This window comes from Scyliorhinus torazame, chromosome 9 (assembly GCF_047496885.1).
Source record: "Scyliorhinus torazame isolate Kashiwa2021f chromosome 9, sScyTor2.1, whole genome shotgun sequence".
Taxonomy (NCBI): Eukaryota; Metazoa; Chordata; class Chondrichthyes; order Carcharhiniformes; family Scyliorhinidae; genus Scyliorhinus; species Scyliorhinus torazame.
The window spans coordinates 248,857,052-250,010,484 of record NC_092715.1 but is presented as its reverse complement, the minus strand read 5'-3'; the positions used below and the strand labels follow the sequence as shown (position 1 = coordinate 250,010,484).

Genomic DNA, 1,153,433 nt, shown 5'->3' with positions numbered 1-1,153,433 from the left:
GAAGGTGTTTTATGAAGGGGCGTTACGAAGCAAACTTTGGCACTGAGCCACGTGAGGAGATATTTGAGCAGTTGACCAGGACTACGTAAAGTTTAAGAAGCGTCTTAAAGGAAAGAGATGTAGAGAGTCGTGGAGGTTTGGGGGGTGGGAGGGAGGGGGAGCCTTGACCACTGAAGGACCAGCCTCCAATTATAAGCATTGACACCAAAGATTCTCAAGAGACCAGAATTCGATAAGGACAAATATCACGTGCGGTTGTATGGAGGTAAGGAGGGGGGGGGCGTGAGGCCGAGGAAGGGTTTGAAAATAAACGTGAGAATTTTAAAATTAAGCACATGCGTGTAAAGACACCCAACCAATTCTCTGTCCATCCTTTTACTAAAGCACACTCTAATCCACTGGAGTCTCTAATGTTCTCTCCAGCCAAATGGTCCGCTGCACTTGAACACAATCCCAGGAAAATCTTCCGATTTGGTTTATCAATTCAAAACATATAATCGTGACTGGCGAATGTAAAATGATGCTCAAGTTGAGTTTCTCATCACGGAGCAGTTTTCACTTTAAAACAATGTTCATCTGTCCCTTTAACTTACATTTTATTATTGTCAAAAGTAGGCTTACATTAACACTGCAATATTTTTCCCTAATACCTGATGGCTAGTGTCTCTATCTGTTAAAAATGGGTTTGAGGCAAATTTTAATCAGGATTTTGTATTTACTTGAAAATAGCAGATAAATTTGCAGATGGAAATGATGCAAATTCAACACAAAACCTAAACACCTGAAATACATCTAAATGTTAAGTTGCTTTTATAGTGATTCCTTAAATTTATTCTCTGTTATGTACCAGCAAACTAAGAAAAATAACTTTAAAGGGCTGTTTTGCCTGAAGTTTCATTGAGTGGTGAAACTTGGACCAGATATGGCTGGAGTCATACGGCACAGAAAGGGGGCCTTCAGCTCATCGTGTCTGTTCCAGCCATCAAGCACCTATCTATTTGAATCCCATTTTCCAGCACTTGATGCTATGGCATTTCAAGTGCTCATCAAAATGCTTCTCAACTGTTGTGAGGGTTACCGCCTCTCGAGTTACAGATTCCCACCACCCTCTGGGTGGGAAGGTTTTTCCTCACATCTCCTCTAAATCTCCTGCCCATTACCTTAAATCTATGCCCCCTGGTTATTGACCCTCTACTGAGGGGAAAGGTTTCTTCCTATCACCCTACCTATGTCCTACATACTTTTATACCCAGGTCCCCCTTCAGTCTACTCTGCTCTGAGGAGAACAACCCCAGCCTAACCAGCCTCTCTTCATAGCTGAAACACTGGGGCATCTCTTAGATGCTAGCTTGACCTGTCTCAGTCCTTTTGGTTTTCTAAAAGGTGCTGGAAGTAAGGGCTGATAACGCCATAGTGACAGACACTGAGGCATCTGGAACTTTGTTGAACGATGGGAAAAACGGTCCATCGCCTTTACCAATGGGAAAGGCATTAATTGTGGTCATTATCAATTATCATATTGTTAAAAAGGTACTTGTGACAGTAGTCCAGATCCCCTGAACGAATAAAAACACAAATGTGGACCAGTCGTAATGGCATCTGGGTTTTTTTCCCAGGTCATTGGAGACCCCCCAGGTGGTCAGACATTAGGCAGGGTGGCACTCCCGTTGGCATTTGGGCACCGCCAGCCTGGCATCTTGGCACTGCCAGAGTGCGCTAGTGGCACTGCCAGGCTGGCAGGGACACTTCCAGGGTGTCATTTTGGCAATGCCAAGGTGCCCAGCTGCTAGGTTTTCCATTCCGGGGTCAGGCGCATTGGTGCCTTTGTCCAGAAGAGGGAAGGGGGAGGGGCTTGAGGACCCTGGAAGAGACAAGTTAGGTAAAGTGTGGGGGGGGGGGGGGGGGGGGTCCATAGGCCATGGTGGGGCCGCTAAGGGGTGAAGGGTGGTGTCGAAAGTTCGGGGCTGCCTTTAGAAATGGAGCCCCAATCCGTGAGTAGTTTTTCTACACAGGCGAGCTGAGCTAGTCAGTGCAGGAAATTACTTAAAGTGTGGCCCCGACGGGGAGTCCCTCACCGAGGCCAAAAAAGACAAAGTGCTGTTCAATAGCAGATCTTTCTCGGTACTGCAGATGTCCCAAACCCCTGTCTGAAGCCGGACATATACCGCTGGATTCTTCCGCCGTGCCCGCCGCATAAAAGCCGCGGGCGAGAAACGGGAAATAGAGAAGTCCATTGACCTCAGGGAGGATTCTCCGGTCATCGGGCTGATGTGGCCGGAGAATCCCGCCCATAATTTTCTCGATTTAATTGCGCCCAAAGAGTGGAAAGGGGAGTAATAGTTGGCATCAGGCACGCACGCGAGGCTGCGAGGTGAGGGAGAGGCGTGGCAGACGGCCATGATGAGGATATTGTGTGGGAAAGCTGTGGACGGTGCCAGCAGCAGAGTGCAGCCAGGCTAGCAGCAGATGCGTCAGATGCGTGAGGGCCCGAGGGAAAGGTGTGGCAGCCACAATGAGGACAGAGCTGGGTGAGACAGGCTGCCTCGAGGACCCCTGGTGGGCGAGCGAGGTGAGAATGGGACAGTGTGAGAGGATGGGGGGAGACTGAGAGAGGTTGGGGGGGGGTGGTGGCGGCAGCACGATAGCACTGTGGGTAGCACTGCTACCTCACAGCTCCAGCGTCCCAGGTTCGATTCCCGGCTTGGGCCACTGTCTGTGCGGAATCTGCACGTTCTCCCCGTGTCTGCGCAGATTTCCTCCGGTTGCCCCGGTTTCCTCCCACAAGTCCTGAAAGACGTGCTTGTTGGGTGAATTGAACATTCTGAATTCTCCCTCGGTGTACCCGAACATGCGCCGGAGTGTGGCGACTCGGGGCTTTTCACAGTAACTTCATCGCAGTGTTAATGTAAGCCTACTTGTGACAATACAGATTATTATTAGATTGTAAAGAGTGTGAGTTTATGGGGTAAGAGAGAGTGAGTGAGGGGGTTGCAGGGAGGTAGAGTTTGTGAGGGGGGGAATGGGTGGGGAGAGGGTAGAGTTAGTGTTGTTTGAAATCCATGAGCGGAATCATAGCTTCGTTTTTGCAGAAACGTGGGATTCACTGTATGACTGCCTGCTCTTGCAGACACTTTATTAGCTGCCTAAAATCAGATCACTTTCTTTATTAATGTGAAGTGACACTATCAATCTGGCAGTAAAAATTGCAGAAAAATTAAGGTGAGGCAATAGGATGAAGCCAAGATATTTTGTCATTTTACTTTTCAAAGCACAAAGTATTGAAGTTTTTTTGGCTTCCCATTTTGAGTTCTATGGGGCGAGGGTGAATGCGGAGGGGTGAGATTCGGTGGGGTGGGGGTACAGACATGAAGGTGAACACAAGAGCCCTACCTCTGTCTAGTTGTTCTTTTCTTTCAAGGCTCCTCGACTACATAGGATGCAACTGCACAACTACCATTTTGCTCAAACTGAACATGTGGGAGCATTGCTGGGAACATAGAACATATAGTGCAGAAGGAGGTCATTCGGCCCATCGAGTCTGCTCTGACCCACTTAAGCCCTCATTTCCACCCTATCCCCGTAACCCAATAACCCCTCCTAACCTTTTTGGTCACTAAGGGCAATTTATCATGGCAAATCCACCTAACATGCACGTCTTTGGACTGTGGAGAACGTGCAGACTCCGCACAGACAGTGACCCAGCGGGGAATCGAACCTGGGACTTTGGCGCTGTGAAGCCACAGTGTTATCCACTTGTGCTACCGTGCTTTGGTATGATCGATAGCTCAGGAGAGATCGTGGATAGTCTGAGTCTGGCTCCATCTGATTTGTTGGTTCTGACCTCTCGCTTTCACCCCATTCCTTTGCAGGAAATGCTGAGATTGAGTAATGTTAAATTCAATCTTCATACCACGCATTGGAATAGCAAAGAAACATTGATGGGCAGTAACATTGCTGCACTTTTATATCCATCTTAAATAGGCCTGCCTTAATGCTGGGAGAGAATGGGCAAGGAAATGGAGAAATGTCAAGTTTTGAATGATATTTAACAGCCTACAAACGTTCTTGCACATTTCGCACAAGTAAAATCATTGCTAGTGGACAAGCAGGTTGGAATCTTGCACGTAGCATGACAAAGATGGGCTGCTGTTAATTATTCTAACCAATGCCCAATGTATAGTATGTCACATGATTACATGGTGACATAATCAGAGGCACTTGTTCCACCTTGAACTGCGAGCAAGCAACGCCTCTGTGAATAAAGTCTGACAACTAGTTAAGTAACCCACGGCGTGACAACCTGGTTATACTTTGTCTCGACTGTGAAATAAAAGAAAACCACTTAAAACATAATAGTAAAAGACAAAGCTGGCAATGAGGATGAAATGGTTGGAAGAAACAACTCAGACCTGAACCTCGAGGCGTGGATCGATTTTCGGGAGACTACTCCACTATCCATAAATGTGCGGTAAAACTGGCCACCGGGAGCAGGTTCTTTAGCCTTGCTAAGAGTGTATGTTAATGTTAGAAGTACTCAGGATCGTTACTCACATTTTTCCGACGTGACCATGAACAATGAGCGATTGGTGAGTCAGAGGTGGGAAAAGAGAACATTTTCCAGCCAGAGCATCGGCTATTGTGACAGCCGACATGCGCAACTAGTGGGCTGAAAAACTTCCGAGAATAGAGAAAGCCAGGAAATCAGGAGGTAGGCTGTACAAAGACGAGTTTCTTATCCAGCTGGGAGGTTTTCCAGCTGCGTGCCTTCCAGCTGGATAAGAAACTTGTCTTTGTACAGCCTACCTCCTGGCTTTCTCTTTCCTAGGAAGTTTTTGGGAAGTAACTGCCCAAAAAGGAAAAACACAGCGATAGTAAGCAACATTAAGCTGGATTTAACCTGAAATCTACTTGTATAAAACAGATTGGTGTTTGCAAATGAAAAAAATAGAAAGAAACCTTTTCACGTAAAGTCACAGTCTAACCAAGAAATGTTAGAATTTTTTTTTTTTGAAAGTACAACAAAAGAAATAACAGAATTTTAATTGAAAGAGAAAACAATTAGGGGGCGGAAAAGTTAAAGAAGGTACTACAACTTAAGAACAGGTAAGTAGGGTGTTGGAATGCTACGGAAGCATTCGATGAGAATGCAGAATCATGGAGTTCTTCTCAGGAGAGATTCCAGGACTAGCTTGCTAAAAAGAATACCGGATGAAATTAAAGTACAGGTTGTGCATCACTCAACCGAACTGCTTGGGGCCGAGTGTGTATCGGATTTTGGAATTTTTCATATTTCGGAATATAATGTGCATCTACAGCGAATTGCACATATGCTGTGCTTTGGGAACAGCGCATGTGTGCTGCTTTGGGAACTACGTATGTGCAGCATGTTATGAACTGCTCATGTGTGGCATGTTGAACTGCACATGTACAGCGCATTGCAAACTGCGCATATGCAGCTCGTTGCGAACTGCGCATGTGCATCGCGTTGGCAATTGCACACGTGCGATGTATTGGAAACTGCGTATATGCAGCAGGTTGGGACCTGCGTATCGCCCGTGGACTCATGATGTTACATCTGTGCTCGAAAAAAGTGCGGATTTCGGATAATGGATGCTCAACCTGTAGCAACTTTCTTGAGTGTAATAGGATATAAAACCTTGTTCACCCTGTAAAGCCTGATACATTAACTTACGAGAAATTGACTAAGACCTTTGAAGAACAGTTCTCGCCCAAACCATTAATCGTAGCAGAGAGATTCGGATTTCATTAGCGTAGCCAAGGAGAGGGTGAAAATATTCCACAATTTGCAGTAGTACTATTGAGACTAGCAAAGGATTTTGAGTTTGGATTGAACCAAGGACGCGCTGCGAAACAGACTTCTGTGCGGATTGAGAAATTAGCATTCCAGAGATGATTGCTGACAGAAAGCTCTCAAACTTGCTCTTGAAATAGTAATATCTATGGAGTTGGCAGTGAAAGAGGCTTCCCAAATAAGAGTTGGTGCCAAAATAAAAAAGATGAATTCCGAGAAAAGAAGATCTTTCAACACACAAGCATGTCATAGGTCTGCCCAGGTAGCGTATTCTCTGCAGGAATGTTGGTGCCAAGAAACCAAATGTCATAATTGTAGCAAGAATTGTCACAGAACAAAGGCATACTGGGTCCGATAAAATCCTCAAACGCAAGAACGGCCCACATCCACAAAAAGAGCCTACAGAATGACCAAAGATGATGAAAACTCCCAGGAAGACACCATGTCTACTGAGATCAAGGAACTCAAATTCAGTGTATTATCGATGCAAGGTGATACTGAATGGCAAATAAAATTAAACTTAAAGTAGATACAAGAGCCGCTGTATCTCTCATCTCTGAAAATTTTAAAATTCATATCAACAAAAGCTCAACAATGTACCTTTAAAACTATCTGATATAATCTTGTGAATTTACACAAAAGAGGTGATTCCAGTGGAGGGTTACGTCATGGTGCAAGTCGAAGTAAATGGTCAATTTGAAAAAGTGTCATTACATGTGGTAAAAGGCAATTTTCTTACACTTTTTGGAAGAGCACAGTTGAACAAAATCAAACTAAATTGGCAAGCTGTGAACAATTGGTTGATTACAGTAACCCTTGGAAAAGTACAAGAAGATATTTGAAAACACTTTCAGGGAAATGATCGGAGTCGAGGCATGCCTTAAAATAAAACCTGATACCACCCCAAAATGCTTGAAGGCAAGAACTGTGCCATGTAGAACATAGAACATAGAACAATACAGCGCAGTACAGGCCCTTCGGCCCACGATGTTGCACCGAAACAAAAGCCATCTAACCTACACTATGCCATTATCATCCATATGTTTATCCAATAAACTTTTAAATGCCCTCAATGTTGGCGAGTTCACTACTGTAGCAGGTAGGGCATTCCACGGCCTCACTACTCTTTGCGTAAAGAACCTACCTCTGACCTCTGTCCTATATCTATCACCCCTCAGTTTAAAGTTATGTCCCCTCGTGCCAGCCATTTCCATCCGCGGGAGAAGGCTCTCACTGTCCACCCTATCCAACCCCCTGATCATTTTGTATGCCTCTATTAAGTCTCCTCTTAACCTTCTTCTCTCCAACGAAAACAACCTCAAGTCCATCAGCCTTTCCTCATAAGATTTTCCCTCCATACCAGGCAACATCCTGGTAAATCTCCTCTGCACCCGCTCCAAAGCCTCCACGTCCTTCCTATAATGCGGTGACCAGAACTGTACGCAATACTCCAAATGCGGCCGTACCAGAGTTCTGTACAGCTGCAACATGACCTCCAGACTCCGGAACTCAATCCCTCTACCAATAAAGGCCAACACTCCATAGGCCTTCTTCACAACCCTATCAACCTGGGTGGCAACTTTCAGGGATCTATGTACATGGACACCTAGATCCCTCTGCTCATCCACACTTTTAAGAGCTTTACCATTAGCCAAATATTCCGCATTCCTATTAGTCCTTCCAAAGTGAATCACCTCACACTTCTCTACATTAAACTCCATTTGCCACCTCTCAGCCCAGCTCTGCAGCTTATCTATATCCCTCTGTAACCTGCTACATCCTTCCACACTATCGACAACACCACCGACTTTAGTATCGTCTGCAAATTTACTCACCCACCCTTCTGCGCCTTCCTCTAGGTCATTGATAAAAATGACAAACAGCAACGGCCCCAGAACAGATCCTTGTGGTACTCCACTTGTGACTGTACTCCATTCTGAACATTTCCCATCAACCACCACCCTCTGTCTTCTTTCAGCTAGCCAATTTCTGATCCACATCTCTAAATCACCCTCAATCCCCAGCCTCCGTATTTTCTGCAATAGCCTACCGTGGGGAACCTTATCAAACGCTTTGCTGAAATCCATATACACCACATCAACTGCTCTACCCTCATCTACCTGTTCTGTCACCTTCTCAAAGAACTCAATAAGGTTTGTGAGCCATGACCTACCCTTCTCAAAGCCATGTTGACTATCCCTGATCATATTATTCCTATCTAGATGATTATAAATCTTGTCTTTTTTTTTTTAAATCTTGTGCTATGAAAACAAAACTCAAAGTGAAACTTGGCAAATTGTTCAAAGATAGCGTGTTCAAGAGTGTGATAACGAGCGATTGGGAAACTCCTATTGTTCCAGTTATCAAGCCAGATGGCTCAGTAAGAGTCTGTGATGACTTTAAAATGATGAGAAACCCAGTGCTGTGTGCCAGTCAGTGTCCCTTACCACTAATAGAGGACCATCAGGTTTGTCAGCTGGACAACATTTCAGTAAGATAGATTTGTCCCAAGCAGACCTCCAGATGAAGATAGAGTAGCAACCTCTTTTAACAATTGTAACACACGAAAGACTGTTCAGATACAAGTGCTGACCATTCGGAATAAGATCAGCATCAGCCCAATTCCAAAGGTCCATGGACCAAATCCTGAGTGGCCTCAACGGTGTTCACTGTTATTTCAATGACATTTTAATTACCAGTAGGACTGAACAGGAGCATCTAAAGAATTTAGAAGAGACATTGGAACATCTTGAAAGACACAGAGCGGGATTCTCTGTTGGCCAATGCCAAAATCAGGGCGTGTGATCGGGCAGGGAATAGTTCCCGATGGCGAAATCGCGGCAAACGCCAGTTTGACACTGGATCGCGATGCTCCGCTTCCTCGAAAACGGTGCGAATGGGACGCACGGCGCGCATAGGTGAAAGACCATTCGCATACCATGAACGGGCCACCCACGATTCTCTGCATCCGATGGGCTGAGTTTCTGACGGCGCGCATGTGCTCTCAAACATCGTGAACCTTGCGTGGTGGCTGCTGAGAGAGAGAGAGAGAGTGTATGGACAGTGCCCAACACCGCCATACTTCGCCGACGGTTATGCAGCTGGCCAGGGGGCTTCTGCCAGGGCTGGTGGAGGGGGGGGGGGTAGTAGCGGCCAGGCGGTGGGGTCATGGTGGACGGGTACACAAGACCATTACCACAGCTGGTAAGGCAGCCATCCAACTGCACATGCCGCTGAGAGCCCGCTTTAAACCTGGTGCCCTGGATCACATAGGTGACCCCCCCCCCCCGGGGCACCTTCCTAGGTGCCCTCTGGCCCATCAGCTGTATGGGCGCTCCAGCACAACCTGTCCCATCTCCTCGGCCCCGATCGGTGTGTGTGTGGGGGGTGTATAGTTTAAGCGCAGCTGCAGCTCGTCAGCCCTGTGAGTGTCCATCATGGACCCGGCGATTCCCGCACTGTTTTAAATGGGATTCGATGGTGTACCACGCGGCGCCGATGCTAGCCCCTCACCAGTAGCAGAATCGGTGTAGGCGTGGGCACCAATGTTTCGGACGTGAAAGTCGACGGATTCTCCGTTGGCCTCAGCACTTAAGACTCCGAAACAGTGAATCCGGCCCACAATCTTTACATCAAAGAGAGAGAAATGTGAATTTGTCCAGTCATCTGTAAAATATCTGGGCTATGTAATTGATAAGGATGGCCTCTACAAAGAACCCAAGAAAAAGACTACGATTTTAGATGCAACAAGATCACAGAATACTGAGATTTCTTTTGGACTCATTTATTATGGAAAGTTTCGTCCCAATGGTGCTGCCATAGTATAGCCACTTGATCTGTTATTATGTGAGAATCAACAACGGACTTGGACAAAAGAATGCAAAGAGGCATATAATGAAGTCAAACATGTGCTGAAGAAATCGAACGTCTTAGTTAAAATTACAAATCGCATGTGATGGATCGCCCTATGGGATGGGTGCCGTTCTCTCTTGTATCATGTCAAATGGAGAGGAAACACCAATAGCTTTCGCTTCAAGAATGCTGAACAGAATTTTGCTCAATTGGAAGAAGAAGCCTTGAGAATATTTCGAGTGAAACGATTTCATCACTACTTGTATGGAAGACATTTTATCTTGTTAACACACCACAACCTTGTGGACACTGATTATTGGTCCATCCAAAGGAATACCATCTCTAGTTGCGAGTCATTTGCAGAGATGGTCCCTCATCGTATCAGCACATAAGTAGGAGATTAGGTTCAGAAGATCTGAGCAAAATGCGACTATCGATGTTCTATCAAATTTTACTAATGCGGGACAAAGCCCAGTCACAGGGGGACTATGTAAACTTTGTGTGCTTTTCCCGGTGGATAGAGTACCTATTACTGCATGCCAAGCATACAAGGTCAGATCCAGTGACGGGAAAGATCATGGACGTGATCTTGAAAGGTATACCAATGGATAAACAAAGCGGTAATCCGGAATTCAAGCTGTACTGAACAAGGGCACAAAACGGAGCACTGATATGGGGGAATCAGAGTCAGCATTTCTCTATGCTTACAAAGTTGTATACTGGATCAACTCTACAAGGACATCCAAGAGTCATATGAATGAAAAAACTCGCAAGGAGTTATTTTTGGTGGCCAGGTCTAGACTCGTAGATTGAAGAAACAGTAGGTCAATGTCAGTCTTGTGCTAGGATACAAAATACCCAAGGTCTTCATCCAATTCACCTTTAGGATTGGCAAAACAGCCTTGGCAAAGAGTAGATATCAATTTTGCGGGACCAATTGAAGGATATATGTTTTTGCTCCATTGGAAGAACATTCCAAATGGCCTGAAATAATAATAATGGAACTGACGACTGCTGAAAAGACAATCAAACAACTGGAGAAGTATTTACACGATTTAGCAAACCAGAACAATTAGTTAGCGATAATGGGACTCAGTTCACGTCCAAGGAATTTATGGACTACCTTCGGGGCAATGGCATACAGCATAGAATGTATGCCATAGTGCCTTGTCGTCCTTCCACAAACGGATTGGTGGAGAGGTTAGCACAGACATTGAAGAATATCATCAAAGCATTAAAGAACAAAGGACCATTAGCTAAGAGAGTAAACTATTTCCTCATTTCCTGTAGAAACACGGCCCATGCGACAACCGAAAACGTGCCCGAAATATTGTCTTTAAAAAGTTGAGAAGCAAGTTTGATTTGCTCTTTCCCTTGGGACTATTACCATTGTAGAGCAACAACAACAAAACCAAGTTACTCGCCGTGAACAGACATCAAAACCAAAGAGTTTTGATCGAGGAGAAAGAGTTTTAGCGAGAAACTAATCTTCAGGTGAGAAGTGGGTACCTGCCACAATACCCACAAAGACGGGGTCTATTTCCTATACGGTGCAAACCGATAATGAGAGAGTTTGGAGGAGACACACCTATTAAATCCTCACTTCAAAAAGAGAACTTGCACAGTCACTATCTGAAAGGCCAGCATCTGACACTCAAGGTTTGGAAATTCCTGAACCTATGGGTCAAATTCAGATTCTACCCCAGTTGAACCAACAGCATCAGTAGAAGCGGAAGAAGAACCAACATTATTAGATGATGTGACTGTGTTAGCAGATTCAATAAGCGGGGTGGGGGGGGGGGGGGGGGATTAGGCTATTTATGTGTAGCTTAGGCGGGAACAGTGGGAGATGAGGGTGTGTGTTACGCACCAAATTATGTTTACATTTATATTTGTATCTTTTGTTGTTATAAAACCACAAATGCCTTAATAAAATGTTTGTTAAAAAAAAGTGTGAAAACAAAGACTCCTGAATGAAGGATTCTGCCTGAAGCAGAACTGACGTCCACCTAAAAGACTTTCATACTGAAATGTAGCTAACAGTCTTCCCTCTGATGTGTAAGAGATATTATGTCACTCCCATCATGTCAAGTTCAAAGATCTGTCAGATGAATCTTCCCTCCGACAGGCAGGAAACCTTTGAAGTGCTTTTTTCACCTCCAATTTCAATCCCCTTTAACTTTTTCAAGCCTTTGAGCTTGCTGACAAGCTGAAAAACTTTGAACTGCATTTAAATTTCACAGTCCATTACCGTTTACAAGCCTCTTGATTGACAGGTTCAGGTTATTTCAAAGGAGGGTGTGCTTTGTTTGTTTTGTAGCTTTTCATGGTCCATTAACACTGAAATGCTCCCTCTTTTGAGCAGGTGTTGTTTTTAACCTTAGTTTTTTTATAGAGACCTTTTCTTTGTTCTAGAAAAGAACAGGTGAACTCCCTGACTGCTTTTTGTATAATGTGTCTTTTTCAACCTCTTATGCCAGAATAACATGCCTGTACTGGAGCTGTTTTCAGCCAATAAAGAAGCTGGCACAACTCAAAAATTAAAGTCTAAAGGTTCCTCAATAAGGAATCTTCTTACAGCCACAGTGTAATTCTCTGGATAGATGTTATGACCATTCCAGGAGGGGCAGTGGCCTTTGGAACCCTCAGATGGTCAGGGAAATAGCTCGTCAGTGTCATGGCACTGTCACCTGGCAGTACCAATCTGACAGTGACAACTGTCAAGATGCCAGGGAGAAGTGCCAGGTTGGCACTGCCAAGGGGCAGGACATGAAGGGGGAGACTGAGGGGGTCCTAAAGTGGGGAAGCTTTGGTGAACCCATAGTAGGGTGTCGCTCACTTGGGGGTGGGTGCTTGATGCCAGTGATTGTGGGAGGGGAGGCTGTCGGGTTATTCTGAGGTCGGAGCACCCTTTAAAATGGTGCCCTGGTCGATGACGATCCAGCCTTGCTAACTTCTTTGGATCCCACGGTGCGGATCACCCCGCGCTCCAAAAGATTTCTAAGTGTGGGTGGATTGTGATCTGGATTGCACTGATCCACCTGGCGGGAATCACACCTCAAATTCCACTGCAGGCAGAAAATCAAACCTAAGCAAAGTTGTGGAATAGTTTGTTCACAAACTAAAGGACTGTTGTCAGACACCAGAACGTGCAGAATGCCATGTGTCAAAATTATTCTTTTCAGTGGTGTAATGACTGTCTCCGCTGTGTATGTTGTGTAATCTAATCACTTCAAACCATCTGGAGTAGTAATCAATGACGATGATGAAAACTTTGCTCTTAAACGTGAATACATCAATCCCTTGGCACTCCCAATAGCCTTGAAGGAAAGAGCAATGCACAAGTGTAAGGCAATTTGTGATTAGCTCTTCAATAGAGTGATTGATACCATCCATCAAACTGATTGTTGATCCTTTGCTCTGCGTTTCACAATTCCCAACTGCCCTTGGTGGATATTCTGAAGAATGTTTAGTAAAGTGGTATTGGAATGATTAGTCTGTCATTAAAAACTAAGAAATCATCAATGATTGTAAGATGTTTTCGCTGCTCAAAGTATTGGGTTATTTGGAGTGTACTCTTGTCATTAATTCCGGCAATATTCTTGCATTTTTGTGCACTCATCATCCCGATGTTGTGCTAGTTTCATCCCTTATAATTATTTCTCATTGATTGGTAAATGTTTTCTGCTGAGTGAAGTGTATGCAACCACTTCCTCAATAAAATGTAAATCTTCCAATTATACTTCTTCTACTGGAATCTTTGACAATGTATCTGCCTATATCTGTTACATTCCCTGAACAGACTCAGTAACTGAATCGTATCTCATGAGTCTCAAATGAAAACATTTGTATTCTTGGCAGCATTTTTGCCATTGCCTTTAAGTTAGGGAGAGTAAACAAAGGCTTGCAGTCAGTTTTAATTTTAACTCTTATACCAATGGCATAATCAGAGGACTTCTTGCTGGACCATAAGGCTGCTAACACCTCTTTTTCAACAGTTGCATACATCTTCTCCTTGTCCATGAGAGATCTCAAAATATTAATACACTGATCTTTTTTGTCCATCTTTTTGAACTGAAACAGCACTGCACCTAAGACTGTGGATGATAGATCTGCTGTTACCATGGTTGGCAGTTCTGGGGCATGGTAATCTCGAATCTGGTGAAATTAGGAGACTTTTGATTTTGTCAGAAACATTGATCAATGTTCCAGCGCACCTTGTCTCAACAGCAGTTGCAATGGCTCATTGACTGCTATGTAAGAATTTGGCCACTTGATTTATCATGGCAACAATCTTCATACGTTGTCCAGAGGGAAATGCCAAAAGCGGCTGTGAGCATCCAATTTTGTGAAGAGAGCGCTTATTGCTAATTTAGCAAGAGTTACAACCACTGATGCCATTGGGTGGATCTTGCACACTATTGACTTGTTTAGGTGGATTGGAATTTGTTTTATTGTTACATGTGCCGAGGGACAGTGAAAAGTATTATTCTCCGTATAGTCCAGATAGATTGTTCCAGACATTTAAAAAACATAGGACATACATAAATACACAATGTAAATACATAGGCATAGGCAATGGTGAAGCATACAGGCATGCAGTACTACTCAGTAGAGAAGATGTGTGGAGAGATCAGTTCAGTCCATAACAGGGTCATTCAGGAGTCTGGAGCTGTTTTTGAACCTGTCAGTGTGTGCTCTCAAACTTTTCCATCTCCTGCCTGAAGGAAGAAGTTGGAAGAGGGAGTAACCTGGGTGGAAGGGGTCTTTGATTATGCTGCTTGCTTTCCCAAGGCAGCGGGAGGTGGAGACAGAGTCAATGGATGGAAGGAGGGATCGCATGAGGGACTGGGCTGTGTTCACGACTCTATGTAGTTTCTTACAGTCTTGGGCCAAGCAGTTGCCATACCAGGCTGTGATGCAGCCAGATAGGATGTTTCCTATGGTGCTTCTGTAAAAATTGGTAAGAGTCAATGTGGACATGCCATATTTCCTTAGTTTCCTGAGGAAGTATAGGCGCTGTTGTGCTTTCTTGGTTGTGGGGTTAATGTGAGTGGACCAGGACAGATTTTTGACCTGCACCCCTAGGAATTTGAAGCTGTTAACCATCTCCACCTTGACCCCGTTGATGCAGACAGGGGCGTGTAAAATACTTTGCTTCCTGAAGTCAATGACCAGCTCTTTAGTTTTGCTGATGTTGAGGGAGAGATTGTTCTTGTCACACCACTCCACTAGGTTCTCTATCTCCCTCCTGTCTCCTGTAGTCTGACTCATCGTTGTTCAAGATCCGACCCACTACGGTCGTGTCATCAGCAAACGTGTAGATGGAGCTGGAGCCACATTTTGCCACACAGTGGTGTGTGTGTAGAGAGTAGAGTAGGGGGCAAAGTTCGCAACCGTGTGGGGCCCCAGTATTGAGAACTATCGTGGAGGAGGTGTGGTTGATTATCCTTACTGATTGTGGTCTATGGGTCAGAAAGTTGAGAATCCAGTTGCAGAGGGAGGAGCCAAGTCCTTGGTTTTGGAGCTTTGATATGAGCTTGGCTGGGATTATGGTGTTGAAGGCAAAGCTGTAGTCAATGAATAAGAGTCCTTATTGTCGAGATGCTCCAGGGATGAGTATAGGGCCAGGGAGACAGCATCTGCTGTGGTCCGTTTGTGGTGGTATGCAAATTGGATCAAGGCATTCTGGGAGTATGGAGTTGATGTCTCTCATGATCCACCTCTCAAAGCACTTCATAATGATCAATGTGAAAGCCACCAGATGATAGTCATGCCCACTCAGATTCTAATTGAACCATTAGGCACAGTCCAAAATACTTTGGCCGATTAAAAACACCACTTTGTCGGTATGTTTGCTGGAGAGATGACTTATTTTTGCAACATCTGTTCAATCTTGCTCTTGACTTTGTCCAAGAGTGTGTGAAGGACCTTCCTTGCTATGAAGAGACATACAGGCATTGCAACTGCGCTTAGGGCTGTATGATATTCTGTTTTCAGCTTTCCAACCTCAAATAGAGAGGAAATTCATTCCTGATTACATTACTGGACTACTCATCAGAAATGTCACCAACCCTGGAACGAAACGCAAACTGCAAACATGCTTTTCTGCCCAATACTGATGACTTTTGGTTCCTTGTCATATACAGGGGTTCAACAATATCTTAACCCTCATCTTTTAATATCGCTAGTGTTAGCCTATAATAATTAGCTTCAATAATTATTTTCAACTTAGTTAATTTCTCCTAAGAAGGTTATTTGTTTTTTCTGTGGCTCTTCCGCTTCTTGGATTTGATTTGGATTCATTATTTTCTCTTTCTTCCCACGAGCTTTTGGTTCTTTAGATCGGCAGACAATTTCAAAATGTCCTAATGACCCACAGCTCTGGCACGCTGCTCCCCATGTTAGGCATTCTTTCCACTTGTGTAGGGTTTTCCTGCCACAAAATGGCGGTGACGCGCTTTTCCCCAGTTTTGTGGGCTTCTGCTTTGCTGAACTTTCTGTTTCTTGTCTGACGTATTGAATGGCTTCATGCTTCTTCTCAATGGATGTCACTTTCATCATGAACGACTGGTCCATTTTGCTTCCTAAGCTCCGTCTGTCAGGCTATTCTTAGTTGGTACAGATCATTTATGAATGAATCCATGGATTCACCTGGTTTTTATCTCCTTTTATTAAATTCCGCTCAAACAATAATCAATACTATGTACGAATCAAATACCTGATGGACTGCATTGTAAGATCTTGAAACATGATCAATGTCCTGCCTTACAATCATATCATCTGCTATAGTTCCTACTGCATAGAGTAAAGTACTGATCCTTCAGTTCTTTCTTATGTAAACTCGAAGCTGTTCTGTGACTGGAGAATTGTTTCCTCCCATTGTCCCACTGCTGCAGGAATTCATATCAGACCTGTTCCAATTTAAATTCCATGCTTACCTTATCCTCTGGCTCTGTTACTGCTTCCAAAGTTTGACTGTTTGGCTGTGATCCAGAGTCACTGCTCTTTGGATCTTATATCTGCTGCACCCATGATGCTCCGTTATTAGCCGAAAGCTCAATTTTCTTCTTGACCGTTCTCCAAGAATGTGGAGGTCTCTCTGGTCTGTATTCTTCATTTTGAGGTTTTCTTGGGTCTTTCACACTCTGTCCAATGCAACCATGTTTAGTCTTGGGTTTAGGTCTTTGGTTGGGGTTTCTTTACTTTTTTATTGTCACCCTAGGAATGTTACTACAGGCAGTTTGTCGTAAAAACTATCCTTGTTCACAGTTGTACATGTACGTCTCTGTACTATACATGAGTACTATATGCTAGCCACTTCTGTTTCCCACCAGATCTCAGTTACTTAAACATGTGACATTGCATCACAGTTACATCAGTAGCTATATCAGAATCAGCTGCTCCTGATGTTAACCCTCTACTCTACATTACACAATTGAAAGGGTTACGGAGATAGCGCTGGGGAATGGAACCAGCTAGGTAGCCTTTTCGGGAGCCAGTGTTGTACAAATGGTCTCCGTCTGTGCTGTAAAATTATATGATTCTATCTCCTTTCTGGGCTGGATTTGTGGTTTAACTGAGCATGGCAGAAATAGCACTGCCTCAGGATAGGGAGTCAATCAGCATAAATTCAAGATAAGTGATTGATCATCTCGGACAGAGAGGATAAATTTCCTCATTCTTTGTGAACTTTAGAATTCTCTACCCCAGAGGTGTGCGGATGCGCCACCGTTAAGACTAAGATAAAAAGGTTTTTGATCTCTCCGGGAACTATGAGGCGAGCAGGTGGGAATGTGGAGTTGAAGCAGGAAGTCGGCCAAGATCGTATTGAATGCGATGACAGGCTCGATGGACGATATGGTCCACTCATGCTCCTATTTCTCATGTTATTACTCACAGCACCAAACTGCCAACCTGGATGGCTGGTATAGAATACTTACTTTGCATCTAATGCATTCTGCACTTCAAGGCCTGATGCAATGCCACAGGATTTGGGCTTCTCTCCGTAAATAATCGACAATAAATGCTGGCCCAGCCAGTGATGCCCATGTCCCAGGAGTGAAGAAAAAACACCACACAAAATAAATGAGAAACAAAAAGCAAAGGTAAAGCATCTGCAGCCCCCAACACCTGAGCCAAGTTAGTTTTACATCAAATAAACACTTTGCAGCTCAGGCAAGTAAAAGCTGGGACTTATTTTGACCTCTGCATTGTCACATTGGAATTCTTGTCAGTACAGGGAGCTTTGGTGACTATTTTTAGTTCTAATTTTACTCAGCTCTCCGTTCGAATTACCTTTAACCACGTGAATTCCCATTCCTCCGAAACCGGTCAGCAAAAAAACACACTCCCCAATACCCTTGTGCATCTTTTTGTGCTGTCAAATCTATCAGAGGAGAGTGAGACAGCCCACTCTGAGCCAAAGGCATGTGTTAGAAATTACATTTGCATATTTCTGCCCTACCTGCATTATATTCACACTGTGACAAATGTTAGCCACAAGTTAAACACACGCTGCAGTATTTCCTTTTGCCAATTTAACTTTTTTTTTTAATTTAAGAGTACCCAATCATTTTTTTCCCCAATTAAGGGGCAATTTAGCGTGGCCAATCCACCTGACCTGCACGTCTTTGGATTGTGGGAGTGAGAACCACACAGACACAGGGCGAATGTGAAAACTCCACACGGATTGGAATCGAACCCGGGTCCTCAGTGCTGTAGGCAGCAGTGCTAACCACTGAGCCACTGTGCTGCCCTTATTTAAAATCATTTTCTATAAGCTTTTCATGGGGCTAATAACTTTTGGCACGCAATGACTGCTGTGAATATACATACGATCCAAAAAACTGGCAAAACCCAGAAATATTATCTCTAGCAAACGTAATGAAAATCTAGGGATTGTCCTATTAATTTAAATTGGATGACAGTAATGGTGAATTTTAATTGATAGTTTAGGTGGTGCTGCATGACATTCAGGAGCATTACCATTGCTGAATTCTTCACGAACAACATCCTTGGGGTTACCATTGACTTGAACTGGACCAACCATGTAAATACTGTGCTGACAACAGCACATCGGAGACTGGGAATTCTGCTCAGAAGAACGCAGCTCCTGACTCCCCAGGGGCTATTCACCATCGACAAGGCACAAGTCAGGAGTGTGATGGAATACTCTCGACTTGCCTGGCGTCAGTGTGCACCATCTACAAGGTGTACTGCGGAAACTCACCAAGGCTCCTAAGGCTGCACCTTCCAGGTGCCCAGGTATACACGGTAGCACAGTGGTTAGCACAGTCGCTTAAGAGCTCCAGGGTCCCAGGTTCGATTCCCGTCTTGAGTCACTGTCTGTGCGGAGTTTGCACTTTTTTTCCTGTGTCTGCATGGGTTTCCTCCGGGTGCTCAGGTTTCCTCCCACAGGCCAAAGATGTGCAGGTTAGGTGGATTGGCCATGATAAATTGCCCTTAGGTGTCCAATAAGATTGGATGGGGTTACTGGCTTACAGGGATATGGAGGAGATGTGGGTCAGGTAGGGTGCTCTTTCCAAGAGCCGATGCAGACTCGATGGGCCGAATGGCCTCATTCTGCACTGTAAATTCTATGAATACTGCAAAAGCTACTGGCAAGCTGGAGGACTGGGAGAACGTTAAGGTTCAGCAAAAGGCTACTAAAATTAAAATCAAAAGGGCTAACATGAACTACGAAAGGAAACTAGAAGAAGACATAAACACTGATACCATCAATTTCTAATAAGAATAATAATCTTTATTGTCACAAGTAGGCTTACATTAACACTGCAATGATGTTACTGTGAAAAGCCCCTAGTCGCCACATTCCGGCACCTGTTCGGGTACACACAGAGAGAAATCAGAATGTCCAAATTACCTAACAGCACGTCTTTCGGGACTTGTGGGAGGAAACCGGAGCACCTGGAGGAAACCCACGCAGACACGGGGAGAACGTGCAGGCTCCGCATAGACAGTGACCCAAGCCGGGAATCGAACCTGGGACCCTGTAGCTGCGAAGCCACAGTGCTACCCATTGTGCTGCCCATATCAGTATATAAAGAGGAAGAGAATAGTTAAAAGTAAATGTTGCCCTTTAGAAGACGATACTTGTGAGGTAATAATGGGAATTCAGAGATGACGGAGGCACTGAACCAATATTTTGCCTCTGCCTTCACAGCAGAGGAAAATTAAAAAATGCCAAAAACTACAGTCAATGCAGAGGAACTTGGTGCAATAACTATCACTAGGGAGATAGTATTGAATAAACTAATGGATTAAAGGTAGATAGGTCTCTGGAACCGTAGGATATTAAGGGAGGTGGCAGCAGAGATGCATGTATTAGTTATGGTATTTCAGAATTCCCTGGATTCTGGAAGTGTCCTGATGGATTGAAAACACGCTAAGGAGGCAAAAACTAGGAAACTACAGACTGGTTAGCTTTGTCATGATATGCAGACACATGCATAATGATATACGGACAAGCAGATAATGGACACAGAGAACAGGACATGACCAATAAGAAGGCAGGACACTCAGGGGTGGGATCTGACTATAAAAGACACGAGGCACTCACACTCCGCCTCTTTCCACTGATGAACATCTAGAGAGTCAGTCAAGGGTGTTGTTACAATCTCACACCTTCACCACGTGGCTAAGAGCTAGTCTGGTTCAGTCAGACAGAGTAACCACACTTAAGTTAGCAGAGAGTCGAACTCACAGAGAACTGTGCTAACTGCTATTAGTTCAATAAACCTGATTGAACGAACTTCAAGGTCTGGAGTATCTTTCTGATCTAAGCTGCATCCAGTTGCAGCCAGTGTTAGACCAGTGTACCTAACACGACAAGCCTGACCTCTGTCGTGGAGAAGTTGCTGGAATCATTAAGGAAGAGATGACTGAACATTTGGAAAGACAAAGCTCAATCCACCATGGTTTTATGAAGGGTAAGTCATGCTGGACAAACTTGCTTGGGTTCTTTGACGATGTAACCAGCTAGGTGGATAATGAGGAACCTGTGGATATAGTATATCTGGATTTCTAGAAGGCATTTGACAAGGTACTGCATAAAAGACTGATCCAGAAGGTGAGATCGCAGGGGATTGGGGGTAGAGGACTAGATTGGATTGAGGATTGACTGACTGACAGAAAGCAGAGGGTCGGGATAAATGGGTCCTTCTCTGGCTGGCGAACTGTACTAGTGGGGTGCCGCAGGGATCAGTCCTTGCCCCTCAACTGTTTACAATCTATAGAAATGATCTGCAAGCAGGGTCAGAGTGTAACACAGCAAAATTTGCAGATTATACTAAAATAAGTGGGAAAGCAGGCAGTGAAGAGGAGATAAAGATTTTACAGACGGACATAGATAGGCTGGAGAATGGGCCGAAATTTGGCAGATGGAGTTTGATGTGGATAAGTGTGAGGTTATCCATTTTGGCCCCAAAAAATAGAAAGGCAAATTATTATCTCAATGGAAAGCAGATTCAAAATGCGTTTGGGCAGAGGAATCTGCGTGTCTTTGTTCACAGAAAGTTGGTATGCAGGTACAGCATGTAATTTGAAAGGCAAACAAAATGTTAGCGTTGATTGCAAAAGGACTGGAGTATAAAAGTGGAGAGGTCCTGTTGCAATTTTATAAGGTATTGGTGAGACTACATCTGGAGTCTTGTGTCCAGTGTTGGTCTCCTTATTTGAGCAAGGATGTCGAGGCAGTTCAGAGGAGGTTCACCAGATTGATTCCAGGTTCACATATGAGGAGAGATTAAACAGTTTGGGTTTAAGAGTTTAGAAGGATGAGAGCGGACCTGAGAAGGTATATCGGCTGGCACAATGGCGTAGTGGTTAGTACTGCTGCATCACGGCGCTGAGGACCCGGGTTCGCTACTGGCCCCGGGTCACTGTCTGTGTGGAGTTTGCACATTCTCCCCATGTCTGCATGGGTCTCATCCCCACAACCCAAAGATATGCAGGCAGTGTAAGTGAATTGGCCATGCAAAATTTACCTTAATTGGAAAAAAGGAATTGATACTATAATTTTGTTTTAATAATGGTATATAAAATACTAAAAGGGATTAATAAAGTAAATGTAGATCAAATGTTCCCCCTTTTGAAGCAACCTAGAATGAGAGGTCACAGATATAGGTTGAGAGGCAGTAGATTTAGAAATGAGATGAGGAGGAATTTGTGGAACTCGCTGCCCCATAGTGCAGTAGAATCTGAGCAATTAAATTATTTCAAGAAGGAAATAGATATATTTCTGGGGCTTGTAATTGATAATATGGAAAGATGTGTCACTTGAAGCATGGAAGTCTGGCAATATCTGGTCTGAGAGAAACATGAGAGGATACAGGGAAAGATCCCACGAAGGGCTAACAGCAGCTGCAAAGAGCAGGATTATAAAATGCAGATTCTTCCTCCCAAACAGGCTTAGCAAACACAATTTTTGTATGAAGCTAAAAACAATGGTTCACACCTTCATTGAAATTAACTATCTTAGTAAACAGCTGGAGAGGAAAGGATGAGGTTCAGTTGAATTTGGTGACAATTCTAGGTGTATGGTAAACAAATCCTGATTATCTGTAACACATAGCAAGTTTACTACTAGGCACTGACATCAGGTAAATTTTAAAAAAACTGGAGACTATCAGTCTACGAGAAACATAATTTAAAGCTAAAATCAAAGTCAAAATTATGAGTAGAGGACACAATTGGGTAATAAAACTATAGAAATGACAGGAACCGAACCAAAATTCACACCCCTATTGAAATCAACGCATTTTTGAATATCACAAAGGAACTTTGAACATCACAAAGGAAACAATGTAATCAGAGACCTGAGAGCCGAGGTCATGTCAAAATGAATACTTAGTTGTATTAGAATGTTTAGATCAAAGATACTTTTTACAATCAAAGTGAAATAAAAGTTACTTTACAATAAAGCCATAAAAACTTAATAACTGTTAGAAAGAGAATATAAACCCAGAGACCAGAACAGGAACAACCAGAATGCAGAGAGAGAGAAAGAGAGAGAGAAGCAGAGAACGAACAAGAGAAGCAAAGAGAGTCAGCTTACAGTCAGCTCGCTCATGGAAAAGATAAGGCATAGCAGCCAAGCTGAACCAGCTAATACATCTAAGGAAGACTAGAATTTAAAGAGGAGGCAGAGTCAGCTCAGAGTCAGCTCAGCTCTCACAGCTCGGTACATGGGAAAGATAGGACACTGCAACTGAGCTCACCAGAGAATACATCTAAAGAAGCTCAGATCTTAAAAAGAAGATTGATTGTCAAGATGGGCCTGAAGGTCCCTTCAACCAACCAGAAGGATCCAGAAGCAAGATCTTTTTAGCTTTCTGTAAAGACAGGAATTGCAGCTTTTAAAAGAAAAAATATAATAATAAAATAACTTAATTTAACTTGAAATAGTCGTTATTCCAAAGTCTACTTTACTTACTTAGCAATGCGGGACCCAGGATCGATGCTACTAAGTGGTAAGTAGATGAAATCTTCGGTGAAGGTATGGGTTATTCCGGGAATAACTTGAAAACATAGTTTGACCTGAATAGCGCCCACTGAAGCCTGCATCGGAGTCGGGGAGTGAGAATCCCTTTTCACCATTTAGAATGTTGGCCCTTTTTGGTATAGGGGGACTTCTAAGAATAGTGGTGAGTTTTCAACAACAGGCTGGATTCTCCGCCCTGCCGCGGCACATTTCTGTTTCACCCTGCCGGCGGGATGCTCCGTTACGCTGGCTGGTCAATGGGGTTTCCCATTGTGGGGCAGCCCCACGCTGTCGGGAAAATCCCAGGATGCCGGCAAAATGGAGCATCCCGCCGGCGGAGAATCCAGCCCCTGATTTTAAAAACAAGTGAAAGGGATATGGGCAACAAGTGGGGAGGTGGATTTGAGACCAGGAAGAGATGAGCCATGGTTCAATTGAATGGCAGAACAGACTTGATGGGCTGAATTGCCTACTTCTGCTCCTAATTCCTATGTTCCAAACCCGCGATCACTACCAACTAGAACGGCAAGGGGCAAGAGATATATGGGAACACCATCACCTGGAAGTTCCCCTCAAAACCATACTCCATCCTGACTTGGAAATATATCACCATTCCTTCACAGTCGCTGGGCCAAAGACCCGGGACTCCCTCCCGAAAAACACTCCAATTGTACTTACACCACAAGGACTGCAGCAGTTCAAGAAGGCAACTCACCACTACCTTCTCAAGAGCAATTAGGGATGGGCAATAAGTATTGGCCAAGCCAGCGATGCCCACATCTCATGAACGAATAAAGATAATTATTCAAATTCCAATCAAAATCCACAAATTCCTTGTGTGCAGTTGTGTTATTTGCTATCAGATCATATAAACCTGAAGTAGTAAACTTGCTATGTGATACAGATAATCAGGATTTGTTTACCATACAACACCTAAAGGAACCTATAACTGTGTTAGAAGTCTAACAATTCTAAATTGTTTACCATAGTGATTTATTGGGTAAATAATGGATGCATGTAATAGACAATAGTTTCCGTAGAAGCTTTCAATAGGAATGGACTCTTCCCATTTTTGAGCAGCGCTGAAAAATGAGACATACTATCAAAGCTTTTCATCTTGCACTCACTGAAAAATGAGACATACTATCAAAGCTTTTCATCTTGCACTCATCGAGATAGCTCGCAAGAAATTACCAACTCTAATTTATGGTGCCGCTTGGTTGGCAGGTGGACTCTGATTGGTGGAGCTGTTACCATAGAGAATGTAAGAAGTCTTACAACACCAGGTTAAAGTCCAACAGGTTTGTTTCGATGTCACTAGCTTTCGGAGCGCTGCTCCTTCCTCAGGTGAATGAAGAGGTATGTTCCAGAAACATATATATAGACAGATTCAAAGATGCCAGACAATGCTTGGAATGCGAGAATTAGCAGGTGATTAAATCTTTACAGATCCAGAGATGGGGTAACCCCAGGTTAAAGAGGTGTGAATTGTGTCAAGCCAGGATAGTTGGCAGGATTTCTCAGGCCAGATGGTGGGGGATGAATGTAATGTGACATGAATCCCAGATCTCGGTTGAGGCCGCACTCATGTGTGTGGAACTTGGCTATAAGTTTCTGCTCGGCGATTCTGCGTTGTTGCGCGTCCTGAAGGCCGCCTTGGAGAACGCTTACCGGGAGATCAGACGCTGAATGCCCTTGACTGCTGAAGTGTTCCCTGACTGGAAAGGAACATTCCTGCCTGGTGATTGTCGCGCGATGCCCGTTCATTCGTTGTCGCAGCGTCTGCATGGTCTCGCCAATGTACCACGCTTCGGGACATCCCGAACGGTACATTGTACCATTGATGTCCCGAAGCGTGGTACATTGGCTTTGGGACATCCTGAATGGTACATTGTACCATTGATGTCCCGAAGCGTGGTACATTGGCGAGACCATGCAGATGCTGCGACAACGAATGACCGGATTCCTGCTCATGTGGTGGATAAGACAGCAGATAAGGATACCGCTTAGTTGAGGCCAGGATGGAAGTTATTGGATAACTCTCCCATTAATGGTCAATAACACTGCTGTAAATTACTGGGATTCATTTTAAGTGCAGAATTTGTTGTATTTAATTATCCTCCACTCACTGCATTTTGCTGGAGACAATAATTAGTTTGTTTTTCATAACTATCTCTTATCCTTTCTATTGTAGAGAAATAATCCCACTTTTAATCGGGAAACTTTGCTGTAGTTGCTGTTTGTTGCAGTCATTGGGTCATGAAAATTCCTTCATTATGATCTCCAGAATCCCTGAAAGGTCATTGCATAACAGGAATTGCGGCAGATTGGCACTTCACCCACCTGTCTGTCCCTTGCACTACGTATTTTAAACCATAACAACTTCATGTGGAGATGCTGGCATTGGACTGGGGTGGGCACGGTAAGAAGTCTTACAACACCTATAAAGACTTAATTATCAGCAAAGACTCACATTTGCATCATCTTGCATCATTGACTTTGTCTTCTATGTGTTTGTGGAACCCACCTCTTCACTCACCTAAGGAAGGAGCAGTGCTCCGAAAGCTAGTGATTCCAAACAAACCTGTTGGACTTTACCCTGGTGTTGTAAGACTTCTTACTACAACAACTTAAGAAATAGGAGCAGGTGTAGACCAGCCATCTCCTTGATTCTTCTCTGCTGTACAGCAAGACATTGGTTGATCCTCCACCTCAACACTACTTTCTCACCCGGTGCTGTATCCCTTAGTGTCCAAAAATCTATCAATCTCGGGCTTGAATACATTCTGATTCCCGAGTAAATAGACTGCTGTAAAGTAGATTATGGCTGGAATTCGCTGGCCGTTCGCTGGCGGTGGGATTCTCTGGTCCCGCCGCCATGGCACTCCCGCCTGCAGGTTTCCCAGCAGCAGGGAGTGGTTTCAATGGGAATTCCCATTGATATCAGCGGAAACAGAGAATCCCGCCACCAGCAAGTGCCGCACTACCTCCCGCTGCCGGGAAACACATGGCCGGGAGGTCAGAGAATCCAGCCCTGTGTTTGCTCGAAGTCCTGGCATAAATCTGGCCCCACCTTCAATTAATTGCCTGATCGTGTGGGGTCAAACTTTCAATGCACTGTACAGAACCCAACACTTTTGGGCAGCACGGTAGCACAAGTAGATTGCACTATGGCTTCACAGCGCCAGGGTACCAGGTTCGATTCCCTGCTGGGTCACTGTCTGTGCGGAGTCTGCACGTTCTCCCCGTGACAGCGTGGGTTTCCTCCGGGTGCTCCAGTTTCCTCCCACAGTCCAAAGACATGCAGGTTAGGTGGATTGGCCATGATAAATTGCCCTGAGTGACCAAAAAGGATAGGAGGGGTTATTGGGTCACGGGGATAGGGTGGAAGTGAGGGCTTAAGTGGGTCGGTGAAGACTCAATGGGCCGAATGGCCTCCTTCTGCACTGTATGTTCCATGTTCTATGTATTTGGATTAATTCTGGATCCCAACAATGTCCACTTACAACTCTATTGTCAAATTCAAATGACCTGATTTTCCAGGGAGTGAGCTTGGCACCCAATCAGACGCGCCAAGAACCTTGAGGAAGTGGGAGCTGCCTGCCAGTGGCAGGGGCAGGTGTCAGCCCTTTTGGGGGCTGAACCATCAGTTTGAGCAGGCATCCCCTCAGAAAATCAGGAGGTGGAAGAAGACAGGGGCCTTGCACGATAAGGAAAGGGCTACTATTCCATGTCAGTGCTAGTTCACCACAGATTTCTCTCAAACCCATCACCAAAATAATTTACTCGGGCATCATGGCAAATGCAATATTTACGCGCTGACACACACAAGACTGTTCAGGTTCACCGGGAACAAATCTGAAAATGTAATTTAATTCTGGACAGGCACCTTAGCAACACCTGATGGAGCTGTTAATTGGTGGTAGATGCCTCTAGTCCTCCAAAGGCTTATTGAAAATTTGGGATTATCCCAGAGATGGTCGGGATGTTGAGGTGACCACAATTTTCAAAAAGCCATTCCCAGCACCATATCCCAACATGGTGGTCCCTTGAAAGCCCTGGCCTTGATGTCAATTCTCACTTCACGAGCACAGATTGCTTGGGCTGTGCATGTGGAGTGTGAGCATGAAACAATTCAGTGTTGACCTGTCCACCCTCACCATCGATCCCGCTCTGCTGCAATGATGCTTCTCCTTCTGGTTTCAGATTTCCAGCATCTGCACTGTTTTGCTTTAAATCATTCCGGTAAGTAACGCTCACTGCACCCCATGGGGAGGCGCTGGCCTAGTGGTATTGTCACTGGACCAGTAATCCAGAGATCCAGGGTATTGCTCTGGGGACCCGGGTTCGAATCCCGCCACAGCAGATGGTGAAATTTGAATTCAATAAAAATCTGGAATCAAAAGTCTAATGATGACCATGAATTGCCGATTGTCGTAAAAACTCATCTGGTTCACTCATGTCCTGAAGGAAAAAGAAATCTGCTGTCCTTACCTGGTCACACACACCAGACCCACACAGCAATGTGGTTGACTCTTAACTGCCCCCACTGAAATGGCCGAGCAAGCCACTAAGTGTGGTATTATCATAACTATCAGCATTGCAAAGGTTAATGTAGTGCCATGAATAGCCACTAGAGGGAGCTACAGATATTACTATATAAAGCAGTGATGCTAGACCTTAGGGGAGGAGTTAGTGAAGCTAGTGAAGGTCATCAGAGCTGTTAGTGTAAGAAGGTTAGATTATAATTTATACCAGTGAGTGAGATTAGCAGTCGGTGAGCATAGTTAGATGTTCTTGATCAATTCTGTATTCTAAAAGGACTAATCCAATTTAGCAGTGTAAATAAAATCACAGCTTTGTTTAAGTAAAATATATACTGTGGTCTTAAGTGGAACACTGTGCAAACCATCCTGAAATAAGTAACACAAAGAACACCACACTAAATTTAAGGGCAATTAGGGATGGGGAACAAATGCTGGCCCAACCAGCGACGACCACATCCCAAGAACGAATTTTTAAAAAACACCACCCCCTCTGCTACGAAAGAATAAGTAAAATTGCTTCAGTCAATACATTTCTCATTCTGGCCTGAACTAATCATATTGTCAAATAGATAATAGAACATCTCAAGTCCACCCAGATGATCACAACGTTATTAATACCCTACGTCTTTGATTATAAAATCTCAGTGGGCCTTTGTGTGACATGAATTGTACCAGATTGGGACTTTAACCCTAGCAGTAGACCTGCCTTTTAAAAATATAAGAAACAGGAGCAGGGGTAGGCCCTATCAGTCCATGGGCCTGCTCCACCATTCAATAAGATCATGGCTGATTTGTACCTCAACTCCACTTCACCATGCTATCTCCAAAACTGGATTGCTTTCAGTCTTTACACCACTCAGTGAGAGATCGCCTCTTATTTATTTAAACTCCACTGAATTTAACCTCATTCTATTCAATCCCAGCTTGTAGGACAGCTCGCTCTCTCTTTCCAGAAATCAATGGGATGAACTCCAGTTGCATTCACTCTGAAGAAAGTATATCCTTCCTTAGGTAATGAGATCAAATCTGTACATAATATGCCAGGTGTGGTCTCACCAAAGCCCCATACAATTGCAGCAACACAATGTTACTCTTATTCCCCAACCTCCTTCCAATAATAGTCATCTCCTGCACTGAAAAACCAAGTAGCTTTCTATCACCCATGTGGCAGCCATTGGGGTAGCACTGTGGAGGAGAACCAGGAAAGATAAAGCCTCACGGAAGACATAAACTAAGGGAATATGGAAGGACGAATGGTAACCCCCAGGATGTTGATTGTGGGGGTTTCAGCAATGGTAATGCCATTGAATGTCACGGGGCCACGGTTAGATCCTCTCTTGTAGGAGATCATCATTGCCTGGCATTAGTGTGGCACGAATGTTACTTGCCACTTGTCAACCCAAGCCTGGACATTGTCCAGGTCTTGCTGCATTTGGACATGGACTGCTTCATTATCTGAGGAGTCGCGAATGGTGCTGAACATTGTACAGTCACCCACAAAAATCCCCACTTCTGACCTAATGGTGGAAGGGTGGTCATTGAAGCAGCTGAAGATGGTTGGGCCGAGGACACTACCCTGAGGAACTCCTGCAGTGATGTCCTGGAGCTGAGATGATTGAATTCCAACCACCACAACTATTTTCCTTTGTGCCAGGTATGACTCCAACCAGTGGATAGTTCTCCCCCCACCCCCCACCTCACCCGATTCCCATTGACTCCAGTTTAGCTAGAGCTCCTTGATGCCACACTCGGTCAAATGCTGCCTTGACATCAATGCCAGGCACTCTTACATCACCTCTGGCGTTCAGCTCTTTTGTCCATATTTGAACCAAGGTTGTAATGTGGTCAGGAGCGAAGTATGGATCTCATTATATGTGCCGAGATTGTGCACCAAGGTCATGAACCAGATAATCAGCATATAGCTGTTGCCAAGTAACCATCCCTGGGTTTCTCATGGTACCTAATGTTGCTCTCTTTCGTTGGCTCTGAATATGGCGGTCAATATGGTCGCCTTCCTTAATTCTAATTACGTTTGCTCTAGAGTTGCCAGGTATCTTTCGATACCACCACAAGGTTCAAACCCGAATACTGATCAAAGACTCGATACACCAGTTAGTTAGTTCAAAGGCAATGCTTATTTATTTACACACAGAGTTAAATATACTCATGCACGAAACTCTACAGACTAAACTATCACTACTGCTAAAGCCTATACTTAGCTTTGGTTGCCCACTCAGTCAGAGGAACAATGGCCGTTGTTCGGTTCTGAGGCTGCTGGGGTCGAACTGGTATGGGATAACAGCTAAGGTCGTCTGTCTGGTAGCGTGCGTTGACCTTGGACTTACTTGCTTCTGGTGCAGCTGGTGGACGGGTCTCTCCTCGGTGAGAGCCGGGTCCAAGAGAGCGATTCTCTCTTGGGGGCTCCTTCTTATACCCAAAGGGGCTTCACGCGCTTTTGGGCGGGCCTTGAACTTGGCCCCAATCAATTGGGCCATTTCTTGATCATTCATATTGATTTCATCCAATAAAGGGGTGGGTGCCCTGATGGCTGGGCGTGTCCTAGGTGGCCGTTGGCCTGCTTTGTTTCGGTCTCCTCTGGCGCCGGGGTGTCTGCCTTAGTATCGGTTACTCAAATGTTACTCTTTTGTTCCCGGAGATGGGCCATTACTATACTAATGGGCCTACAGTTTTGGTCTTGTCTGAGAGCTGCGGCTCCAATATACAGACAAGCTCTGAACTTGCTTGTTTTCTTAGCATTGTCCATTTTCCCTGCAATCTTTGCAAAGTGTCCATTTTGTAATCGTGAAGTGGCCATCCCAGATGGCTACACTAAAATGCTGACAGTATAACTACATGATGCAGAATGAAGGCATTGTGACTACTAACTACTACCAGGATCTCCGGCACTGATATGCAGTGCATGTTTGCAGAACACCTGGACTTCGAGGAGTGAGAGTCTTTGCGAATGTGATGCAACAATGCTCTGCTGGTGCCAGCTTTAAATACAATGTGTATGCAGTCAATGGTATCCTAGACCATGGGGGAGCTTGTTATCCCGCTACCTGCTCCTCTCTAAAAAGTGAGCAAGCAATGTATTTCGTGCTTTGCATCTAGATTGTCAGTGAGCTCCCTTATACGGTGGATAGTGAACCATGAGGTGTTGGAGGTGCCAACAGCTTCTGACTGAATGGGGCCTGACACGAAGAAATTTAAAGCCACAGTCACCTGCTCTGAAGCTGTAGCAGGAAGTAGATTTCAGTGAGCATCTCCCCAGTGAAGCTGAGACATTGAATGCGCTCTTCTTCAGTGATTTTATGACAAGAAAACTTCTCCCTGAAGCCCCTTAGTGAATATAACCTCCTGTGCTGGAACCCTGCTCATCCTCCTCCCTCTTAGAGTAATTTATCGTCCTCGGTGTTCATTCTCCCCGTTAGTGTACAGCTTGCGGAGCTAGAAACGACAGCACCAATGACTGGGAGTAAATGGCATGAGGAGAACCTTGAAGTGAGAACCAAGGCCTTCGCCGTGTGACGCGTCTTGCGCTGAAGCGCAAAGAACCAAACGTTTCTACGAACACACCGACAACCAGTAGGAATCGATCAGGTACTAACCAAGAGTAATTGATGACCTTATTAAGGATACTTGAAGCGGCATCCTTCCTGCTACTGTTCAGCTGTGCTAGGTTAAAATAGGGTATTGGCTGAAGCATTGAGGTTGTAAAAGGCACTGTAGAGTCAAATCAGCGATGCACACTGGCATCGTAATCTTCGCACTGTACATATTTCTAAAGAGTAACAACCCACTCAATATTGGCAATAAAACAGATTCCAGCTGAGCAAACCATCACCGGTGGCCTACAGAAAAACTATGAGTGAAACCAAGGTAAAATGAGGCTCGTGCTTGAACCACAGCATCCAGCACAAGAAGTGAGTACCCATGGTTTGGATGCCATCTTGAAATGGTACTTATGGATGCTACCCAAGCTCATCTCGTGTTGAGCACTTGATTTGAAGCTCAAATCATTCCAGCTGCAACATAGTTTTCTACAGCTGTTGACTTGTTAGTCTCTTGAGATGATACAATCAAATGACATACTGACATCATTTATACCAATGCTGACCCAACATTGTCAAGCTTCACATAGATTCCTTGTACTAAACTGCCACAGCATCTCCAACCCCAAAGGCACTCTGCTAAAGTGGCCCACGACAAACATAGCCTCAAGTCTATTTTCTTATTAAAGCTGTATTAAGATTGTTATAAAGTAATAGCTTGGGGGAATCTCTTCAGAACAAATCATAAAAACAATTGAATTTCAAACTCCTGACATACTTATATGGTTTAATTAGCATGTAGTAATTAGATATGTTTGTTCACAATTCAAAGCAGGATGCATTTTGTAATAAAGTTTTGGCAAAGCCTATTTGAAGACGTATATGTTGTCTACGTTTGCTCCACACATTAGATCACTCACTGTGGCAAAGCCTGGCACCCAAAAGGATAACGATTACCCTCTCTTTGTATCAGCAGCTAAACCTTTTTCATCGGAACCATTGACAATAATAATCATAATAATCTTTATTAGTGTCACAAATAGGCTTACATTAACACTGCAATGAAGTTACCGTGAAAGTCCCCTCGTCGCCACACTCCGGCGCCTGTGCGGGTACACTGAGGGAGAACTCAGAATGTCCAATTCACCGAACAAGCACGTCGTTTAGAGACTTAGTGGGAGGAAATCCGGAGCACCCGGAGGAAACCCACGCAGACATGAGGAGAACGTGCGGTCTCCGCACAGGCAGTGGCCCAAGATGGGAATCAAACCCAGGTCCCTGGCGCTGTGAAGGAACAATGCTAATCACTGTGCTACCGTGACGCCGTCCATCCATATATTGTCATGAAGGAAGTGCATTCTGGTCTGCAGAGAGCAATGTGTATCCTCTGGACTCTTGACAATAAAATGGATTCCAGCTGAGCAAACAGTCATCAGTGGCCTACAGGGAAACTATGAGTGGAACCAAGATAAAATGAGACTCGTGCTTGAACCATAGCATAAAGAACAACTTGTATTTATTGTGTCTTTAACGATTCAAGGTACTTAACAGGAGTGTTATAAAGAAAAATCTGGCAACAAGTCACATAAAGAGATAGTAGGACAAAACGCTTGGTGAAAGATATCCGGCGTGATCTTCTGGTACTGCCCGCTGGCAGGGTTAATCGGTGCCACCAAAGTCAATGGACGTCTAACTGGTTGCAAGGAGCATCTAAAGGAGGTTTAGGCAGAGAATTTCAGCATTCAGGGCTTGTGCAACTGAACGTGTGGCCCCTAATGGTGAAGTAGTAAAATTTGTGGATGCTGAAGAGGGTAGAATTGGAGAAGCACAGAGCTTTCGGAAGCTTGTAGGACTGGAGGGGACTACAGAGTTAGGGAGGGGTGAGGCCATGGGAGCTTTGAAAGGCTGAGTATATTTAAATCTCATGCATCTCGCAACCATATTCAACAGCCACTTTTCAGCCCCTATGCCTCGAACACAAAGCAGTCCAGCAAACAACCAAGTTTTCCTTTCACGACGTCTCCCTGTCTACCCACCCCGCCATCGACATTTGTCAATTAATGTTGTTTTCTAATTTTTGATCAAACAACTTAAAGGCCAGGGGTGCGATTCAAATGAAAACAAAACCCCTGTCCGGTTGTGGGAGCTTCTCTCTGCCACACTCGAGTAATTTCCTGCTGGCTAGCTCCCATTTCCTTGTCGCTATCATCCTTCTCATGCCCAACTGCCCCTACTGGGCTGGACAGCACTTTGCCGCAACTCAGTGTTGAACTGAAAGGGCAACATGTTTCATATGTCAAATTTAAAGTGGCACCAGGAGCTTATGTTCAAGGCCTGCGTGGACTTATCAGATTGTCACACCTGAGCAACAAGAATTGGAACATAACCTAGGCTTCCAGGCATGCCAATTTCCAGTGCCTCAGCAGCTGTGAGTTGCAAGGTGGCTGGAAGATCATCTCCGACCTTCCATCTTTCCCTGTGCGTTCTTCTCCAGCAATAAGGGAAAGGACAGACTTGTGTGCGTAATGACGCGTGCTCAACTAATAGGTGGAGGGAATTTGACGAGGGTACTTATGAGGGAAAAGCATAACATTGCACAATTATAAAGCTGAGTATTTGGGATGGAGGTATGAGAAAATGCATAAAATGACAGATTGGTGTACCTGCAAGTTAAGAGGAAATGGGGGGTGTGCTGGAGTAGCTTCTGGAGATAGAGTTACAGGACGGGGTCTTGCGCACAGCAGGACGTCGGTGTCACTGTTCTTACGTTTCCTGACCTGGTTTTGCTCTTAAAGTGCTTCCTGCTGATCATCCAAGAGCCTGGCTCAATGTCCCTGTGGTTGACCTCCTTGGCCACCTGCAATCCAGTCTCCCGGGTGTCTGCTGCAGCGTTCTTCCTCCCATTTCTAGGGAATTGTCTGTCCCTCTGACTCCTCACAGCCTCCTGCAACACAACTCGAGAGCCCCATCAATGAAACCTTGCTTCCATTCCTAAACTTCCCCCTTTCCTCTCTTGAACTCCACCACCTCCAAATTTTATCTTTGCATTGTCCCTCTAAGTGAGATCATATCATGCGGGCCCTCCTCACAACCACTGCCGCTGATGGGATAAGAAGCCCTGAAGCAGAATGTCAATGAGGTGGCTGCTTTAGAAACCAATGACTGAAAAGCTGGATATACGTCCGGCTTTCCCAAGTAACATCAGACTTCCCCCACTCACAGCAGGGCTCCCAGATAAGATCAGGGACCACTAATACTAGTTTCTGATGTAAATAACTGTGTGAATAACCTCATTAGAGAGTTTAATCCAGCAGGATACGTAATGATAAAGCGCCACAATATTGGACAGGAGTTTTGCTTCTGTCCAACATTTTCGCAAGATATTAATCATCGGAAGAGATATGACAACTAGTGGAAATCTTGCATATAAATCTGGCAATAAAAATAGGTATATTCTTTCTCAGTGCACATAAATTATTTTACATAAAAGGCCTTCCTTCAATTTTTAAAATATCGGTCATCTCTAGCTTGCCCATCACTCATTTCCCTTGAGAAGGTCGTGATGGTGGTGAGCTGCCTTCCCTGAATCAGTGCAGTCCATGTGGTATTGGTCCATATTGACTTTCTCGCAGTTTAATACATCTGAGTGGCTTGCTAGGCCATTTAAGAGTCAACCACTTTGCTGTGGATTTGGAGTCACTGCCAAAATTTATAGGGCCAATTTGCCACTCGCAAAAATACCGCTCTCGCAGTTAAAACTCTCGAGAGCGCCATGGCGAGATTTGCGTTGGCGAGGTCGCGGATTGAGATCTTCCCACCGCCACCCCTCCTCCCACCCCCACCGGTGACGTGATCAGGTTCACGCCCAGAAAGGGCATGAACCTGATTTCCTTGAAATTTAATAAGTTTAAATATACTTAAGGCTTTACCGTGTAGCGTCCGCAAACTGGCGTGAAGCTTTTCAAAAGTGAAAACTAGTCATTGCCATGTTCTGTAGACTGGCCGGTGTAAATGATGCTCTACAGCACATCAAGTTCTTGATTAGTTTAAAATAATTTATTACAAAACAACTGCGTGGTAAAGATAACTGGAATAAATAAATAACAAACTCCTGACACCAACTAACTATTCTTGAGCTACTGCAAAATACGTCTTTCCACCAACACAACTTACTCTCAACTCCTCGAGGCATAGAGTCACGTGGTAGGTTTACATTATGACCTGGTGTTCGGAGGTCGTGTACATTATTATATACAAGATTACTTATGCATATCATCACAGTCATGATGACCATGCCGGGGAGAGGAGGTGAGTACAGCTCCGAGGTGGTGAAGGATATGGCTGGGCACTGCCAGTGGCGGCCCTCTGTGGTACCCCATTGGGGGGTTCCCCTTATGTATGGGGGAGGGCATTATGCAGACATCGGCATGGAGGGAAAGTCTATGTAGGGGGATGGTGACGGTGCCAGTGACAGGAAGGGGGTCAGTATCAGTGAGGTGGGGAGGGAGGAAAGTGCCCTGATGCTGGGTCGAGTCACCCTGATGCTTCCATGGTGGGGGGCGGGCTGCCCTGATCTCTGCAGGGGTGGTTGCCCTTCTGAATGTTGGGGTTGGAGGTATTCCCCTTGTCCACTGGGGTTCCATTAATGTAACTTTGCGACCTGGGCACCCTTTCCTCAGAATCCGTGACTCACCAGCTGGCTATGTGATCATCGCCAGTACTTGAATTTGCGGAGAGTGATGTTTAATCAGGCAAGAAAAAGCATCTGTAAAGCTAGCGAGTTTCATAAAGCTTTTCGCACCTGACCCAGCATTCTGAAATGTTGGGAAAATTCAACTCTACCCGTAGGCCAGACCAGGTAAGGTTGGCAGGTTTCCTTCCCTGAAGGATATTAGTGAACAGATGGGTTTTTCCGACAATCATTTCATGGTTAGACTTTTAATTTAAGGTTTCTTTTTTAAAAATTGAATTCAAATTCCACCATTGTGGGATTTGAACCCGGGTCCCCAGAGCATTGGTTAGCACGATTTGTTATATCACTAAATTGTAATATAAATATTACTCTTTTGTCTTGAATTCTGATGAGAAATAGTTGAAGTCTTCCAGATGATGACAAAATGTTTATTGAGTAATATATAATAAACTTGTGAGTTCTTTCACTTCAATACTAAACTAGTAAAACAAGTAAGTAAGTTTATATTAAATTAACAATTAGAATTATAATACACTGCACTCTGATCTAATCACGTCTTCACTCCAGCTACTCTCTATTCACACCAACTCACACACACCAAGAAAGGGCGGGAAATTCTTTTTTATTGGTCCTGTTAGTGTTGCCATGTAGTGATCATCTGTCTGTACTTACTGTACATTGACTGAACATGTATTAACACATACATGTATTAACACATACAGAGATCACTACACTGTTGATTCACAGCGCCAGGGTCCCAGGTTCGATTCCCGACTTGGGTCACTGTCTGTGCGGAGTCTGCACGTTCTCCCAGTGTCTGTGTGGGTTTCCTCCAGGTGCTCCGGTTTCCTCCCACAGTCCCAAAAGATGTGCTTGTTAGGTGATTTGGACATTCTGAATTCTCTCTCGGTGTATCCGTGTGGCGATGAGGGGATTTTCACAGTGACTTCATTGCAGTGTTAATGTAAGCCTACTTGTGACAATAAAATATTATTATTATTATGATCCCGGGTCTCTGGGTTATTAGTCCGGTGACAACTCCACTAAGTCACCACCTCACCAATCCAAGAAAGTCATGGCCGAGAGAAAGGAAAACATATCTGGAGAAATCTGAATGGTTAAAGTATTAGGCAAAATATTTCCATTAGCTCATATCACAGAACTATCTCACTTCTCCACACCGATTTGTGGAAAGGAGGAAGATCTTGTCCCAGTTAACCCCACGTGAAAGTTTAATACACTGTTAAGTGTGTTATAATCATAGGGAACAGAAAGGCCCCATGTACAATTCTCCTTCTGTGTTTAGTTAATTGGTCTCAGTGAAGCAATGGTTGGCAAGTCCAAATTGGTGTCAGCCTTCGTGGACAAAGAAAGAGAAGGAGATCGGCTAAGTTTCAGCTCCAGGTCACTGTCCTGCGCCTCTTGCTGAAATATGTGCACCATGGATGGTTCAATCCTCGTCTGTTGGGCATCCACAATTTTCATTGCCCCATTTTTGGCCGCCATGCGTTCAACTACCCAGACTTTATACTCTGGAGTTCCTTCTCTAATCCTCCCTGCCTGTCTCTCTTCCTTTTAAGATCAATTAAACCTATCCCTTTTGACCAGGACTTTTGTCCACTGCCCCACTGCCTCCTGATGTAGCTTAGTGTCAAATCTTGTCAAGTGCCCCAAGACGTTCTGCTATGTTAAAGGTGCAATATACTGTACATGTACAGATGTTGCTGTTGTTAAAAATGGATTGGCTGTGATGCCTACCTCAATGAAATAGCCTGTCACTATTCATTAGGACATTGGCCGCAGGACCAAGGTCCTTCAGATTGACAATACCCTGTGCGACTGCACCCCAGCACGTCCTACCACCTTAAGGAGAGGAAGTACGTGTCCATATTTAGACAGTACTGTCTAGAATGGGAGTCATGTTAGAGTTTCCCTTTCTGTTTCAAATTCTCCATTTCTATTTAGTTCTAAATTCCGCAGTGCTCTCCCAATTACATAGAAACATACATCGAAAATAGAAGCAGTAGGAGACCATTCGGCCCTTCGAGTCTGCTCCGCCATCATGGCTAATCATCAAGTTCATCCTGATCCTGCCTTCCTCCCATATCCCTTTATCCCTAAGAGCTATACCTAATTCCTCCTTGAAACCACACAACGTTTTGGCCTCAAATACCTTCTGTGGTAGAGAATTCCACAGATCCACCACTCTCTGGATGAAGAAATTTCTCCTCACCTCAGTCCTAAAAAAGGTTTACCCCTTATCCTCAAACTATGACCCCTAGATCTGGACTCCCCCACCATTGGGAACATTCTTTCTGAATTGACCCTGTCTAACCATGGTAGAATGTTACAAGTTTCTATGAGATCCCCTCTCACTCTTCTAGGGCGAAATTCTCCGTTATCGGCGCAAAGTCCGCCTATCGGCGCAAAAAACGGCGCAAATCCGACTTGCGTCATGTCGGAAAAATGGGTCGAAAGTCTCCGGCCCGAAATGGGCTAGCAGCGATGTGACGGGATCCGCGCTTGCGCACGTGGTTGACGCCGTGCAGCGTCATACGCGCCGCACGGCGTGACGGCTCATAAGGCCGCGCTGCTCCCCCCCACCCGACCGGAACACCAGACCGGAACACCCGACTGGATGGCTGGCCGCCGCTCAGCCCCGAGGTTCGAGTCACGGGATGTGGAGGCGCTCCTGGACGCAGTGGAGCAGAGGAGGGACGCCCTGTATCCGGGCACGGCCGCAGAGTTGCCCCATGCCACAGCCGGCGTCTGTGGAGGGAAGTGGCAGAGGCCGTCACCGCTGTGGCCCTGACACCACGGACAGGCACCCAGTGCCACAAGAAGGTGAACGACCTCGTCAGAGCAGGCTGGGTGAGCCTCCCATATCCCCCCTCCGCCATATCACCCCTCCGCCATATCCCCCTCCCCATATCCCCCATATACCCCCCTCCCCATATCCCCCCTCCCCATATCCCCCCTCCCCCATATCCCCCTCACCCATATCCCACCCTCCCCCACATCCCCCTCACCCATATCCCCCCTTCCCCATATCCCCCCTCCCCCATATCCTCCCCTCCACCATATCCCCCCTCCCCCATATCCCCCCTCCCCATATCCCCCTCCCCCATATCCCCCTCCCGATATCCCCATATCCCCCTCCCCATATCCCCCTCCCCATATCCCCCCTCCCCCATATGCCCCATATCCCCCCTCCCCCATATCCCCCCTCCCCCATATCCCCCCTCCCCCATATTCCCCCTCCCCCATATCCCCCCTCCCCCATATCCCCCCTCCCCCATATGCCCCATATCCCCAAGTGAATCCAGCCCTAACCTTAACCTCTGCAATGCACGCGCAACCGATGGCGTGCATTCATATACCTGCCTAACAGTGTTGTCTTTTACCCCTGCCACCACCCCGCCCCCCCCCCCTTCACAGGAGAAGCGCGCACACAACAATAGGGAGCATGTGAGGACTGGAGGAGGCCCCGCTGATGAGAGGCCACTGACCGAACACGAGGAAAGGGCCCTGGAACTGGCTGGCGGACCTGAGGACCGGGAGGTTGCTGATGCAGAGGTCGGGGGCGTACTAGCAAGTGAGCCACCGACAGCCCGTCCCCATATCACCCCTCCCCAATATCCCCCTCCCCCATATCACCTGATCACTGCCTGCGTGTCTAACCATGCATGCTTCATTGTGTATCGCAGGACCAAATGTCCAGGCACCCATCCCCGCAGATGCAGACCGCCCGCAGGATGCCCCTCGGAGGCCACGGGAGACAGAGAGACCCGGACCCTCCAGCATGCGACGCCCGCAGGATGCCCCTCGCACACCACGGGAGACGGAGAGACCTGGAGCAACAGGGAGACGACACCCCCGTCACGTGCGGGAGCGACCACCCAGCGACGAGGGGGGCAGCCACAGGCCCCCGTCACATCCGAGCCAGGACACCACTACCCAGGACACCACTACCCAGGACACCACTACCCAGGACACCACTACCCGGGACTACCCAGGAAGACGAAATACCGGACAGTGACTCAGAGTGGATGGGTGGAGACGAACCCCCACCCCAAAGTGCCATGGACTCAGAGTGGGACGAAGAGCACGACACAACGCCACTGCTGTCACCAACACCCTCCACCATTGCAGAAACACTCACCTCGGTTGGGCACTTTAGTGATGAGGCGTCTGGTACACTCACTAGTGCGCACAACACAGCCGTCCCGGTACAGCAGGTGGAGGTAGGAGCAGCAGAGGGGCGGGCGATCGGAGGGCAGCCCAGCCCAAGCGAACATCTGCCGCCCAGATGGATCCCGGGTTCCTGGAGTTTCCACATCCACACATAGATCCGATGCAACCACCGACCCGGAGACGAGCGAAGAGGGTGACGGCCGGCTTGCGGCGGCTGCAGTCGCAGGTGGAGGAGTCCACCCGCGTCCAGGAGCTGGAAGTGGTGCCGGTCATGCGTGCCACCCAGGCCGACACCGCACGGGTGGCGTCCGCGGTGGAGGCAAAGGGTGCGACGGTGTCAGACATGGGGAACGGTTTGTGAGGCGTGGGGCCTTCCGTGCAGGCGGCGCCTGTGGCCCAGGACACGGCTGCCCTCTCACAGGAGGCCATGAGCCAGTGCCAGATGGCAGAGGCGCTCAACACCATAGCCCAGTCTCAGCAGGCCATAGCCCAGTCTCTGCAGGCCATGGCCCAGTCTCAGCAGGCCATGGCCCAGTCTCTGCAGGCCATCGCTGAGGGCATCGGCGCCAGTGGCCATGTGCGAGCCGGCGTCGCACTGTCACAGACAGGGTTTGCCAACCCCCTGGGCTCCATGGCTGCAAACCTGCAGACCCCTGTCGATACCAGCATGGGCCTCCAGGACTGGCAGCGCCAGATGTCGGGGGGGGCGTCGGATGGCCAGTCCGTTCACATCCCCCACCCATGTAGAGGCCTGGGGGCCATCGGGCACCCCGAGGGAGGAGGAGGTGGTGTGGTCCGTCCCGGCTCCCCCTGTAGGGGAGGTCCCGGAACACCGCGACACCTCGGACTCCCCCCTTCCGTCCCAGGTGCATCGGGTGGGCAACGGGCAGGACAGGCTGGCAGCTCGCCATCCCAGTCGCCCGGGCCGCAGCCTGGCCCATCTAGGCCAGGACGCCCCAGGAAACGGCCGCTAAAGGGATCCAGTGTCAGAGGGCAGGAATCACAGGAGTCCACCTCCAGTTCTGCTGTACCGTCTGGGGAACCACGTAGACGTAGTCAAAGGGCCCGTAAGGCCAAACAATTAGACACTGAGTAAATTGGCACGGGTGCAGGGCACAGATGAGTTTTAGGGGCTAGGGCACGTGCATGAACTCCTTTGGTTATTAAAGTCAATGTTACACCTACCGAAGCTGCCTTTGTGCTCTGTCCAAAGCGTGCGGGGGTGTCATGTACGTTGAGCGCAAGTGTGTGTGTGAGGGGTGGTCTTACCTCAGCCCCAGGTGAGTCTGCCCCCTTCCCCCTGGGCCGCCATCAACATCCCCCCGGGCAGAGGACGGGACCGTGCGCTGCAGTGTCACAGCCGCATGCAGGGATGGTCCGGGTGGATGGTGGTACTGTGGCCATGGGTCAGACATAGTCCGACGATGTGGAGCCAGGAGCTCACCGCAGGGCGGGTTGTCATCATCCTCCATGGCCTGCAATAGACACGCGTCCACCCGCAACTGTGTGAGCCCGGCCGTTGTGCTGCAGGTGGACCGGCAATGGGGGGGGGGGGTGGTGTGCATGCGGGTGGGGTGGGTGGGGTTGGGGAGGGGGGTGAGGGTGCTGGGTGGGTGGATGGGTAGGGGGTGTGGGTGGTCGGCTGTTGCCATGGTGTGCGGTCTGTGGCCATACTACCCGATTCCCACGCCCATCTCGTCAGTGAAGCGGGCGGCTATCAGTCTGTCCCGTGCCCGCTGGGCCAGCCGGTAACGGTGGACAGCCACCCGCCTGTGTCTACCCCGCCTGCCCTGACCATTACCCCCATCCCCTCATCTGGGGAGGACTGCGCCTCTTCCTGCTGCTCCTCCACTCCGCCCTCCTCTGCCTGCGGCACATCGCCCCTCTGCTGGGCTATGTTGTGCAGGACGCAGCACACCACAATGATGCGGCCGACCCTATCTGACCGATACTGGAGGGCGCCCCCAGAGAGGTCCAGGCACCTGAAACGCATCTTCAGCACGCCAAAGCACCTCTCTATCAGTCCCCTTGTCGCTACATGGGCATCATTGTAGCGGTTCTCCGCCTCATTGCGTGGCCTCCGTATAGGCGTCATCAGCCACGATCGCAATGGGTAGCCCCTGTCGCCCAGCAACCAGCCCCTCAGCCGGGGATGGCGTCCCTCGTACATGCTGGGGATGGATGACCGCGACAACACGTATGAGTTGTGTACACTGCCTGGGTAATGGGCACAGACTTGCAGGATCATCATGCGGTGGTCGCAGACCACCTGTACGTTCATCAAATAGGTCCCCTTCCTAGTGGTGAACACGGCCCTGTTATCTGCAGGTGGCCGCACGGCGACGTCACTGCCCGGATGCACCGATGCACCGATGTCTGTGATATGCCGGACAGGTCCCCACTCGGTGCCTGGAATGACCCCGTTGCATAAAGGTTCAGGGCCACCGTAACCTTGACGGACACGGGGAGAGGGTGTCCCCTGCCAGTGCCACGCGGTGACAGGTGTGCCAGCAGATGGCAGGTGTGTGCCACGGTTTCCCGCCTCATCCGGAGTCTCTTCCTGCATTCCCGGTCCGTGAGGTCCTGGTATGACTGCCGGGGCCGGTACACACGGGGCGCTCTCGGGCGCCTCCGTTGCCGTGGGGCTGCGCGTCCTCCTCCCCCTCCTCGTCCTGTCGGTCAGGTGTCCCTCCAGCCTGGGCGGCTGCCGCCCTCTCTGGCACGCTCCTCCTCCTCATCCAGGGCAACATGGACATTAGCGGCTGCCGCCACGGAGGCCAACTTCGTTGGATAATCGGAAAACATGACGGCCTGGTTGGGTGGGGGGGGGGGGGGGGAACGACGACATGTCATCATTGCCCATATCCCCTCCTTCCCCCCAGCCAGGTGGCATGGACCGCATGGGTCCAACTGTTGGAGGCTGGCACCTGGCCAGGTGGACCAACACACTTGCCCTCGCACCCCCCGTCCCCGGCACGGACCCCCCCCCATCCCCCTCCCTGGCACGGACCCCCCCATCCCCCTCCCCGGCACGGACCCCAACCTCCTCCCCGGCACGGACCCCCATTCCCCTCCCCGGCCCGGACCCCGACCTCCTCCCCGGCACGGACCCCCCATCCCCCTCCCCGGCACGGACCATCCATCCCCCTCCCCGGCCCGGACCCCCCATCCCCCTCCCCGGCCCGGACCCTAACCTCCTCCCCGGCACGGACCCCCCATCCCCCTCCCCGGCACGGACCCCCCCAACCTCCTCCCCGGCACGGACCCCCCACCCCCCTCCCCGGCCCGGACCCCCCATCCCCCTCCCCGGCCCGGACCCCAACCTCCTCCCCGGCACGGACCCCCCATGCCCCTCCCCGGCACGGACCCCCCATCCCCCTCTCCGGCACGGACCCCAACCTCCTCCCCGGCACGGACCCCCCATCCCCCTCCCCGGCACGGACCCCCCCATCCCCCTCCCCGGCATGGACCCCAACCTCCTCCCCGGCACGGACCCCCCATCCCCCTCCCCGGCCCGGACCCCAACCTCCTCCCCGGCACGGACCCCCCATCCCCCTCCCCGGCACGGACCCCCCATCCCCCTCCCCGGCACGGACCCCCCCCATCCCCCTCCCCGGCATGGACCCCCCATCCCCCTCCCCGGCACGGACCCCCCTCCTGGCACTCCCCCGGAGCCCAGCCCACTCTAACCCCCCCCCCGCCACACACACACACACACAACCCGAGACACACCTCTCCCCACACATTCAGACTGCGGCCACGCCATCGCCTGCCCAGCGGCCAACCCCCCCAGGCCGTCACTCACCTCCACGCTGGTCGGCGTGAACCTGGAGCACAGGTTCACGCCGATGAAAAGGAGGTTTGATTTACGTCGACGTGAACGGTCATCACGTCGACGGGACTTCGGCCCATCCGGAAGGGAGAATATCGGCAGGCCCAAAATCGGCTGCCTTGCGCAGACCCGTGCCATTCTCCGACGTCAGCGACGCCATTAACGCCCCGCCGACTTTTCTCCCTTCGGAGACTTCGGCAACCGGGGGGGGGCGGGATTCACGGCGGCCAACGGCCATTCTCCGACCCGCTGGGGGGTCGGAGAATGACACCCCTAATCTCCAATGAATATAATTCTAACTGACTTAGTCTCTCCTCATACGACAGCCCCACCATCCCAGGAATCAGCCTGGTAAACCTTCGCTGCACTCCCTCCACAGCAAGAACATCCTTCTTCAGATAAGTCACCAAAACTGTTCTGCAATTACTGCCACCAAGAATGATTTAACATCCAGCCAATGTGATGACTATTCCGTATAATAGCTGCACTCTCCAACTTCATTTCAATTCACACACCATGTGTTATTGAAGGTCAACAAATATTAATTCTGCTCTGGGGCAGTTAATCAATAGTGAAACTCAGGCTTCAATGAGTCCATCGTGCATTCATCTTAACATACTTTTCAAAGCATTATTTGTAAAGTGCATCTACGCATACATTAAAACCCACAGGGAGGGGAGAATATCGTGGATGGGACACAAAACGAACATTGACTCATAAAGGGTAGGATTAATCAGGGTGTAAAGCAAAGTTGAAAAGAAATGGCTTGGAAAGTACAAAGAATCAGTAATGATGGTCCAGATTCTCCACTTGAGAGATTTGGGGTGGGATACTCCGTCCCGCTGCACCCATTTTCTGGTGCGGCTCGCCCCCCGCCAGCCCCGTGCCCTCTTCCGTATCCCCCTCATTGGATGAGGCCTGGCGTTCATCCTCCTGCAGCATGCCACCTCTCGGCAGCGTGATGTTGTGGAGTAAGTAGCACGCCAGCACCACATGGAAGACCTTCTTTGGCCTGTATTGGAACGCCCCACCAGTACAAGGCACCGGAACTGCATCAACAGGATGTTGATGCACCGCTCAATGACGCTCCTGGTGGCTGCATGGGCGTCATGGTAACAGTTCTTTACATTGATCTGGGGTCTCTGGACAGGCGTCAACCATAGCGGATAATCCCTGCTGCCCAGGACCAAACCCCTCACCTGAGGGAGCACATTGAAGGTGTCGGGCACTGACGAGAGCGCCAGGACGAATGCGTCATGCACGCTGCCTGGATATCGGGTGCGGAAGTGCATAATGTGGTCACACACCAGCTGTACATTCATGGAGTGGAAGCCCTTCTGGTTTATGTAGGACACCCCCTCATGGACCAGTGCCCATAGGGGGACATGTGTTCCATTGATCACCCTCTAGACCTCGGGGCGAATCCCACAGGCTGGGCGAACTGGTGAGCTCGGTTCACATTGAAGTTTTATAGTGTGCCACCCAGGCATATAGGACACCTGTGACGGCACAGATGCATCTGTGTACAGAGGCCAGGGAGATCCCAGATAGGTCCTCTCTCAGCGCCTGGAAGGATCCCGTGGCATAGATGTTCAGGGTGACCGTCACCTTAACGGCCACCGAGAGCGGGTGACCTTACCCATAATCTATAGTGCCAGCTGTGCCATAATCCGGCAGTCAGCGGCGCACACTTGATCTGGCAGGTCCTCGAATGACAGGCGCTGTCAGAGCAAGAGGGATTCACGCACGGCACCTTAATAGTAATTTTGCAATCGAGTCTGTCCATTCCTGGTGAGGAGGAAATGACATGAGAGGACATGGCACCGCCAAAGTGGCAGAGAGCATCAGAAGTGTCGAGGCTGTAAAGGGATAAAGCAGTGTTGGGAAACCTGTGGCTCGGGGGCCATATGCAGCCCATCTGGGTTCTGAGTGGGGCCCACAAGACAGTTTGTTGACCGTTGCCCACACACACTTGTTTGGCACTTCCCGCTGGTTTTTGTCCGTACAGATTTTGGTCCTCCCGACGTGACTGAAGTGATCCACACGTAAAACAAGGGCAGGTGGGTGAGGTGCCTGCTGATTGCTCGCAATGTTGACTGCGAGGTGCGAGAGCCTCGTGCTCGCTCTGTGTCCAATCAAACGTAAATATTTATTTTGTTTTAAACCACTTGAAGTTGATGATAGTTCTTTGAATATATAATTAATAATTTCCTTTAATATTCAGTGTGTATTAAATGTGTCATAGCTAGTCAACAAGCCCTCTTTCACCGAAGTGAAGGAGGGCCACGCATACGGCCGACTCACTAGCCTAGGTTGCCCACCACGAAGGTAGAGAATAGACAAATGCAGAAGAGTCAAAGCCAGAAGGTTCACTGATTCTAATTGCAGCATTAGGCTCTTTAAGCCAAATATGCAGTATTTTCTTTTTCTTTCTCCAATTACATATTTATGCTTCAATTGCTTTAAGCTTTTTAAAATAAATGCTACATTGCAATTACATGATGTAATTTTACAGGGGGTGTAGGGACAGAATGACCTGAGGAGTATGTACTGAAATCTTTAAAGGTAGCAGAAAAAGCTAGAAAAGGCAATTAAAAATACAGAGGGCTTTATTAATAGGGATGTACAGTATGCTAAACCTTTACTAGTAAGGGTCCAGCCAGACTATTATATTCAGTTCAGGACACCACACTTTTAGGTAGGATGTGAAGGCCTTTGAAAGGGTGAAAAGATGATTTACTAGCATGGTACCAAGGTGCCAGTCTTCAGAGAGGATTTGAAAGTTGAAATTACTTTCCATGGGACAGAGCTGTTAATCTAAAGATTTGGTCGACAAGTTCAAAATCATGAAGAGTAAATAAGAAAAGAGTGGGCGAAATTCTCTCATTTTTTAATCAGGTGCGGTGGCAGGCAGCTCCGGCGGTGTCATCCCGCCGCCCAGAGGGGCATGAACTCACGCCCCAATTGTGCGTTTTGAGCCTGATTAATTATGCAGAAGCAGTAACTCTTCAAATCACCTGGTGGGTTGGGAGCCGAATCATCCAGCCGCCGTCAACAGGTCCTGTTTGTGATCCAGAACACCCAACTCATCAAAACCTACCTCTTTGACCTCGCTGTTGGTCACCTACTCCAGTATTTCATTAGAGTCTTGATGCCAGCATTTTTGTTACATGCGGTGGGACATTTGACTACATTGAAGCTACTGGGCGAGATTCTCCAGTCGCCGACGCCAAAATTGCGTTCTGTGATCAGCCGGAGAATCCCCGTTTGCGCCGAAATCGGGGGCGGCGCTGCTTTTGCAATGCTCCGCCCCCTCGAAAACGATGGCCTCAGGACATCACCTGAGGCCCTCCCCCGATGCTCCGCCCCCGGTGGGCCGAGTTCCCGACGGCATGGAACACTTTTCCTTTTTATTTTCGAGAACCCAGCATGGCGGCTGCGGACTGATTCCAGTGTGGCACAGTCGGGGGGGGCTTGCCAACTTAATGGAATACTATCCCACGAACGTTACCAATAATGTTGCTCTTTAGAGTCGCCAATATGATACTGAGGCTCTTTTTATGATATGATGTTATGTCCCAACAGCATCCTCAATGCTGTGGGTGTGTCTGTTTCTCTTACTGAACCACAAGGCTTTCCCGTATATCGGTCAAATGACCACACAACCAGTTAGTCAGTTCAAGTTCAAAGATGGTTTATTTACACACAAGGGTTACTTTGACAAACAAGCAAAATGTACTACAAGTTAAACTACACCTATCATCCACAATAACCTGTACTTAACTTCAGGCGACCGGCAGTGGATAAGGCCTTTATCTTGATCTCACGTGGCTGGTTTGAAGAAGTGGCTCTGTCTCTGCTGGGCTCATCCGTCAGGTAGTGATCGTTGGTCTTGAACTTGGCTGTCTGGTCGTTATGCTGCAGTTGGGCTGGCACAGGCCGGATTCAAAGGAGGCTGGCACAGGCCTGATAGCAGGTGGGGAACAGCCAGAGGGTCGTGGAAGGTAAAGGGATGAGTGTACAGACTGTGGCAAAGGGCATTCTTTAAACAACAATAAAAGAGCACAGAAGGGGAAACTAAGACCTGCCAAAGACAGTGAAAAGTGTAAAGAACCATTCCAGAGTATTCAAAGTGACGGGAACATGAGTTGTGTGTGGGCCGTGTCAGGGTAAGAATGGGTGGAATCCCTGGGTAGGGCGGTGATCAGTGCTGTTGCTCCACCACCTGAGCGTAACTGAGCGGATGCATTTGGGGTCCTGAGGTCGGGCAGGGATCAGTGCTGTTACTCCCTACCTGGGTGACCAAAATGAGCGGAAAGAATTTGTAGTCATGTGAGATCCAACAATTGTACCTTTAACGGCCATTGGTCAGTAAATGGCATCTGGGTTTCTGTGAGAAGAGTAACTATGACTGTATCAAGAAATTGGGTATCAGGCCGACATCAATTAAAACCATGTGACAAGAAGAAAAGAAGAAGGAAAAAGGTGGGCAGGCTCCATCAGAAAGTAGGACACCTTAATACTTAGGTGGTGTCTCTTTCTCATCATCTGGACACCTCAGGGTTCTGTACCAAGCAGTGATGTAAAAGCATTACCGAAACGAGAGTCAGAATCTGAATCATCACCATCTTCCGGTTGCCAGGCTCGTGTCTGCCGTTTTTGTGCCGTGGCTGCGTGGGCCGTCGTAGGATCCGAATCGTCATGTCTTACCAGTCTACAAGAGTTGTCGCGGTGCCAAAGGGGGGTTTGTTTGTCGTGAGGTGTGGGGGCGGTGGCAGTGAAGGGCAAGTTAGTGTCGTCGGGCGGTGGCTGTGGTGGTGGCTATGGAAGGGAAGGTGGGGGGGGGGGAAGATATCCTTGTCGTGGTTCCGGGGCCTGGGGTGACTGGGGGCAGAGAGATCGTACCATTGGTCAGAAATAGCAATCAATACGGGGAGGCTGTCGCTGTCGGCGGATTCAAGCAAAGGTGGAAGTCTGTACCTGTGGGCGGAGACAAGGTCGGGTCTGTGGGCGTGGACATGCTGGCATGGCTGGGGAGGGTTGCATGAGGTTGTCGATGGGCGGGACGGAATTGTCTCCTATTGCCAGAGATATGTGGTGGGAGTGGCTACATTGAGTTCCATAGACTTTGAGTTGGTTGATGTGGAACCAACCAGTTTTACCAGTGGGTACATTATCTTGTACACTGAGGGCTGACTTTGTCCGAGATGGAGTAGGGTCCTGCAAATTTGGGGGAGAGGAAAGGACTGGGGTTGTAAAGGGAAACCATTACTTGCTGACCAACTGTATACTCTACGGGGTGGACGTTTTTGTCAAAGCAGGCTTTACTCTGCTTCCTTCTAGCGCCTAGTCATCAGCTGCAGTGAGCTGTGCTGCTTTAATATTCTCTGTGACTTGTTGGACTGCTTTTTCATGGGTGAGGGCGGTGACTGTGGGGCTTGCCAAATCGAGACCTAATGAATATTCAATTCCCTTCATGGGTCGTCCAGTCATGAGAGTGTGGGGGGCGAAACCTGTTGAACTGGAAACGGTGTTCCGAATAAACATGAGAGCAAATGGGAGGACCGTGTCCCACGTGGTATTTTTCTGTTGCACCATCTTCCTAATGGTCGCTTTTAAAGTGCGATTCATTCGTTCAACAATGCGGCTGGATTGGGGGTGATACGCTATGTGGAATTTTTTGCCTGATTCCAAAAATTGTTTGAACATTTTGCATGACACTGCCGGTGAAGTGTGAACCTTGGTCTGACTCAATGCTGCGGGGGAGACCCCAGTGTGTGAATATCTGTTGGGACAAAATCTTCGTGGTGGCTTTTGCCGTTTGTCCGTGAGGGAAATGCTTCTATCCATTTAGTAAAGGTGTCCATAAGACCATAAGACATAGGAGCGGAAGTAAGGCCATTCAGCCCATCGACTCCACTCCACCATTCAATCATGGCTGATTTCAACTCCATTTACCCGCTCTCTCTCCATAGCCCTTAATTCCTCGAGAAATCAAGAATTTACTAACTTCTGTCTTAAAGACACTCAACGTCCTGGCCTCCACCGCCCTCTGTGGCAATGAATTCCACTCTCTGGCTGAAGAAATTTCTCCTCATCTCTGTTCTAAAGTGACTCCCTTTTATTCTAAGGCTGTGCCCCCAGGTCCTAGTCTCCCCTGCTAATGGAAACAACTTCCTTACGTCCACCCTATCTAAGCCATTCATTATCTTGTATGTTTCTTTTGGATCTCCCCTCAACCTCCTAAACTCCAATGAATATAATCCCAGGATCCTCAGACGTTCATCGTATGTTAGGCCTACCATTCCTGGGATCATCCGTGTGAATCTCCGCTGGACCCACTCCAGTGCCAGTATGTCCTTCCTGAGGTGTGGGGCCCAAAATTGCACACAGTATTGTAAGCTTCAGAAGTACATCCCTGCTTTTATATTCCAAGCCTCTTGACATGAATGACAACATTGCATTTGCTTTCTTAATTACCGTCTCAACCTGCAAGTTTACCTTTAGAGAATCCTGGACTAGGACTCCCAAGTCCCTTTGCACTTCAGTATTATGAATTTTGTCACCGTTTAAAAAATAGTCCATGCCTCTATTCGTTTTTCCAAAGTGCAAGACCTCGCACTTGCCCACGTTGAATTTCATCAGCCATTACTTGGACCACTCTCCTAAACTGTCTAAATCTTTCTGCAGCCTCCCCACCTCCTCCATACTACCTGCCCCTCCACCTATCTTTGTATCATCGGCTAACTTAGCCAGAATGCCCCCAGTCCCGTCATCTAGATCGTTAATATATAAAGAGAACAGCTGTAGCCCCAACACTGAACCCTGCGGGACACCACTCGTCACTGGTTGCCATTCCGAAAAAGAACCTTTAATCCCAACTCTCTGCCTTCTGCCTGACAGCCAATCGTCAATCCATGTTAGTACCTTGCCTCGAATACCATGGGCCTTTATTTTACTCAGCAGTCTCCCGTGAGGCACCTTATCTCGTACTTATTTAGTTCCTCAGCTATTTCCTTGTCTCCCATCACTAGATTACCAGCATCATTTTGGAGTGGCCCAATGTTTACTTTTGCCTCCCGTTTGTTTTTAATGTATTTAAAGAAACTTTTACTATCATTCCTAATGTTACTGGCTAGCCTACCTTCATAATTGATCCTCTCTTTCCTTATTTCTCTCTTTGTTATCCTGTTTGTTTTTGTAGCCTTCCCAATCTTCTGACTTCCCACTACTCTTTGCCACATTATAGGCTTTCTCTTTTGTTTTGATGCATTCCCTAACCTCGTGGATCACTGTAACTCAACAGATCAGTTCTTACTATGTTATGCTGTGCACTCTCATAGGCTTAAATACAAGACAGGGCCGAAAGCCTGTGCACATGACTGATGATGTCACCAGTGCTCACATGACTCAGCTCTTAAAGGAACACTGCCCCAACCTAACATACACCGACTATAATACATAACAGCCATGAACGACATAGCCAACACGCCTTTGTGGGCACCATTGGGATGTAGGTAGTATGGGGACAAGGCATTTTGACCTCCTCCTAGTTGTACCATCTCCTGCAGGAATCAGGCCGGGGCTCCCTGGCACCCACAGCGAGGAAATGCATCAGCTGGACATCCCAGGGGCCTCCATTCAGGAAACTCCAGGTTGGCTCAGCTGCTCAGGGTCCCCTTTGCCTTTGGCCGCACCCACTCCAGCAATGCAGGGTGCTAAGGATGCTTCTGCCTCTGAGCAAGAGACCCTTGTCAGGCCTGAGCCCTCCAGGCTTCAGGCCACCAAAGGATATCCACCAAGGTCATCATAGGTCAATTGAAGCCGTTTTGATTTTGAACTTTGGAATTGCCTTCCCTCCAGGTGCAGCATCCTCTCACTCAATGATAGTGTCCCATTATAAGATTAACATTCATGTGATGCCAAATTCATTGCAGCTAGTCTGTAGATCCTGGTGTGTTCACAGAATCCCAACTGTGCAGAAGGAGACCATTCGGCCCATCGAGCCTGCACTAACCCTCTGAAAGAGTACCCCAGCTCGGCCCATTACCCCGCCCAATCCCCGTAACCCCACCTAACCTGGGCAATTTTTCTCAGGGCCAATCCATCTAACCTGCACATCTTTGGACTGTGGGAGGGAACTGGTAGGGGTTGGTTTAGCACAGGGATAAATAGCTGGCTTTTAAAGCAGACCAAGGCAGGCCAGCAGCGCAGTTCAATTCCCGTACCAGCCTCCCCGAACAGGCGCCGGAATGTGGCAACTAGGGGCTTTTCACAGTAACTTCATTTGAAGCCTACTTGTGACAATAAGCGATTTTCATTTCATTTCATTTCTTCCCCAGGCTGTCATAACAGAGTAGCCCTTATCCCCCAGCAACCATCCCTGCAAACAGTCTGGCCCCTCAAATCCCAGGTACCTGGGGATGACTGAGGATGCAGGAGCCATGGTAACTCCCAGGGTAACATGCACACATGTGCAAGATGTGCTTGCGATAGTCACACAATTTGCATGTTGATGGGATGACAGCCCTTGTGGTTTATAAATATTAAGGACTGTTGCCCGGGACTCTCGCATAGCCACATGGGTGCAGTGTATTGTGCCATGCACTCTTGAGAAGCCTGAGGTGACTGTGGAGCACACAGCCCTTGCCCCTCCCTCCAGCTGGAGCACATACACCATGCTCCCAATGATTGCTCCTGCTGCGTGTCTGCTGCACATGTACACAGTCTCCTAACCCCAACTTCTGACTGTGAGGTCCACAAAGCCCATGGACTGCCCGTCATCTGTGACCCCTTTCCATTTTGCGGGAGGAATCTCTTCCTTAGTCCTCTTTGGAAAGGGGCTATATGTCAAGGTTTTTGTTTCAGTTCAGGGGCTTGCAGATAGGAGTTATAGAGTTCAAAGGTCAATAGCAGTACTCCCAAACTACCTCAACTTCTGAGTGTTGGGGCAAACCATCCCTAATGTGCATTCTAATGACACCTGCCTCATCCTCCCAATTTCCATAGTCTGTATGGTTCAGATTCCAGTAAACGATGTGGTATTCCTTTAACCCCCTTGTCTGTCAGAATTTCATCTGCCCTTGTCCAGCTTCTCACCCTCTGACCTTCCCTCTGCTTTTCATTGTTTGTCATCATCTCTGTCAATCTGCCTTCCATTGTTCCCCTTTTCCTTTCTCCCCCCCACCCCCCCACCTTTGCACAGCCCTCCCTCCCCATTGCCCCCCTTGTGCTTGTCAGCCCCACCCTCACCTTGCACCCCACCTCCTCGTTGAACTTTGGTCAGTTGAAATGAAGGGTGCATGTGCCCCGCAGAACAGTGCTGTCTGTACAGGCAACAGTGACAGGCACTGGGAATAGGAAGACCCTGAATTCTGGAACAGCAATGCAGCACTTTTCAGTTGGTCCAGATGGAGGGTCCATGAGTTCAGCAGCCCAGTGTTACCCACAAAGATGCGCTTGACCGAGAGTTAGAAGGCATGAATTGGTCTGCGGAGCGTTCATGCACAACAGGAGCAGCGCAGCACTATGACAAGTAGGTTATGTGTGTTGGACTCACCGCAAAGTCTCGAGTGAACTAAGTCTGCCTTGTGCACAACCCTCGTGTTTGAGGCCGCTCTAATTTCCCACTGGTGTGACGCACGATTGGAAGGCCTGATGAGATTCCGGTGAGCCACTATTTTAATGAGCATTCATGACATGCAAATGGAGTTCTCGCCACCAGTCAGCAGGAAAACAGACGTACCATTAATCCGGCATTGGGGTTTATACGTCGGCAGTTTCTGTTTTTTTGGCTGTGGCTCGATTCTTCACACCTGCTCATCACCAATCCCATCGGAGGCGGGATTAGGACGGAGGCGGGATTAGGACGGAGGCGTGATTAGGAGAATTCCACCCATTGTTTCCACCAGCAAAAACGATTATTAAACGGAGGACAACTGATTCTAAGTTGTCCATGTTGGGGGCGGCACATAGCATAGTGGTTAGCACTGTTGCTTCACAGCCCCAGGGTCCCAGGTTCGATACCCGGCTTGGGTCACTGTCTGTGCGGAGTCTGCACGTTCTTCCCATGTCAGCGTGGGTTTCCCCCGGGTGCTCCGGTTTCCTCCCACAGACCAAAGATATGCAGGTTAGGTGGACTGGCCATGATAAATTGCCCTTAGTGTCCAAAAAGGTTGGGCGGGGTTACTGGGTTACGGGGATAGGGTGGGGGCATCGGCTTAAGTGGGGTGCTCTTTCCAAGGGCTGGTGAAGACTCGATGGACCAAATGGCCTCCTTCTGCACTGTAAATTTATAATTCTATGATTTTAAGTCATGGGCAGATGGGACAGATTTGAGATGAGGATAAAACAGTGAGCTGTAATGATCTAAAATGTCCTGTAATGATTGTGGACGCAGATTCAATTAGCAGCTTTCAAACGAGAATTTGATACATAGGAGACCGTGGGACTACATTGAAAGGGCAAGGGTTTAGACGTAATTTAATAGCTCTTCCAAAGAGTCAGCATGGGGATGATGGAGCGAATGGTCTTCTTCGGTTCTCAACATTCAATGATTAAATGATGCTATGGGCAATCTGAATCAACAGCATACACGGTACTAAAGGTTCAGTAGGACTGAGCTGACTGTACGACAGCTTCAAGTTTTGTATTGCTTCACTTACACGAGGTTCAACATGTAATCAATTGTTCAAGCAAGCCAACTGTGCTTATTATCAAAGGAAAATAATGATCTGGTTTTCCTTCAGGCAGGTGCAGCTGTTTTAAGCTGTCAGTGGTTTTGTATTGTTGAGCTTACTGGAGGTGAAAACTAAATCAGATATAACTTATTAGCAGACACATTTTGCTCGAGGGATACCATTGGCAGGGATAATCTATTTTGTGGAAGATTCATGGTTGCCTTGGGTACTTTACTTTCCAGTCATTGCCTGAGCCAGAATTAAGAAAAAAAAATGTTTTGGTGCATGAAGAAATTGAGCTGAATTTTTAAAAAAAACTTCCATCAATGCCTCAAGTTCAGGATTTCTTTTTTGCTGTTCCCTTATTCGGCAGCAGTACAACGTTTTCGAGAAGGGACTCACGTGCCTCATGATTTGAACATTGAAAATTTCAGGGCGCCCTTCCATCAACCCATGTTCAACGGGTGGAACCCCTGGCTTCCCGCACAAAGGGTTTGACCATGACCTCCCTGAATAGCGGGACAGGAATAAAGGGGCCGAATGGCCCACTCCTATTCCCATACGCGTGCACAAGGGTGGGATGTGGAAGGCACTGCAGCACAGTGGTTAGTACAGTTGCTTCACAGCTCCAGGGTCCCAGGTTCGATTGCCGGCTTAGGTCACTGTCTGTGCGGAGTCTGCACGTTCTCCCCTTCTCTGCGTGGGTTTCCTCCGGGTGCGCCGGTTTCCTCCCACAGTCCAAAGATACGCAGGTTAGGTGGATTGGCCATGATAAATTGCCCTTGGTGTCCAAAAAGGTTAGGTTGGGTTACGGGGTTAGGGTGGAGGTGTAGGCCTGGGTAAGTTGCTCTTTCCAAGGACCGGTTCAGATTCGATGGGCTGGATGGCCTCCTTCTGCACTGTAAATTCTAGGATTCTATGTCTTGGCCGGTCAGGATGAATCAATGGCATCCACCCCAACAGAAACGTGGAAAATCAAAGTGGCACCATGCTGGCAATACACTTTCTTTTAAATGGTTCCGAAGGGAGCTCGGACCACTGGAGAAAAGATGAACAATTGCAAAGGGGTCAGTACCTGTGCCTGTGCAGACAAACGCCTTCCTGGGAGCCACACCAATTCTCAAGTAAAATAAATTCAAATAAATCGGGGCAAGTGATAAATCCAGATTGAATAAAGTGTGAAACATTCTTGGCTATGCTTACTGGCATTTATTTTTTTTCTTGTTCAGTATAAGGTTTGTTTCAATAGAGGGAATTATAGGGTGATTTGCTTGATGAGGTTTGAATCAAAAAGGGATGAGAGAAGGTAGCTAAAAACAAGCCAGTTTCAGAGGATGTGAGGTTTAGCCTAAGAGAAATGTTCTCTCTTTCTAAACGTAAAACATGTGGGTCAGAGAGCAGGAGAAACTATCGTTTTTCACGGGTGTTGGGAGGTTGTCACATAGACGATGAGGCACGATCAATTTGGCTGGAGACGAAGTTGAATTCAAACTGAGGCTTTATTAGTATCTGAAGTGTGGCCTCCTACAGCAGCTGACGAAATGGCTGCTAGCTGAAGGCCACGCATATTTATAACCCGGCTCCTGGGCGGAGCTAGCATGCAGGGGCCCAGGTGAACCTGTAGTGCAGGTTCTACCGTACAACCCTTAATACAGGAACACAGTGGTTTACCACAGACAAATTAGTCTTTCTTTATCTTAAGTTGTAGTCAGCAGCACCAATCCATTTTCATTGCTTAGATTGGCATTTGTAGGTGTAGTGGAGGTCTTATGGCTCAGTGAGTCTTATCCCTGCGCCTGGGTCAGAGATTCCAGGTTTGAGTCCCATCCCAGGATGATGGCCAAGGAAGGTGTGTTCATAACGTGGCCAAAAATGTATCAACCTGCAACATTCTTCCAACACGTCAATGACAGGCAGTGAGTGCGGGAGTGCGTCCTGGTCAGCCATAAACCTCTAGTGACAGCTTTGTGACCCCTTTCAGGTAAAACCCGCTATGGAATCAGATGAATGTCCCACAAGGGTTGGGAAGAGAAACAACAGAACGACAATATCTGTAGGAGTGAGATGTAGTGATGCTTGATATATAACATAGAAAATATACTCTCGAAGTAGAAGGTGATGCAAACAAAGGTTACAAGCAAGGTGACCAACCATCAGGGATTTCACGCTATCATCCCATATTGAGAATTTTGTCCTTTAAAATTTGCACATGTGTACTTCCCAGTTGTGGGTCCAGTGGCTTGGTTTGAGAGGTCTGGCAGACCACCCCCACCCCGTGAACATATTACAACTTCAAAACCTTAATTTTAAACAATGCAACATCCCACCTCCAAGAATATCGAGCCAGCATTGAATATATGAACGTGTTGTTTGTATCTCCGTTGTGTGTGTTTTGTGTGTGCATGAACTACCAGGGCAACAGTGTAGAATAAGGTAACATTCCCACTGTACGAAAAGGCTGTGATGTCGGGTCCCTCTGCACTGAAGTGCGACTTTGAGCCCCCTCTGTGAGAAAGTCGGTGCAGGCTCAAAACCTGGAGAGAAGTGAAAAATGTGATTCTCTCCAGCGTTACACGACACCCCCCAGCCCCGCATTGCACCCCCCCTCCCTTCCCGGTGAAGTGGTGCAAATCACACCGCGCACACCCAGGAAACTTGGGCTAGATTCTCCGCCGGTGGGTTGCTCCATTTTGCCGGCAGTTGGGGGTTTCCCAACGGCGTGGAGCTGCCCCACAATGGGAAACCCCATTGACTAGCCAGCGGGGTGAGACAGAAATGTGGTACAGCGGAGCGGAGAATCCAGACCCTTATTTTAATACATTAGTGAGCATTCTCTCCAGACCTTCCCCTCCCTCATGGAATATTCATCGGCACCACGCCATTTACAACAGCTGTACATAAACGTGCACCTGGCAGCTTGACCTCTGAGAGGGTTTTCAGGGGTGAGCGCTCAGGCAGCCATGACTTCCCAGGCTCTTCACTGCTCAGGGTGCACCGGAGAGGACGCGATTGGCGATGGCCATGGATAAGTTCAACTTGGGGCTGGGGCTGGGGGTCAGTCATTAATTCTCATCGGGGGAGGGGTCGCTTACAGGCCTTACCTTCCATTTACTTTGGGGCGCCCCTTGCTTTAAGGAGGTCTGGACGGTGGCATGTTTGGGCTTCTGCTCAAATCAATCTGAGGGAGTGCCTGTCCTTACTGGGAGCTGGTAAGTGAGCAGGAGGTGAATACTGAGGGTCCTCACTGGGGGGACTGTTAGGTAACTGGGTGGGGCCTCATGAAAGGTTAAGCTGCAAATGCAGAATGGGCAACTCAGAAATGGCCTTGGAGTAGGTGTTGGGGAATGGCCGTGAGACAAGGGTGAGGGAGACTCTTGAGTGTCCAGGCATATTATCCTGGTGGACTGAGAAGGACAGGAGTGGGAATATGCCAATGTGAAAGGGGACGGTGTGAGGCCCGGTGGAGAGGCCCTCAGTAAGGGGGAAGGGAATAGTGGTGGTCCTGGAGGGGTAAGGGGCAGGCCTTTCTCAGGAATCCTTGCCGCTCACTTTGGTTTCCTTCTCTTTTCAGCGTACGATTCTGTGCACGATTCACCTCGCCTTTGCTGCACCCCATCCAGGAGTCTGTTCAGGGCTCCGTCAGTAAGACACGGAGCTGGCTTCCGTGCTGCTACCCTACTAGAATGGACCTGGAGCAAGAGTTGGACAGTGCTGGGGAGACGTTTATATGGAGCTCCCCAGTCATTGCACTGATTACATTTCCCTGGGACGAGGGAAAAAGCGGGAGGAAGCCTGTAGGCACAGCGCGATTCTCATGGGGAGAAAGACTTTTCTTAAAGCATCGTAAGATTCTGTGAGAAATTCAGCTGACTCCTTCTGTGTGTTTCATTCTGGCTTTCTCATCAGAACTGACACTTGCTGTTTTTTGATAAGATTCTGTTCGAAATGATTACACTTACAAACAAATACACCGTCCAAAGATGTGCAGCCCAGGTGGATTGTTCGTGTTAAATTGTCCTGAGCTGGGTTTACAGGGATGGGTGGGAGATTGGGCCCGGGCAGGGTGCTCTTTCTGAGGGTTGGTGCAGTCTTGATGGGCCGAATGGCACAGTAGGAACTCTATGATTTGATTTATTAAGAACCTGTACATTAATAATTTCTAGAATGTTTTATTTTCATAATAACATTCACATTCATGAATTGGTTTAATTCAATATTCTGCACGATTTATTCATGAGGCTTAAAAAAACACAATAAAGATATCAGGAAACCTACAGTAGATTGAACAGGGAGTGCTTCCAAAGTGATAAAATGCAATTTCAGAAAGTTATTCAGCGTGTTAAAGAACATGAAACTGGCTGTTTAGTTACATCATAGTTTTCCAGTTATCCCTGAAGTCCCATATGAACTGACATCTGTGCTCTCGTGGGTTTGAGTTAAGTCACAATAGCAAAGTAGAAGCTGGTAATAAATATTACATATTTTGCTTTGAAGTCGTTAAGCAGTGAAGTGAACCGTGAATTGAACAGATTAAATATTAATTAGAGCTGCAAGCGAAAGCATATGAGACATTTTCCCATCAAATTCATGGAAACAAAACTGTCGCATATATATATTCACATTCTATAATAATTGGATCTATTTGTACATCATTCAATTTGATCATTTATTCATTTGCTTGATTCTCCTGTGTACATAAATGCACAATGTTTTTACATATTCATATTTTCCCATATCTTCTTTTCAACAATGTGAAGCATTTAATATTTTCCATCGAGAGAAATTTGTCGAATAATCAGTTGAATAAAATTAAAAGCAATTATGCACATTTATATCAAAGTGTCATTGCAATGACCTTGGTAATTTCCTAGCAGAAATTTAGCATTACATTGTCAGCAAGACCTTAATTATAAACAATGCCTGGAGGAATCCAACCGGAATAAGTAATGCAGGGGAAGATGAACCACTAACGGCAGACTGGAAAGACTTATTCCCAAAGTAGTGGGAGCAGGCATGTTAGGTGTTTTCACAAAGATGCCATAGAGTTGTTGCCTGGAAATTATACTGCGCAATATTATTGCAGAAACATTCAATGCTGTCCACAGAATCATAGAATGATGCACCTCAAAAGAAGACCATTCAGCCCATTGTTTCTTGACAACTTCTTGAAAGAACTGTCCAATTAATCCCTTCTCTTCCTCCACAAACTGGCAATTTTTTTCTATCTCAAGTATCTATCCAACTCGCTCTGAAAATTATGTTTCGATCTAGTTCCAGGAGCCTATCAAACGCTGTATTCGAGATCATACGCAATCTCGGTGTAAGTTCCTCTTTCTTCTTATTGTCCCTGGTTCTTTTTGCCAGAACCTTAAACCTGCAGTCTTTGGTTACCAAACCTTCTTTGCTTTATTTAATCTATGAAAACTGTTCATGATTTTGAGCACCTCTATCAAATCTCCTCTTAAATTCCTCTACTTCAAGGAGAATAACACCAGTTTCTTTCGTCTCTACACGGAACTGGAGTTTTTCACCACTGGTACCATTCTCATAAACCTCCTTTGCTGTGACATCCTTCGAGAATTGAGCACAATAGGCCAGCTGGGATATAAAGCCAGTGTTTGTACAAGTTCAGCGTGATGTACTTTCTTCTCCAATATAGGCCTTTATTTCGAAGGATAAGGACCCTGGATTACTTTTTAACAGCCTTCTTAACTTTCCTGCCTCTTCCAATGATTTGTAAAGCTATACCCCAGTCCCTGTTCCAACACCCCCTTGAAAATTCTACCATTTATTTTATATTATCTCTCCTCATTCCTCTGACAGAAATCTATCGCTTCTGAGCTCTCTGTGTTCAATATCATCTCCCATCTGTCTGCCATTTTTACCAACCTATATTCCCCTGTTTCTATCCTTCTCATTGTTTAATACATTTCTGAGTTTCATGTTATCTGTAAACATTGAAACTATGTCCTGTTCATTCAAGTCCAGGTCAATAATGTGTAACAAAAGTAGCTGTGGGCCCCTGGACATAACTGCACAATTCCATCCAGTCTGAAAACAACCATTCACCACTATCCTCCCTTTTCTGTCCCTTAGCTAATTTTGCAATCATGTAGCTACTGCGCTTTTTAATAATCTTAATAATCTTCATTAGTGTCACAAGTAGGTTCACATTAACGCTGCAATGAAGTTACTGCGAAAATCACAGCATTTCATAGAAATTACAATGCAGAAGGAGGCCATTCAGCCCATCACGTCTGCACCGGCTCTTGGAAAGAGCACCCTACCCAGGCCCTCACCTCCACCCTATCCCCACAACCCAGTAACCCCACCCAACACTCAGGCCAATTTTGGACACTAAGGGCAATTTATCATGGCCAATCCACTTAACCTGCACATCTTTGGACTGTGGGAGGAAACGGGAGCACCCGGAGGAAACCCATACACACACAGGGAGAACGTGCAGACTCCGCACAGACAGTGACCCAAGCCGAAATCGAACCTGGGACCCTGGAGCGGCGAAACAATTGTGCTAACCACTGTGCTACCTTGCTGCCCACAAATCCTCTCTTGGGTTTTAATATTGCCGCCAGATCAACAAAGCAGCACTTTATCGAACACCTTTTGAAAGTCTATGAATGCACCATTGACACGACACTCATGAACCTTCTCCATTACTTCAGTAAAAAGAACCTATCACATTCGTCAAACATGTTCAGTGAATTATGCATTGTTGCTCATTCAAATTATTAAACCAACAGCTTGGAGTTCCTAAACTAGGATAACCTTGAGAACAGCACCTGCAGGAGGATTGCGCTAACTCAGGAAGGCTCACGATTCCTTTCTCAAAGGCAAGAATTCAAGCAGGTTAATTAAAATCATCATTAAGATCAGGGAAATGAAATGGTAAGTGTTCATGGGATTATGGGACCACAGAGTAATATCCAATCAGATGTATGGACCCTGGAATTTGGTAAGGAGCAACTGCAAAACGGCGGGAGGAGTTCTGAACAGGAAACATCGGCATCCCGCGCTTTAACTTCATCCTCCACCTTTCTGTCTGATGTGCAGCCTGACTGCTTGACAGGTTGACTGACAGGCTTACAGCAGGACACAGCGGGGGAACAAGTCGGTCTGTAGAGGATGGGGGAATGGAGGGATCACAGGGTGAGGAAATTACAGGGTGGCTGAGGGGAGTGCTATAGAGTAGAGCATGTTGATGAAATGGCGAAATAGTGTTCAGGATGTGTGACATTATACAAATGTACAGCATGTGAAGAGTTAATGTTATGTTAAGCGTAGCCATTAGAGGGAGCTAAGGGACAGTACTATAAATTGCACCTGCTCCTAAGCTGAGGGGAGAAGTTAGACCGAAGCTGAAGACCATAAGATTCATAGTATATTGCAGAGTTAGTTGAGATATAATAGCTATAATTAGGAGTTAAGAGATAATGTTAGTGAATGTAGTTTAATTTTTTACATGTATGTTTGCTATTCAGAATAAGTGTCGAACTCAAATTTAGTAGCGTTAATAAAATTAGTTTAGTTCTTCAAAAGAGTTCTGTGTGTCGTTGCGATCACTATGCCTCACAAAGATCACCACAGGGTGCAAGATTGCAAGGGTGTGGTTTGTGGACATTGCGGGGGAGAATGAAGGGAGGAGGCGGTTTGAAGAGATTACAGGCTGATTTACAGTGCTGTACCTGGAAGAAACATGCCTGCTTCTCCCGCTCCACAAACAGTACTGGAAAGGCTCTTATCTGAAGGATCTGATACTCCTTAATTCCTTCAACTTGCCAGGATTCCCTGAGGCCCGGAAATCCAGACCAACAAGTGTTTAAAATAAAAAGCCTGTAAAAAAAAAAATAAAGCAAGCAATTTTTTAGTAAGCTTTTATCGATCGACCCACCTCCTGGAATCAGGATGGTCGCCTGCCAGCCATCGGCCTGCCTCTGTGAAATCTGAAAAAAGTGGGTTCAAAACAGGTTGAGTTTAGGTTTGAAAAATGTTAGATTTGACATCTTAGCCGAACCGAACTCTCCCAGTTTTGTGGGTTAATGTGGAAAATAAAGCTTTTAAATTCAAAATATGAATTTTTGATTCTAACTTGATTCATTGGAGAATAGGTGAAGTATCAATAAATGAACTTCCCATATTGCTTGGTAACTTTCATGCAACCTCTCCTGCACTCCCATGTATACTTTAACAGTATATTATCACATTTGCATCAATAATTCCTCACGGTTGTTCTATTGTCATTAAGTTATTCATTAGCTTGAGATGTTTCCCAGGATTTGCCTCCAGGCCTCCTTGACAGATTGGTGTTGTTTGCACTTCCCGAGGCTGTTGACAGGTGGGAAACAGGCAATCTGAAAGATCACAGCTCACTCAATCGTTTTACATCGAACTTGTCATCTGTCAGAAAGAAGGATGTCTACCCAGTCTTAATAAACTGATGTGAACCTTAACATAGTGCCATGATGGACATGTCAGCTGTGATTAGAAGGCGGAGGCACATCATACCTTGACGGAGCTTTTCCCAAGCATCTTTAGTACAGTCTAAACCTCAGAGAAAGAATTGAGTTTAGTTTCGGCTATTTTTTTAATTGTTAGTAAGCTTCACTGATGTACAAATACCATTCTCAGTCTCAAGGTGTGCCGGGGGAAATCTTGCCTTTCGAGTATGTAAATGTTTTCTGTTTGCTCGACTCGGTGGTTAGCACTGCTGCCTCACAGCACCAGGGACCCGGGTTCAAATCTGGCCTTGGGTGACACAAGTGACAACTCCTTGTGGAGTTTACACATTCTCCCCGTGCCTGCGTGGGTTTCCTCCAGGTGCTCTGGTTTCCGCCCACAGTCCAAAGATGTGTAGAGGTAGATTGGCCATGCTAAATTGTCCCATATGGTGGAGTTACAGGAATAGGACGGGGAATTGGGCCTAGGTAGGGGGCTCTTTCAAAGGGTCAGTGCAGACTTGATGGACCGAATGGCACTGTAGGGATTCTCTGACATTGTGCTTGAATTACTAATCGATGTAATCAGCAGAGTCCACAAACTTGAAAACAAAGGGCGGGATTTGGGTGACCGGAGAATCCCGCCAGAGGTCAATGGACCTTTCCATTGTCCACCTCATGCCCGTGTCGATATTGCAGCGGGCGGGGTGGAAGAATCCAACCTGAAGAGTGGCACAGGGGGAAGAAACAAAGAACTGGGTTCAATGGACATTTTGGTGTACCTCACGTTCTCTCAATTATTTTACCATGCCAAACTTTACAAGCAACCATTAAACTATGTATGCTTGATCGATCATCCATTTCAGCTGATCCACCTCGAAACAGAAATAGGTCAAATAAATAGATGCAATTGTTCAAAAAGAAACATTATTCCTATGTGAGATATAATTTGCAGCTGTCTAAGGCACTTTGGTTTTCAATGCTACTTGATCATTAACCCTGGCAATCAATAAAAGAGAGTCAACAATGAAAGCTGCTGAAGAAAATGCTGTTGAATGCAATGGTCGTTTTGAATGAAATATCCATGGGGGGCTAAATGGGGTAACCCCGAAAACTGGTGCGGGGATCACAATATGCGATCATACATTCCTGTTCAATATCATGCAGATTGAATGCCACCATCATGCTTCCTGCTCATTGTCAAGCTTGCTGTGGGCAGCAAGTGCTCAGGGGCCTGTTCATTGGTTGCACCCATCAGCAGGGGGCCCAATATCATTACTTGTTGCCACGAATTAAAGCAATGCACCTTATGACAGGTTGCTGGTATTGCTGAGATCATTCAGAATACTGTTGGGCAATAAACAACAATGGCTGAGCGGGGGAAGAGAGTGTCAATGTTTTCAGGCACTGCGCTGTAGGCCTTGGAGCCAGAGGAGGTAAAAAGCCCCTGGAGCTGGAGAAGGGTGGGGGGAGGGGGGGGGGTTGAAGGAGGCCCTCAAAACACTTGATGGAAAGGCAATGGGGCCTTGGAGCCACATTCCGAGGACATACAAAGATATGAAATAGGAGCGGAATTAAGCCATTCGGCCCCTTGAGCCTGTTCCGCCATTCAATCACGTTTGTGTTTCGAATTCCACATCCCCCTCTACCCCCAATAATCTTTGATTCCTTTGCCGAACAAGAATCTATCCACGTTCACCTTTGAAGTATTCAGTGATGCCCACCTCCATCTTCTGAGGCAGAAAGTTCCAAAGTCACACAAAATGTTTCTCCTCATCTCTGTGAGAAAAGGGTGACGCCGACATATAGTTCCGCATGATGTTGAAAACATGTATGTTCAAGGTCAGTGAATGTATCTTCAAACGCCATATCCTAGCACCACTATCCCACTGCACAATTCACCACACCCACATAAGTCATATCCTGACCATCTCCAGCAAACGTTCAGACGCTCCACCTCAGTTGCACACACTCTGCATCATTGCCCATCCCGTGTCCACATCATTTGCACAGGTGACCAGCTATTCACCCACGACAGCCACATCACCCAAACACACTGCACAGCACTCACTGACACACTTTCCTCTCTCTTAAAGGGGAAAGGGGCAGCCAGCCAGAGGCAGCAGGGACTACAGAGGGAGGGGAGGGGTTGCAGGTTGAGGCAAGGTGCATCTGCAGGTTCTAATACCCATGAAGGAGATTATTTATGTATGAAGAACTAATTTAAGTCCATTACTTAAACTTGGAGTAACTCGGATATGTCATTTGAAGATGCCTTCACTGGCCCTGAACATAATATATGCGGCCGTCCCTGGCTAGGCCAGCATTTCTTGCCCATCCTATATTTCCCTTGAGAATACGGTGGTGAGCCACGATTTGAACCGCTGCAGACCCTGTGGTGCAGGCACAATTAGTGCTGTAGTCTGAATGGCTGGTGGTCACCAGCAGGGCCAAATCCTTTGAAGGTGACAGCATCTTGCTACCTAATCGTCTGTCACATCCCCTCATCCACAATCTCTTCTGACCAAGAAGCTGGAGATGCTGGAAGAATGCACCTCTGACTTTCTCCTCTCCTCTCATTACAGCCTTACCCTCCTCCGTTTGTTTTCCTTTCGCATATCCAAGAACTGCAACTTGCCAGTCAGCGGTGAAAGACCAGGAAGGCAGTGATGATGAAGACATGGCATCAGCCAATTCCACACTCGCAGCTCAGGTATTGACACTACACTGAGTTTAGACGATAGAACAGAGACAGCCAGTTCAGAACATGGTAAGACACTGGGCCCAATTGTGCTAGAGCCAGGGCAAGGGGGAAGGATACTGCAGGTGCCTGCTTGTCAGAGCAAAGATGCACATGGGTTCTGCTGCAGAGGATTCATTTGAGGGCTTCGACGGCCCAGGCCACAGAAAACGTCTGATACGCACAGTAAGATACCCGGCAAGCCTGCTGAAAAGCCTGTGATTAATGGCAAGGAGAATGGAGGAGTCCAACACCAAACTGGTACAGTGCTTTGTGCAAAGTTTGGCACCCACCCATTCCAGCGTGGAAATGGTGGCCAACTCCATCAACACATTTGTGGACCTAGCCATGATGCACCATCTGCTGGCAAATGTTTCCGTTTCTATTACAGCACAAACAGCTTCCACCAAAAGACTGAGTGCTGCAGTGGAGGCTCGTTATAACTTCACGACAGCAGATACCAGTCCCCAAAGGTGTTTTCAGATGCCACGGCAGTCCAGCAATCTGCCTCCAACAGATTACTATAATTGTTCAGGTGTTAGCCTCAGGGGATGGCAGGAGCTCCATTGAGAGCTCTCTCTCTCTCAGATTGGCAGGATGATCCAACCACTGCCCCTCCATCAGTGTTCGTGCCTATCAGCCAGCCAGTCACGACTGCTTTTGCACATGATGAGATGGTGCAGTCTGAGGCTGGCCTCAAAGTTATAAGTCCCAGAATTCAAGAAGTAAAAATAAAAGATCAGCTTTGTTTTTTCATTTTGGATTCCCACGCAGTAAAGACTAAAACGTAGAATAAGCGAGCATACCTGGGTTTTTCCTGCACTTTTGTTCTACGTGAATCATTCCTTATCCTTATGGTCCTTGAGTGAAATTCCCAAATCACTGCCCATTATTGAACTGGAGAGGAGATTACTGAATCTCATTTCACTTCGCATCAGAGCAAAGCGACAAGTTGGAACTTTCCCCCAAAATGGCAAAGTGGCGGGTTCTGATTGAAAACTGCCTTGCAAGTTTCCCGTCAAGGGCGCCCCACAGCTTGCTATTTTCTGGAAGGGAGGCGTATTTTGCACCGTCATTGTGAGGGGCGGGGCCAAACATACAAGCAAGCCTGGCTCTACAGAGATTGGGGAGCGCCTTTTTAAAGACACCCTCCACCCCCCCCCACAAACATTGGGATACCCATCATTAATTTCCAGTAGCAACCGCCCCCCCCCCCCACACCTCTATCGTTGATCGCTGGTATCGGGGCCTTCCAATGGATGTTCCTGTCGGCCCCACCCTGGCACCTCCCTTTCAGGCCCCATGCATTCAGGTCTCATCCCCTTCAGTTCCAATGGGTGTTCCTTCAGGCCCTGTGCCTTTGCACTGCCATGTTGCCCTATTGGCAATGTCAGCTTGGAACTGCCAGCGTGGCGGTGCCCTACCATGTCCCTGACCACCCCTGGGCTACAATGGCATTCGAGCCCCTGGTGTGGTCATCACATCTGGTCTCCATTTTTGGAGACCAGTAATGATTCCAACCAGCGACACGACACTCCATACAACGTTCCCGGAAGATTCGGCATGAAGCCAATTTTGAACATTTAAATGTATTTAAATCCACAATAATCATGTCACGCCCTAACTGGGGGTGAACCTGATTACATTGCTGATAGGGCTCAGGGAAGATTTCATCTAAGATTTCCCCATCACAAATCCTGTTATGGCCGTCCCCTGAGAGTTTCCGGCCATAATGGGATTTGCGCCGGGGTGTATCACGCTGGAGAATTGTGTCACAATTTATAGATGTAGAGCATCCCTTCACAGGGATGGGTGTGGGCAGCTCGGTAGCATAGTGGGTAGCACAATTGCTTCACAGCTCCAGGGTCCCAGGTTCGATTCCGGCTTGGGTCACTGTCTGTGCGGAGTCTGCACATCCTCCCCGTGTGTGCGTGGGTTTCCTCCGGGTGCTCCGGTTTCCTCCCACAGTCCAAAGATGTGCAGGTTAGGTGGATTGGCCATGATAAATCGCCCTTAGTGTTCAAATTGCCCTTAGTGTTGGGTTGGGTTATGGGGATAGGGTGGAGGTGTTGACCTTGGGTAGGGTGCTCTTTCCAAGAGCCGGTGCAGACTCGATGGGCCGAATGGCCTCCTTCTGCGCTGTAAATTCTATGACCTATGACCTAAGCTACAGCACCTCTTTCAGGTGCAAGGAGGGCATTGGAGACCATAGACCTCCGGTGCTTTGGTCTACGATTATAATTGGCAAAGTACCACAGTTTTTTGCCTTCTGCAGTATGGCTGACCTGAAATCTCTCCCAGTCACCATCAGGTGATCAACCTGTTTGGCCTAGTTATGAATGCTCCTTCAGTGGCCATTAAGTCCTGAAGTGGGATTTGAACCTAGAGCTTCTGGACCAAAGGTAGAGACACCACCACTGTACATCAAGAGGAAGTTTTGAAGAAAATCTATTCCACAACAATGGCATTTTCACAATATTACCAGTTCCCTACCATATCTCGGGCTCAGCACTCCATCTGCCCTCTGGCCAATTCGAAGATTCAGAAGCTTTTATCTATTTCTTTAAATTATGCACAGATGGACAGTCACAATATTTGATGTTGAGTCAGCCCAAAACATGGCCCACATCCCTAGTGATTCCCCACCACCCCTGGATTCGGCCACTAATTGGCCAACAGTACCAACCTCTCATCTATGAACCCCTTGCCTTGTTTTCTTCGCCTGCCCACCGTTAGGGGTGGGTTTGTGATCGGAAAATGAACGTGTCTCCCGCAGCCCGCCTCCTCAGCCCAATCTGATATCTCAGGGAGTTGTAAAAAACAACCGCAGGAAACAGGATGGAGCTAACCACAGCTGGAACATGCTCGGAGCAATGTCAATTCAACCGATTTAAGTGGTGCTCACAGAGTATTTAAGGCTTTAAGTTTACTCGAAGGCTGCAAGGAGCAGGGACAAGCTGACGTTGATTGATGATGACTGGGGTTGTCTTCTGTTGAAATGCAAAGAAGTAAATTCTCCGATCAGCTATGCTGTATTTCTGCTGCTTTGCAGAATCATATTAACTCTATTTTTTTACTCACTTACCAATTAATAACTTTCAAGCAGTCAATGATTTGAGGGACTTCTGATTGTTCATTTCTCCTGGTGCTCCTAAAATGTGTAACCAGTAAAAAACGCTGCTGTTGTGTATAAGATAACTATCTGAAGTTTTATGTAACACGAAGGATGATGGAAATTTATTGGAGGAAGTTTACGAGACAATTACAATGCTAAGACAGGCTTTAACTCTATGGTTTAAAATGAAGAACTCAATGTACCATTGGACATTGTAGCTTAAGGTGGATTTTGATATAGCAGTAAGGACCCTGTCGGCAGAACATCCATTAACACCTGGGAAAGGAAAGTATAAACATTGTTAAAATGAATTATTTGGCACTGTCATCAAAAACAAGCCAATCAGTTATTTCAGAGAGTGACCTTTACCATCGCATTTTCTTCAAAGGCACCTCAAAATCTCTCTCGTCTACTGTCCCATCTTCCGTACTCTGATTTTCCCATCGCCTACTTTTCCTTCTCAAGCATCCCGCAATGTTTTTTTAATCTTTTCAATTTAAAAATAAATAAATTTAGAGTACCCAATTCATTTTTGTTTTCCAATTAAGGAGCAATTTAACATGGCCAACCCACCTAACCTGCACATCTTTGGGTTGGGGGGGCGAAACCCACGCAAACACAGGGAGAATGTGCAAACTCCACATGGACAGTGACCCAGAGCCGGGATCGAACCTGGGACCTCGGTGCCGTGAGGCAGCAATGCTAACCACTGCGCCACCGTGCTGACAATCCCGCAATGTTTTTTGATATGGTAGGCGCTATAGGGAAGCAGATCATTGAATATAGACATCCCAGCCACTGATTGAAATCAGTTGGAAAACATATTCAAAGACATCTTCATGACTTTAAGAGGTTGCAAACTAACCCTTCAGTGCTTGCAGCCTACAAGGCGTTATTTGGCCATGTCATTAAGGGGGGGTGGGTGGCTGATGATTGCTGAGTGCATCCACACAGGGTGAGCAGGAGCTCAGAGATCGAATTGCCATGGGCTCACTGTTGGAAAAGAGACAATGGGGAGATCCACCTGCCTTCTCCCAAAAATTGGCATTTTGGAGGCGATAATCTGGAGTGGAGACAAAAAATATATTTCATACTGAGCATAGGTCCAACCCTGTATATCAATAGTAGCTTTTCACTTTGAACAAATAACCCGATGGGTATCTTAGAGAGTTAAGAAATCTGTTTACCTTTACCCAAGAACTAATCTGTAACTGTACCATCTTGTTAATAGCTATAGGGGGCTTTTTTTAATGGAAATAGAATCTGTCTGTCATTAGTGTTTGATCTAAATTAATTGGAACAATTTATTTGAAGGCTTGCTCAGACAGTGTCTTTTCCTTTACAGTTGGGAAAAAAATTACACAATTTTTTTTCAGTTGAAAGAAAAATACATGTTGGGACAAATGTGGAATAAGATTCAACGCGGTCAATATCCCTGGTTACATTATCCGCTCATTAATTTATGTAATTTTGACACACTGATGTCACAAAGTCAGACAGGATGCTGCGGAGCCAAATGTCAGAGTTACTCAGTGTAGTTCTACAATAAATAAATACACAGTAAATTAGAACTATAAGTTTGGCCGACGTTGACCATTTCTTGTGTTCCCTGGGAAAGGGAGAGGTTCTCTGTTGTTCACTTCACGTTTAAGTCCGCTGATTGTCTGAAAGTGTTGGGTTGTCTAACCCACTTCTGGGCCAATCAGAGCATTTTTTCTTTCTGCTGGTCCTACCTCTAGCGGGGATTGACTTTGATGCTTCAATTCTGAGGCCACTTCACTTTTGATGAATGAAGGGGATTTTCCAGCCTAGTGCTTTATGTGGTTAAGCAAAGATGTAGAGCAGCACATAGATATCAAAGGAAGATAGAGTAACTTATCCTGTTGTAGCAATCAGAATTGTTTACCTTGCTTAGAATAACTCTGAACTTGACTGGACGAGGGTATAAGTTACTGGAGACCTCTGTATTGAAATAATGAAGTCTCATTTGATTGTGTGATCAAGAAGGTTAATATTATAATATCAGATTATAATCAGCCAAGTTGCTTGAATGATATAATTGGAATTCATAGAATTAACAGTGCAGAAGGAGGCCATTAGGCCCATCGGGTCTGCACCGGCCCTTGTAAAGGGCACACTACCCAAGCCCACACCTCCACACTTCCGTAACCCAGTCACCCCACCCAACCTTTTTGAAAACTAAGGGCAATTTAGCATGGCCAATCCACCTAACCTGCACATCTTTGGACTGTGGGAGGAAACCGGAACACCCGGACGAAACCCACGCAGACACGGGGAGAAATTGCAGACTCCGAACAGACAGTGACCCAAGCCGGGAATCGAACCTGGGACCCTGCAGCTGTGAAGCAACAGTGCTAACCACTGTGCTACCGTGCTGCCCTCCACTGTACTACCGTGCTGCCCTAATTATCATTGCAGCTTCTTTGTGAGAGAATTGGCTTAAACTTGGCCGATTCAACACTGTGCTTTTTGAAGCAAATCCATGGAATGAGTAAGGGTTGATTTAATTCTTTGGACACAGCCTCCTATGTGGAGTACAGTAACACAGCTCAGCATGCTGCAAGCCTGCATAGTCACATTTAATAAATCATTTGCTTTTGCTATTGATTCCTTCCTCTGTAATTATTTTGAGATTGAATGCGTGGAGGCTTGGCAACTGACCGTCTCTGAAGTACAAGCATAGCCAACCTCCTAAGCCGTAAATTATTGATTGGTCCAAGATGTTACTTGCAGTTCATGGCTACAAGAAATCTTAAAATCTTTGGCATCTCAGATATATTTCTGCTTGTGATTTATAAAGATCTTGGGTGGAAATTTGTTTCTGTAGCACTGCTGGAGGCATCGCCTTGTGAGTCTTATGCCCTCCTGGAAGTGTACGCTGCACTGCCAGCTGCTTCAGTTGCGCACCCTCTTGAGAAAGATGCCCAAGCATGCGCCAGCTGTAAGTGGTGGGCCACATTCCCGATGTCACAAAGCCCTCCCAGCCGATGTGACACTAGACTTCCCAATTTGAACCACAGGACAGGTAATGAATTTGTACAATGAGGAAACACTGAACTGAACTGCAAAATAGGTCCTGCGCAAATCCATGGCTCATCCGTCTTTGGTATCAGATATTGAACAAGTACTTAAAATGCCAGACATAACTTGCAAGGTGGATAGTTTTGAAGGAATTCTGCTGCTGCAACATCTCTGGAAGTACAAAGAAGGGTTCCTGGGGGTGCAATAGTGATTGCCAACACAATACTGTTAGCCCCCATTGCTGAGCACAATTCTGGTCGCCACACTACCAGAAGGATGTGGAGACTTTGGAGAGGGTGCAGAGGAGGTTTACCAGGGTGTTGCCTGGTCCGGAGGGTGTTAGCTATGCGGAGAGGCTGAATAGACTCGGACTGTTTTCATTAGAACAACGGAGGTTGAGGGGTTACCTGATAGAGGTCTACAAGATTATGAGGGGCATGGATAGAGTGGATGGGCAGGCACACTTTGCCAAGATGGAGGGGTCAGTCACCAGGGGGCATAGGTTTAAGGTCCATGGGGCAAAGTTTAGAGGAGATGTGCGAGGCAGGTTTTTTACACAGAGGGTGGTGAGTGCCTGGAACGCGCTGCCAGGGGAGGTTGTAGAAGCAGATACATTAACGGTGTTCAAAAGGCATCTCGACAAATATATGGATAGGATGGGTATAGCGGGATATGGCACGAGGAGGTGCTGAGGGTTTTGGTCAAGGTTGGTTTCAAGATCGATAGAGGCTTGGAGGGCCGAAGGGTCTGTTCCTGTGCTGTATTGTTCTTTGTTCTTTGTTCAGTTGAAAGGCGCCCAGCAATGGGGAACCCGCTTGGTGCTGTGCTGCTATCATGAAGCAGCACCAAAATTGAGTATTTCCGATTTCCAATGGCACCAGTGTAGGCAGATCACAAATCAAGATCCCCGCATCCAAAATTTAGTAAACCAATTTCTAGACCCATGAGTTTCTAATTTCAAATCCTTGTACAAAAGATTAAACACTATTTTTCAGGAACAATCTTCAGCACTGACATATTGAATATGGTTTGATGTCGATGATAGGGCATTGCAGTTTAATTGGACTCCACTGTGCAATATCAAAGATGGGTGCCTGCAAGGAGTTGTGTCCACCATTCCTCTGGGGAGTTGCTAATTTCAACTTTAGCCCGGCCCCAAGAAGGACGAGTAATTCAACCAATATCAATATGAAGCAGATTATCAGGGTATTATCGGATTGCTGTTTGTGAGAGCTTGCTGTTTGCAAATTGGCTGCTTTGGTTTCTGGATAGCAACAGTGAGTACGCAGTAGCACAGTGGTTAGCACTGTTGCTTCACAGCGTCAGGGACCCGTGTTCGATTCCTGGCTTGGGTCTGTGCGGAGTCTGCACGTTCTCCCCGTGTCTGCGTGAGTTTCCTCCGGGTGCTCCGGTTTCCTCCCACAAGTTTCGAAAGCCAAGGTTGTTAGGTAAATTGGACATTCTGAATTCTCCCTCAGTGTACCCAAACAGGCGCCGGAGTGTGGCGACTAGGGGGTTATCACACTAACGTCATTGCAGTGTTAATGTAAGTCTACCTGTGACACTAATAAAGATTTATTTATTTTACTTCAAAAGTAGCCAGTTGAGTGAAAGGCCCATCCTGAGGCCATGAAAGGCACTTCGAAAATGCAAGTCTTTTCTACCTTCAATGTTTGGAGAGAAAGTCCCCCATGGTGATACTTCTGCACAGTCCCTCGTGGGTAGTTTCGCCTCTCACGTAGTCTAGCCCCTTGATCTCTTAATTACAACTGACAGGTGAATTGAGGGAGACCAGAAGAGGAACAAAGTATGAATTTGGAAAGAAATAAAGGGCACCATCGAATGAGAAAAACCCAGAGTCCATTCTGGGAAGGATTAGAAGCACTGGGAACCACCCCACTATCTAATGGAACTCTGTTTTTCCCGGGCCTCAGCGGGGAACGCCAACGGGTGGCACTGCCAGGGTGCCAGGCTTGCAGTGCTCAGTTAGCATCCGCAGTGCCAATCAGCCACCTTCCCCAGAGGCCAACCACCTGGAGGTCTCTGATTGCCTGAGAGACCACCCCTCAAGTGCCGTTCCTCCTGGTCCCCGTTTGTGCCACCTGGGGACTCCTCAACGAGACCGATAGATCCCGGGAGCTGGTTAAATCTGGCGTTGGCAGACTCTCCAAGTCTGGGTCCCCACTCATTGTGGGTGGGATTCAGATCATGACATCTTGTGAGTTCTCGCAAGGCGTAACGATAATCGGGAAACCCGGACGGGGCCTCTGGTGAGACCTAGAGGCCACGTCCTGCTCCAATTCCAGCGGGAAGCGGCCGGTAAATTGTGCCCAAAGAGTGATATTACCATCAAAATAATGAGTATGAACGTTTGTGCAATGGATATGTGGCATGATCCACTGGTCACGCTGCGCCTGAAAAGGCAGTGTGGCCGATAAAAGCCGGGAAACCCTGCTCCCTGGATCTACCCGGCTCGCAACGCCTCGAGAGACCCAACGTGATCTTGCGAGACGTTGCCTTATAAATCCCGCCCACAATGGGTGGGATCACATTTTGGCAAAACTACATATTAGAGCGAGACAGTAACACTTTAATGTGCAGATTCCCGAACTACCTGAGGCTTTGGGATTCCCGGGGACCAGATGGAAAAGTACTATGGGGGTCTCCCAGGGGATGAGGCCCCCAGCTGCATGCCCTTTGGGCAGGGTGGTACCCTGGCACTGCTGGTACCAGCCTGGCACCCTGCCAGTGCCACCTGGGTGCCAGCCTGGCACTGCCAAGGTTACCAGGTGGCATCGGCATCTGGCATGGGCACTGCCAGGGTGTCAGGTTGGCACTGCCAAGCTGGCATTTGTTGTACACGCACGATCGGGCCAGGGGTGCCCTGCGTGTCCCGGGTGGCGTGGGTGGCTGGAGATCCTCCCGTTGTGCGCTCGGGCTGAGGAGTATCAGGGATTGCTTTGGGGGCTTCGGAGATCGGAACGCCATTTAAGAATTGGGTCCTGATATTTCGCTACAATAGGGAGTTCCGGCGTGCGGAGCTCCCCAGTGTACAAAACAGGGCTACGTACGGCCTCAGCCACGCATTCGCCACTGAGGCCTCCTATACAATGTAGGTCACATTGAATTGCCATGAGTTTCTCGGTACTGAGAGTGCTGGTTTACACACCGCTAAACGTGCACACTCTGGGTCTTTGTTCCCATTTAGTTGAATCGAGCCCATGATTCAAATAGCGCTGCAAGTCAACTCGGCATAGAAACATTTACTTTATTCCTGAAGTATTGCCAGTGAGTATTGTGGGTGGGGAGTGAGGGTGGGTGAATACGAGAAAAAGGTTCGTCTGTGGAATATGGTTGAGCTCAAGAGTATATGCATGTGTGTGTTTGGGAGTGAGAGACTGACTGTGTGCACATGAGAGAGTTTTGGGGTCTGGGTGAACTTTGAAGAGGATCATGGAGACAAAAATTGGTCACGGGCAGGGTCACAAGAGCAAGGTTAACAGCTGGAGAGTTTGAGGTAGGTTACAGGCTCCCACCCTCCTCCCCCGAATGTTAGTAGTTGGGTGGGAGCACCTGATTATGGTGCTGATGGTGGTGGGCGTTCCGATCATGTGGAGGCCAACAGTTTATCGTGACAAGTCAGTGAGAAACGTTCCCAATGACCTGGGAAACCCAACCTGTCAGCCTGAAATTAGATAATACACAAATCTCTGGAGAGTAGGTTTATCGCCTGCCCCCAACCTTTTTTAAAACCAGGAAGAGAAGGATTAGAAATGGTTGGAGTAAGATTTTTGATTTTCTTTTTATTTGCAAATCCTCTACCTTCCTGCGCCCACCTTGGGAAAATCCTGTGGACTAGGAGAAACGATTAGAAATGAAAGATTAACACCAGGAGGTCATTCAGGATCAGTTTGAAAATAACCTAATTGCAGCCAGTTCACATCTGCCGTTTTACATCCATGCCAACACCGAAAATCTGTGCAAATGTTTATGATCCGGGTCATGATCGGACATGTTCCTCATGTAGCCCTTTCTCATTTAGTACAGTATACACTGTATCAACCTGGGTGCAAAGAACATTGCTCGGCTATAATGTCTAAATTAGATATTTTTGGAAGATGCCACTTAAATTGCTAACTCGATCGGACATTTTCCTGGAGGCTTTGGTACATACCAACTGTCCCACCTGTGACATCATCATAAATGTAAAGAACTGCAAGGGTTAATGTAATGTCTAAATTAACCACTGGAGGGGGCTAGATGTACAACTATATAAGACATTGATGCTAAGCCTTGTGGTGAGAGGTTGAGGAGAAAGCTAGAGAACAGACTGATGGAAAGATAGTGTGAGTGAGAGCAGATCATAGTTAATGTAATAGTGTAGAGATTAGTAATAGATGAGTGTAGATTATATGTTGATTATCAACTGTGTATTATATAGGAGTAAGTGTCGAATCCAATTAAGTAGTGTTAATAAATTTATAGCTTGTTCAATCTAAGGCTATTTTGTGGTCTTTGTGAACACTACACCAACCATCCTAAAATTAGCAACACAAAGAACACCATACCACCCAACCAAACAGCCTTTTTACCCCCATTTCCAATATTCTTATCATGAACAAACAAAAGTGTCCATTGAAAATGTTGATCGAACACATAATTGTTTTCGATGGCCCTATGAGTTTTGTTTCCTCCATGTTGCTTGCAGCAGTATTTTGTCAAAGTGAAGTAGCTGTAATGATATGTATGATCTAAGGAGAGTAAAGGGTTAACAAAATGATGTCCATGTAGCTCAACACTAGATGGCATCACTGAGTAGACTTATAAAAGGCTGCGTCTCTAAGAATTCTGGGAGAAGCTGATGAAGACAGATAGTGCGAGGTTGAGATAGAGTGTTGGTTGTATTAGAGAGACATAATAGATTACTGTAACATAGATTCAATACTGTTATTGTGTTAGCTACTACTCAGTAGCATGTGTGAACCATTTAAAGTAGTGTAAAATAAACTAGCTTTGTTTTAAATACAGAGCTTGATGTTCTTTGTAAACACTACGACTTTTCGCTATCTTGGAGAACTGTACAAGGAACATCACAGTGGCCGCCTCAAGTATTAACTGAATGAGAAGCCATTGGGGTGAACAGCTAACTGCACATATGTGTGCATAGAGAATGTGGCATGGTTGTCTTGTTGCACAGTGGGTAGTGTCCCTGCCTCTGAGCCACTGGCTGTGCGTTTGAGCCCCACTCCGGGACTCGATGGCCATCACAGGTGGTAAGAATGGGAGAGATTCCTGGTCTGTTCCATGGAAAGAATGTTGGAACCTTTACTGTCACTATCCAGAGCCCTGGACTGCAACACGTCTTTATAGAGCTCCAACTTTGTTACAGATTAAGGTGACTAATACATTGACATTTTATCATTTTAGAATGCAATGCAAGTGCCCGTAAAGGCTTCCTTCAATCAAATGTAAACAGAATTACGTTTGATCCCTGTTCCTTGGGGTAGATTTGGGACCTGCCTCCCTGTTACACTGGTGGTGGAAGTGTGGCGCTGTGGGTCGGACCTGCCTTTTGGTAGATAATTGAAGGAGAAGGGAGTATGTGGAGCTGGGAAGCTTCGAAAGAGGCGTTTGTATAATCTTTAGCCTCCCTATCTCTGTAATCTACTCCAGTCCTCGACTACCTGAGATCTCTTTGCTGTCCCTACTTGACCTCTTCCGCATCTCCAATTTTAATCGTCCCAGCTTTGCCGGCTGTGGCTTCATCTGCCGAGACTCTATGAGCTCTGGAATGCCCTCCCTCAACCTCTTAAACTCTCGACCCGTCTCCTCCTTTTGAAACACTTGTTAAAACCCATTACGTTTCCTGTCCAACTAACTCCTTACGTAGATCAGTGTAAAATTCTATTCGTTAACGTGCCTCTGAAGTGCCTTGAGATATTTTATTGCATTAGTGGCACTATATAAATGCAAGTTGTTGTTGTACATCATTGTTGTATAACAGTGACAGATGGGATGGTTGAATGTTGAGTATCAAAGCGCCAAACTGTGTCAGCACGTACGCAGTGCGACAGGAACCTGATGGACTTCTGCAATAAACAGATTGGGGTTACAGTTTACAGTCCTGCTCACAGCTCACTGTTCCATCGTGGGCGGGATGGAAAGTTTGACGTGCCACTTAAAGGCACGTTGACCTCGGGCGGGAATTTCCGTTCTCAGGGTGGGAGCAATCGGAAAATCCTGCCCAATTGTTTTTTATTTGAACAGGGCTGGGTGAAAGTAAGATTTGTCAATTAATCCTTCCAATCACTGCCAAATGAAAAAAATCTTAATGTTTTTACTATTAAATCCATTGCAAACATCGAGGATAATTTTCACATACTTGGTCTTGAACATTAGGAGAAGCAAAATGCAGTTTAGCATTTCTTTACGGGGACCTTGGTTCGTTTCAGATTAAGATGAATAATTCATTGCATGATATCATTTCAGAATGAAATGCAAGTGCCCATAAAGGCTTCCTTTAATCAAGTGCAAAGTACTCTTAGTAACTTGCAATTAAATATTTTATGCGTTGCTCTAGTGCCATAATAACTGTGAAATATGGGGGGGGGGGGGGGGGTGAACAGCGCCTGATGCTGGATTTAATGACATTGCAGATTCAAGTTCTCTTTACCTTCTAAATCAGGGTTGACCTTGATTGCTTACAGGTTTAAGTGTCCACTTGTGCAAACATTGACACAACTAAGGTGATGCTTCTGGCTGGCAAAAGAGGTCCTAAAGTCCCACTCAGTTTCGTGCTCACTCTTTGCTGTATTCTCATTCATACACCGAGAACCATCTTCAGACAGAGTGGGACGATAGTGTCGAGAGAAAGAAACTACAGCTGCTTGGAGAGTCTGGAACTAGAAGGCAGCCTAAGAATTAGAGTCAGTCCTTTCAGGAGTAGAATTAGGAAACACTTCCTGACACAAAGGTTGCTGGAAGTTCGGAACTCTTCGGTTGTTAATTTTAAATCAGGAGCTAATCGATTTTTGTTAACCAAAGATATTAAAGGATAATGACATGAGAAATATGATCAGGACCAATTGGCCTTTTGAATCTCTCTGCCATTCAACATGATCATACCTGATCTTCTACCTCCTACATTATCCCTGCATCACTTGGACTCCCTTCAGTATTTAACTATCCATCAATTTTTGATTTGAATATACTCAACGACTGATTATCCGCAGCCCTCTGGATTACTGAATCCAAAAGATAAAACTGTTCACATTCATTCCGATTATACAGAATTTCAATGGACCGAATCCCTTGTCATTTACTCTCATTGTACAGAATTTGAATGTATTATGCAGGAGCATGTCCTATGTGTTAGCACAGTGCACGCTGAAGATATATATCTCAAAGCAATGGTACCATCTGAATACTAAGTGTGGAAGCGTGAATTAGCATTCTCTGAATGGAAAGCTGTACCCTATCCGAGAGTTGTATCTACTCTGAAACAGGCATTATAGACAAGCACACACCATTAAACCCGATACTCAAAGGGTCAGCCGAATACAACAGCTGCTTGGCCCCAGTCCCTGCTGTGTGTGCCAACGTACGGGGCAAAGATGGGTGTACCATGGCTCTGCCAACCCTCCAGGATTAGTCGGGAGTCGCCAAGAATTGAAGATTGAATTCCAGGTCAGTGCTGTGACCAACCCTGGAGAAAAATCATCGGGATATCAAAAAAGATTAGTTTTTTTTTGTCATTTTCTTTCAATATTTTTCTTTGCCAGATATGAACATATTGAAAATGGAGGGGTGGGCAGGATGGAAAGGAAAGTCTGTTTCGTTGACAGACATGCATCATCCAATTGGGTAATGAGTCTCTTTCCTTTTGAGTTGGTGTCGGAAGGCAGTGCGTTACAAGGATGGAAGTGTTGGCTGACTAATGGCTGGAGCGTGCGGGCAAGTCATGTGACAAAGCCTCCAGGAATACATTTAATCGTAGTTGGCAATGCTAGTATATGGAATTAGGTCAAAGATCGACTGTGATCTCATTTCAAGGTGGAATAAGCTCGAAGGGCTAAATGGGCCCCAGCTGTTCTGACATTCCTATATGGGTAACTATGTTTTGGATGAGTTGCAGTTTGAAGACAGTGAAAGATGGATGGTTATCTTGTGCAGCATTAAAACAGTCAGGTCTCGACAGAACAAAGAAATGGATCGGATATTTCGTGGAAACTGGGCTTAGATAAAGGCGGAAGCAGTAATGTTACTGAGGCGGAAATAGGCAGTCTTTTTGATGGAGAGTATATGAAGTCAGTAACTTAGCTTGCCGTTGAGACTGCAAACAGTCTGGCTCTGTCTGAGACTCGGCCTAATTGGTCGATTGAACCTATGCCCTTGAAGCTAATACATGGGGTTAGAAAGAAGACTGTGTTGAAGTTCCTCTGACCGTATTGCAATAGGTAGTCATGGCACATTGCAAATTCAATTAAACTGTTGGATGAAGTTGGGTGATATGGTTGGCCTTGGTAAAGGCTAGGTAGGACATAAGGAGGAATAATGCAGCATTGACACACCCATGGAAAATATCATTGTGACTTTGCTTTGGGCTACATTGGGACTTTGACAGAGGCAGAAACCTGATTCGAGAGATTCAAAGAGCAAGTTGTAGAAATTAGGTTCACAGGCTTGGGGTAGCAGGGGCAGGGGTGGGGTCCATACTAGGTAAGGACGGCAGACTTCTTTCCCTAAAGGACATTGGTGAACCAGATGGGTTTTACGACAATTGACCGTGATTTCATGGTCATCATTAGACAATTAATTCCAGACTTTCATTGAATTCAAATTCCACCCATTGCCCTGGTGGGACTCGAACCCAGATCCCCAGAGCATTACCCTGGTTCGCTGGATTGCTAGTCCGGTGACAATACCACTAACAATACCAAACTGCATGTTTAGAGAAGAAATAGAGGTTGGAAATGAATGTAGTAACATGCAAGGTCAGGGGTTCATGGGTGAGCATTTGAGGAGAAAGATCTTGCCAGTTTTGAAAGGTCAAATGACAAAGTTTTATCATGAAAAGTTAAATTTATTAAACTTGAGAGTGCAAACCATCCTGAATTAGAATTGTATAACATTTATTTATTATTTTAACACAGAGATGAGCTAAAAAAGAGGCTGCAGAGGTAAATGTGGCTCAAAATAGCCATTAATCAACTCTATTGCAGACACGTTATTTCCTGAGGTGAGAATCTGTCATTAATCATCTGCCCCCTCTCCCCGAAGCATCAAGTCAGGGATGGCAGTCGACGTGAAATGTCACCAGATGAATTATCGTTGCACAAAACTAGCATTTTATTATGATTCATACCACAATTTCAATGCAGAGACTTCTGATCACGAAACATTGCAGCTTCATTCTTCCCACGGAACTGAAACACCAACCGTCAAGCAAATTAAAAATGCCTTCCCTCATACTTTAATCTTGGTTGTTAAGATATCACCAAATACATACATCCAATAGCATCCAGAAAGAACCCGCCACTACTCCATCCATATCCCCTCCCCCCACCCCTAAACCCCCCTCCTCTCAAACCACCCCCCTCAGCACAATATCCATTGCAGCCCTACCCAAAGTCCACTCCACCTATCCATCAAAATGTCTCTCTTCATTATCTTACGAAACAAGCAACTCATCAACAACAACGTATATTAATGTAGCAAATTGTCCCAAAGCACTTCAGTGGACATTTGGGGCTCACCTCCATGCTTGTCTGTCGATTGTCGTAACAACCCATCTGGTTCACTGATGTTCTTTCGAGGCGGAAATCTGTCATCCTTTCCTGGTCTGGACTACAAATCCATAGCAATGTGGTTGATTCCTAAATGACCTCAGGGATGGGAAATAAATGGTGTCTCAGCCAGCGACGCCCACATTCCATGGTCAAATTATTTTTTAAAAGATTGAATGAGTTCTACAGTGCGATTCATTGCCAGGGTGCCAAACAGGATGGCATTAAGCCACTATGTGATATTTATATTACTCACTTTAAAAAAATTAATTTACAGGATGTAGGTGTCGCTGGACCAATGTTCATTGCCCATCCTTCGATGCCCTTGTGAAGATGGTGGTGAGCTGCCTTCCTGAACTGCTGAAGTCCCTGAGATGTAGGTACACCACAGTGCTGTTAGGGAGAGGTGATCCAGGATTTTGTCACGGCGACAGTGGAGGAACGGCAATATATTTCCAAGTCAGGATGGTGAGTGACTTGGAAGGGAATTTCCAGGGGTGGTGTCCCCAGGTATCTGCTGTCCTTGTCCTTCATGATGGTAGCAGACATGGGTTTGGAAGTTGTTGTCTAAGGAGCCTTGGTGAGTTTCTGCAGTGCATCTTGTAGATGGCACGCACAGCTGTCAATGTTCATCATAGAATTCCTACAGTGCAGAAGGAGGCCATTGGGCCCATCGAGTCTGCACCAATCCTCTGAAAGAGCACCCTGCCTAGGTCCACACCCCCACCCTATTCCCATAACCCCACTTAATCCGCACATCTTTTGAACACTTAGTGGCAATTTATCATGACCAATACACCTTACCTTCACACCTTTGGACTGTGGGACGAAACCGGAGATCCCAGAGGAAGCCCACGCAGACATAGGGAGAACGTGCAAACTCCACACAGACAGTCATCCAAAGTCGGAATTGAACCTGAGTCCCTGGTGCTGTGGGGCAGCAGTGCTAACCACTATGCCTCCGTGCCAAACTTCAATGGTAGAGTTATTGAATGCTTGTGGAAGGGGTATCAATCAAGCGGTCTGCTTTGTCCTGGATGGTGTTGAGCTTCTTCATTATTGTTGGAGCTACACTGATCAAGACAAGCGGAGAGTATACCATCACACTCTTGACTTGTGTATTGTAGATGGTAGACAAGCTTTGGGGAGTCAGAAGGTGATTTACTTGCTGCAGTATTCCTAGCCTCTAACCTGCTCTGGTAACCATCAAATTCATGTCCAGTTCAGTTTCTGGTCAATGGTAACCCCCAGGGATGGTTATAGTGGGAGATTCAATGATAGCAATGCCATTAAATGGCATCACACACCATTGCACACTACGTTACCCACATAAGCCTCGGCACTGAAGAATTTAATTTTTTTTTTAAATAAACTTAGAGTACCCAATTCATTTTTTCCAATTAAGGGGCAATTTGGTGTGGCCAATCCACCTACCCTGAACATCTTTGGGTTGTGGGGGCAAAACCCACGCAAACACAGGGAGAATGTGCAAACTCCACACGGACCGTGACCCAGAGCTGGGATCGAATCTGAGACCTCAGCGGCACTGAAGAATCAATGCGGACTATCTTTTTCACAAACCCAAGGACTGAATTTAGTTACAAAAGGAACATAAAACGTTGCAGCCTTTAAACATTTAGAAAAAAAGCTAAAGATTTGGATTATTTCTGCTTCGCACAGTGAAAATTCAGATCATTATGAACTGCGACTGTGTGACATTCATTCAATAGTTTTCTTGCAGTGCAAACAGATATTTTGAAACACTTCCCTTTCAATTCTTTTCAATTGTCAACATATTACGCCAGTGAAAGGCTTCATTGCAATGATCATTTTCTGCATTAGGTGCCAATGCATCCGCGTTTGCATACCAGAAGGATTTTGGCGATATGCACCCCAAAGTCGAACTTATTCGAGTTAACTCAATTTGGACTCCTGTGATGGTTCAGTCATCATGTACAGCAAGTAGATGAGAACTGAGTACAAACAGACATTAGGTTTGTGGTTAATCAGTAGCTCTCAACTTGGCTGGCAGTAGAGGTCAACATTGGCTTTGGCGCTTCTACTGTGACCTCCCTTCCTGAAAATAAGCTTGTGTAGATGTCAAGGGAGAAAAGCCTCAGTTTCAGCTATGATGCTCACTTCTCTGTGGGTTATCATCATCCCCCTGCCCTTGGCATTGGCCCGCTGACCGTGCCGACACAGTCCCAGCACCCTGGATTGTTGATGCAACACAGACTCTGGGAGGGTGAGAAATGGGGACCGGGCTAGCGATGGCAGACCAGGCCATATCTTCTGGACATATCCCCGGGGCTCAGGCCCATCCCCTGGGTGTTCGGATGTTGCCTGAAGGGGCCGCAGTATTGCCTCCCGCAGTGCTCAGGCACTATGTCCAGGAAGCACGGTCTGATTGGGGTGGCAGGTAATAACTCCCACATGCTACATAGCACGCCCACCCACGGGAACCCTTTTGGGAGGTGTGAAGTACTCACTTAACCACAATTACCAATTCCATGTTAGCAATAGCCTTCAGCTGCACGGTCAGATACCTCTGCGGTCAGTGGGGGATATGGCATGGCAGACAGACAGGAACTAGGGTTTTCCCAGAACGGGTACACACGATTATGGGGTTGTTTCCACCCCCCACCCCCCCGCAGCCGATTCCACCCCCCCCCCCCCACCCCCACCCCCCGGGCTCATTGCCTGAGAGTGAAGATGGCTACTCACCTCCTCGTCTCCCTGCAGCAGCCCTTCCGCTAGGTCCACCAGTTCGCGTTTTTCAAAAGGAGTACTAATTAGTGCCAGCGTGACCAATTGCTAGGGAGGCCGCTGGATCTCGGGAGGCTGCTGGATATGGGGTAGCTCCCATCAATTCTACGGAAATAGGGCTTAAGTGGTGGTGATTGGTTTCTCGCCACGCTATGATGGGATCCCGATTTCGCCGACTGGAGCAGACCGGTCGGATCACAAACGGTTTGGCGTCCACTGTAGTTCTCGTTTATGGCCTCTCCCGTTGTTCACCTTCCTCGTCACGCACTCGCCCAAGCGCAACGAGGCCACTGAATCACACCCTATGATTCGATGCTTCTATTCGATGATTCTATAGCTAGATTAAGGACAAGGCTATCACCAGAGAAGTGGTCTTACTAGATCCAGGTTTTTGTGAAGGAAGTTGGCTAACAGTTTCTTGGCTATCAGTTTCCGTACACATGAGTACGGCCTCAACCGGGACCTTGGATTCATGTTGCATTATATTCACCCCCTTCATCTGGCCTGCGCTTATGAAATCTTACCAACTGTCCTGGCTTGAGATGCTTCACACCTCTTTAAACTGTGATTATCCAGTCACTTGGTCTGGACCTGTAAAGACTTAATTACCTCCAAAGATTTGCATTCAAAGTAGCAACTTGCATCATTGACTTTGTCTATTATATGCATTTCTGGAACCTCTTCATTCACCTAAGGAAGGAGCTGCATTACGAAAGCTAGTGATTCGAAACAAGCCTGTTGCACTTTAACCTGGTGTTGTAAGACTTTTTACTGTGTCCACTAATATTGATCTCCCTCAGTTCTTTCCTCTCATTAAACCTTTCATTCCCCAAAATTTCTGATACCTGAACCAAGGTATGTATTCAATTGCTCAGCCATTTCTTTGTCCCTTATTATACAGTCCCCTGTTTCTGTCTGCAGGGGGCCTACCTTTGTCTTTCCCAATCTCTTTCTCCACACATATCTATAAAAACTCTTAGTGTCAGTCTTATGTTCCCTGCAAGCTTACTTTTGTACTGTATTTTCTCCTTCTTATTCAATCCCTAGGTCCTTTTTTGCTGACCTATTATTTTTATTGGTCAATCTGTATGCTTCTTCCTTGGATTGGATACAATTTCTAATTTCCTTTGTAAGCCATGGATTGGCCCTCTCACCCATTTTGCTTTTGTGCCAGACAGGAATGAACAGCTGCTGTAGTTCCCCCATGAGTTCCTTGAATATTTGCCATTGCCTATCCACTGTCATCCCTTAAAGTAACTCTCCTCAATCTATCAAGGCCAACTTATGCCTCATATCTTCGTAGTTCCCTTTATTAAGATTCAGTACCCTAGTCTCCGAATCAACTATTTTACTCTCCATCTTGATAAACAATTCTCTCATGTTATGGTCGCTCATCTCCAAGGGGTCTCGCACAGCCAGATTGGCAATGATTCCCTTCTCATTGCACAGTACCCAGTCTAAGATGGCCTGCTCTCTAATTGGTTCCTCCACATATTGGTCACGAAAGCCATCCCGTATACACTCCACGAATTCCTCCTCAACGCCTTTGTGTCTGATATGATTTGCCCAATCTACGTGGAGATTAAAATCATCCATGATCACCAATATTCCCTTATTACATGCATCTCTAATTTTGCGTTTAATGCCATTCCCAACATCGCCACTGCAGTTTGCGGGTCTATATATGACACCCACTAATGTTTTTTGCCCCTTGGTATTTCTCAACTCTATCCATACAGACTCCACATTGTGAGAGCTAATATCCTTTCTCACTATTGTGTTAATTTCCTCTTTAACTAGCAGTGCCACGCCACCACCTTCTCTTTTATGCCTGTCCTTCCTAAATACTGAATACCCAGGGACATTCAGTTCCCATCCCTGGTCACCCTGCAGCTATATCTCCGTAACCCCAATTATATCGTACCCACTTATATCTATATGCGCGATTAGTTCATACACTTTAGAGGGGCTGGTTTAGCACACTGGGCTAAATCGCTGGCTTTTAAAGCAGACCAAGCAGGCCAGCAGCACGGTTCAATTCCCGTACCAGGTGCCGGAATGTGGCGACTAGGGGCTTTTCACAGTAACTTCATTGAAGCCTACTTGTGACAATAAGCGATTTTCATTTCATTTCATTTCAAACGCTCCGTGCATTAAGGCACAGAACCTTTAAGTTTTTCTTTTTCACATTGTTTGTCTTGCTCCCAATATTTTTCTCTTCTGCCCTGTTTGAATTTTGCCCTTGGTTTCTCCGCCGATCACTTTTCTTATCCCCTTTTCTAGCTTTTGTTTTTGTCCTTGCTCCCTCTGCCTCAGACTCGTTACATAGGTTCCCCGTGGGCTTAAGAAAACTCAATGTCTGGGCTGGGAACAGGGTTCATATCCTGAGTGAAACTCCTGTACAATGTCCATGGCAAGTGTATGGACCAATGCCACCAGGTCTAAGTACTTCCAGCTGTACAGGGGTTCAGGACAGGGATGCCCGCTGTCCCTGCTTCTATTTGCCATGGCAATTGAGCCGCTGGCAATCGCCTTCGGAACGCCAAAAGTGTGGAAGGGGATCCAGAGAGAGGACAGAGAGCACAGTCTCACTCTATGTGGACGACCTGCTCTTCTACATCTCGGACCCACAAGGGATCATGAAGTTCCTGAAAGCGTTTGGGACCTTCTCAGGCTACAAACTCAACCTGAGCTAGAGCAAAATCTTTCTGGTGAACCTGAAAGGGTGAGGGACAGAGCTGGAGGGGCTGCCGTTCAAACAAGCTCAAAGCAAATTTCGCTGCCTGGGGATCCAAATTGCCCATGACTGGACTCGGATCCACAAATGGAACCTGACCAGTCTGGTGGAGGAAGTAAAAAAAAGAACCTGCAGAGGTGGGACACACTCACACTCTCCCTAGCGGGGAGTGTGCAGACGATCAAGATGAACGTGCTGCCCAGCCTCCTCTTCCTGTTCAGATCCATACCGATCTACATCCCAAAAGCCTTCTTTAACACAGTTGATAAATTGACCATGGCGTTCATGTCCAGGGCAGAGGGGGAGTCCCAAAAGGATCCTACAAAGAAAAAGAAGTATGGGAGGCCTGTCCCTGCCAAACCTACAATACTGCCACTGCGCAGACACAGCAGAGAGAGTGAGGGGATGGGTGAAGGAACCAGAGCAGAATGTGTGAGGATGGAGGATAGTTCCTGCATCGGGACATCTCTCAGAGTCATTGCTACAACAGCACTCCAATTTCCACCAGCCAAACACTCAACAAGACCAATGGTAGCAGCCACTCTCCGGTCCTGGAACCAGCTGACACAGCACTTTGGTCTGACTGAAATGTCCACCATGTCCCCCATTGGCAGCAACCACAGGTTTGCGCCAGCCGCGATGGACGCCACCTTTAAGAGGTGGAGACCGGACGGTGGGACACTGACGGTTAGGGACTTCTACACAGACAACAGACTCGCGATGTTAGAGGACCTGATGGGAATGTTGCAACTGTCCAACGAAACGAACTGTGACATCTACAAATCAAAAACTTCCTCCGCAAGGAGACGACACATTACCACCAACCCCCCCCCCCCCCCCCCCCCCCCCCCCCCCGATGCTAAGACACTCAATGTTGGAGGAACTGCTGGACACGGGCGACTTGGTAGTGGGGGGAACTGCGGAGACCAGTATGGACGACTGTCAGAGGAGGCACGCTCCCCGCTGGAGAGATACGGGAAAAATGGGAGGTAGAACTAGGGACAGAAATTGGTTGGGGACTCTGGAGCGAAGTACTGAACAGGGCCAGCTCCACCTCCTCATGTGCAAGGCTCAGCCTAATGCAACTGAAATGGGTAACCAGAGCTCACCTAGCTAAGACCCCAATGAGCAAGTTCTTCTCGGAGGTGGAGGACAAATATGAATGGTGCCGCCGAGGCCTGGCCTACCACACCCACATGTTCTGGGCATGCCCCAGACTGGTTGGGTTCTGGCAGCGTTCTTTGAAGCAATGTCCGAGGTTGTAGGGCTGAGGGTAGATCCAAACCCATAGGTGTATCGGGGTATCAGAACAGCCACAACAATTCATTGGGAAGGGTGTCCGATGCCCTTGTTTTCACCCATCTAAGCACCTTCACTGCTGAGACAGGCGACGGGGGGCCGAGAGCACGGCCCAACTGCAGGGTCAAAATGCCCCAGAGCAGAACGGGGACAAACACGTACTGAACTAACCCTGTACGAGGTGGGGGGGAACACCGCCACCGACCCTCCCCCCCACCCACCACCCCCACCCCCGTCACAACAGGGCCATAACATTCCGCCTGTAGAATCTGGATATGTACTGTTTACAAGAGCAATTGTAAATAACACGGATAGTATTTGTCTTGGCGTATGCCCATTTAAGGGGAAGCAACCTACCCATAGGCATTGGAGGAGCAACTTTCGGGAAAGTCTTTATAGTAATTGCAGAAGTCAACTGGCCCTCAACAAACACTTTAATAAGTTTTGCTGATGTCCATTTTTTTAAATAAAAGAGAGGTCCAGAAAGGTATGCTGAATGTAGCCCACGTTTAAAGTCATGACTTCATCGTGAGAGTTTCCATTGACCAGACAGCCACATTATTGGATTTAATCTCTCTGTTAGTTTGGGTGCATTATATCTTCTTTGTTTGGAGAGCCGGATCCATAATCTAATTGCTCATTATGGGGCTACATTGCTTTTTCCTTTTGTCCACATATGCAGCTTGTAAGGGTTGGTTTAGCTAAACAGCTGGCTTGTAATGCAGAACCATACCAGCAGCGCGGGTTCAATTCCCGTACCGACCTCCCCGAACAGGCGCCGGAATGTGGCGACTAGGGGCTTTTCACAGTAACTTTATTGAAGCCGACTTGTGACAATAAGTGATTATTATTATTAATTGCAATTGTAAAAAACGCAAATCTGGGCTGGCAACAAAGCTCTCAGAAATCTCAGGTGGGTGGGGGGCCAAGAGCTAAGTGAAGATATGGGCCAGTTACTCCAAGGGTACGTTGAGCTGACCTTCAATCCCCCTCCCTCCTCGCTCGTTAAAATACTTATTTTCTCACTCGGTTTTATTTCATCTCAAAATTAAGAGTTATAGTGGTGAACTTCGACCCTATAACGTGATGCCCATACATAGGGTATGAATTGGCAATCGATGTGATTTACAGCTGTCGGTATTTCAAATGCAGCTCCGCGTCGTAATCATCAAACTTCACATCCCAGCTGTGACAGAGCGAATGTTTTCTTGGCAGAGTCAAGAAATCTCTCTCTCTCTCATATCGCCGCCCGATGTTAGAGCTTTGATTTATCACATGAAGGGATTTGAAATACAACTCTGGAAATGTTAATGATGTAATTTGGATGGAGATTACTTTCAAACCTTTCGACAACTGGATTAGCAGCTTTGAAAAGGGGCAAGTCAGCATTTTGTAATTTATAGTGACCTGCATTAGGGCTGACAGCACATCCCGTACCAGCCTCCTCGAACAGGCGCCGGAATGTAGCCACTAGGGGCTTTTCACAGTAACTTCATTTGAAGTCTACTTGTGACAATAAGCAATTTTTATTTTCATTTCATTTCAAGATGAATTTTTTTCAAGGTGCGCAGAGGAAATTACAAAAAAAACACGCAAATATTTGAAACACCCTGATGGTCTTTCTCCAGATTTCATGTAGCAGTGTCCAGCAGAATTAACCTCCAGTTCCAGGAGAGTTCAGACCAATTATGAAGAGCTGACAGGCTTAACCGCACATCCAACATAAAGGCCCAGATCCTTCATTGTGTGCATGTTGGTGTTATGACCTCCACGAGGACATCATGGCGGACGCAGCCCGCGGACCAGGATCGCAAAAATAGCCCCCCCCCCCCCTTCGGCTGCTCGCACGCCCCTGACCGCCCCCCCCCACAGTGTCCCCAACCCCGAATGAAGCCCCCCGTGCACAGCATCGGCTCTCCGCCCCGACTGTGGCGGCATGGACTGAGTCCGCAGCCGCCACGTTAAGTTCACGACGGGTGAGGCCACACGTGTCCCATGCCGTTGGCCGGTCGGAGACGGGGCCTCAGGCGATGGCCCGAGCCCGTGGATACAGCGTGTGACGTACTCCTAGAGTACGCCGCTTTTCAGGGGGCGGAGCATTGCAAAAGCGGCGCCGCCCCCGATATTGCCGTCATCAGGGATTCTCCGCCCCTCTCACCGAACGCGATTTCGGCGTCGGGGATCGGAGAATCCAGCCCTTGTTCTCCCAACAAGGACTGGACTGGGAGAGAGTCACTGCCGTGCACACAATATTGTACATCATTCAATGAATTTCCGTTCCACTGCCACTGGCTTCCTCAACTTATTTCAAATGAGCTTAACTTTGACAGAAGGCAACCTCCCCAGCTCACCGCGTTCTCCTTGATGCTGCTCTGGGATTTTAGGGGGGAGTGACAGGAAATATGCATTGCTTACAGCTCAACGTATTGAAATGCCGTGCAAATCCTGAAACTTTGTCACTGAACGTAGGTCCCATCATTTGTATCGCAGCAGCGCAGGAGACACTTCTTCTCTGGTGTCCAGTGCAACTATGACTGTGGAGATGTCTTTGTAAAATGAATTAAAGAGCTGAGAAGCCTATGCTTTATTTAGCCGATTAATGTAAAATGAATGGGGCAGAAACAGACCATTCGGCCCAACTAGTCTATCCTGGAGTTTAAGCTCTCAGATAAACCTGCTCCCACCATTCTCCATCTATCGGAATGACCTTCAATTATTTCTCCAATATGTCTTTTTCCAGTTGCCCATTAAGTACACCTAAGCTAGTTGCCTCAGCAACAGGAGCAAGTTCCACATTCTAACCATTATCTGGGAAAAGTGGTAGAAGCTGATTTCATAAAATATCTTGGAGGGAGGTGGGCAGGTATCTAAGAATGAGGAACATGCAATGATATGGCCAAAAGGAGCTAGCATGGCACAACAGGCCGACTGGCATCCTTTTACGCTGTAAGTTTTGATGATTCCATAAAAGAAGTTTGCCCTTTTTGATTTATTGGTGACCATGAGTGGAGACATTTTCTTTACGTCTAGAATTTAAATTGGCTACAAAAACTTTGGCGACCACGCAATATCGTGACAGGCTTCCCGGAGCAACAAGGGTCAACATTGGCACCCCTTCCAGGAGAGATCGCCAGCAGAAACCAGAGACTTCATCAACATTATGCAGATGTCCCCCTGTCAGAATGATCCGCCCAGCTCAGCTTACCCGCTTAAGGTCAGCCGTACTCCCAAGCGCATAATGGGTGAGCGTAAGATTCAGATAACGTATTGATCTTTTACTCAAATTGAGTTGTTTCTAATGAGCCCTGTCCCTCTAATTGCAATAAATAGGGCCACCCTAGTTTGAATTAATGGATGACGACGGTGGCTGAGGGAGGTGGCCCAGGTCAGAAGAACTAAGTATGAAATGACTCGTCATTCTCCCTTTTTTGTTACACTTTTGAACTTGCTGTTCTACAAAATGGGCCAGAAAATGACATGGCCTAGGATTTAGAGAACACCAAAGTATATCATGGAGTTCACCTGATCCACAACTTTGAACAGATTTTGGTTATGGGGAGCACAAGGGCCCACTTTACTGGTGTGATGCAACAGGGATCTAAAGTATTTTAAAAACAAAACAATGTTTATTCTATGAATCCAGTTAACATTTTATAAACCCACAGTAAACATCTTACCAACTACCAACACTGATAACCCCCAAAAGAGATACAGTACTCTATAGGTAACCCTGAGTAACTTTCCTGACAACATCCATGATCCAAAATACTTTTTAACAAAGACAGTAGGTTTGAATTCTCTACAGAGAACAGTTATCACTTTTAAATTATCAAGTCATCTAAACACCTTGGGAGGGTTTCTCCAATAATGGGGCTATGTGCCCATTGCCAGCGTGAAAAGCGGCGCCAACCACTCCGGCATCAACGGTCCCCGATAATGGGGAATGCTCCCTTCCTAGAGGGCTAGGTCAGTGCCGGAGTGGTCCTCACAGCTCCAGCCGGCGCAGAACTGCCGGCGCAAGTTCGCGCATGCGCGGAATGGCCGGCGTGATTCCGTGCATGCGTGGGAGTTCCCTTCTCTGCACCAGCCCCTGGGCAATATGGCGGAGCCCTACAGCGGCCAGGCGTGGAGTAAAATAGGCCTCTACAGAACCAGCCCACCCGCCGATCAGTAGACCCCGATCGCGGGCCAGGTCCCCGTGAGGGCCCCACCCACCCCCCCCCCCCTCTCCAGGATGGCCCCCGCAGACTCACTTCCAGGTCCCGCCGTGTGGGACCTGAGTAACCCACGCTGGCGTGACTTGGCCAAACTCATCGGCCACTCGGCCCATCGGGGCCCAGAGAATCGCCGGGGGGCCGCTATCAGCGGCCCCCAACCGGCGCGGTGGTAATCCCGTGGGCACCCGAGAATCGGCTGGAGAGAATGGGGAAGCTGGCTTCGGGGCGGCGGGGTGCAATTCTCGCGTCCCCCCGGCGATTCTCCGACCCGTCACGGCCCTTGTTTAACATACAGAGAGAGACCAGTATACATCTGCTTGGTTTGAATGCTGCTCTCCAACTGAAAGCAAAACTAAATCACAGAACCAAAAAGCTTCCAGCTCAAAACAGAAGTAAAAAGCAGAATCACATTCCAGCTCCACCCACACAATTACATCACTGCAGCCATTTGATAAAGCACACTTTTCTTAAAGAGACTCTCACATGATACCTCCCCTCAAGAAAAAAAATAAACCATCTACTTCAAGATGCTTTCATTTTTCACCTTTCCACTTTCCTTTAAGAAATATTGACAGTAAATATACATTTTTTTTTACAAACAAAACACGCAAACATTTATAATAACATAGTCCCTTTCAGTTCTTCTTCCTCCACCGAACCAACTTCTCTTCATCACATTCGAGACAAAGCATCGGCTATCACGTTTTCTCGTCCTGCCACATGTATTATTTTTAAATGAAATGGCTGTAACAATAAACTCCATCGAAACAGTCTTGCATTGTTATTCCGGATTCGCTCCAAAACATCAATGGATTCTGATCCATATATATAATTGTGTCAGACGGATTGCTGGTAATATAGATTTGAAAATGTTGCAAGGCCAGCACCAAGCTCAAAGTCTCCTTCTCAATCGTTGAATGCTTCTTCTGGTCCTTATTTAATTTCTTTGAAAAATAACCAAGGCCGCTCTAGCCCTTCGTCGTCGTCTTGTAGAAGCACCGCACCTACGCCCACATCACTCGCATCAACAGGCACTTTGAATGGTTTTGTGTGATTTGGGATGGCCAACACAGGAGCAGTGGTTAACACAGCCTTCAGGCCGTCAAATGCCTTTTGACACTCCGCCGTCCACTGAAATTTGCTACGCTTCTTTAGCAAGTCCGTCAGTGAAGCAACCACACTGCTAAATTTGGCACAAATTTCAGGTAAAATCCACTCATGCCAAGAAATTGCATTATTTCCTGTTGTGTCGAGGGTATTGGATACTCTCCACTATCTTTTGTTTTCACATCCCGTGGGACCATTCGACCCTGTCCGATTGTGTGGCCAAGAAAAGTGACTTGGGCTTTTCCAAATTCACTTTTGGCTAGGTTAACCACCAAACCCACCTCCTGAAGTCGATCGAATAACTCCATCAGATGCTTTAAATGTTCTTTCCATGTCTGATTGAAAATTACCAGATCGGCGATGTATACAGCACAATTGGGTAATCCTGAAACGACTTTGTTAGCTCACCGTTGAAATGTGGTTGGGGTGTTTTTCATGCCAAATGGCATAACTTTGAATTGGTATATAGCATCTGGAGTCACAAAAGCTGAAATCTCTTTCGCACTTTCAGATAAAGGTACCTGCCAGGAACCTTTAAGTAAATCCAGTTTGGAAATAAAAGCTGATTGTCCCACCTTCTCAATGCAATCCTACAAATGTGCGATAGGATAAGAGTCCGTTTTTGTAACTGCATTAATGTTTCTACAGTCCACACAGAACCGTTGGGTACCGTCTGGTTTAGGTACCATCACCATTGGTGAGCACCATTGGCTGCAACCCACTTCAATTATGCCATTTTTAAGCATACTTTCAATTTCCTTGTTAACCTGTGCCTATTTTAAAGGATTAAGTTTAAATGGATGTTGTTTAAATGGAACAGCATTTCCCACATCTACATCATGTATAGCCATTTTAGTACTTCACAACTTATCTCCACAAACTTGCCCATATGATATCAATAACTTTTTCAGATCAGTTCGTTTTTCCTCTGGAAGGTAATTCAACAATTTATCCCAAGTTTTAAGAACATCCTCGTTTTCCAATTTAATTTGAGGTATGTCAAATGCAAAGTCATCTGGATTTGGTTCTTCACTTTGAGATAGAATCATTAAAACCTCCTCCGTTTGCTCTCCTTCCCTTTCAAAGTACCTTCTACACATATTCACAGGACACACTCGGTGAGTTTTCCTTCTATCTGGCATTTTTACCACATAATTCTTATCACTTAATTTTCTTTCAATCTGATAAGGCCCACAAAACCTTATTTTTAAAGGTTCACCTACCACTGGTAACAATACTAAAACTTTATCTCCAAGTTAAGATCAAGGCAAAACTACAAACATTTGCTGTCCTGTCCGGTACCCGTTTCATCACATTTTGTGCAACTTTTAAATGTTGTCTATCCAATTCCTCTGCTCTATTTAATCGTTCCCTAAAATTTGACACATAATCCAATAATGTAAGTTCCGACTGCTGACTCACCAATTTTTCCTTAATCAATTTAAGTGGTCCTCTTACCTCATGACCAAAAATTAGTTCAAAAGGACTGAATTTAGTTGACTCATTAGGTGCATCCCTAATTGCAAACAGTACGAATGGCATTCCTTTATCCCAATCCTTTGGATAATCTTGCCAATAAGCCCTCAACATTGTATTTAATGTCTGATGCCACCTTTCTAATGCTCCCTGCGATTCTGGATGGTACGCAGTTAATTTAAATTGTTTTATTCCTAAGCTATCCAGAACTTCTTTGAATAACCTCAAAGTAAAATTTGATCCTTGATCCGATAGTATTTCTATGGGTAGTCCATATCTAGTAAAGAATTAGTAACTCCTCCACAATCTTTCTAGCTGTAATATTGCATACTGGAATGGCCTCTGAAAACCTGGTAGACACGTCCATTAGAGTCAAAAGATATTGTTTCCCACTTTTCGTTTTGGGAAGCAGTCCTAAGCAATCAATTAAGACCCTTGGAAACTGTTCCTCAAATTCTGGAATGGGTATTAAGGACGCTGGTTTAAAGGTTCCTCAAATTCTGGAATTGGTATTAAGGACGCTGGTTTTATCGCTGCTTGAGGTTTCCCTATCACTTGACGTGAGTACCATGATCGCCAAAATTTAACGACATCTTTATGTAGTCCAGGCCAATAAAAAATGTTTTTGTATTTTAGCTTGAGTTTTCCTTACTCCTAAATGACCTCCCACTGGTACCTGATGTGCTCCTCGCAACACCTCCTTTCTATACCCCACCGTCAACACCACTTGAACTTCTGCCCACTTTCCATCCGCCTGCATATGTAGAGGTATCCATTTTCTCATCAAGCCATCACTTTTAGAGTAATAACATTCTGGTATATACTCAGATTCCTCCTCCATGTATGTTTTCTGATACATCCGTTTTATTTCTATATCTTTCTGTTGTAACTCCGCCAATTTTCCTGAACTAAAAATATCTGCCTCATCCACCACCTGTTCTTGTTCTTTTCCAACCATCTGATCAAAAATTATTTCTGATAATTGCACTTCAACTTTATCTTCACTCTTTGATCGCTCCTCTTGTCTTAACCTGTGACTTTGCGACCTTGTTACTACACAATCTGGCAAAATTCCAGGATATCCGTCCTTCAACACTTCAGTTGTCTGATTTTTCACTGGCTTATCAACCACAGTAGGCATCACTTCCACCTGCGATCCAGCTATATCATTACCCAAGATAAACTGTATTCCTGGACAAGATAGTTTCTTTATTACTCCTACTACCACTTCACCACTCTTCGCTAGACTTTCCAACCTTACCTTATATACTGGAACACTACTCTTCTCAAGTTGAATTCCACAAATCACTACCTTTTCTGGCACTATTCCTCCCAAACTACATAACTCCTCATCTCTTACCATTAAAGATTGATTCGCTCCTGTATCTCTTAAAATTGTGACTTCTTTATCTACTCCTCCTGGTACACATGAGTAAACTTTATCCACACAAGTAAATTCTTTCAAGAGCTCTGGCACCTTCTTATCAATTACCTCTTGAACAGGCTGTACAATCTTTTACACCTCCTTCGCTTCACTTGGGCTTTCCTTTACCACTTAAAAAAAAAAAGACTTATCCTGTTTTATCACATCAGCCTTCCCAGTGCTTTTCTTCAACCACCAACACTATGACTTTACATGGCCGAGTTTATTACAGTGAAAACATTTCTCTTCCACCCTCCTGGATTTCCTTTTTAATCTGAGGTACACTCTCCTTATTATCTCCCATCAGATCACCTTTACCTTTACCACTTGAGTATTTCTCTTTTCCCCAGTTTCTATCCCTCACAGGTTGAAACTGACGTTGGAAACCAAGCTTTGATTTTATGAACTAATTCATAATCATCTGCCATTTCTGCTGCTAATCTCTCAGTTTTAACTCTCTGCTCTTCCACATGAGTTCTCACTACATCAGGAATTAAATTTTTAAACTCCAAAAGTATAATTTCTTTGAGAGCTTCATACGTTTGGTCTATTTTCAAAGCCCTTATCCACCTATCAAAATTACTCTGTTTGATCCTTTCAAACTCCATGTATGTTTGACTAGGTTCTTTCCTTAAATTGCTAAACCTTTGTCTGTAGGCTTCAGGCACTGATACATATGCACCTAAGATGGATTTTTTTCACCTCCTCATACGTCCCAGATACTTCCTCTGATAGTGATGCAAACACTTCACTAGCCCTAGCTATCAATGTTGTTTGAATCAGTAATACCCACATGTACTGTGGCCATTTCATTTGTTTAGCTACCTTCTCCAATGAAATGAAAAAGGCTTCTACCTCCTTCTCATCAAACCTTGGCAATGCTTGGACATATTTAAATAGATCCCCACCAAGCCTTCGACTATGACGCTCAAGCTCATTATCCTCATCACTCTCCTCAAAATGTACGTTTCCCTTTACATCCACCAATTTTAACTGACTGTTATGTTTCATGGCCATTTTCTGAAGTTCAAACTCTCTCTCTTTTTCCCTTTCCTCACCTTTTCTTTTTCTTCTCTATCTCTTTCTCTCCCTTTTTCTTTTTCCATTATCTGTACCTCCCTTTCTCTTTCTTTTTGTTCTCCCAGGACTATTCTTTCTTTTTTCCTTTCTTCTCTCTCCTTTTCTCTCATTTCGTATTCAAGCTGCTTTAATTATTTTTCATGTTCAAGTTGCTTGATTTGTAGCTGAATTTTTTGCCATTTCCAATGACTCCGACTGTATCTCAGGCAATTTTAAATGCTCAGCTACCACCGTAAGTACCTCATCTTTTCGTATTCTATCAGGTAATGTTAACTGCAATATTTTTGCCAAATCTAAAAGCCTGTTTTTAGTCTCTGTTTGTAAGGTACTGCGTGTGACCTTCTCCACCCCCAAAAACTACAGAGCCTCTGAAAGAGCCATTGTCCACAACACACTCCTTACTTAAACCGAAATATCACACCTGAAAAGCAAACACAAATATGCTCACCCCTCACTGCCTTTAAGTTCACTAAGCCAACCCAATCACAAAAGATAGACTTTTATCCCACAAGCCCCCAATTTATCATGGGCCAGGGTTTAGAGAACACCAAAGTGTATCATGGAGTTCACCTGACCCACAACTTTTAATAGATGTTGGTTATGGGCAGCACCAAGGGCCCACTTTACAGGTGTGATGCAACAGAGATCCGAAGTATTTTTAAAATAAAAGAATGTTTATTCTATGAATCCAGTTAACATTTTATAAATCCACAGTAAACATCTTACCAACTACCAACACTGATAACCCCCCAAAAGATACAGTACTCTATAGGTAACCCTTAGTAACTTTCCTAACAACATCCATACTCCAAAATATTTTTTAACGAAGACAGTAGGTTTGAATTCTCTACAGAGAACAGTTATCACTTTTAAATTATCAAGTCATCTAAACACCTTGTTTAACATACAGAGAGAGACTATTTTACATCTGCTTAGTTTGGATGCAGCTCTCCAACTGAAAGCAAAACTAAAACACAGAGCCAAAAAGAGCTTCCAGCTCAAAATGAAAGTAAAAAGCAGAATCACATTCCAGCTCCACCTACACAATGACATCACTGCAGCCATTTGATAAAACACACGTTTCTTAAAGGGACTCTCACATGACAATAAGTACACATTTCTCAAGCACAATGCGCCTTTTTGCAGGTGAGGATTGATGCGGGTGCACAGTTCTGGCTGGGAACCTGCTGCCTGCCATATTGGTCCGAGAGGAAGCCTCTCGCACTGTACTTAAACACTGGCACCAGTTGAGCTCAGAAACAGTGGCACAATTGCGCACGTCACTACGGCACAACAATAACTTGCATTCCTGAGGTCGGCTTGGCGCCTGCATCCTGGCCCTGCCACTGAGCCAGGAATATGTCTCATATGTCTACGTGTGCTTCACAAGAGTGTTTTCAGACAGAATTTGGCTGTGTCGGACAAAGGTACAGTGCATCGCTGAAGTGGTGAATCCCAGTTCTCAGTGATGGTGTTAAAGCGGAGGGTGAGGAAAAGAGAACATTGCGATTCACCCCAAAAGGTGGTCCATTGCATGACCGGAGCATTGGAAAATCTGAAAGTCGATTTCTCACTTATTCTCATGGTTGTGGAATGGCTGTGAAGTGCCAATAGTAATGTAATAATATACACCAGTATATTATGGTGCAGACACACACACAATCACATATGGACATGCAGTGGGACCAATCAGCATACACAACACCGTAGCCAATCACCAGTGAGAGCACACGCACTATAAAGACAGGGGACAGGAGAGTTCCTGCTCATTCTAGTAGCAGCCAGCTCGGAGCACAGAGCTCACAGCCCGCAACAGACATTCACCATGTGCTGAGTGCCTCACCTGGTTAGGACTAGGCAAGGGTCAACAGTTAAAGCTGGTATTGCATTCACCCACAGTTCAAGTATGTTAATATAGTTAACCTTATAATAAAATAGAGTTGCACCACTTCCAGTGTTGGTGACATGTTTGTGATCCAGAACACCCAACACATCATGGTACAAGGAGTGGTTGCATACTAGCACCTCTGAGACCCACCTGCAACTAATCAGCATTCCGGCATCCTGAAGTATGGAGAACATCAACCCGCCGCCGCCGCTCCGCATCGCCGACAATCTCGGGGTCAATTGGAAGATTTTTAAACAGCGCTTCCAGCTCTTCCTCGAAGCCACGGACAGGGAGAACGCCTCGGACACCAGGAAGATTGCTCTGCTCCTCTCCACGGCCGGGCAACACGCCATCCACATCTTCAACTCCCTCACATTCGCAGACGGCGAGGACAAGAAAAAGTACAAGACGGTTCTCCTCAAATTCGATACCCACTTCAGCATAGAGGAAAATGAAAGCTTCAAAAGATACGTGTTCCAGCAGCGCTTGCAGGGTAAGGACGAGCCTTTCCAATCCTTTTTAATACACCTCCGCACCCTTGCGCAGTCCTGTGGCTACGGGCCCACCGCCGACTCCATTATACGCGACCAGATCATTTTTGGTGTTCTGTCGGACCCCCTGCGTCAGCAGCTCCTCAAAATTAAGCAACTCACCCTAGCGACTGCCATCGAGACCTGTGTCCTGCATGAAAATGCCACCAACCGGTACTCCTAAATACAGGCGGCTGAAACAGCGCGGCAACTTCCCCACGAGGCGGAACGGGTCCAAACAATTCATTCAGTATGTGGATGGACCGACTAGAGAGGGGGCAAAACTTGACCTCGTCTTGGGAAATAAGGAAGGGCAAGTGATAGAAGTGCTAGTGAGGGATCACTTTGGGACAAGTGACCATAATTCCATTAGTTTTAAGATAGCTATGGAGAATGATAGGTCTGGCCCAAGAGTTAAAATTCTTAATTGGGGCAAGGCCAATTTTGATGGTATCAGACAGGAACTTGCAGAGGTAGATTGGGGGAGACTATTGGCAGACAAAGGGACGGCTGGTAAATGGGAGGCTTTTAAAAATGTGTTAACCAGGGTGCAGGGTAAGCACATTCCCTTTAGAGTGAAGGGCAAGGCTGGTAGAAGTAGGGAACCCTGGATGACTCGAGATATTGAGACTCTGGTCAAAAAGAAGAAGAAGGCATATGACGTACATAAGCAACTGGGATCAAGTAGATCCCTTGAAGAGTATAGAGATTGTCGAAATAGAGTTAAGAGGGAAATCAGGAGGGCAAAAAGGGGACATGAAATTGCTTTGGCAAATAATGCAAGGGAGAATCCAAAGAGATTCTACAGATACATAAAGGGGAAAAGAGTAACTAGGGACAGAGTAGGGCCTCTTAAGGATCAACAAGGGCATCTATGTGCAGAGCCACAAGAGTTGGGTGAGATCCTGAATGAATATTTCTCATCGGTATTCACGGTGGAGAAAGGCATGGATGTTAGGAAACTAAGGGAAATAAATAGTGATGTCTTGAGAAGTGTGCATATTACAGAGGAGGAGGTGCTGGAAGTCTTAAAGCGCATCAAGGTAGATAAATCCCGGGACCTGATGAAATGTATCCCAGGATGTTGTGGGAGGCTAGGGAGGAAATTGCGGGTCCCCTAACCGAGATATTTGAATCATCGGCAGCCACAGGTGAGGTGCCTGAAGATTGGAGAGTGGCGAATGTTGTGCCCTTGTTTAAGAAGGGCAGCAGGGAAAAGCCTGGGAACTACAGACCGGTGAGCCTAACGTCTGTAGTAGGTAAGTTGCTAGAAGGTATTCTGAGAGACAGGATCTACAAGCATTTAGAGAGGCAAGGACTGATTCGGGGCAGTCAGCATGGCTTTGTGCGTGGAAAATCATGTCTCACAAATTTGATTGAGTTTTTTGAGGGAGTGACCAAGAAGGTAGATGAGGGCAGTGCAGTAGACGTTGTCTACATGGACTTTAGCAAAGCCTTTGACAAGGTACCGCATGGTAGGTTGTTGCAGAAAGTTAAAGCTCACGGGATCCAGGGTGAGGTTGCCAATTGGATTCAAAATTGGCTGGACGACAGAAGGCAGAGGGTGGTTGTAGAGGGTTGTTTTTCAAACTGGAGGCCTGTGACCAGTGGTGTGCCTCAGGGATCGGTGCTGGGTCCACTGTTATTTGTGATTTATATTAATGATTTGGATGAGAATTTAGGAGGCATGGTTAGTAAGTTTGCAGATGACACCAAGATTGGTGGCACAGTGGATAGTGAAGAAGGTTATCTAGGATTGCAACGGGATCTTGATCAATTAGGCCAGTGGGCCGACGAATGGCAGATGGAGTTTAATTTAGATAAATGTGAGGTGATGCATTTTGGCAGATCGAATCAGGCCAGGACCTACTCAGTTAATGGTATGGCGTTGGGGAGAGTTATAGAACAAAGAGATCTAGGAGTACAGGTTCATAGCTCCTTGAAGGTGGAGTCGCAGGTGGACAGGGTGGTGAAGAAGGCATTCGGCATGCTTGGTTTCATTGGTCAGAACATTGAATATAGGAGTTGGGACGTCTTGTTGAAGTTGTACAAGACATTGGTACGGCCACACTTGGAATATTGTGTGCAGTTCTGGTCACCCTATTATAGAAAGGATATTATTAAACTAGAAAGAGTGCAGAAAAGATTTACTAGGATATTGCCGGGACTTGATGGTTTGAGTTATAAGGAGAGGCTGGATAGACTGGGACTTTTTTCCCTGGAGCGTAGGAGGCTTAGGGGTGATCTTATAGAGGTCTATAAAATAATGAGGGGCATAGATAAGGTAGATAGTCAACATCTTTTCCCAAAGGTAGGGGAGTCTAAAACTAGAGGGCATAGGTTTAAGGTGAGAGGGGAGAGATTCAGAAGGGCCCAGAGGGGCAATTTCTTCACTCAGAGGATAGTGAGTGTCTGGAATGGGCTGCCAGAGGTAGTAGTAGAGGCGGGTACAATTGTGTCTTTCAAAATGCATTTAGATGGTTACATGGGTAAGATGGGTATAGAGGGTTATGGGCCAAGTGCGGGCAACTGGGACTAGCTTAATGGTAAAAACTGGGCGGCATGGACTGGTTGGGCCGAAGGGCCTGTTTCCATGCTGTAAACTTCTATGATTCTATGATTCTATGAATTGAACACCACCAAGGCTGCAGCCTGGATGAGGGCGGCCATTTTGCACGCTTTTCGCAGCCTCCCGCGCTTGTACGCGCCAAACGAGGGGCCGGTGATGTGGAGGAACGTGATGCGCAGGCGCGCACCACGCAGGACCACACCGCGCATGCATGGTGGTGCAACGAGCGTACTGACATCACGACGTGCGGCAACTGTGGCTCCGCCCATTTAAAGCGGCAATGTCCTGCAAAATTGCGACAATGCCTACGATGTGGCAGACTTGGCCACTATGCTGCCTGCTGTCGAGCAGCTCAGCCTGCCAATTAGCATCGCTTCAGCCAGCCTCGCAGGAATGTTCGGGCAATTCAACCCACGTTCACCGAGTCCGATTCCGACTTCCCGCAGACCAGTGACACCGAGGACCCGAGGGAGCCTTTTCGAGTCGCTGTTATAACAAAGAACAGGCTGTCCCCGAATCAAAACCACCAGCCGCTGTCAGTGCACCGCATTGATCCAGACGACGAGTGGTGTGCCACCCTAACGGTCAACCAGAATTCGTTGCCCACCTCAGAGACTTGACTTATGAGTTTTACAATGTTAGACTCTTTGATCTGTTCTGTTATCCTGTTTCATCGTTCCAGTAGTTTGTACATAATGTTCATTTCATTGTTGGTGTGACACCCTATTTCTCTGCACCAAGCACCTTCCCATGTAAATAGATTAGCCTCATGTACATAGTCATGTAAATAACACGCACACACATAGTCAGGTACATTCACTACATGATATTTATTGACACGCAGGCACATAGAACATAGAAAAATACAGCACAGAACAGGTCCTTCAGCCCACGATGTTGTGCCGAACCTTTATCCTAGATTAGTCATAGACTATCATTGAATTTACAGTGCAGAAGGAGGCCATTCGGCCCATTGAGTCTGCACCGGATCTTGGAAAGAGCACCCTACCCATGGTCAACACCTCCACCCTATCCCCATAACCCAGTAACCCCACCCAAAACTAAGGGCAATTTTGGACACTAAGGGCAATTTATCATGGCCAATCCACCTAACCTGCACATCTTTGGACTGTAGGAGGAAACCAGAGCACCTGGAGGAAACCCACGCACACACAGGGAGGATGTGCAGACTCCGCACAGACAGTGACCCAAGCTGGAATCGAACCTGGGACCCTGGAGCTGTGAAGCAATTGTGCTATCCACAATGCGACCGTGCTGCCCTTAAGAACAAATTAATCTACACTATATCAGTCTACCGTAATCCATGTACCTATCCAATAGCTGCTTGAAGGTCCCTAATGTTTCCGACTCAACTACTTCCACAGGCAGTGCATTGCATGCCCCCACTACTCTCTGACGCCGAGGTTTCCAGCGATTTGTAGCGGGTATGGCGTGCTGACGGTGTCCATGGCGGAGGATGGCAGATTCCTGAGGATTCATAGGTAGGTCTCACAGTTACCGGGTTCCAATCCTGGTACTATGATGTGTTGGGTGCTCTGCTACACAGACGAACCAACACGGTTGCGGATGGTACAACTCAGTTTTATTACTAACATATATTTACAGTGGTAAACTGGTTACTGAGGTTCGATCATAACCCTTGAATCTGTGGACCTTTTCCTAACACTATCTTGGAGTGGCACTCAGCAACTGGTGGATGTCTGAGTGGCTTGCTGTGAGCTCTGTGCCCTGAGCTGTCTCCTGCTGGAATGAGCGGGAAGTGTCGTGTTCCCCGTTTTATAGTGTGTATGCTCTTGCCTGTGATTGGCTGTGGTGTTGTGTGTGTATTGATTGGTCCGTTGATCTGTCCATCAGTATGTATATATGTTTGCACCATGATGTTTACCTGAATATCATGACAGACACATAAATGTCTGAGCCCGGCACTTTTCTCAAGCGAATAATGGGGAGGTGTTAAAAGATGTGGGATTACTTCATAAATTTGACTTAAGAATAAAATAAAACATCCATAAAAGTCTCTTTCCGGAATTGAACAAGTCAAACTCCATTAATCACATTGCAATTACTTTGAGTGCTTTTATTTACAATATGGAAATGGATATGGCAAAGGCTATAGCCCTGCCGACATCCCAACTGCTCATGATTTGTGCTCCAGAATTAGCCACGCCCCTAGTCAAGCTGATCCAGTATAGTTGCAAGACTGGTATCTACCCAACGATGTGCAAAGTCACCCAAAATATCCTGTCCACAAAATCCAGGACAAATCCAACCCAGCCAATTACTGACTCTTCAGTCTATCTTTTTTTTAAAATTTAGAGTACCCAATTATTACTTTTTTCGAATTGAGGGGCAATTTAGGGTGGCCAATCTACCTAATCTGCACATCTTTGGATTGTGGGGGGTGAAACCCATGCAGACACGGGATGTGCAAACTCCACATCGACAGTGACCCAGGGCCGGGATTTGAACCCATGTCCTCAGCGCCGCAGTCCCAGTGCTATCCACTGCGCCACATGCCTCCCTCCTTCAGTCTATCTTGATCATCAGCAGACTGGTGGAAGAGTAGTCAACAATGCTGTCAAGTGGCACTTACTCAGCAGTAACCTGCTTTTGACGCAGGTTCTGCCAAGACTATTTGACTTCGAACCTCTTTTTAGCCTTGATACAAACATGACTGAAAGAGCTAAACTCAAGAGGTGATGTGCACTTGATATCAAAACAGCATTTGAAAGAGAGCTGCTTCAAGGAGCCCGAGTAAAACTGGAATCCATTGCAATGATAGGGAAAAGTCTCTCCTGATTGGAGTCATTTGGGCAGCATGGTAGCACAGTGGTTAGCACAGTTGCTTCACAGCTCCAGGATCCCAGGTTCGATTCCCAGCTTGGGTCGCTGTTTGTGCGGAGTCTGCACGTTCTCCCCGTGTGTGCGTGGGTTTCCTCCGGGTGCTCCAGTTTCCTCCCACAGTCCAAAGATGTGCAGGTTAGGTGGATTGGCCATGCTAAATTGCCCTTAGTGTCCAAAAAGGTTAAGCGTGGTTGCTGGGTTACCGGGGTAGGATGGAGGTGTGAGTTTGGGTAGGGTGCTCTTTCCAAGGGCCGGTGCAGACTTGATGGGCTGAATGGCCTCCGTCTGCACTATAATATTCTATGCTAATTTAAAAAATTTTTTTAGAGTACCCAATTTTTTTTCCAATTAAGGGGCAATTTAGCATGGCCAATCCACCTAACCTGCACATCTTTGGGTTGTGGGGGTGAAACCCACGCAGAAATGTGGAGAATGTGCAAACTCCACACGGACAGTGACCCAGGGCCAGGATTCAAACCCGGGTCCTCAGTGCCGCAGCCCCAGTGCTAACCACTGCGCCACACGCCACCCTGTGAACGGAACACAAAAGAAAATGGTTTTGGTTGTTGGACGTCAATCATCTGACTACCAGACATCACTGATCTCCTCAGGGTAGTGTTCTAGGCCCAACTTATCCCTTAGTGTCCAAAGGTGTGCAGGTTAGGTGGGGTTACGGGGATAGGATGGGGGAGTGGGCCTGGGCTCTTTCAAAGGGCCAGTGTGGACCGGTGGGCTGAATGGCCTCCTTCTGCACTGTAGGGATCCTAACCATCTTTAGTTTCTTCATCACTGACCTTCCATTCATCATAATGTCAGAAGTGGGGATGTTTGCTGGTGATTGCACATTTAGTCCAATACTATGCAGATACAGCAAGTAATTCGGAAAGCTAATGAAACATGATCACTATCGTTTGTTGTGAGGGGAATCGATTACAAAAGTATGGAGATTATGCTTCCGTTGTACAGAGGAAAGGTGAGACCACATCTGGAGAACTGTAAACAGTACTGGTCGCCTTATTTAAGGAAAGGTATAAATACATTGGAAGCAGTTTAGAAAAGGTTCACTGGACTAATACCAGAATGGGCGATCTGCCTTTGAGGAAAGGTTGGAGGGGCTGGGTTTGTATCCCCTGGAGTTTAGGAGAGTGAGAGGCGACTTGATTGAAACATGTAAGATCCTGAGGGGTATTGAGCGGGTGGCTACGGAGAGGATGTTTCCTCTTGTCGGAGAATCTAGAACTAAGAGTCATTATTTGAAAATAGGAGGTCACTATTTTCTCTCAGAGGATTGTGAGTCTCTGGGACTCTCTTCCTCAAAAAGCAGTGGAAGCAGTTGGCGCAATCAACCGGCACGGTAGCACAGTGCTTGGCACTTTTGCTTCACAGCTCCAGGATCCCAGGTTCGATTCCCGGCTGGGTCACTGTCTGTGCGGAGTCTGCATGTTCTCCCCGTGTCTGCGTGGGTTTCCTCCCACAGTCCAAAGATGTGCAGGTTAGGTGGATTGGCCGTGCTAAATTGTGTTAGTGTCTAGAAAATTTCGGTGGGGTAACTGGGTTATGGGGATAGGATGGAGGTGTGAGCTTAGGAAGGCTGTTCTTTAAAAGGGCCGGTGCAGACTCGATGGGCCGAATGGCCACCTTTTGCACTGTAAATGCTACGATTCTATGATTCCGGGTGTCCACGCCAGCGGGGTATTCCGGTCCCACGGCGGCGCACGGGTTTCTTGGCGGCAAGGGGTGCAGTCACCAGAAAATTTTTTTACAACGGTGGGATCGGTGAATCCCATTGGCGGGCCGCCTCCACCGAAAAACAGGCGGAGGGGTGGTCGGTAAATCCCGGCCAGAGTCTTTGAGTACTTTTATGGCAGAGCTAGATAGATTCTTGATTAACAAAGGGGATGAAAGGTAATCATGTGGGGTTGAAGTTATAATCAAATCAGCCACGATCTTATTAAATGGCGGAGAGGCTTGAAGGGCCGAGTGGCCCACATTTGCTCCTAATTCATATGGTCATACACAAATCGTCAGATACTGAATCAATCTGTGCCCATATGCAACAAGACATGGACAACATTCAGACTTGGGCTGATCAGCGGTCAATAACATTTGCGCCAGCCAAGTGCCAAACAATGACAATCTTCAACCAGAGAGAACCTTACCATTTCCCCATGACATTCAACAGCATTGCCATCACTGAATCCTCCATCGACATCCAGGGGGTTACCATTGACCAGAAGCTGAAGTGGACAAGCCAATATAAATACTGTGAATGCAACAGCATGTAAGAAACTAGGAATTCTGTGGCGAATAACTCCCTTACTGATTCCCCGAAGCCTGTCCACAATCTACAAGGCACAGGTCAGAAGAGTGATGGAATACTTTCCACTTACCGAGAAAAGTTCAGCTCCGACATCATTCAAGAAACTCAATGCTATCCAGGAAAGATGTCTGCTTGACTGGTAGCGAAACCATCACATTGAACTTTCACTCCCACCATTACTAGCACATTTACAAGGTGCACTGCAGCAATCCACCAAGGCTCGTTCAACAAATTTGTCCACACCCTTGACCTCTACCATCTTGAATGGCAGGCAGCAAATGCATGGGAACAACACTGTCTGCAAGGTCCCTTCCAAGTCACACACCATCTCCTGTAGGAACGATATCGCCTCGTCTTCACTGTCACTGGAACTCTCTTCCTAACAGCACTATGGATGAACCTACACTATGTGGAATGTACCAGTCCAAGAAGGGAGTTCACTATAACTTTCTCAAGGGCGATTAGTGGTTGGCAAAAGATGCTGGCTAGCCAGTGGCACTTATATACCATGTCCAAATTTTTAAAAACTTTGCATCACACTTGCCGGTTTAAACGTTTGATTTTTATATTGAATATTACTTTCAATCTTTCAAAACAGAAGAATGATAAGCTTGTTTAATTATCATGCTTACCAAACGCACTCTTGCTTAATTCCTCAATTTTTTAAACGAAAGGTCCTTGACGAATATAGATGATTAAAGGCAGAAGAAATTAAATCATGTTCAAGATTCTTTGGTCCGGAGGATGAACCCTGTGGTAGTCACCACTAGCTGTATTATATGTATTACGGTAAGACACATACACTAGAGGTACATGGGTAAATCCCTGCCTGCTGGCTCCTCCCAGTAGGCGGGGTATAAATGTGTGTGCTCGCCGGTGCTGCAGCCATTCTGGTAGCAGCTACAGGAGGCACCACATCTTTGCTCAATAAAGCCTCGATTATTCCACTACTCGCGTCTTTGTGGCAATTGATATTGCATCAAACCCAAAGTGCTTCAGTGGTAATTAGGTGCTCTCAAGGTGTAATCACCGTTAGAGTGAAGGAATTGTTGCCCACAGCAAGTTTGCACAAACATCAATCAAATAAATGACAAGGTCATCTGTTCCTTTAGGTGTTTGTTGAGGGATAAATGTTGGCCTTCTTTAAATACTGTCAAGGAATCGTTTTGTTATGTTCACCTGAGGGGGTAGATGGGGCCTCAGTGTAAAGCCTTATCCGAAGGGAAAACACACATCCAACAGTACGGCGCTCCCTCAGTACTCCGCAAAAGTGCCAGCCGGGATTATATATTCAAATCATTGGAGGGAGGGCTTGAAGTCACGACCTTCTGGCTCAGAGGCAAAAATAAAACTAGGGAGAGGTTTTGCTCTGGATATACGGCCAACGTAATGGAGATTGATCAGACCTACTTTATGTCGGAATCTTACAGCCAACAAAAAAAGAATATTTTCTTCCAATTGATCTGGAAAAGCAGGTCTTGAGGTGCACTGGGAAGCTCCCCTACCTCTGATCCAGAAGTTCTGTGTTTGACTCCCACTCTAAGACATGATGCCCAAGGAAGGGGCATTCCTATCATGGTCAAACAGGTTGTGTGTCAACCTACAAATTCTTCCAAACCCTCCACCAGTGTGTCAATGTCAGAGTGCCAGACTGACAGTCAACGTGCTCAGGTGCCAGAGGGAATGCCAAGATGCCATCCTGCATATCCCCAACCACTCAGGGGTCTTTAACGGCACGGGAGACCCCCCAGATGCCATTACGACTGGTCCACGTTAATGGGAACTAGTAGTAAACGACGGCCTGGCGATGTTTTTCAGGTGCCTTTAAGTATGCAGGTCTGGATCACGCCCTGTGAGGGCGGTGTCCAGATAGCAACATCTCACTGCGCTCTGTTAAATCTCACGTGTCGCTTTGAGCGTCACAAATCTCAACAGCCTCAGCTTGACACCACGTCGGGCGCGATGAGGCTGTTAAATCACGCTCAAAAGTCGGCCCTAATGCACCACTGGGTGCGCAGGAAGAGCATTGGAATCTGGGAAAACACAAGGCCACAGTGACAAATTTTTTCAAAGGTGTTGACATAGGCACCAAATAGCTTCCCTCTGTGCTGTTTGATTCCATATTTTCTTGGGTTATTTGTAGAGTTGAACAATAATCACAGAGTTATGACAGCAGCCCTATTCAGTGACATGTTAATAATTTATTTGTTGACTCAGGTGTTTGTGCTCTTGCCTTTGGTTATGGAGGTTGTGAGGTTAAGTTACACTGAGGTATAAAAAGCATTGCTTTTTTCTTGTATCCTTGAGTAGGGTCAGGAGGTTTACGTATTTGATGTCCATCACTAAAAGATGATATTGAAAAATTGTGAATAAACAAAAATCTGTCATAAAACGAGCAATATTTGGTCTTTAAAATTATTGAAACCATATTTCCCCCTCCGGGAAAAGGAGGTAATTAAATCTGAACTTACATTCCCATCACAGATTGGATTAAGTCAGGCTTAAAATTTGAGTGCAGGCTGTTTCCCTTGACCCCCAATCAAAAGCAAACACATTTCAGGCTATCATATTTGCTTTCATCAAAATCACACAGAATTGCACAGGATCTACAACACAGGAACAAACCATTCGATCCGACAGGTCTTCGCTACTCTTTAATGTTCCGCTGGAACCTCCCCAGCCCAGCTTCACCTGAAACGATCAACTCCGTGCTCCGACTCCCGCACGTGAGGGTGAGGAGGGGAAAGTAAGGGCATTTAAGGCGATAGATGGTATCAGCGAAATGAAGCCCGGGACAGCACGGTGGCACAGTGGTTAGCACTGCCGCCTCACTGCTCCAGGGATCCGGGTTCATTTCCAGCTTCGGGTGACTGTCTGTGTGGTGTCTGCGCGTTCTCCCCGTGTTTGCGTGGGTTTCCTCCAGGTGCTCCGGTTTCTTGCCACAGTACAAAGACGGGCAGGTTAGGTGGATTGCCAACGCTAAATTGCCCCTTAGTGTCCAAAAGGTTGGGTAGGGTTACGGGGACAGGTTAAGTAGGGTGGTCTTTCCAAGGGCCAGTGCAGATTCAATGGGCCAAAGGGTCTCCTTCTGCACTCGAGGGATTCTATGATGATATGATTCTATGATACTGCATATGCCAGGAGGGTCCCGGAGAGGTCCAGCGTTTTAAAACCATAAGAAAGAGGAGCAGAATTAGGCCATTTGGCTCATCGAGTCAGCTCCACCATTCAATTATGGCTGATATGTTTCTCAACCCCATTCTCCTGCCTTCTCCCCATAACCCCTGATCCCCTTATTAATCAAGGACCTATTTATCTCTGGCTTAAAGCCACTCAGTGAATTGGCCTCCACAGCCTTCTGCGGCAAAGAGTTCCACAGATTCACCACCCTCTGGCTGAAGAAATTCCTCCTCATCTCTGTTTTAAAGGATCGTCCCTGCAGTCTGAGGCTGTTCCTCGGGTTCTAGTCTTTCCTCTCCATGTCCACTCTATTCAGGCCTCTCAGTATCCTGTAAGTTGCAGCAAGATCCCCCCTCATCCTTCTAAACTCCGCGAGTATAGACCCAGAGTCCTCAACTGCTCCTCATAAGACAAGCTCTTCATTCCAGAGAAGAGCAAAGATACTGCTTGATATGATCCACCCGGATTCAGAACTGTGTTGGGAATGCAGATCCCTTGCCTCAGCCCTGTGAATGGCGTGCTTTGTTTTGTTCATATTAGTGGACTTTGGAAAGGTAAGGGAGGTTGAAGATGTGCTTTACTTTCAGACCTGTTTATTGGGTAAGCTCAGTCAGCCCACGTCGACAAGACAGCGGGCCGCTCAAGCACTGTCAGTTGGCTCAGGTGGCTGTACGGAGCTATTGCCTCTGGTCTCAAACACTGCGAATTGCAACACCACCTGAGGAATGCTGAGTTTATAGGAATATGGTCAGGGAGCAGTGTGCTGCTGCAGGCATCAACTTTTGCCAGGATTGAAAATTTACAGCTCATTCTTAAAAGGAAGGAAAATTAGATTTAAACCCCTCAGCCACTTTCTGTCAAATCTGATCAAAATGTTTGTTCAGAATGATTTCTTAAAGTCTTAAAGTTATATCAAAGTGTGGTAGTATGTATTAGGGGTCATGTGGGGCTGGAAGCCCTAATGTCATTGGCTGACAGATCCCGGGTCCTGGTTGGCCGTTGACCTCTAGCTCCGCCCTGAAGGCAGAGTATAAGAAGCCGGAGTCCTCCCCCGCAGGCCATTCTACTATCGAGCTGCGGGGGAACAGACACGCTTAATAAAGCCTCATCGACTTCACTCTATTCGTCTCTCGGAGTCTTTGTGCGCTACAATTTATTAAGCGTGCCTAAAAAGGACTATGGAGCTCAGGATCATTCTGGAATGCCTGAGGATCAGCCCCCACGCAGTGAATGCGGCAGCAGCCTTCAAGCACTGGCAGACTTGTTTTGAGGCCTACCTCAGAACGGCCACCGGCCGGGTCACAGAAGACCAAAAACTACAGGTCCTGCACTCGAGGTTAAGCACGGAGATTTTCTCCCTCATCGAAGACGCGGAGGATTTCCAGACGGCGTTCGCAGCACTGAAAAGTCTCTATGTCCGCCCAGTTAACCAAATCTACGCTCGCTACCAGCTCGCGACGAGACGGCAAAGTCCCGGAGAATCGATTGACGAATTCTACGCCGCGCTGCTGATTTTGGGACGAGCCTGCAGCTGTCCTTCGGTGAACACAAATGAACACACGGACATGTTAATGCGCGATGCTTTTGTGGCAGGTGTGAATTCCTCCCAAATCCGCCAAAGACTTCTAGAAAAAGAGTCACTAGGACTCTCAGAGGCACGGGCCCTAGCAGCCTCCCTAGACGTGGCCGCGCAGAATACCCGCTCCTACGGCCCCGACCGCGCGGCAGCCCATTGGGCTCCGTACGTACCCGTCGTGACAAACCCACCACCCCTCCGGACACCCCCACAGGCTTGCGCGGTCCAAACGCCAAGTCGCATCGGGGGCACCCGCTGCTATTTCTGCGGCCAGGCGAAACACCCCCGGCAGCGCTGCCCGGCCCGCGCAGCAATCTGCAAGAGCTGCGGGAAAAAGGGCCATTTCGCGGTTGTGTGCCGGTCCCGCGAGGTCGCCGCTGTCCCGGGAGAACAGGGAGCCCTGCATGCCGCTTACGCTCCCCAACCCCCCCCCCCCAGCGCCCCATGTACGACCCGCAGTCGCAGCCATTCTGGGTCCCGACCACCGTGGTCCCGGGAGAACAGGGAGCCCTGCACGCCGCTTACGCTCCCCAACCCCCCCCCCCCCTATGACCCGCCGGCACTACCAATTTGGGTCCCGACCACCGCTGTCCCCAGAGATGAGGGAGCCCCGCGCGATCCTAACTCTCCCCAACCCCCCCAGCGCCCCATGTGCGACCCGCAGACGCCGCCATTTTGGGTCCCGGCCACCACGAGGGGAGGAAGGGCGCCGCCATCTTGGACCACCCCTGACCTGTACGACACATGGGGGTGGCCATTTTGTCCACCCCCGTCGCCATCTTGCGACCCCCCAGCCATGTGCGATGTATGGGGGCAGCCATTTTGTTCATCCCCGACGCCATCTTGGACGGCAACAACGGACCCCAGTGTCGACGGCTCCACGGGGTTCGAGGAAGACGCTCCACTACTACAACCACGTCTCGCTTCAATAACGCTCGATCAAGCTCGGCCCCGGACACTCCAGACGACGACGACGACGACGGTGCTAATAAACGGGCATGAGACACCATGCCTAGTCGACTCCGGGAGCACGGAGAGCTTTATCCACCCCGACACGGTAAGACACTGTTCCTTGACCACCTATCCCAGCGCACAAAAGATTTCCCTAGCTGCAGGATCCCACTCCGTACAGATCAAAGGTTTCTGCATAGTTACCCTAACGGTGCAGGGGAGGGAGTTCAAAAACTACAAACTACACGTCCTTCCCCAACTCTGCGCCCCCACATTACTGGGATTAGATTTCCAGTGCAATCTACAGAGCCTTACGTTCAAATTCGGCGGCCCAATACCCCCACTCACTATCTGCGGCCTCGCAACCCTCAAGGTGCAACCCCCGTCCTTGTTTGCGAACCTCACCCCGGATTGCAAACCCGTCGCCACTAGGAGCAGACGGTACAGCGCCCAGGACCGGACCTTCATTCGGTCCGAAGTCCAGCGGCTACTAAAGGAAGGCATAATCCAGGCCTGCAATAGTCCCTGGAGAGCACAGGTGGTAGTAGTGAAGACAGGGGAGAAACAAAGGATGGTCATAGACTATAGCCAGACCATCAACAGGTACACACAACTAGACGCGTACCCTCTCCCCCGCATATCCGACATGGTCAATCGGATTGCCCAATATAAAGTCTTCTCCACCGTGGACCTCAAGTCCGCCTACCATCAGCTCCCCATCCGCCCAAGTGACCGCAAGTACACAGCCTTCGAGGCAGACGGGCGATTATACCATTTCCTAAGGGTCCCATTTGGCGTCACAAACGGGGTCTCGGTCTTCCAACGGGAGATGGACCGAATGGTTGATCAACATGGGTTGCGGGCCACGTTCCCGTATCTCGACAATGTAACCATCTGCGGCCACGACCAGCAGGACCACGACGCCAACCTCCAAAAATTCCTCCAGACCGCCAAAGCCTTGAACCTCACGTACAACGAGGACAAGTGCTTTTTTAGCACCAACCGGCTAGCCATTCTGGGCTACGTAGTGCGCAATGGGATAATAGGCCCCGACCCCGAACGTATGCGCGCCCTCATGAAATTTCCCCTCCCGCACTGCTCAAAAGCCCTGAAACGCTGCCTGGGTTTTTTTTCATACTACGCCCAGTGGGTCCCCCAGTACGCAGACAAGGCCCGCCCCCTAATACAGACCATGACCTTCCCTCTGTCGACAGAGGCTTGCCAGGCCTTCAGCCGCATCAAAGCGGATATCGCAAAGGCCACGATGCACGCCATCGATGAGTCCCTCCCCTTCCAGGTCGAGAGCGACGCCTCCGACGTAGCTCTAGCGGCCACCCTTAACCAAGCGGGCAGACCCGTGGCCTTTTTCTCCCGAACCCTCCACGCTTCAGAAATCCGCCACTCATCAGTGGAAAAGGAAGCCCAAGCCATAGTGGAAGCTGTGCGACATTGGAGGCATTACCTGGCCGGCCGGAGATTCACGCTCCTCACCGACCAACGGTCGGTAGCCTTCATGTTCGATAATGCACTGCGGGGCAAAATCAAAAACGACAAGATCTTAAGGTGGAGGATCGAGCTCTCCACCTTCAACTACGAGATCTTGTATCGTCCCGGAAAGCTGAACGAGCCGTCCGATGCCCTATCCCGCGGCACATGTGCCAACGCACAAATTAACCGCCTCCAAACCCTCCACGAGGACCTCTGCCACCCGGGGGTCACTCGGTTTTTCCACTTTATCAAGTCCCGCAACCTCCCATACTCTTTAGAGGAGGTCCGTACAGTCACAAGGGACTGCCACATCTGCGCAGAATGCAAACCGCATTTTTTCAGGCTGGATGGTGCGCACCTGATTAAGGCTTCCCGCCCCTTTGAACGCCTTAGTCTGGATTTCAAAGGGCCCCTCCCCTCCACAGACCGCAACACGTACTTCCTTAATGTGGTGGACGAGTACTCCCGCTTCCCATTCGCCATCCCCTGCTCTGACATGACCGCGGCCACAGTCATTAAAGCCCTGAACACCATCTTCACACTGTTCGGTTGCCCCGCATACGTCCACAGCGACAGGAGGTCCTCTTTCATGAGTGACGAGCTGCGCCAGTTCCTGCTCAGCAAGGGCATAGCCTCAAGCAGGACGACCAGCTACAACCCCCGGGGGAACGGGCAAGTAGAGAGGGAGAACGGCACGGTCTGGAAGCCCTACGGTCCAGGGACCTCCCAGTTTCACGGTGGCAGGAGGTCCTCCCGGACGCTCTCCACTCCATCCGGTCGCTATTATGTACGAGCACTAATCAAACGCCTCATGAGCTTCTCCTTGTCTTCCCTAGGAAGTCCTCCTCTGGAACGTCGCTGCCGACCTGGCTGGCGGCCCCAGGACCCATCTTGCTCCGAAAGCATGTGCGGGCACACAAGGCGGACCCGTTGGTCGAAAGGGTTCACCTCCTCCACGCGAACCCGCAGTACGCTTACGTGGAGTACCCCGACGGCCGACAGGACACGGTCTCCCTGCGGGATCTGGCGTCCGCCGGCAACACACTCACCCCCCCGACACCATTCACCCAACCCCCCCCTTCCTGCCACCGCCGCACCCCGCGACCGCCCCCTTCCCAGGAGGATCGGTTCCCCTCCCCTCAGGCCCGACCAAGAATAAAGCCCAAGCTGAAACCGTAAGGCTCCCGGAGACGACAACACCGGAACAAGCATCATCACCACCACCGGGGCCGAGGCTTTCGACACGGACGACCAGACCGCCCGAACGACTCGTGGCGTCGATCTAAATCAATATATGGACTTTTCACAAGAACATTTTGCTTTTTCTCCCGATACCTTCTGTAAATAGTTGAAACAGGACAAAATTATACATACTGTATTGCCATATGAATGTTTTCCTCCCAGGACCAGCCCTGTAAACCCTTACCACCATGCGAAGCATCACCCCGCTGGGTTCATTTTTGACAAGGGGTGAATGTGGTAGTATGTATTAGGGGTCATGTGGGACTGGAAGCCCTAATGTCATTGGCTAACAGATCCCGGGTCCTCGTTGGCCGTTGACCTCTAGCTCTGCCCTGAAGGCGGAGTATAAGAAGCCGGAGTCCTCCCCTGCAGGCCATTCTACTATCGAGCTGCGGGGGAACAGACACGCTTAATAAAGCCTCATCGACTTCACTCTATTCGTCTCTCGGAGTCTTTGTGCGCTACACAAAGGAAGGACTAACTCTGAATCTCCATGTGGTGAATTTCATGCCCCCTTCTCCACCGCCAGTGTATTTGCGGGGGGGGGCATGTAAAACAAAGTGGGCCCACCGCCAGTTTCCTGCCTACTCCTGGGTTTCCCCCATATTACAGGGATGTGAATCATTGAATCGCAGAACCATAGAATTGACAGTGCAGAAGGAGCCCATCGGGTCTACACCGGCCCTTGGAAAGAGCACCCTACTTAAGCCCACACCTCCATCCTGTCCCCGTAAGCCAATAACCCCACCTAACCTTTGGACACTACGGGATAATTTAGCATGGCCAATCTGCACATCTTTGGACTGTGGGTGGAAACCGGAGCACCCGGAGGAAACCCACACAGACATGGGGAGAACTTGCAAACACCGCACAGGCTGTGACCCAAGCCGGGAATCGAACCCAGGTCCCTGGCAATGTGAAGCAAAAGTGCTAACCACTGTGCTACCATGCCACCCCAGGGTCAAACATCATTATTATTCACTTCAGGACCTCATTCCGTCTCCGGCACTATAATATGTGCCAGAATGGAGGAGGAAGGCTAACAGGCTGGCAGCTGTCACTACACGGGCTAAAGGCAAGTAAGAAGGGGGAGGGTTTTCCATTGGGGAGGTCCCCTGAGGTCATGGGGGGCAATCACCCTCCCAAAGATGGCAACCTCCCTTTACTCATCTATCCAACCTCTAAAATCTGAACACCACCATCCCCCCTCCACTACCCATCCCCCCACCCCATCCTCCCCCATCCCCCAGCCACACACACACTCCCCAGTTTCCTGGTCTCTCTGCATACCCAGAATTCTCCAACATACCTTCAAGTCCAGGAGATAGCGGGCAGGATTCTCCGTCCCGCCAGACCCGTTTACTGGCGCGGTGCACCCCCGCCGGCAGAGGGATTCTCCAGCCTGGCAGCTGGCCAATGGGGTTTTCCATGCTGGCCACCCAGCCTTCGGGAAATCCGCGGGTGTGAGTGCGCTGCTGGCGAAGCAGAGGCTCCCGCCGATGGAGAATCCCGCCCAGGTTTCTTCCTTTCCGGGGACTGGCTGTAGTTTCGGCAGTGGCCATTACTCTCTGTTGGTGCTCCTGGGACTGGATGGCTGCCAACCAACAAGTTTGACTGGCAGCTCTATGGGGTAGGAGTTCCTGTCACTGAGGAGCAGACGTACAACTCTCATAATTAAGGCCACCCACAGCACATCATCGCTCAGGTGCAACTTGATTCCTGGTCTGCGAGGCGTCAAGTGACTTTCAGCTCACCCGGGTGGGTCACCCCCCAAACACCCCTATATATTCTGAACCAGAAGAAAATCAAGCATGGATAAGGTGGTTCCATAAAGGGAAGAGTGAAAACTCCCATTGAGGGATGAGTGAGATGAGGTTCCCTGTTTTCCATCTTCGCACTGCAACAACTCACAGAGCCTCCTTTGGCAACGCCTTTTAAATGTGTGACCCCCTGCCCCTGGAAGGACAAGGGCAGCAGACACATGGGACGCCACCACCCCCAAGTTCCCATTCAAACCGCACACCATCCTCAATTGAAATATATCACTGTTCCTTCACTGTCGCTGGAACAAAATCCTGGAATCCCCCCTCTAACCGCACTGTAGATGTACCCACACCACATGGTCTACAGCGATGCTGATCTTGCCAGTAGTGCTGACCTTCTGGAAACAAATAACAGAATCATATGCAGAGTGCGAAGACCATGAGAAAATAGAGGGAAGGAGAGCGGGCGGTAAAGTTGGAAGTACAATAGAGTAGAGAAAGGGACTTGTGACAACAATTGATTTGCCATTATTTAGCTGTGGTCAGCAACGCCGGGTATGCTATATGTAAACTTGAAGCTTGCACTACACTATATGTAAAAATGTCTCAAATTTGTGCTGATCAAGTCACCTTTCTCTAAAACTATGCCATAAAATTGAGGGGATAGGGAGGCTGTGTGAGGCTCTGGTCAGACCCCATTTGGAGTATTGTGAGCAGTTTTGGGCCCCATATCTAAGGAAGGGTGTGCTGGCTTTGGAAAGGGTCCAGAGGAAGTTCATAAGAATTATCCCTGGAATGAAGTGCTTTGCCGTAGAAGGCTGTGGAGGCCAAATCACTGAGTGTCTTTAAGACAGAGATAGATAAGCTTTTGATTAATAAGGGGATCGGGGGTTATGGGGAGAAGGCAGGAGAATGGAGGTGAGAAAATATCAGCCTTGATTGAATGATGGAGCAGACTCGATGGGCCGAGTGGCCTAATTCTGCTCCTATGTCTTATGGTCTAAAACAAACTGCAGAATATTTTCTTTAATAACACTGGTGATTATTTTTAAAGGCTCTTTGGATTATTGCAAATAAAAGTGCACAGCTTAGTAGAAAAGGTATAATGGCTCAAATCTTCCATTGGCCTCAGGACCCCTGTATCTGAAGTTGATCAGGCTGAAAACTAACACTTACCTGCAAATAATTATTCTATCCAAACCTCCAATGGAGTATCCTGCGTTCGGAACCCCCTCAGTGCAGGAACCTGTGGAGATAGAGCAGCAAAGGGAACCTGCACATTAGCCATTCCCCCTTCTAACAGCACTAACTGCTGCATTCTAATATGTGTTTGAAAGTCATCAAGTTTCTCACGCACATTAGTAAATTAGTGAATGGGTGAGTGTGTAGGTGGGTGGGGTAAGTGGGTAAGTGGATGAGATGGTTAAGGTGATAGGTGGGTAAAACGTGTAACGTGGCAGCTGGGTGAGATGGCAGGTGGGAAGTTCGGCTGGGGTGGGGGTAGTCAGTGGGTAGATTGCTTGATTTGTTTATTGTCACGTGTACCGAGGTACAGTGAAGAGTATTGTTCTGTGTACAGTCCAGACAGATCGTTTCATACATGAAAAACACAGGACATACGATCGATACACAATGTAACTACATAGACATCAACATTTGGTGTAGCATCCGGGGTGTAGTACTTACTCAGTAAAGAAGATGTGTGGAGAGATCAGTTCAGTCCATAAGAGGGTCATTCAGGAGTCTGGTAACAGCGGGGAAGAATCTATTTTTGAATCTGATAGTGCGTGTTCTCAGACTTTTGTATCTTCTGCCCAATGGAAGAGGTTGGAAGAGAGAATAACGTGGGTGGGAGGGGTCTTTGATTATGCTGCCCAAGGCAGCGGGAGGTGTAGATGGACTCAATTGATGAGAGGCAGGTTCAGGAAGTGAACTGGGCTGTGTTCACGACTCTGTAATTTTTACGGTCTTGGGCCGGGCAGTTGCCATACCAGGCTGTGATGCAGCCAGATAGGATGCTTTCTATGGTGCATCTGCAAAAATTGGTCAGTCAATGTGGACATGTCGAATTTCCTTAGTTTCCTGTGGAAGTATAAGCGCTGTTATGTTTTCTTGGTCGTAGCATCGACTTGGGTGGACCAGGACAGATTGTTGAAGATGTGCACCCCTAGGAATTTGAAGCCGGCAACCATCTCCACCTCAGCACCATTGATGCAGACAGGGGGGTGTACGATACTTCGCTTCCTGAAGTCAATGACCAGCTTCTCAGTTTTGCTGACATTGAGGGAGAGATTGTTGTCATTACACCATGGCACTAGATTCAAAGGGGGTAGTCATGCGTTTAAGGGGGGACTCAGAGGTGGGTCACTATGAGTGACTGAGAGTGTCAGTTGTGTCGTTACCCAGGAGTTAGTCGAGAAATTTTCTGTCTCACATTTCCTGGGTAACTATCCAGATAAGTAAGACGTAATTGTGCAAAGTGTCTGACTCTAATTCTGAGTCAGGACTTTTCAGGGGGTCCCGGAGAGTAGGGGAATTACCCATTGGAATTTCAAATCTTCCAGATAATTCCCATGGAGTCAGTGCCTCGGGTCTTCCATGTATCCTGATTCGCATTCGAGGATTAGGAGACTGGAAGGTCTGGGTAAATGAAATGAATCAAGAGAATTCACCACAGGCGTGTTTCTGGGCAGCAGGAGGGCGGCACACGGCAGGGGTCTCTGCTCCCACTGCTATCAGTGAGAATTCCCATTGAAGCCACCCCATGTCGTCAGGAAACCTACGGGTGGGGATACACTGCTGACCAGACCAGAAAATCAAACAGCCAGCGAATGGCCGGCGAATTTCGATGTATAATAAGAGAGTTAACTCTCGGTACATGAAATTAGGAGCCACATCGGGCCCGGCCAAAGGTGGATTTGCTTCTAAGCAAGATACAGAAAAGATATGAGGAATGTTTTTGACAGTTATTGTACAAACTGCAATATCCCACACGGGATCTAGGGGCGGGAATGCTCGTCTTCCCCTTGTTCCTTGTGGAGTACAAGTTCCCCCAGTAGGGCCGGAGTATCTCTTTATGGCTATGTAGCACCGTCAATATGACGCGAGGCAGGTTGAGGTAATGTCAATTGAAGGCTTTATTAAGCAGAACTTTATCCCCAGCAGCGTGGTTACAGAATGCAGCTGCTGAGGGAAATGGAGGGAAAAACTGGGTTCTTATACCGGCATTTCTGGGTGGAGTCCAGTAGGTGGCTGATCCTATCAGGACCTGGCATCCCTCCACCAATAGCCTGTCGACATGTGGTGTACCGTATTACCCCTAATACATACCACCACAGGCTACGCCTGGAGGACAGGAATCAGGAAGAACCCACAGTGCTATATTTAAGCTTGAGTGTCTATTTTGCATCACTGGGTTATTCTGTGTGACTTTTCTTAATTAGCCGCAGTTTGCACTATTTATGCTCACAGTGAATGAATATATGTCAAAGTCAGTTGCAGTAATTAAGCTGTGAACAGCAGTTTACGGCCTTTCCATCTGTTCAGTGATTTTCTCTCGTTGCATAAGAAGAATATTTAGTCATTAAATCACCTGTATTGGTAAAGAGCATTATGCAATGTGAATGACATGTTCAGTTTGCAGTTTGTGCAGCCATTTTCTTCCATGGGCATCGGCATTCAACAATTCAAGTAATCTTAAAATATTAGACTTGTGACAAGTTAATTGTGGAGCATCACTACTTTTGCAGCACACACAATTATTCTGGATGCATTACCTATCTTGTACATTGTTCAATAACAGACAAGATAATAATCATATTTGTAAAATTACATTTTGAGCATTATGAGTGTTCTTATGTATTATTCCAAAATTACTGCCAGATGAATCCATCGCATGAAAACTTAAAAAGGAAAGCCTTACTGAATCACTTTTCATGAACCCGAAAGTCTTAGCTTGTCTTTGACATTTGAGCGTACATCAAATACGTTGCCATTTAATCACCTCCTCCCATGTGCATTTGTTCTATATCTTTTTTTCCCCTCAATTTTACCATTCAATGTCACTCTGTCTTACTGTAACATGTCTTGCTTCAAGAGCTTTTTCGGTGCCTTGATCCATTTGCCAAGCACAAAGCCATATTTGGCCAAAAGCTGATTGAGTAATTCATCAAATTATTTCCTTGTTTTGACCTCGAGAAGCCTGATGATGAGCCCACTTGTTTAAGCTACATTTCCAAAATAAATTATCTCACCAATCTCCTTGAATGAAAGGACCTTTCCCTAACAGTGCTGTGCATGTACCAATGCCACGTGAACTGCAGTGGTCCCAAAGGCCAGCTTCCCAAGGGCCATGATGGATCAGGTACAGATGCTTGCCTCATCAGTGACGCCCACATCCTATGAATAAATGAAAAATAATAAGGATGGACTCAAAAACACCTCAGTGATAAAACCAGATTACTCAGAGAGCCGTCAGGACCTGGAAGGTGTTCCTGAATAGGTGAAAGAGGGTGATCCCATAAATAATGGGCAGGCATTGACAATAAAGAGCTTACAGAGAGTGGCAAGCAAAGGTAGAAGGAAAGATTTTCATTTGTCTTGATCGGAATTCTCCGGCCATTGGGATTCTCTGTTCCCGCCGGCAGTGCATCCCCACCCATGGGATTCCCCGCGGCGTGGAGTGGCTTCAATGGGAAATTCCATTGATAAGCGGTGGGAAGAGAGAATTCCGCCGCCAGCGAATTATGCATATCCAAGAATTGGGGGGCAGCATCGTAGCACAAGTGGATAGCACTGTGGCTTCACAGCGTCAGGGTCCCAGGTTCGATTCCCCGCTGGGTCACTGTCTGTGCGGAGCCTGCACGTTCTCCCCATGTCTGCGTGGGTTTCCTCCGTGTGCTCCGGTTTGTCCCACAGTCCAAAGATGTGCAGGTCAGGTGGATTGGCCATGATAAAATTGCCCCTTAGTGTCCAAAGAAGGTTAGGAGGGGTTATTGGGTTACGGGGATAGGATGGAAGTGAGGGCTTAAGTGGGTCGGTGCAGACTCGATGCGTCGAATGGCCTCCTTCTGCACTGTATGTTCTATGTTCTCAAGAAGCACGCGATGGAGGACCAGAGAATCAGGTGCCTTTTTTTTCTCCATCGCAGGACGTTCCAAAGTGTTTCACAGCCAAGGAAACACTTCTAAAGTATAATTTATTTTAATGCAGGGAATGCGGCAGCCAACTTGTGCAAAACATTTTTAAAAAGCAATGTGATAATGACAGGTAATCATTTTTTTGTGATATTGGGTGAGGGCGAAATATTCACCAGGGCTAACAACATCTGCCCTGCATTGAAATTGTGCTCCGGAATAGTTTGCATTTACCCAAGGGGGCAGATGGGACCTTGATTTAACTTTTTCATTTGAAACCATGGTACCTGTGACAGCTAGCACTCCCTCAGTCCTGCACTGGAAAAGGTAGGGAACCATGTGCGACACAACGCGACTGTTCTTTCTGGCATGGCACGATGCTAGAAAGAACAGTCTCCTTCTGCCTAGTAGGTTACCGTGATTCTACGAGGTCAATGCCTAATGTTCAGTGCTACAGGGCAAGATTTAGGGTTTTGGGTCAGGACCCTGACTTCATGGCCAAACAGAGGGGACCCTCCAGTTCAGAGAGGCTGCCATTTCAGGTCAGAGAAAATGAAGGCACTTCAAAGTGGAGGTGCCCTCTATTCAATTTCTTAAAATGTTGTATTAAAAATGTCTTGGCAGCCAGGGCCACCATTGTGGAGAGGGAGCCCTTCAGGCAGCTGACTTTTTCCCAAAGTCTCCATGGGGCCTGGAAGCAGGCTAAATAGTTCCAGTCAGCCTCTTACAGTAGGCCTTAAGTGGCCTTGCACCTCACTTAATTGGCTACCTGCCACTTGAGGACCAGTCGCCCTGCTTCCTCCACGACCCAATTCCACCACTGGGAAAATTACCTGGAGGCGGGATGGTGCCAGCAAACATTGTCCACTTAATCCCAACCCCCAGGTCATTGAAAGATCAAAGGAATCCCAGAGGCAGTAGGATCACGGGGCAGCACGGTAACATAATGGTTAGCACAATTGTTTCACAGCTCCAGGGTCCCAGGTTCGATTCCCGGCTTGGGTCACTGTCTGTGCGGAGTCTGCACGTTCTCCCTGTGTCTGCGTGGGTTTCCTCCGGGTGCTCCAGAGGAAGATGTGCAGGTTAGGTGGAATGGCCACACTAAATTGCCCTTAGTGTCCAAAATTGCCCTTAGTGTTGGGTGGGGTTACTGGTTTATGGGGATAGGATGGGGGTGTGGACTTGGGTAGGGTGCTCTTTCCAAAAGCCGGTGCAGACTCGATGGGCCAAATGGCCTCCTTCTGCACTGTGAATTCTATGATCTATGATCTGATCTGATCCCAACTTGACTTCAGGGACCCCGATTTTCAAAAGCCTTGATCCAATAACACAGCCTTTTCAAAATTGTGGTCAAGTTTTAAGGTCTGACACCTTTCATCAGAAGACCATACATCGTCATTCCTTCATCATTGCTATGTTCAAATACTGGTACTGCCAACCTAACAGCACTGTCGGAGTACCTTAACCGCAGAGATCACAGCAATTCACCATTCTCTTCTCAAGGACTTCTAGGGTTGGGTAATAAATTCTGGCCGTGCATAGGCATGCACAAACAGAGAATGAATAGAAAAAAGTATTCTGGAAAAACTAGCAACTCCATTTTACAGTAAGAAAGAGAAACTCGTGACTTGGGGCTGGATTTTCCTGTTCTAGATGGGAATCGGGAGTTAGAACCCACCGTGGTTGATGATTTTGCCTCTGACGCCAGTCTGTTGAGAGACGTGATTTTCATGTGGTCAGGGTCTTAATGACCTTAGAGATGGATCTGCCACCCAATTAGTGCCCAAGGGATGGGAGGGACAAAGGATGCCAGGGAAACAAGCCTCATTCTGAACCAAATAGGCAGCCATTGCTGTGGACATGGTCTTAAAATAATGAGCGGACCCTCAACTTCAAAGTGGCCAGGGCAAACGGAGAGCTGCGAGCTGGGATGAGGGAGGGCAAGGTTGGTTATTGAAATTTTATTGCTGCTCAGTAGATTTTGTTGTCCAAGCGTGCACTTTGTTCCATCAAATAAAACAGCTAAAGCACTGTCACCCCTGTTTTCTATGAGGCTGGTGTTAGTCAGCTCCATCGGGCAACTAATGGCAACTGTTCCACATGGAGATCTCTGAAATTCAGAAGAAAAGGTCTCAAGCTCACTAATCATCTCTACATGCCCAATAACCAATGTGGGGGACTTCATTTTGACACTCACGTACCCCCAACCCACCTATCCGGTGTGGAGGGGGGTGGGAAGGGAGGCGGACCCCCTCCTGGGCCTGTCCCTTGGCCTACGTCAAGCTGGTCATTAATAGGTCCAGACAGCGGGCGATCAAGACTGTCTTACCCTCTTCCACGGCTATGTTCCCTGTTGGGTGTTCCTGGAAAGTGAGCGCATGGTGTCTGCGAGCATCATTGAGGCCTTCCGTGCCCCCTGGGCCCCAAGAGGACTGGGGTGCATTATCGATCCCTTGAATCATGTTTTGATTTGATGTTCTAGGTTTCTGTTGAGATTTTATTTACTTTGATGCAGTGTCTTCGAACTGCATTTTTAATTTATCCCACAGTTTGTTGATTTAGTTCATTTGGTTAATGCAAAGAAGCACCCCAACTCCAGCTCTCCCCATCATCCTTGCGCAAATCAACAGAGCGAGGGACAGAGGCTAAAACCTAACATGCAGGCTGCCGATGTTTCTTTGCAGTCCCACCACTGTTCCATCCTGATTCAGGGCAGGACATTCTGACTCTTTGGGCGGAATCTAAAGGCCGTGTCACAACTGACTCTGGACATGGCATGGCAGATAAATCTCGTGAGATTCAGCCAGCTCGCCACACTTCGCGAGATCTCACAGGACCTTATGAGATGTCGCGATCTGGATCCTGCCCAAAATGGGCGGGACCCAAATCTACATATTCAAGTGTGCAGCAAGATTCACTTAAATATGCACTCGACAAATGTAACCCCGCTCCTTGGAAACCCCGACCAAACGCTGGTTAGCACTGGTCTCCACCAATGTGGACTAGGCATTCTGGCACCCATGCGATCAGGGAGACCTGGGTGGTTGGCCTCTGGGCAGGGTGGTACCCCCGATGCCACCTGGGCACCAGGCTCTGCCAACCTGGCATCCTGGCTGTGCCACCTGGACAACATAACAATGCCACCTGGATGCTAAAGGACAATCGAGCACAGGAACAGACCCTTTGGCACTCCAAGCCTGCGCCAATCATGATGCCCGTCTACACTAAAACCTTCTGCCATTTCGGGGTCCTAATCCCTCATGTCCCATCCACACCAGGGGCAAAATTCTCCGGCATCGGCGCGATGTCCACCGACCGGCGCCCAAAACGGCGCAAATCAGTCGGGCATTGCGCCGCCCCAAAGGTGCGGAATCCTCCGCATCTTGGGGGGCCGAGCCCCAACCTTGAGGGGCTAGGCCCGCGCCGGACTGATTTCCGCCCCGCCAGCTTGCGGAAGTGCCCTGCCAGCTGGCGCGGAAATGACATTGCCGGGCGGCGCATGCGCGGGAGCGTTAGCGGCCGCTCACGGCATCCCTGCGCATGCGCTGTGGAGGGAGCCTCTTCCACCTCCGCCATGGTGGAGACCGTGGCGAAGGCGGAAGGAAAAGAGTGCCCCCAAGGCACAGGCCTGCCTGTGGATCGGTGGGCCCTGATCGTGGGCCAGGCCACCGTGGGGGCACCCCCCGGGGCCAGATCGCCCCGCGCCCCCCCCCAGGACCCCGGAGCCCGCCCGCGCCGCCTTGTCCCGCCGGTAAGAGAGGTGGTTTAATCCACGCCGGTGGGACAGGCATCCTAGCAGCGGGACTTCGGCCCATCCGGGCCGAAGAATCGTGGGGGGGGGCCCACCAATCGGCGCGACGCGATTCCTGCCCCCGCCGAATCTCCGGTGCCGGAGAATTCGGCAACCGGCGGGTGCGGGATTCACGCCAGCCCCCGGCGATTCTCCGACCCGGCGGGGGGGTCGGAGAATCTCGCCCCAGGTTTTTGTCAAGGTGCCTCTTAAACATTGCAATTCTATCTGCTTCCATCACCTCCCCCAGCAGCGTGTTCCAGGCATTCACTACACTCGATGTAAGAAAATGCCTCGCACATCTCCTGTAAATTTTCCCCCTCGCATCTTAAACCTATGTCTCATAGTAATTGACTTTTCCATCCTGGGAGAAACCACCTGACTATCCACTCTGTCCATGCCCCTCATAATTTTGTAAACCTCTATCAGGTCAGGATGCCAGGATGCCACCTAGATGGCATTTTGCCCACGTTTTGGATATGGGCCGGGGGTGCCCTGTCCTTATGAGGTGGGGTGCGGACGAGGTTCGTTGACCCCTTATAGATGAGTTGGGGCGTTGGGGAGTCAATGAGACTGAGTACGGATTTGGTAAAGTGTCCCTCGCTTAGGCCCCAGAATGAGAGACAGTCCTGTTTAATAGTGGATTTTTTATCAGTGCGACAAGTGCTGGGCAACGCCTGGCTAAAATCGCTCGACACGGGACTCTCTTTCATTTCTGTTAAATTGCGCTCTTGGTCTCTATCTTCAGTCAGTGGGAAACGTTCTCCCTGCATTTGAAAAGCCACCTTATCTGTGTGATTCCAGTTTAGAGTAAACACTGGTTCTATTAGAATTTGCCTTTGGCACCCTGTCATTTTCAGAAATCATTCACAAAAGAAGATTTTGATCAGATTTGATAAAAAATTAATTGTGTTTAAATGTCAGTCAAATGCGAAGGGCAGGAAACCTCTCTTAAACTGAGGTTAAGGTTGAAAATTGCAGGGGACACTGAAAATTTAATGAAGCAAAGATATTTGATTGTAAGAATTAAAACCAAACATACTGGAAAGGCTCCGCAGGCCTCAAAAGTGTCATACTTTTGGCCCCTAACTTCCTGCTAGCGGCGGGAAGCCACGGGCCGCTGATTTTAAAAGTGAAATCTGCACACTTACATGCGCTCCGATGTTCCGATGAACCTTCATTTCTCTTCTCCAGCCTGGGACCTCCAGTGCCCAGGTCTGTGCAGGCTCCAGTGTGATGCACCATCCAATCACCCAGGGTCCAAATTGAACACTGGTCCTTGGTGTTGTGAGGCAGCAGTTCTAACAGTGCGGCACCGTGTTAAATATGTTTCTGCCTTGTTCACATCAATTACCTTATTCATTTAGAATTATCTTAATTAAATGTTGTGTTCTGATCTTTCCATAAGACGTTTGTAGAAGCTTGTAAAGTTTAATGTAAAACATTTATTGACAAAAATAATTTTAGAAGTACCAAACTTTGAAACCAGTTAACGTTTAACTTAACATTTAACTGTATCAGCTGAGCAATGACATAAAACTGCCTCAACTTTTACCAATCACTTGCAATAAAATATATTTTCTCCCTTAAACACAACGGTCCCGTCTATTTGTAAAGGGGAGGGAGGGAAGGGAGTGGGGGAGGGAAGGGGAGTTTTTTTTTACGATTGTTAATTGACAAGCTCAACATCCGAAAGCAGCAGCTGCTGAAGTGCAGAATCCTGGCACATATCTCCTCTGACATCATTTTGGGATATCCTTTGATAGTACACTCTTGAGGTTAGGTGACTAAATCGCTGCAATACCTCTCAGACAGATAGTTCACATTAGCTTACAGGAGGCTTTCATATATCAACAAAGGCATTAAACTTTATTAAAGCATTTGATTTAATCACTGAGATTTCTAAGGATGAACATTACACCAGGGAGATTCGTAAACAACTCATCTTAAAATACATTGCAAAATTCAAATGTATTTTAGCTCTGAATCAGCTGGGAGGACAGGCGTGCTAACATTAGTATCCTTGAAGGAGTCAACAACATCAGTATCGTGGCCATGATCATCCAAAACCAATTCCGCTAGACCGCCCATATGCTTAGTATGTCAGTGTCCCGACTGTCCATCTCAAGGAAGGATCCTGAACAAGAGGAGGACAAAGGAAGCTCTTCAAAGACACCTTGTAGACTTACCTCAAGAAATGGAACATAAATGTCAATGCCAAGGAGACCTTTGCTCAGAAGAGACCTACTTGGAGGAACCTCCTGGTTGAAGGATCACAATTCTAGAACACCAGAAGGCAAGAGCAGGCCTGGAAAAGGACATATGCCACCTCTTTGAAACTTCTGCCAACTGAGTGTTTGAAGATGTGGCTCTATGATACGGTTCATCAGCCACGCAAGACCCACAGAACTTATGGCCAGTAACATGGAGAATCTTAGGTGGACAATCGCACTCGTTAGCGAGTGATCGCGGCATTCTGTCTATTATAGTTCCTTTAATGGAATTATCATCCTTGTGACAAACCAAAGTTTAAAAAGAAAGTATTCTCTCACCTTCTATGGCTTCAAAATCACTTTAGACAGCAAAGTACCCCTTTAGTGGAATTAACAGCCTCATGAGTTCTCCCAGTGAGCCAGAGAAGACAGAGCCAGGAGTGAGACACAGCTAAGAGTGAGTTTGGGAATTTGAATCTAGGTGGGAATTGAATTACATCAGTAAGGCAGCTCCTTTTAAATTTCAGGAGTTTAAATTAATTTAAATTAAGCTAGTATTGTGCAGTGTGGGTTAACAAGGGCTGCCCCACCCACTCACATAACTGGTTGGCAGTTAAGTGTCAGTCACTTAAATCTACCTTGATCTAAAAGCAGGTGGGGGAGGGGAGTCAATTCAGGACAGTTTAAAAAGAGCAACTTGTAAACTCACTCCCAGTGAGTTCTCCCAGTGAGCCAAAGAAGACAGAGCCAGGAGTGAGACACAGCTAAGAGTGAGTTTGGGAATTTGAATCGAGGTGGGAATTCGAAGCTGGGTGGGGAGGAAGTGCTTTTTATCCCTGGTAAGTGACTGGTAAGTAGTGTTTCTGTTTTTCTGTTTCTTTTAATTGGTATATTTATTTATTTTTTCTTTGTTGTTTTTTTTGTTGAAATTGTAGTTGTTGAAGTTAACCGAAGGTTTAAGACATGGCAGGAGATCTCAGCCCCGTGTCATGCTCCTCGTGTGCGATGTGGGAGCTCAGGGACACGTCCACTGTCCCTGGCTCCTTCACGTGCAAGAAGTGTGTCCAGTTGCAGCTCCTGTTAGACTGCTTGATGGCTCTGGAGCTGCGGATGGACTCACTTTGGAGCATCCGCGATGCTGAGGACGTTGTGGATAGCACGTTTAGCGAGTTGGTCACACCGCAGGTGAAAGGTACTGAGGGAGATAGAAAATGGGTGACCAAAAGACAGAGCAAGAGTAGGAAGGCAGTGCAGGTGTCCTCTGCGGTCAGCTCCCTGCAAAACAGATATACCGCTTTGGATACTGTTGAGGGAGATGGCTCACCAGGGGAAGGCAGCAGCAACCAGGTTCATGGCACCGTGGCTGGCTCTGCTGTGCAGCTGGGCAGGAAGAAGAATGGCAGGGCTATAGTGATAGATGACTCAATTGTAAGGGGAATAGACAGGTGGTTCTGTGGACGCAATCGAGACTCCAGGATGGTATGTTGCCTCCCTGGTGCAAGGGTCAAGGATGTCGCGGAGCGGCTGCAGGACATTCTGGGGGGGAGGGTGAACAGCCAGCTGTCGTGGTGCACATAGGCACCAACGATATGGGTAAAAAACGGGACGAGGTCCTACAAGCTGAATTTAGGGAGCTAGGAGTTAAACTAAAAAGTAGGACCTCAAAGGTAGTAATCTCAGGATTGCTACCAGTGCCACGAGCTAGTCAGAGTAGGAATGTCAGGATAGAGAGGATGAATGCGTGGCTCGAGAGATGGTGCAAGAGGGAGGGATTCAAATTCCTGGGACATTGGAACTGGTTCTGAGGGAGGTGGGACCAGTACAAACCGGACGGTCTGCACCTGGGCAGGACTGGAACCGATGTCCTAGGGGGGGTGTTTGCTAGAGCTGTTGGGGAGAGTTTAAACTAATGTGGCAGGGGGATGGGAACCGATGCAGGAAGTTGGAAGGTAGTAAAACAGGGACAGAAATAAAAGGCAGTAAGGGGGAAAGTGTAAGGCAGAGAAGCCACAGTCAAAAATCAAAAAGGGCGACAATACAAGGTACAGTGACTGAGGGGAGCTCAGTGAATAGGACCAGGAATACTAAAAGAAATAAAACGGGAAGTGAAAACATTAATGGTAAGCGACGCGGCAGGTTGTTACATGAAGATATGGGTTCAACGACAAGGAAAATTAGGAGAAAGGTTAAGAGGAAATATAACTTAGGAGAGGTTGCTGATCGAGGTGTTAAGATTCAGAACAGAGGTAAAAAAGCCAACATAAGTGTACTTTACCTGAATGCTCGTAGTATTCGGAATAAGGTAAATGAGTTGATGGTGCAAATCATCGTGAATGACTATGATTTAGTGGCCATTACTGAAACATGGTTAAAGGATGGTCACGACTGGGAGTTAAATATCCGAGGGTATCAAACTTTTCGGAAGGACAGAGTGGATGGTAAGGGAGGTGGTGTAGCTCTGTTATTTAAGGATGACATCCGGGCAAAAGTAAGGGACGACATCGGTGCTATGGAGGATAAGGTTGAATCCATTTGGTGGAAATCAGGAATAGTAAGGCAAAAAAGTCCCTGAAAGGAGTAATCTATAGGCCACCAAATAGTAAAATTATGGTGGGGCAGGCAATAAACAAAGAAATAACAGATGCATGTAGAAATGGTACAGCAGTTATCATGGGGGATTTTAATCTACATGTTGATTGGTTTAACCAAGTCGGTCAAGGCAGCCTTGAGGAGGACTTTATAGAATGTATCCGCGATAGTTTCCTAGAACAGTATGTAATGGAACCTACGAGGGAACAAGCGGTCCTAGATCTGGTCCTGTGTAATGAGACAGGATTGATTCAGGATCTCATAGTTAGGGATCCTCTCGGAAGGAGCGATCACAATATGGTGGAATTTAAAATACAGATGGAGGGTGAGAAGGTAAAATCAAGCACTAGTGTTTTGTGCTTAATCAAAGGAAATTACAATGGGATGAGAGAAGAACTAGCTAAGGTAGACTGGGAGCAAAGACTTTATAGTGAAACAGTTGAGGAACAGTGGAGAACCATCCAAGTAATTTTTCACAGTGCTCAGCATAGGTTTATACCAACAAAAAGGAAGGACGGTAAAAAGAGGGAAAATCGACCGTGGATATCTAAGGAAATAAGGGAGAGTATCAAATTGAAGGAAAAAACATACAAAGTAGCAAAGATCAGTGGGAGACTAGGGGACTGGGAAATCTTTAGGGGGCAACAGAAAGCTACTAAAAAAGCGAGAAAGAAGAGTAAGATAGATTATGAGAGTAAACTTGCTCAGAATATAAAAACAGATAGTAAAAGTTTCTACAAATACATAAAACAAAAAAGAGTGGCTAAGGGAAATATTGGTCCTTTAGAGAATGAGAAGGGAGATTTAATAATGGGAGATGAGGAAATGGCTGAGGAACTGAACAGGTTTTTTGGGTTGGTCTTCACAATGGAATACACAAATAACATGCCAGTGACTGATGGAAATGAGGCTATGACAGGTGAGGACCTTGAGAGGATTGTTATCACCAAGGAGGTAGTGATGGGCAAGCTAATGGGGCTAAAGTTAGACAAGTCTCCTGGACCTGATGGAATGCATCCCAGAGTGCTAAAAGAGATGGCTAGGGAAATTGCAAATGCACTAGTGATAATTTACCAAAATTCACTAGACTCTGGGGTGGTCCCGGCGGATTGGAAATTAGCAAACGTGACATCACTGTTTAAAAAAAGAGGTAGGCAGAAAGTGGGTAATTATAGGCCAGTGAGCTTAACTTCGGTAGTAGGGAAGATGCTGGAATCTATCATTAAGGAAGAAATAGCGAGGCATCTGGATGGAAATTGTCCCATTGGGCAGACACAGCATGGGTTCATAAAGAGCAGGTCGTGCCTAACTAATTTAGTGGAATTTTTGAGGACATTAACAGTGGGTAGATAACGGGGAGCCAATGGATGTGGTATATCTGGATTTCCAGAAAGCCTTTGACAAGGTGCCACACAAAAGGTTGTTGCATAAGATAAAGATGCATGGCATTAAGGGGAAAGTAGTAGCATGGATAGAGGATTGGTTAATTAATAGAAAGCAAAGAGTGGGAATTAATGGGTGTTTCTCTGGTGGGCAATCAGTAGCTAGTGGTGTCCCTCGGGGATCAGTGTTGGGCCCACAACTGTTCACAATTCACATAGATGATTTGGAGTTGGGGACAAAGGGCAATGTGTCCAGGTTTGCAGACTAAGTGGTAAAGCAAAAAGTGCAGAGGATACTGGAAGTCTGCAGAGGGATTTGGATAGGCTAAGTGAATGGGCTAGGGTCTGGCAGATGGAATACAATGTTGACAAATGTGAGGTTATCCATTTTGGTAGGAATAACAGCAAAAGGGATTATTATTTAAATGATAAAATATTAAAACATGCTGCTGTGCAGAGAGACCTGGGTGTGCTAGTGCATGAGTTGCAAAAAGTTGGTTTACAGGTGCAACAGGTGATTAAGAAGGCAAATGGAATTTTGTCCTTCATTGCTAGAGGGATGGAGTTTAAGACGAGGGAGGTTATGCTGCAATTGTATAAGGTGTTAGTGAGGCCACACCTGGAGTATTGTGTTCAGTTTTGGTCTCCTTACTTGAGAAAGGACGTACTGGTGCTGGAGGGTGTGCAGAGGAGATTCACTAGGTTAATCCCAGAGCTGAAGGGGTTGGATTACGAGGAGAGGTTGAGTAGACTGGGACTGTACTCGTTGGAATTTAGAAGGATGAGGGGGGATCTTATAGAAACATATAAGATTATGAAGGGAATAGATAGGATAGATGCGGGCAGGGTGTTTCCACTGGCGGGTGAAAGCAGAACTAGGGGGCATAGGGGGCATAGCCTCAAAATAAGGGAAGTAGATTTAGGACTGAGTTTAGGAGGAACTTCTTCACCCAAAGGGTTGTGAATCTATGGAATTCCTTGCCCAGTGAAGCAGTAGAGGCTCCTTCATTAAACGTTTTTAAGATAAAGATAGATAGTTTTTTGAAGAATAAAGGGATTAAGGGTTATGGTGTTCGGGCCGGAAAGTGGAGCTGAGTCCACAAAAGATCACCATGATCTCATTGAATGGTGGAGCAGGCTCGAGGGGCCAGATGGCCTACTCCTGCTCCTAGTTCTTATGTTCTTATGTTCTTATGACAAACCAAAGTTTTTACAAAATAAAAAGATATCTTCCTTTCATTTTATTTGCATTTTAAACATATTCATAAACATTAAGCACTAATAATATAAAACTTTAACCTACCTAAAAGTCTCCTGATGTCTCCTGCCTCTGCTAGACTGAAAACGTTCTGTGTAAATAAAAAGATTTAAAAACTCACCAATTATCTGGCAAAGTGGCCCATGTTAGCGCTGTGATTGGATTTTTATAGCTCCAAGCAGACAAAAATAAAACGGCTTGGAGTTTAAATGCCGCACGCTTTATGCGCTCATGCCTGAACGCACGCACTTCCTGGTCGTCATGACACGCATGTGCAGCGCACTAGCGACTTCTAGTCGTGAATCCTCCAGGAAGTTACGGGTCGCTAACTCTGTTTCTAGCTCCACCGATGCTGCCACACTGCCGAGTTTTTCCAGCAATTTCTGTTTTTATTTCAGATTTCCAGCATCTGCAGGATTTTGCCTTCCTTTTAGAATTGTAAGAATTGTCACTTTGGCCGTGCTAGGGTTTGTTATACTTAACCACTGTAAAGCAATAATTACAGGTCAATGAAGATCAGTAAATATAAGACTGGAAAGTAACATTGACGATATTGTGCTGAATGAACACTTATTAATTTGGTCAGAAAGTATCCCTCTGCTTTTAGGAAAGCTGCTGGAGGCCAGCGTGAAACTGATTTGCATCTTGCAGATGAAGACCGGGTCAGTGTCTTCCATCCACGCCCAATTCTCCACGGCGCCAGCAGGGAAATAAGCCAGCCCAGAACACACCTGGAACAACGTGACGTGGATTCACCTGAATAATGCCTGGGTCTGCTTCTGGAGTTTGGGAGGCCGCCAGCAACCCCGGACTCTGCAACGCCTCAGCAGGAGGTGGGGGAGGGGGGGGGGGGGGGTCGGTGATGGGAGTACCTACAAGTGTATCTTCCAGACTTAGTGTCATCGGGAAGGTCTATCTTCCAGCCTCAGAGTGGTCCTGAAAATCCGTCTTCTTTCTGAGATGGTCCATTTTCTTTCTTCAATTGTGGGTCAGCGATGTTGGGCACCTTTTCAATAATACACCCACATATGATGGCGGGAATCGTGTCATCATGACTGCTCTGCCACGGAATAACCCGCTGAACCCCTGGGTGCATAATTAACAATGTCAAAGTCGGAAGGTATGGTGTACCTTCCAGCCAGCCTCCGCGGCGGGCAGCACACCACGTCCTTGAGGCGGGCATGGGACATAGTCGCAGATGGCAGAATCCTGACCATGGCCTCTGCCCTTTTCCAGACATTTTTCCTTTGCGAGCTGAAGTAGCCACTTTAAATTATAGTTGCAGACTTTAGGAACCACAGCTGCTGTCCACAGATGCTGTGCTATCAGTGAATTCTCAAAGATAGCCCCGATCTATGCCAGGAGATTGTTATGAACAGCTAATAAGACCAATCTTGGGAAAGTGTGCATAGCCAGCCATTACAAGTTAACTGGAAACTTGCCGTCTCATGTCCAACAACAGTCAGAAGTCTTTCAGCACAAACTGAGGATGATGTCCCAAATATTCACATTCTACATTATTTGCTAACGGTGTTATTAAGTGAAACAATGAGATTGTGGGGATCAGAGACATTTAGTTGCTCATCTTGAAGGAGCTGTGAACAATTATTATGTGTAAAAGCATTTGTAAAGGGCTTTCAGAGAGTGTTGAGGTGATTTACCAGAATGGTATCGGGGATGAAGGATGGTCCATTTCGTGAGGGGATTAGCGAAGCTGGGATTGTTCTTCTTTGAGCAGAGCAGTTTAAGGGGAGATTATTAGAATCGTTCAAAATGTTTTCACATTCTACTCTTCACACAGAACATGGTGCAAACGTCAATGTGCTCAGTGGTGTTACTGATTTGCTGGTAATTTGTTTATCATTGATCCCTTCGATCTGTGCTGTTTTTCCAACTAGGCCCATCATCATCCTTGATGACTTAGACAAGCTACTCTTCGGCCTGATTAGATGGGCCTTCCAGGATAAATGAGGAAATTTAGTAACGAGAAATTTGCTCTCAACAGTTACAAAAGTAAACAACTAAAATGGAGATTTCAAAATTTGAGGGGTTCTGATATAATACGGATTAAATGGTTTTCATTGGCAATCAGCTCAGTAACTGGGGCACAAAGCTTTTAGATAATTGGCAAAATATCCAGGAGGGAAATCAGACCATTTTTTAAACTCAGCGAGATGTTATGATCTGGAATGCACTGCCTGAAAGAGCGGCTGAACCAGATTCAAGAGTAACTTTGTAAAGGGGATTGGACATACAAATTAAGGGGACAAATTTGTAGGGCAAATGGTAAGAGCAAGGAGGTCTTGTGGAGCAGTGGGTAGCATCCCTGCATCTGAGCCAGAAGTTCCCGGTTCAAATCCCACACCAGGACCTCATGGCCAAGGAAGGTACATTCATAACGCGGCCTAAAAAGGTTCAGTGTCAACCTGTAAATCCTTCCAACACACCAAAGACTGGCAATAAGAGTGGGAGAGACTCCTGGTCAGCCATGTTTCATGTGGGGTGGTAGCCCTCATGATATAAACCACTAGGAATTACTATCTATAGAGGCAGACGAAAGTCTGCCTGGGTGCATCACTTAGTGTGCAAAGAGAAAAACTGTAGAGGATTGGCAAGTTAATTTTAGCTTGTTTGTTACAGTAAAAGTCTTAAAACTTGATATCTTGCCATGTGATCCAATGAGTCAGTCTGTGGAAATTCAAATCTCTTTTAAAAAGTTATTGATGTCTACAGGGATTGTAACAATAAGAAGGGACAAATAAAATGATTAAGCAGACACTTGAGAGGCATCTTGCCACAGAGGTGCAATTTTGTCAGAGACACATGGGCCCCCAATGTGTTAACATGTCGTCCAAGCAGATGGGGTAGCTGCAAAGTGGGAATACATCGAATAAAGCAGCAACCATTCAATCTTTTGTATGAAAGGGACAATCAGCAAATAGGCGCTCATGCATTGCTGCAGATCTGCCATTCTTTGTTTTTTAAATTCATTTTTTTACAAATGTGGGTGTTGCTGGCTAGGCCAGCATTTATTGCCCATCACTCGTTGGCCTTCAGAAGGTGGTGCTTTTTGAACCGCTGCTGTCCCACGGTGTAGGTACATGCCCAGTGCTGTTAGGGAGGGAATTCCAGGATTTTTACCCAACGATAGTGAAAGAATGGCAATATATTTCCAAGTCAGCATTGGAGGGGGGGGGGACCCTCCAGGTTGTGGTGTTCCCAAGAATCTTCCAGCACACAATAGGCAGGACAGTAACATAGTAGTTAGCACAGGTACTTCACAGCTCCAGGGTACCAGGTTCGATTCCCAGCTGCGTCACTGTCTGTGCGGAGTCTGCACATTCTCACCGTGTCTGTGTGGGTTTCCTCCGGATGCACCAGTCCTCCCACAGTCCAAAGATGTGAGGGTTAGGTGGATTGGCCATGCTAAATTGCCTTTAGTGTCCAAAAAACGTTAAGTGGTAGTTACTGGGTTACAGGGATAGGGTAGATACGTGGGCTTCAGTAGAGTTCTCTTTGTAAGGGCTGGTGTAGAGTCAATGGGGCGAATGGCCTCCTTCTGCACTGTAAATTCTATGATTCTATGAATAGAAAACCTCCTCCAAGGGCTCCTGAAGGCAATGGTTCACCTCGATGATGTAATAATTACAGGAACCACTCCAGAGGAACATATGTCAAACCTGGAAGAAGTATTGAAGCACTTTTATGATGTGGGGTCCGCCTGAAGAAAGAAAAATGCACCTTCCAGGCCACTGAGGTAACCAATTTGGGCTTCTGACTGGATGCACCAGGTATATCCCCTCAAAGATCCCCTCAAAGAGGGGAATAATCCCCTCAAGGTGATTCGGGAAGTTCCTGATCTAAAAAGATCTCTGAGTTAAAATCATTTCTCGGTAAGATCAACGTTTATGGAAGATTCATCCCTAATCTGGCCACTACATTGGATCCACTGCATCACCTTTCAGGAAAAACCAATGGTGGTACTGAGGGGGTCATTGGAGATTCCCTCGAAGCGGTGAAGCGAGCTCTGCAGTCTTCGGGCCTCTTGGTCCATTATGACCCGGAAAATCTATCATATTGACACGCGACACGTCGCCATACGGGATTGGGGTGGTGTTGTCGCACAAAATGGCCGACGGTTCCGAGCACCCTGTGGCCTTTGCTTCAAAGATCCTACCTGAGGCGGAACAAAATTTCACACAGATAGAGAAGGAAGAAATCTAAGGTTGAACCAAGCCCTGTTTGTTGCAAGTATTTTGTTCACATAATTCCAGCGTCCAAGAACTACTGTAAGGAGGAAGAGAATGTAACCATTGCACCATATTGCTGACCCCCCTAATGCTGAAGCTTCCAAGCTCCCCCCAACATCCCCCCACCCCCTCCGCACGCCCCCCCCCACCCCCCCATTACGGGTCCATAAAAATTCAGTCCCAAGTATCAGCAAGAATTGCTCTCAGCTATGTCAGATGTAGCACAGGGCAAATGCCAAATAGCCAGGCCCCACAATCTGTCTGAGTGTAAATCCCAGAATTGTGAGGCCAATTCCTTTCCTACAGGAATTTTATGACCCTCTCAAACTCAGTCTATCAATACAATAAAAAAAATTTCCCCAGTTTGCTGCAATGTACTCACGTCTATCAGAAACCCCAGGGTGGCGCTATCAAACGTAATTTACTGTCGAAGAAAGGCAGCGGGATTCTCCTCCAGCGGGATTCTCCGTTGCGCCGACAGTGCACCCACGCCTGTGGGTTTCCCGGCGGCATGGAGCGGCCACAATGGGAAATCCCATCGGCAGGTGACGGGAATGGAAAATCCCGTTGCTGGCAAGTGTGCGCCACCTAGGAAAAGGCAACTGGCGGACTGGAGAACCCCGCCCAGGATATTTCTATCCCATCAGTATAGGTTGGATCCAAGTTCAATTCTGAGAGGTAAAATGGGACCACATCAATCGACAATGCCAATAAGTCCTGATGCTTTGTCCATTCTTGCTAAGAACAAGCGCCATTTAATTATTTCTCCTTCGTTGGAAATGCATAGGGCTGGATTTTCCATTCCTGTGCCTTAGTGCTGATGCCAACGGAAGATCCGTGTGTTCCACAAGAGAATAATCGGTGCTACACCCGCCCCGATTCCGCTATCGGTGAGGGGCTAGCACCGCTGCCGTGTCAAACACTCGCGGATCGCGCGGAAAATGGTGGGAGAATTGGCAGGTCTATGCTGACATGCTCAGGGCTGACAAGCTGCAGCCGCGGGTATGTCTACACCCCCCACACACGCACCGATCGGGCCCGAAAAGGTGGCGCCGATTGTGCTGGACCATGTACCCACCCACGCGACCCCACAGCCCACCTCTGGTCACCCGCTACTACTCCCCCAGCCCTGGCAGAAGCCCCCGGCCAGCGGCACGGCTGTCGGCGAAATATGGTGGTACTGGACACTGTCTGTGCGCCCTCTCTCTCTCTTCGCAGCCGCCACGACTGTTAAGACCACACGTGGCCCGCGCTGTCGGAAACTCGGCCCATCAGAGATGGAGCATTGTGGGTGGGCCTGATAATGATGTACAAACGCAGTTGCAGAATGATGGCAATTTGGAGGGGGCGGAGCATCACGACCCACCATCAAACCGCTGCCTGCCGCGATTTCGGCGTCGGGAGCCATTCTCCGCCCGACCGCCGTTCCCGATTTCGGAGTCGGGCAACAGAGAATCCCGCCCTGACTGCAATTCTCCTGTGGGAGATTAGCAGGACCAGTGGGAAATCAGAACTAGTTAAAGCGCTCAGCCATCCAGTTATTGGACTTGCAATATTTAGAGGTTGCAGGATCCAATAAAATCTCAGTTTGCCCACAAATCTCTGTATTGCCGCAAAATGTCAATGTGAATGATAAATAGTGGCATCCCGTGCCAGTAATAGATAATCGCACAGGTGCTTTTAAAATATCTGCACAGTTCCTCCATTCAACAAGAACAACTTTCATGGTATAGCATCTTTAAACCAGTAAACCGACGCAAGGCGCTTCAAATTGTATTGTTCCCATTCATGTGGCAATGTTCATGTTCTTTTACACTGGGAATAGTGAAAACGCTTCATATGCAAGAAGGCAGATCATGGGCGGTATTCTCCCCCCCCCCCACGCTGGGTGGGAGAATCACCGGGGCGCCACGCGAATCGCGCTACGCCGCCCTGACCCCCGCACGCGATTGTCCCACCCCCCCGGAAACTAGCGGCACGCGATTCGCACCGGGCCGCTCGGAGAACCGGCGAGCGGCGATTCTCTGGCCGGATGGGCCAAGCGGCCGCTACGACGCGACAGGTTCCCGCTTGGTCCACCCCTGGTCACTGCCGGCGGGAACTCTGCGGGAACGTTGGGGGGCGCAGCCTGTGGGGGAGGGAGGGGGTGGTCTCCTTCACCGGGTTGGCCTCCGATGGGGTCTGGCCCGCGATCGGGGCCCACCAATCGGCGGGCCAGCCTCTCCCCCCCCCCGGGCCTACCTCCTTCCGCGGGCGGCCCCAGAACACCGGCGCCATGTTGGTGAGGGGCCGACATGCGTAGGACGTTCCTCGCGCATGCGCAGGATGGCGCGGCCCAACTGCGCATGCGCACGGCGTTCACGACGGCACAAACACTTGGCCTCCATATCGGAGAATCGCCCCCCATATATTTTCTTCTTCCTATATTGATCACTCCCCCTTCTAGTTAAGATATGTGGGATGCTAAAAATGCACATCTGCTACTATAATACCATTACAAAACTATCAAGACCCGGAGTAATTATAAAGCTCATCATGGCTTTGTAGCGGGATCCCCTTTTACCTCCACCCCCGTGGGCTTCTACCAGGCTTGGCACCCCGTCGTCCAAGCCCCACCACTGCCCGGGTGATCCTCTCTCTCACCGGTGGATTCGCTACCACCTGCGCCTGCTTCACCTGAGCAGCGCCCCCAAGAGAGAGAGGAAAGGAAAACCTCTGCCCACCTGTACCTGGCAGCCTTTCCTGAGTGAGCGGGTTCGAATCGCCCAGGGATTTCCCTCAGTTCTCGACACCGGATTTGTGGTAAGGAGTATTGTAATAGAGTGACTTGGCTAGAGCTCGTTGGTGAGGGATTGAAGGAATTGAGACAGACTCCAATTCCAAAATCCAAACACATATATTTATTAATTGCCAAGATCAACCACCACCAAATACAGAAAACACACAATTATCTTATACTTTAATGACTATTACTATGGAAGGAATACTATCGCAGCACAAGGTAAAACTTGCATACACAATTTTAGCAATCTTTTAAAAAACAAAGTAGGAGCATGCACCCCCTTTCCCCAAAGCCTCAACCACTATACTAGTCCCGGGAGCTTCGCAAGCTGCTGCGGGATACTCACAATCCAAGGCTGATGTTGTAGGAGCAGAGAGTTCAGCACGAGCAGACGATCCTAAAAGATCGAATGGCCGTTTGACCACCCTTTTTATCGTCCAAAATCCAAGTTTTTTTCGCTCCAGTCCAGCTTCTTTTGTGTGAGCATGTAAGTTGGCATTTCAAAGTTCCCGCAGGTCCCGCCCCTTCTCCTGATAGGTCCAGGTAGCCAGCTCCAGTCTTAAACGGCTTCCTGCCCGCTCCATTGTCCTGGGAGAACGCGGTCTTCCACACCTCGTTAAGAAGATGGGATTTTCGAGTCTGCCATTCGCTCGAGATTGTTGCCATTATGACCTGATTATGCTGATGGGTTTTTCAGCTCCGATGGAGACAAGGTCATTATCATATGTAAGGAGTTCTTACCAACACATTGTTTCTTGGCTGGGGGAGTTTCAGGGCTATTCGCATTTCCATTGTGCCCTTTGCTGATCCAATTAGTGCTGTCTGTATACTGATGAGTTGTAAGTCCAGGGGGGGTTGCTACAAACATTCCTTTGACACTCACAGACAGCCCTGCAAGCCAAGCTTGCTGGGAAAAATTTGGCCAAGAAAGGTGTCCATTTTACAGTTTCTGAGTTTAAAGTCCAGTTTCGCAGTTCAAGGGGATCAGGGGTTGCCCGAGATTCTTACAGTTTTGACATATAGGATGGGAGGGAGAGGTTTTTTTTAGGAACTGGGGTTGCATCCCCAACCTGTTCACAATGGCAGGCTTCACGCTGTGTAGGACACTTCGTTAACATTTTAATTCAGGCTCCCTCATTGCAATTGAGAATCGGAGTCAAATTTAGCAATTGTCATCTGTCCATTCCAGGCAGTAAATTGAGGCGGGAACTGCTTGGCTGGAGAAGCTTTTTACATTGTTCTCCTGGGGAGATGCAGTGCTTCCCCAGGCTCCTCAAGGAATCTTTCCACTCCTTCCGCTGCTAATCAGAAAATCTCCCCTGCTATGATCAGTGACTTTTCACCTCTAGCCCAGACATCCCTCCTCCCACTGCCCTCAATTCCTAGCCTCCCTGTGATCACAAAAGCATGGGACAATCCAAGGTTTAATGCAATTTGGCCAGGTGAAAAGCAGCAGGAAAAAGTACAATGAAGTGCTGCCTGCAGTGTTCAATGGTTTGATTGTTCTGTGTTTGATTAAGGATATCTATGCACACTGTGTGTGATTGGTTAAGACTGGGTGTGGATTCAGAGCAAAGTAAACAGGTCCCACAAATTGATTAGAGGTTGAGTTGTAAGCATGAGTGTTGACTTTCTGTGATTGCTGAGATATTTTAATTGTAATTAAACTTACTGTAGAAATAAGGGTGGCAAGGGGTGTATTCAATGGGAAACCCTGTTGACAATGGCGGGACCAGAGGATCCCACTGCCGCCTTCTGCCATCGTGAAACACTTGACAAATCCCACCTGAGTATCGTCTCTATATTACCTAAGATATATAGAATATGCAACACTGCCTTTAAATTTGGCAGAACCTTTCCACCTTTGACCTTACTGGGCCTCCTCTGCACTAACACACTTTCCCACACCTTCTCTGCCTCCTCACCAATGTCCGATCCATATATTCCTCTTTTAAGTAGGAAAATCAAAGTGTCAAGGCATCTAATTATCATTCGCACACTTCAGGCACAGTGTTTATAGGACCCTGCAGTCACAGAAGCTTTTCGATTTTTACTGTCACTTGTACTGGTGCCATGAAAATCCACTCAAAGAGCAGCGGCGGGATTCTCCGACCCCCCCCCGCCGGGTCGGAGAATCGCCGGGGGCTGGCGTGAATCCCGCCCCTGCCGGTTGCCAAATTCTCCGGCAACGGATATTCGGCGGGGGTGGGAATCGCGCCGCGCCAGTTGGCGGCCCCCCCCCCCCGGTGATTCTCCGGCCCGCAATGGGCTGAAATTCCGATGTTGGAATGCCTGTCCCGCCAGCGAGAATCAAACCACCTCTCTTACCGGCGGGACAAGGCGTACCTGTGCCATGGGGGCACTCCTTTCCTTCCGCCTTCGCCATGGTCTCCACCATGGAGGAGGCGGAAGAGACCCCCTCCACTGCGCATGCGCGAGGATGCAGTGAGCGGCCGCTGACGCTCTCGCGCCTGCGCCGCACGGCAAAGTCATTTCCGCGCCAGCTGGCGGGGCACCAAAGGCCTTTCCCGCCAGCTGGAGGGGCGGAAATCAGTCCGGCGCGGGCCTAGCCCCTCAAGGTGAGGGCTCGGCCCCTCAAGATGCGGAGAATTCCGCACCTTTGGGGCGGCGCGGTGCCGGACTGATTCGCGCCGTTTTTGGCGCTGGTCGGTGGACATCGTGCCGATTACGGAGAATACCCCCCAGAACTCAGTGAGGCTCACAGACACCATAGCAAAACACCAGAGAAATGACTGGGATTCCTGCGATGCCCAGAATTCAGGGTTTAATTTTACACTCCTTCTGAGTCATGGCATTTTTGCAGGGTTGCATTCAAAACGCAAGAAACGTAGATGGGTGCAATAAACCATTTCAAGTTCAAGTCTAGAATTGTGTCGAGTTAGCTGACCTCAGCCAGAATGAGGCTGGGAGTGCGATAAGTCACGCCAGTGTCCTGGATTGAGGAAGGAAAATTCAGGCAGGATCCTTTGCTTCTCATATATATTTACTGAGTAGAAAAATTGCCAAGTCATGCTGCAGCTGTATGGAACCTTGTCTGTTGATGTTGTCTGGTCTGGAGGATGTTAGCTATGAGGAGAATTTGGATAAACTAGGATTGTTTTCACTGGAACGCTGGAGGTTCGGGGGAGACCTGATAGAAGTTTACAAAATTAGGAGTGGCATGGTCAGAAGCTTTTTGCCAGGGTGCAAAAGTCAATTACCCGGGGATATAGATTTAAAGTGCGAGGGGCAAAGTTTAGAGGAGATCAGCGAGGCACGTTTTTTACACAAAGGGTGGTGAGTGCCTGGAACTCACTGCCAGGAGAGGTGGTGGAAGCAGGTACGCTGGTGACATTTAAGAGGCATCTTGTCAAATACATGAATGGGATGAGAATAGAGGGATACAGACCCCGGAAGTGTAGAAATTGTCTGGTTAGACAGGCAGCATGGCTGGCACATGCTTAGAGGGTCGAATGGCCTGTTCATATGCTCTACTTTTCTTTGTTCTTTGTTCTATCATCGTCCATTCACCCCTCATGCGCTTGTGTGGACGACAGCTGTGACCAAAATTGGACTCCAATGTGAGGTCCACGCACACAAATAACCTGCCTTGTTGGTTTAGTTTATTCAGTTAACTAAAAGGAGGACAGATAACCTGTTGACACATTATTAAGGCTTGCACATTAATAGGCACCATTTGCACAAGGGATGGGAAGGTGGACAGTGTCTATGAAACTGTACTGTGTCATGGCGTCAATCGCCAGGATGTTTACGGTGAAATTTCAGTGATGGTAAATCCATTGGAATGTTTAGGATTCTCTATTGTTGAAACTTACAATTTTTATTCCTTACCCCATTGAATGTCACGATCAGTGGCCCAGGAACTAGCAACTTTCAACAATCTGGAATTAATCCTTTACTCATATGTTGGTGTGCATTCCCTTCAATTGTTTGATTTATGCACCCAAACCCATTCCCTTGACGGTCTGCATGCTGACTCCTAGGTTTGGTGTCATTTGGAGGCCATTCCCAGTTCTCCCACTCACCTTTAGGGAAGTGACAGCCCAGGAGAGCCTGGGCTTGGGTGCCGGGCCTCACAAACTGCACCTGCTCTCCCCTCCTATGAGGAGGGAGTATTGAAACAAAGGTCCTGGAATAATATCGAAGTGCCTTTGAAATGTACAGGTGGTGTGACTGGCCAATGCAATGCACTGTAGTTTATTGTAACACATTAAAGGATTTCCCATGCCTTTGCTACCTGACAGTTTTTTACAATGAAATTAAAAGTAAACAGAAACAGTAAACGTGGCAATTCAGCTTGTGAGACTAATTTGGCCAGCACATAATCATAAGAATGATTAATAATAATGCTGCAAATATTTGGTGGAAGTTTAATGAAATTGATTGGACCCTGGCAACTGGGTGGTTTATGTGACTCCATTGACAATGTTCATGATTTTATCGCAATCAGAATTGCTTAACTCTTTGCTAAGATAGCACTTTCAGTGTATCGATAAAACACAAAGGCATTTGGACAAAGCACAGCTATTTCAACCAATTTACTCTTTCTGCTTGTGGCCCGCATTTTAATTCACCCGTTATAACAGGGCTTGTGGGCGATTCATGAAATTCCCAAACAAATAACCCTCACTTTTTTTGCCCATGAATTACTTTTCTAAGGTGTGTGAAGTTGAATAATTACATTTGAGGTTGGAAATCTAGAGATTTATGAACATTTTGCAGTTGCTCTGTGTCATAAATATCAGAACCAGACACTGATCTCATTCCCAGCAACAATATGATGCTATGGAAAGCTCTCGAGGCGACTTACCAGAAATGTTACACTGAAGATTTTATTACCTATTTATGCAAATATTCTGGACAGTGCATAGGCTAGACCATTGAATCTTCCAGCAATGAGATTTTAACATTAATGTTTTGGCACATTTTCTAGTTTCAAATGTACATTAACCAAATTCCTGGAATGTGCTAAAAATGACGATTGATATCTAACTACCAATGCTCAACCTATTAATCTCCCATGCCCCTGTTGACTCTTTTAATAGAGCGGAATGTGTTAAAAGTCGGAATTCAAAGCTTTCCCACCGTTCCCACGCCGACGTGGGGACATAGGAGCGGGATTTTCTCAGCATGGGGCCGGGCCGGAGAATTCCCGCGGTCAGCGCAGAATCGCACCACACCGCCCCGACGCCGGCACGCGAATCTCCGCAGAAACGAGAGTCGCCGCCATTGGCGCCGGCGTGTTTGGCACAGCACCTGTCGGGGGCAACTCTACGCGGCTGGCCCGCCGATTCTCGGCATGGGTGGGCCCAGGGGCCGTCGTAAAAATGCCAAGGCCCGCCGGCGTCATCCACACCTGCTCTCAGCCGGCGGGAACTCGGCGTGGAAGGGTCGGGGGGGCGGCCTGTGGGGGGTGGGGGGTCCGGCCCTGGGGGGGGGGGGGGGGGGGGGGCGGCCTCCGATGTGGCCTGGCCCGCGATCAGGGCCCACCGATCGGCGGGCTGGCCTCTTTGGCTGGAGGCCTCCTTTTTTCTGCGCCGGGGTTGCGTCATGGCCGGCGTGTTGAAAGAAGCCACTGCGCATGTGCGCATTGGCACCGGTGCCACTGCGCATGCGCGGATCCCGCGGCGCCCAATCGCGCTGGGATCAGCAGCTGGAGCGGAGTGAACCGCTCCAGTGCCGTGCTGGCCCCCTGTACGGGCCAGAATTGCTGATCCTGAAGCCGTGTGGACGCAGTCGAGAAATGCGATTTCATTTCCGACAGCGTCAACATTTTACCTCAGGATCACAGAATCCCGCCCATAGTCTCCAAATCGGAAAATCCAGCTCCTTGTCTACAAACACAGCCAAGCGCTCCGACCACTGTTAGATACATCTCCCATAACCATTACTGTTCAAAATTCTCATAATCATTCTGCAAGATCTCCTACTCCTCAATCAGATAAGAACCCATTGGAGAGGAGCTGGAACTGGGTGGAAGGTAAACATCTGAGCATCAGTGTGAACAGGGGAGATGAACAAGTCAGTAACAGAAACCAAAAGAGAAAATGCTGGAAAATCTCAGCAGGTCTGGCAGCATTGGGAGGGAGAGAAAAGAGCGAACGTTTCGAGTCCAGGTGATACTTTGTCAAAGCTAAAGACAGAGATTGTAGGAGATATTATATTGTGGGGTGAGAGAATGAAAGGTGAGTCATAGCCACAGAAAGCCAGGGAAAAGAGTGCTAATGGCAGCCCCCAGAGAGAATAAAAGATGTGAAAGGCCAAACAGCAGAGAAACTAAAATCTGAGGGTAATGATGTAGGTGGGAGGAGGAAGCAAAAGGGAGAAAAGGTAAGGAGAGCGGGGATAAGATAGGGGGGGAATATATATATAAAGAAAGGCAATAAAGAAATAAAATGTAAAAGACAGTTAAAATGAAATGGAATGAAACAAAGGGGTTGAGATGGGGTGGAGCTAATCATCTGAAGTTGTTGAATTCGATGTTGAGACCGGAAGGCTGTAGCGTGATGTTCCTCCAGTTTGTGTTGAGCTTCACTGGAACATTGCAGCAGGCCAAGGACAGAACGGACATGGGAGTAGGGTCCTGTGTTAAAATGGCAAGCAACAGGAAGGTCAGGGTCCTAAATGCACACAGACCGAAGGTGCTCAGCAAAGCGATCACCCAGTCTGCATTTGGTCTCTCTGATATAAAGGAGACCACATTGGGAGCAGCGAAAGCAATAGACCAAATTGACAGAGGTGCAACTGAAACACTGCTTAACCTGGAATGAGTGTTTTGGGCCTGGGATGTTAAGCTTCGAAGAGGTAATGGGGCAGGTGCTACACCTTCTGCGATTGCATGGGAAGGCGCAATGGGTGATGGGAGAGGTACAGGGTCTGGTGGAGGAGTGGACTAGATTATCTCGGAGGGACCGATCCCTGCAGAATGCTAACAGGGCGAGTGAAGGGAAGATGTGTTTGGTGTGTGGCATCACGCTGGCGTTGGCGAAAATGCCGGAAGATTCTGCTTTGCATACGGAGGATGGTGGGGGTGAAATGTAAGAATGAGGGGCACTCAATCCTTGTTGTGGGAGGGAGGGGAGGGGGCAAGAGTAGTCATGGACTGCACACTATTGAGGGCCCTGACAACAACTGTAGGTGGGAAATCACGGTTGAGGAAGAAGGAACACATTTTCGAAGCACCATTTTGGAAAGTGGCATCATCGGAACAAATGCGACGGAGGCGAAGGAGTTGAGAGAAAGGGATGGAGTCCTTACAGGATGTAGGGTGTGAAGAGCTGTAGCACAGATAGCTGTGGGAGTCAGTGGGCTTTGGTCTGTGCACATTCAGGACCCTGAAGACCCGCTGAGAGTTTCCAGCACTTTCTTTTTTGGTTTCAGATTCCAGCATCTTCAGTAATTTGCTTTTATTTAAGTCAGTGGCAGAAATACACGAGGTTTCACCGCCCTTGCAAGATCGCGAGTGAAGCTCGATTTGGCTGAGAAATCAGGGGCGGGATTCTCCGGGAATCAACGAAATGGCTCAAAGCCGGCGCCAAAAACGGCGCAAAACACTCCGGCGTCGGGCCCCCCGGAATGTCACGAAATCTCCGGCCGGGAATGGGCTAGCAGCGGCATGACGCCATTCGCGACAGTGTCACCCGTCACAGACACGCGCAGCGCCGCTGCACTAAAGACCCCCCCCCCCCGCCGGAGACACAGCAAAATGGCCGCCCGCCGTGCAGCTCCGAGGTTCCAGGAGCGCGACATCGAGGCGCTCCTGGATTCAGTGGAGCAGAGGAGGAAGGCCCTGTACCCCAGACACGGCCGCAGGTTTGCACCACGCCTCAGCCAGCGCCTGTGGAGGGAAGCGGCAGAGGCCGTCAGCGCCATGGCCGTAATAGCCAGGACAGGCGTCCAGTGCCACAAGAAGGTCAATGACCTTGTCAGGGCAGACTGGGTGAGTACCCCACTCTCCATCCCCGATGGGCGGCACAGCCCTAGACCAAACTGACATGGCTACATTGGCAGGATGGGTTGTGAACCTCTGCCAACAAACGCACAACCGCTGGTCACGTGTATATGTCTGCCTAATACTGTTGCCCTTTATCCCTGCCACCATCCCGCCCCCCACAGGAGAAGTGTGCTCACAACAACCGGGAGCGTGAGAGGACCAGAGGGAGTCCACCTGAACTGCGATTACTCACCATTCATGAAGAGAGGGCCCTGATTCTTGCAGGCGGACCCGCGGACTGGCAGGTTACGGATGCAGAGTTCGGGGACGCACCACCAAGTGAGACTACCTGCCCCCCTTTCCCCCATATCCTCCTTTCCCCCATATCCCCCCTTTCCCCATATCCCCCTTTCCCCATATCCCCCTTTCCCCATATCCCCCCTTTCCCCATATCCCCCTTCTCCATATTCCCCTTCCCCATATCCCCCCCTTTCCCCATTCCCCTTCCCCCATATCCCCCCTTTCCCCCATCTCCCATATCCCCCTTTTCCCATTTTCCCCCTTCCCCCATACACCCCCTTCTCCCATATACCCCCTTTCTCCCACCACCCTTTCCCCCTTATCCCCCCTTCCACCATATCCCCCCTTCCCCCATATCTCCCTTCCCCGATATTCCCCCTTCCCCATATCCCCCCTTTCCCCATACCCCCCTTCCCCCATATCCCCCTTCCCCCATATACCCCTTTTCCACCATCCCCCTTTCCCCCATATCCCCCCTTTCCCCACATCCCCCTTTCCCCATAATCCCCCTTCCCCATAACTCCCTTCCCCCATATCCCCCTTCCCCATATCCCCCCTTCCACCATGTCCCCCCTTCCCCATGTCCCCCCTTCCCCCATATCCCCCTTTCCCCCATATCCCCCTTTCCCCCATCGCCCAGATCCCCCCTTCCCGCATATCCCCCCCGTTCCCCATATCCCCCCTTCCCCCATATCCCCCCTTTCCCCATGTCCCCCCTTCCCCCATCCCCATCTGCATGTCTATTGTGTATTGCAGGTCTAAACGTCGACCCACCCGTCCCGGCGGATGCCGACCGCCCCCAGGACTCGTCAGGGCGGCCACGAGACAGGGACAGACCCGGGCCATCAGGCATGCGATGCCCCCAGGACGTGCCCGGGCACCCACAAACCAGGGACAGACCCAGAGCACCAGGCGGACGACACCCGAAGGACGTGCCCGGGCGCCCACGAGCCAGGGACAGAGCTGGAGCGCTATATCCATCGGCCTCCCGTCATTCATCACCCTCCCCAGCAAGTGCTCACACTGGCGCCAATTAGTATTACTTTTTAAAAACGTGAACCTGACGGAACCCCTGACCTGGGGCGCCAAGGAGGCGAGTAGCCATCTTTGTTCACAGGGCGCTGGACTTGCCACCCTTGTGCTCGGCGGGGGGTGGGGTATCCTCGGCTGGAGATGGGGGACCCTCCGGAGGTGCGGGCTGCCATGAGAGAACGGGGGGGGGGAGGTGCTGGGGAGGTAACTGGGGACCAAAACCTGGATCGTGTGTACCCGCCGGGGGTAAACCTTGTCCCTGTCCATCTGTCCCAATGAAACAGCAGATGCCACAAAGGACACTGACACAAGTAACTTTGTGAAGGACTCGAATTCTCCACTCGGTGTGGCCATTGAGCGCAACAAACATGACAACAAAACCTACAAAAACAACAACAAAGACAACAACAAGAAGCATACCAGAGTCAATAACAACAATGACAGCAACAATAGAACAACAACTGGTACGACATAGTACAACTCTGCCCATGAAGGACAATGGGTGGGATTCTCCGCCCCCCCCCCCCCGCCAGGTCGGAGAATCGGCGGGGCTGGCGTGAATCCTGCCCCCGCCGCTTGCTGAATTCTCTGGCACCGGATATTCGGCGGGGGCGGGAATCGCGCCACGCCGGTTTGCGGGCCCCCCCGGCGATTCTCCGGCCTGCGATTGGCCACGCCAGCCGGTGTGGATTGAACCACCTTTGAGACGGCGGGACACGGTGGCGCGGGCAGACTCCGGGGTCCTGGGGGGGGGCACGGGGCAATCTGGCTCCCGCACATGCGCCGCCTGGCAAAGTCAGTTTCGCGCCAGCTGGCGGGGCGGAAATTAGTCAGGCCCGGGCCTAGCCCCTCAAGGTGAGGGCTCGGCCCCTCAAGATGCGGAGAATTCCGCACCTTTGGGGCGGCGCGATGCCGGACTGATTCGCACCGTTTTTGGCGCCGGTCGGCGGACATCGCGCCGATATCGGAGAATCCCGCCCCAGGTTACTGCTCAGCTCAGAACAATGGCGAGAGTGCAAACATACATGGCATGTCAACGCATCTTACCAATTCACGTTTGCTGCACTACGGACAAGCAAACCAGCTTTCATGAAAAATGTCATCAAGAATTGCTACCACAAGCATATAAAATAAAAAGAGTCCATCTCAGACAATGAAGTGATTTGACCATTTGAACACCTCCTGATGACTTCTTGGTTATGTAAACACCAGGACACTGACGGTATTCACAAGGAAATGACAAAATCAACATCGACACTTCAATACCGAAACAAGAAAGCCACTCGACCATATAAATTCATGAACTTTGAACTCATAACTATTATTTGGTATTGTATAATCCTCAATGTCATCATAACTATTCTTTGATCTTGTATCTTCATCACAGTCATCATAACTTGTACATGTCATCACTTATTTACCTGTTTTTGTTCAATTTTTCTTTAACACTACAGAAAATATGTAACACGAAAAAAGGGGGGATGTGGTGATATGCATCACTGTAAATACACAAAGGGTTAATGTAAATACATTACGACTAAGTAAACACTAGAGGGAGCACCAGAGACGTCATGACATGCAGACAGACAGCTAATGAACACATAGAATAGGACACGACCAATGGGCAGTCAAGACACCCAGAGGTGACACTACAACAAGGGGGCATTACACAACCCATATACAAGGACAGGGCACACAGGCTCTGCCTCTTTCCACAGGCGACACTTAGAGAGTAGGACAGGGGCAGATCAGAAGCATCACACCCACCACGTGGCTTAGAGCAGACTGGTTAGTTAGACTGAGTTACTATAGCAAGATTAGCAGGAGAGTTGAACTCATACAGAACTGTGCTAATGGTTCAATAAATCATATTGAACTTACTTCAACGTCTGGAGTATCTTTTGGTCAAAGCTGCATCGAGTTGCAGCCGGTGTTATCTCAGAATACAGAACCCAACACCAGGGGCTCAGAGGTCAGCCTGCATTACGGATAAAAGTGACAGAGGCATCAAAGTGGTTATGAAAAAGATTGTTTAATAAGTAATACAAGTCCCCACTCTCCCAATGGTGCCACAGAACCATCACCACATAATTTCCTCACAGAAATCGTGAGCCCAGCGAGGCGGCTGTCGACTATGTCCATCGCCGCCACACTCAGCCCGGGATCTATGCCGCTGGCCACGGCGGCTTCAGCGAGGGCTGGGAGTACTGGTGGGGGGTGGCCGGGGGGTGGGCTGTGGGGGTCATAGTTTGCGGGTCGGGTCCGCTCACGGCCGGCGCTGCAGGTCGTCAGCCATGCTCGGTCCGGGACCCGGCCATTCTCCAGCCCTTTTTGGCGCAGGAGGCGGGGGTTTTAGTTGGCGCCGGTGCTAGCCTCTCACTGGTACTGGAATTGGTGAGGGGTTCACGCCGATTTTTTACGCTTGGACCCCCCTGCGGATTCTCCATTCAAACCAGCACCTAGCCCAGGAACAGAGAATCCCGCCCAGCATTTTTTAGATTTTAATGTTTAGAAATTTTTGCTTATTTAAAAAGTGGACTTTGTCTGAACCAAAAGACAGATTTTGGAAAGTTCCAGCGGCAGTTACGAGACTAAAGCTCAACCCTCATCCTTGTGGAATTTCATACCTTTCATGTTGAGGACTCTTTACAATCGATGAAACCAGGAACCAGCAGGCTTTCCATCTCCCCAGCCTGGTCGAATAACAACGGGGGAGCCGGCAAAACCCATGAGGTTTACAGAGGCACTAAAAGCCACCATTTATCTCCGAATGTGAACACTGGATTTTGGCTAGAGGCATAAAAGCTGCTTGTTAGCCTTCAACTGACACACAAATGGACAACATCACATGACTTAAACCTCTGACCTTTGGAAAGTTATACCATTTCCAGATTAATCTCTCAGTCTGCTGTTTAAAATTTAGTCTGCAAACGTCAATGCAGGGCTCCAGGCTGACCAACAATCTGCAGCAAGTCTAAGTCTCCTCGAACCCTGTTTCTTTGGGAGATTCCTGCCATCACCTGTCAAACCGATCAAGTCTCTGTGAGGTATGCCAACTTCCTCTCCTGACGTCGGCACCAAGTTTAAAAGAATTCTGCAATATTCTGCTTCAGCTAACTGAACTATAGCTCCTCTGTGAAGGAATCCTTACCGGACTCTGACTTTCTAGACTCTGGCAATCACTTGCACTGATATCCACACGTGTGGTGCTGTTTCTTTAAGCCATTCAGAGTTAAAAAATCTCTTCTTCCCTACCTACTTATTGTGTCCTTGTGTCTTTGTATGTAGTTGAGACCATTCCCCTGGTCTGAATGTGTGAATAAACTATATTTCTGATTTAACCAGAAAAAGAGTTTGCTGCAATCTATAATAATAATAATCTTTATTGTCACAAGTAGGCTTACATTAACACTGCAATGAAGTAACTGTGAAAATCCCCTCGTGGCCACATTCCGGCGCCTGTTCGGGTACACAGAGGGAGAATTCAGAATGTCCAGATTACCTAACAGCACGTTTTTCGGGACTTGTGGGAGGAAACCAGAGCACCCGGAGGAAACCCATGCAGACACGGGGAGAACTCCACACATGCAGTGACCCTAGCTGGGAATCGTACCTGGGACCCTGGAGCTGTGAAGCAACAGTGCTAACCACTGTGCTACCGTCCTTTTGAAAAGAGATCTTACTAACAGAGGGTTTGGGGAAACATGCCACAGTTTATTTCAAACATTAAGACATCTCTGCTTCTGGACAAAAATGAAAACAAAAATCCCAAGGAGTTCAATTTTGCCTCCCCCCCAGTCCATATCAGCTGCTTAAGAAATTGAAACTAACCCATGAACAAAAATTAGAGCGTCACTTTGATAAATACATAACATTTTAAGCTTCCGTTATCGCCTAGTGAAGTGTCATCCTTACAATTTGCTGTTCTGCTCACCTTGTTAAAAACTATTTTTTGCTTCATGACGCCTCACTCACCTTGGAACCCCCTGCATCATTAATCGTGAAGATTGCCACAGGAAATGACTGCGTCACATCCAAAATAACGTAAGACAACCCTAATCCTAGAAGGACTTCAAGAATTGAAATTCAACTCTCGAGTTCAGACGCTGATTTTAAGCTGCTTGAACTTTGTTCTTAAAGATTCAATTGCTATCTTGTAATTGCTCTCAAGTATCCATTATTCCCTACATAAACTGAATATAATGAGGTTTGAAGTGAAGTGCTGACCTTTCCATTTCCAGACATAGAAGCGAACAAAACAGTCACAATGTGATTCAGTATGCAGTGTAATTTAGTTGAGCATTCTTGTGTTTTGAACTTTGGTGATTTGAAGCTGTTGAAATCAATTACTGCTCATTGGTCCCACAGACATTACTGACGACATAATGCGGAAATTTCGATACAGTTTGGCTCATCGGCGTGGCAAGCAGAAGTCAAAATCAGTTGCATGTAAATTTCATTTGTTTACTAGCACGGATTTTAGATTAATAGGTTAAGATCAACAATCCTTAGCAGCTTTGACAAAGGGTCACCTGGACTCTAAATGTTAACTCTTTTCTCTCCCTACAGATGCTGCCAGACCTGCTGAGATTTTCCTGCATTTTCTCTTTGGTCAACTATCCTTAACTCCCAAGAACAAAGCGTGCTTGACAACAAGGAACCTTGGCCAAGAAAAGTCAACAACCCGGTCATGCAAGCTTGCTAAATCTTCTAGATCTAAATCTAGCAATGAAACTCCTTTGCAATTTCCGAAAAACAATACCCTGCTTAAGCTCTGGTATTGCACCGGAACGGGCTGCAAGGTGAACCATAGTTGGAGCCTGGTTGCTGGTTTTGTTCTTGATGCTTGGTCCAACAATGAATTTGTGTACTCAAGTGGACTGTAGGCACTGAGTGAATTGATCACTTTTGGTGGGAGGTTGACACATTGTGGCCCTTGCTCGGGCGTCCAGAAGCCGTCACTGCCTCACCAGTTGATATGTTCTTATCGGATTGCCTGATTTATGTTACAAGAACACTTGTAGCTAAAACTATGAACAATTTATTAACATTAACTGTGGGTCAACTATATACAAAACAATAGATGCATAACAGTATTAACATGCACAGCAACCTCTCTTTTCCAGCTCTTCAGTCAGTCTGAGGTCACCTGACTCTAACATTCACTTATATACTAATGAGACCCTAGTGGTCAGTCGGTGAATTACAACGCAACCATGATATCACTACACCAGTGACACTCAAGCAGCAGGGATGGCAGGTGCACAATGGGGATACCATCATTATCAGCTGCTACTGCATCAGTCCAAACACTATAGGAGACATCAGTGTCCGAAAGATCCTGATGTGATGGCAATCTTCTGACAGGGGCCTTGCTAATTTTTGTAGGTGCACATTGGTTGCCGACATTGGATCTAGCACAACCCTGAAAAGCATAAAAATCTACCTCCAAAGGTCTGCGAAAATTCTCTCCCCGGTTTCGGTAAAGCTGAGACAACACTGCCCAATACTAGCTGAACAGATGTCAGGTTTTAAAACATTTTCTCCTTCTTTTCTGAACATTTTAATTGGAGCATTTCCACACAACGAGGAAAACCAGACTGGAAGCAGTAGTGCTGAGTGACTTGGTGAGAAGTCCGTGGACTCGGGGGGGGGGGGGGGGGGGGGGGGGGTCCCCCTCGGGATCGAGGTGGCCTTGCTGCAATATGTTGTTTATACTCATCCCTTTGGTGCTACTTACAGTCTCTTGGCTGCTCACACTGCTGAGTGCTGCCTGTGTCCTGCGAATGCTCAGAAGACCTCCGGTCGTCTAGGAGCCCCACCCAGGCCACTCCTTAGGACGCCTTCATACCCCAGATGCTTCATCAAGGGGATGGGCGTGACTTGAGTCTGCGGCCAACCCTGGGGAAGAGAGTGTCCCTCTGCTCCTCACTGGCATGGAGCTGTGGGTCCACCTTGGACTCCAGGGGCAGGTCTTCTGTGAGCCATCTTTATGCTTACAGTGAGTGTGTGGTGTGTAGAGCGTTTAAAAACAGCTCCAGCTGTCAGGCTCTTTAGGACTACTTCCGGACCAGTGTTACAATGCCCACTAGGCCGGGAATACTTAGGCTGAATTTCTCTGGAGATTGGGAGTCTCTGTTCCCGCCTGCAGCGCACCCTCACCCATGGTTTCCCGGTGGTTTTGGGTTGTTTCAATTGGCAAGTTGCAGGCGTAGTGATCCCGCTGCTAGCCAATGGAGGGCCACCGAGAAACACACAGGTGGGGGATTGGAGAATCCAGCCCTTAGTCTTCCAAATGGAGACTTCCAGCTCAGAGAACACAAAGGCCCATGTTGTCCACACTTGGTGTAGGTGCAACAGAAAAGAAGAAGGAGGAAGGTGACTGGATGGGAATAGTAGAGATAAGGAAATATTGTTGAAACACTAAAAGGAAAATGCAAAAACTGTGCGGCCACCTGAAACATTGAGGGAAGTCAGAGAGGAAATAGCAGAGGCTCTGAACACAATCTCTTTAATACTCTTGAATATGGAAGCTGTATTAGATGAATGGAGGATTGGCATTGTAATACCTCTTATCCTTCAAACTGATTTCAGTATGGAGCATAACACCTAACAATCCTGAGCATCCCATAAATATATGCAGGTAAAGCAACCATTATTGAATGGGAAGGGGGTGAAGAAAATTCATATGTATGATTCCAAATATCCTGATGTAATATCAACATGTACTTGTGCATGAACTGCAGAGTGCTTCCTACACCAATTGAGAACAGAATCGAAGTATCACAAATTGTAGGATATGTTGGGGCAGGAGCTGGAAGTCGCAGAGATCAAGCCTTCTGGATTGTTCATGCTTTCTGATCGGAAACACTTACTTTACACCAAGATAATGGACATGCTTGGTTGCGATTTTGGTGTTGTGGATGAAGTTATGAAAAGTGAATGTTTAGGAATGAGCCCAGCATTTGCGACTTCCAGATTTATTAGAATTAAGAACACTCACAGCATTCTGAAGTACAGGGCGTAGCACACATTTGCAGATTATAGTTAAGAACTGATAACAATAATTTACGCCACAATTACATGAAACCTGCCACGTAATAAACATTAGAGTCTGTCAAAACAGGAAATTCCATGCCTGCCTTGATCAGGAGAAAACGCTGACAATGTCATCACGGCCAAAGTCAATCTTCCGGGGCGTGGCAATCACCGACTCCGCCACGTCAGAGCTTCACATTTCTGTCCAGTACTCCTGATCCCACCTTCTCCAGAAATGTGGAGTGTCCATGGTCCGGCGAAGAGCGTCGAGGGAAGACCAGCTGTAGAGCGGGTCGTCATGAGATGGTGCGGCTACAAAAAGAGTCACGTGTCGGGAGCACCATGTCTACACCAGCTATGCCCTCTTTTTTAAGGCATTAGCTGGCAGATTGTGGTACAGCCAACGGCAGTCTTCAGGCTGCACGGCATCTCAGTTCTTTCGAAAACATGTTAATTATGCCGAATGAACTGCATTAATAAGTATCAGAAAATCCAAGTGGCAAAGATTTCCTCACCTAATGGATGCAATTCCGGCTCTTAAATATTTCCATCCGAGAAAAAAACGTTGAGGAAATAATCCCAACTTCAAACGGGCATGACTTTCCAGTCCCATCCGGATCGCCAGGGTTACCCAGTCCCGCCGAAAGTCAATGCACCTTCGGCTGGGCTGCCGAATCTCCAGCAGCGAGTTCCACCACGATGGGGTGGAATATCCAGGCCTTAGACTCTCCTTTAGTGTTTTGCAACAAGTTGCTTATTAAGGCTATGGATTTACATGGGCTTTTTGTAGAAGGGAATCTTATTGCCACCTGTTTTTGTACAAACCTGATGACTTCACCGATGCAAAATCCTTCCGATTTTCAATTGAACTAACCTCACTTCAATATGTTTCCCATGTAACTGGCAGAGGGCGACAGGGCAGTGGCCCCAATCCTTGGGCCAGGAAGTTTCATTGCCTTGTCCCTAATAGAAACGGAGAGAATGAAATCTGCCAAATGTACCCCAAATAATAGACGTCCTTGCAAAAGAGAAAAACAAAATAAATATAAAATGGTTAAAAAGGAACAGACTGATGAATCAAATGGCCTTGAGACATTAACCCAGTGTCCTCTCCCTCCAGATGTTTCAAGTCCTTGACCTATTCCAGCATCTTCTGTTCTTGTTTCAGATTCCAGCATCCCCAGTATTTTGCTGATTAAATATTGTTCTGTTTCTGCTGATGGCGTAAACCAGTTTTATGGTTCTTCGGGGTGACAACCCATAATTTTCTGCAGCTTGTGCAGCATGTGTGAACAGGGGACATGCTGGCTGGGGAAGAGAAACAGCTTCTCTTCAGTTTGAGTAAAACACGGGCCAAAACGTTGACAGTGACTTCTGCGAGCAATCTTCAGCAACTGTAGTTAAGTTAAAATGTTAGGTGCTTGTAAGTGATAGGCTGCCTTTTAGCCCTTTACAGTACTTTAGCCCTTGGTGAAAGCTCTTAATAAGAAGTGACAATTGTGAATTGCTGAAAGTGGGAGTTATTCAGGTTTAAATTACGTTTTGCTGATTCCAGAATCAGCAAGATTCAAGACCATAACAAGACCAAGTGGACACTTTGAGTGAAAAATAATCGCACATGTACATAATGAGCTGGATTCTCCTGTCCCCCATGAATGTGTTTCTTGGTGGTGCATCATTCGCTGGCGGCGGGTTTCTGTCTTCCCACCGCTTGTCATTGGGATTTCCCATTGAAGCCATCCCACGCTGGCGGGAAACCTGCAGGCGGGGGTGCGCTGCCTGCGGAAACAGAGAATCTCAACCGTGGTGGTATCGGTTAGCTCAATTGGCTGGACGGTTATGTGACATAATAGAAATGTGCAGCATGTGAAGAGTTAATGTCATGTTACAATTAGCCACTAGATGGAGCTAGGGGCAGTACTCTAAAAGGCACTGACTCTTAGGCTTCTGGGAGAGAGTGGAGTAGAGGAGAGGAGAGTGGAGTGAAGTGGATAGTAGAGCTAGAGAGGATAGAAGATAATGACAGTTAGAGTATAAAGATAGTGTTGGTGAGTGTAGTTCAATATAATCTATTTGTTTACTCTAGGAATAAGTGTTGAACTTTAATTTAAGGATGTAAATAAATTTAGCTTTTTTGATGAACATAGATTCAAGTATCTTAGTGAACACTACGCTTTCCATCTGGAAGCCAACCTCACAGAGATCACCACATGGTACCAGGAGTGGGGTACAGGAGAGGATACTGGAGTGAAGTGCATAGTGGAGCTAGGGAGGATAGAATATAGTTACAGTTAGAGAATAGAGATAGTGTTAGTTAGTATAGTTTAATATAACCTATTTGTTTACTATAGGAATAAGTGTTGAACTTTAATTCAAGCATGTAAATAAATTTAGCTTTCTTGATTAACCTAGATTCAAGAGTCTTTGTAAACACTACACTTTCCATTCGGAAGACAATCTCACAGATATCACTACATGGTACCAGGAGTGTGGTATAGGAGAGGATACTGGAGTGAAGTGCATAGTGGAGCTAAGGAGGATAGAGTATAGTTACAATTAGAGAATAGATATAGTGTTAGTTAATGTAGTTTAATATAATCTATTTGTTTACTATAGGAATAGGTGTTGAACTTTAATTTAAGTACATAAATAAATTTAGCTTTGTTGATGAACATAGCTTCAAGTGTCTTTGTGAACACCACGCTTTCCATCCTGAAGACAACCTCACAAAGATCACCACAGGTTAGTTTGTGATGCGGAGTGATGCCAATAGCGCGGGTTGAATTCCCGTACCTGCTGAGTTTATTCATGAAGGCCCTGTATTCTCAGCCTGGTCCATCGCCTGAGGTGTGGTGACCCTCAGGTTAAATCACCACCAGTCAGTACTCAAAGGGGGGGGCAGCCCATGGTCCACTGGGACTTTGGCGATGTTCACAGTGGTATTTTCACTGGACTAGTAATCCAGAGGGCAATTTGGTTGACCCTGAGGTGGCCTAACAATACACTCAGTTAAAGGGCAATTAGGAATGGGCGGCAAATAAGAACATAAGAACTAGGAGCAGGAGTAGGCCATCTGGCCCCTCGAGCCTGCTCCACCATTCAATGAGATCATGGCTGATCTTTTGTGGACTCAGCTCCACTTTCCGGCCCGAACACCATAACCCTTAATCCCTTTATTCTTCAAAAAACTATCTATCTTTATCTTAAAAACATTTAATGAAGGAGCCTCAACTGCTTCACTGGGCAAGGAATTCCATAGATTCACAACCCTTTGGGTGAAGAAGTTCCTCCTAAACTCAGTCCGAAATCTACTTCCCCTTATTTTGAGGCTATGCCCCCTAGTTCTGCTTTCACCCGCCAGTGGAAACAACCTGCCCGCATCTATCCTACCTATTCCCTTCATAATCTTATATGTTTCTATAAGATCCCCCCTCATCCTTCTAAATTCCAACGAGTACAGTCCCAGTCTACTCAGCCTCTCCTCGTAATCCAACCCCTTCAGCTCTGGGATTAACCTAGTGAATCTCCTGAAAATGCTGGTCTTCCGAGGGATGCCCCATCCTGTGAAAGAATAAAGAAAAACAAACCCACCCTCCCCGCCCCCCAGCACCCAACCTTTACCACAAATCAGACTGGCTCAGCTGGTGACATTCAGAAAAGGAAACAGCTACTATTTAGAATAATTTAATGTTTGGATTTGGATTCTACAACATGATTCTTGGCGCAGTTTTATTTCATTTACAATGCACTTTTATTCCTTGTCACATATTAAACGGAAATATGAACTTCGTCAGTTTTTTAAAAAACACGAGCAAAGTTCCTGATGTAATCAACATTGTGGCTTCCTGAACTGACTTAAAGAGAGCGGAAATCTCCAGTGCAGCAATGATTGATGTGGTCTTAGTAACCGTGGGGGGTGGGACTCTCGGTCGATTCCTTGCTACATTTCAGATGCTCTCCACATCCCTCAGGTGAGATTGAGAAAATACCAGCGCGTGTAAGTACTTTCCTCAGTACTTATCCCACAACTTCATCGTCATATTTATTGCACAGGTTATTTGCGTGAGTAAAAGTCAGATCTTTCAACCAGCTTGCTGTGTCGGTTTTTTCCAGAATTTGAAGTGCACATGAATTATTCATGGTATGTGCCAGCACAAGTGGCTAGCACTGTGGCTTCACAGCGCCAGGATCCCAGGTTCAATTCCCCGCTGGGTCACTGTCTGTGCGGAGTCTGCACGTTCTCCCCGTGTCTGCGTGGGTTTCCTCCGGGTGCTCTGGTTCCCTCCCACAGTCCAAAGACGTGCAGGTTAGGTGGATTGGCCATGATAAATTGCCCTTAGTGTCCAAAAAGGTTAGGTGGGGTTATTGGGTTACGGGGATAGGGTGGAAGTGAGGGCTTAAGTGGATTGTTGCAGACTCAATGGGCCAAATGGCTTCCTCTTGCACTGTATGTTCTATGTTCTATTCAAATCAAGTTGCACCATTTTTCTGCTGTCTGCATTTTCCAATTCAAACTTATCTTCACATTTGGTCTGGTCAGTCACGCAAATCACAACTAAACACTAAATATTGTAAATTTCAGAATAATTCAGTTACCTTCATGGCACTAAGCATCTTTTAAAAGCTATGGAGAGAAGGCAATGGGGGTCGGCTGGTAGGAGTGGTGTTGGAGGTAAGGTAGTGAGGTGGGTAGAGTGGCTAATGAGTGAATAGTGGGTGGGTCATGGGCTAGTTACGTCAGGTTGGGAGAGGATGTCAGTTGAGGAGCTGGTAAAGTGGAGTCTGGGGATGGGACCGTGGGTGGGGGGTGTGAGGTCGGGGATTTGTTGGCTGGGGGGCTGTGGGGGATTCAGGTGGTGAGGTCAGGTCAGGTTGGGTTGTGGGGGGAATAGGGCAGTAGGGTGATCGGCTAGGGAATTCAGGAAGGATCTGAGAGATCAGGGGGGACATAGAACACACAGTGCAGAAGGAGGCCATTCGGCCCATCGAGACTGCACCGACCCACTTAAGCCCTCACTTCCACCCTATCCTGGTGCCCGTTTCGATCCCAACAGCGTCGCCAATACTGTTGCTAATATTAATCATGTTGGTGAACCACAAGCCTTCCCTTATATCGATCAAATAACCACACAACCAGTTAGTTAGTTCAAAAGATGGTTTATTTACATACACAAGAGTTACCTCGACATGCAAACACAATATCTACTATGAGTTAAACTACACCTATCAGCTACAATAACCTATACTTAACTTCAGGGCGACCGGAACTGTGCAAATGGATAAGGCCTTTATCTAGATTTTACTTGGCTGGTTCGAAGAAAGTGGCTGTCTCTGCTGGGTTCATCCGTCAGGTAGCGATCGTTGGTCTTGAACTTGGCTGGCTGTTCCTGCTACAATTGGTTTGGCACAGGCCGGATCCAAAAGAGACAGAACACATGGCTGTGCTCTCTTTTATCCCTCTGGGATTTCACGCTCTTTGGAGCGGTCCTTAACCTTGGACCCAATAATTCGACAAGGCTCTGATTTCAGCCAATAAAGTCTTTGATTTCGGCCAATAAAGGGGCGGGTGCATTGGTAGCTGGGCGGGTCCTTAGCGGTCATTGACCTTGGCAGTTGTGCTTTCTGAGTAAAGGGAGTGGCGCCGATCAGTCTGTGGCTGTATCGATTTCTTGATTGGAGTTCTATTGTCCTGGGAAAATGGTCCATTAAAATGCAAACGAGCGGGGGGTTTTGATCAGGTCTGGTTACCTGTGTTTCAAATACACATAAGCTCTGTATCTGTCTGAGTCCTGGATTGGCCATAATTCCCATGGCCCTTTGCAGGTGGCCATCTTAGATGGCTACAATCCCCGTAACCCAATAACCCCTCCTAACCTTTTTGGTCACTATGGGCAATATATCATGGCCAATCCACCTAACCTGCATGTCTTTGGACTGTGGGAGGAAACCAGAGCACCCGGAGGAAACCCATGCAGCCACGGGGAGAACGTGCAGACTCTGCACAGACAGTGACCCAGTGGGGAATCAAACCTGGGACCCTGGTGCTGTGAAGCCACAGTGCTAGCCACTTGTGCTACCATGCTGCAAAGTGGGCTAAGTGCATTGGGGCAGGGGGTGGGGGGAGGGGTGCTCAGTATGAGTGATAGATGGGGTCAGTTGTATAGTTATCCAGGAGTTAAACTTGTTTTCTTTCTGTCTAACATTTCCTGGATGACTATCCAGGTAAGTAAGGCAGAACTGTCTGAAGTCTCCAACTTTAATTCAACAGTTGGACATTTTGTCAGAGTGCCCAGAAAACAGGGAAATTGCTCATCGGAAATTCAAGCTTCCTGGACAATTCCTACTTATTCTTTGCCTTATGGGGGATCCCATAGTGTGTCTCTGGGGTTTGTCCGAACCCCAACTAGCCAGAGATGAGATGGTGTGGGCTTTTAACTTGTGGAAAATTGCTGCTGCTTACCAACAGCTGGTGCTGACAGCGCATCAGAGAAATCAGCCTGAGACTTGTCCCTCGACCTCAAAACAGGAGTATGAAATAAATCATTCCGATTTCCTAGAATCTCCACAGTGCAGGAGGAGGCCATTCAGCCCATTGAGCCTGCATCGACCCACTGAAAGTGCATTCCACCTCATCGACTCATCTTTCGACGTGAAGGGGCAATTTAACATAGCCAACTTGCACATCTTTGGATTGTGTGTTTTGTTATGTTTCCTTCGTGACATAAGCGGCTTCCTTGTGTTGCATTTGTCAAGGAAGGTCGAGACGTGTAAATAACTTCAACACATTTATTTACACTATGTACACTTTTATAACTTGAGTTCGACACTACTACTGATCCAATTAGAGCTACCTAACTTGCTAACCATCTGCTGTCTTCCACGTGGTGGGTGTAATAATGAATCAACTCTGTGCCTCTCCTCACTGACTGTCTCCACTGGCCAAAAGGGCTGATCATGTGTGTCGTGTCCTTTATGTATCGGTTGGTGTAATGCCCCCCTGTGGTCGTGTCACCTCTTTATGTATCGTGAATGTCCATTGGTCGCCTCCCATGTAGCTTATCTATTGGTTGAGTGTGTGTGTGTGATGTTTCTGGTGCTCCCTCTAGTGTCTGTCTAGCTTACATATATTTACAGTGATGCACATCACCACATCCTCCCCTTTTTATATGTTCATATTTTCTGTACACTTTAAGAAAAACTGAACAAAGAACAGGTCGAGAAGGTAAGGTATATACAAGTCATGGGAACGGTGATTAAACAATAAGTCCAAATCATTCATGTGACTCCATAAACCATCAATCATCATGGTCAAATGTCTCTCTTGGTTATGAACGCCATCAACAGGAACCAAAAAGTGGTTGAATCACTGCGCTGACGCTTTGGAGTCTTTTTCTTTTTTTTAAATGTTTGTCGTGGTGCTGTCGGATGGCATCTTGTAGTTGATGGGTCGTTGACATTGAAGAGGTACCATCAACAGTATCATTCGAGGTCATGGATGTGCCAGATGTTGATGAGACTGTGCATACTGATTCTGGCCACATGCTGTGCTGGAAGGGTGATTCTGCTGAGAAGCGTTGAAGCATGTCGCTTTGGAGACAGAATTGCTGCTCGCATCAATGTCTGGTGATGGTGTGAAACTAGAACCTTGCATCTGATAGGAATATGCTGTCTGGCCAGGCTGTGGTGCAGCAAATCCTGGGCTGTAACTAAGGCATCCAGTCTGTAGTGCAGATTGCGCTGGTGGTAGTCCTCCTTCGGTCTTGTTTCCATTAGTGGGCAATCCGTAGTGCTGGCCTGTTTGAGAATATGCTGCATAGACTGCTGGCTGCTGCATGCCTGAATACTGGGTTTGTCCAGCATGAGCTGTCATTGGCCGCACTGTCGGTGTGGAACAAATGTGTGGACAAAGCTGTGGTGAAAATTGGTGTATTCCTCTTGGACTGTAGCTGCTGATTGTTATTGCTGACCCAGTGTGATTGTCACATGATCCATCTCCTGTCGTTGTGGCATCTGCTGTCACCCTGAGCGTGCCATCACCGAGGTTGCGACACTGCCTGTCTGGAGTAAAGTATGGCTTACGTGAATCAGAGTCGGCGTTTGGTTGCTCCCCATCTGGAGCCTGGTCTGTTTTTTGTTGATGCTCCCCGTCCGGAGTCTTAGCAGGTTCACTGGAGTCAGCTGAGATTTCTTGAAGCTGCACTTCTGGAGTCGGAACATGCAGGAATGCATTGGCTAGTGGAGAGGTTCGAGCAATTGAGGGTGGAAGTAGTGTGGTGTCACCGGAGTCACCAGCAGTCTCACCGTGATCGTCGAGTGCCTCTGCATGCACTAGCTGAGGTCTGTCACTTTGCACCTTTTGCATGGGAAGTGGGATGCTGTCGTCACTCGTTTCACATACCGTGGGTAGATCCTCAGTAGCTGCTTGCTGTTCACTAGGGTTGGGTAAATTGTCAGAGTTTTCATCTGGTGGTGCAAACCATGTGGGTGGACTGTCATTGTCTTGCCATGGTCCTTCATTTGGGCTTTTCTTCTTTGGAATTTTAAATCTTCTCCCAGACATTACAGAACCTTGTTCATTTCCCTCAATTTCTCCCGTATGTAGGGCATCAAATGTTGGATCCAATGTTTCTTTCGTCATTGTACTAGTTTCGAAAGAACAGTCCGTTTCAATTTTCTTCTCACTTACTTCATATGTGTCCTTTTCTAATGTACATGCCTTCATAGTCTCTGGGTCTGATTTTGCTGGGACTGGCATAGTCACAGTCTCTCTTTTACTGTTCTCAATTGCCCACATTCTACTCCCAGACATAAATGCTTAATCTCTGGAGTTAATGTGGTACAATGGATAATCGGGTCGACCTTATCTGCATCTTCACCATCACTGGAAAGCACAATTGGTTCACTTGAAACTGCTGCGGGTTTTAAGTGCTTTATCTGGCTACTCGATGTCGGTGTCCTCAGGATTCTTGCTCCAATGTGCTACTCATTTATCAGTGGAGTGTGCAGAGGTTCAATGCGATTAATATTCCCATCACGGGTTGAAGAGTCATTACTGACTAACTGCTGGTCTCTGAAGTTGGGACTTTGCGGTTTTGTGTTGAAGGGAGACAGTTGTACCTGCTGTAGATATGATACATGTTGTGTGATTTCCATTAAATTAGGATCAATGTCTTGTCCATTTTTTCGATCCGTACTAAAGCAAATGCAATTTTCAGTCTGCTCCTTGCAAGTTAGACATACAAGCAATTTCTTTAGCAAATCCTCAGCATCCTTCTGTGACTGTGCAGCATTATTAATATCTCTTCGGCTAGAATGATCCTGAAGGTAAGCGCATAATGCTTTTCTCTTCGGGCTTGGAAGAGGCGATTCCTTTGGCTTGTCTTCATTTGGGCTTGAACAGTCATCAGCGCTGTGCCCTTCATTGTAGCATGATAGACCATCATGGTCGTCCTGCTGTGCAGTGGAGCGTGGTAGACTGTTATAGCCTTCTTGCTGTTTACATGAGCATGGCAGACTTGCATCATCTGCCGCTAGTTGGTCAGAGGAGGCTGCTAGACCCTCATGGTCTTGTTCCTGCAAGGACTGCGCATTGGAGTCTTGCGTTGCTTCCCTCGTAGAGTCGGGAACCCTGAGCGGGGTGTGGACCACGCTCTGTGTGGCAGCAGGCCGCTCTCTATGGGCTTGTACCGCTTTCTGTCTCTTAATTTCAGGCTGCAGCATCATCCTGCACTGATGACTTGGGATGTCGTATCTGCTGGGTTGAAGATCCTCAGATCCGAAAAGTGAATCCGCATCTGCATCGGATTCAATGCGGGGGTCGCCAATGTGCAACCCGAAAGGTTCGCACGGGTCATAGCCATCTACGACCATCTAGGAGCTGTCATTGGGCTCGCGAGGTCCGGAAAAAATGTAAAGATCGGTATCGAAGTATTCGAGGTCAGAATCATCAGTTTGTGCGTAGGTAACTGCTTGTTGCAGGGTTCTTCAGAGGTTAAATTCATTTCCTGGTTCAATTTGAGGCATTGTGCTGTCATTCCAGGTGAAGGAAGGTTATTTTACAGTTTTTGAAGATTTTTTCTTTATTTGGGACGTTTCCTCTTTAAATTGGATTTGGGACGTTTCCCCTTTAAATTGGTGCGGTCTGGGGCCTCTGACGTCATGACGCGCGTGACGTAGCACAAAGGAAGCGATTGCGCATGCACAGATCGCTGTTCCTTTACCGATGGCCGTTTTCTTGATTGCGTATGCGCAAACGAACCTTCCGGTTCTGCGCACTTCTCGCGCAACTGCGCTAGTGTAGTCCCTTTAGCAAGATGGCCGCCGACCTCGACCCAAATCGCTCTCAGGTCCGGGATTTCGGCCTCCGGGATTTCGGCCTCGAGGTGAGTACTGGCGCTTCTCTTACCTTTCCTTGCCGATTGGAGTGTGTTTTCCTCACAGTATTTGCCGAATTTGTCCAGGACTGCCTGGAAGTCGTACCTGTTTTGCCCCTTGGAGAACTTGAATTTTTTAAAGATTTCTTCTGCTCTTGCACCGGCGATGGTGAGGAGAAACTCTATATTTTCATTATCGGCCAGGTCTTGAAGTTCGGCTGCCACCAGGTAGAATTCAAACGTTTGCCGGAATCGCTGCCAGTTTTCGCGGAGATCGCCATGGCACCGGAGCTGCTGCGGAACCGGGAGCCCGTACATCTTACCTGGGTATTGCTGGTTGTCGCTGTACGCTGAGGTATGGCTATCTGGATTTAAGCAGTTCACGACTGGTACCATGTTTTGTTATGTTTCCTTCGTGACATAAGCGGCTTCCTTGTGTTGCATTTGTCAAGGTAGTCGAGACGTGTAAATAACTTCAACACATTTATTTATACTATGTACACTTTTATAACTTGAGTTCGACACTACTGCTAATCCTATTATACCTACCTAACTTGCTAACCATCTGCTGTCTTCCACGTGGTGAGTGTAATAATGAATCAACCCTGTGCCTCTCCTCACTGACTGTCTCCACTGGCCAAAAGGGCTGATCATGTGTGTCGTGTCCTTTATGTATCAGTTGGTGTAATGCCCCCCTGTGGTCGTGTCACCTCTTTGTGTATCGTGAATGTCCATTGGTCGCCTCCCATGTAGTTTATCTATTGGTTGAGTGTGTGTGTGTGATGTTTCTGGTGCTCCCTCTAGTGTCTGTCTAGCTTACATGTATTCACAGTGATGCACATCACCACACTGTGGGAGGAAACCGGAGCACCCGGGAAAAAAACCACACCGGCACGGGGAGAACGTGCAAATTCCACACAGACAGTCACCCAAATCTGGAGTTGAACCCGGATCGCTGCCGCTGTGAGGCAGCAGTGCTAACCACTGTGCCACCCTGCCGCTGAAATTGGATTCAAGTCAATTATGATAAAGTGGAAACCACATTGTAAGGCCTTCTTACTCCAGTTTACTTGGGGTGAAGCTTAACGGGCTGGACGGAGTTTGGATGAGACTTCTGTCAAAGTTACAAATTTCAAAGGAGATGTTGGGCTTATTGCTAACATTTGCCCTTTCAGAACTGCAAGTTAAGTTAGCAGTCAGTGCATTTCGCTTGATGTAAATCCCCCAAACTTCAAAATATTCACATGAGTTCATCAGATATGGATCTCTCTGTCTCTCCAGAATGAATGTGAAGTGTCACATGTTTTGTTCTTGGCCACCAGCAAAGCAAACTCCCAATTTGCAACTGATTGTATTCACAGCAATTAGAAGATGGATGGCGAACATACATCTTAGGGGAGCATTAATTGCTGAAATAATTGCAGTTGTCGGAAGAACCTTCATGTCTCTGAAGTTGTTTTAAAGATGTCAAGCAAATCGGATTTCCACCTTTTCATTCACCAAGTTCTCAATAGTTACACAAATGAATCTGAATTCAAATCAGCACTACTAACTGTAAGCTAGAAATAATTAACTGAATAGTCCAGTTCCCTTTTTATAAATGATTTTCTAGTCAAGGTAAATTATCAGATGGAGAATAACAGGCAAGTCAGAGTGATTTCAAGGCTGTAATCTAATTAAATGCTTCAGAAGTCACAACTGTGAAGGCTATCCTGTGTATATCCATCATGTGTGTTTTCAATAAATTGCCTCCTTCAAATTATCTTTATTGTTTATAAATATCTGTACAATAAGTGAGTCAGATGACACGGTGACATGGCAATATCCAGGCTTGGGTTGACAAGTGATAAGTCACATTCATGTCACACAGGTGCCAGGTAATGATAATTTCCAAAAAGAGGGAAGCTGACCATTGCCCCTTGATATTTAATGTCATTATCATCACTGAATTTCCCACCATCGATATCCTTAGGGTTACCATCGACCAGAAACTCAATTGGACTAGCCATATAAATACTGTGGCTGCAAGAGCAGGTCAGACACTAGGGGCGTGATTAACTAAAGGGGAACAACGTCCCATAGCGAGCGCGTTTAACCACGTATTTCCCAGCACTCGCAATGCCGGGAAACACAAGACTATAAAAAGCGACTCTTGTTTGATAAGGGGCCTCAATGGGAAAAGTGCGGCCGAGGCTGCATATAGCCCCGTTTTGTACACTGAGGAGCTACACTTTTTAAAATGGCGTCCCGATCTCCAAGGCCCCAAAGTGACATCTGAATACCCCCCAAGCTCCAACACACTATAGGAAGGTTCTCCCCCCGCCCCCCCCCCCTCCCCCCCCCCCCGTCCCCCCCGTCCCGCACACCCTCACAAAACCAGCACAGGGCAACCACAGCCCAACCGCACCTGTGAAAGTAATGCCAACTTAACACCCTGGCAGTGCTCCTGCCAGCTGCCAGTTCCACCTGTGCACCTTGGCAATGCCAGGCTGGCAATTCCAGGTTGCCCAAATAGCACCAGCAGTGCAAGGGTACCACCCTGCCCAGAGTGTAAGTACCTTGGGGCCTTCAATCCCCTGGGAGTTGTCTACAAGTGCCGTTCCATCTGGTCCCTGTGATGATATGTATATCGTCAGGTTAGTGAAGGGTTAATTCTTACATCTCTGTGTAAATCAAACATGAGAGGGCGCTACCACTTCTCTGTATTTCAGTCAGGCCCTGAGGGAATTCTGGGAGTAACATAAGGAGAAAGCATGGTGACAGCATTAGAAGAAGATTAGATTAACAGAGTTAACACGAGGTTAGATCATGGTGTAATTAGTGACTATTTAGATTATTGAGTACTGCAAGATAGATTCACTATTACTTAATTATTATCTGTAGCTCAGTAGAGTGTGTGAACTTCATTTAATTAATACTATTATAATAAATTAGTTTTGTTTCAAACATTTGGTTGGTGGATTCTTTGTCAACAACACATCGAATCATTCTGGAAGAAAAGACAAAAAACACAACATAATACCACGAATGGTAACATAACAGTCCCCACTTGAGAGACCAGTACTGAACGGCGCTCGCCAGAGGTCTCCCAGGTGAGGGAGATTAACTCAGGAATCTGCACATTAAAATGAGACTAGCTGTCTCGCTTTAATATGCAAATGTGCTGAAAAGTTCATGTTAGATCGCGCAATGTGTTGGGAGCCAGGTAGATCCCGCGTGTGGGGTCTCCCGGCTTTTATCGGCCATGCTGTGCCGTGGCGAGCTGCTTTCCGGGTGCAACGTGGCCATAAAATCACACCCTCGGAATCCTACAGAGAGTAACTCACCTCCTGACTCTCCAAAATCTGTTCACCAACTACAAGGCACAAACCATGAGTATAATGGAATACCCTCCACTTGCTTGGATGAGTGCAGCTCCAACTACGCTCAAGAAGCTTGATACCATCCAGGACAAAGCAACACGTTTGATTGGCATCCCTTCTACAAACATTCACTCCCTCCCCCACTGACGCATATTTGCAACCATCTACAAAATGCTCTGCAGGAACTCAACTAGGCTCTTTAGACCTTCCAAACCCATGACCACTGCCACCTGGAAAGAGAAGGGCAGCAGACAGATGGAAATACCACAGCCAGGAAGTTTCCCTCCAAGCCACTGACTATCCTGACTTGGAAATATATTGCCATTCCTTGGCTGTCCTAGAATTCCTTCCCTAACAGCACTGTTGATGTACCTACACCACATGGACTGCAGCAGCTCAAGTAGGTGCTCAGCACCACTTTCTCAAGGACAATTAAAGATGGGCAATGAATGTTGACCTAGCTAGCGATACCCGCGTCCTATAAATGAATAAATAAAAATGTTCTGCATACTTTGTCTCATAAGTGGAAATACCTCTTTAATACAACCACATACCGCCAAATTTACACTTGTAACTATTATAAGGGCAGCACGGTAGCATTGTGGATAGCACAATTGCTTCACAGCTCCAGGGTCCCAGGTTCGATTCCCGGCTTGGGTCACTGTCTGTGCGGAGTCTGCACGTTCTCCCTGTGTGTGCGTGGGTTTCCTCCGGGTGCTCCGGTTTCCTCCCACAGTCCAAAGATGTGCAGGTTAGGTGGATTGGCCATGCTAAATTGTCCATAGTGTCCAAAATTGCCCTTAGTGTTGGGTGGGGTTACTGGGTTATGGGGATAGGGTGGAGGTGTGGACCTTGGGTAGGGTGCTCTTTCCAAGAGCCATTGCAGACTCGATGGGCCGAATGGCCTCCTTCTGCACTGTAAACTCTATGAACTTTATTATATAACCGGGCCTCATTCCATCCCTGTTTAAATTTGGAATCAGCATCCGTCCACATTGCAGCTCCCACTTTTCCAGAACGTTTCATCCTGGGTTCCATTGTCCATTCTCCCCTAAAGTGTACTTCTTCCCTTTATCCATTTACCACCTGTTGCTTTGCTCTCAAGCCTATGCCCAATCACGTGTGAGCAACACTCTGAGTATAACGTGACATCTGGCCTGGGTTTCTTCAATTCTGTGTTTTGACAATGGTAATTAATGTTGATGTCAACTGTCATCTTAAAGTCACAAATCCTTCATGAGTGTCACTGCTCAGCACTTCCAGCTCATTATTTTAGAAGATATCATGAATAGCTTTTATTTAGATATTGCAATTAAGTAAAAACCAACTCAGCGGAGGTTAAATCTATAACATGCTGATCTTAAGGCATATACGTTCTGCCGACAGGAAAGATTCATGAAACTGAAACCAATAGATGCAGACCCAGGCTTCGTAGCAATGGCATTTTCAAGAAGCAATGGCCGCAATTCCCCGATCGTTGAGATTCACTTTTCCCACTGTTGCTAACTTTTGGTTGGTTCACTTGGCTCTGTTTTATAACCTTTGCTCTCGAGTCGCCAGGTATCTTTATGATACCGCCACGCGGTTCAAGTTCGAGTAATGACCAATAACTCAATACACCGATTAGTAAGATTTAAATCAAAGCACATTTATTGTACACAGTAATTGCTACTCACGCACAAATTCTACGTCTAAGCTACTTCTACGACTGACAGGCCTGTACTTAGCTTCGGACTGGCCCACCAGGTCAGGGGAACAAATGGCCTTTTGTTCGGGTTCTGAGTCTGCGGGATTCGAAGTTGGTACGGATTGATAGCTAGGAGCACCTATCTCGTAGCAAGCATTGACTTAAGACCTCCGATCTCTCGGCGGTCGTTGAACCGGTCACGGTCAATGTTGGTTCGCGTTGCTGGGTGACCCGGTCAAGAAGAATGATTTGAACTTGGGGACTTAACTTTATAGTCCCCAGGGGCTTCCCGCCTTTCGGGTCGGACCCTGTACCTGGTTCTAGGTGATTGGACTTCGTTCCAATCGCTTGGTTCGATTTCTCCAATACTGGAGCGGTTCCCTGATCGATGGGCGGTCTTGAGGTGTCTGTTAACCTCTTTTGTGTTGGCACCTCCTGGCGCCGGGGAGTCTGGCTTAGTTTTGTTTGTCCCAAATGTTGCTATTGTTCCCGGGGATTGCTTATTAGTATGTAGATGGTTGCTACATTATTATGCAGATGGCTGCTAGTATCGATGCTGTCTGGGCCTTTGCAGAGTTAAATACACAGCAAACTTGCACCTGCTGGTTTATGCCTGTGTTGGCTGAATTTCCCTTCAGCCTTTGCCGTTCGCCATTTTAAATCGGGACTTGGCCAACTCAGGTGGCTACACCACCTTGGGGTTCCCGGCAGCGGGGGATGGTTACAATGGGAAATCCCATTGACAAGAGGCGGGAAGATCGAATCCTGCCGCCAGCGAATGCCGCGCGGCCGAGCAACATACAGTTGGAGGACCGGAGAATCCCGTCCAATGTTTGCATTTTAAAAAATAAATAAGATAGTTAACATTGAATTAAAAATATTGCATTTAAGTTGAGCTGCATACTGCTCTATAAATGCATGTTGTTCTTGCTTGAAATGATTTAAGGAAACTCGAACTGCACACACATGCAAGACAAACATAGACACAGTTCCAGCTCTGGGCTTCCTATTAAACTCCCAACTCTGTAACTTGATGCAGACTAAATCTGCGAAGGAATTGTAAACCAGAAAGCTTCTGAGTCGCAACCAACTGAGCTGGCAAAGGGGACACTGCGAGCATTTCTCCATCTGACCCTTTGTTTTGTTCAGCCTATCTCACATGTATATGTGAATTTGAAAGAGAAAGAGCGACATTCAAAAGTTGTGTCTCCGATAATTGAATGGGATCGAAGAACATTATAGTGGTTTAATTGTGCATTGAACCTTTGGCACCTGGGGACAAAACTGTCCCAAATGGCAACCTAAAAACTTAAATCTTTGACAAATAAAATATTAGAAACCATTTGTAGCAACTTTCTCTTCCCCCGATACCCCCACAGCATATCAATTAGCTCAGGACTGCATAATAAATTACTAACCCATAGCTAGTAAAAATATGATTTGCTGTTCAACATTTAATCAATCGAAAGCAGAAAGAGTTGACCTGTATCAAACTGTGAAATAACAGACTGGTTGCAATGTCTCCCATCCAGGAAACATTTATTCCGTTGACGCTTTATCGTCTAATGCATTTGGGTCCTTCAGTTTTTTAATTGTTCCATTAGTTGAAGAGAAAAGGATTAGCGTTTATTCAGCTCCTTTCATGACCTCAGGGTGTTCCAAAGTGCTATACAATCAATTAAGTTTTGCATTTTGAAGTGTAGTCACTCTTGTAATGCAAGGAACATTTTCCACCAATTTCCACCCAGTAAGCTCCCTACAAACAGCAATGTGACAATCACCAGACAACCTGTTTTTCTGTGTTATTGGTTGAGTGATAAATATTGGCCAAGGCATTGAGGAGAACTCCCATCAGATTTTTTGAAAGGGTGGCTTAAATCTTCCAGTCGGCCTGGGAATCATCGAGGGAGGGGCGGAAAACTCGATGGACAAGTGAAAAGGTCTTTATGGTCGCTTGAGAGGGAAGAAATAAAATATTTTTAAAATATTGTCGAACACTGTTAAAAAATATTGGCTGGATACGTCTCGGGTGCAGGCTGCATTTGTGCAAAGTCCAATAAATGTTCGTCCCCAGCATTAAACATGCTGTCAGCATACCTGCTGGTACAATAGGCTATCAGGAAGTAATGGTCTTGAGCTATGAAACACTGTGAAATGCTTAAATGCTGCGGGGAATTTTATCCTGGGCTGTGAAGTGTATCTTTTATTGGATACTTGGCTGACTGGGGCCAGACGACAGAATTCTTTTTGTTGTTTTCAAATTAGATGCACCACCAATAAAGCACAGGGAATTGCAGCAAAGCAATGCTCGACAGTTCTATCTGGTCCGCAACATTAAATGCAACAAATTAATACATGTTTGCACCTGCATGACGCACTGCATCAATCTTGACTGACTCTTTGCTGCAGCGCACCCACAACTTTCACCTACATAGTGGGCTGGATTCTCCTATTTGCAGACTAAATGCTGACTCCCACGTGGGAACAGTGGCATTTTACGCCAAAAAAAAGGCACAAAAGCTACACCCTTCCTCCATCTGGTGGGGGGCTAGCAGACACACAGCGTATAGCCCCCAGCTTTACCTGCGGATACGGCCGGAGAATTGCTGGATTTGTGGCCAAGCATGCGCTCGGCGGTGTCCTGCAGCGGCCGCTCCATGCAAGATGGCATCAGCTGCGCTTGGACCCTTCCTGCCAAAAACTGCCGCTCCCCTGTGATCAGCTTTGTCACCCCCAGTACACTCCCACCAGTGACCCAGCCCCAGCCAAAGCCCCCCTGCCTGCAGAATGGCTCCCCCTCCTGCATCTGAGATAGCCACCTGCAAAGGACCATGGGAATTATGGCCAACCCAGGACTCAGACAGATACAGAGCTTCTGTCTGTGTATTTGAAACACAGGTAGCTAGACCTGATCGAAAAGCCCCGCTCGTTTGCATTCTAATGGCCCATTTCCCCAGAACAATAGGCCTGCACTCAAGAAACCGATACAGCCACAGGCTGATCGTCGCCACTCCCTTTACTCAGAGAGCCCAACCACCAAGGTCAATGACCGCTAAGGACCCGCCCAGCCACCAAGGCACCCGCCCCTTTATTGGCCGAAATCGAAGGCAGTGATCGAAGCCCTGTCGAATTATTGGGTCCAAGGTTAAGGACCACCCCAAAGAGCGTGAAACCCTAGAGGGATAAAAGGGGACACAGCCATGTGTTCACTCTCTTTTGGACCTGGCCTGTGCCAGCCTCCTTTGAATCCGGCCTGTGCCAGTCCAACTGCAGCATAACGACCAGACAGCCAAGTTCAAGACCAACGATCGCTACCTGATGTATGAGCCCAGCAGAGAGTCAGAGCCACTTCTTCAAACCAGCCATGTTGATAAAGATATCCTTATCCACTTGCACAGTGCCGGTCGCCTGAAGTTAAGTATAAGTTATTGTAGTTGATAGGTGTAGTTTAACTTGTAGTACATTGTGCTTGCATGTCGAAGTAATCCTTGTGTGTAAATAAACCATCCTTGAACCTGAACTGACTAACTGGTTGTGTGATCATTTGACCGATATACGGGAAAGCCTTGTGGTTCAGTCAGAGAAACAGAAATACCCACAGTATTGGTGACGCTGTTGGGACATAACATTATATCATAAAAAGAGCCTCAGTGTCATATTGAGCAACATTATTGGTGACACTCGTGGGATAGTATTCCATTAAATTGGCAACATTATTGGCGATCTCTGACGGTACTTGATTAGAAGTGACTTTGTCACTCCGAGAGAACCCACAAACTTTAAATCCAATTGCGAGAGAAAGAAAGAACCACAAGTGCAAGCCCGTATCGACCAAATCACCAAACGTCAGAAGTGTGTACTAACCTGCATGCGTACTAACAGGGATATAAGGTAAACTCATTAGATTATGTCAAAACTATCGAGGGAATTGTGAACTGGAAAATAGCTTAGGCCATACCCGCAGTTCAAATTGCCGCCTTATCCTCCTGTCCCAAATTAACGATAGGAAACGAGATTAACGGTAGGAAACAAGAGAAAAGAGACATTAAAATAGAGATATTAGGAGCAATGGCCACTAAAGCGATGGAACGTTTAATGAACCCACAGGAACCCGAGGTCGCAGCGACCAACAGAGCACAGCAATGCCCCATATGGGAGGAAGAGTTGAGGAAGTATTTAAAGGGGAAAGGATGGCCCCTTTGGTCCAGTCTTTGTGTGAATGACGAGTCAGGTCCAGGAAGCATAGGACAAACTTGGTGGGACAACCTAACTGCGGTTCATAAGAAAAATGCAGCGAACGTCCGAAAGCCGATGGCAATAGTGTCCTGTTTGGCACAGTTGCGAGGCACGGAGGAGGACGTGAGGACGCTCCGCAGACAGCTAGTTGAGAAAGATGAGAAGAATGAAGGAAACAGTAATGAAAGTGAAAAGATAATTGAGCAACTCCGGTTGGCAGCTAAGGATAAGGAGATGGCTGATGTGAAAAGAGCACACCAATCTTGTTTAGTTCACCTTAGCAGCTTTCAGACCCAGTACAATGAAGCCTACCAAGATACACAGCGAGCAGTCCTGGTAAGAGAAGAGACAGAACAGCAGGTAGCGCAGTTAACGAGTCAATGCGCGGATTTAAAAGCAGCTTTGCGAGCGCTCCACAGCTCCATGAAAGAACAGAGACAGAGCACAGTAGACCACGCGAAATGCAGACAACAAATAGAGAAGCGACAGTCACTGCTATCAGTGCAGAATGGATTTAGATATACCTTTGGACAAAATTTAGATGAGGAAGATGCCCCCGATTGGCAAGAATTAAATGAAAGTGCCCAGAGATATGTAGAGGATACAGGAAATCAGAATCGAGCCCCCCATGCCCCAAAAAGGAAAGCACCCGCACCACCGACTGCACAGGCAGCACACCCCCCCCATGAATCCGGTTACCACACAGCGCAAGTCATCGGATCAGGATGAGTCAGATTTCATTTACACCACCCCACTATCCATAACCCAGTTGAGAGATGCTTGCACCAAAATCGTTCCATTTCAGCCCACCGCAGACCCGCACAGCTTCTTTGAGGAAGTGCGCCAACAAAAAGTTATGTATGGTCTAGACGAGAGAGAGGAAGTCAAACTCATATTTATGAGCCTTAGCCAGTCCATAAGATCAGCTTTGCCTGAACCCCAAAATGTAGCAGGAGGAACCCGACAGGAAATGAAAACGGCCATTTTAGATGCAATCGGGTACAACAAGGGAGACTCAGTAGAAGGCTTAAACCATTGTAGGCAAAAGAAGGGGGAGCGTCCAACCGCATTTGCAGGTCGCCTTTGGATCCATTTTAAGGCAGTATTTGGGGATTTGAACCGCGCACACCTAAATGAGGACGACACCACTAAATAGTCCCGCACTTTAGTCTCCCACGCCACAGAAGCAGGTCAAAAGGCTTGTGTGAATTACGACCCCGCAGACCACGCACATAATGAAGTTTGGGTTTTAAAGAGACTCTCCAGAGCTTGGGAACAATCCCTACACAGACAGGCAGATCAGGAAGAGATAGAAGCAAATATGCACCCAGTTAGAACTTGCCAGGACCCAACATGGATAAACGAGGGTAGACACGAGGGACAGCAACCCAGAGCACAGGCACCACAAGGTTGCTACCATTGTGGACACATGGGACATTACACCTGCGAATGCCAACAGTATTAGTGCCCGTTCAGACAATTCAGCGATCAATTTCACAGATTAACGGTGTGCGACTCCCCAACCTGGGTCTGCGACACACTCTGGGACAAATCAGGCAGACCAGTAGTCACAGGTACAGTCCGGGGACAACCAGTCGAATCTCTTTGGGACACAGGAGGGGCCCGCACCACTTTAAACTCCTCCACCATGTTTCAATGTGACAAATGGCCCACCACAGACACCATCAATCACCCTTAGTGGATTTACCGGACACATACAACAGGGATATATCACAGCCCCCGTAGATATTCAGATAGGAAACATTAGCACCAGGCACCCCGTTGTTTTAGTCGTCTTGCCCCAAACAGCTGAGCACATTCTAGGAATTGATTTTATGAGCTCCCATAATCTTTCCTTTGATCCAGTGAATAAATATGTATGGCGAATGGCCAAAGCAGCTAGAGCCCCCGCTATGCTCACAGTAGGGGATTATGAACATCGGATTTGCTCAGTGGGAAACTATTGGTTTAATCTGCAAACAATTAGTGCAGACCAAACAATTAGAGAGGTCCTCGTGAAACACAAAGTTTCGTTCGCACAACACAAACACAATTGTGGGAAGATCCCAGGTACGGTCACAATTTCAGGTCCCGATCCAAAGCCACAGAAGCAATACGGTTTCCCACAACAAGCCGAGGGTGAAATTTCTAAAGTTATCAATAGTTTATTAGACCAAGGAGTAATTCGGCCCGTAGCGTCAACAAATAATGCCCCAATTTGGCTCTTAAGAAATCCCGATGGTTCATGGCGATTAACGATCGACTATCGAGACCCCTTCAGCAGCCCCCACCATTGCCACGAGTCCAGAGACCATGCTCAAGCAGGGAATACAGGCAAAGGATTTCACAGTGCTGGACATCAGCAATGGCTTTTGGTCCACCCCGTTAGACAAGGCCTGTTAGTATAAGTTCTCATTTACATTTCAAGGGCAGCAGTATACGTGGACATGCCTCCCGCAAGGATTCCACAACACCCCTCTATTTTCCACCGACAATTGGCCAACTGACTTTCCAAATTTTCCCGACCCGAGTGCCTTATACAGTATGTGGACGACTTACTCCTACAAACGGACACAAAAGAGGAGCATGTAAAGCTTCTTTCGGAATTACTAGGTCTTTTGCAATCCATCGGATGCAAGGTCAACCCCAAAAAGCCCAGATCTTAAAAGAAAAGATCCTTTCCTTAGGCACCATTATCACCCACGGGAAGAGAGAAATTGAACACAAACAAATCGAATCAATCGTTAAATTGCCCCTGCCCCACAATGCACTCTGGTCAATCCTAGGTTTAGTAGGATATTGCCGCAGTCATATAGATGGTTTTACCACAAAATCAGCCCCACTCTCAGAACTCCTTAATAAGAACGCCCCATGGGAATGGTTCCCTCAGCACATAGATGCCATCGATGAATTAAAACGCGCCCAACGCACAGCCCCCGCTTTACAAGTTACAGACCCACACTCTCCCCATGCCATAGAAGTGGCAACCACCAACCGAACCCTATCAGCAGTATTCCTGCAGGAAAGACATGATCGCTTAGGACTCGTAGCCTCTGCCTCATGAGTTTTGGACCCAGTAGAGCAAGGATTCTCAGCCTGCGAATGGCACTTGCTCGCAGTCTTTTGGGCAGTGCAGTATTTTGCGTACATCACAGGCCTTAACCCAGTAACGATCTTAACCGAGCACACCCCAACACAACTCTTGTTAGATGGTGGATTAAAGGACGGTTCAGTCAGCCAAATCAGAGCAGATCGCTGGACACTGCTGTTACAAGGCAGGGACATTACAGTGAAACGCACCAAGACCCACAAATTTCTAGCCGACAATCTTCAGTACGCAGGGACCCCACACGAGTGCCAGATCATAGCAGACCAACACCACACAGGACCCTTTATTCCAAGGTAACTACACTCACGTGCAGGCAGTAAAACACAGGATTCCCATACCACAGGCAACACTTGAAAGATTTATGTAGATGGTTCCTCCACGATAGAAAATGGAAAGAGAATAACTGGTTGTGGAATTTATGTAGAAGACGCGCAGGGACGAGAATTGGAAAAAAATCTTTTAAAAATTGCCCGGCCACCTAGGTTCACAAGCAGCAGAATTCGCAGCCATAGCATATGTAGTGCAGCACCCAGATTCTTTCCCAACCCCTGCAGACATACATTTGGACAGTCTAAATGTATGTAATAGCTTGACAGAATTCCTGCCCCTGTGGGAATCTAGAGGATTTTTTTCAGCCGATAGAAAACCCCTACCCTCTGCCCCATTGTTGAAACTGTAGCCATCTGGGATGGCCAGTTATAACCAGGAACAGAGAAGGTCGCAAAGCACAGCCAGAAAAATGGACAATGCGAGATTCAGGCAGGCTAAGAGCCTGAAATGTATATTTGCGAGTGAGGAATCCAGACGGTATCGAAACCCCAACCGATTAGCATTTGATGGCCCATCTCCACCAGACAAAGGACTGGTACTTGAGCGACCGGTACAGTCCCAGACATTTCGGCGCCACTCCCTGTACTGGGGAAGCGTAAACAACAGGGTCAGAGACCTCTTGGGATACGCCCAGCCATCAAGGCACCCGCCCATTTATTGGTTTGAATCGAACAGAGCGATCAAGGATCACCCAATTAGTGGGGTCCAAACTGAAGGACCGCCCAAAAGAGCGCAAAAACCCCCAAGCATAAGAAGAGAGTCCACCATGTGTTCGGCCTCTTTTGGACCTGGCGCCCTGGCAACGACCATCTCCAATCGCAGCACCACCAGAAGCAAGTCCATGTTCAACGCCCGCTACCAGACGGATGAGCCTAGCTGAGCAGCAGTTACTCCTACAGACGCAATAGATCCACAATCGAACAACGGCCACTGTTCCTCTGACCTAAGCCGGATGCCTGAAATTAAGTACAGGTTGTCATAGTCGATAGGTGTAGTTTAACTAGTAGTGTTTATGTTGCATGATTAATTGTGTGTGTAAATAAAGTACCCTTGACCTTGAACTAACTAACTGGTGTTTGGCCCTTTGATCGATGGCCGATTGAACTTAGTGGTGGTATCATTTGATACCTGGCGACTTTGAGCAATAGAATATTGATATCCAAAGGAAGGAGGGCAACCTCACTGACTGCCATATTTACAGCAGGTAAAGAAAGTCAACAGTCATTGGCGACATCTGACGGGACTCGACCCAGAAGTGACTGCGTCACTCCAAGAGAACCCACAAAAGCATTTGAATTAGAAATCCAAATTGGCAAAGTAAAATAAACCACAAGCGAGACCAGTATCGAGCAAATCTCCAAAATTCGGAAGTGTGTAATTTGCATGCGTACTAACAAAGGGATATAAGGTAACCGCGATAGATTTTGTTGCATGAAACTTTCGGGAGTTGCGTAAACCGGAAAATAACTTGAGCCGTACCCGTGTTTGCACCACCGCGTTAATCCCCCTTGTTCCAAATTCCCGGTAGAGACAGAGATAATCGTAGGGATGGCAATGAAGGCAATGGAACGCCTTATGCATGCACAAGAGCACGAGGCCGCAGCGACCAATAGAGCAGAACTCTGTCCCATATGGGAAGAAGAGTTTCGGAAATACCTAAAGGGGAAAGGATGGCCCCTATGGTCGGAATTTTGCGCGAATGAGGAAACAGGCCCTGGTAGTATAGGACAAACTTGGTCGGACAGCCTGACCGAGATCCACAAGAAGAATTTGAGTAGAGTTCGTAAGCCGATGGCAATTGTGTCCTGCTTGGCACAATTGCGAGGCACAGAGGAGGTTGTGAGGTTGCTCGTTAGACAGCTTGAGGAGAAGGAGAGAAGTAGAGAGGGAAACATTAGTGAATGTGAGAGATTAAATGTGCAGCTCCGGGAGCAGCTAGTGGCGAAGGACAAGGAAATGGATGATGTCAGGAGGGCACACCAATCTTGTCTCGCCCACCTCAGCAGCCTCCAGATTCAATACGATAAGGCCTACCAGGACATGCAACGTGCGGTACTGGTAAGAGAGGAAACAGAGAACCAAGTAGAACACTTGAGGAAACAATGTGAGGAGTTGAAGGCAGCCCTCCGAGCAGTCCACAGTTCCACCACGGAACAGAGGCAGAGTTCGGTGGATCATGCCAAGTGCAGGCAGCAAATTGCAAGATTGCAATCACTGCTATCCGTTCAGAATGGATTCAGAGATACCTTTGGCTCACAGCTAGATCAGGAAGATGGCCCCGATTGGCAGGAACTCAGTGAAACGGCCCAACGGTACGTGAATGGGACAGAAAATCAGAATAGAGCCCCCCAGGCCCCGAAAAGAAAAGCACCCGCACCACCGACTGCACAGGCAACACCCAACTTAATGGACCCCATCACTACGCAGCACAGGGTTACCACAGAAGACCAACCCGATTTTGTATACACCATCCCATTAACCATCACCCAGTTAAGAGATGCCCGCGATAAAATTGAAACTTTCCACCCCACATCAGACCCACACCACTTTTTCGAACTAGTTAAGCAACAGATCCTCATGTACGGTTTGGACGAGCAGGAAGAGGTAAAGCTCATAGTGATGTGCCGAGACCCGTCAGCTAGTTCAGCCTTTCCCAACCCACAAAATGTAGGAGGAGGTAGCCTCCAAGGTATGAAAACAGACATTTTAGACGCCATTGGCTACAATAGAGGAGATCCGGTAGAAGGACTCAACCGGTGCAGACAGAAAAAGGGAGAGCATCCAACAGCATTTGCTGGATGCCTCTGGATCCACTTTACTGCTGTATTCGGTGAGTTAGCCCACGTCCATTTATCGGCAGACGATAAGGCCAAATGAACCCGTACTCTAGTATCCCATGCCACAGAGACAGGACAAAAGGCATATGCCAACTACGACCCCTCAGACCCGGCACACAATGAAGTGTGCGGACTGAAGCGATTATCCAGAGCTTGGGAACAGTCCCTACAAACAAAGACAGAGCAGGAAAGAGTAGACGCCACAATGAATCCAGTAAGGACACACAAAGACCCCGCATGGGTAAATGAAGGCAGACGTAACGCACAGCACCCTGAAGCGCAGGAATGTTACAATTGTGGACAGAAAGGACATTACACCAGACAATGCAATGCCTCCCCGAAACAGCAACGGAATCAGCCCACAAATGCCCCCCCCCCCCCCCCCCCCCTAGGAACAATGCCAGACCCATCCACAGTCTTAGTGCCCAAGCAGATAATTTGGTCATAAACAGCACCGATTGATGGTGTTCGGTCTCCCCAACTTGGGTCTGCGATACCCTTTTGGATAAGTCCGGAAGACCGGTAGTTGCAGGCACAGTCCGGGGACACCCAGTAGAGTTCCTTTGGGACACAGGAGGGTCACGAACCACATTAAACTCCTCCACGATGTACCAGCGAGATATATGGCCCAGTACGGACACCATTACCCTTAGTGGCTTTACAGGTCACCTCTAGCAGGGACACATTACAGCCCCTGTGGATGTCCAGATTGGCAACATTAAAACAAAACACTCAGTCGTTTTGGTAGATTTACCCCAGACAGCAGAACACATCTTGGGAATAGATTTTATGAGTGCACACAACCTTTAGTTCGACCCCGTAAATTAATGTGTGTGGAAAATGGCGAGAGCAGCACGAGCCCCCGCCATGCTCACAGTAGGAGACTATGCACACAGGATTAGCTCAGTGGGAGAGTACTGGATTGATCCACAAATCATTACCACAGATAAAACGGTTAGAGAAGTCTTGAAAAGACACAAAGCATCATTTGCCCAGCAGAAGCACGACTGCACAAAATCCCAGGAATGGTTAACATTACAGGTTCCGATCCTAAGCCCCAGAAACATTACGGCTTCCCCAGCAAGCCGAGGGAGAGATAGCCAAAGTAATCCAGAGTTTATTGAACCAAGGAGTGATTCGGCCCGTAGCATCAACAAACAATGCCCCGATTTGGCCCGTAAGGAAACCAAATGGTTCATGGCGACTGACCATCGATTATAGGGAATTAAACAAAGTGATTCCATTAGCAGCCCCCACCATTGCCACGAGTCCCGAGACCATGTTAAAACAGGGGCTCCAGTCAAAATTTTTCATGGTATTGGATAGCAATGGCTTTTGGCCCATACCACTGGCCAAAGCGTGCCAGTACAAATTCGTGTTCACTTTCCAGGGACAGCAGTACACATGGACATGCCTTCCACAAGGCTTTCACAACTCCCCCTCCATTTTTCACAGACAATTGGCGAACGGCTTATCAAAATTTTCCTGCCCTGAATGCCTTGTTCAGAATGTGGACGACTTGCTCCGACAGACTGACACCAAGGATTCTTTCGCAATTATTAGGACTTCTCAAAGAAATTGGATGCAAAATTAACCCCAAGAAGGCCCAAATCCTCCAGGAAAAAGTCACTTATTTAGGTACGGTCATCATGCATGGTAAGTGTGAAACAGAACAAAAACGGATAGATTTGATTATGAAATTGCCCTTGCCCCAAAATGTTACGGCACTCCAGTCATTTTTAGGACTGGTCGGTTATTGCAGAAACCACATAGACGGTTTTGCCACAAAAGCAGACCGACTTTCCAAGCTCCTTAAGAAACAGATCCCATGGAAATGGCTTCCACAGCACACGGATGCCGTGGATGCGTTGAAACGCGCCCTAAGCACAGCCCCGCTTTGCAAGCCCAAAAATCCACACTCACCATACACGATAGAGGTAGCGACCACCGACCGAACCCTTTCGGCCGTACTCCTGCAGGAAAGGCACAATCGTTTAGGACCCGCAGCCTATGCCTCACGAGTTTTAGATCCAGTAGAGCAGGGATTTTCAGCCTGTGAAAGGCACCTCCTAGCAGTTTTCTGGGCGGTACTTTTCGCACATAACCGGACTCAACCCCGTAACCATTTTGACTGAGCACACCCCGACACAGCTTTTATTAGACGGTAGATTAAAAGACGACACAGTAAGCCAAATTTGAGCAGCGCGATGGACCCTACTTCAACAAGGATGCGACATTACCGTAAAACGGGCAAAAACACACACGTTTCTGGCCGACAATTTACACTATGCAGGAACCCCCCATGAGTGCGAGATCATAGCACCCAAGCCCAGCATAGGCCCCTTTGTTCCCAAATCGGTACCGGAAAAGACAGGCATCCGACCACAGACGACCCAGCCCACAGACAAAGCTTTGAAAATCTATGTAGATGGCTCCTCCACAATTCTTGATGGAAAAAGAATCACAGGATGTGGAAATTATGTAGAGGACGTGCAGGGACGCGCTTTAGAAGAGATTGCATTAAAGTTGCCTGGACATTTAGGTTCGCAGGCAGCTGAGTTAGCAGCCATCGCTTACCAGCACCCCGATTCGTTCCCGACCCCAGCAGACATATATTCAGACAGTTTGTACGTTTGCAACAGCCTGACAGAATTCTTACCCCTGTGGGAATCTAGAGGATTTATATCCGCTGACGGAAAACCCCTACCCTCAGCGCCATTACTCAAACACATCCTCCAGACAGTGAAAGGTAGAAAATACGGATTAGTTAAAGTTAGAAGTCACCATCGTTATTCCCCACCCAGTAACGTGAAAGCAGACGCCCTAGCGAAAGCAGGCTCACAACATGGTCACTTTTGGCAACCCCCCGAGAGTGCCCCAGTATACGCGGTTCAGGTCTCACAGACCAACATTCAAGACTTAGCCCAAGCCTAGAAAGAAGACGAGACATAAAATGAAATTTTAAAAGGAAACTTCCCAGCTACCTACGAAAAGTTTAAGGATACCTTAACGATCCATGAGGGAGTCGTTTTAAAAGATGGTATTTATGTAGTCCCCACCCAGGACAGGAACAAGATTATTTGCAAATTCCATGACGGATTCAGACACCAAGGGATAGAATCCACCCTTGCCCACGTCAGACCTCTCTGCTGGTGGCCTGATCTAAAAGCCGACGTGACTCATTAAGTTGAGAATTGTTTGATTTGCGCCCAGAACAACCCGGACAGATATGCGAAGAAAGCCCAGCTAAGACACACCCGCCCTGTTAATGGCCTGTGGACAAACTTGCAATTAGACTATATTGGTCCCCTCCCCCACTGCAGAAATGGATACAAATATGTGTTGGTTGTCATCGACACATTCATGAAATGGGTAGAAGCTTTCCCATCACTAACAAATACGGCCAAAGCCACGGCAAAAATTCTAACTGAGCAAATTTTTACTAGGTGGAGACTCCCCAGTAGTATTGAGTCGGACCAAGGTTTGCACTTCACAAGCAGGGTCATGAAAAATGTCATGACGATTTTTGGCATGAAACAGAAGTTTCACATTGCCTATCACCCGCAGTCCAGTGGCATTGTGGAACGCATGAATCGGACACTAAAGGCCACATTTAGGAAAATGGTGCAGCAGCATAATACGACATGGGACACAGTACTCCCATTCGCACTGATGTTTATTAGAAACACGGTGTCGACTTCGACAGGTTACACCCCCCATGCCCTCATGACCGGATGGCTCATGAAGGGTCCCGAGTATTTATTTGGACTTGATTTGGCCAGCCCCGCAGTCACCGCCCTGACCCAGGAGAAAGTGATCCAAAACATGTTGGAGAATATTAAAGCAGTACAGCTCGCTGCAGCTGTTCGACTAGGCACTAGACAAAAGCAGAGTAAGGCCTGCTTTGATCAGACAGTACATCCGATAGAGTATACAGTCGGACAGCAAGTCATGATTTCCCTGTACAATCCCAGTTCATTCCTCGCCCCTAAATTTGCAGGACCCTACTCAATCTCCGATAAAGTAATCCCCTCAGTTTATAAAATCACATATCCTAATGGAAAGTCAGGATTGTTCCATGTAAACCAGTTTAAGGTTGATGGAACACAGTGCAGCCACTCGCACTACTTCTCATTGGCAATGGCAGACAACGGAAACCCGTCCACTGACAACCCAATCCAGCCCTCCCCCAACAGTGACAGCCCGTCCACAAACACAACCTTGACCCCGGAGTCAAATTTCACCCTAATGCTTGATTCGGCTGCTAGCGGCAGCGATAGCGACAGCGACAGCCCTTAATAGACCCGAACAATGGGAACACAGACCAGGTCCCAGTCACTACAGCCCCAGTGACACCAACCACGATATGTTCAGCCCCTTAGAGACAATTTATTTGCCGTCACCAGGACCTGACCCACCACCCGGCGATAGAGACACCCCCACTGCCTCTACCGTCCTACAGAATTCAAAACACTGGCACCGCGATAATTCCTGTCATCTGACACGGAATGACGAGATGGACCCCACATCGGCACACGCCACATTGGCTCCATGCACGAGTTTGGCACCTGGGAGATGGTGATGACACCGAGTCTGACTCCCACCATGCTAACCCCTTTGAGACCCTTTTTGGAATGGAACCTTGAGGTATCCAGATCATGAGAGAAAGGAACCGATTGAGATTTACGGTGTCCTATTCCCTGATGGAACCTGCCCGCTTTCTTCTTTAGTTTGTTTTTTTAATGTTGTATGTTCTCTCTCTTGTACGATTTTGGGTGTTGGCCTCGCAAAAAATTTCTTGATACAGTAATGAATACTCTTCTGACGCCACATGGCAGTTAAAGAAACAAGTTTGCTGAAGCCCATATATCCTCAAATTCTTACCGCTCTTGGAAGGTCACTCAGGCAGTGGAGTAACGGCGCAGATTCCCCGCCCTGCCTGAGGACCCCCTCCCTATACATTTGGTCAGCCAAGCTCGGGTAGTGGAGCAACGGCACTGGTCACCGCCTTACCCAGGGATTCCACCCATTCTTGCCCTGCCGCGGCTCATACGCACCCCATTCGGAGAATTATTTTTGAAACTCTTTTGCTGTTCGTTTTACAACTGTGGTTTAAAGAATTCACTTTTGCCACAACCTTTGCCCCATTTCCGGCGATCCTTCGGCTGCTATCCCCCCACCTGCTATTTACATGTTCAAAACATTTGATTGAAACGAGTTTGCAGAGGACGGAGAAATTGTCCACCCACTCAGCCCATCAAACACAGGCTGCGAGAGTGTTCGCACTGTGACAGAATTCCTTTTTCGGATGTCTTGTCTCCCAAATGGTTGTTTAAAAGAAAAAATTGGGGAGTCACGTGTGGTGACGATTCTAAATGGGAAATTGACGATAAGGAGAAACAGACAGACAAACGAGATATTAAGCAACAAGATAATAACAGATATCATGCTTGTACCCCCAGGAAGATATGGAGATACCTGAAGACAGAGAAACATACGGACAAGATGAAGACGAACCTGATGATCTGCATCATGATTGTCGTTGGAGCAATACAGTTGCGCGCGTTACCCACCCCTACATCCCTCACCACACAGTCCCTGAACATTACTACCCAACACGACACCCCCAGCCCGGACACTACACCACATATAGACACAGCCACTGATACCCCCACATGGTGTGAGAATATCATAAAATGGTACTCCCTGTCATACATAGTAGAAGCCCTACTGGTGATAGTTATACTGTGCAGTATCATCCAGATTATCAGACTTCGGAAATGGCAAAGGAGAGCCCCCCACCCTCCAGTATACACGTTCAGAGCCCCTTTCCTCGGACTCCAGCAAACCCCACACTCTTTCTGAACCCTTCCTCCCCAATAAATTCCGCAGTTGTTGGTTTTTGAATAAAATATTAGTGATAAGCAGGAATGTGTTGCAGCAATTGGTTATATAATTTTTTGTATTGTAAGATAAGTTCTTTGGTTATTAGATAGCAGCATGAGTGTAGTCTAGTTAGAGACAGTTAGAGGTTCCCCCTTTTTGTGTAAAGAGACTGAAATGTATGTTTGAATGTTAAATGCCCCCTTAGGATTTTGTAGAGATATGTGTTGTATTAGGGAAACTTAGGTAAATATTTTGACCCATAGGACAGAGTAGGATAGAACCTGTCCTTGATTGAAGGTACCCGGTATGTCAGAGATTAGGAGAAGATCCAGTAGAGTGATCCTTCACGCTTCGCGTTGAGGATCAAGAGGATGGAGTGCAGCCATCTGGGATGGTCAGTTACAACCAGGAACAGAGAAGCTCGCAAAGCATGGTGGGTAAAATGGACAAAGCAAGATTCAGGCAGGCTCAGAGCCTGAAATGTATATTTGCGAGTGAGGAATCCAGACAGTATCGAAACCCCAACCAATTAGCATTTGATGGCCCATCGCCAGACAAAGGACTGATACTTGAGCGACCGGTACAGTCCCAGATATTTCGGCACCACTCCCTGTACTAGGGAGGCGTAAACAACACGGTCAATGACCGCTTGGGACACTCCCAGACATCAAGGCACCCGCCCATTTATTGACTTGAATCGAACATAGTGATCAGGGATCACCCAATTAGTGGGGTCCAAACTGAAGGACCGCCCAAAAGAGCGCGAAAACCCCCAAGCATAAGAAGAGAGTCCGCCATGTGTTCGGCCTCTCTTGGACCTGTCACTCCGGCAACGACCATCTCCAATCGCAGCACCACCAGAAGCAAGTTCAAGTTCAACGCCCGCTACCAGACGGATGAGCCTAGCTGAGCAGCAGTTACTCCTACAGACGTAATAGATCCACAATCGAACAACGGCCACTGTTCCTCTGACCTAAGCCGGGTGCCTGAAGTTCAGTACAGGTTGTCATAGTCAATAAGTGTAGTTTAACAAGTAGTGTTTATGTTTCATGATTAATTGTGTGTGTAAATAAAGTACCCTTGACCTTGAACTAACTAACTGGTGCTTGGCTCGTTGATCGATAGCCGGTTGAACCTTGTGGTAGTATCATTTGATTCCTGGCGACTCTGAGCAATAGAATATTGATATCAAAAGGAAGGAGGGCAACCTCACTGACCGCCATATTTACAGCAGGTAAAGAAAGGCAACAAAACACATTCTTAGGACAGTCTCAGACCGCACGTACGGTATAATTAAAGTGAGAAGCCATAATCGTGCGTCCCCACCCGGTAATGCCCTAGCCAAGGCAGGATCATGCCATGGTCACTTTTGGCAGCCTCCAGCAAGCGAACCGATACACCTTGTCCAAGTTTCCCAGACCAATATTGAGGATCTATCCCAGGCCCAAAAGGCAGACGACACTCTCAAACAAGTTCTCGACGGCTCCTTCCCAGCCCCCTACGATAAATGGAAGGACGCACTGACGGTACAGGACGGCATAGTTTTGAAAAATGGAATTTATGTGGTCCACACCCAGGACAGAAATCAGTTAATTCACCAGTTTCATTGACGGACACGGACATCAGGGGATAGACAATACCATTGCCCATTTAAGACCATTGTGTTGGTGACCCGCTTTAAAAACCGATGTCACACATTATGTGGAGAATTGTCTTATCTGTGCTCAGAACAATCCCGAACAGGACAATTACGTCACACCCGACCTCTTTATGGCCCCTGGACAAACTTGCAACTCAACTTCATTGGCCCCCTCCCCCCTTTCAGAAATGGTTTCGAATACGTGCTAGTTGTAATCGACACCTTTACTGAATGGGTAAGAAGCATTTCCCTCACGGACAAACACAGCAAAGGCCACCACGAAGATTTTGACCCAACAGACATTCAGACGCTGGGGTCTCCCCCGCAGCATTGAGTCAGACCAAGGTTCCCACTTCACCGGCAGAGTCATGCAAAATGTTCGAACAATTTTTGGAATCAGGCAAAAAATTCCACATAGCGTATCACCCCCAATCCAGCGGCATTGTTGAACGAATGAATCGCACTTTAAAAGCGACCATGAGGAAGATGGTGCAACAGAACAATATCACGTGGGACATGGTCCTCCCATTTGCTCTCATGTTTATTCGGAACACCGTTTCCAGTTCAACAGGTTTCATCCCCCCACACTCTCATGACCGGACGACCCATGAAGGGAACTGAATATTTATTAGGTCTCGATTTGGCAAGCCCCACAGTCACCGCCCTCACCCATGAAAAAGCAGTCCAACAAGTCACAGAGAATATTAAAGCAGCACAGCTCACTGCAGCTGATGACTAGGCGCTAGAAGGAAGCAGAGTAAAGCCTGCTTTGACAAAAACGTCCACCCCGTAGAGTATACAGTTGGTCAGCAAGTAATGGTTTCCCTTTACAACCCCAGTCCTTTCCTCTCCCCCAAATTTGCAGGACCCTACTCATCTCGGACAAAGTGAGCCCTCAATGTACAAGATAATGTACCCCAATGGTAAAACTGGTTGGTTCCACATCAACCAACTCAAAGTCGATGGAACCCAATGTAGCCACTCCCACCACATATCTCTGGCAATAGGAGATGATTCCGCCCCGCCCATCGACAACCTCGTCCAACCCTCCCCAGCCATGCCAGCACGTCCGCACCCACAGACCCGACCTTGTCTCCGCCCACAGACTTCCACCTTTGCTTGAATCCGCCGACAGCGACAGCCTCCCCGAATTGATTGCTATTTCTAACCAATGGTACGATCTCTCTGCCCCCAGTCACCCCAGGCCCCGGAACCACGACAAGGATATCTTCACCCCCCCCCCACCTCCCCTTCCACAGCCACCGCCCGACGACACTAACTTGCCCTTCACTGCCACCGCCCCCACACCTCACGACAAACAAACCCCCCTTTGGCACCGCGACAACTCTTGTAGACTGGTAAGACATGACGATTCAGATCCTACGACGGCCCACGCAGCCACGGCGCAAAAACGGCAGACACGAGTCTGGCAACCGGGAGATGGTGATGATTCAGATTCTGACTCTCGTTTCAGTAACCCTTTTACAACGCTGTTTGGTACAGAACCCTGAGGTGTCCAGATGATGAGAAAGAGACACCACCTAAGTATTAAGGTGTCCTACTTTCTGATAGAGCCTGCCCACCTTTTTCCTTCTTCTTTTCTTCTTGTCACATGGTTTTAATTGATGTCGGCCTGATACCCAATTTCTTGATACAGTCATAGTTAATCTTCTCACAGAAACCCAGATGCCATTTACTGACCAATGGCCGTTAAAGGTACAATTGTTGGATCTCACATGACTACAAATTCTTTCCGCTCATTTTGGTCACCCAGGTAGGGAGTCACGGCACTAATCCCCGCCCGACCTGAGGACCCCAAATGCATCCGGTCAGTTACGCTCAGGTGGTGGAGCAACGGCACTGATCACCGCCCTACCCGGGGATTCCACCCATTCTTGGCCTGCCGCAGCCCGCACGCACCTCATGTTCCCGTTACTTCGAGTCCTCTGGAATGGTTCTTTCCACTTTGCACTGTCTTTGGCAGGTCTTAGCTTCCCCTTCTGTGTTCTTTTATTGTGGTTTGAAGAATGCCCTTTGCCACAGTCTGTACACTCATCCCTTTACCTTCCACGACCCTCTGGCTGTTCCCCACCTGCTATCAGGCCTGTGCCAGCCTCCTTTGAATCCGGCCTGTGCCAGCCCAACTGCAGCATAACGACCAGACAGCCAAGTTCAAGACCAATGATCACTACCTGACAGATGAGCCCAGTAGAGACAGAGCCACTTCTTCAAACCAGCCACGTGAGATCAAGATAAAGGCCTTATCCACTTGCACACTGCCGGTCGCCTGAAGTTAAGTGCAGGTTATTGTAGTTGATAGGTGTAGTTTAACTTGTAGTACATTGTGCTTGCATATCAAAGTAACCCTTGTGTGTAAATAAACCATCTTTGAACTTGAACTGACTAACTGGTTGTGGGGTCATTTGACCGATATACGGGAAAGCCTTGTGGTTCAGTAAGAGAAACAGAAACACCCACAGCATTGGAGATGCTGTTGGGACATAACATCATATCATAAAAAGAGCCTCAGTGTCATATTGGCGACTCTAAAGAGCAACAATATTGGTAACGCTCGTGGGATAGTATTCCATTAAATTGCCCCCCCCCCCCCGACTGTGCCACACTGGAATCAGTCCGCAGCCGCCATGCTGGGTTCTCGAAAATAAAAAGGACAAGTGTTCCATGCCGCCGGGAACTCGGCCCATCGGGGGCGGAGCATCGGGGGAGGGCCTCAGGTGATGTCCTGAGGCCATAGTTTTCGAGGGGGCGGAGCATTGCAAAAGCAGCGCCGCCCTCGATTTCGGCGCAAACGGGGATTCGCCGGCTGATCACACAACGCAATTTTGGCGTTGGCGACTGGAGAATCTCGCCCAGTAGCTTCAATGTAGTCAAATGTCCCACCACATGTAACAAAAATGCTGGCATCAAGATTCTAATGAAATAGAGGAGTAGGTGACCAACAGCTAGGTCAAAGAGGTAGGTTTTGATGTGTTGGGTGTTCTGGATCACAAACAGGTTACCCACACTGGAAGTGGTGCAACTCTATTTTATTATAAGGTTAACAAGATTAACATACTTGAACTGTGGGTAAATGCAATACCAGCTTTAACTGCTGACCCTTGCCTAGTCCTAACCAGGTGATGCACTCAGCATATGGTGAATGTCTGTGTTGCAGGCTGTGAGCTCTGTGCTCCGAGCTGGCTGCTACTAGAATGAACGGAAACTCTCTTGTCCCCTGTCTTTATAGTGCGTGTGCTCTCACTGGTGATTGGCTGCGGTGTTGTGTATGCTGATTGGTCCCACTGCATGTCCATCAGTGTGTGTGTGTGTGTCTGCACCATGATATACTGGTGTATATTATGACAGATTTTAAGGAGCGTCTTAATGGAGGAGATAGAGCCAGGGCCTAGGCAGCAGAAAGCATGGTAATTAATGGTGGAGCGATTAAGAATAGGGTGCTCAAGAGACCAGGGGTGGAGGAGCAGAGGGATCTTGGCAGACTGTAGGCCTGGAGGAGGCAATGGATATGGTGCAAGGAGGTATTTGAACACAAGAATGAAAACGCTAAAATCGAGACATTAACCAGGAGCCAATGCACTGAAAAATAAATTCAGCACGACAAATGGAGTGGACTGAACAACTGACATGCTTTGCCTTGAGATTAAATGTGTTTGCATCATAAAATGATGGGCCCAGACACAGCCCATGCCTGGCAGCAAGTGCAGTTCTTTATTTTGCATTAAACACCAGGAATCTGTTCATCGGAACTATGCCGACAATAAAGGTCACACTGAGTTCCAAATGTATGTAACTGTCAAGGTAAATTCGGTTTTGTCTGATGCCGCTGTTCAATTAGTCAGACTTCATAGCAGCAGCTATAATAGCCCACTCTATATCAGCAGCTCCTTCCAGAATAAGCAAGGCCTTATCAACTGAATGGATTTTCCACTCAAAACAGCGTTGAAAAAACCTTGGATCCACTAAATTAATTTGATTTATATTCTCAATTCTCTCAGACAGCTACGCCGATAAGATCATGCCTCACGATGCTCATCTCACACTATCAACACCCTGGGGGCTATCACTGACCAGGAACTGAACTGGACTAGCCATATAAATACTGTGGCTGCCAGATCCGGTCAAAGGCCAGGAATTCAGTGGAGCGTAACTCACTTCCTGACTCCCCAAAGCCAGTCCACCATTTACAAGGCACAAGTCAGGCATGTGATGGAATACTCTCCACTTGCCTGGATCACTACAGCTCCAACAACATTCAGGAGGTTTGACACCATCCAGGACAACACAGCCGACTTGATTGTCACCTTATCCACCACCGAAAACATCCACTCCCTTCAACACCAAAGCATAGTGGCAGCAGTGTGTACCATCGACAAGTTGCACGGTAGCAACTTACCAAGGTTCCTCAACATCAACTTCCAAACCATCAATCTCTATCACCAAGCAGGACAGGGCAGCAGAAGCAATGGGAACACCACTAAATCGAAGTTTCCCTCCAAACCACACACCACCCTGACTTGGAGTTATATCGCCATTTCTTCACTGTGGCTGGGCCAAAATTCTGCAACTCTCTTCATAACAGCACTAGGGTGGGGGCGGCATGTGGCTCAGTGGTTAGCACTGGGACTGCGGCGCTGAGGACCCATGTTTGAATCCCAGCCCTGCGTGCCTGTCCGTGTGGAGTTAGCACATTCTCCCCATGTCTGCGTGCGTTTCACCCCCACAATCCAAATTAGGTGCAGATTATGTGAATTGGCCACACCAAATTGCCCCTTAATTGAAAAAAAAAATTGGGTACGCTAAATCAGGGATGGGCAATAATTCTGGCCTTATCAGTGGCATCTAGGTCTTTTGAATGGATAAATAAAAGAGCTTTCAGATTGATCCTTTGCACTGTGTTTTACAAAACATAGGAGTTTACTTGATACCTTTAAATGCATTAAGTTTGTAACACACGTTTCTGAGTCATGCGGATGAGCTATGTTCCAGTTGCATCAATTAGGTTTGTGCACCAATGTCCTGTGATGTTGGCTTAAATCTGGATGATCATCTTTCAACATACCAGGGTAGTTTTGCACACCTGGCTTCTGTTAGTGTTAAGATTGTAAAATGCTTTCAAAGCAGAGGTTTTGTTGCATCATATCTGTCTTAATGGTATGAAACCATTGAGTTCTTAATGCCGTTTTGATTTTTCTTTCTTGCGCAACCTCTACATTTTTAACCTTCTGAAATGAAAATTGAAAATTGTCACAAGTAGGCTTCAAATGAAGTTACTGTGAAAAACTCCTAGTCGCCACATTCCGGCACCTGTTTGGGGAGGCCGGTACGGGAATTGAACCGTGCTGCTGGCCTGCCTTAGTCTGCTTTCAAAGCCAGTGATTTAGCCCTGTGCTAAACCAGCCCCACTGTCATACTGGAAGAGCTGCCGTTATCCTCTTGAGGGAATCACATTCTCTTCTGATAGGAAAACTGAAAGGAATCTGTGGCATCATGCAAACCTATATAAAATAGTAGGCAGGAAATGACTAGCCGATTCATCAGGCATGCACCACATGGAGGCTGGGGCGTCAAGACGAGATTCTTCCTCCTCATCCACCCCCATCATCCTACCCTTCCCCCAGCCCTGCAACTATGGATAGAGACAGCAACGAACAGGCCAATATGGGGAGGACAATAATCTGAAAAATTGCAGTCGGTCCTCATCAACGGATCAACACCTTATCGGGAGATTACGTTGACCACTTGTTATCCACGAGACCACTTACCTACATGATGATGTGATCTTTGTCCCAGTGAAGAACCAACCCATTCATTTGACAGAATGCAGAGAGTCAGCATCCACCTCACCAGCTAGTAATTTATTCCAGAGGCTGACTATTTTCCGGGAAAAAGAGAATTGTCTAACATGTAGCCTACTTCTAGTCTTGAATATTTTAATACTTTGATCCCCTCCAATCTGTCATTTTTGAATAATCTATCAATTGGACTTATCTAATCGTTTCATTTTTTATTAATACACGCAGCTTGCCTTTCAGTCTATGCTATTCTACATTAACTCAGGGCTCAACTGACCTTCAATATGGAATTATTTTTCACGACTGCTATATCGGGCGCGATTTAATTTTAAAATCAGTGTCCATTCTGGCAAGTGCCGGAAACAACCCTGCTATCTAACGGAATTTTGCTGCTATTTCGGGCTCTGGAGGGTGTGGTGAACCACTGTAATAGGAGATGTAAGGTAGGACCTGCACAACAGGTTCGCCGGTAGCTCCTGCCGTCTGGCTCCGCCCGCGGAGAACTGTATAAATATGCATGACCTCCAGTGCCCTGCCATTTCACCAGCTGCAGCAGGAGGCCACGCATCTGTCTGTAATAAAGCCACAGTTGTACCCAACTTTAGCCTTTGTGCAATTGATCGGCCATCAATTTATTACAGTCAGATTTTCCACAGAATGGATATCAGAATTAAACCCGCTCGCCTGCAGCTGGATCCGCTCACGCCCGACTCCAGGAAAGACTTTACTCACTGGCTTGCATGTTTTGATGCCTACATCAAGGCTGCGGACGCTGAGCCAGTGGAGGCTCAGAAGTTAAACGTCCTGTACTCCAGACTGAGCTCCAGCGTGTTCCTGGTGATCCAAGACGTCACAAAAGCAATGGAACTCCTTAAGGAACACTACGTGCAGAAGGCGAACATGCTCTTCGCCAGGCATGTACTCGCCACCCGCTCGCAGCTACCTGGTGAGTCCATCAAAGACTTCTAACGGGCCCTAATTCCACTCATCCGGGACTGGGACTGTCAGGCCGTTACGGCCGCCAAACACGCAAATCTCCTCATGCGCGATGCCTTCGTGACGGGGATTGCGTCGGACCGCATCCGAGAACGATTACTGGAAGGGGCCACGCTCGAACTGGCGGAGACGAAAACCTTGACCCTCTCCATGACGGTTGCATCCCGTAATGTACAATCGTATACCTCCCGCCTCGCTTCCCACCCTTCTACTCCTTCCTACCCCCCTGGACCCCGTCGGCGACCTCCTCAGCTGGGGCCCTGCCTTCCCAATACGCCTGTGCCGCACGCCAATCCGCGCAATCCAGGGGTCCCCGCTGCTACTTCTGCAGTCAGCAGAAGCGTCCCCGCCAACACTGCCCGGCCCGCACTGCAGTTTGTGAAGCCTGCAGTAAAAAGGGCCACTTCGCCGCGGAGTGCCAGGCCCGCGCAGTCGCTGCGATCGCACCCGCTATCGCCCCCTCCCCCACGCCAGATGCACAATGGGAGCTGTCATCTTCTCCTCCCGGGTCCACTTTAGTTTGTACCCAACTTTAGTCTTTGTGCAATTGATCGTGCATCAGAGGGGAACGCCCCCCTGAGGCCGCACTTAGTGTCATTTCCTGCAGTGAGGAGATCTGATGAGCGGAGCCTCTCAGTGCAGGAAGAGATCGGGGCGCGGCTCCTGGACCCTCCAATGCCCCAACTCACCTGCTGCCGGGCCCTCAGGTCCCCTGCACCTCATCTCAAATGGGCAGGGTGCCCCCAGGACCGATACCCGGTGTGGGCAAAATGCCAGACTGACACCCTGACAGTGCCACCCGGCACCTTTGCAGGAGCACAGGGTTGGCAGTGCCAAAGTGCCAGGCTGGCAGTGCCAAGGTGCCAGCCTGCCCAGATAGCAACCACCCGGGGGCCTCTCGTCACCTGGGCCCCCCCAACTGCGGTACTGCCTGGTCCCCATTTGTGGGGGCCTCAGCGAGGCCGGTGGATGTCGGGCGGCTGTTCGATCTGATGTAGACATAGCTAAGTGGGCTTCTCAGCTCATTTAACTCTGCGCGTCTGGGTCCATCCCATGGTGGGTGGGATCCAAATCACTACATATTGAGAGATCTTGTTATATCTCGCGAGGTGTGATGGCCATCAGGAATCCAGGGAGAGGCCTCTCCCAGGATCTATCACCATGTTCTATCCCGATTCTGGCAGGACACGGCCAGTAAATCGCACCCATTGTTGTACAGTGTTATGGGCCAGGGTTTAGAGAACCCAAAAGTATATTATGGAGTTCACCTGACCCACAACTTTTACTAGATTGTCGTATGGGGAGCACACGGCCCATTCTACAGGTGTGGTACAGCAGAAATCGAAAAGTATTTTTTAAAGCTAAACAATGTTTATTCTATGAACTCAAGTTAACCTTTTTAAAACATACAGTGAACATCTGAGCAACTATTAATTCAAATACAACCCGCAAAGAATACAACACTAAGTAATTCTTACTTTCCTTTTAACATCCATAAGACTTAAAACAAAACCTTTCAACAGAAGCACATCAGGTTAAAGTCACTACTGAGAGCAGTTATTAGTTTTAAATCACCAAAGGATCGATTTACATTCTTTAGATTACTGAGAGAGACTTTAATACACCTTCTGGCTGTGACTGCAGCTATCCAGCTCTGAAAACTAAATTAAAACACATCCTGCAGCAAACAGCCTAAAATGAAAGTAAAAAGCCGACAGACAGCCCAGCTCCACCCACTCTCTGACATCACTGCAGTAATAAACACCCATTTCTTAAAGGTACTCTCACTACAGATACTGAGATACACACCCATTTATAAACACCCATTTCTTAAAGGTACTCTCACATGACAACAGCTTGCAAAATAAATGAGTTCAGGCCCTTCAGTTCATTTCTAGGTTCACCCATGTTGAGTTCTGAAACATGTTGGTATTTTATTTTTATAATAAAGGTGTTATATATATATACAAGTTGTTGCTGAAGAGATAGAATGCTGTAATGAAACAGAATTTTACAAGATAACTCTTCAGGAACATTGGGCGAGTCCCTCCGGTCTCCAACGCTGAAATTGTGTTTGGCGATCGGCCGGAGAATACCCGTTGCCGCCAAAATAGTGGCGGTGCTGCTTTTGTGATGCTCCGCCCCTCCAAAATGACGGACTCTGCAGGACATCACCTGAGGTCCTCCCCCGAAGCTCCGCCCCCGATGGGCCGAGTTCCTGATGCCATGGGTCACTCAGGTTATTTGTTTTAAGGAACCCGGAGTGGCGACTGCAGACTGAGTCCAGCATCACCACAGTCGGGGGTGGGGGTGGGGGGCAATCCAAGGGAAGGGGGGGGCTTTGGCAGGGGCTGGGGGCTCTAATGGGGGGTGATCCGGGGATGGCGAGCCTGGTCAATGGGGGGCTCTATTTGGAAGGCCGTGTCCATAGAATCTACAGGGCAGAAGGAGGCCATTCAGCCCATCGAGTCTTCACTGGCCCTTGGCCAGAGCACCCTACTTAAGCCCCACTCCGCCACCCTATCCCCTTTATCCCCGTGACCCAACCTAACATTTTTGGACACTAAGGGCAATTTAGAATGGCCAATCCACCTGACCTGCACATCTTTCGACTGTGGGAGTAAACCGGAGCACCCGGAAGAAACCCACGCACAAACGGGGAGAATGTGCAGACTCCGCACAGACAGTGACCTAAGCCAGGAATCGAACCTGTAACCCTGGAGCTGTGAAGCAACTGTGCTAACCACTGTGCTACCGTGCTGCCCGCAGCCGCGCCATGTTGCACGGCGCAGGCGCTGCAGGCCGCCACCGTGCGCATGCGTGACCACGGAACCATGAATTCTCCTGCCGCATCTGCAGCTAGAGTCGGGGGTTTTATGTTGCATGCCTGCTGGCCCCCACCAGACGGAGTATCGGGTGGAGATTTTGCGCCGTTTTTTCTGGGCGTAAAATGCCACTGTTCCCACACTGGCTTCAGCACCTAGTCTCAAAATCAGAGAATCCAGCCATTTGTTTTTTAAACTTGAAAATGCAAATTTAGCTCTGGGTGAGAAGATAGATCATAATATACTCTTCAATACTGTTCAAAATATTATGCCCTGGATAAAATATTAACTTGATTTCTGTCGGTGAAATGTCTCTTAAAGAAATCTTGAAGATTTCAACATTCACAAGCAAAATCGGAGGAAAGCTTAATAATTTATTGAACTGTATTTCAATCAAAGACACAAGGCAAAGGCAAACTGAGCATTGTCATCCTCCATTTATTAAATACTATTTACCACTTTTCTGTCCACTTGACCAGTCCATTGATATAATAATAATAATGGCTTATTGTCACAAGTAGGCTTCAATGAAGTTACTGTGAAAAGCCCCTAGTCGCCACATTCCGGCGCCTGCTCGGGGAGGCCGGTACAGGAATATGAACCCGTGCTGCTGCCTTGTTCTGCATTACAAGCCAGCTATTTAGCCCAGTGTGCTAAACCAGCTAAAGTCTCCGCCTTCCTCCCTCAATACCTCTGAATTAACTTTAATTCAGCTTTTAACTTCCAGCAGTTGATTGCCTCGATTCCCCAGTGCAGAATTTTCACTAACAGGAACTGAATGAATTAATTGTTACACAGTGCCTCGATAGGACAGATATGTGAGCTGAGTTTCCAAATGACGAGATAACAAAACACACCAAATGTCGAGATTTTAAAAAGAACAGAAATGTTGACAAATCAGAAATGGTCGACGAAACATTTAAAAAAAGAAAAAATAGATTAAAACTAAAGGTAAAAACCTTTGTCGAACATATGGCATGGTAGCACAGTGGTTAGCACTGTTGTTTCACAGCGTCAGGGTCCCAAATTCCATTCCCGGCTTGGGTCACTGTCTGTGCGGAGTCTGCAAGTTCTCCCTGTGTCTGTGTGAGTTTTATCCGGGTGCTCCGGTTTCCTCCCACAAGCCCTGAAAGACGTGCTTGTTAGGTGAATTGGATGTTCTGAATTCTCCCACTGTGTACCCGAACAGGCGCCGGAATGTGGCGACTCAATGATTTTCACAAGTAACTTCATTGCAGTGATAATGTAAGCCTACTTGTGACAATAATAATGATTATTATTATCATGGAGATTCTTGAAGGACTGGAGCTTGGAAACTCTCATGAGACAATCATCTGGGAGGGATTCTGAAGAGAAATCACAGGCACTAACTTGGGTTCGGAGCGGAGCATGTATTGAACAATAGTCATCTTGTGTGCTTAAAAGGGACTTTGTATGTGAATGGGTCTATTGTAGCTTAAGACATACATTGTAATCTGTGTCAATCCTAAAAACATGTGTGTAATTGTTAAGATAATGGAGGAGTAAAGGAGTATTGTATTTTAATTAATTTTTTCATGCTGAATAAATGTTTTTTACTTGTTCTTAAATCTAATTAGCGGTCTTGTGATTCTCTTCTTCCACATGTTATTAAAAAAAGTAAATGTTAAAGTATTTTCACCCATGGTTCCCTTCTGGGATCTTCCCTTCCAGTTATAACATCAACTGCAACTGTAACAAAAGTCATTGAGTATCTAGCGGCAGTGCACCAGGTCCTTGGGGCTGCATTGCTTGCATTGACCTGCATGGTTGTCCATTCCCATTGCCTTGTCAGAGTTTGTCTGAAGGGTCTCTTGACCCTCTGTGAATCGAGGACCTCACTCCTCCAGCCCATCTTCTGCACCAAGACCTCCCATGCTGCATTGGAAAACCTCAGAACCCACTCCACTTTGGCAATGGATTCCACCAAAATGCATCTGCAGTTTAAAAGGAGTGCAAAGTTTGTGTGTTGCCTGTATCGCAACGTGCAAGTATTGATTAATCACCTATCATGATCCCTGTGTCTGTTTTCAAGCATCTTTCGATTTTTTTCCTCGCAGTATTTGGGTGAGGTGTTAAACTGAGGTCCTGACTTCTCTTTCAAATGGGTATATTTCGAAGCAGAGGAGAGGAGGTCGCAGTTTCTTGCCTCATGTTTATTGCTCAACTGAAGTTTGTGGGAGCTTGGCCGTTGAGATCCAATACATTGCAACAGTAAATTGACTGAAAAGTGCTTTGAGATGTCCTGAGTTTGTGAAAGGTATCAGTATTTTTTCTTTGTGGCTAAAACATAAAGCAGAGGGGTGAAGATTGTGATCATTCTGAAAACCAACCCTGAAACCAATTTGCAGCATGCTCTGAGGTTAGTGGCCTGTAACGTCCAGCTAATGGCGGAAAGCCACGGGCCGCCGATGCTGAGATGGAAAAATGCGCACTTACCTGCGCTCGGATATCGTGGCAAACATTTCCCCCCATGAGGCAGCCTTGAGCCTCCAGTGCCCCGGTCTGCACAGGCTCCGGCATGGCACAAGAGGAGTGTTGGCCCACTCCCTTATGACAGGACCAGGTTGGGAACACACATTGAGGGTAGATACTTAAACTGCAGATTTATACTGAAGACAACAGGAAACATGTTTCACATGTGTTTCAAAGGTATATAGAATATTTTTTTTACAGTTTGTTCGCTTTTTCTTTTATACAGGCATTGCTGCTGTCATTGGTTCTTTTAAAGTAATTTTTAATTTTATATTTTTGTGATTAAAGTTGATTATTTATAAGTGAACATAGGTTTGGTTATTTGTTCTAAATCTGTGAAAATATTTAAATCTGCACCATACTATTACATAACTTTACGTGTGGCATGCTTAAAGGTGCTCATGCTTGGCAGCATGGTGGCGCAGTTAGCATTGCTGTCTCACGGCACCGAGGAACCAAGTTTGATCCCAGCCCCGGGTCACTGTCTGTGTGGAGTTTGCACATTCTCCCCGCGTCTGTCTGGTTCTCACGCCCGCACCCAAAGGTGTGCAGGATAGGTGGATTGACCAAGCAAAATTGTCCCTTAATTGGAATTTCTTTTAAGAAGTGTTTGTATGTTTTAATTTAGATTATGGTCATAAGATTTTAAAAGCTCCCCAGGGCGTTTTGCTGTCGCTTTACTTGGAACAACTGGGCTGGGATTCTCCCCTAGCCGGCGGGGCGGGGATCCCGGCTGGATGGAGTGCCGTGAACCACTCCGGCGTCAGGCCGCCCCAAAGGTGCGGATTTCTCCGCAACTTTAGGGCCAAGCACTCACTGTGAGGGGCTACGCCCACGCCAGAGTGGTTTCCGCTGCACCGGTTGGCGTGGAAGGCCTTTAGCACCACGCCAGCCGGGGCCGAAAGGACTTGGCCAGGTGGCGGAAGTCCGCGCATGCGTGGGAGCGTCAGCGGCCACTGACGTCATCCACGCGCGTGCGCAGGGGGGGTATCTCTTACGCCTCGGCCATTGCGGAGGCTGTGGCCGAGGCGCAGTGAAAAGAGTGCCCCCATGGCACAGGCCCGCCAGCGGGTCGGTGGGCCCCGATCGCGGGCCAGGCCACCGTGGGGGCATCCTCCGGAGCCAGATGGACCCCCGCGCCCCCCAGGACCCCGGAGCCCGCTCGCGCCGCCAGTCCCGCCGATAAGGTAGGTGGTTTGATTCACGCCGGCGGGACTGGCATGACAGCAGCAGGACTTTGGCCCATCGCGGGCCGGAAAATCGCCGGGGTGGGGGCCGGAGAATTCGGCAACCGACGGGGGCGGGATTCACGCCAGCTCCCAGCGATTCTCCGACCCGGCGGCGGGGGACGGAGAATTCCGCCCCTGATATTTTTTTGATTTGTGTTTATAGACTCACTGCAATTCAGAAGAAAATCATTCAACCCATTGAGTCTGCACCGGCACTTTGAAAGAACACCCTACCCAGGCCGAAGCCCCCACCCTTTCTCCGTAACCCCACCTAATCTTTGGACACTATGGGGCAATTTAGTAAGGCAATATCATAACCTGCATATCATTGGACTATTGGAGAAAAGCGAAGCAACCACAGGAAATGGCAGTAGCACGTTGGCAGAGTGGTCGGCATTGCTGCCTCACAGTGCCAGGGACCCGGGTTCAATTCTGGCCTTGGGTCACTGCCTGTGTGGAGTTTGTATTTTCTCCCCGTGTCTGCATGGGTTTCCTCCAGATGCTCCGGTTTCCTCCCAAGCCCAAAGATGTGCAGGTTAGGTGGATTAACCATGCGAAATTGCACCTGAGTGTAAAGGTTAAGTTCTGGGGATAGGACGGGGGAATGGGCCTGGGTTGGGTGCTCTGTAGGACCGTCAGTGCAGACTCAATGGGCCAAATGGCCTCCTTCTATACTGTAGGAATTCTCTGGTTTTATTCCATGGTTCCAGGAAACTCATGCAGACATGGGGAGAATGCGCAAAGACCACAGTCACCCAAGGTCCGAATTAAACGCTGGTCCCTGGTGTTATGCGGCAGCAGTGCTAACTAGTGCGCCACCCATGTTAAATATGTTTCTACCTTGTTTACTTCAATTATCTTATTCATTTATAATTATCTCATAATTAAATGTTGTGTTTTGATGTTTCAGTAAGACATTTGTTGAAGCTTATAAAGTTTAATGGAAAACATTTATTAACAAAAATATTTTTGTAAGTACCAAACTTTGAAACCAGTTAACATTTAACTTAATACTTAACTTTACCAGCTGAACAATGACATACAACCATCTCACCTTTCACAAATTTCTTGCAATAAAATGTATTTTCTCACTTTAACACAAAGGTCAATAAAATATATGTTTCCACATAAGCACAGTGGTTCTGCCTATTTGTAAAGGGGAGGGGAGGGAATAGGAGGTGAGGGGAGGGCTTTGATATACCAGTTGTGAATTTTGCAAGCTCAATGCCCGAAAGCAGCAGAGGAATGATAAACTCAGATTGTTTTCATTGGAACGACAGAGGTTGAGGGACGGCCTGATAGAGGTTTATAAACTATGAGTGGCATGGCAGAGTGGATAGTCAGATGCTTTTCCCAGATGGAAAAGTCAATTACTAGGGGACCATAGGCATAAGGTGCAAGGGGGAAAGTTTAAAGGAGATGTGCGAGGCATGTTTTTTACACAGAGTGGGGTAAGTGCCTGGAACGTTCTGCCAGGGGAAGTGGTGGAAGCAGATACGATGGCGGCGTTTAAGAGGCATCTTGACGAACACATGAATAGGATGGTAATAGAGGGACATGGATCCCGGAAGTGCAGAAGGTTTTAGTTTAGGTAGGCATCATGATGAGCGCAGACTTGGAGGGCCAAGTGTTGGTTCCTGTGCTGTACTAGTCTTTGTTCTTTCTTTGTTCCTTTAATGGCCCTTGCTTCACTTGGAGCCTGGGCTTGCATACCTGCACCAGGAAGTATGCCTGCATCAGGCTCCATATTACCTTCTTCCAGCTCGTCCAATTCTGGTGGCAAGACATTTTCCAGGTCCCTGCTGAATGCCAAAGATGTGCAATACATAGCACACTGTAACCATCTTTGAGGCTAACTCTGATGTACCGTATCATGCCCCCTGACCTGTCCAGGCATCGGAAAAGTGATTTCAGAACGCCAATTGTCCTCTACACTAATAATAATCTTTTTGCCACATTAACACTGCAATGAAGTTACTGGAAAAGCCCCTAGTCACCACATTCCGGCACCTGTTCGGGTACACAGAGGGAGAATTCAGAATGTCCAAATTACTTAACAGCACGTCTTTCGGGATTTGTGGGAGGAAACCGGAGCACCCTGAGTAAACCCATGCAGGCACAAGGAGAACATACAGACTCCGCACAGAGAGTGACCCAAGCTGGGAATCGAACCTGGGACCCTGGTGCTGTGAAGCAACAGTGCCGCCCACTGACGTGTTGCTACATGCGCACGGCTGCATCGTTCCTGTGCTTCATTGTTGATCCTCCGGGATTTTGTCATGAGCCATGTTCTCAATGTGTATCCCTTATCGCCCAGTAACCATTCTGTAATTCCTGGTAGTGTTGTCATGAACAGGTAACATTGAGCTTTCAAGGACAAATGATTCACAAGCTCTTCCCCAGTTGTTTGCATTTACAGTGAGGATCCTCATTTGTGCTGATACACTATCATCACATTTAAAGAATGGAACCCCTTCCTGGTGATGAATGAAACAGTCTCATTTCTTGGTGCCTTCAATGCAACACGCGTTCCATCAAAAGCCCCGATTACTATTTGGAAACCAGCAATACTGTAGAATGTGACGGACCTCTCCTTTATTTGTACAGGGGATGTGTCAAAGTTAATAAGCTCTGAAGCCTTATGACAAATTGCATTCATTACCTGGTGAATGCAGGTCCTAGAAATATTCTGTAAAATGTTACAAATGTCACTCATACCATGTTTAAAAGATCCGGATGCAAAAAATATCAGCGATGTTGTGAGTTCCCTTTCCACTATTAAGGCAGTGCGGCAGTTAGAGCTCGACTTCAGGCCTTCCTTCAACATTTCACAAAGGTGCCACATTGCTTCCTCGCTGAAGCACAGTCTCCTGGCACTCCTGGCTTTGACAAAGGGTCATCTGGACTCAAAACGTTAGCTCGTTTCTCTCCCTACAGATGCTGCCCGACCTACTGAGATTTTCCAGCATTTTCTCTTTGGCTCCTGGCACACATCTCCTTTGACATCATTTCACATGATGTCCTTTGCCTGTACACTCTTCACAGGGGGTAATTGATTTGCCTCCTTGCCAGGCAGAGATGAACAGATTCAAAAACAGCTTCTTCCCCGCTGTTACAAGATTCCTAAACGACCCTCTTATGGACTGACCTGATTAATACTACACCCCGGTATGCTTTACCCGATGCCGTGTCTATGTATTTACATTGTGTACCTTGTGTTGCCCTCTTATGTATTTCCTTTTATTTTATTTTCATGGACGAAATGATCTGTTTGAGCTGCTCGCAGAAATATACTTCTCACTGTACCTCGGTACATGTGACAAGAAACAAATCCAAATCATCAGCCACGCAAGGACCCACAGAACCCATGACCAGTACCACGGAGTATCTTAGGTGGACAATCACACTCATTGGCGAGTGATCGCGGCATTCTGTCTATTATAGCTCCTTTAATGGAATTAACATCCTCGTGACAAACCAAAGGATAAAAAAATATTTCTTTCACTTTCTGTGACTCCAAACTCATTTTCTCCAGTCAAGAACCTTTTTTATGGAATTGACAGCCTCATGACAAACCTAAGTATTGAAACAAAATGTAGCTTCCTTTCACTTTATTTGCATTTTAAATATATTTATAAATGCTAAACATTAATAATATAAAACATTAACCTACCAAACAAATGGCTCCCGAGGTCGCCTGCCTCTGCTCGATGATCCTGTACTGAGAACTAAAAAGTGCAAATAAAAAGGTGTAAAACTTACATTTGAAAGCATTGGGGCAAGTCAAGCAAGTTGGCGCTGCCCCTGGATTTTTAATTCAGCATCTCCAGAGCAGTGCATAGGTTCAAGCTTGCAAAACACATTTGAGCACCGCGTGCTTCCAGCGTGCACTTCTGGGTCATCACGCTGCGATGTACGGTGGACTAGCGACTTAAGCCAGGGACTGGAAAGGAAGTTCCGACCTATTTCTTTGACTAGGATGCATCCATGTATAAAAAGCTTGGAAATGATTTATAATTGTGTGAATAGTATTTTTATTGTTAAAAATCCCAAATGGATACAGCACTAAAAAGCTTGCTGTAACAGACAGATGTGTGAGGGAAATGAAGGCTTTTCAATTGATTAGTTATCGAATACCACATAATTATAAGATATAGTCAGTCAACATTTATTTTTTAATTACATTATTAAAGATTGGGCATCCCAGTTAACTAATTAACGGAACAAAGGGATTATGAAAGCATGGATGATTCCAAATGAAAATTAATTTCACTAAAAATCTGAAGTAATTATTTTTGTGGCCTCACATCGACTGTGAAAATTATTTTTTCGGGACCAATGCACGGGGCAATTTTTGAAGGAAACTACGGGCGCGATTCTCCACTCCCACGCCGGTTGGGAGAATCGCCTGGGCCTTCAAAATTTCCGGGGACGCCGGTCCAACGCCCTCCCGCGATTCTCCCAAGCGGCGGGAACGGCCCGGTCGAGTTTCGCGGGCCGCAGGCCGGAGAATCGCCAGAGACACCCAAAATGGCGATTCTCCGGCACCCCCGCTATTCTGAGGCCCGGATGGGCCGAGCGGCCAGGCCAAAATGGCGGGTTCCCCCCAGAGCCATCCTGGTCGCTGCAGTCGTGGGCGGTGCGTGAATGCTGGGGGGGCGGCCTGTGGGGGGGCGAGGGGGGATCCTGCACCGGGCTTCACCTGCAATGTGGGGTGGCCCGCGATCGGTGCCCACCGATCGTCGGGCCATCCTCTCTGAAGGAGGACCTCCTTCCTTCCGCGGCCCCGCAAGATCCGTCCCCCATCTTCTTGCGGGGCAGATTTGGACAGGACGGCAACCACGCATGCGTGGGTTGGCGCCGGCCAACCCGCTCATGCGCGGATGACGTCTGTTATGCGGCGCCGGCCGCATCATCTATGCGGTGCCGCTTTTACGCGGGCGACAAGGCCTGGCGCGGGTAGATGACGCGGCCCCGATACTGGCCCATTGTCAGGGCCTGAATCAGTTGGGACCGGGGCCGTTCCGCGCCGGCGTGACCCTCGACGGCGTTCACGATGGCGCGGCCACTTCGGCGTGGGAGTGGAGAATCCCGCCCCTACATTTCTCAAAGCAATCACCAATATGGCAGTCCAAAATTGACTCTATCCAAAGCATCAAGAAGGGGAGGACTGAATCAATCTGTACCCAATCTAATAAAGTCGGGAATGTACTAACGGAAATTACAGAGTGTTAGCTGCTTCGTTAGCCTTCCAGGTGGCATGCAATATATAGCCAACAAAGCATTTAAACAGGCAGGTCTATCAATAATGGACAAGACCAGTGCAAAGCACAGAGGAGCCAGAATGAGCAGGTATTATATCTTACACATCCACAGATAACACTGAAGAATAATGGTGAATTAAACATGCTGAAAGGAGAAGATGAGCTCCAGCGGCGCAGAATATATTTATTAAGGGAGGCCTTGGGGTAGGTTCGCAGACAAAATAGACTTTTCAAATGTTCTAGACTGTGAAAGGCCGTTTCGTTTCGCAAACCTGTTTCACCATTCAATGAGATGATGGTTGACCTCCAGCCTAACTCCATACACCCAGCTTCACCCCATATCCCGCAACACCTCTGGCTAACAGGAATCTATCCATCTCAGATTTTAATTAACAATTGAACTGACAGCAAATATTACTTGCAGGAAAGTGTTCAGAGCTTCCATCACCCTTTGCATGGAGAAGCGTTTCCTAACTTCACTCTTGAAAGGTCTCGATTGAATTCTTAGGCTATGCCCCCCAGTGTTAGATTCCCCAACAAGCGGAAATAGTTGCTCTCTATCTATCGTTCCCCTTAATATCCCCGAATCTTAGATCAAATCCCCCTCATATGTGGACAACAGAAAAATGTAATCCAAACACTGAAAGCAACATAAAACATTCAAAACAAAAATCATTTGCTTCCTTTATCTTTATGGGGGAATGGGCTGCTGGAGGGGAGGGACAAAGAAAAATGTTGATTAAAATATTGGCCAAAATTTTCCAGCTGTTCCCACCAATCCTGTCCGCTGAGCGGCGATGCCCACCACGGATTCCCCAGTGGTGGAGGATGTGAGCAATGGGAATATCCGTTGACAGCAGCGGGACAGGAAAATCCCACTGCCGGTCAACAGCGGGTTGCCTCCATCGCCGCAAAGCACGCCGCAGAAGAGGGGTGAAATTCAATATGACTTCAAAAACACATAGGACCGAAGCCCATACTAAATTAACATGAGATAATCATAGAATATCATAGAATTTACAGTGCAGAAGGAGGCCATTCGGCCCATCGAGTCTGCACCGGCTCTTGGAAAGAGCACCCTACCCAAAGTCAACACCTCCACCCTATCCCCATAACCCAGTAACCACACCCAACACTAAGGGCAATTTTGGACACTAAGGGCAATTTATCATGGCCAATCCACCTAACCTGCACATCTTTGGACTGTGGGAGGAAACCGGAGCACCCGGAGGAAACCCACGCACACACGGGGAGGACGTGCAGACTCCGCACAGACAGTGACCCAAGCCGGAATCGAACCTGGGACCCTGGAGCTGTGAAGCAATTGTGCTATCCACAAGGCTACCGTGCTGCCCGTTAAACTTGCACTCTAAAAAACTAAAATATTAATCAAATAAGCTTAATATCACTTTGCAACTCATCTGTCCTTCAGTGACCATGGCTTAAATCTTGATTACTCAAATAGCAAGAATCCGTTCCAAAAAAACTAATATCTGACATTGTTAACCAATGAATGAAGCAGCCTCACCAGGGTTTATGAGCTTCTGTGTGACTACTTTCTATGGTGGGGGATTATTCTTGAAGAGATGATCCACTGAAGGAACTGGAATTTGGGAGGTAAGTCAGATATGTCAAGCCGGGAATCGAACCTTGGTCCCTGCCGCTGTGAAGCAACACTGCTAATCCCTGTGCCACTGTGCCATTTCAATCTATATTGGTTAGAAAGGGAAAAAACCCAAAAGAATAATACTAACCTGGATTTAGTTTGTAACGCTGTGTAGGGCAGGCGGTCTAGTAGTCCCTTCCTTTGGGCCTGAAGCTTTGGGTTCAAGTCCCCCTTCAGGATTTGATGGTTATGGACAGTGTGTTCTGTACTGTGTGCTGTCTTGTTGCATCAGAGGGCAGCTGGGGTTTGGTGAGACAGGGAGTTAGGGGAAAGAGGGAGGAGCAGAGGCAGCTGGATCTGCGAGGGACACCTCTACTCCGGCAGAGGGCTAAGCTTGAAAAACAATCCAGGAGTATCTTCACAGGAAAACGACAGTTCATTGGCTGGTAAGTAACTACTAATTTTCATTACCTATTCTAAATTGCTTTCAGCTTAAAGGTAAAGAGGAGAACTATTTTACAGATTACAAAATCTAAAAATCAGTTGAAAATTTGAAAAAAAAAAGAAAAACCAATTCAATAAAATAGCGATGTGGGCGAGTTGTACCTGCATCATTTTGGAGTCAGTAACAAGGGGAATTTATAATGGAGAACAAAGATACAGCGGACCAACTGAATACATAATTTGGTTCAATTTTACAAAGGAGGACACAAAAAACATACTAGAAATGTTGGGGAACACAGTGTTTAGTGAGAGGGAGGAACTGAAGGAAATCAGTATTAGTAAAGAAATGGTGTTGGGGAAATTGATGGGATTGAAGGCCGATAAATCCCCATGGTTTGATAATCTACATTATAAATTCCCCTGTTACTGACTGTAAAGGACCTGCATTTGTCTTCATCCAATCCTAGGGCCAAATCTGTCCTTATGCCTACGTAATTACATTGTTTAACACCAGAATGCTAATGTGGGACTCCAGTTTCTCGTCCTCAAAATGAATGTGAAATTCTATCATGCTGTGATCACTCTTCCAAAGAGGATCCTTAACTATGAGGTCATTAATTGATGTCTCTTCATTACACAGTACCAAATCCAGAATAACCTGTTCCACTAACATATTGCGCCAATAAAGAATCTCTAATGCATCCAATGAACTCTCCCTCAAGGCTACTTTTGTCAATTTGATTAATCCATTCTATGTGCATATTAAATAATCCATGATTATTGTCATTCCTTTCTTTCAGGCCTCCAAAATGTCTTAGTTTACACTGTGCCCCACTGTAGAACTGCTGTTTGGGGATCTATAGATTACTCCAACAAGGGACTTCTTTCCTTTGCTATTTCTTATTTTTACCCAGACTGATTCCACATCTTGATCTCGAGTACCTAAATCATTTTTCACTTCAGAGTGCTAAAGGAAGTGGCCTGAGAAATAGTGGATGTATTGGTGGTCATCGTTAAGGTTCTATAGACTCTGGAACAGTTACTACAGATAATAATATATAATAATCTTTATTGTCACAAGTAGGCTTACATTAACACTGCAATAAAGTTACTGTGAAAAGCCCCTAGTCGCCACATTCCAGCCCCTGTTCGGGTACACAGAGGGAGAATTCAGAATGTCCAATTCACCTAACAAGCATATCTTTCGGGACTTGTGGGGGGAAACCGGAGCACCCGGAGGAAACCCACACAGACGCGGGGAGAATGTGAAGATTGCACACAGACAGTGACCCAAGCCGGGAATCGAACCTAGGACCCTGGTGCTGAAAAGATTGAACGGTAGCTAATATAACCCCACTATTTAAAAAAGGAGGTAAAGAAAAAACAGGGAATTGTGAACCAGTCAGCCTGACATCAGTAGTGGGGACAATTCTAGAATCCATTATCAAAGATTTTATAGCAGAGCACTCGGAAATAATGGTAGAATCAAATAGAGTCAGCGTGGAATTATGATAGGGAAATCATGCCTGACAAATCTACTGGAATTCTTCGAGGGTGTAACTCGTCGAGTGGATGTGGTTTATTTGGACTTTCAGAAGGCTTTTGACAGAGTCCCATGTAAGACATTAGCGTGCAAAATTAAAGCACGTGAGATTGGGGTAGTGTATTGAGATGGATAGAAACCTTTTTTTAAAATTTAGAGTGCTCAATTCATTTTTTCCAATTAAAGGACAATTTAGTGTGGCCAATCCACCTACTCTGCATATCTTTGGGTTGTGGGGGCGAAACCCATGCAAACACTGGGAGAATGTGCAAACTCCACACGGTCAGTGACCCAGAGCCGGGATTGAACCTGGCACCTCGGCGCCGTGAGACAGCAGTGCAAACCCACTGCGCCACCGTGCTGCTCTAGATGGATAGAAACCTGGTGAGCAGACAGGAAACAAAGGGTAGTAATAAATAGGTTTGTTTCCGAAAGACAGGCAGTTACAGTAGGGTACCGCAGGGATCGGTGCTAGGACCCCAGCTATTCACAATATATATTAATGATTTAGATGAACTAAATGTAATCTGCGGAATTCTCCGTCGGCGGGATCCTTTGGTCTGCAGGCAGCACACCCACTCCCATGGGTTTCCCGACGGCGTGAGGTGTCCACAATGGGAAACCCCATTGGCCGGCTGCAGGAATGGACAATCCCGTGCCGGAGGAATGCGCCGCGATTAAAAACGTGGGTGGTGGACCGGAGTATTTTCAAATCTGCAGGTGACACAAAGCTTGGTGGGAGTGGGAGCTATGAGGAGGATGCAGAGATGGGTGGCTCGGTAGCACAACGGGTAGCACTGTTGCTTCACAGCTCCAGGGTCCCAGGTTCAATCCCTGGTTTGGGTCACTGTCTGTGCGGAGTCCGCATGTTCTCCCTGGGTCTGCGTGGGTTTCCTCCGGATGCTCCGGTTTCCTCCCACAAGCCGTGAAAGACGGGCTGTTAGGTAATTTGGACATTCTGAATTCTCCCTCTGTGTGCCCGAACTGGCGCTGGAATGTGGCGACTAGGGGCTTTTCACAGTATCTTCATTGCAGTGTTAATGTAAGCCTACTTGTGACAATGAAGATTATTATAAAAAAGATGCTTCAGAGTGATTTGGGCAAGCTGAGTGTGTGGGCGAATGAATGGCAGGTGCAATTTAATGTGGATGAATGTGAGATTATCCAATTTGGTAGCAAAAACAGGAAGGTAGATTGTTATCTGAATGGCAATAAATTAAGAGAGGGGAATATGCATCGAGACCTGGGTGTCCTTGTACACCAGTCGTTGAAGGTAAGCATCCAGGTGCAGCAGGTGGTAACGAAGGCAAGTGGTATGTTGACCTTCATTGCGAGAGGAGTCGAGTACAGGAGCAAGGATGCCTTGCTGCAATTATACAGGGACTTGTTGAGTCACACCTGGAGTATTGGGTCCAATTGTGGCCTCCTTATCTGAGGAAGGGTGTTCTTCTTATAGAGGGAGTGCAGCGAAGGTTTGCCAGACTGATTCCTTGGATGGCAGGGTTCAAGTATGAGGAGAGAATAAGTCACTTAGGATTATATTCGCTCGAGTTCAGAAGAATGAAGGGGGACCTCATAGAAAACTATAAAATTCTGACAGGACTTGACAGGGTAGATGCAGGAAGGATGTTCCCGATGGTGGGAATTTCAGAACCAGGGGTCATAGCCTAAGGATATGGGGTAAACCTTTAGGACTGAGATGAGGAGAACTTTTTTCACCCAGACAGTAGTAAGCCTGTGGAACTCACCATCACAGGTAGCAGTTGAGGCCAAAACATTGTGTATTTTCAGGAGAGAGCACGTGAGGCTCAAGGGATGAAAGGATATCAGGAAAAAACAGCCAGCTTAGAATTAGATGATCAGCCATGATCAGATCATAAAGAATGGCGGAGCAGGCTTGAAGGGCCGAATGGCCTAATCCTGCTCCTATTTTCTATGCTTTATGTATAAGCTTCAAACATGCGTTCTTGCGATCTCAGTAGCTATTCAGGAATCTGTCCCTCGGTGGAAAAAGGACAACACACGAGAGAAAGAAGGGAGATAAGACCATTGGAGGAATACAAGCCAAATTGGTTCCTGACTTATTTTTTGTGTCTGAAATACAACTCCTGGGGACAATACGGGAAGAGGCGGAGGGACATTGACAGTTCTTGCTCCCTCTCTCCATACTTGTTGATGGATTTGAGATGACGTCTGTTCCCCATCCAATGGGAAGAGGACCTTGTCCATCTTGATCACTTGTTTAATCAGCATCTTCACTGCTGTATTGGAGAATTTTCAGTTCCATTCGGAGTCACCTTGTCCCCTGTTGTACGATCAAGCTGGTCTCGGGCACCCTGAACTAAAACAAATCTTCCCCTTCAAAATGTGACTTCAGGCCTTGAAGCAGTGCCTGCCTTGTCGGCATTTCATACCGTCCTTATCAGCAAGCTGCCTATTGCCAGCACGCTATCGTTCTCGTGGTTCAGTTGCCTAATTCAAATCCGAGCGGCAATGGGAATTCCATGAGGCATCCGCCAACTCCACTCAGTGATTGCCACAGAGGCCCTGCCCAATGCCCATCTGGTGTACCATCCACATGAAGAACCACCCAGGTTAACAGAGTGATATGTTGTGTGTTATCCCGCTGCAGACCACTGTCCCTCCATATTTTAATGATTGATAGAGGAAGGGCGGAAATAATTATAAATAAAGTAAGACAGTAGTGCTGGGCTGGAGGACATTGTCAACCTCCACCTTACTTGCTCCTCTGTGGTGTCAACATCTCTTCACAAGGAGTTGACAGCGTAGACACCACCTCCCTTCCTGTCTCTGTGAACTGGCGCCGGCCATGTGTTTTTGCGAGGCGAGAAAAGGATATCTTTTAGAAAACAGAATGGTGTGTCACCAGATGCCCAGGTGAAGTCTGACGTAAGTGTACAAGCAAACAGCATGCTGGTACCTGGTGCGGCTAATGAGCTGCTTGTTGCTCAGCATGGTTCTTGTGCCAGAGGTCAGTTGCGACAGCAGTAATGCAGACTGCCGTGGAAAAGCATGGATATCTGCTTATTTAAACAGTTCATGGATAGTTAAGGGCTACCCATTTTCCCTCTGTGATGTCCTATTGCAGGGAGATACTGTTAACATGAAGTACACAGTAAGGTTATCAGATGAAGTAAAATAAGAGGTTATTCACAGAGGCAATCTTCATCAAGCCAGCATTCCTTTTCCCCACACCTACTTCTGGAGTTTGTGCACTGGTGCGTGGGCATATATTCATAGATCAAGATAGAATTTACAGTGCAGAAGGAGGCCATTTGGCCCACCTAGTCTGCACTGGCCCTTGGAAAGGGCACCCTACTTTTTGTTTTTAAATATTTTTTATTCTCCTCCTTTTTCACATTTTCTCCCAAATTTACACCCACCAACATTAAACAATAATCAGTAACAAATATGTCAATCTTCATATCAGTAACAACGATCCCATCCTCCCACCAAACCCCCAAACATTAGCCCGCATGTTCGCATAAACAAATGACAAAAAGGAATCAGGAATCACCCATAGTCACCATTAACACCATCGCCCCCCTCCCCCCAACCCTCCCACCCACCCCCCCCCAACTAATGTTCGATGTTAACCAGTTCTTGAAAGTGCATGATTAATAATGCCCATGAATTGTAGAACCCCTCCATCCTTCCCTTCAGTTCAAACTTAACCTTCTCAAGAGTCAAGAATTCCAACAGATTCCCCCACCACGCCAGGGCACAGGGTGGAGAGGTTGCTCTCCAACCCATCGGGATCCGCCTTCGGGTGATCAACGAGGTGAAGGCTACAATATCTACCTCCGCACCCGTTTCCAACCTTGGCTGGTCCGACACCCCGAATATAGCCTCCCGGGGGCCCGGGTCCAGTTTCACATGCACTTTAGAAATTACCCTAAAAACCTCCTTCAAGTAATCCTCTCGCTTTGGACAGGACCAAAACATATAAACGTGATTAGCCCCCCTCCGCAACGCTCACACACACCTTCTACTCCTTCAAAGAATCGGCTCATCCTCGCCCTCGTGAGTTGTGCTCTGTATACCACCTTCAGCTGTATCAGCCCCAACCTTGCGCACGAGGTGGAGGCATTCACTCTCCGGAGCACCTCACACCAGAACCCCTCCTCCATGCCCTCTCCCAACTCTTTCTCCACTTTGCTTTGATCCCTTCCAGTGGTGCTTTCTCCTCTTCCAAAATAGCTCCGTAAACCGCTGACACTACCCCCTTCTCCAGTCCCCCTGTTGTCAGCACCTCCTCCAGCAACGTGGAGGCCGGCTCCACCGGGAAGCTCTGTATCTCCTTTCTGGCAAAATCGCGAACCTGCATGTATCTAAACATTTCCCCCTGCTCCAGCCCATACTTCGCTTCTAGCTCCTTCAATCCTGCAAACGGGCCCCTAAGAAACAAATCTTTTAGTGTCTTAATCCCCTTCTCCTCCCATTTCTGAAAATTTCCATCCCACCTCCCTGGCTCAAATCTGTGGTTCCCCCGAATTGGCACTTTCCTTGACCCTGCCCCCAACCCGAAGTGTTGGAAAGGGCGCCCTACTTAAGCCCACACTTCCACCCTACCCCTGTAACCCACCTGATCTTTGTTTTGGACACTAAGGGCAATTTAACTTGGCCAATCCACCTACCTGTACATCTTTGGACTGTGGGAGGAAACTGGAGTACTCAGAGCAAACCTACGCAGGCACAGGGAGAATGTGTAGACTCAGCACAGACAGTGACCCAAGTCAGGAATCAAACCTGGGACGCTGGAGCTGTGAAGCGACGGTGCTAACCACTGTGCTACTGTGCAAACCCTCTACCACAATCGCCATTCAATAAATCAAAATATATTAAATTGTGTTAGAAAACCTATCAATTTATAACCACTTCAAGTGTAATGCCAACTATTTGCACACAGAGAGAATGCGACAGAATGACCTCTACTGGAGACCGACCAACAATTCCAAAAAGGGATTCCACCCTTTGCATAAGGGAGCATAGATGACAAGGACGTTTTAAACCTTGACCCCTGGAGCTGAAATACCAAAGCAGCCTTAATGAATGGGAGAAATTCTCCTCACACTCTTCCTACCTTACAGTCACAGTGCAGATTTGATACATTCAGCAGCCCTTTACGTATTGCTGCCGCCAGATTGCATACCCCTGACATTTCTTGCTTCCAGCACATCATGCAGCCTATTCCAGGCATGCCAACTTTCAATTAAATAAGCCAGCAGCACTTTATTTCTTGAGATTGGCTGACTGCTACAGAGGGGCAGCGCAGTCAAGAGAACTTCAATTACAGGAGTCCAGCACTGCAGCGAGCCACTGGGAATTCAGATCATACCTGACGTTCTTTCTCTCGACGTTAATGTACACCAAGTGCAGAGTCCAGATGTTTGAAAATATTTCAATACGCAAACGTCACTCTTAGCAGTGTTCCGCTCCTCTGCGTACAAAGACAATGCAAAATGACTGATGTTAACGAGAATGAATCATGGTGTGGAGTTTAAGTGGTTTATAATCCATCAGGGCTAACACAGATTAAACTGTTTCCACTTAATTCCAATCTTCTAACTGGGAAATGAAGGTGGTGAATGACTGTGCTGTGACTCCGGGGCCTGTGGGGCTGGAATTGATCGCATACTAGCCCAGGATGTTGTGATACACTATAAATCACAGGGGAAGTATCATCAGAAATGCCTTTGCAATATCCTCCAGTACCAGTGGCAAGAAAAGTGATCCAACAGCAACGTCCACTCCACGCCAACGTGACTGTCAAGGCATGAATCATTCAAAAGCAGCTCCGCTAGCTGGGATATGTCACTCATATAGTTGACATCAAACTCCCATAGCAACACGTTGTACTCTGAACTTGGTTATGGCAGGAGGCTCCCAGGTGGGCAACGGATACTCTTTTAGGACGTCCTCAAAGAATCCTTGAAGAGGTCAAACATCCCGACCAACTCGTGGTAGTCTCTGGCTTGTGATCAGCAATGTGGTGAAGGTTCATTTGGGAAGGCAGCAAACATATCAAGGGACTTTGTTGGGGAGACGCAAAGTGGAGGCAAGAGGGCACAAATCAATGGACTTTTGAATGGTGCGGCGGTTTCCTGCCCCATGCAATAAAATGCAGCCCATGGTGTCTGCACAGCCATCCATCCCTCAGTGAACTCCTGGCCATGGCCGAGAGGTCCCCCGACTCTGGGGAGGGCTGGTTTAGCTCAGTTGGTTGGACAGCTGGTTCGTGAGGCAGAGAAGGTCAACAGCGTGGGTTCAATCCCCGTACTGGCTGAGGTTATTCATGAAGTGCCCACCTTCTCAACCTTGCCACTCACCTGAGGTGTGGTGATCCTCAGGTGAAACCACCACCAGTCAGCTCTCCCTCCTCAAAGATTATCTGGGACTATGGCCACTCAAACACCACCTACTCTGGGGGAGGGTGTCTCGAGGCAGCACGGTGGCACAGTGGTTAGCACGCTTGCTTCACTGCCCCAGGGTCCCAGGTTCGATTCCGGCTTGGGTCACTGTCTGCGCGGAGTCTGCACGTTCTCCCCGTGTGTGCGTGGGTTTCCTCCGGGTGCTCCGGTTTCCTCCCACAGTCCAAAGATGCGCGGGTTAGGTGGATTGGCAATGCTAAATTGCCCTTAGTGTCCAATAAGGTTAAGTGGGATAGGGTTACGGGGATAGGGTGGAGGTGTGGGGCTTAAGAGGGGTGCTCTTTCCAAGGGCCGGAGCAGACTCGATGGGCCTCAATTCTCCCCCCCCCCCCCCCCCCCGCTTGTTCCTCCCCCATTCCGTGCTCCCAGAGCCCCGCGTCTTCACATTGCCCTGGACTCTGCCTGGGCTGCCGCGCACATCACAGGAGGTGGGACGTGGCGAAGTGTGTGTGTGCCACTGCCTCCGGCTTGCTGCCGGCTGCAGCCTGCTCTCCCGGCTCGTGGTGCCGCCGAGAAGGGGGTTCCGATGAAGATGGTGATGCCATTCACGCTGATAGTCTCCTTTCTGTTTCTCATCTGCAAAAGTAAGTGACCCCCGCCCCCTCTCTGTTCCGTTTGCCGTGCATCAGAATCCACCTTCCAGATGTGAGCGAGGAGACGAGCAGGATGTGTGGAAGAGGAAAGCTCTGTGCTGGAGTCTGTGTGTGTGGCTTTGTTTAACAGCAGACTTCACGCTGAATGTTGTACAATATTTACAGGATGTCGTGCAGTGCAAGTGACTGGGTTAGTGATACAGAGACACCCCGGGTGCACTTTACAGAGTCTGTTCTGCTTGCCCATTTAAAAAAATGGAATGAGTTTTTACTCCCAATCCGTATGCGGTGAACGAATTGGCACAGTGGGGATTGTCATTGGCCCTCCCCCCTGTCGAGTGGGCAGCAATGACTTCCTCAAACGACAAGTTCAACACCAGACAATCCTCTCGGCAAACAGTGGGCGGGATTCTCCGTGAGCTGACGCGGAAAACGCGAGGCGCAATTTGGCGGAGGATAGGTTGCGACGGCAAAATCACGGCGGCCGCCGTGACGCCAAACCGCCATTCTCCGTCACCTCAGCAGCGGCGTCCAACGCGTTCCGGAACGCACGTACAGTAAACACTGTTTTTTTCTCATTAGCGGGCCCAATCCGATCTTCTCCGGGGCCTCCGCCATGCTCCACCTCCAATGGGCCGAGGTCCCGACGACGCTGTTCACGTGTGCTTTTAAAATTTGTGAAAGAGCGTTGTGGATGCTGAGGGAGGGAGAGGGGATACGGAAAATGTCCAACATCTCCATTGTTTGCTGACAATTGTGCCGCTGGCCGGGGGGGGGGGGGCTTCTGCCAGGGCCGAGGGAGTAACGGGGGGTGGCCAGGGGGTGGGCTATGGGCAATGAAGATAAACCCAACCCCCCGTCCTTCCCCCTTCGGCTACTTCCCCCACCACCCCACCATCAGCATTGGGAGCTCTCACTGCCCGTTCACCCCCACCACAGGCATCAACATAAGACCATTAGCCATCGAAGCAAAAGTAGACCACTCGGCCCATCGTGTCTGCTCCGCCATTCAATCATCGCTGATATTTTTCTCATCCGCATTCTCCTGCCTTCTCCCCATAATCCCTGATCCCCTTATTAATTAAGAACCTATCTATCTCTGTCTTAAAGACACTCAGTGATTTGGCCTCCACAGCCTTCTGCGGCAAAGAGTTCCCCAGATTCACCACCCTCTGGCTGAAGAAATTCCTCCTCATCTCTGTTTTAAAGGATTGTCCCTTTAGTCAGAGATTGTGTCCTCTGCTTCCAGTTTTTCCTACAAGTGGAAACATCCTCTCCACGTCCACTCTATCCAGGCCTCGGAGTATCTTGTAAGTTTCAATAAGATCCCCTCACATCCTTCTAAACTCCAACGGCTACAGACCCAGAGTCGTCAAACGTTCCTCATACGACAAGTTCTTCATTCCAGGGATCATTCTTGTGAACCTCCTCTGGACCCTTTCCAAGGCCAACACATCCTTCCTTAGATATGGGGCCCAAAACTGCTCACAATACTCCAAATGGGGTCTGACCAGAGCCTTATACATCCTCAGAAGTACATCCCTGGTCTTGTATTCTCGCACTCTTGACATGAATGCTAACATTGCGTTTGCCTTTTTAACTGCCGACTGAACCTGCACATTAACCTTAAGAGAATCGTGAACGAGGACTCCCAAGTCCCTTTGTGCTTCTGATTTCCTAAGCATTTCCCCATTTAGAAAATAGTCTATGCCTAAATTCCTTCTTCAAACGTGCATAACCTCACACTTTTCCACATTGTATTTCATTTGCCACTTCATTGCCCACTGTCCTAGCTTGTCCAACATCGGGGGCTCCTCTTCCCCCCCCCACAAACATATCGCAATCCCCGCCTCCAATGGTGCTCCCCAGAGGGTCTGCCCCAGCACTATCCTCTGGCACAATTTGACAGTGGCAGCTGGAAGTGCCAACCTGTTCCAAGGGTAGTGTCAGGGCATGCGCCTCCCACTCGGGACTATATTTACCTTTGTTCCCTGGGTGGATCCTCTCGACTGATTCCCGCTTTTCAAAACCTGCTGTAAGCCTCACTAACTTGACGTCACAAAGAACAAAGAAGAAAGAAAATTACAGCACAGGAACAGGCCCTTCGGCCCTCCAAGTCTACACCGACCATGCAGCCCGTCTGAACTAAACTAAAACTCCCTACCCTTCAGGGGGCCATATTCCTCTATTCCCATCCTAGTCATGTATTTGTTAAGACTCCCCTTAAAAATCACTATCGTAACGGTAGCAGCACGGTAGCACAAGTGGCTAGCACTGTGGCTTCACAATGCCAGGGTCCCAGGTTCGATTCCCAGCTTGGGTCACTGTCTGTGCGGAGTCTGCACGTTCTCCCCGTGTCTGCGCGGGTTTCCTCCGGGTGCTTCGATTTCCTCCCACAGTCCAAAGACGTGCAGGTTAAGTCGATTGGACATGCTAAAATTGCCCTTCGTGTCCAAAAAGGATTAGGTTACGGGGATAGGGTGGAAGTGAGGGCTTAAGTGGGTCGGTGCAGACTCGATGGGCCGAATGGCTTCCTTCTGCACTGTATGTTCTGCACTGTATGCTTCCATACCTACCCCGGCACCGAGTTCCAGGCTTCCACCACCCTCTGTGTAAAAAAACTTGCCTCGTACATCTACTTTAAACCTTGCGCGTCGCACCTTAAATCTATGCCTCCTAGTAATTGACTCTTCTGACTATCCACTCTTTCCAGGCCCCTCATAATTTAGTAGACTTCTCTCAGGCCGCCCTGCGACCTCCGCCATTCCAGTAAGAACAAACCAAGTTTCCCCAACCTCTCACGTTGGTGAGGCTTGAATACTCAGCGAGCGGGGTCATGTCATGGGTGGGTGGGGGGGTGGAGAGTCTTGGTAATGAGATTTAAATGTCTGTAAATCTATTAAAATGAAGTTCTCACCCTCTTGCGGGAGGCCACGGACACAACATTGCCCCCAACATGTTGGAAATACTCAGCACGTCAGGCAGCAGCTGTGGAGAGAGAGAGACAGAATTAACCTTTCAGGTTGATGATGTTTCATCAGAACTGAGACCAATTTGAAATGCGATAGGTTTTGAGCAATTGTGAGCGAGGAGGCTGGAATGAAAAACAGAAATGTGTAATGGTTGGAGGGCAGACGGTTTGATGGTGCAAAGCCAAAGGGAAAGATATCGGGGCACGTAAGGAAACAGGAAGTGTGTTTAGAAGAGGTGCGAACGGCAGGATAGCAGCTGTCTGAATGTCAAGAATTTAGGCGAGAAACAAGAGAAAAACTCAACCCGCAAAAAAAAAGAGACAACGTGGGGGCAGAGGTTATGATCTAAAATCGTTGAATTCAATGTTGAGTCCGAAAGGCTGTATAAAGTCCAGTTGATGATGAGATGCTAGTCCTCAAGATAGCGGAGAGCTTCAATGGAAAACTGTAACAGGCAAAGGACAGAAAGGGTAGAATGGGACCTTAATAAGGCTCGTGGAGTCCAAGGTAAGTAAAAGTAAAGAACATTTATTGTACAACAATCATATACATGAGTACGGGTAGAACCTCACTGGATACTTTCCTGTTGGTCAGACTGGCTGACCATTCATACAAGTAATACGGATAAGCTCTGCTGCCCCTAACGGGAGCACGATGAAAATAAACATCCCCACACAATATGTCCCGTGCTGGTACAGGGACCAAAGTAGAAAATGAAGATGACAGATCACTGAAAGTTAGGGGTCATTTTTTTCATTTCATGACTATGTTCTAATGAAGGTCTTGGGCAAAGTGGTCACCTGTCTGCATTCCCTCACGGTAGACGAGATTGCATCGTGGGCACTGAATACAGTACTGTACTCTGAATTGAAATTAAGTGCAAATAACCTTTTGTTATTTAGCTGCTCCTACCCTGCTCCATATTACAGAGCTTTCCCATCGTTCTCCTTTATACTCTTTCCCACTTCCCCCCCCTTGCCGCCTCCCCCGCCGCTCCCCCCTCACTTGCTCAAGACATGCCACTTTTGGAGCAACCCCCCCCCCCCCGTTCTGAAGAAAGGTAAGAGACCTGTTTGTGTCTCTGCAGACCCTGCCAGGCCTGCCGACTATTTCCAGCACTTTCTGTCTTTATTGCAGATTTCCAGCCTCTGCAATCTTTTTCTTTTCCAGTCCAACAGAAGTTTAATAACCTCAGGGCCCTTGGATCCGATCTTGCATGCTTGGATTCCCCTCACAGACTGCCTACTGTCAGTGAGGCCTCGCTTTGAAAATTTACGGCACAAAAGCATTTCAGCGTATAGTGGTCTTCACGCAAATAAGGTGCTATTGTGTAAAATTATTATTTAAAAAAATAAATTTAGAGTACCCAGTTAATTTTTTCCAATTAAGGGGCAATTTTAGCATGGCCAGTTCACCTAACCCGCACATCTTTGGGTTGTGGGGGCGAAACCCACGCAAACACGGGGAAAATGTGCAAGGTCCACACGGACAGTGACCCAGGGCTGGGATCGAACCTGGGACCTCGGTGTCGTGAGACAGCAGTGCTAACCACTGCGCTACCGTGCTGCCCTGGTGTGTAAAATTCTGACCTGCGCCTCTTCAGCTTGATGGTTTCAAAAATGACCTCACTGAAGACTTTGCCACAATGTGAACTGATATATTACATTGACCGTGGCTAATCCTGATCGAAATGTAATAATGTTGTATAATCCCAGAATTCCACCCCTTCCCCGTTATTAAGGAGAAATTGCAGGTCGTGCATGCTGGATGCAAAAAGTAAATTATTTTTCCAGATCCAGAAATCATAGAATCGTGCGGCACAGAAGGAGACCGTTCGGTCCAGAGTGCCAGTGCTACCCCTTTAGTATGGCTGTCCAATTAGTCCGTCTGCCCTGCTCTTTCCTCACCAACCCCCTAAATTATCCAATTCCCCTTTTGAATGCTGCTATTGAATCTGCTTCCATCGATCTTTCAGCCAAGGAATTCCAACTGGCTCGCTGTGTAAAAACCACGGGTCAGATTTATCTGCCATCGCCATGTCAGCAGCAGGCAGCCCTGCTGAGAAAATTAAGTGGCAATAAACGGTCTCCGCAGGCATTTAACCAGCATCACTGGATCTCAAACATGAGGCACGTCTGCCAGGTAAACCCTGGCAGCCTCGCGGTGTGCTGGGATGGAGATGGGGAGGGGAGGGGGAGGGAGGATGGGAGGGGGGGCGGGGAGGATGGGAGGGGGGGGTTGGTGGAGAGGTCCCTCTTAGACTCCAGAGAGGCCCCCCAGCTTCAATAGGGAGTAAGTGGTGCAGTGGTATGGTCATTGGATTACTAGTTCAGTGACCCAGGATAGTCCATTGGGGAACGGGGTTCGACTTCCGCCATGACAGATTGTGAACTTTCTTCAAGGGTGGGTGGATTGATTTAGAAATTTCTAGACTTCCACTTTCCACATCAGTGATGGAAATTACCCCTCCCCGAAGCTCCACCTCACTTTCCTCCTATAAAATACTTTTTAAAACTTAGCTCTTTGGCCCAACATTTAGTCATCAATGCTCATATCTTTTTATCACCCCCATCCTTGGCATCACCCCCACCCCCCTACAGTCTCCAGCCCCGACCCCAATACATGCACAATCCCCCCCAAACAACCATCGTCCCCCACCCCACTTCCCCACACATAAGGGAAACCACCCAATGGAGCTTTCCAGAGGGCCTGCCCCCAGCAGTGCCAATCCGGAACTGCCCACTCGTACCCTTGCAATGTCAACTGGTCGTGCCAGATGCCGGTCATGTCCTCACCACCCAGGGGCTATACTCACCTCCGTGACCCCGCATGGACATCATGACCAGTTTTCGTTCAACCAGTACGGATTCACACCGGTGTAATGTCACGCCTCTGAGGAGGCCAACCTGGGCAGATGCCAAGGCGTAAGCCATTTAAGTATATTTAAATTTATTAAAAGTGATGGAATTCAGGCTCATGCCTTTTCTGAGTGTGACCCGCATCTCGTCACTGGCCGGCGGGGGGGGGGGGAAGATTTCAAACTGAGATCTTGCCGGCGCAAATCCCGTTCTGGCCCACTCGTGGGATTTACTGGCCATAGCGGAATTTGCGCCCATGGCAAATGGATCCTCTGAATTCCACCCGATGTTCCTATGAGGCACTGTATAAATACAAGTCTCAGTTGTTGGTTACTTCATCCTGGCGTTGTCCTTTCACCAGATTAGTTTCAACCCTCCCCCAGAATACTAGTTAACCTTTCTTCCCATAAGGGCTTTGATCCCAGCTGTGTTCAAAGTCAAATTGTCCACCTTGAACTGGTTCCTTCTGCTCCAGAACTAGTCTCACTGCCCTGAGAATCTGAAGTCCTCACACTTGCGCCATTTTGCAAGCCGCACGTTAAGCTGTTTTAACCTAGCACTGTATTTCTGTACTCATTAGCCTGTGGTACTGGGATTAATCCAGAAATAATTATCTTTTAGGTCCTGCTTTTGAACCTCAGCTCTGCGCACACATACACCAGCGTTCAAAATGAATGGCTCAATAGACAATTAGTGCAGTTGAGCTCCGCACATGGGCCTTATAAGCAAACAGGTAAAGGAAGCACTTTGAATCTTCTTATGTAAACTTTCCTGAAACTCACAACCAGAAATTATGCCATAGAGATTCAAAGGTCCAAATGTCGGACCTTTTGTCTGAAAATTACATCCCTGTGAGTTTAATAGATGGCAGTTGTCAGAGTGGTTTCAGACAGATATCAGTGAATGTGTCAAGATGGTACATGACAGACGGGCAGAGAACACCATGACATTAGATCTCCTGGTAGGAGTCGCTGCAAGCAGGGGAAGAGAGCTTGGTCATGATATTCACTCACTTACATTGATCCTGAACACTTGCTGCAAAAAATAACAATGATAAATTTCAGCTGAACACATCAGCGTTCACATGTTATCACCTCATGGCATAATTTCAGGGCCACTTATGTTCAATCTGACAGCTCAAATAAATAGTTAAATATGGTGTGAATTTGCTTTAATTAAACTTGAATTCACATCATTAATTGTGGCCCTAAATGGAGATCAGTGTCTTTTATTCAAATTCACTTGCTTGCGGAGATCGAAGCATTTAGACTGCAGTTAAGCTGTGGCTTTAGCAATGAGCCATTTTTGCACAAAATATGATGGACTGAGATTGAAAGCTGCTATCCTGAGGATCGTTTATATTTTGCCAAATGGGGCATTAGACCAATTGGGCAAAATGCTGGCTATTGCAGAGGGTGAAGCCACCTTTTTAAAATATTGCTGGAACTGTGAGGGGCCCCTCTCCTTTTCCCTGAATTTCCACTCCATGTTTCCTCAATTCCTGAAGGCATTTGCTAATGTGCAGCAATTAATTCGGACAACTAATAGATGTTTATCGTTTATTGTATGGGGAATTGATTACAAAAGTAGGGAGGTTGTGTTTCAGTTGTACAGGGCATTGGTGAGACCACATCTGGAGTGTTGTGTATAAGGGGAGGCAGTGGCATAGTGGTACTGTCGCTGGACTAGTAATCCATGCTCTGGGGACTCGGGTTCTAATCCCACCGTAGCAGATGGTGAAATGTGAATTCAATTTTTTAAAAATTGGAATTAAAACCATTGTGGATTGTCGTAAAAATCCATCTGGTTCAATAATGTGCTTTAAAATCTGCCATCCTTACCTGGTCTGGCCTACACGTGACTCCAGATCCACAGCAATGTGGTTGGCTCTTCAGGGATGGGCAATAAATGCTGACCCAGCCAGCGACACCCACATCCCATGAATAAAGCAAAAAAAAGTATTGGTCTTCTTATTTAAGGAAAGATGTAAATGTGTTGGAAGCATTCCAAAGAAAGCTTATGTGATTAATAACAGGACTGGGTAGGTTGTTTTATGAGGAACGATTAGGCAGGAAAGGTGTATATCCATTGATATTCGGAACATAAGAACATAAGACCGAGGAGCAGGAGTAGGCCATCTGGCCCTTCGAGCCTGCTCCACCATTCAATGAGATCATGGCTGATCTTTTGTGGACTCAGCTCTACTGGCCCGGCTGAACACCATAACCCTTTATTCCTTTATTCTTCAAAAAACGATTTATCTTTATCTTGAAAATATTTAATGAAGGAGCCTCAGCTGCTTCACTGGGCAAGGAATTCCATAGATTCACAACCCTTTGGGTGAAGAAGTTCCTCCTAAGCTCAGTCCTAAATCTACTTCCCCTTATTTTGAGGCTTTGCCCCCTAGTTCTGCTTTCACCCGTCAGTGGAAACAACCTGCCCGCATCTATCCTATCTATTCCTTTCATAATTGTATATGTTTCTATAAGATCCCCCCGGATCCTTCTAAATTTCAACAAGTACAGTCCCAGTCTACTCAACCCCCTCAACTCTGGGATTAACCTAGTGAATCTCATCTGCACACCCTCCAGCGCCAGTACGTCCTTCTCAGATAAGGAGACCAAAACTGAACACAATACTCCAGGTGTGGCCTCACTAACACCTTATACAGTTGCAGCATTCCACCCTAGTCTTAAACTCCATCCCTCTAGCAATAAAGGACAAAACTCCATTCGCCTTCTTAATCACCTGTAAGCCAACTTTTTGTGACTCATGCACTAGGACACCCAGGTCCCTCTGCACAGCAGCATGTTTTAATATTTTATCATTTAAATAATAATCCCTTTTGCTGTGATTCCTACCAAAATGGATAACCTCACATTGGTCAACATTGTATTCCATCTGCCAGACCCTAACCCATTCACTTAAACTATCCAAATCCCTCTGCAGACTTCCAATATCCTCTGCATTTCTTGCTCTACCACTCCTCTTAGTATCGTCTGCAAATTTGGACACATTGCACTTGGTCCCCAACTCCAAATCATCTATGTAAATTGTGAACAATTGTGAGCCCAACACTGATCCCTGAGGGACACAACCAGCTACTGATTGCCAACCAGAGAAACACCCATTAATCCCTACTCTTTGCTGTCTATTAATTAACCAATCCTCTATCCATGATACTACTTTACCCTTAACACCATGCATCTTTATCTCATACAGCAACCTTCTGTGTGGCACCTTGTCAAAATCCTTGAGAAAGAAGCAATTTGATTGAAACCTTTCAGATCCTTGAGGGGTATTAACAGGATGGATGCGAAGAGGATGTTTCCCCTAGCCGTAGAATCTAGGACTAGGGAATCACTGCTTTAACAAAAAGAGGGTTGCTCATTTCAGACAAAGACAGGGTCGTGAGCCTTTGGGACTTTTCCTCAAATGGTGGTGGAGGCAGAGGACAGGATTCTCCAACCCTTCTTGCTGGTGGGCTCAATTGTCCTTCCCTCTCACCAAACTGGCTGAGATCAACTAACTCCAAGAAATTAGCAGATTGAACCAGAGCCTTTCGAAAACTGTTATTAGGTATGCCTTGTCTTAAATTTATTGAGTGCCTCAATTTTAAAATTCTCACTTGATTTCAAATCACTTGAAGACCCTGAACCTCCATCCCTCTGTAACATCGCTCAGTTATAGAATCCATAGAATCCTACAGTGCAGAAGGAGGGCATTCAGCCCATCGCGTCTGCACCAGCCCTTGGAAAGAACACCTTACTTAAGGCCACACCCCACCCTATCCCGTAATCTGGTAACCCCACCTAACCCTTTGGACACTAAGGGGTAATTTAGCATGGCCAATCCACCTAACCTGCACGTTTTTGGACTGTGGGAGTGTCGTGTTATTCATCCTGGGGTAACACGGACTGCAACTGGATGCAGTTGGACTGTAAAGCAGACACCAAACTTAGACGTTGGTTCAATACGATTTATTGAACTTCTGTAACAGTGCACACAGCTTGCTGTGGGTTGTCACTCCACTACTCTAAGTGTACTAACTATACCTAACCAGACCGGACTATCTCTGAGCCACGTGTAGAAGGTGCTGACTGATATATACACCCTGACTGTCACTACAGTTGTCACCAGTGGAAAGAGGCGGAATGCTGATGCCTCGTGTGTTTTATAGTGAGAGACCATCCTCTAGTGTTCTGCCTGGTTATTGGTTGTGTTCTGTCCTGTGTGTTGATTGGCTAACCTGGGTGTCTGTAACTGCCTGTCTTTACCTCATTATGTGCATGAGTGCATATCATGACAGGGAGGAAACCGGAGCAGCCGGAGGAAGCCCAGGCAGACACCTGGAGAAAGTGCAATGTTATAACTTGCCTACTTACCATTGGCTGGGGACTAATGACAATCCCACAATCCTGTGGGAGTATGAGCTTCCCTAATGAGGGGGGCGGAGAAACCATTAGTAAACTCCTAGTATAAATAAAGCTGGCCAGTTTAGGAACCAGCAGGAAGGAGTGTGCAGCAAGGGAAGTTGCTGCTGCTGTTATATATATATATGTTATTGTAAATAAATGTCATTACTTTGTATCCTTAAAACTCGTGCTGGATTCTTTGTGGCCCTCACAAAACTGGCGACGAAGGTTACAGTGAATAGCTGTCTACACTGCTGAAGCCACCTCCCTGGATTTTTGTTGGATACAGGTTGGAAGTTGTTTTCTATTATACCATGCCTCTGTATGGACGTTTGGATGTTTTTGATGCTGCGCTGGAAAGCTGGAACCAGTACACACAACGGATGCGTTACTAACCCACTATGATCCTGGAAAGCCTTTGCTCGTCACATGTGATGCATCCCCATATGGTATTGGGGCCGTCCTGTCCCACAAGAAGGAGAACGGGGCCGAGCGACCGATAGCTTTCGCCTCCCGCACATTGACTGCAGTGGAGAAAAAGTACGCGCAGATCGAGAAGGAGGGCCTAGCAGTGGTTTTTGCGGTGAAACGCTTCCACCAGTACGTGTATGGCCGCCATTTCACTATCGTGACTGATCATAAGCCTCTGCTGCGCCTTTTCAGAGTGGATAAGCCAGTACCGCCCATTGCTTCTGCACGGATCCAGCGCTGGGCTTTGTTGCTTGCTGCATACGAGTATTCTCTGGAGCACAAACCAGGTACGCAGATAGCAAATGCCGACGCACTGAGCCGATTGCCTTTATCGACCGGCCCCATGTCGACCCTCACGACCAGTGAGGTGGTTGCAACCCTAAATTCTATGGACACCTTGCCTGTCACGGCATCACAGATCCGTGAGTGGACCCAGACGGAGCCAGTCCTGTCAAAGGTTCGGCACATAGTCCTGTATGATGGGCAGCATAGACAGCTCCCAGGTGAGTTGCGGGCATTTTCCTCCAAGCTGTCAGAATTCAGCGTGGAAGACGGCATCCTCTTGTGGGGGACGCGTGTGGTTGTCCCGGAAAAAGGCCAGGAGCTGATATTATCAGACTTGCACAATGGGCATCCAGGTGTGACCAAAATGAAAATGTTGGCCCGGATTTATGTCTGGTGGCCAGGCCTCGACACCGACATTGAGAAGGTGGCCCAAAACTGCTCCATTTGCCAGGAGCATCAGAAGCTTCCGCCGGCCGCGCCCCTACATCACTGGGAATGGCCAGGGCGGCCTTGGGCACGCTTGCATGCAGATTTCGCAGGCCCTTTTCAAGGATCCATGTTCCTTCTATTAATTGACGCCCAGTCTAAATGGCTAGAGTTGCATAAGATGCAGGGGACAACGTCCTGCGCAACAATTGAAAAGATGCGTTTGTCGTTTAGTACGGATGGCCTCCCCGAGGTGCTGGTCACGGATAACGGCACTCCATTCACGAGTGAGGAGTTTGCGAGGTTCACGAAGATGAACGGCATACGCCCTATCCGCACTGCCCCTTACCACCCGGCTTAAAATGGGTTGGCAGAGCGCGCAGTGCAGACATTCAAAAGAGGCCTAAAGAAGCAGTCTTCCGGATCAATGGACACGAGACTGGCTCGCTTTTTGTTTACGTATAGGACCACCCCCCATGTGGTGACTGGGGTAGCTCCCGCAGAACTCCTAATGGGCCGGAGACTTCGCACCCGCCTTAGTCTGGTTTCCCCGGACATTGGCGCAAAAGTACGCCGCACACAAGAACGGCAGGGACAGGGATTTTCTCGGCATCGGCCGATTCGGCAGTTTGGGCCAGTGACCCAGTGTTCGTTCGGAATTTTGCTGGTAGTGCCCAGTGGGTTCCTGGTGTAATCTTTCGCCAAACGGGCCCTATATCTTACCAGGTGCAAGCCCAGGGTCGTCTCCAGCGCAAACATGTAGACCACGCTCGGTCCAGAAGACTATCCCCTCAAAAGATTCCTCGCCCCCGGAGCTCATTTCTACAGCCGCAGAGACCAGAGACAAGGGAAGGTAGTCCTCACAATCTTCCACTGGTGCCTCACTCGCAGCCTGCGCAGGTCGTTACAGAACCGAATGGAGATAGAGACGCTGCCATGACGGAGGCAGCAGACTCTGACTCCGAGATGGAGTCACAGGATGCATCAGAGGGGGAATCCTCAGGTCCACGGGCTGTGGATGTACAACCGTTGCGCCGTTCATCACGGAAGCGCCGGTCTCCGTCTCGTTACACGCCGCCTGATCCAGCGCCGCATGCAAATGGTGTCCGGCCTGCGGCAAAACGAGTCCGACGCCCTCCTTCGCCAGGGTCTTCGGTGGATTCCTTGGACTTTGGGGGGGAGGGATGTTATAAACTGCCTACTTACCATTGGCTGGGGACTAATGACAATCCCACAATCCTGTGGGAGTATGAGCTTCCCCAATGAGGGGGGCGGAGAAACCATTAGTAAACTCCTAGTATAAATAAAGCTGGCCAGTTTAGGAACCAGCAGGAAGGAGTGTGCAGCAAGGGAAGTTGCTGCTGCTGTTATATATATATGTTATTGTAAATAAATGTTATTACTTTGTATCCTTAAAACTCGTGCTGGATTCTTCGTGGCCCTCACAAAATGCAAGCTCCACACAGACAGTCACCCGAGGAAGGAATTGTACCCGGATCCCTGGAGCTATGAGGCAGTGCTAACCACTGTGTCACCGTGCCACCCAGTCCCAGAATTATATAATCCCTACAGTGCAGAAGGAGGCCATTCGGCCCATCCGGTCTGCACCGACTGTCCGAAAGAGCACCCTAACTAGGCCCAATCTCCCACCCTGTCCCTGTAACCCCACCTAACCTTTGGACACTTCGGGGAAATTTAGCATGGCCAATCCACCGAACCTGCACATCTTTGGACTGTGGGAAGAAACCAGAGCACCCGGAGGAAACCCACGCAGACACAGGGAGAAAGTGAAAACTCCCCAGTCACCCAAGGCCGGAATTGAACCCGGGCCCCTGGCGCTTTGAGGCAGCAGTGCTAAGCACTGTGCCACCGTGCCGATGGAATTACAGTAACGATCTGATAGTGCAGCTAGCACTTTCTTAACATAGACAAGAATTAAACTTGACACATAAATGTAAGCAAGCCATATAAATTAATTAATTTAAAACAGTAAAATGGGGCAATAAGAATATTGGCCTGAACTATCTTTACCTTCTGTATTTATTTTTCATTTAGAGTACCCAATTATTTTTATCTGACTAAGGGGCAATTTTGCGTGGCCAATCCACCTGCCCTGCACATCTTTGGGCTGTGAGAGTGACCCACGCAGACATGGGAAGAATGTGCAAACTCCACATAGACAGTGACCCGGGGCAGGGATCGTACCTGGGTCCTCGGCGCCGTGAGGCAGCAGTGCTGACCACTGTATCACCGTGCCGCTACTTCGTTCTGTGTTTAAAAAGGATAAAAATGTTTTTAAAAGTACTCAATCATTGAACATTTACCCTCTAATTTTCATAAATCATTATTCGGAGAAATATTTTAATAGGATTTTGACCTTAATTCTGTACAGACCATGGGGTACATTTTACAGCTTACCCCTCCTGGCACTGAACTTCTCCCAAAACTCTGTATTGTGAGCACTGCCTCGTAACATTTATGCCCATATCTTTACGGTAAACATTTGGGCAGCTCTGATGCTGTGGGCTGAGTGCGTGGCTCCGTAATATTTCACTGCAGTATCAGATAAACTGCCTGGTAACCAATATTGTCAATGTAGATGTCCGATACCTGATCCACTTATAACCAGAATATGATTCTTTGCAGAAACTGCATTTTCAGTACTCTTGTTTGCTGTGGTTGAGTGAGCCTTGTGAAAGACACAAACTGATGCTTAATAGAAATGAAATTCAGAGTGTGGTGCATGTGGTGTTCTTTGTGTTGCTCATTTCAGGATGGTTGGCGTAGTGTTCACCAAGACTACAGTCCAGCTTTTACTTAAACAAAGTTATGATTTTATTTACATTACTAAAACTGGGATTCGACACTTAGTCCTTAAGAATACAGAACTGATCAATAACATCTAGCGACACTCATCTACTGCTAATCTCACTGCTGGTATAAACTATAAACTAACCTTACTCACATTATCTGCTCTTATGACCTTCACTAGCTATCTCCTGCATACCCTCCTCCCTGAAGGTCCAGCATCACTGCCTTATATAGTTGCATCTGCAGCTCCCTCTAGTGGCTATTCTCGACACTACATTAACCCTTGTAATGCTGATAGTTATGATAATACCACAGTGCACCCACACACACATGGACTGCAGTAGTTCAAAAAGGTGGCTCAACATCACCTGCTCAATCACGATTTGGGATGGTTGGTAAATACTGGCTTTGCCCACAACCCTCACAACCTCTGAATGAATAAAAAGAAAGCATCTGTCTATTGACTTGGCTTGGAGCCAGAATAGTCCTTGGCGTGTTAAAACCCCACATTATTGTGGAATGAATACTGAAGTAAAAAACTCACCACTATTCTTAGAATTCCCCCATACCAAAAAAGGGTCAAGATATTTTAAATGGTGAACAGGGATTCTCACTCCCTGACTCCTATGCAGACATAGGTGGGTGCTATTCGGGTCAAACTAGTGTTTCACGTTATCCCCTGGTATAACCCATATCTTCAGAGAAGATTTCATCTACTCACCACTTAGTAGCATCGATCCTGGGTCCCGTGCTGCTAAGTAAGTAAAGTAGACTTTGGAATAACCACTGTTTCAGGTTAAAACTTTAAGTTATTTTATTATAATTTTTTCTTTTAAAAGATAAAATCACTGTCTTTACAGAAAAGTAAAAAGATTTTGCTTCTGGATTCTCCTGGTCGGTTGATTAGACCCTCAGGTCCACCTTGACAACCTCTCTTCTTTATCTTTTGGTTTTCTCCTGATGAATTCGCTGTTCTGCTCGGATTTCGAGTTCAGTCCTTCCCATGACCGAGATCACTCTACTAGCTGAGAGTGAGTTCCTGGCTGAGAGCGATTCAGGGTATATATCGCCCTTCTAACAGCCTTGCTGATTACATGACATTATTTTAAAGTATTTTCTTCTGTTCTTTAACGCAGTACTTTTTTTTTGTCCATTTGTTTCTACATCTAGTTTCCGTAATGTCTAATATGATAATGCTTTAATGTTAAACTTGACCTTAGTTTGTCAGATCACTAGCAGGGAGGCTTCCTGCTAATTATTCTGTGGCATTCCAGCCTTTCACTCCCTTATCATTTTTAAGCATTGTATTTTCTTGTATCACAAAATGTTTCAAGTTATATTCTACCCATTTTACAATTTTACAAAAAGTGTTGACTGCTTTTTGAAAAGAAGCAGTTAGCTGTGGTGAATTGTCCCGTATTAAAATCAACTGTTCTCTCCAGATTTCCACTTTTAACTGGTGTCATTAGGTTTCTATCGTTCACAAATACATTTTATTTCAAGTAATTGAAACTTAAGATTCTGGCAATTACAATCAATTGCTTGCTAAACTAATTAACTTCTATTAAAGGGTAGAAAACTCGCTCCCTTTATGTAACTTAAAACTTAACTTTTATAAAGATTTCTCCGACTTGAACTTAATGTATCAGGTTACAGCATGAGCTGCTTTGTTATCTCAAGGCGTGTGTGATAATGGCTGTCTGCATTCAAAATAGCTTGGGCGGGATTCTCCGACCCCCCGCCGGGTCGGAGAATCGCCGGGGGCTGGCGTGAATCCCGCCCCTGCCGGTTGCCGAATTCTCCGGCACCGGATATTGCGGGCCCCCCCCCCCCGGCGATTCTCCGGCCCGGAATGGGCCGAAGTCCCTCTGCTGGAATGCCTGTCCTGCCGGCGAGAATCAAACCACAACTCTTACCGGCGGGACAAGGCAGTGCGGGCGGGCTCCGGTGTCCTAGGGGGGGCGCGGGGCGATCTGGCCCCGTGGGGTGCCCCCACGGTGGCCTGGCCCGCGATCGGGACCCACTGATCCGCGGGCGGCCTGTGCCGTGGGGGCACTCTTTTCCTTCCGCCTTCGCTATGGTCTCCACTATGGCGGAGGTGGAAGAGACCCCCTCCACTGCGCATGCGCGGAGATGCCGTGAGCGGCGGCTGACGCTCCCGCGCATGCACCGCACGACAAAGTCATTTCCGGGGCACCAAAGGCCTTTCCCGCCAGCTGGCGGGGCGGAAATCAGTCCGGCGCGGGCCTAGCCCCTCAAGGTGAGGGCTCGGCCCCTCAAGATGCGGAGAATTCCACACCTTTGGGGCGGCGCGATGCCGGACTGATTCGCGCCGTTTTGACGCCGGTCGACGGACATCGCGCCGATTGCAGAGAATCCCGCCCCTTTTGTCTGCAGTTAACCCTTCGAGGGCCTTCTGCCATGTCATTACATTTATGTTCAAAGGATCTTTTCTGTTACTTTGCTTTTTCTCATGTTCCTTGGGTTTTATCATCAGACCTTCATGTTTCAAATGACATCTTTCGTATTTTATTTCACAATACCAATTATATAATTGTTTAATCCAATAATATAAACACCTGGCATATTAAACTGACTGGAGGACCATGCTGAAAGCCCACCTGCAGTGTGTTTTGCAGTGGCGGAGGTGACCCACTAGCCCACTAGCCCACCATTCTGGACTTGCCGTTGTCAAAGAGGTTTCCCATTATTCGCATTCCCCAGTGGCAGGGGCGGGGGGGGGGTAATCGGCGGCGAGACCAGACGTTCCTGCCCACAGGAAAGCTTTCATGCCATTGGCCAGAATTTCCGGCCATTCCAGATTCTTCTTTATCGATTATTAAAGGTCATTGATTAACTCAGGGGAAACCGATGGCGTTCATGAACTTTCATGATGGTTCTGTTGCTAAACAAATGCCATAGTCAATTCTTAATGAGTTTGGTTTGAGCACGATTGTGAGAAAACCTGAAGGCCGCAGGTGCTCTGATTTATGGGCTCTCTCGTCCTGGGAACTTCCAGTCGGGAAGTTATATGCCGGGTCCAGAAGGTGCCTCTTTCCACAGGGGCAATGATGCTTTTGCCATTGGCAAAAAAAATACCCCTCCTATCACTTCCTTGATATATTTGTGATCTTCAAGCAGGCTGATTCCATTCCTTTAGCTGGTGTAGTAGTAATTACGGGCAGCACGGTAGCATGGTGGTTAGCACAATTGCTTCACAGCTCCAGGGTCCCAGGTTCGATTCCCAGCTTGGGTCACTGTCTGTGCGGAGTCTGCACGTTCTCCCCATGTCTGCGTTGATTTCCTCCGGGTGCTCCGGTTTCCTCCCACAGTCCAAAGATGTGCAGGTTAGGTGGATTGGCCATGATAAATTGGCCTTCGCGTCCAAAATTGCCCTTGGTGTTGGGTCGGGTTACTGGGTTATGGGGATAGGGTGGAGGTGTGGGCTTGGGTAGGGTGCTCTTTCCAGGAGCCGGTGCAGACTCGATGGGCCGAATGGACTCCTTCTGCACTGTAAATTCTATGATAATCTCATTGAACTAGTAATCCAGAGGCCCAGACCAATGCTCTTGGGGCACCGGTTCAAAGCCCACCACAGCAGATGGTGGAATTTAAATTCGATGAATAACAATATGGGATTAAAAAGTAACGGTGACCATAAAATCATTGTCGATTATCATAAAAACCCGTCTGGTTCACTAATGTCCTTTAGGGACGGGGAATCTGCCATCCTTACCCGACCTGGTCTACTTGTTGATGTGTTAGGCAGGTCGGTTCGGTGTGGACTGCACTTGATGCAGCGATGCGAGAAACAGACCTCTAACACTGTAGGAGATCCAACACGGTTTTATTGAACGATAGAACTAACATACATATTCAGCTGTGGGTCGACACTATACTGAACTGGCTGGAGACCTTGTACTAGCCTGACCAGACTTACTAGTTACCGCATGGTGTTTGCACTGTGCTAGCTCGTGGACTCTGACTGTCTCAGTGGCTGGGTCCAGAGAGAGCGGGAAACCTTGTGCCCTCTGGCTTTATAGTGGTGGTGTCCTGTCTGGTGATTGGCTGCACTGTGCTGTGTGCTTACTGGTCATCCTGTGTGTCAATCACTGCCTGTCTGCACTTCATTATATACATGCGTGGATATTATGACATCTCCCCCTTTGTTTTTTTCTGAAATAAATACTAAGGTGTGGATGCCTATAAATATATATATACCTATGTGCCTGAGTATATACAGAAAGATGGACAAACAAACGTATATACATAGGAAGGTTGCGATAGTGCAGATACATGGCAAACAAAACAATATTTACAGAGGTCCAATTGGTGAAGTCACAAAAATGTGCAGAAGCTCAGTCTATATGTCTTTGTGGTGGGCGATGAATTCTTGTTGATCGACGCAGAGGCGGATCAGGAGCCGCCTGCGCTTGGGGAGGCGGGATCGCTGACATCGCGGTGAGCACGTGGACCGGCAGGATTGCTGATAGATCGGTGGCCTCATGGTAGGGTACGTCCGGAGGAGGCACCATAGGCAGTGGGGCACGCTGGTCAGGTAGCGGGCGTGGAACTCGTTGCAGTGCCCATCTGTTGCGCCGTACCAGGGAGCCATGCGGACAAGGAACGATCTTGGGGCCACTTGTTTGAGCACAACAGCTGTGGCTGACCAGCTGCCCTCAGGCAACTGTACGCGAACATGATCAGTTGGGGCCAGCTTGGGCAGATCTGTGGCATGGGCATCATACGTGGCTTTCTGTTGGGCCCGTGACTGCCGCATTTTCTGTAGGACTGTGAGGTGGTCAAGGTGGGGAACATGGATGGCTGGAACTGTGGTCATCAGAGTGCGATTCTTGAGCATCTGGGCTGGAGACATTCCAGTGGACAGAGGGGTTGCCCTGTATGCCAGCATCGCCAGGTTAAAATCGGAGCCTGAATCTGCAGCTTTGCACAGCAGCCGCTTTACAATGTGGACCCCTTTTTCGGCCTCCCCGTTTGACTGCGGGTAGTGGGAACTGGAGGTAACGTGACGGAAGTTGTAGGACTGTGCGAAGTCAGACCATTCCTGGCTGTAAAAGCAAGGACCGTTGTCGCTCATTACCGTGAGCGGTATCCCATGCCTGGCGAACGTTTCTTTGCAGGCTTTGATTACCGCCTTCGACGTGAGGTCGGACAGTTTCACTACTTCTGGGTAACTGGAGAAGTAGTCGACCAAGAGTACGTAGTCATGCCTCTTGTCGTGGAAAAGGTCTACACCTACTCTGGACCACGGAGAGGTCACAATCGCGTGCTGCTGCAACGTTTCTTTGGATTGAGCTAGCTGAAACTTCTGACAGGTAGGGCAATTGAGGACTGTGTCGGCAATGTCCTGGCTGATGCCCGGCCAATAGACCGCCTCCCAAGCTCTGCGTCGGCATTTCTCGACCCCAAGGTGACCCTCATGGAGTTGGCCTAGCACCATAGCACGTATACTCTGAGGAATTACGATTCTGTTGAGTTTCAAAAGGATTCCCTCCACCACCATCAGCTCGTCTTTTACGTTATAGAACTGGGGACATTGTCCTTTCTGCCACCCATTGCTGAGGTGCTGCATCACGCGCTGCAGCAGAGGATCCTTGGCTGTCTCCTCACGAATTTGGACCACCCGTTTGTCGGAGGCCAGAAGGTTCGAGGCACACAACTGCACTTGGGCTTCTATATGACAGATGAAGTCACTTTGTTCATGTGGTGTGGTAATGGACCTGGACAGAGCATCTGCAACGATCAGCTCTTTGCCTGGCGTGTAGCCCAGTTCGAAGTCGTAGCGGCGTAGCTTTAGAAGAATACGCTGAAACCGAGGTGTCATGTCGTTTCAATCCTTCTGGATTATGTGGACCAGAGGCCTGTGGTCCGTCTCTACCGTGAATTTCGACAGGCCATAAACATAGTCGTGGAACTTGACTTTCCCTGTTAGGAGGCTCAGACACTCCTTCTCAATCTGGGCATGCCGTTGCTCAGTGGGCGTCATGGCCCTGGAGGCATACGCCACTGGAGCCCAGGATGCGGAGTCATCCCGTTGAAGGAGCACAACCCCAATGCCGTCCTGACTTGCATCAGTTGATATCTTGGTTCCTTGGTTGGGTCGAAGAACGCTAGGACCGGGGCTGTCGTGAGTTTTGCGTTCAGCTCGCGCCATTCATCTTCATGCATGGGCAGCCATTGGAATTCCGTCGACTTATTGACGAGATGGCAGAGGGCTGTGGTGTGGGATGCCATATTAGGAATGAATTTCCCGAGGAAGTTGACCATCCCGAGAAAGCGGAGGACCGTCTTTTTGTCCTCCGGGGTCTTCATGGCATTGATCGCCGAGACCTTGTCGGCGTCTGGCCATACGCCCTGCTGCGCGATGTGGTCACCTAGGAATTTGATCTCCGATTGACCAAATGAGCACTGTTGAGCTGAAGGCCATGTTCATGGATTCTTTGGAATACCTTTTTGAGGCGAGCGATGTGTTCCTGGGGCGTTGTGGACCAGATAATGACATCGTCAACGTATACTCGCACCCCCTCGATGCCATCCATCATCTGCTCCATGATGCGATGAAATACTTCGGAGGCAGAGATGATGCCAAAAGGCATCCGGTTGTAGCAGTAGCGACCGAACGGGATGTTGAACGTGCACAACTTGCGACTGGGCGCGTCCAGTCGTATTTGCCAAAAACCCTTGGAGGCGTCCAGCTTAGTAAAGAATTTGGCATGAGCCATCTCACTGGTCAACTCTTCTCGTTTTGGTATCGTATAATGTTCCCTCATGATGTTGCGCTTTAGATCCTTAGGGGCAATGCAAATGCGAAGCTCCCCTGGCGGCTTTTTGACGCAGACCATGGAGCTGACCCAGTCTGTGGGCTCTGTAACCTTTGATATGATGCCCTGGTCTTGGAGGTCCTGTAATTGCTTCTTCAGATGATCCTTGAGGGGTGCCGGTACCCGGCGTGGTGCATGAATTACAGGGGTGGCGTTCGGCTTGAGCAGGATTTTGTATTGGTATGGGAGCATGCCCATTCCGTCGAATACGCTGTGGTACTGCGTGATGATGTCATCTATGTCGGCTTGCAAGTTTCCATCGGACGAGGCCGTCGCCGGTGATGATGACATGGTGTGGACACGTTGAACAAGGTTCAGGAGCTTGCAGGCTCGAGCACCAAGCAGAGATGCTCTGTCAGGCCCGACGATTTCAAACCGCAGCGTCGCCTTGATCGTCTTATTGATTACCCCCAGTTGACACGAGCCACTGGCAGCTATGGCGTTGCCATTGTAGTCAAGGAGCTGGCAGGCAGGTGGAAGAATGCTTGGTTTGGCGCGGATGGTGTCAATGTCAGATTTCGAGATGAGGTCCGCTGATGCGCCGGTGTCCAATTTGAACCGGATGCGTGCCTTGTTCACTGTGAGGACAGCAGACCACTCATCGTCGGGATCCATACTGAGGATCGAGAGGTGTTGCGTAGGTGTGGTGGAAGGCAGCGCATGTGTAGTTATGATGCCCACCCGGTATGGGGACTTGAAGCACTCAGCATCAGGGTCCGTTGGGCTGTCGGGATCGGAATCTGGCATGCCTTGTTGTATTGAGCGGACACTTCTGCGCCTCAGCTGGGATCGCTGGCTGCTGAGCGGTGGAGCAGATCTGCAAAGGGCTGCATAGTGGCCAAGCTTGCCACACTGTGGACACCGGCGTCCTTTTGCCGGATATTGCCGCTTTAAATGGGCGGAGCCACAATTCGGACACGTCATGACGCCGATATCAGCGCGTTCCGTGCGCCATCGCGCATGCACAGTATGGTCGGTCGATGTACGCACCTGCGCAGTTGGGTTTTCGGGCTCGTCGTCCACTCGGTCGTGGCGCGCATGTGCAGGGACAAGCACGCGAAACGGTCACTCTCCCCGATGCTCAGGCCCTGCATTTGTGCAATGGCCTGCACCCGTTCAGCCTCGTGGGAAGCCAGCTTCGAATTTCTGCCGCCCAGATGTGGGAATAACGATTCTCAGCATGCTCATGGACAGCGACAGAGAGGGTCAACTGTTTGACTTTCCGGAGCTGCTGCCGAAGGGAGTCGTAGTGGACCCCGAAAACGCTCTGATCCCGGATTATGGAATCAGCCGTTGAGTCATAGTTACATGACTGCGCTAGGATGCGGAGATGGGTGACGAAGGACCGAAAAGGTTCATCCTTACCTTGAAGCCTCTGCTGGAAAACGTACCGTTCAAAGCTCTCATTCACCTCAATGTCGCAGTGGCTGTCAAACTTCAGCAGGACTGTTTTGAATTTTGTTTTGTCTTCACCGTCAGCGAATGTGAGGGAGTTGTAGATGTGGATGGCGTGGTCCCCCGCGGTGGAGAGAAATTGCGCGATCTTCCTGGCATCCGATGCTGCTTCGAGGCCGGAGGCCTCGATGTACCAAAGGAACTTTTGCTTGAAGATTTTCCAATTTGCGCCGAGGTTGCCGGAGATGCGGAGCTGCGGAGGAGGCTGGATGTTTTCCATGTCACCGGATGGCGGCTTGCTGGTCAAGGCTGATTAACTCGTGGTAGGTCTGTCAATTTTCAGTATCTCTCCGTGGTACCATGATGTGTCAGGCAGGTCGGTTCGGTGTGGACTGCACTTGATGCAGCGATGCGAGAAACAGACCTCTAACACTGTAGAAGAACCAACACGGTTTTATTGAACGATAGAACTAACATACATATTTAACTGTGGGTCGACACTATACTGAACTGACTGGAGACCTTGTACTAGCCTGACCAGACTTACTAGCTACCGCATGGTGTTTGCACTGTGCTAGCTCGTGGACTCTGACTGTCTCAGTGGCTGGGTCCCGAGAGAGCGGGAAACCTAGTGCCTTCTGACTTTATAGTGGTGGTGTCCTGTCTGGTGATTGGCTGCACTGTGCTGTGTGCTAACTGGTCATCCTGTGTGTCAATCACTGCCTGTCTGCACTTCATTATATACATGCGTGGATATTATGACACTTGTGACTCCAGTTGCACAGCAATGTGGTTGACACTTAGTTGCCCTCTGAAATGGCCGAGTACATTACTCGGTTTACGGGCAATGAGGGGTGGGCAACAAACGCTGGCCTTGGCAGCAACACCCACACCCCATGACATAAAACAAAAATTCAGTGGCATGAAAGCTGTTTGTCACCTTACCAGTAATCTGTGATCTGGGGCGAAATTCTCCGACCCCCCGCCGGAGCATTCCGCACCTTTGGGGTGGCACGATGCCCGTCTGATTTGCGCCGTTTTGGGCGCCAGTCGGCGGACATCGCGCCGTTTCCGGAGAATTCCGCCCCTGAAGTTGGTTAAAGATGACCATGGGTCAAATGATAGCTCAGTTTCAGTGTCCGTTTTGAAACAGGGATGGTGTTGGATCCAAGGGAGCGACCACACGGGAGAGTAACATCAACAAAGGTTTACTGAATGTAAAACAAAACTCCAGACACCTCCATGCCCCGAAGGGACTCCCGCGACCAGCTCACGACCAGGCCGGGGTTTTTAATGTCCAAATTTGTACCCCGCGACTGAGATGCTTTGCCCCCTCAGCAGGGCATCTCATATTCCTCGAGAGACATATTCCTGTCAACAGGCCCAGGCAGCGGGCGACCGAGGGGGTCGTCCGGCCAAAATGTCTGCCCCTCTTCTATGGCTATGTTCGCGCCTAAGTGTCCCTGTAGAGGGAGCATGCAGCGTCCATGAGCACCTTTGAGGGCTTCCATACCCGGTGGGCACCGCAGGAGTTGGATTGCTTTATCGACCCCTCTTATAACAATTTGATTTTGATGTTTGGTAAGTTTACGTTGTTCTTCGTTATTTTGGGCAGTGCCCCTACCAGGAACGGCCCCTTTTAATTTATCTCTGAGTTAGTTTCTTTTATTCTAATGAGTTGATCAACGCTAAAAGACAGTCATGGGGAGCCTAATTAGTCCAGTGCCGTGGCTCTCCTGTCGGTTATAACAGGCGGGGAGACATCCGGGTGCGGCAATGACCAGCTGAGTCGCACGTTTCGGCAGCTCCCTGTGAAACGGACTTTTGGGCTCTTGATAGGAGCCCCAACGGCAATTTTGACGGCTAAAAACACTGTGCGGTAAACCAGAAGGGAATCCCCCCTGGATACGGATGGAAAAAGGAGGAGAGAGTGGCCAGATTGCAGTGGATCCTTTAGAACAGCGGCAAGGAAGGCAAGCAAAAACCAAGATGGCGTCGGAAGGTGGCAGTTTAACATGGGGCCCTGAACAACAAGAGTTCTTGAAATGCTGTGTGGAAGAGATCAAAAAGGAAATGAAGAAAGAGCTGTTGGCCCCGATACTACAGGCGATCGAAGGGCTAAAGGAGGAACAAAAGACCCAGGAGCGGGAGCTTCGGGTCGTGAAGGCAAAGGCAGCCGAGAATGAGGACGATATACAGGGCCTGGTGGTGAAGACGGAGACGCAGGAGGCACATCAGAAACGATGTGTGGAAAGGTTGGAGGCACTGGAAAACAACGCAAGGAGGAACAACCTGAGGATTCTTGGTCTTCCTGAAGGTGTGGAGGGAGCGGACGTCGGGGCATATGTGAGCACGATGCTGCACTCGTTAATGGGAGCGGAGGCCCCGGCGGGTCCGTTGGAGGTGCAGGGAGCATACCGAGTGATGGCGCGAGGACCGAGAGCAGGAGAAATTCCCAGAGCCATAGTGGTGAGATTCCTCTGTTTTAAGGATAGAGAAATGGTCCTTAGATGGGCGAAGAAAACTCGGAGCAGTAAATGGGAGAACGCGGTGATCCGCGTTTATCAAGACTGGAGTGCGGAGGTGGCGAGAAGGAGGGCGAGCTTTAATCGGGCCAAGGCGGTGCTTCATAAAAAGAAGATAAAATTTGGAATGCTGCAACCGGCAAGACTGTGGGTCACATATCGAGGGAGGCACCACTACTTTGAGACGGCGGATGAAGCGTGGACTTTTATTGTGGAAGAAAAACTGGAATGAGCGGGTTATTAAAAAGAACGTTCGAACAAAGTGGTGGGGCGAATGTGGGGGGCAAAGAGGGGTTTTATGTACTAATCCTGCGATGTGGTAACTTTTCTCTCTCCCACAGGTGGTGATGGGGGGAGGAGGGGAGGTGGAGGAGATGGGGCGTTGGCCATTGGGGGTGGGGCCAAGGGAGAAGCGCGGGCTTGGTTCCCGCGCTATGATAATCATGGCGGGAATAGAGAAGCAGGAAGGAGGGGGCGTCGCACGGTGCGAGCCGAGGTCACGGGGGAAGCCGAGGTCAGCCAGAGTTTGCTGACTTCTGGGAGCAACATGGGGGGAGTAATTACGCTAGCGGGGGATCTAGCGGGGGGGGTGGGAGGGGGGAATTACTGGGTTGCTGCTGCTGGGGAGAGGGGGGAGCTGGTATGGGAGAGGATGGGCGGGGGGGCACCGCCTGGGGGAGATACAGCTGCGTGGGAACCGGGTGAGGAGCTGGAAAAAGGTGATGGCTAATCGACAAGGGGGGGGGGTAGGAAGCCCCCCAACTCGGCTGATCACGTGGAACGTGAGAGGGCTGAACGGGCCGATAAAGAGGGCACGGGTACTCGCACACCTTAAGAAACTTAAGGCAGATGTGGTTATGTTACAGGAAACGCACCTGAAACTGATAGACCAGGTTAGGCTACGCAAAGGATGGGTGGGGCAGGTGTTCCATTCGGGGCTAGATGCGAAAAACAGGGGGGTGGCTATATTAGTGGGGAAGCGGGTAATGTTCGAGGCAAAAACTATAGTGGCGGATAACGGGGGCAGATACATGATGGTGAGTGGCAAACTACAGGGGGAGACGGTGGTTTTGGTAAACGTATATGCCCCGAACTGGGATGATGCCAATTTTATGAGGCGGATGCTAGGACGCATTCCGGACTTAGAGATGGGAAAGCTGATAATGGGGGGAGATTTTAATACGGTGTTGGAACCAGGGCTGGATAGGTCGAAGTCCAGGACTGGAAGGAGGCCGGCAGCAGCCAAGGTACTTAAAGATTTTATGGAGCAGATGGGAGGTGTAGACCCGTGGAGATTTAGCAGACCTAGGAGTAAGGAGTTCTCGTTTTTCTCCGATGTCCATAAAGTCTACTCGCGAATAGACTTTTTTGTGCTGGGTAGGGCATTGATCCCGAAGGTGAGGGGAACGGAGTATACGGCTATAGCCATTTCGGATCACGCTCCACACTGGGTGGACTTGGAGATAGGGGAGGAAACAGGAGGGCACCCACCCTGGAGAATGGACATGGGACTAATGGCAGATGAGGGGGTGTGTCTAAGGGTGAGGGGGTGCATTGAAAAGTACTTGGAACTCAATGATAATGGGGAGGTCCAGGTGGGAGTGGTCTGGGAGGCGTTGAAGGCGGTGGTTAGAGGGGAGCTGATATCAATAAGGGCACATAAAGGGAAGCAGGAGAGTAAGGAACGGGAGCGGTTGCTGCAAGAACTTTTGAGGGTGGACAGACAATATGCGGAAGCACCGGAGGAGGGACTGTACAGGGAAAGGCAAAGGCTACATGTAGAATTTGACTTGCTGACTACAGGCACTGCAGAGGCACAATGGAGGAAGGCACAGGGTGTACAGTACGAATATGGGGAGAAGGCGAGCAGGTTGCTGGCACACCAATTGAGGAAAAGGGGAGCAGCGAGGAAAATAGGGGGAGTGAGGGATGAGGAAGGAGAGATGGAGTGGGGAGCGGAGAGAGTGAATGGAGTGTTCAAGACATTTTATAAAAAATTATATGAAGCTCAACCCCCGGATGGGAGGGAGAGAATGATGGGCTTCTTGGATCGGCTGGAATTTCCCAAGGTGGAAGAGCAGGAAAGGGTGGGACTGGGAGCACAGATCGAGGTAGAAGAAGTGGTGAAAGGAATTAGGAGCATGCAGGCGGGAAAGGCCCCGGGACCGGATGGATTCCCAGTCGAATTCTATAGAAAATATGTGGACTTGCTCGCCCCGGTACTGACGAGGACCTTTAATGAGGCAAAGGAAAGGGGACAACTGCCCCCGACTATGTCTGAAGCAACGATATCGCTTCTCTTAAAGAAGGAAAAGGACCCGCTACAATGCGGGTCCTATAGACCTATTTCCCTCCTAAATGTAGATGCCAAGGTCCTGGCCAAGGTAATGGCAATGAGAATAGAGGAATGTGTCCCGGGGGTGGTCCACGAGGACCAAACTGGATTTGTGAAGGGGAGACAGCTGAACACGAATATACGGAGGTTGTTAGGGGTAATGATGATGGCCCCACCAGAGGGAGAAACGGAGATAGTAGTGGCGATGGATGCCAAGAAAGCATTTGATAGAATGGAGTGGGATTATTTGTGGGAGGTGTTGAGGAGATTTGGTTTTGGAGAGGGGTATGTTAGATGGGTGCAGCTGTTGTATAGGGCCCCAGTGGCGAGCGTGGTCACGAATGGACGGGGATCTGCATATTTTCGGCTCCATAGAGGGACAAGGCAGGGATGCCCTCTGTCCCCATTATTGTTTGCACTGGCGATTGAGCCCCTGGCGATAGCGTTGAGGGGTTCCAAGAAGTGGAGGGGAGTACTTAGGGGAGGAGAAGAGCACCGGGTATCTTTGTATGCGGACGATTTGCTACTATACGTGGCGGACCCGGCGGAGGGGATGCCAGAAATAATGCGGATACTTGGGGAGTTTGGGGATTTTTCAGGGTATAAATTGAACATGGGGAAAAGTGAGTTGTTTGTGGTGCATCCAGGGGAGCAGTGTAGAGAAATAGAGGACCCACCGTTGAGGAAGGTAACAAGGAACTTTCGTTACCTGGGGATCCAGATAGCTAAGAATTGGGGCACATTGCATAGGTTAAATTTAACGCGGTTGGTGGAACAGATGGAGGAGGATTTCAAGAGATGGGATATGGTATCCCTGTCAATGGCAGGGAGGGTGCAGGCGGTTAAGATGGTGGTCCTACCGAGATTCCTCTTTGTGTTTCAGTGCCTCCCGGTGGTGATCACAAAGGCTTTTTTTAAAAGGATTGAAAAGAGCATCATGGGTTTTGTGTGGGCCAGGAAGACCCCGAGAGTGAGGAAGGGATTCTTACAGCGTAGCAGGGATAGGGGGGGGGCTGGCACTACCGAGCCTAAGTGAGTATTATTGGGCCGCTAATATTTCAATGGTGAGTAAGTGGATGGGAGAGGAGGAGGGAGCGGCGTGGAAGAGATTAGAGAGGGCGTCCTGTAGGGGGACTAGCCTACAGGCCATGGTGACAGCCCCATTGCCGTTCTCACCGAGGAACTACACCACAAGCCCGGTGGTGGTGGCTACACTGAAGATTTGGGGACAGTGGAGACGGCATAGGGGAAAGACTGGAGCCTTGGGGGGGTCCCCGATAAGAAACAACCATAGGTTTGCCCCGGGGGGAATGGATGGGGGATATGGAATGTGGCAAAGAGCAGGAATAACGCAACTGAAAGATCTGTTTGTGGATGGGAAGTTCGCGAGTCTGGGAGCGCTGACCGAGAAATATGGGTTGCCCCAAGGGAATGCATTCAGGTATATGCAACTGAGGGCTTTTGTGAGGCAACAGGTGAGGGAATTCCCGCAGCTCCCGACACAAGAGGTGCAGGACAGAGTGATCTCAAAGACATGGGTGGGGGATGGTAAGGTGTCAGATATATATAGGGAAATGAGGGACGAAGGGGAGACTATGGTAGATGAACTAAAAGGGAAATGGGAAGAAGAGCTGGGGGAGCAGATCGAGGAGGGGTTGTGGGCAGATGCCCTAAGCAGGGTAAACTCGTCGTCCTCGTGTGCCAGGCTAAGCCTGATTCAGTTTAAGGTATTACACAGGGCACATATGACTGGAGCACGGCTCAGTAAATTTTTTGGGGTGGAGGATAGGTGTGCGAGGTGCTCGAGAAGCCCAGCGAATCATACCCATATGTTTTGGTCATGCCCGGCACTACAGGGGTTTTGGATGGGGGTGACAAAGGTGCTTTCAAAAGTAGTAGGAGGGTGGGTGGGTGGGTGGGTGGGGTGGGGGGGGGTGGGGGGGGGGGTGGGGGGTGGGGGGGTGGGTGGGGTGGGGGGGGGTGGGGGGGGGTGGGGTGGGGGGGGGTGGGGGTGGGGGGGGGGTGGGGGGGGGTGGGGGTGGGGGGGGTGGGGGGGGGGGGTGGGGGGGGGGGGTGGGGGGGGGTGGGGGGGGGTGGGTGGGGGGTGGGGGGGGGGGGGGTGGGTGGGGTGGGGGGGGGGTGGGGGGGGGTGGGGTGGGGGGGGGTGGGGTGGGGGGGGGGGTGGGGTGGGGGGGGGGTGGGGTGGGGTGGGGGGGGGTGGGGGGGGGGGGTGGGTGGGGGGGGGGGTGGGTGGGGGGGTGGGGGGTGGGGGGGGGTGGGGTGGGGGGGGGGGTGGGTGGGGGGGTGGGTGGGGGGGTGGGGGGGGGGTGGGGGTGGGGGGGGGGTGGGGTGGGGGGGGGGGGGTGGGGTGGGGGGTGGGGTGGGGTGGGGTGGGGGGGGGGGGGTGGGGGGGGGGTGGGTGGGGGGGGGGGTGGGTGGGGGGGTGGGGGGTGGGTGGGGGGGGGGTGGGGGGTGGGTGGGGGGGGGGGGGGGTGGGGGGGGGGGGAGGAGGAACCAGAAGGACTCTCAGGGTTGTTAATATATACTGTATAGTATGTATAGGTCATTGCTACAGATCATTATATATTGGACTGTTAAATTATATTTTTGGAGAGTGTTACTTGTGACAAGGCAGTTGCCAATTAGGGCTAGTTTTCATTTTTGTTATTTATTATTTATTCATTTTTTGTTTATAATATAGGTCATTGTTATTTGTGTTGTTATAATATTGTGTAAAGGATGCACAATGTACTGTGTTGGTTGACCAAAAAGTTTCAATAAAATATTTAATAAAAAAAAAAAAATAACAGGCGGGGAAAGGTCTGAGGTGGTGAGGAGGCATGTGGGGCCTGTAATTTCAAATGTTGATGCGGGCACAGTAAAGGGAATTTGAAAATGGAGATGTGCCTGTGTTTGTGCGCGGTTGAGGAGTTAAAACCTGCAAGCATCGGGAAGCTGGCTTCCAACTGCTGACGATCTGGGTGATCGAGCACATTAGGCCGCTTGCTCACAATCCCTTTGGGAAAATTGGGCTGCTTATTAACATATGTTAATTTTAGGTTATTTTTAAATTTATCAGAACAACCATGTGAACTCTGGACTTTGTGAAGTTCCCCAGTGAAAGCAAGGCAAAGAGTACAGTGGAGATTGAGGTCAATCAATCTCAGGGAAATGGTGCAATAAATTATTCAGTACTCGCAGCTGCTTTCTAACCTGCTTGTGGGAAAGGCTCACGGCACAGAAAAAAGGCTATTCAGCCGATTGAATCCGTGCAAGCTCTCTGTCGAGCAATCCAATCACTCCCTTTCCCCTGTTCCACCCCTGTCACCCTGCAAGTTTATTTAATGTGTCATTTAATGTGTGCGTTCCGCGCACAGGCCCCGACAGAGAGAGAGGGCTGGGCCCCGCCGTGCCGCTCCCAGGTTCCAGGACAATGAACTGGAGGCATTGCTGGCGCAGTTGAAGAGTGCAGGGCGATTCTGTGCCCAAGACGTGGCCACCGGTACCCGGCCAGCACAGTCAAGCGCAGCTGGCGTGAAGTGGGCATCGTCGTCAGCGCTGTGGGGCACACCCCCCACTCTGGAGACCAGTGCCATAAGTAGCTCCACAACCTCACGAGGGCTGCCAAGGTAAGTACCCCCGAGAGTTGCCCCGGGCCACACCCCACCCCTACCTCCTCCCCCACCATGTATCGCCCCCCCCGCCCACTCAGGAAGAGGGGACATCACGTTGCACCCGACCCACATGGGCACCACACCCCCCTTGCGAGCTGCCATGGAGTGGTGCTCAGTGCCCCCCCCCCCCCAAGTCATAATGTTGCCAACATCTGCGCGCCCTGCTGCTGACCGCCGAACTCTGATGCTTTCCCTCCCCCCCCCCCCCACAGGACAAGACAGCTCACAACCATCGTGCGTGTGCAAGAACCAGAGGGGGGTCACGTGTGCTGCACCCCCTCACCGTCCATGAGCAGAGGGCTCTGGACATCGCTGGGGGAGCTGCCATCCGGGAGGTAGCGCCATGCCAGATCGGTGACGCAGTACCAAGTGAGACTCCCCTGCCTGGCTACACTCCCTCAGCCCCTCAGCCCTTCATCTCCCCCCTCACACTGCCCCCTCCCCCCTCCCCCCCCTCACACTGCACCCCCTCACACTGCCCCTTCCACCCCCTAACCCCCCTCACTCTCCACCCCCTCACACTGCCCCCTCCACCCCCTAACCCCCCTCGCACTGCCCCTCCACCTAACCCCCCTCACACTTCACCCCCTCACACTGCCCCCTCCACCCCTAACCGCCTCACACTGCCCCCTCTACCCCCTAACCCCCCCCCCTCACTCTCCACCCCCTCACACTGCCCCCTCTACCCCCTCACACCCGACTCCGCGTGTCTAACGATACATGGTTTATTGTGTATTCCAGGGCCAGCCGCCGATCATCCCGGAACATCTCGGAGAAGCCACCGCCGTCCATGTCCAAGTTCATCCGCCCTCAGGGACGCACACCAGGGAGGGGAAGGAAGATGGACAGGAGGGCCCTCTTCTGAGGCCGGGGCACAGGAAGCGGATGCACAGAGGACCGACACAAACGACACTGACGAACACAGGACGGACAGTCAGGACACTGACGGCCACGAGACGGACGAAGAGAGGACGGAGGGCCAGGACAGTGATGGACAGAGGACGAGGACTCTGGACAGTGACACACAGAGGACGGCCAGACAGATGATGGATAGGCCAGACACGGCACCTCACATGGGCCGGGGACAACGTCCATCGGTCCAAGGCTCGATCGAGGAGACCCCAGACCTGGGGTACGATGAGGACATGGACCTTGCGTCACTGCTGTCACCCACACCCTCCACCATCGCAGATACCCTCACCTCGGTTGGGCACATTAGTGATGAGGCTTCTGGGGCACTGACTGGTGCGCACCACAAAGCCAAACTGGTACAGCAGGTGGAGGTAGGAGCAGCCGAGGGGCTGAATGGTCAGAGGGCAGCCCAGCCCCAGCACCGAGCTGCCGCCCAGACAGTTCCCGGGTTCCTGGACTTACCAAACCCACCCACAGACCCGATGCGTTTGGAAACCCAGGGAGTGGACAACGGGATGATGGCCACCTTCCAGCATCTGCAAGCGCAGTTGGAGGAGTCCATCCACGTCCAGGAGCAGGGAGTGGTGCCGGTCATGGCTGCCACCCAGGCGACACCGCACGGGTGGCTTCCGTGGTGGAGGCAATGGGGGCAAAGGTTTCGGCCATGGGTCAGGTTCTGCAAGGCATGGGGCTTCATGTGCACGCGTCATCCATGGCCCAGGACAGTGCTGCCCTCTCACAGGCAGCCATGTCCCAGAGCCAGCTGGTCATTGCCGCCACGCTCCGGGGTCTGGCCCAGTCTCAGCAGGCCGTGGCCCAGTCTCAGCAGGCCATGGCCCAGTCTCAGCAGGACATGGCCCAGTCTCAGCAGGCCATGTCCCAGTTTCAGCAGGACATGGCCCAGTCTCAGCAGGCCATGGCCAGTCTCAGCAGGCCATGGCCCAGTCTCAGCAGGCCATGGCCCAGTCTCAGCAGGCCATGGCCCAGTCTCAGCAGGCCATGGCCAGTCTCAGCAGGCCATGGCCCAGTCTCAGCAGGCCATGGCCCAGTCCCAGCAGGCCAAGGCCCAGTCCCAGCAGGCCACGGCCCTGTCCCAGCTGGCCAAGGCCCAGTCCCAGCAGGCCATGGTCCAGTCTCAGCAGGCCATCGCTGAGAGCATCGGCGGCCTTGCGCACATGCTGGATGGCATCTCACAAGCTCAGCAGGAGGTTGCACAGTCCCTGACAGGGGTGGCGCATTCCCTGAGCTCCATCGCTGCGAACGTTCGCACCCTGGTCGATGCCACAGTGGGCCTCCAGGACTGGCAGCACCAGGTGTCGGTGGTGCCCTGGCGCTTGTCTCCGCTCGCACCACCGTCCCATAGTGATGCCCGGGGTCCACCGGGCCCCCGAGGGAGGAGGAGCTTCTGGGGCCCGTCCCGGTGACTCCAGCAAGGGAGGTCCCGGATCACTTGGACTCCCCCCGTTCCATCCCTGGTGCATCTGGTGGGCAGCGGGCAGAACAGTGTGGCACAGCGCCATCCAGCACGCCCGCCGAGCACCCTGGCCCATCCAAGCCGGGCCGCACCAGGAAACGCGCACCGACAGGGAGCCATGTCACACGGCAGGAGTCTCAGCAGTCTGCCTCCACTCCTGCTGTACCATCTGGGGAAACACCAAGGTGTAGTGGTAGAGCCCGTAAGGCAAAGAAGTTCGACATGTAGTAAGTTGGCACGGGTGCAGGGCACAGCTTAGTTATAGGGTGCAGGGCACAGCTTAGTTATAGGGGCTAGGGCACTTGTATGCGAATGTCACGATTAAAGTCACTGTTACACCAAACCGAGATGCCTCTGTGCTATGTCCGGTAGCTGAGGGGACGTGAAGGGGACCGAGTGGCGCTGGGGTCGAATTTGGGTACAACGGTGAGGCTGGGAGGGTGTTCCCCCTCCCCCCCCCCCCCCCACCCCAAACACCCCGTCGTCCTCGGAACACCGACGCCAGCTACTCCACATGTCCATGTGAGGGCGTGTCCGTGACGTATACAGGGACCACCGAGTTGGTGGGTGTAGCTGTGGCCATGAGTCAGACATTGTCTAACGATCCGGAGCTCACAGCCAATCGCAGAGCGGGTTGTCATCATTCAACATGGCACTGATCACGCCCGCTTACACAAGCAACTGTGTGAGACCATCCCGTTGTGCCGCAGGTGTACGGTGCTGTGAAAGTGGTGGTGTGGGAGCCAGGGTTCTCGGATGGTGCGGGAGGTGCGGGTGCTGTGTGGTGCGTTTGGGTGGAACGGTGGTGCAAGTGCCTTAATCAGCGATGCCCTCCCCCGAGTTCGTGAAACGTGTTTGCACTGAGTGCTGAATTTGGTGCATTTGAGTGCTATAGTGAGAGTTTGGTGACTGAGGGAGTTAGGTGAGGAGGGAGTAAGGTGCTCCTTTCATTTTGTTTCCTACATTTCCGCAAAGAGTGAGAAGAGAGCCAGGAGTTTACGGAGAGTGCAGCTGACTGGGAGCAGAGTCGGAGGGCGGAGATCCAGTTGGTCCACAGGGCAGCTATATTCTTTAAGGTAAGAGGGGATGGAGGCTAGGCCAGTTACATGCTCCTCCTGTAGGATGTGGGTGGTGAGGGATACCACCGGTGTCCCCGCTGACTATACCTGCGGGAAGTGCACCCAACTCCATCTCCTCAAAGACCATGTTAGGGAACTGGAGCAGAAGTTGGATGAACTTCGGATCATCCGGGAGGCAGAGGGGGGTGATAGAGAAGAGTTACAGGGAGGTAACCACACCCAAGGTACAGGGCAAGAATAGCTGGGTCACAGTCATGGGAAAAAAACCAAACAGGCAGACAGTGCAGCTCCACCCACTCTCTGACATCACTGCAGTAATAAACACCCATTTCTTAAAGGTACTTTCACTACAGATATTTATATACACACCCATTTATAAACACCCATTTCTTAAAGGTACTCTCACATGACAGGTAACCCTGTCAAACCCGTTAGAATATCGTCTGCAGGATTCTCCGTCGGCGGGATACTCCGCTTCACCGCCAGCACACCCACACCCACGGGATTCCCGATGGAATGAGGGTGGGCTGGCGGTGAAGCGGAGTATCCCGCCAACGGAGAATCCCGCAATGGGAAACCCCATTGGCCGGTTGGTGGGACGGAGGATCCCACTCCCGGCGGGGGCGCCACACCAGGAAACGGGGCTGGCAAGATGGAGAAGCCCGCCCTGTGTGTTTCAATTGGCTACAATAGCCAATCGTGCCCCCTCCCCCCGCCAGTGACACCTGCCCCAGCCCGTCCCATTAGGTGGGGCACTTAGAGCCTCTAGCCACTCACAGCAGCTGATGCTGGGTAGTGTGCTCATTTGCTTGCACCTGCATAATTGGAGTTACAATTATGTTTCTTAACTCCACTGGTGGATGTGACGCTCGATTCCAAATTCGGCCAACTGCAGATCCATTTTGTGTATTCCCATGTCGCTCACCAAAGAACAAGCATTCATCGTCGGTGAGAGCACATAATTTGCAGGTAATATCATTTAGAGTAGCTTCTGCTATCGCAAAGTCTCTGGATGTCCTCGGTTTTTTTTTAGATGTGTTGTGGTGGGTTCCTGCTGGCAGGAAATGTTATCACAGGGAGGACTGAGATAGGGAGCTGGGGCTACAGAAAGGGCAAGCTGTGTCTGAGGCCCTCTACCAGTTTGGAGCCAGACTCCTCCGTGCTTTTTGATAGTGATAGGAAGCTGCGTGCCAGGCCTGCCAATGTACCCAACATTCCATCGTGCATCTTCATCAGCATTCTCCTGTATGTTGTCTTATTGTTCTGCAGCAGACATCTCTCTCGGGCGAGCTCATAAATGAACTGCCTTTTCCCAGCCTCGCTATACCCACGTGCGCCCCAACTCCATGGCAGTATGAAGTGAAAATCGCTTATTGTCACAAGTAGGCTTCAAATGAAGTTACTGTGAAAAGCCCCTAGTCGCCACATTCCGGCGCCTGTTCGAGGAGGCTGGTACGGGAATTGAACCGTGCTGCTGGGCTGACTTGGTCCATTTAATAGTTAGGGAACTGAGCACCAGTAAATGTCAGGTGAAGTTAAAAACTCACCACTATTCTTAGAATTCCCCCAATACCAAAAAGAGTCGACATTCTATATGGTGAACAGGGATTCTTACTTCCTGACTCCTATGCAGGCTTAGGTGGGTGCTATTCAGGTCAAACTATATTTTCAAGTTATCCCCTGGTATAACCCATACCTTCACAGAAGAATTTTATCTACTTACCACTTAGTAGCATCGATCCTGGGTCCCGCGTTGCTAAGTAAATAAAGTAGACTTTGTAATAACCATTGTTTCAGGTTAAAACTTTTGTTATTTTATTATTATATTTTTTCTTTTAAAAGGTGCAATCTCTGTCTTTACAGAAAAGTAAAAAAATCTTGCTTCTGGATTCTCCTGGTTGGTTGAAGAGACCTTCAGGTTCACCTTGACAATCACTTTTCTTTAGCTTTTGGTCTTCCTCAGATGGATTTGCTGTTGTGCTCGGTTGCTATGCTCTATCCGTCCCATGAACCGAGCTATGAGAGCTGGCTCTCTCTTTCTACTTTAGCTTTTGTTTTTTCTCAGATGTATTAGCTGTTTTAACTCGGCTGCTTTGCTCTGTCCCTTTCCCATGACCGAGCAATGAGAGCTGCCTCTGAGCTGTCCCCTTTCTTAGGGTTATATATCTTTCGAACTGTTATTAAGTTTTTATGACTTTATTGTTAAGTAACTTTTATTTTACTTGGATTGTAAAAGGTACCTTTAATCTAAATTTTTCTAACATGACTAAGTATTCATTTTGAGCATGACCTCAGCCCATAGATCTCTGATTACATTGTATCCTTTGTGATGTTCAAAAATGCTTTGATTTCAAAGTGGTGTGACTTTTGATTCCTGTCATTTCTATAGTTTTATTATTATCAAATTGTGTCCCCAGCTCATAATTTTGACTTTGATTTGGGTCTAATTTGTGTTCTCGTAGACATGTTGTCTCCAGCTTCCCATATTCACCTGGTGTCAGCAGAATTTCACACCTAACCATTTGTCACCTAATTCAACTGAAAACGTCATCAATTCTTTTCCATCTGCTAACTTTAAGAAGGTGCGAAACATTGCTTTTAGCTGTTTCCTAAAATTCACTCCATTGTGACTTGAAAGACCTGCCTGTTTTATTTGCTAAGCCTGTTTGACCAAGGCTATCTGCATTTCACAGCCCTCTTCTGCAGCTGCTGTTAACCCTTCATGGGATTTTTCCCTAAATTCTCTCATGCACTCTTAGATCAGGTATTGCCAGACTTCCATGTTTCAAATGACATATCTTTTCATATTTTCAAGTACACAGGCTATTTTCAGGCAACTCAACCAACTTCATAGTTAATCCAATGATTCACAAATTTGCCATGTTACAAAATATTTGTTGTGGCCCCATCCAGAAAATAGGCAAAGTGCGTGCATCAGATTTGTCTTGACCTTTGAGTGATAGTGTAAAATAACGGACAGTATATCATCAGCCCATTTATTTTCCACCTACTTTTTGGTATTGAAGTCAGTGAACATAAAAAAGCAACAGGAGAGATGGTTTACAAGCTGCTGATTTACAATCTCCCATTTTATTACATTATAAAATAAAGTCACCATAGTCCAAGATGACCCGAGCTGCTTTCCTCTTTGAGGGGGAGAACTGACTGGGGGTGATTTAGCCTGAAGATCACCACACCTCAGGCGAGGGGCAAGGTTGAGAAGAGGTCTTTATGAATAACCTCAGCCAGTACAGGAATTAGACCCACATTGCTGGCCTCGCTCTGCATCACAAAACCCAGCCAACTGAGCTAAAGCAGCCAGTTGAGATCAACCCCAATGGTGTTACCTTCATTCTTCTGTACCTGCTCCCTGTGTTTTTATTAATCCGTGGACATTATTAAATATTCCAGATTGCTTCATGTGTATTGTGTGTAATCAACATGCTGATTGATTGCAGTGAATACCATCAATGTCTTTGGAAATCATTTTAGGGATCACGTCTACAGTTGGTTTAGAAAACGCAGTGGTGAGCACTGCTGCCTCACGGAGCTGAGGACCCGGGTTTGATCCCGGCCCTGGGTCACTGTCCCCGTGTCTGCGTGGGTCTCACCCCCACAACCCAAAGATGTGCAGGATAGGTGGATTGGCCACGCTAAATTGCCCCCTAATTGGAAAAAGGAAATAACTGAGTTCTCCAAATGAAAGAAAACAAAGGAAGACTTGCATTTGCATCACACCTTTCATGACAGCCAGATGTCCCAAAGTGTCTTACAGCCAGAAAGTACTCATTTGACATGTGGTCACTTTTGTATAGTAGGAAACACCACTGCCAATTTGTTCAGTGAGGGCACCAGGGGATACCCGTTCTTCAATATTGTCCCATGGCATCTTTTGATTCCACCTGAGACAGATGGCACACACAGCCTCAGTTAATAATCTCAACCACAAGATGGCAGTAGTGACTCAGCACCATACTGGAGTGCCGGTTTAGATTGTTGCACTCATTTCCTGGGGTGGGACTTGAACTCACAACCAGGACTAGGGAGAGAAACCATGGGCCCTGATGCTTCTCCTATTCCGGGTCCTTTATTTTGACTGCACCACATCATACCCGCCCTCCTCAGCCCCCTGCCCACCGCCACCAGTTTAACTCTCCCCCTCCATCATGCATCATGTTTGTCCCCCTTCTCACGATTCACCCATTACTTCACCAAATAATCACAGTATGGTCTTAGTAAAATGAAGATACCCATTGTTGACATCTGGTTACAAATATCCTCCTACATATATATGCAGCATGGGTTACTAATATTCTTTTTTTAAAAAATTTAGAGTATCCAATCCATTTTTCCCAATTAAGGGGCAATTTAGTGTGGCCAATCCACCTACCCTGCACATCTTTGGGTAGTGGGGGGCGAAACCCATGCAAACACGGGGACAATGGGTTATTTATACTAAGGGAAGCAATGATATGATGTAGTGTTAGTTCGTGTGCATCCTATAGGTGATCCCACTGCAATTGTTAAACAAACCACGAAGTAAAAATTTTGCTTTAACAGCATCATGCAAGATTGTTAATTTGACAGGAAATATCCCATTGGTTATTTATCACACTGTGCAGATGATAACACTGATTTCAGTGACTGCCTCAGCCCTCATTAACATGTTCTGCACATTGCACCACATGGACACATTGAGAGTAAATTCATATTTGGGGGAAAGACTCAATACTGAGTGGAATGATTGAACAACAAAGGTCTGCACGATCAATGATAAGTATTTGAGTCCTCAGGTATCTCTGTGCAACACAATTTTTAAGAGGCCACTCCGGTGCCGAGGAGTGGCGTGAACCACTCCGGCGTCGGGCTGCCCTGAATCCGCACCTTCCGGGCTAGGCCGGCGCCGGAGTGTTTGGTGCCAGCCAGCCGGTGCGGAAGGGCTTAGCGCCATACCAACCGCATGCGCGGGAGCACCAGCGTGTGCTGGCGTCATCCCAGGGCATGCACAGGGGGGTTCTTCTCCGCACCATCCATGGCGGAGGTTGACAGCGGCCGATGCGGAGGGAAGGAGTGCCCCTATGGCACAGGCCCGCCCACGGATCGGTGGGCCCCGAATGTGGGCCAGGCCACCGTGGGGGCACCCCCCGGGGCCAGATCCCCCCCGCACTCCCCCGAGGACTCTGCACGCCGCTAGTGGAGCCAGATTCCACCGGTAAGAACCTGTTGTGATTTACGCCGGCGGGACCCGCTGAAAACGAGCGGCCACTCGGCCTATCGCGGGCTGGAAAATCGCCGGGGGGGGGGGCTGCTGCTAGCGGCCGCCGACCAGCGCGCGCGATTCCCGCACCCGCCAAAACCCCGGCGCCGGAGAATTCGGCAGCCGGCGGGGGCGGTATTCAGGCCCCCCCCCAGCGATTCTCCAACCCAGCGGGGGGTTGGAGAATCCCGCCCCCTGTGCTTTCTTGTTAAGCCTAAAGACTCAGCTGACAGCGGCTTCTCACTACAATGTATTTTCAATCTCTACTATGTAATACAACTTTATCACACTATTTCAATACCTCAAAAAACTCATAAATAGCACCAAGATAGAGTGGGATAATGGGTGAGTACACAAAAGGACAAGATTTCACAGAATTTACAGTGCAGAATGAGGCCATGAGGCCCATCAAGTCTGCACCAGCTCTTGGAAAGAGCACCCTACTTAACACCACACCTCCATCCTATCCCTGTAACCCCATCTAACCTAAGGGCAAATTAGCATGGCCAATCCACCTAACCTTCACATCTTTGGACCGGAAACCGGAGCATCCGGAGGAAACCCACGCAGACACGGGGAGAACGTGCAGACTCCGCACAGACTGTGACCCAAGCGGGAATCGAACCTGGGACCCTGGCGCTGTGAAGCCATAGTGCTAACCACTATGCTACCGTGCTGCCCATGTCAGTGGAGTAGACTCTTAAGAATCATGTGCAACCTAAAACAGGTTATTGATTCACTATACGCCCATTATGCACTCCTGTCCTGCCAATTTCACCCACAAAGCCTGCTCACAGTAAGCTTTCATTAGCAACAAAATAAACAGAATTCCAGCCATGATCCCACCCACTATCCAGAAGATAATTATGGATGACTAAGACCATCTAGCCGAGCTCATCCTTTTCATCCAGAATTACATACAAACATATGTATTATGAGTAGAAGTAGGTCTTCAGCTATTTGAGCCCATTCCAACATTTAATAACATGATCTCCATCATACTAGTGACTCCAACTCAAAAGTGCTGAATTTGCTGTAAAGCGATTTGGGACATTGTGAAAGGTGCTGTCTAATTGTAGATTCTGTCGTTCTTTCATTACACCTGTATGCAGTAGGCAGAGTGACTGTAGCAATGATGAAGGAGGAGGCCTAATGCGGACTCTCTTCGGATAAATAAGCACAGAGAGCAATCAGCTGAAGTTAGGAAAGTGGCAACAAAGAAATCAATACATTTATAAAACAATTCAACTCTGCAGTTAATACAACCTTACCATTCTGACATCTCTGGCTGTACAATTGTGTTGTACACAGTGAATTTACTGCCAATCCACAGGTTCCAAATGATGTTGCATTACATTTGTACTGAATAAATGTGCAAGTAGTGGGTGGGATTCTCTATTGGCCAACGGTGGAAACGCGATTGGGCAGAGAATCGGTTCCGATGCCGAAATGGTGGCCGGTGCATTTTCATGCCAATTCGCATAAGGCGGCCCACCAGGACAATGCTCATTGTAGCCACTACGAGGGCGCCAGACGATGGCCGCGGAGCGCACCACTGGCAAGGGCAGCGTCAGCCTACGGTACCCCCGGCAGCAGGGATGGTTGCCAGGGTCAGAGGCCCCCCGTGATGCCAGGCATCCATGGGGCATGGAGTGCAGATGGTGAGGGTGGGGGGGGGGAAATGTGTGGGCAGGGTCCGCAGTGCTAGCTGGGGCCATCGTGTTGAACACGGGGGTGCGCACCATGCTAACATGTCGGCCTTTCACTCCCTGCAGACAATGGATATTGGCATTCAACCAGCAATGGTGGCCTTCTTGCTAGTCCCCGCAGCCCTGGGGGATGCCCTGCTGTACGAGCTGGAGCTGCTCGAGGGGAGGAAGCTGCAGCAGTGGAGTGTGCCTCAGAGGAACAGGAGGCAGCAATGGAACAAGAAGCAGCCACTCAGGATGGAGAACCAGCCACCCAACAGGCCGAGGAGAAGGAGGTGCAAAGGAGGTGCCTTGTGTGTACCAGCAGCGCCTGCAACTCGAGGACCAGTTAGACCGGGCATGCCATTGAAGACTCAGGCTGAGCAGGCAGACAGTGCGACATATTTGCCAGATCACAGTGCCCTTGGCACCGCGGGGCATGGGGGAGGACACCTGCTCCCGGTGGCCATCAAGGTGACGGTTGCCCTGAACTTCTAAGTCATGGGGTCCTTCCAGGTGCCGAGTGGGGACCTGTCCGGGATCTCACAGAGCTCGGTGCACAGGTGCAATCGCGTAAGCCCAGTCAGCACAATACATCCATTTCAATGTGGACCCAGCCAATCAGGATGCCCAGGCAGGCGGGTTTGCCGCCATCGCCAAGATGCGCTGGGTCCAGGTGATGATTGATGGGATGCATGTCACACTACGAGCACCTGCAGATGACAGGCCGCTCGACACAAACCGAAAGGGATTCCATTCGATGAACGTGCAGTTGATATGTGACCATCAGCTACGCATCATACACGTCTGCGCCCGGTTCCCGGGCAGTGTGCATGAGGCCATCATCCTGGCACACCCAATGATTCCCTGCCTCTTCAACACCCCCTCCCCCCCCCACAGCCCCCCACCCCCTCCGGTTGCGGGGGGGGGGGGGGGGGGGTTGGCCTGACGCCTATCCAAAGGCCACAGACCCTCAGACCGACGCCCAGACCCACTACACGACAGACATGCAGCGACCAGCGGCGTGATCAAGTGATGCTTCGACATCCTGGATACTCTGGAGGAGCCTGGACCGCTCTGGAGGGGCCCTCCAGTGTAATGCTGAGATGGTCAGCCGCATTGTGGCGGCCTGCTGCATCGACCACGACATCACGCAGCAGAGGGGCAACGTGCTGGAGGAGGAGGATGAATGCCAGTTCTCGTCCGATGAGGAGGATGTGGGGGAGAGCGATGATGGGCAGGTCATGGGGCCCAGGCAAGCACAGGGGGCAGCATGACATGTGCGCAAGGCCAACGCGTACAAGACGCTTTGACCGCCTCCATGTTCACCGCCTGGTTGGGGGGGGGGGGGATGCATGCGAGCTGGCCAATCCATCACACAATGCCATTGGATCCCTGGGGTGGCAGAGGTAGGGTCAGTCAGGGGAGGGGAGGGTGGGAGCCCAGCTCACCCACAACACCTGCCCATTCCCCCTCCCTCCCCTGCACCCCCTCTTTGGCCACCCCAAACCAGCCCACCCCTCATTTCCATCTGATAGAGCACCAAGGCAGGTTGTAACAATGTTAACAGGTGTTTAATGTGCACAAATATATATATTTACGTGCCCTAGCCCCTATAACTAGACTGTGCCTTGCACCCATGCCAGCTTAGCTGGTGTCCAACTTTCTGGCCTTTCAGGCCCTTACGTTATGTCTAGGTGGATCCCCAGATGGTATATCAAGAGTGAAGGCGGCCTGCTGCGATTTTGTGCTCCAACCTGGGTCCCTGTTGACGGCCATCTTCTGGGGTGACTGGGCCTGGATGGGCCGGCTGCAGATCGGGTGTCCCAGGTGGCGTGGTGCCATCCTGTTCTGCCCACTGCCCACTAGATGCACCAGGGACAGGAAGAGGGGGAATCTGAGGCGTTGCGGCTCCTCTGCGGGAGTCACCAGCACGGGCCCCATCACCTCCGCCTCCTCCCTGGGGGTGCCCCATGGCCCCCGGGCTACTTCATGGGACGGGGGATTGTGCGGAGCTATCCCCCGAGGCACCCCTGTCACCTGGCACTGCCAATCCTTGAGTTGTGCTCTCGTCTCAGCCAGGGTCTACATGCTTGCGGCCAAAGAGCACAGGGAGTGGACCATTTCCGTCTGGGACTGCACCACATTACGCTGCGACTGTGCCACCACATTCTGGGTCTGTGACACATCAACCAGTGACTGTGCCATCTCCCTCTGGAACTGGGCCACCTCCCTATGTGTCTGAGTCAGATCAACTGTGCCTGGGAAATGCCGCCAGCATTCACAGCCATCGCCCGCTGTGACTGGGCCATGCTCAGAAGCGCCGCTGCAATGTCTAGGTGGCTTTGACACATGGCTGTCTGTTCGATTCCCGGCTTGGATCACTGTCTGTGCGGAGTCTGCACATTCTCCCCATGTCTGCGTGGGTTTCCTCCGGGTGCTCCAGTTTCTTCCCACAAGTCCTGAAAGACATGCTGTTAGGTGAATTGGACATTCTGAATTCTCCCTCTGTGTACCCAAACAGGTGCCGGAGTGTGGCGACTGAGGGATTTTCACTGTAATATCATTGCAGTGTTAATGTCAGCCTACTTGTGACACTAATAAAGATTATTATTAATAAATGACATCCACTTATTTTTAAACAGTGACCAGTAATTCTACATTCTCCACATGAGGAAACATCTTCTCCGCAGCCGCTCTGTCAATACCCCTCAGGATCTTATATGTTTCAATGACATCTCCTCTTACTCTTTTAAACTCTCGTGGTACAATAAACTCTAGTGGGTACAAACCTCACCTCTCCAACCTTTCCTCAGAAGACAACCTGCCCATTCCTGGTTTCAGCCTAGTAAAACTTCTCCGAACTGCTTTTAACACATTTTAACACATCCTTAAATAAAGAGACCAAAACAGTACGCAATACTCCAGATGTGGTCTCGCCAATGCCCTGTACAACTGAAGCATAACCTCCCTACTTTTGTGAGCAATTTCCCTCACAATAAATGAAAACATTCCATCAACTTTCCTAATTACTTGTTGCACCTGTATACCAGACTTTTGCCATGCACTAGACCACCCAGATCCCTCTGCATCTTAGAGCTTTTCAATCTCCCACCATTTAGATAATAAGCTTTTTATTCTGCCTACCAAAATGAAAAAATTCACATTTGCCCACTTTATCCTGCCTTTGCCAGACATTTATTGCCACTCATTTAATCTATATATGTCCCCTTGTCGTCTTCTTATGAGAACATAAGAACTAGGAACAGGAGTAGGCCATCTGGCCCCTCGAGCCTGCTCCGCCATTCAATGAGATCATGGCTGATCTTTGTGGACTCAGCTCCACTCTCCGGCCCGTACACCATATCCCCGAATCCCTTTAATAAGAACATAAGAACTATGTCATCTTCACAATTTAACTTCCTACTTATCTTTGTGTCATCAGCAAATTTAGCAACCACCCTTCATCCCAGTTATTTATATAAATTGTAAAAGGTTGAGGCTCCAGCACTGATCCCTGTGGCGCACCCCTCATGACATCTTGACAACCAGAAAAAGATCCATTTATGTCAACTCTTTGTTTCCTTATCAAATGCCTTTTGGAAATCTAAGTACAGTATATCCACCGGTTCCCCTTTACCACAGCACATGATTCCTTCAAAAACTCAAATTAATTGGTTGAATGCGATTTCCCTTTCACAAAACCATGTTGACTCTGCCTGGTTGCCCTGCTCTAATATCGTTCATAATGGCTTCTAGAATTCTCCCTATGACAGGTGTTAGGCTAACTGGCCTGAAGTTTCCAGTTTTCTGTCCCCAACCCTTTTTGAATTGTCTATCTTTCAATCTAATGGGACCTTCCCCAAATCTAGGGAGTTTTGGGGAAAATTAAAACCGATGCAGCCACTTCTTCAAGCCCTTAGTGTAAATTCCACTCTGACCCCGGGATTTGTCAGCAAGCAGATCCAACAATTTGCTCAGTACCACTTCCCTGGTGATTGTAATTTTCCTAAGTTCCTCCCTCCCTTCCATTTTCTGATTTGGAGCTATTTCGGGCATGTTACTGAGTGGTATACAGTGAAGACAGATGAAAAATACCAATTTAATTCATCCACCATAACCCGATTTCACATTACCAATTCCCCAGATGCATTTTCAATCAGGATAATACTTGCTTTGTTAACTCTGTATTTATTTTAATATCTATAGTAATTCTTACTGTCCGTCTTTAGCTAGCTGGCTAGCATTCTTGTATTCTCGTTTTTCCCTCCTTATCAATCTTTTTGCCATTTTCTGATGTTCTTTATATTCTTTCCAGTCTTCTGATCTATCACGCGCCTTTGCCCAAATATATGCATTTGCTTTTAGATTAATACTGCCTTGAAACTTTTTAGTTAACCACAGGTGACAGGTCCTTGGAATTTTTACTTCCCATTGGGATGCGTCTGTTCTGTGTATTCTGAAATACTCCTTCAACTGTTCACCACTGAACGTCTGTTAGTCCATCCCATAAGCATATTTGCCAGTTCACTTTGGCCAGCTCCCCTCTCATGCCCTCATAATTGCCTCAATTTGGAGAGAGGGTGAGGGGTTTGTTTGGGAGGGGTTGGGAGGATAATAATAATAATCGCTTATTGTGCCAATAAGCGATTATTATTATTATCCTGCCAACCCCTCCCAAACAAACCCCTCATCCCCTCTCCAAACTCTTCTAACCACACCACCGAACTTCCACACCCACTCAATTTTCCCCCAACTCCCCTCCAGCCTACTCCCCATAAACCTCCTCCAACCACTCCTCCAACCTCTCCCAATCCCCCGCCCCCCCGCAAACCTCTTCAACCGCAGGCTAAACCTCCCCTCCAACCTTCCTCCAACATTGATCCCAATCTCCCAACCCTGCCTAAATCCCCCCCGCGCACCGTGTTCCCCCAACATCGATCCCAACCTCCCAACCCTGCCCTAAACCCACCCCCCCGCGCCCCGTGTTCCCCAAATCGATCCCAACCTCTCCAATCTCCCAACCCTGCCCTAAACCCCCCCCCCCCCCCCGCGCCTCGTGTTCCCCAAATCGATCCCAACCTTCCAACCCTGCCCTAAACCTCCCCCCCCCCCCCCCCCCCCGCGCACCGTGTTCCCCCAACATCGATCCCAACCTCTCCAATCTCCCAACCCTGCCCTAAACCCCCACCGCCTTTGTTCACACACCCGCACACATCATCCGATTGGTTCAAAAATTGCAGGGATTTCACTTGAGAGAGTTCTCCAGACAGTTGCTGCCGCTGTTGATCTTTGGGCAGCCCATGATTGTCCGAGGGGCTTTTTTTGATAAAGCAACCAGAGCCATAAAGCTGCCCATAGTCGAGAAACTGCAATACTGATCCGGCGCCGACAGTCCAACTTCAAAATCAGCAGAGCTCGCAGCCTGACAGTCCCGATTTTTTACAGCCGATCTGTCAGGTCTGTAGCACTGGCTGCACTGGGGGACAACAAGAAACTCAATGTAAAACACGGAGCCTGGGCCCCCAAACCCCTGAGATGCAGTGTTTGGCACTGTCTGCCACCCCTCTCCCAGGCCCTGCTCACAAGCTTCAAACTCAAAAGCAAGGCTGCTGCCAACTGAGCCAAGGGGAAATGCATCCTTAAAAAGTTCCCACCCAATAAAACACAATCATTTGAATCATCGCTTAAGGACCACTCTTATATCTATTTATTTTGTTTTTTTCTATAAATTTAGAGTACCCAATTCTGTTCCAATTAAGGGGTAGCCTGGCCAATCCACATCTTTTTGGGGTTGTGGGGGTGAGACCCACGCAGACACGGGAAGAATTTGCAAACTCCACATGGACAGTGATCCGGGGCCAGGATTGAACCCGGGTCCTCGGCGCCATTAGGCAGCAGTGCTAACCACTGCGCCACCATGCCGCACGCTTATTTCTGTTTCTAACGTGAACTGGGGTTTTTTTGTGCGTGTAATGGTGACGTTTATAGGAGCTTTAGTTTGATGAGTCCAATGCGAAGCCCAGTTCACATATCACTGAACATGCTCTCAGTACAAGTTTTCAGAGAGCTTTAATCCCAATTTATTTCTCTTGCGAACAAAGGACAAATGTCTCCATTAGTTGGCAGAGGATAATGAACCTAGAAATAACTGTCAAAATTCAGCAAACATGACATTGTATCAGAACATCGAAGGACCATATTCTGTATATGACTGCAGGCAAGCAATTATACAGCTGATGCATATGCATTTCCTGTGAACAACAGATGTGTGGTAATCAGTTAGTCAGCTGCTTGCAATCAAATGTAAAATATGTTAAGAACAGCAGATGTGGAGGTGGCAGTTGAAGTATTATTGGATGATTCACTGCGCAACGCAATACTGCCTTGAGCTCAGGTGCATTGCCGAAAATGGTTTATGCCATTTATATGTGGTGCACGATTCCACGCAGAAGTTTCTTAGTGTCATTTTGGGCGTATTTGGGTGGCATTTCTCGACAGCCGGCACATGGGCGAGATCGTGGCCCAAGTTCAACGACACTTAGTGCTAAAAATGAGCCCCCACGCGATTCTTGCCATTTTCGGCTGTCTCGCCGTCTGATTCGCTGGGTTCACGCCCGAGTGTATCACTGCTAACAAGGGGGAGCTGCTTTTAAACGCTGCCTCACCACTCACACCCAGTCAACACGTAAGCATAGGTGCGCTTCTTGCTTTGGCAATGCCGATCTGGCCAGGCATCTCCAAGCTGTCATTGCAAAACGGGCTACTCTGTTCCTCTGAGGGGCTCTAATGACCAGCAGCAAGGCTAGCATTCCCACCTGGGAAGCAGTGACAGCGGCTGTCAGTGCTGGCAGCATGACCAGGTGGAACGCCATCCAATGTCGGAAGAAGACCAACGACCTTCAACGATCCGCAAGGATAAGTTATTACCTCTTTCCAGGTATCAGTTCCGTCTGCCACCCGTCAAATTCCCAAACCCCCCCACGAATCACTGGCTGACACCTCACACCCTCCCCACATCCGATATTCGTGCTAGTTCCTCAGCATTTGTTGGCACCACAACCACTTCATGCCCAGATGCAGTGCGCACACATGCCACCTGCTATAGACTCCCCGTCCCACTAGCCGTGCGTCTCACAATGCCCGCTCTTTGTCCCCGCAGGAGAAGATTGCCCATAATAAGCGGGAAACGGCAAGACGGTGTGGTGGGTGCAGGTGAGGGGTGGGGGGGATGCCAGAGATCCGAGTCATCGCCCCCCCCCCCCATAAGGAACAGGCCCTGGAAATCTCAGGGTTGCCCGAGGAGAGCGCAGTCACCGACAGCGAAGTTGATCTGCACCACAGAGGTGAGGATCCACTGCCCCTTCACCCAGATGACCTTTCTCAAGTGAGTTGTTCATGCCAGACAAAGTGATCGTTCCCACCCACTGACCACATGTCCATTGTCTCGCAGAAGCTCCATCTGATGAGGCCAGACATTATAGAGTCGTTCCCCCACGCCCCTGCCACCCAAGAGATAACCTCAGAGGACAGCTCCGAGGAGACCACCATCGAAGCGTCACAGCTTTCAGCTCCACTTCCCACCAGTGCAGCGACACATACCTCGGGGGGCGACATTAGTGGACAGGCTTCTGGGGCACAATTTGGTGAGCACCACATAGTTGCCGATGCACATCAAGTGGGAGCAGGAACACCCAAGGGAGTGAGCAGTCAGAGGTCTGCTGGATCCCACTCTGCTGGGTCCCAGTCACATGCCGAGCCTCTGGTTGAGATTCTCACAGAGCTGGTGCAGGTGATAGGCCAGAGCTGCGGCATTCAGGAGGGGATGTCAGCGACATTCCAGTGAGTGCATAGCCAATTTAAGGAGTCCCAAAGTCTTCAGGCACGCGATGTTACCGACAATGCGTGGCACCGAGGCCAACGGTGCAAGTGTGGTGACCGCAGTGGAAAGCCTGGAGCACGGCATCCGCATCTTCAATGGTGGTGCCCGAGGCGTGGCTCAGTCTGTGATGACCATGGCTGAGGTCCGGGACATCATGCCCCAGTCGCTGGGGGACATGTCCCAGATGTGGGCGGACATTGCCGAGGCACTGCAGAGCATGGCCCAGTCACTGAGGACCATCGCTGAGGTCATCGACACCATGGTGGAGACAATGGGGAGCCGCCAGGACTGGCAGAGCCAGATGACTCAGAGGCCTCTGGAGCTCACTTCAGCTGCACCACCAGCCCATGGAGTTCCCCAGGGCCCTATGGGCAACGTCAGGGAGGAGGAAGCGCTGGAGACCAACCCGGAGCCTGTCACCATGAAGATAATGACAGTCTTCAGTTCTTCCGAATCCCCCCCTTCTTGACACCATCCCAAGGGCATTAACAGGGTGGCACGCATTGCCTCTGACGCCGGTAAATCAGCTGGGGCCCTCCCACTCCAGCCCCTCCAGAGGATGTCCACCAAGGACATCAAAGACCACAGGATGCGGAAAGCAGCTGGCTGCCTCCATCTCCGATATGCATCCTGAGACACAAGCAGATGTACCACTAGACTACGAAAGATCAAGAAGAGTGAGGAGGACTGGGTGGGCACTGGGGAGTTCATTGTCTGTAGCTAGAGGGAATGGAAATGTAAAACGTTCACTATTAAAACATGTAACACCTGATATATGTGAAACCTCTGTCATGTTAATCTTCACAGCGGGCCTGCCTGCACCCCCATTTGCCCTCCGCTCCCCCCGCCCCCCACGGGCACACTGATCCACGATCAAAAGCCCCCAATGCAGACCCCGTTCAGAGGGTGGGTGTGAGCACGCTGTCAGCAGAAAGACAGGAGTCAGTACCAGAGTTTTCCTCACAGCGAGTTATCATCACTCTCCTGCCTCCTTGTATAGTGACCCACTGACAGTGCCGACACAGGCCCATCACCCTGGAGTGATGTTACACAGACCCCTGGGAGGGTTAGGGAGGTGGCGGTGTGATGGGGAGCGGTCAATGGGAGGGAGGGGCCATTGGGTGGTGGCAGTACAGGGGGAAGGAGGGAAATAGGGGGAAGGAGGGATTGGAGGAGGGGAAGAAGGGATTGGGGGAGGGAGTGAAATTGGGGGGGGGGGGGGGGAAGAGCTGACGGACACGGCCTCGTACTGAGAATCTGGAGACAATGAGGGCCTCCCCGGTCCTCCAGCCATATTGGACCCTTGCCGCCTCCCGTCCTCCATCCTCCGGCTCCTCTTCCAGCACCCCCGCCCCACCCCCCATTCACCTCTTCCTCAGACAAGGCCGCATGTCCCTCATCCTCCTGCATGTCACCCCGTTGCTGTGCCAGGTTGTGGAGGGCACAGCAGCTCACCACAAAGCGGGAGACTCTCTGGCGGTGTACTGCAGTGCACCACCAGAGTGGTCCAGGCAGCGGACCCGCATTTCCAGCAGTCTGCTGCACCGCTCAATTACAGCATGGGTGGCAAAGTGGGCCTTGTTATAACGGGTACCTGCATCAGCCTCAAGCCTCCATACCGGCGACACCAGCCATGATCTCAGCACATATCCCTTATCCCCAACAACAATCTCGTCATCTTGGGGTGGTCCTCAAAGACACCAGGGATCTTCGAGTGCCCCATGAAGGAGCTGGCATGCACTCTCCTCTATAGTGGGCACATTCATGCATGGTGGCTATACAGTATCTGAACATTCAGGAAGTGAAACCTCTTCCTGTGACTAAAGGGCACTCTCTAATGTTTCGGTGCACGTATGCCATCAATTTCCCCCTGGCCCTGGGGCATCCCGGTGATGGCAGCAATTCCTGCACCTGGGCATTTTGGTGGGCTTGGTCCAACTCAAAGGTGATACAGTCTGATGCCCAGGCATACAAGATCATCTATCACCTCCCAGATGCACCTATGGTCTGTAGATTGTGAAAGCCACACAGATCAGTGCTCGAGCCTTGGACTGAACCGGTGGCATGAATATGGAAGGCTACGGTGACATTCACAGCCACCGAAAGCGGATGTCCGCCTCCATGGGGTGCCAGGTCCGCAAGGACGTGGCACAGGTGCCGCACTGTCACTTTGTTGGGACGGAGCCTCCTGTGGCATATGTTGGCGGTCACCTCATTGAATGACCAACGACTCCTGTACACCTTAGGCCGTCGCTGGCCTCCGCCTCTGGGATCCCCCTCAGCCTGATGGGTGGCCGTGTCTTCAGGATGTGCAGTGGCCCACTGCACATGGGGTGCCTCCTCCAGCCTGGGTCGTTGCTGCTGCCTTCTCCGGCGTCTGGCTGCCTTGGCTGCCACCAGCAACACGAGGGCAGCCGCTGTGGGATTGACACTAGAAACCATTTTCGTAGATGTAAGGATTTGGAGAAGGTGATAGACCGACAGTTATGGCTTCCATCCCCGGACCCTCACATCCCCCAAGCCTCTCCCACCCTTACATGTCCTCCTTCTTCCAGAGAGCCATCCAGCGAGCTGTTTAGCACAGGGGCTGTTTAACAGGGGCTGGTTTAGCACACAGGGCTAAATTGCTGGCTTTGAAAGCAGACCAAGGCAGGCCAGCAGCACGGTTCGATTCCCGTATCAGCCACCCCGAACAGGCGCCGGAATATGGCGACTAGGGGCTTTTCACATTAACTTCATTTGAAGCCTACTTGTGACAATAAGCGATTTTCATTTCTTGGGCAGCACGGTAGCAATGTGGATTGCTTCACAGCTCCAGGGTCCCAGGTTCGATTCCGGTTTGGGCCACTGTCTGTGTGGAGTCTTCACATTCTCCCCGTGTGTGCGTGGGTTTCCTCCGGATGCTCCGGTTTCCTCCCACAGTCCAAAGATGTGCAGGTGAGGTGGATTGGCCATGATAAATTGCCCCTTAGTGTCCAAAATTGCCCTTAGTGTTGGGTGGGGTAACTGGGTTATGGGGATAGGGTGGAAGTGTTGATCTTGGGTAGGGTGCTCTTTCCAAGGGCCGGTGCAGACTCGATGGGCCGAATGGCCTCCTTCTGCACTGTAAATTCTATGTATGTCTATGTATGAGCTAGTTATGCTGGCGAACCTACCTCTGCACACTCACCCCCAGCTACATCTGGTACCCGGTGACCATAGACCTTCTCTGGGAACATCAGGGAGACCGTGCTAAGGTGCGCTTCACTGATCCACACACTTACCCTTTGGTCGTGAGACGATCCTCAGTGGTGAAGCCCTGCTCTTTCGTGTTTGATTGTTGCCAGCTGCCTCTTTGGTACTGACGCTCCTCGAGTTCAGGCGCACTGTACAGGCATCCATGATTAATAATAATAAGCTTTTATTGTCACAAGTATGAAGTGACTGTGAAAAGCCCCTAGTCGCCACATTCCGGCACCTATTCAAATAAGCTGGTAGAGGAATGTTTGCTGGATATGCCATGCACTAATCATCCTCTGAGACATGGCACGTGTGCCCTCGAAGAGGCACTTGAGAGTTTAGAATATTTTGTTTATTAAACAGTCAGCAGTGACAAAGATTTGATAATCAATAATGTAATATTCCACATATCAGACTAATCACCAGGAAACAAGGAAATATCACCATTCCATATTGGTACCAATACAAACCTACAGCTGATCATTTTCCAAAAAAAGCATCCCTCGCAGGTTCCTCAACAGAAATGGAGGATAAGACTGAGAATGTGTTATCATGTCCAGAACTTTGTCATAGAAATGATCTGCCCATCAATGTGTGACTTGTTCCACGTATTAGTGCCATTCTCTGTCCAGGAGCTGCAGCTGTGCAGGCCCCTCACAAATGGCCCAATCTCACCAGAACCAAATCCTGGCATCCACATATTCCACTGGCGCTCAAGTTGCAGTTGAACATCCTTGAATTTCAATGTGTTTAACCTGCGGTGACGGGCCAGTTACATGCATCACTCCCCAGACCGGCAACAATAGCACCAGCAATCTGTGAAAACATTTCTTCAGCGGTGTTAGCAGCTGGCCCATTTGGATCAATATCGAGCGCCAGGTCCCGCAGTGTCTTCTTGCTTGAAACCTGATTGCCTTCTGGACTCATATGCCCCCTGAACCTGGTGTTCCAGGATGCAGATAATTTTTTTAAAATTGTCCTTCTTTCCGGCGACAGAAAGGGAAGGAAACAGCAACAGTAGCCTCCAGGCATTTGCAGCCACCAGCAGGAGCAAGCAGCAAACACAACCTCCAACTGTGCAGTGCTTTCACATCGAACAAGGCCAATTCCTTAATTGAAATAGCCTTCAGCTGTGAAGCAAGAGGCTGCTCACCGTCAAAGGGAGTAAAATTGATTTTCATGAGATAAGCTGCAACAGGGCTCTGACCTGGAAGTATTTAGTAGGACAGGCTGGCCGAAGTTACAGCTGCTCCTGCTATATTTAAAGATTGCTTGAAGGCCTTATAGATGCAAAGCCCCTCACCTCTCCCAGCCGAGGGGCAAACCCCGGCATGGAACCCTTCAGCCCCCTGACCCCTCTGAGGTGTCCCTAATCCTCCCCCCCCCCCCCCTCCCCGCCCGAGCACTGGGTCAGCAGATCCGGTGTGCTTGAGCTGCATGCTGGAAAATGGAAATGGCTACTCAGTCCTCTTCAGCAGCCATTGCGTCAACTTCACGTTTTTGCAAAGTAGTCTTGAATGACGCCTGTGTGATTTCTCGCTGGGGAGCTGGGTAAATCCCAGGAGACCATTGAGTTTGACTTCAATCTCGCTAATGAGATTGAAATGAATGCAAATGAGGGTTAATGATATTCTCGTCATTTTCAGCCAAGATCCGGATCTGCCATGGGGAGCGGGCCGGGTGAATTGCAAACTGATCTGAATTGCGATTTCGGCCATTCCCGCTATTTACTTGGCATGCCCAGATCAACGCGGTGGTTAAATCGGGACCGTAGTCTTCATACACTTTGAGTGTCGTTTCCAAGATACGTGTGGTTTCTTTTACCTGCTCACTATGACTATACATTCAGTTGTACTGTAAGTCGTAGATGGTTGTGATCTATCCCTTTTCCTATCCGTATGAAGCTGTTATCTTTCAGTTCAACTCGGACAGGTGTGGTGAGATCCTCTGCATCAAGATGAACCATCAAAACAGATGGCCTGCAGCGGCCGTGCCGTGCAACATGGCCCCGGTCGCCCGCGGACCCGGCCTGCGAAATAGTGCCCCCCCTTTGGCCGGCTCGTGCCACCCCCCTCCCTCTCGACAGTGCCTCCAGCCCCTGGCAAAGTTCCACCTGCCCGCGAATCGACCCTCCCCCAACGGTGGCGCCAGTGGACTGAGTCCACAGCCGCCACACTAAGTTCCCGACGGATGAGACCATGAGAGACCCACGCCGTCGGGAACTCGGGGGCGGAGCATTGGGGGGCGGGCCTCAGGCAATCCCCTGAGGCCGTCGATACGTCGCGCGACGTACTCAGACAGTATGCTGCTTTGGAGGGGCAGAGAATCGTGAAAGCGCCGCCCCCCCCCCCCGATATGGGCGGGAACGGGGATTCTCCGGCCGATCACCGAACGTGATTTCGCCGTCGGCGACCGGAGAATCCCGCCCAGGAAGTTCCTGTTGGTGCCTTGAACGTCCTATCGAACGTTTCTGATGAGTTACGGAAAATTGTTTGGGAAACCAAGGAAAGATTTCGATTGTGGCTACTTTGCGGCTGCACTGGGAATGGAAGTATTGAAAGTGGGAGACAATCCTAATCCCTAATATTGAAGTCCTGCACCATAATCAACTTTGAAAAAGAAACCAAAATAAGCAGTAAATGTTGCTAAAATGTGAAGTTAATTTTTCTTTATCTTTATAGGTGCCCTACCACCAAATGCAGAAGAGAGGCTAGCTAGCTACCTGTTACATGCAGACCGGTACAATAAACTTATCAGACCTGCAAAGAACAGCAGTGAGATCGTGACCATTGCAATTAAAGTGTCCCTCTCACAGCTAATAAGTGTGGTGAGTACACACTGCTTTCATGGAGACAATATTACAGAGATGCTTAAACTTTGTAAGAATGTATTTCAAAATCTGACATCAACCAAAAGATAGCTGCCGTGTTCATTTAAGTTGATGCAGACTCAGGTGCCAAGGGCACAAAATGCAACAGTGTAAATGATATATTTGTCTTGATTGTAAGTAAATGTTGCTGCAATGACAGAACACTTTTGTGAGACAACAACTCCAATACTGTGTTATTTGTTATGCTCTACGTGTAGCGTAGCATAAGCGGCTTCCTTGTGGTGCACTTGACAAAGGAAGGTTCAGACGTGGAGATAACTTCAACACGTTTATTAAACTATTTACACTTCTATTACTCGGGTTCAACACTACTGCTAATCCTACTATAGCTACCCAGACTGACTAACCAGTTGCTGCAATCCACGTGGTGGGTGTAATATTGAATAAACCCTGTGTCTGTTCTCACTGACTGTCTCCACTGGAAAGAGGCAGATCATGTGTGTGGTGTCCTTTATATATGGTTTGGTGTAATGCCCTCCTGTGGTCGTGTCACCTCTGTGTGTATCGTGAATGTCCATTGGTCATGTCCTATCTAACTGATCTATTGGTTGAGTGTGTGTGTGTGTGTGATGTCTCTGGTGCTCCCTCTAGTGTCTAGCTAGCCTACTTGTATTTACATTAACCCCCCGTATACCCACAGTGATGCACATCACCACACTGTGTACAGTTTTAGTCACCTTATCCAACTCGATTGATCCCCGGGATGACAGGGATGTCCGGGGACGAAAGCTTAAGTCTCCACGACATCCCAGTTGGTGACAATACCATGCTCAATGAGATACCCCAGGGTCAGGATACTTCTTCTGCTCTGGGCTTCATCACCACTGTAACTGTCTTTCTGTTCCACACACCTCGGTGGCTTAGAGAACCAACAATTGAATTGAAAGACAGGGGGCTGGATGCTCTGGTCTGCTATGGCGAAATTGCGTTCGGCGATCAGCCGGAGAATCACAGTTCCCGGCCAAATCGGAGGCGGTGACGCTTTTGCGATGCTCCGCCCCTCCAAAGTGCCGTATTCGGAGAGTACGCCACACCATGTACCGTCCTCAGGACATTGCCTGAGGCCCGCCCCCCCGATGCTCCGCCCCCGACCGGCCGAGTTCCCGATGACGTCGGTCGTGTGTGGTCTCATCCGTCAGGAACTCGGCGTGGCGGCTGCGGACTCAGTCCAACGCCGCCACAGTTGGGGAGGGATGATCCGCGGGCAGAGGGGGGGGGACTTTATTAAGGGCTGGGGGTACTGTGGAGGAGGGGTGGTCTGGGACGCGCAAGCCGGCCAAAGGGGGCGACTATTTCGCAGGCCGGGTGCCCGAGCGGCCTCCACCATAAAGCACAGCACGGCAGATCGGCAGCTAGAGCCGAGTGGTCTACGTTGCCGGCATGCTAGCCCCCTGCAAAATGGGGAATCGGTGGCCATTTTACGCCATTTTGTCTGGCGTCAAACGCCACCGTACCCCACACTGGCGTGGGGACATTGCCCCGAATCGGAGAATCTAGCCTGGATGAGGGGAATCTACTCAAGCAATACCAGTCTTACCAGATCCACTGCCTCCAACCAGTGCTGCGATACCATTATCCATGGCAATGGTTCCCTGTTAATTTCCTTGTGCAAGTGCATGGCTAACCTCACTCTCAGCCCTTGAGTTTAAACTGACTCCTAATTTTAGCACCTCCTTCCCACAAGCGCAATTAGCATAAACAGTCCAATGATAATTTATTCACCTGGGGTGTGGTAAGCCTTGAAGCCTGGGTCTTCTTCTAGCATGATGCTTTTAAAATTAATTCAAATGACCACAAAAACACACTCGATGCGGAGCACAATCTGTACTTAAAATTCCACCATCCATAGTGTGGTCATGCTGACATGAGGCAAGTTGCGCCTGAAGGAACAGTAAACTCAAGCAGAAACTGCACAGCCAGCATCTTTTTTTCCCCTGATGAAGCACTTTAAATTATCACAATCTGTCCATTTGTTTAACTGATGTTGTTGATATTTTCTGTTTGGTCGGGTCATAAAAATTTGCTGATGTTGCACGATGGTGTCTTCATATATATGACTTGGAATAATTTAAGATATAATGGTGTTATTTTTATTTTTCCCCAGAATGAGAGGGAACAAATAATGACGACAAATGCCTGGCTCACTCAGGTTTGTACGGTTTATTCTCAGTATATTAAATAAAAGATGTAAAACGCCGGGACCATAATACACCTGCTCTGGAACTTAGAATTTGTACTTTGTGGTGAAATCTTTCATCCTAGTGCAACAATATCAAATTAACTGAATGGCGTCAACCATTTAGTTCTGAAAATGACTGCTGTTAATATGCATCCTGGATATGATTTAACATTAAAGAGCTAGCACACGAGAGACAAATAACACTCACTGTTTTCTACGCTGTAACGCAAAAAGGTCATCATGACAGCTGTAATAGGTGAAGTGTTGATGTGAAATTGAAATGAAATGAAAATCGCTTATTGTCACAAGTAGGCTTCAAATGAAGTTACTGCGGAAAGCCCCGAGTCGCCACATTCCGGCGCCTGTTCGGGGAGGCTGGCCTGCTTTGGTCTGCTTTCAAAGCCAGCGATTGAGCCCTGTGCTAAACCAGCCCCTGAGGCAGCTGTTTTAAATAATGATTCAGAATGCGGAGCCATCAACACTGGTTGAACAATTAGATTTTACATATCAATGTAAAAGGTGATGCCCAGCCCTTCTTTTCCACCATCTCTTCACAGCACTTTGCCTTCACCCCTTCGACTTCATTTCTAATAAGGGTCAGAAGTTCATGAGTTCTTTGTCTGTTAGCTGTGTTTTCATAGAATCCCTACAGTGCAGCAGCGGCCATTCGGTCTGTACTGACCCTCTGAAAGAGGACCCTACCCAGGCCCAAACCACACCCTATCCCCGTGAGGCCAATCCACCTAACCCGCGCGTCTTTGGACTGTGGGAGAAAACCGGAGGAAACTCACGCAAACAGGAGAAGAATGTGCAAACTCCACACAGTCACCCGAGGTTAGAATTGAACCCAGGTCCCCGGTGTTGTGAGGCAGCAGTGCTAACCACTGTGCCACCCTTGCTGCCCTTGATGGGCATCCCCATGTCCTGCGCACCAAGCCAAATCGCCTCCAAAATCCATCCTGTCCAACTCTAAATATGTGCAATTTCCTCATTTATCTTCTAGCTCCCCGCGTGCCATTTCTGAGCCCGCCTTGTCCATCGTTCACCCACTGATCGCTTGACCCCATTCCCACCTACTGCTGACGATCCAATTTTACTCAATGCTTACAAACTGTTTTTTCCTTTTGGTCAATCAGGGATAAGTGCGACAAAGTAGACAGAGAATATTCACAACACTACTGTTTTTATGATATGCAAAGCGGAAATGAAATTTTAACAAAATGGGCTCTCTGTTTGACATTTTCGGTGTCTTACTTTATGGATATGAAAAATGGGATGTCCCAACACACTTCACAGCCAATGAAATACTTTGGAAATGTGGTCAATGTTGTAATATGGAGAAACATGGCAACAAATTTGACACAGCAAGTTTCCACAAACAGCGGTATAATAATGACCAGATAATCTGCTTTTATACGACCATCAGACCATAAGACAGCACCAGAATTAGGCCATTTGGCCCATCGAGTCTGCTCCGCCATTCAATCAGGGCTGCGGAATATGATGTACACTGAGGGATTCATGTCGGCCAGAACTCCAGGGATAACTCTTCTTCCCAGGGGTGGCACAGTGATTAGCACTGCTGCCTACGGCACTGAGGGCCCGGGTATGAATCCTGACCCTAGGTCACTGTTCGTGTGGAGTTTACACATTCTCCCCGTGTCTGCGTGTGTCTCACCCCCACAACCCAAAGATGTGCAGGATAGGTGGATTGGCCACACTAAATTGCCCCTTAATTGGAACAAAATAATTGGATTCTCTAAATTTATGGGGAAAAAACGCTTCTTCAAAGCAGTGCCCTGCCATCTTTTAGCCCACCTGAGAGGACAGACATTTAAGTTTAACATTTCTCGCAATAGGCATCACCTCCAACAGAGCAGTACACCCTCAGTACTGTACTGGCGTGTGAATCCGCGATGTTGTGAATCCAACTGAGCTAGCCGACTTCCCGACTGGCTGAGGTTACCTTGAAGTGCCCATTTCCTCAAAGGGGAGAGCATCCTATGGTCCTCTGAGACTATGTCAACTTTCATTTCTTTCTCACTGGAGTCAAAACCATAATTTCTGTACTCAAGTCCTGGAATGAGTCTCAATCCCCATAGCCTCTTAACTTAGGGCAGATGGTGCCACCAACTGAGCCAGAACAACATCAATGCAGGAGCCCACAAATGATGAGTTTACACTATTCAATCTCAGAAACCTGAGTTTTGTGCAGTATTACAAAATTATTTGTCATAGCAAATTGTATAAATATCTTATTTCCACGATCAGTTCTCAGTTATATTACTAAGAAAAAACAGCAAATTACTGAATTTGAGGGGGGGGGAGTGGGCCTAGGTGGGATACTCTTTCAGAGGGTTCATGCAGACTCGATGGGCTGAATGGCCTCCTTCTGCACTGTAGGAATTCTATGGTTGAAGCATGTTGAAGTATCATTACTTAATATCAAATTCCTCCGTTCTAAGTAGCAGCTTTGTTAAGAGTACCTTAAACATTTGTATGAATAACTGTTGATAATATTTTGTAGGCTAAAATGGTAAAATAATGACTCATTAAAAGAGGATGAGACCACAAAGGTCACCTTCTAGTTTCCTGGTGATGATTGGTAAAATAGATCTATTTGCTTATTGATTGAATGATCGTTAGTTGGATCCTGATTTCTAGTGGATTCCCTTGTCCCTAGAGGTGGGCTTCCTCAATTAACAGGAATGGTTGAGGGTTTGGTTTTCACTCTATCAAGCGATGAATGAAAGAACACCGAATAGCAATTTCTAGAATGTCACAGTAAACTGCGAGTTGGAGCTCTTCCTGGATTGTGGAAGGTAGCCATGATGTGCAGATGCCGGCGTTGGACTGGGGTGAGACTACCCAGTCTTCAGAACAGTGACCACGACACCACACAACCCTGTCATGGCAATCTCTGCAAGACGTGCCAGATCATCGACATGGATACCACTATTACACGTGAGAACACCACCCACCAGGTACGCGGTACTGACTCGTGCGACTCGGCCAACGTTGTCTACCTCATACGCTGCAGGAAAGGATGTCCCGAAGCGTGGTACATTGGCGAGACCATGCAGACGCTGCGACAACGAATGAACGGACATCGCGCAACAATCACCAGGCAGGAATGTTCCCTTCCAGTCGGGGAACACTTCAGCAGTCAAGGGCATTCAGCCTCTGATCTCCGGGTAAGCGTTCTCCAAGGCGGCCTTCAGGACGCGCGACAACGCAGAATCGCCGAGCAGAAACTTATAGTCAAGCTCCGCACACATGAGTGCGGCCTCAACCGGGACCTGGGATTCATGTCGCATTACATTCATCCCCCACCATCTGGCCTGCAAAATCCTACCAACTGTCCTGGCTTGAGACAATTCACACCTCTTTAACCTGGGGTTACCCCATCTCTGGATCTGTAAAGGTTTAATCACCTGCTAATGCTCGCATTCCTAGCATTGTTTGGCATCTTTGAATTTGTCTATATATGTGTTTCTGGAACAGACCTCTTCATTCACCTGAGGAAGGAGCAGCGCTCCGAAAGCTAGTGACATCGAAACAAACCTGTTGGACTTTAACCTGGTGTTGTAAGACTTCGTACTGGATTGTGGAAGGCTAAGAGCTTAAAGCATTCGTTGTTGCAAAATTTGCAGGTGGTTGCGACAAGTTTATAGGCATCAAGTTAGGATATGAGAAAGAAAGACATGGAATACGTGTTCCCAAAAAGTCACACAATTGTGGGGTGGCGCGGTGGCACACTGATTAGCATTGCTGACTCACGACACCAAGGTCCCAGGTTCGATCCTGGCCTCGGGTCACTGTCCGGGTGGAGTTTGCACATTCTCCCCATGTATGCATGGGTCTCGCCATCACAACCCAATGATGTGCGTGGATTGGCCACACTAAATTGCCACTTAATTGGAAAAAAATTAATTGGGTACTCTAAATTTATATTAAAATGACATACAATTTCACAATATTTTCCAAAGAGTATGACATAAGTCACTTATTCCACCAGTTATTCCTCATTTAAAAGATCTGACACATAACTTGTTGGTTGGCATGTTGAAGACAGATAACTTTAGTCGCTTTGTTCCATCTTTCAAGTATTATTACAATAATGCTGATAGAATGTGGAGCAGATTGACTTAAGTTGATTTAAAGACTTGGATAAATTCTTAAGGAGACAATTGAGGCCATAGGGAAATGAGAATGTTAACTTTTGGCTCCTCATTCTTTCAGATAGTTATTTTAATCCTATTTAATTTTTTATCTACAGAAAAGCAAACAGAATAAGATTTTGAGGCAGGCTTACTTGCAGATGGAGACTTAGGAAGAGCAAGAAAATAGGAACAAGATAAAGCAGAATCGTTTCATGTGCAAGATTGGTGTTTAACATTCACTGGAATAGTCCCCAAGTTCATTGTAGGTTTTGTCGGGTGTATGAGAAGATCATTTGGCCTCGGTTCTGGGATTGGTAATGGGGGGGAAACCCCAAAGATGTGCAAAGGACGCCCACTCCCAGAGGTCCTCAGGGAAGGATTGTCTACCAATTGCCCATGAAGTTCAAACATCCATTGTGCAATTGTCCTGCAATTAGAACCATCTGAAAGTATAATGTAAATTGTGAGCTTTGGATGGATCCAACTGTCTGACAGTAATAGTTACCCAGAACAGGTTAGAAGAATTAAAATCCCTTCTAACACCTGGATAGCTATAGTACTGACTGCCACCCCCCCCATGGAATACGCCCCGATCCCTACAACATCCCCCATGAGACCCCCCATCAAGCACTTGACCCTCTCAATGACACCCCCCACCCCCACCCCCAACATCTGACTTTTCTCTCCGACTGCCAGATTCTATATCACCACCGACCACCTGACCAAATGAGCCCACGGTCTAAAATGCCCACTAACCACCTGACCCCCACAACCCCCCGACCAATCAAACATCGCACTGACCACCCCACCGAACGACCAACCCCTCCACACCACCAACAGCCCCCCCCCTTCACCCATTGCACCTACTTACCTCACAAGTCTACCTACTCCTTGGCTTCTGAGAGTGGCTGGACTTATAATCCAACCTGCTTTACAGCGGGTAGTCCCACAAAAAAGGGGCCGTGGCTTTCTTACCTCAGAATCTCCAGCCCTTGACTGAAGACCTCAGGAGCCTGTTGCCCTTCCCACCCGGCCTGAGTCGGAAGGTCGGGCAAGAAAGAAGCAGCTGGATTTCCAGAGAAGTAAATAGGGGCTGAGTGGCTATCCGACGCGGACGACCATTCCACGGAGGGTCAGGCCCCGCTTTAATGCAGTCCGGCCAAAATATAAAGATCCTGGGGCGAAATTCTCCGTTATCGGCGCAAAGTCCGCCGATCGGCGCAAAAAATCTGACTTGCGTCACGCCGGAAAAATCGTTGCAAAGTCTCCGGCCCGAAATGGGCTAGCAGCGACGTGACGGGATCCGCGCTTGCTCACGGGGTTCACGCCGTGCAGCGTCATGCACGCCGATTGGCGTGATGGCTCATAAGGACGCGCTGCTCCCCCCCCACCCGACCGGAACACCCGACCGGAACACCCGACTGGATGGCTGGCATCCGCTCAGCCCCGAGGTTCCAATCACGGGATGTGGAGGCGCTCCTGGACGCAGTGGAGCAGAGGAGGGAGGCCATGTATCCCGGGCACGGCCGCAGAGTTGCCCCACGCAACAGCCGGCGTCTGTGGAGGGAGGTGGCAGAGGCCGTCACCGCTGCGGCCCTGACACCACGGACAGGCACCCAGTGCCACAAGAAGGTGAACGACCTCGTCAGAGCAGGCAGGGTGAGCCTCCCCCCCTCCCTGCCCGATTTCAATATCCCCCCTTCCCATATCCCCCCTCCCCCATATCCCCCCTCCCCATATCCCCCCTCCCCATATCACCCCCTCCCCCATATCCCCCCTCCCCAATATCCCCCCTCCCCCATATCCCCCCACCCCCATATCCCCATCCCCCATATCCCCCCTTCCCATATCCCCCCTCCCCCATATCCCCCTCCCCATATTCCCCCTCCCCATATCCCCCTCCCCATATCCCCCCTCCCCCATATTCCCCCTCCCCATATCCCCCCTCCCCCATATCCCCCTCCCCATATCCCCCCTCCCCATATCCCCCCTCCCTCATATCCCCCCTCCCCATATCCCCCCCTCCCCCATATCCCCCCTCCCCCATAACCCCCCTCCCCCATATCCCCCTCCCCCATATCCCCCCTCCCCCATATCCCCCCTCCCCCATATCCCCCCTCCCCCATATCTCCCCTCCCCCATATCCCCCCTCCCCCATATCCCCCCTCCCCAATATCCCCCTCCCCTATATCCCCATATTCCCCCTCCCCATATCCCCCATATGCCCCCTCCCCCATATCCCCCTCCCCCATATCCCCCTCCCACATATCCCCCTCCCCATATCCCCACTCCCCCATATCCCCCTCCCCATATCCCCCCTCCCCCATATCCCCGTCCCCATATCCCCCCTCCCCCATATCCCCCCTCCCCCATATCCCCCATATCCCCCTCCCCATATCCCCCCTCCCCCATATCCCCCTCACCCAGATCCCCCATATCCCTCCTCCCCCATATCCCCCCTCCCCCAGATCCCCCATATCCCCCCTCCCCAATATCCCCCCTCCCCCATATCCCCCCTCCCCATATCTCCCATATCCCCCATATCCCCCCTCCCCCATATCCCCCATATCCCCAAGTGAATCCAGCCCTAACCTTAACCTCTGCAATACACGCGCAACCGATGGCGTGCATTCATATACCTGCCTAACACTGTTGCCTTTTACCCCCCCCCCTCCCCCGCCACAGGAGAAATGCGCACACAACACCAGGGAGCATGTGAGGACTGGAGGAGGGCCCGCTGATGAGAGGCCACTGACCGAACACGAGGAAAGGGCCCTGAAACTGGTTGGCGGACCTAAGGACCGGGAGGTTGCTGATGCAGAGGTCGGGGGCGTACTAGCAAGTGAGCCACCGACAGCCCGTCCCCATATCCCCCCTCCCCTATATCCCCCTCCCCCATATCACCTGATCACTGCCTGCGTGTCTAACCATGCATGCTTCATTGTGTATCGCAGGAGCAAACGTCGAGGCACCCATCCCCGCAGATGCAGACCGCCCGCAGGATGCCCCTCCGAGGCCACGGGAGACGGAGAGACCCGGACCCTCCGGCATGCGACGCCCGCAGGATGCCCCTCGGAGGCCACGGGAGACGGAGAGACCCGGACCCTCCGGCATGCGACGCCCGCAGGATGTCCCTTGGAGACCACGGGAGACGGAGAGACCTGGAGCAACAGGGAGACGACGCCCCCGTCACGTGCGGGTCCGACGACGCAGGCGTGTGCCACCCAGCGACGAGAGGGGCAGCCACAGGCCCCCGTCACAGCCGAGCCAGGACACCACTACCCAGGACACCACTACCCAGGTCACCACTACCCAGGACACCACTACCCAACACACCACTACCCGGGACACCCCTACCCGGGACAGCACTACCCAGGAAGACGAAATACCGGACAGTGACTCAGAGTGGATGGGTGGAGACGAACTCCCACCCCAAAGTGCCATGGACTCAGAGTGGGACGAAGAGCACGACACAACGCCACTGCTGTCACCAACACCCTCCACCATCGCAGAAACACTCACCTCGGTTGGGCACTTTAGTGATGAGGCGTCTGGTACACTCACTGGTGCGCACAACACAGCCGTCCCGGTACAGCAGGTGGAGGTAGGAGCAGCAGAGGGGCCGGGCGGTCGGAGGGCAGCCCAGCCCAAGCGAACATCTGCCGCCCAGATGGATCCCGGGTTCCTGCAGTTACCACACCCACACATAGATCCGATGCAACCACCAACCCGGAGACGAGCGAAGAGGGTGACGGCCGGCTTGCGGCGGCTGCAGTCGCAGGTGGAGGAGTCCACCCGCGTCCAGGAGCTGGGAGTGGTGCCGGTCATGCGTGCCACCCAGGCCGACACCACACGGGTGGCGTCCGCGGTGGAGGCAATGGGTGCAACGGTGTCAGACATGGGGAACGGTTTGTGAGGCCTGGGGCTTTCCGTGCAGGCGGCGTCTGTGGCCCAGGACATGGCTGCCCTCTCACAGGAGGCCATGAGCCAGTGCCAGCGCCAGATGGCAGAGGCGCACAACGCCATGGCCCAGTCTCAGCAGGCCATGGCCCAGTCTCTGCATGCCATGGCCCACTCTCAGCAGGCCATCGCTGAGGGCATCAGCGCTAGTGGCCATGTGCGAGCCGGCGTAGCACAGGCACAGACAGGGTTTGCCAACCCCCTTGGCTCCATGGCTGCAAACCTGCAGACCCCTGTCGATAACAGCACGGGCCTCCAGGACTGGCAGCGCCAGATGTCGGGGGGGCGTCGGATGGCCAGTCCGTTCGCATCCCCCACCCATGTAGAGGCCTGGGGGCCATCGGGCACCCCGAGGGAGGAGGAGGTGGTGTGGTCCATCCCGGCTCCCCCTGTAGGGGAGGTCCCAGAACACCGCGACACCTCGGACTCCACCCCTTCCGTCCCAGGTGCATCGGGTGGGCAACAGGCAGGACAGGCTGGCAGCACACCACCCCCCCCCCATTGCCATCCCAGTCGCCCGGGCCGCAGCCTGGCCCATCTAGGCCAGGACGCCCCAGGAAACGGCCGCCAAAGGGATCCCATGTCAGAGGGCAGGAATCACAGGAGTCCACCTCCAGTTCTGCTGTGCCGTCTGGGGAACCACGTAGACCTAGTCAAAGGGCCCGTAAGGCCAAACAATTAGACACTGAGTAAGTTGGCACGGGTGCAGGGCACAGATGAGTTTTAGGGGCTAGGGCACATTATGAACTCCTTTGGTTATTAAAGTCAATGTTACACCTACAGAAGCTGCCTTTGTGCTCTGTCCAAAGCGTGCGGGGGTGTCATGTACGTTGAGCGCAAGTGTGTGTGTGAGGGGTGGTCTTACCTCAGCCCCAGGTGAGTCTGCCCCCTTCCCCCTGGGCCGCCATCAACATCCCCCGGGCAGAGGACGGGACCGTGCGCTGCAGTGTCACAGCCGCATGCAGGGATGGCCCGGGTGGATGGTGGTACTGTGGCCATGGGTCAGACATAGTCCAACGATGTGGAGCCAGGAGCTCATCGCAGGGCGGGTTGTCATCATCCTCCATGGCCTGCAATAGACACGTGTCTACCCGCAACTGTGTGAGCCCGGCCATTGTGCCGCAGCTGGATCGGCAATGGGGGGGGGTGGTGTGCATGCGGGTGGGGTGGGTGGGGTTGGGGAGGGGGGTGAGGGTGCTGGGTGGGTGGATGGGTGGGGGGTGTGGGTGGTCGGCTGTTGCCATGGTGTGTGGTCTGTGGCCACACTACCCGATTCCCACGCCCATCTAGTCAGTGAAGCGGGCGGCTATCAGTCTGTCCCGTGCCCGCTGGGCCAGCCGGTAACGGTGGACAGCCACCCGCCTGTGTCTAGCCCGTCTGCTCTGACCATTGCCCCCATCCCCCTCATCTGGGGAGGACTGCGCCTCTTCCTGCTGCTCCTCCACTCCGCCCTCCTCTGCCTGCGGCACATCGCCCCTCTGTTGGGCTATGTTATGCAGGACGCAGCACACCACAATGATGCGGCCGACCCTATCTGACCGATACTGGAGGGCGCCCCCAGAGAGGTCCAGGCACCTGAAACGCATCTTCAGCACGCCAAAGCACCTCTCTATCACTCCCCTTGTCGCTACATAGGCATCATTGTAGCGGTTCTCCGCCTCATTGCATGGCCTCCGTATAGGCGTCATCAGCCACGATCGCAATGGGTAGCCCCTGTCGCTCAGCAACCAGCCCCTCAGCCGGGGATGGCGTCCCTCGTACATGCCGGGGATGGATGACCGCGACAACACGTATGAGTCGTGTACACTGCCTGGGTAACGGGCGCAGACGTGCAGGATCATCATGCGGTGGTCGCAGACCACCTGTATGTTCAGTGAATAGGTCCCCTTCCTATTGGTGAACACGGCCCTGTTCTCTGCAGGTGGCCGCACGGCGACGTGCATCCCATCGATCGCGCCCTGGACCATGGGGTACCCGGCCACGGCAGAGAAGCCCACGGCCCGAGCATCTTGTCTGGCCCGGTCCACGGGGAAGCGGATGTAGCGGTGCGCCATGGCATATAGGGCATCTGTCACTGCCCCGATGCACCGATGTCTGCGATATGCCGGACAGGTCCCCACTCGGTGCCCCACTGGAATGACCCCGATGCATAAAGGTTCAGGGCCACCGTAACCTTGACGGACACGGGGAGATGGTGTCCCCCGCCAGTGCCACGCGGTGACAGGTGTGCCAGCAGGTGGGAGATGTGTGCCACGGTTTCCCGCCTCATCCGGAGTCTCCTCCTGCATTCCCGGTCCGTGAGGTCCTGGTATGACTGCCGGGGCCGGTACACATGGGGCGCCCTCGGGTGCCTCCGTTGCCGTGGGGCTGCGACGTCCTCCTCATTCTCCTCGTCCTATCGGTCAGGTGTCCCTCCAGCCTGGGCGGCTGCCGCCTGCCCCTCTGCGGCAGCCTGCACCGCCTCTCTGGCACGCTCCTCCTCCTCCTCCTCCTCCTCATCGAGGGCAACATAGACATTAGCGGCTGCCGCCACGGCGGCCAACATCGCTGGATGATCGGAAAACATGACGGCCTGGTGGGTGGGGGGGGGGGTGGGGGAACGACGACATGTCATCATTGCCCATATCCCCTCCTTCCCCCCAGCCAGGTGGCATGGACCGCAGGGGTCCAACTGTTGGAGGCTGGCACCTGGCCAGGTGGACCAACTCACTTGCCCTCGCATCCCCCTCCCCGGCACGGGCCCCCTCCCCGGCACGGACCCCACCCACATCCTCCTCCCCGGCACGGACCCCACCCACATCCTCCTCCCCGGCACGGACCCCCCCCCATCCTCCTCCCCGGCACGGACCCCCCCCCATCCTCCTCCCCGGCACGGACCCCCCACCCATCCCCCTCCCCGGCACGGATCACCCCCCCCCCCCATCCGCCTCCCCGGCACGGAGCCCCCCCCATCCTCCTCCCCGGCACGGACCCCCCCCCCCCATCCTCCTCCCCGGCACGGACCCCCCACCACCATCCCCCTCCCCGGGACGGCCCCCCCCCCCATCCTCCTCCCCGGCACGGACACCCCCCATCCCCCTCCCCGGCACGAAACACCCCCCCTCATCCCCCTCCCCGGCACGGATCCCCCCCCATCCCCCTCCCCGGCACGGACCCCCCCCCCATCCTCCTCCCCGGCACGGATCCCCCCCATCCCCCTCCCCGGCACGGATCCCCCCCCCATCCCCCTCCCCGGCACGGAACGCCCCCCATCCCCCTCCCCGGCACGGATCCACCCCCCATCCCCCTCCCTGGCACGGACCCCCCCATCCCCCTCCCCGGCACTGACCCCCCCATCCCCCTCCCCGGCACGGATCCCTCATCCCCTGCCCCGCCACGGACCCCCCCCCATCCTCCTCCCCAGCACGGACGCCCCCCCCATCCCCCTCCCCGGCACGGACCCCCCCCCATCCTCCTCCCCGGCACGGGCCCCCCCCCCATCCCCCTCCCCGGCACGGATGGCCCCCCCCCTTCCCCCTCCCCGGCACGGACCCCCCCCATCCTGCTCCCCGGCACGGACCCCCCCCATCCTCCACCCTGGCACGGACCCCCCCCCATCCCCCTCCCCGGCACGGACCCCCCCCCCCATTCCCCTCCCCGGCACGGACCCCCCCCCCACATCCTCCTCCCCGGCACGGATCCCCCCCATCCCCCTCCCCGGCACGGATCCCCCCCCCATCCCCCTCCCCGGCACGGATCCCCCCCATTCCCCTCACCGGCACGGACCCCCCCATCCCCCTCCCCAGCACGGACCCCCCCCCCATACCCCTCCCCGGCACGGACCTCCCCATCCCACTCCCCGGCACGGACCCCCCCCATCCTCCTCCCCTGCACGGACCCCCCCATCCCCCTCCCCGGCACGGACCCCCCCATCCCACTCCCCGGCACGGACCCCCCCCATCCTCCTCCCCGGCACGGACCCCCCTCCCGGCACTCCCCCGGAGCCCAGCCCACTCTAACCACCCCCCCCGCCGCACACACACACACAAAACCCTAGACACACCTCTCCCCCACACATTCAGACTGCGGCCACGCCATCGCCTGCCCAGCGGCCAACCCCCCAGGCCGTCACTCACCTCCACGCTGGTCGGCGTGAACCTGGAGCACAGGTTCACGCCGATGAAAAGGAGGTTTGATTCACGTCGACGTGACCGGTCATCACGTCGACGGGACTTCGGCCCATCCGGAAGGGAGAATATCGGCAGGCCCAAAATCGGCTGCCTTGCGCACACCCGTGCCATTCTCCGACGTCTGCGGCGCCATTAAAGCCCCGCCGACATTTCTCCCTTCGGAGACTTCGGCAACCGGCGGGGGCGGGATTCACGGCGGCCAACGGCCATTCTCCGACCCGCTGGGGGGTCGGAGAATGACGTCCCAGATTCTTTAGGGAAAGGAATTGTGCCCTCAGTTCGCTTGCTGAGTGCAGTTTGATACCAGAGCTTTATAGCTGTCCATTATCCTGCAACTAAAAACTTTTGCTAAAATCTAATGATTTAATGAGTAATAATAAGTATTACATAAAGTGATAATACAGCAGTATTTTGGCCGGCTTAGCTCAGTTGGCTGGACAGCTGGTTCGTGATGCAGAGCGAGGCCAACAGCGCAGGTTCAATCGCCGTACCGGCTGAGGCCATTCGTGAAGGCCCCACCTTCTCAACCTTGCCTCTCACCTGAGGTGTGGTGACCCTCAGGTTAAATCACCACCAGTCAGCTCTCCCCCCTCAAAGCCATGCTGAATTGCCTCTTAGTGTCCAAAGACTAGGTAGGGTTACGGGGAAAGGAAAGGGTGTTCTTTCGGAGGGTGGGTGCAGACTTAATGGGCCAAATGGCCTCCTTCTGCACTGTAGAGATTCGACGATTCTAATAGTTTCCAATTGAATGTTATGGAGACTTTTTCAACAACTGCCTTTGAAGAAGGTCAACTCTATACCCCTCTTATTGAATGCTTAACTAATTTATGGCTGTGATGGTATTAGCAGAAATGTAAAAATCGACTATTAAAATCAATGATGTACAATTGACCCTATTCAAATAGGAATGGAATGACTATCGGCTAAAGTGGGACCCAGGAAAATATGAAGGAATTGATGAACTCAGAATACCTTCTCAGCATATTTGGCTCCCTGACATAGTATTGTACAACAAGTAAGTAATTCATTCATCATTTTGTTCAGTCTATGGTGCTACCAGGTAATTATGTATTTCACTAAGTCTGGAAAACCTGTTGCTGAATATGCGGATGGAACACTTCTTATTCAGCCTAAAAAGAATAAACTGTACATGCTGGGTTTGTAAAATGTCTTGCCTGAAAAGTCAGGGGTGATTCTACAATCTGGTGCTCTCCCAGGGGAATGCCGTTCGTTGGGAGTGTATCTTGGGAAATAATGGATATACGGTAGCATGGTGGTTCGCATAATTGCTTCACAGCTCCAGGGCCCCAGGTTTGATTCCCGGCTTGGGTCACTGTCTGTGCGGAGTCTGCACGTTCTCCCCGTGTCTGCGTGGGTTTCCTCCGGGTGCTCCGGTTTCCTCCCACAGTCCAAAGATGTGCAGGTTAGGTGGATTGGCCATGCTAAATTGCCCTTAGTGTCCAAAATTGCCCTTAGTGTTGGGTGGGGTTACTGGGTTATGGGGATATGGTGGAGGTGTGGGCATTGGTAGGTTGTGTCATGATATGCAGACATGCAGATAATGATATACAGACAGGCAGCTAATGAACACAGAGAACAGGACATGACCAATGAGCAGGCAGGACACTCAGGGGTGGTATCTCACTATAAAAGGCACAAGGCACTCACACTCCACCTCTTTCCACTGATGAACATCTACAGAGTGAGTCAGGGTGTATTTACAGTATCACACCTCCAGCATGTGGCTAAGAGCTAGTCTGGTTCAGTCAGACAGAGTAACCATACTTAGGTTAGCAGAGAGTCGAACTCATAGAGAACTGTGCTAACTGTGCTCCTGGTTCAATAAATCAGATTGAACTAACTTCAAGGTCTGGAGTATCTTTTGGTTAAAGCTGCATCCAGTTACAGCCTGTGTTAACCCAGAGTACATAACACAACAAGCTACCAGGAGACTGCTTAATCTAGATGGTTTACCTCAGTCCGTTCCGTGACGACGAGCGAATGTATCCCGGCACCATGGAGAAGATTCAGGCTTCTCACCAGCTCAGGACCTCCAGCAATCTCAGTGCCAACTGGCGGACGTTCAGGCAAAAGTTTCTGCTGTACATTGAAGCTTCAGACCTTGTGGGTGCGTCTGATGCAAGGAAGATCGCGCTTCTCCTCTCAACAGCGGGTGATCAAGCCATCGAACTCTTCAACTCTTTTCATTTCACCGAAGGCCAGGATAAGACAAAGTTTCAGACCATCCTGGACAAGTTTGACAGTCACTGTGAAGTGGACACCAATGAAATCTTCGAGCGCTACATATTCAAACAGCGTCTATAAGGTAAAGATGAATCTTTCAACTCCTTCTTAACTAACCACCGCCTGCAAGCGCTGACCTGCAACTTTGGTGATATTATATTGCTGACTCCATGATTAGAGACCAAATCTTTTTTGGAGTTCACTCTGATCCTCTGAGAGAGCAGCTACTGAAAATCAAGCATATGACCCTGCCAGTTACGATTGAAACCCGCACAGTGCATGAGCACGCAAAACATCGCTTTGCCCAGTACAAATTGGCTGAAAATGATTAACTTGCCTCCCATGAGGCAGAGAGTCTGCAGGCCATCTCCCGGATGCAGCGCCTCAGCATTGATGAAAGCGGCCATTTTACGCGCTTTTCCCGGGGCCCCACGCATGTGTGATGCGAACGGGATGAGAAAGCGGCCGACACCCGTACTGCGCATGTGCGACGACGCGCGGAGCGTCAGGACGCCAACGTCATGATGTGCTCGAACTGCGGCAATGCCCACTTAAAGAAATACTGCCCTGCAAGAGGCAGCCGATGTTTAAACTGCGGGAAGCCTGGACACTATGCAGCCTTCTGCAGGTCTGCACCACCAGTCAGGCTTCCATCCTGTCTGTCAAGGCGGCGTCATCCCCACCAACACCTCTCCGGCGGTCGACAAGGATCAGACGCAAGCCCCAGAGACTGGACTTATGAACATTTGTTTTGTTTGCTATGTTCTGTTTTCTCACATTAGACAGCTATCTTCACATGTAAATACGTTCACATATGCCACCGCTTGTAAATATGTTAATATATCCCACCACATGTAAGTACGTTCCCATATGCCAACAGAACATTTTAAAAAAGGGAGATGTCATGATATGCAGACATGCAGATAATGATATACAGACAGGCAGCTAATGAACACAGAGTACAGGACATGACCAATGAGCAGGCAGGACACTCAGGGGTGGGATGTCACTATAAAAGGCACGAGGCACTCACACTCCGCCTCTTTCCACTGATGAACTTCTACAGAGTGAGTCAGGGTGTATTTACAGTATCACACCTCCAGCACGTGACTAAGAGCTAGTCTGGTCCAGTCAGACAGAGTAACCACACTTAGGTTAGCAGAGAGTCGAACTCATAGAGAACTGTGCTAACTGTGCTGCTGGTTCAATAAATCAGATTGAGCTAACTTCAAGGTCTGGAGTATCTTTTGGTTGAAGCTGCATCCAGTTGCAGCCTGTGTTAACCCAGAGTACATAACACAACAGGGTGCTCTTTCAAAGAGCCGATGCAGACTCGATGGGCTGAATGGCCTCCTTCTGCACTGTAAATTCTATGATTCTATGATGACCCTTGACTTCCTGAGGTGTGCTGGCCAATGACTCACGCTGTTAACCTGTATTCAGATGCTGAATGGTTTTAAATATTCATCTTAAACATTCATCTAATCATCCACCTAATACCCCCCCCCACCCCCCTCTCCACAGCCGTCGGGACCTGACCATCCCCTGATTCAACTTCCTCATCCGACCTCCTGACTACTCCCCAGACTTGATCAAACTAATCCTTGACCGGACTCAACTACCCCACCCCAACTTCCCAACCTGCACCCCCCCCCCCCCCCCCCAATCTGGACCACCCAACTACCCACTCAACATGACCCGACTACTCATCCAACCCAACTACCCCTTTACCCCTTGAACCAAATTAACTCAGCAATCTCCCGACCACCTGACTTACCCACTCATCCACCACGCCCACCTACCCACTCACTGATTTACCCACCTCATGTACCCACCTTGCTACTTCACCACCGACCCAGTTCTCCCACCTGGTCACCTCACTAACATGCTCACCTCGCCCACCTACCCACCTCACCCACCACACACACACACACCTACACACTCTGCTATCTACCCTCTAACCTAATTGCCCATTCAACCCCTCACCCATTCACTCATTCACGCATTGATCCATTCACTAACCCACACTTGAAGACCAGATCGTTAAACTCGTCGTACAGAATATGACCTTCAGTGCTGTAAAAAGGGAGCGTGCCCATTCATGCCTGACTCCAGTCTGCTCGCTTGAGGGGACTGCTCGACTGCACACTTCTCTGACAGCTGAGTCGAGAAGATCTCGGATGAAATGCGCAGGTCAGGAGAACCTTCATACCCAGCGACAATGCGCACAGCATTACTACTACTTGGAAGATTCAAGTCATACTATCCCGTCTCGATTTGGAAAAATATCGCTGCTCATCCCACGTTCCTGGGTTCAAAATCCTGAAATTTAACAGAGTTGTGGGAGCGCCTTCACCACACAGATTACATCACTTCAAGGAGGTGCCCAACCTTCTGAAGGGCAATTGTGCATGGACAATAAATGTTGACACCATCTAAACATAGCAAAGTAATTTTAAAATCTACTGTGTACTTCTTGCATTTTCTGGTTTTATTTTAATAAGTTTTTGTAGATGTTAAAAAAGAAAAATTTCAGGGTATCTAGTTCAGTTTTTCCAATTAAGGGGCAATTTAGCGTGGCCAATCCACCTATCCTGCACATCTTTGGGTTGTGGGGGCGAAGCCCACGCAAACACGGGCAGAGTGTGCAAACTCCACACGGACAGTGACCCAGGGCCGGGATCGAACCTGGGACTTCGGCACCGTGAGACTGCAGTGCTAACCACTGCGCCACCGTGCTGCCCTAGTTTTTGTAGATATTTAATGAGTTTTGAATTTTTACTTGCACTGTGGAACTGTTTTAATGATTTAGTTGCTATATTGATGGATTGGGAAATGACTGGACAGGATTGGGCATATCAGCCTGGAAAAAGGCATCCGAGCGATAATCCCATGGAGTTTATAAATAAGATTGCGAAAGTAAATCAGGAATATTGCTTTAAATTGGATGGGGGAATGGAATAACAGGATACAATTACAATCTAGAGAAGGTTACTTTTAGAACAGACATCAGGAACTGTGGAGTGTGAAATGAATTTCTAGATGGAGGAAAACCTTGGAATTGGATGCCACCCCATGATGGGGAAGGCATCAAGATCAATAGCTGAATCAGAAGGGGTAAAACTTTATTTTGTGCGCTCAAAGCACAGAAAAAAAGGTGGAGTGTCAACCAGCAAATCTTCCAAACACACCAATGGTTGGCGGTCAGACCAGGAGAGACTCCTGGTCGGCCACGCTTGATGTGGAGTGGAGCCCCTCAAGGTATAGGCCTCTGGCGACAGATTAGTGACCTGTTTTGGGAATAACAGATGGAAGCCTGACTTAATGCACCAAAAGGTGTGGGAAACTTCCCATAGTCATAGAATCATAGAGTTGTAGAATTTACAGTGCAGAAGGAGGCCATTCAGCCCATTGAGTCTGCACCGGCCCTTGGAATGAGCACCTCACACAAGCTCACACCTCCACCCTATCCCCGTAACCCAGCAACCCCACCTAACCTTTTTTGGACACTAAGGGCTATTTATCATGGCCAATCCACCTAACCCGCACATCTTTGGACTGTGGGAGGAAACCGGAGCACCCGGAGGAAACCCACGCAGTCAAGGGGAGAACGTGCAGACTCCGCACAGACAGTGACCCAAGCCGGGAATCGAACTTGGGACCCTGGAGCTGCGAAGCAAAAGCGCTAACCACTGTCCTACTGTGCCGACCCTAGTCAGTTGACTCAAACGCCTTTAGGAACAATGAAGGGATCACACAGGGCAATTATAGTGAGTCCGATATGTAATATTAAGTGGACTACATGAGCCCTAATGGGTCACATAATGCACCCCTCCCCACTCTCCTTATCCCCCAATAGTGTCACCTCGGGGAAACATTCCAGTGGAAGATCGCAACCCCATGAGGTGAGGAATTGATTACATCCCCAAATTATTTTGAGAACCTAGTCCTAAACAGTTATGGCAATTATGATGCGATGAGGCATGACTTAGGATGCATCGGATGGAGAGGAAAACTGCAGGGGATGGGCACAATGGAAATGTGGAGCTTGTTCAAGGAACAGCTACTGCGTGTCCTTGATAAGTATGTACCTGTCAGGCAGGGAGGAAGTGGTCAAGCAAGGGAACCATGGTTTACTAAAGCAGTCGAAACACTTGTCAAGAGGAAGAAGGAGGCTTATATAAAGATGAGACATGAAGGTTCAGTTAGGGTGCTCGAGAGTTACAAGTTAGCTAGGAAGGAACTAAAGAGAGAGCTAAGAAGAGCCTGGAGGGAACCTGAGAAGTCTTTGGCAGGTAGGATCAAGGATAACCCTAAAGATTTCTATAGATATGTCAGGAATAAACGAATAACTCGGGTAAGAGCAAGGCCAGCCGAGGACAGTAGTGGGAAGTCGTGCTTGGAGTTCGAGGAGATAGGAGAGGTGCTAAATGAATATTTTTCATCAGTATTCACACAGGAAAAAGACAATATTGCCGAGGGGAATACTGAGATTCAGGCTACTAGACTAGAAGGGCTTGAGGTTCATAAGGAGGAGGTGTGAGCAATTCTGGAAAGTGTAAAAACAGATAAGTCCCCTGGGCCGGATGGGATTTATCCTAGGATTCTCTGGGAAGATAGGGAGGAGATTGCTGAGCCTTTGGCTTTGATCTTTAAGTCATCTTTGTCTACAGGAATAGTGCCAGAAGACTGGAGGATAGCAAATGTTGTCCCCTTGTTCAAGAAGGGGAGTAGAGACAACCCCGGTAACTATAGACCAGTGAGCCATACTTCTGTTGTGGGCAAAATCTTGGAAAGATTTATAAGAGATAGGATGTATAATCATCTGGAAAGGAATAATCTGATTAGAGATAATCAACACGGTTTTGTGAAGGGTAGGTCGTGCCTCACAAACCTTATTGAGTTCTTTGAGAAGGTGACCAAACAGGTGGATGAGGGTAAAGCAGTTGATGTGGTGTATATGGATTTCAGTAAAGCGTTTGATAAGGTTCCCCACGGTAGCTACTGCAGAAAATACGGAGGCATGGGATTCAGGGTGATTTAGCAGTTTGGATCAGAAATTGGCTAGCTGGAAGAAGACAAAGGGTGGTGATTGATGGGAAATGTTCAGACTGGAGTCCAGTTACTAGTGGTGTACCACAAGGATCTGTTTTGGGGCCACTGCTGTTTGTCATTTTTACAAATGACCTGGAGGAGGGCGTAGAAGGATGGGTGAGTAAATTTGCAGATGACGCTAAAGTCGGTGGAGTTGTGGACAATGTGGAAGGATGTTACAAGTTACAGAGGGACATAGATAAGCTGCAGTGCTGGGCTGAGAGGTGGCAAATGAAGTTTAATGCAGGAAAGTGTGAGATGATTCATTTTGGAAGGAATAACAGGAAGACGGAGTACTGGGCTAATGGTAAGATCCTTGGCAGTGTGGATGAGCAGAGAGATCTCGGTGTCCAAGTACATAGATTCCTGAAAGTTGTCACCCAGGTTGAGAGGGTTGCTAAGAAGGCATACGGTGTGTTCGCTTTTATTGGTAGAGGGATTGAGTTTCGGAGCCATGAGGTCATGTTGCAGCTGTACAAAACTCTGGTGCGGCCGCATTTGGAGTATTGCGCGCAATTCTGGTCGCCGCATTATAGGAAGGATGTGGAAGCTTTGGAAAGGGTGCAGAGGAGATTTACCAGAATGTTGCCTGGAATGAGGAAAGGCTGAGGGACTTGAGGCTGTTTTCGTCAGAGAGAAGAAGGTTAAGAGGTGACTTAATTGAGGCATACAAGATGATCAGAGGATTGGATTGGGTGGACAGTGAGAGCCTTTTTCCTTGGATGGTGATGTCTAGCACGAGGAGACATAGCTTTAAATTGAGGGGAGATAGATATAAGACAGATGTCAGAGGTAGGTTCTTTACTCAGAGAGTAGTAAAGGCGTGGAATGCCTTGCCTGCAACAGTAGTGGACTCGCCAACACTAAGGGCATTCAAATGGTCATTGGATAGACATATGGACGATAAGGGAATAGTGTAGATGGGCTTCAGAGTGGTTTCACAGGTTGGCGCAACATCGAGGGCCGAAGGGCCTGTACTGCGCTGTAATGTTCTATGTTCTAGTTCTTGCGGGCTTTTTTTCTTCCCTTTCAGTGCCGACGGGACGTACGAGGTATCCCTCTACACCAATGCAATCGTGTACAACAGTGGCGATGTGTTCTGGCTGCCGCCTGCCATCTACAAGAGTGCCTGCAGAATTGAAGTGAAGCACTTCCCTTTTGACCAGCAAAACTGCACGCTGAAATTCCGATCGTGGACATACGATCGCACAGAAATTGATTTAGTCCTCAGCAGCGATGTCGCGAGCAGGGACGACTTCAACCCCAGTGGGGAATGGGATATCGTGTCTCTTCCAGGGAGAAGGAATGAGATTCCAACGGACCCAACTTACGTCGATATCACATATGATTTCATCATCAAGAGGAAGCCATTATTTTACACCATTAACCTGATCATCCCGTGCGTGCTAATCACTTCACTCGCAATTCTGGTGTTCTACCTGCCGTCGGACTGTGGAGAGAAAATAACATTGTGCATTTCCGTTCTGCTGGCATTAACTGTCTTCTTACTGCTCATTTCAAAGATTGTTCCTCCAACCTCACTGGATGTGCCCCTGATAGGCAAGTACCTGATGTTTACCATGGTCCTGGTCACCTTCTCGATAGTTACCAGCGTCTGTGTCTTGAACGTCCACCATCGGTCACCCAGCACCCATACCATGCCTGAGTGGGTGAAGCAAATGTTTCTCAAAAAGCTGCCCACCCTCTTATTCATGAAGCGCCCCGAGAATCGAAGTATAAAGGACAGAATCGACAAGAAGCAGTCGTCAGCTGACACGGACGGCAAGGCCGATCAAGATGATGTTCAAACATGCTATGTTAATAAAGAGTCAGCAAAGAAATATGGCTGGCGGTTAGGCGATATGTCTGACGATCAAGATTCAAGAAAGAAGGCATCAGCAAAGATCAACTCCAGTGTGCAAGAGGCAGTTGACGGCGTTAGGTTCATAGCAGAACATATGAAGAGTGAAGATGATGATCAGAGTGTGAGTTGATCCCTTTCTAACTCTTATTTTGACACCAAATGAAGCTAAAGCTAGTGAACAGTGCAAAATGGGCAACTTAATGTCTCATTTTATGGGCGTTTTAATTAAACATTAATTTTCAGCGTCAAGGTTAAATGAAGCCCTGCTGAATTTGCAATATTGTTTTGCCCAGACACTCGGCACAAAGACACCAATGAAAGCTTACAACTCAGCATGTTTGTACCAGCTCTTTGCTGGAGCAATCCAAAACTATTGTTCCCCCGGCTCTCCGTGGCTTTGCTTCCAATACGCACACTCATGGCTATATTTTAAGAGCTTTCTTAGAATCATAGAATTCCTACAGTGCCGAAGGAGGCCATTCGATCCATCGAGTGTGCATCGCCTCTCTGAAAGAGTACCCTACCTTGTCCCAATCCCCCACCCTATATCCGTAACCCCACTTAATATTTGGGCACTAAGGGGCAATTTAGCATAGCCAATCCATCTAACCTGCACATCTTTGCACTGTGGCAGGAAACCGGAGCACCCAGAGGTAACCCACGCAGACCTGGAGAGAAAGTACAAACTCTAGGCAGTCATCCAAGGCCAGACTGAACCCTGACGCTGTGGGGCAGCAGTGCTAACGACAGTGCCATCACGCCGCTGTTTAGCGAGTGTACTTTAATAGATGCAATGGTCTCTGCACCAGCAACTTCTTATGGGAAATTATTTCATAGTCCAATTTGCATCTGAAAATGTGTTCTAACTTCTCTCTTTGTTTTCTTATTGGCAGTTATAAACTGACAACCCTTTAAAACTGACTCCCCAAACACCGGAATTAGCCTTTTCAAATTCACACTATCACAAAACGCCCAGAACTAAAAAGAAACCTATTCTATTTTTTCTTAGCCTCTTCTACTGCAGGTGGAATCACAGACTTTAATGAGGATCTTTACTTTAGCATGGGGAGAAGAGCCAGAGATACCCGAACATCATTTCCATCGCAATGATATGATTTCTTAAATGCATTGCTGCCTTGCAATGCTTCAGAAGTCTTTTCAGCTCAATGTTCAACAAGTAAAATGATTGAGCAAAGATTCTAGAAGAGCTGAGTGTCCTCCAAACGAGCAGAACTTCACAAGCTACTGAGGTGAACCCTGTCGTCAAACGTAGCCTCCCTTCTCCAGCCTGAAAACAGGGCATCTACATTCATCCTGAGCTGTAAATCAGGAGGTGTTCTGCACCCTTTCCACACAAAAAGGAGTTGCACAATCGCTCGGCTTAACAGAGATTCTCCAGCTCGCCATTCCACGGCAGAACTGAATTATGCCACCACGCCCATCGCTCTCACTAAAGCAGAAATTTGACCACATCATCTACCTCCGACTGAGGGCAACGTCAATCTCCCCTGATGCCTTACTGAGTGATGGTACAGCGCTCGAACCACCCGAGTGAGACATAAGAAGAAAGGAACAAGAGTAGGCCATTGAACCCCTCAAGCCTGTTCTGCCATTGAAAGAGATTGTGGCTGATCTGTGCCCTGACTCTATGTACCCACGTATTCCCCATAATCCCTTCATACATTGATGAACAAAAATCCATTTGAAAATGAATACTTGATCGAGCATCAATTTCCATTTCCAAACATCTCTTGCATTGCTCCCCCGCTCCCCTCCCTTCCCCCGCGACAGCAGAGGATGTTCAATGGCTATCCCGCAGGATATTCTGGTACCGCCAATGTCAACTGATTTTTCCATGGTTCGCACTCTCCTCCACCGGGGAGCCAGCGACAGGGGGATCACCATTGGCTGGACTGGAAAATCCTACCTAACACGAAAGACGGGAATGTTTCGGCTCAAATTTAATTCTTAAAAGGGCTGGCTTCTATTTTTGACTAATCCCCCTAGTACTGGACATCCCAACTGTTGAAAATAATTCCTCCAAATCTACCCGATCTGCACCCTTTAATACCTTGAAATTCTTAATCAACTTAACTCGTTCAGTCCCATGGTGCTCAATCCCAGTTTGTTTAACTACTACTCGTAGGGTAACACTTGGAGTCCAGGTATCGTTCTATTATAAAACAGCAGAAATGTTGAATTTACACAGCAGATTAGCAGCATCAATGCTGAAAGGTCATTGACTTGAAACATTAACGCGGATTCTTTCTCCACAGATGCTGCTTGACCTGCTGAGCATTTCCAGCATTTTCTGCTTTGATTCCAGTTTTCCAGAATCTGCGGTGATTTGCTTTTAATTGTTGTGGTAAATCTATGCTCCAAGGCGATTGGGCTGGACTTAGTCCAGCCATTACTGCCTCCTCTGGCAGGTGTGGAAATAGTCAGGAATCTGGAGAGGGAAGGGCACGGTTTACGGATCCGGCTCCTGTGCCAGCAAGCTGACGAATATAAGTGAGTCAGGCTTGCTGCTGGATCACGGAGGTGACCCTAATCCTGGGAAGCACATGCCTCCTGATCCCCGTGCAGGACATTGTGGTATTTTTACAGGAGACGACTGCAGACCATGAAGGTATAAACAAACAAGAGCTTTATTGGAAAGGTGTTTACTCAACAGGCTGTAAGGATAGGCTGCCCGTATGCCGGCTCAACCAGCCAATGACGTCATTAATATCCCACGTGATCACATCTTAACATGACCTTGTTCCAACGAGGAACAAACTTGAATACACACTTTCCTTCTCCTTTACATTGGTGGTTCCTGCAATGAAACACAATGGCAGGATTTTCCATTAGCCGACGGCGAAATCGGGAAATGTGATTGGGCTGAGAATGGCAGGTAAGGAAAAATCATGGCTGGCGCCAGGCATCCGACAATGCCATGCTCCGATACCTGAATAGCGGCATCAGTGCATTCTACTACGCATCTAAACACCGTAGGCATATCATTAGCCGGCATCACCCGGCATTCTTCTGGGCTTCCGCGATGCTCCACCTCCGCCGGGAGGAATTACTATAAGCAATTATTATTATTAGTTAGAGGAGTGTTATTGACTTTTTGAAATAGAAAATATTACAACTCGAACTATTCATTGACAACTTGTTAGGTGAAGGTAATCTAGTGCGTCCACCAGCATTTGCACGGAGATTTTATTGAAGATGTTTTATGATATATATACATGCTGGCAATAGCAAAGCCCTTCTCTCAATTCGACTCATGCTCGAGGTGGAATGCTGGTGTGTCGCCCAAGTATCATCAGTGGTCGATGATCTGTTAGTAAAGTAAATGACCATCCACATAGGTATTGGTGAAGATGTTTGATTCGAAAAGTGATGCCTAGAGCTTCCATCTCTATCGTTGCATAGTTCATTTCTGCTTTGTTCAAGAACCTTGATGCAAATGCTATTGGGTTTTTTTCACCACCTACCTGTGTGTCATTGGCAAATTGGAATATCTGCTTCCTCTCCCATCACCTAAGCTGTTCGTGAATACGGTGAATGTTTAGAATAATTTAAATATACATCCTTCCAAACTTCCAGCCTCATTTTGTAGCAATTTCAGCTCTGAGTCACAATGAGCAATAACGCAGGAAATTTGCTTGTCTAATAAATGAATCTAATTAAACAACTCTTTCCGTCGGTCTAGGTAGCGCACATGTAGTTCATTATTCATAATAAGTACTGACTTTCAGGCATCATTTAAGATTCTACTCAAGTTTCTCTGCCTTGTGTCCAGCTTAAGTAGCCAGAGTTCTCTTGTGGTTTCTACATATTATAAATGTGTAAAGTGAATCACTTGAACCTGAATCATGGTTATTCTTTGACATCATTTCCACCCTCCTATCTTATCCCCAAATACCTTGATATTCTGAGTACCCAACAATCTATCGATCTCAGTCCTGAGCATGATCATTGGCTGCGCCGTTCGCAGCTATCTGGGTAGAGAATTCCACAACCCTCTAAGTGAAGGACATCCCCCTCATCGCAGTTCTAAATGATGGATTCCTTATCCTCAGACTATGACCTCCTTAGTTTAAAACTCTCCAGCCAGGAGTAACAACCTCTCAGCATCCAGCTTGTCAAGCTCTCCAAGGGGATATGGTTACATTGTGGGCATATTACTGGATTGCTAATCTAGAAGCCTGGGTCCAGGTTTCCACAGAGTGGGACAGAATCATTCACCCTGATCATTTAAAATCCAATCACCTTAGTGCACGATGTGTGGGAGTCACAAATTTATGGAGGAGACATAAACGCTCCTGGAAAGCATATGAGGTCTGTTTGATTGTCTTCAACTAAAGATATTCAAATCCCAGCCCTTTAAATATGAAAAAAACAGGCTTCGATTTTCAGTTCAGTACAGTGATTGACAGGTCATGTGGTGGAGCATGAAAAAATACACTAGCCACCTGTTCCTGCAGTTTCAATAGCCTTCATTATTGACATTTGTCAAGGGCTGTTATTACAGCTGTGTCCATTATGAATGTTTGGTTGTATTCCAAAAGCTCCAAAGCAACTTATCTCAGTAGGGGGGGGGGGGGGGGGGGGGGCTCGTTCACATTTTGCTGAACAGTTTCATGAGGCTATTGAAGAATTAGCTGTCTTTGGTGAGGTTTGTGAATCGTAGTTTGTTTGATTTTGGAACTGACCACTTGAGGCGATTAGTTTTTCATCACCGCATGACCCCTGAGGTCTGCCCATGGTGTGATATGATTAGGATAGGAGGAGTGCACAGTTTATCTAGCCCCAGTAATTTGCAGGTTTCACCATTGACCTAAAAGTTTAATTCACTCACCAATATGGCCAACTATTTACCTTCCCTGTTGTTCGACCGAGAATAAAAGTGATTTTAACCAGGTTTCTTTCAATAAACTCAGGATGGTCGATTTCATAGAAAACAACTGTTTTTAAAACAATTTGCCAGAACTGGTCCATGCATAATTATACTCTGTAAGTATAACTATCCTTTGTGAAAACAGCCCAACACAGACATACACCATTCACCACACACACACGCCCAAACACACACCTACATGACAATCGGATAGGGGCTGGAATTCTCCGGCCGTTCACGCCAGTGGGATTCTCTGGTCCTGCTGGCAGTGCATCCCGACCGCAGGATTCCTGGTGGCATTAGGTTGTTTCAATAGGAATTCCCAATGCCGAGAATCCCACCACCTGTGAACTGCAGGCTGCCTCCCACTGTTGAGACACACGTGGCTGGGAGGCCGGAGAATCATAAGACCATAAGCCATAGGAGTGGAAGTAAGGCCATTCGGCCCATCGAGTCCACTCCAACATTCAATCATGGCTGATTTCAACTCCATTTACCCGCTCTCTCTCCATAGCCCTTAATTCCTCGAGAAATCAAGAATTTATCAACTTCTGTCTTGAAGACACTCAACGCCCCGGCCTCCACCGCCCTCTGTGGCAATGAATTCCACAGGCCCACCACTCTGGCTGAAGAAATTTCTCCTCATCTCTGTTCTAAAGTGACTCCCTTTTATTCTAAGGCTGTGCCCCCGGATCCTAGTCTCCCCTGCTAATGGAAACAACTTCCCTACATCCACCCTATCTAAGCCATTCATTATCTTGTAAGTTTCTATTAGATCTCCCCTCAACCTCCTAAACTCCAATGAATATAATCCCAGGATCCTCAGACATTCATCGTATGTTAGGCCTACCATTCCTGGGATCATCCGTGTGAATCTCCGCTGGACCCGCTCCAGTGCCAGTATGTCCTTCCTGAGGTGTGGGGCCCAAAATTGCTCACAGTATTCTAAATGGGGCCTAACTAATGCTTTATAAAGCTTCAGAAGTACATCCCTGCTTTTATATTCCAAGCCTCTTGAGATGAATGACAACATTGCATTTGCTTTCTTAATTACGGACTCAACCTGCAAGTTTACCTTTAGAGAATCCTGGACTAGGACTCCCAAGTCCCTTTGCACTTCAGCATTATGAATTTTGTCACCGTTTAGAAAATAGTCCACGTCTCTATTCTTTTTTCCAAAGTGCAAGACCTCGCACTTGCCCACGTTGAATTTCATCAGCCATTTCTTGGACCACTCTCCTAAACTGTCTAAATCTTTCTGAAGCCTCCCCACCTCCTCCATACTACCTGCCCCTCCACCTATCTTCGTATCATCGGCAAACTTAGCCAGAATGCCCTCAGACCCGTTATCTAGATCGTTAATATATAAAGAGAACAGCTGTGGTCCCAACACTGAACCCTGCGGGACACCACTCGTCACCGGTTGCCATTCCGAAAAATAACCTTTTATCCCAACTTTCTGCCTGACAGCCAATCGTCAATCCACGTTAGTACCTTGCCTCGAATACCATGGGCCCTTACTTTACTCAGCAGTCTCCCGTGAGGCACCTTATCAAAGGCCTTTTGGAAGTCAAGATAGATAACATCCATTGGCTCTCCTTGGTCTAACCTATTTGTTATCTTTTCAAAGAACTCTAACAGGTTTGTCAGGCACGACCTCCCCTTACTAAATCCATGCTGACTTGTCCTAATCCGACCCTGCACTTCCAAGAATTTAGAAATCTCATCCTTAACAATGGATTCTAGAATCTTGCCAACAACCGAGGTCAGGCTAATTGGCCTATAATTTTCCATCTTTTTCCTTGTTCCCTTCTTGAACAGGGGGGTTACAACAGCGATTTTCCAATCCTCTGGTACTTTCTCTGACTCCAGTGACTGTTGAAACATCATCACCAACGCCTCCACTATTTCTTCAGCTATCTCCTTTGGAACTCTAGGATGTAGCCCACCTGGGCCCGGAGATTTGTCAATTTTTAGACCTCTTAGTTTCTCTAGCACTTTCTCCTTTGTGATGGCTACCATATTCAACTCTGTCCCCTGACTCTCCGGAATTGTTGGGATATTACCCATGTCTTTTACTGTGAAGACTGACGCAAGGTACTTATTCAGTTCCTCGGCTATTTCCATGTCTCCCATCACAAAATTACCAGCGTCATTTTGGAGCGGCCCAATGTCAACTTTTGCCTCCCGTTTGTTTTTAATGTATTTAAAGAAACTTTTACTATCATTCCTAATGTTACTGGCTAGCCTACCTTCAAATTTGATCCTCTCTTTCCTTATCTCTCTCTTTGTTATCCTCTGTTTGTTTTTGTAGCCTTCCCAATCTTCTGACTTCCCACTACTCTTTGCCACATTATAGGCTTTCTTTTTTGCTTTGATGCATTCCCTAACTTCCTTTGTCAGCCATGGCTGCCTAATCCCCCCTCTGGTAACCTTTCTTTTCTTTGGGATGAACCTCTGTACTGTGTCCTCAATTACTCCCAGAAACTCCTGCCATTGCTGTTCTACTGTCTTTCCCACTAGGCTCTGCTCCCAGTCGATTTTCGTCAGTTCCTCCCTCATGCCCCTGTAGTTACCTTTATTTAACTGTAACACCTTTACATCTGATTCTACCTTCTTTCTTTCAAATTGGAGATTGAATTCGACCATATTATGATCACTGCCTCCTAAGTGCTCCCTTACTTTAAGATCTTTAATCAAGTCTGGCTCATTACATAACACGAAGTCCAGAATGGCCTGTTCCCTCGTGGGCTCCATCACAAGCTGTTCCAAAAAGCCCTCCTGTAAACATTCAATGAATTCCCTTTCCTTGGGCCCACTGGCAGTATTATTTACCCAGTCCACCTGCATATTAAAGTCCCCCATGATCACTGTGACCTTGCCTTTCTGACATGCACTTTCTATTTCATGGTGCATCTTGTGCCCCTGGTCCTGACCACTGTTAGGAGGCCTGTACATAACTCCCATTATGGTTTTTTTGCCTTTGTGGTTCCTTAACTCTACCCACACAGACTCCACATCATCCGACCCCATGTCGTTTAGTGCTATTGATTTAATTTCATTCCTAATTAACAAGGCAACCCCGCCCCCTCTGCCCACCTCTCTGTCTTTTCGATAGGTTGTGAATCCCTGGATGTTTAAATGCCAGTCCTGAACCCCCTGCAACCATGTCTCTGTGATGCCTACCACATCATACCTGCCAGTCACAATCTGGGCCACAAGCTCATCTACCTTGTTCCGTACACTGCGCGCATTTAAATATAGCACCTTTAATTCTCTATTGACCGTCCCTTTTTGTTTTCTTAGTGTGGTGGACCTTGGTTTACTGAGCCTTTCCATACACTGTGTCATATTTTGTGGGATGGGGACTATTGTAACCTCTCCTGAGTTCTGTCTTTTCGTGTTTTTTTGTATTCGTAAGCAGCTACGCTTCCCACTGATTACGTCACCTCTTGGTTCCCTGACTTTCCCTTCCCCCCCAATCTTTAGTTTAAAGTCCTAATGACCATCCTATTTACTCTTTTCGCCAGAACACTGGTCCCAGCTCGGTTCAGGTGGAGACCATCCCAACAGTATAGGTGCCCCCTGTCCCAAAACTGATGCCAGTGTCCCATGAAAAGGAACCCCTCATTCCCACACCACTCTTTCAGCCACGTGTTAACTTCCCTTATTCTTGCCTCCCTATGCCAATTTGCACGTGGCTCGGGCAGTAATCCGGAGGTTATGACCCGCCCAGGGTCTCTGCAGCGATGGTCTTCGGATGATAGACTTTATAAAATAAAGGATAATGTTTGCGGGGTTTCAACGCTTTCAATCCGGAACTGTCTCAGGCGAAGCTGGGCTGTTGGAGATATTATCACCATCGGAGCTTTGATCGGGAGGAGAACACAGAGCTGAAACTATTCTTCTAATCTCAGTTTTGCAAGTTTCCAAATGCAGGCAAGTTATACTCCGATGAGGATTCTCTGGGTGCAGGTTACTAACCACTGTCGGCAGGGGGATCGTGAGTTGGGACAACCTTCCGTCTCAGCATATTTCCCAAAACTGAGTTCGAAACAACAGGTTCTAAACTTAAAGCTTCTCCCTCAGGTGACTTCCAGTAAACCACCAGGCATTTGCCTTTAAACAAGCTTTTTTTCCCCATCAGAACTTTTTCTCCGCAAGCATGCCACCCAGTTGTATTTGCTCACCACCACCTCCTCAAGGGCAATTAGCAATTGGCAATAAACGCTCACCTTGCCCACAATGTCCACAGCCTGTGAAAGAATTTTTAAAAGTAGCATTTTCAATAATATCACCTAGCACTCTTCGAAATTCCAGAGAATATTAGGCCCCCTTCTCTTCATAGGACAATTGCCTTAACCCAGGAATCAACTTAATGAACCCTTGTTACAAGCCCTCTGAGGCCAGCCTATTGTTCCATAAATAAGGAAAGCAAAACTGTGCCCAGTACTCCAGGTGTGATCACACCAAAGTGCTGTGTAGGTACAGCAAGATTTCCTTAATATTGTATCCCAAACACATACCCACCCTGCAAAAAAGGCTTATGTACCATTTGCATTCCTGGGGCAGGATTCTCCGACCCCCCGCCTTGGAGAAAGGCAGGGACCGGAGCGACTCAATGGGCCCCAGGGCCGCCCGAATTCTCCGGGCCGCGATGGGCCGAAGTCCCGCACGTTTTTTTTGTCACTCCCGCCGGCGTTAATTCGAGTAGGTCCTTACCGGCGGGACCTGGTTGCGCGGGCGGCCTCCGGGGTTCTTGGGTGGGTGCGGGGGGATCTGGCCCCGGGAGGTGCCCCCACGGTGGCCTGGCCCACGATCGGGGCCCACCGATCCGCGGGCGGGCCTGTGCCGTTGGGGCACTCTATTGTTCCGCACCGGCGGCTGTAGCGGTCCGCCATTGCTGGTGCGAAACAAAGCCCTCTGCGCATGCGCGGGAATGATGCCAACACATGCTGGCGCTCCCGTGCATGCGCCATCTCGCGGAGGCCCTTCGCCGTCGGTTTGCATTGCGCCAAGCCCCTTTCCCGGCGGCCCGCGGGGCGCAAACCACTCCGGGGTGGGCCTAGCCCCTGAAGGTGTAGAGGACTCCCCACCTTTGGGGCGGCCCAACGCCACTCCTCGGCGCCGGGTCCCCCCACCCCGCCGGGTAGGGGAGAATCCCACCCCTAGTTTCTTGCTGCACCTGCATGTTGACTTTCTGTCATTTGTATCTAAGGACAAACCCAGATTCCTCTGATTAGCAAAGTGACTAATTTCACACTTGTGCACGCCATCTGCCACCTACTTGCCCAAACGTATTTGCATGCTTTGGAGCCTCTTCACAACCTCCTCACAGATCACTTTCTCGCCGAGCTATGTATCGTTAGAAAACTTGGTCCCCTCATTTAAGTCATGAATATGGACTGCAAATGACTGACTCCAAGCACTGAATCCTGATGTTAACCAATCTGCAATCCATGATAAATTACCCCCAAACCGATGAATCCTAACCTTCTGTAACAAGTTATTTTCTGATACTTTATCAAATACCTTCTGAATTTCCAAAAATACTACATCCTGTGTTTCCACCTTATTTACTGTCAAAATCCACCAGTCAAAAATTCCAATGGGTGCAATTCAGTGGACTTGAGGTAAAGTCCACTGAGCGGCTCGTTTAGGCGCCATGAAACATCCCATTGTTCAACGCCACTTTGCCGTTTTTTTTGGCATCGGGGCGATTCTCTCTGCTGAGGTCACACTTCGAGCTCGTGGGCAGGAAAGATTCCTTGCAGATCGGAGCGCCTTTTTGATCAGTTGCCCTGACCTCCCCCTCCCCTTTTCTGGCCCCCTCACCCTCTTTTGGCCCCCCTCACTCCACCAAACCTTGGGGAGGCCCTGAGGAGCCACCCCTCAGCCCTCTCTACCCGGCAAGGCTCCCTCGGGCCAGACCCCTGGCAGTGCCAACTTGGAACCCAGGCATTCTTGATATTTTTATTGGTGATTTAATAATCTGGTCATTTCATTTTCAGATTAAGTTTCATTAGACACATTGCTTTTTAAGGGGAAGGGTTAGAAAATACCCTGAGTTTTATTTCTAACCTTCAAAGAAGTACCCCTTGCTACAAAGGATAATGTGCAATGGCATTCACGCTCTTCAAAGATGTTGGCTCTGCTGGAGCTTTCACTGTGGCTAAGACAGTAAGATTTATTTGTTAATTTATGTGACATTTTTAACTTTCTAATTCAATGCATTCTGCTGTTTACACTGGATGCTTGAGGGTGTTTGGTATTATTGCAGAAAACTGTTTACTCTCCCTGCAAATGTTTGTAGGCCAGAGTTACACCTGGAACAGTGCACATTTTTCATAGAATCCCTACAGTGCAGAAGGAGGCCATTCAGCCCATCGAGTCTGCACCAACCCTACCAAGACCAACTCTTAACCCCACCGAATCTGCACATGCCTGGACACTAAGGGGCAATTTATATCATGGCTAATCCATCTAACCTGCACACCTTTGGACTGTGGGAGGAAATCGGAGCTCCCAGAGGAAACCCAGGCAGACACAGGGAATTAAGCCTGGGTCCCTGGCGCTGTGATGCAGCTGTGCTAACCACTGTGCCGCCCTATTTTTGTTTTGCTTTTTGGTTAACTAGCAAGTTAGTCAGTAATGTGAAGGTTACTCATGTCTGAGGCATTCAAAAAGTAAATATCGGCAAAAAATAAACACATTTGTTACTTTGAAATCCAGATTTTGGCAGGTATACCCACCAATTAAGGCTCCTCAGCAACACCTTCCAAATCTTTGACCACTGCCATCGAAAAGGACAAGGGTGGCAAATACATGAAGTTGGCACCCCCTGCAAGTTCCCCACAAAGCCACCCACCAAGCTGACTTGGAAATATACCGCCGTTCCTTCAGTGTCGCTGAGTCAAAATCCTGGAACTCCCTTCCTGCCAGCACAGTGGGTGTACCGACATTATTATTATTATTTTATTCGTTCATGGGACAGGCTTGCCACCGGCTGGGCCAGTATTTATTGCCCATCCCTAATTGCCCTTGAGGGGGAAGTTAAGAGTCAACCACATTGCTGTGGGCCTGGCGCCACACGTAGGCCAGACCGGCTGAGGATGGCAGATTTCCTTCTCTAAAGGGCAAACCAGATGGGTTTTATGACAATCGGCAATGGATTCATGGTCATCATTAGACTTTTAGTTCCAGGCTTTTATTGAATTCAAATTTCACCATCTGCGGTGGCCGGATTCGAACCCGAGACCCCGGAGCATCACCCTGGGTTTCTGGTTTACTAGTCCAGTGATGACATCATGATGCCACCGCCTCCCCACATGGACTGCAGTGGTTCAAGAGGGCAGCTCACCACCTTCTCAAGGGCAATTAGGGATGGGCAATAGAAGCTGGCCCAGGCAGCGAAGCCCACATCCCTTGAACAAATAAAAAAATAATAAAATCTATAGGAGAATTCTTGTTCCATCTGTTCAGAAAATAAATTTTGAGTTAAGCAAATGGGGACGTAATCACATACCAGACTCGTTAAAGGGCCTGTTCAATATAAATACTAATAATCACAACATTGGTCACTCTTTTCCACCCATTTACCGTTTATCTTATGAGCGATTCATACTGAGTGATGTAGGATAATGGGCCAAGCTTTCCTCCGTCCGAACTATGAACAGTCACCTGCACAGCAAACCCGGTCACATCATGCTTGTGATAATTAAGTGTCCCTTTAATGAAGCCCATTCCATCACCATCCCTTGCTGTATGTGCAAATTTGCTGCTGTGTTGCCCTGCAAAATATTGACTGCACCTCAATTGAAATTAATCGACTGTAATGTGCTTTACGACGCTCTGGCGATTTAAGGGCACTTTAGAAATGCAAATCTGTTCTTTTTTTCGGACTTAACATCTGTTGGCAACCTCTAAGAATCAACAGCTCTGCAAAGAGATGGAGCACCTTGTCATTCAATGTAATGCATGCTAAAACAAGGACTGCCATGCATGGTATCCTTTGAAAGAGTCGGCAGTCCCAGCACTCTTCATAGGTCAACGGCTGGCTTGACCGGCAGTGGCTCTTGAGACCGGGTCAGAGGTCAAGCATCCCCCCCACCCCTCAGCAATGGCTTTGTTCAAATTTTCACTCCGCAGACCATAGGAATTCTGAAGGCACTTATCAGGCTCCTGGATAGATTTGGCGATGGGCTCTGAAGTATCCTGCTGGGATCGTAGAATGTTTACAGCACAGGAGAAGGCAACTCAGCCCATCAGCTCTGCGCTGGCTCTCTGCAAGAGCAATTCAGCTCCCGCCTTATTCCCAGAACCCTGAAAGCTTTTTATCTTCAGACAATTATCCAGCTCACTTTTGTTGTTTCATCCATATGAAATTTCCACCTCATTATTCAGAAAATGTGGTGGTTACTGTGCGACACAGCTCCGCCGACAAACCTCTCTCATGTTGTTGCTCTCCCAGATGTACCACTGCAAAAAGAGGAGGAGGAGTAGCAGCAAGAGGAACCTGGGGCGAAATTCTCCGTTATCGGCGGAAAGTCCCCCGATCGGCGCAAATCCGACTTGCGTCACGTCGGAAAAATGGGTCGAAGGTCTCCGGCCCAAAATGGTCTAGCAGCGACGTAACGGGATCCGCGCTTGCGCAGTGGTTCACGCCGTGCAGCGTCATACGCGCCACACGGCGTGACGGCTCATAAGGCCGCGCTGCTCCCCCCCACCCGACCGCAACACCCGACTGGATGGCTGGCCGCCGCTCAGCCCCGAGGTTCGAGTCACGCGATGTGGAGGCGCTCCTGGATGCGGTGGAGCAGAGGAGGGACGCCCTGTATCCCGGGCACGGCCGCAGAGTTGCCCCACGCCACAGCCGGCGTCTGTGGAGGGAAGTGGCAGAGGCTGTCACCGCTGTGGCCCTGACACCACGGACAGGCACCCAGTGCCACAAGAAGGTGAACGACCTCGTCAGAGCAGGCAGGGTGAGCCTCCCATATCCCCCCTCCCCCATATCCCCCCTCCCCCATATCCCCCTCCCCCATATCCCCCCTCCCCCATATCCCCCCTCCCCCATATCCCCCCTCCCACATATCCCCCTCCCCATATCCCCCCCTCCCCCATATCCCCCCTTCCCCATATCCCCCCTCCCCATATTCCCCCTCCCCCATATCCCCCCTCCCCGAAATAGCCCCCATATCCACCCCTCCCCCATATCCACCCCTCCCCCATATCCCCCCCACCCCCATATCCCCCCTCCCCATATCCCCCCCACCCCCATATCCCCCTCCCCATATCCCCCCCTCCCCCATATCCCCCCCTTCCCCATATCCCCCCTCCCCATATCCCCAAGTGAATCCAACCCTAACCTTAACCTCTGCAATGCACGCGCAACCGATGGCGTGCATTCATATCCCTGCCTAACAGTGTTGCCTTTTACCCCTGCCACCCCCCCCCCCACAGGAGAAGCGCGCACACAACAATAGGGAGCATGTGAGGACTAGAGGAGGCCCCGCTGATGAGAGGCCACTGACCGAACACCAGGAAAGGGCCCTGGAACTGGCTGGCGGACCTGAGGACCGGGAGGTTGCTGATGCAGAGGTCGGTGCGTACTAGCAAGTGAGCCACCGACAGCCCGTCCCCATATCCCCCCTCCCCTATATCCCCCTCCCCCGTTTCACCTGATCACTGCCTGATGTCTAACCATGCATGCTTCATTGTGTATCGCAGGACCAAACGTCCAGGCCCCCATCCCCGCAGATGCAGACCGCCCGCAGGATGCCCCTCGGAGACCACGGGAGACGGAGAGACCCGCACCCTCCAGCATGCGACGCCCGCAGGATGCCCCTCGGAGACCACAGGAGACGGAGAGACCCGGACCCTCCAGCATGCGACGCCCGCAGGATGCCCCTCGGAGACCACGGGAGACGGAGAGACCCGGACCCTCCAGCATGCGATGCCCGCAGGATGCCCCTCGCACACCACGGGAGACGGAGAGACCTGGAGCAACAGGGAGACGTCACGTGCGGGAGCGACCACCCAGCGACGAGGGGGGCAGCCACAGGCCCCCGTCACATCCGAGCCAGGACACCACTACCCAGGACACCACTACCCAGGACACCACTACCCAGGACACCACTACCCGGGACACCACTACCCAGGACACCACTACCCAGGACACCACTACCCGGGACACCACTACCCAGGACACCACTACCCGGGACACCACTACCCGGGACAGCAGTACCCGGGACACCACTACCCAGGAAGACGAAATACCGGACAGTGACTCAGAGTGGATGGGTGGAGACGAACTCCCACCCCAAAGTGCCATGGACTCAGAGTGGGACAAGAGCACGACACAACGCCACTGCTGTCACCAACACCCTCCACCATCGCAGAAACACTCACCACGGTTGGGCATTTTAGTGATGAGGCGTCTGGTACACTCACTGGTGCGCACAACACAGCCGTCCCGGTACAGCAGGTGGAGGTAGGAGCAGCAGAGGGGCCGGGCGGTCGGAGGGCAGCCCAGCCCAAGCGAACATCTGCCGCCCAGATGGATCCCGGGTTCCTGGAGTTACCACACCCACATATAGATCCGATGCAACCACCGACCCGGAGGCGAGCGAAGAGGGTGACGGGCGGCTTGCGGCGGCTGCAGTCGCAGGTGGAGGAGTCCACCCGCATCCAGGAGCTGGGAGTGGTGCCGGTCATGCGTGCCACCCAGGCCGACACCGCACGGGTGGCGTCCGCGGTGGAGGCAATGGGTGCGACGGTGTCAGACATGGGGAACGGTTTGCGAGGCCTGGGGCTTTCTGTGCAGGCGGCGTCTGTGGCCCTGGAAATGGTTGCCCTCTCACAGGAGGCCATGAGCCAGTGCCAGCGCCAGATGGCAGAGGCGCTCAACGCCATAGACCAGTCTCAGCAGGCCATGGCCCAGTCTCAGCAGGCCATGGCCCTGTCTCTGCAGGCCATGGCCCAATCTCAGCAGGCCATGGCCCAGTCTCTGCAGGCCATCGCTGAGGGCATCGGCGCCAGTGGCCATATGCGAGCCGGCGTCGCACTGTCACAGACAGGGTTTGCCAACCCCCGGGGCTCCATGGCTGCAAACCTGCAGACCCCTGTCGATACCAGCACGGGCCTCCAGGACTGGCAGCGCCAGATGTCGGGGGGGCGTCGGATGGCCAGTCCGTTCGCGTCCCCCACCCATGTAGAGGCCTGGGGGCCATCGGGCACCCCGAGGGAGGAGGAGGTGGTGTGGTCCGTCCCGGCTCCCTCTGTAGGGGAGGTCCCGGTACACCCCGACACCTCGGACTCCCCCCCTTCCGTCCCAGGTGCATCGGGTGGGCAACGGGCAGGACAGGCTGGCAGCTCGCCATCCCAGTCGCCCGGGCCGCAGCCTGGCCCATCTAGACCAGGACGCCCCAGGAAACGGCCGCCAAAGGGATCCAGTGTCAGAGGGCAGGAATCACAGGAGTCCACCTCCAGTTCTGCTGTACCGTCTGGGGAACCACGTAGACGTAGTCAAAGGGCCCGTAAGGCCAAACAATTAGACACTGAGTAAGTTGGCACGGTTGCAGGGCACAGATGAGTTTTAGGGGCTAGGGCACGTGCATGAAATCCTTTGGTTATTAAAGTCAATGTTACACCTACCGAAGCTGCCTTTGTGCTCTGTCCAAAGTGTGCGGGGGTGTCATGTACGTTGAGCGCAAGTGTGTGTGTGAGGGGTGGTCTTACGTCAGCCCCAGGTGAGTCTGCCCCCTTCCCCCTGGGCCGCCATCAACATCCCCCGGGCAGAGGACGGGACCGTGCGCTGCAGTGTCACAGCCGCATGCAGGGATGGTCCGGGTGGATGGTGGTACTGTGGCCATGGGTCAGACATAGTCCAACGATGTAGAGCCAGGAACTCACCGCAGGGCGTGTTGTCATCATCCTCCATGGCCTGCAATAGACATGCGTCCACCCGCAACTGTGTGAGCCCGGCCCGTTGTGCCGCAGGTGGATCGGCAATGGGGGGTGGTGGTGTGCATGTGGGTGGGGTGGGTGGGGTTGGGGAAGGGGGTGAGGGTGCTGGGTGGGTGGATGGGTGGGGGGTGTGGGTGGTCGGCTGTTGCCATGGTGTGCGGTCTGTGGCCATACTACCCGATTCCCACGCCCATCTAGTCAGTGAAGCGGGCGTCTATCAGTCTGTCCCGTGCCCGCTGGGGCAGCCGGTAACGGTAGACAGCCACCCGCCTGTGTCTACCCCGTCTGCCCTGACCATTACCCCCATCCCCCTCATCTGGGGAGGACTGCGCCTCTTCCTGCTGCTCCTCCACTCCGCCCTCCTCTGCCTGCGGCACATCGCCCCTCTGTTGGGCTATGTTGTGCAGGACGCAGCACACCACAATGATGCGTCCGACCCTATCTGACCGATACTGGAGGGCGCCCCCAGAGAGGTCCAGGCACCTGAAATGCATCTTCAGCACGCCAAAGCACCTCTCTATCACTCCCCTTGTCGCTACATGGGCATCATTGTAGCGGTTCACCGCCTCATTGCGTGGCCTCCGTATAGGCGTCATCAGCCACGATCGCAATGGGTAGCCCCTGTCGCCCAGCAACCAGCCCCTCATCCGGGGATGGCGTCCCTCGTACATGCCGGGGATGGATGACCGCGACAACACGAATGAGTCGTGTACACTGCCTGAGTAAGGGGCGCAGATGTGCAGGATTATCATGCGGTGGTCGCAGACACCTGTACGTTCATCGAATAGGTCCCCTTCCTATTAGTGAACACGGCCCTGTTATCTGCAGGTGGCCGCACGGCGACGTGCATCCCATCGATCGCGCCGTGGACCATGGGGAACCCGGCCACGGCAGAGAAGCCCACGGCCCAGGCATCTTGGCTGGCCCGGTCCACGGGGAAGCGGATGTAGCGGTGCGCCATGGCATATAGGGCATCTGTCACTGCCCGGATGCACCGGTGCACCGAAGTCTGCGATATGCCGGACAGGTCCCCACTTGGTGCCTGGAATGACCCCGTTGCATAAAGGTTCAAGGCCATCGTAACCTTGACGGACACGGGGAGAGGGTATCCCCCGCCAGTGCCACGCGGTGACAGGTGTGCCAGCAGGTGGCAGATGTGTGCCACGGTTTCCCGGCTCATACAGAGTCTGCTCCTGCATTCCCGGTCCGTGAGGTCCTGGTATGACTGCCTGGGCCGGTACACACGGGGCGCCCTCGGGTGCCTCCGTTGCCGTGAGGCCGCGACGTCCTCCTCCCCCTCCTCGTCCTGTCGGTCAGGTGACCCACCAGCCTGGGCGGCTGCCGCCTGCCCCTCTGCAGCAGCCTGCGCCGCCTCTCTGGCACGCTCCAGGTCATCATTGCCCATATCCCCTCCTCCCCCCAGCCAGGTGGCATGGACCGCATGGGTCCAACTGTTGGAGGCTGGCACCTGGCCAGGTGGACCAACTCACTTGCCCTCCCATCCCCTTCCCCAGCACGGACCCCCCCCCCAAACCCCTCCCCGGCACGGACCACCCCCCCCAACCTCCACCCCGGCACGGACCCCCCCACCCCCCTCCCCAGCACGGACACCCCCCCCCAACCTCCACCCCGGCACGGACCCCCCCCCCCAACCTTCATCCCGGCACGGACCCCCCCCATCCCCCCCAACCTCCACCCCGGCACGGACCCCCCCCCCAACCTCCATCCCGGCACGGATCCCCCTCCCCAGCACGGACCCCACCCCCCCCCCCATCCCCCTCCCCGGCACGGACCCCCCCCCCCAACCTCCACCCCTGCACGGACACCCCCATCCCCCTCCCCAGCACGGACCCCCCCCCATCCCCCTCCCCGGCACGGACCCCCTCCAACCTCCACCCCGGCACGGACCCCCCATCCCCCTCCCCAGCACGGACCCCCCCCCCCAACCTCCACCCCGGCACGGACCCCACCCCCCAACCTCCACCCCGGCATGGACCCCCCCCCCAAACTCCACCCCGGCACGGACCCCCCATCCCCCTCCCCGGCACGGACCCCCTCCCGGCACTCCCCCGGAGCCCAGCCTACTCTAACCACCACCACCCCCCGCCGCACACACACACACACAACCCGAGACACACCTCTCCTCACGCATTCAGACTGCGGCCACGCCATTTCCTGCCCAGAGCCAACCCCCCAGGCCGTCACTCACCTCCTCGCTGGTCGGCGTGAACCTGGAGCACAGGGTCACGCCGATGAAAAGGAGGGTTAATTTACGTCGACGTGAACGGTCATCACGTCGACGGGACTTCGGCCCATCCGGAAGGGAGAATATCGGCAGGCCGAAAATCGGCTGCCTTGCGCAGACCCGTGACATTCTCCGCGGCAGCGGCAACATTAACGTCCAGCCGAGTTTTCTCCCTTCGGAGACTTCGGCAACCGGCGGGGGTGGGATTCACGGCGGCCAACGGCCATTCTCCGACCCTCTGGTCCTTAGAAGGATGGAAATTGTCTCTTGGTCCTCACAAAAACTATTTTAATAATAATTATCTTTATTTTCACAGGTAGGCTTACATTAACGCTGAAGTGAAGTTACAGCGAAAATCCCCTCGTCGCCACACTCTGGCGCCTGTTCGGATTCACTGAGGGGGAATTCAGAATGTCCAATTCACCTAACAGCACGTCTTTCGGGACTTGTAGGAGGAAACCGGAGCACCCGGAGAAACTCACGCAGGCATGGAGAGAATGTGCAGACTCCACACGGGAAGTGACTCAAGCGGGAATCGAACCAGGGACCCTGCTGCCGTGAAGCAACACTGATAACTACTGTGCTGCCCATATTGGTGAACTGGTTCCTCAGGGACCCTCACCCATTTTATAAATCCAAATGTCGGGCAGCACGGTGGCGCAGTGGATAGCACTGCTGCCTCACAGCGCCCAGGTTCGATCCCGGCTCTGGCTCACTGTCCGTGTAGAGTTTGCACATTCTCCCCGTGTTTGCGTGGGTTTCACCCCCACAACCTAAATATGTGCAGGGTAGGTGGATTAAATTGCTAATCCACGCTAAATTGCCCCGTAATTGGAAAAAGTGAATTGGGTACTCTAAATTTATATTCAAAAAAATCCGAATGTCAGGCTCCTTGGGCGTCATTCTCCGACCCCCCAGCTGGGCGGAGAATGGCCATTGGCCGCCGTGAATCCCGCCCCCGCCGGTTGGCGAAGTCTCCCGTACCGGAGATTGGGCGGGGGCGGGAATCGGGCCGCGCCAGTTGGCGGGCCCCCCCGCTCAATTCTCCGGCCCGGATGGACCAAAGTCCCGTCGAGAAATTGCCTGTCCCGCCGGCGTAAATTAAAGTAGGTATTTACCGGCGGGACAAGGCGGCGTGGGCGGGCTCCGGGGTCCTAGGGGGGGTGCGGGGTGATCTGACCCCGGGGGGGTGCCCCCACAGTGGCCTGGCCCGCGATCGGGGCCCACCGATCCGCGGGCGGGCCTGTGCCGTGGGGGCACTCTTTCTCTTCCGCCTCCGCCACGGCCTCCACCATGGCGGAGGCGGAAGAGACTCTCCCCACTGCGCATGCGCGGGATACTGTCAGCGGCCGCTGACACTCCCGCGCATGCGCCTCCCGGGGTTGTCATGCGCCAGCTGGCGGGGCAACAAACGCCGTTTCTGCCAGCTGGCGGGGCAGAAATCCCTCCGCCGCCGGCCTAGCCCCTCAATGTCGGGGCTCGGCCCCCAAAGATGCGGAGCATTCCGCACCTTTGGGGCGGCGCGATGCCCGTCTGATTGGCGCCGTTTTGGGCGCCAGTCGGCGGTCATCGCGCCGTTGGGGGAGAATTTTGCCCCTGATCTCCCTGGCAGGGTTCAGAAAGGATGGGGTAGGAGAAAGGCCGTTCACAGGACAGCATCGACCCTTGGGAGTGCTGTGGGCTTCGAGAGGAGAACTCCTCCCCCTCCTACTGGATGCACATCAAACTTCAGAAGAAAGCCATCTGTTCTTCTGCTGGTGATTGATCACTGCACTCAGGCCAAACTAATATTGTTGCAGACTCCCAGACCAGTCCAGAGGCATCTCATGAACATATTAATGGCTGCTTTAGGCAGTCGCCCAGGATAGACAGCAACCAACGTCTGGGCAATGAGGTTCCACAAGCAGCAACGAGATAATGAGAGATTAATCTGCTTTTGCTTTAAATGTCGTTTGATAGCCAAGTTGTTGGAACCATTTTGTTTTGCCAATTCTGTTTAACTTTGATCTTGCCCTCGATGCCTTCCAATTTACTAATTCCTAATTTTTGATTTACTACCTAGAAATTCCCTGGGTTACTGCAGGATTTTTTTTTTCATTGTCCGAATTGAGTCTTTACCCTCGTGGTTAGTGGAGTATTAGGTTATTTTCAATCTCATGATGCCTGAGGTAAAAGCAAAAGTAAACTCAGTGGTTACGGATTCCCCAGAGTTACTCATGCTGGAAGGGTTAATTTGCTGGTATAAATAATGAGACAGCAAATCGCCCATATTTGGCTCATCCTTCGAATTCACATTTCAGATGCAAACTTGCAGCAGTCCCCAGGCAGCATAATATTAATATTTTATTTGCTCTCGTTTTTATTTCTGCTTCAGCAGCAGAACCTTCCATTTGTTGCTGTGGAATGCGTGTTCCCCTTCCCCGGGGGTTGAAAGACGAGGCATACCATAATCTCCTGCTCTTTTAAACCTATTTTATTATTCAACAAATTGCAGCAGCAGTTCCCTTCAGAACACTCTTTAAAACATGTGGCAGATTGGTAATATATTGGCCCCGAGATTAGATTGGAGATCGGGTGTCTTGCCCACCAGGATGCTGGAATGTGTGCTGGAACCCAGCTCCACCCGGTATTTGTCCTGGGATCTTGGATTTGCAGTGAAGAAGGAGGCCATTCGGCCCATCGAGTCTGCATCGGCTCTTAAAAAGAGCACCCTACTTAAGCCCAGGTTTCCGCCCTATTCCCGTAACCCAGTAGCCCGACCTAACCTTTTGGACTCTGGGGCAATTTAGCATGGCCAATCCACCTAACCTACGCATCTTTGGACTATGGGAGGAAACCAGAGCACCCGGAGGAAACCCACGCAGACACGGGGAGAAAGTGCAAACTCTACACAGACAGTCACCCGAGGCAGGAATTGAACCTGGGACCCTGGAGCTGTGAGGCGACAGTGCTAACCACTGTGCCACCATGCCGCCCTGTGCAGGGAGGACAAGAAGCTCTGGTCCATGGAGGGCAAATGCTAATTTTGCCCAGTGTACACGCCATCAACTTCCAATGTCAAGGAAGTGTATCTGAAGAAATTCCCTGGGTTCCACAGACTGCAGAGAGGTTGGTCGAGACCCTGGGAAAGGCCCATGTCCATTGCCAAGTCTAATAAACAACAGCAAGATTGTTTCATAGCTGCAGAAGAGTTGAACTATTTTGAAAACTATTTGTTTCCAGCCCTTGTGCTCCTGGTTCTAGGACAATCTGCTGGCATTCTGCTTTTTCCTGGTTAGTGCCAGGGCAGGGCACAAGCTGTACCAATCGCATCATCGATATGTGCACAGGGTACTCCCCAAAGGAGTTCCCCCTGCCCTCGCTTCCCACCCTTTCACTAAGTTTGAAAAAACTGCCTCCCACTCTCACCCGCTTTCTGCAGCTTAACGTACAATATCTACACTGGAGACAGATTGAGGTCCTTAAGTGGCCATTAGTTGGCCAAACAGGCTATGGAGAGTCTTACCCACCACCACCCTCCACCCACCCCCATTATGGTTGCCAGTTCAGGGATAGGCTGAAAGCTAGTGAGTTAGCCACAATTGTGTTTTACATGCACCCCCCCAGGAAGAAATCGTCCGGATTGTGTTTTGCATTGGGGTCGATTTTCTTTACGTCAGAAAGAAACATTAGCTTTGGCAGCACCTTTTCTGACCTCAGAGCATCCCAAAACACCTTCTCACCAAAGAAGGGCTTTTAAAGTGAAAATACTTTTGAAATGGAGAAAAGTTGGCTTGGCAACACAGGAAGACATCCGGAACAATAAGTGCTAATAACCAGGTATTCTGTTTTAGTGATGCTGTTAGGGAATAAATATTAATGAGGACTCGAGGGCTATCGCCCCTGCGGTTCTTCAAAATGTTGCCGTGGGATATTTTACATCCCCCTAAGAGGGCAGACGGACCCCAGCTTAATGTTCCATTCAACTGACTGCAGCTCAGGAAGTGCAGCACCCGCTTTGATACTTCGCTGCAGATGCATTATAATCCAGTTGGAATTTGCATCTGTTGTGCCTTACTTGGGATAATATATAGGCATTAAGCAATTGAGATTCTGTCATAAACTGAGCAAGTAATTCCAGTAGATTACAAAGGTTTTCTTGTCAGTGTTTTTGTAGGCTGTTCCAAATTGTGTTACTCTCTTTATAGATGGAATTCATAGAAACTGCTCTCATTCGGCCTCTGTTGGCATTGTCACCGTCCTAACAGGTGTTACATTAGAATGTGACTAGCAAAGCTTATAAGAAAACTCTGTGATTTGAATTAAATGCTATTATCCGACATGGATTGAAGCTCTCCAAAGTGGAAAGAGATTGGCTTGTCTGCAAGCAGTTTTATCCACAGGTGATAGGGTTATGATTGTACCATGTTGAAGTTACAATAATCCAGAGGTCTGGGCTAACTATATGAAGACTCGAACAACACTCAAGAAGCTTGACACCATCCAGGAGAAAGCAACCTGTTTGGTTGGTGCCCTATCCACCAGTTTCAAGATTCTCACCCTCCACCACTGATGCACAGTAACAGCAGAGTTTTTCAAAATGCGTGTCACGGGTGGGTTTTGGGAGGGTCGTGAAGTTCCTGATCACGCGAGAAGCGCCATAGCTGTGACCAGCTTTTAAACTAAGAATCCGGTCGCGACCGGCTTTTAAGTGGAATGATGCAGTCTTCTGGCCAGAAGCAGAGAGCAGGTCATGAACCCTGCATGTACACTGATGCCAGGTGACCTGTACGCCAATGCTTTTGACGCAAAATCATGGAGAATAGATTCCTCCATTTTCTAGCTGCGAGCAAACAAGGCAAGGAATTGTGAAGAACTGAAGGTGGATCATTTTGTTATAAGGAAGAGAAAGCCGGAGACACAAACTAGCAATGTGCCTCCTGGCCTAGAACTCACAATTCTGCTGGAGAGAGCTGCTCAGGAGAGTCCATGGCAGGATAAAGCAATGCTAGTGTTAGCCTTGTACAGAGCTTACAATAAAGTAAAAGCTGAAATCGGGAACAAAGCAGTATGAAGATGATTTCTTGAGGTATGGCTTTGTTAATTGTGCCAATGCAAATCAGGATGCAAAGCCCATATGCGTTACATGCAGTGGGGTACTGACAAATAAGAGCTTCAAACCCTCAAAACTTCAAACGCATTTGAAGACTAAGCATGGCGGGTCCGTGGACAAACCTCTTGATGTTTTTCAAAGGTTGCAGCGAGAACTTAAATCATCAGCTGAAGTCCTTAACATAAATGTAAAATTGAACGATAAAGCAAGGGAGATCATGAGGGCCAAGCAGCTCACCTGTCATATTAAAGGTAAGTGAAAATATGATGTCACAAAGGTGGCTGGCAAGGGTCCTGAAGGTCAGCTGGCATGGACCCCAAAGGTTGGCGGTTGGTAGATGTGGGTCCAGGAAAAAATGTTTGAAAAATATTGATCTACAAGGTGAGGCAACTCACCAAGGCTTGCTCCACAGCACCTTCCAAACCAGTAATCTCTACTCGTAAGAAGAATAAAAGCAGCAAGTTGCACGGGAACACCACCACCTCCAAGTCACACACAATCCTGACGTGGAAATACATCATCGTTCCTTTTCTATCACTGGGTTAAAATCCTGGAAATCCCTCCTTAACAACACGGTAGGTCTTCCTAAACCACTGGGACTGCAGCAGTTCAAGAAGGCACCTCACCACCACCTTTTCAAGGGAAATGAAGGGTGGGCTGGGCAAGCCAGAGATGCCCACATCCCATGAACAAATGAAAAAAAAAGAGGTCAAATCCCATCATGGCGAAGAGAATTTATACTGAAATTTAAATAAATCATTGAATTAAAAAGCTCGTCGCCAATAATGATGACCATGAAGCTATCAACCTGACCTAAAAACCCTACAAGGTTCACTGATGCCCTTCAGGGAAGGAAATCTATCATCCTTACCTAGTCTGACTGACATGTGACTCCAGATCCATAGCAATGTGGTTGATGATTAAACAAACTCTGAAATGGTCCGGCAAACTTCTCAGATGCATTCAAGAGGGCATCTCACGAACCCCTTCTCAAGGGTAATTAAAATTGACGACCCTATCCCAGGAATGATTTGTAAAAATGATAATGTATCAGACACACATGCACAAACAGTAACACATAATACAACATTGCCCCATTTTCCATTCAGTTAGTTTCAATTGGAATGGAAATAACAAAGCTATTTTAATGAGTAGCTAAGTCAATATCAACCATATTATTTCTTCGCCCAATGTCAAAATAAGCCATGTAACTTGGAAGAAGTTGATGGATACAGATTAGGATCATCAGTGAAAGAGTGGAAAGTCTAAATGATGTGTTGAGCATCACTGATATAATAAAGGATCAAGAAAGAATGTAGATACCATTACTTTCTGGGAAGAATTTTCTTGTTAACATTTTAATTAACTACATTTCTTAGCGATCTTTGTTTTTCAGATCATTGAAGACTGGAAATACGTTGCGATGGTAATCGACCGCCTGTTTTTGTGGATATTCGTGCTTGTGTGTGTGGTTGGCACATTGGGACTTTATCTACAACCTTTGTTTCAGAATTACGCCTCACCAGAAACGTTTTCTGATGCAGAATAGTTGTTTGTTTGTTCTTGTGTGTGTGATTTTCCATGTTTGAAACGAAATGAATGAGACATCAAACAAGTATGCGCCATTTACAGATACAGAGCCAAAAGTGAACTGTAACATTGGATCACACGTGACGCAAGTGACCGTTTAATTCAAACACTGCTGCAGGTTCACATGAAAAGTTAATTGAATAGATATCGTTGCCCTCTCAAGATTATCCTCTTGCTCTGAATGGATGAGGGTAAAAATAAGTTGCTGGAAACACACAGCTGGCTCAACTGAGTCTTGTTTCACAGTTTTAAATGTTATTGGAGTGTCGCACGCAGTGGCTTGGGTGCCCATGATCATCCGATTAGTCTTATTTTGGGATTCAAATATTTCTACTTAAGCAGGGAAACAGCCGTCAAAAAGGCGATAACAAAATGCTGATGGCTGATGTTGTAGCAATCGTCACTCCTCCCTAATCCATACTACACATTCATTTCAACCTAGTGACCTCTTTCGAACTTCAACTTTGATGAGGGTATTATCTTCATGGAAACCTAATTGACAAATCCTTGGGGAGGAAGACTTGGAGATTGAAGATATGTATGTTCCTTTTGACCCAGACATCATGTGCAATTCATGCTCTGCTGCTTTGTAACTTCATTGGTTTCATTATGTTGCTTGCTTGTGAGAATTTTGTATGAACACTCGTGCTTCTAAATGAGTTTGAATTCAGCTTCCCAAGGAAATCACAGTAGAAGCCTGTGTTGCCCAAGTTATGAAGTGTGCTTATCATTCTGGGCCATTGTAACCAGGAGGGTCACTGATACTTGCTGAAAACCTTGACCACTGTGCAGAATGTATTGTGATTCACTGAGACATTGGATGTCAAACATCAATAAAAGCTTCCGCTTCCAAACGCTGTGTGTAAATTGACCTGTTCAGTTCCTTCCCCAGAATTGTCAAATTATTCTGTTCTTACCGCCATGTCACTGTCTGTGCGGAGTCTGCACGTTCTCCCCGTGTCTACGTGGGTTTCCTCCGGGTGCTCTGGTTTCCTCCCACAGTCCAAAGATGTGCAGGTTAGGTGGATTGGCCATGCTAAATTGCCCTTAGTGTCCAAAAAAAGGTTAGGTGGGGTTAGTGGGTTACGGAGACAGGGTGGAAGTGTGGGCTTACGTAGAGTGCTCTTTTCCAAGGGTCGGTGCAGACTCGATGGGCTGAATGGCCTCCTTTTGCACTGTAAATTCTATGAGTTCCGAGGGCCACTTGAATTGCAGTTTACAAAGACGTCCGTCAAACAAGTTAAATCAGCAAACAAATCAGCATTGGCTGTGGTGAGCTAACCTTGGAGTTTCCAGATTCATGTGACAAGACCAGACTGGGTTGAGCATGTACATATTAAGTTTCACATATACCTGCTTCGTGCTCAGAAGTTTTTAACGACAGACCTCAGGCAGCATGATGTGCCCTGCACAAATCCACCAAAGCCAGTGTTTGCACAATAAAACGTCTTTGCTGTGTCAGATGCTCATGCAAGATTAATATCTGAGTGCACAATACTGTCAGTAGCAAAAATAATATACTTGGCTAAGTTGATTGATTACATTAAAGAGCCATAACATTTGCTCATAGACATTTTTTAAAAATCAAGGCAGCGGTTAGCTTTGGTAGGTTTACCTGCAAGTCTCATTTCATAGCCACACTTATACTCGCATCTACATCTCATTGGCAAAAGACAGTGAGACGATATTTGGATAATTTGCCACAGCAGAACCCTTCCTTCAACTACATCACCCTGCCAGCACTCATCTGATTCACAGTTGCTATCCAGATTTAATCTATAGGGGCCCAGGAAGTGGCACAGGACCATCATTTTGTTGGCTCCTCGTTGCATTCATAAATCATGTCACTTCTTGTGGGTGCTGGAATATGGACAGTTAATTAGCACATGCAAACCCATCCAACTCAGCTCATGTATAACTTCACACTGTTAACACCTGCTTCACCAGGTCTACTCATCCCAGGTATGTAAGACAGGCATTTCGAGCCACTCATGTTCTGCCCAGTCAGGCAGTGGGCTCTTAAAGGCAAACATGTCCATTTAAGTTGCTGCAACCAAAATTGTAAAAACGCTAGGACATTAAGTGGTACCTCCACCTCCATGTTTTTGGAAGTTAAAGAGGAGAATAAAGGAGAATAAGAGTAGACCATACAGCCCCTTGAGCCTGCTCTACCATTCAACAGGGTCAAGGCTGATATTCTACCTACGCTCCATCTTCCTGTCCACTCTCTATAATTCCTGATTCCCTGAGAGTAAAATCTATCTCTCAGCCTTGAATATAAATCAAGACGGATGTACCGCAATCCCCAGGGGTAGTAAATTCCAAAGATTTACAACTCCCAGTGAAGAAATTCCTCCTCACCTCAATCCCAACTGATTGATGCCTTATCTTGAAACTCTGCGCATGTTCTAGATTCCTCAACCAGGGGGAACAATCTTTCAGTTCCTACCCTATCAACCTCCTTGAGAATCCTGTATGTTTCAATGGGATCACCTCGTTTGCTTCTAGGTTCCAGAGAATAAAGACCTCTTCCATTCAATCCCTCCTCATGGCATAGCCCTCTCATCCCAGGAGCAAATTCAGTGGATCCACACCATAGGGCCTCCAAGAAAAGTATATGCTTCATTAGAAATGGAGATCAAAGCTGTGCGCAGTGTTCCAAATGTGGCCTCATCAAGCCGACACACAAGAGGAACAAGACTTGCTTATGTTTGGACTCCAATCGCCTTGCAATAAAGATCGAGATGTCACTTATCTTCCTAATTGCTTGCTGCACCTATATGCTATCTTTGTGCACATCACATAGCACACCCATGTCTCTCTGAATATCGACGTTTGAAATGTCATGCCTTTAAAAAATATCCTGAATGGTAACTTCCTTGGAGTGGAAATCAGCAGCAGATTGCCACTCTGTAGTGACTTAGCTGTGATTGAAACAGAAACGCCTGTCTCACCCAACCTTCCTGACTCAGGCCAGGCACGAGCCGCCACAAAGCAGGTGAATTTAACAGTCTGATTGAAAGGGAGAAGGGTAGTTTCTACTATAAGTGAAGGGGAAGTGGGGGGTCCGGATAACAGGGGGTCAGAGTGGAAGGCGTTGGGGTAGGGGGTGCTGGGTCAAGTGGCTTATCATTCGGGTCGGGGGGTGTCGTTCACGTTGAGGGGTGTTGCTTTGGTTGGTCAGTTGGACGTGAGGGTCGGGTTGGGGGGGGGAGGGTACCTCTTCAGGGATAGTTTGAGTCGGGTGGGCTGGCCAGGTTACTCGGGGGTCAGATCGGGGGTATGTTGGGTTGGGAGGCGTGTTGGGTCGAGGGGGAGTTGAGTCAGGAGAGGTCAATTCGAGGGAGTTGGGTTAGGGGTTAGGTGGGAAATTCCATGAGGGTGCGAGGTGGGGCTAGCATAAGGCGGTAGGGTGCTTAGTTGGGGATTGTTTGGGGGGGGGTGGGTTCTGGAGTGCGGGGTTGTAGGATCCCCTGGGGATGTCTGGGTTGTGGGCGGTGTCCAGTGTGGGGCTCATCTTGGTGTTCAGAACAATCACTCTGGAGTTCGAAGAGCTTTTTTCCTTCTAACTCTTTCAGAGTAACTATGAGGGAAAAACTGGCTGAACCATCTGAAGTTAGTGATTTAAATCGCTCTGTCGGATGGTTCCGAGCCCAACACAATTGTCCAGAGGAAGTTTGCACTTCTGCGCGATTGTCAGGGAGAGGAATTCTCCACTGTATCAAATCCAACATAGGGGAAACAGGAAGTTATGGTCTGTTTTTCTATTTTTACTCACGCTCCACAGACTATGCTCCGTTTGGCGACTGACTTATCTGCTGTATATCTCTTTGCTCCCTCTCTTTGGCCTCCACACACTAACTTTGTATTGTCAACAAACCTGGATACATCATTCTTGGACAGACTGGGCTGGAATTTCATCCACGAGGAGTTAGTGGGAGTTGGGAAATTTGCCGGATCAGCCTGCCACCTGAAGAGAAAGTGCCGCAAAGGTGGGATGTTCATTGAGGAAGGCCGGTGTGGGCTGCAGTCAGGCTAGTGGAAAAGGGAAAGAGTTTGAACACAGTCACGGGCTGTCGGATGCTGTGGCAGGCTGGATGAAAGGCCCGCCTCAGGGTTGTCCCTTGGCGTGGGGGACATGAGAGGCCGTAGGGGATAGCTGAGAGCATCTCTTGGCATGGGGGCATGTGGGAAGGACCACCTACCTTTCAAAAGTATCCCTGATGCAAATTAATCTTTAATTAAGGATGTGCTGGCCTTGGAAAGGGTCCAGAGGAGGTTCACAATAATGATCCCTGTTTTGTCATGCTCTTGACGCAGCATAAGCTACTTCCTTGATGTGCACTCTGACAAAGGAAGGTTCAGACTTGGAGATACCTTTAACACGTTTATTAAACTGTTAACAATTCTCCTGCTTGGATTCGACTCTCCTGCTAATCCTTCTATAGCTACTCAGACTGACTAACCAGTCTGCTACAATCCACGTGGTGAGAGTGATGTTCAATCAACCCTGTGTCTGTACTCACTGAGTGTCTCCACTTGAAAGGGGAAGATCATGTGTGCTGTGTCCTTATATATGGGTTGGTGTAATGCCCCCCTGTGCTAGTGTCACCTCTTGTGTGTATCGTGAATGCCCATTGGTCGTGTCCTATCTTACTGACCTATTGGTTGAATGTCTGTGTGTCATGTCTCTGGTGCTCCCTCTAGTGTCTACCTAGTCTACGTGTATTTACATTAACCCCTTGTGTACTTACAGTGATGCATATCACCACAATCCCTGGAATGAAGAACTTGTCTTATGAGGAACGTTTGAGGATTTTGGGTCTGTACTCGTTGGAGTTTAGAAGGATGAGAGGAGATCTTATTGAAACTTACAAGATACTGCGAGGCCTGGATAGAGTGGATGTGGAGAGGATGTTTCCACTTGTCGGAAAAACTAGAATCAGAGGACACCATCTCAGACTAAAGGGACGATCCTTTAAAACAGAGATGAGGACAAATTTCTTCAGCCAGAGGGTGGTGAATCTGTGGAACTCTTTGCCGCAGAAGGCTGTGGAGGTCAATTCACTGAATGTATTTAAGACAGAGCTAGATAGGTTCTTGATTAATAAGGGGATCAGGGGTTATGGGGAGAAGGCAGGAGAATGGGGATGAGAAAATATCAGCCATGATTGAATGGCGGAGCATACTCGATGGGCCGAATGGCCTAATTCTGCTCCTATGTCTTATGGTCTTATGATACTGCTGAGGTGCTGTGAACCGTGACTATTTGAAAAGCTGGTCAGACTCCATGAAAGCTGCGGTGTACTAGGACATGTCTATCCCCATATTGGAGTCAGCCAGGTCAGGAATGCATAGTGCGGACTTGAAATCCGAGCCAGCCCACACTCTTAAAAAGCCCTGGTGGAAATCAGAAATTAGCTCATAATATTTTCAAGTTTCATATCATCTGTAAATTTTGAAATTGTGCTCTGTACACCGAGGCCTAGGTCATGTGCACATCAGGATGTGCAGGGGTCCTAATACCAATCCCTGGGGAACTCCATTATAAACGTTCCTCCAATCTATAAAACGGCCAATTACCACTTCTCTTCGTCACTTAGGTAATCGCATATCCAAGGTGCTAGTGTCCCCTTCATTGCATGAGCTCTAACTTTGCTAACAAGACTGGTCAGCTGCACTTTGGCCATCTAAGTACATCACATCAACAACATTACCCTCATTAACCTCACTGGACCTCTTCAAAAAATTCCAGAAAATGAATTAAACATATTTTCCCTTGACATAACTGTGGTGGTTTTCCTTAATTGCTCGGGTGACCATTAATTTTTCCAGAGTCTACCCCACCATCAAGGTTAAAATGACCGGTCAGTATTTGCTGGACTTGTATGTACATCCTTTTATTGACCAAGGATATAACATTTCTGAGCAGCACGGTAGCACAGAGGTTAGCACAGTGGTTTGCATTGTTGCTTCTCAGCGCCAGGGACCCGGTTTCGATTCCCAGGTTAGGTCACAGTCTGTGTAGAGTCTGCAAATTCTCCCATGTCTGCGTGGGATTCTCCAGATGCTCCGGTTTCCTCCCACAAGTCCCAGAAAACGTGCTGTTAGGTGAATTGAACATCCTGAATTCTCCCTCAGTGTACCCGAACAGGCGCCGGAGTGTGGCGACTAGGGGATTTTCACAGTAACGTCATTGCAGTGTTAATGTAAGCCTACTTGTGACACCAATAAAGATTATTATTACATTTTTCAATTCTCCTCTGAACAATCTATATTCAGCCTAGTTTTCAGTTGTATTATCCACGTGACATCTGCCATAAGCATGTCTTTTCTTCCACGTTTTAATCACAATCTCTTTTGTCATCCAGGAAGCTTTGGGTTCTTCCTTCCCTTGGGAACATACTTTTAATTTGTCTGAACTACCTCTTATTCAGTGTTCAGTTCCAGCTTTGCCTGCTAATCTTCATCTGGGTCAGATCCATTCTTACCCAATTGAAGTTGGCTTTCGACCAGTTAATTGCTATGGGCCGCACGGTAGCATAGTGGTTAGCACAGTTGCTTCACAGCTCCAGGGTCCCAGGTTCGATTCCCGACTTGGGTCACTGTCTGTGCGGTGTCTGCACCTTCTCCCATGTCTGTGTTGGTTTCCTCCGGGTACTCCGGTTTCCTCCCACAGTCCAAAGATGTGCAGGTTAGGTGGATTGACTAAGCAAAATTGACCCAAGTGTCCAAAAAAGGTGAGGTGGGGTTATGATATAGGGTGGAGGTGTGGGCTTAGGTAGGGCGCTCTTTCCAAGGGCCAGTGCAGACTCGATGGGCCGAATGGCCTCCTTCTGCACTGTAAATTCTATGATTACGCGAGATTGCTCTTTGTCTTTTTCAATAACCGACCTACTCCTTACGATCATTTTTTTTTTTAAATTTAGAGTACCCAATTCATTTTTTCCAATTAAGGGGCAATTTAGCGTGGCCAATCCACCTACCCTGCACATCTTTGGGTTATGGGGGTGAAACCCACGCAGACACGGGACAAATGTGCAACCTCCACACAGACAGTGACCCAGAGCCGGGGTCGAACCTGGGACCTCGGCGTCGTGAGGCAGCAGAGCTACTCACTGTGCCACCGTGCTGCCATCCTTATGATCATGATCAGTCTCCTCTAAATGTTCACCAATTACCTTTGGTCCACTTGGTCCAGGAACCAGGGGCGCGATTCTCCATCCTGGGATGCCTGGAATGCGTTCCCCGATGGGATGGATTATCGGGCGTCGGGGGAAAATTCTGAATTTTTCTGAATTCTGGTGACATGAACAAGGTCTACCATGAATGCAGGAAGCGGGGGGGTGTAAATAAATGGCCAATGTACATCTTTTTAGCGGGCCCAGCGCCCTGTGCTCCTGCCTCCCATGATTCTCCAGTCCCCACAGCTGGGAATCACACGGCAGTGGATCACTTGTAGTCTCAGCAATTGTGATCCTGTGGTGGTGGACCTTGCGGTTGGCCAAGGGGCAACGGTTGTCCATCGAGCCAGAGGGACGCTGGTAGAGACCATCCAAGGGCCACTCCACCCTCCAACAATGGGCTGCTTGCCCACGCTTCCTCTAGCAGATCCACCCCCCCCCCCCACAAAAACCCCTGTAATAGGGTAACCTCGCCGGGATCCCCTGCAATAGGGGGACCCCCTGCCTAAAGGAACCCCCTCCACAGACCCCCAAACACATAACCCACCCCGCCCTGCCCCCCCCCCGAAACAGGGTCCCTGTCTGGAACCTATAGCGCAGACCAGACAGGGCAGTGGGAATATTATTTATTATAATACCTACCTTGCAGCTCCATGTGTCCATTACTCGAAAGAGAGCAGCTGTTCCTGTGTCTGGTTCCCACAGATCCATTATCTGCAAGCCATTCGTAGCTTTCCAGTAAAGTCTGTGACTGACAGCTTGTAAAGACCATATGAAGCTTTGATCCATTCATATCCCTTCACCTTCAGTGGCCTAAGTGGTGAAACCCCAATTTTTTAAACATTGAAAGAGAGGTAAGTGCATTCCAAGCACTAAGTGCATTCCAATCATCCATGTGTGTGATTTGACTGTACCTACCTCTCTTTGATGTGGTCAATGTTTCGGAACATTGAGGTTTCACCACTTAGGCCATGGATGCTGAAAGGATATGAATGGATCAAAGCAGCAGATGGTTTTTTACAGCTATCAGTCACAGACTGCGGGACCTCACTATCAATCTGCCCACTCAAGATGCCGGACCGATAGCGGGATTCCCTGGGAATCCCTCATATTCAACATTGAATTGCATCCCGCTTTACGAATGCAAGGGGATCGGAAAACTGGTGCAATCCAGCTCCGCTAGGAGACCATTGGCCGGGATTCTCCAATTGCCGGCGTCAAAATCGCTTTCGCCTCTTGGACAGAGAATCCCTTTTTACGGCAAAATAAGGGGTGGCGCCGTTTTGCCGATGCTCCGCCCAAAACAAATGGCATACTCAAGTGGTATGGCGCACGCCGTTGGGACGGCCTCAGGACATCACCTGAGGCCCTCCTCCGATACTCCGCCCCTGATGGACCAACTTCCTGACAGCGCAGGCCATTTGTCCTCTCAATTTCCGTATCCTGGCGTAACGGCTGCGGACCGTGCCCAGCGACGTCACAGTTCGGGGGGGGGGGGGGTACAGTTCGGCTGACAGGGGGGGCTTTGGCGCCCCTGGGGGAACTGGTGAGGGGTGGTCTGAGGATGGCTAGGGGGTTACAGGGGGGCAGTTTTTGGCAGGCCCGGATTGCCACGGCCAGCACCATGTTGTACGGCCATTCTGTGTCCATATAGGCAGGTAAAGACAGGGGCTTTACATGGCATGGCTGTTAGCCCCCCACCAGACAGAGCATCGGTGCGGGGCAGGTGCCGACATTTTGGTCATAAGACCAGACACATCCTCCAGACATAGCTGCAGAATCGTAGAATCCAACCCGTTGTCTCCCAAACTGAGAATCCAGCCCCAGGTCAAGCAGGGCTTCCTTTCTCATTGGAATGGAGACATATAGTTGTGCAAAACTTTCCTGAACACACTCCAGGAACTCCTGCACCTCTCTGCCCTTCACATCACTACTATCCTCGTCTATATCCAGAGAAATATAACTACGCAATATGTAAAAAATATAAAGCAGTATAATAATTTTTAAATTCAATCGATAATTAGTTCACCCCTCTGTAATTTCTTTGCAAATTTGTTCCTATACAATACCCAAAAGCTGATGACCTATAGACTAGAACGAGCAATGTAATTGCACCTTTTAGTTTCTTATCTCTAGCTGAACAGATTCTGCACCAAGTCCTTCTGGACAGGCCTTTCGCTCCAACACTGCAATGTTCTCCTTAATCAATATTGGCATGTTCCCCCTATCTTTCCTGGAGACTTGAGTATTTAACACCAGTTCTGTCCTTCTTTGAGCTAGGTCTTCATTATAGCCACACAATTCTATTTCCACATGGCAATCTGTGCCTGCAAGTCACCAGTCTTCCTTACCGCACTGCATGCATTCACATACATGCACAGTACTGCTGGCTGGCTGGACCCCCCCCCTCCCCCGCACCCATCCTTGGGGTCCGTTGCTGCCATTCAGTGACATCTTTGGCCCTGGCACAAGGCAGAAAAGATACCGCTCTGGATTCACATCTGTGGCCTCAGATCCATCTGTTTCTCCTATCGAATCGCCTACCAGTGTTGCTCTTGCAGACTTCTCCATGCCCCCCCCAAATACAGCTGGACCAACCCTGGTCTTCACTCTGGCTGCACTCCTCAGATGAGCCATTACTCTCATCACTATTCAGAACTGAATGCTGATTGGAGAATGAGATGTACTGAGGGGACTTCTGCACGACCTGCCTGTTTCATCATCACTGCCTGGTGGCCACCCAGCCTATCGCTCTCTCCGCATTACTTGCTATTCATCTTTTGTTTTTCTGTCATGGAAGCACAGGAGTAGGATGGGACCATTCAGTATCTCAAATGTCTTCAGTTATTCAATTAGACCATGGCTGATCTGTAGCTTATTTGTTGACACAGTCCCTGTAACCCAACATGCTAACTGTAGTCAGACATCACCCCTCTCTGAAACCAAGTGGCAGATGCCTCTGAATCAACCATCTGTGGATTTCTCCTCCAATCTCCCTCAGATAACTATTATCCTGCGAACCAACTGATTTCACTGGACTCTGACTTCCACCTGAGTGTTTCCAAACTCCACTCTCGAACAGAAACATTAGAGTCTTCTTTCAAAGATGGTTTCCCTCAGCTGTTTTCAACAATGATCCGCCTCCAGGTTTTCCAACTTTCCTTTGTCTTGAATATCCAGGAGCTTACAAACATTCACACAGTGGGTGCCATTTTGAGCTGGTATCCCGGCCCCTCGGCTGGCACCCCCTCACCCCCCATGCATCGCAATACAGCCCTCACTCCTGTATTTTCTGTGTCCACCCCTTCCCCCAATTATGGGGGTAGCCCAACCTGCACCCCCATCACAGAGACCCTTATAAATAAAGATACCCAAAGAGACCCCCGACATAAAGAGACCAACCCCAGAAACCCCTATATAAAGAAACTCCCAGAGACCCCTTAAATAAAAGGACTCCCACAGACCCCCAAGAAAAGGAATCCCTGACAGGTAGCCCCACAGAAAAGAGACCCCCGTTAGGAAGCAGTCGAGATATGGAGAGTGAAAAGGATTACTGTTGTAACACTCACCTGGGCAATGCACCTGCTGGTTCAAACACAGGAAGCAGCACGTATCAATTCCTGAGAAAGTCAGTCAGCTGTGTTTAAACTCCTCAGCTCCTTGAGCTGCATGTCATTCATTCATTTCTCTTACTATAGGCTCTGAATGACAGCTTCTACACACACACAGCTGTCAACTTTGCTTCATTCATTCATCTTCCTTCACGGCTAAGTAACTGTGAAGTGCTCTAAGCACAATGATCATCAACATCAATCAGAGTCAAGTGCTCTCCAAATACCTTCCTTCCCGCCTGTCTGATTTTGAAGTGCTCAGCTGGAAACTTACAGCACTGAACAATCGGGGTGGGGTGGCGGGGGTGGGTTGGACAGGTCTTGCATTGTGCGGGGGCAGGGTGGTCCTCGGATGAACTTTGAGGACAACTCAGTTAAGGAGCTACTCCCTTGGTCCAGGATGAGGCCCACAAATCTTAGGAGTGATTCAGGTATCATTGGCGTTTCATAAGTTAACTTCACCAGGTCGGCACTTTTCAGCTCTGTTTTTAACTTCAACAAACAGGACCTTGTTCCAATGGCAGTTCCTCATTGTTACTTTTTACTTCAATCTTCCTGGAAACTTATTTTCATTCTCTGGTTTCTAGAACTGACTCTTTAACTTCTTGACTTGCTTTTTTCCCCCATTACTCCATGGTATGGCTTTTATTCTAGCAGAAAAGAAAGAGATTTTCCCTCTCTAACTTCCTCGCTCCAACTGCTATATGTTTGGTTTAAGACAAAACTGAAAGAATCTTCTTAACCTAAAAAGTGGCTTTGGATGAAACATTCTTTCTCCAAGCACGTGTTTATTTTTCATGTCGGAAACTCTCTAAACACAATGCAGATGCAGTTTGAACTGTAACCAAACAGCCCCATACGTGCAAACAGTTTTGGTGAACATGAATCTAGAGTTTTACCCTTTCTTACACAAAACCACTAAATTAATCTCTTAAATCTATACATCATTTCTAATATCCAACAATACAAACATAGATCACTTAAAACTACCTCTGCTTCCTGACAAGACTTACACTCCAGTGCAGTACTGGGGGAATGCTACATTGTTGGACTTGAACACAAAGTTTAAGCTTCACAGTGGATGTTCAACCTTTTGGACCAAACTTGCTTTGTCAGGTGTGCGCAAAAGTTCCCAAGTTGCTATTTTGGAAAAAGAACAGGGAAGTCAATAGTGTCCAGGCCAATATTTCTCCTTCAATCAACGGCGCTAAAATAGGTCATTATCACATAGCCTTTGTGGGACCTTGCACAAAATGTCTGCTGTGCTTCCTGCATTACAACAACGACTGCACTACAAAAGTGCTTATTTGGCCACAAATCTGCTTTGAGATGTCCGGTGGTCATGAAGGGAGCTGTGTCGATGCAAGCCTTTCGTTTTTCTTTTCTAATCTTGTCTTGTTGTAGCAGCTGCAGAGACAGTCCTTCCAGCTTTTCCCTCGTGACATTATCTGGCACAGAGCAATGTGCATTTGCCCATTCAGGCTACGCCAGTGTTCTCTCTCCACACTAGCCAGAAAAGATGTGTATTGGAGGAGAGCTAAATGAATAAAGAGAAACTGGGACATGCCTCACAGGATTACTGAGGATTGCTGCACCGTAACATTTATGCGAGGAGCTGTCACATCTTCATTTCCACAGAATCAGAATGACTACAGCTGATATGGCTGCTTATCTATCACACTTAGTTGCGACTTGTACTCATATATCTCACTGCACCTGAGGTGCAGCACACATTCTGGCAAGTGGAACATTATAGCAGCGCCTTCCTCTCATATTGGCTCTCAGAGCTTATCACAATACTTAGGAGGAACCGGGAATTGGAATTTCTATTCCACTTTGAATGGAATAATTACTGCTAATTTAATACATGCAGAAATTTGATACAAATAGTGCAAGGGACATTTCAATGCCTGACTTTTTAAAACTCTTCCTGATATATTTTACCTGCTGTTAAAGCTGACTTAAACACTACCCTTCTCTGGCAGACATAACACATTCCCATTTTAAATGTAAAAACGGAAAGTACAGAAATACAAAAGTGTCTGCGGATGGAGGAGCAGAGTTCACGGGCTGAATTTTAACTGAAAGCAATCAGACGGGTTTTGGTCAGTTAGGAGGGGCATAAAGTGTCAGAAATCTGTTACCCGACCCATTTCCAGCCCACCCATTTTAGGCTTCAACTGAGGCGGGAAGGTGGGCCCTTCTCCGGGTGAACCGGGTCTTTCAGTTGTTTCCCCCGCCTCCGGTTGGCGTGCCCCACCCCAACCCCACTCCATTCGAGCTCCCCCCGTCCAGATTGGGTCAGCCTCCACATCAGGTCACGATTCCTGGCATAGACCTTCTGTTGCGGCCATCAGCGGCCTACTCCCCCGCCCCCGCTGAGATCCCACTGTCAGTCAGGCTGGGCTTCCAGGTTGAGAGCTGGCATCTGAGAAACATAGTGGAGTTAATCATATTCTGGTGAAGTGGGGGGAGGGGAGGGTCATAAAGAGTGGGTACCCCCTGATTTTCTGACAGGTCAATCAAACTTTTGCCCAATATTTCAGGTCGATGACCTTTCACCAGAGCACAAATGCCAATATATTCTCATTTCAATGTCAGCGTCAAGATCAGGCACAACCCAATTTAATCTGGAGTAAATTTGCCTCTATTTTGCCTCAATATGCCCAAAGTGTGATAACTCTTACCTCCACTTCATCCTGAATGTACCAATTAATTCGCAAATTAAAAACAGTCTGTAGTTTGCAGTTTCTGTCCACTAGGAATCCATTAAGCTGACCCTCCCTCAACACAATGCAAGTAAAGGAAGAATAACTTCCATTTATATAGCGCCTTTCAAAAACTCAGGCACAAAGAACAAAGAAAATGACAGCACAGGAACAGGCCCTTCGGCCCTCCCAGCCCGACCCGATCCGGATCCTTTATCTAAACCTGTCAACTATTTTCCAAGGATCTACTTCCCTCTGTTCCCCGCCCGTTCATATGTCTGTCTAGATGCATCTTGAATGATGCTATCGTGCCCAGCTCTACCACCTCCGCTGGAAAAGCGTTCCAGGCACCCACCACCCTCTGCGTAAAAAACTTTCCACGCACATCTCCCTTAAACTTTCCCCCTCTCACCTTGAAATCGTGACCCCTTGTAATTGACACCCCCACTCTTGGAAAAAGCTTGTTGCTATGCAACCTGTCCATACCTCTCATAATTTTGTAGACCTCAATCAGGTCCCCCCTCAACCTCCGTCTTTCCAATGAAAACAATCCTAATCTACTCAACCTTTCTTCATAGCTAGCACCCTCCATACCAGGCAACATCCTGGTGAACCTCCTCTGCACGCTCTAAAGCATCCACATCCTTCTGGTAATGTGGCGACCAGAACTGCACGCAGTATTCCAAATGTGGCCTAACCAAAGTCCTATACAACTGTAGCATGACCTGCCGACTCTTGTACTCAATACCCCGTCAGATGAAGGCAAGCATGTTGTATGCCTTCTTGACCACTCTATCGACCTGTGTTGCCACCTTCAGGGTACAATGGACCTGAACTCCCAGATCTCTCTGTACATCAATTTTCCCCAGGACTCTTCCATTGACCGTATAGTCCGCTCTTGAATTAGATCTTCCAAAATGCATCACCTCGCATTTGCCTGGATTGAACTCCATCTGCCATTTCTCTGCCCAACTCTCCAATCTATCTATATTTGGCTGTATTCTCTGACAGCCCTCCTCGCTATCTGCAACTCCACCAATCTTAGTATCATCTGCAAACTTGCTAATCAGACTACCTATACCTTCCTCCAGATCATTTATGTATATCACAAACAACAGTGGTCCGAGCACGGATCCCTGTGGAACACCACTAGTCACCTTCCTCCATTTTGAGACACTCCCTTCCACCACTACTCTCTGTCTCCTGATGTCCAGCCAGTTCTTTATCCATCTAGCTAGTACACCCTGAACCCCATACAACTTCACTTTTTCCATCAAACTGCCATGGGAAACTTTATCAAACGCCTTACTGAAGTCCATGTATATGACATCTACAGCCCTTCCCTCATCAATTAACTTTGTCACTTCCTCAAAGAATTCTATTAGGTTTGTAAGACATGACCTTCCCTGCACAAAACCATGCTGCCTATCACTGATATGTCAATTTTCTTCCAAATGTGAATAGATCCTATCCCTCAGTATCTTCTCTAACAGTTTGCCTACCACTGACATCAAACTCACAGGTCTATAATTCCCTGGATTATCCCTGTTACCCTTCCTAAACAAAGGGACAACATTAGCAATTCTCCAGTCCTCCGGGACCTCACCCATGCTCAAGGATGCTGCAAAGATATCTGTTAAGGCCCCAGCTATTTTGTCCCTCGCTTCCCTCAGAAACCTGGGATAGAGCCCATCCGGACCTGGGGACTTGTCCACCTTAATGCCTTTTAGAATACCCCAAACTTCCCCCTTCCTTATGCCGACTTGACCTAGAGTATTTAAACATCTATCCTTAGCCTCAACATCCGTCATGTCCCTCTCCTTGGTGGACACCGATGCAAAGTACTCATTAAGAATCTTACCCATTTCCTTTGACTCCACACATAAATTCCCTCTATTGTCTTTGAGTGGGCCAATTCTTTCTCTAGTTACCCTCTTGCTCCTTATATACGATTAAAAGGCTTTGGGATTTTCCTTAACCCTGTGAGCCAAAGATATTTCATGACCCCTTTTAGCCCTCTTTATTGCGCGTTTGAGATTTGTCCTACTTTCCCGATATTCCTCCAAAGCTTCATCAATTTTAAGTCACCTAGATCTTATGTATGCTTCCTTTTTCATCATAGCTCATCTCACAATTCCACCCGTCAACCATGGTTCCCTAATCTTGCCATTTCGATCCCTCATTTTCACAAGGACATGTCTGTCCTGCACTCTAATCAACCTTTCCTTAAAAGACTCCCACATTTCAAATGTGGATTTACCCTTAAACAGCTGCTCCCAATCCACATTCCCTAGCTCCTGCCGAATTTTGTTATACTTGGTCTTTCCCCAATTCAGCACTCTTCCTTTACGGAATTGTGATTGCTATTCCCAAAGTAATCACCGACTGAAACTTCAACCACCTGGCAGGGATCATTCCCCAATACCAGGTCCAGTATGGCGCCTTCCCAAGTTGGACTATTTACATACTGCTCTAAATAACTCTCCTGGATGCTCCTTACAAATTCTGCTCCATCTACGCCTCCAACACTACATGAGTCCCATTCAATGTTAAAATCTACCATCATCACCACTCTATTGCTCCTACATTTTCCTATAATGTGTCTACATATTTGTACCTCTACTTCACGCTTGCTTTTGGGAGGCCTGTAGTAAAGTCCCAACAATGTTACTGCACCCTTCCTATTTCTTAGCTCTACCCATATTGCCTCAGTGCTCGAATCCTCCATCGTGCACTCCTTAATCACAGCTGTGATATCATCTCTGACCAGTAATGCAACTCCTCCACCCATTTCACCTCCCTCTCTATCCCTCCTGAAGCATCTATACCCTGGGTTATTTAGTTGCCAGTCTTGCCTTTCCCTCAACCAAGTCTCCGTAATACCAATAACATCATATTCCCAGGTACTCATCCAACCCGAAGGTCATCTGCCTTACCTGCTTCACTACTCGCATTAAAACAAATGCACCTCAGACCTCCTGTCCCTTTGCGTTCATCATCTCCCGTACCAGCCTCCCCGAACAGGCGCCGGAATGTGGCGACTAGGGGCTTTTCACCGTAACTTCATTGAAGCCTACTCGTGACAATAAGCGATTTTCATTTCATTTCTTCCCTGTCTACTCTTCCCCTTAGTCACATTGAGTTTGTTATCTGGTACCTTACTGGCTTTAGTTGCTGCCACTTTACTGACCTCTAACTTCCTAATCTGGTTCCCATCCCCTGGCCACATTTGTTTAAAACCTCCCCAACAGTGTTAGCAAAAGCACCCCCTAGGACAATGGTTCCAGTCCTGCCCAGGTGTAGACCATCCGATTTGTAATGGTCCCACCGCCCCCAGAACCGGTTCCAATGTCCCAAAAATCTGAACCCCTCCCTCCTGCAACATCTCTCAAACCACGTATTCATTCTGACTATTCTTGAATTTCTACTCTGACTGTCTCGTGGCACTGGTAGCAATCCTGAGATAGCTACCTTTGAGGTCCTACTTTTTAACTTATCACCTAACTCCCTTAATTCTGATTGTAGGACCTCATCCTTTTTTTTACCTATATCGTTGGTGCCTATATGCATCACGACAACTGGCTGTTCACCCTCCCCCTTCAGTATGTCCTGCAGCCGATCTGAGACATCCCTGACCCATGCACCCGGGAGGCAACATCCCATTCTGGAGTCTAGTTTTCGACCACAGAAACACCTGTCTACTCCCCTTACGATTAAATCCCCTATGACTATAGCCCTGCCAGTCGTTTTCCTGCCCTTCTGTGCAGGAGAGCCAGCCACGGTGCCATGAGGCTGGCTACTGCTGCCTTCCCCTGGCGAGTTATCCCCCCCAACAGTATCCAAACTGTATACCTGCTTTGGAGGGAGATGACCGCAGGGGACACCTGCACTGCCTTCCTGCTCTTTCTCTGCCTTTTGGTCGCCCATGCCCTATCTCCCTCACCAATCCATATCTGCGGTGTGACCAACTCACTGAACGTGCTATCCACGACTTCCTCAGCATTGCGGATGCTCCAAAGTGAGTCCATCCGCAGCTCCAGAGCCGTCATGCGGTCTAACAGGTGCTGCAGCTGGACACACTTCCCGCACATGAAGGAGTCAGGGGCATCGGCCGTGTCCCTGAACTCCCACATTGAGCACGAGGAGCATAACCGTAATATGGGCAGCACGGTAGCATTGTGGATAGCACAATTGCTTCACAGCTCCAGGGTCCCAGGTTCGATTCCGGCTTGGGTCACTGTCTGTGCGGAGTCTGCATATCCTCCCCGTGTGTGCATGGGTTTCCTCCGGGTGCTCCGGTTTCCTCCTACAGTCCAAAGATGTGCAGGTTAGGTGGATTGGCCATGATAAATTGCCCTTAGTGTCCAAAATTGCCCTTAGTGTTGGGTGCAGTTACTGGGTTATGGGGATAGGGTGTGGAGGTGTTGACCTTGGGTAGGGTGCTCTTCTCCAAGAGCCGGTGCAGACTCGATGGGCCGAATGGCCTCCTTCTGCACTGTAAAATTCTATGATATTCTATGATAACGGAGCATAAGGGGCAGCACGGTAGCATTGTGGATAGCACAATTGCTTCACAGCTCCAGGGTCCCAGGTTCGATTCCGGCTTTGGGTCACTGTCTGTGAGGAGTCTGCACATCCTCCCCGTGTGTGCATGGGTTTCCTCCAGGTGCTCCGGTTTCCTCCCACAGTGTAAAGGTGTGCAGGTTAGGTGGATTGGCCATGATAAATTGCCCTTAGTGTCCAAAATTGACCTTAGTGTTGGGTGGGGTTACTGGGTTATGGGGATACGGTGGAGGAGTTGACCTTGGGTAGGGTGCTCTTTCCAAGAGCCGGTGCAGACTCAATGGGCCGAATGGCCTCCTTTTGCACTGTAAATTCTATGATATTCTATGATAACACGGGCCTGGGATCTCCTGTCATTTTTACACTTCACCTTAACTGATTACAAATATAATATCAAATAATGAATAATTAAAAGGAATAAAGATTTTACTTACCAATCACAATACTTACCAACACACAAAGAGTTAAATTTCTCCCAGCGACTGCTAATTTCCTTACCAGCCAATCAGGTCACTGCTTTGCTGTGATGTCACTCTTCAAGGTAAGTTTTTAAAGTTTTTAAAGAGGTAAACGTACCTTCCCGACAGACCCCTGGCCACTGCTCCCGCCGCAAATCCGAAGGCCGCGTCTCTGGCAGCTGTGCCCCGCCGCTCTCTTCATGCTCTTTTATCGTGTGTCCCCGCCGCTCTCCTCATGCTCTTTTATCCTGTGTCCCCACCGCTCTCCTCGCGCTCTCTTTCACTGAGTCCCCGCCACTCTCCTCGCGCTCTTTTACTCTGTGTCTCCACCACTCTCCTCCCGCTCTTTTATCCTGTGTCCCCGCCACTCTCCTTGCGCTCTTTCACTGTGTCCCCGCCGCTCTCCTCGCGCTCTTTTATCCTGTGTCCCCACCGCTCTCCTCGCGCTCTCTTTCACTGAGTCCCTGCCGCTCTCCTCGCGCTCTTTTACCCTGTGTCTCCACCACTCTCCTCCCGCTCTTTTATCCTGTGTCCCCGCCGCTCTCCTCGCGCTCTTTCACTGTGTCCCCGCCGCTCTCCTCGCGCTCTTTTATCCTGTGTCCCTGCCGCTCTCCTCACGCCCTTTTATCCTGTGTCCCCGCCGCTCTCCTCGCGCTCTTTCGCTGTGTCCCCGCCGCTCTCCTCGTGCTCTTTCACTGTGTCCTCGCCGCTCTCCTCGCGCTCTTTTATCCTGTGTCCCCGCCGCTCTCCTCACGCTCTTTTATCCTGTGTCCCTGCCGCTCTCCTCACGCTCTTTTATCCTGTGTCCCCGCCGCTCTCCTCGCGCTCTTTCACTGTGTCCCCGCAGCTCTCCTCACGCTCTTTCACTGCAGGATGCTTTCCGCAACGCACTTTTCAGCCATTAAAGTACTCCGGAAGAGTGGCCACTGCTGTAATAGCAGAACTGTACGTAAGGCCCTTACAAATACTTTACGTTTATTGACAATTCAAGAATACAAAAGAATCAGCAACATGCTAAAAACAGTCACGAAAATCAGTAATGTGCGAAAAGCATTTACAAGACACCAAATAGCTTTCAAGCCAGCATCCGCCCCCGCCCCCGCCCCCGCCCCCTCCCCCTCCCCGCCCCTCCACGCCCTCATTCCCCCGGCCCCAACAGGAGCCACAAATCGGCGGCGGAAAGACACCCAAACGATCAGTGGAGACCACTGTAAATGGACACACCGTGCAGAGTAAGGCCCTGACAGCGAGTGAGCAGAGAAAACTTGCAAGGCCTTTAAATCAGGGTTAGATTTGAATCAGGTGTAAGCGATGACAGGCCATTGACTAGTCGCCAGGTGAAATGCTTATAATTTATCAAAAAATAATTGCGCTTTTAGAAAAATTTAATAAATGTGCTAATTTGGTAATTGTTTTTTTGATTAACTCTATCTATTATTAATCCAATAACAAGTGAATAACGATTTCTGCTGCACTCTGAATGAGATTAAATGACCGTTTAACAATAAAATATATCTATGAATGACATTAAGTTGATGATACCAATTTGGTCCTGCTACTGTATTCCACCAGAGTGTATATTGAAATACAAGATGACAAACAGGCAGGAAATGTTTCCTCGGTAAGCAAATTATTTAATTGTTCTCACTTATTGACGGCACCAATATTGCACAGCAGTTTCAATGCTAATTGTTGCCAATAATCTAGCATTAAACAAAGTGCAAGTGAGATCAGCTGACAATGTGATGGTCAATAAAGGGAGCCATTTACTGCTCATCCATTTGAAAAGGAAACATCTACGGTGATCTGATGACTCACTCAAACAGTAACCCTGGCTCCGCTCCTGATTTAGAACCCTTCTCTGTGCAGGGACCTTCAATTGGTTGATCTGGCAAAGATCTCAGCCATTGTTGGAAAAAGAAACACTGCAAATACTGACCTCCAAATCCGATTTCTAATCGGCAATCCTGTAGCTGAGCAAGATACAATGTCAGGAGCAAAGATTTTCAAAATGAGCCCGACTGTGCATTTGAATAACCTTTTATTTTTCTGTTTGTTTTATGGTTTAAAAGGATTTGAGTTCGGGAGACTTGATTAAAATTATTCCTTTCCCCTCTTGCTGCAGAATTCGATTGGTGTAGGTCGGAAAATTGACCTTGAGGCGATAACAGGGAACTTACCCTCTGTGGTCGTCACCACTGTTGTATATATCACATACGAGATGTAATACGGTAAGGCTCCTGTACTACAGGTACGGGGGTAGATCCCTGCCTGCTGGCTCCGCCCAGTAGGCGGAGTATAAATGTGAGTGCTCACCGAGCAGCAGCCATTTTGGCAGCAGCTGCAGGAGGCTACACATCTCTGCTTAATAAAGCCTTGATTACACTGCACTCTCGTCTCGTCGTAATTGATAGTGCATCAATTTATTAAGCAGAGATTTTACAACGATGGACCTCCGCATCAAGCCAGATCGCCTGCAGCTGCACCCTCAAGCAGACAACGCCAAGTTTGCCTTTGCACATTGGCTAGCTTACTTTGAAGCCTACATCGGATCTGCGACAGAACCACCCTCAGAGGCGCAGAAACTTCAAATCCTGTATACGCGGCTGAGCTCCGATATCTTTCCTCTCATCCGGAGGGGGCCTATCTATGCTGAGGCCACGGCGCTACTGAAGGAGAACTACACTCAGCAGACCAACAAGCTCTACGCCAGGCACCTCCTGTCCACACGGCATCAACTCCCCGGTGAGTCTGTGGATGGTTTCTGGCGTGTCCTGCACGCCCTGGCGAGGGACTGCGATTGCCAGGCCGTTTCAGCCGTTGAATATTCCGAACTCCTAATTAGGGACGCTTTCGTTATGCGCATAGGGTCAGCGTACATCCGCCAGCGCCGCTTAGAAGGGGCTACGCTCGACCAAGAAACTCGCGATCTCACTAACGGTTGCTTCCCGTAATTTACAAGTGTACGTCCCAGGCTGCACGGTGCCCCCCTCCTGGACATCGTGGACCCCACCAGCGAACACCCCATCGTGGACGCCACCAGCGACTGCCCCCAGCCAACCCCAAGCCTGCGCCGCGCGGCAACCAGCCAACCCCGGGGGACCCAAGTGCTACTTCTCTGGACAGACAAAGCACCCCCGGCAGCGCTGCCCGGCGCGGAGCGCACTCCGCAAGGCCTGCGGGAAGAAAGGACATTTCGCTGCTGTGTGCCAGGCCCGCTCGATCGCCGCTGTAATCAGGCCCATTGTTCCTGCACTCCCCACGTGCAACCCGTGGGCGCAGACATTTTTGCCCCCGCAACCCTCGTGCGGCCCATGGGCACCGCCATCTTGCTTGTCTCAGTACACGTGCGGCCCGTGGGCGCCGCCATCTTCCCCCCATCAGGCCTCTTCCGGCCCGTGGGCGCCGCCATCTTTAACGCTGCCGCCATGTGCGCCCCGTGGGTGCTGCCATCTTTAACGCCGCCCACCACGTGCGTCCCGTGGGTGCTGCCATCTTTCCCGCCTCAGGACCCCAGCCCGTCGGGCACCACATCGGGCCGTTCATCGCCTGCCGACCAGCCAGGGGCCTTCCAACACAAGCTACAGCTCACCTCCATCACGATCGACCAGTCCCGGCCGCACAACCTCACAACTGCGTCGACGATGGTAAAAGTCGCCGTGCACAAGACATCATGCCTTCTTGACTCCGGGAGAACAGAGAGCTTCATCCACCCCGATACGGTAAGGCGCTGCTCCCTCACGGTACACCCCGTTAACCAGAGAATCTCCCTGGTCTCCGGATCCCACTCCGTGGAATCCGGGGGTACTGCACTACCACCCTCACCATCCAGGGCGTAGAGTTCAGCGACTTCCGGTTCTACGTCCTCCCCAACCTCTGCGCTGCCTTGCTACTCGGCCTGGACTTCCAGTGCAACCTCCAAAATCTAACCCTGAAATTCGGCGGGCCTCTACCACCTCTTACTGTATGGGATCTCACAACCCTTAAGGTCGACCCGCCTTCTCTGTTTGCAAACCTCACCACGGATTGCAAACCCGTCGCCACCAGGAGCAGATGGCACAGTGCCCAGGACAGGACCTTCATCAGGTCCGAGGTCTAGCGGCTACTGCGGGAAGGCATCATTGAGGCCAGCAACAGCCCATGGAGAGCCCAAATAGTAGTTGTAAAGACTGGGGAGAAACACAGGATGGTCGTTGACGACAGTCAGACCATCAATCGGTACACACAGCTCGACACGTACCCCCTCCCATGCATATCTGATATGGTCAATCAGATTGCACAGTACCGGGTCTTCTCAACAGTGGACCTGAAATCTGCCTACCACCAGCTCCCCATCCGCAAGCCGGACCGTCCGTATACCGCGTTTGAAGCGGACGGCCACCTTTGCCACTTCCTTAGGGTTCCCTTCGGCGTCACTAATGGGGTCTCGGTCTTCCAATGGGAGATGGACTGAATGGTTGACCGGTACGGACTGCGGTCCACCTTCCCGTACCTGGATAACGTCACCATCTGCGGCCACGACCAGCAGGACAACGACGCTAACCTTTCCAAATTTCTCCACACCGCCAACCTCCTCAACCTAACGTACAATAAGCACCAACCGCTTAGCCATCCTCGGCTATGTGGTGCAAAATGGAGTTCTAGGGCCCGACCCCGATTGCATGCCCCCCCTCATGGAACTCCCCCTCCCCCATTGCCCCAAGGCCCTCAAACGATGCCTGGGGTTCTTCTCATACTACGCTCAGTGGGTCCCTAACTATGCGGACAAGGCCAGCCCACTCATTCACTCCACTGTTTTCCCCCTGATGGCCGAGGCTCACCAGGCCTTCAACCATATCACGGCCGACATCGCCAAGGCCGCGATGCACGCGGTCGACGAGACCCTCCCCTTCCAAGTCAAGAGCGATGCATCAGACGTCGCTCTGGCCGCCACCCTCAACCAGGCAGGCAGGCCCGTGGCATTCTTTCCACGCACGCTCCATGCCTCCGAAATTCGGCACTCCTCCATCGAGAAGGAGGCCCAAGCCATCGTAGAAGCTGTACGACATTGTAGGCATTACCTGGCTGGCGGGAGATTCATTCTCCTCACTGACCAACGGTCGGTTGCCTTCATGTTCAATAACACACAGCGCGGCAAGATCAAAAATGATAAAATATTGAGGTGGAGGATCGAGCTCTCCACCTACAATTACGAGATTTTGTATCGCCCAGGTAAGCTCAACGAGCCCTCCGGAGTTACATGTGCCAGCGCACAAGTGGACCGACTCCAGACCCTACACAACGCTCTCTGTCACCCAGGGGCCACCCGGTTCTTTCACTTCATAAAGGCCCGCAATCTGCCCTACTCCATTGAGGAGGTCAGGGCTATCACCAGAAACTACCAGGTCTGCGCGGAGTGCAAACCGCACTTCTACTGGCCAGACCGCGCGCGTCTAGTGAAGGCCTCCCGCCCCTTTGAACGCCTCAGCATGGATTTCAAAGGGCCCCTCCCCTCCACCGACCGAAACATGTACTTCCTTAACGTGGTCGACGAATACTCCAGATTCCCCTTCGCCATCCCATGCCCCGATATGACGTCTGTCACCATCAACAAAGCACTCAACACCATCTTCGCCCTGTTCAGTTTCCCCGCCTACATCCACAGCGACCGGGGATCTTCCTTTATGAGTGATGAGCTGCGTCAGTACCTGCTCAACAAGGGCATCGTCTCGAGCAGGACGACCAGCTACAACCCCCGGGGAAATGGGCAGGTGAAGAGGGAGAATGGGACGGTCTGGAAGGCCGTCCAGCTGGCCCTATGGACCAAAAATCTCCCGGTCTCCTGCTGGCAGGAGGTCCTCCCCGACGCCCTTCACTCCATCCGATCGCTACTTTGCACGGCGACTAATGAACGTCTCCTTGCCTTCCCCAGGAAGTCCACCTCCGGGGTTTCACTCCCAACGTGGCTGGCAGCTCCAGGACCCGTTCTCCTCCGCAAGCACGTGCGGCTCCACAAGGCGGACCCGTTGGTCGAGAGGGTACAGCTACTCCATGCAAACCCGCAGTACACCTACGTGGCGTACCCTAATGGCCGCCAAGACACAGTCTCCCTCAGGGACCTGGTACCAGCTGGGTCCCACCTCCCCCCTCTGCCCCAGCGCCACCCTTCCTCCCCCCAGCGCATCTCACCACAGCCCCCGCTCCAGGACGATCTGTCCTCCCCTTGGTCCCACCCAGGGATGCAGATGAGGTCTACAGGCTCCCGGAGTCACCGGCGACCGAGCCGACGCCTGCATCACCACTGGGGCTGCGGCGCTCACAACGGAGGATCAAGGCACCCGATCGGCTGAATTTGTGAACTTTCCCCAAAATGTTAACCTTAGAATGCATGTAAATAGTTTTCCACCACCCCCACTGGACCATTTTTTAACAGGGGGTGAATGTGGTAGTCACCACTGTTGTATATATCACATACGAGATGTAATATGGTAAGGCTCCTGTACTACAGGTATGGGGGTAGATTCCTGCCTGCTGGCTCCGCCCAGTAGGTAGACTATACATGTATGTAATCACTGAGCAGCTTCCATTTCGGTAGCAGCTGCAGAAGGCTACACATCTCTGCTTAATAAAGCCTCGATTACACTCTACTCTTGTCTCATTGTAATTGATAGTGCATCACCCTCAACCTATCTCTTGGCCGAACTGCTTGTGAAAAGCTTTTACAAAACTGAAAAATGGACATGCCCAAGGTGCGAAGCTTTTAATCATGATTGATATCCCCAAGGCATCACCTCATTGTCAAAGGCACTAATATGTCCCAAGGTAGTATTTATTGGATTGGCCAAGCAACATTAAAACAGTCTCCTTGGCTTTTTATCTCTTCGCTGCCTTAATCACCTTTAACTATGTCTTGTTTATGTAATATCCTGTCAGACGGACGATCACCAAGTTGATTAACGAATAATGGTTTATTAAAGTGGTAACTATGTCGAGAATATTTCAAGACTCTAAACTCCTAACTAACTCGGAAGCCTGTGCTCAGCTCCCAGGGTTTCCACGCTGTTGCCAGATTGGCCAATCAGGTCATATGTCCCTCTGGGAACCCACCCCTGAAAGGCACATGCTATCACATCTCTCCCCTTTAAGATCCTGATAAGCACATCTCAATAACAATGGAACTATTTACAATAGCGATGATGTGGAGATGCCGGCGTTGGACTGGGGCGGGCACAGTAAGAAATCTTACAACACCAGGTTAAAGTCCAACAGGTTTGTTTGGAATCACTAGCTTTCAGAGCGCAACTCCTTCATCAGGTGAGTGAAGCGGTCGGTTCCACAAACACATATATCAGGTGCCAGAAAATCTGAGTTCTCCTGTTCAAACACTAACATCAAATACAATGTTGCACCTTCTTGAATTCTTCATTCTCTCTGCTGCTTTACTTAAAGATAGATAGAAACATGGAAACATAGAAAATAGGTGCCCAAGTAGGCCATTCGGCCCTTCAAGCCTGCACCACCATTCAATATGATCATGGCAGATCATGCAAATACAGTATCCCACTCCCAATTTCTCTCCATACCCCTTGATCCCTTTAGCCGCAAGAGCCATGCACAGATCCCTCTTGAATATATCTGACAAACTGACCCCAACAGCTTTCTGTGGTAGAGAATTCCACAACTTCATAAATCTCTGAGAGAAGAAGTTCTTCCTCATCTCAGTCCTGAATGGCGTATCCCTTATTCTTAGGCTGTGACCCCTAGTTCTGGACACCCCCAACATCGGGAACATTCTTCTCGCATCTCGACTGTCCAGTCCCATCAGGATTTTATATGCTTCGATGAGATCCCCTCTCATTCTTCCAAACTCCACTGAGCACAGGCTCAGTCGATCCAGTCTTTCTTCGTATGGTAGTCCTGCTATCTCAGGAATTAGTCTGGTGAACCTTCATTGAACACCCTCAATAGCAAGAATAAGACCATAAGACTACAAGACATAGGAGCAGAATTAGGCCACTCAACCCATCAAGTCTGCTCCGCCATTCCATCATGGCTGATATTTCTCTCATCTCCATTCTCCTGCCTTCTCCCCATAATCCCAGAGCCCTTATTAATCAAGAACCTATCTATCTCTGTCTTAAAGACACTCAGTGATTTGGCCACCGCAGGGCTTCTGCGGCAAAGGGTTCCACAGACTCACCACCCTTTGGCTGAAGAAATTCCTCCTCACCTCTGTTTTAAAAGATCGTCCTTTCGTCTGAGATTGTATCCTCTGCTTCTAGTTTTTCCTACAAGTGGAAACATCCTCTCCACATCAACTCTATCCAGGCCTTGCAGTATCTTGTAAGTTTCAATAAGGTTCCTCCTCATCCTTCTAAACTCCGAGTACAGACCCAGAGTCCTCAATCGTTCCTCATATGATAAGTTCCTCATTCCAGGGATCATTCCTGTGAACCTCCTCTGGAACCTTTCCAAGGCCAGCACATCTTTCCTTAAATGCAGGGTCCAAAACTGCGCACAATACTCCAAATGGGGTCATGCCAGAGCCTTATACAGTCTCAAAAGTACATCCCTGATCTTATCATAGAATTTACAGTGCAGAAGGAGGCCATTTGGCCCATCGAGTCTGCACCGGCTCTTGGAAAGAGCACCCTACCCAAGGTCAACACCTCCCCCCATCCCCATAACCCAGTAACCCCACCCAACACTAAGGGCAATTTTGGACACTAAGGGCAATTGTATTATGGCCAATCCACCTAACCTGCACATCTTTGGACTGTGGGAGGAAACCGAAGCACCCGGAGGAAACCCACGCACACACGGGGAGGACGTGCAGACTCCGCACAGACAGTGACCCAAGTCGGAATCGAACCTGGGACCCTGGAGCTGTGAAGCAATTGTGCTAACCACTATGCTACCGAGCTGCCCCTATTCTAGCCCTCTCGACATGAATGCTAACATTGCATTTGCCTTCCTAACTTCCGACTGAACCTGCACATTAACCTTAGGAGAATCATGAACAAGGATTCCCAAGTTCCTTTGTGCTTCTGATTTCCTAAGCATTTCCCCATTTAGAAAATAGTCTATGCCTAAATTCCTCCTTCCAAAGTGCATAACCTCACACATTTCCACATTGTATTTCACTATGGACTACGGACCATTTGCCACTTCATTGGCCACTCTCCAAGCTTGTCCAAGTCCTTCTGCAGCCCCCCTGCTTCCTCAATACTACCTGCCCCTCTACAGATCTTTGCATCATCTGCAATGGTGCCTTCAGTTACTGCTTCCAGATCATTAATGTGTATTGTGTAAAGTTGTGGTCCCAGCACAGACCCCTGAGGCACACCACTAGTCACCGGCTGCCATCTTGAAAAAGAATGTTCTCCCTCAAACAAGGAAACCAAAGCTGAACACAGTACTCAAGGTGTGGCCTCACCAAGGCCCTGTATAACAGCAGCAAGACATCCCAACTCCTATACTAAAGTCCTCTCGCTATGAAGACCAGCATGCCATTAGCTTTTCTCATCGCCTGCTGTACCTGCATGTCAACCTTCAGCGACTATTCCACCATGACACCCAGGTCTTGTTGCACTTCCCCTTTTCCTAAACTGCCACCATTCAGATAATGATCTGCCTTCCTGTTTTTGCCACCAAAGTGGATAACCTCACATTTACCCACATCATATTGCATTTGCCAAAAAGTGTCAAGTACATGTGCACTAAGCATCCATGGATCCAAAATGATAAAAAAAAAATAAAGAAAGGGAAAATAAAGGAATCAGAAGACAGGACACTTACATGCCTACATCATGAGTAGGTAATAGAGTGCACCCTAGTCTTTCCCTACAACTCTATTTATATTTTTTCAGTATCTTTATTAGACCTTCTCTCTGTACTTCTCCTGCAATCTTTGGTTTTAGAACTCACTCTCATATCTTCAAACAGCACCTTGTTTTCATAATATTCTTCAAAGGCAACGTGATTCCCTTTGTCAGGTTTCTGACTGCCTAAATTGGAGAGGACCCCAAATGAGTTTCTTCTTCATTTCCGTCTCTCGTGCAATGCAGCCAGTCTTTCCTGATTGTCCAATGAATATTTATCCAAATTTTGAGGATCTTCTGCAGTCAAACTACCAGCAGCATTGTGAATACTGAGGGAAATATTTGCTTCATTTTTAATAAATAAACATTCTTCAACCCCTCCAGTTTTACATTCTCTCTTTTCCTTCAATGACAAGTAAAGCTGAGGGTTCAATCTTTGCAAAGTTGGTTGCGTTTATATGCACCATTACAGCTTTTACCTCATCCTCAGAATCTTCACAATCACAGCTCTTATCTCCATTTTGTAATACAGATTTATACAATTTGTGCTTTCCACATTTCAACTTTCCTTCTTTACATTTGGTCATACCAAGGTGAAGCCTATAGCTAGGAGTGTCCATGGCGGATGTGTTGAATTGAGTAGACATTGTTTCTTGCAATGTTGGTAGCCTGCAACTAGTTTTCACATCATTATTGGAATCCATGATCTTTCTGTTTTTTGTTCACAGACATGGTTGCAGTAGGACTTATGGTTATTCATCCACCTTCCTTTTCATTTTCAGAAGTAATCGATCACTAATTATTTAATCTCCTTTGTTATTTGCTTTCTTTATCTTGAAAAGGCACTGTGAGCTTTTTAAAAGGATGAGGGGTTAATCAGCCATTTGTTTGATGTCATTTCACAGTCATTGATGTGTTCATCCTGAATAACTGATGTCGTGTATATTTTTCTTCAAAACAGGCATGCTCTGGGACATATTTACACCTGAAGTGAATGTCAATGGGTTTGCTGCAAGAATCTATAACAAGTTACTTTTATAAAAAAAACAATTGACTTCCTTCTTCCGATTTTCTGTCTTCTTTCCTAGCTTTGGAAGAATTACTTGTCATCTGTTAAAGATCAGTTCATGACAGGTTCATTCATTAACAGTTGTTTATCATTTCTTCATAATCAGACACCCAAATCAGATTCAGAACTCTCGTCTAAATCTTCATCACTGTTATTAGATTTGGATTCCTCTTATGATCCCCTTCAGTCTTGCAGTTCTCAGAATCTGGTTCTCTACGAGATTTTATCTTTGACAAATTTCTGTGAGACATCATTCTCGCAAAGATAACTTCATCAGTCTCAGCAGAATCAGATTCACTACTATTGTTATTTGATGTGTGATTAATGTCTTTCAACATTGCTTTCCTTGAGTTATTTAATGCCCAATGAGTTTTCCAAATTCCCACATGTCTTGCCATTGGTATCTAATGTGCTATCCGCAGTACTTCCCTTGGACTCTCTGTAATCATGGGTGAAACTACAACCTTCACTCCTGCCAAATCATTCAACTGAAGTAAGTCTACTCTGTCCACTGGTAACTCCTTAACCACCCCAACAATTACTGGACCTGACACCAAGTCACACTCCAATTGTCCTTTATACAATAGAACCCGGATAGAATCTCCACGTATCCCCTTCGCTAATACCTTATCATTCATTGAACTCTCTGGAGGGGAAACCAAATTCCTCTCCAGTAAAAGATTTTGAGTAGCAACTGTGTCCCTCAAAATATTTTGGGGTTTGCCCCGAGACAAAACCCCTACATAGCTCTCCTCTACCTCATTATTCTCACCTGCTCCCATAGCAGTGTTTAGCTCAGGTCTCCAAAGTCCTGTTAAAGCTACAATCTACCCTTTAGTATTCTCCACTTTTATTTCCTTTTCAAAATCATCCTTATGAACTCCAACAAGTCCCAAGGGCTTTTCTCACAACTTCCAACATTCTGAACGAGCATGTCCCACCTTATTACAATGGTAACACCTAGGCTTTCAAGTCTCACCTTCACCCTCAGTACCTTCCTTCCTTATCTAAGGAGGAGATCTCAGAGCATTGCCAGCTATCCATTCCTTACCTTGGCTACCTTCCTTCCTTTCACTCTCCCACTTACTATCCTTTTCAAAATTATGGGGGTGATGGAACAAAGATTTAACTTGATGGATTAGGTCACCAGCTTTCAGCTAGTTGTTATTTCTCTGGCAGTCATCACCATTTGGTCTTCAATATGGTTTCTTATCATAGAAGGTAGGTCATTCTTAAATTCCTCTAAGAGAATGACCTCTCTCAGAGCCTCATAGATAGTTGCAACTCCCGTGCTGGGTCCCCATCAATCAAATTTGTTCCGCTTAACCCTTTTGAATTTGGGACACGTCTGTCCCAGCTGTCTTCTTAAATTCCAAAAATATTGCCGATATGCTTCAGGAACCAATTAACATGCACCCAGAATAGCTATTATTACCTCGTCATAATTCTTAGACATCCCCTCAGACAGGGAAGCATAAACACCCTGTGTCTGTCCCGTCAATTTACTTTGGTAATGTCCACTTTTCACTTGGCCACCACATTTGTGTTGCTATTTTCTCAGAAGCTCGATAAGAGGTTTCTACCTCCTTCTTTTTGAATTTTGAGAGGTTCTGTATAAATTTAAACAGATCGTCATTGGGTTCCGTTCTAAGATTATGCCCCCGCTCTAGTTCCGAGCAGTTTTCCTCTAATATCCAGTGTCTTAAGCTGTAATTCTCTCTAATGTTTTTTCATCTCTCTCTAATTCCAACCTCATTTCCATCTCTATTTCTTTTCCTTTTTTCTGCATCTCTAATTGTTTCATTTGTAACTGTATTTTACGTAACTCTACTGATGGTTGCCATGCTCCAGGCTGTCTTTCTGCCATCACTTTCAAATTTACGTGTTGCGCAATTGCTTCAGTTATTTCTATCTTCCCAGCTTCAGCTGGTACCTCCATTTTTAATTCACCGGCTAACTTGACTCGCTTTTCTTTTCAATGCCCTTTTTAAAAATAAAAACATTTTTCCAATTAAGGGGCAATTTAGCGTGGCCAATCCACCTACCCTGCTCATCGTTTTTTTGGGATGGTGGTGGTGAGACCCACGCAAACATGGGGAGAATGTGCGAACTCCACACAGACAATGACCCGGGGCCAGGGTCAAACCCATGTCCTCAGTGTCTTGAGGCAGCAGTGCTAATCATTGCACCACCGTGTGGCCCTTCAACGCCTTTTAAAATAAACAAAAGACAATTCGCTCACCTGGAGAACATCTGATCAGCTTCCAAAACCACCCTGTTATTTCACCACAAACCTGCGGTGGGATTCTCCATTCAGCAATGCCTTGAAATGCGATTGGGCAGAGAGTTGCACGGAAGGTGAAAATCATGGCCAGCGTCGGGCACCCAAGGGAATGTCTAATCACTCTGGCCACCCTAAGGAGGTCGAGCAGCTTTTTAAAATTGGTTACCTATCATCTAATTCCTAATTCCCCACTTTAACTTGTTCCCACCCTCTACAGACACATAAGCACGAGACAGACAAACATAGAGGGGAAGAGGGGGGTGAAAAATAATAAAGAAAACCAAAAATAATCTTTGTTTCAGATGATTGTCCCTCAACACAAAGTAAGCTTTCAGATCTATGTTGCTGTTTGCAGCCTGTAATGGTATTTACTGTTCATTCAGATTCTCTGTAGGTTCAGGAGGACAGCAACTCACTACATTCGTGAAGAGAGATGTCGAGAGCAGGCACTCACAGCTCCTTCTTCCTCAGCATTCGGGACTCAACAGCTTTCCTTGGGTCTTTGAAAATCATTCCACTCGAGTAGGACACAAAAACCACCGGCTACTGGGCAGAATAGGCCTTTAGGCCAATTCATTGGCCACTAGCCAACCAATCGAACTGAATCACACATCATCTCTCGGGTGCCACAAAGTCTGAGTTCTCCTGTTCGAACACTTGCACCAAATACTATGTCGCAACTACTTGAATTCCTCATTCTTTGTGCTGCTTGACTTAAAGATACATGTCCATTAAGTATGCATGGATCAAAAATAATAACGGAAAAAAGAAAGAAAGAGGAAATAAGGGACTCATCAGGAAGGACCCATGCATTGCTTGGGAATAGAGATAGCAGTTAAGTCAATGTGCCACTGTATTGTTTAGCATTTTTAAAGGGGTAATTGTAAGTGTTATAACCTGCCTGCTCACCACTGGCTGGGGACTAATGGCAATCCCACAATCCTTAGGGAGTATGAGCTTCCCCAGTGAGGGGAGCGGAGAAATCATTAGCAGCTCCCTGCATAAATAAAGCTGGCCAGTGTGGAACCAGCCAGAGAGAGGAGTGAGCAGCAAGGAAGTTACTGCTGCTGTTGTGTATATATTGATGTATATATACAACAGCAGCAGTAACTTATATATGTTCTTGCAAATAAATGTTATTTCTTTCTATTCTACAACTTGTGTTGGATTCTTCGTGGCCCTCACAAAACTAGGGACGAGGATGCGATTTGAACCCACGCGTGCATAGCACAATGGATTAGCAGGCAGGTTATAACAGTAAGCTATTTTCTTGTGTGATGTTAAAGATATTTTAATACTTTGTTAGCAATAACTTTGTTTTCATATTTGATTTCCCTATTTTTCATGGTATCTCTCCTGGAGCGAGGTATCCTTTCCTCACAGTCTTATAAAATTCCAAGAAAATATTGTATTTTCTGTCCTGTATCCAAACCACTGTTGAAGTCTGATCCAGTACCATCATATTATTAGAACCTATAAGATCATGAGGAGGCTTGAGAGTGCAGATATGAGGAGGGTATTTCTTCTCCAGAGAGTAGTGGAGGTGAGGGCTCATTCAATTTATTTATAGCTGTGTTAGATAGATTTTTGACAGAGAAGGGTTGTGATATCAAGGGCTTTGGGGCAGATGCAAAGGTAGACTTGGGACCCTAAACAGATCAACCATGATCTTGTTGAATGGTGGAGCAGGATCGACGAGCAGAATAACCCACTTCTGCTCCTAAGTCCAATGTTACTATATCATTTTGACGGGGTCACCCATTAAGACAGGGATGAGAAGAGGTTTTTCCTCATAGCGGGTTATGTGTCTTTAGAAGTCGCTTCATCAAAAGGTATTGGATATTTAGGGTAGAGGTGAATAGATTCTTGATAACATTATAACATAAGAACCTAAGAACTAGGAGCAGGAGAAAGCAATTCAACCCCTCGAGTCCGTTCCGCCTCTCAATACGATCATGGCTGATCTCCTGTCAGCCTCAAGTCCACGTTCTTGCCTGTATTCCATAACTCGTCAACCTGTTACTTAATTAAAAATCTGTCCATCTCCTCCTTAAATTTATTCAACATCTTGGATTGGATTGGATTTGTTTATTGTCATGTGTACCGAGGTACAGTGAAAAGTATTTTTCTGCGAGCAGCTCACCAGGTCATTAAATACATGGGAAGAAAAGGGAAGAAAAGAAAATACATAATAGGGCAACACAACATATACAATGTAACTACATAAGCACTGGCATCGGATGAAGCATACAGGGTGTAGTGTTAATGAGGTCAGTCCATAAGAGGATCATTTAGGAGTCTGGTAACAGCGGGGAAGAAGCTGTTTTTGAGTCTGTTCATGCGTGTTCTCAGACTTCTGTATCTCCTGCCCGATGGAAGAAGTTAGAAGAGTGAGTAAGCCGGGTGGGAGGGATCTTTGGTTATACTGCCCACTTTCCCCAGGCAGCGGAAGGTGTAGATGGAGTCAATGGATGGGAGGCAGGTTCGTGTGATGGACCGGGCGGTGTTCACGACTCTCTGAAGTTTCTTGTGGTCCTGGGCCGAGCAGGCACCTTGGCATCAACTGCACTCTGGGGTACTGAATTCCAGAGATTCACGACTCTTTGAGAGAAGTAATTTCTTTGCATCTCTGTTTTAAATCTGCTACCCCTTATCTTAAAACTCTGACCTCACGTGCGAGGTTGGCCCACAGCGGCAACATCTGCTCTATGTCTACTTTGTCAATACCTTTTGTCATCGTATATGCCTCAATTAGATCTCTTCTCATTGTTCTCAACTTGAGATAGTATCGGCTTAACAGCTCAATCTATCTTCATAGGATAAATTCCTCAGTTCTGGAATCAATCCAGTGAAACTCCTCTGAACTGCCTCTAATTCAACTGCATCCCTCCTCAAATGCGGTCTCACCAATGCAACACTTCTCTACTTTTACACTCTATTCCTTTAGCTATAAAAGCCAAAATTTAATTTGCCTTCCTTATTACCTGCTGTACCTGCATACTAGCTTTCTGCAATTCATGCGGAAGAACACCCAGAATCCTCTGCACTGAAGCACTCTGAAGCTTCTTTCCATTGAGATAATAAGTTGCCTTTCCATATTTCTGACCATAATGGATAACCTCACACTTACCCACGTTAAACTCCATCTGCTATAGTTTGACCCTCTTACATAACCGATTTATATCTATTTGTAAATTTCTTAGTTCCTCATTGCAACTTACTATCACACCTATTTTGGTGACATCTGCAAATTTGGCTATAGCAACTTCTATCCATGTATCCAAGTCATTAATATACATTGTAAATAGGTGGGACCTGAGGACCGAACTCTGTAGCATCCCACTAGTTGCATCTTGCCAACCAGAAAAAGATGCATTTATCACGATTCTCTGCCTTCTCTCTAATAAATTACCTCTAAACCCGTGTGATCTTACCTTGTGTATTAACCTTTTGTGCGGCACCTTATTAAACGTCTTCTGAAAGTCCAGATATACTACATGGCTTGTTCCATCTTCGAAGAAGTATAGCAATTTAGTCAAACATGATTTACCCTTCGTAAAACCATGCTGACTCTGATGGATTGTGTTTTGACTTCCTAAATGTCCTGTTATTACTTCTTTAATAATGGATTTGAACAATTTCCCAATGCCAAATGTTAAACTAAGTGGTCTATAGATTCCTACTTTTTGCCTCCCTCCCTTTTTGAATAAGGGCGTTACATTAGCATTCCCGCATCCAGGGAATTTTGGAATATTATAATGCATGGATCCACTATCTCCCCTTCCACTTCCTTAACCCTAAGATGTAGGATATCAGGCCCTGGGGACTTATCTGCCTTCAATCCCAATAGTTTATTTCAAACTTTTTCGCTTTTGATGATGATTGCTCTAAGTTCCTCCCTTTCTATTACCTCTGTATTACCTGTTACTATTGGGATACTAGTGTCCTCCACCATGAAAATAGGCAAAATATTGATTTAACGTCTCCGCCATTTCTCTGTTCCCCACTATTAACTCCCCAGTTTCATCTGCCAACGGGCCAACATTTATGTCAGCTACTCTCGTCCCTTTTATATACTTATAGAAGCTTTTGCAACACTTTGCTCTTTTTATTGCTTTTTTAGTAACTCATTGTTGATCTTTACAATTTTCCCAATCTTCCACCTTGCCACTGGACTTTGCAATATGGTATGCCTTAGTTTTTGTCTCTATGTTATCTTTCACTTCCTTGCTTCGTCATGTATGCTTTTTCCTCCTCTTGCAATCTTTCTTCTTCTCTAGTATATATCTCAGATGTGAGGAATTGCATATCTCCTGAAGCAACTGCCACTTCTCATCAACTGTCCTACCTTTCAGTCTTCCTGCCTAGTCCACTAGGGCCAAATCTGTCCTCATGCTGACACAATCACCTTTGTTTAACTCCAGAACGCTAACGTGGAACTCCAGTTTCACACCCTCAAACTGAATTTTAAATTCTATCGTGTTATGATCACTCTTGCCAACAGTATGATTAACTATGAGCTCATTAATTAAACCTTCATAATTGCCCAATACGGGGGCAGCACGGTGGCGCAGTGGATAGCACTGCTGCCTGACGGCACCGGGTTTCAGGTTCAATCCCAGCTCTGGGTCACTGTCCGTGTGGAGTTTGCACATTCTCCCCGTGTTTGCGTGGGTTTCGCCCCCCAGAACCCAAAGATGTGCAGGCTAGGTGGTTTGGCCACGCTAAATTGCCCCTTAATTGGAAAAAGTGAATTGGGCACTCTAAATTTACATTTTTTTTTTAAATTGCCCAATATCAAATCCAGAATAACCTGTTCACTGCTTCGTTCCACAATATATTGTTCAAAGTAACAATCTCTAATACATTCAATGAACTCTCCCTCAAAGCTGCCCTTACTAATTTGATTCATCTACTCCATATGCACATTAAAATCACCATGATTATTGTCGTATCTTTATTACAAGCCTCCAGATTCCCTGGTTTATACTGTGCCCCACTGCAGAACTGCTGTTTGGGGATCTGTAGATTACTCCCACCAGGGACTTCTTTCCTTTGCTATTTCTGAGTCCACGTCTTTATCTCCAGAGCCTATATCATTTCTCACTTCAGCACTGAAAAACAAGGGGGTGAATATCTATTGGGATTAGGTGAGAATGTCTAGTTTAGATTACAAACAGATCAGGCACGGGCCTGGATTCTCCACCTCACGCCGCCGGTAGTGGAATAACTGATGAGGCAGAGAATACAGCGTTGGGGAGGGTGCCAATCCATTTCTGATGCTCAGGCCCCCATGCTGGCGTCGGCATCAATGTTTGTCATTGACACCCATTTGCATCCACTTACCAGGTCGGGCACTATATTCCCCAGGTCCACGTTATACTCTGGTCCTCTGGGCCGGGAGTCACATGGCGAGAATTACTACCGGGCCTGACAAACGTAGCCCTGATGTCGTGGATCTCAGTGTGGGCCAAGGTGCTAACTCTTTGGGGTAATTTCCCCTAAAGTCGATCAGAGGGCCACTCTCCTGCCCCCCCCCCCACAATGCAAGACCTGCCCACCCCCACCAGACCCCTCCACTTCCCCCCACCAGAGCCCCCCAAATAAAGAGACCCCTAGTGACCCCCCCAAAACCAACTAAATGTGGACACTCCCACATCAACCCCTCAGAAGAGAGACCTCTGACAGGAAGCCCCCAGAAGAGAGATCCCTGTCGGGAAGGCCCCCAGAAGAGCGATCCCTGGCGGGAAGGCCCCGAGAAGAGAGACCCCTGTTGCGAAGGCCCCCAGAAGAACGATCCCTGGCGGGAAGGCCCCGAGAAGAGAGATCCCTGTCGGGAAGGCCCCCGGGAGAGAGATCCCTGTCGGGAAGGCCCCCAGAAGAGAGATCACTGTCGAGAAGGCCCCCAGAAGAGAGAGCCCTGTCGGGAGGGCCCCTAGAAGAGAAACCCCTTTCAGGAAGCTAGAGAGCAGTCCAGACAGAATAGTGAAAAAAAAATCACTGCTTTGAAACTCACCTGGGAATTACACCTGCTGGCTCAGACACAGGAGGCAGCACTTGCCAATTCCTGGAAAGAGAAAACCAGTCAGCTGTGTTTAAACTCATCAGATCTTTGAGCTGCAAGCCATTCCTTCATTTCCCTTTGATAATGATTTTACTTGGTTATGATTGACAGCTGCCGCCACCCCCCCCACTTGTCAGCATTGTTCATTCATCGCCCTTCACAGTGGAGTAACATGAAGTGATCAGCTGATAAACTAACTGCCGTGTTACTCACCCTGGGGTAACACAGACTGCAACACGATGCAGATAAACGGTAAAGCATACACCAAACGTAAGCGTTGGTTCAATACGATTTATTGAACTTCTGTGACGATGCACACAGCTGGCTGTGGGTTGACACTCTACTACTCTAAGTATACTAACTCTAACTAACTATACCAGGCTAGCTCTGATCCACATGTAGAAGGTGCTGACTGATATATACACCCTGACTGTCACTACAGTTGTCACCAGTGGAAAGAGGCGGAGTGCTGATGCCTCGTGTGTTTTATAGTTGGAAGCCCCCCTCTGGTGTTCTGTCTGGTGATTGGCTGTGTTCTGTCCTGTATGTTGATTGGCTCACCTGGGTGTCTGTCACTGCCTGTTTTTATCTCATGATATGCATGGGTGCATATTATGACATCCCCCCTTTTAAAAAAAATGTTGTCGGTAGCTTAGAGCATATATGACATATTTACAGAGATAACTATTTACAGCAAATGGTGAGTGAATGCATATGTACATGTAAGGTATCTAGCGTGCAGATACAGAACAATATGTACAAAGGAAATATTTATAAGTCCAATCTCTGGGGCTGGCGTCGGATCCTTGTCGACTGCCTGAGAGGTGGAGGTGGCGACGATGGCGCCTTGACAGGTGGGATTGCAGCCAGATTGGTGGCCTCATGGAGCGAGGTGTCCGGAAAAGGCATAACGTTGCTGGAACGCGAGATCCGGTGGTGGGCAGGCAAGTTTGCGTAGTGCCCTTCTGTTGCGCCTGACAATGGATCCATCAGCCATGCGAACCACGAACGACCTGGGAGCAGCCTGTCGGACAACAACAGCTGGAGCTGACCAGCCTCCACCCGGCAACTTGATTGAACAGCATGTTCCGGAGAGAGAGCACAGGCAAATCAGTTTCATGAGCATCGTATGTCAGCTTTTGCCGGTTTCTGAGTTGCTGCACCTTTTGCAGCACTGGGAGGTGATCCAGGTCAGGTAAATGAATGGCCGGAACAGTCGTCCGCAGATCACGATTCATAAGGAGTTGTGCCGGAGACATACCGGTGGACAGAGGGGTTGCCCTGTACGCCAGGAGCGCAAGGTTAAAGTCAGAAGCTGAGTCCGCATCCTTGCAGAGCAGTTGCTTCATGATATGGGCCCCTTTTTCGACCTTTCCAGTAGATTGTGGGTAATGCAGGCTCGAGGTAATGTGCTTGAACTGGCATAGCTTCACGAAGTTGGACCACTCTTGGCTGTAGAAGCAGGGACCGTTGTCGCTCATGACCGTGAGTGGTATACCATGCCTGGCAAATATCTCCTTGCAGGCCTTGATGACAGTCCTTGATGTTAGGTCGGACAGTTTCACCAGTCGGCGTAACTCGAGGAGTAGTCAATTATAAGCACGTAGTCACGCCCATTGGCGTGAAAAGGGCCGATTCCCACCTTAGACCACGGAGAGGTCACGATCTCGTGTTGCTGGAGTGTTTCTTTGGGCTGAGCAGGCTGGAAACGCTGGCAGGTCGCACAATTGAGGACCATGTTGGCTATGTCCTCGTTGATGCCAGGCCAAAAGACAGCCTGCCGGGCCCTGCGCCTGCATTTCTCGATACCGAGGTGTCCCTCGTGGATCTGTTTGAGCACTAAGCTCTGGACGCTGTGAGGAATAACGATGCGATCTAACTTGAGGAGGATCCCCTCGACAACTGTTAGGTCATCCTTCACATTAAAGAACTGGGGGCATTGCCCTTTCTGCCAACCATTTGCAAGGTGATGTATGACCCGCTGCAGAAGAGGGTCCTTGGCAGTCTCTTCTCGAATGTTGACGAGTCGTTCGTCTGAGGCCGGGAGGTTGCTGGCGCACAGTTGCACCTGCGCCTCAATTTGGCAGATGAAGTCGACCTGTTCCCAGGACGAGGTGATGGCGCGAGACAGGGTATCCGCAATGATTAGCTCCTTGCCCGGTGTGTAAACCAGTTTGAAATCATACCTGCGGAGTCGAAGGAGAATGCGCTGCAGCCTGGGCGTCATGTCATTCAAGTCTTTGTGAATGATATAGACTTGGGGTCTGTGGTCAGTCTCCACTGTGAAGGTTGGTAGACCGTAGACGTAATCTTGGAACTTTACAATACCGGTGAGGAGGCCCAGGCATTCTTTCTCTATCTGAGCATACCTTTGCTCAGTGGGAGTCATGGTCCTTGACGCATAGGACACTGGAGTCCAGGACGAGGAGTCATCCTTCTGGAGGAGCACCGCACCAATGCCGTCCTGGCTGGCGTCCGTGGAGATTTTTGTCTCCCGCTCTGGGTCAAAAAACGCCAGTACCGGAGCAGTGGTGAGCTTTGCCTTTAACTCGAGCCACTCTGCTTGATGTATGGGTAGCCACTGGAAGGTGATGGACTTCTTCAACAGATGCCCGAGAGCCGTGGTGTGTGATGCGAGGTTGGGAATGAACTTTCCCAAAAAGTTAACCATAACCAGGAAGCGGAGTACCACCTTTTTGTCTTCCGGGGTCTTTCGGGGTCTTCATGGTGTTGATGGCCTTGACTTGGTCCGAGTCCGGTTGCACGCCCTGCTGGAATATTTGATCACCCAAAAACTTGATTGATAACAAGCCAAAGGAGCATTTGACCTTGTTCAACTTGAGGCCGTTGGCATGTATGTGTCTAAAGACTTGTTGTAGACGAGCTATGTGTTCCTCTGGCTTCGTGGACCATATAATGACATCATCAACATAAACCCACACACCCTCAATGCCCTCCAGCATCAGTTCCATGATCCTGTGAAAGATTTCGGAGGCTGAAACAATTCCAAACGGCATGCGGTTGTAACAGTACCTTCCGAAAGGCGTATTAAACGTGTAGAGCTTCCAGCTGGACTCGTCCAGTTGTATCTGCCAGAAGCCACGTGATGCATCTTGCTTTGTGAAGAATTTGGCATGTGCCATCTCACTGGTTAGCTCCTCCCACTTCGGGATCGGGTAGTGTTCCCGCATTATGTTTCGGTTAAGATCCTTAGGATCTATACATATGCGCAGATTTCCAGAGGGCTTCTTCACACAGACCATTGACCTGACACAGTCAGTCGGTTCCGTCACTTTAGAGATTATACCCCAATCTTGGAGCTCCTGCAGCTGCGTCTTTAAACGGTCCTTCAGAGGAGCCGGCACCCGGCTTGGTGCATGGATCACAGGCGTGGCATCAGGCCTGAGTAAAAATTTGTAGCGGTACGGCAGTGTACCCATCCCACTGAACACATCCGGGTATTGTGATAGGATTTTGTCAATGTCAGCCTGCAGATTCATGTTGGCAGAGGACATGGCATGTACGCGCTGGACGAGATGGAGTAGCTTGCATGCATGGGCACCAAGCAGGGAAGCCTTGTCAGGCTTTACGATTTCAAACCGCAATGTGGCTTTGATGGCCTTGTTGGAGACATGCTGGTGACAGGACCCTAACGCAGTGATGGCATTGCCATTATAATCAAGCAGCTGGCAGGCCGGAGGAAGAATTTTTGGCTGTCTTTGGATGCGAGCAAGATCTGCTTGAGATATGAGATTGGCTGAAGCACCAGAGTCCAGCTTGACCTGGATGCTGCATTGGTTAACCTGTACGACAGCACGCCATTCGTCCGCAGAATCCACGCTGAGGATGGGCAGGCGTGTTGCTGAATGTGGGGAGGCCTTGTCATACATGGTAATGATGCCCACACGATATGGGGATTCCAGGCAGTCGTCCTCTGGATCCATGGTGGTATCAGGTTCGAATCCAGCAGCTCTTGCTGCACACCTCGAACGCGTTTGCGTTGGAACTGGGATCGCTGGCCCACAATCGGAGGTGCAGACCTGCACAAGGCTGCAGAATGGCCAGGCTTGCCACAATTTAAACATCGCCTGCCTCTTGCAGGGCATTGCCGCTTTAAGTGGGCGGTGCCGCAGTTCGGGTACGTGATGACGTTGACGTCGTAACGCTCCGTGCGTCGTTGCACAAGCGTGGTGCGGTCAGCCGCCGCTCGCACCAGAGCAGTGTGGTCTTCGGCCGCTTCGTTCTCCAGTTCGTGATGCGCACGTGTGGGACCCTGGGAAAAGCATGCAAAATGGCCGCCTTTATTGATGCTGAGGCGCGCATTCGGGCGATGGCCTGTACACTCGTGGGAGGCAAGTTGGTCCTGTCCTGCCGATTTAAGGCGGGAGTAGCGGCTTTTCGCCTGTTCATGGACTTTGCACGTCGCGATGGCTACTGGCAGGGTCATATTTTTTATTTTTAGGAGCTGCTCCCGCAGGGCGTCGGAGTGGACCCCAAACACGATCTGGTCCCTGATGAGGGAATCAGCGGTGTCACCATAGTTGCAGGATTGCGCTAAAATGCGGAGATGAGTGAGAAAGGATTGGAAAGGCTCATCCTTACCCTGTAGGTGTTGCTGGACGACTTAGCGCTTGAAGCTCTCGTTTATTTCGACCTCACAGTGACTGTCGAATTTAGCTAACGTGGTCTGGAACTTGGTCTTGTCCTCACCGTCGGCAAAAGTGAACGAATTGAAGAGTAGGATGGCCTGGTCCCCCGCAGTCGATAGGAGCAGCGTGATTTTTCTGGCATCGGAGGCATTCTCGAGGCCCGAGACCTCAATGCATAGACTGAATTTCTGCTTGAAGACCCGCCAGTTGGCGCCGAGATTTCTGGAGATCCAGAGCTGTGGAGGGGCCTGGATCTTCTCCATGCCGCTGGAAGACACTTGCTGGGCATCACTGAATTATTCAAGGTAAATTACTTAGCTGAAGTAGCCACTCCTGGTATCATGTCGTGTTACTCACCCTGGGGTAACAGAGACTGCAACACGATGCAGATAAACTGTAAAGCAGACACCAAACATAGGCGTTGGTTCAATACGATTTATTGAACTTCTGTAACGATGCACACAGCTGGCTGTGGGTTGACACTCTACTACTCTAAGTGTACTAACTCTAACTAACTAGACCAGGCTATCTCTGATCCACGTGTAGAAGGTGCTGACTGATATATACACCCTGACTGTCACTACATTTGTCGTCAGTGGAAAGAGGCGGAGTGCTGATGCCTTGTGTGTTTTATAGTTGGAAGCCCCCCTCTGGTGTTCTGTCTGGCGATTGGTTCTGTTCTGTCCTGTATGTTGATTGGCTCACCTGGGTGTCTGTCACTGCCTGTTTTTATCTCATGATGTGCATGGGTGCATATTATGACACTAACCACAATGTTTATAAACATCAAGCTTTGATTGATAGATCCTGGACCACTTCAAACAGAATTAAGTGATTTCCAATCATCTCCCTTCATGGTTGAGTGACCTTGAAGTGGTCAGTTAGAAACTGACAGCACTTAACTCTGTTTGAAGTGGCCCAAGCTGTCACTTAAAGTTTGGTGTTTATAAATGTTGCAGTTAGATCTATCATTTAGCCTATCGAGTCTGCCCCGACCCTCTGGAAAAGCACCCTTCCTGGCCCCACTTCCCATGATGCATCACCTAACATTTGGAACCGAAGGTGCAAGATTAGCATGGTCAATCCACCTAACCTGCATGCCTTTGATTATGGGAGGAAACCGGAGCACCTGGATGAAACCCACGCAGATACTGGGAGAATGTGAAAACTCCACACAGACAATCACCCAAGGCCGGAATTGAATCCGGGTCCCTGGTGTTGTGAGGCAGCAGTGCTAATCATTGTGCCACTGTGCTGGCCCACATGTGCAGAATTCTCCCATCTGTGATTAAATCCCGCAGCGATGGTGGGGACAGGGAGTGTTTCCTGCTGTGGAGGCTAATGGGAAACCATGCTGTATTTTCCAGCCTTGACCTCATTAATTATGCATCGGGGGTTCAGCGCCATATTCTATAGCAGGATGGGCTTGATTGTGTGCATCCCACTATCATATCTGGGTGTCCTATTTAAAAGGCACCCAACGTCACTGAGCCACTGTTGAAGGAAGGAGATGGATCTCCTGAAGAAACAAGATTGACCTTCAAATACCCTCTGAGGCTGGAAGATGTCACCTCGATGACACTGCAGCTGGAAGATGCACCCTTGTCATGTTCTATAGACTGGCCTAAGTGAATGATGAACTGCAGACCATTTAGTTTAAATGATTTATTGTAGAACAACTGTGTGGTAAGATAACTAGGATAAAAGGAATAATAAACCACTAATACTAATTAACTATTATGTAACTATTGCAAAATACATCTCTCCTCCAGCACGACCTACTCCCAACTCCCAGACTATAGGGTCACGTGATGAGTTTACACTGCCACCTAGTGGTCAGAGGCCGTGCATAACATTATGTACAAACTTGCCTTATGCGTATCAACACAACCCACACACAGTATGGTTGTGTCCCTGGGTCAAGGGTGGCTGGCAGCCTCCATCCCAACCTCCAGAGACAGCCCAAGGCTTTCTTCAGATAGGTCCCGCCCTCTACATGCCACGTTGTACCAGACATGTTCTCGACCAGCGTGTTTTTCCACAGCAAACTGGAGAATCGGGAATGGGGGCAAGATTCCGGTTGGGCCTTCCTCTGCATCCCATGAGCTGGATGCAAATCAGTTTCACACCAGCCGCCAGTGGGTTTCCCAATCTGCCATGGCGGGCAGCAGCAGAAGATTCCATGGGAAATTCACGCCGGTGTAAACCAGTTTCTGGGCCTCTCGCCGAATTCCCCACCGCCATACACCGCCCTTCCTCCGCCTGCCATTGAACTCGCCAGCAGGGAAGTGGAAGAATTCCAACCATAAGAACATAAGAACATAAGAACTAGGAGCAGGAGTAGGCCATCTGGCCCCTTGAGCCTGCTCCACCATTCAATGAGATCATGGCTGATCGTTTGTGGACTCAGCTCCACTTTCCGGCCCGAACACCATAACCCTTAATCCCTTTATTCTTCAAAAAACTATCTATCTTTATCTTAAAAACATTTAATGAAGGAGCCTCTACTGCTTCACTGGGCAAGGAATTCCATAGATTCACAACCCTTTGGGTGAAGAAGTTCCTCCTAAACTCAGTCCGAAATCTACTTCCCCTTATTTTGAGGCTATGCCCCCTAGTTCTGTTTTCACCCGCCAGTGGAAACAACCTGCCCGCATCTATCCTATCTATTCCCTTCATAATCTTATATGTTTCTATAAGATCCCCCCTCATCCTTCTAAATTCCAACGAGTACAGTCCCAGTCTACTCAACCTGTCCTCGTAATCCAACCCCTTCAGCTCTGGGATTAACCTAGTGAATCTCCTCTGCACACCCTCCAGTGCCAGTACGTCCTTTCTCAAGTAAGGAGACCAAAGCTGAACACAATACTCCAGGTGTGGCCTCACTAACACCTTATACAATTGCAGCATAACCACCCTAGTCTTAAACTCCATCCCTCTAGCAATGAAGAACAAAATTCCATTTGCCTTCTTAATCACCTGTTGCACCTGAAAACCAACTTTCTGCGACTCATGCACTAGCACACCCAGGTCTCTCTGCACAGCAGCATGTTTTAATATTTTATCATTTAAATAATAATCCCTTTTGCTGTTATTCCTACCAAAATGGATAACCTCACATTTGTCAACATTGTATTCCATCTGCCAGACCCTAGCCCATTCACTTAGCCTATCCAAATCCCTCTGCAGACTTCCAGTATCCTCTGCACTTTTTGCTTTACCACTTATCTTAGTGTCGTCTGCAAACTTGGACACATTGTCCTTGGTCCCCAACTCCAAATCATCTATGTAAATTGTGAACAATTGTGGGCCCAACACTGATCCCTGAGGGACACCACTAGCTACTGATTACCAACCAGAGAAACACCCATTAATCCCCACTCTTTGCTTTCTATTAATTAACCAATCCTCTATCCATGCTACTACTTTCCCCTTAATGCCATACATCTTTATCTTATGCAACAACCTTTTGTGTGGCACCTTGTCAAAGGCTTTCTGGAAATCCAGATATACCACATCCATTGGCTCCCCGTTATCTACCGCACTGGTAATGTTCTCAAAAAATTCCACTAAATTAGTTAGGCAAGACCTGCCCTTTATGAACCCATGCTGCGTCTGTCCAATGGGACAATTTCCATCCACATGCCTCGCTATTTCTTCCTTGATGATAGATTCCAGCATCTTCCCTACTACCGAAGTTAAGCTCACTGGCCTATAATTACCCACTTTCTGCCTACCTCCTTTTTTAAACAGTGGTGTCACGTTTGCTAATTTCCAATCTGCCGGGACCACCCCAGAGTCTAGTGAATTTTGGTAAATTATCACTAGTGCATTTGCAATTTCCCTAGCCATCTCTTTTAGCACTCTGGGATGCATTCCATCAGGGCCAGGAGACTTGTCTACCTTTAGCCCCATTAGCTTGCCCATCACTACCTCCTTGGTGATATCAATCCTCTCAAGGTCCTCACCTGTCATAGCCTCATTTCCATCAGTCACTCGCATGTTGTTTGTGTCTTCCACTGTGGAGACTGACCCAAAAAACCTGTTCAGTTCCTCAGCCATTTCCTCATCTCCCATTATTAAATCTCCCTTCTCATCCTCTAAAGGACCAATATTTACCTTAGCCACTCTTTTTTGTTTTATGTATTTGTAGAAACTTTTACTATCTGTTTTTATATTCTGAGCAAGTTTACTCTCATAATCTATCTTACTCTTCTTTATAGCTTTTTTAGTAGCTTTCTGTTGCCCCCTCAAGATTTCCCAGTCCTCTAGTCTCCCACTGATCTTTGCTACTTTGTATGTTTTTTCCTTCAATTTGATACTCTCCCTTATTTCCTTAGATATCCACGGTCGATTTTCCCTCTTTTTACCGTCCTTCCTTTTTGTTGGTATAAACCTTTGCTGGGCACTGTGAAAAATCACTTGGAAGGTTCTCCACTGTTCCTCAACTGTTTCACCATAAAGTCTTTGCTCCCTGTCTACCTTAGCTAGTTCTTCTCTCATCCCATTGTAATCTCCTTTGTTTAAGCACAAAACACTCGTGCTTGATTTTACCTTCTCACCCTCCATCTGTATTTTAAATTCCACCATATTGTGATCGCTCCTTCCGAGAGGATCCCTAACTATGAGATCCTGAATCAATCCTGTCTCATTACACAGGACCAGATCTAGGACCGCTTGTTCCCTCGTAGGTTCCATTACATACTGTTCGAGGAAACTATCGCGGATACATTCTATAAACTCCTCCTCAAGGCTGCCTTGACCGACCTGGTTAAACCAATCAACATGTGGATTAAAATCCCCCATGATAACTGCTGTACCATTTCTACATGCATCTGTTATTTCTTTGTTTATTGCCTGCCTCACCATAATGTTACTATTTGGTGGCCTATAGATTACTCCTATCAGTGACTTTTTCGCCTTACTATTCCTGATTTCCACCCAAATAGATTCAACCTTATCCTCCATAGCACCGATGTCATCCCTTACTGTTGCCCGGATGTCATCCTTAAATAACAGAGCTACACCACTTCCCTTACCATCCACTCTGTCCTTCCGAAAAGTTTGATACCCTCGGATATTTAACTCCCAGTCGTGACCATCCTTTAACCATGTTTCAGTAATGGCCACTAAATCATAGTCATTCACGATGATTTGCGCCATCAACTCATAAAAACCCTTTTGTATTGAAAGCAAGTTATGCTGGTATTCTGTCCATTGAACACAAGTACTGTGCTGAGCTAACCAAAGCTGGAACTTACATTGGCATAACACTCCATCGTTCGCTGCATGGCGTTCCAATGCTAGAATGTATGGCTGATGAGGTGTACGTACACTTCACCAGCATGATTGAAAGTGCAGTAAGATGACATAAACTCAACGTCCAAACTTTAGATTTGAAGATTAGTCCTTGTATAGAACGTCTATATTTTATTCTGAAATATTTAATTCAGGTGTATATTTCAATCTACACTTAAAGATCTGGGTTGGAATTCTCTGTTTGGGAGACCCATTGTTCTCCTGCCGCAGGTGAATTGCCTTAGATGTGTGTTTGCGCTGGGAGCAGGAATCCAGAGGCAACCACTATCCCTTTCAATGCAAATTCATGCATGACGGGGGTTGCGAGGGATTCCCTCCATTACAGTGCAGCATGGTAGCATTGTGGTTAGCACAGTCGTTTCACAGCTCCAGGGTCCCAGGTTCGATTCCCGGCTTCGGTCACTGTCTGTGTGGAGTCTGCACATCCTCCCCGTGTCTGCGTGGGTTTCCTCCGGGTGCTCCGGTTTCCTCCCACAGTCCAAAGATGTGCGGGTTAGGTGGATTGGCCATGCTAAATTGCCCTTAGTGTCCAAAAAGGTTAAGTAAGGTTACTGGGTTACTGGGGATAGGGTGGAGGCATGGGCTTGAGTAGGGTGCTCTTTCCAAGGGCTGGTACAGATGCGATGGGCCGAATGGCCTCCTTCTGCACTGTAAAATCTATGATCTACAGTGGGAGGGTGACCTGACCCCCCTCCTCATCGACCACCCACCAGAAACCGCCATTACAGAACCCTCCACCAGAGATCCTCCCATAAGAGAACACTCCACCATAAATCCCCCATACGATAGCTCCCCACCAGTGCCCCCTCCATAACATAGCCCTCCAATCAAAACCTCCCACAAGGTAAATGCCCACTAGAGAGCCCTGCATAAGAGAGACCCCCACCAGAGACGCCTTCATGAGAGAGACCCCTGCCTGGAAGCCCCCAATTATAGAGACCCCTGCCTGGAAACCCCCTCCCCCATTACATAAACCCCCTACCTGGAAGCCCCACATTACAGAGACCCCTGCCTGGAAGCCCCACATTACAGAGACCCGTGCCTGGAAGCCCCTCAGTAAGAAGTCTGACAACACCAGGTTAAAGTCCAACAGGTTTGTTTCAAATCACTAGCTTTCGGAGCACTGCTCCTTCCTCAGGTGAATGAAGAGGTAGGTTCCAGAAACGTATATAGACAAAGTCAAAGATGCAAGACAATGCTTTGAATGCGAGCATTTGCAGGTAATTAAGTCTTTACAGATCCAGAGAGAGGGGTAATCCCAGGTTAACGAGGTGTGAATTGTCTCAAGCCAGGACAGTTGGTAGGATTTCGCAAACCCAGGCCAGATGGTGGGGGTGAATGTAATGCGACATGAATCCAAGGTCCCGGTTGAGGCCATACTCATGTGTGCGGAACTTGGCTATAAGTTTCTGCTCGGCGATTTTGCGTTGTCGCGCGTCCTGAAGGCCGCCTTGGAGAATGCTTACCCGGAGATCAGAGGCTGAATGTCCTTAACTGCTGAAGTGTTCCCCAACTGGAAGGGAACCTTCCTGCCTGGCGATTGTCGCGCGATGTCCGTTCATCCGTTGATGCAGCGTCTGCATGGTCTCGCCAATGTACCACGCTTCGGCACATCCTTTCCTGCAGTGTATGAGGTAGACAACATTGGCCGAGTCGCACGAGTATGGGGCAGCATGGTAGCATTGTGGATAGCACAATTGCTTCACAGCTCCAGGGTCTCAGGTTCGATTCCGGCTTGGGTCACTGTCTGTGCGGAGTCTGCACATCCTCCCCATGTGTGCGTGGGTTTCCTCCGGGTGCTCCGGTTTCCTCCCACAGTCCAAAGATGTGCAGGTTAGGTGGATTGGCCATGATAAATTGCCCTTAGTCTTCAAAATTGCCCTTAGTGTTGGGTGGGGTTACTGGGTTATGGGGTTAGGGTGGCGGTGTGGACTTTGGGTAGGGTGCTCTTTCCAAGAGCCGGTGCAGACTCGATGGGCCGAATGGCCTCCTTCTGCACTGTAAATTCTATGAAATCTATGTACTGCGTACCTGGTGGGTGGTATTCCCGTATTACAGTGACCCCTGCCTGGAAGGTCCTCATTATAGAGATTCCTGCCTGAAAGCCTGAGAGCAGTCCAGGCACAGACAATGGCCAGAATTCTCCGCTTGGGAGACTTGCCGCCGGGACTGAATTACGCGTTCATTGCATTCCCGTTGTGGGCACTATTTGGGAAGCTAGTCAGGATATGAAAGTAGGCTAGCACTCTGCCCATGTAAATTTAGAACAATTCCCATGCCCCCAGCATCCAATTCGCTTGGGACGGAATTGGGGCTGGAGAGCCTGACAAGCTGCAGCTGCTTATAAGCGCTCGATTCCCCACACATTCCAGCCAAGAAGATGTCTCCAAGTAGATCTGCCTCGAGATTCATGGAGAGTGGGCTGGAGCAAATGCTGACACATAAGTTGTGACACGATGCATGTGTCCTTTGTTCGGGGTCAGCTCTGCTCTTCTCCTGCTTCCCCTGCAGGGGGCAGCAATTCTGATGAGTGCACTGAGGAGCGGCGACACCTGGTGTGCCACTGATTGAGCTTGGCCACGCCCATCCTGATGATGATTCAACTGAGGAATGAGGTTTCCAGAGGGGCAGCCTGGATGGGCTCCCAGATGACCAGATGCTCTCTGAACATTCACAGACACAGTGAGCAGTCAGCAGAGTGGGCAACCAGGGGCCTGTAAGTGGCACCAAAGAGTGGCATTTAACATACATACTGCAGCAATGGCGGTATGAATCAGCCATCGCGAACCTGAGGGAGACACCCCGAGTCCATGGATCTGTCAACAAGTTGCTCCCCGCTACTGCTCCAAGCACTGGCAGCCACTCCTCCAACAAGTGCGGCAATTTTGGAGAGTTTTTGAAAGTTTTCTTACCTTCTTGCTGTCCCCAACCACCATGATCCCTGGGCCCCATCTGTAAATACTTGCACAAATTCGCTCCCACGTGACTTCCACCTGAGAGGGGCCGAGCATCGCTATTAAAGTGCACTCACTTCCTCTTTTGCTCTGCAGAAAGCAGTTAACTGCCTTTGATGTGGTCCAAGAGCTGCCAATCCTAGCTAGATGTTTATAAACATTGTGTTAGTTTCACAGCAGGCTACTTCAAATCCATTCAATCCTGAAGGGAAATTAGATTAAATAATTCAGGCAGCTGGATGTGTGCAAGCTGTCAATCACAGCCTAGTAACATCAATTTTACATTGATATGAATGAAAGTCCTGCAGATCAAAGATCTGAGAGGATTTAAACACAGCTGACTGATTTTCTCTTTCCGGGAATTTACAGGTGCTGCTCCCTGTGACTGAACCAGCAGGTGTAATGTACAGGTGTGTTTAAAATCAGTGTTTTTTTCAAGTGTCTCTGTCGAGACTGCTCTTTAGTTTCCGGGCAGGGATCTCTGTACTGGGGGGGCTTCCAGGCAGGAGTATGTATTATGGGGGTGTTCTCTGGTAGGGGTATCCTTTGCGGGGGTGTGTGTGTGATCTCTGGGGTGTCTCTGTAATGGAAGGCTTCCAGGCAGGGCTCTCTGTTATGGGAGTGTGCTGGTGGGGTCTCACTCATTTATTGGGGTCTCTGGTGGGGATCATTCTTACGGAGCGGCCTCTGGTGGGGGGTTTCCCTTATGCGGGCTCTCTGTAATGGGGGATGTCTGGTGGGGGTCTCTCGAATGGTGGGGTTTCTGGTGGGGGTCTCTTTGATGGGTGTGCATCTGGTAGAGGTCCCTGTTAGGTGCAGGTTCCTGTCTCTCTTATTGGTGGGGGGGACTCTGGCGGGTCGACAGTGGGGGGGGTTGGTGGGGGTGGGCAGGATTTGCATTGTTGTGGGGGGGGAGGGGGGAGGGGGGGGGGGAGGGTGGCCCTCCGATGGACTTTGGGGGAACTCCCGAAAAGTGTTTCTCCCTTGGCCTACCGTGAGGTCCACCATGCCATGGTAACGCTGGGAAATACGTACACCTATTCCCGCCCCTGTGAACCGAGGCACAGAGGACCACAGATTCACACAGGCTTGGACATTCCGGTGCCCAACTCGCTAATACGATGCAAATGGGTCAGTTTGACCCACTTCCATCCTCCCACTAGCACGGGCGTTACCCTCAATGCCGCTGCCACCGGGGGACAGGAGCATCGGGTGCCTATCCCGTTTTTTGGCTGATGTTGGACTCTCCGCCGCATCGGGAACTCCACTACTGGCGGTGAGCAGTGGAGAACCCAGTCCCTGTTTAATCCCACAGCCTGATTTATCACTGTAACTAGCCAAGCACCACACTGATTCATTGTACTGATAGCAGGACATTCACTTATTCCTGCTGTTTCCTTAACATTGGTCCAGATTTTGCTGAAATTCCAACAACCCACCCAGTTATTGATGAACAAACAGGCCAACAACATGTGGAGAGGAGCTAACGCGTGAGATCCAAATCACTCCACGTTGCTGGAGAATTTATTCCGCTCCACTATTAGCTTCACGGATAGACGTTTTACACTTAACTTCCCATGAGTTTCATAAAATTGCTTCATTTGCACGTTAATTACCCATCAATATCACGCATAAAGTTAAGTCGAGTAATGAACAACTTTGGATCTTTTTAATCAAATGAGAATTCTGAATGACGGCCAATCAATCAACCACTCTTTTCTGGAAAGGCAATAATTATGGACATGGATCTTCTTTCCACCTGATTGTCAGTTTTAAAAGAACTTTAAATTGTTGGCGATGTTAAGAATGTCTGTTATTTTCTCTGCCCCTTTTTTTCCCTTTTTACATCCTTAATCCGGTCTGTCTTTGGTCTCTCTATTTCTCTATCAGTGCTTGATTTGACAGAGAATTTACCAATCTCGTTCACCTGCCTTACTCTATTTATTTTTCAATCAAGAGACAGAGTGTCTCTTCCAAACCACAAAAATGCTGACCAATTTGCGCGTCAATAAAGGTGTGTGTCATTCAAATGCCAATATTGTCCCAGGAAAGTCTGGGCCAATTGTTTGCACAACTTACAGCTCTAGCATTCCATGTTGCAATGTCCACCATTTCCTGGGTAACTAGTCAGATAAGCAAGTTGGAACTGTCTGAAGTCTCCAATTCCAACTCACTCAGCACAGGAAGCCTCAGAGGGAGCAGTGGAGAGAATTTGCCCAGAAGACACACCTCTTTTCACACTGCTCGCTGCCACATTCTGGTCAGAGCTTAATGTCCCAAAGCTTCTCAGTGTGTTAGCAAATGCATGTCGGAGTGTATCCAAATTCCAAGATGGCGCCGGAGCGAGGCGACTTCTTGCAAGCTGTGCCCAGCATACCCTTGTTCGTTGCTTCTAAAACTTCATTCTGACTCTTTTAAACTCTCCAACAATGTTACCTACCTCGTATTAAGTTGATCTTTTCTCTACACCCTAGCTATGACTGTAACATTACATTCTGCAGTCTCGCCTTCCTTCCCGATGTACGGTATGCATTGTCTATAGAGCATGTAAGAAACAATCCTTTTCACTGTACACTAATACATGTGACAATAATAAATCAAATCAGTGAATATGTGAGTGTGTATGGGGGTAGGGTGGGTGATGTAAGTGTGTAAGGGGGTAGGGTGGATGATGTAAGTGGATAAGGAGGTAGAGTGGATAATATAAATGGGTAAGGGTGTAGGGTAAATGAGATACATGGGTAAGATGGCAAATGGATGCAGTGGTTGTTATGCCGTAGCTGCGTAGGATGGCAACTGGGTAGGGCAGTGAGATTGGGTCAGGACCCATAAAATCCATAGAATCCCTACTGTGCAAAAGGAGGCTATTCAGCCCATCGGGTCTGCACAGATCATCCGAAAGAGCACCTTACTTAGGCCCACGCCCTTGCACTGTTCTTGTAAACCTATAATCCCTCCTACCCTGCACATCTTTGGACTTTGGAGGAAATCGGAGCACCCAAAGGTAGCCCACACAGACATGGGGAGAATGTGCAATCTCCACACAGACAGTCGCCCAAGGTTGGAATCGAGCGTCCTTGGGGCTGTGAGGCAGCAGTGCTAACCACAGTGCCACGTGTTATCCTCAACCATGGGTGGGACAGTCGGAGGTGGGGTTTGTCGGGGGAGTCAAGTGGTGGGGCTAGTCAGATCAGGTCAGGTTAGGTGGAATCTTGGTGTCAGTGGGAAGTCAAGGGTCAGAAGGGATTGGGTATGTGAGTTTTATAGTTATTTAGGAGTTAGACTAGGATTTCTCGATCTAACATTTCCAGGTAAGCACGGCAAAAGTGCCCAAAGTTCTGACTCTAACTCAGGGTCGGAGACATTTTTGGAGGGTGCTGGGGAACAGAAGAATATGTCATCTGAAGGAAGTGCAAATTCCCCAGGGAATTGCCAGAGTCAATATATTAGAACTTCCGAGGGATCTCATAACGCACCTTGAGGGATACATCCAGTGTACAATGAACTATAGGCCGGAGGACCTGGGTCATTATTAATTCATCCTAATCACGGGCCCTAGAGGAACCTTTGCACCCAATAAATCTTGACCCAATAAAATGGAGATTAGCTGATCGCTTACAGATTGTTTCAATGTATTGTCAATAAATTTATTTAGTTTAATAAACATCCCCTTGGTGGTGCAATGGCGGCTTGATAAACCAAATAAATTGAACTTTTAGTTCACTGGAAGTGGGAAGGTTAAGCCTAAACCTGATAGAAGTCGTCAATATTATGAAGGGTCACGTTAAGGCCAACAGCGATCAATTGTTCCCAGTGGTTGGTGAGGCAGTCTGAGGGAAGATAAATTTAAGATCAGGTAATCAATAAAATAATTTAAGAGGTGGTTAGAATAAATTTTTCTGCAGTGGGTAGCTGAAGCGTAGAATTCTCTGCTGTAAATTGATGTCAAAATAGTCCTTAAAACCGTTGTGTAATTAAATAGTTCCCTGTAAAAGAAGAATATGAAAGGGTATTTTAGAGCTAATAAATAGCGTAGTCAGATGACTGATATGGAGTAAAACATGGAAACAGGTTTATCACCAGGATGTCCTGTTTCTTTGTGCTACAAACATTCTCTGATGTTGTCTGCAATGACAAGTCCATAATCTCATTGCAAGTGTCGTGTTGCAGCAAAGTGGTCCTACAAGCCCTCAGATAATGTCCTTCAAAACCTGCTGTGTGCCAAAGAAATAAATCAAATCACTGCTTTCTGTCTTCCGGCAGCAGTATCGCTGCAGAGCCATCAGAAGCCTAATTATATAAACTGTCTCCAGTGTCTCCAATTTTGGGGTCGGCACGTCCAACACTGAATTCTAATTTCAGACCTGTATCCAGAGGTCAACAGCTTGCATTGGAGACAGGATCACATTTGTACAGCACGTTATCAAGTGTCAGAGAATATCTCAAAGGGTTTTGTGTACTTTTACCATTGTGATGTAGGCTATTCCATCAGGGTGGCACAGTGGTTAGCACATCTGCCTCACGGCGCCGAGGTCCCAGGTTCCATCCAAGCTCTCAGTCACTGTCCGTGTGGAGTTTGCACATTCTTCCCGTGTCTGCGTGCGTTTCGCCCCACACCCAAAGCTGTGCAGGGTAGGTGGATTGGCCACGCTAAATTGCCCCTTAATTGGAAAAACATTGGATACTCTAAATTTAAAGAAAAAAGCACTGCTGCCTCAGAGCGCCAGAGACCCAGGTCTGTGTGGAGTTTGCACTTTCTCCCCGTGTCTGCGTGGGTTTCCTCCGGGTATTCCGGTTTCTTCCCACAGTCCAAAGATGTCGAATTCGGTGGATTGACCATACTAAATTGCCCCTTAGTGATGCGTAGGTTAGGTTAAGGGGTTATTGGGATAAGGCGGGGATGTGGGTCAGTGGGTCAGTGCAAACCGGATGGGCCGAATGGCCTCCTTCTGCACTGCAAGGATTCTATGATTCTATGATTTTATGATCTGAATCACTGCAATGGTGAAAAAGTTGCGGAAATTTCAGGAACAAAGAAAAGAATTGGATCTCATTGCGGGAACAGTAACTTCATTTCTAATCCTGGCCTACACATTTAAAATCCAGCACAATGGTAGGCAGCAAAGTAAGTTACTGGTGCAGATTTTCTGCTGTATTGCCGACCCAGCTGTTTTCAGGTACACAGCATATTTCATTTCTGTGCCAAGTGCCTCCTTTATTTTAGAAGGAATGCCATTCTGTCAATATGTTTCCTCAGCAACGTGTTGACAGCAGAACAGCTGAAATTAGTACATTCCCACCCTGGTGTGGGGGGGGGCTAGCAGGCACACAGGGTAGAGCACCCGGCTCTAGCTGCCGATACAGCCAGAGAATCAGAGAATTACCGGGTCCATAGCCACGCATGCGCACAGCGGAGGCCTGCAGCAGCCACACCGTGCAAAATGGCGCCGGCCGTACGCAGACCCTGCCTACCAAATAGTGGCCCCCTTTGGCCAAGTCCGCCACCCCGACCAGTGTCCCCAGCCCACCAAAGCCCCCCTCTGCCCGCGGACCAGCTCCCCCCCCCCCCCCCAACTGTGGGGGCGCTGGACTTAGTCCGCAGCCGCCACGCGGGGTTCCCGAAAATAAATGCCACGAGTGACCCACACCTTTGGGAACTCGGCCCATTGGGGGCGGAGCATCGGGGGAGGGCCTCAGGTAACCTCCTGGTCCCCCGGTCTTGCCCGGTGTTAGTGCGCACAGGTGTGTCATAAGGAAAGGTATACTTGATAATCTGAGAAGTTCAGTCTAGTTTTAATGTAGTGTCTGTTCTTAATAGTCACAGTCCACTAAAAGCTGAAAAGGAATTGACTGAAATTCAGGGCCTGGCACCAAGCCTCTTTTCCGATGCATGTTTCATGGTCATCAGTGAAGGGAGGGGCAGCACGGTAGCATTGTGGATAGCACAATTGCTTCACAGCTCCAGGGTCCCAGGTTCGATTCCGGCTTGGGTCACTGTCTGTGCGGAGTCTGCACATCCTCCCCGTGTGTGCGTGGGTTTCCTCCGGGTGCTCCGGTTTCCTCCACAGTCCAAAGATGTGCAGGTTAGGTGGATTGGCCATGATAAATTGCCCTTAGTGTCCAAAATTGACCTTAGTGTTGGGTGGGGTTATGGGGATAGGGTGGAGGTGTTGACCTTGGGTAGGGTGCTCTTTCCAAGAGCCGGTGCAGACTCGATGGGCCGAATGGCCTCCTTCTGCACTGTAAATTCTATGATATTCTATGATTCAAACTTCATTTGAACTTGAACCCAATTTAAAATTTAATTGGGAGATGGAAGAGTTTATCCAGCATTTCTGTTTTTTTTATGAATATTATCTGAAATTTAATTTGTGTGTGGTTGGCACTTTCTTACGTTTCACTGGAGCGGCAATCAGAATTTGGAAAATGCTGTAACTCTTCACCAGGATATGTAAAGAACTGTTCGTTCTTGTGAGGGAAGATTTTGGAAGAGTCAAAACCAATCAGCCTGAAACTATTGGGAATAAATTTGAATTCCCAAGATGCAGTGAGAATTAACTAACCTCACTCATTGGTAAGAAATGCAAGCAAAAGAAAAGGCATATTATTAAAAAATTATTGACAAAGCGTTGGTTTAGCTCTAACTTCAGGAGGACATGGAGAGGTCAGTGGAATCGGTGGACAAGTGACCGATGATGTTTAATAGAGAGGAGCATAGATTTTTAAATAAATTTAGCGTACCCAATTCATTTTTTCTCATTAAGGGGCAATTTAGCGTGGCCAATCCACCTACCCTGCACATCTTTGGGTTGTGGGGGCGAAACCCACGCAAACACGGGGAGAATGTGAAAACTCCACACGGAGAGTGACCCAGAGCCGGGATTAAACCTGGGACCTCGGCGCCGTGAGGCAGCAGTGCTAACCACTGCCCCACCGTGCTGCCCACGAGAGGAGTGTAGATTGATTAATTTTGGTGGTAAGAACAAGGCTGGTGAATAGGCTGGATCCTCTGTTTGGGAGACTAAGTGCTGACGCCAGGGGAGCATGCGTGGACTTTCACGACCGGGAAATCTGCGTGAAACCGTCACTGATTCTGGTGCTGGTGAAAGGCTAGCACCTGCGCCGATTGAAGCTCTGGCGGATCACACCAAAAATGGCCGGAGAATGGCCGGGTCCGAGGGCGCGCATGCACATGCCTGACGACCTGCACCGGTCGTGCCGTACAATATGGCGCTGGTCATGCGCAAACCCAACCTGCCAACCACAACCCCACAGCCCACCCCCTGGCCACTCCCCACCAGTCCCCCCAGCCCCAGCAGAAGCCCCCAACCCCCCAGCCAGCGATACAAATCCCGACTGAGTGTGGCGACGCTGGGCATTGCCCACAGCCGGCACGCTGTGTTCCCGCACGGTTGGGACCACACGTGGCCCCCCGACTTCGGGAACTCAACCCATCAGAGGCAGAGCATCACGGGTGGGCCGGCCGATGACAGGCCAATGCTGTTGAAATGGCGCGCGTCGATGATGCCAGTTTAGAGGGGGCGGAGCAGAGCAAACCGGCGTCAAACCGCCACCAGCTCCAGTTACGGCGTGGGAATCCATTCTCAGCCCGATCACCAATCACGATTTCGGCGTCGGGCTACGGAGAATCCTGCCCAATGTAAAATAACAAGATCAATTCTAGAGGAGTTGGAGACGTAGAAAGGCTTGGGTGTATATAAGGATAAGTTATTGAAGGTGGCAGGCAGGTTAAGGGAGAAGTTAGTGAAGCATGCTTTATTAATAGAGATATTATGCAAGAACATGGAGGTTATATTAAACTTGTAGAAAACTCTCTTATGGCCTGAAATTATATACTGTGTCCAATTCTGGGCAACACATTAGTACACATGTGAAGGCATTAAAGATAGAGTGAAAGATTCATGAAAATGGTTCCAGCAATGAGAAACTTCGGACACTTCAGAACTTGTAGAAATTGGGATTGTTTTCCTTTAAAAAAGGGTTGTAGGGAGGGGATTTGATATTCATCATGAGGCAGCATGGTAGCATAGTGGTTAGCACAATTGCTTCACAGCTCCAGGGTCCCAGGTTTGATTCCGGCTTGGGTCACTGTCTGTGCGGAGTCAGCACATCCTCCCTGTGTGTGCGTGGGTTTCCTCCGGGTGCTCCGGTTTCCTCCCACAGTCCAAACATGTGCGGGTTAGGTGGATTGGCCGTGCTAAATTGCCCTTAGTGTCCAAAATTGCCCTTAGTGTTGGGTGGGTTTACTGGGTTATGGGGATAGGGTGGAGGTGTTGACCTCGGGTAGGGTGCTCTTTCCAAGAGCCGGTGCAGACTCGATGGGCCGAATGGCCTCCTTCTGCACTGTAAAAAAAAAATTCTATGTTGAGGAGCCTGACCCGAGTAGATAGGGAGAAACCATTGCCATTGGTGGAAGGATCAAGGATCAGAGGTCACAGATCTGAGGGATTTGGTAAAAGAAGGAATGGAGAAAAGAGGAGAGGCTTTTCTCTCGCAGCGAGTGGTTACGATCTGGAATTCACATGTGATGGAGACAAGTTTAATTGAGGCCTTCACAAGGGAATTAGATTATCTGAAAAGGAAGAATGAGTAGGGTTATGAGGAGAATTTGAGGAAGTGGCACGAGATACATTGCTCATGAAAAGAACTGACACAGACAGGATGGGCTGCAGGGCCTTCTTCTGGGGGAGGAAGCGGGAATATGGCATTGAGATAGAGGACCAGCCATGATCATATTGAATAGTAGAGTAGACTCAAAAGACTGAGTGGCTTACTCCTGCTCCTTGTTTCTATGGTTCTGTGAAAAGAGTTGCGATTATTATAGAACATTTCCTCTTGGGGCCATTAGTTGGAAGGATGTTAACTGTAAATATGCAAATATTTTATGTGGCTTTGACTTAAATGCTTGTTCAATTTTTGTTTAAAGTACAGTTACATCATACCTTTAACTCAAAATCAGGTCTGCCATGATATTCTATCATCTCAAAGGGTATAGTGAGCCCTTATGGAGACCCCTAAGCAGCTAAAAGCAATTATGAGTCAAGAATTTACTATTGGTTTTCATTGAAACTTTCTTCAGATCTTAAGGAAGGTATAGGCATCCTTGAAGGTTGACAGAGTTGTGCCTTTCCCACCAGTGAGATTGGAAGCGTAAGAGCCAAAATAACCTGGGATAAGAGTGTATGGAAAAACAAACCCATACCTCAAATTGTGGGCGAGAACCCCATTGCCCACATTAAATCCTGGCCATTAACGTGATCCTGGCCATTAATGTCACCACAGACCCAGATGACCATTGGCTACTTTCCTCTTTGAGAGGGAGAGTAGACTGGTGGTGATGTAACCTGAGGGTCACCTCACGTCAGGCGAGGGGCAAGGTTGAGAAGGCGGGGCCTTCCTGAATAACCTCAGCTGATACAGGAATTGAACCCATGCTGCTTGCCTCGCTCTGCATCACAAACCAATCGTCCAGCCAACTGAGCTAAAAAAAAAGGTCTGGAAGCATCTGTGCAAAGAGAAACAGAGTTAACATTTCGAGTCCATGTGGCCCTTCTGCAGAATTGAAGAAGGGTAGAATTGTGATGGATCACATCGTTGGAGAGGGGGCTGGAGGAGGTGGGGCAGAAGAGAAGGTCAGGGATACATCAGAGTTAAGGAGAGATTGGCAAAGATTTCATGGACTCAAGACAAAGGGTATGGAAATGATAGCATTAAGGACTATAGAGGTGCTGATAGTAGTACTTTAAGAATAATGCTGCTTTAATGTCAGTTAACTGGTCAGGTTTGTGAGAGCAGGGAAAATGAATGATCTGAATTTTCCGCTCAATGATTCTGCTTTTCTTTGATGCAATATGACTGAAATCGGTGTGACCGACACATAAGATTGCGGAGCTATAAGTGCAATTTGCATTCAATGCAACTCTACATTCTATTATCTTTTGAGCTATATGTTCGAGGAACTAGATAGAAACTGAATCTTGTCCAATATAAAATGCACAATCAGCAGCATTATAACACGATGGAGAGCACTTCAACATAATGACCTCAAAATAAGGATGCTCAAGGGAAATTTCAGGAATAGTAAAGAAAGAAATTTCAGTGCACTAAAAGTCATTTCTTGGACTTTAGTCCCATGTGTCTGATCTGGAGCACAACTCTACATATCATCACTATAATAACCCAAATGGTGCATATTAAAACTATTGCTACCATTAAAATAGAATATGGGGACATTATGCCAACGCTATTTTAAGAATATAACTAAACCACATTGTATGGGAATACTGGATAGATTTATCCTAACTTTGGTTATTTTGCATTTAGAGGATACCACATTACTGCCAGCATTACACACTTGTTGAACAAAATATAGCTAACTAAGTAAACACCATCTACAAAGTTTAGGTTTTTAAAAATCTTTTCACAGTATGTGTACTTTATCATAGAATTATAGAATCCATACAGCGCAGAAGAAGGCATTTTGACCCATTGAGTCTGTACCGACCCTCTGAATGAGCACCCTACCTAGGCTCATTCCCCAGCCCTATCCCCGTAACTCCACCCAACCTTTGAACACAAAGGGGCAATTTAGCATGGCCAATTCACCTAAACGGCACATCTTTGGATTGAGGGAGGAAACCAGAGCTCCAGGGAGAAACGAAAACCCATGGGGAGAAGGTGCCAACTCCACACCGACAGTCGCCAAAGGCCGAATTGAACCCTGGTCCCTGGCGCTGTGAGGCAGCAGTGCTAACCACTGTGCCACCATGCCGCTGTAAACATTACGGTAATGTTTATTATCTATCTCTAATCGCCCTTCTCAACTATCAAATCACCTTCTCAACTCAGAAAGAACATTGACTACAACTTGGTTTGCTAGTCCATTTCAGAGGACAGTTAAGGTCATGAGAATAAAGATCAGACTGAATAATTGTGGCAGATTTCCTTCCCTAAAAGATGTCAGTGAACCAGTAACATGGTCTGCTGAAGAAGCATCATCAGAACTTGTGAATAAATGTGGAACAAGATAGCAATTTGGTCCATAATTTGTTCAGAATCACATCACACTTGCATCAGTGTGGCATTCTATTGACAAAGAAGAATATTTTAAGTGAAGAATGTGTTCAATAAAATGGAAAATAGGAAAAAACAACCTAAGGAGCATCTTCTGAGATTCAGTTCTCAATGTTATTATGGGCCAGGGTTTAGAGAACCCCAAAGTATATCATGGAGTTCACCTTACCCACAACTTTTAATAGATTTTGGTTATGGGGAGCACAAGGGCCCACTTTACAGGTGTGATGCAACAGAGATCTAAAGTATTTTTAAAACAAAATAATGTTTATTCCATGAATCCAGTTAACATTTTGTAAACACACAGTAAACATCTTATCAACTACCAACACTGATAACCCATCAAAAAGATACAGTACTCCCATGTGGTAGTAACCCTTGTGGTAGTCACCACTGTTGATTTATATTGTATATACTGCGCTGCATACGAGGGTATTACGGTAAGGCCCAGTAGGCAGAGTATAAATGTGTGTGCTCTCCAAACTGCAGCTATTTCAGCAGCAGCTGTAGGAGGTCACACATCTCTGTGTAATAAAGCCTCGATTACACTCTACTCTCGTCTCGTCGTAATTGACAGTGCATCAATTTATTACACAGAGATTTTACAAAGATGGATCTCCGCATCAAGCCAGATTGCCTGCAGCTGCATCCTCAAGCAGACAACGCCAAAAAGGACTTCGCACATTGGCTAGCTTGCTTTGAAGCATACATCGGATCTGTGACAGACCCAATCCCAGAAGCACAGAAGCTCCAGATTCTGTACACGCGGCTGAGCTCCGATGTCTTTCCCCTCATCCAGGACGCGCCTACCTACGCAGAGGCCATGGCGCTACTGAAGGAGAACTACGCTCAGCAGACCAACAAGATCTACGCCAGGCACCTCCTGTCCACGCGGCACCAACTTCCCGGTAAGTCTGTGGAAGATTTCTGGCGTGCCCTGCTCGCCCTGGTGAGAGACTGTGATTGCCAGGCATTTCGGCCGCTGAACATTTTAACCTGCTAATGAGAGAAGCGTTTATTACGGGCATAGGGTCGGCCTACATCCGCCAGCGCCTCTTAAAAGGGGCTACGCTTGACCTCGCAGTGACCAAGAAACTAGCGCTCTCGCTCACAGTCGCCTCACGCAACGTACAGGCATATGCCCCCGACCGCACGGCTCACGCCTCCTGTGCATCGTGGACCCTGCCAGCGGCCAGCCCATCATGGACCCCATCAGCAACCACCCCCAGCCAACCCCATGCCTGCATCGCGCGGCAGCCAACCAACCCCGGGGGACTCAAGTGCTACTTCTGCGGACAGACAAAACACCCCTGGCAGCGCTGCCCAGTGCGGAGTGCCCTCTGCAAGCCCTGCAGCAAGAAAGGACATTTCGCTGCAGTGTGCCAGGCCCGCCCAATCACTGCTAGTGTCCCTGCACCCCCCACGTGCAACCAGTGGGCGCCACCATCTTCCTCGTCTCAGACCACGTGCGGTCCGCGGGTGCCGCCATCTTGCTCCCCTCACAACACGTGCGGCCCGTGGGCGCCGCCATCTTGCTTGCTTCACAACCAATGGGCGGAGCCATCTTGCCTGCCCCAGGACACGCGTGACCCGAAGGCATCTTCCCCGCCTCAGGACCCCTATGCGTCGGGCACCTCATCGAGCCGCTCATCGCCTGCAACCACCGACAACCAGCCGCGTCTCGCCTCCGTCACGATTGACCAGTCCCGATCGCACAACCTCGCGACAGCGTCGACAAAGGTGAAGGTCGACGGGCATGAGATATCCTGCCTTCTGGACTCCGGGAGCACTGAGAGCTTCATCCACCCCTATATGGTCAGGCACTGCTCCCTCGTGGTACACCCCATTAACCAAAGAATCTCCCTGGCCTCCGGATCCCACTTTGTGGCGATCCGGGGGTACTACATCGTCACCCTCACCATCCAGGGCGGAGAGTTCAGCGGATTCTGGCTCTATGTCATGCCCAACCTCTGAGCTGCCTTGCTACTCTGCCTGGACTTCCAGTGCAACCTCCAGAGCCTAACCCTGAAATTTGGCAGGCCCCTACCACTCCTTACTGTATGCGGCCTCAGGACCCTTAAGGTCGACCCGCCTTCACTGTTTGCAAACCTCACCCCGGATTGCAAACCCGTCGTCACCAGGAGCAGACGGGACAGCGCCCAGGACAGGACTTTCATCAGGTCTGAGGTCCAGCGGCTGCTGCGGGAAGGTATCATCGAGGCCAGCAACAGCCCCTGGAGAGCCCAAGTGGTAGTGGTGAAAACGGGGGAGAAAAACAGGATAGTCGTTGACTATAGTCAGACCATCAATCGGTACACGCAGCTCGACGCGTACCCCCTCCCACGCATATCAGACATGGTCAATCCGATTGCACAGTACCGGGTCTTCTTGACAGTGGACCTTAAATCTGCCTACCACCAGCTCCCCATTCGCAAGGCGGACCGCCCGTACACTGTGTTTGAAGCGGACGGCCGCCTTTACCATTTCCTTAGGGTTCCCTTCGACGTCACTAATGGGGTCTCAGTCTTCCAACGGGAGATGGACCGAATGGTTGACCGGTACGGACTGCGGGCCACTTTCCCATACCTGGATAACGTCACTATCTGCGGCCACGACCAGCAGGACCACGACGCCAACCTTTCCAATTTTCTCCACACTGCCAAACTCCTCAAACTAACCAACAACAACGAGAAGCACGAACCGATTAGCCATCCTCGGCTATGTGGTTCAGAACGGAGTTCTAGGGCCCGACCCCGATCGAATGCGCCCCCTCATGGATCTCCCCCTTCTCCACTGCCTCAAACGATGCCTGGGGTTCTTTTCGTACTACGCCCAGTTGGTCCTTAACTATGCGGACAAGGCCAGCCCACTCATCCACCCGACCAGTTTCCCACTGACAGCCGAGGCTCACCAGGCCTTCAACCATATCAAGGCCGACATCACCAAGGCCGCGATGCACGTGGTCGACGAGACGCTCCCCTTCCCAGTCGAGAGCGATGCATCAGACGTCGCTCTGGCCACCACCCTCAACCAGGCAGGCAGGCCCGTGGCATTCTTTTCCCGCACCCTCCATCCCTCCGAAATTCGGCACTCCTCCGCCGAAAAGGACGCCCAAGCTATCGTTGAAGCTGTGCAGCACTGGAGGCATTACCTGGCCGGCAGGAGATTCACTCTCCTCACAGACCAATGGTCGGTTGCCTTCATGTTTAACAACACACAGCAGGGTAAGATCAAAAATGATAAGATCTTGCGGTGGAGGATCGAGCTCTCCACCTTTAATTACGAGATTTTGTATCGCCCCGGTAAGCTCAACGAGCCCCCCGATGCCCTATCCCGAGGTATATGTGCCAGCGCAGAAGTGGGCCGACTCCGGACCCTGCACGATGATCTCTGTCACCCAGGGCTTCATTATCACTTCATTAAGGCCTGCAACCTGCCCTACTCCATCGAGGAAGTTGGGGCTATCATCAGAGGCTGCCAGGTCTGCGCGGAGTGTAAACCGCACTCCTACCGGCCAGACCGTGCACGCCTGGTGAAGGCCTCCCGCCCCTTTGAACGCCTCAGTGTGGACTTCAAAGGGCCCCTCCCCTCCACCGACTGCAACACGTATTTTCTCAATGTGGTCGACAAATATTCCAGATTCCCCTTCGCCATCCCATGCCCCGATATGACGTCTGCCACCACCATCAAAGCCCTCGACACCATCTTTGCTCTGTTCGGTTTCCCCGCCTACATCCACAGTGACAGGGGATCCTCATTTATGAGCGATGAGCTGCGCCAGTACCTGCTCAACAGGGGCATTGCCTCGAGCAGGACGACCAGCTAACAACCCCAGGGGAAACGGGCAGGTGGAGCGGGAGAATGGGACGGTCAGGAAGGCTGTCAGCTGGCTCTACGGTCCAGAAATCTCCAGGCCTCCCGCTGGCAGGAGGTCCTCCCCAACACACTCCACTCCATTTGGTCGCTTCTGTGCATGGCGACTAACGAAACCCCCCATGAAGGTCTCTTTGCCTTCCCCAGGATGTCCACCTCTGGGGTTTTGCTCCCAACGTGGCTGGCAGCTCCAGGACCCAGCCTCCTCTGCAAGCACGTGCAGCTACACAAGGCAGACCCGTTGGTTGAGAGGGTACAGCTACTCCACGCAAACCCACAATACGCCTACGTAGCGTACCCCGACGGCCGCCAAGCCACAGTCTTCCTCAGGGACCTGGCACCAGCTGGGTCCCCACACACCCCCCCTGCCCCGGCGCCACTCTCCCTTCCCCCAGCGCACCCCACCACAGCCCTGCTCCAGGATAATCCGTCCTCCCCTTGGTTCCCACCCGGAGATTAAGAGGATGTCGACACGCTCCCGGAGTCAATGACGACCGAGCCGACGCCTGACTCGCCACCAGCACTGCGGCGCTCTCAACGATGGATCAAGGCGCCCGACCGTCTAAATTTGTAACCTTCTCTGAAATTTTAATGACAATCTGTATGTAAATAGTTTTCCACAGCCCCCCCCGCTGGACTCATTTTTAACAGGGGGTGAATGTGGTAGTCACCACTGTTGTATTATATTGTACATACTGCACTGCATACGAGGGTAACATGGTAAGGCCCCTGTACTACAGGTATGGGAGTAGATCCCTGCCTGCTGGCTCCGCCCAGTAGGCGGAGTATAAATGTGTGTGCTCTCCAAACTGCAGCCGTTTCGGCAGCAGCTGTAGGAGGCCACATATCTCTGTGTAATAAAGCCTCGATTACTCTCTACTCTCGTCTCGTTGTAATTGATAGTGCTCCAGTTTCCTCCCACAGTCCAAAGATGTGCAAGTTAGGTGGATTGGCCATGTTAAATTGCCTCTTAGTGTCCAAAAAGGTTAGTTGGGGTCATGGATATAGGTAGAGGCCTAGGTGAGGGGGCCTTTTCAGAGGGTCGGCGCAGACTCAGTGGGCCGAATGGCCTCCTTGTGCACTCTGGTATTTCTACGATTCTATGTAGGTAGATAGAAGAAAAACATTGAATTCATTTTCATTTTTGATAAGCTGCATTCCCAGATGGTTATTGGACTTCCACTTCATGCGGCAGATTGATTAATATTCAATTATAGTTGCCAATGCTCTCAGTCACCATCCAATCAACAATCGTTCATCTGCTTTTATTGAGAAATCATTTATTGAGTTTATCTGGCCTCATGTTTACCACCAAAATAAATTGCTGGAGTTAGGTAGCGCTGGGTGAATGTAAACAACACCTTGGAAAAAGGCAGGGGCGAACTCATACAATCTGGACCCCTCTTCAGCACACTTTGGGCTTTGCACCCACCTGCGCTTCACAAACCCATCCATGCCAAAGCTTCCAGACTCTTCCCATTGCAAGCTGTTGGCCTGCCACTGGGAACTCAGGCAGTGGAGAAGCAGGAGTTTGCAGGTTGCTAGAGGAACATAAGGGACCGGCTGTGACTATTTAAAGGGAAGTGACCACTTAAAGGTAAGTGGCGGAAAGTTGTATGGCAAAACCTACTTGTACTGAACATATTATCAGATGGCAGAAATACAGGTCTCTGACACGAGTGAAACACAGGTGATAGCATAAGGGCAGCCGATGTTCTGTCTCCCACTCAATTTCCTTTCTCATTAAACTTAATTGGGAAAGATAAATTGGGGGAGAATGTAAATTGGCTGTTCCCTCAGGGGCAGCAGGGTGGCGCAGTGGTTAGCACTGCTGCCTCAAGGCACTGAGAACCCGGGTTCGATCCAAGGCCTAGTTAACTGTCCGTGTGGAGTTTGCACATTCTCCCCATGTCTGCCTGGGTTTCATCCCCACAACCTAACGATGTGCAGGTTAGATAGATTGGCCACACTAAATAGCCCCTAATTGTAAAAAAATAATTGGGTACCCTAAATTGATAAAAGAGAAAACGGCTACTCCCTGATTTTTGATTTTGGATGGAAAGTTTTCATTCTGATTTGTTGGTTGACACATTCCGTCCAACAGTTTAATTGGGCGGCACGGTAGCACAGTGGTTAGCACTGCTGCTTCGCAGCGCTAGGGTCCCAGGTTCGATTCCCGGCTTGGTTCACTGTCTGTGCGGTGTCTACACGTTATCCCTGTGTCTGCGTGGGTTTCCTCCGGGCGCTCCGGTTTCCTCCCACAAGTCCCGAAAGACGTGCTGTTAGGTGAATTGGATATTCTGAAAGTCTCCTTCTGCGTACCCGAACAGGCGCCGGAATGTGGCGACTAGGGGCTTTTCACAGTAACTTCATTGCAGTGTTAATGTAAGCCTACTTGTGACAATAAAGATTATTATTATTAATTGATGTTTTGCAAATTAAATATTTCAGCTCAATGAAATGAAAATCGCTTATTGTCACAAATAGACTTCAGGGAGTCTGGTCAGGGAGGCTGGTATGGGAATAGAACTGTGCTGCTGGCCTGCCTTGGTCTGCTGTAAAAGCCAGCTTTTTAGCCCTGTGCTAAACCAGCCCCTAATCAGGTGCTGGGTACGATGTATGTTTTCAAGTGTGATGTTTTGGAGACCTGATGGACACATATTGGTGCTAAGTCTTTTAAATATTTATACAAAACACTTCTGCATCTGACACATACTCAGTGTCTCTGTCAAACATAATTCCCTTCAGCATAAAATCCTAATCGATTCAATAGTTCCTGGAAATGTTCAAAGAAATGTTACTTTCTCACCTTAGAACACAACTTCAATTCTTTCGTATTATTATGTGTATTCCTTTTCACTTACTCTCCCCAAACACCAACTTGCAACAGTGTGGCTAGTCTCACTGGTATTTATATGGTTGAAAAATAATGGATTGAAGATTATAATCAACAGGCTGGCTGTCCTATTTACTGCTGTTTTCTGTGGTTTGGAAATTAAAATCCATTCAGAAATTCACAGGAGGGTGCAGTCTTTCACACAACATGATATTGGAGAACTGTAATGCAATGGCGTACATCAAACCGATGTCCCTCTTGGGCAGGGGAGAGGATCACACATCATGATCATTAAAAATAAGAAAGCTTAAGGACCAGGGGAAACTTTTTCAAAAGGTCAATTCTGCTTAAGGCCCCACATGTGAACGTATTCTAATAATTTTCTACACACTGTTAAACAAATATCAGTCTAATTCTCTGTTAATTAACATAGCAAACATATGTATTATGTAAAAAAAAATTTTAAACTCTCTAATCCTAAATCAGTTTTGTTATGATTCAGGGTCGTATTACAATATTTTAATATGCTTGCCACCTGTGTTTCACCATTGTCAAAGACAAATATTCCTCCCTTATGTCGACCAGCAAAATAAACGGCCACTCCCATCTCTGACTGACCTTTAATGCGCCTGTTAGTTCAATACCCAGGAGGAACATTATACCTTTTCAATGGAAATCACAGAAAGAGAATCACACAATCTTTATAGTTCAGAGGAAGACCATTTGGTCCATCGGCTCTCCCCTGGCTCACTGAAATAATATTCTATCCAGTCCCACTCCACTGCCTTATCCCCGTAACCTTGCACATTCTTTCTTTTCAGGTAGCAATGCAATTCCCTTCTGAATACCTCGATCGAATATGCCTCCGCCACCTTCTCAGGAAGTTTGTTCCACACCGCAACCACCCTCTGTGTAGAAACATTTTCCTCACGTCACTTTTACTCTTTTTGCCAATTATTTTGTATCTGTGCCCTCTGTTTCTGGATGCTCTCTTGAGTGGGGACAGTTTCTTACTATTTACCCTGTCCATACCCCCTGGGATCTTGAATACCTCTGTCAAGTCTCTTCTCAGCCTTCTTTTCTCCAACGAGAACAGTTACAACCTCCCCTAACTATCCTCATCGCTACAGGAATCATTCTTGTGAATCTCCTCTGTACTCTCTCCAATGCTTTCACATCCCTCCTCAAGAATGGCGCCCAGAACTGGATGCTGTAATCCAGATGAGGGCTGTGGTGGATGTATTATACCAATAATCCATCACTGTATCAGTACCATGCTTTCCCTTTGTATTTGCATCTGTGCTATGGTGTTGCCCTTGTGGGCTCCACCTATGGGCCATTGTATGGCATCATCCATAGGGGAACATGTTGGGACATGTATGGGCTCCGCCCATGGCTCCTCCCCTTGAGGGGGGTATAAAGAGCAGTCAACCTGTAGGCGGCGCACAGTATTGTACCAGTCACAGGCAGGCACTGTTCTAAGTTGATTAAAGCCACGGTTTACCTTTACTCTTGTCTCGAGTGAATTAATGATTGCATCAAGGGCTTATACAAGCTCAGCATGATCGCCTTAGTCTTGTGCTCAATGCCTCTATTAATAAAGCCCAAGACACTATATGTGTTATTAAATACTCTCTCAATATTCCCTGCCATCTCCAATGACTTATGTACCTAAACAATGAGGTCCCTCTGTTCCTGCACCTCCTTTAGAGTTTCTCCCTTTATTTTATCCTGCCTCTCCACATTCTTCCAGCCAAAATGAATCACCTCACACTTCTCTGCATTGAACTTCATCTGCCACTTGTCTGGCCAATCCTCCAGCACGTTTAGGTCCTTTTGAAGTTCAAGACTATCCTCCTGACAGCTGACGACACTTTCAATCTTCGCGTCATCTCAAAACATGCCCTGAACTCTATAATCTAGAACATAAATATATATCAGGAAAAGCAAGAGTCCCAACACTGACCCCTGCGGAACTTCACTATAAAATTACAAAATTGTCCATTCAAGGAAACAGTGTGTCTTTCACAGTGCATCTGACTTTGCACAATTGTCTGTTGTCCGATCCAAACTCTGACATGGTCAAGGCTTGCACGAGCTGGGCTTGGCACATCTAACTTGATGCTCATCCAAAAGTCGAATCTTGCAGCAGCATTTCAGCACTTTTTAGAATTTGAAGACTTTTGAATCTGAAAATAGTACAGAAACGGTGAAGTTATACGAAAAAATATGCTACCCATGCAGGCCTATTTACCTCGTTTGCTCTAATGTCTTTACTTGCCATAAATCTATCAATCTCAATTTTGAATGTACTCAGCGACTGAGCATCCACAGCCCTTTTTCTTCCACAGCTACCAATTATAATAGAGCTCAATGGCATCAGTCAGTCTGCCTGACAGATTTCTCTGATATGTTTACAACATGAAGCAAAGCAATGCCCAAGGCTGAAATAATAGTTTTTCCAAAGAATGGGCCAGGCAGTGATTCCTAAATGATAAGCTCTGTCTCCTACTAGCAGCCCAACAATCAATATCAATTGTTCCTGACACCTGAATGAATTTTGCATCCATGATTTGGTAAACAATGCACGTAGATAAGATGACTCATCCGGCCTTTTACACATGAGACAAATAATATGTATCTTGAGTAGACACAGACTGTTTCCAGCTAGGAGTAATCAAATATAAGTGGTCACCAGTTGGTCAGCGAGCAAAATACCCAAAAGAATGATTAAATTACAGTCTTCTCTAATTTGACACAAGACAGATCTCCAATCTGTCACAACGTTCACATCTTTCAGTCCATGTAACTATGTCTTTAACCCAAATGCTGAACACTGTATGGTTGGGGATCTGTGCTCATTTGTTTCATAATGAAAAACAAGCGTTCTCGTGTTGTCCAATTTCTTCTGCTTTTCATGGGTTAGTTTCATACATGGGTGATTCAGGCTCGTATCACTGCCCATGTGAAGTTTGCACATTCTCCCCATGTCTGCGGGGCTTTTACTCCCACAACCCAAAGATGTGCAGGGTAGGTGGATTGGCCCTGCTAAATTGCCCCTTAATTGGGAAAAAAAAATTGGGTTCTCTAAATTAGAAAAAAAATACATGGGTGATTCAGAAGTTGAGAGCTATATTGCCCAATCATGTACAATTCACAACATGACTTTCATTCTATATTCAGGGAATGGAATTTCCTGTACTTACATGCAAAAGTATCTGCGTTGAGGTATAAAGCAAGTATATGGCATAAAAGATAGAGGAAATTTGGACTCAAGTAATTTCATGCACATTTATTCCTCCCAATCACCAAACACATTTCAGCTTATTATATTGGCATTCACGTCACACTAAAATGCTGTACTCACAAATTTCCAACTCTTATGTTGTTCAGAATGGATTTAATTTTAGTGCCAGGGGAAACAAAGTCATATTTTCAGTGTTTAATGTTGGTTTTTGAGTTGGGTTTGTGAAGTTTATCGTTACTGAGACCTAGATTTTAAATACTTAAGTAAATTTCTATGGGATCAGTATGACCCAACAATGATTTTGAGTACCCAATTAATTTTTTCCAATTAAGGGGCAATTTAACATGGCCAATCCATCTAGCCTGCACATCTTTTGGGTTGTGGGGGTGAAACCCACACAAACATGGGGAGAATGTGCAAACTCCACTCGGACAGTGACCCAGAATCGAACCTGGGACCTCGGCGCCGTGAGGTTGTGATTAAATGGCTTTAAATGTTATTTTTTATAACAATAATAACCTTTACTAGTGTCACAATTAGACTTACATTAACACTGCAATAACGTTACTGTGAAAATCCCCTAGTCACCACACTCCACCGCCTGTTCAGGTACACAGGGAGAATTCAGGATGTCTAATTCACCTAACAAGCACGCCTCTCGGAACTTGTGGGAGGAAACCAGAGCACCCGGAGGAAACCAACACAGACACAGGGAGAATGTGCAGACCTGGCACAGACAGTGACGCCACCCAGGAATTGAACCCGGGTCCCTGGCGCTGTGGAGCAACAGTGCTAACCACTGTGCTTCCATGCTGCCCCACTTAGGTCATCTGGGATTACCTGCATATTTGCATTTGCATAGGTGGTCCACAACAACTGTGGACATGAGTGCGCTACTTGCATAAGTGCAATATACCCTCACCTCCACAGCATTTTACAATCATCACTCACAGTAGTTCTCAAAGTGGAATCCTGGATCTCTGTGGATGTGCAGAGACTTGCAAGGGGGAGCCAGGAAACAATGTGAAAGTGCTTACCGAACAGAGAGGGCCTTGTGGGTGGGCGATGTGTGCGACTAGTAGCAGGATGCCCAGTGGGGAATCGGAATCTCATCTTGCCATCTCATTGTCACTCAGAGCCACCTGCCACCGAGGACACTGAGTGCTTTGGGAGAAAGCCCCGTGCAGACTGATATGCTAAAGGTCTCCAGCCCGTGGCATTGCCATCGTTGTCACTCAAGGAGATGCACAAACTAGTGTCAAGCCATCCTTCAGCCTGTCTCCAGGTACTCCGCAGATCCACTCCTTCAATTTGAATTACAGAGGATTTTTATGGGTGTTTTGGGGCAGGCTGCATTCTGTAATCACATCCACCACTCCCTGAGTTACAAGAAACAATAGTTTTTATACTGAATGATTTACAAGTATTTTGTCAAACATCACATGAAAAACAATACAGTGAGGAGCAGGCACACCCAATCATTGAAATTCGCAAGTAAATAATAGTTTTATTAAAAACATTATTTAAACACTTTTGCATTCAGCACTTTCACATTCTGAACACTATCCGCGTTATCATTTGGATAGTGTGTCGGCGATTAATAATCGATTTTAAAAAAGGCCCTGCAACCAAAAATGGTTGAGAACCAGTAGAACGTTGGAACTATCTGTCTGAAGAACAAAGAATAATACAGCACAGGAACAGGCCCTTTGACTCTCCAAGCCTCTACCAGTTATGATATCATCCTTGGCCAAATCCCTAAAGAACAAAAGGTTTTGCAATTTATAATAATTGACCTCACCACAAGTTAAAGTTTACTTGTATGTAAGTCTACTACACTTACGCACAGTGACAATTCAAATGGGGTTCGCAATTTAGGGTTCTTAGCATGATGGTCTTAAATTTCCTGTGCATTTGTGCGCCCAGGGTGCAAATTAATTCCCTGGAATAATTGGCGGTAGAATTGTGGGCATAAATAAGTTGCACACACAAGTACAGTACTCTTAAATCTCCAGCTGTCCACTGATCCTCCCACCCAAATGGGTCACTGCTCATAAAACCAGCCATAGCCCAACTTTCTAAACTGCAGATGGTCCCTTCAAATTCTGATCAGACTTTCAGATACATTAGCATGCGCCGTGACATGATCTCAGACACAAAGCAACTTGCCCGAGAAACACTGAAGCCACTTTCCTCTTTCCATACTGCATTCAATATGTCCACTCAATGTTTGAAATAACATTAAAATGTTTCTTTTGGTGGCACTGTTTCTGTTTAATGCTGAAGCAAAGTAGGAGGAACAAGGAGTGGCACGGTGGCATAATGGTTAGCACTGCTGCCTCACAGCTCCAGGATCCCAGGTTTAATTCCAGTCGGGTGATTGTCTATGTGGAGTTTGCACTTTTTCCCCGTGTCTGCGTGGATTTCCTCCGGGTGCTCTGGTTTCCTCCCACAGTCCAAAGATGTGCAGGTTAGGTCGATTGGCCATGTTAAATTGCCACTTAGTGTCTGTGGTAGTACCAGGTATTGCGGTACCTAAGAGGCTGATGACCATTGGTTAGACCCAGGAGTCTACCATTGGCTGTTGTTACGTAGCTCCACCCTGACAGGCAGAGTATATGAACCGGTGCCATCCCAGCAGCCTTCACTTTCTGTACCGAAGCTGCTGGGGAACAAGTTCTAGTAGATTAAAGCCTTCATGGTCTACATCTGAACCTGAGGGGCACAAATATCCTGGGGGGGAGATTTGTTAGTGCTCTTTGGGGGGGAGATTTGTTAGTGCTCTTTGGGGGGATTTAAACTAATGCAGCAGGGGCATGGGAACCTGGATTGTAGTTTTAGGGTACGGGAGAATGAGAGTATAGAGGTCAGGAGCACAGATTTGACTTAGCAGGAGGGGGCCAGTGTTCAGGTAGGTGGTTTGAAGTGTGTCTACTTCAATGCCAGGAGTATATGAAATAAGGTAGGGGAACTGGCAGCATGGGTTGGTACCTGGGACTTCGATGTTGTGGCCATTTCGGAGACATGGATAGAGCAGGGACAGGAATGGATGTTGCAGGTTCCGGGGTTTAGGTGTTTTAGTAAGCTCAGAGAAGGAGGCAAAAGAGGGAGAGGTGTGGCGCTGCTAGTCAAGAGCAGTATTACGGTGGCGGAGAGGATGCTAGATGGGGACTCTTCTTCCGAGGTAGTATGGGCTGAGATTAGAAACAGGAAAGGAGAGGTCACCCTGTTGGGAGTTTTCTATAGGCCTCCAAATAGTTCTAGGGATGTAGAGGAAAGGATGGCGAAGATGATTCTGGATAAGAGCGAAAGTAACAGGGTAGTTATTATGGGAGACTTTAACTTTCCAAATATTGACTGGAAAAGATATAGTTCGAGTACAATAGATGGCTCGTTTTTTGTACAATGTGTGCAGGAGGGTTTCCTGACACAATATGTTGACAGGCCAACAAGAGGCGAGGCCACTTTGGATTTGGTTTTGGGTAATGAACCAGGCCAGGTGTTGGATTTGGAGGTAGGAGAGCACTTTGGGGACAGTGACCACAATTCGGTGACGTTTACGTTAGTGATGGAAAGGGATAAGTATACACCGCAGGGTAAGAGTTATAGCTGGGGGAAGGGCAATTATGATGCCATTAGACATGACTTGGGGGGGATAGGTTGGAGAAGTAGGCTGCAAGTGTTGGGCACACTGGATAAGTGGAGCTTGTTCAAGGAACAGCTACTGCGTGTTCTTGATAAGTACGTACCGGTCGGGCAAGGAGGAAGGCGTCGAGCGAGGGAACCGTGGTTTACCAAAGAAATGGAATCTCTTGTTAAGAGGAAGAAGGAGGCCTATGTGAAGATGAGGTGTGAAGTTTCAGTTGGGGCAATTGATAGTTACAAGGTAGCGAGGAAGGATCTAAAGAAAGAGCTAAGACGAGCAAGGAGGGGACATGAGAAGTATTTGGCAGGTAGGATCAAGGAAAACCCAAAAGCTTTCTATAGGTATGTCAGGAATAAAAGAATGACTAGGGTAAGAGTAGGGCCAGTCAAGGACAGGGATGGGAAGTTGTGTGTGGAGTCTGAAGAGATAGGCGAGATACTAAATGAATATTTTTCGTCAGTATTCACTCAGGAAAAAGATAATGTTGTGGAGGAGAATGCTGAGACCCAGGCTATTAGAATAGATGGCATTGAGGTACGTAGGGAAGAGGTGTTGGCAATTCTGGACAGGCTGAAAATAGATAAGTCCCCGGGGCCTGATGGGATTTATCCTAGGATTCTCAGGCAAGCCAGGGAAGAGATTGCTGGGCCTTTGGCTTTGATTTTTATGTCATCATTGGCTACAGGAATAGTGCCAGAGGACTGGAGGATAGCAAATGTGGTCCCTTTGTTCAAGAAGGGGAGTAGAGACAACCCCGGCAACTCTCGACCGGTGAGCCTCACGTCTGTTGTGGGTAAAGTCTTGGAGGGGATTATAAGAGACAAGATTTATAATCATCTAGATAGGAATAATATGATCAGGGATAGTCAGCATGGCTTTGTGAAGGGTAGGTCATGCCTCACAAACCTTATCGAGTTCTTTGAGAAGTGACTGAACAGGTAGACGAGGGTACAGCAGTTGATGTGGTGTATATGGATTTCAGTAAAGCGTTTGATAAGGTTCCCCATGGTAGGCTATTGCAAAAAATACGGAGGCTGGGGATTGAGAGTGATTTAGAGAGGTGGATCAGAAATTGGCTAGCTGAAAGAAGACAGAGGGTGGTGGTTGATGGGAAATGTTCAGAATGGAGTTCAGTTACAAGTGGCGTACCACAAGGATCTGTTCTGGGGCCGTTGCTGTTTGTAATTTTTATCAACGACCTAGAGGAGGGCGCAGAAGGGTGGGTGAGTAAATTTGCAGACAAAACTAAAGTCGGTGGTGTTGTCGACAGTGCGGAAGGATGTAGCAGGTTACAGAAGGACATAGATAAGCTGCAGAGCTGGGCTGAGTGGTGGCAAATGGAGTTTAATGTAGAGAAGTGTGAGGTGATTCACTTTGGAAGGAATAACAGGAATGCGGAATATTTGGCTAATGGTAACGTTCTTGGAAGTGTGGATGAGCAGAGGGATCTAGGTGTCCATGTACAGAGATCCCTGAAAGTTGCCACCCAGGTTGATAGGGTTGTGAAGAAGGCCTATGGAGTGTTGGCCTTTATTGGTAGAGGGATTGAGTTCCGGAGTCATGAGGTCATGTTGCAGCTGTACAAAACTCTGGTACGGCCGCATTTGGAATATTGCGTACAGTTCTGGTCACCGCATTATAGGAAGGACGTGGAAGCTTTGGAGTGGGTGCAGAGGAGATTTACCAGGATGTTGCCTGGTATGGAGGGAAAATCTTATGAGGAAAGGCTGATGGACTTGAGGTTGTTTTCGTTAGAGAGAAGAAGGTTAAGAGGAAACTTAATAGAGGCATACAAAATGATCAGGGGGTTAGATAGGGTCGACAGTGAGAGCCTTCTCCCGCGGATGGAAATGGCTAGCACGAGGGGACATAGCTTTAAACTGAGGGGTAATAGATATAGGACAGAGGTCAGAGCTAGGTTCTTTACGCAAAGAGTGGTGAGGCCGTGGAATGCCCGACCTGCTACAGTAGTGAACTCGCCAACATTGAGGGCATTTAAAAGTTTATTGGATAAGCATATGGATGATAATGGCAAAGTGTAGGTTAGATGGCTTTTGTTTCGGTGCAACATCGTGGGCCGAAGGGCCTGTACTGCGCTGTATCGTTCTATGTTCTATGTTCTAGATATGAAATCACTTCGTCTTGAGTGTAATTGATCGCGCATCAGTGTCCAAAAGGTTAGTTAGGGTTACTGGGTTATGGGGGTGGAGTGGAAGCCTGTGTTTAAAGAGGGTGCTCTTTCCAAGAACCGGTGAGGCCAAAAGGCCTCCTTCTGCACTGTAAATTCTATGATTCTACAAAGTATGAGATAGGTGTCCACTGCAGAGCGTAGGTAGGCCTTGAGTGATGCTCCAGGAACCGTTTGAGGAGTTGACGTACAGTGGTAGTGACCTTGCAAAGGAGGCCCGAGGTCAATTATGTGACCTGCTTAGAGGTGACATAATGTCGTTGCCCACATGCTGCTGAGCCTTAACTGTAGAACAAAGGTGATTGTGGCCTCATCTTTTACAGGTATGGACCCCCCCCCCCCCAAGCATTTGCCAGGGGATCAAAGATCAGAGATTACCTACTGCCCCCCCCCACCTCAGAACACTGCCTCCAGCCCAACACACCCTACCCCCAACACACTACTATCCACAACCCCTATACCCTCCCACCACCAACACCCTACCACCCCAATACCCCCACCCAACACCCCCCACCCTCAACATAAGCTGCCCCCAACCCCAACAGCCTACCATCCCAACATTTTTAAAAGTAAATTTAGAGTACCCAATTATTATTTTTTTCCAATTAAGGGGCAATTTAGCGTGGCCAATCCACCTAACCTGCACATTTTTGGGTTGTGGGGGTGAAACCCATGCAGACACGGGGAGAATATGCAAACTCCACACGGACAGTGACCCGGGGCCGGGATTCGAACCCGGGTCCTCAGCGCTGCAGACGCAGTGCTAATGACTGCGTCGCATGCCGCCCTACCCTATCATCCTAACATACCCCAAACACCCTTCCATCCCCCAACACAACTGCTATCCCCCCACCTCCCAAACCTCCTCCACATACTTTGTCAGCATTGTGTGAATTCATGTCCTGCACAGACCCAGAAATCAGGAAGAATAGGCTTGTTGTCGTGTTTAGAACAATGAGAGGAACCAGTGACCTGCATCTTCCTGGGAGTTTTACTGAAAGTCACTAATCAGCTCGATCCACCATTCGGATGCCCGAGTGTGATGATCACAGCTGGAAGGTGTTGTGAAGGGGAAGGGTCATGTATGGTGAGTGTCTTCTGGACAGGCCATGAAATTTTCTGGGCACCATAGATGTGGCACTCGGTGCATTTTCCAGCTCCAGCCAAACCCGCCATCTGACTGCACATGACTGCTGGCATGCGGGAGAGCTTTCAAATATAAGTTGGCATTGGCGGAATGGTAAGAAGTCTTACAACACTAGTTGGAATCACTAGCTTTCGGAGCGCAGCTCCTTCCTCAGGTGAGTGAAGAGGTGGGTTCCAGGAGCACATATATCGACAAAGTCAATGATGCAAGATGATACTTTGAATGTGAGTTTTTGCAGGGAATTAAGTCTTTACAGGTCCAGACGGTGCGACTGGAGAGAGGGATAATCACAGGTTAAAGAGGTGTAAATTGTCTCAAGCCAGTACAGTTGGTAGGATTTTGCAAGCGCATGCCAGATAGTGGGGGGTGAATGTAATGAGGCATAAATCCAAGGTCCCGGTTGAGGCCGTACTCATGCATGCGGAACTTGGCTATAAGTTTCTGTTTGGCGATTCTGTGTTGTCCCGCATCCTGAAGGCCGCCTTGGAGAACGCTCACCCGAAGATCGGAGGTGGAATGGGCATAGCCTGGGTTCGACTTCCGGATTGAGCCACTGCAGGAAATTATAGGACACCTAACATGTGACTTCTGAAGTTCCCAGGGAATGTTAGGCGCAATGCACCCCCAGCACAGGAAAATTCAACCCTAATATCTGTCCAGTGTGCGTGTGTATGTTTGGCGTGAAGCTCCTTCGCCCCAGGAGACGTCTCGCTCAGCCTTGCAGCCTGCAGATGCTCGGGTGTAAGGGGAGGAGCGAGGGCGGGGTCGCTTAAGGCTGACTGACAAGGAGCCCCATCCTGCACTGGAGGAACACAGCCCCGGAGCTTGTGTCGCTCTTCATCCAGTTGGAACAAACCGGGAGAACGTCCCTTCCTGGTCAGAGCTGCCTTCAGCAACTCAACATCCATCAAAAGGCAGCCAGCCGGCTACCGCACAGATGACAACTGTTGGGAAACCGAATGCATTAATCCTTATCGTTTTGCCCTTATTTATACACGGTAAGGACACAATTTAATTACCCACAGCAAAAATATAGCTGGCAACAAGCGTGGAGACATTATTATTTTTTAAAAACCGGACGCTGACATTAAATGCTGTTTGTCGATTACATGTTTAATCAGTGAGATGTGTTGCAATTTATATTCTGCGCCCTATCACTAGTAAGTGGATGATGATGATGTGTGTGTGTGTGCACAGGTTCTTTCTCCTCCAGGGCAGAATATCGGCTGTTCCAGAGAATATTCCGCCGGTATAACCAGTCCATCCGGCCGGTGGAGAATGTCTCTGACCCGGTCACAGTCCACTTCGAGATCTCCATCTCACAGCTAGTCAAAGTGGTAAGGGAAGTACTTGAGAGTACGAATTTACATCAGAACTTAATTGCATGTATGTGTATGTGTGACTTTGTGTGTGTGTGCGTGGGGGGGTGGGGGGGGGGGGGGGGGGGTGACAGTGCTGTTGTTGTAAAGTTTAATTGGTGTCATTTCCACCACCTCTGACAGGATGAAGTCAACCAGATAATGGAGACGAATCTTTGGCTGCGGCATGTAAGTTGTGCCAGGTCCTTGTCCATAAGCAATGCCCCTCTTCTTTGGGTACTTAACCCTCCCACTTGCTGCACCATGTATGTCTTTTTAAAAATCTGGTCCCAGTTTCCCAGCAAACTAGCCAGAGCAATTCCAGCTACTTCACTCCCTTCCGACCCCTGGGAAATCTAGTTTACAGCCTGGGCCTTAATTTCACCACAACCCTGCTCAATTAGCAGAAGCACTCTCTTAAGTAGCAGCGGACAACCCGATTAGATAGCCTCCCACTCCTTTTGGAGCAGGAATAAAAAACATTGTACGGTTCACTGAGCTCTAACTGTCCAGCATGGGACATTGCACTCTGATACAGAGGTGCAACAGATGACTGGGAGCTAATATCAATCAGAGTTTTGAAGAAAAAAAAATGCACCAGGCTAAGGACAGAGAGGAGGGAAGTGAGGCTAATTGTGTTGCTCTTTCAAAGAGCTAGCACAGGCACGATGGGCCGATTTCCCTCTTTCGGTGCTCCCATCATAATATAGGATTGTACTCCCAAGAGCCACAGTGCTTCCTCCAGGACCAATACACTGCAGAAATCTGAAATAAGACAGAGAGTGCTGGAAATACTTCGGTCTGGCAGCACCTGAGGAGAGAGAAAGTGAGTTATTAATGTTCTGGATTGAATAACAATTCTGATGAATGGCCTTTCTATGAGTCAATGACTATGCATGTAAGTCTAGTATTTAAATGTGCCAATAAATTGATAGCCAGGCCATACCTAATAAATACTTTGTTGATAAATTAGAATTGCGTATATTTACAATGAACACAATATTATCAATTCTTCCCTGGGTATTCCTGACAGATGTGGAATGATTACAAACTGCGGTGGAACCCAGTTGACTATGATGGGATTGAATCCATCAGAGTTCCTTCCGCCGAGATCTGGAGGCCAGACATTGTGCTCTACAACAAGTGAGTCCTGACCATTAAACGGGAGCCAGTGCTTTAATCTGTCGGGCGCATTTAATCACAGTTACTCCAGATATTTTCGAGGTGCACTGATCACTTTTGGGCCCTTCTCCTTTGCAGTGCGGTGGGAGAATTCCAAGTTGGGGACAAAACTAAAGCACTACTCAAATATGATGGAACCGTTACCTGGATGCCGCCTGCTATTTTTAAAAGCTCCTGTCCAATGGACATCACCTATTTTCCTTTTGACTATCAGAACTGTTCGATGAAATTTGGATCATGGACCTATGATAAAGCCAAAATTGACCTTGCAATCATAGGGTCCAAAGTAAATCTGAAAGACTATTGGGAGAGCGGCGAATGGGAGATCATTGATGCTCCTGGATATAAACATGACATTAAGTATAATTGCTGTGAAGCTATTTATGTGGACATCACATACTCTTTCTACATACGAAGGTTGCCCTTGTTTTACACAATCAACCTGATCATTCCCTGCCTGTTGATCTCCTTTCTGACTGTTCTAGTATTTTATCTGCCCTCTGACTGTGGAGAAAAGGTCACTTTGTGCATATCCGTCCTCCTGTCTTTGACAGTATTCCTGTTGGTTATCACTGAAACTATTCCATCCACCTCTCTGGTGATTCCCCTGATTGGCGAGTACCTGTTATTTACGATGATCTTTGTCACTCTGTCTATTGTTATTACAGTTTTTGTCCTAAATGTCCACTATCGCACCCCAACTACCCACGTCATGCCAGGGTGGGTGCGGAGGGTCTTCCTGCACTTCTTACCCAGAGTGATGTTGATGAGAAGGCCTTTAGATGAAAAGCAAGCTGAAAATTCAAAGAGCAGGCGAAGGAAAGCGAACTGGCCCCATGTAAACTGCACCAACTACCTGGAACACGATGATTACAAGAGTTGCAAAGAGCAGTCAAAATGCCCCTGTCAGTATTGCAAGGAGCCCAGTCATTCCGCTTCCTGTAACCTTTGCAGACGCACCAGTCCTCAGTCACTTGAAACTCTGTTGGGTGTCTCACTTCTGTCTCCTGAAATCCGACAGACGATAGAGAATGTCAAGTACATTGCAGAAAACACGAGGAGCCAGAATGCTGCCAAAGAGGTAGGTGGAGACCCGAAATGTGCATCTACTTAATGTGCAAGCGATAGGGTTGCTGCTTTGTATCTTTGCTGCAAATTACAGTGCATAGCATTTACAGCATTCAAAAAGGACATTTGAGTCAACTGGTTCACTTTGGTGTTTGTTCGTTCCCCTAAAGTACATCTATGCTTTTCATCTCAACTACTCCCTGTGGTAGCGAGGTCCACCTTCTCACGTCTCGGTGGATAAAGAAACTTGCCCTGAATTCCTTACTTGATTATTAGTGACTTAACTTTTATTCATGGCTGCATTGTTTTGCTTTTTCCCCACAAGCATAAACAGTTTCTCGATCAATAACTTCATAACTTTAAAGATCTCAAAGAGGCCACCAGCAAACCTTCTCCTTCCTCGAGGAGAAAAAAGTCCCTGACTATTCAATCCTTCTTAATAGGTATAACCTCTCAATGGGTGTCATCCTGTAAATTTTATTTGCACCTTTCCAGTCCCTCTGTATCCAGGCAGGAAGTCTCACTCTCTCCTACTCACTCACTCTCCAACTCACTTTCCTCACTCTCTCACTCACTCACTCACTCGCCCACTCATTCACTCTCCTCACTCACTCACTCTCCTACTCACTCCCACTCACTCTCCCACTCATTCTCCCATTCACTCACTCTCCCACTCACTCACTCACTCTCCTACTCACTCACTCACATTCCAATGGGATTTGCCAATGACAGAAGTAAAAGAGTTTATTCATCTCACACAAAATTCAACCTTTGGGAAAAATATTGAAACTCCCATTTGAACCAAAAACACAGGAATAGATAATAGAAACACAGCCTCACACGGTGGCCCTCAGTAATCTGCCCTTAGCCCCAAAATCTAGCTCAAACCCACGTAGATACCTATCGTGCACGGCCTGTTTCACTTGCATGATTTATGACTTCATCAGAACCCAAGAAATTGAGCTGTAGTAATCGCCCCCAAACTTCCACGGCCTCCTCTCCATATTTGCATCTTTATCTCTTAATGTGTTTATATTTTGAGATGCATATTTATTATATATTTTTATTATTTTACATATGTTACATTTATGTATTTATATTTTGGCAAACATCATGACAAAACCTGGCCATTTTTGTTTGTTTCCTTAAGTACTGATGTTAATGGCCTTTTCTGGAGAACATATCGATTATTCTCTAATTCAAGAACTGAGAAGCACTCACTGGGTTAATGTGGGTGAGATGGTTCTTTTTGAGCCAAGTATTATGATGTCTACTTATTATTGGATGTTACAAGAAAAACAACATATAATTATAGAAACGTATTTGCCCATCAATTTGGATGGAAAAAATTCTTACTATATTGCAATCTGATTACATTACACAGTTTCTGGATCTTTTAACGAAAGAACTTGCATTTATGTCGAGCCCTACGGGATCTCAGGATTTTCCAAAGCACTTTATAGCAACCAATTACTTTTGAAGTGTAATCACTATTATAAAGTTGGGAAAAACCGCAGCAATTTATGCACAGCCATATCCCATAAGTTGCAATTAGATAAATGATTGGGTAAGTAATGTTGTTTGCTGATGGCGCGATTCTCTCCTCCCACTGTTTGTCAACTGGTTGGCAGTGGAATTTCCCACTGAAGCCATCCCACACCGCCAGCACTGCCAGCGGGCAAAGAGAATCCCAACAGCCAGGAATTTTGGATTTGGGAGACCAGGGGCTGGATTCTCCGTATTTGAGGCTATGTCCGGAGAATTTGCCTCGTCTTACGATGAAAACGTTGGCGCTGCCCCGCACCGTTGCTCCGCCCGGTGGGGGGCTAGCAGCTGCGCCACTTAAAACACTCGGCATTCCCGACAGAAACAGCCGGAGAATTGCCGGGTCCGTGGGCGCATGCGCACGGCGACGACCTCCAGCGGTCATGCCCTACAATGGAGGATAAGGTTGAATCCATTTGGGTGGAAATCAGGAACAGTAAGGCGAAAAGTCACTGATAGGAGTAGTCTATAGGCCACCAAATAGTAACATTATGGTGGGGCAGGCAAGAAACAAAGAAATAACTAATGCATGTAGAAATGGTACAGCAGTTATCATGGGGGATTTTAATCTACATGTCGATTGGTTTAACCAGGTCGGTCAAGACAGCCTTGAGGAGGAGTTTATAGAATGTATCCACGATAGTTTCCTAGAACAGTATGTAATGGAACCTACGAGGGAACAAGCGGTCCTAGATCTGGTCCTGTGTAATGAGACAGGATTGATTCAGGATCTCATAGTTAGGGATCCTCTCGGAAGGAGCAATCACAATATATTGGAATTTAAAATACAGATGGAGGGTGAGAAGGTAAAATCAAACACTAGTGTTTTGTGCTTAAACAAAGGAGATTACAATGGGATGAGAGAAGAACTAGCTAAGGTAGACTGGGAGCAAAGACTTTATGGTGAAACAGTGGAGAACCTTCCAAGCGATTTTTCACAGTGCTCAGCAAAGGTTTATACCAACAAAAAGGAAGGACGGTAGAAGGAGGGAAAATCGACCGTGGATATCTAAGGAAATAAGGGAGAGTATCAAATTGAAGGAAAAAGCATACAAAGTAGCAAAGATTAGTGGTAGACTAAAGGACTGGGAAATCTTTAGGGGGCAACAGAAAGCTGCTAAAAAAGCTATAAAGAAGAGTAAGATAGATTATGAGAGTAAACTTGCTCAGAATATAAAAACAGATAATAAAAGTTTCTACAAATATATAAAACAAAAAAGAGTGGCGAAGGTAAATATTGGTCCTTTAGAGGATGAGAAGGGAGATTTAATAATGGGGGATGAGGAAATGGCTGAGGAACTGAACAGGTTTTTTGGGTCGGTCTTCACAGTGGAAGACACAAATGACATGCCAGTGACTGATGGAAATGAGGCTATGACAGATGAGGACCTTGAGAGGATTGTTATCACTAAGGAGGTAGTGATGGGCAAGCTAATGGGGCTAAAGGTAGACAAGTCTCCTGGCCCTGATGGAATGCATCCCAGAGTGCTAAAAGAGATGGCTAGGGAAATTGCAAATGCACTAGTGATAATTGACCAAAATTCACTAGACTCTGGGGTGGTCCCGGCGGGTTGGAAATTAGCAAACGTGACACCACTGTTTAAAAAGCAGGTAGGCAGAAAGCGGGTAATTATAGGCCAGTGAGCTTAACTTCGGTAGTAGGGAAGATGCTGGAATCTATCATCAAGGAAGAAATAGCGAGGCATCTGGATGGAAATTGTCCCATTGGGCAGACGCAGCATGGGTTCATAAAGGGCAGGTCGTGCCTAAATAATTTAGTGGAATTTTTTGAGGACATTACCAGTGCGGTAGATAACGGGGAGTGAATGGATGTGGTATATCTGGATTCCCAGAAAGCCTTTGACAAGGTGCCACACAAAAGGTTGCTGCATAAGATAAAGATGCATGGCATTAAGGGGAAAGTAGTAGCATGGATAGAGGATTGGTTAATTAATAGAAAGCAAAGAGTGGGGATTAATGGGTGTTTCTCTGGTTGGCAATCAGTAGCTAGTGGTGTCCCCCAGGGATCAGTGTTGGGCCCACAATTGTTCACAATTTACATAGATGATTTGGAGTTGGGGACCAAGGGCAATGTGTCCAAGTTTGCAGACGACACTAAGATGAGTGGTAAAGCAAAAAGTGCAGAGGATACTGGAAGTCTGCAGAGGGATTTGGATAGGCTAAGTGAATGGGCTAGGGTCTGGCAGATGGAATACAATGTTGACAAATGTGAGGTTATCCTATTTGGTAGGAATAACAGCAAAAGGGATTATATTTAAATGATAAAATATTAAAACATGCTGCTGTGCAGAGAGACCTGGGTGTGCTAGTGCATGAGTCCGAAAAAGTTGGTTTACAGGTGCAACAGGTGATTAAGAAGGCAAATGGAATTTTGTCCTTCATTGCTAAAGGGATGGAGTTTAAGACGAGGGAGGTTATGCTGCAATTGTATAAGGCGTTAGTGAGGCCACACCTGGAGTATTGTGTTCAATTTTGGTCTCCTTACTTGAGAAAGGACTTACTGGCATTGGAGGGTGTGCAGAGGAGATTCACTAGGTTAATCCCAGAGCTGAAGGGGTTGGATTACGAGGAGAGATTGAGTAGACTGGGACTGTACTCATTGGAATTTAGAAGGATGAGGGGGGATCTTATAGTAACATATAAAATTATGAAGGGAATAGATAGGATAGATGCGGGCAGGATGTTTCCACTGGCGGGTGAAAGCAGAACTAGGGGGCATAGCCTCAAAATAAGGGTAAGTAGATTTAGGACTTGAGTTTAGGAGGAACTTCTTCACCCAAAAGGTTGTGAATCTATGGAATTCCTTGCCCAGTGAAGCAGTAGAGGCTCCTTCATTAAATGTTTTTAAGATAAAGATAGATAATTTTTTGAAGAATAAAGGGATTAAGGGTTATGGTGTTCGGGCCTGAAAGTGGAGCTGAGTCCACAAACGATCAGCCATGATCTCATTGAATGTTGGAGCAGGCTCGAGGGGCCAGATGGCCTACGCCTGCTCCTAGTTCTTATGTTCTTACGACATGGCGCCGGCCGCACGCTGACCCGGCTTGCCAGATAGTGACCCCTGTAACCTCCCTCGCCAACCCCCAGGCCACCACCCCGAACCCTTGCCAAAGCCCCCCCCCAACCAGTGGAACGGCTCCCCCGCCGTTCATCAGAGCACAAGTGATCCACGGTGTCGGGAAGTCCGCCCGTCGGGGGCGGAGCATTGGGGGAGAGTCTTCAGGTGATGTCCTGAGGCCGTCCCAATGGCGTGCACTGTACTCCCCCATGGTGCCATTTTGGAGGAGGTGGATCATCACAATGCCAGGGACCCAGGTTCGATTCCCAGCTTGGGTCACTGCCTGTGTGAAGTCTGCACGTTCTCCCCGTGTCTGCATGGGTTTCCTCTGGGTGCTCCGGTTTCGTCCCAAAGTCCCAAAAGAAGTGGTTGTCAGGTGAATTGGAATTCTGAATTCTCCCTCCGTGTACCTGAACAGGCGCCGGAATGTGGCGACTAGGGGATTTTCACAGTAACTTCATTGCAGTATTAATGTAAGCCAACTTATAACGATAATAACAATTATTATAAAAAGATTGTTACTAGCAGATGGAGGTTTGTACAATAGCCGCACCCACGACACAAACCCAGAATCCAGTCCAAATTTCTCCAGAACCGCAAAAAGATAGCTCCCCCAACCCTATCAAACGCTTTTTCTGCGTCCAAAGACACGATTATCTCCGATTCCGGCCCCCTGCCGGGGTAAGCACTACGTTGAGTAGCCACCTCACAATTGAGAACAGTTGTCTGCCCTTCACAAAGCCTGTCTGATCTTCCTCCCTACTTCCAGGAGGCAAGGCTCCAACCTCAACGCTAAGACCTTAGCCACAAGCTTCGCATCCACATTGAGCAGCGAAATCGGGCGGTATGACCCACACTCTGTGGGATCCATATTCTTCTTCAGGAGGAGGCCTGGACCAACATCTTCGAGAGAGAGAACCCCATGCCGGTGAATTATTAAACATTTCCAACCCCAACAGGGTCAACTGATCTGCAAACTTCTTATCAAATTCTACCGGGATCCCATCTGGTCCCGGCATCTTTCCTATCTGCATCTTTCCGAAAGTTGTTTGAACCTCCTCTAACCCAACAGTGCTTACAACTCCTCCTGCAATTCCTCTCCGTGGGGGATCACCAAGCCCTCTAAGAACCCTGTCATCCCCTACTCACCCTCTGGCAGCTTCGACTTCCAAAGCCCCTCATAGAAGGTCCGAAACGCCTCGTTCACAGTTTCTGGGGCGGGTCCCTCACCTGCACAATCTCCCTAGCAGCCTCCTGTTGCCATAACTGATGGGCTAAATAGCAGCAAGCCTTCTCCCCGTACTCCTACACCACCCCATTTAAGAGCCGCCGCTGGCGAATCACCTGGCCCATGGACAACCGGTTGAACTGTATTTGCAGCTTCTTCTTGCGTGCCCATAACTCCAGCATTGGGCCACGCTCATACTCCCAACCCACGTCCAGAGTCTCGTCCACCAGCTCCTGACGCTCCTTCCTCGCCTCTCTGTCTATGTATGCCTTGTACGAGATGATCTCCCCTCTAACCACTGCCTTTAACGCCTCCGACAAAATAGAGGGCGAGACCGTCCCGTTCTCATTCAATTCAACGTAATCCTTTCAGGCTCTAGAAATCTTCTCACAAAGTATGGTAACAGTCCCACATCCAGCCTCCATCCTGGGCGATGCGCCCGACCCGCCGACAGCACCATGCCCACCAAGTACAGCACGTGGTCAGAAATAACCACCGCCAAATACTTAACGTGTTTCACTCCAGGGAGAAGGATCCTACCCATGACAAAAAGTAAATCCTCCAGTACACCTTGTGTACCGGGGTGGGGGTGGGGGGGGGAAATAAACTCCTTACCCCTCCCCATGGGTGCGTAAACTACCATGGGTCTGCCCCTCATGTCTCCTCCATGAGTGCCATCTCTGAAGGGGCCAGCGATCATGGCCTGGAGTGATCCTACTTCGGATCCAACACGCAATTACCCCCGCCCCCCCCCCCCCAACTTCAATTGGTGTGTGTCCAACTCCGGTCTCCGATATTGCCAGCAATTGTCCCATAAACTTAACATCGTCCCAAATCGGGATGTATACATTCACCATCACCATGGCCTTCCCCTCCAGTGTACCTGTAACCATCACGTAAGGACCCCCCCTGATCGGCCAGAACCTCCCTGCTTGAAAATGAGCTTTTTTGCTGACCGGAATCATTCCCCCCCCCCCGCTCCCTCCCTCCCTCCACCCAGGCCCTACTGTTTAACACTGAGTGGAAAGCCTGGCTCACCTAGGCCTGGTCTGGTGACGCATCTACAGGTACGTTTCTTGTAGGAACACCACATCGGCCTCCAAATCCTTTCAACGGGAAAAACCCTTGCCCTCTTCTCAGGCTCCCCCCCCCCCCCCCCCCCAGGCCCCGTACGTTCCAGATGACTAACCTTGTTGGGGGTCTCTCATCACCCTCCCTCCCCCTTGAGTCAGCCATCCCCACCACAATGCAATACAAGGAAAATCCCCTGATCACTGTAAGTTCTCCCTTCCCCCGCTCCCTCCCCCTCCAGGCTCGCAGACTCCCTGCCGCCGCAACCACCCCCATCCAGCCCCCAAACAACTAGACCCATTGCCCTCCACGCAACCTGGCCCAACGAGTCGCAGCCTCTCAAAACAAAAAGAGCCAGAAACATACTGCACAAACACCCCCTTCATACCCAAACAGTCCTCCTCAGACCGATCCCAGCTTCTTCTCTCTGAAAAAGGCCCCCGGCAGCTCCGGCATGTCGAGAGCACCAGCAGTCGCGCCGGGTATTCTATTTCGAATCACAACTCTTTACTATAAAACTTTGCCTTGTTGATAGCCGCACACCTCTTCACTGGCTCAGTCTCAATGTCCTGATATATCCATACGTGCGCCTGTCCTAGTCAATATTTTGGATCTTTTTCGCCCACTCTAAGACCCTCTCCTTCCTTTGGTCGCTGTGAAAGTGGAGAATCACTACCAGTGGTGACTATTCGGCTTTGGCTTCTGCCTGAGCACCCGGTCACTTCTGTCCAACTCCAAAGGGGAGAACAACTCATCCCCTCCTACCAGCCGAGAGAACATCTCAGTTTTGAGCCCTCCACTCCATCCGGCAGTCCCACAAACCTGAGGTTCACCCGCCTCAACCTGTACTCAAGATCTTCCACTTTTAACCTCGGGCCTTTGTTGTTCTCCTCCACGAGCAGCAACTCCGCTTCCAATGAGGCAAACCGATCCTCATGCTGAGACTAGGCCTCCTCCAAACCCTTCAATGTCTTGCCTTGCGCGTTCACCACATTCGAGGTCTTTACAAGCTGTTCGCCAATCAGGCCCAAAGCCTCCTCAACAGTGGCTTTAAATGATTCCTTTACCTCCTTGCCCTGCCGCTCATGCCCGTCCCTCTGTTTGCTGGATTATACCAGCTCCGGCACCATCACCACAGCCAGCGTGTCTAATACAATTGGTGCGGCAGCCATCTTCCCTCCCTCAGGTTCCTTCCATGGGCTACACTCCTGAGATTTCTTCACATTGGGCATTTCCGTCAATGTTTCTGAGCTGCCACCATTGGGCAACATTACACCAAATCAACTAACTGGGTTTGGAGCCCGCCCGCGCCGCCAGTCCCGCCGGTAAGGTAGGTGGTTTGATTCACGCCGGCGGGACTGGCATGACAGCAGCAGGACTTCAGCCCATCGCGGGCCGGAAAATCGCCGGGGTGTACCCGCCGACCAGAGCGGCGCGTACCCCCGCCGAATTTTCGGTGCCGGAGAATTCTCGCCGCCCCCCACCGATTTTCCGACCCGGCGGGGGGTCGGCGAATCCCGCCCCTTGCTCTTATATGACATCAGCATGTCAGGTCGAACCTGACATGCAAATTTATGCATGGCGGGGATTGCACGGATTTCCTCACAAATCCCACTAACGGGCTGTCATTTTAAGCGGCCGGCCTGATAGCGAGGTCCAGCGGCCGGCCCCCCTCCCCTCCAGCCCAAGATGTAAAACTGATGCCCCATCTATCCTCTTAGGTGGTAGAAGATCCCATTCAGTGAGACATTGGGTAGTTGCCCAGTGTTCTTCTCGCTCGAGAAGATTATTATATGAATATTCATCTCATTGCTGTATAGCGTTTTGCTATAGATCACGAAATTACTATCGTGACTACACTTTACAATACTTATTTATGCTGATTTGTTTGCTATTTACTAACCTGTTTGCTTAATGCTATTTGTTTGCATTAAGGTGATACCACTTTATGGAGAATGGCACAGGGGCTGGTTTAGCACACTGGGCTAAATTGCTGGCTTTGAAAGCAGACCAAGGCAGGCCAGCAGCACGGTTCAATTCCCGTACCAGCCTCCCCGAACAGGTGCCGGAATGTGGCGACTAGGGGCTTTTCACAGTAACTTCATTTGAAGCCTACTTGTGACAATAAGCGATTTTCATTTCATTTCATTTCATAAGTCTTTGGATATCAACCACCAGGCAAATCATGTTAATTTCAACAATAAAGTTACACAAAATGTTCACTGTGTATAATAATCTTTATTGTCACAAGTAGGCTTACATTAACACTGCAATGAAGTTACTGTTAAAAGCCCCTCGTCGCCACATTCCAGCGCCTGTTCAGGTACACAGAGGGAGAATTCAGAATATCCAAATTACCTAACAGCTCGTCTTTCGGGACATGTGGGAGGAAACCGGTGGAGGAAACCCACGCAGACACTGGGAGAACGCGCAGACAGTTACCCAAGCCGGGAAACGAACCTGGGACCCTGACGCAGTGACGCCATAGTGCTAACCACTATGCTACCATGCTGCTTCTATTTCTTTCATATCTATATAAATAATTTTCCCTGTCCCGTGTATTTTGTTCCAGTTCTAAAACACAAAGGGGGTTTGGGTGGGGGGTGGGACGGTATTAACCATCCACAGTTGAATTAAGTGGGTAGGTAATTCTGTGCCACCTTTGTATTTTGCAGGTCGAAGATGATTGGAAATATGTGGCTCTGGTAATTGATAGAATATTCCTGTGGGTATTTGTGTTAGTTTGTGTTCTCGGAACCGTGGGACTATTTTTGCAACCACTGATGGCTGCAGAGTAAATCCAGTGGCCGGTTTGAAATCTATGAAAATTGTTCGTCTTAAGATTCAATATATATATATATACATATATATAATACCTGTGTCGTCTGCCACACAGAATGTACAGGTGGCCAAACATAGCATGGCAGCATTAAAAAAAAAACTAAAAATTGCTCCATTGAAATCTCTGTCCTTCATACTGTGCAAATATTGATTGTCAGCTCAATGCTGTTTCTGTGACTTATGTATAAAACTATAAATCATTGTTCATCGTACTGTATCATAATCCCAGTAAGTAACTCATGTCCTGCCTTCCTATATTGTGAGTGATGTGATGATAACTTTATTAAAAATGCACCTTGCCAATGCTTAAAACTAAATCAATAATGAAATCATATTGTGGATTTTATTCCTGTTGTACTTGTTTTATTTTTGAGGACTTTTATCGTAATTGCATACATTTAATTACAATAGTCGATAAGCCATACTCGGTATCTTTCTCCAAACTTATCACGGCATTATATAATTTTCAAAGCATGTTTGTGAAACGATATAAAGGGTCACAGTTTTAGGATATGAGGTAGCAAATTTAAAATGGAGCTGAGGAGAAATACTTCTCCCAAAGGGTTGTGAATCTGTGGAATTCGCTACCCCACAGTGCGGTGGATGCTGGGACAATGAGTAAATTTAAGGAGGAGTTAGACAGATTTTGAATTAGTAATGGGTTGAAAAGTTATGGAGAACGGCAGGACGGTGGAGTTAAGGCTTGAAGACTTGATCGAGATATTCAATGTCCTGCAGGGTATGGACAGGAGAAACTGTTCCCTCTCGATAGAGCATCAAGAAATATTGCGTACAGATTCAAAATAATTGGCAAAAGGAGTAAATGTGATGTGAGGAAAAATGTTTTCACCCAGAAGGTGGTTGAAGTCTGGAACAAGCTTTGGGGCGGCATGGTGGCACAGTGGTTGGCATTGCTGTCTCGCGGTGCTGAGGTCCTGGGTTCCGTTCTGGTCTTGGGTGGCTGTCTGTGTGGAGTTTGCACGTTCTCATCGTTTCTGTGTGAGTTTCCTTCCACGGTCCAAAGATGTGCAGGGTGGGTGGATTAGCCATGCTAAATTGCCCTTTAGTGTCCAATGATGTGCAGGTTTGGTGGGGTTAGGGGGTTAATGAGATAGGGCAGGGGAGCAGGCCTAGGTAGGGTGCTCTGTCAGTGGGTCGTTGCCGACTAAATGGGCTGAATGGCCTGCTTCTGCACTGTAGGGATTCTATGACACTTCCTGTGGGGGTGGATTGAGGTTTTCAAAAATGAATCCGATTGCTATCTGCAAAGTGAGATTGTGCAAGATTACGGGGATAAGGCAGGGGAGTCGGACAAGGTAAAATGCTCTTTCAGAGAGGCAGTTTAGACTCGATGGGCCTCCTTCTGTACCCAAAGATTCTGTGATCAAGGCCAGGATGAGTTCAGCCAGGATTGAACAGCAGAGCAGACTTGAGGGGCCAAACGGCCAAATTCTGCTTCTATATCTTATGAACTTATGAACTATCGATCGTGGAAGAACGTGAAAGAATTTCAACATATAACATCTGAAAAATATCAGACCATTAAAGATCACTGATATTAAAATAAGTAGGTGAAAATGCTGGCTCCAACCATTATAGTATTTTCATATTGTCTATACTGAATGTATCATATCCAAAATGCAAATGTTACCTCATTAATTTTATTTTCAAAAATTATTTCGCAAGTTTTTTCCTCTTTTCAATCGCCTTTAGGGTATGATTCTGTGAGTCCCAGAGGTTCTCCTATATATTGCCCAAGTGACCCATTCTTCATGCGTGCATCTAGACAATGAGATTCTGTGCGGCTATTAGATTCTGCAAGGCTTCACAGTCAAGTGTATCTTCATCTGATACATGCACTTTGCAGCTTGAATTGCTAACAATGGCCCGGTCAGGTGAAACCTGAGTGTTTTCCTCAGTTGAGGAGCTACTGGCAAATGTAGTCTTCGACAACAGCCAGCTGAGACCAGCCAACTGCATGTCTTGGACCTACCTGAACTGCACTGGGCAGTGCTTTTGGCTCTACGTCTGCTGGAGAGTGACTTTATTTTTATGCATAGCAGCTCAAAGGAATAAGAGTTCCCGTAGACGTTTAGTCACATATTTCAAAAACGGAAAGGCAGCCTTGTGTATATAGCACTTTTCACAACCTGAAGCTGCCTTGAAAATGATTTGCAGCCAAGGAATTAGGTTTAAGGGTAAGTGAGTGCTGTAATATTGTAATATACACGGATAACCATGAATCTTCAACATTGTGCAATTGACAAAGACGGTTCATACAGCTGAATACTAAATGGCAAAAACAAAGCAGTTAGATTTTTTCTTCTGATTATGGATTATTACAATTGTTATGCACAGATGGTGCTGCTACTTTGCAATGTCTTCCAAAGGATATACATGTCATTAAAACTGTCCAGTTGAGAATACTCATGAATACGCCTTAGGGATTCCATCAAAAGCTCAGAGGGGGGTGGCACAGTGGTTAGGACTGCTGCCTCACAGCGCCGTGGTTCGATCCGGCCCTGGGTCACTGGCCGTGTGGAGTTTGCACATTCTCCCTGTGTCTGCAGGAGTATCACCCCCACAATCCAAAGATGTGCAGGGTAGGCGGATTGGCCACGCTAAATTGCCCCCTTAATTGGAAAAAATAATTGGGAACTCTAAATTTATATTTTAAAAAAAGCTCAGGAAACACACAAGGATACACAATGGTTTGAACAACACGCCAGTCGAAATTTAACTGAAGAGGTAGAAACTCAAGCAACAGTTAGAGGATGAGATTTGAGCAGATACAGGATGGAATTGTTACCTTTCCTTGCAGAGTGCTGCAGTGGGCGGGAAGAACAGAGGTGAAGCCATTAGCATCAACAGTAGCTTTCTCCGCCACATTGTTAAGAACATAGTGCCACAGACTGCAGTGGGCAGGTCCCAAGACATCACGCTGGCAGTGCTGGGGACAGTGCCTGTGTCCCCCCACCTCCAAGCGATGTACTCACCTGAGCCCCTCTGGGAGGTCTGCCTGCCAGGTGAATGCTGTGGTAGACCAATTGTAATTCATTTCAACCAGCCCTCACCCCAAAATGAATGAATTATCTAACGCCGGGGGGGGGGGGGGGGGGGGGCTACTGGTCAGGCGTGGAGGCCTGATAATGAGATTAAAATTCATTATCATCATGTTCCCAACATTGAACATCAAAGATTCCCGTTACGTCGCCAGTGGTGAACGGGGAAAATCGGAGCAAGACTTTCCACCAAGGTGAATCACGATTCGGGCCTTGCGAGATTTTTTGCTCCTGTCACCTAACCCACTCAAAAAAGATTGGAAGCTGCATTGTCTATTGAAACTTCAAAAATATTTATACTTGAAGTCTTGGAGCAAAACTATTTTCTAAATTGTGAGTCAGCATAATAAGTTACTGTCAAATGTGCTGCCAACAGAGAGAAATTTGAAATTAATTTAGTTACTTTAAACATGTGATTGTGGAAATGAAGGCCAGGATTCAGAACAAGGAGAATACAATGGCAGACAAACGTCTTTTCATAAAGTATTGAATCAGACTCATGAAAGTGAACTATATGTTAATTATTTTGTGAATATAAATGCCAAAATTCATAAATGAGTACATTTCTTGAAGAATTCACCGGAAAAAGATTGGCAATATGACTTGCATCAAAATACATAATGCACGTTTCCTTACAGACTACCACATCAACAATGATCTATCTGCCAATGGCTTCAATAAATGCCTTTCCTTGAGCCTTATCCTAAACCTTGCACCGAACCTGATAACAGGTTACCCACAATAAGAGTTGTGTGTTTTAAGGCTAGAAATGCGTGTTGCTTTAGGTTGTCAGAATAAATGATTGTGTAGCTCTTGTTTCTGTCCACAGGGGCACCTGGTTCACTTAGGTTTAATTACACACCACAACAAATTCAGAATATGACAGCGAACAACAGCTATTATGCCAGAGCACAAAACAGCTTGAGAGATTTGCAAAGCCACGTTCAAACTGAAGATAATGGAAGATTAGTGCCGCAATGCACGCTATAATAAAATTGAAACTGGACCGTTGAGCGATGGTCAGGTGTGAATTGAATATATGCATTTCAGAGATGAATATTCCAATCTGGCACCCATTATTGAAATTAAAGTCACCATAGTCCCAGATGACCAGAGCCTGCTTTCCCCTTTGAGGGGGAGAGCTGATTGATGGTAATTGAACCCGAGGGTCACCACACCTCAGGTGAGAGGCAAGGTTGAGAAGGCGGGGCCTTCATGAATAACCTCAGCTGGTACGGGGATTGAACCCACGCTGTTGGCCTCGCTCTGCATCACGAACCAGCTGTCCAGCCAACTGTGCTGTGCCATTAGATGGCTGAAGTCTCGTTGGCCATTAAGCTAAGCAACACAAGTTGGAATGCTCTGCAATGCAAAGCTTGCTGCTATGTCTGGCACGGAATGTGCTGTCCAGGAACGTTTGCCCATCGGATTCGATAGCCTTGAAGAAGGAATATAATCATAAACTATCGCCACAACCCGCTAAAGAGAGTAACTATTACATTGATCTTACCACGTCAATCTGACTCTTTGACAAAGAGTCATCGGACTCGAAATGTTAGCTCTTTTCTCTCCCTACAGATGCTGCCAGACTTGCTGAGATTTTCCAGCATTTTCTCTTTCGTTACCACGTCATATCCTGGTACGCTGTGATCTCCCCAGTCTGGAATGCTTGGGACCAAGTCATATCTGGATTTTGGAACTTGCTGGTTTATAGAATGATGTTGGAACGTCTAACCACAAGTGTGAGAATACGGAAACACCTTAAACTTAAATATTTATGTGAAACACAAAACAGTGACAAAACATTCAAAAGCAGCAATAAAACTGATTTTGCTTTGCAAAAAACTGTGAGCTGGATTCTCCGCCCCGCCGTGCCACTTTTCTGCCTCGACCCGCCGGCGGGATTCTCCGTTACGCCGGCCGTCCAATGGGGTTTCCCATTGTGGAAGAGCCCCACGCCGTCGGGAAACCCTCGGGCGCCGGCAAAACGGAGAATCCCGCCAACGGAGAATCCCGCCCTGCATCTTTTTCCCAAAGTACTGTACTAGAATGATGCCAATAACATTGAAGGAATGCTTAGATCAGCTCAATTAAATGCCGGACAACTGCCTTTTCCGAACACTCGTTTTCTGGACTGGAGGGGTTACAGTGCTCTATTATTTACATGGATTATAACAAGGTGGAATATAAGTATTTGAAAATTTACCCTTGCCTTTCAGCACTCATGACTTTAACAATGTCTTTCATGAAACTAGCACATAGTTAGTGAGGAAATAATAATATTAATCTTTATTAGTGTCTCAAGTAGGCTTACATTAACATTGCAATGAAGTTACTGTGAAAATCCCCTAGTCGCCACACTCCTGTGCCTGTTCGGGTAAACTGGGGGAGAATTCAGAATGTCCAATTACCTAACAAGCAGATCTTTCGGAACTTGTGGGAGGAAACCGGAGCACCCGGAGGAAACCCACGCAGACACGGGGAGAACGTGCAGACTCCACACAGACAGTGACCCAAGCCATGAAATCAAAGCTGGGAGTCTGGCGCTGTGAAGCAACAGTGCTAACCACTACCAAACTACTGATGTATTAGGGATGATGGGGTCACATGGAATTCAACATGTATTAGTTGTTCGCTGAGAGTCTAGCAAACAGGCGTTCCTGTTCTTCTTGCCTTTCTTGCTTCTCTTTCTATTCCTTCTCCTCCATTTCTTCCTTCCCAGTTGGTGGCCCAGCATACAGCACACCAAGATATATTTGATATACAATCCGGGGTGTACTGCAGAGCTCCTCCCGAAAGGTCCAGGGCAGTGAAACCATTATTGAAGTGCAGATCAATAATATATCTGGTCATGACATGGGCCTCACTGTAGGCCTACTCTACGTCTGTGCTCGGGGGTTCCTTACAGGAGTCATTTGCCATGTCTGGTCAGCGCATAACTTGTCACCAAGTTGCTGACCTCTTACAATTTGGTCTGCTTGAAATGGAGATGGAGCAGTGCACAGGTATGGGATAAATGTGTAAAGGCCTGGAAAACCAGGAACAGACTAGCATTTTGTGCTGCCTGCATTTGCAAAGGAATGGGACCTTGAGGGGGTGGTATGTGTTTTTGTTGAAGGCGATCCATAGAATCCATAGTATCCCTACAGTGCAGAAGGGGGCCATTTGGCCCATCGAGTCTGCATCGATCCTCTGAAAGGGCACCCTACCTAGGCCCACTCCTCCGTATATGCATTGATCGTGGCCAATCCAGCTTACCTGCACATACTTGGATACTAAGGGGCAATTTAGCACGGTCAATCCACCTAACCTGCACATCTTTGGAGTGTAGGTGGAAACCGGTGCACCCGGAGGAAACCACTCAGATACTGGGAGAAGGTGCAAACTCCACACAGTCACCCAATGTCGGAATTGAACCCGGGTCCATGGAGCTGTGAAGCACACCAGCATTGTGGGGTTGGTGATAGGGCTCAAGACCCTTTGATCCATGAGGGGGTTGAAAAGCTGGCCCTCTTCTGCATCTCTTACTCCATGAGGAAGGAAATGGAGGTGTTCCTCATGCAATTTTGCTAATCTTCCCGTGCAGCAGTGAACAGTGTGATGTAGCTGATGTTACCTGCCGCAGGCAGTGATTATCTCAATGTGAAGGTTAAGGTCCACAGTGACCTTGACAGCCGCTGATAATGCCGTCCAAAACCTTGTTTGGGGTTCAGTTGCAGCTACGTGGGACGCGAGCTCCATTAATCTTTTTTGTGAAACACAAATTCCTGACAAGGCACTCCTCATTCAGATTGACGGATTAAAGGTATTTCCTGAAGATGCACTGTGCTGAACACCTCCTGCACAATGCTCTTCTCCTCCTCCTAGCTTCTCTTGTCAGATGCTGTACTTCTTGGCCCTTGTCTTCTCCTCCAACTCCATTGAGAGACCGAACAGTGAAGCCACGAGTGAAATAAAGTATTAGCATGGAAGACCAATCTGTCTAATCTGAGCATGACATTGTTTTCAGAACTCACAGTCAGTAGCTGAATGGAGTATAAAATCAAGAAAAGACACAGAAATTAACCAATCGTCTGAAGAGAACAAAGCAGCAACTATCCCATAATCAAGTATGTGAAGCCTTTAAATAAAGTGACTGCAGAACCCTAGTTGAGCCTTAATGCCTCGATTGGCTACGCATTCACATCCCAATATCACATTCTGACGCTTGGGATGAATGCATAGAGAGATGACAGCATACTGCAATTGTAGTATCGACTGGTGCATTCTGCTCCCCGTTGCCCCCACCCCATAAGACCATAAGACATAGCAGCAGAATTAGGCCAATCGGCCCATCAAGTCTGCTCTGCCTTTCAATCATGGCTGATATGTTTCTCATCCGCATTCTCCTGCCTTCTGCCCATAACCGCTTATTAATCAAGAACCTGGGCGGGATTCTCTCACCCGGGGCCGGGCCGCAGAATCGCCGGGACCGACGTGAATCGCACCACGCCGTCCCGACGTCGGTCCGCTGATTCTCTGGAAAGCGGAGAATCGGTGCCATTGGGGTCAGCGCGGTTGGCGCGGCGCCGGTCGAGGGCCGCTCTACAGGCCCCCCCCACTCCCCCCCCCCCCCCCCGGCGATTCTCAGCCCGGGATGGGCCGAGCGGCCACGCGAGAAAAGCCGAGACCCGCCGGCGCCGTTCACACCTGCTCTTACCTGGCAGGACCTCGGCGTGGATGCATCTGGGGGCGGGCTGGTTGGGGGGGGGGGGGGGGGGCTGCTCCGCTGTGGCCTGGCCCACGATCAGGGCCTACCGATCGGCGGGCCGGCCTCTCGGGCTGGGGGGCCCTTTTGTTCTGCACCGGCCCCTGTAGCCCTACGCCATGTTGCGTCGGGGCCAGCGCGGGGAAGGGAGCCACTGCGCACGTGTGCATTGGAACCGGTCCCACTGCACATGCGCATACCTGCGCCGCCCATCTGATGCCGGGGATCAGCAGCTGGAGCGGCGTGGGTCGCTCCACTGCCGTGCTGGCCCCCTGTAGGGGTCAGAATTGCTGCTCCTGAGGGCATCTTGACGTCGTCGAGAAACGCGATGGCGTTTATGACGGCGTCAACACTTAGCCTCAGGATCAGAGAATCCCGCTCACTATGTATCTCTGTCTTAAAGACACTCAGTGAATTGGCCTCCACAGGCTTCTGCGGCAAAAAGTTCCACAGATTCACCACCCTCGGGCTGAAGAAATTCCTCCTTATCCCAGTTTTATAGGATCGTTCCTTCAGCCTGAGGCTGTGCCTTCGGGATCTAGTTTCTCCTACCAGTGGAAAATCCTCTCCACGTCCACTCTATCCAGGCCTCTCAGTATTCTGTAAGTTTCAATGAGATCACCTTCATCCTTCTAAACTCCATCGAGTACAGACCCAGAGTCCTCAACCGCTCCTCATATGACAAGTCCTTCATTCCGGGGATCATTCTTGTGAACCTCCTTTGGACCCTCTCCAAGGACAGCACATTCTTCCTCCCCCTTGACCTTTTTAACACCTTAAAAATGGAAGTAGCCCAATCCAATTTTGGATTCAGAATCTCTCCATTACACAAACAGACTCTTAGGAAGCATGGATCATAATATCTGATCAAACTTAGGGGCAGCACGGGCAGCATGTGGCGCAGTGGTTAGCACTGGGACTGCGGCGCTGAGGACCCGGGTTCGAATCCCGGCCCTGGATCACTGTGCGTGTGGAGTTTGCACATTCTCCCCATGTCTGCGTGAGTTTCACCCCCACAACCCAAAGATGTGCCGGTTAGGTGGACTGACCATGCTAAATTGCCCCTTAATTGGAAAAGAAAAATAATTGGTGCTCTAAATTTATTTTTTTTAAAACTTAGGGGCAGCACTGTGGCACAGCGGTTAGCACTGGGACTAAGGCACTGAGGACCTGGATTCGAATCCCGCCCCTGGGTCACTGCCCGTGTGGAGTTTGCACATTCTCCCCATGTCTGCATGGGTTTCACCCCCACAGGTTAGGTGGATTGGCCATGCTAAATTGCCCCTTAATTGGAAAAAAATTAATTGGGTATTCTAAATTCATATTAAAAAAATATTTCTGATCAAACTGGGAGGCATGGCAGCACAGTGGTTAGCATTTTTGCTTCACAGCGCCAGGAACCCTGGTTCGATTCCTGGCTTGGGTCACTGTCTGTGCGGAGTCTGAACGTTCTCCCTGTGTTTGCGTGGGTTTCCTCCGGGTGCTCAGGTTTCCTCCCACAAGTCTTGAAAGACGTGCTTGTTAGGTGAATTTGAGATTCTGAATTCTCCCTCGGTGTACCCGAGCAGTTGCTGGAGTGTGGCGACTAGGGGATTTTCACAGTAACTTCATTGCAGTGTTAATGTAAGCCTACTTATCCAATTCACTCAACAGCACATCTTTCGGGACTTGTGGGAGGAAACAGGAGCACCCAGCCAGATCAAACATCTCTCTGTGCAATTTCAAAGTGCTGGTGAGGTTTACACAACCACCTTGGGATGTGGATGGGGCCACGTGGGGGTGGGGGGGGGGGGGGGGGGGTGAGGGGGGGGGGTGGCTAAACATGCTGGCAAAGTTGAGACTTTGAGATCGGGAAGCCCAAAGCAAAGTTAATTGCCTCGTCTCTCATTGGCCATGGACCTGATCACGACACTGGCAGAGGGAACATGGGTAATATTTCAAAATGAGATCTCACCACCGCAATTTCCCTTGTGGCCCTCTCGCAAGAGTTTGCGGCCGTAACAGAATTTGTGCCCATGGTGAACAGGCCTTGAAAATTTTGCCGGGTTTGTGATATGGAGCAAATAGAGGGGCCGAAGGCTCCTGTTGTAGCCATCTGGGATGGCCACTTCCAGAATACAAAATGGATGCTTGCAAAAACTGTAGGGAACTATGGACAATGTGAGGAAAACAAGCAGGCACAGAGCCTGTATGCATATTGGGACGGCAGCTCCCAGACGGGACTGAAACTGTAGGTCAATTAACATATTGATGGCCCATCTCCGGGAACAAAGGAAAGACACTCAAGCAACAAATACTGCTCCAGACATCCCAGCGCCAGTACCCCAACCGAAAACGCAAACAAAGCCAGGCCAACGGCCACCAAAGACACGCCCAGCCATCAGGGCACCCACCCCTTTATTGGTCAAGATCAATACCAGTGATCAAGAAGCGGCCCAATTAATTGGGGCCAAGTTTAAGGCCCGCCCAAAAGTGCGCGAAGCCTCTCCGGGTATAAGAAGGAATCGCTCTCTTGGATTTGGCTCTCAAAGTGGAGAGACCCATCCAGCAGCTGCACCAGAAGCACGTAAGTCCAAGGTCAACGCTCGTTACCAGATGGATGACCTTAGCTGTTCTCCTGCATACCTTCGAACCCAACAGCCTCAGATCCGAACAACAGCCATTGTTCCTCTGACTGAATGGACACCCGAAGCTAAGTCTAGGCGTTAGCGTTAGAGATAGTTTAGTTTGTAATACTTTGTGCATGAGTAGATATTACTGTGTGTGTAAATAAATAGTATTGACTTTGAACTAACTAACTGGTGTATTGGCTCTTTGATCAGTATTCGGGTTTGAACCTTGTGGTGGTATCGAGAGATACCTGGCGACTCTAAAGCAAACATAATTAGGATTAAGGAAGGCGACCATATTGACCGCCATATTCATAACCAGAGAAACAGAGCAACACTGTGCACCTTAACCACCAACATTATGTGAATTGTCTCTTTCTGTGCTGTAAATTTTTATATAATTTACTGAATTACATTTGGCTTTGAGCACATGGTAATTTGGGGGAATTTGTTCAAAACTGAAAGACTTACCACACGGATGCAGGAAGTTGATAATAAATTTAACCACCGCTTCACGGAAGCGCTTCCGTCCTGCTCCATATATCCATGAGAGTATCATTGCCTTCCTTTTTAGTGAACTCTCTAAACGGGTTAGCAATGATCATCCCATTCACTGAAGGATTTCATTCATGGAACACTGACATCGTTAAAAGTCAATTTGTTTTAATAAGTGAGCAAACAGACAATACATAGAGTGAAAGTCGGTCAATAAATGCACGTTCAGATATGATGGATTAAGAAGCTGTTAATTATATAAACGTTAAGTAACTTTAGTTCCATTTCATTGCATTAATTCATAATTGACAAATGGCACACAATTTTATGCCTATGCAATTCATTTTCTGTCATTAATGTATTTTGGTATTCAGTTCTTTGGAGTATTGTATTTTGATTTACTAATCACGCACAAGATTTAATGGCCTGTGTTGGATGGATATTATCATACATTCAGATTGACCAATTTCTGAAGTGATGGCCCTCTCACTATATTAGCTTGGGTTGAGGGTTGGAGTTATTTTGTTCATTCTCTCTGTTCTGTGGGTTAGAGCTGAATGCAACATTCATCATTTATCTGGTGGGCTGGGCAGCTGAACGGGTGAACATGAGATTTCCGTCTCCTTTCGTGGTGTCAAATTCTGGTCGACAATTCGCCTGTGAAAAATCTTGGGACGTTTTATTCCGTCAAACGTGCTGCACAAAAACAACCCATTGTTCACAAATTTGTGTTAATTCCGCTTCCACTCTGCAGCCACTCGATTACATACCAGACGCCCTCTGCATTTGGTTGCCTCCAATATTCTCACCCAGCGAAATAAAACCTGAGGTGATGAGCTTGTCCAAATACATTTGCCACTAGATAGGTAACAAAGTGGTCAACATCGGGGATTAAACTAGAGCACCAGTTTAGCCCATGTTTGATGCAAGGTTCTATTTTAATAAAAAAGTTGTATTCTTCCTCAGAAATGGACATTGGGATGGCTAAGGACTTTTCACAGGAACCTCATTGCAGTGCGAATATAAGCCTTCTTGAGACAATAATAAAGATAAAGACATGTACTTAATTAGCTTCCCTTTAAAAGCATCTGTGTTAATCCCCCCAGCCACTCCATGGCTCTCTAATTTCCTTTGCATACCTTAATTGATTTATCAGTCACTAATTTACATATATTGAATTCATGTAGAGAACAAAACACAGATTATTTCTGGACAAGTGTGAGGTAATGCACTTTGGAAGGTCCAATGCTCGTCAGAATTATACAGTAAGTGGTAGAGCTCTTGCGAGTATTGACAGGCAGAGAGATCTGGGCGTGCATGTCCACCGATCACTGAAAGTAGCGACGCATGTGGATAACGTGGTCAAGAAGGCATACGGCATGCTGGCCTTCATCGGTTGGGGCATTGGATATAAAAATTGTCAAGTCATGTTGCAGCTGTATAGAACCTTAGTTTGGCCTCATTTGGAATATTGTGTACAATTCTGGTCGCCATACTACCCGAAGGGTGTGGATAGTTTGGAGAGGTGTCATGTGAGAGCACCTTTAGGAAATGGGTGTTTAAGAAATGTACCTTTAAGAATTTGGTGTTTATCAGTGATGTCAGCGTGTGGGTGGAGCTGGGCTGTCTCTCAGCTTTTTACTTATGTTTTAGGCTCTTTGCTGCAGGGTGTGTTTTAGTTTTGTTTTCAGAGCTGGACAGCTGCAGTCACAGCCAGAAGGTGTATGAGTTTCTCTCTCTGTAATCTAAAAACTGTAAATCGATCCTTTGGTGATTTAAAACTAATAACTGCTCTCAGTAGTGACTTTAACCTGATATGCTTCTGTTAAAAGTTATTTTTTAAGTCTTATGGATGTTAAAAGGACAGCTTAAGGATACGTAGCGTTGTATTCTTTGGGGGTTGTATTTGAATTAATGGTTGCGAAGATGTTCACTGTAAGTTTTAAAAAGGTTAACTTAAGTTCATAGAATAAACATTGTTTTGCTTTAAAAATACTTATCCATTTCTGCTGTACCACGCCTGTAGAGTGGGCCGTGTGCTCCCCATACCAAAATCAATTAAAAGTTGTGGATCAGGTGAACTCCATGATACACTTTGGGGTTCTCTAAACCCTGGCCCATAAAAAATTGGGGGCTTGAGGCTGATAAAATTCTTTCCATTGGATTGGCTTAGTGAACTTAAAGACAGTGAGGGGTGAGCATATTATGATTGCTTTTCAGGTGTGGTATTCTAGTTTAAGTAGGGAGTGTGTTGTTGACAATGGCTCTTTCAGAGGCTCTGAAGGTTTTGGGGCTGGAGGCGGTCACACGCAGTACCTTAAGGACAGAGACTAAAAGCAGACTGTTAGAATTGGCAAAAACATTGCAGTTAACATTAACTGACAAAATGCGAAAAGTTGAGGTAAGCTTTTAAAGTTGCCTGAGATACAGATTGACTAATTGGAAATGGCAAAAATTCAGTTACAACTGAAACAAATGGAACATGAGAAATAATTAAAGCAGCTTGAATACGAAAAAGATAGAGAGGAAAAAGAATGAGAAAGGGAGATGCAGATCAGGGGAAAAGATAAAGAGAGAGAGTTTGAACTTCAGAAAATGGCCATGAAACATGACAGTCAGTTAAAATTGGCAGATCATGTGGGTATCACTGATTCAAACAAAGCTGGTAGGTATGGCTAGTGAAGTGTTTGAATCACTACCAGAGGAGGTATCTGGGACGTATGAGGAGGTGAAAAAATCCATCTTGGGTGCATATGAACTAGTGCCTGAAGCCAACAGACAAAGGTTCACAAATTTAAGGAAAGAACCTGGTCAAACATACATGGAGTTTGAAAGGATCAAACAGAGTAATTTTGATCGGTGGATAAGGGCTTTGAAAATAGACCAAACGTATGAAGCTCTCAGAGAAATTATACTTTTGCACAAGTTTAAAAGTTCAATTCCTGATGTAGTGAGAACTCATGTGGAAGAGCAGAGGGTTAAAACTGTGAGATTAGCAGCAGAAATGGCAGATGATTATGAATTAGTTCATAAATTCCCGTACCAGCCTCCCCGAACAGGCGCCGGAATGTGGCGACTAGGGGCTTTTCACAGTAACTTCATTGAAGCCTACTCGTGACAATAAGCGATTTTCATTTTCATTTCCTTTCATAAATCAAAGTTTGGTTTCCAACATCAGTTTCAGCCTGTGAAGGATAGAAACTGGGGACATGAGAAATACTCAAGTGGTAAAGGTGATCTGACGGGAGATAATAAGGAGAAAGTACCTCAGACTAAAAAAGAAATCCAGGACGGTGGAAAAGAAATGAAAAGTTTCAAATGTTTTCACTGTAATAAACTAGGCCATGTAAAGTCACAGTGTTGGTGGTTGAAGAAAAACACTGGGAAGGCTGATGTGGTAAAACAGGATAAGACAGTGGGGTTTGTTAAAGTGGTAAAGGAAAGCCCAAGTGAAGCAAAGGAGGTGCAAAAGATTGTACAGCCTGATCAAGAGGTGATTGATAAGAAGGTGCCAGATCTCTTTAAAGAATTTACTTGTGTGGGTAAAGTTTACTCATGTGTATCAGGAGGAGCAGGCAAAGAAGTCACAATTTTAAGAGATACGGGAGCTCGTCAATCTTTAATGGTAAGAGATGAGGAGTTATGTAGTTTGGGAAGAATGTTGCCAGAAAAGGTGATAATATGTGGAATTCAGGGTAAGAGGAGTAGTTTCCATTATATAAGGTAAGGTTGGAAAGTCCAGTGAAGATTGGTGAAGTGGTAGTAGGAGTAATAGAGAAACTATGTTGTCCAGGAATAGTTTATCTTGGATAATGATATAGCTGGATCGCAGGTGGGAGTGATGCCTACTGTGGTTGATAAGCCAGTGGAAAATCAGACAACTGAAGAGTTGAAGGACGAATATCCTGGAATTTGTCCAGATTGTTCAGTAACAAGGTCGCAAAGTCACAGGTTAAGACAAGAGGAGAAATCAAAGAGTGAAGATGAAGTTGAACTGCAATTATCAGAAACGATTTTTGATCAGATGGTAGAAAAAGAACAAGAACAGGTGGAGGATGAGGTAGATATTTTTAGTTCGGGAAAATTGGCTAAGTTACAACAGAAAGATGTGGAAATAAAACCGATGTATCAGAAAGCATACACAGAAGAGGAATCTGAGTGTATACCGGAGTGTCTTGATGAGGAAACGGAGACCTTTACATATGCAGGCAGATGAAAAGTGGGCAGAAGTTCATCAAATTGTATTGCTGGTAGGGTATCGAAAGGAGGTGTTGTGAGTTGCACATGAGGTACCAGTGGGAGGTCATTTGGGAATAAGGAAATCTCAAGCTAAAATCCAAAAATATTTTTATTGGCATGGACTACATAAAGATGTAATTAAATTTTGTCAATCATGTCACACATGTCAAGTGATAGGGAAACCTCAAGCAGTGATAAAACCAGTGCCCTTAATACCCATTCCAGCATTTGAGGAACCTTTCATAAGTGCCCAAATTGATTGCGTAGGACCGCTTCCTAAAACAAAAACTTGGAATCAATATCTTTTGACTATAATGGATGTGTCTACTAGGTTTCCAGAGGCCATTCCAGTACGTAATATTACAGCTAAAAAGATTGTGGAGGAATTACTTAAATTCTTTACTAGATATGAACTACCCACAGAAATACAATTGGATCAAGGACCAAATTTTACCTCAAGGTTATTGAAAGAAGTTATGGATAGCTTAGGAATAAAACAATTTAAATCAACTGCGTATCATCCAGAATCGCAGGGAGCATTAGAAAGGTGGCTCAGATATTAAAGACAATGTTGAGGGCTTATTGTCATGATTATCCAGAGGATTGGGATAAAGGAATTCCATTTGTACTGTTTGCAATTAGGGATGCACCTAATGAATCAACCAAATTTAGTCCTTTTGAACTTATTTTTGGTCATGAGGTAAGAGGACCACTTAAACTGATTGAGGGAAAATTGGTAAGTGAGAAATCGGAAATTACATTATTGGATTACGTGTCAAATTTTAGGGAACGATTAAATAGAGCAAGTGAATTGGCTGGACAACATTTAAAAGTTGCACAAAATGTGATGAAACGGGTTGAGGAAAAGAAATCCAAAGTTTGTCGTTTTGCCAGTGGAGATAAAGTTTTCGTATTGTTACCAGTGGTAGGTGAACCTTTAAAAGCTAGGTTTTGTGGACCTTATCAGATTGAAAGGAAATTAAGTGAGGTGAATAATGTTGTCAAAACACCAGATAGCAGGAAGGATCACCGAGTGTGTCATGTGAATATGCTTAAAATGTACTTTGAAAGGGAAGGAGAGAAAAAGGAGGAGGTTTTAATGATTCTAACTCAAAGCGATGAACCAAATCCAGATGACTGTGAATTTGACATACCTCAAATTAAATTGGAAAATGGAGGATGTTCTTAAAAATTGGGACAAATTGTTGAGTTACCTTCCAGAGGAAAAATGAACTGACCTGAAAGAGTTATTGATATCACATGGGCAAGTTTGTGGAGATAAATTGGCAAGTACTTGTGGGTGGGGTTACTGTGTTATGGGGATAGGGTGGAGGTGTTGACCTCGGGTAGGGTGCTCTTTCCAAGAGCCGGTGCAGACTCGATGGGCCGAATGGCCTCCTTCTGCACTGTAAATTCTATGTTCTATGTACTAAAATGGCTATACATGATGGAGATGTGGGAAATGCTGTTCCAATCAAACAACATCCATATAGACTTAACCCTTTAAAATTGGCACAGGTTAACAAAGAGGTGTGGTTACAAATGGCATAATTGAAGTGGGTTGCAGCCAATGGAGCTCACCCATAGTGATGGTACCTAAACCAGACGGCACCCAATGGTTGTGTGTGGACTATAGAAAGGTTAATGCAGTTAGAAGAACGGACTCTTATCCTATCCCATGTTTGGAGGATTGCATTGACAAAGTGGGACAATCAGCTTTTATTTCCAAACTGGATTTACTTAAAGGTTACTGGCAGGTACCTTTATCCAAAAGAGCGAAGGAGATTTCAGCTTTTGTGACTCCAGATGGTATATACCAATTCAAAGTTATGCCATTTGGCATGAAAAACACCCCAGCCACATTTCAACGGTTAACTAACAAAGTTGTTTTAGGATTACCCAATTGTGCGGTATACATTGACGATCTGGTAATTTTCAGCCAGACATGGAAAGAACATTTGAAATATCTGATGGAGTTATTCGATCAACTTTAGGAGGCGGGTTTGGTGATAAACCTAGCCAAAAGTGAATTTGGAAAAACCCAAGTCACTTTCCTTGGCCATACAATCGGATGGGTCGAATGGTCCCACGGGGTATGAAAACAAAATCTCGACATGACGGGAAATAATGCGATTTCTTGGTATAAGTGGATTTTATTGGAAATTTGTACCGATGTGCTTCTGTTAAAAGGTGTTACTCCTGTCTTCTGGATGTTGTTTGGGAAGTTATTAAGGATTACTTAGTGTTGTATTCCTTGGGGGTTGTATTTGAATTGATGGTTCCTAAGGTGTTCACTGTATGTTTTAAAAAGGTTAACTTGAGTTCATAGAATAAATATTGTTTTGCTTTAAAAAATACATTTCCATTTCTGCTGTACCACACCTGTAGAGTGGGTCGTGTGCTCCACATACCACAATCTATTAAAAGTTGTGGGTCAGATGAACTCCATGATACACTTTGGGGTTCTCTAAACCCTGGCCCATAAGAGAGGGTTTACAAAGATGTTGCCTGGTATGAAGGGCATTAGCTATGAGGAGAGGTTAGATAAACTCAGTCTGTTCTCAATGGAATGACGGAGGTTGAGAGGCGACGTGATTGAGGTCTACAAGATTATGAGTGGCATGGACAGAGTGGATAGTCAGGTGCTCTTTCCGAGGGTAGGAGAATCAAGTACTAGCGGACATAGGTTTAAAGTGCGTCGGGAAAAGTTTAGAACAGATACACGAGTCAAGTTTTTTACACAGAGGGTGGGAAATATATAGAACACGCTGCCTGGTGAGGTGGTGGGAGCAGATACGATAGCGGCATTTAAGGGGCATCTTGAGAAATATATGAACAGGGCAGGAATGGAAGGATATGGACTCTGTAAGTGCATACATTTAGTTTAGGCAGGTACCATGGTCGGCGCAGGCTTGGTGGGCCGAAGGGGCTGCTCCTGTGCTCTTTGTTCTTTGTTCTTTGATTGAGAAGTTGCTGACTGACAATTAAGTTGCCTTCTAGTGCTCATTGAGGCGACGGAACATCATTTTGGTAGAAACATTTAATTTAGTGGTATAACAGGAGTAAATACATGTTTGCTGAGCATTTTGCGGATTTCTTAATGCCACGATCAGCTTTCAGTGTTCACTTGCGAATTGAATTTGACTGACTACACTCTGTTTGAAGAGGACGTATGAGGTACAATCAGAAGGCTTTCTATGATACTTGGTCATAACCTGACCAGTACCTTCATTCAGCATCTGCCCTCAATATTCTCTCAGGACTTCACCTATAGTGCTGTGCCACTCTTATTTTATTGGACACCTAACAGGAGTCACCGGGACAAAGGGAGTGTCTGGTCATGGGTACCTTACAATGGGGATCCCATTATTCTACTTGATGATTTGGAACAGGAGATGAGTCCAGACAGAGCAGTGCTGTTACAACAGAGAGGGGCTTGTGGATGGGGATGGCTGTCAGGAGGATGGCCTAACCAGCCAGTGTATTCAGAAAGCTGTACTCCTACACTCACATGACCAAAGTCCAAGAGTAGTCTGTGTTTTACCAAGGAGATGACGACAGACATCTGAGGCCTTGTGGAGGGAAGACTCACACATCACAGAACTGCCAGAACTACACTGCCTGCAGCAGTCAAGGTCACAGCGGCACTTAGCTGGAACCTCCGAGACATATCTCAGTCATATCTCAGTTTTCTGTGCACTTCTGCAGGAGGGAGGTAATTGAGGCTGTCTGCACTCTGAGGCATGACTTTATTGCCGCCATACCAGAGCCAGAGAGCACAAAGATTTGACAGAATGTGGGGTTCTGGAGCCATTGATTGGACATATATGGCCGTGAGAGTCCCTCTTTTTACTGGATGTGGGTGTCGCTGGCTAAGCCAGCATTTGTTGTCCATCCTTAATTGCCTTTGTGGGTGTGGTGTTGAGATGTTTCAGAAAGAGAAGGGATGCCACTCACTCAATATACAGCTTGCTTTTGATGACTGACAATGCATCATGAAGGTGAATTTCCACCATCCAGTGCGTTAATAATGGGACAATCATCCATCCCACAGAATCTTTGAGTCCCAACTGAGTGGACATGGCTGGCTACTTGGTGATAAGGGATGCCCTCTGTTGCCATGGTTTAAAGTAAAGTAAAGTCACTGATGCACTATCAATTACGACGAGACGAGAGTAGAATGTAATAGAGGCTTTATTACACAGAGATGTGTGGCCTCCTACAGCAGCTTACAAAATGGCTGCTGTTCGGAGAGCACACACATTTATACTCCGCCTACTGGGCGGAGCCGGCAGGCAGGGATCTACCCCCGTATCTGTAGTAATACCTGTAATACCCATATATACAATATAATACAACAGTGGTGACTACCACAGTCACCATATGACCATAGGCTACTTTTCCTTTGGAGGAGGAGAACTGGCTGGTGGTGATTTAACTTGAGAATCACCACACCTCAGGCAACGGGCAAGGCTGAGAAGGCAACCCCTTCATGAATAACCAGCCAGTACAGGGATCGAACGCACCATCTGTTGACCACAGATCAGCTGTCCAGCCAACCGAACTAAACCAGCCCTCATGGCCACCCCTTTCCGATCTCAGCTAGCAATGCCTCCTCAAGGAGGGTGATGCCATAGAAGCATGGTTGACTTTACCAGGTCAGGTACTGCTGCCATCTGTTTTGTTTTATTGTGTCCTGAAAGATACATAATGGCAATAGCGAATGAGTATTCTGTCATGTGGGTAGATGCCACAGAGGTTGAGGAGCTGTGAGACGTGTCTGAAATGTAAGTAGCGCCTGTGAAAACCCCAAGGTCTTTTACACATATGTGAGAAATGTGAGAATGACTAGAGCGAGGGTAGGTCCAATCAAGGACAGTAGCGGGAGATTGTGTATTGAGTTTGAAGAGATAGGAGAGGTCTTGAACGAGTACTTTTCTTCAGTATTTACGAATGAGAGGGGCCATATTGTTGGAGAGGACAGTGTGAAACAGACTGGTAAGCTCGAGGAGATACTTGTTAGGAAGGAAGATGTGTTGGGCATTTTGAAAAACTTGAGGATAGACAAGTCCCCCGGGCCTGACGGGATAGATCCAAGGATTCTATGGGAAGCAAGAGATGAAATTGCAGAGCCGTTGGCAATGATCTTTTTGTCCTCACTGTCAACAGGGGTGGTACCAGGGGATTCGAGAGTGGCGAATGTCGTGTTCCTGTTCAAAAAAAGGGAATAGGGATAACCCTGGGAATTCCAGGCCAGTTAGTCTTACTTCGGTGGTAGGCAAAGTAATGGAAAGGGTACTGCGGGATAGGATTTTTGAGCATCTGGAAAGACACTGCTTTATTAGGGCTAGTCAGCACGGATTTGTGAGGGGTAGGTCTTGCCTCACAAGTCTTATTGAATTCTTTGAGGAGGTGACCAAGCACGTGGATGAAGGTAAAGCAGTGGATGTAGTGTACATGGATTTTAGTAAGGCTAATAAGGTTCCCCATGGTAGGCTTATGCAGAAAGTAAGGAGGCATGGGATAGTGTGAAATTTGGTCAGTTGGATAACGGACTGGCTAACCGATAGAAGTCAGAGAGTGGTGGTGGATGGCAAATATTCAGCCTGGAGCCCAGTTATCAGTGGCGTACCGCAGGGATCAGTTCTGGGTCCTCTGATGTTTGTGATTTTCATTAATGACTTGGATGAGGGAGTTGAAGGGTGGGTCAGTAAATTTGCAGACGATACGAAGATTGGTGGAGTTGTGGATAGTGAGGAGGGCTGTTGTCGGCAGCAAAGAGACACAGATAGGATGCAGAGCTGGGCTGAGAAGTGGCAGATGGAGTTTAACCCTGAAAAGTGTGAGGTTGTCCATTTTGGAAGGACAAATATGAATGCGGAATACATGGTTAACGGTAGAGTTCTTGGCAATGTGGAGGAACAGAGAGATCTTGGGGTCTATGTTCATAGATCTTTGAAAGTTGCCACTCAAGTGGATAGAGCTATGAAGAAGGTCTATGGTGTGCTAGCGTTCATTAGCAAAGGGATTGAATTTAAGAGCCGTGAGGTGATGATGCAGCTGTACAAAACTTTGGTAAGGCCACATTTGGAGTACTGTGTACAGTTCTGGTCGCCTCATTTTAGGAAGGATGTGGAAGCTTTGGAAAAGGTGCAAAGGAGATTTACCAGGATGTTGCCTGGAATGGAGAGTAGGTCTTACGAGGAAAGGTTGAGGGTACTAGGCCCTTTCTCATTAGAACGGAGAAGGATGAGGGGTGACTTGATGACTTGATGGAGGTTTATAAGATGATCAGGGGAATAGATAGAGTAGACAGTAGGAGACTTTTTCCCCAGGTGGAACAAACCATTACAAGGGGACATAAATTTAAGGTGAATGGTGGAAGATATAGGGGGAATGTCAGAGGTAGGTTTTTTACCCAGAGAGTAGTGGGGGCATGGAATGCACTGCCTGTGGAAGTATTTGAGTCGGAAACATTAGGGACCTTCAAACGGCTATTGGATAGGCACATGGATTACGGTAGAATGATGGGGTGTAGATTTGTTCCTAATTTTTCTTAATCTAGGACAAAAGTTCGGCACAACATCGTGGGCTGAAGGGCCTGTTCTGTGCTGTATTTTTCTATGTTCTGTGTTCTATGTGAAGATTGCAGCAGTGTGGGATGTATGAATGTCAGTGCATGGTTCAATGGTGGTTGAAATCTGTTGAGGTTGTGATGATGATGGTGGTGGCGCAGTTGTTGAGAAGTGAATTTGTGAGATGGGATATTACCTTGCTCACTTGTGCAAGGTCATTCCATTTCTTGTGGCATGGGAGCTATGCCCTGCGATGAGAGCTGTCACCTCCTGGCTGATCTTGTCCCACGTGAGGCAGCTGAGCGGTTTCTGTGTCACCTTTCCCCACTGCACATGGAGCAGAGTCCCCCTCCTCTCCGCCTCCTCCACCAGGACCGCCGGTGTCACATCAGAGAATTTGAGTGCTCTGCCCCTTGCTCCGATAATGGATGAATGAGCAGACCCGCCTGAGCAGAGTATCAGTTGTGAGCTTTATGCAGGTGACTGGGACACTCCGCACAGTTCCCCCCACTGACCCCTGGAATGATCCAGATGGATAGAAATTGAGGGCTACTGTGATCCACAGACCATTGGCATTGGGTGTCCACTCGTACAATCAAAGGCAATTGCCAGCCCAGTCATGTGGTATAATGATGTCACAGTTTCCCTGGAGAGATTGAACCTCTTGTGGAACTGGACCTTGGACATGTTGAGGTGGCTAGATCGCTGCCTACATCTTCTGTGGTGCCATCCACTTTGCTCTCCCTGCTAGTCTTGCACCCCATTTTCCTGTGTCTTTTCCTCCCACAGGTCTCTCCCTGCAACACTGCCTGTGGGCACTTTCTCTCCCTTCAGCCCCTCTCTTCCTCCTCAGGGGAGCTTCCCCCAGCAGAGTACACAATCCCCATCTTCTGAAATATCCCGTGCACTGAAGGCTGCACTGGGAAGAAATCCTCCAACAGAGCTTACAAAACAATAGTCCCCAGAACAAGGCTAAAAAAGCAAATACTTCATCAGAAACCAGAGGAAAAGGTCTGAATTCTCAGCAAACTCCCGCATGTTCGGGTACACAGAGGGAGGATTCAGAATGTCCAATTCACCTAACAAGCACATCTTTCAGGACTTGAGGGAGGAAACCGGAGAACCGGAACGCCGCAGACACCCACGCAGACACGGGGAGAATGTGCAGACTCCGCACAGTCAGTGACCTAAGCGGGAATCAAACCTGGCGCTGTGAAGCAACAGTGCTAGTTCAAGCTGACATAATTGACACACATGGAAAGGTGTTTGAAATCCAAAAGCACTTCAGTTATAATAATTTCAATGAAATCCCATTTTCATGGGGTCAGCAGGTCCAGTGGCCAAGTTGATTTTCAAGTGCTTCCGTTGAAATGGCGAGGGGTAGTCAATTAGCACCTATGAAGAACATTTGCATTTTTTAGTAACTTCCAAGTGCTATGCTATCATGTCAATCTTGGTCTGTCCAGAAGTCACAAAAGGATTCACCTGACTTTACAGAGTCCAAGTTGCGAAGGTAGAGTGTCAACACTCCATGTTGCTGGCTTGTTTTTTCAACAAAAGTACAAGTTTAATTTCCAAATCAGATTTACAGGCATGATGTGGCCATCACATGAACAGCATGCACACATTGCCTTTCTAATTTCACTCATTGGACTTTACTGTAATAAAGTATTACTCAGTGTAGCAATTTCAGATAATTGTTTCCTATTCAGGCAGCACTTTCTTTTGAAATATTCAAGTTGAACCATTTGGTTAGAGACATCTAACTGAACTCAATGGGATCATGTATCATTGCTATGGAATGTTTGTTGCTTCTGCTACAGTAGAACTTTAAGAAAAGCGTTAATGAATGGCTATGAGTTCAGAGCAGCGTTCGGTACAAAGAAAGCGGATGAGTGTGATACTTACTAATTACTAAATATTAATTGTAGTCCGACTGCTCAGAATACCACATAAACTGCCTACACTCTGCTCTTTCTTTTGACTTATTCGAGCTTAAACATTTGGCTGAGAGGCATCTAGCAGAAATTAGTGGCAGCATAGATCATTGCTAATGCTCTCGCTTGCTTATAGTGAAGATGTGATCTCACCGATGAGGTATAATACCAGCAATATTACTTTAAACTTACAGATTTGAAACGGCAAAAAATATTATTCCCTAAAATTAAATATTTTGGCATGGAACAAGGGGTAGTTATGCACTCATCAGTTGGGCAATAATTTACTGCTAAGGTCTTAAATGCAACAATAAAAATGTCCACATTACTTTATCCCTCAAGGTTTGTTTTATGGGAGCAGATGGTACCCAATTTCACAGTGCCAACTCCATGTGAACTGTAGCCAATTCGAAGGGAAAAGATTGTTTCTGCCTTATACAGGATTGTTTGTGGAATATTCGGTTGGCGATTCAGCTGTTAGTTCTTTTCCACGCAACCCCACCTAACTTCTGAACACTAAGGGGCAATTTAGCGTGGCCAATCTATCTGCCCTGCACATTTTTGGACTGTGGGAGCAAACCGGAAGACCCGGAGGAAACCCTCGCAGTCACAGGGAGAATGTGCAAACTCCACTCAGAAAGACACCCGAGGTTGAAATCAAACCCGGGTCCCTGGCGCTGTGAGGCAGCAGTGCTAACCACTGTGCCACAGTGTCGCATAGTATAGTGGAAGGTGTGCTTCAAGGTATTTCTGAAGCAGATACATAGAAACATAGAAAATAAGAGCAGGAGGAGGCCATTGTGCCGTTCGAGCCTGCTCCACCATTCATTATGACCATGGGTGATTCATCCAACAAAGTAAACTGTTTCCACTTTCCACCATATCCTGTGATCCCTTCACCCACCGAGCTATATCTAACTCCTTCGTGGTCTCAACTGCTTTCTGTGGTAAAGAATTCCACAGGATCACCACTCTCAGGGTGAAAAGATTTCTCCTCATTGCAGTCCTAAATGTCTTATCCCATGTCCTTAGACTGTTACCCCTGGTTCTGCACACCATTGCCATTGGGAACATCCTTCCTGCATCTACCCTGTCTCATCATGTTAGAATTTTGTAGGTATCTAGTGGAGATCCCCCCCATTCTTTCAAACTCCAGTGAATATAATCCTCTCCTCATACGTTAGTCCATCCATCCCGGGAATCATGCTGGTGAACCTTCACTGCGCTTCCTTCCTAGCAAGAACACCCTTCCTCAGATAAGGAGACCAAAGCTGTACACAATATTCTAAGTTTGGTCTCACCAATACCCTGTATAACTGCAGGACGACATCCCTGCTCTTGTACTCGAATCCTCTCGCTATGAAGACCAACGTACCATTTGCCTTCTTCACACCTGCAGCGCCTACATGCTTACTTTCAGTGACTCGTGTACAACGACACTCAATCTCATTGTACATTCTCCTTTTCCAATCTATAGCTATTCAAATAATAATCTATCATTCTGTTTTTGCGACCAATGTGGATAACCTTACATTTATCCACATTATACTACATCTGCCATGCATTGCCCACTTACTCAATCACACTGAAGCATCTCTACATCCTCCTCACAGCTCACCCTCCCACCCAACTTGGTATCATCTGCAATTTTAGAGATATTATGTTTAGTTCCCTCGTCTAAATCATTAATATATGATTTATTATATATAAATATAATATATATAATATAATATATAATTATATTATATATAATTATATATAATTACAGATCCCTGCGGTACCCCACTAGTCACTGCCTGCCACCTGAAAAAGACCCATTTATTTCTACGCTTTGTTTCCTGTCTGCCAGCTGGTTTTCTATGCATCTCAATACACTATCCACAATCTCAGGTGTTCTGGGCCAGGGTTTAGAGAACCCCTAAATGTATCATGGAGTTCACCTGACCCGCAACTTTTAATAGATTGTGGTATGGGGAGCACACGACCCACTCTACAGGTGTGGTACAGCAGAAATGGAAAAGTATTTTTAAAAACAAAACAATGTTTATTCTATGAACTCAAGTTAATCTTTTTAAAACATACAGTGAACATCTTAGCAACCATCAATTCAAATACAACCCCCAAAGCATACAACACTAAGTAATCTTTAATAACTTCCCAAACAACATCCAGAAGACAAAAGAAACACCTTTTAACAGAAGCACATTAGGTTTACATTCACGACTGAGAACATTTATAATTCTGAATTCACCAAATGATCAACAGATAGTCTTTTCATGGTAAAGAGATCAACAGTACACCTGCTCTGTCTGGCATCAGCTCTAACGCTGAAAACAAAACTAAAACACACCCTGCAGCAAACAGCCTAAAACAAAAGTAAAAAGCTGACAGACAGCCCAGCTCCACCCACACTCTGACATCACTGATAAACACCCATTTCTTAAAGGTACATTTCTTAAACACCCATTTCTTAAAGGTAATCTCACATGATGCCTCCCCCCAAGAAAAAAAAAACCATCAACTTCATGATGGTTTCATTTTTTACCTTTTCACTATCCTTAAGAAATGCACACAGTAAATATACTTTTTCGTTTCAAAAACACAACACACGCAAAGAGGTATAATACTATTGTCCATTTTTTTTGTTTGTCTTCCTCCACCTGAAATCCTGCTCGATTGACAGTCTCTTTGAACAAGAAGGTCTTTGCACGATCCATCCATTCCTCTACATCTCGGCATGACTCTTTAAAGTCAGATACTTTAGTTCAATCAGATCTAGAGTCCCTTGTAATGCTCCAACACATGAGCATTGGTTATCACAGCTTTCAGGTAGTCAAATGCCTGTTGAAACTCTGCTGTCAATTGAAATTTTTGACGTTTCTTCAGCAAATCCATCAGTGGAGCAATCACGCTACAAAACGTTTGCACAAATGTTCGATCAGATCCACTCATGCAAAGAAATCGCATTATTTTCCTTCATATCGAGGGTATTGAAAACTCCTCAATAACTGGTGGTTTCACATCCCGTGCAACCATTTGACCTTGTCCGATTGTATGGCCAAGGAAAGTGACTTGGGGTTTGCCAAATTCACATTTGGCTAGGTTTATGTTATAAACATACTTACCATTGGCTGGGGACTAATGACTATCCCACAATCCTGTGGGAGTATGAGCTTCCCCAATGAGGGGGGCGGAGAAACTCCTAGTATAAATAAGCTGGCCAGTTCAGGAACCAGGAGGAAGGAATATGTAGCAAGGGAACAGTACGAAGTCTTACAACACCAGGTTAAAGTCCAACAGGTTTGTTTCGATGTCACTAGCTTTCGGAGCGCTGCTCCTTCCTCAGGTGAATGAAGAGGTCTGTTCCAGAAACACATATATAGACAAATTCAAAGATGCCAAACAATGCTAGGAATGCGAGCATTAGCAGGTGATTAAAACTTTACAGATCCAGAGATGGGGTAACCCCAGGTTAAAGAGGTGTGAATTGTCTCAAGCCAGGACAGTTGGTAGGATTTCGCAGGCCAGATGGTGGGGGATGAATGTAATGTGACATGAATCCCAGGTCCCGGTTGAGGCCGCACTCATGTGTGCGGAACTTGGCTATAAGTTTCTGCTCAGCGATTCTGCGTTGTCGCGGGTCCTGAAGGCCGCCTTGGAGAACGCTTACCCGGAGATCAGAGGCTGAATGCCCTTGACTGCTGAAGTGTTCCCCGACTGGAAGGGAACATTCCTGCCTGGTGATTGTTGCGCGATGTCCGTTCATTCGTTGTCGCAGCGTCTGCATGGTCTCGCCAATGTACCACGCTTCGGGACATCCTTTCCTGCAGCGTATGAGGTAGACAACGTTGGCCGAGTCGCACGAGTATGTACCGCGTACCTGGTGGGTGGTGTTCTCACGTGTAATAGTGGTATCCATGTCGATGATCTGGCACGTCTTGCAGAGATTACCATGACAGGGTTGTGTGGTGTCGTGGTCACTGTTCTGAAGACTGGGTAGTTTGCTGCAAACAATGGTTCGTTTGAGGTTGCGCGGTTGTTTGAAGGCAAGTAGTGGGAGTGTGGGGATGACCTTGGCAAGATGTTCATCGTCATCAATGACGTGTTGAAGGCTGTGAAGAAGATGACGTAGTTTCTCCGCTCCGGGGAAGTACTGGACGACGAAGGGTATTCTGTCGGTTGTGTCCCATGTTTGTCTTCTGAGGAGGTCGGTCCGGTTTTTCGCTGTGGCGCGTTGGAACTGTCGATCGATGAGTCGAGTGCCATATCCCGTTCGTACGAGGGCATCTTTCAACGTCTGTAGATGTCTGTTACACTCCTCCTCGTCTGAGCAGATCCTGTGTATACGGAGCGCTTGTCCATAGGGGATGGCTTCTTTAATGTGTTTAGGGTGGAAGCTGGAGAAGTGGAGCATCATGAGGTTATCCGTGGGTTTGCGGTAAAGCGAAGTGCTGAGGTGACCGTCCTTGATGGAGACGAGTGTGTCCAAGAATGCAACTGATTTTGGAGAGTAGTCCATGGTGAGTCTGATGGTTGGATGGAACTTATTAATGTCATTGTGTAGTCGTTTCAGTGATTCTTCGCCGTGGGTCCCCCACCATCCCCCACCATCTGGCCTGCGAAATCCTACCAACTGTCCTGGCTTGAGACAATTCACACCTCTTTAACCTGGGGTTACCCCATCTCTGGATCTGTAAAGATTTAATCACCTGCTAATGCTCGCATTCCTAGCATTGTTTGGCATCTTTGAATTTGTCTATATCTGTGTTTCTGGAACAGACCTCTTCATTCACCTGAGGAAAGAGCAGCGCTCTGAAAGCTAGTGACATCGAAACAAACCTGTTGGACTTTAACCTGGTGTTGTAAGACTTCGTACTGTGCTCACCCCAGTCCAACGCCGGCATCTCCACATCGTAGCAAGGGAAGTTACTGCTACTGTTATGTCTGTATGTTATAGTAAATAAATGTTATTACTTTGTATCCTTAAAACTCGTGCTGGATTCTTCGTGGCCCTTACAAATGTTTATCACCAAACCTGCCTCCTGAAGTCGATCGAATAACTCCATCAGATATTTTAAATGTTCTTTCCATGTCTGGCTGAAAATTAGCAGATCGTAGATGTATACCGCACAATTGGGTAATCCTGAAATGACTTTGTTAATTAACCGTTGAAATGTGGCTGGGACGTTTTTCATGCCAAATGGCATAACTTTGAATTGGTATATACCATCTGGAATCACAAAAGCTGAAATCTCCTTCGCCCTTTCGTATGAAGGTACCTGCCAGTAACCTTTAAGTAAATCCAGTTTGGAAATAAAAGCTGATTGTCCCACTTTGTCAATGCAATCCTCCAAACGTGGGATAGGATAAGAGTCTGTTCTTGTAAATGCATTAACCTTTCTATAGTCCACACACAACCATTGGGTACCGTCTGGTTTTGGTACCATCACTATGGGTGAGCTCCATTGGCTGCAACCCACTTCAATTATGCCATTTTTAAGCATACTCTCAATCTCTTTGTTAACCTGTGCCAATTTTAAAGAGTTAAGTCTATATGGATGTTGTTTGATTGGAACAGCATTTCCCACATCTACAGCATATGTAGCCATTTTAGTACTTGCCAATTTATCTCTACAATCTTGCCCATGTGATATCAATAACTCTTTTAGGTCAGTCTGTTTTTCCTCTGAAAGGTAACTCAACAATTTATCCCAATTTTTAAGAACATCCTCATTTGCCAATTTAATTTGAGGTATGTCAAATTCACAGTCATCTGGATTTGGTTCGTCACTTTGCATTAGAATCATTAAAACCTCCTCCTTTTTCTCTCCTTCCCTTTCAAAGTATCTTTTAAGCATATTCACATGACACACATGGTGAGTTTTCCTTCTATCTGGTGTTTTTAACCACATAAATCACCTCACTTATTTTCCTTTCAACCTGACAAGGTCCACAAAACCTAGCTTTTAAAGGTTCACCTACCACTGGTAACAATACTAAAACTTTATTTCCACTGGCAAAACTACGAAATTTGGATTTCTTGTCCGCGACCCGTTTCATCACATTTTGTACAACTTTTAATTTTGTCTAGCCAATTCAACTGCTCTATTTAATAGTTCCCTAAAATTTGACACGTTATCCAATAACGTAAGTTCTGATTTCTCACTCACCAATTTTTCCTGAATCAATTTAAGTGGTCCTCTTACCTTATGACCAAAGCTTCGTTCTAAAGGACTGAATTTGTTTGACTCATTAGGAGCATCCCTCATTGCAAACAGTACGAATGGAATTCCTTTATCCCAATCCTCTGGATAATCGTGACAATAAGCCCTCAACATTGTCTTTAATGTCTGATGCCACCTTTCTAATTCTCCCTGCGATTCTAGATGGTACAAAATTGATTTAAATTGTTTTATTCCTAAGCTATCCATAACTTCTTTGAATAAACTTGAGGTAGAATTTGATCCTTGATCCGATTGTATTTCTGTGGGTAGTCCATATCTAGTAAAGAGTTTAAGTAACTCCTCCACAATCCTTTTAGCTGTAATATTACGTACTGGAATGGCCTCTGGAAACCTAGTAGACACATCCATTATAGTCAAAAAAATATTGATTCACACTTTTCGTTTTCGGAAGAGGACCTACGCAATCAATTAGGACCCATGTAAAAGGTTCCTCAAATGCTGGAATGGGTATTAAGCGTGCTGGTTTTATCACTGTTTGAGGTTTCCCTATCACTTGACACGTGTGACATGATTCACAAAATTTAACTACATCTTCCTGTAGTCCAGGCCAAAAAAAATGTTTTTGTATTTTAGCTTGAGTTTTCCTTATTCCCAAATGGTACCTCATGTGCAACTTGCAACACCTCCTTTCTATACCCTACCGGCAATACTACTTGATGAACTTCTGCCCACTTTTGATCCGCCTGCATATGTAAAGGTCTCCATTTTCTCATCAAGACATTATTTTTACGGTAATAACACTCTGGTATTCAATCAGATTCCTCTTCCGTATATGCTTTCTGATACTTCTGTTTTATTTCTATATCTTTCTGTTGTAACTTCGCCAATTTTCCTGAACGACAAATATCTGCTTCATCCTCCACCTGTTCTTGTTCTTTTTCAACCATCTGATCAAAAATCGTTTCTGATAATTGCATTTCAACTTCATCTTCACTATTTGATTTCTCCTCTTGTCTTCACCTGTGACTTTGCGACCTCGTTACTACACAATCTGCAAAAATCCCAGGATATTCGTCCTTCAACACTTCAGTTGTCTGATTATCAACCTCAGTAGGCATCACTCCCACCTGCAATCCAGCTATATCATTACCCAAGATAAACTGTATTCCCGGACAAGATAGTTTCTCTATTACTCCTACTACCACTTCACCAATTTTCACTGGACTTTCCAACCTTACCTTATATAATGGAAACTCCTCTTCTCACCCTAAATTCCACATATTACCACCTTCTCTGGCAACATTCTTCCCAAACTACATAACTCCTCATCTCTTACCATTAAAGATTGACTCGCTCCCGTATCTCTTAAAATTGTGACGTCTTTACCTGCTCCTCCTGATACACATGAGTAAACTTTACCCACACAAGTTAATTCTTTAAAGAGATCTAGCACCTTCTTATCAATCACCTCTTGATTAGGCTGTACAATCTTTTGCACTTCCTTTGCTTCACTTGGGCTTTCCTTGACCACTTAAAGAAACCCCACTGTCTTATCCTGTTTTACCACATCAGCCTTCCCAGTGCTTTTCTTCAACCACCAACACTGTGACTTTAAATGGCCTAGTTTATTACAGTGAAAACATTTTAAACTTTTCATTCCTTTTCCACCCTCCTGGATTTAAAAAAAAATCTGATGTACACTCTCCTTATTATCTCCCATCAGATCCCCTTTGCCTCTACCACTTGAGTATTTCTCATGTCCCCAGTTTCTGTCCCTCACAGGCTGAAACTGATGTCGGAAACCAAGCTTTGACTTATGAACTAATTCGTAATCATCTGCCATTTCTGCTGCTAATCTCGCAGTTTAAACCCTCTGTTCTTCCACATGAGTTCTCACTACATCAGGAATTGAATTTTTAAACTCCTCCAAAAGTATAATTTCTCTGAGAGCTTTATACTATTGGTCTATTTTCAAAGCCCTTATCCACCTATCAAAATTACTCTGAGCCTTTCAAACTCCATGTATGTTTTACAACCTCTTTCCTTAAATTTCTAAACCTTTGTCTGTAAGCTTCAGGCACTAGCTCATATGCACTTAAGATGGATTTGTTCACCTCCTCATCCGTTCCAGATACCTCCTCCGGTAATGATGCAAACACTTCACTAGCTCTACCTACCAGCTTTGTTTGAATCAGTAACACCCACCTGTCCTGTGGCCGTTTCATTTGTTTAGCTAACTGCTCAAATGAAATGAAAAAGGCTTCCACTTCCTTCTCGTCAAACTTTTGCAATGCTTGGACATATTTAAATAGATTCCCACCAAGCCTCCGACTATGACGCTCTTTCTCACTATCTTCATCACTATCATCCAACTGTACGTTTCCCTTTACATCTGCGAATTTTAAATGATTGTCATGTTTCATGGCCATTTTCTGACGTTCAAACTCCCTCTCTTTATCTTTTTCCCTGATTTGCATCTCCTTTTCTTTTTCTTTTTGTTCTGCTAGGGCTATTCTTTCTTTTCTCCTTCCTTCTCTCTCCTTTTCTTTTTCCTCACTCTCTCTTTCTTTTTCCTCTCTCTCACTCTCGTATTCAAGCCGCTTTAATTCTTTCTCATGTTCCATTTGTTTAATTTGCAACTGAATTTTTGCCATTTCCAATGAGTCAAACTCTATCTCAGGCAACTTTAAATGCTTAACCACCGCCATAATTACCTCATCTTTTCGCATTTTGTCAGGTAATGTTAACTGCAATGTTTTTGCCAAATCTAGCAGTCTGCTTTTCGTTTCTGTCCATAAGGTACTACGTGTTACATGCTCCACCCCCAAAAACCTCTGAGCCTCTAAAAGAGCCATTGTTCACAACACTCTCCCCACTTAAACTAAAATACCACACCGGAAAAGCAACAATCCTTCACTGTCTTTAAGTTCACAAATGCCAATCCAATAGATAGACTTTTATCCCCCTCGAGCCCCCAATTGTTATGGGCGAGGCGTTTTCAGAACCCCAAAATGTATCATGGAGTTCAACCAACCTCTCCCTTTAATGTATTTGTTGCTTTTCCAAGCACACAGCTTGTTCCCTAGGTGTGGGATTACAATTATGGACACGGGGGTTTTTAAACACAAAACACTGTTTATTCCATGAACTCAACTTAACATCTTAAATAAACATTGGATCTCTTAACATCCCTTATTTCAAAGATAACTCCGAAAATATTGCAACAGTAAATAATTCCTCAAAATGTTCCTTCAAACTTCCAAGAGACTTAACACCTTTAAACAGAATCACATCAGGTTAAAGGCTTTACTATTATGAGTTTAAATCACCCAAATGATCCAGAGATAGTCTTTCATGGCAGAGATCCAGCTCACTGCAAACACAGGCACTCTCCAAGCTCTTTTCAAACTGCAAAAAAAAACTGCAAAATGGCTGACCTGACCTCAGCTCCACCCACTCTCTGACATCACTGTTTTCTTAAAGGTACGTTGCTTAAACATCCATGACTTAAAGGTACTCTCACATGGCACTCTTCAAAACCCATTTCTCATTGTGGGCCTCATCTGAGGGGTCGTAATTTGCACAAGCTCTCTGTCCTGCCTCTGTCGAATGAGAAACTAGGATTCAAGTCCATTTGGCCATATTATCTTCGGACAAATGGGCGTGGGCTAATTCTCTGAAAACCACTGTAAAATGTATCCACAAGCGTCCAGCAAACGTTGTGGGGTGCTCTGTTTTCTTTTGCCTACACTTGTTTAGGCATTCTACGGGGTCTCCTCTGTTATAGCCGATCGCATCTAGGATCGCTGTGTGCATTTCTTGGAGTGTGCCTCCTCCTACATTCTGTGGGTCGGGAAGGGCTGCCATGACTGAAGGGTCGAGGCTTAAAACTGTGAGCTTCACTTGCTCCTTTTTGTCCAGGCCGTACATGGTAGCCTGATGTTTAACTCTAGCGAGAAACTGGTGGGGGTCTGATGTGGGAAGGAACGGTGTAATCTTTCCACACGTGTCCCGTAATTGGGTCACGGTTAACGGGGTTGTTTCTAGGAAATCTGCGTTTCCTTCTGCTGCAGCCCTGCGGTGTGTGGTTACAGGGTTCATGAGGGTGTGTTCTGCCTGTTCAGTCGGGGGTTGGGGTGCTTTTCTCTTTTGGGGTTTTTCTTGCGTACATGACCCATGCACGTATCTGTGGGCAGTTTCATTTAACTCCTGCCAATCTGGGCCGTTTTCCTGGTCTAACTGGGGTCCAAACATGCTCTGAAACCCATTCTGGATGGAAAGCAGAGATTGCAATTCTGCAATTTGCTTCCAGCACTTTACATGATCGACCGAGCTCTGCCTTTGTTCCATCTGGAAGTGTGGAGTGCTCGGAGGGCTGCTTTCAAATCATTGCACTGTTTCTGCAATTTCTCTATCTGTTGCTTGGTTTCTTGTCTTACCAAGACCGCACGTTGCGTGTCCTGGTAGGCCTTATCATATTGGGTCTGAAAACTACTCAAATGGGCGAGACAAGACTGGTGTGCCCATTTTGCATCATCCACCTCTCTGTCCCTCGCTGCTAACTGTTCTCTCAAATCTTTATTCTCCTTCTCAAACTCGCTCCCATCTCCCTCGCTATTTCTGTCTCTCTCTCCTCTATCTCTCTACGGAGCATCCTAACGACCTCCTCTGTGCCTCGCAATTGTGCCAAGCAGGACAAGATTGCCATCGGCTTGCGAGGTTTCCCTAAGCTCTTCTTGTGTATCTCTGACAGGTTCTCCCACCAAGTATGTCCTATACTCCCGGGACCTGTTTCATCATTCGCGCAGATTTCGCTCCAAAGGGACCATCCTTTCCCTTTGAGGTACTTTCTGATTTCCTCTTCCCATATGGGACACTGTCCTACTCTACTGGTCGCTGCGACCTCGAATTCCTGGGGGTTCATAAGGCGTTCCATTGCCTTCATTGCCATTTTCTCTATCTGGGTTCTCTACTGAATTTGAAACAGGGGGTGATAAAGTGGTGATGTAAACACGGGTACGGCTTACGCTATTTTCCGGCCTACAAAACTCCCGACAGTTTTACGCAACAAAATCTCTCAGGTTTACCTTATATCCGTGTTAGTACGTATACATTAACACACTTCCAAATCTCGGAGGTCTGATCAGTATTGTTCTTACACTTGTGGTTTTTCTGTTTCCAATTGGATTCCAATTCAAATTTGGGTTCTCTCGGAGTGACTAGGCCACTTCTAGGTCAAGTCCCGTCAGAGGTTGCCAGTAAATGTTGCTAATTGTGTTTCTCTTTATTTGGCTCTGAATATAGCGGCCAATATGGTCGCCTTCCTTAGTTCTAATTACGTTTTGCTCTAGAGTTGCCAGGTATCTTTTGATACCGCCACAAGGTTCAAACCGAATACTGATCAAAGACTCAATGCACCAGTTAGTTAGTTCAAAGTCAAATGCTTATTTATTTACACACACAGTTAAATATAATCATGCACAAATACTACAGACTAAACTATCACTGCTGCTAAAGCCTATACTTAGCTTCGGGCACCCACTCAGTCAGAGGAACAATGGCCATTGTTCGGTTCTGAGGCTGCTGGGATGGAACTGGTACGGGATAACAGCTAAGGACGTCTGTCTGCTAGTGTGCGTTGACCTTGAACTTACTTGTTCTGGTGCAGCTTTTGGGCAGGTTGCTCCTCGATGAGAGCAGGAGCCAAGAGAGCGATTCTCTCTTGGGGGATCCTTCTTATACCCAAAAGGGGCTTTGCGCACTTTTGGGCGGGCCTTGACCTTGGCCGCAATTAATTGGGCCATTTCTCAATCGTTCCTATTGATTTCCAAAGGATGGGTGCCCTGATGGCTAGGCGTGTCCTAGGTGGCCGTTGGCCTGCTTTGTTCTGGTCTCCTCTGGCGCCGGGATGTCTGCCTTAGTATCGGTTACTTAAATGTTACTCTTTTGTCCCCGGAGATGGCCCATTCGTATCCTAATGGGTTTGCAGTTTTGGTCTTGTCTGGGAGCTGCGGCTCTAATCAACAGACAAACCCTAAACCTGCTTGTTTTCTCAGTATTGTCCATTTTCCCTGCAATCTTTGCAAAGTGTCCATTTTGTAATCGGGAAGTGGCCATCCCAGATGGCTACAGGATGTGGTTTGAATGTTAGGGTCACTGAAGCATTTGCACACATCAAATAGGTTGCACTGATTGACAAAGGTGCCTCACCATTACCTTCTCAATGGCAAAAAGGGATGGGCAATAAATGCTGACCTTGTCAGTGTTACACACATCCCATGAATGGCATAAAAATACTATTATGTTCAAACAGCAAATACGCAGGTTGGGATTCTCCATTCTCTGACGCTGATTTCATAATATGCGATTGGACGGAGAATCCCTTTTGACGCTGAAAGCTTGACGCAGGTTTCGTATGCTCCGCCCCTTCCAAAACGGCATCATTGTGGCGCGGGCCGGACGGGGTTGGGACGGCCTCAGCACGTCACCTGGAGGTCCTCCCCTGATGCTCTGCCCCCAATGGGCCGTGTTCACGATGGCATGGTTTACTCGTGGTCTCAGCCCTGCGGGAACCCGGCGTGGGGGGCTGCGGACTGTGTCCAGCGCCTTCACAGTCGGGTGAGAGCCGCGATGCTGGCTGGGGGGGGGGCTTCAGCGAGGGCTGGGGGTCTGGTGGAGCGGGGTGCTTGGGGATGGCCAGGGGGGCACTATCTGGCAGGTCGGGTCCCCGCACGGCCGGCGCCATGTTTCACGGCACGACTGCTGCAGGCCATTGCCGTGCACAGGCCGTCCATGGCCCCAGCCATTCTCCAGCCATTTATTTTGCGTAGGCCAGAAGTTTTACGTGGCGCCCGGCTGCTAGCCCCTCACCAGTCGCAGCATCGGTGAGGGGGCAGCGCCAAATCTTTCCACGTAAAAGGCCACAGATCCTCTGCACTTAGCTTCAGAATTGGAGAATCTGACCCGGGTTTTTTCCATTTACTGGCATGGAGACCTAATTCTGAAGAGAAAAATAATTGTAATGCATATTAGTAATCTAATGTAGAAATGAAAAAAAACATTAAAGTCAATACTTTGGACCAAATATTCTCCTTTACAGTTGAATTGCGATTTCAGCAACATTTACTTTGTATTGATTTCAATAAAATGTCGTGAACAGGGTTGTCATGTCAAAATGCAAGCTGCTAGTCTTTGTAATTTATAAGGGTCTATGGTGGAATTGCAGAATGAGATCCTTGGTGCTCTGCAAGAGTGAAGGTAAATCATACAATAGCAAGGATGCTAATCGTCATCATTTTTCGTGGTACATGTACCCAAAGTATCATTATAAGTTAGGATTGCAAGATATGGTTTACTTCATATGTGTTAAGAGATAAGGGCTATTAATTGTATTGTGTGTAACACGACATACATCTCAAGTTGAAATTCAGTGCATTAATTTAAGTAATGTGGGCAAATGCATGAAACTCAAGCTCAGATGGCATACTTTAATTTAATTAGTGCATTGTTTGTACAAAAATATAGGGCAGTGATATTAGTAATGTGTGGCAGCATGGAAATCTCTTGTGATAGGGAAAAGCTTGAATACGCGATGGTGCAAGTCCTTGTCAAAGTAATTGTGACATTGGAGTCAGGCTGGCAATTAAATAAGTGGTGATGTACAATAGCATAAAATGTTGTGGTGCATTAATTGCTATTAGATATGCTAACTTAAGATACTTAGGCAAAGATATAGGGTGATAACCACTAAATAGTGTACTAATACCAGCCACTGTAATAGATAATTCAAGTTATTATTATTAGCCTTGAATAACAATAGAAGAATTAATGGAAAATTGTGAGGCAGTTAATCAGAGTAGCATGTACTAGAGCACATCTCCTTTTCAGATGATATAAGAACAGCAATCACAATAATGTGCATTAGAGCAGTTTGCATACATTGTGTCGGTCCCTGTGGAGACTGACTCCTTGTAGATACATATTTGAATTTCCAGTGATTGGCTGGAATGATCACACATCAAGGTTTCAGGTTTAAAAACTTATATTGCAAAACAATAACAACCTTGACTAAACATTATTTCAGGAGGCAAACTCCAAACTGCAGAAAGGTTCCTCATAAGTTGGCTGAAAATCCCCCTCCACAGTATACTTTTACTCTATCCCTTAATACTGCATTCACCAGGAACCATATGAAAGTTATTTCAGCTCCCTGACGGCTTTCTTTCTTTTCCCCTTTCCAGCTGGATAACTACTCATCCCCAAATTGACTTCATGGTGATGGTTACCATGGAGATTCCGCCCACTGGGCAAAGCTAGGTAAATCTTCCATCCCCGTTTGAATCCTCACAACTCTGACCTCTTCAATATGAGCACAAGCTTCCATCTGCATTCTGTAGTGAATAAAAGAGACAGACTGTCTTTATCTCACTGCTTTCCCTCGTCCACCTTCTTGAAGACTCTCTTGCCTCTGTGAGTTTCATGGATGTCTTAACAAGCTATAATTTGATACTGAAATGACTTGAAATGGGCTCTTCCCCTCGCAAAGCTAATCTCCTTGGGTCTTGTATCCAGGTAGAAATGCTAATTAGCTATCCACTAAGCCCCCACGCTCATTTTATCTTGGGAATTAAATTGACAATTTAAAGTATAACCCATTACAAACATGACATTCTTTAAACCTCCCTAAAGGTCTAGCTTCTCGGGTCAACACTTACATGTGTGAATAGCTTATACCTTCTTCTCAGCAAATCAATCTGTGTCTGTAGGTGCCAAACCACCCAAACTTGTTGTCAGGCAGGATTTGGATCAGATCAAATTACCCCCTTAAATGAAAAAGACGGCCCCTAAATATAGCAAACTTAAAAGCATCGCATTTGTAACACTGTGCAGTTCACTTGATGTGCAGAAGATATCTCAGATTATTTTAAAATAAGAAGGTGAAGACTGGGTGAGTACTGAGCATGGGAATAAATAAAATTTGAAGGAGCTAGATTTCAGAATAGAAGGCACAGTCAATGAGTAGGGTTTGAGTAGGTTTTGAAAGTAGGAATATGGTAAGATGGAAAAAATGAGTAATATGAAGGGTATGGGGGGGGGGTTCCTGAGATGAGACCCCGTAAAACAAGATAGCTAGGATAACACTAGAATAGCTCTACCTAAGTTAGTTTATTGAGTTCTGAAACTAACCATAGAAACTATATCCAGTAATCATTATTAACCATTGAACATGTATTCTTAGAACATAGCAGTAACAATCATTTAAACTCTTGCTAAAAACAGTGGCTGCAATGCATGATGGGATTTAAACTAGCTAACCTGACCACATTCCTGAGACAGACAGAATCACACAGAAATAATGTGGTCAGCAGAAAGACATCCAGAGGAAGCAATAACCCTAGAAATCCCATACACAGGCAGGCATTGATACAGTTAGGAACCACACTATGTTAAGAAGAAATGGGAGTGAGGGAGAGCAAAGGGCAGTGGATGCAAGAGTCTTGAAAAACAACAGATGGCCAGTGGACAGGACATGACTACATCATGAGCTGATCCTGCAGTTACCATGCTGCCTAAAGTAAAATTCGTTGATCAAGGTATAATCTATAGCTACAAGGATTCAACTGAGTCCAGCTGAGGCAGAGCTACTGATTTTTGGAAATTGTGTGACTGTTGAACCTGAAGCGACGTAAAGCAGAGTGGTTTTGGTGCTTGTCCAAATCACTCTCCCTCGTACGTTGAACCAAGCTTGGAAAGTAAATCCATCTCAACCAGAGTTGCTCTTTTCGCGAGTCTGTGTGTTAGCTGAACCTCAATGAGGTGGGGAGATTCCCCACATAAAAGCCAGCTCAATACTCAGTTTTCTGAAACCGCTCCTACATAATAAATCACAGGTGGCAGAAATAAAGTGACCAAATGAATGAGCACTGTACTATTTGTTTTAGGAAGGATTCCATTTATATAACAGCTTTCATGACTACAGAACCTCTCAAAGTGTTTTACAGCCAAATAAGCACCTTTGAAGCATAATCAGTGATAGACTGTAGGCAATGTGGCAGCTCAGACAAACAGCAATTTGTTGACTCACCGGTAGTCTGTTTTCCTGATGCAGATTGAGTAACAAAGGGATAACTCCCTTGTTTTTCTTCAAAATAGTTCCATGGCTATCTACTTGAGAGGTAGAAAAGATCTCAAGTAAATGTCTCACCTTAGTAATGCACTTGAGTGCTAGCCTTCACTCTTAGTGCTCAAATAACAAAGAACAAAGAAATGTACAACACAGGAACAGGCCCTTCGGCCCTCCAAGCCCGTGCCGACCATGCTGCCCAACTAAACTACAATCTTCTGCACTTCCTGGGTCCGTATCCCTCTATTCCCATCCTATTCATGTATTTGTCAAGATGCCCCTTAAATGTCACTATCGTCCCTACTTCCACCACCTCCTCCGGTAGCGAGTTCCAGGCACCCACTACCCTCTGTGTAAAAAACTTGCCTCGTACATCTACTCTAAACCTTGCCTCTCGCACCTTAAACCTATGCCCCCTAGTAATTGACCCCTCTACCCTGGGAAAACGCCTCTGACTATCCACTCTGTCTATGCCCCTCATAATTTTGTAGATCTCTATCAGGTCGCCCCTCAACCTCCGTCGTTCCAGTGAGAACAAACCGAGTTTATTCAACCGCTCCTCATAGCTAATGCCCTCCATACCAGGCAACATTCTGGTAAATCTCTTCTGCACCTTCGCTAAAGCCTCCACATCCTTCTGGTAGTGTGGCGACCAGAATTGAACACTATACTCCAAGTGTGGCCTAACTAAGGTTCTATACAGCTGCAACATGACTTGCCAATTCTTATACTCAATGCCCCGGCCAATGAAGGCAAGCATGCCGTATGCCTTCTTGACTACCTTCTCCACCTGTGTTGCCCCTTTCAGTGACCTGTGGACTTGTACTCCTAGATCTCTCTGACTTTAAATACTCTTGAGAGTTCTACCATTCACTGTATATTCCCTACCTGCATTAGACCTTCCAAAATGCATGACCTCACATTTGTCCGGATTAAACTCCATCTGCCATCTCTCCGCCCAAGTCTCCAAACAATCTAAATCCTGCTGTATCCTCTGACAGTCCTCATCGCTATCCGCAATTCCACTAACCTTTGTGTCGTCTGCAAACTTACTAATCAGACCAGTTACATTTTCCTCCAAATCATTTATACAAACAGCAAAGGTCCCAGCACTGATCCCTGCGGAACACCACTGGTCACAGCCCTCCAATTAGAAAAGCATCCTTCCATTGCTACTCTCTGCCTTCTATGACCTAGCCAGTTCTGTCTCCACCTTGCCAGCTCACCCCTGATCCCGTGTGACTTCAACTTTTGTACTAGTCTACTATGAGGGACCTTGTCAAAGGCCTTACTGAAGTCCATACAGACAACATCCACTGCCCTACCTGCATCAATCATCTTTGTGATCGCCTCGAAAAACTCTATCAAGTTAGTGAGACACGACCTCCCCTTCACAAAACCATGCTGCCTCTCACTAATACGTCCATTTGCTTCCAAATGGGAATCGATCCTGTCTCGAAGAATTCTCTCCAATAATTTCCCTACCACTGAAGTAAGGCTCACCAGCCTGTAGTTCCCTGGATTATCCTTGCTACCCTTCTTAAACAGAGGAACAACATTGGCTATTCTCCAGTCCTCCGGGACATCACCTGAAGACAGTGAGGATCCAAAGATTTCTGTCAAGGCCTCAGCAATTTCCTCTCCAGCCTCCTTCAGTATTCTGGGGCAGATCCCATCAGGCCCTGGGACTTATCTACCTTAATATTTTTTAAGACGCCCAACACCTCGTCTTTTTGGATCTCAATGTGACCCAGGCTATCTACACACCCTTCTCCAGACTCAACATCTACCAATTCCTTCTCTTTGGTGAATACTGATGCAAAGTATTAATTTAGTACCTCGCCCATTTACTCTGGCTCCACACATAGATTCCCTTGCCTATCCTTCAGTGGGCCAACCCTTTCCCTGGCTACCCTCTTGCTTTTTATGTACGTGTAAAAAGCCTTGGGATTTTCCTTAACCCTATTTGCCAATGACGTTTCGTGTCCCCTTCTAGCCCTCCTGACTCCTTGCTTAAGTTCCTTCCTACTTTCCTTATATTCCACACAGGATTTGTCTGTTCCCAGCCTTTTAGCTCTGACAAATGCCTCCTTTTTCTTTTTGACGAGGCCTACAATTTCTCTCGTTATCCAAGGTTCCCGAAAATTGCCATATTTATCCTTCTTCCTCACAGGAACATGCCGGTGCTGAATTCCTTTCAACTGACACTTGAAAGCCTCCCACATGTCAGATGTTGATTTGCCCTCAAATATCCGCCCCCAATCTAGGTTCTTCAGTTCCCGCCTAATATTGTTATAATTAGCCTTCCCCCAATTTAGCACTTTCACCCTAGGACCACCCTTATCCTTGTCCACCAGCACTTTAAAACTTACTGAATTGTGGTCACTGTTCCCGAAATGCTCCCCTACTGAAACTTCTACCACCTGGTCGGGCTCATTCCCCAATACCAGGTCCAGTACCGCCCCTTCCCTTGTTGGACAGTCTACATATTGTTTTAAGAAGCCCTCCTGGATGCTCCTTACAAACTCTGTCCCGTCTAAGCCCCGGCACTAAGTGCAATATTGGGGGAAGTTGAAGTCTCCCATCACCACAACCCTGTTGTTTTTACTCTTTTCCAAAATCTGTCTACCTATCTGCTCCTCTATCTCCTGCTGGATGTTGGGAGGCCTGTAGTAAACCCCCAGCATTGTGACTGCACCTTTCTTATTCCTGATCTCTACCCATATCGCCTCACTGCCCTCTGAGGTGTCCTCCCATAGTACAGCTGTGATATCCTCCCTAACCAGTAGCGCAACTCCACCACCCCTTTTACATCCCCCTCTATCCCGCCTGAAACATCTAAATCCTGGAACGTTTAGCTGCCAATCCTGCCCGTCCCTCAACCAGATCTCTGTAATGGCAACAACATCATAGTTCCAAGTACTAATCCAAGCTCTAAGTTCATCTGCCTTACCCGTAATACTTCTTGCAGTAAAACATATGCACTTCAGGCCACCAGACCCGCTGTGTTCAGCAACTTCTTCCTGTCGCTCTGCCTCAGAGCCACACTGTCCCTATTCCCTAGTTCTCCTTCAATGCTCTCACCTTCTGACCTATTGCTACCATGCCCACCCCCCTGCCATACTAGTTTAAACCCTCCCGTGTGACACTCGCAAACCTCGCGGCCAGGATATTTATGCCTCTCCAGTTTAGATGCAACCTGTCCTTATATAGGTCACACCTGCCCCGGAAGAGCTCCCAGTGGTCCAGATAACGGAAACCCTCCCTCCTACAGTAGCTGTTTAGCCACGTGTTTAGCTGCTCTATCTTCCTATTTGTCGCCTTACTGACACGTGGCACAGGGAGTAATCCCGAGATTACAACCCTAGAGGTCCTGTCTTTTAACTTTCTGCCTAGCTCCCTGAACTCCTGCTGCAGGACATCATGCCCCTTCCTGCCTATGTCGTTAGTACCAATATGTACAACAACCTCTGCCTGTTTGCCCTCCCCCTTCAGGATGCCCTCTCCCCGTTCGGAGACATCCTGGACCCTGGCACCAGGGAGGCAACATACCATCCTGGGGTCTCTTTCACATCCACAGAAGCGCCTATCTGTGCCCCTGACTAGAGAGTCCCCTATTACTATTGCTCTTCTGCGCTTTGACCCTCCCTTCTGAACATTAGAGCCAGCCGTGGTGCCACTGCTCTGGCTGCTGCTGTTTTCCCCTGCTCGGCTATCTCCCCTGACAGTATCCAAAGGGGTATACCTGTTCGAGAGGGGGACAACCACAGGGGATTCCTGCACTAACTGCCTGCCCTTTCAAATCCCCAAACCTGCAGACTTAGAGGGGGAGGGCGACCCACCAAGATGTGGCCCTTTGTAAATCTCAAAGAACAATTGTTGTGCTGGCCTTGATAGTAGGCATACAGATTCTTAACCTCAGCCACGTTCGTGCAAACATCTGCAATAGAAAAATGGGACGTTAACCCATAATTTTGGATCAAATCCTTTAATGCATCAATGTAAACTCCAAATGAAGAGGCTTGTAATGTTGTTTGTGAGAAATGTACAGTATTAGAAAAGTGCATTAATGCTGGACTCTGGCTAGAATGTCATGTTTAAAAATCCTATTCATTTTAATGTTATAGGACTCTATTGGATGTGCCGCACGTTAATTTATAGTGTTACAGGGCAAATGCAGGTTATAAATCTAACTCAATTATATTATGCTAACAAAGCACATTATGAATGCCCATATTTTACAACACTGCAGAGCCATCAGTTACAAAGTGAAGTATTAATCACGGCACTATATTAGCCCAAAAGGCCTCGATGTAAATAGAACGCAATGCCATATAGTTAAGTGGACTGTCCACACAAATACAAGATTTATGCAAAACATGGCAATTAAGGAATTTTCAACTGGAAGTATCTTGGGCAAACCAATAGCATTCTCATCCCTTAATTTGCAATTAAGTTTCATAATATGAATAAGGTTTTCCTTTGGAAATGCACGTTTTTGTTCATTGAGTGTTTCAATTGAGGGTCTCATTGATATGTAGCAACGCCTATTTGAAATCGAAGGTGTTGAAATTTTGTAATAGGAACAGAATGCAGAGGCTTTAAACCTCGGTAAGGTCTAATTGTGCAAGGATGCTGGTGGAAGTCTAACGTTTACAATCCAGAGAGTTGCATCGGTGCTCCTTAATCCGCAGAAAACGTGGGGGCATCGATATTTATTCAAAAACCTCAGTCCTAGTATTCGTGCAATTCTGAAAAACAGTGCACTTGCCCTACTAAACGTGTTCTGTGTTAAATTCTGAAATTTGAATGAAGGTAACGCTTTCTGATAGAAGGTGTGCCTGGTAGGAATGAACGATTTTCCTGTTCGGTAGCTTGTCGACAGTCGAGAATTGGATTTGAAGTTCTCACTCCGCCTTACTATTAGCCTTTCGAAATACTCGAAGTTTAAAAAAAACTAAACTCTGGATACTGACTAAGAATTTCTCTTTTTTTGCCTTTTAGTCGAGGAGGCAATGGGCTGCACTCAGTTCCAATTATAAATGTTTGATTCTCTTATAAAGGGCGTTGTTTTCAGCAGTATCTCCAATTAAAATGCAGGGATAATTCAGTTTGACACAATCGTGTTTAGTTCAGAGGAATCGGGTCAAGAACATTTTTTTTCAGATGGGGAAGGGGGGGGGGTGCATTTCAAAACCCCCTTTAATCAAAATACTCGCAACAATCCCAGAATTGAGGTAGTTGTGCACATTTGACACTGACACCCAGGGCAAAAAAGAAATGTTTTCTCCCAATGTTCATTGTGGTAAAGGAACCCACTGGTAGAGGGGGAGTGTGGGGGTACAAATTGAGATGTATTTACAGAGTTGGCCCAGGTCTCCTAATACAGTAGAAAAGGAGGGGGGGGGGGGACTCCAGTCCGAGGAGATGTGCCTGGTTGGGAATTTAGATCTGGGCATGTGTACAATCCAGCCGCCGACAGAGCAAATTCGCCTTTCAATCTGCCTTGCTGTTCAGCACAGTCCGGGCCTCTGCTCTTGTCGAGGTCAAACTCGGGGGACAGTCAGTAGGCGCTGTCCACGGTGCTGAATCGCAACCGCGGTTTAGGTTTCAGCTGGGTGAGGTGATCATATCTATCTCCTGTGTCTTGCCGAGTTAACAGCGGTCACTGGAATGCCAAGCACCGCTTGTCACTGAATTATTCTCCGTGCTGCGTAAGGCAGGAAGGAATTTAACGTGTAGCAGGACAGTGTTTAGTGTCACTTGCCTCCATTAAGATAAGTTGATGGTGGGGGGCGCGGGCACGAGTCCAAATGTTGGGAGGGGATACGGGGGGGGGGAAGGATTGGGCCTTGGTAGGATGCTCTTTTGAAGGGTTGGTGCAGAGTCGAATGGCTTCCCTTGAAGGGCTGAATGGCCTCAACCTGTGGGATTCTATGGATTATATGGGCTGAATGGTCTGTTTTGGTGCTATGATTTCCTTTTAACAGGTTTCCATAAAAATATTGCCTATTTTTGACATGTTGGCAAGAATCTGTGTGTTCACATGCATGTTAATCACTGTAATTAAGTTGCTGGAACACTGCAACATTTTCCCTTTTACAGATTACCCTCCCGAGCTCATGTTGCATTTCCCAGCTGCCTTGCTCCAATCACTTTGCTAGTCAGATAGTGACTCTTGTTACGATCCCAGTTCATGTTCGATCCCTAAGTAGAACCTTGGTTCAAAAGACCATAACAATTATTTAACTTTCTAAACTGTTTAAGGACAGAGTCACAGGACTACTTATTAGTTTTAACAAAATGTTTTTATTCAATATGGAAAAATTGGATTATGATACAATAATTCTCTGCCATCACACAAATATGGACAGATATTAAGATTGACATGGATTACAAAGTAGCCTGCAATGGTCTCCTTGAACAAAGTCCCTTTAAACACACAGATAGTCTTCGGGCAACTACACATACTCTGCACTGAACATAAGTTAATGTCTGTGGATTTCTCCTGAGATTTCCCCCTAGCTGGGAGTTTCTAAACTCCACTGCCAAAGATATGCTTTAAAATCTTCTCTCACAATAGTGTTTTTTCCGAAATCCAGTCCAGGTTTGACAAATGACAATTGGAAACAAAGCTTCCTCTTCAGTTTTAATAGGAAATCCAGTCCAGGATTTTACACCACCCTCTTTAGGATTTCTTTGGTTTGACTGCTGTACAAACTGCTCACATTTGTTTTAACTCTCAATCCCTAGACTGTATTAAAATGACATCAATCATTTCATTTACCTCTGAAGTCTGCTGTCCAACTTTATATCTAGTAAATGCAATTGTCTCTTTCAGTCAGAACACTTTGTTTACTCTTCCTTGAATTCTTCTGAACAGTACTTTGGTCTCAGTTCTCTTAACTTCAGTCATCTCAAGAAATGTTTTCTGCTCCAATTTCCTGGTTATCTGGATTGCACCCTGTTCCTTAGGCAGTATATATCATTGCAACTCCCTTGCCCTGTCCAGCTTCTCCTGGCAGAGTTGAGAACTATTGACTCCCCAGGATCCTGTCTCCAACTGCAATCAAATTCAGCTGAACTAAAACTTAGTTCTCCTCAGAATCCTCTCTACCTTACAGGGTTCCCATCACAAAGAAACCACTGCTGGTTTATTTACTCCTCAAGCTGTGGCCCTCTCTAAACACAATGGAACCACAGTTGGAATTCAAACCAAACACCACACGTAGAAACACCTTTGTCCAGCCTGGATCTAACTATAGGTTTCACCCTTCCAAGGCACAGAAACATGAAATTAAACCTGCTTAAAACTATACATTGTTTCTAATGATTATAAATATAAATATAAATCCCCTTGTTTTCCTAACACACTTCAAATGCCCCTCTGTTGACCCACCTCCCAACAACCTCAGTCATTTGCTCTCTGCAGTTTGCCTTTTCAACAGGTTACAAGTCACCTTGCTTCCTCTTCCCCTTGTTAGCGTGTGTGTTGTTTCCTGTCCTCCATTCTCTATTAGCTGCTGCCCCTCCTACAAGCTGAGAACTGAAGCAATGTCGCTTCGTCCCGCACACACACCCGTGTCTCCCACTTGCTGGGGTGTTTTCTGCTTCTTGCTTCGCGCATGTTGCTACTGCCCTGTGCCCACACCCTTCTATAAAATAAAAACAAAACAAATCATTATTCTTATTATATTATAGTAACTAGTGTTTAAGTTTATCTTTGTAATTCATGTCTGTGTGGGTCTCACCCCCACAACCCAAAGATGTGCAGGTTAGGTGGATTGGCCACGCTAAATTGCTCCTTCATTGGAAAAAAGATAGAATTGGGTACTCTAAATTAAAAAAAAATCTTTGCAATTCAAGTAAAACGGTCGGCCAAATCCGAGCTCTGTAAATGGCTGATGCTATTCGCCATGTGAAGCAGCTCATGAATAATTCCGCCAACTTTAAGGTTAGATTTCAAGGAGCAGAAAGCGACGGCAATTAGGACCCAGGGTTCTGCTCTTGTGGTACAGCGTGGCTGAAAGCGATGCAGTGCAATGTTCTCTCTCTGTGAGGCTGGAAGATTCTTAAAAAGAAAAGAAAGAGCACCCACTCCATCGCAATCTGTCCTGAGATGTAACTCCCCCCTCCTGGGACATTCGTCGACCCATTGGCATCGAACGCCCTGACTTTCCTCTTCACCCACACATGGAGGGCTCGGAGAAGTTATCTGGGCCGGGGAAGGATTCGGTGACTGATGCTCAAGGCTGAACAGTTTGACAACACGGCCCTTCAATAGGTGACATGCAGCTGCTACTAGCCCTCTTTATGTGTGTCCTGTCCCTGCCTGGTACCACAGGTAAGAACCCCATCTCCCTCCTCCCCTCTCCCCCCTCCTCCCGTTGATCAAGGGTCCAGACTGCAGTCTGAAAAAGAAACTGGATGGGAAAATAGAATTGCCTAAACATGACTGTCAGTCCTTTATAACAACCCCCCCCCCTCCCCTTCCTTCCCGATTAATAATTAGAGGCTGAAATTGTTAGGCTTGGATTGGAGACATGCAGATGTGCGCAGTCTAGGAGACAGATGGAGAATTCTGCCAAAGCTTGCTTGGGGACTGTTTATCTGACCCCACACTCCCAGTGGCTACACTGCCTACGCTGGCACACTGTGTGCTCTGTGTCCCTTTTACTCCTATGTCCGCTTTGGCCCCCTCCCCAATTACTGCTGTGGTTGAGATTAACATTGAGAGTTTTTGCAGCTATTTCCAGGCGAGACTACCCCTGGAGAAGACGAGAGAGGTTTCCGGGATAAGGCGAGGGGTGAAAGATGTCCTAAAGTGAAGTGATTAAGAGAACTCTTCGTCCCAAATGAAGGGGAAGCAGTGCATAGGTTAAAGAAAAGGGTGATTGCGAACGGGAAAGAACTGGCTTTTTAAAAAAAAAGAAAAATAAATCGGATTATGAAATGAAACTAGGTAAGGACGCAAGGACTGAAGAGAAAAGCAGCGTTTCCCAGCTCCACCATCTGGCTGCTTCTTAATCTGATGATGTAAGAGGCAGATTCGCCCAGAGTAAAGACTTGCTCCATGTGTTTCCATTCAGGCATTCCACAAGGAGTGGTGAAATTAGTAAAGCACTGTACAAATGTTCAGCACAATTAAATGTCTCCGTTAATGAGGAGTAACCGATGGAATATTAGGTTAAGTAACATCACATGCTGTGAATTGTGATGTCTAAGTCCATTTCCAGTCTTCTTTCCTACTTTACAGTTTTGAAATATATTGAAGACTTTTAATGCTAGCACCCTGTGCTACTCAAATTGGATGATAAGGGCGGCATGGTGGCACAGTGGTAAGCACTGCTGCCTCACAGCTCCAGGGTCTCGGGCTCAATTCCGGCCTCGGGTGACTGTGTGGAGTTTGCACTTTCTCCCCGTGTCTGCGTGGGTTTCCTCCGGGTGCTCCCGTTTCCTCCCACAGCCCAAAGATTTTTTTTTAAATTTAGAGTACCCAATCAATTTTTTCCAATTAAGAGGCAATTTAGCGTGGCCAATCCACCTAGCCTGCACATCTTTGGGTTGTGGGGGCGAAACCCACGCAAACACGGGGAGAATGTGCAAACTCCACACGGGCAATGACCCAGAGCCGGGATCGAACCTGGGACCTCGGCGCCGTGAGGAGTCAGGGCTCACCCACTGCGCCACCGTGCTGCCCCCACAGTCCAAAGGTGTGCAGGTTAGGTGGATTGGCCATGATCAATTGCTCCTTCGTGTCCACAGGTTAGGTGAGGTTATGGAATTATAGGGCAGGGAGTGGTCTTAGGTAGGGTGGTCTTTCGGAGGGTCAAAGGGCCAAAAGGCCTCCTTCTGCACTGTAGGGATTCTGTTCTATATTCAAACAAAACTGAAGTACTAAATGAACTAACACTGTATAGCAAATATTTAAAATGCCTAGTTAAAAGCAAATGAAATTTCACATGTAAATCTCATATTAAAATATTCATGATAAACGCAACTAAATTAATTTACCTGTTTTTAATGCAATTTTTTAACGCTGTATGACCAAGTAAGATACTTTTTATTTGCCTATTGCCAGCTAAAGCTTGTGAAAAATGTAAATCATAGTTATTATATAATTATACAGTATTGTATAGTTCTACAGTAACTTGAGAGGTGTGCAGAAGTGTGGGTCGAGGCAAAATTCACTCACTTATGATGAAAAGCTGACCAAAGTAGTTTTAAAAATAATTTCCTATTTTCCATTTTTCTCTTTGGACTTTATACACTTATGCCACTTCCTCAGCTTTGTTCCTAAAGATCTATCAATGGCACACAGATCCAGCAGCATTCATCCCCATTTTGGTCCTTCATTGAGAATTAAAGCTTGTTCCATCTTGATAGCTATTCCCCCATTGATAGGTCATGTATTATTTTTATTACTTGGCTTAATCGGTTCAGTATTCTGACTGCAATAATCACAGAATTCATAAAAGGGAGGCCATTCGGCCCATCCAGTCTGCACTAGTGCTTGGAGAGAGCACCCTACCCAAGCCCACACATCCACCCTATCGCCATAACTCAGTAACCCCACCCCACCTTTTTGGACACTAAGGGCAATTTAGCACGGCCAATCCACCTAGCCTGCACATCTTTGGACTGTGGGAGGATACCGGAGCACCCGAAGGAAGCCCATGCACTATCCCTATTAAATTCAGTGATGGAGACATTAAAGCATCCAACTTCATAGTGTACCATCTCAAAATAGCTGATGGGGTTTGATATGAAACATATAAAATTTGGTCAAACATTTTCTTTAAAAAATGGTTAATTAATATTTTAGCAGAATTTTGTTGTTTTGAAATTGCAGTGACCCTTTTCTTGCTTAGAATTACTGTTCATAGAATGTAAAGTGCAGTGAAAGGCCATTTGGCATGCCTGGTCTATGCCAGCGATTTTATGCTCCACCTGAGCGTACTTCTCATCCTGCTTCATCTAAGCCCATCAACATTAACTTCTATTCCTATCTTCCTCATGTACCCATCTAGCCTTTACTTAAATGTACTTGCCTCAACCACTCCTGTTGTTGTGAGTTTAGGTGTTGTCCTATAATAACGATCATTTATGTTGCTTGATTCAGGGAATAAAATATCATTGCCCCTGATGTAATCTAGTATGAGGTTTGAAATGAACATGTCAGATAGGAAAAAAAAGACGCAAACCTGCATTTATGTAGCACCTTTCACAACCGTAGAATGACCACACTATGGCAATTAAGTACTTTTGAAGTGCAGATACCTTTGCAATGTAGGCAGCTTAAATGAAGTTAGTATTTTATCATTGGCGCTACTACAATCATTTGTAAGAGAGTCAATTCAAATCCTTTAGCTCTTTAACTGTTTAGTAACAGTTAGGTGGTTCTGCTTTTATAACGGACAATCGCAGTTGTACCAGAATTGGAAACGTTAAAGGCTCTGGTTAATAATCGCTAGTAAAATTGAGAATTTTCAGAGCAATGGGGTTTCTCCTATGAGGAAGGACTTCAGTGATAATTTTAATGTCTAATTCTATTTCTGGGCTGCTTTCCTACCTTTCAGTTTTGAAATATATTGAAGAAATGTAACTTGAAGAATTTCAATGCAATCACTCTGCGTTACTCAAGTTGGGTGATATTTCAACAATGCTGAAATACTAAATGAACTAACACTGCAGAGTAAATCATTAAAATGCAATTGTCATTGTAAAGTCGGTTTGCTAGCTCATTGGAAAGTGTAATTGACCTGAAGGATACAAGTAAATGTTTTATGTAGATTGCAATTATGCAAATCATAAGATGTCACAGGGTTTCTATTTCCTCTTGAAATTTCATAAACAGTAATCCTCATTATCATATCTAGATCAATGAGGCATCATGAACATCGAGCATCCTGCCAGGGTTGTCCATCATGATAACTGTCATTGACCAAAAAACGTAACTTCATTAACTCAAAATATATATATACCTTAAAACACACATGAATGTCTTAAACAAGCCCCAGGGTTCTAAAGGTACTTACAGATTACTGCCACAGTTTATGGGTAATTCATACTGTCATCGGAAATTATTGCCTGCAATCACTTAATGAGTTAAGTTCAAAATATCAGATGAAGAATTTAACTCCTGGATAATTCTGCTTTCATCCTGTGCCACTATTCCTCTATTTTACATGCCTGTCAGTCGTATGATAATCGCTGTATTCATGACATCAACCTATCACTGTCTATGATCAGTGTCACTTCCCTTTTGCTTCTGTCTTGAGCATTCATTTCATTGAAACTCTGGGGAAAATATGCAGAAAATTGTAAGCAGAAAAGAATGAATATAAATCTGCAATGTGGGTTCGTCTGTGCTTATACATAATACAATATTACAATGAATAGACAGCTGAATATACTAACTATATTGACAAAATGTGATAGACCAAAGTCCGACTAATTAATATTTTTCTTGGTTTTGCATCAAAATCAGCTAACATTATGGTCATCAAAATTTTGTAGAAATGATATTATAGCATCAAAATCAGGTAATATTCATCATACTGAGTAAGTGAAAACTATGACATGAAATCTGTTAGCATTGTAACAAATGATAGCCAACATAGCTTCCCAATGAGGAAATCCTTGTTGTGAGTGCTATTGGCATCTCAAGTAAGCATTGGAAAGCCTCATATTGCAATGTACTCAGGCTGTCCACTTAGACTTCCAAACATCTTCTGGCAAAGTTTAAGCAATATCATACCTATATCTCCATGGCCAAATATTATAGATTACAGTGAAATAGTCAGCTGATCTGACTCTTTCCTTCAGTGACCTTCCTTTAATACTAATTGGAAGGAACTTACAGACTTTTTCACCTCAGAGACTGATTATCTGTACAACTGTTAAGTCATGGGGCAGCACGGTGGCGCAGTGGTTAGCATTGCTGCCTCACGGCGCCGAGGTCCCAGGTTCGATCTCGGGTCTGGGTCACTGTCCCTGTGGAGTTTGTACATTCTCCCCGTGTTTGCATGGGTTTTGCCCCCACAACCCAAAGATGTGCAGGCTAGGTGGATTGGCCACACTAAATTGCTCCTTAATTGGAAAAATGAATTGGGTACTCTAAAAAATTTTTTTTTTTTAAACAACCGTTAAGTCATCACCTCTTCTCTCCTATTTCCAATCCTCACTCCCTCCTCAATCCATGATTAATTCCTTTGCCGTTTCACCTTCCCCTCCATCATCCTCCACCGAATACCCCCTTGCCAGCCATCATCAGACTCATCTCCCCATTAGACAGTTTTGTTCCAATTAATTGTGGAGAAATTTAAAAGGTTTCCTATGGATCAAATAAAATAATACCTGCCGTTTTTCCCCAGATACTTTACGCATGAAAGAGTCTCTGAGGTGACCAAGATGACGCCTTATGTTAAAATGTCAATGTAGCCTATGTTTAACACAAGATGCCATCATGTAGAGGAGTTGATACTTGAGTGAGCATCGGCTGGAAAAAATCATTAAGCAGTTGATTGCCACTTAAGTTGTCTGCTAGTGCTTATTAAAGAGACAACAAGGTATTTTAGTGGCTGACCTTTAATCCTACACCGTCTGCGTCCAGCAGATTAAGAGTAAATAAATTATAGCAGAGGATTCTGAGCAATAATTAAAGGTTTATCGCCTTTTACTGTTCACTTGCTGTTGGCGATTTGAAGAGAGCTTGTGAAACACATCATGAGGCTTTCTGGGACACTTTGACAAGGCTTCACCGGCACTTGAGCAACATTTGTTCTGCAAGTTCTCTGAGGACCTCAGTTAAAAAGAGTGAATGCTGCATTATTGTACATTACTCGCTCCTTACAGGAGTCACCAGCCAACTGGTCATGAGCACCACCACTGGGTCTGCAGCAGGAATGGGAGGAGAACATGAAGCCAGACAGACGTTCACCAAATGCTGCAGTGCAGAGGGGCATGAGGGTCAAGAGGCAAAGATGGACTGTTTCCCCTCTGTTTGTATACGATTTCCTTTATCCTCTGGCTTCTTCCAGCAGGACCTCCAGCGCCACATCTGAAACTCATGTACCCTCTCAATCAGACTCTGAGCCATCTCAAAATGTGCTGCTGTGTGTCCTCCAGCACATTCCACACCTTCAGTGAAAATCGGTGCAAGGAGCACAAAAATGCTGCCCAACGGAAATTCTTTCAAATATGCAACTGAGTTCTAAACCTGCAGCTGTCTAGTTTAGTCTGTCTAGGCAAATTCAAAATCTCAAAGCAAATTGAATCAGTAAAGCCCGCTGAAACCAGACTTTCAAATAGACATGCCTTATTAGCACGGCACCCATTGAGCTCCCCCCTTCACTTTCACCAAAGATAGTCCCCCAAATACATGCAAGTTCTTTTGTGTTACGAATAGTGCTGAAATAGCTAAGGATCAAGTTGAAAGAGATGTAAAAGTTGTCCAGACTTCAGCCCCAAATTTTCTTGAGTTCACCATACAGTGTTCAACTATTTTCTAAACATGTTGGGCTGGATTCTCCGGTCGCCGATGCAGAAATCGCGTTCGGTGATGGGCCGGTAATCCAAATTCGCAACAGAATCGGGGGCGGACCCGCTTCCGCGAGGCACCGCCCCCTCCAAAGCGTACTCTGCACCACCTATCCACGGCTTCAGGCCATTGCCTGAGGCCCGCCCCCGACCGGCCGAGTTCCCGACGGCATGGGGCTCGTGTGGTCGAAACCGGCCGAAGGGGGGGACCATTTTGCGGGCCGGGTCCATGAGCAGCATCCGCCATGAAGCACGCCGCGACCGATGCAGGCCAACGCCGTGCGCATGCGCAGCCACGGACCCGGCAATTCGCCAGGCCGGCATGCTAGCCCCCACCAAAATGGGGAATTGGTGGCCGTTTTGTGCCAGCACTGTTTCCACGCTGGCGTGGGGACAGTTTCCAAATCAGAGAATCCAGTCCCAGTTTTTTATTCCAAAACTTGATTTTTGATATTAAACAAACTCGTTTTAATTTTCCAAGAGACTCTGGATTATTAGGCCTTTGACATTACTACTATGCCACTATTCTCCATAGAAACATAGAAAATAGAAGCAGGAGGAGGCCATTCAGGCCTGCTCTGCCATTCATTATGATCATGGCTGATCATCAAGTTCAATACCCTCATCTCACCTTCCCCCCCCCCATATCCCTTGATCCATTTAGCCCCAAGAGTTATATCTCCTTCCTTCTTGAAATCACACAACGTTTTGGCCTCAACTACTTTCTGTGGTAGCGAATTCCACAGATTCCCCACTCTCTGGGTGAAGAAATTTCTCCTCACCTCAGTCCTAAAAGGGTTATTCCTTATCCTCAAAATATGACCCCTTGTTCTGGACTACCCCACCATTGGGAACATTCCTTCTGAATCTTCCCTGTCTAATCCTGTTAGAATTTTGTAAATTTCTATGAGATCCCCTCTCACTCTTCTAAACCCCAGTGAATTTAATCCTAACCGATTTATGCTCTCTTCATATGACAGTCCCGCGATCCCAGGAATCAGCCTGGTAAACGTTCGCTGTACTCCCTCCATAGCAAGAACATGATGGAATGCAACAATTAAATATATTAAATAGCAAGGGACCAAAAGCCTAAGGGTCACAATATTGTTAATGATACCAGTCTCTACATGTAAGAACCTTTGACAACATTGCAACTTTAACAGACTGTACGTGCACTCCTTGTACGATATAGAGTTCAGTTTAAACCGACAACGAATTAAGATTCTTTGCTTTTCAAGCATTGCAGGCTCCGATTGAATGACACCATCTAATGTGGTAGATAAAGATTGGCTACATTTACACTGATTTGGTACTGTTCAATCAATGTGAACAAGTCATTATTTGGTCCAAGTTTTGAAAAGCCATTTATAACATCTGCCCATGTGACCATGTCACCCTCTCCAACATTGATAGTTCTCCCAAATAAACTGGCAGTATTATTGGTAAGAAAATATAACACCAGGCAGAACTGTCTGTCGCAATTCAACAGCACGGTAGTGTCATGTGAGAGTACCTTTAAGAAATGGGTGTTTAAGAAATGTATCTTAAAGAAATGGAGCTGCTCATGTCACTGGAGTGATGTCGGAGTGTGGGTGGAGCTGAGCTCTACTTCTGCTTTTTAGTTTCAGTTTGAGAAAAGCTTGCGTGTGTCTGTGTTTTTCACTGAGCTGCATCTGAAGTTTAAACAAAGAGCTGTACGGTTGATCTCTGCCATCCAAAGACTATCTATGGATCATTTGGTGAACCCAGAATTTTAAAAGGTCTCAATATTGAATGTGAACCTAATGTGCTCCTGTTTGAAGGTTAGTTAAGTCTTTTGGATGTTAAAAGGACAGCTTACAGGGTTACTTAGTGTTGTGTCTTTGCGGTTGTATTTGAATTAATGGTTGCCTAGATGTTCACTGTTTGTTTTAAAAAAGGTTAACTTGCGTTCATAGATTAAACATTGTTTTGTTTTAAAGAAATACTTGTCCTTTTCTGCTGTACCACACCTGTAGAGTGGGCTGTGTGCTCCCCATACCACAATCTATTAAAAGTTGTGGGTCAGGTGAACTCCATGATACACTTTGGGGTTCTCTAAACCCTGACCCATAACAGTAGCACAAGTGGATAGCACTGTGGCTTCACAGCGCCAGGGTCCCAGGTTCAATTCCCTGCTGGGTCACTGTGCGGAGTCTGCACAGTTCCTCCCGTGTCTGCATGGGTTTCCTCCGGGTGCTCCAGTTTCCTTCCACAGTCCAAAGATGTGCAGGTTAGGTGGATTGGCTATGATAAATTGTCCACATGTCTAAAAAGGTTAAGAGGGGTTATTGGGTTATGGGGATTGGGTGGAAATAAGGGCTTAAGTGGTCAGTGCAGACTTGATGGGCCGAATGGTCTCCTTCTGCACTGTATGTTCTATGTTCTAACAGCCAAAGAGAAATCAATGAATGTGGCACAGATTAAAAATAAATTCTGAGGTTTTCCAATTGTGTACCCATTTGTCCAAATGGCTTTTGATTAAGATAAAGTTGCCAAGTCCCAGATGACCCGAGGCTGCTTTTCTCCTTTGAGGGGGAGAGCTGATTGGTAGTGATTTAACCTGAGGATCACCACACCTCAGGCAAGGGGCAAGGCTGAGAAGGTGGGGCCTTTATGACTAACCTTTTCAATAGAGACTGACAGGCTCGTGAGTATAGGAGATTATGGTGTGTATAAAATGGTACGTGCTAGTGCCAACCCAAATTTATTCTGTTCCCCCCAATTTTTTCTCATTTCCTGACCTCCTTCCCCACTTCACTGGGTTAGATGAAGTGGGAGGAGGTTAGTGGAGCAGAAATGATGAGTGGGTCCCCTTTGAATTATGGACCAGTTGTGCCAAATGACCTGTTTCTGTGCCGGAAGTTCTTCTGAATGAGTTATGACCCCACTGAGTGCCTTTTGGTGCCAGTGATCAGTTTAGAATTCCTGTAGCTGATGTTATTGAAACAAATTTAGATCCAAATTATGCCTACACCCAATGCAGGTTCCAGCCTTTCTGATCTACATGACTCAATACTTGCTGGATAAGTCCAATGAATTTCTGATAACCCCTTTCTATTTCTTTCTCTGTATCGCTCGATGTCAGGTCAATAAGTCGTAAGCAGATGGCACAGTGGCGCAGTGGTTAGCACTGCTGCCTACGGCGCTGAGGACCCTGGCTCGGCCCCGCTCTGGGTCACTGTCTGTGTGGAGTTGGCACATTCTCCCCTTATCTGCTTGGGTTTCACCCCAACAACCCAAAGATGTACCGGTTGGGTGGACTGGCTGGACTAAATTGCCCCTTAATTGGAAAAAAAAATTGGGTACTCTAAAATTTATTTACAAAAAATAAGTCCTAAGGTTTGGATTAGCTCACTGACATAAACATGCACTTGCTGTTCCCAATATCCTAGTTTTAAAGTGTTTTTATTGGTTGTCACATTTTGTATTTCACATGTTATATGTTACACTTTACATAACCGAGCTGACCAGAGAGAAAAAAACCTACAAAAAAACATAACAAAAAAAAAATCAGCAAGAAAGAAAACAAAGTTAAAAGTCAGTACAGATATTTGCATGCAATCACTTTCCCTCCTGCTGTGGCCGTGTCCTCACTTTGATCGGCGTACCTTTGCTACCATTCCCAGTTTGACCTGGGCATGTATTTACAGATGTCTATCTATAGTTTTAGTCCCTTGTCCCTCTCGATTTCCTTGTGTGTCCTCACCCACCCGCCCTCCCGCTCCCCTCCCACAACCCTGGACATGGCCTCAGAAAAGGCCGTCCAGTAGGTGGCAAGTCTGTGACAGGCCCAGGACATGTGGTTGAAGTTGGTTGGGCCTTCCTGGCACCTTTCGCATTTCTCCTCCACCTCCAGAAAAAACCTACCCATTTGTGTTCCAGTTTGATGCGCTCCATGCACCACCTTTACCTGCTTTAGGCCGAGCCCTGCACATGTGGAGGCGGAGCTCGAACTGTGCAGTGCATCGATCCAAAGTCCTCCCCCTATTTCTATGCTCCTAGTTCCTGCTCCCATTTTTTCCTTGTCTTGTCCAGGGGAGAGTGTACCTCCTCTAACAGTTGCCGGTACAGGTCTCCACTGTTTCTCTTCCCTAGGTCACACGCGACCAGCAGTTCTTCGACTAACGAATGTCCTGGTATCTGGAGTTACGTTGTAGTTTCCTTACAGAGGAAGGATTTGACCTGTATGTGTCTCAGCTCATTTCTTTTTGGCAATTGGAACCTCTCCATGACCACCTCACCCCCCCCCCCCCCCCCAACCAGGGTCACTACTCTGTCGTCCTTGTACGTGTACATGTACCTAACTGTCAGTGTCCCTTCGTCCTGTCTCCACCTTTTGAAGGTGGAGTCCGTTACTGTTGAGTAAACCTGTGGTTGTTGCAGATGGGGCCCATGGTGGACATTTCGGTTAGGCCGAAGTGCTGTCTCATCTGGTACCACGTTTGGAGCGTGGCTACTACCACTGGACTTCTCGAGTACTAGGTCAGGCGGGAATGGGAATGCGGTCATGACTAGGGCTTGGAAGGATATCCCAATGCAGGAATTCTCCTCCATCTCCACCCATTCTTCTCCCGGTTCCTTCACCCATCCCCTCGCTCTTGCTGCTGTGGCCACCCAGTGGTAGAGCTGTAAGTTTGGGTGGGCCAGGCCTCCCATGTTTCCTTTCCTTTGTAGGACCTTCTTTTGGATCCTCTGCTGCTCACCCCTCCCCCCTCCCCCACTCCCACAAACACCATGATTAGCTTGCCTGCTGTGTTGAAGACGGCCTTGGGAATGTCGATCGGGTGGTATCTGAACAGGAAGAGGACCCTGGGAGGGAGAGTGGGAGTGGGCCCCACCACTGCAGGTCCTTTTGACATCCTGCACCAGACTCGCCAGGTTCCATTTGTGCATCCAAGTCCAGTCGTTCGATTCACAGGTAGCGGAATTTGGCTTTGGCTTGTTTGAACGGAAGTCCCTTCAGCTCTCTCCCTCCCCCCTGTGGGTTCACAGGGAAGATCTCACTTTTGCTCAGGTTAAGTTTGTAACCTGAGAAGGCTCCAAACTCCTTATCCCTTCCATGTTAGCCCGGAGGTTTGAGATATAAAGAGAAGATCATCCATGAACCTATATGCTATCTGTGCCCCTTCTGGATACCTGTCCACCCCTTTGCCATTCTGAGGACGATCGCCAGTGGCTCATTGCCAGGGCAAACAGCAGGGGGGGATAGCGTGCATCCCTGCCTCGTGCCTCTGTGCAGCTGGAGGTATTCAGAGATGGTGGTGTTTGTCCGTACGCTCGCCATGGGAACGCTGTACAATACCTTCACCCAGGAGGTCAACCCTGGCCTGAACCCAAACCGTTCCAATACCTCCATGAGGTACTTCCACTCGACTCTGTTGAAGGCCTTTTCTGCGTCCAGGGAGATGACCACTTCTGGTGTACTCTCCCAAGATGGGATCATTATCTGTTTAGCAATTGCTTGATGTTCGATGTTAGCTGCCTGCCCTTGACTAAGCCCGCCTGGTCCTCTTCGACGACCTCTGGCATGCAGCTCTCCAGATGCCTCATCAAGCCCTTCGCCAGGCTCTTTGCATCTGTGTTGAGTAGTGAGATGGGCCTGTAGGACCCACACTCAGTTGAGTCTTTGTCCTTTTGGGGATCAGCGATATTGAGGCTTGTGCCAGTGTCAGTGATGAGGTGTCCCTTACGAGCGAGTCTGTGAACATCTCTCGCAGATGTGGGGCCAATGCTGGGGCAAATGTTTTGTAGAGGTCCGCCATGAATGCATCTGGTCCCGGTGCCTTCCCCGCCTGCATGGAATTGACACCCTCTATGACTTCTCCCAGTTCTAATAGTGTTTCCAGGCCCCGTCTCTTCCCTTCCCCCATGACCAGCAAGTCCTGCCCATTTGAGGAACTGCTTTATCCCGAGGTGTACAGCCCCCAGTAGAAAGTTGCAAAGGTCTCGTTGACCCTTACCTGTGTGGCAACAAGCCTGGTGCGGATGTCACTAACTTGAGGTATTTCCCTCGTGGCTGTCTGCTTTCTCAGCTGGTGAGTCAGCAGGCGGCTTTGTCTCTGTGATCGTAAAAGGTCCCCGGTGTCTGGCAGAGCCACTTCACTGCTTTGCCCATGGGGAATAGGCCAAAGTTCATAAATAGCTTCCTCCCCACTAGTAGCTCTACGGTCGGGGCCGAAGAGTACGGCCGGTCCACCTCCAGCATGGAGTCGACCAGCTCTTGCCTAGCCGCCCTCTCCTTCCTATCTTTGCACACCTTATCACTGACTTCAATGCCTTCCAGAACATGGAGGGTGAGGCCTCCCCATTCTGGTTGTTGGTAACGTCCCGGTCTGTGGCCTGTGATATCCGTCCGCAGAATGCCTTCTCGGCCAAGAGGGCCATGCCTAGCCTCCATGGGGATCGTTGTGCCCAACCTGTCTCCAACTTCACATCCATGTAGTGTGGAGCATGGTCGGAGATTACTACTGCGGAGTACTCCGCTCCCACTATCCCTCGAAGCACCGCTTTCCCCACTACAAAGAAGTCATCCCCAGTATATACCTTGTGTACCTGGTAGAAGAAGAAGAATTCCTTCTCCCTGGGTGTGTGAACCTCCATGGGTCCACTGCCCTCTTCTGTTCCATGAACACGTCAGTGTTCCTTCGCCATGTTTGAGTTTTCCCTGATTTAGGCTTTGATCTGTCTGTCTGTGGGTCCTGTACACAGTTAAAGCCCCCTCACCCGCCCCCATAATGAATCGGTGTGTGTCTCTATCGGGGATTTCAGCCATGGTTTTCTTCAAGAATTCCGGTCGTCCCAGTTGGGTGCACACACGTTCACCAGGACAGCTAGTGCCCCTTCCAGGACACCACTAACCATGACGTACCGTCCACCTTGGTCTGTAACAGTCCCCATCAAAGTAAATGCTGTCCTCTTATTGTGCAGTATGGCCACCCCCCCCCAAGCCCTCGCTTTGCAGCACAAACGGTAAGGGTCCCACCCAACTCTTTCTTACCTGCAGTCGGTCCTTCTCCCTCAGGTGGGTCTCCTGGAGGAAGATTATGTCGGCTTTCATACTTTTCAGCTTAGCGAAGACTCTGGATATTTTCACTGGGCCGTTAAGTCCCCGGAAATTCCAGGTGACTATTCTGACGGAGGGGTTTCTGCCCCCCCCCCCCCCGCACTCCCTCCTGCGGGATCAACCTTGTGGATGTGCTCCAGGTTTTCTCTTTGTTAGGGGGCCATCCAAAGTGGCTGTTTGCGGTGCTTTTGTTTTCCTTGCCGCCGTGGGTGATCTATCATAGCCAATCTAGTGCCCTTATCCCCTCTGACCCTCGGCTTTCCCCCTGGGATTGTCTCGCCCTCTACAAGTTTTGCCCCCCCAGAGTATTCTCTCCCCCTGTCAACAGGCACCCTCTCCCCATTGGCACTGCAGCCCCCCCCCCCCATCACTCATACCTCTTTGTGATAGCTCACCCACTAGTGTGGTGGTGCCCCCTCCCCCCGGGGCCGATCTCTGCCCCCCCCCCCCCCAGACTGATGCTTGTCTCTTGCCCCCTTTCCTCCTCCTCAGTCCCTCCTTCATCTGATTGCTGTCACCCCCTCCTGTCTGAAACTCAAAGTCAGGTTTGAAGACGAGGCGGTTCAGACCCGCGCAAATAGTCTCTACATTTTTAATGCACTGATACAATGAAGAGCCTGGTTTACTGCTGGTTTTGTTGCCTTCCCAGCCCATGCTTGTGCAGACATTCATCTGTTACCCTGCCCTGAAAAGTCACCCAGAGCTTGGCGGGTACAGCATTTTAAACCACACATTGTTCTTATAAAGGGCTGCATTGACTTGGCCAGGTCTGCCCCAATGTCCTGGTACATCCGGATCGAGTGACCCTCCCATTTACAGGATCTTGTATGTCTTATCTAGTTCAGGATCTTTTCCCGGCCTTGGCACCTGTGGTAGTCACCACTGATGTATATATTGTATATATAGGATGTTGATATAGGTGCTTTACGGTAAGGCCCCTGTACTACAGGTACGGGGGTAGATCCCTGCCTGCTGGCTCCGCCCAGTAGGCGGAGTACAAATATGTGTGCTCCCAGTACAGCAGCCATTTCGTCAGCTGCTGTAGGAGGCCACAGAGCTCAGTGTAATTAAGCCTCGATTACATCCTACTCTCATCTTTGTGTAATTGCATCAGTACCGGTGCAGTTTTGCAATGGTGACCTACGGCTGCCTGCGCCCTTGGGCTTTGGCCTGAGTGACCTGTGGGATCTGTCAAATCTGGGGGTTTGGGGAAACGTTCCCCTCCAACCATTTGCCCAGCATCTGAGGCATGTACACCCAAAGATTCCTGCCCCCGGTGCCCTCCAGTAGATCCACAATGCGGAGGTTCTGGAGGCACGGTTGATTTACTTTGTCCTCGACCTTCCACCTTAGTGTCCCTTGTGTCGTCACCAACCTTGCCATCTCTATCTCCAGTGAGGCGATTGATCGCTCTGGTCGGTCGCAGAAATCTCCAGGTCTCTGGTCGCAAGCATCCGCATCTCCAGCTACCGCTCCATCTTTTCCAATGGGGACCAGCAACTCCGCTACCGCCACTTTCACCGTGCCATAATTTCCAGTTTGGTGGCACCCTTGAGCTCTTGGAGTTGCTGTGTTAGGAATTCCCTCCATTCGAACATCGGGAGGTAGCCCGGAATATGTTCCGGCAGACCATCCCGTTCGGGTGTGGCCGGGACATCATCGCCCCACTTGTTTGCCATCGCCTCGGTCTCTCTCTCCCGGCTTTTACTGCCTCTGCCGTCTCTTCGGTTCCTCGGCTTGCTGTTGCTTGGCATGGTTCTTTCATTGTGGTGGTGTTGCAGGAGGGTGAGGGTTTTATTCCCCGGGTTTAGCCGACTATTCTGGGTTAAAAGTGCCTAATTTCAAGTTTCAAGGAGGAGAGCCACGTTTCGAGCATCCGCTCAGCACATCATCATCACCGGAAATCGACTGTTATCAATATCAAGGTGTCATAACAGCTTACTATTTATCAGAAATCATATTTAAATTCTTAATCTGCACTGTGGTTTGGCTCCGAGAAAATCTGTGGCGTGGCAGATTTGTGGCGAGGCTAATAAAGCTGGTTTATTCTTAGATAAAAGCAAATTACTGCGGATGCTGGAATCTGAAACGAAAGAGAAAATGCTGGAAAATCTCAGCAAGTCTGGCAGCATCTGTAGGGAGAGAAAAGAGCGAACGTTTCGAGTCCAATGACTCTTTGTCAAAGCTAACAGACAGAGAAAGTGGGAAATATTTATACTGTGGAGTGAGAATGAAAGATGAGTCATAGCCACAGAAACAGCTGCAACAACACTTCCTTACTTTTATACGCTTAAGGTAAAGTCGCCATAGTCCCAGTGACCATAGGCTGTCTTCCCCTTTGAGTGAAATTGAACCCGTGCTGCTCGTCTTGCTCTGCATTATGAACCAGCTCTCTAGCCAACTGAGCTAAACCGGCCCCCCTTTCCATACTATTCCTTTAGCTATAAATGCCAACTTTCTTTCGCTTTCTTTATTACCTGCTGTACCTGCATGATACTTTTCTGTGATTCCCCCCGATTCCTCTGCAGCGGAGCAACCTGAAGTCTCTCCCCATTTAGATAATAAGCTGCCTTTCCATTTTTCCAACCAAAATGGATGACCGCACACTTATCCACATTAAACTCCATCTGCCACGTTTTGGCCCACTCACCTAACTTATCTACATCCATTTTTAAGGTTCTTATTTCCTGATTGCAACTTATACTGTCCCACCTATTTTAGTGTCATCTGCAAATTTGACTGTAGAACCTTCTATCCCTGTATCCAAGTCATTAATATAGATTGTAAATAGTTGGGCCCTCTGTGGCACCCACTAGTTTCAACTTATTATTCAGAAAAAGACGCATTTATCTCGACTCACTGTCTTCTGTCTGTTGGCCAGTCTTCTTCCAAGCTAGTAAATTACCCCTAACCCTACATGATCACACCTTTTGTATTAGCTTTCTGCGCAATATCTTATCAAATGTCTTCCGGAAGTCCAGATACACGACATCTACAGGATCCCCATTATGCACTTAGCTTGTTACATCTTCGAAAAACTCCAGCAAATTAGTCAAACATGATTTACCCTTCATAAAACCACGCTGATTCTGATGGATTGTGTTTTGACTTTCCAAATGTCCTGATATTACTTTCACCCTGTCAAGCCCCCTCGGGATCTTATATTGTTTAAATCAGGAGCCCCTTACTCTTCTAAATTCCAATGGATACAAGCCTAGCCTATCCAACTATTCCTCATAAGACAACCCGGCCAATCCAAGTAATGGTCTAGCCTTCTCTGAACTGCTTCCAATGCATTTACATCCGCATTTAAATAAGGAGACCAATACTGTATGTTGTACTCCAAATGTTCTTTCACCAATGAACTGTATGATTGAAGCATGACCTCCCTACTTTTGTATTGAATTCCCCTCACAACAAACAATAACATTCTGTTACCTTTCCTAATTACTTGCTGTATCTACATATGGGGCGGGATTCTCCGACCCCCGCTGGGACGGAGAATCGCCGGGGAGCAGTGTGAATCCCACCCCCTCCGGCTACCAAATTCTCCGACGCCGGGGATTTGGTGGGTGCGGAAAACGCGCCGCGCCGGTCGGCGGCCGCTGGCAGCGCCCCCCCGGCGATTCTCCGGCCCGCGATGGGCCGAGTGGCCGCCCGTTGACGGCCGGTCCCGCCGGCGTACATTACAAGTACTTACCGGTGGGCCCCCGGGCGGCCTCCGGGGTGCTTGAGGGGTGCGGGGGGGGTCTGGCCATGGGAGGTGCCCCCACGGTGGCCTGGCCCGCGATCGGAGCCCACCGATCCGCGGGCGGGCCTGTGCTGTGGGGGCACTCTATTCCTCTGTGTCGGCCGCTGTAACAGTCCGCGATGGCCAACGCGGAGATGAACCCCCTGCACATGCGCTGGGATGACGCCAGCACACGCTGGTGCTCCCGCACATGCATCAACTCGCACCAGCCGGCGGAGGCCCTTCGGCGCTGGTTGGTGTGGCGCCAAGCCCCTTCTGCGCCGCCCGGCACGGCGCAAACCACTCCGCTGCTGGCCTAGCCCCTGAAGGTGTGGAGGATTCCGCACCTTCGGGGTGGCCCGACGCCGGAGTGGTTCATGCCACTCCTTCACGCCGGAGTTGCCCGCGCCGCCGGTTCACGGAGAATCCCGCCCATGAGCTTTGATGATATGCATAAAGCAAGTTTTGTACATTATTATGGCCCAGGTTTTAGAGAACACCAAAGTATATCATGGAGTTCACCTGATCCACAACTTTGAATAGATTTTGGTTATGGGGAACACAAGTGCCCACTTTACAGGTGTGATGCAACAGAGAACTAAAATAATTTTTAAACCAAACAATGTTTATTCTATGAATCAAGTTAATATTTTATAAACCCACAGTAAATATCTTACCAACTACCAACACTAATAACCCCCAAAAGAGATGCAGTACTCTATAGGTAACCCTTAGTAACTTTCCTAACATCCATAAGCCAAAACACTTTTTAACAAAGACAATAGGTTTGAATTCTCTGCAGAGAAGTTATCACTTTCAAATTATCAAGTGATCTAAACACCTTGTTTAACACAACAGAGAGACACCAGTATACATCTGCTTGGTTTGAATGCAGCTCTCCAGCTGAAAGCGAAACTAAAACACAGAGCCACAAAGAGCTTCCAGCTCAAAATGAAAGTAAAAAGCAGAATCACATTCCAGCTCCACCCACACTGCAGCCATTTGATAAAACATACTTTTCTTAAAGGGACTCTCACATGACAACATAATGTTATGCATGACCTCTGAGCACTAAGTGGCAGTGTACATCTACCATGTGACCCTGTGGCTGGGGAGTTGGGAGTAGGTCATGCTGGAGGATAGATGTATTTGCAGTAGCTCTACAATAGTTAATTAGTGTTTGCAGTTTATTATTTTATTTATCCTAGTTATCTTAATCACGCAGTCGTTTCATAATAAACTATTTAAACTGGATGTTCTGTAGATCATTATTCATTCTGACCAGTCTACAGAACATGACATGAGTCTTTTGTGATTCATGCATTCGGACACCCAGATCCCTCTGCACCTCAGAGCTCTGCCTCACCATTTAATTTCAGAAACGTAAGGGGTAAATCTACCAAATATTTCTGCCAGCAAGGAACCTTGCGGTTTGGGGGTAAAGCTTAATAACATTACTTATGTTGTTTTCATAAAAATAGTCCTCATCTTAAATTGTGCATTTTGTCCCAATGATTAGTTCTAACCTAGAGTAAATTTTAAGGGAAAAGACTGAACCAAAAATCTCCATTTTAAAAGTTGTCTTAACATCACAGACAACTCGCATGAGAAGAAAAAGTTTTGAGAAATAAATATATTGACATCGAAGTAGAATTAAAACTAGAAGTTACTTTTGGAATTAATAGTGGAAGAAACAATTACCTCTAATTTTATTTAAATGCAGGCAGTAGGGGTGAAATTCACCTTATTCAGTAATACAAAACAGACAAGCGAAATCTGCACCCTGCCTGATCTTTTTTATTGATTAGAATGAGGACCATATAAGGGGAAATTAGTTTTGCTCCAAAGATAGTGACCAGAAGACTGTGATGCCAGAAGATCATCTTGGTGGAGGCTGGGGGAGGATGGAGAGGGTTACCTTGCACATTATTGTCCCAACAATAGGTTCAGCGCTACCTGCAGGACACTGCACTGCTTGAACATTTTCGATAAGCTCCACTCTATCCCGAGAAACCCAGGGTCAGGGCAAAGAGGGCCGACATGGAGCGAAGCCGCCAGACATCCTTTTTTATCAGGCTTGCCAGGAAAATTAGCAATTCCACAGGGCAAAAGTCACAATTGTTGGCCAATTTCCGTTTTGCAGAAGGTCTCATTTCTACAAGAATGTTTTTTTTTCAACCTATGACTTTGCCGTTGACTGTTTTCTCTGCACTACATTGTTCCAGCTGCCAGAACAATTAAATTGCTTGCAGAGATCGAGGACACCCTGCTAAAAAACTTGTTTCGAGGATACCAGAAATGGGTCAGACCAGTTAGAAATGCCACCGATACAATAAAAGTCAAGTTTGGACTCGAAATCTCACAGCTAGTGGATGTGGTAAGTAAGTCAATGAGGTGGTATTTTCAGAAAGTGATGTGTCCTCATTTTGACTGAAAGTCAGAGATTTTTCAAACAAGTATTTGCATTTTGGTGACTTTACTTGGCAAATTATGGCCTGTGTCAAGTGTGACTTTAAGTTGTAATGATTCAGAGTTTGCAACATGATTGAAATTAACTGAAATCTATATATTGATGCATGACTTTATCAGTATAAGACATTTTTAATTCCCTTTATTGCAGAATATAACTTGTATAATGCAGAACATGTACACTAGCCTCAATTTTGTAATCGGGGAGAAAACTGGGGTTCTGCACACCTGCAATACAAGTATATTTGTAGTGGTGAGCGAGCTGTGTCAATGATTTGAAATTTTCATTTGTCTGTGTTCTGCTACACACGGTCAACATGCATAGAGAGTCGGTCCTCCAACTTGACTAATTGGTGGTGCTTTGTTACAGTTGCTGTGACAATATGCACTTTTTTACATGTTGTAATCTCGAGCTATGGATAGTGTTGATAGAGGCACTATAGTCCTTTCCATCACATGGCTGATCATAAATCCGTCCCACTCTTACCGCCTGCCATTGACATATGTTGGAAGGATTTGCAGGTTAATGCTCCATCTATGTTGACGTGTTATGAATACACCTTCCTTGCTCATTAAGCCCTGGGGTGGGACTTGAACGCATAGCTTCTGGCTCAGAGGCAGGGATGCTGCCCACTGCCCCTCAAAACCTCCTGATGACTAATTACCAGTCACAAAATCCAACCATTCTCAGGGATAATGTCGGCCTTCAAATGAGGAACATTCTTATTCTGTCAGAGGCAATGTCACTTGTGCCAAAGCACAGCTCCAGTGACAATGCAGGCATTGCAGCAAAGCACAGGGGTTACCTTTGGGGGCAAAAAGCCACTCTCCTGCAAAGGTGGCGAGCTAAATGTGTGTGTGTAAGAAGATGGCCGCACAGTTCAACAAGACTTTGAAGATCTGGAGTACCGAAGTCAAAGTTGGAAGAGGCTTCCAGGCATGCAAAAAAGTATCAAGGTAAATGGACTCTCTTTCACATACTTGCTGCCCCTTTCTTCAGAACACATGCTCAAACAGGATTCAAGTGCTGGTATGTGTTCCCCTAATTCTATTTACTGTTCAGCTTAAGAGCCATCAACAAAGGACCACGTGAGTCAGTGGCCCTGAAATCCAGAGGAAGCTCACTCTACATGATGAAATGACCCATAATTTGTTCCTGAATAAAATGCTGGAAGACATTGGCAAGGTTGAGTTTGGAGGCATAGCCATACCATTCAGCAAATCTCCTTTCTCTGAAATCTTTCCTATGCTTCTTGCCTTCCTTTCCCCCTGGAGCTACACTTGGCAAGTAATTATAAGGCCTGATGTTATTAGCTCTCTTTGAGACAATGTCTTGAGGATACACCGTAACTGTCTGATCTTTCTTTTTCTTGTGGATTCTTTTAATGCAAGCATCCAAAACACAGTGGCACCCCTGTAGCCTCTGGCACACCACAGCATGTTGTGTCAACCACTCCTCTTGCCCCAGCAACAGCTCACCTTCAACACGCTGGAATGGGCAATTGGTGAGTTTGCTATCTTATGGTTCTTTGGAGCATTTCAAAAGAGCAGCGATAGCAGGTTTCACCAACTCTATAGGTACCCACCAATTGGCCACTGTGTACAGAAATTAGACAATGGAGTTATCAGAAAGAGCCCTTGCGGCTACATGGGCTCAATCTATAATGTTTTGCACACTTTGAAGCTTACCATTTGGTAAAATAAACCAGTACCCGACTCATCAGATGGTATTATCACTGGCGAACTGATAGAGGCATTCCCACCAATAAAATATGGCGTCAGTAACTTGCATTATACAACGGCAGATTAGTTTTAACAGTTATTCCTGATAATGTACCCTGATCAATGGAAGACCTTCAAAATATTTTGTACCTTATAAAATATCTTATCAAAATATTTTGAGCAATATTGTTTTGATTGATCACAATACATTTGCCTTATTTTTTTCAAAGAATATTTTTGCCCCCTTTCCCACCTCACGTGATGCACAGTTTTACTTTTATGAGCAGAGATAGAATCAAATTGGAAAATTCCAACCCCCATGGATTTTTGTTTTCAATTTTTTACTTCTGCTCAACTGAACCGCATTAGACAAAACTGCTGTTCAACTTAAAATCCGATAACAGATTGCAAAAGATTGCAGACAGAGCTGACTCCTCCAATTAAGTACATGAAAATCGCTTATTGTCACAAATAGGCTTCAAATGAAGTTACTGTGAAAAACCCCAAGTCGCCACATTCTGGCGCCTGTTCAGGGAGGCTGGTACGGTAATTGAAACCATCTATATTCCCTGAAGTTCAATGGCCTTCTTAGCTAGGACTAAACACCACTCCCCCCATAAATTATGTACACTCCAGGGAATCTCCAGCAATCAGAACACAATTCCATTAGCCCTTTATCTGTAACCAAGTAGGTGGTTGAAATCACTAATTATCTCATTATTTATGATCCCTTAATTGCAGCTTTAACAGACACACAGTGTGGGTATCTCAGCCCAGGTCCTTTAATAATATTACTGCATCAAATATATACCTTAACCCAGGCTTTCAATAACATTACTGCCTCAAATATAATATATAACAATTTCTACATTCATTGGAAATGCGTGAATGTACTGTAGTGCGACAGTGTTGCAGACAGGTTAGAGAAACAGAGAGTAGGTCAATCCCTAAACCTCTTGCATCCTGGAATTTAAAATAATCGGATCCCGTATTTTTTAACGGTTGGTTTTGACTTAGTGTGATATTGCAAAATGGGATGACAAGTTGGCAGCTATTATACATCACTTTGTTTTTTTTTGTTCTCATCGATTTGGATTTGTACCTAAAATAGCTGCAAATTAAAAGAGCCTTCACGGACGACCACAAACAAGTGTGATGACAAAAACTCATCATGGTACCGAATTTGATCTGGGGACCATGACCAGAATTGTGGACAGAGAGGGATTCCAGTCTAATATTTCTTAAAGCAACCCAAAAGATCGCGGAAACTCAATTCACTTGAAATTCTCTGATCTTTAATGCTGGCGAGGTTGATTTCCACCAAAGCGCGAACTATCAGCAATTACCTCCCTAAACCGTGTCATGCTCCTGTTCTTAGATTAACTCTTCACACCCAGATTGCATTATACAAATCGTATTGGAATAAAGCCAAATGCGATCATTCTCATTTCCAAAGCTTTCGCTCAAGTTGCATTCTCTTTTATTTAAGTAGTGTCTGGTTTATGCTGCATCCACCAGTGTGTCTCTCGTTACAGGATGAAAAGAATCAATTGATGACTACGAATGTTTGGTTGAGGCAGGTGAGGAGATAATTTCATGGCTTCCATAAGCATCATGTTAATTCTGACCTCTAATAGGAAATTGAGTCTGATTCGGTGACACGGTTCACTCCTATTGTTCGGCTGAAGAAATAGGAACTTGCTCTGACATAATCAGTCAATAGCAGTTAAATCAAATATTCGAGCTGCTGTTAACATCACCATGCCACAGTGCCACAGTGAGGCATTGGAAGGAATAATCCTTCCTTGTGGCCACCCACTTGGTGATCTTTTTGGCTCTATTCACTACGTGCCTCTTCACCCCTAATTTCAGGCTACTTGGCCATGGACGTTGTCAATTTAATGTAGTTTGTTCTCCGCAAGTTGCCATGCAGTGGAAGAAAGTAGGCCTATGTAATGAAGAATCAAAGTTACCACAACATCCACAATGTGGAAGACCTCTATTCATAGAATCATAGAATTTATAGTGCAAAAGGAGGCCATTCGACCCATTGAGTCTGCACCGGCCCTTGGAAAGAGCACTCCACTTAAGCCCACGCCTCCACCCTATCCCTGTAACCCAGTAATACCACCTAACCTTCCTTTTGGACACTAAGGGGCAATTTAGCACGGCCAATCCACCTAACCTGCACATCTTTGGACTGTGGGAGGAAACCGGAGCACCCGGAGGAAACCTACGCAGACACGGGGAGAACGTGCAGACTCCGCACAGACAGTCTCCCAAGCTGGGAATCGAACCTGGGACCCTGGAGCTGTGGAGCAACTGTGCTAACCACTGTGCTACCGTGCTGCCCACATACTGTAACCGATAAACCTATTGGGTGGAATCTTACCATATTTCTTCAAAGTGTCGGGCTCTGACTGAAAACTGGCATGTAGCTCTCTAGCTGCACAAACCAGTTTTCTCTCCAGATCGTAAGCCTCACAGAGTAAAAAACAATGTTTGGACAGGGTTTATGTCATCGCTCTGGTGGGGTGGGGTCTGATCTGGTAGACCCTGCAAGGCCAGCTTCACAAGCTCAATTCATGTACCTTAACATATTCTACCGAGATCGGGGCGTCCTCTTTAAAGGGCACCCCGCTCAACACTGAACTGGAATATTCCCGCCCACCCCCACTCCCAACCATGGAGGCATCGAGAGCCCCCCCATCAGACCACCCCGCCCCCCCCCCCCCCCCACCTCCAGCCCCAGCAAAATCATTGTGGGATTCCCCCCACTCCCGCACAATCATTGGGAGCACCCCCCCATCACTGCGGAAGTATCACTAGCAATCCCCCCACCCCTCCTGCCGAAGTACGCTCTCCCCATGCCTGAAAGTTGCCCCCCACACTGCCCACTCTCCCCGGCCCCCGCCACATAATTGGAAAAGCCACCCCCCCCTCCCCTCCCCTCCATGGGCCTTCCTCTGGCACTGCCCCTTGAAATGCACCCTGGCACAGGCTGACAGTGTCAGGTTGACACTGTGCCAACGTTGCAGTGCCAACCTGTGGCGGGGCAGTACCGGGAGGGGGGGCATACCCCTCTCCCCTGGGAGGGATCCCCTCAACTGAATCCCGTCTTTAAAAAGCTGCTGTGCACCTCACCGAGGCGACGTCACGTCAAACGTTCCGTGGGGAGGGGGGGGGGGCAAATCATGTGGCAGGTGGGGCTGGATAATGTCATTAAAATTAATTTAAATATGTTAAAATGAGGAACCTAGTGAGATCATCGCCAAGGGGCCTGGAAACACGGGAAACACAATCTCTCCGGAGAGAATCCCGTTTCCCGATTCTCTCGAGTTTCCGCCCGCATATGCGTTCTCTCCGACGGCAAACGCAGACTGAAAGTCGCCCCCATTGTCTTAACTGAACTGAAGTTTGCACCACTCTTGCAGAGAAATGCCGATCTCTATTTCACAGCTGTTCCCGGCACAGTTGAAATCATAAATCCAAAATTAAGTTTAATTTTGCGGTTAAAATATTCCCATACAACTCCCTTCTGCATTATTTTGAGGCAAAACAGTGTATTCATAGAATTTACAGAATCATAGAATTTACAGTGCAGAAGGAGGCCATTCGGCCCATCGGGTCTGCACCGGCCCTTACAAAGAGCACCCTACTGAAGCCCATGTATCTACCCTATCCCCTTAACCCAGTAACCCCCACTTAAGATTTTTCGGACACTAAGGGCAATTTAGCATGGCCAATCCACCTAACCAGCACATCTTTGGACTGTGGGAGGAAACCGGAGCACCCGGAGGAAACCCACGCAGACACGGGGAGAACATGCAGACTCCGCACATACAGTGACCCCAGCCGGGAATCGAACCTGGGACCCTGGAGCTGTGAAGCAACGGTGCTAACCACTGTGCTACCGTGCTGCCCACAAGTAATATTCCAAGTAATAAAGGTGAGCAATTATATTACAATCGCTCATGAAAGGATTTCATGCAAGCACATTAATCAAGAAGCAGCAGAATAAAACGCTGTGTGATAGATCATCGGCGTCGATTTGTTCCTCATCATTCTATACTGCAATGTGCTGAACTATCCCTCAGACATGTCCTCGAGCTCAGAGGTACTGCTTTTAGCAACAGAAAAGCGTCAAATGCTGCTCTCTCTGCTAATGCACTGCACTTCAGTGTGTGTGACTATCGACTGGTGCACTGAATGTGCCATTCTGTATTTTTTATTGCCATTGCTAATTCCTGACTCTCAGCATGCTTAAATTATTTCTTCTCTATTATACTCTTATGTGACTCTGTCATGTAGTAACACGATTACCCTTCTATATTGTAGGAGTGGAATGACTACAAGCTGAGCTGGAATCCAGATGATTATGATGGCATTACCACAATCAGAGTTCCATCAGAGTCCATCTGGCTGCCCGACATTGTATTATATGAAAAGTAGGTGTTTGTGGTTCTACATTTCCCGAGCTGCCGAGAAAAGAAAATATTGATAGATCTGTTCAGATAAGATTGATTGAAATTGTGTGTGAGCTGGCTTATGTGGAGCGTAGGCACCAGCATTGACCGTTTGGGACAAATATCTGTTGCTATGCTGCAAAATTCCACATAATTCTATGTCCCCCATCAGTGTGGTATATCTTCCAGGTTCAGACCATGATGTAAGTGGGCCGACTATATCTCCTCATTTTATTTTCCTTCACAGCTCTGTGGGCTGCACTATGGACTGCAGCGATCCAAGATGGCTGCCCACCACTACCCTCTCAAGGGGAATTTAGGGATGAGCAATAAATGCCGGCCCTGTCACCGAGCCCCACGTCCCATGAAAGAATACATTTTAAAGATTGCGTAAAAACCTCGTATTGGGATTAAGTTAATCCTGAATTGGCAATCATCTCACTTATGGGTTGCACGAATGGTGCTTAAGGTGTGAAAATGTTACAGCATTGTAGTCAGGGCACTCGGAATTAAACTGAGGTGCATCACTGAGTCGGAGTGGAGGGAGCCTAAGTCCACATCTGGTGACAGTGAATCCGATCGGGCAATGTTTAACCGTGACACAGCATGAGTGGAAAATGCTCCACATCTCAGAAGTGAACCCTCATCTTAATGGGCACAAATCCTGACTTTAAAAAAATCTAACCAAGGATAGTCAAATACGCATATGTAATCAGTAAACTTAGAAATGTGTATTCCACCAGAGTCCACTTGAGTGCTTGGGTTTTCTCATTCCAAAATAATCCCAGCCACATTAAAAAAAAGATCAATTTCCATTCCTGCAGAGCAAAGTAGAACAGGGTTTAGAATAATAATAATTCAAGTGGTAATATCATTTGGCAGCATTATTTCTCTCAAACCCTCTTTACAACAACGTCTGAGGGAATTTTCATATATTGTCAACTGCAGCACTCCTCAGATCTTTCTAGCCGATTTCATTGTGAGCTTCTAAACTCTCTGGGACACGTGGTCACAAAGTCCATTTGTGTTTCTCTGTTGACACATCAGCTTAGATATTATCCAAACAGTGTTCAGATTTACCTGTGCCTCCTTCAATTCAAGCGACACCCAGTGGAAATGTTTGTATGTGCAGACCCAAATCCAGAAACATTTAGCACGTTAAGTATCTGTGTTATGTCTCTCACACACACACACACTCTGGAAATTGTTTTCTGGTGTTGAAAAAACTTCAACCACATATTAGTATATCAAAATCAACTGTACATCCATGTTTGTACACCGGGTTAGGTGGCAGAGTAAATAGTGTAGATCAGAAAAGAAAGTTGCAAAGTAGACATTGATGGATTAAATAAGGGTTAGACTGTGGCAGATGCAGTTGAATGTGAGGAAGTGGAAGGTCATTCACTTTGGATCGAGTAAAGATCATTCAGAGAGTCTCTATATGGTGAGAAACAGAGACAACAGGGGTATTTAGGGGTCCAATTTAAGAAAGGTGGTGGACAAGTACAGGCCATAATTTAAAAGGCTAATAGAATGCTGGCCTTTATCCCAAGGAGGCTGGGATACAAGCAAGTGGAAGTTACGTTACAGTTACATAAAACTCTAGTTCGGCCCCATTTAGAATGCTGTGCTTGGATCTGGGCATGACATTTCGGGCAGGACATATTGGGCGGGATTCTCCGACTCCCTACCGGGTCGGAGAATCGCCGGGGGGGTGGAGTGAATCCCGCCCCGCCACTCCGACACCGGCTGCCGTATTTCTCCACCACTGTTTTTTGGGCGGGGGCGGGGATCACGCCGCGCGGTCGGGGCCGTTGGCAGTGGCCCCCCCCAATTCTCCGGGCCCCGATGGGCCGAGCGGCCATCCTGTTTCGGCCAGTCCCACCGGCGTTAAATGGACATGGTCCAACACGGCTGCTGCGGTCCTCGGGGTGGCGCGAGGGGATCCGGCCCCGGGGGGCCCCCACGGTGGCCTGGCCCTTGATCGGGGCCCACCGATCTGCGGGCGGGCCTGTGCCATGGTGGCACTCTGTCCTTCCGCGCCGGCCTCTGTAGGGCTCTGCCATGGCCGATGCGGCGAAGAAAATCCCTGTGCATGCGCCAGAACACGCCAGCGGTTCTGCGCATGCGCCAGAATATGCCGGCGGTTCTGCGCATGCGGCAGAACACGGCGGCCCTTCGGCGCCAGTTGGCGCAGCACCAACCCCTCCAGCGCCGGCCTAGCCCCCGGAAGTGCGGAGGATTCCGCAATTTCCGGGTGGCCCGACACCGGAGTGGTTCACACCATTCTTGGCGCCGGCGTCGGCCCATCCTGCCGGTTGAGGGGAAATTCCGCCCGTTGATCTTGGAGTAGCGTGGAGTCTCCAGAACGATACCAAGAGTAAATTTGGAGAGCAGGTTGCATAGACTCACCTCATTTCCTGTAATATAGAAGAATAAGAGATGATTCTAATTGAGTCATTTAATATAGTGTGGATGAGTCCAGAAGGAGGGGCACAATTTAAAATTAGAACTGGGCTCTACAGAGATGATGGGCAGGACTTTGTCTGCTTGGTCCCTGCCAGAGCCAATATTTGCAGCTCAGAAAGCCAATATCTTCATGGGGAAGGGGTGCTTTACCAAAGCTCTTCTTGGGGGCTGCTTTAGCTCCCTTGGCTAAATTTGACAGCTGGTTTGTGATGCAGAGCGAGGCCAACAGCTCGAGTTCACTCCCTGTACCGGCTGTGGTCATTCATGAAGGCCCGCCTTCTCAACCTTGCCCCTCCCCCGAGATGTGGTGATCCTCTGATTAAATCACCATCAGCCTTCCCAGCTCTCCCCCTTTAATGGGAAAGCAGCCTGTGGTCACCTGGGATTATGGTGACTTTACCTTACCAAGGCTCTTTCCCAGAACAATGAGAATATCTCCTCTGGCACCCTGACCAGTTCAGGAGAAAACCATTTTGTCATAGTAACAACTCATAATTAAAGGGACCATGCTGTGAGTTACAATGCCTTGCCAGCACTTGGGAATTCTGAGACTCTCAATGGCAGGAATGGAGAGGAGTGCTGGGATGGCTCCCCTCTGGCATTCTTTCTCTCTCTCTTGTCTGGAGATCTTGCTGCGGGATCTAAGGGGGATACAGTGACTGGACGGCAGGCGGAAGAGGACAGCCTCTTTAACCAAGCAGTCATGAATGGAGAGGTTAAGGACGTTGTCACAATATACACCAGTATATCATGGTGCAGATACACAGACACTGATGGACACACAGCAAGACCAATCAACACACACACCACAGCCAATCACCAGTTAGAGCACACTGACTATGAAGACAGGGGGCATCAGAGTTCCCGCTCATTCGGGATGCAGCCTCCTACAAGGACAGAGCTTACAGCACAGATCCTCACCATGTGCTGAATGCATAGATTGGTTCGGACAAGCAAAGGTCTTTAGCTTAATCTAACATCGTGTTAACCCACAGTGAAAGTATATTCAACAGTTTCTAACTTAATAAAATAGTGTTGCACTATTTTAAGCGTTGGTGGCCTGTATGTGTTCCATGGATCCAGAGCACTCAACACATCATGATACCAGGAGTTGAAAAATGAAAATCGCTTATTGTCGCAAGTAGGCTTCAAATGAAGTAACTGTGAAAAGCTCCTAGTCGCCACATTCGGTGCCTGTCCGGGGAGGCTGGTACGGGAATTGAACTAGCCTGCCTTGATCTGCTTTAAAAGCCAGCAATTTAGCCCAGTGTGCTAAACCAACTTCTTAGACCTACCTGCAAGTGATCTGCCTTCCATCAGCATACAGTCATCCTGAAAAATGGACAGCGTCCGCCCGCCGCCGCCACTCCGCATCACCGGTAACCTGGGGGCCAATTGGAAGATATTCAAACAACGCTTCCAGCTCTACCTGGAAGCCACAGATGGGAAGATGCCTCGGACACCAAGAAGATCGGTCTCTTCCTATCCACGGCCGGGGAACATGCCATTCACATTTTCAATTCTCTCACCTTTGCTGATGATAAAGATAAATCAAAATTCAAGACGGTCCTCCTCAAGTTTGACACTCACTGCAGCGTCGAGGTGAATGAAAGTTTTGAGCGCTATGTATTCCAACAGCATTTGCAGGGTAAGGATGAACCGTTTCAGTCCTTTCTCACCCACCTCCGCATCCTTGCACAGTCCTGTAATTACGGGCCCACCTCCGACTCCATGATACGCGACCAGATCGTTTTCGGTGTTCAGTCGGACCTCCTACGCCAGCAGCTCCTCAAGGTAAAGCAGCTCACCCTAGCGACCGCCATTGAGACCTGCGTGCTACACGAACACGCCACTAGTTGGTATTCCCACATCCAAGCGGCTGAAATGGCGCGACAAAGTCCCCACATGGCAGAATGGGTTCAAGCAGTCGAGCAACACCAGGGCCTCAGCCTGGATGAGGGTGGCCATTTTGCGCGCTTTTTGCGGACTCCCGTGCCTGTGCGCACCGAACAAGTTAACGGCGACGTCGACTAACGTACTGTGCAGGCGCGCACCACGTATGGCCGCACTGCGCATGCGCGGTGGCGCACCGAACGTACTGACGCTACAACAGCGGCAACTGTGGCTCCGCCCACTTAAAGCGGCAATGCCCTGCCAAATCCCGATAATGCCTGAGATGTGGCAAACTTGGCCACTATGCTGCTTGATGCAGATCAGCTCGGCTTGCCAATTCGTTTCGCTCCGGCCAGCCTCACAGGAATGTCCGGGCCATTCAACCCACGGTCACCGAGTCCGATGCGGACCAACTACTCGATATTGACACTGAGGACCCGAAGGCACCTTTTCAAATCGGTATGGTTAAAAAATCAGAGTGTCCCTGAAGCAAAGAGTCCAGCCTCTATCGGTATACAGTATTGATCCAGATGATGAGTGGTGTGCCACCCTGACGGTCAACCGGTCCCAAATACAATTCAGCCTGGACACTGGTGCCTCCGCCAATCTCATTGCGCGGTCTGATCTCCAAAGCCTTCGTGTCAAACCAGCCATCCTCCCATCAGCCTGCCAGCTATTAGATTATAATGGCAATGCCATTGCTGCCAGCGGCTCATGTCAGCTCGAAGTGATGCACAAGTCACGCAAAGCCATCCTTCCCTTTGAAATCGTGGGCTCCTCGTAAGCCTCCCCGCTTGGCGCGCAGGCATGCAAGCTGTTGAACCTAGTTCAGAGAGTTGACTCTCTCTCTCCTGCTGAAGCGTCTGCCTTTCAGGACACCGACTTCAGGGCGCAGCTCAACGCCATTATCAACCAGTACCACAAAGTCTTCGAGGGCATGGGCACGCTCCCGTACACCTACAAGATTTTATTAAAATTGAATGCCACGCCTGTGGTGCACTCACCTCGCAGGGTCCCAGCACCCCGTAAGGACCGCCTCAAGCAGCAGCTGCAGGACCTCCAGAACCAAGGAGTGATTTCCAAAGTCACGGCGACTGGGTCAGTTCCATGGTACGTGTAAAGAAGCCTTCCAGCGAATTGAGAATTTGCATTGATCCCAAGGATCTAAATCGCAATATCATGAGGGAGCATTATCCAATTCCCAAGCGCGAAGAGCTCACATGTGAGATGGCTCACACCAAGCTCTTCACCAAACTCGACACCTCAAAAGGATTCTGGCAAATCCAGCTCGATAAATCCAGCAGCAAACTTTGCACATTTAATACCCCCTTTGGCAGATATTGTTACAACAGGATGCTGTTCGGGATCATATCTGCATCAGAATGATGGAAGGCATTCAAGGTGTTCGCGTCTATGTCGATAACATAATCATTTGGTCCACCACCCTGCAGGAACATGTTAGTCACCTCCAGCGCGTATTCAGATGTATACATGAGCATGGCCTCCGCTTCAACAGGGCCAAATGCTCTTTTCGTCAGACGGAACTCAAGTTCCTCGGGGACCACATCTCCCAGTTGGGTGTGCAGCCGGATGCAGACAAGGTAGCTGCCATCACAGCTATGAAAACACCAGAGGTCAAGAAGGCGGTCCTCTGATTTCTGGGCATGGTCAATTCTTTAGGGAAATTTATCCCTAACTTCGCCTCTCATACCACAGCTCTCAGAAACCTGGTCAGGAAGGCGACAGACTTCCAATGGCTCCCTGCCCACGAGCGCGAATGGAGAGAACTCAAAGCAAAACTGACCACGGCCCCGGTCTTAGCTTTCTTTGATCCAGCAAAGGAGACCAACATTTCGACCAATGCCAGTCAATCTGGCATTGGGGCAGTGCTCCTTCAACGTGATGAGGCCTCATCATGGGACCCCGTTGCATATGCATCACGTGCGATTACCCCCACGGAGCAGCACTATGCGCAGATAGAAAAGGAGTGCCTGGGCCTTCTGACCGGTGTGGATAGGTTTCACGATTATGTCTATGGACATCCTCAATTCCCCGTCGAGACCGACCATCACCCGCTGGTCAATATAATACAGAAAGACTTGAACGATATGACGCCTTGCCTCCAGCATATTCTTCTCAAGCTCCAGCGATATGACTTCCAGCTGGTATACACCCCAGTTAAAGACCTCATCAATGCTGACGCTCTCTCCAGGGCAGTCGACACTCCATGTGACCCAGCGGGATTTGTCTGCCAGGTTGACGCCCATGTGGCATTCGCGGCCTCCAATCTACCTGCCACAGATGAATGCCTCATCCAAATTTGCCACGAGATGGCGGCTGACCCCTTGCTACAGCGTGTCATGCGCCACCTAACAGACGGGTGGCTCAAGGGCCAATGCCCTCAGTTCTATAATGTCAGAGATGATCTGGCGGTAGTAGACGGGGTTCTTCTGAAACTGGACCGCATTGTCATCCCGCATACCATGCGCCAACTTGTCCTGCAACAACTACACGAGGGCCACCTTGGCGTGGAAATGTGCCGCTGATGGGCCCGAGAGGCAGTGTACTGGCCCGGCATTAATAAGGACATAACCAACACAGTGCTCAACTGCCCCACTTGTCAGCGCTTCCAGCCGGCCCAACCACGTAAGACCCTGCAGCCCATGAGTTGGTCACGTCACCATGGACCAAGGTGGGCATCGACCTGTTCCACGCGCTGGGTAGAGACTATGTCCTGATCATGGACTACTTTTTGAATTACCTGGAGGTGATACGGTTGAACGACATCACCTCGTCTGCCGTCATTCGTGCATGTAAAGAAACATTTGCTCGACGTGGCGTCCCGCTCACGGTCATGTCAGACAATGGCCCCTGTTTCACCAGCCAGGAATGGTCCAACTTTGGCAGGCGGTACAATTCTGCCCATGTGACATCCAGTCCCCCGTACCCCCAATCCAACGGCAAAGCGGAGAAGGAAGTACATATAGTCAAACGGCTCCTCTGCAAGGCTGCCGATGCTGGGTCCGATTTCCACCTTGCCTTGCTGGCCTATCGCTCCGCCCTGCTGTCCACTGGCCTGTCGCCAGCCCAGTTACTCATGGGTCATATCCTGAGGATGACGGTACCATCCATCCATGTCCCAGACCTCGGCCACGTTCCGGTCCTTCGCCGGATGCAGCTGTCTCGTGCACAGCACAAGGCGGCTCATGACTCCCGTGCAGCTGATCTCCCTGCTCTGACTCCAGATGACAATGTCCGCGTCCATCTTCCGGATGGGGGCTGGTCTGCAGCGCTGTTGTCCTTCGGCAGGTGGCCCCCGCTCGTTCCTGGTTCGTCCACCGGATGGCTCTATTCTGCGCCGCAATCGACACGCCCTTTGTCTCGTTTCACGCTCGCCACGTGATCCTCCACTGTCGCCTCACCCTCCTGCTGACCCTGCCATGGACTATGCAGAGATCCCTATCACTCTGTCTCCCCCTGACTCTGACGCAGTCCAGCCCGCTCCTGAACCGGCGGCTCTCGACCCACCCTTGAGGTGGTCAACCAGAATTCGTCGCCCACCTCAGAGACGTAATTTATGAACTTTGCGGACTTATAGACTCTCTGAATTGTTTCGTTGCTTTGTTTGATCGTTTCCCTGGTTTGTATATAGTGTTGATCTCGTTATTCTTGGTGCATACTGCTTCTCTGCACCAGGCACCTTCCCATGTAAATAGCTTAGTTCTCATGTACGTAGTCCTGTAAATATGTCTTTGCACCCCACACGTAGTTAAGAACATTCTCACCATACATTATTTATTGCCCCACACATACATTCTTTTATAAAAGGGGGGATGTCATAATATACACCAGTATATCATGGTGCAGACACACACACTGATGGACACACAGCAAGACCAATCAACACACACAACACCGCAGCCAATCACCAGTTAGAGCGCACTCATAAAGACAGGGGGCATCTGAGTTCCCGCTCATTCGGGATGCAGCCTCCTACAAGGACAGAGCTTACAGCACAGATCCTCACCATGTGCTGAGTGCATAGACTGGTTCAGACAGACAAAGGTCTTTAGTTTAATCGAACATCGTGTTAACCCACAGTGAAAGTATGTTCAACAGTGACGTCAGCAGCAGGAGTATTCTCCCACCAACCTGGACCCAATGCCTGAAGAGGATCCATGACCTCAGGAGGGCATGGCAAGCAAATGGCATAACACTATCAGGAGCCAAGTCCCAAACTCTGATTTTCCCATCAAGTCAACACGCAGTGCAGCTCCACTCACTCCCATCACTGCAGCACCTCACACCCCTCTCTGAGCAGCCAACACTCATACCCATCCTCAGCTCATTGACCTCACAGTTACCTTCCAGATGTGTTCTTCCCTCTTCTTTACAAAGGCCACTCTGAATGCTCACACTCCGCTTTGCTTTGGGGAAGAGAGCACAAGCCGGCCTGCCGATCGGTAGGCCGCGATCGCGGGCCAGGCCACGGTGGAGGCCTCCCCCGGGGTCGGATCCCCCCTCCCCCCACCAGGCAACCCCCCCGCAGGATTAACGGCGAGTTCCCGCCGGGTAGGACCACATGTGAATGCCACCGGCGGGACTCGGCCTATCACGGCAGCCACTCGGCCCATCGCCCGCGGAGAATCGGCGGGAGGCCGCGTAGAACGGCCCCCGACTGACGCCAATGGTGCCGATTCTCTGGTGACCGGAGAATCAGTGGCCCGGTGTCGGAGCGGCGTCGCGTGAATTGTGCACCCCCCCCCCGCCGATTCTCCGACCCGGCCCGGGGTCAGAGAATCCCGCCCGAGGTCTTCTTCCAGGATCCACAACCTGCCTTGAGAAACTGAGCCTCCCGAAGCATTGTTGCTCAGACATGTTGATTCTCTGCTTCTAGACCAGCTGCTCGCCTCCTTCCATCTGGATCTCTGTGTCCATTCCCTTTGCCCTGTGGAGGGGCAAGTGCTTGAGGAGCAGGCAACTTTTTATTCTTTATTCTTTCATGGGATATGGATATCGTTGACAGGACCAACATTGGTTGCCCATCTTTAATTGCCTTTGTAATGAATGGCTCACTCGGCCTTTTTAATAGGACAGTTGAAGCATCAAATCACATTGCTGTGGGCCTGGAGTCACATGTAGGCCAGACCAAGTAAGGACGGCAGATTTACCTCCCGAAAAGGACATTAGTGAATCAGATGGGTTTTTACGATAAGTGATGATGGCTTTATGGTCACCATTACTGAAACTAGCTTTTTTTAAATTCCAGATTTATTAATTGAATTTAAATTCCACCAGCTGCCGTGGTGAGATTTGAACCACTCAGCCTGACTTACTGGTCCAGTGACATTACCCCTACGCGTGGAACTCAGTTCACAGCCAGCTGGGAGAGGGAGGGCTGCCGTTGAGGTCCCAACCGGACCTCACTTTCCAGAACTTCCCATCACACATGCACTGGAAGCCACCTTCTGTTTCCATGGGCGAAATTCTCCGGTATCGGCGCGATGTCCACCGACCGGCGCTAAAAGCGGTGCAAATCAGTCGGGCATCGCGCCGCCCCAAAGGTGCGGATTCCTCCGCATCTTGGGGGGCCGAGCCCCAACCTAGAGGGGCTAGGCCCGCGCCGGACTAATTTCCGCCCCACCAGCTGCCAGAAAAGGCCTTTGGTGCCCCGCCAGTTGGCGCGGAAATTACATCTCCAGGCGGCGCATGCGCGGGAGCGTTAGCGGCCGCTCACGGCATCCCTGTGCATGCGCTGTGGAGGGAGTCTCTTCCGCATTCGCCATGGTGGAGACCGTGGTGAAGGCGGAAGGAAAAGAGTGCCCCCACGGCACACGCCCGCCTGCGTATGGGTGGGCCCCGATCGCGGGCCAGGCCACTGTGGGGGCACCCCCCCGGTGCCAGATCGCCCCGCACCCCCCCCAGGATCCCGGAGCCCGCCCACGCTGCCTTGTCCCGCCGGTAAGGTAGGTGGTTCAATCCACGCCGGCGGGACAGGCATCCTAGCAGCGGGACTTCGGCCCATCCGGGCCGGAGAATCGCGGGGGGGGGGGCCCGCCAACCAGCGCAGCATGATTCCCGCCCCCGCCGAATCTCCGGTGCCAGTGAATTCGGCAACCGGCGGGATTCACGCCAGCCCCTGGCGATTCTCCGACCCGGCAGGGGGTCGGAGAATCTCGCCCCATATCAGGAAGCACTTTGTCACACAGGGTAGCGGAAATCAGGAATTAATTCCTCCAAAATAAGCAGCGGTTAGGTCAACTGAAAATGTCTAAACAGAGATCCGTAAAGCAAAATTATCCGAAATATCGGCAAAGGCGGGATAGTGGATGGGGAAAGTGAGGTTTGAGCCCCCTGAGGAACCACCAGAAAGATTGGGGCGCCATTTTTAAAGGCCACCCCAGTGCATAAAAACTCATATGGAGCACCCCCATCCCAGGGACAAGCCCCCCCTTCCGCCCTCCCTATCCCCAGCACTGCCCAGACATTGTCACCTTGAGTTGCCTGGGCTGTGCCATGTGGTAGCACCAGTGGGCAGTGCCGGGAGCAGTCCCAAGGGGAAGTGTCCAGTCCCCGGGCAGGTGCACACTGTGGGAGATAATTCATGACGGGTTTTCCCTCACGCTAAATTGAATGGACGTGCTTACAGCGGGGTGGGGGGGGGGGGGTGATTCAGGTGTAGAGGCCTGAAAATGAGATTCAAATATATTATAAAGATATTACCTCACCAGCAGTGCACAGGGACAATCGCATCAGCTTTTACGTCAGCGTTAAACGCAAATTAGATTTTTTTTGCCGGATTTTCTACTCCCGTCACTGAACCTACCCAACTAAAACAGGAGCAGAAAATCCCCCTCCACCAACCCCATGAGAATTTTTGTTAGGTAAGGGTATTAAGGGATATGGCTGAATGGAATGGGATACAGATCATTCATGCTCTAATTGAATGGCAGAACAGGCTTGGAGCTGAATGGCCTCCTCTTTTCCTATGTATTACATTGCAGTTTGGAAAAATATAAATACATAGTGAAACAATTGGTAAAGTATTCACTCTGACTGACTCTAACAGGTAGCGACGATGGTAATCTCTGCTTCCTAGCATTGCGTTACTTTACTTTGTCTCATTTTAACATTGGGAGTTAAATCACCGCTGGTTCTGAGCATCAAAACCATGGTTGCTATTGTCTTTCAATGTTTGCCTTTAGATGAGGCCCATACAAAGCGATATGTTGCAGTGACAGTGATGCCACAACACCATCAACATTGACTACAGGGCAGACTAACATGTCACCTTGCTCCTTGCAAATTCACAGTCATTCTAGTGACATTGCAGTTAGGTTGTCAGTTCGATTTGCCTTTGAACCAGACGCCAAGTGGAACACAGAAGGAAAATGACAGTCGACTGTGGATCTGCCTGCAGGGCTGTCTGCCACATGTGCAAACAGGACACCGGCTGAAGGACAAGGACAGCACAGAAATAGGCCACTCAACCCAACTAGTCCATGCTGTTTGTTGTTCATGCTCCACTCCAACCTCCTCTCACCTGGAGTTAGGTTTCATTTGCAACAAAATCATGAACATCTTCGTCACTCACACATTTACAATTTTATTTCCAATAGCAAAATTCTCCGCAAAATGTCAGGTCAACTATATTTGATTTCCCCGCACGCTTATCTCAGGGATCCAGGCACTCTGACTCACCCATCCTGACTGCCGAGTGCCTTTCAAAATTTTGACTAACTTTGGACACCAGTACAAACTGAAAAGATGTTTGATTTCTTAGGTATGTGTGTGTTATATTTTAAGAAGAAGGTTTGGTGCATGGTCAAACAACTGCAACTGAAGGGCGGGATTTTCCGCGCATCCCGCCGCATGTTTCGAGGCAGCGGAGGCAGTCCGCAATTGGCCAATGGCGGGATCGTCCCATCCCGGCATTATCAACGGGGTTTCCAGTTCAATGCACCCCTCGCCACCGGGAAACCCGTAGTGTGGGTGCGCTGTCGAGGGTACCAAAAAATCCCGCTGGGCCTGAACGTCCAGGAAGCCCTGGCCTTTACGTTAGTTGCAGCTCATTGGTAGCATTCTTCAACCCTGAGTCAAAAGGTTCAAGTTTCATCCCCGAGATGTCAGCCTGTCATTTAGACTGTGATGTTATTGCTGTACCAAGAGGTTGTTGCATTGTGAAGCTGCTGTCTTTTGGGTGAGATTTTGAACAAAGTCTCTGACTAATATAGCTTATTTTATGCTGCTGTGGTGGTGGCTCATTGGTGAAAGCTTGAGGATTGTGGGTTCAAACATAAACACCTTTATTGGTAGGCTTTAACTATTGACAGTTCCAAGTGTGGTCTTGCATGCCGTTTCTCTCACCAAGTGGGCCAGCTGCTTACAGAGTGTTCTTTCAGCCTGTTCTCTGAGCATTGTAGGAGCGTTTTCAAGGCCTGTGTATTGAGTCAGCTTTCACCTGAGGTTCTCCCCTGTGGTTATGGCTCAACTTAATACAGAGAGCAACAGACACAACAACCTGGATAAGACGGCTTTATTATCCCAAGCTTGGTTTCGTGTACATGAGAGATGGATCTGGATACATGCCAAAATCGATCTGCTAAACACTGATAAAATCACATCAATTATACGATTTTCCAAAAATTCAATAGCCCACCCCAGTTGGACTTGATCCACTGCTTGAAGCTGTAATTTCCAAACTATCCAGTAAAATTGTGATCAGCTCATGATTTAACCCCATCCTGTCACTTGTTGTTTACCAGGATCCTGTGTCCATTTTAACATTTTTTTCCGACATTGCCAATCTTGTATCGCAGTCAGTTCCTGCCCAGCTCATTGTTCATCCAGGGGCAGGATACCAGAACCGGCTTCCTCTTTACTCCATGGATTGTTTCAAAGGGGCAGGATAATGGAGCAACTGATAAAAATTGTTTACTAAATCCACTATGCAACCTGCTGACCACACATCTCGTGTGTCTCAAAAACATGGGCAAGTTAGCTCGCCTAAATCCCATTGTGGCCACTGCTTGTAGCTAGAGTTCACATGATTATCACTGCTATGTCCTAAAATACAGGTTTAATGGTTGACAATGATTACTGGGTACACTCTCTATGATTAATCTCAATCCTTAATAAACTAACATATGTAGAACTACTCTAGTGGCATCCCAGCTATTCAGTTTTCAGAGGTCTCATCTCTGGACATCCCCTTCAACCATGTGACTCAATACATCATACTGTGGGCAGTGCCACTCTCCAGTCCCGGTTTAGCCTTTACCCTGCTGAGCACCTTTACATTATAATGCATGCAGGCCCATATCACCACAGTCCCGGCCCATCCGCCCTCTCAGGTGGACATAAAAATTCTAGTCACAATTTCAAAGAAGAGGAGGGGAGCTCTTGGTGAGACATTTATCCAACAAACAATGTCGCCAGAACAGATTATCCAGTCATTCATCTCATTTCTGCTGGTGGGAGCTAGCTGAGTGACCGATATTACAACTGTGACTTCGCTCAAAAAGTACTGAAAGGGCTGTGAGAGAACCTGGGATGGCTTAAGGTGACTGTGCCGTGAACGATAGATACTTCACCGGTCACTGGATCAAATTCCTGGAACTCCCTCCCTAACAGTACTGCGGGTGTACCTACATGACATGGATTGCAGCGGCTCAAGAAGGCAGCTCACCACCACCACCTCAAGGGCAATTGGAAAGGGGCAATGAAAGCTGGCCATACCCCATGAATGAATTGAAAAAATGTAGATTAATTGTTTACAACTAAGATTCAGCATTGGGTTGGAATTAGTAACAGTGCACAATAAATATATTAAAACCTGACATTTATTTAATATTGATTAAGATGTAACTAGTAGATATTCTCTGGCGTCTGTAATGGGTAGTCAGGTGACTCACTATTTAAAATAAGCAGAAGGATCTTGTAGACATGTCGGATTAAATCAGAAGTTATGGACGTTTAGAGAAGTGGACTTTTTGCGGGTCTTTATGTTGAGCTCATTACAAGGTGACTTGGATATTCAGGCAAGTATAAACACACTGAAAGCCACAGGCTGTTAAGGCCTTCATGCTAGCTAGTTTGAAATATGGAATATAAAAATATATATTGTATAATAAAGGTAAGGAAGCACAAAATGCATCCAAAGGTTTCCCATTTTCACACTTGCAGACGGCAGCCGCTTTGTGCATGTCTGCAGCATTTTATTTAATACCCAATACCTCTCCTGTATTGCATTGAAAAAACGGGGAGACCCCTGTAAATGATGGTAATAACACAAACAGCAATCCAAATTGAGAGAACATTCAGGCAGTAACTCGCTTTGCCACTTTGGATTCATCGTATCTGCACCTTCGATTTAAACATTCCAGTAGCTGCGGTTTCTCAGATGAGTGGCGGGAGGAGAGACATTGGGATCAGAGAGCAGGGTGGGCCCAGTGTGGACTTGTGGGAGAGTCAGCAGCAGGGATGAGGAGAGGAGGGGTTTATGGAGGAGAGTAATATGTCACAATAACAATATGGCAAAGCATATTGAGGGGCAGCACAATAGCACAATTGCTTCACAGCTCCAAGGTCCCAGGTTCGATTCCGGCTTGGGTCACTGTCTGTGCGGAGTCTGCACATCCTCCCCATGTGTGCGTGGGTTTCCTCCGGGTGCTCCGGTTTCCTCCCACAGTCCAAAGATGTGCATGTTAGGTGGATTGGCCATGATAAATTGCCCTTAGTGTCCAAAATTGCCCTTAGTGTTCGGTGGGGTTACTGGGTTATGGGGTATGGGGATAGGGTAGATTTGTTGACATTGTGTAGGGTGCTCTTTCCAAGAGCCGGTGCAGACTCAATGGGCCGAATGGCCTCCTTCTGCACTGTAAATTTTATGTCTATGACTATATGAGGCCAAGTGGGAATGGCCAGTAGAATAAATCAATTGACCAGCAACATGTGCATTGAAGAATATTTCATTTAATTCTCTTATTTCTTTGGGGAAATCAGAGGGAAGAAACAACCAAGGTGTATTACTTTTCTCAGCATTAGTTTCAGTATCACTAAAATACAACAGATTTTACAGGTAAAAACATAGAAACATTTATGGCAGGAAATGAGGTCATTTGGCCCATTCTTTCTGTGTAACCCCCAAAAAAGTGTGATCCCATCAGATCCTATCTTTCACATCTTCCATAACGCTGCAGGTTCCTTGAGTGCAAATCCAAGGCCAGAATTTTCAGGATGGTGGGAACTTGGCCTCCGCCATCTGAAGGGTCAACGAGGAACATAAAACCGCTAACTCCAGCAGGCCTGATGCCATTCCATGCCCTAATGAGCGTTGATTGGCAGAAGGCAGGACTACTGCCCATCACCAAGACGTACTCTCACCATGGATGGTTGTCGGCCAATCATATTGGCCAGAAGCGCTCCAGTCATTCCTCAAACAGTGTTGCAATGGCCTGAACAGGCACTACAACTAGCTGCCTGGTATTCAGTGCTGCGAACCTGAAGAAGGTTAAGTGGCAGGGGCCAAGTGTCGGGTCGGAGAAGCCTAATGGATCAACGGGGAGGTGGGCGATCAAGGTCTTGGGGTTGGTCAGGCAGGTCACTGGGCCCTAAGGGAAGGCCGCCCCCTGGTCAAAAGGGGGCTGCTGATGCAGGCGCAATCCCACCCCTTTCTTCTCAAGATTGTACGTGGTTCAATGTCATCTTGGCCTCTTGAGCTATGATCTATCCGCCAGCCTAATAATGGAGGCTTGGCAGGAAAAGGCCTTAATTGGGGCAAGGGCAACTTCCCCTCTGGGATGGGTAGAAAATGGAAGCAGGAGGAGGCCATTCGGCCCTTCGAGCCTGCTCCGCCATTCATGATGATCATGGCTGATTATCAAGATCAATACCCTGATCCAGCCTTCTTCCCATGTCCCTTGATTCCTTTAGCTCTATGTGCTGCATCGAACTCCTTCTTGAATTTATATAACGTTTTGGCATCAACTACTTTCTGTGGTTGTGAATTCCACAGATTCACCACTCTCTGGGTGAAGAAATTTTCCTTCACCTCAGTCCTAAAAGTTTTACCCCTTGTCCTCAAACTATGATCCCCTAGTACTGGACTTCCCCACCATCAGGAACATTCTTTCTGAATTTACCCTGTCAAATCCTGTTAGAATTTTATAAGTTTCTATGAGATCTGGGGCGACACGTGGCACAGTGGTTAGCACTGGGACTGCGGCACTGAGGACCTGGGTTCGAATCCCGGCCCTAGGTCATTGTCAGTGTGGAGTTTGCACATTCTCCCCGTATCTGCGTGAGCTTCGCCCCCACAACCCAAAAGATGTGGTTAGGTGGATTGGCCACGCTGAGTTGCCCCTTAATTGGAAAAAGAAAATTAATTGGGTACTCTAAATTTATTTTAAAAATAAGTTTCTATGAGATCCCCTTTCACTCTTCGAAACCCCAATGAATATAATTCTAACCAACTTGTCTCTCCTCATATGACAGTCTCACCATCCCAGGAATCAGCCTGGTAAACCTTCACTGCACTCCCTCCACAGCAAGAACATCCTTCTTCAGATAAGGACACCAAAACTGCACACAGTACTCCAACTGTGGCCTCACCAATGCCCTATACAATTGCAGTACAAGCTCCCTATTCCTATATTAATGATTTGGACGAGGGAATTAAATGGGACTGGTTTAGCATACTGGGCTAAATAGCTGGCTTGCAGTACAGAACAAGGCAGCAGCGCGGGTTCGATTCCCGTACCAGCCTCCCCGAACAGGCACCGGAATGTGGCGACTAGGGGCTTTTCACAGTAAATTCATTGAAGCCTACTTGTGACAATAAGTCGTGACAAAATGTGAAGAAGCAAAAGTGATTAATATTATGTATTATCCTATATATTCCTGGACTCAAATCTTCTCACTATGAAGGCCAACATACAATTTGCCTTCTTTACTGCCTGCTGAATCTGCACACTTTCACTCTCTCATTTTACACCCACTCAAATAATAATCTGCTTTCCTATTTTTGCTATTGAAGCAAATAACCTCACATTTATACACTATACTGCATCTGCCATACATATGCCCACACACTCAGCCTATCCAAATCCCGCTGAAGCATCTCTGAATCCTCCTCACAGCTCACCCTCCCACCTAAATTTGTAACATCTGGAAATTTGATGAGAATGCATTTAGTTCCCTCGTCCAAATCATTAATATTTCATGTGAACAGTTGGGGTCCGAGCATAGAACCTTATGGTACTCCACTAGTCACCGACTGCCAATCGGAAAAAGACTCATTTATTCCAATTTTTTGCTTCTTGGCTGCTAACCAGCTTCCTATCCATCTCAAGACACCACCCGCAATCCCAGGCACTTTTAGTAATCTGCTATGTGAGACCTTGTCGAAAGCCTTCTGAAAGTTTAAATAAACCACAACCACAGGTCCTCCCTGGTCAACTCTTCCAGAGCATATCACTCTCTGGGTGAAAAAGATTACTGCTCAACTGAGTTTCTGAAAGAAACAGAGAAAATGTGAAGAAGCAATTAGTGTCAAATAAGATACAGGAGGAAAAATAAAGATGAAGAGAAAGAGTGGATTAAGAAAGAAAAGAAGAGAAAGAAAAAGTAAAGTAAAGTTGAATTTTTTTGAAAAAAGGTGTCCATATGCATTTTATTTTGGTTGCGCTTGACTGAGGAGGCAGCAAAGAATGCAACATCTCTCACAGCATTTATTGTATCCTTCCAGGCCACACAATTCCTGTAGTGTAGAAAGCTAAAGTGCTCTTCAAAAGGTGTGTTTCAGTGAGGCAGTGTAATGTATTTTTATCCATTGCTATAAATATTTAATTCACAAATCTGTATGCCCTCTTTGGCTTGCATGTTCCAAATAAAGTGTTGCTGCATCAAAAACCACATTTAGAGTACTAGGCACGATTCCGGTCTCCATCTTACAAAAAATCTGGCTTTGAAAGCACTGGAGAGGGTAGAAAAAATATTTGCAAGGCCGATACCAGAACTGAGAGGTCACATTATCAAATATACGTGGAGGGTTTTGGCTGGGTAAATCTGGAGAATATTGTTCCAGAGTCCAAAATTAGGGTGCACAAGTATAAGATAAGGAGTAAATCTAACAGGGACACAGAACACCAATTAACTTGCCACCAAGTGGACGGCCTAGAACTCTCTACGGGTCAAACCTGTTTTTTGGATGCTACAAAGGCCCTTAAGCTCCCAAAGTGAGGTCCCCATTTCTTTCCAAAAGGAAGTTTGTAGAGCACCATATTGGTAGAGTGAGCATCGTTGACTGCTGGTAGCCTACAGTGCAGGAGGTAGCATGAAACTCTGATTTGATGCGAATGCTGCCATTTTGGAGATCCACACACCAGCCTATGCCCTCTCTTAACCTCGCACAGCTGAGCCCCTGTTAAATGGTATGAGGTTACCTCCCACCAGCGATTCTTAAAGGGATAATCAATTACTCGCAGGTTAATTACCAATTCTCTCTTCTGGCAGTTGCGGAAATCGATACATTTTGGGCGCTTTTCCACACTTGTTAAAAGTTTCAGAAGTCTAAAGGGAGAGACCTGGTTGGGGCTGAAGTTATCTTTTTTTGGGGGGGTGGTGGCTTCTACAAAAACCAGTGGCTTCCATCATGGGTGGCCCAGTGGGATTTCCACGTGGCTTTGAGCAGAGGCAATGCAGAGCAGGAACAGCTGCTCGAAGAGGGAGGAGGAGGAGGAGTGGGTCGGGGGGAAGATATACTCTCAGCAGGAGCCATATCTGAAGAGGGATTTTAGGGAGCAGATCTGTTGGATAATAGATTGCAAGAATGCTGTGTTCCTCCGCCTGCTTCTTTGCATACTGATGTTCAGAGCTGTGATGCCAGCAGCCTGAGCTCCCCGGATGGCAAGCTACTATTGCATGTCAACAGGCTGTTCTTCAACTGAAGCAATCAGACGTTGAGTGGATTCTACTTGGGCTACAATGGAAGCTGGGATATTTGCCATCACACACTGCATCATGGTGGGTTCCACAGGTGTGTTGATGGAGATAGCCACCAGTTCCCTATTAAAGAACAAAGAACAAAGAAAATTACAGCACAGGAACAGGCCCTTCGGCCCTCCCAGCCTGCGCCGATCCAGATCCTTTATCTAAACCTGTCTTCTATTTTCCAAGGATCTACTTCCCTCTGTTCCCCGCCCGTTCATATATCTGTCTAGATGCATCTTAAATGATGCTATCGTGCCCGCCTCTCCCACCTCCGCTGGCAAAGCGTTCCACGCACCCACCACCCTCTGCGTAAAAAACTTTCCACGCACATCTCCCTTAAACTTTCCCCCTCTCACCTTGAAATTGTGACCCCTTGTAATTGACACCCCCACTCTTGGAAAAAGCTTGTTGCTATCCACCCTGTCCATACCTCTCATAATTTTGTAGACCTCAATCAGGTCCCCCCTCAACCTTCGTCTTTCCAATGAAAACAATCCTAATCTACTCAACCTTTCTTCATAGCTAGCACCCTCCATACCAGGCAACATCCTGGTGAACCTCCTCTGCACCCTCTCTAAAGCATCCACATCCTTCTGGTAATGTGGCGACCAGAACTGCACGCAGTATTCCAAATGTGGCCTAACCAAAGTCCTATACAACTGTAACATGACCTGCCGACTCTTGTACTCAATACCCCGTCCGATGAAGGCAAGCATGCTGTATGCCTTCTTGACCACTCTATCGACCTGCGTTGCCACCTTCAGGGTACAATGGACCTGAACTCCCAGATCTCTCTGTACATCAATTTTCCCCAGGACTCTTCCATTGACCGTATAGTCCGCTCTTGAATTAGATCTTCCAAAATGCACCACCTCGCATTTGCCTGGATTTAACTCCATCTGCCATTTCTCTGCCCAACTCTCCAATCTATCTATATTTTGCTGTATTCTCTGACAGTCCCCCTCGCTACCTGCAACTCCACCAATCTTAGTATCATCTGCAAACTTGCTAATCAGACCACCTTGACCTTCGTCCAGATCATTTATGTATATCACAAACCACAGTGGTCCGAGCACGGATCCCTGTGGAACACCACTTGTCACCTTTCTCCATTTTGAGACACTCCCTTCCACCACTACTCTCTGTCTCCTGTTGCCCAGCCAGTTCTTCATCCATCTAGCCAGTACAACCTGAACCCCATGCGACTTCACTTTGTCCATCATCCTACCATGGGAAACTTTATCAAACGCCTTACTGAAATCCAGGTATATGACATCTACAGCCCTTCCCTCATCAATTAACTTTGTCACTCCCTCAAAGAATTCTATTAGGTTTCATTAGGTTTGGAATCTTGGAAAGGATGAGCGCCACTAAACCCCGTGCCAAGTTGGTGCCAAACGCCGCTATACTCCTCAGATTTGTCACTAACATTCAGCAGGTCTGCCAGTGTACCAAGCACTTGGGTATGTCCTCCCATCAGCCTTCTTTCGTGGAAGTCATCATCGGAGTTCTCTGCACCAGAACTGGATATGGAACCTCACCCTGTGACAAGCAGGCATGTGTGTTACCCTTTCCCCCTACCATGCCTCCAGCCCACTTGTGCCCCGTGACTCAGCATGTGCAGATCCTGCCTCTGTGCTGCCCTTTAAATTAAATACAGTATCCGTGTTTCAACTAGTGATTGTGGCTGTGGCATTGGGTGATAGTGTCTCTCAAGCATCGGCCTTCATGTTTTTCCACCTTGTGGGGAGCTCTTGAGTCATAGTTGTCTGAAAGAAAAATGGGATGGTGTTCAGCTTGGGGTGAATGAAGGGAAGGAAGTTAGAAGTGTACACCATCCAAAGATTTGTGACCAGAAGAGATAGTAGGAGGAAGAACACGTGATGTGAGGGAAGAAGAATTCGCCAGTGGCCTCAGCAATAATCCTTCCCATAAAGGTCAACACTGTCTCCTCCACGGGGGTTAGAACATGCAGGCACACCATCCCCCACCCAGTTCTTCCTTGTTACTTTTGGCTGTGCAATACTCCTCCGTCTCCAGCAGGGGAAAGTGTGTCAGTGAGTGTGGCGCAATGTGGCTGTCAGTGCCTAAGCCGTAGGAGATGGGTTTGAGGCTGTGTGAGGACGAGGTGAGCATTTGAATGGCAGGTCTGAGCTCTGATTGACAGAGATTGTTGGCGATGGGTATGTAGTAGACTGAACAGTGAGAGAGGTTAGTGGTGCGGTTAGTAGGGTATGGCATTCAAATTTAAATTCACTGGCCTCAGCATCTCCCGTGGGAAAGATTAATCTTTAATCTGCACTGTATCCATGTTCTTGAAGCTACGCTGCTGGCTTTGCCCTCTGCCACAAACTCTTGCCACTGCCTTCTGATCAAGTACCCGGATGGACTCCTGCTCCCTTGTCCATCTCTCATCCAGTCCACCTCCAATGCAGAGTTCAGAAACCTTGATGCCCACACCTTCTTGTGGGCAGTCATTGCTGATTGTCGCATTGCACATTGTTCCCAATGATCTTAGCACCTCCGGCTGCCCCAATGCACCTTCATTTTAACAGGTGCAGGCTAGCTTTAAGGTCAGCAAGACCCCCCTTGTTATTGAGCCCCTGCAGATGCTTGCAGCCAATGAAACGCCTGGGAAGTCCTGACTGACGGCCAAAATCATGAAAATACACAGTTGACACAAAGTTGGCGTCTCGCTCACATTTCTTTCAACAGTTATGGGTTAATTCTGCACCATGACCCTTGCACCCCTTTCTGTGGATTTCCAATTTAACCCCCTCCATATTTTTCGGCCCAGGGTTTAAATGTTTCATTCAACTCCAATGAAAACTCGAATTGTCTGATGTTATTTTTCCCTCTGTCCCATTTCCCTCCTGATATCTGGACATGTTTTTGAAATGTGTCCAAGTTGCTACCATATTTGTGACAAGCAGTAAGTTAGAAAGTAATAACGGGAATGACAGCGGTCGACAGAAAGAGGAAATTGGATAATCTCCATCAGCAGCAGAGACATGACTGATGCACAAGAGGATAAACTAATGTGACAACGTGAGTTCACAGTGTTTCCGCACATTGCCAAGTGGGTTGTCATCACTCAGTGGTTATCTGACAGCAGAATATATCCTTTTCCTATTAATATGTTATCGTTTTACTCATGCTTAGAGTGACTCCCAGAGAGATAGGGCTGGATTCTCCGTCCAGTGATGCCACAGTCGGGAAATGTGATCGCGTGGAGAATCGCATATGCACCGAAAATCGAGGCTGGCGCCGGGCGCCAGACAGAATGCCGTGCTCCGGTGCCTCGACAGTGGAGCGAATGCATTCCACACTGTACGCTGGCATGGGCATGCAAATTGCACAGTAAATTCCGTTGGCATATCGTTAACGGGCCCGACCGTGCAATTTCTGGGCGCCCACTCGTAGATCCGCGTCCGCCTGCAGGAATTACCAACGGTGAGGTTTACTTGTGGTAGTTAAAATTGGGAAACGGGCACCGCTGAGGGGGGGGGGGGTACAAAAGTGTCCAGCATCGCTACAGTGTGCTGACAGTTGTGCCGCTGGCCCGGGGGCTTCTGCCAGGGGCGGGGGTAGTAACGGGGGGGGGGGGGGGGGGGGGCAGCCAAGAGGTGGGCCATGTGGCGCCGGTGCTAGCCCATTAGGATGTCCTGAATCGCTCCAGGACTGGTGCCACTATCGTGCATGTAGAACACTCGCGATTCAATCCCAGCGTCAGCTCTCAAACGAAGCATCCATCCCCTAATGTTAGACTTAGAACACACCAGAAGAAGGGCATTTTAGCTTTTTTAGCTTCTACTTTGATTATAATATTTGTATTTCCACCTACATCCATATAGTTAGGGCAGCACGGTGGCGCAGTGGGTTAGCACTGTGGCCTCACGGCGCTGAGATGCCAGGTTCGATCCCGGCTCTGTCCGTGTGGAGTTTGCACATTCTCCCTGTGTTTGCGTGGGTTTCGCCCCCACAACCCAAAAGATGTGCAAGCTAGGTGGATTGGCCACGCTAAATTGCCCCTTAATTGGAAAAGAAATGAATTGGGTACTCTAAAAAAATTTTAAAAAGAAAACATCCATATAGTTTGTGTTAGCTAAACTAAACGTGACCCCCTGATGGTAGTCCTAATAATCAAAACCTCATAAATGGAAATGATCTACTTGTAAGGGGAAAGTTAATAAATGCAGAAATATATAAATGTATGAAAATGGTGGACAGGAAATGTCCAGCCAGTTGAACAAGCTTGTCCCACATTGTCATAATGACTGAAGCAGCAAGCTTCGACATCCCTACCCATCAGCAACCCCTCCAGTCATTCCCGAGGAGAAGCTCAAGTCAGATGAAAAACCCAAGGCAAATTGGGAAGTTCCTCTTTGATCTCCTTCTGCAAACAAAAAGGCTAAACCTGAAATGGCCGGGTTGTCTCATGAGGGAAGCTTGAACAGGTTGTGTTTGCATCTGCTGGAGTTTAGAAGAATAGGAGGTGGTTTAATTGAAACACATAAGATCCTGAGGGATCTTAGCAGTGTGGACATGGAGAGGATGTTTCCTCTTTTGGGGGAATCTAGAAATAGCAGTCACTGTTTAAAAATAAGAGGTCACCCATTTAGGAAAGAGATGAAGAGAATGTTTTTTCTCACAGAGGGTCCTGATCCTCTGGTACTCTCTTCTTCAAAAGGCAGTGGAATCAGAGGGTGAGATTTAATGGCCGCGTTGAGCTTATGTGAGAGCATGACGAGGGTGTTAAGTCGTGGGCAAAGCCAAAATCGAGAACCGCGCCGGCCGTCAATCTGTTTGCGATCTAACTGATCCACTCCCGTTGGCAAACTCAGAATCCCGCCATAATGTGGCGAGAAGCCAATAATCACCACTTAAGCCCAAACACTGGTGATAATGGGTTGTTTACATCTCTCCAGGTCAGAGATACAAGACATAGAAAATGTCACTGGTGGGGAAAGTTAGCCACAACTTTTGCACAATGGCAGCTTCTTGTTTGCAGTTTTAAAGAATTTGGACACACAGCTGATGTTTAATGAAGATGCTGGAAATGCACAGTGTCCATTAACAAACACATCCCATGCAGGGGGATCCCCACTGAACACAGGGGATGTCTCTTGTCACTTGTTCAATGGTTTGGAAGTCCCCTGGCATCTTGGCCAACATTCAGTCCTCAACCAACATCATCAAAATTAGACTTCCCCATTGCTGTTTGTGGGACCGTCCTGTGTGCAGATTGGCTGACATGATTCTCTTCTTTACAACAGTGACTGCATTTCACAGACGTATTTTGTTGGGTATGATTTAGCCGGAAAAAAATCTATGTCCTGTTTTGGGTGCATTTAGTGAGGTGTTTCTCGCTCTGAAACACCCCGCTAATTAATGGCACTTTGCTGTTTTCTTTTGGCCTTGGGGACTTTCTCTCTGCCAAGGCCACACTTAGAGAGTCATTGTAGTATTATCGGGTATTGCAGTACCCGAGAAGCTGAAGACGATTGGTTAAACCTAGGAGTTTACCATTGGCTGTTTTGTATGTAGCTCCGCCCTGACAGGCGGGGTATAAGAACCGGTGCCATCCCAGCAGCCCTCATTCTGTACCGAAGCTGCTGGGGAACAGTTCTAGTCTATTAAAGCCTTCAGTTATGTTACTACCTCGTTTTAATAGCAATTGATCATGCATCAATTTAATAGACTACCACTTAAGCTGAAAGGATGGATCTTCGAATCAAGCCAGAGTGTCTGCAACCCAGCCCCCACGCGGAGAACTCAGCGGCGATTTTCAAGCACTGGCTGGTGTGCTTTAAAGGCTACCTCGAGACGGCACACTCTCGGGGGAGCAGAAACTGCATCTCCTGCACTCAAGGGTAAGCCCTGGGATCTAAACCCTCACTGAGGAGGCGGAGGACTTCGATGCAGCGATCGAACTGTTAAAAGGACATTATATCCACCCTGTAAACCAGGTCTACGCACATCACCCGCTTGTAACAAGACGGCAAAGCCCCGGGGAATCGTTGGAGGAGTTCTACCGAGCGCAACTGGTGCTGGGCAGAAACTGTGGCTGCCCGCAAGTTTTGGGGAGCAAGCACACAGAACTCCTAATCTGGGATGCCTTTGTAGCAGGTATGAGCTCCTCAGAGATCCGCCAGCACCTCTTAGAAAAAGACACACTGGGACTTAGAGAGGCACGGGCCCTGGCAGGATCCATGGACGTTGCCTCCAGAAACGTGCAATCCTATGTGCCCGACAGCGCGGGGGCCCCCTGGGCAGCGTGGTATCCCGCAGCGGCAGCCCCACAGACTTTCCCCGTGTCCCTGAAGGCCTGTACTGTAAGACGGACCGCTAACTCCGTCGGGCCCCGCTGATTATTCTGTCGGGAGGCGAAGCACCCCCGCCAGCGCTGCCCGGCCGAAAGGGTGCAGCAAGAAGGGCCATTTTGTGGGGGTCTGCCAGGCGGCCGCGGTCTTCAGCGGTGACTCCGGACCGCTGCAGCAATCTTCTCTTCAGGCCCCAGGCGGCCAACATTCACTGCCACCCCCCTATCCTAGGGCCACGTGTGGCCCACGGACGCGGCCATTTTGTTCCTCGGACACCACGCTGGACGGATGGGCGGCGCCATTTTGTCCATCCCCGACCACCATGTGCGACCCATGAGAGACGCCATCTTGGATGGGACCCCAGGATCCCAGCACGGCCGGCTACAGCCGCAACTACTTCATCTGGCCTCGGTGACTCTGGACCAAAATCGACCTCGGACACTCTCAACAGCAACGACGACGGTCTTCATCAACGGACACGAGACGTCCTGCCTGATCAACTCTGGGAGCACGGAGAGCTTTATACACCCCGACACGGTAAGGCGCTGTTCACTTGTTACCCACCCTGTAAACCAAAGAATCTCCCGAGCCTCCGGTTCACACTCAGTGGAGATAAAGGGGTTCTGCATAGCAAACCTCACGGTCCAAGGCAGGAAATTCAACAATTTCCACCTTTATGCACGGCTACACTCCTTGGGTTGGACTTCCAATGTAACTTGCAAAGCCTGACCTTCAAATTCGGCGGCCCTATACCCCCCTTACTGTCTGCGGCCTCGCGACCCGCCTTCCCTGTTTGCGAACCTCACCCCGGATTACAAACCCGTCGCCACCAGGAGCAGACGGTACAGTGCCCAGGACCGGACCTTCATTAGGTCAGAGGTCCAAAGGCTACTGAGGGAAGGGGTCATTGAAGCCAGCAACAGTCCCTGGAGAGCTCAAGTAGTGGTGGTAAAGACCGGGGAGAATCATAGGATGGTCATTGACTACAGTCAGACCATCAACAGGTTTACGCAGCTGGACGCGTACCCTCTCCCCTGCATATCCGACCTGGTAAACAGGATCGCGCAATATAAGGTCTTCTCCACGGTGGATCTCAAGTCCATCTCCCATCAACTACCCCTCCGTACTAGTGACCGCAAATACACTGCCTTCGAAGCAGATGGGCGGCTCTATCATTTTTTAAGTGTTCCCTTTGGTATCACTAACGGGGTCTCGGTCTTCCAACGCGAGATGGACCGAATGGTTGATCGGTACAGCTTGCGTGCAACATTTCCGTATCTTGATAACGTCACCATCTGCGGCCACGACCAGCAGGACCACGACACTAACCTCTGAAAATTTCTCCAGACCGCTACAATCCTTAGCTTAACGTATCATAAGGATAAATGTGTATTTAGCACCGACCGCCTAGCCATCCTCGGCTACGTAGTGCGAAATGGAGTTATAGGCCCCGACCCTGAACGCATGCGCCCCCTCATGGAGTTCCCCCTCCCTCACTGCCCCAAGGCCCTGAAGCGCTGCCTCAGGTTTTTCAGTTATTATGTCCAGTGGGTCCCTAACTACGCAGACAAAGCCCGGCCCCTAATCCAGTCCACAACTTTCCCCCTGTCGATGGAGGCCCGCCCGACCTTCAGCCGCATCAAAGCAGACATTGCAAAGGCCACGATGCACGCCATCGACGAGTCCCTCCCCTTCCAGGTCGAGAGCGACGCGTCCGATGTAGCTCTGGCCGCCACCCTCAACCAATCGGGCAGGCCCGTGGCTTTCTTCTCCCGTACCCTCCATGCTTCCGAAATTCGCCATTCCTCGGTCGAAAAAGAGGCACAAGCCATAGTTGAAGCTATGCGGCATTGGAGGCATTACCTGGCCGGCAGGAGATTCACTCTCCTCACTGACCAACGGTCGGTGGCACTCATGTTTGATAATGCACAGCGGGGTAAGATAAAAAAACGACAAGATCTTGCGATGGAGGATAGAACTCTCCACCTACAACTACGAGATCTTGTATCGTCCCGGGAAGCTAAACGAGCCTCTTGATGCCCTGTCCCGTGGCACATGTGCCACCGCACAAGTGGACCGTCTCCGAGCCCTCCACGAGGACCTCTGCCACCCGGGGATCACTCGCTTTTTCCACTTTATTAAGACCCGCAACCTGCCCTACTCCAGCGAGGAGGTCTGGACAGTCACCAGGGACTGCCAAATCTGCGCAGAGTGCAAACTGCACTTCTACCGGCCAGAGAGGGCGCACCTGATAAAGGCTTCCCGTCCCTTTGAACGCCTCAGCATGGACTTCAAAGGCCCCCTCCCATCCACTTTTCCGCAACATGTACTTCCTGAACGTGATTGACGTGTTCTCCCGGTTCTCATTGGCCATCCCCTGCCCAGACATTACCACAACCACCGTCATCAAGGCGCTCCAGGGTATCTTTGCACTGTTCGGTTTCCCCGCGTACATACACAGTGATAGGGGGTCCTCCTTTATGAGCGACGAACTGCGTCAATTCTTGCTCAACAGGGGCATCGCCTCAAGCAGGACGACCAGTTACAACCCCCGGGGAAATGGGCAGGTAGAGAGGGAGAATGGAACGGTCTGGAAGACCGTCCTACTGGCCCTATGGTCCAGGGCCCTCCCAGCCTCCCGCTGGCAAGAAGTCTTCCCGGAGGCCCTCCACGCCATCCGGTCACTGCTCTGTACAACCACCAACCAGACACCTCACGAACGTCTCCTTGTTTTCCCCAGGAAGTCCTCCTCCGGGACCTCGCTCCCGACTTGGCGAGCAACACCCGGACCCATCCTGCTCCGAAAACACGTGCGGGCGCACAAGTCGGACCCGTTGGTCGAGAGGGTCCAGTACCCCTACGTGGCGTTCCCTGACGGCTGGCAAGATACGGTCTCCCTAAGGGACCTGGCGCCCGCCGGAATCCCACGTGCACCTGAACCACCACTCACCCCCCCCCCCTCCCCTCCTCAGCACCTCACAGGAGGGTCAGTCCTCCCGCCGCCCCTGCCTAGGCCCTCCCACCCACCAGTGCCCCCTACAGGCGCCCCTCTCTCTTGTCAACCGTTTGCCCCACCTGCACCATCTAGGGCAGACAAAGCTGCCATGCAGGCCGAAGCCACGCTACCGGAGTCGCAGCCCCCCGGATGCCAACCGGAATCACCACCGACGCTCAGACGATCCAGGAGGACGACCAGGTCACCCGACTGACTGATCGCTTCAGTATAACCGACCTGTAACTGTAAATAAACACTGAATGTATATATCTTCCACGATTGTAAATATTCTCTACAATCCTGTAAGGAGGTATCACGGTACCTCCATATCTGATCATACCATGTTGAATGCAATTGTAACCACTGGCCACCGCCCCCACCGGGCTCTTTTTTAACAAGGGGTGAATGTGGTATTATCAGGTATTGCAGTACCCGAGAGGCTGAAGACCATTGGTTAAACCTAGGAGTTTACCATTGGCTGTTTTGTATGTAGCCACGCCCTGAGAGGCGGAGTATAAGAACCGGTGCCATCCCAGCAGCCCTCATTCTGTACCGAAGCTGCTGGGGAACAGTTCTAGTCTAATAAAGCCTTCAGTTATGTTATTACCTCGTTTTAATAATAATTCATTGTGCATCAGTCATTTAGAGCAGGAAAGGATCCTCATAGATCAGGCCATCATTTTGTCTGGGTGCCTGATCGTCTCCTTCTCTCTTTCAGCCCTCCATCCCTCCATTTTGACCCCCCCATAACCCCATCCAACCTTGGGGAGGTCCCCAGGAACACCCCCTCATGACTCCCCCTCCACCTGGTAGGATCCCCGAGCCCAATCCCCTGGCAGTGTCAGCCTGGCACCCGGGCACCCTGCAAGTGCCCCTGCCAGCCTATCAGTGCCACCTTGGCACTCCCAAGGTGCCAGGCTGACAGTGCCAAGGTGCCTGGGTGCCAAGAAGAGTGCTGGGGTACCACCCTGTCCTGTCCCCGACCACCCATGAGTCTCCAATGGCCTGGGGGAACTCCCCAGATTCCATTACGACTGGTCCATGTTTGTGGAAACTAGTTCTAAACGGCACCCTGGCGAGGTCTCCCAGGTGCATCCGTTCGGCCCCGGGTGCTGGGGGAATCCCGCGAACGCATATTTAAATGAGCCAATTCAAGTGCATATCTGAATCACTCACAGTGAGGGCGAGATACAGATCGCAACGTCTCGCGAGGCTCCGTTAAATCTCGCTTGAGCGTCGCAAATCTCGTGAGAGCTCGCTTGTGAGATTCAACAGACTCACCCCGACACCAAGTCGGGCACGATGAGGTTGCTAAATCACGCCCATTGACTAAGTTTGGAAAGATGCTGAAGTCCTTTCTTTGATGCTTTGAATAATATAAACTGAATGGTGATGAATTTTTCATGTCCAGACCCAGTGATTTTGCAAGAGCAGTATTCCGTTCCAGGTAGATTGAGAAGTAGGTGGCTGGCAGTGTGCAGATTTTTTGTTGTTGCCTTTTGCCTCTTATACTCATCTGTGCCTCTTTCATGCCTGCAGTGCAGATGGACGTTTTGAAGTTTCCCTGATGACTAAGGCGGTTGTGAAGTACAATGGAACAGTGAGATGGACACCTCCAGCGAGCTACAAAAGCTCCTGCACAATTGACGTCACCTTTTTCCCGTTCGACAAACAAAACTGTTCAATGAAATTCGGATCCTGGACCTACGATGGGAACCTGGTCGATCTCATTCTGGTGGATGAAGATGTGGACCGAAAGGATTTCTTTGACAATGGAGAGTGGGAAATTTTAAATGCCACAGGGATGAAAGGAAGGAGGAGAGATGGTTCTTACTCATATCCATTTATCACCTATTCCTTCATACTGAGGCGCTTGCCTCTGTTCTACACATTGTTCCTGATTGTCCCTTGCCTTGGTCTATCCCTTCTAACTGTACTAGTATTCTACTCACCATCAGATGAAGGAGAGAAGCTGTCACTATCCACCTCAGTTCTGGTGTCCCTAACTGTGTTCCTCTTGCTCATTGAAGAAATAATCCCTTCTTCCTCAAGGGTCATCCCGTTGATTGGCGAGTACTTGCTGTTTATCATGATCTTTGTCACCCTCTCGATCATTATCACCGTCTTCGTTATAAACGTCCACCACCGCTCCTCAACCACCTACCACCCCATGGCCCCGTGGGTCAAAAAGCTCTTCCTTCAAACCCTTCCCAAACTACTATGCATGAGGGGCCACACCGATCGCTACCACTATTCGGAAAGTGCTGGCGACAGCCCGAAGGTCAAGCCAAAAGCGTTCGGTAAACATCGGCACAGCGCGACAAAGAATGATGAAAATGCAGCTGCGGTCGCAATCTTAGAAAAGGCAGCGGAGTCGGTGAGATATATCTCAAGCCATATAAAGAAAGAGCACTCCATTCGTGAGGTAAGGGATGGAGGAAAAGAGTACACCTGCAAAGTGCATGTTGTAGGTTTCCAAATCAAAGTCACGTCTAAAGACGTGCACATTAGTTTTGATATTTTTCGTGACCCTGGATACGAGGATATAATTTACCGCCGTAAAATGAAAGACCATTTCAGAACTGTGATCAGTTTTTGTCTCTCAAGAACATTTCTTTCTTCCAACATTTTAAAATATCCTTTTTTCGACAAATACTGCTTCCTGGAGAGATGGTATCAATGTTTAAGCTGCTAACCCTTCTTTGTCAATTTTGGTCTACGGTTGATTGGTTGGAGGTGTGTTTGAATGCTCGTGAGTGTGTTTTTTCAGGCTTTTTAAGTGCCAATCTTCATCGCTCCAGCCCTCGTCCAGCGGATCTGCATCCATTTGTCCCTCATTCTCACTGCCTGCAATTCATTTGAGCTGCCATACATCTTTGCTGTCTTGGTATAATTTTCACTTTCAACTTTTTAGCAATTGCTTCATATTTTTAAAATAAAGACAGCAAGCTAGGAGAACTCAACAAAAAGACCTTCCTCCAACTTTCCAACAGAAATCTGTCTATGTCTCAGCGATTTTGCAATCCACTTATTTTGTGGCCTTTTTTTGAAATAAATGATTTGATGAGGTGTGGGTGTCACTGGCAAGACCAGCATCTGTTACCTATCCCTAATTGCCATTTCAGAGGGCAGTTGAGATCTCATATGTGACAGAGCAGTTAAGGTGGATAGATTTCCATCACCAAACGGTATTAGTCAACCTGGTGTGTTTCAATTGAAGTTAGTTCCATGGTTGTCAGAACGGAGACGAGCTTTCCATTGCAGATTTTATTAACTGAATTCAAATTAACTGAATCCAGCTGCCCCCAAAAACCTGACAAATCGTATTTAAAAGTATTTGTGCAGAGTTCAGCAAATGAACTATTCAGGCAGGAAAAGTCTGCACAGTAGGAATTAACCCCAGCAGGAATGGCCGCATTTCAGCGCCGCTTTTGGGCGTGTTTGGCAGGGTGATTCTCAGCAGCTGGAGCACCGACAATCACCTCTCTATTCATCGGCACTTTGCCGTTTTCTTTGGCCACGGGAAGTTTCTCCCTGCCGAGGCCCCACTGTGAGAGGGCTGCTACCAGATTGGGGCACCATTTTGATCGGCAGCTGCGATTTCCCCCCCCCCCCCCCACCTTTCAGGCCACCCCTCGCTTTCGGCTCCCCCCCACCTCACCTTCCTGAGGCCCCTGGGAAGCCCCTCTCATCCCCCCCCCAATTGGTAAGCCCCCTCCCCCAGGTCTGACCCCTGGCAATGCCAACCTGGAACCCAGGCACCCTGGCACTGTCAGCCTGGTACACTGGCAATGACGCTGGCACCCTAGCCCTGCCACCGGGGTACCCTGGTGGCAGTGCCAGGGTGCCAGTCTGGCAGTGCCAAGGTGCTTGGGTACCAGGGGAGTGCCAGGATACCACTGTGCCCTGTTCCCAATCACGCAGGTGCCTCAATGGCCTGAAAACCCCCCCGACCCCCCCGAGGTTCCATTACACCTAATCCACATTTGTGTAGACCAGTACTAAACGGTACCCTGGCGGCGTCCCTCAGGATTCCGGGTGAATCTGGCATCTAGGTATTTAAATGAGCTATTCGGCTCATTTAAATATGTTGATCTGGTTCTCGCCCCAGATCGTGCTGGTGAAGCGAGTTGGATGACTCGTGATCTGCCTGCTGCAGAATCAATTTAGGGCTCTTGCGCGATTGACTCATTGTGCCTGAATCCACACAACGGTGTCACTGAAATACGTCCATAATGTGCTTCACTAAAGTGGTCTCTAAGTATGTCCAAGAGTTCACCAATGTATCCTTTCCACTGTCATTCAATGATAGCACCATTCATATATCCATCTTCCAAACTATCATTCATTGGTACACCCAATGCACCAGCTATCAACCTGTACATTGTTGGCTTATATACCAGGCTTTCTGTATTTCTCTCTCTGCTTCTCAACATCTCTTTCCTTCGCATTCTTTTCAACTTATGAAGCTTTGCTTTTGCTCAGGTGAATTCACAAGACTCAGAATGCATTTCTAAACATTCTTTCCCTTTGCACAGGTTGTGGAAGACTGGAAGTTTGTAGCTCAAGTCCTGGACCGGATATTCTTATGGTTGTTTTTGCTGGTGGCCATTCTGGGATCGGTACTGATGTTTGCTCCAGCCCTTCAGATGTGGGCAAGCATTGTCATAATGCCCAGCGTAAACTATCATAATTAACCTATGATGTGGCACATTGATGTTTTGAATCTGGTTTGCTAATAGTCAACGATAATTTTGTAGAAGGAAAAAGATAATCAATCATTCGGGAGCCATGGCCGGAACACTTCCATTCATAAGTAAGAGGCAAGAGTTTTTGCTCAGTTGGATTTATCAATGAAATTTGCCCAAAATGGGTAAAAACAGCGCTAAAGATTGAGGAATCTCAAAGACAAATTATACCTAGAGCAAAATTAGGTTCTCCGATCATTTGCTTTTATTTTTGTTTAAATCATTGTCAATTATCTAAAAAGGGTTATTCAGTCAGTACTTTTTTATTGATAGGCCAATTTCAGCTGTATTTATCAAACTGGAGTAAGCTGGCATACCTGAATATATCAACTATTAGTTTCTGATGCAGTTATATAGAACATAAATTATATTCCAAACCGCTATCTGAATACCCTAGTTCTGGTAGATTTTATGTTCATTTATTTTATTAATTTATTTCATGTGAATCATGTTTTATTTGGGTGATACGCAAATATATCTGAGCAGAAACTCGAACAAGAAAAGACCCCTCTGAAATTCAGCACAATTTGTACCCAGATTACCAACTGGCCCCGATTTGACCAATTGTATACGTTGTACCATAAAATCACATGATAAATATTTGAACTAAATAATAGAATGCAAAAGCATCGGCACATGCTGTATTTCAGCACCTACCACCAATACTTGTTCTGTGTCACAGTAGTTTATCTATCAGCTGTGGTCATGCTTAATTTTATTGCATTTTTGATTATGAATGTAAGATTTTCCATCATGATAATGGGAGTTACATCAGTCTTTGATAGCTGGAGAACCGCTTAGATATTCTGAATAAGGGGAGGTGGTGGTGTCACTGGACTAGTAAACTAGGGATCCAGGGTAATGCTCTGGGGGACCTGGGTTCGAATCCCACCGTGGCAGATGGTGACATTTGCATTCAATAAACATCTGGAATTAGAAGCCTAATAATGACCATGAAACCATTGTCATTTGTCATAAAAACCCATATGGTTCGCTAGTGCGCTGAAGGGAAGGAAATCTGCCACCTTTACCTGGTCTGGCCTACCTGTGATCCAGATCCACAGCAATGTGGTTGACTCTGAAGTGGCCTAACAAGCCCCTCAGTTCAAGGACAATTAGGGATAGGCAATAAATGCTGCCCCAGCCACTGACACCCACATTCAAAGAAAGACTAAAAATATTGAGTCCCGTGCATATATTTATTATATAGACTATATGAAAGGAACAAGTTATTCCTGGAACCAAAGAGATTGTATTAAAAATGTAACTAAGACATGAATATAATGGATTGATTAAGGAGCCATCATTTTGTTAACAATTCCAATTCTCTTCCTTCACCCTAGTGGTGCACTAAGGCAGACTTTTGTATGTTTCCTTAGCGAGTTATTCCTGAGACAGGTGACCATTCTGTAGCCAGAGGCTTATATTCTTGAGGGGCACCACTCGAAGCAAGGCTGACCAGAAGTCCCTCCCGCTCTTATCGCGAGCCGTTGGTATGTTGGCAGGATTTGCAGGTTGTCACTCAACCTGTTTGGCCGTGTTTTGAATGCGCCTTCCTTGGCCATCAAACCCTGGGACTTGAACCTGGAGTTTCTGACTCAGAGGCAGGGATGCATGCCACTGTGCAACAAGATCTCCTTGTTAATAATTAGACACTGATAATGAATAGAAAAAGAATAATCAAATTAGTTCATCCTAGTGATGTCACAAGGACATCTTGGCTATTTTATTACTCTGTTCAATGGATGATGAAGCGGATGTAGCTCTTGATATTCACAGCATTATTCTTTACATGTGTCTCTAGCTTTCAGAGAACAAACTGAGGAACTTCAGATCTGTTACCATTGATTCTTGAGCAGCTTGACCACTTCTATATTAAAAACAAAATGCTACATTGATCCAACTACAAGCTATTTGTCTGAGTCCCAGTCCCACTGAGTTTCAGTGTCTTGACATGCATGTAAGAATTATGTTATGTTAGAGTATGGGCTTCATTCCTCACCGGTATATTCACTTATGAACGCCCTCGTGAACTTTCTCCTCCACTAATTGGTAAATCAGCGTACTTCCGTAAAATAAAGTGTTTTATGAACATAATCTAGTCTGTTTCCTATTTCCACCACACAGAGTAACAGTGAGGTTTAATATGATTTATGTCATTAATAAGATCCTCCGTAGTTACTGCCTAATTTTAACTTTGCTTGTACTTCCTGTGTCGGTACAGATATGACAGGCGAATGGTCTTCTCCAGCACTATAAGAATCTATACTTTTCTGACTTTGCCCCTTCCCAGGTAATCCTAGTGTTCTGAAAAATAAACACACTTATCCCGCAGCCTCCCATTGGTCCACAGGAGCCCAAACTTTCAACCCTTTGAACTTTCTCGGCCTGCCCTTTCACTCCACAGTTGGCCTTGACCCTTGGATCTACCTCGCACTCTCAATATTAAAAATTTTGTTAATTTTGTTAATCTCGTACAAGAGATCTTACACACAACTTCATTTACTCCTGAGAGAGAAAGGAAATAAGAGAACCATCATTGCTTGCTCGGTGGATAGAGCTTGTATTACAGGCTTGGGATGGCCTGAGTTTCGAAAGGTGCAACACCAATTCAAATTTGTTCATACTGCCTTTGTTCTCACCTTTGTTATTTTATACATTTTGTTATTTTATGTGTTGCTTTCTGATATGACTCCGATTTTTATTTTCAACAAGAATCATGGGCGCGATTCTCCGACCCCCCATCGGGTCGGAGAATCGCCGGGGGCTGGCGTGAATCCCGCCCCCGCTGTGTCCCGAATTCTCCGCCACCAGAGATTTGGCGGGGGTGGGAATCGCGCCGCGCTGGTCGGTGGAAATCGCGCCGCTCGGCAGGCCCACCCTGGCAATTCTCCTGTCCGCGATGGGCCGAAGTCCCGCCGCTGTCAACCCACGCCAGCTGGCGTGGATTGAACCACCTTTCGAACAGCGGGACAAGGCGGTGCAGGCATGCGTCGCACGGCAAAGTCATTTCCGTGCCAGCTGGCGGGGCGCCAAAGGCCTTTCCCGCCAGCCGGCGGGGCGGAAATCACTCCGGCGCGGGCCTAGCCCCTCAAAGTGAAGGCTCGGCCCCTCAAGATGTGGAGAATTCCGCACCTTTGGGGTAGCGCGATGCCGGACTGATTTGCGCCGTTTTTGGCTCCGGTCGGCGGACATCCCGCCGATTGCGGAGAATCCCGCTACATATATTTAATCTGCTGCGAGCTATAATGCCGAGATTTTATACTAGCTTGCCCACTCCACAGATACGCTGTATACACATATATATATATTGGCATGTTGTATCTGGCAGAACAATGCACAGTTAAGCACTGTATCTGATGTACATCTTCGAATAATGAAAGACCATAACATTGGCACTGCCCACCTCAAGGATTATGATTTTGCAGCATTTAACATTGGTAAAATACTTTGCTATGAATCAAAATGTCCTAGTGTAAAAGCATTTAGAATATTTTTCAATTCTTTCAAATATTTTATCACATTCTGTAAGTTATGATTATTGACTGGAGAATGTCTTTGGATGGGGAGGATTTTCCTATGTCTTTGTGGCCAGAGGCAGGTGAAATTGGGGTTTAAAATCATGTACCCACCACCCCCCCCCCGACCCACCCCCCACCAACACCCCCCCAGCCCCACCCAGCACAAAAGATCAAGAAGACTTGTGCATAAGTGAGTTATGCATGGAATTGTACAGCACCCAAATTCCTTGCTATTTTACACCCCACCTCCAAGTCCGTCATCTCACTGCAGTGCTTCATCCACCAGTACATGTGAGAGTCCTGCAATTACACTTCTTTTAAGGATTCCACATTAAGCTCAGAGTTTTAAGTACGCAAGGAAACTAAATCAATTTTCTGGGCGCTTGAAAAGAAATTTAACCACAGTGAGAGCGGAGTCTATCATTTGAGTGATTGATCGTCTTTTCCGGTATCAGACGGAGTCAGTTTAAAAATGGAACACTTCCCCAATTGCGCTATCTCAAACATACTGGTGTTGAGTTTCTTCTTGAGCTGGGTTTTATGGGGTGTGAGCGGTGCACTCTTCGGGGCCTGATCCTGTGAATGATGGTATTGAACCAGCAGCAGGGAGCCAGGAAGCAAAACACTTTTGGGTTTGCCTGCAATCTCCCAGGAGATGGGAGTGGCCTCGGGGGTGGGGAGGAGAGGCTCCCTATTTTAAGGACACTTAGTGCCTGAATGAGTGACCCAGATTTGGAAGTGAAGCTGCCGTTGACACCGGTTGCTACGACCCCGGCCCACTTCAGCTAGGGTTCTACAGGCCCCACGACTAACCACGGAAATGCCCCTCATAGGAAAGCTAGGACCTTTTGATGCAGGTACAGATGATTGGGAGCCTCCTGGTCCATCTCCGGAAACTGGCTTGGACTTGCGAATTCAGAGTGACACTGAATGAGACACTCCGGGACTATTTGGTGTATGGACTCTGTGATGCGGCCACACAATGGAAATTACTAGCTGAGGCCCACCTGGATCTGCAACGTGCGGTGGTATAGATATTTGCAGAGAATGCGCCGAACAAGGGGTCCAGGGACTGACAGTGTTCAGTCTGGGGCACAATCACAAGCACCTATCACACTCTGTTAGACCTAAGGAGGCTGGCCCCCAACACTGGGACACCTACTGGAGAAACACGGACTGCCGTAATAGAGGCCGGGGACACCGCTCGACGTTCTCCCCGACCAGGAGGAACAAGAATATGACCATCAGCCAGCGGGGGCCACAACAGGTCGCAGGACCCAGAGAGACAGGAGGCCCCGTGAAGATCTACCCACCCAATGAATGTTAGGCATGACCACCCCCCACATGACAGGACTTCCTACGTGGAAGATGAGGACAGCACCGACCAGCAGTTATACTGCGTGTCTGCGCCAAGAGTAGCGCCCATCCAGATTTCCCTGTACATTAATGGACATCAAATCTGCATAGAACTCAATACCAGGGCAGCAGTGTCGTAGTCAGTCACCATACTTTCGACCGCATTTGGTCTAGCCTCCTATCGCTGACCCTGTCGGACACCAACACGAGGCTGGCTATTTATACAGGGGAAGTTCTGGCACTGGTGGGCACTTCAACGGTTCCGGTTGAGTATGGTCAATAGTCCGCAAACCTTCCTCAGGTGGTGGTCCACTGGAGTGGTCCGAACTTGTTGGGGCGTGACTGGCTATGTCACTTGTGCTTAGGCTGGCAGCGGATCTGCCGCATGCATCCACATGACCCTGAGGGAGTTCTAACGAGGCTTCCATTTATATTCCAGGATGGCTTGACACCATAAAAGGGGCCGTGGCCCGACCATGGCTCAACAGCGCTACGTCCGTGCCCGACCTGTCCCCTATGCCTTACAACCCAAGGTGAATGCTGAGTTGGCCAGATGGAGAACTTGTGCATCATCCACCCAATACAGTTCTCTGACTGGGCGGCACCTGTCATCCCGGTCATGAAACCGGATGGATCGGAACGCTTGTGAGGTGACTATAAAATGACGGTCAACCGTGTGTCTCGACTTGACCGTTTTCTGGATCGTGGACCTTTAAGTGAAGCTCAGCGGGGGATGCATGTTTACGAAACTCGACATGAGTCATGCTTACCTCCAGTTGGCCCAGGCCCCCAAGTCCAGACGCTTTGTGACCGTGAACACGCACAGGGGGCTACATGAATACAACCGCCTGCCCTTTGGGGTTTCCTCCGCGTGATATTCCAGCGAATAAAGAAGAACATCCTGCGAGGATTGCCCCGCGTGATGGTCTATCTCGACGATGTTATGATCACGGGCTCGTCCGACCAGGAGCACTTTCAAAACCTGGCCAAGGTGCTGGAGCATTTTGAGGTTGCCGCCGTCCGCCTCCGTTGGGAGAAATGTGTATTCAACGCAGCCGAAGTAACATACCTCGGATATCGCGTGCCCGCCATGCACCCGGTGGAAGAGAAGGTACAAGCAATTCGTCAGCAGTATGTCCATATCAAGAAGGAGGCTCTGGCTGTCATATTCGGGAAAGTCAAGAAATTCCATCAATATGTCTCGGGGCATCGCTTCACCACTCTCACAGACCACAAACCCCTCCTAGGGCTCTTCAAGGAGGATCGGGCAATTCGGTTTCCCTCCCCCCTCCCCATTGCTTCTGCCCACATCCAGCGAAGGGCACTGCTGCTCACAGTGTATGACTATTTTTTCGAGCACCGCTCCAGGACCAAGATTCCCCATGCCAATGCGTTAAGCCAGCTGTCCCTGCTGACCAGGCCACCTACACCAGTGACTGCCGGTGAGGTCATTGCCGTCCTCCATTTTATGGACTTGCTACCGGTCACAGCATTCCAGACTGACCCTCAGCTATCTCATTGTCCATCACATGGTGCAGTATAGGGCTCAGCATAGGTCTGTACCGCAGGACATAAAGGCCTACACCACAAAGATGCAGGGGCTTAGCATAGAGGATGGCGTGCTCCTCTGGGAGACCCGTCTGGTGGTCCACGAACGTGGACCTTAACAATACTCACCTTGGTGTGTCCAAGAAGAAAATGTTCGCTCGAAGTTACATTTGGCTTTCATGCCAATGGGATCCGTCACGTGAGGACCGCCCCACAACATCTAGCTTCGAATGGGTTGATCGAGCGAACCGTGCAAACGTTTAAGCTCGGCATGAAAAACCATACATCGGGATCCTGGGAGACCCGCTTAGCAAGGTTTTTGTTTGCTACCAGACGACCCCACATGCTGCGATGGGCACGCGCCAGTTGGGATGTTGAGGGGTCGCAGCCTCCCCACCCATTTGAGTCTCGTTCTTCCGGATATTGGCAAAAAGGTCCACAACGCTCAGAACGGAACTGAGGCAAACACAGTTCGCTACTGGCCACTGCGTGAGTTCGCACGGGGAGACGCAGTACACATCCAGAACTTCAGAGGAGGGACCGCTTGAATCCCGGGCGTCGTGTTGGCGAAGACAGGTCCGGCTTTTACCAAATACCGGCACAGGGCCGCGAGTCTAAACGCCACGTGGACCATCTCCGAAGCCGCGTGCCGAATGCTCCCGCCAAACCGGCCATTGATTCGGCTGTCCCATCTTCACCGCTGCCTCGGCCACCCCTGTTGACCGCAACGGCCCCGGTTCTACCTGTTGCTGAGGACTCAGCCATAATTTTTGAGGACACTGAGATGCCGGACGAAGACTCGCCTAGCTCCGATTCAGAAACTGAGATGGACATTCTGCCACCGCCGGAGGTGCCCGTTGCCAGCTCCTGCGGCCGGAAGCGGCAATACCACCACCACCCAGAAGCTATCGGTCTGATATACGCCGCCTAATGCTGTGAGGTTGGCGCCTGCACGTCATCCACAGGCAAAACGGTTGCAAGGTCCGATCCACTTAACCATGGATGTAGACATTGCTCCGGACTTAGGGGGGGTGGAGGAGTGTTACAAACCCAATAGAAGTCCCAGGATCAGGATTATATGATTTCCCATGACCTCCCCGGAATATGAATTTCCCCTTTAAGGGGGCGGGGTTTGTTGTATAAAACCCCCCCGCCTACCTGCAGGTCAGGGAAGGAAACCCTTATGGGAGTGTAGGAGTATTGTAATAGTATCAAAATAAACCTTGTTCTGTAATTTCTACTTTTGTCTATGTATTCTGCCTCCCGCGGATTCAACAGTGTTTATAGCAGCACCTGTTACAAGTGCCATAAGCTCCCTCGAAAGCCAAGTACACTCAAAAGCGCTTCAAATCCCTTGACAGCCTTTGAAATGCAAAACTCAATTCAATTTTACACAGCAATACTTTCACCAGCCGGTGATCGATGGTATTGTTAGTCCAGAGACAGATGCTTGGTGGATTTTTATTTATCTTTCCTTTCACACATGAATCCACCACAAGAACCCTGCTTTGATGCTAACCACAAAGTTTGTTTTGTAAACATAGACATAGACATAGAATTTACAGTGCAGAAGGAGGCCATTCGGCCCATCGAGTCTGCACCGGCTCTTGGAAAGAGCACCCTACCCAAGGTCAACACCTCCACCCGATCCCCGTAACCCAGTAACCCCACCCAACACTAAGGGCAATTTTGGACACTAAGGGCAATTTAGCATGGCCAACCCACCTAACCTGCACATCTTTGGACTGTGGGAGGAAACCGGAGCACCCGGAGGAAACCCACGCACACACGGGGAGGACGTGCAGACTCCGCACATCAGAGACCCAAGCCGGATCCGAACCTGGGACCCTGGAGCTGTGAAGCAATTGTGCTATCCACAATGCTACCGTGTTGCCCTGCTGTGATTGACAGCTCCTCGCCACTTCAAAAGGAGCTACGTTCTTTCATTTCCTCTATTCACATGATCTGTTTGGATTTCCAGAAGGCCTTTAACAAGGTGCCGCATAGGAGGCTGTTGAATAAGATAAGAGCCCATAGTGTTAGGGTCAAGCTATTGGCATGGATAGAGGATTGGCTGACTGTCAGATGGCAGAGAGTGATGATAAAGGGGCCTTTTCAGGATGGTAGCCAGTGACTAGTGGTGTCAAGTAGAAGAAGGAACTGAGGGCATTGGTGTTAAATGTGCAGATGATACAAATATATATAGAGGGACAGGTATTGTTGAGGACGAGGGGAGGCTGCAGAAGGACTTGGACAGGCCAGGAGAGTGGCAAAGAAGTGGCAGATGGAATTCCCTGTAGAAAAGTGTGACGTTATGCACTTTGATAGGAAGAATAGAGGCATAGGCTATTTTCTTAATGGGGAAAAACTTTGGAAATCTGAAGCACAAAGGGACTTAGAAGTCCGACTTCAGGATTCTCTCTTTTTTAATAAATTTAAAGTACACAATTATATTTTTCCAATTAAGGGACAATTTAGCGTGGCCAATCCACCTACCCTGCACATCGTTGGGTTGTGGTGGCGAAATCCATGCAAACATGGGGAGATTGTGCAAACTCCACATAGACAGTGACCCAGAGCATGGATCGAACCTGCGACCTCGGCGCCGTGAGACAGCAGTGCTAACCACTGCGCCATAGTGCTGTCTCAGGATTCTCTTCAGGTTAAAACACAGGTCCAGTTTGCAGTTTGGAAGGTAAATGCAATGTCAGCATTTGTTTCAGGAGAACTAGAATACAAGAGCAGAGGTGGAGAGCTGAGGCTGTATAAGGCTCTGGTCAGACCACATTTGGAATATTGTGAGCATGTTTGGAGCCCTATCTAAGGAAGGATGTGTGGGCCTTGGAGAGGGTCCAGAGGAGGTTCACAAGAATGGGAGGGCCCTGAGCTGTCCGGAACACTTGACATCCAATGAGAGCCTGATTACTCTACATTTGCTGATAACATTTACAAATGAGCTTATCAGAAGGCAATACAAAGTGAAATCAGGCCCTAATTGGTGAGTCTGAAAGAGCGGGAAAACACTGGTCCGAACTGTAAGAATGGTTAGCTTGAAGCGAGGACGCAGAGGCCACTGAGGTTTTACTGATTTGGGGAAAGGCGAGCAGATTTCTGACTTAACCAGGGTTTGCCAGCAACAGTGAGGCGCGGCCTGAATCAAGTCTTAGACACAAGGAGGTGACTGGCGAGGCAGAAAGCTGCCTTGAAGACCGCATGCGAGCGAGGTGAGTGAGATTGTGAGAATCTGAGGGGTGGGAGGGAGACTGTGAGGTATTTGGGGTGGAGGTGAAGAGTGTGGGGGCTTGGTCAGTCAGGGCTGTAGACCTACAGGAAGGGAGAGTGTGTGAGGGATGTTCTGTGGGGTTCAGAGGGACGCGAGGTTCGGGAACTGGAGGGAGTCTGAAATGAAGGTGAACATGGGCCCCACAAACAAACTGCGAATCTACCTCGAGTAATACCAAATGTGTGAGAATGGCACTATCTTTCAGATGACATGTTAGAACTGCCCTCTCAGGTGGGTATAAAAATAATGAGCGGAATTTTCCATTTTTTCCTTCTGCACAGCCGACTTTGCTCATCAATTGTCCAGCGCATAGAGGGAAAAATCCTCGAGACGTGACCTACACTGATGAGGCGGGGCCTGAAAGAGCGGGCAATGTCGGCTTGCCAGAGATCGCAGGGCGACTCAATCTCCGATTTTTAAAGAAAATGAAGCACCCCGCCAACCCGACCCCATGGGGACCCCTCACGGACATGGGGAAACCCCTCCCCCTGCCCTCCCAAATACACAGCCCCTACCCACAGCATGGGAACATCCCACACATACACTGACCCCCCCCCCCCCCCCCAAACACACACACGGGAACCCCCAATGGCTCTCCCCAGAGGAGGTCCCCCGGCACTGTCCTGTCATGTCCCTCACCCCGCTGGGCACTGTACATACCTGTACATCCCCGCCATGGTCTCTTCATCTGGTTCACGTTGCTCCGGACCTGTTGTAAACCTCGCTGAGGTGGGGGGAAATCCCAATGAGGGGGGATGATTCAGAGGGGGAAGCCCGCTAAATTGATGATAATGTACTTAAATGAGGTTCCCGACCTTCCTGGGCAGGAACCCTCTTGAATGTCATAACGTGCCAAGTGCTCATCCAAGTACTTTGTGAGGCAACCCGCCTCTACTACCCTCCCAGGCAGTGAATCCCAAACTGTCACCACTCTCTGGGTAAAAAATGACGGAGGGCAGAGATGATTGCATCGCTAGTTCTCGTGCCGAAAATCTCACTTTTGGCCTCGCGTGAGATTTCACACCGTGGGAGTAAAATCCTGGCCAAAGCCGTCGGAATTTAATTGCTTTCTGGGCAATTTACTTATCACACAATACAACAGCTGAATGAAAGAAACAAGGTGCAGAGAGAAGCAGAGTTCCCCTCCAGGGGTAAGATTCTGAATTGCAGATGTTATCATGCTATAATTGTCAACCTCTTTGCTACTTTCCCAGAATTAAAGCACCAAGATTAATCACTGCAATTCTTTTGCTCTCTTGATCTGGAGGATCCATTTCTGATGCATCTCGATGGAACACTGTGTATTCAGATCCGTTCAGCTAATTTGGCCAAAAACCGCCGATAGAACCCCTACAGTGCAGAAGGAAGCATCCAGCCCATCAAGACTGCACAAACCCTCTCAAAGAGCACCTGACCTAGGCCCACTCCTCCGCCCGATCCCCATAACCCCACCTAAGCTGCACATCTTTGGACGCTAAGGGGAAATTTAGCATGGCCGATCCACCTAACCTGCACATCATTGGACTCTGCGAGGAAATTGGAGCACTCGGGAAGAACCCTACGCAGACATGGGGAGAACGTGCAAACTCCACACAGTCACTCGAGGTTGGAATTGAACCCGGGTCCCTAGTGTTGTGAAGCAGCAGTGCTAACCACTATGCCGCCATGCCACCCATTCCTAATTTCCTTCTTGAACCGCTGCAGTCCATGAGGTGTAGGTACACCCCTGCTGCTGCATTAACCATAGTGCCACCCATGCCGCACTCTGGCATTTCTTTCAATATCCTATTTAAATGAGTATTTGTTAAGCCTACACACTCAGAAAAGCACACAATAGCAGACTACAACAATGTGAAACAACATAAACAATATATGATAGAGGAAAACAATGGCACAATCAATAAATCAGGTCAAAGTGCTGAAGCCTTGCCACATCCCGCTATGAATAGTGGTGGGCAATTAAACAACTAACTGGAGGAGCAAGCTCTAAAAACATCCTTGTTCTCAATGATGACAGAGTACATGACAATGCAAAAGACAACCATTTTCGGCTAGAAGTACAAAGTAGATAATACATCTCGGCCTCCTCCTGACATTCCCAAGGTCACGGATGCCAGTCTTCGGCCAATTGAATTCACTCCATGACATGTCAAAGAAACAGCTAGGCATGCAGAAGGCAGCAAAACCTATGGATCCTGACAACAATCCCGGCTTCAGTGCTGAAGAGTTGTGCTGCAGAATTAGATATACCCTAGTCAAGTTGCTTCAGGACAATCACAACTCAGAATCACAGAATTACACAGTGCAGAAGAGGCCCTTCAGCCCATCGAGTCTGTATCGCCCCTTAAAAATACCTGACCTATTGACCTAATCCCATTTACCAGCACCTGGTCCATAGCCTTGAATGTCATAACGTGCCAAGTGCTCATCCAAGTACTTTGTGAGGCAACCCGCCTCTACTACCCTCCCAGGCAGTGTATCCCAAACTGTCCCCACCATCTGGGTAAAAACAGATTTCAGCGCAGCACCCCCAAAACTCCTGCCTCTCATCTTGAATTTGTGTCCCCTCGTGGCTGATCTTTCAACTCAGAGGAACAGCTGCTCCCGATCCACCCTGTCTATGCCCCTCATGATCTTGTACACCTCGATCAGGTCGCCACTCACTCTTCTCTGCTCCAATGAAAACAAACCAAGCCTACCCAATCTCTCTTCACAATTTAAATGTTCCATCCCAGACAACATCCTGGTGAATTGCCTCTGCCCCCCGCCCCCCTCCAATGCAATCACATCCTTCCTATAATGTGGTGACCAGAACTGTGCACAGTACTCCAGCTGTGGCCTCACCAAAGTTCTATACAACTCCAACATGACCTCCCTGCTTTTGTAATCTATACCGCGATTGATAAATGTAAGTGTCCCATATGCCTTTTTCACCACCTTATTAACCTACCCTTCTGTCTTCAGAGATCTAGGGACAAACATGCCAAGGTCCCTTTGTTCCTCAGAACTTCCTCGTGTCATGCCATTCAAATTACTCCTTCCAAAGTGTATCACTTCACAATACGTAGGGTTACATTCCATCTGCCGCCTGCCCATTTGACCATCCCATCTATATCTTCCTGTAACCCAAGACATTCAATCTCACTGCTAACCACCCTACCAATCTTTGTGTCATCCACAAACTTACTGATCCTACCCCCCACATAGTTATCTAAGTTGTTTACATAAATGACCAATAATAGGGGACCCAGCACAGATCCCTGTGGCATGCTGCTGGACACTGCCTACCAGTCACTAAAGCAGCCGTCTGTCATCACTTTCTAACTCCAATTACTAAGCCAATTTTGAATCCACTTTGTCAAATTACCACTGTATCCCATGTGCATTTGCCTTTTTAAGTCTCCCATGTGCGACCTTGTAAAAGGCTTTGCTGAAATCCATATAAACTACTGCACTACCCTCATCTACTCACCTGGTCACCTCCTCAAAAGATTTAATCAAATTTGTTGGGCCTGATCTCCCTCTGACAAAGCCCTGATGACTACCCATGATCAAACCTTGCATCTCGAAATGGAGGTAAATTCTCTCCTTCAGAATTTTCTCCAATAGTTTCCTTATCACTGGTCTCTAGTTTCCTAACTTATCTTCACAAGCTTTCATAAATAGTGGGACCACATTAGCTGTGCTCCAGTCCTCTGGCACCTCCCCCATGGCCAGAGAGGCATGAAAAATTTGGGTCAGAGCCCCAACAATCTCCTCCCTCACCTCCCACAGCATCCTGGGACGCAATTTATCTGGAGCTGGAGATTTGTCCACTTTTAAGCCTGCCAACACCTCTAATACCTTGTCACTTCCTTTGACAATTTGCTCAATAACCTCGCAGTCTCTCTCCCTGAGTTCCATACCTACAGCCTCATTCCCTTGGATCAAGACGGATGTGACATGTTCATTCAACACCCTAGTAATGTCCTCTGGTTCCACTCACAGATTGATCCCTAATAGGCCCTACTCTTTTCCTGGTTATCTTCTTTCCATTGATATACTTATAGAATATCTTGGGAATTTCCCTACTTTTACCAACAAGAGCTTTCTAATATCCCCTCTTTGCTCTCCTAATTGCTTTCTTAAGCTCCACCTTGCACTTTCTGTACTCCATTAATGTCTCAGTTGGCTTTCTCCCCTTGTACCTGCTGAAAGGCCTCTCTTTTCCTTCTCACGTATCCTGAATATCTCTGGTTAACCATGGTTCTCTGGGCTTGTTACTCTTTCCTATCACCCTCGAGGGAATATGTTGGGCCTGTAACCTCCCCATTTCCCTTTTGAATGGTCCCCAAGACTCTTCTGTATATTTCCCCATAAGTAACTTGTTCCAATCTACTTTGGTCAGGTCCTGCCTAATTTTAATAAAATCCGCTCTCCCTCAATCCAAACTTTTTTTTGCAAATTATCTATTTCTTGGTCCGTAACAAGCTTAAATTGTACCATGTTGTGTCGCTATCACTAAAATGTTCCCCCACCACCACCTCAACCACCCATTTGGCTTCATTCCCAGGAATTAGGTCCAGCACTGCACCATCCCTTGATGGACCCTCTATGTAATGGCCCAAAATGTTTTCCTGGATACATTTTAAGAAATCCACTCCATCTGAGCCCTTACTAAGACAACTATCCCAATTAATTTAGGAAAGTTAAAATCACCAAATATAATTGCCCTATTATTATTTTTACACGTCAAATTCTGTACAAAGTTTCTCCTCAATTTCCTGCTGACTATCTGAAGGTCTATCATAAACTCCTAGCAATGTGGCTGCTTCTTTTAAATTCCTAAGCTCTACCCACAAAGCTTCATTCAATCCCTCCCCAAGATAATAAAGATTATTTTGATTATTATTATATCATCTCTCCTCACTGCAGTGACTAACTCCTGAACTAATAATGCAATGACTCCTCTTTTACCCCCTCCACTGTCTCGCCGGAAGATTCTCTATCCCGAAATGTTGAGCTGCCAATCCTGCCCCTCCCTCAACCATGTCTCTGTGATGGCTTCCATATCAAAATTCCATGTTTCAATTCTCACCCTTAACTCATCCATAAGATCTGGAGAAAGAATTAGCCTGTGCAACTGGATAGTTACGCATCAGTTTTCCGTCTGAGTTTAACACTTTTCCAAATTCTGGTAAGATCCTGCCCTACATCTCTTATTTTGAGGTACAAAGAACAAAGAAAATTACAGCACAGGAACAGGCCCTTTGGCCCTCCCTGCCTGCGCCGATCCAGATCCTTTATCCAAACATGTCTTCCATTTTCCAAGGATCTACTTCCCTCTGTTCCCCGCCCGTTCATATATCTGTCTAGATGCATCTTAAATGATGCTATTGTGCCCGCCTCTACCACCTCCGCTGGCAAAGCATTCCAGGCACTCACCACCCTCTGCGTAAAAAACTTTCCACGCACATCTCCCTTAAACTTGCCCCCTCTCACCTTGAAATCGTGACCCCTTGTAAGTGACACCCCCACTCTTGGAAAAAGCTTGTTGCTATCCACCCTGTCCATGCCTTCATAATTTTGTAGACCTCAATCAGGTCCCCCCTCAACCTTCGTCTTTCCAATGAAAACAATCCTAATCTACTCAACCTTTCTTCATAGCTAGCACCCTCCATACCAGGCAACATCCTGGTGAACCTCCTCTGCACCCTCTCTAAGGTAGGCTGGGTCACGACCAATAATCTGGAAACACAGCTGTCTGTCATTTCAACTTCAGGTTTCTTAGACAAGGGCCTATTCAGTCCTCCTAGTCAAGGTTAACATTCATGTTATCTCTTTATTCTTGAGAAGTACACAATGGGCTGAATTCTCCGCTGTCAGGATTCTCTGTTGTGCCAGCATCACACCCACGCCCGGGTGGTGTGGTGCTGCCCACAATGGGAAACCCCATTAGCCGGCTGGCGAGACGGAGAATCCCGCCACCGGAGGGGGGCACGCTGCACCAGAAAACTGGTGCGGCAGGCGGAGAGTCCCGCCCAATATTCTTATTCTCACAAAACTTATCAGAGTCTGTATTAATAATCAAATGTTAAGAATATGTTTATAATGATGAAGGCTATAAACATTTTTGTTCTAAATTACATTTCCAGGCTTTCTGACACATATATTAACGAATTACTTATTATTTGATTGTGTCACAATTAAGGCCAATTATTTAACTAATCTGGCTGGTTTACAATAATACAGGTTTAGTTTTTATTAAAATGGCTTTCAAGAAAATGCTGAAGAACATATGAATTTATACAACAAAATGATAATCAGGCTAACACTAGTGATTTTGAAACTACCAACATCAGTTTTTAATCTCTGTAAACTGAAGGTAATCTAAAACTCTTCCTCCTGTGTATTTACTTGCACCATATCCTGTTTATCCTCTCTTTGACTTGTATGGGTTTCGCAACACATTGATTTTAAAATCCTCTTCCTTGTTATCAAGTCTGTCCATGACCTAGCCCCTCCCTATTTCTACAATCACCTCCACCTCCACTTTATCCACACTTTTGAACGTTCCCAACTTCCACCACTGCCATCCTCTCTTCAGCTGCCGAGGCCCAAATTACTCCAATTCTCCTTCCTGAACCTTTTCACCTCCTTACCTCTTCCCCATCTTTACGACACTCTTTTTATCCTATCCCATTGACAAAATGTTTGACCGTTTGCTGCATCACAGAATTGTTACAGTGCAGAAGAAGACCATTTGGCCTATTCTGTCTGCACCAGCTTTAAAAACATGCATCATGACTTGGTGCCGTTCCCCTGCCTTTTCCTCGTGCCTCTGCACATTGTTTCTATTCAAGTAATCATCCAATGCCCTCTTGAATGCCTCGGTTGAACATGCCTCCACCACATTTCCAGGCAGTGTATTCCCCAGGCCTAAACCACTCGTTCAGCGAAAAAGGTCTTTCTCGCATCACATTCGCTATTTTGCAAATCACTGTAAATCTGTGCCCTCTCACTTTTTATCCTTTTGCGAGCAGGAACAGTTTCCCCCTATCTCAACTGTCCAGGCCCCCTCGCAGTTTTGAAAATCTCTATCCAATCTCCTCTTAGCCTTCTTCTCTCTGAGGAGAACAGTCCCAATCTATCCAAAAGATCCTCAGAACTGAAGCTCCTCATCTCTAGAACCATTCTTGTAAACAACCTTATTAAATCATCTTATAATGCCCAATGTCACATTTTACTTCATAACGCTCCTGTGAAACACTTTGGGAAACTTTATTATGTTAAAAGCACTAAAGAAATGCAAGTTGTTATTGTTGACAGGAAATCTGATGAAGCTGTCGCCATTAAAGGACTGTTGTTTATCTTTAAAGGTCTGTAGTATCTTTGTCTCCAGAGTTACTGGTGACTGATGGCTCCAGATTATGTCACAAATAAAAGGCATACATTGTGAAGGCTGATGTATTTCTGGAGTTCTCTAATAATTAATGATTCAAAAAGAAAGAAACCCATGCAAGATCTCCTTCATATCCTGTGGCTGTAAAAATATATACTTTTAGTAACAAAATGTTAGAAATGTATCCGGGAAATCGAATTGTTAGCCTGCGGCACACTCACCCTTTTACCTCGTACATAATGGAGCTGGGTCTTAGGAAGTGCAAGTCTGCTTCTGAAAATTGCATTATCAGCCTGGCTGGTCCTTCTTGTCTCTGAATCGAACTTCTTTGAATGTTGTTGGAGCTGCAGTCATCACACTCCTGACTTGCGTTTTGAAGATGGTGGACAGGTTTTGGAGGGTCAGGAGAAATGTATAAAAACAGGTACAAAGATCAAAATCAGACCTATGTCTATATCCCAAAATACGAGAGACATCTGCTTTCCATTAGGGCTAATTTCACCTTTGGGCAGACTTTGTATAAAGGACAATGTGGAGTAACCACCCACTAAACATGTAACCCAATTTCCCTTTCCATTATATTAATTCAATATTGCCCATTTTGTACTATCAGCCAAAGTTCAATGCTCCCCCACTGATCCAAAGCAACAGACTGATTACATCTTATGTTCCATTACCAGTGTGATGCATCTGTCTATTTTTAGATCAATGTGATTACGGGATCAAATTTTAAATTTATTGGGTTACTTTGAGCTCAGGCCAGTCGAAGGTGATTCTCAATCACAGTAGCAGCCTGACATCAGATCAGCTGTAACTATAGCGATTCTTGAATCGCAACAGGGAACCTTTTCTCGCAGCGAGCGGTTGGGCTTTGCCTCAGGCTGTCGCGGAGGCAGGTTTGATCAAAGCATTCGAAAGGGCATTATCTGAAAGTGAAGGATGTGCAGGGTCATGGGGAGAAGACAGGAGAATGGAACTCGGTGAGCTGCTCAGTCGGTCAACTGGGCCTCCACCTGCACTGTAACAATCCTGCGATTCTTTGAATTGCAGGGGGGGCAAAGAAACTAATTCAGTGAACCTGTCCCGTACAAGACAGTTACTCAGTGCAGGGGTCCTTCCTGATTTCACAAACAGCCATTAAGGCTTGGGCATTCTGACACTGATTATTCTCTGTGGTGCAGGACAGCCTTTTTGCATTATGTATAATTAAATCCTTAACACGTTCCTTATAAAGCGATAGATAATGTTGTTGGGCATCTCGTTACAATCTGGGTGGCATGGTGACACAGTGGTTAGCACTGCTGCCTCACAGCGCCAGAGACCCGGGTTCAATTCTGGCCTTGGGTGACTGCGTGTGGAGCTTGCACGTTCTCCCCATGTCAGTGTGGGTTTCCTCCGGGTGCCCCGGTTTCCTCCCACAGTCCAAAGATGTGCACGTTATATGGATTGGCTATGCTAAAATTGCCCCTTAGTTTTCAAAGATGGGTAGGTTAGCTGGAGTGGCCATGCTATGTTTTGTTTTTCTTTTTAAATTTTAGAGTACCTAATTCTTTTTTTTCCAATTTAGCGTGACCAATCCACCTATCCTGCACATTCTTGGGTTTTGGGGATGAGACCCACACAGACACGGGGCGAATGTGCAAACTCCACAAGGTCAGTGACCCGGGGCTGGGGGCGAACCCGGATCTTCAGCGCTGTGACGCAGCAGTGCTAACCACTGCACAAACTCGCCGCGCCCATGGCCATGGTAAGTTGCCCCTTAGTGTCCGAGGATGGGCCGGTTAGGTGTAGTTATGGGGTTACGAGGATAGGGCGGGGGAGTGGGTCTCGGTAAGGGGCACTTTCAGAGGATCGGTGCAGACTTGATGGGCTGAAAGGACTCCTTCTGTACTGTTAGAAAAAAAAGAGGAGCCTTTCACTTGCAGGTAACATGTGGTGATTGTTTAATACTTCCATGGCCATAAACGGGATTATTCCATTGAAAGATGAACCTGAACGTGTAATCTTCAATTCTATTTTGTTTCTCTGCTTTTAAAATATTCAGCATTCGATGCAGGAACATGATTTAATCATTTTATGTCGGAAAACAATGGTAGCGAGTTGCCACTTCATCACTGGGTGGTTTGGTTGAATGAGTCATGATTGATTTGCTATATCTATTAAATAGAAGAACACTAGTGACATCCACAACACGCAGCGTGATCGCTGTTATTTCCATAATTCTGGCCTGCTTGTACATTCTATCATCCTAATATAACACATCAGCAATCCTAAGCATATTTAACTGTTAACAATGATTTCAACAGTGAGAATGATCTCAATTGCCAAGAGACAGTAGGTGGCAGTGTAGCACCAGTGAGTCTGTCAAAATGATTCACCCTCTCTGCACAAGTCAAGAAGTGCAATGGCAAAAGCATGTTTACAGAAATGCAACATAGAGTTTCTCTTTGTGAAGGAACCGCTTGCAATTTTATTTCAAGTTACCGATGACCACTGAAGGATATCGCTCTTCGCAGAAAGCCAACGTCGTTAGATTTTAACTCCCTCCACTCAGTAGAAAAATAGAAGTGGTAGATCCGCCTTGTTCTCGTTCTACCTCCATATCTCACAGGGCTGGCCCTTTGGTATCCAAAGCACTTGCTTCAATGGGGCAGAAGCATCATTAAACCATGCAGGTCGTGGTGCTCTATTGTACATCAGATACTACTTTATCTGTTTACCAGGTCGACCATCTTCTGTAGGTACCCTGCGGTTACACCGGGACGAACGGCCCTTCCTTGGATACTATCAATTACTTTTCAGCAACCATGAGAGAAATAATGTGGCCCACTGCCAGCATAAATGTTCCCCCTGTGCCCACCCTGGGTGATCGCATCCCCTCCCCACCACCACCCCACCTACTCCCTATCCTCAAACCGATTATTTTCCTTGTCGGATCAGCCTACACATCACCTGATGCCATAGCTGGTCTGGATCTAGCAGTATATCCTGGCTTGTCTCTTTTCCACCAGTAATCCTTTGGGACTGGGTCTTCAAACTGGACCATAACTTCTCCCTGGCACTCTCCATAGTTCAGAAATCCCGTAACAATGACAAGAGATCAATAAAGTTGAACTCATCCAAAACTGCGCCGCCCATAACAAAACCTACACCAGGAGATATAACCAAGTGAGGGCAAAAGATTTTGGAGAATGAGAACAGCCAGAGGTCATTGTACATGTTGGACATAAGATGCATCAGAATTGAGGTGCTGCAAATTGGGAGTTAGGAGAGAGATTAAAAAACAGGACTTCCCAGATAGCATTAACACTCCCTCGTGTTAGTTACAATACAAATATTGAGACAAGGCAGACAAATACATAATTGAATAGATTGGTGGGAATCTTAACTGCCAAGGGAGTCAGGCTCGGCTGCAATTGGGAAATTAAAACCCTTAAAAGTGACATTGGGTCAACATCCTGACATCATCCTGCACACTCCTGCGTTTCACCAAGCCAGGCGTTCAGGCAAGCATGGAACCCCCTTGGAGATGGGTAAGGGATTAACATATTCTACTACATCGTTAACTGCTGTTTTAATCAGCCATCTGGTTGTTAACTTCTGTTTTAACCAGCCATCTGCTCTAAACAAGCAGTGCATCTATTTCTCAAACTGTCAGCAACTCACCAGGTCAACCAGGTGAGTGCACATCAGGGAGTACTTCTTCAGTGAAAGTGACAGGCTGGGAAGGCTTTTACCAATAAACCTGAAGAGCTGCAGTCCAGGTGAGAGGCTGATGCCCATGGCGCCTCTTCTGAGAGGTGATTCCATTACTTGACGGGGTGATTTCCAATTTCCTGGAAGTCACTTGACCTGTTTTGTACTTCACTCACTTCCATCTGCACTTCTCTGCTGCTGACCTAAAACGGGATGCTTACAACAGCTGCAACCTCAGGAATTCATGTCAAGTTGAACCTTTCTGACACATGTCATAGTCCCTTTGTCGGATTTTGCACGCCCTCCTCTCTGATTAGTCAGTAATCCAGGAAGCAGGCTGCTAATGCCACGGCTCAATTAAAGAACCACAGCAAAAGCCATTGACATGAGGCCAGGGAGGGACTGGGCAGGTCAAATCGGCTTCACCTCCACAGGGATACCACCAATATCCTTGCTTATAGAGGACCTAATGCTGATCAGAGAAGGGTTAAACCTATCATGTCGGGGTTGGAAAGATAAGACATGGCAGAGAAGGAAAGCTAAAGGAGCATAGGTAATGGGAAAGATAGAAGGGACATAGTGGAAAATAATAATGAATAGATCAGAAAGAGGAGGAACTTAGAAAAAATATGACCAAAGAGACGGAGGCTAACGTGAGATGTATGTGCATAAATGCACAAGACATTTTGAATAAAATTGGTGTGCTGGAAACATAATTTGCTGTGGAAAATAGCATGTGCAGTAACTAATGGCATTAATGGAGATGCAGTTTAGACTATAACAGGGGGAAATATGGGGCTGAGTGAGAATGGGTGCAATTGAAGGAAGAAGGTGATGAATGTTAACTGAAGTTTACAGTGCTGCATTCTGGATGGTTTAAAAAGACAAACCAATTTGGTTATTGTTACAAAAAGAATCTGATATTCAATTAGGAACTTATTATAGATGCTGGATAGTGGATAGAGATAGAGGATGGGTTTTAATAAATATAATTCTTTAAAATGCATAAACAATAAGGCCCAAATGAATTTGTCAGTACAACCTGGAATTTCCATGTTACTTTTGGCATCATTTTAGCAGAATCAAGGGTGGAAATTATTCCCCTCCCCCCCCCACCCCTACCCCACCCCCGCCACCGCCACCCACCACATAATCTGACGTTCCCTTGTACTTTCTGATACTTCCTGACATCTGCTCACTGAGATCTAAGTTAATTTCCACATATTATCTGAGGCACTGCCACTCCTGTTCTCATACAAAACATTCATGGTAAGTGTGGTAGCACGGCAGAGCGTGCGGACTGGCGATTGGACTCATCAGCTGAACAAAAAAACTGAACAAAACTGGACAAGAATTGGAAAGGATATATTCAATTTTAAAAGGACAGATGCTGTACAGAAAGCAGAATCCATGTCTGCAGGCAGACAGCAGAATATACATCCCTAAGACTCATCTCGGATAGGAACAAAGCAGGGCCATGAGTCATGACAGGGCCAAAGGAAAATTTATGTGGGATGATCTGCACGGCCTGAATTAACTCCAGGAGAAACAATGGTATGTAAATGAGTTTTGCCCTTGTAGTGATCTGGACATCTGTACATACATCTGCACATACACCAGGGACTGCAGACAGATGCACCAGCCACAGCATCACTAGAGGGCAGCATCAGAGACGGGTATAAAGGGTCCAGCCCAAGGGAGGATCCACCTCTTTCAGAAGCACAGGGCTAGTGAGCAGCAGCAGACAGAGACAGCTCAGCATAGGCAGTTTACCTTAGCTTCACTGGTCATACCTCTTGACTGTATTATATCTAGTTAAGCTCTGGAAACAGAACAAACCCACTGAATACAGTATTTGTGTTAACTGGAAGTCTACAATCTTTATTCAGACTTAGAGAATAACATATGATACCAGAAGTGATTTCAGAAAGCTAGCGAGACACCAGCAAGAGAAGAAAAACTTAAATTGGATATTCGACTGTGGAAGACTTCGCAGCAAATGGATCCTTGACGACTAACTGATTCGATGGAGCTTGTTGGAACTCCATGGCAGCTGGAAACAACCGGTAATTTAAGTTATAACTGGAAAATGTTTGAACAGCTGATCCAAATATTTATCACAGCTAATGATTTAAACACTGCCTCTGAAGCAACAAAAATAGCCCTACTACTCTCAACAGGAGGGCATGAAGCTAGAGAAATCTATAATTACTTAGAAGGTGAGGACAACACCAAAGTAGACGTTCTACTCAAAATTTGCTGCACGCTGTAACAGTCAGTTCGGTGAGATGCTGGAAAGATTTAACTCTTGTCAGAGAAACGGAGGGCCCATCACTGATTTTATTACAAATCTCAAGTTAATACCACAAGGCTGTGATTATGCTGATTTCAGAGACACTGTGATAATGCATCAATTAATTTCTGGACTACCTGATAAAAATGTGAGGGAAGAACTTTCACAAAATAAGTACCTAACTCTAGAAATCGCTCTACAAAAATGCCTTGCTTAGGAACAAAAACAAAATCAGTACTTTGAGTCTCTACAAACACAGAATCATCATTTAGAAAACAAAATCGGTAAAAAATGGCATGAACACTCACCACGAGGCGGAGGCAGGGTTGAATCGGAGAAAGACAGAGGTTCTGAGTGGTTGCCATCTTGAGAAAGGAGCTGCTCATGCTAGTTGCGAAAAGAGGGCACAGTACAGGAAACTCGGTGAACGCATGGGCAATCGAGTCCTATGCATGACATCACACGTGTCATGACATCAGAGGACCAGGACCACGCCCACTTAAAAGGGAAATGCACGAAAATGAACAAAAATAAATTTAAAGCTGCAAAACCCAATTTTCTTGCCTCAAAAGACAGAACAATGCCCGAACTTACACCAGCAGTTGAAAATAACTCACAACATCCTGGAACAAGCAGTTAACACCGCCCTAGAAGATGATATGGTCCTTGTAGACTATGACTCAGACGAAGATTTCATCTTGGGAGATGGCTACCCCAGTACCAAATCCGAACCGCAACTGGAGGTGTTGTACCGTGAAGACCCCGACGATGAGTTCTTCGGAATGGGGAATCTTCAGCCCAGCATTTATGACATCCCGACTCGTGAGTGCAGGATTATGCTGCGGCCTGACACCAAGAAACAGAGAGTGGTCCATGCACCACAAAGGGTCCCAGCCTCCACACAAGAAGATGATTTGTTCATTGAACATGAAGAGAACGATCACAACTCCGAAACAAAAAGTGATGATTTGTCCATCGAACAATACACACAATACTGCTCAGACATGGCTGAGTTATTCAGAGATCCTGATCATAGCATCAGCAACACGGTTGAAAAGCTCAATACGACTCTTCTCATGGTAGATGAATCCAATATCATGGTGCCATGGCAGATCGTCGATACATTGGATGACAGCAATACCCAAGACGAAGACGACGCCACACAGAGAGCACAGAACGACTCCATTGAGAGAGCACAGATAGACTCTACAGCAAGAACACTGTATGACTCCACAAAGCGAGCGATGACAGACTCCACAGAGAGAACGATGACAAACTCCACACAGAGAGCGATGAAGGACTCCACAAAGAGAGTGACACAAGCCGCAACAAAGAGAGCGACGCAAGCCTCCACAAAGAGCGACGCAAGCCTCCACAAACAACTTGGTGACAGACTCAAAAATGGAAGCAAGCAAACACTCCATAGCGAACACCATGCATGAACAAGACCATGACAGTCTACCTAGCTCATTTAACCAACAAGAAGACACTGAATGTCTACCCACTGTATGTGAGACAAGTGACGAAGAAAGCACAATTCCCATACAGGATGTGCAGGATCACAGAGAGACTGACATATCTCAGCTCATCTGCACAGAAGCACTCAATAATCAGAGGACGGCTACTCATGAATCCAGAGAGACCACATCAAATGAAATTGTGAAGATTTTGACTCCAAAGGAGGAGCACCAAGAGTCCAGAGAGACCACGTCAATTGAAATCTTGAAGATTTTGACTCCAGAAGAGGACCACCAAGAGTCCAGAGACACCACGTCAATAGAAATCCTGAAGATTTTGACTCCAGAAAAGGAGCACAAAGAGATCAATGATGATTCAAATGAACCTGAAATGAGTCCAACAGAGGAGCACCAAGAAATCAGTGATGGTTCAAGTGAACCTGAAATGACTCCAAAAGAGGAGCACCTAGACATCAGTGATGATTCAAGTGAACCAGAAATTACTCTCGAAGAGGAGTACCAAGGAAGCAAAGAAGAGGAGTCGAATCCACTGCAAATAACTGATATCACCAACAGCAATGCAACATCAGATCATTCTCACAATTCTCAATAAGAAACGTTCAATGTAGCAGATACCACAAAGGACACTGACACCAATAACTGTGACAACGACTCATCATCCACATGGCACACTCATTGAGCGCAACAAAAACCGCAAGAAGCACAGCAGAAACAAGAACAACAACAGCAACAACAAAAACAACATGCAGCGCAACATGAACGACAAAAGCAACAAGAAGCGTCCCAGAAACAACAAGCACGACAAGAAAAAGAACAAGAATAAAAGCGAAAGCAACGAAAACAGAATCAACAAGCACGACAGAAAGAACAACAAGAACGACCTCAACAAGAATGCCAACAAAAACAACCAAGACCGAAACAACAAAAACAACAAGAACGACAACGAAAACAACAAAGACAAAAACGACAGAAACAACAACAATGAAGCAACGACCTGTACAACATGGTACAACTCTGGGTGTGAAGGACAATGCTCACAGCACACTGCAAAACAATGACAAGACGACAAACATGCCATGGTATGGTTAAGAATCTCACGAATTCATATCTGCTCCAGAACAAACAAGCAAAACAGCTTTCACGAACGATGACATACAGGATCAATACCACAAACACAGGAAAAAGTCGAGGTCAGACAACTGTGCGACACAGAATCGATACCCGCAATCAAATGGAACAGGGGAGAAAGATGTCCGCATCATTAAACGACTCATCAGCAAAGCAGCCGAGTCACGTTCCGACATCAACCTAGCTCTGTTATTGTACCGAGCAACCCCTTTGAGCTCAGGACTGTCGCCAGCGCAAATGCTCTTCGGCAGAGACATGCGGACAACCCTACCGGCAAAGCAATTCCGAGACCCCGGCAACGCACCGGTTCTCAACGACATGCGGGCACTAGGCTCCAAACAAAACCTATACTACGATCAACATGCGATCCCACTCAAGCCACTGACAATAGGTGACAACATCAGAATCAGGGACCCAGAAGGCGGATGGTCTGAGTCAGCCACGGTGATCAGGCAGGAGGCACCGCGGTCCTACATTGTCAAATCGTCTGCGGGAGTACTTTTTCGCCGTAACCACCGGGATCTATTAGAGATTCGATCTACAACGTCAGTATTTCCCACACTTGACTTGACCGAGTCCATTTGTCCACAGGACGTTCCTCGCCACACAACCCCAGACTGTACTCTTGATGACATCAAACCATCATCCCCACTACCACCGTTAAGGCGCTCCAGCAGAAGCCGTAAGGCACCCGACCGGCTAGATTTGTAATGACACTTCAACACACGCACAAGACGAATATGGACATTTCTCACGATGGACTCACAACACAGTTAATTGTTTCTGTATTACTTTTATCATTTCCACAGTGTGCAGATTTGCATATTCTCACCACGTGTTATGTACAGTTTTCTTGAGGCCAGTCTAGAAAACATGTCCAATAAACGGGGGGGGGGGGGGGCGGATGTAGTGATCTTTACATCTGTACATACATCTGCACATACACCAGGGACTACAGACAGATGTAACAGCCACAGCATCACTAGAGGGCAGCATCAGGCGGGTATAAAGGGTCTAGCCCAAGGGAGTTCTGCCTCTTTCAGAAGCACAGGGCTAGTGAGCAGCAGCAGACAGAGACAGCTCAGCATAGGCAGTTTACCTTAGCTTCGCTGGTCATACCTCTTGACTATTATATCTAGTTAAGCGCTGGAAACAGAACAAACCCACTGAATAAAGTATTTGCGTTAACTGGAAGTCTGCAATCTTTATTCAGACATAGAGAATAACATAGCATAGCCCTGGTGACTAAATCGCACTATACTAATGGGAAAATGATGAAAGTTGTCCCCAACATCCATTTGAGCCATTTGCAAAGATCAGTGGTCTCCAGCGACATCACTGAAACGTTATGGAGAAACTAATCTCATCAGTTTCATCCTGCCAGTAATTAGCAGGCCTTTGTTCTGGAACTCACCTGTGGGAGGGGCCAGTCAGCTCCATTCAGGTTTTTGCCCTTACAAATTCAGGACTCCGATGCGCTCGCTCTCTTCCTTCGCTCTCTCTTCACTTGCTACGCGGCTTCTACCAGGCTACAAGACAGAAGGTCACAATCACCAGACTGCACAGGATCAAAGCCCAGCACTGTATGTTCTATGTAATGTAATCAGCCAAATGGACCAGTCAGTTTTGAGGAAGAGCCAGAGACATCCGTGCCGGTTTAACTATTCTTCCTGGGAACGGTGAGTGCACTCCCTCAGCCCACAGAAACTCCCACTTAGGTTAGATTGTTGAGGTTGGGATGGGTGAGTGGATATATCTTTCTGTCCGTGTGTGCTGAAGTAAACTTGTGTAAAAGTGAGAATTTTCGATGTGCCGCATAGTTTCTTGCTTCCCATAGTATTTTTGTAACCGGTGTTTGTGTGGTATCATCTGAGTTGTGGAGGGCCTAATTTTCTTGAATAGAACTTAGAACATACAGCGCAGAAGGAGACCATTCGGCCCATCGAGTCTGCACCAACCCACTTAAGCCCTCACTTCCACCCTATCCACGGAACCCAATGACCTCTCCTAACCTTTTTGGACACTAAGGGCAATTTAGCATGGCAAATCCACCTAACCTGCACGTCTTTGGACTGTGGGAGGAAACCGGAGCACCCGGAGGAAACCCACGCAGACACGGGGAGAACGTGCAGACTCCGCACAGACAGTGACCCAGCGGAGAATTGAACCTGAGACCCTGGCGCTGTGAAGCTACAGTGCTAACCACTGTGCTACCATGCTGCCGTTATTTATTTTTAATTCTACCATTGTTGTGGTCTCACCTTTCTTTCACTGTCGGCTCTGGTTGAGTCACAATAATTGCCAGAACATAATTCCGTAGTCGAGGATCCAAAGGGAATCCGAGCGCTTCGAACACGCTCACTCAAGAGAGGCTGTTGGTTAGGGATAAACAGTGGTCCCTCTTTCTCTCTCTCTCTTGTGAAGTTGCACTAGTGGGACACTTCCGGGTATTTCACCATCAACAGGAGAGAGAGTCACACAGGGTAGGTGGCAGTCAGGGTAACTGGTGTGGCATAAGGACAATCCCACTGGTTAGTGAGGCTTGTTCCCTCTCTCTTGTGAACCTGTCCCAGTTTCAACACCTGCAAGAGAGAGACACCCACAGTTATCTGTGACACCCAATACCAGCCTGTTGTGGAGTAAAGGAAACCTTTTAAAGTATGTGGATCCCAGACTCATAATTTCATTAGAAATGAAACATCCCCAGAAACTCCGGTTACTAAGGGCGCAATTTGCCGGCCTTGTCGCGCCGGACTTTGTGATGCGACAAAGCCGTTGAATCATGTGAGAGGCTTCTCACGGGATTCGCGATGCTTGAAGCGTCTCATCAGATTCAACGGAATCTCATGAGACATTGCGATCTGGATCTCTCCCTCGCTGGGTGAGAAATTAGGCTCATTTCAATATGTCTGTTCTGGATTCTCCCAGGATCTAATGGCCGTGCCTTGGAGACCTTTCCAGGGCATTATTTAGCACTGGTCCACACAAAGGTGGACCAGGCATAACGACACCTGGGGGAGTTTCCCATGTTATTAGAAACTCCGGGTGGTCGGGCTCTGAGCAGGGTGGCACCTGGGGACCTTGGCACTGGCATGTTGGCCCAGCCACTGGGCGCCCTGGAAGTGCCACCCTGGGGGGGGGGGGGGGGGGGATCTGGAGGCCAAAAGAGCAATAAGAAGTCTTGCAACACCAGGTTAAAGTCCCACAGGTTTGTTTCAAATCATTAGCTTTTGGAGCACTGCTCCTTCCTCAGGTGAATGAAGAGGTATGTTTCAGAGAAAACTGTGGAAATAGCTCAAGTGATTGAGAGTTTGGAGAGAGGCGTTCTCAAGTTGTAGAGCGTGCAGACAGGTGAGCTGAATCAGCTATGGCGCAAAACCTTTGCAAGTCAGAAGGGAAAAGTTGAGTGCACAGAAAAGACAGCAGAAACCAATGGAGCAAAGCAGGGGTCACAAGGAAAGAAATAACAGGTCAACAACCCAGAAATTCTGATCAATTATCGGTACAGAGGGAGATCATTCCCAGGAAAATTTAAACTCCGGGATTCTATCTGTTTTGTTACAATCCAGGAGGCCACATCCCAATCAAGTGCCGAGCCAAACAGAATGCATCTGGCTTGAACAAAAGAAACCTGGACTCCAGTGCATAATCTAGAACATGATTCAGAAAAGGAATCTGAGATATATCAATTAATTAATGTCAAGGTGAGTAAATCCATTTATGTCATGATGCCTTTGGTAAACGGGCAGCCATTAAGCATGGAAGCGTATGCTACCATTGGAGGGGAACTGACATTTAAATATCTTCAATGCAGAGTTCAATCCCTAAGGTTAAGTAGTACAACAGCTAAATTAGCCACATATACGGGGGGACCCCCTAAAGGTTTTGGGAACTATATCCATGACAGTGACTTATCAACACCAGTCTGCTCAACTACCAATCGCCGCCACAAAAGGCTAGGGTCCTCATGGGACGAGATTGGTTATGTCAAATAAAACCAAATTTGATAGAGATCTTTATTGTTACTAATGGCAGTTTACAAAAAGGATATTAAAAAAAATAGCATGAGGTCTTTCAAAATGAATTAGGCAGAATTTGGAGTGTCAAGGCTAAAATCTAGATAAATTCGGATGCTACCCAAATTTTATAAAGCTGGCAGAAGGCCATGCGCCTTACATCAGAAATTAAGCGTTTGGAAAAATTAGGAGTCATAAGACCAGTACAGATTTCTGCATGGGCTTCCCCCATTATACCCGCACTGAAATCGGACGTTTGTGTGGACTATAAATTGACTATCAACCAAGCTGGACAGATGTCACACTCCAAAGACTGAAGATCTGTATGCGAAGCCAGAGGAGGCCTAACGTATCCAAAACTGGACATGAGCCATGCACATCAACAATCGTAATTGGATAAGGGTTCAAGAAAATTTGTAACGGTTAACACCCACAAGGGTTTGTTACAATGCACCCGGTTACCCTTTGGTGTGTCTTCAGCAGGCGCAATGGAAAGTTTATTGCAAGATACACCCAAAGTAGTGGTATCCCTAGATGATATTTTGGGCACAAGAGTTTCCCAAGAAGAGCATTTGGCAAACCTCGAAGAGGTGCTTAAGACCTTCAAAGAGGTGGGGGGGTGATTTAAAAGAGAGAAATGCACCTTTCAGGTCCACGTGGTCACTTACCTTAGATTTAAAGTTGACGCCCAAGGAGCTACACCCTCTAGAAGAAAAAGTAAAAGCTATCAAGGAAACACCAGCAGCTAGGAACATGTCAGAACAGAAATCATTTTTGGGCATGGTAATTACTATGGCTAGCTTATAATTCTCTCAACATTACTGGCATTGTTAGATCTGCTGTTAATGAAGTATCAACATTGTTATTGGAGCAAGCCACAAATAGAAGCCTTCAATAAAATTAATCTTGCTTTACAGTCTTCAGACTTGCGAGTCCATTTTGACCCAAGGAGAGAGATAATCCTGCAGGAAGTGCTGCCATCTCCAGCTCCTCCAAGACCGAGTTAGGGAACTGGAGCTGGAGTTGGAAGAACTTCGGATCATTCGGGAGGCAGAAGGGGTCATAGATAGCAGCTTCAGGGAATTAGTTACACCAAAGATTGGAGATAGGTGGGTAACTGTAAGAGGGACTGGGAAAAAACAGTCAGTGCAGGGATCCCCTGCGGTCGTACCCCTGAGAAACAAGTATACCGCTTTGGATACTTGTGGGGGGGGGGGACTTACCAGGGGTAAGCCATGGGGTACGGGCCTCTGGCACGGAGTCTGTCCCTGTTGCTCAGAAGGGAAGGGGGGAGAGGAGCAGAGCATTAGTAATTGGGGACTCTATAGTCAGGGGCACAGATAGGAGATTTTGTGGGAGCGTGAGAGACTCACGTTTGGTATGTTGCCTCCCAGGTGCAAGGGTACGTGATGTCTCGGATCGTGTTTTCCGGGTCCTTAGGGGGGAGGGGGAGCAGCCCCAAGTCGTGGTCCACATTGGCACCAACGACATAGGTAGGAAAGGGGACAAGGATGTCAGGCAGGCTTTCAGGGAGCTAGGATGGAAGCTCAGAACTAGAACAAACAGAGTTGTTATCTCTGGGTTGTTGCCCGTGCCACGTGATAGTGAGGTGAGGAATAAGGAGAGAGAGCATTTAAACACGTGGCTACAGGGATGGTGCAGGCGGGAGGGATTCAGATTTTTGGATAACTGGGGCTCTTTCTGGGGAAGGTGGGACCTCTACAGACAGGATGGTCTACATCTGAACCTGAGGGGCACAAATATCCTGGGGGGGAGATTTGTTAGTGCTCTTTGGGGGGGTTTAAACTAATGCAGCAGGGGCATGGGAACCTGGATTGTAGTTTTAGGGTAAGGGAGAATGAGAGTATAGAGGTCAGGAGCACAGATTTGACATCGCAGGAGGGGGCCAGTGTTCAGGTAGGTGGTTTGAAGTGTGTCTACTTCAATGCCAGGAGTATACGAAACAAGGTAGGGGAACTGGCAGCGTGGGTTGGTACCTGGGACTTCGATGTTGTGGCCATTTCTGAGACATGGATAGAGCAGGGACAGGAATGGATGTTGCAGGTTCCGGGGTTTAGGTGTTTTAGTAAGCTCAGAGAAGGAGGCAAAAGAGGGGGAGGTGTGGCGCTGCTAGTCACGAGCAGTATTACGGTGGCGGAGAGGATGCTAGATGGGGACTCTTCTGCCGAGGTAGTATGGGCTGAAGTTAGAAACAGGAAAGGAGAGGTCACCCTGTTGGGAGTTTTTTATAGGCCTCCTAATAGTTCTAGGGATGTAGAGGAAAGGATGGCGAAGATGATTCTGGATATGAGCGAAAGTAACAGGGTAGTTATTATGGGAGATTTTAACTTTCCAAATATTGACTGGAAAAGATATAGTTCGAGTACAATAGATGGGTCATTTTTTGTACAGTGTGTGCAGGAGGGTTTCCTGAAACAATATGTTGACAGGCCAACAAGAGGCGAGGCCACGTTGGATTTGGTTTTGGGTAATGAACCAGGCCAGGTGTTGGATTTGGAGGTAGGAGAGCACTTTGGGGACAGTGACCACAATTCGGTGACGTTTACGTTAATGATGGAAAGGGATAAGTATACACCGCAGGGCAAGAGTTATAGCTGGGGGAAGGGCAATTATGATGCCATTAGACGTGACTTGGGGGGGATAAGGTGGAGAAGTAGGCTGCAAGTGTTGGGCACACTGGATAAGTGGGGCTTGTTCAAGGATCAGCTACTGCGTGTTCTTGATAAGTATGTACCGGTCAGACAGGGAGGAAGGCGTCGAGCGAGGGAACCGTGGTTTACCAAGGAAGTGGAATCTCTTGTTAAGAGGAAGAAGGAGGCCTATGTGAAGATGAAGTGTGAAGTTTCGGTTGGGGCGATGGATAGTTACAAGGTAGCGAGGAAGGATCTAAAGAGAGAGCTAAGACGAGCAAGGAGGGGACATGAGAAGTATTTGGCAGGAAGGATCAAGGAAAACCCAAAAGCTTTCTATAGGTATGTCAGGAATAAGCGAATGACTAGGGAATGTGTAGGACCAGTCAAGGACAGGGATGGGAAATTGTGTGTGGAGTCTGAAGAGATAGGCGAGATACTAAATGAATATTTTTCGTCAGTATTCACTCAGGAAAAAGATAATGTTGTGGAGGAGAATGCTGAGCCCCAGGCTAATAGAATAGATGGCATTGAGGTACGTAGGGAAGAGGTGTTGGCAATTCTGGACAGGCTGAAAATAGATAAGTCCCCGGGACCTGATGGGATTTATCCTAGGATTCTATGGGAGGCCAGGGAAGAGATTGCTGGACCTTTGGCTTTGATTTTTATGTCACCATTGGCTACAGGAATAGTGCCAGAGGACTGGAGGACAGCAAATGTGGTCCCTTTGTTCAAAAAGGGGAGCAGAGACAACCCCGGCAACTATAGGCCGGTGAGCCTCACGTCTGTAGTGGGTAAAGTCTTGGAGGGGATTATAAGAGACAAGATTTATAATCATCTAGATAGGAATAATATGATCAGGGATAGTCAGCATGGCTTTGTGAAGGGTAGGTCATGCCTCACAAACCTTATTGAGTTCTTTGAGAAGGTGACTGAACAGGTAGACGAGGGTAGAGCAGTTGATGTGGTGTATATGGATTTCAGCAAAGCGTTTGATAAGGTTCCCCACGGTAGGCTATTGCAAAAAATACGGAGGCTGGGGATTGAGGGTGATTTAGAGATGTGGATCAGAAATTGGCTAGCTGAAAGAAGACAGAGGGTGGTGGTTGATGGGAAATGTTCAGAATGGAGTACAGTCACAAGTGGAGTACCACAAGGATCTGTTCTGGGGCCGTTGCTGTTTGTCATTTTTATCAATGACCTAGAGGAAGGCGCAGAAGGGTGGGTGAGTAAATTTGCAGACGATACTAAAGTCGGTGGTGTTGTCGATAGTGTGGAAGGATGTAGCAGATTACAGAGGGATATAGATAAGCTGCAGAGCTGGGCCGAGAGGTGGCAAATGGAGTTTAATGTAGAGAAGTGTGAGGTGATTCACTTTGGAAGGAATAACAGGAATGCGGAATACTTGGCTAATGGTAAAGTTCTTGAAAGTGTGGATGAGCAGAGGGATCTAGGTGTCCATGTACATAGATCCCTGAAAGTTGCCACCCAGGTTGATAGGGTTGTGAAGAAGGCCTATGGAGTGTTGGCCTTTATTGGTAGAGGGATTGAGTTCCGGAGTCGGGAGGTCATGTTGCAGCTGTACAGAACTCTGGTACGGCCGCATTTGGAGTATTGCGTACAGTTCTGGTCACCGCATTATAGGAAGGACGTGGAGGCTTTGGAGCGGGTGCAGAGGAGATTTACCAGGATGTTGCCTGGTATGGAGGGAAAATCTTATGAGGAAAGGCTGATGGACTTGAGGTTGTTTTCGTTGGAGAGAAGAAGGTTAAGAGGAGACTTAATAGAGGCATACAAAATGATCAGGGGGTTGGATAGGGTGGACAGTGAGAGCCTCCTCCCGCGGATGGATATGGCTGGCACGAGGGGACATAACTTTAAACTGAGGGGTAATAGATATAGGACAGAGGTCAGAGGTAGGTTCTTTACGCAAAGAGTAGTGAGGCCGTGGAATGCCCTACCTGCTACAGTGGTGAACTCGCCAACATTGAGGGCATTTAAAAGTTTATTGGATAAACATATGGATGATAATGGCATAGTGTAGGTTGGATGGCTTTTGTTTCGGTGCAACATCGTGGGCCGAAGGGCCTGTACTGCGCTGTATTGTTCTATGTTCTATGTTCTATCCTAATGGGAGACACAGGGGAAGTGTTATCTCATAGAATGGACGACAGCATAGAACAGCCCTCCGCTCTTGCGTCACGAACCTTAACTGAAGCTGAGAGAAAATACTCCCAAATTGAGAAAGAGGGCCTCGCCATCATTTACGGGATTAAAAAATCCAACCCGTATATGTAAGGGCGTCACAAGCCATTGTTTGGGCTCTTTCGCAAGGACAAGCCTATTCCTCCTATTATTTCGCAAGGACAAGCCTATTCCCGCTATTGTGTCAGCCAGAATCCAGCGGTGGGCTTTACTTCCAGCAGTTGAACACCTACGTGTTCCAACACAGACTAAGTGCCCAAATCTCAAACGCATGCCCTGAGTCACCATCCTCAAACTGCCTCAAACCATACCACAAGAAACACTGTTTGCCCTCAACGTCTTAGATACATTGCTGGTATCTGCGAAGGAATTTCGGAACTGGAATTTAGAAAGACTCAATACTGTCCAAAGTAAAGAAGATCTGATTCTCCATGACACTTTCACAAGCCGGACCAATTCAAGCTGTTCCAGCGCCGCAAAGATGAACTGAGTGGTGAGGATGGAATGTTACTACAGGGATCCAGAGTAGTGGTTCCAGGCCCAGCAAGAAGAACATTGTTGTAGGAATTACACGATGCTCACCCAGGTCGGGCCAAATGAATATGCTCGCCAGAAATTATATTTGGTGGCTAGGCATTGATAGGGACACTAAAAATCTAGTTAGGCGTTGCGATCAATGTCATTCGCAACAAACTCCATCAGCTCACTTTCACCTATGGGAGTGGCCTGGCCCACCTTGGACAGGGTTATGTGTGGACTCCGCAGCTCCTTTTATGGGCACTCAGTTATTCTGATGCCCATTCCAAGTGGCCCGATATTCAGGAAATGAGAAGAACAACGTCGTCCCCAACAATCAAAGAACTACGACAATCATCGCCACGCACGGTCAGTCAGAAGTTTTAGTCTCCAACGACGGAGACTTTACAGGGGCAGAGTTTCAACAACATAACAAATAAAACACGAGTGCATGGCATCCTATCACCCAACCTCGAATGGCTCAGCAGAAAGCTGTCCAGACATTCAAGTCTGCGATGAAGAAAAAGCCGGCCACACCCTTACGATTGGAGCTTGTTAGATTCCTCCTGACGTACAGGACGACACCGCACATTACTGGGGACCTATCACCCGCAGAGTTACTGATGGGGAGGCACCTCAATGACAGGCTTGACCCCGTGTTATCCAATATAGTGGGGAAGGTGGAGACAAAGGAGATGTCACAATTCTGTTCAAGGCAATTGGTCCTTCGAGGTGAATGACTTGGTATTCGTCCGGAACTTTGAAGTTGGCCCAGCCTGGGCCCCCGGGAAGACCCCTGTGTCCTACCTGGTTGACCTTCAAGGAAGAAAAGTAAGGAAATATGTGGATCACATAAGGAAGAGAGAAATTGACACACTGAAGCAGAGAAGGCTGATCCAGCAGCATCTACCAGTCTTCCTCCAATAGTGCCAAGTTCAGTGGGACCAGTTACTCCAGAGGAAAGGCCTGGGTTGTTCCTTTGGGAACTGAAGCAGGTATCAGCACTAACGCACCTCCTGAAACTGCAAACCACATGACTGTTTGTCAAGACCTCGCTACCTCAAATGAGGCAGAGCTGGACAGAGAGCTGAGTCACTCTCAGAGAATTCGGAAGTCTCCTGATAGATTGAAATTTTGAGTGACTGCACTGTGTTACCCACCATTTTTGTATTGTCCATTCTTGTCAATAGTTGTCTGATCATAAATAGGGTAGTTAAAGGGGGGAGTTGTGTGCATATACACACAGGTTCCTTTGCTCCTGTACTTCCATAAGAATTTTACCCCATATGTTATATTGTCTCTCCATGTTTATCCTACCAAAATGCATCACCTCATACTTCTCTGTATTGAACTGTATCTGCCACCTGTCATCATAGATTATCATAGCATTTACAGTGCAGAAGGAGGCCATTTGGCCCATCGAGTCTGCACCGGCTCTTGGAAGGAGCACCCTACCCAAGGTCAACACCTCCATCCTATCCCCATAACCCAGTAACCCCACCCGACACTAAGGGCAATTTTGGACACTAAGGGCAATTTATCATGGCCAATCCACCTAACCTGCACATCTTTGGACTGTGGGAGGAAACCGGAGCACCCGGGGGAAACCCACGCACACACGGGGAGGATGTGCAGACTCCGCCCAAGCTGGAATCGAACCTGGGACCCTGGAGCTGTGAAGCAATTGTGCTATCCACAATGCTACCGTGCTGCCCATAATGTGATAGTACCTTTCAGAAATGGGTGTTTATAAATGGGTGTGTATATAAATATTTGTAGTGAGAGTACCTTTAAGAAACGGGTGTCTACTACTGTAGTAATGTCAGAGAGTGGGTGCAGCTGGGCGATCTGTCAGCTTTTTACTTTCGTTTTTCAGCAGACTGCAGGGTGTGTTTTAGTTGTGTTTTCAGAGCTGGATAGCTGCAGTCATAGCCAGAAGGCATATGAATCTCTCTCTGTAATCTAAAGACTGTAAATCGATCTTGGTGATTTAAAACTAATAACAGTAGCAGCTTTAACCTGATGTGCTTCTGGTAAAATGTGTTTTAAGTCAGATGGATGTCAAAAGGAAAGCTTAAAGGATTACTTAGTGTTGTATTCTTTGGGGGTTGTATTTGAATTGATGGTTGCTAAGTAGTTCACTGTATGTTTTAAAAAGGTTAACTTGAGTTCATAGAATAAACATTGTTTCGCTTTAAAAAATACTTTTCCATTTCTGCTGTACCACACCTGTAGAGTGGGCCGTGTGCTCCCCATACCACAATCTATTAAAAGTTGTGGGTCAGGTGAACTCCATGATACACTTTATGGTTCTCTAACAAACCCATAACAAATTGGGGGCTCGTCCGGGATAAAAGTCTATCTATTGGATTGGCGTGGTGAACGTAAAGACAGTGAGGGGTGTGCATATTGTGGTTGCTTTTCAGGTGTGGTATTTTAGTTTAAGTAGGGAGTGTGTTGTGGACAATGGCTCTTTCAGAAGCTCTGAAGTTTTTGGGGGTGGAGACGGTCACATGCAGTACCTTACGGACAGAGACGAAAAGCAGTTAGATTTGGCAAAAACATTGCAGTTAACTTTACCTGACAGAATGCGAAAATGTGAGGTCATTATGGCGGTGGCTAAGCATTTAATGTTGCCTGAGACACAGTTTGACTCATTGGAAATGGTAAAAATTCAATTACAACTTAAACAAATGGAACATGACCAAGAATTAAAGCAGCTTGTGTACGAAAGAGAAGAAAAAGAAAGAGAGCGGAAAGAGATAGAGCGGAAAGAGAGAGAGGGGAAAAAGAAAAGGAGAGAGAAGAAAGAAGAAAAGAAAGAATAGCCCTAGCAGAACAAAAAGAAAGAGAAAGGGAGATGCAGATCAGGGAAAAAGATAAAGAGAGAGAGTTTGAACTTCAGAAAAGGGCCATGAAACATGACAGTCGGTTAAAATTGGCAGACGGAAAGGGAAATGTACAGTTGGATGATAATGATGAGGGTAGTGAGAAAGAGCGTCAAAAGACGAAGGCTTGGTGGGAATCTATTTAAATATGTCCAAGAATTGCCAAGATTTGACGAGAAGGAGGTAGAAGCCTTTTTCATTTTATTTGAGAAGGTGGCTAAACAAATGAAATGGCCAGAGGACATGTGGGTATTACTGATTCAAACAAAGCTGCTAGGTAGGGCTAGTGAAGTGTTTTCATCACTACCGGTGGAGGTATCTGAGACGTATGAGAAGGGGGAAAAATCCATCTTAGGTGCATATGAACTGGTGCCTGAAGCCGACAGACAAAGGTTTAGAAATTTAAGGAAAGAATTTGGTCAAACACACATGGAGTTTGAAAGAATCAAACAGAGTAATTTTGATAGGTGGATAAGGGCTTTGAAAATAGACCAAACGTATGAAGCTCTCAGAGAAATTATACTTTTTGAGGAGTTTAAAAATTCAATTCCTGATGTAGTGTGAATTCATGTGGAAGAGCAGAGGGTTAAAATTGCGAGGTTAGCAGCAGAAATGGCAGATGATTATGAATTAGTTCATAAACCAAAGCTTGATTTCCGACATCAGTTTCAGCCTGTGAGGGATGGAAACTGGGGACATGAGAAATACTCAAGTGGTAAAGGTAAAGGTGATCTGATGGGAGATAATAAGGAGAGTGTACATCAGTTTAAAAAAGAAATCCAGGAGGGTGGAAGAGACATGAAAAGTTTCAAATGTTTTCACTGTCATAAATTAGGCCATGTAAAGTCACAATGTTGCTGGTTGAAGAAAAGCACTGGGAAGGCTGATGTGGTAAAACAGGATAAGACAGTGGGGTTTGTTAAAGTGGTAAAGGAAAGCCCAAGTGAAGCGAAGGAGGTGCAAAAGATTGTACAGCCTGATCAAGAGGTGATGGATGAGAAGGTGCCAGATCTCTTCAAAGAATTTACTTGTGTGGGTAAAGTTTACTCATGTGTATTAGGAGGAGCAGGTAAAGAAGTCACAATTTTAAGAGATCCGGGAGCTTGTCAATCTTTAATGGTAAGAGATGAGGAGTTATGTAGTTTGGGAAGAATGTTGCCAGAAAAGGTGGTAATATGTGGAATTCAGCGTTAGAGGAGTACGGTTCCATTGTCTAAGGTAAGGTTCGAAATTCCAGTGAAGAGTGGTGAAGTGGTAGTAGGAGTAACAAAGAAAATATCTTGTCCGGGAATACAGTTTATCTTGGGTAATGATATAGCTGGATTGCAGGTGGGAGTGATGCCTACTGTCATTGATAAGCCAGTGGAAAATCTGACAACTGAAGGGTTGAAGGAAGAATATCCTGGAATTTTTCCGGATTGTGTAGTAACAAGGTCGCAAAGTCACAGGTTAAGACAAGAGGAGAAATCAAAGAGTGAAGATGAAGTTGAAGTGCAATTATCAGAAACGATTTTTGATCAGATGGTTGAAGAAGAACAAGAACAGATGGAGGATGAGGCGGATATTTTTAGTTCAGGAAAATTGGTGGAGTTACAACAGAACGATATAGAAATAAAACAGATGTGTCAGAAAGCACATACGGAAGAGGAATCTGAGTGTATACCAGAGTGTTTTTACCGCAAAAATGATGTCTTGATGAGAAAATGGAGTCCTTTACATATGCAGGCGGATGAAAAGTGGGCAGAAGTTCATCAAGTAGTATTGCCAGTAGGGTAAAGAAAGGAGGTGTTGTGCGTTGTGCATGAGGTACCAGCGGGAGGTCATTTGGGAATATGGAAAACTCAATCTAAAATCCAGAAACATTTTTATTGGCCTGGACTACATAAAGATGTAGTTAAATTTTGTCAATCATGTCACACATGTCAAGTGATAGGGAAACCTCAAGCAGTGATAAAATCAGCGTCCTTAATACCCATTCCAGCATTTGAGGAACCCTTTACACGGGTCCTAATTGATTGCGTAGGACCGCTTCCTAAAACAAAAAATGGGAATCAATATCTTTTGACTATAATGTATGTGTCTACTAGGTTTACAGAGGCCATTCAAGTATGTAATATTACATCTAAAAAGATTGTGGAGGAGTTACTTAAATTCTTTACTAGATATGGACTACCCACAGAAATGCAATCGGATCAAGGATCAAACTTTACCTCAAGGTTATTCAAAGAAGTTATGGATAGCTTAAGAATAAAACAATGTAAATCAACTGCATACCATCCAGAATCGCAGGGAATGTTAGAAAGGTGGCATCAGACATTAAAGGCAATGTTGAGGGCTTATTGGCATGATTATCCAGAGGATTGGGATAAAGGAATTCCATTCGTACTGTTTGCAATTAGGGATGCACCTAATGAGTCAACCAAATTTCGTCCTTTTGAACTAATTTTTGGTCATCAGATAAGAGGACCACTTAAATTGATTAAGAAAAAATTGGTGAGTGAGAAATCGGAAATTACATTATTGGATTACGTGTCAAATTTTAGGGAACGATTAAATAGAGCAGGTGAATTGACTGGGCAACATTTGAAAGTTGCACAAAATGTGATAAAACGGGTAGCGGACAAGAAATCCAAAGTTTGTAGTTTTGCCAGTGGAGATAAAGTTTTAGTATTGTTACCAGTGGTAGGTGAACCTGTAAAAGCAAGGTTTTGTGGACCGTACCAGATTGAAAGGAAATTAAGTGAGGTGAATTATGTGGTAAAAACACCAGATAGAAAGAAGACTCACCGAGTGTGTCATGTGAATATGCTTAAAAGGTATTTGAAAGGGAAGGAGTGAAAAAGGAGCTTTTAGTGATTCTAACTCAAAGTGATGAACCAAATCCAGATGACTGTGAATTTGACATACCTCAAATTAAATTGGAAAACGAGGATGTGCTTAAAAATTGGGATAAATTGTTGAGTTAACTTCCAGAGGAAAAACAAACTGACCGGAAAGAGTTATTGATATCACATTGGCAAGTTTGTGGAGATAAATTTGGGAGTACTAAAATGGCTGTACATGATGTAGATGTGGGAAATGCTGATCCAGTCAAACAACATCCAAAGAGACTTAACCTTTTAAAGTCGGCACAGGTTAACAAAGAGATTGAGAGTATGTTTAAAAATGGCATAATTGAAGTGGGTTGCAGCCAATGGAGCTCACCCATAGTGATGGTACCTAAACCTGACTGTACCCAATGGTTGTGTGTGGACTATGGCAAGGTTAATGCAGTTACAAGAATGGACTCTTATCCTATCCCACGTTTGGAGGATTGCATTGAGAAAGTGGGACAATCAGCTTTTATTTCCAAACTGGATTTACTAAAAGGTTACTGGCAGGTACCTTTATCCAAAAGGGCGAAGGAGATTTCAGCGTTTGTGACTCCAGATGGTATATACCAATTCAAAGTTATACCATTTGGCATGAAAAACACACCAGCCACATTTCAACGGTTAACTAACAAAGTCATTTCAGGATTACCCAATTGTGCGGTATACATCACCGATCTGGTAATTTTCAGCCAGACATGGAAAGAACATGTAAAATATCCGATGGAGTTATTTGATCGACTTCAGGAGGTGGGTTTGATTATAAACCTAGCTAAAAGTGAATTTGGAAAAGCCCAAGTCACTTTCCTTGAGGAGTTTCCGATACCCTCAAGACGAAGGGAAATAATGCGATTTCTTGGCATGAGTGGATTTGATCGAACATTTGTGCAAAGGTTTTGTAGCGTGATTGCTCCACTGATGGACTTGCTGAAGAAACGCCGAAAATTTCAGTGGACAGCGGACTTTCACCAGGCATTCGACGGCCTGAAAGCTGTGATAACCAATGCTCCTGTGTTGGAGAATTCCAAGGGACTCTTCGATCAGGTTGAACTAAAGTATCTGACTTTAAAGAGAAATGCCGAGGCGTGGAGAAATGGATAGATCATACAAGGACCTTCTTGTTCAAAGAGACTGTCAATCGAGAAGGATTTCAGTTGGAGGAAGAAGAACAAAAATTGACTATATTATTGTACCTGTTTGCGTGTGTTGGTTTTTTTTTTAAACAAAAAAGTATATTTACTGTGTGCATTTCTTAAAGGATAGTGAAAATCCATCAATCTTGAAGTTGATGGGGTTTTTTTTGGGGGGGGGAGGTGTCATGTGAGAGTACCTTTCTGAAATGGGTGTTTATAAATGGGTGTGTATATAAATATCTGTAGTGAGAGTACCTTTAAGAAATGGGTGTTTACTACTGCAGTGATGTCAGAGAGTGGGTGGAGCTGGGCTGTCTGTCAGCTTTTTACTTTTGTTTTTGAGCAGGCTGCAGGATGTGTTTTAGTTTCGTTTCAGAGCTGTTTAGCTGCAGTCACAGCCAGAACGTGTATGAATCTCTCTCTGTAATCTAAAGACTGTAAATCGATCATGCTGATTTAAAACTAATAACAGTAGTGACTTTAACCTGATGTGCTTCTGGTTAAAGGTGTTTTAAGTCATATGGATGTTAAGAGGAAAGCTTAAAGGATTACTTAGTGTTTTATTGTTTGGGGGTTGTATTTGAATTGATGGTTGTTAAGATGTTCACTGTATGTTTTAAAAAGGTTAACTTGAGTTCATAGATTAAACATTGTTTTGCTTTTAAACATACTTTTCCATTTCTGCTGTACCACACCTGTAGAGTAGGCCGTGTGCACCCCATACCACAATCTATTAAAAGTTGTGAGTCAGGTGAACTCCATGATACACTTTGGGGTTCTCTAAACCCTGGCCCATAATGCAACTCTCTGCCCAACATGTCCATATCCTTTTGAAGTTCTACACTGTCCTCTTCACAGTTTATAATACTTCCAGGTTTTGTGGCACCTACAAATTGAAATTGTCCGAGATCTAAATCATGAATATGTTTTAGTGTCCCAAAACTAATCCCTGAGGAACATCACTACAAGCTTTCTTCCAGCCTGAAAAATATCCATTGTCTGTTACTCTCTGGTTCCTATTATTCAACCAATTTTGTATCCACATTGCTACTGTCTCTTTTATTCCATGACCTATAACTTTTCTCACAAATCTATTCTGTGGCAATGTATCAAATGTCTTTTGAATGTCCATGTAGACCACATCAACAACATTACCCTCATCGACCCTCTGTTGCCCTGTCCTCTTATGGAGCGTGCTAGCACTCACTATTGCAGACACTGCCTCGTAGGCGGGAGCCTCTGATTGCAGAGATTAATTTTTCTCAGGGTCAGTGTATCAGAGACAAGCCACCATGAGAGCAGCTTGAATCACGTGGCAAAAAATGATTGCTAACGAGGCTCAATATTCGTTGAGTTTATCAGCCGTCGACATCGACGGAATTCTCACCAGTTTTCTCAATGGAACCGACACTTTGAAAAAAATTGGTAAGGTTCCACCCTTGGTGTCCTCTTTGGTAACTGCTGAAGGTAAGTTGGTGTTGCACCAGATGCCTGTAAAGAGAATTTCTATCTGTGTCTCAAAGTCATATCCCATGGATGAGCACTGTAACATCCATGCAGGAATTTGGAGTCAAGTTTCAAATGCAGCATGAGCGGAAAAATATCCAGGCTCTGGCTGACAAGTAGCACGTAACATTTATTCCACACTGGTACCAGGCAATGACCATCTCTAACAAGAGAGAATCTAACCATCTTCCCTCAATAGTCAATGGCATTACCATCATTGCATTCCCCCGCCAGCAACATCCTGGGGGTTACCATTGACAAAAACTGAACTGCACCAGCCATATAATACTGTGGCTACAAGAGCACGTCAGAGACTGGGAATTCTGCAGTGGGTAACTCACCTCCTGATTCCCCAAAGCATGTCCACCATCAGCAAGGCGCAAATCAGGAGTGTAATGGAGTACTCCCCACTTGCCTGGATGAGTGCAGCTCCAGCAACACTCAAGGATCTCAGCACCATCCGGGACCAAGCAGCCACCCCATCTATTAAACTGTGACACAGCATGTTAGACACTTAAACACAAAATATTATTTTCCCCAACCCTCCTGGTGACAGCTCTGAAAAACAAAAGCAGCCCTTTTATTGTGCAGAACGTTGTTGTCCGTGTTCCAATGTTTTTGTTCTGAATGATGATAACGCTATTACTACAACAATTTGCCTTTTCTGGCACCTTTAATGTATAAAAATGCCTCAAAAGCACTTTTCCTGTGCTCACAAAATGTTTGGTACTCAATCTCCTGTGGCAATTGTCAGGTTTTCTTGCTTTAATTGTTTATTTTGTTAGATTACACAAATATAAAAGTGAAATATGAGAACATTCAAACATGCACTGAGGATTAGAAATTCTCACGAGACGTCAGCCCATCAATCTGTTGTCACAATGAGGCTGGCCAAAGACACAATAAAACAGTCATCGCAAAACAGATTACCTGGTCATTCATCTTATTTACTATGTAGGATACCCCCGTGTGTATATTGGATATCACACTTGTTTTCACAGCAACTGAATTACCCCGCACTAATAATTAATTTATGAAAAGTGATTTGGGGCTTCCCGATGACATTAGAAGGTACTGTATTAATGCAAGTTAGTTTTTTTTCTGCAGTTCATCCTCATGCAACGATCTATTGTTTTTTTTAAAAGAAATTTAGAGTACCCAATTCATTTTATTTTCCAATTAAGGGGCAATTTAGCGTGGCCAATTCACCTATCCTGCACATCTTTTGGATTGTGGGGGCGAAATCCATGCAAACACGGGGAGAATGTGCAAAGTCCACACGGACAGTGACCCAGAGCCGAGATCGAACCTGGGACCTCAGCGCCGTGAGGCAGCAGTGCTAACCACTGCGCCACCGTGCTGCCCCACGACAATGTATTGTTGATGCTGATAATACACCGTACGTAAAATGCCACTTCTAACTTTCTTCCATTCCAAACATGAAAAGGTAAACGATGTGGGATGCAAAATTCCTTTTTCTAGCTCCAGGTGATGAATTAATATATTTCTGGCAGGCCTCACAACTGACATGCGTGTGATCACACACACTGAGAGTCTGGAGGTACAATTTTGCCTTATTGAGTTTGAGTGCTATTCCGCCAATATTCCATTGGCCCTTCTGACGCTCAGCCAGAAACTTGTACGCTTCAGCTACTGAAAACAGTCCAGGTGACAATGCAACTTCCTGTGAGTAACTCTGTATTGTGAATGCTGCGCTCACTCCACCACTGTGTTTTTCAACCACCCGCTACAGTCATGAGATGCACTGCAATATATTCTTATAGGGTCTCTACGCACTGGGAATTCTGATTAGTTCCTGAACGAATAAGATTCGACATTCAGTGTTGTTAAAATTTTTATTTTCTCTTGGCCTTCAATACGCCAAATTGAATTTAAGATGATGTTGTCCTTTCAGATTTATTGCTATTTTGTATGTTAATATTTTACTGCAACATTAATTAAAACAACCAGGTTTTTTATGATGTGGCTTCTGAATGAAAAGAGGAGCAGAAAGAAGATTAAATCAATTTTAACATCGCAGAATAAATCTCAATTTGAGGGGACTATGTTTTTTTTTTCCCCCATTGAGAGGGGGCTGTGGGTTTTTCATGGATCTTTTTCCGAAGGGATTCATAAGCTTGTCCTAGATTGATTGAGTAAAATTAACCTTTTCATTGACTTTAATCTTGCGAAAGCAGTTGAACCTGCAGCTTAGCGTTTTCGAATATTGTCAACCTTTGAGTGCTTGAAGCTGTCAAGAGAGGCGAGGGATTAGATGTGCAAAAAGGGTCTGTGAAAATATCCTGTTTTAAATGGTGACTCCCCACTGGCAATAAAATCGCAAAAACTTTCAGAAAGTTAACTTACAGCAAAGTGTGTATTTCTTTTCCATCTGATGATTTGTTTACAAAAATATTCTCTAGTAATTTATTGATTTGTGAAACTGTCTCATGAAAAGATCATTCTTCATTTTCTTTCAGAATATTCTGCAGTAGTTTGACTCGAATTCTGCTGAAAATGTATTAGCTACCAGCACTTTAACAAGCTTGAAGATCCCCAATGTAAAGTTTGACAAGTTCTAGCATCTCAAAACCTCCTTGTTCTATTCCCTTGAGAATATAAATGCATCCGTTCCATTTAATCATTTAAGACTAGTTTACTAAGGGTTTTTGTTTTTAGGTCTCAATGTTCTGCATCATGTGGATTGCTTGCCATCATACCGCCTCTCCATCCCCAACTGGCAAGATAGTTCCTGCTCTAAATTTTTTGACCAATGTCATCAACAAAATTGGATCAAAATGCTGGAACAGTTAGAACTAGCAGTGGTCCTTTCTGGAAAGCGAAAGTGAGTGGACACTGTGGATGGGATTTCAGGTTCGACTGATGATCCCCCCCAAGCCAAATAGCTTGTCAAAACGACCAGCGCTTGTGCAATTTCTTAGAGGTCTGTTGGTTGGTCTGAAAGACTGCATAGGAAGAGGTGGAGGGAAGAGGACTGCTGTTAAAATTAAACGTTGGGCCCCGATACCACAGACCGTGACTCAATACCAGTGTATCCTCTTCTGTGGACTCAAAAGTTCTTGGGTTCTCTAGAAACTGCTTTATAACGTTTGGCAGCTCTTTGACAGATCACACTTAAATGAAAAACGTGCATTTATTTTCTCCCTTTCACAATCTCATACCCCCCCCCCAAAGGGTTCTCCAGCCAATTAATAATAATAATATTTATTATTGTCACAAGTAGGCTTACATTAACACTGCAATGAAGTTACTCTGAAAATTAAATCACTGTTGTAAGGTAAGAAAAGTCAACTTGTGCACAGCAACGTCCCACAAACAACATCAGACATCACCTGATCACCTGATCATTCTTTGAGTAGTACCGTGGGATCTTTTAATCCAACTGGAAACAGAGACAGGACTTCAGTTATCGTATCCAAAGGACTGTACCTCTGGCAGGATGGTATCTGACAATCTCTGACACAATGGAGTGTCAATCTGGATTTTGCTCTCAAGTCTCTCAAGTGGGAAGCCATAACTTTCTGACCCATTAGCATCATTGAGCCATAACATATGACATCTTTACATAAATTACAATATTCCATTGCAATGTGGCAGCAGGCAGCAACCATTAGTATAAATAGTTCATAAAATGCTGTATATCTGTTAAATGCCATATTGCGCATTATGACCGGGATGGGGGGAGTGTGACATTTCTCTCGCCCCATTACTCCGCAGGTCGCACCATTAGTTTAAAAGTTGAATCCACTCACCAAAATGGTCAATTGCTTACCTTCACTGCTATTAGCCCCAGAAAAAAAGAGACTTTCAAACCAGGCTTATTTCAATGATTGATTTATTGTAAAAAAAAACTTTTTAAAAACAAGTTGCAAGAACTGGTCAACACACAATTCTGTAAATATAACTATCTATCCCTTTTTAAAATACCCCAGCATGCACACACAATCACGCACAAACAAATGAAGGACAAACAGACCGAGCCTCTGCAGAGATGGGCTTTGGAGGATGGCCTTATCAAATAAAGGATAAAGTTTGATGGTTTCAACGCTGTCGACCTGGTGCTCCTTCATGTGAAAACAAGTCCCAGGAGATACCTGGATTTTCTCACCAATGGAGTTTCAATGTGGAGGAGAATATATCTGGATCAATCCCTCTTCTCTCAGCTGCTCAGGTTTCTAAAAACAGGCAAGTTCTGCTGAACTGAGCGTTCTTAGCTGGATGCTGCCAACCACTTTAGTTAGGCCAGGCCAGGAGAAGGTGAGCTCGGAGGCTTCCTATTTTCTCAGTTCAGCCCCAATTAAATTCAAAAATCACAAGTTCAAAACTTAAAGGTCATCCCTGTCATGTGATTTCCAATAAATCACTAGCCTTCGCCTTTAAACCAGTTTTCCCCCCTACTATTAAAATAATAGCAGCGCAAACAGCTCTTCCCCCGTAAGTGCCACGCTGGTCATGTGATTTCTTGGAAAAGGCATTGTTGCTCTCAGGCCAAAGATGAACTCATGACCTTTTTCTAAAAATAAATTCCAAAGTGTCTAAATAATGCAATGTCCTTCTAAATTTTAAAAGGAAAATACAGTTTGTAAAGATTTATGGTTTTCCCATCAACATGTTTGAGAAAACATCGGAATTGGCTTTGGAAAGAGATTTTATCAAAGGATTCTTGGTTACGTTAGTGAAGTTTAAATTTTAAAGAAGAATGCACCATTGCTTATAAGCTTTAATCCACCATTGTTCATAAGTTTGTTTGTGCAACGTCTGCAATGCTAAAAGTGAAGTTAAATTAATCACTGGATTTAGCTGAATGAATTGTAAGTGTTCAAGATAAGGGAAGTATTTGTTGAGGGTAATTGTACAAGTTAAGGATATATTGATATCTACTCTTCCCACACCAGTGATGCACAATGCAGATTTTCATCTGTCCCCAGAGTGAGGTTTTTCCTGAAACAGGTCACCAGCATGTTACCAGCGGCTTATACCTTGAAGGGTATCACTGAGAATCAAGCGTGGCTGAGCAGGAGCTTCTCCCACTCTTACCATCTGCCTATGGTGTGTGTTGGAAGGATCTTGCAGCTTGCTCCGTAACCTGTTTGGCCGCATTATGAACGCGCCTCCCTTGTCCATCAAGTCTTGTGCTGGGACTCGAACCCAGAACCTGTGGTTCAGAGACCGGGCGCTACCCACTGCGCCACAAGACCTCCTGCTAATATTGATAATGACAGTTTATATTTAGCTTTTTCTGGGGTTTTTTTTGAAAAGCTAATGAGATACAAATTGGAGAAATTTGGGGCAGTTTCAAGATTTGCAGCAATGTAGGTCAGGCTTTGCAACTTGCTCAAGAGAGAGCAACGGAAGCAGCAGGACGCCTTTTTTCAGTTCTCTAACTCTCAACTTATTATGCCAGCTTTAGTCAGTGTAGCAATCTATCACACGATAGCATTAGGGGCTGGTTTAGCACACTGGGCTAAATCGCTGGCTTTTAAAGCAGACCAAGGCAGGCTAGCAGCACGGTTCGTATTCCCGTACCAGCCTCCCCGAACAGGTGCCGGAATGTGGCAACTGGGGGCTTTTCACAGTAACTTCATTTGAAGCCTACATGTGACAAGCGATTTTCATTTCATTTCATTTCAATGCTGGACCAGCAATAATGCACTGACTTTGATTAAACAAAGGGTCAGTGTTTAGTTCTCCTTTCGACATTTGGGACAACTGTATCAAGTGGGAGACTCAGCATGGTAAGAGTGTCCATTTATTTGTAATCACTTCCTGCAATCTTGCAGGCATTTGCCCCGACAACACATGACACATCAGCAGCAAAACTTGATATGTTAGGCAGGTAGGTTCGATGTGGACTGCACACGATGCAGGGAAGCTAGAAACAGACATCTAACGCTGGAGAAGACCCAACACTGTTTTATTCAACGATAGAACTGATATACATATTCAGCTGTGGGTCGACATTATACTGAACTGACTGGAGACCTTTTAGTAGCCTGACCAGACTTACTAGTTACCGCATGGTGTTTGCACTTGCTAGCTCGTGGACTCTGATTGTCTCAGTGGCTGGACTTTATAGTGCCCTCTGGCTTTATAGTGGGAGTGCCCTGTCTGGTGATTGGCTGCACTGTGTTGTGTGCTGACTGGTCATCCTGTGTGTCAATCACTGCCTGTCTGCACCTCATTATATACATGAGTGGATATTATGACAAAACTAACTTCAGTTGGCGAAACCCTTCAGACCATGTTCTCTAGGTTTATAGATCTTAAAGGGTGCTTGTAGGCATTTGCTGAGAAGTGACCACAGTTTGTTTGTGCTATTAGGTTGGACTTTGGACCTATGGTGTCATGTTGGTGTTTCCATTACGTCAGTGTCAGGAACTGCAGTGCTTTGCTGCCAGGACAGACACATGTCAATTTAAGTGAAACAATCTTCAACCGAGAGACTCACATTGTTTTCTTTCTTTTGCATAAACAGTAGCACAGCTGTTGATGGTGTGAGGTCTGCCTATCATTACCTTGAGAAGGTGCTTAACATTAACTAATAGTAGAGAACATCAATAAGAGAGATCTTCCAGCCTCCGGAAGACCAGATGTAGCCTGGAAGATGCACTAGAAAACCCCTTGGAAGTTCCAACACACGGACTCCAAGGGAACTGTGTGGGAAGATTGCATGTCTGGTGGGCAATTCCCCTGCTCCCTGGGATCCTCCCAAAAAGTCTTCAACTCTCAGTTAGAGTTGGAGACTTTGGATGGTTCTGACTTACTAATGTGGATAGTTACCCAGGAAATGTTGCGCAGCAAAATCGTAGTCTACCTATTGGGTAACTATACAACGGATCGCCCAAACACTTGTCCCCAACTCCCTCCTCGACTCTGTGACTGCATCCTGACAGCATCAACCCCCACACCCCCCCGGCTTCCACAGCACCCCCCCCCCACCTCTGCCAAGGACTACCCTGACCTGATCTGACCAACCCCCGACCCAACTGCCACCCTGCAAATTTACCCATCTGCTACCTTACCCACCCTACCCCTACCTCCATAGAGTTCCTACAGTGCACGAGGAGGTCATTTGGCCCATCAAGTCTGCACCGACCCTCTGAAAGAGCACCCTACCTAGGCCCATTCTCCTGCCCTATCCTCGGAACTCAGTAACCCCACTTAACCTCCACACCTTTGGACTGTGGGAGGAAAGCAGAGCACCTGCAAGAAATCCATGCAGACACAGGGAGAACGTACAAACTCAACACAGAGAGCTACCCAAGGCCGGAATTGAACCCGGGTCGCTGGTGCTATGAGGCAGCTGTGCTAACCACTGTGCCGCCACCGCCTTACCCGCTTAAGTACTTATCTGACACACTCCCTGTACCTTTTCAAAGAAGCTTTGCGACATTTACACTATTTATTATTCATGCTATGAAAAGGCGCCATGGCTTGTGCGCGGATTCTATCCACTGCTCTCTCTGAGGTTTGCGGCAATGAGTCAGCTGTGAAGGATCACTTGTTAAAATCAGACAAAGGTAAGTATGTATTCTTTTATCTTATCAGGGTTGGAAAAAGGGCTTCCGTTCCTCATCGAAAGACCTTGGGCCATTACCACAGTTATTGCGGAACAATTCCATCAATGAGAAACTACAAGCTGTAAGGATCCTTTAAAAATTAAGACAACTGAAACTTTTTTGTTCAATTTGTTGGATGGGGTGACAACACTTTTGCAGCAAAATTATGGAGACATTTCCAATAATTTTCTTTATGCTTCATTTTCCCATTCACTCTGTGATGCTGGTGGCATTCTCGTTTAGGTTGGTCTCTGAGTTCTTAAATATGGATCAGTCCACTGACTCCACGGAAAAATCATGAGAGGGGACATCACTCCAATGTGATCTTTGGGGCTGCATTTGGTCCCTACTTTGTCCGTAGACCACCCCCCAACCACTGCCTCCTCCCCCCTCCTCTCACCTCCCCCAATCCCATGCAGCCACTGGGAGATTGCCTCCTTTAGCTGGCAACTTCCCCACACTGCATGGGGTCTCCCTGCTGTTGGCCAAATGCCAAATTAAAATTAGCCCTCAACTTATGGAAATGTCCAGATGGTTGGCAGGAGCACGTTGGGGAGCTGATCCGACCGGCCTCTGCCCATAATTTTATTGTCGCCCAAATCACCAACCCTATTTCATAGGAGCCAGTAAATCCCTGCCCATCACGCAGGATTTGCGGCATCCTATTACCCCCAGGGGAAACAGGGCAGTCCCAAACTAGAAATGGAATGCCACGGGATTTGGACAAGCTGTGTGAGTGGCCAAATGCATGGCAGATAATTTGGATAAATGTGAGATTATCCACTTTGGAAGCAAAGATTATTATCAGGAGACAGATTATTATCTGAATGGCCATAAATTAGGACCATAAGACATAGGAGCGGAAGTAAGGCCATTCGGCCCATCGAGTCCACTCCACCATTCAATCATGGCTGATTTCAACTCCATTTACCCGCTCTCTCTCCATAGCCCTTAATTCCTCGAGAAATCAAGAATTTATCAACTTCTGTCTTAAAGACACTCAACGTCCCGGCCTCCACCGCCCTCTGTGGCAATGAATTCCACAGACCCACCACTCTCTGGCTGAAGAAATTTCTCCTCATCTCTGTTCGAAAGTGACTCCCTTTTATTCTAAGGCTGTGCCCCCGGGTCCTAGTCTCCCCTGCTAATGGAAACAACTTCCCTACGTCCACCCTCTCTAAGCCATTCATTATCTTGTAAGTTTCTATTAGATCTCCCCTCAACCTCCTAAACTCCAATGAATATAATCCCAGGATCCTCAGACGTTCATCGTATGTTAGGCCTACCATTCCTGGGATCATCAGTGTGAATCTCCGCTGGACCCGCTCCAGTGCCAGTATGTCCTTCCTGAGGTGTGGGGCCCAAAATTGCTCACAGTATTCTAAATGGGGCCTAATAAATGCTTTACAAAGTTTCAGATCCCTGCTTTTATATTCCAAGCCTCTTGAGATAAATGACAACATTGCATTTGCTTTCTTAATTACGGACTCAACCTGCAAGTTTACCTTTAGAGAATCCTGGACTAGGACTCCCAAGTCCCTTTGCACTTCAGCATTATGAATTTTGTCACCGTATAGAAAATAGTCGATGCCTCTATTCTTTTTTCCAAAGTGCAAGACCTCGCACTTGCCCACGTTGAATTTCATCAGCCATTTCTTGGACCACTCTCCTAAACTGTCTAAATCTTTCTGCAGCCTCCCCACCTCCTCCATACTACCGGCCTCTCCACCTATCTTTGTATCATCGGCAAACTTAGCCAGAATGCCCCCAGTCCCGTCATCTAGATCGTTAATATATAAAGAGAACAGCTGTGGCCCCAACACTGAACCCTGCGGGACACCACTCGTCACCGGTTGCCATTCCGAAAAATAACCTTTTATCCCAACTCTCTGCCTGACAGCCAATCATCAATCCATGTTAGTACCTTGCCTCGAATACCATGGGCCCTTATTTTACTCAGCACTCTCTCATGAGGCACCTTATCAAAGGCCTTTTGGAAGTCAAGATAGATAACATCCATTGGCTCTCCTTGGTCTAACCTATTTGTTATCTCTTCAAAGAACTCTAACAGGTTTGTCAGGCACGACCTCCCCTTACTAAATCCATGCTGACTTGTCCTAATCCGACCCTGTACTTCCAAGAATTTTGAAATCTCATCCTTAACAATGGATTCTAGAATCTTGCCAACAACCAAGGTTAGGCTAATTGGCCTATAATTTTCCATCTTTTTCCTTGTTCCCTTCTTGAACAGGAGGGTTACAACAGCGATTTTCCAATCCTCTGGGACTTTCCCTGACTCCAGTGACTTTTGAAAGATCATAACTAACGCCTCCACTATTTCTTCAGCTATCTCCTTTAGAACTGTAGGATGTAGCCCATCTGGGCCCGGAGATTTATCAATTTTTAGACCTCTTAGTTGCTCTAGCACTTTCTCCTTTGTGATGGCTACCATATTCAACTCTGCCCCCTGACTCTCCTGAATTGTTGGGATATTACTCATGTCTTCTACTGTGAAGATTGACGCAAAGTACTTATTTAGTTCCTCAGCTATTTCCTTGTCTCCCATCACTAGATTACCAGCGTCATTTTGGAGTGGCCCAATGTCTACTTTTGCCTCCCGTTTGTTTTTAATGTATTTAAAGAAACTTTTACTATCATTCCTAATGTTACTGGCGAGCCTACCTTCATAATTGATCCTCTCTTTCCTTATTTCTATCTTTGTTATCCTCTGTTTGTTTTTGTAGCCTTCCCAATCTTCTGACTTCCCACTACTCTTTGCCACATTATAGGCTTTCTCTTTTACTTTGATGCATTCCCTAACTTCCTTTGTTCAACATTTCTTTTGTTCAGAGGGTAAATAAGCTCAGATGGGAAGAAGAGACAGATTGGTGGCCTTCATTATGTGGAGATTGACAACATCGCGAAGAAAGAAAGTGTTCAGAAGTAGTTTTTAACATATTGCCTGGACACTGAAACAAAATGGTCAAGGATAATGTTTGTGACTGTAACTGATTGTTCCACCAATGGTATTAAATTTATGTTTTTTTTAAGATCAAGCAGCTTGGTGCAAAAGAGATAATCTGGATTTCAAGAGCGATATAAGGATAAGACTGAGATGTACTTAAATTTGAAATGGAAGTCAGAGGCTGACCTAGTTTCAAATGTGGTCAGAACTTCAGTGAAAATAACGTGAAAAATCAAATCTAAGCAAATAAGGCAAGCGCAAAGAGATGGAACGATCAAAAAAAATACCAAAGATCAGCTTTAAGTGAATATAATGGAAAACTGAGTTCATTTGAAATAGGTCTGTGGAACAGCAACACATCTTTCAATTAGGGGCAATATACTTCTGGACATTGAGTTCAATAATTTTCATAATCTCTGCCGCCATTTTGTTTTGAGTGGGTTTTTCCGCTGGCTTCATTTTCTCTTGTATTTTGCTTAATTCCTTTGCTTCGCATTGTGACGGCTTTTAATCAACAATTGAGGGCGTTCAGCGAAGGTTCACTAGACTAATTCCCAGGATGGCAGAACTGACATACGAAGAAAGACTGGATCGACTGGGCTTGTACTCACTGGAGTTTAGAAGAATGAGAGGGGATCTCACAGAAAGATATAAAATCCTGATGGGACTGGACAGGCTAGATGCGGGAAGAATGTTTCCAATGTTGGGGACATCCAGAACTAGGAGTCACAACTGAAGAATTAGGAGTAAGCTCTTCAGGACTGAGAAGAGGAAGACCTTCTTCTCTCAGAGAGTTGTGAATTTGTGGAATTCTTGACAACAGAAAGCTGTTAGGGCCAATTTATTCAATGTATTCAAGAGGGAGCTGGACGTGGCCCTTGCGGATAAAGGGATCAAGGGGTATGGAGAGAAAACAGGAGTGGGATACTGAATTTGCATGATCAACCATGGTCGTAGAGAATGGTAGTACAGGCTCGAAGGGCCGAATGGACTACTCTTGCAGCTATTTTCTATGTTTCTGTGTTTACCATTTGCTTTGGATTTTGAACCTTCAAACCTTTTATTGTCTAATCTATCCTGCCCTCCACTCTATCATGGACCTTCCATTGTGTTCTTCTCCTCTCTCTCTCTCCTTACACTTCCTCAAAACCTATTAGATTTCTAAACTTTCTTTCTTCTGATGAAGGTTCACAGACCTGAAACCTCAATTCTGTTTTTCTCTCAACAGATGCTGCCTGGCCAGGTGAATACTTCCAGAATATTCTGCTTTTCTTTGAAGTAAGATGGCCGCTGTGTATAAACCAGCAACAGAACAGTAAACTGCGTTCCATCGCAGCCCGTAATTCTTTCACATCTGTTAGGAGCTGAAATGTTGGGGACGTTTTCCACGCATCCTGTGGCATGGCGCTCGGCGACGGGAGGCAGCCCGCCATTGGCCAGTGGCGGGATATTCTGGTCCCGCCGTTGACAATGGAATTTCCCATTAAGTCCATCCGTCCCCACTGGGAACCCCACGGCAGAGGTTCGCTGTTGGCCAAACCGACAGCTGGCGAGAAACATCGGAAAATCCCACCCGATGACTCTCATTTACTAGGACATCCATTCGGGAACAGGAGATATTGTGAGGTCCTGAAAGTGACACAACTACCATTTTCAGAGCATAGAAAAAGATCGTGGGCGGGAATCTCCGCAATCGGCGCGAAGTCCGCCGACCGGTGCCAAAAACGGCGCAAATCAGTCCGGCATCGCGCCTCCCCAAAGGTGCGGAATCCTCTGCATCTTGAGGGGCCGAGCCCTAACCTTGAGGGGCTAGGCCCGCACCGGACTGATTTCCGCCCCGCCAGCTGGCAGGAAAGGCCTTTGGTGCCCCGCCAGCTGGCGCGAAACTGACTTTGCCGTGCGGCCCATGCGCGGGAGCGTCAGCGGCCACTCACGGCATCCCCGCCCGTGCGCAGTGGAAGGGGTCTCTTCCGCCTCCGCCATAGTGGAGACCATGGCGAAGGCGGAAGGAAAAGAGTGCCTCCACGGCACAGGCCCGCCCGCGGTTCGGTGGGCCCAGATCGCAGGCTAGGCCACCATGGGGGCACCCCCTGGGGCCAGATCGCCTTGCGCCCCCCCAGGACCCCGGAGCCTGCCCGCGCCGCCTTGTCCCGCCGGTAAGAGACGCGGTTTGATTCTCGCCGGCGGGACAGGCATTCCAGCAGCGGGACTTCGGCCCATCGCGGGCCGGAGAATCGCCGGGGGGGGGGGCCCGCCAACCGGCGCGGTGCGATTCCCACCCCCGAATAACCGGTGCCGGAAAATTCGGCAACCGGCGGGGGGCGGGATTCACGCCAGCCCCCGGCGATTCTCCGACCCGGCGGGGGGTCGGAGAAACCTGCCCCAGGAGTAGACTATTTGGTCCTTTGGGCCTGTTCTGTCATTCAGTGTCACCATGAATGGTCTTCTACCTCGACTCCACATTCCTAACCATTCCCCGCATCGCTTGATTCCCTGTAAGGTCTCAAATTTGTCTGTTAAAGCTTGAAGTATACTCAGTGATTAAGTATCCACAGCTCCCTGACGTGGGCAATTCCAAGAATGCACAACCCACTTGAAGACATTTCTCCTCATCTCAGTCTTAAATAATTGGCTCCTTATCGTAAGGCTATGTCCCTGTGTTCTAGATTGCCCCAGCCAGAGAAAGCACCTTCTCCGTGCTTATCCTATAAAGCCCTTCCAGAATCTTGATTGTTTCAGCAAGAAAACCTGTCAATCCTCAGACTTCAGGGAGTATAGGCCCAACTTTCTCAACCTCTCTTTAAGTGCAACCTCCTCCTCCCAGGAACCAGCCTAGTGATCCTTCACTGTATCTCTCCATCATAAAGTCAGAAGTGGGGATGTTGGCTGGTAATTGTACAATGTCCAGCAGCCCACAAGACTCCAAACTGAAGCAGTTGGTGCCCATAAGCCGAAAAGCCTGGGCAATATTCAGGTTTGCGATGATAAGTGGCAAGGAACATCCATGTCTTAGAAGTGCATATCCAGGATTAACCCTCGATCGTCACCCTATCCACCAAATTCAACATGCACTCTCTCCACCACTGATGCACAGTGGCAGCAGAGTGTACCACCTACAAAATGCGCAGCAGCAACTCCTCAAGGCTTCCTCAACAGCACATTCCAATCTTGCAACCTCTACCACCTTAAAAGACAAGGACAGCAGATGCATAGGAACCCCGCCACCTGCACATTCCCCTTCAAGCCACACACCATCCTGACTTGGAACAATAGCGCTGTTCCTTCACGGTCGCTGGGTTGAAATCCCTTTCCAACAGCACTTTGTATGTACCGACTGTTGTGTTATACTGCTTCGGAGAACACAGGCTGCTACTTGATGCAGTCTTAACTAAAGGATGCTCCAGACTCTGAGATGAGTTCAACATGTTTATTGAACTATTAACACAGTTCTCAAATGAGTTTGACTCTCTGCTAATCTAACTGTAGTAACTCAATTTAACTGAACCAGCTTGTTCTAAGCCACGTGCTGGGGTGTGATGCTGCTGATCAACTCTGTCTGACCCTCTAGATGTCTGTCTGTAGAAAGAGGCAGGGTGTGAGTGCCTCATCCCTTTTATAGTGTTTATGTCATGCCCCCTTGTGGTGATGCCACCTCTGAGTGTCCCGACTGCCCATTGGTCATGTCCTAGTCTGAGTGTTCATTGGTTGCATGTTTGCATATCTTGACACCTACACCACATGCACTGCATCAGTTCAAGAATATGGCTCACCACCACATTCTCAAAGGCCATTTGTGAAGGGCAATAAATCTCGAGAAGCAACAAATGGAAAGAAAAGAATCCAGCATTTTCCCAGTAACGAATATCAGTCCAAATGATCTGTTTTCTCTTCCCTTCCTTTCATCAATAGGTGTGTTGCATTTCATCACAGGTTGCCCACTAGAAGTAGGCCTGATTGCCAAGTTTGGCTTCCCAGAATGTAGGGAACTTTGCAGAAGAGGTCCCAGGCAGGAGAAGGTAGAGTTCCTGCTCCATGGATAGAAATCCCAAGGTGGAGGGTGGTGCAGTGTGGCCTGGAAGGTCGAGGGATGGTTTCTGTGGGGCGGCGAGAGGTTTGGGTTATGGTGGAGTGTCGACTCCCGGAAAGGTGTGTCAGTCATAAAGGGAGTGTTTCAGTCGTTACTGAGGGTTGGGAGGATTCACCGTTGATTTCAGGGGGTCCATTTGGGGGTGGGGGGTGGGAATCCAATTGCAGAAGAAAGATTACAATCATGGGTGGGTGAGTGTTGAAATTAGTCCCTTCTTTCTGCACATAAGCAGATGATTTGCCACAAAACTGTTAGCTAATGGAATTTCTGAATGAACAAAATAGTTTATCTTCAGAAAGAAACAAAATACAGCCAGGCTGTTCTCAAGAGTTTATGATTTAATGAGATCCATTGGGACTGACATCTGTCAGTCAACCATGGCCTTTTGACACTATTTCAACTTCAAATACATTTTCACGCAAGTTTTCTTCAGGCATAAATCCGGAAGTGATCTGACAGGCTTAAAAAAGAGAGAAGAAAATAATGTTTCTTTTTCTGATCTACATTGTGTGACAGAGGGTAGAATTTTCATGGACGTCCCCTGAACTGCCCGAACTTTAATTTTGATGAACAATTGGCAAATAATAAAGCTCTGGAGAAACAGTGGAGATGACCATTGTCACTGTTGTTCCATGGTTTCTGATGAATTTACAATCCTAATAATCCCTGGAAAATTACTGTCATGGATCTCCAAATACAAGCATATTCCAGAGGCTGGAGTGACATCCCTCACTGCAATGAAGACAGAGGTGCATCAAGAAAATATTATGCAAGATGCATTCCAAAATATTAGAGTTTGGGCCTTTGACAAGGTACCACATAGGAGACTGTTAAATAAGTTAAGAATTCATGGTGTTCAAGGTAAGATCCTGGCATGGATAGAGGATTGGCTGACTGGCAGAAGGCAGAGAGTGGGGATAACGGGGTCTTTTTCAGGATGGCAGCCGGTGACTAGTGGTGTGCTTCAGGGGTCTGTGCTGGGACCACAACTTTTTACAATATACATTAATGATCTGGAAGAAGGTACTGAAGGCACTGTTGCTAAGTTTGCAGATGATACAAAGATCTGTAGAGGGGCAGGTAGTATTGAGGAAGCAAGGAGGCTGCAGAAGGACTTGGACAAGCTAGGAGAGTGGCCAATGAAGTGGCAAAGGAAATACAATGTGGAAGAGTGTGAGGTTATGCACTTTGGAAGGAGGAATTTAGGCAGAGACTATTTTCTAAATGGGGAAATCCTTCAGAAAGCAGAAGCACAAAGGGACTTGGGAGTCCTTGTTCACGATTCTCTTAAGGTTAATGTGCAGGTTCAGTCGGCAGTTAAGAAGGCAAATGCAATGTTAGCATTCATGTCAAGAGGGCTAGAATACAAGACCAGGGATGTACTTCTGAGGCTGTATAAGACTCTGGTCAGACCCTATTTGGAGTATTGTGAGCAGTTTTGGGCCCAGCATCTTAGGAAAGATGTGTTGGCCTTGGAAAGGGTCCAGAGGAGGTTCACAAGAGTGATCCCTGGAATGAAGAACTTGTCAAATGAGGAACGTTTGAGGTCTATGGGTCTGTACTTGTTGGAGTTTAGAAGGATGAGAGGGGACCTTATTGAAACTTACAAGATACTGCAAGGCCTGGATAGAGTGGGCGTGGAGAGGATGTTTGCACTTGTAGGAAAACCTAGAACCAGAGGACACCATCTCAGACTAAAGGGACGATCCTTTAAAACAGAGATGAGGAGGAATTTCTTCAGCCAGAGGGTGATGAATCTGTGGAACTCTACCACAGAAGGCTGTGGAGGACAATTTACTGAGTGTCTTGAAGACAAAGATAGATAGGTTCTTGATTAATAAGGGGATTAGGGGTTATGGGGCGCAGGCAGGAGAATGGGGATGAGAAAATATCAGCCATGATTGAATTGGAGATCGATGGGCCAAGTGGCCTAATTCTGCTCCTATGTCTTATGGTCTTACGGAGTTGAACCAGAGTTTGGTGAAATTAGAGTAATATTGATCTACTTCTTGTGTCCTCCTGTGCAAAGATCACGTTAAACCTTGTCAGGGAATCAGATTTGTTTTTGTGAATTCTGCTTCATTTAACAAGACAGAAGACAAATTACTGTATTATGTATTTTTCCTCTTCACTGCTTCCAGCATTCCAAAGAGATTGATTCCTCTGTGACACCCTTGATTGCTCTTGCCTGTTCTCTAACACCTGTCCTTCATCCTTTCGCACCTTCACGTGCAAGCACAGTAGATGCATCTTATATCCATTCAGCTCTTCCAAGACCGTCATCTAAACACAGCTTCTGGTACACTGAAGTCAGAACTCATAATACAGTCTTCCCTATATTTGGGAGACCAAATGCAAATTAGGGGATGGATTTGGTGAACACTTCCAGTTAATCTACAAGTGCAACTCTCATCTCCCTCACATTTGTCGCTAATTCTCTATCCAACTCTGACCTTCGTCCTCCATACTGTTCCAATGAAGCCCAATACAAATTTGAGGAACAGAACGTCATCTTTCTACTAGGGCACTTTGTAGACACCTGACCTTGATATAGATGTGATAGGTCAGCACGGTAGCACAAGTGGATCGCACTATGGCTTCACAGTGCCAGGGTCCCAGGTTCGATTCCCCGCTGGGTCACTGTGCGGAGTCTGCACGTTCTCCCCGTGTCTGTGTGGGTTTCCTCCAGGTGCTCCGGTTTCCTGCAGGTTAGGTGGATTGGCCATGATAAATTGCCCTTCGTGACCAAGAAGGTTAGGAGGGTTTTTTGTGTTACGCAGGGATAGGGTGGAAGTGAGGGCTTAAGTGGGTCAGTGCAGACTCGATGGGCCGAAAGGCCTCCTTCTGCACTGTATGTTCTAACTTCAGAATTGTAACACAGCTCCTATTTTATCTCTGGCTAGTAATATGGGTGCACCATCATTTCTGGGGATAGAGGAGTGAATCAGTTAGTGGTTGCAACACTGATACCCATTGGTACATTGTCAAGTCTTGGTGTTGACCTTCCGTTTGCTTCCACCAAGCCCCTAAACCATGGGACCCTGCTCCACTCTGCTAGGCTTTCATGCTTCACCTTTCCAACATAGTCAAACCCACTGTAACTATTATCCTCTGGGCTTCAGATATGTATTCTCTTTTCCAAATTCCTCTCACTACGCCTTCTTTTCTCTTCAAGCTCCTTTCTGCCCTCTCAAACTAATCAGTTTACACCACTACCTTTTTTCACTCCTAACCCCCGTCCTTCTACCCTCTGTTCGTTCGTATAAGCTGTTCATTCGTGATATTTTCTAATTCTGATGAAAGGTTGCGCCTGAAATATTAACTTTCTCTCTTCCCCATAAATCCTTCTGACTTGCTGATCAAGGTGCTGTATGATTAATAGTTTAATTTTCTTACCTTTTGCATTCCAGCATGCTTAAAATAAAGGGCAACATTGCGTTAACCTTTTTGTGTATCACTTATTTCAATGCATTAGTTTTTGATGATTTGGGTACATGGACATCTAATTCTCTTTTCTCCTCCATTGTTCCTAGTCTCTAACCGATACGATTCACAGCTAAGAGACAGAGGAAACTTTCATATAATGGGTCTGAGATAAATTTCAACCCAGGCCCATGATGTGAAGGGTCAAATCCTATTGTAATGTATCACCAGTCTTCCTCTGCCCTTTTACTACTATTCATCATAAATGACTGCATTTCTGTGAAACACTGTGTCATTTTGCCACCTGTGTGACATGATGATGGTTACAATTATGAGGTCGAGCAGATTATTGTGTTTTGGAATGGTATCTTTAAATATAAAATAACTGAACGGGGTTGTGTGACCTATTCTGAAGTTCACCTTCCTGGGTGGTTTGGTTTCTACAGATCGAAGGAAGGCTCAGATTGATTTACTGGGAAGAAGATGCAAGGTGTTTATTCTTTCTGACATTAGCAGCAGTGGCTGGGTTCACATTGGGTAGTCTCTGAGTCTCCCAAAGTCCCAGAAAGGTATCAAAAGTATTGGGTTGTAAACAGTTGTGGTGTAAACTGTCCATTGATTTCCAAGGTAAAAGATAGTTGGGGTCAAGAATAGCTGATCAGTGTATCTACTTGGGCACGAGGCGAGTTGCCACTGGAAAGAGTGCAGAGGATGTCATTTTAGATATTAAGTTACTGGCTTCCCTAGAAATTAATGAATATCTCAGACAGACTGCAATTCTACCTGGTTAGTGAAGAGAAAAGGCTGCTTGCTGAGCTTTACGAACTATCACAGCAGGATATGAAAGGAGACAATCTCTAGTCGAAGAGATGCATCCTGCAGCCTCCTAAGGATTCCAGGAGATTTATCTCAGCGTGGCTGAGTATCTCAGAGGGGAGAAGAATCATCAGAACAGGCTTTATTTATGGTGGTGAATTTATGAAATGCTCCAAAAACTGATGAAAGTGCTTGGAAACAGTGACTGTTGGTTACTGCTCAGTGCAACTGGGATAATGAACCAACTGGCAACTGGGAGCAACTGCGATAAAGAGTGTAATTCCCTGGAGAGCGCGATGTGTGATTAGTATAAGAGGAGAATGTCTGCAGTTTAACTATAACTTGCCGACAGAAAGAAAATAGTGTTTAGTCAATGGTGCTTTTTTCTTATCTGCTACAGTAGAAAGGTTACAATGTAAAATCTTGTTGTGTCATTCAGCTATCAGCAGGAAGTTGGAATCATTTTTTAGAAGTTATCGGTTTCCACAGAGGTCTTTACATTAAACTCTCTAAATGTCGGAAAGACCAAGGAACTGATCATTGACTTCAGGAAATGTAGCACTGTAGCATTGCTTTCTTCCAGACCCTTCCATCAGGCAAAAGGTACAGACAATAGAACAATAGAACATTACGTCTGAAGACCCGCACATCCAGACATAGGAACAGCTTGTTCCTCACAGCTACAAGACTCCTCAACGACTCCCCCTCGGACTGATCTGATCAAACACTATTCACGACGCCCTATGCTGCTCTTGCTCATGTATTTACTTTGTTTGGCCCCTTGTTCCGCACTGTGACCAATCACTGTTTGTCGATGTACCATTTGCCAATGTACTCTGTCGATTTTTCTTTTTTGTCTACTGTGTACGTACTGTGTACGTTCCCTCGGCCGCAGAAAAATACTTTTCACTGTACTTCGGTACATGTGACAAAAAATCAAATCAAAATCATTATAACTATGTTTCCTATTAACACAATCTATATTATATATATATATTTCCATTCTGATAAAATATCATTCATCTGAAATGTTAGCTCTATTTTTCTCTCCACAGACACTGGCCGGTTGAATATTTCCAGAATATTTCCAGAATTTTTGTTTTCAGTTCCAATATTTAAACTTTTTTTCTGGTAATCCAACATATAAAATATATGTGCACCAGATTACCAGGCTTGCTTTTGTTGATTTAGCTCAGTTGGCTGGACAGCTGGTTTGTGATGCAAAGGCCAGCAACATACTCTCTCTCCCTGTCTATTCTATGGAGTCCAAAACAACTCCCATAGGCTTAATAGAGGATAATAATTTGGTATTAAATAATCAAAGTCATGAACTGGAAAATTAAAGACCGGGTTGATTTGGTTCATCCTGACTTTGCAGTAGCCTGTGGTAGATCTCGTATTGATCCTATGAGGGTCTTCATTGATCATAGAATCATAGAATTTACAGTGCAGAAGGAGGCCATTCGGCCCATCGAGTCTGCAGCGACCCTTACACAGAGCACCCTAGTGAAGCGCACGTATCTACCCTATCCCCGGAACCCAGTCAGTCCCACTTAACATTTTTTTGGACACTAAGGGCAATTTAGCATGGCCAATCCACCTAACCCGCACATCTTTGGACTTATGGGAGGAAACCGGAGCACCCGGAGGAAACCCACGCAGACAAGGGGAGAACGTGCAGACTCCGCACAGACACTGACCCAGTGAATCGAACCTGGGACCGTGGAGCTGTAAGCAACTGTGCTAACCACTGTGCTACCGTCCAGCCCTCACTTAATAAGTGAGGTCGATATGCAAGTGTGGAGTTGATCTAGATCTAGATCCAGATTTTTAGTGCTGCCATCTCCCTGTGTTCCCGTTCTCCCTCAAACAATCTGGGATAACCATTATCCGCTTCAGTCACACGAGGCTGATGTCAAGACTGCTCAAATGGAATCCTTTTGATTCTAGATAGGCAGTGGGTAGGGCGGTGAACTTTTTGGTAAATCTTTTCTTCCCTTCCTCCGAAGCAGCTGTTTAGTTATTTTAAAAAAATGTTTTGTTTCAAAACAGAGTAAGTCTGCTTTTGTTTCCGCGTGCCATGCAAGCGCGCAGTTAGACCGAGAAGATCTTGTTCCCTTCCTCATCTTAAATATGTGCTTGATTTGCAACCCTTTTCATTTGTTGCTGCTTCAGAAATGCGAAAACTCCGCGCCAGCTTGTTTTAATCTTCCGTGACCAGAGACAAAAAAAGACAACTTTCTCTTAGAACGGAGCAAAACGTGAACAGTCATGGTATTCACTCACCTGTTATTGTTAGAGCCCCACACGTATGATGCTAATGTTGTAAAACGATGGCTATAAGCATTGACAGTGGTCAGTGTGGCGATTGGGGGCTCTTCACTGTAACTTCATTGCAGTGTTAACGTAAGCCTTCTTGTGACAATGAAAAGATTATAAATTAATTAATTTAACCATTTCCCCCCCCACCCCCCGCTTTGTCCAAAGGGGCTGGAAAACCTCCAAAGAACATCAAAAACTGGGATTTTTTTTCCGCATTGAGAGGCCCCAGTTCATAGATCCTTTATAGTCTCTCCAGGTAGGGGCCGAAAATTCACGGATATTTCTCCTGGAATTTGAATCCCAACATAAAGCGATTGAATTGGGGGAAGTGAGGAGGCGGATGCTGGCACACCTAATGGTGTTTGACCAGAAGGGTGGATGTCCATAGTATTTGGTACCAAATCAGGAGGGCTGTTGTCATGGGAATGTCCCTTTAAGAAATGTGTGCCTTATCAAATGACTCCAGTGATGTCATTGTGTGGGTGGAGCAGGGCGGTGGCTCTGGTTTTTACTTTCGTTTTGAGCTGGGAGCTGGGCTGTGGCTCTGGCTTTTACTTTCATTTTGAGCTGGGAGCTAGGCTGTGGCTCTGAGTTTTACTTTCGTTTTGAGCTGGGAGCTGGGCTGTGGCTCTGAGTTTTACTTTTGGTTTAGACAGTTGGAAGCTGCAGTCAGACAGAGAAGGTTTATTTTGGTCTCTCTGTAAAAGATCTGAAAAGAATTCAAACCTACTGTTTTGGATAAAATGAATTGTCTGGTTTATGGATGTTGTTGCTTGAGTGAGACAGTAAAGGGAAGTTATTGAGGGTTAAATATAGAGTACTGTAGCTGTGTGGGGTATTTGTAGTTGATAAAAATGCTTATTGTGGATGTTTATAAAATGTTAACTGAATTTTTAGAATAAACTTTGTTTTGTTTAAAGTGCTTAAGGCTTCTGTTAAAATAACACTGAAAAGTAGGCCCTTGTGCTCCACCTAATCAAAATCTACAAGACGTTGTGGGTCAGGTGAACTCCATGATATCCTTTGGAGTTTTCAAAACCCTGGCCCACAACGCTGTCCATGAATGGCGCCGATGCCGCCAGTCGGCGGCGTTGAAAGCAGCCGGGGAGAATGACGGGGCGTGGAGGCCCGTTGACACCAGCGTCGCATGTGCCGGTTTTGACGCCGGCGTCAACACTTGGCTGGGATTTTGGAGAATCCCGGCCCATATATATGTTAGTTGAAGAGACAATAAGGAAAGGAATAATTTTAAGGTGAGGATTAGGAGATTTAGAGGGTATTTGAGGAAAAGGATTTTCACCCAGAAAGTGGTGGTGTGTGAAATACACTGCCTGGGAGGGGAGGAGAGCCAGGAAACCTCACAGCCTTTAATACAGTCAGAACATTGAGAGGAGGTGGGGCCTGGAGAGGTTTAAAATCAACTCACAAGTTCCCCTATTGAGTCACAGTATCATCATCTATCCACTGGTGCACTCGCTCACCCTCACTCACACACTCACTCACACTCTACTCACCCACTCACACTCACCCCCCACTCACTCACTCACTCACTCTACCCACTCACTCACTCAGACTCACTCACCCACACTCTACTCACCTACTCACTCACACTCACACCCTCACGCATTCACTCCCTCACCCACTCAGTCACTCATTCACACTCTACTCACCCACTCACTCACACTCATTCCCTCATGCACTCACTCACTCACCCACTCTCTCCCACTCACTTCCTCACTCACTCATTCACCCACTCACTCACACTCTACTCACCCACTCTCACACTCATTCCCTCACTCACTCACTCAGACTCACTCACCCACTCTCACACTCATTCCCTCACTCACTCAGACTCACTCACCCACTCACTCACACTCATTCCCTCACCCACTCAGTCACTCAGACTCACTCACCCACTCACTCACACTCACTTCCTCACGCACTCACTCACTCAGTTGCTCACTCACTCACCCTCACTCACCCACTCACTCACACTCTACTCATCCACTCACTCACACTCACCCCCTCACTCACTCACCCACTCAGTCACTCACTCACTCAGACTCACTCACTCAGACTCACTCATTCAGACTCGCTCACTCACTCAATCACTCAGACTCACTCACCCACTTTCTCACTCACTCACATACTCACTCTCTCACACTCACTCAAACTCTACCCAATCACTCACACTCTACTCACCCACTCACTCACACTCACTCCCTCACTCACTCACTCACTCACCCAATCACTCACTCACCCACTCAGTCACTCACTCACTCAGACTCACTCACCCACTCATTCACTCACACTCACTCACTCACGGAATACCTCAATCACTCACTCATTCACTCACACTCACTCACTCACACTCACTCAGTCACACTTGCACACTCACACACTCATTCTAATTCACTCACTCACACTCACTCACTCTCACATTCACACACTCAATCATCCACTCACTCACTGACACACTCATACTCTCACACCCTCAATCACTCATACACTCACTCAATCACACACTCACTCATATATTCACCCACTCTCCACTCAATTACCCACTCTCACTCATTCATTCACTCACCCACTCATTCACTCACCCACTCACTCACCCACTCAATCACCCATTCACTCAGTCATCCACTCACTCAATCACCCACTCTCCACTCAATTACCCACTCTCACTCACTCACTCACTCAGCCACTCAATCACTCATACCCACTCACTCAATCACCCACTCTCCACTCAATTACCCACTGTCACTCACTCATTCATTCAGCCACTCAATCACTTAGGCAATCACCACTTACCAACTCAATCAATCACCCATCACTCAATTGCCCACTCTTACACCCTCAATCACTCACTCTCACTCACTCACTCCCTCATCCACTCACGCACCTATTCTCACTCACTCACCCACTCTCACTCAGTCACCCACTCACTCACCCACTAACCTGCTCTCACTCACCCAGTCACTCACCCATTAAATCCCCCACTCATTCCCCCACCCTCACTCCCATATCTCACTCATCCACTCCTTCACCCAGTCACTCAATCACCCACTCATTCAATCACTCACTCGCCCACTCACTCAATCACCCACTCACTCAATCACCTCACTCAATCATCCACTCACTCAATCACCCACTCACTCAATCACCCCTCACTCAATCACTCACTCACCCACTCACTCAATTACCCACTCTCACTCACTCAATCACCCACTCGCCCTGTTATTGAAAATATGGAAAGATGTGTCATTTGAAACATGGAAGTCTGGCAATATCTGGTCTGAGAGAAACATGAGAGGATACAGGGCAAGATCCCACAAAGGGTTAGCAGCAGCTGCCAGGGAAGGATTGTAAAATGCAGATATCCTTGGTCAAGCAGACTTAGCAAACAAGACAAACAGGATTTTGAATGAAGTCAAAAACAATGGCTCACACCTTCATTGAAAGTAACTATCTTAGTAAGGATCTGGAAAAGAATGGATGAGGTTCAGTTGAATTTGGTGATAATTCTAGGTGTGAAAATTTGCTAAACCGGGTAAATTAAAGAAAACTGGAGACTATCAGTCCATGATAAACATAATTCAAAGCCAAAATCAAAGTCAAAATTGAGCTGAGGACACAATTGGAAAATAAAACTATAGAAATTACAGGAATTAAAAGTAACACCTCTTGAAGTCAAAGCATTTTGAACATCACAAAGGAAACAATGCAATCAGATCTATGAGATGAAGTCATGTCAAAATGAATACTTAGTTGAATTAGAAGGTTTAGATCAAAGATACTTTTTACAATCAAAGAAATAAGAGTTACTTTACAGTAAAGTCATAAAAACTTAACTGTTAGAAAGAGAATATAAACCTGAAGAAAGGGGATAGCAGGCAGAACCAGAACCAGAACCAGAACCAGAACTCAGAGGGAGAGAGAGAGAGGGGAGAAGCAGAGACAGATTACAGTCAGCTCGGCCATGGGAAAGAGACAGTGCAGAGCAGCTAAGCTAAAATAGCTAATACATCTAAGGAAGACTAGAATTTAAAGAGGAGCCAGAGTCAGCTCAGAGATAGCCAGCAGAGTCAGCTCTCACAGCTCGGTACTTGGGAAAGATAGGACACAGCAACCAAGCTCATCAGCGAATACATCTAAAGAAGACCAGACTTTAAAGAAGATTGATTGTCAAGTTGGGCCTGCAGTCCCTTCAACCAACCAGAAGGATCCAGAGGCAAGATTTTTTTACTTTTCTGTAAAGACAGTGATTGCATGTTTTAAAAAGAGAAAAATATATAGAATAATAAAATAACTTAAACGTTTTAACCTGAAACAGTGGTTATTAGTCTACTTTACTTACTTAGCAATGCGGGACCCAGGATTGATGCTACTAAGTGGTAAGTAGATGAAATCTTCGGTGAAGGTATGGGTTATGCCGGGGGATAACTTGAAAATATAGTTTGACCTGAATAGCACCCACAGAAGCTTGCATCGGAGTCGGGGAGTGAGAATCCCTGATCACCATTTAGAAAGTCGGCCCTTTTTGGTATAGGGGGACTTCTAAGAATAGTGGTGAGTTTTCAAAAACAACCCACTCTCCACTCAATTACCCACTCTCACCCACTCAATCACTCAATCACCCATTCACTCACTCACCCACTCAATCACCCATTCACTCAATCACCCAATCATCCGCTCACTCAATCACCCACTCTCCAATCAATTACCATTCTTACTCACTCATTCACTTACCCACTCATTCACTCAACTACCCACTCAATCACTCACTCACCAACTCATTCACTCACTCAATCACTCACCCACTCATTCACTCACCCACCCACTCAATCACTCACTCACCCACTGATTCACTCACCCAAACTCACTCACCCAGGCAATCATCCACTCACTCAATTACCCACTCACTCAATTAACCACTCTCACTCACTCAATCATTCACTCTCACACCGACTCATCCACTCACACAGTGGCGCACTCTCACTCACCCACTCTCACTCACTCACTCCCCACTGAATCACTCAATTACTCATCCACTCACCAATTCACCCACTCACTCACCCACTCACCAACTCACTCACTCAATCACCCATCACCCACTCACTCACTCAGTGGCACACTCTCACTCACGGACTCTCACTCACTCCCCACTGAATCACTCAATCACTCATCCACTCACCAATTCACCCACTCACCAATTCACCCACTCACTCACCCACTCACCAACTCACTCACTCAATAACCCACTCAATCACTCACTCACTCAATAACCAACTCAATCACCCACTCACTCAACCACTTACTCACCCACTCTCACTCACTCACACACTCAATCACTCACATTCAATCACACACTCAATCATTCACTCAATCACTCACACACTCACACTCAATCACTCACTCACACACTCAAACACTCATTCAATCACAGTCACTCACACACTCAATCACTCACTCAATCACCTACTCTTACACACTCAACCACTTTCATTCACTCATTCACCCATTCAATCACTCAATCACCCACTCACCCACTCAATTACCCACTCTCACTTACTCATTCACTCACCCACTCACTCAATCGCTCACTCACCCACTCACCCATTTACTCACTCACCCACTCAATCACCCATTCACTCAGTCATCCACTCACACAATCACCCACTCTCCACTCAATTACAGACTTTCACTCACTCATTCATTCAATCACCCACTCATTCACTCACTCACCCACTCAATCACTCACCCACCTACTCATTCACATACCCAACCACTCAATCACTCACCCACTCACTCAGTCACTCACTTACTCACTCAGGCAATCACCACTTACCCACTCACTCAATTACCCATCACTTAATTGCCCACTCTTACTCCCTCAATCGCTCACTCTCATTCACTCACTCACTCATCCACTCACACCTATTCTCACGCTCACCCACACTCACTCACTCAGTCACCCACTCACTCACCCACTAACCCGCTCTCACTCACCCATTAAATCCCCCACTCACTCCCCCACCCTCACTCCCATATTTCACTCATCCATTCCTTTACCCAGTCATTCAATCACCCACTCACTCAATCACTCATTCGCCCACTCACTCAATCACCCACTCACTGAACCACTCACTCGTCCACTCACTGAATCACCCACTCACCCTCCCACTCACTCAATAACCCACTCACTCAATCACCCACTCACGCAATCACTCACTCGCCCACTCACTCAATCACCCACTCACGCAATCACTCACTCGCCCACTCACTCAATCACCCACTCACTCAATCACCCACTCACTCAATCACCCACTCACTCAATCACTCACTCGCCCACTCACTTAATCACCCACTCACTCAATAACCCACTCATCCACTCACTCAATCACCCCTCACTCAATCACCCACTCATCCACTCACTCAATCACCCCTCACTCAATCACTCACTCACCCACTCTCAGTCACTCACTCTCACTGACTCACACTCAATCACCCCTCACTCATTCACCCACTCACTCAATCACCCCTCACTCAATCACTCACTCACCTACTCTCAGTCACTCAGTCTATCATTTACTCACTCAATCACCCACTCACTCAAGCACCCCTCCCTCAATCACACCTCACACAATCACTGACTCTCACTCACTCAATCACTGATTCACTCACACTCACTTATTCACCCACTCACTCACTCAATCATCTACTCAAGCACCCACTCTCACTCACTTAATTACTCACACTCACCCACTCACTCACTCACCCACTTGCACCCACTCACTCACTCTCACTCACTCACTCTCACTTACCCACTCATTCACCCACTCACTCATCCATTCAAACACGCACTCACCCCCATTCTCACTCCCCCATTCTCACTCCCCCATGTCACTCACCCACTGAATCACCCAGTCACTCACTCACTCTCACTTACCAACTCACTCACTCTCACTTACCCACTCACTCACCCACTCACTCATCCATTCAAACACCCACTCTCACTCCCGCACCCTCACTCCCCCATCTCACTCACCCACTAAATCACCCAGTCACTCACTCACTCTCACTTACCCACTCACTCACTCTCACTGACCCACTCACTCACTCTCACTCACTCTCTCTTACCCACTCACTCACTCACTCACTTACCCACTCACTCACACTCACTCATTTACCCACTCACTCACTCTCAATCACTTACCCCCACACTCACTCTCACTCACTTACCCACTCACTCTCACTCACTCGCTTACCCACTCACCCACTCACTCTCACTCACTCTCACTCACTTACCCCCTCACTCACTCTCACTCACTTCCCCACTCACTCACTCACTCTCACTCACTTACCCACTCACTCACTCCCACTCACTCTCACTCACTTACCCCCTCACTCAGTCTCACTCTCTCACTTACCCACTCACTCACTCTCACTCACTCACTCTCACTTACCCACTCACTCACTCTCACTCATTTACCCACTCACTCACTCACTCTCACTTACCCACTCACTCACTCTCTCACTCTCACTTACCCACTCACTCACTCTCACTTACCCACTCACTCACTCTCACTCACACTCTCTTACCCACTCACTCACTCTCACTCACTCTCTCTTACCCACTCACTCACTCTCTCACTTACCCACTCACTCACTCTCACTCACTCTCACTTACCCACTCACTCACTCACTCTCACTTACCAACTCACTCACAATCTCTTACCCACTCACTCACTCTCACTTACCCACTCACTCTCTCTTACCCACTCACTCACTCTCACTTACCCACTCACTCACTCACTCTCACTTACCCACTCACTCATCCATTCAAACACCCACTCTCACTCCCGCATCCTTACTCCCCCATCTCACTCACCCACTGAATCACCCAGTCACTCTCACTTACCCACTCACTCACTCAATTACCCACTCACTCACTCACTTACCCACTCACTCACTCACCCACTCACTCACTCACTTACCCACTCTCTCACTCTCACTCACACTCACTCACTTACCCACTCACTCACTCAATTACCCACTCACTCACTTACCCACTCACTCACTCTCACTCACACTCACTCACTTACCCACTCACTCACTCTCACTCACACTCACTCATTTACCCACTCACAGACTCAATCACTCACTCAATCACCTACTCTTACACACTCAACCACTTTCATTCACTCATTCACCCATTCAATCACTCAATCACCCACTCGCCCACTCAATTACCCACCCTCACTTACTCATTCACTCACCCACTCACTCAATCGCTCACTCACCCACTCACCCATTTACTCACTCACCCACTCAATCACCCATTCACTCAGTCATCCACTCACACAATCACCCACTCTCCACTCAATTACAGACTCTCACTCACTCATTCATTCAATCACCCACTCATTCACTCACTCACCCACTCAATCACTCACTCACCTACTCATTCACTTACCCAACCACTCAATCACTCACCCACTCACTCAGTCACTCACTTACTCACTCAGGCAATCATCACTTACCCACTCACTCAATTACCCATCACTTAATTGCCCACTCTTACTCCCTCAATCGCTCACTCTCATTTACTCACTCACTCATCCACTCACACCTATTCTCACGCTCACCCACACTCACTCACTCAGTCACCCACTCACTCACCCACTAACCCGCTCTCACTCACCCATTAAATCCCCCACTCACTCCCCCACCCTCACTCCCATATCTCACTCATCCATTCCTTTACCCAGTCATTCAATCACCCACTCACTCAATCACTCATTCGCCCACTCACTCAATCACCCACTCACTTAACCACTCACTCGTCCACTCACTGAATCACCCTCCCACTCACTCAATCACCCACTCACTCAATCACCCACTCACGCAATCACTCACTCGCCCACTCACTCAATCACCCACTCACTCAATCACCCACTCACTCAATAACCCACTCATCCACTCACTCAATCACCCCTCACTCAATCACCCACTCATCCACTCACTCAATCACCCCTCACTCAATCACTCACTCACCCACTCTCAGTCACTCACTCTCACTGACTCACACTCAATCACCCCTCACTCATTCACCCACTCACTCAATCACCCCTCACTCAATCACTCACTCACCTACTCTCAGTCACTCAGTCTATCATTTACTCACTCAATCACCCACTCACTCAAGCACCCCTCCCTCAATCACACCTCACACAATCACTGACTCTCACTCACTCAATCACTGATTCACTCACACTCACTTATTCACCCACTCACTCACTCAATCATCTACTCAAGCACCCACTCTCACTCACTTAATTACTCACGCTCACCCACTCATTCACTCACCCACTTGCACCCACTCACTCACTCTCACTCACTCACTCTCACTTACCCACTCATTCACCCACTCACTCATCCATTCAAACACGCACTCTCCCCATTCTCACTCCCCCATTCTCACTCCCCCATCTCACTCACCCACTGAATCACCCAGTCACTCACTCACTCTCACTTACCAACTCACTCACTCTCACTTACCCACTCACTCACCCACTCACTCATCCATTCAAACACCCACTCTCACTCCCGCACCCTCACTCCCCCATCTCACTCACCCACTAAATCACCCAGTCACTCACTCACTCTCACTTACCCACTCACTCACTCTCACTTACCCACTCACTCACTCACTCACTCTCTCTTACCCACTCACTCACTCACTTACCCACTCACTCACACTCACTCATTTACCCACTCACTCACTCTCAATCACTTACCCCCACACTCACTCTCACTCACTTACCCACTCACTCGCTTACTCACTCACACTCACTCACTCTCACTCACTTACCCCCTCACTCACACTCACTCACTTCCCCACGCACTCACTCACTCTCACTCACTTACCCACTCACTCACTCCCACTCACTCTCACTCACTTACCCCCTCACTCACTCTCACTCTCTCACTTACCAACTCACTCACTCTCACTCACTCACTCTCACTTACCCACTCACTCACTCTCACTCATTTACCCACTCACTTACTCACTCACTCTCACTTACCCACTCACTCACTCTCACTCACTCTCTCTTACCCACTCACTCACTCTCTCACTTACCCACTCACTCACTCTCACTCACTCTCACTTACCCACTCACTCACTCACTCTCACTTACCAACTCACTCACAATCTCTTACCCACTCAATCACTCTCACTTACCCACTCACTCTCTCTTACCCACTCACTCACTCTCACTTACCCACTCACTCACTCACTCTCACTTACCCACTCACTCATCCATTCAAACACCCACTCTCACTCCCGCATCCTTACTCCCCCATCTCACTCACCCACTGAATCACCCAGTCACTCTCACTTACCCACTCACTCACTCAATTACCCACTCACTCACTCACTTACCCACTCACTCACTCACCCACTCACTCACTCACTTACCGTCTCTCACTCTCACTCACACTCACTCACTTACCCACTCACTCACTCTCACTCACACTCACTCATTTACCCACTCACTCACTCTCACTCACTTACCCACTCTCACTCACTTACCCACTCACTCACTCACTCACTCTCACTCATTTACCCACTCACTCACTCTCACTCTCACTCACCCACTCACTCTGACTCAGTCACTCACTCTCCTCACTCACTCTCACTCACCCACTCACTCTCACTCACTCACTTACCCACTCACTCACTCACTCACTTACCCACTCACTCACACTCACTCATTTACCCACTCACTCACTCTCAATCACTTACCCCCACACTCACTCTCACTCACTTACCCACTCACTCGCTTACTCACTCACACTCACTCACTCTCACTCACTTACCCCCTCACTCACACTCACTCACTTCCCCACTCACTCACTCACTCTCACTCACTTACCCACTCACTCACTCCCACTCACTCTCACTCACTTACCCCCTCACTCACTCTCACTCTCTCACTTACCAACTCACTCACTCTCACTCACTCACTCTCACTTACCCACTCACTCACTCTCTCACTCTCACTTACCCACACACTCACTCTCACTTACCCACTCACTCACTCTCACTCACACTCTCTTACCCACTCACTCACTCTCACTCACTCTCTCTTACCCACTCACTCACTCTCTCACTTACCCACTCACTCACTCTCACTCACTCTCACTTACCCACTCACTCACTCACTCTCACTTACCAACTCACTCACAATCTCTTACCCACTCACTCACTCTCACTTACCCACTCACTCTCTCTTACCCACTCACTCACTCTCACTTACTCACTCACTCACTCACTCTCACTTACCCACTCACTCATCCATTCAAACACCCACTCTCACTCCCGCATCCTTACTCCCCCATCTCACTCACCCACTGAATCACCCAGTCACTCTCACTTACCCACTCACTCACTCAATTACCCACTCACTCACTCACTTACCCACTCACTCACTAACCCACTCACTCACTCACTTACCCTCTCTCACTCTCACTCACACTCACTCACTTACCCACTCACTCACTCAATTACCCACTCACTCACTTACCCACTCACTCACTCTCACTCACACTCACTCACTTACCCACTCACTCACTCTCACTCACACTCACTCATTTACCCACTCACTCACTCTCACTCACTTACCCACTCTCACTCACTTACCCACTCACTCACCCACTCACTCTCACTCACTTACCCACTCACTCACTCTCACTCTCACTCACCCACTCACTCTGACTCAGTCACTCACTCTCCTCACTCACTCTCACTCACCCACTCACTCTCACTCACTCACTTACCCACTCACTCACTCTCACTCACTCTCACTCACTCACTCACACACTCACTCTCACTTACCCACTCACTCTCACTCACTCACATACCCACTCACTCACTCTCTCTCACTCACTCTCTCACTCAGCCACTCACTCTCACTCACTCACATACCCACTCACTCACTCTCTCTCACTCTCACTTACCCACTCACTCACTCTCCTCACTCACTCTCACTTACCCACTCACTCACTCTCTCTCACTCACTCTCTCTCACTCACTCTCACTCACTCACTCTCACTCACTCACTCTCACTCACTCACTCTCACTCACCCACTCACTCTCACTCACCCACTCACTCACTCAGTCACATTCACCCTCACTCACCCACTCACTCACTCTCACTCACCCACTCACTCACTCTCACTTACCCACTCACTCACTCTCACTCACCCACTCACTCACTCACTCTCACTCACCCACTCACTCATTCACTCTCACCCACTCACTCACTCTCACTCACTTACCCACTCACTCACTCTCACTCACCCACTCACTCACTCACTCTCACTCACCCACTCACTCACTCACTCTCTCACCCACTCACTCTCACTCACTCATTTACCCACTCACTCACTCACTCTCACTTACCCACTCACTCACTCACTCTCACTCACCCACTCACTCTCACTCACTCACTTACCCACTCACTCACTCTCTCTCACTCACCCTCACTCACTCGCTCACCCACTCGCTCTCACTCACTCACTCTCCTCACTCACTCTCACTTACCCACTCACTCACTCTCACTCACTCACATACCCACTCACTCACTCTCTCACTCACTCACTCTCACTTACCCACTCACTCACTCACTCACTCTAACTCACTCACTCTCACTTACCAACTCACTCACTCTCACTTACCCACTCACTCACCCACTCACTCATCCATTCAAACACCCACTCTCACTCCCGCACCCTCAGTCCCCCATCTCACTCACCCACTAAATCACCCAGTCACTCACTCACTCTCACTTACCCACTCACTCACTCTCACTTACCCACTCACTCACTCACTCACTCTCTCTTACCCACTCACTCACTCACTCACTTACCCACTCACTCACACTCACTCATTTACCCACTCACTCACTCTCAATCACTTACCCCCACACTGACTCTCACTCACTTACCCACTCACTCGCTTACCCACTCACTAACTCACACTCACTCACTCTCACTCACTTACCCCCTCACTCACTCTCACTCACTTCCCCACTCACTCACTCACTCTCACTCACTTACCCACTCACTCACTCCCACTCACTCTCACTCACTTACCCCCTCACTCACTCTCACTCTCTCACTTACCAACTCACTCACTCTCACTCACTCACTCTCACTTACCCCCTCACTCACTCTCACTCATTTACCCACTCACTTACTCACTCACTCTCACTTACCCACTCACTCACTCTCTCACTCTCACTTACCCACTCACTCACTCTCACTTACCCACTCACTCACTCTCACTCACACTCTCTTACCCACTCACTCACTCTCACTCACTCTCTCTTACCCACTCACTCACTCTCTCACTTACCCACTCACTCACTCTCACTCACTCTCACTTACCCACTCACTCACTCACTCTCACTTACCAACTCACTCACAATCTCTTACCCACTCACTCACTCTCACTTACCCACTCACTCTCTCTTACCCACTCACTCTCTCTCACTTACCCACTCACTCACTCACTCTCACTTACCCACTCACTCATCCATTCAAACACCCACTCTCACTCCCGCATCCTTACTCCCCCATCTCACTCACCCACTGAATCACCCAGTCACTCTCACTTACCCACTCACTCACTCAATTACCCACTCACTCACTCACTTACCCACTCACTTACTCACCCACTCACTCACTCACTTACCCACTCTCTCACTCTCACTCACACTCACTCACTTACCCACTCACTCACTCAATTACCCACTCACTCACTTACCCACTCACTCACTCTCACTCACACTCACTCACTTACCCACTCACTCACTCTCACTCACTCATTTACCCACTCACTCACTCTCACTCACTTACCCACTCTCACTCACTTACCCACTCACTCACTCACTCACTCTCACTCACTTACCCACTCACTCACTCTCACTCTCACTCACCCACTCACTCTGACTCACTCACTCACTCTCCTCACTCACTCTCACTCACCCACTCACTCTCACTCACTCACTTACCCACTCACTCACTCTCACTCACTCTCACTCACTCACTCACTCACACACTCACTCTCACTCACCCACTCACTCTCACTCACTCACATACCCACTCACTCTCTCTCTCTCACTCACTCTCTCACTCAGCCACTCACTCTCACTCACTCACATACCCACTCACTCACTCTCTCTCACTCTCACTTACCCACTCACTCACTCTCCTCACTCACTCTCACTTACCCACTCACTCACTCTCTCTCACTCACTCTCTCTCACTCACTCTCACTCACTCACTCTCACTCACTCACTCTCACTCACTCACTCTCACTCACCCACTCACTCTCACTCACCCACTCACTCACTCAGTCACACTCACCCTCACTCACCCACTCACTCACTCTCACTCACCCACTCACTCACTCTCACTTACCCACTCACTCACTCTCACTCACCCACTCACTCACTCACTCTCACTCACCCACTCACTCATTCACTCTCACCCACTCACTCACTCTCACTCACTTACCCACTCACTCACTCTCACTCACCCACTCACTCACTCACTCTCACTCATCCACTCACTCACTCACTCTCTCACCCACTCACTCTCACTCACTCATTTACCCACTCACTCACTCACTCTCACTTACCCACTCACTCACTCACTCTCACTCACCCACTCACTCTCACTCACTCACTTACCCACTCACTCACTCTCTCTCACTCACCCTCACTCACTCGCTCACCCACTCGCTCTCACTCACTCACTCTCCTCACTCACTCTCACTTACCCACTCACTCACTCTCACTCACTCACATACCCACTCACTCACTCTCTCACTCACTCACTCTCACTTACCCACTCACTCACTCACTCACTCTCACTCACTCACTCTCACTCACCCACTCACTCACTCTCTCACCCACTCACTCTCTCTCACTCACTCACTCTCACTTACCCACTCACTCACTCACTCACTCTCACTCACCCACTCACTCTCACTCACCCACTCACTCACTCTCACTCACTCACTCTCACTTACCCACTCACTCACTCACTCTCACTTGCCCACTCACTCACTCACTCTCACTCACTTACCCACTCACTCACTCACCCACTCACTCACTCTCACTCACTCACATATCCACTCACTCACTCTCTCTCACTCACTCACTTACCCACTCACTCACTCACTCACTCACTCTCACTTACCCACTCACTCACTCACTCTCAATCACCCACTCACTCTCAATCACTCACTTACCCACTCACTCACTCTCTCTCACTCACTCTCACTCACTCACTCACCCAGTCACTCACCCATTAAATCCCTCACTCACTCCCCCACACTCACTCCCATATCTCACTCATCCATTACTTTACCCAGTCATTCAATCACCCACTCACTCAATCACTCATTCGCCCACTCACTCAATCACCCCCTCACTTAACCACTCACTCGTCCACTCACTGAATCACCCACTCACCCTCCCACTCACTCAATCACCCACTCACTCAATCACCCACTCACGCAATCACTCACTCGCCCACTCACTCAATCATCCACTCACTCAATCACACACTCACTCAATCACTCACTCGCCCACTCACTTAATCACCCACTCACTCAATAACCCACTCATCCACTCACTCAATCACCCCTCACTCAATCACCCACTCATCCACTCACTCAATCACCCCTCACTCAATCACTCACTCACCCACTCTCAGTCACTCACTCTCACTGACTCACACTCAATCACCCCTCACTCATTCACCCACTCACTCAATCACCCCTCACTCAATCACTCACTCACCTACTCTCAGTCACTCAGTCTATCATTTACTCACTCAATCACCCACTCACTCAATCACCCCTCCCTCAATCACACCTCACACAATCACTGACTCTCACTCACTCAATCACTGATTCACTCACACTCACTTATTCACCCACTCACTCACTCAATCATCTACTCAAGCATCCACTCTCACTCACTTAATTACTCACTCTCACCCACTCACTCACTCACCCACTCGCACCCACTCACTCACTCTCACTCACTCACTCTCACTTACCCACTCATTCACCCACTCACTCATCCATTCAAACACGCACTCTCCCCATTCTCACTCCCCCATTCTCACTCCCCCATCTCACTCACCCACTGAATCACCCAGTCACTCACTCACTATCACTTACCAACTCACTCACTCTCACTTAGCCACTCACTCACTCTCTCTTACCCACTCACTCACTCTCAATTACCCACTCACTCACTCTCTCACCCACTCACTCACTCTCACTTACCCACTCACTCATCCATTCAAACACCCACTCTCACTCCCGCACCCTCACTCCCCCATCTCACTCACCCACTAAATCACCCAGTCACTCACTCACTCTCACTTACCCACTCACTCACTCTCACTTACCCACTCACTCACTCTCACTCACTCTCTCTTACCCACTCACTCACTCACTCACTTACCCACTCACTCACTCTCACTCACACTCACTCATTTACCCACTCCCTCACTCTCAATCACTTACCCCCACACTCACTCTCACTCACTTACCCACTCACTCTCACTCACTCGCTTACCCACTCACTCACTCACTCTCACTCACTCTCACTCACTTACCCCCTCACTCACTCTCACTCACTTCCCCACTCACTCACTCACTCTCACTCACTTACCCACTCACTCACTCCCACTCACTCTCACTCACTCTCACTCTCTCACTTACCCACTCACTCACTCACTCTCACTCACTCACTCTCACTCATTTACCCACTCACTCACTCTCACTCACTCTCACTTACCAACTCACTCACTCTCACTTACCCACTCACTCACTCTCACTTACCAACTCACCCACACTCTCTTACCCACTCACTCACTCTCACTTACCCACTCACTCACTCACTCTCAATTACCCACTCACTTACCCACTCACTCATCCATTCAAACACCCACTCTCACTCCCGCACCCTTACTCCCCCATCTCACTCACCCACTGAATCACCCAGTCACTCTCACTTACCCACTCACTCACTCACTTACCCACTCACTCACTCACTCACCCACTCACTCACTCACTTACCCACTCTCTCACTCACACTCACTCACTTACCCACTCACTCACTCAATTACCCACTCACTCACTTACCCACTCACTCACTCTCACTCACACTCACTCACTTACCCACTCACTCACTCTCACTCACACTCACTCATTTACCCACTCACTCACTCTCACTCACTTACCCACTCTCACTCACTTAACCACTCACTCACTCACTCACTCTCACTCACTCTCACTCACTCACTCTCACTCACCCACTCACTCACTCTCACTCACCCACTCACTCACTCTCATTCACTCACTCTCACTTACCCACTCACTCACTCACTCTCACTCACCCACTCACTCACTCTCATTCACTCACTCTCACTCACCCACTCACTCTCACTCACTCACTTACCCACTCACCCACTCTCTCACTCACTCTCACTCACTCACTCACCCACTCACTCTCACTCACCCACTCACTCTCACTCACTCACACTTACCCACTCACTCACTCACTCACTCACTCACTCTCACTCACCCACTCACTCTCTCTCACTCACTCACTCTCACTCACCCACTCACTTTCACTAACTCACATACCCACTCACTCGCTCTCTCTCACTCACTCACTCTCACTTACCCACTCACTCACTCTCACTCACTCACTCTCACTCACCCACTCACTCACTCTCACTTACCCACTCACTCACTCTCACTTACCCACTCACTCACTCTCACTCACTTACCCACTCACTCACTCACTCTCACTTACCCACTCAGTCACTCACTCTCACTCACTCACTCACTCTCACTCACCCTCTCACTCTCACTCCCTCACTTACCCACTCACTCACCCACTCACTCACTCACTCTCTTACCCTCTCACTCACTCTCTCTTACCCACTCACTCTCACTTACCCACTCACTCACTCTCACTTACCCACTCTCACTTACCCACTCACTCACTCTCACTTACCCACTCACTCACTTACTCACTTACCCACTCACTCACTCTCACTCACTCTCTCTTACCCACTCATTCACTCTCACTTACCCACTCACTCACTCACTCTCACTTACCCACTCACTCACTCTCACTCACTCACTCTCACTCACCCACTCACTCACTCTCACTCACCCACTCACTCACTCTCACTCACTCACTCTCACTTACCCACTCACTCACTCTCACTCACTTACCCACTCACTCACTCACCCACTCACTCTCACTCACTCACTCACTCTCACTTACCCACTCACTCACTCTCACTCACTTACCCACTCACTCACTCTCACTCACACTCACTCATTTACCCACTCACTCACTCTCACTCACTTACCCACTCTCACTCACTTACCCACTCTCACTCACTTACCCACTCACTCTCACTCACTTACCCACTCACTCACTCACTCTCACTCACCAACTCACTGTGACTCACTCACTCTCTCTCGTCACTCACTCTCAATCACCCACTCACTCTCACTCACTCACGTACCCACTCACTCACTCTCACTCACTCTCACTCACTCACCCAATCACTCTCTCACCCACTCACTCTCACTCACTCACATACCCACTCACTCACTCTCACTCACTCACTCTCACTTACCCACTCACTCACTCACTCTCACTTACCCACTCACTCACTCTCACTCACTCTCACTCACCCACTCACTCACTCACTCTCACTTACCCACTCACTCACCCACTCACTCTCACTCACCCACTCACTCACTCAGCCACACTCACCCTCACTCACCCACTCACTCACTCTCACTCACCCACTCACTCACTCTCACTTACCCACTCACTCACTCTCACTCACCCACTCACTCACTCACTCTCACTCTCCCACTCACTCACTCACTCTCACTCACCCACTCACTCACTCACTCTCATTCACCCACTCACTCACTCTCACTCACCCATTCACTCACTCTCACTCACTCACTCTCACTTACCCACTCACCCACTCACTCTCAGTCACTCACTTACCCACTCGCTCTCACTCACTCTCACTCACTCGCTCACGCACTCGCTCTCACTTAGTCACTCACCCACTCACTCTCACTCACTCACATACCCACTCACTCACTCTCTCACTCACTCACTCTCACTTACCCACTCACTCACTCACTCACTCTCACTCACTCACTCTCACTCACCCACTCACTCACTCTCATTCACATACCCACTCACTCACTCACCCACTCACTCACTCTCACTCACTTACCCACTCACTCACTCTCACTCACTCACTCTCACTCACTCACATACCCACTCACTCACACTCTCTCACTCACTCTCACTCACCCACTCACTCTCACTCACTCACATACCCACTCACTCACTCTCTCACTCACTCACTCTCATTTACCCACTCACTCACTCACTCACTCTCACTCACTCACTCTCACTCACCCACTCACTCACTCTCACTCACTTACCCACTCAATCACTCACCCACTCACTCACTCTCACTCACTTACCCACTCACTCTCACTCACTCACTCTCACTCACTCACATACCCACTCACTCACTCTCTCTCACTCACTCACTCTCACTTACCCACTCACTCACTCACTCTCACTCACTCAGTCTCACTCACCCACTCACTCTCACTCACTCACTTACCCACTCACTCACTCACTCACTTACCCACTCACTCACACTCACTCATTTACCCACTCACTCACTCTCAATCACTTACCCCCACACTCACTCTCACTCACTTACCCACTCACTCGCTTACTCACTCACACTCACTCACTCTCACTCACTTACCCCCTCACTCACACTCACTCACTTCCCCACTCACTCACTCACTCTCACTCACTTACCCACTCACTCACTCCCACTCACTCTCACTCACTTACCCCCTCACTCACTCTCACTCTCTCACTTACCAACTCACTCACTCTCACTCACTCACTCTCACTTACCCACTCACTCACTCTCACTCATTTACCCACTCACTTACTCACTCACTCTCACTTACCCACACACTCACTCTCACTTACCCACTCACTCACTCTCACTCACACTCTCTTACCCACTCACTCACTCTCACTCACTCTCTCTTACCCACTCACTCACTCTCTCACTTACCCACTCACTCACTCTCACTCACTCTCACTTACCCACTCACTCACTCACTCTCACTTACCAACTCACTCACAATCTCTTACCCACTCACTCACTCTCACTTACCCACTCACTCTCTCTTACCCACTCACTCACTCTCACTTACTCACTCACTCACTCACTCTCACTTACCCACTCACTCATCCATTCAAACACCCACTCTCACTCCCGCATCCTTACTCCCCCATCTCACTCACCCACTGAATCACCCAGTCACTCTCACTTACCCACTCACTCACTCAATTACCCACTCACTCACTCACTTACCCACTCACTCACTAACCCACTCACTCACTCACTTACCCTCTCTCACTCTCACTCACACCACTCACTTACCCACTCACTCACTCAATTACCCACTCACTCACTTACCCACTCACTCACTCTCACTCACACTCACTCACTTACCCACTCACTCACTCTCACTCACACTCACTCATTTACCCACTCACTCACTCTCACTCACTTACCCACTCTCACTCACTTACCAACTCACTCACCCACTCACTCTCACTCACTTACCCACTCACTCACTCTCACACTCACTCACCCACTCACTCTGACTCAGTCACTCACTCTCCTCACTCACTCTCACTCACCCACTCACTCTCACTCACTCACTTACCCACTCACTCACTCTCACTCACTCTCACTCACTCACTCACACACTCACTCTCACTTACCCACTCACTCTCACTCACTCACATACCCACTCACTCACTCTCACTCACTCTCACTCACTCACTCACACACTCACTCTCTCACTCAGCCACTCACTCTCACTCACTCACATACCCACTCACTCACTCTCTCTCACACTCACTTACCCACTCACTCACTCTCCTCACTCACTCTTACTTACCCACTCACTCACTCTCTCTCACTCGCTCTCTCTCACTCACTCTCACTCACTCACTCTCACTCACTCACTCTCACTCACTCACTCTCACTCACCCACTCACTCTCACTCACCCACTCACTCACTCAGTCACACTCACCCTCACTCACCCACTCACTCACTCTCACTCACCCACTCACTCACTCTCACTTACCCACTCACTCACTCTCACTCACCCACTCACTCACTCACTCTCACTCACCCACTCACTCATTCACTCTCACCCACTCACTCACTCTCACTCACTCACTCTCACTCACTTACCCACTCACTCACTCTCACTCACCCACTCACTCACTCACTCTCACTCACCCACTCACTCACTCACTCTCTCATCCACTCACTCTCACTCACTCATTTACCCACTCACTCACTCACTCTCACTTACCCACTCACTCATTCACTCTCACTCACCCACTCACTCTCACTCACTCACTTACCCACTCACTCACTCTCTCTCACTCACCCTCACTCACTCGCCCACCCACTCGCTCTCACTCACTCACTCTCCTCACTCACTCTCACTTACCCACTCACTCACTCTCACTCACTCACATACCCACTCACTCACTCTCTCACTCACTCACTCTCACTTACCCACTCACTCACTCACTCACTCTAACTCACTCACTCTCACTTACCAACTCACTCACTCTCACTTACCCACTCACTCACTCTCACTCACTCACATACCCACTCACTCACTCTCTCACTCACTCACTCTCACTTACCCACTCACTCACTCACTCACTCTAACTCACTCACTCTCACTTACCAACTCACTCACTCTCACTTACCCACTCACTCACCCACTCACTCATCCATTCAAACACCCACTCTCACTCCCGCACCCTCAGTCCCCCATCTCACTCACCCACTAAATCACCCAGTCACTCACTCACTCTCACTGACCCACTCACTCACTCTCACTTACCCACTCACTCACTCTCTCTTACCCACTCACTCACTCACTCACTTACCCACTCACTCACACTCACTCATTTACCCACTCACTCACTCTCAATCACTTACCCCCACACTGACTCTCACTCACTTACCCACTCACTCGCTTACCCACTCACTAACTCACACTCACTCACTCTCACTCACTTACCCCCTCACTCACTCTCACTCACTTCCCCACTCACTCACTCACTCTCACTCACTTACCCACTCACTCACTCCCACTCACTCTCACTCACTTACCCCCTCACTCACTCTCACTCTCTCACTTACCAACTCACTCACTCTCACTCACTCACTCTCACTTACCCACTCACTCACTCTCACTCATTTACCCACTCACTTACTCACTCACTCTCACTTACCCACTCACTCACTCTCTCACTCTCACTTACCCACTCACTCACTCTCACTTACCCACTCACTCACTCTCACTCACACTCTCTTACCCACTCACTCACTCTCACTCACTCTCTCTTACCCACTCACTCACTCTCTCACTTACCCACTCACTCACTCTCACTCACTCTCACTTACCCACTCACTCACTCACTCTCACTTACCAACTCACTCACAATCTCTTACCCACTCACTCACTCTCACTTACCCACTCACTCTCTCTTACCCACTCACTCTCTCTCACTTACCCACTCACTCACTCACTCTCACTTACCCACTCACTCATCCATTCAAACACCCACTCTCACTCCCGCATCCTTACTCCCCCATCTCACTCACCCACTGAATCACCCAATCACTCTCACTTACCCACTCACTCACTCAATTACCCACTCACTCACTCACTTACCCACTCACTTACTCACCCACTCACTCACTCACTTACCCACTCTCTCACTCTCACTCACACTCACTCACTTACCCACTCACTCACTCAATTACCCACTCACTCACTTACCCACTCACTCACTCTCACTCACACTCACTCACTTACCCACTCACTCACTCTCACTCACACTCACTCATTTACCCACTCACTCACTCTCACTCACTTACCCACTCTCACTCACTTACCCACTCACTCACTCACTCACTCTCACTCACTTACCCACTCACTCACTCTCACTCTCACTCACCCACTCACTCTGACTCACTCACTCACTCTCCTCACTCACTCTCACTCACCCACTCACTCTCACTCACTCACTTACCCACTCACTCACTCTCACTCACTCACTCACTCACACACTCACTCTCACTCACCCACTCACTCTCACTCACTCACATACCCACTCACTCTCTCTCTCTCACTCACTCTCTCACTCAGCCACTCACTCTCACTCACTCACATACCCACTCACTCACTCTCTCTCACTCTCACTTACCCACTCACTCACTCTCCTCACTCACTCTCACTTACCCACTCACTCACTCTCTCTCACTCACTCTCTCTCACTCACTCTCACTCACTCACTCTCACTCACTCACTCTCACTCACTCACTCTCACTCACCCACTCACTCTCACTCACCCACTCACTCACTCAGTCACACTCACCCTCACTCACCCACTCATTCACTCTCACTCACCCACTCACTCACTCTCACTCACCCACTCACTCACTCACTCTCACTCACCCACTCACTCATTCACTCTCACCCACTCACTCACTCTCACTCACTTACCCACTCACTCACTCTCACTCACCCACTCACTCACTCACTCTCACTCATCCACTCACTCACTCACTCTCTCACCCACTCACTCTCACTCACTCATTTACCCACTCACTCACTCACTCTCACTTACCCACTCACTCACTCACTCTCACTCACCCACTCACTCTCACTCACTCACTTACCCACTCACTCAATCTCACTCACTCACGTACCCACTCACTCACTCTCACTCACTCTCACTCACTCACCCAATCACTCTCTCACCCACTCACTCTCACTCACTCACATACCCACTCACTCACTCTCACTCACTCACTCTCACTTACCCACTCACTCACTCACTCTCACTTACCCACTCACTCACTCTCACTCACTCTCACTCACCCACTCACTCACTCACTCTCACTTACCCACTCACTCACCCACTCACTCACACTCACCCACTCACTCACTCAGCCACACTCACCCTCACTCACCCACTCACTCACTCTCACTTACCCACTCACTCACCCACTCACTCACACTCACCCACTCACTCACTCAGCCACACTCACCCTCACTTACCCACTCACTCACCCACTCACTCACTCACTCTCTTACCCTCTCACTCACTCTCTCTTACCCACTCACTCTCACTTACCCACTCACTCACTCTCACTTACCCACTCTCACTTACCCACTCACTCACTCTCACTTACCCACTCACTCACTTACTCACTTACCCACTCACTCACTCTCACTCACTCTCTCTTACCCACTCATTCACTCTCACTTACCCACTCACTCACTCACTCTCACTTACCCACTCACTCACTCTCACTCACTCACTCTCACTCACCCACTCACTCACTCTCACTCACCCACTCACTCACTCACTCTCACTCTCCCACTCACTCTCACTCACTTACCCCCTCACTCACTCTCACTCTCTCACTTACCAACTCACTCACTCTCACTCACTCACTCTCACTTACCCACTCACTCACTCTCACTCATTTACCCACTCACTTACTCACTCACTCTCACTTACCCACTCACTCACTCTCTCACTCTCACTTACCCACACACTCACTCTCACTTACCCACTCACTCACTCTCACTCACACTCTCTTACCCACTCACTCACTCTCACTCACTCTCTCTTACCCACTCACTCACTCTCTCACTTACCCACTCACTCACTCTCACTCACTCTCACTTACCCACTCACTCACTCACTCTCACTTACCAACTCACTCACAATCTCTTACCCACTCACTCACTCTCACTTACCCACTCACTCTCTCTTACCCACTCACTCACTCTCACTTACTCACTCACTCACTCACTCTCACTTACCCACTCACTCATCCATTCAAACACCCACTCTCACTCCCGCATCCTTACTCCCCCATCTCACTCACCCACTGAATCACCCAGTCACTCTCACTTACCCACTCACTCACTCAATTACCCACTCACTCACTCACTTACCCACTCACTCACTAACCCACTCACTCACTCACTTACCCTCTCTCACTCTCACTCACACTCACTCACTTACCCACTCACTCACTCAATTACCCACTCACTCACTTACCCACTCACTCACTCTCACTCACACTCACTCACTTACCCACTCACTCACTCTCACTCACACTCACTCATTTACCCACTCACTCACTCTCACTCACTTACCCACTCTCACTCACTTACCCACTCACTCACCCACTCACTCTCACTCACTTACCCACTCACTCACTCTCACACTCACTCACCCACTCACTCTGACTCAGTCACTCACTCTCCTCACTCACTCTCACTCACCCACTCACTCTCACTCACTCACTTACCCACTCACTCACTCTCACTCACTCTCACTCACTCACTCACACACTCACTCTCACTTACCCACTCACTCTCACTCACTCACATACCCACTCACTCACTCTCTCTCACTCACTCTCTCACTCAGCCACTCACTCTCACTCACTCACATACCCACTCACTCACTCTCTCTCACACTCACTTACCCACTCACTCACTCTCCTCACTCACTCTCACTTACCCACTCACTCACTCTCTCTCACTCGCTCTCTCTCACTCACTCTCACTCACTCACTCTCACTCACTCACTCTCACTCACTCACTCTCACTCACCCACTCACTCTCACTCACCCACTCACTCACTCAGTCACACTCACCCTCACTCACCCACTCACTCACTCTCACTCACCCACTCACTCACTCTCACTTACCCACTCACTCACTCTCACTCACCCACTCACTCACTCACTCTCACTCACCCACTCACTCATTCACTCTCACCCACTCACTCACTCTCACTCACTCACTCTCACTCACTTACCCACTCACTCACTCTCACTCACCCACTCACTCACTCACTCTCACTCACCCACTCACTCACTCACTCTCTCATCCACTCACTCTCACTCACTCATTTACCCACTCACTCACTCACTCTCACTTACCCACTCACTCACTCACTCTCACTCACCCACTCACTCTCACTCACTCACTTACCCACTCACTCACTCTCTCTCACTCACCCTCACTCACTCGCCCACCCACTCGCTCTCACTCACTCACTCTCCTCACTCACTCTCACTTACCCACTCACTCACTCTCACTCACTCACATACCCACTCACTCACTCTCTCACTCACTCACTCTCACTTACCCACTCACTCACTCACTCACTCTAACTCACTCACTCTCACTTACCAACTCACTCACTCTCACTTACCCACTCACTCACCCACTCACTCATCCATTCAAACACCCACTCTCACTCCCGCACCCTCAGTCCCCCATCTCACTCACCCACTAAATCACCCAGTCACTCACTCACTCTCACTGACCCACTCACTCACTCTCACTTACCCACTCACTCACTCACTCACTCTCTCTTACCCACTCACTCACTCACTCACTTACCCACTCACTCACACTCACTCATTTACCCACTCACTCACTCTCAATCACTTACCCCCACACTGACTCTCACTCACTTACCCACTCACTCGCTTACCCACTCACTAACTCACACTCACTCACTCTCACTCACTTACCCCCTCACTCACTCTCACTCACTTCCCCACTCACTCACTCACTCTCACTCACTTACCCACTCACTCACTCCCACTCACTCTCACTCACTTACCCCCTCACTCACTCTCACTCTCTCACTTACCAACTCACTCACTCTCACTCACTCACTCTCACTTACCCACTCACTCACTCTCACTCATTTACCCACTCACTTACTCACTCACTCTCACTTACCCACTCACTCACTCTCTCACTCTCACTTACCCACTCACTCACTCTCACTTACCCACTCACTCACTCTCACTCACACTCTCTTACCCACTCACTCACTCTCACTCACTCTCTCTTACCCACTCACTCACTCTCTCACTTACCCACTCACTCACTCTCACTCACTCTCACTTACCCACTCACTCACTCACTCTCACTTACCAACTCACTCACAATCTCTTACCCACTCACTCACTCTCACTTACCCACTCACTCTCTCTTACCCACTCACTCTCTCTCACTTACCCACTCACTCACTCACTCTCACTTACCCACTCACTCATCCATTCAAACACCCACTCTCACTCCCGCATCCTTACTCCCCCATCTCACTCACCCACTGAATCACCCAGTCACTCTCACTTACCCACTCACTCACTCAATTACCCACTCACTCACTCACTTACCCACTCACTTACTCACCCACTCACTCACTCACTTACCCACTCTCTCACTCTCACTCACACTCACTCACTTACCCACTCACTCACTCAATTACCCACTCACTCACTTACCCACTCACTCACTCTCACTCACACTCACTCACTTACCCACTCACTCACTCTCACTCACACTCACTCATTTACCCACTCACTCACTCTCACTCACTTACCCACTCTCACTCACTTACCCACTCACTCACTCACTCACTCTCACTCACTTACCCACTCACTCACTCTCACTCTCACTCACCCACTCACTCTGACTCACTCACTCACTCTCCTCACTCACTCTCACTCACCCACTCACTCTCACTCACTCACTTACCCACTCACTCACTCTCACTCACTCACTCACTCACACACTCACTCTCACTCACCCACTCACTCTCACTCACTCACATACCCACTCACTCTCTCTCTCTCACTCACTCTCTCACTCAGCCACTCACTCTCACTCACTCACATACCCACTCACTCACTCTCTCTCACTCTCACTTACCCACTCACTCACTCTCCTCACTCACTCTCACTTACCCACTCACTCACTCTCTCTCACTCACTCTCTCTCACTCACTCTCACTCACTCACTCTCACTCACTCACTCTCACTCACCCACTCACTCTCACTCACCCACTCACTCACTCAGTCACACTCACCCTCACTCACCCACTCATTCACTCTCACTCACCCACTCACTCACTCTCACTTACCCACTCACTCACTCTCACTAACCCACTCACTCACTCACTCTCACTCACCCACTCACTCATTCACTCTCACCCACTCACTCACTCTCACTCACTTACCCACTCACTCACTCTCACTCACCCACTCACTCACTCACTCTCACTCATCCACTCACTCACTCACTCTCTCACCCACTCACTCTCACTCACTCATTTACCCACTCACTCACTCACTCTCACTTACCCACTCACTCACTCACTCTCACTCACCCACTCACTCTCACTCACTCACTTACCCACTCACTCAATCTCACTCACTCACGTACCCACTCACTCACTCTCACTCACTCTCACTCACTCACCCAATCACTCTCTCACCCACTCACTCTCACTCACTCACATACCCACTCACTCACTCTCACTCACTCACTCTCACTTACCCACTCACTCACTCACTCTCACTTACCCACTCACTCACTCTCACTCACTCTCACTCACCCACTCACTCACTCACTCTCACTTACCCACTCACTCACCCACTCACTCTCACTCACCCACTCACTCACTCAGCCACACTCACCCTCACTCACCCACTCACTCACTCTCACTCACCCACTCACTCACTCTCACTTACCCACTCACTCACTCTCACTCACCCACTCACTCACTCACTCTCACTCTCCCACTCACTCACTCACTCTCACTCACCCACTCACTCACTCACTCTCATTCACCCACTCACTCACTCTCACTCACCCATTAACTCACTCTCACTCACTCACTCTCACTTACCCACTCACCCACTCACTCTCAGTCACTCACTTACCCACTCGCTCTCACTCACTCTCACTCACTCGCTCACGCACTCGCTCTCACTTACTCACTCACCCACTCACTCTCACTCACTCACATACCCACTCACTCACTCTCTCACTCACTCACTCTCACTTACCCACTCACTCACTCACTCACTCTCACTCACTCACTCTCACTCACCCACTCACTCACTCTCACTCACATACCCACTCACTCACTCACCCACTCACTCACTCTCACTCACTTACCCACTCACTCACTCTCACTCACTCACTCTCACTCACTCACATACCCACTCACTCACTCTCTCTCACTCACTCTCACTCACCCACTCACTCTCACTCACTCACATACCCACTCACTCACTCTCTCACTCACTCACTCTCATTTACCCACTCACTCACTCACTCACTCTCACTCACTCACTCTCACTCACCCACTCACTCACTCTCACTCACTTACCCACTCAATCACTCACCCACTCACTCACTCTCACTCACTTACCCACTCACTCTCACTCACTCACTCTCACTCACTCACATACCCACTCACTCACTCTCTCTCACTCACTCACTCTCACTTACCCACTCACTCACTCACTCTCACTCACTCAGTCTCACTCACCCACTCACTCTCACTCACTCACTTACCCACTCACTCACTCACTCACTTACCCACTCACTCACACTCACTCATTTACCCACTCACTCACTCTCAATCACTTACCCCCACACTCACTCTCACTCACTTACCCACTCACTCGCTTACTCACTCACACTCACTCACTCTCACTCACTTACCCCCTCACTCACATTCACTCACTTCCCCACTCACTCACTCACTCTCACTCACTTACCCACTCACTCGCTCTCACTCACACTCACTCACTTACCCACTCACTCACTCTCACTCACACTCACTCATTTACCCACTCACTCACTCTCACTCACTTACCCACTCTCACTCACTTACCCACTCACTCACTCACTCACTCTCACTCACTCTCACTCACTCACTCTCACTCACCCACTCACTCACTCTCACTCACCCACTCACTCACTCTCATTCACTCTCTCACTTACCCACTCACTCACTCACTCTCACTCACCCACTCACTCACTCTCATTCACTCACTCTCACTCACCCACTCACTCTCACTCACTCACTTACCCACTCACCCACTCTCTCACTCACTCTCACTCACTCACTCACCCACTCACTCTCACTCACCCACTCCCTCTCACTCACTCACACTTACCCACTCACTCACTCACTCACTCACTCACTCTCACTCACCCACTCACTCTCACTCACTCACTTACCCACTCACTCACTCTCTCTCACTCACTCACTCTCACTCACCCACTCACTTTCACTAACTCACATACCCACTCACTCGCTCTCTCTCACTCACTCACTCTCACTTACCCACTCACTCACTCTCACTCACTCACTCTCACTCACCCACTCACTCACTCTCACTTACCCACTCACTCACTCTCACTTACCCACTCACTCACTCTCACTCACTTACCCACTCACTCACTCACTCTCACTTACCCACTCAGTCACTCACTCTCACTCACTCACTCACTCTCACTCACCCTCTCACTCTCACTCCCTCACTTACCCACTCACTCACTCACTCTCACTTACCCACTCACTCACTCACTCTCTTACCCTCTCACTCACTCTCTCTTACCCACTCACTCTCACTTACCCACTCACTCACTCTCACTTACCCACTCTCACTTACCCACTCACTCACTCTCACTTACCCACTCACTCACTTACTCACTTACCCACTCACTCACTCTCACTCACTCTCTCTTACCCACTCATTCACTCTCACTTACCCACTCACTCACTCACTCTCACTTACCCACTCACTCACTCTCACTCACTCACTCTCACTCACCCACTCACTCACTCTCACTCACCCACTCACTCACTCTCACTCACTCACTCTCACTTACCCACTCACTCACTCTCACTCACTTACCCACTCACTCACTCACCCACTCACTCACTCACTCTCACTCACCCACTCACTCACTCACTCTCATTCACCCACTCACTCACTCTCACTCACCCATTCACTCACTCTCACTCACTCACTCTCACTTACCCACTCACCCACTCACTCTCAGTCACTCACTTACCCACTCGCTCTCACTCACTCTCACTCACTCGCTCACGCACTCGCTCTCACTTAGTCACTCACCCACTCACTCTCACTCACTCACATACCCACTCACTCACTCTCTCACTCACTCACTCTCACTTACCCACTCACTCACTCACTCACTCTCACTCACTCACTCTCACTCACCCACTCACTCACTCTCACTCACATACCCACTCACTCACTCACCCACTCACTCACTCTCACTCACTTACCCACTCACTCACTCTCACTCACTCACTCTCACTCACTCACATACCCACTCACTCACACTCTCTCACTCACTCTCACTCACCCACTCACTCTCACTCACTCACATACCCACTCACTCACTCTCTCACTCACTCACTCTCATTTACCCACTCACTCACTCACTCACTCTCACTCACTCACTCTCACTCACCCACTCACTCACTCTCACTCACTTACCCACTCAATCACTCACCCACTCACTCACTCTCACTCACTTACCCACTCACTCTCACTCACTCACTCTCACTCACTCACATACCCACTCACTCACTCTCTCTCACTCACTCACTCTCACTTACCCACTCACTCACTCACTCTCACTCACTCAGTCTCACTCACCCACTCACTCTCACTCACTCACTTACCCACTCACTCACTCACTCACTTACCCACTCACTCACACTCACTCATTTACCCACTCACTCACTCTCAATCACTTACCCCCACACTCACTCTCACTCACTTACCCACTCACTCGCTTACTCACTCACACTCACTCACTCTCACTCACTTACCCCCTCACTCACACTCACTCACTTCCCCACTCACTCACTCACTCTCACTCACTTACCCACTCACTCACTCCCACTCACTCTCACTCACTTACCCCCTCACTCACTCTCACTCTCTCACTTACCAACTCACTCACTCTCACTCACTCACTCTCACTTACCCACTCACTCACTCTCACTCATTTACCCACTCACTTACTCACTCACTCTCACTTACCCACTCACTCACTCTCTCACTCTCACTTACCCACACACTCACTCTCACTTACCCACTCACTCACTCTCACTCACACTCTCTTACCCACTCACTCACTCTCACTCACTCTCTCTTACCCACTCACTCACTCTCTCACTTACCCACTCACTCACTCTCACTCACTCTCACTTACCCACTCACTCACTCACTCTCACTTACCCACTCACTCACTCACTCTCACTCACTCAGTCTCACTCACCCACTCACTCTCACTCACTCACTTACCCACTCACTCACTCACTCACTTACCCACTCACTCACACTCACTCATTTACCCACTCACTCACTCTCAATCACTTACCCCCACACTCACTCTCACTCACTTACCCACTCACTCGCTTACTCACTCACACTCACTCACTCTCACTCACTTACCCCCTCACTCACACTCACTCACTTCCCCACTCACTCACTCACTCTCACTCACTTACCCACTCACTCACTCCCACTCACTCTCACTCACTTACCCCCTCACTCACTCTCACTCTCTCACTTACCAACTCACTCACTCTCACTCACTCACTCTCACTTACCCACTCACTCACTCTCACTCATTTACCCACTCACTTACTCACTCACTCTCACTTACCCACTCACTCACTCTCTCACTCTCACTTACCCACACACTCACTCTCACTTACCCACTCACTCACTCTCACTCACACTCTCTTACCCACTCACTCACTCTCACTCACTCTCTCTTACCCACTCACTCACTCTCTCACTTACCCACTCACTCACTCTCACTCACTCTCACTTACCCACTCACTCACTCTCACTTACCCACTCACTCAATCACTCTCACTTACCAACTCACTCACAATCTCTTACCCACTCACTCACTCTCACTTACCCACTCACTCTCTCTTACCCACTCACTCACTCTCACTTACTCACTCACTCACTCACTCTCACTTACCCACTCACTCATCCATTCAAACACCCACTCTCACTCCCGCATCCTTACTCCCCCATCTCACTCACCCACTGAATCACCCAGTCACTCTCACTTACCCACTCACTCACTCAATTACCCACTCACTCACTCACTTACCCACTCACTCACTAACCCACTCACTCACTCACTTACCCTCTCTCACTCTCACTCACACTCACTCACTTACCCACTCACTCACTCAATTACCCACTCACTCACTTACCCACTCACTCACTCTCACTCACACTCACTCACTTACCCACTCACTCACTCTCACTCACACTCACTCATTTACCCACTCACTCACTCTCACTCACTTACCCACTCTCACTCACTTACCCACTCACTCACCCACTCACTCTCACTCACTTACCCACTCACTCACTCTCACACTCACTCACCCACTCACTCTGACTCAGTCACTCACTCTCCTCACTCACTCTCACTCACCCACTCACTCTCACTCACTCACTTACCCACTCACTCACTCTCACTCACTCTCACTCACTCACTCACACACTCACTCTCACTTACCCACTCACTCTCACTCACTCACATACCCACTCACTCACTCTCTCTCACTCACTCTCTCACTCAGCCACTCACTCTCACTCACTCACATACCCACTCACTCACTCTCTCTCACTCTCACTTACCCACTCACTCACTCTCCTCACTCACTCTCACTTACCCACTCACTCACTCTCTCTCACTCGCTCTCTCTCACTCACTCTCACTCACTCACTCTCACTCACTCACTCTCACTCACTCACTCTCACTCACCCACTCACTCTCACTCACCCACTCACTCACTCAGTCACACTCACCCTCACTCACCCACTCACTCACTCTCACTCACCCACTCACTCACTCTCACTTACCCACTCACTCACTCTCACTCACCCACTCACTCACTCACTCTCACTCACCCACTCACTCATTCACTCTCACCCACTCACTCACTCTCACTCACTCACTCTCACTCACTTACCCACTCACTCACTCTCACTCACCCACACACTCACTCACTCTCACTCACCCACTCACTCACTCACTCTCTCATCCACTCACTCTCACTCACTCATTTACCCACTCACTCACTCACTCTCACTTACCCACTCACTCTCACTCACCCACTCACTCTCACTCACTCACTTACCCACTCACTCACTCTCTCTCACTCACCCTCACTCACTCGCTCACCCACTCGCTCTCACTCACTCACTCTCCTCACTCACTCTCACTTACCCACTCACTCACTCTCACTCACTCACATACCCACTCACTCACTCTCTCACTCACTCACTCTCACTTACCCACTCACTCACTCACTCACTCTAACTCACTCACTCTCACTTACCAACTCACTCACTCTCACTTACCCACTCACTCACCCACTCACTCATCCATTCAAACACCCACTCTCACTCCCGCACCCTCAGTCCCCCATCTCACTCACCCACTAAATCACCCAGTCACTCACTCACTCTCACTGACCCACTCACTCACTCTCACTTACCCACTCACTCACTCACTCACTCTCTCTTACCCACTCACTCACTCACTCACTTACCCACTCACTCACACTCACTCATTTACCCACTCACTCACTCTCAATCACTTACCCCCACACTGACTCTCACTCACTTACCCACTCACTCGCTTACCCACTCACTAACTCACACTCACTCACTCTCACTCACTTACCCCCTCACTCACTCTCACTCACTTCCCCACTCACTCACTCACTCTCACTCACTTACCCACTCACTCACTCCCACTCACTCTCACTCACTTACCCCCTCACTCACTCTCACTCTCTCACTTACCAACTCACTCACTCTCACTCACTCACTCTCACTTACCCACTCACTCACTCTCACTCATTTACCCACTCACTTACTCACTCACTCTCACTTACCCACTCACTCACTCTCTCACTCTCACTTACCCACTCACTCACTCTCACTTACCCACTCACTCACTCTCACTCACACTCTCTTACCCACTCACTCACTCTCACTCACTCTCTCTTACCCACTCACTCACTCTCTCACTTACCCACTCACTCACTCTCACTCACTCTCACTTACCCACTCACTCACTCACTCTCACTTACCAACTCACTCACAATCTCTTACCCACTCACTCACTCTCACTTACCCACTCACTCTCTCTTACCCACTCACTCTCTCTCACTTACCCACTCACTCACTCACTCTCACTTACCCACTCACTCATCCATTCAAACACCCACTCTCACTCCCGCATCCTTACTCCCCCATCTCACTCACCCACTGGATCACCCAGTCACTCTCACTTACCCACTCACTCACTCAATTACCCACTCACTCACTCACTTACCCACTCACTTACTCACCCACTCACTCACTCACTTACCCACTCTCTCACTCTCACTCACACTCACTCACTTACCCACTCACTCACTCAATTACCCACTCACTCACTTACCCACTCACTCACTCTCACTCACACTCACTCACTTACCCACTCACTCACTCTCACTCACACTCACTCATTTACCCACTCACTCACTCTCACTCACTTACCCACTCTCACTCACTTACCCACTCACTCACTCACTCTCACTCACTTACCCACTCACTCACTCTCACTCTCTCACCCACTCACTCTGACTCACTCACTCACTCTCCTCACTCACTCTCACTCACCCACTCACTCTCACTCACTCACTTACCCACTCACTCACTCTCACTCACTCTCACTCACTCACTCACTCACACACTCACTCTCACTCACCCACTCACTCTCACTCACTCACATACCCACTCACTCTCTCTCTCTCACTCACTCTCTCACTCAGCCACTCACTCTCACTCACTCACATACCCACTCACTCACTCTCTCTCACTCTCACTTACCCACTCACTCACTCTCCTCACTCACTCTCACTTACCCACTCACTCACTCTCTCTCACTCACTCTCTCTCACTCACTCTCACTCACTCACTCTCACTCACTCACTCTCACTCACTCACTCTCACTCACCCACTCACTCTCACTCACCCACTCACTCACTCAGTCACACTCACCCTCACTCACCCACTCATTCACTCTCACTCACCCACTCACTCACTCTCACTTACCCACTCACTCACTCTCACTCACCCACTCACTCACTCACTCTCACTCACCCACTCACTCATTCACTCTCACCCACTCACTCACTCTCACTCACTTACCCACTCACTCACTCTCACTCACCCACTCACTCACTCACTCTCACTCATCCACTCACTCACTCACTCTCTCACCCACTCACTCTCACTCACTCATTTACCCACTCACTCACTCACTCTCACTTACCCACTCACTCACTCACTCTCACTCACCCACTCACTCTCACTCACTCACTTACCCACTCACTCACTCTCTCTCACTCACCCTCACTCACTCGCTCACCCACTCGCTCTCACTCACTCACTCTCCTCACTCACTCTCACTTACCCACTCACTCACTCTCACTCACTCACATACCCACTCACTCACTCTCTCACTCACTCACTCTCACTTACCCACTCACTCACTCACTCACTCTCACTCACTCACTCTCACTCACCCACTCACTCACTCTCTCACCCACTCACTCTCTCTCACTCACTCACTCTCACTTACCCACTCACTCACTCACTCACTCTCACTCACCCACTCACTCACTCTCACTCACCCACTCACTCACTCTCACTCACTCACTCTCACTTACCCACTCACTCACTCACTCTCACTTGCCCACTCACTCACTCACTCTCACTCACTTACCCACTCACACACTCACCCACTCACTCACTCTCACTCACTCACATATCCACTCACTCACTCTCTCTCACTCACTCACTTACCCACTCACTCACTCACTCACTCACTCTCACTTACCCACTCACTCACTCACTCTCAATCACCCACTCACTCTCAATCACTCACTTACCCACTCACTCACTCTCTCTCACTCACTCTCACTCACTCACTCACCCAGTCACTCACCCATTAAATCCCTCACTCACTCCCCCACACTCACTCCCATATCTCACTCATCCATTACTTTACCCAGTCATTCAATCACCCACTCACTCAATCACTCATTCGCCCACTCACTCAATCACCCCCTCACTTAACCACTCACTCGTCCACTCACTGAATCACCCACTCACCCTCCCACTCAATCAATCACCCACTCACTCAATCATCCACTCACTCAATCACACACTCACTCAATCACTCACTCGCCCACTCACTTAATCACCCACTCACTCAATAACCCACTCATCCACTCACTCAATCACCCCTCACTCAATCACCCACTCATCCACTCACTCAATCACCCCTCACTCAATCACTCACTCACCCACTCTCAGTCACTCACTCTCACTGACTCACACTCAATCACCCCTCACTCATTCACCCACTCACTCAATCACCCCTCACTCATTCACCCACTCACTCAATCACCCCTCCCTCAATCACACCTCACACAATCACTGACTCTCACTCACTCAATCACTGATTCACTCACACTCACTTATTCACCCACTCACTCACTCAATCATCTACTCAAGCATCCACTCTCACTCACTTAATTACTCACTCTCACCCACTCACTCACTCACCCACTCGCACCCACTCACTCACTCTCACTCACTCACTCTCACTTACCCACTCATTCACCCACTCACTCATCCATTCAAACACGCACTCTCCCCATTCTCACTCCCCCATTCTCACTCCCCCATCTCACTCACCCACTGAATCACCCAGTCACTCACTCACTATCACTTACCAACTCACTCACTCTCACTTAGCCACTCACTCACTCTCTCTTACCCACTCACTCACTCTCAATTACCCACTCACTCACTCTCTCACCCACTCACTCACTCTCACTTACCCACTCACTCATCCATTCAAACACCCACTCTCACTCCCGCACCCTCACTCCCCCATCTCACTCACCCACTAAATCACCCAGTCACTCACTCACTCTCACTTACCCACTCACTCACTCTCACTTACCCACTCACTCACTCTCACTCACTCTCTCTTACCCACTCACTCACTCACTCACTTACCCACTCACTCACTCTCACTCACACTCACTCATTTACCCACTCCCTCACTCTCAATCACTTACCCCCACACTCACTCTCACTCACTTACCCACTCACTCTCACTCACTCGCTTACCCACTCACTCACTCACTCTCACTCACTTACCCCCTCACTCACTCTCACTCACTTCCCCACTCACTCACTCACTCTCACTCACTTACCCACTCACTCACTCCCACTCACTCTCACTCACTCTCACTCTCTCACTTACCCACTCACTCACTCACTCTCACTCACTCACTCTCACTCATTTACCCACTCACTCACTCTCACTCACTCTCACTTACCAACTCACTCACTCTCACTTACCCACTCACTCACTCTCACTTACCAACTCACCCACACTCTCTTACCCACTCACTCACTCTCACTTACCCACTCACTCACTCACTCTCAATTACCCACTCACTTACCCACTCACTCATCCATTCAAACACCCACTCTCACTCCCGCACCCTTACTCCCCCATCTCACTCACCCACTGAATCACCCAGTCACTCTCACTTACCCACTCACTCACTTACCCACTCACTCACTCACTCACCCACTCACTCACTCACTTACCCACTCTCTCACTCACACTCACTCACTTACCCACTCACTCACTCAATTACCCACTCACTCACTTACCCACTCACTCACTCTCACTCACACTCACTCACTTACCCACTCACTCACTCTCACTCACACTCACTCATTTACCCACTCACTCACTCTCACTCACTTACCCACTCTCACTCACTTACCCACTCACTCACTCACTCACTCTCACTCACTCTCACTCACTCACTCTCACTCACCCACTCACTCACTCTCACTCACCCACTCACTCACTCTCATTCACTCACTCTCACTTACCCACTCACTCACTCACTCTCACTCACCCACTCACTCACTCTCATTCACTCACTCTCACTCACCCACTCACTCTCACTCACTCACTTACCCACTCACCCACTCTCTCACTCACTCTCACTCACTCACTCACCCACTCACTCTCACTCACCCACTCACTCTCACTCACTCACACTTACCCACTCACTCACTCACTCACTCACTCTCACTCACCCACTCACTCTCACTCACTCACTTACCCACTCACTCACTCTCTCTCACTCACTCACTCTCACTCACCCACTCACTTTCACTAACTCACATACCCACTCACTCGCTCTCTCTCACTCACTCACTCTCACTTACCCACTCACTCACTCTCACTCACTCACTCTCACTCACCCACTCACTCACTCTCACTTACCCACTCACTCACTCTCACTTACCCACTCACTCACTCTCACTCACTTACCCACTCACTCACTCACTCTCACTTACCCACTCAGTCACTCACTCTCACTCACTCACTCACTCTCACTCACCCTCTCACTCTCACTCCCTCACTTACCCACTCACTCACTCACTCTCACTTACCCACTCACTCACTCACTCTCTTACCCTCTCACTCACTCTCTCTTACCCACTCACTCTCACTTACCCACTCACTCACTCTCACTTACCCACTCTCACTTACCCACTCACTCACTCTCACTTACCCACTCACTCACTTACTCACTTACCCACTCACTCACTCTCACTCACTCTCTCTTACCCACTCATTCACTCTCACTTACCCACTCACTCACTCACTCACTCTCACTTACCCACTCACTCACTCTCACTCACTCACTCTCACTCACCCACTCACTCACTCTCACTCACCCACTCACTCACTCTCACTCACTCACTCTCACTTACCCACTCACTCACTCTCACTCACTTACCCACTCACTCACTCACCCACTCACTTTCACTCACTCACTCACTCTCACTTACCCACTCACTCACTCTCACTCACTTACCCACTCACTCACTCTCACTCACACTCACTCATTTACCCACTCACTCACTCTCACTCACTTACCCACTCTCACTCACTTACCCACTCTCACTCACTTACCCACTCACTCTCACTCACTTACCCACTCACTCACTCACTCTCACTCACCAACTCACTGTGACTCACTCACTCACTCTCCTCACTCACTCTCAATCACCCACTCACTCTCACTCACTCACGTACCCACTCACTCACTCTCACTCACTCTCACTCACTCACCCAATCACTCTCTCACCCACTCACTCTCACTCACTCACATACCCACTCACTCACTCTCACTCACTCACTCTCACTTACCCACTCACTCACTCACTCTCACTTACCCACTCACTCACTCTCACTCACTCTCACTCACCCACTCACTCACTCACTCTCACTTACCCACTCACTCACCCACTCACTCTCACTCACCCACTCACTCACTCAGCCACACTCACCCTCACTCACCCACTCACTCACTCTCACTCACCCACTCACTCACTCTCACTTACCCACTCACTCACTCTCACTCACCCACTCACTCACTCACTCTCACTCTCCCACTCACTCACTCACTCTCACTCACCCACTCACTCACTCACTCTCATTCACCCACTCACTCACTCTCACTCACCCATTCACTCACTCTCACTCACTCACTCTCACTTACCCACTCACCCACTCACTCTCAGTCACTCACTTACCCACTCGCTCTCACTCACTCTCACTCACTCGCTCACGCACTCGCTCTCACTTACTCACTCACCCACTCACTCTCACTCACTCACATACCCACTCACTCACTCTCTCACTCACTCACTCTCACTTACCCACTCACTCACTCACTCACTCTCACTCACTCACTCTCACTCACCCACTCACTCACTCTCACTCACATACCCACTCACTCACTCACCCACTCACTCACTCTCACTCACTTACCCACTCACTCACTCTCACTCACTCACTCTCACTCACTCACATACCCACTCACTCACTCTCTCTCACTCACTCTCACTCACCCACTCACTCTCACTCACTCACATACCCACTCACTCACTCTCTCACTCACTCACTCTCATTTACCCACTCACTCACTCACTCACTCTCACTCACTCACTCTCACTCACCCACTGACTCACTCTCACTCACTTACCCACTCAATCACTCACCCACTCACTCACTCTCACTCACTTACGCACTCACTCTCACTCACTCACTCTCACTCACTCACATACCCACTCACTCACTCTCTCTCACTCACTCACTCTCACTCACTCAGTCTCACTCACCCACTCACTCTCACTTACCCACTCACTCACTCTCTCTCACTCACTCTCACTCACTCACTCACCCACTCACTCTCACTCACCCACTCTCACTCACTCACACTTACCCACTCACTCACTCTCACTCACTCACATACCCACTCACTCTCTCTCACTTACTCTCCTCACTCACTCTCACTCACTCACATACCCACTCACTCTCCATCACTCACTCACTCTCACTTACCTACTCCCTCACTCTCACTCACTCACTCTCACTCTCCCACTCACTCACTCACTCTCACTTACCCACTCACTCACTCTCACTTACCCACTCACTCACTCACTCTCACTTACCCACTCACTCACTCACTCTCACTTACCCACTCACTCTCACTTACCCACTCACTCTCTTACCCTCTCACTCACTCTCTCTTCCCCACTCACTCTCATTTACCCACTCACTCACTCTCACTCACTTACCCACTCTCACTCACTTACCCACTCACTCACTCACTCACTCTCACTCACTTACCCACTCACTCACTCTCACTCTCACTCACCCACTCACTCTGACTCAGTCACTCACTCTCCTCACTCACTCTCACTCACCCACTCACTCTCACTCACTCACTTACCCACTCACTCACTCTCACTCACTCTCACTCACTCACTCACACACTCACTCTCACTCACCCACTCACTCTCACACCCACTCACTCACTCTCTCTCACTCACTCTCTCACTCAGCCACTCACTCTCACTCACTCACATACCCACTCACTCACTCTCTCTCACTCTCACTTACCCACTCACTCACTCTCCTCACTCACTCTCACTTACCCACTCACTCACTCTCTCTCACTCACTCTCTCTCACTCACTCTCACTCACTCACTCTCACTCACTCACTCTCACTCACTCACTCTCACTCACCCACTCACTCTCACTCACCCACTCACTCACTCAGTCACACTCACCCTCACTCACCCACTCACTCACTCTCACTCACCCACTCACTCACTCTCACTTACCCACTCACTCACTCTCACTCACCCACTCACTCACTCACTCTCTCACCCACTCACTCATTCACTCTCACCCACTCACTCACTCTCACTCACTTACCCACTCACTCACTCTCACTCACCCACTCACTCACTCACTCTCACTCACCCACTCACTCACTCACTCTCTCACCCACTCACTCTCACTCACTCATTTACCCACTCACTCACTCACTCTCTCTTACCCACTCACTCGCTCTCACTTACCCACTCACTCACTCTCTCACCCATTCACTCACTCTCACTTACCCACTCTCTCACTCTCACTTACCCACACACTCACTCACTCACTCTCACTCACTCACTCTCACTCACCCACTCACTCACTCTCACTCTCACTCACTCTCACTCACCCACTCACTCACTCTCACTTACCCACTCACTCACACTCACTTACCCACTCACTCACTCTCACTTACCCACTCACTCATTCTCACTCACTGACTCTCACTCACTCTCTCACTCACTCTCACTTACCCACTCACTCACTCTCACTTACCCACTCACTCACTCTCACTTACCCACTCACTCACTCTCACTTACCCACTCACTCACTCACTCTCACTCACCCACTCACTCTCACTCGCTCACTTACCCACTCACCCACTCACTCTCACTCAACCACTCGCTCTCACTCACTCACACATACCCACTCACTCACTCTCACTTACCCACTCACTCACTCACTCTCACTTACCCACTCACTCACTCTCACTTACCCACTCACTCACTCTCACTTACCCACTCACTCACTCTCACTTACCCACTCACTCACTCACTCTCACTCACCCACTCACTCTCAGTCACTCACTTACCCACTCACCCACTCACTCTCACTCACCCACTCACTCTCACTCACTCTCACTTACCACTCACTCTCACTCACTTACCCACTCACTCTCTCACTTACTCACTCACTCACTTACCTACTCACTCACTCTCACTCACTCACTCTCACTCACCCACTCACTCACTCACTCTCACTTACCCACTCACTCACTCTCACTTACCCACTCACTCACTCACTCTCACTTACCCACTCACTCACTCACTCTCACTTACCCACTCAGTCACTCACTCTCACTCACTCACTCACTCTCACTCACCCACTCACTCTCACTCCCTCACTTACCCACTCACTCACTCACTCTCACTTACCCACTGACTCTCACTTACCCACTCACTCACTCACTCTCTTACCCTCTCACTCACTCACTCTCACTCACTCACTCACTGTCACTCACCCACTCACTCTCACTCCCTCACTTACCCACTCACTCACTCTCTCTTCCCCACTCACTCTCACTTACCCACTCACTCACTTACTCACTTACCCACTCACTCACTCTCACTCACTCTCTCTCACCCACTCATTCACTCTCACTTACCCACTCACTCACTCACTCACTCTCACTTACCCACTCACTCACTCTCACTCACTCATTCTCACTCACCCACTCACTCACTCTCACTCACTCACTCTCACTTACCCACTCACTCACTCTCACTCACTTACCCACTCACTCACTCACCCACTCACTCTCACTCACTCACTCTCACTTACCCACTCACTCACTCTCACTCACTTACCCACTCACTCACTCACCCACTCACTCACTCTCACTCACTTACCCACTCACTCACTCACTCTCACTCACCAACTCTCACTCACCCACTCACTCTCACTCACTCACCCACTCACTCTCTCTTACCCGCTCACTCTCACTTACCCACTCACTCACTCACTCTCACTTACCCACTCACTCACTCTCACTTACCCACTCACTCACTCACTCTCACTTACCCACTCACTCACTCACTCTCTCTTACCCACTCACTCACTCTCTCATACCCACTCACTCACTCTCTCTTACCTATTCACTCACTCTCACTTACCCACTCACTCACTCTCACTTACCCACTCACTCACTCACTCTCACTTACCCACTTACTCACTCTCTCTTACCCACTCACTCTCACTCACTTACCCACTCACTCTCTCACTTACTCACTCACTCACTTACCTACTCACTCACTCTCACTCACTCACTCTCACTCACCCACTCACTCACTCACTCTCACTTACCCACTCACTCACTCTCACTTACCCACTCACTCACTAACTCTCACTTACCCACTCACTCACTCACTCTCACTTACCCACTCACTCACTCACTCTCACTTACCCACTCACTCACTCACTCTCACTCACTCACTCCCTCACTTACCCACTCACTCACTCACTCTTACTTACCCACCCACTCTCACTTATCCACTCACTCACTCACTCTCTTACCCTCTCACTCACTCTCTCTTCCCCACTCACTCTCACTTACCCACTCACTCACTCTCACTTACCCACTCACTCACTCTCACTTACCCACTCACTCACTCACTCCCTCACACACTCACTCACTCTCTCTTACCCACTCACTCACTCTCACTTACCCACTCACTCACTCACGCACTGTTACTTACCCACTCACTCACTCTCACTCACTCACTCTCACTCACGCACTCACTCTCACTCGCCCACTCACTCACTCTCACTCACTCACTCTCACTTACCCACTCACTCACTCTCACTCGCTTACCCACTCACTCTCACTCACCCACTCACTCACTCTCACTCACTTACCCACTCACTCACTCACTCTCACTCACCCACTCTCACTCACCCACTCACTCTCACTCACTCACTCACCCACTCACTCACTCTCACTCACTCACTCTCACTTACCCACTCACTCACTCTCACTCGCTTACCCACTCACTCTCACTTACCCACTCACTCACTCTCACTCGCTTACCCACTCACTCTCACTCACCCACTCACTCACTCTCACTCACTTACCCACTCACTCACTCTCTCTTACCCACTCACTCTCACTTACCCACTCACTCACTCTCACTTACCCACTCACTCACTCACTCTCACTTACCCACTCACTCACTCTCACTTACCCACTCACTCACTCACTCTCTCTTACCCACTCACTCGCTCTCTCTTACCCACTCACTCACTCTCTCTTACCCATTCACTCACTCTCACTTACCCACTCTCTCACTCTCACTTACCCACTCACTCACTCACTCACTCTCACTCTCACTCACTCTCACTCACCCACTCACTCACTCTCACTTACCCACTCACTCACTCTCACTTACCCACTCACTCACTCTCACTTACCCACTCACTCACTCACTCTCACTCACTCACTCTCACTCACTGACTCTCACTCACCCACTCACTCACTCTCACTTACCCACTCACTCACTCTCACTTACCCACTCACTCACTCTCACTTACCCACTCACTCACTCTCACTTACCCACTCACTCACTCACTCTCACTCACCCACTCACTCTCACTCACTCACTTACCCACTCACCCACTCACTCTCACTCAACCACTCGCTCTCACTCACTCACACTTACCCACTCACTCACTCTCACTTACCCACTCACTCACTCACTCTCAATTACCCACTCACTTACTCTGTTACCCACTCACTCACTCTCACTTACCCACTCACTCACTCACTCTCACTCACCCACTCACTCTCACTCACTCACTTACCCACTCACCCACTCACTCTCACTCACCCACTCACTCTCACTCACTCTCACTTACCCACTCACTCTCACTCACTTACCCACTCACTCTCTCACTTACTCACTCACTCACTTACCTACTCACTCACTCTCACTCACTCACTCTCACTCACGCACTCACTCACTCACTATCACTTACCCACTCACTCACTCGCACTTACCCACTCACTCACTCACTCTCACTTACCCACTCACTCACTCACTCTCACTTACCCACTCAGTCACTCACTCTCACTCACTCACTCTCACTCACCCACTCACTCTCACTCCCTCACTTACCCACTCACTCACTCACTCTCACTTACCCACTCACTCTCACTTACCCACTCACTCACTCTCTTACCCTCTCACTCACTCTCTCTTCCCCACTCACTCTCACTTACCCACTCACTCACTCTCACTTACCCACTCACTCACTCTCACTTACCCACTCACTCACTCACTCACTCACTTACCCACTCACTCACTCTCTCTTACCCACTCACTTACTCTCACTTACCCACTCACTCACTCACTCACTGTCACTTACCCACTCACTCACTCTCAATCACTCACTCTCACTCACCCACTCACTCACTCTCACTCACCCACTCACTCACTCTCACTCACCCACTCTCACTCACCCACGCACTCTCACTCACTCACTCACCCACTCACTCACTCTCGCTTACCCACTCACTCTCACTTACCCACTCACTCACTCTCACTTACCCACTCACTCACTCACTCTCACTTACCCACTCACTCACTCTCACTTACCCACTCACTCACTCTCACTTACCCACTCACTCACTCACTCTCTCTTACCCACTCACTCGCTCTCTCTTACCCACTCACTCACTATCTCTTACCCATTCACTCACTCTCACTTACCCACTCACTCACTCTCACTTACCCACTCACTCACTCACTCACTCACTCACTCACTCTCACTTACCCACTCACTCACTCTCACTTACCCACTCACTCACTCACTCACTTACCCACTCACTCACTCTCACTTACCCACTCACTCACTCTCACTTACCCACTCACTCACTCACTCTCTCTTACCCACTCACTCGCTCTCTCTTACCCACTCACTCACTATCTCTTACCCACTCACGCACTCTCACTCACCCACTCACTCACTCTCACTTACCCACTCACTCACTCTCACTTACCCACTCACTCACTCTCACTTACCCACTCACTCATCACTCTCACTCACTCACTCTCACTCACCCACTCACTCACTGTCACTTACCCACTCACTCACTCTCACTTACCCACTCACTCACTCTCACTTACCCACTCACTCACTCTCACTTACCCACTCACTCACTCACTCTCACCCACTCACTCTCACTCACTCACTTACCCACTCACTCTCACTCACCCACTCACTCTCACTCACTCACACTTACCCACTCACTCACTCTCACTCACTTACCCACTCACTCACTCTCACTCACTCACTCTCCTCACTCACTCTCACTTACCCACTCACTCACTCACCCACTCACTCTCACTCACTCACATACCCACTCACTCACTCTCTCTCACTCACTCACTCTCACTCACCCACTCACTTTCACTAACTCACATACCCACTCACTCGCTCTCTCTCACTCACTCACTCTCACTTACCCACTCACTCACTCTCACTTACCCACTCACTCACTCTCACTCACTTACCCACTCACTCACTCACTCTCACTTACCCACTCACTCACTCACTCTCACTCACTCACTCACTCACTCTCACTCACCCACTCACTCTCACTCCCTCACTTACCCACTCACTCACTCTCACTTACCCACTCACTCACTCACTCTCACTTACCCACTCACTCACTCACTCTCTCTTACCCTCTCACTCACTCTCTCTTACCCACTCACTCTCACTTACCCACTCACTCACTCTCACTTACCCACTCACTCACTCTCACTTACCCACTCACTCACTCGCTCACTTACCCACTCACTCACTCACTCTCACTCACTCTCACTCACCCACGCACTCACTCTCACTTACCCACTCACTCACTCTCACTTACCCACTCACTCACTCACTCTCACTCACTCACTCTCACTCACTGACTCTCACTCACCCACTCACTCACTCTCACTTACCCACTCACTCACTCTCACTTACCCACTCACTCACTCTCACTTACTCACTCACTCACTCTCACTTACCCACTCACTCACTCACTCTCACTCAGCCACTCACTCTCACTCACTCACTTACCCACTCACCCACTCACTCTCACTCAACCACTCGCTCTCACTCACTCTCACTTACCCACTCACTCTCTCACTCTCACTTACCCACTCACTCACTCTCACTTACCCACTCACCCACTCACCCACTCACTCTCTCACTCACTTACCCACTCACCCACTCACTCTCACTCACCCACTCACTCTCACTTACCCACTCACTCTCACTCACTTACCTACTCACTCACTCTCACTCACTCACTCTCACTCAGCCACTCACTCACTCACTCTCACTTACCCACTCACTCACTCTCACTTACCCACTCACTCACTCACTCTCACTTACCCACTCACTCACTCACTCTCACTTACCCACTCAGTCACTCACTCTCACTCACTCACTCTCACTCACCCACTCACTCTCACTCCCTCACTTACCCACTCACTCACTCACTCTCACTTACCCACTCACTCTCACTTACCCACTCACTCACTCACTCTCTTACCCTCTCACTCACACTCTCTTCCCCACTCACTCTCACTTACCCACTCACTCACTCTCACTTACCCACTCACTCACTCTCACTTACCCACTCACTCACTCACTCACTCACTTACCCACTCACTCACTCTCTCTTACCCACTCACTCACTCTCGCTTACCCACTCACTCACTCACTCACTGTCACTTACCCACTCACTCACTCTCACTCACTCACTCTCACTCACCCACTCACTCACTCTCACTCACCCACTCACTCACTCTCACTCACCCACTCTCACTCACCCACTCACTCTCACTCACTCACTCACCCACTCACTCACTCTCTCTTACCCACTCACTCTCACTTACCCACTCACTCACTCTCACTTGCCCACTCACTCACTCACTCTCACTTACCCACTCACTCACTCTCACTTACCCACTCACTCACTCTCACTTACCCACTCACTCACTCACTCTCTCTTACCCACTCACTCGCTCTCTCTTACCCACTCACTCACTATCTCTTACCCATTCACTCACTCTCACTTACCCACTCACTCACTCTCACTTACCCACTCACTCACTCACTCACTCTCACTCACTCACTCTCACTCACCCACTCACTCACTCTCACTTACCCACTCACTCACTCTCACTTACCCACTCACTCACTCTCACTTACCCACTCACTCATCACTCTCACTCACCCACTCACTCACTCTCACTTACCCACTCACTCACTCTCACTTACCCACTCACTCACTCTCACTTACCCACTCACTCACTCTCACTTACCCACTCACTCACTCACTCTCACCCACTCACTCACTTACCCACTCACTCTCACTCACCCACTCACTCTCACTCACTCACACTTACCCACTCACTCACTCTCACTCACTTACCCACTCACTCACTGTCACTTACCCACTCACTCACTCACTCTCTCTTACCCACTCACTCGCTCTCTCTTACCCACTCACTCACTCTCTCTTACCCATTCACTCACTCTCACTTACCCACTCTCTCACTCTCACTTACCCACTCACTCACTCACTCACTCTCACTCTCACTCACTCTCACTCACCCACTCACTCACTCTCACTTACCCACTCACTCACTCTCACTTACCCACTCACTCACTCTCACTTACCCACTCACTCACTCACTCTCACTCACTCACTCTCACTCACTGACTCTCAGTCACCCACTCACTCACTCTCACTTACCCACTCACTCACTCTCACTTACCGACTCACTCACTCTCACTTACCCACTCACTCACTCTCACTTACCCACTCACTCACTCACTCTCACTCACCCACTCACTCTCACTCACTCACTTACCCACTCACCCACTCACTCTCACTCAACCACTCGCTCTCACTCACTCACACTTACCCACTCACTCACTCTCACTTACCCACTCACTCACTCACTCTCACTTACCCACTCACTCACTCTCAGTTACCCACTCACTCACTCTCACTTACCCACTCACTCACTCACTCTCACTCACCCACTCACTCTCACTCACTCACTTACCCACTCACCCACTCACTCTCACTCACCCACTCACTCTCACTCACTCTCACTTACCCACTCACTCTCACTCACTTACCCACTCACTCTCTCACTTACTCACTCACTCACTTACCTACTCACTCACTCTCACTCACTCACTCTCACTCACCCACTCACTCACTCACTCTCACTTACCCACTCACTCACTCGCACTTGCCCACTCACTCACTCACTCTCACTTACCCACTCACTCACTCACTCTCACTTACCCACTCAGTCACTCACTCTCACTCACTCACTCTCACTCACCCACTCACTCTCACTCCCTCACTTACCCACTCACTCACTCACTCTCACTTACCCACTCACTCTCACTTACCCACTCACTCACTCTCTTACCCTCTCACTCACTCTCTCTTCCCCACTCACTCTCACTTACCCACTCACTCACTCTCACTTACCCACTCACTCACTCTCACTTACCCACTCACTCACTCACTCACTCACTTACCCACTCACTCACTCTCTCTTACCCACTCACTCACTCTCACTTACCCACTCACTCACTCACTCACTGTCACTTACCCACTCACTCACTCTCACTCACTCACTCTCACTCACCCACTCACTCACTCTCACTCACCCACTCACTCACTCTCACTCACCCACTCTCACTCACCCACTCACTCTCACTCACTCACTCACCCACTCACTCACTCTCTCTTACCCACTCACTCTCACTTACCCACTCACTCACTCTCACTTACCCACTCACTCACTCACTCTCACTTACCCACTCACTCACTCTCGCTTACCCACTCACTCACTCTCACTTACCCACTCACTCACTCACTCTCTCTTACCCACTCACTCGCTCTCTCTTACCCACTCACTCACTATCTCTTACCCATTCACTCACTCTCACTTACCCACTCACTCACTCTCACTTACCCACTCACTCACTCACTCACTCACTCACTCTCACTCACCCACTCACTCACTCTCACTTACCCACTCACTCACTCTCACTTACCCACTCACTCACTCTCACTTACCCACTCACTCATCACTCTCACTCACTCACTCTCACTCACCCACTCACTCACTCTCACTTACCCACTCTCACTCACCCACTCACTCTCACTCACTCACTCACCCACTCACTCACTCTCTCTTACCCACTCACTCTCACTTACCCACTCACTCACTCTCACTTACCCACTCACTCACTCACTCTCACTTACCCACTCACTCACTCTCACTTACCCACTCACTCACTCTCACTTACCCACTCACTCACTCACTCTCTCTTACCCACTCACTCGCTCTCTCTTACCCACTCAGTCACTATCTCTTACCCATTCACTCACTCTCACTTACCCACTCACTCACTCTCACTTACCCACTCACTCACTCACTCACTCACTCTCACTCACCCACTCACTCACTCTCACTTACCCACTCACTCACTCTCACTTACCCACTCACTCACTCTCACTTACCCACTCACTCATCACTCTCACTCACTCACTCTCACTCACCCACTCACTCACTCTCACTTACCCAATCACTCACTCTCACTTACCCACTCACTCACTCTCACTTACCCACTCACTCACTCTCACTTACCCACTCACTCACTCATCTCACCCACTCACTCTCACTCACTCACTTACCCACTCACTCACTCACTCTCCTCACTCACTCTCACTTACCCACTCACTCACTCACCCACTCACTCTCACTCACTCACATACCCACTCACTCACTCTCTCTCACTCACTCACTCTCACTCACCCACTCACTTTCACTAACTCACATACCCACTCACTCGCTCTCTCTCACTCACTCACTCTCACTTACCCACTCACTCACTCTCACTTACCCACTCACTCACTCTCACTCACTTACCCACTCACTCACTCACTCTCACTTACCCACTCACTCACTCACTCTCACTCACTCACTCACTCACTCACTCTCACTCACCCACTCACTCTCACTCCCTCACTTACCCACTCACTCACTCTCACTTACCCACTCACTCACTCACTCTCACTTACCCACTCACTCACTCACTCTCTCTTACCCTCTCACTCACTCTCTCTTACCCACTCACTCTCACTTACCCACTCACTCACTCTCACTTACCCACTCACTCACTCTCACTTACCCACTCACTCACTCGCTCACTTACCCACTCACTCACTCACTCTCACTCTCACTCACTCTCACTCACCCACTCACTCACTCTCACTTACCCACTCACTCACTCTCACTTACCCACTCACTCACTCTCACTTACCCACTCACTCACTCTCACTCACTCACTCTCACTCACTGACTCTCACTCACCCACTCACTCACTCTCACTTACCCACTCACTCACTCTCACTTACCCACTCACTCACTCTCACTTACTCACTCACTCACTCTCACTTACCCACTCACTCACTCACTCTCACTCAGCCACTCACTCTCACTCACTCACTTACCCACTCACCCACTCACTCTCACTCAACCACTCGCTCTCACTCACTCTCACTTACCCACTCACTCACTCACTCTCACTTACCCACTCACTCACTCTCACTTACCCACTCACTCACTCACTCTCTCACTCACTTACCCACTCACCCACTCACTCTCACTCACCCACTCACTCTCACTTACCCACTCACTCTCACTCACTTACCCACTCACTCTCTCACTTACTCACTCACTCACTTATCTACTCACTCACTCTCACTCACTCACTCTCACTCACCCACTCACTCACTCACTCTCACTTACCCACTCACTCACTCACTCTCACTTACCCACTCACTCACTCTCACTTACCCACTCAGTCACTCACTCTCACTCACTCACTCTCACTCACCCACTCACTCTCACTCCCTCACTTACCCACTCACTCACTCACTCTCACTTACCCACTCACTCTCACTTACCCACTCACTCACTCACTCTCTTACCCTCTCACTCACTCTCTCTTCCCCACTCACTCTCACTTACCCACTCACTCACTCTCACTTACCCACTCACTCACTCTCACTTACCCACTCACTCACTCACTCACTCACTTACCCACTCACTCACTCTCTCTTACCCACTCACTCACTCTCGCTTACCCACTCACTCACTCACTCACTGTCACTTACCCACTCACCCACTCTCACTCACCCACTCACTCTCACTCACTCACTCACCCACTCACTCACTCTCACTTACCCACTCACTCACTCTCACTTACTCACTCACTCACTCTCACTTACCTACTCACTCACTCACTCTCACTCAGCCACTCACTCTCACTCACTCACTTACCCACTCACCCACTCACTCTCACTCAACCACTCGCTCTCACTCACTCTCACTTACCCACTCACTCACTCACTCTCACTTACCCACTCACTCACTCTCACTTACCCACTCACTCACTCACTCTCTCACTCACTTACCCACTCACCCACTCACTCTCACTCACCCACTCACTCTCACTTACCCACTCACTCTCACTCACTTACCCACTCACTCTCTCACTTACTCACTCACTCACTTACCTACTCACTCACTCTCACTCACTCACTCTCACTCACCCACTCACTCACTCACTCTCACTTACCCACTCACTCACTCACTCTCACTTACCCACTCACTCACTCTCACTTACCCACTCAGTCACTCACTCTCACTCACTCACTCTCACTCACCCACTCACTCTCACTCCCTCACTTACCCACTCACTCACTCACTCTCACTTACCCACTCACTCTCACTTACCCACTCACTCACTCACTCTCTTACCCTCTCACTCACTCTCTCTTCCCCACTCACTCTCACTTACCCACTCACTCACTCTCACTTACCCACTCACTCACTCTCACTTACCCACTCACTCACTCACTCACTCACTTACCCACTCACTCACTCTCTCTTACCCACTCACTCACTCTCGCTTACCCACTCACTCACTCACTCACTGTCACTTACCCACTCACCCACTCTCACTCACCCACTCACTCTCACTCACTCACTCACCCACTCACTCACTCTCTCTTACCCACTCACTCTCACTTACCCACTCACTCACTCTCACTTGCCGACTCACTCACTCACTCTCACTTACCCACTCACTCACTCTCACTTACCCACTCACTCACTCTCACTTACCCACTCACTCACTCACTCTCTCTTACCCACTCACTCGCTCTCTCTTACCCACTCACTCACTATCTCTTACCCATTCACTCACTCTCACTTACCCACTCACTCACTCTCACTTACCCACTCACTCACTCACTCACTCTCACTCACTCACTCTCACTCACTCTCACTTACCCACTCACTCACTCTCACTTACCCACTCACTCACTCTCACTTACCCACTCACTCATCACTCTCACTCACCCACTCACTCACTCTCACTTACCCACTCACTCACTCTCACTTACCCACTCACTCACTCTCACTTACCCACTCACTCACTCTCACTTACCCACTCACTCACTCACTCTCACCCACTCACTCACTTACCCACTCACTCTCACTCACCCACTCACTCTCACTCACTCACACTTACCCACTCACTCACTCTCACTCACTTACCCACTCACTCACTCTCACTTACCCACTCACTCACTCACTCTCTCTTACCCACTCACTCGCTCTCTCTTACCTACTCACTCACTCTCTCTTACCCATTCACTCACTCTCACTTACCCACTCTCTCACTCTCACTTACCCACTCACTCACTCACTCACTCTCACTCTCACTCACTCTCACTTACCCACTCACTCACTCTCACTTACCCACTCACTCACTCACTCTCACTCACTCACTCTCACTCACTGACTCTCACTCACCCACTCACTCACTCTCACTTACCCACTCACTCACTCTCACTTACCCACTCACTCACTCTCACTTACCCACTCACTCACTCTCACTTACCCACTCACTCACTCACTCTCACTCACCCACTCACTCTCACTCACTCACTTACCCACTCACCCACTCACTCTCACTCAACCACTCGCTCTCACTCACTCACACTTACCCACTCACTCACTCTCACTTACCCACTCACTCACTCACTCTCACTTACCCACTCACTCACTCTCAGTTACCCAATCACTCACTCTCACTTACCCACTCACTCACTCACTCTCACTCACCCACTCACTCTCACTCACTCACTTACCCACTCACCCACTCACTCTCACTCACCCACTCACTCTCACTCACTCTCACTTACCCACTCACTCTCACTCACTTACCCACTCACTCTCTCACTTACTCACTCACTCACTTACCTACTCACTCACTCTCACTCACTCACTCTCACTCACCCACTCACTCACTCACTCTCACTTACCCACTCACTCACTCGCACTTACCCACTCACTCACTCACTCTCACTTACCCACTCACTCACTCACTCTCACTTACCCACTCAGTCACTCACTCTCACTCACTCACTCTCACTCACCCACTCACTCTCACTCCCTCACTTACCCACTCACTCACTCACTCTCACTTACCCACTCACTCTCACTTACCCACTCACTCACTCTCTTACCCTCTCACTCACTCTCTCTTCCCCACTCACTCTCACTTACCCACTCACTCACTCTCACTTACCCACTCACTCACTCTCACTTACCCACTCACTCACTCACTCACTCACTTACCCACTCACTCACTCTCTCTTACCCACTCACTCACTCTCACTTACCCACTCACTCACTCACTCACTGTCACTTACCCACTCACTCACTCTCACTCACTCACTCTCACTCACCCACTCACTCACTCTCACTCACCCACTCACTCACTCTCACTCACCCACTCTCACTCACCCACTCACTCTCACTCACTCACTCACCCACTCACTCACTCTCTCTTACCCACTCACTCTCACTTACCCACTCACTCACTCTCACTTACCCACTCACTCACTCACTCTCACTTACCCACTCACTCACTCTCACTTACCCACTCACTCACTCTCACTTACCCACTCACTCACTCACTCTCTCTTACCCACTCACTCGCTCTCTCTTACCCACTCACTCACTATCTCTTACCCATTCACTCACTCTCACTTACCCACTCACTCACTCTCACTTACCCACTCACTCACTCACTCACTCACTCACTCTCACTCACCCACTCACTCACTCTCACTTACCCACTCACTCACTCTCACTTACCCACTCACTCACTCACTCTCACTTACCCACTCACTCACTCACTCTCTCTTACCCTCTCACTCACTCTCTCTTACCCACTCACTCTCACTTCCCCACTCACTCACTCTCACTTACCCACTCACTCACTCTCACTTACCCACTCACTCACTCTCACTTACCCACTCACTCACTCGCTCACTTACCCACTCACTCACTCACTCTCACTCTCACTCACTCTCACTCACCCACTCACTCACTCTCACTTACCCACTCACTCACTCTCACTTACCCACTCACTCACTCTCACTTACCCACTCACTCACTCACTCACTTACCCACTCACTCACTCTCACTCACTCTCACTCACTCACTCTCACTCACTGACTCTCACTCACCCACTCACTCACTCTCACTTACCCACTCACTCACTCTCTCTTACCCACTCACTCACTCTCGCTTACCCACTCACTCACTCACTCACTGTCACTTACCCACTCACCCACTCTCACTCACCCACTCACTCTCACTCACTCACTCACCCACTCACTCACTCTCACTTACCCACTCACTCACTCTCACTTACTCACTCACTCACTCTCACTTACCTACTCACTCACTCACTCTCACTCAGCCACTCACTCTCACTCACTCACTTACCCACTCACCCACTCACTCTCACTCAACCACTCGCTCTCACTCACTCTCACTTACCCACTCACTCACTCACTCTCACTTACCCACTCACTCACTCTCACTTACCCACTCACTCACTCACTCTCTCACTCACTTACCCACTCACCCACTCACTCTCACTCACCCACTCACTCTCACTTACCCACTCACTCTCACTCACTTACCCACTCACTCTCTCACTTACTCACTCACTCACTTACCTACTCACTCACTCTCACTCACTCACTCTCACTCACCCACTCACTCACTCACTCTCACTTACCCACTCACTCACTCACTCTCACTTACCCACTCACTCACTCTCACTTACCCACTCAGTCACTCACTCTCACTCACTCACTCTCACTCACCCACTCACTCTCACTCCCTCACTTACCCACTCACTCACTCACTCTCACTTACCCACTCACTCTCACTTACCCACTCACTCACTCACTCTCTTACCCTCTCACTCACTCTCTCTTCCCCACTCACTCTCACTTACCCACTCACTCACTCTCACTTACCCACTCACTCACTCTCACTTACCCACTCACTCACTCACTCACTCACTTACCCACTCACTCACTCTCTCTTACCCACTCACTCACTCTCGCTTACCCACTCACTCACTCACTCACTGTCACTTACCCACTCACCCACTCTCACTCACCCACTCACTCTCACTCACTCACTCACCCACTCACTCACTCTCTCTTACCCACTCACTCTCACTTACCCACTCACTCACTCTCACTTGCCGACTCACTCACTCACTCTCACTTACCCACTCACTCACTCTCACTTACCCACTCACTCACTCTCACTTACCCACTCACTCACTCACTCTCTCTTACCCACTCACTCGCTCTCTCTTACCCACTCACTCACTATCTCTTACCCATTCACTCACTCTCACTTACCCACTCACTCACTCTCACTTACCCACTCACTCACTCACTCACTCTCACTCACTCACTCTCACTCACTCTCACTTACCCACTCACTCACTCTCACTTACCCACTCACTCACTCTCACTTACCCACTCACTCATCACTCTCACTCACCCACTCACTCACTCTCACTTACCCACTCACTCACTCTCACTTACCCACTCACTCACTCTCACTTACCCACTCACTCACTCTCACTTACCCACTCACTCACTCACTCTCACCCACTCACTCACTTACCCACTCACTCTCACTCACCCACTCACTCTCACTCACTCACACTTACCCACTCACTCACTCTCACTCACTTACCCACTCACTCACTCTCACTTACCCACTCACTCACTCACTCTCTCTTACCCACTCACTCGCTCTCTCTTACCTACTCACTCACTCTCTCTTACCCATTCACTCACTCTCACTTACCCAATCTCTCACTCTCACTTACCCACTCACTCACTCACTCACTCTCACTCTCACTCACTCTCACTTACCCACTCACTCACTCTCACTTACCCACTCACTCACTCACTCTCACTCACTCACTCTCACTCACTGACTCTCACTCACCCACTCACTCACTCTCACTTACCCACTCACTCACTCTCACTTACCCACTCACTCACTCTCACTTACCCACTCACTCACTCTCACTTACCCACTCACTCACTCACTCTCACTCACCCACTCACTCTCACTCACTCACTTACCCACTCACCCACTCACTCTCACTCAACCACTCGCTCTCACTCACTCACACTTACCCACTCACTCACTCTCACTTACCCACTCACTCACTCACTCTCACTTACCCACTCACTCACTCTCAGTTACCCAATCACTCACTCTCACTTACCCACTCACTCACTCACTCTCACTCACCCACTCACTCTCACTCACTCACTTACCCACTCACCCACTCACTCTCACTCACCCACTCACTCTCACTCACTCTCACTTACCCACTCACTCTCACTCACTTACCCACTCACTCTCTCACTTACTCACTCACTCACTTACCTACTCACTCACTCTCACTCACTCACTCTCACTCACCCACTCACTCACTCACTCTCACTTACCCACTCACTCACTCGCACTTACCCACTCACTCACTCACTCTCACTTACCCACTCACTCACTCACTCTCACTTACCCACTCAGTCACTCACTCTCACTCACTCACTCTCACTCACCCACTCACTCTCACTCCCTCACTTACCCACTCACTCACTCACTCTCACTTACCCACTCACTCTCACTTACCCACTCACTCACTCTCTTACCCTCTCACTCACTCTCTCTTCCCCACTCACTCTCACTTACCCACTCACTCACTCTCACTTACCCACTCACTCACTCTCACTTACCCACTCACTCACTCACTCACTCACTTACCCACTCACTCACTCTCTCTTACCCACTCACTCACTCTCACTTACCCACTCACTCACTCACTCACTGTCACTTACCCACTCACTCACTCTCACTCACTCACTCTCACTCACCCACTCACTCACTCTCACTCACCCACTCACTCACTCTCACTCACCCACTCTCACTCACCCACTCACTCTCACTCACTCACTCACCCACTCACTCACTCTCTCTTACCCACTCACTCTCACTTACCCACTCACTCACTCTCACTTACCCACTCACTCACTCACTCTCACTTACCCACTCACTCACTCTCACTTACCCACTCACTCACTCTCACTTACCCACTCACTCACTCACTCTCTCTTACCCACTCACTCGCTCTCTCTTACCCACTCACTCACTATCTCTTACCCATTCACTCACTCTCACTTACCCACTCACTCACTCTCACTTACCCACTCACTCACTCACTCACTCACTCACTCTCACTCACCCACTCACTCACTCTCACTTACCCACTCACTCACTCTCACTTACCCACTCACTCACTCACTCTCACTTACCCACTCACTCACTCACTCTCTCTTACCCTCTCACTCACTCTCTCTTACCCACTCACTCTCACTTCCCCACTCACTCACTCTCACTTACCCACTCACTCACTCTCACTTACCCACTCACTCACTCTCACTTACCCACTCACTCACTCGCTCACTTACCCACTCACTCACTCACTCTCACTCTCACTCACTCTCACTCACCCACTCACTCACTCTCACTTACCCACTCACTCACTCTCACTTACCCACTCACTCACTCTCACTTACCCACTCACTCACTCACTCACTTACCCACTCACTCACTCTCACTCACTCTCACTCACTCACTCTCACTCACTGACTCTCACTCACCCACTCACTCACTCTCACTTACCCACTCACTCACTCTCACTTACCCACTCACTCACTCTCACTTACTCACTCACTCACTCTCACTTACCCACTCACTCACTCACTCTCACTCAGCCACTCACTCTCACTCACTCACTTACCCACTCACCCACTCGCTCTCACTCAACCACTCGCTCTCACTCACTCTCACTTACCCACTCACTCACTTACTCTCACTTACCCACTCACTCACTCTCACTTACCCACTCACTCACTCTCACTTACCCACTCACTCACTCTCACTTACCCACTCACTCACTCACCCACTCACTCTCTCACTCACTTACCCACTCACCCACTCACTCTCACTCACCCACTCACTCTCACTTACCCACTCACTCTCACTCACTTACCCACTCACTCTCTCACTTACTCACTCACTCACTTACCTACTCACTCACTCTCACTCACTCTCACTCACCCACTCACTCACTCACTCTCACTTACCCACTCACTCACTCTCACTTACCCATTCACTCACTCACTCTCACTTACCCACTCACTCACTCACTCTCACTTACCCACTCAGTCACTCACTCTCACTCCCTCACTTACCCACTCACTCACTCACTCTCACTTACCCACTCACTCTCACTTACCCACTCACTCACTCACTCTCTTACCCTCTCACTCACTCTCTCTTCCCCACTCACTCTCACTTACCCACTCACTCACTCTCACTTACCCACTCACTCACTCTCACTTACCCACTCACTCACTCACTCACTTACCCACTCACTCACTCTCTCTTACCCACTCACTCACTCTCGCTTACCCACTCACTCACTCACTCACTGTCACTTACCCACTCACTCACTCTCACTCACTCACTCTCACTCACCCACTCACTCACTCTCACTCACCCACTCACTCACTCTCACTCACCCACTCACTCTCACTCACTCACTCACCCACTCACTCACTCTCTCTTACCCACTCACTCTCACTTACCCACTCACTCACTCTCACTTGCCCACTCACTCACTCACTCTCACTTACCCACTCACTCACTCTCACTTACCCACTCACTCACTCTCACTTACCCACTCACTCACTCACTCTCTCTTACCCACTCACTCGCTCTCTCTTACCCACTCACTCACTATCTCTTACCCATTCACTCACTCTCACTTACCCACTCACTCACTCTCACTTACCCACTCACTCACTCTCACTTACCCACTCACTCATCACTCTCACTCACACACTCACTCACTCTCACTTACCCACTCACTCACTCTCACTTACCCACTCACTCACTCTCACTTACCCACTCACTCACTCTCACTTACCCACTCACTCACTCACTCTCACCCACTCACTCACTTACCCACTCACTCTCACTCACCCACTCACTCTCACTCACTCACACTTACCCACTCACTCTCACTCACTTACCCACTCACTCACTCTCACTTACCCACTCACTCACTCACCCACTCACTCTCACTCACTCACATACCCACTCACTCACTCTCTCTCACTCACTCACTCTCACTTACCCACTCACTCACTCTCACTCACTCACTCTCACTCACCCACTCACTCACTCACTCTCACTTACCCACTCACTCACTCTCACTTACCCACTCACTCACTCTCACTCACTTACCCACTCACTCACTCACTCTCACTTACCCACTCACTCACTCACTCTCACTCACTCACTCACTCACTCTCACTCACCCACTCACTCTCACTCCCTCACTTACCCACTCACTCACTCACTCTCACTTACCCACTCACTCACTCACTCTCACTTACCCACTCACTCACTCACTCTCTCTTACCCTCTCACTCACTCTCTCTTACCCACTCACTCTCACTTACCCACTCACTCACTCTCACTTACCCACTCACTCACTCTCACTTACCCACTCACTCACTCGCTCACTTACCCACTCACTCACTCTCACTCACTCTCTTACCCACTCATTCACTCTCACTTACCCACTCACTCACTCACTCACTCTCACTCACTCTCTTACCCACTCATTCACTCTCACTTACCCACTCACTCACTCACTCACTCTCACTTACCCACTCACTCACTCTCACTCACTCACTCTCACTTACCCACTCACTCACTCTCACTCACTTACCCACTCACTCTCACTCACCCACTCACTTACCCACTCACTCACTCACTCTCACTCACTCACTCTCACTCACCCACTCACTCACTCTCACTTACCCATTCACTCACTCACTCTCACTTACCCACTCACTCACTCACTGTCACTTACCCACTCAGTCACTCACTCTCACTCACTCACTCTCACTCACCCACTCACTCTCACTCCCTCACTTACCCACTCACTCACTCACTCTCACTTACCCACTCACTCTCACTTACCCACTCACTCACTCACTCTCTTACCCTCTCACTCACTCTCTCTTCCCCACTCACTCTCACTTACCCACTCACTCACTCTCACTTACCCACTCACTCACTCTCACTTACCCACTCACTCACTCACTCACTTACCCACTCACTCACTCTCTCTTACCCACTCACTCACTCTCGCTTACCCACTCACTCACTCACTCACTGTCACTTACCCACTCACTCACTCTCACTCACTCACTCTCACTCACCCACTCACTCACTCTCACTCACCCACTCACTCACTCTCACTCACCCACTCTCACTCACCCACTCACTCTCACTCACTCACTCACCCACTCACTCACTCTCTCTTACCCACTCACTCTCACTTACCCACTCACTCACTCTCACTTGCCCACTCACTCACTCACTCTCACTTACCCACTCACTGACTCTCACTTACCCACTCACTCACTCTCACTTACCCACTCACTCACTCACTCTCTCTTACCCACTCACTCGCTCTCTCTTACCCACTCACTCACTATCTCTTACCCATTCACTCACTCTCACTTACCCTTTCACTCACTCTCACTTACCCACTCACTCACTCACTCACTCTCACTCACTCACTCTCACTCACCCACTCACTCACTCTCACTTACCCACTCACTCACTCTCACTTACCCACTCACTCACTCTCACTTACCCACTCACTCATCACTCTCACTCACCCACTCACTCACTCTCACTTACCCACTCACTCACTCTCACTTACCCACTCACTCACTCTCACTTACCCACTCACTCTCACTTACCCACTCACTCACTCACTCTCACCCACTCACTCACTTACCCACTCACTCTCACTCACCCACTCACTCTCACTCACTCACACTTACCCACTCACTCTCACTCACTTACCCACTCACTCTCACTTACCCACTCACTCACTCACCCACTCACTCTCACTCACTCACATACCCACTCACTCACTCTCTCTCACTCACTCACTCTCACTTACCCACTCACTCACTCTCACTCACTCACTCTCACTCACCCACTCACTCACTCTCACTTACCCACTCACTCACTCTCACTTACCCACTCACTCACTCTCACTCACTTACCCATTCACTCACTCACTCTCACTTACCCACTCACTCACTCACTCTCACTCACTCACTCACTCACTCACTCACTCTCACTCACCCACTCACTCTCACTCCCTCACTTACCCACTCACTCACTCACTCTCACTTACCCACTCACTCACTCACTCTCACTTACCCACTCACTCACTCACTCTCTCTTACCCTCTCACTCACTCTCTCTTACCCACTCACTCTCACTTACCCACTCACTCACTCTCACTTACCCACTCACTCACTCTCACTTACCCACTCACTCACTCGCTCACTTACCCACTCACTCACTCTCACTCACTCTCTTACCCACTCATTCACTCTCACTTACCCACTCACTCACTCACTCACTCTCACTCACTCTCTTACCCACTCATTCACTCTCACTTACCCACTCACTCACTCACTCACTCTCACTTACCCACTCACTCACTCTCACTCACTCACTCTCACTTACCCACTCACTCACTCTCACTCACTTACCCACTCACTCTCACTCACCCACTCACTTACCCACTCACTCACTTACTCTCACTCACTCACTCTCACTCACCCACTCACTTACCCACTCACTCTCACTCACTCACCCACTCACTCTCTCTTACCCACTCACTCTCACTTACCCACTCACTCACTCTCACTTACCCACTCACTCACTCTCACTTACCCAGTCACTCACTCTCTCTTACCCACTCACTCACTCTCTCTTACCCACTCACTCACTCTCTCTTACCCATTCACTCACTCTCACTTAGCCACTCACTCACTCTCACTTACCCACTCACTCACTCACTTTCACTTACCCACTCACTCACTCTCTCTTACCCACTCACTCTCATTCACTTACCCACTCACTCTCGCACTTACTCACTCACTCACTTACCCACTCACTCTCACTCACTCACTTACCCACTCACTCTCTCTCACTCAATCACTCTCACTTACCCACTCACTCACTCTCACTTACCCACTCACTCACTCACTCTCACTTACCCACTCACTCACTCTCACTTACCCACTCACTCACTTACCCACTCACTCACTCACCCACTCACTCACTCTCACTTACTTACCAACTCACTCACTCTCACTCACTTACCACTCACCCACTCTCACTCACTCACTCTCTTCCCCACTCACTCACTCTCACTTACCCACTCACTCATTCTCACTTACCCACTCACTCACTCTCATACCCACTCACTCACTCTCACTTACCCACTCACTCACTTACCCACTCACTCACTCACTCTCACTCTCACTCACTCTCACTCACCCACTCACTCTCTCTCACTTACCCACTCACTCACTCTCACTTACCCACTCACTCACTCTCACTTACCCACTCACTCACTCACTCTCACTCACTCACTCTCACTCACTGACTCTCACTCACCCACTCACTCACTCTCACTTACCCACTCACTCACTCTCACTTACCCACTCACTCACTCTCACTTACTCACTCACTCACTCTCACTTACCCACTCACTCACTCACTCTCACTCAGCCACTCACTCTCACTCACTCACTTACCCACTCACCCACTCACTCTCACTCAACCACTCGCTCTCACTCACTCTCACTTACCCACTCACTCACTCACTCTCACTTACCCACTCACTCACTCTCACTTACCCACTCACTCACTCACCCACTCACTCTCTCACTCACTTACCCACTCACCCACTCACTCTCACTCACCCACTCACTCTCACTTACCCACTCACTCTCACTCACTTACCCACTCACTCTCTCACTTACTCACTCACTCACTTACCTACTCACTCACTCTCACTCACTCACTCTCACTCACCCACTCACTCACTCACTCTCACTTACCCACTCACTCACTCTCACTTACCCACTCACTCACTCACTCTCACTTACCCACTCACTCACTCACTCTCACTTACCCACTCAGTCACTCACTCTCACTCACTCACTCTCACTCACCCACTCACTCTCACTCCCTCACTTACCCACTCACTCACTCACTCTCACTTACCCACTCACTCTCACTTACCCACTCACTCACTCACTCTCTTACCCTCTCACTCACTCTCTCTTCCCCACTCACTCTCACTTACCCACTCACTCACTCTCACTTACCCACTCACTCACTCTCACTTACCCACTCACTCACTCACTCACTCACTTACCCACTCACTCACTCTCGCTTACCCACTCACTCACTCACTCACTGTCACTTACCCACTCACTCACTCTCACTCACTCACTCTCACTCACCCACTCACTCACTCTCACTCACCCACTCACTCACTCTCACTCACCCACTCTCACTCACCCACTCACTCTCACTCACTCACTCACCCACTCACTCACTCTCTCTTACCCACTCACTCTCACTTACCCACTCACTCACTCTCACTTGCCCACTCACTCACTCACTCTCACTTACCCACTCACTCACTCTCACTTACCCACTCACTCACTCTCACTTACCCACTCACTCACTCACTCTCTCTTACCCACTCACTCGCTCTCTCTTACCCACTCACTCACTATCTCTTACCCATTCACTCACTCTCACTTACCCACTCACTCTCACTTACCCACTCACTCACTCACTCACTCTCACTCACTCACTCTCTCTCACTCTCACTTACCCACTCACTCACTCTCACTTACCCACTCACTCACTCTCACTTACCCACTCACTCATCACTCTCACTCACCCACTCACTCACTCTCACTTACCCACTCACTCACTCTCACTTACCCACTCACTCACTCTCACTTACCCACTCACTCACTCTCACTTACCCACTCACTCACTCACTCTCACCCACTCACTCACTTACCCACTCACTCTCACTCACCCACTCACTCTCACTCACTCACACTTACCCACTCACTCACTCTCACTCACTTACCCACTCACTCACTCTCACTTACCCACTCACTCACTCACTCTCTCTTACCCACTCACTCGCTCTCTCTTACCCACTCACTCACTCTCTCTTACCCATTCACTCACTCTCACTTACCCACTCTCTCACTCTCACTTACCCACTCACTCACTCACTCACTCTCACTCTCACTCACTCTCACTTACCCACTCACTCACTCTCACTTACCCACTCACTCACTCACTCTCACTCACTCACTCTCACTCACTGACTCTCACTCACCCACTCACTCACTCTCACTTACCCACTCACTCACTCTCACTTACCCACTCACTCACTCTCACTTACCCACTCACTCACTCTCACTTACCCACTCACTCACTCACTCTCACTCACCCACTCACTCTCACTCACTCACTTACCCACTCACCCACTCACTCTCACTCAACCACTCGCTCTCACTCACTCACACTTACCCACTGACTCACTCTCACTTACCCACTCACTCACTCACTCTCACTTACCCACTCACTCACTCTCAGTTACCCACTCACTCACTCTCACTTACCCACTCACTCACTCACTCTCACTCACCCACACACTCTCACTCACTCACTTACCCACTCACCCACTCACTCTCACTCACCCACTCACTCTCACTCACTCTCACTTACCCACTCACTCTCACTCACTTACCCACTCACTCTCTCACTTACTCACTCACTCACTTACCTACTCACTCACTCTCACTCACTCACTCTCACTCACCCACTCACTCACTCACTCTCACTTACCCACTCACTCACTCGCACTTACCCACTCACTCACTCACTCTCACTTACCCACTCACTCACTCACTCTCACTTACCCACTCAGTCACTCACTCTCACTCACTCACTCTCACTCACCCACTCACTCTCACTCCCTCACTTACCCACTCACTCACTCACTCTCACTTACCCACTCACTCTCACTTACCCACTCACTCACTCTCTTACCCTCTCACTCACTCTCTCTTCCCCACTCACTCTCACTTACCCACTCACTCACTCTCACTTACCCACTCACTCACTCTCACTTACCCACTCACTCACTCACTCACTCACTTACCCACTCACTCACTCTCTCTTACCCACTCACTCACTCTCACTTACCCACTCACTCACTCACTCACTGTCACTTACCCACTCACTCACTCTCACTCACTCACTCTCACTCACCCACTCACTCACTCTCACTCACCCACTCACTCACTCTCACTCACCCACTCTCACTCACCCACTCACTCTCACTCACTCACTCACCCACTCACTCACTCTCTCTTACCCACTCACTCTCACTTACCCACTCACTCACTCTCACTTACCCACTCACTCACTCACTCTCACTATCCCACTCACTCACTCTCACTTACCCACTCACTCACTCTCACTTACCCACTCACTCACTCACTCTCTCTTACCCACTCACTCGCTCTCTCTTACCCACTCACTCACTATCTCTTACCCATTCACTCACTCTCACTTACCCACTCACTCACTCTCACTTACCCACTCACTTACTCACTCACTCACTCTCACTCACCCACTCACTCACTCTCACTTACCCACTCACTCACTCTCACTTACCCACTCACTCATCACTCTCACTCACTCACTCTCACTCACCCACTCACTCACTCTCACTTACCCACTCACTCACTCTCACTTACCCACTCACTCACTCACTCACTCACTCACTGTCACTCACCCACTCACTCACTCTCACTTACCCACTCACTCACTCTCACTTACCCACTCACTCACTCTCACTTACCCACTCACTCATCACTCTCACTCACTCACTCTCACTCACCCACTCACTCACTCTCACTTACCCACTCACTCACTCTCACTTACCCACTCACTCACTCTCACTTACCCACTCACTCACTCTCACTTACCCACTCACTCACTCACTCTCACCCACTCACTCTCACTCACTCACTTACCCACTCACTCTCACTCACCCACTCACTCTCACTCACTCACACTTACCCACTCACTCACTCTCACTCACTTACCCACTCACTCACTCTCACTCACTCACTCTCCTCACTCACTCTCACTTACCCACTCACTCACTCACCCACTCACTCTCACTCACTCACATACCCACTCACTCACTCTCTCTCACTCACTCACTCTCACTCACCCACTCACTTTCACTAACTCACATACCCACTCACTCGCTCTCTCTCACTCACTCACTCTCACTTACCCACTCACTCACTCTCACTTACCCACTCACTCACTCTCACTCACTTACCCACTCACTCACTCACTCTCACTTACCCACTCACTCACTCACTCTCACTCACTCACTCACTCACTCACTCACTCTCACTCACCCACTCACTCTCACTCCCTCACTTACCCACTCACTCACTCTCACTTACCCACTCACTCACTCACTCTCACTTACCCACTCACTCACTCACTCTCTCTTACCCTCTCACTCACTCTCTCTTACCCACTCACTCTCACTTCCCCACTCACTCACTCTCACTTACCCACTCACTCACTCTCACTTACCCACTCACTCACTCTCACTTACCCACTCACTCACTCGCTCACTTACCCACTCACTCACTCACTCTCACTCTCACTCACTCTCACTCACCCACTCACTCACTCTCACTTACCCACTCACTCACTCTCACTTACCCACTCACTCACTCTCACTTACCCACTCACTCACTCACTCACTTACCCACTCACTCACTCTCACTCACTCTCACTCACTCACTCTCACTCACTGACTCTCACTCACCCACTCACTCACTCTCACTTACCCACTCACTCACTCTCACTTACCCACTCACTCACTCTCACTTACTCACTCACTCACTCTCACTTACCCACTCACTCACTCACTCTCACTCAGCCACTCACTCTCACTCACTCACTTACCCACTCACCCACTCACTCTCACTCAACCACTCGCTCTCACTCACTCTCACTTACCCACTCACTCACTTACTCTCACTTACCCACTCACTCACTCTCACTTACCCACTCACTCACTCTCACTTACCCACTCACTCACTCTCACTTACCCACTCACTCACTCTCACTTACCCACTCACTCACTCACCCACTCACTCTCTCACTCACTTACCCACTCACCCACTCACTCTCACTTACCCACTCACTCTCACTCACTTACCCACTCACTCTCTCACTTACTCACTCACTCACTTACCTACTCACTCACTCTCACTCACTCATTCTCACTCACCCACTCACTCACTCACTCTCACTTACCCACTCACTCACTCTCACTTACCCATTCACTCACTCACTCTCACTTACCCACTCACTCACTCACTCTCACTTACCCACTCAGTCACTCACTCTCACTCACTCACTCTCACTCACCCACTCACTCTCACTCCCTCACTTACCCACTCACTCACTCACTCTCACTTACCCACTCACTCTCACTTACCCACTCACTCACTCACTCTCTTACCCTCTCACTCACTCTCTCTTCCCCACTCACTCTCACTTACCCACTCACTCACTCTCACTTACCCACTCACTCACTCTCACTTACCCACTCACTCACTCACTCACTTACCCACTCACTCACTCTCTCTTACCCACTCACTCACTCTCGCTTACCCACTCACTCACTCACTCACTGTCACTTACCCACTCACTCACTCTCACTCACTCACTCTCACTCACCCACTCACTCACTCTCACTCACCCACTCACTCACTCTCACTCACCCACTCTCACTCACCCACTCACTCTCACTCACTCACTCACCCACTCACTCACTCTCTCTTACCCACTCACTCTCACTTACCCACTCACTCACTCTCACTTGCCCACTCACTCTCACTTACCCACTCACTCACTCTCACTTACCCACTCACTCACTCTCACTTACCCACTCACTCACTCACTCTCTCTTACCCACTCACTCGCTCTCTCTTACCCACTCACTCACTATCTCTTACCCATTCACTCACTCTCACTTACCCACTCACTCACTCTCACTTACCCACTCACTCACTCACTCACTCTCACTCACTCACTCTCACTCACCCACTCACTCACTCTCACTTACCCACTCACTCACTCTCACTTACCCACTCACTCACTCTCACTTACCCACTCACTCATCACTCTCACTCACCCACTCACTCACTCTCACTTACCCACTCACTCACTCTCACTTACCCACTCACTCACTCTCACTTACCCACTCACTCACTCTCACTTACCCACTCACTCACTCTCACTCACTCTCACTCACTCACACTTACCCACTCACTCTCACTCACTTACCCACTCACTCACTCTCACTTACCCACTCACTCACTCACCCACTCACTCTCACTCACTCACATACCCACTCACTCACTCTCTCTCACTCACTCACTCTCACTTACCCACTCACTCACTCTCACTCACTCACTCTCACTCACCCACTCACTCACTCACTCTCACTTACCCACTCACTCACTCTCACTTACCCACTCACTCACTCTCACTCACTTACCCACTCACTCACTCACGCTCACTTACCCACTCACTCACTCACTCTCACTCACTCACTCACTCACTCTCACTCACCCACTCACTCTCACTCCCTCACTTACCCACTCACTCACTCACTCTCACTTACCCACTCACTCTCACTTACCCACTCACTCACTCACTCTCTCTTACCCTCTCACTCACTCTCTCTTACCCACTCACTCTCACTTACCCACTCACTCACTCTCACTTACCCACTCACTCACTCTCACTTACCCACTCACTCACTCGCTCACTTCCCCACTCACTCACTCTCACTCACTCTCTTACCCACTCATTCACTCTCACTTACCCACTCACTCACTCACTCACTCTCACTCACTCTCTTACCCACTCATTCACTCTCACTTACCCACTCACTCACTCACTCACTCTCACTTACCCACTCACTCACTCTCACTCACTCACTCTCACTTACCCACTCACTCACTCTCACTCACTTACCCACTCACTCTCACTCACCCACGCACTTACCCACTCACTCACTCACTCTCACTCACTCACTCTCACTCACCCACTCACTCACCCACTCACTCTCTCTTACCCACTCACTCACTCTCTCTTACCCACTCACTCACTCTCTCTTACCCATTCACTCACTCTCACTTACCCACTCACTCACTCTCACTTACCCACTCACTCACTCACTTTCACTTACCCACTCACTCACTCTCTCTTACCCACTCACTCTCATTCACTTACCCACTCACTCTTGCACTTACTCACTCTCTCACTTACCCACTCACTCTCACTCACTCACTTACCCACTCACTCTCTCTCACTCAATCACTCTCACTTACCCACTCACTCACTCTCACTTACCCACTCACTCACTCACTCTCACTTACCCACTCACTCACTCTCACTTACCCACTCACTCACTTACCCACTCACTCACTCACCCACTCACTCACTCTCACTTACTTACCCACTCACTCACTCTCACTCACTTACCACTCACCCACTCTCACTCACTCACTCTCTTCCCCACTCACTCACTCTCACTTACCCACTCACTCATTCTCACTTACCCACTCACTCACTCTCACTTACCCACTCACTCACTCTCATACCCACTCACTCACTCTCACTTACCCACTCACTCACTTACCCACTCACTCACTGACCCACTCACTCACTCTCACTTACTTACCCACTCACTCACTCTCACTCACCCACTCTTACTTACCCACTCACTCACTCACCCACTCTCACTCACTCACACTCATTCACTCATCATCCACAGTCTGGCTCCAATCACTCAAACGCCCAGGTCAGTGTCCCACGGGCAAGCCTTGAAAATAGGGGGGGGGGGGGAAATCGCTTTGAAATGTGACAGTCGGTCCCGCAGTCCCAGAACAACCTGGGAGCTGGGGTCACAGTGGTCAGTGGTGTGAATGGGAGCCCTGTGTCCCGTATACTCCCCAACACAACCAGATCAGGATGCTATGTTAATGCAGTGAGTTATCCTGTGGATTGATTGCACTGGGTGGAAGGTTAGTGGAAGCAGATTCAACAGTAGTTTGCAAAAGGGAGGGGGATTGGATATCCTATTGTTGGCTCTGTGAAGGAAGAGCAGCAGAGTTAATTGGTCAGCCCTTTCAAAGTGTGGGCAGAGGAGGCAATGGGCCGAATGGCCTCCCTCTAGTCAGATTCGGAGCCAGGGCAGTCTGTCTCTCTCCCCCCTGTTGAGTGCTGGCCAGATTTGGGGCGGGAGAAGGTTGCGCACAAGCAGTGGGCAGGTATCCCTGGTTGGATGAAGTGAGTCCCAGTCTGGTTGCAAAGTCTGGTTGGAAATCTTCAAATGCAGTTGCTTGGCCGCGTGTAGGCGGGCAGCTTCAACCCGCCCCAGACAAGCCTTCTTCCAGAAATGCGTGCTGTGTGAAGGGCAGAAAGGACAGGAGGAGAAATAAAATGCAGACCTCGAGGTGGCTGGATGGTGTGTGGCTGACTCTCATCCTGTGCTTGCTACAAGGTAAGAATCTATTCTATTTCTTTCTGGAGATTCCGGGCAGATCTGCAAATGTAACGATTCAGGCTTTACACTGGGGCAGGTTCGCACGTTCTGCCTTCAGCCAGGACACATCTGTTCTACAATCCATATTACATCGAATTGCACTCATTCCAAAATAGTGGGAAACTTTACATAAGCAACAGACGAGAGAGGATATCTGCATTGGTGGGATGTGGTTGCTTTTAACAGGGTTTATCCGAGGGAAGAACAGTTGCATTCTTCAGTAAAGGACTGGGCGCCTGATTCGCCAAGGGTTCCGTTAATGCTGCGTTCCCTTCTGCAATCCGATCGATCTGGTAGGGAATTAAGATACCGGGGAATCGGGGAGTCCATCGCCTTTCAGTAGCGGTGGCCCCGGGGTCTTCCCAGGCGAGCTCCCAATCTCAGACAGCCTGCTCCCTCTGTTAACCCGTCACAACGTGATATATTTTCCTCCAAAAGTTTAAAAAAGGAGCGTGGTGTGAAGGACAGACACACACATAACGGGCAAGCTGGGCACACACACACACACCACACAGCAAAGGCATGGAGACACAGTCAGATCCAAGTAGAAACAGCGCAGAGGTGCATCGACACACAAGTGCTGTCATTTAAATAGTCTGCAGATTATACTGCCTTCAAAACCTCCAAAATTGTAGCCTTATTAAAGGCAGGATGGATTTCATTATTCGGCTGGAACATGCCTCATGTTCGACTGGACTTCCAGAGTGGGGAGAAACATTGATGGAACCTTCTCACTCCACTGGTCAATTTCACTATCGAAAATAGAACCGGTTTCAAACCAAACTAATGAGAGTTTCAAGCCTGCAAAAATAACTGTAACAGCTGAAACATGGACTGGTTCAATTGAAGTCTATGTTGCACTGATGCGTTTCTCTGTGTCAGTGTGACTGTATACTGAATGACAACTCCATGCCGAGGTTCTGCGGGCAATGTACCTCCAAACAGTTCTATCTCATTGGTCGATCTGTAGAGTTCTCAATTTGCCTTCATTGTGCTGCAGATCTTAGCCCCGCGTCCCCTGTTCAATATGGAGCAGGCGGACCTTGTAGACCGTCTGCTCCTGCAGCTCCACAAACTTGCCCACTTTGGCTACATTACTGGGCTTGCCTTCTGTCCCAGCGAGGGGACTGGCATGTTAGGTCACGTCCCCCCCCCCCACCCCAATGCCTTGGTGCTGCATTTTCCATGTGCTACTTTTAAGGGTTAACTTGTCCATTCAGAGCAATCAGAGGGTGGCAGGGTGGCACAGTCCTCACAGAGCCAGGGACCCGGGTGCGCAAAAAGCTTCTGCTGTTTGAGCCCTTAGCAAAACTGACAAACATGCCAGTGACATATTAACCAGTATCGTTGAAGGGCATCGGCGGAGTTATGCTGTCTTCATATTTGCAAACACATCTGCAGGAAGATTGCACCCCCCACCCCCCCCCCACCCCAGCAGAAAGTTAGCCAGCTCGACAGTCAAACTGTGTGCTGTCCACAACACTCAGTGAGGAGGTTTTCTGGAGCAGATCTTCCAGGTGGCGGTGATCCCATTGTTGGGAATATAATAGCTGGTAAAAAAGGACTGATTGGTCATCGGCAGAATGGGCAAGAGGTGAAAGTCGAGGAAGAAATGAGCTCCTCTGTACTCATCGCATTGGTGCACCCCCCCCTGCTAATTGCCAGTGATGTGGATGAGGAAGATGATGCTGGGAATGATAATGATGAGAAACTCCAAGTGGGCTGTCTGTGAGAGGAATGATACAGGCAGTGAGGTTAGGTGGCAGCATCAGATTAAGTAAAATTAATAAAGCATTCGTGCCTTGATAAAGAAAATACAAACTCAGATTGAAATATTCCTCAGTCCCAAAGGGCTCAATGTGCGTTCACGATTGCATTTGTCGCATTTTGTACAGGTACACACTCTCAAAGCTGGCTGTCTGAAAATAGGAGTTGTCTGCAACCGGATATTTTTAGAGAGTGCCATGCAATTTTTAAAAAATGCTCAAATAAAGTTAACTTCTCTGGGCAATTGGGCTAGGCACTGCTTGGCGCCTGACTCATTACTTCCTCGTTGCTTTACTCTGTCCCCAAGCTCCACGTAACCTTGGACCTCACCCGGCCCTCATCCAAAATCACCCAAACACTCCCGACCTGAAATGCGGCCAAAAAAAATCCGAATTCTGCGAAAAATCCGGCAAGGACTGGGTCCTGAGGCTCCTGGCTCTGAGATATTAGATTGTACCTGCAATAGCATTTCTGGCTGTTCGCAGTTGCTCAAACATCATCCTTTAGTGGGCCCTGTGTATGGATAAAGAAAGAAAATCTTTCAATTCATGGAATTGTACAACTACAATGTAAAATACCGGTGTTTCGTCCATTGTGCCTGCCCTGAGACTCTTAGGAAAAAAATAAATGATTGGGCCCCGGGGCTTTTGCAAAGGGCCTGACATTAAATGGGTTTGAGCAATCTCCCTTGCGGCCATGTACCTTCAGCACCAACTAGCCCCAAATTAACACCGACCTCGGAGTTAGAAGGTCAAGACTTCAAAGAATTTTGAATATATCATTTATGCTGGTGTACAACAGCTTGAGAAACATTGCAATGATCCAGTAATTCATCAAGTTTAGCATTATCTAAAAGCCATATTTATAAAGTAGAAATCCCAACATGCAACAGCCCTCCATCTGGCAATGTGTTCGTAATTCACAGGCAATCAGCTCACACCTGAGCAAACGTTCACTTTAACCTAATATTCATATTAGTAAGATACTTTTTCTGATCTCTGCTAATTGCATAGCCTTTATCGTCAATTCATGGACATGTTCTTTAGTTACTGGAAAAATTATGTAGCCATGATGGCGCCTATACACAGGGAGAATCCCCTGTTCCGCAATTTGTATGAATTCTAAATTAATTTTCTAGTTATATTGTCATAGTTTTAAATCTGACAGTTGCAGCAATATTTTTTCCATTGAGTATATGTTTTTGTTTAAGCTTTTGGCACAAACCCGTGTGCAAATACGCAATGTGGCGTACCACTTGTTACTCCTCAGATACTGAAGCAGTTTGTGCCTGCATGCATCAAGTACAGGACAACATTAGGTCTTAGAATGATAAATGGCAAGTAACATTTGCACCACACAAATGCCAGGCAAAGACCATCTCCAACAAGAATGTATCTAACTATCTTCTATTGATGTTCAATAGCATTACCAGAGCTGAATCTCCTAGCATCAACATCCTTGTGGTTACCTTGAGCTTTGTCTCACAAGATGGTGCCAGTGCGAGCTCTCCCTAACAGATACCCTTTTTACTTCTCCCTATTATGTATTTTCCTTTATTTCCTTTTCTTTTCATGTACTTAACGATCTGTTGAGCTGCCCGCTGAAAAATACTTTTCACTGTACCTTGGTACACGTGACAATAAACAAAATCCAATCCAATCCAACCATTGGCAGAAACCTAACTGGACTAGTCATATAAATACTCTGAATACAGGAACAGATCAACGGCTCAGAACTGTTCAGTGAGTAACTCTTGACTCCCCAAAGCCTGTTCACAAAGAGGGTGGAGTGTGATCATGGAATCACAAAACCCCAATAGTGTAGAAGGAGGTCATTTAGCCCTTCGAGCCTGCACTGGCCTTTGGAAAGAGCACCCAAACTCGGCCCATTCCTGCACCATAGCCCCAGAACCCCACCTAACCTTGTGGACACTAGGGGACAATTTAGAATGGCCAATGCAACTAACCTGCACATCTTTGGACTGTGGGAGGAAACCGGAGCACCCGGAGGAAACCCACGCAGACAGCGGGAGTACAAACTCCACACAGAGAGGTTGGAATTGAACCTGGGTCTCTGGTGCTATGAGGCAGCAGAGCTAACCACTGTGTCACCCAATATGATAGAATACTCTTCACATGCTTGGACGAGTGCAGTTCCAACTGAACTGGACTAGCCATATAAATATAGTGGCTGCAAGAGAAGGTAAGAAGCTCAGAATTTTGTGTAGAGTAACTCATCTCCTGATTCCCCAAAGCGTGCCCACTCTTAAAAGGCACAAGTCAGGAGGGAATGTAAAAGTCTTTGCCTGTAGCTCCAACAAAGCTGAAGAAGCTTGACACCGTCCAGGAGAAAACAGCCCACTTGACTGTTACCCTTGCCCACCACTTTCAACAGCTACTCCCTCCAGCACTGGTGCACATTTCCATCATTGTATAACATCTACAAGATGCACTTCAACAACTCGCCAAGTCTCCTTCCACTGCACCTTCCAAACTACAACCGTTGCCACTTCGATGAAAAAAGGGCAGCAGATGTATCCATCACCACCTGGGGCTTCCCCTCCAAGTCACACACCATTGTTACTTGGAACTATATTGCCATTCCTGCACTGACATTGGGTCAACATCCTGTAACTCCCTTCCTAACAGCACTATGGATGTATGTACACCACATGAACTACAGCAGTTCAAGAAAGCCGCTCAACCATCAACCACACAAGGGCAATTATGGGTGGGCAATAAATGCTGGCCTTGCCAGCTACAACTACATCCTACAAATGAATGAAAAACATTGGGACAGATACTCTGAATGCATGTTGTCGATCGGAATATCCACTTGCCTTCATTCCTGATGGATATGTTGCAGATCCCACGACCTTTACCATTAAAATTGATGGGTGGAAAATTAAGGCATCATTGCCTGTTAGTAACTGTTACGGGCGAGGCGTTTTCAGAACCCCAAAATGTATCATGGTGTTCAACCAACCTCTCCCTTTAATGGATTTGTTGCTTTTCCGAGCACACGGCTTTTTCCTAGGTGTGGGATTACGATTATGGACATGTGGGTTTTTAAACACAAAACACTGTTTATTCCATGAACTCAACTTTACATCTTAAATAAACATAGGATCTATTAAAACCCCTTACTTCAATGATAACTCAGAAAATATTGCAACGGTAAATAATTCCTTAAAATGTTCCTTCAAACTTCCAAGAGGCTTAACACCTTTAAACAAAGAACAAACAAAGAACAAAGAAATGTACAGCACAGGAACAGGCCCTTCGGCCCTCCAAGCCCGTGCCGACCATACTGCCCGACTAAACTACAATCTTCTACACTTCCTGGGTCCGTATCCTTCTATTCCCATCCTATTCATATATTTGTCAAGATGCCCCTTAAATGTCCCTATCGTCCCTGCCTCCACTACCTCCTCCGGTAGTGAGTTCCAGGCACCCACTACCCTCTGCGTAAAAAACTTGCCTCGTACATCTACTCTAAACCTTGCCCCTCTCACCTTAAACCTATGCCCCCTAGTAATTGACCCCTCTACCCTGGGGAAAAGCCTCTGACTATCCACTCTGTCTATGCCCCTCATAATTTTGTATACCTCTATCAGGTCGCCTGTATCAGTATCACATCAGGTTAAAGGATCTATATATTTTCTGTAGAATGGCAGAGATATATTAGCTTGGTTGCCTTCAGCTCCAGCAAAACAGCCAGGCATTTTTAAACTGCCAGGCACTTTTAAACTCCTCTCAGCAAAACCAGCCAGGCACTTTATAAGCTGCAAAACCAAACTACAAAACTTGCAGCTTTCTGGAAACTGAGCTGAGCTCCACCCATTCTCTGACATCACTGTTTTCTTAAAGGTACATTGCTTACACATCCATTTCTTAAAGGCACTCTTACATGACACCTCCCCCCAAGAAAAAAAAATCCATCGACTTCAAGATGGTTTCATTTTTCACTTTTTCACCATCCACTAAGAAATGTACACAGTAAATATACTTTTCCATTAAAAAAAAACCAACACATGCAAACAGGTATAATAATATAGTCCATTTTTCTTTGTTCTTCTTCCTCCAACCAAATACCTTCTCAATTGACAGCCTCTTTGAACAAAGTCTCTGCACGATCCATCCATTCCTCTACTCCTCGGCATTTCTCTTTAGAATCAGGTACTTTAGTTCAATCTGACCACAGAGTCCCTTGCAATTCTCCGATACCGGAGCATTGGTGATCACAACTTTCAGGCAGTCAAATGCCTGTTGAAAGTCCGCTGCCATTGAAATTTCTTAGTTTTTTTTAGCAAGTCCATCAGTGGAGTAATCACGCCACAAAACTTTTGCACAGCTTTTCGATCAAATCCACTCATGCTAAGAAATCGCATTATTTCCCTTTGTCTTGAGGATAACGGAAACTCCGGAAGGAAAGTGATTTGGGCTTCTCCAAATTCTCTTTTGACTAGGTTCATCACCAAACCCGCCTCCTGAAGTCGACCGAATAACTCCACACAATGTTTTAAATGTTCTTTCCATTTCTGGAAGTTGAAAATAAGAGCAGATCGTCCCACGTTCTTCAATGGTGGGACAGGATAAGAGTCCGTTCTTGTAACTGTATTCACCTTTCTATAGTCCACACACAACCGTTGGGTATCAACTGGTTTAGGTACCATCACTATGGGTGAGCTCCATTGGCTGCAACCCACTTCAATTATGCCATTTTTAAGCATACTCTCAATCTCTCTGTTAACCTGTGCCAATTTTAAAGGATTAAGTCTATATGGATGTTGTTTGATAGGAACAGCATTTCCCACATCTACATCAGATATAGCCATTTTAGTACTTCCCAATTTATCTCTACAAACTTGTCCATGTGATATCAATAACTCTTTCAGGTCAGTTTGTTTTTCCTCTGGAAGGTAACTTAACAATTCATCCCAATTTTTAAGAACATCCTCATTTTCTAATTTAATTTAAGATATGTCTAATTCAGTCATCTCGATTTGGTTTGTCACTTTGAGTTAGAATAATTAAAACCTCCTTTTTCTGTCCTTCCCTTTCAGAGTACCTTTTAAGCATATTCACATGACACACTCGGTGAGTCTTCCTTCTATCTGGTGTTTTTACCACATAATTCACCTCACTTAATTTCCTTTCAATCTGATACGGTCCACAAAACATAGGTTTTAGAGGCTCCCCTACCACTGATAACAACACTAAAACTTTATCTCCACTGGCAAAACTACGAAATTTGGATTTCTTGTCCGTTACCCGTTTCATCACATTTTGTGCAATGTTCAAATATTGTCTAGCCAATTCAACTGCTCTATTTAATCGTTCCCTAAAATTTGACACGTAATCCAATAGTGTAATTTCCGATTTCTCACCCACCAATTTTTCTTTAATCAGTTTAAGTGGTCCTCTTACCTCATGACCAAAAATTAGTTCAAAAGGACTAAATTTGGTAGACTCATTAGGTGCATCCCTGATTGGAAACTATACGAATGGGATTCCTTTATCCCAATCCTCTGGATAACCTTGACAATAAGCCCTCAACATTGTCTTTAATGTCTGATGCCAGCTTTCTAACGCTCCCTGCGAGTCTGGATGGTACGCAATTGATTTAAATTGTTTTATTCCTCAGCTATCCATAACTTCTTTGAATAACATGGAGGTAAAATTTGATCCTTGATCCGTTTGAATTTCTATGGGTAGTCCATATCAAGTAAATAATTTAAGTAACTCCTTCACAATCCTTTTAGCTGTAATATTACGTACTGGAATGGCCTCTGGAAACCTAGTAGACACATCCTGTACAGTCAAAAGATATTGATTCCCACTTTTTGTTTTACCAAGCGGTCCAACACAATCGATTAGGACCCTTGTAAAAGGTTCCTCAAATGCTGGAATGGGTATTAAGGGCATTGGTTTTATCACTGCTTGAGGTTTCCCTATCACTTGACATGTGTGACAAAATTGAACTACATCTTTATGTAGTCCAGGCCAATAAAAATGTTTCTGGATTTTAACTTGAGTTTTCCTTATTCCCAAATGACCTCCCACTGGTACCTCATGTGCAACTCACAACACCTCCTTTCTATACCCTATCGGCAATACTACTTGATGAACTTCTGCCCACTTTTCATCCGCCTGCATATGTACAGGTCTCCATTTTCTCGTCAAGACATCATTTCTCCGGTAATAACACTCTGGTCTACTCTCAGATTCCTCGTCCGTATATGCTTTCTGATATATCCTCCGCCAATTTTCCTGAACTAAAAATATCCGCCTCATCCTCCAACTGTTCTTGTTCTTTTTCAATCATCTGATCAAAAATCGTTTCTGATAATTGCACTTCAACTTCATCTTCACTCTTTGATTTCTCCTCTTGTCTTACCCTCTGACTTTGCGACCTTGTTACTACACAATCCAGAAAAATCCCAGGATATTCGTCCTTCAACACTTCAGTTGACTGATTTTCCACTGGCTTATCAACCACAGTAGGCATCACTCCCACCTGCAATCCAGCTATATCATTACCCAAGATAAATTGTATTCCTGGACAAGATAGTTTATCTATTACTCCTACTACCACTTCACCACTCTTCACTGGACTTTCCAACTTTACCTTATATAATGGAACGCTACTCCTCTAACCCTGAATTCCACATATCACCACCTTTTCTGGCAACATTCTTCCCAAACTACATAATTCCTCCTCTCTTACCATTAAAGATTGACTAGCCCCTGAATCTCTTAAAATTGTGACCTCTTTACCTGCTCCTCCTGATACACATGAGTAAACTTTACCCACACAAGTAATTTCTTTAAGTACATCTGGCACCTTCTTAACAATTACTTCTTGAACAGGCTGTACAATCATTTGCACCTCCTTCGCTTCCCTTGGGCTGTCCTTTACCACTCTAACAAACCCCACTGTCTTATCCTGTTTTACCACATCAGCCTTCCCAGTGCTTTTCTTCAACCACCAACACTGTGACTTTACATGGCCTAGTTTATTACAGTGAAAACATCTGAAACTTTTCATTTCTTTTCCACCCTCCTGGATTTCGTTTTTAATCTGAGGTACACTCTCTTTATTGTTTCCCATCAGATCACCTTTACCTTTACCACTTGAGTATTTCTCATGTCCCCAGTTTCTATCCCTCACTGGTTGAAACTGATGTCGGAAACCAAGCTTTGATTTATGAACTAATTCATAATCATCTGCCATTTCCGCTGCTAATCTTGCAGTTTTAACCCTCTGTTCTTCCACATGAGTTCTCACTACATCAGGAAATGCATTTTTAAACTCCTCCAAAAGTATAATTTCTCTGAGAGCTTCATACGTTTGGTCTATTTTCAAAGCCCTTATCCACCTATCAAAATTACTCTGTTTGAGCCTTTCAAACTCTTTGTATGTTTGACCAAATTCTTTCATTAAATTTCTAAACCTTTGTCTGTAAGCTTCAGGCACTAGCTCATATGCACTTAAGATGGATTTCTTCACCTCCTCATACGTTCCAGATACCTCCTCTGGTAGTGATGCAAACACTTCACTAGCTCTACCTACCAGCTTTGTTTGAATCAGTAACACCCACATGTCCTGTGGCCATTTCATTTGTTTAGCTACCTTCTCAAATGAAATGAAAAAGGCTTCCACTTCCTTCTCGTCAAACCTTGGCAATGCTTGGCCATATTTAAATAGATCCTCACCACATCTTCGACTATGACGCTCTTTCTCACTATCCTCATCACTATCATCCAACTGTACGTTTCCCTTTACGTCTGCCAATTTTAACTGATTGTCATGTTTCATGGCCATTTTCTGAAGTTCAAACTCCCTCTCTTTATCTTTTTCCCTGATCTGTATCTCCCTTTCTTTTCCTTTTTGTTCTGCTAGGGCTATTCTTTCTTTTCTCCCTTCTCTCTTCTTTTCTTTTTCCTCTCTCTCTCTTTCTCTCTCTTGTTCCTCTCTCTCTCTCTCTCTCTCGTATTCAAGCCGTTTTAATTCTTTCTGATGTTCCATTTGTTTAATTTGCAACTGAATTTTTGCCATTTCCAATGAGTCAAACTCTATCTCAGGCAACTTTAAATGCTTAACCACCGCCATAATTACCTCATCTTTTCGCATTTTGTCAGCTAATGTTAACTGCAGTGTCCGTGCCAAATCTAACAGTCTGCTTTTCGTCTCTGTCCGTAAGGTATCACATGTCATCGTGTCCACCCCCAAAAACTTCTGAGCCTCTGAAATTGCATAGACAGGGAAGGCCCTTCCAGTTTGTCTCAAAGTAATCAGAAGTGAATACTAAATATGGAACTTCTTACATTTGAAGTAGTTGAAGAGTGTTATTACATTTCACTGCCCCTATCGCAATAGCTCTTTCTATACCTGCTGATGTGTAACAAGGAAATATTGGAACTGTATGGTATTATTTTGCCTGCAGCCATAAATCTTATATCTTGGAAACAACCATAGATAAAATGGAACACATTATGGAATACCTAGACATGCCACGTACAGTCTAACTTAAAGATCAGCTTCACCGTGAAACTTATATGTGGCATGTGCATGCATGAAACAGTTGAATGGACTTTGCTGTTTTTCATTATCTGCATACTATTTCTTGATAACATTACCCAGAAACACAGGGTAAAGGATTAACTTTAACATGACTTGAACAGTAACTACTACGCATTAAGAAGCGATATCATAATGATGGCACTCAGAGAGCGAAGAACCTGAGAGAGGAGCAGTATAGCTCTGTCCTGATGTTCTGTAATCTTGGACATAATTAATTATGTAGATAAAAGTACTTTGAGGACAACATCCTTGCCTCCAACCAGATCTCTTACGAGGATCAAGATACAAAATGTATTCCAAGACAGCCCAAAAATAACAGAAGGGTCAGTTTTGACACTTATGCCAGTGACATCCACCTCTGCCTTGTTGTCACCACTATTGACTCAAAGACAGTTTCCGCACTTCGACATTATCAATGTAAAATCAAAATAGACGTCTGCCAAAATTTCACTCGGTTGGAAATTGCCATAACTTTTTAAAAATTAATTTAGAGTACCCAATTATTTTTTTTCTAATTTTAGGGGCAATTTAGCATGGCCAATCCGCCTAACCTGCACATCTTTGGGTTGTGGGGGCGAAACCCACGCAGACACGGGGAGAATATGCAAACTCCACACGGATAATGACCCAGGGCCTGGATTCGAACCCGGATCCTCAGCGCCGCTGTTCCAGTGCTAACCACTGCGCCACATGCCATCGAATTGCCATAACTGAAGTCATTCTCTTTAGCTTCCATTAACATTCTCATCCCCACTTTAATTCGATTACCAAAATCTCTTTCATCCAGCTCTTCAACATTGTTCATTTTCTTTTCACTTCTGCAGCAAAACCTGAGTCCATGCCTTCATCACCTCGAGTTTTAACATCAGCAATGTCCTCCTAAGAGGAATTGCCATGTCAACCTGCACTAGCTTCAATGCATCCAAACACTGCAGCATGAACTAAACCCCACACAGTCATTTCCCCTGAGACATTACTTTTTAGGCTTCTGGACATAAATTTCAATTTCTCAATTTTAACTCTCTGGCTGACCATCTTTTGCCTTGTGTCCTTGCTCGTTCTCCACCCCTATGATTCTTGACTTCTCTTCACTCCTCACTTCTAACATTTTACCTTTGGACCCATTCATTCACCAGCTTCTGCCCTCTGAAACTCGCTGGCCATGTCTCTTCACCGAGCATCGCTCTTCTTGATTTCAAAATCTGCCTCAAGACCATTTTTCTGTGTATTCAGTTCCCCATCATTGTCTCTCATTTCTCCGCTGTCCCAAAGCGCTTTGTCTGCTCTATGCCTTTTCTCCATATTGTGCCATGAACTGAGACATCTTCCTGCGTACGTGGAGTGTAACATAAACATCAATGTTTGGAGTACATTGCTTCGGCGTCAGTAGTAGAACCCTCACTTCCAAGTCAGAACAGTACAAGCAACACTCTAATCTCAGACGTTGGTACATGATCCAGGCTGAGTGTTTAATGGGGTATTGAGAGAGTATTGCATTGCTGGGGGTGTTGTCTTCTGCTTAAATTCAACCAAGGCCTTACTTTCCCTCTCCAATTGAAATAACAGAACATTGGAAGCATTCCAAGAAGAATGGGGTTGTTGCCTCCATGGCTTGGCCAATGTTTATCCCACAACCATGTGCGGCACGGTGACACAGTGGTTAGCACTGCTGCCTCACAGCGGCAGGGAGCTGGGTTCAATTCCGGCCTTGGGTGACTGCCTGCGTGGAGTTTGCATGTTCTCCCCGTGTCTGCGTGGGTTTCTTCTCACAGTCCAAAGGTAGGGTTACGGGGATCGGGCGAGGGAGTGGGCTAAGGCAGGGGGCTCTTTCATAGGATCGGTGCACACTCGATGGGCTGAATGGCCTCCCTCTGCACTGTAGGGATTCGGTGACAACCCACATTACTAAACTGTCAAATTGGAGATACATCTCGTTGCATATTGAGGAACTTTGTTGTGGCCAAGTTGACCTCAGCATTTCCTTGCAACAGTGACAACAATTCAAATGTTCTCCATTGACGGTTACATGTTCTGGGATATCCTTGACTTATGAAAAACAGTCTATAAATGTAAGTTCAATCTTTATGTAGCTGAATAATGTGTAGTATCACAACCTGCTTATAATATTGTCTAACACTTCTCATTTATTTTGCCATTTCTACTGTTGTAAACAAATTGCTCAACTGTTTCCTTCTTCTGTGGAGTGTACTTTGTTTTTACAGATTGCACCCCAATTAAGGCGCCTTTACAGTGTTTATCACAGAATTCTATCAGGAGGGCGGCACAATGGCACAGTGCTTAGAACTGCTGCCTCACAGCGGCAGGAACCTGGGCTCGATTCTGACCTCGGGTGACTGTGTGGAGTTTGCATGTTCTCCCCGTGTCTGCGTGGGTTTCCTCCGGGTATTCCAGTTTCTTCCCGCAGCCCACAGATGTGCAGGTTAGGTGGATTGGCCATGCTAAATTGTCCCTTGGTGTCCAAAAGGTTATGTGCGGTTACAGGGTTAGGATGGGGACGTGGGAATAAGTAGGGTGCTCTTTCAGAGGGTTGGTGAGGACTTGATGGGCTGCTTTTGCCAAATCATGTCAGGTTAAGCAGTAGTTTGACATAGATGTAAGGATCTGAGTGCTGGTTCCTGAAAGGATCTCTCTCACTCTTCGAACAGTCTTTCAAGGAATCGCCATACAAGTGTACAGCAAGTAACCCTGTGTTTGCTAAGTTTATTTTAAAAGTGTTTTTTTGACCTGTAATGGGCGATTAATTAGAGATAGAGAAGGTATGAGTTAGTAATTAAAGTGTTTCCTTTCAGAATTGTTTAACTGTTAATTGAAAATATTATTTTCAAGATGTTACTGTGTTTAATCCCATGTTAATAATAACATTTTTTTTTCATATAAAATATACTTATTAATCAGTGGAATCACTCTTCGAGTGAAGAATCCTTTCCTCACAGTGTCATGGGAGTGTACCTTCAAGAAATGTACTGTCTTCTCAAACGGCTTCAGTGATGTCATTGTGTGGGCGGAGTTGGGCTGTGGCTCTGGTTTTTACTTTCATTTTGAGCTGGGAGCTGGGCTGTGGCACTGAGTTTTACTTTCGGTTTACACTGTTGGAAGCTGGATTCAGACAAAGAACGTTTCTTTGGACTTTTTCTCTGCATGTTAGAAGGTATCCAGATCACTTTACAATTTAAAAGTGATAATTGCTGTCTGGAAAGAATTCAAACCTACTGTTTTGGGTAAAAGGGGTTTTCTGGTTTTATTGGATGTTGTTGTCAAATTGAAACAGTTGAAAGGGAAGTTATTAAGGATTATATATATAGAGAACTGTAGCTGTGTGGAGAATGTATGTTTGTAGTTGATAAAGTGCTTACTGTGTATGTTTATAGAAATGTTAACTGAATTTGTAGAATAAACTTTGTTTTTGACTAAAAGTGCTTCAGGCCTCTGTTGAATAACACCCGAAAGGTAGGCCCTTGTGATCCTCGTATCCGAAATTAATAAACTGTTGTAGATCAGATGAACTCCATGATGTACTTTGGAGTTTTCTAAACTCTGGCCCATAATAACAGTGTTAATTTTTTTCTAAGTGTTTGGGGTTCTTGTTCCATATCCTAACAAGTGTTGGGGTCTGGTCACGATGTTAACAGTCAAAACTGGAAAGTTTTCCTCTAATGTAGATTTTCTGCCCTCCAGATATGTTTGATTAATTAACCAATACGTGGTATTGTTTTAAGATAAAGGCCATAGCTTCCAACAAGTGGTGGAAAGCGATGGCCTGCTGGAGTTACGAGAGTTTAAACTGCACTTATCAGCTCTGGAAAAATGTGTTCAAACTTCTGCTGGCTGGAGCTGCTTGGAGCCTGCAGCAATGGATGCCTCGCAGTCCCTAGTGCAGTGCATCTCCGGTGAACTCAAGGAGGCCATGCCACCTTTGTTAATGTACCGGCTATCGGAAGGCAAGTAGATTTAAAGGGTCCAGTGAAATTGATAGGACATCCAGGGAGAAGGTAAGTGGATGGGATTTGATTGGTCAGGAAGGCTGGGTTGGTTTAAGGGGGCAATCAGAATTGCCATGGGTCTGGTCCGTCCTTGGGGGACATCTCATATTGGTGGGAAGGTACTGGGTCGGGTTGGTCAGTCGGGGGGGCCATGGGGGGTGTTAACAGAGGGGGGGTTGTGAATACCCTGGGGGAGTGATTAGCCGGGGAGTCGAGACAGGGACGACAACGTCCCGGGCGGGGCTTGGTCTGCATGTTTGAAATAGTTACGCTGAAGTTAGAAGTGCTTTCATTTCTTCTAACTTTTTCTGAGTAACTATGAATGTAACACCGGCAGAACCATCCAAAGTTAATGATTGAAGTCACTTTTGTCGGATAGTATACAGTGCTGCACAATTGCCCGGGGTACAAAGAACAAAGAACAAAGAAATGTACAGCACAGGAACAGGCCCTTCGGCCCTCCAAGCCCGTGCCGACCATACTGCCCGACTAAACTACAGTTTAGTCTTTCTGGACAATTGTCACATAAATCCTTGCCCTGGGAGATTCCCCAGTGCTCTTTGGTTAAACCCCCCAAATCTGGTGCTAGGGAGCTAGGAAGTTATCGGCCAAGTTGTCAAATTGCAAAGTTCAATACTTTAAATTATTTCTTCAAAACTGACATAAAAACTCCTAATTGCCATTCAATGTCATGAAATTCAATCAATGTAGTTTCTCACAAGTAAACTGCCTTCCTGTCCTCCAACCTCCTTGTGGCATAAGACCATAAGACATAGGAGCAGAATTAGGCCACACGGCCCATCAAGTCTGCTCCGCCATTCAATCATGGCTGATACTTTCTCACCCCCATTCTCCTGCCTTCTCTCCATAACCCCGATCCCCCTATTAATAAAGAACCTATCTATCTCTGTCTTAAAGACATGGTAGCACAGAGGTTAGCACTGTTGCTTCACGGCTCCAGGAACCCGGTTTCGATTCCCGGCTTGGGTCACTGTCTGTGCGGAGTCTGCATTGTTCTCTCTGTGGATTCCCTCTGGTGCTCCAGTTTCCTCCCACGAGTCCCGAAAGACGTGCTTGTTAGGTGAAATGGATATCTTGAATTCTCCCTCAGCATACCTGAATAGGTGCCGGAGTGTGGCGACTAGGGGATTTTCACAGTAACTTCATCGCAGTGTTAATGTAAGCCTGCTTGTGACACTAATAAAGATGATTATTATTGATTGTTAATTGTTTCACTGGCAGAAGTTCAAACTGAATTGAGTAAAAAGTGGGTAAAATAAAACCCATAGATGTTACTTCAATGCAACGTGGAACCCAACAAATTAGTAACATTTCCAAAATCTTACAGCCATCCATCTGGTCTTGTCTGTTCGGGCATTTTAAATGAGCAGTTATGCTGAATTGCATATATCTGATTTTGATTCATCACCATGTATGTTCCTGACACTCAAGTGCCTGTCCAGCTCCCTTTGAGAATTATTGGTTAAATTAGCTTCCACCAACTTCTCTAGTGGATAATTTCTGATTCTGACAACTCTCTGATAGAAAGTATTTCTCCTCATCTCCTCATCTCCCTTCTAGATCTTTTGCCAATGCCAATCGCTAGTTATTAGCTCTCTTAGCAGAGGGAATACGTTTGCTTGATCTATTCTGTCAGGACTCATCATCTTGAAAACCTCGATGGGGTCACATCTTAAATTTCTCTATTTCAAGGAGAAATTCTCCAATCACTGCTCATAAGTGAAGTCCCTCACTGCTGGTAACGTTCTGGTGCACCTCCTCTGTACCGTTTCCTCAGCTTTTACGTCTTTCCTACAGTGTGGTGTCCAGAATTGCCCACTGATGACTAGCCAATGATTTGTAAAGTTGTAGCCAGATCTGTTGTGCCACCATTAACCTTTGCTGCATTGTGACTGTCATACAGGTGTGGAAATGAAGCTTATGCTACTGGTGTAAAATTTGCATCATTTGTAATATTGATAACCTTGCATGGTCTTTTCTTCCTATGAATTTAAGCTAAAAGATGCAAGTCTGAAGAATAGGGCCTTTCATTCTCAATTTTTGCCACTGTTGGGGTCACGGGCAGCACGGTAGAACAGTGGTTAGCACTGTTGCTTCACAGCGCCAGGGTCCCAGGTTCGTTTCCTGGCTTGGGTCACTGTCTGTGCGCGCTCTCCCTGTGTCTGCGTGGGTTTCCTCCGGGTGCTCCGGTTTCCTCCCAAAAGTCCCGAAAGAAGGGCTGTTAGGTAATTTAGACATTCTGAATTCTCCCTCCGTGTACCCAAACAGGCGCCGGAATGTGGCGACTCGGGGCTTTTCACAGTAACATCATTGCAGTGTTAATGTAAACCTACTTGTAACAATAACGATTATTATTATTATGTAAAGAAAATTAGTTGCAATTCAAGGCCTTCTCATGGGCAAATAGCGATGGACAATAAATGTTGGCCTTTACTGGAATCAAATATTGGACACAATCCTTGGAGCCAACTGAAATAAGTCACCTTTACTCAACCTTCAATGGATTCAAACTCAAGGGGCTGGATTCTCTGGTCGCCGACACCAAAATCGCGCTCGGCGATCAGCCGGAGAACTACAGTTCCCGCCCAAATCGGGGGCGGCGCCGTTTCGCGTTGCACCACCCCTTCCAAAGCGGCATACTCGCCGAGTACGCCGAGCCACGTATTGACGGCCTCAGGGCATTGTCTGAGGCCCGCGCCCCGATTCTCCGCCCCCGACTGGCCGAATTCCCGACAGCGGTGGTCGCGTGTGGGCTCATACGTCGGTAACTCGGCATGGCGGTTGCAGACTCAGTCCGGCGGTGCCACAGTCGGGGGAGGGCTGATCCGCGGGCAGCGAGGACTTTATTAGGGTCACTGTGTGTGGGGGGGGGTCGTGGTGGTCTGGGGCACGTGAGCCGGCCAAAGTGGGGCACTATTTTGTGGGCCAGGTCCGCGAGCGGCCTCCGCCATGTGGCACAGCGCAGCCGCTGCAGGCCGCCGTCGTGCACACGCACGGCCACGGACCCGGCAATTCTCCGGGCCGTATCGACAGCTAGAGCCGGGTGCTTTACGCTGCTGCATTGTTAGCCCCCAGCAAAACGGGGAATCGAATGCCTTTGTACGCCAGTTTTTCTGCCATAAAACGGCACCGTTCCCACGCTGGCAAGGGGACATAGCCCCAGAATAGAGAAACCAGCCCAAGGTTTGAGATCAACAGACATCCGCACCACCTCATGCTGTAATTGATAGAAATCTTCAGTGAAAATTAATCATTCTCATGCCAAAAGCAGCTGATGAAATCAGGTTAAAAGAAAAAGAAAAATAAGAAAGTGATAAACATTTGAAGTATTTGATCGAAGCATAGAGTAATTTTATATACTAGTAATCATGGTCAATAGAGAACATTCCATTAGTGAGGGTAATTATGTGCTGCATGCAGTATCTGGTGCATATTTGGCCCCTGAACAAATGAATTAGAAGCAGCAGTAGGCCATTCGGCCCCTTGAGCCTGCTCTGCCATTCAATGCTATCATGGCTGATCTGATTGTAACCTCAACCCCTTATTCCTGCCCACCACCGATTGCCTTTCACCCCCTTATAAATCAAGTAGCCTATTGGGCGGCTTTCGAAATCAGCAGCAAAATGGTCTCCATCCCTGATACTGCAGTCTTACAGAAGTCCTCGGCTACCCTTTTACAGGTTTTTTGATCAGAAGGTGCGATCCCGCAAGCTCTAACATACAACTCACTTGGTCAGTCTTCAAGAAGAGTTCCTGCCAAGTGAACCTGCAGGAACCTGGGGGGGGGGGGGGCACGGTAACACAGTGGCTAGCACAGTTGCTTCACAGCTCCAAGGTTCGATTCCTGGCTTGGGTCACTGTCTGTGCTGAGTCTGCACGTTCTCCCCGTGTCTGCGTGGGTTTCCTCTGGGTGTTCCGGTTTTTTTCCCACAGTCTAAAGATGTGCAGGTTAGGTGGATTGGCCATGCTAATTTGCCCTTAGCGTCCAAAAAGGTGAGGTGGGGTTACTGGGTTATGGGGTTAGGGTGGGCTTAGGTAAGGTGCCTTTTCCAAGGCCGGTGCAGACTCGATGGGCCAAATGGCATCCTTCTGCATTGTAAATTCTATGATTCTATGAAATGGCAAAGGAGCTGTAATGTCACCACTCCTGTGTCACTTACATAGCATTTGAATTATTCCACCTGAAACAGAAGAGAGCTTCCCATCCACAGTGTCAATGCCCGAGGTATTAAACATTAAGCATAAATGGAATGGAGAACGGGCGTGACTGATTGCTGCCCCCAATTCCATTCCTTAAAGTTCCACAGATGAGCCGACACAGGGCATTAAGCAGAGGAAAATTGACACCATTTGGTCAGGTTTGGTAATATCATCTATCATTGTCATGTGCGCTCTACCCAAAGACAAGTCCTTGGCTCATTGTTTGCTGATACACCATTCTGAGCTGCTTCCTTGGCATTTTGTTGTCGTCAGTGGCCCATTGCCAATGCCTTCCAATGTTATGGGTGACAAGGCAGGTTGGAAGTCTACTTCGGCCAGAGTGGAAATTGCAGCTGTGCTGTAGTTGTTACTGTAAGGGCCCTCCCTGTTGATTTTCTTTATTTTTTATTTCTTTTACTTTATCATTATCGTTTTGGTCCATAGAACTTGAATGGAGACATACCTTTAAGTCAAGCAGGGGAAGCGAGGAACACAAAATTTGCAAAATAATGTGCCACGAATGTATGATTTTGAACAGAAGAACTCAGATTTTATGGCACCTGAGAGATCGGAGGGATTCAGATTGATTGGTTGACTGTTGGACAATGGATTGTCAAAGGATCATATTTTGCCCGGCAACCGACAGTGATTGGGTCCTGCCAGGTGGGTTGTTTTCAGAGAATCCAAAAGAAAGCTCCTCGATGCTGAGAGGAGAGGAGAGGTTGTGTTTTTTTCTCCCTTTCTCTCTCTCTCTCTCTCTCTATCTCTCTCTCCCTCTCTCTCTCAATCTCTCTCCTCCCAAATATTTCCTGCCTGCTGATTCTGAGCGTGCGGAAGAGTCCCGAGACCCTAATGAATCTACACTTACAGACTGAAAAAAAGACATCTGACAAGTGGCCTAGACTGAAGAAAAGTCTAACTGGAAGTTGTCCATCTGAAACAGAAACTTTTATTCTTTTACTTTTAGGTTTTTTTTTACAGCTCCCTTTCCCCTCTGTGTTTGTAGTCTTGTGTGTGCGTGTATAAGGTGGGGCGAGTTAAAGTGGAGTTAGGAATTAGATAATAATTAAAGAGTTGTATTTTCTGTCTATTTAAATATTGTCATTGTTATTAATAAAAGTTAACTGTGTTTAAATTTACAATCCTGGTGACTATGGTTATTGGACAACCAATGGCCAAAAACTTTGGGTATTTTTAAAATGAAGAGTTAATTTCAATTGTGTGGCGCCTCAGGGCCAAGTGGAGCTGGAATTGACCACACACTATCAGAGGGTGTCGTAACATGATTCTGAACCACATTCTAGCCATCTAAGCTAACCAGCTCCTCGTTCCCTAGAGTAACTACAGTGTTCAGGGGTGTGGGTATTTCTGGCATTAGCTCCTCTGGCTCCTCAATTATCTGCTAGATATGAAAAATGAACAGCGTACTATACATGATGCATATTAATTAGATGTGAAGGGCAGGGCTACATCATATGACATGCTTTGTTATTTATACCAGGCATTGTTTATACCAGGAATGTCTGTAATGTTCAATTGGTTCTAATCCAGAAAATTCAATGTTACATACTTTATAAGCTCTATTTAAGGAAATACACATTAAAGATGAGCACCTCCTAACCTAGCTGCCACAGTTTCAGCCTGCCCTTACTTATAGGAGCAGAATGAATCCCCAGTTAACGTCTGCTGCCTGCATTCAGCTACTTACAATTAATCAACAGTTAACTCCTGAAATCCTTGGACTGTATGATTCCTGAAGGGTCATTTCAGACAGCGACAGGACCATTGACTGCAAAAGCTCAGGCAGTGCTGTTGCTTTTTTTAAAAGAGGAGGTCACTGTTTAACTGATGTTTTTCCAAGATGTTCGTGACCAGTTGCATCCACAGTCCCCACTCCACAGTCGAATTCATGTGAATTATCCTGACTGAGGGTAGGATTTCCAGCTCAGGTTAGATCTATTCCTATGGGCTTCATCACATGATGATCCGCTTCCCTCCTCCACACACCCCCCTCCCCCCATCCCCCCACAACTCCAACAGCCAAACCGCCTTTTTGCTTTTATGATTAACACGGAAAGGTGTCATCAAAGGAAATTATTAAGAAAAGACAAAAAAAATTAAATGTACTTCTGATTTTTCTCCAAATTGATGGCAGCAGTTTCCCACTCGCGGGAAAACCCTGGGAACGCGGGGGACCCTAATCATGGAACGTTGACCAGAGTTAAGATGGGCTATTATATGGATAGTGTTCCTCGTCATGCCAAAACAGAGCCTAGACTCCATCAAACTGGAAACTCTTAGCAATGTGTGCATCTAAATGACAGATGACCGTCCAGTCAATGTCTTGCCTTTAACGTATAGCCTGGTATGATCAACAGATATAGGTTTGAATGTTCAGGGGCCACTTGTGCAGCCATGTGGAGCCAGTCCATATCGAAAAACTGCTCCCCTCAGCTTTCCATCTATTGACACCAGTTTAGAGCTCAACATGTACTCTTTGATTGTTTGTCTAATACTCTCTTATTCATCTTGCTTCGCATCTGTGCATGGGGCCTTGTGATACGCAGAAAAGACTTGGATTAAACGAAAGACAATCTCAATTTGCTCAGAATTCAATATTTCTTTTCGAGCTTCTTGACTGCGTCAGGAGTAGACCTTCCCATTCTCCTCAAAAAAAAATGTCTATTGTCCGCAAAATGAGTGAGCAACTCAGTGTTCATGAGAAAGGAGGACTGAGGGGCATTGAGCATTAAAAATAAATTAGATCAAAAATAATGGAAAAAAAAATCTGGTGCTCTCTGGAACAAGATTTGTACACCACTGACCCATTTTCGGTCATTAAATCTTGAAGAGTGCGTGGGATGTTTCCACTGCCTTAATGTTGGCAGATGGCAGATTGAGCAAAACTCCATTAACTTTAACCTGCAGATTGCTTGAAGGGCCTGAAGCCTCTTTATTAGTGAAATTAGCAGAAACCGCCAGCCAGCTTTGTGCCTATTTGGGTTATAAAATGTTCTGGTGCTCTACTTACTTGTAATTAATGCACCGGCTGGAAGATGAGAAGATGAGCACAGGGCTAAATCGCTGGCTTTGAAAGCAGACCAAGGCAAGCCAGCAGCACGGTTCGATTCCCGTAACAGCCTCCCCGAACAGGCGCCGGAATGTGGCGACTAGGGGCTTTTCACAGTAACTTCATTTGAAGCCTACTCATTTCAAGAGGTACTTCCCTCCCGAGTAAAGAAAAAAAAGAACACTGGCACCTTTTAATACAGCGATATTCCTCCTTGTTTTTGAAGACATGGCACTTATATAGCTCCTCTTACATCCTTCGGATGTCCAATGTGCTTTAAAAGCGAATAATTACCCTTCAAGTGAGGCGTAGGCACAGGTTGCAGCCATTTTGTGGACAGGAAGGTCCCGCAAATGGTCATGGGATAATGGCAGTTAATATGTGTTTTATGGTTTTGACTGAGAGATAAATGTTGGCCAGGAAACTAGAAGAATTCCTTTGATTAATGCCATGGAACATTCCTCATATATACCCGAGCAGGCAGACAGGGCCTGGGTTTAAAATCGTGTGTGAATGTTGGCACCTTAAGAAATGCTGATACCCCGAATGTCAACCGAGGTTATTGGTCATTTCTAGGTTATAGGTCATAGATTATTTCAAGAAGGAATTAGATTTAGCTCTTGGGGCTCAAGGGGTCAAGGGAAATGGAGGGAAGGTGGGATCAGGGTATTGAACCTGATGATCATAATGAAAGGCGGGGCAGGCTCGAAGGGCCGAATGGCCGCCTCCAGCTCCTATTTTCTTTGTATGTTTCTATGTATCCTTGAATACTCGAACTTCAGAATCAGAGGTAAGAGTGTCATCATTAAGCCGCAGGCTTATATTAAACAGGAGTGCATAAACATCATTGAATCGACACATTCCTCTGACCATTTTAGGATAATGGAAGGCCAAACAGGCTTAGCAGGTCATGTGACCAGCTGCAAGCCACAAACTAGTTATTTTTTAAAAGTAAAAAGCAGCAGATTTCACTTGGTTATCGAATATTCAACTTCAAAGATCTTTACTGGTTTTCTTACTTGTTGCCATCATCAGAACATCGTCACAATTAATGTACAGCAGCGAATTGGGCTGTGTGGCCCAACTGGTCTCAGCCTGCAGGCATATTCACCACAAGTTTTCCTCCCAATCCTTTTCAGTCCTTAAATAGGTCCAAACTATTTGCCTCAAATTCCATACAGTGGCGGGACCCACATTTTTGGATGACAACTAAGGTTATAAATTAACTTTCCCATTATACACCAAATCTTTATTGGCCCCTCATGTCCCAGAGCTTGTCCAGGTCTATGTCGGCAGAGTGACAACGCAGTAGCTGTAGTCGCTGCAGAAAGTTGTTGCCGACTACAGAAATCACAGTTTGCCCTCTCTGCATTCTTCAGATTCCCCCTGCCTCTGCTGATCCTTCCTGCTGCTATGTCCGTGTAATTCTCATCCCAACTTATCCTTGTGAGTATAAAAGTAGGAGATTCGGAGATGCAGCACCAAATAACTCTTAATATAATTGATGCAACTGAGCCCATTCAGGCCCCGGGGGCAGGGGAGTAAAAATTTATCAGTGAATTCAATGGGGCCGGGGTTTGGAGGGGGGTCGTTGAATTATGGAATTAGAGGTGAACACGGCTTGCACTCTATGGGTGCGATTTAACTAAATGGAGATGTCGGTCCCACAGCGAGCGCTGAGAAACAAAAGGCTATCAATCATCACTCTGGTTAGATAGGAGGCCTCAGCGGGGAATGCCCGGCCGAGGCCACACCTAGTCCTAGACCGAGGAGCGCCGCACGCCGGAACGCCTCAGTGTAGAGAGAGATTGGGATGTCATTTAAAAATGACGTCCCGATCACTGTAGCCCCCGATGCAACCACCCCTAAACCCCAACTCACCATGGGGGGGGGGGGTCCCCCGCAATCCCCAAACAGAGCATTCCCACCCGATTGCCGGGTGCAAAAGTGCCAGCTTGGCGCCACCAACCTGGTGCTCTGCCAACTGACAGTGCCACCTAGGCACTGCCAGGCTGGCACCCAGGTGGCACAGCCAGGCGCTGTCAGGCTGGCAGTGCCAGGGTGCCCAGGCAGCACCAGCAGTGCCAGGGTACCACCCTGCCCAGCGGGCAAGTACTGGGGGGCCAACAATCCCATGGGAGACCCCCGGAAGTGCCATTCTCTCTGCTCCCCGTTTGTGGAGACCTGAATGGCACTTGCCCAAGATTTCCGAGATGGAGGGGATATATCCTAATGCCTCGGGAAACTGCATATTAACATGAGACGAGCTATCTTGCTCTAACATGCAGATTTGCCAAAAATGATCGTACCCACAATGGCCGTGATTCTTATTGCACTGTCTTGCAAGATGGCGTTAGATCTCGCAAGGCTTTGCTAGCCGGGTAGACCCCAGGAGCAGGGTCTCCCGGCTTCTATTGGCCACGTTGCGCCACGGCACGCAGCTTTTTGGGCGCAGCATGGCCGTTCCAATGTGCCCTATATTGCTATCAAAGATAAGTTACCACTTGCCCCAGGATCATACACTGCAGTTAGGACAAAAAACACATGACATTTCTCAACTCTTAAACTTTGGATGGAACCTCAATCACAACTCACGCGTTCAGGGTAGAAATTTTTTTACACGACTGACCAAAACAAAAGATTAGAGGGAAACAGCTGGCGGCCCAGATTTCAGATACGCTAATTAATTGCACACAGTGGAATCTCATGCACCAGCTTAATGCTTTCATCCTGTGTTTTAGCAAGCTGAAGAGGAGTCATTTCCTCTGTAGGATACAGAATTCATTTCAGCCAGGCTTTTTTCAAAATCCTGAAAACACAAATTGTGATTCAGACGTGGCATTTAGACAAGTTTAAAAACACCGAAATGTGATTGGGGAAAATCATACATCAAGTCAGGGGGCGCGATTCTCCGCTCCCACAACTAAGTGCCCACGCCGTCGAGTTTCACGACGGTGCGAAATGGCCCCGATCGCGATCGATTCAAGGCCCGAAAATGGGCTAGGGGCGGGGCCGCGAGGAACTCAGGGGGCGTTTCACGAAAGCAGCGTCGTCAGCGCGCACCGGGCATTGGCGCCGCCTTACAGCCAGCGCCGCATAACTGGCGTCACCCGCGCATGCGCGGTTGCCGTCCTCCCCGAGGCCGCCCCGCAAGACGATGTCGGATGGATCTTGCGGGGCACGGAGGAAAGGAGGTCCTCCTTCAGAGAGGCCGGCCCGCCGATCGGTGGGCAACGATCGCGGACCAGACCCCATTTAAGCCCCCCCCCCCCCCCCGGTGCAGGAAACCCCCCCCCCCACCACAGGCCGTTCCCCCGCTGTTCCCGCCAGCAGCGACCAGGTGTGGACGGCGCCGGTGGGAACCTGTCATATTGGGCAGACCGCCCGGCCCATCCGGGCTGGAGAATAGCGGAGGTGGCGGAGAATCGCCATTTTGGGTGTCTCGGGTGATTCTCCGGCCTGCGCTGCGCATAACCCGATAGTGCCGATCTCGCCGCTTGGGTGAATTGCAGGAGAGCGTCGGGTCCCATCCTGGTGGGGTGGGGGGGCGGGGGGATCCGACTCCGGGGGGGGGCTGCACAGTGGCCTGGCCCGCGATTGGGGCCGACTGATCGACGGGCAGGCTAATTCCATGGAGGGGGCCTATGTTCCTCTGCACCGGGCCCCTGTAGGGCTCCGCCATATTGCCCGGGGGCCGGCGCGGAGATGGGAACCCACGCGCATGCGTGGACTCGCGCCGGCTTTCGAGCGCCGGGTTTAGAGCGCCGGAGCAGCGGACACCACTCCGGGCTGTACTGGACCCTAAGGAAGGGGTGAATTCCTGGGCCTGGAGGCCCGTTGACGCTGGAGTGGCTCGCGCCGCTTTTGATGCCGGCGTCAGAATACCGGCCCGGATCTCTGGAAATCGCCGTGAGATGAACCATTTGTGTCACCAGTCCCATTATCGAGGGAGGAGCATTTAATCCAAAAATAATTTCGGGGGGTAGTACTGTGAGAAAATGAGATTTATTCCGGATACTACCAGGTGTCAGAGTTCTCAGCAGTTGGGGTAGATGTGTACAAAGGGTAAACTGTAATAACCCTCATGAAACCCACGGGGATGACCCAATTAACCTCTCCGTGGGGTTCATAGAGTGCGAATTCCCTGACTCATGGGTGGAGGCCCATCAGGTGGGGCTCATAGAATCAACCCTTAAAAGCCGGCCCGGATTTGGACCGGCATGATCGGTTATCCCGGTTGGGAGCTATTTGCTGTACACCGCGTTGCGGCCTTTGCTTTTAGTTAGAAATAAACCTCCATTTTGAATCACCTTCTCGGGTCTCCTGAGCTTTTATATAAACGATATTGTGACCCCAAACCCTTGAGCCCCATATAAAATGGTGTTCTCTCACAGACTAGATGTATTCTACCATGGTCAGTACAAGGATTCCATGTTCTGCAATTCCAGGCCAATAGGTCTTTATTGTCACAATCTCATGGCCCAGCATATCCCCCACTCTATCATTAGCATCAGGCAGGGGGTGATGAACGCTGCTTCAATAAAGAGTGATGCCAGAAGCAGCGCCAAGCATACTTAAAAATGAGGTGCCAATCTGGTGAAGGTTACAACACAGGGCTAAGATAGACAGAGCTATGCGATCCCACAACCAACGGATCAGGGGCGGGATTCCCTCAGCCGGGGCCGGGCCGGAGAATCCCCGCGACCGGTGCTCATCGCGCCACGCCGCCCCGACGCCGGCCCGCTGATTCTCGGTCCGGGATGGGCCAAGCGGCCGTCGTAAAAATGGCGAGTACTGCCGGCGCTGCCAACACCTGCTCTCAGCCGGCGGGAACTCGGCGTTGAAAGGTCGGGGGACGGCCTGTGGGGGGGAGGTTGGGTCCAACCCCGGGGGGGGGGGGGGCGGGCCCTCCGATGTGGCTTGGCCCACGATCGGGGCCCACCAATCGGCAGGCCGGCCTCTCTGGCTGGGGGGCCTCCTTTCCTATGCGCCGGCCCCTGTAGCCCTGTGCCATGTTGCGTCGGGGCCGCGCGTTGAAGAAGGCCACTGCGCATGCGCACCGGGATCAGCCGCTGGAGCAGCGTAAACCTCTCCAGTGCCGTGCTGGCCCCCTATAGGGACCAGAATTAGTCCTCGGCTCGGCCCGTTCGCGCCGTCGTAAAACGCGACGGCGTTTACGATGGTGTGGACACTCTGCTGCGGGATTAGAGAATCCCGCCCCAGATCTATGCTTTGCATTCTTGCCACAGCAAGTCATGAATGGTGGCAGACAATTAAACAACTCACTTGAAGAGGAAGCTCCACAATCCTCCGCCACCCTCAATGATCAGGGTGCCCAGCACATCAGTCCAAAAGATAAGACTGGAGCATTTGCTAAATTTGCTGATGATAGAGATTGGTTGGAAAGTATGTTGTGAAGAGGACATAAGGAGGCTACAAAGGGATATAAATTGGTTAAGTAGGTGGGTAAAGAACTCACAAATGTGGGAAAATGTGCAATTGTCTGTTGTGGCCGGAATAATAATAAAAAAGCATTTTATCTGAATAGTGAGAGATTGCCAAGCTCTGAGATGCAGAACTTTCTGGGTGTCCTAGTGCATGAATTGCAAAAGGTTAGAATGCAGGTAGAGCAAGTAATTAGGAAAGCTAATAGGATGTTATTATTTATTGCAAGAGGAATTAATTACAAAAGCTGAGATGTTCTGATTCAATCATGTCGGGCAAAGGTGCACCCACATCTGAAGTACTGTATACAGTATTTGTCTCCTTGTTTAAGGAAGCAAGTAAATGCATGGGAAGCAAATCATAGAAGGTTTACTGGACTGATACCTGAATGGGTGAGTTGTCATATGAGGAAAGATTAGACAGCCTAGGCGTGTATCTGCTGGACATTGAGCATTTTCTTTTCATTGCCAAACTGTTCGTTTAACATCGGTTGTGAGAAATTTACTCGAATCAAACAGAGTTGCTGAACGTTTGATCTGATTAATGACTCAGCCTTGATTTTAATCAACACGATAGTTTTGAGATATTACTAGTATGGTGAAGAAGGCCATGTCTATGGATGTTGCCCATATGGGCTTCCAGAAGGCATTTTGCATCATTGATTATTAACAAATGAGTGGAATCAAGGTTAGTGTTGACATGGGACAGTAGTTGGTTAGGAGGCAGGAGACAGAGAGTAAGGATAGAATGGATATGTATTGAGGACATGGCTTTTCTCCATTTATATATTAATCAATTGTGGATGATCAAAACTTCAAAGTATTGTAAATTGTGGAGAGGACAGTGTGGAACTTCAAAAGGACATAGACAAGTTGGTGCAGCGGGCAATTAGGTGCAGATGAAGTTCAATGTGAAGTAGTGTAAGGTGATACATTTGGGCAGGAAGAACATGGCGAGACAATGTAAAATAAGGGGAAAAATTCCTTAGGGGGTGCAAGAGCAGAGGGACCTGGGTGTATTTATGCATAGATCATTGAAGGTGGCAGGCCAAATGGAGTGAGCAGTTCATAAATCATATCGCATCCCAGGTTTTATTAATAGGAGTGTGGAGTGCAAGAGTAAGGAGGCAATGCTGAACTTAGACAAGACAATAGTTAGACTTCTGCTGGAGTAGTATATACAGTTCTGGTTGCCACACTATAGGAAGGATGTGAATGTATTTGGAGAGTGTGCAGAAGAGGCTTACAGGGATGAGGATTGATTGGGGAGGTTGGGACTGCCGTCCTTGGAGAGAAGGAGGCTAAGAATAGATTTGATCAAGATGTTCAAAATCACGAGAGGTGGAACAGAGTAGATTGGGAGAAACTGTTCCCTCTTGTAAAGGATCAAGAATGAGAGGGAACATTTTAAAGTGATTTGCAAAAGAAGCAAATGTGATGTGATTTTCTTTTCACATAACAAGTGGTTGGGGTCTGGAATGCACTGTCTGGAAGTGTGGTGGAGGCAGGTTCAATTGAGGCATTCAAGCAGTGGGATTGGCAGTGGGGTGTGGACCAGATAGTTTTTATCGCTCACTTTCCTTTCAATGTATCACAGCCCACCATATCTAGCTTTCAGGGGTGTCCCTGACACAGTTAACAACACGAGCAGTCTCTCTCTGGTTAGAAACCTGAGTCGGGGCCTTCGTATCAGCCTTGGCTTTTTCTCCCTGCTGGGAAGCCTTTAAATGTGTTACTTTTGAGTCACTCTGCTGCAATTCAAACAACACATTGAATTGAACACATTTGCTTTGTTCTCTGTGTCTTTCTCATTGTCATTCAGCTGGCTAAATATTGTATCAGAAAACCCGAGTTCAATGGTCTCAGCCTGGGCTCGCAACTCCTCCCTCTTTTGTCTTAGTCTGTGAGCCTCTGATTGCATTGCGCAATCCAGAAATATTCCAGGGGGGTCTCTTTGTAATTTCTCTGTGGTAGGATTCTCGACCAGCTGTTCAACTGCCGTAGGCATCACTACCATGAGGGGTCCTAAAATATAATTCCCTAGAATGAATTGAATGCCTGGAATGGGCTACGTTTCTACCACAACTACCTCTACTTCTCCTGCCTTCAAGCTACTCTGTATGCTTATTTTTACAAAAGGAATTTCTTTCCTTTCTCCAAGAATGCTGCTGATCAGCACCATTTTTTTTACTGCCCTTTCTGGACAACAAATGTTTTTATCCCACAACATTAGTGATTGACTCTCCCCTGTATCTCGTAACATTTTAATATATTTTTCCCTTTGATCCTGCCCACCTGGAAATACTTTACTCTGAAACACAAATTCTTTAACATGTCCACCACATGCTGATAATTCTGCCTCAGTGTACATTGAGCAGACATGTTCCCACCTATTGGCTGGTCCTTTACTCGGTGTACAAATCCCACTTGCCTCTCCTGTTCTCTAGCCTCTCATTTCATAGTTCCAGTTTTAAGATTAATATCACCCTGTGGCTGACTGTTTAATCTCCAGCACAGTGATTTGGTGTGGCCCAGTATATTACAATGAAAACATCTGACCTTTTTCATATCTCTCACCCCTTCATCAGATTCTGTTGTATTCTGAGATAATTATGCATTCTGTGTATTCGGCTGTCTGACCCCAACAACTTCCTTGACTGTACATAAACATGTATGTCTCAGGGACATTCAAAATTGACTATAATCTATTTCTCGTCCATAAGCTATTCACGTTTGATTATTATATAAACCGTCATTCTAAACTCGTCACCGGGAGAGATGTAAACCAATTGAGGCCCTCTGAATACTGTCTATGCTGCCTCCAGCCAGATTCATGACACTATAAAGATTAAATGCATAGGCAAAACTGTGGCAAATAGAGTTAACTGGGGAGAAGGTCGAGGTTATCCACTGTGGACCCAAGAATGAGAAATTAGAATAATTTCTGTAAATTCAGAGACTTGGTACTGAGGAGGATTCAAAGGATGAGGCGTCTATGTATATACATCTTTAAAAGTTATTACACATATACAAGGAGCAATTAATTATAAAGCTATCTCAAGGATGCTGCAATATAAAGAGGGGAAAGTGATGGTTCAGCTATGTTTGTTAGTCCCCAACTTGATTATAGCATTCAGCTTTGGACACCACACTGTGGGAAGACCTTTGAGGGCTACAATGCAGACCCAACAGAATTAAACCGGGCCTTAAAGTGTTACATTACGAGGACAGGTTGCACAACCTAGCTAGTATCCGTTTCAATTCTGAATCTAATTGTGATACTTAAGTGTGTTACAACACCCTGGGCTCAGGTACGGTCAACTCCAGCCCCATTAGATCCAGAGTCACAACATAAGTGAAGTAACCAATAATTCTTATAAACATTTGAAGTTCTTTACCCCAAAATTGCTCCAATGATTTACAGGCACCAGATTTGTAAGTAAAAAGCAGAATAACATTATTTATAACAAGAAAAGAGTTTAAACATGCAATAATTAAACTAGAATAATGACCTGCTAATCTATTACTTTCCCCTTTGATCATCCCACCCTCTATCCAAACATACACAAAACAGATGCACACAGAGGAAGTGAAAGGGGCAAAATGATAGGGGGTTAAAATATTGAAGATTCTTGTTGCTGATGTTGTAGTCTTTGTAGTCGGCTATCTTCTCAGGATGCAGAGTGTTGAAACCACCAGTTGCATTGGATCTTCTGGTATGTGCACTCAGTCAGAGCTCACAATTATCAGCCTCACTGAGGAGAGATTAGAGTTCTCAAATTATCAGATTTCAAAAGGAGGTTTTCAAATAACCCTGCCTGCCTGGTGCTGGTCTGGCTCTTCTTGCAGGTTTAATTGGCTGTGGAGAGAGGGAGAAAGGCCTTTTCTTCAGGACCTTGGAGAGGTCATCAGGAGAGAGAGAGCAATGAGAACTGTGGCTCTCCAAGCATCTTAATCCAAAGTGAACTTTACTCTACAAATGCAGGCTGTCTGTTTTGGCATCACATTCTGGAACACCAGCACCAATCATGATCAAAAGCCAGTCAAGTGGGAAGTCAAAGTAGCTGAAGGGCTGCCAGCTAAGTCGATCAAAATATGTCATTACTGGACCAGACCAAATAGCACTGGTACAAGGGGTGTCCTGAGGTCATATCAAAAAGCACCTCTGAAAATGAAAATGAAAATTGCTTATTGTCACAAGTAGGCTTCAAATGAAGTTACTGTGAAAAGCCCCCAGTCGCCACATTCCGGCGCCTGTTCGGGGAGTGTCCTGTTTTGTTTAAAAATTAAAAGTGCAGTCCATCTGAAAGGCATAAATCCCAGCATCTGTGCAGGAACAAAAGGTATAATAGCAAAGAATAATAGGAAATAAAGGGAATACACAAGGGAAACCAGGTTTAAACAGAAGGATCCTTACAAGTGATAAAGGGATTTAATGTGTTACACTTTGAGAGTCTATTCTTCTGGTCAGGGGACCCAGCAGAAGGGGACATTGTTGTAAAATTAGTACAAGGAGTGAATTAAGGAAATAGTTGCCATCTGATAAGTTGTGGAAATGTGGAACTCGCCACTCCAAAAGGCGATGATTGCTGAATTAACTGATCTTTTCAAGACTAAAATCAAAAGATTATTATTAGATAAAAGTATCAAGGGATATGGGTTGAAGATGGGTAAATGGAGTTGAGATACAATTGACCATTATCTGAGCAAAGGATAGAATGGATTTGAAATGGCCTACTCCTGTCTGAAGTGCCAATGCCTCTTTATTCCTGCCATGATGTGTAAAAGGTGCTTTATTCTGAACTGTAGAAAAGAGGGCTTCACTTTAGAATGGTTAATAGTTGCCATTCAGTTACATTTTAAAATTTCAAGCCAGCATGGAACCCTAGCTGTGTCACCCTGATCATACGGTAATACCAACATTCAAATTCAGAGCAGGAGTAGGCCACTCGGCCCCTCGAATATGCTCCGCCATTCAATTAGATCATGGCTGATCTGATTGTGACTTCAACCCCGCATTCCTGCCTACCCCGATAACCTTTCATCCCCTTGTTGAACAAGATTCTATCTAGCTCAGCCTTCAAAAATATTCGAAGATTCTGCTTCCACTGCCGTTTGAGGAAGAGAGTTCCAAAGACACACGACCCTCTGATCCTGGAGAAACTTTCTTCTGTCCGGTGTCCAGAAGGGAGAATTGAGTGAGCCATACACCTTAACCATAGAATGAGATGGAGTAGCTGAGGACAACATGGTCGGAGCAGAGCCCTGGTGGGCAGAGATCCATCAAACATAGCTGTGAAGCATGGCGATTTGGACTTCGCTGAACTTGCCTTAAAAGAAGGCTGCTGTCTGAATCATGATCATCTTCAGGAGTGTTTTCATAGTGTCTCCAACAGAAAATATTATGTGTCAGGAGTTTCCCGAGGGTGAGAGTAGATTAACAAAGTTCTGAATCTGTTTTGTTCAACCTCAACATATGTCAAAGTTCAAAATCAGCAGTAAGCTTAGTGGGCGGCACGGTGGCACAGAGGTTAGCACTGCTGCCTCACAGCACCAGGGACCCGGGTAATTACGGCCTTGGGTGACTGTCTGTGTGGAGTTTGCACGTTCTCCCCGTGTCTGCGTGTATTTCCTCCGGGTGCTCCGGTTTCCTCGCACAGTCCAAAGATGTGCAGGTTAGGTGGGGTTATGGGGATGGAGCGTGGCAGTGGGCCTAGTTAGGGTGCTCTTTCAGAGGGTCGTTGCAGACTCGATGGGCCGTATGGCCTCCTCTGCACTGTAGGAATTGTTTCGTATGGTGGCATAGTGGTAACATCACTGGACTGGTATATCAGGGGCCCAGCTAATGCTCATGGGGCATGGGTTCAAATCCCACCAACAGTTAATTAAAATAACATCTGGAATATAAAGCTAGTTTTGTTGCCTTTCTTTTCTATACTCTTTTCTCTGTCCTTTCTGTGGCTCTGTTCCAATTATGGCAATCAGTGAATGTATCCTTCTTTCATGTTATCTAAGTCCTAAGGCTTTGAGTCGCCAGGTATCGAATGATACCACCACAAGTTTCAACCGGCTATCGATCAAAGGGCCAAACACCAGTTAGTTAGTTCAAGGTCAAGGGTACTTTATTTACACACAATTAGTCATGCAACATAAACACTACTAGTTAACTGCACCTATCGACTAAGACAACCTGTACTTAACTTCGGGCACCCGGCTTAGGTCAGAAAACAGTGGCCGCTGTTTGATTCTGGATCTTCTCGGGTCCGGAGGAGTAACTGCTGCTCAGCTAGGCTCATCTGTCTGGTGAAATGAAATGAAATGAAATGAAAATCGCTTATTGTCACAAGTAGGCTTCCAATGAAGTTACTGTGAAAAGCCCCTAGTCGCCACATTCCGGCGCCTGTTTGGGGAGGCTGGTATGGGAATCGAACTGTGCTGCTGGCCTGCCTTGGTCTGCTTTAAAAGCCAGCGATTTAGCCCAGTGTGCTAAACCAGCCCCTTGTGAGCGTTGAACTTGTACTTGCTTCTGGTGTTGCTGCACTTCTTATACTTAGGGGTTTTCGCGCTCTTTTGGGCGGTCCTTCAATTTGGGCCCTACTAATCCCGTTCGATTCCTTAACCAATAAGTGGGCCCACCGATCCGCGGGCGGGCCTGTGCCGTGGGGGCACTCTTTCCCTTCCGCCTCCGCCACGGTCACCACCATGGCGGAGGCGGAAGAGACTCCCTCCACTGCGCATGCGTGGGAAACTGTCAGCGGCCGCTAACGCTCCCGCGCATGCGCCGCCCGGGGATGTCATTTCCGCGCCAGCTGGCGGGGCAACAAAGGTCGTTTCCGCCAGCTGGCGGGGCGGAAATTCCTCCGGCGCCGGCCTAGCCCCTCAATGTTGGGGCTCGGCCCCCAAAGATGCGGAGCATTCCGCACCTTTGGGGCGGCGCGATGCCCGTCTGATTGGCGCCGCTTTGGGCGCCAGTCGGCAGACATCGCGCCGTTTCGGGAGAATTTCGCCCCTGGTCTCCTACTTGTGACTCCAGACTTACAGCAATGTGGTTGACTATTCCCTGCCCTTTGAAATGTTCAGTTTAATGGCAATTAGGGATGGATAACATTGACGCTCACATCCCAAGAAAACAGTGAAAGGAAAAGGAAGCATAGATATTGCAGCTTACTAAAGAAGCTCAGTGCAGTTCAGAATGTCTCTTCCTCAGCATTCAATAATTCACTTGTTTTATCGTTCTGCTATTCATTAACGTCTCTGAATTAAGATTCATTATCCTCATTTTTATCTGTGGTTCATTGGAGGCCAAATCAATGTTCTACATATGCTTAAGATCAATTTAATTTTAATATCCTTGATTATTATCACATCAAAAAAAAATTTCATTTAATTATTTTTGAAAATCGTTCTTAATATAATTTATTTTGAAGTTGGTTCCTAATTAAAATTGATATTGATTCTTGTTATGGTTTGAAGCATTTGCACACCAAACAGCTGCCAGAATAATCCTATTATTTAGCACCATTCTTGATCTCAGGATATCCTAAATCCCTTTGCAGTTAATTAAGTTATTGTTGTTGGTCTCCCTCACTTCATTATTGGGTGAGTAGAGCCATCTGTTGCCAATGCGGCTACGGAGCCTGATTGCAGATCAGGCGGCTCTCCACGCTACAGGCAAGGGTGAATTGTTTACATTTTGTTGGGACTGCCTGGTCTTTCAAGTTTACCTTTTGCCCTTATCAGTTTAAAAACAGTCCATGATCCATTGAAGACCATGCTCGCAGTTTCGCATGAGGGCACAGTCATCGGCTGACAGTAATTCCTACACCGTCACCTCTGACACCTTAGCTAAGGATTTCAGTCCTCTCAGGTCAAAGAGATTTCCATCTGTTCTGAATTGGATGTATGTTCTGTCCACATTTCCATCAAATGCCACAGAAAACATGGTAGAAAGGAATATGCTGAGAGGCCAAGATCCAAAACTGTGATTATTAGGTTTAACATTATCTGCAATTCTCTCCACTTGTCTGGATGTCAGAAACACTCGGTAGGGCAGTCAGCATTTGCGGAGGGAGAAGTGGAGTTAACGCTTCAGCTTAATGATCTTCCTTCAATGATTAAATGATAGAGGGGATGATGGTGGGAGGCAAAGGAAGTGAGAATGGAACAAGTAAAGAAGTGAAAGAGGAGTTGTAAATGGCAACAACAGAAACATCACTCGCACCTACTGTCCAATTTCTCTCATTTCTGACATTGTTGAACTTGATGTTGAATCAGGAATGTTGTAAAGAGCCTGCTTGAAAGATGAGGCAATTCTCCTTATGGAGCCTCATTGGAACAATGGAGGAGACCAAGGATAAAGAAGTCAGATTCAGCGTGGGGTGGAGAATTAAAATGGCGAGCTACCAGAAGCTCAAGCTTATGCTTACAATCCGATGGAGGTACTCTGCAATGCAGCCACCCAACTTATGTTCAACCTTCCCAGTGTAGAACAGACCACACTGAACAGCGAATGCAGTATATTAATTTTGAAGATGATCAAGTAAATCATAACATGGAAGGAGTGTTTGGGTACCCGGATGATGGAAAGACACGAGATAAATGGAAAAATGTTGCACCTTCTGCACTTGAAGAGGAAGGTGCTGTGGAAAGTAGAGTGGGAGTGGTGGTCAGGGCCATTCACGGGTTGCCCTCGGTGTTGTGGAGGGAGTTCCCTCTGGAATGTTGAGAGGGGAGGGGAAGATGTGTTTGATGGTGGTATCATGCTAAGTGGAGGAATTATCAAAAGATGATCCATTGTTGTGGAGGTTGGAAGGGTGGAAGGTGAGGACAAGGGGAACATTGTCCTGGTTCTGGGAAGTTTGGAAAGAAATGAGGGCAGGTGGGTAAAGTGGGACAGATTCAATCAAGGGCCCTGTCAACCACAGTGGAATTCTCAGCTGACACAGTCATATTGGAAGTACCGCTGTGGTAGATGGCTTTATCAGAACAGTTGTGACAGAGAACTAGAAACTGGGAGAATGGAATGCAGCCCTTAGTGTAAGTGAGATTTGAGGAAGTGTAAAGCATGATCACTGTGGAAGGCAGTGAGTTCTTGGCAAATGCAGGTCTATTCCCAAAAATGGAAACAGAGAAGTTGAGATGGGAGGGTAAAAGTCAAAAATGGATCACAGCCATCTATGTAATGGAAAAGAAAAGTGAAGGATGGGATCTGTGTAGGACAGAAGCCTTCTATAGCAGCCAAGGCCCTCAAAGTGAACATCCAGATCTTCTGCACCAGAGCAAATATGTGATCATTCTCTGAGTAAGCTGGCATGGGTACTATCCAATTCCCTTGCTCTAGCTCTTGAACATTTGTAGCTGCTAATCCCCAAGGAAAAATCCCTCTTCTGTCCTACACTCTCCAGTATATGCAATGTCCGTCTCTGTGCTGGTGCTTTCTATGGTCAGGTTGTTGGTATAGGAAAGAAGGGATCGTTTGCAAAATGTTGTGAATTTTTTTAGAGAATGTGTCCATAATGGTCATTAAAAATCTTCAGCACTGCAGTCAGTTCTTGGCAAGCTAAGATCCTGGCTCTCACTAACCTGGTCAACTTATCCCATTGATGGCACATGGGTTGCATGGAGGCTTTGATACCCTCTGCTCAAACAGGAGGTAAGAGGATCACCTTTCTGTTGTCCATTGTTTATTCCCGAATCTGTCACAGAATCTTTGTGCCTCTTCAGTGTTTCTTCCAGCCTTTCTTCGCTCAGCAGAGTTCTTTCTTTCCAGTTGCATGTGTCCACCTCCTCTCTGAGAGGTGCTGGCTGCTTTCATGTGATATTAGCCAAGTCACGTTTTCAGCCCCTCCAAGAAAGACATGTAGCTGATGAATAGAGCAGGCAGCATTGGATGGCATGGCTAACACATGATAATGAGCTGCTTGCAACATCTTCACACCCCAGCATGGAACGGGTGGACCGGTATGTGACTTGCAGACCCAATCCTCCTTTATGTCCCCCTGCGGGTATAATTTAATTTTATAGAGCTTCCTGCTTTTTCTACCTTCAAAATACTTCAGGATAACTTTGTGGAGCAAATGCCAAAAGCCCTCCAGAGATATGACATTTTGACCAGAAATGCCTCACATTCTCATTCTTCCAAAATTCAAACGAAGGCTTTTGTTCCCCCCATTTTGACATCTTGACAATTATATAGATGATGCGCCTCAAAGTGAAGATCAAACCGAGGCAAACAAATTCTGACATGTTCTGTACGAGTGCCCCATTGTTAATTGGCAGGATGAGTTGAACGTGCAAAGGAAAATCTTAAAGATCGTTGAAGGGATAGTTTTTCGCACTCGAGTTGAAATGTCACAGCAGATATTTCAATGCATTTAAAACGGTAGCCTTGTTACGTCAATGGCAGGGCCTGTGCTTGCGCAGCCTCTGTCTTGATTGGGTTATCCTCTGACACATGTCAGCTATGACAATAGTTAGAAATGTACATTAAGAGTAAATCAGGTCTTGCTTCACAATGAAGAGAGAACAGGAGACGCTCATTGAAGCATGTACTTAAGAGCAGGGTTTTTCCCCAGGGGGGGAGGTTTCTGGATAGGGAAAGGATCTAGAAGGGAATAGTGGAAGCCGTGATGTTCTTTGATTTCTGAATGAGGATGGCTTCAACGTGTAGTGTCTCACAAAGAACATCAAGCTAAGTTTTGAACAAAGCTAATTTATTTACACTACAACTAAATAGATTTGACTTGCTTACGAAGGTATAAATGATTACAGATTTACGAAAAAAATGATTCTAATTACAGAGCTCCTGATAACACGACTCTTCTCTACCTCGTCTAACAACCTTCTCCCCTAATCAAGAGTATCACGTGATCCACGTGTAAGCATTTGATCGCCCTCTAGAGGTTGGATGACGTTGCAGTAAATTGTTAACCCTTCATTATTATTACAATACACATATTGTCACAGAAACTAGTATTTGTACTGAACTGTAGTTTCACCATTAAAGAGTTGTGAATCAGCAGAATGTCTTCTGCTGCCTAATTCAGTAAATGGGCATTCTTATTTAAAAAAGGCTGCGGTACATTGAGATGGACTTGTGACAGTATGACAATCAGAAGACCATTTTTAAATGCCATGAAAGCTTCAGAAACAAAATGGTGCAAATCCACCACATTGGCTCAATTCATCGGTTAACTAAAATAAGAACAAGTATGGCCCATCGAGTCTGCTCCACCATTCAACACAGCTAATCAAGGGCTTCAACTCTATTTTCTCAAATGCATCCCATACCCCTTAATTCCTTGAGAGTCCAAAAATCTATCTATCCCAACCATAAGTGCACACAACAATGCATCATGTACAACCCTCTCGGGTAGAGAATTCTAAAGATCCATAACCCTTTGAGTGCAGAAATTTCTCCTTATCTCAGTCCTAAATGATCAGCCTCTTAGCGTGAGACCGTGCCCTCGTGCTTTAGATTCCCACGGGGCTTCCCGGCGGCATGGGGGGTTTCAGTGGAAGTAGAACGGCACGCCACCAGGAAACATGTGGCTGGGGGGCGGGGGGGGGGGGGGGGGGAAGGGAGGCTGGAGAATGCCACCTCCTATTCCTCTGATTTACTTTTCTTTTCTCCTCTATTTTTCCCAGCTTGTCGAGAAATTGGACAAACACTCCACATGTGGACTGCAAAGACTGAGTGTTCTTACGAAGAGCACAATACACCTAATATAATGTCAACTCATCTATATTGAAGTGTTTGACAACACATCCATTTTGTTATCCATTAACAGGATGTGGCCACCACTGACACGGCCAGCAATTATTGCCCATTCCTTAACTTCCCGTGATAAGGTGGTGGTGGGCTGCCTTCTTGAACCGCTGCTGGCCATATGGTGTAAGTGCATCCACAGTACAGCTGGGAGCGAGTTCCATGATTTTGGAATTCAGGGGCCGGGATTCTCCATTGGCTGCCGCCGAAATCGCGAAACGCAATTGGGTAGAGAATAGGTTTCGACGCTAAAATCGCGGCGGGCGCGGGTTTGATGCCAGATTGCTATTTTCCGTCACCTCAACAGTAGAGTCAATGCGTTCTGAAATGCAGGTACAGTAATCACCATTTACATGTCATTAGCAGGCCCGACCTGGTCTTCTCCGCGGCCTCCATGGTGCTCCGCCTCCGATGGGCCGCGTCCCGAGGGCATGGTTCACTTGTGCTTATAAAAATCACGAAACCGGCCTCATGGCTGCAGAGGGAGAGAGAGAGGGATATGGAAAGTGTCCAATATCGCCATAGTTTGCTGACAGTTGTGCCGCTGGCCGGGGGTGTGTGTGTGTGTGGGGGGGGGGGGGGGGGGTGGGGGGGGGGGGGGGGCTTCTGCCAGGCCTGGGGCGAATAGCAGGGGGTGGCCAGGAGGTGGGCTGTGCGGTCGGGGTGGATGTACACGGGGTGCCGCAACCTGTAAGGCAACCATGCAGTTGCACACACCGCTAACACCCCACTGTGAACTTAGGGCCACGGGTCGTATAGCTGTCCCCCCATGGCCACCCCCTGGGTGCCCGCTGGCCCCAGCCAACCCATTAGCTGTATGGGCGCGTTCCAGCACAAGCAGTGCCATCTTGTTGGCTGGGATGGTGTGTGTGGGGAGTGAAGTGTGTATGTGCGGCTGCAGCTTGTCAGCCTCCCAAGTGTCAATCACAGACCCGGCAAATCCCGCACGGTTTCTCATTGGAATTGATTGTGTTCCAGGTGGCGCCGGTGCCAGCCCCTCCATAGTCGCTCAATCGATCCAGGTTCGGCACCAGTTTTGCTGTCGTGAAAATCCACGAATCCTGCATCGGAGTCAACACTGAGTCTCAGAAACGTAGAATCCCGCCCAGAATATTTACAAGTCTGGATGGTGAGTGGCTGGGAGGGTAAATTACAGGTGGTGGTGTCCCTCTGGGTAGTTGTTGTGCGTTTGGAAGGGTAAGGGTCTGTCTAAGCAGCCTTGGCGAGTTCCTGCAGTGCATCTTGCAGGTGGTACACACGGCTGCTGAGGTGCATGGTGGTGGAGGGATTGAATGTTTGTCGAAGGGATGCTTCTTTATCACGGATGGTGTCAAACTTCTTGAGTGTTGTTAGAGCTGGACATTTCCTTTTGTTTATCATTATCGAGATTGACCAGCAAATTTTAGGTGCGCTGAGCAATCTACCAGCACTGTAACATGCATAGAACTTGGAAGAGTCCAGTTTCGACTTGCATTTGGGTTTCAGGCAGCGCGTGGAGACTGTCCTGTTCAAGATGGAGGGAGTGGTCAGCTGCATGATCACATGAGTGCTGCCATCATGGACATCTGCAGCCAGCTCTGACAGTTTCCATGGCAGCCCACTCTGCTGGTATGGAGGCTCAGTTGGCTGGTATCTTGGCAAGATGAGCCAAGATTGAGAGCGCCTTCCAGAGCACCAGTTCAGGCCTTTGGCCCTTTCTCCAACAGGGTTCCAGGTTAGCCACAGGACCTAGTGAGTTTGGTCCACGGCAAAGGCCTGTATTCCCCAGCGTACTGAAAGAGAAAAGTAAGGGGACATTTATTAAAGGGTTTAACATGCTGAATATCAATGTTGTTATGAAATCTGTTTTTCTTCCAAAACCGATCTCTCTTGAGAAGCAAAACAGATGCTGAAGAATTATAAATGCTAAGTTCCATAAACCTCAAGATGTTTTACTACTGAGGTAATTTACGTGCATTAGTCAGTCAAGCAGAAATTTAGTTTTGTCCACGTATTTATTATTATAACTGCATCAAATGAATGGAAGTCCTTTGAAAGAGTGAAGATTATGTTTGTCAGTGGTCACACACATGTGCATTCAATTCAGTAGGATTGAGCATAAATCTCAAGCGCAAAGTGAAGTGAGTAATTTGGATTTTAAATGAGGGTGCAAACCATGCAACATCGACTTCGGCTGCCCAATTTTTATTTTCGCTAACTCACTCCAAAAGGAGGATGTTTCACTCAAAACCAAAATTATATCTTCCTGTGTATGTATCCAGAATGCTGTTGCTCCCAGTATGTGTTTTGCCTATCCTCTAACACGTCTGCCCCAATGCCATACAAGTTAATTGTTTGTAGACCTGAACATTTCTTGAACTTTGTTGACTGGAAAAGGCATTTGGTCAGAACACTCTGGGCGGAATTCTCCATTGCCTGACACCGAAATCGGGATCGACGATCGGGCAGAGAAAGGCTTCCGATGCCAGATTCGGGGCAGGTGCCTGTTTGACGCCAGTGCGTGATGCACCGCCTCCTCCAAATCAGCGTCATCGGGACATGCGCCGCGCGCAGTCGTAACGCCATTGGCATGTCATCAGCTGGCCCACCTGCGATGCTCCACCCACGATAGGCTGCGTTCCCGAAGACGTGAGCTAGGTGTGGTGCCAGCAGCTGGCTGCGGACAGTGTCCAGCGCTGCCACACTCATCCAGGATCCGTTCCGTTGGCCGAGGGGCCTTCTATTAGGACCGGGGGTGTGTGGGGGGAAAACCGGGGCGTGGGCTGTGGGGTCGGGGTGGACAGGTTAGGGTTCCAGCATGGCTGGCACCATGTTTTCTTGTGCGACCGGTGCAGCTCGTCAGCCCTACGCACGCGCAGCCCGGGACCCGGCGACTCTCCGGCCATTTTCCGCGCGATCTGCGGGTGTTCCACACGGCGCCGGTGCTAGCCCCTCACCAGTACCGGAATCGGTGAGGGGTCCGCGACGATCTACCCGTCCTGCAGCACCTGTGGACTCGCCTTTGGCACTGGCACTTAGCCTCAGGAATGGAGAATTCTGCCCCCTGTGTCTGCCAGCCTTTGGGGAATTTCCAATCTCCCCACTCCACCTCCTAACCCCACATTGCTAGTTATATATCTTTAGGCTCACTGTGAAAGGGGACCAAGGTATTAGGCCTCAACTCACTTTGTTACTTGTTGCCACAGATTTGCTGGGTTCCGACTGAACCAAATATATTAAAACATAGAATATAGAACATTACAGCGCAGTACAGGCCCTTCAGCCCTCAATGTTGCGCCGACCTGTGAAACCACTCTAAAGCCCATCTACACTATTCCCTTACCGTCCATATGTCTATCCAATGACCATTTGAATGCCCTTAGTGTTGGCGAGTCCACTACTGTTGCAGGCAGGGCATTCAACGCCATTACTACTCTCTGAGTAAAGAACCTACCTCTGACATCTGTCTTATATCTATCTCCCCTCAACTTAAAGCTATTTCCCCTCGTGCTAGACATCACCATCCGAGGAAAAAGGCTCTCACTGTCCACCCTATCCAATCCTCTGGTCATCTTGTATGCCTCAATTAAGTCACCTCTTAACCTTCTTCTCTCTAATGAAAACAGCCTCAAGTCCCTCGGCCTTTCCTCATAAGATCCTCCCTCCATACCAGGCAACATCCTGGTAAATCTTCTCTGCACCCTTTCCAATGCTTCCACATCCTTCCTATAATGCGGTGACCAGAACTGTACGCAATACTCCAAATGCAGCCGCACCAGAGTTTTGTACAGCTGCAACATGACCTCATGGCTCCGAAACTCAATCCCTCTACCAATAAAAGCTAACACACCGTACGCCTTCTTAACAACCCTCTCAACCTGGGTGGCAACTTTCAGGGACCTATGTACATGGACACCGAGATCTCTCTGCTCATCCACACTGCCAAGAATCTTATCATTAGCCCAGTACTCTGTCTTCCTGTTATTCCTTCCAAAATGAATCACCTCACACTTTTCTGCATTAAACTCCATTTGCCACCTCTCAGCCCAGCGCTGCAGCTTATCTATGCCCCTCTGTAACTTGTAACATCCTTCCGCACTGTCCACAACTCCACCAACTTTAGTGTCATCTGCAAATTTACTCACCCATCCTTCTACGCTCTCCTCCAGATCATTTATAAAAATGACAACCAGCAGTGGCCCCAAAACAGATCCTTGTGGTACACCACTAGTAACTGGACTCCAGTCTGAACATTTCCCATCAACCACCACCCTTTGTCTTCTTCTAGCTAGCCAATTTCTGATCCAAACTGCTAAATCACCCTGAGTCCTATGCCTCCGTATTTTCTGCAGTAGCCTACCATGGGGAACCTTATCAAACGCTTTACTGAAATCCATATATACCACATCAACTGCTTTACCCTCATCCACCTGTTTGGTCACCTTCTCAATGAACTCAATAAGGTTTGTGAGGCACGACCTACCCTTCACAAAACCGTGTTGACTATCACTAATCAAATTATTCCTTTCCAGTTGATTATACATCCTATCTCTTATAAACCTTTCCAACATTTTGCCCACAACAGAAGTAAGGCTCACTGGTCTATAGTTACCGGGGTTGTCGCTACTCCCCTTCTTGAACAAGGGGACAACATTTGCTATCCTCCAATCTTCTGGCACTGTTCCTGTAGACAAAGATGACTTAAAGATCAAAGCCAAAGGCTCAACAATCCCCTCCCTAACTTCCCAGAGAATCCTAGGATAAATCCCATCCGGCCCAGGGGACTTATCTATTTTCACACTTTCCAGAATTGCTAACACCTCCTCCTTATGAACCTCAAGCCCTTCTAGTCTAGTAGCCTGAATCTCAGTATTCTCCTCTACAACATTGTCTTTCTCCTGTGTGAATACTGACAAAAAATATTCATTTAGCACCTCCCCTATCTCCTCAGACTCCACGCACAACTTCCCACTACTGTCCTTGACTGGCCCTACTCTTACACGAGTCATTCTTTTATTCCTGACATATCTATAGGGTTATCTTTGATCCTACCTGCCAAAGACTTTGCAGGTTCCCTCCTGGCTCTTCTTAGCTATCTCTTTAGTTCCTTCCTAGCTAACTTGTAACTCTAGAGTGCACTAACTGAACCTTCATGTCTCATCTTTACATAAGCCTCCTTCTTCCTCTTGACAAGTGTTTCGACTGCTTTTGTAAACCACGCTCTAGTTCCCTCGCTCGACCACTTCCTCCCTGCCTGACAGGTACATACTTATCAAGGACACGCAGTAGCTGTTCCTTGAACAAGCCCCACATTTCCATTGTGCCCATCCCATGCAGTTTTCCTCTCCATCCGATGCATCCTAAGTCATGCCTCATCGCATCATAATTTCCTTTCCCCCAGATATAACTCTTGCCCTGCGGTATATACCTATCCCTTTCCATCACTAAAGTAAACATAATCGAATTGTGGTCACTATCACCAAAGTGCTGACCTACCTCCAAATCTAACACCTGTCCTGGTTCATTACCCAGTACCAAATCCAATATGGCCTCGCCTCTCGTTGGCCTATCTACATGCTGTGGCAGGAAACCCTCCTGCACACATTGAACAAAAGCGGACCCATCTAAAGTACTTGAACTATAACGTTTCCAGTCAATATTTGGAAAGTTAAAGTCTCCCATAACAACTACCCTGTTGCTTTCGCTCCTATCCAGAATCATCTTTGCAATCCTATCCTCTACATCTCTGGAACTTTTCAGAGGCCTATAGAAAACCTCTAACTGGGTGACCTCTCCTTTCCTGTTTCTAACCTCAGCCCATACTACCTCAGTAGATGAGTCCTCATCAAACGTCCTTTCTGCCACCGTAATACTGTCCTTGACTAACAATGTCGCCCCTCCCCCTCTTTTACCACCTTCCCTGAGCTTACTCAAATATCTAAACCCCGGCACCTGCAACAACCATTCCTGTCCCTGCTCTATCCATGTCTCCGAAATGGCCACAACATCGAAGTCCCAGGTACCAACCCATGCCGCAAGTTCACCCACCTTATTCCGGATGCTCCTGGCATTGAAGAAGATACACTTTCAACCACCTTCCTACCTGCCGGTACACTCCTGCAACTTTGTAACCTTACTCAGCACCTCACTACTCTCAACCTCCTGTATACTGGAGCTACAATTCAGGTTCCCAAGCCCCTGCTGAACTAGTTTAAACCCTCCACCTGGGGGGCAACACACCACCGCGAGTCTCTCTCGTTCCCACAGAATCTCCTATCTATCCCCCTAACTATGGAGTCACCAATGACTAATGCTCTACTACTCTCCCCCCTTCCCTTCTGAGCAACTGGGACAGACTCTGTGCCAGAGACCTGTACCCCATGGCTTACCCCTGGTAAGTCGTCCCTCCCAACAGTATCCAAAGCGGTATACTTGTTACTAAGGGGAACAACCACAGAGGATCCCTGTACTGACTGCTTCCACCCAACCCCTCGCACCGTCAACCATCTATCTTTATTCTTCAGAGTAACTACATCCCTGAAGCTTCTATCTATTACCACCTCTGCCTCCCGAATGATCCAGAGTTCATCCAGCTCCAGCTCCAGATCCCTAACGTGGGTTCTGAGGAGCTGGAGATGGGTGCACTTCCCACAGATGAAATCAGCAGGAACACTGACGGCATCCCTCACCTCAAACATTCTGGAGGAGGAACATTGCACTACCTTCCCTGCCATCTCCTCTAGATAAAAAAGAAAAAGAAAGAAAGAGCTTACCTGTTAAGTATCACTTGACAACAGCTCCTCCACAAACCACCTTCAAGTTTGGGTGACCACAACGGACGTATGCAAATTTCCCCCTCAACAGCCAATCAGCATCTCCGCTCTACTGCCCTCTGCTGGATCCAGTTCCTTCCGCTCCCTGTGAGCTTTGGCTTGTGTCGTGGGTCTCTGCATCCAAGTATTGTCAGGAGCTCCGGGGTGGATCCCTGGAGATCAGTGAAACTCCTGAAGATTTCTGGGCCCACAAATTCAGTGAAGGGTGAACCTAAAGAGTAGACTCGTAGCGGGAACACAAAGTTGCGTGCGAGTCCAACAAATGAGATTAGGGGTGGCACGGTGGCATAGTGATTAGCACTGCTGCTTCACAGCACCGGGGCCCGTGTTCAATTTGAGATTTAAGTCACTGTCTGTGTGGAGTTTGTATGTTCTTCCTGTGACTGGGGTTTCCTCTGGGTGCTGCGCTTTGCTCTCACAGTCCAAAGATGTGCAGGTTGGGTGATTGGCCATGAGAAAATGTCCCCTTCGTGTCCACGGATTTGTAGATTAGGTGGGGTTATGGGGTTACAAAGATAGTGTGGGGAGTGGAGCTAGGTGGGGCACACTTTCAGTGCGTCGGTGAAGACTTGGTGGGCTAGCTGCCTCCTTCTGCACTGTAAAAAGAAGTGGGTGGCACAGTGGTTAGCACTGCTGCCTCAGAACGCCAGAGACCCGGGTTCGTTTCCAGTCTCGGGTGACCATGTGGAGTTTTCACTTTCTCCCCGTGTCTCCATGGGTTTCCTCCCACAGTCCAGAGATGTACAGGTCAGGTGGTTTGGTGATACGAAATTGCCCCAGAGTGCCCAAAAGGTTAGGTGGGGTTACTGGGATAGGGTGGAGGCCCGACCTTGGGTATGGTGCTCTTTCATAGGGTCGGTGCAGATCCGATGGGCCAAATGGTCTCCTTCTACACTGTTGGGATCCTCTGATTCTATGAGATGGGGATGATTCAAGGAAACTGTCACAATAGTGGGATCAAAATAGATGACTTTCCATGAGTTCAGGAGAAACATCAATCCATCAATAACCACCATTGCCACAGTTGAAGGAAAAGGCATAAAATGGAAGACAAGTAGCAAACCTGCTCCAGATGTGATACTGCAAATAAGTGATACAGCAGCCCACCAATGAACTCCTGTGTGATGACTGATGGTCGAAATGGTGCTATATGAGCTGCTCGTGAAGGTGAGGATTAGCCTGAATGCCATTCTAAGGTGTCCATTTTCTTCGTGAGGCAATGTGACTTTCCTGTCTGCAACGAGGTGCATCTAATTTTCATGTCACAGTTGACAGTTACTGGTCTTGCTTCTGCTAGTCTTCCGGGGTTTGAGGCTTTGCCGCAGATTGGAAAACTTTGCATTTGCACCTTTGCTGATCCAAACCCTGACAAATGCCATTCTTCATGGCTATTGCCAGGGCTTGGAAAGGTTATTGGAGGGGACCAGGGATTAACTGCCCAATCTGAATATGCATGCTCTTGTTCATAACAGTATGCACTCTTTCAATCTTTGGAAAGCAGTGCATTATGTCAATCTTTCAGCGTACTGAATGAATGCCGGCGTGCTACGTTGAACGCCTGGGAGACCCTTGCTCAGAAGAAACCTCTCTGGAGGAACTTTCCGATTGAAGGGACACAATTCTTCAAGAACACTCGGCGGCAATAGGAGGTCGGGAAAAGGAGCCTGAGAAAGGAATGCCAGCGATCGCGAATTCAAGGACCAAATCCATCTCTCGGAAACACGCCAAATTTACAGTCAGAGATGTGGCTCTAGGAAAGGTGGTGGCGCAGTGGTATTGTTGCTGGCCGAGTGAACCAGAAACTCAGGGTAATGCTCTGGAGCCCCGGGTTCGAATCCCACCACTGCAGGTGGTGAAGTTTGAATTCAATAAAAACCTGGAATTCAAAGTCTAATGATGACCATGAAACCATTGCCGATCGTCGTAAAAACCCATCTGGTTCACTAACGCCCTTTTGGGAAGGAAATCTGCCATACTCACTCGGTCTGGCCTATGTGTGACTCCAGGCCCACAGCAATGTCACTGACTCTTAACTGCCCTAACAAGGGCAATTAGGGATGGGCAATAAATGCTGGCACAGCCAGCGATGCCCACATCCCATGAATGATTGAAAATAAATGATCGGACCTAACAGCCATGCAATGACCCACATAACCGATGACCAGTGACATGGAGTTTTTAGGTGGACAATCATACTCATCAGCAAGTGATCGCCGAAGAGAAAGCTACTTTGAAGAAGAAAATGCATACCTAAATTGGTCACATTCAACAGGATTCAGCCAACAATTCCCCATGCAGCATCGGAAATATCCGACATTCAGATATCTAATCCTAAAGCTGCGAAAGATCTCCTTATGCCAATTGTTTGGGAAGAAGAACCTCGATCAACATCCTGACTCCTGGTTTCTTTGGCTGCAGATGCGAGTAATTAAATTGCTATTAAGTTGGTAAAGAACATCTACTGTGCTGCCTGATCTATCTGGTGTTCCACTGCAAGTCCTCCACTTCCTACATGCACATTAGATAGACAAATTCCCGTTTGTGCCAATGGAAAACAATCAGCTGGCACAAAAATTGATGACAGTGATAAGAAGGAAATAAATACACAGTGAAGGAATTCCTGTCTCCTTACCACACAGTCTTCTCATAGATTCTCACCATCTAGCAACAATGCTGGGTGGCAAATTAAAATGGATGCTCTGAGTGTTGGAAGTGTGCATTCCAAAACTGCACAAACTAGCATACATGCTCTTTGTTTCATATTACAGAGAAGTTCCTCCCAGCGTGAACCACGTTTTTCCATTACTGCTGGCCCTGCCCATCAGACAATGCAATGGGATGCACTTTTTCCAAGGCTGGGATGCATTTCTTCCAAGGCTGGCCTTTGCATAACTTCCCTGGTCTGGTTAAATAAGTCCCATCCAAATGGAAAGCACTACCTACTTCCCTTTTAGTTGCATTGTAATAAACCAGTCCCAAAACCATATGTTAGATGCTGAGAGATTGTCTCCCCTTGTGGAAGAGTCTGGGACCAGTTGGCATAATCTCAGAGTAAGGCCATTAAAGACAGAGATGAGGAGGAATTTCTTCTCTCAGAGAGCAGCAGATCTGTGGAATTCTTTACCTCAGAGGGTTGTAGAGGTTGGGTTGTTAAGTATGGTCAATGCTGAGATAGACAGATATTTAATCAGTTAAGTAATTAAAGATTATGGGGATAAGGCGGCAAAGTGGAGTTGAGGATTATTTTATCAATTCATTCATGAATTAATTGAATGGTGGTGTAGACGCGATGTGCTGAATAACCTACTTCTTCTCCTATTTCTTTTGGTCGTATGAATTTTACAATCGAGGGTGATTGCATATTAGTATTTGCTGTACGATTGGATCACTAGCATCAAATGGAAAGGAGGGTAATAGTTGAACTACTGCCAGTTCCTTCCCCACTGGAGAAGGGAACAAAAATATTGAAACTTTTACTTTTCTGTTAAAATTTGCCTGCCCTGTCCATTGTAATCAAACACTCTGAAATCGAATGCACTGGGCAAGTCAACATTTTAAATGTGAATTGCCTTAGCTGAACTACAGGAAGACAAGGGGCGGGATTTTCCGCTCCCGCGACAAAGTGCCCGCGCCGTCGTGAACGCCGTCGGGTTTCACGACTGCGCGAATCGATTCAGGGCCCAAAAATGGGCTAGGAGCGGGGCCGCGAGGAACTAGGGGGACGTGGCGTGAAAGCAGCGTCATAAGGGCACACCGCCCGAATGACGCGGTGCAGCGCCATGAATGGCGCGATCCGCGCACGGAAGGACCCAGGAAGAGGAGAAGGAGGAGAGATGGCTGAGCCCCGACGAGCCGCACCGAGGTTCCGGGACACGGACCTGGACACCCTCCTCGATGAGGTTGAAAACCGAAGGGCCACCCTTTGCCCAAGATGTAGGCATCGCCAGCCGTCCAGCATGGTGAGGCGCGGTTGGTGTGACGTTGGCACCGCTGTGAGTGCTGTAGCGCACCCCCCCCCACCCCCCCGGTCCGAGGAGCAGTTTCGGAAGGAACAGCACAACCTCACTCGGGCTGCCAGGGTAAGTGCCAAGAGGGTGCCCCCAGGTCACAACCAACACCCCCCCCCCCCAGGCATGAATGGGGGAAGTGGGGTGGGGGGGTGGGGGTGGGAGGGGGTGGTTCAGCGTGCACAATGTTGTGATCGACCCACATGAGCACCGGGACCCCCTGGAGAGATTCCATGGCGGGGCTCCAACTGTCTCCCCACCCAGCATTAATATAGCTTATATCTGCACGCCCTGATGATACCCGCCTAATTGTGATGCTTTATCCAACCCCCCCCCCCCCCACCCCCGCCCCACAAGGACAAGACAGCTCACAACTGTCATAATATACACCAGTATATCATGGTGCAGACACACACTGATGGACACACAGTGGGACCAAGCAACATACACAACACCGCAGCCAATCACCAGTGAGAGCACACGCACTATAAAGACAGGGGGCATCAGAGTTCCCGCTCATTCGAGTAGCAGCTAGCTAGGAGCACAGAGCTCACAGCCTGCAACACAGACATTCACCATGTCCTGAACGCATCAACTGGTTAGGACAAGGCAAAGGTCTTTAGTTAAAGCTGGTATCGTATTTACCCACAGTTCAAGTATGTTTAAATAGTTAACCTTTTAATAAAATAGTGTTGCACTACTTCAAGTGTTGGTGACCTGTATGTGATCCAGAACACCCAACACATCAACAACCATAGTGAGCGTATGAGAACCGGAGGGGGTTCTCCTGTGCTGCACCCCCTAAACGTTCACGAGCAGAGGGGCCTGGACCTCGCTGGGGGATCCGCCACCCAGGATGTCGCGACATGCCAGGTCGGAGGCGCAGAAGCAAGTGAGACAACCCTGCGTGTCCCCACAGCCCCCCCCCCCCCCTCAGCCCGTCATCACCCCCCTCACACTCTGGCCACTGCACCCCCGATCCCCTCCCCCCTCACACACTGCCCCCACCACCACCATCCACCTGGCCCAGCGAGTCTAACGAACCCCGTATCATTGTGTGCCCCAGGGCCAGCCGCCGAACGTCCAGGGTCGTCTCGGCCAAGACAAAGCCGGCCATCTCCAACCTCAACCGCACCCAGGGACGCACGCCAGAGGGTGGCAGTCGGTCAGACAGGGGGGCCGTCCTCTCAGTATGGGACGCTGGACGGGGACGCACAGAGGACGGACAGAGACAATACAGGGGCACAGGATGGACAGTGATGATGACGCACAGAGAACGGCCACACACTCCACGGATTCACCTGGAGGGCAACATGACATAGGTCACATGCACCTTGTGCCGGGCCATGAAGGGGACCAGTACACACCAGACTTCCTAACGGACGATGACCTCGAGCTAGCGGCACTGCTGTCTCCCACACCATCCACCATCGCAGAGACACTCACCTCGGTTGGGCAGATAAGTGATGAGGCTCCCGGGTCACGGTCTGGTGCGCACCCCACAGCCGAGCAGGTACAGAGGGTGGGGTTTGGAGCAGCCGAGGGGCTGGATGGTCGGAGGGCAGCCCAGGCCCAGCAAACAGCTGCCACCCAGACGGTTCCCAGGTTCCTGGATGTACTTGACCCACCCAGACAACCGAAGCATGTGGACACCCAGGGACTGAATAACGGGATGAGAGCCATCTTCCAGGACCTGCACACGCAGTTGGAGGAGTCAATTCGCCTCCAGGAGCAGGGAGTGGTGCCGCTCATTGCAGCCACCCAGGCCGACACCACACGGGTGGCGATGGATGAAACGGTTTCGACCATTGGTCAGGTTCTGCAAGGCGTTGGGCTTCACGTGCACGCGTCATCCCGAGGAGCGGGCTGCCCTCTCACAGGTAGCCATGCGCCAGAGCCATGCGACATTGCCGCCGCGCTCCGGGCCCCGGCCGAGTCTCACCATGCCATGGCCCGGTCCCAGCAGGCGATGGCACAGTCCCAGGATTCAGTCGCGGAGAGCATAGACCGCCTGGCGCACGTGATGGATGGTGTAGCGCACTCACAGGTTGAGATAGCACAGTGCCTGGCAGGAATGTCGCACTCCCTGGGCTCCGTCTCTGCGAACATTCGGACCGTGGTCGATATCGCTGCAGGCCTCCAGGACTGGCAGCGTCAGGTGTCGGTGGTGCGACAGGGAATGTCTCCGATCGCACCTCCGTCCAACAGTGAGGCCCGGGGGCCACCGGGCTCCCCGAGGGAGGAGGAGGTTCTGGGGCCCGTCCCGGTACCTCCAGCAAGGGATGTCCCTGAACACTTGGCCTCCCCCCGTTCCTTCCCTGGCGCATCTGGTGGGCAGCGGGCAGGACAGGGTGGCACCACGCCATCCAGCACGCCCGCCGAGCAGCCTGGCCCATCGAAGCCAGGCCACCACAGGAAACGCGTGCCGACGGGGAGCCATGTCGCAGGGCGTGATTCTCAGCAGTCCGCCTCCACTCCTGCTGTACCATCTGGGGAGACACCTAGACGTAGTGGTGGGGCCCGTAAGGCAAAGAAGTTAGGCACATAATAAGTTGGCATGGGTGCAGGGCACAGTTTAGTTGTAGGGGGTTGGGCATCTGTATGTGAATGTCACAAATAAACTCACTGCTGCACTTAACTTGTAAGACTCTGCTATGTCCGGTGCCAGGGGGCTGGTGAGGGTGACCGAGTGGCGCTGGGGTTAACGGGCGGTTCAACGTCGGTGCCGGATGTGCTGTCCCTTTCACCCCTGCCTCCCAAAATCGGACACCATAGTCCTCGGCACTCCGACACCAGCTACCCCACACGGGCACATGGTGAAATGTCCGTTACGAAGGCTGTGACGAACGGAGTGCATGGTTCAGCTATAGCCATGAGTCAGACCTTGGCTGGCGAATCTGAGCTCACAGCGCATTGCAGAGCGGGCTGTCATCATTCAACATGGCACTGATCACAACCGCTTACACAATCATCAATGTTGTGCAATCCCGTAGTGCCGCAGTGGTAAGATGATGTGGAATAGTTGCCGTGAACGCGGTGCGGGGGTGCGGGGGGGGGGGGGGGGGGGGTGGGTGGGGGGATGGTGGGTGCTGTGTGGTGCCCGTGTGCAGGACTGGCGGTGCAAGTGGCAGTGTTCAGCGAATCCCTCCCCCACGGTGCGTGAACCGTGCGGCCACCAACGCGTCGCGTGCCCGCTGTCCTTGACGGTGCCGTCGTGCAGCCTCCTGGACGTAACCAGCACCCGGGCAGTGTCTGTGTCCTGCGCCCCTCCCCCCCACCCTGATGCACGCCATCCTCCTCCTCCTTTTCCTCCACCCCTTCGTTCGCGTTAGCTCCGGTGCCGTCGGGTCCTCCCTCTGACTCCCATTCAAAGTGGTGCGAAGTGCGCCACGAGGTGGCAAATATGTGCGACCATCTCCCTGCTGAACCGTAGTCTCCTCCTGCATGTGATGTCTGGTAGGGCCTCGAACGACATTCTGTCACGGTACACCCTAGGCCTTGCTGGACGCCTGTGGCGCCCTGGCCCCACCATCAGTGGTTCCTCCTCCTCCTCCCCCCCCCCCCAAGCACTTCAATATCAGTGCCCGCTTCCTGTGCATTCCTTGCCGTCTGGGGGTCAATGTTCCCCTCGGCATCCCCCTGGACATTCCGGGCCTGAGCGCCAGCGGACTGCGCGGCGACGACGGGCCACTCCGCGGCCATCCCCTCTGCTGCAGCAGCAGCCGCTGCATCTGCAGCCACTGTGGGCCGTCTGAGTCTACGCTGCCGGATGGCCACCTGCAGAGCTGCGGCTCCAGCCACGGCAGTGAACGTCGCTGTCTGGTTGGCATACATGGTGACCTGCAGGAGGGTGGTGGGGGGCAGAGAAACAACATGTTACACGGAGGTTCTTCCACACCTCGGCAGCCGGGTTGCATGGGATACCTGTGTGCCCCGGTGGCCTGGTCGCGCTGCAGATACGCAGCCAGCCTGACACCTGGTCACTGTCTGCGTCCAATGGTCAGTTCACACCGACCTCCTCACCAGTGTGCCAGTCGCCTGTGCCCATCAGCCACACGACAACCTGCGGCCGTGACCTCGCCACTGTCCTGCCATATCAGGGAAGCTGACATGTGGCATCCGCGGATGGACGACACCCTCCACACTCTCCCTCAACCCCCTCCCACCTCCACTCCCTCCCCCCCCCACCTCCACTCGCTCCCTCCCCCACCTCCTCTCCCTCCCTCACCACCCTCCCACCTCCACTCCATCACCCCCTCCCATCTCCACTCCCTCACCCCCCTCCCACCTCCACTCCCTCACCCCCCTCCCATCTCCACTCCCTCCCTCACCCCCCTCCCACCTCCACTCCCTCACCCCCTCCCACCTCCACTCCCTCACCACCCTCCCACCTCCACTCCCTCCCTCACCTCCCTCCCACCTCCACTCCATCCCTCCCCCACCTCCTCTCCCTCCCTCACCCCCCTCCCACCTCCACTCCCTCCCTCCCCCCACCTCCTCTCCCTCCCTCACCACCCTCCCACCTCCACTCCATCACCCCCTCCCACCTCCACTCCCTCACCCCCCCTCCCACCTCCACTCCCTCCCTCACCCCCCTCCCACCTCCACTCCCTCACCCCCTCCCACCTCCACTCCCTCACCACCCTCCCACCTCCACTCCCCCCTCACCTCCCTCCCACCTCCACTCCATCCCTCCCCCCACCTCCTCTCCCTCCCTCACCCCCCTCCCACCTCCACTCCCTCCCTCACCGCCCTCCCACCTCCACTCCATCCCTCCCCACCTCCTCTCCCTCCCTCACCCCCTCCCACCTCCACTCCCTCCCTCACCCCCCTCCCACCTCCACTCCCTCACCCCCTCCCACCTCCACTCCCTCACCCCCTCCCACCTCCACTCCCTCACCCCCTCCCACCTCCACTCCCTCACCCCCTCCCACCTCCACTCCCTCACCACCCTCCCACCTCCACTCCCTCCCTCACCCCCCTCCCACCTCCACTCCCTCACCCCCTCCCACCTCCACTCCCTCCCTCCCTCCTCACCTCCACTCCCTCCCTCCCCCAACCTCCTCTCCCTCCCTCACCCCCCTCCCACCTCCACTCCCTCCCTCACCCCCTCCCACCTCCACTCCCTCACCCCCTCCCACCTCCACTCCCTCACCACCCTCCCACCTCCACTCCCTCCCTCACCCCCCTCCCACCTCCACTCCCTCACCCCCTCCCACCTCCACTCCCTCACCACCCTCCCATCTCCACTCCCTCCCTCACCTCCCTCCCACCTTCACTCCCTCCCTCACCCCACCTCCCACCCCCTCCCACCCCCCAGTTGGCCGCAGCCTCCTCGGGGAAGCCGACCCAGTCTCCGGGCGCTGCGGAACAGTCCGCTCACCTCCTCACTACTCAGCGTCAGCCAGCACGACGCTGGCGACTGGAAGTGAACTGGGTGAACTGGGGTCACGCCGTCGGGACTTCGTCTCATTCGGGCCGGAGAATAGCGACGGTGCCGGAGAATCGCCATTTTGGGTGTCTCGGGCGATTCTCCGGCCTGCGCCGCGCAGAACTCGACGGGGCCGATATCGCTGCTTGGGTGAATCGCGGGAGGGCGTCGGACCGGCGTCGCGTGGAAAAATGGCGCGGCAGGCGATTCTCTCAACCGGCGCTGCATCGGAGAATCGCGCCAAGGTTTTTCTGACAATCAGCCTGTTGATGGGAAATCATCATGGAGTCATCATAGAGCTCTACAACTCAGAAAAGGCTCTTCGGCCCATCACGTTTGCGTTGGTCAAAACAGCCTATGTCATCAAATTTTTACCATGGTCAGCCTCTCGGTTTAACATATCTGGGAAGTTGCAATGGGTACCAGCTGACTTCCTGGCACAAATCCCACCATCAGACATCTTGATTGCTGTCTGACATTGGACGGCCAAAAATGTGAACATTCACCATTAAATGTTGCCCAAAATTGCAGCCGATTTCACCTTTCTCAGGAAAATAATAGTACAAAAATAATAATGTTATCCCTCCCACAAGCTCGTTCCATTGAAAAGGTGCAACATGTTGTAGATAATTTTAGACGGTTGTGGCATTCCACATAGAAAAGACCATTGGGCATTTATTATTCTAGTCAATTGTTCAATTGGCAACAACAGACAAGTAATCCTGTTGCAATACAGAAGCCTGTGGTTAGATACACTGTACATCTCCATATGTTATTGTCTTGCTAATCAGAAACGCAGCATGGAAAATTAGAGCTCCCACTGCATGGATGTGAAATATTTCTCTGGACACTAGAGGCAATCGCCTGAAGCAATATATTGGTTTTTTGTGACCACTATTATCTTCTTATGACAGCTCAAGCTGGTCTGTCTTTTACCATGGCTGTGTTCCAGCTGCCCTTTTACAATTAGATCATAGAATTCCCCCACATTCACTTATTTTACTGTTTTGCTGTATGCATTTATACCATGCAGTGAAACGGTTTCTTTGGCCCCGCGATTTCTGCATCGGGGTGCGGAGAATCCAGCACCATGTGTTCCTTCAGAAGGTGTTTGTAAGGAGTTGATAGCAGTTGCAGATTAGATAGCAGCTCTGTTGTATCTTAGTGTCAGTTAGTGTTCAACATTTATTTCCAATTGTGTTCATCTTCGACATATTAGTTATTGGTTAATGTAGTGTTAGTAATAAATTTACAAAACAAAGTCTAATGTTCTTTGTTCACATCAGCCCAAACAAAGAACATTACACATAGGTGAACCTACAGTGCTGTTAGGGAAGAAGTTCCAGGACTTTGACTGAGCGACCGTGAAGGAACGTCCTGTATTAGAAGGACTCCCACCTTTACTCTCGCTGCCTCATTGGTGCTGAATCGATGCAATGTTAACAGGGCCTTAATCTTAGCTACACTATTTTAAAAAATAAATTTAGAGTACTCAATTATTTTTTCCAATTAAGGGGCAATTTAGCGTGGCCAATCCATCTACCCTGCACATCTTTGGGTTGTGGGGACGAAACCCACGCAAGCACGGGGAGAATGTGCAAACTCCACATGGACAGTGACCCAGAGCCGGGATCAAACCTGGGACCTCGGCGCCGTGAGGCAGCAGAGCTAACCACTGCGCCACTGAGGCTACATTATTTTAATTTTGAGCGCAAAATGGTCTCCAGCTTTTTCAAGTGTGCTAACACAATTAAAATTATCCACTTAAGTGCTCTGCATCTGATGTAGCAGGTAAACCAATTGACTTGTGTTGGCTGGTGATTCATCATAATTGTCATATTTATACTTAATCTTCTTTAAGAACGCTTCGTATCACAGCTTTCACAGCACCAATCTCGAGCCTCAGATTTCTGCACTTATCTCCAAATAATTCCATATAACCTGAAAATTGAAGGTTGTTCAATATTTTGCCTGCTAAATGAATATACAATTCATGGAACTTGGCACTGTCATTTCCAGTGTTGATAAATAAGGTGGTTCACCTCAGTATTGATTTTAAATGAATGTGCCGCTGAGAGATTCCGTGCCAGGTTTGCTGTAATTTCAATATATTGCCGAAAAAAGAGACATTCTTTGTCAAAGCTTTTCGTCAAATTAATCCATACACAGGGTCCTGTTCTTTGCAGACAGAAAGAACATATACTCACATTATGCCTGTTTCAGCTACATAAAATAAGTGACAGCCATTCGCTGGTTCATTCCTCAGGGAAATGCCTTGATCAATCTGAATCAAGCTGCCTGGTTTAAATTTAAAATAATGCTTGGCAGTTAACTGTCAGTCACCATCAACTGGTGCATTCTCCATGGCAACGCCTCTACCAATCAGAGTCTGCTTTCCAATCAATTAGCATTCTCTTCTCAAACAGAATAAATTGTTGTTCCCTTTACATTTGGTACCCTTGCAAATTTTCCTGATGAGTACAAGATGGAAAGCTTTGATAATAGGTGTCTCTTTTTCAGCAGTACTCAAGTTCCGTGCTACCAAGTGACTATTTCAATATAGAGAATTAAAGACTTGCATTTATTATGCATCTTTCGGGACATTGGATATCGCAAGCAATTTATAATCAACAAATTGTTTTTGAAATGTAGTGATTGTTGGAAAGTGCGAAAAATGGCAGTCAATTTGCACACAGCAAGGTTCCACACGCAGCAGTGAAATAAATGATCTGCTTTGATACTAGCTGAGGGATAAATGGTGGCCAGGACATGGGGAGGATTCTCTCTGTTCTTCGAGTAAAGTTTTGGCAATTTTCCATTCACCAAAAAAGGTAGATGGAGCATCGGTTTAACATCTCATCTGAGAGACAGCAACACTGACAGAGTAGCACTCCAACACTAGGCTAGATTATGTGCTCAAGCCTCTGGAAAGGGTCTGTCACAGAGGCAAGAGTGCAATCCACTGAGTCACATTGATATTTAAATGATAAACTAACACAAGTGAGACATGTAATGTTTATTGGCAACCAAATGGGGACAGATGCCAGTTCCACTGATTTTCCGCTTCAGACTTAATCTCCCAAATTCTCTCTTGATCTTTAATCCTTTCTGAAGTCATTGCGCCAAGTTTGGAGAACATATTTACACATATTTAGAGTCAGGGGTGCTGCAGTTCACTTTTCCGCCTTTAACACTTGCCAAACGCTCATGTTCGATTTCTCAGCTCTCCTCCCACTCAGCCCAGTGTCTCAGCTATTTCCTATTTATACTCTTTTAGAGTAGAACAAAAAAAAAACAATGAATCAAACAAAAATGGCAGGATGTGACAGCCCCGGTGGGACACTGTAACTAAAACAAAATGGCAAAAGGAAACTTAACCAATTAAATTAAAACGTCATTCCCGGGGTTGATGATGCAGCCCAGACCCATGGCACCCATTGGTTGCGGAAGACCTGAAGCATACTAGTGGATGCTATGCGCTCCTTCTCCAAGGCGCGCCCAGCCGTGAATGTAGCCGCTGTAGGGGTGAAGACAGTTAGGTTGGGCGACCATCTCAACCACCCGCTGAATGAACCTGTTAATGGCCATCCCCTATTTTCTGAAACAAATAATCAATAATTTCCACAATAAATGATAGCCTCTAATTGGGCACTGTAACTAAAATAAAACATCTAAAGTAAACGTAACTAATTCAAATTAAAATGTTGTTCCTTGTCGGGATGATTCACCCCATCCCGCAAAGGGTCAACCAATTGCGGAAGTCCTGAAGCATGCCTGTGGACAGCGCGTGTTCCCTCTCCAAGGCTACCTGACCATGACCGTAGTCACGATAGAGGGATGGGCAGTCGGTTTGGATGACCCCCTCGACCGCCCGTTGACTGGACTTGCTAACAGCCATCCCCCATTTATATGTAAAAAGTCTTCTAACATCAGGTTTGTTTTGAATCAAACCTGTGGGACTTTAACCTAGTGTTGTAAGACTTCTTACTGTGCCCATCCCAGTCTAACGCCGGCATCTCCACACCATTTACCTGTGCCCAGGGACAATTAGTACCCATTACTGGTTTCGCCTAACGATGTAAGTGACATGTCATTAACACAGGTATGCATGGGTTAAAAATGTTTCCATCTCAAAAAATACTTAAATTATGAAGAAGCAGATTTATTGCACACCCATTGAAGCAGTTACAGCTCAGTATACTTTTGTTTTAAGTCATTTTCAGTGATCTCTAAATCATGTTACTCACAGCTGGAGGTTTGGACATTCTTAGAGAGACATTTGTATTTTCTGTGACAAGCCCATTTTCACCTGTATTAATAAATCTGCACTAGGCGACTCCTCTTAAATACTAAAGGAATGTTTTTTAATGCAAAGAAGAAACAATTACACTTGAACACACTGGCCAGTGACGTCTTGTGGTGCAGTGGAGAGTATCCCTCCACTGACCCTCTGGGTTCAAATCCCACCCCAGGACTTGGTGGTCAAGGAAGGTGGTCATTTGTAATGCGGTCAGCAGGTTGAGTAGCAAGCTGCAAAACTCTTCTGACACTCACCGATAGCAGGAGGTAAGAATGGGAGAGACTCCTGACCAGCGAAGGGAGTGCCTTATGGGCGGCCAGGGGAGAGATCAGGCCGGACAGATCTTGCGGTGCGCGGCCGATTGGGGTGGCCTACATCTTCCAGCTGCCTCCGCGGTCCGAGTCCGCCATGGCGCTTGGCACGCCGCTGGAGGCCGCAGTGCTCATGCCTGGACTCAAAACTGGAAGTGCGGGGGCCCGTATCCGCAGGTAAAGCTGCGTGAATCAGTCCCAGTCCCTGCTAGCCCCCTGAAGGTGAGTGAATCAACTTTTGAGGAAACTCGGGAGTGCAACGCCAGAGTTTTTACGCCGGTGTGGGGACATAGCCCCATTTTGGGAGAATCCAGCCCAAGATACCTGGTCCACGCTTCCATTTTGACTGGTACGGTATCAGGTTCTGACGAATTCTTGATGGTGCACAGCGAGTCACTCTCCACAAGCACAAAATGATATTGCTGTCTGAGCCAACTGGCATTCAATCTGATAACTGAGTGTTATAACCTGCCTACTTACCATTGGCTGGGGACTAATGACAATCCCACAATCCTGTGGGAGTATGAGCTTCCCCAATGAGGGGGGGGGGGGGGGGGGGGGGCGGAGAAACCATTAGTAAACCCCTAGTATAAATAAAGCTGGCCAGTTTAGGAACCAGCAGGAAGGAGTGTGCAGCAAGGGAAGTTGCTGCTGCTGTTATATATATATGTTATTGTAAATAAATGTTATTACTTTGTATCCTTAAAACTCGTGCTGGATTCTTCGTGGCCCTCTCAAAACTGGCGACGAAGGTTAAAGTGAATAGCTGTCTACACTGCTGAAGCCACCTCCCTGGATTTTTGTTGGATACAGGTTGGAAGTTGTTTTCTATTATACCATGCCTCTGTACGGACGTTTGGATGTCTTTGATGCTGCGCTGGAAAGCTGGAACCAGTACGCACAACGGATGCGTTACTATTTCCGGGCAAACAATATCACCAAAAACGAGCGCCAGGTGGTCATATTGCTCACTGCCTGCGGCCCGCATATGTTTGGGGTGATTAGGAGCCTTACGTACCCAGCTGAGCCGGACACCAAAACGTTTGATCAACTTGTGAATATAGTGGGGCAACATTTTAACCCAACCCCGTCCACGATAGTCCAGTGTTACCGGTTTAATACCGCTGAGTGGACCCCTGGAGAATCCCTTGCCGATTTTCTATCCAGGCTACGCAGGATTGCGGAGTACTGTGACTATGGTGAGACCTTGTCAGAAATGTTACACGACCGTTTGGTTTGCGGTATTAACAATGCGGCCACCCAGAGAAAGTTGTTAGCTGAGCCAACATTGACTTTTCAACAGGCCATTCAAATAGTATTGTCCCGAGAGAGCGCAGAACGAGGAGTGCAGGAGCTACAGGGAATGGAAGTTCATGCCTTGGGGCGCAACCCCTTCCATCCGAAAACGTCACCCCGCACTCCTGCGGTACCTTGGGCGAGGCAACGTCCGGACCGACGCCAGTGGCTGTCGGACATTCCTCCCCGAAGGGAGCCTTCTCCAGAACCAATGGATGAGGAGCCATGTCCGTGTCAGACTTGTAGGCGCCGACCCCGTCAGGGATGGCAGTCCTGGGGGCGCCACAGGCGCCGTCGTTCCGACCGAAACTGGGACCAGCCCAGGGGCCGTACTTTCCATGTGGATGAACCTGTGGCGACTACTCCTAAGGACGTGGAGACGGAGGACGACTGCCTGCAGCTGCATTGTGTGGCAGCTCCCCGTGTGGCCCCCATTCAGGTGACAGTATGGGTCAATGGCCACCCGCTTGAGATGGAGTTGGACATTGGCGCAGAGGTCTCCGTGATCGCCCAGAGGACATTCGACCGCATCAAGCAGGGTATACAGACCCTTACATTAACCGACTCACAGACCAGGTTGGCCACCTACACGGGGGAACCACTGGACATTGCAGGAACTACAATGACCCCTGTTATTTATGGACGCCAGGAGGGGCGTTTCCCACTTATCGTGGTGCGCGGCCATGGGCCCAGCCTGTTGGGTCGGGACTGGTTGTGCTATTTGCGGTTGCAATGGCAGCACAGCCTCCAAACAGTTTCTGAAGGGTTGACTGAGGTGCTAGGACAATACCCAAATGTATTCCAGCCTGGTTTGGGGAAAATAAAAGGGGCCGTAGCCCGTATCCAAGTCGAACCAGGAGCCACGCCGCGCTATTTCCGGGCGCGCCCGGTGCCTTACGCCTTGCTCGAGAAGGTAGAAGGGGAGCTCACTCGTTTGGAGAGTTTGGGTATTATCAGGCCCGTCCGTTTTGCTGACTGGGCAGCACCAATTGTACCTGTAATGAAGCCAGATGCCACAGTTCGCTTGTGTGGCGACTATAAACTTACAGTGAATACGGCTTCCCGACTCGACCGGTATCCAATGCCTCGCATAGAGGATCTCTACGCGAAGCTTGCAGGTGGACTCTTGTTCACAAAATTAGATATGAGTCACGCCTACCTGCAGTTGGAGCTGGACCCTGCCTCCCGACCATATGTAACGATTAATACACATCGGGGCCTGTATGAATATACACGGTTGCCCTTTGGAGTATCCTCTGCCTGCGCAATTTTTCAACGTGTTATGGAGGGCATTTTGAGAGGTTTACCACGTGTTGCTGTCTACTTAGATGACGTTTTGATTACAGGGACGTCGGAGCAGGAACATTTGGAAAATCTGGAGGCTGTCCTTAGACACCTTTTGGAGGCTGGAGTCCGTTTACGTCGCACAAAGTGCGTATTTCAGGCAAAAGAAGTAGTCTACCTAGGTTATCGGGTGGACCGCAAAGTTTTGCACCCCGTCGCAGAGAAGGTGCGTGCAATTCAACAGGCCCCCGCCCCGACTGACACTTTGCATCTTCGTTCTTTTCTCGGTCTCGTAAACTATTACGGGAAGTTCCTCCCCAATCTGGCCCCTTTGCAACTTCTGCTAAAGAAAAATCACACCTGGGTTTGGGGTCAGCCGCAAGAAATCGCTTTCCGGCGGGTAAAGCAACAATTGTCGTTGTTTGGGTTACTAACCCACTATGATCCTGGAAAGCCTTTGCTCGTCACATGTGATGCATCCCCGTATGGTATTGGGGCCGTCCTGTCCCACAAGATGGAGAACGGGGCCTAGCGACCGATAGCTTTTGCCTCCCGCAGTACGTGTATGGCCGCCATTTCACTATTGTGACTGATCATAAGCCTCTGCTGGGACTTTTCAGAGAGGATAAGCCTCCTTGAGGTGCTGGTCAGTCCACCGGCATGCTTCAGGCCTTCCATGACTGGTGGCCACCAGTGGGATTGGGGTGCGCCATCACGTCCCCTGGTAATGAAATTTTGCTTTAATTAGTGAGGTTTTGTTTGACATTTTTTCTTCGCCATAATGCCCCATGAGGGGTTATCAACCCTCTCATTGTTTTGCTTAATTTACTGATCCTTTTGTTTTGTTCAGAAGAGTATGAGGAGAGTCAGGGGCCTGAAGCCTGTTGAGCCTTGAGGCCTGCTGCGACTATTGAAGCCTGGGAGTGGCCCTGCTCTTGCTCCTGTTTCAAATTGAGACCCGTGCAGGAGAGAGGAGAGAAACAGGAGGGGGACAACTAAGGACTAAATTTATTTTGTTCTTCAGTCGAGAGGTCGGTGTTTGGAACTGTGTGGAGGGGTGATTTGTATTTAACTGGACTGTGTATGGACAGGGGAAAGAAACAAATTAATTTAAAGAGAGTCAACTGGAACACTGGGGTAGCAGAGATCTGTCAGGCTCCATCCTGCGAATAAACTTACTATCAAGGAAATTAATTGCGTCTTGTTTTGTCCTTCACCATCTGGATTCATTTAAACTGGTAGAAGAGAATGGTTGCCTAAAGGTGGCAGCACGGTGGCACAGTGATTAGCACTGCTGCCTCACAGTGCCATGGACCCGGGTTCAATCCCGGCTTCAAGTGACTATGTGGAGTTTGTACGTTCTCCCCTGCCTGTGTGGGTTTCCTCCGGGTGCTCCAGTTTCCTCCCACAGTTCAAAGATGTGCAGGTTAGGTGGATTGGACATGATAAATTGCCCCTTAGTGTCCAGGGATGTGTAGGTTAGGTTCAGGAATTGTTGGGATAGGGTGGAGTGTTCTTTTGGAGGGTCAGTGCAGACTCGATTGGCCCAATGGCCACCTTCTGCACTGTACGGGTTCTGTGAAACTCTACGCAAGAATTAAGAATTAAGAAATTAAAAAGATCTTTATTTTCTGACAGAAGACTGAAATTGGAGTTACCTTTGACAAGAATGGTTGAAACCACTGGCAGTGTCAGACATAAATGATCAATGTTCTCAATCTAAACCACATGACCAGTAGAAAAATGAAATAGGTATATAGACACAGAATACGCCCTGAGAAAACCAGGTATGGCCTTAGCACTATCATTTGCTAACAAAATCAGGTTAATGTGTGAAGTATTGTTGGAGCTACAGTTGGACAGTGAGGAAGGTTTGGATCTACTAAGCTTAATGGATAAGATTTACAAGAGTGAAATTCCATTTGGAAATTCCTGGCTCAGTGCTTGCTTTCAAACTGTTGAATTTTGCTCATCTCACGTGGGCAGGCTGCTGGTCTCAACTGGTCTTAAATGGTTTTAGGTGTAAGTTAAATGCCCAGAAAAAGAAATGCTTTTTGGTCATATGTCTGAGGCTTAAAATCAAACATGCTGGGAAATCAGTCATTTCCAGTAGTCTTTATGGCCTAGATGGGGCACTCTAAGGTCTCACCAAAGCTGGAGGTGTCAATGTTCATGGAAGTTGAAGATGTTCCAAGAGGGGGAGCAGGTGTCACACAGCGGAAGATTCACAGCCAAAAGAAATGAGGATGAAGCCATTTTTTTTAGCAGATCTGGCAGGTAACAGGAATGGAGTAATAATAACAGAGAAGAATGAACTCATGGGATGCCTGGAGAATTAATGTGATTTGAAATATCACTCTGCAGTAATTTGACCAAAATAAAATAATAGGGTTGTTGACGTGTGAGGATCCCAGTTGGTGTTGTAAGTGGACGGGAAGATCCCTAAATGAACGGTGGCTCAAAGACCAAAGCTTTTAAAAAAAATTTAATGTGGAGGTACAGAGTCACGAGGCCGCAAATTAGTTTTAACAGCAAGAAAAATACATTTATGAACATAAAAAATTGGATCGTAATGCAATACTCATTTATCACCCCCCCCCCCCTTAGGCTAACAATTACACACAGGTTTTAGGATTAACACAGATTATAAAGTACAACTTAATCTAAAATTGTCTCATTAACACAAAGTCCCTTTTAACCACACAAGATGATTGTGGACAAACACATGCACTCTGCTCTGAACCCCAGTTAGTGTCTGTGGATTTCACGTCAGAATCCCCCCAGATGAAAGTTTCAAAACTTCACTCCCCAACGCATGCTTTCAGATCTTCAGTGATCATAATGTTTTCCCTTACTGGTTTGCATTCCAAAATCCAGTTCAGGTTTTGCAAATGACACTTTTAAACAAAGCTTCCACTCCACTTTTAATATTGAATCCAGTCCAGGAGTTCACACCACCCTTCTAAGATTTCTTTGTCTTGACTGCAGTGTAAGCAGTGTAAACTGTTCACAAATGCTTTAATTCTCAATTCCCAGTATTAAAATGGCATCAGACATTTGTTTCACCTTTGAAGGCTGTTGTCCCACTTTAAATGTGGTTATTACAATTGTCTCTTTAACTCAGAATGCCTTGTTTACTCTTCCTTGAAATCTTCTGAACCATACATTGGTCGCTTCTCACTTAACTCCAGACGTCTTTCCTTGAACTCGTCTGAACTTAAATCTAGACTTCTTGGACATTTCTCTTCATTCCTCTAGTTTTCTTAACTAACTGCTATTCAGATGTCTGCACTTCCTTTCTTAACCATTACTCCATTGTATGGATTTTCTTCTGGCAAAGCTGAGAGGGATGTTTCCTCTTTAGCCTTCTAAACCAATTGCTTCTAGTGAGTTGTGAGAGCTACCTTCTCTTTCACCAACTGCACTCAAATTAGCAACATTAAAACTTAAACACTTCATTACCTTACAAGCCCCCAATTGATAGGCAACCCCAACATGCTTATACTTTTTATTTATTCTTCACACTGCAGTACTCTCTAAGCACCTTAGAGACACAGTTGGATCATAACCAACCCCCAAACATATAAACAGTTTGATCCAGCATGAATCGAACTATAGGCTATACCGTTCCTGGCACAAAAACACAGAAAATCCGCAGGCATTTCACAACCCAAGAATCAGCACCGACCCCTCACCAGCTATCAGCGATGCCGGGTGAAACCTCCAGCTCCCGCGCTGAAAACGGCTGGCGATGACCTGCAGCGGTCGCGCCGTACAACATGGCGCCGGTAGTGCGTGGACCCAGCCAGCCATACGGCACTCCCCTGGCCACCCCCCCACCAGTCTACCCAGCCCTCACGGAAGCCCCCTCAGCCAGCGGCATGGACCCCGGCCGCGTGTGGCGGCGCTGGACACAGTCTGCAGACGCCACGCCGGGTTCCCAACTGCTGAGACCACATGTGTTCCGCATGGTCAGGAACTATCGAGGGCGGAGCATCATGGGAGGGCCTGCCGATGATGCGCTGACACCATTGCAATAGCACGTGGTGCAAGGCGCACAGCGCGCACCGCGATGACGCCATTTCAGAGGGGGCAGAGATTCGTAAACCGGCGTCAGCCCTGATTCCGGCGTCAAAATCGATTTTCCGTCCTGGCTACGGAGAATCCCTCCCCTTATTTCTAATGTTTACCAATACAAATATAAATCCCTTAAAACTATCTTTATTTTCCTGACAGAGGCGACGCACGACATAGAAGGTTTGGAAGGGGAAGATTACAAAATTGATTAGTCTGAGGAAATTGTACTGATCACAAGAAGCTGCAGTCCAGTAATCAATGTACTAGTTGTAGACTCATTTAATTGTGCCAAGCTGGACAGTGGTTGCACATCCAGAGTATGTGGAGCAGATTAGTTCAAATATTATTTGGATTCACTCAGTAGTCAGGATTAAAGTAAGATCAGGAACTATGAAAGCTCTACTTGCTTTAGGTTCAGGGATGACAACAAATTAAAATCACTGGTGATTTTATGTACAATAGCTGGGGTAAGCCACTCATGTAGAAGCTAGTGAAATCTCCTTGCTGGTGAACAAGCCATCCATCAAAAAGGCCTCTCGCCAGATTCTTTTTTATAAATAAATTTAGAGTACTCAATTCATTTTTTCCAATTAAGGGGCAATTTAGCGTGGCCAATCCACCTACCCTGCACATCTTTTTGGGTTGTGGTGGCGAGACCCACGCAAACACTGGGAGAATGTGCAAACTCCACACGGACAGTGACCCAGAGCCAGGATCGAACCTGGGACCTCGGCACTGTGAGGCAGCAGGGCTAACCCACTGCGCCACCGTGCTGCCTCCTCGCGCCAGATTCAACGGTCTCTTCCAAACACCAAGTCGGGATTCGTGACGTTTGAGGCATCTTTCGTGATTCAACGCAATCTCACGGCGCTCCGCGTTCTGGATCTCGCTCTCGCTGGGCGAGATCCAGGTGCTCATATTTTAATGAACAATAACGCTCATTTAAATATGCACTCGCCCAATTCACCATATTTACATAGATTACATAGAACATACAGTGCAGAAGGAGGCCATTCGGCCCATCGAGTCCGCATCGACCCACATTAAGCCCTCACTTCCACCCTATCCCCGCAACCCAACAACCCCTCTCAACCCTTATGGACACTACGGGCAATTTTAGCATGGCCAATCCACCTAACCTGCACGTCTTTGGACTGTGGGAGGAAACCGGAGCACCCGGAGGAAACCCACGCAGACACGGGGAGAACGTGCAAACTCCGCACAGACAGTGACCCAGCGGGGAATCGAACCTGGGACCCTGGCGCTGTGAAGCCACAGTGCTATTCACTTATGCTACCATGCTGCCCCAAATGTGCAGAAACATGAACACTGTAGTGGTGAAGGCTCCAGCTGAAACTCCTTTCGGTGATGGACTTTATGAAGGAAATCAAGCAGTGATTGAGATGTTCGCGACACCTTAGCTGACCAACCAAACTGTAAGCTAACATCTGTCCAGACCTAGGCAGTCCATGAGAAGAATTCACTTCAAACAATTGGAGGGAATCCAAAAATACCTTTGGTGACATGTGGCCAACCCCTGGCACTGGAAGGGACTTCAATTAGTTCCACCTTTTCTGCACAAACTAATGCCCTACGTGAGTGAGAAAGACACTCATCAAGGCAGATGTCTCAGTCAATTCTGCGAACCATACAACTTTGCATAAGACCTTCAGGGATAATCTTTAACCCTGGAGTTAAGTACATTTTAAATAGAGGATCAGAAAGGTCCAGCTACAGTGATCAGGTTTAATGAGATGACAGTAATTCTCCAACATGGTGGGCAAGCTATGAGGGTACATTCATCAAATATAATTGGGATTGATTATAAACTAGCAGAATCTGGGCACCGTCCACTTCATACTCACATGTTTGACAGTTGAGGAGCAGAATACGATAAGTAAAGGGCTAGCTGATGCTAGAATCCATAGAATCCCTACAGTGCAGAAGGAGGCCATTCAGCCCATCGAGTCTGCACTGATACTCCGAAGGAGCACCTTACCTAGGCCCACTCCCCTGCCCTATCCCTGTAACCCTGTAACCCCATCTAATCTGCACATCTCTGAACTGTGTGGGGAAACTGGAGCACCCAGAGGAAACTCACGCAGACACGGGGAGAATGTGCAAACTCCGCACAGACAGTGACCCAAGACTGGAATTAAACCCAGGTCCCTGGCACCATGAGGCATAAGCGCTAATCACTGTGCCACCGTGCGGATCCCAATGTACTAGATATGGCTATTAATCTCAACAGACAACTACCAAAAGTCAGCACTGGGGTAACATACACATCAGAAGGGGCCAGGGCATGGGTGGATGTGCTCATGGTGGGAGAGCAGGGCAAGTTCAAACATTGGCTAAATGTTCAAAATAATGGGGCTAAAGGTACGAAGATCTATGAATTGACAATATGGGGTGAGAATGTGGAATGTTAGAAAACACAGTGTGAGTTCTCAAAGTAGATCTGCAAATGAGTCTTGCCGTTGGGAAAGATCGGCACTGACAACAGAAAATGCCACATTTTTGCAAGATGGAAAATTTCAAAGAAAAACCACCGAAAGAAGCAGGTGACATCGAAGGGCCAGTTGGAAGTTAAACAAATGTGTGTCGGGATTAAGTGATGCATTGAGGCTATAATAATTCCCCATTAGGTCTGTATTCCTGAAAGTAGGTTGTATTCAGTTGAAAGCAGGCCCAGCAATCTTCTGCTGGTGTCACAAAGTAAAGCTCGCAGGCATCATCATGATGTACATCAATAATTTTCTTTGGGGAGGTTCTGCAGAGTTTGAGCAACTTTTCCATTAATAAGATGAATAGGAAATTTAAAATTGAAAGTCTGGCTTCAGGGGCCTCTAAATATATAGGGTTAGCCATTAATCAAACTAATTGGGGGAGTAACCTTGAATCAGCAATCATAACTAGAAAGTATTAATCGTATACTGATGAATGGGACCATGTCCTTGCAGAAAGATGATCTTGCATTCAAGGATGAAACAGACCAATTAAGAAGCTTGATTGGGCATTTAAACTGACTGACCACTCCAGACCCGATACCAGTAATGATGCACGAGAGCTTAGCACTCTGATGAGCCGTGCTGCAGTTGAAGAGGTTCTGTGGGCAAATAAAACTTAAAAATTAAATTCGGAGACATCCGCATTCAAGTTTCCAGCACGGGTTACCCAAAAGATAATTAGCCCTTTTTACTAACACCCCCCAGGATGGATGGATATTCCAATAGGACAGGGTTTATAATATTCTTGATGGGGAAAATTAGAAAATATTGTCCCTTGACCTGATAAGCCAAGAAAATTATCATCAAAAGCACTCTAGATGCAGGGTGCTAGTAGAGGCAACAGATATAGGGAGGATTTTACCTAACACTCTGAAGGAAACCTCGGGGCATTCTGAGAAAGTTCTCCGATAGAGGTTTACGTTCTCTTCAAGATAATGTTCATTCAACAAAGGGTGCCATTTAGGAAAGGTTGATATTGACCTTACTGGTATAAGGGAAATGTTGGAAAGAAAAAAGGAGCGTGATCCTCCGACACCGCGCCGGGTCGGAGAATCGCCGGGGAGGGAGCAAATCACGCGACGCAGGAGAATCAGCACCAATGGCGCCGGCGCGGTCGGCGCGGCGCCGGTCGGGGGCTGCTCAATGCGCCCCCCCCCCGGCGATTCTCCGCGCTCGACGGGCCGAGTGCCCGTCGAGTTCGGCTGAGTCCTGCCGGCGCTGTTCACGTGTGGTCCTACCCGGCGGGACCTCAATTTCATGCTGCGGGGGCCGCCCTGGTGTAGGGGAGGGGGGATCTGACTCCGGAGGGGGCCTCCACAGTGGCCAGGCCCGCGATCAGGGCCTACCAATCAGCGTGCAGGCTTTCCCCGGGGGGACCTATGTTCCTTCGCGTCGGGTCCTTGTAGGGCTCCGTCATGCTGCCCGGGGGCCGGCGCGACCATAGCGCGCATGCCCGAACTCACGTTGGCCGTGCTGGCACCCGTATCGGCAGCTGGAGCTGCGTGAAGCGCTCCAATGCCCTGCTGGCCCCCTGTGCGGCGCAGGATCAGCTGATCCTAGGGACCAGCTGACGCCGTCGTAAAACGCTCCGGTGTTTACGACGGCGTCAACACTTAGCCCCAGGATTGGAGAATCCTGCCCGAGATTTGTCGAATAAAGTGGGGCGACGCAAGTCACCAATTATCAGACTGCTTTCCAAAGAGAAATGCGTGCTTCAAGCAATTATTGGATGTCCCTGAAGAGGAGCATCTCATGCTAAGATGAGTTTTAAAAATTATGGAAAACGTTATTTCCTTGATTGCTTTGCAAGTTGGAGTTTGTAACAGTGATTTTTTTGTTTAAACAAAGAGAGAGATATGTGTTCATAGGTTGCTAATGATGTTGTTAAAGATTCACAGGCAATGTTTGTTTAAGGACTGGGATCAGATATCCGCTGGGATTTTCCGGCTCTGTCGTGGTGGGACCCGTCACAGGGAGGATGCAGCGGGACATTCAAAGGGGCCATTGACCTTCGGTGGGACCAGAATATCTCGTCCATAAAGAGAGTCAGCTGGGACACTGGCGCGGTAGCTAAGCAGCAGGGATCAGTAAGGCTGCATCCTGTAAATAAACCTACTATCGAGGAAAATAATTGTCTTATTTCGCATTTCACCACCTGGCTTGGATCCACTGAACATTTACTTTGGGCGATAGGCATACAAGTGACATTCAAATTGCAGCATCAATGTGAAGAAGAGACGCAAGACTAATTGCTACAGTCAGCAATTCAGTCGGAAGGAAAGGCTGCCCCAAACTTTGGCTCTTCGACATTGAAAAGAGGAAACTGAAGGCAGATCTCAGATATTTGTAAGTCAAGTCTGTGTGGTAAACCACTGTTACACCTCTCTTAGGTGATGTACGGTAGGACCTGTACTACAGGTACATTGGTAGTCCCTGCCTGCTGGCTCCGCCCAGTAGGCGGAGTATAAATATGTGTGTCCTCCATGCTGCAGCCATTTCGCCAGCTGCTGTGGGAGGCCACGCATCTTAGAGCAATAAAGCCTCAGTTGTACCCAACTCAAGTCTTTGTGCAATTGATCGTGCCTCAATTTATTGCTCTAAGATTTTCAAAAGATGGACCTCCGTATCAAACCAGATCGCCTGCAGCTGGATCCGCATTCAAGCGATGCCAAAAAGGACTTTCAACACTGGCTAGCTTGCTTTGAGGCGTACATCAACTCGGCGTACGCCCCTGTCTTGGAGGCTCAGAAGATACAGATCCTGTACTCAAGGATGAGTTCCAGCGCCTTTCCGCTAATCCAGGACGCACCGAACTACGGCGAAGCCATGACGCTTCTCAAGGATAATTACGCACAGAAGACGAACACGCTCTTCGCCAGGCACGTACTCGCCACTCGCTCTCAACTCCCTGGTGAGTCCATAGAAGACTTCTGGCGGGCCCGAATCCCACTCGTCTGGGACTGTGACTGTCAGGCCGTTAAGGCTACTGAACATTCAAACCTCCTTATGAGGGACACGTTTGTAACGGGGATTGGGTCGGACCTCATACGCCAGCGACTGTTAGAGGTGGCCACGCTCGACCTAGCGGAGACAAAGAAACTAGCGCTCTCCATGACAGTCACCTCGCGCAACGTTCAGGCCTACACCCCCAGCCGCGCGGCCCACCCCTCCTACGCATCGTGGACATCACAGATGGCCGCCCCAGCGGGTGCCTTACCCAGCCAATACGCCTGTGCCATGCGCCAGACAGCAAACCCCGGGGGTCCCCGATGTTATTTCTGCGGCCAGCAGAAGCACCCCCACCAACGCTGCCCAGCCCGCGCTGCCCTTTTAAGGCTTGCGGCAAAAAGCGGCACTTCGCCGCGGTGTGCCAGGCCCATACAGTCGCCGCTATCGCCCCCACCCCCCCTCATTTACGGACAATGGGCGCCGCCATCATCACCTTCCCGGACCACGGGTGGCCAATGGGCACAGCCATCTTCTCCCCCTCAGTCCACGCGCGGCTAGTGGGTGCCGCCATCTTCTCTCCCTCAGACAAAGCGTGGCCAGTGGGCGCCGCCATCTTCCCCCTCCCCGGGCAACACGTGCGGTCCATGGGCGCCGCCATCTTGTCCAACCCCCGCCACGTGCGGCCCATGGGCTCCGCCATTTCGTACTCCTCTATATCATCAGCCGCCATTTTATACTCCTCGAGATCTTCAGGCGCCGCCATCTTGTCTCCCCCGCGGCACATGGGCACCGCCAGCATTCCAGGACCAGGGCCCCCCAGGCTTCCTGTCATCCTACACCAGCGACGGCCGACCACGACACGCCTCAGTGACCATCGACCAGTCTCGTCCGCACAACCTGGCCACCGCATCGACCAGCGTGAAAGTCAACAAACACGTGACCTCTTGCCTGCTGGACTCCGGGAGCACCGAGAGCTTCATCCACCCGGATACGGTAAGGCGCTGCTCCCTCGCTGTACACCCCGCAAATCAAAGCATCTCCCTGGCCTCCGGATCCCATTCGTGGTGTTCCGGGGGTACTGTACGGTCACACTCACGGTCCAGGGCGTAGAATTCACCGGCTTCCGCCTCTACGTCCTCCCTAACGTCTGTGCTTCCCTACTGCTAGGCCTGGATTTCCAGTGCAACCTCCAGAGCCTAACCCTGAAATTCGGCGGGCCCCTACCACCTCTCACTGTGTGCGGCCTCGCGACCCTAAAGGTCGGTCCGCCTTCCCTCTTCGCAAATCTAACCTCGGATTGCAAACCAGTCGCCATCAGGATCAGACGGTACAGCACCCAGGACAGGACCTTCATCAGGCCCGAGGTCCAGCGGCTGCTTCGGGAAGGCATCATCGAGGCCAGCAACAGCCCCTGGAGAGTCCAAGTGGTAGTAGTTAAAACTGGGGAGAAACACAGAATGGTCGTGGACTACAGCCAAACCATCAATCGGTACACGCAGCTCGACGCGTACCCCCTCCCACTCATATCTGATATGGTCAATCAGATTGAACAGTACCGGGTCTTCTCAACTGTAGACTTCAAATCCGCCTACCACCAGCTCCCCATTCATAAATCGGACCGTCCATACACTGCCTTTGAGGCAGACGGCCGCCTCTATCACTTCCTCAGGGTTCCCTTCAGCGTCACCAACGGGGTCTCGGTCTTCCAAAGGGAGATGGACCTATTGGTCGACCGGTACTGTTTGAGGGCCACCTTTCCGTACCTAGACAACATCACCATCTGCGGCCATGATCAGCAGGACCACGACGCCAACTTTGCCAAATTTCTCCACACCGCCACTCTCCCAAAGCTCACCTACAACAAGGAGAAGTGCGTGTTTAGCACGACCCACTTAGCCATCCTCGGCTATGTGGTCCAGAATGGAGTTCTGGGGCCCGATCCCGACTGCATGCGCCCCCTCATGGAGCTCCCCCTCCCCCACTGCCCCAAGGCCCTCAAACGCTGCCTGGGGTTCTTTTTGTACTACGCTCAGTGGGTCCCAAACTATGCGGTCAAGGCCCGCCCACTCATACAGTCCACCCATTTTCCCCTGACGGCTGAGGCACAACAGGCCTTCGCCTGTATCAGATCCGATATCGCCAAGGCCGGGATGCACCCAGTAGACGAGACACTGCCCTTTCAAGTAGAGAGCGATGCACCAGATGTCGCCCTGGCCGCCACCTTCAATCAGGCAAGCAGACCCGTGGCATTCTTTTCCCGCACCCTTCATGCCTCAGAAATTTGGCACTCATCCGTTGAAAATGAAGCCCAAGCCATCGTTGAAGCTGTGCGGCATTGGAGGCATTACCTGGCCGGCAGGAGATTCAGTCTCCTCACTGACCAATGGTCGGTAGCCTTCATGTTCAATAACACACAGCGGGGCAAGATCAAGAATGATAAGATCCACCGACAATTACGAGATTTTGGATCGCCCCGGCAAGCTCAACGAGCCCCAGACGCCCTATCCCAAGGTACATGTGCCAGCGCACAGGTAGACCGACCCCGGACCCTGCACGACAGTCTTTGTCACCCGGGAGTCACACGGTTGTACCATTTCATAAAGACCCGCAATCTGCTCTACTCCGTCGAGGAAGTACGGACAATCACCAGGGACAACCAGGTCTGTGCAGAATGCAAGCCGCACTTCCACCGACTGGGCTGTGCGCACCTGGTGAAGGCCTCCCGCCCCATTGAGCGCCTCAGTGTGGATTTCAAAGGGCCCCTCCCCTCCACCGATCGTAACACGTATTTTCTCAGTGTGGTCGATGAGTATTCCACATTCCCCTTCGCCATCCCATACCCCGATATGACGTCTGCCACCGTCATCAAAGCCCTCAACACAATCTTCGCTCTCTTCGGTTTCCCCGCCTACATCCACAGTGACAGGGGATCCTCATTCATGAGTGATGTGCTGCGTCAGTTCCTCCTCAGCAGGGGTATCGCCTCCAGCAGAACGACAAGCTACAACCACCGGGGAAACGGACAGGTAGAGAGGGAGAATGGGACGGTATGGAGGGCTGTCCAACTGGCCCTACGGTCCAGGAACCTCCCGGCATTCTGCTGGCAAGAGGTCCTCCCTGATGCACTACACTCCATTCGGTCATTACTGTGCACCGCCACTAACAACAGACCCCATGAACGTCTTTTTGCCTTCCCCAGGAAGTCCACATCCGGGGTGTCGCTCCCGACTTGGCTCGCAGCTCCAGGACCCGTCCTGCTCCGTAGGCATGTCCGACTCCACAAGGCGGACCTGTTGGTGGAGAGGGTGCAATTGCTCCATGCAAACCCCCAGTATGCCTATGTGGCGTACCCCGATGGCCGCCAGGATATTGTATCCCTCAGGGACCTGGCACCAGCAGGTCACACACACACACACACACACACACACACCCCGGCCCGGCACCACCCCCTCCTTCCCCGGCGCTCCCAGCAGCAACCCCCCCCCCGGGACCATCCGTCCTTCCCCTGCCCACGCTCGAGGATGAAGAGGATTTCGGCACGATCCCGGAGGCTCTGGACATCAGACCAGCATCGACATCGTCGCCACCACCATGTCGCTCCCAGCGGCACATCAAGGCCCCGGACCGGTTAAACCTCTAACTGGTCCACTGGACTTCAAAACACATTTTTTGCCCCCAAAAATTGTACATGTAACTGTAAAAAGAAAACCATTGTTGTATATAGTTCTCCACCATCCTCGCCGGACTCAATTTTAACAGGGGGTGAATGTGGTAAACCACTGTTGCACCTCTATTAGGTGATGTACGGTAGGACCGTTACTACAGGTACGTCGGTAGTCCCTGCCTGCTGGCTCCGCCCAGTAGGCGGAGTATAAATATGTGTGTCCTCCATGCTGCAGCCATTTCGCCAGCTGCTGTGGGAGGCCACACATCTTAGAGCAATAAAGCCTCAGTTGTACCCAACTCAAGTCTTTGTGCAATTGATCGTGCCTCAGTCTGCAATGAAAATGTTGTCGCAGTAAATCCAGAACATGAATTATATGTAGAACATTGTAGAAAATCGAAGAGCCAGAAAAAGGAGTCAACACATGAATGGGCATCGGGTGAAGGTAGAGAAGGCAGTACCCCTGTAATTGTTTTAGGTACAGTTGAATGCCCTAAATGGGGGCAACGACATTTTTCTGGATGGATGGAGCAAGTTATGATGAATAGGCTTGCTCATCTGCAGCTGCAACATTACATTATCTACAATTATTAGTCAACAGTGCAATCAATCATTTGCATACTTAATAGTCCCTGCACTCCACAAGTAATTCACTTCTGTGAAGCATTGAGTCTGAGTCATCTGGATAACATGATAAGGCATTCTGTGATTGCAATTATTGTTATAATAACTATCCTTACACTTTAAAATTCTACACTAAAGAGATCTACTATTCTAGAAGTTACCATCCTTTGTAATTTGTATTTTCAACTCAATGTTCGGAATAATTTTGGCCAAGGCACCTTTTCTCATGAATTTGACCCAGCCATTCATCAACTGCTTCATCAATAGCCTCCCCGTGTCATAAGGAGTGAGTTCTTTGCTGATGTTGGAACTTGATGTTTTTCCCATAGCCACAAATTTGTGACGTGGATTTTCTACTTTCTTTAATTTTGGGAACATTTACAGTTACCTTACAACTTATGACTGATAATTACTGACCTCGGCAAGTCATCCGAGCTTTGAATCTGCCAAGGAAGAGACGAGAGGCAGTTGGAGCGTTGCTAATGCCACTGGCTTCCAAACTATTGGAGAAATAACTACATTTAAAAAAAGAAATTCTTATCCAGAATCTTGGCTTTGTGGAATTATTCGCTCTATGATCAACTGAATAGAGTTAAGAACCCTACTGTTGCTAAATATAAGGCTATCACAAAACTCAGAAGGGTAACTTGGAACACTAGTTCTTAGTGGTGTTTATTTTCTATTTGGTATACTGTGAGGAAAGATATGTCCACCAGTGCGGAAAAGCTCAGTCTTGTAATCAATCATAAAAGAATATTTATTAATTTAAAAGAAACACATATGAAGAAAGACCACAATAGGAGACAAGAGTACATTTCAATACACACAGTATCTCATCGTGTTAACCCCGTTCCCATCTGTCAACATTTCTGAATTCTGAGAAATGCCCCTTGTTCCAAAACAAAATTCCATCCAGTATAACTCAGAGTTAAAACCAGCAAATAGTTACCACCCATGAGTTATCTTTAGGCTTGGAAAGTCTATTGTCCATTCAGTGTAGTTTTCTTCTGAGGAATTCAAATCCAGAAGCATGTAAGGTGCAAATTGTGTTCTTATCTCTCCAATTGAACTGAAGTTCCAACACTTCATTCCATACTCCATTGTTCACTTCCTAGTCACTTTGGTACCATTTGTTTTCCTGTTGCTCAGCTCAGTTGCAAACGGATGAACTCTTATTAATTTCTCTTTCATCCCATTCATTTTATTTTATCCGAACCTTTTTTTAACCTATATCCTACTCTATTCTTAAATCTTCATTTTCTTCAACTATGACGGTAGATGTTTTGAATTTTGAAAAGCTAAATTCTCCTCTCTCTTGCTGTCGAGAAGAAAAACAATGCAAGATGAAAGAACAGGTATCTCTAACTCTAGCATTATGTTGTAAATGATGGGAAATATGTGACAAATAATTGGTACAAATGCTGGTCAGGTTTATTGTGATCCGATGCAGGAATGCCAGAAACAGGGCGGAGCGGCCAGTAGGCTAGTTGCCGCTGTATTTTCTGCACAGTTCTGCCAATGAGCCTCTTACCATAAGCATGAGATCTAGGCTAGCCATTAGGATCATAGAATCCCTACAGTGCAGAAGGAGGCCATTCAGCCCATCGAGTCTGCACCAATCCTCCAAAAGAGTACCCTCCCTAGGCTCTCACCCCTTCCCTAACCCCGTAGCCCCACCTAACCTGGACACTAAGGAGCAATTTAGCATGGCCAATCTACCTAACGTGCACATCTTTGGGCTGTGGGGGGAAACCGGAGCACCCGGAGGAAACCCACGCTGACACGGGGAGAACGTGCAAATTCCGCACAGACAGGAACCCAAGGCCGGAATTAAACCCGGGTCTCTGGCGCTGTGACGCAGCTGTGCTAACTACTGCGTCACCATGCCACCCCTTCTGAAAACATTCCTGATTTTTTAGCCATTTGCTTTCCTAGTATAATGCATCCACTATTCTGCCATTTGTAGCACATTTGAACTTGCTAAAAATTGCGAATGATTACAATTTGAATGGAATTGTAATGATTCGTTACAATGTGAAAACTAGTACATTTCCGGCAACATTTTCTCCACACATTTACTGCACAATTCTGTTTGAAAACTGAGACAAGGAGGAATTTCTTCTTTGAGCCGGTTGTGAATCTTTAGAATTCTCTACTCCAAAAGGCCGAGGATCCAAAGCTAAGATCATTATATTGTTGGGTTCTAGAGGCATCAAGGGATATGGGGATCATATGGGAAAATAGAATTGCAATCAATGGTCTGATTGTGATGAATAACAGAGCAGGGTCAGCAGGGCCGACTCCTATTTCCAGCAACATGCGGCAGACCCCGTGGCAGGAGACCAGGGGGCCAGAGGGCAGGCTGAGCGACCAGAGGCTGCACCAGCCAGACTGGGGGCATGAAGGCGCAGAAGGAGACCGAGAGTGTACAGGACCGATTCCTTTGTGGAGCTGTCGGACAACATGTGCTGTAGGAGACTCCACCTTACCAGGGTGAATGTTCGGTATCTGTCCCACATCCTTGCCGACTTCATGCTATGTGGTAGTGGAGGGCACCCACTCCTTGGGGCCATGAAGGTCATGCCAGCCCTCAATATTTATGCAATGGGTATTCCCAGGGTTCCATGGGTGGCATCTGTGGAATCTTGTAGGCATCTGCCCCTGTGCAAGGGCTTTAGACTTTATCCATTTCGACCTGGACCAGGCCCAGCAAGCCAAGAGGACTACAGGATTCAGCACCATAGCTGGTCTGCCACTGATGCAGAGGCGACTACACCCATGTCGCTCCATGCACCCTGTGGCATCAGAGAGTCACCTTTATATTTAATTTTTTATAAATATATTTTATTAAAGTTTTTCGATCAAACAAAATTTTCCCATTTTACAACTTTGTAATAATATATATATTGATCGTTTAAAAAAAAATAATAATATGCTAACTAACGGCAACTGCCAACTACAAAATAAGAAACAACAGAAATAGTAACTAAAATAGTAACTTCGTAACATCTAATATAAATAACTAATATATAAACACACACATAAAACCCCTGAGGACCCAAATGAGCCCCCCCCCCACCCCCCCCTGGGTTGCTGCTGCTACCTTTCCTATTTTCCCTGATCGCTCTGCGAGATAGTCGAGGAACGGTTGCCACCGCCTGGTGAACCCTTGAGCCGAACCTCTCAGTGCGTACTTTATTCGCTCCAATTTTATGAACCCGGCCATGTCATTGATCCAGGCCTCCACACCCGGGGGTTTAGCTTCTTTCCACATAAGTAGAATCCTTCGCCGGGCTACTAGGGACCCAAAGGCCAAAACATCGGCCTCTCTCACCTCCAGCACTCCCGGCTCATCTGCAACCCACAGCCTGGTTCGACCCGGACCCCCACCACCTTTGAAATCACTTTTGCCACACCCACCCAGAACCCATGCAATACCGGACATGATCAAAACATGTGGCTGTGGTTCGCCGAGCTTCCCGCGCATCTCCCGCACCTATCCTCCACTCCAAAAAATCTACTCAGCCTTGCTCCAGTCACATGCGCCCTGTGTAGAACCTTGAATTGTATCAGGCTGAGCCTGGCACACGAGGACGAAGAGTTTACCCTACTTAGGGCATCTGCCCACAGCCCCTCCTCAATCTCTTCCCCCAGCTCCTCCTCCCATTTTCCCTTCAGCTCCTCTACCATCGTCTCCCCCTCATCTCTCATTTCCCGAGAGTCCCCTTTATAAACAGGAAAGTGGTCCACCAGATGAGATTCATTCACATGTGTGCATGTTTTCCAGGGAGCGTTCATGGCACATACATCCTCGGGCAACTGCAGATCCGTGAAATCTTGGAGGCTGCAGGGATGGCTCGTAGGGAACAAGGAATATCCCTTGAAGTCTTGGCGGATGGTGCCAATGGGGACACTGGAGACCATAGCAGAGGCTCACAGTGCCACCTGATCTAGAGCTGCACATCGGCCTCCTGAAGATATACTTCTGCTGCCTCGTCAGGTCTGGTGGGGCACTCCAGCGTGCCTTCCAGGGGATCTCCTGCAATGTGATGGTCTGCTGTGCCCTACATAATCTGGCTCTGCGGCAGGACTTCATGAGGAACCATTTGTCTGACATTGAGGGCCAGTGCGAACAACTGCATGCCGATGGGAAGAGGGTTAAAGAATGTGAGGTGTTAATGTGGTGAAGAATAATAATATTCACTTCAGTGACATGCGCAGATTTTACAAGTGATAATGACCCACAATTACCTGTGCCGAACCTTACCTGTGATCACTATGCACTTAAAATTCCTTACATTTGCGAACCCTCCCACTATGTCTGGCGGTTTTTCAAACCAGAGGTGAAGGTGGCCTGCTGCCTTCCACAGCCTGTTGCCGGAGCGGCTCTTGTCAGGTATCCTCTGGAGGGCTAGGACCTGGAGGGCCCGGGCTTGCTTCTGGGTGATATTGGTGTTGCTGCATCTTACTATTGCGACCTGCTGTATCTGAGTTGTGGTGGTCTCGGGAAGGGTGGATTCAGATTGGCTGGTCACACCCAGAGTTTCCTTGTTGAAAGTCGTTGGGATATGCTCCAGTGGATCCTCCTCCCTCTGGGTATCTGTGGGCCCCTGGGCTACTCCATGGGTGGAGGGGCAGCTGGAGTGATTTGGTGCTGCCAGTCCTGGAGGCCTCCCATTGTCTGCACCATGGTGTTGAAGCCCACAGCCATGGTCCCCAGGGACTGAGCCTTCAGAGTTCTCCAGTAATGGATCGCACCTTCTCCCCATGGCTTTATATGGAATTTGAAAGAATTCGACAAAATAATTTTGATAAGTGGATAAGAGCATTAAAAAGAGGCCAAACAACGCTCTTCGGGAAATGATTATTTTGGAAGAATTTGAAGATTCAGTTTCTGCAGTAGCATGACCTCATGTGGAAGAGAAAAGTGTTAAAATTGCTGGACTGGCGGCAGGAATGGTTCACAAAGAAAAGTCTGGATTTCATCATCAATTGTGATCTATAATGGATAGAAAGTTGGGAAATGAGAAATTCACAGCTGGTTAAGACAACGGAGGTTTAGTTGGTGATGTTAAGGAAGGTTTGCCTCAGGTTAAAAAGGAAACCGATGATAGTAGAAGAGAGATAAGAAAACTTAAGTGTTTTCATTGTAATAAACTTGGACATGTGAAGTCGCAGTGTTCATGGCTTAAGAAAAGTACTGGGGAAACAGACTCACTAAAAGAAGATAAGCCAGTGGGTTTTATTTAAGTGGGAAGAAGAAACATTACTCAAGTGGAGAGGTGCAATAAAGTGTATATAGCCTGTTCAGAGCTTGGTGGATAAGCAGTGCCAGAACATTTCTCCGGATTTTATTTGTAAGGGTAAGGTTTATTCGTGCGTATAAGATGGAGCAGGTAAGGAGATTAAGCTTTTAAGGGATGCAGGAGCAAGTCAGTCTTTAATGGTGAGTGATGAGGAGACATGTAGTTTAAAAGGAGTATTGCCAGATAAGGTGGTAATATGTGGAATCAGTGGTGAGAGGTGTAGTGTGCCATTATGTAAGCTAAGGTTAGAGAGTCCGGTGGAAAGTGGTGGTTGACATGATCAGGAAACTATCTTTCTCAGGTGTAAAATATATCCTGGGTAATGATATAGCTGGATCACAGGTGAGAGTGCAGCCAACTGTGGTTGAAAAGCCAGTGAAAGTATTGCAAGAAACATGTCCTTGGGTGTTTCCTGATTGTGTGGTTACAAGATCACAAAGCCACAGGTTGAGACAGGAGGAAGACAACTTGAGGAGTACAGGTAGGGAGGCTAAAATTCAGTTGCCAGAAACAATTTTTGATCAGTTGGTTGATAAAGCACAAGAGCAGGTGGGGGATGAAGCGGATAGCCTTAGTTCAAGAAAGTTTGGTTGAATTACAGGAGAAAGAGTCAGAGATAAAGCAGTTGTATCAAAAAGCATATTGGAAAATTGAATCTGAGTGTACACCGAGTGCTATTACATTAGAAATAATGTATTATGGAGAAAATGGGCAGCATGGTAGCATTGTGGATAGCACAATTGCTTCACAGCTCCAGGGTCCCAGGATCGATTCCGGCTTGGGTCATTGTCTGTGCGGAATCTGCACATCCTCCCCGTGTGCGCGTGGGTTTCCTCCGGGTGCTCTGGTTTCCTCCCATAGTCCAAAGATGTGCAGGTTAGGTGGATTGGCCATGATAAATTGCCCTTAGTGTCCAAAATTTCCCTCAGTGTTGGATGGGGTTACTGGGTTATGGAGATAGGGTGGAGGTGTGGACCTTGGGTAGGGTGCTCTTTCCAAGAGCCGGTGCAGACTCAATGGGCCGAATGGCCTCCTTCTGCACTGTAAATTCTATGAAATATTAAATTTACATATTCAAGCAGATGAGAAATGAGCAGAAGTTCATCAAGTGATATTACCAGTGGGTTATAGAAAGGCAGTTTTGCAGGTGGTGCATGAGGTTCCAGTAGAGGGTCATTTAGGAGTAAGGAAAAGTCAAGCAAAAATATAAAATATTTTTATTGGCCTGGACTGAGTAAAGACGTAGTTGAAATTTGCCGTACATGTCACACATGTCAGGTAATAGGGAAAACACAAGCGGTAATCAAACCATCACTTTTAATACCTATTCCAGCCTTTGAGGAACCTTTTGCGAGGGTCCTAATTGATTGCATGGAACCCGTGCCTAAACGCAAAGTGGGAATCAGTATCTGTTGATCATAATGGGTGTGTCTACTAAATTTCCAGAAGCCATTCCTTTAAGAAACATTACAGCTAAGCGTGTTGGAGAGGAGTTAACCACATTTGTTACAAGATATGGAATATCAAAAGAAATTCATTCCGATCTTGGATCCAATTTTATGTTGAAGTTATTCAAGGAAGTTATGGATAGCTCAGGAATAAAGCAATTTGACTCTACGGCATATCATCCGGAATCACAAGGGGCATTAGAAAGATGGCATCAAACTTTAAAGACCATGCTGAGGGCGTATATTCAGGATTATCCAGAGGATTGGGATGAAGGAATTCCATTTGTATTATTTGCAATTAGGGATGCACCGAATGAATTAACTAAATTCAGTCCATTCAAATTGATTTTTGGTCATGAGGTTTGAGGACTACTTAAATTGATCAAAGTGAGGTTGGTGAGCCAGGGGTCAGAGACTACGTTGTTGGCTTATATGTCGAAACTTAGGGGGAGATTAAGTAGAGCTGGTGAGTTGGCTAGGAAACATTTAAAATTGTTACAACGTGATGAAAATAGAGGCGGATAAGAAATCAAAAATTAGTATTTTTGTTAGTGGGAAGAAAGTATTAGTACTGTTATCAGTGGTAGGTGAACCATTAAATGCGGCGTGGCACAGTGGTTAACATTGCTAACCTCGGATGACCGTCTGTGTGGAGTTTGCACTTTCTCTCCGTGTCTGCGTGGGTTTACTCCGGGTGCTCCCGTTTCCTCCCACAGTCCAAAGATGTGCAGGTTAGGTGGATTGGCCATGATAAATTGGCCCGAGGTGGGGTTATGGGAATAATGTGAGGTTTGGGCCTCAGCGGGTTGGTGCAGACTTGACAGACCAAATGGCCTCCTTCTGCACTGTCGGGATTCTATGAAATGCAATATGTAGTAGTTGAAATTGAAAGGAAATTGAGTGATTTGAATGCCAGACAGAAGGAAAACTCACAGCGTGTGTCATGTTAATATGCTCAAACGGTATTTTGATGGAGAAGGAAAGAAAGAGGAGGTGTTAGTCATGTTAACTCAGGGAGAAGAGATAAACCCAGATTATTCTGAATTTGACATTCCTCAAATCAGATTGGGCAATGAGAAAGTAATAAGAAATTGGGATAAATTATTGAGTTACCTTCCGAGGGAAATGACCCAAAGAAGTTATTACAGTCACGTTGAGCTATATGTGGGAATAAATTGGGAAAATGTATGCATAATGTGGATGTTTGAAATGCTATTCCAATTAATCAACATCCATTTAGGTTCAATCCACTAAAGTTAGCACAAATACAAAAGGAGACTGACAGCATGCTTAAGAATGATGACATCAAAGTGAGTTGCAGTGACTGGAGCTCACCTACTGTGATGGTACAAAATCCGTATGGAACACAACAATTGTGCGTAGACTATAGAAAAGTCAACGCAATTACAAAGTCAGATTCATATCCTATTCCTCATTTGTAAGACTGTGATAAAAAGGAAGGATATGTTAAGTAATGGGTTAAGAGTTAAGTAATGCATTAAGAGACATTGCAATTAGTTGTCTCATTTAGTTTAAGTATCCAATGATTGACACTGATACGTAAAGGGGCTTCAGGTGGCCCTTGTGTCAGGTGGTGTGTTGTTAAGAGTTTTGTGCAGAGGCTGTGGAAGTGAAATAAATGGTGTTTGGTGAAAAGGACCAGGACTATTGACTCTTCATACAACGGTAACTAAAACGTATAACAAATGGTAGCAGAGGATGGTTGCTGTGCAAATGTGAAGGTTTGAAAGATACAACTTTTCCTGATCAAACCAAGGAGTGAGTGAGAAGGAAAAAAAATGGCTGAACCCAGGATAAAGATGGCTGGATATGACTATCCCCCCTTATTTTCTGAAAGGGAATCGTACGACCAATGGAGAAGTGCAGTAGTTATGTGAACTAAGGAAACTGCCTTGGGAAAGAGAAAACAAGGTATGGCATTGGCTCTTTCTCTACCATATGGCAGTAAAATCCGAAACAAAGTGCTTTCTGAGCTGGAATTGGAAGAGTTAGACTCAGAAGAAGGTCTGGAGACTGTTACAATATATGGATAACATTTACAAGAAAGATGACTTATTAAGTGCATATGAAGCATGGTCGGAATTTGATAAGTTCCGGAATATAGAGGAATTCTCCATGGAAGACTATATAATGGAATTTGGCAGACTATATAAAAGGCTGCAGAAACACAACCTGGAATTCCCACAGTCTGTGTTGGCCTTTAAATTACTTGACTGTGCTAGAGTGAGCAACATGGATAGGCTCCTGGTTTTGACCAAGGAGTTCAGGTTACGGATGAGGATACCTTATTCGATCAGATGAAAAAAGCTTTAAAGAAGTTTCTGGGCAAACATTCGATTCCGATGGCTCTGATGACTCAAATAGGTCAGTCTGCTATAAAGCAGAATATGGAAGATACACTACTAACAGGATGGCAAAATTGTACGGCTACGAACAGGGCCCAAGACTATAGAAGGAGATTGAGACAAGGAAATTATGAAGACAGAAACTCAGTTAGAACTTACAGTAGGAAAATGAACCCCAGAAATGCGTGGGGCATGATAAATCAAAGTTTTCGATGTGACTCTCAATACCATTATGTCTTCAACTGTCCAAAACATTATGATAGAGTGTTTGAAGCAACACATGACACGGAAGAGTCAAGAGGAAAAAGATAGTGTTCCGAGAGAAGACATTGTCCTATTAACAAGCAGTTTTACGCCAGTAATGAGGGTGTTGGTTGCAGAATCCTTCAATTGTGCTGTATTGGACAGTGGCTGCACATCTACTGTGTGTGGAATTGACTGGTTAAAATGTTACCTGGACTCCTTGAATGCTGAAAGTCGTAACAAGGTTAAGGAATTTGAAAGTTCCACAAGTTTCAGGTTTGGGGATGATAATACTCTGAAGTCGCTGAAAAGAGTGGTGATCCCTTGCAATATTGCCGGAGTGAACCATTTCATTAGCACGGATGTTGTATCAAGTGAGATATCTTTGCTTCTGGGCAGACCGTCGATGAAGAAAGCACACATGAAACTGGATATGGAACAGGATAAGGCAACAGTTTTTGGAAAGACGATGGACTTACAATTTACACAGTCGGCACACTATTGTATTCCATTACTGAAAAATAATATTTCAAGTAGAGTGGTTAAGGATGTGTTAATGGCAGTTGAAAATGGGACTTTCGCTGATAAAAAGCTTGTTGTATTAAAACTGCATAGGCAATTTGCACATCCGTCTCCTCGGAGGCTGAAAAATTTATTAAAGGATGCAGGGGTAAGGGATGAAGACTATACTAAACTGATAGAACAGGTTAGTGATTGCTGTGAAGTTTGTAGGAAGTACAGAAGGACACCAGCACGACCGATAGTAACCCTACCTTTGGCCAGGGATTTTAACGACATTGTGACTGTGGACCTTAAGATCTGGGATAAGGCCATTTTTCCAAAAGGACAACTACCAAAAGTTGGTACAAAGGTGACATACTTGCCTGAAAGGTCTAGTCAATGGAAGGATGCAATTGCTATTAGAGCAGGGAAGGCCACTGGAAAGTATAAACATTGGTTGAATGTACCGCATTCAGGGTAGGGAGTTAAGACAATGGATTGGGAACACAAAGTTTAAAAATGGAGGTCACAGGAACGCAGTGCCAGTTCAGATAGTACATCGGTTAGTGAACAGGTCCGCAGGAAAAGGTTGAGAATTTTGAAAGGACATCCCACAGCGGATCGGAATGATCAAGCAGTAGCAGTATAGAACAAGTTACCAGGCGGGAGAGGGGACGTAGTTTATCAAGGTCTCGGAACATGAGTAAGACTACGAATACTAATAGGAATAGAAGCCCACATGCACGTGAGATTTTGGTGGCTTCCAATAAATGATATGACAAGTTATCAAAGATGCTAAACAGCAAGAACTGCATAGTTGGAGTGAATTTGGGGTATACACGGAAGTACCGGATAGGGGACAAAGAGCTCTGTCCCACAGATGGATTTGCACGGAAAAGGTTCTTCCGGATGGAACTTATAAGGTAAAGGCCAGGCTTGTGGCAAGGGAATTTGAAGAAAGATTAGAAGATCAGGATTTAAGGATAGATTCACCTACAGCAGGAAAGGTTAATTTTAAAGATCTTTTAGCCACAAAGGCATGGGAATGCAAATCTATAGATATGAAAGCTGCCTTCTTGCAGGGGTGTCAGCTCCAGAGAGACATTTTTCTCTGTCCTCCTAAAGAAGCAGCTAACACAGAAGGGGTATTCTGGAAGTTGAACAGATGTGTATATGGATTAAATGTTGCATCTAGAGTCTGGTATTTTTCGGTAAGGTCAGGTTTGTTAAAGTTAGGCTGTTACCAGTTGAAAGTAGATCCGGTAATGTTTTACTGGCACTATAAAGGGAACCTTTCTGGCATCTTTATGATGCATGTCAAAACTTTTTGTGGGGTGGGACTAGTGATTTTGAAGCTTTTGTAATCTCTGGGTTGAGGAAAGAATTCAGGGTCGGAAGACAGGCTTCCGGTGCATTTAAATATATTGGACTGGAAATCGGACAGACTAAGTTAGGGGCAACTTTACTTCAGCAATCTTATTTGGAAAGCATCAGCCCAATAGCAATTAGTCGTGGCCGGGTTTTCACAAAAAGATGCAAGGTTTCAAAGATGGAAAAAGAGCAACTGCAAAGTTTAATTGGGCAACTGAATTGGTTAGGTAGACAGACTAGACTGGACGTGAGTTTTGATGTCTTAGAGTTGAGTACAAAAATGAATGATCCCAAAGTGGAAGACATAAGAGCAAATAAAGCGTTTGGCCAAACTAAAAATGCAGGAGTGCGTTTTGAGGCTCCCGGTTTTAGGTGACCTTAGGTACTTGAAATTCATAGTTTATAGTGATGCTTCCTATACAAATCAAGCACAGGAGGTTTTATAATTTTCCTCTTGGGGAACAATGGTAAATGTTGACCTCTTGTGTAGGAAACAAAGAAAATAGGGAAAGTGGTCGAACGCACTTTGGCTGCTGAGATGTTAAGCTTTGTAGAGGCGGTGGATATGGCCTTTTATATATCTCAGATATTGACAGAAATTTAAGTTTTGGATATTGTTAATGAAGGTTTCTGTGATTTTTTTTTTTCCAAAAAAAAATTTGAAAAAAAAGAAGGGGGGAAATTGCGTGTGTGTTTTTGAGTTTCTTAAAATTTTGTTTTCACCTAATTATTTTTTTTCTCCAAGGAAGGGGAGACTGTTAAGTAATGGGTTAAGAGTTAAGTAATGCATTAAGAGACATTGCAATTAGTTGTCTCATTTAGTTTAAGTATCCAATGATTGACACTGATATGTAAAGGGGCTTCAGGTGGCCCTTGTGTCAGGTGGTGTGTTGTTAAGAGTTTTGTGCAGAGGCTGTGGAAGTGAAATAAATGGTGTTTGGTGAAAAGGAACAGGACTATTGACTCTTCATATAACGGTAACTAAAACGTATAACAGGATAAGCTAATTTTATTACCAACCTTGACTTACTTAAAGGATATTGGCAAGTGCCTTCATCAGACAGGCTGAAGGAAGTTTTGGCTTTTGTGACGGCAAATGGTCGGAATCAGTTTAAAGTTATGCACATTGGAATGAAGAATGTGCCAGCAACATTCTAAAGATTAACCAACAAGATCACATCTGGACTAAACAATTGTACAGTGTACATTGACGATTGAGTGGTGTCCAGTCAAATGTGGAAGGAGCATTTGGATTGGATTGGATTGGATTTGTTTATTGTCACGTGTACCGAGGTACAGTGAAAAGTATTTTTCTTCGGGCAGCTCAACAGATCATTAAGTACATGGGAAGAAGAGGGAATAAAAGAAAATACATAATAGGGCAACACAACATATACAATGTAACTACATAAGCACTGGCATCGGGTGAAGCATACAGGGTGTAGTGTTAATGAGGTCAGTCCATAAGAGGGTCATTTAGGAGTCTGGTGACAGTGGGGAAGAAGCTGTTTTTGTGTCTGTTCGTGCGTGTTCTCAGGCTTCTGTATCTCCTGCCCGATGGAAGAAGTTGGAAGAGTGAGTAAGCCGGGTGGGAGGGATCCCTGATTATACTGCCCGCTTTCCCCAGGCAGCGGGAGGTGTAGATGGAGTCAATGGATGGGAGGCAGGGTCGTGTGATGGACTGGGCGGTGTTCACGACTCTCTGAAGTTTCTTGCGGTCCTGGGCTGAGCAGTTGCCATACCAGGCTGTGATGCAGCCTGATGGGATGCTTTCTATGGTGCATCTGTAAAAGTTGGTAAGAGTCAATGTGGACATGCCAAATTTCCTTAGTTTCCTCAGGAGGTATAGGTGCTGTTGTGCTTTCTTGGTGGTAGCGTTGACGTGGGTGGACCAGGACAGATTTTTGGAGATGTGCACCCCTAGGAATTTGAAACTGCTAACTAAATAAAGGAATTATTCAGTTGATGACAGGAGGCTGGATTGGTGGTAAATTTAGCTAAAAGTGAATTTGTCACATTCTTAAGCCATACAATTGGACATGGTCAGATGGCCCCCACGGAATTTGAAAATTGAAAGCTATTGGGGAGTTTCCAATAACATCAGTGAAGAGAGAAGTTGTGAGATTTATGCGCATGAGTGGTTTCCACTGGAACCTGGTACAAAATTTCAGCAGTGTGGTTGCTTCACTGACTCGATTTCTGAAAAAAGCACAGGAAATTTCAGTGGATGTCACAATTTTAGGAGGGGTTCGATAGTCTGAAAACTGTGTTAACCACAGCACTAGTGTTGGTGACATCTAAATATGCCAAGCAATAAATATTCAATCATAATAATAATCGCTTATTGCCACAAGTAGGAGTCAGTGAAGTTACTGTGAAAAGCCCCTAGTCACCACATTCCGGTGCCTGTTCAGGGAGGCCGGTACAGGAATTGAACCCACGATGCTGCCTTGTTCTGCATTACAAGCCAGCTGTTTAGCCCACTGTGTTAAACCAGCCCCTCATCGTGATGTAGACATGGAGTTTGGTAATAGTATTACAACATTTTGATATTTATGTTGATAACAATTCATTGGAGACAATTTTCTATACAGACCATAATGCAGTAAAGATTTTGGAGAAGTTTAAGGAATGAAATGCAAGACTGTTCATCTAGAGTTTATTGTTATAACCATTTAAAATTATGCATGGAGCAGGAAGCGAAAGTATGATTGCCAATGCATTATCACGACTTTGAAGTGTGAGATGACTGGAACTTTCAAAGGTGGAAAAGAAAAACTGAAATGGACAATACTTATACTTACCTTTTCCTGTTTAAATGTAGTATGTTACGTATCTTATAGAGTGTAAACTGTGTTCAGTCATGAGAACTGTTTAGCGTTAAAAGGCTTTGGAAAAAATGAAAGCATCTTTTTATATTGCTGGTTCATTTTTTTAAGGGGGGAGGTGTGATGAATGTAGGATTTTCGATATATTGGATTATAAGTATTTGGTGAAGTAAGCCTTAAAAGCCCAGGTTAGAGTGTGTTTGACTGCTGCAGTTATATTTTTAAAAGAAATTTGGTTTGAAAGACAGCACAGGTTTTTGGAGCCAGAGGTGCAATTAACCGTCGTAAGAAGCTTGGGCTGGTACAATTTACTTTTGATTAAGGGGGTGTTCATTAGATTTCAGCTTGATGAGATGATGTCATTGCTGGGTGGAACTAAGGCATCAGGCATTTTGAGAAAGCATTTTCAGTTGAGTTCTGATCTTGCTGAAGCTGTGTGCACAGTGAAACAGTTCTGCTCTGGCTATAAGTTCGTTAAAATACATTAACTGTATTTAAAGAAGTGCAGACTTGTCTGAGGACAAATGGGTAGCTGAAACAAGCCAGTGGAAAGAGCTTTTGGAGGCACCCAGCCAGAGTTTCTGCAGAGGTTTGGACCGGAATCTGTTCTGCAAAGGAGTGCCAAAAGATCTCTTTCTCAAAGAACAATTTTGTAAAGCAAGTATTATTCTGTGCCATTGGTATTTAGGGTGGATTGAGACCTGACATGGTCTATTTTCTTGTTGTTTAAGTGGGAATAAAGATAGCAATTAAGGGTAGTGTATTCATTGTAGTGAGTAGGATGTTCAAGGGGTAATTGTGTGCTATTTTCAGTTGTGGGGTTAAAGGTTTTAATAATGTGTTCGCAATAAGGTTTTATTTTAAATACCGTATCCCTATTTCTTTGTGCAATCACTCCTAGAGCAAAGTATCGTTTCCTCAGTTTTACAAAATTAGAAGAAAATATTGGGGTTTAAGTCCGGTATCCTAGCCACTGTTGGTGAACAAATTGCCAGAGTTTGCAATAATCAATAAAGATAATTGTGCTTCGTTGTAATCCACGAGACACTCCCCATCCAATGGACACTCAGAATGTGTTGCTTAAATAGGCGGATGACAAAGAAATGTGATTGACGCTCTCAAATTGTGCTGTGAGACTGTTGGGGTTAGATAATAGGGAAAGAATAAACAATCTGACATTGTCCATCGCACCCTTGCAAAATCAAAAAAATGCTGGTACTCTTCAGAGGTCTGGTAGCATCTGTCGTGAAAAATACAGAGCTTACATTTCAGATCAGTGATCTTTTGTCAGAACTCAGGATTTTCAGCTTTTTATTTTTAGCAAGCTATTTTTGGAGGATTGTGTCCCAGGAATTCTCACTGTTGGGGTGGTTTTGGGTACTTCATCATGCACTAAAATAGGCTGCGCACTGACATGGTCCATTATTACTCAATAAGGTTACAGCTGTATAGTAAAGAGTGCACTCATTTGAAACTCACATATAGGGAGGTGGCGTAGTGGTATTGTCACTCGACTAGTCATCCAGAGACCCAGGGTAACGCTCTGGCGCCACTGGCTTGAATCTCACCTCGGCAGGTGATGAAATTTACATTTACTAGAAATTTGGAATTAAACGGCCTAATAATGACCTGGGGCGAGATTCTCCGACCCCCCCCACCGCTGGGTCGGAGAATCGGCGGGGGCTGGCGTGAATCCCGCCCCCGTCGGTTGCCGAATTCTCCGCCAACGGATATTCGGCGGGGGCGGGAATCGCACCGCGCCAGTAGGCGGGCCCCCCCCCCAGCAATTCTCCGGCCCGGATGGGCCGAAGTCCTGCTGCTAGAATGCCTGTCCCGCCGGCGTGGATTAAACCACCTCTCTTACTGGCGGGACAAGGCGGCGCGGGCGGGCTCCGGGGTCCTGGGGGGGGGGCGCGTGGCGATCTGGCCCCGGGGGGGGGGGGGGGCCCACGGTGGCCTGGCCCGCGATCGGGGCCCAACGATCCGCGGGCGGGCCTATGCCGTGGGGGCACTCTTTTCCTTCCGCCTTCGCCACGAACTCCACCATGGCGGAGGCGGAAGAGACCCCCTCCATTGCGCATGCGCGGGGATGCCGTGAGCGGCCGCTGACGCTCCCGCGCATGCGCCGCCCGGCAACGTCATTTCCGCGCCAGCTGACGGAGCACCAAAGGCCTTTCCCGCGAGCTGGCGGGGCAGAAATCAGTCCGGCACGGGCCTAGCCCCTCAAGGTTAAAACTCGGCCCCTCAAGATGTGGAGGATTCCTCACCTTTGGGGCGGCGCGATGGAGGACTGATTCGTGCCGTTTTTGGCGCCGGTCGGCGGACATCGCGCCGGTTGCGGAGAATTTCGCCCCATGAAACTATTGCTGATTATTGTAAAAAAACATCTGGTACACAGATGCCCTTCAAGGGAGGAAATCTGCCGCCCTTACCTGGCCAGGCCTACTCTAGGTCTACAGCAATGCCCTCCGAAACAGCCCAACTAGCCACTCATTTCAAGGACAAATAGGGCAATAATTTCTGGCCCAGCCAGTGACACCCACATCATACGAAAGACCTCTTAAAAAATCACTCAGAGGACGATAACTGATGATTCTTGCAGGGGCAAAGAGAGCCTAATGGACCTGCTACAGAATAGACACCTGTGTTTCTGCTGCCTGCATCTGTAACAGCCATTTTCTTCTCCTCTCTCCCTCCCTCATTCCTCAACCACCTGAGATGTGCCCCCAATACAAATTGTAACCTTATCCCTTGAGTGCCTTACCAACATTATTTAAATTCACTGACATTAACGGTGACCAAGTGGCAAAAATTCGCCGTTGATTCTCATCGTTTTCAAATTAATTGGAAAATCTCAGAAACCCATACACATTACGAGGAGATTTGCCTTCCCCCAGCATTGCAGGAAAAATAATGAATGTGTTCTTGAAAACCTTATTTTGATGATACACACTTGAAGTGTGACATCCCTCGTCAGCTGACAGGGATATGTGGACAAGTATCAAATCCACGTCTGGACTTTTGGAAGAGGCTGAGGCTTTTCAGTAAAGATTGTCATGAAGGTAGTCAAAGACACAAAGCACATTTTTAAAATTAAGTTTAATTATGTTATTCCAAAGTATGCAGTTTGTATAAAATGTGTTCCCATGGTTTGAATTTTATTCTGACCAGATTGTTTGCAGGTTGAGAGGGTAATATGGCAGATAAATTTGTCAATATTTTCTTAGATTACATTCATCAAAATGTCCTTAACAATCCGCTGGTTTTGTACAACTCGAGTATTGTCTCCAATTGTGGGCATTGTGCTTTAAGATGGACGTGGAGACTTCAGGGAGAGTACAAAAGGAGTTATTGGAATGTTTGCTGGGATGAGGGACTTTAGCTACATGGGTAGATTAGAGAAGCTGGGGTGGTTCTCATGCGAGAAGAGAAGTTGAGAGGAGATTTAAAAAGTGGGTGCGATTCTCCCAAACGAAAACAAAGTCCTGTAGCGAGCGCGTTTAGTCGCGTGTTTCCCGGTGCTCATAATAGGGAGCAACACATGGCTATTCAATGCGACCTGTGTTGTATGAGGGACCAGAATGGGGAACGCACGTCCAAGGCCGCTCGTAGCCCCGTTTTGTACAGTGGAGAACTCCGCCTCGCGGAATTCCCCAGTGCAGTGAGAGATCGGGTCGGCATTTAAAAATGGCATCCCGACCTCCGAGGCCCCTGTAGCGATCCTGACCTCCTCCCCAGCCCGAATGCATTTTGGGAGGATCCCTAGCCCCCACCCGCAGTCCCCCTAACACCCAAACAGGGCACTCTGGCCCGATCATGCACGCGCAAAAAATGCCAGCTTGACAGTACCAAGCTGGCACACATGTTGTGCTGTCAAGGTGCCAGCATGAACAGGTGGCATTGCCAGGGTGCCCAGGTGGCACCAGCAGTGTCAGGGCACCACCCTGCTCAAAAGGCATGCAGCTGAGGCCTCGATCCCCTGGGAGACCCCCATGAGTGCCATTCCATCTGGTCTCCGTTTGTGGGGACCAATGCTGAATGGCACTTGCCCGAGGTCTCCGAGATGTAGGGGATGAATTCCAAAGTCTCAGGCAGCTCAGGAATCTGCATGTTAGAGTGAGATTAGCTGTCTCTCTCTAATGTGCAGACTTGCCAGAAAGTGATCCCGCCGACAATGGCCAGGATTTACATCGCAGCGTCTCGCGAGATCACGTTGGATATCGCGAGCCGGGTAGATCCCGGAAGCGGGGTCTCCCGGCTTTTATATGGTGCGGCGTGGCCATTGGATCACGCCCAGTATGTTCACGCTCCTGAGGAGTCCAGAGGGAGAAAATAGAGAGAAACTGTTTCCATCTATTGGAGGACACAGATTGAAAGCGATTGGCAAAAGAGTCAAAGCTGCCATGAGGAAAAAATGTTTTATGCAGTGAGTGGTCACCATCTGAAATGCACAGCCTGGAAATTGGGGCACATTCAATTGCGGCGTTCAAAAGTGAATTGGATAAGCACTGGAAGGGGAAAAGTAAATTACAGGACTACAGGGTAAGGACTCAGGAGTGGATCTCGCTAAATTACACTTGTAGGGGCTCAATGACACCCCTCTGTGCTGTAACCATTCTGATTCCGTAAATTTGTTTTCGCAATTTAATTGGTTCACTTTGTTTTGTTATGTTTCCTTTGTAACATAAGCGGCTTCCTTGTGTTGCATTTGTCAAAGGAAGGTTCAGACGTGTAGATAACTTTAACACATTTATTTACACTATGTACACTTTTATAACTTGAGTTCGACACTACTGCTAATCCTATTATAGCTACCTAACTGACTAACCAGCTGCTGTCTTCCACGTGGTGGGTGTAATATTGAATCAACCCTGTGCCTGTCCTCACTGACTGTCTCCACTGGCCAAAGGGGAGATCATGTGTGTGGTGTCCTTTATATATGGGTTGGTGTAATGCCCCCCTGTGGTCGTGTCACCTCCTTGTGTATCGTGAATGTCCATTGGTCGCCTCCTATCTAACTTATCTATTGGTTGAGTGTGTGTGTGTGATGTTTCTGGTGCTCCCTCTAGTGTCTGGCTAGCTTACATGTATTTACAGTGATGCACATCACCACACACTTGTTTTCACCTTCTTTTTAAGACATTCATCTGTGGCTGAATTATTACTGCTCTTCTGGCACTGAACAGCCATGTCTGGGCTACTGTTCTCCTTCCATTGCCATTGAGTATCTTTGCGCTTCCTCCGTTATCTCTCCTGGTCTGACAGGAATTCCATTGCTACCTTGGGAAACCCTGTGCCCTCCTAAAACTGAATAGCTATTTTTCCAATGTGCCGTTCCTGCGGACTTCAAATCACTCAGGAGATTTCTGCTCCTGAAGACAATGGTATTGATCACAAAGGAGCAGAGCATCAATATTAAAATTACGCTGAAACTGTGAAGACCATCCTGCAATAATTGGCAGCCACAGATTGTGTCCTGCAATAATTCTGTTTGGGATGTTCATTGAGCAGAGCAAAAAACACTGGGTGGAACTTTCCTAAAAAATGGCAGGACCTTGACAGAAAACTGGCGTGTTTCTCTCCAGAAACACAGCTAGGCTTTCACGCAAGGTCTTTTGACACTTTGTCCAAAACAAAAAGCAGGGCGGGGCCTCATAGAGCCAGGAAGCCCGGCTCCACAGAGATCGATCTCAAAGTGTAGTTCAAGGCAATCCTCAGTCCCCCCCACCCGCCGCCCCCCTCCCTACTCTCCAGACATCAGTACCCCTGGCAGACATGAGAAACACCCTCAACCCTGCAACACAGAGAACCAACCTCCCCCCACCACTCACTGTTAGGGTTACCCCCCCCTCCCCACCACTGCACACGAGGCAAGCATCGGGGCATTATTCCCCCACTCCCATTAATCAACGCCATTGGGTCATCACCAAACCCCAACCCCCCCCACGCCCCCACGCCCCACCACCACTAGCATCTCCAGCATCCCCATATATGGGAACCACTCTCCCCCAACCCTCCATGGTGTTCCATAGCGGCTCTATGTTTGTAATTGATAACAAATTCTTGCTGTGTTTTATGTATGTTAGCTACATTCTTATAATAATCTTTGTTTTGATAAAAGCGTCGAGGGAGTCTGATGAATCACCCCTTGTGTTCATCCTAGCCAAATTCAACATAAAAGTTATAGGTCAGATGAGCTTCAAACACATTGGAGATTCTAAGCCCTGGCCCATAACACGGGTTCCAACGTTTACCGCCATTCCCCCCTACCCAAATCCAGATATTCTCCCTCAGTTGACCACAATTCTGTTGACTGTGGATCTCAATATTATCAGACAATATTATTAACATTCCAGATTGAATCTCTGGAAAGCAATTTCATTTTTTAAGCATTTTAAAATTCCTTCAGCAGCTATGCACAGGTGTTGACCGGTTGTTCCACTGTGCCCTTCCCTTTTTAAGATTCTGTAAATGCGGGCGAGTAGGATATTTTATCAAGAACAACAATACTCCTTTGATGTAATAGGTATGAGGACCGTATATCTTGTCGCAACACACAACAGTGAAACTGGAATCTTTATTAACTTCACCGCTGTAAAATTGATGTTTGAATCAGATTGTCCTTGAGCGTGAACTGGAAATCACTTCAATCCGAATGAAGTTAAAGGAAATAAAAAGCATTTCAAGGTGGTGGTTCAGAAATGATTATACTGCAGATGATGGAATTGTGTGTATGAAATATAAAGTTATTGGCTGTACTTTCTGCTTTCTGGAGCTTAAGCTCTAAAATCCAAGCTTTTGTTTGCACTGAGTGCTGAATTTGGGTGCATTTGAGTGCTATAGTGAGAGTTTGATGACTGAGGGAGTTAAGTGAGGAGGGAGCAAGTTGCTCCTTTCATTTCATTTCCTCAAAGAGCGAGAAGGGAGTTGGGAGTTTACAGAGAGTGCAGCTGACTGGGAGAAGAGTCGGAGGGCGGAGTTTCAGTTGGTCCACAGGCAGCTACATTCTGTAAGGTAAGAAGGGATGGAGACTACGGCAGTTGCATCCACATGTAGGATGTGGGTGGTGAGGGATACCACCGGTGTCCCCGCTGACTACACCTGCGGGAAGTGCACCCAACTCCAGCTCCTCAGAGACTGTTTGAGGGAACTGGAGCTGGAGCTGGATGAACTTCGGATCATCCGGGAGGCAGAAGGGGTAATAGAGAAGAGTTACAGGGAGGTAGCCACATCCAAGGGCAGGACAAGATTAGCTAGGTTACAGTCAGGAGAAGGAAAACAAACGGGCAGACATTGCAGGGATCCCTCATGGCTGTTCCCCTTCAAAACAAGTATACCGTTTTGGATGCTGTTGGGGAGAATGACCTACTGGGGGAAGGTCCTAGCGGCCAGGTCTCTGGCTCTGTGGCTCAGAAGGGAAGGGGGGAGAATAGAAAAGCAATAGTGATAGGAGACTCAATGGTTAGGGGAATAGATAGGAGATTCTGTGGTCGCGATCGAGACTCCCGGAAGGTATGTTGCCTCACGGGTGCCAGGGCCAGGGATATCTCGGATCGAGTCTACAGGATTCTTAAGGGGGAGGGGGAGCAACCAGAAGTCATGGTCACAGAGGCAGCAACGACATAGCTAAGAAAAGGGATGAGGATATAAAAAGTGATTTTAGGGAGTTAGGTTGGAAGCTAAAGAGCAGGACAAGCAGAGTAGTGATCACAGGATTGCTACCGGTGCCACGTGCAAGTGAGGCAAGGAACAGAGAGCGAATGCAGCTGAACACGGGCTACAGGGCTGGTGCGGGAGGGAAGGCTTCAGAAATGTGGATCATTGGGATATCTTTTGGGGAAGGTGGGACCTGTACATGAAGGACGGATTGCACCTAAACTGGAGGGGCACCAATATCCTGGGTGGGATGTTTGATACAGCTCTTCGGGAGGGTTTAAACTAGTTTGGCATGGAGATGGGAATCAGAGCTATAGAGTAGAGGATAGGGTAGCTGTTGAACAGGCAGAAATAGTATGCAGCAAGTCTGTGAGGAAGGATAGACAATTGATAGGGCAAAGTTGCACTCAGTGGAATGGGTTAAAGTGTGTCTGTTTAAATGCAAGGAGTGTCAGGAATAAGGGATATGAACTTAGAACATGGATCAGTACTTGGAACTACGATGTTGTGGCCATTACAGAGACATGGATTTCACAGGGACAGGAATGGTTGTTAGATGTTCCGGGGTTTAGATGTTTTAAGAAGAATAGGGAGGGAGGTAAAAGAGGAGGGTGAGTGTCACTGTTAATTCGGGAGTGCACCACAGCTTCAGAAAAGGAGGTAATTGAGGAGGGTTTGACTACTGAGTCAGTATGGATGGAAGTCAGAAACAAGAAAGGAGCAGTCAATTTATTGGGAGTTTTCTATAGACCCCCCATAGCAGCAGAGAGATGGAGGAACAGATTGGGCAGCAGATATTGGAAAAGTGCAGAAGTAACAGAGTTGTTGTCATGGGTGACTTCAACTTCCCTAATATTAACTGGAACCTTCTTAGTGCAAATGGTTTGGATGGAGCAGATTTTGTCAGGTGTGTACAGGAAGGATTCCTGACTCAATATGTAGATAGGCCGACTAGGGGGGAGGCCATATTGGACTTGGTGCTCGGCAACGAACCAGGCCAGGTGTCAGATGTCTCGGTGGGAGAGCATTTCAGTGATAGTGACCACAACTCCTTGACCTTTACCATAGTAATAGAGAGGGATAGGAACACACAGTATGGGAAGGTATTTGATTGGGGGAGGGGAAATTACACTACTATTAGACAGGAGTCGAGGAGCATAAAGTGGGAACAATTGTTCTTGGGGAAATGCACAACAGCAATGTGGGGATTGTTTAAGGAGCACTTGCTGTGAGTGCTGAATAGTTTATGTCTCACTGAGACGAGGAAGGAATGATAAGGGGATGGAGCCTTGGATGACAAGAGAAGCGGAGCTTCTTGTCAAGAGGAAGAAGGAAACTTACATAAAGTTGAGGAAGCAAGGATCTGACTCGACTCGAGAGGGGCCAGGAAGGAACTCAAAAATGGACTGAGGAGAGCTAGAAGGGGGCATGAAAAAGCCCTGGCGGGATGGATTAGGGAAAACCCCAAGGGGTTCCACACTTACGTGAGAAATAAGAGGATGATCAGAGTGAGAGTAGGGCTGATCAGGGATAGTGGAGGGAACTTGTGCCTAGAATCTGAGGAGATGGAGGAGGCCCTAAATGAATGCTTTGCTTCAGTATTCACTAGAGAGAGGGACCTTGTTGCCCATGAGAACAGTGTGAACCAGGTTAATAGACTCAAACAGGTTGATATTAATAAGGAGGATGTGCTGGTAATTTTGAAAAGCATTAGGATAGATAAGTCCCCTGGGCCTGACGGGATATACCCAAGGTTACTACGGGAAGCGAGGGAGAAGATTGCTGCGCCGTTGGCGATGATCTTTGTGTCCTCACTCACCACTGGAGTAGTACCGGATGATTGGAGGGAGGCGAATGTTGTTCCCCTATTCAAGTAAGGGAATTGGGAAATCCTTGGTTATTACAGAACCATCAGCCATCAGTCTGTGGTGAGCAAAATATTGGAAAGGGTTCTGAGAGATAGGGGGTGGGATTCTCCAAAATGGAGGCAGAGTGTCCACGCAGTTGTGAACGCCGTCGCGTTTCACGACGGCGCGGAACGGGCGCGGGCACTGCCGATTCTGGCCCACACAGAGGGCCAGCACGGCGCTGGAGTGGTTCACGCCGCTCCAGCCTACCGATCCAGCGCCAACTGGGCGCCGCACCAACCCGCGCATGCACAGTGGCGCCGCGCATGCACAGAGGTGCCGCGCCAACCCGCGCATGCACAGTGGCGCCGCGCATGCACAGTGGCGCCGTGTCAACCCTCGCATGCACAGTGGCGCCGCGCCAACCCGCGCATGCACAGTGGCGCCGCACCAAACCGCGCATGCACAGTGGCGCCGCGCCAACCCGTGCATGCACAGTGGCGCCGCGCCAACCCGCGCATGCACAGTAGTGCCGCGCAAGCACAGAGGCGCCACGCCAACCCGCGCATGCACAGTGGTGCCGCGCCAACCCGCGCATGCACAGTGGCGCCACGCCAACCCGCGCATGCACAGTGGTGCCGCGCCAACCCGCGCATGCACAGTGGCGCCGCGCAAACCCGCGCATGCACAGAGGCGCCACACCAACCCTCACATGCACAGTGGCACCGCGCCAACCCGCGCATGCACAGTGGTGCCGCGCCAACCCGCGCATGCACAGTGGTGCCGCGCCAACCCGCGCATGCACAATGGCGCCGCGCCAACCTGCGCATGCACAGTGGCGCTGTGTCAACCCTCGCATGCACAGTGGCGCCGTGTCAACCCTCACATGCACAGTGGCGCCGCGCCAACCCGCGCATGCACAGTGGCGCCGCGCCAACCCGCGCATGCACAGTGGCGCCGCGCCAACCCGCGCATGCACAGTGGCACCGCGCCAACCCGCGCATGCACAGTGGCGCCGTGCCAACCCGCGCATGCACAGTGGCGACGCGCCAACCCGCGCATGCACAGTGGCGGCGTGTCAGCCATCGCATGCACAGTGGCGCCGCGCCAACCCGCGCATGCACAGTGGCAGCGTATCAGCCATCGCATGCACAGTGGCACCGTGTCAACCCTCACATGCACAGTGGCGCCGCGCCAACCCGCGCATGCACAGTGGCGCCACGCCAACCCGCACATGCACAGTGGCGCCACGCCAACCCGTGCATGCACAGTGGCGCCACACCAACCCTCACATGCACAGTGGCGCCGCGCCAACCCGCGCATGCACAGTGGCGCCGCGCCAACCCGCGCATGCACACTGGCGCCGCGCCAACCCGCGCATGCACAGTGGCGCAGCGCCAACCCGCGCATGCACAGTGGCGTAGCGCCAACCCGCGCATGCACAGTGACGCCGCGCCAACCCGCGCATGCACAGTGGCGCCGTGCCAACCCGCGCATGCACAGTGGCGCCGCGCCGACCCGCGCATGCACAGCGGCGGCGTGTCAGCCATCGCATGCACAGTGGCGCCGTGTCAACCCTCACATGAACAGTGGCGCCGTGCCAACCCGCGCATGCACAGTGGCGCCGCGCCAACCCGCACATGCACAGTGGCGCCATGCCAACCCGCACATGCACAGTGGCGCCGCGCCAACCCCGCACATGCACAGTGGTGCCGTGCCAACCCGCGCATGCACAGTGGCGCCGCGCCAACCCGCGCATGCACAGTGGCGCCACGCCAATCCGCACATGCACAGTGGCGCCACACCAACCCTCGCATGCACAATGGCACCACGCCAACCCGTGCATGCAAAGTGGACTTCCCCAACGCGCCGGCCCCGACGCAACATGGCGTGGGGATTCAGGGGCCGGTTGCGTAACAAAATAGGGTCGGGGCTGGAGAGGCTGGCCCACCGATCGGTGGTCCCCGATCGCGGGCCTGACCCCATCGGATGCCCGTCACAGTGAAGGAGCCCCCCTCCTACCCCCACATGCTGCCCCCCCCCCCGACCCTGCACGCAGAGTTCCTGCTGGCTGCGAGCAGGTGTGGACGGCGCCGGTGGGACTCTGCTGTTTCCGCGCAGCCGCTCAGCCCATCAAGGCCGGAGAATCAGCGGCCCAGCCACGGGCAGCGGCCTGCGACCGGCGCCGCGTCAAACACACCGCCGCAAGTGGCGCCAATTCTCCGCTCCTCGGAGAATCGCGTGCCGGTGTCAGGGCGGCGTGGCGAGGTTGCGCCGATTATCCGGCCCAGCGCGGGGCTTGGAGAATCCCACCCAGGATTTATGATTATTTAGATAAACATAGTTTGATTTAAGATAGTCAGCATGGCTTTGTGAGGGGCAGGTCATGCCTCACATACCTCATTCAATTCTTTGAGGATGTGATGAGACATCAGTGGATGTGGTGTATATGGATTTCAGTAAGGCATTTGATAAGGTTCCCCATGGTAGGCTCATTCAGAAGGTTAGGGGGAATGGGATACAGGGAAATTTCCTGTCTGGATAAAGAATTGGCTGGCCGAAAGAAGAAACCGGGTGATAGTGGATGGAAAGTATTCTGCCTGGAGGTCGGTGACCAGTGGTGTTCTGCAAGGATCTGTTCTGGGACCTCTGCTCTTTGTGGTTTTTATAAATGGCTTGGATGAGGAAGTGGAAAGGTGGGTTAGTAAGTTTGCAGATGACAAGAAGGTTGGTGGAGGTGTAGATAGTGTTGAGGGTTGTTGCAGGTTACAACAGGACATTGACAGGATGCAGAGCTGGGCTGAGAAGTGGCAGATGGAGTTCAACCTTGAGAAATGTGAAGTGATTCATTTTGGAAGGTCGAATTTGAATGCTGAATACAGGGTTAAAGGCAACATTCTTGGAGGAAAAGAGGTATCTTGGGGTCCATGTACATAAATCCCTCAAAGTTGCCACCCAGGTTCATAGGGTTGTTATGAAAGCGTATGGTGTGTTGGCTTTCATTAACAGGGGGATTGAGTTTAAGAGCCGCAAGGTTTTGCTGCAGCTTTATAAAACTCTAGTTCGACCACACTTGGAATATTGTGTCCAGTTCTGGTCGCCTCATTATAGGAAGGATGTGGATGCTTTGGAGAGGGTACAGAGGAGATTTACCAGGTTGCTGCCTGGACTGGAAGGCATGTCTTATGAAGAAAGGTTGAGGGAGCTAGGGCTTTTCTCACTGGAGCAAAGAAGACAGAGAGGTGACTTGATGGAGGTGTACAAGGTGATGAGAGGCATGGATAGAGTGGATAGCCAGAGACTTTTCCCCAGGGTGGAAATGGCTGTCACGAGGGGACATAATTTCAAGGTGATTGGAGGAAGGTATAGGGGCGATGGCAGAGGTAGGTTCTTTACACAGAGAGAGTGGTGGGTGTGTGGAATGCACTGCCAGCAGAGGTGGTGGAGTCAGAGTCATTAGGGACATTTAAGCCACTCTTAGACAGGCACATTGGGTAGCATGGTGGTACAGTGGCTAGTACTGATGCCTACGGCACTGAGGACCCGGGTTCGAATCCTGGCCCTGGGTTACTGTCCATGTGGAGTTTGCACATTCTCCCCGTGTCTGCGTGGGTTTCACCCCCACAATCCAAAGATGTGCAGGGTAGGTGGATTGGCCACGCTAAATTGCCCCTTAATTGGAAAAAATAATTGGGTACTCTAAATTTAAAATAAATAAATAAATAAAGACAGGCACATGGACAGCAGTAAATTGAAGAGGTGTAGGTTATGTTGATCTTAGATTCGGAGAAATGGTCGGCACAACATCGTGGGCTGAAGGGCCTGTACTGTGCTGTACTGTTCTATGTTCTATGTTCTAATCCACTTAAAACCAATCTCTTAGGTGAAGCATTGCCCACCTCATGTCCTCTTCTCTGGCCTGGTGAGATTTCTTGTTTAATTGCACTCCTGTAAAGCACTTTGGGATTCTCCACTCCGTTTAAAGGCACCATGCAAATGCAAGTTGGTGATACACACTTTGAGCACTGATTTTAGGAAAATATCAAAAGAGATTAATTTTGATGAGAGATTTGAATTTATCTTAATGCTCAAGTCCTTTAAATGAGTCGTGCTGTTATTTTGTAGGAGGGCACTTAGTCAGGTCATTTAAAGTACATTTTTCATTAGGTTTAATAGCTCTCGTGTGTTGTTCGAAAAGTAGATCATAATTCATCTTGCTAACTATTAATCAACTTTGTCATAAAATGGCAGGCCTCATTAAATGGAGATTTTTCAGGCTGCGGTACTGCTGAGCCTCGGGGCATGGGTGGCGGGGGGCTTGTTTCATTTCCATTTATGTAGAACGGTTCCAACGTAAGCATAGAAAGAATGACATTTTGCTGATGCTACACTCGCGGTGAGGGTCAATGCAGGATACTGCAGCACAACATGGACAGAGTGAGATGGTAGGTGGTACAGATAGCTAATCCACAGGATGTGAAAGATTACATTTTGGGAATGGGATGTGACACGGAATAGGTTCCAATGGCAAACACCTCATTGAAAACTGGCAATGCATTTCCCCGTAGCCCACTGGGAAAACAATCTCGGACCACGAGGCTGAAAATGCCGACTACGACCTGTCTTGGATAGGCTCCCGGAGACACTGGTGCCCGATATGTTGGGATTTTCCGTTGGGGTGTTACAAAATCCTTGGCCAGTACAGGGTCAATTCCAACCCCAGCTGCCCTGGAGTCGCAATACGGTTGAAATTAACTTCCATATTTAAAATACCAGAGTCTGCGGCAGCCCAATATCTACTGTCACCAGGTTTGTAAATTTAAACACAATTAACTTTATTATTTACAGTAACTATCATTAACTAGGCAGCAAATACAACTGGTTGACTGCTATATAATCTCTAACCCCCTCACTCCCCTGAACTCGCCACACCCTTTAAGCATACACACACAGACAAACAAACTCAGAGGGGAAAGAGAATCTGTACATCTTAGTGCCTCAGTTGGGCTTTGCCACCCTTTACAAATAATTTTGCATGTCCCCCTGTGCTTCAGAATCCTTTTGGTAATATGGAAATCACAGTGGTTAGCACAGTTGCTTCACAGCTCCAGGATCCTAGGTTCGATTCCTGGCTTGGGTCACTGTCTGTGCGGAATCTGCACGTTCTCCCCGCGTCTGTGTGGGTTTCCTCCGGGTGCTCCGGTTTCCTCCCATAGTCCAAAGATGTGCGGTTAGGTGGATTGGCCATGCTAAATTGCTCTTAGTGTCCAAAAAATGTTGAGTGGGTGTTACTGGGTTAGGGGGATAGGGTAGACACGTCGGCTTCAGTAGGGTGCTCTTTGTAAGGGCCGGTGCAGATTCGCTGGGCCAAATGGCCTTCTGCATTGTAAATTCTATGAATAACGTTTCTTAAGCATTATTTTTTCCCCCAGAAATTCATGTTACCTTTTGTTATATTCTTCATCTCCCGATATTTGTTATCTCACCTTTTAACAAAGATCCTAATGTCTTCCCCACTATTGATGTTAAACAGTTTATAATTCCCTGGGTTAGTTTGATTTTCCTTTTTGAAGTTTGCAAATACCTTTGTTGTCTGTCAGTCCTCTGGAGCTGTACTTTATCTACATTTTCTTGTATCAATGGTGACTAGTGCTTCTTGTATCTCCTCCATTCATTCTTTAATTATCTGAATTTGCATTCCACCTGGACCTCAGAACTTGTCCCCTTTAAGATTGATTGGTTTGTTTCGTACTTCCTTTCTTTTTATATGCAAAACAAGTGTGATGTTACAATTGTCATCTTCTGGTAGGATTTCACATTTGGCAGCCTCGTCAGTGAAATCCGAAGCAAAGTATCTATTCAGTGTCCCTCGCTGGCCAGCATTGGCCTTTGGGACCACCCTAAAGGTCCCCAATGTGGCCCCGTGCATTTAATGTATCAATTCAGCAGCCAGGCAAATCATCAATTTCACTGACTGCTTGGTGGAAAGGGGAAACAAGCTTATAATGATGTCCTGCTGTTATATTTGAATGGACCCCTGTTGCATCTGCTTTGTCAGATTTCCTCTGCATTACAATGCCCTCCCAAAGAGTTCCTGACCTCAAACCGTATGAAGGAAGAATTGCTATCTGTTGTAAAATTGCAGGAGATCTGTGATGCAGTGTTTGCACCCCTACCTCTGGGCTAGAAGCTCCGTGTTCAGGTCCTACTTCAGGACTTGATGACCATGGAGGGTGCATTCATAATGTAGCCAAACGGGTTGATTATCAGCTTGTAAACCCTTCCAATGCTAACCTGATGGTAAGAGCTGGAGAGTTTCCCCTACAGCTCAACTGCAGAAGGCAACGGCAAACCACTCCAATACTTTGTCAAGCATAATCATGGACCAATCCAGTGTAAATCCATAGTTGCCAATGCCCTCTTTTGGCATGGAGGAGGGTGGGGAGTAAGGTTACAAATGCATGAGCGGCACAGTGGCGCAGTGGTTCTCACTGTAGCCTCATGGCGTTGAGGACGTGGGTTCAGTCCCGGCCCTGGGCCACTATCCATGTGGAGTTTGCATATTCTCCCCTTGTCTGCATGGGTCTCAGCCCCACAACTCAAAGATGTGCAGGATATGTGGTTTGGCCACACTAAACTCCACAATAATTGGAAAAATCTTTTTAAAAGTTTACAAATGCATCCATGAAGATTCCCTCTGGTTTATATTCATTGTGAAATTATAAGCACAGTAATTTTGAACACAATTATGATTTTGTCAGGAATATTGACCAAAATAAATGGAATTTTCCAAATGTTAGGCAAGTGAAGTTCGATTAGAATGGTCTGCACTTTGGACAACCTGAGTGCATGGTGAATTTTAGATTTCCATGGCACCTCAGATCAACATTGAGAGTAAGCTTTCTCCTTGTTGATCCAGCAACCCAAGATGTCGCTTCATTCAATGTGCTACATTGTGCCACGTATCGAAGGTTGTTGAGATCTTGGCAGCAGTTCTGAATGTTGTGAAATCCCAGTTCTAATGGGTTATCAAGGGGATCGTGTCAAGTAGAGTGCAGGTTCTTAGCCTGAGGAAGCACAACTCTTCAGTCAGTGGCAAAATGACAATGACAGATGGTTAATGTTTCTGCAAAGCCGTCAGCCAACGTTGAATAGTGGAGATTTGGGAATCATTGAACATTTTTTAGTATGCTCTGATAACTGTCAAAGTGAGCTTCTGATGAATCGAATTTAATTGAGGTACACATGAATGCATAACCCAATGAATTATGCCTCAGGAACAGCTTGGGATTTAAACAGAAAGGCAGACTTTCGTGAAGGAAATAGCCATCTCATTTGTTGAGGCTGAATGTATGGCCGGTGTGAGAGTTGAACAAGTACTTTATTATGAAAGTGTTTCCTCTTTAAATATATTGATTGAGTCCTAATGTATGAAACAGGCTTGGAAGTGATGTGTCACTTTGAATCCTTTCAATGTTTTCTTTTTTTTCCAATTAAGGGGCAATTTAGCGTGCCCAATCCACCTACCTGCACATCTTTGGGTTGTGGGGGGTGAGACCCACGCAGACATGGGGAGAATGAGCAAACTCCACACTGACAGTAACCCGGGGCCGGGGTCGAACTCGGGTCCTCAGCGCTGTGAGGTAGCAGTGCTAATCACTGCGCCACCGTGCTGCCCAATGTTTCAGAATTAAAACCTTTGTGAGCTTTTAAAAATGTTAACAAATATGACTTCCGGTTGCGGCTATGCAGAGCTAAGTCGCATGTTCGGCAGCTCCCGCAAGAAACTAACTTTGGGGCTCTTTTTAGGGCCCCCGACAGTACTTTTTCGACGATTCCCAGTGTGGGAAGGAGACAGCAATATTCCCCCGGCACTGTATGGATTGAACCAGGAGTGGAGCGGTGCAAAAAGTGGAATTGGAGCAGAGAAAGGTGCCAGGGAGGAAGACCATGATGGCGGTGGGTGGAGAGCAGGCAGCGTGGGCGCAGTGGTCACAGGAGCAGCAGGAGTTTCTCCAGCGCTGCTTCACGGAGCTGAAGGCAGAGCTGCTGGAGCCAATGAAGGCGTCAATTGACAAGCTGCTTGAGACTCAGACGGCCCAAGTGGCAGCGATCCGGGAGGTCCGGCAAAAGGTCTCGGAGAATGAGGATGAGATCTTGGGCCTGGCGGTGAAGGTGGAGGCACACGAGGCGCTCCATAAGAAATGGCAGGCGAAGTTCGAGGACATGGAGAACCGGTCGAGAAGAAAGAATCTGCGGATTCTGGGTCTCGTGGAGGGGCTGGAAGGATCGGATGTCGGCACCTACGTGGTCACCATGTTGAACACGCTGATGGACGCGGGGGCCTTCCAGGACCCCCTGGAGCTGGAGGGGGCCTATCGAGTGCTGGCGAGGAGGCCCAAGCCTACCGAGCCACCGCGGGCGGTGCTGGTGCGGTTCCATCGTTTCGTGGACAGAGAATGTGTCTTAAGGTGGGCCAAGAAAGAGCGGAGCAGCAGGTGGGAGAATGCAGAGGTCCGGATTTATCAGGACTGGAGCACGGAGGTGGCTAAGAAGAGGGCCAGGTACAATAGGGCTAAGGCGGTGCTGCATCGGAGAGGGGTGAAGTTCGGCATGTTGCAGTCAGGGCGACTGTGGGTCACCTACAGGGACCATCACCATTACTCCGAGACACCGGAGGAGGCGTGGACCTTTATTCATGCCAAAAAGCTGGACTTGGATTGAGGGCTGGGGACGAGGGGATGCTGAGGAGGGATGGTTGGGACTGTTGTGTCGTGTTTTGGGAGGATTGTGCGGTTGGTTGGGCAATGTTTCTTCTCTGTCTGCCAGGTGGGTTCGTAGGGGGGGGGGCAGGTAAAAGCCTGTGGGCGTCGGTGGCTGGCAATGGAGATGGGGCCCTGTGGGGGAGGGGGAGGCCTGAGCAGGGGGAATTGGGACTGGGCCTGGAAAGGGGCGGGGAGCCCTCTGATCCGACTGATAACCTGGAATGTAAGAGGCCTGAACGGGCCAGTCAAACGGGCCGTGTGTTCGCGCACCTGAAGGGGCTGAAGGCAGATGTGGTCATGCTCCAGGAAACGCATCTGCGCGTGGCAGATCAGGTAAGGCTAAGAAAGGGGTGGGTAGGACAGGTGTTCCATTCGGGGTTGGATGCAAAAAATCAGGGGGTGGTGATTTTGGTGGTGAAGCGGGTGTCGTTTGAGGCGTTGAGCATCGTGGCAGACAATGGATGTAGGTATGTGATAGTGAGTGGTAAGCTGCAGGCGGTATGGGTGGTCTTGGTAAGTGTATACCCCCCGAATTGGGACGATGTGGGGTTCATGCGGCGCATGTTGGGCCGGATCCCGGACTTGGAGACAGGGGTCCTGATAATGGGGGGGGGGACTTCAACACGGTGCTGGATCCGGCATTGGATCGCTCTAGGTCTAGGACGGGCAGGAGGCCGGCGGCGGCCAAGGTGCTGAGGGGGTTTATGGACCAGATAGGAGGAGTGGATCCGTGGAGGTGTGCGAGGCTGGGGGCCAGGGAATTCTCATTCTTCTCCCATGTTCATAAGGCCGACTCCCGGATTGACTTTTTTGTAATGAGCAGGGCGCTGATTCCGAGGGTGGAGGACACGGAATATTCGGCAATAGCCATCTCTGACCATGCTCCGCATTGGGTGGACCTCGAGCTGGGGGAGGAGAGGGACCAGCGCCCACTGTGGCGCTTGGAGGTGGGGTTGTTGGTGGACGAGGAGGTGAGCAGGCGGGTCCGGGGGTGTATAGAAAGGTACCTGGAGGCCAATGATAATGGGGAGGTGCAGGTAGGGGTGGTCTGGGAGGCGCTGAAGGGGGTGATCAGGGGTGAGTTGATCTCCATTTGGGCCCACAGAGAGGGGAAGGAGAGGAGAGAGAGGGAGAGGCTAGTGGGGGAGATGGTAAGGGTGGCTAGGAGGTATTCAGAGGCCCCCGAGGAGGGACTACTCAAGGAGCGACGGAGCCTCCAGGCTGAGTTCGACCTGTTGACCACCAGGAAGGCGGAGGTACAGTGGAGGAAGGCGCAAGGGGTGGTGTACGAGTAGGGAGAGAAGGCTAGCCGGATGCTGGCACACCAACTTCGGAAGCGGGAGGCAGCGAGGGAGATCGGGGGAGTTAGGGATGGAGGGGGGAGCGCGGTCCGAAATGCGGTGGGTATTAATGGGGTCTTCAGGGACTTTTACGAGGGTCTGTATCAGTCTGAACCGCCATCGGAGATGGGATCGCTTTCTGGACCGGCTGAGGTTCCCGAGGGTAGAGGAGGGGCAGGTGGCTAGGCTGGAGGTGCCGGTTGGGTTGGAGGAACTGGTCAAGGGACTGGGGAGTATGCAGGCGGGGAAGGTACCGGGGCCAGATGCGTTCCCGGTGGAATTCTATAGGAAGTACGTGGACCTGTTGGGCCCGCTGCTGGTAAGGACTTTCAACAAGGCAAGGGAGGGGGGGTGTCCTGCCCCCGACGATGTCTAGGGCGCTGATTTCGCTAATTCTGAAGCGGGACAAGGACCCTGTACAGTGCGGATCGTATAGGCCGATTTCACTCCTTAATGTGGATGTGAAACTGCCAGCAAAGGTATTGGCCATGAGGATTGAGAACTGTGTTCCGGGGGTCATAACCGAGGATCAGATGGGTTCTGTGAAAGGGAGGCAGTTGAATACTAACGTGCGTAGCCTCCTGAATGTAATTATGATGCCGGCGGTGGAGGGGGAGGCGGAGATAGTGGTGGCTATGGACGCGGAGAAGGCCTTTTATAGGGTGGAGTGGGGGTACCTGTGGGAGGTGTTGAGGAGGTTTGGGTTCGGGGAGGGGTTCGTCAGCTGGGTGAGGTTGCTGTACGAGGCCCCGGTGGCGAGTGTGGTCACTAACAGGAGGAGGTCGGAATATTTCCGGCTATATTGAGGGACGAGGCAGGGGTGTCCTCTATCCCCCCTGCTCTTTGCACTGGCGATTGAGCCCCTGGCCATTGCTTTGAGGGAGTCTAGGAACTGGAGGGGGTTGGTGTGTTGGGGGGGGGGGGGGGGGGAGAGGAGGAACACCGGGTATCGTTGTATGCGGACAATCTGCTATTGTATGTGGCGGACCCGGTGGGGGGAATGCCGGAGGTGATGTGGATCCTTCGGGAGTTTGGGGATTTGTCCGGGTATAAGCTTAACATTGGGAAGAGCGAACTGTTCATGGTGCACCCAGGAGACCAGGAAAGGGGGATTGGTGAGCTTCTGCTAACAAGGGCAGAAAGAAGTTTTAGATACCTGGGGGTTCAGGTGGCTAGGAGCTGGGGGGCCCTGCATAAGCTCAACTTAACGAGGCTGGTGGAGCAAATGGAGGAGGAGTTCAGAAGGTGGGATATGCTGCCGCTCTCCCTGGCTGGTAGGGTGCAGTCGGTTAAAATGACGGTGCTCCCGAGGTTTTTGTTTTTGTTTCAGTGTCTCCCCATCCTGGTCCCTAAGGCTTTCTTTAAGCGGGTTAACAGAAGTATTATGGGGTTCATATGGGAGAAGAAGACCCCGAGGGTGAGAAGGGTGTTCTTGGAGCAGAGCAGGGTCAGATGGGGGGGGGGGGGGGGGTTAGCATTGCAAAACTTATGTGGGTACTATTGGGCCGCCAACGTGGCGATGATACGTAAGTGGGTAATGGAGGGGGAGGGGGTGGGATGGAAGAGGCTGGAGATGCCGTCCTGTGTGGGCACGAGCCTGGGGGCGCTGGTGACGGCACCGCTGCCGCTTCCTCCGACGAGGTACACCACGAGCCCGGTGGTAGCGGCGACCCTCAAAATCTGGGGGCAATGGAGACGCCACAGGGGGGAGGTGGGGGCTTCGGTGTGGTCCCCGATATGGGAGAACCATCGGTTTGTCCCGGGGAAAATGGATGGGGGGGGTTCCTGAGTTGGCACAGGGCAGGTATTAGGAGGATGAGGGACCTGTTCATAGACGGCAAGTTTGCGAGCCTTGGGGAGCTGGAGGAGAAATTTGGGCTCCCCCCGGAAATGCTTTCAGATATATGCAGGTAAGGGGGTTCGTTAGGCGACAGGTGGTGGAGTTTCCGCTGCTGCCGGCGCGCAGGGTCCAGGACAGGGTGCTTTCGGGGGTGTGGATTGGAGAGGGTAGGATCTCGGCAACTTATCAGGTGATGCAGGAGGAGGAGGAGGCCTCGGCGGAAGAGTTAAAAGGTGGGTGGGAGGAGGAGCTGGGGAGGAGATCGACGAGGGTATGTGGGTGGATGCCCTGGGAAGGATAAACTCTTCCTCCTCTTGCGCGAGGCTCAGCCTGATACAATTTAAGGTGCTGCACAGGGCGCACATGACCGGGGCAAGGCTAAGCCATTTTTTTGGGAGTGAGATCAGATATGCGAGGTGTTCGGGGAGCCCAGCAAACCACACCCACATGTTCTGGGCATGTCCAGCGTTGGAGGAGTTCTGGAGGGGCATAGCGAGGATGGTGTCAAGGGTAGTGAATTCCAGGGTTAGGCTTAGCTGGGGGCTCGCAATATTTGGGGTGTCGGACGAGCCGGGAGTGCAGGAGGCGAAAGAGGCCGGTATTCTGGCCTTTGCGTCCCTGGTAGCCTGGCGAAGGATTCTGCTTCAGTGGAAGGATGCGAGGCCCCCAAGCGTGGAATCCTGGATTAACGACATGGCACGGTTTATTAAATTGGAGAAGGTGAAATTTGCCTTAAGGGGATCTGTGCAAGGGTTCTTCAGGCGGTGGCAGCCGTTCCTAGACTTCCTGGCGGATCGTTAGGAGATGGTCAGCAGCAGCAACTGGGCGGGGGGGGGGGGTAAGTTTGTGTCTGGTAGGGGATGCACTATTGTTTACTGTTTAACATTTATTTGTTTATTTATGCACTTTTGTTCTTGTTGTTTTATCATTGGTGTAAAGGGGGGGGGGGGTTCTATTTGTCTGTTGTGATTATCTGTGGAACATTTTGAATAAAAATTAAGTTAACAAAAATTGATAATGGAATGAGTCATTGATTGATGGAAGAGATTTGAAATATTTGTGATATACTAATGCTCAATAAAATCATAATGTTCAATAAATAGCTTAAAAAATAAAATGACTGCTGCATTTTCTGTCCAGACATAGTGCGCAATTTTCCCATCGGACATCCAAGTGCCGACGCCGGAGTGAAAACCGGAGTGTTTCACTCCGGCGTCGGAGCCCGCTCCCAGCCCCCTATTTTCCCGCCCCCGGGGGGCTAGGAGCGGCGTCGCGTAATTTACGCGTGCCGGGCATTGGCACCACGTAAAGGCGGCGCCGTGTAAATGATGCGGCCGGCGCCGTGTAACTGGCGTCACCCGTGCATGCGCTGGTTGGCCGGCGCCAACCCACGCATGCGTGCTTGCCGTCCTCCCCGAGGCCGCCCCGCAAGAAGATGCCAGATGGATCTTGCGGGGCGGCGGAAGAAATTAGGTCCTCCTTCAGAGAGGCCAGCCCGCCGATCGGCGCAGGAACACCCCCCCCCCCCCCCCACAGGCCGCCCCCCCAGCATTCCTGCGCTGTTCTCGCCGGCAGCAGCCAGGTGTGGACGGCGCCGGTGGGAACCCGTCGTGTTGGGCAGACCGCACGGCCCATCTGGGCCGGAGAATTGCCGCTTGCCCGTTGCAAAAGATGAGCGGCGATTCTCCCAGCGGCCAGCCGTGATTCTCGCCGCGCCGGTTTTGGGGGGGCTGGGAGAATCGCGTCTGGGTGGCGTGGCGGGCCACGCGCGGCGCCCCGGCGATTCCCCCACCTGGCATGGGGGGGAAGAATTCAGCCCCATAATCTTTGAAGGTTGGGAATGGAAACATTTCCTAGAGCTTTGGTTCACAACTTTGATCTCCACAAGTAAATGCATCAAGGACATCCTTTACATCCTTTTTATCTGCATTGGTTACTATGCCATTGATGTGAGTATTTTGGCCCTGATGGGTGGTTAGAGTTCGGAAGGGGTGAAAATTGAAAAAAACACATTTGCATTGCAACACTGCCAAATGCAACCATTAATGAAAACTTCACCCAGCAAGTCTGATATCCAGTAAAATTGACTTTTTGTATTGGTAATGACACAGGATTTGTACAATTTAGCATGTCATGATTTTATAATTTTGTATTGTTATGATCATAAGTGTGCAGTAAGAATTTAATTGAGTATTTTTGAAAAAAGATACATGTTGTCAAAGCTTTTGGCCTTGCACACATCAGACTACCAAATGCCAAGGGAACAACAGTTTATACTTCATGAGAAGAGGGTGGTGATTGTTTGGCAAGTGCTACCAAACTGTTCTACCGAACTATAATTTAATTGCTGTTTGGCATTTTAATATTTTTATATAAAATTATAAATTTTATACATTTTAACATTTTAGTGACCACATCGCAGTTAGCAATGGTTTCCCCAAGACACGCGTATTTTTTACTACAAAGCGAAGTTTCCAAGACATCTTGGGAAAATAACTTTGGATGTCCAGAGACATTATTCATTTGTATGTGGCGTGGTAATGAGTGAATGAAAATTGACAGTTTTCTTATTTTTTTTCTGCATGGAGATTCTCAGCAGGGTGAATACCAAAGAAAACTCTACAGGGACTTGATGAAAAACTATAATCGTTTGGAGCGTCCTGTACTGAATGAGTCGCAGCCATTGGTTGTTGATCTCGGGGTGACCTTTATTCAGATAATTGATGTGGTGAGTCGGAGATTAACAATATTTATTTGGTTCGTGTTTAGACCTCATTGTTGTCACACATTGAAGAGGCAACTGCTACTTGTAGGCTTTGTGACCATAAAATCAATAATGCCTAATGTCAGCTTAGCTCAGGCTATATGACGTTCATTTTTGAGTCAGAAGGCAATGGATTCAAGTTCCACTCGAAGGCTTAAGGAGGGAATCTAGTGACATTGGAATTGATGATCATTATCAAATAGATCTTTAGCACCTCATTCAAAGAGCTAAGAACTCTTTCTTCTGATCTCAACCAACATTCCTCCTTCGAGCAACAATGGCTAAAACAGTTTGAAACTATGATAGTTCCAGTTCGGACCCTCGCGGTTACACATTTAGGCCAAACATTCATTCATTCAAATTTGAGGAGATGTGATCATATGCAATTGGCAACATGTATTGGGGTGAAATGGGAGAGAGCTGACACCCATGCCTGTGTTCCAGCAGTGTTTAGCAATCTCAATATAGCTTAGGTTCAGACTCGGGGCAGCCGAGTGTATACGACTCATCTGTTCCACTGCCTTAACTAACTGAGTCATGGAGGGAGAAGAAAATTATTTATTTGACAATTCAATATAAATAGCCTATTCTGTGGCATTTTCTGTCACAACATCCAGTCAGGTTGATGTGAGTGACATGAAAGGTCATACTTTTGCGGCAGGCTGTGTTCTTCTGAGGTTGAAGATTAACTAATGTTGTTCAGTCAGAATATGAGGACCTTCACTGTGTATCTCACCAGTGTTATACCTGACCTTGATTCTGACATTGGTTATCAGAAGTAGGAGCACATTCTATTTCCTAACAGTGCACATCCTTCTCTTAATGAATAAAATCCCTCATGAACACCTGGGGTCTTGTCTTCAGTGTGCAACAGAAGTCTAGCTCTATCAAATAGGATCTGTCAGGGGTCAAGCCTGCTTTTGTACCTCAACGATTCCAGCTTATATTTTAATGCTGGAACACTGTTCATTTCTGGATGACCATTGTTCCAGCAATATATGCGCTGTCAACCTTAAGCCGTAATTTTAAAATATTTAAGTGAAAGTTTCATTTCTCCAACTGGAAAATAAGCCTGGAAAAGAACAGGCGAGAGGAGGAACCAGAGACTGATAGCAGCACCTAAAAGTGAAACTCCACCAGTGCCTCCAGAGCGGATCGACAGCATTCTGAGAGAGATCAGTGTGATATCACAGGAAAGCAGATAGTTGATCGGTCGACCTGAGAATTTTTCTCATTTATCTTTCAAATCCTGGGTAATTAAAAAAATTGTAACGTTTTGTTAATGGTAGAAAGATTTACTGATAACATTGAAGCTTATTAGGTTGACTGGCAAATATTTCCTATTCATCTTAGTGAGGGAATTTCAATCGGGGTAAGGAGAACATTTATTGAAATACTAAGAATATAAGCACAAGCAGTACTACAGACATCAATTAAAATTGGATCAGTAAAATAATTAATTAATTTTAATGTGACACATGAGGGTGGGAAATTTACCTGGACAATGTTGCAGGAGGTGGTCACACCATTAGGATAGGGTCTGTGACTAATGTAAGACATTGATATATGTTATGTTTCATATTTGTGGCTGTAATGTTATTGAAAACCCTGGTTTAAAATACATACAGGCAGTATGACTGCTAAAGCTATAATTAAGGTGTTGTAATAATTCATTCCAAGCTTACTTTGTTACAGATAAAGGGTTAATGGAACATTGTTTATATTTTGTATGGTTATCAGGAGTTTAGAGTATTTATGAGGGACTGTCTTTAGTCCTACCCAAGCAGATCACGGAACGTAGTGGGAAAGAGACGATGATGTAGTCAATAGGAGGAGCCAGGTCTGTCTGGAGCATTGCAGTCTATTGTAAGATTTTATGTTGAACAGCAGTTTTCCATAGGATTTGAGTCTGACAAGATTGAAGTGTACTGGATCTGCTCCTCTAAAGTATCTACACCGCTAAGCAAGTAACCTGTTTATTAACTTTACTTATAAGTGGCATTTGAACTGCATTGGGTTGCTTAATTGGAATTAGTAGCAAGCATAGATACTAATTTTAAGTTTCCCCTTTTATTGAAGAACTGTTCAACTGATACTTCTAAAACTATTTATTTGATGATAATGTTGTTAATTATGTGCTTAAATTAAAGTTTGTTTTAACATAAAAGATACCTATTAGTCAGAGCCATCACTCCTGGGGTGAAGTATCCTTTCTTCACAGTTTTAGAAATAGAGGGTGTCATGGTGGCGCAGTGGTTAGCACTGCTGCCTCATGGCACTGAGGACCTGGGTTTGATCCCGGCCCTGGGTCACTGTCCACGTGGAGTTTGCACATTCTCCCAGAGTCAATTTGGGTCTCACCCCCACAACCCAAAACGATATGCAGGGTAGGTGAATTGGCCACGCTAAATTGCCCCTCAATTGGGAAAAGAAATTGGATACTCTAAAATTTAAAAAGTTTTACAAATAGAAATATTGTTTGAGATTTTCATCTGGTATCTGAACAGAAGTTGGGGGTCTGGTCCGGTTTCCTTTTTAAAAATAAATTTAAGAGTACCCAATTCATTTTTTCCAATTACGGGGCAATTTAGCGTGTTCAATCCACCTACCCTGCACATCTTTGGGTTGCGACGCGAAACCCACACAAACACAGGGAGAATGTGCAAACTCCACACGGACAGTGACCCAGAGTCGGGATCGAACCTGGGACCTCGGCGCCGTCAGACTGCTGTGCTAACCCACTGCGCCACCGTGCTGCCCCTGGTCCGGTTTCCTAACAGATGATCTGATTTGGTCCATTGTTAGGGAAAGGAGGGTAAGACTGAGAATTAAGCAGATGTGGGGATCGAGAAAGTAGATGCGGAGGAGTCTCAGCATTTGCAATGTCCAACAGGGCCAAGATTCCTGCAGCCTGTGTGGCTGAAAGTGAGGGCTGCAGAGTGGATGAGTAAACTGACTTCCACCATGGTTACAGGAAGCCACTCAAGCAGGAGGAGTTGAATGGAATGTAGTGGTAGTAGCAGACAGTGTAGTCTAGGGGACAACACCGTCCTCTGTAGCTAAGAGCACCAGTCCAGACGGCTGCCAGGGTTACAAGGTCTGCGGCATCTGCTCTGGGCTGGAGATGAGCTTGCAGTAGGGATGCAGGGGTGGGGGGCTTTGGGGGAGGGGGGGGGGTGTTCCGGTTGTTGTGGTTCACATGGATAACAACAACATAGATAAGGCTAGGAAAGAGGTTCTGCTTAGAGAATATGAGCAGTTAGGGACTAGATTAAAAAGCAAACCTCAAAGACAATGATCCCCCTTCTGTGCCACAAGCAAACTGGAGCGGGAGAAATAGGGTTAAAAAGTTAAAAGCGTGGCTCAACGATTTTATCCATGGGACACTAACACCCATATTGGGGAAAGTGGAAGCTGTGCTGTTGGGATGGCCTTCACTTGAATCGCGTTCTGATGATTCATATAACTAAGGTGGTAAAGAGAGCGTTAATCTAAATACGGGGAAGAGGGATCAGGTGAAGGAAGATGTCACAAATTAAAGAGAGGACAAGTGTGGGAAACCACTGTTGCACTTATATTAGGTGATGTAATGTAGGACCTGTACTACAGGTTCGCCGGTAGTCCCTGCCTGCTGGCTCCGCCCAGTAGGCGGAGTATAAATACACGTGTCCTCCATTCAGCAGCCATTTCACCAGCTGCTGTGGGAGGCCACACATCTTTGAGCAATAAAGCCTCAGCTGTATCCAACTCTTGTCTTTGTTCAATTGATCGTGCATCAACAAGGCGAAAGAGCAAGGTAGCAATAAAGGAATTGACAATCCAAGTACGGCAGGAAGGGGCAAATTGTACAAAATTAGGAATAGAGTGGTAGAAGCATACAGCACTAATAATCTCGCACCTATCCAGGCAGGTAGGATCAAGGAAAACCCAAAAGCTTTCTATAGGTATGTCAGGAATAAGCGAATGACTAGGGAAAGAATAGGACCAGTCAAGGACAGGGATGGGAAGTTGTGTGTGGAGTCTGAAGAGATAGGCAAGATACTAAATAAATATTTTTCGTCAGTATTCACTCAGGAAAAAGATAATGTTGTGGAGGAGAATACTGAGACCCAGGCTATTAGAATAGATGGCATTGAGGTACGTAGGGAAGAGGTGTTGGCAATTCTGGACAGGCTGAAAATAGATAAGTCCCCAGGGCCTGATGGGATTTATCCTAGGATTCTCTGGGAGGCCAGGGAAGAGATTGCTGGACCTTTGGCTTTGATTTATATGTCATCATTGGCTACAGGAATAGTGCCAGAGGACTGGAGGATAGCAAATGTGGTCCCTTTGTTCAAAAAGGGGAGCAGAGACAACCCCGGCAACTATAGACCGGTGAGCCTCACGTCTGTGGTGGGTAAAGTCTTGGAGGGGATTATAAGAGACAAGATTTATAATCATCTAGATAGGAATAATATGATCAGGGATAGTCAGCATGGCTTTGTGAAGGGTAGGTCATGCCTCACAAACCTTATCGAGTTCTTCGAGAAGGTGACTGAACAGGTAGACGAGGGTAGAGCAGTTGATGTGGTGTATATGGATTTCAGTAAAGCGTTTGATAAGGTTCCCCACGGTAGGCTATTGCAGAAAATACGGAGGCTGGGGATTGAGGGTGATTTAGAGATGTGGATCAGAAATTGGCTAGCTGAAAGAAGGCAGAGGGTGGTGGTTGATGGGAAATGTTCAGAATGTAGTTCAGTTACAAGTGGCGTACCACAAGGATCTGTTCTGGGGCCGTTGCTGTTTGTCATTTTTATCAATGACCTAGAGGAAGGCGCAGAAGGGTGGGTGAGTAAATTTGCAGACGACACTAAAGTCGGTGGTGTTGTCGACAGTGTGGAAGGATGTAGCAGGTTACAGAGGGATATAGATAAGCTGCAGAGCTGGGCTGAGAGGTGGCAAATGGAGTTTAATGTAGATAAGTGTGAGGTGATTCACTTTGGAAGGAATAACAGGAATGCGGAATATTTGGCTAATGGTAAAGTTCTTGGAAGTGTGGATGAACAGAGGGATCTAGGTGTCCATGTACATAGATCCCTGAAAGTTGCCACCCAGGTTGATAGGGTTGTGAAGAAGGCCTATGGAGTGTTGGCCTTTATTGGTAGAGGGATTGAGTTCTGGAGTCAGGAGGTCATGTTGCAGCTGTACAAAACTCTGGTTCGGCCGCATTTGGAGTATTGCGTACAGTTCTGGTCACCGCATTATAGGAAGGACGTGGAGGCTTTGGAGTGGGTGCAGAGGAGATTTACCAGGATGTTGCCTGGTATGGAGGGAAAATCTTATGAGGAAAGGCTGATGGACTTGAGGTTGTTTTCGTTGGAGAGAAGAAGGTTAAGAGGAGACTTAATAGAGGCATACAAAATGATCAGGGGGTTAGATAGGGTGGACAGTGAGAGCCTTCTCCCGCGGATGGAAATGGCTGGCACGAGGGGACATAGCTTTAAACTGAGGGGCAATAGATATAGGACAGAGGTCAGAGGTAGGTTCTTTACGCAAAGAGTAGTGAGGCCGTGGAATGCCCTACCTGCAACAGTAGTGAATTCGCCAACATTGAGGGTATTTAAAAGTTTATTGGATAAACATATGGATGATACTGGCATAGTGTAGGTTAGATGGCTTTTGTTTCGGTGCAACATCGTGGGCCGAAGGGCCTGTACTGCGCTGTATCGTTCTATGTTCTATGTTCTATCCATTCAAAACCCATTTTCCAGCCCTTTGTCCATAGTCTTGTCTCCTATGATGTTTCAGGTGCTCATCTACATTCTTCTTAAATGTCCCACCAGTACCACCTTTCAGTCAGTAAGTTCCAGATCCCCACCACCCTCTAAGTGAAAACATTTTTCTTCAAATCCCCTCAAACTCTCCTTCCACTTACCTTAAATCTATGCCCCCTGGTTATTGACCCCTCTCAGGGGACATGTTACTTCCTGTCTACTCCATCGATGTTCCTTATAATTTTGTACACCTCGATCAGGCCTCCCCTCAGTCTTCTTTGCTCTAAGCAAATAACCCCAGCGTAACCAGATTCTCTTCATAGCTAAAATACTGAAATATTGTGCTAGAAATAAGACTAATAGATCAACCTTCTTCCACCACGGGCAGCATGGTGGGTTAGCACTGCAGCCTCACGACGCCAGGTTCGATCTCAGCTCTGGGTCACTGTCCATGTGGAGTTTGCACATTCACCCCGTGTATGCGTGGGTTTCGCCCCCACAACCCAAAAATGTGCAGTAGGCTAGGTGGATTGGCCACGCTAAATTGCCCCTTAATTGGAAAAAATGAATTGGGTACATTAAATTTTTTTTTAAAAACCTTCTTCCACCACAGGTAGGTAACCTTGCATATTCTTCTCCATTTTGTCTCTCATGTACACGTAAAACTGATTCACATGTACCAGCTGCTTTTCAAATGCTGGCTGTTCTTCAGCCTATTCCAGAATTTCCTGTTTGTATTTGACAGTGATGTCAGCTGGAAAGTTATGTCCGGATCATGATGTTGGGCAAATATAACAGAACACTTTCTCCCTTGTATTTGCAGACAGGTTGTATCTGGGGACTCAGGTCTTGTGCTGCATTTTTTAAAAAGAGGCTGGCTTCTAAAACCAAACATAGTCTACACACCTGCAGATTTACCTTTCGCAATTTAATTCTGCAATCAGGAGCAGACTCAAAGTTGGCCAGGTCCATACTTCGAAGCTGTGTCTATTTTAGTCGATCATCAGTAATTGCATGGGAAGAGGTGGAATGAGCCAGTGACATGTTTTGGGGGAAGTTACGGGACAGCATGGAGCACAGTACACTCTAAAGGCCTTTGGAAAAATAAGCGGAGTGTAACAAAACAAAACATAATAATTGATGTGTTGACCAGAATTGCACAATTGATGTTTGTAAAGAAAATATCTATCTAACCAGGAACTGTCAAGATGTCCAATGGAATAAACTGTAATTCGTTTACGCCCTTACAAAAGTGGCACTGCAAACCCCATTTGTTACCACAGCTTGCATTATAAAATAGATCCTATGGTGCTAAGCAAGAAACAAATGCCATGCCGTAAAAACAGAGATTAGAGGAACTGACTGAAAGGCTGAAACCTTTTTGAGTAAGCGCAAGAAGTGGGCAGACGAAGGCATTTAAGGAAAGAGTTCCAGGATTGAAGATTTAATGCCAAGGAAGCCAACGGTAGGATGGAAAGGATTTGTACCGTTAATAATAATCTGCCCAGCGCAGTAACCATCTACAATCACAGCCCTCGTTGGGACAACCAACAAGCCGGTCCCTGTTTTGGCCGGCTTTTATGCTCAGTTCTAACAAGTTCCAGATGGGTGGGCCTCCACCCCCCAACCTGGGAAGTTTGGACTTGACGTGCGCCACGGGGAGATCGACAATGGTTTTGCCGCGGGCCTTGTGGGGGTTATGAAAAAAGTCAAGGTGCATTGGGGTGGAGTGAGTTTCTGCCATCATGATTCCTGGTATAGCAAAGGGAAAAGGGGACACACAAAGTCAGAGAATAGAAGGGGGCAGTGGGTGGGAAAGATACAAAGTTGAAGGTACAAATTTTCCCCAGGTGACCCCACCATTACTGGCACCCGTTTCTCATAGGCTGAGGACTTGAATCTCTGGAATGCCTCTCTCTGTCTTGGCCCATTCCCGTTTATTTCAGCTATTTTCTCCCACGGATCAAAAAGAGGGCATTGTGAGTCGCACGTTTGATGGGTCAGGGGGCCTATAACAGGTGGCATGTGTGGGCACCGCACCTGGAAACGAAGGGGTTATGCTGGTGGATGCCACGGAATTTTGAGGAAGAAACACAAAGATCGAATGTAGGGAGAGTGCGAGGTGTCCAGTCAATTGGGGGAGGAGGGGGTTTGGGAATTTGAGGGGTTGTGGGCGGAACTGATGCCAGGAGAGAGATGGTAATTTACCCATGCACCTTATTGGAGATCGTTGGTATTCTTCTGACAGTGGACGGCTGTCAATGCCTCCCAGGTGGCATTGCTGATCCTGCTGCTGATCCTCCGACCCCCTCAGGGGAACAGGGTACCCCGCCTCTCATCCACAGCGTCGAGAAGTCTTGTGAGGTTGACATCTCCAAAGCAAGAAGCAGCGGTGTGCACTGCCATGCTTGAGTGTCGACTGGCAGTGAGTGCTGAGGGAGCATTAAAAGTAGCTCCGTTGTTAGCGGGCAGCTGCTGAGGCGCGTGTCAGACAAATTAGACAGAGAGGGGACCAGTAATGTTGAGAATCTCGTGGGGGCTCATTTTTGGCACTAAGTGTTGTTGAATACAGGCTGTGATCTCTCCAATGTGGCCATCTTAAATCTCCCTACCAAAAGCGCCCAAAACTTGACTTTAACTTTGGTCTGGTGAATGGCAACCTATATCAATGCATTAGTGACAGGGACTCTTAGATGTAGAATCACTTTAGGTGGAGCTAAGAGACAGCAATGAGCAGCAAATATTTTTTAAAATATAAATTTAGAGTAGCCAATTATTTTTATTTTTCCAATTAAGGGGCAATTTAGCATGGCCAATCCACCCTGAATATAGAACATACAGTGCAGAAGGAGGCTATTCAACCCATCGAGTCTGCACCGACCCACTTAAGCCCTCACTTCCACCCTATCCCCGTAACCCAACAATCCCTCCTAATCGTTTTGGTCACTAAGGGCAATTTATCATGGCCAATCCACCTAACCTGCATGTTTTTTGACTGGGGGAGGAAACCGGAGCACCCGGAGGAAACCAACGCAGACACGGGTAGAACGTGCAGACTCCGCACAGACAGTGACCCAGCGGGGGATCGAACCTGGGACCCTAGCGCTGTGAAGCCACAGTGCTATCCACTTGTGCTACCGCGCTTGCCCTAACCAGCATATCTTTGGTTGTGATGTTGAAACCCACACAGTCATGGGGAGAATGTGCAAACTCCACACGGACAGTGATCCAGGGCAGGGATCGAACCTGGGACCTCGACGGCGTGAGGCAGCAATGCTCACCACTGCGCCACATGCCGCCCTCAATGAGCAGCAAATATTGGTAGGAATTGTTTATAGACTACTAAACAGGAGTATAGTCTGGGCAAACTGAAGAAGCACTCATGCTGTGGAAGACAAATTCCTGGAATCCAGACGAGATAGTTTGCTGATGTTGAGGAGCATACTAGAGAACGGGCTATTTTAGATCTAGTATAATGCAATGAGAAAAGACTAACAAATATCATAAAAGCTAAATACTGCAGATGTTGCAAATCAGAAATCAAAACAGAGGGTTGGATTCTCCATTTTTGGGCTGATGTCCCCACGCCGGCATCAAAACGATGGAGTTTTGCTCCTGCAAATCCTGGATTAAAGGGACACGAATTCACGGCCCTGCAGGGGGCAAGCAGGGGCAAGCAGGGATCCAGAGTAAATCTCGCACTTCCGGGTCAGAGGCCGCGGATGCTCACGGCGGCGTCCTCCAGCGGCCGCGCCATGCTCCATGGCGGATTCAGACCGCGGAAGTAGACCCACAAAAGAAACTCCCCGATCGGCCGCGCGCCCGACCCTCAAACCCCGCACAATCATTCCCCCGCTGCCAATAAGGCCCCACTGGCCTCCGAATCGCCCGCCCCCAGCCAGGGTGGCCGCGGACTGAGTCCGCAGCCATCATGGGCCAGATTAGTTCCACGGCATCGGGTCTACAGCCAGTCGGGGCGGAGAATGGCGGAGCGGGCCTCTGGCAATGGCCCCCGGCGGCGTGTCGTACTCCCCGGTGATGCTGCTTTTCGGTGCCCAGAGAATCGGCGAACCGGCGGCGGTCCCAATTTCCGCGTCAAACTGGATTCTCCGCCCCTGCGGCAGCCACGATTTCGGCGTCGGGGTGCGCGGAGAATCCAGCCCGGAGAATTCTAGAAAAGCCCAGCAGGTCTGGCAGCATCTGTGGAGAGAGAAACAGAGCTAGAGAGAGGGACAACGTGATGGATTTTCCTGCTTCAGATGGGGAGAACAAAATGGAAGGCCAAGGATAGGTCAGAGCTAGGAGAGATTTGAAGAAGATGCCATTGGCACAAGACTAAAGGGAAAGTGTTAAAGGCTAAAGAAAGTGTTGATAGTTGCATAAAGGCATGCGAGAAGAATAATCTTGATGAAAAGGAGTCTATGGGGAATGATCATGATATTTTAGAATTTTACATTAGATCCTGGAGTTTAATCTGAAACTAGGTCTTAAATCTAAACAAAGGAAACTATGAAGGTATGAGAGGCAAATTGGCTGTGGTAAATTGAGAAACTATATTGAAAGATATGAGGGTAGCCAAGCAATGGCTAGCATTTGAAGAATTAATGCTATAATAATCTTTATTGTCACAAGTAGGCTTACATTAACACTGCAATGAAGTTACTGTGAAAAGTCCCTAGGCGCCACATTCCAGCGCCTGTTCGGGTACACGGAGGGAGAATTCAGAATGTCCAAATTACCTAACAGCACGTCGTTCGAGACAGGAACCCGGAGCACCCGGAGGAAACCCACGGAGAGACGGGAAGAACGTGCAAACTCCACACAGACAGTTTGGACCACAGGGTCCAAACCTGGGACCCTGGCGCTGTGAAGCAACTGTGCTAACCACTGTGCTACCATGTCGCCCACATGGTCACTATTGTGACCACAGCAGATGTTAATTGCTGAATAAACCAAATCCTAAATGGAAACTTTGCTTACAGCTTTATATTCTAAACATGAGAAGGAAAGTTACTGATTTCAATAGTAATAAGTCCTTACCACCTTTGAACTTTAAAAAATTAATAAGTTTAGAAATAAGAAGAAAATAAAACCTATGCACGCAATATCACAGTTACGCAGATAAAATTAGTCTTACAAAACATTCCCGCTAACCGTCTCATTACTTGGTCAGAAACACAAGTAAACACACCCCAGGAAATTCTCCCTCATAGATGTTTAACTATAAAAACCCAGTAATATTACCCAAAGCCCAAACTGCTGCCACTTTCATAAAGATCACCACATAACCTCTCAAACTCACTTCCACCCTGCTTTGGCAATATAAGAAATAGTGAGCGGTACGGTGGCACAGTGGTTAGCACTGCTGCCTCACAGCTCCAGTGACCTGGGTTCGATTCCGGCCTCGGGTCACTGTCTGTGTGGAGTTTGCACTTTCTCCCCGTGCCTGCGTGGGTTTTCTCCCTGTGCTCTGGTTTCCTCCCACAGTCCAAAGATGTACAGGTTAGATGGATTGGCCATGCTAAATTGCCCTTTAGTGTCCAAAAGCTTTGTTGGGGTGACTGGGTTATGGGGATAGGATGGGGGCGTGGGGTTAAGTAGTGTGCTTTTTACAAGAGCCGATGCAGAGTCAATGGGCCAAATGGCCTCCTCCTGCACTGTAGGGATTCTAAGATTCTAAATCTTCCGACACAATTCTGCTTTTTGCGGCCAAAACATTTTCCGACTTAACTGGATGGTTGATTCAAACTGCACCTTTTTGCCCAGCCAGAGCTATTTCCAGCAGGTCTTCCTCGCACAGCCAATTCCTAAAAAACAAAACCTTTTCCCTCCCCCTTTCATCTCAAGTTCCCTCATTCTCACTCGTCTTTGAAACTCATATCCTTCCAAATATAATGGGCTGCATTCTCCATTCTGGAGACTAAGTGCTGACGCCAGTGTAGAATGTGTCGACTTTCACGACAGGAAATTCAGCGCTGACCCTTCACCGATTCCAGTACCCGTGAGGGGATGGCACCGACTGATACCCCGTCGCCCACGCCGAAAACGGCCAGAGAATGGGCAGGTCCCGGGCTGCATATGTGCACAGCTAGCGACCTGCACCGGACGTGCCATACAAGATGGCACTGGCCTTGCGCGTAACCTAACTCACAAACCGCAACCCCACAGCCCACACCCTGGCCACCCCCCATCCAGTCCCGCCAGCCCGAGCAGACTACTCCCTGGCCAGCAGCGCGGATCCCAGCCAAGTGTGGTGGCGCTGGACACAGTCCGCAGCCGGCACACTGGGTTTCCGCCCAATTGAGACCACACGTGTCCCACGCCATCGGGAACTCAGCCCATTGTGGGCGGAGCATCACAGGAGGACCAGCCGATAATGCGCCAAAGGCGCTGAAACCGCACGCGGTGCATGTCACGATGATGCCATTTTGGAGGGGCGGAACATGGCAGACTGGTGTCAAACCAGCAGCGGCCCCGATTTCGGCATTGAAGTCCATTCTCCGCCCGATCGCCGAACATGGTTTTGGCATTGGGCTACACAGAATCCCGTCCAATGTTTCTATTGCCACCACTTTTGGAATTAAATATTGAGTAACTTTTCTTGTTTACTTACAAAACATTTTCAAGCTGTAAAAGCCTCTTACTTTCCTTTGAAATTTAACAGCTGAAAGAACAGGTCCCTCAGTATCTCCTAATGCAAATTCCTAAATCTAGTCGATTTACTTATAAGCCATTTGAACAGGAAAATCTAATTACAGTACATGCAACTTGTACCTTTACTATTTTCCCTCAACTCTTCCAGGCAAATGGTTTCCATTAATCTTTTATGATTTTAATCTAATCACTTCACACACAGCCTTCTTCACAGGGCAAAGAATGTAAAAAATGGTCACATTTTATATTTGTTGCAGTAACGTTATTAAAAGCTGGGTTGAGATGCATACAGACTGTATGTCTGATTAAGGCTGTGAATTACAGTCATAAAAGTGAGGTAATCATTAATTTTGTAGGTGAAGTGTTCTGCTAATAGTTTTACGAACAATTTACTTGTTTACAGCTAGCTAATGGAGTATTGGTAAGGTTTAAAGGACAACTGGGGTGTAGATAATTTATAAGGGTATTGTTTTTGTCCTGGCTAAACAGGTCAAGGGACAGTTTGTGGGAGGAGACAGAAGAATACCTTATGTTTCGGGTACAGATTATGTAATTAAGCGGAGGAGTCAGGTCCGTCTGAAAAGGTTAGTTTTTCCTGGGGCTTTATCTGAACAGAGTTGTTTCAGTTTTGGTCCTGAAAGGTTCTCTCTCCAAAGATTCTTCACAGAGAAAAGCCGGTAAAAAAATCTGCTTGTTAACTTCATTCAGGAGTGGTATTTGAACTATACTGGTTTGCTTAATTGGAATATAGAGGCAGGTTTAGGAAGGAAGTTAGTTTCGTATTTTACTTAAGAACTGTTGTAACTGTTAACTGTAAAGATATTTCTTTGTTCTTAATGTGGTTAATTATGTGTTTAAATTGAAGTTTGTTTTTACATGAAAGATACCTATTGGTCAATGTCATCATTCTTGTGGTGCAGTAACATTTCCTCACTTTTTTTTGACAAATTTAAAATAGTTGGGTTCGCATCCGGGATCCTAACAACAGAATAACACAATATTCCCCAAAATACTTTTACAAATCCATTCTCACAAATGCACGGTTTACAATATATTTACATTCCTTTAAATAAATAAAAAAAGTAGGAAAGGGGATACAATCATGGCTAACAAAGTAAGTTAAAGATCAAAGGGAGAGGCGGATAAAGTAAAAGTAGTAAACTCAAGGATTGGGAGCATTTTCGAGTTCATCAAAGGAGGACCAAGAAACTAATAAAGAAAGAGAAAATAGCATATCAAAGTAACCTGGTGGGAAATATGAAACCAAAACAAAATGGTATTCGTAAAAAATTAATACTGAAAACATTAATGGGATTGAAAGTTCATGAATCCCCTGCATCTACTTATCTACATCCCAGAGTATTGAAGGGTGTGGCGGTCAACATTTTGGGTGCATTGGTGGCTATCTTCCCAGTTCTAAAGATTCTGAAAAGGTTCTTGCAGATTGAAAGGTGGCAAATGTAACCCCACCATTTAAGAAAGGAGGGAGAGGGACTATGGGAAACTACATGCCTGTTCACCTAACACCAGTAGTAGGGAAAATGCTACAATCTATTCTAAAAATATGGGGCTGGCGCCAACAGAGGATCCGTGGATTCCCACAGCGGAGAAATCGGCACCTTACCCACACTGATTCCGCTGCTGGCGAGGGGCTAGCGGCAAGGTCTGGAACACCAGCAGAACACAAGAAAAATGGTATGTGAATCGGCGGGTCTGTGATGGACACTCGCAGGGCTGACAAGCTGGTGCTTAAACTATATGGCCCCCTCAAATGCACACTGATTGCAGGCGTAAATGTAGGCCAGGTTGTGCTGGAGCGCCCATACAGCTGATGGGTTGGCTGGGGCCAGAAGACACCCCGGGGGGGCACCTATTCGACCTAGGGCACCGAGTTTAAAGCGGGCTGTCAGTGGCATGCACAGCCGCATGGCTGCATTGCCAGCCGTAGTAACGGTGTTGTGTACCCGTCCACCCCGACCCCACAGCCCACCTCCTAGCCACCTCCCACTACTCCCCCCCCGAGCCATCCAGAGGTCCCCCGGCCAGTGGCACAACTGTCGGTGAAGTATGGCGGTGCTGGACACTGTCCGTATTCCCTCTCTCTCTCTCTCAGCAGCCACCATGATGGGTTCATGATTGTTGAGAGCGCATGTGGACTGTGCCATCGGGAACTCGGCCCATCAGAGTCGGAGCATCGCGGGTGGGCCCACTAATGAGATGCGAATGGGCTTCAACTACGCGCGGCAGGCGTCGTAATGAGGAGGCGGAGCATCGCTCTTCGGCGTCAAACCGATGCCTGCTGCGATTTCGACGTCGGGAGTTATTCTCCGCCCGATCGCACGCCCTGATTTTTTTGCCGGCCAACGGAGAATCCCGCCCATTGAGAGGGATTCTCCATTCCCGCAGCTGGCCACTGGGGTTTCCATTGTGACCACCCCCACGCCATTGGGAAACCCGCAGGCATCGGGGCGCTGCCGGCGAAGTGGAGGGTCCCATCGATGGAGAATCCCACAGATTACCATTGAACACTTAAAAAATAATAGCCGAATACTGTAGATGCTGGAGATCTGAAATGAAAAACAGAGACATTTTGTTTTTAGGTTCGGAAAATAATGGTTGGATTGGGTAGAACTAACATGGAATAATGAAAGGGAAATCATATTTGACAAACCTGCTGGAGTTGTTTGAGAATATATCGAACAGAATAGATAATGCGGAACCAGTGAGTGTGAAGTAATTGGACTGATAAGGTCTCACACAGAAGGTTGGTCGGCAAAATTAGAGCACATGGGATTGGGGGTAATATACTGGCATGGATTGAGAATTGGTTAACTGACAGAAAACAGGGAGTAGGTTCAAACGGGTAATTCTCAGACATTGACTGGCAAGAATCAGTTCTTGGCTCCAGCTGTTCACAAAGTGATTTGGATGCAGGAGATGTGAAAATTTCCAAATTTGCAGATGCCATTAAACTAGATGGGGGTACGAGTTGTGAGGAGCATGCAAAGTGGTTTCAAGGGGATTTAAACTGTCTACATGAGTGGGCAAGAACATGCCAGATGGAGTGTAATGTGGAAAAGTGTGAAGATATCCACTTTGGTAGGAAAAATAAAATTGCAGAGTTTTTCTTAATTGGCGGGAGCTTGGGAAGTGTTGATGTCCAAAGGCGTCTGAATGGCCTTGTTATACGTCACTGAGAGCTAACATGCAGGTACAGAAATTAGGAAGGCAAATGGTATGTTGGCCTTTATTGCAAATGGATTTGAGTACAGAGGGAAAGAAGTCTTGCTGCAATTGTATGGAGCCTTGGTGGGAGCATTGTGCACAGATTTGGTCTCCTTGTCTAAGAAAGGATATGCTTGCTGCAGAACGAGTCCAACAAATGTTTACTAGAGCGTCCATCGGTTGACGATATTGTCCTATGAGGAGAGACTAAGGAGACAGGGCCTGGATTCTTTCGAGTTCAGGAGAATGAAAGGTGGTCATATTGAAAATGTGCAAAATACTTACAGGGCTCAATAGGGCAGATGCAGGAAGGATGTTGCTCCTGGGCTGCTGAGTCTAGAACCAGGGGACACAGTCGCAGAATAGGGAGGAGGCCATTTAGGATTGAAATGAGGAGGACTTTCTTCCCTCAGAGAGTGGTGCATCTGTGGAATTCTCTACCCCAGAGGGCTATAGAGGTTCAGTCATTGAATATACTCAGGACTGAGATCATTAGATTTCTAGGTATTAGGAATATGGGGATAGCTCAGGAAAATGACGTTGAGATGGAAGATCAGCATGACCTTAGTTAAATAGTGGAGAAAGCTCAAGAAGCAAAATGGCCAACTAGGGTTCCCACTTCCTATGTTCCTAAGCTGAGGCAAGGATTCTGGGTTTTTTCAGTATGCCCCTGCTTCCTCACCTGATTAACATTTGTGTCGGAATTTCTGCCGCCCATATTTGAATTTAGAAAAAATAGAAAACAGGAGCAGGAGTAGGCCATTCGGGCCTTCGACACTGAACAAAGAACAAAGAAAAGTAAAGCTCAGGAACAGGTCCTTCGGCCCTCCAAGCCTGCGCCGACCATGCTGCCCGTTAAACTAAAATCTTCTACACTTCTGGAGTCCGTATCCCTCTATTCCCATCCTATTCATGTATTTGTCAAGATGCCCCTTAAACATCACTATCGTCCCTGCTTCCACCACCTCCTCAGGCAGCGAGTTCCAGGCACCCACTACCCTCTGTGTAAAAAACTTGCCTCGTACATCTCCTCTAAACCTTGCCCCTCGCACCTTAAACCTATGCCCCCTAGCAATTGACCCCTCTACCCTGGGAAAAAGCCTCTGACTATCCACTCTGTCTATGCCCCTCATAATTTTGTAGACCTATATCAGGTCGCCCCTCAACCTCCGTCGTTCCAGTGAGAACAAACCGAGTTTATTCAACCTCTCCTCATAGCTATTGCCCTCCATACCAGGCAACATCCTGGTAAATCTCTTCTGCACCCTCTCTAAAGTCTCCACATCCTTCTGGTAGTGTGGCGACCAGAATTGAACACTATACTCCAAGTGTGGCCTAACTAAGGTTCTATACAGCTGCAACATGGCTTGCCAATTTTTATACTCCGCCATTCCACGTAATCATGACAGATGCTCTGCCCCACGTCATATTCCAGTGCTCTCCCCCTACCCCTTGACACATCTAGGAATCTATCTAGTTCCTTCTTAAGCATATTCACTGATTTGGCCTTTTGACCTCCAAGACACCCCGTGTTCGAGGATTCCACAGATTCACCACCCCCTCAATGAAGACATTTCTCCTCATCTCAGTCCTAAATGGCCTACCCATGTCCTGAGATTTGGAGCCCTTTTCTAGAACCCCCACCCCCCACAGCCAGAGGAAACAACATCTGTACAGCCAGTCTGTCCAGCATTGTCAGAGTTTTATATCTTTCAGACAGATCCCCTCGCAGTCTCGCATTCCTACTTGGATTGTATCATTAATCATTTGGGATTGCAATCAATCCTATTTTCAAAGAAAGATTTTTTAAATGCTCATTGCTCCATGAAGGATTATGGAACCCTGCTGTTGGCTTGCAATATCCAATGATTTGAGCAATTCTTTCCAACCATTTATTTCCACCTTTCACGAAAGTAATTGAGATTAATCTGAACCACAGCTGGGATGGCACAATTACATTTCCAGAGGGCTTTTAAAGCACCCATGATCAAACAGTGACTTCTGCAGGGTGGATTGCAAGAGGTACTCAGTAGCAGCAGAGGCCTGTACAGGTTTTGTTGCAGAAGCTGACCCCTTTACTGGAGCAGAGATAATTCCTCTCAATTACAACGTCATTACATCCAACGATGATTCTGTGAGTTTTTGTACACGCGGCTGAAATAATTTGTTTTACCATTGACAGCAGACACACCTTTCCGCGGATATTTAAAAAAGCAGACAATACCAGAAATCCAGATAATGCAAATAACGGAAGCAAAACAGGTTCAATAAAGAATGTCGACATCATGGTTGGCGCTTTTCATCAGAACAATTTCCAATTTTCGCACTGACTTCCATCTTCCAGTTAATAATTCTCCTTTATTTCATGCCATGTGCAGCTAATACTCTCACCCATACCTTTGTTACCACCTAGACTCAAATGCCTCCTACTTTGCACCCTCTGTAAACGTCAGCTCATTCAAAGCTATGCTGTCCTTATTGCAACTCGCATCAATCCTTGTTCATCCACCACCCCAGATCCCTCTGAGCTATATTGGCTCCTGGTCCAACAGCATCTCAATTTTAATGTTCCCATAATTAGTTTTCATGTCCCTCTATCTCTATCCTTCTATATCTCTGTACTTTCCCAGAACCCAATAAGACCTCTACATTCCTCAACCTCTTGTACATTCTTGTGGAATCTGTATGGGTCGAGTTTAGAAACACCAAGGGGCGAAAAATACCCGTAGGGCTGATATAAAGACCACCAAATGGCAGTAGTAATGGTGGAAATAACATTAAACAGGAAATTGGAGATGCATGTGATAATGGAACATCTGTGATTATGGGTGACTTTAATCTGCATTTGGACTGGCTGAGTCAAATTAGTCACAATACAGGAGAGGAGGAATTTCTGGAGTTCATACGGGATCGTTTTCTGAACCAATACGTTCATGAACCGACAAGGGAACAGGCCACCTTGGACTACGTATTGTGCAATGAGAAAGGATTAGTTGGCAGTCTAGTTGTGAGAGAACCCTTGGGGATGAGTGACCATAATATGATAAAATTATTTATCAAGGTAGATAGTGAGGTAGTTGATTCTGAGACCAGGGCCCTGAATCTCAATAAAGGTAAATATGATGGCAAGTTGCATGGGTTAGCTATGATGGACTGGGAAACGTTACTGAAAGGAAGGAGAGTGGACAGGCAATGGCAGGCATTCAAGGAATGAATGTGAACTCCAAAAGTTGTTTATTCCTATTTGGTGCAAGAGTAGAAAGAGAACTGTGGCCAAATCATTGCTTACAAGGGAAATTAGAGACAATATTAGATTCAAAGAGGAAGCTTACAAACTGACAGGAAAAAGCAATAGATCTGAGGATTGGGAACAGTTCAAAATTCAACAAAGGCAGACCGAGGGATTAATTAAGAAGGGGAAAATAGAGTATGAAAGTAAACTAGCTGGGAATATAAAAACTGACGTGAAATTCATAACAAGGAACAAAAACCATAAGACCGAAAGATATAGGAGCAGAATTAGGCCATTCGGCCCATTGAGCCTTCTTTGACATTCGAGCATGGCTGATATGTTTCTCATCCCCATTCTCCTGCCTTCTCCCCATAACCCCTGATCCCCTTATTAATCAAGAACCTATCTATCTCTGTCTTAAGACATTCAGTGACTTGGGCTCCACAGTCTTCTGCGGCAAAGAGTTCCATAGATTCACCACTCTCGGGCTGAATAAATTCCTCCTCATCTCCGTTTTAAAGGATCGTCTCTTCAGCCTGAGGCAGTGCCCTCGGGTTCTAGTTTCTCTGATGAGTGAGAAAGCAGGGAGGCTGCTGAAGGACTTCAACAGGCTAGGAGAGTGGGCAAAGAAGTGGCAGATGGAATGCAGTGTGGGAAAATGTACGGTTATGCACTTCTGTACGAAGAATAGAGGCATAGACTATTTTCTAAATGGGAAAAGGCTTTGGAATCAGAAGCACAAAAGGACTTGCGAGTCCCATTTCAGGATTCCCTTAAGATTAACATCTCCATGTCCACTCTATCCAGGCCTCTCAGTCATCTGTAAGTTTCAATAAGAGCCCCCATCATCCTTCGAAACTCCATTGAGTATAGACCCAGAGTCCACAACCGCTCCTCATATGACAAGCTCTTCATTCCACGGATCATTCTTGTGAATCTCCTTTGGATCCTCTCCAAGGCCAGCACATCCTTCCTTAGATACGAGGCCCGAAACTGTTCACAATATTCCAAATGGGGTCTGACCAGAGCCTTTTGCAGCTTCAGAAGTACATCCCTGATCTTGTATTCTAGCCCTCTTGACATGAATGCTAACTTTACATTTGCCTTCCTAACTGTCAACTGAATCTTGTTAATCTTAAGGGAATCCTGAACTAGGACTCCTAAGTCATTTTGTGCTTCTGATTTTTGAAGCCTTTTCCCATTTAGAAAATAGTCAATGCCCATATTATTCCTACTAAAGTGCACAACCTTACATTTTCCCCCACTTTATTCCATCTGCCACTTCTTCGCCCACTCTCCTAGCCTATCCAAGTCCTTCTGCAGCCTCCCTGCTTTCTCAACACTACCTGTCTGTTTATATATCGTAGTATGATCTGCAAACTGAGCAACAATGCCCTCAGTTCCGTCTTCCAGAATGTTAATGTATGGCGTGAATATTTGGGTGGCATGGTGGCACAGTGGTGAGCACTGCAGCCTCACAGCACCAGGGACCGGGGTTCTTGTCTGGCCTCGGGTGACTGTCTGTGTGAAGTCTGCACATTCTCCCCGTGTCTGTGTGGGTTTCCTCCGGGGGCTGAAGTTTCCTCCCACAGTCCAAGATGGTTAGGTGGATTGGTCATGCTAAATTGGCCCGTACTGTCCAAAAAAGGTTAGGTCCGATTACGGGGTTGGGAGTGGGCCTGGCGAGTGTGTTCTTTCATGCAGTGCAGAATCGATGGGCAGAGTGGACTCCTTCTTCATTGTAGAGATTCTATGATTCTATGATAATAGTTGTGAGCCCAACACTGACCCCTACGGAACACCACTAGTCACTAGCTGCCATCCCGAAAAAGACTACAGCCCTGCCAGCACGTTGTCCTGAACACCATGGGCTCTTATCTTACTTAGCAGCCTCCTGTACGGCACCTTGTCAAAGGTCTTCTGGAAATCCAAATAGATCACATCCACTGCCTCTCATTAGTCTAACTTCCACGTTACTTCCTCAAAGAATTTTTTTTTTTTAAATTTAGAGTTTTCCAATGAAGGGCAATTAAGTGTGTCAGATTCACCCGACCCTGCACATGTTTTTGTGCTGTGGGGGTGAGACTCATGCAGACACAGAGACAAAGTGCAAACTCCACATGGACAGTGACCCGGGGCTGGGATCGAACTCGGGTTCTCGGCGTCATGAGGCAGCAATGCGATCCACAGCGCCATGTGCTGCCCTTCTTCTCAAAGAATTCTAACAGATTTCTCAGGCATGACATCCCCTTGATAAAGCCATGCTGACTCAGTCCTATTTTACCATGCATTTCCAAATACTCCACAATCTCATCCTTAATGATGGACGCTAAAATCTTACCAACGACCAAAGTCAGGCTGACTGGCCTATAATTTCACACCGCCTGCCTCCCTCCCTTCTTAAAACATAGGTGAAACATTAGCCATTTTCCAGTCCTTTGAGACCCTCCCTGACTACAGTGATTCCTGAAAGACCACCAATGCCTCCACAAATTCCTCAGCTATCACCTTCAGAACCCTGGGGTGTAGTCCATTTGGTCGAGGTGATATATCCACATTCAGACCAAAGAAATGGCTGACGAACTAAGTTCATACTTTGCTTCTGTCTTCGCAAAGGAAGACAAGAATACTGTACCAGAGGTTCTGCGAAACACAAGTTTAAGTGAGGAGCTGAAGTAAATTGGTATTAGTAAAGAAATAGAACATAGAACATTACAGTACAGTACAGGCCCTTCAGCCCACGATGTTGTGCCGACCATATATCCTAATCTAAGATCAACCTAACCTACACCCCTTCAATTTACTGCTGTCCATGTGCCTGCCTAAGAGTCGCTTAAATGTCCCTAATGACTCTGACTCCACCACTTCTGCTGGCAGTGCATTCCACACACCCACCACTCTCTGTGTAAAGAACCTGGGCGCGATTCTCTGAGGCCGTGCCGGTTGGGAGAATCGCCGGCCGCGCCATTATATCGCGTGACCCCGGTAAGACGCCGTTCCGCCATTCTCCCAACCGGCGAGAACGGCCCCGTCGAGTTCTGCGGCGCGCCAGCCGGAGAATCGCGCGAGACACTCACAACGGCGATTCTCCGGTACCCCCCACTATTCTCCGGCCCGCATGGGCCGAGCGGCCGCTCCGACATGATAGGTTCCCGCCGGCGCCGTCCACACCTGGTCGCTGCCGGCGGGAACTATGCGGGAACGCTGGGGGGGGTGGCCTGTGGGGGGTGAGGGGGGTTTCTTCACCGGAGGGGCCGCCGATGGGGTCTGGCCTGCGATTGGGGCCCACCGATCAGCGAGCCGACCTCTAAAGAAGGACCTCCTTTCCTCCGCTGCCCCGCAAGATCGATCCGCCATCTTCTTGTGGGGCGGCCTCAGGGAGGACGGCAACCGTGCATGCACGGGTGACTTCATTTACGCAACGTCGGCTGCGTCATTTACGCGGTGCCACTTATTACGCGGCGCCAAGGCCCTGCGCACGTATAATACGCGACCCTGCTCCTAGCTCCCAGGGGGCGGGAGAATAGGGGGTTGGGAGCGGGCTCCGACGCCGGAGTGAAACACTCCGGTTTTCACTCCGGAGTCGGGACTTTGTCTCCCTTTGGGAGAATCGCGCCCCCTACCTCTGACATCTCCCCTATATCTTCCTCCAATCACCTTAAAATTATGTCCCCTCATTGCTGCCATTTCCACCCTGGGGAAAAGTCTCTGGCTATCCACTCTATCCATGCCTCTCATCACCTTGTACACCTCCATCAAGGCACCTCTCTGCCTTCTTCGCTCCAGTGAGAAAATCCCTAGCTCCCTCAACCTTTCTTCATAAGACATGCCCTCCAGTCCAGGCAGCATCCTGGTAAATCTCTTCTGTACCCTCTCCAAAGCATCCACATCCTCCCTAGAATGAGGTGACCAGAACTGGACACAATATTCCAAGTGTGGTCTAACTAGAGTTTTATAAAGCTGCAGCAATACCTCGCGGCTCTTAAACTCAATCCCCCTGTTAATGAAAGCCAACACGCCATACACCTTCTTAACAACCCTATCAACCTGGGTGGCAATTTTGAGGGATCTATGTACGTGGACCCCAAGATTCCTCTGTTCCTCCACGTTTCCAAGAATCCTGCCTTTAACCTTGTATTCAGCATTCAAATTCGACCTTCCAAAATTAATCACTTCACATTTATCAAGGTTGAACTCCATCTTCCACTTCTCAGCCCAGCTCTGCATCCTGTCAATGTCCTGTTGTAACCTGCAACAACCCTCAACACTATTTACAATTCCCCCAACCTTCGTGTCATCGGCAAACTTACTAACCCACCCTTCCACTTCCCCATCCAAGTCATTTATGAAAACCACAAAGAGCAGAGGTCCCAGAACAAATCCTTGCAGGACACCACTTGTCACCGACCTCCAGAAGGCTTTCGACAAAATCGTCCATAGCAGATTACTAATTAAAGTTAAAGCACATAGGATTATGGTTAGTGTCTTGAAATGGATAGACAGCTGGTTAGCAGACAGGAAACAAAGAGTTGGAATAAATAGAAATTTTTCCGAATGGCAGGGGGTCACTAATGGGGTACCACAGGGATCAGTGCTAGGATCCCAGCTGTTCACATGACATATTATTGATTTGGACAAGGAAACTAAGCGTATTATCTCCAGATTTGCAGATGATACAAAGCTGGGTGCTAAGGTGAGCTTTGAGAAAGATGCAGAGATGCTTCAGTGTGATTTTGACAGGTTGAGTGAATGGGCATATGCTGGTCGCCGTATAATTTCGATAAATGTGAGGTTGTCCACTTTGGTAGCAAAAATAGGAAGGCAGATTATTATTTCAGTGGGTGTAAATTGAGAGAGGTGGTTGCTCACTGAGACCTTGGTGTCCTTGTGCATCAATCGCTGACAGTAAGCACGCAGGTACAGCAAGCAAGAAAGAAGGTAAATGGTGCGTTGAGCTTCATAGCAAGGGGATTTTAGTATAGGAATAGGGATGTTTTACTGCAACTGTATAGGGCATTGGTGAGGTCACACCTAGAGTATTGTGAGCAGTCTTGGTGCCCTTTTCTGAGGAAGGATGTTCTGGCTATGGAGGGAGTGCAGCGAAGGTTTACCAGGCTGTTTCCTGGGAGGGAGGGACTGTCATATGAGCAGAGATTAGGTCGGGTTGGATTATGTTAATTGGTGTTTAGAAGGGTGAGAGGGAATCTCATTGAAACTTATAAAATTCTAGCAGGATTACACAGGGTAGATTCATAAAGAATGTTCCCGATGGAGGGGGAGTCTAGAACTAGGGCTTATAGTTTGAGGATAAGTGGTAAACCTTTTAGGACTGAGGTCAGGAGAAATTTCTTCACCCAGAGAATTGTGAATCAGTGGAATTCACGACCACAGAAAGTAGTTGAGGCCAAAATATGGTGTAATTTAAAGAAGGAATTAGATATAGCTTTGGGGGATAAAGGGATCAAAGGATATGGGGGGAAGGCGGGATCAGGGTATTGAATTTGATGATCAGCAGTGATCATAATGAATGGCGGAGCAGGCTCAAAGGGCTGAATGGCCTCCTCCTGCTCCTGTTTTCTATGTGTGTTTCCTCACCTCCTTTGCCGCATAATTGTCATCCATGCCCTCTGGAATTCAGTCCTTAAATCTCTTTGAATCTTTTTCCTTCTCCTACTTTAAGGATGCAATTTTCCACCACTGCCAGCCACCCCCCCCCCACCCCCCCCCCCCCCCCCCCCACCCGCCACACCCACCTGCACCACCGGTTTTCCTGTGGCTTGGCCAGCGAGCCATTGAAATATCCCTTCACATTGGTGACACTGGAGGATATCACCGATGTGAAGGGCTGGAGAACTCAAATCTAAGACTCTGCTTAAAATGTGCCTCTGACCATTTCTGACGTTTGACCACTTATACCACAGCCGCAGCATCAATTCTCTCCTGATTATACATCTGTGATGTACCTGGAAATATTTTGCTATGTTAAGGACACACTAGAACCGGAATTTGTTTGAAAAAAACATGTTATCTGTAGCTTATAAAAATGCAACATTGAACGCATGCTTTCAGTTTGTGTGACCATGCATCAGCCTGTGAGTCTCATGCCTATTAACAGGAAAAGCATAAAAGCACCAGCAGAAAAGCCTGGTCATGATGTCAGTTTGGGAAATAAATGTTGAATGTCTTCAGTAATTTTTGATGGTTGGTGAAATTTACATAAGCTTCAAATGTTGGCAGTGACATTATAAGGAGTTGGCTCCTGAGAGCATGATGTGAGAGTTTGACATTCATAATGAGCGTACAGCAGTGGCCCAGAATTTTCTGGAGCAAAGCATCTCACGGCTTTCGCGGTTTTACAGACGTCCGAAGGAGTAAATTATACCTGTGGGTGTTAGGAATAAGATATAGCTTTAATTTTATGTTTAATTTGTATTTCTGCATTTGTGTGTTCAGAAAAGGGGAAAGTAAGTTTTGGTTTCACTTTAAAAGATGCCCGCATTTTATTAAGGTTTCTGACTCTTGAAAGGAAGTTAAAACAAATACAAATTTGAAAAAAAAACTGCTTTTGCTTGGCAACAGGAGGATAAAGAGAGGCCTACAGCTATACAAGGTTACCCAGAACGATGCAGTCTTTCACAAAGTACCAGAACAGGCAGAACATGGAAAGGGATTCAGTCCCAAACTGAAGAGGATTCTGGAAAGGTCCTGTTAGGTGAAGTCAAAAGTGAGGAGCAGAGGAAGGCCCCAAGTTTAAAGAAAGAAGCTGCAGGAAACTATTTAAAGGAGTTAAAGGAGGGTTGTGAGAAGCCAGAAGGCCCAAGGAGACAGCCAAAGGTCTGTAGAGAATGTGTGCAAAGTGAAGCTTGAATGCACTTGGTGATTTGGGGAGAGGAACATTGGATGGAGAGATTGAAACCCTGGAGCTGGATCCTTGATGAGGATATCCCAGAGAAAATATTGCTTGGGAGAAGATTCTAAGGTGTGTTCTTTGAGAGCAGAAATTGGAAACCTTCATGTGAATGACAAAGCTCCAGTTTTTTTAAAGAGGCTCTATCTTTGTTCTGAAGAGCTTCATAGAAAGAGCAGGTGCAGGGGAAGGACTCAGGCAGAGCATCTACTTTTAGAAAGGTCTTTAGAACAAAGAGACAGCCTCTTTAAAAAACTGTCATTAGAAAGAACACCTGCTCAAAAGAGGAAGCAGTTCATAGTTAATGGACCGTGAGGAGCTATAAAAACAAACACTGCTAACCCTCCTTTGCAATAGCATTGGATTGTCAATCAAGAGACCTATAAAAGACCATGGAATTGTATGAAAACTATGCAGTTCAAAGCTTTAAGTCTTCTCAGCATGCACAGAGGTTTGAAATAGTTAAAGGGGAATGAAATTGACTGAAAAAAAACACATCAAAAGTTTCCAATATATCAAAAGGAACACTTTGACCTTCATCTGGCAGATCTCCAGTTACAGCTCCTGGAAGCTCGAGTTTCAGAGCTGGAGCGGCGGCTGGAGACACTGTGGAGCATCCGCGAGTCAGAGAGCATCGTGGATAGCACGTGTAGAGAGGTGGTCACACCGCAGGCTCAGACTCCGCAGGCAGGAAGGGAATGGGTGACCACCAGACAGAGCAAGAGAGCAGGTAGTGCAGGAATCTCCTGTGGCCATTCCCCTGCAGAACAGATATACCGCTTTGGATACTGTTGAGGGTAATGTCCTCTCAGGGGAAAACAGCAACAGACAAACTCGTGGCACCACGTCTGGTTCTGCTGCAGAGGGGAGGGGTGATAAGTGTGACAGTGCAATAGTTATAGGGGATTCAATTGTAAGGGGAATAGACAGGCGTTTCTGTGGCCGCAAACGAGACTCCAGGATGGTATGTTGCCTCCCTGCTACGAGGGTCAAGGATGTCTCAGAGCAGGTACAGGACATACTGGAGGAGGAGGGTGAACAGCCAGTGATCGTGGTACACATCGGTACAAACGACATAGGTAAAAAAAGGGATGAGGTCCTAAAAGCAGAATACAGGGAGTAAGGAAGGAAGTTAAGAAATCGGACCTCGAAGGTAGTGATCTCAGGATTACTACCGGTGCCATGTGCTAGTCAGACTAGAAATGACAGGATATATAGGATGAATAGGTGGCTGAAGGGATAGTGTCAGGGGGAGGGTTTCAGATTCCTGGGGCATTGGGACCGGTTCTGGGGGAGGGGGGATCTGCACAAACTGGACGGGTTACATCTGGGAAGGACTGGAACTGATGTTCTAGGAGGCTATTTGTTAGAGCGGTTGGGGAGTGTTTCAACTAATGTGGCAGGGGGATGGGAACCGATGCAGGAAGTCGGAAGGTAGTAAAACAGGGACAGAAACAAAAGGCAGTAAGGGGGAAAGTGTATGACAGAGAAGCCATAGTCAAAAATCAAAAAGGGCGACAGTACAAGGTACAGTGACTGAGGGGAGCACAGTGAATAGGCTCAGTAATACTAAAAGGAATAAAACGGGAAGTAAACACATAAATGGAAAGCGACGTGGCAGGTTGTTACAGGAAGATATGGGTTCGACGACAAGGAAAATTAGGAGAAAAATTAAGAGGAAAAATAACTTCGGAGAGGTTACTGATCAAGGTGTTAAGATTCAAAACAGAGGTATAAAAGCCAACATGAGTGTACTTTACCTGAATGCTCGTAGTATTCGGAATAAGGTAAATGAGTTGATGGCGCAAATCATCGTGAATGACGATGATTTAGTGGCCATTACTGAAACATGGTTAAAGGATGGTCACGACTGGGAGTTAAATATCCAAGGGTTTCAAACCATTCGGGAGGACAGAGTGGATGGTAAGGGAGGTGGTGTAGCTCTGTTATTTAAGGATGACATCCGGGCAATAGTAAGGGATGACATCGGTGCTATGGAGGATAAGGTTGAATCCATTTGGGTGGAAATCAGGAATAATAAGGTGAAAAAATCACTGATAGGAGTAATCTATAGGCCACCAAATAGTAAAATTATGGTGGGGCAGCCTTGAGGAGGAGTTTATTGAATGTATCCGCGATAGTTTCCTAGAACAGTATGTAATGGAACCTACGAGGGAACAAGCAGTCCTAGATCTGGTACTGTGTAATAAGACAGGATTAATTAATGATCTCATAGTTAGGGATCCTCTCGGAAGGACCGATCACAAAACGGTGGAATTTAAAATACAGATGGAGGGTGAGAAGGTAAAATCAAACACTAGTGTTTTGTGCTTAAACAAAGGAGATTACAATGGGATGAGAGAAGAACTAGCTAAGGTAGACTGGGAGCAATGACTTTATGGTGAAACAGTTGAGGAACAGTGGAGAACCTTCCAAGCAATTTTTCACAGTGCTCAGCAAAGGTTTATACCAACAAAAAGGAAGGGCGGTAGAAAGAGGGAAAATCGACCGTGGATATCTAAGGAAATGAGGGTATCAAATTGAAGGAAAAAGCATACAAAGTGGCAAAGATTAGTGGGAGACTAGAGGACTGGGAAATCTTTGGGGGGCAACAGAAAGCTACTAAAAAAGCTATAAAGAAGAGGAAGGTATATTATGAGAGTAAACTTGCTCAGAATATAAAAACAGATAGTAAAAGTTTCTACACATATATAAAACAAAAAAGAGTGGCTAAGGTAAATATTGGTCCTGTAGAGGATGAGAAGGAAGATTTAATAATGGGAGATGAGGAAATGGCTGAGGAACTGAACAGGTCTTTTGGGTCGGTCTTCACAGTGGAATACACAAATAACATGCCAGTGACTGATGGAAATGAGGCTATGACAGGTGAGGACTTTGAGATGATTGTTATCACTAAGGAGGTAGTGATGGGCAAGCTAATGGGGCTAAAGGTAGACAAGTCTCCTGGCCCTGATGGAATGCATCCCAGAGTGCTAAAAGAGATGGCTAGGAAAATTGCAAATGCACTAGCGATAATTTACCAAAATTCACTAGACTCTGGGGTGGTCCCAGCGGATTGTAAATTAGCAAACGTGACACCACTGTTTAAAAAAGGAGGTAGGTAGAAAGCGGGTAATTATAGGCCAGTTAGCTTAACTTCGGTTGGAGGGAAGATGCTGAAATCTATCAACAAGGAAGAAAGAGTGAGGCATCTGGATGGAAATTGTCCCATTGGGCAGACGCAGCATGGGTTCATAAAGGGCAGATCGTGCCTAACTATTTTAGTGGAAATTTTTGAGGACATTACCAGTGCAGTAGATAACGGGGAGCCAATGGATGTGGTATATCTGGATTTCCAGAAAGCTTTTGACAAGGTGCCGCACAAAAGGTTGCTGCATAAGATAAAGATGCATGGCATTAATGGTAAAGTAGTAGCATGGATAGATGATTGGTTAATTAATAGAAAGCAAAGAGTGGAGATTAATGGGTGTTTCTTTGGTTGGCAATCAGTAGCTAGTGGTGTCCCTCAGGGATCAGTGTTGGGCCCACAATTGTTCACAATTTACACAGATGGTTTGGAGTTGGGGACCAAGTGCAATGTGCTTAAGTTTGCAGACGACACTAAGGTGACTGGTAAAGCAAAAAGTGCAGAGGATACCGGAAGTCTGCAGAGGGATTTGGATAGGTAAGTGAATGGGCTAGGGTCTGGCAGATGGAATACAATGTTGACAAATGTGAGGTTATCCATTTTGGTAGGAATAACAGCAAAAGGGATTATTATTTAAATGAAAAAATATTAAAACATGCTGCTGTGCAGAGAGACCTGGTTGTGCCAGTGCATGAGTCGCAAAAAGTTGGTTTACAGGTGCAACAGGTGATTAAGAAGTGTGGTTGAAAACTCACCACTATTCTTAGAAGTCCCCCATACCAAAAAGGGGCGACATTCTAAATGGTGAACAGGGATTCTCACTCCCTGACTCCAATGCAGGCGTCGGTGGGTGCTATTCAGGTCAAACTATATTTTCAGATTATCCCCCAGTATAACCCATACCTTCACCGAAGACCACTTAGTAGCATCGATCCTGGGTCCCGCATTGTTAGGTAAGTAAAGCAGCCTTTGGAATAACCACTATTTCAGGTAATTAAGTTATTTTGTTATTATATTTTTTCTTTTAAAAGCTGCAATTACTGACTTTACAGAATGGTAAAAAGATCTTGCTTCTGGATCCTTCTGGTTGGTTGAAGGGACCTTCAGGCCCACCTTGTCAATCAATCTTTTTTAAATCTGGTCTTCTTTAGATGTATTCGCTGGTTAGCTCGGTTGCTGTGTCCTATCTTTCCCGTGTACCGAGCTGTGAGAGCTGGCTCTGCTGGCTGTCTCTGAGCTGACTCTGCCTCCTCTTTAAATTCTAGTCTTCCTTAGATGTATTAGCTGTTTTAGCTCGTCTGCTATGTCTTATCTTTCCCATGACTGAGCTGACTGTAAGCTGACTCTGCTTGCTTCTCTTGTTCCTTCTCTGCTTCTCTTTGAGTTCTGGTAGTTCCTGCTCTGGTCTCTGGGTTTATATTCTCTTTCTAACAGTTATTAAGTTTTCATGACTTGATTGTAAAGTAACTTTTATTTCACTTGGATTGTAAAAAGTATCTTCGATCTAAACATTCTAATGCAACTAAGTATTCATTTTGACATGACCTCACCTCTCAGGTCTCTGATTACATTGTTTCCTTTGTGATGTCCATAGTTCCTTTGTGATATTCAAAAATGCTTCGGTTTTAAGAGAGGTGTGAATTTTGGCTTGGTTCCTGTCATTTCTATAGTTTTATTTTCCAACTGTGTCCCCAGCTCATAATTTTGACTTTGATTTTAGCTTTAAATTTGTTTCTCGTAGAACTGATAGTCTCCAATTTTCTTTTAATTTACCTGATGTCAGCAGAATTTCACACCTATATATTTGCCCCCCCCTAGTCATTCTTTTCTAACTGCTGATTTTACTTCAATAAATGTGTGAATCATTGCTTTTAGCGTAATGCTAACAATCCAATTGGTTATAACTTGAAAGGTTTACATTTATCACCTAGCTCAAATGAAACCCTCATCCATGCTTTTCCAGATGCTTACTAAGATAGTTAATTTCCATGAATGAAAAATGAATGAAAATCGCTTATTGTCACAAGTAGGCTTCAATGAAGTTACTGTGAAAAGCCCCTAGTCGCCACATTCCGGCGCCTGTTCGGGGAGGCTGTTACGGGAATTGAACCACGCTGCTGGCTTGCCTCGGTCTGCTTTCAAAGCCAGCGGTTTAACCCTGTGCTAAACAGCCCATGAAGGTGTGAACCATTGTTTTTAGCTTCATACAAAAATCCTGTTTGGGAGAAAGAATCTGCATTTTATAATCCTGCTCTTTGCAGATGCTATTAACCCTTCGTGGGATCTTTCCCTGTATCCTCTCATGTTTCTCTCAGACCAGACATTGCCAGACTTCCATGTTTCAAATGACACATCTTTCCATATTTTCAATGACAGAAGGCAAATGGAGTTTTGTCCTTCATTGCTAGAAGGATGGAGTTTAAGACTAGGGAGGTTACGCTACAATTGTATACGGTGTTAGTGATGCCACACCTGGAGTATTGTGTTCAGTTTTGGTCTCCTTACCTGAGAAAGGATGTACTGGCACTGGAGAGTGTGCAGAGGAGATTCACTAGGTTAATCCCAGAGCTGAAGGGGTTGGATTACGAGGAGAGGTTGAGTAGACTGGGACTGTACTCATTGGAATTTAGAAGGATGCGGGGGGGATCTTATAGAAAAATATAAAATTATGAAGGGAATAGATAGGATAGATGCGGGCAGGTTGTTTCCACTGGTGGGTGAAAGCAGAACTAGTGGGCATAGCCTCAAAATAAGGGGAAGTAGATTGAGGACTGACCTTAGGAGGAACTTCTTCACCCAAAGGGTTGTGAATTTATGGAATTCCTTGCCCAGTGAAGCAGTAGAGGCTCCTTCATTAAATGTTTTTGAAATGAAGATGAAGATAGATAGTTTTTTGAAGAATAAAGGGATTAAGGGTTATGGTGTTCGGGCCGGAAAGTGGAGCTGAGTCCACAAAAGATCAGCCATGATCTCATTGAATGTCGGAGCAGGCTCGAAGGGCCAGATGGCCTACTCCTGCTCCTAGTTCTTATGTTCTTATTGAACTTGACATGCTGGGAGAGACATCAAAATGTTCCAACATATTAGCGGGGAGACATTCACCCTCAGCTGATAGATCATTGAACTTGGCATGCAGAGGGAAGACATTTAGCTATAAATTGACATTCTGACAGGCAGCTGAAAGATTTCCAAAGCTACAGAAGGAAAACCTCCACACTCCTCCTATCCCAGGAAAGATCCCTGACCTGAGCCTCACCAGCTCTGACGAAGCAGCCCCCAATCCCCACCACCCCGGAAGGACCCCCCCCCCCTCCCTCAGTACCCTGGAGGTAAATGCTTAGAGAGGATACTCACCCGCTTTCCCCCTTCTTGCACTCCAAGTTGACACTGCCAAGGGGAGGGCCCTGAAGGGGGACCTGCATGGGGCATTTGGATAACCCATAACGCCAGCAATTGGGTGGGAAAGCTGCCAGATAATTCTGAGGTCTGGGAGCCCTGTAAAAATGGCATTGCCATCTCTGATGAGTGGGGCCTATCAACAGGTTTGGCCTCGCCTCTCTCAAGGTCAGTGCAAAACCCGCCTTTCTCCAAAAATGTTTCTAAGTGTCATTGAATAGCACATCAATAACACTGCCAACGCCAGTGGGAAACATTGGTTTTCCCGCCAATGCACTTAGAGTGAATTCGGGAGAATTGTGCCCTTGCCGTCTGGGCCACTATGCTCTGTTTGATGTCCATATCAAATTCCGCTCAGATCAATTTTGCATTCATCTCGATTTGACTATAATAGGAATTTTGGCAAATGACCAATATACCATTGAAATCTATTAGATTTACTTCAGTGCTCTATTACTTACCAAGAGTACTTAGACTCAAGATATTTGACATTTTCCCAAGGTACCAAAAGGTCAAGGTAAGTCATGCATTAGAAGAGTCCTAATGAATGATGGCTGATATATCTCAGTATTAGTTGATGCACCACAGCCCTTTCACAGGCATTCTGAGACTTGGGACCAGATTTTCATCTCTTCCTTGGGGCAAGAATTGGCTGGCAAAATGAAGAGCCTCATTTTCTACTGCAGGAGAAGAATGTTCCCATGCCTTCCTCACCGTGTGCCACTTCAAGTGGCTGTTTCACAGATCAGGCAGGCCTCGGACTGGATTTCTGTGGAGGACCCAAGAAGGTTGAGTGGGGATTCGTTGTGACTCTGCAAGCCTTTCTCCTTTAAAAGGGCCTCCACCTGCCATGTTTTCATCCTGGGGAGCAGGAGGAGATAGGATGGAGTTGAGCTCACCACCTGCAGAGGCAGGCACAGAGGCAGGCAAGTGCCAAGGTGGGCCACTTTGAAGGCCCAGCTCAAGTTCCCTGGGACATCAGCCCTTTAGTCCTCACACTTCCTCACACCTGACCCCCCCTCCACCCCATTCCCTTCATAACTCCTGTGCCCCATTGACCTCCCATGTCCCTTCCATATTCCTTCCATTACTCCCATGACCTGTCCCTTCTATGCTTCCCACATCCTCCATTATTGCTCACGCAGTCTGCACTGCGTACAGACCAAAGAGCCGCATGGGAATGAGAGCAAGTGTTTGAAATGCTCATGCAAAAAACACACCTTCAAAACCCTCTTTCCAGCTTATAAAAGTGTTAATATATAGTATCACCAGAAGCCATTCCCCACTTGACACCTTTTAATCCTTTCATATCGTGGCAAGATAGCAGGAACACCTATTCGATCCAACTGATTCTTCTTCTTCGTGCTAAACTAGATTTGAATAAAAAAGGTTGGGAAACCTGTCAGGTGAATTAAAAGAACATGTCATCATTGACTTTGTAAATGAAGGTGATAGCAGTCTACGTCCTCCAGAGTTTCTACATAGTCTAATTTAGATTTTTTTGTTCATTCATGGGATGTGGGCTTCGCTGCCCATCCCTAATTGCCCTTGAGAAGCTGGTGGTGAGCTGCATTCTTGAACCGCTGCAGTCCATGTGGTGTGGGTACACCCACAGTGCTGTTAGGGATGGACTTCCAGGACTTTGACCCAGCCACAGTGAAGGAACGGTGATATATTTCCAAGTCAGGGTGGTGAGTTTCTTGAAGGGAACCTCCATATGGTGGTGTTCACTTGTATCTGTTGCCTGTCATAATATACACCAGTATATCATGGTGCAGACACACACACTGATGGACACACAGTGGGACCAATCAACACACACAACACCGCAGCCAATCACCAGTTAGAGCACATGCACTATAAAGACAGGGGACATCAGAGTTCCCGCTCATTTTTTTTAACACAGAATTTACAGTGCAGAAGGAGGCCATTCGGCCCATCGAGACTGCACTGGCTCTTGGAAAGAGCACCCTACCCAAAGTCAACACCTCCACCCGATCCCCATAACCCAGTAACCCCACCCAATACTAAGGGCAATTTTGAACACTAGGGACAATTTATCATGGCCAATCCACCTAACCTGCACATCTTTGGACTGTGGGAGGAAACCGGAGCACCCAGAGGAAACCGGAGCACCCGGAGGAAACCCACGCACACATGGGGAGGATGTGCAGACTCCGCACAGACAGTGACCCAAGCCGGAATCGAACCTGGGACCCTGGAGCTGTGATGCAATTGTGCTATCCACAATGCCACCGTGCTGCCCCACGGCAGCTGCAGCTGCAGCTTCCCAGTAGGACAGAGCTCACAGCCTGCAGCACAGACATTCACCATGAGCTGAGTACATCGACTGGTTAGGACAAGGCAAAGGTCTTTAGTTAAAGCTAGTGTTGTGTTAACCCACAGTGAGAGTATGTTAAACTGTTAATGACTCAATAAAATAGTGTTGCACTATTTCAAGTGTTGGTGACCTGTATGTGTTCCACGGATCCAGAGCGCCCAACACAACATTGCCCTTGTTCTTCTAGATGGTAGTGGTCACGGGTTTGGAAGGCCCAGTCTAAAGAGGCTTGAATGTCCGAGGTCCGAGGATGAATGTGCTAAATTGGGGGAAGGCTAATTATAACAATATTAGGCGGGAACTGAAGAACATAGATTGGGGGCGGATGTTTGAGGGCAAATCAACATCTGACATGTGGGAGGCTTTCAAGTGTCAGTTGAAAGGAATACAGGACAGGCATGTTCCTGTGAGGAAGAAAGATAAATACGGCAATTTTCGGGAACCTTGGATGACGAGTGATATTGTAGGCCTCGTCAAAAAGAAAAAGGAGGCATTTGTCAGGGCTAAAAGGCTGGGAACAGACGAAGCCTGTGTGGCATATAAGGAAAGTAGGAAGGAACTTAAGCAAGGAGTCAGGAGGGCTAGAAGGGGTCATGAAAAGTCATTGGCAAATAGGGTTAAGGAAAATCCCAAGACATTTTACACGTACATAAAAAGCAAGAGGGTAGCCAGGGAAAGGGTTGGCCCACTGAAGGATAGGCAATGGAATCTATGTGTGGAGCCAGAGGAAATGGGCGAGGTACTAAATGAATACTTTGCATCAGTATTCACCAAAGAGAAGGAATTGGTAGATGTTGAGTCTGGAGAAGGGGGTGTAGATAGCCTGGGTCACATTGTGATCCAAAAAGACGAGGTGTTGGGTGTCTTAAAAAATATTAAGGTAGATAAGTCCCCAGGGCCGGATGGGATCTAGCCCAGAATACTGAAGGAGGCTGGAGAGGAAATTGCTGAGGCCTTGACAGAAATCTTTGGATCCTCGCTGTCTTCAGGGGATGTCCCGGAGGACTGGAGAATAGCCAATGTTGTTCCTTTGTTTAAGAAGGGTGGCAGGGATAATCCCGGGAACTACAGGCCGGTGAGCCTTACTTCAGTGGTAGGGAAATTACTGGAGAGAATTCTTCGAGACAGGATCTACTCCCATTTGGAAGCAAATGGACGTATTAGTGAGAGGCAGCACGGTTTTGTGAAGGGGAGGTCGTGTCTCACTAACTTGATAGAGTTTTTCGAGGAGGTCACTAAGATGATTGATGCAGGTAGGGCAGTAGATGTTGTCTATATGGACTTCAGTAAGGCCTTTGACAAGGTCCCTCATGGTAGACTAGTACAAAAGGTGAAGTCACACGGGATCAGGGGTGAACTGGCAAGGTGGATACAGAACTGGCTAGGCCATAGAAGGCAGAGGGTAGCAATGGAGGGATGCTTTTCTAATTGGAGGACTGTGACCAGTGGTGTTCCACAGGGATCAGTGCTGGGACCTTTGCTCTTTGTAGTATATATAAATGATTTGGAGGAAAATGTAACTGGTCTGATTAGTAAGTTTGCAGACGACACAAAGGTTGGTGGAATTGCGGATAGCGATGAGGACTGTCAGAGGATACAGCAGGATTTAGATTGTCTGGAGACTTGGGTGGAGAGATGGCAGATGGAGTTTAATCCGGACAAATGTGAGGTAATGCATTTTGGAAGGGCTAATGCAGGTAGGGAATATACAGTGAATGGTAGAACCCTCAAGAGTATTGAAAGTCAAAGAGATCTAGGAGTACAGGTCCACAGATCACTGAAAGGGGCTACACAGGTGGAGAAGGTAGTCAAGAAGGCATACGGCATGCTTGCCTTCATTGGCCGGGGCATTGAGTATAAGAATTGGCAAGTCATGTTGCAGCTGTATAGAACCTTAGTTAGGCCACACTTGGAGTATAGTGTTCAATTCTGGTCGCCACACTACCAGAAGGATGTGGAGGCTTTAGAGAGGGTGCAGAAGAGATTTACCAGAATGTTGCCTGGTATGGAGGGCATAAGCTATGAGGAGCGATTGAATAAACTCGGTTTGTTCTCACTGGAAAGAAGGAGGTTGAGGGGCGACCTGATAGAGGTATACAAAATTATGAGGGGCATAGGCAGAGTGGATAGTCAGAGGCTTTTCCCCAGGGTAGAGGGGTCAATTACTAGGGGGCATAGGTTTAAGGTGAGAGGGGCAAAGTTTAGAGTAGATGTACGAGGCAAGTTTTTTACGCAGAGGGTAGTGGGTGCCTGGAACTCACTACCGGAGGAGGTAGTGGAAGCAGGGACGATAGGGACATTTAAGGGGCATCTTGACAAATATATGAATAGGATGGGAAGAGAAGAATACGGACCCAGGAAGTGTAGAAGATTGTAGTTTAGTCGGGCAGTATGGTCGGCACGGGCTTGGAGGGCCGAAGGGCCTGTTCCTGTGCTGTACATTTCTTTGTTCTTTGTTCTTTGTTCTTTATAAAGTTCCTGCAGGACATCTTGTAGATGGTACACACTGCTGTCGGTAGTGGAGGATGTGAATGTTTGTGAAAGGAGGAGCAATCAAGTGGGCTACTTTGTCCTGGATGGCGTTGAGCTTCTTGAGTGTTGTTGGAGCTGCACTAATCCAGGCAAGTGGAGAGTATTTCATCATATTCCTGACTTGTAGGGCAGCACGGTGGCGCAGTGGTTAGTGCTGCTGCCTCACGGTGTCAAGATCCCAGGTTCGATCCCAGCTCTGGGTCCCTGTCCGTGTGGAGTTTGCACATTCTCCCCATGTTTGTGTTTCGCCCCACAACCCAAAAGATGTGCAGGATATTTCATAGTTTCATAGAATTTACAGTGCAGAAGGAGGCCATTCGGCCCATCGAATCTGCACCGGCTCTTGGAAACAGCACCCTACCCAAGGTCCACACCTCCACCCTATCCCCATCACCCAGTAACCCCACCCAACACTAAGGGCAATTTTGGACACCAAGGGCAATTTATCATGGCCAATCCACCTAACCTGCACACCTTTGGACGTTGGGAGGAAACCGGAGCACCCGGAGGAAATCCACGCACACACGGGGAGGATGTGCAGACTCCGCGCAGACAGTGACCCAAGCCAGAATCAAACCTGGGACCCTGGAGCTGTGAAGCAATTGTGCTATCCACAATGCTACCGTGGTGCATAGGTAAATTGGCCATGCTAAATTGCCACTTAATTGGAAAAAATTAATTGGGTACTCAAAATTTATAAAAAATAATTAAAAAATTGTCCTGACTTGTGCCTTTTAGGTGGTTGACAGGCATTGGGGAGGCAGGAAGTGAGTTACTCACCGCAGATGTCCAGCCTCTGACCTGCTCTTATCGCCACAGTATTTATACAGATGGTCGAGTTCAGTTTCTGGTCAATGATAGCCACCAGGATATTGATGGTGGTGGATTCAGCAATGGTAATGCCATTGAATGTCAAGGACCGATGGTCAAATTTTCTTTTGTCTGACTGCAATAAACATAACACCGGATACATGTGGACTCAAAGAATTAAATGAAATGTCATTATGAAACTTGAACCATGAACAAATATTTGTCACGGAATAGGATTGGTAGTTAGGAACCTGTTTCCTATGATAATCAAAGGTAAAATTATAACAGGCATTTCAACAAAATATAGTGCTTCTTCCTGGACTGATATTGAACCCATTAGATGTTTCGACTTAGGAGTTAACAGTTCCCAATGAGACTTTCACATTCTATGACCATAACAAGTCACAAGGTCCGACTCTTGACAACATTTGCATTTATATTCTAGGCCTGTTCTTACACAGCAGCTTATTTGTGTAGCTTTTTCATTCTCTTTAAGTCTTTGGTGAAGGAATTATTTAAAATCTTACATTTTAAGAAGTACTGTTGCAATAAAGATTTTAATTTGACCATAAATGTTTTGCAGATCTCTGCTATTTTCTCATCATTCCCTTTTCAAATGTCTAAAACTGGATAATTCCCACTCAGACCGGTCTGTTATAGGGGGCGGGTTTCTTTGTCCCTCCGCGTCAGATTTCTGGTTCAGCACGCCGTCGGGATGCTCCGTTTTGCGGGATGGTCAATCGGAAAACCCCCGGGCTGCTGGCAAAATGGTGAATCCCTACGGCGGAGAATTCAGCCCAGGATTTTAAGTCGCTCGGCAGTTTTGCCAAATGCTGTTGTGTTGAGTTGTTTGCAATAGGATTTGTGTCCGATAAGACAGAATGATTTGCAGGTTATTCCTGAAAGGACCTCTCTCTCCTAAGGTCTGCACAGATAAGCAAGTAACCAGTTTTGTTAATTTTATTTAAAGGTGCCATTTGAAATGTATTGGGCTGCTTAATTGGAACTAATAGCAGGTGTAGATAGTAGGTTCAAGATTTTCCTTTTATTTGAGAACTGTTTAACTGATAATTGCAAAACTATTTATTTGATGTTAATGTGATTAATTCTGTGTTTGAATTAAGCATTATTGGTCAGAGTCATGACCAAGCATTGACGGACATGTTGTGTTAAAAATATGTTTAGAATACTGGCCAAGAACCTCTGATCTCTGGGGTAACATACGCCAAAGATGTACTACCGCCATCCCCCCATCACCGTTCTCCCCTGCACCCCTTCTCCGGAAGACCCATGTAACGATTATGCAGCAATTGCCCAGGAAGGTCAACCTTTGTTTGGGCAATTATTGGGAATTGGGTATTGAGAACCAGTTGATACTCCGATTTAAATAGCAGCCTTTGGGTGGTCCCGACTGCCTGATAGGAATGCTTATACAGGAAATTTTAGGAGAATTAAAACCACTTCTGACCCCTGGGTAACTATACTGACCCCCACCACCACCTCCCACCCCCCTCCCCAACCCCAAACTCTACCACCAGCCATCTCTTTCTTTCCCCCCACTGACTACCCACCTCACACAACAGCGGCCCTCCCACGCCCATTGAAGACTTTTCTCCCCTTAGTTATGATTGAGGATGACTTGCTTCAACTCTGGTTCGATGCATTCTAAGGTGGCTGATAGGTCCAATATTCCAAATCTACTACAGACAGGTCAGGTGATGCTTGATGGGTTGGGTGGATAGGTTTTCCGGCAGGTTTATGCCCTCCCTTCATACCCCAACTCCACCTCTAAACATTCCCAACAAAGTCTCTCGATGTGTTTGCTAATTTCCCAATTGAACCTTCTCCATTATAGTCGATTACAAGCCAGGGACTCCCATGAGTCAGCCGGAATGTTTGACCACTGCAGGGACACTTTGAGGACATTCCTAAAGCATTCCTGCTGTCCTCCTGGGAGTCTCTGGCCTTGACTGAGTTCTGAGTGGAGCAGTTGCTTCAACTGTCTGGTATCGGGCATTCCCTGCTCTGTGGAACTGATTTTCAGTGAGATATTGATATTTATTGTCACATGTACCGAAGTACAATGAAAAGTATTTTTCTGCGGCCAAGGGAACGTACACAGTACGTACATAGTAGACAAAAAAAGAATAATCGACAGAGTACATTAACAATGGTACATCAACAAATAGTGATTGGTTACAGTGCGAAACAAGGGCCAAACAAGAGCAGCATAGGGCATCGTGAATAGTGTTCTTACAGGGAATAGATCAGTCTGAGGGAGAGTCGTTGATGAGTCTGGTAGCTGTGGGGAAGAAGCTGTTCCTATGTCTGGATGTGCAGGTTTTCAGACTTCTGAACCTTGTGCCTGACGGAAGGGTCTGGAAGAGGGCAAAGCCTAGGTGTGAGGAGTCCCTGATAATGCTGTCTGTCTTCCTGAGGCAGCGGGACGTGTATACAGAATCAATGTGAGGGTGGCAAGCTTGTGTGATGCGTTGGGCTGAGTTCATCACACTGCAGCTTATTGCGATCTTGGACCTAGCAGTTGCCATTCGAAGCTGTAATGCAGCCGGATAGGATGCTCTCTACGGCACATCTGTACACGTTTGTGAGAATCGTTGGGCATACTGGAAATGGAAGAGGGCGCTGCTGTTGGGCCACTTTTTTTGCACTAGATGTGGAGTATCTTGTGAAAACCACAATGGTGGTTCATCTCCAGTGCTTTCAGGTGCCTGCTGTAGACTGTCTATGTCTCTGAAACATATGCAAGTGCTGGTGAACCGGGCAGTAGTGACTCTCATGCTCCAATATGCTTCAGAGGCTTGGATTGCCGACAGCAAGAAGACATTATAAATGTTGTACCAGTGACCTTGGGCCGGATTCTCCCATCCCGTGTCAGAGTGTCCACGCCGTCGTCAACGCCGTCGCTTTTTACGATGGCGTGAACATGCTCCCACGACTAATTCTGGCCCCTACAAGGGGGCCGCACGGCGCTGGAGCGGTTCGCACCACTCCAGCTGCAGATCCCGGCGCAAACTGGGCGCCGCAGGATCCGCGCATGCGCAGTTGTCCTGGCGCCAATGAGGACACACGCAGTGGCATCGGGGCCAACGCGCACATGCACAGTGGCCTCCTTCAACGCGCCGGCCCCGCGCAACATGGCGCAGGACTACAGGGGCCGGTGCGTAGGAAAGGAGGCCCGCAGCTACAGAGGCCGACCCGCTGATCGGTGGGCCCTGGTCGCAGGCCAGGCAATATCAGAGGCCCCCCCCCGGGGTTAGACCTCCCCTGCCCCCCAATGGCCGCCACCCGATCCTTACACGCCGAGGTCCCGCCGGCCCAGAGCAGGTTAGAACAGCGCCGGCGGGACTCGGCTCTTTTCTTACGGCCGCTCGGCCCATCCGGGCCGGAGAATCGCAGAGCGGAGAATCACGTGCCAGCGTCGGGGCGGCGTGGCGTGATTCACGCGGCCCACTGCCGATTCTCCGAACCGGCGCGGGGTCGGAGAATCCCGCCCCACGTTTTTGCAGAGTTCACCTCATTAGGTTGCATGGTTAGCAGCTTAACCAGTAGCTCTTTAGCATAATGCCAGCTGCACTCTGGTGAACATCTTGCATTCAATCTCAGAAAGTCCAAGGATTGAAGTCATGGAATGCCGTGAGAGTGCTAATACTCTAACTCCCAGTCCCACACCATGATATCCCACCCATAGAAATAGGAAATGCCTCACTTCACAGGATTTACTCCCATGGGTAAATAGGAAATGCAACTCTAACTAGAACATGCTGGCAGGGATTGTGGTCTGGAAGTTGAAGCGAGTCTCGATAAGAGAGGACACTCGCTGAAAATGGATATGCTGCTCAGGATGTTATTGGGACTCCGGAATGGAACATAGTATTGAGAAAGGAACCCTCCCGAAGGACAGGAGCCATCGACAATTGGATAATCGGAGCACCTACAAGAATTTGTCCTCTTAGATTTAGTAAGGACGCAAAGACTTTGGAGAAGGTATAGAGAGATTTACTAGCATGATTCCAGGGATTAGGGATAGCAGTTACAACGTTAGACTGGACAAATGGCGTAACCTGCTTTGAGCAAAGATGGCCAAGAGGTGGTTTGATAGAGGATTTTACACTCGTAAAGGACTTCGATTAAAATATAGAAAAGGTGTTTCCAATGACTGAAGTGTTGATACCAGAGATCATAGATTTAAGGTTACTGGAAAAAGAACCAGAGATGGCATGAGGAAAATCTTTGTTGCGCAACAGGAGTTTAGGATTTAGAATGCACTGCCTCAAAGGGTGGTGGATACAGAATGAATAGTAACTTTCAAAAGAGAATTGGATAAGTACTTGAAGGAGAATAAAATGTGTAGAATAAGAGAGAAATTGGGACTAACTGGATTGTTCCTTGAAAGAGCTGGCCCAGTCTCGAGGGGCTGAATGACCTCCTGTGTTATCTATGATTCTATTATTCATTCCTTTATGATTTGTTTGCCTTACTTGGAGGGCAAACTATATCAATCATCCGTCAACTCTTATTAACCCTATCTCGTCCTTTTGTAAGTTAAACTCTTCCATTCATATCACCATATTATCTCCATCGATAATAGTGCCCTAGGCTCAACCACCTTCAGTTGCTTCATCACCGACCATCCTTCCATCATAAGGATATCTGAAGGTTTCCTGCGCTCTTGAATTGCAGTGATCCACATGTAGTCTGCGTCTGTTTCAAGTCACTTTGCAAACCTGTCTGTTCCTTCCTCTATAATAGTGCCAACTCTGCACACCATGTGTGACGGGGTCATGCTGCAATCCTTTCGGGAAAAATCCTTTCATTGTTCCTTAACAAGCCAAACCGCCATTAAAGTATACTGTATTAACATGCAAAAATGTTAAATCCCAGGAGTACTTTTCAAAGTGTGGGATAAACGTTAACACTAATTATCAGCATTGGTAAAGCTGACAATTTTTGGTAATAATTTTTTATATTACAAACAAACTAGGAAACCAGCCAGTAACGTATGTTGTTTGCACTGAAGCCCACAATAAGCCTTACAAATTGAATGCTGTAACTGTGACAACAACTTGTATTGCAAAGCACCTTTAACATATGTCCCAAGGCACTTCACAAGAATATTATCAAACTATATTTGATGCTGAGCCACAGGAGGAGATATTAAGTCAGTTTGTTGAAAGGCGGGCTCGATAGGCTGTCCAAAAAAGAGAAGAGAGAGTTTGAGAGGCGAAGAGCTGTTTATTTATACCACTCCCCTCCTCTTTGCGCGTTGCCCACCAAATCTTTCCTTTGCAAGTATTTATTCAAACCCTATTAAAACTTATCATTGAGTCAGCTTCCTTACAATCGTCGAGGTAGCTCCTTAGAGATGGTCAGACTTGTTTCTGCCATTGAACGGAGTAGCTCGCTTGCTGGAGGCTGTAGCATCTGTGACTATCAAACATTCATTTCTCATTCAGTTAAATGGAACTGGAGCACAGGTGCATCCTTGCCTAAATATTTCCTCTTCTGGTTTGACTGAGGGGGACTAAAGGCAGAATTTAGCAGTGGACAGCTGGTAAGAGCTTTGTGTTTATGGAAAATACATCAAGCACCACGATAATTTTAATTATTAGTTGTGAGCAATTTATTCTAACGCTTTTTATAAAATTCTGCGATGTGATCCCAAGTCTTTTAGCAGACACAATAACATTAATAGGATCAGGAGTAGACCATATGGTCCCTCAAGTTCGCTTTGTCATTTAATATGATCATGGATTCAACTCCACTTTTCTGCCTGCTCCCAATCTCCTTTGATTCTTTGAGAGGCCAAGAATGGAATTTTACTGCGGGCATCAGGACCATCTTGGCATCATGAGTCCTCACCTGCTGGCAATGTGATCGGCGACCTGGGAGGCGGCCTCCCAATTGCCTGCCTCCATGCTCGCCATCTCATAAAGCATAACGGGTACGTTCCCTAAGACTGCAGGTCCAATCAAAAGGCTAGTAGCTCCGGAACCTTAGCTGCACCACCAGGAGAGGTGGTGTTGGGACACTTGGTCAAGTCCGCAGTCAATTCCAACCCCTCTTATCCCGGATTTACAACACATTGAGTTAACTAATAATTTCCCAAGTCTTTGACCCTTGACAGCCCAACAATTACAGTCACCAGGTTTGTAAGTCTAAACACAATTACAGTTTATTTATAACAAGAACAATCATGGAGCAATGCAGTAAATACAACTGGTTAACTATCTTCTAACCCATGACTCCCACTTTAACTGCCCCAACCTCAACCCACACACACAAGAAGGACAAACACAGAGGGAGGGGTGGGTGACAAAATAGTGAGGCAGAACATCAAAAGATAAAGGTCACTGCTTCAGAGGATGGTTTGTTAGCACACTTAACTCACAGCACACTTGATGATTAAAATCTCTGGGTTACAGCTTGAGGTTCGCCTTCAGCCCTACATCTTTCTGGAAAGACACTTTATTTCACATCAAGCTTTGCTTTCAGCTCCTGGGTTGATTTCAGGGGCGGGATTCTCTGAACCCCCGCCGGGTTGGAGAATCGCCGGGGGTCGGCGTGAATCCCGCCCCTGCCGCCCTCCAAATTCTCTGGCCCCCCAAAGATCGGCCCGGCGTGAGCCGCGCCGCCCGCTTCGGAGAATGGCGGGGACCGGCGTGACTCGATGGGCCCCGGGGCTGCCCGAATTCTCCGGCCCGCGATGGCCCGAAGTCCCGCCCATCTTTTGCCAGTCCCGCCGGCGTAAATTGGAGTAGGTCCTTACCGGCGGCACCTGGCAGCGCGGGTGGCCTCCGGGGTTCTTGGGGGGGGCGGGAGGATCTGGCCCCGGGAGGTGCCCACACGGTGGCCTGGCCCGCGATCGGGGCCCACCGATCCGCGGGCGGGCCTGTGCCGTGGGGGCACGCTATCCTTCTGCACCGGAGGCTGTACCAGTCTGCCATTCCCAGTGCAGAAACTAAGCCCTCTGCGCATGCACGGGGATGACGCCAGCAGACGTTGGCGCTCCCGCGCATGCGCTAACTCGCGCCGGCTGGCGGAGGCCCTTCTGCGCCGGTTGGCGTGGCGCCAAGCCCCTTTCCTGCCGGCCGGCGGGGTGCAAACCACTCCGGGGCGGGCCTAGCCCCTGAAGGTGGGGAGGATTCCGCACCTTTTGGGGCGACCCGACGCCGGAGTGGTTCACGCCACTCCATCCCGCCAGAGTTGCCCGCCCCGCCGATTACGGAAGAATCCCACCCCAGGTCTCTGCAGTCTCAAGAGAATGGCACCCAGACTTGCTGGAGAGAGAGTCAGCTCCCACAGTGGCCTTCTGGATAGGATTAGTTAGATCTTGTTTGGAGAGAGTCAGTTAGACCTCTTCATCCAGGCTGCCACAATCAAAATTTGCAAAAAAAAAACCTTCTGCTGATTACCACATGCTGCGTCCTCTGATCTGATGAATCACTACTCCTCTGTAATGAACACCCATTGGGTGGCATTGAGAGTGGCAAGGACATAGAATGAACTCTGGGTGGGGGTTTCGATTTCCATTGTGCTCCTGAGTCAATCTTGGTGATGGATATCGAAGTCCCCACCAAGATTGACTCCTTAGCACCACTACTGGCTGCGTCCTAAAGGACGTAGCTGCGAGACCGTGTCTGCGACAGGGTGGTGAGGGAACGAACAAGAGGGAAAAACCTACTTAACATCATCTCCACCAATCTACCTGCCGTTGATGCATCTGGAATGAGAGTGTTGGTAGAAGTGACCATTGCACAGCTCTTGTAGAGCTTAAAGTCACATCTTCACATTGCGAACACCCTCAATCGCGTTGTGTGGCACTACAACTGTGCTAAATGGGATAGATTTTAAACAGATTTAACAACTTAAAACTGGGGATCCATGCGATGCTATGGGCTATCAGCAGTAGAATTGTACTCAACCACAATATATGACCTCATGACTGAGCATACCCCCCACTCTACCATTACCATCAAGCCAGGGGAACAACTTTGGTTCAATGAAAACTGCAGGAGGGCATGCCAGGAGCAGCACCATATCTAAAAATGAGGTGTCGACCTGATGAAGTTACAACTCAGGACTACTTGTATTTCAAACAGCGGAAGCAGCAAGTGATAGACTGAGCTAAGCGACCCCACAATGGACCAGATCTAAGCTATGAAGTCCTACCACATCCAATCATGCACCATTAAACAAGGATCACGATAGGGTGACTCCACAAATGTCCCCATCCTCAATGATTTGGAAACCCGACACATCAGTGCAAAAGGCAAAGACTGAAGCAGTTGCAACCGTTTTCAGTCAGAAGTGCCGAGTGGATGATCCATCTCGGCCACCTCCTGAGGTTTCCAGCATCACAGATGCCAGTCTTCAGCCAATTTAATCCACTCCACCTGATGCCAGGAAATGGCAGCTCACCAGTATTGCAAAGACTATGGGCCTTGGCAACATTCCGGCACATTACTGAAGCCTTGTGCTCTCGAAATTATTGTGCCCCTCAACAAGCAGTTCCAGTCCAGCAGCAACATTGGCAACAACCAGGCAATATGGGTGGGCGGCACGGTAGCACGGTGTATAGCACTGTACTAGAGTCCCAGGTTCGATTCCCGGCTTGGGTCACTGTCTGCGCGGAGTCTGCACGTTCTTCCCGTGACTGCATGGGTTTCCTCCGGGTGCTCCGGTTTCCTTCCACAAATCCCGAAAGACGTGCTGTTAAGTAAATTGGACATTCTGAATTCGCCCTCTGTGTACCCGAACAGGCGCCGTGGTGTGGCGACTAGGGGATTTTCACAGTAATTTAATTGCAGTGTTAATGTAAGCCTACTTGTAACAATAACAATGAATATTATGAAACAACCCTGCCAATTATCATCCCATCAGTCAACTCTTGATCATCAGAAAAATTGATGGAAGGGGTCATCGACCCCTTCAAGTGACACTTATTCAGCAATAACCTGCTGACTGATCTGCAGTTTGGGATCCACCAGAACCATTCAGTTCCTGACCTCATCACAGCCTTGGTCCAGACGTGGACAAAAGAGCAGAACTCAAGAGATGAGGTGAGAGTGACGGCCCTTGATATCAAGGGAGCATTTTACCAAGTGTGGCCTCGAGAAGCCGTAGCAAAACTGGAGTCAATTGGAATCAGGTATAAAATTCTCCGCTGGTTGGAGTAATAACACAGGTCATGTTTGTTGGGGTCAATAATTTCAGTCCCCGGACATTACCGTAGGAGTTTTTCAGGGTTCTGTCCGAGACTGAACCATCTTCAGCTGCTTTATCAATCCCTTCCTGGATGAGTGCAACTTCAACAACACTCAAGAAGACCCAACACTTTGAGGAACAGATGGGGGAAATTACCAAAATAAAGATCAAATGCTAACTGGAGAGGCAAAAATGCCAAATTATTTTCCCCTTCTTGACTGCATCCACATGCCTGGTGTCACCTAGTGATAGCTGGATGTCCCTGTCCCTCAGCTTTCTCAATGCTTTGATCACCTCTGTTCTGTCAATATTGGATAACACATTACCAATTCCAACATAACACTATGAAGACCTAAGTTAATGTTCTGGCACCAGCCAAATATTCAACTTTTTGGTATTGGTTCCACTCCTTTCTTTCTTCACTCACTGAGCTGAATTAGACATGCAGAACTTTGGTATCCTTGAGATGAGCCTAAAATATGTGTATTATTGGTCACCAAGATCACTGCTCAATGTTGCTCATGATTGTCCCACATAGTCCTTTAGTCACTGAAACATTTGATGACTTCAAATTTCAATTATTCCAATGCTCTCATTGCCAATATGTTTTTCCCATAAACTTCAACCTGTTCAAAATGGAGTCACTCATATTGTTTTCAAAGCTCAGGCTTGGGGTTTTGTGGGGTTGTGGAGACTCAGGAATCCTTGCAAAATGGCGCGTGGTATATGGGTCTGGAAGTTTCGCCTCCATTTCTCATGGATCTTGTTTTCCCCAGCAGGAGGAGGAATAGGGAGAGAGCATGATTCGCACATTTGAGAATCCCAAACTCAGCAGGGTTAGTTGTTTAAACAGACCCAATTTTGCTGGAGAATGGGCCTTATTCCATAATGTGGGAGTTACAAATCTTTACAGAAGTCATAAAATGTCTTGAATGGCAGATAGTCTGTAGAACAGTGAAGCTGTTGGGTTACTTTGAAGGCATGCCCGTTAAAAATTAAAAAATCTGTCTGCCTATTTATATAAGAGTTTAAAAAAACTCAAGCTGCCGAGTTATTTAAATGGCCATTCCTTTAAAAATGACGAAACACTGTCTGCCTGTGTCTCAGAGTTAAACACAAATCTCTTCTATCAGTTTCAGTAGCTGTTTGTTGACACAACCTTAAGTGCTATCATTATTGAATTATTAAAGTTACAACAGTGGGGGTAGAGTGATGGGTGAGGGTTTTTAAATTCACAGTTTGATTGACAGCTCCAAGAGGTTATTAAAGGATTGGCTGTCTTTAATGTCGAGTAATGAATACATGTCTGTTTCTTTTGATTCGGGATTAAGTAATTGAGATAATTTAAATGTTTGACCTGTAGTTTCATGAATGCAGACTTTTTCTATATAGGGAACTCTATATATATATAATCTCAGCATGACTCTTGATACCAGGTGAGTTGGCATGGAGGATATAAGGGCAAAGGAAGTGGGTGGGGGGTCGTGAGCTGGCACTAAGTTAGTGTTGGGATGACAGGCTGCTGTGGGATGGGTAGCTAGAATAGAGTCAATGAAAGGCTGGGGAAACATAGGATGCATGAGTTGATATGGAGGGTTGAGGGACCATAGTGGTGTGTGGCATGGCATGGGTTGGCAAGGAGGACATTGGGTCATTAGGGGTAGGGGGCTGGTATGAATTGATATGGATGGGCATGGGGAATATGGGTGAGGGCTAATAGGTCTAATGCTTAAGATGAGCCTTTTAAAGATCACCCTGCCTTGCACTTGGCAACCCTGTGTTCACCACTAATCCGCAAACCGGGTTGCTGGCCCGGCTGCTTCCATAGGTTCCCGGAGAGCGAGGCACTTTTTCCTGAGATGGGTCCTCCAAGGGGAAAATTCCCAACTCGAGCTACCCGCTTTGGTCTTAGTTGCCCATCATCGTCATTTTTCTGGTTTACACCAGCTCCCGATCCTCAAAATGCTACATTTAGCCCCCTCATTTTCAGCTACAAATCCCATCATTTGCCCCACCTTATTTCTGCAATCATTTTCAACTTCATTATCTTTCCCAAACACTGCCCCCTTCTATTCTCTGACTTTGGCCGCCTGTGTGTCCCCTTTTCCCTTTGCTTCAGCTAGAATAATGATGGCAGAAACTCACCTCAGCCAATGTACCTTGACTTTAATCCGGGAACTCTTTCCTTAAATGCCTTCGTCTGCCCATTTCTTGCACCAACTTCAAATAAAATCCAGAGTTTTGACCAGCCTCTCAGTCAGCTTTTCTGATCCCTGTTTTCATGGCATAGCATCTGTTTCCTTGTTTAACGCCTTAGGAGTTATTTCCTAATGCAAGCTGTGGTAGTGAACCGGGTTTGCATTGCCACTTTTGCAATGATGTAAACGAATTAGAGTTTAATCCATTGGACAGCTTGACAGTTCCTGGTTAGATAGATATTTTCTTTACAAACATCAATTCTGCGATTCTGGTCAACACATCAATTATTCATGTCTTGTTACACTCCGCTTATTTTTCCAAAGGCCTTTAGAGTGTACAGTGTTCCATGCTGTCCAGTAACTTCCCTCCAAAACATGTCACTGGCTCATTCAGCCTCTTCCCATGCAATTAGTGATGATGGACTAAAATAGACACAGCTTCGAAGTATGGATCTGGCCAACTTTAAATTCACTCCTGATTGCAGAATCAAATTGCAAAAGGTAAATCTGCAGGTGTATAGACTGCGTTTGGTTTTAGAAGCAAGCCTCCTTTTAAAAAATGCAGCACAAGACCTGACTCCCCAGATGCAAATACAAGGGAGAAAGTGTGCTGCTATATTTGCCCAATATCATGACCCAACATAAGTTTCCTGCTGACATCACTGTCAAATGCAAGCTCCAGAAAATATGCCAAAGGACAGCCAGCATCTGAAAAGCAGCTGATACGTGTGAATCAGTTTTACGTGTACATGAGAGAGAAAATGGAGAAGAATATGCAAGGTTACCTACCTGTGGTGGAAGAAGGTTGACCTATTAGTCTTATTTCTAGCACAAAATGGCAGCACGGTGGCACAGAGGTTAGCATTACTGCCTGCGGCGCTGAGGACCTGGGTTCGAATCCCGGCCCTGGGTTACACCCTGTATGCTTCACCCGATGCCGGTGCTATGTTGTTACCTTGTGTTGCCCTGTTATGTATTTTATTTTATTTCCTTTTCTTTTCATGTACTTAATGATCTGTTGAGCTGCTCGCAGAAAAATACTTTTCACTGTACCTCGGTACACGTGACAATAAACAAAGCCAAAAAATCCAAAAAGTGTTTGTGACTTGATCCGATATTGATTTTGGGGATTAGAGCTGCACATTGACTGGGAATTTTCGGTTATTGGCTCATGTTTAACCACATTAGTTTACATTGCTAAAGAGAGAGGCAAGTTGCCAAAGCTTTCCGTCTTGCACTCATTAGGACCAAACACAGAATGCAATCTTTCAAATGATCACCACAATTTATCCGAGAGGAAAGAAAGTGCTCATTTACACTCATTTATGTTCGCTGGATGCAACATACATTCATACACAGGGACCCAGCCTTTGCAAACAAAAGGAATATGTTCAAGCCTTGTGCCTATTTTGAATTACCCGGGAGCTTGGCAAGCCTAGTTCCCCGTTGCTTTCTCCATGGCAACACTTGATATTAAATCAACCATTTATTCTGGGAAATAGATGAGTTATACAAAATGTCATTTAACCCTCGTGATTTAAATAAAATTCTCAATTCTGAAGTGTCGGTTTATCTTCTGAATCTGACCTAATGAGTGCAAGATGAAAAACTTCAACAGCATGTCTGTTGTTTTCAACAACAGTCTGTTCTGTATGAAACCTTAAATAATCTCATACCTTTTGGGTTCAGTTGCCTGGGGAGAATCCTTTTTATTAATTTTTTGCCTCTTATGAGTTGTTAGCAAACGTGGCTAACTGTAGATTAACTTCGAAAAGGGCAGCACGGTGGCGCAATGGGTTAGCACTGCGGTCTCACGGCGCCGAGGTCCCAGATTCGATCCTGGCTCTGGGTCACTGTCCGTGTGGAGCTTGCACATTCTCCCCGTTTCTGCATGGGTTTTGCCCCCCAACCCAAAAGATATGCAAGCTAGGTGGATTGGCCACGCTAAATTGCCCCTTAATTGGCAAAAAGAATGAATTGGGTACTCTAAATTTAAAAAAAAAAATTAACTTTGAAAGTCCAATAATTTACAAACATCTCTTCGAGTGTGGGGGTGAGCACAGATTTTGATATTCAGATCTTAAAATTCCAATGCCTTCCTTGTGAAGAATGAAATTACAGTTGTTGTATATTTGGAACAATGTTATAGATCAGTCACTGCAGACATGAATCAAAGAAAAGGGAATATCTTGGAGGAACACAGCATGAGATACAGTCAAAACCTTAATTCGGCAATTTCTCCTTGCAATCCAGTTTTACTGGGCTGATCCTAATTAGACTTGGCACCGGAAGATGTTAACTTTATCAGCAAGCTATTGCAGAGTGTTGTGGACCGTTCCCAAAGCAATCAGCTTGAGACATTTGTTCCCACCTCCACATTGTTCTCCCCTTTGTATGACTTACACCTCAGCACCAAGCTGTGTTATTAAAGTAAAAATATTTTGGATGAATGCTTTATTTTGGCCAATTTCTTAACTTCTGGCTTGAGAAATATATAACAGAGGTAGCAGGTTGCAGTAAAGAGCAATATTTTTTACATAGGCATGGAATTGAAAGCTTTCACTCTCACCCTAAATATGTGACATTTGCATTAAAATTTAAGTAATCATCATTTCCAAATGTTCCTAATTGCCCCCCTCTTCGCTTGCTAAAACTGATCACTATTCTAGTATCATTCTGGAAAGCAAAGGCTCCCCCTATTTCTCTTCTCTACCATAATGTGGTTAGCACTGCTGCCTCATAATACCAGGGATCTGGGTTCAATCCTACCCTTGGGTGACTGTGTGTAATTTGCACATTCTCCCAGTATCTGCGTGGGTTTCCTCCGGGTGCTCCGGTTTCCTCCCACAGTCCAAAGATGTGCGGGTTAGGTGGATTTGCCATGCTAAATTGCCCCTTAGTGTCCAGGGATGTGTAGGTTAGGGTAAGGGGTTAGTAGGATAGGGCAGGGAAGTGGGCTTAGGTGGAGTGCTCTTTCAGAGGGTCGGTGCAGACCCGATGGGTCGCATGGCCTCCTTCTGCACTGTAGAGATTCTATGATTCTATGAAATCATCCATTATTAGCTCCAACAATAAGTACAAGATCCATATGGGTTTCTTTAACATTATGATTGATACCATGCTATCAATTGCCTCTACATCTTCCCTTCCTTCTGCTTACCCATTTGGCCAAATTTCATCTAAAGTTCCTCCGGCCCTAAGCTCACTTCTGTCACCAGTTACTCTCCTATCTGAAGCCTTCTGCGCGTTCATCTTCTCCATGAACCCATCTCCTCTTCCTTTGACCCTATTCCCATTGAACCACTGACCATGCACCGTCCCTTCCGTGTGCCTATGTTAGCTGGTATTGTTAATGACTGCCTATCTTTGGGTTCTCTTCCTATCTCATTCACAGCTGTCACCATTGCTCCTCTCTGAAAAAGTAAAAACAATTCCTGTCCCAATCATCCTTGCAACCTACAGCCTCCTTGCCAACATCCTTTTCCACTCCTGTGTTGCTGCCTTGACTCACAAATCTGAATGGATCTTTCCAGGAATTATTCTTTTTAAAAATCATACAATCACTACAGTGCAGAAGGAAGCCATCCAGCCCTTCAGGTCTGCACCGACCCTCTGAAATAAAGCCTATCCAATCCCACTCCCGTGCCCCATCCCCCTAACCCCTCCTAACCCTTGGACACTAAGGAGCAATTTAGCATGGCTAATCAATGTAACCTACACATCTTTGGACGGTGGGAGGAAATTGGATGAAACCCACGCAGACACGGGGAGAACGTGCAGACTCCACACAGGCAGTCACCCAAGACCAGAAACAAAACCGCGTCCCTGGAGCTGTGAGGCAGCAGTGCTAACCACAGTGCCACCATGACGCCCTTTTTTTAATACATTCTTTCAGGAAATGCCAACATTTGTTACCCATCTCTAATCTCTCTTAAGAAGCTGCTGGTTTGATTCACTTCAGTCAGGTTGCCAAAGTCTCAAAATGGCTCTTCGCAAGGTCACACTGTGAATGTGACAAGGTAAATGATCACTTTTCTCCCTACTCGACTTGTCTGCAGTCTTTGACATGGTTGATCACACCATCTATAAAAGCTCAGGAGACCCGAGAAGGTAAATTTAAAAGAGGTTTAATTCAATAACAAAAGTAAAGGCTGCAATGTGGCTCACAGCTCCACAGCCCCAAACTATCTAATTGTAGCCATAGGATCACCTGTAATGGCTTCTCTTCCCACCCCCACACCATTACCTCTGTGGTCCTTCCCGAATCTATGCTTAGTGCCCTCATATTCCTTGTCAACACAATGCCTCTTGGTGATATCATCTGAAAACACGGCACTTGTTTTCACTCCTACGCTGACAGCTCCCAGCTCAACCTCACCACCTCTTGACCACTGTTGCTAAATTCTCAGACTGCTTCTTTGACATCTAGGCTGGGATTTTCCAGCTCCGCCATCGCGAGCAAGCCAAACGAACCAGCGACTTTGGCGGGACCGGAAGATTCCGCCGGTGGGCGGGGGCAATGGAAAATTCCGGCCCCAGACTCATTGAGTGGAAATTTTCTCCAATTAGATATCGGGAAGACTGAAACCATTGTCTTTGGTCCACATTTAAACTTCATTCCCTGGCAACCCGCTCCAAACCTCACTGATAACTGAGTCTCGGCCAGACTGTTCGCGACCTTGGTGTTGAATTTGATCCTGTGATGATCTTTCGAACACTTGAGCAAGCCATCATTAAAAAAAGTTGATTTCCTCCACATTAACATCACCAGCTTCTCTCCTTGCCTCAGCTCAAACTCTCATCCATGCCTTCTATTCAATCTGGACGTGACTATTCTGATGCAATCCTGGCTGGACTCCCACATTCTACCCTGCATATGCTTGAAGTTAGCCAAACCTCTGCTGATGTGCCCTCATCCGCACAAAATCCTTTTCACTCCTCATCCTTGCTTTCCCAGTTTGATTCGCTGAAGCAATGCAGAGATTTTAAAATACGTGTGTCTTTTCTTTCAAATCCCTTCATGGTCTAGCCCCCTCCCCCCCCCTCCACTTGAGCACCCTCCCCATCCACCCATCTCCATAATCCCGTCCAGCCCAACAATCCTCAGCAATATCTGTGCTCATCTAATTCGGGCCCCTTGAGCATCCCTGATTTAATTGCTCCATTGCGGATGACCATGCCTTCAGCTGACGAGATCCTAAGCTGTGGAATTCCCTCCCTGTGCCACTCCGTCTCCCGACCTTACATTCCTGTTTTAAGACGCTGCTTACTACCCACCTCTTTGACCACACTTTTAGTCATCTGTCCTAACATTGCCTTATGATGACTCAATGTCAAATGTTTCTTAATGCTCTTGTGAAGCACTTTGGGATGTTCTATTGTGTTAAAGTTGCTACTTAAAGACAAGTTGTTGTGGCCTTTTCTGATTTTCTCACTTTCTGTCCACATCCCAAGAATTAACTGAAGATCACTCCCCACGAAAGCATTTACGTACTTACGCACTGATAATTTGCCTGTGGACTACCAGAGGCTCACCAGTCGCATGTAAATGAGACCCAAAGCCCAAGACCAGGTGTGCTATTCCATTTTGCACTTCGTTCATTCCCAACATCTATGCCAATGATTAGAATTGGGAAAACTATGATTGCGAGCTATGATCGTAGCAGTCAGGATCAAATATGAGATACAATGAGCAAAAGAATTCACGGCAGCCCTTTCTTACAACTTAGGTTTAACTCTTGTTTGTCTGCCTTAATGGTGCCTTCACGGACTTTGGACTGAAAGTATTAAAACCTTTTTCAAATCTGGTCCCATTTTTCTTTGACAAAGCACTGGTTCAGCTTCAATAGGTGCGTTGCACCCAATTCTGGGCACCATACTTCAGGAAGGATGTGAAGGCATTGGAAAGAGGGAGGTCCAGAAACGATTTACAAGAATGGTTCCAGAAATGCGAGATTCCAGCTACATGAATAGATTGGACAAGCTGAGAATGTACGCCTTCGAGAAGAGAAGGTCAAGAGGAGATTTGATAGCTGTCTGCTAAAATTCCTTTGATTCCAGGGAGGGTTTCAGTGGGTTGGAAAATAGCTAATGTAATACTTTTATTCAAGAAGGGAGGGAAACAGAAAGCATGAAATTATAGGGCAATTAGCCAAACATCTGTGGGAGGAAACTGGAGCACCCGGAGGAAATCCACGCAGACACGGGGAGGAACTGCAAACTCCACACAGACAATCACGTGAGACTGGAATTGAACCTGGGACCCTGCCACCGTACCACCCATATAATCTTTAGTGTCACAAGTAGGCTTACATTAACACTGCAATGAAGTTATTGTGAAAAGCCCCTAGTTGCCACATTCCAGCGCCTGTTCGGGTGCACTGAGGGAGAATTCAGAAGGTCCAACTTACCTAACAAGCACGTCGTTCTGGACTTGTGGGAGGAAACCCACGCAGACACGGGAGAACGTGCAGACTCCGCACAGACAGTGACAAGCCGGGAATTGAACCTGGGACCCTGGCGCTATGAAGCAACAGTGCTAACCACTGTGCTACCGTGTCACCTTCCAAAAGGCATTTAATAAGGTGGCTATGGCCAGCGGCACAACTTTCAGCAAACTATGGCAATGTTGGACACCTTCCGTACCTCCTCTCTCTCCCTCAGTGGCCGCCATGTCGTTTTCCCGATTTTTGAAACCACAAGTGAACCACGACGTCGGGAACTCAGCCCATCAGAGGCGGAGTATCGCGGAGGCCCAGAGAATACTGTGTTGGGCCCGTTAATGATATGCAAACGGTGTCTACTGTACATGCGTTCCGGAATGCATTGACGCCGCTGTCAAGGTGCTGGAGCATTGCGATTTGGCGTCAAATCGGCTCCTGCCACGATTTCGGCGTCGGAACCAATTCTCCGCCCAATCGCCTTTCCCGATTTCGGCGTCGGCTAACAGAGCATCCCACCCGGGTTCTGAGAAGCCACTACCTCAAAGCTGTAGCTAAATAAACTGCATCAGAATTAGTCCGTTACTCAATCCCCAAGAGCCTGATCTGTAAGTTATCACTGAGGAGGCGCTTTTGACTCTTTCCTCCGTTACTTTTCTTTAGTTTTCCTTCACATCAATCTCTTTATTATATATGAGGCTCAATCAGGACTTTTGCTGCTCATTTTATTCTGATCTGCTCAAAGTACTTCTGAACCCTCAAAGTATGGACTTTCCGATCAGAATACTTCTATTCTCGTACTATGAAGAGGGGGAGGATGAAAATGTGAACCCACCGCCCACAACAGGAAGTGGACATGGGATCAATTCCAATTATCAAGCCTGAGATTGATAGATTCTTCTGTTCAGCAGGGATGTCAAGGGATATGGATGAGTTGCGGATAAGCCATAGCCCGAGAGAACGGTAGACAGGCTCGAGGGCTGAACACCTACTCCTCTTCCCATGTGAGGAGAACATCCAAAATATCTGGGGAAAACATTCACTTGTGTACACCACCCTCAATAATATCATAGAATAGTTGACAGCACAGGAGTCCATTTGGCCCATTGTGCCTGTGTTAGCTCTCCGAAAGAGAAGTGTAGCATCCTGACTTGGAACTGTAATGTCGCTCCTTCCCTGTTGCGGGGTATAAGCCCTGGAGCTCTCTGTGTGGGTGTACCTGCAGAGCACGATCTGCACAGTGGTTCAGCTCATGATCTCTCAAGTGCATTTAAGTATGGGCAATAAATGCTGGTCTGTCAGTAATGCGCATAGCCCAAGAATGACTATGAAAATAAATTACTCTGGATGTGACAAGGACGTTGATTTCTCACCCATCACTGCCCTGAAAAATGATTCATTCAATCTAATGCCTTTCCTGGACTTCAGAGTATGGATAAGGATCAACTGCACAGGTGTATGACTGTTATAGAGACTGGAATGCATATAAATGGCAGGCTTCCTTCCCTGAAAGGTATTGGGCGAGGTTCTCCTGAAGGCCCTCCCCGATGCTCCGCCCCCGATGGGCCAGGTTCTCGATGGTTCCCTTGCGTGAACCCAGCATGGCAGCTGCGGACTGTGTCCAGAGCCGCCACAGTCGGGAGCCATGCTGCTGGCCATGCTAACTTGCCCCTTAGTGTCCATCGATGTGCAGGTTAGGTGTATTGGCCATGCTACATTGCCCCCTAATGTCCATAGATGTGCAGGTTAGTTGGGTTTATGGGGATATGGCAGGGAAATTAGCCTAGTAGGGTGCTCTTTCAGAGGGTTGGAATAGACTCGATGGGCCAAATGGCCTTTTACTGCACTGTAGGGATTCCAAGGATATTCAACAGGTCAGGTAGTAACTGTGGAAAGAGTAACCGTGGTAGTGTGGCTCATTTAAGAGGTGAGTTTTCGTGTGCCACATGACCTGTTCAACGCCTGTTGCACAGGAGCACACACATTCCAACCCCTGGGAGCAGGGACGTGGGCAGTGTAGACTGGGAATCAACGAGTACATTCCCGTGTAATATACCTCCGTACCTGTATATAGTTAAACCTCATTGTTGTTTCCAATAAATCCCTTCATTATATAAGAAGCCTCTTCAGTGATACCTGGTATTATGACAGAAACAAAGTTAATAATTCAGGCTGAAGATATTTCATGTCAGCATAGCTAGTCCAGTAGCCAATACATAGCCAAACCTGAGTTATGTTTTTGCATTTATAAATATAATTAATTGTTTTAGGTCAGGATGTGAGCTATTTCATGGAAACTTTGTCCTCTATTTATGTTGTTTGAAATATTGAACATTTATTAAAATACTGCAACTTTCACAGATTCGCCTATACTTTTCTCTGGGGCAAGTGGGTCAGTATCGCACTCCCAAAATGAAAAGAAGATTGGTAGTTGTTGTGGTGATATGCATCACTGTAAATACACAAGGGGTTAATGCAAATACCCTAAGACTAAATAAACACTAGAGGGAGGACCAGAGACATCATGACACATAGACATTTAACCAAGCCCACAGAGAGCGGCCTGACGCCACACCAGTGGTCCACCCACCACGAACAGTGCTCCACGCACCACAAAGAGTACCCGACTCCACACAGAGAGTGGTCCACGCACCACGAAGAGTCCCCGACTCCACACAGAGAGTGGTCCACGCACCACAAAGAGTCCTCGACTCCGCATAGAAGGCGATGACAGACTCCACAGCGAGACCACTGCACGACTCCATTGAGAGCGCACAGATCGACTCCACAGCAAGACCACTGCATGACTCCACACAGGGAACGATACCACACTGCAGAGGGACAGTGATACAAGCCTCCACAGCGAGCTCGTTGACAGACTCCACGATGGAAGCAACACAAGACTCCAGAGTGCAGTCCTTGCATGAACAAGACCATGAAGATCTAGCAACCTGATCTGAGCAACCAGCAGCAGACGATGCAAGTCTGCCATGCTCAAGTGCACAGCAAGACGACTATGACAGTCTACCACGCTCACGTGAACGACAAAGCGACTATGATAGTCTACCCAGATTATTTGAGCCACCAGAAGAAGACTCTGACAGTCTACCCAGCTTAATTAACCAACAAGAAGACACAGAAGGTCTTCTCACTGTATGTGCGACAAGTGACAAAGGCATCGCAATTCCCATACAGGATGTGCAACATGACAGCGAGACTGACTGTTCTCCGCTAGTATGTACAGAGGCACTCGACGATAAAAGTGAGGTTACTAGTGACTCCAGTGACACCACGTTAATTCAAAGCTCATTCACTCAAGCCTCTCCACAAGAAAGTGCATTCCTGAACGTTTTGACTCCGGACGAGGAGCATCAAGACACCTCAAATGATTCAAGTGACATCTCAGATGATTCAAGTGAACCTGAAATGACTCCGGACGGGGAGTGTCAAGAAACCAAAGCTGATTCAGGTGAACCAGAAAGGGCTCCAGACGGGGAGCATCGACAAGCCAAAGATGATTCCAGTGAACCGGTCATGACTCTAGATGGGGAGCGCCGAGGAATCAAAGACGGCACGCTCAATGCAACAGCAGTTGCCACAATTGACACTAACACGAGTAACCTTGTGAAGGACTCAAATTCTCCACTTGGTATGGTCATTGAGCGCAACAAGCACAACAACAAAACCAACAAAAACAACAACACTGGAACAACGACTGGTACGACATGGTGCAACTCTGCAAATGCCGGACAATGTAATGGCACAGCTCCGACACTGTCAAGAGTACAGCCATATCATGGCATGACACCAAATCTCACTGATGCAAGTTTGCCCCACTACAAACAAGCCAACCAGCTTTCAAGGCAGATGACATATTGCATCAACATCGCAATCACAAGAAACAATCCTGGTTGGACAATACAGATTACATACTGCGTCGCTACCACAAGCATAGAAAGAAAAGAGTCCAGATCAGAAAACGCTAACGTTTTCACACCTCCTGATGTTTTCTTGGTTCCTTAAGCACAGGAACACTGACGCCGTTCAAGAGGAAATGACAACATCACCATCGACACTTCAATACCAAAACAAGCAAGCCACTCAACCGTATAGATTCATGAACTTTGGACTCATACTTATTATTTGGTTATTGTATGATCATCACTGTCATCATGATTTGTACATGTCATCACTTATCTACCTATTTTGTTAAATTTTCTTTAACACTGTACAGAAAATATGTAACACAAGGGGTTAATGCAAATACACTAAGACTAAATAAACACTAGAGGGAGCACCAGAGACATCATGACACACAGACATTTAACCAATAAGTCAGTAAGATAGGACACGACCAATGGGCAGTCAAGACACCCAGAGGTGACACTACCACAAGGGGGCTACTCATATAAAAGGACAGGGCACACATGCTCTTTCTCTTTTTCCATAGGCAACACTCAGAGAAACAGGGGTAGATCAGGAAGCATCACACCCACCACATGGATTAGAGCAGACTGGTTAGTTAGATTGAGTTACTATAGCAGGATCAGCAGGAGAGTCGAACTCAAGTAGGAGAATTTTTAACTGTTCAATAAATGTGTTAAACCTATCTCCAAGTCTGAACCTTCCTTTGTCAGAGTATACATCAAGGAAGCAGCTTATGCTACATGAAGAAGCATAACACAACAATTGTAGTTCAGATGGCAGGGGCTCAAAACAGGCCTGCTAACATTTTATGCTCAAATGAACATTGAGTGTTTCAGGCACTTGGAAGGAGGTCTGGCCCTCCAGGCACAGCGCTGCAGTGGTCGGAAGAAGTAGTTCAGCGCTGTGCCTGAGATGGAGTGCTGGGAGTCGGAGTGAACAAAAGTGACAGGAGTCCCTGGAAGGAAGATAGCATCTGTTCTGTGGGGTCATTTAGTGGGGGACAAATTGGAGATTGGTGGATAGGCAAAGGGGTATGGAGATCTGGAGGTATCCAGCCCATGAGGGGTACACCAGTCAGAAGGGGACTTCCAATGGAGGCACCCCCATATCCCACCTTCCCACCCTGAGGTTCTAAACGCTTTCTCTTCCCCACCATGAGATATCCGGCATCCGCGAACCTGAGATTTGAGGCTGAGCGAGAAAAGGTAACGGCGAGCTTCCCGTCAAAGGCCTTGACCGCTCCACCGTAAAACTGCATCCAAGTCGGGGCAGGCAGGCTCCCATCCCTGCCATTTCATATCCCACCCCACCCCCCCTCAAAACCCACCAGGGCTGCTAAGTATATAATTCAGGGCAAAAATTCTCATCCGTTCTTGTCTGCCTGTATGCAGACTGTGCACATTTCTTGGTCTTTCTCTCCACAAAAAGAAAAGGATTAATAAAGATGGTGCTTCCTTCTGTCAACTTATTATCAACAACATGACCTGATGGATTCTCATCATTTATTTCTCTTTTAGGGGGAAAACGCATTGTTACTTCTGATGAAAATCTTAGAATATCATGGGAGTTCACTACGATTTGTGGAATGTCTCCCGTATCTTACTTTCTGCCCCACTGACTGGATCTACATAGTGTCTACAGTGCAGAAATAGGCCATTCTGCCCAATAGCTTTATGCCAGTATTTATGTTCCACACAACTCTCCTCCCATCCTGCTCCACTTGGCACCATCGACATATCCCTGCGTTTCTTCCTCCCTCGTGTATTTATCCAGCTCCCCCCTTAATTCGCCTTTTGCATTTGCCTCAACAACTCATTGTTTTAACCATTCACGGGATAATTTGTCCTGAATTCCCTATTGGTTGTATCAGTGACTATCTAATTGTCCCTGCCGCAAATGAGAACGTCTCCACGTCGGCCCCATCAAACCCTATTAAATCTGAATGAGGTGCATCAGGTCACCTCTCGCTCTGTCCTAAAGAGAGATACAGTCTATTCAATCTCACCTGATAGGTATAACTTCCCAGTTCTTCTCCAGTGCCCGTGTGCGATTTTTAAAACTACAACATGGAGTCTAGACCTGCTCACAGGACTCCCAAGTGTTGTCACACCAATATTCTTATTTCAGCTTAACGTTTCTGCTCTTTCAGATTGTGGTCAACTGTTAAAACGGGAGCAGCAGGACTGCTTCATATTTGCCCTCAGCCTGTCACATGGGGGTTACATGCCTTCTTCGACAGGGCCTGGGTGTGTGATCAAGAACTCAGTATATGTTGGAACACAGGGTGGCAAAAAATATGTCTTGCTGTGTTACATCTTAGTGTGGAAATTATATTTAGCTTTGTCTTAAATGTCATCTTTTTTCCCCGCTAAAATCTAAAGGTTATAACTTGTTGGAATTTAAACCTGGCATCTGATCCTTCCTTCACATTAGAGCTTGACAGAATACATTGTGCAGTCTGCCGGACAGAATGTGCACAAAAAGAGGATCTGCAGCCCAGAGATGTGTAGTCTCTGTCCTTCAGATAGTGCTGTTATGCAGCAGTCCCTGTTAGTGCTTCAGTAGGGAATGTTAAGAAACAGCCCAGGACAGCTCGCTCTGAAACCTCTCCACTGCCATACCCAAAAAAACTCAGCTGCCAAGTGTTTTCCTTTCTGTTAAAATGTAGATTTTTGCACCCTACTTTGAGAGTTTTGTGTCAGGAATCCCGCAATTCTCATGATTCACTTGATCCCATGGGCGTGCTTCCCTGTGTCCCTGCTTTTAGAGATTGGGATTTAAGTTAAGTGTCACTGGGGTTTCTTTCATCAGTACAGGAACGATAGGAATAGGAATTGGCCATTCAGCCCCTCCAGCATGTTCCACCATCCAATGAGATGGTTGCCAATCTGTGATCTAAATCGATGGGAGAGATGTAACGTCATGATTTTACAATCTGTTTATTCGCTTTTTATTTTGTGTATTCCTCTCACTTGCCAGGATCTGTGTGAGCTTTTGCATTTCTGAATGTTTTATCTTTATGTTGCCCCTTATCTCTTTGACTATTTTTTTTTAGCAAGTAGAGCTTGTGTTCCATAGTTCTATAGTCCCATGGTTCTGAACTATCATTTGGCTGCTCATCTCAACATTTACATCAGATCGTGATTGTCTCTTTCTGATATACTTCTCTTTCTTTTGTTCCTCGACATATTTCGGCAATACAACCAGCTGGAGCTGAGAAGGTTAAGATTTCTCAGATTTCTAACAGTGCCATCTGGGTAACATTTGACCTTGACTCACTACCTCCCCATGGCTGCATATCGGGAAATCCAAGAAATAGCATGCATGAGTGATGCAGAGTAAATGGGACCTGCTCAACTGGACCCTGCAATGCTGCACGATTGAGAACTAGATGAAATTCCAATATGTTATAACAATACCATCACTTCTTGACATTTAATGTCATTACAATCGCTAAATCTCCCACTATCAGCATCCTGGGTGTTGCCATTCTGAACTGGACTAGCCACATACATACTGTGGCTGCAAGGCGGGTCAGAGGCTAGGAATCCTGCATGAGTAACTCACCTTCTGACTTCCCAAAAACTGTCCACAGGGCATAAGTCAGGAGTGTGATGGAATACTCCCCATTTGCCTGGATGAGTGCAGCTCCAACAACACTCAAGAAGGTTGACATCACCCAGGACAAAGTAGTCCACTTGATTGGCATCCCTTCAACTAACATTCACTCCCTCCACCACTGACAAACAGTGACAACTGTGTGTACCAACTACAAGATGCACTGCAGCAACTCACCGAGGCTCCTTAGGCTGTACCTTCTAAACTCACAACCACTACCATCTCGAAGGACAAGTGCAGCAGACACACGGGAACCCCACCACCTGGAGGTTCCCCTCCAATCCACTCACCATTCTGACTTGGAAATATATCGCCGTTCCTTTACCGTCACTCGGTCAAAATTCTGGCACTCCCTCCCGAACAGCAATGTGGGTGTACCTATGCTACAGGGACTGCAGTGGTTCAAGAAGGCAGCTCACCACCCGCTTCTCAAGGGCACTTAGGGTTGGCCGAGCCAGTGCCGCCCACATTTCTTGAATTAATGCATTTTTTAAATTTCCAGGAGTTTGTGAAACAATCCATCAGTTGAATAAAATGTACGATGCTCACTGTCTGCAGCTTTACAGTTATCTTACATAGACATATCCAACTAGCATCCACATTAATAGCAAAAGACACATATAACCTGAATGGTGATACTCTGCATAATGAAATAAATAGAAAGAAAATGAGTTGGCCTCCTGCCAGTGACTTCCAATCAATCACAGGTTAACACGATGCCATTCAGGATGCCTGGTGAGCTACTGGAGTCCGATAAACCAACGCACTGCTTGTTCCCAGCAAGGACGATTCTTCAACCCATTCGAGGAGGGTGCGGAGGTTTGACATATTTTCCAATTTTTGTTTCTGCTTTTCATTTTTTTTATTAACAAGAAGCGCATTGACATCAGAAAGAGATTTGCCAACTGAGGTCATTGTCACACTGTCACAGCCAAAACAGAAACGAAGGAGCGGGATTTCCAAGAGTGAAGATTTCAACAAAGCCGACAGGTGCTCTAAAGCTGAGGTTTTCCTATCTGACCCCAATGGCTGTTTGCAGCCCCCAACCCGAGCACTGGCAAAGCAACCCTCAAAGCTCATCCATTTGTGACACTTTTTAAATCATCCAATTACAGCTGGGCAATAAATTCTGGCCTTGTCTGTGATGACCACATCCCATAAATGAGGTTAAAAAAGTGCATAATTTGTCGGGGGCCCAATCAGGCATTGTTAGATTCATTGATCGGTGCACTACAAGGAAATTTAACTAAAAAAACATACTATCCGTGAGGCAATTGCACGCTCACAACAGCAAGTCTGCCGGTTGCCATCACTGCACAAATAAACCTCAGGCAGAAACCAGAACAGATAAACCACGGCACACTGATTTGATGCCAGCACTGCCAATTTGGGGTTCCCACACCTGAACTTCTCCCTCTCTTGACTCGACACAGCTGGGTGCAAAATTAAATTGCATGAGAGTCCCCAACCACATGCAGTAGCGCAATTTAAAGGAATCATCGTCTACTGGGTTATTTTTTTCTGACTGTTGCTGTACGCCAAGATTATTCAGCCCCACAATGACAAGACCCATTGCCGGGCAAGTTGTCAGGCCAGCTATTGACTTGCAGTAGGATGTGGGGTTACCAGTGGCAGCCTGGGCTGGAAAATCATGGCCATGATTTCATGTCTCTGGAATGCTTTTCTGTACTTTAGGTTTGGTACCCTGCGGGTCAAGCTCTCATAGGTGCCGAGGTGCCTCTTTGATAATTTAAATGTTTGTGCACAAACCAGTTACTTACAAACATGGGTGTCCTACTAGACCTTCCTTTTAGCTTTCAGCATATTTGGGAGCATGATTAGAGGTCAAACAGAGCAGAACAAGTGGCAAGAAGAGGGAGGTGGAGGAGAATGGCTCTCAACAGGTCATATTCTCAGATGGCGTTCAGGATACAATAATCTGCACTGAACTTTAACAATGACCAAATTTGAGGCATTCACTAAGGGATCCTGCTGAAATCTATCAACTACCACAACTTCAACCTCAAAGCAGGACAAGGGCATCATTATCTGCGGTTGTCCAATTGACAATGCTTCCAAACTTTTACACATCTATGTCCTTTCAGACTGATGCAGGAGATATATGCAACATTCCACCCTCCCCAGTGTCAGTACCTACATTATATTGTTATAATCGCAGTTGATGTTGCGACTGGATGGGAAGGTCCCAAAGTAGTACCCTGGCTAAAAAGTCCGTAACTTTTTTTTTAGAAGAAAATGGGTGGTGAACAGAGTCACAAGAATGGCAATCAGCTTAGGACTATTGACAATGGTTTTGAGGTCATAGTTAATTCCAGGTTTCCATTGAATTCAAATTCCACCATCTGCCATGGTGGGATTCAAACCCAAGTCCCCAGAATAGCACCCTGGGTCTCTGGATTACTAGTCCAGTGACAATATCACCTCCCCTCAGAGCACGGGAGTTTTAGGTGAGTTGCGGTTTTTCCTTGTTGCTGCAGAGTAAGTGGAAGAACTGTGTTCAGGTTTGCTGGAGGAGTTCAGAAAACGTGTTGGGACGACAAATAAAGCAAGTGTGTAACACCTCTAGCCTAATGAATCATCCCAAGGCTTTTCACAGCAGCATTATAAAATAAAGTATGACACAGAGCCACATAAGGAATTATTAAGTCAGATAACCAAAAGCTTGGTTAAAGAGGTAGGTTTTAAGGAATGTCTTGAATGAGGAAAGCAAGGTCAAGAACAGAGAATTTCGGAGTGTGGGGCCGAGGGCAACTGTAAATAGGGCAGTTGCCATTTGGAATACACAAGAGACCTGAATTAGAGGAGCTCGGATATCTCAGAGGGCTGGAGGAGATTGGAGAAATAGGAAGGAGCAAAACCGTGGAGAGATTTGAAAGCAATGATGAGAAGCTTAAAAGTCAAGACCTTGTTTGACCAGAATCAGGAATTTGCTGTCCAAGGCATTGAGAGGAATTTGAAGCTTTAGCAGCAGTAAAACCTTCTATCAATTGGAAAGCCAAACGGTAGCACAGTGGCTAGCACTGTAGCTTCAGAGCGCCAGCGTCCCAGGTTCGATTCCCGGCTAAGGTCACTATCTGTGCGGAGTCTGCACGTTGTCTGCGTGGGTTTTTTCTGGGTGCTCCGGTTTCCTCCCACATGTCCCGAAAGACGTGCTTGTTAGGTGAATTGGACATTCGGAATTCTCCCTCAGTGTACCCGAACAGGCGCCGGAGTGTGGCGACTAGGGGCTTTTCACAGTAACTTCATTGCAGTGTTAATGTAAGCCAACTTGTAACAGTAATAATGATTATTATTATTATTGTGGGTTGCCTGAACAGTTTTACTACTCAGTGTATAGTGCTTAACAAATGGCCTACAAAGGTGAGTGGAGTATGACTTACAGTCAAAGCATGTGTCTTGGAATAAGAATTGAACACTCTTATTAAAGTAATACTTTCAAAAGTCTGACAATTCAGTGGGGCCTCCAAGTATCTACAGAACACAAATAGTGCAAGCACTGGAAGGTATTAATGACAACACAAGAGTTCATCATTAGATGTGTCAGTGTGGTTTATTTTGTAATCTAATAAATACTGCATTCAATAGGTGCCACCTCCAAATTTCACCTTATCACGTTAAGCAAAGTTTAAATCTAAGTGAATCAGCTGACAGCAGAGAAGGGTGAAGGTGAGGGTTAGGATTCAGCACAGAGCGCCAGCATCACAATCGAGCCAGGACAGTTTTGCATGCCATGTTAGATACATGGATACCGTGACACCATGTGTGAAATGCTGACAAGCCCGACAAAATATGGAAGGCTGACATGTGTCTGACAGGCTGCTCCCTGCTGAGGCTCTGACAGGAGCATTTGGCTCATGAAAACTTTCCGTATACGCCAGAGGAAACAGGAACAGACAGAAAAGAAAAACATTGTACTTGTGTGGTGAGATTTCCCCACGTGGATTAGTTAGCTAGTGCAGGGAATGAGGGTTCAAGTACTAAGCAAAGTCAAATGGATAAAGGGCATTTAAGGCTTGTAGGAATAACAAGATATCATTGTAGCAAACGTTCTTGAAATATCGTTTCAGTCCAAAAACAGGGATTAAAGCACAACTGAGAAATATCAAGAAAATAAGGTGAAAGATGTATTGGAATAAAATCGGAATGTAGCATCGATTGAAGTATAAACTCAACAGTGTTCAAAGTGGTCGACTCATGGAGACATCTTTGAAGCATGTTTACCTGAACAAGGATGTGCAGGAGAAGTATTTAAATCAGTTTTCCGCCCAAAATTGTTTCCGCATTATAGATTTAAATAGTTCCACTCTACAATGTATTATGTTCAATCCAGATATCTCGTTAAAGTATAAGACATTTAACGAGCAAGACAGTGTAAGCTGGTCCTCTTCAACTCTGCCGCATACAAACAGCACAGTCTGAATCGCAAACCACTGCACAAACTAAAGGAGTGGACTCCCGCGGCACTGATAATGTAGCACACAACTTTTTTTTCCCTTCTCCTTTTATATTCAGTACTTCTTTGGAACACAGCCAGCCCAGAGGAGATGTGTAGGATTAAGGACAGCTGGTTCACGTGGCTTGTGGGTGGTTTTAATGGATCAGAGCTGGCACGTATCCATCCGTGAGCAGCTAGGCATAGAAAGGCAACAGCAGGCTTCCTGAGGGGAAAGATTCTTTGAGACCAGTGTGAGCAAACTTTTGAAAGAGAATACGATCTTGCCCTTGCTTTCGTTCCTGCCTCCAGAGAATCACTCATTTATTTTGTACGAATGGCTATCTGCTCAGCCAATGGATATTGGAGCTGGCAAATTAAGAACAAAGAGAACGATGAACAAAGAAAAATTACAGCAAAGGAACAGGCTCTTCAGCCCTCCAAGCCTGCGCCGTTCGAGATCCTCTATCTAAAACTGTCGCCTATTTTCTAAGGATCTGTATCCCTCTGTTCCCTGCCCATTCATGTATCTGTCTAGATACATCTTAAATGACGTCATCGTGCCCGCCTCTACCACCTCCGCCGGCAATGCGTTCCAGGCACTCACCACCCTCTGCGTAAAGAACTTTCCACGCATATCTCCTTTAAACTTTTCCCCTCTCAGCTTGAACTCGTGATCCCTAGTAATTGAGTCCCCCACTCTGGGAAAAAACTTCTTGCTATCCACCCTGTCTATATCTCTCATGATTTTGTAGACCTCAATGAGGTACCCCCTCAACCTCCGTCTTTCTAATGAAAATAATCGTAATCTACTCAACCGCTCTTCATAGCTAGCGCTCTCCATACCAGACAACATCCTGGTGAACCCCCTCTGCACCTTCTCCAAAGCATCCACATCCTTTTGGTAATGTGGCGACCAGAACTGTACGCAGTATTCCAAATGTGGCCGAACCAAAGTCTTATACAACTGTAACATGGCCTGCCAACTCTTGTACTCAATACCCCTTCCGATGAAGGAAAGTATGCCATATGCCTTCTTGACCACTCTGTCGACCTGCGCAGCCACCTTCAGGGTACAATGGACCTGAACACCCAGATCTCTCTGTACATCAATGTTCCCCAGGGCTTTTTCATTTAACGTATAGTTCGCTCTTGAATTGGATCTTCCGAAATGCATCACCTCGCATTTGCCTGGATTAAACTCCATCTGCCATTTCTCCGCCCAACTCTCCAATCTATCTATATTCTGCTGTATTCTCTGACAGTCCCCTTCACCAATCTTGGTGTCATCTGTAATCTTGCTAATCAGACCACCTATACCTTCCTCCAGATCATTTATGTATATCACAAACAACAGTGTTCCCAGCACGGATCCCTGTGGAACACCACTGGTCACAGTTCTCCATTTTGAGAAACTCCCTTCCACTACTACTCTCTGTCTCCTGTTGCCCAGCCAGTTCTTTACCCATCTAGCTAGTACACCCTGGACCCCATGAGACTTCACTTTCTACATCAGCCTATCATGGGGAACCTTATTAATTGCCTTACTGAAGTACATGTATATGACATCTACAGCCCTTCCCTCATCAATCAACTTTGTCACGTCCTCAAAGAATTCTATTAAGTTGGTACGACATGACCTTCCCTGCACAAAACCATGTTGCCTATCACTGATAAGCCCATTTTCTTCCAAATGGGAATAGATCCTATCCCTCAGTATCTTCTCCAGCAGCTTCCCTACCACTGACGTCAGGCTCACCGGTTTATAATTACCTGGATTATCCCTGCTACCCTTCTTAAACAAGGGGACAACATTAGCAATTCTCCAGTCCTCCGGTACCTCACCCGTGTTCAAGGATGCTGCAAAGATATCTGTTAAGGCCCCAGCTGTTTCCTCTCTCACTTCCCTCAGTAACCTGGGATAGATCCCATCCAGACCTGGGGACTTGTCCACCTTAATGCCTTTTAGAATACCCAACACATCCTCCCTCCTTATGCCGACTTGACCTAGAGTAATCAAACATCTATTCCTAACCTCAACATCCGTCATGTCCCTCTCCTCGGTGAATACCAATGCAAAGTACTCGTTAAGAATCTCACCCATTTTCTCTGACTCCACGCATAACTTTCCTCCTTTGTCCTTGAGTGGGCCAACCCTTTCTCTAGTCACCCTCTTGCTCCTTATATATGAATAAAAGGCTTTGGAATTTTCTTTAACCCTGTTTGCTGAAGATATTTCATGACCCCTTTTAGCCCTCTTGATTCCTCGTTTCAGATTGGTCCTACATTCCCAACATTCTTCCAAAGCTTTGTCTGTCTTCAGTCGCCTAGACCTTATGTATGCTTCCTTTCTCCTCTTAGCTAGTCTCACAATTTCACCTGTCATCCATGGTTCCCTAATCTTGCCATTTTTATCCCTCATTTTCACAGGGACATGTCTATCCTGCACTCTAATCAACCTCTCTTTAAAAGCCTCCCACATATCAAATGTGGATTTACCTTCAAACAGCTGCTCCCAATCCACATTTCCCAGCTCCTGCCGAATTTTGGTATAGTTGGCCTTCCCCCAACTTAGCACTCTTCCTTTAGGACCACTCTCGTCTTTGTCCATGAGTATTCTAAAACTTACGGAATTGTGATCACTATTCCCAAAGTAATCCCCGACTGAAACTTCAACCACCTGGCCGGGCTCATTCCCCAACACCAGGTCCAGTATGGCCCCTTCCAGAGTTGGACTATTTACAAACTGCTCTAGAAAACCCTCCTGGATGCTCCTTCCAAATTCTTCTCCATCTAGACCTCTGACACTAAGTGTATCCCAGTCAATGTTGGGAAAATTAAAATCTCCTATCACCACCATCCTGTTGCTCCTACATCTTTCCATAATCTGCTTACATATTTGTACCTCTATCTCATGCTCGCTGTGGGAGGTCTGTAGTACAGCCCCAACATTGTTACCGCACCCTTCCTATTTCTGATCTCTGCCCATATCGCCTCACTGTTCGAGTCCTCCATAGTGCCCTCCTTCAGCACAGCTGTGATACCCTCGCTGACCAGTATTGCAACTCCTCCTCCTCCACCCCTTTTACCTCCTTCTCTATCCCACCTGAAGCATCGATATCCTGGGATATTTAGTTGCCAATCATGTCCTTCCCTCAACCAAGTCTCAGTAATAGCAATAACATCATACTCCCAGGTACTAATCCAAGCCCCTAAGTTCATCTGCCTTATCTGCTACACTTCTTGCATTAAAACAAATGCACCTCAGACCACCAGTCCCTTTGCGTTCATCATCTGCTCCCTGCCTACTCTTCCCCTTAGTCACGCTGACTTCATGACCTAGTTCTTTACAGGCTTTAGTTACTACCTCCTTACTGTTCACTAACTTCCCTATTTGGTTCCCATCCCCCTGCCACATTAGTTTAAACCCTCCCCAACAGCATTAGCAAAAGCACCCCCAAGGACATTGGTTCCAGTCCGGCCCAGGTGTAGACCGTCCAATTTGTAGTAGACCCAAGTCCCCCAGAACCAGTCCCAATGTCCCAAAAATCTGAACCCCTTCCTCCTGCACCATCTCTCAAGCCACGCATTCATCCTGCCTATTCTTTCATTTCTACTCTGACTACCACATGGCACTGGTAGCAATCCTGAGATTACTACCTCTGAGGTCCGACTTTTTAACTTGGCTCCTAACTCCCTAAATTCTGCTTGTCGTACCTCATCTCGTTTTTTACCTATATCATTGGTGCCTATATGCACCACGACAACTGGCTGTTCACCCTCCCCCTTCAGAATGTTCTGCAGCCGATCTGAGACATCCCTGACCCGTGCACTTGGGAGGCAACATACCATTCGGGAGTCTCGTTTTTGACCACAGAACCGCCTATCTACTCCCCTGACAATTGAATCTCCTATGACTATAGCCCTTCCACTCTTTTTCCCACCCTTCTGTACAGCAGAGCCAGCCACGGTGCCATGAACCTGGCTACTGCTGCCTTCCCCTGGTGAGCCATCTCCCCCAACAGTATCCAAAACGGTATACCTGTTTTGGAGGGAGATGACCGCAGGGGACACCTGCACTGCCTTCCTGCTTTTTCTCTCCCTCAGCAATCCTAATCTGTGGTGTGACCAGTTCACTAAACGTGTTATCCACGACCTCCTCAGCATCGCGGATGCTCCAAAGTGAGTTCATCCGCAGCTCCAGAGCCGTCATGCGGTCTAACAAGAGCTGCAGCTGGACACACTTCCCGCACGTGAAGGAGCCAGGGACATCAGCCACGTCCCTGAGCTCCCACATTCAGCAAGAGGAGCATAACACGGGTCTGAGATCTCCTGCCATTTTTAATCTTAAGCTTAACTTAGTCCAACTATAATATCAAATAATAGATAAATGAAAAAGGAAAAAAAAAAGAAAAATTGTTACCAATCACACGATAAAAAAAAAATAGAAATAGAAAAACCCTACCTTATCAACACACATCAGGGGAAAGAAAAACTACTTTCCAGTCACCAGCTAATCACTTACCTGCTGGCTGTGACATCACAGTTCAACTTCTTTCTACTTCTACCTGCCCTCGAGTCTCCCTCTTGATCTTTACTCAGCTGGGATCCTTACAGTGATTGGGTTTTTTTGGTTAGAGAAGGAGGTAGGGAGGGAAACACTGAAGAAATGTTTGGGGTTTAACTCACTTGACAACAGCTCCTCCACAAACCACCTTCTGGATACAGTGACCGCAATGCACTGATGCAAATTTTCCCTGCAATAGCCAATCAGCGGCTCTGCTCTGCTGCCCTCTGCTGGATGCTTGCCTTCACTTGAACACCGAGGGTGTCTTGCTCAGGTACACCTTCTGGATACAGTGACCGTAATGCACTGATGCAAATTTTCCCCGCAACAGCCAATCAGCGTCTGCACTCTGCTGCCCTCTGCTGGATGCTTTCCTTCATTTGAACACGGAGGGTATCTTGCTCAGGTACACCTTCTAGATACAGTGACCCCAATGCACGAATGCAAATTGTCCCCACAACAGCCAATCAGCGGCTCCACTCTGCTGGATGCTTGCCTTCACTTGAACACGGAGGGTGTCTTGCTCAGGTACACCTTCTGGATACAGTGACCGCAATGCACTGATGCAAATTTTCCCCATAGCTAATACCCTCCAAATTTTCCCCGCAGCAGCCAATCAGCGGCTCCGCTCTGCTGCCCTGTGCTGGATCAAAAGTTTTAAATTACTTGTTATAACTAGCAAAACAGCAAACTCTGCAACTCGCTGCCTATTTCAGTAGGTGGCTTTTTATTGCACGTCTCATCTTTTTCAATGAGAAGCAATAAAAGTGGCTGTTTTGCATAATCGATGAACCACAAATAAAATCACGGCTCTTATCAACTAAGTGGTTGACTGCAGAAAACTGTTGCAAAACCTAATTCATCGCACATATGGTGGGAATGACCGAAGGCCATATGAAAACAAACCTAATTTAACATTGAGAATCTACCAATAACTGCAGCTTAAAAATGAAACAACATTAGCACATCTTTAGAGAGGATATCGCACACACCCCCCCTTCCCCCCCACCCCACTACCCCGAGCTGCCAACAATTCCCCAGCCAAAGATGTAAAGGAGGTGCTAATCCTGGAATTAGTTGGGAGTGCTGCTCTCCCAGTCTTGTGGATCAGATGTGAAGCCAACGACATTCATCTACAGAAAGCCTTTAAAATATCCCAAGGCATTTAACACGAGTGTTATCAACCAAAATTTGACATTGAGTCACATAAGGAGATTGGATAGGTAACAGAAATTGTGGCCAAATGAGGTAGGTTTCGGGGGGGGGGGGGTTGAAAATGGACAGTGATGAGAAGAGAGCTAAGGAAGTTTTCCAAGGTTTTGGTTGCCTGCTGCGGTAGATATTAAAGATCCTATTGTTCTGTTTGATAATAATTAAATTGTATGATAAAAGAAATCGAGGGAGTCCTCAAGATACAATTGATGGACCAAACATTATGATATCAGAGGTGAAGAATGCTTTGAAATTGATGAGCACAGGACAAGCTCATCCAGAAGGATGTGGAGGATTTGGAGAGATTACAGGAAAGGTTTACCAGGATGTTACCTGGTATGGAGGGTATTAGCCATGAGGAGAGATTGAAAAAACTGGGATTGTTCTCCCTAGAGAGACGGAGGCTGAGGGGCGACCTGGTAGAAGTTTAAAAATTATGAGGGGTATAGATGGGGTGAACAGTTGGAGGTTTTTTCCCAGGGTGGAATTACAGTTATAAGGGGGCACAAGTTCAAGGTGAGGGGGGATAGGATCAGTGGAGATATGCGGGGGAAGTATTTTACACAGAGGGTGGGAGTGGCCTGGAATGTACTGCCAAGTGAGGTGATTGAGGCAGATATGTTAACAACCTTTAAGACTTATCTAGATAGACACATGAACAGATAGGGTATAGAAGGATACAGGCAGTTGGTCTAGATAGGACATGTGATCGGCGCAGGCTTGGAGGGCTGAAGGGCCTGTTCCTGTGGTGTATTATTCTTTGTTTTTGTACAGATAAAGTAACAACAAGACATCTAAACCCCCTCAGAGAAACAGAAAAGAAATACATTTGTGATCAAATACATACCAAAGGATACATTTCAAGTAATTTGAGACATCCATGACCCATTAAGCAACCTAAAAACCTAAAGCAATGTAATAATTTTAAAACTATAAGTTTAGAACATACAGTGCAGAAGGAGGACATTCGGCCCATCAAATCTGCACTGACCCACTTAAGCCCTCACTTCCACACTACCCCCATAACCCAATAACCCCTCCTAATCTTTTTGAACACTGAGGGCAATTTAGCATGGCCAATCCACCTAACCTGCACGTCTTTGGACTGTGGGAGGAAACCGGAGCACCCAGAGGAAACCCACGCAGACACGGGGAAAACGTGCAGACTCCGCACAGACAGTGACCCAGCAGGGAATCGAACCTGGGACCCTGGCGCTGTGAAGCCACAGTGCTAGCCACGTGTGCTACCGTGCTGCAGGTCATCTCATTAAAGTGATGTTGAAAATCAGAAATAACAACACATTTGAAGCAGAAATTGGAGCAACACAATCTGAATTTAGACCTGGAGCCAGATGAAGAGACCTAAGAACAATCTTTGATAAATATCTGGAAGTAAACAGGAACATTTATCGATGCTTCGTAGACTATGAAAAAGTGTTCAACATTGTTCATCACCAAAAGTTGATGGATGGGCGGCACGGTAGCACAGTGGTTAGCACTGCTGCTGCACAGAGCACAGCACCAGGGTCCCAGGTTCGATTCCCGGCTTGGGTCACTGTCCATGCGGAGTCTGCACGTTCTCCCCGTGTCCGCTTGAGTTTCCTCCGGGTGCTCCGGTTTTCTTCCACAAGTCCCAAAAGACGAGTTGTTAGGTATTTTGGACATTCTGAATTCTCCCTCCGTGTACTCAAACAGGCGCTAGAGTGTGGCGACTAGGGGTTTTTCACAGTAACTTCATGCATCCTTAATGTAAGCGTACTTGTGACAATAAAGATTAGTATTATTATTATGTGTTGCTGAAATGTGACATTGACAGTAAAGATCTGAGATTTATCCAGAGACCTATACTGGGATCAAAAACAAGTATCAGGCTAGTAGATGAAAGTCAGATATGTTTCAAGTGAAGTGAGGAGTACGACAAGACTGTGTACTGTCCCCAAAATTATTCAATCTGTACACAAAACAAATGTTCAGAGTATTAGATATAGTTTCAGGGGTATGGAGGCAAGAACGTAACATACTTGTGTTAGGCCGACGATGCTACACCAGTTGCAGAATCAGGAGAAGCCCGACAAAATATCAGAGATCAAGGTAAAAATCAAGCTATGAACACCAAAAAGGCAAAAACAATGGTAGTTAGGAGGAAAATATGAAAGAAATTTAAGTGAAGGTTGAAATGGATGGAGTCATACTGGAAAAACAAATAGGTAGGTTTAGGCCAAATGATAGGAGAATAGGTGGATGCAATGCCGAAATTAGAAAAAGGACAGGGATAGACAGAAGTAATTTTGTGAAAATGAATGATGTCTTAACAACAAGAAAGCTCAAGCTTGTAACAAAGACAAAACTCATAAGGTGCTACGTTCTATCCACTTCTCTTTAATGCCTCAGAAACCTGGAGTTGGATTTTCCGAGGAGTGGCAATACTAATTTGTTACCTTGCACTGGAGCTCCCGAACCGAGAAATGAGGAGCGTACCTGCTCCGATAGTCCTTTCTTTGAAGTGCGGGATCATCTTAGGAAGCCAAATCACGTATCCCCGCTTTTTTAACACAACGTTTAAAGGTCCCAAAGCCACTTAGAGAAGCTAGGGACAGAAGGTAAATGTATAAGATTAGTGTGTGAGGGAGTAGGCTGGGTAGGTGGGTGAGGGGTTGGAGGAAGGGTGCCAGATGGTTGGGTAAGAGATAGGATGGCAGGTGGGAAGAGGGGCAGATTGGCAGGTAGTTGGGTAAAAGGATAGAGTAGCAGGTGGGTATGGGGTCAGAGTGGCAGGTGATTGGGTAAGGGGATAGAGTGGCAGAGCGTAAGGGGCAGATTGGCAGGTAGTTGGGTAAAGGGATAGGGTGGCAGGTGGCTCAGGGGGCAGGGTGGCAGATGGTTGAGTCAGGGGCTAGGCTGTCAGGTGGATGACGGGTAGAGTGGGCGAGGGAGTTGGAGGTAGTCGAGTGGTTGGGAAATGTAGTCAGGTAGTCGGGTGTTAATCAGTTGTTGGGGGTAGTCAAGCAGTCAGCGAGAGAGGCGGGTACTAGGCAGTTAGTCGGGGTGTATATGGGAGGTTTGGAGTGCAGTCGGGGGGCGGTTATGGCGAGAGTCAAGTATAGTTATCCAGGAGTTAGAACGGGTCTTAATTTTTCTAACCTTTCCTGACTAATTGTACTGTTAAGTAAGTAAGAACCAGCCAAACCTCGAACTTTAACTCAGAGTTTCAGAGGATTCCAGATGCAGGGGAATTTCCCATCAGAAGTCCAAACTTCCCAGGCAATTCCCACATAGTTAGTACATCAGAACCTCTGAGGGGGTCCTCCAACGCATCTTTTGGGGTAAATCCGAGGTACGACCATCCGGAGATTGGAAGATCTTGTCCCCTGGACACTAAATAAAGATCTGCAAAGGAAAGTAGAAAACTTCAAAATCTGGATGCTAAGATGCTAACAATTCTATACATACAGACCTTAGGACGAATGAAAAAGCTCCTTGAAACAGCAAGAGCACAGGAGACACTCTAAGAAGTGACGTCCAGAAAATAAAATGTCAGTCTTTCGGCCGTCTCATCAGAGCTGAAAATCTATGGAGATGTTCTCGGGGGTAATGTCGACGTGTGCGAATGTGCAAGACGTGATGTACCATGATAGCAGACTCGGGAGGCACGGTGGCACACTGGTTCGCACTGCTGCCTCACAGTGCGAGGGACCCGGGTTCAAGTCTGACCTTGGGCAACTGTCTTTGTGGAGTTTTCACTTTCTCCCCGTGTCTGTGTGTGTTTCCTCCAGGTGCTCCGGTTTCCTCCCACGGTCCAGAGATGCATAGGTCGGGTGGACAGGCCATGCTAAATTGCCCCTTAGTGTCCAAAAGGTGAGGTGGGGTTACTGGATTACGGGGTTAGGATAGAGCCTGGGCCTAGGTAGGGTGCTCTTTCAGAGGGTCGGTGGAGACTCGATGGGCCGACTGGTCTCCTTTTTCACTGCACCGATTCTGTGATTCTCTGATCTCCTGCTAGGAGCAGCAGTACTGTTGAGAAAAGATCAAGTTGTCTCCTGGTGATCCTTCACCTAACCATCCACAAAAAAAAAGAATGAATTAACTAGCCTTTCATGTCTGTGCTGCTGCCTTCAGCATCTCAGCACCAGTGGCTTCATTTCAAAGTAATTCATTGCATGTGAAGTGCATTGGGGTGTGCTGAGAGATGGGTTAAAGCCGTATGTAAATGCTCTGCTGCATCTCCCCAGGGGAGTTAGTAGTTGGGCGCATGGACAACCAACACAGGGTAGTTCAGGACACAGAAGGGATCAGTAGCAAATTGGCAGCAAAGCGTGTTAAATACGTACATAACTAACTATGCAACACAAGCAATTAGATGTATAGAATAAAACATTGAAACAAAAGCAAAATGCAGGGGTTGTTGCAAATCCACTACAGAGTGATTCTGAACACGTTACATTTAATAATTTCTGCTGAACCAAACATACAGGTATAGGTTGAAAATCCCGTATCTGAAATAGAAAAATACAGCACAGAACAGGCCCTTCAGCCCATGATGTTGTGCTGAACTTTTGTCCTAGATTAAGAACAAATTAATCTACACCCCATCATTCTACCGTAATCCATGTACCTATCCAATAGCCGCTTGAAGATCCCTAATGTTTCCGACTCAACTACTTCCACAGGCAGTGCATTCCATGCCCCTACTACTCTCTGGGTAAAGAACCTACCTCTGACATCCCCCCTATATCTTCCACCATTCACCTTAAATTTATGTCCCCTTGTAATGGTTTGTTCCACCCGGGGAAAAAGTCTCTGACTGTCTACTCTATCTATTCCCCTGATCATCTTCTAAACCTCTATCAAGTCACCCCTCATCCTTCTCCGTTCCAATGAGAAAAGGCCCAGCACCCTCAACCTTTCCTCGTAAGGCCTACTCTCCAATCCAGGCAACATCCTGGTAAACCTCCTTTGCACCTTTTCCAAAGCTTCCACATCCTTCCTAAAATGAGGCGACCAGACTGCACACAGTACTCCAAATGTGGCCTTACCAAGGTTTTGTACAGCTGCATCATCATCACCTCACGGCTCTTAAATTCAATCCCTCTGCTAATGAACGCGAGCACACCATAGGCCTTCTTCACAGCTCTATCCACTTGAGTGGCAACTTTCAAAGATCTATGAACATAGACCCCAAGATCGCTCTGCTCCTCCACATTGCCAAGAACCCTACCATTAACCCTGTATTCCACATTCATATTTCTCCTTCCAAAATGGACAACCTCACACTTTTCAGGGTTAAACTCCATCTGCCACTTCTCAGCCCAGCTCTGCATCCTATCTATGTCTCTTTGCAGCCGACAACAGCCCTGCTCACTATCCACAACTCCACCAATCTTCGTATCGTCTGCAAATTTACTGACCCACCCTTCAACTCCCTCATCCAAGTCATTAATGAAAATCACAAAAAGCAGAGGACCCAGAACTGATCCCTGCGGTACGCCACTGGTAACTGGGCTCCAGGCTGAATATTTGCCATCCATCACCACTCTCTGACTTCTATCAATTAGCCAGTTCGTTATCCAACTGGCCAAATTTCTCACTATCCCATGCCTCCTTACTTGGGGAGGCTTGGAGCTGAGTGTGCATTGGATTTTGGAATTTTTTGGATTTTGGAATATACTGCACATGTGTGACGCGCGTTGGGAACTGCGCATGTGCGATGTGCAATGGGAATTGCGCATGTGCGGAATGTTGGGAACTGCACATGTGTGGCATGTTGGGAACTGCACATGTGCGCTGCGTGTTGCAAACTGCGCATCGCCGGTGAGCCTTGTGGGATTCTCGACTCGTGACGTCACATCGGCGCTCGAAAAAAAGTGTGGATTTGGGAATTTTTTGTTTTTCAGAATTTCAGATAAGCGATGCTCAACCTGTAATAGCTTTTGAAATTGGAGGGAAGGGAGTCGTCTGCTGGGTGCTAAATGTAGTGGAATTATGAGGTCCCTTAAACAGGATGCAGTTCTGATTTGGCTATATGTCGTGCGATGAAGAAGCTCACCCGCCAACACATTGGAGAATCCTGTAGATATCTGAAGCCCATAAAAGAATCTTCAAAAATGCCTGCCCCTGTCATTGCGCTCTGTTATGAGGCAGTCCTATTTTGATGATTAATTCAAAGTTGATAGTTAACTTGAACTGGAAGGGCACAGGATTAGGGAAGTAAACATCTTCCTGCGAGTGGCAACCATTCACTGCCATTGTCACTCAACTCAGAAAGGTAGTCGGGGGTGAGGGTGTAATGGAGGGCGGCGGGGGGGGGTGAGGGTGTAATGGAGGGCGGCGGGGGGTCTGAGATTATCAGTAATACTGGTTTCAATCCTTCCAACTTTTCCTGGGTAACTATCCTGCTAAGTGCTAAGGGGGAACAATCCGGCCCTGGGTGACTGTGGAGTCTGCACGTTCTCCGCGTTTCTGCGTGGGTTTCCTCCTGGTGCTCTGGTTTCCTCTCACAGTCCAAAGATGTGCAGGTTAGCTGTATTGGCCATGCTAATTTTGCCCCTTAGTGTCCAAGGGTGTGTAGGTTAGGTGAGGTTACGGGGTTATGGGGATAGGGTGGGGATGTGCATCTACGTAGGTGGGCCGAATGGCCTCCATCTGCACTGTAATAACTCTTCCAAAAAAAATCAAAGTCTGACCTTAAATCGGAGTTTAGGAGGGTTCCCGACGCAGGATGACTATCCAATGGAGGTTGAAACTTCCCAGGCAACTCTTGTGTAATCAGCATGTGGAGACCTCCGAGTGGTTCCCCCAGCATATCTTCTGGAGTCGGACCATTCGCAGATCAGGAGATCTGAGCCATATTTTCAACATTATCACCCTAACTCTGATTTTAAATGCCTCGATACCAGCCCTCTCAATTTATTTGTGTCAGCACAATACTTGGAGTTACTTGTTATGTTCAGATGCACACCTGCCTTAATCTTTGACCATCAAAAGCCATGGAGTTCTCTGGGCCGATCGCCTTGTTCTCCTTTCTGCACCCATGGGGCACTCAAATGGAAGGGTTCTCTAAACATTCTGGAAGTGGGTCTTACACCAGGACTCTGCAGGCCAAAAGATTCAGTGCACCAAGGCGTGCTTTGATTTTCAGGCACCAAGCCAGGATCCGGAATTATCCCCCGTGATCTTGTAAAGGTGCAAGATAAGAAAGGTACGGAAAATAAAGATCTGAAAAATTGCTTCAGACTAAAGTGTGAGAGTAGAACAAGGGAAGCAAAGATTTAAATAAAGGAGACCATAAAATCCGATGTCACAAAATTCTTCACGAAAAGTTAACAATACTCGGAATAGACTTTCAGCAAAGCAATGGCGATGAAATCATTTAAGAAATAAATTGCTAATGGACTGGGGAAATGTCAGGCTCTTTCTGGATGGATAACCTCAGTAAAGCTGAACGGATTCATAGAAAATAGAACATAGAAAATACAGCACAGAACAGGCCCTTCGGCCCACAATGTTAGTCCTAGATTAATCATAGATTATCATTGAATTTACAGTGCAGAAGGAGGCCATTCGGCCCCTTGAGTCTGCACCGGCTCTTGGAAAGAGCAACCTACCCAAACTCAACCCCTCCACCCAACACCAAGGGCAATTTTGGACATTAAGGGCAATTTATCATTGGCCAATTCACCTAACCTGCACATCTTTGGACTGTGGGAGGAAACCGGAGCACCCGGAGGAAACCCACGCAGACACGGGGAGGACGTGCAGACTCCGCACAGACAGTGACCCAAGCCGGAATCGAACCTGGGACCCTGGAGCTGTGAAGCAATTGTGCTATCCACAATGCTACCGTGCTGCCCTTAAGAACAAATAAATCTACACTATATCATTTTACCGTAATCCATGTACCTATCCAATAGCTGCTTGAAGGTCCCTAATGTTTCCGACTCAACTACTTCCACAGGCAGTGCATTCCATGCCCCCACTACTCTCTGGGTAAAGAACCTACCTCTGATATTCCTCTTCTTAATGATCTTTCTTGGCCTATGCTGCTGTCTAGTGGATTCAAAATTAATCTGCCTCCCAACTTGTGTTACCTAAAGGTTTGTGACAGTGTGCTGCTGACGCACCTTCTGATTTTTCATACCTTTGGGGAAATATCTTTCATTCCCCACTTCCCTCACTCAGCAGAAATGACCAGGATCAGCATCTGAGCATAAAAGGAATATCAATTATACGGATCTCGGCTTCATGACACACTTATTTGGAACATCGACACGCTGAATCCTAATGCCTCCTCATTGCTGAATTTTTAAGAAAATTATGTCACATATAAACATATCAGTGCCCTCTTATTGTGTCTGTCTGATCTGCCCACTATTTTGGCTGGTTCAATGCCTACCTTTTCCATGATAGGTTAGTAGGCCTCTAAGTTGCGTCCTTAGTTACTGACTCAGTTACATTTCAAAAGCATCCAGTTCATCTATGATATTGAACTGTCTCCCGTCTCCACCCCACACCCTCAAACCCAAGTCATTTGCTTGTAAATGCATATTTCTCAAGGCTTCAAAAGTTTCTTTGCTGTACGGTTGTAAGGTTTGGTATTTATTGTAAATAATTATTCTCCCTCTTTCCAGGATGAAAAAAATCAGGTATTGATCACAAATGTTTGGCTGCAAATGGTAAGTATTTTACTCATATCCATTTTACTGTCCCTATTTAATGTTATTGTAGGTTTTATCATTGCCTGAAATGTGATTGAAAAATGCAGTTAAATTGTGACAGCATCACGACCAAAAATGTGATGAGGATGTTTGGGCTCTCCCAGAACCTGACAAGGAGAGAATATAGACAACATGGGTTACCAATGATGGTGTTGAAGTAGCTAAGGGTGAAGCTAAAAGGGACTCAGGTATATTTGTGCTCGAAATGTTAAATATGCCCAACCAACTTCCAGCAGCAATCAGTGATTCCAATAGGACGCTGAGCTATAGAGTCAATGTAATGGAATATAAATCAGAAGAGCTAAATATCAAACTTCATCCAATGCTTTAGTCAGACTCTACGCTGAATACATTATCCAATTCTGATTGTCTGGGGAGGCATTCAAGTGCTAAAAATAGTGCAGAGAAGGGTTAGGAAGCTCATTCCAAGTAATAAGGTGTTATAAGTAACATTGATTTCTGGAAAGGAGAATTGATCGTATGGAGACATACTATTAAGGATATAGAAAAGGTTAGTCTGGATAGTTACTTCAAATAAAATGGCAGTGGTATTATTAGGGGACACAGCTTCAAAATACATAAGAACATTTTTAGTTCAGTGTGAAGAAATGCTACTTCATATCAAGAGCAATTACTCTGTACCATAAACTTTCAGAGACAATTGTGGAGACAAAAACCTTGAATTTATTTAAGGAACAGCTAGATGCTACAAGGGCTGGGGAAGTGGCGAGTCTCTCAAATGGGCCAATGATCATCCATTAGTACTACCTTGTGGTCTTGCAAGAGGCAGTCCCCTTCCCTTCATATCTTCTGCAACTAATGAGTAATTAGCAATAGTCAGGCTGATTGAAAGCCTTTGCTTCGCTTTAGGCAGTGAATGTTGCATTGGGAGGCCCGAGCTCCAACTCCTAGTGTCCTCCCATGCCCAATGGGCACCGCAGGGGCTGCAGTGCTTTATCAACCCTCTTAATCACACTTTGAATTGATGTTAGTTAGGTTTTCGGTGATCTTTGTTTCGTTTGGGCATTGTCCCTATCAGGAGTGGCCCTTTTTGAATTGTCCCGAAGTGTGTTTCTTTTCGTATAATTGTTTGGCCTCAAGAGAGTCCAACTCCCAGTGTAATGATGGTTCTGACTCTGGTTGGGGAATGTCCAATCTGGAGGAGGGGACGTTCCGATGCTGATGCTTGGGGAGCCAGGATGAAGGAAGCCTGTTCCTACTGGCCCTCAGTTGCTGCTTCCCATGGCTGCCGTCACCTTGCTGATGCATCAGGTTTCACAAAGCCCAGGAAATCTGGCCGGCCACAATTAAAGCTCTAGAGCCGGGTAAACCTGAGGCTTCCTATCTCATTAGCATATTTCAATTCCCAGCCAACCTGCTGGGAGTGGGTTCATGACCGTGACCAGCCTGAGGAAAGGCCGGAAAGTGGGTTGGGGTTGAGTTTCCGGTACATATTTTGCTATTTAACCCTCACCTGTGCCCAATCTCACCCACTGCCTCACATTTAAATCCTGCCATTTCTTACACAAAATGGCAGCAGCTTTACGGTGCAAACTCATATCAAATAAAAATTGGGTTGAGACTGATCTGAGTCATTGTGCTTAGAAGCCTCGTCAGTGATGGTGTAAATGTTTTTACTGTATGAACTAAATGGTAATAATTTGCAAGGACTAGGCAAGCAGAGTAACCTAGGGAGTAAAATTTGACTTGGATGGCATTGCAACTGGCTTCCATTCTATGCCCTCTAAAATATTTGTTTCCATTGACCACAATGGCGGTGTATATAACAGCCGACAGATGTGATACCGACCACTGTCTTCCCTGCCTCAAATGGAATTTCACCCGCCAAAGGTTTCAGATACATGAATCATATCACGTTGATTAAAAAAAAAGTAAATGTGACCCTAGGCTTCACAAGCAGTGATATCAGGGAAATAAATTAAGCTTTATCATGCCTGTTTTTGGGGGGAACAGTGAGGATCAGATGGACAACTGTCAGGTCGCAACCTCCGTCACCCCTCCAACCCATCCTACCAGCAGTGGTCATTATATTGGAAGCGATCCCTGAAACAGCCAATTGGTGTCTTGTATATGCAAATTGCCATCTGTACATTGTGGTGGTATGTATTAGGGGTAATGTGGTACCTGTGAAGCCGAGAGGCTATTGGCTGACAGGTCCCGGGTCCTAGTTGGATCTGCCGACTTCTGGCTCCGCCCTGAAGGCGGAGTCTAAGAGCTCGAGTTCTCCCCGCAGCCTCATTCTGTTACTGAGCTGCTGGGGAACAAGTCTCGCTTAATAAAGCCTAGATAGACTTCATCGCTTCTCGTCTCGCATAAGTCATTGTGCGCTACAATTTATTAAGCGAGCTTAAAAGACTATGGAGCTCCGGATCGCCCCGGAGTGCCTGCGGATCAGCCCCCATGCAGCAAACTCGGCGGCCGTGTTCAAACACTGGCTAGCATGCTTAGAAGGCTACCTTCGAACGGCCCCCGGCCGGATCACAGAAGAGCAGAAAATGCAGGTTCTGCATTCGAGGGTAAGCCCGGAGATTTACTCGCTTATAGAAGACGCGGAGGATTTCCCGACGGCGCTCGCGTTGCTGAAGGGCATCTACATTCGGCTCGTAAACCAGGTCTACACACGCCACCAACTCGTGACGAGATGGCAAATTCCCGGAGAATCGCTCGCCGAATTCTACGGCGCGCTGCTGATTTTGGGACGAAACTGCAACTGCCCGCCGGTGAACGCGATCGAGCACATGGACCTGCTAATTCGAGATGCATTCGTGGCAGGTATGAACTCTCCCCAAATTCGTCAAGAGACTTTTAGAAAGAGAGTTGCTAGGACTCTCAGAGGCACGGGCCCTGGCGGCCTCCCTTGATGTGGCTACCCAAAGCGCCCGCGCCTACGGCGCACGGCCCCGACTGCGCGGCAGCCCCTTGGGCTCCGCGGACCCCCGTCGCGACCGACTCCCCGGCACCCCCCCACCCCCCCGCAAGCTTGCGCGGTTAGAGCGCCAGACCATCCTGGGGGGGCCCGCTGCTACTTTTGCGGGCAGGCGAAACACCCCCGGCAGCGCTGCCCGGCCCGCACAGCTACTTGTAAAAGCTGCGGCAAAAAGGGCCATTTCGCGGCAGTGTGCCGGTCCCAGGGGTCGCCGCAATCTCCGGAGAAGAACGAGGACAACACATCCCAAACCCCCCCAACCCCCCCAGCGTCCCAGTTGCGGCCCGCGGGCGCTGCCATTTTGGGCCCCGGACACCACGAGGGGAGGATGGGCGCCGCCATCTTGTGACCAACCAGCCACGTGCGATTCATGGGCTGCCATTTTGTCCACCCCCGACTGCGGCGATTCATGGACGCCGCCATCTTGGTTGACAACAAAGGACCCCAGCATAGACGGCTCCACGGGGTCCGAAGAAAACGCCGCGACACTACTGCCACGACTGGCTTCGATGACACTGGATCAATCGCGGCCCCGAACGCTCCAAACGACGACAACAATGGTACTGGTCAACAGATACGAGACGCCATGCTTGATCGACTCCGGGAGCATGGAAAGTTTTATTCACCCAGATATGGTAACACGCTGTTTTCTGTCGATCCAACCAAGCACGCAAAAGATTTCCCTAGCTGCAGGAACCCACTCAGTGGAGATCAAAGGGTTCTGCATCGCGAACCTAACGGTGCAAGGGAGGGAGTTTAAGAACTACAGGCTCTACGTCCTTCCCCAACTCTGCGCGCCCACATTACTGGGATTAGACTTCCAGTGTAACCTCCAGAGCCTAACATTCCAATTCGACGGCCCAATACCCCCACTCACTATCTGCGGCCTCGCAACCCTCAAGGTTGAACCGCCATCCTTGTTTGCTAACCTCACCCCGGATTGCAAACCCGTCGCCACTAGGAGCAGATGGTACAGCGCCCAGGACCGGACGTTTATCCAGTCTGAAGTCCAGCGGTTGCTGAAGGAAGGCATAATCCAGGCCACCAATAGTCCCTGGAGAGCCCAGGTGGTAGTCGTGAAGACCGGGGAGAAGCAAAGGATGGTCGTAGACTATATCAGACCACCAACAGGTACACGCAGCGTACTCTCTCCCCCGCATATCCGACATGGTCAATCGGATTGCCCAGTACAAGGTCTTTTCCACCGTGGACCTCAAGTCCGCATACCACCAGCTCCCCATCCGCCCAGGTGACCGCAAGTACACCGCCTTCGAGGCAGACGGGCGTCTATACCACTTCCTAAGGGTCCCATTTGGCGTCACGAACGGGGTCTCGGTCTTCCAACGGGAGATGGACCGAATGGTTGACCAGCACGGGTTGCAGGCCACGTTCCCGTATCTCGACAACGTAACCATCTGTGGCCACGATCAGCAGGACCACGACTCCAACCTCCAAAAGTTCCTCCAGACCGCTAACGCCCTGAACCTCACATATAACGAGGAAAAATGCGTTTTTAGCACAAACCGTTTGGCCACCCTGGGATACGTAGTGCGCAATGGAGTGATAGGCCCCGACCCCGAACGCATGCGCCCCTTTATGGAATTTCCCCTCCCCCACTGCTCCAAAGCCCTGAAACGTTGCCTGGGGTTCTTTTCATATTACGCCCAGTGGGTCCCCCAGTACGCAGACAAGGCCCGCCCGCTAATACAGTCCACTACCTTCCCCCTGTCGACAGAGGCCTGCCAGGCCTTCAGCCGCATCAAAGCGGATATCGCAAAGGCCACGATGCATGCCATCGACGAGTCCCTCCCCTTCCAGGTCGAGAGCGACGCATCCGATGTAGCTCTGGCGGCCACTCTTAACCAAGCGGGCAGACCCGTGGCCTTTTTTTCCCGGACCCTCCACGCCTCATAAATCCGCCACTCCTCAGTGGAAAAGGAAGCCCAAGCCATAGTGGAAGCTGTGCGACATTGGAGGCATTACCTGGCCGGCAGGAGATTCACTCTCCTCACCGACCAACGGTCGGTAGCCTTCATGTTCGATAATGCACAGCGGGGCAAAATTAAGAATGACAAGATCTTAAGGTGGAGGATCGAGCTCTCCACCTATAACTATGAGATCTTGTATCATCCCGGAAAGCTGAACGAGCCGTCCGATGCCCTATCCCGCGGCACATGTGCCAACGCACAAATAGACCGCCTCCAAGCCCTCCACGAGGACCTCTGCCACCTGGGGGTCACTCGATTCTACCATTTTGTAAAGTCCCGCAACCTCCACTACACTGTTGAGGAGGTCCGTACAGTCACCAGGAACTGCCACATCTGCGCAGAGTGCAAACCACACTTTTTCAGGCCGGATAGAGCGCACCTGATCAAGGCTTCCCGCCCCTTTGAATGCCTCAGTTTGGATTTCAAAGGGCCCCTCCCCTCCACCGACCGCAACGCATACTTCCTAAACGTGGTGGACGTGTACTCCCGTTTCCCCTTCGCCAACCCCTGCCCCAACATGACAGCGGCCACGGTCATTAAAGCCCTGGGCACCATCTTTACACTGTTCGGCTTCCCCGCATGCATCCATAGCGACAGGGGATCCTCCTTCATGAGTGACGAGCTGCGTCAGTTCCTGCTCAGCAAGGGCATTGCTTCGAGCAGGACGACCAGCTACAACCCCCGGGGGAACGGGTAGGTAGAGAGGGAGAACGGCATGGTCTGGAAGACCGTCCTACTGGCCCGACGGTCCAGAGATCTCCCAGTTTCCCGGTGGCAGGAAGTCCTCCCGGATGCTCTCCACTCCATCCGGTCGCTGCTGTGTACCACCACTAACCAAACGCCTCACGAGCGCTTCCTTGTCTTCCCTAGGAAGTCCTCCTCCAGAACGTCGCTGCCAACCTGGCTGGCAGCCCCAGGACCCCATCTTGCTCCGGAAACATGTGCGGGCGCACAAATCGGACCCGTTGGTAGAGAGGGTTCACCTTCTCCACGCGAACCCGCAGTACGCCTATGTGGCGTACCCCGACGGCTGACAGGACACGGTCTCCCTGCGGGACCTGGCGCCCGCCGGCAACACACACACACCCCCAACACCGATCACCCCCTCCCCGCCACCGGCGCACCCCACGACCGCCCCCTTCCCGGGGGGATCGGTCCTCCTCCCGTACCCGCCCAGGAGTAAAACAGGAACAAACATCGCAACGCTCCCGGAGATGACAGCACCCGAGCCAGCACCTGTACCACCACCGGGGCTGAGGCGATCAACGGAGAAGGCCAGACCGCCCACTCGACTCGTGGAATCCTCTTGACACCAAGAAAGCAAGAATTTTGTTGTAAAATACATTTTTTTTTCCTTATTTAGTTCTGACAAACTTGTACATAGCTAAATGTTGGGCTAAATATGTATAGCCACAGTTCGAAATTTGTTCCAGGGCCAGCCTTGTAAACCCCTACCACCATGCGAACCACCACCCCGCCGGGTTCCTTTTTAACAAGGGGTGAATGTGGTGGTATGTATTAGGGGTAATATGGTACCTGTTGAAGCCGAGAGGCTATTGGCTGACAGGTCCCGGGTCCTGGTTGGATCTGCCGACTTCTGGCTCCGCCCTGAAGGCGGAGTATAAGAGCTCGAGTTCTCCCCGCAGCCTCATCCTGTTACTGAGCTGCTGGGGAACAAGTCTCGCTTAATAAAGCCTAGATAGACTTCATCGCTTCTCGTCTCACGTAAGTCATTGTGCGCTACATACATCAGTTGTAGGATCTTGATACAAAATTCAGGTTTCAAGGGGGAGAGATTGTACTGCGTACACCAGGTCTTGAGCAGCAAAGCCAATGGTGCTGAAAGGAACCACTTGAGGCCACCCAGGAAATGGGCACAAAATCTTTTAACATGTATATTTTAATGTTACATTCCTAACGCTTCTATTTCTGCTAGCACCTACCCGGTCCACTTAGCCTCCTCAATGTACCCCTCACACCCAGGGCCTACAGGTTCAAGGATCACGTGACAGAAAACGAGACAAGGACATCAATGATAAAGAATCTAGTGCAGCGCCATTAAGGTGCCCCTTGGTCCTAAGCTCTGGAACTCACTCCCTAAATCTCTTGTTGACTGGACTGACTAGTCTAGTGATGTGGAAAATGTAATCTTCTTACAATCGCCCATTCCTGTATTTTGGACTATGAAGAGGCAATAAGCTTAGATTCGACGAGATGTGTTGAAATGTATCTCACCATGAGATAAATGTTGCAGAAAACAAAAGAGGGGATTTGGAAAAAAAGTGAAGGAAAAATCATCAGTGTTAACACTGAAACCCTTGGAAAATCTGAATCCGCCAAGTTTGGATATCTTCAAGCCTTTCGTAAGCCCACCTAGCTAAAGCTGTCCAGGTTAAGGTTATACTTGCTGCCTTGTTCACATAGACAATGTGTTCGGATCGTCCATGCAGCTCAGGCAGCTGTAAGTACCAGTTCCTGCTACCTACCACTGCGTGAGAAAGATTAGATTTGGAGGTGCTATACTGAGTGTGAATTTGAATTGAGCAACCCCACAATAACACTGCTTTATTAATTTTGAAGGTCACTGAGAGCAGTCTTGCCCAATGCGCGAGCCCCTAGCCACACGTGGCTAATTAGAAATCCAGATGTGACTAATTGCATTTCTGATTAGTAAATTTAAAAAAAATGAATATTAGACAGTGCACTCACTGGGCATTGATCACAATTATTCATATTCAGACATTACATGGGCATACTTTAACCTTTTGTGTGCATTCTGTAATGAAAGAGGAAGACAGAGAGCAGCGTGTGGGAGTGCTGTTTGACGAATGAGTTGTTTGACTTCAACAACAACAATTTATACCAAAAAACACCTTTAACGTAACAAATCATTTCCGAGAACATTTTAAAACAAAGTATGACACCGAGCCATGTAAGGAAACCTTAGATAGATTTTAAGACGTCCTTAAGGGAGGAAAGCGAGGTAACGAGATGAGAGATATAGGGAGGGAATTCTTGAACTTAAGACCTGTAGGCCACTGAAGGTGCGACCAACAATGGTGGAATGATTAAAGTCGAGGATACATCCAAATCTTAATTAGATGTGTGTAGATATCGCGGAGAGTCGTGGGGCTGAAGAATATTATAAAGTTCACTGATTCTTTGGGTGCTTAATGGTGTACAGGTTAGTCAAATAAATATACACTTTTAAAGTTCATGGGCGGGATTCTCCGACCCCACGCCAGGTCGGAGAATCGCCGGGGGCTGGCGTGAATCCCGCCCCCGCCGTGTCCCGAAGTCTCCACCACCAGAGATTTGGCGGGGGCGGGAATCGCGCCGCGCCAGTCGGCAGGCCCACCCCCACCGATTCTCCGGCCCGCGATGGGCCAAAGTCCCGCTGCTGGAATGCCTGTCCCGCCAGCGTGGATTAAACCACCTTTTGTACGGCAGGACAAGGCGGCGCGGGCAGGCTCCGAGGTCCTGAGGGGGGCACGATGCGCAGGTGGGCCTGTGCCGCGGGGGCACTCTTTTTCTTCCGCCTTCTTCATGGTCTTCACTGTGGCGGAGGCAGAAGAGACCCCCTCCCCTGTGCATGCGTGGGGATGACGTCAGCAGCCACTGACGCTTCCGCGCATGCGTCGCCCGGCGAAGTCCTTTCGGCCCCGGCAGGCGTGGCGCCAAAGGCCTTTCCCGCCAGCTGGCGGAGCGCAAACCACTCCGGCGTGGGCCTCGTCCCTCAAGGTGAGGGCTTGGCCCCTAACGGTGCGGAGACATCCGCACCTTTGGGGCGACCCAAACCCGGAGTGGTTCCCGCCACTCCATTACGCCGGAACCCCCCGCCCCACCAGGGAGGGGAGAATCCCGCCCCATATTCCTGAATTTGTGATTTTATACAGCCACAGAAAATAGGAGCAGGATAGGTCATTCAGCCTTTCGAGCCTGCTCCACAATTCAACATGATCATGGCAGATCCTCGATCACAATACCATTCTCCATGCTCACCCATGCCCTAGAGGCCTTTAGAGTCTAGAAGTCGAGCTATTTCCTTCTTATACGTGACTTAGTTTATGTGGTGCATTCTCTGCTACAATTAGTGGTTGTGGTTAAAATGGTGTCACATGTGGCTATCCAGAAATTCTATTGGACGACACTGCTTTAACCCTTGCAGTACTCTTATAAACAAAGTATTTTACAAAACAGGTGATGACAGCATCACCCCGGCAGGTTAGTCATACAGCAGAGTGTGCTATGCCACCTGTATAGTGCGTATTTAACCACTGCAGATGGAATCTTGAAATTGTATGAGCTTGACGTATATCTGCCTGTCATAGGACTGAAAGCAGAAACTGAAACATCAGGCCTGCCAACTTGACATTGGTCATGGGTTCAGAGCCTTTAGGGGCAAACCTTGGACAACAAACTGGGTTGGCAAGCAGCTGGCCTGACCCAGGGCAGCAGCAAGAGGCCTCGGCCAGTTTTAATGACCGGGCCTGTTATATATGTGGGAATACAATCTTGCTGGTTCTTCATCATGTGATGTGTAGTGCCTTCATCAGAGTGTTTGCGCCGGCTTTGGGAAGATCGGCATCTTGATTGTATTGCACAACAACCTTCATAAACCTCCCATCATGTTTTAATAGAATCCAGACTGTGGGCAACTCCATAACTTTTCTCTTCGTGCCACAAAGAAATATAACAGGGGAGAAAAATGGCCATGAGTATTGAGGCAGAAATCACTGGAAAGATGATTTTAGTTCACTAACTGTGGAATGGCCTTGGGTTCTAATTTTCTTTCATCATTTTCGCGATCTGGTCAAGGGTCTTTTAGTCAGGTGCCTCAGGGGACATGAGGTTCCTAATTAAATTATACATTTGGGGCTCACAAACAGTCAGAGGGATCACCTTCTGCTTGTCCTCACCTGTGATCTCGCTCGTGGTAAAGAAGAACTGACGGCGTTCGATGTACTGACTCCATGACTTAACCCCTTGGTTAAGTGGGTCCAGTTTCACAAGGGTGGGTATTTCCACTCATGGTTTCAATGAGTCTGACACTTGCTGGAGCTTCTCTGCTTTCTCAGTTGTTCCTTCCTTCCCCCTTCGATTCAGAACGGCTGTCGGCTGCGATCAAAAACATTTACCTCGTCACCGATTTAGTGGCTCGAGATTTTATTGATGGAAGGTAAAGGCAGATAGATAACAGGCACAGAATACTACACAGCAGATCTTTATACTTTATACTTCACTCCCTGGTCCATACTGCCTGGGGCTCTGCTCCCAGACCCTGCGCAAACTCCCCTTTAGCTGGGGTTCACATGCTACCACACGATTGGCCCTGAGCCAGTCACATGGTTGGTGGAGCCCATCCCCTTAAAGGGGCCATGCTACCAAACCATGTGATGCGGCTGCGCAGCAGATTGAAATTGTCCCAGGGAATGGAAGGAGCCCAGTAAGTGTCAACAACTTCCCACATAATGAATTGCCATCCTCTTCCATGTTTTGGAGGGTGAGGCCAAGTGAAGGTCAATGGCTCCCTCCACCATGAGAGGGAGGGTAAATCTTCCTACTACAGTGCGATGCCACAAGAGACCTCATGGCAAGTGATTTGCCAATTTTCTTTGTCCAGGATGTGCAGAAACGAAAAATAAAAATAAGGGAAAGAGACAACAAAGGATTGAATTTATACAATGACTTTCACAACCAACAAACGCAAGAATATCATAATCTTCAAAGCCTTTGAAGCTTGTTGAAGTTTGTTCAAGTATAGTCACTGTAAGTAATTGTCAGACAATGTGAAACCTACCGTGCTGTGAAAAGGCCTGAAAGTGGAGGGTTTGGTGATGGGGGGAAATAAGTTCAAATAACTAACAAATATAAAATATATCAATTTATTTTGTTAATAAATGCGTTCATTAAAACAACTATTTATTGCCTCAAATAGTACTGGACAGATTGCTACTTAAGGTGGAATGTTACTGAATATGGTGGTGTTCGCAACCTACGCTTCCCTTCAGACCTTGTGTGGGTACCAGATATTCTCCTCTATAACAGGTGAGATGGTTTTCTTTCTATTACTGTAACATTTACCTCTCGCTAAATACTTAACTGAGCTATATTTTTAAGGAAACTATAGGAAAGGATCACAATCAAATTCTATGAAAAAAAAGGCTCCTGGAACATCTTTCTTCCAACCATCCATTCAAATCTCCTCCTCCTTCAGGGACCACGCTCCAAGAAGGTGTTGCCCACCATGGACTTCCTTCAGTCCATGGCAAAGTACTGCCGTGGTTTGCTATAGCTTTCTGCAGTTGGCCAGGGATGACTTCCACTTGCCACCAAGGGTATCAGAAGGATTTCCAGGCTGATAATAAACCTGTTTGTTCACATTCTGAACACACCTTCTAAGACCATCAAATCCTGAAATGGGACTTGAACCCAAAGCTTCTGGCTCAGAGGTTGTGACAATACCATTCCGTCACTAGAACCCCAAATTTGGATGATGTACAAGTCCTGCTTTAAGATTTTCTGATTTAATGAGGTGTACTATCCATAAATTAGCATTACATGGCAGCCTAAGACATCATATTGTATTTAGACAGTGAATATGCAGGGTAATATGCTGATAAAGCGCAGTGCAATAGTCGTTTGGGAGCGCAGAACTTTGGTATTGTTCAAACAATACATTTTGTCAAAGCTTTTCATTTTGCACTCATCAGGGCATGAATTCTAGTGATTGTCCTGATGAGTGCAAGGTGAAAAGTTTCGACAGAATGTCTTTTTTCAGAAATATGAAAATACAGCCTGAATGCCCCCAGTTGTAGGCCTGGCCGGTCGGTGTCACTGTATCCTGAATTGAGATCTGCTGCCTTTGTGCTGGGTCAACATTTTATTGGATTCGATGTGAAGGTATTTACCAACTTTGTCTAAACTTCTAACTTGCATTAAATCTATATGTCCAATTTTCTTCTTGCTTGATTCACCTACTAAGTAGTTTCTGATGAAAAGAATTCTTCCTCCACTGCCAACACATTTCCTGCTGATGAAACATATCTCCATAGTTGGAGGTGACGGTCTCTTCTGCTCTCAGTCTTCCTGAGCTGATGAGAGTGTTGGGCCAAAACCTGTGCAGATCAGTTTGACAAGCTGTCCCCTGTCCGATGTCTTCATGAACTCATCGAGATGTTAGGGCCAGAGGACAGAATTGGTCCACTTTGAAAAACTTTTTTCAGCCCAAAATGATGAGCTGTTCAGTGCCTTAGAGAAAAGCGCTGTTTCATTGGATCCCTACAGTGCAGAAGGAGGCCATTCAGCCCATCTAGTCTGCACCAACCCTCTGAAAGAGCACCCTATCTAGGCCCAATCCCCTGCCGTATCCCCGTAACCTCACCTAACCTTTGGACACAAAGGGGCAATTTATCATGGCCAATCCACCTAACCTGCACATCTTTGGACTGTGGGAGGAAACCGGAGCACCCGGAGGAAACCCACGCAGACACATGGAGAACGTGCAAACGCCACGCAGGCGGTGACACAAGGCCAGTATTGAGCCTGGGTCCCTGCCGCTGTGAGGCAACAGTGTTAAGCACTATGCCACTGTACTGGCTTAAAAATGTGGCTGACAGGTTGGAGACAGTGGAAGTCTCCAGTAGCAATAAAAGACGGTTACCAGTTAATGTTCCACAGTCCAAAGATCTGCAGGCTAGCTGGATTGACCATGATTAATGTGTGGGGATTCAGATATAGTGCATGTAGAGTGTTCATTCGGAGGGTCAGTGCAGACTTGATGATCCCAATGGCCTCCTTCTACACTGCAGGGATTCAATGTATAAACCTGCAAAATTTGGTCCGGGTGTCACAGATTACCAAAAAATGGTGGTTGATGGCATTGGTGAGATATCTTTAGATACTCCAGTTTAGCTATTGATACAGAAGTTAAGAAGGGAGAAAAGACATATGTCTCTTTACAGTTGGGAATGATTTACTGGGCCCGGATTGGACAAATAGATAGGGGAAGCAGCGGGAATTGCGGATCTCCTCCGAATGTTTTGGTAGTTCAGAAAAACGTTCGGATGAAGCTTATCACCGTAGCTGGAGGTGACAGTCTCTTCTGCTCTAGTCCACTTGAACTGATGAGAGTATTAGGCCAAAACATGTAAAGATCAGTTTGAAAAGCTTTCCCCTGTCCATTGTCTTCATGAACTTATTATGATGTTGGGCCAGAGGCCAGAATTAGTACATTTTGAGAAAGATTCTTTTGCCCTCAATGATTTTTCCCACTTGAGAGTATATATCTTAATATAGTTTTTTTTTTAAAAACTGATTTAAGTGTTGTGGACCTCACTGGCTAGGCCTGCCTTTAATGCCCATCCCTAGTTTCCCTTGAGAAGGTGTCGGTGAGCTGCCTTCTTGAACTGTTGCAGTCCCTGAGGTGCAGGTACACCCACAATGTTGCTAGGAAGCATACTCCAGGATTTTAATCCAGCGTCATTGAAGGAACAGCGATATATTTCCAAGTCAGGATGGTGCATGACTTGGAGGAGATCCTCCAGGTGGTGATGTTCCCTGGTTTCTGCTGCCCTTCTCCTTATGGAAGGTAGTGGTCATAGGTTTGGAAGGTGCTGCCGAAGGAACCTTGGTGAGTTCTTGCAGTGCATCTTCTGGATGGTACACACGGCTGCCACTGTTTGTCAGTGGTGCAGGGATTTAATGTTTGTGGAAGGGACAGCAATCAATTGGGTTGCTTTGTACTGGAGTTGTCGAGCCTCTTGATTGTTATTGGAGTTGCATTCATTCAGGCAAGTTGAGATATTCCATCACATTCCTGACTTGTGCCTTGTAGATGGTGGACAGGTTTTGGTGAGTCAGGAGGTAAGTTACTTGCCGCAGGAGTCCTAGCCTCTGACCTACTCTTGTACCACAGTCTTTATATGATTCATCCAGTTCGGTTTCTGGTCAATGGTAGTCCCCAGGATGTTGATAGTTGCATAAGTTCAATCACTTATTCAACTGTTCATTATCAAGAGACAGACATTGAAGGTTAACCCTCTTGTTTCCATCCAAAAGCCATATAGCCATCTGCTGGCTTAACATTTGCTAGAGTGTCCTTAACCTGGATCAAAATATGGGTCATAAGGTCCCAGTTTATTAGGCTTTCAAAATGTCTTGTACAAGAGCCTGTGCTAAAACCATGCCCTTGGCAGAGTTAATAGGCCCGGAAGCCTTCCAAGGCAGATATAATAGAGAAAATCAAATCTTACTTTAATAAGCTTCTCTTTGTAAAAACAGTAAGGTCAATTCAGATAGCTTAATATCACCATTTTCACAAACTCTGAAGATGCAGCTGAAGACATCCACTTTTAAATGACGAAAAGGCAGCACCTCAAGTTCGATCCCTGATCAACTTATTATTGTAAAGTTTCTAACATCTACTTCTGTGGTCTGAGAATGCAAAATTACTTATTTAAAAAATAAATGATCATCATGAGGCAGAGTATGGCAGTTGGGCATCCATTTTAAAGTAGTCCGATCGTGTTTCACATCGTGCAACTTGCCTTCGACTTCCTTTTTACACGTAGACTGAAGTTATTTTCTGACCTTGTTTTGAGCAGTTTGATAACTCCTTTTCCACCTGAAGTATGTTAAATGAAAACAGCCTTGCTAACAATCCAACAGCTCTTGACAGGAGGACTCCGAGTTGCTACATATTTCTACCTCTACTGACACTCGAGCTTTCCTTCCCACCCCACAGTCTTACAGCAAAAAGAAATGCAATATTTGAAGCTATTTTAGGAATCACCCTGTGATGCTATCTTATTCTTTGCCCTGCCCAATTAAATCGCCGAAGAATGCACAAGTCTAAAATTTTAAAAATAATGACCTCTGTTTTCACATAGGATCAGGAGGAGGTCCACGAGCCATTGGGGTTTGTTGGATGGATTTGCAGGTTGATATTATTTGGCCACCTTCCGAATGACACCTTGCTTTGCCGTACAGTCCTGAGGTGGAACATGAACCTAGAACCTCTGGGCCGTCAGCAGGACACAATGTGTAACTTCAAAATGGAGATTGAATCATGTCCGTGTACCCGTGCTCAAATTATCCTAAATCGCACGACGCTTGCAGATTACATTTGGTCATAACTCCTAGTGTAACTGCATCATGGGAGATTGACCAATAAATATTAATTATAGAATCACACTGCTTTTGTTGAAGCTGCTCTGTAGCAGGATTGCGATTCATCCCCATTGTTATCCATGTGGAGAGAGGTCTTCTCACCTTGATCAATTTGATAGTGCTGGATGCCATGCAGATGGTTAATGCGGAGATAATTAGGAATTATGTAATGGCTGTGTCACTTGTTTGGCCCTCTGTCCCAGGCTAGGTTCCTGATTTGGTCTGAGTTAGCTGTATCCAGCCAAGGCAGATCTATTGGCGCGAGAGGTGACCTCACTATTCTTATGCTGGAGATTGGATTGGATTGGATTTGTTTATTGTCACGTGTACCGAGGTACAGTGAAAAGTATTTTTCTGCGAGCAGCTCAAACAGATCATTAAGTACATGAAAATAAAATAAAAGAAAATACATAATAGGGCAACACAATGTAAATAAATAGACACCGGCATCGGGTGAAGCATACAGGGGTGCAGAATTAATCAGGTCAGTCCATAAGAGTGTGGTTTAGGAGTCTGGTAACAGCGGGGAGGAAGCTGTTTTTGAGTCTGTTCATGTTTTTTCTCAGACTTTTGTATCTCCTGCCCGATGGAAGAAGTTGGAAGGGTGAGTAAGCTGGGTGCGATAGGTCTTTGATTATGCTGCCCTCTTTCCCCAGGCAGAGGGAGGTGTAGATGGAGTCAATGGATGGGAGGCAGGTTTGTGTGATGGACTGGGCTGTGTCCACGACTCTCTGAAGTTTTTTGCAGTCTTGGTCTGAGCAATTGCCATAGCAGGCTGTGATGCAGCCAGATAGGATGTTTTCTATGGTGCATCTGTAAAAGTTGGTAAGAGTTAATGTGGACATGCCGAATTTCCTTAGTTTCCTGAGGACGTACAGGTGCTGTTGTGCTGTCTTGGTGGTAGTGTCAGCGTGGGTGGACCAGGACAGATTTTTGGCAATGTTCACAGCTAGGAATTTGCAGCTGTCAACCATCTCCGCCTCGGCCCGTTGATGCTGACAGGGGTGTGTACAGTACTTTACTTCCTGAAGTCAATTACCAGCTCTTTAGTTTTGCTGGCATTGAGGGATAGATTGTTGTCGCTACACCACTCCACTAGGTTCTCTATCTCCCTCCTGTATTCTGACTCGTCGTTATTCGAGATCCGGCCCACTATGGTCATGTTGTCAGCAAACTTGTAGATGGAGTTGGAACCAAATTTTGCCACGCAGTCGTGTGTACAGGGCGTATAGTAGAGGGCTAAGTACGCAGCCTTGCGGGGCCCCAGTATTGAGGACTATTGTGGAGGAGCTGTTGTTGTTTATTCTTACTGATTGTGGTCTTTGGGTCAGAAAGTCGAGGATCCAGTTGCAAAGACAAAGATTGGGAAAGACATACCAAGTTCCTGCCCTAATTATTACCCAGTGACCTCTACAGAGTCTTGCAGATATCTGGACACCAGTAAAGTTCAGCTGTGATGGCAGCCCAGTGTTAACTAATTGGGCTTAAATGTTATTCATAGCCACAAGGCTGAGGTCGTATAAGGCTAATAGTGCCTTGCTTATACAATGTATTCCAAGAGAGATGGGGAAGGTTAAGAAAGGCTGTGTGTTTCAGTTCTTGTTGAGGAGCTTATCACCAAGAATAGAGATTACATCAGTGGAATTTTCATGGGAGTTTTCCAGCAGTAAAGTAGAGGAACCCTACTCAGGGTTTTCACTGAAGCTTCAGTGGGAGACAAGGAAAACTGGGTCGCATTTCAAGTGATATATTTTTGACATTCTTCTGTCTGCTAGATTAGCTGAGGCATTAACCCAATAAAAAGGCTGCATTAAAATAATGGAAGGAGATACATTTTATGGGCCATTAGCATCAGTCATCCTTTAATAACTATAACAGTAATTTGCAGACCGATGAATCACAAATTATGACTCAATTGTCAAATTTCTGATGGCTCGTCAATTGCGTTTAAAAAAATAAAAGGCTTTGAAGTATATCCAGATTTATAGTTTTATTTTCCAAAGCAGACCAATTTTTCATAAAAAATTTCCAACAATAGCTTGATTGGATGAGAAAACTAATTTCAGGATTTGATCCTCTTGGGTGACACGGGGGTGCAGTGGTTAGCACCGCTGCCTCACGGCGCCGAGGAACCGGGTTCGATCCCGGCCCCGGGTCACTGTCCGTGTGGAGGTTGCACATTCGCCCCGTGTCTGCATGGATCTAAACCACATGATCAAAGATGTGCAGGGTAGGTGGATTAACCACACTAAATTGCCCCTAAATTGGAACTTTAAAAAAAAATGTTGATCCCTTTTATCAGTTTAAATGATTATAATGGTGAAATTATTCATTCAGGAAAACAAGAAGACAATTAAATGTAAAATGACATGAATTATGAAGGTCACATTCATACTTCTATCAGGACAAATCTCGTAGATAATAATGGTTACCTTTGAGTGATTGTACAGTCCATATTTGAGCGTTTTCAGAGCAGTAATCTATATAGAAACTCTTGGTTAAGCTAACACTCAAGAGTACAACTTGCATAGCTTATAACCACCATCTGACTATTAAGTATGCACTGTGTGGTATCTACAGGACAAAAGTCATAATGTGTTATCTGGAAGTTAAGTGCTCAACTGAAACTAGTTTATTCCGGTTTGCTTACATACATGCATACACAATTACACTCCTCCCTCCTCAAAGAAAAAGTTACACAAAGTTAAAATTCCACACAACCTATATACATTTCTTGCTTTTCATTCAATTACAAATCCAATTTAACCACTGGTCTCCTATTCCTAAGACGATACTGCCTTTCTTGACACAAACTTTCAGAACTTGGGCAAAGACCTTGACCTATTTTGGCTTGAGTTTCAGAAGACGTTTCCTCAATCAAAGACTCTTGACCTTTAATTGAACTTTCCACTGCATCAGGCATAACTGTTTGACTCTAACTTGGAACTGAACTGGTTTTGGGAACTACTTGTGTTGATGTAATTATTGGCGTTCTATTTGTAACCCAGCTATTCGACGCATCCAATGCATTTGATTTTTCCATATGTAAAATTCCATGACTGAACATCTTGACCAAACAAATATGTGCGAGCACCACATATTTGCACAGCTCTTGGTGGCCACTTCAACCACTTGTGATGATTTTCTTTCACCTTAACCTTCTGGTTCAACTTCAGACTTATTTCTCTCACTCAACCCCGATCATGACTCTCTGCCAGGAGGATCCCTCGGTAAATCGCTGCCATGCATCTTGTCGATGCCACTGCTGCCACTGGGCACCAATCTTAGATGGTGTTGAACTTCGAAAGTGCTGTTGGTACTTCACTCATCCAGGCAACCAGAGAGTATTCCATCACCATCCTGTTATGATCCCAGGTGATGTTAGTGCTCGACAAGTCAGATCCCAGGCTTGATGGATCTTCACTTTTAATTTTTTTTAGAAACTGCGGAAGGAAGTTACTGAACAAATTCACAGGAGTCTGCTGTGAAGTTTTAACACAAATAATCGAACATTTATTAAAAAAGAAAAAAAAACTATATTCCACCAGACAAAAAGGTTGGAAAGATCTCAATTTCAACACAAGAAAATGATTTAAATCACACTATTGCTTTACTCCAGCAATAGGTTTACAGCCACGTATAAATTCGGAAAGATTTAAAAGAAAATGGACGGATTCTCCGCCGGTGGGATGCTCTGTTTTGTCTGCAGCCTCGGGGTTGCACAATGGCGTGGGGCTGCCCCACAATGGGAAACCCCATTGACCGGCTGGCGTAATGGAGCATCCCGCTGACGGGTTGAGGCAGAAATAGAACAATACAGCGCAGTACAGGCCCTTCGGCCCACGATGTTGCACCGAAACAAAAGCCATCTAACCTACACTATACCATTATCATCCATATGTTTATCCAATAAACTTTTAAATGCCCTCAATGTTGGCGCGTTCACTACTGTAGCAGGTAGGGCATTCCACGGCCTCACTACTCTTTGCATAAAGAACCTACCTCTGACCTCTGTCCTATATCTATTACCCCTCAGTTTAAAGCTATGTCCCCTCGTGCCAGCCATTTCCACCCGCGGGAGAAGGCTCTCACTGTCCACCTTATCCAAATCCCTGATCATTTTGTATGCCTCTATTAAGTCTCCTCTTAACCTTCTTCTCTCCAATGAAAACAACCTCAAGTCCATCAGCCTTTCCTCATAAGATTTTCCCTCCATACCAGGCAACATCCTGGTAAATCTCCTCTGCACCCGCTCCAAAGCCTCCACGTCCTTCCTATAATGCGGTGACCAGAACTGTACGCAATACTCCAAATGCGGCCGTACCAGAGTTCTGTACAGCTGCAACATGACCTCCTGACTCCGGAACTCAATCCCTCTACCAATAAAGGCCAACACTCCATAGGCCTTCTTCACAACCCTATCAACCTGGCTGGCGGGGCGGAGTATCCCGCCCAATATCTAACTTATACTCTACTATTCAGAATAAGTATGAGGTACATATGAATAAAGAGGCGACCTATGGTCAGGCACACTACACTCCAACATAATTGAAAGATGTGACCAAATCAGATTCCATGGGTTTTGCAACAGCCCACCCAGATAATTGACACAATGTAAGCTAACCAGCCATACAGAAATTTCCTTTCGCACGGGAGTTTCCATTCTCCATATTTGAAAAACTTGCCTTGGAATTCTCTCCACGTTTTGCTCCCATTAGGACGGCTTCAACAAGGATCCCCCTCCTGAGTTTCGCTCTCCCCTTCCGAGAACTCTTTCTCCTGGATTTCGGAATACACTCAAGCTTAACCTCCCAAGCACACTTTTAGATCTTCAGCCGTGACAAGCAGAACACCCACTGCTCCAAAAGGCCCGCAGTAAGGAATCACCAACCTCCTACTGACTTCTCAGATCTTCGGGGCTTCTCTCAAGCCCACTTCATTTCAAGTCTGCTCCTCACAGATCTCTTTTAACTTGGAGCATTTTTTTCTGCCCCTGCCATTTATCATGACTAAATGGGCTCTATCTCTGATCCCTGCCTTTGCCCGTACTGGGACTTTCACCTGGGTTATATTTCTGCACCACTCTCAGGTTTGGGACCTTCGCCACGGAACATCTCTGGAATGGCGCGTTGGTTCAGGTCACCTGTCCTGCAGTTTTGCACCGTTTCACTTCTTTGCTTTCTTTCTGTGCGCAGGACTAATTCCGGGCCTAAAGAACACTAAAAGGACAAACTGTGAACATGGACCTCTTTCCTGGCCAGTGCCTGCACGACAGGCCTGAGCTCTGTAAAAGGAAAACCCAAACTGTGCATGTGCAGCCAGTTCCCAGCTGGTTCAGATGCAGCCGTCCATTTCCCATGGGCAATCTCGTTTCCTGAACTGTGACGGCCGGCTCAAAACGAAAATAACTATCGGATTTCATTACAGTCCTGACTGAATACGCAGATTGATTTTAAAGATGAGTTTTGCTGTACATGCTGTGGACAACATATTCTGTGTGAAAATGAAAAGAAAAAAATACTGGAAAAATGAGCAACATAGAGTTAATGGGGATTCAGTGGGGGAAAAAACAGCGTCCCGTTTTGGGCATGTTTAGAGGGGTGTTTCTTGGTGCCTGCAGCCGCGGGAATGACCCCGCTATCAAACGGGACTCTTTGTTTGGCCTCAGGGAGGAACTCCTCGCCAGACTTGCCTTCATTTCCTGCACTGACGAGCTCAGCTAGTGTGCAGGAAGAAATCGGGGAGCCAACTTACCTGTTAGGGGTTCCTCTCGCACCTCCTCACCCTACCTCATAAGGGCTCCCCTGGACCCCAATCCTGGCATGGGGAATCTGGTATCCAGGTGCCCTGGCTCTGCAGTGCCAAGGTGCCCAGGTGTCAGTGGGAGTGTCAGGGCACCACAGTGCCCAGAGCTCCACCACCCGGGAGCCTCCAATGGCCTGGGAGGCCGCCCCAGGAGCCGTTACGCCTGGCCCACGCTGGGTCACTGTCTGTCCGCATTTTGCACGTTCTCCCCATGTCTGCATGGATTTCCTCCAGGTGCTCCAGTTTTCTCCCACAGTCCAAAGACGTGCAGGATAGGTGGATTGGCCATGCTAAATTGTCCTTAGTGTCCAAAAAAGGTTAGGAGGGGTTATTGGGTTACAGGGATGGGGTGGAAGTGAGGGCTTAAATAGGTCGGTGCAGATTCGATGGGCCGAATGGCCTCCTCCTGCACTGTATGTTCTAAGTTCTAATCGACGCCATGGTGAAGTCTCCCAGGCGCAGGCGTTGATTCCCGGGCCTCGGGAGCATCGGGCACCAAATTATTTAAATGAGCCTAACTGCTCATTTAAATATGTAAATCTGGATCTCGCCCAGCAAGGATCTCGTCAAATCTCGTGAGTCATTCCAAGTGCTGCAAACGTCGCGAGAGGCCTCATCGAATCGGGAGCTACGAGGCCGTTCGATTGCGCCCAATGTATCCGGTCAGTTTCCTTTCAGATCTGCTTGGTTGGAGGAGAAAGGAGCCTTTACCAGTCAAAAAATAACTGAGGCTGAGATGTAGCACTATTGATTGAATGGTTATAAACATTTCTAAATATGTTTCAAAATTCAAGAAGCCAAATTATAGAGAAAATTGAGGCAAATGAAGCACTTAACTCAGAAAATAAAACCATGTCATTTCATTTTAGCCTCAATCTCCCAGACCATGGATTCACCCTAGTTTTACAGCAAGTTGTTCAGGCAAATTGAGCAAATTAAAAGTGACATATTGTTTTCTGACATTTTCCGATGGTTCATTACTGCCTGGGTGATTCTTGAGAATTAGAAGCCTGTTCCTGTGGCTCTACTGTTCAAAATAGAAAAGGAGACAGTTCCTGGGATTACTGGTCCCAATTTAACTGGAGTTACAGGAAAGATAGTGGAAAGCATCACATGAAATAATATGAAGAAACAATTTGCGAGTTTCACTGCTGCTATCGGGGATTCTCAACCTGACTATCAGCGACATAGATCAATGTCAGGACAAGTCAATTACATTTTTGATTTTGTGACTAAAACGATGTATACTAACAATTATTGTGTATTTGTATTCCCGAAAGCTGTTGATAATGACCCTCGAATAGCTGTGAAACATTAATATTATGGGAAATTGCACCATGGGTTGTAAATCGTTTGAAATGACATGAAAACTTAAATATTGACCATAAGGGGGATATTGCTACATTGCTAGGTGATTTAAGTAAATCAAAGCAAATGGGGTCATGGCAGTAGGTATCATTTCATGAGCCCTGTCACGCATTAGGGCCCAGTAAACCAAGAATTATGTAAGTTCTTTTTTAAAGTAGGGCATTGAGACCAGCCTAAACAACACTGAGAAGTATGAAACAGTTCACTTTGAAGGAGCAATGCAATCAAAAACGTTTATGATTTACTCAACTCTGTCTCCAGCAAAGCCTACAGAAGTAGCCAATATCACCAAGTCAACAATATGAAAGTCAAATTTCAAACTATGCGCAGTTTGCGCGTGGATTAAACTCATGACATTGGCATCATCAACCGTACCCTGTGAGCATAGAATCAGAGGATTTACAGTGCAGAAGGAGGCCATTCGGCCAACTGAGTCTGCACCGGTCCTTGGAAAGAGCACTCTACTAAAGCGGTGTACACTAACAATCATGCAATCATTGTGTGCGCCCATGCCTCCACCCTATCCCCCGAACCCACAAACCCCACCGAATATTTAGGACACTAAGGGACAATTTAGCTTGGCCAATCCACCTAACCTGCACATGTTTGGATTGTGGGATGCAACCGGAGTACCCGGAGGAAACCCACACAGACACGGAGAGAACGTGCAGACTCCGCACAGACAGTGACCCGAGGCCAGAATTGAACCTGGGACCCTGGAGCTGTGGGGCAGCAGCGCTAACCACTGTGCCACTGTTTGTTTTGGAAACCACTCAGCAATCACCATCTTAAAACAAACTTTGTGCAGAGCAGTCCAAATGAAGCAAGCTGAACTCTACCGGGATGCAATTGAGTCATTTCGCTTAAAGGAGAAACACTGCTGGTTTCAGGGATTTCTGTTACCGTTTGATAGATAGAGAGAACATCGATAGATTTTTATCTAATTGGTTTTAATGTCAAATTATCTGGCAAATGACAATGGGGCTTAGAGTGCTCAATGTTATTTAAGTGAAAATGATATAAGGTCAGGTGAGGGTAGATGTATGATGATGCAGGGGCCACTGTTTAAAAATAAAGGGTCAGCAATTAAAAAGAGAAATTGGGATTTTATTTCTTTCAAAGGGTTGTGAGAGTTTGGAATTCTCTTTCTGTAAAGGTGGTTGAGGCAGAGTCTTCGAATGTCTTTAATGCAGAAATAGATAGATTCTTGCGAAGCATGGGGGTGAAAGGTTATCAGGGTTAGGCTGGAAATTGGGGTTGGGGTTCCAATCAGATCAGCCTTGATCTTATTAAAGTGAACTGGGGTGTGTTCCAGCAGTAAGTAGATGAGACATTCAGGGGGTGCAAAGGAGCAGGTGACGTGGCAGATGATACCCTGATATCAGATGCCAGTGATAATCATCATGATGACCATCTACATGAAGTTCCATTGAGAACCAGGGAAGCTGTGATCAAGCTAAACACAGGCAAATGCATCGAGAAAATGGCAAAATTCCAGTTCTTCAGAATGGCGCACACACCTGATGAAGTCAAGCCGAGCCCTAAAGGAATCACCGCTATCTGTGGGACGGAAACCCTGAGAGGTAAGAGAGATTTGAGAAGTTTCCTTGACTTGACCTAGTAGATGAGCTCCTTTATAGCGCATGTGTCAGAGCGCACTGCAAACCTGTGGGAGTTGATGAAAGAAGATGCAGAGTACCAGTGGTCAGAGTCACACAACAGGAGTTTCAACACACTCAGAAAGGTAATATACCCGGATGCAAATCTGTCATACTATGTCAGAAAGAAACCTGTCACTCTGCAAGTCGCTGCGTCGGCAAAAGGACTGGGAACAGCCATGCTACAAGAGGAAAAGCCAATGGTATTCACATCCAAAGCTCTAACCTCAGCTGAGACCTGGTATGCCAGCATAGAATGAGCTTTGGCAGTCGTGTATGGTTGTGAGAGGTTCCATACATATTTTAGATGAGAAAGTTCATAGCGGAGATTGATGATCATCCTCTGGAGCAGATCTACAACAAGAATCTGAGTAAAGCTCCAATATGAATATAGAGGTTATGCTGGAATGTTCAAAGTAAAAACTTCATTCCGAAATACAAGTAAGAGAACTGCTACTGGTGGATACCCCATCTCAGTTGTCACCAAAGGAGAGATATGAGATTGGAGGTCTAGGTATAAAAATTCATCACCTAATTTCTAAAATAATCATTTGTGGGGTGTGGATAGGTGAGCATTTAATGCCCATCCCTGATTGCCCTTGAGAGGGTGGTGGCCTTCTTGAACCTGCTGCAATCCATTTGGTGTAGGTATACCCACAGTGCTATTAGGGAGGGAGCTCCAGGGCTTTGACCCAGCGATAGCGAAGGAACAGTGAAATATTCTCAAGTTGGGATGGTGCATGAGGTGAACTTTCAGAGTGTGGTGTTCCCATGTATCTGCTGTCCTTGTCCTTCTGGATAATAGTGGCCATTGGTGTTGTCTAAGAAGCCTTGGTGAGTTCCTGCAGTACATCAGTACACATGGCTGCCACAATTCGTTCATGGTAGAGGGAGTGAATGTTTGTAAATGGGGTGCCAATCAAGCAGGCTATTTTGTCCTTGGTGGTGTCGAACTTCTATGGTGTTTTTGGAGATGCACCCATCCACGAAAGTGGATAGTATTCCATCACATTTCTAACTTGTGCCTTGTAGATGGTAGACAGGCATGGGGGGGTCAGGAGGTGAGTTACTCGCAGCAGGTTTCCTAGCCTCTGACCTGCTCTTATAGCCATAATATTCATATGGTTAGTCCAAATTCTGGTCAATGGCAACCTTCAGGGTGTTGACAGTGGGAGATTCAGCAATGATAGTGCCATTGAATGTCATTGGTGCTTAGATTCTCTCTTGTTGGGGATATTGATTGTTTGGCACTTGTGTGGCGCGAAAGTTACTTGCCACTTGTCAGCCCAAGCGTGGATATTGTCCAGGTCTTTCTGCATTTGGACATGGACAGCTTTGGCACCTTAAGAGTCGCAAATGCTGCTGACCATTGTGAAATCATCAGCGTGCATCCCCATTTTTGATGGAAAGGAGGTCATCGATGAAGCAGCTAATGATGGTTGGACTTAAGACATTCACCTAGTGAATGTAACACCAGTAAACTGAGGTGAAATTAGAGATGCGTCCAGCAAAGACAAGGAGCTGCAGGTGTTCTTTCAGCAAGAGGTCAAGAGCTAGCCTGATAAGATACATCAAACACAACCAGCAGTACTGGGTTATTAGAGGTAACATCTCAATGGAAGCTTGTGTTCTGCTAGTATCAGGGCCGGTAGAGTAGTGGGGAGCGACTTGGTAACAGGTCTGTGGATTCGGGGTGTCCCTCTCAGGATTGGCGTGGCCTGGCTCAGACAGCTATTGCAGCAATATTTGTTTTAAATGCACCCATTTGGTACAAGTTACAGGCCCCTGGCTGCTCACCCTGCAGACTGCTCACTGTGTCCTGTAAATATTCACAGAGCCTCTGGTTATTTGGGAGTCCACCCAGGCCGCCCATCTGGAAACCTTCAGATCGCAGCTGACCCAGCAATGGGATGGGCATGGCCAAGCTCAATCAGTGACACACCAGGTACTGCCACTCCTCAGTTCACTCATCAGCAGCGCAGCCCCACTGCAGGTGAAGCAGGACACATGCACCATGTCATTTGGCACCTTCCCCGGCACACTGCCCCTCTCAGGGCAGAGGCCTCACCAGTGACACGATCAGCCAGCCTTCTCTGCAAGACTCCCTGCTCCTATCCATCCTGCCCCGGGACAGGTTATCACAACATGTCTGTCATACCCAGGATCCACATCATATTGCATCTATGCTCCCAGCAGATGCACAATCCCCTCCCTCACCCCAATCTGTAGGACCTGTCCACACACAAGCCTCTAAGCATGGGTGCGTTTGTTGTCACATGGTTACACTCTCCACCGCCCATCCCTGCTGGCAGGATAACACATGGCCCACCCAATGAAGACACTCACAGTAGACCGCACTGGGGAAACATGACAGGGGCCGCAGAGACTATTGCTGACACGGATTGCGACAGCCACTGATACCCCTGTTGACAGAGGCGGGTGGTGAGGTTCGAGGCTCCCCACATCACAATGCCAATGCCACCTCTGATGGGGATAGACGTGCAGTGTGGCAGGCAACATGTCGGGGGGAAACGGCTGAGAGGTGGGGATGGGTTTAGGGGACATGTGGAAGGTGAAGCTGAAGTGCAACTCGATGAAATGCAGGTCACCATGTAGCCTATTGGATTTGGATGGGCAACGGAATACTCATCTTGCTAACATGCCTTATGTTATCACCTCCTGCAGAGAATGAATTTCAGAGTACAGCCAGCAATTCTCACTGTCTACCTGGCCGCAGCCGCTGGTACGGACACACAGAGGCTGGAGGCACAGGGCCTGCTCAGAGAGAACGCTGCACATGAAGCTCAAGTGCCGGCCGATCAACAGACCAAGGATGAGGTGTGAAGGATGCGCCACATCAGGGCACGTGTCTACCGTCGGCATCTGTCCTTCGAGGAGCTGCCAGTCTGACTATGCCGCCAAAGACTTTGGCTAACCAGGGAGACCATGCGCCACCTGGTAGCGCTATTTACACCATGGGGTATGGAGGAAGATAGCCACTCCCGGTAGCCATCAAGGTGATGGGGTCCTGAACTTTTATGCCTCTGGGTCTTTCCAGGGGCCGAGCGGGGACCTGTCCGGGATCTCAGACATCTGCACACAGTGTATCTGTGCTGTGATGGATGCCCGGGCAGTGGACTATATAAACTCCAGTCTGGACTGGGCACAGCAACATGCCTGGGCAGCAGGATTCTCCGCCATCGCTGGCATGCCCAGGTCCAGGGGGTGATTCATGGCAGTCATGTCCCCTACGAGCACCGGCACATCACGCGGTGCCTTCATCAATTGGAAGGGTTTCCTCTCCCTGAATGTTAGCTGGTGTGTGACCACCAGCTCCACAGCATGCACATCTGCATCCAATTTCCAGGCAATATGCATGGCGCATACATCCTGGTGAACAAGTCGGTTCCCAGCACGATTGAGGCGCCCCCTCGGGTGAGGGGTTTGTTCCTGAGCGACAAGACTTACCGGCTGAGGTATTGACTAATCACGCCTGTCTGACTAATAACGACTGAGGTGCAGACCCATTATAACAACGCCCATGCAGCAACCAGGAGAGTCATTGAGAGGTGCATTGGCACCCTCAAAATACACTTCTGATGCCTGGACCGCTCCAGTGGGGCTCTCCAATATAGCCCCAGGAGGGTCTCTAACCTCGTGCTGGCCTGCTGCATCCTGCACAATATCGCGTAGCAGAAGGGGACATGCTGGAGAAGGAAGAAGGATGCCAGGCCTCATCTGATGAGTAGGAAGGGCAGGGTGTCCAGGAAGGACCTGGCATGGAGCCCGGGCTGGCAGGGCAGGCCACCCAACGTGAGCTCCAGAGCCGCTGCACACGGGGCAACCTCATCACCTCCAGATTTGCCTACAAGGAGGCCTGGCCACTGGCAGCTTCGCCACTCTGTCCCACCTCTCCATACTCTTCCCCACCCCACACCCCCTTCCAAGTGATTGCCTCTTGCATCCTCCCCTGTCCCTCCTCCCGTCGCAGCACCCCCGTCGCTCCTCCCTTCATTCCATCCCACTAGCCCAGCTCCCCCTCTTCCCTCCGAGGGTCCCCCTTGAATCACTACAATGTGTTGGCCCTGGGCAAACAGTATCAGCAGGTCTTGTCCACGGGATGGAGGATGATGACGACTCTCTGGTGCTCCTCACCGTTGGCAAAGTCTGACTCCTGCCTTCAGGATCACCTTCCAATGTCCACTTGGGTGCTCCTGCATGTGTGCTGGCCAATCCATCTCACAGGCCCATATGTCCTTTGGGGAGGTGGAGGTAGGGGTGTAGTTATGGAGATGGTGAGCAGTGTTGGGTCACACGATGGGTCAGCTGTCCTACAAGGTGACCACACACTTCTGGACCTGTTGCCTGCCACCTCTGAAGGTGACTCCAGGCAGAAAGTTAAATTGTTCTGGAAGCTCTGCTCCATGCCATCCTCCGACACCCCCACCACAAACCTCCCCCCCCCACCCCCAACCTGGCAAACGCTCTACAACCAGCCCAGCCCATCCCTCACACCCTTCAGACAGAGGATTGGGACATGTTGGAATGTTGGTGAAAAGATGTTTAATCGTGACAATCTGCAATTTTTGTGTCCTGACCCCTACCTCTAACCTATGTGCTGCACTCATGCCAACTTAACTGGTGTTTAACTTTTTTATCTTATATGGCCCACCACTCCTTCTAGGTGTTTCCCCAGACAATAAACAGACATGGAGGCAGCCTGCTGTCATCTTGCCCTCTGACCTGAGATACCTTTGTTGGCCGTCCTCTGGAGGGCCTGGGCCTGGATGGGCTGGGCCAATCTTCAGGTGTCACAGATGACGAGGTATCACCCTGTTCTGCCAGCTGCCCATCAGATGCTCCAGTGTAAGTTGTGGAGGGGGGTTCAGAAGCACTGAAGTGTTCCAGCACCTCCCATGTGTGAGGCACCGACATGGGCCCCATCACTTCCTCCTCTCTCGGGGTGCTCTCTGGTCCCCGGGCTGTTCCATGGGATGGAGGTGAGGCCAGAGTGAGCTCCAGAGGCTCCATTGTCACCTTGCGCTGCTAGTCCTGGAAGCCCACCCTCATCTGAGCCAGGGTCTCAATGCCCTCAAACTTGGAGCATTGAGACTGGGCCATGCCCCTCAACAAGTGAGTCATACTCCTCACTGCCTTGGTCATGTTCTTTTGGCACTGTGCCATGTCCCTCTGTGACTGGCCCAGGCCAATCAGCGCCTGGCCAATGCTCTCGATGCCCTCAACCATGGTCCTTTGTGAATGGGCAAAGCCCTGGAGTGCCACAGCAATGTCTGTGTGGGCCCGTGACATGCCCGCTTGTAACTGTGCTCCCCTTTCCTGAGCCTCAGCCATCTACTGCACAGGTTTATCCAAGTGTTGGATGCCTTGATCCATGGCTGTGACGTTTTCATAGATTTCATAGAATGTACAGTGCAGAAGGAAGCCATTCGGCCCATCGAGTCTGCACCGGCTCTTGGAAAGAGCACCCTACCCAAGGTCCACACCTCCACCCTATCCCCATAACACAGCAACCCCACCCAACACTATGGGCAATTTTGGACACTAAGGGCAATTTAGCATGGGCCAATCCACCTAACCTGCACATCTTTGGACTGTGGGAGGAAACCGGAACCCCCGGAGGAAACCCACGCACACACGGGGAGGATGTGCAGACTCCGCACAGACAGTGATCCAAGCCGGAATCGAACCTGGGACCCTGGAGCTGTGAAGCAATTGTGCTATCCACAATGCTACCGTGCTGCCCCAAATGGCAGCCGTTTTGACCTAAGGCTACCGTTTTGACCTAAGGCTTGCATCATGTACGCCACCCGTTCATTGTCGGCCTGCGTACCATCTACATTGTTGGCAGCATCTCCTGCACCTGAAGGTGGTTGCAATCCTCCTGCTGCACCTGCAGGCGCTGGAAAGTTGCTGACACCCCCTCCTGTCAATCCTGGCTCTGTGTCTGCAACTGTGCCAGTGATGGGATCATACTTTCCAGAAGCGCGATACCTGTCTGAACTGTAACTGCTTCCTGGGATCGGGCAGCTCCAGGGTGTCCTGAGGATGTGGTTGTGGGGAGAGGTACCCCAAGCGGGTGGGCCTGGCCTGATGACGATCCTGCAAGACAAAAGACAAGATAAATGGTGAAATATTGGAGTGGTCTGGAGGAGAGGGATGATTCACTTGCTATTCGGATATCACTCTACATTGGGAGCTCACTTAGATATTGCATGCCAATCTCTAACTCTGAGATAGCCCTCGCCTGCACCTCCCGGCTAACTCCAACACCCTCTGCTCGGCGGGGGTGAGAGCCTTGGGGTCCGAGACACCCCCTCCGGTCTTCTTCCACTCTCATCTATTATGGGCTGCCTTTTCCAAAGAGGACACATAATAATAATAATAATATTCTTTATTGTCACAAGTAGGCTTACATTAACACTGCAATGAAGTTACTGTGAAAAGCCCCTAGTCGCCACATTCCGGCGCCTATGTGGGAACACAGGGAGAATTCAGAATGTCCAATTCACCTAACAGCATATGTCTTTCGGGACTTGTGGGAGGAAACCGGAGCACCCGGAGGAAACCCACGCAGACACAGGGAGAACGCGCAAACTCCGCACAGACAGTGACCCAAGCCAGGAATCGAACCTGGGACCGTGGCGCTGAGAAGGCACAGTGCTAACCACTGTGCTGCCGTGCTGCCATATAAAGGACATAGTGAGACGCATTGAAGTGAGTTTCATGGGGAGGTCTGTAGCTGGTAGCATGTATGTGCAAGGCACCTGGCCAAGAAGGAGAATACAAGTGTTGGGGTTATGTGCAGCGTGGGATGTGAAAGAGATACAGACGGGTTTTGCTTGGCCTCCATGGGAGTGAGGGCGTGATGTGAGGAGTGAGGGACAGGAGTGATACCAGTGTAACAGAGGGGGTGACTGACCCGAGCTACCCTAAGGAGTTCATTCACCTTCTTTCGACACTGCGTGCCAATCCGCCTGGTGAGGCTGGCAGTGCTCACCATCTCTGCCACCTCCGCCCAGGCCCGTTTGGCAATCGCAGGCTGGAGCCTCCTGCCCAGCCTGGGACAGAGGGTGTCTCACCTCTCCTCCATCACATCCAACAGTCGATCAAGCTCTGACACTGTGAATCTCGGGGCAGCTCTCCTTTGTGCCATCTTCGTGGCTGGAATGAGAGTGCGTGAAAAGGCATGTGTACATAAGCAGCTCCAGCTTGTCAAGCTCTCCAGCACCAATTCCAGCCCCAGCGAATCCAACATGGGCCGGAATTAAAGTTGCTGCAGATTCATGTGGGCAGAGTTCTGGCCCATTGTCATGTCCTGAATTTCTCCACAAATAGTGCCCTCAATGGGAACGTGAACTCACACAATTCAGTCCCGGTGTCACTCGACTCCAAACAGAGAATTCTGCCCAACTGTAACAACATCACCAGCAAATGGCACAATATTAGTAGCAGCAAGCATGACTTCTGCAACCTCAGGGACAACACACACAACATCGCCTGTGCAACCTATGAACTCACCAAATACTCTAAGAGGTTGCGTTTATTTCCAAAGGTCATTGATTGTTTAGAAAAATCAATGACTGGAACAGCTACAGGGGCATGACTTTTTAAAGAGAGAGGAATGTCATGTATTGCTGTAATATATGCAAATATTTGTAAAGAACGAGGAATAAATCAACTGGGGACCAATTGTTACATGTAAGTATTCCGGGGGGCACCTATCACAGTTACACTAGAGAGTCATGAGATGAAAAACAACCTTCTCAAACTGGTCCTTCTTTTGTGGATGTCAGAATGGTAAATATTACATTAATTTAGTGTTTGATATAAATTAAATATTCAACTTAAACATAAAGAACTCTCACCTTTCCAAATTTAACATGTGATTATTACCAACATCTGGGATCCAAAAGGTATGAGAACACATAACAATCACCATCTTTCTACACGTCAAAGGTTTCGCCAAGTTTTTCCAGACCCGTCATGGTGGGACCCGCCGCAGACGACGAGCCAGCCAACTTTTGGAGGGGCTGGGAAATCCTGGCTTGTGTGTTAACGTCGCAAAAAATCAGTCACATTTTGAAGAGAATAGAGAACAGTGTCAACTCGTATTATTGTGACCTGTAGTCTGAGGAAATATTTCAAGTCCCTCTTTTTCACGCTGGCTTTTGTACAGGGCATCTTTCTTTGCGCAAATTTGCGTCAGGTTGTGATGGATGTACAATGTTGAACCAAGCATTGTTCAACCTCTTTCTACGGTTCACACCAACATGTGTCGGGTAAGGACGAGACACTTGACAACTGGGCACCCAGAAAATACTTTATATATGATCAATCGCTACAGAACAAAGAATTTGGGTTTCTCTCTCTCTTTCCAGCTCTCCAGCTAACACTGGAAAAACATCCTTATATATCCTTGTTGCTGTGGTGAGCCACGTATGGCTACGTAAGGCTGTTGTATATATGTTCACTATTGTTCTCCTGCTCTCGTACTATCATTATCTCCACTGTTGTATATACTTACTGTTATTGCAGTTCTGTTATTGGTTGTTGCTGTTGTACTGTTGGAATGTTGTTATTGGTGCTGCTGTTGGCTCCGCCCCTCTGAGGAGGTATAAAGCCCGTCGATCTGGGGCAGTCTTGCAGTGTGGGAGGAGCTACAGGGTGGCACACTTTTAGTCTATTAAAGCATCGGTTCACTACTACTCAGCGTCTCGCCTGAATTGATGTCCATCAGTTGCCTACTTCAACGATGCATTTAATAAGTAATTTGTTTGCTATCCAACCCACTCAGAGACAAAATATGGGCAGTTTATTTAACTAAAGTTAATTGATCCGCCTGCCTAAGTTTCTTACACTAACCACTTAAAGTTACATATTAATCTCTCATGGTCAACGTTGCTCCAGTTAGTATCTCCTTGCACGAGCATCCCTTGTAAATGATAATTGGACCTCTGAAGTAAAAGAGAACTTATTACTTCCCCCTGGCTCATCGATACCCCACCTCTACCCTGTTATCTCTAGAGAATCTTGATATATAAGACCCTTTGACATGGCCCACATTCAGCATATGTAAAAGAAAGCACAGGACACAACTTGTAACTTCTGAACCACACATGGTACTGCATCAGACAGAGCCTAATGGAATGGGCAAAGAAACTGAGAGATGAAAATGAAATGAAACATGTCCCTTTGAATGCCTCTTTCTTTGGTCCAGTGTAAATTAAAACAACACCTCAATGATATAAATATTCAACGCAAGGAACTCTGTGAATAGTGTTTGAATGTGCCTTTGAAGAGATGTTCCTCTGAGCCTGTAGCTTGTGAGATCTCTTGTGCTTAGTCAGATTATAACGCTCGAGCAACAGACAGAAGGTATTGTGCAGTAAATCTTATCCTTGAAGAAGGACAAATTGGCTGTAATTCAGATTTTCAATTCTTCATTAAATGAGACATGAGTACTCTTTTCACTGTCAAACAAAGTCAAGGGAATGGTAGCATAATATTTATGGGTTAGCAGTCTATAGGCTCGGTGTTAATGGTGCATAGACAGGCATTCAAATTTCACCAAGGCAGCATTTAAATGCTAGTGAAAGTAAATCTGAAATTAAAAGCTATTATCAGTAATGATGAACCATTAGATTGTCGTCAAAACCCAACTGGTTCGTTAATATGTTTGAGGGAAGGAAATCTGCCATCCTAACCTGATCTGGTCTGTATGTGACTCCAGACCTACGTCAATGTTTTTGACTCACAAATGCCTTTGAAATTTCCTGGCGAGCCACTCAATTCAGGATAATTATAGATGGCCAATAAGTGCAGGACTTGCCAGTGACACCCACATACTGTGATTGAATAAAACATAGTGGGCATGATTTAACGTGAAAAAAAAATCAGATCCGCTTTTGCGGGTATTTAGCGCGGTTTTCTCAACGGCTGCAGTTCCAAGAAACATCCCACTAGTCAACAGCACTCTGCCATTTTTTGGGGGCCTTACATAATTTCCTGCTTCGGGGCACCCTTTCAAAATGGCGGCCCGATCTCTGAGGAGCCGGTCTCGCTGGCAAATTCAGCTCCCCATTGCTGAAAACATTTCTAAGTGACTGTTGGACCAGTGAGAAAGTCAATAAGGCCCAAAACAAGTGTGGGTTGAATACCGTGTATGGATCACACCCAAAAAGCCGATGAGAACCACCCTCCAAACTCGCCCAAAATTAAACTTTGAAATCTTTTGGTTGAATTCCGCTTATCGTAATGATTCAAATGTTCACTATTCTTTTACACCAGCTGCATTTTTACAGACACATACAAACTCAGAAAGATGAAACAATTTCCAATTTCCATTTGATACTCTAATATTCACGATTAGTATGCAGTGTACGTGAAATAACAAGCGAACACTCCAAAGTAAATGGCTGTTGCGACCAAAGCAGATTCCATGGATTACTCAACAATCTCCCAGATGTATATCACATCCTCTGCCAACCGTCCTCACTGATAAGTGTTAGGATCAGTCAGAAAACTGGCGTGTTTCACCCGAGAGAAACAGACATGTTTCTCGATGAGTCCTCCCACACTTTGCCTTTTTTGTTTGAAAGAAGGATGTTTTGCACTCTCATTGTGAGGGGTGGAGTCTAAACATACCACCAAGCCCAGCTTCACAGAGATCGGGGCGCTATTTGTAAAAAGCACCCCATTAATGACTGCCCCCATGGACTTCAGGTCCCGTCACCTGCCACATTGATGGCATGTTCCCCCATTGAACATAGATTGCTGGTCTGATCTTCCCTGGAACAAAGATCACTGGCCTGATCTCACCCCCGCCCCCCCACAAACGTAAATTGTTAACCTGATCTCCCCCCTCAACCATCCGAACATAGATCGGTGGTCTTGCAGCAATGGGGCCAACGCAATGGGTCGCTCTATATGCCCCGCCCCTTCATAACCTACCCCTTCACGGTAGCACCTGGGTGGCATGGTAGCACAGTGGTTAGCACTGTTACTTCACAGCGCCAGGGACTCCGGTTCGATTCCTGTCTTGAGTCACTGTCTGTGTGGAGTCTGCACATTCTCCCCGTGTCTGTGTGGGTTTCCTCCGGGTGCTCCGGTTTCCTCCCACAAGTTCCAAAAAACGTGCATGTTAGGTCATTCTGTGCGTACTCGAACAGGCACAGGAGTGTGGCGGCTAGGCGATTTTCACAGTGACTTCATTGCAGTGTTAATGTAAGCCGACTTGTGACACTAATAAAGATTATATATTATTATTCAGGCCCTGTCCCTTGACACTGCCCCCAGCATCCTGGCAGTACCAACCTGGCATTGCCATGCATGCCCCTGACCCTTGGGGGCTACTGCAGCCTCCCAGACCCACAATATGATTATCACACCTGGTCTCCGTTTGTGGAGGTCAGTTGCGATTCCTGCCATTCCCGTAATACATGTTCCCCAAATATTCAGCATAAAGCAGATTTTGAATATCAAAATCATCTAAGTGCATGGTAATCAGGTTCACATAGTTGTTGAATGGCCTCCTTCTGCACTGTGGGGATTCTATGGTTCTCTGAGTACACTCAAGCTTTGCCTTCCAAACAAAAGATGTTTGGCCATGCCAAGCACTGATGACCTCTGCTCCAAAAGGCCCTTAATAATGAGTGAGTGACCTTTGGCTGTCTCCTCTCAGGACATCTCTCAATCCTGCTTCACTTCAAGTCTGCTCCTCACTGCTCCCTTTTTAACTTGGGGCCTTTTGCTCTGATTCATCCTTTCAAGTTGACTTCTGGGATTTATCTTTGACCCTGCCTGGGACTTGCTTCTGGGACCTCTCCCTGTTCCCCCTGTTATGGGCCAGGGTTTAGAGAACCCCAAAGTGTATCATGGAGTTCACCTGACCCACAACTTTTAATAGATTGAGGTATGGGGGCACACGGCTCACTCTACAGGTATGGTACAGCAGAAAATGGACCGGTGGTTTTTAAAACAAAACAATGTTTATTCTATGAACTCAAGTTAACCTTTTTAAAACAAAACAGTGAATATCTTAGCAGCCAGTAAATCAAATACACCCCGAAAGAATACAACACTAAGTAACCCTGTAAGCTGTCCTTTTACAGCCAAAAGATGTAACAAACCTTCAAACAGGAGCACATTAGCTTTACATTTCACACTGAGACCTTTTTGCAATTCTGAGTTCTCCAAATGATCCATAGATAGTCTTTGGATGGCAGAGATCAACAGCAGTCCAGCTCACTGAAAAACACAGACACACCCAAGCTTTTTCTCAAACTGAAACTAAAAAGCAGAAGTAGAGCTCACTCTGACATCACTCCAGTAACATGAACAGCTCCATTTCTTAAAGGTACATTTCTTAAAGGGTACTCTCACATGACACCCCCAACTTGTGTCCTGCTCCTTTAGGCATCTTGCTCTGTATAATGATGCTTTGGTTCAAATCTGCTAACTTGACTTGCACGCCATTTCACATCTTTGCTTCTGCACAAGCGTGCAGGGCCTGCTCCTGTAAAACGGCACAAATTGCACACATGCGGCCATTCCCCAGCCAGCACAAAAGGCCCAAGGCTTACTCAGAACTAAAGTTCCCAGCCTCTGACTTTGAACCAAGTTAAGTATTTACATGTTGTAACACTATTTCCCCTTATCGTTTCATATCCCTTCTTCAGAAAAATGTATCCCTTTTGAAATAATATTGGCCAAGAAATTGTGGTTGTTGTGATGACAAAACTGGCAGTGCTTGTCAGTTTAGATCTCCCTCACTTGATAAAACTGACAGGAAATTCTGCACACATGGAGCATCAGATGCGGAAATGCAGATATTGGTGTCAGTGATAACCTGATCCTCCACAGTCTGTGTTGCTCCTTCATAGATGAACTCAGCACAGAATCAGCGATTTGACATATACTTCAACATTTTACACAATATTCAGGCTGAAAAGAAACATTAAAAAAGTTAAGTCTTGTTGAGTGAGGTCTAACTGAGTTTTTATTGGTGTAATAACTGATAATCACCAATAAACCAACTTCCTCACACTGGAAAGCCACGTTTACATTTTTGAATTGTTATTCCATCCATTTTGTGATCAAAATACCACACAGACTTTTTAAATAATGGTTTGTTTTTATGTTTATTCATAATATTTCAGTTTCAACCTTCATCTCATTTAGATTTATTGTCACGTGTGCCGAGGTACAGTGAAAAGTACTGTTCCGTGTACAATCCAGGCAGATTATTCCATACATGAAAAACATAGGACACTCGATAAACACACTATGTAAATACGTATACATATACATAGGGTGAAGCATACATATATATGCTTCAACCTTTATTTGGGTTTCTGTAAAATGATTAAAAAGTGAATGGTAATCAGTGGTTTTTACTTCCTGATTTGCTACCTGTGCAGATTCTTCAATCTGATTGGCTACTCAATCGGCTTGATGACTTGACTGTTGTTTCACACCAGAGGTCCTCCACAGATCAGGCAAGGATGAAATTGACATCAAATCGGAAAAATCAACACCATACATAGAGTTTGCCAAAGCCATGTTGAATAGAAACACTAACTGGGCAAGCAAGGGAGGTTTTTGAGTGGTCTGTACTGCAGTTCCTCAGCTAACGAAATACTAGCAGTATCCCTACAATCAGCTGATACCTTTAAATCTTGGTTAAAGCAACCTGTGCCAAAGTTCTTGAGCCTCAGGGACATGGGAGTATATCCATCTGAGGAAAAGTTTGCATTCCAATTTGGACAAAATTCAATTTGCCATGCGCTTTGGGTTCCCGACATCAGGACCAAATGGATTACCGAGTCTGCACTTGCCAGGATACTCCCCGAGGCTGCCACCTAATCAGCCACCTTTGCACTCACCTTCCAATTCATGGTGACCAGCATCTCTGAAGCCCTACAAACTCCTGGGCACTGTGAAACCAGGTAAGAGATCGAGCAGGTGCCTCAACATGGAGTGAAGGGGGGCTCGCAGAACTCAGAGAGCCAAGTAGATAGGAGGGAGGTCTTTTGGTGCAATGGGCAGACTCCCTGCCTCTGCGCCAGCAGCTCTGGGTATGAGTCCTACCACAGGACCTGATGGCCAAGTAATGTGTGTACAGAATGCACCAGACAGGTTGAATATTGACCTGCAAATCACACATATCAAAGGCAGACAGTGAGAGTGGGAGAGATTCCTGCTCAGCCATGTTATGGAAGGAGCATTTTAGCCTCTACCATCAGTATCCATAGCTCCAGACGACAGCATGCATATAAAAATGCATGTTGCCACAGCAACTCAGACTCTGAGTGATCTGGAACACACCAAAGTAGGTAGGCCCCTCCGATTGGTGGACAGATCCCTCTGGATAGCCCCTTGTGGCCACGGGCACCATCTTTCCTTCCCACAGCCTTCTCTTTCCGCCACTGAATCCCTGGCACCAAGGGTCTCCTGGGCTGCCACAGAGAGGGTTCTTGGAAGTTGGCAGAGTCCACAACTCGCAGGGGGCCACTGCGCTGCTGAAATAAAATTACCCTAATTGGGACCTTAATATGCGAATCGACTGCTCACCGCCTTAAAGCTGGCAGTCACTCCACAGTCTCTGGCTGTGAGAATGCATTCAGGAGCCATCCTGCCATGGCTCTCGGCTATTTTCCCAAGCCCCTGACCCCACTCCTGCCACCCCCTGGGCAAGGAAAAACCTGCCCAGTAGCTCTACAAAATCTAAAGATTCTCTAACTTCTTCCACCAAAATGCTGCTTGACTCCCACTGGTGCCACCCAAATGGAAATCTAATGGAACGCATCACATGGCCATCAAAGGACCAATTTTCAGCCGATTGGAACTATGGGCTGAATTTTACAGGCCCCCAGGAGACAGGGAAGGAAATGGAGGGGGAACACTGATAGTACAATTGTGGCGAGCCCTGTCAGATTAGGGGCGACATTCTCCGAACCCCCGCAGGGTCGGAGAATCGCCGGGGGCTGGCGCGAATCCCGCCCCCGCCGGTTGCCGAAGTCTCCGGCACAGGAGATTTGGCGGGGGCGGGAATCGCGCCGGTTGGCGGGGCCCCCCCCGCTCGATTCTCCGGCCCGGATGGGCCGAAGTCCCGCCAATAAATTGCCTGTCCCGCCGGCGTAAATTAAACCACCTACCTTGCCGGCGGGACAAGGCGGCGTGGGCGGGCTCCAGGGTCCTGGGGGGGGCGCGGGGCGATCTGACCCCGGGAGGTGCCCCCACGGTGGCCTGGCCCGTGATCGGGGCCCACCGATCCGCGGGCGGACCTGTGCCGTGGGGGCACTCTTTCCCTTCCGCCTCCGCCACGGTCTCCACCATGGCGGAGGCGGAAGAGACTCCCTCCACTGCGCATGCGTGGGAAACTGTCAGCGGCCACTGACGCTCCCGCGCATGCGCCGCCCCGAGATGTCATTTCCGCGCCAGCTGGCGGGGCAACAAAGGCCGTTTCCGCCAGCTGGCGGGGCGGAAATTCCTCCGGCGTTGGCCTAGCCCCTCAATGTTGGGGCTCGGCCCCCAAAGATGCGGAGCATTCCGCACCTTTGGGGCGGCGCGATGCCCGTCTGATTGGCGCCGTTTTGGGCGCCAGTCGGCGGACATCGCGCCGTTTCCGGAGAATTTCGCCCCAGATCTCCAACCATGTCCGGCTGTCGGAGAATTTTACTGACAATGGCAATGGAATCAGACAGACTGCCCACTTCACTATTTGCATTTGTAAAGGCCACAAAGAGACAACATTTTTTGCCATGCCATTGGCATTTTGCCAACGGCAGCTCAATCTGCCATGTGAGGAGGATGGCAATGAAACGGAGGTGGCTTTCCCAGCGGGAAAGGTTTTGTCACGTAAAAAGGGAGCGGCGAGACGGGAAGTCGGCACCTGTAGCCCCAATGATATCCCCTAAGGGGTTTCCATTCTAGCACTTGAACCAGCAAAGTTTAAACATCAAAACATTTCCCCATGTGCTGAAGCTCTGTCGCAGGAGCGGCTTCTACATCTACTGGCGCTGCAGAGTTTCCTGCATCCTCAGGGGCAAGTCACCATCCTGGATAAGCTGGCAGCTCGGGAGGCATCCATGTCGTTGCCTGTTGTTTGTAAAATTCACAAGTATGTCCCGATGTCTGCCCATGCCCATGCCAACAACACTCATTTCCTCCCAGTGTCGACCCATTTACGCAATTGGTTAAATTCTGACCTACAAACTTTTAAGACTTTTATTTCTCTCAATCAGGTGTGCTCATGAAACCTTTCAGAAGAACTAACTGGGGAATTTACTGCAGCTGCAATGACTTGCAGTAGCTGTTAATGCCCAGAAGCTAAAAACAAATGAACTTGCTGCTTCAGCAATTTGTGTCCCTTCTTTTCTAATTCTTTTAATGAGCTTTTTAATTCTACATCCGTGATCTTTTACAAGCAATTACAAAACAAACTTTACGGTCAGATTTCCTTTGAAGGGATTCCAAAGTACACAGTGCAATTCTGTGAACTGTGCCAAAATGCAATCAGAGTTGTGTGTAGTGAATGGCAGAGATGGTTTGTAGGTGATTGATGGGGATGCGGTACATTGAGCAGTGAGTGAAGCTGGTGGTGAGGTTGGTGGGGGCATGGCATTTGAAGATGTACCGCTGACTTTGAGAGAGCTTTCCTGATCGTATTCATTGATAACACATTGATAGCAAAGATCAGGAGATTACATTTTATATCTATTTCTCACCTGGGGCAGGATTCTCCAACCCCCCGCCGGGCCGGAGAATCGCCGGGGGGGGGGGCTGCGTGAATCCCGCCCCGACGCCGGCTGCCAAATTCTCTGGTGCCACTTATTTGGCGAGGGCGGGAATCGTGCCGGTCGGGGGCCGTTGGCAGCGCCCCCCCCCCGGCGATTCTCCGCTCCGCGATGGGCCGAGCGGCCGCCCGTTTTCGGCCAGTCCCGCCGGCGTAAATTACACAGGGTCCTTACCGGCGGGACCTGGCTCTGCGGGCGGCTTGCAGAGTCCTTGGGGGGGGGCGCTGGGGGATCTGGCCCCGGGGCGGGGGCACCACGATGGCCTCTCCCGTGATCTGCGGGGGGCCTGTGCCATGGGGGCACTCTTTCCCTCTGCGCCGGCCGCTGTAAAGCTCCGCCATGGCCGGCGCGGAGAGGAAACCCCCTGCGCATGCGCTGGGATCACGCTAGCGGTTCTGCGCATGCGCCAGAACACGGTGACGCTCCCGCGCATGCGCCCAACTTGCGCCGTCCGGCGGAGGCCCTTCGGCGGCAGTTGGCGCAGCGCCAACCCCGCTGGCGCCGGCCTAGCTCCCAAAGGTGCGGAGGATTCCGCACCTTCCGGGCGGCCCTACGCCGAAGTGGTTCACGCCACTCCTTGGCGCCGGTACGGCCCGCCTCGCCGGATACCGGAGAATCCCGGCCCTGATTTCTTTCACCAATATTTTCCAATCCAGGGATTTCTTTTTCAGTTATAGCATAATGTGCTGGTATTTTTACCCGAGTCATGTTGTACGTTTGTCAGTCCAACTTGACTGGACATAAGGAAGATACCTTGCATGATGGAACTTTTTAAAAGGCAGAAGGGACTCAATCAGTCAGTCCCTGAAAAGACGTGGGGAGCGAGATGCCTGATTATTAACCGTTGTGTATTGCCTCCCACTAACTTCCTGCTGCTTGCTAATTTGCTTGATTTCCCTTTGCAACCACCGCTAAATGCAAGTTTGAGTGATTGCACGCTTCAGCAAAGGGCCCAGGTTTGTGTGAGGTTGGGCCTCCTTAAAATTAACCTGGCCAGACTACCCCTCTTCTAGAGGAGATGCATGCTGGCTGGAACAGGTACCGGGACTGTTTGGGAAAGGAAGTCTGAACAAGAAGAAGAGTGAATTAAGATGCAACAGGGGAGAGATCAACAGGATGTTCGTCTGATGCTGCACCGGACAATTCGGTGGAGGAAGTAGGCAGGAGGAGAGATGTTCTCTATTCATGGAAGACCAAGAGGCCTGCAAGCAAACTGCAAACCACAACGTCATGGTGGCACAGCTGACTCATAGCGTCAGGGACACGAGTTCAATTCCAGCCTCGGGTGTGTGTCTGCTTGGAGTTTGCACTTTCTCCCCGTATCTGCGTGGGTTTCCTCCGGATGCTCCGGTTTTCTCCCACAGTCCAAAGATTTTTTTTTTAAATTTAGTGTACCCAATTCATTTTTTCCAATTAAGGGGCAATTTAGCATGGACAATCCACCTATCCTGCACATCTTTAGGTTGTGGGGGTGAAACCCACCGCAATCACGGGGAGAATGTGCAAACTCCACACGGACAGTGACCAGAGCCGGGATCGAACCTGGGACCTCGGTGCCGTGAGGCAGCCACCATGCTGCCCCTACATTCCAAAGATGTGCAGGTTAGGTATATTGGCCATGTTAAATTGCCCCTTAGTATTCAAAGATGTGCAAGTTAAGTGGGCTACGTGGATAGGGCTGGCGAATGTGTCTAGGTAGGGTGCTCTTTTAGATGGTCGGTGCAAACTTGATGGGCCGAATGGCCTTCTTCTACACTGTATGAATTGTATGGTTCTGTAACCATATAACCATTTGGGTCAATATCAGGAGTCAAGCCTCGAGGACCGGAATACTGTGCTGCAAAAGGTTCAATGAACTCACGCGAGCAACCAAGGTCAGTGATGCATCTTCAAACACAAGATCCCCACCAGCTGCACCCTGAGCTTCACTCACTGCTCAATACACCGCCACCCCGCCCCCAATCAATCAGGCGAAGAGTGATAGTGTCCTTCCCGCTGTATCTATCTGACTGGGACTAGCAAATTCGAAAGTTGAGACTGAATTAATCTGAATGGGATTTTGAATCAATCTGAACTTGAATCAGAACCATTCCAAATGTGATTCCAAATCATTCAGAAATGTTCAGTTGTGCATGTCGAAGAGAGGGTATTTGCTGGAGCAGTGAAGTTGAAAATAGCACCACTGATATTAAATCAGTGTTACAACACTGACTGGTGACACAATCTTCCTACTCTGTATACATGTGCTGAACAATCCTAAATCTCGCACTAACACCCTCACCGAATTAGCATCTGGTATGTGGCACCTCAAAGTGTGTGCACATAGCACGAATAAAATCTGAGACGACCCCTGAAAATACCGGTGCTACACATCTGAATTTTGCAACCAAAGTGTTTTGATTGTTTTTAAAGGATCCCTAATGGTGAAATTGTTAATACCCTTCACTTTCCACTTCCCACCTTTTAATTTGAGATTTGGCTACAGCCTTGTAACTCGGTGGCACTATACAATTTGCTGTGTGACGTGGGATTAGTTTTGTGCCAATACACACTCGGAGTGTAACTCAGACGCCAAGTTGCCCAAATCCAATTTAAGAAGTGGTGTGACAACACCGGCAGTGGGTAGCCTCACACTGCTTCAATGCACTGCTGTCTGCTCTGTCACTCACTCTGCATGTCATCACTGATGCATCCCTTCCTGTGAGATCACAACGCAGGAGAACACTGCTTCTGGAACCCCGCTGGAATGAATGTTGTTGGAACTAAAGGAACTGGCTTGGAATTGCAGCTGCTCATAATATAAGTTGGCTCCTGTGGCCTCACTCCCTCCCAACATCTGACCTGCCGTATTTTCTGAATCAGCTGTTTGATTGGTACTTCACTCCAAGATGAATCCTCTAAAATAGCTGCTGTTCCCTGTGGTTCCGTGCCAAACTTATTTTATAACTCCTGCAGAGCAGCTTTGGACATTTTGGTATGTTAAAGGAACCATATAAAGACAAATTATTGTTGTTGATTATCTAGCAGTCCATGTTCAAATGCAACAAAACTGTGGTAGTCACCACTGATGTACATATTAGGTGATTTGTGGTAAGGCCCTGTACTACAGGTACGGGGGTAGTTCCCTGCCTGCTGGCTCCGCCCAGAAGGTGGAGTATAAATATGTGTGCTCCCGTACAGCAGCCATTTCGCCAGCTGCTGTAGGAGGCCACACATCTTAGTGTAATAAAGCCTCAGTTGCATTCAACTCTCGTCTTTGTGTAATTGATCGTGCATCAAAAACCATGACAATATCCAGGCTTGGGCTGACAAGTGGCAAGTTACATTCGTGCCACACAAGTGTCAGGCAGTGACCATCTTCTACAAGAGAGGATCTAGCCATGGCCCCTTGACATTCAATGGCATTAGCATCGCTGAATCCCCCACAATCAACATCCTGGGGATTACAATCGATCAGAAATTGAACTGGACTAGCCATATTAATACTGTGGCTAACAGGACAGGTCAAAGGCTAGGAACCTATGGAGAGTAACTAACTTCCTGTTCCCCCCCAAAGCTTATTCATCATCCACAAGGCGTAAGTCTGGAGTGTAATGAAATGCTCTCCACTTGCCAGTATGAGTGCAGCTCCAACAACACTCAAGAATGGCAAACACACAACGCAGAGCTTCGACCGTGGCTGCCGAGGTAATGGTCCCCATCTCCTGGACTGATAACTATTTTGAGTGGGCATTTACCAGCACCAAAAACACCTTCGCCAAAAACGGGTCCGCATAATCCACGTGGACCGTGGTCCATGGTCGACCTGGTCATTCCCAAGGGAGAAGTGTGACGGAAGGCAGCAAAGATTGCTGCATTTGTCAATGGTGGCACTGCTGTATGAGCTCTTCAATGGCCTTGTCTATGCCTGGCCGCAAGACATAGCTGCGTGCTAACGCCTTCATCTTTGACTGACCTGGGTGGGTGCTGTGTAACTTTTGAAGGAGGGATCCCCTGGCCTGGGGCAGAATGACTACCCATGAACTACAGAGAATCACGCCATTATAACATATTAACTCACATTGATGAGTGAAGTAGGGCCTCAGCTATTCAGACATCTCATAACACCAGCCAGACTCCAAAAGAATAGGATTCTTTGGATCCAGGGGCGGATATGCCCCGCATTCACTGGAAGGCTGTCGCGGAAGTTTAGGGTTAGAATGATCTCCTGGGGTACTGGTGGTGGCGGAATGCTCTTGGGTTTGGGCAGGCGACTTAACGCTTCGGCATCAGCAATTTGTGTCCCAGGCTAGTGCTGAAAAACATAGTTCTGAGCCGCTAAGAGCAGGGCCCAACGTTGCACTCTCACCGAGGCCATGGACAGTATGGGCTTGTTTTCCCTGAACAAGCCCAGTAATGGCTTGTGGTGAGTCACAATGCCGTACTGTCGCCCATGCACATACTGTTGGCATTTCTTCACACCGAATATAACCGCTAGGTTCTCCTTCTGAATCTGGTCACTGTTTTATTCTGCTTCAGAAAGCGTCCTTGAGTCAAAGTCGATAAAGCGTTCTGTACCACCTCCCCTTTTATGGGATAAAACAGCCCCTATACCATAAGCGAATGCATCACATGTCAGTACAATTGGTTTCCCAGGATCAAGATACATCAAGAGTTTTGAAGACTACACTGATTGCTTCACAGCTCAGAAAGCTTCCTCTTGGAGCTCCTCCCATTGCTACCGCTGATTCTGCCTTACTGACTGTTATAATGGCGCCAATGCTGCGGAGGGATTAGAAATACCCCGTCCACAGTAATTGACCATACCAAGAAAGGACTAAAGGTCACTGACATTTTTGGGTGCAGGGAAGTCCCAAAGAACAAAGAAAAGTACAGCACATGAACAGACCCTTCGGCCCTCCAAGCCCGTGCCAACCATGCTGCCCTACTAAACTACAATCTTCTACACTTCCTGGGCCCGTATCCCTCTATTCCCATCCTATTCATGTATTTGTCAAGATGCCCCTTAAATGTCACTATCGTCCCTGCTTCCACCACTTCCTCCGGCAGTGAATTCCAGGCACCCACTACTCTCTGTGTAAAAGACTTGCCTCGTACATCTACTCTAAACCTTGCCCCTCGCAACTTAAACCCCTGCCCCTTGTAATTGACCCCTCCAACCTGGGGAAAAGCCTCTGACTATCCACTCTGTCTATGCCCCTCATAATTTTGTAGACCTCTATCAGGCCGCCCCTCAACCTCCGTCGTTCCAGTGAGAACAAACCAAGTTTATTCAACCACTCCTCATAGCTAATGTCCTCCATACCAGGCAACATTCTGGTAAATCTCTTCTGCACCTCTCTAAAACCTCCACATCCTTCTGGTAGTGTGGCGACCAGAACTGAACACTATACTCCAAGTGTGGCCTAACTAAGGTATGGCCTTGACCTTTTCTTTCAAAAATTGCAATCCTGTCGCATCAATGTAAAGTCCTAGGTACGTCACTTCAGAGGCCTGGAAGGTACATTTTTCTCATTTTACGCAGTCCCCAGCGTCACAAAACATCTTTGATTCTTCATCTCAGCTGGCCACATGTTCTTCCGCTGTAGAGCCAGTGACTGGCACATCAACAATATAAACGATCAGCTTGAGAATTGCCTGGAGGAGATTTTCCATTGTGCACTGGAGGATAGTGCAGGCTGAAGCGATGCCGAATGGCAGTCTGGTATACAGGAATACAGCTGTCTCCATTCTAAAAGCAAACTTCAGATCCAAGTTTTCAACTTTTTAAACCACAAAAAAGAAATGCAAATTAGATGTAAACTTAAAGCTCGTGCTTGTTTTGATCACTCACAAATACGAAGAGAGCTTACTTAACAATCCCAATTTCCCAACAGTGCTTTGATTTCGTTTTCAGCCCAGAGTCTCTGAGCTATTCTGCAGTAGAAATTTGAATTGCGGAAATGTTGGAAATGAACTTTGATGTTGGTGTGACAGATTGGAAATTAACATTGTCTCAACATCTGGTGTTTCAAAACAGCCCTGGGACTTTTCCAGAGCACCTTGAAGGATTATAGATTGGAGATAGTGTGAATAAATAGTTTTAATTCAATGCTCGTCTGGTTTACAGGGAATAAAAGCTTGGAAGTAGCTAATCATTTAATCCCGTTTTCTGTGCCGTTCTAAGCGGGCTTGTCAAAGATCCGTTGGTTATCTTTGAAGGGGGGTGTCCTGAAATTACAATCCTCTCCAACTTCATGCTTCCAAACTTTCTTTACCAATTACAAAAATCAAAGTGAATCTGTATGCAATCAACATTTTCCATGTGTTTAGCCATAGTTGGAGATGTAGAATAATCCATTGAAATCTTCTGCCCTTCCTCAATTGTATATGACGCAATAGTCCTTCATGTTAAGCACCATTTGGAGGAAACACTGAGGTTAGCAGGAGCACTCCTGTCCGCTGGGAAGGGCACTTCAATGTCCATCAGTAAAACTGTTGCTTGGTAGAACCACTACTGAGTAAACTAGCTGAGTTCTGAATGACATTATCGCCAGATTTGATTTTCTTCTGGTAGGTGAGCTAACCAACGCAAGGAAATGGCTCAATTGAACTTGACCTCACCAATCTGTCTGTTTCAGATACACCTGTTTTGGGCCTGAGAGCGTGCTTGCTGGTCTTTCTGGTGGTTCCATAGCTCTGTTTGTACCTGAGTTTTACTGAGGAGTGGTGGAACTGTGGAGGGTGTAATCAGCCATGCATTTAGTGTGTAGCTCTGGTGTCCAAACAGCAATAGTCTAACATTACAGGTTGTTTTATTTGTGTTTTTTTTTTCTTTTTGTTTGCACTGAGTGCTGAATTTGGGTGCATTTGAGTGCTATCGTGAGAGTTTGGTGACTGAGGGATATTATTAAGGGTTCATTTTTATCTAAAGTCTAGTCTTTCTTTTATTTAGTTAATTAACTTAAAGTTGCTGTTTGGTTTAGACCTTTTATGTGGTCTCACTACTCTAATTTTTATGTGTTTTGGTTTTCTTTTTTATCATTTTTTTTGGTTTTCTGTGTTTTTTGTGGGTTTATGACCTGCACGTTTATCTACACGTGCAGGATTCGGCCAACATCCACCACTGACACAGGCGTGATGCTGGGTCTGAAAACCAAGCAAAAGAACATAAAGGAACTGACGGATAAAACAAAAGAGGGGAGTGCCCCAAAACAGCGAGTGGAGCAAAGCCCAAAAGGAACGAGAAAGGAAACAAAAACCTATCACAAACCCGTCAAATTAAAGTGTGAAAATCGGGGTCGATAAGGCAGTCCAACCCCTGCGGTGCCCACCGAGCGCGGAAGGCCTCGAGTGTGCCCGTGGACACCGCATGCTCCCTCTCCAGGGACACCCGGCCGCGAACGAGGGGGCGGAAGATGGACAGACAGTCACGCTGGACGACCCCTTCGGTCGCCCGCTACCTGGACCTATAAATGGCAAGTTTGGCCAGGCCCAGGAGCAGGTTCACGAAGAGGTCCTCGGCCTTCCACGCCCCCCTCCGCACCGGATGTCCATAGATCAGGAGCGTGGTGCTGAAGTGCAAAGAAAACCTCAACAATAACGTTGTCAAGAAACCAAAAAGGGGGTGCAGCCTAGGACAGACAACATAAACATGCTCCACGGTCTCCACCAGGCCGCAAACGTGGCAGGTCTCTGGCAGGGCCGTGAAGTGATTTAGTTGCGCGGCACTGCCATGCGCAGCACCCTCCACCCCAGGTCACCTAGTTTTATGGGGAGGACACCTCCGTAGAGGGACCTCCAGTGTGGACCACTGCCGCTGGACGGCAATGAGGCACGCCAAGGCGTGTCCGGGCGGCGGGCGAGGGCAAGGAGGTGGAAAGTGTGCAGCAGCAGGCCGTACAGGAAACCCCTCCGTGCAGTGCGAAAGGGCACGAAGGGTATTTCCAGGAGGCGGCTGGGGCTGTGGGGCACCAGCACCCGGGGATGGTTCCAGGGTTTGGGACCAGTGTGGAATTCCGTCTGAGCAGGGGTCTGCTCAGACGGGATGCCACCGCACAACCGCGCCGTCTCAAGTCCAAGTGTGCTCACGGGGCCGAGCACGACTGTTTTGAGGCCTTGGACAGAATTGGCCGCACACCGGACAGACACCACTCCGCGCATGGCAAGCTCGTAGGGTGTCATCCAGCCTGCCCCTCCGCCACCCAGCACGTCCCCGATCCTGGTCACCCCGGCATCCACAGCCCTCCGCTCCGCCAGCCACCTGAATGGATATTGGCGGAGGTGCGGATTCCTGAGCAGCGGCTCCCTTACGACAGCCACTACTTCTGACGGGGGAGAGCTGTGGCGCATGGCGACCATGATCCAGACTTTGAGAAGGTCCTGGTACAAGACGGGCAGCGCCAACAAAGAGTTCCGAAGACATTCCGGTCAATGAACAGGAGCTGCACGTCGTAGTTCAGGCCGTGCACCTGGCGGAAGAAATACGTTGCCAGGGCACACCATCGTGGAGGAGGCTCAACGTACAGGTATCGCTGCAGAGTCTGAAGGCAGAAAGTCGCAATCTGGGTGCGAAGGCACACCAGCGCCTGACCGCCCTCCGCAATCGGGAGACTCAAGACCTCCACAGCGACCAAGTGCAATCCTTTGTCCCAGAAGAACCGAAGCAGGGTTCTCTGGATGCGTGTGACAAAGTCAGGGGGAGGGGTCAAAGTGACCAGCCGGTACCACAGCATGGAGGCGATCAGCTGGTTTATGACGAGAACTCGACCCCTGTGGGACAGCACTCGGAGCAGTCCTGTCCAGCGTCCCAGGCGAGTGGTGACCTTGGTCTCCAGCTCCTGCCAGTTCGCCGGCCAGGCTTCCTCTGCCGGGCAAAGATGGACTCCCAAGTAGAGGATGTTGGTCCGACTCCAGCTAAAGGGCCTGAGATCCTCCGGGAGGGGGTCCATCTGCAACGGACCGACCAGGAGTCCGGAACATTTAGCCCAGTTGATCCTAGCAGAGGACGCGGCTCCTGTTCATTGACCGGAATGTCTTCGGAACTCTTTGTTGGCGCTGCCCGTCTTGTACCAGGATGCGCCACAGCCTGGCACTCCCACATCCTCCGCTGGTTACCGGGGTCAGTGAACATGAGGAGCACGTCATCAGCGTAAGCCGAGAGGACCACCGCCATGTCCGGCTCGCGCAGAACCAGCCCCAACAATCTCCTCTGCAGGAGGCACAGGAAAGGCTCCACGAACAGAGAATAAAGCTGGCCGGACAAGAGGCAGCCCTGATGCACCCCTCTCCCAAAGCGAAGGGGCGCCGTCAGGGCCCAGTTAACCTTAATCTGACACCCTGAGGCGGCGTACAATATTCTGATCTAGGTGACGAAGTGCATCCCGAACCCGGAAGCTCGCAGAGTCCCGAGCAAATACTCGTGCCCCACCCTGTTGAACGCCTTCTCCGGGTCAAGAGACAGGAAGGCGGACGACATACCAGTCCTCTGGGTAAAATGAATAATGTCCCGAACCAGATGGATGTTATCATAAATGGTTCGGCCCGGGACTGTGTAGGACTGGTCAGGGTGAATCATATGGTCCAGCACGGGGCCAAGGCGTAAAGACAGCACCTTGGCAAAGATTTTGTAGTCTGTGCTGAGGAGGGAGATCGGTCGCCAGTTTTTAAGTCGGCGGAGATCCCCCTTCTTGGGCAGCAGGGCAATGACGGCCCTGCGCCACGAAAGGGGCATCTCCCCGGTTGCAATACATTCCCCCAGGATGCCCGCATAGTCGCTCCCCAGGATGTCCCAGTACACCCTGAAGAACTCCACGGTCAGCCCGTCCTGCCCTGGGGTTTTGCCCCGTGACAGGCTGTCCAGGGCGCCGGTCAGGTCTTGGAGGTTGATGATTTGATCGAGCATCCCGGCGCCCTCCGGGGCCGACCTACGGCAGGTCCTCCCACAGAACTCTGCAAGCGTCCTCGCTGGACGGATCCGGAGAGAAGAGGTCAGAATAAAAGTCCCTAATCAGGGTCCTGACTCCTCCGGATCCGAGACCAGGGACCCGCTGTCGGCCAGCAGTGTTGAAATCTGCCGACGGGCCCCGCGTCCTCTTTCCAGCGAGTAGAAGAAGGGGACGGATCCGCGACCGCACGTACGCGCCGCGGGACCCGGCAAGTTGCAGGTCCCGCAGCGCGCCCTCCTTCTCTCTGTACACCCGCCCTAGGGCCGGGTCCTCATCGGGCTGAGCAAGATGTGACTCCAGATCGAAGAGTTCCTCAGCCAATTTGGCGATCGTGGAGTTCCGCCCTGCCGTAGACCCCTTTGTGTACCCCTGACAGAAGGTGCGGACGTGAGTCTTGCCCACGTCCCACCGTAGCCTCAAGGAGGGGAAGCCACCCCGCTTCCTTCTCCAGCCGGCCCAGAAATGGCGAAACAAGTCCAGGAACCGCTCGTCCTCCAGCAGCAGGTTGTTAAAGTGCCAGTACGCAGACCGTGTCTGAGCGCAGGATGGGGCGAGCCCCGCCCACACCAGGTGGTGATCCGAGAAAGGCACCTGCTCCAGAGGCCGTCGGAACGCTGGGCAAGTACGTCTTGGAAATGTAAAGACGGTTGAATCTGGACGCTCTGAACGGAGGCCGCACAAAGGTGTACACCCACAATTCAGGATGGAGAGTCCGCCTGACGTCCACCAAGTCGAAGGACCTGACCAGGTCGCTCAACTTCACCACTGCCGGCGTGCTGCGCTGGACTCCACGACGGTCCTTGTCCTGGAGGGTGCAATTAAAATCCCCTCCGAGGACGATGCACTCGCCCACCGGGATGGTGCCGAGAAGAGTGGACGTTTTTTCATAGAAAGTCGCATGCTGCGGCCCGGCCAAGGGAGCGTAGACATTCACAAAGTGAAGCACCACATCCCCGTCGCGGACTGTTAAGTGCAACAGACGGCCTGGCACGGGCTCCTTGACATCCAAGATCTCCGGCTGAAAATGTGGAGCCAACAAGATAGCCACCCCGCCCGAACGTGGGGCCAGGTGACTCATGAAGACTCCTCCTGGCCACTCCAGGGTCCACTGAGCTTCGTCACCCGGAATGGCATGGTTTTCCTGCAGGAAGCACACCCCGTACCTTCCGTCCCAAAGGACAGAGAAGAACTGGAAACGGCGATGTACGTCCTTGCTGCCGTTGATGTTGAGGCTGGCTATGGTTACCTCCATGTCAGTAGTATTGTCTATCCGTCACCAATCACCTCAGTGTACAGAGGGAGTGGATGTTCAATGCCCCCTCCACTCCCTCAGGAGGAAGAGAACAGCTTGGCGCTGCTCCCCCTGGTCCTGATCGAAATCTCGTGCCTCTCTGGCATAGATGTGGGCGGACTCGAGGAGCAGCCCCAGATTTCCCCAGCTGTCCAGGGCCAGCCGCACACAGTCCTGTTGACCACGGTGTTTATTCAAAAATGCTCGGAGTTCTCCCGAGGAGATGAGTGGAGACTCGGTGCCGGGTGTGAGGGCGCCCTCTGCCTCGCTGCAGAGAGCATCTAAATCCTCCTCCTCACCCGTCACCGAGCAGCCTTCCTCCTCCTAGCGGTCACCACCTGAGCCCGGGTCCCCCGCCACATGGGGTGTGCCGGGCAACACGGGTCCACCGGCAAGCCCTAGGCCCGAGTCGATCCCACCCCCTGGATCGTCCTCAGGCAGGTCCTTCGCAGGCTCCTCCCGCGATCCAGGATCCGTGGGTGGTGGCGGCTCTGACCCCGCCTCCACCGTCGACGCTGGGCCCTCGGAGAGACCCGGGAAAACCCCCGGGAACTGCTGCGGGATGGAACCTGGGACCCCTGGCATCGTCTGCACGGTTGTGGTGAGCGGGGAGCCTTCCACGCCGTCGCCCGCTCACGACCCGAATATATAGGGGCTCTGGTGGCTGCCGCCGGCCCCCGCGACAAACAAAAGGAGGCGACCGGGGAGTAAAACTCCACCGGGCGGAACGAGCCCTCGGCGGTCTCGTCTCTGCCCGACCCGGGCCTCCCTGCCCGGGGGAACGACAGCAGCTCACATGGTTCGGGGGCCTCCTCCCTGGCCTTGCTTCTCTTACATCTCTGCATGGGACCGAGTGTTAGGGGGATGGGGATGAATACTGGAGACACCAACCCCCCCTCACCCGGGGAGGGGGCAGCAAGATCCGCCCCCCCTCGTGCCCAGACAGACGGCGCTTGCGGGGAGGGGGTGGCTCGGGATCGCCCTGCTGCACGGCCTCCATTTCTGGAGAGCCCTCGGCAGCGTCTCCCTCCCCCACGTCGCCCGGCCCCTGGAATTGCGAGGAGGTCGGCTCTTCCTCCACCTCGGGACCATGCACAATGTCACCGCCGCCCCCTGGAGCCCAGTCGGTGGTCTCTCTGGGAACCTCAGGTTGTTGCGGGGCAGCGGAGACTCGAGGTGACAATAAAGCGCCGACCAGCGCAGGGCCGGGCGCAGGATCCTCGCCTCCTTCTGGAGCCCGGTTTGTGGTCTCCCCAGGACCCTCACGTTGTTCCAGGGAGGCAGCATCCCGAGACGAGGCTGCGGCCGCTGAGCTGGTCTGGACAGGCGCGGGGACAGCGGCGGGGACCGGGCCTAGGTCTTGGATGGCCCGGTCTAACTGCCGGATGAAAACCTGACGGCGGAAGGAGTATACATGGCGGAGGGAGGGGTCCTGAAGGCCGAGCGTCAGCGGCGCCACCCCGGACCTGACCTCCCCCAGTAGGGTGAGATGGGGGAGGAGGAGCTTGATGGGGAGGTAGGGCGGGACGTTAGAAAGGACAACACGCTCCACAGTGGCCTCCAGCGGGTCCACCGCCACGTGTGTCCCCCCCACCATGAGCCCCCTTTCCAGGGCCCGCTGGACCGCCTGCTCGGCCCACAGGAAAAACACGGCCTTGCCGTACATCTGGGAGGCGGCTACGATGGCCGAGGGGCCGACACCCCCGGCCATCGCATGGGTGCACGCCTCGATGGTCATGGTGGGGTGGGCATAGCACTTCACCCCCAGTTGCCGCGTTAGTATGCGGAAGGGCGTGGGGGCCACGGAGGCAGCGGAAGTTCGAGAGGCTGCCGTCCCCCCCATAAGTGCTTGGCCGCCCTGCCCCTGGCAGAGTGGAGGATGCCCCAGAGGTGCTGGCCATGTCCACCCCTGGTACGACCTGGCCGCGCTTAAAACAGTGAAAGGGGAAAGCTGCCCCACTCCCGCCACAGGTGGTAGAAAGGCGGCTCTTCAGCCCTGCAGGAGCCCGAAATAAAGTATTTTGCCGCATCCCCAGGTGGTCCCACTCCCACCTCAGGCAGAGGGATGGGAGGACAGAAGGCTGGCAGCAGGGTCTTCACCCCAGGAGGGGGGGACAGCACCAGTCTCCAGGTGGTCCCACCCCCACCTCAGGCTGAGGGGTGGGAGGACAGAAGGCTGGGCCTGCCCTGGATGGTCCCACTCCCACCTCAGGCAGAGGGGTGGGAGGACAGAGGCAGGCAGCAGAGTCTTCACCCTGGGAGAGGCAAGGCAATAGGCCCTAGGTGGTCCCACTCCCACCTCAAGCAGAGGGGCGGGAGGACAGAGGCAGGCAACAAGGCCTTCACCCCGGGAGGGGGCCTGCAGCAAAAGGCCCCTGGATGTTCCCACTCCCACCTTAGGCAGAGGGGTGGGAGGACAGAAGGCAGGCAGCAGGCCCTTCACCCCAGGAGGGGGCCTGCAGCACCAGGCCTCAGGTAGTCCCACTTCCACTTCAGGCAGAGGGGTGGGAGCACAGGAGGCAGGACCTGCAGCCCTGGATAGTCCCACTCCCACCTCAGGCAGAGGGGTAGGAGGACAGAGGCAGGTAGCAGGGCCTTCACCCCAGGAGGAGGCCTACAGCACCAGGCCTCAGGTAGTCCTACTCCCACTACCGACACAGGGCTGGGAGGACAGAAGGTGGGGCAGGTAAGGTTGGTGATTAGGCAGGAAACAGGAGCATTCACCTTCACGTAGTTTGGTTTAGAAGAAGGTGAATTTTCAATCAGTTTTAAACAAAGCTTCTACTTGTAGCTACTTGCAGCTGGAGCTTGTTACTTAGATAATTGGATTAGGCTAGTTTTCAGAGGCTAGAGTCACAGTATAAAGGTGAGCCAGCTACAGTGCAGACTTTCTTTGTATTGAGTGCTGAATTTGGGTGCATTTGAGTGCTATAGTGAGAGTTTGGTGATTGAGGGATATTAAGGGTTCATTTTTAGCTAAAATCTAGTCTTTTATTTAGTTAATTAACTTAAAAGTTGATGTTTGGTTTAGAAGAAGGTGAATTTTCAATCAGCTTTAAACAAAGGTTCTACTTGTAGCTACTTGCAGCTGGAGCTTGTTAATTAGTTAATTGGATTAGACCGGTTTTCAGAAGCTAGAGCCACAGTATAAAGGTGAGCCAGCTACAGTTCAGACTTTGTTTGCACTGAGTGCTGAATTTGGGTGTATTTGAGTGCTATAGTGAGAGTTTGGTGACTGAGGGAGATAGGTGAGGAGGGAGTAAGTTGCTCCTTTCATTTCATTTCTTACACTTCCTCAAAGAGCGAGAAGGGAGTTGGGAGTTTACAGAGAGTGTAGCTGACTGGGAGCAGAGTCAGAGGGCGGAGGTCCAGTTGGTCCACAGGGCAGCTACATTCTGTAAGGTAAGAGGGGATGGAGGCTAGGCCAGTTGCATGCTCCTCCAGTAGGATGTGGGTGGTGAGGGATACCACCGATGTTCCCGCCGACTATATCTGCGAGAAGTGCACCCAACTCCAGCTCCTCAAGAGACCGCGTTAGGGAACTGGAGCTGGAGCCAGATGAACATCAGATCATCCGGGGAGGCAGAGGGGGTAATAGAGAAGAGTTACAGGAAGGTAGCCACACCCAAGGTACAGGACAAGAGTAGCTGGGTTACAGTCAGGGGAAAGAAAATGAACAGGCAGACAGTGCATGGATCTCTCGTGGCCGTTCCCCTTCAAAACAAGTATACCGTTTTGGATGCTGTTGGGGAGAAAGACCTACTGGGGAAGGCCCTAGCAGCCAGGTCTCTGGCACTGAGTCTGGCTCTGTGGCTCAGAAGGGAAATGGGAAAATAGAAAAGCAATAGTGATAGGAGACTCAATGGTTAGGGGAATAGATAGGAGATTCTGTGGTCGCAAGCGAGACTCCCGGAAGGTATGTTGCCTCCCGGGTGCCAGGGCCAGAGATATCTCGGATTGGGTCTACAGGATTCTTAAGGGGGAGGGGGAGCAACCAGAAATCGTGGTCACAGAGGCACCAACGACATAGCTAAGAAAAGGGATGAGGATCTAAAAAGTGATTTTAGGGAGTTAGGTTGGAAGCTAAAGAGAAGGACAAGCAGAGTAGTGATCTCAGGATTGCTACCGGTGCCACGTGCAAGTGAGGCAAGGAACAGAGAGCGAGTGCAGCTGAACACGTGGCTACAGGGCTGGTGCGGGAGGGAAGGCTTCATATATGTGGATCATTGGGATATCGTCTGGGGAAGGTGGGACCTGTACATGAAGGACAGATTGCACTTAAACTGGAGGTGCATCAATATCCTGGGTGGGAGGTTTGCTGGAGCTCTTCGGGAGGGTATAAACTAGTTTGGCAGGGGGATGGGAACCAGAGCTATAGAGTAGAGGATAGAGTAGCTGTTGAACAGGCGGAAATAGTATTCAGCAAGTCTGTGAGGAAGGATAGACTGTTGATAGGGCAAAGTTGCAGTCAGTGGAATGGGCTAAAGTGTGTCTGTTTCAATGCAAGGAGTGTCAGGAATAAGGGAGATGAACTTAGAGCATGGATCAGTACTTGGAACTACGATGTTGTGGCCATTTCGGAGACATGGATTTCACAGGGGCAGGAATGGTTGTTCGATGTTCCAGGGTTTAGATGTTTTCCGAAGAATAGGGAGTGAGGTAAAAGAGGAGGGGGAGTGGCACTGTTAATTAGGGAGTGCACCACAGCTTCAGAAAAGGAGGTAGTTGAGGAGGGTTTGTCTATTGAGTCAGTATGGGTGGAAGTCAGAAACAAGAAAGGAGCAGTCACTTTATTGGGAGTTTTCTTTAGACCCCCAATAGCAGCAGAGAGATAGAGAAACCGATTGGGCAGCAGATCTTGGAAAAGTGCAGAAGTAACAGAGTTGTTGTCATGGGTGACTTCAACTTCCCTAATATTGACTGGAACCTCCATAGTGCAAATGGTTTGGATGGAGCAGATTTTGTCAGTTATGTACGGGAAGGATTCCTGACTTGATATGTAGATAGGCCGACTAGGGGGGAGGCCATATTGGACTTGGTGCTCAGCAACGAACCAGGCCAGGTGTCAGATGTCTCGGTGGGAGAGCATTTGGGTGACAGTGACCACAACTCCTTGAGCTTTACCATAGTCACGGAGAGGGATAGGAACACACAGTATGGGAAGGTATTTAATTGGGGGAGGGGAAATTATACTGCTATTAGACAGGAGCTGAGGAGCATAAAGTGGGAACAATTGTTCTTGGGGAAATGCACAACAGCAATGTGGGGATTGTTTAAGGAGCGTTTGTTGCGAGTGCAGAATAGTTTTGCCCACTGAGACGAGGAAGGAATGGTAAGGTGACAAGAGAAGTGGAGCTTCTAGTCAAGAGGAAGAAGGAAGCTTACGTAAGGTTGAGGAAGCAAGGATCTGACTCGGCTCGAGAGGGCTACAAGGTAGTCAGGAAGGAACTCAAAAATGGACTGAGGAGAGCTAGAAGGGGGCATGAACAAGCCCTGGCGGGAAGGATTAGGGAAAACCCCAAGGCGTTCTACACTTACGTGAGAAATAAAAGGATGATCAGAGTGAGAGTAGGGCCGATCAGGGATAGTGGAGGGAACTTGTGCCTAGAGACTGAAGAGATGGGGAGGCCCGAAATGAATACTTTGCTTCAGTATTCACTAGAGAGAGGGACATTGTTGCCCATGGATAGCACAAATGCTTCACAGCTCCAGGGTCCCAGGTTCGATTCCGGCTTGGGTCACTGTCTGTGCGGAGTCTGCACATCCTCCCCATGTGTGCGTGGGTTTCCTCCGGGTGCTCCGGTTTCCTCCCACAGTCCAAAGATGTGCGGGTTAGGTGGATTGGCCATGCTAAATTGCCCATAGTGTCCAAAATTGCCCTTAGTGTTGGGTGGGGTTACTGGGTTATGGGGATAGGGTGGAGGTGTGGACCTTGGGTAGGGTGCTCTTTCCAAGAGCCGGTGCAGACTCGATGGGCCGAATGGCCTCCTTCTGCACTGTAAATTCTATGATTCTATGATTCTAGAACAGTGTGAACCAGGTTAATAGACTCAAACAGGTTGGTATTAAGAAGGAGGATGTGCTGGAAATTTTGAAAAGCATCAGGATGGATAAGTCCCCAGGGCCTGACGGGAGAAACCCAAGGTTTCTACGGGAAGCGAGGGAGGAGATTGCTGCGCCATTGGCAATGATCTTTGTGTCCTCACTCTCCACTGGAGTAGTACCGGATGATTGGAGGGAGGCGAAAGTTGTTCCCCTTGTCATGTGAGAATACCTTTAAGAAATGGGTGTTTATAAATGGGTGTGTACATAAATATCTGTCGTGAAAGTATCTTTAAGAAATGGGTGTTTATTACTGCAGTGATGTCAGAGAGTGGGTGGAGCTGGGCTGTCTGTTAGATTTTTACTTTTGTTTTAGGCTGTTTGCTGCAGGGTGTGTTTTAGTTTCGTTTTCAGAGCTGGATAGCTGCAGTCACAGCCAGAAGGTGTATGAATCTCTCTCCGTAATCTAAAGACTGTAAATCGATCCTGGTGATTTAAAACTAATAACAGTAGTGACTTTAACCTGATGTGCTTCTGGTAAAAGGTGTTTGAAGTCGTATGGATGTTAAAAGGAAAGAACAAAGAAAAGTACAGCACAGGAACAGGCCCTTTGGCCCTCCAAGCAATTTCATCTCTCGCCTCCTTCAGTATTCTGGGGCAGATCCCATCAGGCCCTGGGGACTTATCTACCTTAATATTTTTCAAGACGCCCAACACCTCGTCTTTTTGGATCTCAATGCGACCCAGGCTATCTACACACTCTTCTCCGGACTCAACATCCACCAATTCCTTCTCTTTGGTGAATACTGATGCAAAGTATTCATTTAGTACCTTGACCATTTCCTCTGGTTCCACACATAGATTCAGTGGGCCAACCCTTTCTCTGGCTACCCTCTTGGACGTGTAAAAATCCATGGGATTTTCCTTAACCCTATTTGCCAATGACTTTTCGTGACCCCTTTTATCCCTCCTGACTCCTTGCTTAAGTTCCTCCCTACTTTCCTTATATTCCACAGAGGCTTCGTCTGTTCCCAGCCTTCTCGCCCTGACAAATGCCTCCTTTTTTCTTTTGGCAAGACCTACAATATCTCTCGTTATACAAGGTTCCCGAAATTTGCCATATTTATCCTTCTTCCGCAAAGGAACATGCCGGTCCTGAATTCCTTTCAACTGACATTTGAAAGCCTCCCACATGTCAGATGTTGATTTACCCTCAAACAGCCACCCCCAATCTAGGTTCTTCAGTTCCCGCCTAATATTGTTATAATTAGCCTTCCCCCAATTTAGCACATTCACCCTTGGACCACTTGTCCACCAGCACTTTAAAACTTACTGAATTGTAGTCACTGTTCCCGAAATGCTCCCCTACTGAAACTACTCCCACCTGGCCGGGTTCATTCCCAATACCAGGTCCAGTACAGCCCCTTCCCTAGTTGGACTATCTACATATTGTTTTAAGAAGCTCTCCTGGCTGCCCCTTACAAACTCTGCCCCGTCCAAGCCCCTAGCACTAAGTGAGTCCCAGTCAATATTGGGGAAGTTGATGTCTCCCATCACAGAACCCTGTTGTTTTTACTTGTTTCCAAAATCTGTCTATCTGCTCCTCTATCTCCCGCTGGCTGTTAAGAGGCCTGTAGTAAACCCCCAACATTGTGACTGCACCCATCTTATTCCTGATCTCTACCCATATCGCCTCGCTGCCCTCTGACGTGTCCTCCCGCAGTACAGCTGTGATATTCTCCCTAACCAGTAGCGCAACTCCGCCACCCCTTTTACATCCCCCTCTATCCCGCCTGAAACATCGAAATCCTGGAACGTTTAGCTGCCAATCCTGTCCTTCCCTCAACCAGGTCTCTGTAATGGCAACAACTTCATAGTTCCAAGTACTAATCCAAGCTCTACGTTCATCTGCCTTACCCATTATACTTCTTGTATTAAAACATATGCACTTCAGACCACCAGACCCACTGTTTTCAGCAACATCTGCCTGTCTGCTCTTCCTCAGAGCCATACTGGCCCTATTCCCTAGTTCTCCCTCAATGCTTTCACCTTCTGACCTATTGCTCCGGTACCCACCCCCCGCCATACTAGTTTAAACCCTCCCGTGTGACACTAGCAAACCTCGCGGCCAGGATATGTATGCCTCTCCAGTTTAGATGCAACCCATCCTTCTTATACAGGTCACACCTGCCCCGGAAGAGCTCCCAGTGGTCCAGATAAGGGAAATCCTCCCTCCTACACCAGCTGTTTAGCCACGTGTTTAGCTGCTCTATCTTCCTATTTCTTGCCTCACTGGCATGTGGCACAGGGAGTAATCCCGAGATCACAACCCTAGAGGTCCTGTCTTTTAATTTTTTTCCTAGCTCCTTGAACTCCTGCTGCAGGACCTCATGCCCCTTCCCGCCTATATCGTTAGTACCAATATGTACAACGACCTCTGCCTGTTTGCCCTCCCCCTTCAGGATGCCCTCTACCCGTTTGGAGACATCCTGGACCCTGGCACCAGGGAGGCAACATACCATCCTGGAGTCTCTTTCACGTCCACAGAAGCGCCTATCTGTGCCCCTGACTATAGAGTCCCCTATTACTATTGCTCTTCTGTGCTTTGACCCTCCCTTCTGAACATCAGAGCCAGCCGTGGTGCCACTGCTCTGGCTGCTGCTGTTTTCCTCTGATAGGCTATTCCCCCCAACAGTATCCAAAGCGGTATACCTGTTTGAGAGGGGGATATCCACAGGGGATTCCTGCACTGACTGCTTGTCCCTTTTGGTGGTCACCCATTTCTCTGCCTGCACCTTGGGTGTGACCACGTCTCTATAATTCCTATCTATGACGCTTTCCGCCACCTGCATGCTTCTAAGTGCATCCAATTGCTGCTCCAACCGAACCACGCGGCCTGTGAGGATCTGCCATTGGTTACACTTGCTGCAGATGTAGTCGACCGGAACGCTGGAAGCGTCACAGATCTGCCACATCGCACAGTTGGAGCACTGCACCCCGATGAGTGACATTTAAGCACTAATTAATTAATTTAAAATAAACACTTGAATTATTGTTAGATTGAATTACAATTAACTATATGGCCCTGACGATAGATGATTTTTACTGTAAAATTAAATGCTAAATACCGATCACTGCCCTCAGGTTTAGTTACTCCACTATCTAGTTAATCAATTAGATTTGTTTTGCAATATTATTTTTTCTTCAAATGTAACAGATTCCCAACCAGCCAACAGGTCACAGCTTTACTGTGATGTCACTTCAGTCCCCCCCCCCCCCACCCCCACACACACAATTTGAAAAGGTAATAAAAATAAAAATAAAAATCACTTACCTTCCCAGGATGCTCGCTGGTTCTCGCCCTGCAGATTAACAGTTACAGGCCAGAAGAAAGAGAACAAAACAGTCAGGAAAAAGCACCTTCTCCCACTCTGCACCAAATTACCTCACTGCACCAAATTACCACGTTCCAATTCCCATTCTTGCTGTGTCTCACTCAGGCTGTGTCTTCTTCACCTGCGCAAAGCTTTCTGAGTACACTTTCTGTCTGTCTTTTATACAGACCTCAGCTAACCAGGGTGACTCACACTACTTAAGCTTCAAACAGAAGAATACAATGTACACCCTTGTGCCACTAAACAGGCCTCAGGTAACTGACAGATAACTGCCTCTCAGCAAATAGGGTGGGGGCAGCTTCAGACACTAACTTTTAAGTGAAAAACAGCAGAATTAGACTTACCACTTACCTTTCCTGATTACCTCACCGCACCAAATTACCAAGTTCCAATTCCCACTCTGGATGTGTCTCACTCAGGCTGTGTCTCCTTCACCTGCGCAAAGCTTACTGAGTGCGCTTTCTGTCTGTCTTTTATACAGACCTCAGCTAACCAGGGTGACTCACACTACTTAAGCTTCAAACAGAAGAATACAGTGTACACCTTTGTGCCACTACAAAGCTTAAAGGATTACTTAGTGTTGTAATCTTTGGGGGTTGTATTTGAATTAATGGTTGCTAAGATGTTCACTACATGTTTTAAAAAGGTTAACTTGAGTTCATAGAATAAAGATTGTTTTACTTTTTCCATTTCTGCTGTACCACACCTGTAGAGTGGGCCGTGTGCTCCCCATACCACAATCTAGTAAAAGTTGTGGGTCAGGTGAACTCCATGATACACTTTGGGGTTCTCTAGACCCTGGCCCATAACATCCTATTCAAGAAAGGGAATAGGGAAATCCCTGGGAATTACAGACCCATCAGTCTTACGTCTGCGGTGAGCAAAATATTGGAAAGGATTCTGAGAGATAGGATTTATGATTATTTAGAAAAACATAGTTTGATTAAAGATAGTCAGCATGGCTTTGTGAGGGGCTGGTCATGCCTCACAAGCCTCATTGAACTCTTTGAGGATGTGACGAGACACATTGATGAAGGTCGGGCAGTGGATGTGGTGTATATGGATTTCAGTAAGGCATTTTATAAGGTTCCCCATGGTAGGCTCATTCAGAAAGATAGGGGGAATGGGATATAGGGAAATGTGCTGTCTGGATACAGAATTGGCTGGCCGAAAGAAGACAGCGAGTGGCAGTGGATGGAAAGTATTCAGCCTGGAGGTCGGTGACCAGTGGTGCCCTGCAAGGATCTGTTCTGGGACCTCTACTCTTTGTGGTTTTTATAAATGACTTGAATGAGGAAGTGGAAGGGTGGGTTAGTAAGTTTGCCGATGACACAAAGGTTGGTGGAGGTGTAGATAGTGCTGGGGGTTGTTGCAGGTTACAACAGGACATTGACAGGATGCAGAGCTGGGCTGAGAAGTGGCAGATGGAGTTCAACCTTGATAAATGTGAAGTGATTAATTTTGGAAGGTCGAATTTGAATGTTGAATACAGGGTTAAAGGCAGGATTCTTGGAAGTGTGGAGGAGCAGAGGGATCTTGGGGTCCATGTGCATAGATCCCTCAAAATTGCCACCCAGGTTGATACGGTTGTTAAGAAGGCGTATGGTGTGTTGGCTTTCATTCACAAGGGGATTGAGTTTAAGAGCTGCAAGGTTTTGTTGCAGCTTTATAAAACTCTAGTTAGACCACACTTGGAATATTGTGTCCAGTTCTGGTCGCCTCATTATCGGAAGGATGTGGATGCTTTGTAGAGGGTACAGAGGAGATTTACCAGGATGCTGCCTGGACTGGAGGGCATGTTTTATGAAGAAAGGTTGAGGGAGCTAGGGATTTTCTCACTGGAGCGAAGAAGGCAGAGAGGTGACTTGATAGAGGTGTACAAGGTAATGAGAGGCATGGATAGAGTGGATAGCCAGAGACTTTTCCCCAGGTTGGAAATGGCTGTCACGAGGGGACATAATTTGAAGGTGATTGGAGGAAAGTATAGGGGAGATGTCAGAGGTAGGTTCTTTACACAGAGAGTGGTGGGTGTGTGGAATGCACTGCCAGCAGAGGTGGTGGAGTCAGAGTCATTAGGGACATTTAAGTTACTCTTAGACAGGCACATGGACAGCAGTAAATTGAAGGGGTGTAGTTTAGGTTGATCTTAGATTAGGATAAATGGTCGGCACAACATCGTGGGCTGAAGGGTCTGCACTGTGCAGTACTGTTCTATGTTCTATGTGGTGTGGAAGAGTCAGGAAATATTTAACTGCCATTGGAGAATGTCATCATAGATGCTCCCCGTGAAGCTGGTGTGAGCTTGCAAGATCCTTTGATGATGGTCAGACACTGTCTGTGCATGAATGAAGTGTTAGCTGCTCTCGTGCCTTCTCATTGATGGTTCTCAGAGCGCAGTGCATGGACACCTGCGGACAAGTGCAACGCAGCCACTGCTGCACCCGCCAGAATTTTCTCATCATAAATGTTGTTGCACATACCTATTAACTGTCTCGGGAAAATAGACCATTGGAAACAACTTTATACAGCTGTGTTTTGGAGAGTGGGGATGCGGGAGATGTCACTTAAGACAATTTGGAAGGAGTCAGAGGCATAAAAATGTTAAGAGCAGCAGCAACTTTGCAAGTTGCTCTCAAAGCCTGATTGCCTGGTCGATTGCAGCAGGGTCTTCTTGCAGGATGTACTATAGGTCGGTGATAGCATGACTGCGGAAGAACGGTCTTAACATGCACTGCTGCTCAGAGATATCCAGAAAACCGACCCCTGGCCGAGAGAGCCTATGGGTGGGGATGGCTTCTGATAAGCAAAGCCCCGTCCGCCACTGGCTGTTTTCTGTCAGACCCAGCAACCTCTCCTCCATGTTGTTGATGCTGCTCCTGTTCCTGAGCTCTCTTCCTCCATCCAAAATCGTGAATCCCCCCCCCATGACAAGGCAGCAGTGCTTATTCGAGTGGGGTAAAGCATAACAAGATCGGACACAAGCAACAACCAAGCACTGAATGTGGTTCACTCTCTCACTCGCTCTCCATGTCGAGTTCTTGTATATCTGAGGGTTCTCCATGCACCTCTATTTCCATGACGACATGCTGTCACAGTAAGGCAGGTCAAAGGGGTTTGCTCCAAATACTACCTCGGTCAAAGAGAGCAGAAAGTCCTGCTCCACAGCGGTTTCAGCCTTCTCAATCTAACCAGAGGAAATTCCTGTTCATCCAGAACTGGATGTCAGCTAAGCCGTCTGATAATCTAGTAACAGGGGAGGAGTTGAGAGAGGTGGTGAGGTGCAGCTGGTTGTCATCAGTGTGGGTGTCGTCAGTGCAGACATGAAAACGAGCATTTGAGAGCCACAGAAAGGTCTAGGAGAACGAGAAGGCGTAGGTAACATTTGTCTCAGTCACAAGATCTATTGGTGACTTTGATCAAAGCCATTTCAATGCTGTGGCTGGGGTGAGGCCTAACTAGAGAGATCCAAAATGGAATTTAGAACAGCGCAGTACAGGCCCTTCGACCCTCATTCTTATTTGGGAACAATAAGAATGGATTTGTGAAGTGACAACATGTTTAAGGACTTTGAGAAAGAAGGGAGGTCAGTGGTAAGGGGATTATTCACAAGAACGGTGGGTCAAGGATAATTTTATGTTGAGGAGAGAGGTGATGAACGAGAGAGAGAGAGAGACAGCAGCTGAAGAGAGAACCATTAACAATATCAGCTAACATCGGGGGGGGAGATTAGGTGGTCAGCCATTTTGACTGAATATAGCTGAGTGAGCAGGAGGTTGGTCACATGGGCAAGATGAACTTGGAGAGGGCTTGAGGGGAGATAGGAGAGAAACTCGAGAATGATTGCATTCAGGTTGAGGGCAGGAGGAAGAGGACGTTTAATCCATTGGGCTAGTGAAAGGGAGGAATGGGGCAACTGAACAAGTGCTCTAAATCTTAGTGACTAAAAAAAAATCCATGAGCTCCTCATACTTATTATTGATGGTGAGGTGAAGGAGAGGAGTTTAAGAAAACTATTCGCGGTAGATAAAAGATGGCAGCGATTGTCTTTGCATCCCAAAATGATCCTGGAATAGTGCATGCTTAAATGCATCTGTGTTATTCACCCTGTTGGTACATGTTCCACATTCTCACCATTCTCAGTGTAAATACATTTCTCCCCAAATCCTCATTTAATTTATTAGTGACCATCTTATATTTATGGATCCTAGTTTTAGGCGATTTAATATTTAAGTCTATCAAATGGATTTATTCCACATGTTATTTATGAATTAATTTGTTTCTTTCTGTGACAGTGCCGATGAAAGATTCGATGCAACTTTTCACACCAATGTTCTTGTAAATTCCAGTGGCTTTAGTAAATACATCCCACCAGGTAAGTGCTGTTGACAGACTAAAAACTGGTTGAATAAGTTTCAGGTCACAGTGAAGGCATGCTTTCAAAATCTTTCACCTCCCCTCACCCCTCCCTCCATCACCCCCACTTTCTTCAAATAAATTTTAACTTCTGGCAAGTTGGCACTGCAGCCACATATTCTCCGTGACACTGAATGCAGGTTTACCAATCCACCGGACATCTTGGTGTGCATATTCACCCATGGACCTGACAACTACTTTCCTTGCCCCCTGCCATGGCTGCAGCACATTCATGTCCAATATCTCAGTACGTGCTGATCCCAAGTCTAATCTGCTCTCTAAGATGTGCGCAGTGTATCTGAGCTAGTGGCTGAAATTGTGAACTTACATGACAGTGACGTATCTTTGTGTTTATTCATTCATGTGGGCGTCGCTGGCTAGGCCAGCATTCATTGCTCATCCCCAATTGTCCTTGAGAAGGAGCCGGTGAGCTGCCTTCTTGAACCCGCTGCAGTCCATGTGGTGTAGGTACACCCACTGTGCTGAAAGGGATGGAGCTCCAGGATTTTGATCCAGTGACAGTGAAGGAACGATATATTTCCAAGGCAGGATGGAGAGTGGCATGGAGGAGAACCTCCAGGTGGTGATATTCGTCATGGTTGTTTTTTTAGAGTTCCCCTACTGTGTGGCCGTGTTCCACTTCTTAGCAAACTGAACGAGAAAAGGCAGAAGGGCAGAAGGCAGAAGGAGGTTGAGGGGAGACCTGATAGAGGTATACAAAATTATGAGGGGCATAGACAGAGTGGATAGTCAGAGGCTTTTCTCCAGGGTAGAGGGGTCAATTACTAGGGGGCATAGGTTTAAGGTGAGAGGGGCAAGGTTTAGAGTAGATGTACGAGGCAAGTTTTTTACGCAGAGGGTAGTGGGCGCCTGGAACTCGCTACCGGAGGAGGTAGTGGAAGCAGGGACGATAGGAACATTTAAGGGGCATCTTGACAAATATATGAATAGGATGGGAATAGAAGGATACGGACCCAAGAAGTGTAGAAGATTGTAGTTTAGTCGGGCAGCATGGTCGGCACGGGCTTGGAGGGCCGAAGGGCCTGTTCCTGTGCTGTACATTTCTTTGTTCTTTGTTCTTTGTTGGTAAGGCTGAGGTGCAGGAACAGAGGTGAAAGTAACCGGTACATGGTTACACAATCTGCGACATGTAAATCAGAAGCGATAATGGGATGAGAGGGTGGAGGGATGTGAGCAGGAAAGATGTGAGGATACGATGTGTGAACTTTTATCTAATAACGATTATAATTTAATCAAGATCACCATGGTGCTTGAAAGGGAGAAACTCAAAACAGCTCCAAAGTTTCCACATTTCAGTCAAGCTGACTTCAATGAGATGAAACTGCCGTAAACCAGGCATTTGAGTTTATGGGGTTCCAAACGGAATTGGAGCATAAAAACATAACAAAAAGCAGCTGCAGTTGACCTGTTTTCAAACCTGCGTTGTTCAACAAGATCGTGATTCATTTTCTACCTCCACTCCACATTCCCATCTTATCCCCGAAAACATTTATTCCTTCACCCAAAACCTATAGCCGATCTGTCCTGAATATGCTCAACAACTGAGCACTCACAAATTCCTGCGGTAGAGAATTTCAAAGGCTCACAACGCTTAAGAAATCTCTCTTCATTCAGTACATAAATGGCTGACACCAGCATATTCCAAGACCATAACCGCGTGTTCTAGATTCCCCAGCATGGGGAAACATTTCCTCAACATCTACCCCTTCAAGCCCTCGAAAAAATCGATACCTTTCTATTCGATCAACACGCATTCTTTTCAACCACAGGAATGTCGGCTGGTCTCCTCAACCTTTTCTCAGCGGACAATCTCCTTGTTCCAGAAACCAGATTGAGGAACCTTTTATCTCAACTTTATAAGTATGCCCTGCCTGAAATAAAGAGACCAAAAATTCACTCAGCACTCCCAGGGCAGAGCTTTACGACTGGCAGGGTTTTCTGCCTCACCACCCACAAAATGGGCAGGGGTTGCATCCCCACTCATGCTGCTGCCCCACTGCCATTTGATTCTGGCTGGAGGTGGAATTTCACCTCTTTACTCAGGAAGAAGTCCTGCCTGAAAGAGATTAAGTGGCCTGGCTGGTCTGTAAGCCCATGCGGCACTTCCAGAAACTGTGGGCCACTGTTGGAACTACAAATGAAATGAAATGAAAATGAAAATCACTTATTGTCACAAGTAGGCTTCAAATGAAGTTACTGTGATAATCCCCTAGTCGCCACATTCCGGCGCCTGTTCGGGGAGGCTGATACGGGAATAGTCCCCAGATTCTACGTTCCAGAGCCCATGGTGGGGTTACCTGTGGGAGTCTGGTGGTGGATTTGGGAGAGTAGGCCTGGAATGATGGTGAGAGGGAGGTGGGAGTCATGATGGCAAGACCAGGCAGAGAGAGAGAGCACCTGCTGGGTGGTAGGGAGTGGGGGAATGGGCGGTGATGCCCACCTTGCAGAGGGCCAATAATGGAACCTGAGACCCGAGCAGGGTGAGCTGCTGGGCATCCACTCCAGCCCTGAACTCTACGTTTCTCCTACCAGCAGGAAACAGTGCCCAAGTGGCCCTTAATTGACCACTTGAGATTGTAGACAGGTCAGAGGCAAGCGGGCAGGCGTGGGATAACCACCCAGGTGCCAAGATGTTCTGGCCCCCGTGGTGGGTGCAGTGATCCATTTAAATCGCTGTTGACATAGGTGGGACTGGAAGACCCGGCCATGAAATCCCAGAAAGGAATTGTCTCACCTTCTCCCAACATGCAAACCCTCTGGCAGGGAATGGCAATATTCTGCCTCCGGTGTGACCGTACCAATACACTATAATTATCAGTTAAGGTGATACAGAATCAGTTTATGTCCTTAAAGGCCAAGAGCTGCGTTTGTCAAAATATGCAGCCATGGGTAACCAAAGAGATGAGAGACAACATAAGGCTAAGAGAGAAAGTTTACCAATATGAAAACAAAGGCACTGGTGAGTGAGAAGTATGCAAAGAACAGAAAGATTGACGAAACAGAAGCATTCATTCAATCATTCATTCATTCATTCATTCATTCATTCATTCAATCATTCATTCATTCATAGAATACAGTGCAGAAAGAGGCCATTCGACCCTTCGAGTCTGAACAAACCTTCTGAAAGAGCACCCTATCCATCTTACTCCCATAACTCAGTAACCCCCCCTAACCTTGTGGACACTAAGGGGCAATTTAGCATGGCCAATCCACCTAACCTGCACATCTTTAGACTGTGGGAGGAAACGGGAGCACCCGGAGGGAACCCACGCAGACACGGGGAGAACATGCAAACTCCACATAATCACCTAAGGCTGGAATTGAACCCAAATCCCTGGTGCTAACCACTGTGCCACCATGCCACCCCGCAGCACAGTTAGAGCTGCAAAAAAAGGTTATTTGAAAGGAATATCAATATTCACGTTAAAATCTTGCACTTACATTCGGGAAAAGAGTGGTCCGAAGCAACATGGGCCACCTGACAACTGACTCTGGTGATATTGTCAATGGAATAAGGACATGACAGACATACAGAATAATTACTTTGCTTTGGCGTTTACAGTAGATGGGGAGATCAGCGTGCCACTTTCACAAGGAAACTCACATTGAATCAGGAACAGGGGAATCTCCAGAATTAATAGAAATAAAATAATAGTAAACAAGAAAATGATGGCAATAAACAGTGACAAACTCCAGGTTCAGATGGTGTCCAGCTCAGAGGCGGGGACACTATCCACCGTATCGCATGACTTCCATTCCAGAAATCATTAAAAAGTCACAAACAGGCACAGAAAATAATGAAAAAGGCTAATGGAATGCTGCACCTCATATCGAGAGGATGAGAATAGCAGGAGGTAAAAGTCACACCCCAGCCATAAAAAGATCTGCATGCCTGGTTAAGGGGGTGATTTGGGGGCAAAGTTTTCAAGATTATGAAGGGGAACAGATAGTGTAGATGGAGAAGAACTGATTCCGCTCGGTGGAGAACCTGGGACTGGGGGACATAGTCTAAAACTTAGCCAGACCCTACACATGCAAATTAAGACACACTTCTACACGTAAAGGACAGTTGAAGTTTGGAACTCCTTTCAGCAAACAGTAATTACGGCTAGATTGGTTGTAAATTCTACTTCTGAGATTGGGCAGCCTGGTGACACAGTGGTTAGCACCATTGCCTCGCAGCGCCAAGGTCCCGGGTTCAACTCCAGCCTCGGATGACTGTGTGGAATTTGTATGTTCTCCCTGTGTCTGCGTGGATTTCCTCCGGGTGCTCCAGTTTCCTCCCATAGTCCAAAGATGTGCGGGTTAGATGGATTGGTCATGCTCAATTGCCCTTAGTGTCCAAAGGTTAGGTGGGGCTATGGGGTTACAGGGATGGGGTGGGGGAGTGGGCCAAGTTCGGGTGCTCTTTCAAAGGGTGGGTGTAGACTTGATATGCCGAATGGCCTCCTTGTGCAGTGTGAGGATTCTATGATTCTATGATAATAGATTTTCGTTATCCAGGTATATTCAGGTATCTGTAATAAAGAAGGCTATATTGAGTTGAGTCACAAGACAGCCACAACCTCATTAAATGCCAGAACACATTGACAGTGATTGACGGTAGGTGAGTGATGGGCGAGAGGGTGTTGATTTGAGCAGTATTTGAGTCTGGTGGTGGCAGGTTATGGCATTTGAAGAATCATTTCATGAAACTTGACCATTCTTGTGAGGTCATTGAACTTCTTGCAGCACTACAATTATGCCCTCAGAGCTTGGACCCTGGGATTGTCCTCCATGACTATCTGCTCCCACTCTCTTTTGAACATGGAGAGTTTTACGGCCCTCTGCAAGTACAGGAAATCCCTCTTCCTTTCCACCTCCGCCACTAATTGGAGCATCAAAAATCCTCGGAGCCCACTTTCTCCCATTCCTCATTCTTTCCTTGATCAGATTTACTTTGTGTGCATGACAATCAGCAACTGCTCCAGCCATAATGCATCGCCCCTTTAAGAGGAGCAGACTAGTTTTAACTGGTGCCACCAAGTACATTAAACTTATGGCCCCCTGCAAGTGTATGAACCAAATGAACAGCACAGTTAGTGCCGACTGTACAGAGCAATCATTTAAATGAGCAGGTAGCATAAGGTTGGGTGTACTGCCTGCCTTACATTGAATGGACATTTAATCTGAAAATGTCTTGGAGAGACTGAGGGCACGGTAGCACAGTGGGTAGCACTGTCTGTTGTCTGTGCGGAGTCTGCACATTCTCCTCATGTCTACGTGGGTTTCCTCCGGGTGCTCCGGTTTTCTCCCACAAGTCCCGAAAGACGTGCTTGTTAGGTGAATTGGACATTCTGAATTCTCCCTCAGTGTACCCGAACAGGCGCCAGAATGTGAAATTCTGAATTCTCCCTCTGTGCACCCGAACAGGCGCCGGAATGTCACGACCAGGGGCTTTTCACACTCACTTCATTGCAGTGTTAATGTAAGCCTACTTGTGACAATAATAAAGATTATTAAAAAAGGACTGCTGTTACACACTTCACATTGACAAAATGTACTGTGGTGCCAGTTGTACATTCTGAGATTGGCAGACTGTCAACATTGAATGGCTGCTGTAGCAACTTTGAAACAAAGTCTGCATTGTAGCCCATCTTGAATAGCATGATCATAGAAACTTAGGAATCAGGAGCAGAAGTGGGCAATTCGGCCCTTCGAGCCTGTCCCGCCATTCAATCAGATCATGTCTGATTTCTTCCTGGTTTCAAATCCACCTCCCTGCCTGTCCCCCATATCTCTTTAATTTGTTTTTTTAAATCAGATATCATAGAATTTACAGTGCAGAAGGAGGCCATTCGGCCCATCGGGTCTGTATCGGCTCTTGGAAAGAGCACGTTACCCAAGGTCCACACCTCCACCCTATCCCCACCCAACACTAAGGGCAATTTTGGACACTAAGGGCAATTTATCATGGCCAATCTACCTAACCTGCACATCTTTGGACTGTGGGAGGAAACCGGAGCACCCGGAGGAAACCCACGCACACACGGGGAGGATGTGCAGACTCCGCACAGACAGTGACCCAAGCCGGAATCGAACCTGGGACCCTGGAGCTGTGAAGCAATTGTGCTATCCACAATGTCACCGTCTATCTCCTTCCTGAAACCATTTAATGTTTCAGAGGAGGCAATGGCATACTGGTATTGTCGCTGGATTAGTAATCCAGAGACACAGTCATTCTCCGGGGACCCTGGTTCGAATCCCGCCATGGCAGATGGTGAAATCTGAATTCAATAAAAACAATTTGGAGTTAAAATTCTGTGGATGACCATGAAACCATTGTTGATTGTCGTAAAAAACCATCTGGTTCACTAACGTCATTTAGGGAAGGGAATCTGTCACCTATAACTGGTCTGGCCTATATGTGACTCCAGATCCACAGCAATGTGGTTGACTCTTAAGTGCCCTCCGGGATGGGCAACAAATGATAGCCCAGCCAGTGATGCCCACATCCCATGAACGAATAAAAAAAAAGCCCACTGTGGCAGCGGGTTCCCCAAATTCACCAGCCTCTGCGAGTAGTTCCTCCTCATCTCAGTTTCAAATCTATCGCCTCTCAAAAACAGACAATGTTCAAAGCATAATTTATACTGAGAGGCATGTTACTGTGGGGATGAAGGTCAAAGAAAAACTAACTGCTACTGGCACAGAACTTTGCTGGTGGTGCCTGTAGGTCATAGAATTTGATTTCTATAGCTTTCTAGCCCTATGTTTGATCTGTTCTTGTGTAATAATGTCTTCCTTTAATTATCTTTAAACACTGCTGTATTAAATTTTCCAATGGGTTCGGCAATGCCTCATTGGTATATTTACATTAATTATTTACAACTAATTTCATGTTAGTGACATTACCTGCAGGAGTAACTCTATATCCCTCCATAATATAGTTTTGCTCGGCAACACTGATGCACGGTGGACTCAGGTTTCAGGTTTACACATGGAGCATTCCAGGTCTCTCGTTTGTTTGCTTGGTATTTTCACAAAATAATTGCTTCCCTTTCACAAGCTGATTATCAATCGGCAGAACCACTTCATGAACACTCCTTGTGTCACTCCTTGACAAGGAGTCCTCGAATCGGACTCAAACCTGGAGTTTCTGGCTCAGACGCATGGGTGCTATCTATCGAGTGTCACGGCCTCTTGATGTCGGGGGTACAGAATAGCGGTTACGCTGCGAAATGGTACGCCATTAAATGCTGACAACGTTATGATCATCCATCCTTTCAGAAAGACATAGGAATACTTGGGACATTTTTCTTCAACTTATTATGACTAGGAAAGAAGTGAATGAGAGCCGAACAGGATTGGCTCTCTGAACTTCAGAGCCGATATTGGATAGGTCGCTGACACCCAAGAAAGATTAGAAAGGGGTGGAATTCAAAGATAAGTTGAAAATGATAATGTGGCTTAAAGAAGTCCCCTCAATACCATACCTTTATATTGTGCACTCCCAGGAATCCAGCTATTTTGTTGTTAATGTTGCGACAAAGCTAATTTTTGTTAATTGTGCCTGCAACAAAGCCAATTAGTCCTCTAAGTGTGGGATTTCCATCATCCCAATGGAAATCGGACTTGACTTTTTAGTTATATGCTGCAGTGGTCTCTGAACATCTGGACCTTGCTTATTAAACAAGGCAGCTGGTAACACAATAGGGAAAATGGAATGATGTCCTTTTATCCCACGCAAACAAGCTATAAGGCTTTTTAGTCGCAAATTCAAATACGTCCCATGTTTAAGATAAAAAGATCTGATGGTTTTCCCGTCTACCCATTGTATGAAGTGTCAATGTTTCAATGGATTACATTAGAAAAGAGTGGTCCACCTCTTTGTGACTCATTGAGTGCTAAATTTAACTCCGGGCCTAAATTGAATAGCCTTGGGACATTTGTGTTAATGCATTAATGGACACTTTAGATTTAAATGTACTTGTCTCCTTTAACACAAAAAGAAATAGCTGTCCTGAAAATTATGACTTTCTGTCCCTTTTACCATCAGGATCAACAGGCAGCTGTAATCATAGAGTCAGCATTTTGTAGATTAAGTTTTCCAGTTGAGGCCCTGAAGTAGCAAGACTGGAAATCGCAATGAATCTGGAACTCTCTGGCTTGCACTGAGATCGATCACATCCTTTTCTTCCAAAATCTTCAACACAACGACTTGTACCTTTAATCATAGAGTTTTATAGCATGAAAACAGGCCCTTCGGCCCAACATGTCCATTATGCCCAGTTTTTACCTCTAAGCTAGTCCCAATTGCCCGTATTTGGTCCATATTCCTCGATACCCATCTTTCCCATATAACTGTCTAAATGCTTTTTAAAAGACAAAATTGTACCCGCTTCTATAACTGCATCTGGCAGCTCATTCCAGACACTCGCCACCCTCTGGACCCTTTTGTATCTCTCTCCTATCCCCTGAAACCTATGCTCTTAATCTTTGGGAAAAGATGTTGACTATCTACCTTATCTATGCCCCTCATTATTTTATAGACCTCTATAAGTTCACCCTTAAGCCTCCGATGCTCCAGGGAAAAATGTCCCAGTCTATCCAGCCTGTCCTTATAACTCCACGATTCTCCACCTCCACTGGGGGAATTCCCGGCGGCGAGGTTCGCTTGTGCTTTTAAAAATTGGGACAAGGCACAGTGGCTGATGAGGGAGAGAGAGGAGGTATTACATGTAGAGGCGCGACTGTGGGCTGCTGGTCTTGACACTGCGCCTCCAACCTAATAAAATCTCCCAGATAAATTCAAAGACACAAAATTCACAAAATGACTTCAAGGAGGTTTTTCAAAATAGGACAAAGAGGTAGCAAGGTGATGGTGAAACAAAAACATAATTTATTATTGCAATAACATGCTTTAATGTCTTTGGAAAATATAGGTATTCTGAAGAGTACGTGCTACATTGATGTCCGCTGGTTCCCTTTTGACGTCCAAAGGTGCAACTTAAAATTTGGCTCCTGGACACATAACGGTTGGCTGTTGGACCTGCAGATGATGGAAGCTGATATTTCCACCTATTTACCAAATGGAGAATGGGACCTTGTTGGTATGTGTAACGTTCCTTCAACATTTTATTGAAAAACAAAAGCATTGCATAAAATCGACAGCATAAACCAAGGAGCGAGGAAAGCAAAGGTCTTACCGCATTTTGTCCCACTTCTGTAGCCCCAAAGTCTATTTGAACTAATATTTAACATGCTGTCACCTCCCAAATCTATGACTATCTTTCCCACGACCATGCTTGAATCTCTCTAATCAGGGGCGCGATTCTCCGACCCCCCACCGGGTTGGAGAATCGCCGGGGGCTGGCGTGAATCCCGCCCCCGCCGTGTCCCGAATTCTCCGCCACCAGAGATTCGGCAGGGGGAGGAATCGCGCCGCGCCGGTCGGAGGGGGCGGGAATCGTGCCGGTCGGCGGGCCCGCCCCTGGCATTTCTCCGGCCCGCGATGGGCCGAAGTCCCGCCGCTGTCAACCCTCTCCCGCCGGCGTGGATTAAACCACCTTTTGAACGGCGGGACAAGGTGGCGCGGGCGGGCTCCGGGGTCCTGGGGGGGGCGCGGGGCGATCTGTCCCCGGGGGGTGCCCCCACGGTGGCCTGGCCTGCGATCGGTGCCCACCGATCCGCGGGCGGGCCTGTGCCGTGATGGCACTCTTTTTCTTCCGCCTTCACTATGGTCTTCACTATGGCGGAGGGAGAAGAGACCCCCTCCCCTGCGCATGCACGGGGATGACGTCAGCAGCCGTGAAGACCTTTCGGCGCCGGCTGGCGTGGTGCCAAAGGTCTTTCCCGCCAGCCGGCGGAGCGGAAACCACTCCGGCGTGGGCCTAGCCCTTCAAGGTGAGGGCTTGGCCCCTAAAGGTGCGGAGACATCTGCACCTTTGGGACGGCCCAGCGCCGGAGTGGTTCCCGCCACTCCATTACCCCGGAACCCCCCGCCCCACCGGGTAGGGGAGAATCCCGCCCCAGGTGTCTGCTTCTGCATATCACTGAAATGGCTGAATCTAAGTTACAAGTTGCATACTCGGTGATTCTGTGTGTTTTCCCTTCTCATTCTCCATGACCTCTCTGCTGCCACTGACATGGATGGTGACACCATCATCCTCCAACATCTCATCCCTGCCATCCTTATTCTTTGAACTCCCTTTGAATGACGGCCAGCAGAGCATTTTCCTTCCTAATTGCTTGTTGTGCCTACATGTTAGGTTTTTATGATCATGTACAAGGGCCCCCAAATTCACTCTGCTTACCGACATTTACTCGTCCCCCTTCTTTTAACTGTTTCTCCGTTCTCCCTACCAAAGTGGATAATTTCAGACTTCCCCATAGAATGCCCCTTCTGCCACCTTGCCCAATCCCTTAACTCATTTGTATCACTTTGTCGCTTCTATGCATCTTTCTCACAGCTTACTTTCCCTTTCTTTGCATCACCAGCAAACTTGGATGAATTATACTTGGTTCCCTCATCTAAGTCATTAATATAGACCACAACTAACTAAGGCACTCCACCAGTAACACCCTGTCACCTTAATGAACTGTTTATTATTCTTCTCTGTCCATTAACCAATCCTCAACCAATGCCAACGTATTATCCTGAACCACATAATCATGTGCCAGAATCTACTGTGTAGGACCTTATTGAATGTCTTATGAAAATCAAAATACCGGTTGAACATCCCTTATCCGAATTTCGAAAAACCGAAAAATTCCGAAATCCACACTTTCATTTTGAGCGCCGACATGATGTCACGAGTTCCCGGGCAGTGTGCAGGTCTCAACACGCTGCACATGCGCAGTTCCCAACGTTCCGCACATGCGCAGTTCCCAATGTTCTGCACATGCGCAGTTCCCAACGCGCACCGCATATGAGCATGTCCAAACCCATGCTGCACCTGCGCAGTATGTTCTGAAATGCAAAAAGTTCCAAAATCCAATACACACTCGGCCCCAAGCGTTTTGGATAACGGATGCTCAACCGGTATCTGATATCCATTGGTTCTCCTTATCTACCTTGCTGATTACATACTCAAAACACTCTAATAAATTTGCCAAACATGATTTTCTGGTCATGCAATGATGTTGACGTTGCCGAGTCATATTGTGAATTTCCTAGTGCCTTGCGACTGCACACTTCACAATAGATTCTTATAAAAGGCAGGTAATTGTTGGCTTTCCCGGGAGAAAATAAAATGACAAAAAAATCATTATGATTACAGGATAGCAGGTGTACTTTCTAGGATTTATGAGGAAAGCAGTCATGGATGGCACTGGATGGATCCAGGAATTTGATGGCTGTACGGATAAATAATACTCAGATTCAGATCAATACTTAAAACCCAGTTAAGGAGAGAAATATCTGAAATGCCTCTTAAACTCCTAAGCCTCATTGTCACTCTGAACCATTGATATCCTTTTATGGGTTTATGTGCTAGGTTTCATGCATTAACCCAAACGCAGCCTCACCATTGATCCATATAAATGTAGAAATAAATTACTCTGAATTAATATCAAATGCTCCACTATTAAATTAGAACTTCCTTGTGGAGGATGTATAAGTATTTTGAATGCTGACTTATCCATCATTTCTGTGCAGTGATTGATGAGGCTTGTAGCTTATTAATCAATCTCTTAATGACTGAGCTTACCCGCTGGGGCTATATTAAGGAAAGAACGATGGATAAAAATGGTCTACCTCTTCACAGTGCATTTTGAATGATATCTTTATCGGTGAAATCCAGAACATAGCTCTTTACATGTTTGTGGCTGTAGGAAATTGTGTACTTATGTGGGCTGATTTTCAGGAAGGTTGAGTTGGGGGAAATTCCCTATCCTACAGAAGCAACTCTTTTAAAATGACCCCCACCTTTTTTGTTCTGTGGGGTCCAGGCAGGCCCAAGATGTCAACAGAAGCAGACAGATGACCAGGCCATCAGGTTAGAAAGTCCATCTTCATTTACTGGGGCCTTAGCCCCGTTTTGATTATGAATGTCAATGTTCAAACTGTCACGTTTCAACCCCCACCTTCAGCCCTCACCCGCTCCCCATGCCCCCCTCCATGCATCCTCATATCCCCATACCCACTACAGCCTCCATACCCACTCACCCGACATCCATTATCAGCAGACTTCAGGAAAACATCAAAATAGACCTTAAAAATAGATACACTTCCAATAGGCTAATCTCATTCAAACACACCGCACTGAAACATTTTCATTCAAATAAGTGATTCCAAAAACATCCCCTCAAGTGATCAATCTGGTGTAAAAACAAACTTCTATTTCACTAACAACATTCAAAGACAGCTAATATTTTAATAACCTCCTAAAACTGACAATCAAAATGTCTATACAGCCCAATGCTAATGTAAGTAGTTCTGGACATTTAGAAACTCAGCTAAGCAATCATAATGGCCACAGCTGTCAGAACAAACCATTCGAGCCCACAGACAATTGTTCCTATTGAAATTGCAGAAACATATGCATGGGTGTTGTTAGGTTGCACCAGATGGCCTGTAAACCAAAACAGTCTATGACGGTGGGCTATTCCTTTTCACAAACTGACAGCTGCTGAAAATGTATTTTTCATTTTAAAAGGACTCAGGGCACTTACAGAGTTTCAGATTATCACATTAGATTTCACAACTACTGAAGCTAAAATAACTTGCGATCCAGCATCCAACAAGTGAAATTGAACAAATGTTTTTGTTTTATCTCAAAGTCTTTCAATAGAAGAATTCCAGCAACAGGTGACTCATTATTTTTTGGTTCCACAATTGGGACTGGGAGTCCCCTTGGTTCACACCTCCTTTGAGAGGTTGTGGACCATGTTTACTTATTGAAGGGGACCAATTCCACTGTCGTTATGGGGGTGTTTAACTGTACAGCGACAAAGGATCCGCTAAGGCGGGAAACTCTCTGCGGGCAAGCCCCCTCGCACCCTTTTCCCGTGTCAGTGAAAGGTGCCAGAAATGGGGACAGGCAGGTAAATTCCGCCCAAGACGTTTAAGGGGAAATTTAATAGGTTTTCAAAATCATGAAGGGCTGTGATCGAGTAAATGCAGAGAAACTGTCAATAACCAGAATACATAGACATAGAGCAATTGCCAAAAAAAACCTGGGGCGGCATTCTCTGATCCTGAGGCTAAGTGTTGACGCTGTCGTAAACACCGTTGCGTTTCTCGACGGTGTCAACATGACCTCAGGAGCAGCAATTCTGACCCCTACAGGGGGCCAGCACGGCACTGGAGCGTCGCTCCAGCTGTCGAACCCGGTGTCAGATGGGCGGCGCTGGTCTGCTCATGCGCAGTGGGGCCAGTGCCAATGCGCACATGCGCAGTGGCTTCTTTCTCCACGCCAGCCCCAACGTAACATGGCATATGGCAACAGGGGCTGGTGCGGAACAAAAAAGGCCCCCAGCCCGAGAGGCCGGCCCGCCGATCGGTAGGCCCCGATCGCGGTCCAGGGCACAGCGGAGGCCCCCCCGGGGCCGGACCCCCCCCCCCCAATCAGGCCGGGTAAGAGTAGGTGTGGACGGTGTCGGCGGGACTCGGCTTTTTTAGCGTGGGTGCTCAGCCCTTCCTGGGCGCAGAATTGCCGGGGGGGGGGGGCCCATAGAGCGGCCCCTGACCAGCACTGCGCCGGCGCCAATGGCGCCGATTCACCGCTCTCGGGAAAGTCGGCGGACCGGCATCGGGGCGGCGCGGCGCGATTAGTGCCGGTCCCGGCGATTCTCCGGCCCAGCCCCAGGGTGAGAGAGAGACATGCCCCTGGTTTGAGATGTGGAGAATTTGTTTGAAGCAGAAAGATTTGCGCGGAATTCTCCGTAGCCCAACGCCGAAATTGGGATCGGCGATCGAGCGGAGAATGGCTTCTCGCGCTGGAATCTGGGCAGGCAGCGGTTTGACTCCAATTCGCAATGGTCCGCCCTGTCCAAATCTGCGTCATCGGTCACAGTCACAATGCCGTTGCCGCATCATCAGCCGCCCACCCGCGATGCCACCGTGCTGCCCTTTCTGAAACTTATTGCACAAGGCAATGCATTGATTAATCGATTCAAAATACATAGTTTAAATTTTGTTATGGGTCCGGGTTTACAGAACCCCAAAGTGTTTCATGGAGTTCAACCGACCCACAACTGTTACTAGATTGTGGTGTGGGAAGCACCGGCGTACTCTCCTGGTATGATACAGCAATTATGGACAAATGGTTTTTAAAACAAAACAATGTTTATTCCATGAACTCAAGTTAACCTTTTAAAAACAAACATTGAATATCTTAACAGCCATTACTTCAAAGATAACCACAAAGGACTGCAACACTAAATAATCCTTCAAACTGGTCCTTTAAACATCCAAAAGACTTCAAACCTTCACAAATAATAACACATTAGGTTACATTCAATATATTTATACTCTTTGGATTGCAGACATCAACAGATCAGCTCTGTGTTTCTTCCTGCAGCTCTCAGCAAAACACACAGACACTCGCAGATGCCTTCTCAAACGGAAACTCAAAAAAGCAGAAGTGAGCTCAGCTCCCCCCGCCCTCTGACATCACTTCAGTAATATGATCAGCTCCATTTCTTAAAGGTACATTGCTTAAACATCCATTTCTTAAAGGTACTCTCACATGACACCTCCCCCCAAGAAAAAAAACAAAACATCAACTTTAAGATGGTTTCATTTTTCACCTTTGCACCATCAATTAAGAAATGCACACAGTAAAAACACTTTACCGGTTCAAAAAAAACCACACGCAAACAGGTTTAATAATATAGTCAATTTTTTTTTTTTTCGTTCTTCTTCCTCCAACCAAAATCCTTCCCGATTGACAGTCTCTTTGAACACGAAAGTCTCTGCACAATCCATCCATTCCTCTACGCCTCGGCATTTCTCTTTAAAGTTAGATACTTAAGTTCAATCTGATCACAGAGTCCCTTGCAATTCTCCAATACAGGAGCATCGGTTACCACAGATTTCAGGCAGTCAAATGCCTGTTGAAAGTCCGCTGTCCATTGAAATTTTTGACGTTTCATCAGCAATCCATCAGTGGAGCAACCACACTACAAATCTGTTGCATAAAGGTTCGATCAAATCCACTCGATTTGAATTTAGAAATAAAATCGGATTGTCCCATTTTCTCAATGCAATCCTTCAAACATGGGATAGGATAAGAGTCCGTTCTTGTAACTGAATTCACCTTTCTATAGTCCACACACAACCGTTGGGCTTTGTCTGGTTTAGGTACCATCACTATGTGTGAGCTCCATTGGCTGCAACCCACTTCAATTATGCCATTTGTAAGCATACTCTCAATCTCTTTGTTAACCTGTGCCAATTTTAAAGGGTTAAGTCTATATGGATGTTGTTTGATTGGAACAGCATTGCCCACATCTACATCATGTATAGCCATTTTAGTACTTCCTAATTTATCTCTACAAACTTGCCCATGTGATATCAATAACTCTTTCAGGTCAGTTCATTTTTCCTCTGGAAGATAACTCAACAATTTATCCCAATTTTTAAGAACATCCCCATTTTCCAATTTATTTTGAGGTATGTCAAATTCACAGTCATCTGGATGTGGTTTGTCACTTTGAGTCAGAATCATTAAAACCGCCTCCTTTTTCTCTCCTTCCCTTTCAAAGTACCTTTTAAGCATATTCACATGACACACTTGATGAGTCTTCCTTCTATCTGGCGTTTTTACCACATCATTCACCTCACTTAATTTCCTTTCAATCTGATACGGTCCACAAAACCTAGCTTTTAAAGGTTCATCTACCACTGGTAACAACACTAAAACTTTATCTCCACTGGCAAAACTACGAACTTTGGATTTCTTGTCCACTACCCGTTTCATCACATTTTGTGCAACTTTCAAATGTTATCTCGCCAATTCACCTGCTCTATTTAATCGTTCCCTAAAATTTGACACATAATCCAATAGTGTAATTTTCGATTTCTCACCCACCAATTTTTCCTGAATCAATTTAAGTTGTTCTCTTACCTCATGACCAAAAATTAGTTCAAAAGGACTAAATTAGGTTGACTCATTAAGTGCATCCCCAATTGCAAACAATACAAATGGGATTGCTTTATCCCAATCCTCTGGATAATTTTGACAATACGCCCTCAACATTGCCTTTAATGTATGATGCCACATTTCTAACACTCCCTATGATTCTGGATGGTACGCAGTTGATTTAAATTGTTTTATTCCTAAGCTACCCATAACTTCTTTGAATAACTTTGAAGTAAAATTTGTTTCTTGAGCCGATTGAATTTCTGTGGGTAGTCCATATCTAGTAAAGAATTTAAGTAACTCCTCCACAATCCTTTTAGCTGTAATATTACATACTGGAATGGCCTCTGGAAACCTAGTAGACACATCCATTATAGTCAAAAGATATTGATTCCCACTTTTTGTTTTAGGAAGCGGTCCTACACGATCGATTAGGACCCTTGTAAAAGGTTCCTCAAATGCTGGAATAGGTATTAAGGGCACTGGTTTTATCACTGCTTGAGGTTTCCCTATCACTTGACATGTGTGACATGATTGACAAAATTTAACTACATCTTTATGTAGTCCAGGCCAATAAAAATGTTTCTGGATTTTAGCTTGCGTTTTCCTGATTCCCAAATGACCTCCCACTGGTACTGCATGTGCAACTCACAACACCTCCATTCTATACCCTACCGGCAATACTACTTGATGAACTTCTGACCACTTTTCATCCGCCTGCATATGTACAGGTCTCCATTTTCTCATCAAGACATCATTTTTACGGTAATAACACTCTGGTATACTCTCAGATTCCTCTTCCGTATATGCTTTCTGATATATCCGTTTTATTTCTACATCTTTCTGTTGTAACTCTGCCAATTTTCCTGAACTAAAAATACCCACCTCATCCTCCACCTGTTCTTGTTCTTTTTCAACCATCTGATCAAAAATTGTTTCTGATAATTGTACTTCAACTTCATCTTCACTCTTTGATTTCTCCTCTTCTCTTAACCTGTGACTTTGCGAACTTGTTACTACACAATCCGGAAAAACCCCAGGATATTCGTCCTTCAACACTTCAGTTGACTGTTTTTCCACTGGCTTATCAACCACAGTAGACATCACTCCCACCTGCGATCCAGCTATATCATTACTCAAGATAGTTTATCTATTACTCCTACTACCACTTCACCACTCTTCACTGGACTTTCCAACCTCACCTTATATAATGGAACGCTACTCCTCTCACCCTGAATTCCACATATCACCACCTTTTCTGGCAACATTCTTCCCAAACTACATAATTCCTCATCTCTTACCATTAAAGATTGACTAGCCCCTGTATCTCTTAAAATTGTGACTCCTTTACCTGCTCCTCCTGATACACATGAGTAAACTTTACCCACACAAGTAAATTCTTTAAAGACATCTGGCACCTTCTTAACAATTACTTCTTGAACAGGCTGTACAATCGTTTGCACCTCCTTTGCTTCCCTGGGGCTTTCCTTTACCATTCGCTGACATCACTGTTTTCTTAAAAGGTACATTGCTTAAACATCCATGCCTTAAAGGTACTCTCACATGACAACACCAACCCATATATAAAGGATACCACACACATGAACTGCCTCTTTGCAGTGGAGACAGTCAGTGAGTACAGACACAGGGTTGATTCAATATCACTTCCACCATGTGGATTGCAGCAATGGTTAGTCAGCCTGGGTAGCTATAGCAGGATTAGCAGTAGTGTCGAACCAGAGTAATAGAAGTGTAAATAGTTTAATAAACGTGTTGAAGTTATCTCCACATCTGAACCTTCCTTTGTCAAGTGCACCACAAGGAAGCCGCTTATGCCACACCTAGAACATAACAAATCATGGTACCAGCAGTGAACTGTTTCAATCCATATAGCCATACCTCAGCGTACAGTGACAACCAGCAACGATACCCAGGCAAGATGTTCGAGATCCGGGTTCCGCAGCTGCTCCAGTGCCACGGCGGTCTCCGTGAAAACTGGCGGGCATTCCGGCAAATGTTTGAAATCTTCCTGGTGGCAGCCGACCTAGAAGACGTGGCCGATGCTGAAAAGACCGAGCTTCTGCTCCCCATCGCCGGTGCCAGAGCAGAAGAAATCTTTTAAAAATTCAAGTTCTCCAAAGGGCAAAACAGGAGCGACTTCCAGGCAGTCGTGGACAAATTCGGCAAATACTGTGAGGAAAACACACTCCAACCAGCAAGAAAAGGTAAGAGAAGCGGCAATACTCACCACGAGGCCGAGATCACGGAGCAGAGAACAATTTTGATCGGCGGCCATCTTTCTAAAGGGACTGCACTTGCGCAGTTGCGTGAGAAGCGCACAGAACGGGAAGGCCCGTTTGCGCATGCACGAGACGCTGTGCATGCGCAATCACGAAAACGGCCCCCGGTACAGGAACAGCGAAAACGCTTCCTATGTATGATGTCACATGCGTCATGATGTCAGAGGCTCTGGACCACGCCCATTTAAAGGGGAAACGTCCCAAATCCAAGAAAAAATCTTTTAAAGCCGTAAAACAACCTTCCTTCACCTGGAATGACAGCACAATGCCTCAAATTAAACCGGGGAATTAAATTAAGCTCCAAAGCACCCTGCAACAAGCAGTTACCTATGCCCAAACCGATGATTCTGACCTTGAATACTTCGAAACCGACCTTTACATTTTCTCTGGACCTCGCGAGCCCAATGCCAGCTCCGACGCAAACAGTGATGATATGGTCCTAGAAGACAACGCCTCAGACGAACCTTTCACTTTGGGAGGCTACCCCAGTACCAAATCCGATCCGCAACTAGACGTGTTGCACATTAACGACGAGTTCTTCGGATTTGAGGATCTCCAGCCCAGCAGATATGACATCCCAACTCGTGAGTGCAGGATGATGCTGCAGCCTGAAACCAAGAGACAGAGAGTGGTACAAGCCCACAGAGAGCGGCCTGCTGCCACACAGAGCATGGTCCACGCACCGCTCAGAGTTCCTGACTCTCCGAAAGAAGACATGCAAGACTCCACACCGCAGTCCTTGCATGAACAAGAAGTGACTCCAGTGTCACAAGCCTCCACAGCGAGCTCGTGCACAGACTCCACGATAGAAGAAACGCAAGACTCCAGAGCGCAGTCCTTGCACACACAAGACGTGACTCCAGTGTCACAAGCCTCCGCAGCGAGCTCGTGGACAGCCTCCACGACAGAAGCAACGCAAGACTCCGACGCGCAGTCCTTGCAGGAACAAGACTATGAGGGTCTAGCAACCTCCTCTGACCAACTAGCGGCAGACGATGCAAGTCTGCCACGCTCAAGCAAACAGCAAGAAGACTATGAAAGTTTACCACGCTCCAGTGCACAGCAGGACGACCATGACGGTCTATCATGCTACAGTGAAGAACAAAGTGACGATGACAGTCCAAGCCCAAATGAAGGACAATACCAAGACAATGACAGTCCACCCACATTGTTTGCACCACCAGATGAAGACTCTGACAATTTACCCAACCCAAGTGAACTACAAGCAGCTACTGAGGATCTACCCACGGTCTGTGAGACGAGTGACGACAGCATCCCACTTCCCATGCAAGATGTGCAAAGTGACAGACCTCAGCTAGTGTGTACAGAGGCACTCGACGATCACTGTGAGACCACTGGTGACTCCGGTGACACCACGATACTTCCACCCTCATTCGCTCGAACCTCTCCACAAGTCAATGCATTCCTGCATGTTCCGACTCCAGACGTGCAGCTTCAAGAAATCTCAGCTGACTCCAGTGAACCTGCTAAGACTCCAGACGGGGAGCATCAACAAACCAACACTGACTCAGTTAAAACAGACCAGACTCCAGATGGGGAGCAACGAAATGCCGACTCTGATTCATGTAAGCCGGACTTTACTCTAGACAGGGAGTGCCACAACTTCAGTGATGGCACGCTCAGGGTGACAGCAGATGCCACAACGACAGGAGATGGATCACTTAACAATTACACTGGGTCAGTAATAACAAGCAGTGGCTACAGTCCAAGAGGAATACACCAATATTCACCACAGCTATATCCACACATTTGTTCCACACCAGCCGTGCAGCCAATGACAGCTCATGCTGGACAAACCCAGTATTCAGGCATGCAGCAGCCAGCAGTCTATGCAGCATATTCTCAAACAGGCCAGCACTATGGATTGCCCACTAATGGAATCAAGACCGAAGGAGGACTACCGTAAGCACAATCTGCACTACAGACTGGATGCCTTAGTTCCAGCCCAGGATTTGCTGCACCCCAGCCTGGCCAGACGGCATATTCCTATCAGATGCAAGGTTCTAGTTTCACACCATCACCAGGTATTTATGCGAGCAGCAATTCTGTTTCCAATTCGACAAGCTTCAACGGTTCTCAGCAGGATCACCCTTCCTGCACAGCACGTGGCCAGAACCAGTATGTACAGTCTTATCCAACTTCAACATATACCACACCCATGACCTCGAATTATACTGTTGATGGTACCTCTTCAATGTCAACACCTTATCAGCTACAAGATGCCATCCGACAGCATCATCACAAACATCGAAAAAGAAAGGCGCTCCAAATCAGACAGCGAAGTGATTTGACCACTTCTTGGTTCCTGTGGCACAGGGACGCTGATGGCGTTCATAACCAAGAGAGACATTTGACCATGATGATTGATGGTTTTTGGACTCACACGAATGATTTGGACTTATTGTTTAATCACTGTTCCCATGACTTGTATATACCTTAACTTATCTACCTGTTTTTTGTTCAATGATCTTAAAGTGTACAGAAAATATGTAACATATAAAAAAGGGGGGATGTGGTGATGTGTATCAATGAAAATACATGTAGGCTAGCTAGACACTAGAGGGAGCACCAGAGACATCACACACACACACTCAACCAATAGATCAGTTAGAAAGGACACGACCAATGGACATTCACGATACACACAGAGGTGACACGACCACAGGAGGGCATTACACCAACCCATATATAAAGGACGCCACACACATGATCTGCCTGTTTCCAGTGGTGACAGTCAGTGAGTACAGACACAGGGTTGATTCAATATCACTCTCACCACGTGGATTGCAGCAAGCTGGTTAGTCAGTCTGGGTAGCTATAGTAGGGTTAGCAGTAGTGTCGAACCCGAGTAATAGGAGTATAAATAGTTTAATAAACGTGTCGAAGTTATCTCCACGTCTGAACCTTCCTTTGTCAAGTGCACCACAAGGAAGCCGCTTATGCCACACTTAGAGCATAACAAATCAATCACTGCTTGAGGTTTCCCTATCACTTGACATGTGTGACATGATTGACAACATTTAACTACATCTTTATGTAGTCCAGGCCAATAAAAATGTTTCTGGATTTTAGCTTGAGTTTTCCTTATCCCCAAATGACCTCCCACTGGTACCGTATGTGCAACTCACAACACCCCCTTTCTATACCCTACCGGCAATACTACATGATGAACTTCTGACCACTTTTCATTCGCCTGCATATGTACAGGTCTCCATTTTCTCATCAAGACATCACTTTTACGGTAATAACACTCTGGTATGCACTCAGATTCCTCGACCGTGTATGCTTTCTGATATACCCGTTTTATTTCTACATCTTTCTGTTGTAACTCCGCCAATTTTCCTGAACTAAAAATATCCCAAACTACACGATTCCTCATCTCTTACCATTAAAGATTGACTAGTTCCTGTATCTCTTAAAATTGTGACTTCTTTACCTGCTCCTCCTGATACACATGAGTAAACTTTACCCACACAAGTAAATACTTTAAAGAGATCTGGCACCTTCTTATCAATCACCTCTTGATCAGGCTGTACAATCTTTTGTACCTCCTTCGCTTCACTTGGGCTTTCCTTTGCTACTTTAACTAACCCCACTGTCTTATCTTGTTTTACCACATCAGCCTTCCCAGTGCTCTTCGTCAACCACCAACACTGAATTTACAGGGCCTAGTTTATTACAGTGAAAACATTTGAAATTTTTCATTTCTCTTCCACCCTCCTGGATTTCTTTTTTAATCTGAACATAGAACATTACAGCACAGTACAGGCCCTTCGGCCCTCGATGTTGCGCCGACCTGTGAAACGACTCTGAAGCCCATCTACACTATTCCCTGATCGTCCATATGTCTATCCAATTACCATTTGAATGCCCTTAGTGTTGGCGAGTCCACTACTGTTGGAGGCCGGGCATTCCACGCCCTTACTACTCTCTGAGTAAAGAACCTACCTCTGACATCTGTCCTATATCTATCTCCCCTCAATTTAAAGCTATGTCCCCTCGTGCTGGACATCACAATCCGAGGAAAAAGGCTCTCACTGTCCACCCTATCCAATCCTCTGATCATCTTGTATGCCTCAATTAAGTCACCTCTTAACCTTCTTCTCTCTAACGAAAACAGCCTCAAGTCCCTCAGCCTTTCCTCATAAGATCTTCCCTCCATACCAGGCAACATCCTGGTAAATCTCCTCTGCACCCTTTCCAATGCTTCCACATCCTTCCTATAATGCGGCGACCAGAATTGCACGCAATATTCCAAATGCAGCCGCACTAGACTTTTGTACAGCTGCAACATGACCTCATGGCTCCGAAACTCAATCCCTCTACCAATAAAAGCTAACACATCGTACGCCTTCTTAACAACCCTCTCAACCTGTGTGGCAACTTTCAGGGATCTATGTACATGGACACCGAGATCTCTCTGCTCATCCACACTGCCAAGAATCTTACCATTAGCCCAGTATTCTGTCTTCCTGTTATTCCTTCCAAAATGAATCACCTCACACTTTTCTGCATTAAACTTCATTTGCCACCTCTCAGCCCAGCGCTGCAGCTTATCTATGTCCCCCTGTAACTTGTAACATCCTTCCGCACTGTCCACAACTCCACCGACTTTAGTGTCACCTGCAAATTTACTCACCCATCCTTCTACGCCCTCCTCCAGATCACCTATAAAAATGACAAACAGCAGTGACCCCAAAACAGATCCTTGTGGTACACCACTAGTAACTGGACTCCAATCTGAACATTTCCCATCAACCACCACCCTTTGTCTTCTTCCAGCTAGCTAATTTCTGATCCAAACTGCTAAATCACCCTGAATCCCATGCCTCCGTATTTTCTGCAGTAGCCTACCGTGGGGAACCTTATCAAATGCTTTACTGAAATCCATATACACCACATCAACTGCTTTACCCTCATCCACCTGTTTGGTCACCTTCTCAAAGAACTCAATGAGGTTTGTGAGGCACAAACTATGCTTCACAAAACCTTGTTGACTATCTCTAATCAAATTATTCCTTTCCAGATGATTATACATCCTATCTCTTATAAACCTTTCCAACATTTTGCCCACAACAGAAGTAAGGCTCACTGGTCTATAGTTACCGGGGTTGTCTCTACTCCGCTTCTTGTACAACGGGACAACATTTGCTATCCTCCAGTCTTCTGGCACTATTCCTACAGACAAAGATGACTTAAAGATCAAAGCCAAAGGCTCAGCAATCTCCTCCCTAGCTCCCCAGAGAATCCGAGGATAAATCCCATCCAGCCCATGGGACTTATCTATTTTCACACTTTCCAGAATTGCTAACACCTCCTCCTTATGAACCTCAAGCCCTTCTAGTCTAGTAGCCTGAATCTCAGTCGTCTCCTCGACAACATTGTCTTTTTCCTGTGTGAATACTGACGAAAAATATTCATTTAGGACCTCTCCTATCTCCTCGGACTCCACGTACAACTTCCCACTCCTGTCCTTGACTGGCCCTGCTCTTACCCTCGTCATTCTTTTATTCCAGACATATCAATGGAAAGCTTTAGGGTTATCCTTGATCCTACCTGCCAAAGACTTCTCATGTCCCCTCCTGGCTCTTCTTAGCTCTCTCTTTAGGTCCTTCCCAGCTAACTTGTAACTCTCGAGCGCCCTAACTGAACCTTCATGTCTCATCTTTACATAAGCCTCCTTCTTCCTCTTGACAAGTGTTTTGACTGCTTTAATAAACCACGGTTCCCTTGCTCGACCACTTCCTCCCTGCCTGACAGGTACATACTTATCAAGGACACGCAGTAGCTGTTCCTTGAACAAGCTCCACATTTCCATTGTGCCCATCCCCTGCAGTTTTCCTCTCCATCCGATGCATCCTAAGTCTTGCCTCATCGCATCATAATTGCCTTTCCCCCAGATATAACTCTTGCCCTGCGGTATATACCTATCCCTTTCCATCACTAAAGTAAACGTAATCGAATTGTGGTCACTATCACCAAAGTGCTCACCTACCTCCAAATCTAACACCTGTCCTGGTTCATTACCCAGTACCAAATCCAATATGGCCTCGCCTCTCGTTGGCCTATCTACATACTGTGTCAGGAAACCCTCCTGCACACATTGGGCAAAAACGGACCCATCTAAAGTACTCGAACTATAGCGTTTCCAGTCAATATTTGGAATGTTAAAGTCCCCCATAACAACTAGACTGTTGCTTTCGTTCCTATCCAGAATCATCTTTGCAATCCTTTCCTCTACATCTCTGGAACTTTTCAGAGGCCTATAGAAAACCCCTAACAGGGTGACCTCTCCTTTCCTGTTTCTAACCTCGGCCCATACCACCTCAGTAGACGAGTCCTCATCAAACATCCTTTCTGCCACCGTAATACTGTCCTTGACTAACAATGCCACCCCTCCCCCTCTTTTACCACCTTCCCTGAGCTTACTCAAATACCTAGACCCCGGCACCTGCAACAACCATTCCTGTCCCTGCTCCATCCATGTCTCCGAAGTGGCCACAACATTAAAGTCCCAGGTACCAACCCATGCCACAAGTTCACCCACCTTATTCCGGATGCTCCTGGCATTGAAGTAGATATACTTTAAACCACCTTCCTGCCTGCAACTTTGAAACCTTACTCATGACCTCAGTACTCTCAACCTCCTGTATACTGGAGCTACAATTCAGGTTCCCAAGCCCTTGCTGAACTAGTTTAAACCCTCCTGAAGAGCATTAGCAAATTTTCCCCCCAGGATATTGGTACCCCTCTGGTCCAGGTGTAGACCATCCCATTTGTAGAGGTCCCACCGACCCCAGAATGAGCCCCAATTATCCAGAAATATGAAACCCTCCCTCCTGCACCATCCCTGTAGCCACGACTACTCCTCTCTCTCCCTATTCCTTGTCTCGCTAGCACGTGGCATGGGTAACAACCCAGAGATAATAACTCTGTTTGTCCTAGATCTAAGTTTCCACCCTAGCTCCCTGAATTCCTGCCTTACATCCCTATCCCTTTTCCTACCTATGTCATCGGTACCTATGTGGACCACGACTTGGGGCTGCTCCCCCTCCCCCTTAAGGATCCCCAAAACACAATCCGAGACATCATGCACCCTGGCACCTGGGAGGCAACACACCAACCGCGAGTCTCTCTCATTCCCACAGAATCTCCTATCTATCCCCCTAACTGTGGAGTCTCCAATGACTAATGCTCTACTCCTCTCCCCCCTTCCCTTCTGAGCAACAGTGACAGACTCTGTGCCAGAGACCTGTACCCCATGGCTTACCCCTGGCAAGTCCCCCCCCCCCCCAACAGTATTCAAAGCGGTATACTTGTTACTAAGGGGAACGACCTCAGGGGATCCCTGTACTGACTGCTTCCTCCCAGCCTCTCTCACCGTCACCCATCTATCTTTATTCTTCGGAGTAACTACATCACTGAAGCTTCTATCTATGACCATCTCTGCCTCCCGAATGATCCAAAGTTCATCCAGCTCCAGTTCCCTAACGCGGTTTCGGAGGAGCTGGAGATGGGTGCACTTCCCACAGATGAAATCAGCAGGTTCAAAATCACCAAATTCTTTCCTTAAATTTCTAAACCTTTGTCTGTAAGCTTCAGGCACTAGCTCATAAGCACCTAAGATGGACACTGACGGCGTCCCTCACCTCAAACATTCTGCAGGAGGAACATTGCACTACCTTCCCTGCCATCCCCTCTAGATAAAAAAAGAAAAAGAAAGAAAGAGCTTACCTGTTATTCACTCCCCTTCTCAGCAAGCACTCACTCAGCAACCTCTGCGCATCGCACGATAACACCTGAGGGAAAATAAAATAAAAACTACTTACCAGTCACCAGCCAATCCCTTACCTGAGGTACACTCTCTTTATTATCTCCCATCAGATCACCTTTCCCTTTACCACTTGGGTATTTCTCATGTCCCTAGTTTCTATCCCTCACCGGTTGAAACTGATGTTGGAAACCAAGCCTTGATTTATGAACTAATTCATAATTTGCCATTTCTGCTGCTAATCTCGCAGTTTTAACCCTCTGCTCTTCCACAGGAGTTCTCAGTACATCAGGAAATGAATTTTTAAACTCCTCCAAAAGTATAATTTCTCTGAAAGCTTCATACGTTTGGTCTATTTTCAAAGCCCTTATCCACCTATCAAAATTACTCTGTTTGAGCCTTTCAAACTCCATGTATGTTTGTCCAAATTCTTTCCTTAAATTTCTAAACCTTTGTCTGTAAGCTTCAGGCACTAGCTCATAAGCACCTAAGATGGATTTTTTTCACCTCATACGCCCCAGATACCTCCTCAGGTAGTGATGCAAACACTTCATTAGCTCTACCTACCAGCTTTGTTTAAATCAGTAATACCCACACATCCTGTGACCATTTCATTTGTTTAGCTACCTTCTCAAATGAAATGAAAAAGGCTTCTACCTCCTTCTCGTCAAACCTTGGCAATGCTTGGACATATTTAAATAGATTCCCACCAAGCTTTCGACTTTGACACTCTTTCTCATTATCCTCATCACTATCATCCAAGTGTACATTTCCCTTTACATCTGCCAGTTTTAACTGACTGTCATGTTTCATGGCCATTTTCTGGAGTTCAAACTCTCCCTTTTTATCTTTTTCCCTGATCTGTATCTCCTTTTCTCTTTCTTTTTGTTCTGCTAGGGCTATTCTTTCTTTTCTCATTTCTTCTCTCTCCTTTTCTTTTTCCTCTCTCTTTAAATGCTCAGCCACCGCCATAATTACCTCATCTTTTCGCATTTTGTCAGGTAATGGTAACTGCAATGTATTTGCCAAATCTAACAGTCTGCTTTTAGTCTCTGTCCGTAAAGTACTGCGTGTGACAGTCTCCACCCCCAAAAACATCTGAGCCTCTGAAAGAGCCATTGTCCACAACACACTCCCCTCTTAAACTAAAATACCACACCTGAAAAGCAACCACAATATGTTCACCCCTCACTGTCTTTAAGTTCACTAAGCCAATCCAATAGGTATACTTCTATCCCCCTCGAGTCCCCAATTGTTATGAGTCCGGGTTTACACAACCCCAAAGTGTTTCATGGTGTTCAACCGACCCACAACTTTTAATAGATTGTGGTGTGTGAAGCACACCGCATACTCTCCAGGTGTGATACAGCAATTATGGAGAAATGGTTTTTAAAACAAAACAATGTTTATTCTATGAACTCAAGTTAACCTTTTAAAAACAAACATTGAATATCTTAACACCCATTACTTCAAAGATAACCCCAAAGGACTACAACACTAAATAATCCTTCAAACTGTTCCTTTAAACATCCAAAAGACTTCAAACCTTCAAAAATAAAAACACATTAGGTTACATTCAATATATTTATAGTCTTTGGATTGCAGACATCAACAGCCCAGCTCTGTGTTTCTTCCTGCAGCTCTCAGCAAAACACACAGACACTCCCAGCTGCCTTCTCTAACTGAAACTCAAAAAAGCAGAAATGAGCTCAGTTCCCCCCACTCTCTGACATCACTTCAGTAATATGATCAGCTCCATTTCTTAAAGGTACATTGCTTAAACATCCATTTCTTAAAGGTACTCTCACATGACAGTTTTCATATAAAGCTTGGCTGTCAGTCACCATTAACCGGTGCATTGTCCATGGCAATGTCTCTATCAGTAAAAGTCCACTTGCCAATGAATCAGCACTCTTTTCTTATACAATCTACAGTTGCTTGCCCTGACACCGATATTCTTTCAATTGTCCTGATGAGTGTGAGATGAAAAACTTCCAACAAGGTGTCTTTTTGGATTTGGATTTGTTTATTGTCACGTGTACCGAGGTACAGTGAAAAGTATTTTTCTGCGAGCAGCTCAACAGATCATTAAGTACATGGGAAGAAAATGGAAGAAAATAAAATACATAATAGAGCCGCAAAAGGTACACAATGTAACTACATAAGCACAGTCATCGGATGAAGCATACAGGCTGTAGTGTTAATGAGGTCAGTCCATAAGAGGGTCGCTTAGGAGTCTGGTAACAGTGGGGAAGAAGCTGTTTTTGAGTCTGTTTGTGCGCTTTTTCAGAAATACTCAAGTTCCATACGACCAATCAACTATTCGGAATTGGATATTTTAATTAGATCAGTTGAAAGATAAATTTGCAGGAAATTGGAAGAAGGCAGAGGAATTGGAACTAATTGGATAGATTTTCCAGAGCCAGAATAGGTTCAATGAACCACATAGCCTCGGGACTGTGTGGTAAGATTTGATGATTTGAAGTACTTCAGAGCAGCTTTGTGTGACTGAAGTTGTTTAGACATTTGTAATCCACTGGTCGAGAACATCTGATCTTCAGAATTCAGTACCCAGGAGGTACACTCAGAAGATGCCTTTGAGGACACCCGGAAGTACAACGCAAGAATTGCATGGTAATTGCTCAGGAAGTTCAAACATCCTCTGGGCAATTTCTTGCCACTGGGATCTATCCGATTACTCCAAATTAAATCAGAGACGTTGGACACTTTTGAATAGTTACCCAGGAAAGATTCGAAGGATTAGAATCACTTCCTATTCCTGGGGAAGTATACCACTGACCCCCACATTCATGGGACCGTAATACTATACCTCCGTCCCACTGGTAACGCTGACCACACAACCCCGAACCTTGACTATCCCCATGAAAGACCCCCGCACCCATTATTACCCTTCATGCCTACCCTATTCCCTAGTCCAACTTCCCACCCCGAACTACCCCCACCAACTACCATTGACTGTGCCCTGACTACCCTTCCACCCCCCAAATATGCCCCCAAGCCCAGATTACCCCCCCCCCCACATGCATCTAGACACCCACCCCTTTACTACCCTCCCCACCACCTGACTACCCTCCCACCCCATTCCACCTGTCACTGCCCCACTTTCACCCGAATAATTCCCCCAACTAGCACCCTTGCTCGTCCCCCTACCTACTCTCTGACTATTCTCCCGATCACCCCCACCTCTCCTCCCAACCCCCAATTAACTCCCCCACCTCTCACCCTATAGCTCCCCCACACCCCAACTAGTCCCACACGCTCTCCAAACAAGCCCCAGTCAGAATATTAGGCGAGAAATTTTGAACAAAAAGGAACAGGATGACAATCTCACTGTGATTGCCACTCCACAAAGGCTCTCACTCAATGCACAGTAAATAAGGTGGTGACCTAATATATCTCATGAATATTTGGTAATGGGTCAAATTATACCATTTTAATCATATACTAATGATTGGTGGGGTAACAATTTGAATTTCATGAGAGACTTTGGACATTCACTCTCCCCAGGAGAGGAGGAGAGGGTCAGGTGGTTGGTGGGATGGGGAACCAATTTAAATAGGTTAAAAAAATGTAAAACCGTATCAAACCCACTGACATCTAGTTTAACTTCAGTGGGTTTAGGATTGACCAAGTAGCCCACTCTGGAGAAGCGGGTCCGTGATCATAATGTGGTATCAAGAATGAGTTCCTGATTGTTTGGCAGCCGTACAAATTCAGGTTTCCCAGGACTTGAGAATCCTGGCAACTAAAGGGAGGTGAGAGCTGCCCGATATGGCAAATGAATGATTTTTACAGCGCAGCTTATGGGCCAGGAGAGGCAGGAGTGCTTTTCCCTTTCTCTCATGTAAGCCTTCCACCGCAATCTCTCCCCAACATCTCCACAAGCATTCCACACCCCACACTCATAGAATCCATCGAACCCCTACAGTGCAGAAAGAGGTAATTCAGCCAATCGAATCTGCGACAACACTCTGAACGAGTACCCTACCTCGGACCACTCTCCCGCTCAATCCCCATAGCCTAACCTACACAACTTTCGACACTAAGGGGCAATTTAACATGGCCAATCAACGAAACCTGCACATCTTTAGACCAGGGAGGAAACCGGAGAACCCAGAGGAAACCCACGCAAACACAGGGAGAACGTGCAAACTCCACACCGGCATCCAAGGCCGGAATGGAACCTGGGTCCCTGGCGCTGTGGGCCAGTAGTGTTAACCATTGTGCCACCGTGCAGCCCTCCCTCCCTCATTACTACAGTGCTCTAAGAGTACTTGTCTCCAGCTACTGCCTTCTCAATTCAGTCAGTTGCCAAAAGGGAGTAAAATGGCTAATGCTGACTATTCATTAAATTAGATCGCCTTCCCGGCATTCTGGTTCCCAACTGTTGACCCCTATCCCTTCCCTGCACCTCCCGGAGATACGGGGGTCACAGGCAGTGTGTGTGTGCAGGACCTTTGAAATAAAGAGGTATGCAGGTCCATTTCTGCAGCGGACAAATCCACCGATCATTCTTCTATCCAAAGACTGATGTTGTGCGGTTTCTGCATTTGTTATCTTTATCATTAATGCAGCAAGCAGACAGTAGCCAGAGAGGAGTCGCAATGATGATTCTTAAATTATGAAAAATGGTTTGCAGAAGTGAATTCATTTTCCTGGAGAAAAGATGAAGAGAGGTTTCAATTACTGTGATAAAGAAAAACGTTGAAAGCGATGAACCAAGTATGATCCGAAAATAAAACACAGGCACAAAATTCCCAAGACTCAAGGGCGCTTGCAGCTTAAACAAATCCTTTCCCTTGTAAAGTCAGGAATATATAAAACAGGCTCCCAGCGGAAACAGCTAATACTAAACCAATTAACACCTTTGAAAAAAGACCTGAATAAGTTGCCGGTTAAAGACCTTAGACTACAGATTAGGTGGATAAGTACAAATTTAAATGATCATAGTCTGGAAAATCACATTTGTCATGCTGCTAGAATGTAGAAATGTCACTTGAATAATACAACCATCATGATCGAGTAATATTAACTGTGCAATTAGACCGATATGGTGGATAATATTTGTTGAATCATCTTTGTGGACAAGGAGAAATTTCACTGGGTTTTGTGCTTTTGAAAGTTGGAGCTGTGAATAAAGATCTTGGGTGAAATTCTCCGGTATCGGCGCAATGTCTGCCGACCGGCGCCAAAAACGGCGCAAATCAGTCGGGCATCGAGCCGCCCCAAAGGTGCGGAATCCTCCGCATCTTGGGGGGCCAAGCCCTAACCTTGAGGGGCTAGGCCCGCGCCGGACTGATTTCCGCCCCGCCAGCTGGCGGAAAAGGCCTTTGGTGCCCCGCCAGCTGGCGCGGAAATGACATTGCCGGGCGGCGCATGCGCGGGAGCGTTAGCGGCCGCTCACGGCATCCCCGCGCACGCGCTGTGGAGGGAGTCTCTTCCGCCTCCGCCATGGTGGAGACCATGGCGAAGGCGGAAGTAAAAGAGTGCCCCCACGGCACAGGCCCGCCCGCGGATCGGTGGGCCCCGATCAGGGGTCCCAGGACCCCGGAGTCCACCCGCGCCGCCTTGTCTCGCCGGTAAGAGAGGTGGTTTAATCCACGCCGGCGGGACAGGCATCCTAGAAGCGGGACTTCGGCCCATCTGGGCCGAGAGGGGCCCGCCAACCGGCGCGGCACGATTCCCGGCCCCCGCCGAATCTCCGGTGCTGGAGAATTCGGAAACCGGCAGGGGCGGGATTCACGCCAGCCCCCGGCGATTCTCCGACCCGGCGGGGGGTCGGAGAATCTCGCCCCTTGTGTTGATGTAGTGGCTTTCATGACCTCAGGATAGCCCAACGCTTTTTCCAGCCAATTATCTACTTTTCAGGTATAGTCACTGTTGCAATGTAGGAAATGCAGCCAGTTTGTGTACAGCACGCCCCCACCAACACCAAGGTGACAATAATCCCATAATCAATATTAGTAATTTTGGGTTGAGCTATAAATATTGACCAGGACACGAAGGACACAATGATTTTCCCCATCTCTCACAAAACAAATTCACGATAGCACCGGATGTCCATTTGGGGCAGAAGCAAGTTTAAGAGATTCTGGTGGGGGTCTCTCTTATTGGGGGGTGGAGCGGGCCCTGTTTGGGGTCTGGTGGGGGAGGGTAGCCTGCCGAGGGACTTTGGGGGCAACTCTCTAAAAGAGTTACCCCCCCCTTGGCCCACCATGAGGTTCACCGTGCCAGGGCCATGCTGGTCAATACCTGCACCAATTCTTGCCGAGGTGACCATTTTTCACTTTGGAAAAAGATTTACCTGTCCAAAACCAGTTCAGAAAGCTATTTCCTCAGCCAAACCAATAGTAAATTGAACAAGATGTGCTGCATCCGATTACTGACAAGATCATGTCAATCTTGGAGACCTTTATGATATCCAAATAGGAAGGGTAGAGTCTGCCCATCGGGTAGATGAGTCAGTGGAGTCCATTAAGGGTGAATTGTTTATATATCTTTCAGTTCACTATTTTAAAAGAAATATAAATTTTGGAAAATTTAGTCTATAATATTATCTTGGGTGGACCTTATTCTGTGCTCCAAAACTATCCTTTATTACTTGAAAATAGGGTGACAGCCAGTGCCATGCATTACATTCTTCCATTTTATTTATATAATTATGTGTCACAATTAAATCTTACCTGTTCTCAGATGCATTGACCACCTGACATAACTGACCTTGAATTGCAACCAGCTGCTCACGTAACCACATCTCCAACTTAGTACTGAAATAGTGACCAGCATAAGGTACAATGAATGATTGCGTGAAATTTACAGCTAGATGCTAGACATTTGTCGGAAGAGGGGAGGGGAATGAAGAAAAATCTGGCAGCTGTTAGTGCCACAAAGCACCTCGGTAAGGGAGCATGTTATTAGGATCGGGACACTACCTGGCCAGTGACAGAATGGGTGGGAACAGCGCGACTGGGAGTGATGGCTGTAGGACGAGCCCTTTGGTTCCTCTGCTTCTTCCGACCACTCTTTCGGGTAAGTTACTTGTTTTCCCTGTTACAGATGATCCCGAGGACTGATTTCCACGAGTGAAGCCTGTGAGGCTGCTGGCTACTGAAGGGCAAACCGGTGGAGACACGGGGAGCTCAATTCGGCAAGAGCTCCTTTATCTTCACATGCAAAAGGCCTAACATCTGTTTCGGCCCTACGTAAAAGACGCCTTCCGTTTCTACTTGCAAATGATTGCAGGTAGCACATGTTTCAGGTTGGACCTGTTCACTTGCTTCCTGTCCACCTGGAGGATATAGGCCGCGCAGCGTCTGAAAAAGGCATGTTGCACCCCTTTAACCCAATGATTAACCTGAAGACATGATAGGCAATACATAGAGCAAATGGGCAACACTGTTGTCTTCTGTGATAGTGCAAAAGAAATCAATCCAATTTTGGTTTGAAGGTGATTCTGTCATCGTTTCTGTTTGCCTGTGAAGCCGATCAATTTATTCAGCTAATATCCATGAGACAACTCAATATCTGTGAGGGAAGCTCATTAATTTGCGGATTTTGACGATCCTTCAGGTCTTACTTCAGTGTGATAATTCAAAGGAATTTTTTCTTGATAATTTTCATGCAATGTCGGCATTGCTGGCGAGGGCAGCATTTGTTGCCTTTCCTTGATTGACATTAAATTGCGAGGCCATTTCAGAGGGCAGTTTGGAGACAAATGCATCAATGTCAATGCTCTCACATGAATAGTATTGACATCAGGGGCAGTCATGATTCGAAGGACTACCCTCCCAGTTGACAGGAGCCTCCCAGGATGGCTTGCTTGAGGAGGTCAGGGTAAAGAGAAAGGCACTATCTACCAATACCCACAAGAGCTTCACATGTGCAACTGTCCAGAAAGCCTGGAAGAAGGTGATTGAGAGAGTCAGTGCCATCAGTGTAGAAGGAGCTTCAATGGGTTCACAAGAGCAACGAGGGTGAGCACAATTCTTCACCTGTCCATCTCTCTGAACAACAATTGCCAACAGTCCATTCACCCGCCCCCACCCCACTAACCAGTTTTGTTGATACCTTCCCCAGCATCACATTGTTAAGCTAACCATCAAAAACGCTTACCAACAGCTTTCTTTCTCAATACAGACACACTCGGCTATTCCTTTGCTCTCCCCATACTATGCACCAGCAGCATTCTTTTCTCACAATCAGAGACTTGCACACCCAGCATCTACTCCAAGGACTCCCTCATTTGCATTCCACGCACTTAGAACCATAGAACCCCCAAATGTAGAAGGAAGCTATTCGGCTCATCGAGTCTGCAGCGACTCTCTGATGGAGCACCCTATCTAAGCCCACTCCCCCACTCTATCCCCGTAACCCCACTTGGCTTCACATTCATCACCACTCTGTCCTCATTCCATCTTGCTTCCTTGCATTACACCATAAGCCCCTCATATCTGCACTTAGCCTTTCGACAGATTATAACTTGGTTTCCTCATTCTGCAGGATGAGACAAGACATAATGCCAGGGAAAGGAGGAAGACAGGGGATGGGGGAGGTGCAAGAGTAACACACAATATCGTCCTCGCCCAAGCAGGGAGTCCTTATTTTGTTCATTTACAGGATGTAGGTGCTGTTGGCTCAGCCAGCATTTGTTGCCCATCCCTAATTGCCCATGGAAAGGTGGTGTTGAGCTGCCTTCTTGAACCGTTGCAGTCCCTATGGTGTAGGTACACACACAGTGCTGCTAGGGTGGGAGCTTCAGGATATTGACCCAGCGACAGTGAAGGAACAACAATATATTTCCAAATCAGGATGGGGAGCAAATTGGAATGGAGCTTCCTGGTGGTGGTATTCCCGTGTATCTGCTGCCCTTGTCCTTCTAGACGGTAGCGGTCATGGATTTGGAAGGTTCTGTCTGAGGAGCCTTGGTGCGTTTATACAGTGCATCTTGCAGATAGTACATACGGTTGCTACTGTCTACTGTGCGTTGGCAATGGAGGGATTGAATGTTTGTGGAAGTGGTGCCAAACAAGCAGGTTGGTTTGTTTTGGATGATGCTCAGCTTCTTGAGTGTTGTTGGAGCTGCACTCATCCAGGCAAGTGGAGACTATTCCATTACAATCCTGACTTGTGCATTCTAAATGGTGGACAGGCTTTGTGGAGTCAGGAGGTGAGCCACACATCGCAGGATCCCTAGCCTCTGACCTGCTCTTGTATCTACAGTATGTATAATAGCTAGTCCAGTTTAGTTTCTGGTCAATGGTAACCCCAAGGATGTTAATAGTGGGGGATACAGAGATGTTAATGCCATTGAGTGTCAAGGGGCAGTGGTTAGATTCTCTGTTGTTGGAGATGGTCATTGCCTGGCACTTGTGTGGCATGAATGTTACTTGCCCCTTGTCATCCCAAGCCTGGATATTGTCCAGGTCTTTCTGCATTCTGGACATTAGTGGTCTGAGTAAAGCCACCAGAGAAGAGAAGACTGGCAGCATCTCTGATGAACTGAATTCTGAAGACTGTCACCTGCTAACTTCCGAGCAATTTAATGCCACCCTAACCCTTAAACCTTTTCTCCTTCGCTAGATTACTTTTAGAGGACAAGATCGTCCTGGTTGTGCACAATCAAGCTCCATCCCTCACCAGCACCAACACAGGCAATGACACATGTGTGTTAGAAAACAAGCGACAAGGGTTCTCCACATATAGCACAGCACAAGTGCGCAGATAGCGGTGGCAGGGACAGTCCAGACGACACCTCGCTGAATGTCAAGCCCGTCTCCCAGCTTGGCTGAGTGCTACAGAAATGGGGACTTCGGGGTGCACCTCCAGGAATGCGAACGACTTGCTTCTGACAAGTGTCTCTGCCAGGTGTTCAAAGCCCCAGCACAAGATGCACACATGGCATGAGGTGATGACATTTGTTCCAGATATTAAATCGAAGATAGCATAATATTAAGCCCCTGCACCATTTCTAGTGCTCCCACCATTTCCCCAGCTGGGGCCAACTAATTCCACACAGATCAGCGATCGATCTGGAAGCCATTCTGCGTCTTTCATGCTGACTGTAGGTGTAGTGCAGCAGTAGATGCACACTGAACCATCAGGCTGTCATTCAGGATTTGTTCTTTGCCTCAGAAAAATGATGGAGCACTTTGGCACCCCCTAAGAATTTAACATAGAATTCCTACAGTGCAGAAGGAGGCCTTTCGGCCCATCAAGTCTACACCGGCCCTCTGAAAAACTAAACTAAACTAGGCCCACTCCCCCACCCTATCCCCACCTAAACTGCATATCTTTGGATACTAAGGGGCAATTTAGTGTGGACAATCCACCTAACCTGAACATCGTTGGACTGTGGGAGGAAACCGGAGCACCCAAAAGAAACACACGCAGACACGGGGAGAACTTGCAAACTCCACACAGACAGTGAACAGAATTGAACCCAGGTCCCTGGCCCTGTGAGGCAGCAGTGCTAACCACTGTGTCACCACGGTGTGCTATCGATCTAACCTGAAAATGGTATTCGGAACAGGAATTATGGATTAATATTGTGGCAGGAACAAGGTAGGGCTGGAGAGTTTCATGGCCTGTCACAAACCCTTTCCGCAAACAAAATGTTGTTGCGGTTGGCATGTTTATTCCCTTGAGTTAGACACACAGGCAAAAGCAGTTTTTAAAAAAATATAAACTGCATAAATATTGACATCAGAAAGCATGTCAGCCTAAAGACATCTGTCAAGCAGGCCTTGTATAATGGCTCCGGTTAATTTTGACAGTCTGAGAGTCGGGCCTGCTGCTCCTCTATAAAGTGTTCTGGAATCTGCACTCTTAAATGAACTAGAAATCATAGTGAGCCTTGAACTTTATCATTTCTTAATGTAAGTTAATGGCAGTTTTCTCTGTATTGATAGTCAGAAAAATAACACAAATGAAAGGTAACTGTAGTTAGCTTTAGTACTACAGTAGGCAGAGGTGATGTCATTAAACATTGCTATTCCGCCGAACCAGAGATAAAGATTATCATCATTATTATGATTAAGCAGAGCATTTTCTGAAGCTCAACACGGCTGTTTTGCTAAAGATAAAGAAAAATGAAATACTTATATTTGTAAAGCGCCTTTCCCGACGACCGAATGTCTCAATGCACTTTACAAGCGGTGAAACCCAACACTTATGTAAAAGTCAGGTTTTGGAGACCAATTTTTGAGGCCAAAAATCAGGAGGTCAACCTTTATTACGTGGGTAATGTTTCTGTGGGATTGCCCTGTGTGCATGAGTCGGGGCCACAGAAGATAGTTTTAATGGAATAAAGCAAAAATTGACAACAGTAAAGAATTCATATTAACTCTTTACAGGGGGGCTTCCAGGCTGGGGTCTCTCTTATGGGGGAGACTCTGGTGGGGGTCGCTTTTATGGGGGGATTTTGGTGGGATCTCTCTCATGGGGGCGTCTCTAGTGGGGGTGTCAGCTCACTCTTGTACTGTGGGGTGGGGGGGGTGACCTAAAAAGTTTGGTGGTACGGGATGCCCCAGGGAATCCCTACCCCCAATAAGACATAGAACATACAGTGCAGAAGGAGGCCATTCGGCCCATCGAGTCTGTACCGACCCACTTAAGCCCTCACTTCCACCCTATCCCCATAACCCAATAACCCTTTCTCACCTTTTTGGTCACTAAGGGCAATTTAGCATGGCCAATCCACCTAACCTGCATGTCTTTGGACTGTGGGAGGAAACCGGAGCACCCGGAGGAAACCCACGCAGACACGGGGCGAGCGTGCAGACTCCGCACAGACAGTGACCCAGCGGGGAATCGAACCTGGGACCCTGGCGCTGTGAAGCCACAGTGCTATCCACTTGTGCTTCCGTGCTGCCCAATTCATTAGGATTTTGAGAGTTGGGGCCTGAATGTAACCACTGACAGTACGAATTGATCTCGGATTCTCTTATTATTGTTGGGAGTAAGCACCAATATTCCACTCAATATCTTCCCATAATAGAATGGCTGAGAATGAGAATATATCTTGCCACTAATGTGCATGTTTCCACTGCAGAACTCATTAGATCCCTTCTCCAATATATTAGCTCCTAACTCATTATTCTCCTAATGAGCGTAAACCAAAGTTGATTCACTACAACAGTATTTTGATGATCTCCCTTCGAAGATAAACACCACATTAAAACTCTTCTTACGGTTATAACAATGAAGTATTTTGTCCATTAAAAGGTAACCATCTTTCATGGGAGTGTCCCTTTAAGAAAGGTTTGGTCTTACCTCGTGACCTGTGGCACGGCTTCAGTGATGTCATTTGTGGGTGGAGCTGGGCTGTGGCTGTCAGGTGAAAGGGAGTTTAGTGTTTGGGTTTCAGTTTCGGTTTGTTGCTTTAGACTGCAGAAGAAGAGAAGTATTTCCCTGTTTTCATTTTAAAAGCTGTTCCGGTGAACATTGGGTGCGGCCAACTACCTTGGTAACTTTAAAGATGGAGTTGCGTTCCGGAAGGAGTTTTGAATCTGCTGGTTGGTACTGGATCCGAATCTCAGGGAAAGGACCAGTCCCATTTAAGTGAGGTTACAGTGTGCTGGGCCACACCCTTGAAAGGGGTTTTGGTTTATTGGATTTTGTTATTGAATCGGAACAGTTAAGTGCGATCCTTTAAGGGTTATATACATAGATTACTGTAGCCATTGTGTTTTCTTAATGTTTGTGATTGATAAAAAATTCTTGCTGTGTTTTATGTATGTTTAACTACGTTCTTATAATAAACCTTGTTTTGATAAAAGTGCCTCGGAAGTCTGATGAATCACACTTGAAGTGAAGGCTCTTGTGCTCATCCTAGCCAAATTCAACTTAAAAGTTATAGGTCAGGTGAGCTTCATAGTACACTTTGGAGTTTCTAAGCCCTGGCCCATAACACATCTTTAAAGTAATCAGTTTTGTCTTTTTGCACATGTGCATGGATCACTGAAGGTGACAGGACAGACGAAGAGCAGTTAATAAAGTATTTAGTATTAATAGGGGTATACTGTATATAAGCAAGGAGGTTATGCTGAATTTATACCAGACACTATTTAGACTTCAGCTGGAGTATTGTGTACAGTTCTGGGCGCCACACTGTAGGATGGATGTGAACGCATTGGAGAGAGTGGAGAAGAGTTTTACAAGAACGGTTCCAGGGTTGAGCAACTTCAGTTATGAGGATAGCTTGGAGAGGCTGGGAATGTTTTCCTCGGAGAGAAGAAGGCTGAGAGGAGATTCGATAGAGATGATCAAAATCAAGAGGGGGCTAAACAGAGTATACATAGAATCCCTACAGTGCAGAAGGAGGCCATTCGGTACATCGAGTCTACACCGACCCTCTGAAAGGGCACTGCACCCAGGCCCACTCCCCCGCCTTATCCCAGTAACCCCACCTAATCTTTTGGACAATGAGGGACAATTTTATCATGGCCAATTCACCTAACCTATACAACTTTGAACTGTAGGAGGAAACCGGAGCACCCGGAGGAAACCCACACAGATACAGGGAGAACGTGCAGACTCCACACAGACAGTCACCCAAGGATGCAATTGAACCCAGGTCCCTGGCGCTGTGAGGCGGCGGTGCGAGCCACTGTGCCACCCATAAATAGGGAATAGATGGGAGAAACTGTTCCCGCTCGTAAAAGGATCAAGAACAAGAGGGCGCAGATTCAAAGTGATTCGCAAAAGAAGCAAATGTGACGCGAGGAAACATGTGGCTCAGGCCTGGAATGAACTGCCTGAAAGTATGGTGGAGGGATGTTCAATGGGGTCATTTAAGAGGGAATTGGACGGTCAATCAAATAGAAAAATGTTCAGGGGTACGGGGAAAAGACGAGGGAATGGCACTAGGTCATAGAACGTAGAATTTACCGTGCAGTCAGGATGCTCATTCAGAGAGTCGGTGCAAACTCAATGGGCCGAATGGCCTCCTGCATGGTAACAATTCTGTGATTCCGTGTCATCATATTAACACCGTTCTATTCTGATGAAAGAGAGAGTTGACTCTGATCCCTCAACCAAAAGTTACCGGGCGGGATTCTCCATTGACTGATGCCGAAATCGGGAAACGCGATTGGGCGGAGAATAGGTTCCAGCCCCGAAAATCGGTGTGAGCGCCGACTTGCTGCCAACTCGCAATTCTCCGGTGCCTCGACTGCAGGGTCAATGCGGCCTGGAACGCACGTACAGTAAACACCGTTTGCATATCATTAGCGGGCCTCACCCGGTATTCTCCGCAGCCTCCGCGATTCTCCACCTTCGATGGGCCAAGTTCCCCATGGCGCGGTTCACTTGTGCTTTTAAAAATCGGGAAACTGGCGTCATGGCTGCTGAGGGAGAGGGGGTACAGAAAGTGTCCAACATTGACATTGTGTGCTCACAGATATGCCACTGGTCTGGGGCCTTCTGCCATTCCCTTGCCTGTTCCCGGAACCCCTGAACACCGTTGTGTCACTGCCGAGGAAGGGTAGCGGGGGGGTGGCAGGAGGTGGGCTGTGGGGTTGGGGTGGACGGGCATGGAACACCATGCCGCAGCTGGAAAAGCAGCCATGCAGCTGCACACGTCGCTGACAGCTCATTGTGAACTTAGAGCCACAGGTCGTCTAGGTGTCCCCCAGGCCACCCCACTATGGCCTCTAGCTCCAGCCGACCCATCAGCTGTATGGGCGTGCTCCAGCGCAACAAGTGCCAGCTTGTTGGCTGGGATGAGTGTGTGTGGGGAGTGCAATGTGGGTGTGCGGCTGAGGCTCCTCAGCCTCCTGAGTATCATTCATGGACCCGGCGAATCCTGCACCATTTTCCATTGGAATCAGTCGTGTTCCACGTGGCGCCAGTGCTAACCCCTCCACTGTAGTGAATCGGTCCAGGTTCGGCACCGGATTTGCTGTCGTGAAAGTCCACAAATCCTGCCCCGGCGTCAAGACTTAGTCTCAGGATCGGAGAATCTAGCCCATCATTTGCCAAATACTTTACCAAAAAGATGGTGCTTTTTCCTCATGGGACAACTCAATAGGCTGCAAGAGTAAATCTAAACTTGGTTTGGAATTGATAATCCCGTACTTTGGTAAAATTTGTTCTTAGTTGTAGAAGTTTCAATCTGACGTAATACTGCATGATCCATGGTCATTCAGGAAGCCTACAGAACTACATAACTCAAATGCAAAATCAAGCAGAAGATTACCAGCATCACTGGTCAATAAATATCCAAATATGAATGCATTTCACTTACTGGAAACAAAGGTGAAATTTGGTGTTTATATTTGGATTTGTTTTTCTCCTGTGTAAGGGTTTCACAGAATTACCCCAATAAATAACTCCTGAAACAGATTATATTGGACAAATTAGTTAGGAGGCCTTTATCCACAGCATAAAAGTGCGACAAATTTAATCGGCCATTAATATAACAAATTAAAACTAAATTTGCAAATGGCTTTCAGAGAAAACATTTTCAGAGACAAAAATTGTACTTTTCTCAGTCTGATGAAAGATCACTGACGTTAAATGTTGGGTGGAATTCAATAGCCATGAATGAAGGCTCAGCCACCAGCTGGAGAGCTGGGGCGAAATTCTCCATTATCGGCGGAAAGTCCGCCGATCGGCGCAAAAAACGGCGCAAATCCCACTTGCGTCACGTCATAAAAATGGGCCGATAGTCTGCGGCCCGAAATGGGCTAGCAGCGACGTAACGGGATCCGCGCTTGCGCAGTGGTTCACGCCGTGCAGCGTCATACGCGCTGCACGGCGTGACGGCTCATAAGGCCGCGCAGCTCCCCCCCACCCGACCAGAACAGCCGACCGCAACACCCGACTTGATGGCTGGCCGTCGCTCAGCCCCGAGGTTCGAGTCACACGATGTGGAGGCGCTCCTGGACGCGGTGGAGCAGAGGAGGGACGCCCTGTATCCCGGGCACGGCCGCAGAGTTGCCCCACGCCACAGCCGGCGTCTGTGGAGGGAGGTGGCAGAGGCCGACACCGCTGTGGCCCTAACACCACGGACAGGCACCCAGTGCCACAAGAAGGTGAACAACCTCATCAGAGCAGGCAGGGTGAGCCTCCCCCATATCCCCCATATCCCCCCTCCCCCAAATCCCCCCCTCCCCCATATCCCCCCTCCCCCATATCCCCCCCTCCCCCATATCCCCCATATCCCCCCTCCCCCATATCCCCCATATCCCCCTCCCCCATATCCCCCCTCCCCATATCCCCCCTCCCCCATATCCCCCCTCCCCCATATCCCCCTCCCCCATATCCCCCCCTCCCCCATATCCCCCATATCCCCCCCTCCCCCATATCCCCCCCTCCCCCATATCCCCCATATTCCCCCCTCCCCCATATCCCCCCCTCCCCCATATCCCCAAGTGAATCCAGCCCTAACCTTAACCTCTGCAATGCACGCGCAACCGATGGCGTGCATTCATATACCTGCCTAACACTGTTGCCTTTTACCCCTGCCACCACCCCCCCCCCCCCCCCCCAGGAGAAGCGCGCACACAACAATAGGGAGCATGTGAGGACTGGAGGAGGGCCCGCTGATGAGAGGCCACTGACCGTACACGAGGAAAGGGCCCTGGAACTGGCTGGCGGACCTGAGGACCGGGAGGTTGCTGATGCAGAGGTCGGGGCCCCACGAGCAAGTGAGCCACCAACAGCCCGTCCCCATATCCCCCCTCCCCTATATGCCCCTCCCCCGTATCACCTGATCACTGCCTGATGTCTAACCATGCATGCTTCATTGTGTATCGCAGGACCAAACGTCCAGGCACCCATCCCCGCAGATGCAGACCGCCCGCAGGATGCCCCTCGGAGACTACAGGAGACAGAGAGACCCGCACCCTCCAGCATGCGACGCCCACAGGATGCCCCTCGGAGACCACAGGAGACGGAGAGACCCGCACCCTCCAGCATGCGACGCCCGCAGGATGCCCCTCGGAGACCACGGGAGACGGAGAGACCCGAACCCTCCAGCATGCGACGCCCGCAGGATGCCCCTCGGAGACCACGGGAGACGGAGAGACCCGGACCCTCCAGCATGCGACGCCCGCAGGATGCCCCTCGGAGACCACAGGAGACGGAGAGACCCGCACCCTCCAGCATGCGACGCCCGCAGGATGCCCCTCGGAGACCACAGGAGACGGAGAGACCCGGACCCTCCAGCATGCGACGCCCGCAGGATGCCCCTCGGAGACCACGGGAGACGGAGAGACCCGCACCCTCCAGCATGCGACGCCCGCAGGATGCCCCTCGGAGACCACAGGAGACGGAGAGACCCGCACCCTCCAGCATGCGACGCCCGCAGGATGCCCCTCGGAGACCACGGGAGACGGAGAGACCCGAACCCTCCAGCATGCGACGCCCGCAGGATGCCCCTCGGAGACCACGGGAGACGGAGAGACCCGCACCCTCCAGCATCCGACGCCCGCAGGATGCCCCTCGGAGACCACGGGAGACGGAGAGACCCGAACCCTCCAGCATGCGACGCCCGCTGGATGCCCCTCGGAGACCACGGGAGACGGAGAGACCCGGACCCTCCAGCATGCGACGCCCGCAGGATGCCCCTCGCACACCACGGGAGACGGAGAGACCTGGAGCAACAGGGAGACGACACCCCCGTCACGTGCGGGAGCGACCACCCAGCGATGAGGGGGGCAGCCACAGGCCCCCGTCACATCCGAGCCAGGACACCACTACCCAGGACACCACTATCCAGGACACCCCTACCCGGGACACCACTACCCAGGACACCCCTACCCGGGACACCACTACCCAGGACACCCCTACCCGGGACAGCACTACCCGGGACAGCACTACCCAGGACACCCCTACTCGGGAAGACGAAATACCGGACAGTGACTCAGAGTGGATGGGTGGAGACGAACCCCCACCCCAAAGTGCCATGGACTCAGAGTGGGACGAAGAGCACGACACAACGCCACTGCTGTCACCAACACCCTCCACCATCGCAGAAACACTCACCACGGTTGGGCACTTTAGTGATGAGGCGTCTGGTACACTCACTGGTGCGCACAACACAGCCGTCCCGGTACAGCAGGTGGAGGTAGGAGCAGCAGAGGGACCGGGCGGTCGGAGGGCAGCCCAGGCCAAGCGAACATCTGCCGCCCAGATGGATCCCGGGTTCCTGCAGTTACCACACCCACACATAGATCCGATGCAACCACCGACACGGAGACGAGCGAATAGGGTGACGGGTGGCTTGCGGCGGCTGCGGTCGCAGGTGGAGGAGTCCACCCGCGTCCAGGAGCTGGGAGTGGTCCCGGTCATGCGTGCCACCCAGGCTGACACCGCACGGGTGGCGTCCGCGGTGGAGGCAATGGGTGCGACGGTGTCAGACATGGGGAACGGTTTGCGAGGCCTGGGGCCTTCCGTGCAGGCGGCGTCTGTGGCCCAGGAAATGGCTGCCCTCTCACAGGAGGCCATGAGCCAGTGCCAGCGCCAGATGGCAGAGGCGCTCAACGCCATAGCCCAGTCTCAGCAGGCCATGGCCCAGTCACAGCAGGCCATGGCCCAGTCTCAGCAGGCCATAGCCCAGTCTCTGCAGGCCATGGCCCAGTCTCAGCAGGCCATCGCTGAGGGCATCGGCGCCAGTGGCCATGTGCGAGCTGGCGTCGCACTGTCGCAGACAGGGTTCGACAACCCCCTGGGCTCCATGGCTGCAAACCTGCAGACCCCTGTCGATACCAGCACGGGCCTCCAGGACTGGCAGCGCCAGATGTCGGGGGCGCGTCGGATGGCCAGTCCGTTCGCATCCCCCACCCATGTAGAGGCCTGGGGGCCATCGGGCACCCCGAGGGAGGAGGAGGTGGTGTGGTCCGTCCCGGCACCCTCTGTAGGGGAGGTCCCGGTACACCGCGACACCTCGGACTCCCCCCCTTCCGTCCCAGGTGCATCGGGTGGGCAACGGGCAGGACAGGCTGGCAGCTCGCCATCCCAGTCGCCCGGGCCGCAGCCTGGCCCATCTAGGCCAGGACGCCCCAGGAAACGGCCGCCAAAGGGATCCAGTGTCAGAGGGCAGGAATCACAGGAGTCCACCTCCAGTTCTGCTGTACCGTCTGGGGAACCACGTAGACGTAGTCAAAGCGCCCGTAAGGCCAAACAATTAGACACTGAGTAAGTTGGCACGGGTGCAGGGCACAGATGAGTTTTAGGGGCTAGGGCACGTGCATGAACTCCTTTGGTTATTAAAGTCAATGTTACACCTACCGAAGCTGCCTTTGTGCTCTGTCCAAAGTGTGCGGGGGTGTCATGTACGTTGAGCGCAAGTGTGTGTGTGAGGGGTGGTCTTACCTCAGCCCCAGGTGAGTCTGCCCCCTTCCCCCTGGGCCGCCATCAACATCCCCCGGGCAGAGGACGGGACCGTGCGCTGCAGTGTCACAGCCGCATGCAGGGATGGTCCGGGTGGATGGTGGTACTGTGGCCATGGGTCAGACATAGTCCAACAATGTAGAGCCAAGAGCTCATCGGAGGCGGGTTGTCATCATTCTCCATGGCCTGCGATAGACACGCGTCCACCCACAACTGGGTGAGCCCGGCCCGTTGTGCCGCCGGTGGATCGGCAATTGGGGGTGGGGGGGTGGTGTGCATGCGGGTGGGGTGTGTGGGGTTGGGGAGGGGGTGAGGGTGCTGGGTGGGTGGATGGGTGGGGGGTGTGGGTGGTCGGCTGTTGTCATGGTGTGCGGTCTGTGGCCATACTACCCGATTCCCACGCTCATCTAGTCAGTGAAGCGGGCGTCTATCAGTCTGTCCCGTGCCCGCTGGGCCAGCCGGTAACGGTGGACAGCCACCCGCCTGTGTCTACCCCGTCTGCCCTGACTATTGCCCCCATCCCCCTCATCTGGGGAGGACTGGGCCTCTTCCTGCTGCTCCTCCACTCCGCCCTCCTCTGCCTGCGGCACATCGCCCCTCTGCTGGGCTATGTTGTGCAGGACGCAGCACACCACAATGATGCGGCCGACCCTATCTGACCGATACTGGAGGGCGCCCCCAGAGAGGTCCAGGCACCTGAAACGCATCTTCAGCACGCCAAAGCACCTCTCTATCACTCCCCTTGTCGCTACATGGGCATCATTGTAGCGGTTCTCCGCCTCATTGCGTGGCCTCCGTATAGGCGTCATCAGCCACGATCGCAATGGGTAGCCCCTGTCGCCCAGCAACCAGCCCCTCAGCCGGGGATGGCGTCCCTCGTACATGCCGGGGATGGATGACCGCGACAACACGAATGAGTCGTGTACACTGCCTGGGTGACGGGCGCAGACGTGCAGGATCATCATGCGGTGGTCGCAGACCACCTGTACGTTCATTGAATAGGTCCCCTTCCTATTAGTGAACACGGCCCTGTTCTCTGCAGGTGGCCGCACGGCGACGTGCATCCCATCGATCGCGCCCTGGACCATGGGGAACCCGGCAACGGCAGAGAAGGCCACGGCCCGGGCATCTTGGCTGGCCCGGTCCACGGGGAAGCGGATGTAGCGGTGCGCCATGGCATAAAGGGCATCTGTCACTGCCCGGATGCACCGATGTCTGCGATATGCCGGACAGGTCCCCACTCGGTGCCTGGAATGACCCCGTTGCATCAACGTTCAGGGCCACCGTAACCTTGACGGACACGGGGAGAGGGTGTCCCCCGCCAGTGCCACGCGGTGACAGGTGTGCCAGCAGGTGGCAGATGTGTGCCACGGTTTCCCGGCTCATCCGGAGTCTCCTCCTGCATTCCCGGTCCGTGAGGTCCTGGTATGACTGCCGGGGCCGGTACACACGGGGCGCCCTCGGGTGCCTCCGTTGCCGTGGGGCCGCGACGTCCTCCTCCCCCTCCTCGTCCTGTCGGTCAGGTGTCCCTCCAGCCTGGGCGGCTGCCGCCTGCCCCTCTGCGGCAGCCTGCGCCGCCTCTCTGGCACGCTCCTCCTCCTCCTCCTCCTCCTCATCCAGGTCAACATAGACATGAGCGGCTGCCACCACGGCGGCCAACATCGCTGGATGGTCTGAAAACATGACGGCCTGGTGGGGGGGAGGGGAACGACGACATGTCATCATTGCCCATATCCCCTCCTCCCCCCAGCCAGGTGGCATGGACCGCATGGGTCCAACTGTTGGAGGCTGGCACCTGGCCAGGTGGACCAACTCATTTGCCCTCCCATCACCCACCCCGGCACGGACGCCCCCCCCCCCCAATCTCCACCCCGGCACGGATCCCCCCCCCCAACCTCCACCCCGGCACGGACCCCCTCCCCAACCTCCACCCCAGCACGGACCCCCCCACAACCCCCAACCTCCACCCCGGCACGGACCCCCCCCCAACCTCCACCCCGGCACGGACCCCCTCCCCAACCTCCACCCCGGCACGGACCCCCTCCCCAACCTCCACCCCGGCACGGACCCCCTCCCCAACCCCCAACCTCCACCCCGGCACGGACCCCCCCCCAACCTCCACCCCGGCACGGACCCAACCTCCAACCCGGCACGGACCCCCTCCCCAACCTCCACCCCGGCACGGACCCCCTCCCCAACCTCCACCCCAGCACGTACCCCCCCCCAACCCCCAACCTCCACCCCGGCACGGACCCCCTCCCCAACCTCCACCCCGGCACGGACCCCCCCCCAACCTCCACCCCGGCACGGACCCCCCCCCAACCTCCACCCCGGCACGGACCCCCTCCCCAACCTCCACCCCGGCACGGACCCCCTCCCCAACCTCCACCCCAGCACGGACGCCCCCCCAACCCCCAACCTCCATCCCGGCACGGACCCCCTCCCCAACCTCCACCCCGGCACGGACCCCCTCCCCAACCCCCAACCTCCACCCCGGCACGGACCCCCCCCCCAACCTCCACCCCGGCACGGACCCCCCCCCCAACCTCCACCCCGGCACGGACCCCCCCCCCAACCTCCACCCCGGCACGGACCCCCCCCCCCAACCTCCACCCCGGCACGGACCCCCCCCCAACCTCCACCCCGGCACGGGCCCCCTCCCCAACCCCCAACCTCCACCCCGGCATGGACCCCCCCCCCCAACCTCCACCCTGGCACGGACCCCCCCCCCAACCTCCACCCCGGCACGGACCCCCTCCCCAACCTCCACCCCGGCACGGACCCCCTCCCCAACCTCCACCCCAGCACGGACCCCCCCCAACCTCCACCCCGGCACGGACCCCCTCCCCAACCTCCACCCCGGCACGGACCCCCTCCCCAACCCCCAACCTCCACCCCGGCCCGGACCACCCCCCCCAACCTCCACCCCGGCACGGACCCCCTCCCGGCACTCCCCCGGAGCCCAGCCTACTCTAACCACCTCCCCCCCCCCCCCCGCCGCACACACACACACACAAGCCGAGACACACCTCTCCTCACGCAATCAGTCTGCGGCCACGCCATTTCCTGCCCAGAGCCAACCCCCCAGGCCGTCACTCACCTCCTCGCTGGTCGGCGTGACCCTGGAGCACCGGGTCACGCCGATGAAAAGGAGGTTTGATTGACGTCGACGTGAACGGTCATCACGTCGACGGGACTTCAGCCCATCCGGAAGGGAGAATATCGGCAGGCCGAAAATCGGCTGCCTTGCGCAGACCCGTGACATTCTCCGCGGCAGCGGCGCCATTAACGCCCCGCCGACTTTTCTCCCTTCGGAGACTTCGGCGGGGGCGGGATTCACGGCGGCCAACGGCCATTCTCCGACCCGGCGGGGGGTCGGAGAATGACGCCCCAGATGTCAACTCCGCTGTGGCCATTTGTGGGACCTGCGTTGAGATTAAATAGCCCGATGGCTGCCATCACAGTTCCACCAGGAGCAATTTACCATCTTGCTTCCTGAAATGAGACAGCAGCCCTGCCTCAGAGAGCTTCCAGCCAATCAGAGGCCAGCAGCTCTCCGGTGCTGACAGTGCCACCGGGAGTAATGGCCACTGCCAGTACTGCAGTGGCGCCGAGTTGAAGGTTCATCACCGGAGCCCCTGGGCAAAGTTGAGTGGGCTGGATCACTGGTGTCAGTCAAGGTGGTCCTGGCATGGGTGGGGGTGGGGGTTGGGCGGAGGGTTATTGTGGAGGATAAGGGGATGTCCTTTCCTTCATCTCTCACTTGCCACTTGTGGGCCCTCCTTTGGGCACAGGGTGCCTGAGAAGGTTGGACTGGCCCTCGTCAGGCCAGTGGCATTACTGCCAAGGTTTACGTGCCACTTTATCCCCATAGCCCTTGAATGGCTACCGAAGGGCCTCAATTGGTCTTCAGGGGTGATGGCCATCCTCAACCCGTTCCCGCCCTCAACCTATTTGGGGGAAATCATGAAGGCGACGGGGTCTCCAACCCGCACATTCCCATCCCATTATATGGGGCACCACCCTTACCCTCACCACAGATGCCATCTCTCCTCCCTGGCAGCATTAAATTCCACGCATTAAAGTCTCTTGCCCTCTCCAGCTGAATATTTCCAGCATTTCCTGTCCTAATTTCACATTTCCAGCGTAGTTTTTTCTGGTATTCCAACCATTTTCAGAATGATTTCAAATGAAATTACTTTGAGACAGGCTCAACCCAATCAGAAAATGGACAGAAGCCAGAAAACAATTTAGGAATCTTTCCTCGGACATCTCCTACTGATATAACACAACACTCCAGGTGTAGTCTCGCCTTGGCTCTGTACAACTACAGCAAGGCATCTTTACTCTTGTATTCAAATCTTCTTGCAATAAAGACCACCGTACCATTTGCCTTCCTAATTGTTTGCTGCACCTACAGGTTTGCTTTCTGAGATTTATGGATGAAGATAACCTGGTCTCTTTGGATACAACATTTCCCAATCTCTTACCATTTACAAAATACTCTCCATTTTGACCGAAGTGGATAATTTCACATTTTTCCACCTTAAATTCTATCTGCCATGTTCTTGTCCACTCACAGCCTATTTAAAATGCCTTTGATGAAGCTGGCAGTTTTAACACGTAAAGGATGCAGATAGCCAGCAATTCTTGGTTGAAGAGGTAACTGGCCTGATGTTACTTAATGGTAGTATTAATCCATCCATGTAGATTATATCCTAATCATGCAGTATTCCAGTTAGGACTAAACTCACAAAGTCACACACTCTTTGACATTTGTTTATTTCACCCAATTTCTTATAAGTTTGCTGCCTTCTCTAGGCTAAACTTGTGTTTGGCAAACCTAAATGGAAGTATTGGATCTGGTCATTATTTCTGCTTAACACCATGGTTCAGTCCCACATTAAACCTGAAGGTTGACCTACCAATGTGACCTTCCTTTTTATCCAGTTTATGGCCTGTATTAATCTCACAATGTACACATGGTGGAAAGATACTCGTGCTCAAATCAATCACATTGCCTTAGTCTCAGAAGTAGTATTCCTGTAATCCCAGCGACCTCAAATTCATGAGATGTCCTGATCCTTCTTACTGTGTCTGTCTCCAGCCTCATCCAATTATTATGTCTCCTAAAATATTGAGACACCACGTACACACAACTTGATTAGCACAACCATACCCATATCTCATTTCTTGTTTCCTCCACAGCAAACTTTGCAAAGTTTAACATTGTTCCTTCACAACAAATATTTTCAACTCAGATTGACATTTTGGAAACAAAAGGGGAGTTACTATGATCACTGCTGCAGGGTCGATGTATATTCTGCTGACTTGGTGCTGAATATATATGTCAGACATAGTTCAACAAAAGATGGTTTGTCACCAATACTCCCACTCACCCCTTTCCTGAACTGGCCTTAAGAAATTCCACTCCAGTGAGGAAAGTCAATGATTATTGTGATATGATGACATGTACTGTTAAGGGAGCATACCGTAAGCTACTATTAATCATTAATTACTGCCTTAAAAGGATGTGGTATGTTAGCCCCATGACTTGTAGTCAATCTGTAAGCAGCAGAAGCGACCAAGGGCAGTGAGACATGTATACAGAATCTCCCAATTAAAATACTTACATACAATGACAGAGGAATAGACTTTCACTTCATCATCTTGGTGCATGAGATGAGCAGATTAGGATGCAGGAGATAGAGGGTGGCACGGTGGCATAGTGGTTAGCACCACTGCCTCACAGCGCCAGGGACCCGGGTTCAATTCCAGCCTTGTGTGCACTTTGCACTTTCACTCCGTGTCTGCGTGGGTTTCCTTCAGGTGCTCTGGTTTCCTTCCACAGTCCAAAGATGTGCAGGTCGGGTGGATTGGCCGTAATAAGTTGTCCCTTAATGTCCAACGATGTGCAGGTTAGGTGAGATTATGGGTTATGGGGATAGGGTGGAGGAGTGGGTAGGTAGGGTGCTCTTTCAGGGGGTTGGTGCAGACTTGGTGGGCCAAATGGCCTCTTTCTGTACTCTAGGAATTCTATGAAACATAAAAGGAAGCCATTTGGTCCATTGCTCTGGATGCACTGAATGTAATATTCACTTAGTTCCATTCATTTTCCCCTTTTCATTGTTTTTTAAATATTGATTCACTTTCCCTTTCAAGAAATAATTATGCATCCACTTCCAGCGTTCTGGCAGGACATGCTGTATCCCATCAACATGCTGCATTAAAATAGGCAACACCTTTCCTTCGTTCTTGCAATAATCTTAAATTTATGTTCTTCTCTTATTCATAGACCAGTGCAAATATTCTCTCCTGATTTACACGATCAAAATCTGTGCGATATTAAAGATTGTAATAACATCTCTTTATGTTCTTTATTCCGACGGGAACTGCCTTAGCCTATTCTCATAATAAGAACATGAATATCTTCTGCAATCTCTCCCATGACATTGACTTTCATCTGGAAGCGAGGGTGCCTATAGCTGGCTGCAATTGAGGAAGACTTTGAACATGCCACCTGGGCAATGAAAATGATACCCAGCAGCAACAGCAGCTTGCATTTATAAAGAAACTTTTACAAAGCAAAACATCCCAAGGTGCTTCAAAGGAATGTTGTGACACGATTGGAAGCTGATTGACGTACAAAAAGGTTTCAGGGCAGCTTATTCAAAGAGGTAGCTTTTCAGATGCACCTTAAACCAGGGGAGGAAAGTAAAGAGATTTAGGGAAGAAATTTCAGAGCTTAGAACCCCGACAGCTGAAGGCATGACCACTCATGGTGGAGTGATAAAAATCAGCAGGAGAACGGGAATGAAGGAGATCACAATAATAGGGAGGAAAGAGACCATGGAAGAATTTGAAGACAAGGGTGAAAATGTATAAAACAAGACTGGACTGAATGTAAGTCAGCAAGCATGGGGATGATGGGTGAATGGGACTTGGCGTGAATTACATTAGAGCTTTGGATTGTAAAGTTTATAGAAACTTTGGCAGTTTCTATAGTTGGGGTCAACAGGTGCAGGCAACAAGTTAAACTATACCCTATATTTTAACAATAACAGATTGATTTGAATTAGTTTTTAATTGCAATTCTACTATCCTATTTACTGAAACTAGCTCCGAAAAAAGACAGTTTTATCAATGTAGACCCCCACGTTTAAAGATTTCTCTATCTTTTTGAGCTTCTCTCAGATAACGGGCGTCATTCTCCGACCCCCCGCCGGGTCGGAGAATGGCCGTTGGCCGCCGTGAATCCCGCCCCCGCCGAAGTCTCCGCTCCTGGAGATTGGGCGGGGGCGGGAATCGGGCCGCGCCGGTTGGCGGGACCCCCCGCTGGATTCTCCGGCCCGGATGGGCCGAAGTCCCGCCCAGAAATTGCCTGTCCCGCCGGCGTAAATCAAACCTGGTATTTACCGGCGGGACCAGGCAGCGTGGGCGGGCTCCGGGGTCCTGGGGGGGGCGCGGGGCGATCTGACCCCGGGGGGTGCCCCCACGGTGGCCTGGCCCGCGACGGGGCCCACCGATCCGCGGGCGGGCCTGTGCCTTGGGGGCACTCTTTCCCTTCCGCCTCCGCCACGGCCTCCACCATGGCGGAGGCGGAAGAGACTCTCCCCACTGCGCATGCGCGGGAAACTGACAGCGGCCGCTGACGCTCCCGCGCATGCGCCGGGAAACTGACAACAGTCGCTGACGCTCCCGCGCATGCGCCGCATTTCCGCGCCAGCTGGCGGGGCAACAAACGACATTTCCGCCAGCTGGCGGGGCGGAAATTCCTCCGGCGTCGTCCTAGCCCCTCAATGTCGGGGCTAGGCCGCCAAAGATGCGGAGCATTCCGCACCTTTGGGCCGGCGCGATGCCCGTCTGATTGGCGCCAGTCGGCGGACATCGCGCCGTTGGGGAAGAATCATTCCTGATCTGGGCTATTGTACACCACCCCAATAATAAGGAAAGAATTAGTCGTCCCATGGTTGTTAAACTGATCAGCAGATCAAAAAAGCTGAAGCATTTCAAGTGGACTTTGATTTTAATTGTTTCTAAATGAAATGTCTGCAAATAACAGAGAGAAAGCTCGTCTCCTCTTTACAGAAATGTAAGCGTTGTCTGATTTAACAAAGCCTAATTCCTTCAAGAAGCGAACTGCACTAGATGAGATGATTTGAAGAGACTTGTATCTCTGAGTGTCACATCGATCTGGGAAGCAGTACTTAAGCCACCTTCCTGGTACAATATAAAGCTATCAAACAACGCATACATGATTAGGAAATGTGTCAATAAGTAATGACAGTAATGAGTTTGGTCCAACTGCCTGACCAATGTTCCAAGTGTAATTGATTTAAGTCCCTGGAAGGAATGTCTGACTGTGGAATCTGAACCCATTTAGCTCATAGAATCATAGAATTTACAGTGCAGAAGGAGGCCATTCAGCCCATCGAGTCTGCACCAGCCCTTGGAAAGAGCACCCTATCTAAGCCCACAACTCCATCATATCCTGTAACTCAGTAACCCCCCCCCTAACCTTGTTGGACACTAAGGGCAATTTAGCATGGTCAATCCACCTAACCAGCACATCTTTGGACTGTGGAGGGAAACTCGGAGCACCCGGAGGAAACCCACGCAGACACGGGGAGAACGTGCCGACTCCGCACAGACAGTGACCCAAACCGGGAATCGAACATGGGACAATGGAGCTGCGAAGCAACTGTGCTAACCACTGTGCTACCGTGCCGCCCAACTAGTCATGGCAGGCCCATATGACTACTTGATGCACTGTTTAATGATTTATCAAGTCACTTGTAGGCCATTGGGCAGTGACTGAATTTGGGCATTTTCCTGTCGGCAGCGCTCAGATGGCAGAGCTGTTGTCTCGGGGTCGGAAGGCTGTTGGTTCGAGGCTGAATCTCAGTCCTGTACTGAGGGAGTACTTTGCTGTCAGTGATGCTGTCTTTCAGATGAAGCATGAAACCCACTCAAATGAATATAAAATTCTCATGGCAAAGTGTAAGGATGAGCAGGAGAGTTCACCATGCTCATTATTTTTAATCCAACAACTAGCATCAGTAAAAACCAGATGACATGGTCATTGTTACATTACTGTCTGTGAGAACCTGCTGTGGTGTAGGTAAATTGGCTGCTGCATTTCCTACATTACAATAGTGACAATGATATGTACGTTATTGGCTGGAAAGTGCTATGGAATGCCCTGATGCTGTGAAAGGCGCTATATCAATGCAATTCTTCCCTTTTTTCCCTGGCAGACGTAACCGTTGGATGGTCAGTGGGCAGTAGGGGCAATAATTGTGGAAAAACCTGCAACATTTTTCGAACAATCCTAAGTCATCGTGATTGGTTCTGAGAAAAGCCCAGTCAAATCATAGAACCCCTACAGTGCAGAAGGAGGCCATTCGGCCCATCAGGCCTGCACCGACCCTCCGAAAGAGCACCCTACCTAGGCCCAATCCTCCACCCTATCTCCGAAACCCCGTAACCCCACCTAACCTTTGGACACTAATACGAAATTTAGCATGGCCAATCCACCTAACCAGCACATCTTTGGACATGAAGGAACAATTTAGCATGGCCAATATAACTAACCTGCACATCTTTGTACTGTGGGAGGAAACTGGATCATAGAACATACAGTGCAGAAGGAGGCCATTCGGCCCATCGAGTCTGCACTGACTCATTTAAGCCCTCACTTCCACCCTATCCCCGTAACCCAATAGCCCCTCTTAACCTTTTTGGTCACTAAGGGCAATTTAGCATGGCCAGTCCACCTAACCTGTACATCTTTGGACTGTGGGAGGAAACCGGAGCACCCGGAGGAAACCCACGCACACACGGGGAGAACATGTAGACTCCGCTCAGACAGTGACCCAGCAGGGAATCAAACCTGGGACCCTGGCGCTGTGAAGCCCCTTGTGTTACCATGCTGCCCCTAACCCCCGGAGGAAACCCACACAGACAATGGAGAAAGTGTAAACTCCGCACAGTCAACCAAGGTCAGAATTGAACGTGGGACCCTGGAGCTGTGAGGCGGCGGTGCTAACCACTATGCAACCGATTTGATAAATTGAGTACAATTTGCTGAATTGAACAGACTAGTTTTTTCAGAATTTTATGTTGAAGAATGTGAATACTGTGACAGTTGTAAAAGGATTGACTATTCAAATCGAATACATTGGCAGTAACTTTGACTTTGTGTGATATTGTTAAACTGGTGTTAAGGAATCAGTAGCTGGTTTAACATCTTTCTCCATTTGCATTTCCACTGCAGCTAATGGAAAGAACAGAGAGAAATAGAGATGTAAAAATAAACAGCCAAATGATCATCATCCATTTTATATTCATGTAAAAGCCAAAATCACACCCATACACTGCCCGAAGTCAAAAACTCCTCTCCTCAAAAACTGTGTTCAGTGTGAAGTGAATTCTGTCCTTGACAAAAGTACAACTTGCCTGTGTTTCTTGTGTTGAAGGAGTCCCTGGAAAGAGGAATGAGCTGCACTATGAGTGCTGCGAGGAGCCCTATCCAGACGTGACCTATACAGTGTTGATGCGAAGGCGCACGCTCTATTACGGACTGAATCTGCTGATTCCCTGCGTCTTAATATCCGGGCTGGCGCTTCTGGTATTCCTGTTACCAGCCGATTCGGGAGAGAAAATTTCATTAGGTACGATTCAATTAATGGGGACCCTTTTGGCTGCCGTTTGAGGCACTTGATTCATGGAATGTAGAACCTGTGTTGCCAAGGAAGATAAGAGATAGCAGCAGAATGTTTCCATTACACCGTGCAGTACACTTTTGAAAAAAATGTATTTTTGTTCTGGATTTTGCTGCTGGTGAATTGACTGTAATCAGTGCTCCTAACGTATTATACACAAGTGATGACAACATGGTTAAATCGAAGGAAGAGATGATGCAAAGGGGGTGTCACAAGTAGGGTTTAAGATAAAAAGCAGAAACAGAAAGGTAACAATCTCTAGATTACTACCTAACCATTGGCATAGGGTAAATAAGAATTTGAATTCAATTAACAAAAATATAGCTGGTCTAATTAATAGCGATCACAAAATCATGATCAATTGCTGCAAAACCCCATCTGTGAACCTCCCAGGAAGGAAATCTGCCCTCCTTACCTGGTCTGGCCTGCATGTCACTCCAGACCCACAGCAATGTGGTTGACTCTTAACTGCTCCCTGAAATGGTGCCGCAAGTCACTTGATTCAAGGGCAATTAGGAATGCGCAATGAATGCTGGCCGAGCCAGAAATGCCTACATCCCATGAAATAAGAAAAGAAAGTTGACTAATAAAATAATAAAGGGGAGGATTTTTAAACTGTAAACTGAGTACAAACTGACAAATAATATTAGAAAACAGTCAGAGGTTCGATAGGTACATGGGGCTCGAGTCAGCAGACTCAAGTTAAAGTCCGCTGTCGGATGCATTTATCTGGGTATTTCTTAATGGCAGCAGAGCCAAGCAATACCCCGTTATTCAACGCCACTTGGCCGTTTTTTTCGGCCAATGGAAGTTTCTCCTGTCGAGGCCACACTTAGAGGAATTTCCTGTTCGCAAGCATAAAAGATTCCTCGCAGATCAGGGTGCCATTTTATATGGCAATCACAATCTCCCCCCCCCCACCCCATACACATTCAGCGCACCCACTCCCCCGCTTTTTTGACCCCTACCTCACTCCCCCCAGCCTTGGGACGAGCCGCAGGAGCAGTCCCCACTCCCATCTACTTAGCAAAGGCACAACACTGACACCTGGCAGTGCCAACCTGGTACCTAGACACCCTGGCAGTGCCAGATTGTCCATGTGGCACTGCCAGGGTGTCGGTCTGGCACTGACAAGGTGCCCAGGTAACAGGGGGTGTGCCAGGGTGCCACCCTGCCCTGTCACCAACCACCCACAGAGTCTCCAATGGCCTGGAAGACCCTCCCCAGGTGCCATTTCACCAGCTCCATGCTTGGGTGGACCAGTGCCAAACGGCGCAGCGGGGACTCCGAGGCATGGCTATTAAGTCCCGGGTACTGGGTGAATCTGGCATCTGGGTATTTAAGTGAGCGGTTAGGCACATTTAAGCATTCAGATTTGGACCTTGTCCAGTGAGGGCGAAACCTAGATCGCGGCAGGCAGAGCGAATCGGGTGACCCGCGATCGGCCCAGCACGGAGCCCGATTTGGGGCTCGCACACAATTAACCCTTATGCCTGAATCCATGCCCTGAACCATGCCCAGAAAAGAGACCCCATGCCAGGAAGCGCCCCAGAAAAGAGACCCCTGTCAGGAAGCTCCCCGCAGCAGAGAGACCCCTGTCTTGATGCTAGAGACCAGCCCAGACAGAGGCAGTGAAAAGAATCCGTGCTTTAGGCACTCACCTCGGCAATACGCCTTCAGGCTCAGACACAGGAAGCACCACCTGTCAATTCCTGGAAAGAGAAAACCAGTCAGCTGTGTTTAAGCCCCCTCAGATCTTTGATCCGCAAGCCATTCATTCATTTCTCTTTGATATTGATTTCACTAGGCTGTGATTGACAGCTTCCACTCTCTCCGCTATTCAACTTCCTTCATGATTCAGTAATGCTGAAGCGCACTAACGGCAATGTTTATGAACATCAAGCTTTGATTGACAGCTCCTGGACCACTTCAAACAGAATTAAATGCTATCCGATCACCTCCATTCATGGTTGAGTGATTTTGAAGTGGTCAGCTAGAAATTTGCAGCACTTAACTCCGTTTGAGCCAACAAATAATTTGACCCATTTGCATCCTCTCGCTTGTGGGTTGCATGACCCTCGATCCTGCCGGCAGCAAAGTTCTGGAGCATCGGAAATTGGTCGCCACTCGGCACCAATCGCATTTTCTTCACGACGCTGGATCCTCCGCCTCATTGGTAACTCCACTAATTGCGGTGCGAGGTGAGGAAATTCACCTAGAACATTTTTCTGCAGCGGGAACTAAATTCACCGGCCTGACCATCTCCTTAGATATCGGGGCACCATTTTGAAAGCATGCCCCGATCTCAAAGTGTACTTGAGAGTCCCCCACACCCCCTACCCGCGGACAATGTGACCCACAGACATAGCAGCACCCCCAACTCTCAATAAAAGTTAGTGTGAGCCTCCCCACCACCCAGGCATGAGGGTGACCCTGCCCCACACACATCTATCTTTGTGGACATCAGGGTATCCCCCTCCCCTCCCAGTGAGCAAACCCCCGTACAGGTTCGTTCTGGGCTTCCCACCTTAAGGGCATCCCTTTCAGTCCCCTCCTTTCAGGTCTCACTTTTTCAGGACCCCCTTTACCTCCCCAAACTTCATGATGCCCTTCAGACCCCCCTTCACCTCCCACCCTTCGCATCCTTCTTCCATGGCCATGGCCCCCCTCAGGCCCTGCCACTTGGCAGTGCCAACCTTGCACCCAGGAACTGCCATCCTTTCACCTGGGCACTTCCCCTGACACCCTGACAGTGAAAAACTCGCACCCTGGCTGTATCCCGTGTGCTGCCCTGTCTCTGACCATCCAGGGGGCTCCAAAGACCTCTGAGATCCGTGGAGTAGCCATCACATCTGGTCTCCGCTTGTGGAGGCCAGTACTAATTGGCAGCAAGGTCATTTTTTGCACTTCCCCTTTCTAGACTGCTCTAGCTTACCGCAGGAGTCTCTTTTCTGGGGAGGTCTGCGGGACCTAAGTAAGGGGGGTCTCTGTGGAAGGGGGGGAGCTCCTTTAGTCTCTTTGGGGGTGCCTCTAGTTAGGGGTCACTATAGGGGGCGGTTCTTCAAGTTCGGGGGTCTCTGTGGGGTCCCTTTAGTTAGAGGGTTCCGGGGGAGGGGGGGGGTGTCTCCAATTTTAGGTGGTCCAGGGGCAGGTTTCCCGTTTTAGGGTTTTTTGGGGGCAGTGCTGGAGTGGGAGGGGTTCTGGTAGAGGAGGAGTGGGAAGGTATGCATTGTGGGAGGGGGGGGGGCTCTCAGATGGACTTGTAAGGGTAACTCCCAGACTTACTATCTTGGCCCGCTGCGAGGTCAAACATGTTTGGTGATATATGTAGTAATCCCCGCCAACGTGATTCCCAGCCCAGAATACCGGAGAATCATGGGGGCCGAGAGACTCTGATGCCCAGCCTGACCCCCACCAGCAGTAGCATAGCAGCCAGTTCAGCACCTGGCGTGAACCTCGGTTTTGGCCGGCCGCCCGATTCTAAATTCACAATCCCTCTGTCGCGGGGCGGAAAATCCAGGCCCAGGTTTACGTAGTAACCAAAGGCGGTTACCGGGAAAATTTTTAAAACAAAGTGGTACAGTATCTAGAGCCATGAGACTGAAGAGTTGCTCAGAGATACCAAGATCATATTCTCTTGCGGTATGACCCCAAGTCAGGAAAAGTTTCAGGATCAGCAACCACGACCGATAACCTGGCAGAATATAATTCATGCTGTGGACCCTCACTGTGAAGTGGTTCCTGTGTTTCCAGGTTTGCCAGTTGGCGCTGCTGAGGGAGGGGAAGAGGAACATTCATGCACAGATTCTTAAGTTCTTTCCTTGTTTTCTGAATTACCCCCTGCACCTTCTATATTCCACGAAAGCCTTTGTAGATTTGCTCCTTTAGTATCTGCCAATCGTCTCTCTTTTCTTTCTTATCCAGTCCTGAATATTCCTACATGTTCAGAGATCTCTGGGCTTGTCGTTCCTACATTTCACCCGAAAGGGAACATTTGGGGCCTGTACCCTCCCCATTTCATTTTAACCCCCCCCCCCACTCCTCATCCTTCCTCCCCCCCCCCCCCCGCCCTTCCCCACTGCTCTGCTGTAGATTTTCACACAAGAAGCTGTTCCCAGTATACTTTGACCATATCCTGCCCTATTTTGATAAAATCTGTCTCCCCCAATCCAAAGCCATTTTTTACAGACCATCTTTTCCCTTTTCCATAACAAACTTACGTTGTATTGTGCTGTGGCCTATCACTGTTGTGCTCCCCCACTGCCAACTCAAGCACCTGTTCAGCTTCATTCCCCAGAATTAGATCCAGCGCTGCGTCGTTCATTGTTGGACCTTCTACATATTTACATAAAAATCTCTTCAGAATATAATGTAGGAAAATGTCAGCAGACTAGAAAAGCAGAATATTAATTCGATAGAGTGAGCCCACAGAATGGTGTGGGTCAGAAGCATCTCAGTATCCTCAGAAATAAAACATTTGTATATAGATACAGTAAGTAATTAGAAGACAAATGGAATGTTGATCTTGATTGTGAGAGAGATGGAGTATAACAGTAGGGAAGGCTGGTTACAATTGTACAGGTGATGACACAACAGCTGGAGTGCTGCGTACATTCTTGCCCTCCATATTTAAGGAGGGACATGCCTGCATTGGAACAGTTCAATGAAGGTTTATCCGAGGATAAAAGGTTTGTCTATTCAAGTAAGGTTGAGCAGAATAGACCCACATTCATTGGGGTTTGGAAGAATGGGAGGTGATTTTATTGAAAGAAATAAGATTCTGAGGTGGGCTTGACCAGCTAGAAGCTGAGAAGATGGGTTCACTCTTTACAGAGGGGGAGGAGGTGCCTTGTTCACCACATTCCCCCCACACCACACCATCCCATGCACCTCCCAGAAACAAAGTTAATACTTCACTGACTGACTGAGGTACCCTCAATAATGATGCTTAGAGATTAAACTGTAAAGAAGGCTTTATTAGGCTAAAAACTATGCTACAGATTTGGATGAGAGCTGACTGCTATACAGACCATGAGGCAGGCCTTTATGTATGGCTCCCAGATGGGCGGAGCCAGAGGCGGAGTCCCCAGGGTTCCAAGCCTGGTCTTAAAGGGGACATCACCTTACATGATGATAAGGCAGTAACCGTTCATCACATTCACCCCCTGTTTAAAAAGGAGTCCGGCGGGGGTGAAGTGCCATCATAGGTCCATCCGTCTCGGCGGCCGGATCGTCCTCCTCGATCTCCTCAGTTCGGGCGGTGGTGCGGCGGGCACGGACGTCCCGGTTGAGGGCACATCCGGGAGCACAGCGGTCGGAGCTTCGGTCCGGGTCGGGGCAGAGGAACTAGGCAGGGCCGGGGGTAGCGGAGCCGGCGCCGGCGGGGTGTGCAAGGGGGGGCGCACGGTAGGAGCTCACCAACGGGTGGTAGGGCCGGAAGGGGGTGTGTTGTAGGGGGCGACGGGTCCTGCAGGGGAGCGGCGCGGGAAGGGGCGTCTGTGGTGGAGGATCCAGCGGGCGCCAGATCCCGGAGGGAAACCGTATCTTGCATGCCATCGGAGTACGCCATGTAGGCGTAACTGGGTTTGGCGTGGAGCAGTCGGACCTTTTCAACTAGGGGGTCCGTTTTATGGCTCCTCACGTGCCTCCGGAGAAGAACAGGTCCCGGAGCCGTCAGCCAAGGTGGAAGCGAGACCCCGGAGGTAGACTTCCTGGGGAAGAGAAACAATCGCTCATGAGGGGTCTCATTTGTGGCCGTGCAGAGGAGTGACCTAATGGAGTGTAGGGCATCGGGTAGAACCTCCTGCCAGCGGATGGTTGGGAGATTTCTCGACCGCAGGGCCAGAAGGACAGCCTTCCACACGGTCGCGTTCTCCCTCTCCACCTGCCCGTTTCCCCGTGGGTGATAGCTGGTCGTTCTGCTCGAGGCGATGCCTTTGCTGAGCAGATACTGACGCAGTTCATCGCTCATGAACGATGTACCCCAGTCGCTGTGGATATAAGCAGGGAAACCGGACAGGGTGAAGATGCTGTGCAGTGCCTTAATCACCGTGGCTGAGGTCATGTCGGTGCAGGGAATGGCGAATGGGAAACGGGAGAACTCATCGATCACGGTGAGGAAATAGGCATAACGGTTGGTGGACGGGAGGGGCCCCTTGAAGTCCACGCTCAGTCGCTCAAAGGGGCCTGAGGCCTTCACGAGCCGAACCTTGTCTGGCCGACAGAAATGCGGTTTGCACTCCGCACAGACCTGGCAGGCCCTGACCATGGCCTTGACCTCCTTGGTTGAGTAAGGTAGGTTGCGGGACTTGATGAAATGGACGAGCCGGGTAACCCCCGGGTGGCAGAGGTCATTGTGGATGGCTTGCAGGTGGTCCTCCTGCGCGTTGGCGCATGTGCCGCGGGACAGGGCACCTGGGGGCTCGTTGAGCTCCTCTGGACGATACTTGATATCGTACGAGTAGGTGGAGAGTTCGATCCTCCACCTCAAAATTTTATCGTTTTTTATTTTGCCCCGTTGCGTGTTATCGAACATATAGGCGACCGACCGTTGGTCGGTGACGAGGGTAAACCTCCTACCGGCGAGGTAGTGTCTCCAGCACCGCACAGCCTCCACAATGGCTTGTGCCTCCTTTTCGACTGCAGAGTGTCGAATCTCGGAGGCGGTGAGGGTTCGGGAGAAGAACGCTACTGGTCTGCCTCCTTGATTGAGGGTAGCGGCCAGGGCGATGTCTGATGCATCGCTCTCTACCTGGAAAGGGATGGTTTCGTCCACCGCGTGCATGGCGGCCTTGATGATGTCGGCCTTGATGCGGTTGAAGGCCAATTGAGCCTCAGCCGAGAGGGGAAAAGTGGTGGTCTTTAGGAGTGGGCGGGCTTTGTCCGCATACTTGGGGACCCACTGGGCGTAATAGGAGAAAAGCCCCAAGCACCGTTTGAGGGCCTTGAGGCTGCGGGGGAGAGGGAGTTCCTTAAGGGGGCACATGCGGTCGGGGTCGGGACCTAGGACCCCGTCTTCCACGACATAGCCGAGGATGGCCAGCCGGGTGGTGTGGAAAACGCATTTGCCCTCGTTATAGGTCAGGTTAAGTTCTCGGGCGGTCTGGAGGAACTTTTTGAGGTCAGCGTCATAGTCCTGCTGATTATGGCCGCAGATGGTGACATTGTCCAAGTACGGGTATGTAGCCCGCAAACCGTACTGGTCCACCATTTGGTCCATCGCCCTTTGAAAGACGGAGACCCCATTTGTGACACCAAAGGGGACCCTGAGGAAGTGGAAGAGCCGGCCGGCTGCTTCGAAGGCAGTATAGGGGCGGTCTTTTGGTCGGATGGGGAGCTGGTGGTAGGCAGATTTGAGGTCGACCGTGGAAAAGACTCGGTAATGGGCGATCCGATTTACCATTTCCGCGATGCGAGGAAGGGGGTACGCATCAAGCTGCGTGAATCGGTTTATGGTCTGGCTATAATCCACGACCATCCGTTTCTTCTCCCCGGACCGGACTACCACCACTTGCGCTCTCCAAGGGCTGTTGCTAGCCTCGATGACCCCCTCTCCCAGTAAACGCTGGACCTCTGACTTGATAAAAGCCATATCTTGGGCACTGTAGCGCCGGCTCCTGGTGGCGACGGGCTTACAGTCGGGAGTGAGGTTAGCGAATAGCGAGGGGGGTGCGACTTTCAGTGTCGCAAGGCAGCACACCGTGAGGGGGGCAAGGGTCCGCCGAACTTCAGTGTCAGGCTTCGGTGGCTGCACTGGAAATCCAGTCCGAGCAGCAGGGGGGCACAGAGGTGAGGGAGGATATAAAATTTGAAACGGGTGTATTTGGCACCCTGGATCGAGAGATCCGCAATACAGTACCCCGTGATTTGTACCGAGTGGGACCCAGGTGCGAGGGCTATGGTTTGGGATGTGGGATGGGTGCGTAGGGAGCAGCGCCTTACCGTTTCAGGGTGGATAAAGCTCTCCGTGCTCCCGGAGTCGAAGAGGCAGGGAGTGTCGTGCCCGTTGACCTGGACCTGCATCATGGAGTTCTGCAGGTGTTTTGGCCGAGTTTGATCGAGGGTGATCGCACCCAGTCGCGGGTAGTCGGAGTCGTAAAATGGCCACTGCCGTTGGTCGCACGTGTCGGGTCGAGAAGCTGGCCGCCGACCAGATGGCCGCTCCCATGATTCGCACGAGGCTGATGACGCGTCAGAAGAGGACGTGTTGGGTCGGTGCGCAGCAGCATTGCGAGGCCTGCGGGCCTGAGAGCCTGATTTTCGGGCCGGCTGTTCTTTGTTTTTCTGGCCCCTGGGTCTGGCCAGGCAGACCCTCGCAAAGTGCCCTTTCTTCCCGCAGTCGCTGCAGATCGCGGAGCGGGCTGGGCAGCGTGGGCGTGGGTGCTGGCCCTGCCCGCAGAAGTAGCAAGGTGTGCCCCCATGGTGAGCGGGTCGCCGCGTGGCGTAGGCCTGTAATACGGGCGAGTCTGAGGAAGTCTGGGGGGGCTGGCAGAGTCCGCGGGGTACGTACCCAAGTTATGTCGGGCCACCTCCAGCGAGGAGGCGAGCGTTAGCGTCTCCTGGAGGTCTTTTGCCCCGTTTTCGAGCAGTCGCTGCCGGATGTAGGTCGAGCGGATGCCGGACACGAAAGAATCTCTGATGTGCAGGTTCATATGGACTTCCCCTGTCACATCCTGATGGTCACAGTCCCTGGCCAGCGCGGTGAGTTTCTCAACAAACTCGTCGAGCGATTCCCCCGAGCGCTGCCGGCAGGTAGAGAGCAGATGCCGGGCGTGCACCTCATTGACGGGTTTGACAAACCGCTTGCGGAGTAACTCAATCGCTTCCTCATAAATCGTCGCCTTTTCGAGCGTGGCGGAGATTCTGTGATCACCCGGGCGTGGAGTAGACGCAGCTTGCGTGGCCCTAGGATGGGAATCTCTGCGGAGTCCAGGTAGGCCTCGAAGCACCGCAGCCAGTATTTAAAAATTTGCTTTGCCTCCGGCGTTCGTGCTTCCAGATTGAGCTTCTCTGGTTTTAGGCCTGCGTCCATCCTGAATCTAGTTTAGCCTAATAAATTGAGGTACCCTCAATAATGATGCTTAGAGATTAAACTGTAAAGAAGGCTTTATTAGGCTAATAACTATGCTACAGATTTGGACGAGAGCTGACTGCTGTACAGACCATGAGGCAGGCCTTTATGTATGGCTCCCAGATGGGCGGAGCCAGAGGCGGAGTCCCCAGGGTTCCAAGCCTGGTCTTAAAGGGGACATCACCTTACATGATGATAAGGCAGTAACCGTTCATCACACTGACCCTCAATATGCAATCCCAGCCAGTGCCCTTAAGCAGGTGAGGGTCAGATTGCTGTCTCTCAGTGGGAAGATGTCACCCCCATGAGGGCTGCCAGCCAATCTGATTGGCCAACAGTTCCAGCAGTCGCGGCAGTGTCAGAACACCGTAGTGGGTGCTGCTGGGATGGCAAGGCAACCCATGGGGAAGAGCGATGGCATCGGAAGTGAGGTAAATCCTGGGCTTTTACATTGGGAAGGGTTTGGGGCAACTCGGGGAGTGGTGGGAAGGGAGGGCACGGGATTTGGAAGCCAGGTGGGAAGGAATAAAGTGAGGAGTGTAGTATCTTTGGGGGGGGGCCGCGAAGGTGTCCCCAATATGCACAGAGCACCCATATGATGTACCCACCATCCTTCATGCCTGCTAACCAGTTGGGTTACACAAAGTCGCGACTACATGCATTGCATACAGGTTGCTGATTTTGGCACCTACCTGCCTATCATATTATGGGAGACATCTCGTGGGTGGCTGCAATATCTTACATGCACCCACCCCACCAAAAACACAACTGGTGGTGGTGGTGGTGGCGGGGGCATAAAATACAGCCCAATATTTTCCCCTGGGGGAAATCCAGAACTAGGCTGCCCAGTTTAAAAAATAAGTGCTCTCTCATTTAAAATGGCGATGAGGAGGAATTTCTGACCTCGGAGGGTTGTCAATCTTTGGAATTCTCCACCCCCACCCCCAGAGAGCCGTGGTGGCTGGGTAATTGGATATATTCACAGTTAAGTTGAACAGAGTTTTGATCTGCAAGGGTTTCACAGGTTATGGGGACAGGCAGGGAAGTGGAGTTAAGGTCACAATCAGATCAGCTGTGACGAGCAAACCAATTGCCCAATAATCTTGCTTTTATTTATCTTCCTGTGTCCTGCATTTCAGCCAGCACTAATAGAATCTGTTACTTCAAGGTAACATATCTAATACTGTTGTTTGGACTGGACTGTATAACTTTCAAATGCTACGCTATTTCATCTTCACCCCACTTTTTTTCTGTCCTACAGGGATCACTGTGCTGTTATCCTTAACAGTATTCATGCTGCTTGTAGCCGAGATAATGCCAGCAACATCTGACTCTGTCCCATTGATCGGTAAGTGTCCTGTCTTCAGACTATCTTACTGCAATTGCTAAGTAGAATAGATCTATAATGTGTCAGTTTAGGTTGATAGATTGCAAAGGCGAGGAGTTGTGAGTTCAACCTGTCCCTGCTTCAAAAGCGGAGAAATTAATGAATTTTGACATTGAACTTGGGTTTAAGTATCTTAAACGTAGGCAGGTTTCACACACACTGGCATATTTTGAGACGATGTTGCACATTTTACACGTTATTAATTAGGAATCTAAGGTACTTGGATATAACTACAGTGGAGTAAAGAATTAACCTTAATTTTTTGTGTGTGTGTGGATGGTGAACCATTTCGGCTGGGTCATGTTTAATAGCTTTCACTCTGTTTTCTGAGGATGATGTTGTTCCATTTGGAGCCAGACGATCTCCCACGAAGCAAATTATCTGGATGAGCATTGCAAAATTAAAACAACGCAAACACACAAATTTGAGGATGGATATCGGAAGCCAAATTGCAGTATTTACCGGCAGTCTGGCGATGGTGTGTGATAGAAATGTGCTTTGGGGTGGTTCCTGGTGAACCTGCATTGACCATTCGCTACATAATCCTCGTCACGTGTTAAAAACAAAGTGTAAGCCTTTAATGTTAGAATTTCCAGTAATTAATTTTCAATATGTTAAGCCTACTCAGATTTCTTCAATCCCAGAGCCGGTAATTTAATTTAGTCTGTGGGTATCCAGCTGTCATTGACAATTTCCGTTCTCTGCAAACAAAAGGAATATGTTCAAGCCTTGTTCCTTTTTTGCATTACCCAGAAGCATGGAGAGCCTGTAGTTTACCATTGCTTTCTCCATGGCAACACTTTGACCAATCAGAGTCGACTTGACAAACAATCTCTCCTGTAGAATAAATTGTTGCGATCATTTGAAATTTGATATTCTTGCATTTGCTCTGATGAGTGCAAGATGAAAAGCTGCGACAACACCTACGTAAGACTGCTGTTCATAGACTACAGCTCCACCTTCAACACCATTATCCCGACAAGACTAATAACCAAACTCTGCAATCTTGGACTTGACACCTCTCTGTGCAGCTGGATCATTGACTTCCTCACCAACAGACTGCAATCTGTCAGGATAGGCAACAACCCCTCCTCCACAATAGTCCTCAACACCTGGACCCCACAAGGATGTGTGCTCAGTCCTCTACTGTATTCCTTATATACACACGACTGTGTGGCAAGATTTAACTCCAACTCAATCTATAAGTTTGCGGATGATACGACTGTGGTGGGCCGTACCTCAAACAACGACAAATCAGACTACAGAAGGGAGATAAATCACTTGGTTGCATGGTGTACCGAAAACAACGTCTCTCTAAATGTCGGAAAGACCAAGGGACTGATCATCGACCTCAGGAAGCGTAGCATGACACACACTCCCGCCTGCATCAATGGCTCCAAAGTGGAGATGGTCGATAGGTTTACGTTCCTGGGGGTCACCATCACCAACACATGTTGATGCAATAGTCAAGAAAGCCCAACAACATCTCTACTTCCTACAGAAGCTAAATAAATTTGGCTTGTCTGCAACTCAAACTTCTACAGATGTGCGATAGAGAGCATCCTCTCTACTGGTCCAAGATCGCAAGAAACTGCAGAGTGTGGTGAACTCAACTCAACCCAATGCATCACACAAGCTTGCCATCTATACGGTGATTCTGTATACACCTTCCGTTGATTCTATATACACCTCCCGCTGCCTCAGGAAGGCAGACAGCATTATCAGAGACCCCTCCCACCCAGGCTTTACCCTCTTCCAGTCCCTTCCATCAGGCAGAAGGTACAGAAGTCTGAAGACCCGCACATCCAGACAAACGGAACAGCTTCTTCCCCACGGCTACTAGACTCCTCAATGACTCTCCCTCGGACTGATCTGTTCCCTGTAAGAACACTATTCACGACGCCCTATGCTGCTCTTGATCATGTATTTGCTTTGTTTGGCCCCTTGTTCCGCACTGTAACCAATCACTGTTAGTCGATGTACCATTTGTCAATGTTCTCTGTTGATTATTCTTTTTGTCTACTATGTACGTACTGTGTATGTTCACTCGGCTGCAGAAAAATACTTTTCACTGTACTTCGGTACTTGTGACATCAAATCAAATTAAACATGTCTCTCTTTTCAGCAAGAGACAATTTCTATTGTGTGTGGGCATGTGCACATAGAGGGGGAGGACATGGGGTCAGATGCATCATGGGATTTGTAGTTTTCATCCTGGTGGTGCTAAAAATACCCAGATTGTTGCTTCTCGCACAACAGCACAATAAATTTACACAGTTCTAACAGTGGGAAAATAAGTTAAAATACAAAAAGGTGGATTAATCTATTCCAATCATGTTTTAAATCCATTGTTGGGTTGACATTCCTTTTGTATCAAGGATGATAAATGACAAGGTTGATAGGGAGTGTCGATGAGATGATTCGAAGCTGATTTCAATGGCTGGTCCCAGCGTCAATCTGACTCAGCACCTACCAAATATTCACCTGTTCAGTATGCTGACCATTGGAGCTTCAGTCGTGAGGAAATTCTCTTTGGCGCAACACCTACTCTCCAGACAAGATCAGAAAAGGCGACAATGATGCTGGAAGATAGATGGAGAAAAATAATTGATGTAATTATGCAAAAGATTCGACTCTGCTCCACCAAATGTAAATGTTCCTAGGTAGGTGCTCCTTCAGAGGGCCTGTACAGACTCGATGGGCTGAATGACCTCCTTCTGCACCGTTGAGATTCAATGGATTCTACTCTGCCTACCAAAGGGAGATGAGTAAAGCAATTCTGAGGAGTGATTTCTGCTCAAACGGACTGTGTCACGTTGCCCGCAGTTGGTTTAATTTGATTTACAGCGCACACACACAAATAGAGAGGAGACCCAAGAAGGCTCAACCCCCCAGATCTCCCACCCTTATCTGGAGATCCAACTGATGGAACCAAGAGGCGGCGGTGAGGTACGTTTGCCAAAGAGTGGAAGGAAAGGCCAGCTTCTCCAACTAAGCATGCACGGATGCGAATGACACTGTCTCCGATCTGGAGACATTGGACCAGGAATATCCAGGACCTCAGGAGGACATGACAGATAAGAGGCATAACAATTGGAGCTCCAAGACCCAAAGCCTTTTTAGGGTAATGCAACTTGCAATTTCACACATTCCTCACTCTGCAGGCAACACACATCCTCATCTGACAGCCAAGACATTTTATAAATTCTTTCATGGAATGTGGGCAAAGTTAGCAAGGCCAGAATTTGTTGTCCCATCCCTAATTGCCCTTGAACTGAATGGCTTGCAGGTCTGGAGTCACACTTGGCCAGACCAGGTAAGGGCGGCAGATTTCCATTAGTGAGAAAGAAGGATTTTTACAAAACTCAATGGTAGTTTAATGGTGGTTTTATTATTAATATATAATTAATTTATCAGATTTGTTTATTTATATTATTAGACTAATAATTATTAGTATTAAACTGGCGTTATATACCAGATTTTTAGTAATGTAATTCTGATTCCACCAGTTGCCATGACGGGATTTGAACCCCTGTCTCTCGAGCGTTAGCTTGGATCTCTGGATTACGAGTCCAGTGACATTGCTATTATGCCACCATTTCCCCTACACTCCCACTGAGCCTATTGACCACTCGCTCTGTTGCTAACTTTTGCCTTAGTTTAATTGCTCTGTTTTATCACCTTTGCTCTTGAGTCGCCAGGTATCTTTATGATACCGCCACGTGGTTCAAGTCCGAGTAACGATCAATAATCCAATACACCGCTTAGTAAGATTTAAGTCAAAGCACATTTATTATACACAGGAATCACTACTCACGTACAAATTCTACGTCTAAGCTACTTCTACAGCTAACAGGCCAATACTTAACTTGGAACTGGCCCACCAGGTCAGGGAAACAAATGACCTTTCGTTCGGGTTCTGAGCCTGCGGGATTCGAAGTTGGTACAGATTGGTAGCTAGGAGCGCCTATCTCGTAGCGAGCGTTGAAGTAAGACTTACTGGATATCGGCGGCGGCTGAACCGGTCACTGTCAAGGGTTGGTTCACGTTGCTGAGTGACCCGGTCAAGAAGAACGATTTGAACTTGGGCTTAATTCTTATAGTCCCCAGGGGCTTCCTGCCTTTCGGGGCGGACCCTGTACCTGGTTCCAAGTGATTGGACTTTGTCCCTATCACTTGGTTCGATTTTCTTCAATGCTGGAGCGGTTCCCTGATCGATGGGTGGTCCTGAGGTGGTCGTTCACCTCCCATTTTGTAGGCTTCTGCTTGCGCCAAAGAGTCTGGTTTTGCTTTATGTGTCTAAATGTTGCTCATTGTTCCCAGGGGTTGCTCATTAGTATGCAGATGGCTGGTGTTTTGTTATGCTGATGGTTGCTGGTATCGATCTTGTCTGGCCTTTCCAGAGGTAAATACACAGTCAACCTGCAGCTGCTCGTTTTTGTCCTGTTGGCTGACTTTCCCATCAGCCTTTGCCGTTCGCCATTTTAAATCGGGAGTTAGCCATTTTAAGTGGCTACAGCTCCCATGCCTCTCAAGTACCCTCCACAAATGGTTGCTTACACTCTTCCGTATACAAGTGATTACAACCAATTACTCTTTGTTTCACAGAACTTGGCGAGAGGCAGATCCGCACAGTGGGGGGAGGCAGGGGAGCTTTGAGCCTCCAGTGCCAGGCACCTCATCCATCAATGCGTGTCTATCTGGTCAACTGGGAAAGCGGACTAGTGTCATGAAGATGAAAGCAGTGACTTGCCACGGGAGCCTGGGCCTCCCGAGGTACTGGTGCTCACGTACGTCGGCATAGCTGGTCATCTGTTGAGGGATTTCAGTCTTTGGCTTTGCCTGCTAAAGGGACAGCCACCAGTGGAAGAGAGACTAAACTCAGTGATGGGTTAGAGGCCAAAATTGAAAGAACAAAGTGATCTCGGAGGGGGGGGGTTGTGTTAGAGGAGGTTATAAAGACAGAGGGCGCGATCTACCCAAATGGGGACAGTGTCACGTAGTGCGTGAGATGAGCTGGCTGTTTCCTGGCACTTGGAGCTATCGAACGCCCTTCCAAATAGATAAAGGGCCTCAGTCGGGACCACCCCGACAAGGCCGCACTTCGTCCTGTTTTCTGCAATGAGGAGCTCTGCTCGCCAGAAATCCTCAGTGCAGCGAGAGATCGGGACGCCATTTAAAAATGGCATCCCGATCTGTCGAGCCCCCAACGCAACCCCCAAACTCCCCCCAAGCTCCAACTCACAAGAAAGATTCCCCGAGCTCCCAGCACCCCTCCACTCCAACACAGGGCAATCCCCGGCCCTATCACCGGAGGAAATGCCGGCTTGGCACCCTGGCAGTGCGAGCCTGGTACCAAGGTGGCACTGCCAGGCTGGAACTTCCAGGCTGGTAGTGCGAGGATGCCCAGGTGGCACCAGCAATATAAATGTGCCACCCCTGCCCAGAGAGCATGCACCTGGGGGCCTCCAATCCCCTGGGAGATCCCCACGAGTGCTGTTCCATCTGCTCCCCATTTGTGGAGACCAGTATTGAACGGCGCATACCCGAGGTCTTCACGGCAAGGGAGTTAGATCCTACACCTTGGTTAGATCTCATGATACTAAATTCAGACTTGCTTTTTCACTCTAATATGCAAATTTCCAAAAAGTGATCCCGCCCACAATGGGCAGGATTCACATTGCAGCGTCTTGCGAGATTGCATTAGATCTCGTGAGGCGGCCAGTCGGGTAGATCCCAGAAGTGAGATCGCCTGGCACCTACGGGGCATATTGCGCCGCGCTGCTTTTCAGGTGCAACGCAACCGGTAGGTCTGTCCCAGAGAGGGCAAAGTCATGGAGGGATCTGTAAACAAGGGTGCGAATTTTAAAACTAAGCAGCGGCGTGAACAGGACTCGGTGTGAGCAAGATACAGAGCAAGATTTTACATTCAGAAGTCAATTGAGTTCGGCAGGACTCCGGAACATTCCACAGACAGGTAGTTTTTGATCACATTCAACAGTTAGAACAGTTGCAGATTGGGAAGAATACCACAGCACTTTAGGAATACTCTGTAAATAATAAAAGGGAAATATTAAGCCAACATGGAGAAATCTACAAACATATTCAATGAACATAAAAGCTCACTGAACTCGGTTAAGCAAGTATCAGGGACGACCAATGCAGAATGCTTGAAACGCTAGTAATCTGACCATCAGCTGGTTCTTTACAACTGCACTTTGAGTGTGAAAGGATGGCACATTCAGTTTTCATCTTCAGTTCAGCTGTCGCAGGATTATGCATGCATGCATTTGGGAAGCACATTTTTGAAATTTCAACACTTGCGCCAATCCCACAGGACCTTCCCAACATATAAAGTGCTGAGGATGAAGATTTTTCATAGTACTTGAAGTAGATTGACCTAATCCTGCCAGAAATATTCCCTTCATCTGATTCTAGGCTCATAACGAATAGCGTTTGTTATATTGGAGGAAATAATAGTTTGGAGAATTAATTCTTCATTAACAGAAATGCAAGAAGTACCTCATTAGCAAGAAAGAGCCCAGATAGAAAAGATATACAAACTGCAATGGTCTTTGAGAAATGGATGGATATCTATGTGCTTGGCTCAGGTGAGGTGACTGAGGAATGTAAGGGTAAATTTCTCAGTCTTAGAGTCTCAGGAGGTTGGTTGCACTCACTAAGGCTCCTCCAGTAACACTTCTGAAACCCACGACTTCTACATCCTAGATGGGGAAGGACAGCAATGCACGGGAACACCACCGCCTGCAAACGTCACTCCAAACCACGCACCATCCTGACTGGGAATTAAATCTCGTTCCTGCACTGATGTTGGGTCAAAATCTTGAAAACTCCCTTCCTAAATGTACTGTGTGTCTACTACATCACATTGACTGCAGCGGTTCAAGAAGGCAGCTCACTCATAACCTTTCAAGTACAATTAAGCATGATTCTCCAATAAAATATCTATTTTTCAAATTCTTTCTTACAGGATGTGGGCATCATTGGCTAGGCCAGCATTTCTGCCCATTTCTCCAGTGGTTGTAGCCATGTGTCGGGGGGTGGCAGGGAGGAGGTTGGTCCCTCAGGTGGATGCAGTGCTCTCTCCTCCTCCCAGTCTGTCAGTAGGTTCTCACCTCCATCCCCTCGACAGGTTTCAGCCTCACTGGGGTGGGGGGGACACAAGCTGACTGAGTTCGGCTTCTGTTGAGTGGTCTCAATAGGACACTTATTAAGCTAGCTGCCACTTGTGGGTGGGTACCTGTCACACCCACCCCTGCTCATCCCAGAATGTAAATGGCCAGGAGGCATGAGACCAGCCCGCTGGCCAAAATCAGGAAATTGGAGCCCCTTCTGCTTCCAGTCAAACCTCCGCAGGCATTTTAAAATTAGGCTGCATTTATAATCTTTATTATTGTCACAAGTAGGCTTACATTAACACTGCAGTGAAGTTACTCTGAAAAGAGCCGAGTCACCACACGCCAGCACCTGTTCGGGTACACTGAGGTTGAACTCAGAATGTCCAATTCACCTAAAAAGCACATCTTTCGCGACTTGTGGGAAGAAACTGGAGCACCCAGAGGAAACCATACAGACACGGGGAGAACGTGTAGACTCCGCATAAGACCATAAGACATAAGACCATAAGACATAGGAGTGGAAGTAAGGCCATTCGGCCCATCGAGTCCACTTCACCATTCAATCATGGCTGATTTCAACTCCATTTACCCGCTCTCTCTCCATAGCCCTTAATTCCTCGAGAAATCAAGAATTTATCAACTTCTGTCTTAAAGACACTCAACGTCCCGGCCTCCACCGCCCTCTGTGGCAATGAATTCCACAGACCCACCACTCTCTGGCTGAAGAAATTTCTCCTCATCTCTGTTCTAAAGTGACGCCCTTTTATTCTTAGGCTGTGCCCCCGGGTCCTAGTCTCCCCTGTTAATGGAAACAACTTCCCTACATCTACCCTATCTAAGCCATTCATTATAAGACCATAAGACATAGGCATAGACATTGCCCAAGCCGGGAATCAAACCCTGGACCCTGGCACTGCGAAGCAACGGTGCTAAACAGTGTGCCGCCCAATATTTCAGAAGACAATAGTTTATTGCATTGGTCGGGACAATGTCAGAGGTCTGGGAATAAGTTACCGATGTACCCTTACGGTAAGGAAGAAAGTTTAAAATAGCAAATAAATGAAGGGGAGGTACGTAGAAACCAGCTGATTCGAATAACAGACACTCTTGTTCTGACATGATGACTGTTCACATCATAATCATTTGTTGTTTAATTGAAAATTCCTATGACCTGAATTTGTGTTTGTGCTTCCCTGAGTAAAATGGTCTTGAAATATAAAAATCACAAAAAGCACGATGAGGCTTAGTTGCCCCAGATTCCAAAGAGATTCTGGAAGGGATTGTAAATCCAGCTTCATATGACTCCTGTGGTGAGATTCTCTGCTTCAGAAACGCCAGCGGAGAATCGGTACAATGTCCCGCTGGAGCTAGGAGTGCCATTGAGGTGGTATTCTCCTACCCCTACCATACACAATTATGCACAGCCGCAAACACGCTGGCTTCCCTGCACTGCAGGACGTGGGCCGCTATTTTGAATTGAGTGCTCCGATCCCAGTGGCAAGAGACAGGCCCCCTCTCTCCCATACGGCGCAAATGTTCACTCCTCACTAACAAGGGGAGCACCCCCCAACCCCTCATCAAAGAGGGGAATCCTCCCCCCACCATGGGAATAACAGGTCAGCTCCCCACACCACACACACATGAGGGTGACCCAACGTCCCCACCCAACCCCACTAGCACCCTCCACCCCACAGACCCCTTCCTCTGGCATTGCCAATGGTGCACTGTCATCTGGCACCATGGCACTGCCACTCCGGCAGTGGCACCTTAGCCTGGACCTCGAGGGGGTTCAAGAAGGTTAGCTCGTTGCCCGGGTGCCCCTCTGCCCAAGCAGAGGGAGGGTCCTCTAAGGGTCCTGGAGATTGTGTGGTGCCGGGCTGTGGGTAATGTTTTGAACCCGAGACCCTCCCCCAGGATGGGGGTCCCGTGTCTGGATTGCCCCTTCCAGCCCTGGGCAACCTGAAGGTCACTCATGCTATGGTGATCTCAGGCAGCCCTCTGTTCAAGGTCTTCATCCTGGTCTGACCTGTTTAGATTCTGAACTGGCCTTCTCACTCTCAATTGCTCTACCTGACAGCTAATTAGCAAGCCAGACAGTTCAGTGAAGAATCAAGCCAGGAACACGTTCCCTTTCCCCATATCTTCTCTCTCAGCCATATGCATTTAAAACTGCTACTTTTTGATGTGTCTGAGCCTTCCTAGAAAACCCATAACACTTGAAAAGCCTTGAAATCCCCTGAGATCCTTTGAAATGCTTCATATTTATTCAATTTCACAGTGCAGTACCTTTACCTAGCCTTTGATTGACAGCTTAATAGTTTAAACACAGCAGTCTGGATGTTTCTTTGTTTATCTTCACATTTGAATACATCTGAAGTACCCTCCATTGATGCTAGGGACAATGTTGATAAACAACCTTGTTCTGATGAACAGCTGCTGGCCACTTCAACAATGCTAAGTGCTTTCTGCGGTTAGAAAAGAGGGAGTGAAAGCACTTAGTGCTTTTGAAGTGGCCAGCAGCTGTCAATCAAAACAGGGTAGCTTACAAACAATAGTAGAGGGGCTCACGAGCAATGGACCAATCCCCTTGACCCCTCTCGGGGTCTATTGCGCGAGGACTGTGCTTGTCAATACTTGCACCAAAGCCCGCCCAGTGGAATTCCCGCTGGGGTCGTCGGAGCATACATCATGGATCATAGAATTTACAGCGCAGAAGGAGGCCATTTGGCCCATCGAGTCAGCACCGGCCCTTGGAAAGAGCACCTAATTTATGCCCACACCCTATCCCCGTAACCCACTACCCCACCGAACCTTTTTGGTCATGAAGGGCAATTTAGCATGGCCAATCCACCTAACCTGCACATCTTTAGACTCTGGGAGGAAACCGGAGCACATGAAGGAAACCCACGCACACACAGGGAGAATGTGCAGACTCTGCAAAGACAGTGACCCAAGCCGGGAATCTAATCTGGGACACTGGAGCTGTGAAGCAACTGTGCTAACCACTGTGCTACCGTGCTGCCTAACGGAGGGGGATGAAGATTCGGTCTTCCAGCCCATTAATTGCATTCAAATGAATGGATATGTTGCTGCCAGCAAGGGGTGATACGTTTGCTATCACCGGCGGGATGGACCAGAGACTGGGGACGGGTCTGCCCCATGGCGCTGATCCCATTTTTGAGCTGACACGGCATTCGCCACCCGATTGGGATTCCCTATCTTAGCGGCGGGGGAGCGGAAAATTTTGGCCGTACCTGTGACGTGAAGGTACTGCTCACATTCTTGGCTGAATGGTCTTTATCAAACCGAATATATTCATTAGTACTGCATTGCATTTATGCTCAGCTAAGATGGTGCAGAAGTTTCCTTTCGAGTCCGCACCGCCTAGACTTGCAATTCTGAACACCAGCAGTGTGTCCATTACCTCCCATGCAGCTAATGAAATGAAGGACAGATAGATTGGTGGAAGGATATGTGGCTTATTTATAATGAATTTCAACCATAAGTCACTCAACAGACTTCATCTTCAATGAAGCGACATACAGAGAATAAGATGGTAATGAATAGCAGTAGTGTAGATCTGAACATATTTAATATTCCAAATTTAATACATGATTTGCGTTGTTGCTGAGGGCTGGATTTTCTGAAAGCAGACAAGAAATGGCCAGGACAGGATGTACATTTGCTGCTCCCGAGTCGCTTTGACCTTCCTTCAGCCTCCAGCGGGTATGCAGCATCAGAATTGAAGGCAGACCAACTACATTTAGGGGGAAGATAGTAAAGTAGTGGCTATGTCACTGGGATATTAATCCAGGGGCCCAGGATAATGATTTGGGGAAACGTGTCCATATCCCATCGTGGCATTTGGTGGAATTTAAATTCAATCTGTAAAATCTGGAATATAAAGCTCACCTCAGTAACATTGACCACAAAACTAGCATCGATTGTGGTAAAAAGACATCTGGTTCGCTCATCTCTTTTGTGTGTGACTCCAAACCCCACAGCGATGTTGTTGACTCTTAATTGCTCTCTGAAATGACCCAGCCAGCCATTCGGTTCCAACGCAATCGTGAATGGGCAACAAATGCTGACCTTGCCAATGGCAGCCGCATCCAATCAGATTTTCTTTTAATTAATAGGGTGTGAAATGTATGAGAAAAGAGCGCCTTTTTTTATTGGACATCTCAAACTGAGTCGCAGCCTCCGAGAGGTGAATGACTGGAGCTTTCATGGAGGAAGAAGGGTCTAGCATTCCAATTAATGCATTAAAGGTATTGCTGCTGCTCCCACAAGGTCGTGGGAACTTCGAGGCCATTCTATCTTTAGCTACCGCCATTACTTTTCATGGGTCTCTGAGGTTGATTTTACTAATGATGGTAACTGGGAAAATTGGCCCCATCACATAAATGAAAATGTGGGATGGAATTTTCACAAATACCAATAAAGGCTAACAGCGGGCAGGAAAACCCGGCGTGGAAGCCGTCAACACCAACTGCGCCCTTCCCTGTCGTATCATTCGGGACAAAGAGAAGAAAAAAAGGGTAGGTCCCACGATGTCACCCAGGCGCGACGGATTCTGATTGAGCCCAGCCAGTCAGGAACTTGGGATTTTCAAAGTTCGGGATGCCATTTTTAAAGGCCACCCCATGGCATAACTATTCACTTGGAAACCTTCCTGCCGACATGGCCCCTGACACTGCCATAGATAACAGGAGCGGGAGTGGACCATTCGGCCCCTCCAGCTTACACTGTCATGCAATGTGCTCCTGGCTGATCCTCTATCTCAACGCCATAACCCGCTCTCTGTCCATGCCCCTTGACATCTTTAGTGTCTAGACATCTATTTCTTTCTTAAATACATTCAGAGATCTGGGGCGAGATTCTCCGACCCCCCGCCAGGTCGGAGAATCGCCAGGGGCTGGCGTAAATCCCACCCCCGCCGGTTACCGAAGTCTCCGGCACCGGAGACTTCGGTAACCGGCGGGAATCGCGCCGCGCCGGTTGGCGGGCCCCCCCGCGCGATTCTCCGGCCCGGATGGGCCGAAGTCCCACCGCTAAAATGCCTGCCCCGCCGGCGTAGATTAAACCACCTACCTTACCAGCGGGACAAGGCGGTGCGGGCGGGCTCCAGGGTCCTGGGGGGGGGACGCGGGGTGATCTGGCCCCGGGGGGTGCCCCCACGGTGGCCTGGCCCGCGATTGGGGCCCACCGATTCGCGGGCGGGCCTGTGCCGTGGGGGAACACTTTCCCTTCCGCCTCCACCACAGTCTCCACCATAGCGGAGGCAGAAGAGACTCCCTCCACTGCGCATGCGCGGGAATGCCGTCAGCGGCCGCTGACGCTCCCGCACATGCGCCGCCGGGAGATGTCATTTTTGCACCAGCTGGCGGGGCACCAAAGGCCTTTTCCGCCTGCTGGCGGGGCGGAAATTCGTCCGGCGCCGTCCTAGCCCCTTAAGGTTGGGTCTCGGCCCCCAAAGATGCGGAGCATTCCGCAGCTTTGGGGCGGCGCGATGCCCGATTGATTTGCGCCGTTTTGGGTGCCAGTCGGCGGACATCGCGCCGTTTCTAGAGAATTTCGCCCCTGGCCTCCACAACCTTCTGTGGTAGAGAATACCACAAGTTCACCACCTTCTGAGTGTAGAAATTTCTCCTCATCTTAGTCCTAAATGACCTGTCCTATTTCCGGAGACTGTTACCCCTTGTTCTAATCACCCAGCTAGGGAAAGCATCATCCCTGCATCCAGTCTGTCCAGCTCTGTCAGAATTTCATACGTTTCAATGCGATCGCCTCTCAGTCTTCCAGACTTCAGTAAATATAATGATAATCAATCCATTTTCTCCTCATACAACAACCTTGCCATCTCAGGAATCAGTCTGGTAAACTTTGGATACACTCCCTCTATGGCCAGTTCATAATTTCTTTGATATGGTGACCGAAACTGTACACAATACCCCAGATGTGGTCTCACCAAGGCCCGGAACAGCTGCAGTAAGATATCCTTGCTCCTGTACTCAAACGTGTCGCGGCAATGAAGGAATGTTGCCATCCTGTTTGGAATGAGGGTGGGGATATGGGATTAGTCTCTCCGTCCACCAGGCTCACAAACTACCTGATTTGGGGAGATATTGGGGAAGAAAATCCAGCCAGAATAATCTACAATTGGCCTCGGTACTTGGGCTGATGACAAATAAAACAGGGTGCTTGGGAAAAGATGATAATCCCAGTGTTCATGGATGTTGGGATCAGACTGGCTGTGATGGTCTTACCCCCACTCCACTGCCTCTCAGTTAAAGTCTGCCAATAACCTCTGACCCTGTGAGAGGGCTCCCCACCTGTTGCCTCTATTAGGAAATTTAGTATATGACAATTAAAATAACAATGGTTGTTATATTATTCTTTGGTAATATATTGTTACTCTTTGCTTCGTAATCCAGAATGGGTTGATGGTGTGATCATAAAGAAACCACTAATCTCTAATTTAAAGCAAAACTGATTTACTGAATAACTATTAAATAATATTCAGTTTGCACACTACACAGAACTATAACTATTAATAAAGTAATCTATGTTTAAGTAATAACTAATTAACTACAGGTGCTGCTTCTATTTAATCCTAACTATCCTGTGATCTATCTCTCTCTTCTGCTAACAATCAACTGATTACCCAAGATTCCTTGAGTTCTTATATTTTTACTGGGAACTAGTGTTTGTATTACACTGAGATGTAGGGCGGGATTCTCTGAAATGGAGGCAGAGTGTCCACGCCGTCATGAACGCCGTTGCGTTTCATGACGGCGTGAAACGGGCACGGGCACTACCGATTGTGGCCCCCACAGGAGGCCAGCATGGCACTGGAGCGGTTCATGCCGCTGCAGCCTCCCTTCCCGGCGCCAACTGGGCGCCGCGCCAACCCGCGCAGGTGATCGCGGGCCAGACCCCATCGGAGGCTCCCCCCCCCCACCTGGTGAAGGAGCCCCCCCCCCACAGGCCGCCCCCGACCCTGCGCGCAGCGCTCCCACCGGCTGCGAGCAGGTGCGGACGGCGGCAGCGGGACTCTGCCGTTTCCACTCGACCCATCAAGGCTGGAGAATCGGCGGCCGGGCCGCGGATGGCAGCCGGGCCGCGGACAGCGGCCCGCGACCGGCGCTGTGCCAAACGCACCGCCGCAAATGGCGCCGATTCTCCGCTCCTCGGAGTATTGCGTGCCGGCGGCGTGGCGCGGTTGCGCCGATTCACCGGCCCGAAGCGGGGCTCGGAGAATCCCGCCCGTAATAATTAACCCTTTACTTGTCTACATGTAAACATATCATTACAAAGGGTTAAAGCGATATCTGTAATTTCTTTTGCTATCCTCTTCCATCAAGGGGCGGCATGGTAGAGAATGGTTAGAATTGCTGCCTCACAGTGCCAGGGTTTAATTCCAGCCTTTAGTGACTGTCTGTGTGGAGTTTGCACGTTCTCCCCATGTCTGCATTTCCTCCCGGTGCTCCGGTGGATTGGCCATGATAAATTGCCTCTTAGTGTCCATAAATGTGTAGGTTGAGCGGGGTTACGGTGATAGGGGAGTGGGCCATGATAGAGTACTCTCTCAGAGGGTCGGTGCAGACTTGATGGGCTGAATGGCCTCATTCTGCACTGTAAGGATTCTGTGATTCTATGAACACCATTAGACAAGACTTGCGTAGTTCAATTTATACTTTTTAAATTATCCAGCCCCTATAATCTTCAGCCCAACCAAAATCTGCTTTCCATTAGTTCCCTCTAATTTCTTTTCACTCTGCACAACCTGTTTGTTGTACTCACTCTGTCCCTTTAAGATTGCTGCATGGTCACACATCTTAAAGGGAACACTACTTGCGCACGGATTATTTGCTCTCTGAGTGGCACCATCTTGATTGCGACCTGCCCGCTGATCCAAGCACCTCAGAGGGGATGTTGCCCCTAGCCTAACCTGCTCACCATCTCCCCTCTCCTTCATAGTCTGCAACGACTTCACAAATTCCAAATGTTCTTCCCTGTTTCTAAACTACACACACCCCCATGGTCCCCTGCACCTCCCAGTCTCTCCGTTCCCATGATTCCAGTCTCTTCTGCAATCACCCCTTCATCTTTCACCCTACTTTTGGTAGTTGTGTTTTCAGCTGCCTAGACACCACAGTCTGTAATGTATTCAGACTCTCCACCTTCCTCTCGTCCTTTAAGGCCTTCCTCAAAGCACAGCTCTTTGATTGAGTTTTTGATCAGCCGCCATCATTATTCCTATCTCAAGAGCTGCATATATGTTCCCCGAAGCCTCTTCAAATTGCCTTGGGCTATTTTCTAAAGTAAATACTCTAGACTGATAAAAAGTTGCCTTTGTTGGAAGTTGTTTTTATTTATGGACAAAACACAGAGGCCGGGATTCTCCAGCCATTCGCTGGTGTTGGGATTCTTTGGTCCGGCCGGCAGCACATCCCGCCTGCTGGTTTCCCAGCGGCATGGGGTCGCTTCAATGGGAAATCTTATTGGCAGTGGCGAGCAGATGGTCCCGCTACCAGCGAACGGCGCGCTGCCTCACGCTGCCGAGAAACACACGGCTGGGAGGCCGTAAAATCACGCCCAGAGTCACGGAATCATTATAGCGCAGAAGGAGACCATTCATTCACGGCATGTGGGCATCACATAAGGGTCAACCACATTGCTGTGAGTCTGGGTGTGGAGTCACATGGAGGCCAGACCAGGTAAGGATGGCATTAGTGAACCAGATGAATCTTTACAACAAGGGTCATCTCTTTGCCCGCCATCTCTCTGGAAAGCAATGCCGTCAATTCCATTTGCCCACTCTTTTCCTGCATGTTTATTTTCCCGAAGTGCCTATCCAAGTTCCTCAATGAAAACACTGATTCGATCTGCTTCCACTACTTTCCAAGGCAGCGAATTCCAGGTTATTACCATTTGCAGCGTAAATAAAGTTCTTCCTCACATTTTTCCCGCATCTCTTGCTTAAAATCTTGAATATGTGTCTCATCGTCGTTTTGCGATCAGCTATTGGCAACAGCTTTCATTTGTCAAACTTACCTAAACCCATCATAATCATGCACATCTCTATCAAATCTCCCCTCAACTGCCTTTGCCCCAAGGAGAACAAATCCCAGACTCTCCACCTAAAATCTTCCTTCTGACGAATCTCCTCTGCACCCTCTCAGGGGCCCATGCTGGAAGCTGGGCTTACGTAGGGTAACACAGCTATAAACACTGGCCTCTGCGCCAGTAAGTTATATTGCACTTTGATTGAACTGTACACAGCAACTACCTGAGGGCTTGACAATAAAAATTCAGGACATGGGAAATATTCCCCTGGATGTTCAATTCCCAAATGCCATGTGTATTTCAAAACACAAAGCACAAAATTACTGCAAATGTATTTTGCATCAAGAAGTAAACTATTTCATCCGTGAGCCTTTCCATCCGCACATGCTCTTCTTTGTTCATGAATTTTTGAACTTCTCCATCAGGGCTAATCAACAGGAAGCTTCATGTTTAATTTGACTGCACTGTGGGGGCTTTGAAGTTGATGACAAGGGTTGGGGGATTGGGTGCAGGCTACAGACGGGTTAAAAATGAACCTTCCGTAGTGACTGCGTTGAAAGGGAAGCAATGAATACTGTAGCTCACCTACAAAGGCCTCAGATTTGGTGGCAGTGAAACTGAATGCAGATGGAAGAGAGATGTGCGATCGGGCTGCATAAATGGATACCGACTTCATTTCCCCCAGCTCCAGGCCCTAACACTTAAGCAGGCGAAGAAATTAAGTAAGAGGTACTCAAGGCCTCTCCATCAATATGTGTCTTGGGAATATTTCTTCATGAGATACCTTTCCTTAATTATTCCAGTTCTCCCCAATGCTAACTAAACAGAACATTTTGATTTAAAAGTCCCGCAGTTTCCATGGCAATGGGCTATTGAGGTCTCTGTGAATTTCTTACAAGGAATTTATTTGAAGTGGTCGCATCTCCACAAAACGCATTTGGCAAATTCATTTTTTTAATGATTGGCAGGCACGTTGGTGATGCTGTGGTTTACGCTATAATGTACTCTCTTCAAATCAGTTAGATAGTTGCTGTGCCATGCCACACATGCCGTAGGCTGGTGTTGCTCCTCTGTCGACACCAAAATCGGTCTGCAAACCCTGTTGGAATAGGCCCTAACAGCAAAGTGACACCGGCAACTAATACCCATCACAATGATGATGTTAGCTGATCCTAAACATCCTGTGCTGCCATCAAAATGATGGCGGCATGGTAGCACAGTGGTTAGCACTGTTGCTTCACAGCTCCAGCATCCCAGGTTCAATTCCCGGCTTGCGTCACTGTCTGTGCGGAGTCTGTACGTTCTCCCCGTGTCTGCATGGGTTACCTCCGGTTTCCTCCCACAGTCCAAAGATGTACAGATTAGGTGGATTGGCCGTACTAAATTTCCCTTAGTATCCAAAAAGGTTAGGTGGGGTTACTGGGTTGCGGGAATGGGGTGGAGGTCTGGGCTTCAGTGGGGTGCTCTTTCCAAGGGTCGGTGCAGATTCGATGGGCGGAATGGCCTCCCTCAACAATGTAAATTCTATTATTCTATGTATAATATTGGGTTGAATTTTCACAACCCTTTGAAGATAGGCTGGGAGGTCGGAGGACTGGCAATATAGCTGGGAAAGCATCAGGAGGGGACGCTGATATCTCCCTGATATCATGGCATATTGAGAACTGTTATTTATTCACCCTTTTTTATATATCCCAAATGTCATAATAATGCAGAGGTGATTCCACTTACAACGGGTTTATTTACAGTACTTTAAAATACCTCAGATTTCACAAGATTTTCTGCACACATGGCCTCAGCTCAGAGCCTCAGGTTTTTCCAGAATATTCTTAGCACTCTAGCTCCACGCACAGACTTAAGCAATCGAGCACAATATACATCGACCTGTCAGCAGAATAATACAATCAAACACAGATCAATCAAACCGTTGAACTCTTGGTGAGTTTGTCAGTGCATCTTGTAGATGGTACACTTGGCTGCCACTGTTCATCAGTGGTGGAGGGTTTGAATGTTTGTGGAATTGAGAGCAATCAAGGAGGTTGCTTTGTCCTATGTACTGTCAAGCTTCTTGAGTGTTGTTGGAGCTGCACTCATCCATTACATTCCTGACATGCCTTGTGGATGATGGACAGGCTTTTGGGGGGGTGGGGGTGGGGGGTGGCTGGTCAGGAGGTGAGTTACTCGCTGCAGGAATACTAGCCTTTGCCTGCCTTGGTAGTATTAATATGGCTAGTCCAGTTCAGTCTCTGATCAATGGTAATCCCCAAGATGTTGATTGTGGGGATTCGGTGATGGTAATGCCATTGAATGTCAAGGGGCAGTGATTAAATTCTCTCTTGTTGGGGATATTCTTTGCCTGGCACTTGCGTGGCGCGAATGTAACTTGCCACTTGTCAGCCCAAACCTGGATATTGTACAGGTCTTGCTGTCCATTTTACGTGCTTTCCAAATATACAATGCAGGGTTGAAGACACGAGACCCACTTTTCCTCTTTGTCAACTTAGAATCATAGAATCACTACAGTGCAGAAGGAGGCCATTCCGCCCATCGAGTCTGCACCAACCCTCTGAAAGAGCCTCCACACCTCTACCCTATCCCCAGAACCCAGTAACCCCACCAAACCTTTGGACACTAAGAGGCAATTTAACATGACCAATCCATCTAACCTGCACATCTTTGGACTGTGGGAAGAAACCGGAGCACCCGGAGGAAACCCACGCAGACACGGGGAGAATGTGCAGATTCTGCACAGACAGTGACCCAGCTGGGAATCAAACCTGGGACCCTGGCAATGTGAAGCAACAGTGCTAGCCACTGTGCTACCATGCCACCTTAAACTTGTTTTAATATTCTCATACTTTTGTTGAATAATCAGTTGTTGTGATGTTGTATAATAATTAACATTTTTAAGAGGAAGTAAGAATAAACTATCCCTAGTTATTAGTCTGCGTTGTATTTTGTTTTATCTCGGTTTGTTTTTGTTCTCTAAAAGCTCAACAGAAAGCTTTAATAAAAAACATGAGGGCCGGGATTTCTCTGTGCTGCAATCGCACTCGGCACGGGGGCGGAGAATGGGGTTTCAGACCTGCGATCGGGTCCGACGCCTTCGCGCACTTCTCTGGGGACTGGAGAATCGCCGCCAATCGCGCACGCGTGGCCGACGCGGCGCCGGTCGGGGGCCACTGAAAGAAGCCCTCGCAGCCATCCGACGCCGCTAACTGGCCGAGGTCCCACCGTCCTGGTTCACTCATGGTTCCACCTGGCAGGCACTCGGAGCGGCAGCTGCGGACTCAGTCCAGGGCCGCCCTGGTAGGGGGTGGGGGATCCGTCACCGGGGGAGGGCGGGCCTCCAGGACGGCCAGGCTCGCGGTCGGGGCCACCGATTGGGGGGGGCGCCAGCGACCTAGCGGGGGGGCGGCCTATATTGTTGGGCCGGCCCACTCTGTGGGGCCGCCGCCGCATCAGCTGCCGCGCATGCGCGGTCCCACGGCCGGAATTGCAGGGCCCCGTATCGGCAGCCGGAGCTGCGAGGAATACTCTGGGGCCCTGCTAGCCCCCTTCAAAATGGAAAATCACTCTGGACTTTCTCCAGGAAAGTCCAGAGTGATTCGCGCCCGTTTTCCCGCAGGCGTGGGGACAGAGCCCCATTTTCAGAGAATTCCGCCCGAGATATGTGAGAGAGTCTGATTAGATCCACAGATGTTCAGCTGCTCATGATTGACCTTAAAACAACCAGGAATTTTCGAAAATCATCTGATAAAATATCATATAATGGATAGCCCCAAACCAGGCCACCCATCCCTATAGATCTATGCTGTTTACGTTCCACACAAAGCTCTTCCTGCTCTGCTTCATCCAACTCTCCCAGCATATCTTTCTAACCCTTTCCTTCCCATGTGTTTACCGAGCTTCCCCTTAAATTAATCTATGCTGTTTGTCTCGACTCTTCCTTGTGGTTTTGGTTTCCACATTCTAATCGCTCTCTGGGTGTAGAAAATTAATATCAGGTTTATCAATAATTAACATCCCTTCTTACATTTAAAACTCAAAGCAGTGCGGTTATTGTAATTCACCTTCACGCCCCGAGGGCGTCTTTCATGAGGTTTAATTCAGGTCAAGGACAGAGATTTGAGTGTGTGGGACCTGTGCAACCAATGTATAAAGGGACAGCATGAGGCACAAAACCAATTGGAGGAAAGAGGCATTGGGGGAAAGAGGCATGGGGGAAAGAGGCATGGGGGAAAGAGGCATGGGGGAAAGAGGCATGGGGAAAGAGGCATGGGGAAAGAGGCATGGGGAAAGATGCATGAGGAAAGAGGCATGAGGAAAGAGGCATGGGGAAAGAGGCATGAGGAAAGAGGCATGAGGAAAGAGGCATGAGGAAAGAGGCATGGGGGAAAGAGGCATGGGGAAAGAGGCATGGGGAAAAAAAAATGGGGAAAGAGGCATGGGGAAAGAGGCATGGGGGAAAGAGGCATGGGGGAAAGAGGCATGGGGAAAGAGGCATGGGGAAAGATGCATGAGGAAAGAGGCATGAGGAAAGAGGCATGGGGGAAAGAGGCATGAGGAAAGAGGCATGGGGAAAGAGGCATGGGGAAAGAGGCATGGGGGAAAGAGGCATGGGGGAAAGAGGCATGGGGGAAAGAGGCATGAGGAAAGAGGCATGGGGAAAGAGGCATGAGGAAAGAGGCATGGGGAAAGAGGCATGGGGGAAAGAGGCATGGGGGAAAGGGGCATGAGGAAAGAGGCATGGGGAAAGAGGCATGAGGAAAGAGGCATGGGGAAAGAGGCATGAGGAAAGAGGCATGGGGAAAGAGGCATGAGGAAAGAGGCATGGGGGAAAGAGGCATGAGGAAAGAGGCATGGGGAAAGAGGCATGGGGAAAGAGGCATGAGGAAAGAGGCATGGGGGAAGAGGCATGGGGAAAGATGCATGAGGAAAGAGGCATGAGGAAAGAGGCATGGGGGAAAGAGGCATGAGGAAAGAGGCATGGGGAAAGAGGCATGGGGAAAGAGGCATGGGGGAAAGAGGCATGGGGGAAAGAGGCATGGGGGAAAGAGGCATGAGGAAAGAGGCATGGGGAAAGAGGCATGAGGAAAGAGGCATGGGGAAAGAGGCATGGGGGAAAGAGGCATGGGGGAAAGGGGCATGAGGAAAGAGGCATGGGGAAAGAGGCATGAGGAAAGAGGCATGGGGAAAGAGGCATGAGGAAAGAGGCATGGGGAAAGAGGCATGAGGAAAGAGGCATGGGGGAAAGAGGCATGAGGAAAGAGGCATGGGGAAAGAGGCATGGGGAAAGAGGCATGAGGAAAGAGGCATGGGGGAAAGAGGCATGAGGAAAGAGGCATGGGGAAAGAGGCATGAGGAAAGAGGCATGGGGAAAGAGGCATGGGGAAAGAGGCATGAGGAAAGAGGCATGGGGAAAGAGGCATGAGGAAAGAGGCATGAGGAAAGAGGCATGGGGAAAGAGGCATGAGGAAAGAGGCATGGGGGAAAGGGGCATGGGGAAAGAGGCATGAGGAAAGAGGCATGAGGAAAGAGGCATGGGGAAAGAGGCATGGGGAAAAAGGCATGGGGAAAGGGGCATGAGGAAAGAGGCATGGGGGAATGAGGCATGAGGAAAGAGGCATGAGGAAAGAGGCTTGGGGAAAGAGGCATCGGGAAAGAGGCATGGGGAAAGAGGCATGGGGAAAGAGGCATGAGGAAAGAGGCATGGGGAAAGGGGCATGAGGAAAGGGGCATGGGGGAAAGAGGCATGGGGAAAGAGGCATGAGGACAGGCATGGGGAAAAGAGGAATGGGGAAAGAGGCATGAGGAAAGAGGCATGGGGGAAAGAGGCATGGGGGAAAGAGGCATGAGGAAAGAGGCATGGGGGAAAGAGGCATGGGGGAAAGAGGCATTGGGGGAAGAGGCATGGGGAAAGGCATGGGGGAAAGAGGCATGGGGAAAGAGTCATGGGGGAAAGAGGCATGGGGGAAAGAGGCATGGGGGAAAGAGGCATCGGGGGAAGAGGCATGGGGAAAGGCATGGGGGAAAGAGGCATGGGGAAAGAGTCATGGGGGAAAGAGGCATGGGGGAAAGAGGCATGGGGGAAAGAGGCATGGGGAAAGAGGCATGGGGAAAGAGGCATGAGGAAAGAGGCATGGGGGAAAGAGGCATGGGAGAAAGAGGCTTGTGGAAAGAGGCATTGGAGGAAAGGCATGGGGGAATGAGGCATGGGGGAAAGAGGCATGAGGAAAGAGGCATGGGGGAAAGAGGCATGGGGGAAAGAGGCATGGGGAAAGAGGCATGGGGAAAGAGGCATGGGGGAAAGAGGCATGGGGGAAAGAGGCATGGGGAAAGAGGCATGGGGGAAAGAGGCATGGGGAAAGAGGCATGAGGAAAGAGGCATGGGGAAAGAGGCATGGGGGAAAGAGGCATGGGGAAAGAGGCATGGGGGAAAGAGGCATGGGGGAAAGAGGCATGGGGAAAGAGGCATGGGGAAAGAGGCATGGGGGAAAGAGGCATGGGGGAAAGAGGCATGGGGAAAGAGGCATGGGGGAAAGAGGCATGGGGAAAGAGGCATGAGGAAAGAGGCATGGGGAAAGAGGCATGGGGGAAAATGGCATGGGGGAAAGAGGCATGAGGAAAGAGGCATGGGGAAAGAGGCATGGGGGAAAGAGGCATGGGGAAAGAGGCATGAGGAAAGAGGCATGGGGAAAGAGGCATGGGGGAAAGAGGCATGGGGGAAAGAGGCATGGGAGAAAGAGGCTTGGGGAAAGAGGCATTGGAGGAAAGGCATGGGGGAAAGAGGCATGGGGGAAAGAGGCATGAGGAAAGAGGCATGGGGAAAGAGGCATGGGGGAAAGAGGCATGGGGAATGAGGATTGGGGGAAAGAGGCATGGGGGAAAGAGGCATGGGGGAAAGAGGCATGGGGAATGAGGATTGGGGGAAAGAGGCATTGGGGGAAAGTGGAGATAGGTGAATGTTCTGAAGCACACCGGCAGTGCTTGTAGTGAATTCTAAGTCAGAGGAACATAGGAATGTCTGGAAGAAAATAAGAGCCAAGGTCCTTCTGGTTCAGCTGTCACCATCCTAGTCGTCGCACATTACATCAATAATGGAGTTGTTGGCTAATAATGGCAAAAGTCTACAACATACCCAAGCATGAAGTGTGGAAGACCCTCATATTGGAACGTTCCGGGACCATTCAGGGCAGCACGGTAGCACAGTGGGTAGCACTGTTGCTTCACACCTCCAGGATCCCAGGTTCAATTCCTGACTTGGGTCACTGTCTGTGCAGAGTCTGCACGTTCTCCCCGTGTCTGCGTGGGTCTCCTCCGGGTGCTCCGGTTTCCTCCCACAAGTCCTGAAAGACGTGCTGTTAGGTGAATTGGACATTCTGAATTCTCCCTCTGTGTACCCGAACAGGCGCCGGAATGTGGCGACTGGGGGCTTTTCACAGTAACTTCATTGCAGAGTTAATGTAAGCCTACTTGTGACAATAAAGATTATTTACTTATTTATTTATTTAATCATAGGCCCAGTGTCACTTGCTCCAAACATGCCATATTTAACCTGTGGTATACGATGAATTAGTCAAATACCATGTTCTAAAATACTATTTTCTTTAAAAAAAAACTAATTTGTATTTCAATTAATCGATCGGACCTTATGATCATGAAGAGGGGTGGCACAGTGGTTAGTACTGCTGCCTCACGGCGCTGAGGGCCCAGGTTCGATCCCAGCCCCGGCTCACTGACCGTGTGGAGTTTGCACATTCTCCCTGTGTCTGTGTGGGTCTCACCCCCACAACCCAAAGATGTGCAGGGCATGTGGATCTGCCATGCTAAATTACCCCGTAATTGGAAAAATACATTTTAAAATGATCATGAAGGAGGAACGGCAACGCTGGAAAGGGCCAGGTTGGATTTGATTCAATTTATTATTGTCACATGTATTACTATACAGTAAAAAGGATTGTTTCTTGCATGCTGTACAAACAGTACATACCATACATAGGGAAGGAAGGAGAGACTGCAGAATATAATGTTACAGTTGTAGCAAGGTGTAGCGAAAAGATCAACTTATTACGCCTAAAGATCGCTAAATCTGTAAGTAATTGAATAAGAACATTGGGCGTCATTCTCCGATCCCCCACCGGGTTGGAGAATCGCCGGGGGCTGCCGTGAATCCCGCCCCCGCCGGTTGCCGAAGTCTCCGGCACCGGATATTCGGCGGGGGCGGGAATCGGGCCGCGCCAGTTGGCGCCCCCCCCCCCCCCCCGCTCGATTCTCTGGCCAGATGGGCCGAAGTCCCGCCGATAAATTGCCTGTCCCGCCGGCGTGGATTAAACCACCTTTTGAACGGCGGGACCAGGCGGCGTGGGCGGGCTCCGGGGTCCTTGGGGGGGGTGCGGGGCGATCTGGCCCCGGGGGGTGCCCCCACGGTGGCCTGGCCCGCGATCGGGGCCCACCGATCCGCGGGCGGGTCTGTGCCGTGGGGGCACTCTTTCCCTTCCACCCCCGCCACAGTCTCCACCATGGCGGAGGCGGAATAGACTCCCTCCACTGCGCATGCGTGGGAAACTGTCAGCGGCCGCTGACGCTCCCGCGCATGCGCCGCCCAGGGATGTCATTTCCGCGCAAGCTGGCGGGGCAACAAAGGCCGTTTCCGCCAGCTGGCGGGGCGGAATTTCCTCCGGCGTCGGCCTAGCCCCTCAATGTTGGGGCTCGGCCCCCAAAGATGCGGAGCGTTCCAAACCTTTGGGGCGGCGCGATGCCCGTCTGATTGGTGCCATTTTGGGCGCCGGTCGGCGGACATCGCGCCGTTTCGGGAGAATTTCACCCATTGTTTTAGAGTTTAAAAGAGTTAGAATGACTCCCGTCTGTTGTGGGCTATCGCTTCCTAAAAAGTAAAATTTTTGAGACGGGGAGTGGGTTGGGGCTCCCTGAAAGGGGATGCCATTTTATGGTTTCCTCTTCCCTCTCCCTAAAAAAAAATAAAAATAAAAATTTTTTAAAAAAAGAGTTGGAATGAGGTTTTAGAAGCATAGAATGAGAGTAAAAGATTGAGGGTATGCTGGGCACAGCTTGCAAGAAGTTGCCGCACTCCGGCGCCCGTTAGGGTGATCGGTTAACGTTCTGACTTATGTCATTTTTTCCCTAACTTTGCTGTGAAAGCACCTTTTCTATTACCACATGGTCCACAGGTTTTGAAAACGATGAGAACGCACACCTTTTACTCACTAATAACATTCTGAATCAGAATTGTGAGGCAGTATGAACATAAGACCGAGGAGCAGGAGTAGGCCATCTGGCCCCTCGAGCCTGCTCCACCATTCAGTAAGATCATGGCTAATCTTTTTGTGGACTCAGCTCCACTAACCCGCCCGCTCACCGTAATCTTTTCTTCCTTTGCTGCTCTAAAATCTATCTAGTGGCACTAAGCCACTAAGTCACACTGCCTGGGGCATCCTCGCTTTAGTTTACAGCCTATGGTGAGCTAACAGACGGCATGGTAATACAATTGATGTCCAGATCCCAGGGCGGAGGATGGGAATAGAATCTGCTGGAATCACACTTTGATCTCGGCCTTGTGGCTGCCCTTTAAGCAATGTGCCTGCGTGCATCCAGTGAGGACAAGATTGGGCCCAGCTACAAAGTCCTTCAAGTTGAATGGCCCAGTGTAACTTACCGCCTCCATTTACACACAATGCCAGTGCATTGAGAAACCAAGGGGTTGGTGAAGTATGTGCAGGCAAAGCCTCAGGACAAGGCAAGAAGTAGAGGGATTTTGAATTGAGCCCAGTGGCACACTGACAAAATGTTTCTTGTTGTTCCAGCTCGGTACTTCGCAAGTACAATGTTCATCGTGGGCTTGTCTGTGGTCGTCACCGTTCTGGTGCTTCAATTTCATCACCATGATCCCCATGCGGGAAAAATGCCCAAGTGGGTAAGTCATCAGCAACGCCATGCAAAACAATCCGCTCGTAATGGCCGTATATACCAAACCGTGTCAGCCTCCCCTTTCCTTGTTTGGTGAATAACTGACTCGTACAAATCGTAAAAGGCTGAAGTTCAGTGCGCAGGGTTATGCAGGGCAGCATGGTAGCACAGTGGTTAGCACAATTGCTTCACAGCTCCAGGGTTCCAGGTTCGATTCCCGGCTTGGGTCACTGTCTGTGCGGAGACTGCACGTTCTCCCCGTGTGTGCGTGGGTTTCCTCCGGGTGCTCCGGTTTCCTCCCACAGTCCAAAGATGTGCAGGTTAAGTGGACTGGCCATGCCCATAGTGTCCAAAATTGCTCTTAGTGTTGGGTGGGGTTACTGGGTTATGGGGATAGAGTGGAGGTGTGGGCTTGGGTAGGGTGCTCTTTCCAAGAGCCGGTGCAGACTCGATGGGCCGAATGGCCTCCTTCTGCACTATAAATTCTATGATTCTATGGATTACGTCATTGCAACTGATAATCCATCCCCACACCCAATAGATTATCCATTTCTTCCATTTGTACCAAAATCATAAATCCATCCTTTATACATTCTTGAAACATTTTTTTGAAAAAGGCTATAATATTTTTGCTATAAGTGTCTGGGTTTTTTTTCTCCCATTGAGAAGAGAAATGTGGCAGTTCTCGTGACCCAAACCCGGGACCCTGGCCGTGGTTAGCACTGTTGTTTCACCGCGCCTGGGTTTGGGTCACTGTCTGTGCGGAGTCTGCACGTTTTCCCTGTGTCTGTGTGGGTTTCCTCCGGGTGCTCCGGTTTCCTCCCACAAGTCCCGAAAGACATGCATGTTAGGTGAATTGAACATTTTGAATTCTCCCTCTGTGTACCCGAACAGGTGCCGGAATGTGTCGACTTGGGAGTTTTCACAGTAACTTCATTGCAGTGTTAATGCAACCGACTTGTGACACTAATAAAGAATATTATTATTATAGTATTTAAAATATAAACAAAGCTATCTAAGTCCACAGCACGCACAGAATAAGTTATGCTCTGCTGTCCTAACTCAACAAAATAGATATTTGGGCATAAACGTTTACTCACCTCCAGCAGATTGCAGCTCCCTCTGAGGATGTACCACAAGCCTTATACTTTATTTTTAGGTAGATGAAGTAACCGGGAAAACACACTCACCATGTGCGTGCAGCAATTACGCACCAATATTCAGTACTTAATCTCTAAATTACACAAATCCCTTGGGCCTACGGAGAAACAATTCTATCTGACTGGACTGAACCAAGAATCCGTGTTTCTGACACAACTGACTTGAGCCTTGTGGGGTTCCTTGTGTTACTTATTTCAGGATGGTTGGCGTAATGTTCACAAAGACCACAGTACAACTTTTAACTTAAACAAAGCTTTGATTTTATTTTCACTACTGAACTGGGATTTGACACTTAGTCCTTAAGAATACACAGCTGATCAATAACTACACTCATCTACTGCTAATCTCACAACTGGTATAAACCATAATCTAACCTGACTCACACTATCTGCTCTTATGACCTTCACTGGCTATCTCCTGCATACACTCCTCCCCTAAGGTCTAGCATCGCTGCCTTATATAATTGTATCTACAGCTCCCGCTAGTGGCTACTCTCAACACTACGTTAACCCTTGCAGTGCTGATAGTTATGATAATACCACAAGCCTGACAAACTCTTTTGTCAAATGCCTGAATTATCGGGTTTCCAGTCGGTAAAGTTCATGCACAAAGACGGCATTCGCTATCTATCTGTCTGCTACTAATGTGCAAAGGAATGAAGCATATGCTCCTTGCATAAGCTTTGATCAGAGGATAATGGAGCCAGATTTTCCCTACCCTGCTTGTGCAGAGCTGAGGTGGAATGTGAAAATTTAAAAAAGGGGGCATTTGCATAATCGGCAACTGGGAATTCCATTTACATTGTGATCCTGCTCCATAAACAAATAGCAGCTCTCGGTGTACCAGAAGGAACATTTATAGCCTTCTAGAATTTAATTCCACAGTTTAAGAGGTGTCGTTCACTTGGTAGTGCGATAGTGATAAGCAGCACATGGAAATGGAGGTCATTCTCTCAAAGAGATTAATTCTGAAAAAACAGATTCACCTCAGGTTCACCTTCGCCATCGTAGTGTTTGAAACCATCTCTTACGTTGATTCAGAACACCAGTTGTTGAATTTTAATCACGTTCTCCACATCCTGCTACATACAACGCCCGTCCTCTGAAGGAGTGAATGTCATCAACATTTCTCCATTGTTTTGGGGAAAAAGGTGGATATCAACATAGGTACTTTACTTATGATTTTATAAAGAAGATTATAAGTACATCTAGTTTCAATATCGTAAGAAGAAGATTAACTTTCTTACGGAAGATGGAAGCTTGAATATAAGTGTCATTGTCCCAGGTTGGCCCTGAATCCACAGCTTGAGGATATGCCGGTTATACATATCATCTTCTTCATAACTCAATAACTACTCCTTTTTTAAGGAGGTGTCCCGATACGATGCCGCGGGCGCATTCTCCATCTTTTTGTTCAACCCAGCTTCATTTATTCCAGGCTCCGTTCAATATTTTTTCTCAATTTCCAGAAACCCTGCCTATAGGATGCTGCTCTTTTGCACGTGGCAACCGAGGCAACAGGTCCAGTTAACCAAGGGGTCGCCAAGAAGCACGGGTCTTGCAGGGTGAAGGGAACAATGACTGAGGATAGCTTAAAAGAAGTGGTTGGCAATGATAGGAGTCGGAGAAGATTGATCAGAGCAAATCAGAGATCTCATGAACACGAAAGCATTAAGCCTCCAATATCCCTTTTTATTGATTTGGGTCATTCACTGTCAACCTCGGGGCATTTTTTAAAAGTCAGAATTAAGCAACCGTTACATATGCACACAGCCCCTGCACAGTCTGGAATGAATACTTTTGATGTGACATGTTGCAAGGAGGCCGTTATGAAAGGATATTGCAGTAAAAGGGGACTTACTTACAAAATAGGTAAGTTCAAAATCAAGTGAGGGACTGACTGGGTGAGGGAGTGAGGGACTGACTGGGTGAGGGAGTGAGGGACTGACTGGGTGTGGGAGTGAGGGACTGACTGGGTGTGGGAGTGAGGGACTGACTGGGTGTGGGAGTGAGGGACTGACTGGGTGTGGGAGTGAGGGACTGACTGGGTGAGGGAGTGAGGGACTGACTGGGTGTGGGAGTGAGGGACTGACTGGGTGAGGGAGTGAGGGACTGACTGGGTGTGGGAGTGAGGGACTGACTGGGTGAGGGACTGACTGGGTGAGGGAGTGAGGGACTGACTGGGTGAGGGAGTGAGGGACTGACTGGGTGAGGGAGTGAGGGACTGACTGGGTGTGGGAGTGAGGGACTGACTGGGTGTGGGAGTGAGGGACTGACTGGGTGAGGGAGTGAGGGACTGACTGGGTGTGGGAGTGAGGGACTGACTGGGTGAGGGACTGACTGGGTGTGGGAGTGAGGGACTGACTGGGTGTGGGAGTGAGGGACTGACTGGGTGAGGGACTGACTGGGTGTGGGAGTGAGGGACTGACTGGGTGAGGGACTGACTGGGTGTGGGAGTGAGGGACTGACTGGGTGTGGGAGTGAGGGACTGACTGGGTGAGGGAGTGAGGGACTGACTGGGTGTGGGAGTGAGGGACTGACTGGGTGTGGGAGTGAGGGACTGACTGGGTGAGGGAGTGAGGGACTGACTGGGTGAGGGAGTGAGGGACTGACTGGGTGAGGGACTGACTGGGTGTGGGAGTGAGGGACTGACTGGGTGTGGGAGTGAGGGACTGACTGGGTGAGGGAGTGAGGGACTGACTGGGTGTGGGAGTGAGGGACTGACTGGGTGTGGGAGTGAGGGACTGACTGGGTGTGGGAGTGAGGGACTGACTGGGTGAGGGAGTGAGGGACTGACTGGGTGTGGGATTGACTGGGTGAGGGAGTGAGGGACTGACTGGGTGAGGGAGTGAGGGACTGACTGGGTGAGGGAGTGAGGGACTGACTGGGTGTGGGAGTGAGGGACTGACTGGGTGTGGGATTGACTGGGTGAGGGAGTGAGGGACTGACTGGGTGAGGGACTGACTGGGTGAGGGAGTGAGGGACTGACTGGGTGAGGGAGTGAGGGACTGACTGGGTGAGGGAGTGAGGGACTGACTGGGTGAGGGAGTGAGGGACTGACTGGGTGTGGGAGTGAGGGACTGACTGGGTGTGGGAGTGAGGGACTGACTGGGTGAGGGAGTGAGGGACTGACTGGGTGTGGGAGTGAGGGACTGACTGGGTGAGGGAGTGAGGGACTGACTGGGTGTGGGAGTGAGGGACTGACTGGGTGAGGGAGTGAGGGATTGACTGGGTGAGGGAGTGAGGGACTGACTGGGTGAGGGAGTGAGGGACTGACTGGGTGTGGGAGTGAGGGACTGACTGGGTGTGGGAGTGAGGGACTGACTGGGTGAGGGACTGACTGGGTGAGGGAGTGAGGGACTGACTGGGTGAGGGACTGACTGGGTGAGGGAGTGAGGGACTGACTGGGTGTGGGAGTGACGGACTGACTGGGTGAGGGAGTGAGGGACTGACTGGGTGAGGGAGTGAGGGATTGACTGGGTGAGGGAGTGAGGGACTGACTGGGTGAGGGACTGACTGGGTGAGGGAGTGAGGGACTGACTGGGTGTGGGAGTGAGGGACTGACTGGGTGTGGGAGTGAGGGACTGACTGGGTGAGGGAGTGAGGGATTGACTGGGTGAGGGAGTGAGGGACTGACTGGGTGAGGGAGTGAGGGACTGACTGGGTGTGGGAGTGAGGGACTGACTGGGTGTGGGAGTGAGGGACTGACTGGGTGTGGGAGTGAGGGACTGACTGGGTGAGGGAGTGAGGGACTGACTGGGTGTGGGAGTGAGGGACTGACTGGGTGTGGGAGTGACGGACTGACTGGGTGAGGGAGTGAGGGACTGACTGGGTGAGGGACTGACTGGGTGAGGGAGTGAGGGATTGACTGGGTGAGGGAGTGAGGGACTGACTGGGTGTGGGAGTGACGGACTGACTGGGTGAGGGAGTGAGGGACTGACTGGGTGAGGGAGTGAGGGACTGACTGGGTGTGGGAGTGAGGGACTGACTGGGTGTGGGAGTGAGGGACTGACAGGGTGTGGGAGTGACGGACTGACTGGGTGTGGGAGTGACGGACTGACTGGGTGAGGGAGTGAGGGACTGACTGGGTGAGGGACTGACTGGGTGAGGGAGTGAGGGATTGACTGGGTGAGGGAGTGAGGGACTGACTGGGTGAGGGAGTGAGGGACTGACTGGGTGAGGGAGTGAGGGATTGACTGGGTGAGGGAGTGAGGGACTGACTGGGTGAGGGAGTGAGGGACTGACTGGGTGAGGGACTGACTGGGTGAGGGAGTGAGGGATTGACTGGGTGAGGGAGTGAGGGACTGACTGGGTGAGGGAGTGAGGGACTGACTGGGTGAGGGAGTGAGGGATTGACTGGGTGAGGGAGTGAGGGACTGACTGGGTGAGGGAGTGAGGGACTGACTGGGTGAGGGAGTGAGGGACTGACTGGGTGAGGGAGTGAGGGATTGACTGGGTGAGGGAGTGAGGGATTGACTGGGTGAGGGAGTGAGGGACTGACTGGGTGAGGGAGTGAGGGACTGACTGGGTGAGGGAGTGAGGGACTGACTGGGTGAGGGAGTGAGGGACTGACTGGGTGAGGGACTGACTGGGTGTGGGAGTGAGGGACTGACTGGGTGAGGGAGTGAGGGACTGACTGGGTGTGGGAGTGAGGGACTGACTGGGTGAGGGAGTGAGGGACTGACTGGGTGAGGGAGTGAGGGACTGACTGGGTGAGGGAGTGAGGGACTGACTGGGTGAGGGAGTGAGGGACTGACTGGGTGAGGGACTGACTGGGTGAGGGAGTGAGGGACTGACTGGGTGAGGGACAGACTGGGTGAGGGAGTGAGGGACTGACTGGGTGTGGGATTGACTGGGTGTGGGAGTGAGGGACTGACTGGGTGAGGGAGTGAGGGACTGACTGGGTGAGGGACTGACTGGGTGAGGGAGTGAGGGACTGACTGGGTGTGGGAGTGAGGGACTGACTGGGTGTGGGAGTGAGGGACTGACTGGGTGAGGGAGTGAGGGACTGACTGGGTGAGGGAGTGAGGGACTGACTGGGTGTGGGAGTGAGGGACTGACTGGGTGTGGGAGTGAGGGACTGACTGGGTGTGGGAGTGAGGGACTGACTGGGTGTGGGAGTGAGGGACTGACTGGGTGAGGGAGTGAGGGACTGACTGGGTGTGGGAGTGAGGGACTGACTGGGTGAGGGAGTGAGGGACTGACTGGGTGAGGGAGTGAGGGACTGACTGGGTGTGGGAGTGAGGGACTGACTGGGTGTGGGAGTGAGGGACTGACTGGGTGAGGGAGTGAGGGACTGACTGGGTGAGGGAGTGAGGGACTGACTGGGTGTGGGAGTGAGGGACTGACTGGGTGTGGGAGTGAGGGACTGACTGGGTGAGGGAGTGAGGGACTGACTGGGTGTGGGATTGACTGGGTGAGGGAGTGAGGGACTGACTGGGTGAGGGAGTGAGGGACTGACTGGGTGAGGGAGTGAGGGACTGACTGGGTGAGGGAGTGAGGGACTGACTGGGTGAGGGAGTGAGGGACTGACTGGGTGAGGGAGTGAGGGACTGACTGGGTGAGGGAGTGAGGGACTGACTGGGTGAGGGAGTGAGGGACTGACTGGGTGTGGGAGTGAGGGACTGACTGGGTGAGGGAGTGAGGGACTGACTGGGTGAGGGAGTGAGGGACTGACTGGGTGTGGGATTGACTGGGTGAGGGAGTGAGGGACTGACTGGGTGTGGGAGTGAGGGACTGACTGGGTGAGGGACTGACTGGGTGTGGGAGTGAGGGGCTGACTGGGTGAGGGAGTGAGGGACTGACTGGGTGAGGGAGTGAGGGACTGACTGGGTGAGGGAGTGAGGGACTGACTGGGTGAGGGAGTGAGGGACTGACTGGGTGTGGGAGTGAGGGACTGACTGGGTGTGGGAGTGAGGGACTGACTGGGTGAGGGAGTGAGGGACTGACTGGGTGAGGGAGTGAGGGACTGACTGGGTGAGGGAGTGAGGGACTGACTGGGTGTGGGAGTGAGGGACTGACTGGGTGTGGGAGTGAGGGACTGACTGGGTGTGGGAGTGAGGGACTGACTGGGTGAGGGAGTGAGGGACTGACTGGGTGTGGGAGTGAGGGACTGACTGGGTGTGGGAGTGAGGGACTGACTGGGTGAGGGAGTGAGGGACTGACTGGGTGTGGGAGTGACTGGGTGTGGGAGTGAGGGACTGACTGGGTGTGGGAGTGAGGGACTGACTGGGTGAGGGACTGACTGGGTGTGGGAGTGAGGGACTGACTGGGTGAGGGAGTGAGGGACTGACTGGGTGAGGGAGTGAGGGACTGACTGGGTGTGGGAGTGAGGGACTGACTGGGTGTGGGACTGACTGGGTGTGGGAGTGAGGGACTGACTGGGTGTGGGAGTGAGGGACTGACTGGGTGTGGGAGTGAGGGACTGACTGGGTGAGGGAGTGAGGGACTGACTGGGTGAGGGAGTGAGGGACTGACTGGGTGTGGGAGTGAGGGACTGACTGGGTGAGGGACTGACTGGGTGAGGGAGTGAGGGACTGACTGGGTGTGGGAGTGAGGGACTGACTGGGTGTGGGAGTGAGGGACTGACTGGGTGAGGGAGTGAGGGACTGACTGGGTGTGGGAGTGAGGGACTGACTGGGTGAGGGACTGACTGGGTGAGGGAGTGAGGGACTGACTGGGTGAGGGAGTGAGGGACTGACTGGGTGTGGGAGTGAGGGACTGACTGGGTGAGGGAGTGAGGGACTGACTGGGTGTGGGAGTGAGGGACTGACTGGGTGAGGGAGTGAGGGACTGACTGGGTGAGGGAGTGAGGGACTGACTGGGTGTGGGAGTGAGGGACTGACTGGGTGAGGGAGTGAGTGACTGACTGGGTGAGGGAGTGAGGGACTGACTGGGTGTGGGAGTGAGGGACTGACTGGGTGTGGGAGTGAGGGACTGACTGGGTGAGGGAGTGAGGGACTGACTGGGTGAGGGACTGACTGGGTGAGGGAGTGACTGGGTGAGGGAGTGAGGGAGTGACTGGGTGAGGGAGTGAGGGACTGACTGGGTGAGGGAGTGAGGGAGTGACTGGGTGTGGGAGTGAGGGACTGACTGGGTGAGGGAGTGAGGGAGTGACTGGGTGAGGGAGTGAGGGACTGACTGGGTGAGGGAGTGAGGGACTGACTGGGTGTGGGAGTGAGGGACTGACTGGGTGTGGGAGTGAGGGACTGACTGGGTGTGGGAGTGAGGGACTGACTGGGTGAGGGAGTGAGGGACTGACTGGGTGAGGGAGTGAGGGACTGACTGGGTGTGGGAGTGAGGGACTGACTGGGTGAGGGACTGACTGGGTGAGGGAGTGAGGGACTGACTGGGTGTGGGAGTGAGGGACTGACTGGGTGTGGGAGTGAGGGACTGACTGGGTGAGGGAGTGAGGGACTGACTGGGTGTGGGAGTGAGGGACTGACTGGGTGAGGGACTGACTGGGTGAGGGAGTGAGGGACTGACTGGGTGAGGGAGTGAGGGACTGACTGGGTGTGGGAGTGAGGGACTGACTGGGTGAGGGAGTGAGGGACTGACTGGGTGTGGGAGTGAGGGACTGACTGGGTGAGGGAGTGAGGGACTGACTGGGTGAGGGAGTGAGGGACTGACTGGGTGTGGGAGTGAGGGACTGACTGGGTGAGGGAGTGAGTGACTGACTGGGTGAGGGAGTGAGGGACTGACTGGGTGTGGGAGTGAGGGACTGACTGGGTGTGGGAGTGAGGGACTGACTGGGTGAGGGAGTGAGGGACTGACTGGGTGAGGGACTGACTGGGTGAGGGAGTGACTGGGTGAGGGAGTGAGGGAGTGACTGGGTGAGGGAGTGAGGGACTGACTGGGTGAGGGAGTGAGGGAGTGACTGGGTGTGGGAGTGAGGGACTGACTGGGTGAGGGAGTGAGGGAGTGACTGGGTGAGGGAGTGAGGGACTGACTGGGTGAGGGAGTGAGGGAGTGACTGGGTGTGGGAGTGAGGGACTGACTGGGTGAGGGAGTGAGGGAGTGACTGGGTGAGGGAGTGAGGGACTGACTGGGTGAGGGATTGACTGGGTGTGGGAGTGAGGGACTGACTGGGTGAGGGAGTGAGGGAGTGACTGGGTGAGGGACTGACTGGGTGAGGGAGTGAGGGACTGACTGGGTGAGGGAGTGAGGGACTGACTGGGTGAGGGATTGACTGGGTGTGGGAGTGAGGGACTGACTGGGTGAGGGAGTGAGGGACTGACTGGGTGAGGGAGTGAGGGAGTGACTGGGTGAGGGAGTGAGGGACTGACTGGGTGAGGGAGTGAGGGACTGACTGGGTGAGGGAGTGAGGGACTGACTGGGTGAGGGAGTGAGGGAGTGACTGGGTGAGGGAGTGAGGGACTGACTGGGTGAGGGAGTGAGGGACTGACTGGGTGAGGGAGTGAGGGACTGACTGGGTGAGGGAGTGAGGGACTGACTGGGTGTGGGAGTGAGGGACTGACTGGGTGAGGGACTGAGGGACTGACTGGGTGAGGGAGTGAGGGACTGACTGGGTGTGGGAGTGAGGGACTGACTGGGTGAGGGAGTGAGGGACTGACTGGGTGTGGGAGTGAGGGACTGACTGGGTGAGGGACTGAGGGACTGACTGGGTGAGGGAGTGAGGGACTGACTGGGTGAGGGACTGAGGGACTGACTGGGTGTGGGAGTGAGGGACTGACTGGGTGTGGGAGTGAGGGACTGACTGGGTGAGGGAGTGAGGGACTGACTGGGTGAGGGAGTGAGGGACTGACTGGGTGAGGGACTGAGGGACTGACTGGGGGTGGGAGTGAGGGACTGACTGGGTGAGGGAGTGAGGGACTGACTGGGTGAGGGAGTGAGGGACTGACTGGGTGAGGGAGTGAGGGACTGACTGGGTGAGGGACTGACTGGGTGTGGGAGTGAGAGACTGACTGGGTGAGGGAGTGAGGGACTGACTGGGTGAGGGAGTGAGGGACTGACTGGGTGAGGGACTGACTGGGTGTGGGAGTGAGGGACTGACTGGGTGAGGGAGTGAGGGACTGACTGGGTGTGGGAGTGAGGGACTGACTGGGTGTGGGAGTGAGGGACTGACTGGGTGTGGGAGTGAGGGACTGACTGGGTGTGGGAGTGAGGGACTGACTGGGTGAGGGAGTGAGGGACTGACTGGGTGAGGGAGTGAGGGACTGACTGGGTGAGGGAGTGAGGGACTGACTGGGTGAGGGAGTGAGGGACTGACTGGGTGTGGGAGTGACGGACTGACTGGGTGTGGGAGTGACGGACTGACTGGGTGTGGGAGTGAGGGACTGACTGGGTGAGGGAGTGAGGGACTGACTGGGTGAGGGAGTGAGGGACTGACTGGGTGTGGGAGTGAGGGACTGACTGGGTGAGGGAGTGAGGGACTGACTGGGTGAGGGAGTGAGGGACTGACTGGGTGAGGGAGTGAGGGACTGACTGGGTGAGGGAGTGAGGGACTGACTGGGTGAGGGAGTGAGGGATTGACTGGGTGAGGGACTGACTGGGTGAGGGAGTGACTGGGTGAGGGAGTGAGGGAGTGACTGGGTGAGGGAGTGAGGGACTGACTGGGTGAGGGAGTGAGGGAGTGACTGGGTGTGGGAGTGAGGGACTGACTGGGTGAGGGAGTGAGGGAGTGACTGGGTGAGGGAGTGAGGGACTGACTGGGTGAGGGAGTGAGGGAGTGACTGGGTGTGGGAGTGAGGGACTGACTGGGTGAGGGAGTGAGGGAGTGACTGGGTGAGGGAGTGAGGGACTGACTGGGTGAGGGATTGACTGGGTGTGGGAGTGAGGGACTGACTGGGTGAGGGAGTGAGGGAGTGACTGGGTGAGGGACTGACTGGGTGAGGGAGTGAGGGACTGACTGGGTGAGGGAGTGAGGGACTGACTGGGTGAGGGATTGACAGGGTGTGGGAGTGAGGGACTGACTGGGTGAGGGAGTGAGGGACTGACTGGGTGAGGGAGTGAGGGAGTGACTGGGTGAGGGAGTGAGGGACTGACTGGGTGAGGGAGTGAGGGACTGACTGGGTGAGGGAGTGAGGGACTGACTGGGTGAGGGAGTGAGGGAGTGACTGGGTGAGGGAGTGAGGGACTGACTGGGTGAGGGAGTGAGGGACTGACTGGGTGAGGGAGTGAGGGACTGACTGGGTGAGGGAGTGAGGGACTGACTGGGTGTGGGAGTGAGGGACTGACTGGGTGAGGGACTGAGGGACTGACTGGGTGAGGGAGTGAGGGACTGACTGGGTGAGGGAGTGAGGGACTGACTGGGTGTGGGAGTGAGGGACTGACTGGGTGAGGGACTGAGGGACTGACTGGGTGAGGGAGTGAGGGACTGACTGGGTGTGGGAGTGAGGGACTGACTGGGTGTGGGAGTGAGGGACTGACTGGGTGAGGGAGTGAGGGACTGACTGGGTGAGGGACTGAGGGACTGACTGGGTGTGGGAGTGAGGGACTGACTGGGTGAGGGAGTGAGGGACTGACTGGGTGAGGGAGTGAGGGACTGACTGGGTGAGGGAGTGAGGGACTGACTGGGTGAGGGACTGACTGGGTGTGGGAGTGAGAGACTGACTGGGTGAGGGAGTGAGGGACTGACTGGGTGAGGGAGTGAGGGACTGACTGGGTGAGGGACTGACTGGGTGTGGGAGTGAGGGACTGACTGGGTGAGGGAGTGAGGGACTGACTGGGTGTGGGAGTGAGGGACTGACTGGGTGTGGGAGTGAGGGACTGACTGGGTGTGGGAGTGAGGGACTGACTGGGTGTGGGAGTGAGGGACTGACTGGGTGAGGGAGTGAGGGACTGACTGGGTGAGGGAGTGAGGGACTGACTGGGTGAGGGAGTGAGGGACTGACTGGGTGAGGGAGTGAGGGACTGACTGGGTGTGGGAGTGACGGACTGACTGGGTGTGGGAGTGACGGACTGACTGGGTGTGGGAGTGAGGGACTGACTGGGTGAGGGAGTGAGGGACTGACTGGGTGTGGGAGTGAGGGACTGACTGGGTGAGGGAGTGAGGGACTGACTGGGTGAGGGAGTGAGGGACTGACTGGGTGAGGGAGTGAGGGACTGACTGGGTGAGGGAGTGAGGGACTGACTGGGTGAGGGAGTGAGGGATTGACTGGGTGAGGGAGTGAGGGACTGACTGGGTGAGGGAGTGAGGGACTGACTGGGTGAGGGAGTGAGGGACTGACTGGGTGAGGGAGTGAGGGATTGACTGGGTGAGGGAGTGAGGGACTGACTGGGTGTGGGAGTGAGGGACTGACTGGGTGTGGGAGTGAGGGACTGACTGGGTGAGGGAGTGAGGGACTGACTGGGTGAGGGAGTGAGGGATTGACTGGGTGAGGGAGTGAGGGACTGACTGGGTGAGGGAGTGAGGGACTGACTGGGTGAGGGAGTGAGGGACTGACTGGGTGAGGGAGTGAGGGACTGACTGGGTGAGGGAGTGAGGGACTGACTGGGTGAGGGACTGACTGGGTGTGGGAGTGAGGGACTGACTGGGTGTGGGAGTGAGGGACTGACTGGGTGTGGGAGTGAGGGACTGACTGGGTGAGGGAGTGAGGGACTGACTGGGTGTGGGATTGACTGGGTGTGGGAGTGAGGGACTGACTGGGTGTGGGAGTGAGGGACTGACTGGGTGAGGGAGTGAGGGACTGACTGGGTGAGGGAGTGAGGGACTGACGGTGTGGGAGTGACGGACTGACTGGGTGTGGGAGTGAGGGACTGACTGGGTGTGGGAGTGAGGGACTGACTGGGTGTGGGAGTGAGGGACTGACTGGGTGAGGGAGTGAGGGACTGACTGGGTGAGGGAGTGAGGGACTGACTGGGTGTGGGAGTGAGGGACTGACTGGGTGAGGGAGTGAGGGACTGACTGGGTGTGGGAGTGAGGGACTGACGGTGTGGGAGTGACGGACTGACTGGGTGTGGGAGTGAGGGACTGACTGGGTGTGGGAGTGAGGGACTGACTGGGTGTGGGAGTGAGGGACTGACTGGGTGAGGGAGTGAGGGACTGACTGGGTGTGGGAGTGAGGGACTGACTGGGTGTGGGAGTGAGGGACTGACTGGGTGTGGGAGTGAGGGACTGACTGGGTGTGGGAGTGAGGGACTGACTGGGTGAGGGAGTGAGGGACTGACTGGGTGAGGGAGTGAGGGACTGACTGGGTGTGGGAGTGAGGGACTGACTGGGTGAGGGACTGACTGGGTGTGGGAGTGAGGGACTGACTGGGTGAGGGACTGACTGGGTGTGGGAGTGAGGGACTGACTGGGTGAGGGACTGACTGGGTGTGGGAGTGAGGGACTGACTGGGTGTGGGAGTGAGGGACTGACTGGGTGAGGGAGTGAGGGACTGACTGGGTGTGGGAGTGAGGGACTGACTGGGTGTGGGAGTGAGGGACTGACTGGGTGTGGGAGTGAGGGACTGACTGGGTGAGGGAGTGAGGGACTGACTGGGTGTGGGATTGACTGGGTGAGGGAGTGAGGGACTGACTGGGTGAGGGAGTGAGGGACTGACTGGGTGAGGGAGTGAGGGACTGACTGGGTGTGGGAGTGAGGGACTGACTGGGTGTGGGATTGACTGGGTGAGGGAGTGAGGGACTGACTGGGTGTGGGAGTGAGGGACTGACTGGGTGAGGGACTGACTGGGTGAGGGAGTGAGGGACTGACTGGGTGAGGGAGTGAGGGACTGACTGGGTGTGGGAGTGAGGGACTGACTGGGTGTGGGAGTGAGGGACTGACTGGGTGTGGGAGTGAGGGACTGACTGGGTGAGGGAGTGAGGGACTGACTGGGTGTGGGAGTGAGGGACTGACTGGGTGTGGGAGTGAGGGACTGACTGGGTGAGGGAGTGAGGGACTGACTGGGTGTGGGAGTGAGGGACTGACTGGGTGTGGGAGTGAGGGACTGACTGGGTGAGGGAGTGAGGGACTGACTGGGTGTGGGAGTGACTGGGTGTGGGAGTGAGGGACTGACTGGGTGTGGGAGTGAGGGACTGACTGGGTGTGGGAGTGAGGGACTGACTGGGTGAGGGAGTGAGGGACTGACTGGGTGTGGGAGTGACTGGGTGTGGGAGTGAGGGACTGACTGGGTGTGGGAGTGAGGGACTGACTGGGTGTGGGAGTGAGGGACTGACTGGGTGTGGGAGTGAGGGACTGACTGGGTGAGGGAGTGAGGGACTGACTGGGTGAGGGAGTGAGGGACTGACTGGGTGAGGGAGTGAGGGACTGACTGGGTGTGGGAGTGAGGGACTGACTGGGTGTGGGAGTGAGGGACTGACTGGGTGAGGGAGTGAGGGACTGACTGGGTGTGGGAGTGACTGGGTGTGGGAGTGAGGGACTGACTGGGTGTGGGAGTGAGGGACTGACTGGGTGTGGGAGTGAGGGACTGACTGGGTGAGGGAGTGAGGGACTGACTGGGTGTGGGAGTGACTGGGTGTGGGAGTGAGGGACTGACTGGGTGTGGGAGTGAGGGACTGACTGGGTGTGGGAGTGAGGGACTGACTGGGTGTGGGAGTGAGGGACTGACTGGGTGAGGGACTGACTGGGTGTGGGAGTGAGGGACTGACTGGGTGTGGGAGTGAGGGACTGACTGGGTGAGGGACTGACTGGGTGTGGGAGTGAGGGACTGACTGGGTGAGGGAGTGAGGGACTGACTGGGTGAGGGAGTGAGGGACTGACTGGGTGAGGGAGTGAGGGACTGACTGGGTGAGGGAGTGAGGGACTGACTGGGTGAGGGAGTGAGGGACTGACTGGGTGTGGGAGTGAGGGACTGACTGGGTGAGGGACTGACTGGGTGAGGGAGTGAGGGACTGACTGGGTGTGGGAGTGAGGGACTGACTGGGTGAGGGAGTGAGGGACTGACTGGGTGTGGGAGTGAGGGACTGACTGGGTGTGGGAGTGAGAGACTGACTGGGTGTGGGAGTGAGGGACTGACTGGGTGAGGGAGTGAGGGACTGACTGGGTGTGGGAGTGACTGGGTGAGGGAGTGAGGGACTGACTGGGTGAGGGAGTGAGGGACTGACTGGGTGTGGGAGTGAGGGACTGACTGGGTGAGGCAGTGAGGGACTGACTGGGTGAGGGAGTGAGGGACTGACTGGGTGAGGGAGTGAGGGAGTGACTGGGTGAGGGAGTGAGGGACTGACTGGGTGAGGGAGTGAGGGACTGACTGGGTGTGGGAGTGAGGGACTGACTGGGTGAGGGAGTGAGGGACTGACTGGGTGTGGGAGTGAGGGACTGACTGGGTGAGGGAGTGAGGGACTGACTGGGTGAGGGAGTGAGGGACTGACTGGGTGTGGGAGTGAGGGACTGACTGGGTGTGGGAGTGAGGGACTGACTGGGTGAGGGAGTGAGGGACTGACTGGGTGTGGGAGTGAGGGACTGACTGGGTGTGGGAGTGAGGGACTGACTGGGTGAGGGAGTGAGTGACTGACTGGGTGAGGGAGTGAGGGACTGACTGGGTGTGGGAGTGAGGGACTGACTGGGTGTGGGAGTGAGGGACTGACTGGGTGAGGGAGTGAGGGACTGACTGGGTGAGGGAGTGAGGGAGTGACTGGGTGAGGGAGTGAGGGACTGACTGGGTGTGGGAGTGAGGGACTGACTGGGTGAGGGAGTGAGGGAGTGACTGGGTGAGGGAGTGAGGGACTGACTGGGTGAGGGAGTGAGGGACTGACTGGGTGTGGGAGTGAGGGACTGACTGGGTGAGGGAGTGAGGGAGTGACTGGGTGTGGGAGTGAGGGACTGACTGGGTGAGGGAGTGAGGGAGTGACTGGGTGAGGGAGTGAGGGACTGACTGGGTGTGGGAGTGAGGGACTGACTGGGTGAGGGAGTGAGAGACTGACTGGGTGTGGGAGTGAGGGACTGACTGGGTGAGGGAGTGAGGGAGTGACTGGGTGAGGGACTGACTGGGTGAGGGAGTGAGGGACTGACTGGGTGAGGGAGTGAGGGACTGACTGGGTGAGGGATTGACTGGGTGTGGGAGTGAGGGACTGACTGGGTGAGGGAGTGAGGGACTGACTGGGTGTGGGAGTGAGGGACTGACTGGGTGAGGGAGTGAGAGACTGACTGGGTGTGGGAGTGAGGGACTGACTGGGTGAGGGACTGAGGGACTGACTGGGTGAGGGACTGAGGGACTGACTGGGTGAGGGAGTGAGGGACTGACTGGGTGAGGGAGTGAGGGACTGACTGGGTGTGGGAGTGAGGGACTGACTGGGTGAGGGACTGACTGGGTGTGGGAGTGAGAGACTGACTGGGTGAGGGAGTGAGGGACTGACTGGGTGAGGGAGTGAGGGACTGACTGGGTGAGGGAGTGAGGGACTGACTGGGTGAGGGAGTGAGGGACTGACTGGGTGAGGGAGTGAGGGACTGACTGGGTGTGGGAGTGAGGGACTGACTGGGTGAGGGACTGAGGGACTGACTGGGTGAGGGAGTGAGGGACTGACTGGGTGAGGGAGTGAGGGACTGACTGGGTGAGGGACTGAGGGACTGACTGGGTGAGGGAGTGAGGGACTGACTGGGTGAGGGAGTGAGGGACTGACTGGGTGTGGGAGTGAGGGACTGACTGGGTGAGGGACTGACTGGGTGAGGGAGTGAGAGACTGACTGGGTGAGGGAGTGAGGGACTGACTGGGTGAGGGAGTGAGGGACTGACTGGGTGAGGGACTGACTGGGTGTGGGAGTGAGGGACTGACTGGGTGAGGGAGTGAGGGACTGACTGGGTGTGGGAGTGAGGGACTGACTGGGTGTGGGAGTGAGGGACTGACTGGGTGTGGGAGTGAGGGACTGACTGGGTGTGGGAGTGAGGGACTGACTGGGTGAGGGAGTGAGGGACTGACTGGGTGAGGGAGTGAGGGACTGACTGGGTGAGGGACTGACTGGGTGTGGGAGTGAGGGAGTGACTGGGTGAGGGAGTGAGGGACTGACTGGGTGAGGGAGTGAGGGACTGACTGGGTGTGGGAGTGAGGGACTGACTGGGTGTGGGAGTGAGGGACTGACTGGGTGAGGGAGTGAGAGACTGACTGGGTGTGGGACTGACTGGGTGAGGGAGTGAGGGACTGACTGGGTGAGGGAGTGAGGGACTGACTGGGTGAGGGAGTGAGGGACTGACTGGGTGAGGGAGTGAGGGACTGACTGGGTGAGGGACTGACTGGGTGTGGGAGTGAGGGAGTGACTGGGTGAGGGAGTGAGGGACTGACTGGGTGAGGGAGTGAGGGACTGACTGGGTGTGGGAGTGAGGGACTGACTGGGTGTGGGAGTGAGGGACTGACTGGGTGAGGGAGTGAGGGACTGACTGGGTGAGGGAGTGAGGGACTGACTGGGTGAGGGAGTGAGGGACTGACTGGGTGAGGGAGTGAGGGACTGACTGGGTGTGGGAGTGAGGGACTGACTGGGTGAGGGAGTGAGGGACTGACTGGGTGTGGGAGTGAGGGACTGACTGGGTGTGGGAGTGAGGGACTGACTGGGTGTGGGAGTGAGGGACTGACTGGGTGAGGGAGTGAGGGACTGACTGGGTGAGGGAGTGAGGGACTGACTGGGTGTGGGAGTGAGGGACTGACTGGGTGAGGGAGTGAGGGACTGACTGGGTGAGGGAGTGAGGGACTGACTGGGTGAGGGAGTGAGGGACTGACTGGGTGTGGGACTGACTGGGTGTGGGAGTGAGGGACTGACTGGGTGTGGGAGTGAGAGACTGACTGGGTGAGGGAGTGAGGGACTGACTGGGTGTGGGAGTGAGGGACTGACTGGGTGAGGGAGTGACTGGGTGAGGGAGTGAGGGAGTGACTGGGTGAGGGAGTGAGGGACTGACTGGGTGAGGGAGTGAGGGACTGACTGGGTGTGGGAGTGAGGGACTGACTGGGTGAGGGAGTGAGGGACTGACTGGGTGAGGGAGTGAGGGACTGACTGGGTGAGGGAGTGAGGGACTGACTGGGTGAGGGAGTGAGGGACTGACTGGGTGTGGGAGTGAGGGACTGACTGGGTGAGGGAGTGAGGGACTGACTGGGTGAGGGAGTGAGGGACTGACTGGGTGAGGGAGTGAGGGACTGACTGGGTGAGGGAGTGAGGGACTGACTGGGTGAGGGAGTGAGGGACTGACTGGGTGTGGGAGTGAGGGACTGACTGGGTGTGGGACTGACTGGGTGAGGGAGTGAGGGACTGACTGGGTGAGGGAGTGAGGGACTGACTGGGTGTGGGACTGACTGGGTGAGGGAGTGAGGGACTGACTGGGTGAGGGAGTGAGGGACTGACTGGGTGTGGGACTGACTGGGTGAGGGAGTGAGGGACTGACTGGGTGAGGGAGTGAGGGACTGACTGGGTGAGGGAGTGAGGGACTGACTGGGTGTGGGAGTGAGGGACTGACTGGGTGTGGGACTGACTGGGTGTGGGAGTGAGGGACTGACTGGGTGTGGGAGTGAGGGACTGACTGGGTGTGGGACTGACTGGGTGAGGGAGTGAGGGACTGACTGGGTGAGGGAGTGAGGGACTGACTGGGTGAGGGAGTGAGGGACTGACTGGGTGTGGGACTGACTGGGTGAGGGAGTGAGGGACTGACTGGGTGTGGGAGTGAGGGACTGACTGTGTGTGGGAGTGAGGGACTGACTGGGTGTGGGACTGACTGGGTGAGGGAGTGAGGGACTGACTGGGTGAGGGAGTGAGGGACTGACTGGGTGTGGGACTGACTGGGTGTGGGAGTGAGGGACTGACTGGGTGAGGGAGTGAGGGACTGACTGGGTGTGGGAGTGAGGGACTGACTGGGTGAGGGAGTGAGGGACTGACTGGGTGTGGGACTGACTGGGTGAGGGAGTGAGGGACTGACTGGGTGTGGGAGTGAGGGACTGACTGGGTGTGGGAGTGAGGGACTGACTGGGTGTGGGAGTGAGGGACTGACTGGGTGTGGGAGTGAGGGACTGACTGGGTGTGGGACTGACTGGGTGTGGGAGTGAGGGACTGACTGGGTGTGGGAGTGAGGGACTGACTGGGTGTGGGAGTGAGGGACTGACTGGGTGTGGGAGTGAGGGACTGACTGGGTGAGGGAGTGAGGGACTGACTGGGTGTGGGAGTGAGGGACTGACTGGGTGTGGGAGTGAGGGACTGACTGGGTGTGGGAGTGAGGGACTGACTGGGTGTGGGACTGACTGGGTGAGGGAGTGAGGGACTGACTGGGTGTGGGAGTGAGGGACTGACTGGGTGTGGGAGTGAGGGACTGACTGGGTGTGGGAGTGACTGGGTGTGGGAGTGAGGGACTGACTGGGTGTGGGACTGACTGGGTGTGGGAGTGAGGGACTGACTGGGTGAGGGACTGACTGGGTGAGGGAGTGAGGGACTGACTGGGTGAGGGAGTGAGGGACTGACTGGGTGTGGGAGTGAGGGACTGACTGGGTGTAGGAGTGAGGGACTGACTGGGTGAGGGAGTGAGGGACTGACTGGGTGTGGGAGTGAGGGACTGACTGGGTGTGGGAGTGAGGGACTGACTGGGTGTGGGAGTGAGGGACTGACTGGGTGTGGGAGTGAGGGACTGACTGGGTGTGGGAGTGAGGGACTGACTGGGTGAGGGAGTGAGGGACTGACTGGGTGAGGGAGTGAGGGAGTGACTGGGTGAGGGACTGACTGGGTGAGGGAGTGAGGGACTGACTGGGTGTGGGAGTGAGGGACTGACTGGGTGAGGGAGTGAGGGAGTGACTGGGTGTGGGAGTGAGGGACTGACTGGGAGAGGGAGTGAGGGAGTGACTGGGTGAGGGAGTGAGGGACTGACTGGGTGAGGGATTGACTGGGTGTGGGAGTGAGGGACTGACTGGGTGAGGGAGTGAGGGAGTGACTGGGTGAGGGACTGACTGGGTGAGGGAGTGAGGGACTGACTGGGTGAGGGAGTGAGGGACTGACTGGGTGAGGGAGTGAGGGAGTGACTGGGTGAGGGAGTGAGGGACTGACTGGGTGAGGGATTGACTGGGTGTGGGAGTGAGGGACTGACTGGGTGAGGGAGTGAGGGACTGACTGGGTGAGGGAGTGAGGGACTGACTGGGTGTGGGAGTGAGGGACTGACTGGGTGTGGGAGTGAGGGACTGACTGGGTGTGGGAGTGAGGGACTGACTGGGTGAGGGAGTGAGGGACTGACTGGGTGTGGGAGTGAGGGACTGACTGGGTGAGGGACTGACTGGGTGTGGGAGTGAGGGACTGACTGGGTGTGGGAGTGAGGGACTGACTGGGTGAGGGACTGACTGGGTGAGGGAGTGAGGGACTGACTGGGTGTGGGAGTGAGGGACTGACTGGGTGTGGGAGTGAGGGACTGACTGGGTGTGGGAGTGAGGGACTGACTGGGTGAGGGAGTGAGGGACTGACTGGGTGAGGGAGTGAGGGACTGACTGGGTGTGGGAGTGAGGGACTGACTGGGTGTGGGACTGACTGGGTGTGGGAGTGAGGGACTGACTGGGTGAGGGAGTGAGGGAGTGACTGGGTGATGGAGTGAGGGACTGACTGGGTGAGGGACTGACTGGGTGTGGGAGTGAGGGACTGACTGGGTGTGGGAGTGAGAGACTGACTGGGTGTGGGAGTGAGGGACTGACTGGGTGTGGGAGTGAGGGACTGACTGGGTGAGGGAGTGAGGGACTGACTGGGTGTGGGAGTGAGGGACTGACTGGGTGTGGGAGTGAGGGACTGACTGGGTGTGGGAGTGAGGGACTGACTGGGTGAGGGAGTGAGGGACTGACTGGGTGAGGGAGTGAGGGACTGACTGGGTGTGGGAGTGAGGGACTGACTGGGTGTGGGAGTGAGGGACTGACTGGGTGTGGGAGTGAGGGACTGACTGGGTGAGGGAGTGACTGGGTGAGGGAGTGAGAGACTGACTGGGTGTGGGAGTGAGGGACTGACTGGGTGTGGGAGTGAGGGACTGACTGGGTGAGGGAGTGAGAGACTGACTGGGTGTGGGAGTGAGGGACTGACTGGGTGTGGGAGTGAGGGACTGACTGGGTGAGGGAGTGAGGGACTGACTGGGTGTGGGACTGACTGGGTGAGGGAGTGAGGGACTGACTGGGTGAGGGAGTGAGGGACTGACTGGGTGTGGGACTGACTGGGTGTGCGAGTGAGGGACTGACTGGGTGAGGGAGTGAGGGAGTGACTGGGTGTGGGAGTGAGGGACTGACTGGGAGAGGGAGTGAGGGAGTGACTGGGTGAGGGAGTGAGGGACTGACTGGGTGAGGGATTGACTGGGTGAGGGAGTGAGGGACTGACTGGGTGAGGGAGTGAGGGAGTGACTGGGTGAGGGACTGACTGGGTGAGGGAGTGAGGGACTGACTGGGTGAGGGAGTGAGGGACTGACTGGGTGAGGGAGTGAGGGAGTGACTGGGTGAGGGAGTGAGGGACTGACTGGGTGAGGGATTGACTGGGTGTGGGAGTGAGGGACTGACTGGGTGAGGGAGTGAGGGACTGACTGGGTGTGGGAGTGAGGGACTGACTGGGTGTGGGAGTGAGGGACTGACTGGGTGAGGGAGTGAGGGACTGACTGGGTGTGGGAGTGAGGGACTGACTGGGTGTGGGAGTGAGGGACTGACTGGGTGAGGGAGTGAGGGACTGACTGGGTGAGGGAGTGAGGGACTGACTGGGTGTGGGAGTGAGGGACTGACTGGGTGTGGGACTGACTGGGTGTGGGAGTGAGGGACTGACTGGGTGAGGGAGTGAGGGACTGACTGGGTGAGGGACTGACTGGGTGTGGGAGTGAGGGACTGACTGGGTGTGGGAGTGACTGGGTGTGGGAGTGAGGGACTGACTGGGTGTGGGAGTGAGGGAGTGACTGGGTGAGGGAGTGAGGGACTGACTGGGTGAGGGACTGACTGGGTGTGGGAGTGAGGGACTGACTGGGTGTGGGAGTGAGAGACTGACTGGGTGAGGGAGTGAGGGACTGACTGGGTGTGGGAGTGAGGGACTGACTGGGTGTGGGAGTGAGGGACTGACTGGGTGAGGGAGTGAGGGACTGACTGGGTGTGGGAGTGAGGGACTGACTGGGTGTGGGAGTGAGGGACTGACTGGGTGTGGGAGTGAGGGACTGACTGGGTGTGGGAGTGAGGGACTGACTGGGTGAGGGAGTGAGAGACTGACTGGGTGTGGGAGTGAGGGACTGACTGGGTGTGGGAGTGAGGGACTGACTGGATGAGGGAGTGAGGGACTGACTGGGTGTGGGACTGACTGGGTGTGGGACTGACTGGGTGAGGGAGTGAGGGACTGACTGGGTGAGGGAGTGAGGGACTGACTGGGTGTGGGACTGACTGGGTGTGGGAGTGAGGGACTGACTGGGTGAGGGAGTGAGGGACTGACTGGGTGTGGGAGTGAGGGACTGACTGGGTGAGGGAGTGAGTGACTGACTGGGTGTGGGAGTGAGGGACTGACTGGGTGAGGGAGTGAGGGACTGACTGGGTGTGGGAGTGAGGGACTGACTGGGTGAGGGAGTGAGGGACTGACTGGGTGAGGGAGTGAGGGACTGACTGGGTGTGGGAGTGAGGGACTGACTGGGTGTGGGAGTGAGGGACTGACTGGGTGTGGGAGTGAGGGACTGACTGGGTGAGGGAGTGAGGGACTGACTGGGTGTGGGAGTGAGGGACTGACTGGGTGTGTGAGTGAGGGACTGACTGGGTGTGGGACTGACTGGGTGAGGGAGTGAGGGACTGACTGGGTGAGGGAGTGAGGGACTGACTGGGTGTGGGAGTGAGGGACTGACTGGGTGTGGGACTGACTGGGTGAGGGAGTGAGGGACTGACTGGGTGTGGGAGTGAGGGACTGACTGGGTGTGGGAGTGAGGGACTGACTGGGTGTGGGAGTGAGGGACTGACTGGGTGTGGGAGTGAGGGACTGACTGGGTGAGGGAGTGAGGGACTGACTGGGTGTGGGAGTGAGGGACTGACTGGGTGTGGGAGTGACTGGGTGTGGGAGTGAGGGACTGACTGGGTGTGGGAGTGAGGGACTGACTGGGTGTGGGACTGACTGGGTGTGGGAGTGAGGGACTGACTGGGTGAGGGAGTGAGGGACTGACTGGGTGTGGGAGTGAGGGACTGACTGGGTGTGGGAGTGAGGGACTGACTGGGTGTGGGAGTGAGGGACTGACTGGGTGTGGGACTGACTGGGTGAGGGAGTGAGGGACTGACTGGGTGAGGGAGTGAGGGACTGACTGGGTGAGGGAGTGAGGGACTGACTGGGTGTGGGAGTGAGGGACTGACTGGGTGAGGGAGTGAGGGACTGACTGGGTGTGGGACTGACTGGGTGTGGGAGTGAGGGACTGACTGGGTGAGGGAGTGAGGGACTGACTGGGTGTGGGAGTGAGGGACTGACTGGGTGTGGGACTGACTGGGTGAGGGAGGGAGGGACTGACTGGGTGAGGGAGTGAGGGACTGACTGGGTGTGGGAGTGAGGAACTGACTGGGTGAGGGAGTGAGGGACTGACTGGGTGTGGGAGTGAGGGACTGACTGGGTGTGGGACTGACTGGGTGAGGGAGTGAGGGACTGACTGGGTGTGGGAGTGAGGGACTGACTGGGTGTGGGAGTGAGGGACTGACTGGGTGTGGGAGTGAGGGACTGACTGGGTGTGGGAGTGAGGGACTGACTGGGTGTGGGACTGACTGGGTGTGGGAGTGAGGGACTGACTGGGTGAGGGAGTGAGGGACTGACTGGGTGTGGGAGTGAGGGACTGACTGGGTGAGGGAGTGAGGGACTGACTGGGTGAGGGAGTGAGGGACTGACTGGGTGTGGGAGTGAGGGACTGACTGGGTGAGGGAGTGAGGGACTGACTGGGTGAGGGACTGACTGGGTGTGGGAGTGAGGGACTGACTGGGTGTGGGAGTGAGGGACTGACTGGGTGAGGGAGTGAGGGACTGACTGGGTGTGGGAGTGAGGGACTGACTGGGTGTGGGAGTGAGGGACTGACTGGGTGAGGGAGTGAGGGACTGACTGGGTGTGGGAGTGAGGGACTGACTGGGTGTGGGAGTGAGGGACTGACTGGGTGAGGGAGTGAGGGACTGACTGGGTGTGGGAGTGACTGGGTGAGGGAGTGAGGGACTGACTGGGTGAGGGAGTGAGGGACTGACTGGGTGAGGGACTGACTGGGTGTGGGAGTGAGGGACTGACTGGGTGAGGGAGTGACTGGGTGAGGGAGTGAGGGACTGACTGGGTGTGGGAGTGAGGGACTGACTGGGTGAGGGAGTGAGGGACTGACTGGGTGAGGGTGTGAGGGACTGACTGGGTGAGGGAGTGAGGGACTGACTGGGTGTGGGAGTGAGGGACTGACTGGGTGAGGGAGTGAGGGACTGACTGGGTGTGGGAGTGAGGGACTGACTGGGTGAGGGAGTGAGGGACTGACTGGGTGTGGGAGTGAGGGACTGACTGGGTGTGGGAGTGAGGGACTGACTGGGTGTGGGAGTGAGGGACTGACTGGGTGAGGGAGTGAGGGACTGACTGGGTGTGGGAGTGAGGGACTGACTGGGTGAGGGAGTGAGGGACTGACTGGGTGAGGGTGTGAGGGACTGACTGGGTGTGGGAGTGAGGGACTGACTGGGTGAGGGAGTGAGGGACTGACTGGGTGTGGGAGTGAGGGTCTGACTGGGTGTGGGAGTGAGGGACTGACTGGGTGAGGGTGTGAGGGACTGACTGGGTGTGGGAGTGAGGGACTGACTGGGTGAGGGTGTGAGGGACTGACTGGGTGTGGGAGTGAGGGACTGACTGGGTGTGGGAGTGAGGGACTGACTGGGTGTGGGAGTGAGGGACTGACTGGGTGAGGGAGTGAGGGACTGACTGGGTGTGGGAGTGAGGGACTGACTGGGTGTGGGAGTGAGGGACTGACTGGGTGTGGGAGTGAGGGACTGACTGGGTGAGGGAGTGAGGGACTGACTGGGTGTGGGAGTGAGGGTCTGACTGGGTGAGGGAGTGAGGGACTGACTGGGTGAGGGAGTGAGGGACTAACTGGGTGTGGGAGTGAGGGACTGACTGGGTGAGGGAGTGAGGGACTGACTGGGTGAGGGTGTGAGGGACTGACTGGGTGTGGGAGTGAGGGACTGACTGGGTGTGGGAGTGAGGGACTGACTGGGTGAGGGAGTGAGGGAGTGACTGGGTGAGGGAGTGAGGGACTGACTGGGTGTGGGAGTGAGGGACTGACTGGGTGTGGGAGTGAGGGACTGACTGGGTGTGGGAGTGAGGGACTGACTGGGTGAGGGAGTGAGGGACTGACTGGGTGAGGGTGTGAGGGACTGACTGGGTGTGGGAGTGAGGGACTGACTGGGTGAGGGAGTGAGGGACTGACTGGGTGAGGGTGTGAGGGACTGACTGGGTGTGGGAGTGAGGGACTGACTGGGTGTGGGAGTGAGGGACTGACTGGGTGTGGGAGTGAGGGACTGACTGGGTGTGGGAGTGAGGGACTGACTGGGTGAGGGAGTGAGGGATTGACTGGGTGTGGGACTGACTGGGTGAGGGAGTGAGGGACTGACTGGGTGAGGGAGTGAGGGACTGACTGGGTGAGGGAGTGAGGGACTGACTGGGTGTGGGAGTGAGGGATTGACTGGGTGAGGGAGTGACTGGGTGAGGGAGTGAGGGACTGACTGGGTGAGGGAGTGAGGGACTGACTGGGTGTGGGACTGACTGGGTGTGGGAGTGAGGGACTGACTGGGTGAGGGAGTGAGGGACTGACTGGGTGAGGGAGTGAGGGACTGACTGGGTGAGGGAGTGAGGGACTGACTGGGTGTGGGAGTGAGGGACTGACTGGGTGTGGGAGTGAGGGAGTGAGGGACTGACTGGGTGTGGGAGTGAGGGACTGACTGGGTGAGGGAGTGAGGGACTGACTGGGTGAGGGTGTGAGGGACTGACTGGGTGTGGGAGTGAGGGACTGACTGGGTGTGGGAGTGAGGGACTGACTGGGTGTGGGAGTGAGGGACTGACTGGGTGTGGGAGTGAGGGACTGACTGGGTGAGGGAGTGAGGGATTGACTGGGTGTGGGACTGACTGGGTGAGGGAGTGAGGGACTGACTGGGTGAGGGAGTGAGGGACTGACTGGGTGAGGGAGTGAGGGACTGACTGGGTGTGGGAGTGAGGGATTGACTGGGTGAGGGAGTGACTGGGTGAGGGAGTGAGGGACTGACTGGGTGAGGGAGTGAGGGACTGACTGGGTGTGGGACTGACTGGGTGTGGGAGTGAGGGACTGACTGGGTGAGGGAGTGAGGGACTGACTGGGTGAGGGAGTGAGGGACTGACTGGGTGAGGGAGTGAGGGACTGACTGGGTGTGGGAGTGAGGGACTGACTGGGTGTGGGAGTGAGGGAGTGAGGGACTGACTGGGTGTGGGAGTGAGGGACTGACTGGGTGAGGGAGTGAGGGACTGACTGGGTGAGGGAGTGAGGGACTGACTGGGTGTGGGAGTGAGGGAGTGAGGGACTGACTGGGTGAGGGAGTGAGGGATTGACTGGGTGTGGGAGTGAGGGACTGACTGGGTGAGGGAGTGAGGGACTGACTGGGTGAGGGAGTGACTGGGTGAGGGAGTGAGGGAGTGAGGGACTGACTGGGTGAGGGAGTGAGGGACTGACTGGGTGAGGGAGTGAGGGACTGACTGGGTGTGGGACTGACTGGGTGTGGGAGTGAGGGACTGACTGGGTGAGGGACTGACTGGGTGAGGGAGTGAGGGACTGACTGGGTGAGGGACTGACTGGGTGTGGGAGTGAGGGACTGACTGGGTGTGGGAGTGAGGGACTGACTGGGTGAGGGACTGACTGGGTGTGGGAGTGAGGGAGTGACTGGGTGAGGGAGTGAGGGACTGACTGGGTGTGGGAGTGAGGGACTGACTGGGTGAGGGAGTGAGGGACTGACTGGGTGTGGGAGTGAGGGACTGACTGGGTGAGGGAGTGAGGGACTGACTGGGTGTGGGAGTGAGGGACTGACTGGGTGTGGGAGTGAGGGACTGACTGGGTGAGGGAGTGAGGGACTGACTGGGTGAGGGAGTGAGGGACTGACTGGGTGTGGGAGTGACTGGGTGTGGGAGTGAGGGACTGACTGGGTGTGGGAGTGAGGGACTGACTGGGTGAGGGACTGACTGGGTGTGGGAGTGAGGGACTGACTGGGTGAGGGAGTGAGGGACTGACTGGGTGAGGGAGTGAGGGACTGACTGGGTGAGGGAGTGAGGGACTGACTGGGTGAGGGAGTGAGGGACTGACTGGGTGTGGGAGTGAGGGACTGACTGGGTGAGGGAGTGAGGGACTGACTGGGTGTGGGAGTGAGGGACTGACTGGGTGAGGGACTGACTGGGTGAGGGAGTGAGGGACTGACTGGGTGTGGGAGTGAGGGACTGACTGGGTGAGGGAGTGAGGGACTGACTGGGTGTGGGAGTGAGGGACTGACTGGGTGTGGGAGTGAGGGACTGACTGGGTGAGGGAGTGAGGGACTGACTGGGTGTGGGAGTGAGGGACTGACTGGGTGAGGGAGTGAGGGACTGACTGGGTGAGGGAGTGAGGGACTGACTGGGTGTGGGAGTGAGGGACTGACTGGGTGAGGGAGTGAGGGACTGACTGGGTGAGGGAGTGAGGGACTGACTGGGTGAGGGAGTGAGGGACTGACTGGGTGTGGGAGTGAGGGACTGACTGGGTGAGGGAGTGAGTGACTGACTGGGTGAGGGAGTGAGGGACTGACTGGGTGTGGGAGTGAGGGACTGACTGGGTGTGGGAGTGAGGGACTGACTGGGTGAGGGAGTGAGGGACTGACTGGGTGTGGGAGTGAGGGACTGACTGGGTGAGGGACTGACTGGGTGAGGGAGTGACTGGGTGAGGGAGTGAGGGAGTGACTGGGTGAGGGAGTGAGGGACTGACTGGGTGAGGGAGTGAGGGAGTGACTGGGTGTGGGAGTGAGGGACTGACTGGGTGAGGGAGTGAGGGAGTGACTGGGTGAGGGAGTGAGGGACTGACTGGGTGAGGGAGTGAGGGAGTGACTGGGTGTGGGAGTGAGGGACTGACTGGGTGAGGGAGTGAGGGAGTGACTGGGTGAGGGAGTGAGGGACTGACTGGGTGAGGGATTGACTGGGTGTGGGAGTGAGGGACTGACTGGGTGAGGGAGTGAGGGAGTGACTGGGTGAGGGACTGACTGGGTGAGGGAGTGAGGGACTGACTGGGTGAGGGAGTGAGGGACTGACTGGGTGAGGGATTGACTGGGTGTGGGAGTGAGGGACTGACTGGGTGAGGGAGTGAGGGACTGACTGGGTGAGGGAGTGAGGGAGTGACTGGGTGAGGGAGTGAGGGACTGACTGGGTGAGGGAGTGAGGGACTGACTGGGTGAGGGAGTGAGGGACTGACTGGGTGAGGGAGTGAGGGAGTGACTGGGTGAGGGAGTGAGGGACTGACTGGGTGAGGGAGTGAGGGACTGACTGGGTGAGGGAGTGAGGGACTGACTGGGTGAGGGAGTGAGGGACTGACTGGGTGTGGGAGTGAGGGACTGACTGGGTGAGGGACTGAGGGACTGACTGGGTGAGGGAGTGAGGGACTGACTGGGTGTGGGAGTGAGGGACTGACTGGGTGAGGGAGTGAGGGACTGACTGGGTGTGGGAGTGAGGGACTGACTGGGTGAGGGACTGAGGGACTGACTGGGTGAGGGAGTGAGGGACTGACTGGGTGAGGGACTGAGGGACTGACTGGGTGTGGGAGTGAGGGACTGACTGGGTGTGGGAGTGAGGGACTGACTGGGTGAGGGAGTGAGGGACTGACTGGGTGAGGGAGTGAGGGACTGACTGGGTGAGGGACTGAGGGACTGACTGGGTGTGGGAGTGAGGGACTGACTGGGTGAGGGAGTGAGGGACTGACTGGGTGAGGGAGTGAGGGACTGACTGGGTGAGGGAGTGAGGGACTGACTGGGTGAGGGACTGACTGGGTGTGGGAGTGAGAGACTGACTGGGTGTGGGAGTGAGGGACTGACTGGGTGAGGGAGTGAGGGACTGACTGGGTGAGGGACTGACTGGGTGAGGGAGTGAGGGACTGACTGGGTGAGGGAGTGAGGGACTGACTGGGTGAGGGACTGACTGGGTGTGGGAGTGAGGGACTGACTGGGTGAGGGAGTGAGGGACTGACTGGGTGTGGGAGTGAGGGACTGACTGGGTGTGGGAGTGAGGGACTGACTGGGTGTGGGAGTGAGGGACTGACTGGGTGTGGGAGTGAGGGACTAACTGGGTGAGGGAGTGAGGGACTGACTGGGTGAGGGAGTGAGGGACTGACTGGGTGAGGGAGTGAGGGACTGACTGGGTGAGGGAGTGAGGGACTGACTGGGTGTGGGAGTGACGGACTGACTGGGTGTGGGAGTGACGGACTGACTGGGTGTGGGAGTGAGGGACTGACTGGGTGAGGGAGTGAGGGACTGACTGGGTGAGGGAGTGAGGGACTGACTGGGTGTGGGAGTGAGGGACTGACTGGGTGAGGGAGTGAGGGACTGACTGGGTGAGGGAGTGAGGGACTGACTGGGTGAGGGAGTGAGGGACTGACTGGGTGAGGGAGTGAGGGACTGACTGGGTGAGGGAGTGAGGGATTGACTGGGTGAGGGACTGACTGGGTGAGGGAGTGACTGGGTGAGGGAGTGAGGGAGTGACTGGGTGAGGGAGTGAGGGACTGACTGGGTGAGGGAGTGAGGGAGTGACTGGGTGTGGGAGTGAGGGACTGACTGGGTGAGGGAGTGAGGGAGTGACTGGGTGAGGGAGTGAGGGACTGACTGGGTGAGGGAGTGAGGGAGTGACTGGGTGTGGGAGTGAGGGACTGACTGGGTGAGGGAGTGAGGGAGTGACTGGGTGAGGGAGTGAGGGACTGACTGGGTGAGGGATTGACTGGGTGTGGGAGTGAGGGACTGACTGGGTGAGGGAGTGAGGGAGTGACTGGGTGAGGGACTGACTGGGTGAGGGAGTGAGGGAGTGACTGGGTGAGGGATTGACTGGGTGTGGGAGTGAGGGACTGACTGGGTGAGGGAGTGAGGGACTGACTGGGTGAGGGAGTGAGGGAGTGACTGGGTGAGGGAGTGAGGGACTGACTGGGTGAGGGAGTGAGGGACTGACTGGGTGAGGGAGTGAGGGACTGACTGGGTGAGGGAGTGAGGGAGTGACTGGGTGAGGGAGTGAGGGACTGACTGGGTGAGGGAGTGACGGAATGACTGGGTGAGGGAGTGAGGGACTGACTGGGTGAGGGAGTGAGGGACTGACTGGGTGTGGGAGTGAGGGACTGACTGGGTGAGGGACTGAGGGACTGACTGGGTGAGGGAGTGAGGGACTGACTGGGTGAGGGAGTGAGGGACTGACTGGGTGTGGGAGTGAGGGACTGACTGGGTGAGGGACTGAGGGACTGACTGGGTGAGGGAGTGAGGGACTGACTGGGTGTGGGAGTGAGGGACTGACTGGGTGTGGGAGTGAGGGACTGACTGGGTGAGGGAGTGAGGGACTGACTGGGTGAGGGACTGAGGGACTGACTGGGTGTGGGAGTGAGGGACTGACTGGGTGAGGGAGTGAGGGACTGACTGGGTGAGGGAGTGAGGGACTGACTGGGTGAGGGAGTGAGGGACTGACTGGGTGAGGGACTGACTGGGTGTGGGAGTGAGAGACTGACTGGGTGAGGGAGTGAGGGACTGACTGGGTGAGGGAGTGAGGGACTGACTGGGTGAGGGACTGACTGGGTGTGGGAGTGAGGGACTGACTGGGTGAGGGAGTGAGGGACTGACTGGGTGTGGGAGTGAGGGACTGACTGGGTGTGGGAGTGAGGGACTGACTGGGTGTGGGAGTGAGGGACTGACTGGGTGTGGGAGTGAGGGACTGACTGGGTGAGGGAGTGAGGGACTGACTGGGTGAGGGAGTGAGGGACTGACTGGGTGAGGGAGTGAGGGACTGACTGGGTGAGGGAGTGAGGGACTGACTGGGTGAGGGAGTGATGGACTGACTGGGTGTGGGAGTGACGGACTGACTGGGTGTGGGAGTGAATGAATGACTGGGTGTGGGAGTGAGGGACTGACTGGGTGAGGGAGTGAGGGACTGACTGGGTGAGGGAGTGAGGGACTGACTGGGTGAGGGAGTGAGGGACTGACTGGGTGAGGGAGTGAGGGACTGACTGGGTGAGGGAGTGAGGGATTGACTGGGTGAAGGAGTGAGGGACTGACTGGGTGAGGGAGTGAGGGACTGACTGGGTGTGGGAGTGAGGGACTGACTGGGTGAGGGAGTGAGGGACTGACTGGGTGAGGGAGTGAGGGACTGACTGGGTGTGGGAGTGAGGGACTGACTGGGTGTGGGAGTGAGGGACTGACTGGGTGAGGGAGTGAGGGACTGACTGGGTGAGGGAGTGAGGGATTGACTGGGTGAGGGAGTGAGGGACTGACTGGGTGAGGGAGTGAGGGACTGACTGGGTGAGGGAGTGAGGGACTGACTGGGTGAGGGAGTGAGGGACTGACTGGGTGAGGGAGTGAGGGACTGACTGGGTGAGGGAGTGAGGGACTGACTGGGTGAGGGAGTGAGGGACTGACTGGGTGAGGGAGTGAGGGACTGACTGGGTGTGGGAGTGAGGGACTGACTGGGTGTGGGAGTGAGGGACTGACTGGGTGTGGGAGTGAGGGACTGACTGGGTGTGGGAGTGAGGGACTGACTGGGTGTGGGAGTGAGGGACTGACTGGGTGAGGGAGTGAGGGATTGACTGGGTGTGGGAGTGAGGGACTGACTGGGTGTGGGAGTGAGGGACTGACTGGGTGAGGGAGTGAGGGACTGACTGGGTGAGGGAGTGAGGGACTGACGGTGTGGGAGTGACGGACTGACTGGGTGTGGGAGTGAGGGACTGACTGGGTGTGGGAGTGAGGGACTGACTGGGTGTGGGAGTGAGGGACTGACTGGGTGAGGGAGTGAGGGACTGACTGGGTGAGGGAGTGAGGGACTGACTGGGTGTGGGAGTGAGGGACTGACTGGGTGAGGGAGTGAGGGACTGACTGGGTGTGGGAGTGAGGGACTGACGGTGTGGGAGTGACGGACTGACTGGGTGTGGGAGTGAGGGACTGACTGGGTGTGGGAGTGAGGGACTGACTGGGTGTGGGAGTGAGGGACTGACTGGGTGAGGGAGTGAGGGACTGACTGGGTGTGGGAGTGAGGGACTGACTGGGTGTGGGAGTGAGGGACTGACTGGGTGTGGGAGTGAGGGACTGACTGGGTGTGGGAGTGAGGGACTGACTGGGTGAGGGAGTGAGGGACTGACTGGGTGAGGGAGTGAGGGACTGACTGGGTGTGGGAGTGAGGGACTGACTGGGTGAGGGACTGACTGGGTGTGGGAGTGAGGGACTGAGTGGGTGAGGGACTGACTGGGTGTGGGAGTGAGGGACTGACTGGGTGAGGGACTGACTGGGTGTGGGAGTGAGGGACTGACTGGGTGTGGGAGTGAGGGACTGACTGGGTGAGGGAGTGAGGGACTGACTGGGTGTGGGAGTGAGGGACTGACTGGGTGTGGGAGTGAGGGACTGACTGGGTGTGGGAGTGAGGGACTGACTGGGTGAGGGAGTGAGGGACTGACTGGGTGTGGGATTGACTGGGTGAGGGAGTGAGGGACTGACTGGGTGAGGGAGTGAGGGACTGACTGGGTGAGGGACTGACTGGGTGTGGGATTGACTGGGTGAGGGAGGGAAGGACTGACTGGGTGTGGGAGTGAGGGACTGACTGGGTGAGGGACTGACTGGGTGAGGGAGTGAGGGACTGACTGGGTGAGGGAGTGAGGGACTGACTGGGTGTGGGAGTGAGGGACTGACTGGGTGTGGGAGTGAGGGACTGACTGGGTGTGGGAGTGAGGGACTGACTGGGTGAGGGAGTGAGGAACTGACTGGGTGTGGGAGTGAGGGACTGACTGGGTGTGGGAGTGAGGGACTGACTGGGTGTGGGAGTGAGGGACTGACTGGGTGTGGGAGTGAGGGACTGACTGGGTGAGGGAGTGAGGGACTGACTGGGTGAGGGAGTGAGGGACTGACTGGGTGAGGGAGTGAGGGACTGACTGGGTGTGGGAGTGAGGGACTGACTGGGTGTGGGAGTGAGGGACTGACTGGGTGTGGGAGTGAGGGACTGACTGGGTGAGGGAGTGAGGGACTGACTGGGTGTGGGCGTGAGGGACTGACTGGGTGTGGGAGTGAGGGACTGACTGGGTGAGGGAGTGAGGGACTGACTGGGTGTGGGAGTGACTGGGTGTGGGAGTGAGGGACTGACTGGGTGTGGGAGTGAGGGACTGACTGGGTGTGGGAGTGAGGGACTGACTGGGTGTGGGAGTGAGGGACTGACTGGGTGAGGGAGTGACTGGGTGTGGGAGTGAGGGACTGACTGGGTGAGGGAGTGAGGGACTGACTGGGTGTGGGAGTGAGGGACTGACTGGGTGTGGGAGTGAGGGACTGACTGGGTGTGGGAGTGAGGGACTGACTGGGTGAGGGACTGACTGGGTGTGGGAGTGAGGGACTGACTGGGTGAGGGAGTGAGGGACTGACTGGGTGAGGGAGTGAGGGACTGACTGGGTGAGGGAGTGAGGGACTGACTGGGTGAGGGAGTGAGGGACTGACTGGGTGAGGGAGTGAGGGACTGACTGGGTGTGGGAGTGAGGGACTGACTGGGTGAGGGACTGACTGGGTGTGGGAGTGAGGGACTGACTGGGTGAGGGACTGACTGGGTGTGGGAGTGAGGGACTGACTGGGTGAGGGAGAGAGGGACTGACTGGGTGAGGGAGTGAGGGACTGACTGGGTGTGGGAGTGAGGGACTGACTGGGTGAGGGAGTGAGGGACTGACTGGGTGTGGGAGTGAGGGACTGACTGGGTGTGGGAGTGAGAGACTGACTGGGTGTGGGAGTGAGGGACTGACTGGGTGAGGGAGTGAGGGACTGACTGGGTGTGGGAGTGACTGGGTGAGGGAGTGAGGGACTGACTGGGTGAGGGAGTGAGGGACTGACTGGGTGTGGGAGTGAGGGACTGACTGGGTGAGGGAGTGAGGGACTGACTGGGTGAGGGAGTGAGGGACTGACTGGGTGAGGGAGTGAGGGAGTGACTGGGTGAGGGAGTGAGGGACTGACTGGGTGAGGGAGTGAGGGACTGACTGGGTGTGGGAGTGAGGGACTGACTGGGTGAGGGAGTGAGGGACTGACTGGGTGTGGGAGTGAGGGACTGACTGGGTGTGGGAGTGAGGGACTGACTGGGTGTGGGAGTGAGGGACTGACTGGGTGAGGGAGTGAGGGACTGACTGGGTGAGGGAGTGAGGGACTGACTGGGTGAGGGAGTGAGGGACTGACTGGGTGTGGGAGTGAGGGACTGACTGGGTGTGGGAGTGAGGGACTGACTGGGTGTGGGAGTGAGGGACTGACTGGGTGAGGGAGTGAGGGACTGACTGGGTGTGGGAGTGAGGGACTGACTGGGTGAGGGAGTGAGGGAGTGACTGGGTGAGGGAGTGAGGGACTGACTGGGTGAGGGAGTGAGGGACTGACTGGGTGTGGGAGTGAGGGACTGACTGGGTGAGGGAGTGAGGGAGTGACTGGGTGTGGGAGTGAGGGACTGACTGGGTGAGGGAGTGAGGGAGTGACTGGGTGAGGGAGTGAGGGACTGACTGGGTGTGGGAGTGAGGGACTGACTGGGTGAGGGAGTGAGAGACTGACTGGGTGTGGGAGTGAGGGACTGACTGGGTGAGGGAGTGAGGGAGTGACTGGGTGAGGGACTGACTGGGTGAGGGAGTGAGGGACTGACTGGGTGAGGGAGTGAGGGACTGACTGGGTGAGGGATTGACTGGGTGTGGGAGTGAGGGACTGACTGGGTGAGGGAGTGAGGGACTGACTGGGTGTGGGAGTGAGGGACTGACTGGGTGAGGGAGTGAGAGACTGACTGGGTGTGGGAGTGAGGGACTGACTGGGTGAGGGACTGAGGGACTGACTGGGTGAGGGACTGAGGGACTGACTGGGTGAGGGAGTGAGGGACTGACTGGGTGAGGGAGTGAGGGACTGACTGGGTGTGGGAGTGAGGGACTGACTGGGTGAGGGACTGACTGGGTGTGGGAGTGAGAGACTGACTGGGTGAGGGAGTGAGGGACTGACTGGGTGAGGGAGTGAGGGACTGACTGGGTGAGGGAGTGAGGGACTGACTGGGTGAGGGAGTGAGGGACTGACTGGGTGAGGGAGTGAGGGACTGACTGGGTGTGGGAGTGAGGGACTGACTGGGTGAGGGACTGAGGGACTGACTGGGTGAGGGAGTGAGGGACTGACTGGGTGAGGGAGTGAGGGACTGACTGGGTGAGGGACTGAGGGACTGACTGGGTGAGGGAGTGAGGGACTGACTGGGTGAGGGAGTGAGGGACTGACTGGGTGTGGGAGTGAGGGACTGACTGGGTGAGGGACTGACTGGGTGTGGGAGTGAGAGACTGACTGGGTGAGGGAGTGAGGGACTGACTGGGTGAGGGAGTGAGGGACTGACTGGGTGAGGGACTGACTGGGTGTGGGAGTGAGGGACTGACTGGGTGAGGGAGTGAGGGACTGACTGGGTGTGGGAGTGAGGGACTGACTGGGTGTGGGAGTGAGGGACTGACTGGGTGTGGGAGTGAGGGACTGACTGGGTGTGGGAGTGAGGGACTGACTGGGTGAGGGAGTGAGGGACTGACTGGGTGAGGGAGTGAGGGACTGACTGGGTGAGGGACTGACTGGGTGTGGGAGTGAGGGAGTGACTGGGTGAGGGAGTGAGGGACTGACTGGGTGAGGGAGTGAGGGACTGACTGGGTGTGGGAGTGAGGGACTGACTGGGTGTGGGAGTGAGGGACTGACTGGGTGTGGGAGTGAGGGACTGACTGGGTGAGGGAGTGAGAGACTGACTGGGTGTGGGACTGACTGGGTGAGGGAGTGAGGGACTGACTGGGTGAGGGAGTGAGGGACTGACTGGGTGAGGGAGTGAGGGACTGACTGGGTGAGGGAGTGAGGGACTGACTGGGTGAGGGACTGACTGGGTGTGGGAGTGAGGGAGTGACTGGGTGAGGGAGTGAGGGACTGACTGGGTGAGGGAGTGAGGGACTGACTGGGTGTGGGAGTGAGGGACTGACTGGGTGTGGGAGTGAGGGACTGACTGGGTGAGGGAGTGAGGGACTGACTGGGTGAGGGAGTGAGGGACTGACTGGGTGTGGGAGTGAGGGACTGACTGGGTGAGGGAGTGAGGGACTGACTGGGTGAGGGAGTGAGGGACTGACTGGGTGAGGGAGTGAGGGACTGACTGGGTGTGGGACTGACTGGGTGTGGGAGTGAGGGACTGACTGGGTGTGGGAGTGAGAGACTGACTGGGTGAGGGAGTGAGGGACTGACTGGGTGTGGGAGTGAGGGACTGACTGGGTGAGGGAGTGACTGGGTGAGGGAGTGAGGGAGTGAGGGACTGACTGGGTGTGGGAGTGAGGGACTGACTGGGTGAGGGAGTGAGGGACTGACTGGGTGAGGGAGTGAGGGACTGACTGGGTGTGGGAGTGAGGGACTGACTGGGTGAGGGAGTGAGGGACTGACTGGGTGAGGGAGTGAGGGACTGACTGGGTGAGGGAGTGAGGGACTGACTGGGTGAGGGAGTGAGGGACTGACTGGGTGTGGGAGTGAGGGACTGACTGGGTGAGGGAGTGAGGGACTGACTGGGTGAGGGAGTGAGGGACTGACTGGGTGAGGGAGTGAGGGACTGACTGGGTGAGGGAGTGAGGGACTGACTGGGTGAGGGAGTGAGGGACTGACTGGGTGTGGGAGTGAGGGACTGACTGGGTGTGGGACTGACTGGGTGAGGGAGTGAGGGACTGACTGGGTGAGGGAGTGAGGGACTGACTGGGTGTGGGACTGACTGGGTGAGGGAGTGAGGGACTGACTGGGTGAGGGAGTGAGGGACTGACTGGGTGTGGGACTGACTGGGTGAGGGAGTGAGGGACTGACTGGGTGAGGGAGTGAGGGACTGACTGGGTGAGGGAGTGAGGGACTGACTGGGTGTGGGAGTGAGGGACTGACTGGGTGTGGGACTGACTGGGTGTGGGAGTGAGGGACTGACTGGGTGTGGGAGTGAGGGACTGACTGGGTGTGGGACTGACTGGGTGAGGGAGTGAGGGACTGACTGGGTGAGGGAGTGAGGGACTGACTGGGTGAGGGAGTGAGGGACTGACTGGGTGTGGGACTGACTGGGTGAGGGAGTGAGGGACTGACTGGGTGAGGGAGTGAGGGACTGACTGGGTGTGGGACTGACTGGGTGAGGGAGTGAGGGACTGACTGGGTGTGGGAGTGAGGGACTGACTGGGTGAGGGAGTGAGGGACTGACTGGGTGAGGGTGTGAGGGACTGACTGGGTGTGGGAGTGAGGGACTGACTGGGTGTGGGACTGACTGGGTGTGGGAGTGAGGGACTGACTGGGTGTGGGAGTGAGGGACTGACTGGGTGTGGGACTGACTGGGTGAGGGAGTGAGGGACTGACTGGGTGTGGGAGTGAGGGACTGACTGGGTGTGGGAGTGAGGGACTGACTGGGTGTGGGACTGACTGGGTGAGGGAGTGAGGGACTGACTGGGTGAGGGAGTGAGGGACTGACTGGGTGTGGGACTGACTGGGTGTGGGAGTGAGGGACTGACTGGGTGAGGGAGTGAGGGACTGACTGGGTGTGGGAGTGAGGGACTGACTGGGTGAGGGAGTGAGGGACTGACTGGGTGTGGGACTGACTGGGTGAGGGAGTGAGGGACTGACTGGGTGTGGGAGTGAGGGACTGACTGGGTGTGGGAGTGAGGGACTGACTGGGTGTGGGAGTGAGGGACTGACTGGGTGTGGGAGTGAGGGACTGACTGGGTGTGGGACTGACTGGGTGTGGGAGTGAGGGACTGACTGGGTGTGGGAGTGAGGGACTGACTGGGTGTGGGAGTGAGGGACTGACTGGGTGTGGGAGTGAGGGACTGACTGGGTGAGGGAGTGAGGGACTGACTGGGTGTGGGAGTGAGGGACTGACTGGGTGTGGGAGTGAGGGACTGACTGGGTGTGGGAGTGAGGGACTGACTGGGTGTGGGACTGACTGGGTGAGGGAGTGAGGGACTGACTGGGTGTGGGAGTGAGGGACTGACTGGGTGTGGGAGTGAGGGACTGACTGGGTGTGGGAGTGACTGGGTGTGGGAGTGAGGGACTGACTGGGTGTGGGACTGACTGGGTGTGGGAGTGAGGGACTGACTGGGTGAGGGACTGACTGGGTGAGGGAGTGAGGGACTGACTGGGTGAGGGAGTGAGGGACTGACTGGGTGTGGGAGTGAGGGACTGACTGGGTGTGGGAGTGAGGGACTGACTGGGTGTGGGAGTGAGGGACTGACTGGGTGAGGGAGTGAGGGACTGACTGGGTGTGGGAGTGAGGGACTGACTGGGTGTGGGAGTGAGGGACTGACTGGGTGTGGGAGTGAGGGACTGACTGGGTGTGGGAGTGAGGGACTGACTGGGTGTGGGAGTGAGGGACTGACTGGGTGTGGGAGTGAGGGACTGACTGGGTGAGGGAGTGAGGGAGTGACTGGGTGAGGGAGTGAGGGACTGACTGGGTGAGGGAGTGAGGGACTGACTGGGTGTGGGAGTGAGGGACTGACTGGGTGAGGGAGTGAGGGAGTGACTGGGTGTGGGAGTGAGGGACTGACTGGGAGAGGGAGTGAGGGAGTGACTGGGTGAGGGAGTGAGGGACTGACTGGGTGAGGGATTGACTGGGTGTGGGAGTGAGGGACTGACTGGGTGAGGGAGTGAGGGAGTGACTGGGTGAGGGACTGACTGGGTGAGGGAGTGAGGGACTGACTGGGTGAGGGAGTGAGGGACTGACTGGGTGAGGGAGTGAGGGAGTGACTGGGTGAGGGAGTGAGGGACTGACTGGGTGAGGGATTGACTGGGTGTGGGAGTGAGGGACTGACTGGGTGAGGGAGTGAGGGACTGACTGGGTGTGGGAGTGAGGGACTGACTGGGTGTGGGAGTGAGGGACTGACTGGGTGAGGGAGTGAGGGACTGACTGGGTGAGGGAGTGAGGGACTGACTGGGTGTGGGAGTGAGGGACTGACTGGGTGTGGGACTGACTGGGTGTGGGAGTGAGGGACTGACTGGGTGAGGGAGTGAGGGAGTGACTGGGTGAGGGAGTGAGGGACTGACTGGGTGTGGGAGTGAGGGAGTGACTGGGTGTGGGAGTGAGGGACTGACTGGGTGAGGGAGTGAGGGACTGACTGGGTGAGGGAGTGAGGGACTGACTGGGTGTGGGAGTGAGGGACTGACTGGGTGAGGGAGTGAGGGACTGACTGGGTGTGGGAGTGAGGGACTGACTGGGTGTGGGAGTGAGGGACTGACTGGGTGAGGGAGTGAGGGACTGACTGGGTGAGGGAGTGAGGGACTGACTGGGTGTGGGAGTGAGGGACTGACTGGGTGTGGGACTGACTGGGTGTGGGAGTGAGGGACTGACTGGGTGAGGGAGTGAGGGAGTGACTGGGTGAGGGAGTGAGGGACTGACTGGGTGAGGGACTGACTGGGTGTGGGAGTGAGGGACTGACTGGGTGTGGGAGTGAGAGACTGACTGGGTGAGGGAGTGAGGGACTGACTGGGTGTGGGAGTGAGGGACTGACTGGGTGTGGGAGTGAGGGACTGACTGGGTGTGGGAGTGAGGGACTGACTGGGTGAGGGAGTGACTGGGTGAGGGAGTGAGAGACTGACTGGGTGTGGGAGTGAGGGACTGACTGGGTGTGGGAGTGAGGGACTGACTGGGTGAGGGAGTGAGAGACTGACTGGGTGTGGGAGTGAGGGACTGACTGGGTGTGGGAGTGAGGGACTGACTGGGTGAGGGAGTGAGGGACTGACTGGGTGTGGGACTGACTGGGTGTGGGACTGACTGGGTGAGGGAGTGAGGGACTGACTGGGTGAGGGAGTGAGGGACTGACTGGGTGTGGGACTGACTGGGTGTGGGAGTGAGGGACTGACTGGGTGAGGGAGTGAGGGAGTGACTGGGTGTGGGAGTGAGGGACTGACTGGGAGAGGGAGTGAGGGAGTGACTGGGTGAGGGAGTGAGGGACTGACTGGGTGAGGGATTGACTGGGTGTGGGAGTGAGGGACTGACTGGGTGAGGGAGTGAGGGAGTGACTGGGTGAGGGACTGACTGGGTGAGGGAGTGAGGGACTGACTGGGTGAGGGAGTGAGGGACTGACTGGGTGAGGGAGTGAGGGAGTGACTGGGTGAGGGAGTGAGGGACTGACTGGGTGAGGGATTGACTGGGTGTGGGAGTGAGGGACTGACTGGGTGAGGGAGTGAGGGACTGACTGGGTGTGGGAGTGAGGGACTGACTGGGTGTGGGAGTGAGGGACTGACTGGGTGTGGGAGTGAGGGACTGACTGGGTGAGGGAGTGAGGGACTGACTGGGTGTGGGAGTGAGGGACTGACTGGGTGTGGGAGTGAGGGACTGACTGGGTGAGGGAGTGAGGGACTGACTGGGTGAGGGAGTGAGGGACTGACTGGGTGTGGGAGTGAGGGACTGACTGGGTGTGGGACTGACTGGGTGTGGGAGTGAGGGACTGACTGGGTGTGGGAGTGAGGGACTGACTGGGTGAGGGAGTGAGGGACTGACTGGGTGAGGGAGTGAGGGAGTGACTGGGTGAGGGAGTGAGGGACTGACTGGGTGAGGGACTGACTGGGTGTGGGAGTGAGGGACTGACTGGGTGTGGGAGTGAGAGACTGACTGGGTGAGGGAGTGAGGGACTGACTGGGTGTGGGAGTGAGGGACTGACTGGGTGTGGGAGTGAGGGACTGACTGGGTGTGGGAGTGAGGGACTGACTGGGTGTGGGAGTGAGGGACTGACTGGGTGTGGGAGTGAGGGACTGACTGGGTGAGGGAGTGAGAGACTGACTGGGTGTGGGAGTGAGGGACTGACTGGGTGTGGGAGTGAGGGACTGACTGGGTGAGGGAGTGAGGGACTGACTGGGTGTGGGACTGACTGGGTGTGGGAGTGAGGGACTGACTGGGTGAGGGAGTGAGGGACTGACTGGGTGAGGGAGTGAGGGACTGACTGGGTGTGGGACTGACTGGGTGTGGGAGTGAGGGACTGACTGGGTGAGGGAGTGAGGGACTGACTGGGTGTGGGAGTGAGGGACTGACTGGGTGAGGGAGTGAGTGACTGACTGGGTGTGGGAGTGAGGGACTGACTGGGTGAGGGAGTGAGGGACTGACTGGGTGTGGGAGTGAGGGACTGACTGGGTGAGGGAGTGAGGGACTGACTGGGTGAGGGAGTGAGGGACTGACTGGGTGTGGGAGTGAGGGACTGACTGGGTGTGGGAGTGAGGGACTGACTGGGTGTGGGAGTGAGGGACTGACTGGGTGAGGGAGTGAGGGACTGACTGGGTGTGGGAGTGAGGGACTGACTGGGTGTGGGAGTGAGGGACTGACTGGGTGTGGGACTGACTGGGTGAGGGAGTGAGGGACTGACTGGGTGAGGGAGTGAGGGACTGACTGGGTGTGGGAGTGAGGGACTGACTGGGTGTGGGACTGACTGGGTGAGGGAGTGAGGGACTGACTGGGTGTGGGAGTGAGGGACTGACTGGGTGTGGGAGTGAGGGACTGACTGGGTGAGGGAGTGAGGGACTGACTGGGTGTGGGAGTGAGGGACTGACTGGGTGTGGGAGTGAGGGACTGACTGGGTGAGGGAGTGAGGGACTGACTGGGTGTGGGAGTGAGGGACTGACTGGGTGTGGGAGTGACTGGGTGTGGGAGTGAGGGACTGACTGGGTGTGGGAGTGAGGGACTGACTGGGTGTGGGACTGACTGGGTGTGGGAGTGAGGGACTGACTGGGTGAGGGAGTGAGGGACTGACTGGGTGTGGGAGTGAGGGACTGACTGGGTGTGGGAGTGAGGGACTGACTGGGTGTGGGAGTGAGGGACTGACTGGGTGTGGGACTGACTGGGTGAGGGAGTGAGGGACTGACTGGGTGAGGGAGTGAGGGACTGACTGGGTGAGGGAGTGAGGGACTGACTGGGTGTGGGAGTGAGGGACTGACTGGGTGAGGGAGTGAGGGACTGACTGGGTGTGGGACTGACTGGGTGTGGGAGTGAGGGACTGACTGGGTGAGGGAGTGAGGGACTGACTGGGTGTGGGAGTGAGGGACTGACTGGGTGTGGGACTGACTGGGTGAGGGAGTGAGGGACTGACTGGGTGAGGGAGTGAGGGACTGACTGGGTGTGGGAGTGAGGAACTGACTGGGTGAGGGAGTGAGGGACTGACTGGGTGTGGGAGTGAGGGACTGACTGGGTGTGGGACTGACTGGGTGAGGGAGTGAGGGACTGACTGGGTGTGGGAGTGAGGGACTGACTGGGTGTGGGAGTGAGGGACTGACTGGGTGTGGGAGTGAGGGACTGACTGGGTGTGGGAGTGAGGGACTGACTGGGTGTGGGACTGACTGGGTGTGGGAGTGAGGGACTGACTGGGTGTGGGAGTGAGGGACTGACTGGGTGAGGGAGTGAGGGACTGACTGGGTGAGGGAGTGAGGGACTGACTGGGTGTGGGAGTGAGGGACTGACTGGGTGAGGGAGTGAGGGACTGACTGGGTGTGGGAGTGAGGGACTGACTGGGTGTGGGAGTGAGGGACTGACTGGGTGAGGGAGTGAGGGACTGACTGGGTGAGGGAGTGAGGGACTGACTGGGTGTGGGAGTGAGGGACTGACTGGGTGTGGGAGTGAGGGACTGACTGGGTGTGGGAGTGAGGGACTGACTGGGTGTGGGAGTGAGGGACTGACTGGGTGAGGGAGTGAGGGACTGACTGGGTGTGGGAGTGAGGGACTGACTGGGTGAGGGAGTGAGGGACTGACTGGGTGTGGGAGTGAGGGACTGACTGGGTGTGGGAGTGAGGGACTGACTGGGTGAGGGAGTGAGGGACTGACTGGGTGTGGGAGTGAGGGACTGACTGGGTGAGGGAGTGAGGGACTGACTGGGTGTGGGAGTGAGGGACTGACTGGGTGTGGGAGTGAGGGACTGACTGGGTGAGGGAGTGAGGGACTGACTGGGTGTGGGAGTGACTGGGTGAGGGAGTGAGGGACTGACTGGGTGAGGGAGTGAGGGACTGACTGGGTGAGGGACTGACTGGGTGTGGGAGTGAGGGACTGACTGGGTGAGGGAGTGACTGGGTGAGGGAGTGAGGGACTGACTGGGTGTGGGAGTGAGGGACTGACTGGGTGAGGGAGTGAGGGACTGACTGGGTGTGGGAGTGAGGGACTGACTGGGTGTGGGAGTGAGGGACTGACTGGGTGTGGGAGTGAGGGACTGACTGGGTGAGGGAGTGAGGGACTGACTGGGTGTGGGAGTGAGGGACTGACTGGGTGTGGGAGTGAGGGACTGACTGGGTGTGGGAGTGAGGGACTGACTGGGTGAGGGTGTGAGGGACTGACTGGGTGTGGGAGTGAGGGACTGACTGGGTGAGGGTGTGAGGGACTGACTGGGTGTGGGAGTGAGGGACTGACTGGGTGAGGGAGTGAGGGACTGACTGGGTGTGGGAGTGAGGGACTGACTGGGTGTGGGAGTGAGGGACTGACTGGGTGTGGGAGTGAGGGACTGACTGGGTGAGGGAGTGAGGGACTGACTGGGTGTGGGAGTGAGGGTCTGACTGGGTGAGGGAGTGAGGGACTGACTGGGTGAGGGAGTGAGGGACTAACTGGGTGTGGGAGTGAGGGACTGACTGGGTGAGGGAGTGAGGGACTGACTGGGTGAGGGTGTGAGGGACTGACTGGGTGTGGGAGTGAGGGACTGACTGGGTGTGGGAGTGAGGGACTGACTGGGTGAGGGAGTGAGGGAGTGACTGGGTGAGGGAGTGAGGGACTGACTGGGTGTGGGAGTGAGGGACTGACTGGGTGTGGGAGTGAGGGACTGACTGGGTGTGGGAGTGAGGGACTGACTGGGTGTGGGAGTGAGGGACTGACTGGGTGTGGGAGTGAGGGACTGACTGGGTGTGGGAGTGAGGGACTGACTGGGTGAGGGTGTGAGGGACTGACTGGGTGTGGGAGTGAGGGACTGACTGGGTGTGGGAGTGAGGGACTGACTGGGTGTGGGAGTGAGGGACTGACTGGGTGTGGGAGTGAGGGACTGACTGGGTGAGGGAGTGAGGGATTGACTGGGTGTGGGACTGACTGGGTGAGGGAGTGAGGGACTGACTGGGTGAGGGAGTGAGGGACTGACTGGGTGAGGGAGTGAGGGACTGACTGGGTGTGGGAGTGAGGGATTGACTGGGTGAGGGAGTGACTGGGTGAGGGAGTGAGGGACTGACTGGGTGAGGGAGTGAGGGACTGACTGGGTGTGGGACTGACTGGGTGTGGGAGTGAGGGACTGACTGGGTGAGGGAGTGAGGGACTGACTGGGTGAGGGAGTGAGGGACTGACTGGGTGAGGGAGTGAGGGACTGACTGGGTGTGGGAGTGAGGGACTGACTGGGTGAGGGAGTGAGGGACTGACTGGGTGAGGGAGTGAGTGACTGACTGGGTGTGGGAGTGAGGGAGTGAGGGACTGACTGGGTGAGGGAGTGAGGGATTGACTGGGTGTGGGAGTGAGGGACTGACTGGGTGAGGGAGTGAGGGACTGACTGGGTGTGGGAGTGAGGGACTGACTGGGTGAGGGAGTGACTGGGTGAGGGAGTGAGGGAGTGAGGGACTGACTGGGTGAGGGAGTGAGGGACTGACTGGGTGAGGGAGTGAGGGACTGACTGGGTGTGGGACTGACTGGGTGTGGGAGTGAGGGACTGACTGGGTGTGGGACTGACTGGGTGAGGGAGTGAGGGACTGACTGGGTGTGGGAGTGAGGGACTGACTGGGTGAGGGACTGACTGGGTGTGGGAGTGAGGGACTGACTGGGTGTGGGAGTGAGGGACTGACTGGGTGAGGGACTGACTGGGTGTGGGAGTGAGGGAGTGACTGGGTGAGGGAGTGAGGGACTGACTGGGTGTGGGAGTGAGGGACTGACTGGGTGAGGGACTGACTGGGTGTGGGAGTGAGGGACTGACTGGGTGAGGGAGTGAGGGACTGACTGGGTGTGGGAGTGAGGGACTGACTGGGTGTGGGAGTGAGGGACTGACTGGGTGAGGGAGTGAGGGACTGACTGGGTGAGGGAGTGAGGGACTGACTGGGTGAGGGAGTGAGGGACTGACTGGGTGAGGGAGTGAGGGACTGACTGGGTGAGGGACTGACTGGGTGTGGGAGTGAGGGACTGACTGGGTGTGGGAGTGAGGGACTGACTGGGTGAGGGAGTGAGGGACTGACTGGGTGTGGGAGTGAGGGACTGACTGGGTGTGGGAGTGAGGGACTGACTGGGTGAGGGAGTGAGGGACTGACTGGGTGAGGGAGTGAGGGACTGACTGGGTGAGGGAGTGAGGGACTGACTGGGTGAGGGAGTGAGGGACTGACTGGGTGAGGGACTGACTGGGTGTGGGAGTGAGGGACTGACTGGGTGTGGGAGTGAGGGACTGACTGGGTGAGGGAGTGAGGGACTGACTGGGTGTGGGAGTGACTGGGTGAGGGAGTGAGGGACTGACTGGGTGAGGGAGTGAGGGACTGACTGGGTGAGGGACTGACTGGGTGTGGGAGTGAGGGACTGACTGGGTGAGGGAGTGACTGGGTGAGGGAGTGAGGGACTGACTGGGTGTGGGAGTGAGGGACTGACTGGGTGAGGGAGTGAGGGACTGACTGGGTGTGGGAGTGAGGGACTGACTGGGTGTGGGAGTGAGGGACTGACTGGGTGTGGGAGTGAGGGACTGACTGGGTGAGGGAGTGAGGGACTGACTGGGTGTGGGAGTGAGGGACTGACTGGGTGTGGGAGTGAGGGACTGACTGGGTGTGGGAGTGAGGGACTGACTGGGTGAGGGAGTGAGGGACTGACTGGGTGTGGGAGTGAGGGACTGACTGGGTGAGGGAGTGAGGGACTGACTGGGTGAGGGAGTGAGGGACTGACTGGGTGAGGGTGTGAGGGACTGACTGGGTGTGGGAGTGAGGGACTGACTGGGTGAGGGTGTGAGGGACTGACTGGGTGTGGGAGTGAGGGACTGACTGGGTGAGGGAGTGAGGGACTGACTGGGTGTGGGAGTGAGGGACTGACTGGGTGTGGGAGTGAGGGACTGACTGGGTGTGGGAGTGAGGGACTGACTGGGTGAGGGAGTGAGGGAGTGACTGGGTGAGGGAGTGAGGGACTGACTGGGTGTGGGAGTGAGGGACTGACTGGGTGTGGGAGTGAGGGACTAACTGGGTGTGGGAGTGAGGGACTGACTGGGTGAGGGAGTGAGGGACTGACTGGGTGAGGGTGTGAGGGACTGACTGGGTGTGGGAGTGAGGGACTGACTGGGTGAGGGAGTGAGGGACTGACTGGGTGAGGGTGTGAGGGACTGACTGGGTGTGGGAGTGAGGGACTGACTGGGTGTGGGAGTGAGGGACTGACTGGGTGTGGGAGTGAGGGACTGACTGGGTGTGGGAGTGAGGGACTGACTGGGTGAGGGAGTGAGGGATTGACTGGGTGTGGGACTGACTGGGTGAGGGAGTGAGGGACTGACTGGGTGAGGGAGTGAGGGACTGACTGGGTGAGGGAGTGAGGGACTGACTGGGTGTGGGAGTGAGGGATTGACTGGGTGAGGGAGTGACTGGGTGAGGGAGTGAGGGACTGACTGGGTGAGGGAGTGAGGGACTGACTGGGTGTGGGACTGACTGGGTGTGGGAGTGAGGGACTGACTGGGTGAGGGAGTGAGGGACTGACTGGGTGAGGGAGTGAGGGACTGACTGGGTGAGGGAGTGAGGGACTGACTGGGTGTGGGAGTGAGGGACTGACTGGGTGAGGGAGTGAGGGACTGACTGGGTGAGGGAGTGAGGGACTGACTGGGTGTGGGAGTGAGGGAGTGAGGGACTGACTGGGTGAGGGAGTGAGGGATTGACTGGGTGTGGGAGTGAGGGACTGACTGGGTGAGGGAGTGAGGGACTGACTGGGTGTGGGAGTGAGGGACTGACTGGGTGAGGGAGTGACTGGGTGAGGGAGTGAGGGAGTGAGGGACTGACTGGGTGAGGGAGTGAGGGACTGACTGGGTGAGGGAGTGAGGGACTGACTGGGTGTGGGACTGACTGGGTGTGGGAGTGAGGGACTGACTGGGTGAGGGACTGACTGGGTGAGGGAGTGAGGGACTGACTGGGTGTGGGAGTGAGGGACTGACTGGGTGAGGGACTGACTGGGTGTGGGAGTGAGGGACTGACTGGGTGTGGGAGTGAGGGACTGACTGGGTGAGGGACTGACTGGGTGTGGGAGTGAGGGAGTGACTGGGTGAGGGAGTGAGGGACTGACTGGGTGTGGGAGTGAGGGACTGACTGGGTGAGGGAGTGAGGGACTGACTGGGTGTGGGAGTGAGGGACTGACTGGGTGAGGGAGTGAGGGACTGACTGGGTGTGGGAGTGAGGGACTGACTGGGTGTGGGAGTGAGGGACTGACTGGGTGAGGGAGTGAGGGACTGACTGGGTGAGGGAGTGAGGGACTGACTGGGTGAGGGAGTGAGGGACTGACTGGGTGAGGGAGTGAGGGACTGACTGGGTGAGGGACTGACTGGGTGTGGGAGTGAGGGACTGACTGGGTGTGGGAGTGAGGGACTGACTGGGTGAGGGAGTGAGGGACTGACTGGGTGAGGGAGTGAGGGACTGACTGGGTGAGGGACTGACTGGGTGTGGGAGTGAGGGACTGACTGGGTGTGGGAGTGAGGGACTGACTGGGTGTGGGAGTGAGGGACTGACTGGGTGAGGGACTGACTGGGTGAGGGAGTGAGGGACTGACTGGGTGTGGGAGTGAGGGACTGACTGGGTGTGGGAGTGAGGGACTGACTGGGTGTGGGAGTGAGGGACTGACTGGGTGTGGGAGTGAGGGACTGACTGGGTGAGGGAGTGAGGGACTGACTGGGTGAGGGAGTGAGGGACTGACTGGGTGAGGGAGTGAGGGACTGACTGGGTGTGGGAGTGAGGGACTGACTGGGTGAGGGAGTGACTGGGTGAGGGAGTGACTGGGTGTGGGAGTGAGGGACTGACTGGGTGTGGGAGTGTGGGACTGACTGGGTGTGGGAGTGAGGGACTGACTGGGTGTGGGAGTGAGGGACTGACTGGGTGTGGGAGTGAGGGACTGACTGGGTGAGGGAGTGACTGGGTGAGGGAGTGACTGGGTGTGGGAGTGAGGGACTGACTGGGTGTGGGAGTGAGGGACTGACTGGGTGAGGGAGTGAGGGACTGACTGGGTGAGGGACTGACTGGGTGAGGGACTGACTGGGTGAGGGAGTGACTGGGTGTGGGAGTGAGGGACTGACTGGGTGAGGGAGTGAGGGACTGACTGGGTGAGGGAGTGAGGGACTGACTGGGTGAGGGAGTGAGAGACTGACTGGGTGAGGGAGTGAGGGACTGACTGGGTGTGGGAGTGAGGGACTGACTGGGTGAGGGAGTGAGGGACTGACTGGGTGAGGGAGTGAGGGACTGACTGGGTGTGGGAGTGAGGGACTGACTGGGTAGGGAGTGAGGGACTGACTGGGTGTGGGAGTGAGGGACTGACTGGGTGAGGGAGTGAGGGACTGACTGGGTGAGGGAGTGAGGGACTGACTGGGTGAGGGAGTGAGGGACTGACTGGGTGTGGGAGTGAGGGACTGACTGGGTGAGGGAGTGAGGGACTGACTGGGTGTGGGACTGACTGGGTGTGGGAGTGAGGGACTGACTGGGTGAGGGAGTGAGGGACTGACTGGGTGTGGGAGTGAGGGACTGACTGGGTGTGGGAGTGAGGGACTGACTGGGTGAGGGAGTGAGGGACTGACTGGGTGAGGGAGTGAGGGACTGACTGGGTGTGGGAGTGAGGAACTGACTGGGTGAGGGAGTGAGGGACTGACTGGGTGAGGGAGTGAGGGACTGACTGGGTGTGGGACTGACTGGGTGAGGGAGTGAGGGACTGACTGGGTGTGGGAGTGAGGGACTGACTGGGTGTGGGAGTGAGGGACTGACTGGGTGTGGGAGTGAGGGACTGACTGGGTGTGGGACTGACTGGGTGTGGGAGTGAGGGACTGACTGGGTGAGGGAGTGAGGGACTGACTGGGTGTGGGAGTGAGGGACTGACTGGGTGAGGGAGTGAGGGACTGACTGGGTGAGGGAGTGAGGGACTGACTGGGTGTGGGAGTGAGGGACTGACTGGGTGAGGGAGTGAGGGACTGACTGGGTGTGGGAGTGAGGGACTGACTGGGTGAGGGAGTGAGGGACTGACTGGGTGTGGGAGTGAGGGACTGACTGGATGAGGGAGTGAGGGACTGACTGGGTGAGGGAGTGAGGGACTGACTGGGTGAGGGAGTGAGGGACTGACTGGGTGTGGGAGTGAGGGACTGACTGGGTGTGGGAGTGAGGGACTGACTGGGTGAGGGAGTGAGGGACTGACTGGGTGTGGGAGTGAGGGACTGACTGGGTGTGGGAGTGAGGGACTGACTGGGTGAGGGAGTGACTGGGTGAGGGACTGACTGGGTGTGGGAGTGACTGGGTGAGGGAGTGAGGGACTGACTGGGTGAGGGAGTGAGGGACTGACTGGGTGAGGGACTGACTGGGTGTGGGAGTGAGGGACTGACTGGGTGAGGGAGTGACTGGGTGAGGGAGTGAGGGACTGACTGGGTGTGGGAGTGAGGGACTGACTGGGTGAGGGAGTGAGGGACTGACTGGGTGTGGGAGTGAGGGACTGACTGGGTGTGGGAGTGAGGGACTGACTGGGTGTGGGAGTGAGGGACTGACTGGGTGAGGGAGTGAGGGACTGACTGGGTGTGGGAGTGAGGGACTGACTGGGTGTGGGAGTGAGGGACTGACTGGGTGTGGGAGTGAGGGACTGACTGGGTGTGGGAGTGAGGGACTGACTGGGTGAGGGTGTGAGGGACTGACTGGGTGTGGGAGTGAGGGACTGACTGGGTGAGGGTGTGAGGGACTGACTGGGTGTGGGAGTGAGGGACTGACTGGGTGTGGGAGTGACGGACTGACTGGGTGTGGGAGTGAGGGACTGACTGGGTGAGGGAGTGAGGGACTGACTGGGTGTGGGAGTGAGGGACTGACTGGGTGAGGGAGTGAGGGATTGACTGGGTGTGGGACTGACTGGGTGAGGGAGTGAGGGACTGACTGGGTGAGGGAGTGAGGGACTGACTGGGTGAGGGAGTGAGGGACTGACTGGGTGTGGGAGTGAGGGATTGACTGGGTGAGGGAGTGACTGGGTGAGGGAGTGAGGGACTGACTGGGTGAGGGAGTGAGGGACTGACTGGGTGTGGGACTGACTGGGTGTGGGAGTGAGGGACTGACTGGGTGAGGGAGTGAGGGACTGACTGGGTGAGGGAGTGAGGGACTGACTGGGTGAGGGAGTGAGGGACTGACTGGGTGTGGGATTGAGGGACTGACTGGGTGAGGGAGTGAGGGACTGACTGGGTGAGGGAGTGAGGGACTGACTGGGTGTGGGAGTGAGGGAGTGAGGGACTGACTGGGTGAGGGAGTGAGGGATTGACTGGGTGTGGGAGTGAGGGACTGACTGGGTGAGGGAGTGAGGGACTGACTGGGTGTGGGAGTGAGGGACTGACTGGGTGAGGGAGTGACTGGGTGAGGGAGTGAGGGAGTGAGGGACTGACTGGGTGAGGGAGTGAGGGACTGACTGGGTGAGGGAGTGAGGGACTGACTGGGTGTGGGACTGACTGGGTGTGGGAGTGAGGGACTGACTGGGTGTGGGACTGACTGGGTGAGGGAGTGAGGGACTGACTGGGTGTGGGAGTGAGGGACTGACTGGGTGTGGGAGTGAGGGACTAACTGGGTGTGGGAGTGAGGGACTGACTGGGTGAGGGACTGACTGGGTGTGGGAGTGAGGGAGTGACTGGGTGAGGGAGTGAGGGACTGACTGGGTGTGGGAGTGAGGGACTGACTGGGTGAGGGAGTGAGGGACTGACTGGGTGTGGGAGTGAGGGACTGACTGGGTGAGGGAGTGAGGGACTGACTGGGTGTGGGAGTGAGGGACTGACTGGGTGTGGGAGTGAGGGACTGACTGGGTGAGGGAGTGAGGGACTGACTGGGTGAGGGAGTGAGGGACTGACTGGGTGAGGGAGTGAGGGACTGACTGGGTGAGGGAGTGAGGGACTGACTGGGTGAGGGACTGACTGGGTGTGGGAGTGAGGGACTGACTGGGTGTGGGAGTGAGGGACTGACTGGGTGAGGGAGTGAGGGACTGACTGGGTGTGGGAGTGACTGGGTGAGGGAGTGAGGGACTGACTGGGTGAGGGAGTGAGGGACTGACTGGGTGAGGGACTGACTGGGTGTGGGAGTGAGGGACTGACTGGGTGAGGGAGTGACTGGGTGAGGGAGTGAGGGACTGACTGGGTGTGGGAGTGAGGGACTGACTGGGTGAGGGAGTGAGGGACTGACTGGGTGTGGGAGTGAGGGACTGACTGGGTGTGGGAGTGAGGGACTGACTGGGTGTGGGAGTGAGGGACTGACTGGGTGAGGGAGTGAGGGACTGACTGGGTGTGGGAGTGAGGGACTGACTGGGTGTGGGAGTGAGGGACCGACTGGGTGTGGGAGTGAGGGACTGACTGGGTGAGGGTGTGAGGGACTGACTGGGTGTGGGAGTGAGGGACTGACTGGGTGAGGGTGTGAGGGACTGACTGGGTGTGGGAGTGAGGGACTGACTGGGTGAGGGAGTGAGGGACTGACTGGGTGTGGGAGTGAGGGACTGACTGGGTGTGGGAGTGAGGGACTGACTGGGTGTGGGAGTGAGGGACTGACTGGGTGAGGGAGTGAGGGACTGACTGGGTGTGGGAGTGAGGGTCTGACTGGGTGAGGGAGTGAGGGACTGACTGGGTGAGGGAGTGAGGGACTAACTGGGTGTGGGAGTGAGGGACTGACTGGGTGAGGGAGTGAGGGACTGACTGGGTGAGGGTGTGAGGGACTGACTGGGTGTGGGAGTGAGGGACTGACTGGGTGTGGGAGTGAGGGACTGACTGGGTGAGGGTGTGAGGGACTGACTGGGTGTGGGAGTGAGGGACTGACTGGGTGTGGGAGTGAGGGACTGACTGGGTGAGGGAGTGAGGGAGTGACTGGGTGAGGGAGTGAGGGACTGACTGGGTGTGGGAGTGAGGGAGTGACTGGGTGAGGGAGTGAGGGAGTGACTGGGTGAGGGAGTGAGGGACTGACTGGGTGTGGGAGTGAGGGACTGACTGGGTGAGGGAGTGAGGGACTGACTGGGTGAGGGTGTGAGGGACTGACTGGGTGTGGGAGTGAGGGACTGACTGGGTGAGGGAGTGAGGGACTGACTGGGTGAGGGTGTGAGGGACTGACTGGGTGTGGGAGTGAGGGACTGACTGGGTGTGGGAGTGAGGGACTGACTGGGTGTGGGAGTGAGGGACTGACTGGGTGTGGGAGTGAGGGACTGACTGGGTGAGGGACTGAGGGATTGACTGGGTGTGGGACTGACTGGGTGAGGGAGTGAGGGACTGACTGGGTGAGGGAGTGAGGGACTGACTGGGTGTGGGAGTGAGGGATTGACTGGGTGAGGGAGTGACTGGGTGAGGGAGTGAGGGACTGACTGGGTGAGGGAGTGAGGGACTGACTGGGTGTGGGACTGACTGGGTGAGGGAGTGAGGGACTGACTGGGTGAGGGAGTGAGGGACTGACTGGGTGAGGGAGTGAGGGACTGACTGGGTGTGGGAGTGAGGGACTGACTGGGTGAGGGAGTGAGGGACTGACTGGGTGAGGGAGTGAGGGACTGACTGGGTGTGGGAGTGAGGGAGTGAGGGACTGACTGGGTGAGGGAGTGAGGGATTGACTGGGTGTGGGAGTGAGGGACTGACTGGGTGAGGGAGTGAGGGACTGACTGGGTGTGGGAGTGAGGGACTGACTGGGTGAGGGAGTGACTGGGTGAGGGAGTGAGGGAGTGAGGGACTGACTGGGTGAGGGAGTGAGGGACTGACTGGGTGAGGGAGTGAGGGACTGACTGGGTGTGGGACTGACTGGGTGTGGGAGTGAGGGACTGACTGGGTGAGGGACTGACTGGGTGAGGGAGTGAGGGACTGACTGGGTGTGGGAGTGAGGGACTGACTGGGTGAGGGACTGACTGGGTGTGGGAGTGAGGGACTGACTGGGTGTGGGAGTGAGGGACTGACTGGGTGAGGGACTGACTGGGTGTGGGAGTGAGGGAGTGACTGGGTGAGGGAGTGAGGGACTGACTGGGTGTGGGAGTGAGGGACTGACTGGGTGAGGGAGTGAGGGACTGACTGGGTGTGGGAGTGAGGGACTGACTGGGTGAGGGAGTGAGGGACTGACTGGGTGTGGGAGTGAGGGACTGACTGGGTGTGGGAGTGAGGGACTGACTGGGTGAGGGAGTGAGGGACTGACTGGGTGAGGGAGTGAGGGACTGACTGGGTGAGGGAGTGAGGGACTGACTGGGTGAGGGAGTGAGGGACTGACTGGGTGAGGGACTGACTGGGTGTGGGAGTGAGGGACTGACTGGGTGTGGGAGTGAGGGACTGACTGGGTGAGGGAGTGAGGGACTGACTGGGTGAGGGAGTGAGGGACTGACTGGGTGAGGGACTGACTGGGTGTGGGAGTGAGGGACTGACTGGGTGTGGGAGTGAGGGACTGACTGGGTGTGGGAGTGAGGGACTGACTGGGTGAGGGACTGACTGGGTGAGGGAGTGAGGGACTGACTGGGTGTGGGAGTGAGGGACTGACTGGGTGTGGGAGTGAGGGACTGACTGGGTGTGGGAGTGAGGGACTGACTGGGTGTGGGAGTGAGGGACTGACTGGGTGAGGGAGTGAGGGACTGACTGGGTGAGGGAGTGAGGGACTGACTGGGTGAGGGAGTGAGGGACTGACTGGGTGTGGGAGTGAGGGACTGACTGGGTGAGGGAGTGACTGGGTGAGGGAGTGACTGGGTGTGGGAGTGAGGGACTGACTGGGTGTGGGAGTGTGGGACTGACTGGGTGTGGGAGTGAGGGACTGACTGGGTGTGGGAGTGAGGGACTGACTGGGTGTGGGAGTGAGGGACTGACTGGGTGAGGGAGTGACTGGGTGAGGGAGTGACTGGGTGTGGGAGTGAGGGACTGACTGGGTGTGGGAGTGAGGGACTGACTGGGTGAGGGAGTGAGGGACTGACTGGGTGAGGGACTGACTGGGTGAGGGACTGACTGGGTGAGGGAGTGACTGGGTGTGGGAGTGAGGGACTGACTGGGTGAGGGAGTGAGGGACTGACTGGGTGAGGGAGTGAGGGACTGACTGGGTGTGGGAGTGAGGGACTGACTGGGTGAGGGAGTGAGAGACTGACTGGGTGAGGGAGTGAGGGACTGACTGGGTGAGGGAGTGAGGGATTGACTGGGTGTGGGACTGACTGGGTGAGGGAGTGAGGGACTGACTGGGTGAGGGAGTGAGGGACTGACTGGGTGAGGGAGTGAGGGACTGACTGGGTGTGGGAGTGAGGGATTGACTGGGTGAGGGAGTGACTGGGTGAGGGAGTGAGGGACTGACTGGGTGAGGGAGTGAGGGACTGACTGGGTGTGGGACTGACTGGGTGTGGGAGTGAGGGACTGACTGGGTGAGGGAGTGAGGGACTGACTGGGTGAGGGAGTGAGGGACTGACTGGGTGAGGGAGTGAGGGACTGACTGGGTGTGGGAGTGAGGGACTGACTGGGTGAGGGAGTGAGGGACTGACTGGGTGAGGGAGTGAGGGACTGACTGGGTGTGGGAGTGAGGGAGTGAGGGACTGACTGGGTGAGGGAGTGAGGGATTGACTGGGTGTGGGAGTGAGGGACTGACTGGGTGAGGGAGTGAGGGACTGACTGGGTGTGGGAGTGAGGGACTGACTGGGTGAGGGAGTGACTGGGTGAGGGAGTGAGGGAGTGAGGGACTGACTGGGTGAGGGAGTGAGGGACTGACTGGGTGAGGGAGTGAGGGACTGACTGGGTGTGGGACTGACTGGGTGTGGGAGTGAGGGACTGACTGGGTGAGGGACTGACTGGGTGAGGGAGTGAGGGACTGACTGGGTGTGGGAGTGAGGGACTGACTGGGTGAGGGACTGACTGGGTGTGGGAGTGAGGGACTGACTGGGTGTGGGAGTGAGGGACTGACTGGGTGAGGGACTGACTGGGTGTGGGAGTGAGGGAGTGACTGGGTGAGGGAGTGAGGGACTGACTGGGTGTGGGAGTGAGGGACTGACTGGGTGAGGGAGTGAGGGACTGACTGGGTGTGGGAGTGAGGGACTGACTGGGTGAGGGAGTGAGGGACTGACTGGGTGTGGGAGTGAGGGACTGACTGGGTGTGGGAGTGAGGGACTGACTGGGTGAGGGAGTGAGGGACTGACTGGGTGAGGGAGTGAGGGACTGACTGGGTGAGGGAGTGAGGGACTGACTGGGTGAGGGAGTGAGGGACTGACTGGGTGAGGGACTGACTGGGTGTGGGAGTGAGGGACTGACTGGGTGTGGGAGTGAGGGACTGACTGGGTGAGGGAGTGAGGGACTGACTGGGTGAGGGAGTGAGGGACTGACTGGGTGAGGGACTGACTGGGTGTGGGAGTGAGGGACTGACTGGGTGTGGGAGTGAGGGACTGACTGGGTGTGGGAGTGAGGGACTGACTGGGTGAGGGATTGACTGGGTGAGGGAGTGAGGGACTGACTGGGTGTGGGAGTGAGGGACTGACTGGGTGTGGGAGTGAGGGACTGACTGGGTGTGGGAGTGAGGGACTGACTGGGTGTGGGAGTGAGGGACTGACTGGGTGAGGGAGTGAGGGACTGACTGGGTGAGGGAGTGAGGGACTGACTGGGTGAGGGAGTGAGGGACTGACTGGGTGTGGGAGTGAGGGACTGACTGGGTGAGGGAGTGACTGGGTGAGGGAGTGACTGGGTGTGGGAGTGAGGGACTGACTGGGTGTGGGAGTGTGGGACTGACTGGGTGTGGGAGTGAGGGACTGACTGGGTGTGGGAGTGAGGGACTGACTGGGTGTGGGAGTGAGGGACTGACTGGGTGAGGGAGTGACTGGGTGAGGGAGTGACTGGGTGTGGGAGTGAGGGACTGACTGGGTGTGGGAGTGAGGGACTGACTGGGTGAGGGAGTGAGGGACTGACTGGGTGAGGGACTGACTGGGTGAGGGACTGACTGGGTGAGGGAGTGACTGGGTGTGGGAGTGAGGGACTGACTGGGTGAGGGAGTGAGGGACTGACTGGGTGAGGGAGTGAGGGACTGACTGGGTGAGGGAGTGAGAGACTGACTGGGTGAGGGAGTGAGGGACTGACTGGGTGTGGGAGTGAGGGACTGACTGGGTGAGGGAGTGAGGGACTGACTGGGTGAGGGAGTGAGGGACTGACTGGGTGTGGGAGTGAGGGACTGACTGGGTAGGGAGTGAGGGACTGACTGGGTGTGGGAGTGAGGGACTGACTGGGTGAGGGAGTGAGGGACTGACTGGGTGAGGGAGTGAGGGACTGACTGGGTGAGGGAGTGAGGGACTGACTGGGTGTGGGAGTGAGGGACTGACTGGGTGAGGGAGTGAGGGACTGACTGGGTGTGGGACTGACTGGGTGTGGGAGTGAGGGACTGACTGGGTGAGGGAGTGAGGGACTGACTGGGTGTGGGAGTGAGGGACTGACTGGGTGTGGGAGTGAGGGACTGACTGGGTGAGGGAGTGAGGGACTGACTGGGTGAGGGAGTGAGGGACTGACTGGGTGTGGGAGTGAGGAACTGACTGGGTGAGGGAGTGAGGGACTGACTGGGTGAGGGAGTGAGGGACTGACTGGGTGTGGGACTGACTGGGTGAGGGAGTGAGGGACTGACTGGGTGTGGGAGTGAGGGACTGACTGGGTGTGGGAGTGAGGGACTGACTGGGTGTGGGAGTGAGGGACTGACTGGGTGTGGGACTGACTGGGTGTGGGAGTGAGGGACTGACTGGGTGAGGGAGTGAGGGACTGACTGGGTGTGGGAGTGAGGGACTGACTGGGTGAGGGAGTGAGGGACTGACTGGGTGAGGGAGTGAGGGACTGACTGGGTGTGGGAGTGAGGGACTGACTGGGTGAGGGAGTGAGGGACTGACTGGGTGTGGGAGTGAGGGACTGACTGGGTGAGGGAGTGAGGGACTGACTGGGTGTGGGAGTGAGGGACTGACTGGGTGAGGGAGTGAGGGACTGACTGGGTGAGGGAGTGAGGGACTGACTGGGTGAGGGAGTGAGGGACTGACTGGGTGTGGGAGTGAGGGACTGACTGGGTGTGGGAGTGAGGGACTGACTGGGTGAGGGAGTGAGGGACTGACTGGGTGTGGGAGTGAGGGACTGACTGGGTGTGGGAGTGAGGGACTGACTGGGTGAGGGAGTGACTGGGTGAGGGACTGACTGGGTGTGGGAGTGACTGGGTGAGGGAGTGAGGGACTGACTGGGTGAGGGAGTGAGGGACTGACTGGGTGAGGGACTGACTGGGTGTGGGAGTGAGGGACTGACTGGGTGAGGGAGTGACTGGGTGAGGGAGTGAGGGACTGACTGGGTGTGGGAGTGAGGGACTGACTGGGTGAGGGAGTGAGGGACTGACTGGGTGTGGGAGTGAGGGACTGACTGGGTGTGGGAGTGAGGGACTGACTGGGTGTGGGAGTGAGGGACTGACTGGGTGAGGGAGTGAGGGACTGACTGGGTGTGGGAGTGAGGGACTGACTGGGTGTGGGAGTGAGGGACTGACTGGGTGTGGGAGTGAGGGACTGACTGGGTGTGGGAGTGAGGGACTGACTGGGTGTGGGAGTGAGGGACTGACTGGGTGTGGGAGTGAGGGACTGACTGGGTGAGGGAGTGAGGGACTGACTGGGTGTGGGAGTGAGGGACTGACTGGGTGTGGGAGTGAGGGACTGACTGGGTGTGGGAGTGAGGGACTGACTGGGTGAGGGTGTGAGGGACTGACTGGGTGTGGGAGTGAGGGACTGACTGGGTGAGGGTGTGAGGGACTGACTGGGTGTGGGAGTGAGGGACTGACTGGGTGAGGGAGTGAGGGACTGACTGGGTGTGGGAGTGAGGGACTGACTGGGTGTGGGAGTGAGGGACTGACTGGGTGTGGGAGTGAGGGACTGACTGGGTGAGGGAGTGAGGGACTGACTGGGTGTGGGAGTGAGGGTCTGACTGGGTGAGGGAGTGAGGGACTGACTGGGTGAGGGAGTGAGGGACTAACTGGGTGTGGGAGTGAGGGACTGACTGGGTGAGGGAGTGAGGGACTGACTGGGTGAGGGTGTGAGGGACTGACTGGGTGTGGGAGTGAGGGACTGACTGGGTGTGGGAGTGAGGGACTGACTGGGTGAGGGTGTGAGGGACTGACTGGGTGTGGGAGTGAGGGACTGACTGGGTGTGGGAGTGAGGGACTGACTGGGTGAGGGAGTGAGGGAGTGACTGGGTGAGGGAGTGAGGGACTGACTGGGTGTGGGAGTGAGGGAGTGACTGGGTGAGGGAGTGAGGGAGTGACTGGGTGAGGGAGTGAGGGACTGACTGGGTGTGGGAGTGAGGGACTGACTGGGTGAGGGAGTGAGGGACTGACTGGGTGAGGGTGTGAGGGACTGACTGGGTGTGGGAGTGAGGGACTGACTGGGTGAGGGAGTGAGGGAGTGACTGGGTGAGGGAGTGAGGGAGTGACTGGGTGAGGGAGTGAGGGACTGACTGGGTGTGGGAGTGAGGGACTGACTGGGTGAGGGAGTGAGGGACTGACTGGGTGAGGGTGTGAGGGACTGACTGGGTGTGGGAGTGAGGGACTGACTGGGTGAGGGAGTGAGGGACTGACTGGGTGTGGGAGTGAGGGACTGACTGGGTGAGGGAGTGAGGGATTGACTGGGTGTGGGACTGACTGGGTGAGGGAGTGAGGGACTGACTGGGTGAGGGAGTGAGGGACTGACTGGGTGAGGGAGTGAGGGACTGACTGGGTGTGGGAGTGAGGGATTGACTGGGTGAGGGAGTGACTGGGTGAGGGAGTGAGGGACTGACTGGGTGAGGGAGTGAGGGACTGACTGGGTGTGGGACTGACTGGGTGAGGGAGTGAGGGACTGACTGGGTGAGGGAGTGAGGGACTGACTGGGTGAGGGAGTGAGGGACTGACTGGGTGTGGGAGTGAGGGACTGACTGGGTGAGGGAGTGAGGGACTGACTGGGTGAGGGAGTGAGGGACTGACTGGGTGTGGGAGTGAGGGAGTGAGGGACTGACTGGGTGAGGGAGTGAGGGATTGACTGGGTGTGGGAGTGAGGGACTGACTGGGTGAGGGAGTGAGGGACTGACTGGGTGTGGGAGTGAGGGACTGACTGGGTGAGGGAGTGACTGGGTGAGGGAGTGAGGGAGTGAGGGACTGACTGGGTGAGGGAGTGAGGGACTGACTGGGTGAGGGAGTGAGGGACTGACTGGGTGTGGGACTGACTGGGTGTGGGAGTGAGGGACTGACTGGGTGAGGGACTGACTGGGTGAGGGAGTGAGGGACTGACTGGGTGTGGGAGTGAGGGACTGACTGGGTGAGGGACTGACTGGGTGTGGGAGTGAGGGACTGACTGGGTGTGGGAGTGAGGGACTGACTGGGTGAGGGACTGACTGGGTGTGGGAGTGAGGGAGTGACTGGGTGAGGGAGTGAGGGACTGACTGGGTGTGGGAGTGAGGGACTGACTGGGTGAGGGAGTGAGGGACTGACTGGGTGTGGGAGTGAGGGACTGACTGGGTGAGGGAGTGAGGGACTGACTGGGTGTGGGAGTGAGGGACTGACTGGGTGTGGGAGTGAGGGACTGACTGGGTGAGGGAGTGAGGGACTGACTGGGTGAGGGAGTGAGGGACTGACTGGGTGAGGGAGTGAGGGACTGACTGGGTGAGGGAGTGAGGGACTGACTGGGTGAGGGACTGACTGGGTGTGGGAGTGAGGGACTGACTGGGTGTGGGAGTGAGGGACTGACTGGGTGAGGGAGTGAGGGACTGACTGAGTGAGGGAGTGAGGGACTGACTGGGTGAGGGACTGACTGGGTGTGGGAGTGAGGGACTGACTGGGTGTGGGAGTGAGGGACTGACTGGGTGTGGGAGTGAGGGACTGACTGGGTGAGGGACTGACTGGGTGAGGGAGTGAGGGACTGACTGGGTGTGGGAGTGAGGGACTGACTGGGTGTGGGAGTGAGGGACTGACTGGGTGTGGGAGTGAGGGACTGACTGGGTGTGGGAGTGAGGGACTGACTGGGTGAGGGAGTGAGGGACTGACTGGGTGAGGGAGTGAGGGACTGACTGGGTGAGGGAGTGAGGGACTGACTGGGTGTGGGAGTGAGGGACTGACTGGGTGAGGGAGTGACTGGGTGAGGGAGTGACTGGGTGTGGGAGTGAGGGACTGACTGGGTGTGGGAGTGTGGGACTGACTGGGTGTGGGAGTGAGGGACTGACTGGGTGTGGGAGTGAGGGACTGACTGGGTGTGGGAGTGAGGGACTGACTGGGTGAGGGAGTGACTGGGTGAGGGAGTGACTGGGTGTGGGAGTGAGGGACTGACTGGGTGTGGGAGTGAGGGACTGACTGGGTGAGGGAGTGAGGGACTGACTGGGTGAGGGACTGACTGGGTGAGGGACTGACTGGGTGAGGGAGTGACTGGGTGTGGGAGTGAGGGACTGACTGGGTGAGGGAGTGAGGGACTGACTGGGTGAGGGAGTGAGGGACTGACTGGGTGTGGGAGTGAGGGACTGACTGGGTGAGGGAGTGAGAGACTGACTGGGTGAGGGAGTGAGGGACTGACTGGGTGAGGGAGTGAGGGATTGACTGGGTGTGGGACTGACTGGGTGAGGGAGTGAGGGACTGACTGGGTGAGGGAGTGAGGGACTGACTGGGTGAGGGAGTGAGGGACTGACTGGGTGTGGGAGTGAGGGATTGACTGGGTGAGGGAGTGACTGGGTGAGGGAGTGAGGGACTGACTGGGTGAGGGAGTGAGGGACTGACTGGGTGTGGGACTGACTGGGTGTGGGAGTGAGGGACTGACTGGGTGAGGGAGTGAGGGACTGACTGGGTGAGGGAGTGAGGGACTGACTGGGTGAGGGAGTGAGGGACTGACTGGGTGTGGGAGTGAGGGACTGACTGGGTGAGGGAGTGAGGGACTGACTGGGTGAGGGAGTGAGGGACTGACTGGGTGTGGGAGTGAGGGAGTGAGGGACTGACTGGGTGAGGGAGTGAGGGATTGACTGGGTGTGGGAGTGAGGGACTGACTGGGTGAGGGAGTGAGGGACTGACTGGGTGTGGGAGTGAGGGACTGACTGGGTGAGGGAGTGACTGGGTGAGGGAGTGAGGGAGTGAGGGACTGACTGGGTGAGGGAGTGAGGGACTGACTGGGTGAGGGAGTGAGGGACTGACTGGGTGTGGGACTGACTGGGTGTGGGAGTGAGGGACTGACTGGGTGAGGGACTGACTGGGTGAGGGAGTGAGGGACTGACTGGGTGTGGGAGTGAGGGACTGACTGGGTGAGGGACTGACTGGGTGTGGGAGTGAGGGACTGACTGGGTGTGGGAGTGAGGGACTGACTGGGTGAGGGACTGACTGGGTGTGGGAGTGAGGGAGTGACTGGGTGAGGGAGTGAGGGACTGACTGGGTGTGGGAGTGAGGGACTGACTGGGTGAGGGAGTGAGGGACTGACTGGGTGTGGGAGTGAGGGACTGACTGGGTGAGGGAGTGAGGGACTGACTGGGTGTGGGAGTGAGGGACTGACTGGGTGTGGGAGTGAGGGACTGACTGGGTGAGGGAGTGAGGGACTGACTGGGTGAGGGAGTGAGGGACTGACTGGGTGAGGGAGTGAGGGACTGACTGGGTGAGGGAGTGAGGGACTGACTGGGTGAGGGACTGACTGGGTGTGGGAGTGAGGGACTGACTGGGTGTGGGAGTGAGGGACTGACTGGGTGAGGGAGTGAGGGACTGACTGGGTGAGGGAGTGAGGGACTGACTGGGTGAGGGACTGACTGGGTGTGGGAGTGAGGGACTGACTGGGTGTGGGAGTGAGGGACTGACTGGGTGTGGGAGTGAGGGACTGACTGGGTGAGGGACTGACTGGGTGAGGGAGTGAGGGACTGACTGGGTGTGGGAGTGAGGGACTGACTGGGTGTGGGAGTGAGGGACTGACTGGGTGTGGGAGTGAGGGACTGACTGGGTGTGGGAGTGAGGGACTGACTGGGTGAGGGAGTGAGGGACTGACTGGGTGAGGGAGTGAGGGACTGACTGGGTGAGGGAGTGAGGGACTGACTGGGTGTGGGAGTGAGGGACTGACTGGGTGAGGGAGTGACTGGGTGAGGGAGTGACTGGGTGTGGGAGTGAGGGACTGACTGGGTGTGGGAGTGTGGGACTGACTGGGTGTGGGAGTGAGGGACTGACTGGGTGTGGGAGTGAGGGACTGACTGGGTGTGGGAGTGAGGGACTGACTGGGTGAGGGAGTGACTGGGTGAGGGAGTGACTGGGTGTGGGAGTGAGGGACTGACTGGGTGTGGGAGTGAGGGACTGACTGGGTGAGGGAGTGAGGGACTGACTGGGTGAGGGACTGACTGGGTGAGGGACTGACTGGGTGAGGGAGTGACTGGGTGTGGGAGTGAGGGACTGACTGGGTGAGGGAGTGAGGGACTGACTGGGTGAGGGAGTGAGGGACTGACTGGGTGAGGGAGTGAGAGACTGACTGGGTGAGGGAGTGAGGGACTGACTGGGTGTGGGAGTGAGGGACTGACTGGGTGAGGGAGTGAGGGACTGACTGGGTGAGGGAGTGAGGGACTGACTGGGTGTGGGAGTGAGGGACTGACTGGGTAGGGAGTGAGGGACTGACTGGGTGTGGGAGTGAGGGACTGACTGGGTGAGGGAGTGAGGGACTGACTGGGTGAGGGAGTGAGGGACTGACTGGGTGAGGGAGTGAGGGACTGACTGGGTGTGGGAGTGAGGGACTGACTGGGTGAGGGAGTGAGGGACTGACTGGGTGTGGGACTGACTGGGTGTGGGAGTGAGGGACTGACTGGGTGAGGGAGTGAGGGACTGACTGGGTGTGGGAGTGAGGGACTGACTGGGTGTGGGAGTGAGGGACTGACTGGGTGAGGGAGTGAGGGACTGACTGGGTGAGGGAGTGAGGGACTGACTGGGTGTGGGAGTGAGGAACTGACTGGGTGAGGGAGTGAGGGACTGACTGGGTGAGGGAGTGAGGGACTGACTGGGTGTGGGACTGACTGGTTGAGGGAGTGAGGGACTGACTGGGTGTGGGAGTGAGGGACTGACTGGGTGTGGGAGTGAGGGACTGACTGGGTGTGGGAGTGAGGGACTGACTGGGTGTGGGACTGACTGGGTGTGGGAGTGAGGGACTGACTGGGTGAGGGAGTGAGGGACTGACTGGGTGTGGGAGTGAGGGACTGACTGGGTGAGGGAGTGAGGGACTGACTGGGTGAGGGAGTGAGGGACTGACTGGGTGTGGGAGTGAGGGACTGACTGGGTGAGGGAGTGAGGGACTGACTGGGTGTGGGAGTGAGGGACTGACTGGGTGAGGGAGTGAGGGACTGACTGGGTGTGGGAGTGAGGGACTGACTGGGTGAGGGAGTGAGGGACTGACTGGGTGAGGGAGTGAGGGACTGACTGGGTGAGGGAGTGAGGGACTGACTGGGTGTGGGAGTGAGGGACTGACTGGGTGTGGGAGTGAGGGACTGACTGGGTGAGGGAGTGAGGGACTGACTGGGTGTGGGAGTGAGGGACTGACTGGGTGTGGGAGTGAGGGACTGACTGGGTGAGGGAGTGACTGGGTGAGGGACTGACTGGGTGTGGGAGTGACTGGGTGAGGGAGTGAGGGACTGACTGGGTGAGGGAGTGAGGGACTGACTGGGTGAGGGACTGACTGGGTGTGGGAGTGAGGGACTGACTGGGTGAGGGAGTGACTGGGTGAGGGAGTGAGGGACTGACTGGGTGTGGGAGTGAGGGACTGACTGGGTGAGGGAGTGAGGGACTGACTGGGTGTGGGAGTGAGGGACTGACTGGGTGTGGGAGTGAGGGACTGACTGGGTGTGGGAGTGAGGGACTGACTGGGTGAGGGAGTGAGGGACTGACTGGGTGTGGGAGTGAGGGACTGACTGGGTGTGGGAGTGAGGGACTGACTGGGTGTGGGAGTGAGGGACTGACTGGGTGTGGGAGTGAGGGACTGACTGGGTGAGGGTGTGAGGGACTGACTGGGTGTGGGAGTGAGGGACTGACTGGGTGTGGGAGTGACGGACTGACTGGGTGTGGGAGTGAGGGACTGACTGGGTGAGGGAGTGAGGGACTGACTGGGTGTGGGAGTGAGGGACTGACTGGGTGAGGGAGTGAGGGATTGACTGGGTGTGGGACTGACTGGGTGAGGGAGTGAGGGACTGACTGGGTGAGGGAGTGAGGGACTGACTGGGTGAGGGAGTGAGGGACTGACTGGGTGTGGGAGTGAGGGATTGACTGGGTGAGGGAGTGACTGGGTGAGGGAGTGAGGGACTGACTGGGTGAGGGAGTGAGGGACTGACTGGGTGTGGGACTGACTGGGAGTGGGAGTGAGGGACTGACTGGGTGAGGGAGTGAGGGACTGACTGGGTGAGGGAGTGAGGGACTGACTGGGTGAGGGAGTGAGGGACTGACTGGGTGTGGGAGTGAGGGACTGACTGGGTGAGGGAGTGAGGGACTGACTGGGTGTGGGAGTGAGGGAGTGAGGGACTGACTGGGTGAGGGAGTGAGGGATTGACTGGGTGTGGGAGTGAGGGACTGACTGGGTGAGGGAGTGAGGGACTGACTGGGTGTGGGAGTGAGGGACTGACTGGGTGAGGGAGTGACTGGGTGAGGGAGTGAGGGAGTGAGGGACTGACTGGGTGAGGGAGTGAGGGACTGACTGGGTGAGGGAGTGAGGGACTGACTGGGTGTGGGACTGACTGGGTGTGGGAGTGAGGGACTGACTGGGTGTGGGACTGACTGGGTGAGGGAGTGAGGGACTGACTGGGTGTGGGAGTGAGGGACTGACTGGGTGAGGGACTGACTGGGTGTGGGAGTGAGGGACTGACTGGGTGTGGGAGTGAGGGACTGACTGGGTGAGGGACTGACTGGGTGTGGGAGTGAGGGAGTGACTGGGTGAGGGAGTGAGGGACTGACTGGGTGTGGGAGTGAGGGACTGACTGGGTGAGGGAGTGAGGGACTGACTGGGTGTGGGAGTGAGGGACTGACTGGGTGAGGGAGTGAGGGACTGACTGGGTGTGGGAGTGAGGGACTGACTGGGTGTGGGAGTGAGGGACTGACTGGGTGAGGGAGTGAGGGACTGACTGGGTGAGGGAGTGAGGGACTGACTGGGTGAGGGAGTGAGGGACTGACTGGGTGAGGGAGTGAGGGACTGACTGGGTGAGGGACTGACTGGGTGTGGGAGTGAGGGACTGACTGGGTGTGGGAGTGAGGGACTGACTGGGTGAGGGAGTGAGGGACTGACTGGGTGTGGGAGTGACTGGGTGAGGGAGTGAGGGACTGACTGGGTGAGGGAGTGAGGGACTGACTGGGTGAGGGACTGACTGGGTGTGGGAGTGAGGGACTGACTGGGTGAGGGAGTGACTGGGTGAGGGAGTGAGGGACTGACTGGGTGTGGGAGTGAGGGACTGACTGGGTGAGGGAGTGAGGGACTGACTGGGTGTGGGAGTGAGGGACTGACTGGGTGTGGGAGTGAGGGACTGACTGGGTGTGGGAGTGAGGGACTGACTGCGTGAGGGAGTGAGGGACTGACTGGGTGTGGGAGTGAGGGACTGACTGGGTGTGGGAGTGAGGGACTGACTGGGTGTGGGAGTGAGGGACTGACTGGGTGAGGGTGTGAGGGACTGACTGGGTGTGGGAGTGAGGGACTGACTGGGTGAGGGTGTGAGGGACTGACTGGGTGTGGGAGTGAGGGACTGACTGGGTGAGGGAGTGAGGGACTGACTGGGTGTGGGAGTGAGGGACTGACTGGGTGTGGGAGTGAGGGACTGACTGGGTGTGGGAGTGAGGGACTGACTGGGTGAGGGAGTGAGGGACTGACTGGGTGTGGGAGTGAGGGTCTGACTGGGTGAGGGAGTGAGGGACTGACTGGGTGAGGGAGTGAGGGACTAACTGGGTGTGGGAGTGAGGGACTGACTGGGTGAGGGAGTGAGGGACTGACTGGGTGAGGGTGTGAGGGACTGACTGGGTGTGGGAGTGAGGGACTGACTGGGTGTGGGAGTGAGGGACTGACTGGGTGAGGGTGTGAGGGACTGACTGGGTGTGGGAGTGAGGGACTGACTGGGTGTGGGAGTGAGGGACTGACTGGGTGAGGGAGTGAGGGAGTGACTGGGTGAGGGAGTGAGGGACTGACTGGGTGTGGGAGTGAGGGAGTGACTGGGTGAGGGAGTGAGGGAGTGACTGGGTGAGGGAGTGAGGGACTGACTGGGTGTGGGAGTGAGGGACTGACTGGGTGAGGGAGTGAGGGACTGACTGGGTGAGGGTGTGAGGGACTGACTGGGTGTGGGAGTGAGGGACTGACTGGGTGAGGGAGTGAGGGACTGACTGGGTGAGGGTGTGAGGGACTGACTGGGTGTGGGAGTGAGGGACTGACTGGGTGTGGGAGTGAGGGACTGACTGGGTGTGGGAGTGAGGGACTGACTGGGTGTGGGAGTGAGGGACTGACTGGGTGAGGGAGTGAGGGATTGACTGGGTGTGGGACTGACTGGGTGAGGGAGTGAGGGACTGACTGGATGAGGGAGTGAGGGACTGACTGGGTGAGGGAGTGAGGGACTGACTGGGTGTGGGAGTGAGGGATTGACTGGGTGAGGGAGTGACTGGGTGAGGGAGTGAGGGACTGACTGGGTGAGGGAGTGAGGGACTGACTGGGTGTGGGACTGACTGGGTGAGGGAGTGAGGGACTGACTGGGTGAGGGAGTGAGGGACTGACTGGGTGAGGGAGTGAGGGACTGACTGGGTGTGGGAGTGAGGGACTGACTGGGTGAGGGAGTGAGGGACTGACTGGGTGAGGGAGTGAGGGACTGACTGGGTGTGGGAGTGAGGGACTGACTGGGTGTGGGAGTGAGGGACTGACTGGGTGTGGGAGTGAGGGACTGACTGGGTGAGGGTGTGAGGGACTGACTGGGTGTGGGAGTGAGGGACTGACTGGGTGTGGGAGTGACGGACTGACTGGGTGTGGGAGTGAGGGACTGACTGGGTGAGGGAGTGAGGGACTGACTGGGTGTGGGAGTGAGGGACTGACTGGGTGAGGGAGTGAGGGATTGACTGGGTGTGGGACTGACTGGGTGAGGGAGTGAGGGACTGACTGGGTGAGGGAGTGAGGGACTGACTGGGTGAGGGAGTGAGGGACTGACTGGGTGTGGGAGTGAGGGATTGACTGGGTGAGGGAGTGACTGGGTGAGGGAGTGAGGGACTGACTGGGTGAGGGAGTGAGGGACTGACTGGGTGTGGGACTGACTGGGTGTGGGAGTGAGGGACTGACTGGGTGAGGGAGTGAGGGACTGACTGGGTGAGGGAGTGAGGGACTGACTGGGTGAGGGAGTGAGGGACTGACTGGGTGTGGGAGTGAGGGACTGACTGGGTGAGGGAGTGAGGGACTGACTGGGTGAGGGAGTGAGGGACTGACTGGGTGTGGGAGTGAGGGAGTGAGGGACTGACTGGGTGAGGGAGTGAGGGATTGACTGGGTGTGGGAGTGAGGGACTGACTGGGTGAGGGAGTGAGGGACTGACTGGGTGTGGGAGTGAGGGACTGACTGGGTGAGGGAGTGACTGGGTGAGGGAGTGAGGGAGTGAGGGACTGACTGGGTGAGGGAGTGAGGGACTGACTGGGTGAGGGAGTGAGGGACTGACTGGGTGTGGGACTGACTGGGTGTGGGAGTGAGGGACTGACTGGGTGTGGGACTGACTGGGTGAGGGAGTGAGGGACTGACTGGGTGTGGGAGTGAGGGACTGACTGGGTGAGGGACTGACTGGGTGTGGGAGTGAGGGACTGACTGGGTGTGGGAGTGAGGGACTGACTGGGTGAGGGACTGACTGGGTGTGGGAGTGAGGGAGTGACTGGGTGAGGGAGTGAGGGACTGACTGGGTGTGGGAGTGAGGGACTGACTGGGTGAGGGAGTGAGGGACTGACTGGGTGTGGGAGTGAGGGACTGACTGGGTGAGGGAGTGAGGGACTGACTGGGTGTGGGAGTGAGGGACTGACTGGGTGTGGGAGTGAGGGACTGACTGGGTGAGGGAGTGAGGGACTGACTGGGTGAGGGAGTGAGGGACTGACTGGGTGAGGGAGTGAGGGACTGACTGGGTGAGGGAGTGAGGGACTGACTGGGTGAGGGACTGACTGGGTGTGGGAGTGAGGGACTGACTGGGTGTGGGAGTGAGGGACTGACTGGGTGAGGGAGTGAGGGACTGACTGGGTGTGGGAGTGACTGGGTGAGGGAGTGAGGGACTGACTGGGTGAGGGAGTGAGGGACTGACTGGGTGAGGGACTGACTGGGTGTGGGAGTGAGGGACTGACTGGGTGAGGGAGTGACTGGGTGAGGGAGTGAGGGACTGACTGGGTGTGGGAGTGAGGGACTGACTGGGTGAGGGAGTGAGGGACTGACTGGGTGTGGGAGTGAGGGACTGACTGGGTGTGGGAGTGAGGGACTGACTGGGTGTGGGAGTGAGGGACTGACTGCGTGAGGGAGTGAGGGACTGACTGGGTGTGGGAGTGAGGGACTGACTGGGTGTGGGAGTGAGGGACTGACTGGGTGTGGGAGTGAGGGACTGACTGGGTGAGGGTGTGAGGGACTGACTGGGTGTGGGAGTGAGGGACTGACTGGGTGAGGGTGTGAGGGACTGACTGGGTGTGGGAGTGAGGGACTGACTGGGTGAGGGAGTGAGGGACTGACTGGGTGTGGGAGTGAGGGACTGACTGGGTGTGGGAGTGAGGGACTGACTGGGTGTGGGAGTGAGGGACTGACTGGGTGAGGGAGTGAGGGACTGACTGGGTGTGGGAGTGAGGGTCTGACTGGGTGAGGGAGTGAGGGACTGACTGGGTGAGGGAGTGAGGGACTAACTGGGTGTGGGAGTGAGGGACTGACTGGGTGAGGGAGTGAGGGACTGACTGGGTGAGGGTGTGAGGGACTGACTGGGTGTGGGAGTGAGGGACTGACTGGGTGTGGGAGTGAGGGACTGACTGGGTGAGGGTGTGAGGGACTGACTGGGTGTGGGAGTGAGGGACTGACTGGGTGTGGGAGTGAGGGACTGACTGGGTGAGGGAGTGAGGGAGTGACTGGGTGAGGGAGTGAGGGACTGACTGGGTGTGGGAGTGAGGGAGTGACTGGGTGAGGGAGTGAGGGAGTGACTGGGTGAGGGAGTGAGGGACTGACTGGGTGTGGGAGTGAGGGACTGACTGGGTGAGGGAGTGAGGGACTGACTGGGTGAGGGTGTGAGGGACTGACTGGGTGTGGGAGTGAGGGACTGACTGGGTGAGGGAGTGAGGGACTGACTGGGTGAGGGTGTGAGGGACTGACTGGGTGTGGGAGTGAGGGACTGACTGGGTGTGGGAGTGAGGGACTGACTGGGTGTGGGAGTGAGGGACTGACTGGGTGTGGGAGTGAGGGACTGACTGGGTGAGGGAGTGAGGGATTGACTGGGTGTGGGACTGACTGGGTGAGGGAGTGAGGGACTGACTGGGTGAGGGAGTGAGGGACTGACTGGGTGAGGGAGTGAGGGACTGACTGGGTGTGGGAGTGAGGGATTGACTGGGTGAGGGAGTGACTGGGTGAGGGAGTGAGGGACTGACTGGGTGAGGGAGTGAGGGACTGACTGGGTGTGGGACTGACTGGGTGAGGGAGTGAGGGACTGACTGGGTGAGGGAGTGAGGGACTGACTGGGTGAGGGAGTGAGGGACTGACTGGGTGTGGGAGTGAGGGACTGACTGGGTGAGGGAGTGAGGGACTGACTGGGTGAGGGAGTGAGGGACTGACTGGGTGTGGGAGTGAGGGAGTGAGGGACTGACTGGGTGAGGGAGTGAGGGATTGACTGGGTGTGGGAGTGAGGGACTGACTGGGTGAGGGAGTGAGGGACTGACTGGGTGTGGGAGTGAGGGACTGACTGGGTGAGGGAGTGACTGGGTGAGGGAGTGAGGGAGTGAGGGACTGACTGGGTGAGGGAGTGAGGGACTGACTGGGTGAGGGAGTGAGGGACTGACTGGGTGTGGGACTGACTGGGTGTGGGAGTGAGGGACTGACTGGGTGAGGGACTGACTGGGTGAGGGAGTGAGGGACTGACTGGGTGTGGGAGTGAGGGACTGACTGGGTGAGGGACTGACTGGGTGTGGGAGTGAGGGACTGACTGGGTGTGGGAGTGAGGGACTGACTGGGTGAGGGACTGACTGGGTGTGGGAGTGAGGGAGTGACTGGGTGAGGGAGTGAGGGACTGACTGGGTGTGGGAGTGAGGGACTGACTGGGTGAGGGAGTGAGGGACTGACTGGGTGTGGGAGTGAGGGACTGACTGGGTGAGGGAGTGAGGGACTGACTGGGTGTGGGAGTGAGGGACTGACTGGGTGTGGGAGTGAGGGACTGACTGGGTGAGGGAGTGAGGGACTGACTGGGTGAGGGAGTGAGGGACTGACTGGGTGAGGGAGTGAGGGACTGACTGGGTGAGGGAGTGAGGGACTGACTGGGTGAGGGACTGACTGGGTGTGGGAGTGAGGGACTGACTGGGTGTGGGAGTGAGGGACTGACTGGGTGAGGGAGTGAGGGACTGACTGGGTGAGGGAGTGAGGGACTGACTGGGTGAGGGACTGACTGGGTGTGGGAGTGAGGGACTGACTGGGTGTGGGAGTGAGGGACTGACTGGGTGTGGGAGTGAGGGACTGACTGGGTGAGGGACTGACTGGGTGAGGGAGTGAGGGACTGACTGGGTGTGGGAGTGAGGGACTGACTGGGTGTGGGAGTGAGGGACTGACTGGGTGTGGGAGTGAGGGACTGACTGGGTGTGGGAGTGAGGGACTGACTGGGTGAGGGAGTGAGGGACTGACTGGGTGAGGGAGTGAGGGACTGACTGGGTGAGGGAGTGAGGGACTGACTGGGTGTGGGAGTGAGGGACTGACTGGGTGAGGGAGTGACTGGGTGAGGGAGTGACTGGGTGTGGGAGTGAGGGACTGACTGGGTGTGGGAGTGTGGGACTGACTGGGTGTGGGAGTGAGGGACTGACTGGGTGTGGGAGTGAGGGACTGACTGGGTGTGGGAGTGAGGGACTGACTGGGTGAGGGAGTGACTGGGTGAGGGAGTGACTGGGTGTGGGAGTGAGGGACTGACTGGGTGTGGGAGTGAGGGACTGACTGGGTGAGGGAGTGAGGGACTGACTGGGTGAGGGACTGACTGGGTGAGGGACTGACTGGGTGAGGGAGTGACTGGGTGTGGGAGTGAGGGACTGACTGGGTGAGGGAGTGAGGGACTGACTGGGTGAGGGAGTGAGGGACTGACTGGGTGTGGGAGTGAGGGACTGACTGGGTGAGGGAGTGAGAGACTGACTGGGTGAGGGAGTGAGGGACTGACTGGGTGTGGGAGTGAGGGACTGACTGGGTGAGGGAGTGAGGGACTGACTGGGTGTGGGAGTGAGGGACTGACTGGGTAGGGAGTGAGGGACTGACTGGGTGTGGGAGTGAGGGACTGACTGGGTGTGGGAGTGAGGGACTGACTGGGTGTGGGAGTGAGGGACTGACTGGGTGTGGGACTGACTGGGTGAGGGAGTGAGGGACTGACTGGGTGAGGGAGTGAGGGACTGACTGGGTGAGGGAGTGAGGGACTGACTGGGTGTGGGAGTGAGGGACTGACTGGGTGAGGGAGTGAGGGACTGACTGGGTGAGGGAGTGAGGGACTGACTGGGTGTGGGACTGACTGGGTGAGGGAGTGAGGGACTGACTGGGTGTGGGAGTGAGGGACTGACTGGGTGAGGGAGTGAGGGACTGACTGGGTGTGGGAGTGAGGGACTGACTGGGTGTGGGAGTGAGGGACTGACTGGGTGTGGGAGTGAGGGACTGACTGGGTGTGGGAGTGAGGGACTGACTGGGTGAGGGTGTGAGGGACTGACTGGGTGTGGGAGTGAGGGACTGACTGGGTGAGGGTGTGAGGGACTGACTGGGTGTGGGAGTGAGGGACTGACTGGGTGTGGGAGTGACGGACTGACTGGGTGTGGGAGTGAGGGACTGACTGGGTGAGGGAGTGAGGGACTGACTGGGTGTGGGAGTGAGGGACTGACTGGGTGTGGGAGTGAGGGACTGACTGGGTGTGGGAGTGAGGGACTGACTGGGTGAGGGAGTGAGGGACTGACTGGGTGTGGGAGTGAGGGTCTGACTGGGTGAGGGAGTGAGGGACTGACTGGGTGAGGGAGTGAGGGACTGACTGGGTGTGGGAGTGAGGGACTGACTGGGTGAGGGAGTGAGGGACTGACTGGGTGAGGGTGTGAGGGACTGACTGGGTGTGGGAGTGAGGGACTGACTGGGTGTGGGAGTGAGGGACTGACTGGGTGAGGGAGTGAGGGACTGACTGGGTGTGGGAGTGACTGGGTGAGGGAGTGAGGGACTGACTGGGTGTGGGAGTGAGGGACTGACTGGGTGTGGGAGTGAGGGACTGACTGGGTGTGGGAGTGAGGGACTGACTGGGTGAGGGAGTGAGGGACTGACTGGGTGAGGGTGTGAGGGACTGACTGGGTGTGGGAGTGAGGGACTGACTGGGTGAGGGAGTGAGGGACTGACTGGGTGTGGGAGTGAGGGACTGACTGGGTGTGGGAGTGAGGGACTGACTGGGTGAGGGAGTGAGGGATTGACTGGGTGTGGGAGTGAGGGACTGACTGGGTGTGGGAGTGAGGGACTGACTGGGTGTGGGAGTGAGGGACTGACTGGGTGTGGGAGTGAGGGACTGACTGGGTGTGGGAGTGAGTGACTGACTGGGTGTGGGAGTGAGGGACTGACTGGGTGTGGGAGTGAGGGACTGACTGGGTGAGGGAGTGAGGGATTGACTGGGTGTGGGACTGACTGGGTGAGGGAGTGAGGGACTGACTGGGTGAGGGAGTGAGGGACTGACTGGGTGAGGGAGTGAGGGACTGACTGGGTGTGGGAGTGAGGGATTGACTGGGTGAGGGAGTGACTGGGTGAGGGAGTGAGGGACTGACTGGGTGTGGGAGTGAGGGACTGACTGGGTGAGGGAGTGAGGGACTGACTGGGTGAGGGAGTGAGGGACTGACTGGGTGAGGGAGTGAGGGACTGACTGGGTGTGGGAGTGAGGGACTGACTGGGTGTGGGAGTGAGGGACTGACTGGGTGAGGGAGTGTGGGACTGACTGGGTGTGGGAGTGAGGGACTGACTGGGTGAGGGAGTGAGGGACTGACTGGGTGAGGGAGTGAGGGACTGACTGGGTGTGGGAGTGAGGGACTGACTGGGTGTGGGAGTGAGGGACTGACTGGGTGAGGGAGTGAGGGACTGACTGGGTGAGGGAGTGAGGGACTGACTGGGTGAGGGAGTGAGGGACTGACTGGGTGTGGGAGTGAGGGAGTGAGGGACTGACTGGGTGAGGGAGTGAGGGACTGACTGGGTGTGGGACTGACTGGGTGTGGGAGTGAGGGACTGACTGGGTGAGGGACTGACTGGGTGAGGGAGTGAGGGACTGACTGGGTGAGGGACTGACTGGGTGTGGGAGTGAGGGACTGACTGGGTGTGGGAGTGAGGGACTGACTGGGTGAGGGACTGACTGGGTGTGGGAGTGAGGGAGTGACTGGGTGAGGGAGTGAGGGACTGACTGGGTGTGGGAGTGAGGGACTGACTGGGTGAGGGAGTGAGGGACTGACTGGGTGTGGGAGTGAGGGACTGACTGGGTGAGGGAGTGAGGGACTGACTGGGTGTGGGAGTGAGGGACTGACTGGGTGTGGGAGTGAGGGACTGACTGGGTGAGGGAGTGAGGGACTGACTGGGTGAGGGAGTGAGGGACTGACTGGGTGAGGGAGTGAGGGACTGACTGGGTGAGGGAGTGAGGGACTGACTGGGTGAGGGAGTGAGGGACTGACTGGGTGTGGGAGTGAGGGACTGACTGGGTGTGGGAGTGAGGGACTGACTGGGTGAGGGAGTGAGGGACTGACTGGGTGAGGGAGTGAGGGACTGACTGGGTGAGGGACTGACTGGGTGTGGGAGTGAGGGACTGACTGGGTGTGGGAGTGAGGGACTGACTGGGTGTGGGAGTGAGGGACTGACTGGGTGAGGGACTGACTGGGTGAGGGAGTGAGGGACTGACTGGGTGTGGGAGTGAGGGACTGACTGGGTGTGGGAGTGAGGGACTGACTGGGTGTGGGAGTGAGGGACTGACTGGGTGTGGGAGTGAGGGACTGACTGGGTGAGGGAGTGAGGGACTGACTGGGTGTGGGAGTGAGGGACTGACTGGGTGTGGGAGTGAGGGACTGACTGGGTGAGGGAGTGAGGGACTGACTGGGTGTGGGAGTGACTGGGTGTGGGAGTGAGGGACTGACTGGGTGTGGGAGTGAGGGACTGACTGGGTGAGGGACTGACTGGGTGTGGGAGTGAGGGACTGACTGGGTGAGGGAGTGAGGGACTGACTGGGTGAGGGAGTGAGGGACTGACTGGGTGAGGGAGTGAGGGACTGACTGGGTGAGGGAGTGAGGGACTGACTGGGTGTGGGAGTGAGGGACTGACTGGGTGAGGGAGTGAGGGACTGACTGGGTGTGGGAGTGAGGGACTGACTGGGTGAGGGACTGACTGGGTGAGGGAGTGAGGGACTGACTGGGTGTGGGAGTGAGGGACTGACTGGGTGAGGGAGTGAGGGACTGACTGGGTGTGGGAGTGAGGGACTGACTGGGTGTGGGAGTGAGGGACTGACTGGGTGAGGGAGTGAGGGACTGACTGGGTGTGGGAGTGAGGGACTGACTGGGTGAGGGAGTGAGGGACTGACTGGGTGAGGGAGTGAGGGACTGACTGGGTGTGGGAGTGAGGGACTGACTGGGTGAGGGAGTGAGGGACTGACTGGGTGAGGGAGTGAGGGACTGACTGGGTGAGGGAGTGAGGGACTGACTGGGTGTGGGAGTGAGGGACTGACTGGGTGAGGGAGTGAGTGACTGACTGGGTGAGGGAGTGAGGGACTGACTGGGTGTGGGAGTGAGGGACTGACTGGGTGTGGGAGTGAGGGACTGACTGGGTGAGGGAGTGAGGGACTGACTGGGTGTGGGAGTGAGGGACTGACTGGGTGAGGGACTGACTGGGTGAGGGAGTGACTGGGTGAGGGAGTGAGGGAGTGACTGGGTGAGGGAGTGAGGGACTGACTGGGTGAGGGAGTGAGGGAGTGACTGGGTGTGGGAGTGAGGGACTGACTGGGTGAGGGAGTGAGGGAGTGACTGGGTGAGGGAGTGAGGGACTGACTGGGTGAGGGAGTGAGGGAGTGACTGGGTGTGGGAGTGAGGGACTGACTGGGTGAGGGAGTGAGGGAGTGACTGGGTGAGGGAGTGAGGGACTGACTGGGTGAGGGATTGACTGGGTGTGGGAGTGAGGGACTGACTGGGTGAGGGAGTGAGGGAGTGACTGGGTGAGGGACTGACTGGGTGAGGGAGTGAGGGACTGACTGGGTGAGGGAGTGAGGGACTGACTGGGTGAGGGATTGACTGGGTGTGGGAGTGAGGGACTGACTGGGTGAGGGAGTGAGGGACTGACTGGGTGAGGGAGTGAGGGAGTGACTGGGTGAGGGAGTGAGGGACTGACTGGGTGAGGGAGTGAGGGACTGACTGGGTGAGGGAGTGAGGGACTGACTGGGTGAGGGAGTGAGGGAGTGACTGGGTGAGGGAGTGAGGGACTGACTGGGTGAGGGAGTGAGGGACTGACTGGGTGAGGGAGTGAGGGACTGACTGGGTGAGGGAGTGAGGGACTGACTGGGTGTGGGAGTGAGGGACTGACTGGGTGAGGGACTGAGGGACTGACTGGGTGAGGGAGTGAGGGACTGACTGGGTGTGGGAGTGAGGGACTGACTGGGTGAGGGAGTGAGGGACTGACTGGGTGTGGGAGTGAGGGACTGACTGGGTGAGGGACTGAGGGACTGACTGGGTGAGGGAGTGAGGGACTGACTGGGTGAGGGACTGAGGGACTGACTGGGTGTGGGAGTGAGGGACTGACTGGGTGTGGGAGTGAGGGACTGACTGGGTGAGGGAGTGAGGGACTGACTGGGTGAGGGAGTGAGGGACTGACTGGGTGAGGGACTGAGGGACTGACTGGGTGTGGGAGTGAGGGACTGACTGGGTGAGGGAGTGAGGGACTGACTGGGTGAGGTAGTGAGGGACTGACTGGGTGAGGGAGTGAGGGACTGACTGGGTGAGGGACTGACTGGGTGTGGGAGTGAGAGACTGACTGGGTGTGGGAGTGAGGGACTGACTGGGTGAGGGAGTGAGGGACTGACTGGGTGAGGGACTGACTGGGTGAGGGAGTGAGGGACTGACTGGGTGAGGGAGTGAGGGACTGACTGGGTGAGGGACTGACTGGGTGTGGGAGTGAGGGACTGACTGGGTGAGGGAGTGAGGGACTGACTGGGTGTGGGAGTGAGGGACTGACTGGGTGTGGGAGTGAGGGACTGACTGGGTGTGGGAGTGAGGGACTGACTGGGTGTGGGAGTGAGGGACTAACTGGGTGAGGGAGTGAGGGACTGACTGGGTGAGGGAGTGAGGGACTGACTGGGTGAGGGAGTGAGGGACTGACTGGGTGAGGGAGTGAGGGACTGACTGGGTGTGGGAGTGACGGACTGACTGGGTGTGGGAGTGACGGACTGACTGGGTGTGGGAGTGAGGGACTGACTGGGTGAGGGAGTGAGGGACTGACTGGGTGAGGGAGTGAGGGACTGACTGGGTGTGGGAGTGAGGGACTGACTGGGTGAGGGAGTGAGGGACTGACTGGGTGAGGGAGTGAGGGACTGACTGGGTGAGGGAGTGAGGGACTGACTGGGTGAGGGAGTGAGGGACTGACTGGGTGAGGGAGTGAGGGATTGACTGGGTGAGGGACTGACTGGGTGAGGGAGTGACTGGGTGAGGGAGTGAGGGAGTGACTGGGTGAGGGAGTGAGGGACTGACTGGGTGAGGGAGTGAGGGAGTGACTGGGTGTGGGAGTGAGGGACTGACTGGGTGAGGGAGTGAGGGAGTGACTGGGTGAGGGAGTGAGGGACTGACTGGGTGAGGGAGTGAGGGAGTGACTGGGTGTGGGAGTGAGGGACTGACTGGGTGAGGGAGTGAGGGAGTGACTGGGTGAGGGAGTGAGGGACTGACTGGGTGAGGGATTGACTGGGTGTGGGAGTGAGGGACTGACTGGGTGAGGGAGTGAGGGAGTGACTGGGTGAGGGACTGACTGGGTGAGGGAGTGAGGGAGTGACTGGGTGAGGGATTGACTGGGTGTGGGAGTGAGGGACTGACTGGGTGAGGGAGTGAGGGACTGACTGGGTGAGGGAGTGAGGGAGTGACTGGGTGAGGGAGTGAGGGACTGACTGGGTGAGGGAGTGAGGGACTGACTGGGTGAGGGAGTGAGGGACTGACTGGGTGAGGGAGTGAGGGAGTGACTGGGTGAGGGAGTGAGGGACTGACTGGGTGAGGGAGTGACGGAATGACTGGGTGAGGGAGTGAGGGACTGACTGGGTGAGGGAGTGAGGGACTGACTGGGTGTGGGAGTGAGGGACTGACTGGGTGAGGGACTGAGGGACTGACTGGGTGAGGGAGTGAGGGACTGACTGGGTGAGGGAGTGAGGGACTGACTGGGTGTGGGAGTGAGGGACTGACTGGGTGAGGGACTGAGGGACTGACTGGGTGAGGGAGTGAGGGACTGACTGGGTGTGGGAGTGAGGGACTGACTGGGTGTGGGAGTGAGGGACTGACTGGGTGAGGGAGTGAGGGACTGACTGGGTGAGGGACTGAGGGACTGACTGGGTGTGGGAGTGAGGGACTGACTGGGTGAGGGAGTGAGGGACTGACTGGGTGAGGGAGTGAGGGACTGACTGGGTGAGGGAGTGAGGGACTGACTGGGTGAGGGACTGACTGGGTGTGGGAGTGAGAGACTGACTGGGTGAGGGAGTGAGGGACTGACTGGGTGAGGGAGTGAGGGACTGACTGGGTGAGGGACTGACTGGGTGTGGGAGTGAGGGACTGACTGGGTGAGGGAGTGAGGGACTGACTGGGTGTGGGAGTGAGGGACTGACTGGGTGTGGGAGTGAGGGACTGACTGGGTGTGGGAGTGAGGGACTGACTGGGTGTGGGAGTGAGGGACTGACTGGGTGAGGGAGTGAGGGACTGACTGGGTGAGGGAGTGAGGGACTGACTGGGTGAGGGAGTGAGGGACTGACTGGGTGAGGGAGTGAGGGACTGACTGGGTGAGGGAGTGATGGACTGACTGGGTGTGGGAGTGACGGACTGACTGGGTGTGGGAGTGAATGAATGACTGGGTGTGGGAGTGAGGGACTGACTGGGTGAGGGAGTGAGGGACTGACTGGGTGTGGGAGTGAGGGACTGACTGGGTGAGGGAGTGAGGGACTGACTGGGTGAGGGAGTGAGGGACTGACTGGGTGAGGGAGTGAGGGACTGACTGGGTGAGGGAGTGAGGGACTGACTGGGTGAGGGAGTGAGGGATTGACTGGGTGAAGGAGTGAGGGACTGACTGGGTGAGGGAGTGAGGGACTGACTGGGTGTGGGAGTGAGGGACTGACTGGGTGAGGGAGTGAGGGACTGACTGGGTGAGGGAGTGAGGGACTGACTGGGTGTGGGAGTGAGGGACTGACTGGGTGTGGGAGTGAGGGACTGACTGGGTGAGGGAGTGAGGGACTGACTGGGTGAGGGAGTGAGGGATTGACTGGGTGAGGGAGTGAGGGACTGACTGGGTGAGGGAGTGAGGGACTGACTGGGTGAGGGAGTGAGGGACTGACTGGGTGAGGGAGTGAGGGACTGACTGGGTGAGGGAGTGAGGGACTGACTGGGTGAGGGAGTGAGGGACTGACTGGGTGAGGGAGTGAGGGACTGACTGGGTGAGGGAGTGAGGGACTGACTGGGTGTGGGAGTGAGGGACTGACTGGGTGTGGGAGTGAGGGACTGACTGGGTGTGGGAGTGAGGGACTGACTGGGTGTGGGAGTGAGGGACTGACTGGGTGTGGGAGTGAGGGACTGACTGGGTGAGGGAGTGAGGGACTGACTGGGTGTGGGATTGACTGGGTGTGGGAGTGAGGGACTGACTGGGTGTGGGAGTGAGGGACTGACTGGGTGAGGGAGTGAGGGACTGACTGGGTGAGGGAGTGAGGGACTGACGGTGTGGGAGTGACGGACTGACTGGGTGTGGGAGTGAGGGACTGACTGGGTGTGGGAGTGAGGGACTGACTGGGTGTGGGAGTGAGGGACTGACTGGGTGAGGGAGTGAGGGACTGACTGGGTGAGGGAGTGAGGGACTGACTGGGTGAGGGAGTGAGGGACTGACTGGGTGTGGGAGTGAGGGACTGACTGGGTGAGGGAGTGAGGGACTGACTGGGTGTGGGAGTGAGGGACTGACGGTGTGGGAGTGACGGACTGACTGGGTGTGGGAGTGAGGGACTGACTGGGTGTGGGAGTGAGGGACTGACTGGGTGTGGGAGTGAGGGACTGACTGGGTGAGGGAGTGAGGGACTGACTGGGTGTGGGAGTGAGGGACTGACTGGGTGTGGGAGTGAGGGACTGACTGGGTGTGGGAGTGAGGGACTGACTGGGTGTGGGAGTGAGGGACTGACTGGGTGAGGGAGTGAGGGACTGACTGGGTGAGGGAGTGAGGGACTGACTGGGTGTGGGAGTGAGGGACTGACTGGGTGAGGGACTGACTGGGTGTGGGAGTGAGGGACTGACTGGGTGAGGGACTGACTGGGTGTGGGAGTGAGGGACTGACTGGGTGAGGGACTGACTGGGTGTGGGAGTGAGGGACTGACTGGGTGTGGGAGTGAGGGACTGACTGGGTGAGGGAGTGAGGGACTGACTGGGTGTGGGAGTGAGGGACTGACTGGGTGTGGGAGTGAGGGACTGACTGGGTGTGGGAGTGAGGGACTGACTGGGTGAGGGAGTGAGGGACTGACTGAGTGAGGGACTGACTGGGTGAGGGAGTGAGGGACTGACTGGGTGAGGGACTGACTGGGTGTGGGATTGACTGGGTGAGGGAGTGAAGGACTGACTGGGTGTGGGAGTGAGGGACTGACTGGGTGAGGGACTGACTGGGTGAGGGAGTGAGGGACTGACTGGGTGAGGGAGTGAGGGACTGACTGGGTGTGGGAGTGAGGGACTGACTGGGTGTGGGAGTGAGGGACTGACTGGGTGTGGGAGTGAGGGACTGACTGGGTGAGGGAGTGAGGAACTGACTGGGTGTGGGAGTGAGGGACTGACTGGGTGTGGGAGTGAGGGACTGACTGGGTGTGGGAGTGAGGGACTGACTGGGTGTGGGAGTGAGGGACTGACTGGGTGAGGGAGTGAGGGACTGACTGGGTGAGGGAGTGAGGGACTGACTGGGTGAGGGAGTGAGGGACTGACTGGGTGTGGGAGTGAGGGACTGACTGGGTGTGGGAGTGAGGGACTGACTGGGTGTGGGAGTGAGGGACTGACTGGGTGAGGGAGTGAGGGACTGACTGGGTGTGGGAGTGAGGGACTGACTGGGTGTGGGAGTGAGGGACTGACTGGGTGAGGGAGTGAGGGACTGACTGGGTGTGGGAGTGACTGGGTGTGGGAGTGAGGGACTGACTGGGTGTGGGAGTGAGGGACTGACTGGGTGTGGGAGTGAGGGACTGACTGGGTGTGGGAGTGAGGGACTGACTGGGTGAGGGAGTGACTGGGTGTGGGAGTGAGGGACTGACTGGGTGAGGGAGTGAGGGACTGACTGGGTGTGGGAGTGAGGGACTGACTGGGTGTGGGAGTGAGGGACTGACTGGGTGTGGGAGTGAGGGACTGACTGGGTGAGGGACTGACTGGGTGTGGGAGTGAGGGACTGACTGGGTGAGGGAGTGAGGGACTGACTGGGTGAGGGAGTGAGGGACTGACTGGGTGAGGGAGTGAGGGACTGACTGGGTGAGGGAGTGAGGGACTGACTGGGTGAGGGAGTGAGGGACTGACTGGGTGTGGGAGTGAGGGACTGACTGGGTGAGGGACTGACTGGGTGTGGGAGTGAGGGACTGACTGGGTGAGGGACTGACTGGGTGTGGGAGTGAGGGACTGACTGGGTGAGGGAGAGAGGGACTGACTGGGTGAGGGAGTGAGGGACTGACTGGGTGTGGGAGTGAGGGACTGACTGGGTGAGGGAGTGAGGGACTGACTGGGTGTGGGAGTGAGGGACTGACTGGGTGTGGGAGTGAGAGACTGACTGGGTGTGGGAGTGAGGGACTGACTGGGTGAGGGAGTGAGGGACTGACTGGGTGTGGGAGTGACTGGGTGAGGGAGTGAGGGACTGACTGGGTGAGGGAGTGAGGGACTGACTGGGTGTGGGAGTGAGGGACTGACTGGGTGAGGGAGTGAGGGACTGACTGGGTGAGGGAGTGAGGGACTGACTGGGTGAGGGAGTGAGGGAGTGACTGGGTGAGGGAGTGAGGGACTGACTGGGTGAGGGAGTGAGGGACTGACTGGGTGTGGGAGTGAGGGACTGACTGGGTGAGGGAGTGAGGGACTGACTGGGTGTGGGAGTGAGGGACTGACTGGGTGAGGGAGTGAGGGACTGACTGGGTGTGGGAGTGAGGGACTGACTGGGTGTGGGAGTGAGGGACTGACTGGGTGTGGGAGTGAGGGACTGACTGGGTGAGGGAGTGAGGGACTGACTGGGTGAGGGAGTGAGGGACTGACTGGGTGAGGGAGTGAGGGACTGACTGGGTGTGGGAGTGAGGGACTGACTGGGTGTGGGAGTGAGGGACTGACTGGGTGTGGGAGTGAGGGACTGACTGGGTGAGGGAGTGAGGGACTGACTGGGTGTGGGAGTGAGGGACTGACTGGGTGAGGGAGTGAGGGAGTGACTGGGTGAGGGAGTGAGGGACTGACTGGGTGAGGGAGTGAGGGACTGACTGGGTGTGGGAGTGAGGGACTGACTGGGTGAGGGAGTGAGGGAGTGACTGGGTGTGGGAGTGAGGGACTGACTGGGTGAGGGAGTGAGGGAGTGACTGGGTGAGGGAGTGAGGGACTGACTGGGTGTGGGAGTGAGGGACTGACTGGGTGAGGGAGTGAGAGACTGACTGGGTGTGGGAGTGAGGGACTGACTGGGTGAGGGAGTGAGGGAGTGACTGGGTGAGGGACTGACTGGGTGAGGGAGTGAGGGACTGACTGGGTGAGGGAGTGAGGGACTGACTGGGTGAGGGATTGACTGGGTGTGGGAGTGAGGGACTGACTGGGTGAGGGAGTGAGGGACTGACTGGGTGTGGGAGTGAGGGACTGACTGGGTGAGGGAGTGAGAGACTGACTGGGTGTGGGAGTGAGGGACTGACTGGGTGAGGGACTGAGGGACTGACTGGGTGAGGGACTGAGGGACTGACTGGGTGAGGGAGTGAGGGACTGACTGGGTGAGGGAGTGAGGGACTGACTGGGTGTGGGAGTGAGGGACTGACTGGGTGAGGGACTGACTGGGTGTGGGAGTGAGAGACTGACTGGGTGAGGGAGTGAGGGACTGACTGGGTGAGGGAGTGAGGGACTGACTGGGTGAGGGACTGACTGGGTGTGGGAGTGAGGGACTGACTGGGTGAGGGAGTGAGGGACTGACTGGGTGTGGGAGTGAGGGACTGACTGGGTGTGGGAGTGAGGGACTGACTGGGTGTGGGAGTGAGGGACTGACTGGGTGTGGGAGTGAGGGACTGACTGGGTGAGGGAGTGAGGGACTGACTGGGTGAGGGAGTGAGGGACTGACTGGGTGAGGGACTGACTGGGTGTGGGTGTGAGGGAGTGACTGGGTGAGGGAGTGAGGGACTGACTGGGTGAGGGAGTGAGGGACTGACTGGGTGTGGGAGTGAGGGACTGACTGGGTGTGGGAGTGAGGGACTGACTGGGTGTGGGAGTGAGGGACTGACTGGGTGAGGGAGTGAGAGACTGACTGGGTGTGGGACTGACTGGGTGAGGGAGTGAGGGACTGACTGGGTGAGGGAGTGAGGGACTGACTGGGTGAGGGAGTGAGGGACTGACTGGGTGAGGGAGTGAGGGACTGACTGGGTGAGGGAGTGAGGGACTGACTGGGTGTGGGAGTGAGGGAGTGACTGGGTGAGGGAGTGAGGGACTGACTGGGTGAGGGAGTGAGGGACTGACTGGGTGTGGGAGTGAGGGACTGACTGGGTGTGGGAGTGAGGGACTGACTGGGTGAGGGAGTGAGGGACTGACTGGGTGAGGGAGTGAGGGACTGACTGGGTGTGGGAGTGAGGGACTGACTGGGTGAGGGAGTGAGGGACTGACTGGGTGAGGGAGTGAGGGACTGACTGGGTGAGGGAGTGAGGGACTGACTGGGTGTGGGACTGACTGGGTGTGGGAGTGAGGGACTGACTGGGTGTGGGAGTGAGAGACTGACTGGGTGAGGGAGTGAGGGACTGACTGGGTGTGGGAGTGAGGGACTGACTGGGTGAGGGAGTGACTGGGTGAGGGAGTGAGGGAGTGAGGGACTGACTGGGTGTGGGAGTGAGGGACTGACTGGGTGAGGGAGTGAGGGACTGACTGGGTGAGGGAGTGAGGGACTGACTGGGTGTGGGAGTGAGGGACTGACTGGGTGAGGGAGTGAGGGACTGACTGGGTGAGGGAGTGAGGGACTGACTGGGTGAGGGAGTGAGGGACTGACTGGGTGAGGGAGTGAGGGACTGACTGGGTGTGGGAGTGAGGGACTGACTGGGTGAGGGAGTGAGGGACTGACTGGGTGAGGGAGTGAGGGACTGACTGGGTGAGGGAGTGAGGGACTGACTGGGTGAGGGAGTGAGGGACTGACTGGGTGTGGGACTGACTGGGTGAGGGAGTGAGGGACTGACTGGGTGAGGGAGTGAGGGACTGACTGGGTGTGGGACTGACTGGGTGAGGGAGTGAGGGACTGACTGGGTGAGGGAGTGAGGGACTGACTGGGTGAGGGAGTGAGGGACTGACTGGGTGTGGGAGTGAGGGACTGACTGGGTGTGGGACTGACTGGGTGTGGGAGTGAGGGACTGACTGGGTGTGGGAGTGAGGGACTGACTGGGTGTGGGACTGACTGGGTGAGGGAGTGAGGGACTGACTGGGTGAGGGAGTGAGGGACTGACTGGGTGAGGGAGTGAGGGACTGACTGGGTGTGGGACTGACTGGGTGAGGGAGTGAGGGACTGACTGGGTGTGGGAGTGAGGGACTGACTGGGTGTGGGAGTGAGGGACTGACTGGGTGTGGGACTGACTGGGTGAGGGAGTGAGGGACTGACTGGGTGAGGGAGTGAGGGACTGACTGGGTGTGGGACTGACTGGGTGTGGGAGTGAGGGACTGACTGGGTGAGGGAGTGAGGGACTGACTGGGTGTGGGAGTGAGGGACTGACTGGGTGAGGGAGTGAGGGACTGACTGGGTGTGGGACTGACTGGGTGAGGGAGTGAGGGACTGACTGGGTGTGGGAGTGAGGGACTGACTGGGTGTGGGAGTGAGGGACTGACTGGGTGTGGGAGTGAGGGACTGACTGGGTGTGGGAGTGAGGGACTGACTGGGTGTGGGACTGACTGGGTGTGGGAGTGAGGGACTGACTGGGTGTGGGAGTGAGGGACTGACTGGGTGTGGGAGTGAGGGACTGACTGGGTGTGGGAGTGAGGGACTGACTGGGTGAGGGAGTGAGGGACTGACTGGGTGTGGGAGTGAGGGACTGACTGGGTGTGGGAGTGAGGGACTGACTGGGTGTGGGAGTGAGGGACTGACTGGGTGTGGGACTGACTGGGTGAGGGAGTGAGGGACTGACTGGGTGTGGGAGTGAGGGACTGACTGGGTGTGGGAGTGAGGGACTGACTGGGTGTGGGAGTGACTGGGTGTGGGAGTGAGGGACTGACTGGGTGTGGGACTGACTGGGTGTGGGAGTGAGGGACTGACTGGGTGAGGGACTGACTGGGTGAGGGAGTGAGGGACTGACTGGGTGAGGGAGTGAGGGACTGACTGGGTGTGGGAGTGAGGGACTGACTGGGTGTGGGAGTGAGGGACTGACTGGGTGTGGGAGTGAGGGACTGACTGGGTGAGGGAGTGAGGGACTGACTGGGTGTGGGAGTGAGGGACTGACTGGGTGTGGGAGTGAGGGACTGACTGGGTGTGGGAGTGAGGGACTGACTGGGTGTGGGAGTGAGGGACTGACTGGGTGTGGGAGTGAGGGACTGACTGGGTGTGGGAGTGAGGGACTGACTGGGTGAGGGAGTGAGGGAGTGACTGGGTGAGGGAGTGAGGGACTGACTGGGTGAGGGAGTGAGGGACTGACTGGGTGTGGGAGTGAGGGACTGACTGGGTGAGGGAGTGAGGGAGTGACTGGGTGTGGGAGTGAGGGACTGACTGGGAGAGGGAGTGAGGGAGTGACTGGGTGAGGGAGTGAGGGACTGACTGGGTGAGGGATTGACTGGGTGTGGGAGTGAGGGACTGACTGGGTGAGGGAGTGAGGGAGTGACTGGGTGAGGGACTGACTGGGTGAGGGAGTGAGGGACTGACTGGGTGAGGGAGTGAGGGACTGACTGGGTGAGGGAGTGAGGGAGTGACTGGGTGAGGGAGTGAGGGACTGACTGGGTGAGGGATTGACTGGGTGTGGGAGTGAGGGACTGACTGGGTGAGGGAGTGAGGGACTGACTGGGTGTGGGAGTGAGGGACTGACTGGGTGTGGGAGTGAGGGACTGACTGGGTGAGGGAGTGAGGGACTGACTGGGTGAGGGAGTGAGGGACTGACTGGGTGTGGGAGTGAGGGACTGACTGGGTGTGGGACTGACTGGGTGTGGGAGTGAGGGACTGACTGGGTGAGGGAGTGAGGGAGTGACTGGGTGAGGGAGTGAGGGACTGACTGGGTGTGGGAGTGAGGGAGTGACTGGGTGTGGGAGTGAGGGACTGACTGGGTGAGGGAGTGAGGGACTGACTGGGTGAGGGAGTGAGGGACTGACTGGGTGTGGGAGTGAGGGACTGACTGGGTGAGGGAGTGAGGGACTGACTGGGTGTGGGAGTGAGGGACTGACTGGGTGTGGGAGTGAGGGACTGACTGGGTGAGGGAGTGAGGGACTGACTGGGTGAGGGAGTGAGGGACTGACTGGGTGTGGGAGTGAGGGACTGACTGGGTGTGGGACTGACTGGGTGTGGGAGTGAGGGACTGACTGGGTGAGGGAGTGAGGGAGTGACTGGGTGAGGGAGTGAGGGACTGACTGGGTGAGGGACTGACTGGGTGTGGGAGTGAGGGACTGACTGGGTGTGGGAGTGAGAGACTGACTGGGTGAGGGAGTGAGGGACTGACTGGGTGTGGGAGTGAGGGACTGACTGGGTGTGGGAGTGAGGGACTGACTGGGTGTGGGAGTGAGGGACTGACTGGGTGTGGGAGTGAGGGACTGACTGGGTGAGGGACTGACTGGGTGAGGGAGTGAGAGACTGACTGGGTGTGGGAGTGAGGGACTGACTGGGTGTGGGAGTGAGGGACTGACTGGGTGAGGGAGTGAGGGACTGACTGGGTGTGGGACTGACTGGGTGTGGGACTGACTGGGTGAGGGAGTGAGGGACTGACTGGGTGAGGGAGTGAGGGACTGACTGGGTGTGGGACTGACTGGGTGTGGGAGTGAGGGACTGACTGGGTGAGGGAGTGAGGGAGTGACTGGGTGTGGGAGTGAGGGACTGACTGGGAGAGGGAGTGAGGGAGTGACTGGGTGAGGGAGTGAGGGACTGACTGGGTGAGGGATTGACTGGGTGTGGGAGTGAGGGACTGACTGGGTGAGGGAGTGAGGGAGTGACTGGGTGAGGGACTGACTGGGTGAGGGAGTGAGGGACTGACTGGGTGAGGGAGTGAGGGACTGACTGGGTGAGGGAGTGAGGGAGTGACTGGGTGAGGGAGTGAGGGACTGACTGGGTGAGGGATTGACTGGGTGTGGGAGTGAGGGACTGACTGGGTGAGGGAGTGAGGGACTGACTGGGTGTGGGAGTGAGGGACTGACTGGGTGTGGGAGTGAGGGACTGACTGGGTGTGGGAGTGAGGGACTGACTGGGTGAGGGAGTGAGGGACTGACTGGGTGTGGGAGTGAGGGACTGACTGGGTGTGGGAGTGAGGGACTGACTGGGTGAGGGAGTGAGGGACTGACTGGGTGAGGGAGTGAGGGACTGACTGGGTGTGGGAGTGAGGGACTGACTGGGTGTGGGACTGACTGGGTGTGGGAGTGAGGGACTGACTGGGTGTGGGAGTGAGGGACTGACTGGGTGAGGGAGTGAGGGACTGACTGGGTGAGGGAGTGAGGGAGTGACTGGGTGAGGGAGTGAGGGACTGACTGGGTGAGGGACTGACTGGGTGTGGGAGTGAGGGACTGACTGGGTGTGGGAGTGAGAGACTGACTGGGTGAGGGAGTGAGGGACTGACTGGGTGAGGGACTGACTGGGTGTGGGAGTGAGGGACTGACTGGGTGTGGGAGTGAGGGACTGACTGGGTGTGGGAGTGAGGGACTGACTGGGTGAGGGAGTGAGAGACTGACTGGGTGTGGGAGTGAGGGACTGACTGGGTGTGGGAGTGAGGGACTGACTGGGTGAGGGAGTGAGGGACTGACTGGGTGTGGGACTGACTGGGTGTGGGAGTGAGGGACTGACTGGGTGAGGGAGTGAGGGACTGACTGGGTGAGGGAGTGAGGGACTGACTGGGTGTGGGACTGACTGGGTGTGGGAGTGAGGGACTGACTGGGTGAGGGAGTGAGGGACTGACTGGGTGTGGGAGTGAGGGACTGACTGGGTGAGGGAGTGAGTGACTGACTGGGTGTGGGAGTGAGGGACTGACTGGGTGAGGGAGTGAGGGACTGACTGGGTGTGGGAGTGAGGGACTGACTGGGTGAGGGAGTGAGGGACTGACTGGGTGAGGGAGTGAGGGACTGACTGGGTGTGGGAGTGAGGGACTGACTGGGTGTGGGAGTGAGGGACTGACTGGGTGTGGGAGTGAGGGACTGACTGGGTGAGGGAGTGAGGGACTGACTGGGTGTGGGAGTGAGGGACTGACTGGGTGTGGGAGTGAGGGACTGACTGGGTGTGGGACTGACTGGGTGAGGGAGTGAGGGACTGACTGGGTGAGGGAGTGAGGGACTGACTGGGTGTGGGAGTGAGGGACTGACTGGGTGTGGGACTGACTGGGTGAGGGAGTGAGGGACTGACTGGGTGTGGGAGTGAGGGACTGACTGGGTGTGGGAGTGAGGGACTGACTGGGTGAGGGAGTGAGGGACTGACTGGGTGTGGGAGTGAGGGACTGACTGGGTGTGGGAGTGAGGGACTGACTGGGTGAGGGAGTGAGGGACTGACTGGGTGTGGGAGTGAGGGACTGACTGGGTGTGGGAGTGACTGGGTGTGGGAGTGAGGGACTGACTGGGTGTGGGAGTGAGGGACTGACTGGGTGTGGGACTGACTGGGTGTGGGAGTGAGGGACTGACTGGGTGAGGGAGTGAGGGACTGACTGGGTGTGGGAGTGAGGGACTGACTGGGTGTGGGAGTGAGGGACTGACTGGGTGTGGGACTGACTGGGTGAGGGAGTGAGGGACTGACTGGGTGAGGGAGTGAGGGACTGACTGGGTGAGGGAGTGAGGGACTGACTGGGTGTGGGAGTGAGGGACTGACTGGGTGAGGGAGTGAGGGACTGACTGGGTGTGGGACTGACTGGGTGTGGGAGTGAGGGACTGACTGGGTGAGGGAGTGAGGGACTGACTGGGTGTGGGAGTGAGGGACTGACTGGGTGTGGGACTGACTGGGTGAGGGAGTGAGGGACTGACTGGGTGAGGGAGTGAGGGACTGACTGGGTGTGGGAGTGAGGAACTGACTGGGTGAGGGAGTGAGGGACTGACTGGGTGTGGGAGTGAGGGACTGACTGGGTGTGGGACTGACTGGGTGAGGGAGTGAGGGACTGACTGGGTGTGGGAGTGAGGGACTGACTGGGTGTGGGAGTGAGGGACTGACTGGGTGTGGGAGTGAGGGACTGACTGGGTGTGGGAGTGAGGGACTGACTGGGTGTGGACTGACTGGGTGTGGGAGTGAGGGACTGACTGGGTGTGGGAGTGAGGGACTGACTGGGTGAGGGAGTGAGGGACTGACTGGGTGAGGGAGTGAGGGACTGACTGGGTGTGGGAGTGAGGGACTGACTGGGTGAGGGAGTGAGGGACTGACTGGGTGTGGGAGTGAGGGACTGACTGGGTGTGGGAGTGAGGGACTGACTGGGTGAGGGAGTGAGGGACTGACTGGGTGAGGGAGTGAGGGACTGACTGGGTGTGGGAGTGAGGGACTGACTGGGTGTGGGAGTGAGGGACTGACTGGGTGTGGGAGTGAGGGACTGACTGGGTGTGGGAGTGAGGGACTGACTGGGTGAGGGAGTGAGGGACTGACTGGGTGTGGGAGTGAGGGACTGACTGGGTGAGGGAGTGAGGGACTGACTGGGTGTGGGAGTGAGGGACTGACTGGGTGTGGGAGTGAGGGACTGACTGGGTGAGGGAGTGAGGGACTGACTGGGTGTGGGAGTGAGGGACTGACTGGGTGAGGGAGTGAGGGACTGACTGGGTGTGGGAGTGAGGGACTGACTGGGTGTGGGAGTGAGGGACTGACTGGGTGAGGGAGTGAGGGACTGACTGGGTGTGGGAGTGACTGGGTGAGGGAGTGAGGGACTGACTGGGTGAGGGAGTGAGGGACTGACTGGGTGAGGGACTGACTGGGTGTGGGAGTGAGGGACTGACTGGGTGAGGGAGTGACTGGGTGAGGGAGTGAGGGACTGACTGGGTGTGGGAGTGAGGGACTGACTGGGTGAGGGAGTGAGGGACTGACTGGGTGTGGGAGTGAGGGACTGACTGGGTGTGGGAGTGAGGGACTGACTGGGTGTGGGAGTGAGGGACTGACTGGGTGAGGGAGTGAGGGACTGACTGGGTGTGGGAGTGAGGGACTGACTGGGTGTGGGAGTGAGGGACTGACTGGGTGTGGGAGTGAGGGACTGACTGGGTGAGGGTGTGAGGGACTGACTGGGTGTGGGAGTGAGGGACTGACTGGGTGAGGGTGTGAGGGACTGACTGGGTGTGGGAGTGAGGAACTGACTGGGTGAGGGAGTGAGGGACTGACTGGGTGTGGGAGTGAGGGACTGACTGGGTGTGGGAGTGAGGGACTGACTGGGTGTGGGAGTGAGGGACTGACTGGGTGAGGGAGTGAGGGACTGACTGGGTGTGGGAGTGAGGGTCTGACTGGGTGAGGGAGTGAGGGACTGACTGGGTGAGGGAGTGAGGGACTAACTGGGTGTGGGAGTGAGGGACTGACTGGGTGAGGGAGTGAGGGACTGACTGGGTGAGGGTGTGAGGGACTGACTGGGTGTGGGAGTGAGGGACTGACTGGGTGTGGGAGTGAGGGACTGACTGGGTGAGGGAGTGAGGGAGTGACTGGGTGAGGGAGTGAGGGACTGACTGGGTGTGGGAGTGAGGGACTGACTGGGTGTGGGAGTGAGGGACTGACTGGGTGTGGGAGTGAGGGACTGACTGGGTGTGGGAGTGAGGGACTGACTGGGTGTGGGAGTGAGGGACTGACTGGGTGTGGGAGTGAGGGACTGACTGGGTGAGGGTGTGAGGGACTGACTGGGTGTGGGAGTGAGGGACTGACTGGGTGTGGGAGTGAGGGACTGACTGGGTGTGGGAGTGAGGGACTGACTGGGTGTGGGAGTGAGGGACTGACTGGGTGAGGGAGTGAGGGATTGACTGGGTGTGGGACTGACTGGGTGAGGGAGTGAGGGACTGACTGGGTGAGGGAGTGAGGGACTGACTGGGTGAGGGAGTGAGGGACTGACTGGGTGTGGGAGTGAGGGATTGACTGGGTGAGGGAGTGACTGGGTGAGGGAGTGAGGGACTGACTGGGTGAGGGAGTGAGGGACTGACTGGGTGTGGGACTGACTGGGTGTGGGAGTGAGGGACTGACTGGGTGAGGGAGTGAGGGACTGACTGGGTGAGGGAGTGAGGGACTGACTGGGTGAGGGAGTGAGGGACTGACTGGGTGTGGGAGTGAGGGACTGACTGGGTGAGGGAGTGAGGGACTGACTGGGTGAGGGAGTGAGGGACTGACTGGGTGTGGGAGTGAGGGAGTGAGGGACTGACTGGGTGAGGGAGTGAGGGATTGACTGGGTGTGGGAGTGAGGGACTGACTGGGTGAGGGAGTGAGGGACTGACTGGGTGTGGGAGTGAGGGACTGACTGGGTGAGGGAGTGACTGGGTGAGGGAGTGAGGGAGTGAGGGACTGACTGGGTGAGGGAGTGAGGGACTGACTGGGTGAGGGAGTGAGGGACTGACTGGGTGTGGGACTGACTGGGTGTGGGAGTGAGGGACTGACTGGGTGTGGGACTGACTGGGTGAGGGAGTGAGGGACTGACTGGGTGTGGGAGTGAGGGACTGACTGGGTGAGGGACTGACTGGGTGTGGGAGTGAGGGACTGACTGGGTGTGGGAGTGAGGGACTGACTGGGTGAGGGACTGACTGGGTGTGGGAGTGAGGGAGTGACTGGGTGAGGGAGTGAGGGACTGACTGGGTGTGGGAGTGAGGGACTGACTGGGTGAGGGACTGACTGGGTGTGGGAGTGAGGGACTGACTGGGTGAGGGAGTGAGGGACTGACTGGGTGTGGGAGTGAGGGACTGACTGGGTGTGGGAGTGAGGGACTGACTGGGTGAGGGAGTGAGGGACTGACTGGGTGAGGGAGTGAGGGACTGACTGGGTGAGGGAGTGAGGGACTGACTGGGTGAGGGAGTGAGGGACTGACTGGGTGAGGGACTGACTGGGTGTGGGAGTGAGGGACTGACTGGGTGTGGGAGTGAGGGACTGACTGGGTGAGGGAGTGAGGGACTGACTGGGTGTGGGAGTGAGGGACTGACTGGGTGTGGGAGTGAGGGACTGACTGGGTGAGGGAGTGAGGGACTGACTGGGTGAGGGAGTGAGGGACTGACTGGGTGAGGGAGTGAGGGACTGACTGGGTGAGGGAGTGAGGGACTGACTGGGTGAGGGACTGACTGGGTGTGGGAGTGAGGGACTGACTGGGTGTGGGAGTGAGGGACTGACTGGGTGAGGGAGTGAGGGACTGACTGGGTGTGGGAGTGACTGGGTGAGGGAGTGAGGGACTGACTGGGTGAGGGAGTGAGGGACTGACTGGGTGAGGGACTGACTGTGTGTGGGAGTGAGGGACTGACTGGGTGAGGGAGTGACTGGGTGAGGGAGTGAGGGACTGACTGGGTGTGGGAGTGAGGGACTGACTGGGTGAGGGAGTGAGGGACTGACTGGGTGTGGGAGTGAGGGACTGACTGGGTGTGGGAGTGAGGGACTGACTGGGTGTGGGAGTGAGGGACTGACTGGGTGAGGGAGTGAGGGACTGACTGGGTGTGGGAGTGAGGGACTGACTGGGTGTGGGAGTGAGGGACTGACTGGGTGTGGGAGTGAGGGACTGACTGGGTGAGGGTGTGAGGGACTGACTGGGTGTGGGAGTGAGGGACTGACTGGGTGAGGGTGTGAGGGACTGACTGGGTGTGGGAGTGAGGGACTGACTGGGTGAGGGAGTGAGGGACTGACTGGGTGTGGGAGTGAGGGACTGACTGGGTGTGGGAGTGAGGGACTGACTGGGTGTGGGAGTGAGGGACTGACTGGGTGAGGGAGTGAGGGAGTGACTGGGTGAGGGAGTGAGGGACTGACTGGGTGTGGGAGTGAGGGACTGACTGGGTGTGGGAGTGAGGGACTAACTGGGTGTGGGAGTGAGGGACTGACTGGGTGAGGGAGTGAGGGACTGACTGGGTGAGGGTGTGAGGGACTGACTGGGTGTGGGAGTGAGGGACTGACTGGGTGAGGGAGTGAGGGACTGACTGGGTGAGGGTGTGAGGGACTGACTGGGTGTGGGAGTGAGGGACTGACTGGGTGTGGGAGTGAGGGACTGACTGGGTGTGGGAGTGAGGGACTGACTGGGTGTGGGAGTGAGGGACTGACTGGGTGAGGGAGTGAGGGATTGACTGGGTGTGGGACTGACTGGGTGAGGGAGTGAGGGACTGACTGGGTGAGGGAGTGAGGGACTGACTGGGTGAGGGAGTGAGGGACTGACTGGGTGTGGGAGTGAGGGATTGACTGGGTGAGGGAGTGACTGGGTGAGGGAGTGAGGGACTGACTGGGTGTGGGAGTGAGGGACTGACTGGGTGAGGGAGTGAGGGACTGACTGGGTGAGGGAGTGAGGGACTGACTGGGTGTGGGAGTGAGGGAGTGAGGGACTGACTGGGTGAGGGAGTGAGGGATTGACTGGGTGTGGGAGTGAGGGACTGACTGGGTGAGGGAGTGAGGGACTGACTGGGTGTGGGAGTGAGGGACTGACTGGGTGAGGGAGTGACTGGGTGAGGGAGTGAGGGAGTGAGGGACTGACTGGGTGAGGGAGTGAGGGACTGACTGGGTGAGGGAGTGAGGGACTGACTGGGTGTGGGACTGACTGGGTGTGGGAGTGAGGGACTGACTGGGTGAGGGACTGACTGGGTGAGGGAGTGAGGGACTGACTGGGTGTGGGAGTGAGGGACTGACTGGGTGAGGGACTGACTGGGTGTGGGAGTGAGGGACTGACTGGGTGTGGGAGTGAGGGACTGACTGGGTGAGGGACTGACTGGGTGTGGGAGTGAGGGAGTGACTGGGTGAGGGAGTGAGGGACTGACTGGGTGTGGGAGTGAGGGACTGACTGGGTGAGGGAGTGAGGGACTGACTGGGTGTGGGAGTGAGGGACTGACTGGGTGAGGGAGTGAGGGACTGACTGGGTGTGGGAGTGAGGGACTGACTGGGTGTGGGAGTGAGGGACTGACTGGGTGAGGGAGTGAGGGACTGACTGGGTGAGGGAGTGAGGGACTGACTGGGTGAGGGAGTGAGGGACTGACTGGGTGAGGGAGTGAGGGACTGACTGGGTGAGGGACTGACTGGGTGTGGGAGTGAGGGACTGACTGGGTGTGGGAGTGAGGGACTGACTGGGTGAGGGAGTGAGGGACTGACTGGGTGAGGGAGTGAGGGACTGACTGGGTGAGGGACTGACTGGGTGTGGGAGTGAGGGACTGACTGGGTGTGGGAGTGAGGGACTGACTGGGTGTGGGAGTGAGGGACTGACTGGGTGAGGGACTGACTGGGTGAGGGAGTGAGGGACTGACTGGGTGTGGGAGTGAGGGACTGACTGGGTGTGGGAGTGAGGGACTGACTGGGTGTGGGAGTGAGGGACTGACTGGGTGTGGGAGTGAGGGACTGACTGGGTGAGGGAGTGAGGGACTGACTGGGTGAGGGAGTGAGGGACTGACTGGGTGAGGGAGTGAGGGACTGACTGGGTGTGGGAGTGAGGGACTGACTGGGTGAGGGAGTGACTGGGTGAGGGAGTGACTGGGTGTGGGAGTGAGGGACTGACTGGGTGTGGGAGTGTGGGACTGACTGGGTGTGGGAGTGAGGGACTGACTGGGTGTGGGAGTGAGGGACTGACTGGGTGTGGGAGTGAGGGACTGACTGGGTGAGGGAGTGACTGGGTGAGGGAGTGACTGGGTGTGGGAGTGAGGGACTGACTGGGTGTGGGAGTGAGGGACTGACTGGGTGAGGGAGTGAGGGACTGACTGGGTGAGGGACTGACTGGGTGAGGGACTGACTGGGTGAGGGAGTGACTGGGTGTGGGAGTGAGGGACTGACTGGGTGAGGGAGTGAGGGACTGACTGGGTGAGGGAGTGAGGGACTGACTGGGTGAGGGAGTGAGAGACTGACTGGGTGAGGGAGTGAGGGACTGACTGGGTGTGGGAGTGAGGGACTGACTGGGTGAGGGAGTGAGGGACTGACTGGGTGAGGGAGTGAGGGACTGACTGGGTGTGGGAGTGAGGGACTGACTGGGTAGGGAGTGAGGGACTGACTGGGTGTGGGAGTGAGGGACTGACTGGGTGAGGGAGTGAGGGACTGACTGGGTGAGGGAGTGAGGGACTGACTGGGTGAGGGAGTGAGGGACTGACTGGGTGTGGGAGTGAGGGACTGACTGGGTGAGGGAGTGAGGGACTGACTGGGTGTGGGACTGACTGGGTGTGGGAGTGAGGGACTGACTGGGTGAGGGAGTGAGGGACTGACTGGGTGTGGGAGTGAGGGACTGACTGGGTGTGGGAGTGAGGGACTGACTGGGTGAGGGAGTGAGGGACTGACTGGGTGAGGGAGTGAGGGACTGACTGGGTGTGGGAGTGAGGAACTGACTGGGTGAGGGAGTGAGGGACTGACTGGGTGAGGGAGTGAGGGACTGACTGGGTGTGGGACTGATTGGGTGAGGGAGTGAGGGACTGACTGGGTGTGGGAGTGAGGGACTGACTGGGTGTGGGAGTGAGGGACTGACTGGGTGTGGGAGTGAGGGACTGACTGGGTGTGGGACTGACTGGGTGTGGGAGTGAGGGACTGACTGGGTGAGGGAGTGAGGGACTGACTGGGTGTGGGAGTGAGGGACTGACTGGGTGAGGGAGTGAGGGACTGACTGGGTGAGGGAGTGAGGGACTGACTGGGTGTGGGAGTGAGGGACTGACTGGGTGAGGGAGTGAGGGACTGACTGGGTGTGGGAGTGAGGGACTGACTGGGTGAGGGAGTGAGGGACTGACTGGGTGTGGGAGTGAGGGACTGACTGGGTGAGGGAGTGAGGGACTGACTGGGTGAGGGAGTGAGGGACTGACTGGGTGAGGGAGTGAGGGACTGACTGGGTGTGGGAGTGAGGGACTGACTGGGTGTGGGAGTGAGGGACTGACTGGGTGAGGGAGTGAGGGACTGACTGGGTGTGGGAGTGAGGGACTGACTGGGTGTGGGAGTGAGGGACTGACTGGGTGAGGGAGTGACTGGGTGAGGGACTGACTGGGTGTGGGAGTGACTGGGTGAGGGAGTGAGGGACTGACTGGGTGAGGGAGTGAGGGACTGACTGGGTGAGGGACTGACTGGGTGTGGGAGTGAGGGACTGACTGGGTGAGGGAGTGACTGGGTGAGGGAGTGAGGGACTGACTGGGTGTGGGAGTGAGGGACTGACTGGGTGAGGGAGTGAGGGACTGACTGGGTGTGGGAGTGAGGGACTGACTGGGTGTGGGAGTGAGGGACTGACTGGGTGTGGGAGTGAGGGACTGACTGGGTGAGGGAGTGAGGGACTGACTGGGTGTGGGAGTGAGGGACTGACTGGGTGTGGGAGTGAGGGACTGACTGGGTGTGGGAGTGAGGGACTGACTGGGTGTGGGAGTGAGGGACTGACTGGGTGAGGGTGTGAGGGACTGACTGGGTGTGGGAGTGAGGGACTGACTGGGTGTGGGAGTGACGGAATGACTGGGTGAGGGAGTGAGGGACTGACTGGGTGAGGGAGTGAGGGACTGACTGGGTGTGGGAGTGACGGAATGACTGGGTGAGGGAGTGAGGGACTGACTGGGTGAGGGAGTGAGGGACTGACTGGGTGAGGGAGTGAGGGACTGACTGGGTGAGGGAGTGACGGAATGACTGGGTGAGGGAGTGAGGGACTGACTGGGTGAGGGTGTGAGGGACTGACTGGGTGTGGGAGTGAGGGACTGACTGGGTGTGGGAGTGACGGACTGACTGGGTGTGGGAGTGAGGGACTGACTGGGTGAGGGAGTGAGGGACTGACTGGGTGTGGGAGTGAGGGACTGACTGGGTGAGGGAGTGAGGGATTGACTGGGTGTGGGACTGACTGGGTGAGGGAGTGAGGGACTGACTGGGTGAGGGAGTGAGGGACTGACTGGGTGAGGGAGTGAGGGACTGACTGGGTGTGGGAGTGAGGGATTGACTGGGTGAGGGAGTGACTGGGTGAGGGAGTGAGGGACTGACTGGGTGAGGGAGTGAGGGACTGACTGGGTGTGGGACTGACTGGGTGTGGGAGTGAGGGACTGACTGGGTGAGGGAGTGAGGGACTGACTGGGTGAGGGAGTGAGGGACTGACTGGGTGAGGGAGTGAGGGACTGACTGGGTGTGGGAGTGAGGGACTGACTGGGTGAGGGAGTGAGGGACTGACTGGGTGAGGGAGTGAGGGACTGACTGGGTGTGGGAGTGAGGGAGTGAGGGACTGACTGGGTGAGGGAGTGAGGGATTGACTGGGTGTGGGAGTGAGGGACTGACTGGGTGAGGGAGTGAGGGACTGACTGGGTGTGGGAGTGAGGGACTGACTGGGTGAGGGAGTGACTGGGTGAGGGAGTGAGGGAGTGAGGGACTGACTGGGTGAGGGAGTGAGGGACTGACTGGGTGAGGGAGTGAGGGACTGACTGGGTGTGGGACTGACTGGGTGTGGGAGTGAGGGACTGACTGGGTGTGGGACTGACTGGGTGAGGGAGTGAGGGACTGACTGGGTGTGGGAGTGAGGGACTGACTGGGTGAGGGACTGACTGGGTGTGGGAGTGAGGGACTGACTGGGTGTGGGAGTGAGGGACTGACTGGGTGAGGGACTGACTGGGTGTGGGAGTGAGGGAGTGACTGGGTGAGGGAGTGAGGGACTGACTGGGTGTGGGAGTGAGGGACTGACTGGGTGAGGGAGTGAGGGACTGACTGGGTGTGGGAGTGAGGGACTGACTGGGTGAGGGAGTGAGGGACTGACTGGGTGTGGGAGTGAGGGACTGACTGGGTGTGGGAGTGAGGGACTGACTGGGTGAGGGAGTGAGGGACTGACTGGGTGAGGGAGTGAGGGACTGACTGGGTGAGGGAGTGAGGGACTGACTGGGTGAGGGAGTGAGGGACTGACTGGGTGAGGGACTGACTGGGTGTGGGAGTGAGGGACTGACTGGGTGTGGGAGTGAGGGACTGACTGGGTGAGGGAGTGAGGGACTGACTGGGTGTGGGAGTGACTGGGTGAGGGAGTGAGGGACTGACTGGGTGAGGGAGTGAGGGACTGACTGGGTGAGGGACTGACTGGGTGTGGGAGTGAGGGACTGACTGGGTGAGGGAGTGACTGGGTGAGGGAGTGAGGGACTGACTGGGTGTGGGAGTGAGGGACTGACTGGGTGAGGGAGTGAGGGACTGACTGGGTGTGGGAGTGAGGGACTGACTGGGTGTGGGAGTGAGGGACTGACTGGGTGTGGGAGTGAGGGACTGACTGGGTGAGGGAGTGAGGGACTGACTGGGTGTGGGAGTGAGGGACTGACTGGGTGTGGGAGTGAGGGACTGACTGGGTGTGGGAGTGAGGGACTGACTGGGTGAGGGTGTGAGGGACTGACTGGGTGTGGGAGTGAGGGACTGACTGGGTGAGGGTGTGAGGGACTGACTGGGTGTGGGAGTGAGGGACTGACTGGGTGAGGGAGTGAGGGACTGACTGGGTGTGGGAGTGAGGGACTGACTGGGTGTGGGAGTGAGGGACTGACTGGGTGTGGGAGTGAGGGACTGACTGGGTGAGGGAGTGAGGGACTGACTGGGTGTGGGAGTGAGGGTCTGACTGGGTGAGGGAGTGAGGGACTGACTGGGTGAGGGAGTGAGGGACTAACTGGGTGTGGGAGTGAGGGACTGACTGGGTGAGGGAGTGAGGGACTGACTGGGTGAGGGTGTGAGGGACTGACTGGGTGTGGGAGTGAGGGACTGACTGGGTGTGGGAGTGAGGGACTGACTGGGTGAGGGTGTGAGGGACTGACTGGGTGTGGGAGTGAGGGACTGACTGGGTGTGGGAGTGAGGGACTGACTGGGTGAGGGAGTGAGGGAGTGACTGGGTGAGGGAGTGAGGGACTGACTGGGTGTGGGAGTGAGGGAGTGACTGGGTGAGGGAGTGAGGGAGTGACTGGGTGAGGGAGTGAGGGACTGACTGGGTGTGGGAGTGAGGGACTGACTGGGTGAGGGAGTGAGGGACTGACTGGGTGAGGGTGTGAGGGACTGACTGGGTGTGGGAGTGAGGGACTGACTGGGTGAGGGAGTGAGGGACTGACTGGGTGAGGGTGTGAGGGACTGACTGGGTGTGGGAGTGAGGGACTGACTGGGTGTGGGAGTGAGGGACTGACTGGGTGTGGGAGTGAGGGACTGACTGGGTGTGGGAGTGAGGGACTGACTGGGTGAGGGAGTGAGGGATTGACTGGGTGTGGGACTGACTGGGTGAGGGAGTGAGGGACTGACTGGGTGAGGGAGTGAGGGACTGACTGGGTGAGGGAGTGAGGGACTGACTGGGTGTGGGAGTGAGGGATTGACTGGGTGAGGGAGTGACTGGGTGAGGGAGTGAGGGACTGACTGGGTGAGGGAGTGAGGGACTGACTGGGTGTGGGACTGACTGGGTGAGGGAGTGAGGGACTGACTGGGTGAGGGAGTGAGGGACTGACTGGGTGAGGGAGTGAGGGACTGACTGGGTGTGGGAGTGAGGGACTGACTGGGTGAGGGAGTGAGGGACTGACTGGGTGAGGGAGTGAGGGACTGACTGGGTGTGGGAGTGAGGGAGTGAGGGACTGACTGGGTGAGGGAGTGAGGGATTGACTGGGTGTGGGAGTGAGGGACTGACTGGGTGAGGGAGTGAGGGACTGACTGGGTGTGGGAGTGAGGGACTGACTGGGTGAGGGAGTGACTGGGTGAGGGAGTGAGGGAGTGAGGGACTGACTGGGTGAGGGAGTGAGGGACTGACTGGGTGAGGGAGTGAGGGACTGACTGGGTGTGGGACTGACTGGGTGTGGGAGTGAGGGACTGACTGGGTGAGGGACTGACTGGGTGAGGGAGTGAGGGACTGACTGGGTGTGGGAGTGAGGGACTGACTGGGTGAGGGACTGACTGGGTGTGGGAGTGAGGGACTGACTGGGTGTGGGAGTGAGGGACTGACTGGGTGAGGGACTGACTGGGTGTGGGAGTGAGGGAGTGACTGGGTGAGGGAGTGAGGGACTGACTGGGTGTGGGAGTGAGGGACTGACTGGGTGAGGGAGTGAGGGACTGACTGGGTGTGGGAGTGAGGGACTGACTGGGTGAGGGAGTGAGGGACTGACTGGGTGTGGGAGTGAGGGACTGACTGGGTGTGGGAGTGAGGGACTGACTGGGTGAGGGAGTGAGGGACTGACTGGGTGAGGGAGTGAGGGACTGACTGGGTGAGGGAGTGAGGGACTGACTGGGTGAGGGAGTGAGGGACTGACTGGGTGAGGGACTGACTGGGTGTGGGAGTGAGGGACTGACTGGGTGTGGGAGTGAGGGACTGACTGGGTGAGGGAGTGAGGGACTGACTGGGTGAGGGAGTGAGGGACTGACTGGGTGAGGGACTGACTGGGTGTGGGAGTGAGGGACTGACTGGGTGTGGGAGTGAGGGACTGACTGGGTGTGGGAGTGAGGGACTGACTGGGTGAGGGACTGACTGGGTGAGGGAGTGAGGGACTGACTGGGTGTGGGAGTGAGGGACTGACTGGGTGTGGGAGTGAGGGACTGACTGGGTGTGGGAGTGAGGGACTGACTGGGTGTGGGAGTGAGGGACTGACTGGGTGAGGGAGTGAGGGACTGACTGGGTGAGGGAGTGAGGGACTGACTGGGTGAGGGAGTGAGGGACTGACTGGGTGTGGGAGTGAGGGACTGACTGGGTGAGGGAGTGACTGGGTGAGGGAGTGACTGGGTGTGGGAGTGAGGGACTGACTGGGTGTGGGAGTGTGGGACTGACTGGGTGTGGGAGTGAGGGACTGACTGGGTGTGGGAGTGAGGGACTGACTGGGTGTGGGAGTGAGGGACTGACTGGGTGAGGGAGTGACTGGGTGAGGGAGTGACTGGGTGTGGGAGTGAGGGACTGACTGGGTGTGGGAGTGAGGGACTGACTGGGTGAGGGAGTGAGGGACTGACTGGGTGAGGGACTGACTGGGTGAGGGACTGACTGGGTGAGGGAGTGACTGGGTGTGGGAGTGAGGGACTGACTGGGTGAGGGAGTGAGGGACTGACTGGGTGAGGGAGTGAGGGACTGACTGGGTGTGGGAGTGAGGGACTGACTGGGTGAGGGAGTGAGAGACTGACTGGGTGAGGGAGTGAGGGACTGACTGGGTGTGGGAGTGAGGGACTGACTGGGTGAGGGAGTGAGGGACTGACTGGGTGTGGGAGTGAGGGACTGACTGGGTAGGGAGTGAGGGACTGACTGGGTGTGGGAGTGAGGGACTGACTGGGTGTGGGAGTGAGGGACTGACTGGGTGTGGGAGTGAGGGACTGACTGGGTGTGGGACTGACTGGGTGAGGGAGTGAGGGACTGACTGGGTGAGGGAGTGAGGGACTGACTGGGTGAGGGAGTGAGGGACTGACTGGGTGTGGGAGTGAGGGACTGACTGGGTGAGGGAGTGAGGGACTGACTGGGTGAGGGAGTGAGGGACTGACTGGGTGTGGGACTGACTGGGTGAGGGAGTGAGGGACTGACTGGGTGTGGGAGTGAGGGACTGACTGGGTGAGGGAGTGAGGGACTGACTGGGTGTGGGAGTGAGGGACTGACTGGGTGTGGGAGTGAGGGACTGACTGGGTGTGGGAGTGAGGGACTGACTGGGTGTGGGAGTGAGGGACTGACTGGGTGAGGGTGTGAGGGACTGACTGGGTGTGGGAGTGAGGGACTGACTGGGTGAGGGTGTGAGGGACTGACTGGGTGTGGGAGTGAGGGACTGACTGGGTGTGGGAGTGACGGACTGACTGGGTGTGGGAGTGAGGGACTGACTGGGTGAGGGAGTGAGGGACTGACTGGGTGTGGGAGTGAGGGACTGACTGGGTGTGGGAGTGAGGGACTGACTGGGTGTGGGAGTGAGGGACTGACTGGGTGAGGGAGTGAGGGACTGACTGGGTGTGGGAGTGAGGGTCTGACTGGGTGAGGGAGTGAGGGACTGACTGGGTGAGGGAGTGAGGGACTGACTGGGTGTGGGAGTGAGGGACTGACTGGGTGAGGGAGTGAGGGACTGACTGGGTGAGGGTGTGAGGGACTGACTGGGTGTGGGAGTGAGGGACTGACTGGGTGTGGGAGTGAGGGACTGACTGGGTGAGGGAGTGAGGGACTGACTGGGTGTGGGAGTGACTGGGTGAGGGAGTGAGGGACTGACTGGGTGTGGGAGTGAGGGACTGACTGGGTGTGGGAGTGAGGGACTGACTGGGTGTGGGAGTGAGGGACTGACTGGGTGAGGGAGTGAGGGACTGACTGGGTGAGGGTGTGAGGGACTGACTGGGTGTGGGAGTGAGGGACTGACTGGGTGAGGGAGTGAGGGACTGACTGGGTGTGGGAGTGAGGGACTGACTGGGTGTGGGAGTGAGGGACTGACTGGGTGAGGGAGTGAGGGATTGACTGGGTGTGGGAGTGAGGGACTGACTGGGTGTGGGAGTGAGGGACTGACTGGGTGTGGGAGTGAGGGACTGACTGGGTGTGGGAGTGAGGGACTGACTGGGTGTGGGAGTGAGGGACTGACTGGGTGTGGGAGTGAGGGACTGACTGGGTGAGGGAGTGAGGGATTGACTGGGTGTGGGGACTGACTGGGTGAGGGAGTGAGGGACTGACTGGGTGAGGGAGTGAGGGACTGACTGGGTGAGGGAGTGAGGGACTGACTGGGTGTGGGAGTGAGGGATTGACTGGGTGAGGGAGTGACTGGGTGAGGGAGTGAGGGACTGACTGGGTGAGGGAGTGAGGGACTGACTGGGTGTGGGAGTGAGGGATTGACTGGGTGAGGGAGTGACTGGGTGAGGGAGTGAGGGACTGACTGGGTGAGGGAGTGTGGGACTGACTGGGTGTGGGAGTGAGGGACTGACTGGGTGAGGGAGTGAGGGACTGACTGGGTGAGGGAGTGAGGGACTGACTGGGTGAGGGAGTGAGGGACTGACTGGGTGTGGAAGTGAGGGACTGACTGGGTGAGGGAGTGAGGGACTGACTGGGTGAGGGAGTGAGGGACTGACTGGGTGAGGGAGTGAGGGACTGACTGGGTGAGGGAGTGAGGGACTGACTGGGTGTGGGAGTGAGGGAGTGAGGGACTGACTGGGTGAGGGAGTGAGGGATTGACTGGGTGTGGGAGTGAGGGACTGACTGGGTGAGGGAGTGAGGGACTGACTGGGTGTGGGAGTGAGGGACTGACTGGGTGAGGGAGTGACTGGGTGAGGGAGTGAGGGAGTGAGGGACTGACTGGGTGAGGGAGTGAGGGACTGACTGGGTGAGGGAGTGAGGGACTGACTGGGTGTGGGACTGACTGGGTGTGGGAGTGAGGGACTGACTGGGTGAGGGACTGACTGGGTGAGGGAGTGAGGGACTGACTGGGTGTGGGAGTGAGGGACTGACTGGGTGAGGGACTGACTGGGTGAGGGAGTGAGGGACTGACTGGGTGTGGGAGTGAGGGACTGACTGGGTGTGGGAGTGAGGGACTGACTGGGTGAGGGACTGACTGGGTGTGGGAGTGAGGGAGTGACTGGGTGAGGGAGTGAGGGACTGACTGGGTGTGGGAGTGAGGGACTGACTGGGTGAGGGAGTGAGGGACTGACTGGGTGTGGGAGTGAGGGACTGACTGGGTGAGGGAGTGAGGGACTGACTGGGTGTGGGAGTGAGGGACTGACTGGGTGTGGGAGTGAGGGACTGACTGGGTGAGGGAGTGAGGGACTGACTGGGTGAGGGAGTGAGGGACTGACTGGGTGAGGGACTGACTGGGTGTGGGAGTGAGGGACTGACTGGGTGTGGGAGTGAGGGACTGACTGGGTGAGGGAGTGAGGGACTGACTGGGTGAGGGAGTGAGGGACTGACTGGGTGTGGGAGTGAGGGACTGACTGGGTGAGGGAGTGAGGGACTGACTGGGTGAGGGAGTGAGGGACTGACTGGGTGAGGGAGTGAGGGACTGACTGGGTGAGGGAGTGAGGGACTGACTGGGTGAGGGAGTGAGGGACTGACTGGGTGAGGGACTGACTGGGTGTGGGAGTGAGGGACTGACTGGGTGTGGGAGTGAGGGACTGACTGGGTGAGGGACTGACTGGGTGTGGGAGTGAGGGACTGACTGGGTGAGGGAGTGAGGGACTGACTGGGTGTGGGAGTGAGGGACTGACTGGGTGAGGGAGTGAGGGACTGACTGGGTGTGGGAGTGAGGGACTGACTGGGTGAGGGACTGACTGGGTGAGGGAGTGAGGGACTGACTGGGTGAGGGAGTGAGGGACTGACTGGGTGTGGGAGTGAGGGACTGACTGGGTGAGGGAGTGAGGGACTGACTGGGTGAGGGACTGACTGGGTGAGGGAGTGAGGGACTGACTGGGTGTGGGAGTGAGGGACTGACTGGGTGAGGGAGTGAGGGACTGACTGGGTGTGGGAGTGAGGGACTGACTGGGTGAGGGAGTGAGGGACTGACTGGGTGAGGGACTGACTGGGTGAGGGAGTGAGGGACTGACTGGGTGAGGGAGTGAGAGACTGACTGGGTGAGGGAGTGACTGGGTGAGGGAGTGACTGGGTGTGGGAGTGAGGGACTGACTGGGTGAGGGAGTGAGGGACTGACTGGGTGAGGGACTGACTGGGTGTGGGAGTGAGGGACTGACTGGGTGAGGGAGTGACTGGGTGTGGGAGTGAGGGACTGACTGGGTGTGGGAGTGAGGGACTGACTGGGTGTGGGAGTGAGGGACTGACTCGGTGAGGGAGTGAGGGACTGACTGGGTGAGGGACTGACTGGGTGAGGGAGTGAGGGACTGACTGGGTGAGGGAGTGAGAGACTGACTGGGTGAGGGAGTGACTGGGTGAGGGAGTGACTGGGTGTGGGAGTGAGGGACTGACTGGGTGAGGGAGTGAGGGACTGACTGGGTGAGGGAGTGAGGGACTGACTGGGTGAGGGAGTGAGGGACTGACTGGGTGTGGGAGTGAGGGACTGACTCGGTGAGGGAGTGAGGGACTGACTGGGTGAGGGACTGACTGGGTGAGGGAGTGAGGGACTGACTGGGTGAGGGAGTGAGAGACTGACTGGGTGAGGGAGTGACTGGGTGAGGGAGTGACTGGGTGTGGGAGTGAGGGACTGACTGGGTGAGGGAGTGAGGGACTGACTGGGTGTGGGAGTGAGGGACTGACTGGGTGAGGGAGTGAGGGACTGACTGGGTGAGGGAGTGAGGGACTGACTGGGTGTGGGAGTGAGGGACTGACTGGGTGTGGGAGTGAGGGACTGACTGGGTGTGGGAGTGAGGGACTGACTGGGTGTGGGAGTGAGGGACTGACTGGGTGAGGGAGTGAGGGACTGACTGGGTGAGGGAGTGAGGGACTGACTGGGTGTGGGAGTGAGGGACTGACTGGGTGTGGGAGTGAGGGACTGACTGGGTGTGGGAGTGAGGGACTGACTGGGTGTGGGAGTGAGGGACTGACTGGGTGAGGGAGTGAGGGACTGACTGGGTGAGGGAGTGAGGGACTGACTGGGTGAGGGAGTGAGAGACTGACTGGGTGAGGGAGTGAGGGACTGACTGGGTGTGGGAGTGAGGGACTGACTGGGTGAGGGAGTGAGGGACTGACTGGGTGTGGGAGTGAGGGACTGACTGGGTGAGGGAGTGAGGGACTGACTGGGTGTGGGAGTGAGGGGCTGACTGGGTGTGGGAGTGAGGGACTGACTGGGTGAGGGAGTGAGGGACTGACTGGGTGTGGGAGTGAGGGACTGACTGGGTGTGGGAGTGAGGGACTGACTGGGTGAGGGAGTGAGGGACTGACTGGGTGTGGGAGTGAGGGACTGACTGGGTGAGGGAGTGAGGGACTGACTGGGTGTGGGAGTGAGGGACTGACTGGGTGAGGGAGTGACTGGGTGTGGGAGTGAGGGACTGACTGGGTGAGGGAGTGAGGGACTGACTGGGTGAGGGAGTGAGGGACTGACTGGGTGTGGGAGTGAGGGACTGACTGGGTGAGGGAGTGAGGGACTGACTGGGTGTGGGAGTGAGGGACTGACTGGGTGTGGGAGTGAGGGACTGACTGGGTGAGGGAGTGAGGGACTGACTGGGTGTGGGAGTGAGGGACTGACTGGGTGTGGGAGTGAGGGACTGACTGGGTGAGGGAGTGAGGGACTGACTGGGTGAGGGACTGACTGGGTGAGGGAGTGAGGGACTGACTGGGTGTGGGAGTGAGGGACTGACTGGGTGAGGGACTGACTGGGTGAGGGAGTGAGGGACTGACTGGGTGAGGGAGTGAGGGACTGACTGGGTGTGGGAGTGAGGGACTGACTGGGTGAGGGAGTGAGGGACTGACTGGGTGAGGGAGTGAGGGACTGACTGGGTGAGGGAGTGAGGGACTGACTGGGTGAGGGAGTGAGGGACTGACTGGGTGAGGGAGTGAGGGACTGACTGGGTGAGGGAGTGAGGGACTGACTGGGTGTGGGAGTGAGGGACTGACTGGGTGTGGGAGTGAGGGACTGACTGGGTGAGGGACTGACTGGGTGAGGGAGTGAGGGACTGACTGGGTGTGGGAGTGAGGGACTGACTGGGTGAGGGAGTGAGGGACTGACTGGGTGTGGGAGTGAGGGAGTGACTGGGTGAGGGAGTGAGGGACTGACTGGGTGAGGGAGTGAGGGACTGACTGGGTGTGGGAGTGAGGGACTGACTGGGTGAGGGAGTGAGGGACTGACTGGGTGAGGGAGTGAGGGACTGACTGGGTGTGGGAGTGAGGGACTGACTGGGTGAGGGAGTGAGGGACTGACTGGGTGTGGGAGTGAGGGACTGACTGGGTGAGGGAATGAGGGACTGACTGGGTGTGGGAGTGAGGGAGTGACTGGGTGAGGGAGTGAGGGACTGACTGGGTGTGGGAGTGAGGGAGTGACTGGGTGAGGGAGTGAGGGACTGACTGGGTGTGGGAGTGAGGGAGTGACTGGGTGAGGGAGTGAGGGACTGACTGGGTGTGGGAGTGAGGGAGTGACTGGGTGAGGGAGTGAGGGACTGACTGGGTGTGGGAGTGAGGGACTGACTGGGTGAGGGAGTGAGGGACTGACTGGGTGAGGGAGTGAGGGACTGACTGGGTGTGGGAGTGAGGGACTGACTGGGTGAGGGAGTGAGGGACTGACTGGGTGAGGGAGTGAGGGAGTGACTGGGTGAGGGAGTGAGGGACTGACTGGGTGAGGGAGTGAGGGACTGACTGGGTGTGGGAGTGAGGGACTGACTGGGTGAGGGAGTGAGGGACTGACTGGGTGAGGGAGTGAGGGACTGACTGGGTGTGGGAGTGAGGGACTGACTGGGTGAGGGAGTGAGGGACTGACTGGGTGAGGGACTGACTGGGTGAGGGAGTGAGGGACTGACTGGGTGAGGGAGTGAGGGACTGACTGGGTGAGGGACTGACTGGGTGAGGGAGTGAGGGACTGACTGGGTGAGGGAGTGAGGGGCTGACTGGGTGAGGGAGTGAGGGACTGACTGGGTGTGGGAGTGAGGGATTGACTGGGTGAGGGAGTGAGGGACTGACTGGGTGAGGGACTGACTGGGTGTGGGAGTGAGGGACTGACTGGGTGAGGGAGTGAGGGACTGACTGGGTGAGGGAGTGAGGGACTGACTGGGTGAGGGACTGACTGGGTGTGGGAGTGAGGGACTGACTGGGTGAGGGAGTGAGGGACTGACTGGGTGAGGGAGTGAGGGATTGACTGGGTGAGGGACTGACTGGGTGTGGGAGTGAGGGACTGACTGGGTGAGGGAGTGAGGGACTGACTGGGTGAGGGACTGACTGGGTGTGGGAGTGAGGGACTGACTGGGTGAGGGAGTGAGGGACTGACTGGGTGAGGGAGTGAGGGATTGACTGGGTGAGGGAGTGAGGGACTGACTGGGTGAGGGACTGACTGGGTGTGGGAGTGAGGGACTGACTGGGTGAGGGAGTGAGGGACTGACTGGGTGTGGGAGTGAGGGACTGACTGGGTGTGGGAGTGAGGGACTGACTGGGTGTGGGAGTGAGGGACTGACTGGGTGTGGGAGTGAGGGACTGACTGGGTGTGGGAGTGAGGGACTGACTGGGTGTGGGAGTGAGGGACTGACTGGGTGTGGGAGTGAGGGACTGACTGGGTGTGGGAGTGAGGGACTGACTGGGTGTGGGAGTGAGGGACTGACTGGGTGAGGGAGTGAGGGACTGACTGGGTGAGGGAGTGAGGGACTGACTGGGTGAGGGAGTGAGGGACTGACTGGGTGTGGGAGTGAGGGACTGACTGGGTGTGGGAGTGAGGGACTGACTGGGTGTGGGAGTGAGGGACTGACTGGGTGTGGGAGTGAGGGACTGACTGGGTGTGGGACTGACTGGGTGTGGGAGTGAGGGACTGACTGGGTGAGGGAGTGAGGGACTGACTGGGTGAGGGAGTGAGGGACTGACTGGGTGTGGGAGTGAGGGAGTGACTGGGTGAGGGAGTGAGGGACTGACTGGGTGAGGGAGTGAGGGACTGACTGGGTGAGGGAGTGAGGGACTGACTGGGTGAGGGAGTGAGGGACTGACTGGGTGAGGGAGTGAGGGACTGACTGGGTGAGGGAGTGAGGGACTGACTGGGTGTGGGAGTGAGGGACTGACTGGGTGTGGGACTGACTGGGTGTGGGAGTGAGGGACTGACTGGGTGTGGGACTGACTGGGTGAGGGAGTGAGGGACTGACTGGGTGAGGGAGTGAGGGACTGACTGGGTGAGGGAGTGAGGGACTGACTGGGTGTGGGAGTGAGGGACTGACTGGGTGAGGGAGTGAGGGACTGACTGGGTGAGGGACTGACTGGGTGAGGGAGTGAGGGACTGACTGGGTGAGGGAGTGAGGGACTGACTGGGTGAGGGACTGACTGGGTGAGGGAGTGAGGGACTGACTGGGTGAGGGAGTGAGGGGCTGACTGGGTGAGGGAGTGAGGGACTGACTGGGTGTGGGAGTGAGGGATTGACTGGGTGAGGGAGTGAGGGACTGACTGGGTGAGGGACTGACTGGGTGTGGGAGTGAGGGACTGACTGGGTGAGGGAGTGAGGGACTGACTGGGTGAGGGACTGACTGGGTGTGGGAGTGAGGGACTGACTGGGTGAGGGAGTGAGGGACTGACTGGGTGAGGGAGTGAGGGACTGACTGGGTGAGGGACTGACTGGGTGTGGGAGTGAGGGACTGACTGGGTGAGGGAGTGAGGGACTGACTGGGTGAGGGAGTGAGGGATTGACTGGGTGAGGGAGTGAGGGACTGACTGGGTGAGGGACTGACTGGGTGTGGGAGTGAGGGACTGACTGGGTGAGGGAGTGAGGGACTGACTGGGTGAGGGAGTGAGGGACTGACTGGGTGTGGGAGTGAGGGACTGACTGGGTGAGGGAGTGAGGGACTGACTGGGTGAGGGAGTGAGGGACTGACTGGGTGAGGGAGTGAGGGACTGACTGGGTGTGGGACTGAGGGACTGACTGGGTGTGGGAGTGAGGGACTGACTGGGTGTGGGAGTGAGGGACTGACTGGGTGAGGGAGTGAGGGACTGACTGGGTGAGGGAGTGAGGGACTGACTGGGTGAGGGAGTGAGGGACTGACTGGGTGTGGGACTGACTGGGTGTGGGAGTGAGGGACTGACTGGGTGAGGGAGTGAGGGACTGACTGGGTGAGGGACTGACTGGGTGTGGGAGTGAGAGACTGACTGGGTGAGGGAGTGAGGGACTGACTGGGTGAGGGAGTGAGGGACGGACTGGGTGAGGGAGTGAGGGACTGACTGGGTGAGGGAGTGAGGGACTGACTGGGTGAGGGAGTGAGGGACTGACTGGGTGTGGGAGTGAGGGACTGACTGGGTGAGGGAGTGAGGGACTGACTGGGTGAGGGAGTGAGGGACTGACTGGGTGAGGGAGTGAGGGACTGACTGGGTGTGGGAGTGAGGGACTGACTGGGTGTGGGAGTGAGGGACTGACTGGGTGAGGGAGTGAGGGACTGACTGGGTGAGGGAGTGAGGGACTGACTGGGTGAGGGAGTGAGGGACTGACTGGGTGTGGGACTGACTGGGTGTGGGAGTGAGGGACTGACTGGGTGAGGGACTGACTGGGTGTGGGAGTGAGAGACTGACTGGGTGAGCGAGTGAGGGACTGACTGGGTGAGGGAGTGAGGGACGGACTGGGTGAGGGAGTGAGGGACTGACTGGGTGAGGGAGTGAGGGACTGACTGGGTGAGGGAGTGAGGGACTGACTGGGTGTGGGAGTGAGGGACTGACTGGGTGAGGGAGTGAGGGACTGACTGGGTGAGGGAGAGAGGGACTGACTGGGTGAGGGAGTGAGGGACTGACTGGGTGTGGGAGTGAGGGACTGACTGGGTGAGGGAGTGAGGGACTGACTGGGTGAGGGAGTGAGGGACTGACTGGGTGAGGGAGAGAGGGACTGACTGGGTGAGGGAGTGAGGGACTGACTGGGTGAGGGAGAGAGGGACTGACTGGGTGTGGGAGTGAGGGACTGACTGGGTGTGGGAGTGAGGGACTGACTGGGTGTGGGAGTGAGGGATTGACTGGGTGTGGGAGTGAGGGACTTCTCCGCCATCTCCATAAATGTGTGCCAAATTTAGCAATACAATTCAAGCCTTTACATACTTTGCTATGTGTCAAGCAGTCATGGTACTAGTTAAAGAATGTGAACATGCAAACATTGGAGTGGAGATGCTATACTGAAGTCAGAGCTGTTGGTTCATTATAATCCAAAAACAAAGTTGCAACTAGCTTGCGATGCCTCACCTATGGGGTTGGTGCCAATGCCTCACACATGATGCCTTCAGGAGAGAAATGACTGATAGCATTTGCTTCACCCACCCATACTAGCGCAGAAATAAATTACGCTCAGTGAGACAAATAGGTTTTGAGCATAATTTTCGGTTTAAGAAGATTCCACCATTAGCTTTATGGGCTTCATTTTACTCTTTTGACAGATCATTGACCCTTGACTATAACCTCTGGGATGTTTAAATTTAAACAATCTTTGACAGTGAGTAGATTACAAAGATGATCATTGATATTATCGGTCCACATGTACAATGTCCAATATCGCAGGTCAGGGCGGCAGAGAAATGCTGATATTTCGCCACGGATGCCTTTACAAGTCCAGGAAGACACAGAAAGAAACTGTTGTCAATATTTTTCTATTTCTCGCTCGTGGATAGTGTAACTGTGACTCCACCTCAAGTTCAAAGGTATACAAGAACTAATCCAGTGATGGGGAAGGTGACTGATTTGGTCCAAAGTGGAACGCTGCCAGATGTTCAAAGGAAAAATCCAGACGTCCAGTGTTCCCATGATACCATCCCAAAATACCTCGCTCCACAGAAGCTGCTACACCTGCTGTGCATTTCCAGCATTTTTTGGTTTAATTTTAGATTTCTCACATCCTCAGTATCTCACTTTTGTGTCTATTGTTGCAGGTGGGGTGAACTGGCTTCCCTTTACTCATCCCCACTTGGTTGGTTGGAACAAAGTTTTTTTTAAAGTTAATTTTCCAGTAAATGCCTTTGCCAATCCAAATGTATTTATTTTTTAATAATGTGCCGATCAAACCAGGTTTTCTTGACCCAATGAAAAAGTAAGCTTATTTGTGACTAACCCCGAGAAAAATAATAATAAAGATACCACACACACGCACACATATACGTATCAGAAGTAGAAAAGTTAGAGTCCAATAAAAAGTTAAAAGAATATAATTAAGTCCTTTGCTTATCTTTGAGCCATAGACTGTTAAACATTGTGGCTTTTGATGTTTGTTGGCTGTCTGTAAAATTCCAGAGTTAGTAATCAGAGAATTTACAGTGCAGAAGGAGGTCATTCGGCCCATCGAGTCTGCACCAGCCCTTGAAAAGTGCACTTAAGCCCACGCCTCCACCCTATCCCTGTACCCAACTTAACCTTTTGGACACAAAGGGCAATTTAGCTTGGTCAATCCACCTAACCCGCACATCTTTGGACTGTGGGAGGAAACCCACGCAGACACGGGGAGAACGTGAAAACTCCACACAGGTTTGGTTCATTTGATTCAGGTCTGCACTTGGTTGCAGATTCTCTTTGAGCTTCAGAGAGTTTTTTTACTTCTCTCTTCCAGCAGTGTTTTCAGCTGACAGTGCTGTTTATTTCTCCTCATTCCCCTCCTGATTGGCAGAACTGGTTTTTAAAATTCCGGTCTGTATATATCCAGAAAGGGATTTGATTTGTGTGCCTTGCAGCCATTGCTGCAAACCAAATAATCCCATTTGTTTGATCCTTTCACCTCCGAAATGTTTGACACATTTCAAGATCGAAATCAACAGGAGTCTGAGTTACCCAGTCCTCCACAGGGTTTTTTTGTAAATGTCTAATGAGTATCTGAGTTGTTTGCTATTCTTGTCATTAAAGTTCACCACTTTGCATTTTTAATGCTTTCCTTTCAAGAGTGAACCTTGACATCCCCACAGTTGTGAAATTCCATGCAACAGATCTGCAGTGCCATTCGTAAAGAAACTTTACATAAGTTGTCAATTTGAAGTATTGAGCATCAGGTGACCAATGGCAGCCATTTTTGATCAATCTCTTTTCTTGTTTATTTTTTAAACAGGTCTTCTTTATTAATCAATATATCCATGATTAGCTGGTGATTTTGTAGGTAGATCTCACTCGGTCACATTTTCCTGTCATTGTGTGGAAACTAGGCAGAGTGCTAACATAGACAACAAAGAACCTATGCAGACCAGCAGGAAACTGAGATGGAAGTTCCAGTGATAACGTATTGCCACTGAGTATTCTAACCATCCACTCAAGTGGATGCAATGATTTGGCGAACAATATGCATATAATTGGGTTCAGATATTGAAGGAAAAGGACTGAATTTACTCAATGAGTGTTTCAGCTGTGAAGAAGTAAAAATAATGCATCCACCAAAGGCTATTAGTAAGGAACACAACTTGAGTTTAGATCATCAATGAATGAATAGGTTTTGCTGATGACCATATTAGACTCCGCACAGTAGAACAGCAGGCTGAAACATTTGGTTTGTGTGCTTAGCTGAGGAGGCAGTGGTGTGGAGCCACCATCTGTGGGATTATGAATAAACAGCTCCAAGTCAAAATCATCTCCAAAACTTTTTTAAAAGTAAGATTAGTGCAGTGCAGTTTCACATAAAGATAGACCGATTGGATTCTTGTTGTGTTGACTATGGTATATCAACATGGATAGATGACGGGCTCACTAACAGGAAACAGAGTCAGGATCAATGGAAATCTGTAATGGGTGGAGTGCCACAGGCAACAGTGCGATCTAAATTAATGAAGGGACTGACTCTGACTCTATTGTACCCAAATTTGCTGATGATCCAAACATAGGAAAGCAAATTGTGAGGGAGGATAAAGGCTGCAGACTTCCTGCCACATCCGTACCTGGCATTTTTAGACCATACCTCGAGTACTGTTCCAGTTTTGCTCTCCTTACTTAAGAGATATACTTGTATTGGAAGCAGGTCAGAGAAGGTTCACCAGATTAATTCCTGGGATGAAGGATTGTCTTGTGAGGTAAGGCTGAACGGATTAGGCTGATACTCATTGGAGTTTGGACGAATGGGAGGTCACCTTATTGAAACATATGGAATTCTCAGGGAGTTTGATGGGGGGAGATGCTGAGAGGGTGTTTACCCGCATGAGGGAATCTAGAACTAGGGGGACAACAAACATTATGGAGGGAGTGGGGGGAGGTGCAGGAAAGTTGAGTTAAGGTCACAATCAGATCAGCCATGGTTATTTAAATTGAGATACAGGCTTGAAAGGCCGAATAGACTCACTCCCATTCCTATTGCTTCTGGGGCGGGATTCTGCATCGACCGACGCCGGAATGGCGAAATGTGATTGGGCGGAGAATCAGTTTTGATGCCGAAACCATGGCGGGCACCGGATTCACGCCAAATCACAATTCTCGTTGCCTCGACAGTGGCGTCAATGGGCACAACTCTGCACGTACCACAAATGCCATTGGCATATCATTAGCGGGCTTGACCGATATTCTCCAGGGCCTCCGCAATCCTCTGCCTCCACAGGGGGGGGGAGGGGCTGGAATTCCCGATGGCGAGGTTCGCTTTTGCTTTCAAAAATCATGAAACAGTCGCCGTGGCTGTTGAGGGGGAGAAAGGGGATACGGAAAGTGTCCAACATTGCCATAGTGTGATGACAGCTGTGCCGCTGGCTGGGCAAGCTTTTGCCAGGGCCGGGGGGAGGGGGGGGGGGGGGGGGAGTACCAGGGGGTGTCCAGGAAGTTGGCTGTGGGGTGGGGTGGATGGACATGGAACGCCATTGCCGCAGCCTGCCAGGCAGCCATGTGGCTGCACATGTCGCTGACTGCCCATTGCAAACTGAGTGCCATGGGTTATATGGATGTCCCCCCAGGCCACCTCCCTGGGTACCCTCTTTTCCAAGCCGACCTCTCTATGGCTTGGGCACCCTCCTGCACAACCAGTGCCATCTTGGTGGCTGGCATGAGTGTGTGTGGGGAGTGGAGTGCTAATATGAGACTGCAGCTTGTCAGGTTCTCGAGTACCAATCCGAACCCTGGTGAATCCGACTCAATTTTCCATTAGAATCTATCGTGTTCCCCATGGAGCCGGTGCTCGCCCCACAACAGTTAATGAATTGCTGTGCAGTTTTGCTCTCATAGAACTCCACTAATTCTGCCCCGGTGTCAGCACTTTCAGGAACAGAGAATCCGCCCGCTGATCTTCTGATCATATCATGGTGGCATAAAGTGTACCGAAAGAAAATAGTCATTTTACATCTTAAAGGACACTCAATGGTTATGCCCCTGGACCAGAGTCCAAATCTGTTAAGATAGTTTGTTATTGAATTCAATTTGAAAAATAAGGAGAGGGTAGCAGTAAAATTGACCACAAAGCTGTTGTTGTAAAACCCAGTCGGTTCACTCATACCCTTTAGGGAAATAAAGTTACTGCCCTTACTCAGTCTGGCCTATATATGACTCCAGCCCCACACCAGTGTGGTGGTCTCTTCACACCCTGAAGTGGCCAACCACTCGATGGTATCAACAATCACCACAAAGGACCCATAGTGGTTTAGAAAGATAATTCAGGGCAGTTAGGGATATTTGAATCTTACAGTACAGAGGCAGATATTTTGAATCTTCCAGCTTGTGCTAACTCTTTGTAAGAACTAAACAATTAGTATTACTACCAACTCTGTCCGTACAGCCATCTACACTTCATTTTCAAGTTGTGAAGATGCACTTTCACAGACTTCATTAGTGAATATTGTTAACCAGAATTGTATAGCAGCCTTATGGATGTTGCCCGCTCCCAAATGTCTCTTTGCCTAAGGAGGCTCAACCCCCTGGAGTGCTTCCACATTCTGAATCTCGAGTGGTCACACAGGCCATGTGACCCTTACTCTGCTGTGTTGCCCTTAAAGGGACAATCATCGCATCCCTCCCCTTTAAGTTCTTTATGCAATCTTCAATAACTAATTCATTCAGTATAATGAGCTAAATAGTATATACAAGAGTTGGACAATTATAAATTGAGCCTTTGAGGGGGGGTTTCTGTTTATTGTAGACCAGTGTAATTCTGTTTTCTGAGATGCTTCCACGGGATCAATGTTAACAGGGACTGTAATAGTGGGCAGATCTTCTGGCAAGATGATTCATCACTATTTGCTTCCATGGAAACAACAGTTATGTCAATAATGGGTCGATCAGGTATTTTGATGCTTACAGGTTTGAAAACATTTCTTGATGGTAATATAAAAGTAAATTACTGCGGATGCTGAAATCTGAAACAAAAGCAAAAAATGCTGGAAAATCTCAGCAGGTCTGACAGCATCTGTGGAGAGAGAACAGAGCTAATGGATAGAGCTAATGCTTTGATTATTGATGGCTCTTTGTCAAAGCTTTTGATTGCAACACTGACTGCTGGAGCATCTCTCTACTCCTCAAGTGGTCCATGTGTTACAAATGAACCATCCCTCAACGTCCACTTGATAGGAAAGGGGTCCATTCTCAGAGACAATATTCTAGGGACCCAACATGATTCACGACTGAGGTTTCTCACATACATTGGTCTCCAAGGTTCCTCCTGGCAGTTTCTTTAGGCCAGACATGAAAGTTTGGGCCACTCTCCCGGCTAGTCCGTTTGATGCTGGGTGGTAAGGCATAGTTCTGGTGTGTTCAATACCGTTGAGAGCGGTGATGTTTTGAGACTCAACGCGGTTCCGTTGTCTGATACCATGACGTCAGGTAATCCATGTGTTGAGAAGCATTAGTGTAATCTTTCAATGGTAGTATGCAACGTAGGTGACTGACTTCCACTCAGAAAGCGCCATCCATTTAGAATGCATCAATTAAGAGCAAAATTACTGTGCGCAGGAATGAACCAACATAATCGATATGGCTTCATACTCATGGCCGGCCAGGTCATTCCCAAGGCTGCAGTGGGGCTGTAGCAGGCAACCTTTGTTGCAGTTGCGACTGTTAACAGTACTTGACATGCTTCTCAATATCAACATCAATACCAGGCCACCACATATAACTCCTGGAAAGCACCTTCATCTTTGAGGTGCTAGGTTGAGCGCTATGTAATTCAGTTAGGAGCAGCTCTCTGCCTGGTACAGGGACAGCTACTCGTGCCCCCCAGAGTAGGTACCATCCTGACAACTCAATTAATTCTTAATGGTAAAGATGCTTTCATTTCCTCAGAAAGTGTCTCACTTACCCATCCTATCAGTATTTTGTCTTTGGACAGAAGTGGATCTCGATTGGTTCAGTTTCTGATCTGTTTTGCCGAGACTGGCAATGTGTCAAAGAATTTAATGCCATGATGATTTCTTGAGGCACTGGAGTGCAAGGGTAGGTGGCTAAGAGCATCGGCATTCGCTATGTGTGTCACAGGTAGGTTCTTGAAAGTATATTCATAACCGGACAGAATTAACGATCATTACTGAATTCCTGTGAAAGCGATCAGTGGGATATCCTTATCCTCTTCGAAGAGAGATCCAGAAGTGGCCTGTGGTAAGAAACAATGGTAAAGTGTCTACCATGCAAGTACTGGTGGAATTTCATGACGCCAAAGACTATTGATAATCCTTCCTTCTCCATTTGTGAGTAGCCTTTTTCAGCCTCTGAGAGGGTTCTTGACACATGTCCTATTGGCCTTTCAGAATTATTGTTCATCTCATGGGACAACATTGCACCAACACCATCTGGAGAGGCATCGCAGATGTTCTTATATTAGTTCTTTAAATGGGCCGAAGTGTACGAGCAGGTTTGTAGAATGCAGCAATTGCTTTACTCTGTTGAAAGCTTCCTGTTGGGAGGCTTCCAAGACCAATGACGGTGTTTCTTTAGCAGAATATGCAAGGGGCCAATCCTCTTCTTCTTCAGCGATCACTCGCTAACGAGTATGATTGCCCACCTAAGAAACTCCATCTTGCTGGTCATGTGTTCCGTGGGTCCTTGCATGGCTGTTGAGCCCGATCATAGAGCCGCATCTCCGACCGTACACTTGATAGTTGTTTCCGGAAAGGGGGATTGGTCCTCGGACTTGAGATCACTGGTATTCCTTTCTCAGGCGCCTTTTCCGGACCTCCTCGACGTGTTCGCCCTCGATAAGTTTGGCAAAAGACGTCCTGAGTAGATTACCATCCCTAAAAACAATTAGAATTCAATTGTGTTTATGGGGCCAGGAGCCTCCTTTATCACCTTGACCTTGCCTTTCATGGGGTGTCATCCTTGTGCATCTACACCGTGCCCCAGGTAGGTCACCTCAGTGGCATGAAAGGTGCACTTCTCTTTCTTGAGGTGAACGCCAGCCTCCTGAAATCTCTTTAACACCTCCTTTAAGTTTGCAAGATGCTCAGCCTCTCTTGATCCACTTATAAAGACATCATTATGGTTTACCACAACCCACAGCAGCACCTGTAGCAGACTTTCGATTGTCCTTTGGAATATTACACAGGCCAAAGACACGGCAAAATGCAGGTGCGTGTCCTGAAATAGGCCTTTGCGTTTGTTTATCATGACATATCCTCGGGAAGCGTCATCTAATTCGAGTTGCTGGTACATGTGACTCATATCCTGCTTTGTGTAAGATTGGTTCCTGCCAACATTGCATCCAGGTCTTCAATTCTCGATTTAGATAATTAACCAGTTTTTGCATCTTGATTAACTGTTCGCTTATAATTACCACAAATGCGGACGGTCTTGTCCAGTTTCAATACAGGGACCATAGGTGCTGCCCGTTCCAAAAACAGAGCTGTCTGGATAAATCCTAGTTCTTCACACCTGTTTAACTCAGTATCCACTTTACTCTTAAGGTATATGGGTACTGGTCTTGCCCTAAAGAATCGGGGAGTCGCCTCTGGATCCACACAAATCTTAACTTGTTGCCCTTTGATTTTTCCTAAGACGTTTTGTATTTTCTGATCAGTTCGGGGAGTCCCCCTTCCTGCACTTGAAAAATCTCGGCCCAATTCAACTTGATTTCTTTAAGCCAATTGCAGACAAGAAGGCTTGGTCCTTCACCCATCACTATTATCACTGGGAGCTGGGCAGACTGGTGTCCACAGCTTACAGGGATATTTGTGGTGCCTTTTGTTTTTGTTGCTTCTCCCTTATAAGTGCTCAACTTGGCCGCAGTGCTCTTCAAGTTCAATGGTTGGACTCCCTTCAGTACTGAATTGCTTGCCCATCACAGTGGCTGCTGCTCCTGTATCCACTTGGTGTATCCACTTAAGATGCTTCTCATTTACCTGGACGTTACAGTGATAGGGTCTATCTTGCCTCTTTTTAGATTAAACAGTGAGCGAATACCAGAATCACTGGTGCTAGACTCTTTCACATTGTATACTTTGAAACATCTTGGTTGATTGATTACTCGGTGATTTTGACTTAGCTCTGCACTGCTCTATCGAATGTTCCCTTTTGTGAGAACAAAACACACAGCCTGCTTAATCCGACATGATTCAGGAGTGTGGTCACCTCCATATCGGTAACATTCCACTCTAGGCATTAATAACTGATAGCCTATTCTGTACCTTTTTTTTTTGTTGAAAGCTGAAATTATTTCCTGCTTTGCTGCTTCTTCAGCTGTTTTGACACTACAGTTGGGTTCAGGTTCTTTCCCTAACTGGTGAACGGTGCCATTTTGTGCGCTACGTAGCTCTTGTGCACCTGAATTAACGCTTTCCATGGCCAGCGCTATCTCCATTGCTCATTTAAAATTCATAACGACCCCTACAAACAATCTGTATTGAATAGTGTCATTGATCCCGCCACAGATTAACCTATCCTGCAAACATGTCATTTAGGGTGACTCCAAAAATCACAATACTCGAATATTTGCTTCAGTTTAGAAAAGAGTGTTGTGATCAATTCACATGGGGTCTTCACCCTGGAATTAGACTTGAATCTCTAGAGTATGACTGATGATGTTGCAGTTGAGCCTTGACTAAATCCACGTGCTCGCAAAATAATTTGGACTCGGGCACGCTTGGGGCTCTAAGACTGCGAATAAGGTTATAGGTCTGAGTTCCACAAACACTTAGGAGAATTGCTTCGCTTTTCACTTCCTCTCCCATTTCATTTGCTTGGAAATAATATCCAAGGCGCTCGATGTATTGAATCCAGTCCTCCTCCATGGAGGAGTCAAATGGGTATTCATGCAAAGAGAGGCATTCTGGTGAGTACTTTTTTTTAAGACTTCAATTAAAGTAGGATACACACAGGTGTTGGGCAGTGTCAGGGTAATTTATCCTCATCGGCAGATGTAAAGATGCACTTTCCTAGATTTTCACAGATAATAAATACAAAAGGTATTTATTAATCGGAATTGTACAGCAGTATCATGGCTGTAGCTGGATTCCAAAATGTCTCTTTGCCTAAGATCCTTTCCCACTATGGGGTGATTCCACACTCTGAGCCCCACAGGCCATGTGATCCTTAGTCTGCTGTGTTGCCCTTAAAGGGACAATCACTGCCCAAGTATATCTCCAATTCCCATTTGAAAGTTATTATTGAATATTCCTTTCAGGCAGGACAATCCAGATCAGAACAACTCACATCCCCAATTATTTTACCATTTTCCTTAAATCTGTGTCTTTTGTCCAATGACCTTTCTTTGAATGGAAATGGCTCCCCCTGCCTCTCCCACTCTCTCCCCCTCCACGCACCCCCCCCCCCCCCCCATCCCCTCCCCACCACTCTGGAATTTCCAACATATTCTACATCTGGGCAGTTCAGTGTAACTGGACCCAGACCCAGAAAAATCCCCTTGTTTAATCATAGTTTTATTTTTCAGAATACACAGGTTGAATGGGGAACTAGGATGGTGTAATCAAAGGATTTAATATTTTTCATGGATGTATTTGAGTTTCCTTTTTTATGAATCGGATTTTAATTTGTCACTCTTGATTTGTTGCATTTTAGCAAATGCGTAATTGGAGCCAAATGGCATGTTCCTTTACTCTGTAGAATCATCAGACACTTTCCCACACCCGAACCAGCTTACCATGCCTGATGGACATGGAGATCATTTAAAAATCTTGCTGTAATTTTGTTTGAAGGCACCATTAGATTAGCATATGTCGGATTTATTGCACATGTGGTTAGTCGATAGGATTTACCATCATGTGGAACTGATAGTTATTATATTTTAGATAAAACTGTGGGAGCAAAGAGTTTAGATTCACATTTTACTACATCTGCCATCTTTTGACTGCATTTCTGGGTAATTACTTGGAGATTGCACAAGATGGAATCATATTGAGATATATTAACTTCTGACACAGGGGGCGTGATTCTCCGACCCCCGCCGGGTCGGAGAATCGCCGGGGGCTGGCGTGAATCTTGCCCCCGCCGTGTCTCGAATTCTCCGCTACCAGAGAATCAGCGGGGGTGGGAATCGCGCCGCGCCGGTCGGCGGGCCCACCCCCGGCGATTTTCCGGCCCGCGATGGGCCGAAGTCCCGCCGCTGTCAACACTCGCCAGCCGGCGTGGATTGAACCACCTACCTTACCGGGGGAGCAGACGGCGCGGATGGGCTCTGGGGGCTTGGGGGGGGGGGAGGGGCGCGGGGCGATCTGGCCCCAGGGGGTGCCCCCACGGTGGCCTGGCCCACAATCGGGGCCCATCGGAGTGTTTCCCGCCACTCCATTACGCCAGACTCCCCCGCCCCGCTGGGTAGGGGAGAATCCCAGCCAGGATTTTGGGATTTGATGTGGTCCCGACCCGCACTATGTGGGAACAGTCCCCCCAGTCATGATTTTCCTTGAATTGGTCAAACAGTTGTCAGAGGGCCATCCGATAAAAGGTGATAGGCGGAGGCTCTTCAAGTTAGGGGACCGAGAGGAGGCCGTCCAAACCAGAAGGGGCGGCAGCCTATTTTTGTAGGTCGAGGTGCCCTCCCAGCAACTTGTGAAACTCCAGGCCACCATATTGGAGGGAGGGTTCATCCACAGGGTGGACTGGGGTTGTAGGTAGGTGGGCGGCAGGGTCACAAAACGTGCCTGGAGCACTAGAATTCATCGATCTGCCTTTGAGAGTCTACCTTCAGGCAGATGGGGAACTGGTGGCATAGTGGTACTGTCAGTGGACTTGCAATCCAGAGACCAGCAGGTAAAGAATATTCTGTGGGCCCAGGTTCGAATCCCACCACAGTCTATGGTGAAATTTGAATCCAATAAAACTCTGGAATTAAAAGTCTAATGATGACCATGAAACCATTGCCAGTGGTCGTAAAAACCCATCTGGGAACACAAGTTGGAGAACAGCCCCCGGGGAGAAGAGGGCCATCCTGGGCAGTACCCTGACACTGCCCAAAACTGCCCCCTGGCACTACCTGAGTCTGCTCCCTGGCCCTGACTAATCGCCAGCGTCACAGTGTGGGACCCACTTCCTTGATCTATTTTGTCTGAGTTTAAACAGCGTGGTAGCAAAGTGGTTAGCACTGCTGCCCCACAGCACCAGGGACCCAGGGTTCCTAACTTATTTTAAATGGTAAGGCAGTGAGCAACTCCACTCCAGCACAACACCATTTGTTCCCCTGCATCAGACCTGACAGGTCATTTGTACAGATTTTACACTTGTGGTTGGGAAACACTTACATACATTGAAACAGACATGGAAAATAGAAGCAGGAGGAGACCATTCAGCCCTTTGAGCCTGCTCCACCATTCATTATGATCATGGCTGATCATCAAGTTCAATACCCTGATCCCCCCTTCCCCCATATCCTTTGATCCCTTTAGCCTCAAGTGCTACATCTAATTCCTTCTTGAAATTACACAACATTTTGGCCTCAATTACGTACTGTGGTAGTGACTTCCACAGATTAACCACTCTCTGAATGAAGAACATTCTCCTCATCTCAGTCCTAAAAGATTTACCCCTTATCCTCAAACTATTAACCCCTACGCTGCAGGAAAGGATGTCCCGAAGCGTGGTACATTGGCGAGACCATGCAGACGCTGCGACAACGAATGAACGGACATCGCGCAACAATCACCAGGCAGGAATGTTCCCTTCCAGTCGGGGAACACTTCAGCAGTCAAGGGCATTCAGCCTCTGATCTCCGGGTAAGCGTTCTCCAAGGCGGCCTTCAGGACGCGCGACAACGCAGAATTGCCGAGCAGAAACTTATAGCCAAGTTCCGCACACATGAGTGCGGCCTCAACCGGGACCTGGGATTCATGTCGCATTACATTCATCCCCCACCATCTGGCCTGCGAAATCCTACCAACTGTCCTGGCTTGATACAATTCACACCTCTTTAACCTGGGGTTACCCCATCTCTGTATCTGTAAAGATTTAATCACCTGCTAATTCTCGCATTCCAAGCATTGTCTGGCATCTTTGAATCTGTCTATATATATGTTTCTGGAACAGACCTCTTCATTCACCTGAGGAAGGAGCAGCGCTCCGAAAGCTAGTGACATCGAAACAAACCTGTTGGACTTTAACCTGGTGTTGTAAGACTTCGTACTGTGCTCGCCCCAGTCCAACGCCGGCATCTCCACATCATATTAACCCCTAGTTCTGCACTCCCTCACCATTGGAAACATTATTTCTGAATCTACCCTGTATAATCTTATTAGAATTGTATAAGTTTCTATGAGATCCCGTGTCATTCTTCTAGACTCCAATGAATATAATCCTAATTGACTTAATTTCTCTTCATACGACAGTCCAGCCATCCCAGGAATCAGCCTGGTAAACCTTCACTGCACTCCCTCCATAGCAAGAACATCCTTCCTCAGGTAAGGGCACCAAAACTGCTCACAATACTCCAGGTGTGACCTCACCAATACCCAATTAAGGTGTGTAGCTGTGAGAATGGCACCATGAGGCAAACATCTTTAATAATTGTACTATCAGCCTGCTCACAGTACTTAATCTGAAGCACAGTCCATGTGCCTTGTAGTGCAAACAAAGCAATTACTTACGAGTCTGCTGTGTCCCATCAGTCTGGTCTTGTATGTTGTTTTTTTAATGTTAAGAGTCTCGCACCAAGAATAAAACTTTGGGCATGGTGCCAGCTCAGCAGTTTTAAACTTCCTGAGATACAATTGTAAATGGCCCTGAGTATATTTCCATCATTGCCCATTTGATGAATGTAGTATGGACAGAATCTCTCAACAGTGACCTGCGGTTATTTTCTTAATTGGCAATTTATCATTTGTCTGATCAGATTTCTCATCACTAATTGCTCTTCCATGGGTTAAACAAAGTCTCTAGGAAGGCAACATAATTCACGATACTTTGTCATTTCGATGCAAAAATATAATGTTAAAATGCAGTTCAATCAAACTACTTTATAAATCTGAAGATATTTTGTGTTTCCTATATTCCTTCATTATCACAGTGAATGGGACACATTCAAGCCCTTTAATGGCAAAGTATGGCACGTGCAGAAGATGCCATTGTGTGGGAAAATGTGGCATACAGCTCCATATAAATACCTTGGAGACTATTATAATTTAATTAAGTCTGCACATGTATAACACAACTTGACCTATTTTTGATTAAAACAAATTAGTGTGCTTCAAAGTATTTGACCATTAAATATGGAATTGTTCAGTGGGCTGTGGAATCTTCAGGGATTGCAATAATTTGAAATAAAGAGCAGTATTTGGTGAGGCCAATGACATCCTCACCCACAGGTCTAAGAACTGGCTAAGAACTGGCAGAGCCTCTCCAGTGACTCAGGGGTCAAGCTGCCATGGCTAGTTGGCACCCTAGCGAGCCCGACTGACAATCCAAAGTTGGTTGTCACCATCATGTTTAGAACACTGCGGTGCATTTGCGAGTACTGGAAGCTATGTATACAAATACACAGTACATTGTTCTTTGCAGACAGAAAGAACATGTACACACATTGTGACTGTTTCAGCTAAACAAGATGAGTGATAGCAATTTGTTTGTTCATGCCACAGGGAAATGCCTTAACCAATCAGAGTCAAGCTGTCTGGTTTAAATTTCAAATAGTGCTTTGCAGTTAAGTGTCAGCCACCATCAACTGGTGCATTCTCCATGGTAATGTCCCTACTAATCAGAGTCCACTTGCCAACCTCTTCTCATACAGAATAAAGTTGCTGTTTCACCTGACATTGGCATTCTTTATGGGGGTCAAGGCGGCCTCTACTGCTGACCTCATTGCCATCATGAGGTCTTCTTTCACCACTTCTTTGTGCTTCCAGAGTTCCATTGTGGTGTACTCCATCAGGTTCACCATCATCATCTGGGCCGGCATTGGCAAATCATTTGGGTCCACTATGTTTGGTTGTGGACCGCACTGCGGGGCTCTGCTCTGGGGTAAAGATTTTTCTCTCCCTACTTTTTGCTGTGGCCTGGTTGCTGGCCCGTTAGCATCCTGGTCGGTTGAGTCATAGATGGGGGTTATGTTGGGGAACCTTTATCACTTTTGGTGCCCATTTTGTGGGGTTAAAAGATCTAAACCAAAGATTTTAAGAGAGAGCCACCTTTCAGCCGACTACTCAGCTCATGGCTGCCACCGGAAGTCTCAACATTGGCATTCTTGTGAGTGTCCTGATAAGTGCAAATCAAAAAGCTTTGACAAAATGACATTTAACAGGAGGCGGCAAGGGAAATAGGGAAAATAAAGGATTTGAGGGGGAAGACGGTGACGGACCCGGGGGTGGTGAATGAAGTGATTCGGGAATTTTATAGCCAGCTATACGAGTCGAGCCCCCCCGGATGGGGAGGAGGGCATGAATCAATTCCTGGGGAGGCTAGAGTTCCCGAAGGTAAATGAGGAGCTGGTGGAGGCCCTGGGGGACCCGATTGGGCTGGGGGAGGTGATAGAGGAACTGGGGGCGATGCAATCAGGTAAAGCCCCGGGACCTGATGGGTTCCCAGTTGAATTTTATAAGAAGTTCTTTGGGTTACTGTGGCCGCTCCTGTTTAAGGCTTTCAACGAGTCTAAGGAACTGCGAGTACTCCCCCCAACGTTATCACAGGCATCAATCTCTCTCATCCTGAAGCGGGAAAAGGATCCGGAGAGCTGTGGATCGTACAGACTAATTTCCCTCTTGAATGTAGATGCCAAATTATTGGCAAAGATCCTGGCCACTCGAATAAAGGATTGTGTCCCGGAGATAATTGGGGAGGATCAGACGGGATTTGTAAAGGGCAGGCACCTGACATCCAACGTTAGACGGCTTCTTAATGTAATTATGATGCCAGCGGAGGGGCGCGAGGCTGAGGTGGTAGTTGCCATGGATGCGGAGAAGGCTTTTTACCAAGTGGAGTGGAAGTATCTATGGGATATTTTAGGCAGGTTTGGGATCGGGCAGGGATTTGTGCAGTGGGTCCGGCTACTGTACCAGGCCCCGGTGGCAAATGTAAGAACTAACCGAGTTCGGTCAGGATACTGTGACACTGTCACTGATCTGTGACAATCACCGGTTTGTCCCGGGAGGGCTGGATGGGGGCTTTAAGGTATGGCAGCAGGCAGGGATTGAGAGGTTTGGGGATCTATTCTTCCAGGAGGGCTTCCCGACCTTGGAGACAGGAGAGGAGGAGTTTGACTTGCCGGGAGGGAACGGGTTTTGGTACCTTCAAGTGCAGGACTTTGTACAGAGACAGTTCCCAAGCTTTCCTCGCTTCCCCCTGAGGGGACTACAGGATAAAGTGCTGTCAAAAACAGGGTTAGACGTGGGAAGGTTTCGGACATATACAGGGAATTGTTAGAGTGGGAAGGGGCCCCTATCAAAGAGGTGAAGAGGAGTTGGGAGGGGAACCTGAAACTGAACTGTGGGAAAAAGCCTTGAAAAGGGTAAATTCATCCTCGTCCTGTGCTAGGCTCAGCTTGATTCAGTTCAAGGTAGTCCACAGGGCCCACATAACGGTAGCCCGGATGAGTAGATTCTTCAAGGAGGTGGAGGACAGATGTGGGCGGGTGTGGGGGTAGCCCGGCCAACCATGTTCATATGTTTTGGGCATGTCCGAAGTTGAGGGGATTCTAAGATTCTAAGGAAAGCTTAGTCATAACGTTTCTTAAGTTATTTATGGAGTTCTCTGAGAGACTAAAAATCAGCCAATCTAGTTCATGATGGAGACCGGGCGAGATTCTCCGACCCCCCGCCGGGTCGGAGCATCGCCGGGGGCTGGCGTGAATCCCGCCCCCGCCGGTTGCCGAAGTCTCCGGCACCGGAGATTCGGCGGGGGCGGGAATCGCGCCGCGCCGGTTGGCGAGCCCCCCCGCGCGATTCTCCGGCCCGGATGGGCCGAAGTCCCGCCGCTAAAATGCCTGTCCCGCCGGCGTAAATTAAACCACCTACCTTACCGGCGGGACAAGGCGGCGCGGGCGGGCTCCGGGGTCCTGGGGTGGGCGCGGGGCGATCTGGCCCCGGGGGGTGCCCCCACGGTGGCCTGGCCCACGATCGGGGCCCACCGATCCGCGGGCGGGTCTGTGCTGTGGGGGCACTCTTTCCTTTCCGCCTCCGCCGCGGTCTCCACCATGGCGGAGGCAGAAGAGACTCCCTCCACTGCGCATGCGTGGGAAGCTGTCAGCGGCCGCTGACGCTCCCTCCACTGCGCATGCGTGGGAAGCTGTCAGCGGCCGCTGACGCTCCCGCGCATGCGCCGCCCGGAGATGTCATTTCCGTGCCAGCTGGCGGGGCACCAAAGGCCTTTTCCACCAGCTGGCAGGGTGGAAATTTGTCCGGCGCCGACCTAGCCCCTTAAGGTTGGGGCTCGGCCCCCAAAGATGCGGAGCAGTCCGCACCTTTTGGGCGGCGCGATGCCCATCTGATTTGCGGCGTTTTGGGCGCCAGTCGGCGGACATCGCGCCGTTTCCGGAGAATTTCGCCCCAGAATCCTTAATTGTATAATGCCGATGACTGCCCAGTTTATCGGCAAACCACTATGGACACTTCTGAGGTCCTAATCTCACGTTTGGATTGGGAATCTTCAGAGGTCCACTCTGCAATCCGCCTTTGTCGAGGTACACCATGTTGGGAAAACAAATGATACAGAACGTTAACAACCTCTAACTGTTGTGGTGAAAATTGGGGATGAGCGTGAGGTCAGAATTGGAGGAGCCTGCAATCTTGGAGGGCTGCAGAGCTGGAAGAGATTACATAGATCGGGAGGGGCGAGGGCATGATGGGGCTTAAGAACAAGGATGAAAATCTTAATTTCGAGGTATTACCAGTCCAGGAGTCCACGTAGGTCAGCGAGCACAGAGTATCAGTTATGTAGGAGATTTTACAAAGTAAGACAATTCATGTATATTTTTTCCAGTTGTTTGACAAAGTTATTCATCTGTCACCTGTAGCTGTAAACTAAATAGATTGAAAATGCCTAAATTTGAAAGCCCCACTGGACAATATTCTATCTTGACTTTCGCAGCCTACTTTCTAATCTCAAGGATGCACATGCACCAACTGCTACTAAATCGACCCGCTCGCTACCACGTTTAGAAATCTTTTCCAGAGAATTGCACCCTAAGTCTTGAAGTTATGTGACACTGAACACTCCTGCCAATTAAACCATTGTGCTGAAGAGAAGTTCAAACAACTTCAGTTGGTAATATTAGTGGGCCAATAAAGGCTTTTAATCTGTCGGAATGTTACTTCTCTTACATGCGCTTGCATTCCTATCCCAATGATGATCTTGTGGCATTGACTTCAATAGAAATAAAAACATTTGAGAGATCAAAATGGGATGAGACTCAATGTCACCTCTTCTACATTCTCACAGAGTCAGATCTATCTTACTGTGTCTAAGACAGAATAAAGAGATTAGACCATTCAAAAAGAGAGTATTACTGAAAAAAGGCAGGAACTTGAGAGTGTTCAATTGATATTGTGCAGTTTGGTAAACATGTCATCTCATTTCATGGATCAAAGGTCAGCATTCTGATGATTCACGACACTATTCAAAGAACAGCAGGAGAATTGTCGCTAAAGTGTCCTGGCCAATATTTATACCTCAACTTACACCACTAAAACAGATTACCTGAATATTATCACATTTACTGTCTGTGGGAGCTTGCTACGCATACATTGGCTTTTGTGTTTTCTGCATTACAACAGTAACTGCACTTCAGAGGTACTTAATTCATTCTGAAGTGCTCTGGGACACCATGTGGTCCTAAAAGGTGCTATATAAATGCAAGATCTTTATTTTTAAGCATTTTTCTTCTGGCCTTTTGACAGGTGCGCGTGGTACTGTTGAACTGGTGTGCTTGGTTTCTGCGGATGAAGAAACCTGGAGAGGGGAAGAGCAGTATGCCCTACAGGTATAACCAACAGCAGCAACAGTGCATCAGCAGCATGGAAATGAGTGGACTACCCGGTCAGCGGTCCAGCAATGGCAACATGGTCTACTTCGGCTACCACACAATGGAGAACCCCTGCTGCCCACCCAGCAGCGACTCAGGTGTGATGTGCGGCCGGATCACATGCTCGCCTTCCGAGGACAATGGCAGCGCTCAGAGCGGCCCCCTGGTCGGAAGCTCTCCGGAGATGGTGAAGATTCTGGAGGAGCTGCAGTTCATTGGCAGGCGCTTCCGGGACCAGGACGAGGGTGAAGCCATCTGCAGCGAATGGAAGTTTGCCGCCGCAGTGGTCGACAGACTGTGCTTAGTGGCGTTTACAGTTTTTTCGATAATTTGTACGTTCGCCATTTTAATGTCAGCCCCTAATTTCATAGAAGCGGTTTCGAAAGATTTTGCATGAGGCTTGATTTGAATCAGTAAGATGTATTTGTTTCCCAACAGGTCATCAGAGGTCAGCCAGCACAACCATTTGTAAAGTGCTAAGCTGGGTGCACTATTACTGAACAGGATGTTCAGGAAAGTCATTCCACAGAAAGCCCGACACATATTACCATCATTCCTGTCTCTGTGATTAAAAACAAATGTGACTGTCATTCATTTTACATTTCCACTCCAGGCAGGTTTTTGTTGCAAAAACAATTGCTTTCCCTAACAGCACATTTTAATAACTTTCAAATCTACATATGTTTCCAAAAAGGACTTTGGTCATTTGATCTGCCGATTTAATGGTTGCTAGTTTGCAGCTGCCAAGCCAAGTCTAGTACCCATGATAATTTAAATGACAACACGAATCTTACCAATGCAATTTGGAGGTGGAATTCTTGCTTTATTGAAAAAAAGCACAATATCCATTTCTTTCCAGCATTATTTTTGAAAAAAAGTCAATGAGTAAGTGCTACCATTGGTGCAATTTGATCAGTAAATGTTTCGTCATGGAGAAAAATTTAAAAACGCTCCTTTTTTGCTGAAGCAGGAACTTCTGAACTGCAACATTCATAGTATAGAAACAGGGAGAAGAAATTACATTGTGACATGGCTAAATCCCATATTGAAAAGACACATCCAGATCGATATATGTTCAATAGTCACGCTCGCCCAAGATAACTGTCAATGTTGGTCATACAAAACTTGCGTAATATTACCTTTTAAGTGTATAAATATGCAAGAAGTTGTTTGACTGGAGGTCATGACCAATAGTGGGTGCTTCATAAGAAGGACCTGCAACTTGTAGATGTTGCTGATGTGATTGAGTGTTAGGGGAGTTAATGCAGCTGATAAGTTAACCATAACTAGTGGGATGTAGTATTTAAATGTGTTTCACCCAAAACAATCTTTCATGGAAAGAAACTGTTTATTAAATGCTTAGGATAAACTACATTAAATTGAATGTTATGGGTGGCTTGACAAATTATGCAGTGAATGTGACTGTATTAGTTGGACTACATATATTGGATACAATATACACGTATCCAAGATATGTAACTATCTAGATTCTAGGAAGAGATTTTTAAAACTACACCCCCATTTTGTGGGTTGGGGGAAAAATCACTTCTTGCTATTTGAAGAAAAATAGAGGAGTTCTCTGCAGTGATTTGACCAATGTTAGTCCCTCAGCCAACATCATTAAAATAGGTTGCCTGGTCATTATCTCATTGCTGCTTGAGGAACCTTACTGTTTGTGATTTTTTTTTAGAAATGCGTCATTAACTATAACTCATGTTAAAACATTCTAAGGCCATGTGAGGCTCGAGATAAAAGCAAGTTCTTTTTTTTTTCTCTCCAGTGACTGTCGTTATATAGAATTCACAGCACAGAATCAAGCTATTTGGCCCCACCGTTTTGTGCTGGTGTTTGAGCTCAACACCGGTTCTTTCTGTTTTATTTATTTATCTAGGTTTTCACCAAGGGCATCTATTCTACTCACCTTACCTACTCCATGTGGTAGCACGTTTCATACTCTAACCACTCTCATGGCAAAGTGTCATTTTTTTTCTTTATTATTCTATGTGGATGTCACTGATAGGCCAGCATTCGTTGGCCACCCCTGTTGCCTTTGAACTGTAGGCCATTGCAGAGGGCAATGAAGTGTCAACAACATTGCTGTAGGTCCAGAGTCACATATAGGCCTGAAGGACATCAGTGAACCAGATGGGCCTTTACAAGGATCGCTGGTGGCAGCCATGGTCACCATTACTGAGGCAAGCTTTATATTTCAGATTTATTGATTGAATTTAAATTCCCCAATCTGCTATGGTGGGATTTGAACCCATGTCGCCATAGCATTAGTGTGGACCTCTGGATTATAAGTCCAGTGATACTCCACTAAGCCACCCTCTCCCCTCATACCATTTGAACAAATATGTGCATCAGAATTCAGCACAGTTCTATCTTTCCATGGCCATTTCTGCCAAGGAAATTAAAATGAAATATTACTCAAACCAGAAGATGCAAATTTGCAACAAAAAAAAAATGGCGGTGAATGAACAACTGATGGGATGGAGGAGAGCTGTCAGGGGCTCACACATTAATTAATTAACATATTCAGCCTTTTACACAGATTCACTCAGTTAGAAGATAAATGACCATCAGCTAGTTACAGAGTGAAATCTTCCAGCCCTATTTATTGGTGATGTACATTATGTTGAAGCTAGTTTGTGTTACAATGATGCGCACAAATCAACTGTATTTCTGGAACTAAAAATGTTTTGCTGAAAATCAAGAGTTTAGTTTTGATGTTTTTGTTAAAGATGTCTGTAAATGGAGTGAACATTACTTGCACTGGCCATATATATGGCCATTTTAAAAGTTGATAACGATTTCATGTTGATGCCACTGATCAAACATATTTGTCATCACCCCGATAATTAGACTAGTTTGCGCTGGGACTTCTGTCAAAAAAACATGCTGCTGCTATTAAAATAAGTTTCTCTGGCAATGTGTATTTTATTTCATCAGTTCTCAAAATGAAACAATGAAATGGGGAAACCACCGGTGTGCATTCATTTAATGGTCAGTGTTGCATTATAGACACGATCGGTCTTCCGAGCAGCTCTTGGATTTGTGTTACCTGTTACCTTTATTTGTGATTTCCCTCTCAATCTCAAACATGTCTAACTACGGACCTGGCTGTAGTCTGACCCTCTGTGAGATTTCACTGCAGTAAATGCTAGTTTTGTGTACTATGTTGCTCAACTCCAGATGGACTGCTAAATCTTTGTTGGTGTTTAGATTTCTGATCAGTGTGCTGATAGTTTTGTGTATTTGGCAATCTTTTTGTGTCCTTCTCTGAATTAATGTGACTGTGTATGGATGTCATACAAAAGCTTTACTTAATTATTGAGCTGATTATAAATATGTGCTTTGTTAATGTCAATTGGTTCATCTGTTCCAATCTAACTCGCTTGGCTCTAAAAATATTTGTTTATGTGATATAATGGTATTATAATAACTCCATTTAAGCAATTGTCTCAGGTCGATGTAAAATAAAATTGCTGTTTTACATAGTGATTAGCTGGCCATTTCTTACATTTGATGAGCGCCACAACTCTTTGGTAAGCAGGAGTTGAAAGTAGCAGTGAATTTTGTTTGTATTTATGTCAATGTTCGATTAAAATTTACAAGAGTAACACCTTAAGCAGCTTAATTTTTTGTACAAATCATGTGTCTTTGCTGGTTTGTTGCATATTTTCTGTATCTCAGAGCAATGCAGAGATTACACTAGTTCAAAGTCTACAAAAGGTTTATTTAGATTACTTTAAAATCTCAAAATCACAGGATTTTGACAGCTCAGGTTACTCAAATCTTTCACTGGAAACTCCTATTTACTTTAGTTCTCAGAGGCTACACCAGACATAATCAATCAAGCACAATGAATATAGATCAGTTAACAGATTAACATAATCAAACACAGATCAATTAAACCATTGAAAATTACAAAGTAAAAGAGATTTGTTTTCAATTATTGTAAATTTTAACTTGAGGTAAGTGAGCATTTGAAAATAATAGGACACAGGATAGATCCACAGAATATCTCACTAGACATGAACATTATAGGCTGCAGGAATCTTTTCCAATGATAAATAGGTTGGTTAGCACATATATACAATGGCTGAAATGTTTTCATTCTATTTTTATGGGGCAATGATATTTTATAAAACTAAGGAAGCATGCAATGTGTGCAGGTAATCTGCTCTATCAAAAATACTTCCCAACAAACAATGTGTCACTTTCTTAATCCTAAAATCTGCCCAAGTCAAACAATTCCCCCAAGGAATCAATTGACCACATGTACATATTTAACAGGGGAGTTAAAATGAGAGCATTTTCAAAATGTGGAAAGAATGTTGCAGTGGGGGAATAAGGAACATGGGGTGGAATATGATGGTCATGAAGGTAGACCCGTCCATCAGCTAGAGATCCACTGTCATTTCAAGAAGCCCCAATGGAGAGGCTTGTGGTGGAGTGGCATTGTCACTGGTTTGTGACCCAGAACAAGATCAGGAGACCTGAGTTTGAATTATACCATGGCAGATGGTGAAATTTGAATTCAATAAAAATCTGGAAGTAAGAAACCATTGTCGATTGTTGTAAAAAAAAAACACCATCTTGTTCACTAATGTCCTTCAGGGAAGGAAATCTGCCTTCCTTGCCTGGTCTGGCCTAAGTGTGACTCAAAATACACAGCAACGTGGTTGACTCGGAGGTCAATTAGGAATGGGCAATAAATGCTGGTACTATGAAAATATGATTACATTACCTCATTTTTCTCTTTGTAACCTGGACCACTTAAGATTTAAAATCTTATATCATTTATTTTGAAACGTCAACTCACCAAAATCCACCTGCACACACCAATTCAAAAGTGAGCAATACCACCAGCAGACTCCATTCCCTGACTATGCCCTGAACCCTGAGTAGAAGGCACACTATATTTATAGCTCCAGGGGCAGCGGGTAATTTAAGACAGATGTTCTCTCAATTGGTTCTTGAACATTTAAACCGAAGGGTACTGTGCATAAAGAAGAGTGGAGAGGAAAGGATTGAATGATTAACCACATCCATGGGAAGATGGTGGAATAACGGTAGTTCCATTGGATTAACACTCCAGAGGCCCAGGCCAATGCTTTGGGAACATGGGTTCAAATCCCATCACGGCTGCTGGTGGTGTAGTTTAAAATCAATCAATAAAGCTGGAGTATATTAAACCTAGCTCACGAATGGTGACATGAACCTGCGATTGCTTACAAACCCACCTGGTTCATTTATCCCCTTTCAGGAAGTAAATCTGCTATTCTTCCTAGTCTGGCCTAGATGTGACCCCAGACCCACAGAGATGTGGTTGGCTCTTAACTGTCCTCTGAAATGGCCTAGCAAGTCACTCAGTTCAAGGGCAATTCGGGCTGGTCAATGAATCCTGTTCTTGCCACTGACACCCACATCTTATATAAAGAATGAAAAAAACATGCACTCTATTTTCTGTGCCTAGGCGATTCTCAAGCGCAGTTAATGTAAGATCTGCCCCATAGCATATTATACACTATGAAGTTCTAAATTGCAATTTGATTTCAATCATATCCCCTCATTTAAATTTTAAGTACTGGGCAAATTTTCACATTGCTGCTCCTTTCGTTCCATTCCTGTGGCAAAAGATGAATCACTTGCTAAACGTGCCCTTTTTAAGAATAAGTCGGTGTGTCTGGCAATTGTTCAACCTTATCTCAGCCAAGGGATCTTTCTTACAGAAGAGGACATACACGATTGTGGTACAAGATGCAAATAAAACAAAGGAAAATCAGGACTAGCGGGCATAACCTAAATACCACGAGATGGGGAAACCACTTGATCAATACCTACTCATTCTTTCATTCCTTAGGTGTTTTAAAATCTTTTTTTTTACTTGTTCATGGGATGTGGGCATCACTGGCAACACCAATTATTTTTACCCATCCCTCATTGTCCTTGAGAGTCAAGCACATTGCTGTAGGTCTGGGGTCACATG

At 49.2% G+C, this 1,153,433-nt stretch overlaps 4 protein-coding genes across 5 annotated transcripts; all 4 read left to right on the top strand.

The window, feature by feature from the left end:
• The first annotated feature begins 220,532 nt into the window (after positions 1-220,532).
• Positions 220,533-326,438, top strand: LOC140429813 (neuronal acetylcholine receptor subunit beta-2-like). 2 transcript variants are annotated; one of them, XM_072517260.1, is made up of 6 exons: positions 220,533-220,710; positions 275,921-276,066; positions 278,234-278,278; positions 291,506-291,615; positions 298,972-299,923; positions 325,391-326,438. In XM_072517260.1, the coding sequence occupies exons 1-6, from the start codon at positions 220,653-220,655 to the stop codon at positions 325,541-325,543; spliced, it is 1,464 nt and encodes a 487-aa protein (XP_072373361.1). In that variant the 5' UTR covers positions 220,533-220,652; the 3' UTR covers positions 325,544-326,438. The 2 variants fall into 2 exon arrangements, with proteins under 2 accessions (XP_072373361.1, XP_072373362.1); XM_072517261.1 differs by lacking the exon at positions 325,391-326,438 and adding an exon at positions 300,812-303,651.
• A 78,638-nt stretch (positions 326,439-405,076) lies between these two features.
• Positions 405,077-417,967, top strand: chrna6 (cholinergic receptor, nicotinic, alpha 6). The gene is made up of 6 exons (XM_072517259.1): positions 405,077-405,276; positions 405,476-405,615; positions 405,781-405,825; positions 406,670-406,779; positions 406,897-407,899; positions 417,485-417,967. The coding sequence occupies exons 1-6, from the start codon at positions 405,216-405,218 to the stop codon at positions 417,605-417,607; spliced, it is 1,482 nt and encodes a 493-aa protein (XP_072373360.1). The 5' UTR covers positions 405,077-405,215; the 3' UTR covers positions 417,608-417,967.
• Positions 417,968-465,633: 47,666 nt separating this feature from the next.
• Positions 465,634-527,150, top strand: LOC140429811 (neuronal acetylcholine receptor subunit beta-3-like). The gene is made up of 6 exons (XM_072517258.1): positions 465,634-465,966; positions 485,203-485,354; positions 488,704-488,748; positions 491,507-491,616; positions 521,845-522,730; positions 524,844-527,150. The coding sequence occupies exons 1-6, from the start codon at positions 465,912-465,914 to the stop codon at positions 525,000-525,002; spliced, it is 1,407 nt and encodes a 468-aa protein (XP_072373359.1). The 5' UTR covers positions 465,634-465,911; the 3' UTR covers positions 525,003-527,150.
• Positions 527,151-662,878: 135,728 nt separating this feature from the next.
• On the top strand, positions 662,879-1,151,069 carry chrna8 (cholinergic receptor, nicotinic, alpha 8). Its single transcript, XM_072517257.1, has 10 exons — positions 662,879-663,161; positions 777,424-777,563; positions 859,862-859,906; positions 870,822-870,931; positions 925,648-925,727; positions 934,714-934,881; positions 981,783-981,977; positions 992,360-992,446; positions 1,018,521-1,018,630; positions 1,147,314-1,151,069. The coding sequence occupies exons 1-10, from the start codon at positions 663,101-663,103 to the stop codon at positions 1,147,833-1,147,835; spliced, it is 1,518 nt and encodes a 505-aa protein (XP_072373358.1). The 5' UTR covers positions 662,879-663,100; the 3' UTR covers positions 1,147,836-1,151,069.
• The last annotated feature ends 2,364 nt before the right edge of the window (positions 1,151,070-1,153,433 follow it).

What these genes read in the sequence shown, in the direction of transcription:
- chrna6 (XM_072517259.1), top strand. Translation starts at nt 405,216, where the DNA reads ATGACAACTGTTGGGAAACCGAATGCATTAATCCTTATCGTTTTGCCC. An exon ending in TCTCACAGCTAGTCAAAGTG is followed by an intron (nt 405,616 to 405,780) that starts GTAAGGGAAGTA and finishes CACCTCTGACAG; the next exon opens with GATGAAGTCAACCAGATAAT. An exon ending in GACATTGTGCTCTACAACAA is followed by an intron (nt 406,780 to 406,896) that starts GTGAGTCCTGAC and finishes TCTCCTTTGCAG; the next exon opens with TGCGGTGGGAGAATTCCAAG.
- LOC140429811 (XM_072517258.1), top strand. Translation starts at nt 465,912, where the DNA reads ATGCAGCTGCTACTAGCCCTCTTTATGTGTGTCCTGTCCCTGCCTGGT. An exon ending in CGAATGTTTGGTTGAGGCAG is followed by an intron (nt 488,749 to 491,506) that starts GTGAGGAGATAA and finishes TCTATATTGTAG; the next exon opens with GAGTGGAATGACTACAAGCT. An exon ending in GACATTGTATTATATGAAAA is followed by an intron (nt 491,617 to 521,844) that starts GTAGGTGTTTGT and finishes TCATGCCTGCAG; the next exon opens with TGCAGATGGACGTTTTGAAG.
- LOC140429813 (XM_072517260.1), top strand. Translation starts at nt 220,653, where the DNA reads ATGAAGATGGTGATGCCATTCACGCTGATAGTCTCCTTTCTGTTTCTC. An exon ending in TCTGTTTCTCATCTGCAAAA is followed by an intron (nt 220,711 to 275,920) that starts GTAAGTGACCCC and finishes TTATCTTTATAG; the next exon opens with GTGCCCTACCACCAAATGCA. An exon ending in GTGAAGATGATGATCAGAGT is followed by an intron (nt 299,924 to 325,390) that starts GTGAGTTGATCC and finishes TTTGTTTTTCAG; the next exon opens with ATCATTGAAGACTGGAAATA.
- chrna8 (XM_072517257.1), top strand. Translation starts at nt 663,101, where the DNA reads ATGCAGACCTCGAGGTGGCTGGATGGTGTGTGGCTGACTCTCATCCTG. An exon ending in TTATTCAGATAATTGATGTG is followed by an intron (nt 777,564 to 859,861) that starts GTGAGTCGGAGA and finishes CCCTCTTTCCAG; the next exon opens with GATGAAAAAAATCAGGTATT. An exon ending in GGGAGAGAAAATTTCATTAG is followed by an intron (nt 981,978 to 992,359) that starts GTACGATTCAAT and finishes TCTGTCCTACAG; the next exon opens with GGATCACTGTGCTGTTATCC.